This window comes from Nycticebus coucang, chromosome 1 (genome assembly GCF_027406575.1).
Source record: "Nycticebus coucang isolate mNycCou1 chromosome 1, mNycCou1.pri, whole genome shotgun sequence".
In the NCBI taxonomy this organism is placed as follows: Eukaryota; Metazoa; Chordata; class Mammalia; order Primates; family Lorisidae; genus Nycticebus; species Nycticebus coucang.
This window is the reverse complement of record NC_069780.1, coordinates 179,019,058-180,172,490: the sequence shown is the minus strand read 5'-3', so window position 1 is coordinate 180,172,490 and position 1,153,433 is coordinate 179,019,058. Positions and strand designations below refer to the sequence as shown.

General features: G+C 35.0%; 1 protein-coding gene across 6 annotated transcripts; it reads right to left on the bottom strand.

Annotated features, from left to right (window-relative positions):
* Window positions 1-180,205: 180,205 nt before the first annotated feature.
* CDH18 (cadherin 18) lies at window positions 180,206-1,102,514 on the bottom strand. Of its 6 annotated transcripts, XM_053592795.1 has the most exons (13): window positions 1,102,389-1,102,514; window positions 861,929-861,993; window positions 475,404-475,885; window positions 418,230-418,524; window positions 393,868-393,987; window positions 309,204-309,371; window positions 293,112-293,299; window positions 268,036-268,289; window positions 253,732-253,868; window positions 231,406-231,527; window positions 207,707-207,824; window positions 189,714-189,965; window positions 180,206-180,871 (listed from the first exon to the last, which is right to left on the bottom strand). In XM_053592795.1, the coding sequence occupies exons 3-13, from the start codon at window positions 475,629-475,631 to the stop codon at window positions 180,381-180,383; spliced, it is 2,373 nt and encodes a 790-aa protein (XP_053448770.1). In that variant the 5' UTR covers window positions 475,632-475,885; window positions 861,929-861,993; window positions 1,102,389-1,102,514; the 3' UTR covers window positions 180,206-180,380. The 6 variants fall into 6 exon arrangements, with proteins under 6 accessions (XP_053448770.1, XP_053448779.1, XP_053448759.1 ...); XM_053592804.1 differs by lacking the exons at window positions 861,929-861,993; window positions 1,102,389-1,102,514 and adding an exon at window positions 636,297-636,376; XM_053592784.1 differs by lacking the exons at window positions 861,929-861,993; window positions 1,102,389-1,102,514 and adding an exon at window positions 630,154-630,310.
* Window positions 1,102,515-1,153,433: the final 50,919 nt, after the last annotated feature.

Below are 1,153,433 nucleotides of genomic sequence, written 5' to 3'. Positions count from 1 at the left end.
TAGTTTTTAGTGAAGTCACTCTTCTCATCAAATTATACAAATTTACCAGGATACGATGCCAAGGAGGAAGATCCCAGAGCAGGGGTTTGGAGACCTGGGTGCTGAGACAACCTTCTACAAGTAGCCCACTGTTGTGACCTTGGCCTTCAGTTCCTATAAAGTTTCTGCCTGTAGGAGTACCTAATGGTGAAGCATAAAAACTTAGTGGTACCTCAGCACATAGATTAGAATTTTGATCCCATGACTATTCTGATCCCTCAAGGTGTGGAAGTGTAATTATTGAAACTTGCCAGTAGCAAGAACCATCTAGGATACTTATTAACAGAATGACTATCAAGGCTCTCTCCTGGAGAACTGATTCAGTGTATTTGGGTGTGGTTCAGGAGTCTTATTTTAACCAGTCCTCTAGCGATCTGTAGCATTTTCAAGTTTGGGAAAGCCTGGTGTTGTTTCTTCTGATGTTACTGAGCGCCCAGGGTCTGGAGGGCTCATGCAAGATCTCAGTCTAGTCACTAAACAGAAGTGTAAATGCAGAGTGCTTCACTGGGGTGATATCAGGGAAGCCTTTCTTCTCAGCATGGTGTCCCAAAGGCCTCAGAAGGGGCAGGCAGGTCTGCCCTCACACCAGCTTCCCATGCCGGGGTTCTCAGCATAGGGCCATGGCACGTTCCCCCTGAATGGACATGGGTGGAAATAGAAAATGAGAGGACATGGGGACAAGGGTGGCCTAGGAGAGGACGGTGGGGGAAATTCCATTGCTCAGGTCATCTATACCACTCTCACTTTAATGGATCTGAATTATCCACTAAGGACAGACTTCTTCCTGCAAAGAGATGGAAAAGAAAACACAATCTCCTACATTTAACATCGACTCATTTAACCAAGGGATAATTATATATGCCCTTGGTAACAAATTGAGTAGCTCCAATGGAAAGAATTCAGAGTCAATTTGCCCAAACTCTTTCTTTATAAAATATTCTTGCAAGACGTCATTTGCTAATCTTCATATTCTTGTCTCGAGCATATTTTTTTAACCATAGAGTGAAATCAAAATGCATAATTGTAAAAATGGAAAGCAACAACCCTTTCCTTCTTTTTTTTTTTTTGTTTTTTGTTTTTTGTAGAGACAGAGTCTCACTCTATGGCCCTCGGTAGAGTGCCGTGGCCTCACACAGCTCACAGCAACCTCCAACTCCTGGGCTTAAGCGATTCTCTTGCCTCAGCCTCCCGAGTAGCTGGGACTACAGGCGCCCGCCACAATGCCCGGCTATTTTTTGGTTGCAGTTTGGCCGGGGCCGGGTTTGAACCCGTCACTCTCGGTATATGGGGCCGGCGCCCTACCGACTGAGCCACAGGCGCCGCCCAACCCTTTCCTTTTTGTAAAAATAAGTTTCATTTTTAAAGTCTCATATATTGTTTCTCCAAATTTTGACTTTTGGACATTCACTAGTTTTCTTGGATGATAATACTGTTCAGGGAAAGAAATTGTGTAATTCCAGATCCAGGAGAAGCACTCCCTGTCTTTTTTGCTGTTATGATTTATAGTTTCATGGTATTTAGAGAGTTCAATAAAAGGAAAGCAATAAAAGAAGATAATTTAAGGGGATTAATAATTTTCCAAATGCCAGAAGCCAAATTATAATCAAATTTTTATACATTTTGCTAATTAAAACTTAGAAACAGGCTAAAAATTATGTGGAATGTAGAGTGTTCTTAATAGGCTAGACACATGTAATTGCCTCTAGTACTTGTAATCACCTGGCAGCATCATTTGCATGGATTAGAACAAAGATAAATGATCTGGAGAAGCATCAGGATTCCAAAAATCTTTCTGTATTTTCACACTGATGTTCAAGTCTGCTGAACAGCCCTGCAATTTGTTACCACCTTTTTAATAGCCTTATAACTATTTATCAAATAAGATTGAGTATAATTGATGACACCATTATATTGAATAGCAGTGATCTACTAGTTATTTATAGGACGCGTTATAGAGATAAAAATAAATTTCAGAAAAGAATCACAAAATCCTATTGTGTTCAATAATGTGTGGAAGGAAATACAACACAGTTGCTGCTTTTAAAAAGTGTACATGGTAGGATAAGATTTTTCCAACAATAAAACAATCTGTGTTAACAATATGAGACAATGTTGAGAAAACAGATGAGTATAAAAACACGATTAACTCTTTTATAACTACTTGGGAGAGTTATACATTATACTATTTGGAATGCTTGTTCTGGTCTCCAGGTTTGATATCAGAAATGTTACCTAGTATGTTACCTAATTCAGGAATTAGTCAGAGAAGCTATTCTAACTGGGATGAGTTCTGGAAGTTTGCATCGATAGAATAAATCACTCTGTAGTATATTCAATGTAGTATTTTCTTTCCTGCAATGAGTTAAATTTTCTTCATATTCACCCATATTTTTAATTCCTTTTTGTCTTTGATATTTTAATCAAAAATCAAGAAAGCCTTCAAGGAAATATCTAGCCCATGTAGTAATCTTTTTATCTTGACCTTAAAAAAACTTGTTGGATTAAAACATTTTTAAAACAATAACAATAATCCATTTTATTTTTTTTAGAAACAGAGTCTCACTTCATTGCCCTCAGTAGAGTGCTGTGGCATCACAGTTCACAGGTCACAGCAATCTCCAGCTCTTGGGCTTAGGCGATTCTCTTGCCTCAGCCTCCTGAGAACAATAATCCATTTTAAATTTCCATATTTTTCTAGTCTTTGCCCTGAAATTAATGGAACTATGTTCCATTTTTTTGTTTCTTTCTCCTCAAAAATTGACCATATTTTTCTTCATCTAACAACTGACTGTGGGTTGGACTGATCTCCATTAAGACTCGTGCCTCTTCCATTTCCAAAACGTGCAACCATGCTTCTCACTCTCCCTCTTTTGTGCCAGGATTAAAGTCTGGTGCCACATTACAATATGGTAATAAAAACCATATACAAACTAAAACTTAAGCTATTTTTGTTGTTGTTTTTCTGTTAGCTCTTCATTTCACTAAGCAAAAAAGGAAAGAGAAGAGATGAGCAGACAGCCTTTTAGTAGAAATATCCACTCTTAGCCTCTTTTTCCATGTAGAATCCTAAAACATACACAGTTTGCTTTAAAGATTGAAACTATAGATTTATTTCTCAAGAATTCAGCAAGAAACTGGTAACCTTTGGGAGAAAAAGGATCACAAGGACAGCAGAAAGGATTTCAGGGTGAGACCACATAGGGAAGGCTCAATACGTCTTTACCTTAAAGTTCTATCTCCCCTCGTTATTTCCTTTGTATGTGGCACCTTCACGGCTTGCCTTTTCCCTGATCTGTGTTCAGTTCAGAAATCTTTATTATCTATGTCAACATCATAAATTGAGCAATTCTGCACATCTATCTTCTCCATTACCACTCGTTTGTCATTAATATTTTGTCTACAAGACCCCATCATGGGAATAGATACTGTATTTTATTTCCTAGACTAGGTCAAGTTAATGTAGACACCTCACATTCTAGGAGATGAGTTTTTGCCACTAGATTTATATTGTGTCATTATGGCTCTTATGTATAAAAATAGTTTTTTCGTGGAAATGGTGTACAAGGCATGGCCTGAACGTGTACAGATTCTCGCACACATGTATTTATCTTCAGCCAAAACTCCGAGTTAGGAGGTGAGGTAAGGTAGGTACAGTGTACCTTCCTCCTCTATGATCCTCCTCATTTACTTAAAGCTAACCTATCCCCCTTAGCTTCTCTGAGACAGAATCATCACTCAAGCTAACTCAACAAAGCTCATACTCTTCAGACTCTCTCAGTAAAGACCAAAGACAATGAACTCAGAATTTAATGATTTGTTAAATTAGGACACTTAAACAATTGTAAATATTAGCTTAACCACATAAAATTGCTGACTTTGTATTCAATATTGGACAAGTAACAATAATTCCAAAGAGTTTAAATTAATAGATAAAAAATGAAATCACTCTTTAGAGTAAGCTCACATGCCAAAAACTTGAGGGTAAAGGAATTGTATTAGATTTCTAATATAGCAAGAAACTTGCGTGTGTCTGTGTATATAATTTGTATATAATATCTGCATGGTATCTTGCAACTCTAACATTTGAAGGTGAACTTTTACCTACAATTTTCTTTCGTATAAAAAGAGCTTGAAATGCTGTAACTTCATCAAATCTGAAATGCTATTGCTTGTAAAAAGCTACTTAATTTATTTATTAAAAATAAGAAGAAAACTATTCTTTGCATTATAGAAGCAGAGCATTAACAACACAACAGTTTTTGAAAAGTGACTCCTCTGTTTTTTCAGGATATTATTCCAAGACAGTGATTCTCAATTTCATATTTTTGAAGCTAGTGTACATTCTTGATTTTTATTCAAAGGGTAACTTATGTGTATTTATATAGTTAACATCTAAACAAATTAGTTTACAAACCAATAAGTAAATATTCTTAAAAAGAACAGATATCAACTTAAAGAGAAATTTAAGTTTGGGATTAGTAAAAAAACACTATAATCCTCACAGTATGTAAATTTAGATAAAAATGAAATATTAGGCCAATAATGACTCAAGATAATGTGAAGATAATCAGTTTGATATACACATTATAACTCTTGATATATTTAGTGTAGTAAAGTAAGGCAAATAAGTGCTAAATTAAAAATAACAAAAAAACACCTTTTACTGAGAAAAAGTAGAACAATTGTTACAGCTTAACTAGCAGGACAGGATTTTGTAAAATTAAACGTTAATAAAATACGTGAAAATGTATAATCTACATTTTTACACATTATTATAAAGGGAATAAAAGTCAGACTAATTTTTCTAATCTCTTATAATAATTATGTGTATTATAGATCTTATAAATGGATTTTTATACACATATAGACATAATTGTTATAAATTGTAGCTAAATAAAGTTCTTACAGAGAACTTTGAAGTTAAATTGTTTTTCTGTTAACTACTCCTTCTGTGCTAATTAATAAGGTATACATTTAAACAGATTTCTGCTACTCATCTCAAATGTAGAATAGTGTTAATAAAATCCAGAGGTGAAACATTTCTAAATAAAATCCAGAGGTGAAATATTTCTAAAAAACCATAACAATGACTTCCATGTAGCATCATCAAATTTTTTAAAAATGTAAAAATCATATATCAGAAATGTCATGACAGCCGTATAAAAGGTAGCATTTAAATGAGTATAAAAATACAGATTTGACTGAATATGTGGAATGAGTGGAAGGAAAGATCATTCTTAGAGAAAGGAAAACCTGCAAATAAAATGTTTAAATTATTAAATAGTAGTTGATTGTTGTTACTAGTATTGGTGTTGTTGTCTTGGTACTATTTATAATTTTTAGAAATATTTTGTTGGACTCAACTTTGTTAAAACTACAACTGCTAGAGAAGAGAAAGCAGTTGCTATTATTATAAAACGTTAAGCACAAATACCAAACTGTAATACATAATTTAAAATATTAGTGTGAATCATGCCGTTACCTCCAAAATGGAGGGATTTGTTTGTTTAGTGGATATCAAGTCGTTAGACACAGCCATGTTGTTTACAGCAAGGAGATTTTTATTACTCGGTACGAGTAAGGAGCACACTGGGGAGAGTTCCCAAAGCAGCCAACTCTGAGCACGGGGGTAGGACTGGCTTACAGGGAGGACAATCTGATAGGCTCTTGTGATGGAGGGAAGCCAGGAAACATGTTTTGACTGGATCCCGCCATGGCATGACATCAGGGCTTACTCAGATTATCTCCTGGGTCCTGACTCCCGCTTCTTCATTCAGTCCCTGCGGTTTCCATCCGTGGTGGCACGCTTGTCTCATCTGGCTATGCTCAGGTTACCTAGTCTTCAACCTGTGCCTCCATCACAACTGCAAAACACATAACTTTGATATCTAAATATTGAGCCAGATTGTTCTGGTGTCATTACAACCCATTTAAATAAAATTTAAAAGAATACAATTTATCAAGCTTCTCATGCCCACTGAAAGCTTCGTGGGCAGCATGATGTGTCTGCAGGTGGAACAAATGTAACATACAAGCTGAGTGCCTAAATTGTAGTGCCTGCTGCCATCTTTCAAATAAGAGAGACCAAGGGTCCCGTGAAGAAAGCGTGATCTCACACGTGATGCAGGGAAGGTAACATGTGAGGTTGCGACACTTGCTATTCCAGAAGAGAGAAAAAATTTTAAAGAACAGCAATGTGCCAACAAAAGCACAAAAAAATTAATGGGTTCCTACTAGTTAAATTTCTATCAATTTGAATATCAGAAAGAAAATAATGGCTACAGTGAAGTAAAGCATATTGATCCTGGGACAAGCTTGAGACTCTACTAGCATTCAAAAAGGTAAAATTTAACAAAATTATCCCAAGGTGTAAAGTTAGAACAGGACATTTTGTCTTGTAATCTTGTTTCTTCGTAGTCTTGACTCTTTCTGTAAAGGAGTTCAGGACATGCCACCCCAAATATGACACTTTGGCATTTGAATAAACAGCCAAAGCAGGATATTTGCTTTGGACTTCTCCCGTGGAACCGATTATAAACTTAGCAAGGTCACGCTCCAGTCTTCTGCCCTTTTCCTCTGAAGACACTTGTTCAAGAGATGCCCTCCTTGTGTACTAAGGGAAAGACTATTTTCATTTCTTAAGACACAGGGACATGGAGAAGAACAGGGACAAAGACTCTGCTGCCTTCTTCCCCAGTTTAATACCACTAGATCACACCCCATTGGACTAATTATGTATCTTCACAACTGTACACCTGTTTCTCAAACCAAAGCATAGAAGTACGCAAGTTTACCTCTTTCGTTGGGATCTTCACTTCCTTATAAAGACACCCATGTCACATAAAACTTGTATTAAATTTGTGTGCTTTCTTCTGTTTAATCTGCCTTTCATTTTACAAACCTCAACCATGAACCTAGACATCAGTGGGAAAGATGTTTTTAATTCCCTTCATCTGTATAAATTAACAAGAACCCCAACTGAATTATATTTTCTGATCCAAAGACCTTGATATAAATAATGCGTTCTCTGTAAACATAAGTCAAAGCCATGTGAATATATAATATACAATCTGTAGTCTAATTATTCTCTTTAAAGGCTAAAATCATGACATTTATACAGATATAACAATGAACATATGTTGAAGAATATTCATCTACTCATAAATCAATAAGAAAACCAGGCAGATGTTATAACCAACTGGTTCAAAAGATAATTCAAAGAACAGACAAGTAGATACATCAGCAATATTGAAATGACTGTGTAAATGGAGAAAAACCTATTTTTTCACAGTGCGGGAGGGAAGAAAACAACCTTTACAGACAGTAAATGAATGTTTATAGACAAGAATCATATTGAAAAAAATTTTTTTAAAAATCTAGGATCAGTGAAAAAAGTATCTTTTCATTACTCTGTTATCGGCAATTTTCAGAGATGCAAAATAGCTCAGAGATAATGAAAGCCTAGAATCAGATCATCTGGAGGATGTCCTCTTTCATATTAGAATTAATTACAATATTCTAGAATTAAACATAATACTTTTTTGCCTACAATTTTTAATGTGTATAAATTCATAAAATACACAATTTTATTAGGTTAAAAGAAATTTCTAAATAGATGGAAAACATATTAATAAATTTGAATAGCTCATCATTTCTGGAGGTCTTTCTAGTTAAATGGAAAATACATTTACATATTTAAATCTATTCTCAAATTCAATCAAATGATTTACTTGGGTAAAAACATGGACATTTTGATAGTAGACAGGTAAAATAGCTGGCAAATAAAAAACCTTTGGGTTATATGATCCATAGTATTAATCATTTTGCTTTGAGAAGGTGAAAAATATTGATTTTTGTATATATTTGTAAGGTGTAAAAAACTGGATTATCATACTAACAACTTTGTAACACTAATTCAAAAGGCACAATCATATAATTAATGCGTAATGAGGATTTAGTTTAAAAGTTGTATCTTTTTTGTACTCTCATATTAATCTGAAATTTAAAAAAATGTATCTTTACATGATACTGCACAACAGCATGAGTTTACTTTTTTTTTTTTTTTTTGCAGTTTTTTTGGCCAGGGCTGGGTTTGAACCCGCCACCTCCGGCATATGGGGCTAGCGCCCTATGCCTTTGAGCCACAGGCACCACCCTGCATCAGTTTCCTTGTATGCACATTTCAAAATTATTAGAATTACAAGAAATTATTTAATACATAGGAAGTTTTAAGTTAGACAATGAAAATATGTTTTAAAAAATCCTAAACCTTATTCAAAAGGAAGGAAGGATTATCTGATGGAATCCAAATTTGACTGATAACCATCATGGGAGTCTCCAAAACCTGCTGAGAAACACGTCCACAAAATCGTCTTGGGTCTCCCGAGATGGACTGAGAAATCACTGAGGAAGAACCTCCCCTGGGATTCTTAGAGAATCTTACTGTCTTTTACTTAGTACTTTTAATGCTGCGTTGTAGTTGTAGGGAGTCTATCAAATTTCCCCTCCCCTCAGCTGAGTCTTCCTCCAACACAATGGTAGATGGCTATTACTTGCTGAGTCCTAGTAGAGCCAGCAATCAAGTCTACCTCCCTTAACCCCACCATTACTTTAAGTACACTCAGAGACATAGCAAATGTTACAAATGATTCCATAAACTATGGGACCAAAAGGAAGTCAAAGATTAGAAATGATAAAAACCTACTCACTCTTACCCTCTTAGAAGTATCCACATATATTAGTACTTGCACATTTAAGTGTCTATCCCTATCACACAAGATCCTCCACCCACCAGAAGAGCCTTTCACAGCTTGCTCAAGTCACTTAACATCAAAAAATATTTCACTTTTTTGTGCCATGAGAAAAATCTCACTATAAAAGAAAAGAGTTCTCAGAAAGAGGTCCTATTAGATTTTAGTCTCTCTGTAAGCTAGTTCTGCATACTTGTTCTGAACCAATTTGTATGAAATATATTTATATTAGCAAAGTATTAAGGGTTAGTTCAGTTCCTGGAGTACTTTCTTTGCACTCTATGGAACAGGTAGAGAATTAGGCTTGGTTTACAATTTGTTTTTTTTTTTTTTTATTGTTGGGGATTCATTGAGGGTACAATAAGCCAGGTTACACTGATTGCAATTGTTAGGTAAAGTCCCTCTTGCAATCATGTCTTGCCCCCATAAAGTGTGACACACACCAAGGCCCCACCCACCTCCCTCCTTCCCTCTTTCTGTTTCCCCCCCATAACCATAATTGTCATTAAATGTCCTCATATCAAAATTGAGTATATAGGATTCATGCTTCTCCATTCTTGTGATGCTTTACTAAGAATAATGTCTTCCACGTCCATCCAGGTTAATACGAAGGATGTAAAGTCTCCATTTTTTTTAATGGCTGAATAGTATTCCATGGTATACATATACCACAGCTTGTCAATCCATTCCTGGGTTGGTGGGCATTTAGGCTGTTTCCACATTTTGGCAATTGTAAATTGAGCTGCAATAAACAGTCTAGTACAATTGTCCTTATGATAAAAGGATTTTTTTCCTTCTGGGTAGATGCCCAGTAATGGGATTGCAGGATCAAAAGGGAGGTCTAGCTTGAGTGCTTTGAGGTTTCTCCATACTTCCTTCCAGAAAGGTTGTACTAGTTTGCAGTCCCACCAATTTTAATATGCACTCTCTATTCCCACAATGGAAGCTCAAGCATCATTCAAAATTATGCTTTTATTTCTACACTCTTACAATATTGTCTTCCAAGTACATATGATGGCCTTCATAAAAGTCTCCACAAAAGAGCATATGTAACCCGGTCAGCGGTGTCATAGTTCAGAGAGACTGAAGTACTCTACTTTTGGAGTATTTTATATCCCATGTAACATTATTTTTCTTGTTTTAATTGAAAACAAAAAAGCAATGATTTAAAGAATAGAATTGATTTTCTGAAAGAGCTTAACATGATTTCAAATGAATTTGTTGAGTCAGAGTGATATAAATTCTCAAAATTGACAATAAGACAAGTAAACTGTTTTTTCCCAAGTTGTTTATAGTAAAACCATGAAAAAAAATTTATTTTTCAATTCTACGAAACTTTTATTTATAGTGTTACAAATTCACTGGTTTATATGGATTTTGTCTTACCTTTGTCCCAGGGTGGATAAACTCAGTTTGTGAATGGTCATTAAAGCTGTGTTATGTGTCTCTTTACTCAGTTATATTATAGCTATTTTTCTTAAATAATAATTTTGAAGTTGGCTGCCAAAATTTCTTTCATCTTAAAATTTGATAGATTGTATGGTTACAGATTTTGAGAATTCTGCTTTGTTCTAGAAATAATTCTATATGTTTACCATTGTCTGAATCCTTTCCCAACTCTTTTAAATCATTTAACCCAAATTTCAGCATAACACTAGAATTATGATAGAATCTGCTAAAAGCACATTTCACAGCATTAGGCCAACTTTTCACCCATATATTTATTCAAAGGTAAGTCATGTCTGCCTGATGTTTCCTCTTTTAATTTTCTTGTACTTTAGCCAATTAAAAAAAACTCTTGTACTAAGTATTATGCATATCAATATATATTTCTAAGGAACATTATATATGTACTACTGAAACCCTAAAAATATATAGTGTCCTGATATATATGTAATTTAAAAAATTAGAAATAACCAGGAAGGCTGATAGAAAAGGAAAAACTCTTCACAAGACAGAGTCAACAGTTGTAGAGAATAATGCCTCAGAAAGCATCTTCTAGGATGAACAAGACCCTAAACAAAGACTTATTTCCCGCGACTAGAAAGACTGAAACTTTTGCCTGTTTTTTAGAACTGCTATTGACAAGTGATCTGTATGTGTTTACTATTTCCTCCTGTGCCCAAATATGAGAATTTGAGCATTTATTATACCTGTCTTATTAGTATTCCAGCATTATAGACGCTGTGTGTGGGTGTGTGCACAGGAGAGAGAGGGAGAGAGAGAGATTATAGGAAGCAGATATCCTATCCTTCCTATCTTTCCTATCACATATCTTGGGTCGTGTATAGCCACATCAGAATCTGATGCAGATCAAATGTACCCCGCCCCCTAATTTGAATGAAGCTTTTGGAGTCTTTCAGGTGAGTGAAATTGCATTAGAGGGAAGCAAATGTTTTCAACTTTGGTAGGATTTATCAATTGTACACAATTCCACATCCTTGCCATGGTTCACTAAAGGTCGAGTTTACATTTCTGACTTTGGGCTTAACCACACAATTTATTTTATCCAATAATATTTGAATAAACAAATATTTCTATACATCTGTGCAGAAACATTCAGTATACTCGTGTGTTCTGGCTCTGCCTGAATTTCTTCCTCCACTCCATCCATGGGCGTAGAACATCCGGGATGTGGGCAGCTCTCTGAACCTGCTCACATAGTAACAACTCACTAGAGATGAGCCGAGTTCAGAAAAGCCGTAACTCACTGGCAATTTCAAAAGAAAAGAGTTGTGTTATTTTAGGTAACTGAGGTTTTGAGATGTTCTGCAACTTTAAGAAAAAAATAAGACAGATAAATTATCTAGATAACCACTAGCGCACAAAAACCAGATGGTGTTATTATTTATTTGGAGAGAAAGTCACTAGGAAAGCCTAAAGAAATGGTAGTAATGACCAAACAGTCATAAAATTTTTTTAAATAAGAATCATTGAATTTATTTGTGTACCCACATTTACAAATGAAAAGATTGAAAGGATATTGTTAAAACTCACTTTATGATGTGTGTGGGCTAAGGAAATAATAGCCTCCTACCTTGAGATTACAATAAATACTAGAAGGTTCTTAGATAAGAGGAAAATTTCCACAGGATCTTTATGAATCCCTGTTTCTATCATCCTTTGGGTTTAAAACTGACTGGTGGTTACTATTAAAAAAAAAAAAACAGTTTTCTGACTTTGCCTTTGCAGGCTTTTGAGGTCTTAAAAATTTACCTTCCAACCATTTATGGGTGCTGAAAGTAGGATTTTTGTTCAAATTTATGACCTTTTCTTATTTATAACTATTCCTTACCTGACTCTGGTTTAAACATTGTACAGATATCCCTCATTTTATTATGCCTCACTTTATTGCATTTCACTGAAATTAAGTTTTTGGGGGGTTTTGTTGTTGTTGTTTTTGGGGTTTTTTTAACAAATTCAAGGATATGGCAACCCAGAGTTGACCAAGTCTGTTGGTTCCATTTTTGTAAACCATGCGGTCAGGTTGTGTCTCTGTTGCATTTTGGTAATTCTCACATATATAAAACTTTGTCATTATTCTATCTTTTATGTATTTTATAATGTTACTATTGTAAGTATTTTGGGGCACCATGAACTGTACCCATATAAAATTATGAACTTAAATATTCTGATTGGTTTATGATTGGTCATTCCCTTCTCTCTCTCCCTTTCCTCTGGCCTCCCCATTCCCTGAAACACAATAATTTTGAAATTAGGCTAAATAATAACTGTACAATATCCTACAAGTGTTCAAGTATAAGGAAGATTTGCACATCTCTTATTTTATGTCAAAAGCTAAAAGTGATTAAGCTTAGAGAGAAAGGTATTGTGAAAGCTGAGGCAGGCTGGAAGCTAGGCCTCCTCCACCCACAGTTCATTGAGAATTCAAAGGACATGTTTTTGTTGTTGTTGTTGTTGAGACAGTGTCTCCAGCTGTTGTCGTGGGTAGAAATGGGTAGAGTGCCATGGAATCATAGCTCATAGCAACCTCCAACTTGGGCTCCAGCGATCCTCTTGCCTCAGTTTTTCTATTTTTAGTAGAGATGGGGGTCTCGCTTTTGCTCAGGCTGGTCTCGAACTTGTGAGCTCAGGCAGTCCACCCCCCTCAGAGTGCTCAGAGTGCTAGCATTATAGGCGTGAGTCACCCTGCAGGGCCTAAAGGACACATTCTTTTTTTTCTCTCTCTTTTTTTGTGATTTTTTTGGCCGGGGCTGGGTTTGAACCCACCACCTCCGGCATATGGGACCGGCGCCCTACTCCTTGAGCCATAGGCACCGCCCAAGGACACATTCTTAAAGGAAATTAAATTTGTTACTTTAGTGAACACATGAATAATAAGGAAGCAAAAAAGACATATTCAGATACGAAAAAAAGTTATAGAGGTCTAGATAAAAGATCAAGAAAGCCACAACATTCTCTTAAGCCAAGTCTAATTCAGAGCAAGGCCCTAACTCCATTCCATTCTCTCAAGGCTGAGTGAGATGAAGAAACAGCTGCTGAAGCTAAAAGATGGAAGAGGTTGTTTCATGAGTTTAAGGAAGGCAGCCGTCCCAGTGACATTAACATGCAAGGTGTTGCAGCAAGTACAGATGGAGAAGCTGCCGCAAGTTATCCCGAGATCTAGCTCAGATACTTGATGATGTTGGCTACAGTAAACAATGGCTCTTCAGTGTCGACAAAACAGATTATATTGGAAGAAGATGATGTATAAGACTTCTATAGCTAGAGAGGAGAAGTCAACAGCTGACTCAAAGCGTTAAAGGGCAGGCTGACTCTTAGCCTCTAATTAGGGGCTAATGCAGGTGCTCTTTAGGTGAAGTCAATGTTCATTTACCATTGTGATAATTTTAGTGTTCTTGGGGATTGTGCTGTAGATATTCTGCCCGTGATCTATAAATAGAACCACAAACCCTGAATGACAGAGTATCTTCTTATGACCTCCTCACAGCAGGGTGCACATTTTAAATAAGCGCATTGTTGAGCATTACTACTGCCCTCATCTGCAAAAAAAAAAGATTCCTTTCAAAATATTACTCATTACTGATGATGCACCCCAAACCTTTAAGAGATGAACAAGATTAATGTTATTTTATTGCTTTCTAACACAAAATTCAGTGCGAAGTCCATGGATTAAGGAGTGATTAGCAATTCTAACTTTCAACTCTTATTGTTAAAGAAATATGTTTTGTTAGATGCCATCTTGCTAATTCTTCCAATGAATCTAGACAAAAACAATGAAAAATTGTCTGGAAAGAATTAACCATTCTGGATGACGTTAAGAATATTTATGATTTGTAAGAGGAGGCCACCATTAATAAGATTTTAGAAAAAGATGATCACAGCTCTCAAGGATGACTTTCAGGGGTTCCAAACCAAAGATGTGGTGAAAATAGCAAGAGAACTGGAGTAGAAGAGCCTGAATGTGTGACTCTACTGCTGCAAGCTCATGATAAAATGTTCACAGACGGAACTGGAGTAGAAGAGCCTGAATGTGTGACTCTACTGCTGCAAGCTCATGATAAAATGTTCGCAGACGGAACTGGAGTAGAAGAGCCTGAATGTGTGACTCTACTGCTGCAAGCTCATGATAAAATGTTCGCAGACGGAACTGGAGTAGAAGAGCCTGAATGTGTGACTCTACTGCTGCAAACTCATGATAAAATGTTTGCAGACGGAACTGGAGTAGAAGAGCCTGAATGTGTGACTCTACTGCTGCAAGCTCATGATAAAATGTTCACAGACAGAACTGGAGTAGAAGAGCCTGAATGTGTGACTCTACTGCTGCAAGCTCATGATAAAATGTTCGCAGATGGAACTGGAGTAGAAGAGCCTGAATGTGTGACTCTACTGCTGCAAACTCATGATAAAATGTTCACAGACAGAACTGGAGTAGAAGAGTCTGAATGTGTGACTCTACTGCTGCAAGCTCATGATAAAATGTTCACAGACGGAACTGGAGTAGAAGAGCCTGAATGTGTGACTCTACTGCTGCAAGCTCATGATAAAATGTTCGCAGACAGAACTGGAGTAGAAGAGCCTGAATGTGTGACTCTACTGCTGCAAGCTCATGATAAAATGTTCACAGACAGAACTGGAGTAGAAGAGCCTGAATGTGTGACTCTACTGCTGCAAGCTCATGATAAAATGTTCACAGACAGAACTGGAGTAGAAGAGCCTGAATGTGTGACTCTACTGCTGCAAGCTCATGATAAAATGTTCGCAGATGGAACTGGAGTAGAAGAGCCTGAATGTGTGACTCTACTGCTGCAAACTCATGATAAAATGTTCGCAGACGGAACTGGAGTAGAAGAGCCTGAATGTGTGACTCTACTGCTGCAAACTCATGATAAAATGTTCACAGACGGAACTGGAGTAGAAGAGCCTGAATGTGTGACTCTACTGCTGCAAGCTCATGATAAAATGTTCGCAGATGGAACTGGAGTAGAAGAGCCTGAATGTGTGACTCTACTGCTGCAAGCTCATGATAAAATGTTCGCAGATGGAACTGGAGTAGAAGAGCCTGAATGTGTGACTCTACTGCTGCAAGCTCATGATAAAATGTTCACAGACGGAACTGGAGTAGAAGAGCCTGAATGTGTGACTCTACTGCTGCAAACTCATGATAAAATGTTCACAGACGGAACTGGAGTAGAAGAGCCTGAATGTGTGACTCTACTGCTGCAAGCTCATGATAAAATGTTCGCAGACAAGGACTTGCTTCCTATGAATAAGCCGTGAGTGTGATTTCCTCTGACAGAATGTACTTCTGGTGAAGACACTGGGGATGTTTTGAAATGACAAAAACCATTTAGAATATTACTTTACCTGAGTTGGCAAAGCAGAATCAGGGTCTGAGAGGGCTAATTTCAATTTTGAAAGTTCTACTGTGGGTAAAGCTATCAAATAGCAACACCTGTTACAAAGAAATCTTTCATGAAAGGATGACTTAATTGATGCAGTAAACTTCATTATTGTTTTACTTTAAAAAGTTACCACATCCACCCACCTTCAGTAAATACTACCCTCCTTAGTTAGAAGCCAGCAATGTGGAGGCAAAACACTCTGTTGTGAATGGCATAGGTCAGACAGAATCACATCTATGTACGTTTGTGTCTGTCACCAAGGTCAGATCTTTACTGACGTAGATTTATCACAAAAGCCAATAGCTATGAGGAGTTTCCAAAGAGGCAATTTCTCCTTAGTCCTACCTGTTTACTCGGTACTCAGAGCTGTAAGTACGTAGGCTCGAGCGGATCTAAAAGGTTGTCCATACTGTAAGCCAATGTTACAGTGTACTTAATATATATGTGTTGTAAATTAAAATCTCATATAGAACAGGGTAACCTTTAATGTGATGAATGAAGGGGATAGGGAAAACAGGGTTAATGAAGCAATAATGTAAATAAGGAAAATGTCCTGATCCAGATGTTCATCACAGTCTTGCAAGGCAGAGTCCTTGATTTGGGCAGAAAAGAGTCTTGGATCTGAGTAGCAACTTTGGCAACTGATGTGGGATATTGTTCACTAGTGACGGCAAGGCCGTGTCAGTCTGGTGAAATTCTGTCCTTTTAAAAGTCTCTGAGTCTTCTTGTGGGGGCTGATAGTAAAGGATTAGCCCTTGTCTGTTTGGGTGCAGTCTCTAAATCAATTAAATGCCTAGTCCCTGCTGGTGTGATGACTTTTAAAGTATAAGATGAAGTATTTTTCTAAGATGGAGTTACTTATGTAAAGGGTACTCCATACACTCTCTAATAGCAAAAGATCGACTTTCTGAAGGCTCTGAATATCATAGACAATTTTTGACAGTGAAGTATTTTTAATTAATGTATGTGCATTTTTTAGACATAATGCTATTGCACACTAAATAGACTCCAGTATAGCGTGAACATGACTTTTATATGCATTGAGAAACCAAAAACTATTTTGTGACTTGCTTTATTGTGATGTTTGCTTTATTAACATGGTCTAGAACTGACTCTGTAATGTCACTGAAGTATGCTGCATATCTCTCCACCAAACTTTCACTACTCTGCATGGTAATCTCCAAAGCGGCCAGTACTTTCTTCCATAATGGTGTATTACTATGTTTGAAGAGAAAAGGTGTACTCTGTCTGAAAATAAGGGAGAAGCATTTCCCATCCCTCCATGTTTCCCTGTTTTCAAAGCACCATGCTTCCAGGTTCACAGCAATTGTTCAAAAAAGTTTCCACATTTTTGTTTTGTATGTGATGTTTTATTTTTTATGAAAATAACTAGAGAGGTCAACAAAAGATAATCACAAAGCAGAGCTAGATTTATGCCATGGAGTCCTTTCTATTGAAAACCCAGGGGAAATACATAGATCAGGTTTTACCCAAACATTCTGTTGGAAGAAAACTGTCTTACAAAGTTTTCTGATAACCTGGGATGCTCATGTGCCATGTTTTAGGATATTTTAGTCATTTGTAATCCTAATGTGAAAACAATACCCTGTAAAATATATTTTAAATGGAAATAGTGAACTGTGCATAAGCAATTAGGAAGACAGTGAAGTGCCTGCCTAGGATACCATCCGTAGAAAGAATATTTGCATTGAAAAGCAACTTGGTTGTTTGGGCACAGAAAGAAACCTTTGGTTAATGAATTAAATAGAAAATGAAGACATGAACTTGATTTTGCTGATGTCATTGGTAGTTGAACGGGGATTCTCATGACTATCTCTTTGATAGCCACTTACATTTCCTCAAATCTTTTAGTTTATTTTGATAAATTACTTCAATAAAATAAAAGTCTATTACTTTGAAATAAAAAAAGAAACCATCCTGTTATATATTAAAATGAAGAACAAATATAAATATTTAACAGGAATATTTAGCTGATATTTAAAGCATTTAAACGTTCATGTTTTCAAACTTGTCACTATTATTTAATAAATCATGGCTGTATTTTAATATTCCTATGGGTAGGTTCATTAAAATATTTAACCTTAAATATTTAGAATAAAGATGTCTAAGCAGATAACTTTCTCTTGTCATTGGAATATATTATTTATTCTCCATCTATTTTTGGTAAAATGTAAAGTAATTTTACTGCTCACTATATTGAGTCCCTTTAATCTTTAAATATATTTTAAGCAGTTTTATTGGAATATAATTTACATAACAAAATTCACATGTTTTGAGCAAAAAAGTCAATGATTTTTAGTATGCTCACAGAATTATGCCATCATTAACCTAATTTAACTTAGAATATTTCCATCACTCCCAAAAGGAACTTATGCTCATGAATAGTCACTCCATTCTTCTCCCACCAACCTCTCAAACCCTGACAACCAGGCCTCTATAGTCAGTCTCCATAGATTTGTCCATTCTGGAAATTTCTAATAAGTAGAATCACCTAGTATGCTGTTTTCAGTGAGTGACTCCTTTCACATAACATAATGTTGTAGTAGGAATAAGTTTATGCCAGCCTTTTTTTTTTTTTTTTGCAGTTTTTGGCCAGGGCTGGGTTTGAACCTGCCACCTCCAGCATATGGAGTCAGTGCCCTACCTCTTTGAGCCACAGGCACTGCCCTGCCATCCTTTTTTTTTTTTTTTTTTTTTTTGCCTAATAATATTCTACTGTGTGAATGTATCACATTTTATTGGGCTTTTATACTTTTTGACAAATATGAGAAATTGCTGCTCTGAACATTTGTGTACAAGTTTTGTGTTTACATGTTTTTATCTGTCTTGGGTAGGCACTAAGAAGACAATTATTAGATATATGTTAACTCTATAAGTGAATTAATATAAGTTATCAGTGAATTCATTTCTATGAATGAATTTTCTTTCTGTAAAACTACAGGAAAACAAAAGTACTCAGCAAAATTTTACAGAATAATCTTGTTTTAAAGAAACTTTATAGTGTGAACATATTTGGTCATCCAGAGCAATTATAATCTACTTTTGAAATTATAAAAAGAGAGAGAGAAAAATCAACTCAGAAGCTCCGAGTTTCAAATTTAAGAGGGTGGCTTCTGCCAAACACACATTTTTTGTCAAAATAGCATTTGCCCTTACTGTAGGTTCTTCAAAAACCTAAAAGACAAAAATGATCACGTAAGGTAGTAATTTTGTAATTTTTTGGCTGAGTGGCTCTGAGTCTATTGGCACCCAACAGTGAGGAAAATGATTTATAAACAGCCACATTATATGCTAGACCATAGTTTCGTATCTCTTCAAACTTTAAAAATATTGTAAAAAATTATTGTGACAAAAATTTTGCATTCTCAATCAATTCTTACCAAATTCATTTTCAAAGTTAGCTATTTTCTCATAAAGTCTAATTATATTTTATGCTATTGTCTTTATAAATTACTCGAATTTCTTAACAGTCTCTTGAATGTATAAATAAAAAGAGTCTACATATATTCAAGATTTAGAAATCTAAAGACATTTTAAATTAATGACAATTAAGGTTATGGGGGGGAAGCAGAAAGAGGGATGGAGGGAGGGGGGTGGGGCCTTGGTGTGTGTCACACTATATGGGAGCAAGACATGATTGCAAGAGGGACTTTACCTAACAATTGCAATCAGTGTAACCTGGCTTATTGTACCCTCAATGAATCCCCAAGAATAAAAAAAAATAAATAAATAAAAAAGAAATCTCTTAAAGTCAGAAATATAAAAATATTTTTAGTTTTTCACTACAAAGTATAATTTTACTACAAAGTATATTTTTGTGTACTTCTATGAAATAAAAAATAATTATAACTGCTTTATTACCAGCATCCAAAGCAATTATTCAATAACCACAAACTAAGGCCATTGAGCATAGAGACTGATTAATTATAGAACCATTAATTTTTAAGGTGTCAAGTCATCCTTTAAATTTTTCTGGTTTTACTTCAGTTAATTGATATGACACTAGTAAATATTAAAAGGAAATTATTATTTACTTATTTGATCCATGTTTGAGATATTGTTACATTAAAATACATTATCGGGCGGTGCTTGAAGTTCAGTGAGTAGGGCACCAGCCCCATATACTGAGGGTGGCAGGTTCAAACCTGGGCATGGCCAAACCAAACTGCAACAAAAAATTAGCTGTGCGTTGTGGCAGGCGCCTGTAGTCCCAGCTACTTGGGAGGCTGAGGCAAGAGAATTGGCTAAGCCCAAGAGCTGGATGTTGCTGTGAGCTGTGATACCACGGCATTCTACCAAGGGTGACAAAGTGAGACTCTGACTCTAAAACAAGTAATAATACATTATTGTGATTATCAATGACAATCCTACAGATGTTCAATATCATCCTGGCTTCAGATATGAGTAAATATTTGTGACACAAAAATTCAGAATGATCTAACGTCATAGGTCCTATGCTCTTTGCACCACATCAGTGTTCCTCTCTTTGGAATTCACGGATGTAGCCAACCCATGTTAAGTGTACACTTTTCTGCTGTATTCCAGGGTTCCATAGTGGAATGTCACACAGTGTCTGCTGAGAGAAGATTGTAGTTAACTTGGTGGGAGATAAATAATTTTTGCATATAATTACAATGGAGAACAGAAAGTGCTAAGTTTTAGTCATACATACCTGGAAAAGGAGAAGTGAGTGACATTTATGGTGAATGACATAAAAATTGTGAATGGAAAAGAAGATAGTCAGAGAACGTGACTTTAGGTAAAAGTATGGGACCAAGAAAGGCATGTTCTATATGTGTACAGAACAATATAAGAAGTTCAGAACCAAGAAGACACCTTTTGTAATAAGGCATGCTGCAAGTAATTAATTGGAAATGGCTTGCCCAAACTAGATCCAGAGGTCTTCCTAGGTCACGCACAAAACTTTTCACTTTTTTTTCTGAAGGCTACCCATCCCCTATATCACAGGTGAAATTTGTTGTCATAGTTTGAAAACAAAGAACAATTTTTCCTAATGCCTATATGGTTGCATTTAGACAAGATGAATGACATTTTTTGAATTTCCAAAATCATTTAAACAAGACTGAGAACTATATTTTTCTCAAATGAGAAGGATACGTTAACAAGATAGAGGAGAAAATAAATTTCATCTCAAATTATGGAACAAGAATAAAGGCTGAGAAATTAGAAGGCAGCTAGGAAAGGCCAAATCCAAGGTGAGGCCGTCATTCCTTAAGGTGGTGGTGGTCAGCACATAAAACCCATCTAGAATCAAGTCAGTATCTGGGCTGGACTGCCTACTGTACATGACAAGAAAGGGACCTGAAAGAATTGTATGCACCATTAAATCCCTGAAATTGTTATGTAATAAAAGTAACGTTTAAGAACATTCTCTTTTATGTGATCATTTATTTTATTACCTTTTTTAATTTGTTCAGATTTATGCAGTATAATTGCAATTGTGTTACGTGCATAGAATTCATAGTGGAAAAGTCAGAGAGTTAGTGTATCTATCACCTGAAAAATGTACTTTATACTTGTGAAGCAGCTTTCATTTTCCCTCTCCCTCCCACCTGGCACCCTTCAGATCGCCACTGTTTTCCCTTCCACACTTTATTTCCACATGTACACATTATTTAGGACCTGTTTATAAGTGAGAACATGCAATACTTGTCTGTTTCTGACGTGTTTCACTCCAAATTTGTCTTAAATGTTGCCTTCTTGCTTTCTCTCATGGTTTATTCACAACCAGTGTCACAGATGTTTTCTTTTTTTGCTCTTCTTGATGTTTATTTACTTCAAACTTTTTTATTTCAACGTCAAATGTGTTGTTCTAACATACCTACCAATATCTCTGATGGATCCTTGAATCCCAAAGCCCCAAATTTCAATGACTTGAAATAAAAATGTATACAAAGATATTTGTACTATTACAAAACATTTACCATATAATGCGTGATATAAATATGGTCTTACATGATTTTTACTTTCTCTGAAAGTTTACATGAAAATTTCCATCTGTCTCAATGTTTTGGTTAATTAATTTTCTGTATTTTTGCCTCTCAATTCTAAGTAGATTTTTTAATGTGTAACATATTAATTTCACTTACAGATGTTATTGTTGGCTAGGGAGAAGGAGGAAGGGGAGCACAGGCTTTGTTTAGGGGTGTCCCCTGAGAAACAGGTAACGCTAGGAGATGCTTTGTCTACAGGAGGAACACACTGCCCAGAAGGAGGCTCCCAAGAAGAACAGATGACATTTCAAGGGGGCCCCAAAGGCTGATCAAAAGTTTGGTCTGCAATAGAGGTTTTCCAATCATAAAGAGGTAGAAAAAACACAAAGTAAAAATATTATCAAAGAGGGTCTTTGGAGCATGCACATAGTTGAGGTAACAGAGTCCCTACCTGACTGACCTTCATTAACATAGTAAAAAGCACACTCAACAGTGCCATGACAGCTTACGAATACCATGGCAACCCCCAGAAATTGTTTTTCAAGGATAGAAAAGGGTAAGTTTCCCAATTTCAGGAATTCTCCACTCTTCCACGAAAAGCCATGATTACTCCACTTCCCACTTAACATAAAGTTAGGGAATCAGCATAAAGGTGAAGCCACGTTAAGTTCGGGGTCTCTTTCACTCGTGGGTCCTGATCTAGTCCTTCTCTCTGGAACGCTCTGTACTTTTAATACAACTTTGTTACTTTGCCTACTTGTACCTGCTTGTTCTGTGTTTACGCTGTGGGACCAAGAACCAAGAAACTGAGGACCTGACATTGACATCTAGTCCCAACACCTAATAATATGCTATTTCTTACACATCTCTTTTTTTGTGGTTTCTTTCTTAACATGAACACTCACAAAAAATAAAACTGAATTGTAAAACACATGTTTTAATCTTACATACACAAGGATGAGTATTTCAGAATAAGTGAGCACCTTAGCATTATTTTTTGAACATGTACTATATTTCCTATAGAACAGGAATTTCTAAAACTTTTAAAGGTAATTTTGACTCAGCCTTCTATTCCATTTTGAGCAATTTCAGATTGGCTTGTTTATTTATCCAATCATTCATATATGTTTTAGAGCATAAATTATTTAGAGCATAAATACTCCAAGTATATTTAAACATCTTAAATTATAAAAAAAATTGCCATAAATTTATTTATTTTTTCTTTCAGAAAAACAAAAAAGTGAATTTACATTAGTAGATGCAAAATTCTTCCAACTTGCTTTTTCTTTTTCTCTGTTAGAATCTGGCAATTCTACTTGAATGTCATTGAGAGTGCAGTAATTAGCCTTCTTTTACTGCAGAACAGATGTTCTAAGTGCTGGGCTCATTCAACATGGTAGGGATTGAGATATCACAGCTGTTATTCTTTAATTTTGGTTAGGTCAAAAGGCTGCATAATCATCAGTTAAAAATATTTTTAAAATATAATAAAACTTATGCATACTTTCAATCATTTCAGTTAATTTAGTTTCACATAGCCAGTCTTCCAATGTCACATTGGTAGCATGGGCTGTAGTTAGATAAGTCAATATTTATTTTCATTACCACAATGTGTGGGGTTTCATTTGTGCACATAACAATCGTTACTGATTGATTCTTATTATGATACTGAGAGCAGCTGATTGAAAACATCAGGAAAAAAATATATTTCTGCATTACTGTCTTGTTTCCAGACAATAAACATTCTAAGAACTTTTCCACATAACCAAATTCTCTGAATGCTTTTCTGTTACCCCTCCAAAAAAATTAATATAACATATCTGAAAACCTATATTATTCCCTCATCACAGTTCAACTTTGTGAATCAGAGAAAAGCCAACGGTTAATTTTGTAGACTGCCAGATTCAATTCCAACTAGCTCAATAAGGCTATTTGTGTAATGATCTTCCACAACTGATTAATTTCCATATCTAAACAAAAGTAATAGCCAACTGCTTTGAATTAGATTATCCTCAACCTACATAAGTTAATGCAATCTGATTTAGTCATTCGGATAGTTAAATTAATCGAATTGACTTTGCAATTTTTCTGGTTATTTCAGTCTTAACCACTGAATCAGATCCAATCTATATTGACTCAATTTGTGACAAGTGGCTATACTATGGCCAATGGAGCAATTATATGTCTAGTTAGGGTTATCTTTCCCATTCTACAAAATTCTTAGCTAGGAAGTACCAAATTAGAATATTTAGTTATAAGATAGAAATATTAAATTAAAAAAAATTAATGAGAGCAGATAGTAGTATGTTAAATGTTCTATTAATCTGTTAGAGTGTGGCATTTCAAAATTATTCACATTTACATTAACAATAAGCATAACTTGGTAAGAATATATTTTTGCCCTCTATGAGGTAAACTACTCAAAGTGTTCTAAGTTGCCTAGGGATGAGGAGTGAGGTTGTAACAGAATGCATGAGAATGCTTTACTTTGAAGAGTATTTTTAGAATGCTTCATTTGGAAATCATTCTAAAATGCTTACCTTCTCTTTCACCTCTTCCCTTGCTACACATTTGATAGTTCTCCCAGCCAAACTGTAATATTGGACATTAATTGTTTTAGGAATTTGTTGGATCATATGTTCCCTAAATTCATTTTGTTTCCTATTATTACTGTGGTAGGTTCTGGGAGAAGCTCTATACTTCCATTTGTGAAGGTAGAATGGATGGGGAACCCCCCTGCTCCCACCTCAATGACAAGTGAGAGTTGGGTAGTGCACTGGTAGACAGATCGGTAGGTAGATGGAAAAACTACTGGACAGCCTCTGAAATAGCCAGAGAACAGGACTATTTAACAGCACAATCTGTTACATATGTTGACATATGTTTGCCAATAATCTTCCTCCAGCACCGCCACCATCGCCCTCACACATATATGCCCATTTTTTGAGAACCACTCTTCCAATGATTAGAGAAACCCAAAAACTGTTAGTCTTCACTGATAACATTAATTTCTCAAAATTTTTAAAGCTCTTTATATGTTTGGATGTGAGCATTGTCAGGTACCCGGGATCTTTATGCTGAAAACTAAAATATATACTTTAAAATTTTACATATTTCATTTTTGCTTCACCTCCCTTTTTCAAATTTTGCCTTTATTATCCAAATGAAGGTGCCCTCACAGAATATTTCAACAACCTTCTGAAAGAAGAAATATAAGTTCAAAGATAAAATTCTGAGAGCAGGAGGTGCCTTCCTTCTGGACCACCATATTTATTAAGTCAGGGGCCTCTGTTTGCAGCTGTGTCCATCACAGAGTACATGGGCCTAGGGACCACATTGGAAATCCCCAGTTCACTGCTTATTTTCTCAAGCATTTCTCAGTATTGCTTGATCAGTCCACAGTACTCTGTGGAGTACAAGACAGAGTCCTATTAGATGTTACCTAATATTTTAACAGAGGAATCAGGAACCACCTTTGTGAGGAAATAATGAGGAGAGGAAGTGTGGGTGATATGGTGGGAGTGGCTAACCAGCAATGCAAGGCTGACCCTAAATGAGGGAAAGCAAAGGAGAGTTGGGTCAAGTCTCCAGGTCTAAGGAAGATTTAGCAAAAGCCACTGAGGAGTCTTTACGGCAAAGTCCACAGCCTGAGGAACTCCATGCCTGCCAGAAAGAGGCCGGCATTACTATCAGTGGCTGGAGAAAAACAAAGGTTTGCTGCAAATTGAGTGATAGGCATCTTAACTCAGCAGCTGGGATGCTTGTTAAATTCTGTTTTTTTGCAGTTCGAGGTCTTCCAGGTACGTTCTCACCCTCTCACCAGTGTCTCCAGAGCCTGCAAGCAAGCACTGTTCTTATCCTCAGTTTTCTTACATTTTCGAAGACGTTGCTTCTTGCTATCTTATATTAAGTTGACTCGTCCCTTTCTATTACGCCTTTCTCACCCTCCCACCAAACAAGGTAAATTCATGATAAGACATTCCCATTAAAATAATGACAATGACAGTAAATTCAGTTCTCCCTCTTGATACGGAATTGATTGCGATCTTATACTTCATTTCTTTGATTCCCTTTATTAACATAATCTTGAGATTAATGTCACCCACAGGACCTTAACTTCTGATTCTGCCATTCACTTATCTATCCAGTTGCCCGGATTCTTCACCTTCTACTTTTCTCTCTCTCTCTCTCAATATTTTATTGCCAAATCAGCTGAAAATTCCTTTCACCTCATTTTATTAAATGTTCCAACAGCATTGCTATATTCAGCTATTCTTTCTTCTTGCAATAATCTCTCTTAGGTCCCGTAACACAAAGCTTCTTAGTTTGGGTGTTCAGTTAATTTTACTTAGCCAGATGTTTTCCCTCATTTTCAGTCTCATCGGCACACTTCAGAACTTTGATTTTCTTATCTTTTCCTACTATCTCCTTATGTAAAAAGAGCAACATGTTGCTTTAGTCAACATGTTACACTGATACCTTCTAACTTTACCTCTTTCGCCAAGCCTTTTCCTCTGAGCTCTGGTCACATTTGTCTAAATTCCCACTTGATATCCACATGTGTATGTCTTATGCGTGGTACATGCGTGACGATCAGAGAGCCTGATTTACCTCCCCAATTCCACCTCTCCTTGCTCCTACTATGTATCAGAAAATACTGCCAGAATTCATTTAGTTATTCGTGTAAGAAAAATTGGAGACTTTTTTGCACTCTTTCCACTGCCTCAGCTGTTACAGTCAAGTTTCAGTCTTTCTTATAGTTTATTATTTTATATATGACCTATCTACTTTTTCTGATATCTGTTGTTACCACCCTGGTTGACCTCTCATTTGGTTTATTTCAATAATCTCTGAACTTATGCCCCAATAACCCTCTTATGATCCTTCCAATCCATTCTCCATAGAGTAGGCAGAATAATGCTTCTCCATTAATAACCAAGTAAGTTTATTTCAAACTAAAAAACTTTCCTATTGCATTAAAATAAAATGTAGATTCTTTACCTTAGGCTAGTAAGGTCTCAAGTTTTGTTACATTTATCATTTGGACTTGACCTCAGTAGCACTCTCTACTTTTCTATTACTGTCCTGAAAATGGTTTTAAGATACTCCCACATGCCAATTTTTGTTCGTGATTTCACATTTTTCTCAGCCTGTACATTCTTCACATATACTCTGCTTAGCATAACCACACTCATTGATTTTTCTAGGTAAAAAATCCAATCTATTAAAAATGCCTCAGTTTGGAGAATTTCTAGAGAAAAGCTGTCATTACAAAGCAAACTACTCCTATTATTCTTTTCTCAAAATAAATGTTGCTTCATCAGAAACCTTGCCTGGAAAGCCTTCACAAGGCATTCTGCATCTTACCATCTTTCTATTACACAGTTCCCTTCAGGCAGCTATTTTAATTACCATGTACTGTATCGCATTCATTTTATATCTGACTGGCTCACCTAGAAATATTTTCTATACTTCCAGAAAAGCCAAAACTTTGCTTTATAATGATATATTGGTTTTGTATCATTTGTGATTTTAATTTTAGACGTTGAAAAAGCATACCTTGAATTTTGTCCTATCCTCATTTCTCCTGTACAAAGAAAGATACCACTGTGTGCTAAATAAATGAGCAAGGTGTGCCTCCGCCTTCCACTAACTCAGAGCTCAACTCCTGTAATTCGTATTTCAGTTCCTACTTATTGCTGTGCTTGTTTTCCGTGTAATACTGTCCTTCATGCTGCTAAAGGGAACTGGCAAATGTAGAGAAATAAAGAATTCTATTCAAAGATTACTTTGCCATTATTTCCCAAATTTTAAAAACTGAAGCCACTAGTGCATATATTGCAAGTTTAGGTGTTGGCACTTTCTTAGAAGAAGTCGTTGAGATTCTGGGTTTCTATTCCTTCTTCAGATAGTCCTGAAATATCTTGTGTACTGAGATGCTGATGGATGTAGCTTCCCAGATCTAACACCAGGAATAGCAAGCAGACTCACTTTTGCAGGAGCTCGTTCTTTACTTGTTGACTCCTCTGTCTCTACCAAGTTAGGCAAGACTCATCACCTCTACGACCAGCCTCATCACCTCTGCTGCCTATAAATTTCACCAGTTCAACCCTGTCTTTTACCCTAAACTCTGTTGATATAGTTTTCACTCATTCTAAGTTGAAGAGAAATTCTCTTTCCTTTATCATTTTGTTATTTTACTGAGAGGTAATGCTACGTCTATGAATTCCTGGCCTCTAAGGGCTAGGACATTTTGTCAAATAAAACACCTGACTCCACTGCTTTGTTGACCTGTAAACAGCCTGAACAAATGTGTAGATAGGTAGATGGTAACAACTACATTTGTTAGAAGAATGCTAACAAAGCTAGAAAAATGCAGCCCGGACCACAGTTAGTCAGAATGTTAAGTTCAAGGATGTTAAAATGTAAATTTAAAAATACATTTTTCAGCATGGTTAAAAAGTATATCTTTTGTTTAATCTTTTTTTTTATCAGCTAGCTCTCTCTCTGGACTGAAGATTTCATAAGGTTGTGTCTATTTTGTTCAGTTTGAACAAATGGACTAATGTAAGGCCTGATGCATATTGACTGCTCCGTATATATTTCTTGAATAAGTTTATAAATGAAACCACATATGGAAAAATTTCACCATTTCCATTAAATGTTTATAGTGAGATTAGCAAATCCACTAATGTTTATAGTGAGATTAGCAAATCCACTAATTAAAACCGTTTCAATGTTAGGATTCTTGGTTTTTATAGCAAAAAATTATTTCTTTTAGTGAAAATGATTTAATAGGAAAACTAGTCAAGTACAATACACAAATCTATGTTTTTTATCATCTTATTGAATTTCACCATACATTTTTGAGTTGGTTTAGGCTGCTGTAACAGATTATTATGGACTCGGTTACTTAAATAACAAACATGTATTTTTCACAGTTTTGGAGGCTGAAAGTCTGAGATCAGAGTTTCAGCACGGTTGGATTTTTGGTGAGGGCTCTGTTCCTTGTATACATAGGGCCATTGTCTTTCTGTGTCCTCACATGGTAGAAGGAGAGGAAGCTAGCTCTCTGGCCTCTTATAAGGGGCACTAATCTGACTCATGAGGGTTCCACCCTTGTGGTCTTGGCCAAATTACCTCCTAAATCTCTACCCTCCAATACTATCACGTTGGGATTAGGGTCTCCATGTATAAAGGAGGGAGAGGCAAAAAACTTCAGTTTATTGTGTTCCCTCTTCTAGACCCCGAGAAATCACATCCTCCTCAGATGAAAAATGCATTCATTCTATCACAATTTGCCCAGTGGTTAATTTGTTTCGATATCAAGTCTAAAGTCTCATTTAAATACCATTTAAGTTAGATATAAATGTGATTTGAGGTACAATTTATTCATGAAACAAAATTCCTCTCTAGCTGTGAATATGTAAAATCAAAAGTGTTAGTCAGGGTTCTCCAGAGAGACAGAACCCATAGGATAGATAGGGAGGGTGGGGTACATAGAAAAGTAAAGAAAATTTATTAGGGAAATTGTCTCACACAATTATGAGAATGTCCTACAACGGGCCATCTGCCTTATCTTTGTGTGTGTGTGTGTGGTTGGGTAAATTTTATTTTATTTACTTTTTTATTTTTATTTTTTATTAAGTCTTTTGTATATAGATCATAAATACATTTATACCTTGTCTTGAAGACCAAAACACTTCTGCTTATAGCAGAGTAGTTCCTCACTCCTCTGCTATAGAATTCAAGAAGTCTGATACCCTTTGTTCATTCTTTCCTGTCTCCTTCCTCGTTAATTCAAATCGACAGTTTTCCTGCTGGGGAAGCTGAGAAGCCTGTGGTTCACACCCATACTAATCTCCTGTTCACACACTTAGTGTTTATTCGTGAACATGCTTTCTAACTTTTGCAATATACATAGCCTGAGAATTTTCCAAATCTTTACGTTAAGAGGTTTTGTTGCTGTTATTGTTGTTGTTTGTTTGCTTTCCTAAATGATTTGGCCTTTAATTTCTTTCTTCTTACATTTTGCTTAAGTGGTCGGGAAGCACTAGGCTGTTTCTTGAACACTTTGCCTACCCTGTTTCCCTGAAAATAAGACATTGTCTTATTTTAAGGTGTGCTCCCAAAGATGCGCTAGGTCTTATTTTCAGGGGACATTTTATCTTTCCTGTAAGTAGGTCTTATTTTCGGAGGATGTCTTATTTTCAGGAAAACAGGATAGAAATCTTTTCTGTTAAGTTTTCAACTTCCACAAAACACAAGAACATAACAGAATTCTGCCAAGTTCTTTGCTACTTTGGAAAAGGATTATAACTCTTTCTCCACTATCCAGTAACATGTTCCTAATTCTGTCTGAGATGTTACCTGAATAGTCTTCACTGTCCATATTTCTACCAACATCCTGTACATGGTTATTTACAGATTCTGTAAGAGTAGGTAATATTTCTTTACAGTTCTCCCATTTTTTTTCTGAGCCCTCACCAGAACTACCTTTTAGTGGTCCTTTCAAGAGTAATCTTAGATTTTTCTAGCATGAACTTCAAAAAGTCTTGTAGCTTCTACTCATTTGGCTGTTTTAAAGCTGCTTTCACAATTTTAGATATTTGTTAAAGAAGCACCCTACTTCTTGGTAACAATTTTGGCGTTAGTTTGGCAGCCCAGTAACAAATTACCATAGACCAGTATTTTTCAACTTTTTTTTTTTCTTACCTCATGAAGCACTTGAACCTCTAATTAAACTTTCATGGCACACTTAAATTATATTGATCAAAAAGAAGTTAGAAAAATAATATACTTAATGTGCTTTAAACTTATTTCAAAAATAATTTAACTAATGATTTTTGAACATTTTTGCAAAACACCCAAGATCCTCCTACAATACACCAGTTGAAAATAACTGCCACATAGCTGGGTGTTGTGGCAGGTGCCTGTAGTCCCAGCTGCTTGAGAGGCTGAAGCAAGAAAATCACCTAAGCCCAGGAGCTGAAGGTTGCTGTGAGCTGTGATGCCACGCACTCTACTGAGGCCAATAAGGTGAGACTCTGTCTCTAAAAAAAAAGAGAAAATAACTGCCACAGATTATGTGCATTATGAACAGCAGAAATTAATTTTTGAAATTGGAAGATTAGGTGTTTAAGATTTGGGTGTTAGTGTGGTTATGGTTTTGTTTTTGTTTTTTCTTCTTCTTTTTGCAGTTTTTGGCCAGGGCTGGGTTTGAACCCACCACCTCCGGCATATGGGGCCAGAGTCCTACCCCTTTGAGCCACAGGCACCACCCTAGTGTGGTTATGCTTTTGTGACGATGCTCTTCTGTGTTGCAGAGAGCCTCTTCCATATCCTTACACCGAGAAAAGAAAGAGAGCTCTCTGACCACTTCTTTTAAGGGCACTTATCCCATTCATGAGAGCTTCAATCTCACGGCTTGTTTGCCTCCCCAAATCCCTACCTCCAAACACGATCACATTGGGATTAGATTTTCAACATGTATATTTGGGGAGTGGGATACCAACACTCAGTCCACTGTAGTTGTTTCAGTGCATATTCTAAAATTTAATTCTAATGGTTAGTGTTACAAAATATTTTTTACTTTATCAACACTGCCAAAGGAATACCTCAAAATTCTGTTCTTTAAGCTTTCTTTGAAACACAGAAGAATCTAGTCATATTATATATATAAAAAAAATCAAAACAGTGTGAAGACAATTGTTTCTCAGAAAAGTTTTATGAATGTTTTGTGACTGCAATATTTCTCATTCTATTTAAAACTCCAATAGTTTGTAGGTCTTTGTTTAGAAAAAAAAAATTGGCAGTTATAACTTTACAACCTTTGAAGACTGGTGACTCTTTACGTAAAGATGTGTTTTCTTGTGTGCTTAATGGTACATCGTCTCTCACCTCACGTAAGAGAAACGACGGGGTTGCACCCTGATAATGTCACAGCTGCTCTGAATTCCCTTATTTAGTCAGTTCCCAGCTCGTATAGCTTGTGCAGCTGTCAGCAGCAGTGGCATTTTCCTTTGTTAGGCAGGGAAATGTCTAAACTTATAATTAGACCTCAGTTATGAAAATGTAACTAGTTAATCATAGCTTTCATTAGGGCTGTTTGTATTCCAAAGGGATATGAACATAGCTAAGAATGGTGGAGAATTCGCCAAACAAAGCCAGCCTGGATTATTGCAGGGATTATATTCTAATTCATATCTTCACTATATGTTTAGGTTTATTTTCTAATTTACATCTTCGCCATATAACTCATGATTATCATTCTCACTATTCGTTAACATCTTTGAATTATCTGAAATGCTTATACTACCTATAATACCAATGTTGATACTTGAACCTTTTTATTCATGAAATTGTTTTAATTACGTTACTGTGATATGTGTAAGCAAAATAATAATACCTGTAGCAACAATTTCTTAGCCATAACTTTAGGCAGTCAGCTAGAGATGAGCAGGAAGAATGAAAGATATGGTTAGGCTATTTTGGATTGGTTTGGTTCAGGATGAGCTGGGCTATTATGGGGCAAGGCCAAATCAGACCATGCAGATGGGTTGTTATCAAGATCTTGCAGGTGAGTTGTTTTCAGAGACCTTAAAGGTGGGTTGTTTTGAGAACAGAGTTAATTAAACCATGGGAGACTTCCAAGAAGCAATTGATATTTCTCCAAGTTGTGTATAAAAGTCAAAACTGCACTTTTTGGGGAGCCTGCATGCATGTCGTCCCTTTTCATTAACTTTACTACTCAATACAAACTAATTTCCATCTTCCCACTAAAACAATTAATGCTAAGCTTCCCTGCACCCTCCATCATCTATGCAAATGTTCCCATATGTCACTGTTCATCAGAATCATTTGGAGATTTTGATAAACATAGATTATTCAAACATACTTCCAGGGTTTCTGATTCAGTAGTTTAAAGTTGGGGCTCGGGATTTACATTTCTAACAGTATTTTTATGCTGCTGGTTTAAGGATCATATTTCAATATGTTTTGATTTTTCTCTCCAACACTGTTGACTATGTTCTCCTCCTTAATATGTTCTTTTATTCAGCTCCCTTGATAACATTCATTTTCCTTCTACCTCTGTTTGCTTTTTCTCAACCTCTCTTGTCAATCGTATTTCTCTCCTACTCTTTACATTTTGAAGTTGTTTCAGATGGCAGAGTTCCTCTCTTTTGCCTCAGTGCAAATCATCTTGAGAAGTCTCAGTTATTCACAGTCTTACACAAGATTTTGTTATCACCTACATGAATAAATCCCCAGTTCATCACCCCAACCCCAAACTCAACTCTGACACACAGAGTAGCACCGTTTTTTCTTACCATTGCCACTTAGTATCTAAGTATTGGTTATCAAATACTCAAGATCTCAAATATTGGTATCTCAAAATGTTCAGGAATGAGCTCATAATCTTTACTTTGTAAAATGTTTCATTTTACATTTCCCCCTAACCTAGAAAACACAAATCTTTAACACAGTTGTTGTTACGTCTGTATATCCATTTCAATCTCCACAGGAGTTAACTTTGGGAAAAGAAGAGTAATCATCTTTCTCATAGACTATGTGTAGAGCTAAGCAGAGGCTTTTAACCAAAAGGCTATTACTACTGGAGTTAGTAACAAGATGTAGCTAGTTTTATTAAGCTTCCCTTCCACTGTGCCACTTATTCCTTTTCTGTGATTTTTTATTTCTTCATAACCCCCTTTTCGTTCCCCATAGACTTCCAGTCCCTTTATTTTTCCTTCTTTTTACTTCTCTGTAGAACCTTTCTGTTCCATCTCTGATCTCCCTTTAAAAACCTCAGTCACTTTTGTCTCAGTGGGAGGTGCTTTCCATTTATACTGGAATCTCTCCATCATTGCCGTAGACACATACAATCTGCTTCGCAGCCTTTAACAAGCACCCAGTGCTGTTCCACTTTGACATTAATTCGTACCTGCTAAGCCTTTATATTTCAGGTCAAGTACCACAGTCTCAGGGAATTCTGCTTTATCTGCCTTTCTCCCACCCACAAAGGTCCAGTTGCTTTGCAATCTGATTTGTTAAAAGGTACTTTCAAAAAAGTAAAAACCAAAAACTTTACACAGATGTGAAATGAACACATGTCAAAATGCAGAGACTTTTATAGATCAACTTTGCTGAAATAAATTTGCAAATGACTGGATGCAAAACTGCTTTTTCATCAGGGTAGGAAGCTGGAGCAGGGGATGGAGAGAAAAGAAGAGCTTCTCCACTGCACAGAATCGAGTTGCCTTTCTATAGATAAGAATTATAGGCATTATCACAGTACCTCATACGCAACATAAGCCCAGAGCTTTCGCAGATTCACAGTCGGATAATTAGGAATGTCTTCTAAACAATACGTAGTTTCCCATAGGTACACAAATTTTTCCCTTTTGTACTTTTTGAGTTCTATATCTTAATCTTTAAAACCATTTTTTAGAATGACTATTTAATTAATATGTATCTTTTATCCCTATCCAAATTAGGCTTTGGAAAAGCAGAGAACTACCCTTACTTGTTTACCATGTCATCCCTGGGACTCTGGGACACAGTGTATTAAATATAAGTGGTGCTCAATAAAGAGTATTTAAATAAATGACTATTATCTAGCAAATTGGCATTGTTGAATGTAAATCTAATAAGTACCAATAGATAACTAATTTGTTATATTCTAACACAATAGTAGAAATATAAGTGATTTAGTAGCTTTAATTTCAAATAGCATGGATTTGGGAGCTAGACTTATGTTCAATCTAGCTGTGCTTTTATACAAACATACACACACTCAACTATAATTTTTGTGTACATATATATGTATCACTGAATGTCCATATAAATTTTTTATATAATTTATGTGAGCATAAAACAAAAAAAACATTTATTCTAATTTATATGACTACTGCACCAACAAAAAGAAAATCCAATTTAGAATTATAATTTATAAAATTAAATTCAAAATTTCATATACTTGGGAAAGTATTAAAGATAAAACATTTTGTTTCAAAATGAGTCTTAAAAAGACAAAGCCTTCTTTCAACTTTTCATAATCCAAACAATATTTTATATATCCAAAATCTGATAAAAAACACTTTGAAGAAACAAATTAATATAATTAAAGAAATCATGAAAAACTTTAAAAACGTGAATATGAGATAAATGTTGATTTGATAACCATTTTCTGAAACGCCTCCAAAGTTCAATAAAATATGCTCTTCTTCAACCTCTGGGAAGAGACACTCCCCAATTTCTTTTCTTTGTTGCAAAAGGGATTGCTTCAATGTTAGAAGTTTTAAACATTCCCCGTTATTATCTCACAGATTTTGTAAGTAAGAAATCTTGTCCTGGCATCGCTGTGTCCTCTGCTTACAGTCTCAGAAGGCTGCTTGTATGGTCTTAGCCGTGACTGGGTTCTCACTTGAAGTCTCCACCAGGATGTGCCTCCTTTCTTTCACACTGCTGTTGGCAGCACTCAGGTCCCTGTGATTGTAGCACTCATGGCAGATTTTTCTTTAAAGATAATAAGAAGTGAGGGGGAAGAGATATAAAAAGAGTGAAATTTAGCCAGGCGTTGTGGCGGGTGCCTGTAGTCCCAGCTACTCGGGAGGCTGAGGCAAGAGAATCGCTTAAGCCCAGCAGTTGGAGGTTGCTGTGAGCTGTGTGAGGCCACGGCACTCTACCGAGGGCCATAAAGTGAGACTCTGTCTCTACAAAAAAAAAAAAAAAGTGAAATTTAATCTCATTTGCATGTTCTATTAAGATAAGCCATAGATATGGTCCATTCAAATAGAGGGAATTATAAAAGGAAGGGTACAAATACCCAAAGCAAAAAATTGGGGGTTACCTTAGAGTCTGATCATTACCTTCTACAAATCAAACTCTTAAACCTTTTTTTTACAATATTCAGAGATTAGTATAAGACCACAGTATAAACTGTGTAATTGACTATTCAAGGACTGTAAAAAACTAGTTAACATATGGAGATGGAAGGAATTTCCATTGAGTGCATGTGGTGCATGTCCAGTTTATGAAAATTAGACCAATTTCAGAGGTCTTCATATAAGATGGTGGTCAACTATCAAAATTTTTAAGAGACATTAGTGGACATTTATTTTGAATTCAGATTTAGATACAAAAAATATTGATGATAAAACACATATATTTAGTTGTGTGCTACCTACAAAAGAAACTGGAATATTTTATTAAAAATAATCTACAAGAAAAGTGAAGCATAATCTGCATACCTTAACTACAGTAGAAACCCCATATTGACCAGCTCCCTACATTGGCCACTTCCTTAAATTGACCTTTTATAGGCTAAACAGGCACCGCCTGTATATCACACTACAGTAGGCCTAGTTACATATATTGACCACCTCTGTATGTTGAACAGTTTGTTACAGTCCCTTGGGTGGCCAACTTAAATGGGTTCTGCTGTGTTTAAATGTATATTGATTAAAATTCTGAAAAAATCTGCCTTAATACCTCTCTTTGCCATTTCTCTATAGTCACATAGAGAGATGAGTAGGCTTATGACAGCCAGTCAATCTCCTAATTACTAAAGATTCATTTTCTTTTTTATTTATTTATTTATTTATTTATTTATTTTTATTAAATCATAGCTGTGTACATTAGTATGATCATGGGGCACCATACACTTGGTTCATAGATCGTTTGACACATTTTCATCACGCTAGTTAACATAGCTTTCGTAGCATTTTCTTAGTTATTTTGCTAAGACCTTTACATTCCACATTTACTCCATGGAATATTATGCAGCCTTAAAAAAGATGGAGACTTTACCTCTTTCATGTTTACATGGATGGAGCTGGAACATATTCTTCTTAGTAAAGTGTCTCAAGAATGGAAGAAAAAGTACCCAATGTACTCACCCTTATTATGAAACTAAGGTAGGACCTTCACATAAAACTATAACCCAGTTACAACCTTAGAATAGGGAGAAGGGGGAAAGGGAGGGGAGGGAGGGGGGAGGTAGGTGGAGGGAGAGGGATTAATGGGATTACACCTGCGGTGCATCTTATAAAGATTCATTTTCAAAAGAACTAGTATTCTTAAATGGGAGGTTGTGTCAAACATCTGTCAAAATAGATAAACAAGAGCATGAACTGATACGTGTGTGACTATTTTATGCCTAAACAGAAAGCTGTGTTTACCAGTTCCTTCGTCATCCCACTATTTCGTACCTCCATGTATCCACCATCTAATTTCTTCCTTATTGTTTCCCAACCCTGACAACAAATTTTAGTGGTTTTTAATGAAAGTCATGCACTAATGTTATTTTAAATGGCCAGAAAATTTGGTGAAATTACATCAAGAGAAAAACCTATTTGTATCTATACGTATCTGCATAATCTGCATTCTAGAAGGAGGATTCCTCCTAAAGAGAGGTTTGTATGTGTATTTTTTGTTTAGTCTCTGAGCACTGGCAAACTAAACCTGAAGGTGTAGTTGAAAAGATGACCTTTCACTACTAAGTTTGCTTGCATATTTTGGAAAAATTATTTGAATGTTACAAAGGAAGGTTATGACAAAAACAACAAGATGCCAAGGAGGTAAAAGGAGAAGCCCAGGAGATGATGAGAAATACTTCAGTTAAACGTCAGTATGAAAGAAATGTGAAAAACAAACAAACAAACCTCGCAAGGATATCCTTCAAATCTGTAAACAATAGTAAAGGTTGATAGTCTAATAACTTTCAATTAATTATCCATGAATATTCCTCACATTGTAAACAAAGTGCTTGGGGAGTGAGTGAGCATGTGTGCAGAGAAAACAAACAAGAGAAAGTTTAATTTACAATCCCAGGACCAATTTCACGTGAGATATGGATACCATACTGGGGATACTAGTAGTTCTTATTGGGATAATGACGGTGTAAAATACTACCTTGGAATTTATTGGTTTAAAACTACTATGGTGCATCTTACAAGGGTACATGTGAAACTTACTAAACATAGAATATAAATGTCTTAACACAAGAACTAAGAAAATGCCAGGAAGGCTATGTTACCCAGTGTGATGAAAATATTTCAAATTGTATATTAAAGCCAGTGCATGGTGCCCCATGATGGCATTAATGTACACAGCTATAATTTAATTAAAAAAAAAACACCTTACAGAATATGTGACATAAAAAAAAAAAAAACCTACTACTGTCATTATCTCTCAAAGATCAATAGCATGGTGGCTCTGTTGCTCTGGGCCAGGTTTGGGTGGTCCCAGCTTGCCTTGCTGTGGTTTCTGGGTGGTAATTTTACTGGGAGCTGACTGTTTCTGCTAATTCTTGGCTGATAACTCAACTCTCCTCTTGTTGTCACAAACATTTCCACAACTGGTTAGCATGGCTTGTTCTCAAGATGAAGGCAGAGGAAGATAGTAAAGGATAAAAACGTGGGATAGTTGAGATATTTGAGACACAGAATCAGAGCCACAAAGGGTAACTTCTATCACCTTCTATTAAACTATGAGTGTTGTAGGAAGACCAGTCTGAATTCAAGTGGCAGATACAAAGACCCCTCTTTTGGTGGGAGAAATTGTAAAGTTATTTTAAAGTTATATTTTGAAGGAGATGGGCAAAGTAAGACTATCTTCAATCTACTAATGCAATCTGGGTGAGGAATTGAATTTTTTATCATTATTTTAATCCAGACAGAAAGTCCTCCACTGAGCTTCATGCTGCTGGTCCAAGAAACCCTACTCTGCATTCATTGACAGAAAGCCTTACATCACCGGCATGAGTGTATTTACACCAAAGAAATGAGAAAACATTACGAAGCAGGGTATTTTTTGATAGCTATAAAAAATGTTTTTGAATATTCCAAAATGTGTTGACTACTTACCAGGATATCATTGGATTCATCCAACCCTAAAATATACAGTATAGTGCCCAGGAAATGGGAGGGGAAAGACAGAAAAAAGAATTGGAATTTGAAAAATTGGAGATTCATGTTAGCAAGTGTGTGTGTGTGTGGGGGGAAATTGATAAAACCAAAGCTTCTAGTTAATAGCAAAGTGATTTCAAGAAAATGAAAATAATAGTGTATGGTGACTATCTTTGGTTATTACAAGATAGAGATGAGCACAGATAAGAATTGTCTAGTTTTTGAGCAAGAATTGAAGAAAATGGATTTCAGAGATGGAAGGCCCTGGGAGACTGGTATCATTGTCTCATCCCATTAAAGACTCCGACATAAGATTGAAAAATTCTTTGAGGGACAAAGATTCAGTAAAATTTTTCATTTGAACCAAGTGACTAGCTTTGCAGCTCCCACCTGTCAGAACAGTCAAGTCCAAGCGTTTTGTCAGATCTGTAATACTCTTCATGCTGTGTTTCTTTCTTCCTGTCAGGTTTTATCTTTTCTCTTCCCCATAACTCTGGTTATTCCAAACCACGCTGACTAATGTGATCTTTCTCACCTCCAAGCCTCCAAAAAAGTAAATGTTTAACTGATAAAATTTTCAGTTCGTCATAGGTAATGAAAATATATGGTGTACTTGAAAATTGCTAAGAGATTTTAAGTTTTCTCACCACAAAGAAAATGATAAGTACGTGAGATGATGCATATGCTAATTAGCTTGATTTAGCCATTTCACAATGCGCAGGGAGCGTGATATTGCGTATCATCAATAGGTACAACTTTGTCAATTAAATTAAACTAAAATACATTTTATAATTCAAAGTGTACAAAGTGATGACCCGATACATGAATACATTTTGTTCTGATTACCATAGTCAAATTAATTAATATATCCATCACTACTCAGAATTACCATTGTGTGTATGGGGGGTAAGCACACTTAAAATCTATTATTTTATAAAATTTCAATAATTGGACTAATATGCTTTCTTTTTTTTGTTAAGTCATATATACATAGATCATGAGTACATTTATGCCTTTGTGGGATTTAATGTGTTGATTATTTGTACAAATTGGAGTGCTTACATCCTACTAGTTAACATAGCTTTCACCTCATTTACTTAATCACAGTGGTAAGACATTTGTGTTCTATACTTGGTAGATTTGACTTGTACCCAATATGCTCCACCATTAACCCTCCCTCTATTGAACCACCCCCCTCCCTTGTCACTCCCCTCCTCTTCCCTCCTTCATCCTGGGCTATAGTTGTGATTCATCTTTCATATGAAAGTATGAGTGATTATAACTTGGTTTTATAGTAGTGCTGAGTACATTGGATATATATCTTTTCCATTCCTGAGATACTTTACTAAGAATATTTTCCAGCTCCATCCATGTAAACATTGGAATATAAATATGTAGAGTCCTAAACTGCTATTCCATAAACATTTCTGGGGACTAAAGTGTTTGTTTTCCCCTCTAAACATTATTTTCTGATCATGGTGCAGGGTGTAGATTAAGCCACTGACTACATTGGATTATAATATTTAATTATATAGAAGAGTTACTGTAAGTATCTTTCGCACCAGTTTCGTTTCAGAGTCACACAAAAGTGGGACCTCTGCCCAAATTATTGTTATCCTTGATACAGAGTACTTGTTGTTACATATTCAGGAACATGATGCTGAATGATATAAAGATAATGAGGGTGAAAGTGTTTTCAAAATGCCACGATTTTACCATGTTTATAATAAGAAAACAAACTAACAGTAGAGGTTGTGTTATATGACTAGTTCACAAGGAGAGAGGATAAAAAAGAAGCACCAAGAATTATGATAGTTATAAGCAACTGATTTCAAACTGATTTAGATTTCAGAAGTGTAAAAACATGAAAAATGGTTGTTTTAGAAATTAATGTATTACTACTTCCAGGAGGATTATCCAAAAAGAATAAATTAGTTTGTTTCAAACAAAATAGATTTGAATATTATATGTTGTCTCTTTCAAATAAAAGTGAAATGGTTCATGTTATTAGAAAAATTAAGTACTTATAGCAACATTGATATGACATATTTCAAATCACAACTCTATCTTAGAGATATACTATCTTTTTAATTATTTATATGTATGCAAATATATTAAGTATATATTACATATACTCAGTTGATCTTAAGTAGATGTTTACATTTAAATGCTATTTCAACACTGTACAGCTTGAATGTATCAAATTTTAAAATTACATAATTCACTGTTTTAATTCCGTGGATAACAATTGACAGGTTTTTAGAATATACATTATTAGATTATAATATATATTTTTTCCCCAATGAATGACTTTGTCCTACTACTTCATCATAACTGAGGTGATCTCTTAACCCAGAAGAGAATTCCAGAAATGCAGAATCCCAAAATAGTAATAACTGAGTTGCTCCTGTGAATCCTCCACTGCAGAAAACAAATCCATTGCAAATCTGGTTCCATAAAGTTAAGCAATGTTTGTATGATTTTCATATAATATCTTTGCATAGCCCAGCTGCTCCTTTTCCATTTAATTGTATAATTTGTGTCATAACGAGTTTTTGCTCCATTTCTCACAAAGTGTCACTTCTAAAAGCAATGCTCTGGGGTATCAAGCACAGTGAAAATCCCATTAGTTTTCAGGCTTTCATTTACCACACAATGTTCAAGTTGAAAAAAAAAAAAAAAGCAAAGCACAACTGCGTGATGATGGAGATATTTACAAAGTATCTATATTTGATATTCGCTTTCCAAATTACTCTGAGGAAATTAGCATTTGACATCTTCTGAGGAAATTAAACAACTGCCAAGAAACATACAAGAGTAACACAAATGAGGAAAATAGTTTGGGAGTATTTTGTACAAAGAGATTTTTATTCTGGAGCATTTAAAAACTTCTTTTTGAGAACCGAGCATTCATTTTGAATTTCTTTCTGTCAGTAATGGAATATGCACATCTCTTTCTGGCATCTATTTCAAATACTTCTCATATACACCCAGATGTACCAACACACACCCAGACAAACAGGCACCCAGACATGCATGGGAGTAAACACAGACACACAAAACACAAATACATAGACAAAAACACGCTCTATAAAACAAAGTGAGATGGTTGCTCTGAATAATGTAAAATATGATTTTTTTCCTGAAAGTAATGATAAATGTTACAGGTAATATAAATTCTTCTTAATTATATGTAAGAAGCACTCAGGAAAACTCATACATTAATACAAGATGTGAAAATCCATACCTTTTGTATTTTAGATAATTCATTATAATTTTGTGATCCTCCTTGCCTCTTTATTTAAGAATCTAAGAGGGAGAGTGGCAAACAATCACTATCTTAATCTCTGACGTGTAAAAGTGCCACTTTGTTAAATTTATTATAGGGATAAGTACAGAATATGGTGTTTGTAACACAGAGTGTGTTAAAACTTTGGAGAGACAAGTCATACTGGCCAGAGTAAAGTGTGTGTGGAGTGGTGATTACATAACAAAGAATTGCTGGAAATCCCAGTCAGAGCAATCAGGCAAGACAAAAATAAAGAGCATTCAAATGAGGAAAGAGGATGTTGAATTTTCTCTGCCATTGATATGATATTTTACATAAAACTGTGAAGATTCTGTCAGATGACTAAATTTCTTAAGTCTCAGGCTGCAAAATCAATGTATGGAAATCAGTACACTGATAAACACAAAATAAAGGGCAAGCTAAGAAGCAAATCAAGAGCTCAATCCCATTTACGAGAGGTGAAAAAAATGCCTACAAATATATTTAACCAAGGAAGTAAAGATCTGTAGAAGGAGAATTACACAACGCAGATGAAAGAAACTGTAGATGACACAAACAATTCACTACATTACATTACAATCCCATTACAAAGGGAACAAATGACATCATGAACAGATATTTTTCTTTTTTTATTATTATTAAATTATAGCTGTGTGGGGCTCCAAGAAGACATGCTAATGGCAAAAATATAATAATAATAAAAATATTCAAGATGATAACCATCAGGAAAATGCAAATTAAAGCCATAATAAGATATCACCTTACTTATTCCAGTCAGAATGGCCATATTAAAAAGTCAAAAAAAAAAAAAAAACACACACTTAATGTTGGCTTACATATGGTAAAAAGGGAATAGTGATATACTGTTGGTGAGAATGTAAATAGCCTGTTTTTGGAATGATGAACTTTGATCATCACGGCATCCTTTGTGGAAAATGATGTAGATATTTATTTAAAGAACTCAAAGTAGATCTGCTATTTGCTCCACAATCCCACTATTGGATATCTACCCAAAGAAATAGAAGTCATTACAACAAAAATTTACCTACACTCATAAGATTATTGCAGCACAATTCACAATAGCAAAGATAAGGAATATACCTAGGTACCCATCCACTAATGATAATATAAAGAAATTGTGGTGTGTATACACCATGAAATACTACTCAACCGTAAAAAGAGGAGGAAATGATGTCTTTTGGAGCAACTTGTATGGAAGTAGAAGCCATAAAAGTGAAATAAGTCAGGAGTGGAAAACCAAATACTGCATGTTCTCACTTTTAATTGGGAGCTAAGCTGTGGGTTCAGAGGAGATATAAAGGATAGCACAGTCTCAGAAGGGGAGAGGGTGTAAGGGAGTAAGGGAAGAAATATTGTCTGTTGGGTACAACCTACACTATTTGGGTGACAGATACACTAAAATGCCAACTTTCAGCACTACACAATTCATCCATGTAAGCATAATCCTGTTGTACCTCTAAATCTTTTGAAATAACTAAGAAAACAAAGAAGATAAAAAAAATGTATAGAATTATGCTTTCAAGAAATTTGCCGTACATGTAAGATAGTCCTGGAGGTTTAATAAGGAACAGGATATTTTGTCAGATTCCATATCTTATCATGTCTACCACATTATATAAATCGATTGTCTGTTTTAATTGGAATGAACCAATACATTCCCAAATAAAGAATACTTATTTATTAAATGCTCATTCAGGGTTTCAAAATACCAGAATAAGTTCATGTTTAACAAAGAGTAAAAACTATGTAGTAATAATACATGTACAGGTATATAAAAGAGATAAGAGCATCCTCTTAAGGAAGGTCATTGATTTTAAAAGAAATCTTGTGCATGTTTAGTTAAGCTAAATGACAAATGAAAATAGAAAATTCAGGGCATGTGGCTGTGCCCTACCCCTAACAAAGATGCATTTCTTACCCTGCTCTGACACTGACACCCCAACTGGACCATCCTGGCATGGACACCTGCTCACTGCACTTGGGCTCAAATTGCCCACATGAAGGCATCCCCTCTGCGCTCACCTGCTCTAGTCAGTCACACCACCTCAGATCCCCTGCCCTCATTATAGACACTGGCCTCACTCATTTGAGCCCTGATGCCTCATCTTGGACTCTAACATCTACACTGGGCTGCCCCCTGCATGGACTTCTTCATTCTGCTTGAGCTCTGACACCATGCCGGGCTCATTCTTTGTGAACACTCTCCTTACCCTACTTGGTCACTGATGCCCACACAAGGCCATCCTCCTCACACTCATCAGGCTGTGACAACTCACAGCAGGCAGCTCCCACAATGGCAGGTGCCTACCTCGCTCTGCCCCTCCTCAGGGCTTCAGGGCTAAATGTGGATGCAAATATGGGTACTTAAGGAGGAATCATATCTTGATGTGCTTGCATTTCTAGTAATAAGGACTTAATAAGCTTAAAACCAATATTTAATTGTCTGTTATAAGTAGCTTAGGAATTGAATTAAGAAAATGATCATAGGTGATGGGCAAAAGGGACCAGAAACAGGAGAGAAGTGAATTAGAGTAACCCAAAATCTGGTACAAAACATACTGCCTAGATGCCTGGATGAGAAGGCTATCTTGCTGAAACTTCACCCCTCCCCCAGTGCAACTGCACTGCTGGGAGGAGGTCTCTGAGCAGGCAAGGCTCACCCAGGAGGGGCTGCCCTCTCAGGGAGAGTGAGTGCTTTCTGGGAGTTAGAGATTACAGAACGTTTAAACCTCTTCTCTCAGGACTAGATAAAGAGAAAAATATCTCCTTTCTTTCATCACCTCAGTATGATCAGAAGTGTCGATCTGTCTGAGCACAAGGCTTCTTGAGTGTTAATTGCCGCTCCTGTTATTTGTGTGCATGGCCTAATTGGGGTTTGTTTTGACATCCTTCTTCTGGAATGTGTTCCCTATCCCATACTCTGTTTGTGTTAAGATCATAAATAATACTTAGAGCAACTTAGTAAAATGTAAATCAGTCTAATTAAAGAAATGGTTTGGTTAGAAAATGCAAGCCCAGCAAGAACCATGATGTAATGGTTAGCCTTCCCTGTTTAGATTGACGATTAAAACAATGGTGTACGCAACAAAAATGGAGGTAGGCTGGAGCAAGGGGCTATTCATAGTCCTTAGCCTTTGAAGGTGGACAGACTCCTGACCCAATTGCTCTTTAAAAAAACATTCTGTTAGTTTCTCGACTTTTCATTTTTCCCTCACCTTCTTGTCTCCGCCAGCCACTGGAAGGCAACTCATGGAGTAATTTGGGGCTGGTCCCCAACAGCTCAATTTTTCAGGAAGAGAAAAGGAAAGCTTTTTTTGTTTTTTCTTTTTGAGACCAAGTCTCATTATGTCACCCTCAGTAGAGTACCATGACCTCATAGCTCACAGCAACCTCAAACTCTTGAGCCTAAGCAATTCTCTTGCCTCAGCCTCCCAAGTAAAAGCTTCAATTTAACATTTTTAATATATTAAATGTTTTCAAAGAATATTTGCTATAGGGAATGCTCTACATTGTTAATATTTTAATCTTAAAGCATTGTACAAAAACATGAACATACATATAAGGAAATGAAAAAATAAAATTACTTTTAAAGTTAAAACACAAAAGAAAATAGAAAATTCAAAATAGAAAAGAAAATGGTGGTGTAGATAAACAATGCTGTTAACTGAATAGTTTCTTCAAATAGATAAATGAAAATTATAATCGACTACAAAATCCATAGTCTTTATCGATGTTTATAGAGATATGTTCACATATGTGATTGAACAATCCATACTATGGATTATTGAAAGCAACACCTCAATTTTATGGATAAAACATTAAGACATACATGTTATGTATTCATCAGAAGATATTTTCAGTTTTTAGCATCATTAACTAGAATAAATTTATTATTGTTTTATACATTTATTTAAATAAAAATATTTATCTTAAAACTGGAGGAAATATACCAATTTAAACTAGGCTAAACTCACTCTTACTGTCTAGCTATTTGTTAACAAAAAAATCAATATGCAATGTATATATAATTATAAAAGTTTTCATTTTTGTCTCTTTTAATATAAAAATATAATAATGTCTACTTACTTGTTTCATCTAAGTAGCAATAGAGCTTTATTGAGTGGAAACGCCAAAAGTCTGGCTCGTAGAGCTTGCTAATTTTATATCATGGCCTGGATCCACATGATATCAGGGTGGGGAAGCTCAGCTGGAATAATTATTTGAATACTAAAATAATCCCCACAAGGAGGTTTCCGTCCAGGTCTAGTTACTCAGTGCAAAAAGATCTAATTACTGAGATAAAGACAATTACCAAAGAAGAAAGTGATTTTTAATATGATAGACATCTTGACAGAAGAAAAGGAGAAGCTTCCTCAAATCCACTTCTCCAATTAAGGGGCATTGTGGATTTTTAAAGGGAGAGCTATGTGCCTATGTGCCTTGAAGTACATAGCTCTCCCTTTGGTATAGCTCACAAGGGGCTAAATTTATTGGGGGCAGGCTGTGGTCATAGCAAATCTTGCAGTCAGGAAGTCTGCCCTGGTACATTCAGAATCTCAACTCCTTTTTCTTATAGAAAATCTATCATTTTAGGCCATGTGTCCCAGCATTTTGTGAGGTCCCAGATAGGATGATCAGTGAGGCCAGGGAGTTTGAGTTCATCATTTCTGGGGAACAACTCAAAAGTTAAGAAGGAGGATTATAAAAAAGCATACAGGGGTTCAAAAACATATAGCCAGTATCAATTCTTTAAATATAGCTTCACTGCAAATGAAGACAGTACTTCATTTATTGCAATCAGAATATATTGATAACAAAGAGTGATATTTAAGGAAGATAATCTGAAGCTGGTTGAAATAAAGGAATTTTCATTGGATCATCAGACCATCATTTTCTCTTTGAAATATTGCTCCATAGTTAGTTCCCCAAGGGGAAGCAACATTGTGCTTAACAAGGGAAATCAAGAAAAAAAGGAAAAGATTGCTTTTCTTCTTTCTCTAAGCTTCTCTGCAAGACCCCAACTATGAAAAGAAGGTTGAAGTTTTGTCACCTTGAAATTTATTCTTTTATTTTCTTCCCAGAAGGTTGCTTATTAATCTTTAGTCTCTAAAGAACATGGGTAATTGTATGAGTCATTAATTTAACAATGCTGTAGGTGAAAAATGTGTCTCCAGAAAATGAAAACAGAGCAACAATGTCCATATTTCTTCTTTGGGGATACTGACTTACTGAACAACAGTAACTGTTATGAAAGGCCCATCAAAAGCATCCTATTTGTAGTCTTCTTAAGGTTACTTATAGAAATACAAATAATGTATAGAATGGACCCAGTGCAGAGCCACATGGTAAGCAGATGCGGTTTCCTGTAATCACTGCTTTTTAACATGCATTTGGGCTTACTCTGTCCTTTAAATATATCAGAGGTAGACTCTGAATTTGTCTACTCATATTCAGATATAAGAATAATTCTAATTTTTTTTTTTTTTTGCAGTTTTTGGCCAGGGTTTGGTTTGAACCCTCCATGTGCTGTATATGGGGCCAGTGCCCCACTCCTTTGAGCCACAGGCACCGCCCAGAATACTTCTAATTTTGAAAAGTTAATCAATCAAAAATTCTACCTCTTATTCAGTTAAATGTCACACTGGTATCTTCAAGCTTAAGGACCAGCAAAAGAATTTTGTGAATACTAAATAGAATTAATACGGTTAGATCTTAATGTTTGAGGGAGAGGTGATTCAAGGAAGTGTTCCCTGAAACAATTAACAAAAACAACAAATAGAGTTCAAGCAAAGAAAAAGTTTGTTTATGGCTCGCAACAAGCCAGGCCTCACCCTAGAGGCTGCAGGCCTGTGGATAACACAGCCTTTGGTTTTTATTCCTACGTTTTGGGAAGTACCAATTGTTCTCGAATAGTTCTATTTTCCTCATATGCACACGGACCGGTTCACCTAGGGTCCTGGCCAAACTGATTCAAACTATGCTTGACTAACTTCTCTTCTGGAAAATCCCCAAGATATTAATAAGGCACTGATCAATCTTGGGACCTTGACCAACTTCCCTCTTCCCTTATGGAAAGTTTCTATTGATCAATCCTTCTGTAGAAACTCTAGGAATTGAAACCCTCCCTTCCCCCCATTTTTAAACTCTGCAATTGCAATCTTGGTCAATTTTGTTCTTCAAACGGCCCAGAAGAGTCTACTTCCCCCACCCTGCTCATGTCTTAGCTAACACTGTGTGTTAACCTAACATCATGTTTTAACCTAACACAGTGTGTGGTTCAGTTTGTTGTTGGAATCTGTAGAGATTTTCATGTGATTTTAGCTGCTAATTTTATGCTTTTGTGCCATTGTGTGTGTGTGGGGGGGGGGTTGTGTGTGTTTTAATAGAATAAGATTAAGTGTACCCAGGGGTCCTAAAAAGTGTAGTGAGAAAAATAAGAGAAAGAGGATAGCTGTTACAGCTACTTTAGTTAAGAAAGTTGTTATCGCTGAGCAAGAAAGTGGTCCACGTGTGGCTGATCTCACTACTATGTTTGGGATGCCTAAATCTACTGTTTGTACAATTTTGAAAAATAAAGAGACTATCAAAGCAGCTGATGTGGTAAAAGGCGTTAGGATGCCGACCTCTAGGAGATCCGAAAGTATGGAAGAGATGAAAAAACTCCCCTTAGTGTGGATTAATAAAAAACAGCAGGCTGGTGACGTGATTTCTGAGAGTTTGTGAGAAATCCAAGGCCCTCCTCGATGATTCAGTGAAAGGCCTGCCTCATACTAATGCTCAAAAGGAGTTTAAAGCCAGTGGGGGGTGGTTCCAGAACTTGAAGAAAAGGACTGGGATCCATAGTGTTGTTATGCATGGGCAGGCTGCCAGTTCTAATTCAGAAGCAGTAGCCAAGTTTGTGAACATTGAGGGAAATGTTTTGAACCAAGTCTTCAATTGTGATGAAACAGGTCTTTATATTTTTAGGTTTTATATTTTTAATTTTATTAATTTACATTTTTATTCAATTATGTTTATTTGTTAATATTTTACCTTAAAATACAGTATTTACTGTTAAAATCATTTTTAAAATCTGAGTTTGTGTGACCCAGGAATGGATTAATCGAGTTTCTATCATTTTAAAAGGGAAAAATTGTCTTGGAACTTGAATGATTTGGAACTGGAATGGGGTTCTGGAACATATTAAGTTCAGATTCCAAGGTATCACTGTAACCTTGAATCCCTTTCATTCCATTAAACTTTATTTTATGTAATCATTTTTCTACCACCCACTAAATTGATTTTTCCATATTAATCCATTTTGCAGCTTGTTGGGGATTTTATCGTGGCAGTTGAAACACCACACATACTTTTAACAGTATTTCATTCTTTGTTTTCTTCCCCTTATTTTAGTTAAATCTACTAGATGACATAACAAAAGAGCTGAATTTTTCAACTTGTAGAATTTTTAAAATTTCCTCCGACATCTAACAATCCTCAAGGTTCTGCAGGAGTTACAGTGAGAACAGAACAGCTCTCATGATCTCACTCCACCTTTTGACTCTCAAAAAGAGAATATGAGCTATGCAGACTTATTGTCATCCAAAGGGACTTATGACAATGAATAATATAACCTTAATTGAAAATGCCAATAAAAAAAAAAAAGAAAATTCTAATACACTCACTTGCTTAAAACTAGGAAACAAAGTGACTGACAATGCTCCCCTTTAATTAAAGTTTAACATCTAGTGACAAAGTTGACAGGAATCTGTCCAACATAAGAGTAGTCTTTCTTGATATAATTATCTCACTTTGCTACAATTATATTGCATTTTTAATGTTGCCTGTTTATATGCAGTTAGAATTGTCCAACTTGGTTTTTGGCTGAATTCCTGTAAGAATTTACTTTTTTTTTAAATTTGCCGATTTAAAACTTTTGCATAAAAACCTGACTTACAATATACTGATCTAGAAATAAGAATTTCATCACATGAGGAACTGTGTGAGTAGGTAACAAGTAATGGAATTAAATGAAGTCTATCGTAATATTCAAGTCAGCACACTGTAATTTAAAACATAAAGTAAACAATAAATGTCTGCTATGAAGCTAGAGAATAAAAATCATTATTCTTGGTTGATGGTTTTGTGCCTTCCTAGTTTTAATTGAATGAGGTCTAAAATATTCAAAATATGAACCTACCTTTAAGAATATGTGAGGTAATATAACAGACGTGCAAAACCAGTCAGGACAATTAAGAAAACTACATGCATTCTTGATCATTTTTTAATTCAAACTACATAAGGGTATATTGTAATTAAAAGTGCAGGGTAATACATTTTACATTATAGCCACTGCAATTAAAATAAAAACCAGAAGAAATCTAGTGGTTGCCTTTCCTTAATAAACTTGCACATTAAATCCTAATTGATGGTGTGCGACATATAAGCTTTAAGTCAACATTTGAGTGCTTTCTGTGCAGCAATACCTCTAAAAGGGTGTGTAAGTTCTTATTTGTTGACTATGTTAAGAGAAATTGAGTCTCATTCTTTCTCTTTATAGGATTAGAAATAGCAGTGCCCACGGTTAGATTCCATTTCAAATTTCTATCCCAGCCATTTAGTTTAATTCAAATCGAAAACAATAATGAAGACAATCAAATTAGCAAGTTTGTGGCTCAATTGTCTTTGGCTATCTTCTCATCCAAGAAAATTAGATTGACTTAATGTGAAGATAAAATCATCAACACAAAATTAAACCTGCAATGTCAATTTATTGCCCTGTATACAAGGTCTATACAAGTGTTTCCATTTGCCACTTTCTTTTTTGTCTAGTTTTTAACGTATTCAAATAGTATACTTCAAGCATATTTTATTTTAAATAGGAATGATAAAACCATACAATATTTACTTCTGCTAACATTTTTTAGAATGTATTATATTTTAGTAATATTTAATTGTTATAAATTTTCAAAATCTACAAGAATATAGGTAATTAGTTTATATGTAATTATCATACCATTCAAAGCAAAAAGAATGATTTGCGCACTTATTTTAAAAATATTTATCATTGGAGTTAAATGTCAACATTTTACTTTACCTTGACAAAATTTAGAAGTCTCTATTCTGGAATTCCAAGGTCAAAATTCAGTCAATTTTTTTTCCTTTGAAAAAAGGAAAACTTTGAAGAGAAAATAAAATTATTTTGGACAAGTCATGCTGTTTTCCCAACAAAGAAAGAATATCCTTAATATAATGGCAGGTGAATGTGGGAAAATCCCTTGTGCTCATTTCATGCCAAAATTATTAAACCAAACATCAGGAGAAAAGGCATGCAAGGGAACCTTACACAGAACACTGCACAGTATTTAATAGCCAAACCTGGTTAATTACTTCTATTTTTAAAGTTGAAGTAACAACATGAAGACAAATCTTCAAATAATTCAAGGAAAACAATAATTTTCTCTAATTATTTTGGGAAAAACTAGATCTATGACCTCTCTGAATAAAACTTGCATTAGTTTTCTATTATTTGGCATAAATATCATCACATATTTATCAGATTAAAGAACACACACATTATCTACCATTTTCCGTGGCTCAGGAATCTGAGCCCGGCTTTGCTCTGTCCTTGGCTTAGGGTCTTGTAAGGCTAGAAAAAAGAATGTTGGCCTGGGCTTAGTTCTCATTCACAGCTAAGGAATTAATCAGTTTTCTCACTCATATGGTCGTAGAAAGCATTTGAGGTACCAAGGACTTGAAAATTAGGAAACTACAGACATGTTTTCTCTTGTGGCATTTGCCAGTTTTAACAAAAAGTGGAGGATAAGACCTCAGGTTACGTAGTCCACGACTAAGAGGTAGAGCAGGCAGCAAAGATGGGAGCAGCGTGGGTGGGAGAGGCCTTCATTTTCTTGTGGTCCCAGGGCTGGAAGATTGCTTTCTTTGCTGCCTTTGGCTCCCAGAGGCAACCTGAGTCTGTTGTCATTTGGGCTTGCCAACATGGCTGTTGCTTCCTCACGGCCACCAAGCAAGGCCTCCTCTCATTTAGCCTCTTATGATCTATGTGAAATCATCATGCATACATAATCACATATAAAAAGTCATCTCACATCATTTTTTGGAAGTAAGTCACAGATTCTGTTCATACCCCCTCAAATTGATTATACCAACGTAGAAATACCAAGGTGTGAATATCTTGAGGTGAGAATTATAGAGGCCATGGTAGCCATAAAACTGATGTTTCTCAATTCTTCAAAATTTCTCCAAAATTCTTCATTTTCTTCAAAGTTCTAAGTGTGCTCATCACCCACTCTAATACAAGAGATGTACATACACGCGGAGCAGTCTCTGGTTTCCTGCCCTCTCCTGGCAAGCAGAGCACCCAGCCATTTTCTAGAAGACAGCATTCTGGCTACGGAAGCCTCCTTGGGGAAAGTAGGGAGTACCCAGGAATTATACCATTATACCATTAATAATAAAACCTTACTGCTTCTAAATCTAGCCAAGGACAACGCAAATGCATATTAAACTTAAACATAAGTTATTCCCTTCCCCTTAATAAATAAACTTTATGGCCTCCCATTGAATGTGAAAATTTAAATTCACCACTTTAGGCTGTGCAGCAGGTGGATCTAGCTTCAGCTTACATGGTTTTTCCTCACCCTCCCGCCTCTCCTTATTTCTCACTGCATTTCAGTAAAGGTATTTTGTGGTGCCGTCAGTCCTTTCTCAACTCAAAGGCTATGGCTATGCTGTTTTTTCTTGCCTCTTCCTTCTACATGCACAAAACATCCCATCCTGAGTATTTCCAGGGTAAATCGTGCTGTTGTTTCCAATTACTCCTTCTTATTCATTCATATCCATGTCATGCTTTTTAGTCAGTGGAGGCTGTTATAACAAAGTGCCACAGACTAGGTGTCTTATGAATAACAAAAAGTAGATTTCACATCATTCTAGCAGATGGAAGTTTGAGACTAGGGTGTCAGTGTGGGTGGGTTCTGGCCAGAGCCCTCTTCTGGTTTGCAGGGAGGCTGCGACTTACATCCTCATACAGCAGATGGGGAGTACAGTAATTCAGGACTCTTCTGACGAGGCCACTAATTCCACTCACAAAGGTTCCATCCTTGTGACCAGATCACCTCCCAAACATCCCCATGTTCTAATGCCCTCACAGTGAGATTAGGATTTCAACATATGTATGTTGTGTGGACACAAATGTCAGTCCCCCACAACCTTCCTATTGGCGCATAGATCTCTTCACCCATTAGCAGTGGTTACCATTTCATTGTCTTATCAGAGCACACTTAAGGCATTCCCTTCCTAAAAGGGAGCTTTAAAACAGCTCGAATGATTTGTTTCAGCTTCTTATTCCTGTCCTCTGCCATCACTTAATATTCAATTCTAAGCTTGGTTCCCAGAATGAAAAGATTATGGACAACCAGAGCCCAGTAAAACTCAGCAGAGCTGCTCACACTTAGAACCTAGCAGTCATCTGCAATAGCATAATGAGAATCAAATTTTTGTTTCTGGAAGCTAAAATGAGCTAGCATTGATTCTGTATTGAAATCTGACTAAATGTAAATTTCTACCAATAGAACTTGGCTATAACATCAAAATTTATTATATCTATAATATTAAGAAATTCTGCTAATGAGAGTTAGCTGATTTGCTTCTTAAAAAATCAAAACGTAACAGTTGTACATATTTGATATGCATGTTATATTTTGATACCAAAATACAATATGTAATATCCAGTTAGGGTAATTGATATATCCCTCAGTACAAACATTTATTATTTCTTTGTGCTGTGAATATTCCAAATGGCTCTGGGAAATAAGAAAAATCTTGTAGCTCTATTGAAACTTGAAAGGCTTAACATACATACACCTAAGTTGATGGAAAGATGGAAAGAAGCATGGGAATAATATCTCTAAAAGAATCATAGTTATATTAGCATATGAAGCTAAATGAAATAAAAGAGATTTTTTTAACTGGCTGAATTTTTAAAAACCAGCAACACTTTTGACACCTCTATATATTCCACACTGTCACCAGATTGATTAAAAAAAACTTTGACTACTTGAGCAAGAAAATAGTATTTCATTTCTATTACTTTCTATCTAGGAGAAGTTCATCTAAATAGGTTTGTTCAGCAACCAGAGATAATGCAGTGTCCAACCTTCATATGTGGCCAAGAAGATGATCGTAAAAGTAAAGACTTCCCAGAAGCAAGAGCAAGAATCACAGAGAACTCTGGACAAAGTGCGTGTTCCTAAGGAACATAATGGGTCTAATTGATGAACATTCTTCGTCAATAAATAAAGGAAACTCTCAATATTGTACCAGTGGTATTTCAAAATTGACATGGACCAAGAACTGATGTGTGAGTCTTCTCGTGGGTTCATTTGGCTGTTCTTTATTATTGTGTGCTGTGCTTGTGAGGTCACTGACACATGTTTTGTGGTATCCAGGTAGAACAGAATGATCTGCATCCACACCTGAGTATAATAGAAATGTCATGACTGGATGATATTTTTTAGGTTAATTCCTGCAGAAGAAAACATTGTATTTTCACATGGAAGAGAAATGGGTCTTTAGGACTTAGAGAATAGACTGGTATATTGTACAAGTTTTTCCAATTACCTTCTTCTCTTGCAAGAGTATTTTCCATTTATAGTCTACCTTTGGCATACCCATTCTTGACCAGAGCCAGGTGTCATTCTTGGTGGGGTATGTGTATTTTATATGTTGCAGGGAAAATTGAGCCCTGATCTTTAGCATAAGACTAGCTTCCTGAGTCTGGGGAGATAAGACTCCAGGCATCTCTGGCTGGTGCGATCTGCCTATAATCATCCCTTTGAGGATACAGGGAGTCAGCAAGGGACTTCTGGACCCCAAGAGAAGGACAAAAACAGTGGAAAACTGGCAAGTGGTTGCGTGTGTTTGATTGACCTAATCCCACCGGCAGCCGTAAGTACAAGGAGCAGTGAGACTGCAAACCGGAAAGGCCTTACCTGTGAACTGTTTCAGTGTTTTTGGACTTGGCACTCAGTTGAATTGCCTTGGGGAGAGCTTCGGGAGGAGTGTGGAGAACTTTGGGCATTGTCTACGGCCCCAGACTGAGACGCTGAGCCAGACAGAGCTAATAGTGTTCGGCTGTGGGCTGCAGGGAGCCATTGTGAGAGAACTGCCCTGGCAAGCTCCGCCCTCAGGGTCACAGAGCAAAGATTGGGTGGGAGCTAGTAACCTAATGACTGAGCAGCTTAAAGGTGGGGACTGAGCTGCCTTACAGCCTTAACCCTCAGGGGCAGAGTGAGACCTGTTTTGACACACTGGAGCCTCAGGCTGTTGACCTGGGTAGAGTACTGTGGCATCACAGCTCATAGCAACCTCAAACTCCTGGATTTGGTGCTGTCTGGACCTCCATAAGAGCTGGACCGTGCACCCAGACCTGCACCCCGTGCCTGCCAGGCCGCCGCATGCCCTGACCAGGAACTGTGGGAGCTGTGCAACCCTGTGTGCTCCGTTCTGTATCCTCCCTGCCTCCACACCAGCCTTCTTGTCTGGCCAGGGACTCTGGTGGCCACGTGCCCTCCGGAGCCTTCCCTGCCTCTGCATAGAGCCCTTCTTCTGGCCAGAGACTGCCGGAGCCTTGGATTCTCTGTGCCAAAATCACTGGTTGCCAGCAACTCCCAGAACCGTGCGCACCACCTCCTACCCTGTTGCTGGATCCGGGTGTGTCACACTCCGGAGCTGCTTCCACAACCAGAACTCCCTGGCTGGGGCAGCCCCAGAGGAACTACACAGGGTCACTCCCTACAAGGATCCAGCAACAATAGAGTGATCCCACTTGGGTCTAATCTTGGAGAGACACCTTCCCAACTTTGAGAAAGGCCAGAGGCAACAGTGAAAAACAATCCTGAGGCAAAATCAACAGAAAAACTCTGGCAATATGAATAATCAGAGTAGGTCAACTCCCTCAAGGATCAATGGGACAGACACAGCATAAGATCCCATGCACAAACAAATAGCTGAGATGTCAGAAATAGAATTCAGAATCTGGATAGTAAATAAGATCGAATTAGAATTCCAAGCAGTAACCCAAAAGATATCTCAAGAATTCAACAAATTCAAAGACCAAATGACCAAAGATTTTGACACATTGAGACAAGAAGTTGCAGCCCTCAAAGATCTGAGAAACACAGTAGAATCACTCAGTAACAGAATGGAGCAAGCAGAAGAAAGGATTTCTGACATTGAAGACAAAGCTTTTGAATGCTCCCAAATTCTCAAAGAGGAAGAGAAATGGAGGGCAAAAACAGATCACTCTCTCAGAGAGCTCTGGGATAATTAAAAGAAAACTAATATTCATCTTATAGGGATCCCCAAAAGCGACGAAGTGGCTTCATAGGGCACAGAGTCTCTTCTCCATGAGATTATGAAGGAGAACTTTCCAGACACGCCAAGAGATTCTGAAATTCAGATAGCAGATAGTTTCAGAACTCCAGCATGACTCAACCCAAATAAGACATTCCCCAGACACATCATAATCAATTTCACTAAAGTTAATATGAAGGAGAAAATTCTGAAAGCAGCCAGACGAAAGAAAACCATCACCTACAAGGGCAAGAATATTAGAATTACAAAGATCTCTCTGCTGAAACCTTTCAAGCTAGAAGAGGATGGTCATCGAATTTTAATCTCCTAAAACAAAATAACTTTCAACCCAGGATCCTATACCCAGCTAAACTGAGTTTCATTTATGATGGAGAAATTAAATACTTTAATGACATTCGCATGTTGAAGAAATTTACCATAACTAAACCAGCTCTCCAGGATATTCTCAGACCTATCCTCCATAAAGACCAGCGTAATACTCAACCACAAAAGTAAACCCACCAAGAAAATTTTGATCAAATTCCAACTTCCACAGTCACAAAAGGATGAAAAATGTCCACCGGATTCTTGAAAGGCTTATCAATATTCTCAATTAATGTGAATGGTTTAAATTATCCTCTAAAGAGGCACAGGTTGGCTAACTGGATACAAAAATTCAAGCCAGATATCTGCTGCATACAAGAATCGCATCTTACATTAAAAGGCAAATATAGACTCAAGGTGAAGGGATGGTCATCTATACTCCAGGCAAATGGAAAGCAGAAAAAAGCAGGTGTTGCAATTTTATTTGCAGACGCAATAGGCTTTAAACCAACCAAAATAAGGAAGTATAAGGATGGGCACTTCATATTTGTTAAAGGTAATACTCAATATGATGAGATTTCAATTATTAATATTTATGCACCCAACCAGAACACACCTCAATTTATAAGAGAAACTCTAACATACATGAGCAACTTGATTTCCTCCAGTTCCATAGTAGTTGGAGATTTTAACACCCCTTTAGCAGTTCTGGATAGATCCTCCAAAAAGTAGCTAAGCAAAGAAACTTTAGATTAAAACTTAACCATTCAATATCTGGACTTAACAGACATCTACAGAACATTTCATCCCAACAAAACTGAATACACATTCTTCTCATCAGCCCACAGAACATACTCTGAAATTGACCACATCCTAGGCCACAAATATAACCTCAGAAAATTTAAAAAAATAGAAATTATTCCTTGCATATTTTCAGACCATCATGGAATAAAAGTTCAACTCAATAACAACAGGAACCTGAATACCTATACAAAAACATGGAAGATAAACAACCTTATGCTGAAGGATAGATGGGTTATAGACGAGATTAAGAAGGAAATCACCAAATTTTTGGAACAAAACAACAATGAAGACATGAATTATCAGAACCTCTGGGATGCTACAAAGGCAGTCCTAAGAGGGAAATTTATAGCACTGCAAGCCTTCCTCAAGAAAACAGAAAGAGAGGCAGTTAATGACTTAATGGGACATCTCGAGCAACTGAAGAAGGAAGAACACTCAAACCCCCAACCCAGCAGAAGAAAAGAAATAACGAAAATCAGAGCAGAATTAAATGAAATTGAAAACAAAAGAATCATACAACAGATCAATAAATCCAAAAGTTGTTTTTTTGAAATTGTCAATAAAATAGATAAACCTTTGGCCAACCTAACCAGGAAAAAAAGGAGTAAAATCTCTAATTTCACCAATCAGAAATGGTAATGATGAAATAACAACAGTCCCCTCAGAAATTCAAAAAATCCTTAATGAATACTACAAGAAACTCTACTCTCATAAATATGAAAATCTGAAAGAAATTGACCAATACCTGGAAGTACGCCACCTACCAAGACTTTGCCAGAATGAAGTGGAAATGTTGAACAGGCCTATATCAAGTTCTGAAATAGCTCAACTATACAAAATCTCCCTAAAAAGAAAAGCCCAGGACCAGATGGTTTTATGTCAGAATGCTACCAAACCTTTAAAGAAGAACTTGTACCTATATTACTAAACCTCCACCAAAATATAGAAAAAGAAGGAATATTATCCAACACATTCTACGAAGTAAATATCACCTTCATCCCCAAACCAGGAAAAGACCCAACAAGAAAAGAAAATTATAGACCAATATCGCTAATGAATATTGATGCTAAAATACTCAATAAGATCCTAACAAACAGAATCCAACAACACGTCAAAAAAATTATACACCACAACCAAGTGAGATTTATCCCAGGGTCTCAAAGCTGGTCCAAAATACATAAATCTATAAATGTAATTCAGCACATAAACAAACTAAAAAATAAGGACCATGTGATTCTTTCAATTGATGCAGAAAAAGCTTTTGATAATATCCAGCATCCCTTCATAATCAGAGCACTTAAGAAAATTGGTATAGAAGGGACATTTCTTAAACCAATACAGGCCAACTACAGCAAACCCACAGCCAATATTGTATTGAATGGAATTAAATTGAAATCATTTCCACTTAGATCAGGAACCAGGCAAGGTTGCCCATTGTCTCTATTGCTCTTTAACATTGTAATGGAAGTTTTAGCCACTGCAATTAGGGAAGAAAAGGTGATCAAGGGTATCCACATAGGGTCAGAAGAGATCAAACTTTCACTCTTCACGGATGATATGATCGTATATCTGGAAAACACTAGGGATTCTACTACAAAACTTTTAGAAGTGATCAAGGAATACAGCAATGTCTCAGGCTACAAAATCAACACCCATAAATCTGTAGCCTTTATATATACCAACAATAACCAAGCCTAAAAAACTGTCAAGGACTCTATTCCTTTCACAGTAGTGCCAAAGAAGATGAAATATTTGGGAGTATACCTAACAAAGGACGTGAAAGACCTCTACAAAGAGAACTATGAACCTTTAAGAAAAGAAATTGCTGAAGATGTTAACACATGGAAAAACATATCATGCTCATGGCTGGGAAGAATCAACATTGTGAAAATGTCTATACTACCCAAAGCAATATATAATTTTAATGCAATTCCTATTAAAGCTCCAACGTCATACTTTAAAGGTCTTGAAAAAATAATACTTTGTTTTATATGGAATCAGAAAAAACCTTGACTAGCCAAAACATTACTCAGAAATAAAAACACAGCAGGAGGAATCATGCTACCAGACCCGAGACTGTACTATAAATCAATAGTGAGCAAAACAGCATGGTACTGGCACAAAAACAGAGAAGTAGATGTCTGGAACAGAATAGAGAACCAAGAGATGAATCCAGCTACTTACTGTTATTTGATTTTTGACAAGCCAATTAAAAACATTCAGTGGAGAAAAGTTTTCCTATTTAACAAATGGTGCTGGGTGAACTGGCTGGCAACCTGTAGAAGATCAAATCTGGACCCATATCTTTCACCATTAACTAGATAGACTCTTACTGGAGAAAAGATTTAAACTTAAGACATGAAACTATAAAGATACTTGAAGAAAGTTCAGGGAAAACTCTTGAAGGAATTGGCCTGGGTGAATTTTATGAGGAGGACTCCCCAGGCAATTGAAGCAGTATCAAAAATACACTACTGGGACCTGATCAAACTAAAAGCTTCTGCACAGCCAAGAACATAGTAAGTAAAGCAAGCAGACAGCCCTCAGAATGGGAGAAAATATTTGCAGGTTATACCTCCAATAAAGGTCTAATAATCCACAGAGAACTCAAACATATTAGCAAGAAAAGAACACGTGATACCATCTCAGGGTGGGCAAGGAACTTGAAGAGAAACTTCTCTAAAGAAGACAGACGCACGATCTACAGACACATGAAAAAAAGCTCATCATCCTTAATCATCAGAGAAACACAAATCAAAACTACTTTGAGATATCTGCAGAGAACTCAAACATTTTAGCAAGAAAAGAACACGTGATCCCATCTCAGGGTGGGCAAGGAACTTGAAGAGAAACTTCTCTAAAGAAGACAGACGCACGATCTACAGACACATGAAAAAAAGCTCATCATCCTTAATCATCAGAGAAATGCAAATCAAAACTACTTTGAGATATCACCTAACCCCAGTAAGAGTAGCCCACATAACAAAATCCCCAAACCAGAGATATTGGTGTGGATGTGGAGAAAAGGGCACACTTCTACACTGCTGGTGGGAATGCATGCTAATACGTTCCTTATGGAAGGATGTTTGGAGAATACTTAGGGACCTAAAAATAGACCTGCCATTCGATCCTATAATTCCTTTACGAGGTTTATACCCAGAAGACCAAAAATCACAATATAACAAAGATATCTGTACCAGAATGTTTATTGCAGCCCAATTCATAATTGCTAAGTCATGGAAGAATTCAAAGTGCCCACTTACCCACAAATGGACTAGCAAATTATGGTACATGTATACTTTGAAATATTATGTAGCCTTAAAGAAAGATGGAGACTTTACCTCTTTCATGTTTACATGCATGGAGCTGGAACATATTCTTCTTAGCAAAGTATCTCAGGAATGGAAGAAAAAGTATCCAATGTACTCAGCCCTACTATGAAGCTATAAATTATAGCTTTCACATGAAGGCTATAACCCAACTATAGCACAAGACTATGAGGAAAGGGCTAAGGAAGGGGAAGGGAGGGGGGAGGTTAGGGTGGAGGGAGAGCAATGGGTGGGGCCACATCTGTGGTGCATCTTAGAATGGGTACAGGGGAAACTTACTAAAGGCTGAATACAAATGTCTACATACAATAACTATGAAAATGCCAAGAAGGCTACATTGAACAATTTGATGAGACTATTTCAGGTTGTGTATAAAACCAGCACATTGTTCCCCTTGATTGCACTAATGTACATAGCTATGATTTAACAATTAAAAAAAAATAAGACCAGCTTCCTGCTTGAGAGATCTAGAGAGTCACGAGAATGTCATGTGAGTTGCCTAGGTACAGGAGATCAGAAAACTGGCCCCTAAGAGAACATGTATATGTGAGGTGTGGCGATAATAATTATGGTAAAGCTTTTCTAGATTCCAAAGGTCTCTTGATGCTGGAGGCAGAGGCTGTGCTCAAGGTCTTCAGTTTTGCAAAAACAAAGTTGCAGACATTTTTTTTTGTTGTTGTAGACACAGAGTCTCACTTTACCGCCCTCGGTAGAGTGCCATGATGTCACACGGCTCAGAGCAACCTCCAAGCTTTTGGGCTTACGCGATTCTTTTGCCTCAGCCTCCTGAGGAGCTGGGACTACAGGCGCCCACCACAACACCCAGCTATTTTTTGGTTGCAGTTTGGCTGAGGCCGGGTTTGAACCCACCACTCTCGGTATATGGGGCTGGCGCCCTACTCACTAAGCCACAGGAACTGACCTTCGCCATCTCCTCCCTAATCAGTGTTAATGTCAGACAAGCAGCTTTTGTCTACTTCTCATTTTATGATAATCAATATGGACCTAAGGTTTACTGGGTAGGGCTCCTCCCAAAGTTCCTCAGTCCCCCAACACAGACTCTGTGTTAAGCCTTTTCATTCCTCTCATCAAGACCCCCTTATTTGGTAACTTCAAATCTCTTCAATATGTAAACTATCTAAGGTGCCTCTGTATATTGGTTTGACCTTTCTGTCTTGTTTTCTTCTATCAGAACACTATGTAACAGATGGTTACATCTGTTTCTTCAACCTAAAATCCAGGATAGGAAGATGTAATGAGCACAGCCATGTAGAGCCACTGTCAATAGAAGACTCGTGAGTAGGATATAAGGGTCTGTGACCTTATCCACCAAGACAATCTGTAAATGCAGAAAAAGTTTGCTAATAAACTACTTTCTTTAATAATTTTTTTCATTCTTGTGTTGCTTGCATTTTTTGCTTTGTTCTAAGTTTAGTTCTTACTCAGGTTTATAATTATGTTATTCATTTGTATGATTCTTATTTTAAATGGATTACCCATTAGCCTACATGTTCAAGAAAGACTTAGCCTGGTCTTTTTCTCACTGTGATCCCAATGTCTGCAGAGTCACTGCTACGTAGCAGCCATATAAAAACATTTGTTGATGTAACTCCTGATTGAAAGAATCCTCATTTTCAAAGTGGTCTCTTTCATATATAAATACATATACACAATGCATGTAGGAGTTAGCTCCATGGAAGAGTGACTCTTTAATTTGAGTATTGCCTTTCATTTAAATTTGAGGTTATGTCAACCTCATTTCCATATTTAGAGTTTAAATTCTTGGTGACAGTGGCTGTCCCTCACACATCAAATATTGTTGGTGTTCCTGCACCCACAGAAATTTTTAATAGTTTTTTTTTTTTAATACTTGTTTTTACTCTGGAGAAAATGCTGATATATCTCTGATACTGAATGCCTGCAAATGTTCCTACAAGATTCATTTTTTTCTTTTTTTTTCATTTGTCATCTCTAGAATTTCCCCTGGTATGAAAGGGATGCATCTCACTGAAGGGATTATCAGCTGACAAAAAAAGAAATATATCTATCCTGTGAAGCACTTTCTTCATTGCTTTAGTTGTTTCTTTGTTCTTTATCATTCTCTGCTGTTCTAAGTCTTCAGGGCTTCCAATCATTCCATTATGAAATTCAGAATACTTCTTTCATTAGGATTTCAGCCTCTGTGGAGAAACAAGCTGGTAGAATAATGACTGGTTATGCCCTTTATGACATCAGGCAATCATTTATGGACCACACTATCTCCACATTGAGATAAAATAAACTGTTTTATATATTTCAAATATTTGTGGAAATAAAAATTTTACCTTTGCTGATAGGATTCCATAAATGTTACCAATTTTCTCAAAGTAAATTGGATACACATACACACACACGCAGAGGAGACACTCCATAGGTGACCACCTCCCTACACTGACCACCACCTCCTTCAGTTGACCTAATTTTCACAGACTGGAAAATGTACCACATGTATGTACCACATGTATGTGTCAGCACAGTAGTCCTGGTTCCTTATGCTGACCACATCTATGTATTATGGTCCCTTGGGTGATCAACCTACAGAGGTTCTACTGTATATATAAGTGTGTACAGACATTCAGAGAAAGAGAGTGAGAGAGATTGAGTAGTAAAATACACCCCACTATTCCTCAACTTTGTATGCCTTCAGAGTGTCTTGCTTCATAAATATTGCTTCATTTGACCTTCCCAACCACTATAATAGGTAAGTATAAGTACTCCCATATGAGAGATAAGATTACCAAGGATCACAGAATAGGACTGAGATGTTCCAAGATCATGTGGTTTCTATGTACAATAACTATGACCCAAACTAAGGAAATATATATGAAATTCAGACTTAAAAAAATTTTTAAGTCTATTCTGCAACTCTATCCACATTACTTCACTATGGGTAATTATGTGTGGGGATCATTATTATAGTTTTCTCGGAGTAGGAAAAGAGAAGTAGGAAAGTGTAGTAGGAAAAGAGAAGCTTACCATTTTAAGTAGAAGGAATTTGATCCTTTTCTCTAATAATTTATCTGAGATGACTATTTCTCTGTTAAACTACAAGATATTCCTCTTTTAGAGAACTTAATTCACATCTATCTAGTTGGCCCGATATCTTGTTTTAGTCAATGAAATATGTACAGTGGTAAAATATATTTCCTCTGGGCAGTGTCCCCACGAGCCAGCTGATGGATCACTATGTCCCTCTCACTTCCTCCTCTGGGATCATGGAAGCCTGTGTCTTCTTGCATCTCTAAGATCAAGATCAGTCTTGATCCTTCAATGATTTCAACAAGCTGAGTCCTGGTCTGACCTATGAAGAGCATGTAGTATGTGCACTATGCAAACTTAAGGTTTTGAAATTACTAAATTTAGAGATTTCTTCAGTATTATATCACAACTCAGCAAGTCTTGTTGAACAGAGATTATACTTTTAAAAGTTGAGAGGAATGAGAATGAATTCCCAGAATTTCATTTAAATGCATCATTCTAAAGCAGAATCTGTTAAAGTTTGATAGAATTTATGTTTCTAGTTCCTTCTTAAGCTGCTTATTTGTTAAATAATTGTATATTGACAGTTTTCACATATAAAAATCATGGTTAGTCTTATAAAAAAATTAATCTGAATGTTATATGGAACAGTATTTGGCACATAAAACCTTAAAAATTAATTTCCTGTGTGGCCCCTGTGGCTCAGTGAGTAGGGCGCAGGCCCCATATACCGAGGGTGGAGAGTTCAAGCCCAGCCCCGGCCAAACTGCGACAAAAAAATAGCCGGGCGTTGTGGCGGGCGCCTGTAGTCCCAGCTGCTTGGGAGGCTGAGGCAAGAGAAAAGTCTAAGCCCAAGAGCTGGAGGTTGCTGTGAGCTGTGACAACACAGCTCTCTACCAAGGGTGATAAAGTGAGACTGTTTCTACAAAAATAAATAAATAAATAAATAAAAAGAAAGAAAAATTAATTTCCTTTTTTCTTTGGATTAAAGACGACAAAGTATGTCATTACAATATTGGTTATGGAATATGCTATGAATGTCATACTTTCAGAGATGGTGATAGATTGTAAAAAATGTAGAAATAAGAAAAATAATTCTGTGAATCATAAAACAACCAAATCATCTCCTCAAGACCTTTCCTTAAATGTTGAATGCATTTTCATGAATGTGTTCTGATTTGTAATTTGTAAGCTTAGAAAAAGTCTACATCTAATTTTGATTCAATAAAATAGAAAAACACTCTTAGGAAAAACTATTCAATGAATTGTGCTCTGTTAAACCACATATATATTCAATCCAATGTGAATAAACTTTACATAATAATATAAAATGTCCTCCGTTAGACTTTCAATCTATTTACATAAAAGTGTTGTGAACTTTAAATGCATACATTAGTTTTCAAGACTTCAAAAATAAATTATTAATAATTTAGGTCTTTAATTAAAAATAAATTAGTACCATTCAAAAAAATCAAAAAGATGTTTTGAATCACAAATGTGCTCTATAAAATATACATAAATACTGTACATTTAAATACTTCAACATATGGTCTCCATGTAAAAAGGTAGTCAATCACTTTGCCAGGTTCTATCTTTGAAAATTTTCCCAAATGAGTTTAGTCAATTGAAGAATACTGAGTTATGTATTTACACACACTCAAATTGACAAGACCTGTATTGCTAAGTATTTCTTAATGAAAATAGTTGCAACCCAAGACACTAGAAGTTGTATTACCTCTGTTCATTAACCTCTGGTAGTTAGAAACAAATCAACATGATAGACATGGTCTTTTTGACAGGGGACTAGAGAATTCTAAAGATACAAACATCATTATTAAATCATGCTTCAATACGAGCAGAAGAGAAGCAAATATTAATGGGCCTTTTGTGGGTAAGAAATTAATTTACTGTCAAATAAACATTGCCTTCATAGGAAAAAGACAAATATAAGAAATTTAAAAAGAAATTATACCAAAAGCAATTGCTTCTGAATTACAATTAAATGATATTAATAGTGAGCATGTCAGTGTTAATTCCAGAAGGATTTTGAGCCAATGCACTGGTTATTTGCAAAGTGAGAAATGCTTGCTTAATTTCTATCTTGTTCTTTGTTTCTTGCAGAGAAAGCAATGTAGATAAGTGCTTTGGACCTTTGAGCTTGCATTTTTGCTCCTTTGAGACTGCCTAATATAATCCTTTATGTAATGTCCTTCTGCATTTATTATTTTTTTCCTTTTATATCACAAATCCCTTTGAAAAACTGATGAAAGTTTTTCTCCTTTCCCAAGACAGATCAAAATATAAACAGACTTCTTTTTTTTTTTTTTTTAGAGACAGAGTCTCACTTTGTCACCCTCAGTAGAGTGCTATGGTGTCACACAGCTCACAGCAACCTCCAGCTCCTGGGCTTAGGTGATTCTCCTGCCTCAGCCTCCCAAGTAGCTCGGACTATAGGCACCCACCACAAAACCTGGCTATATTTTTGTTGTTTTTGAAGTTTGGCTAGGGTTGGGTTTGAACCAGCCACCCTCAGTATATGGGGCCGGCATCCTACTCACTGAGCCACAGGCACCACCCAAAATATACACACACTTTTAGGCAGATAGTTTCAGCAGGTCCACAAAAATCCATGCAGTTCATCCACATATCATTAGAAAAGGCCTGAAGTTAGTGGTTGCAACTGGTTTTTAAATGTGTACTAATAGTTAGTCTTAAATTCGATCCCTAGACCACGGATGTTTGGGATGCCTATGGATTGTCACACTTGAAGCACTGATGTACAAAATATAGTGGGTTCAACAAAATAAATAATAATGATGATCTTTTGTTGTTTTTTTTGGCGGGGGGGTTTGAAATTCTTCATAGGAGTACTTCTGATTGAGGAGTTGTCATTTCACTGGCAGGTATGGCCTTGGCTCATGTACCCAGATGGGCTATGTGAGGTGCATGTTATATAAGGAAATCAGAGAATGAAAGGGTGGCTTCGCTGAGCTGAAGTAGTCTGCTCTTGTTTAAAATTCATCTGTTTTTTACAAGTGAGGGAACCAGCAGGGTGGGGTGTTGAACAGGCTGTCCTTGACAAGTGTGGGATCTCCCAATTTGGGGATTTTTCTCCCAGTTGATTTATCTTTTGCACCATAAACTGATATAAGGAACATACGTCCTCCGTGAATCTTTTGGTCAATTCCAAACCTAAGTCCAAATGATATTGATATTGATTCAGTGATATCGATTCAGTGGCCTTGAAATAGCACATAGGTACAAGATTACACGCTCTCCCTATCTTCTGATGTTTCCCAGGTGTATTTTCTGAATTACTTTTTTATATTTTTCAAGTATATACTAAAAGTATTATAAGAATTTTTAAAATTATTTCTAAGATGAGTAATACTACACTAAAGTATTGTTTGGATTGTATCAGGGATCTAGCTATTAGTTCTCAGAACAACATTCTGTGTTAATGAGATCTGTTCACTTCAGAAGCAGACAGAAATACTGGCAAGTGGCATGGTAAGTTGAAGGAAGGGCAAATCAAGTTTACTTACAATATAAATATAGGGAGAATGTTCTGGCAGTGAGAGGTCCGGCGGACCACTCTTTTTCAGTAGAGAGGCCATAGCTGCCATTACAGATACGTGTAAGCTATAGTTAAACAACAGTGCAGATTATAAGGCTGGAAAAGGAGTGGAAAATTAAGTGATAGTACAGGGATAAACGGTATCCTTTTAGTAGATAAATTTCATGAGCATAAGAAAAAAATAGAAGGAAAGAGTATTGAAGAGAACAAAAATGAGAGCTCAGCTGTTCATTATGGGTCTTCTTGTCCCCTTCCAGCCTTTTATGGATATCTTGACTATAAGGCGTCTTTTAATTTACACTGCCAGACTCTATGTGTATACAAAGAGCTTTAATATACAAAGCTCATGAGAAGAAAAATAGTTCTTTTATTAAAAAAATTTGTGTTTTGTATTGGCTCTCTTAGAGTCTGAAACTGAGACGCCCAAGCAGTTTGAAATGGTAGCTAAGAGAAATCTTTTAGGCAATGCTTATTACATTTTTTTTTTCCAGCAGGATAAATGTTAACATGATCACACTATGGTAATAGCTATAAATCTTTGTTTTTCAATTAGCAGAGAGACTTATCATCATTTTTAATTTCTTTGCTTCCGGTTGAATCCTTGATTTCATTTAACATCCATACATTATAGAATACTATTCTTGGTAACACTTATATCTTTTTGTAATAAATATTGTAATTATTTGGTTATTTTTCTACCTTTCTAAGTGGATAGTATATGTCTCACATTTCAGGTTATCTCATTTATTTTGGTGTATACAGATCTAGCACAGGGCATAACAAATAGAATGTGCTCATTTGATATTTACTGAATGAATAAATTCCCTGTTCTATTTATAAATTCACAAGTATATAGTTATACGTCTTTTAATTTCTGGAAGTTTCATTTCAATAGCTTTTTTGCACAAATGAAAAAAAATAAATAGTTTACTGTCCATACGTACATAAGTTTGAAGAAATGAAATAAAGAAGAAAACACATACCAGGACATTCTGCCTGTTTGCCTTCCTCTACTAAACTTTGGCACATGTGCTTACATTTCATTCCCAATAAGATAACACATTGTACTCCTTGTCTTCTTCTGCATGATTCAATGAACAATGGAATTTCTGTTAATCCCTTCTTAGTTGAAGGTCCTTCCCAAACAGTGTATGAGTAAGTTTTTATAAACCTAGAATCACTCCAGCTGAAGTATTTTATATGTTTATCCCAAGAGGAAATACAGAAAATGCAAGCTTTTTTTTAGCATGATCAATTTAACAAATTAACATGAAGTTTTATACTGTAAAAGTTGGAGGAAATTAAATAAAATGAGATCGTTTCAAGTGATGACCTGTAAATGATACTTTGTGGGAGGTGTTTATGCTGATTCTTACACATCAACAACTTATTTGGGAAGTATTTAGTAAAAAAACATAAAATCATAATAAAGGTGATACAAATGTAACTATTCAAAATTTCATATTTTATCATTATGTTTATTTATATTAAAATGATTACATTCAATTTTGTTATACTACTCAATCATTATTATTTTCTAGCTTAATAAACTGGGTTAGTACTCAAAAGCCAAGAAGATTAGAGCAACAACAAACTCACAGAAAACATATTAGAAAATTGTTCTTATAATGAATTCCAAATACGTAAAAATACATCTAATTATTTTCCTATTAGAATAGAAACTCATTAGGTGTATGAGACACCATTCTTGGCAAGAGCAAACACCCCAGAAAAAGGGAAAAATTAAAAAGTAGGCTGAGTGAATAGGAACAAAGGGAAGTCAGCTAGTTTACCTTTAAACTAGCCGTTGCTGAATTTCTTATCTGAGACAGTTTTCTACTCTTCCTAGAACTCTGGCCTATTGGGAATATAGCTTACAAACATCTCTGCTGGGTCTGTGAACACTCTGAAGAAAATAATGGCCACAGAAGATGCTATGGCAAGGCCTGGCAAAATGCACTGGGCCACTTCCTGCCCAGTAGACAGTCAAAGCAAACACTCATTGCGGAGATTTGTATTTGGCTGGGGCAGAGATCAACTGGAACAGCTCGAGCTCTGAACTATGGGCAGAGGGCTTATGTCCCTTATCGCAGAGACAGACCCTCTGTGGTGGTGATGAGAGGAAAATTATTCTCACCTGCTGATTCTTCAGAGGAGATTGACACCTGTGGTGTTTTATTCCACAGTGAACTAGAGGAGATTAACCCCTCCATAGGAATCTGTGTGTCTGACTTCAGACAGGAGGCTGCCCCTACACAAGGCTCAGGTTCCAGTTTTTTCAAGACTGCTCAAACCCTTAAAGTTAATGATTCAGAAACACTAGGAGCTGATATGATCACTCAGAGAAACTGCTGGTGTCTTCGTTCGCTTCCTCAGTTTACCTTTTGGGGTAATGAGCAAATAGCCTTCAATAAAAGCTGAGTGGACCACTCGGGGCCACCATCAGAACCCCACAAGTGGGCGGTGGTCCCCCAGGTTCCCACCTTTGAAAATTCTATTCTGTGTATCTTGTCTCTTTCTTTCTCATAATTTTTTTTTTTTTTGGTTTTTGGCCGGGGCTAGATTTGAACCCGCCACCTCTGGCATATGGGACCGGCACCCTACTCCTTGAACCACAGGCACCACCCATTCTTTCTCATAATTTCTAATTTATGTTTCTTCAGTCAGTTGCAGCCATTTCCACATGTCTTGACAGAACTTGCCCCTGGGGTGGGACCCCAGCAATTAGGTATATAAGAATTGTGTAAAACTTTTGTAAGATATAGAGATTTGGTTCTCCAACTACTCTCCAACAATATATACCAAAATAATATTTTGTTAGTCCAGCATCTTTTAATTTTCAAACCTACTGTATTTATTTTAGCACTGTCTATTTTGTTTTTCCTTCTTGGTATTTAATCACTATCACTTTATGTTTCCCATTTATGTACATGTATACATGAGTGCATGCCATATTTGAAAATAAACATTTATAGTTTTATATACTCAAACATCACACCTGCTAGAGTTTTTAATCATTAATATCTATATTTGTACAGTTTCATTCCCCATTTTTATATTCAACAGTAACAGCCTATGTATATTTTTGATATCTTTATATATTTGTGTGTGGGTGTATATATACATATATTCACATCTCTCTATATATATTCTTTTTGAAGGCATTAGAATGAAATACTGTAAATGACTTACTGAGCATCATAATTATTTAATAAATATGAAGTTGTGGGCGGCACCTGTGGCTCAGTCGGTAAGGCTCCGGCCCCATATACCGAGGGTGGCGGGTTCAAACCCGGCCCCAGCTGAACTGCAACCAAAAAATAGCTGGGCGTTGTGGCGGGCGCCTGTAGTCCCAGCTACTTGGGAGGCTGAGGCAGGAGAATCGCTTAAGCCCAGGAGTTGGAGGTTGCTGTGAGCTGTGTGATGCCACGGCACTCTACCGAGGGCCATAAAGTGAAACTCTGTCTCTACAAAAAAATAAAAAATAAAAAAATAAAAAATAAATAAATAAATAAATATGAAGTTGAAATACTACAAGGTTAAGTTTGCCAAGGCCAAATAAATAATAAGTGTTACATAATAGCACTGGTTTTCTGGAAAAGCAGTGAGTATGCTAGAAAGGGATTAAAGCCTCTAATTGATAATTTTTTTTTTCCAGGTTCTTAAGACTGTTTTGGGCCTAAAAAAAATAGCATTGATCCATCGTAAGGGACATCAAAAACAACTAGATCCTGTGTCAAAGGGCAATTACTTAGCTCATCAGCCAGGTAGGAATGCTGCACATAGGAAACATGGATCAGACTAACTTTTATCCCTTTACTTTCATAACAATTACCCTCTCCTGAATATACAAACATAGAAACAAAAATGGGAAGATAGACAACAACTACAACTACAGCCTACACGTTGGTATTCAAAGGATAATCTTTTATTTCTCCCTGGAAATTTGCAGTGGAAGATTTGAAAGGTCTTACATGACTTCTTTCATATAGAAATAACTTCCCCATTGGAAATGATCAAAAGAATATTCCTAGATGTCTGTTCCATAACACATCAGATCATGTAAGTACATCTTGCCTCCTGTGTATGACTAATAATTCCCAGGCAGAGAACACCTCTGGTTCAGCCTGTTCAAACGCAGGGCACCCTCCAGGGGAAGACTGCCAACTTTATTTTACCAAACTTTCTTCCTACAGGGGATGCAGACATTTACTAGTATTCACAGACACATTTATAGGGTGGATGGACACTTTTCTAGCCAAAACCGAAAAACCCCAGAAGTCATCAAGTTATTGTTTAGTATGATTAGTCCTTGCTTTGGCCTACCCAAATCCCTTCAAAGTGATAATATACTATTGTTCACTTCTACTATTACATAAGATATCTCCAAGGCTTTGGGGATGACTTAACCAAATCCATTGCTTGTGGAGACCTCACTATTCAGGAAAAGTAGAGTGGGCAATCAATACTTAAAACAAGCTCTTAGAAATTGATTCAGAAAACTTCCCAGCACTGGCTCCAAGTTTTACCAGTTGTGTTATTGAAGAGCAGGACTGTACCCAAAGAAGCTTCAACTTTTAGTCCCTTTGAAATTTTGTATGGGTGATTCTTTCTCTGCTCAGAGAAAGAATTTTCTAATAGATCCTGAATATCTAGCTCTCTATCAATATGATATTTCCCTTTATAAATTTCAACAAGCCATTTCTGAATGAGGAGTTTCTACACCAAGCACAATAGACACCCAACCTCTTTTCCCTCCTGGCACCCAGATCTTTTAAGAACCCATAAAGATAATAATCCTCAATTGTGTTTACAGCCAATCTGGGAGGGGCCCTTTTCCAGTACTAATGTCCACTCCCACAGCATCACCAGCTAGATCCACCACTCCTGAGTGAAGCTGTGGACCTCACTCTACACTACTGAGATCCATGATCAAGACCCCACCTGTTCCTGTGAGCCCTTAGAAGATCTCAAACTTCTAATCAAATGAATAAAAAACAGTTAAGTCATCATAATGCTTCTCTTACATATTTTCCCTTTGATTTTTGGCTTACATCATCTTTCGGCTCCCCTTACTGAACAAGCGACCAATTTAACAAAATATACCTTTTGTTGGATATGTCCCAAAGGTGATCAAACAAGTTAAGAGCTCTTTTTATTGGATTATCACTTAGCATAGAGGATATTATGTGGATCAGAAACCATTATCACAGATATAAACATAGACATATATGGCAGAAACAATTATATCCAGGAATGCCAACAGCCTCACCTATAGAGATCAGACTAGTCCTTCCCTCCCTATAGAATGCACTGGTTCTATAGGAGGATAAGTTTATGTCTCTTCAAACACCTCAGAGGGTCAGCCAATTTTTGTTTCTGGAAACTCTTAGTCAGTCTTTATGTAATCCCATATTACAGCACCCCAGAATAGGGCATTCTATTGTTAGAGCCCTCTTTTGTTTTCTGGCATCCCTTTATTAGAAAGGTCTACTCTTAATGTCACCATCATGATACAGGCCAGTATTAATGCTACCAAGGCTCAGCAATAGTCTCTAAATAGCCTCACGGATGTGGTATTCTAAAACAGAAGAGCACTTGACTTGTTAATAGCTAAAATGGGAGGCTCTTACTCTCCAGGAGTCTTGTGGTTTTTGTATTAACACCACTAGCCAGCTGGTAGAAAATGTGGATACTCTTAAGAGAAATATTAAAATAATTCAAGATCTTAAGGAACTAAGCCATGGATCATTATGGTTAAGCTCCTCATTAGGATATTTTAAGAATCCTGTTTTATTATGTGATTGAGCTCCTTCTTAGGATATTTTAAGAATCCACATTTATTCAGAATCCTCTTTTAACTCCTATCATTACACTTGCACTAATTCTAATTTTGACCCCTGTATTGTCAACTACATAACAAGGTTTATTTTTTCCCACTTAGAGGCTATCAGCTTGAAGATTCTGATGCCCACGGGGGGTCTGTGTTTACTGACAACAAGATGCCCACCCACATGAAAGTGACCACACATGTGAAAAGAATCACATGTCTGAACCACTGTGCCCCATTACCGTGGCCTTCTGGATGGATATGCACTCCCACTCTGACAGAGAGCTGGTTACAGAGCTCAATACTCACACTGCCTACTTTTAGCAGGAATCATTCAGAGCAGTCATCTGCCCATTTCCCAAAGAACTGGGCTCTGCAACTCTGACTGGGGAATGGTAGGAAGTTAGCTAGGTCTGAGCAGGGTGGTGATGGACATGGTCAGGCTGTCTGGGATTAATTTGTGTCAGGTTGACCCAGGCTATCATGGGAATAAGGCTGATTAAGACCTTGCAGGCAGGTTGTTAATCAAGACCTTGCAGGGGGGTTGTTTTTAGTACAAAGTTAATTAAGACCCTGGGAGACTTCCAAGAAGCAGTCTGATGCTCCTCAAAGTTATGTATAAAACCCCAAATGCACTTCCCCCAGAGCATGCTGTATGTAACTAAATATATGAAGGAGGGTTTTTATTTATCTCCAAATAGATGTGTTTTTTGGTTATAAGTAACCTGAAGCTTTTGAAGAAGCAATAACCTACTTTTCTTCAGTCTCCCTTTGTTGCACTCATTTTCTTTTGCTTGGCCTTAAGATGAGGACTTTACAGCCGGAAAGAATTTTTTTTTTTCATTTTCTTCATCATAGTTTCTCTTATCTTTAATTTCAACAACTGATGTAATTTTTTTTAAAGTGTCTATTTGTCTGCTGAGATGTTAGATAATGTAGATGTTACATTCACAATTGAGAAGTTAGTTCTTCTGCTTTGCAGGCTTCAGACATTGAAAATACACAATGTCTTCCCCTCAGTTATAATAGGAAGTCATTCTCTCCTGCACTGTTTTAGGATTCCCTTAGTTTTCACCTCTGCTAGTCCATGTTCTTTATGCATTCTTGTAGATTGAAAAAAAAAGTGTTCTCTTTCTGATTATGAAAAGAAGGGAATTGCATCTTTGGACAAATTGAAAAAGCAATTTGTCCTGGCATATCCCAATACAAGGGCTTATTAAACCATGGTTTTGCTAGAATTTACCCCAATTAATCACTGTGGCCAGGAACTAAGGTCCATGGAATCATATAAGTAAGTGGCTTAGTCTCCTAAGCATTATTTATTATGTACTGTAGCTCAAAAATAAAAACTTTGCTATAAGCTGATTGTAAGCTTGTTACCCTATGGCTGAATAGTGCTAGAATCATGTCTGTGAATGCTAAAGACCCAGAAAATTTTGTTCCAGTTTATATTATTTCTCTAAATAATTCTGACTTGATTACCTCAAGAACTTGAATGATACCCTTCCCATTCACATACTTTCCAAAAAAACAGACAAAAATACTTTGTGAGAAGACTGTCACTTTGTTATTTAAGAAAGACAGATTTTATGAATCTTACCAGTGTTTAGCAGACAGCTCTACAGCTGGTAAGATAATTAGGTAATATTCTTCAGAAAATATCTGGAACACTGTATTCTTTTGAATTACAAGCAAATCCAGTGGAATTATAATAGAAGAAGAAAAATAGAGAGAGAGATAGAGAGAGAGAGCATTCTCTTATTATTTAAGGCTAAAAAGTGACCAGGAATAATCATTATTCTATACATTAAAGAGGAGATAAATTTATTTCTTCATTTTTTCCATCTTTAACTCACCAGACATTTAGTGGGCAATGCACAGAATATTTTATATTTGATTGTGTTTGGCCAAAGAGTACCCAAAGCAAGAGATAAGGCCCATGGGCTTTCATAGCCTGTACCTGAGGTAGCTTCCAGCTGACTAAGGCCCAACCTTGGGTCAGATTGGTCTACACAATATGACCCCCTATTTCTATGTAACAATTTTCTTTCCTTTTCTCCTCAATACCAGGGGGCTGATGCCTTACAGCATCATTAAAAGTGTCAATTTTCAAAATTATTTAGTAGTTATTCAGGGACCATGTATATATACATGAATAAACACTCTAGTACATGTTCTCTGAATCAAAATATTATATTTATTTAAATATTGGGATGTAATATGAAATATGATCTTTATTTTTATTATAAAATAAAGGGAATGGGAATCAAATATTAGAGTTAAAAGGGAGAATCTATTAAAAAAGCAATGAGAAAGTCACTTTTCATTCTTGGCTTTATATGTTTTCTCCTTCTTTAATAGTGTTGCTAGGTGATACTATAGCTTGAAATGACATAAAATTTAATTTGATAATCCAATGGCTCTTTTCAACATTAAGAAAAGAGTAAGGATTGGGGCGGTGCCTGTAGCTCAGTGAGTAGGGCGCCGGCCCCATATATGAGGGTGACGGGTTCAAGCCCAGCCCCGGCCAAACTGCAACCAAAAAATAACCAGGCATTGCGGCTGGCACCTGTAGTCCCAGCTGCTTGGGAGGCTGAGGCAAGAGAAACGTGTAAGCCAAAGACCTAGAGGTTGCTGTGAGTCCTGTGACATCATGGCACTCTACTGAGAGCGGTAAAGTGAGACTCTGTCTCTACAAAAAAAAAAAAAGTAAGGATTCCTTTTTATAGCAATAAATAAAATATGGGCTGAGATTACATATATTATTCATATCTTGGAAAATATGTCATCTGACATGGGTCGGTGAATATTAGGAATCTTTGGACCCTTGGCCCTTTTAGGTATCTATAGTAACCTTAATGTAAACTCATGTAGTGAATGCGATTGAAGCTACTTTAGTCACTTAGTACTGCCTATATTGTGCATTAATAGCAAGCTTGTATGTATTATAAATGATTTCAAAATTAATATGATATGGTAAGTGGCCCCGAGATTCTATGTCGAGTATCTGGGTACATTTTATAGCTTGGATATATTTTCAGGCAAATGGAACCCATTAAGGCCTTTCCGTAGCTGATTCTGGGACCTACGACAATGGAAGATTTGCTGTGCTGCCTTCAGAAGTTAAGTCTCTTCACCGGATGATGACTCAGCAGGCTTTTCACCCAGGCCTTGCTGCTGGAGAAACTTCTTCTGATGGCAATCTGGAAAATCTATGCTCTCTTTCTGTTTTTCCAGGAATTTTCAGATAAAGTTTACATGATCAGTTTCTTCATTCCATCGGAAGATATACTGGAAGTTACTCTTCCAATATAGTGGAATGTATTATGTATTGGTTGTACGGAAACTATGCCAACTTTCTGTATTTTACTTCAAGTTCTCAAGCTGCACATTTAAAATATATTTCCGCTCGGTGCCTGTAGCTGAAGTGCCTAAGGCATTAGCCACATGTACCAGAGCTGGTGGGTTCAAATCCAGCACAGGCCTGTTTGGTTGACAATTACAACCAAAAAATAGCTGGCATTGTGGAGGGCACCTGTAGTCCCAGCTACTTGGGAGGCTGAGGCAAGAGAATCACTTAAGTCCAGGAGTCCGAGGTTGCTGTGAGCTATGATGCCAAGGCACTCTACCCAGTGTGACAGCTTGAGGCTCTATCTCAAGAAAATAATAATAATAATAAATAAAATTAAATTTAAAAAAGTAAAATATATTTTCTCACATCTCTCAGTTCTTTATGAATATAGACCGTACATGGTTTCTAGAGTCTAGTATGCAAGCAACAAGATTTCCACCCTTTACATATCTATGAGCTATCCTAGAAGATTAAAAATGTTTTTCATTTTCCATGTTTACATATTTTAGAAAATAAAATTCTCATTGGTAATAACATTTCATTGAGTGTAAGTTTCCCTTTATGGTAGCTCTGTATTTCTTATACAATTTCTTGCTAAATATAAAATATACATAAGAGTACTAGTTATATTTATTCAATAATTATATATATATTGACTTAAATTTTACTATTGAAAATATTTCCGTTATCATGGACAAAGGAATAAAATGAATGATAAAATTTGTTGCTTCTTTATTTTTGGTATGAATAAGTGATTCTACCCTACACTGATAACGGGTCTATGGATCACAATTGTCTCCTTCGTAGTCTAATGTTCTTTTAATGCTCATTTATTTAGAGTGCCTCCAGCCCTTTTAACCTTTCTCTATACATCATACATATATCTTTGAACTTAGTTGAGATTCTACCAGAATCACTTTGGAAACAGAGATTCAAATGAAAATACTTTATTTTGAAGGTCATCCCAAGAAATCCCCAAATAAAGGTAGAGAATTGGTGAAGTGAAAAGGAAGGTGCAGTTGGCCAATAGCAATGCATTTATCAGCATCATTACTGGTACTTAATTCTGCCTTAATTCAGTAATATACAATTTAGGATAAATTCCTTGAAATTTCCCCAAGAAATGAGTGAAAAAAAGTACAGATATTTTTTTATTAATCATAGGTTGCGGGATGCTCCAGGAAAATGGTATTTTTTCTCATGTTTGAATTTCTGTACGCGTTGATAAAGCAGATTTCTGCTACCAAGGGAAGTGTTTGGGCACAGAAATGTAAATATTAGCTTTCAGAAGTCAGTACAATGAATGCTAAAAACCAACAACATAGAGGCAATGCATCGCCAGTGATATATACACCTTTTATTGGCAAAACATGTGTTTGTTCCAACTATGGTATTGCAGAAATTGAAAAACATGATTGCAGACAAAAATATATCTGTATTATTTTCTTATATGAGTTACTTAAAAATTATCTGTAGATTGAGATTTTATTATTAATTGAAGACATTCTGGTAGTTTTTGTATGTATTAACAAATGAACTTGACTTCCTTACCACTGTTCTTTGGATGACAAAAAATAGATTTGATATCAGGGAAACATTTTTATGTTATACAACAAAACGTTGCATTTTTTTCTTCTTACTCAATATTCTCTTCTATATGTCTTTATGATAAAATATCTTGCCCCCATTCTCTAATGTAGGTAGTTTGCATATCCAATTAATTCATTTTGTTTGTATTCCTTCTTTCTTAAATCTATTTATCCTCAAATAACTTCCACTGGTTGCTCAAACATTTCACACAATTTCTTTTTTTTTTTTGTAGAGACAGAGTCTCACTTTATGCCCCTCAGTAGAGTGCCGTGGCCTCACACAGCTCACAGCAACCTCCAACTCCTGGGCTTAAGCGATCCTCTTGCCTCAGCCTCCCAAGTAGCTGGGACTACAGGCACCCGCCACAATGCCCGGCTATTTTTTGGTTGCAGTTTGGCCGGGCCGCGTTTGAACCCACCACCCTCAGTATACGGGGCCAGCGCCTTACCGACTGAGCCACAGGCGCCGCCCAGCACACAATTTCATTATTCAATATAAAAATTATTTCATATGAACAATGTAACAACCCAGGAAACGAAATAATGAGTTCATAAATTATTATTTATAGGATAAATTATATTTATATCCTATTGAAGTTTCTAATCAAATCATGACAGTTGAAATTTAAGGAAAAGTGGTTGTATTTTTCATCTTATTGCAAAGAGAAGCAAAGCCAGATAATGTTGACACTGTATGTAATAAGCATATTTTCATTTTTAATTGATCATGATTTAAAAATAATTTTGTATTATTCAAAATTACAGCCATCTAATTTTTATGTGTATTTAATTTTTCTAAAACTCCAATCATTTAGGTTGTAAGACTATATTAGTTAAAGTTTTTTGTTGCAAGCAATGGAAATTTACTTGGCCTAATTTGATTAGAAAAATAATTGGAGAGAAAAATACTAGGTATTTTACAGAATCAAAGAAAGCCTGAAGAGTCTGGTTTAGAAAAGGACATTAGGCAGCTCTGGGAGGTATGTACAAAGACATTTCAACAGTCTCATTAAAAAGTTACCAACACAAGTAATGAACTATTGTTTTCTTTAATATTTAAATCATGTATCTCCAGAGTGGAAGTCCCAGGACTGTGAGTCAAATTGAAATAATTTCAGTTGTTCGCTCCTTTTTTATGTGACCATGAACATAATAACGATACTGGGTTATCCAAAAACAAAACAATACAGAGTAAAACAGATGTCTTACTATATGAAAAGAGAATTTGAATTGTCTTCCTAAAATAGAGAAGAACTGAGACAATTAAATCTGAAAACGCCACCTCTTAATGTAATAGCCTTAGAGAAAAAAGAAAAATTTAGAAGCAGGTTATTTTGCGGTCATGGACTGAGGTTATAAGAAGATCATGATATACACAAAAACTTGTGCAAGAAGTGGGCTATCCTGACTTATAGCCACTATAATTGGTTGTATCTATAATTCTGCCATGGTTCTGAGAGTTAAAATCCTAAACCTTTGGCTTTCCCTTGGCCTAGAAAAATGGTTGCTATCACATGTGTTATACATCCTGCTCATTGCATTGAGGAAGATAACCATATCATAAGATCATCTGCAAAGAGAAAAGGAGATATGAAAGTGAAGAATCAGAACTCAATCCTGGACTTTTGTTATCATTTCTTTGTTTTCCCTTTTATTCATCTACATAATGAAAATAAATTTATTTTTAAATTACCCAATTGAAAAATAATTCATTTGAAACATGAATATTCATGCTAATCTTATTTGTCATTTTCAAACTATGTTAAATTGCAAAAGTGGCCCCAAATTCTTCATGTTCTTGTATCCAGGCCTTTGCAACATAAAGTGTAGCCTCCCCGCCCCCCCCCCCAGAAGACCTGGGATCTATTTCTGTAAGCAGTGAAACTAAGTGTGACTTGTTTTCACCAATGAGTCATAGCAAGTAATAAACAAGGTTTTGGAAAGCACTTGCACGGTGGACATCTTCTTTTACTGCTCTTCTATACTGTTATCAGTGTGTGAATAACTCTGAGCTAACGTGGCGAATGATTTAAAAAAAAATACTCTAGTCTAATTATACCTGTCATCTCAACAATTAGCCAACCTCCAGAGGCAGAACTGCTTAGATGACTATCAGCTGGACTCAGCTAAGCCACCAACTGATTCTAGTGTTAATTGCCACTCCAGAAAATAATGGGCAAAACAAATATTGTTTCAAGCCAAAGTTTTGGGAGGGTTTGTTACATATGCAGCAAAAGCTGTAACCTAAGCTCTAAGGGTAAAATTGTGCCCACTCAAAATTTACATACCGAAGTTCCAACCCCTAGAACCTCATTATCTGACATTATTGAGAAATAGGAAATAGGTCATTGCAGATATAAATTAAGATGAGGCCATATTGCAGCAGGGTGGGCCACTAACTCACTTGCCCTACATGACTATTGTTTTTATAAAATGAAAATTTGGACCCAACCATGCACAGAGGAGAGCGCTACATGAGCATGAAGGCAGAGATCAGGATGATGTTTCTGCAAGCCAAGAAATTGCTGTCAAATCACCAAAAGCTGGAGAGAAGTAGACAACTCATTCTACTTCACAGCTCTCAGAAGGAAGCAGCCTTGCAAATACCTTTGTCTTAAGCTTTCAGCCTCCATAAGTGTGAGAAAATACATTTTCATCATTTAAGTCATTCAGTTTGAGGTACTTTGTGATGGCATCCCTAGCAAACTAGTACATAGGCTAAGTATATTTTTACCTTTAAGTCATTTTAAGTTATTCTTTCTTTTGCTAGAAGAAAAAAAATGTTTTTTTCTTTCTCTCCAATTCAAACTCTAACTCTAGTGTTGCTTCATCCTAGATTCTATGACCACACAATATGAATTATCCTTCCTGTAATCACTCTTTATCACCTACCTTTATTTACACCATTATACTTATTTGTAACTTATGTATAATCTTTGTACTGAATTTTAATATCCTTTAATAAAAAAATATAATAAAAGGAAGGCCATGGGAGCAGACCTCTTTATGGTATCTTTATTACTGTAAGACTTACTATAGACGCATTACACATTCTGTTAAACATTGAGTACATAATATATAGGTTAACCAGATAGATTTAAATGAGTTCTTGCATAATTAAAATTTTAACCAATACAAAACATATTCCCTTATATAAACTCATGAATTCATTCATTTGCATAAGGTGTATTTATTTGCTTAGAAATCCATGTAGAGTTTGTATGTAATTTACTAGTAAGATAGCTAGAGAAAACAATCCTAGAAAATATTCTTTTCTCATCTTATATAGGTAATCCTCTCTTCATCATTGAGAAATATAAATGTACCCTCCATAATAATTATAAATATCAACTATTTGGGGGATTTTTAGGTTGTAAAGAGAAAGTGTCGGGGGTTGACAAAATTCTACCTAGAGAAAGTTAAAGGAAGGTTTGAGGGATGCTGGATATAGAAATAGAACCACAAAACTAGAAAAAATAAAAAGCGAGAGAAAGAAAAATCCTCTCTATGAAGAAAAACACTTCCTAAAGAAATAGGACAGGGAGAGAAGATGGTGGAAAATCTTGAAGAAAAGGGTGGTTAAGGTAAGATAGCAGAGACTAGAGGATGAAAGGAAATGAGTTGAGATTCTTGCTTGCAATCACCATTAGGGGCTATAACCTAGTATTACAGAATAGAACTCATACTGTGGATTCCCTCATCCTCATTTCTGTGAACACTGCACACTGCCCCACAGATGAGCAATTCTCCTTGACATAGACATCTAACTGTAACCTAAGAGATTTCCATGGATCTTCCAAGACAATGACACCTCATCTATGTCTAAGTGGCCTTTTGTCAAAATCTCCCCTTGTACATCCAATAAGTGAGGTAGGGCCCTGGACACCCAGATGAATTGTAAAGTGAAAGCTAAAGTTTCAGAACCGGGTCTGTGATATTATGGATTAGTAGGAGTGGATCAAGGTGGATAGATTAAAAAAAAATACATCATTATATTTCTTGCATGTAACTATTAACTACTTAGCACTGTGAGAAGATGCTGGTTGAAATAAATACTTGTCTTTCCAGTACAAAAGAAGATCAGATTTGCACAGATAGGTAGGGCCATGTCCATCATTTCGGCTCTTTCAAGCTATGTAATCTTCTCCTGAAGTAGCTGTGTATGGAAGCCTTGATGGAAATGATTCACTCCAATTATGGGGAATGGAGCCCGTTCAGAGCTATGAGTCATGATGCAGAGTCATAGCTGCTCCAAAAGTAACCTGAAAAGTTGTAGCCATATTTTATCTTAGAAATAAAAAAAAAATTATTACCCCAATGAATGCAGTATCTAGAATTCATCATGTCTCAAATAAGTTCATTTGTAAGAAAGGTTTTTATATTGAAATTGCATAGTATCATGAATATTTTCATTGGTTTCCTAGAACAAAGGTAGTGCTGAGATAAAGATAAAATCCTCCTCCTCTTACTCTGTGTACTAAAAGCAATTTACAGACTATGTGTGCATGGGACGGAAGTGGTATATTAACATATAAAATTCAAATATGTATGAATGATCTATGTATAGCTGTATCCATATAATACACATAGAATCAATATACATATATAAATTTCAAAATATGTACAGCACATAACTATATGATTCCATCTTATAGGCTTCAAACACAATAATTTTATAATCTATTTTGAGAGAGGACATTATGGAATCGATCATTTTTTCCCTGATTTTACCCAACATGGGGCAAAAAGATACAAGAATAAGTCTCAAGGTATATAAGAAAAGGCACATGAATGATACAGATCAATAGATGACATCTTGTGGGACACTACACACTTAATAGGAATATTGATAGTAATAACAAGCATTCGATTTGGGCTTACTAAATTTTATTTATGCCCTGCTGTATATTCTCAAGTGGTAATTTTTAAAAACAGAACTAGACACTCCAATATTTACTTCTATAATTTAGATTTCTTACATATACTCCTAGGGACCTTATATTGTTTGCAAAATATTTTGAATATAATTCATAATTTTAGAGAGTAGCCTAAATCATAATGCAAATTTTAAAGCATGTTTTTAGGTTGTACAAGTGGTATGTAAAAAAATCACTGTTACTGATACTTTCTAAAGGACTTAGTTTTCTTCAAACCAAATGAGATTAACCGTCTTTTGTAGGTGTATGTGTGTACATATTAGGTCAAAGGTCAAAATATAAAACATTATCCTGTTCCTGTTTTAGAAACAAGGGCGCATTTTCTCATGCCTTTCCATGAACATTCTCTTCTCTATTCCAGATTCTTCATCTCTAATAATTCCTCATTCATTTGGTTTTATTCTTATCAAACATGACAATTACTTGACATACGCTTACACTTTTATGACACTCACATACAAATATTGATATAGATATTTTTAAGATAATTATGATGGACTGATGAATTTTTGAAGCCCAAATAATTAAATATTAAACACCATGGAATCCATACATTCTAAACCAGAATATAGATTTATGATGGCAAATAATATAAGGAGACCTGGAGCGTAGGTTACTTTGCTAATGTGTGTAAGCAACACATAGATAAATGCAAACAGATAGTAGGTAGGGAATCATAGAGGGCAAAATAACGAGTTCATCTTTTATAATACTCTAAAACCACAAGCTCTTCCTAATATTTTCTTGCTCACAACATTTTACTTAGTTCCTATTGTCCATTTACTTTGTAATACCTACAAGGGCCTCACCTTTGTAAGGCATCATCCTCATGATGATAGCAGTTAGGAATTGGAGCCTAAGATAGGTATTAGAAGTAGAAAATCAGGAGCCAGGGGCAAGATGGCCAACTAGAGACCTTGGTCGCCAGATTATACACCAAAGAAAAGGTCTAAGGTGAAAAAGCACAGCCTAGGTAAAATATTGAGAGTAAAGTCTCAGCACTTACCTTTACCCAAGATCCCATGGGAAGAGCAGAATACAAGATCAATGAAACTTTTAGAAGAATCGTTGTCAGTTGCATCATCACCAAGCTGCATAGTCATCAGCCTGGCCAAATTCAAGGTGAAGGAGAAAATCCTACAATCTGCAACAAAAGCATCTAGTAGCTTACAAACAAAACCCCATTAGACTAACCGCATAATTCTAAGTAGAAACCTTACAAGCCAGAAGGGACTAAGTTCCCATCATGAGTCTTGTTAAATACAGTAAGTTTTATAAATGAGTGGGAAATAAAAATTTTCTCAGATAAGCAAACACTTAGATAATTAGTCGTCAATAGACCACCTCTACAAGAAGTGCTTAAATGTAATCTAAACACTAAAAGGACTGGTTGATACTCATCAGTGGAAAAAGACTTAAAGTATATACCTCACAACACTTATAAAACAGTCACCCAAGGGAGAATACAAAGCAACAAGGTAGCAATCAGCACGTTAACTGGAATACCATTTCACTTATCAGTTTTAACATTGAATGTAGACATCTTAATGCTCCACTTAAAAGATGGAGACTGACAGATGGATTAAAAACCACAAAACATAACTCACATATCTGCTGTCCTCAAGAAACCCTTTTTTTTTTTTATCTTATAAAGTTTAACATAGACTCAAGCTAAAGGGGTAGGAAAAATATTCCATGCAAATGGAAACCAAAACTGGGTAGGAGTAGCTATTCTTATATCAGATGCAACAGACTTTAAATAAACAGAAGTTTTTTCTTTTTTTTTTTAAAAGCCAAAATTGTTCATAATGATGAAGGTATTGATTCCACAAGAAGATACAACAATTCTAACATAGGAGCAGCCACATTCATAAAATAAATTTTCCTAGACCTAAGATATAAAATAAAGAGCAACATCATAATATTAAGGGGACTCAACAGTCCGCTGACAGTACTACATAGATCACGGAGGGAAAAATCAAAAAAGAAACATTTTACTTAAGTAAGATTCTGGGATAAATGTATTATCAGACATTTTCAGAACATTTTACATCAAAACTTAAAAATGTATTTTTTTCTTGTCAGCACATGGAGCATTTTCCAAGAAAAATTGTATGTTAGACCACAAAACAAATCTCAGCAAAATTTTAAAAATGAAGATTACACCATGTATCTTCTCAGACCACAGAAGAATAAAACTAGAAATCAATTCCAAGAGGAACTCTCAAAATTATAAAAACATGGAAATTAAACAACCTGCTGCTAAACGATCTTTTTATTAATGATGTAATCAAAATAGAAATAACAAAACTTATTAAATTGGACCACAGTGTTGCTGAAACTACCTAAATCTTTGGGATACAGTAAAAGTAGTGCGAAGAGAGAATTTCAGAGCACTGAATGTTACACTGAAAAGACAAGAAGATCACAAGTTAACCAATGTAATGTTACAGCTAAGAAAATTAGAGAAAGAGAACAATCCAAACCCAAAGCTACCAGAAGACAAGAAATAATGAATATCAGAGCAAAAATACATGAAACTGAAGCAAAAACAATTCAAAGGATTAATTAAATGAATAGTTGATTTTTTGAAGACATTAAAAAGAATGTTTGGACCACTAGATAGATTGACCGAATAATATGATAGACCCATAGCCACAGTTGTAGTGAATGAGGGGAAACTGAAACATTTCACCTAAGAAATGAATAAGACTAGTGTTTCCACCTTTATGACTTCTATTCAACACAGTAAATCAACATAGAAATCCTAGTCATAGCAATCGGGCAAGAGAAAAAAAAAAAGGCATCCTACTCAGATAAGAGGAAGTCAAATTGTTCTTATTTGTCAATTGTATGATCCTATATCTAGACAATCCTAAAGAGTTCTCCAAAAGACTCCTAGAATTGATAAATAAACCCAGAAAGACTCAGGCGACAAAATTAATGTAAATAAATCAGAAGCATAACTATATCCTAATAATCACCAAGCTGAGAGTCAAGTCAAGGGCTCAATATGGTTTACAATGTTTAGGAAGAAAATAAAATATTTAGAAATATATTTCACCAAGGAGGTGAATGACCTTTATAAAGAGAACTACAAAACACTAATAAAAAAAATTGTAGATGACACAAAATAATTGAAAAGCATCCATTGCTCATGGATTAGTAGAATCAACACTGTTAAAATACCCACATTATTGAAAGTGATTTACAGATTCGGTGCAATTCCTATTGAAGTACTAATGCGTTTTTCACAGACCTAGAAAAAGCAATTCTCAATTTCATATGGAATAAAAAGATCCCTAATAGACAAAAAAAAAAAAAAAAAAAGGATAATTCTGGAGCTATCACATCACCCAAATTCAAATCAAATTATGACTATAGTAACCAGAACAACACATTGTTATAAAAGAAGACATATAGATTAAGGATACAAATAGAAATCTCAGAAATAAAACCAAATTCTTACAATAAACTTATCATTGACAATGCAGACAAAAAATACACAGTGTGGAAAGCAACAAAAGTAGACTTGATAAAAAAAAGAATTATTTATCAAAAAAGTCAGAATAATTGGTAGAAATATTTTTATTGAAATAGACTCTCTCGTATGAGCTGTATTATAATATAATGTGAGGGGCAGAGGCAAGATTCTCTCTCATTCAGGTGTCACAGACTCCAAAACCCATGTGACTCCCAAAGCACTCTTACCTTCTTATAAAACAAAATTAATTTGCCTTTATGGAACTAGAGCTCATAAATGCAGTCACCCTGGATAGTTTTGAAAAATACTGGTTAACAGAGTCTAGTTAATATAAAACAGTAATGAAGAGAATTATCAATCTTTAGCATCATATTATTTATTCAAAACCTGGTTAAACATGTAACAAAAAACTATCTTGCATTTTTTTTCAACCTTCAAAATATTTTGAGCTTTTCTCCATCCCAGGCTTTGCGCACAAATGTTTAGAAAAGTAGACACAGTCTTTTTAAGGTACCATTGTCTCAGAAAGAGTCAGGGTACTAACAAAAATAGGACTATAAATGTAATAACTCTTGTACAAAATGTGAAAGACAACACAATAAATAAGGGCTAATTTAAATGTACTCTATAAGATTTTTAGTAGAAAATGCTCAATCTTAGTGCATTTGTGATAAAATGGATGGTAAATATGGTTTCATTGATTGTCCATTGGGAGGTAGAATGAAAATGAACATTGATTAATGGTGTCTCTGGAACTTTATTAATAATCTAAATTTTTTTTGACATATCCAGCTTTCTTACCATTGGAGACAGATTTTTCATAAAGGATAGAGAATGATTAATTCCATTTTATCAGATTAAGTTCAGAGAACTTTTGCCACCTGTTATAGTTCAAAAGAAAGTATGAATAATATAACACATTTTCTAGAACTGGAGGAAACAAATGATGAAAGGGCAAAATTCAGGGCATTATGAACAAACATGTGGATGGACTATTTCCTGAATAAGGTCGGCATTATAAATTTTTTAAGAAAAGGTTTTGAACAAGGGTAGCACAATACATTCTTTGGGGGGAAATATGGATGGAAGCCAACTGAATATAAAGGGAATACTACAGAAGTCAATTTGAACAAGAAAGTGAGAGTATGAAAATAGTTTCTGTTGATATTCTTTTGGGGAAAAAAAAAAAAAAGAACATTCTCAGAAAGGAAACTTATCAGTTTTAGCTCAATGGCATGATGGTGCCTCATACCTGAAAGAGAAAATTCCATGAGAAAGGGAGCTATATAATTTCAGCACAGCCATTATCTTCGGTTAGAAATTTGCAAAGGTTGCTTTTAAGTAAAAGTAAATTGGCTATTAAAGAATGGTGTAAATGATTGCATGTCTAAACAAATCTTTTCCAAAGAAATCTCAGAGAGATTTTAAAGGAACATATGTTATCTGAAGTAGAAAATGATTTTATGAAAAAAACATGTTTCTCAAAGAAATCTCAGAGAGATTTTAAAGGAACATATTTTATCTGAAGTAGAAAATGATTTTATGAAAAAACATGTTTCTCCAAATATCATAGTAATAGTATCACATCTCTTGATCATCCATCGCTCTGGTTCTTGTTCAATATCTCTTTGTCACTGTCTTTGTCTCTCTCTTTCTCACACACACACACAAACATGAACATTCAAAATTCAAACATACTTTTTTTTCCTTTTTTCCTTTTTCCTAATAAAATTCTCTTATCATCTTCCCAGTACTATCTTTCCTTAAGGAGTATTCATTTTCATTCCTTTAAATAAGTAATTGTAATTGGGTGACACCTGTGGGCTCAAAGGGGTAGGGTGCTTGCCACATGTGTCAGAGGTGGCCGGTACAAACCCAGCCCCAGCCAAAACTGCCAAAAAAAAAAAAAAAAGAAAAAAGAAAAGGAATTATAATCTATTTTTTAGGTTTTGTTGTTATACAATCCACAGTTTTCAAATTGTGTAAATACAGTGTTGAGAAATGCATGTTTTTATCAAAGGAAAATATTAGACCAATGCTTTCAAAATTGATGTTACCCTAAAACCACCAAGGTCGACAGGATAACATCCCTTACACAGAAATGCCTACATCCCAGTGTCCAGAACCTGTGAGTATGCTAGGTTCTATGGCAAGAGGGATTCAAGATTTCTAATTAGCTGAGTTTAAAACAGGGAGATTATGATAATGATCCTGGAGGATCCAATGTAACCATGGGTTTTTAAAAGCAGAAAAGGGAGACAGACAGAACATTAGAGACAAAAAAGGTATGAAGAGAGAAGAGGTTGCAGTGATGCTGTGAGTGAAGGGCCCTAACCTGGGGTGTTGACTTTGAAGATTAGGGCAGAGGGCAGAATGCAGGCATTCTCTGAGCCTCTGAGCACTGGAGGAGAAGGCTTTTCCGGTAAAGCCTCCAAAAATCATCAAAGCCCTGCAAGCAACTGGTGTCAGTCGTCCTGAAGCTGTAGCAGAACACTATAGATTGGGTGACATAATGTGGAATGTAAAGGTCTTAGCAAAATAACTAAGAAAATGCTACGAAAGCTATGTTAACTAGTGTGATGAAAATGTGTCAAACGATCTATGAACCAAGTGTATGGGGCCCCATGATCATACTAATGTACACAGCTATGATTTAACAAAAATAAATAAAAAAAAAAGAAATTTATTTCTCACAGCAAGTACTGTAAGCAAATGTAGTTATAATAAGAATCCATCCTCTTGCTATACCCTCACATAGTGAGAGCGGCCAGAGGTCTCTCTAGGACCTAATTCATACAGGAAAAATGTCTAATGCATGGCAGCTTTACTCTCATGACCTAATCATCTCTTAAGGCTCCAAGGCTTAATACTGTCCCACTGGGGATTAGTATTTTAACATCTGAATTTTGGGGGAGGACAAAAACATTCATACCATAGCACGTGGTTTTTATTTCAGTGATATTTTTAAACTACTGAGCTACAAGATAATAAATTTGTCTTTTTTAAACCTACTTAATTTACGATAATTAGTTCTCGAGAGAATAGGGAATGAATACAATTGCCTAAAGTCTTTCAATATTTTCTTCTTTTTTTTTATTTTCTCTATACATGTTCATGTGATTATTTGGTTTCCACTTTTTGCCTTCACAAAATTAAAGAGGCTTAACATTTAATAACAATAACAATGTTTAAGATAAGGACTAGAAACTAAAACCTCGTAAAGAACAAACGAACATAAATACATTCAGAAAAGAAATCAGATGTTTGCTAAAAGAAATGTTGAGCAATAATAATAATGATGATGATGCAAAAAAGTAACATTCACATTGTCAGATAAAAGTATGTCTATCATACAATGCTTTGATACTGAGGTTCAGTACGGAGTCATCAGTTAACTTTTTCCCCCAAAGTCTCAAAAAGTAGACTGTATTTATTTTTATAAATAAAAATAGAAGACAATTTCAAGAAACAGATCATGCCAAATCTTGTAGACAATATAAAAAGAAAAATACTTCAAAATCATTCTACTTCATTTGGATATACCTGATATTAAAATTGGAAAAAACATATTATTATAAAGGTAAATTACAAACATGTTTCACTTATAATTGAGGATGCATTACCCTAACCAACATATTAAGTTGAATTAAAAATTATTGTTCAGGGTGGCACCTGTGGTTCAAAGGAGTACGGCAGCAGCCCCATATATCGGAGGTGGCAGGTTCAAACCCAGCTCCGGCCAAAAAAAAAAAAAAGAAAGAAAAAAAATTGTTCCAATAATGTACTTTGGTCAAAATTAAATCCAATTTATGTGAGAATTAGTCACTATTTTTTTCTTTTCTTTATTTTTTATTTCCCTCACCCCCTCCCTCCTTCTCTCTCTGTCTGCTCTCCACTTCCCCCACCCCCAATGTGTCATTAATTGTCATTAATTGTCCTCATATAAAACTTGAATACATAGGATTCATGCTTCTCCATTCCTGTGATGCTTCACGAAGAATAATGTGTTCCACTTCCATCCAGGTTAATACAAATGCTGCAAATCTCCATTGTTTAAATGGCTGAATAGTCCATGGTATACAAATACCAGAGCTTGGCAATCCATTCCTGGGTTGAGAGGCATTTAGGCTGTTCCCACATTTTGGCAATTGTAAATTGAGCTGTGTTAAACAGTCCAGTACAAGTGTCTTTATAATAAAAGGTTTTTTATGTCGTTTTGTTTTTTTCCTTCTGGATAGATGCCCAGTAATGAGATTGCAGGATCAAATGGGAGGTCTAGGTTGAGTTCTTTGAGGTTTCTCCATACTTTCTTCCAAAAAGGTTGTATTAGTTTGCAGTCCCACCAGCAGTGTAAAAGTGTTCCTTTTTTTCCACATCCGCGCCAGCATCTACAGTTTTGAGATTTTGTGATATGGGCCATTCTCACTGGGGTTAGATGATATCTCAGGGTGGTTTTAATTTGTATTTCTCTAATAATTAGGGATGATAAGCATTTTTTCATATGTTTGCTAGCCATTTGTCTGTCTTCTTTAGAGAAGTTTCTGTTCATCTCTTTTCCCCGTTGATGTATGAGATTGTTGGCTTTTTCGATGTGGATTAATTTAAGTTCTCTCTAATTTAAGTTCTCTATAGACAAAAGTTATTAAGCTTTTTTCTGATTCAAAATATGCAAATATCCTTTCCCATTGGTTCGGTTGTCTACTTGCTTTCGTTGCTATCTCCCTGGCTGTACAGAGATTTTCAGTTTAATTAAATCCCATTTGTTTTTGTTGTTGTTGCAATTGCCTTGGCAGGCTTCTTCATGAAGTCTTTCCCCAGGCTGATATCTTCCAGTTTTTCCTATGCTTTCTTTGAGGATTTTTATAATTCCATGCCTTAAATTTAAGTCCTTTATCCATCTTGAATGAAATTTGTGAGTGGAGAAAGGTGTGGGTCCAGTTTCAGTCTTTTACATGTGGATATCCACTTCTCCCAGCACTATGACATTCTTGTTTCATTTATTGGAGATTAAGTGGTTGTAAGTTGCTGGTTTCATTTCTTCGTTTTCTATTTTATTCTATTACAAATGTGTATGTCTCTATTTTTGTTCCAGTACCACGCTTGGCCACTATGGCCTTGTAGTGCAGCCTAAAATCTGGTATGGTGATACCTCCGGCTTTGTTTTTATTACTAAGACCTGCCTTAGCTATATGTTTTTTTTTTTTTTTTTTTCTGGTTCCATAGAAAACACAGAATCATTTTTTTCAAGTCTTGAAAATGGGATATTAGTATTTTTTTGGGGGGGATATTAGTATTTTAATAGGGATGGTGTTGAATCAGTAGATTGCTCTGGGAAGTATAGACATTTTAACAATGTTGATTCTTCCTGGCCGTGAGCATCATACGTTATTCCATTTGTTAATATCCTCTGCTATTTATTTTCTTAGGGTTTCATAATTTTCTTTATAGAGGTCCTTAACCTCTTTTGTTAGGTATATTCCTAGGTATTTCAGTTTCTTTGGGGCTATGGTGAAGGAAGTTGTGTCCTTGATTAGTCTCTCATCTTGGCTGTTGTTGGCAGATACAAAGGCAACTGACTTGTGGACGTTGATTTTATATCCTGAGAAATTACTGTATTTTTTTATGACTTCCAGCAGTCTTGTGGTTGAGTCTTGGGGTTCTCTAAGTATAAGATTATATCATCAGCAAAGAGGGAGAGTTTGACCTCCTCTGCTCCCATTTGGATGCCCTTTATTTTCCTGTCTTGCCTAATTTTATTGGTTAGAACTTCCAGCACTATGTTGAACAGTAATGATGACAGAGGACAACCTTGTCTGGTTCCAGTTCTAAAAAGAAAAGCTTTCAGTTTTACTACATTCAGTAAAATATTAGCTGTGGGTTTGTCATAGATAGCTTCAATCAGTTTAAGAAATGTGCCACCTATGCCTAAACTCTTCAGCATTCTAATTAGAAAAGCATGCTGGATTTTATCAAATGCTTTTTCTGCATCTATTGAGAGGATCATATAGGCTTTGTTTTTGCTTTTGTTGGTATGGTGAATAACGTATATGGATTTACATATATTAAACCAACTTTGCATCCCTGGGACGAAACCTACTTGATCATGATGTATGACGTTTTTGATGATAAGCTGTAATCTATTGGCTAGGATTTTGTTGACAATTTTTGCATCTCTATTCATTAGTGAAATTGGTCTAAAGTTCTCCTTTTTAGTTGGGTCTTTTCCTGGTTTTGGTATCAGGGTGATATTTGCTTCATAGATGTGTTGGGGAAGATTCCTTCTTCCTCATTTTTTGGAATTAATTTCTGCAGTATGAGAGAATTCTGGTGTGAAGTCATCCGGACTAGGACATTTTTTTTTGTTAGGAAATTTTTTATTGTTTCTTTGATTTCAGTGCTTGTAATTGGTCTGTTCAGGAGATCTATTTCATCTAGGGTAAGTCTAGGGAGAGAGTGTGATTCCAAATAGTGATCCATTTCCTTCACATTGTCAAATTTCTGGGCATAGAGTTTCTGGTAGTATTCAGAGATGATCTCTTGTATCTCTGTGGCATCAGTTGTTATTTCCCCTTTATCATTTCTGATTGAGGTTACTAGAGATTTTACTTTTCTATTCTTAGTTAGTCTGGCCAAAGATTTATCTATTTTATTTATTTTTTCAAGAAACCAACTCCTTGTTTCATTAATTTTCTGAATGTTTCTTTTGTTTTCAATTTCATTAATTACTGATTTAATTTTGGATATTTCTTTACTTCTGCTGGGTTTAGCCTTAGATTGGTCTTTTTCCAATTCCATCAGATGGCTTATGAGTTTGTTGATGTGCTCTCTTTCTGTTTTTCGAATTTAGGCTTCTAAAGTGATAAATTTTCCTCTCAGGACTGCTTTTGCTATACCCACAGGTTTGGGTAGCTTGTGTCTTCATTGTTGTTATGCTCAAGAAAGTTAATGATTTCCTTTTTTTTATTTCTTCCTGCACCCATCTGTCATTCAACGTAAGGTTGTTTAACTTCCATGCCTTTGTGTGAGGATGGTCATTTTTATTGGAGTTGAGTTCCACTTTTAGTGCCTTGTGGTCTGAGAAGATGCAAGGTAAAATTTAAATTATTTTGATTCTGTTGAGGTTTGTTTTGTGTCCTAGGATATGATCAATTTTGGAGAATGTTTCATGGGATGATAAGAAGAATGTCTATTCTTTGTCTTTGGGATGGAGTGTTCTATATACATCTATCAAGCACAGTTATTCTAGAGTCTAATTTAAATCTCATTTCTTTGTTTAGTTTCTTTTGAGAAGATCTGTCCAGCTCTGAGAGAGGGGTGTTAAAGTCCCCTGTTATGATGGTGTTATAGGATATCATAATGCTCAGACTAAGCAAGGTCTGTTTTAAGAATCTGGGAGCATTTAAACTGGCTGCATAAATATTTAGAACTAAAATGTCTTCTTTTTGTATTTTTCCCTTGACCAATATGAAGTGACCATCATTTTTTTTGACTTTAGTTGCTTTAAATCCACATGTGTCTGAAAACAAGATTGCAACCCCTCTTTTCTTCTGAATTCTGTTTGTGTGAAAAATTGACTACCAACACTTAACTCTGAGTTTTAATTTGTCTTTTGATGTGAGGTGTGTTTCTTGCAGACAGCAAAGAGATGGCTTGCGTTTTTTAATCCAATCAGCCAATCTATGCCTCTTCAGTGGGGAATTCAAGCAATTTACTTTTATTAAGATAATTGATAAGTGTGATCATGTTCTATTTATCTTTTTTTTTTTTTTTTTTTGTAGAGACAGAGTCTCACTTTATAGCCCTTGGTAGAGTGCCGTGGCCTCGCACAGCTCACAGCAACCTCCAACTCCTAGGCTTAGGCGATTCTCTTGCCTCAGCCTCCCAAGTAGCTGGGATTACAGGCGCCCGCCACAACGCCCGGCTATTTTTTTGTTGCAGTTTGGCCGGGGCTGGGTTTGAACCCACCACCCTCGGCATGTGGGGCCGGCGCCCTACCCGCTGAGCCACAGGCGCCGCCCTATTTATATTATTTTGTGAAATTCCATTGCTTAGTTTTGTCTTTTGCATCTTGTGGAAGCTAAGTTCTGTCCTTTAAATTCTGGGTGTTTGCTTTGCTGAAGGTCCATTGTGATGGTCAGTGTGTAGAACAGGTTGAAATATTTCCTGTAAAGCTGGTCTTGTTGTAAAGGAAGGGCAGAGAGAGGGAAGGAGGAAGGGGGTGGGGCTTTGGGGTGTGTCACACCTTTCAGGGGCAAGACACGGTTGCAAGAGGGACTTTACCTAACAAATGCAGTCAGTGTAACCTGGTTTATTTTACCCTCAATGAGTCCCCAACAATTAAAAAAAAAAAAAAAAAAAAAGCTGGTCTTGTTATGGCAAATTTTCTCACTGTTTGCATATCAGTAAAAGATTTGACGTTTCCATCAATTTTAAGGCTTAGCTTAGCAGGATATAGAATTCTGGGCTGGAAATTGTTCTGTTTAAGTAGATTAAAGGTAGATGACCATTGTCTTCTGGCTTGAAAAGTTTCATTAGAGAAGTTTGTGGTCACTCTGATGGATTTGCCCCTGTATTTCAGTTGGCACTTACTCCGGCACTTGCAAAATATTTTTTGTCTTGACTTTAGATAGATTCATTACAATGTGTCTTGGAGAAGCTCTATTTGAGTTGAGGCAACCAGTGGACTGATATCCCTCTGAAAGGAGTATTTCAGAATCTTTGGTGATATTTTGGAAATTTTCATTTATAATATTCTCTAGTATGGCTTCCATTCCTCTGGGTGCATTCTTCTTCCCCTTCTTGGATACCTATAACTCATATGTTTGAACACTTCCTAAAGTCCCATAATTCTGTCAGTGAACGTTCTGTTTTCTCTCTCTTCTTTTCTGCCTCTTTAACATCTGAGTTATCTCAAGAGCTTTATCCTCTACCTCTGAGATTCTTTCTTCTGCATGATCTAATCTGTTGTTGATACTTTCTATTGCATCTTTATGTTCCCTAATTGACTGCTTCCATTCCTTCAGCTCTGCTATATCCTTTCATGTTCTTCATATCGTTCATTTCTTATTTGATTCTGTTTTTGGATTTCATTTTGTTTATTTTCCAGTTTCTCAGCTATTTCCTTCATTATTTTTTTTTTGTTGTTGTTGTTTGTTTGTTTGTTTTCCACTTTCTCAGCAATTTTCTACATTGTTTTGATCATCTATATTTTAAATTCCCCTTCTGTCATTTCTGATATTTCATTATAGGTGGAATCCTCTGCAGTAGCTACCTCACGGTCCCTTAAAGGGGTTGCTCTGGACTGGTATTTCATGTTGCCAGGGTTTTTTCTGCTGATTCTTTTTATCAGGGCTTTCTTGTATATGTTTCCTTGCCCTAATTTTCCTTTCACTTCTTCTTGCTCTTTAAGTTACTGTGCCTCTGGCCTAAAGTTTTAAGGATTACTTTTGGTAAGTGACCAGAGGATGAGAAGATTGAAGAGCAAGAAGGGAAAAAAGATTTTAAAAAGAAAGAAAAACGAGAAAGAAGAGAGGTTGAGTAAAAGAAAATATTGACAAAAGGAAGAGAGGCACCGAAAGAAGGAGACAGGGGTAATATAGGTGTAAAGTAGGGTAATTTGACCCAACCTTAAAACCCCCAACCTCTGGGGGTGCTGGTTTTGATGGTTCCCTTCAGGTCAGCAGCTCTTTGCCAGCTTGATCAGACATAGTATCCCACCTCCACCAGGTAGAGAAGAAAGACAAAATACTATAAATCAAACCAAACCAACCAAAAACCCTTACAGGATAAAACTGGGGGGGGGGGGGGAACAAAATGATAGAGGCAGAAACACTAGCAAAAATGAAGTTTTAATTGTTAAAGAAGGCAAAAATGGAAGATTTTATTTAAACTAGAATAGTGAAGAAAAAGAGAGAGAGAAAGGAGGGTGGTGCCTGTGGCTGAAGGAGTAGGGTGCTGGCCCCATATACCAGAGTTGGTGGGTTCATATTTGGCCAAAAACTGAAAAAAAAAAAAAAAAAAAAAAGGAAAAGGAAAAAGGGGGGGAGAGAAAAATGTAGAGGAAAAATATTAAAATTAAGAAAAAATAAAAACCAACAACCAAAATAAATAAGTAAATAAATAAAATAAAAAAACAAAAAACAGAACCCCCCAAACCAAAAAACCCAAACAGTATATATATCTTGCTGAATATTGTCCGTGTAACAGGTGATCTTCTGAGGTATGAGATGCTTATCACAATGTTGAGATAGCTGTATGAGTGGAAGACTGGAGGCCTCTTCTGATTTCTCTGACCCCACAGGCTTGGGGCCCAAATGTCTCCTCAGCCCACTTAAAAGACACTCCAAACTGCAAACTTTGGCTAAGCAGAAGCTTTCCAAGAAAAGCACTTATCGCTGGGATCTCCTCTAGCCTGGCTGCCCACTTATCCAATGCGTCAAAACCAGTATCGCTCTATGCCCTTGAGGGCCAGTCTGTAATCTGACAAACACTTAGATATCTGCTCTTCCCCAGCATCTCAGTCCCCACCTATGGGCAGCTCAGTCACTAGATTACTCACCAAGGTCTCCTGCCGATCCCAGTACTGCAACCCACAGAGGCAGTTCCCCCACAGTAGCTGTGTGGGCAGCCCACAGCTGAATGATATTAGTTCCTTTCTGGCTCAGTGGCTCAGTCCAAGGCCCCAGACAACACCCAAAGTCATCCACACACCCACCCAAGATCTCCCAAGGCATTTCAATCGAGTGCCCAAGTTCAAAAAAAAACAAAACTGCCCACAGGTAAGGTTTTTCCTGTTTGCAGTCTCATTGTTGCTATGGTTACAGTTGCTGGCAGCCTCCAATGGAACAAATGCATCTACCACTGGCCAGTTCTGTACCACTTTTGTCTTCTTCATGGGGTCCAGAAATCTCTTGCTGACTCCTTGTGTCACCAAAGGGAAGTTTTGGGGTGGATCCCAACAGCCAGAGATGCCTTGTGTCTTCTCTAACAATCTCACTGTGCCCAGTTGCACAAAAGCTGTTACTCGGCCACCATCTTGCTCGGGAAGAACCTCAATATTTTCTTAATCAGAAATACTCTGACATATTAGGAGAACCTTATTATGACATTTGCCTTGACTTTGTGTTTATTACATCAAAACTTTAGAATAAGCATTGGCCACTGGAATCAACCCTGACCCCAGGGATCTTACAGGTTTAAGTGGCCAATATATCTGAGCCTGATTTGAGAAAATAGATATCCAAAACCACTTCCTAGATAGTCTCGCTTGGCTTCCATTGTCACCTCTGCAGGGAGACCCTGGGCAGAGAAATCACCGACAATGCCAGCTCCTGTGGAGAAGCTCCCACCCAACCCTCAATTCAAATGTCCAACAGTAATCTAGGGAGCAACTCACCATTCTGAAGGAAGATAGTCCAGCATTGGCATTACCTGTAATGATCACAGGGTAAGGGGACAAAACAGGACAGCTGCACTCAGGCTCTCAGTGAGCCCCCATCCCCCACCATCTGGTCAGCAACTACAGAGCAGGACACAGAAGAGCCGCCTGGGGGCATCTTCTCATCACTAAGTAGGAGAGGGCCCTGCAGTGGAGAATAGGTGTGCTGTGAGCCAGTTAACACTTAGCCAAGAGCAGAGAATGCAGAGGACAAGAAACTAGAAAAGGAACCCAGGCAACACGAAGAAACAAAACCGTTTAACATCCCCAAGGAATTACAACACAGCTACAATAACAGACCCCAATCAAAAGGAAATTGTAAACTGACAGAAGTGGAATTCAGAGTATGAATGACCATAAAATAAATGAAACTAAAAGGAAAATTGGAAACCAAACAAAAATGACTTACAAATACAATGCAATTCCCATCCAAATACCACTGTCATATTTCACAGGTTAGAAAAATAATTCTTCGCTTAAATTTGAACCAAAAAAGAATCTGAATGGGCAAAGCATTCTTAAGACAAAGAAATTAATCTAGAGGCATCACGTTACCAGATTACAAATTACAGAGCAAGGCTACAGTAACCAAATCCACATGGTGTTGTTACAAAAATAGAGACATAAGCAAGGAAGAGAAGGGAGAGTCCTGATATAAAACTGTCTCTATAAAGTAAACTAAGCTTTGACACAGCAGACACAGCACACACTGTGGAAAGGAAGACATGTTCAATAAGTGCTCTTGGGAATACTGGAGATTCACATGGAGAAGAATGAAAGAGAGCCACTATCCTTCACTATATAAAAATCACCCAAAAGTTAATTTGAGCAACAACATAAATAAATAAATGGTCTTGATTAAATTAAACAGCATCTGCACAGTAAAGGAAATAATCAACTAAGTAAATGGACAATCTTTAAAATGAAGACAATGTTAGCAAACTATATGTTCTTTTTAGGACAAAAACTCAAGGAATCATCATGGAAAATTCAAATAACCCCCCCTATCTAGTGGGTAAAAAACACAAAGAGGTGTTTTTCAAAGGAACATAGATGAACGTACAAAAAAAAAAAGGAAAAAGTGCTCAACCACACTAATCATCAGGGGAATTCAAATTAAAATCACAATGGTATATCACCTTACCATTGGCATGATGACTATAATGAATAAGTAAAAAAAAAAAAAAGATACCAGCATGGTTGCAGAGAGAAACGATTGCTGATACACCATTGGTAGGTTTGGAAATAAATATCACCTCTATGGAAAATAGCATGGAAATTCCTCAAAGTAATAAGTATTGATTTACCATTCAACCAGCAATGAATGGTTGCATATCTATCCAAATGATAGATAGGTATCATTCCTGAATATCTATCCAAATGAAAAAAAAAGTCATTTTATCAAGAAGGCTCCTGCTCTTTAGTGTTTATTGTGACACCATTCACAATCACAAAGTATATAATCAACCTAAATGCCCATTGATTCATAAATGGTTAAAAAATGTGCTATATGTTTATTATGTAGTTATACTCAGTCATAAAATGGAATTAATTATGTATTTTGTGGCAATTTGGATGGAATTGGAGACAATCTGCTGAAGTAAATGGTCTCTAGAATGGAAAAACAAACTCCACATGTATTCTCTAGTAATTTGGAACTATTCGATGGGTACATATGGGCACAGAGAGAAGGAAAAGTCACTGGAAATCAAGAAGGGTTAAGAGGGGTGAAAGGAGGAATAAAAGCCTAACTATAGGTACAATGAATACTATTAGGCGATAGATACATTAGTAGCCTGACTTAACCATTATAAAAGCTACCCATGGAACAAAAACACTTTTACCCCCCTTAATATTTTGAAATAAAAATATATTTAAAGGAACACAGTAATTCAGACATATATTTACAATGGTATTTATGTCTGTAAAGCTCTCGACAGTAACAATGTGGTCAACATAGGGGGTGTTCAACATAAGGAACTGGGGCTACTGTATTACTACAGAAATGTACTTCATGTCTGGTTTATAAAAATTAGGTCAACTTAAGGATGTGGTGAATGTAGGGAGGTGGTCATGTATGGAGGTTCTACTGTATATGTGTACTTCAGTGATTGGGTAATTTGCCTATAAGCCTTTGGATTATTTCCAATTTTATACTAAGTTCCATGTGTGTAACAGAGGTGATGCTTAGACTAGAAACTCATGAGTAATCAAAAGTTATGGTAGAAAAAAATACATATATAAAATAAACATAGCCATAAGCCAAATTAAAATTGATACTATATCTCTCCTCTAAGAATTGTGGGGGAAATTTAATTTCAGTCATTATGGGCGTTTGCTTTCCATTCCCATTTTACATAAAGATCTTAAAGGTCTGTCATCAATTTCAAATGTAATGGACATCTGTGTCAGTGCTGACATGACCATCACTCAACAGTCCGGGGAAGAGCCTGTAGGTCTAATGTGCACAGTCCCATCTGGGGTTATGTCACCCTCTTTCGTTACCTTTAGGAGCGCCTATCGTATCTGTTTCATTCATTTATTTCATCTAGTATTAAATACGACCTAATATGCAGACATTATTTTAAAGTATCTTGTTTGTATTTTATTTGTGCCAGAAATAGAACATTGGTCAAACACATTATATGCCTGTACCAAAGCATCACATGTACCACTCTGATGCACATATAATAATTAAAAGTTAATAGAAATCTTTTTTTCTCTGTCTTTTCAATGAAAACTAGGAGTTATTGTTGAGTATTTATGCTTCATGCTCTATTCTTTTCCCCAAAGTAGGGAAGAGACTGGGAATTTGACCAACAGAACTTAAAGTCTAAATAAATGATTGTACCACAACTGAAAAACATAGTATTATATTAGAGAAATCAAATAATTTTAGTAATACAAATGTAGCTTGGTGACCATCTAATATTTGCCAAGAATGATGAAATTCTCTCAGCTTTTGAAAGATGAGATCTGCTCAAAATAAATAAAAACCTGGATATGAGTGATGTATGGCAGAGTACCTACTTACTTGCCACTTGCAAATTTTTGTGCTCTAAAAATAAAATAGTTAAAATTTACTTTTTTTCTGTCACAACATTATTAAAAATATTGATGAGATATACAATAATAAATTTTATTGCATATGTAAAAATGTGCATGGATCATATTTTCAGAGACAAATTCATATCATTAAATACTTTAACTATTTACTAATACTTTAGTCATTGTGTAACTAGAATGACCTCCAGCCATCATGCCTCCTGAAATTCATGCCCTTGAGTCGTAGGATGAACTTATTTCACTCATTTTTAGACAACATAACCCCACAGAAATGATGAGAATCCACTTCTGAAACTAGATTTTAAAAAGCTTCTGGCTTTCATCTTGGGCACTCTCATTTATATGGAAAAAGAGAACAGAGAATTTGCAAGAGAGATTATTCTGAGATGTAAAAGTGGTAATAGCCAAGATTTTAATATAGATATAAATTGTGGGCTAGAGAGAAAACCTATTCTATCTAGACATATTTTATTTTATTATTTTTGAGACAGTCTCACTTTGTCACCCTAAGGAGAGTGCCGCAGCAGCATAGCTCACAGCAACCTCAAACTCTTGGGCTCAAGCGATCCTCTTGCCACAGTCTCCCATGTAGCTGGGACTACAGGCACCCACCACAATGCCCAGGTAATTTTTAGAGACGGGGGTTTTGCTGTAGCTCAGGCTGATCTCGAGCTCCTGAGCTCAGACAATCCGCCCGTCTTAGTCTCCCAGTGTGCTGGGATTGCAGGCATGAGCCACCATGCCTGGCCTTATCTAGGCATATTTTAATGAAATCACATTGTTGGAAATAAAACTAGAATGTTTATTGGATCAACCTGATAAATGTTAGGAAAATAGTTAAATACAAAGTTTGGTAAATTCAAAATCATATTATAAAAATAATTACAAGGATGTCAAGCAATATAACAAATAAAAAGGAAAATAATTTAAATCTATTACACATTGTGACAACGTGTGTCTGTATGCACTCGTGTTTAATGTGCTTAACAAAGACAAAGAACCTTACATTGGCTTATTAAATAGCTATGGAAGTTTCAATTCAAGTGTTGTTCTACTGATGATTTCTCTTATCCTTAAAAATCATGGATTAGAATGTAACAAAATTATAGTAATGCAAAATATTTTATATATTAGCATATACATTTAAAAATGTATAACACTATACAATTGGGAAATCAAAAAGTAAAATAAAAATAAGACTTTGGAATAGGTATGCAAAAATTTTACATAGAAGGATGTTAATGACAATAATGGGGCTTTACAGAACTTTTTCAAAAAATATGACCTATGCTGGGTGGCTCCTGTGGCTCAAAGGAGTAGGGTGCCGGCCCCATATGCCGGAGGTGGTGGGTTCAAACCCAGCCCCAGCCAAAAACTGCAAAAAAAAAAAAAAAAAAGAATATGACCTATGTCAAAGTGATACTTTCAGTATTATAAAGTGAATTTTTTTATGATAGATCTAAGAAAAATTTCCTAAGATATTCTCACCTCATGGTGAATCATACTGAATAAAACCTCAAATACAGAGCTATAAAGAATAAGTAAGTGAACAAATCAACAGAATATAATAGAAGTTTCTTCCTCAACTTGAGAAAAGATAATTGCCCCAAACTAACAACCCTTATCCATGCTGGCAGTATGGATACTTTCAAACTGAGAATAAATACTTACTTGCTTACCATTATCACTCTTAGTTTCCATTTGCTGGATTCACCCAATGCAACAAACATTACATATACAATCCTCTTAGAAGACACAGTGGGAGAAAATATTCCTGAAAATCCACCAACTGGAAAAAATCAATGAAAGTAGCTGAGTATAACCTAAGTAAGATTGTGAAGGGATTCTTAGGAAAGCGACTATAGTTTTCTGATATACGAGATGATCATGTGGAGAGGTATGGAGACAGAAAGAGAGCAAGCAAGCGAGAGAGAACACTCACAAATGGTCCTGAGATAATAAATTCAATAATGTCTAACATAGAGACAGACCATGCCAAAAAAAAATGCATAGAAAAGAAAAATAAGAGAGCAAGAGATGACAGGGAAGCAGGAGAGCTACCAGCAGAGAACATTGTAGGAAAAGTTCATGATTGGAAAGAAAAATACAAAAGTAAGACTAAATATATTCAACTAATGGGAAAGGGGGACATGTTTCATTTTCTTTCCAACAAGATTTTAAATTATTCAAATTTTGTAATATATATCCATAGTTATACAATTAAAAACAATGAAAAAATGTTTTGAGACAAAAAGAAAGTTGCACATTTTATCTAATACATCAAAGAATAGTTGTTTGAGTTAAAAGACATGATTACCAGGATTTACATTTGCACATCAAGACAGGAAATTATAAGACTGTGGAGTTTTATAAGATGCAGTGTTTACTTAGTAAACATTCTCAGATCAGTTTGCCAAGTTTTAACCCAGTTGCATTATTAACTTATATGAAAAAGCAGAGGTGGAAATGAGTTTGCTCAGGTAGGCGTTCACACCCAGAGCTGAGGACGTTATTAGGCAAAGTACACAAACACAGCTTCTCATTTGGAGCCTCAGTTCAAGTTAATTTGGTTTATGGCTATGCTTTAGAGAAATGACAGTCTTCAAATAGAGATTAGATGCACTGTAATAAGTTCTTTACTGTAATTTAATACTTTCTAGGAGGATTTGATTCATCGACTGGCTCTATTTATCAAGATGCATGCAAGAATTTTTGTAAACAAGTTACAACCACCCCCACTGAATGAACTTTCAAGGAGACATTTACAGGAATATTTATAGCCATATAAATACTGTGAAGGACACAGCATCATCGCTACTCTGCAACCTCACATCTCAGACTCATAAAAGGATCTCATGATGATATACCCATTCCTAGAACTACTTGTAAACTTTATGGAATAATTCTAAACTGCAAAAAATATAGAAGTGCCAGGTTATGAATGAACAGAACTATTCAACATTCAACGTGAGATAGGAGGAATATCCTCAACTATTATATTTCAAAGTGTTCAAAATATCTGATGTCTAATGATCACACCCAATTGAGAGAGCCCTGGGTGGGGGCACCTGGGCTTGTCTCCCTCTATACCACTCTTTGCTATGTGTTTACAGGGTTCATTGAACCTGTGTTGCAAGTTATTTAAAGTCGTTGTGTTAATCCTGATCAGTGGATTTCATTTTCTGCCCTGATGAGAAAGTGATTATTTATGAAATACCCATGATAGCTTTTGATGAGTAAGAAAATGAAATTAGACAATTTTGACTTTTGAATGAGCTTTAAAAGTAAAGAAACTGAAAAGAAAAAGTAGGACAACATCCTGTGTAAGTCATTTTAGAAATGTTATATTTTAAATACCCACAGAGGATTGCAAGTGGAAATGTGCAGACATGTAAGATCCAGTTAAGTTGGGAGACACACTTGGAGTTGATTTAAAGTCAGTAAATATTTGTTACATTTCATGTTCTTAAATAGCTCCCAAGTAACTTAATGCAGTATAGATAGTGGGGTCCTGATAAGAATGATTTAGCTAGGATTTTATACTCAGAAAAATAAAAGAAACTACTAATTTAGAAAGATTGAAAATGGGACCCTCATATATTGTAAATCCTTATGCTTTTTTAAAATGCAAGACCCAAAGAGAAAATGAAAGTTAAGTTTATCTATTCTTAATATTTTCCTACAGCCTAGGAAATCATACTTTATTCCATTTTGTTGGGGAGCAACAAGCATTTTTTATAATGTAACTCCTCAGATCATATTCAATTTTAAATAAGTTTTTTAACCTGCACCTCTGGGCTCCAAGGTCTTTGACATATGGCTCTTCTGAAAATGTCTATCCTGAAAATGAATAATCCTCTTTTTCATTTTAGCTTCTTCGGAATAAGTGTAATAGGGTAGAGGGAGAGAAAATGTCACAAGAGCACTGAGTGTAGAAGAAACTTAATGAGGAAACACAGTGGTGAGCTGAGGAAGGAGTTGGAACTAACATAAGAGACTGGGGTCCATTTCTCCTACTCCACTTTGCCTGGGAGACATCTTGTGAATTTCTCTTGTGACAAAGTAAAAACTTTAACAGTAGGTTACAAAGAAATCCAGGTATTTTACCATGTATGTTATTACAAAATAAAACAAAGCATTATTCTTTATTATAAGTGAGGAATGGAAATTTGATAACCTCTCCTTACGAAACATTATTTTCTGTATATTAAATCTACCTGGAGAAATTGGGAAAAATAGCAGTATAGCAAAATTATAAACATGAAAGTCAGCATAGAGTTGCTCTTGTGGTAAAGACATTATAAGAAATAATAAAATATATGATGTGATTACAATTGAGAGAAAGTGAAATTATTCAACACTAATTTCTATCTCTATTTTTTAATCAAAGAAAACATATTCTTTATATGAAGGAATAAGTGCAACGTAGATCACAGCACCATAGTTTGGAGAAGCCCCTGGTGTATTTGTTTGCAAGGGGCTGCGTGGGCTGCTCTTTCTTCCAATGAGCGGGTGTGAGTGTGTGCAGATGGGCACAATGGGAACCAGGCAGGACCTGTGAATAAACTTTCTAGTTGATACGTTTGTTGTATTTAACATTATGGTTCATAACTCTCCCAGGTCTCATGCATAAAATGCCATCTTTCTAATCTCAAGGTAATTAACATGGAAAATCTATGGAGTCTGAGTTTCTTGATGACACTATGTAGTGATTCTTCCTTTTCACCAGAATAAATGCAGCCAGTACATCATAACTATAGGCAACGATCGGCCAATGCTCGGCTCTCAGCAATCTCAACTCTGCCTGGCATCAGTAACATTTAAAATGTTTCAAAAAGTGACTTACAGAAATAAGAATTTAACTCATCAATATCATCTCTCAAGACTCCTCTAAGGTCCCTTTCTAGTTCATATTTCATGATGCCATTTTAGTCATTATTCTCAATGTATAATTACCTTATCGTTGTTATTGATGTGTGATGAGTAGATAGTTTCGCTAAGAAATTTTATTTGGCATATGGGTGTAGAGCTTAATATATTCCTTAAAATTAAATGAAGTTTTAAAATTATATTGTCAGTTTTACTCAGCCTCAAGGATGATTGTTTCTGAACAAGGCATTCCACGCGTACGCTTGCTCTCCACATCTGTCCTGAGGGAACGAGAAAGAACATCCGGAGTTTTTCCTTACTTTCTTTTTTGTTTTCCTTTTTTGTGGTGGCAGTGGGGAGGAGGGAGCATCCTTTCATGCTCATTTTAATATTAGTGGATTGGAAAAATATATATCTTTGTATTTCCAAAGGTGTTTGTAAATGCTCACATTCATGGATACCAAACTGATGGCATAAGTGATGACATGTTTTGAAATATCTTCAAATCATGGAAACTCTCAGCCTGTGTTTTCTCCAAAGATTCACTTGTAGATTTGAAAGTTAATTTTCTATTATCTCCTTTCCTATTACCATCTTGGTCATTGTTACATGGTAGCCTGAGTCTCAAGAAGTTTAAGAAAATTAAAAACAGACAAACAACAACAAAAGACAAAAAAAAAAAAATCCTTTCCACCATTAGGCAAAAAGCTAAGTAATGCAGAACATATCTGGATATTATTGAGAATTGCTGTTGAAAAAGAGTGATAAGTTTTTGAGAACCTTTGATTGGTCTGTCTCTCTTGGTGTCCTGATTTCAATCCCAATAAAATAAAAAAAATTACATAAGTATTCCAGAAAAAAATAGGCATCTCAAGCTCTGAGAGATGCTATAATAGAAACTGTAAGGTGGAACGTAATTTATGATTTCTAAAATAACACTGAAAATGAAAAAAGCAAAACAAAACAGAGAATAAAAAAAATCAAGTCACAATCTCTTATTCAACAAGTGCCAGATTGATGAAAGTGACAACATTTTGGAATGTTTAGCTTTATAAGTGGTTTCTGAGTTGATATGATGTATTGGGTAATGGTTAAAAATTGCATTAGTCCACAGTATGAATCATGCAAAGTGAACTCAGTATTTAGATATATAACATACACAAAGATTGTAATGTGTATTTATTTAAGTATCTATAAAGCATATCTTTATTTTTTCTTCATAAAGAAAACATGGAGACAAAGTTATTATAAACATTCATAAAACATTGTTTTCTTCCATAAATAAAATAATTTTACTTTCTTGTAATAAATAATGTTATTAACAATGAAGAATATAAAAATACTGAAAATGTAGAATAGTAATGTTGGGACTGAAATGGCCGCTGAGAGACCACCCTACACACATGTAAAAGCAAGGGAGTGTCTTTATACAAGGATATGCCCAGTTCACTCCACTCTACAGGGTAGCTGAGGAGGAGCAACCTCGAAATGGCAGGGGGGAAGGTTTTTAAAGGCAAATAGGAGAATTCCATCAGGTGTTTGTCAGGAGGGGTTGTCATTGGTTGAGCTGTTGTCTAGGGGTGCTCCACCTGATACGTTGGAGATGCCATAGGGTGAGTTTGCGTTAGAATCTGGGAAGGGACGCTTGTCCACTTCTGATAGGCTGGCCCCACCTGGGCTGGGCTTATCGGTTCTGCCCAGACAGGGTGTCACTGTGGCCTTTGTCCTGTAACAGAGCTGGGTTCTAAAATGAAGTCTTACTTACAAAATGGAGTCACACTTGGCCTCTTCAGTAAAAAGGGCTTTTTGTCTTACAATAATAAGTTGAACAATAAAATAATTTTAAGTATAGGGTTCAAGCAGAATGAAGAATCTAAAATTAGATCTTACCCTGTATACAAATTTAAAATATAATAGGGTGGTATTTCATATCTATTGTTGAAAAACAGGCTAAGCATCTAGAAAATAATTCAGAATTTCATTTCATATAACACAGAAACAAATGTAATTTATACAGATGGCAAAATATTGAGAATGAATCAAAATCAATAATAAATGTGGGACTAATGCTTACACTAGGGAATAGTGGCAGCTGGAAATGAGAAGACACTCAGAAGCATTAAAATATAATAATATTTGGCTATACAAAGTTTTATTCTTTTTATTTAAAATTATACCATTACACAGTTTTATATCAAAGGAGTTATAAAATGTTTAATAAAGATGCAATATTGATATTTGCATTGTCCAAACACCTGCTGTTACAAGTAAAGACATCTTCAATGCAAAATAATTGGTGAAGGGGTTGAATTCATTAAAAAGCATACCCAGAGATATCCTACTTGCCAATAGCCTGACATATACTCAGGCCTAGAGATTATGAAAACAATTCAACAAAAATAATGATGAAATAGATTTCTTTTTATATGGAAAATTAGATATTTAATATCCAGTACTTACAGAAATGCAATAAAATAGCATTTTTGTATTTTGCTTGAAATTTGTATTGGTAGAGTAATTTTAAAGCAATCCGGTAACAGGTATTAAAATAAAAATATACACTCTTTAGTTAAAAACCCCGTTTTAGAAAACAATCTATAGAGACTAAATAATAACTGTATAAAATTAAATAGTAATAACTTTAGAGTTTTCTATGCTAACAAAAAGTTGGAAACTTCTGGAATACCCGTCAATAGGAAAGGGTTAAATAGACAACTGTATATTTCAATGGGGAAAATTATGCAACAGTTAAAATTACATTTAATTATTAATTTACTATATATATATATACGTTTGTGTATATATGATAAACATGTACATGTGTCACCTGGCATTTTCTTCAGTGAGAAATATAGAATAAAAGAAAATAATGTAGAATTATTTCATTCTTATTAACAAATCAATATTTATTATCTATTTTTACATATAGGTAACTAAAAAAGAATATATATATAAAGAAATCTTAACAACCAGTAAATCATTTCTACTAGATTGCAGCAGCTTCAATTGAGGGAAGTGAAGAGAGAAAGAGAGAACGAAATAGACCATAAAAGAACGGATTACTATATTGTTTAAATAAAAACTAAATATGCAAAACATCATGGAATTACAGCATGCATTTAAAAAAGCATGTACCTGGGCAAGATTAAAAAGTGGCATTGACAAATGATAAATTTGACTGCAAAGAGTAAAAGGTGGTGGGGCAGTGCCTGTGGCTCAAAGGAGTAGGACCCCGGCCCCAGTTACAGGAGGTGGCAGGTTCAAACCTGGCCTTGGCCAAAAACTTCAAAAAAAAAAAAAAAAGAATAATAAAAATAAAAAGTGGCATAATTTGTGTATGAATTTCTGCTATTTTAAAGAAGTTTTATATTAAAGTATCAAAACTAGGTAAAAAAATGAAAAAAAATGAAAAAAAACTATGTGATATATTTATGTCTTTAGAGAGGATAGAAGGGTTCACTGCAACCTCTCTTGCATGTTAACGTTTTTACTGCAATGAACACATCATTGAAGGTCAGACATCACATCTGCTCATTATGCCAGTTATGGAAGTTTTGAAGAGGTAGTTAATTCGTTGTTGAAGGTATTAAATCGTATGTAAATAAAGTACAGGAACACGCAAATACAAGCATCCTATGGAAGCTTTGAGCTCATTTAATATTGGGAGGCTATTTGAAAGCTACATTACACTGCATGAATACTGCTGGAGAGACAGAGGGAGTTACTCCTGGAGCCTGAGGATCAACAAGGAGTAATGCCCAAAATAAAGAGTTGTTTTGCAGACTCACTGAAATTAAATAAATGTATGGAGGGCCTCTTTTTTTCCAAATCTCGTGAGTGATGTCATTGAAAGCCTCCAAGATGACTGAGTGCATTCTCCACGTGAATGCGAACCTGCAGTGAACACAGCAGCAAGAGCTCTCCCTCCAAACAGTGGCTTCTGCCCAGGCATTTTCCCTGTATTATGATCCCGGACCCCATCTTCACTGGCAAGGCCTTTTATCCAAAAGCTGTGCCTCAGAAGTTGGAGAAGTTTGTGAGTTTCTGCTATTTGCATCTTCTTTTAATTCCCATAAAAATCTTGGCTGTGACTACAGTAAAACCTGTTCTCTTCCTCATTATTGTCTTCAATAACACACTTCTGTTTGCAGAAGAAGGTGCTATTGTTTACTTGATTCCTAATGTTGGTACTCCTTTGTTTATCATATATGTATATATACTCATTATAATAAAAATGGTGCTGGAGGAGGATAGATTAAGGAGTTTATATTATTCACATATTAACCAGGAGTTATCCTACTCAAACGTCTCTGAATATTTGTATTGGGGAACTGACATCATCTTCTGTGGTAAAATAATATTTTAACTCATTTTGCACAGGGGAAGTGTTACTTAGTGGTACTGTCTAGGATGTAACCCACATCCCTCCTATGGTTTAAGCAAAGCACTGTAAACAAACATGTATTGGATCCTTGAGAATGGAAAAAAAAAGATAATATCTGCTGCATATTTTAGATGATCAAAGAAAAAATTGGAATATTTTAATATAGTAAAAGTTGCTTCTATATATGTTTTTGTGCCTATGTATATTAACGTGTGTGTGTGTGTGTGTGTGTGTGTGTGTGTGTGTATCCTGGCTAAAGTAATTAGCTGGGTTAAGAATATTTATGGATTCTTAGACGTGGCATTTATTTTATCAATAATTAGCACTGACCTCCCTTACATCAGCAACATCATCTGTGTTGTCATCAGAATTTTTTTAAATAATGCAATCACTAAGGAGGTCTGATTTCAAGAAGCATACATTTCTAACAAGAAAGAGAATTTAAAGAATTCTAACCTCATGACAACTTCCTCTTTTTAACTGCTCTCCATTTGTCTTAATTCATTTCTTTTAAGACATCCAAAGCACATGTGCTTCTGTATTTGATAATCATTTTTTGCAGTGTAAGGCTAGTTGTTACTTTACTCCAGGAATAGCAGTTAGGACAACTAAATATATTTACCTGCTTCTCTTACCACTTTGGAAAGAGTACAGTATCTTTCCTCAGAAATACAATACCTACCCTATTCACTGGTTTTCTTAAACTATGACGCTCAGATTTGAAAGTTTGATGAGCCTTTAAGTTAAGCTTGGCTCTTAAGAGAACTTCAAGATTGAGAATGTGGAAAATATTGTGGTAGTTTAAATAATAACCCCTTGAAAGATACCCCAAATCTAATCCCTAGAACATGTTGGCATTACTTTATATAACAAAAAAAAATATTTTACACATGCTGTGAAATTAATAATTTTGAGAGGTGAGGATTATTTTAGAATATCTAGAAATGTGTCTTAGAGATGCTTTAGGGGGGTATTTGATAAAGACCATGGGGGGGAGCTCTGCAATAGAAATATAATAAAATGACTCATCCCCTGAGAGACGTGCCCCACAGCCTGGGAACTGGAGTGCACCCCTACCAAATTCATATGTCTAAGTCTTATCCCAGGCCTGTGTTTGGAGACAGGGCCTTTAAAGAGGTACTTAAGTTAAAATCAGCCCTAATCCAACAAGCATAGGATTCATATCAGAAGAGAGTTTGGAATCCAAGGTAAGAGATACTGACAGGTGCTCACATCAAGGACAGCCAAGTGAGGACAGGGGAGAAGGTGACTACATATAAGTCAGGGAAAGAGGCTTCTAAGAAAAGCCAAATCTGTCAATTCCTTGATCTTCAACTTTAGCCTCCAGAAATCTTAGAAAATACATTTCTGTTATTTAAGTCACCTAGTGTCTAGGATTTTGTGATGACAGCCCAGGTAGCATACACACTGGCTTTGAAGTTAGAGAAAGGGGCATAAATCAGGGAATACAGATAGGGTATCCTCAGATGCTGGAAAAAACAAGAAAGTGGATTCTATTCTGTAACCTCTGCAGAGCCTGCCCAGACCCTGAAAACAGCTTCATTTCTGCTCAGTGCTATTCTATAACAGTGAGAGAAAAAAATATTGGTTGTTTTAAAATAGTAGGTTTAAGATAATTGGATACAGAGGCCACAGGAAACTATCATAGAAATAAGCTGAAAATAAACACATTTGGGGCTCAGAGAGACAAGATGAAAGAATGATTTTCCTGGGAAAAGAACCAAAACAACGTTAGTTTACTAACATAATGTCAAGTTCAGGAGTAATGTGGACTTTATCAGTATACAGTATACAAATAGGACGGATCCAATTATGTGACACCAAGATATTTTTCTTAATAAAATTATTCCTTGAATCTTGGAAAAGATAAGGTCATTTTCATATGTAGATGAGATTTGAAGTAGTATCCATTCCTGTGGCTAACTGTGGGTTCAGGGGCAGTGTCTAAGGCAGAGAGATTTACCGAATGCTTGTGGGATCTCAAAAGCCCATAAGACCAGACTAAGATTCAGAGGTGACTATGCCTCCCAGGCTGGGAACTGGCACGCAAACACCAACCACAATAGACGCTCTTTCATAAAGACGATTTTAGTGCTTATTGCTACCAGAAGTACATGTTTTAAGATGTAAGACAAAACCTTAAGCAAGGATTGCCACCTTCTTGTGAGTCTGAGGTTACCAGTTTCTATCCAAGTGTGTTACGATGAATGGACTCAGGACCATAAGGTACTGATAATCCAAACTAAAGGCTCCTCCCTCACTGTTGATAGAAGTTGGTGAGGGTGGTGACGGGCCTGAGCATATGAGATTACGACTTGTCAATGTCAGCCTATTACCGCAGCCAGGACACATGACAGTTTTTTGGTCTACGTCACCCCATTGTAGAACTATATCAAGGTTGATTTTTCACTCAACTACTGTCAATACATGCTTCACCCATACATTGACTTCAAAAAAATTCAGAATATCATGGAGTACACATACTTTACATAGTTTCCTTTTGATCCCTTAAAAGTCACAGATAAAAGTTTGCCTGTCACCTAGAAAGAGTGCATTGTAACAGTTACATGTTGATTTACACTTTCCCTTCTCAATTTCCTACTTAATTTCCCATGAGTTTTTACTTCCATATTTGCACACAGGTGTTGATCAATTCATTCCAATTTAGTGCTGAGTATATGTTTTTTATTTTCTATTCTTGTGATTCTTCACTCAGAAAAATGTTCTGTAGATCCATTTAGGTTATTATAAAAGATACTAGATCACCATCTTTTTTAACAGCTGATTAGTACTCCATGGTATACATGTATGACATTTTATTAATCCACATGCATATTGGTGGGCACTGGGCTGTTTTGACATCTTTGAGATAGTGAGTTACGTGTGGTAAACATTTTGAGTGCAAGTGTTTGTGTGATGGAATGACTTCGACAAAGCGGACAAAAGCATACACTGGGGAAAAGAATTCCTATTTAATAAATGGTGCTGGGAAAATTGGATAGCCACATGCACAAGACGGAAGCAACATTAACACCTCTTGCCACTCACAAAAATTAATTCAGGATGGAAAGCAGACATAAAGCTAAGGCATAAAACCAGAATTCTAGAGGAAGGCATAGGAAAAACTCCGATAGATATTGGCCTAGACAAAGAATTTATGAAGAAGACCCCTAAAGGCAACCTCAGTGATGACAAATGGGATCTAATTAAATGTAAAAGCTCTGCACGGCCAAGGAAACAATTAATAGAGCAAATAGGCAACCTACAGAAGAGGAGAAAATATTCACACACTATACATCTGAGAAAGGGAGAGTTACCAGAATTTCCAAGGAACTCAAGCAAATTAGCAAGAAAGAAAATCAAACAGCCCCAATCAAAAGAGGGCAAAGGACATGAACACAGCTTTTTAGAAGGTTGGCTAGTGGCCAACAGGCTTGTGAAAAAAATGCTCAACATCTCTAATCATCAAGGAAATGCAAATCAAAACCACAGTGAGATATCACCTAACTCTAGTGATATTAGCCTGCATCACAAAATCCTGAATCTGCAGATGCTGGCATAGATGTGAAGAGGAAGGAACTCTTACACACTGTCGGTGGGACAGCAAAGTAGTACAGCCTCTGTGGAAAGCAGTGTGCAGACACCCAAGAAACAAAAGTAGATCTACCATTTGACCCAGTGATCCCACTGCATTTACGTTGACTTTTTGAAACCCAGAGGCTTGAGTTTATTATCACTATCTAAGTCACTTGTGTTTTTCAAATACATTTCTGCCTCTCCATTGTCCATTTGTGTGATTCCGTTGCACTTCTTTTAACTTCTGAATTTGAGTGTGGCCATGTGATTTGCTCTAACAAATGAAAAGTAACTGAAGTAGTCACTGGGTCTCCATGGAGAATTGGTGGCTGGACTCCCATGGCTGTCAAAATCCACGGATGAGCAAGTCCCTGATATAAAAATCACATAATATTCGGAAATACCTCACTCACACCCTTCTGTTTACTTTAAATCAACTCTAGATTGCCTATAATACCTAATTGCAATCAAAGTTCTATGAAATAGTTATTATACTGTATTTTAAATTTGTATTTATTATTGTGGTAATGTTATTTTTATCATTTTATTTTTCTAATATTTTCAATCCGTGTTTGATCGAATCCACAATGTGTTACCCATAGAAGTGGAGGGCTGACTTATGTTTTCCACATGGAAGCTTGATGAGCCACTGTTTAATTGCCACAATCCCATTTTTTCTCTCTGGGTTATCAGGGATGCATGAAGTGTCATGCTTTCTGTTCCACAAGGAGCAGTGTAGAAGAGAGGGGTTGAAGTCGATCTCAAGGGGCATGTGTGAGCAAGAAACAATATCTGTAAATATCCTTTTAATCTACCAAGGTGTTAAGCTTGTTTATTATAGCAGAATAACCTAACCCACATTAAATAATTCAACTGTATCTTTTTAAGTTTTTGGTTTTAAGGTTTAATTCTAATTTAATAAAACTACTTTAACTTATAACCATACAATTATTCATTATTTATTTATGTATTGAAAATTAATATGAGGGTACAAATGATTAGGTTACATTGTAGGTGCTTCTTAGGACAAGTTCCAGTTGTAGTTGATCCCTTTGCCCTGGAGGTGTGCTGTAGACCCTTACATGGTGTCCATTAGGTCAGAGCTTACCAATCCTCCTTCCGCTTCTCCTTTCCCTTTTCTCTCTGCCCGCTCCCCCACTTGAATTTAATTGTATTTTTCTCTCTGATGTGGTGGTATAGTTGTTTATCTATTGGTTTCATAGTAGTATTGGGTCCATTGGATACTTGCTTTTCCATTCTCATGACACTTTACCAAGAAGAAGAATGTTCTTCAACTCTATCCAAGTATATAAAAAAGATGTAAATTCTATATTATTTTTTTTGTGGCTGAATAGCATTTAATTATGGAGGATGTCCATAAACTTTGTGTGCTATTTAAAATAGTGTGCAAGTTAGTGTCTAAAATAGTGTTTAAAATAGTGTCCATAATATTATACACACATAATATACACACATATTATATATATTTATGCATATGACATAATTTATTGATTCATTCATGAGTTGATGGGCATTTGAGCTGATTTCACATCCTGGCGATTATGAATGGAGCGTCAATGAACATTTAAAAAATTTTAACACCTGGTCTTAGAAAATGTCATATTTCATATATGAATTTTTCTATTTCAGTTGCCTTATATTTAGGAACTGGAAAAAATTATATCAGAGTTTATGTTGCAAAATATCGATTCACTATGATTAAATCTTCACATTTTTCTATGTCTTCAAACATACTAGGAGAAACTCTGCTTTATTGAAATCAGTAACATCATACCTTTGTAAATGTCTCACCCTTGATCATTTCCTATAAGGGAAACAGAATATCAACTTGGTTATAAAGAAGCTTGCTTTTGGTTGGAAACAAAGAATTTATAAAATTGCTTTGTACATATGTGTCATATTTATAAAAAGAATATCAAAGTGAATAATTTCTGATCTTCGAATCTCTCTTCATACACAGACACACCAGTAAGGGGACATGCACACGTGTGCACACTCACACATCCACATGCACACATGCATGGATGTAGACCAGTTCCTACATCTAGTCATGATAAGCACAAGGCTCGCCCAAAGATTGCTCAGTATATGATTTGGCCAGTTCCCAGAATAGGAAGAAGGAAAGGAGAAAGGTGATACCAGGTTCTTGGTCTCGGTGATTTGAAGACTAAATCTGCAGACCACAGGTCAGTGTTAAAACAGAATTTATTTACAGAAAAGAGTACACAAGCACTTGGGAGAGAAAACCCAAGTCGGGAGAGAAAAGCTCTCTCTGTCTCTCAGTCTAGTGGTGTGTAATAGGTGCCTGGGTTCCTTCTATATGAGGCCAGGAAACGAATGGACACAGTCTCTTATGCTGGGGCAAGATGAATGAATATATTAATGAATGGACACAGTCTATTTACGGAATTGAGGCCCAGGAAACTTACACAAAATTGACCTAGGCATAGGAAATGGGGGTTCCGTATTCAGTCATCAGTGCAAAGGGAAGGAGACCCCAAGGCAGTGGTGTCTCCCTAAGCAGCCGTTCGGTCACTTTGGGGATTGGAGCCTCCGGTGGGGGTGGGGGTGAGAGGATGGGAGGCCCCCCACTTGCCTACCCTCCAGCCAGCTGGTTCCTCCCCTGGCTGCCGCTGCACCAAAATGGTCAAAGTGGAGGTGGCAGGTCCTCCAGCTCAGCTCCCTGAGCTGGTTGGGGCGCCACCTGTCCTGTATCAAAGGGAGGTGGGAAAAAGCAGGGACAAAACTTGTCAAAAATTAAAAGTAGATTTCTGAAAAAAAAAAAAAATCAGGATAGGAAGAAGATTGGTACAATGTCATTAGGAGACTTAATGGTATTTTACTACTTTCTTTAAAGTTATTCAACTGTAGTTGAATCCAAATTATACCACATTCAAATGACACTGAACTCTTAGAACTGGTGTTTCTGGGAACCTGCTAGAGTGTGGCAAATTGGATTTTACAAATAATTTAATCCTTTTGATTCAGCCACATTAGGGCAAGTTCTGAATGAAATGAAATTAGAGAAAGACCACACTGTTAATTTTTAGCCTTATATAAGTTCAGACAATGAGTGGAAAGGAAATCAAATAAAATATGTAGACCAAATATTTAAAAAATTAATCATTCTGGATACTATAGTCATTTTGACTCTTATTTTTTAAACTTACAAATATATCTCTTATAATTTTTTATATCTGGTTACAAAAGGCTAAATTATATATCGAATAATTGAATGGTAACATAAGCATTGTAGTACATGTAATAATTACATGAAAAAATGTATATAACACTAAATATGCAATAATTTAAAGATACCAAATGTTTCTTTGTGTTAGTATTATTTTAATGACATTTAAAAATAAACATTTTTTAAAAATTCAAGAAGACACATAATTCTTTGCATGTATAATATTCTTGGGACCTAAAAGTTAATAATGTAAAACAAAGACTTCACTTTATGTACTAAACTCTCAGAGTGAAACCACTAGGTGAAAACCATTAAAATGACAATAAAAAGACCTATACACAAAAGAATATTTCTTTTATAAATACAGAACTGAAATTGCAAAGGAAAATGAAAGTTCTTCCCTTTTTGTAATACCAAAACATAATATTGCTTTCATCTGGAAGAAAGAATTTCTACTACTCATGAATTGAAGTTCACTTCACACTGTGACATGTTTAATGAATATCCTGCATTATTAACTTAGTGATTTCAAGTCAGACCTCAATCCAAACTAAATAATACTATTTTGAAATTTCTATTCTTAGATTCAGATATTGCTAAATTCTATGAAGATAAAAACACAGTATAACATAAAAGAGAAAAATGTAAAAATATGAACTTTGATTTATAGTTCTGAATGTATTCATATGTTACCATAGTTAAATAAGTAAATCAGAACTGTAGGCATAAAAAGGAGAGAAAGATAAAGGAACAGACAATTTATTTTTATTAAGAGCATAGGCTTTTCATTTTTGCTAGCAAAGTTCAAATCTGATTTGAATTCTTATTTGTAAACTTAAGCACTGTTCTCATCTTTAAAATGGACATTATAATACTTACCTCGGAAACAATCCAGGACCTATTCACAAGTTCTCTTCTTAACCTATAATAATCGCTTCACAGATATTTGTAAAGTTGAATTTTTATCATTTAAGACTCAGTAAAATATACTTTCTTCAAGGACATTTTTCTACTAGTTATCTGTTTTGTTCATGCCACCTCAGTCAATCCTAAGCACTTTACTTTATCACAGCACCCAAACAGTCGCCAAAGAACAGTATTCTCTTAACACAGAAAACAAACAAACAAACAAAAACAAAACAGTGCTACTTATTTCCAAAGGAGGTGCTATGAATCTCTAGGAGTGTTTGAGGTCAGAACTAGGTTCCTATTCCTAACAGCGACAGGCCACTATCAACTGCAGAGGAAGAGAATTAGCATAGTGCTGCTGTGTATCCAGGCCCACACCCAGGATTCGGCCGACCACAGTCAAAAATACTATAGGAAAAAACTGTAAAAAATAACAATACAAAATTTAAATTTTAAAGTACCGTAGGTTATATAGGTTATATACAAATACTACATCATTTTACATAAGAGATTTGAGGCTCTGCGGAGATTAGGATTGGGGGGAAATCTCGGTACCAATCCCCAAGAATATTAAGAGACTACTGTACATCAAATCTGGTATTGGAGAATACGAATTATATAATTCATAATAGAAGACGTGCATGCTTCCAAAGGGGATAAGGTTCACTTATCTTTATTATGGAGAAAGTCACTGTTTTTGGCAAAAATTGCAATTTGGACTAGATACAAATGGTACAACTTTAAGAGCAATTGTTGTGAAATTATTCAAATGTATATCATTGAATGATCTATTATGAAAATCTAGACTCGTCACATCATTGGTAAAGAAAATAGTGATAATACAATATATTGAATTAATTGTATGACAGTTTTAACATAGAAATGACAATTTAAGAAGCTTTAGTCATAAGCTATATTTATATTAATAAACACCTTAAATGCTATTCTAAGAAGTCAAAAATAATACAAAATCAGTTAAGTATGTTTAGCTGAGTAGCAATATATTTGAAAATTATTTAAAATGGTAAGTAATAGAATGGATGAGAGAGGTCATTTGGGAGCTATTTGAATCTGACAGAAAAGAAATGTCATGAATTAGGAATGTTCAGTGGATCTGGAGGTCGACATGGGAAATATAAGCAATATTAAATATTGGGAATTACTGGAGAAAAACCAGAGCTTTGTGGACCCACAGAAGAAGGCCACTCAGTATTTGTACATGTTACGTCACTGACTAAAAAACATGAAAGTAGTTTTGATTTGCATTTCTCTGATGATTAAAGATGATGAGCATTTTTTCATATGTCTGAAGGCCGCTCCAGTGAGACTAGCCTATATCACAAAATCTCAAGACCAGAGATGTTGGCGCCGATGTGGAGAAAAGGGAACACTTTTGCACTGCTGGTGGGAATGCAAATTAATACATTCCTTTTGGAAAGATATATGGAGAACACTTAGAGATCTAAAAATAGATCTGCCATTCAATCCTGTAATTCCTCTACTGGGCATATACCCAGAAGACCAAAAATCACATCATAACAAAGATATTTGTACCAGAATGTTTATTGCAGCCCTATTCATAATTGCTAAGTCATGGAAAAAACTCAAGTGCTCATGGATCCACGAATGGATTAATAAATTGTGGTATATGTACACCATAGAATATTATGCAGCCTTGAAGAAAGATGGAGACTTTACCTCTTTCATGTTTACATGGATGGAGCTGGAACATATTCTTCTCAGTAAAGTGTCTTGAGAATGGAAGAAAAAGTATCCAATGTACTCACCCCTACTATGAAACTAATTTAGGACCTTCACATGAAAGCTATAACCCAGTTACAACCTAAGAATAGGGGGAAGGCGGAAAGGGTGGGGAGGTGAGTAGAGGGAGGGGCATTTAAAGGATCACACCTGTGGTGCATCTTACAAGGGTATATGTGAGGCTTGGTAAATGAGGAATGTAAATGTCTTAGCAAAGTAACTAAGAAAATGCCAGGAGGGCTATGTCAACTAATGTGATGAAAATGTGTCAAATGGTCTATGAACCAAGTGTATGGTGCCCCATGATCATATTGATGTACACAGCTATGATTTAATAAATAAATAAATAAATAAATAAATAAATAAAATATATATAATAAAAAAACTTAAAAAACATAAAATAAAAAAACAGGAAAGGAGAACCAGCTTCACTATGGATAAATATGCATATCTTGGTCATAACAAAAGCATGATTTACAAAAAAGACATCCATGAAGCAGTTAAATCCAAAGAAAGAGCCTAGACTGCAAATACATATATAAAGTCATGAGTGCATAAATTAATCTATGTATTTAAAGTCATGAGACTGGCTCATCTAAGAAGAAGATTGAAGACAATGAGGAAAGAGGCGAGCTAAGTTCATTTTCTTGACCTACAGTGCATTACATTAAAGGAACAATCGGTGTGCTCACAACTCTCCAATGTGGACGCTGAGAAAGAGCACCTGACAGCAGGAGGGAAAAATAAAAGTGGTGGGAGATGACAGAAAACCCAGGAAGAGAACAGGGAAGGAAGAAGCACGTGAAACGCGGCAAATACACTGACTAATGCGAGAAATGAGTCGGCATTCCGATGGAGCAAGGAGGAAGTTATTTGTGACCGGGGTCGGAATTATTTCCATACTGCAATAGAGAAAATTGCCCGTCAGACTGGAGCAATCTGAGGAGCGAAGGTGTGCTAGGTACCTGTCCCGCTTTTAAGAAGCTTGGCCATAAGGAAGAGAAGAGAGAGTGGGGACCAGAGTGGGGTGCAAGGGATTCAGTAACGTTTTATTCTTTTGCAGTTTTGATAAGGGAGAAGAGAGCCAGAATGATGATGAAATTTAGAGAAATTAGGGGCTAATTCATAAGGAAGTAGAGAAGACCACATATAGAGCAAAAGTTTATTAGTCTAGAACCAACTTATAGGCACATTCGTAAACATAGGGAAGCAGGCGAAGCTGGCTGATGACAGAAATTTGGGTGGGGTGGGGAGGCAGAAGTGAAGATAATTTTATCTGTGAAGTTGATACACTCTACAGGACGGTAAATGAGCACAGAGGAGCAGAAGCAGCTTCCAAGGGAGGACCAGAGCTTTCACGGGTGACAGTGCTGACGATTGATGTGCTGGTTAGAGAGGCTAAAGAGAAGGGGAAATGGATGTGTAAGTAAGCAAAGAGTTATGTGAACCAAGTCGGAGAAAACAAAATCTCCTGTAAGATGAAAAAAAAAAGGGGGGGGGGATTCAAAATGCCGTTCAAATATAAAATATGTGACTATGTTGAAACAAAGAGTTATTTGAACCAAGGCAGAGAAAACAGAACATCTTTATAAAATGAAGAAATAAAAGGGAATTCAAAGTGTAATTCAAATATAAAAAACAGATGACCATTTCATTCTTTATTAATTTTTAAAATCTCACTCAGAGCCATAAGAATCAACATAGGTAGATTTTAGGGCAGTAAATAACAACAGTTTAAATTTTAAATAAGTTTTAAAATAAGTTTTAAATTTAACTCAAAGTTTTCCAATGTCAGCATTTTTCTTAATTTGTTATAATGAATGCTATTTTTATCTGGCACTGCTTATAGATAAATGCATAATTTTAAAATGAATTTATCTCCAGGGAAAGAGCAGCAACATGTCTACCAGACAACTTCAGGCACAGACACTCCTTAAGCTTTTCACCACCACCTCTTCATGTTTCTCTTTGATATTCTCTCATTAACCACAAGCAAACATTAAGGAAAGACACTGAACTTCGAACTCTACTAATTATCATCTTTGTTATAAGTAAATTATTCAAACACTCATTACTTTTTTAACTTATAAAATAATATCTACTTGGCAAATTTACTGTGAAAATAAAATAGGGCTCCTTGCAAAAATCAATTATAAACAAAAGTAAATATTCTTACTATTCCTTTCTAGAAATAACTTGGCTTAAAATCTGACTTTTTTTTTTTTTTGTCTTTCATTTAGAAACTCTGTCAAGTTCTAATATTTTATTGTTGAAAATAATAACAGAGAGAGGAAGAAAGGGAAAAAGATATTAGGTAATAAATGAGCCCCTTTTGTCTCCCTCTGCAATGTTCCATAACTATAATTCCTTTAATGTAATGTAATCAAAGAAATAAAAGTGATTTGAAAATTTAGCAATGTTGTCTCGTACTTCGGGGATGAAAGCATTAAGTGAAAAGTGTGATGCATAATTTTTTTCTTCTCTAAATAAAATAAATCAGAATCATTTCTCTGCATCCTAAGAAATTCCATTTAAGGTGATGTGTGTGCATTTAAAAAAAATTCGTTTACTGCTTAAATGTATTCGGTTGATTAGCACAGTTTCAATTGTCTGCTATTCACTATGCCAGTACATTTCCTTAAGGCTCATCCTGAGACTCCTGTCTCAGCTTTTTTTTTCCTCCTGCACTGTCGTTAGTGGAAGTCATGCTAAGATTCCTGGCACAGAATGACAGGAGGAAGCTCTACAGACACGGAGAGGGTTTCCATGTTATAATGATCAGCAACACGTCCAGAGGCACGGAGCGCGTTGCGTTTGGCGGTGCAGAATCCAGGAAGTGGCAGACAGAAGGGTGTTCGTTTGGTAGAATGAGGGATCAAAATGCGAGGGAAACCCAGCCACAAACCTGAGAATGCGGAGAGCCGTCGCCCCCAATGCACTTGCACTACCCTCCCGTGTCGGAGAAGAGGGGTGGATGTCACAGTGAAAGCTGGACACAGGCAGGCTTCGCTCGTGTGAGAACGGAAAACAGACACGGGTATTAAAAATGATGGTCAGGCTCCTTGAGGATATTTTCTTAAAAAATATTAAAATTATACTGAGATTATTATGAATAACGATTTTGATTTCATGTCACGTAACGTCTGAGAATGGCAACCTGGGCATGCTTAGTAACCCACGAGTTTGGATGAACACCAGCGGTGTGGTGAGGTCACCGTCTCCTTGAGGAAGAACTTAGGAATACGATTCCCTGTCTTTAGTGAAACATAAATTGTGTGGAGAACTGGGTATGCTTGCATTGTGTGGAGTCTTTTCAGCAGGAATCCAGAGGTCAAAGAGCAGCAGCCCAGCGTGGCCAGCAGGCCCCAGAGCGGTCAGCAATAACCCCCACCCCCGTGTTCTTACCCTTTTCGCTTCTCTCCCCTCGGGTCTGTGGGCTGGACTGACTGACTGCTCACCAGCAGGATGCAACAGGAGTGAGGTCATGTCACTGTTATCTGCTTGTAAGTGGAGCTTCTTCAAGGGATTGGCTTTTTCTAAGAATGTGGGTTGTAATTTCTAGAATTGCATTCCCTCTAAGTTTTATACTTTCCTTGGTTGTCTGAGAACTGTCAGGGTGATTCCAGAGGTAGAAAAATGTTAAAGCCACCTTGTTTATGATATCATAATTAGCCAGAGTTCATGTAAAGTGGCAGCTGGTTGGAGCCGGTTTCTGCCTGCAGGTGTCTGTCCCTCTAGCTAGCTTCACCTGAGGGTTGTTTACCTTAACACTTGCCCTCAGTCATCCCGCCCTTCTGTACAGTCTCAGCCCTGTCTCCTACTCGTAACAGGACAATATGGAAGGCAGCTACTGTGTTCCAAAATAGTCCTGCTGACACCCACGATACAAGACGCTGAAGCTATTAGGTGTTCAGACCAGTGTCAGGTCCCCCTGTTGTCAGGTGCTTGGTTCTTGGTACTGAAGAATGGTTCCTGGTACTTCTCATGATCCAGCACAAGGACGGAGGATTGACCTGAGTGGAACCCGTGAGAAATGGAGAAATAAAGCCATGAAAGACAGGAAGAGACCAAGAAAGACAGGAGGCGAGAGATAGGATGATGTCAGGAGGACTGACTCAGCTGATGACTGCAGCCAATACCTGACCCATGGCAACAACTTTATTTATACAGTATCTTAACAAAGTTGCATCAAGTTTAGCACCGGAGGTAGAGATCAACCTTAAAGAGGGAAAACTGTGTGATTTGCCAGTAACACGGGCTACATGACTTCTTCTGGCAGGTGGAAAGAATGTTGTTAAAGGAGCAGTGGTTGGTGGTCTCTTCCTGAGCATTTCCCAGGCTGTGGGGGCCCTGCTGCCCACAGCCCACTCCCCACAGGTTCTGAGTCAGTAGAGTAAATGAGCGAAGCGAGCTGGTGCAAGCAGCAGAAGTGCCAAAGTATATGGAAAGCACAGTGCATTTGATGGTGACCACTGGAATCCCAAATAAATATTGTTACATGCAGGGTGCTGCCGGACAGATGCTGGAAGGGCGGCAGGAGCCCATGTGCCACCATCTGGAGTTGTTTATTCACATACAAGGCCTTCAGTTATAAATAAAGTTAAGAAAGTGGATGCTCTAAGGACCCTGGTACCAGTGAAAGACCTAGTGTACTAAGTGCACATAGCAATGTACTTAGTAGTAACTCCCTGTAAATTTAACCTAAAGGAAGAATGCTTTGAAAATACAACCACCCTCAGGTAAGAGGATATTGTGTAACCTTATAACCTATGAAGAAAAATCTGTTTAACATATACTATGAAGAGTACTAAGACTGTTAATGTTTACTTTTACTGTGAGAATAAAAGTAACAAAGGAAACAGAGGGCAGAGCAGCTCTTTGAGGAGACATCTTCACTGTTCTCTGGAATTGCTGACTTTTCTGTAAATATATATGAAACTGTTGCTCGCTCATCTGCTTCTCCATTGATTGGCTTGGGTGACAGGTGGATGGACTCCTTGGTCCAGCAACACATTCCAGAGAAGAAGTGGGACTGACAAGTGGAGGGCAATCTGAATTTAATAAGATTTCTCCTCTTATTCTGATTCCTTAATTTTATGTTAGGGAGGGGGGTGGAATATTCATTGCTTTTCTTGGAAAGGGGTGAATTTCTGGAATCAGGGATCCTCCCTTTTTATATCCTTATAAGGCAATTTCCAGGAGATGCCATGTTACTTGTAAACTGTCTTGGCACTGGTGGATGTGATTTTTACTATGTTTAGGAAGGTAGGTACTAAACGTACTATGTTTAGGGACCCTCTTACCTCAACTGTGTGCTTGCTCCAAAGACCATCTAGTAAGGACTTGATACCATCTCCAGGTTGTGGTCTCTCTTCCTCTTTATGATTGATCAGTCTATCATAGGTCTATCATAGACCAAACATCTGCTCAGTCCTTGGGGACCCTCTTGACAAGTCATTGCTCTTCCTAGGGAGGTACTTCTGGTCAATTTGTTCCTCCTAGTACACAAAGCATCTCCCAGCATCATCTGCCCCTCAGTGGACACCCCAAGACAAAGCACATTCCCTTTCCTCCTTATCTGTAACTGACAAAGACAGCCAACAACCATTAGGTTGAATTTAGAATCAGATAGTCCCCTTCAGGTTGGCCTTCTAGATGTGTCCACATACCTTGCCAACAGCATAACTACAAAATCATTAAGATACCTTGAGACAGAGGAAGCCAGCTAAGTAAGAGATGCTTGGATTCCCGCCCTTCACAAACTAAGAGATAATAAACATGTATCATTTTCAGGTGCTAAATCATGGGATAATTTTATCATGCAGTGATAGATAACTACTGCCATGATCAATTAAAGTTAATTTTAGAGTGTCACCTGAGTTGCAAAAGAAACACTACACTGATTTTGCTTCTTTCCAGTGTTCACTCCCTGTCTCACTGGTAAACAGCAGGTAGTGTCCATCTAAAACACAAACGATGGTAACATCTTTAAAGAATCAGGAGCTGCAATGAGGTAAAGCAGTGACGTTAGAGACTAGCGGAAAACTGAAGTGAGAGAGAGGGAATAATTTATGCCACTGAAAGAGATATAAAGCCTGCCCCCTCTGAGGGGGCAGAGGGGAGTATCTTGCCTTGATATGCAAGATACCCTTTTTTGCTTATACTTACAAATTCAAGCTTCTACTAAGATCATTTCTACTAAACCTTACCTAACAACACGTAAAATTTCCTTAAAGAATTATCCTTTAAAATTGTAATTTTCTCTTGATGACTTTTTCAAAAATTGATTGAAATACAAGGATTTAAATTTAATCTTTGTATTATCCAGGAATACCAACCCATGGGCAAAAGGAAAATTAATTTAATAATCTCTCCTTGAGCTATACTTTTGTGTTGACAACTCATGCATTATTTTATGCTTTGTTTTTAAAGAATAATACTTTATATTCCTTCTGTCATAATGTAACAAGAGGGAAATAAAAACTCTACATATCAATTGACCCAGAATTGCAGAATATTAGTGTTGAGAAATTTTTACAGGCTTTTTCTGGCAAAGAACAGTTATGACATGTTGGTGAGCAATAATTCAGCATATATTGAATAAGTGCTGATGCTACTTCTAAGTAAGTGATCTGTTCGGTATTTATGATGTTTAAATTCTCACCATTAGTCTTCATAGTGTTTAGTTCAACATGGCTTCCACATAACTTCCTCTTTTATTTCAAAAAGATAAATTCACTAAATCTAGTCTCGTTTCCATACCCAACTCCTGGATTGAAATACTTTAGGAAACACTTGCTTTGTTTTGTTTTTATTCCAAAAATAACCCCAAGCAATACAGGGAGCTCAGGGCAATATTATTCTTCAGGGTTGGTTACCACTGGAGATTTGTTAAAGGTTATCATTTTCTTTTATTAGCGTACTATATTTTTTATTTTTATGAAGTATTTTTTATTTAAGATTAAGATGAGGATGAAATTAGGTAGCATTGTTTGCATTTGTTAGGTAAAGTCCAAGTTATAGGACGCCAGGAGGCGTGCTGTACACCCCTACATGTTCCTGTTAGGTGAGGGTTTGTCAATACCCTCCATCTCCCCTCTCTCACCTTGTTCTTCCCTCTTCACCCCTATTTATACTTTCAGTAATGATATGTAAGTTTCAATTAAATAGGCTGTATTTCTCCACTCAATATTGGCTCATACCAGTAGTATATACTAAATTTCCAGGTTTGTTTTATATGAACTAATATTGATGTAATTTACAATTTTCTTGAAAATGGACAATTTGATTTCAAAATTTAACACAGATCCATAATAAATAACATTGTTACAAATTCACACCAAAATTAAAGTTACCTAATGTAGGTAAATCTATATTCACATTCCGAGCATGATATCATTCTTAAATGTTTTAGCCACCAATGTTATCATTCAAATTGTAAGTTAAAATTTCAGGTGATAAATATACCATGGGGCATTTTAGACCTTGTAGTTAAAAATGAATCACTTTTTCTAATCATTTAATTCTACAAGCCATTCAATTTGTATTAGCAGTCAATTAATTTTCTTTTTAGTTTAAGTCCTTAAAATCGTACAAAGTCGAGATTTTAGATTAATAACTATTACTGTACCCTGGAAGCATCTCAGAGATTCTTTCTTCAAGAAATTTTGATCAGATCTACTGCTCTATATGATAGAACTAGAAATAAAGCAAAATTTAAAAAAAATGTAAAAGTACTATATAGTAGTCTTGAAAGCAAAATTATGAGGTTCTAACAGCATATTAAAAAAATGCCAGTTAGAGAATCCGTGGGTTTACTATACAAAAAGGGTACAAATTAAGTTATTTTACATAAAAAGGAATCAAAAACAGACTAGACAGATTTCTCTCAATTGCTTTGCCTGAGGAAAATGCCAGAAAATTTTCCATACTTGTATCATTCCTTTTAATACACTATTACCAATGTATACTGTGCTGACTGCTGATATATCTTTGTTAATGATTTGAATTTCAGTACAAACTAAGTATTTATGCAATAAGGACATCCAAGTCTCTTATTAAGCCATCAACCACTTTTTGGAACTACGTACTTCATATTATCTGGTATTTGATATCAGATTTTACAAGTAGAGACCCATTGGGTTGTTTTTATTTCATCTTTGGGAGGTAAAATGCCATTGATGATAGAAACTTATTTCAAGACAAAAAGGTAGGGTAAGGAGAAATGGTGAATGCCATTTCATCTAGAAATTACAAGTAATTTGTAATTATGCAAATTTGTAATTTGCAACCTTCATTATGAATTATGTGATTATTTCTCGGCTCTCTAGTCTTAATACTGATATTCTCATACTTTTTGGTAAACAGGAATAAATATCAAAATCTTAGTTTCCAAAACATTACATACAGAGACCATAATAATTTTATACTTCCCGAGAAAAGCATATACTGTATAATTGCAATAAAAGTTATCATCGTTATTGGCGAGCACATGTGTACTCAATACTCCTCTTGAGAGAGAATTCTTGAGTAGTCTCTTGCCTTTGTGAACATCTTGTGAAGGATCATTAACAAATTTTGTTACAGACGAAAATAGTCTTAAGATGTAGATATGTCTTTCTGGGAGAGAGGGTATATTTTTGTTTTCTGATCAGAATAATAAAGATATTACTTCTTCCAGAGAAATACTAGGCAGGTTTGATTTTATCTCCTATAACTTGTGTTTTCCTAAATGGAAGATTCCTCAGCTGTGACCCATTCCCACCGGAGGTGCAGCATTCAACTGGCATAATCAACATTGTCTCCGAGTGAACTGGGGCAGAGGCAAGTGGGAGGGATATGAATATAATGTTTAAACTGCGTTCTGTGAGTAATACAAGCCTGTATCTGGTCCAGGGGTCTTGTGTTTTCTGATAGCCCCTGCAAAACTGTGCAAAACTAACTTTCCAGCTTGCCAGATAGTAAAACTTCAGATACTTCCTTCTTTGTTTGTTTTGTTTTGTTTTTTGAGACAGAGTCTCATTTTGTTGCCCTTGGTAGAGTGCCATAGTGTCATAGCTCACAGCAACCTCAGACTCTTGGACTCAAGAGATTCTCTTACCTCAGCCTCCCGAGTGGATGGGACTACAGGTGCCTGCCACAACGCCTGGCTATTTTTTTAGAGACAGGCTCTTGCTCTTGCTCAGGCTGGTCTCAAACCTGTGAGCTCAGGCCATCCACCCACCTCGGCCTCCCAGAGTCATAGGATTACAGGCATGAGCCACTGGTGCCTGGCCCACTTCATAGTTTTTGATAGTTGTTTTTGTGAAAACCAATATTGCATAACATTTCCTTTGTGTCTCAATCTATACTTTGTGTATCCCATTAACGACAGCAGGATGAGGGTTAAGGTTCCTATTTTTCACTGTGATACAGAGGGTTCAGTACCCTTGACTTAACAATAGTAATTACTGAGACTTCAAGGTTTTTATCTTTCTTAAACTTGTCATTTTGTTACATAAAAAGTTGCATAATGCTTTATAGCTGGAAAGTAATTTTACATAAATTATCTAATTTAATCTTCCCTAAAACCCTGAGGAATTTTATTACACAAGAATTTCTGATAGTAAAACAATGACACTCAAAAATTTAATAAAAACATAGCCAGGGGCATACAGTTAATAAAAGATATCTTCTCCCACTCAGCACCTTACCTATCAGGAAGACTTTATATTTATTTATTTTTTTAATCTCTCCTCTTTATTTATTTTCTTTTTCTTTTTTTACCTATTAGTTTTTTTTATTATTAAATCATAGCTGTGTACATTAATGCGATCATGGGGCACCATACACTGGTTTTATAGACCGTTTGACATATTTTCATCACACTGGTTAACATAGCCTTCCTGGCATTTTCTCAGTTATTGTGTTAAGACATTTATATTCTACATTTACTAAGTTTCACATATACCCTTATAAGATGCACAGCAGGTGTAATCCCACCAATCACCCTCCCTCTGCCCATCCTCCCCCCTCCCTCCCCTCCCTCTCCCCCTGCCCCCTATTCTTAGGTTATAACTGGGTTATAGCTTTCATGTGAAAGCCATAAATTAGTTTCATAGTAGGTCTGAGTACACTGGATACTTTTCTTCCATTCTTGAGATACTTTACTAAGAAGAATATGTTCCAGCTCCATCCATGTAAACATGAAAGAGGTAAAGTATCCATCTTTCTTTAAGGCTGCATAATATTCTATGGTGTACGTATACCACAATTTATTGATCCATTCGTGTTTAGGAAGACTTTTAAAAAAATGATTCTACACTTTAGTGGGATATATATGAGGAAGCTATCTAATATATACTAACATAAAAACATTTACAAGACCTTAGACAACCTATAAGGTTTTTAAATTATTTAGAACTACTATCCAAAACATGCTATTTTTGTGAATACCTACTATTTATTCAGTGAAATACATAGCTAAAAAAGTTTTTCTAAATAATAACATTTGATTTAGTATATTTTGAGATGTGTTTACATCTTAAAGACTGTGTAATGAAAATAAGAGTATATAGAATTTTTTTTTAAAGTTTTAAATGTGAAATTTAGATGAAAAGGAAATATTGTCTGGAAAGCGTCCAGAAATTAGAAAAAGAACGAACGATTAAGCCCTAGAAAAGAAAATAAGAAATAACACATTAGAACAGAAATTATTAAGCTAGAAAAATAAAATAGTGAATAAAAAGGCAGAAGAAAGGAAGGAGAAGAGAAAGAGAAGTGGGAGGAAAAGGAGACAAAGGAGGAGAGAAACCAAACTTGATTTTTCTCAAGGATTAATAGTAAACCTCACTACAAATTAAAAAAAATAACATATAGGTAAAATAAATAATATTGAGATTATAAAACAGAACTCCATATTGAGTAGAATGTAAGTAGAAATAATTCCTTAATAGCAAATTAAAATTTGATAAATGCTTTTTTATAGGAATGTATGAATTTCCAAAACTTTCCAATGAAAAATATAACACCTGAATTTCCTTATTACTACTAACAAAATCGAATCAGCAATTTAAATAGTACCCATCAAAATTAATAATTAATTTTACAACATGATAACCTATAATTCCAATCCTAATAAAAGAAAGGAGAAAAATCATTACCAGTTTATAATTCCAATATAATCTTTGCCTCACATTCTGTAGAGAATCGTCAATGACTATTAATTCACTCCAGTAAATAAAAGAGGAAGAGGGGAAAATTGAAGGAGTGTTGCAAATTGTGTCCATTCCCTTTTACCAGAAACTCTAAGCTTTCTCCCATGCCCTAAAGCACATTTCACCCTAAAATGATGTCCTCCAGCCCTCCCAAGCTGCACCTGCTCCTGCAAAACCCTGGAATAGAAGTCAGCTTGGATACAATGCAACCTCAAGGCCATTTGGGAATCTCTTCACAAGAAAGGAAATGCAGATAAGGGTGGGTCATACCACAGCCTCTTCTATAGTTTTCAAGCTTGAAGTACAATTAAATTAAGCATTGGAAGTGTGATGTAGTTGAATTATGTCTCCACCAAATTCCTTTGATATCACTAACAAAATATAAATGAATTTGTATTCTCCCCAAGTGGACAGCACCAAAACTTGGAAATATAAACACATTTTTCAACAGTGCCTAACCTATCACTATTTATTCATTTCTTCCAGATAGGTATATAAAGAATAAAGAGATATTTTTGTTTCTTATTTTATTGAGAAAGTATGCAACATACGTCTTCTAAGGTTTTTTCCACTAAAAATTTATAGATCACTTCCTTTATATTTCTGCTGCCAGTACTCCTATGATGTTGTGACCATAGATACCAGTTTAGCAATGTGTTAAAATTTGTATGTCATTTATACACGTTCAGAAAATACTCTTCTGAGTATAATACATCTAAATTTCTGGGATTCTGGACATAATTAACTACATAACTTGAGACTTTCTGGGCAGAATAAATTAATGTAAAGAAAAAATATTTCATCTTGAGTTAAATAACTATTATATTATTAACTTCTATATGTTTACTCACTACTTTTCATACATAATTATCCATTGGTTCAATTAATCCATTCATGCTTGCAATGAAATTAATGTATGGAATTTTTTTAAGCAACAAACTCTAATTGACACTAGGAGGAATTTCCTGTGTGTTATGACTGTGTTACTATGTTGTGGTTACTAATTCTGCTACTGATTTACTCTTTCCCAAAGCAAATGTGAGTCAGATCTGCCCAAGCCTGGACCATTCTAGCATCTCCAAATTTTACAGGAAAAGCCTATGAGCCTTTTAACTTCTCATCCTGCACTAAACATGGGCGCCCGTACACTAAGGAAATGCCCATTCAGGCAGCACACTCCATTCAGTTCTGGAATATACCTTCCTAAAATGCATAGGAAGAAGATGACTACACAATGAGTTTGGATTCACAAAACGTTGCCTTAAAGTAAATGAGTTACTTTCTTCTTTTCCTTTATCCTTTTGGAACATAGTGGAAATTCCAAGATCAGAAATAGAGAGATAGCCAAGGTTTGTTTTCTAATTATACCCTCAAATTAAAGTTTTTCTCTTTCTACCCAACATTTTTAACTCACAAATGATATGATGGTTCGCAGGGAGAGCCATATTTTTTTAAAAATAAATTTTATGATGTCCATTTGGAGCTTACAGAAGGATGTTATGGAATACACTGACAGTGAAATGCTCATAGCGGTGAAGCAGATGAACATGTGTATCATTCTGCATAGTTCCTTACTTTTTTACGAGCACAGTAGCTAACATCAACTAATTTAACAAAAATCCCTAATACAGTACAAGTTTGTTAACTTTGGTCCTCATGCTGTTCATTTGCTCTCTAGACTCCTTCATCTGCACATCTGCTGCGTTGTGCGCTCTGACCACGTCTTATTTTCTCTCTCCGTGTAGATCACTCCCGTTGGTGGGACGGTCTATGGCTTTCTTGTGTTCTGGAGACTGAATATTTGCATGAACATAATGGAACTGAAAATCGAACCTGTAAACAACCTGTGTTTCTTAGCGTCTTAACTGACCCTGGTGGTTCATCTTGGGATATTTCCCAGTAGTTAATAATTTTACACAGTAACTAGGATTTTATTCTTAAGACAGCCTTCCCATTTTTTTCTGTAAAATCTTCTCTAAAATTTCCTCTTTCAATTTTCATATATCACATACCTACAAACATAGGTCATCCACAATTTCAGGCATCCTTGAGGGGTCTTAGAACATATCCTTGTGGATAAAGAAGGGGACTACTCTATCTGTTACTGTGTTTGCTCTTCTTTTCCATATTAGCAGAATAAGGCTCAGAGAAGTACAATAATATGACCAAGTTTAATTAGTTGTAAATAGAGACAATATTTGAATTCAGATATGCCCAAATTCAAATCAAATGTTTGCTTATAACTATCCACACTAATACCTTCCTTGTTCTTATTTTTAGTCCATAAAGTGTGAAGAATTCCATGTATTTTTTACTTTTCTGCATGATTAAAGATTCTTCACATTTGGTAAATTAATATTGGCTACATTTGAATTATTTCAATAGTGTTTATATGAAAATATTTATTTTGCCAACCCTGTTGTCCTACACAAATTCAAGATAATTTCAAGTCATATATTAAATAAAAACAATATGATTTGATGATTTTCATTGTCAGTGAACTTGTTTTGATTGTTTTTTGAAAGCATTAGAAACTTTTACTCAGAAACAAATAAAAAATATTTCTAATAATATAATTATTATACTATTTTAACTGAGGAGGAAATGAAATTTACCCATGTTAACCCACTTTAAAATAGTGGGTTAATTTAGTGGGTTTTCCTAATTTAGTGTTTTTCCTTAATATTTTTATTATTACCTGCAGAACACCGTTAACAATAATATAATATTACTCTCAGTATTCACTGATTGTTTCTGATCTTTGTCTCTAGGCAAAGGCATTAATTTATATAAAGTCAGCATAAACTCTTTAAATAGAAGTTACACTAAAAGAAAATTAGGGTTATCAGGAATACTCTCTGAATAAATCATAAAATTAGATAAAAATGAGTAAAACCTATAAACACAGAATGGGTTTCATTTCTATCAAACACTTTCCCACATTAAAGAGAATCACAGTCAAGATTTTGAGCTGTCAGTACTCACCTTGAGCTTAATATTCCATTTTTGCCCATAAAATTAAGTAAAATTAGCCACGTTTATCACCTCCTTTCTATCACAAAACCACAGCTATAGAAATCACATGTGTGGTACTCAATTTTGATATGAGGACAATTAATGACAATTAAGGTTATGAGGGGGGGAAAGCAGAAAGAGGGACGGAGGGAGGGGGGTGGGGCCTTAGTGTGTGTCACACTTTATGGGGGCAAGACATGATTGCAAGAGGGACTTTACCTAACAATTGCAATCAGTGTAACCTGGCTTATTGTACCCTCAATGAATCCCCAACAATAAAAAAAAAAAAAAAAGAAATCACATTTGTGTATTGTCTTTCTGTTTCCTCTTTAGAGATTGTGCCCAAGTTGGGCACATTTGTGCTTTCCTTTGAAATGAAATAACAACAGATAATTTAACATGTAACTCTTGGTAATTTGCCAGATTTTGCAAACCTAGTTGTTTTTATAATTTTTGAGAGACAAGGGCGTAGAAAGTCTATCTTCAGGCATCTCTTAAATGAAAGGTATCTGCAGATATTTTCCAGGCTTGCCTTCCATTGTGTCTTTTAAGTGTCAGTATTTTCATGTCAGGGGGCCAATGGTCATCAAAAGGTACGTGTAAAACCAACATGAAATGATTCTGGTATTCTGTTTCATAAAGGATTTCAGAAATTTAATTTAGTGTTTTTCCTTATGGAGTTAACTCATAATTATTTGCTGAGGAAATCTTTTGGATCTGCTGATAAGTATTCCCTTGGCCCACTTCTGTAACATGGTTGAATTGCAGCCTGCTCAGGGAGAAGTAATGGTTACACCCTTTAGCTCTCATAAGAGGATTCAATCATTCATGCAACAAATATTTATTGAGTGCCAGCCATACGCCAGACACACCGTTCAGGTCACTTGGATTGTATCAGTGAATAAAAAGACAAAAATATCTGCCCTTGTGAAGCAGATCAGTAGGGCTGCAGAAAGTTAAAACAAAACATTGGGTTTGCAATTATCTTGCAATGCAAAGCACCCATCTCCAAGTAAAGTGAACTTTCATAGGTGACCATCTCCCTACATTGATCACCTGTTCAGCTGACTTAATTTTTGTAGATCAGACATGCACCACTTTTATGTTTCGGTACAGTAGATCCAGTTCCTTATGTTGAACACCTTTGTATGTTGACCAGTTTGTTGTAGTCCCTTGCTGTATTTCTGAAAGTATATATTCTTGAAAACCCACTAGCTTTATCAAACCCACTAAATTTATCAAAAGTTTAGTAATGATAAGTCATGTTTCTGTAGATGTGCTATGACACATCATAGCAAAAGACCATAAGTTGCATGATTCAAATGACAGAAATTTATTGTCTTACCATTCTAGTGGCTAAAAGTCCAAGATTAAGGTGTTGTGGCCTCTTGGACTGTAGAACATCACCTGATTTGCCTTCATCTTCACGAGGCCTTCTCCTTATGTCTGTTCATGCCATCTTCCCTCTATGTGTCCTTCTCACTGTGTTGACATTGCCCTTCTTTTGTAAAGATAAAAGTTATATGTGTTAGAGCAGTGGTTCTCAACCTGTGTGTCTCGACTCCTTTGTAACAACGAAAATATACATCCTGCATATCAGATATTTACATTACGATTCCTAACAGTAGCAAAACTACAGTTATGAAGTGGCAATGAAAATAATTTTATGGTTGGGGGTCACCACAACATGAAGAACTGTATTAAAGGGTCCCGGCATTAGGAGGCATTAGGAAGGTTGAGAAGCACTGTGTTAGAGTCTACCTCGATGATACTTGATTTGACTAATTAAACTGTAATGATCCTATTTCAAAATAAAGTCACATTCTCAGGTACGGAGAGTTAGGGCTTCAACATATACATTGTGGGCAGACACATTCAACCCATAACAAAGTTTATGGAAGAATGCTTAATAAAGATTAAATGAAACTGCCAGATCTGTTTATTGAAACCATGTAAGTTGTTACCTTCCGTCTGTGTTAATCAACTTGAAAAACAAATTTTCATAGAACATTTTTAACTATATGGCATTATTCCACACTGAGGGCTTTTAGAAAAAAATATGCAAATCCTTGGCAAATTTGCTACAAGGAGGTAATAGGTGAGTTACTAATACTTCAATGATATCTAATTAAACATCTGTGGAATTCCATCTAAGACATTTCTAGAGGTCTCATTATTAAGAATATTTATAGTCTTAAGATATTCGATTGATATTTTATACTTATGGAAAATGTGATTCACATAACAGCAGTGATTAATTTGGCTTTTGGAAACTACAATGATGTAATGAATTTGACCCGGTGCCCTTCTAAGTCCATATATGGTCCTGTGCTAAATTTTTCTGGCTTTATTCTATTTATGTTTCCATCAATTGATCTCTATTTGTTCAATCATTTATATATATATATATATATATATATATATTTTGTTTGTTTGTTTAATGTTGTAACTCTTTTTGGAAACAAATGGAGTTTATAAATAATATAATAATTATTCTAAAAAAATAATATTGAATCCTCATTATATGAGCAGCATGTTTTAACTCAGTAAAATATATAAGCAGAAACCTATATTTCATTTCAAAATTATGTCTATTATCAAAATTTTGGTTAACATTTTATTGTGGGTTTTTTCTAATTTTTGTGTGCTTTTCACTTGTGGTTGAAATGCAGCATTCTACTTATGTGTTGGGTTTATTCATGATTGTTTTCTTTTAAATCAAATGGGTTTTATATTCTTGACTGCGAAATGGTGGTAAATGACTCATTTCTGCCCTTCTCAATGAAATGTAGCAGAGAACTGTAACCAAGGTATACTTCATAGTTTCTGTTTTCCTTTACTTCATCTGGGACCAAAGCCATGAATTCTTCTGCTACTTAGTTCTTTGTAGATTTCTACATATTTGGCTCAAAGTGAAAAGTTACTCCTTGGGCGGCGCCTATGGCTCAGTCGGTAAGGCGCCGGCCCCATATACCGAGGGTGGTGGGTTCAAACCCAGCCCCAGCCAAACTGCAACCAAAAAATAGCCGGGCGTTGTAACGGGTGCCTGTAGTCCCAGCTACTCGGGAGGCTGAGGCAAGAGAATTGCTTAAGCCCAGGAGTTGGAGGTTGCTGTGAGCTGTGTGAGGCCATGGCACTCTACCAAGGGCCATAAAGTGAGACTCTGTCTGTACAAAAAAAAAAAAAAGTTACTCCTCAAACTATCAAATATCAATAAGGGTAGATAAAAGAATGAGATGCCACTCATGCTCTGTATTCCATTTTAAATTATATGTACTAAACTCAAATTCTATCAATACTGTCATGTAGATATGCATTATTGGATACTGAACCCTCAATATATAAAACCCAACAATTATACGTGCCCTAAATATCTCCGATTTTGATAAATAACTTCTAAAAAGTGAAAGTAACATACATCTGCATGTTCATTTTAAAAATAAGAAAAACATCCAGGTTCAGTGGCTCACACCTGTAATCCTAGCACTTTGGGAGACAAGGCAGGTGGATTACTTGAGCTCAAGAGTTTGAGACCAGCCTGAGCAATAAGGAGGCCCTCATCTCTACTAAAGATAGAAAAAACCAGCTGGCCGTGGTGGTGCCTGCCTGTAGTCCCAGTTATTTGGGAGACAAGAAGATCTTTTGAACCTAGGAGTTTGAGGCTGTTTTGAGCTATGATGATGGTAAGGCCCTCTACCCAGGGCTACAGAGTGAGACTTGGTCTCAAAAATAAATAAATAAGTAAATAAGCAAATGGATAAAAAAAATGAAAATAGGAAAAATACAGATGTGTTTGGTGTAAAAACTGTATCCCTGGTACTTCCTTTCTCATATTCCTGAAAGGGTTTAGTATATATCAGTATTGAAATTTTTATGTTTTGTTTCCATTTGTTTTAATTAATTTGTAATTGAATCTTTATTGGTTAGGATCCAAGTACCCAGAATAGGAAAAGAAAGAAAAAATGATGCCCTTCAAGAGATGTTACTTTAAAGCATTTTACTTTTGTTACAGTGGATTCTACATTTTTGGTATTATCAGAAAATCCTGTCTGAAAAGTGGTAGGATAATTTGTTTTCAGTTTAGATACTCAAGAACCTAACAAAATTCTAGCAGCATGCACATACTAAAATCCATGAGTGGTCTCTTAATACATCTTAAACTCCTAAATAAATCTTTGACAAAGCAAGGCTGTGTAGTCATTTTAAGAAAATGATGCTAATAACTTCACTTTTTTCCATAGTGCCAAAATTTCAAATAGAAGCAAAACACAGCCATAAGCATGATAGGAGAAAAACATTGCCTTTCTAACTAGCTCTGTGGTTTGAAACTGAGGAAAAAACATATTATTCTCTCATATGCAATTTGACATTTTGTTCTGCTTTGTGCGGCAGTGAAAATTAGCAGAATGCAAGCACACATGGCTGGTTTTGCCTGTATTGTTGAGAGATTTGTTAAGACAAAGCAGTACTTATTAGCAACGGAGAAGAAATTAAAAACAAGTTCTTCATGTGTCATGCAAGGTTAGGAAAGCTCACTTAAAAATGGTCAGTTAAAAAGATTAATTAAACCAAGGGCACCGCTCTCCAAAGAGAGGCAATCGGGGACTCACAGTGTGAGAAAAGCCTCGTGTGAATGGGTAGAGCAGAAACAAAAGTTCAGCTCACTGTTTCAAGGTGTGTGCAGCAGAGCACTGTGGGAGGGAAGCAGAGATATTCAGTAAGATGAAAAGTAGATACACAGTGGAATCTCCAGAGTTGACACCCCCTAGACTGACCACCTCCTTAAGTTGACCTCATTTTCAGAGACCGGACATGCACCACATGTACAATATCTGTAGAGTAGGCCTAGTTCCTTATTTGGCCATTTCTGTATGTGGACCAGTTTGCTGCATTCCATTGGTTGTCAACTTACAAAGCGTCTACTGGATTTGACCAGAAACTTGGGTATAACATGACAAATTTTTGCATCCTGAGTTTATCTGCAGCATTCTTCTCCAGTGGGTTTCTACATACCAGCTAGAAATAGCTGTGAAAATGACTGATGATTACTGGATATTTAGCAAAGTAGACTAGCTAGAAAGAAGCTCTTTTACTCAAATGGAAAGAAAAATATCCCCAACTATGAAACAGCCAGTAAAAGTAATTCTCCTTGGATCAGCCACAAGCATTTATACCTAACACAGAAATACTTGCTTGATATGTGGACTTCTAAGTGAAAGAGGGCAGGTAATGAGTATGTTTTAAATTCACCATTTCATTCACTTGGAAATGGCCCTGTCATCTCAGAAGTTCAAATCCTAATTGATTTGTTATTTTGGAATGACAAAACCATGCTGTATATCTTGCTTTCAAATTAGGATTCTATAATCCATGTCTAACTTGCTTATTTTCTTACTAGGTCAATAGAATAGAAGTAATTCTGGAGCAAATGTACCCTGCAAACTGAATGTATGGAATTTCAAATAGGTTTATTGGAAAACTAAGTTAAATTCAATAAGCAGTTGGTAGAAAAACTCAGTTGAAACCCAACATTATGAATATGAATGGGTTATAATTTTTTCACATTAAGTGACTCCAGTTGAATAAGATCAATTTCAAGGTACTGTATAACTGACTCAATAGCCCTTAAAAGCCTTGAACATGTATTTTCTTTTCTTCTAAATTCGGTTGTGCCATTTGGAGTTTTATACCTAATATTCTGTAAAATAAAATGGAAACATCTGGTTGTCTTGTGGATAATTTAGCATATATCCACTTATGGCAGCTTATTCCTAAGTCATGCATATTAAACATTGATCTTTAAGTATTAGAACTACATTTTAAAATACCAATGAGTTGTAATTATATATCTCTAGTTGTCTGTAGGCTTTACTATAATTAAAGTAGTTACAGTCAATAAAAACACAATTTGCCCCTCTGCGAAACTGCTGTTGCCTCCTTGTGGTGAGTACAAAATGGTTAACCAATAGATCCATAGCTACTAGAACCAAAGGAATACTTGTAAGGAGTAAATAGAAAGAGCTTTTGTCAGATTTGCTCAGTTTAAATTTGTTTTTTCACTGTCAAAAGATTTTGCAACCTTTTAAACTTTCCCAGTCCCTTGGTGATTCTAACAAACTTTGAGAACTGTGACACCACTCAGAGAGAGCCAGTGAGGCCATGCGATGAATAAACAGTAAATTCTCTGTGACATGTTAGCTTATATCTCAAGTAGAAATTGTTTAAGCAATGAGAAACAATCAAAAAAAAAAAAAAAAAACCTTTTGAAATACAAAATGAGTAACTGCAGAGGTATATAATTTTTCCTACTTAATATAGAGTGAACAAGTTAAGAAAATGACAATATCATTCTTAACTGCTCTATCCGGCTAGTACATGGAAGAACAGAGCATAAGGTATTGAATAACTATGACTCAAAACGAGGTTGGGATAAAATCCTTCAAGTGATAGTAGGAAGGGAAGTATTGTGCTTAGGAACACAAATATAAACTTGATACCAGAACTCAATTGCAAATTCTTTGTGGTAAAAAAAACTACACAAAATACGCTCTTTACTACTGATTAAAAATTTGAAATCTCTGAGTTTTATTACCTAAATATCTCAGAGGTGGAGGGGTGAAGGAGGTCGAATTAGCATTCTAAAGATGAAAGGGAGAGAAGTTTGGGGGCTGGATAATGAGACATGAGTACTTGATGAGTACAACACACATTGTGCAAGCAGTGGACATCCTAACACCCCTAATCTTCACCACTGAACAAGCTACTCCTACAACAAAATTAAAATTGTACCCCATAAATGTATACAAATAAAAAATAAATATATAGCATTAAAAACATAGCTTTGGCTCAGTGCCCATAGCTCAGTGGTTAGGGTGCTGGCCACATCCTCTGGGGCTGGTGGGTTCCAATTGTCCCCGGCCTGCTAAACATGAGCAATTGCAACAGGAAAAAATGGTGTTGTGGTGGGTGCCTCCCGCTTACTTGTACAGATATCTAATTGAGACTCTTGGGAGTCTCAGCTGCAGCTATTTGGGAGGCTGAGGCAAAAGAATTGCTAACCTGGAGAGTTTGAGATTGCTGTGAGCTGTGACACCACAGCTCTCTACTGAGGGTGACATAGTGAGACTCTGTCTCAAAACAAAACAAAACAAAAAAACACATAGCTTTGCATATAAAATAGGAAAAGACAGATGAACCCATGTATTTCCATTAATACACAGAGATTTTGTTAGATAAATGCATGTGGGGTGGTGGGGTAATTATATGAAAATTTATCTATAATATTCTCTCATTTTGTTTTGAAGATATATATGTATAAATATCATCAAACCTTGAACCTTTGGAGATATATATTTTATCAACCTTGACCAATATAAGAGCTAGGGACATTGGCCCTTGTACAGTCAAAAATACATTATAACTTTGGACTTTCCCAGAAATTAGCTACTAATGGCCTACTATTGACTAGAAATCTTACCAATAACATAAACAGCTGACAGCTGATTATTATATATATATATTATATCTATATATATTAGAAACAGAGTCTCGCTTTGTCACTTTGTCCCCTTGGGTAGAATGCTGTGGGATCACAACTCACAGCAACCTCCAGCTCCTGGGCTTAGGCGATTCTCTTGCTTCAGACTCCCAAGTAGCTGGGACTACAGGCATCCACCACAACACCCAGCTATTTTTATTTTTGTTGTTATTGTTACAGTTTGGCCAAGGCCAGGTTTGAACCCACTACCGTTGGTATATGGGGATGGTGCCCTACTCACTGAGCCACAGGCACCAAGGATTATCATATATTTTTATGCTATAGTTTTTACACTAAAGTAGGCTACAGAAAGGAAATTTACTAAAAATAACAAGGAATGCCTGGTACAGTGGCTCACACTTGTAATCCTAGCACTCCAGGAGGCTGAGGCAGAATTGCTAGCTCAGACATTCAAGATCAGCCTGAACAAGAGTGAGACGCCCATCTGTACTAAAAATTGAAAAATTAGCTTGGCATTGTGGCGGGCACCTGTAGTCTGAGGAGGATTACTCGGACCCAGGAGTTTGAAGTTGCTATGAACTAGGTTGAGGCTGCCATACGCTAGCCTGGGGAACAGAGTGAGACTCTGTTTCAAAAAAAAAAAAAGAAAAAAATCATAAGGAAGAAAAAATACCTTTAGTAGTCATTATGTGGAAGTGGATCATCATAAAAGCCTTCCTCTTCATCTTCACGCTGAGTAGGCTGAGGAAGAAGAGGAGGGATTGGTCTTGTTTTAGTCATAACAGGCAAAAGAAAATTCACATACAAGTGGATGGGTGCACTTCAGACCCATGTTGTTCAATGGAAAAACATTACCTATAAATTCTTTCAAACATTAAATACACTATATCCAAGTTGAAGGAAATTATGAAGTAATCGTGCATTGGAAATGCAATCGGATTAGACATCAGCTACCTGAGATCTTAACCCACTTGATAGTTACTAGAATGATAAAAGCAAACAAAAAAAAGTAATAACCATTATGATTAGTAATAATCCACCACTTTTCTGGATTACTATTACATTGTAACTCATTAAAAATGGTATTGGGTGAAAACACGGAAGCACTTTGGCTTAAATTATTGGTTTGGAGCAAATAGTACTTGGAGTAACTGCAGAAAAAAATACCGTCCGTATACATTTTAGACATTTAGGTGACTTTCAGACTGACACCAGCTTCGATTTTTTTTTTTTTTTTTTTGCAGTTTTTGGCTGGAGCTGGGTTTGAACCCACCACCCCCGGCATATGGGGCCGGTGCCCTACTCCTTTGAGCCACAGGTGCCACCCTAAAAGTCATGTTTTTTATTTTTTTTTGTTTTTGTTTTTTTATTAAATCATAACTGTATACAATGATATGATTATGGGGCATCATACACTCACTTCATAAACCATTTGACACATTTTTATCACAGTGGTTAACATAGCCTTTCCGGCGTTATCTCAGTTACTGTGCCAAAACATTTACATTCTACATTTACCAAGTTTCGCAAATACCCCTGTAATATGCACCACAGGTGTGATCCCACCGATTCCCCTCCCTCTCCCCCCCCCTTTCCCAGTTCCCCCTATTGTTAAGTTGTAGCTGGGTTATAGCTTTCATGTGAGAGTCCCAAATTAGTTTCATAGTAGGGCTGTGTACATTGGGTATTTTTTCTTCCATTCTTGGGATACTTTACTAAGAAGAATATGTTCCAGCTCCATCCATGTAAACATGAAAGAGGTAAAGTCTCCATCTTTCTTTAAGGCTGCATAGTATTCCATGGTATACATATACCACAATTTATTAATCCATTCGTGGATCGATGGGCACTTGGGCTTTTTCCATGACTTAGCTATTATGAATTGGGCTGCAATAAACATTCTGGTACAAATATCTTTGTTATGTTGTGATTTTTGGTCTTCTGGGTATATGCCCAGCAGAGGAATTACAGGATTGAATGGCAGATCTATTTTTAGATCTCTGAGTGTTCTCCATATATCTTTCCAAAAGGAATGTATTAATTTGCATTCCCACCAGCAGTGCAGAAGTGTTCCCTTTTCTCCGCATCCACGCCAACATCTCTGGTCTTGAGATTTTGTGATATAGGCTAGTCTCATTGGAGTTAGATGATATCTCAAAGTAGTTTTGATTTGCATTTCTCTGATGATTAAAGATGATGAGCATTTTTTCATATGTCTGAAGGCCGTGCGCCTGTCTTCTTCAGAGAAGTTTCTCTTCAAATCCCTTGCCCAGCCTGCGATGGGATCCCTTGTTTTCTTCTTGCTGATGCGTTTGAGTTCTCTGTGGATTCTGGTTATTAAACCTTTGTCAGAGATATACCCTGCAAATATCTTCTCCCATTCTGAGGGCTGTCTGCTTGCTCTGCTTACTGTGTTCTTAGCTGTGCAGAAGCTTTTTAGTTTGATCAAGTCCCAGTAGTGTATTTTTGAAGCTGCTTCAATTGCCCGGGGGGTTCTCCTCATGAAATACTCACCCAGACCAATTTCTTCAAGGGTTTTCCCTGCATTCTCCTCTAGTATTTTTATAGTTTTATGTCTTAAGTTTAAATCTTTAATCCAATGACAGTCTATCTTAGTTAATGGTGAAAGGTGTGGGTCCAATTTCAGTCTTCTGCAGGTTGCCAGCCAGTTCACCCAGCACCATTTGTTAAATAGGGAATCTTTTCCCCACTGAATGTTTTTAATTGGCTTGTCAAAAATCAAATAGCGGTAAGTAGCTGGATTCATCTCTTGGTTCTCTATTCTGTTCCAGATATCTACTTCTCTGTTTTTGTGCCAATACCATGCTGTTTTGATCACTATCGATTTGTAGTAAAGTCTGAGGTCTGGTAGTGTGATTCCTCCTGTTTTGTTTTTATTTCTGAGTAATGTCTTGGCTATTCGAGGTTTTTTCTGATTCCATATAAAACGAAGTAATGTTTTTTCAAGATCTTTAAAATATGACAGTGGAGCTTTAATAGGTAGTGCGTTGAAATTATATATTGCTTTGGGTAGTATGGACATTTTGATAATGTTGATTCTTCCTAGCCATGAGCATGGTATGTTTTTCCATTTGTTAACATTTTCAGCTATAGTCATGTTTTTTAGATCTGTGCTTTGTCAGCATCTATTTGTCTTGTTTCACAAATTCATTAGAAAAAGCTATTGAATTAGCTCTTGCATAAACAAAGAAGATATGCTTTGATAACTAGGAAACTATGTTCTCCTTATTCTTTAATAAACACCATATGCCCGCATCTTAATTTTATTAGTGATATCTAATAAAATTATTATTATATTATTAATTATTATATTATTCCTTCAAGTAGGTAAATGTCCATTATATGTTACTTATGCAGATATCTAATTGAGACTCTTCTGTACCCCCAAAATGGTACAATTACTTGTATACAGGGAGATAAAAACCTTAATAATGAAGAGAAACTTAAATGTGTGTGTATTGTCTAATGATGCAACATTAAATTGAAATATATATAATATACTGGGTTAATTAATTTGATATTTGAGGAACTATACACAATATCAAACACAGTCATTAGACTTTCAAATCTGAACCTTACAAAACAAATTACTGGAACTCTGTCTTCAGACTGTTTCCAGGTAACGTTTGCCCACAGGCCAAAACTCTTGATTGTCAAATACTTGGACTACAAGAAATACTTATTTATAACTCCTTTATTTAATAGTCTATTTTATTTTATGCATTTGGATTAAAATTTTGGTGTTTTATACGACTGAAACCTTGTCATTCTCTTCCTATTCACTGAGCATAATTATACAGTTTGTCTTTCAATCTCCACTAAAAAAAAGATAGCTAGTCTTTCTACAACCTCTGGAATTTCTAGGCAAAATGAACTTTTTTTATAACTGTATGCATTCCTTTCTATAGTACATCTCTTTAGCAAAACATGTTTTTCTATCCTCCCTGGCAACATAAGTGGATGAAATTTCTCAAACTTCTTGCAATTACCCTTAACTATATGACATAATTCTAACAAATTAAATTTGAATACAAGTGATACGTGCATGCTTGCTCCGTAATAAATTCTGCTGCATTTCTCTGTGGTTGCCTTTCCTTCTGAATGAATGAAATAAAGACACTCAGGTTAAGCATGATGATTTTAAATGAAATATGGTGGAGCCACTGTCATATTGTGTCCCAGCATAGCTGTGTCCAGGAAAGCAGTTACCTCTGTCAGTTGTAGAACTTTGTATTATTACAAGTAAAATATTATTATATTCTATTCATTATACATTTTGTGTGCTATTTCTTATAGTAGCATGAGTTATAACATATAATAAAAATGTTTATTGTATCTCATTTTCATTTTATGTATGTTCTAAATTTTTAATCTATAAAATATTGTGTAATAAAAAGTCATAATGTAGAGACAAAGGATAACTTCCTGCAGCTGAAGATGAAAATTGGACTTCATAGTATAGGATGTTAAAGGTGATCAACCCTTAAGTGAATGTCACTTGTATTATATACAAATTTGGATTTTATGCATCTGCATATCAGAGACAATGTTCATAATCTCTTACAATTTAAAAGCTGATTAAAGGGAATTTAACATTTGTATAGATGAAGTAGGCCATGGCAGACTAAAGCTCCTTCAGCAATAAGTTTTTAAATTATATTAATTACATATATGCACAGTGCATATTTATATACACATAATATATTTTAAAGGCATCACAGAAAAACAAGATCAACTTTAATTTAATGGTGCATAAAAAGTTTCATGGAAAAATTATGATCTTCAGCAATTTTTCTCTATTGAAAGGCATCCTAAAAATGTATGAAGAATTCACAAAGAACTAAATCTAGACCTTCTATTTGATCCTGCATATAATTACTAGGTATCTATCTACCCAGAAGGAAAAAAAAAGATCATTTTACTGTAAGGCCATTTGAACTAGAATATTTATTGCAGCTCAATTTACAATTTCCAAGGTGTGGAATCAACCCAAGTGTCCACCAACCCATCAATGGATTAATGAACTGTGATGTAAGTGTACTATGGAATACGATTCAGTCATAAGAAAAGATGGAGACTTTACATCTTCTGTATTTATGTGGATGGAGTCAAAACACATTCTTTTTTTTTTTTTTTGTAGAGACAGAGTTTCACTTTATTGCCCTCGGTAGAGTGCCATGGCATCACACAGCTCACAGCAACCTCCAACTCCTGGACTTATGCGACTGTCCTGCCTCAGCCTCCCGAGTAGCTGGGACACAGGCACCTGCCACAAGGCCCGGCTATTTTTTTTTTGCAGTTTGGCCGGGGCCGGGTTTGAACCCACCACACTCGGTATATGGGGCCGGCGCCCTACCCGCTGAGCCACAGGCGCCGCCCAACACATTCTTCTTTATAAAGCATCACAAGATTGGAAAAACAATAACTATATTTCCGCACTAAAGAAAAGCACAAACATAGTCTAGGCAGAGGGAGGGGAAAGAAGGGAGAGAAGCAGAGAGAGAAGGATTGGTGATTGGCAGGATCTCACCGAATGTGCACAGTGTGAGGCTGCTCAGCCGGTCTCAGCCTGGGTGCAGGGCTCAACCACCACTTGAACTTCACCTCAGACATAAAACTAATATAACCTAAACATCTATACCTTCACATCAATGTAAAATTAAAAAATAAAGAAGTCATTCTAACCAGTAAATTGTTGATTAAAACAGTCATTAAAACTTAGAAATTGAAATGCATTTAAAACTGCCTTTAATACAACAGAGGGTGATTAAATTTCAAAAAATTCAAATAATTTAAATAGATTATAACATTGAATAAGTCAGGTTAGCAACTTCAATAAGTCAGTTTGCTGTATATACACTTTACATGAAAAATCAATTATTTTTCTATATATCATCAACATAGAAAACAACACATACAATAAAGTACTATTTATAATAGCATTGAAAATTTAAACACTGAGAAAACATACCTAACAAAAATTAAGGTATTTACCCCCAATGACAAGATTTTATTGGTAGTATTAAAATACCTTAAGGAAGAAATATATCTAGTTTATGGATTGCAAAACTTGACATTGTAAAATATAATATTTTTACAAATACATAATATATGTAACACAATTTTCATCAAAATCCCATCAGGCTATTGCTTGACTTTCTAATCTAGTTCTGAGTATAATGACACAAGAAAGACCACGGGTAAGTAGAGCAAGCTACAGAAATAAAGCAGATTATCCGACCTACTTGACATCCTGACCTATTAGAGAGTTACAATACCCCAGACTTTGTGGTTTTAGTGTAAAATTAGATACACCAAGCAGTGGAATAGAATTGAGTCCCAAAAGAGAAGCACCCTCAGATGATTGCCTGGTTTACAGCACAAACAACACTCCAGTGCTGCGAGTAAAGAATGATGCTTCCAATACATTTTGCTAGATCACGTCATTGATAACAGTGACCATACAGAAATGAATCTTGACCCTACATCCCACAGTAACAAAGTCCATAAATATTTAATGTATAAATATTAGCATTAAAATAGAAAGATTTTAGAGGAAAACACCATTTTAAACATGGGGTAGACAAATTTTTTGAAAACAGAACACAAAATGAACTTCATCTGATGGAAAGAGAATACACAGATAAAGTAGATTACAATGAAAATAAGCATGTATGACGATGATAATAGTAACAATACAGACCTCAGAATGGAAGATACCATTTACAGCATAGTCATATTTAGAATTTATAAAGAACATGCATAAGGGTGGCGCCTGTGGCTCAAGGAGTAGGGCGCCGGTGCCATATGCCGGAGGTGGCGGGTTCAAACCCAGCCCTGGCCAAAAACCACAAAAAAAAAAAGTATGTCTCTTTATGGGTGGCGTCTGTGGCTCCAGGAGCAGGGCGCCGGTCCCATATGCCAGAGGTGGTGGGTTCAAACCTAGCCTCAGCCAAATACCAAAAAAAAATAATAATAATAAAAATTAAAAAAAAAAGAACATGCATAAATCATTTCGACAAACCAGTTAAAGACAATGGAAACTGGGTAAAAAATATGAATACTGTAAAAAATACTGTAAAAGAGGGGGTAGCTGTAGGTCAGTGGTTAGGGCGCTGGGGCTGGTAGGTTCAAACCTGGCCAGGGCCTGCTAAACAACAACAACAACAAGAACAGCTGGACATTGTGGTGGGAGCCTGAGGTCCCAGCTGGTAAGGAGGCTGAGGCAAGAAAATCACTTAACCCAAGAGTTTGAGCACCCTACAGTGGGTGACAAAGAGAGACTCTGTCTCAATTAAAAAAAAAAATAAAAAAAACCTCAAAAACTATGCAAGAGAGGATTTGGAGATAGCTAATAATATATAATCTTTTCCTATGTTCTAGCATGGTGGTAAATTGAAAATACTATTCCAGGCATTACAGGGATCTTGAATTAAAAGTTAATTTTTAAGCCATTAATTAGCTACTTCTACTGAGGTTAATATATGACAGAAAGCTGTTTTTGTAAGTGTGAGAGTATAATTAGAGTGTGTCTGTGTGTATGTATGTGTGTGTGTGTGATTTTAAAAATTATCCTGTTATTCCATATAACTCAATGGTGCTAACCCTACTTTGCAGACAACACATTTTTTTATCTAATTTCTTTTATTCATTTGTCATTCATTGTCTTTTATTCATTTATCAACACATTTTTTTATCTAATTTCTTTTATTCATTTGTCCCCTTGCATCCTGTGTATTATTTCTATGGTCTCCTTCTGGCAGATCATGGACCTTTTAGATCCACCACATGCATTAGCTTTTCTCCTCATAAATTCTAAATCCCTTTTCTTTAGCTATTTAGAATAATTTTGATTTTCATATATATATATATTTGATGTGTTGTATATATATACACACATACACAGATGCATCTGTACGTATATATAACTATATTTGTATGGAAGTCTCTTTTTTACATAGGCTCATGTCTTTATTTAACATTTTACATTACACAATGCTTAACAATAGGTTAATGTCTTAGGAGGCTATGTAATTACAATGTATTAAAGCTTTCCTGATGACTGTATTATTTATATTTACTCTTAAGTTTTCCTGAAGGCTAATTTTATCCCTTTTTATGTTATATTTATTAAATATGTAATACTCTTTATTTACTATTACATGGGGTTTCTTAGTAAAATTTCCTTAGTAACAGACCCTGGCACGGTTTCCTCTGTACATATGCTTGTCTGTCTGTTCATAAACCTCTTTGTTTAGCGAGAGGTTTGCAGTATGGCCGTTTTGAAGTGCAAGCTTTGATGTAAAAGGTGCAAGTAGGGGACAATGTGGAAGGTCAGCTGAAAAATACCCTGCAGCCGAGATAGTAGAGAAAGTCCCATTTGATTGGTAAAGTCCTTAGATTTTTGCCTTGTCTAACCTTACACATGTCCATTGGGAGAACAAGAGTTGCCTTAAACTCCACTCATATTCTATTTTTCCTCTGTAAGAAACAAGAATCTTCTTCAGGAAATTTATTCACTTTGGAAAACAGTCCTCCTAGTTTTCACTACAAGAAAAGGTTGGCAGTTGTTTTGCAGAAGGCAGTCCAGCGTCCAAACACAAATCTTTAATTCATTTTATGTTTCTTCCATGGCCTCTTCCTAGTGTTTGATATTCATATAACAGGGTTGGAAGCTCTACCTGCACTCCTTGGCCTCTGGGGATGTTCTCCCAGATGATACAGAATATTGTATGCTGAAATTAGTCCTGTCAAGCAATAAAGGCCAGTTTAACCTTGGTCAGAGTATACATAACTTTCATTCTCTTGAAAATACAGACAAAAATTGACGTGCTCATCAAGTTCAAACAAAGAGTAAATTGTTACAACTGCGACATCCTCAACATCTCTAATATCCAGGACTTGATTAGAGAAAGTCCCATTCGATTGGTAAAGTCCTTAGATCTTTGCCTTGTCTAACCTTACACATGCCCATAGGGAGAACAAAAGTTGCCTCAAACTCCACCAATATTCTATTTCCTTTTCCTCTATAAAAAACAAGACCCTTTTCCAGGAAATTTATAAGGCAATGTAAGTGAGTGTTTTATGTCCAAAGCAGGGCTCCCATGAATAGAAGTAGATGTTTTCCCGTAGAGAATTATTGATTCTGCTTATAACAAAAGGAAATGGAGAACTCTAAAAAATGTATGATTATGATAGACAATAGTGAACTATGCAAACAAAAGTCCTTCAGATTTATGTCTGTGTTTCATCAGATCGTGAAGCTTCCTCTAAAATTACTATTCAAATCTATCAATCACTGAAGGCCGAATCTGTGTTCCTTATTGGTTTTTTTTGTCTAAAATCAGGTAACAAATAGCCTTGATTGCATCAAACAAAAAGTAAGAACATTTTATTGTATAGTGGTAGGATAGAAAAGATGTTTCCAAGGAGTGGAAAACAATAGTGCTAGAGCAAATTATTTTAACTCAGAATTTTTAAATTAAAAAAAAAAACATATCAATGAAAACAATACTAATATGCTCACCTGACTCTGAATTCTTAAAATAAAACTAAGTTGAGGGCATTGCTAAACTTGCCATAAAATTATTAAAATTTGAATAAAAATAATGTCTTATCTTTCCAAAATTCAAGGTTAAGGGTGGTTACTCTTAATATTTTTTTTCATTTTATTTTACTCTTTTTTCTTATCCCAGGTTGAATATACATTCAAATTATCATCTTTTAAAATCATTTGGAACAGTCTCACTCTATGTTGATATTTTACCAAACAGGTACACCTTTAATTTATTTTGTTTTCTTTTGTTTTAAAGATTTCACCGAATTAAAATTATAAAATGTTTAACTGTGTTAAAAACAAAATTTATGAATAAGAAATATTTGGGAAGTCACTTCCAATCAATTTTACTATACTCTTTTTCTTTTACATATAGTTAATCATTTTATTTTTAAAAATTTTATGGTTTTGCGGGGCACCTGTGGCTCAGAGGAGTAGGGCACTGGCCCCATATGCCAGAGGTGGCGGGTTCAAATCTAGCCCAGGCCAAAAACTGTAAAAAAAAAAAAATATGGTTTTTCATTTCATTTTTACATAAACATGTGAACATAAATTTTCCTATATTTTAATTACCTGCTTATGTGTCCCTTCCCTTTTAGATGGCATGTTTTTGAAAGAATGGGCTGTAGATCATCTTTCTATTAAGATAATAGCACAAAAATATCTTCCTATAAATTCCATTTAATAGATTATTATTTGACAGATGCTTAATAAATTCACCTTTTATCTCAAATGACTGAATCACCACTTGACTTATGTAAAAGATAATTATATTGCAAGTGTATCTTTTTAGGAAAATTCAAATGATGTAATAGTAACCCTTTTTATAGCAGAGTATCCAGCTAATTTGATGGACAAGGCAAATGACTCTTCTTACCGACCCCCAAGAATTCCTGCAGGCACCTGGAGAATATAGTTTAGGCCTAGAAAAAGCACTACAAAGAGTGGGAAAGTAACTTTCCTCTTTTTCTAGTACATACTACAAAATATAAAAATAAGGCAAACACTAGCAGAAATGGATTCACCATTAGGGATTAACTTAGGTAAATTCTGCTTTGAGCTACACCTAATCTTTTAAATTACAAAAATAATGTGTAATAATTTAATATATACATAAATGTTGCAAAAAGAATGTCTGTATATTTAGCACAGTTTCTGCTATAATGTTATTCACAGCTTTAGTTAATATACTTAATTCTCGATATATTATTATGGTTTAGAACTTTTTTCTATATTAAAATATGAATATTCTTTCATAAAGGCTTTGTTTAAGTGCTCAGCAATTTTGCAGTGAAAATTAGTTGTAAAATGTCAAAAATGAGAAGAATTTATATAAAATGCTACTTTCCATCTAGTGGTAATAGGATGAATGTTATGTTTATTTTTATCTTAGATCCCAGGCTATCTACACTATCTCCAGTCTAAGCCAAGACACTTCAGGGGCAGAAGTTATGTCCTGGGAACTTCTCACACTCCATGATTTATGATTTATATAACAAATGCTCTCTCCTCCAATAATACCTAGAAAATATACCTTTATTTTCAGAGGTCATGTAAGTATTTGTATACAAGTTGCTGTGACACCATGTTTTTATATAGACACGTCTACAGTTTGTACTATCCGTCAACTCTCCACTCTCCTGATAACAGCATAAATTTCTGCCTGGGGACACAGAAACAGTTGGAAAAGCACTCAGAGAATCGTGATTGAAGGGCCTAGGATCTAGTTGGAACAAAGAACAAAGGACAGAAGTGCTCAAATTAAAAGAAGAAATAGAGCGTTGTGACATCAAATGGTGTTTTTGATATATTCTCCAGAAAAGCAAAAACGAAAACAGAGAATATTCTTCAACAGAACATTTCTCTTTATGTATAGGTTTACTTATTTACAATTTTAATTATCAGGGAAACAAGTAACTTGTTTCCAGAAATAACTAGAGGTCAATTCATAAATGTTTTAATTGTTTTTCTTCCTTGATGGTGTTCTTCAATATAACACTATGATATTTATGAATTTATGAACAGAATACATACAACCCAATTTGTATCAGTACATAATATTCATCTGTGTAATACTTTAATATACTAAAAAAAGAACCGTGACTACATAGTGCTAGCTTCCAAAGCAAAATATCATCATGGTGATGTTTAGTATCTGTGTGTGTGACTGAGAGAACTATGTAAAAATTGATTCTAAAATGCATATTGTGAAGATATTTGAAAAATTCATTAGCGCTCTTAGGCTAATACTTTATTTTAGGGTTTATTTTCTTCTGCAGACCATATTTGATGATATAAAGTAATAGAAATGTACGTATTTTGTTAATATTGAAATGTAATAATAAAGGAACATTAAAGTTATTCATGTTCTAAAGGTAAGATGCTAAGTTAATACATAGTTAATCTGTTATATAATTTCTAGTTGGAGGTCGATCTCAAAAGCTGGAAAATTTCCTATTAGAAAGCATAGTTACCTGATTTTTAAATGCCAAGTTCTGTGAATTACTTCTTTCAAATAACAGAACACATTAAAAAGCATATGACAAAATATATTATACACTATTTTATTATATATAGAAATAGAGATCGCAGACTTTTGGTAAAGAAGTAGTCTTTTTTTTCTTTTTTTTTTTTTTTTTGAGACAGAGTCTCACTTTGTCGTCCTTGGTAGAGTGCTGTGGCATCGTAGCTCACAACATCCGCAATCTACTGGGGTCAAGAAATCCTCTTGCCTCAGTCTCCCAAGTAACTGGGACTACAGGCTCCCACCACAATGCCCAGTTACTTTTAGAGACCAGGGCTTGCTCTGTGGCTTGTCTCAGTCTGGTCTCGAACCTGTGAGCTCAGGCAGTCCACCCACATTCGCCCCCAGAGTGCTAGGATTACAGGCGGGAACCACCGTACCCAACCTAAGAGGTACTCTTCATTATGTCACAGTATTGTAATTTAAGTTGATGCTGAAACCCACCCCCAGGATCCTAGGCACAAAAAGATCATCACTCTCACACAAAGTCTTCTTTGGAGACATATTGCCTTCATGAAGACTTCTGCACAATACTATAGTTCATATTTTGATTCCAAGTGAGTAAACATTATTTTGCTTTCTAAGACAAATGATGAACACACGAAATCATAGCCTTCCACCAAGTCAGAAATTCAAATTTTCCAATAAAAAGCTGGGAGAGCTTGGACAATTATTTTTACCTTTATAAAGCTTTATGCAAAATATTAATTATCTAATTTATCAAGGCCCTGAAAAAGTAACTGAGACAACACTTCTGAGTGTAATGCTTAATTACTTTTCCTGAATGTAGAGTGGTCCTTACACATAAACCATAGCCAAGTAAGTGTTGATGTTTGAGTACTAGTCTACTGACTACAGCACATGCATTTGTCCTGTTTAAAACCATGAAGGAATGGGGTTCTCTTTGGACACATGTAGCCTGTGCTGAGCCCTGCCTCAGAATGTTCTAAAACACCATTATAATTCCATGGAGTTTAGCGTTCTTCACCTACAATCAGAGTTCTTGTGGCAGTGTGACTACATTTCTTTTTTATTATTGTTTTTATTTCAGAATATTATGGGACAAAAACATTTGGTTAAATGAATTGCTTTTTTAAGATTTGAGTCAAACTTATAAGTATTCCCGTCACCCCGGTTCCGTTAGGTGAGAATTTACCTGTGCCCTCCTCCGCCCTTCTATCTGCTTCATTTCCATTGAGTTTCACTTCCATGTGTGCCCATGAGCATTAACAGATTAGTTCCAGTTCAGGAGTGGGCCTGTGTTGTGTGTGTTTGTCCACTGTTGTGAAATTCTACTTAGAAGAATGGTCTCCAGTTTCATCCAGGTTGTTACAAAAGGTATTAGTTTTAACAATTGAGTAGTTTTCTATGGTGAGGCATATACCACATTCTATTAATTCATTTATGCATTGAGGGGCGTGTGGGTGGTTTCCACATCCTTGTGCTTGTGAATTGTGCTGTAATAAATATTTGAGTTTAAGTGCCTTTTTTATAAAATGACCTTTCGATTCTTTGGGTCAATACCTAGTAGCAGGATTTCTGGTTCAAATCACAGGTCTACTCTTAGCTCTTTGAGGTATCTCCATACTACTTTCTGAAGTGGTTGTACTAGTTTTCAATACCACCAGCAGTGTGTAAAGAGTTCCTTCTTCTCCCATCCATGCCGTTGTTTGTTCTTTTGGGACTTTTTGATAAATGCCATTCTCACTGGAGCTAGCTGATATCTCATTGAGGTTTTGATTTACATTCTCCTGATTATTAGAGATGTTGAGAATTTTTTCAAATGTTTAGAGGTCATTAGTCTATCTTATTTGAATAGCTTCCATCATGTCTACTTCCCAGTTTTTTATGGGGTTGTTCGATTTTTTTCTTGCTGATTTGCTTGAGTTCTTTATAGATTCTGGTTATTAGCACTTTATCAGTTGTATAGCATGCAAGTATTTCCCCCCATTCTGTAGATTGTCTATTGTTCTTTTGATTGTATCCTTGACTATGAAGAAGCTTTTTAATTTAATTAAGTCCCATTTACCAATTTTTGTCATTGCTGATATTGATTTTAGAATGTTCTCCAAATTCTTTGCCTAGGCTGATACATATGAGAATTTTCCAACATTTTCTTCTAGTATTCTTAGAGTTTCATGTCTTAAGTCTAAGCTCATCCATCATGAGCTAATTTTTGTGAGTAGTGAGAGAGATGGATTCTGTTTCAATCTTTTACATGTGGCTATCCGATTTTCCCAGCACCACTTATGAATAGGATGTATGCTATTTGTCAAAGACTAGATGGAAGTAGGAGGATGGTTTCATATCCAAGTTCTCTATTCTCATCATTAGGACTATGTCTCCATTTTTATGCCAGTAGTATGCTGGCCTTGTAATTTGGCTCGAATTCTGGTAAAGTGATGCCTTCTGATTTGTTCATACTGGGTAAGATTGCACTGGCTATTCAGGGTCTTAGTTCCATACAAAGTGTAGAACAATTTTTTCTAGCTGTGCAAAAAATGAGATTAGCATTTAGTAGGGGTGACACTGAATCTATAAATCACTTTGGGTAGTATAGACATTTTAATAGTGCTGATTTTTCTGATCCATAAGCAAATGTTTTTCCATCTGTTTGCATCCACTGCTATTTCCTTCCTCAGTGTTCAATAGTTCTCCCTATACAAGTCTTTAAACTCCCTGGGTAAAGATATTTCTGGTATTTTATTTTCTTTGTTGCTATTGTGAAAGTTATGGCATCTTTGATTTTATTCTCTGATTGACGGTTGTGGCATTATGATAGCTACTGATTTGTTTACATTGATTTTGTAACCTGACTCTTTACTAAATTTATTTATGAATTTCAAAAATGTCTTGGTTGAATATTTGGGGTTTCATAGATATAAAATCTTACATCAGCAAAGAAAGACATTTCAACCTCTTCTTCCCCTTTCGAATACTCTTGATTTCCTTATCTTGTCTTATTGCTCTACCTAGGATTTCCAGCTTATGTTGGATAGAAGTGGTGATAGTGGTCAACCTAGTCTGGTTCCATTTTGAAGCAGGAATGCTTTCAATTTGTCCCCGTTCAATATGGAACTGTCTGTGCCATTCTCATATATGACTTTTATAATTTTGAGGCATGCTCTATCTATGCCTATTTTGTTAAATGTTCTTATCAATTGAAGTTGCTGATTTTTTGCGAATGCTTTTTCTACATCTATTAACAGTTATATAACAGTTATATAATAATTATTATTAATAATATAACAATTATTAATAATAATTAATTATTTTTTTATTATTATTATTATTATTATTTTTTTTTTTTTTTGCAGTTTTTGACCAGGGCCAGATTTGAACCTGCCATCTCCGGTATATGGGGCCAATGCCTTACTCCTCTGAGCCACAGGTGCACCCTGTTTTTACATTTATTTATACAGTGAATTATGTTTATGGATTTGACTGTGTTGAACCATCCTTGCATCTATGGGATGAAGCCCTCTTGCCATGGTGAATTATTCTTTCAATATAAAGCTGAACTCAGTTTGCTAACATTTTATACAGAATTTTTGCATCTATATTGCTAAGGAATATTGGTGTGTCATTTTCTGTTTTAGTTGTGTCATTTTCCGGCTTTGGTATCAAGGTGATATTGGCTTCATACTATGAGTTGGGAAGGATTCCTTCTTTCTCAAGGTATGGAATAATTTGTGCAAGATAGCTACCTATCCTTCTTTGTGGGTTTCATAAAATTTTGTTGTGAAACTGTCCAGGATTTTTTTTGTTGAAAGATTGTTTTACTGCTGTTGTAATTTTGGTCTTGATATTGGTCTATTCAGGTGCTGTATTTCTTCCTGATTAGGCTTAGGGAGGTTGTAATTTCCCAGAATTTCTCCATTTCCTCCATGTTTCCAAGCTCATAAGCATAGCAATTTTTATAATATTCAAAGATGATATTTTGTATTTCTGTGATATAGTTGTGATTTGTTCTTTTTCATTTCTGATTGAGCTTATTATTATCTTTTCCTTTCTCTTTCTGGTTAATTTGGCAAGCAACCTATCAATTTTGTTTATCTTTTCAAAAAACCAACTTTTTCACCATTGATTGTGTAAATTCTTTTGTTAGCATTCCAAATGTTGTCAAATTTAAGATTTATTAGGTAAAAACAAAAAATAAAATCAAGTCAAAATGCCAGAGATATAAATCATACTATGTTTATTTGTAAAGCATATAAACTGACTTAGTCAAGTATATTATTGTTATCCACTCATAACCGAAGCTAAAAAATAGTCCAATTTTACTGTACTTAAATTAAATTCAGTTGTGAGCCATATGTGTGAATAAATAGCATGCAATAATTTACCCCACAGCTGACTGACACCTACCGGAAAACCCTGCAATTTTTGCTATACATATAACAAACAGTAGTTTGCTTTTATGGAAGAAAATGTCTATTTTGGAAACAACAGAAGCAAAGCTCAAACTGAGAAGCAGTAAGCACTTCATTAATGTAACCATGGCAAAAAAATAATAATAATAATGCTGTGTCAGTTTTCTTTATTTCTTCTACATCAAATTTTGTGTCTTGAATTTTAATAGGTAGCTTTTTCCCCAATGGTATCATGAAGGAATTTGTCAATATTGTTAACTTTCTTCATGTTCTTCACACACCCCCTAATTTATTTCTGTACTTTCAGTTTTCCAATGTGGTTGTTTGACTATATCATAGGAAGTTTATTAAAGACTCTTTGGAAATAGAGTGTTATAAGAAAATGTGTATATAATAGATGCATGTGTATTTAATCTATCCACTTCTAAGTGCTCTCATAATCTATTCAAGATGTTGAATTTGAAATTTTGGGAACCATGACTTACCTCAAAAAATACAGGTGTGTAAAATTATACTTGACATCCTATTAACAGATGGCAATAGACACTAATCATTAACTTTTATCATAACATGAAAATTATAAATATTGAAGAATCATAAATGAAATTGAGTCCAAATTTCAGAATATATTGATTATTTTTGTATGTATGGATGATAAATGAAATACCTGCCTTTGATAATGGAGCCAAAACACCTAATTTCCAAGACTCTTAATAGGTAAATTTAAAGTTTGAATATGGACATGTTAATAAAAGAACTAATGTTTCTGTATGTGCATATATTCTATATTTTATATATTCCATATGTGTATATATTCTATATTTTATTATGAATATATACTCTTTCATGATACTAATTATAAAATATTAAAAATAAAAATGCCGTTAAGACCCATCTTATAATCAGTATCATTAAATAGAATGTTATGAGTAGACTAAGGGAAAGAGGAAATAAATAGCTGTGAGGTGTGAACTAACTTAGAGGAGATATGATTTTACCATTCTCTTTAAAAATGTATACACTTCCATCTAGTAATGTTAATAGACATTTAGAGGACAGAGATTGTCATCAGACATGTAAGACTGCAATCTTTTCCACTGTTTTCAGTTTGATTCTCTTTTCACTATATCATGCTACGTGGATATCCTTGTTTGATCATTTGGCAAAATATTGTCAATTATTAGGTGTTTAGCCATCTGTATCATACAGATGCTATTTATACTTGAAACTAAAGTTAAATTTTAATTGAATTTAGTGATGTAGAAAACATAACCCATGGTAGAAGAATGAAAGGCAGTTTCCCTTTCCCCTTAGCACTGTCAGAAAGCCTGCATTGTTTCCTCATTTGTGACTTCATATTTCTTGTAAAAGCAAAAAAAGTTCTCTGGCTATATCAAAAGATGTTAATCAGAGATATTTTTGAAAAAAAAAATTTTTTTTTTTTTTTTTTTTTTGCAGTTTTTGGCCAGAGCTGGGTTTGAACCCACCATGTCCGGCATATGGGGCTGGCGCCCTACTCCTTTGAGCCACAGGCACTGCTCGGTATTTTTGAAAATTGTAAGGAGCTAGACAAATGTTATCTTTAACAATAATCATTTTTGCTATAATGATTACATTGGCATTTCTAAGAACTGTGTAGAACTTAACATATTGTAAAATAAGAGTTAGAAGTCCCGGAAAGACAAAAAGAATGTGGAATAATGAGAGCAATCACTTATCTTTCTCTCTCTCTTTCTCTCTCTCTATATATATATACACATATATACACACACACACCCATAATTTATTTTTATTTATACACACACATAAATTCTAATTAATTAAATTATGTGTAATTCTATAGCAAATTCCATAGCCATACATTTTTCATTAAATACTTCCATTCTTATTTTACGGTATCCAATTACCCTTCAGAATGGTCATTTTCAAGCCCTTGTGGATTAATATCGTCACTCCTTGGGGTCACATAAAATAATATTTCATATAAGTTAGACTTCTTTGGGCAGGGAGCCAAGTTTTTTATTCTATCCTAACTTAAGTGCCTTGAATTCCATTCTCCAAATGCTCATGAGGTATAAACTGATCACTAAGTGTGACTGCATCAAATGAAGTTAGCACTGGTTGACAAGAGATTACTTTCCAACTCTTCCATATGTCGTGGTGATTCTGCAATTATTCTGATAATCGAATTTTAAAGATGTCTGTGGATATCTTATTTATTGACATTATTTTCTGTTGATAGTGGAGGTATTCACTGCACTCCCTTATTCCAAATAGAATACAAAATTTTAAAATATCTGGGTTGCCAAATCTGTAGTTAAACTCCAGTAGAAATATTTTTTCTTTTTGTATTTTGATTGTGGTAATAGTTTTAAGAATACATGCATATGTTAAAACATACCAAAATTAACATTTTAAATGTGAGAACTTTGTTTTATGTTAGTTATGGCTCAATACATTAAAAAAATTTAGCCAATTGTAACCAAGTTAAATTAAGGTTCTCATGTTAGTTTCTATTTTGCTCTAAATAGAAAAAAAAAATTAGACCTTTTCAAAAAAAAGGAAAAACAACAACAACAACAAAAATCCCACAGACCATAACTAAATTTATTTGCATCAACCTATATTGTTTCTTCTCATTCAGAGTGTGTTTGAAGATATAACATAAACTGGATTACTTTGAAGGTCTAAAAATATATCATTAATGGTGTCACCATCTTTATTTATACTAAAAAGAAAAGGAAGATGCCCGTGTGTTCCTACTGATTTCTCCTAATCCTTAGGCTTGAGGGATTATCCAGATCTACCCCATGGGTGAAGTAGTGAGCATCACATTAGGAAGGCCTGCTCTGTAAACACTACATGAGGCCAATTGCTCTTCTACTGAAATGAACAAATTGCTTTTTTGTCCTTAGTGTTTGAAAGAATGAACACTATTTAGTGATTCTGTGGAACAGGACTTTGAGGATATGATAGTCAAGCTTAATGTATTTGGGACTGGGAAGAAAAAAGGTTCTCTTTTTGATTTATGAACAAATATTTCATGGAACTGTTTCCATGGAATTTCACAGAGACATGTTTTTAAAAAGTATACATATAATGTCTAAACACACAATAAACTAAATAATGATACATTTTTTAATAGCTATATCCATCTACTGTGATGCTGTAAAATACAGTCGCTTGTAGCCAGTAACATGACTATTTAAAATAAAATGAAATAATATTCAAAATTTAGTTTCTCAGTTGCATAATAATTGTATGCAATTTGTGGATCCTGAATTGGAAAATATGGATTATAAAAATATGTATTATTGGTGACTACAATATTGAACATCACTGTGACATAGTGTCAGGAGATAAATTATCACAACATTTTTGTTACTGTGATATTGTGTCAAGAAAATGTCTGAGACTGTTGATTAGAATAAAATACATACTAATTGCTTCATCAAGTAAAATAGCAAAAGGCATAGAGCCTGTGTTTTCACCAGTCTTCAAAGGAAATTGATAGCAAAAGCCCAATGGGAATAAGGATATTTTTAAGGTATTAACCACATTTTGTGAAAAATTGTTTGGAAGACAAACCAAAATATGACAGTTGATTAAACAAAGAGGCCATAAAGTTCATGTGAAATTTAAAATTTAATAAATAAATATTACTTTAAATTGCACACGAATTTTATGGCCACCCTGTATATGTAGGTATCCATCCAGTACGCTAACAATTGCCTAAAAGTTATATTTATGTACATTATACTATAAAATAATCTGTCCATTAACTTCAAGTGTTATGATTAGTTATTGATGGTCACATTAATATGTAATTCAAATATCAATTGCAAGGGGGCTAATCCATATTTCAGCTAATATTTTTTGAAAAGGTCTAATAATTTTCTTCTATTTAGAACAATAATAACTTTCACTTGTATTACACTTAAAACAGTGTTTTTATAAAAATAAAAGTATTCATTCATCCCTAATACACTTGTGCCCAGCAATACAACTAAACTTTTCACTAACAAGTTGTTTTTAGATTTACTCAAATGTTCTATTTGCATAATAAAATGATCTCAAGTACAGGCAGTTTTTTGTTTTTTTTGTTTTTCAATTCTTACGATTATTTTTCTTTCCTTTCCTTCTTCCTTTTCAATCTGGTCAGATACTCTTCAAATGGCAAATTCCATAATGAGTATCTTACTATTCATTCTCTAGAGTTCATAATTAAAATAAGCATTTAATTCACTTTTCATAAAGATGTTTTATTAAGTTACATCTATTTCTGTTACTCATACCAGAAAGCTTTTATTGTGAAAGACTGCACAAAATTCTCCTTTTACCTTTGAGATAATAATGCTGTGCTTGTTTGTGTACCTTTTCACAGGTTGGCCTTGAGGGAGCCAAGATATTGGTTTCCTGTCATAGTTCCTGTTGTCTCTTCCCCAAATAAGCTGAAGAGAAAGAAACTAAAGAGATCAGCTGAGATCTGCCTTGTCCTGTCAGATTGCAAGGAGAATTTTTGCATTCTAGGATTTTCTAAGAACTGGAACTGAATGCAAAGAAAATCATCAAATAACACCTTAAGGTGGATAAGTGTCCTTTCGTTTTAAGTAATGACCATTTGGTAATGGAAGTGATGTGGGATTTAAGTGTAAAACCTTGAGAACAAAATTGAGTCTCTTATTATTAATGATAATATTGATGAACATTGAATTGATCTACTTTTGATATACGGGGTGAATAAAATATATTATCAAAATTACTTTTACATGTTTACTTCTACTTGTTTTTAATGTGTAAACTAAATAAAAGTTCTCTATACTTTCACGCACATGTGATGCTCATATTTATATGTTTCTAAGCATCTTGTTTTATAATGCATTTCTGTTGAATAACACTAGTATGGAGAAAGATGAAAAAATGAAATCTTAAAATATTTGACATGTAAATGTGTATGTAATGGGATATATTCGCAGACCATTACTTAGTAAATATAAGATACACGTATAATAATAAAAATGTGATGTAAATTATTAAATACCTAAAAGTTAATATTTTAGAATTCTATAATAAAAGAAATACTTATATAAATACACATACATTTAATTACATTGATGGCTGGATATACTAATTCATTTATTTGAGTGGTTTAGTAGGGTTTGTGATTAAAAAGTGCAGCTAGTCCTAATTTTCTCTGTGTATATCTGTACATATATATTTTTGTATGTATATGCATGTACTCATATAATATTCAGTACACAAAGAAACTGAGTGTAGGAGAAAGGAAGGGACTCAAAAGTGAGCCTCCCCATCCTATTTGTTAAAATAAATTTCTACATGGATTATTAAGTAAGAGAAGGAGAAAGTTCCTAAGGGAAATAGGAGCCCTGATCAAGATTTTTCTGGAAGTGACAGTAATCATTTACTGCAAATGCTGATTGCTTTATGACCACCAAAGAATACTCCCTCAAGGTTGTGATGTAGTTAGAATGTTTACTGCCTCATACACTCAGGTCGAAATTTCATTGCCATTACATTTTAAAGAGGTGGCTCCTTAAGAGGGGATTGAGTCATGGGAGCTCCACCAAAAGAAACAGATTAATGGTTTTATCATGGAGGTGGTTTTGTTATCAAGGGAGTGGGTTCCTTTCAGAAGGGCAAGTCCAGCCTCTTCAGACTCGTTATCTCTCTCTCTCTTTCTCTCTGTCTTTCTCTCTCTTTTCCTTTCCCTCCTGTCCTTCTTTAGACCACTCCACCTTCCACCACACAGCAAGATGCAAAAGGAAGGCCCATACCGGATGCTGGAGGCTTGATCTTTGAGTTCCCAGCATCTAGGACAGTGAAAAATAATTTCTGTCCATTATAAATCACCCAGTCTCAGGTAATCTGTTACAGCAGCATAAAATGGAAGAAACAGATTGGTTGTCTGCCACATCTGTATATTCTAAAAGACAGGAAAAAGTGATGACAATGAATATATTCTCAAACTAAAAATAATTATTCATGGTTCTTCATTTCATTCTTGTTTTTTTTAATTTAAGGCTTAATATACTTTTAAAATGGATTTCTTTCAAAATATAGCTGTCATGGTTTGTACTAGTCCTTAGAGATTAGTTCTGAAATGAGAGTTTGAAAACAAGAGTGCAGAAATGCAAACTAATTCTATTTCTGACAGAGTATATGATATATATTTTTAAAGCCTCTTTGTGAGAAACATCTCACATACTTGATAAAATTTGAAGCCATAATTTTAGACATCTGGACATATAATTATATAACGTCAACATTTTCAGGCTCCAAACAATGATAAAAAATTGATAAAGAACATCTAGAACATAAACCTAAATCTTACATACTTAATGGTAAGAAACTGTCTCTTTTTCTCCATTAAAAAGAACAAGGCAAGATTACAAAAAAAAAGTTAACACAGCAGGCCTAACTTTGTTTTTTAGATAGGCCATGTTACAACTTGGTCTTTAGCTAGATTCTGAGAATTTACATTTTAGAAATTTTCCACTACTTTTAAACTGGAAAACATCGTTTACTGTTTTCATCAAAAATAATAGGGTGGTGCCCATGGCTCAGTAGAGTAGGGTGCCAGCCCCATATGCCAGAGGTGGCGGATTCAAACCCAGCACTGACCAAAAAAAAAAAAAAAAAATCTGAAAAAAAACCAAACATATGTAATTTATTCTGAAAATCTCTTCTTTTTACTTCTGCTAGTCTAGACTTTTGACATGAGCTAGACAGCAGATGTGTACACAATCAGACCCCAGGGAAAAACCTGGGAATTGAAAACTATTGGGTTTCCTGGTAAACACACGTAACTCATGTTCTGGGGGAAATAGTGTGTCCTATGTGATTCCTCCAAGAGAGCTCTCAGAAATTTGCACCAGCCTTCCTCTATGCATAACCCATTGTGATGGCTAATTTTATAAGTCAACTTGATTGGATTAAGGGATGCCCAATAGCTAGGAAAACATTTCTCGTGTCTGCTAAGGAGTTTCTAGAAGAGGTTATCATTTGAATCAGTAGATAGACTTCAGGACATTCTCTGATCGGTGTGGTTGGTTGTCATCTAATCCACTGAGCGCCCATATAATTCAAAAGGTCAGAGGAAGGGAAAATTCTCTCTGCGCCATCACACCCAGCTAGTTTTTCTATTTTTAGGAGATTTTAAGTACTCTTGTGTCTTATGAGTATTCTTGGAGCATTATTGAACATAAAGTATGATCTTGATGGTACCTGAAATACTAAAATGTCACCTCATAACTCTTTTTGACATAATACTGGAAGTCTTGTTTAAGGCAAAAATATAAGAAAAGACATGAAAGTACATAGATGAGAAGGAAAAAATAAAACTGATTTTGTTCAAAATGACATGCTTGTTTATGTATACTATCACAAAAATCTGATAAAAAACAATATGCCTGTAACTAATGAATGAATAAAGTAAGATCACAATATGTAGGCTTAATATGAAATTTAAAAGTTAATTGAGATCCTTGATACAAAGAATAAACAAATAGAATTTAAAAGGAAAAATAAAAATCTTTAAAATATCATCAAAAAATTAAATATTTAGGTATAAACCTAGCAAAATACATACAAATAGCATCTTAGTTTTTTTCAGTCTGTTATAACAAAATACAATAACTTGAGAGGCTTATAAACAATAGAAACCTATTTTTCAGAGTTCTCAATCCTGGAATTACTACATCAAAGCAGCTACAGATTCAGTGTATGTTCACAGACTGCTTCCTGGTTCACAGATAACACCTTCTCTTCTCACCGTGTACTCACACTGTGGAAGGCACAAGGGCCTCTTTTATGAGACTTTTATGAGTCTTCTGGTCACATGCATGACAACTCTTCCCTCAAGACTTAATTGCTTCTTCTAGGCCCCATGTCTTAATACTATCACATTGGAGATTAGGTGTTAATTATTAATTTGAGGGGACACAAACATTCATACCACAAGCAAGTTCCACAGCAATGCACATAATACAAATCTCTGATGGATGACATCAAAGAAGATCTAATTCAACAAAGAGATATTCTATGTTCATGGATTGATGGTCAATATATTTTAAGATATCAGTTATTAGCAAATTTATCTATGAATTCAACATAATAGCCCCCCAAGTTCAAGTAAACCATTTTATAGATACTTTAACACTGACTCTAAAGTTTATGTAAAAAAGCAAAATGTGTATAATAGCAAACACAATATTGTAGAAGAAGAAAGTTGTAGGACTCATGCTACCTGATTTCAAGAATTACTATGTAGTGACAATAATCAAGACAGAACGGTTTGGTGAAACAAAGACATGTGTCTCAGAATGTAAAGCACAGAAATAGGCACCTAAAGATATAGGCAAGTAATTCTGAATAAAGGCAATTCAATAATAAAGGATAGTCTTTCCAACAAATGGTGCTAGAACAATTAGATGTCCATATTAAAAAATAAAAGATAATTCTTGACACAGACTTAACACCCTTCTCAAAAATTTACCCAAATAATTCATAGAGTTAACTATAACATGAAAAGCTATAAAACATTTAGAAGATAATGAGATAAAATCTAGGTTACCAGGAGTTTGGTATTTTGGCATTTTTATATAAACAACAGAAACACAATATGACAGGAAATGTTGATACCTTAGAGTTTATCATTCTTAAAAACTTTGCTCTGTGAATAACGTTTTTAAGAAATTAAAAGACAAAATATACATTTTCAAAGTACATATCTGACAAAAACTAGTATCCAAAACATATCAAGACCTTTTAAACTCAACAATAAGCAAAATAAGTCAATTATAAAAGTGGGCCTAAATCTGGACAGGTATTTTACCAAAAAACATACAAAAGGAAAAAAAAAAAAAGGGTAGAAAAGCCTATGAAAAGACACTTGTGGTCATTTAACATTAGGGAAATACAAATTAAAAGAATTGCGAGATATGTAATTACTTATTTAAACAAAGAAAATACTGATTTTTATGCCAGAATCTGGCATAAGGGGAACTCATTTGCTGCTGGTCAGAATGTAAATGGGCACAGTCATGTTAGGAGATAGTGACAGTCTGACAGAGATAAACAGTACAGTCTAGCAATCATGCTCATAAGTATTTGCCCAGCTGATTTGAAAACTTAGGTACACACAAAAGCCTCAGTGATATACTTATGGCACTTTTTATTCATAATTGTCAAGCACTGGGAGCAACCAAGATATACTGTAATAGATCAATTGATAAGCAAACTGTCATACAATGAAGTATCATTTTGTGATATAAAGAAATAAGTCATCAAACAATGAAAATACATCTGAAAAATACATTGCTATTTAATAAAAGAAGTCCAGGTAAAAAAGGCTACATATCTTATTATTCCAGTTATATAACATTCTGGCAAAGGCAAAACCACTGATGGGAAAAAGCGCACTGGTTGCCAGGGTCTGAAGGAGAGGTGTTTGCTAGGTAAAGCATAGTCACTTTTCTGGTCATTGACACCATTATCATACTCTAATGGTAGGTTCATGATGCTGCATATTTGCCAAACTTATACAATTTTACAATATAAAGAGAAAATCACAATGGAAGGTAATTTGAAAAAACTAGGAATCCCTGGATAGAACGCAAAATGGATAAAATGGTCTAATTAGATATAATTGTATGGAGTAACCTCACTGAGACACCTGGGGAGAAAATTTGCTGATAAGTGGCTTTGGAAATGTGTAAATTCTGCAAGACAAAAGACAAAACATGTTGCAGCTAGTGTTGTTTTCTGGGTGATAAAGTGGTTTTCTATAGAAATAGGAATAAACAATCATGAAATGTATGTGTACTGGAATTAAACAATAAAGTAAAGGGGTAGTGATGATGATAATCAGATTTCTCATTGTTGGAATGAGTTTATATCTAAGCAGGCCAGAAGGACTGATCATGTGGTCATGGATTTGAATTGAGACAATAGTATTAACTATTTTTTACCTTACTATAGATAGAAATGGTTACATATAAAATATTTACAGATATGTATATATAAATACATTTCTATATGCATGCATATTTCTTTGCTATATATATGAAGGCATTATAGTAGAAAAGAGAATACCTAGGACCCCAGTCCTGTTTTCTGATACCATTCTACAATAAAAGGAGTTGAGACTCCTCGGAGAAAAGAGCTGATGTTGCTACAGATGTAGGATATATATATGATGGTCCTGGAGTATTTTCCAGCGCTATACATTAAGGACATATTTTAAAAAGTCCCTCCATAATAAAAACCAATACTTTGATGGTGGTACATACATGACAAAAGCACACAGGAGCAAACCGGAAAAGTTCGAGGTGATGAAAGCTTGAAAAGTTTGACCAACAAAATAAATAAACTAGTGTTCAATTAAAATACAAAATATAAAATAAATACCCATAAATCCACGCTGATATAAACTAATGCTTGGATGCATAAATAGATGAGAGAAGAGAAACAAATTTCCCATGAAGAAGGATTCGAAATAATTTATGTAGCTACTTTAGCATCAAGGAAATATACTATAGCTGCTGCACATAGCTACTTTCCCAAATAGTACTGTATGTATGGAAAAGTATAAAAGAAAGTAACTTTTCAGTGGAAAAACCTGATAAACACTGCCCAGCCAGGCAATCGAGATCAGCTTCAACAATGGTAAGTCATCCTCACAATAAGTACACTTGATACATGTGATAAAAATTGGACTTTACCTCTGTAGCCTTCCTTCCAAAAACCCATCATCCCAGTCTATTTAAGAGACTATATCAGGCAAATGTCAATAAAGTGACATCCTAAAACATACCTGTCAAGTATTCGTCAAAACTATCAAGGCCACAAAAACAAGGAAAGCATGAGAAACTGTGGTAACTTGAAGAAGCTTAATGTCTCCCTTAATGACTAAATGTAATATGGTATCCTAAACGCTATCCTGAAATAGAAAAAGGATATGAAATACGGATTGGGAAAATGTGAATAAAGTATGAACAATATTAATTAATTAATGATAACAAATGACTCTACTGCTATAAGACACGGATACAAGTTGAGGAGCCCAAATCTTAAAGTTCAAAATTCAAAATGCTCCACAATCCAAAATGATTTGAGTGCCAACATGACGTAAGAAGTAGAAGACCTCATGCCCGACCCCATATACTGGGTAGCAGGCAAATCGCAGGCGGACAAGACATCTTTTCCTAAGTGCCCCCAAGGGAAACCTCCCTCCCAAGACCTTTTTGCTGTCACGTCTTTTCTGTGTATACAAAGGGCAATAAAATGTATTAGGTAGGGCCAAGAAATAAAGACTTGTGTGCTCACGGTCTTTTTCTTTTCCTTTTCTTTCTTTTTTTTGGGGTGGTGGTGGTGCATATTCTCTGCTCTCTGGTATTAATATGTTGCTGAAAATCTCTAAAAGGTGTGAAGGAATCTCTGTGAGTAAGTAACAAAATATAAATAGTAAATATTTGTGGTTATCTGTAGCATACGGAGTCAAGCTATGAGAGATATGGACAAAAATTTAAATGTGAAATGTCTTGCGGAAGAGTACATTGTTAGAATGACCACCATGTTTGAACTGAAAAACAGAGTGATAAACTTGTCCACATATGGGGCTGGAAAGTCCAAGATTAAGGAGTCAACCAATTCTGTTCTTGGTGAAGATCCTTTTCCTGGCTTGGACATGGGCCACTTGTCACTGTGTCCTCCACATATGGTAGAAAGAAAAAGAAGCAGCTCGGGTCTCTCATGACCTCATCTGAACCTAATTTTCTGTCAAATGCTTCATCTCCAAATATTATATTGAGGCTTAGGGCTTTAATCTGCGAATTTGGGGAGGACACAAACATTTAAGTTACTAGCAATAGGAGAAGCAGAATGCAAGCTGTATGGAACTCTCTGTAATACGTTCATATTTTTTTTTTGTTAAATCTAAAACAGTACTAAAATTAAACTTTAATTTAAAAAAAATGTCAAATTAACCATTAGATAAATTTTTGAATATTATCTGGAAATTGAGTATGGTAAGAAAGAATGCAAAGAATGACTTTCAGAGAGAGTAAATGTAGATGAGCATCTGCTAAAGGAAAGATTGGAGACATTATTCAGAATATAAAACAGAGTATATGGAGATGTTAAGTGCATATAAATGAAAAATTAAGACACAGGAGAAAGTGAGGAGGTCTAAAACACATCAGAGATAAGCCATAAGGAGTGGAGAAAACCCAACATTTGAAAAGTTAATAATGTTAAATACTTTTATATAAATTAAATAAATTGATTAAAGATGCATGACTGGCCCCCAGCATTATAAATACAAGAAAAAGTCTATGTGTAGATACATTATATTCACAATGAAAATGTTTAATTTGAGACACCAAAAACAAAATAACTTTAAACCAATTAGAAAAGTATTTTTTAAAAGAAAGAAAGAAGAAAAGCTGGGAATCCCTGGTCCTCTGCACCTTTTCATGGAAAAGACCAGTCCACTGCTTAATCATTTCTTTTGCCTTACATTTTCAGAAACAATAGAAGACAAAAGACAGTGAAATATTACTAAATATGTTAAGGTCTTTATGTTTATCAAGCTACAAAATACGACAACAAAATTATGATATGTTTGACAAAAAAAATTATCAACAACAAAAATCATTGCAAAAAAATTCATCACAGAGATACATTTAAGATTCTAGGAATTTTCACTAAGAAAATGGCCATGAGGATAAACACAAACTAACAAAAGTTTTGGGAAAAAAAAGCAAAGATAACGTTTAAAGATGGCCAGCAGAGCAAATTATGATTAAATTTTGTCTACGATAGTATATTGGTTAGTAGATGAGTAATTTTCATCAAAATGTTCTAAAATTAATATCAATAGGTAATGATTTTGATTAATTTCAGCTTTGTTAAGAAAATGTATATGTTGCATTGTCTAACTTTGATATTCAAAGAAAGGGTGAGGCTCTGATTTTCAAACTTATTAAGTAAAACTATCACACAAAACATTTAAAAGAAAACCAAAAAGTAAAAGATATTAGTGTCAATTTGGTTACACATAATCAAAAACTTAAGATTGTAAAATCAAAACCTAATATGCAAAGATCACAACATGCCACTCATCATTATTGCTGTCCTTTTTTCCCTAGAACAATGCACTTACTAATTACCTCACATTTGCATGGTCAAGAAAATACAAAAGAAAGTAAAGTAATTTGTAAATGTGGAGTTTACAAGAATGCCGCATAAAATCTAAGTATAAAAATGAACATCACAGATCATAAAATATATCACTTAAGTAAAATTTTTTTTAAAATGTGTGTTAATATGAGACAAAATGTACTTGAAGAGAAAAAATCACTACAGAAGATAAAAAATGTTACTATACACTTAGAAGATCACTAAATGTCCAAGTTAAGCAATAACTATACAAATTTATATAATAAGGTAGCATAACTTTAAAATTCATGGGTCAAAAATTGATGAAATTAGAAGGAAAATGGAAAGGTACATCATTGGATGGGAGATATTAGCTGGGTTTGCCATCAAAACTTTTCTTTTTTTCTTTTTGGGGATTCATTGAGGGTACAAAGAACCAGGTTACATTAATTGCATTTGTTAGGTAAAGTCCTTCTTATAATTGTGTCCTGCCCCCAAAAGGTGTGTCATAAGACCTTTTCTATCAGGAGCTATGACTTGTGTTTCAGACTATGTCCTCAGATGAATGATTTGTTCCTCCTTTAATAATTTGGTTTTGATTCCTGAAATATCTTTCTCCATATCATATTTGAGTAGCTTTATATTTCCTGCTAATTTCCATTTGAAAATGAACCACTCTGGCTTTGCTAAGAAGAAACTCACACTCAACACTTTTTCTATTTTCTAAGTGTTCGTTTTCTAAAGATAATGCAGAAAATGACAGTCATTAGCTATTTAAATCCTTATATGCAAAAGTTTTTTTTTATATTTTGGGTAATATAAACCATTTTCACCCATCTACAATTTAGTATTTTTGCATGTCTTTTTTGTTTGATTGTCCAAATTGATTTTTGTTTGTTCCTGTGCACTGTGGTGAGATGTGTTCTTATTTCAAAGCATGACCAGAATCAGTTGCCTCAATGCTGTCTGAAAAGCTTTCCAACCCAACCTAGTCTAACTACTCCCTTTACTTCTGGCTTTACTTTTCTTAACATTTTATAAATAATTCCTAATTTAAATCTCTTCCACTATACTTGGCTTCTTTAATATGTTAATTACATTTAATCTGTAACATATTAAATAGTATGATCATAACTTGTATTTTTCACACTACAGCTTGAATATTCAGTCTTCCCCAAATTGAATCGTTCACCCCCCAAATTAAGTATAACTTGGCTTGATTGTTGGTTCTCTTCAACCATTGGCAAACTTAGTGATTAAACACACACCAAAGAGTAACATTCATAGATATCTGTGCAATTTTACCAATATTCTGATTTCTTCCAAGTCATGATCTTATAACTTCCTCAGTGGTCTTCTTCAGGTTAAGGTTAAATAAAAATTTGAGAGAACAATTCTTTAACGCAAGAAAGAGAAGGTAGCTACTGAAGTAGACTTCAATGGGACCCATGAAAGGTCATAGATGTCAAAATTGTTCACTGAAACATAATAAGATCTGGAAAGGATAAAAGCTAAGATGTGGAGATGTGTTGTAATATTTTACTTACCTAGTGGTTCCAGTCTTTTCAATGAACAATAAGGTTAAACTTCTCTGTTGAACAGAGAAGAGCTGAAGTGTAGTCAGAATATAAGAAAAGCAGAAATGTCTTCAAAATGTATTACTTAGGATAAGACCTGTATTAATATTCTTACATTGCTGTGTGCTGATAAAACATACTCCATCACATTTCCTATGAAAAAAATTATCCTATTTCCTATGAAAAAAATTATCTTCCTATATGTGAAAATTAAAGATTGATTGCTCAACAAGTGAAGACATGAATACTAAATAAATTAGCCACCATGCTTAACTAATTTTTTTTTTTTTTTTTAGATATGGTATTTTGTTATAATGTCCAGGCTGGTGTCAAAATCCTGACTTTAAGTGATCCACCAGCCTCACCCCCTCAAAGTGCTAGGGTTACAGGCATGAGTCACCATGCCTAGCTGATTCTTGTTATTAATATTGTCCGGATCCATGTTTTGGTTTAAGATACTGATTAGAATCAAGAAAGCTGAGTCACGACCTAATTATATCAAAACTATTATCTATCCCAATAAAGCATTTCATATTCCTATATTCACTAGTATCTCAAACTGAAACCGAGAGAGCTAACATGAGTAGGACGCCTGACTCACTGAAGACTTGGTGAGTGAAAGAAAATATGACATTAGTGGGAGGCAGATAAAACAGCATACTAGTTTGAAGGGCTTAGAAATCATATTTTTAGGAGAGTCTAAGCAGAAATCAGAAGGAAATTCAGTATTGTACCTCAACCTAAAGTAGAAGATATAATGTTAAAGGTTTCCCTTAAATGAGATATTTTATTGAAGTACTTATGCCATTGATTTGCCATTGTGTGATCCATGTTGTAAAACTGTGTGATCCATGTTGTAAAATTTATGTGCAATTTTTAAAGAGAAAATACCATCACTCAGGTGGTGAAACTTGAGAAATGTATTTGGTTCTAATTCTCTTTCTTGAAAAAAAAAAATAAATAAATTTCTGTCTTTTCTTCCACAGGAAGAAAAGCGAATCTATAAAGTCCTAACTAGTTTTTGAAAAGTATATGTATAAATTTGAAAAATATATGTATAAATTAAGCTTTTATAACATGTTATTAAAAATACTTTATAAAGAGCAAAACATTATTTTGAATTCAATTATAATTTCAATGGCTTATGAAATGGTTGACCGAAGCCATTTTAATTTAAAATTTTTCAGATGAAATTTAATAAATTTTTCGTGATAAAGAACTAACCCTTAGCTATCTTTGGACAAATGAAAATAGAATGACTTCCGGGAGATTGGAAATATACAAAACCAGACCACATCTTGGAATAAAACCTCAGGCTCACAGAAAAGTAACTGTCACAAAGTATTTCTTTTTTCTAAATGCAACTTTTTTATTACTTTTTGAAGAGGAAGAGCATGATTAGTGACAGAGAGGGAGAAAATGCATTGAAAATCAAAACCCTGAAAACAACATGATAACTGCTTTCTATTTCTGAAAAACATTTTCTTCCATCTGTCCTGAAAAATATTTCATACATGATGTATAGAATTTGCTCAAACATAGCTTACAGGGTTTGTTAAAAAAAAAAAAAAAAAAAAAAAACCAGCAAGAACATGTGAAAGGATAAAAAGTGAGAAACGGAATATATAAAAGTTGAGAGCACAAGCTAAGTCCTCCTGTCATCTTAAAAAAAAAATCATTGAACTTTCATATTGTATGATGATATCTTTTTGAAAATAAATACAAATGTAAATTATTATACTGTATACTGAAACACTAGATGACGTGATATGCTTGTGTTAAGTTAAAATAATTTATTAAAAATAACTGATGTATTTATAATAAGGCATCAATGTGGCCTTTGGCATTGGGTTATTATTGTTTTATTTTATTTTATTTTTTTTTATTAAATCATAGCTGTGTACATTGATATGATCATGGGGCATCATTCACTAGCTCAAAAATATTTTATATGTAATACCTTAAGCAATTATTATAGAAAGTAGAAACATTTAGCCAGTTAAGAATAAATTTATGTAAATAAATATTGTTCTTACAAGTTTCACTCTTCTCATCTGTTTTTATTAGGATAAATAAACGAAATTGTATGATTCCAAAAATTGAACCTGAAATTTATATTATCTATGACATTTTAAAAAGGTTTTCAAACTATTGTCCTGAAACAGGTAATTATTTTAAGGAAAGAATGAAAATAGTTACATATGTCCTATGTAGGTACACGTAACTCTAGAATCTTCCTTTAATATATCTTTGCTGGATGTTAGACATTATTGAAAGATACTGTTTCCTAAAACAGACACCTGGCCATGGTCACTTTCCTGTTTGTGGATAAAATTAACTCAAAACCACTAACTAAAGAATACTTTTCATTCAGTCTAAACTCTAAATCCAACTTCTCTGAACTCCTTGCATTTTCCCCCAGCATGTATCCTCTTGACCATATGGAAGAACCTGCCTTTGGAGATTTCTTTAAACTGCTCCCTCTCCTCTGTCATGAGCATCATTCTCTCATCCCAAGAACACCTCTAGTGTAGCGCGTGATTCACGTGGTTTTAATGTGTTCCTGGGCAGCATTGTGTCTGAGATTGTTTGGGCACACTTGCCACTTTCTGTTTTATACTGTTTGTAGCTTCTTATATGTTTTACTTAAGTCTCAGATGAGGCTTTAATTTTTTTGATAATGACAAGAAACAGCAGTGCCTGGAATAAAGTCTTACATATAATGTATGTTTAGAATACCTTGTTCAATTAATACATACCCTGTTTTCCCGAAAATAAGACCTACTTACAGGAAAGATAAAACGTCCCCTGAAAATAAGACCTAGCGCATCTTAGACGTAGAGATTAGAGGGTATTAGATGTAGAGGGTATTAGGATGTAGAGATTATTGTTTAAAACTAAGAGATTTGAAAGAGCACTTTGGAAATGCTAGTAGATGATTTAGAGTAAAAACTTGGTGCTCTTTTTAATATGAGAAAAATTGCCTTAATAAAATGACTAGTGTGACACTATTATATCCCATTTTCTTATTTCCGAAATTACTATCGCTGGAAAAAAACAGCCGATGAACTCACTGTAATCTATAAATAGCTCATGCCTTCATCAGAAGGTATAATACTTCAAGTGTGTTTGAGTGCCCATTTTCTCCATTCTCTTTTACCTAGAAGTTTAAAAAGGAATCATTATGTTTTTACTAAATAGGTTTTGCTGTTTCTACAGTGTTGAAGGACAAAAATCCTTCGTTTCCCTACAGTCAGCGAAGTAGTTATACACAGTCATTTCTTACTAGACCAAGATCTTTTTTTCTTTCTTTTTAATCAATGCTTCAAAGAAGGATATGATGTTTTTCAATGATCTTTTCCTTTGTTACAAAAGAAAAAGAAAAAAACTGCCTTATTATTTTTCATTGATACAAGTATGTGTAAGAACGTATCTTAAAAAAGACTTGGAACATGTTAAAAAGTGTTTTGTTTAATATTTTTATTTTAAAATTATGTACTTGGAAACTGAAAAAAATAACTGGGTTCTGTATATACGCATCTTGTCTCCAAATGGCTGTTACTTTTGGTTATAGGGTGCATTATTTCTAAACTTATACTGCAAAAGTGTTTAACTCCTACAGGTTCAGAGGAAATAAAAGTTAAATTGATTTTGTTTTCTTCATATAATATTTAATTTCTCTTTATTCCTAAAAGCTAATATACAAGAGAATTTTAATTTGATTCAAGTCTCCCGTGAACTAACTGTTCTGAGACTTGTCCAATTCCTGAAATTGAAAGCCAAGTAAATAAATGGAAGAACAACCATGGAATTCTTTCCTCTTTCCAGAATAATCAGAACTAGATTTGCAATTTGTCGAACAGCTGACCAAACACTGCTCACATTAAGTCATATGTAGGACTTACCCCAAAAGTATTGGATTCCAGAATTTCCAATTACCATGCCCAGATAATTGCCCCTTTCGGATAGTTCTGAAATAAGTCTACACAAATTTTTGTATTCAAAATATATATTCAGTTAAACCTAAAAGAAGGCACCATATAGAATTTGTTAGTTCATCTCTGTAAGAACAGACTAAACAGTGACTAATTGTGTACTTAGGTTTCTGAATTGCTGAGAATCATGAACTCAATAAACTTTCCTTCTGCTACCTAGAATTTGCGCAAAATTATAGTATCTAAATATCCATGTCAAAGCACTTGCTAGTATTAAATAGCCACACTTTTTTCAATTAGGTCATTCTTTCTAAAATTTTCATTTGTCACTACTTACACATTCTGTCTGCTCTTTGTATAAAGATGCGTGAATGAGCTCCTTGAAGGTTAAACAGAGGGTGAGCCCGTAATAAAGGACAAAGAACGTCCATTAACTTCTAGCTGAAACTTCCATATGCTGAGTACTATGATTTCATATGCATTACATATTTAGATCACATCAATATCCAAATCCTGTTTTGAATATTTTCTTACTTTCCAAATATTCCAGAACTTGTGTGTGTGTGTGTACATTTGTGTGGTTGAATGAATGAATTTCCTCTCAGAATATTTTCCTTTTTTTACCCTGTTACAGGAAAGTCACAACTTAACTCTGTATAGACCCTTATCTTCACAATGATTTCCTCTTCAAGTCTGTTTTTACATACTTGTCACAGGAAGAATTTTTAATGGTATGACTTTTAATGATTTCTGTAAACCTTTTAATTTCTCTGTGTTTGCACAAAGAATATTTGCAATTAATTACACTAAGAAACAACTTGGATAAAAATATTGTCATACTATAACTTAGCAGCCCCCATTTGGTACAGGATATGTATATAAAAACTATAGTATTAGAAAAAAATGGAGTTGATTTTAAAGCTGTAATTTATTTAGTCTAGAAATAGCAAGTAAGGCTTACAAACTGTGATGAGACACATCAGTGACATGTGATTCATAGCTGATTATTTGTGGCTGGTGAAAACTCAGAGTTGATGTACAAATTCTTGGCTTACTTAATTCTGTGAGAGCTTTCTTTTAACACTGGTAAAACTGAGATTTTAAAGTGTTGAATCTTAAATGACTCTAGTCAATTAGTACAACGTTTGTATCATTATTTTTTTTTTTGATTCGAAGAGGCAAAAAACAAAGAATGTGACCCAATCCATACTTATACCAATGATATAATTGCCTGGTTTCAGAGTTTATACGTATAAATATAGTATTCAGAATGCTTTCATTAACAAAATTTTTCAAAAAATCTACAAAGAAACATATTTCCAGACTATGGAAGCTTCGTTTTGACTTCATATTTGGATTAAATGTTAGGAGCTTAGAAGCAATCCTTTAATTTTAAGGTGTAATGAAAATAAGACTGATCTGAAGTGTTTTTGTTTTATAAAATCAAGGAAATATTTTAATATTCAGAAGCATGCTGAGGACCTGGACGTTTAGATAAATGGTTAAATGTATACACAAATTGTTACCCTTTGAATTCCTCATCTATATAGTTATCAGGTAAAATAATTTTTTTAAATGCTATGGATAATTTATCCAAAATCTAAATCCAAAAGACAAATGGACTTGTAAACCTGACCTTCCTGGTCCTCTCTGCATAGGAAAGTCAAAAAACACTGCAATCAACAACAACAATTGATCAAGGTTTTCCCTCCCTTCAGGGCGAATGTAATCCGGAGTCAGCATAATCGGACTGTGTGTATCCAGAGATTATTCCCATAGGCCTCAGTATCACTTTTCCATTTAGCTTCACACCAAAACACACTTTATTATGGTATAAAAATGATAAAGCAGCATCTGGAAAGCTAAAATGTTGCAAAAAGCTTAAATTACAGTTTATTCCTTAGGCTTCAAGTACAAATTGAGAATTGTTCAAATTAAACTTACTTATTTCTCATACCTGAAAATTGTAATCTGATAGTACAGGGTAGTTGCAAACAGAGGCAAAACCCAAATTTCGCACATAGGCAGAATCAGACAGAAAATGTCATATAACTATTTGGGTCACTAGATCATGATAAATATAAAGGACAATGGAAAAACTCTCTCTTCAAATCATTCTTCATGTCATGTATTTTAAAAATCCAATTTACCTGAAATACACAGATACGTTTTCTTTGGAGAACTGGACCATTATGTTCAGAATTTTTACTTTAAGGTCAATAGCGACAACAACAAAATATTATTTAAAACAATCTGAAAAACAAAAGCCCCAAGAAATTCTAAGAAAATTAGCGTATTTATGAAAATATCAAAATAATTAAGCTTGTATACTATATATTTAAACAGTTGCTTCACTGTTGAAGGTTTCACGAACTTCTCCCATGATGATATAACATTTTATGTAAAACATATGCAAATATGTGTTCATGAGATAATGGAACTAGAAAATTAGATAAGAGTTTGCAAGCCTTTTCGTAACAGGATGCTTTGAAGTTGCCAAAGCATTTTTACAGATGATCATTTAACCTCACAACAACACTGAGAGGTAGGCAGGGAAGTCATTGTCATCTCCGTTTTGCAGTTTTAAACCCTGAAACTCAGGGACTTTGGGGGCCACATGAAGGGATTTTAAGTGTAAGGATAATCTGGATGAATCTCCTCTTTTTCTTTTTTCTTGCTCCTAGTCCAAAGCATTTTTCCTGATACGACGTGTGTAAAAACTAATCAGACTATGAGATGGAGAAAGTCTGACCCTGACAGGTAAGTAAAGTTCAGTCTATGAAGTTAACGTGAGTTGGAGAATATTCTTTCACTCTTTTCACACTATGATGGTGTGAGGTCCATATTTTTGATGACTGCTTATGGTGAAAGTTAAGTGAATTGTACTGAGGTACAAACTAGCAACATTCTTAACAACTTGTTTTAGACAGAGGAATGATCAAAATTTTCAAGTTAAATGTACTAACACAAACAGAACGAAAAGAATAAAATTCCCCAACATTTGCTAGAGGATAGGTGTGTAGCTTCTTTTAAAATTAAATCATTCTCTGACATATCAGATTTTTGGAATATACTTTAAACCATTCTCTGAATCTATTTTAAAAAGGGGGTCTCCTGTTAAAATAAAGTGGGGGGTGATGGGATTGAGACAGTTGTCTCGTGCTCAGTACGGCACACAGCAGGTGCAGCAGAGTTGCATACAGTGTAGGGCAGGCAGCAAATCCCCATGCTCCATCAGTTTCATGTGGAGAAAAGAAGTGGGGAGGGCAAAGGGAAATGGTACATCCAAGTCCATGACAGAGTGGCCTGTTATACTGGAAATACCTCATGTAATTTAAACAACAGACAAGGCTAATAGGATCCATCACAGTAACAGAGTGTGGTCTCAAGGGTCCACCCAGGTCATGATGACCTTTGCAAGTTTCCTTTTGTACCACCCCTATAAATCAGAGTCATCAGTGATCTGGAGCCTTTTTGTTTAGTTTTGCTTTTGAAAAATAAATCACAAAATATTAAAACAAATATCATTGTTTGGCTTAATCAGGTATTCTTAATTAAACAGTACCACAGACTTTATTGAGCAATTGAAAATATACACATGGAACAATAGATTTTTTTCTCTGTATTTTTGTTTCTTTGTTCAGATTTGACTGTCTTCCAATGAGATAACCCAGTTTCCTGATGCAAAGGGCACTTGTCTGTGCGGGAGCTGTGTACAGCTTGCCCAGTTCCCAGTACCACCTTGCACACTCCTTTGCCTTTGCTGAGGTTGAATCTCCACTTGCTCAGGAAGCAAATTCTACAAGGTTGCAAGAATGGACCCCCTAAGTTGTTCTTTCAGATTCTATTTCTCCATAGAGTTCTGCTAACTTTTTGAACTCGGGTCCCCAGTCTCCAAGGTAGTGATAGTCCTGATCTGATTGTGTGGTGACTGAATCCAGCGAGCTGATGGACCCAGCTTCTGACCGCTGACCCTCATAGGCATAAGTCTGGAGAGAGTCATAAGGGGGGACGCTGGGGTCTAGGTCTGCCTCTGCTAGTCTTTGCTTAATAAATTCATGCACATCGATAGCCTCCAGGGCGGACGAGGTCTGGTGCCTGGGGGTGAGCTGCACGTCGGGCCTGATGTCCCTGCGGTACTTCATCTCCTCGGCCGCCGCCGGATTCCTCAAGGCCGAGATGTCAAAGGCCTCGGTGTCCTCCTCCCCACCGCCCTCGTCGTCGTAGGTGACCACGTTCTCCCGCACGTCCTCCTCTGAAATGATCAAGGGCTCCTTCTTGCTGCGCCTCAGGGTGATAAAAAGGACGACAATTGCTGAAAGAAAAATAGAGGATAAAGAGTTAGGAACAAGGAAGGACATTCTCGAAGCTTGGGCATCAGCCATGTACAACCTGCCATGCAGAGCGCTGCAGAGCTGGGTCAGCAGGGCCGCCGTGCCCAGGGCTCTGCGTAACCTGGCGGGATGTAGAAGATTGAACCCTTGAACATGGTAAATTAGCAGGATGTAAGCGCTCCAATTTGTGTAAATGATCAACACATTGAATCCCATAATGGCATAAATGTATTCATGACCTATGTACAAATGACTTAATAAAAAAGAAAGAAAGAAAGAAAAAAGAAACATGGTAAATCGCCCATCTTCCCTAGAAAATCATGATGTTTTTATTGGGGGGGATAGGAAGTTCAGTTTTCTTAACTTGTATTACAATTTAACCATTTATTGTTTAAAGAGAAGGAAAAGAGTGGTAGGAAAGTGCTATGAATCCTTAACTTGAAATTAAAAAAAAAAAAAAAAAAAGGCTGGCATGTAAATCCTAGCACGTAAGAAAACTGAGGTGGGAGGTTCCCTTCAGGCCAGGAGTTTGAGACCAGGCTGAGCAGGGGCGAGACCCTTCTCTACATTAAAAAAAAAAAAAAAAATTGCCAGTAGCGCAGACCCATAGTCCCAACTGCTCTGGAGGCTGAGCTAGGAAGATGGGAGGATAGCTAGAGCCCAGGAGTGTGAGGGTGGCGGGAACTGTGATGATGGCACTGCACTCTGGCCCAGGCAACAGAGGAAGAGAAAGACTCTGTGGAAAAAAGAGGGGAGAGAGAGAAGAGGAAGAGGAGGAGGAAGAAAGCTTAATTGGACAAATAATGTAGTGTGTAGTGTACTGATCAGTCTATATCTAAAGACGCTGAAGGCAGGACATTTAAAGTTTCTGTCAAGTTGAAAGAAGTTTTAACTTTAAATCCTTACATTTTCATGCTTTGTAAAAATAAAAGCAGTGGCATTTTAATTATTGTACTCTTTTGCCCATTATCCTTTAGATTTATGTTGTATACAAAAATAATTGCATTTACCCATTAAGCTGCAAAAGAATGCTATTTTATTTGTATATGACCTACGTTACCTAGAAATTTTTCCACTTACAAATGTTCTTCATATAACATATTTATTTAATCCTCACAACAGAACTGTGGCTTTACTCTATTTTTAAAATGAGGCAGAGGCTCAGAATACCTGAAGACCTAAGATCAAAGGGTAAGATCACAAGTGCCTTGTGGAAGAGCTTGGTCGGTAACCCATGGCATCTCTGATTAAGGTTAATGATGTTTCTACTATAATATTGCACTTTATTTAAAAAAAATATGAAACAATGAATTGAGTGACCAGTGGAGCATTTGTTTTTGGTAGCTCTAGCTAAATATGGTGGATTAGTCATTATTACTAATAATGTTGCAACCAGTTGATAATGGGATAGGACTGGGTCTTGGCAACCTTACTTTGGCCATTATTTAATATTTTCAAGTCTCTCTATTTGATAATATTAAACCATTATTAGATAGAAAGACTTCCACTGTATCACCTTTGTTAAACTGTGTTATAATAATAATAATAACAATAATTTATCTCAGCTCTGTAGACTGTTATCTTTATGCTTAGCTAATGTTATAGTCTTTATCATAGTGCTTACGGGACTAATTAATATTTTAAAGTTCTTTACATCATAGTAATCAAGAAAGTATATTCAATTGACATCTAGCAGATATAAATTAAAGGCATCACACACAATTTAATATGAATTTGACATAAACAAAAAGAGAACACACACACATAAATTCTCCTCAACTCAAATGGGGCTACATCCCTATAAATCCATCATAACTCAAAAATATCCTAAGTCAAAAAAGTATTTGCTCCAGTGATGGATACACTGAAGGTCTTGACTTCACCCCACTGCAATATTTCAAAGTAGCATAATAGCATTTGTACTACCTTATATTAGCATACAAATAAAAAATTTTCCAAAAAAAGACAAAAATGTATTTAAGAAGATGACTAAGCTATTAAACCTTAAACAAGCTCAGAACACTTACATTCATCTACAGTTGGAAGAAATTATTTAACATGAAGCCTATTTTGTAGTCTATTTATGAAGAATTTTGAATCAAAATTTAAAGTATTATTTCTACTGAATGCACATCACTTTTCACAGCATTGCAAAGTCTAAAATTGTAAAAAACCACAGTATCTCAAATATTAGCAATACACATACATGCAAATATTGCATTAAGCCTACATAACGGGGCTGTCTGGAAAGTACCTAACCACGTAATATGAAAAAATAAAGACATATGGTTGGATACTTTTTCAACAGTCCGTATATATGTCAAAAAGATTATCCTTTTCTATGACATATGTGTACGAATATGCATCCATACACTCACATACTCATTCTGCGTCATATCTGGCAACTCTAATTATATGTGAATTTCAACAAATGATTGTGAAGCAAAAACATCAGGTTAGCTATCCTCTGATTATGCCAAGACCACACTTGTTCTCTTAATTGTTTACCACTACAAAGAAGCCTCTATCTTTGCTTTTTTCATTATTGTTTCCTTGCCTGTCTTTTTAGCTTTATCCTTTTTTAATTTATATTTTTGTCTATTTTAAAAGTAGATAAAGGATGGAGAGGAAGAGGTATAAATTTTAAAGCAAGAGACAGGACAATGATGAGAAGGAAAGATTGTCACTGTGCACTAGGGGGAATCTGATTTTGCAGAGGAAAGGCAAGAGGGAGCCCGAGGGAATGAAGTTAAAAACAGAGAGAGAGAGAGAGAGAGACAGGAAGAGAGAGACACAGTGTCAGAGAATCATCCAGGAAAGTATAGAACAGAGAGATATTGTCAAGGTAATGAGAAAATGCATTGGGGAAGACTCTAGCAGATATGGGAAACATTGAACCACTGCATTTGGAACGGAATGTTTGCTGAAAGCTGAAAATGAAATGAAGTGCTAATGCTACACATGCCCTGATCTACAGTAACTATGTACAGAAAAAAAATTCCTACATGTGGTGCCTGCATTTCAAAGATAATACTTAATATAGTACTTTATTTGGAGACAAAAAAGATACTTGCTGAATGCAATAAATACACATTTAATACCTCCCAGTGTGTTTTAGAATAAACCTACCTTGCAGCTTCCTAATTTAAGCCCCAAACAATATCCTCAAGTAACTCACTTTATTTTTTCTAGCGGTTTAGATTTATCATGTACTATATATCTCATCTCCATAATTAAATAAGGAGGCTATTTTAGATTGAAAGACCTGTTTCTATAGACTGCCTAGTTTATTACAGAAAAATTTTTTACCTTTACCAATAAGTCATTTTCTTTTATATTGAAATTGGTATTTAATGTCAAGGGAATTTACGTGCATGCACAACAGAGAAAATGTAATCAATATCGTTACCAAGCATGGAGCTCAATGTGCACCCTTCAATATTTGTGTAATTTTTCGACCTGTGTGCATGTATCATATTTGCCTAATGAAATACAAGGTATAGTGTTGTTTTTGTTTTTTCTTAGCATACCCTTTAGTTGCTTATTCTCTGAAAGTTAAGAAAATATTACTGATATATTTTAACACAAAAGATAGATATTATTTAAGTTTGAACCCTGAAGATTGGCATCTATTTTTTTTCACATGTAGATAGTTATTTGCTAGTAATCCATGATTCCAAAAAATACCTACTTATTGTAATCAATTTAACAATAATAGAAATCTCAGATGGTTTTAAGAGTGAAAGGGATTTTGTTTATAATTGTATCTGGTCATCAGGGGAAACGTGGACATAGGGTCTTAGAGATAAACTGCAAATTTGTATCAGCTCAAAAGAAGAATGTTGAAACAGGGGCGAATCCCGCGCACTCTTCCTGAACGGCTTTTCATTTCTCTTTGTTCAGCAAATATTTCTGGAGCAGATGGCATGAAGTAGATACTCCATGAACAATTCTTATGTGGATGAGCCAAAGGAAAATTATATCTCTGTGAAAGCGGTAATGTGGCATTGAGTTGACCGAATCTTCATGAACAGAAAAATTCTCATGAACTAGGAAAATGATTTTTAAGTATTTCTTAAGTCATCTTACAGTTAACAATAACTTCTAATTGTATTTGACAACATTTTTGAAAACAAATTAATTTTAAAAACAAATTAAATGTTTCCAAAAAATCCTCAAACTAAAATACATTTTAAGAAAATGAGTGCAGATAGTAATTATACATGTAAATTAGAAGGTTAACCCTTATTTAAAAACTGGCAGTCAAGTGCATCTATTCAAGTGACCCCACTGGTCTGTCAAATCACGCATGTGAATAAAGTGCCTCTTCTTACTATTGGACATCTGGGAACATTTAATATGATACATCCAGGGTATTGCAAAAGAAATAAGAGAGAACTTATTCTGAAATATTTTGAAGCACATTTTGGCTATATAACCTAGATGGAAACTGAACATGCTGTATTCTTTTGAGAGGTCTTTATTCTAACATAAGTATTTTATTCTTAGTATATTTATTTTCTTATCTTTAAATGTGAACATAATTTTTGACATTCTTGACATTATTTATTTATGTAAGAAATTAAGATGAATTTGTTACGTTTCATTAATTAACTTTATTCGTAGAGAATTCAATTCTTTTTTTTTGATTTATTTCCTCATATTATTTATTTATTTCTATATGTACTAAATATCATTCCAGGACTTGCAGTACTATTTTCATAACTTAAGTTGTCTCACAACTGGCATTTGACTCCATTATGGATTGAATCCCAATCTACTCTCCCAAAATACCTTTCATCACAGAATTTTTTTTTTTTTTTTTTTGATTTTTGGCTGGGGCTGGGTTTGAACCTGCCACCTCTGGCATATGGGACCGGCGCCCTACTCTTTGAGCCACAGGCACCGCCCCATCACAGATTTTTGTATCTTCAAGTATCACTTGATTTTTTTTTCGCATCTGCAATATGTTGGTACTTTCTTATAGAAGTGAAGTGGGCTGAGTTAGGGAGATTATTTTGATTGACTTATGGATCGCTTTAGTCACACCTTGTCACGACAGTGGCAACTCACATTGAAACCCTAGAGTTTCAAACCAAAGGGAGCTCACATAGCCATTTGAGAGTGTGAATGACACACAGCTTTGTGGTTCTCTCTGTGCAATTCCACCTTCTTCTCTCAGTCCATCACTCCTTTCACACCAAATTCACTCAATCCTGATTTATCAGGAAATTTATATACAAGACTAGGAAGCCATCCATATGCTGATCTCACTGAAGTCACCTTCTTTTCATGTGAAGTGTGCACTGACAGGGTTCAGAGGTGTGATTCAGATCCCACACTCCGTGACTTCTTAGACTCAGAGTGATCAAGGTTTCCACTGCCACCGGCTCTCGTTCCCCTGGCAAGTGATAGGATAAGGACTGCAGCTACTCCTACTCTAGCAGCAGACTAGGATGTATCACCAAGGCTCACTCTCAATTCTCTCGCAACCCTCCGATGAAATGGGCCTGAGGAAGTTAATCTCAACAGAAAGCAACCCAACTTACAACCTAAACATCTAACATGTAATGATAAATTCTTTGGTTTTCAACTACCACCTTCAGAAAATCAGTATCGATTATATATTGATTCAGAACATGTGAAATATTAAATTACATGTAATCCTAATAAGACAAAAGTAAGCATTCTAAAATTTTATAAATGACCTTAGGGTTCTTTGGGCTGAAACTTCATTTTAATGAGTCCAGAAATAGAGATAAAATAATGTGTTGCCTGAGATCACACCATTAATTTTTGGCAAAATTAGGACTGGGGTTATAGAATCACAGTTATTGAAGAGCTAAAAGTGAAAATATTGCTTAATAGTAAAATATTAATTTTATATGTTGTTTAACTGCTAGGGTTGAATGTTATTTAAAAGTTACAAGTACTAAAATAAAATGTAGGTACCTTTGGTGTTAATAATATTTTCTTTGAAAATCATAATCTCACAAATTAAAATCCACATTTTAAAATTATAGATTAGTAAATTTTGAGTTTGTTGGCTATATACTTTCTGAATAACTAATAAAGACTTTTATAATGCCATAAAAAAGTATAAATACCATTACAGTGAATGAGAGTTTAAGCCTAAACTCAGGAAATAATTCTATAACATTGCGATAATACTTTAAAAAATATATGAGTTTTAATAAAAAAGGAAAGAGTAAAGAAAAGGTATCAAGTAACAAGTTTGTTTTTATCAGACAAGAGGGATACTGTGATGTTTGCAAACATCCTGTTACTTACTTCAAAGGAGGAACAGCATTTTCATAAAAACCAATTAAAATAAAGTATAATTTTCAGGTAATAATTAAATGCTCTTTTAGATTATATACCTCTAAAATGTATTTGGATATTAAAAACATTAATTATATTTAATTTTTTATTTTGATATATGAAAATAGATTCATGATGATAAATCAATACAAAACCTCAAGATGAGATGCTTACCAAATTGAGGTAACTTTTATAACAAAATTCTAGAAGAATTTATGTTGGAATCACTGAGTTCTGGTTTCTGTGACTTCATGTAGGAACTCTAGAGGAATCCAGAGTTTTTGTTAGTATAGGGTTTTTTTTTCTTTCTGGGTGGTTATGGTCTTATATATTTTTTAATTTTCAAAGACAAAAAATAAATATGTTAATGTGTAAAGAAATTACTAGCTGTGATCAATAAATATATAAATACACTGTTGAAAGCCTAATTTTTTTGATTTCCTTCTCCACCTCGCACCTACTAGACAAGACTTTACTGTAATGAAACAGCTCTTGCCCTGGTGCCAAACTTTCATGCTAAGTGCTACTGTTTAAATTTGGGAGCTCAATTAATTTAAGTTCTGCGTAGATTTTGACATGTTGACTAGATTCACTACACAATGCACTGCTCTTTCCTCTTTGATACTTTTTTATCATTAGTCTTTGTGTTTTTTTCTTCTTTCTTTGACTTCTTGTCGGTCCTCTGTTATCTCATCCTTCTTAGTGATAATATTATAGTTTCTCACAGCTCAGTTCTAGTCTGTTGTTTATTTGTATATGTATATTTTTTGGGGGACTTTGTTACTTCGCTACTTCACCAAAATGTATTTCCAATGTGCCCTAGTTTAAGGAAAATCAGAGACCACATTCAAGCACAGGAGAAGAATCATCTTTGACTGCATTCTAATTGTAGCAGATAATCCAAGTTATCAAGGATCGCTTTTGATTTCAGTTGAAGTATTTTGACACTATTCACTTTTCTTCAGGCCCACTATAAATATGCGAGTCCAAAACACGCTGTGTCTGCAGGAAACATGAACACAATCTTTCCGAGGGCTTTGCCTTCATGCTTTCTTGCCAGCAGGATTTCTGCTCTCCATTTCATTCATAGAATTATTTTTTCAAAATGCAAAGTTTATAACAAGACTACATTGATTTAAAATTTCCCTTATACTCCTCACCCCCCACATTGCCTTGCTGCACACAGCTCAGCCCTCCCTATAAATCCCTTCTTCTTTCTAGGCTCCTTCCACCTTGCTTTGCACTCCACCCTTATAAATGCAGGTAATTGATATTCTACCCCAGGAGCAAAACAAGAAAACATTCTTGGCGAGATGATCTCTGCCTCAACAAAGCACGCAATTCTTTCATCATGTATTCACACTCTGAAAACAGAATTAAAAGACGGACAGCTAAGAGAAAGGATGACGAGCAAAACTGAGCCAGAAATACAAACACGGACTCACTTTAAAATATAAAGCACAAAGACCCCCGATGTCTGTCTGTCTTGTTATAAAAATACGGATTTGCTCTCTTTTTATAACAGTGGCAGCCTAATGATTTAATAGTTCTGTGAGCTTTAAATGCAGCTGTCGTAAGATTTAGAAAAAGTCCTTTCTTTGCAAATCTCAAATTAAAAAAAACTATTGTTTTTATGTAATTAGTATAATTTAATTTTAATTTTATAATTTCATATAATTTAATTTAGTGAAATTGGTTATCTCTAAGGCCAGAAATCATTAGAGTCAGACGTATGTTAAAACTCACCCAACATTAATGATTAACTAAATATTTTGGACTAGTAGAAGTTTCTACAAGACATTTATTTTCATTTGGTTTTCAGATCCATTTTGTTTCATTATTTATTAACTTATGTATTAATTTATTTAATTTTACATATTAAAGTATACCACATGATGATTTGGTATATTAATATATAGTGAATTGGTTACTATAGTCAGGCTTATTAACATGTCCATCATCTAATATAGTTACTTCCTTTTTATGTGAGGGGAAAAAAATACCTAAAATCTACTCTCTCGGTAAATTTCCAGCACACAGTACAAAATTATTGTTAACCACGGCCTTCATAGTGTAGGTTACATCTCTGAATTTGTTCATTCTATGACCATACCACCCTGAATGGCTGATCCTGGGAGCTAAGCAGGGTCAATTCTGTTCACATTTACTTTAGAATAATGCCACCTGCCTTCTAGGATATAAATTTTACAAGCCCTTTCAAGATGCTGTTCAAAGTATTTAAGTATTAATTATTCCTAAAATATATACTTTCAAAAGCTGTTTCAGATCTTGTCCTTTTATCTGATGTTACAACTCTTTCATCATATTTGAGTCAAATTGTTTTTCCATTAATGATAATATTGAGACTATTAATTAAAAAGAAATCTGTGCAGCCGTGTTCTGTTAACGGCATTCTGCATTCCTCATAATTACACGTCTTCAGAATGATTTTCCCGCATTCAGAGTTACCATCATACAAAGGTAGGTTTTAGAATGACTTACCCAGGAGAATGAGAACACAGAGGAGAATAGCGATTAAGGCTCCTGTACTCAAACCCGCCGAGGACAGGAACGCTTCTGCATGGCAGGTCCGCACGCGCCCATCTCTCTCGCATGCACAAACCCTGATGGTGAGGGTGCTGCTGCTGCTGAGAGAGGGGATTCCACCATCAGAGATCATAATGGGCAGATAATACACATCCTGAACAGTTCGACTAAATCTCCTCCGCCTTGTCAGAATGCTGGCTGTGTTATCTATGATAGACACAAGCAAAACAAAATAGACTTAGTCAAGCCACCATGAAAGATTCACATTTCCTCTAATGGATAAAATGGGCGTGTGTGATTTTCGTTTTTCACTCTATGAAATGCACAAGGGAACATGAAGGGGTCATTATTAAAAAGAAGCTAGTATCGGTTCTCAGACTGAGAAAACTATTAAATGAAAATTAACACATCCAGAGGAAAAAAGGGGGAGCAACAAACATTTTGGGCATGGACATCATAGCTCAAAGGTTTTTTTTTTTGTTTTTTTTTTGCAGTTTTTGGCTGGGGCTGGGTTTGAACCCACCACTTCCAATCATATGGGGCTGGCGCCCTACTCCTTTGCGCCACAGGTGCCACCCAGCTCAAAGGTTTTAAAGGATACAAATGGCTTGATGCCAGTGAATCCTAAGCATGGAGGTGAACTAGTGGGGCTTTCCCCAAAACCAGTGGCTCTGAATATCAGCAATAGAAACAGATATCTGTATCTTTAGCACACTATTCATGTGATACAAATGCATTGGAAAGTTTACAAACCACTGGTCTAGATGGAAATACCAGATAAACTTTTTAAGCCTTAGCTGTGATTTGAAGCACTCTTGTTAGACCATGAAGTGAATGATGTATAACATAATAATACAATAACATGTCCATGCATTTAAGGAACATCTTTTCTTAAATGTGTTCCTTAAATGCATGGACCACAGTTTGATCAAACCATACAACCTTATAAGGGAGAAGATGTTAAATTACTTACTTTACAGAAGAAAATAACTTTTTTGTTATAAATAATGATTTAAAATGAATAAAATGAATCTCAGCCTGTAAGTTATACAAAACTCATAAAGATAGTTCTTTCTTGGGATTCATTATGGGTACACTCTAGAATCCTCCCCGAAACCACAGTGTCACACTCTAATTGGTATTGATGTCCTCAACGCACACAGCAAACACTTATCTTAGTTTTGTCATGTTAGGTGAAACCCTCTGTGGATGTGTTGCTGCAGTTCCCTTTCATGGCATGACTTGTTGCCCTAGCTGTGGGCTGCCTCCTGGCCCAAGGTTATGCTTCTGGAATAGCATGTAATTAATAACACACAGCTGATAATACTGAAGGACAAATTCAGCTCCAGAGCTTCCCATAGTGTCAGCCACAAAGAGGCATTAAAACTACACAGGAGCGTCATTTCTCACTCTGCCCAATTCAATTCTTCTTCCTTCTACTTTGGTTTACAGATTTAGATCCATCCCAAGGTCACACTCCACTGGCATTCTGCACTCCAACCTTCAATTCAGATTCAGCTGCTCAGAGAACTCAACCTGCAACTATAGCTATGAGCTAAGTACTTTGCCCCCAGAAGTGGCCTCTGGAAATCCAATGTGGGTGAATTGCTTGAGCTCAGGAGTTGGAGACCCACCTGACCAAAAGCGAGAAATACCTGTCTATAAAAATTGCCAGGCGTTGTTTGAGGTAGTTGTGAGCTATGATACCATGACACTCTACTGAGAGTGATAAAATGAGACTGTGTCTCAAAACAAAAAAAAAAATAATTGTAATTAAGTCTTCATTTTTCTCAAATCAATTATTTTTATTTTGAAAACTAGAATTCAAGTATGTTCATGATAGTCACCGTCAAATATTACATACTGATGTGTTCTTGGTTGTTCATTGTTAAATTAGTGCGATAAAACATAAATTAAATTGTTCAAATATCCAATGTAATACAGACAATAAAATGCAGGAAAATATACAAATACATACACACATATGATGAGTTGTTGGAGATAAATTATAAAGCAGAAATAAGTAATCTAAAGAGGTGTTAACAGTTCTTGGATGTTGCATGATGTTTAAATATGAATTTGCTTCTACTATAAGGAAAATGTATGTACTAAGTATTTATGGGCATAAACATGTCTAGAAAACTCACAATTGGTCCTCTAAAGAGGAATATAAATCACTGGTCCTTGAGTCTCAGGAAATATGAATACAGCAACATGCAGTGTAGAGATTCATCTTTTTATGACTTTGGTCTGGTGTACACTTTATGTTATTAATCCTGATGCATGCTCTTTTTCAGGATAATTTTTGGGAATACAATCAGAAACAATAAAAATGCCAGAATACGTTTCTAAAGAATTTTAAGTTCTTTAGAACTTAAAAGACATGGAGACATTAACATATCTTGTTTCTTTTTTCCCAGTTTAAAATTTGACTTTTGAAAAGAAAGGAGGATGCTGAAAGCAAAAATCTTCCCATCTAAAAAGGCCTAGAACAACAGAAGGATGAGATCTTGACTAGAAATAATCTATACTTCACTGTAACTGCAAAAAAATAAAAATAAAAGTACTTGACAGTGGGCTCACTGAGCTTGAGTAAGAAAACTTTGAAAATTGAGGAAGAATAAGAAATATGTGTGTGCATATGAAACAGAACAAAATATGTCTCATCCCATCGGAAAGTTAGTCAAGAAGAGGACAAATAAAATTGTAAACCTGAACTATAATGGATAAAATAAACAATACAGAAAGTTTTGAATGACACTCAAGTTAATAAGAAAAAATATTATGAGGCAAATAAATGAAAAACATAGCAGTATAGAATAACGGCTATGTTCCACATGGTAAGTGATAATTATTAATGCCAAACTCTAATAATGTATACCCAAGTTAAGTTCTGTTTTTTTTTTTTTGTTTGTTTGTTTTTTGAGATAGTCTTACTATGTTGCCCTAAAGTTGAGTGCCATGGTGACAACATCATTCACAGCAACCTCAAACTCTTGATCCCAAGTGATCCTCATGCCTCAGCTTCCCAAGAACCTGGGACTACAGGTGCCCATTATAATGCCCAGCTAATTTTGTTTTTCTATTTTAGTAGAGATGGGGTCCTGCTCTTGTTCAGACTGGTCAAGCTCCATTTTTAATTCTAACTTTCAGTAGCATGAATGAAGCCAAAGTTTATAGAACGGTTTGAAACCAAGCTAATACGGTTAATATATTAGATTAGGATTCAAGGAGGTTTTGAATAGATAAACCAAAGAAATAAATTAATAATAAGATGTAAAGATGCATATTCGTAAACTTTCAAAAGTATCAGATGGAAGAGATCTTGAAAAGCAGTTATTATATACTATATATTTTGTGCAAGACACTGTAGAGATACCCAACTAGTTAAAACAGTCTCAACTCAGTAAAGATGTGGAATTTGCAGAAGACTGAAGTATCATTCATAGTGTTAGATTTGTCACTTTATGGTGCATCTTACAAGGGTACATGTGAAACTTACTAAATGTAGAATATAAATGTCTTAACACAATAACTAAGAAAATGCCAGAAGGTTATTTAACCAGTGTGATGAAAATATGTCAAATTATATACATATAACCAGTGTATGGTGCCCCCCCCATGATTGCATTAATGTACATAACTGTGATTTAATACAAAAAAAGTGATGATTTAACCCAATGAGAAGTGATTAGATGACTTTAATTGGGATGGCAAAACAGAAAAATACACCATATGAAGAATCCTTGAAACAACAGAGAGCCTACATGTCAAACAAGGATTTAGATGATCAAAATGTTCCTGAAAATATCCAGAAAAAAATTGGAAACATACTACATTAAGGTCTTGTTGATTTTCATCAATATGTCTAGGATTTCTAGCAAGCACACACTCAGTTCAATGTAGAAATAAATAGCTTTGAATCTAATTTAATCTTTCAGAATAATGACACATCATTTATTTTGTTATATGATGTTATATGGTAAGAAAAATCAGGGAGGTGGCTATGCCGATATATATACACAGGGTGGCCATAAAGTTTGTGTGCAATTTAAAATAGTGTGCCATTTTATACTGCACGCAAACTTTATGGCCACCCTATATATCTGATTCATGTCAGCATTCTATAAAATGTTCATGTTAGGACTGTGAAAGAATTGAAATTTATAGGTCTTTGAAAAGCAATAGTAAATATAGAGATAGAGTTTCACATTTGTAATTGTAAGATTCCCAAATGTTGTTTTTTAATAATTTATGATAATTTTGTAAGGCTCTTCTTACACAATAGTATTCATAGTAAGTTGAAGAAACAGACCCGCAGCATCTGGATTTTTCAGGAATAGATGGCTATATAATAGGACAGTCCAACACAAGTCACACACTTCTTCTAGAGTTCTCATATGATTTTATTGAACTAGTAATATCCTCTCTATTATTTTTCTTTTTTTGTTTTGTTGTTGTTGTCGCAGGTTTTTTTGGCCAGGGCTGGGTTTGAACCTGCCACCTCTGGTATATGGGGCCGGTGCCCTATTCCTTGAGCCACAGGCACCTGCCCTCTATGATTTCTTATTTTGATATTTTGAAAGATCTCATTGAGTGGACTCCAACTTCTGTGCTACTGTAGTACTGTGATACATCTTAATATGAAATAAGGCAGGCTTTGAAAATACACCCTGAGGCAAAATAAATCCTTTTTTATAGCCCAAAATTATCTTATATCATAGAAAGTTAAAACTATGAGAATTTGAAACTCATGTTATCAGACACTTACATAACCCCTCCTATTTCATCAGTTTCCTCACTTGACAATGTAGGTAGAAAGATATATTTTACCTCATTCATAGCCGAGCATGCAGTCCATTAAAATTATATTTCAAATCTGTCCAAATAGCAGAAATATTTGAAATTCTCGGATGTGGATCTCAAATTTGATTTTTGTAATTTTTTTTTTAATTTGAGGAGAAAGGTAGGCATTACAGCCTCAGTTTCTACCAGAAAAATAAATAAGCATGATTTCAGTGTTTTTTACTTTCTATTCCTGCCACAGCACTAAGACCCATTGATAATTTCATTATTATCAGAGCTCAGGCATCAAACAATATGATGTTTCTACAGAGCTTCCTTGACATAATAGATACTTGATAAATAATGATTTGAACTATACTCAGTGGGAACTTATCTCCTGTTACAGTTTTCTTATAATCTGTGCATGTACTCAGAAATTAAAACCAAAAAGAACTAATGTATCTTATAACATGTCAGCAGCATGATCTCTTTATGCTGCTTAATGAACACTGATTTCTTCATCTTCCCTTCTTGTCTGTCTTTAAATCTTAGAATGGCCTTAAGCTCAGTTTTCAGACTGTGAATTCTGCTTGTTTATTTGAGTTTGTAAACATCCTTGTGGCCTCACTTGTCTTTCTGCCAAACCACAAATGTACGATCCAGCATGTCACTATGTTCTGATTTGCACCCTGCAATGTCACCCTCTGACCATCTGCCACACTCCTTTTGACAATCTTTAAATTGTGAATAAACAGCATTATCCATAGTCTAAGGTTTATGCTTTTAGACTCACAAATAATGTGACAAAATAGTTATAACCATCTTAAATGACTCCATTAAGTATATACGGAGATTTAAACCATGCTCTCAAAGGAGATTAGTAACCAATCTACTGAAATTTATGTTTTATTTATTATATGACACAGTAGCTCTTCTAAGTTTCTTTTGTCTTTTTTTTTTTAATTTTTTGAACTCAGTTCTCCCAATCTCAGCAAGAAAATATCTCTTCCTGCAAAGCTACCCTCTCTTACCAACATATTAAACATCACATTTGAAACTATTCGGTCCTTTATTGCCATTAATTATGTTTGTATATACGAGACCTGTCTATTAGAGACTTTAGAAAATGAACATAAATGCACACGTGAAACAAAAATGTGAATCTTAAAAGAGTATCAGCAAATATGCTCAAGAACAACACATTCATTTATGTAAGTGTTAATATAGGAGGAGAGGAGGATAAAGAAGAAAAAATATGTCAACTTTTAAAATAGCAGTCCACCCCCAAACAAAAAATGATTTACAAACATAACACAATATCATAATAACTGCAGAAGTAGGATAAGGGAAGAGGTTTTAAAAAAATAGAAATGTGAATTCCAATAGAAACCCTCCGCCTGTTGTTTACCACATACCTTTAACAAAGAGTGTTATTTTTAGTAAAAAAAGGATGAAGAAAATATGTTTGGAGTCACTAGATTTATAAACACTGAAAAAAATTCTTAGTATAAATTCTTAGGGAGCTTTAAAAAGTGCACATGTAATTCTATTTTAGCTTCACCTGCATGAATGCAGCAAGAAGCACAATGACTCCTGTAGCATCGTGTGGTTCTTAGCAAGGAAAGAATTAAAACACTAGGGTGGAACCTACATTTTCTCACAAAGAAAGCATTTGCCTTGAAATGATAAAATTAGCAATGCTTTTGTTTTCTTTTCCTACTTCTGTATCTTTTCTTGGTGGGAGCAGCTTTCCTAGTGTTGTCATTGTGAGGAGCATGAAAGGCCGGGAGCGCTGAGGACTGGAAATCCCTAAGGGAAAAAAGACATGCCCCCTCCCCACAACCCACGTCAAAAAATAACCCCCAAATAGAGTAGGAGGTAATCAGAGAGGCATATTTATCTACCTAAGGAAAAAGAACACTGAAACAAATTGCTAGAGTTGATAACACACATTTTTCCTGTTTTAGGGTCACGACTGCCTGCACACTGTTTAACTTTGCACTAGTCAAACTTGAGCATTACCTTTAGGTAAAGGACTGCCTTGTGCTGTCACCTGTGGCTGGGGAAATGTGAGCAAGTGAAGGTGGAGATGTGACCCACAGGAGAAAGCAGAGCTTCAGAAGAATAAAAACAATGTGTGCAGCTTCCTCCTGACCCGGATAAGTGACTCTGCAGGAGACAATTCCTGCCACCTCCATTAGAGGATGTTTGAAGCTTGATTTGTGATTTTGGGCAGATTAAGTGTGGGTTATTTTGCTTAGAAATAGGAAAAGTCTCTAAATGGTCTCTTGAAACCCTGTGGGTAAAGACAACATTTCAAATGTTGTTATTCTCTGCAGAGAAATTAAGCACATTACACCACCAGCTGTGAGTTCTTGTTGTTAGGACAAAAATAAAGTACAGGAATATCAACTACTAAGAATCAACACTGTCAAAGAAATACAGAATAAAGATTAAAAAATAAATTCATGGTTTCTGCGACATAAAACCAAATACCTGCATTTCACTACCAATGAAGAATGAAATTTCAATGAAAGGGCTCCAAACACAACATTTTTAACAGTTTTATAGTGAACATCCAATATATCCCTTATCATAACCTCTCACTCAAGCTTATAGACCTTCACCAACCCCAAATAGCCACAGGGAAAAAAAAAATAAACAATATTTTTCTATGTTGTTTTTTATGTGTTCTGTGAAAAATCATAAAACAACTTATGAATAATTTGGTCTTCTTTCTTTAGAAGTAGAATGTTACAAAGAAATAATGCAATGTAATAAAGTGAAAGAAAACTACTAAATGTTCAAAATGGTGCAACAGGATAAAAACGAAAGTCCACAGAATCTTTGTTTACTATGCTGAAAACAGATACTTTCCAAAGCATTTTTATTGTTTTTTTTTAAAAGTGTTACTTGCATTTATTCATTTTTAAGAATGCAAGTATCTACAAAAGTTAAAAAAATAATATAGGTCAAAGAAGAGAACCTGGATAACAGTATGAGTAACAGATATTCTTTCTTTTTCTCTCTCTTTCTTTCTTTCTTTCTTTTTTTTTTTTTTGTAGCTAGATTCTCACTCTGTCATCCGCACTACAGTACTGCGGCATCAGCCCAAATAATTGCAACCGAAACTCCTGGGTTGAGTGACCCTCCTGCCTCAGCCTACAGAGTAGCTGGGACTAATGTAGCCCACCATAACACCTAGGTCATCTTTTTATTTTTTATAGAGATGGTCTCACTCTTGCTCTAGCTGGAATAAAAGATATTCTTAACAGCAAATTGACAAAAAAAAATAATAAGCATTTTCAAATTTGAGAGACAAATTAAAGGGGATTTAAAACCCTATAAACAAACAGGAAGAGAAGTGCCTACATAGTGGTTAGTGATCTCTTGTCCTACTAAAATCCATAAGATTTACAAATGCACCTTATAGCTAGAATGAAGCCTAGGACTTAGGCTGTCAATCTCCTTGTACCAAGTAAAGCCTAGTCCCTCAGGATACAGCAGAAAGATCATGAAACAGAACAGATTACCTTAGTAGGCCAATGATGATTTTATACGGGGAAATTAGGTATTAGGTTAGAGACGTATATTTCAAAATGAATGAACAAATTTACCATATGCCCAAAACTTGGGTTCAAATCTATATTGATAAATTGTGTGACAATATGTCTATAATTTATATGCTATAGATATGAAGAAGTTAAAATTATGGAATGATATTTTTGATGCTAGATTAAAAGTTTATCACAGTTTAAAGAGAAGGTGATAATAGAGAAAAAAGCTACTTTTTAACCTGCAAACATTTCAGACTTTTTTTTTTTTTTTTTTTTTTTGTGGTTTTTGGCCGGGGCTGGGTTTGAACCTGCCGCCACCTCTGGCATATGGGACCGGCGCCCTACTCCTTGAGCCACAGGCACCGCCCCATTTCAGACTTTTATTATTGTGTTAGAATAATACAACTTAAAAATTCTCTAACTTAAAAATTACCTTATAAGATTTAGATTTTAATTTTAAATAAAATTGTGTTATCATCAATATATTCATTAATAATAAAAATAACATCATTATTAAACAAAAATAATATGCATTTAAGTCTATATCGTAATAAAAATCTTTTTACTTGCTCTGAAAGACTTGGGGCAGGACCCCCGACTCTGCCCGGAGCTCTGACGACCCCAATCAACCGCAAGAGACGGCGCTTGATGCAAAACGCAAGAGGATTTTTATTCCTGCATGCCGGGGCTTGACCCACAACTCTTTTAGAAGCTGAGGAGTCAAGCCCTGCACAGCAGTTTTTACAAGCTTATAAAGGCAAAAACTACAAAGTAGGCGGGAATAGCAGACATAGCAGGGGCTCTAACCATAAAGTGGGGGTGGGGGGAGTAGACATAGCAGGGGCTCTCCAGATAAGAAGAACTCTGGTTCATTGTTCAACTGTCTTAAGACAAGACTAACAGTCAAATATTTGCTTAATAGTAAACATTTGCTGCAGCTCCTGGGGCTATCTCCTGGAACAGTTACAAAAGGTCACATTCCTATGGTAGGGAGTGAGAGGTGGTCACATTCCTGTGGTAGGGAGTGAGAGGTGGTCACATTCTTATGGTAATATTTTCTTTCAGCTCCAAATCTTTAGTATTTAATAAACAGAGAGCAGTAACTTTCTAGATACATATTGAAGAATGTTGCTTAGTACAAATTTTTCTAACCTCCACAATTTGGTGCTAAAGCAACTAAGGATAAGATGATTTTACTTATTTTTGAGCTAAGGATTTTACTTATTTTTGAGCACAGAATATAGCCTAGTACTTAATAGTGTGTTTCCAATAGTGAATTCAAATAGCACCAAGTGCTCAGCCACATTTCCCTGGTTAGCTTTTTTTCCTAACTTGTATAACTGCTGTTGCTTTCTTTCATCTCTATACTGTCTTAATTTCCCAGTTACTTGAAAAATATTCTGATTTTCTGTCCCTGGAGGATTAGACCTCATCCTTAAGAGTCAAATCATGGTTCATCTCTTTTCGTAACACAACTTCTGGTAATCTTTCTAAAGTCATTTACCTTTCACTGACTTCTGTTACAAGTTAGGTTTCATATTGATTGGGGTTAGAAGGTATTAAACAGGGACTGGGAGAGTGGTAAGCGGAAGAAGGGGGAGGGACTCCTTTAGGGCAACCTGTGCAGCCATTGGTCACTGGCTGTTGCTAGGCGGGGCAATGCCAGGGGAGGGACTTCCCCTGGGAATTGGGTTGAAAAAGCGGCCAGCAAAAATAAAGGGCCAATCAAGAGAGGCCAGTCAGTTACGGCTTAAAGAATGATCAATGTAAGCTAGCTTGGTTTTAAAGATTCAGTCAATGTTTGCCAGCGGGTTTGCTCTGGCAGGCAAGGTATAAAAGTCCAAACTCAACTGAACTACAATAGCAACCGAATCAAGATCTCATCCATTGTGCGGGAAGTTTTCCTGTCTTCTAATAAATTATCACTCTATTGCTTTCCTTCTCTGCAAATGAAACTCTTCCAGTTATCTTGGCAGTTTTCTGATACCACTAAACAAATATTTTCTTGAAATTTCAAACTTTTTATCTTCATCATCATTGGGAGCTCTGGTCAGTCAAAACTGCCTATTTTACCCAAAACTACATTTACAAAGCAAGAGCCACGTGGGAATAGTGTCATTAAATAATTTCAACATAGAGTAGCCTACTTGGAATTTAATTACATTTGCATTAGAATCTCATCCCACGTACTGAGAAAAACCAAGATCCTCTCTAAAATTTCTAAGGACCAAGATAGGCTGTAAAACACTGTCATTCTTTATGCAATCACCATTTCAACCAAAGTTTTCTTTTTTTCCTTGGGTACTTATTGACCATGTCTTTCTTACAGGCCTGTTATAAAACTGCACTTTCCAGAGTAGCACATGCTCAAAGTGAAAGTATTAATGCAGGTTTGGGTATACAGTCTCCCCTGAAGAGCAGCCAAGTCTAGCAGACACCTGAACAAGGTATCCGATGACAGATACTGTAGCTCAAATAGCAATTCCAAGCTCATTTTCTTCCAAATGTTTACTAGGGTAACACACACTGCTAAATCAGGATGACATAAGGTAGATTTTGAAGGTGATGTCCAAAGCTGAGAGGCTTTGAGATTTCCAAGAAGATACTCAGGTACTGTCACCAGTCTTAATGACATTGGAAAGACCCTGGGGAATCAGGCCTCAAAAATCTCCTTGAGAGGAAGAACAGGGGACGTGGCAGAGGTCAATTTAGTTGAAGGATAGAGCCAGTTAGCATTTTTTGGGATCATATTAACACATGCACATTTCTATGAGTCTTTTAAGATCCCATGAAAATGTCAACAATTTTAAAAATATGGTAAGAGAGCTAGACACAGTGGCTTGTGCCTGTAATGCTAGCCTTCTGGGAGGCTGGGGCAGGTGAATTGCTTGAACTCATGAGTTTGAGACTAGACTGAACAAGAGTGAGACTCCATCTCTGCTAAAAATAGAAGAACCAGCAGGATATCATGGCAAGCACCTGTAGTCCCAGCTACTTGGGAGGCTGAGGCAAGAGGATCTCTTGAGCCCAAGAGACCGAGGTTGTGAGGGCATCCTTTCTCTGAAGCCCAGTTAGTCTTGCCATTGTTCAATGACACTACTCCTACGTGCCTCTTGGTAAAGGAAAGTCTCAGTAAAATAGCCCGTTTGTGACTGACTGATGCTGACACTGATAACATAGAGGACAGCTTGAAATTTCAAGAAAATATTTGTTTAACAGTTTCAGAAAACTGCCAAAATCACTACAGGAGTTTCAATTCCAGAGAGGTAAAAAATGTGGAGTGGAGAGCTATTGATTGCAAGGCATCTTTTCTTCTACACATATTTGCTTACACTAGAAACTAACAGGATTTCTAGCTGGGGATGCAGAAACTGGGAAAGCTTTTGAAGCATTCTGGGCTTGCAATTCAATTAGAATTTGAGAGGCCTCAAACACAGGATAGATTTTCCCTAAAGGCATTTGTTAAACTGAACGTTTAAACTGAAAGTTAGTTTGGAAATTTAACGGAAAGCTAAACCCTAAGCTGAGAAGACCTGGAAGACAAAGAAGAGCCTTTTTGCGGTATCTTGGCGTTGAGCAATGATTAGGTGGGCCAACGTGAGGGGCAAGAAGCTCTGGGTGGAAAGCCCTGGGGTCATGCTTTAGGAATAGGAACAAACAGGATATGAAGTGAGTCTAACAAACTGGCAGTCAGCCCTGACTCAGCTCAGACTCTGATTGGAATAAAGGGGCAACCCTTCTCTCTAATCGTTTAGTACAGAAAAGGGTGAATACTCTTTGGAGAAATAGATCATCATTTGAGCCTCTTCGAGAGCTATAGCTTCATTTTTATCCCCTCTGAACTTCATGCGCTGGACACTTTGTCACCAAAGCAAACGTGTTAGGAGGAGGGACCTCGTTGATGGTGTATAGGTCCCAAGGGCTCCTCTCTCATGAACATTAAGGCTGTAGCTTTTTAAAGGGATTTCGGAAGATCCTCTCACTTCTGATATCCTGCCATATGAGGAAAAACTAGTCCCATTTTTCTGGAGGATGCAGCATTCAAGTTGCCATCATGAATATAGAGACCAGGCCCTTACCAGATACCAAATGATCTGAGATGTCCCAGCTTCCAGAAATGTACGAAATACATTTTTCTTCTTTACAAATTATCCAGTCTCGGGTGTTTTGTTATAGTAGCCCTGAATGTGTGACATTCAATCAAAACACACTAGAGAGATCAAGGAACAAGACCATACATTCCGGTCTTTCTCCCCCTTACCCCCAAGTCCACAAGGGAAAAAAAAGTATCTGGCATTGGGAACAGACATTAGAGTAAGTTGACAATGATTGTAAAATCACTACCATTAACATGTTTAAGAAAATTAAAAAAAGAAATAACTTTACCAGCAATGCACATGTCTGTAAATGAACAGCGTGGCTATCTACCAGAACAATGAGTATTTGGACCACGATTTCTTTCCATGGATATATTTTCTCCACTAGGACTCACTCTTATTCCCCCAAGCAGAGCATTAGCTGCACACTGGCTGTGTTTTCTCCCAATATATTCTCAGCATATGTCACAGTGAGTAATAAAAAATAGGCTCAATAGAAATAAACTTTTAAAAATAAACATGATAGACCATTTAAGAAAATGGTAATGCTCACATAAATTATAAATTAGCAGGTTCCAAATTAATTATGTGGTAGGGAAGATAAAATGGGAAGGGGAAACATCTAGGAAAACATGGAACATTGCTGTAAATTTACCCATTTAGCAAGCATCCCTGTTTTTAAATCGGAGAATGCCATAAGGGTAGAGATGGGGAAGATCTTCTCAATGGGTATGAGGGAATTAGCTGCCTTATGTGATTCAGGAGTAAACACTATTAGGTACTCATCTTTTCTATGGATTTTGTATATACACAGTGATAAGTCATAATAATTGATTAGGTGCTTTTATAATAGTTTCTAGTAGGAAATACTTCAATAAAATATCAAGAAATGCAAAGGAAGTCTGGTCTGAGATTCTCCCATACTTGCAGGCTAGTAAGTTAGCCTGCCACGATGTTACGGATACTAGAAGATGATGCAAAGCTCCTAGGTCAGAGATAAAGAATTTTTACCAACGCGCAGAAAGCTTTTTTTTTTTAAATATTCATTCCCTTGTATTCTAAGGTGAAGGGGAATGATGCCTAAGAGCCCAGGTACATCCTGGGTGCTCAGCAGATAAGTATCACAGCTAAGGAACCCGAAATTTCAGGAGCCTGGATCCTTTTTAATGAATTGCAAGAAAACTTGCCAAAACACTTACCTCAGAGAGTGTCCCTTTATTATACTACACAGCAAATAAATATATCCTTTGTTCCTAAGGGAGACATTAACTATTTCTTCCAAGGCTGAGCATTCTAGCAGAGACAGTTTGGAATAAAGGGGGAGGTTAAGGCCTCTGCTTGCAATACATAAAGGAAGATAAGAGATGGCTAGAGTTGTCTCCCAGCAAGGACAACTTGAGGGTAGCAGGAGATCCCAGAATGAAGAAGTTCTGACAATATTGTTCACAAAGGAAAACTGTTTCAGGGTCTTAAATTATTTCATAATAATTACAGTTAAAGATGATAGATAATACTTGCCTACTCACACTCCATTATGTAGATAGCACACAAAATGGACCTTTAGAAATCTTACTGTATAATTCCCATGATATGGTTTCCATATCTTCTATTTATATTGTGATTAATTTTATTTGAAACAAAGGAAAAAAAAAGGAAATTGACTTGTCATGGTGTACAAAACTGTGAGAACCGGCAACAGCCTGCCTCTCCAGCCAACCTTTACTACAATTCCTATGCAAGCAGTCCTCAGGTTATGAATGAGACAGTTTCTATAGGCTTGTTCTCAAGTTGAATTTGTATGTAAGTTGGAACAGGTCTATTTACCGATTACTGTAAGTGGGAGTTGCATGTCAGTTGGATGTTTGTAACTCAGAGACTTAAGGTAATAGCCCCCATTAGTAATTGTGCATTGCATGTTTGTACAAGATGTTTATAACTCAGGGACTGCCTGTTGACATCAAGTTTCTTGAGCTCACTCTGGTAGTCTTCCCCACCTTAAGGCCTCTGAAGTTGTTCAACTTCCTATCTACAATTTTTAGCCATTCTCTATTTTACTGTGAAACTTCGCTCATCACTCAGTTACCATTTTAAGTATCTCTCTCTTTAGCAACTTAGCCAAACTTCCTATTCCAAGACAAGAATCCTTCTTATATGACATGGACAGCATTTTTGTTTCATTTTAGTGCATACTTGCCCTATTACATTACATGTCTTTGGGAGCAGAAAAAGGGTCCTGGCTGTATTTGTGATGACATTATTGCTTGCAGAATGGTTGAATGAGTTAAGCTCCAACTTTGTACCTGGAAATAATGTTACATTTGTTTTAATGAACTATTTCATGTAGAAAATAAAATAAAATATGATCACTCACTCAGATTTTAAACATATTATTATGCCACATTTTTGTTTAAGATCACTTTTTAAAGACATAAAACATTACAGTCTTCACATTCTGCCTGATCCCATTTCTCTCCATTCCACCCCCATTGATCAGTCTTCTGAATTCAGAGATTCATCTGAGAATTCTGAGATTCATTCTGAGATTCTTTTCCTACTATATATTTCAATTTTGTGAAATATTTATGAAGTTATAGTTTCTATATATTCAATAACTATAGTTATATATGTATATAATTAGTATATCTAATGTCTATGTTCACATACGTGGGTATCTATAATTAAAATTAAAATTTTAGCTAACATGTTTTCTAGTTCTGTCTTTAACATGTCTCGATATATATATATAGTTTTTTATACATGAGGTTTCTAGTCCTGTAATATAAAAAATACGAATATCAACAATGATTGGGTAAGTTTCATTTTCTGTTGTGTCATGTTATCTAAGAAGTCTTGGCCATGTTTTGAAGATGCTATTGACTTCTTTTTATATTTTGAAATTATGAAACCTACTTATATGAAGGCATTTTTCATCACTTATGCATTTTTATTTTTCAGAGTAAATTCATTTTCTGATTAATTTCTTAATTCTTTCAAAATCTTTTAAATTTTGGCTTACAGCGATCTGTGACTTTCTTCATCTCTGTGGAAAGCATTGCTCTGAGCTTACTCCTTGCCGTACAGCAACATAGGAGATGGCACTGAACCAACGGCTGCCTGGTCCTATCACCTGGCTTAAAGGCTGTCTCTGCTTTCTGTTGTTTCCCTGAATATGTACTTTGATGCGAACAGTGGGCACAGAAAATAAACGGCTTTAATTTTTTCTTCTAAATTTCTTTTGTGTCTGGGGCATATAAGTGTCTATTAACTCAGGTAATGTAATCCCTCGGTACCTAGGATCCAGCAGGCTGGGGTTTTCTGACTCTTACTCCATTGTGCTTTTATTCCGCTTGTTGCTTAGAAAAATAGAATATTTATACAGGCATAAATAAATGACCACGGTAAGTATGAACGTATGTATGTATGGATGGATGGATCCATCCTATTATGACTACTCCATTTTTAATTTTACCTTTGTATGCTATTATCTATAATTGCCTTATCTATGGAGAAAAGGTCATGTGATTCTAATACAGTTACATAGGGTAACATAAATTCTCCCAATACTGAGAAGTTGGCATTTCTAATCACAGATTGACGAATATTAAAACCGAGGCTCAGGAGGTTAAGGGGCGGAATTTATGTTGCACACTTTGCTTGCTCAAGTCCACATTTTCCATTATGTGCTAGTACCTCCTCTTCAAACCACTGCTGTACTTTCTACCAAAGAGCAATTATTTCTCTGTTATTTATGATTTTATCAATTCTAAAAAAAATTGAAAAAAAATTCTTACAAATATGTTTAAACATCTTTACTATGAAACTTTTGACATGATAAACATCCATTTGTATGGTTAAAATTAATGTTTCAAAATATATAAACAAACCCTTTTAAAGTTTTGTATGTATTTTGAGGAGAATACCTTCTCCTCAGGTAATGTCATATCAGTGAATTAAGAGATTTCAAATACAATCATTAATTGTATTGTATTCATAAATTCACAAATTCCAGATATAATAATCTTGCAGGAACTTTTAGTTACTAAAGTGGGTGTCATTGGAAATACTGCTCTCCTGTTTTTCTAAAGTACTTTCAGAGTTATGCATATGAAGGTTAAATAGCTGAAACTTAACACATATTTAAATCTATTATCAAATTTTATTATATAATATTGCCATATTAAATTTCTTTTTAAAACATAACATAAAATTTTTGTTGTAATAGAAATAATTTCAACTGAAATATACGCTTGTGTGTCCAGATTCGATTTTAAAACAGCAAGATAAATGCTCTCTTAGAATGTAAAATTCTTGAAATTTAAGAAAATATAAATTTACTTTTTAACATTATTCATATATTTAAGTATCATAAATATATTTGGATTATAAGATGAGATGTTCAAAAATAAGTAAATGTACAATAGTCAAATGCAATTTGTCATGCCCAGACAATACCTATTCCGATAAGTAGAGCTGATACAGTGCTACTTAAAACAGAAGAGACAATTAAGCTTTTTATGTTCCTATGAACCTTTTGATGGCTGCAGGCACACCACGGTATCCTTTTTGTATTTACAGAACATTAAGGAAAATGGAGAAAATGCTTTTAGCAGGTTGTCATTTAGTAACTCGCTTTTGAAAATTCTTCTTTTAGAAATGTACAGAGACGAAATTGAATGTTTGCTTCAAAATATATGTGCCATTGTTTCCTTTATGTGATTCTGAGATAAACATTAAATTCTAAATAACAGAATTTTTAGATAAACAGTATCAAAAGTAGTGTGGAGAAGGAGAAAGCTGATACTAATCAGGAAATTTCACATACTGAACAACGTCATGTTTCCTTAAGGGGAGGAAGAATGTCTTGTACATAATCTTGAGAAATCTGCCAAACAAGATATCATATAATAATGAATCTTCCAGAGTAACCAAAATATGGAATTCCCCCATGCCACAATAAGAGGGGGAAACAAAATGATCCCCAAACCTTCGTATTCCACGGCATTCTCTACGTAGGCGTATCTATCTTTCAACCCATATTTTGGAAATATTCCTGCTAACAAGAGGAAATATAATTGGTACAAAACATACCCATAGTTTTGCTAATGTAGGATGATTTCAAGCATTGCATTTCCTTTTGTAACTGTCTCTAGGATATTTTTCATTTTTTCTAATTTAAATATTTTCTCCCTCCTAGCAGTTGCAGCAGTTCTCATAAACAAGTTTGTCAGCTAAGATTTCTCTTAAAATTTTGCCCAAGAGCATATTACATGTACATTTCTTGTTTAAAGGGATGCTTCTGAATAAATTTAATGAAAGTTATTCATACATATGGCTCAATTTTAAATACGAGCTATTCACAAATCATAACACATTAACATCCAACTGACTTTGAGGGCTGATTTGCAAGCTGTTCATGGGTAGATGAGACTAAAGGAAAACTGATGAAGCTTATTTCATACAAGTCAAAGCAGAAACCACGTAGAGCAAAAATATATATATTTATGTTCACCTTCATTGTCTTTGAGAGTGAAGTTTGGATTCACTGGCAGGCGTTCATCAAGGAAGAAGTTAAACCTTGGTCCATTGGCAAAATCATCTTTATCAGTGGCACTGATGGTGTGAATGACCTAGAGAAAAGATAAATAATTGATAGTAAATTTAATTTTGCTGATACCCCTGATTATATTATTGTGTATTATTTTTAATTGTTATACAAAAACATTTAAAATATCCCTTTATCAAATTTTGTTTTTAAATTAAACTCATAATAGTACCAATTAGCTTAGTCTTCATTGTATTAAATTTTAAGGAGAACAAGGCACAATTTATAAGGTTTCACACTTTATATTTTCTAACATGGCACAAACATGATTTTGTTTCTTTATTATTCACAGCATTGTAGGGCCATTTAGTTATAAGATCATGGTACATACAATGTTGGAAAAGACTTAAAACATTGTTTGCACTAATATAAATACCCCAATGTTGATACAGCACAGAGTATGAGGTTCTCAGTCAATAAATGCAAGAGCAATAAAGTCTTACTTTTTGTTTTATTGTTTTTTTTTTTAATCATTCAAGAGGCCTCAACTGATGAACCTGAGTTTTGGAAGAATTGTGATGTGCCACAAATCTCTACAGTAGTGGCCAAGGTAAAACCAGACACCTCCATTATTTATTGATAGTGTCTTATCACTACCAGTCAAGAAAATAAAATTCTAAATTATATATATTTAATATACATTAAAGAGCAGAGTAAAGTTACCTCTTTCATGTTTACATGGATGGAGCTGGAATATATTCTTCTTAGTAAAGTATCTCAAGAATGGAAGAAAAAGTATCCAATGTACTCAGCCCTACTATGAAACTAATTTATGGCTTTCATATGAAAGCTATAACCCAGTTATAACCTAAGAATATGGGGAAGGGGGAGAGGGAGGGGAAGGAGAGGAGAGGATGGGCGGAGGGAGGGTGATTGGTGGGATTACACTTGCGGTGCATCTTACAAGGGTACATGTGAAACTTAGTAAATGTAGAATATAATTGTCTTAATACAGTAACTAAGAAAATGCCAGGAAGGCTATGTTAACCAGTGTGATGAAAATGTGTCAAACTATTTATAAAGCCAGTGTATGGTGCCCCATGACAGCATTAATGTACACAGCTATGATTTAATATTAATTAAAAAAAATGCCAGCAAAACACACACACACCCACAAAAAAAGAAAATATTCCTGGTGGCCCAGGAGCTGAACACAAATTTCAATAGGTATGGCCACAGTACTCTTTAAAAGAGGCCAAAACTAACATGCAATATGGTATTTTCAATTTTTAATAATGATCCTAATGTCTATGCATCTTCTTTCTAGAACTTCCTTAGAAGAATTAAAAACAAAGAGGGCAAAATGAGTTTAAAACTGAGGTTTATTGTTTGTGAAATACAAGTCTTTTAAAAATGGTTACATGTTCATAGAACATTTTACTTGATTTCAGCTCATTTCATAGTTTACAAGAGAAATCACTTGGTAAAGGGTGTCACAGTTAAAATCTAAATTCTTCATGTCCTGAGTCCATTAGTTTATCAGGAAGATGAAGAAGAATATAAAGTTTAAGAAAAAGTTGTTCATGGAAGTAAAATTAGAAAAGTATGCATTTTCATTAAGTAGAGATGTGCTTCAGGGTTTAGATGTGATAAACTTCCTCCACGTGGTCCCCCACCTCAGCCCTGTCTGTCCTTTCCACCATTGCCCAAAGGTATTTAGTCAACAAGGGAACCCATGTGCTCCTCACCCCTCATCTCCAAAGAAATTTCTTTCCCTATTCATCTCTGTATTTATTCATGAGCTGAAAATTTTGTGTTTACTTACTTATGATTGTTTTCTTCTGTCATTAAAAGCACAACTAGTTTCTGGACAGATGGCTCTCCTTTGTTTTGGCTTTTGACTCTGAGTAGGAGAATGTACTGATGGATCATCAGAAGCAGTGGGATTATTTTTTTTCAAGTACCCAGAAAGGATCAACTAGAGTTCAGAGTGCTGCATCAGCTGAGGATCATAGGTACACTCTCTACACATCAGTTAATATAAAATTGAGGCAACAAAATTGTCAAATATTCAAGTGTGTCCTCAAGGTGAAAAAATACAAAGCAGATATCACAGAGCACACACCCACATACTCTAAGTGAGCATGGCCCCTGCTTTTCTTTCACTGTGGTTCTCGGGTTGCCACCCCGTTTTCTCTATGGTAAGTACCTCATAACATGGTAACAGAGCTGCAACTTTACTTCCTGCCCTGGAATATAAATTAGAGGCATTGGAGGAGAACAAGTCATTTATTTTCTTTTTTTTCTTTTTTTTTTTTTTTATTGTTGGGGATTCATTGCGGGTACAATAAGCCAGTTACACTGATTGCAATTGTTAGGTAAAGTCCCTATTGCAATCATGTCTTACCCCCATAAAGTGTGAAACACACTAAGGCCCAACCCCCCTCCCTCCATCCCTCTTTCTGCTCCCCCCCCCATAACCTTAATTGTCATTAATTGTCCTCATATCAAGATTGAGTACATAGGATTCATGCTTCTCCATTCTTGTGATGCTTTACTAAGAATAATGTCTTCCACTTCCATCCAGGTTAACACGAAGGATGCAAAGTCTCCATTTTTTTTAATGGCTGAATAGTATTCCATGGTATACATATACCACAGCTTGTTAATCCATTCCTGGGTTGGTGGGCATTTAGGCTGTTTCCACATTTTGGCGATTGTAAATTGAGCTGCAATAAACAGTCTAGTACAAGTGTCCTTATGATAAAAGGATTTTTTTCCTTCTGGGTAGATGCCCAGTAATGGGATTGCAGGATCGAATGGGAGGTCTAGGTTGAGTGCTTTGAGGTTTCTCCATACTTCCTTCCAGAAAGGTTGTACTAGTTTGCAGTCCCACCAGCAGTGTAAAAGTGTTCCCTTCTCTCCACATCCACGCCAGCGTCTGCAGTTTTGAGATTTTGTGATGTGGGCCATTCTCAATGGGGTTAGATGATATCTCAGGGATGTTTTGATTTGCATTTCTCTAATATATAGAGATGATGAATATTTTTTCATGTGTTTGTTAGCCATTCGTCTGTCGTCTTTAGAGAAAGTTCTATTCATGTCTCTTGCCCATTGATATAAGGGATTGTTGGCTTTTTTCATGTGGATTAATTTGAGTTCTCTGTAGATCCTGGTTATCAAGCTTTTGTCTGATTGAAAATATGCAAATATACTTTCCCATTGTGTGGGTTGTCTCTTTGCTTTGGTTATTGTCTCCTTAGCTGTACAGAAGCTTTTCAGTTTAATGAAGTCCCATTTGTTTATTTTTGTTGTTGCAATTGCCAAGGCAGTCTTCTTCATGAAGTCTTCCCCCAGGCCAATATCTTCCAGTGTTTTGCCTATGCTTTCTTTGAGGATTTTTATTGTTTCATGCCTTAAATTTAAGTCCTTTATCCATCTTGAATCAAATTTTGTGAGTGGGGAAAGGTGTGGGTCCAGTTTCAGTCTTTTACATGTAGACATCCAATTCTCCCAACACCATTTATTGAATAGGGAGTTTTTCCCCCAGGGTAAGTTCTTGTTTGGTTTATCGAAGATTAGGTGGTTGTAAGATGTTAGTTTCATTTCTTGGTGTTCAATTCGATTCAAAGTGTCTATGTCTCTGTTTTTGTGCCAGTACCATGCTGTCTTGAGCACTATGGCTTTGTAGTACAGACTAAAATCTGGTATGCTGATGCCCCCAGCTTTATTTTTGTTACTAAGAACTGCCTTAGCTATACGGGTTTTTTTCCGGTTCCATACAAAACGCAGAATCATTTTTTCCAAATCTTGAAAGTACGATGTAGGTACTTTGATAGGAATGGCATTGAATAGGTAGATTGCTTTGGGAAGTGTAGACATTTTAACAATGTTGATTCTTCCCATCCATGAGCATGGTATGTTCTTCCATTTGTTAATATCCTCTGCTATTTCCTTTCTGAGGATTTCATAGTTTTCTTTATAGAGGTCCTTCACCTCCTTCGTTAGGTATATTCCTAGGTATTTCATTTTCTTTGAAACGATGGTGAAGGGAGTTGTGTCCTTAATTAGCTTCTCATCTTGACTGTTATTGGTGTATACAAAGGCTACTGACTTGTGGACATTGATTTTATATCCTGAAACATTACTGTATTTTTTGATGACTTCTAGGAGTCTTGTGGTTGAGTCTTTGGGGTTCTCTAAGTATAAGATCATGTCGTCAGCAAAGAGGGAGAGTTTGACCTCCTCTGCTCCCATTTGGATTCCCTTGATTTCCTTGTCTTGCCTAATTGTATTGGCTAGAACTTCCAGCACTATGTTGAATAGTAAAGGCGACAGAGGACAACCTTGTCTAGTTCCAGTTCTAAGAGGAAAAGCTTTCAGTTTTATTCCATTCAGTAAAATATTGGCTGTGGGTTTGTCATAGATAGCTTCAATCAGTTTTAGAAATGTGCCACCTATGCCTATACTCTTCAGTGTTCTAATTAGAAAAGGATGCTGGATTTTATCGAATGCTTTTTCTGCATCTATTGAGAGGATCATGTGATCTTTATTTTTGCCTCTGTTAATATGGTGGATAACATTTATGGACTTGCATATGTTAAATCAGCCTTGCATCCCTGGGATGAAGCCTACTTGATCATGATGAATGACTTTTTTGATGATAAGCTGTAATCTATTGGCTAGGATTTTGTTGAGAATTTTTGCATCTATATTCATGAGTGAGATTGGTCTGAAATTCTCCTTTTTGTTTGGGTCTTTTCCTGGTTTTGGTATCAGGGTAATGTTTGCTTCATAGAATGTGTTGGGGAAGATTCCTTCTTCCTCAGTTTTTTGGAATAATTTCTGCAGTACAGGAATAAGCTCTTCCTTGAAGGTTTGATAGAATTCTGGAGTGAAGCCATCTGGACCAGGGCATTTTTTAGTTGGAAGCTTTTTTATTGTTTCTTTGATCTCAGTGCTTGAAATTGGTCTGTTCAGGAGGTCTATTTCTTCCTGGCTAAGTCTAGGGAGAGGGTGTGATTCCAAATATTGATCCATTTCCTTCACATTGTCAAATTTCTGGCATAGAGTTTCTGGTAGTATTCAGAGATGATCTCTTGTATCTCTGTTGGATCAGTTGTTATTTCCCCTTTATCATTTCTGATTGAGGTTACTAGAGATTTTACTTTTCTGTTTCTAGTTAGTCTGGCCAATGGTTTATCTATTTTATTTATTTTTTCAAAAAACCAACTCCTTGTTTTATTAATTTTCTGAATGATTCTTTTGTTTTCAATTTCATTGATCTCTGATTTGATTTTGGATATTTCTTTTCTTCTACTGAGTTTAGGCTTACATTGTTCTTTTTTTTCCAATTCCATAAGATCACTTGTGAGATTATTGATGTGCTCTCTTTCTGTTTTTCGAATGTAGGCATCTAAAGCGATGAATATTCCTCTCAATACTGCTTTTGCAGTATCCCACAGGTTTTGGTAGCTTGTGTCTTCATTGTTGTTATGCTCAAGGAAGTTAATGATTTCCTGTTTTATTTCTTCCTGCACCCATCTGTTATTCAACAGAAGATTGTTTAATTTCCATGCCTTTGGGTGGGGTCGAGCGTTCTTGTTAGAGTTGAGTTCCACCTTTAGTGCCTTATTGTCTGAGAAGATACAAGGTAAAATTTCAATTCTTTTGATTCTGTTGATATTTGTTTTGTGTCCCAGGATATGATCAATTTTGGAGAATGTTCCATGGGGTGATGAGAAGAATGTATATTCTTTATCTTTGGGGTGGAGTGTTCTATATGCGTCCATCAAGCATAGTTGTTCTAGGGTCTCATTTAAATCTCTTATATCTTTGTTTAATTTCTGTTTAGAGGATCTGTCCAGCTCTGTAAGAGGTGTGTTAAAGTCCCCTGTTATGATGGTATTATCAGATATCATATTGCTCAGACTGAGTAAGGTCTGCTTCAAGAATCTGGGAGCATTTAAATTGGGTGCATAGATATTTAGAATTGAAATGTCTTCTTGTTGTATTTTTCCCTTGACCAATATAAAGTGACCATCTTTGTCTTTTTTGACTTTAGTTGCTTTAAATCCACATGTATCTGAAAATAAGATTGCAACTCCTGTTTTCTTCTGAATTCCATTTGCCTGAAAAATTGTCTTCCAACCCTTGACTCGGAGCTTTAATTTATCTTTTGAAGCCAGGTGTGTTTCTTGCAGACAGCAAATGGATGGCTTGTGTTTTTTAATCCAGTCAGCCAATCTATGTCTCTTCAGTGGGGAATTCAAGCCATTAACATTTATGTAGATAATTGATAAGTGTGGTAGTATTCTATTCGTCTTATTTGGTGAGAGTCCATTGCTTAGTTTTATCTTTTGCATCTGTGTGGAGGTTAGGTTCTGTCCTTTGATTTCTGAGTTTTTACTTTGCTGCTGATCCATTGTGGTGATCAGTGTGCAGAACAGGTTGAAGTATTTCCTGTAGAGCTGGTCTTGTTGTGGCGAATTTCCTCAATGTTTGTATACCCATAAATGATTTGATTTCTCCGTCAATTTTGAAGCTTAGCTTAGCAGGGTACAGAATTCTGGGCTGAAAATTGTTCTGTTTAAGTAGATTAAAGGTAGATGACCATTGTCTTCTTGCTTGGAAAGTTTCATTAGAGAAGTCTGCGTTCACTCTGATGGATTTGCCCCTGTAGGTCAACTGGCGCTTACTCCTGGCAGCTTGCAGAATCTTTTCTTTTGTCTTGACTTTGGACAGGTTCATCACAATGTGTCTTGGAGAAGCTCGGTTAGAGTTGAGGCGACCTGGGGTCCGATATCCCTCTGAAAATAGTGTGTCAGAATCTTTGGTGATATTTGGGAAATTTTCTTTTATAATATTCTCTAGTATGGCTTCTATTCCTCTGGGGCATTCTTCTTCCCCTTCTGGAATTCCTATAACTCGTATGTTGGAACGCTTCATAAAGTCCCATAATTCTGACAGTGAACGTTCTGCTTTCTCTCTCTTCTTTTCTGCCTCTTTTACTATCTGAGTTATCTCAAAAACTTTGTCTTCTACCTCTGAAATTCTTTCTTCTGCATGGTCTAACCTGTTGCTGATACTTTCCATTGCATCTTTAAGTTCCCCGATTGACTGTTTCATTTCCTTCACCTCTGCTATATCTTTTTATATTCTTCATATCATTCATCTCTGATTTGATTCTGTTTTTGGATTTCCTTTTGGTTATTTTCCACTTTATTAGCAGTTTCCTTCATTGTTTCCATCATTTCTTTCATTGTTTTCAACATGTGTATTCTAAATTCCCTTTCTGTCATTCCTAACATTTCTGTATAGGTGGAATCCTCTGCAGTAGCTACCTCATGGTCCCTTGGCGGGGTTGTTCTGGACTGGTTCTTCATGTTGCCTGGAGTTTTCTGCTGATTCTTCCTCATGAGTAATTTCTTTTATCTGTTTCCTTGCCCTAATTTTCCTTTCACTTCCTCTTGCTCTTTAAGTTCTTGTGCCTGTGGACTAAGGGTTACAGGACCAGAAGTGTGAGAAAGTTGAGGAGCAAAAAAGGGATGAAAGAAAGGAGGACCGAGTGATAAGAAAAAAAAGAAAGATAGAGAAAGGAGAGGGGGTGGGGATAAGGAATATTGACAAAAAGAAGAGAGGCATAGAAAGAAGGAGACAGGGCAATATAGGTGTACAGTAGGGTACTTTGACACAACCTTAAAAAACCCCACCTTCTGGGGGTGCCCATTTGGGTGGTTCCCTTGAGGTCAGCAGCTCATTGCTAACCTGATCAGACACAGTACCCCACCTCCACCAAGTAGAGAGGAAAACAAAAATGCTATAAATCAAACCAAAACAAGCAAACAGAAAACTTTACGGGGATAAAATTGGGTGTAAAACCAAATGATAGCGGTAGAAACACTAGCAAAAATGAAGTTGTAGTTATTAAATAAGGCAGCAATGGGAAATTATAATTAAACTAGAAAAATTGAGAAAGAAAAAGGCATCTGTATGGAAAAGATTGAAATTAAAAAACAAAAGAACATAAACAACGTCAAAATAAACAAACAAAAAAAACCAACCAAACAAAAAAAAAAAGAAAAAATACACAACCAAAAACAAAGCAGTTTGTATATGTTATTGAATATTGTCTGGGCAACACGTGATCTTCTGGGGTATGAGATGTTAGTCACAGTTCTGATACGACTGGAGGCTGCTGATTTCTCAAACCCCAGCCGGTAGACACCCTAAATCTCTCTTCAGCCCACTTAAAAGGCACTTTGAACTTGTGAACTTGCTGAGCAGAAGCTTTCCCAGCTTTCTCGCTGGAATCACTGCTGAAGTGGCTATCCACTTACCTAGTGTGCCAAAACCAGTCTCACTCTGCCCCTGAGGGTTAGGGCTGCAAGGCGGCTCAGACCCCACCCTTAGGCTACTTGGTTGCTGGGTTACCAGCTCCCACCCGTTTCTAGCTCTGTGACCCTGAGGGCGGAGCTTGCCAGGGCAGATCACTGACAATGGTTCCGTGTGACCCACCGCCAAACACTATTAGCTCCGTCTGGCTCAGCGGCTCAGACTGGGGCCCTAGACAACGGCCAAAGTTCTCCGCACTCCCGCTCAGGCCTTCCCCAAGGCAGTTCAACTCAGTGCCAAGTCCAAGGACATCAAAACAGTTCACAGGTAAGGCCTTTCTGGTTTGCAGTCTCGCTGCTACTGAACTTACAGTTGTGGGCGGGTTTAGACGGACTGAACACATGCGACCACTTGCCGGTTTTCCACTGTTTTAGTCCTCCTTTTGGGGTCCAGAAGTCTCTCGCTGACTCCCTGTATCCTCATAGGAGTGATGATAGGCAGTTCCCACCAGCCAGAGATGCCTGGAGTCCTATCTCCCCAGACTCACGGTGCCCAGATGCAAGGAAGCTGTTACTCGGCTGCCATCTTGCTCCGCCTCATCCAAATATACTCTGATTACCCAGTGCTTGAAAGTTGAATGACAAGGATATTCCTTTGGGCTTATGCTGAGAATTCTCGGTTGTGTCATTTTTAGTCATTACGAGCAATGCTTTAAATTCATCTCTGTAAAGTCGCAGAGTTCGGGAGCTGGCCCCACGACCTCCAACTAAATTGCTCAACTTCCCGAGAACAAGTCATTTAAATCAACTAAGCTACTTTATTTTTTTTGTCATCAGATCTGTGGGATTATTATTTTCTTTTATTCATGCCAAAGTTAATTTATAATTTATTTTAATGTTTTCTGAATATTTGACAAACATGAGTTTATTATACTTTATAAACTCTGATATAATTTATCTTCTATTTTGTTTTCGGTGTTTACTAAAATGTCCTCTCCATTTTTATGCAGGCAATTTCCAATCTGAATTTAACATGCACTCACTCCTAACAAATTTGTTTTTCGTAGAAAGAAACTCTCAGTCTCATCTATATAGGAAATGATGATTTTTACAGGAAATGATGATTTTATTATCACATTTTGTTTAAAAATGTCTCATTCATCTTGAACTCTTGTAGAAATGTTGATCATTCATTTATGCTTACATTTTGTACCTGTAGTATTTATGAAAAAAATGTTTCTAAAAGTTAAAATATTGGTCTGCTTTTTATCCATAATTCTGGAATACTTCCCCTTCTTCTTCTCTTTTTTTTTTTTTTTTTTGGGACAGAGTTTCACTTTATTGCCCTTGGTAGAGTGCCATGGTGTCACAGCTCACAGCAACCTCCAACTCCTGGGTTTAGGTGATTCTCTTGCATCAGCCTCCCAAGTAGCTGGGACCACAGGCACCCACCACAATGCCCGGCTATTTTTTTTTTGTTGTTGCAGTTTGGATAGGGCCTGGTTTGAACCTACCACCCTGGGTATATGAGGCCAGCGCCCTACTCACTGAGCCACAGGCCTTGACCTAGAGTATTCTTGATCTGAAATATCACGATCAATTTTTCTGGGTCACAAATCACTCTGTTCCTTTCTTCAGAAAACAGGATTTGTGTTCAGCATCATCTAAGACTTTCCTTACAAACACACCTAAAAAGTTACCATGTTTATGTTTTTTAGAAGACAACTTTTCTGGCAAATATCTACATAATTGCAATGTTCACATCATCAAAATTATCTACCCCAGCATTGCTAGAGTTCTGATGTATATGTGCTGTGTTATCAGTGCTTTCCATTTGTGCAATTGGTTGTTGAGGTACAATCCCTAACAATTTCTTTTTTTCTTTTTTTAATGTTCTCTATCATATACCCTTTTCAAAAACAAAGGGGGATAAATAAATTGATAGTTGATATTTATAAATATTTTCAGTAAAATTTCTGATGGTAACCACAAATACATGTAGCTACTTTTAAAAATGTATTTCCTACAGTTCATTACTGCTAGTGTACTTTATTAGGAAAAAAATTAGTGTCACACTTTTGCTAAAATATCATATTAGATTTTGGTAAATGAACTAGCCTTGAGCAATGTAATTAAAAAGGAAGTTCTAAAAAAGATATCATACTTATTTAAATTAATCAATGTGTCTATGTCAAAATATACCCTTTAAAGAGACCTGCATACATTTATTTGATAATAATATCCACTTTTATAGGGAAATAGGCTTGTCTTTTCAAATAGTGTAAAACCTCTGTTGACCTAGTTAACATTTTTGACACAATGATATATAGTTAATTGCATCTGATTGGGACAGAGGCCAGTGTTTTATAACAAGATGGTTCCTTTTTGTGTGTTATGTTTTCTAAGTTTTCTTTTAATGAAAAATAAAAAGAATCCAGAGGAAATTTAATATGAACAAAATACAGAGCTATCCTGTTGTTTTTCAAGGTTTCTAAGTTAGGCATATCTAAATTCTTTTGAGTTCACCCTGCTTTGGGGTCTGACTTCAAATTTCACACATGCATGCCTTTCTTTTTAGTATTGTTTTCATTCAAGGTACCTAAAAGATTTATTTTTTTCAAAACAGAAAAATATATTGACTCAGATGACTATATTGTTGTGGTTCATGTTGATATCTGAATTACCTGAACTCTGCTGTCATAAGTGGTTTAAACTTTCATATAAGACCAATCTGTTTGCCATAGCAACATACTGATGTATGTAGGTGCACAGCATCCATAATAGAAATATCAGTAATTCTAAAAGCAATTTCCATTGAAAGAGGGACTGTCATACAGCTAGGCAATATACAGATACTTCAGACAACTTATTTCCCAAATTGTTGTTTAAATAGTTTTTCCTATTCGAATTCCATATCAAAACATGAAATTCCTCCAGAAGCACTATCAATATGAGTTAAAAGAGTCAAAGATCGCAAAATTAAATAAAAAATAAAAAGAGCCAGGCTATTTCACTCTGTATTGGGTTAATCACACAAACAGAGCACTTCTATTGTTAACGATTTGTTTAAATATGTATAAGGGAAACAAATCTCAAAAATAATATTTTCTCCCCTCAAAGTTTAAATTCATTTTTGGTGTGAGATTTGGAAACATACTGAACAACAGCATAAGGGTTCAATTACCTTATAATTAAAGATGGCTAAATATAGTTTCAAGAAATGAAAAGAAGCAGTAACATAACCTAATAAATTTAAAAACTTAATCAAAATGTCTTAGAATTTAAGATGCTCAGTGTATCAATTACTTCCTTAAAATTAAAAATAAATATGAAAAAAGAAAATTGCTATGTAAATGATGGTTAACGAGACCTACCCAAGGCAAAATAATAATAATAACAACAATAATAATATCATCGCAGATATAGCCATCTCCAAAAAGTATAATATTTTATGCAGAAAATAAAGTAAGTCATAAAAGAATTTAAAACTTATTGAGTTTTGTATTCATATAATCTCAATATTGAAAGATCCCTGAAATTCTAGCAATTTGTCTGTATTTTAAAGATGAAGAAATCCCTTGTTAATGTCACTTAAAATTATTTCACAGAAATGCTGCAGAGCTTTTATGGGCAATGCAGAATAAAACAGAGCCTGGCAGGTAATGTTCTATTTAGAGAGGAGCAAATCCTAGGATGAATAGGTCAAGTGAACTGATCTTATGAGAAAAAAGTGGAAAATATGAATGGTCACAAAGTTGAAGTCAACAGAAAAATTCAAGGTCACTGTCTAGAAAACTGAGACCAACAATTTAAATTTAGGAGCCAATGTTCGCATATGGAGAAAAAAGTGTATCAGCTGAGCCAAGAGCAAGATCTAGGTGTAATTTGCCCAGATTTTCAGCAGCTTACAAGATGGACTAGAAAGTGTGTTTTACACAATAGTACAAGAACATTCCCTATCCTTAGCACTTTGGAACAAATTTGAAATTTAAAAAATATAATTTACTAGCTTATTAACAAATATTTTAAAAATATAGTTAAGCAGAAAACAATGTTTGGTGCAAATATTAGGTTGATTCTTAATTTCCTATTTCAAATCAAATTTTCAATTTACTGATTTTTTTTTTTTTATTAACTGTGAGCAACCTACTAACCATAGAAAAAAGATTAATTGAGGGAAAGACCTAAATTTTAAGAGTTGCTATCTAATCCAGTCATGGTTTATGGCCGTTTGGGTTGCTTCCATGATTTGGCAATAAACATGCTGGTACAAATGTCCTTGTGGTAAAATGATTTTTGTTCTTCTGGGTAGATATCTAGTAATAGAATTGCAGGATCAAATGGAATGTCAACTTTTAGTTCTCTGAGGATTCTCCATCCTTCTTTCTGTAAAGACTGTATTAGTTTGCAATCCCACCAGCAGTGTAGAATGAATGGATCAACAAATTGTAGTATATTTAAACCTTGAATACTACTCAGCTATAAAAAAAAATGGAGACTTTACATCTTTATGTTTATGTGGGTGGAGTTGGAACACATTCTTCTTAGTAAAGTATGTCAAGAATGGGGGGAAGTATCCAAAGTACTCAATACTATTATGAAACCAATATATAAACACTTACACTCTCATATGAATGGTAAAACAAAAATATAGTCTAGCAAGGAGGAGAGAGGGGGAGGGAGGGCATATGGTGGGATCTCACCTAATGTGCACAATGCAAGGGTGTATTTCAAAATAGCTAAATTTTAAATGTCTTACCACAAAAAATAAATGAGGTGATGATGATGTTCATCAGTTTGATTTAAGCATTCCATATTGTATATCAAATCATCACATTGTACTCCATAAATGTATACAGTTGTGATTTTGATTAAAAATTAATAAAGAAGTGTTTTTAATCTACAGAGGTAGTCATTAGATCTTAACAGGGTATAATTATTCTTAGATACTTTTATTTTTAACATGATGCTAAGTGGGATCATGTTTAAATTTATTTTTTTATTGTTTGTGGTATGAAGAAACATAAATAACATGCTTATATTGACCTGATATGTAGCAAATGCACTAATCTCATACAAAAATTCTAATGGTATACAGTGACATGGCCACTTTTGTTGTTGCTGTTGTTAACCTGTGTTGAAGTTAGTCAAATGCTTTGAATTAATCTATTGAGGTGGATTTTGAATTTTCTTTGTCTCATTTTAATGTATTATTCTTTTTTTCCCTTTACTTTGTTTGGAAATGTTTTACTTATGGTCTTCATAACTATGGTCATGAGAATAGCTATGGTTAAAATAATGTATTTGTCTATTTTGATATTAAAATTATGTTGTCATTATAAAACACTCTGTATGATTTATAGTAATCTTCCCTTTATTTTCCCTAACATTGTTTTTATCTTCTCTCCCTGGGTGCTCTCTCTCTCTCCTTTTCTCTCTCTTTCTCCCTCTCAAAAATCTTAACAGGGACTTTCCCTGTCTTTTCAAATTATTGACTGATTGGCATCTTACTGCTTGCTTTTGATTCATTTCTAGCTCATTGATTTCTGTACATAAATATGTTTATTATCTTTCCCTCTGTTTCATTTAAATTAAATTAACTATTATTTTTCTAACTTTTAAAAAATGAATGGTTAAGCTTTTAGTCGGCATTCAAATCAATGAATTCAAATCAATTCAAATCAATTTTTATTTCAGATTGTTTTTCTTTTATATTGATAATGGATCTCTTACGAGCAACTATTTTTTTTTTACACTGCTTGCATTTATTAGGTAAAGTCCCTCTTATAACTGTATCCCACCTCCAAGAGGTGTGTCACCCTATGAAATGGCCCCCAACTCTTTTTCTTCTTCCCTCTCTCTGCTCCTCCCTTCCCCCACCCCACGCCGTGTACTAGGTCATCAGTTGTTCTCATAACAGAATTGAGTACATTGGAGTCTTGCTTCTCCAATTTTGTGATGATTTACTATGATAAATGTATTTCAACTCCATCCAGAATAATACAAAAGATGTAAAGTCTCCATCTATTTTAGTGGCTGCATAGTATTCCATGGTATACAGATACCATGACTTGTTAATCCATTCCTGGATTGCTGGGCATTTAGGGTTTTTCCACAGTTTAGCAATTGATAATTGAGCTGCTATAAACAGTCTAATACAAATGTCCTATGATAAAAATGATATTTTTTTCTTCTGGATAGATGCTCAGTTATGGGATTGCAGGATCAAATGGGAGGTCCAGTTTGAGTTCTCTGAGGATTCTCCATACTTCCTTCCAAAAGAGTTGTATTAGTTTGCAGTCCCACCAGCAGTATTAAAGTGTTCCCTTCTCTTCACATCCAGGCCAGCAACTGTAGCTTTGAGAATTTATGATGTGGGCCATTCTCACTGGGGTTAGATGATATCTCGGGTGGTTTTGATTGGCATTTCTCTGATGATTAGGGATGATGAACATTTTTTCACATGTTTGTTAGCCATTCGTCTGTCCTCTTTAGAGAAGGTTCTATTCATCTCTCTTGCCCACTGATTCAAGGGTTTCTTGGCCTTTTTTTGTTGATTAATTTGTTTTCTGTACATCCTAGTTATCAAGCTTTTGTCTGATTCCTAATATGCAAATATATTTTCCTATTCTGATGGCTGTCTATTTCCATTGGTTGTTGTCTCCCTAGCTGTACAGAAGCTATTCAATTTAATTAAGTCCCATTTGTTTATTTTTGTTGTTGCAATTTCCACTAAAGTCTTCCTCATAAAGTCTTTCACCAGTCTGATAACTTCAAGTGTTTTTCCCTAGAACTTTTAATTGACTTTTAAAATTTTTCTGATAATAAGCACCATTTAATTTGCTTACTTAGGTAGTTAACTTAAATTCAGATGACTACTTTAAATTCCCAAACTTTATATTTGCTTCTTATATGTTCACTTCTTTTAGATTACTTATGTCTTATTTCTTACCTGTAAAAGTACCATTAGCACTATTTATAAGAATTGTATGTGTCAAAATCTTTACCTCATTTTCTTATTTTTGTTGAGGCAGAACTGTGTCTCAACAACAAACATAAATTCTTCATTGTTTCAATATTACTAACTTCACACAAGTTTCAGGATTATGTTGAAACTATTACATTACATTGGTTATAAATTGCTTATTTTCATAGGATCACATTATTAGTTTTGTAATATGCCATTCTGGAATCCTTAAAGACAAGTCCTATATGAAAAACATTTTTTGTATTTACCTTTCCCTTTATAAAACACAGGAAATTATACACAACAGTTTTGTAGGTAAATGAATTATTGTAAAGTTAATTATTTGTAAACATTATCATATTCAGGGAATAGGACTTTAAGCCTTGCCTTATTTAGCACAATTTTTTTCTTGACTTTACTTTTGAGGATTATTTTTGGTAGAAAATGGATTTAATGCTTCCAGTTATTGTCTTTCAGCTCTCGGGACTTACCTTTTAATTGTTTTGTGGATTTATCTTTCCTGATTAAAAAAAAAAATCAGCCATTAGTATTGTCCTAATGAAGGTCAATATGGATTTTATGTATTTTTGGTTGTCTTTTATTTTTAATTAAACTATTTTAATTAAACTTCTAATTGGAGATTCATAAGTGTTGTGAGAACTAATACAGAGGAATCACAAGTAAACTTTACCTACTTTACCACACAGGAAATTTCCTGCAAAACACCATGGAAACCAGGGTATTGACATTGGTAAGAGCAAGATACAAAACATTTCATGAGAAGGACACTTCATGTTGTCATTTTAGGATCACACTTCCATTACTTTTTTAATCTCTGGCAACTAATAATCTATTCTCTTTAATTTTGCTGTTTAAATTTAGCTTTAAGAATGCTATTTCAATGGAATAATACATTATTCAAATTTGAGGAATTGGCTCTTTTCACTCAGAAAAATTTCTGGAGCTTCATCCAAGTCATTGCATGCATTAACTGTTTGCCCCCTTTTATCACTGGATCGTATTTCACCATAGTTATGAGCTTACTGCAGCCTACTTGACTATTCACCCACTGCAGGACTTCCGACTTGGTTCTGGCCAAGGTCTGTAATGAATGGAACTGCTATAAATATCCATGTATAGCTTGTTCTCTGAACATAAGACTTCATCTCTCCAGCTGAAATGCTCCAATACAGTGGCTGGATAATATCATAGTTGCTCGGTTAGTTTTGTGTGAAGTTGCTAAAATATATTCCAGAATAGTGGTACTTATTTATACTCTCACCATCAATGTAGAAATAACCTAATTTCTCCACTAACAATTGGTCAAATTTAGCTTTTATGACAAGCATATAGTGATTTCTCATTGTAGCTTTAACTTCAATTTGCCTAATCACTAGTAATGCTGAATAAGTTTTCATGTGATTGCTGTTTATATATCCTTTTCAGTAAATGTCCGCTTATATCTTTTGCCTATTTTCAAGTAGGACCATTTTTCTTTTATTACTATTGAGTTTATTTATTATTTAGTTGTTTGTTTATTTTGAGATAGAATCTTGCTCTTCTGTTGGGCTAGAGTGAAGTGGCGTCATCATACATAACTGCAACCTCCAATTCCTGAGCCACGGGATATACGTGCCTCATTACCTTGAGTAGCTGAACTACAGGCTGGTACCACTAAGCTGGGTTACATTTTTTTTTTTAATAGAGACAAGATCTTGTTATCTCTAAGCTTGGCCTTGAACTCCTGACCTCAAAAAATTCTTCCACCTCTGCTTTTCTGAGTCCTAGGATTACAGCCATCAGCCAACAGGCCTGACCTGCTGTTGAATTTTGAAACCTTCCTTTCACAGCCTAGATACTAATCCTTTGTTAAACGCATGCTCTCAAAATATTTTCTTCTACTCCGTGCTTGAATTTTACCTTCTTACCAAGCTCTTTGACAGAGCAAAGTTTGAAATTTTAAGGAAGTCCAACTTGTCAATGTTTTCTTTTATCGATTGTGCTTTTTAGTGTCAAGTCAAAGGAGTCTTTGTCCCGTATTAGGTCCTGAAGACTTTTTCCTATAGTGAATTCCAAAGGTAATTTGCCTTTTTTTTTTTTCTTGCAATCTCTCATTTTCTAAAGTCTTACTTTGATGTACCTCCATAAATTAACTTCGGCGGCAAGTTTCTTAGTATTTTTTGTTTGTTTGTTTGTGTTTTTGTTTACACTTTTCTGTAATTTACCAAATTTTCTTTTTTTTTTTTTTTATTAAATCATAGCCGTGTACATTGATATGATCATGGGGCATCATACACTAGCTTCATAGACCGTTTGACACATTTTCATCACAATGGTTAACCTAGCCTTCCTGGTATTATCTCAGTTACTGTGCCAAGACATTTACATTCCACATTTACCAAGTTTCACATATACCCTTGTAAGATGCACTGCTGGTGTAATCCCACCAATCCCCCTCCCTCTACCCACCACCTCCCTCCCTCCCCTCCCTTTCCCCCTTCCCCCTATTCTTTGGTTGTAACTGGGTTATAGATTTCATGTGAAAGCCCCAAATTAGTTTCATAGTAGGGCTGAGTACATTGGGTACTTTTTCTTCCATTCTTGAGATACTTTACTAAGAAGAATATGTTCCAGCTCCATCCATGTAAACATGAAAGAGGTAAAGTCTCCATCTTCCTTTAAGGCTGCATAATATTCCATTGTGTACATATACCACAATTTATTAATCCATTCGTGGATCAATGGGCACTTGGGCTTTTTCCATAACTTAGCAATTATGAATAGGGCTGCAATAAACATTCTGGTACAAATATCTTTATTATGATGTGATTTTTTGTCTTCTGGGTATATGCCCAGCAGAGGAATTACAGGATTGAATGGCAAATCTATTTTTAGATCTTTAAGTGTTCACCATATATCTTTCCAAAAGGAATGTATTAATTTGCATTCCCACCAGCAGTGCAGAAGTGTTCCCTTTTCTCCACATCCGTGCCAACATCTCTGGTCTTGAGATTTTGTGATATAGGCTAGTCTCACTGGAGTTAGATGATATCTCAAAGTAGTTTTGATTTGCATTTCTCTGATGATTAAAGATGATGAGCATTTTTTCATATGTCTGAAGACCATGCGCCTGTCTTCTTCAGAGAGTTTCTCTTCAAATCCCTTGCCCAGCCTGCGATGGGATCCCTTGTTTTTTTCTTGCTAATGCGTTTGAGTTCTCTGTGGATTCTGGTTATTAAACCTTTGTCGGAGATATAACCTGCAAATATCTTCTCCCATTCTGAGGGCTGTTTGCTTGCTTTACTTACTGTGTTCTTGGCTGTGCAGAATCTTTTTAGTTTGATCAAGTCCCAGTGTTGTATTTTTGAAGCTGCTTCAATTGCCTGGGGGGTCCTCCTCATAAAATACTCGCCCAGACCGATTTCTTCAAGGATTTTCCCTGCCTTCTCCTCTAGTATTAGTACCTATATTACTCAACCTGTTCCAAAAGGTAGAAAAAGAAGGAAGACTACCCAACATGTTCTATGAAGCAAACATCACCCTGACCCCCAAACCAGGAAAAGACCCAACAAGAAAAGAAAATTATAGACCAATATCACTAATGAATATAGATGCAAAAAAAATCAACAAGATCCTAACAAACAGAATCCAGAAACACATCAAACAATTTATACATCATGACCAAGTCAGTTTTATCCCAGGTTCTCAAGGCTGGTTCAATATACATATATCTATAAATGTATAAATCTATAAATGTAATTCAGCACATAAACAAATTAAAAAACAAAGACCATATGATTCTCTCAATCGATGCAGAAAAAGCTTTTGATAATATCCAGCATCCCTTCATGATCAGAACACTTAAAAAAATTGGTCTAGAAGGGACATTTCTTAAACTGATAGAGACCATCTACAGCAAACCCACAGCCAATATCATATTGAATGGAGTTAAATTGGAATCATTTCCACTCAGATCAGGAACCAGACAAGGCTGCCCATTGTCTCCATTGCTTTTTAACATTGTAATGGAAGTTTTAGCCACCGCAATTAGGGAAGAAAAGGTGATCAAGGGTATCCGCATAGGGTCAGAAGAGATCAAACTTTCGCTCTTCACAGATGATATAATTGTGTATCTGGAAAACACTAGGGACTCTACTAAAAAACTCCTAGAAGTGATCAAGGAATACAGCAGCATCTCAGGCTACAAAATCAACATTCATAAATCGGTAGCCTTTATATACACCAACAATAGTCAAGTTGAAAAAGCAGTTAAGGACTCTATCCCATTCACAGTAGTGCCAAAGAAGATGAAATATTTGGGAATTTACCTAACAAAAGACATGAAAGATCTCTATAAAGAGAACTATGAAACTCTAAGAAAAGAAATAGCTGAAAATGTTAACAAATAGAAAAACATTCAATGCTCATGGCTGGGAAGAATCAACATTGTTAAAATGTCCATACTACCCAAAGCAATATATAATTTCAATGCAATCCCTATTAAAGCTCCGCTGTCATACTTTAAAGATCTTAAAAAAACAATACTTCGTTTTATATGGAATCAGAAAAAACCTCGAATAGCCAAGACATTACTCAGAAATAAAAACAAAACAGGAGGAATCACGCTACCAGACCTCCGACTTTACTACAAACCGATAGTGATCAAAACAGCGTGGTATTGGCACAAAAACAGAGAAGTAGATGTCTGGAACAGAATAGAGAACCAAGAGATGAATCCAGCTACTTACCGTTATTTGATCTTTGACAAGCCAATTAAAAACATTCAGTGGGGAAAAGATTCCCTATTTAACAAATGGTGCTGGGTGAACTGGCTGGCAACCTGCAGAAGACTGAAATTGGACCCACACCTTTCACCATTAACTAAGATAGACTCTCATTGGATTAAAGATTTAAACTTAAGACATGAAACTATAAAAGTATTAGTATTTTTTTTGTTTTTTTTTCTTTTTTATTCCCCATGCTTCTTGAGAATTTGGCTTAATATTTTTTATCAGTTCAGAAATAAAAAATAGTTAAAATCTTCTCCAGTATTACGTCTTTTCTATTCTCTCATTCATATGCCTCTGAGAATTAAATAACTTACACATTAGACTTACATGTCCCTATACCTTTCATACTCTTATTTATATTTTCTGCTTTTTCTTTTCATGTTTCAAGATGAATGTTTTATCCTGTACTGTTTTCTGGTTCCCTTATTTTATATTCGGCTATATCTAAGCTGCTGTCATTGCCAACAATTGAAATGCTGGATTTTTAAAAATTTAAATATTCCCTTAGCATATTTAACATTTTTTCACAATTTTAATTTTATGATGTATATTAACAATATCATGTTAAAATATGTGCATTCACATTTGAAACAATTAAAATAAGATTTTAGTAAGTAAATAATATTATATTGATACTGTAAAATTTTTACTGCTCTGGAAATGGTGATATAGAAAATATTTAAGCATATGGGCAGTGCCTGTAGCTCAATGGGTAGGGCGCTAGCCCCACATACTGAGGGTGGCGGGATTGAACCCAGCCCCAGCTAAACTGCAACCAAAAAATAGCCAGGCATTGAGGAGGGAGCCTGTAGTCCCAGCCACTTGGGAGGCTGAGACAAGAGGATTGCCTAAGCCCAGGAGTTGGCAGTTGCTGTGAGCTGTGATGTCACAGCACTCTACCAAGGGCAATAAAGTAAGACTCTGTCTCTAAAAAAATAAATTTAAGCATATAAAATAATAATGTTAATATATTGTTAAGAAAATACAACATATAAGCTGTATAATACTGTGAAATGTAATTTTTTTACTTTGTCCTCATTCACATTTTATAATTTTCTTATGCGTAATGTTAAATAAATAAGCAGAAGGCTATTAGCCAGAAATCATTAGTCTACTTTGAGTTCTTATGTAATATGCTGCAACCTAACTTGCTTTGTAAACAAAAAAGTAAAAAAATAAAAAAACCCTAACTTTTGGAGATCATTTTAGTAATAAATTGCTGGGTGTCAGCCAATAATAGGAAACCAGCTGATCAGACCATCATATCCAAATATGGTAAATCCCTCATCATATCATGTTCCAAAAGGCAAACACATAGCTGTAGCCAATCACATGATTTCTATACTTAGCTTCCAAGTTCAGCCAACAAAACTCACAGTGATGTACAGAGCTCTCTGAACCTTTTCTGATTATGAGTGCACCCCAATTCATAAATCTTCTGTTGCTTAAATTAACTCTGTTATATGTATTGTCTAATGTTTATCTTTTGTAGCAATGTACATGATAGAAACGCTATGTAAAATAAATATATACACATAAATATATATACAGTATTAAAAACACAGGCAATGATTACTTAGCAAGCCACTATATATTGTCTCTATAAGGTGATGTTTCTCAGGACTATACTTTCATCACAAGTTTCAAAATTATTTAAAGTGATTTGGGATGTTATGCTGATTCTCCTTCACCAAAGACAAAAATAATGTCTTCCTTACCAGCTAAATCTATATACTTCATACCTCTGGATTCATCCATGGAAAACAAACTTTCAGGTTCCCCCATGGAAAGCATGTCTTCTTATTACCCTGTCCTTTAAGGGTGAGTATGATCTGTGTCACGCTTCTGACCCTTCTGGATATGGCAAATATGCTGATGTATCACTTACTTGATCATTGTATTATATGAGATTGTTTTGCTAGAAGTTTCACTACAGAGATACCCCACATTTGTTTGGTGAAGTAAGCGACCACACTGGGGAAGCCCATGTTGGCAAGTTACCGTGATTACCATGGTAGCTATGAGGATCTAAATAAAATCCTAACCTTCTTAGCTCTATCCCTGAAAGTAACACAAGATGAACCTCTTGCTAACACCTTGATTATAGTCAGAAAAGGCCACTGAAAAGAGAGCTAAGGCATGTGAAAATGTACAGCCTACAGAACTATGAGACACTATCATGTTTTGTGATAAACGGCAGATTTTGGAAAATATATTTTTTGTTTTATATTTTGTCTCGTACATTTCCTGTCAAAGTTGTAAGTGTGCCGCTTCACCCAAAATGTGTGACTTATCCCCTTAGATGTGAATTAACCTAATCACGTTTCCTCCACCTCCCACCTACTTGATTTCCATTGAGTTTTACTTCCCTGTGTGCACATAAGCTTATTGATTGTCTACTTTTCTAATTTAGTATTGAATGCATGCAGTGTTTGCTTTTCTATTCTTGTGACATTTCACTTAGAAGAATAGTCTTTAGGGCCATCCAGGTTGTTACAAAAGATACTAGAACATCATTTGTTTTTATGGTTGAATAGGAGTACTGCATGGTATACAAATACCAGATTTTATACCTCCACTTATGTACTGATGGGCCTTTGAGTTGTTTCTGCATCTTTGCCATTGTGAATTGCGCTGCTATAAATATTGAGTGCAAGTGTCTTTATTTTTTTTTTTTTTACGGACAGTAAGATTTTTTTTTATTATTAAGTCTTTTGTACATAGATCAGAAATACATTTACGCCATTTTCAATGTGTTTATTCTTTGTACAAATTGGAGTGCTTACCTCATACTAATCAACATAGCTTTCACCTTATTTACCCAATTATAGCATTAGGACATTACTCAGAAATAAAAACAAGTGTCTTTAAAATAAAAGGTTCTTTTTCTTTTTCCTTTGGGTAGATAAGTAGTAATGGAAATGTTGGATCAAATGGTAGAGATTTTCATAATTTTTTATACAGCAGAAAAGCCACATCCCTTTCTGGTCTTTTACTTGTTCTGGGTCTACAGCTTTACCAGTTTTTCTCCAAATTGCCATGCTCCTTTACGTGGACGCCATGCTATATCCAGCCTCTTGCCTGATGTTCAAGTTCTTCTTCCTTTCCTCTCGTGACCCCAGTAGTACTCATATATTATTCATGTTTTAAAAACCTAAATATTTTTAGTACACGCATTACTCAATTATGAGTCCTGTGTCACTCCCTCATATTCTCCAAAGCAGCCCAAGAAAGTCCCAACTTCTCAATCTAGTCTCTAAGCTTCATTGAGACACAAACATTCACTGTTTCCTCTTCACATAATGCAGGGCTGTACAGAAAGAATTTCAATATAACTTTCTTGGAATGATTAATGTATCATGCATGATAGGTTCATTTTTCAAAGCTACATTTGGGATCCAGAGAAAATTAGTCTTCTATGATTCTGAAAAAATTATTTGGTACTTAAGAAAAAATCATTTTCACTGAGTATAAAAATTACACTGGGGGATTTGGGGAATTATACCTAAGAATAATAGAAATAAAGCTGCTTGTATTTCTTCCATTCAAATGATAGTAAGGAAACAATTAACTCACCTGACCAGGCTTAGAATTTTCACAGACAACAATGTCATACTCCTTGGCAAGTTCGGGGGGATTGTCATTGACATCCAGGACTCTAATACCCACTGTGACATGGCTCAGCAAACCAGGATTATCTGTAAAACACACAGGGATGTATTTAGTATTTCCATGCACGCCTCAGAAGCTTGATTGAAAACAAATCTCCTAAATACTGTAGGTTGTCACTAGTTCCATATGCTATAGCAGGTCTTTGGCAAAAGACAACTTTATGATGGCACTCTTGGCTAGAATTCATTAACTTTCAGAAAAATGAAAAATGCACACCAAGGCATGACATGAATGCCAAAGTGATATTTTGTCATATCAAGGAAATTACATGTTATTCAGCAACTGGAGTGGGAGAAAGTTGTCAGAATTCATCGTAGGCTGTCAGAGTCTAAGGAAGGAACAATTAGTTTCATTATTGATCTAAGAAAAGCATAGCAGTTGATAGAAAATAATTATGTAATATTTTAAAAGTTCAACATCTAAATCTAAATAAACTCAAAGAAAATAGAAAGTAAATTTCTTTATACAAAGTACCATTTTCTTCTCAAAAGATAATATATGTATGAAGTGTCCATGTTAAGTCACACTGGGGGAAGCATAAATAAAAATGTAAATGAGAATTGTGAAAAGAATGCACAAATAACTCTGAGAAATATTAACATTTATTCTGCTACTTTAAAATATATCTTAATCTCAGTCTTCCCATCTTTTCAGTAAGTGAATTAATTCTGAAATATAAGGCAAAAGCAAACATGGGGTTTATTTTATATGTCAAAGCAAGAGGTCAGAAGTATGATAAAAAAATGACTTCTTTTTACCTTTACCCCAGTCATGGGTAATGTGCCCATCATCCACTGAAAAAAATTCTAAATTAAAGTTATAACATCAAACTGGTTAACATAGCCTTCCTGGCATTTTCTTAGTTATTGTGTTAAGACATTTATATTCTACATTTACTAAGTTTCACATATACCTTTGTAAGACGCAAATGTTACCAGTTTGCCCACCAAATGTTACCCACCAAATGTTAACCAGTGTGATGAAAATATTTCAAATTATATATAAAACCAGTGCATGGTGCCCCATGATTGCATTGATGTACACAGCTATAATTTAATAACAAAAAAATAGGAAAAAAATAAAGTTATAACAACAGTATAAAACAGCAACAAATAAGACTTATACACCCAAATTAAATGCTTCCAGATTTATGAAACAGACCTTGATTAAACTGAGTGATCTGATATCCAAAAATAATAATAATAATAATATCTGGGGAATTTAACACCCTGCTAGCAGAACACGACAGATCCTCTAAACAGAGATAAACAAAGATACAAGGGTCTTAAACGTGACCTAAGAACAAATGGGCTTAATAGACTTGAATATAACACACCATACCCAAGCTAAGGAATATACTTTCTTTGCATTCGCTAATGGAACATACTCCAAAATAGATCATATGCTAGGATACAAATTGAACCTCAAAAAATTGAAATAATTGAAATTATACCTTGTATCTTCTCAGACCACAAAGCCATAAAGGTGGAACTCAATCTCAAGAAAAATTTTCATCCTTTCACAAAGGCACAGAAATTAAACAACTTTATCCTGAATGACAGTTGGTCAAGGAAGAAACAAAAGAGGAAATTGTTAAATTCCTCAAACATAACAACAATGAAGCTACAAGTTACCAAAACCTATGGGCGTACTGCAAAAGCAGTCCTAAATGTATTGAATTAGATGTCTACAATCTGAAAACTGAGAGAGAGCAAATCAACAACCTAATTAATCAGCTTAAGGAAATGGAAAAGGAAAAGCAATCAGTCCCAAACCTAGTAGCAGAAAGAAAATAACCAAAATTAATTGAGAAATAAATTAATCTGAAAACAAAAGAATCATTCAGAAAGCTAATGAAACAAAAAGTTTGGACTTCAAAAAGATAAATAAAATCAATAAACCTTTGACCAGATTAACCTGAAATGGAAAAGTAAAATCTCTAATAGCCTCAATCAGAAACAGAAAAGAAGCAATAACAACTGATATCACAGACATATAAGTGATTATTTCTGACTACACAAGAAACTCTTTGCCCAGAAATTTGACAATGTAGTTTATGGTCCAATACCCGAATTCACGCTACCTCCCTAGACTTAACCAGAAAGAAATAGATCTTTTGAACAGACCAATATCAAGCACCGAGACGGAAGAAATAATAAAAATGCTAACAACAAAAATAAAAGCCTCAGCAAGTTGGCTTCACATCAGAATTCTATCACAGCCTCAAGATGAGCTTATACCTATACTGCAGAACCTATTCCAAAACATTGAAGGAAGAAGTTTCACTAACACATTCTATGAAAGAATCACTATGATACTAAACATCACTATGATACTAAAACCAGGAAAGGAACCAACCAAAAGGAGAACTACAGTCCAATTTCAGTAATGAATATAGATGCAAAAATGCTAAATACAGTCTTAGCCAATACATTACAGCTACACATTTAAAAAATTATACATCGTGATCAAGTAGGCTTCATCCAAGGGATGCAAGCCTGGTTTAACATAAGCAAATCCATAAATGCAATTCACCATATCAACCAGAAGGAAAAACAAAGACCATATGATCCTCTCAACAGATGAGAAAAAGCATTTGATAAAATTCAGCATCATTTTCTAACAAGAACGCTTAAGAAAATAGGTATAGGTGGCACATTCTTAAACTGATTGAAATAATCTATTAAAAGCCCACAGCTAATGTCATACTAAATGGAGCAAAATTGAAAACTTTTCCATTAGAACTGGAACCAGACAAGAATGTTATATATCACCACTACTATTCAACATAGTGGTGGAAGTTCGAGCCAACGCAATCAGCAAAGAGAAGAATATAAAGGGCTTCCAAATGGGAGCAGAGGAAGTCAGCCTCTCCCTTTTCATCAGTTATATGATCTTATACTTAGAAAACCCCCAAAACTCAACCACCAGACTCCTGGAAATGATAAAAAAAAAATACACTAAGGTCTCAGGATATAAAATCAATGTCCACAAATCAGTAGGCTTTGTATATGCCAGTAACAGCCAAGGTGAGAAGCAAATCCAAGACACATTCCTTTCATAGTAGCTTCAAAAAAATTAAACACCTAGGAACACACCTAAAAAAAGAGATGAAGAAACTCTACAAAGAGAATTATGAACCCTAAGAAAAGGAATGGCAGAAGACAAAACAAGTGCTTCCCATGCGCTTGGCTGGGAAAAATTGACATGATTAAAATGTCTATACTTCCCAAAGCAATTTACAGATTCAGTTCAATTCCCATTAAAATACCAATGTCATACTTTGAAGATTTGGAAAAAAATAGTTCTTGGTTTTATATGGAATTAGGAAAAGACAATCACTCTACCAGAGTTTAGGTGATAATTACAATTCCACAATGATCAAAACAGCAGAGTATTGGCACAAAAATAGAGAAATAGACGTATGGAACTGAATAGAAAATGAAGAGATGAAATCAGTCTCTATAGCCATCTCATCCTTGATATATCCAACAAAAGAATACACTGGGGAAAATAATCTCTAGTCAATAAATGGTGCCAAAAGAATCAGAAAACCACATGTAAAAGACTGAAACTGGACCTGCCTTTTCACCACTTACAAAATTTGACTCAATATGGATAAATGATTTGAATATGAGATATGAAATGATAAAAATCCTAGAATAAAGTGTGGGAAAAACTCTTGAGAATGTAGCCTAGGGAAAGATTTTACGAGGAAGACTTCAGTGGAAATTGCAACAACAACAAAGTAAACAAATGGGACTTAATTAAATTGAATAGCTTCTGTACAGCTAAGGAGACAACAACCAAAGCATAGATAACCATCAGAATAGGAAAGATATTTGCATATTAGGAATTGGACAAACGGTTGATAACTAGGATCTACAGAGAACTTAAATTAATCAACATTAAAAAAGCCAACAAACCCTTATATCAATAGGCAAGAGAGATGAATAGAACATTCTCTAAAGAAGATAGATCAATGGTTGACAAACATATGAAAAAATGCTCAGTGTCCTTAGTTATTAGAGAAATCGCAACCAAAACCACCCTGAAATATCACCTAATCCCAATGAGAATGGCCCACATCACAAAGTCTCAAGGCTGCAGATGCTGGCATGGATGTGGAGAAAAGGGAACACTTTTACACTGCTGGTGGGACTGCAAACTAATACAACCCTTTTGGAAGGAAGTATGGAGAATCCTCAAAGAACTCAAATTAGACCTCCCATTTGATCCTGCAATCCCATTACTGGGCATCTATCCAGAAGAAAAAAATACCATTTTTATCATAAGGACATTTGTACTAGACTGTTTATTGCAGCTCCATTAACAATTTCCAAACTGTGGAAAAAACCTAAATACCCAGAAATCCAGGAATGGATTAACAAGCTGTGGTGTATGTATACCATGGAATATTATTCAGCCACTAAAATAGATGGAGACTTTACATCTTTGGTATCAACCTGGATGGAGTTGAAATACATTTTTTCTTAGTAAAGCACCACAAAATTGGAGAAGCAAGAATCCAATGTACTCAATTTTGGTATGAGGACAACTGATGACCTAGTACATGGTGTGGGGTGAGGGAAGGGGTTGCAGACAGAGGAAAGGAGGGAGTTGACTGGGGGGTCATGGTGTGTGACACACCTCTTGGGGGCGGGACACAATTATAAGAGGGACTTTACTTAAGAAATGCAAGCAGTGTAAAAAAAAAAAAATAGTTGCTTGTGGGCGGCGTCTGTGGCTCAGCAAGTAGGGCTCCGGCCCCACATACTGAGGGTGGCGGGTTCAAACCCGACCCCAGCCAAACTGCAACAAAAAAATAGCTGGGTGTTGTGGCAGGTGCCTGTAGTCCCAGCTACTTGGGAGGCTGAGTCAAGAGAATCGCTTAAGCCCAGGAGTTGGAGGTTGCTGTGAGCTGTGTGATGCCATGGCACTCTACTTAGGGCCATAAAGTGAAACTCTGTCTCTACAAAAAGAAAAAAAAAAAAATAGTTGCTTGTAAGAGATCCATTATCAATATAAATAGAAAACAATCTGAAATAAAAACTAAACAATTACTAATGAAAGTCATATACATACCCCTGAGCAAGCAGGCACACACACACTCCCCTTATTAAAGGAAACATTAATAGCTATAAAGAGGCAAATTTCATTATGATAAAACAGCCTGTATACCAAGTAGAAACAACTATATTCAACATAGACATATTTATCAACGTTGCCCTTAATTTAACAGAGCAAAAAGGGATAGAAATATAAAGGGAATAGGCAAGAGATGTGGGCACAACCTAAATGCCCACCAACTCAGAAACGGATTATAAGCTGTCGTATATGTGTCCCATGGAATACTCTCCAACCATAAAAAATATGGTGACTTTTCATCAGTTTTAGTAATGTGAATGGAGTTGAAACACATTCTTCTACGTAAAGAATCACATGAATGGAAATGTACTGTACTCAATACTCCCCTGTACTCAATACTAATATGAAGCCAGTAGACGATCTAATTCACACCCACATAGGGAAAACTCAATTCAGTTCAAGTATTCAAGTAAGGACGACGGGGAAGAAAAGACAAGGAGGAGAATGGTTTGCTCCTACTCAATGGGCACAATGTAGGGGTGTATGGCACACCTTTGGGGTGTGGGACATAACTACAAGGGGAACTCTACCTAACGAATTCAAATATTGTGACCTAGTTGTTTGTACCCTCACATTGACCTGAAATTTTTTTTTTTAAAACGAATAAGACTAGTAAAAAAGCAGATAAAATTTAAAGAAAGTTATCAAAATTGTCAGTAAGGTGTCATAAATGCCTTCGCTCATCCTCTGAATATTTTTCCCTTTGTAGTATAGTTGCAGAAACTGAAATTAAGGTGACACATCAGGGCAATCAAATTTAGATACTTCCTTCTGTTTTAGTGCACTTAAGTTCATATGTTAATGCCAGTACTTTCCTTAAAATATGCTTTGTTTTGCCTTATATGGGCCCTTGTTATTTAAAATGGTTTTACGTACAGTGTAACTTAAAGTTAATTTTATTATTGTTGTTGTTATTATTATTATGCGAACAAGTTGCAGTCAAAGTATTTTTTGATTAACCCACCCTTTCCCACTTGATGTTGCAATGACCTCAGTAACATATATGACATTTTGATGTATGTTTGGTTTGTGGCTGGGTTCTGTTTTCTTTTTATTTGTCTATGCATGTGCCTATGTTCTAACCTCATACAGTAAGCCTTGATAAACAGTAGAGAGTTTCTCCTTTATTGTCACTCATCATATAACTCTGAATCATCTTAGTGTTTATAAAGTTTAGAAAATAGTTACATTTCTCTGAACAACTCTCATTTCCTCTTTAACCATAGACATAATTCTCAATATAAAAATTGGCAAAAATTACTGGCAAACATTTAACAGAAGAGATAATATGAATGGCAAATAAACATGAAAAAAATTTCATTCTCATTAACATTCCCTATTACAATGCTATAGAGATGTGATCGTACAGTTCTTATAAAGTTTGATTTCTTTCTTCTACATATTAGTATACTCAATCCAGGTTAATACAAAAGATGTAAAGTAACACATTTTTCTTTGTAAAGTATCACAATAATGGAGAAGCAAGAATCCAATGTATTCAATTCTAATATGAAGGTAGGAGATTATCTAATACAAGGTGGGGGGTAGGGGAGTGAGGGATGGAGAGGGCGAGGAGGAAGGGTGGTGGGAGTTATGGTGTGTGGAAAACTTCTTGGGGATGGGGCACAATTATAAGAGGGACTTTACCTACCAAATGCAATCATTGTGACCTAATTCTTTGTACCTTCAATGAATCCCAAACAATACCAACAAACATCAAGTATACTTCTTTTGCATGGTTGTGAGGTTGATAATTAATACTTCATTAAATAATTAATAATTTACTTCCATTGTCGCAGCCAGTTTTCACTGCTCTGGCCTATTTTGTTTGTTGAAGTGTCTATCAATCTCCCTTACTGACCTACAAATAACTTCTACAGTATCATCCCATTTGATTATGTAGTTTTCAGAGAATTGGACTTGTATTAAAGAATTTTTTTTCATACTATTTATTTGTTTTAGTATTTCATCAAATAAAATGTATGGGGTCAGGTGTGGTGGCTCACACGTGTAATCCTAGCACTCTGCGGGGCCATGGCAGGTGGAGTCCCTGAGCTCACAGGTATGAGATCAGCCCGAGCCAGAGAGAGACCTCATCTCTAAAAATAGCCAGGTACATTCCTAGGTATTTCATTTTCTTTGAAACTATGGTGAAGGGAGTTGTGTCCTTAATTAGCTTCTCATCTTGACTGTTATTGGTGTACACTAAGGCTACTGACTTGTGGACATTGATTTTATATCCTGAAACATTACTGTATTTTTGATGACTTCTAGAAGTCTTGTGGTTGAGTCTTTGGGGTTCTCTAAGTATAAGATCATGTCGTCAGCAAAGAGGGAGAGTTTGACCTCCTCTGCTCCCATTTGGATTCCCTTTATTTCCTTGTCTTGCCTAATTGTATTGGCTAGAACTTCCAGCACTACATTGAATAGTAAAGGTGACAGAGGACAACCTTGTCTGGTTCCAGTTCTAAGAGGAAAAGCTTTCAGTTTTACTCCATTCAGTAAAATATTGGCTGTGGGTTTGTCATAGATAGCTTCAATGAGTTTTAGAAATGTGCCACCTATGCCTATACTCTTCAGTGTTCTAATTAGAAAAGGATGCTGGATTTTATCAAGATGGATAAAGGACTTAAATTTAAGGCATGAAACAATAAAAATCCTCCAAGAAAGCATAGGAAAAACACTGGAAGATATTGGCCTGGGGAAAGACTTCATGAAGAAGACTGCCATGGCAATTGCAACAACAACAAAAATAAACAAATGGGACTTCATTAAACTGAAAAGCTTCTGTACAGCTAAGGAGACAATAACCAAAGCAAAGAGACAACCTACACAATGGGAAAGGATATTTGCATATTTTCAATCAGACAAAAGCTTGATAACTAGGATCTATAGAGAACTCAAATTAATCCACATGAAAAAAGCCAACAATTCCATATATCAATGGGCGAGAGACATGAATAGAACTTTCTCTAAAGACGACAGACAAATGGCTAACAAACACATGAAAAAATGTTCATCATCTCTATATATTAGAGAAATGCAAATCAAAACAACCCTGAGATATCATCTAACCCTGGTGAGAATGGCCCACATCACAAAATCTCAAAACTACAGATACTGGCGTGGATGTGGAGAGAAGGGAACACTTTTACACTGCTGGTGGGACTGCAAACTAGTACAACCTTTTTGGAAGGAAGTATGGAGAAACCTCAAAGCACTCAAGCTAGACCTCCCATTTGATCCTGCAATCCCATTACTGGGCATCTACCCAGAAGGAAAGAAATCCTTTTATCATAAGGACACTTGTACTAGACTGTTTATTGCATCTCAATTTACAATCGCCAAAATGTGGAAACAGCCTAAATGCCCACCAACCCAGGAATGGATTAACAAGCTGTGGTATATGTATATCATGGAATACTATTCAGCCATTAAAAAAAATGGAGACTTTACATCCTTCGCATTCACCTGGATGGACGTGGAAGACATTATTCTTAGTAAAGCATCACAAGAATGGAGAAGCATGAATCCTATGTACTCAATTTTGATATGAGGACAATTAAGGACAATTAAGGTTATGGGGGGGGAAGCAGAAAGAGGGAAGGAGGGAGGTGGGTGGGGCCTTGGTGTGTGTCACACTTTATGGGGGCAAGACATGATTGCAAGAGGGACTTTACCTAACAATTGCAATCAGTGTAACCTGGCTTATTGTACCCTCAATGAATCCCCAACAATAAAAAAAAAAACAAAAAACAAACAAAAAAAAAATAGCCAGGTACTAAGGCAGGAAACTGTAGTCCCAACTACTTGTGAGGCTGAGGCAAGAGAATCGCTTGAGCTCAAGAGTTTGAGGTTGCTGTGAGCTATGTGCCAAAGCACTCCATTGGGGGTGACAAACTGATGAGACTCTATCTCAAAAAACTCCCTCCCCAAGAAAAATAGAAACAAAGACAACATACGTCTTTGCATGTTTGATAATGATACATACACTCTAAATGTATTGCACTGTCCATATAGTCAAATACCAATTTTTTTAAACATCTTTTTCCTTACTGATTTCTTTCATCCATTTACTAAAGTATTTCTAGGAGATATCTGCTGATAGTCTTTTTCATGGTGTTTTTATTTTGATCATATTTTATTAGTTGAATAAAAAGTTTCAATTTTTAGTTTCATGATCCTGATAAAATTTACTTTCTTTTAATAGAAAGTGACTTTCCTATCACTATGACAGTTTTTTGCTTCAAAGTGTATTTTCATACTAATTTAGTTCCACCAGATTTCTTTAGGTTGAATTGTCTATTTTTAATTCTGTTCTTTATTTTGAAAGTTTGTCTTTCTATCACATATATGCCTACTACAAGTAAAGATGATTTCTTTTAATTCCATTCCAGTATGGTATATAATATTTTTAATAGAGGAATTAATTTAGTTTATGCCATCATGGTTAGTAAAATGTATTATTAGTACTGTATTGTATGGTTTAAATTTGTTGCTTGTCAGTTGTTGCTATTGTTGTTATGATGCTTTTATTAACCTGTCAAATTTGACAGACAATGACTCAAGATGTCCAATGTCCAAAACTGTGATGCCCGACAAGTCAACGAACGGAAAAATGAGGAAGCTGGTTGAATTAAATGTTAATATTTTAATTAAAAACAGAAAGTGTAGTGTGATTCAATTTTAATAAATTTTATCCTGGCATTGAAAAAAAATGAGTAGGTACTAAGTAGCACACCAAGGGAGAAGGAACAAGAAGAAGGAAGAGATTCAAAAAAATGCTGTGTCCTCAAGCCAGAGAAAGAACATTTTTTTTTTTTTTTGAAAGAGTTGTCAATTATACCAAATGTTGAATAAGTGGAGGAATGAGGGTTTCATTTTGGATTTTGCAATATGGAAGACAGGAGTAATTGTAAAGTAGGGAAGTCAAGAGAGCTATCAGAGTAGGTTTCAAGAGTCTAGAAAAGAACTAATGTGCCCACTGTGAACACAGCCAATTTCTCAAGGAGTTTTTCGGTAAATAATATAGAATAATAGTAAATAATAGAATAATTCAGGAGGGGACCTCTGAATCCTTTTTTTCAGTTAGGAAATAAAGCATGCTTTTGAGGACAATTATGAATTAGAGAGGAAAAAATGAGAATGCAGGAAAGAGGAAACATGATTCATAGAGTGATATCTCAGAGTTAACCAGAAAGGACAGGGTGCAGGGCATCCATTCTGGGGTGGCCACAGACCCCACGGGAAGAGTTCACTTACGGTAACCTGAAGGGAGACAGATTTATGGGTATTAATGCCCAGAGTAATAGTTGTATTTAAAGATATGACTACAGGAAAATATGGAAGCACTTTTCTGATTGTATTTTATAAGTTAGAGAAGCAAGATTGCTTGATACAGTACCTGTGAGAAAATTAGAAGAGCTGCTAAAATTTAAGGAGAGAAAAATGTATAAAGCAAATACACAGCAATGCTGTGTAAAATGGCTTGAGTTTTGGAGTTTCTCTTGAATAAACAAAGTTGTTCTAATTTTCCTAGGACATGATATTGAGATTGGGATATCAAAATTAGTAAATCACATACATATGTTATGTAAGAATAAAAAATAAAATCTAGTAAATATTGTAATTGCCTCACTAAATTGATAACTGCTCTTCATTGTATAGGACCTCATAGGTTTTCATGGAGTTGACTACAGCTGATAACACAAATATGGGCCTAGATAGTCATGAGCCAATATGGATAACCAGGTTCTTTTGCCACTTTTAATTACGGAGAAATTTCATGTATTAAATATAATTTTTAAAGACAACTAAAGGAAGCTAGGTAAAAATGACATAAAGCATTATTTTTTCTAGATATGGGAAATATGTCTTAGATATTTTGATGGAGATTACATTGAATCTGTAAATCACTGGGTAGTGCAGGCATTTTCACAACATCGATCCTACAGATTCATGAGGATGATATGTTCTTGTTTGTATCATCTGCTGTTTGTTTCCTTGGTGTTTTTTAGTTTTTTGTAGTGATATTTTACCTCCTTGGTTAAGTATATTCATAGTTATTTTATTTTCTTTGTAACAATTGTGAATGGTATTGAGCCTTTGATTGGAATCTAAGCTTGACTGTTGTATATAAAGGCAACTGGTTTGTGGACATTGATTTTGTAATCTTAGACTATACTGTATTTACTTATAAATTCCAGGAGTCTCTTGGTGAAATTTTTTCTGATTTCTACCTATAAGATCATTTTGTCTGCAAAAGGTGATAGTTTGACCTCATCTTTCTCAATTTGGATACCCTTAATTTCCTTCTCTTGCCTGATTGCTCTGCGAAGGACTTCCAGCACTATCTTGAATTGAAGTCATAATGGTGGCCATCTTCATCTTGTTCCAGTTCTTATAAGAATGCTTTCAACTTTTCTACATTCTACATTAACATTCAGTATAATGTTGGCTCTGTGTTTGTCATATATAGCTTTCATAATTTTGACATATGTTCCTTCTATGACTAGTTTTCTGAGAGTTTTTTATCATGAAATGGTGCTAAATTTTGTTAAATGCTTATTTTGCATCTATTGAGATGATCATATAATACTTACTTTTGCTTCTTTTTGGTGGGGGTGAATCATATATATTGATTTACATATGTTGAATCATTCTTGCATTCTGGGAATGAAACCCACTTGATAATGGTGGGGTTTTTTAATATATGCTGTATAATTCAGTGCTAGTATTTATTTGAGGATTTTAGCACCTATTACATCCTTTCTGGCTCTACTATCAAAGCAATATTACCTTTGTACAATGAGTTGTGAAGGATTCTTTCCTTCCCAATATTATAGAATAGTTTCTACAGAATGGACATCAACTCCTCTTTGTAGGTCTAGTAAAATTTGTCTGAAAATCTATCTGGTATAGATCTTTTCAAGGCTATTCCATGTACAATGAGAAAATAGCTCAAAGAACCAATGCAATCTTAAGGAAAAGAACAAATCAGGAGGTTTTATATGTGTATTACCAGACTTCAAACTATACTACAAGGCTGTAGTTAACTAAATCAACATGGTATTGGCACAAAAATAAAGACATCAACTAATTTAAGAGAAAAGAATACCCAGATAGAAAACGATCCACATACTTCCAACTCATCTTTGAAAATGTAGACAACAATATATGCTGGAAAAAGACACCCTATTCAATAAATGGTGCTGGGGAAATTTGAAAATTGCATGCAGAAGAAAGAAACAGTGAAACATATTTCATTTACTTCCAACAAAAATTAATTCAATATGTATAAAGTTAAATGGAAGGCTTGAAACTAAAAATTCTAGAAGGAAACATTGCAAAAGCCCTTATAGATATTGGCATAGGCAAAGAATTTATGAAGATGATGTCTAATGCAATCACAGAAATAACAAAAATAAATAATTGGGACATAATTAAACTAAAATGATTCTGACCAGTGAATGAAATAATTAACAGAGCAAATTATAGAGCAAATTCCTATAGAATGGGAGAAAATATTCACAATATATCCAGTAAAAGACTAATAACAGGAATCTATAGAGAAGAAAATCAAATAACCCCATTAAAAAGTGGACAAAAGACACAAATAGCAGCCTTTAAAAAGAAGATAGACAAATGACCAATAAAGATATAACACATTCAGTGTCATTAATCATCAAGAAAATGCAAATTAAAGTCACAATGAGATATAGGCCCTACCACAGGCCATTATCAGTCATCATGGCCTAGGCTAAAAGTCTAAAAACAAACGTTGGCATGGATGCAGGGAGAAAGGGACTGCAAATTAGCAAAACTCTCTAGAAAACAGTATTGAGATACCTCTAATAATTAGAAGTCAACCTACTATTTGATCCAGCCATCCCACTACTGGGTATTTGCACAAAGGAAAATAAGTCATTTTATCTAACGTACACTTGCATGTGAATGTTTATCACAGAATAATTCACCAATGCAAAGATGTGAAATCACCCCAAATGCCCATTGATTCATGAATGGATTAACAAATATACCATGGAATATTACTCAACAATGGAAAAGATGACTTCATGCCTTTTGCAACAATTGGATGGAACTGGACAACACTATCTTAAGTGAAGTTTCTAAAGAATGGAACAATTTACACCATATGCACTCCCTATGAAATTGGATATAACTGATGAGCACACACTTTCATAGAAGGAAATAAAACTCAACAGAAATCAACCAAAGGGGAGTAATCTGTTACATGGCCATAGATAATTATGCATTGATATATATACACCCATATATACATGAATATGTATATGTACATAGACATAGACATAAAACAATTTCAGTAGAAATCCTATATAATAGATAGAAGAAACCCCGTCAGGGTGATGGTCATACTTAAACTCATGACTCAAATATTATAAAAGCAATCCATGTAATAAAAAATATTTGTACCCCAGAATACCTTGAAAATAAGAATGACCTAAAGCAGCAACATTTTTAATGGCCATGCAAAATGACAATCTATCTTCTCAGGATGTAAATGAGGGTGCACACATCCCAATTCAAAGGAAATATAACAGAGAAATGAAAATGGAGACATAATAAAAACAAACCCAAAACTTAACATATTATGAACTTTGCAGGTATATGAGCAAATAAATATCTTTTAAATCTGACAACATGTTGGATTCATTTCTTCATGTGATTTTGTTACTTATAACTTAAAACATTCTAATGAATTCTGGTAGCCATTTCCAAGATGGCATTGATACTTGCATCCTGGTTTTCCTATACGTATTAATGGTCTCATACATTTAATAAGGTTGGCCAGTTTGTACACCATGGAATATTATGCAGCCTTAAAGGAAGATGGAGACTTTACCTCTTTCATGTTTACATGGATGGAGCTAGAACATATTCTTCTTAGTAAAGTATCTCAAGAATGGAAGAAAAAGTATCTAATGTACTCAGCCCTATTATGAAACTAATTTATGGCTTTCACACGAAAGCTACAACCCAGTTATAACCTAAGAATAGGGGGAAGGGGGAGAGGGAGGGTGATTGGTGGGATTACACCTGCGGTGCATCTTACAAGAGTACATGTGAAACCTAGTAAACGTAGAATATAAATGTCTTAACACAATAACTAAGAAAATTCCAGGAAGGCTATGTTAACCAGTGTGATGAAAATGTGTCAAACGGTCTATAAAACCAGTGTATGGTGCCCCATGATAGCATTAATGTACACAGCTGTGATTTAATAATAAAAAAACAATAAAATATTGCAGAAGTAACAGTGGGTGATTCCTGATCCTGGGTGATAAACAATGACAAGCTCAGCATTACCCCCTTAATGACTCATTCTTAGTCAACCAGCTCCCATGTAGTCAGTATATTTAGATAGCCCTATACAGAAGTCCATGAAGTATAGAACTGAATTCTGCTGAAAACCAGCACAATTTGCCAACTACATGAGTGAGATGTTAAAAGTGTTTCCCAAGGCCCTAGACACACTTTGAAATAATTGAAGCCCCATCCAAAATCTGGATGAAAATCCTATGAATGCTTCTGAATCTGAATAACCTACTTAAAATATTCCCTTGGATTTGGAAAATCCCTTGGATTTTATTGCAGGGAAATAAATATGCATTGATACATAAATTATGTGTGTATGTATATATATATGAACATATATGCACACCTCTCTGTGTATATATATATATATATATATATATATACAAAAAAAATTTCAGAAGAGTATTTTATTTGTTTATTTTATATTGGCTAAGTCAATATTAATTCTTTGTATTTTTTTCTTTTTATCTACTAAAAATGTGCCGATTAGAATTTCTTTGTGTGTCAAGGGAAATTGCTCATATTAATATATCTGTGGAAGACAAATTGCATACATCAAAATAAGCACGTTGACAATAACAAAATAATGTGCAGAAGCTACAGGGACTTAAAAGCCCACACTCTACAGTGATGAGTTTTTATGTTGTTAGATGCAGCTGCTAATTAAAAATAACTCAAGATCAAAATTGAACCAGGAATATGTTTACAGAATCTAAATAACACTTCTGTCACTTGAAATCAACAGTAAAATTAAATTTGATATTTGTAGCTTCTAATTTTTGAATATTTTTGCATAAGAGTTGAAGAAAAGAAGGATCAACGAATAAAGAACACATAATCATTGATTTGATTCATGTCTATGATCTTTGTAGAGAAAAAGTGAAGCAGAGACCTGAAGTGAGCCTTTGTATCAATGTACATAATAAGGAGTGGTTTCATTTTTAGGTTTTGTTGTCAGCAGAAGTTTTCAGATACACTGTAGGTTTGAATAAAATAGCATCTCCCTGAATTATGCTCTTTTGGATATACATGTTTTGGGCAAGCAATGAATGACAGAGTTCTATTTTGGCAAATTGATAATTTGGAATGTATTTTTACATTTAGTGCATAGGATGGGCAAAATGAGATATTTTACATTGATTGATAAATGTATAGTTTAGTGATCATTGTGTTATATAGTGAGTGATGAAGATGTTGGGCAGATAAGGTAGATGCAGAAATGGGCATATAAATCTCACGTATTTGACAAAATTGTATCAATGAAGTTCTATGTACCTGGAAATTCAGTTAGGGTTTGAGAGTAAATACTATGCTTCAGCTACAAAAACTTGAGATGTTCACAACCTTTTGGAGGTGAAAAAATGTTACAATAAAATATGCTAAGAGCTAAATTTAAAGCATGCATAAAGGTAGGTTGTAGATTTAGAAGAAAAGGAACTGTAAAATTGTCTAAGAAATTGAAAACTATTTCATAGTTGTACATTTTTAATAGTTTATACAAATAAATAGCTATTCATAAAGCAGAACAAATTGAAAATTGGGCAGTGAGGGATGAAAGAATTGTAAAATTATTGAAAATCTTGGCCTGTTTGGGGACTGTGACTAAAGGCATGATACATGTTTTTCACAGGATTAAGCTGAGAACAGAGGGGGCAGAGTCTGTGACGGCAATCCACTCATGTTTTTTGCACAGTTTATTTCTTAGGAAATCACAAAATGTGTGTAGGTATCTGCATATGTGTCCACTGGGATTCATACCAAGTGGAAAAATCAAATTCTGATTGGAAAATATGCTTTTCAACTTTTTTTCATAAGAATTGCACAGGGAAAAGGTCTTTAAGATTTAGCAAGCAATGAATGAGGATCCTCTGGAGGGTCAGATAAAATCTAGATTGTTGGGCCACAGCCATAGAGTTTCTAATTCAGTATATCTGGGGTGAAGCCCAAGGATCTTCATTACTATTTTCCCAGAGAACACACTTAGATAACTACTGGTATGAAATTTAAAACACTGAGGCTTTTCCCCCAAGAAATTTGAGTCTCAATATATTGAGAAGAGCAGTGGGCAGGGCACTCAGGTAATTCACAATTAATCAGTGTTGAAATCCAGATATTATATAAATGACCAATCATTTGGACACTAGTGTGAATGATAAAGTATCGGGTACAGTGGTGGTTAACTTCACAAGTAACTTGACTTGGCAGTAGGATGCAGAGATATTTGGCCATCAATTATTCTAGGTGTTCCTGTGAAAGAGCTTTGAATGAGATTAGCATTTAAATTGATAGAATAAGTAATAAAGCAGGTCATCTTTCGTATTGTTGGTGAGCTTCAGCCAATCAATTTACTTAACCCCAAGTAGGAGAGAATTCTGTGGCTTCACAGTCTTAAAACTTGAACAGAAGCTCTTCCTGTTTCTATGGCCTGCCAGTCATAAGTCTGAAAATGGAATATAGAGTTTATGTATTTTGGATATACCGGCTTTCATAATCACATAAGCCAACTTTTAAAATACAATAGAACTTCTGTAAGTTGACCACCCAATGGTGTGTAACAAACTGGCCAACATATGGAGGTGGTCAACATAAGGAACTAGGCTTACTGTATTGATAGATACATGTGGTGCATGTCAGGTCCATGAAAATTAAGTCAACTTAAGGAGGTGGTCACTATAGGGAGGAGGTCAATGATGGAGGTTCTACTGTACTGTAGTAAATCTAGCTCTCTTCCCCTCAGTCTATTTACCTTTCTGTATGCATATATATGTAGACACACACACATACACGCACCCTATTACTCTGTTTCTCTGGAGAATCCTAACTCATATGCAAATACTGGCAACTTTGGAATCAGAACAGAATATGCAGGTCAACCTTCACTCATCCTTCACCTCAAGACTGAATCCCTGCATTATCCTCTCAATGAAACCCTCACTGATCCTCTTAGAGAAATCAAACTACAATGGATTTGGGTTCCTTCCATTACTAAAAAATCCTGTTGCCACAGTAATTTTCCATAATGCAATTTATCTGCTTACCTTGTCTTATGCAGTAGATTCCTAAATACCTCAAAGGCAAAATAATATCTTCACTATAATCTTAGCGTCTAAAATACCACATTGCCTAACAATTATGTTTGAGTTAATTAAAACTAAGGATAGACATGATAATGCAGACCATATCAAAGTATTAAAATGATACCTAAGAAATTTCTGAGAAAAAGAAAAGAACTATAAATATGGTTATATAATAAATACCATAAACAAATCATTGGAAGATAAGGTACAAAATGTTCTTATTGGATTTGGCTATCAGTCAATCACTGATGACCATATTGGCAAGTCCTAAAGAACAATGGGGATAGTAATATGAGGGAAGAAAAAAATGAAGAGTGAGCCATAGCATGTAAGTTTGAAAGAAAGTTTAGCATTCAGCAAAATTTCCAGAGTTACAAGGCAAGAGCCCATTCCTGCTGACATGATTTCAGCTTTGTGAGACCTTACTAGAGCAGCAGTCCCTCTTGGGACCAGGGACCAGTTCTATGAAAGACAGGTTTTCCATGGGCTGGTGGCATGGAGAAGCTTGGGCAGTGGTGTGAGCCATGGAGAACACAGATGAAGCTGCTTTGTTGTAAATACAGATGAAGCTGCTTTGTTGGATTGCTCACCACCCATTTATCTCCTGCTGGGTGGCCAGTTCCGAAGTTTCATGGAAGATAATTTTTCCAGGGCAGGATGATGGAGGATTTGGGAGAGATGGAGTTTTGCCACCAGACTCCTAACAGGACACAGACTAGGTCATGGACCAGTATTGGTCTGAGGTCTGGGAGCTGGATACCACAGAAGTAGGGAAACCAGTTGAAACCCACATGGACTTCTGACCCTACAGAAATCCCATGGTTATTTATTGCATAGCAATAGAAATGCAATACAAGTTACCAAATAGCTGTATTATGGATTACACCGAGGGAAGCCTTGTTACTCGAAGAAGAAATGTTCAGCAGGTATTTATGTAGTAAGTAGTATCCCCCAAGAATAACGATGATAACATAATACTCTACTTTCATGACCGTAGACAATGTCCTGAACTTAGCTAATAAATAGGATCCTCTTTACAATTGTAAAAATAAATTTACTTCACAATACAGCATTTGAAAATAAGTAATAAGCCTTAGTCAGATAAACTACTTGATAAATGAATGCGTTGACCTCATAAACTCCAGCTTCCCTACAAAGCCATGATGGAGGGAGCCAAGATCTAGGAATCAGATTATTTAGATTCATATCGTATGCGAGCTTCAGTTTCTTTATAAAATGGCAATTAAATGTCATTTATATTTCATAGATATTTTTGTTAGGATGATATGTCTTTTAAAGTATGCCATACAAAATGCAAGGTAGCTTATAATTATGTTTGACAGCACAGTAAACGTATCAGCCCAGACTGATGCTTTCTGCCTTTTCCATGTGACTGGAAGGCCAAATAAAAACTCTGACCTGGAAACACAGCGTTGAATAGGTCAGACGCAAGCACCACATAATGGCCAGCGACCCCACATGCAGGTACTCTTCAGCTGTCACACCTCACATTCTCACCCTGGGACTCTGACACAACAACTACTCTCCAAGAGGAAGCGGCATTGATTTTTTTTTTCTTTACGGAGAGATAACTTTGCCATCCTTAGCTCTTAAATCCTGATGCACTGCTTCACCTGCCTAGAGGGGGCATCTTTCTCTTAGTTGCTCTAACACCCAGGGAGACAGAAAAACCCAAACAAACAATTTTCAAACGTTAATTACTAAATGTCATTTCACAAAAACCCTGGCTCTTCAGAAACTTTTACATGAGAAATGTTTTTAAAAATGTGATTTGATAAAGATTCAAATGCATTTTTAATGCAGAGTATATCAGAAATTATTTGGATAATATGGCCGATACTGAGGTTAAGGTTACAAACAATTGTACATGGAAGGGCTCCTGACAACATTAACAGGCAATTAGTCCAGGCAGCCAATGCGTACATGTGCAGAGTTCTAAATCGAATATCCCCTCGCGGCTATAACATCTTAACTAGTGCTCATTCTTTCTATACCCTTGTTTATGATTAGGATGGAATTATATTTTAGTAATGGTCATTAAAGTACTTTTCAAGGTTTTATAGTCACTATCTAAAACTTAAAATATACAATTTACTGTACTCTTTTTCTTAGTGGAGATTCACTCAATCCCCATATGAAATATTAGCACGTGGTTAAAAAAAATCTTTACCTATAATTAGGATATTACTTTAGTGAAAATAGGCATTTCCTTTGATAATGACTGCAGACAGTATAATTTTCATGGTAAACTTGTACTCATGTGTATTCACAAATTAGTTTCTACCTGATGCAAATATTAATTACAACAAGATAGTGAATCATAACTAATGGAAAGTACAGCTTTTCATTGAAATAACTCAGGAGCTGATTTTCTTTTCTGATTTCTCTTTTCTGCTCAGTGTCCTCATCTATGTTTTCTTGGATAAAGTAACCCTTTATCCTTTCTTTTTTTTCAACTGAAAGTATAATAAGTCATTAAAATAGAACCGCCATTTACCTGTCTTTGGGTGATTAAGGACACACAAATAGATGTACACCTAGTCTGGCTAGTAAGAAAATACAAACAAACCACAAGGATCACAAATTAATCCACTCATGGATTCTTTATAATACCCTCTGAAAAGGAATTAGCTAATGCTTACTTTCACAAAGAATATCACGTTGATAACAATCTAAATGGGAGCCATTGTGGCTAATTTTGCAGATGTCAAAAACACAAGAAACACATGGACTAGAAAAGATGAGGGAAGCCTGATGATTCCTATGTAACAAAGAACAGTATAAAAGTGCTCAAACTACAATGTGTTATCACCTCACAATCATAAGAATAGCTATCATCAAAAAGACAGAGACATGATTGCAAGAGGGACTTTACCAAACAATTGCAATCAGTGTAACTGGCTTATTGTACCCTCAATGAATCCCCAACAATAAAAAAAAAAAAAAAAAGACAGAGAGTAACACATATTGGTGAGAACAGGAGATGTTGAAAACCTGGGAAAATAAAATGGTACAGCTTCTTTGGGAAATAGTCTGGCACGTCCTCTGATGACTGAACATACAGTTATCACATACGTTACCAGAAATCTCACTCCTTGGTGTCTACCCTAGAGAAATGATAACATTTCCACACTAATTCTCATAGTGACATTATTCATATTAGGCAAAAAGTAGAAACAACACAAATGTCTTTCAAGAGATGGAAATAGTTGGAATACAATGAAATAGTTGTTGGCAATTGAAAGGAATGAAGTACAGAGGACTCAGGCTATAATATTGATGTACCTTGAAAATATAATGCTGTCAAATAAATTAGTCACAAAAAGACATACATCATGTGATTCTTTTCTATAAAATATCAATAATAGGCAAATCTACAAAGAAAAAGTAGATTAATGGCTTCTTGACTTGGGGTGGGGGATACTTGTGGTTGAGGACTAAGGGATGATGGACATTTTTGAAGCAATAAAAATGTTTCTAAAATTGATTGTGTTGATGGATACTCAGCTGTGTGACTATACTAGAAACTACGGAATTCTGCACTTTAAAAAGACAAGTTGTATTGTATGTGACCCAAATCCAAATGAATCTGTTTTTAAAAATGTAGTATTCTATATCTTCTGGAAATAAGAAAAATATATTTTCACTTTGTGTAGCACAATCCTTAATGTAATTTTGCTTCCTAATATATTTATGGTTCTCTCAAGATTGAAATCTTTCATAAATGCAAATATAATTTTTGTATGCAATTCCAAAGTGGGATAATTGTTACCTTTGGTTTACTCCCCAATACACAAAGAAAATCTTTATTGTCATGACTGGTGATGCATTTTCTTAAACTTTTACTCTAATTTCATTTAAGCAAATTTGTATTTACCTTTAAGAACTCAGAAATATCTTTTTCTCATTTAGACTTGCTTTTTATTGTTTTTGTTTTTGTTTTCCCTGAGCTTATGTCTTTACCACAAGCAATATTCCAGATGTTGGTGGAAAAAAAGTCTTTTTTTTGTGTGTGTGTGTGTGTGGTTTTTTGGCCAGGGCTGGGTTTGAACCCGCCACCTCCGGCATATGGGACCGGCGCCCTACTCCTTGAGCCACAGGCGCCGCCCGAAAAAAAGTTTTATTCAATTTTATGTCATAGATTTTTCTTGACCTGGCTGTTGACGTTCCAAGAGCTAGTTTTTCACTATAACTTCTAGTAGGTGTTAACTAAAGATTCAGCAGGAGTGTTACAGTGATAAAACAAATGAAGCCAAATTATACATCTTTATTTCTTTTTTTATTCCACATTTGAGGTACCCTTCTACTCCTGTCTTGGTGGCTTAAGTTGGGAATATGCAGAGGAAAATGCATATCCCACAGTTAGGAGGAGAACCATATGTCCTTGACTCAGGAATGAGGACTAGTGTTCTGGGATGCCAATTTCCAATCACTATGCTGAGAAAAATAGATCAGATTTCTTCACTGCATCTGACAGTAAGTACTTACATCTCATATGCGCCATGCCCTCTGCTACACCCTGGCATCAAAAATAACAAATGGTGAAAGCCCTGCTCTCAAGGAAATCTCAGCACGAACCTTCACCTACAAGTGACATCTTTTTCTTTGATACAAAAAAGTAGTTTACCATTTTCTGAAGCAGCAACTGTGATGTTGTACCAAGGAGTTTCTTCTCTGTCGAGAACCTTTATAGTCTTAATGGTTCCAGTATTGGCATCAATGTTGAAAAATCTTTCTTCTTCAGCATTGTAGTTGATGAAGTATCTAGATAATAATAAAGATAAATATTATTTTTTATTTGATGGTGTAATAAAAAATATATCTGAACCAAGGGAGGTATATATAAAATGTACTAATATATCTAAATATGTATTTTAATTTCTGTATTTGAATCAAGATTTTCATGGCACCTTAATATTTTTAGCACTCACATCAAATACTCTTTTCTGTTAGACCTTAATTATTTGTTTGTTTTTTATCTTTTTAAATTTTATTTTTATAGATACACAATAGTTATATAATTAGTATATACTCTAAGTTTTCGTTTTTAATTTTTAGTTCGATTACTGATTCAAGAAAAAGAATTCTCTGAATAAAATAGACAGTAGAAATATAGTAATGTCAAGATATAAAACCACATCTGTGGGGCGGCGCCTGTGGCTCAGTGAGTAGGGCACCGGCCCCATATGCCGAGGGTGGTGGAGGGTTCAAACCCGGCCCCGGCCAAACTGCAACAACAAAAAAATAGCCGGGCGTTGTGGCGGGCGCCTGTAGTCCCAGCTGCTCGGGAGGCTGAGGCAAGAAAATCACATAAGTCCAAGAGCTGGAGGTTGCTGTGAGCCGTGTGACGCCACGGCACTCTACCGAGGGCAGTAAAGTGAGACTCCGTCTCTACAAACAAAACAAAACAAAACAAAACACATCTGTGAAGTCCATAGTATATTTAAAGAAAAAATAAACCAATAACAAAAATTCTCCTTGCAATAAGTATACAAATTTTAGGAGCATTGGCAATATTGGAGATGGATTTATCTCAAAATATTTTTTATAGCTCAGGTGATAAATATATAATAAAAACAAAACATTTATATTGATTGCCATTGTATTTTCACTCCCCTTGTATATTCAAAAAATGAGATAAAAAATGAATTCTGGTATATTGATTTTTTCCCCCTCTTCAATTCATGCAATTTTGCAAGATTCTCTACACATGCAAATTAAGTTTGACCTCCAGCTCACATTGCTCATGGAATGAGTTGAAAGTGTTGATGTCCATTTGGGGCCTAATTTTCATGAGACTTTGCATGTTTCCTCATACACTTTGCCACTGCTACAGGAACAACATTTCCAAGCTAATCCACTTGTCCCAGCAGAAGGAAGAGAGTCACATGGGGCAGTTGTCTGAGTTGAAGCTCTGTAACCTAGAGCAGAGCCACCTTGTAACTGTGCAGGCGCACAGTTAAATGGGCCAGAGAGAAGCAGAGCAGGCAGGCAAAAGCCAGCCTATTTCAGTGGGGCTTCAGCTAACGCACAGACACCCAGGCTGTAGCTGTAAATAACTTATTTTTTTGAGACAAAGTCTCACTTCATCATACTTGGTAGAGTGCCATGGCATCATAGCTTACAGTGACTTCATGCTCCTAGGCTCAAATGACTTTCTTGCCTCAGCCTCCCGAGTAGCTGGGACTACAGGTGCCTATCACAATGCCTGGCTATTTTTAGAGATGGGTTCTCACTCATGTTCAGGCCAGTCTCGAACTCCTGAGCTCAGGCAATCACCCACCTCAGACTCCCAGAGTGCTAGGAGTCTGAGCCACCATGCCTGGCTAAATCATGTTTTTTCTACTTCTAAGTTTTGGGTTATGTGTTATTCAGTGATAACTAATTAACATGAATGTTACCATGTTCATGGTAACATGAACAATTACCATATATTCTAGAACAATTCTAGACTATTTCAGAACTATTTAAAGAGAGAAATATTCTCTTTCGCTTAACACTAATTCTTTTTCTTCTTTTTAAATTTCAGTGAAAACACCATTTCCTCTAGACCAGAAAGGTAAAGAGAACTGATGATGAGAACAGTGCTAGGAGAAGAACGTTTGCAACAGAAGAAACCAAAGTGTTGAGATCCAAATAAACAAAAAAGTGGTTTAAAAACTAATATATGTCAATATGGCTGTGCAGCGTGGATGAGGCAGATGACCAGGAGTTAGGACATGAAAAAAGAGTTTACTTTCATAAAAGCAATAGAATAATGTTAAAGGAAATAACAAATCCATTTAATTCTGAAAAAAAAAATCTGTGTCTACCTTGATCTTGGATTGTAGAGAGTTTGCAACAATTTAGAAAAGCAATGGTGTCATCTTGGACAAAGATGGAAAGATAGAAGGAAACAGAAAAACACTGTGTAAAGTAGTCAGATAAATTAGGTCCAACATACAGAACTTTTTTTTGGAGTGGCGATGGGAAAAGGGAGAGATCTCGGAAGACTCAATTTGTGTGTGTGTGTGTGTTTGTTTGTGTAAGCTTGATCTGCTAAGCAATTGATAGGCTCATTTACTGAGATGGAAAAAAAGAGTTAAGGAAGAACAGTTTGGGATATTTAATTATTTTTTACATATCATTTCTTAGATGTCTATTAGAAAAACGTGCAATCAAAAGCAGAGATCAGGGTGGCACCTGTGGCTCAGTTGGTAAGGTGCCGGCCCCATATACCGAGGGTGGCGGGTTCAAACCCGGCCCCGGCTGAACTGCAACCAAAAAATAGCCGGGCGTTGTGGCGGGCGCCTGTAGTCCCAGCTACTTGGGAGGCTGAGGCAAGAGAATCGCTTAAGCCCAGGAGTTGGAGGTTGCTGTGAGCTGTGTGATGCCATGGCACTCTACCGAGGGCCATAAAGTGAGACTCTGTCTCTACAAAAAAAAAAAAAAAAGCAGAGATCAAATGTATATGGAATTCAAGTGTGTTTTTCTGAAAAGGAAATATAAATTAGAGGTATACTGGCATAAATTTAAGGTAATAATAAACAGTATAACCTCATCTGAAAGAATCATAAGAAAAAAGAAAAGATTTGAGCATAAAAATACCATACATATTATGCTATGAGAGGCATGGGTTTTTACCGCAATTACACCCTAGTCTAAATAATATGATGGATATTGAGTCTCTAGAGACTTTTCAGTTTAGAGCAGTTCACCTTCTGCAGGACAGAGGGTAAAAGTTGGGCCAAGCACAGGGGCTCCCGCCAGTAATCCTAGAAATTTGAGAGGTCACAGTAAGAGGACTGTTTGAGATCAGGAGTTCCAGAGAGGTCTAAGTAAGAGCAAAACCTGTCTGTACAAAAATAAGAAAATTAGCAGGGCATGGTGGTGGGTGCCTATAGTCTCCACTACTCGGGAAGCTAAAGCAGGAGGATCACTTGATCCCAGGAGTTTGAGGTTACAGTGAGCTAAGATGACCCCCAGCGCACTGTATGATGGAAGGGATGATAGAACAAGACCCTGTCTAGACAGAGAAAAGGAAAGAGAGAGAGGGTGCACCAAAGTAGAGGAGCAGCCCGGGGGAGGAGAAAAATTGGCAGCATGAGATTGCATGGAAGCCAAGAAAGAAAGTTCTGGAAGAACTTGACAAACAGTGAATTCAGTTCAGAGGTTGAGAGAACTTAGTAAGGGTTGATTCAATTTGACATCATGGGCAGTATTAGTTAATTGTTATCTAGACAGAAGTAATTTCAGTGAAATAGCAAAGGATTGGAGTTTAATGACAGTGGACACAAGAGTATATTGAATGTGGATATAATATAGCCCAGGAGTCTTGGCAACTGATGGATACCTTTCCCTAACTGCAGTTCAGACAAAAGATACATTATTTCACTGGAGAAGTAATTCAAACAAATTATTTATTTTCTCTTAGGGGAAATATGAATCATTGCCTTTGCTGAAGGAATAATCCTTTTGAAAGTGAGTACTATCTAAAATGGTAAACAGGATTGGATTCCAGAGCACAAACGTAGTGTTTTTGCATCTAATATAACAAGGACTTTCTTCCGTTTTAGCCTTAGGAAAAGATATAAAGCTAGGTAGTGATCTGGAATAGATGTTTGTAGTTATTCAGATAGCACAAAATTCATCATATTTTCTAGAACAAAATTTAAGTGTAATTGCAACAAAACCCCAGACCTCTCACAGGTAAAATGTGTTAAAAAGATAAGCGGAACGTATTGCTAAGGTGCAAAATCTTCTAACAACCTGTGAGTACGTGCATAAACGTGGCAGAAGGTATTACCAGCACCAGATAAAAGGAGATTGTGGAGCACGCAAAGAAATCTAAGAGCTCATTAGTTAAAAAATAACATCGAAAAAGGGACAGAATATAGCACTTGTAACTGTGTAATCAAAACAAGGAATTGACTGTTGTACATTGATTGCGCTGATAATAATTATAAATTAATTGAATCAAGTTCAACATGAAAAAGTAAATTAAAGAATAAAAGGCACAGGTATAGAGCAAATCTTATTCAGAGATACTAAATCCAAACACTGCAGAATAATAAGAAAGGTGTATGTCACTGTTTTTTCCCAAAGTATGAACCCATGCACACTGAAACGATCATACTTTCTTTGAATTGAGGTTATACCAGAAAAAAAGCAAACAAACAAAAAAAAACACCAAAAAAATCTTATCACAGACCTTCCCCACAGGCTGGATGCTAAGGATGAGTGTTGAACTGCCTTGGAGATATGCAAAGTCTTGTCACACGAAAAGATAACATCCTTTAAAATATAAGCAATAGGTATCCTGCCTATTTTGTCATCTAAAATTAGTTTAAATTAACCTCCCTTTGAACTCTGAAATCCCCAACTTAACTAACATACAATTAATTCAAGTAACAGCAACAAAACAGTTGTATCCCCTGACATTATCAAAATAACTTTATAAAAAGGAAATTGTCAATTTTGGGTTACTCTAAGAAAATTGCTTTTTATATCTGAAATTTAGAGGACTTACAACTGGAACACATATTCAACCTCAAAATTTCTCACAGCGCCTCTCAGAAAAACTCAGATTACACTGCTACCAACATTCCCCTACCAAATATGGCAGAATATTGCTTCATTTTAGAGAGATCAAGCACTACAGAGCCCTAATTCTGGGGAAAAAGGAGCGTTTCTTCTAAAAATATGTCATCTTATTGCAGTCATAGCCTCTCTGTCTGGTTAAGTGAGATTAGTAATTATATCTTTTGAGTTAATAAACCTTTTTATTTAGATTGAAAAATAAAAACCATATTAAAATAGTAGAAAAATGGTTGACACAGTGCTAGGCATACATCTTAACACTATGTTAGTTGCTTTCTTAGAATTTTTCTACTGAACCTGGCTCTCTAGGGAAATCAGCAACATAAGGGCTCGATATTGAAGGATGTTTGGAGTCAAAGAATCTTATTCATGAGGTTGCAATTGAATTTTGACTCAAGTAGAACTAAATAGTTATGCTTACATACCCTTGGATTTCTGCCTAGACATGGAAATAAAAACTCAGAAAAAGAAAAGGTAGAATTGTGATGGAAAATAAACCATTCAAAACTATTTTAGAAATAAATGTAGAATCATTCTAATGTTAGATAAAATTAAGACATGCCACAGGGCCATCAAAATTGATGAAAAAATAATTAAAAGATAAATGAGATATTATCAGTGAGTTACTTTTCAAAGAATTGTCACAATAAAATCTGTTTCATAACCTGTTTCACAATCTGCTTCATGAACATAAGTCTTGTGTACACTTAAAAAGTAAACAACCTTCTTGTTATGTATTTAGACTATATTGACATTGAGGAGTTAGTTATCTTGCAAATGCCAATATTAATTTCACATATTTGTGGTTACCTAGCAAGGAAAAAAATCAACTTTTTTTACTTTTATTTAATTAATTTATTTATTTTTTTGTTGGTAATGGTAAATGTATTTTATTTTATTTTATTTTTTTATTAAATTATAGCTGTGTACATTGATATAATCTTGGGGCATCATTCACTAGCTTCACTTTTTTTAGGTGACATATATCCTAAAATGAGATTAATGCTCAAACCCCGTTTCCCCGAAAATAAGTCTTATTTTAAGGTGTGCTCCCAAAGATGTGCTAGGTCTTATTTTCAGGGGATATCTTATCTTTCCTGTAAATTGGTCTTATTTTCGGAGGATGTCTTATTTTCGGGGAAACAGGGTCTGTTGGAGTTTTGAGGTTTTTTAAAAATTCTAATTCATAGCTATCAAAAATGAAACAGAAAAAATTAAGGCTAGAGGGCACATAGCCAGATAACACATACAAAATATACTTTAAATTCTACTTTTCCCCTTAATATAAAGTTCAGTGTATTGGAATTATATGTGAGGCAGAGAGGAAATGCTAAATACATGTGAGTTTATTTATAAATGTGGTCTAATAGGTAATAAAAGGTAATATTTATCGAGCACCTGCCATGTACTAAATAGCACTCTAAATAGTAGTTCATTAAATACGCAAAAGAACTGTGTGAAATAGCTACTGCTATTAGCTGCGTTTAAGAAGGGAGCCCATGGAGACACAGAGTAACGGGGAGCATTGCTTAACATCAAGGAGATGAATATGCAAGAAATTACAATATCATCTAGGTCCACTGAGTAATATTTGTTCGCTCCTTTTAAAAAGGAGAAATACTGGGGGCCTTACCCATTAATTTAAAAATGATCATTTGAAAGAGTACAAGGAAGGAATAATATGCGAAAAAGAGAGGGAGAAAATAGCATGATCTGAGACATTATTCATACTGAGTATAGTAGTTTATTTATTTTGGGATACTTTGGGAATTAGTTAAGGAAGAAAGAAAGAAAGAAGGAAGGAAGGAAGGAAGGAAGGAAGGAAGGAAGGAAGGAAGGAAGGAAGGAAGGAAGGAAGGAAGGAAGGAAGGAAGGAAGGAAGGAAGGAAGGAAGGAAGGAAGGAGGGAGGGAAGGAAGGAAAAATGGGAGGGGTGGGGAGGAGAGGGAAAAGAAAAGAAAAAGAAAGAAAGAAAAAATAATAAGTTGCAAACTAATATAATAGGTTCCAGAGATCACAGTGTAAAATTCTGTTAAAATATAATATTCTTAGGTAAGAAATGAAATTGATTGCCAGGGGTCCTCAAACTGCAGCCCACGGGCCACATGAGGCGGTGTGATTATGTTTGTTCTCATTTTGTTTTTTTACTTCAAAATAAGACATGTGCAGTGTGCACAGGAATTTGTTTATAGTTTTTTTTTTTTTAACTATAGTCTGGCCCTCCAATGGTCTGAGGGACAGTGAATTGGCCCCATGTTTAAAAAGTTTGAGGATGCCTGGAAGACACCTCGTTAAGCCAATGAGACAATAAAGTTTTCTTTTTGTAGACATAATGAGTATAGGCTGTGGTAGTAAATGCTGTAATTGTGAAAATGGGGATATATAGATGGGAAAAAAATGGTAACTATGTTTGGATTCTGAGAGCTCGTGCTTTTCAAAGATATACTAAAAGGCACAAAGAAATGAATGTAGGGGAGGGACAAGTACGAGTAATAAATTTCCCAGTTTTCAGACATGTTATGTGTAAGAATCTCTTGGATGACACTGAAGATTACCTATGACCTTTCTCTGTGTGTCCATGAATTTTCAGATACTATGCTGTTTATATAGAATGTAAAGATCACTTCTAGCAATAATTTGTTTATGAAAGAGACCCAGCATATTTGTGAAAATTATATTGACCATAAGAGGTTCAGCACAGGTTTGAGGCCCAGCAAGCCTGTTAATCACAGTTGTACAACTTATTATCTCTGAGACTAAGAAATTTACAAACACTCTGAGCCGTCTTCATGAGCAGTAATAACTATTACTTCTTTTAATGTATTTTAGGATGCATTTCTTTCTTTTTCCTTCTTGTGAACCTTAGGCCTATTTTGATGTGGATGCTTATAAAAAATAAATGTGGGTTCTTTCTTTCTAATAATGTTCTGTAAACCCACTGGGATCTGATCAGGGTCACTACTGAAGCATAAGAGTGTCCAATCAAATCTCAAGGACTATGGTCTATTTCTGAAAGATTTCTTTCAGAAAATTTCTTGCACAATGCACATAAGGCAACATTCATTTGGAAATTATGCAAGACTAAAGCTCTGTTTTTCTACTAATAATAACAAAGATGAATTACTTGGCCTCATAAGTGAATGAATAAACCAATAAATCAACAAACATAACGGAGAATCAGTTAATACTTAATAAAAAACAAAAAAAAATTCCACAATAGTCTTTCACTTCTTTTGTAAATATTTTAGTAGAAGTAATCCTGCTGTAAATCTCATGTCTTACCTATCTAGACCAGTATGTTTTCATATCTAGATATTTATAGATTCTTAATATCATCCTTCAATGGATTCCTAATATCTGTATAATATTACTTAGATCTTTCATGAAAGAATTTTTTTTTCTTTATAGTGTGCAGACGAATCATTTTCTCTTTCATTGATAAGTATCTAAACATTGAAAAAAGAACAAATAAATTTACATTTCCCACAATACTTCATAGAATCATATCTCTGGAAATAATATTAAGGAGCAATAAAATTACCAATTGTTAAGCACATTTTTATACTTCAGGGTGTATTTAAGGAAAAAAAAATTATTTTGTAGTATAACTTGTTAATACTTTGGATCAACCTACAGGCACATGTGGCCCAAAAGGTAAATATGAGGGAGGAAATATTAAGATATATTCAAGGGCTACTCCCATATAATGATCTTAGTAACCTTTCGTTACTATTTTTGCTCTACGTCATGTTTGAAATTAACATTAAAATAGTATCTATACAAAATAGCAGTGTAGAAGTTGTATGATGATGATCAATAAAATGTCCCCAATGAGGCATTGTTAATCCCTCAGGAAGTGCCATTAAGTTAGCATGAGCCCAGAACTGTCCAGTAGTCCTTAAGAGCTGTCTAACTGGACAAGCTCCCTATTAATCCTTAAGGGACTTCACACTGGCAGATAAATGGACGCATTTAAACCTTACCCTGCACAGGTGATTTTCTTGCAGCATTGCCATTAAAAGTTATAAATATGGATTATTATTTTTTATTTTTACATCTGGTCTCTTTTCTGTCCTATCTAGGAAATACGTTTTAAAGCAATGACAAAAGTAAAAAGAAAATGCATTATATTGAAATATGACAAAAATTCCTTACTCAAATTAGTACTTCATGGACCAACAAGCAGGCATATAAGTTGTGGTCATAGTAAAAGCTTATCTCAATATGATTACCTTTATTCAAGTATTTCCGTCAACAGAAACTACCTTAAACAGACTATCAGGTCATCATTTGACACCTGACTTCTCTTTGATTATGTAGGTATATGCATGATAATTACTTGTCATGCTACAGTGCATTGGAAAAGTTATTTTTCATTTCAATAATAAAATTTCAGTCCACAGAGGCCCTTCTTATTTTCATTATATTGTGTTCACTTCCCCATAAGAAAGTATATTAAAACTTATGTAATAAAATCTATTTTTATGTCGCTTTATTTGGAGAAATACTAGTTGGTTTATAGAAAACTTCTTTCCATTGCTTCATTTTAGATACTTGCAGGTTCACTGTGTGAGTGGTAAGACCAAGTTCTTCAACATTATGCCCTTCAAATAGCTATTTTGTAAGTTTTATTGAATATGATCTCTGGCTGGGATAAACTTTATGCAATACCTATCTTGTGGAATATCACAGTAGTTTGGCCTCATCTTTAGCTTAGAAGAAATTCACCCTGAAGTACGGTTCGGGTCATTAAAATTTTAAAGTTCCCTTTGTTGTCTTTGGGGATGCAATTTACTACACAGGTCAAGCATCAAGAAAATAATCTTTCTCAAAAAAACACAAAATGACTACTTCTCACACGATAAAGCAGGCATTGTGTTTAGTGCATAACAAAAATGTGGCGGCACATACAGCCCTTGAAAATCTTGGAAAGCTTTTTAACTTCCTCAAATCAAAACTTCAATCCCAGGAAACAAAACTAAAGAGGTAAAAACCTCTGTATGAAGAGTTATAAATTTTTCCTCTGTTACTTATACCTCTAGGTAACTAAGCTATCAGCAATCCCATTAATCTTAGGGTGCTGGATACATACACCGGGGCTGGTCTAGACCTGCCAAACAACAATGACGACAACAACAACAACAACAACAAAAACTGCCAGACATTGTGGTGGCGCCTGTAGTCCCAGCTACTTGGGAGATTGAGGCAAGAGAATTGCTTAGCCCAAGAGTTTGAGGTTGCTGTGAGCTGTGATGCTACAGGACTCTACTGAGGCTACCATAGTAGGACTCTGTCTCAATTAAAAAAAAAAAAAGAAAAAGATATCCAGTTTTAACATGATCAAATAATAGTTTTGATGTGAAAATAGTCTGAAACTTATCTGGTAGTTATCGTTCATCTTTTCCAAAGTTTGAATCTTGTATTCAAATTCTCTTAACCATTTTTTTCAGTCTCCTTCTTCAACTTTGCAAAACAACATTGTCATAATTTTGAAATATCTCGTATTCTCTCGCTATCTCCTCTTGAATTCTGTAAAAACTTTAGAAGTGCAGATGAAGGAAAAGACACCCCTCATGCTGTGAATACCCCGGAAGAATGTGTCTCTCAAGGCCATGGTAAATCTCAGAATGGGCTGCATACACACCTCCAATACTCCTCAGCAATTTTTCAAAGATATCTTACATCAGAAAGATTTTTTAAAATCTGCCCAGTATTTTCAAATACAATCACAGTTTTATTCATTTTTTTATGTTAACATGCAAACGGGCTATTGCTTGTTTTCTAAAGAGTGTTCTCCTGAACTTTAGAAACAATTATGCAAACTAGTTAATGTTTCTTTTTATTACCATAAAGTTATTATACAAAGAAAATAGTCAATGAGTAAATCCACAGATAAATTCATGTTCTGCATCAGAGTGGAAGAAAAAGTAAAATGAGGGCATATACTTAGGTAAATTTGACTGCTAGAGTCCTTTATCCAAGATGAGAAATCTTGTTGGGGAATGTCAATAATTTTTGTTTCTTATACTAGAGTATAGTTTTGACTTTACAATATCAAGAAACTAAAATAGAAAAACATTTTACTTCTGAGATGCTGCTAAGTTAAAAAGGGACTTGACTGGCTTTAGCAACCCTTTTTCCAATGCATGAAGTGAACCCATACATAGGACGTCAGGAACCAACACTTGATCAGTGGCTTTCTGAGCATTTAAAACACTAATTTTTTCTAATCTGAAATGCTTGATTTTTTTAAAATGCACATAATTTAATTTGTTTTCCTTTTATTAGTTGAAGGATGTAAGAGACAAATATTGTGTACTTAAAAAAACGGTTCTCAGCATAAAGCACAACTGGATTCGCATTCTGAATCTTCCGTTTTATCCCTCTGCAAACATGGCCAAATTAATTAAATTTTCTGAGCCTTGTTGTCTTCATTTGTAGACTGGAAACAATAACCCAGACTGTCTCAGTATTGCTAAGAAGGTTATATATATATATATATATATATATATATATATATATATATATACCATATATAAAATCCTCATTCCATAAATAGCAAGTAATGAATTGCCAGCCGATGCTTTAAATAGTTATGCAATATAAGGTCAGATTTCCAAGAACTCTCTATTCTTATATTCAACACAGATTGTTCATCTCTTGGTAGGTAATCTGTGAAATTTCTGAATTCCATTTGTAGTATGCCAGCTATTAATTGCAGCCTGTTTGAAGCAAAGATTTCTTCACTGCTGGTAAACAGCCAGGCTCTTATTTTATTTTATTTTGTTTGTTTAATGGTGATGATTATATTGCTGCAAATTGCACATCTTATTTAGAGTTGAAAAGACAAAACCTAGACATAGCATATCCTTAGAAATGTGAAGTGTTTTATTAATAGTTTACAAAATTGAAATACAAAAGACTAAAGTCAGGAAGCTTTTCAGAAACCTCTATAAAACTCAAACTCCCTTTCATTACCAATTCTACAAACTTAGAGTTAATTGCATTTCAGGGCACATGGCAAAGTACATCTTTTCAATGTGCTTTTCCTTAATTAGTACAAACATTTGGTCCCTCAGAAAGGTGGAAGTATAAGGCTTGCTTTTGTGTTTGTTAATGTTTCTTTTTTTTTTTTTTTCACTTTTTTGCACCTAGAGGCCTAAGTGAATGACACATTTTTATTAAAATCAAGAATAAATATTATGTAAATTATACCCCAAACAGCAGCAATGGTGTCTAATTATTTTAAGGCAGCTTTAGCAGGATTCATTTTAGTTCTCTAACCAAAACAAAGCAGAGACAGTGATGCATATGATAACAGATTCATGCTCTCTATATTAGAATTTGAAAACAACGTACCAGTCATCCAGTATGCACCAACTGGGAAAATGCACGTGTCATGGACAGTGTTCACTTAAATATTATCAATAATACAGGGCCATTACTGAGGCAATTAATTACATCATGGGGCAACTATAGACTTATCTTTTTATTAATTGAAATTTATATGTATTGAAACATTACATGACTATGCATGCATCACAATTATACAAATGGAAACATATCTGCCAAATATATATTTTCAAAGTGTCTTTCCGTGAGTACAATCACCACTGCAGTTTTATCAGGCTATGACTTAATTTTTCCTGCTCTGTAAGGTTCTCTCAAACAAAGCACTATTGACTTGACGCTGGACAATTCTCTGTGCGGGTCTGTTCTGTGAATTACAGAATGTTGAGCACTGTCTCTGATGTTTTTCCCTAGTGCCAGCAGCATTCTACCTCCTTTGGATTGAATGCTTGTATATTCCCAAAATTCATATTGAAGTGCCCAATATGATTGTATTTGAAGGTAGAGACTTTGGGAAGTGATTAGGTCACGTCTTTTGTTAGAATGGATGCATACTAAGCATTGTATTTAAAAAAAAGAAAAACAAAGCAGAAAAATACTTTAAGGATGTCAAACTTTCAAGAACTTTGGATTTCCAAGGTTATAAATACAGGGTAACTAAGTTGTTTTATGCCTTTGTGCAGCCCTTTTAATTTTGTCATAATTGAGATAAAAAGTTTTTGATTATGCAAGAAAGTTTTAATTATCTCTTCTTCATGACAATATTATTCAATACTATGTGGTGATGTGTTTGTCACTGTGCTAAGTCCTTCATTTTGATCTGATTTAATTATATTAATGTATTTACATAGCATTAGTCCTTCTTTATATGTTAGGAATGTGAGATTCCTCAGGGTTGAATGATTGTGTGATGTAGGAGACTATGCACAAAGCTTGCAGAAGCGGTCACCAGTTCTTGAGGGAGGCGTTGGGAGCGGGACAATCTCCTAGCTGGCAGGGAGATGTTTGGCTGCCCTGGAGACACGCCCTCAAGCAGTTGCAGGCATTAATGAGTTAACATCAGTTGCTCCTTAACAAGCAGGTGGTATACATTGAACATTCATGGTACAGCAGGGTGAGAGTCGAGCGCAGGGAGAAAGAGCACGTAGTGATCATTAAGCACATAGCTCTTGTGTGTGGGCCCCCACACCTGTTGTGCAAGGCTTGAATAAAAGGCCACGGCAGAGGTTGCTCAGGGCTCTCCCTGGAATATGGGAAGCTCCCCTCTTGCAGGCACTTCTACCTCCAATCCATGTTCCCAGCTGCTTTTATTCTTGTGGCAGTGGGGTGCCACAGTAGGCACCGATAGTGTAAGATCACTCAGCTAGTGGGTAGAGATACTAGAATTCCAGCAATGGTTTGCCTATATTCAGTGTCTAAGTCAGCACTCTGCACTGCCTTGTACAAGTTAGTATTTATTGAGTAACTACCAAGTGCTGGCCACTTTGCTTGGTGCTTTATGTACATTGCTTCATGCATGCTCTCAATAACTCTGAGAGATAAATATTACTTTTGCTCTTTCACATACAAGCATAGATAATTGCTTAAACTCACACTGCTAGTCTGACCAGAGGAATCAGAGCCAGACATGTGTGTATTCCCAAATCATTACTTTGTGTACTCTATCTACACTTCTTATCACTAAAGAGCCCACATATCCTCTCGTATGTATGCATACTTCTACAACAATTTTCTCAGTTAATCACGTGCCCATTCTTTAAGCCAAGTGGAATAATTAATCTATGTGGTTAATAATCCATTTATGAAAATAGCCAAATATATTTTTAATTTGATAGAAACCCATTCACCAAGCTAGTCAAAGAATCACCTAATACTGTAATTTAATTACATTAATAGGAAAAAGAATGGGAATAAAATACTTTAAGTATCTCCTTATTTATGTTAAATTAATATGAGAAGCAATAAAAATCTTTATGCATCTAAAAGATTGAAGCATACGATACCTCACTAAGCTATTAGCACTGTCGGGATCTTGTGCCAAAACTGTACCAACGATTGTCCCAATCTTGGCATTTTCATAGACTTCCATGACGTAGGAAGGCATGGAAAAGAGTGGTGGTTCATCCACATCCCCAACAATGATCTTTAACATGGTAGCATCTTTAAAAGGACCCAAATGAGAAAAGCGGAAGTCCAGATGTGTATTCGCTCCTTCAATGTTGAGGTTATATGACTTCTTTTTCTCATAGTTCAGTGGCTGTGGAGGAGAAAAAAGAGTCTCAATTAGTATGATTTGATTAACTTTCAAATAAGAATGCTTTATAGCTAAAATAGAGTTAAAGTTAGTCTAGCTTTCTTTTAAAACAAACTATAAAGTTAGCCTAAGTAATAAAATCTAAAGCAGAAACCATGTCAATTCATGGCTAGATCAGTAGTGTTTTTACACAGCCCTCAATTTAGTGATAACTAAGTACAAAAAGGTTTTCCCTACAAGCAAATAAACACTGATTTTTGGACACTTATTATTGGGTTTCTTATAGTAACTACCATCTTTTCAACTTACATTATTAAGCCTAAAAATAGCTGCTACTAATTTCTGAAAATGTTTACTTTTAAACAATTTATCTCAAATCATTAATTTTTAAAGTGCAGCAGCATATCAGTTTTACCTTGTTTTTAAACATGGTATCTTATTTTTATTTTTATTTTTATTTCTTTCTTTATTTTTTTTTTTTACTTTATTATTTATTTTTTATTGTTGGGGATTCATTGAGGGTACAATAAGCCAGGTTACACTGATTGCAATTGTTAGGTAAAGTTCCTCTTGCAATCATGTCTTGCCCCCATAAAGTGTGACACACACCAAGGCCCCACCCACCTTCCTCCTTCCCTCTTTCTGTCCCCACCCATAACCATAATTGTCATTAATCGTCCTCATATCAAAATTGAGTACATAGGATTCATGCTTCTCCATTCTTGTGATGCTTTACTAAGAATAATGTCTTCCACGTCCATCCAGGTTAATACGAAGGATGTAAAGTCTCCATTTTTTTTAATGGCTGAATAGTATTCCATGGTATACATATACCACAGCTTGTTAATCCATTCCTGGGTTGGTGGGCGTTTAGGCTGTTTCCACATTTTGGCGATTGTAAATTGAGCTGCAATAAACAGTCTAGTACAAGTGTCCTTATGATAAAAGGATTTCTTTCCTTCTGGGTAGATGCCCAGTAATGGGATTGCAGGATCAAATGGGAGGTCTAGCTTGAGTGCTTTGAGGTTTCTCCATACTTCCTTCCAAAAAGGTTGTACTAGTTTGCAGTCCCACCAGCAGTGTAAAAGTGTTCCCTTCTCTCCACATCCACGCCAGCATCTGCAGTTTTGAGATTTTGTGATGTGGGCCATTCTCACCAGGGTTAGATGATATCTCAGGGTTGTTTTGATTTGCATTTCTCTAATATATAGAGATGATGAACATTTTTTCATGTGTTTGTTAGCCATTCGTCTGTCATCTTTAGAGAAAGTTCTATTCATGTCTCTTGCCCATTGATATAAGGGATTGTTGGCTTTTTTCATGTGGATTAATTTGAGTTCTCTATAGATCCTAGTTATCAAGCTTTTGTCTGATTGAAAATATGCAAATATCCTTTCCCATTGTGTAGGTTGTCTCTTTGCTTTGGTTATTGTCTCCTTAGCTGTACAGAAGCTTTTTAGTTTAATGAAGTCCCATTTGTTTACTTTTGTTGTTGTTGCAATTGCCATGGCAGTCTTCTTCATGAAGTCTTTCCCCAGGCCAATATCTTCCAGTGTTTTTCCTATGCTTTCTTGGAGGATTTTTATTGTTTCATACCTTAAATTTAAGTCCTTTATCCATCTTGAATCAATTTTTGTGAGTGGGGAAAGGTGTGGGTCCAGTTTCAGTCTTTTACATGTAGACATCCAGTTCTCCCAACACCATTAATTGAATAGGGAGTCTTTCCCCCAAGGTATGTTCTTGTTTGGTTTATCAAAGATTAGGTGGTTGGAAGATGTTAGTTTCATTTCTTGGTTTTCAATTCGATTCCAAGTGTCTATGTCTCTGTTTTTGTGCCAGTACCATGCTGTCTTGACCACTATGGCTTTGTAGTACAGACTAAAATCCGGTATGCTAATGCCTCCAGCTTTATTTTTGTTACAGAGAACTGCCTTAGCTATACAGGGTTTTTTCCAGTTCCATACAAAATGCAGAATCATTTTTTCCAAATCTTGAAAGTACGATGTTGGTATTTTGATAGGAATGGCATTGAATAGGTAGATTGCTTTGGGAACTATAGACATTTTAACAATGTTGATTCTTCCCATCCATGAGCATGGTATGTTCTTCCATTTGTTAATATCCTCTGCTATTTCCTTTCTGAGGATTTCATAGTTTTCTTTATAGAGGTCCTTCACCTCCTTCATTAGGTATACTCCTAGGTATTTAATTTTCTTTGAAACTATGGTGAAGGGAGTTGTGTCCTTAATTAGCTTCTCATCTTGACTGTTATTGGTGTATACAAAGGCTACTGACTTGTGGACATTGATTTTATATCCTGAAATATTACTGTATTTTTTGATGACTTCTAGGAGTCTTGTGGTTGAGTCTTTGGGGTTCTCTAAGTATAAGATCATGTCATCAGCAAAGGGGGAGAGTTTGACCTCCTCTGCTCCCATTTGGATTCCCTTGATTTCCTTGTCTTGCCTAATTGTATTGGCTAGAACTTCCAGCACTACATTGAATAGTAAAGGTGACAGAGGACAACCTTGTCTGGTTCCAGTTCTAAGAGGAAAAGCTTTCAGTTTTACTCCATTCAGTAAAATATTGGCTGTGGGTTTGTCATAGATAGCTTCAATCAGGTTTAGAAATGTGCCACCTATGCCTATGCTCTTCAGTGTTCTAATTAGAAAAGGATGCTGGATTTTATCAAATGCTTTTTCTGCATCTATTGAGAGGATCATGTGATCTTTATTTTTGCCTCTGTTAATACAGTGGATAACGTTTATGGACTTGCGTATGTTAAACCAGCCTTGCATCCCTGGGATGAAGCCTACTTGCTCATGATGAATGACTTTTTTGATGATAAGCTGTAATCTATTGGCTAGGATTTTGTTGATAATTTTTGCGTCTATATTCATGAGTGAGATTGGTCTGAAATTACCCTTTTTGTTTGGGTCTTTTCCTGGTTTTGGTATCAGGGTGATGTTTGCTTCATAGAATGTGTTGGGGAAGATTCCTTCTTCCTCAATTTTTTGGAATAATTTCTGCAGTACAGGAATAAGCTCTTCCTTGAAGGTTTGATAGAATTCTGGAGTGAAGCCATCTAGACCAGGGCATTTTTTGGTTGGAAGATTTTTTATTGTTTCTTTGATCTCAGTGCTTGAAATTGGTCTGTTCAGGAGCTCTATTTCTTCCTGACTGAGTCTAGGGAGAGGGTGTGATTCCAAATATTGATCCATTTCTTTCACATTGTCAAATTTCTGGGCATAGAGTTTCTGGTAGTATTCAGAGATGATCTCTTGTATCTCTGTGGGATCAGTTGTTATTTCCCCTTTATCATTTCTGATTGAGGTTACTAGAGATTTTACTTTTCTATTCCTCGTTAGTCTGGCCAAAGGTTTATCTATTTTTTTATTTTTTCAAAAAACCAACTCCTTGTTGCATTAATTTTCTGAATGATTCTTTTGTTTTCAATTTCATTGATCTCTGATTTGATTTTGGATATTTCTTTTCTTCTATTGAGTTTACGCTTAGATTGTTCTTCTTTTTCCAATTCCATAAGATCTCTTGTGAGATTGTTGATGTGCTCTCTTTCTGTTTTTTGAATGTAGGCATCTAAAGCGATGAATTTTCCTCTCAAAACTGCTTTTGCAGTATCCCACAGATTTTGGTAGCTTGTGTCTTCATTGTTGTTATGCTCAAGGAAGTTAATGATTTCCTGTTTTATTTCTTCCTGCACCCATCTGTTATTCAACAGAAGATTGTTTAATTTCCATGCCTTTTGGTGGGGTCGAGCATTTTTGTTAGAGTTGAGTTCCACCTTTAGTGCCTTATGGTCTGAGAAGATACAAGGTAAAATTTCAATTCTTTTGATTCTGTTGATATTTGTTTTGTGTCCCAGGATATGATCAATTTTGGAGAATGTTCCATGGGGTGATGAGAAGAATGTATATTCTTTATCTTTGGGATGGAGTGTTCTATATGCGTCTATCAAGCAAAGTTGTTCTAGGGTCTCATTTAAGTCTCTTATATCCTTGTTTAATTTCTGTTTAGAGGATCTTTCCAGCTCTGTAAGAGGAGTGTTAAGGTCCCCTGTTATTATGGTATTATCAGATATCATATTGCTCAGACTGAGTAAGGTCTGTTTCAAGAATCTGGGAGCATTTAAATTGGGTGCATAGATATTTAGAATTGAAATGTCTTCTTGTTGTAGTTTTCCCTTGACCAATATAAAGTGACCATCTTTGTCTTTTTTGACTTTAGTTGCTTTAAATTCACATGTATCTGAAAATAAGATTGCAACTCCTCTTTTCTTCTGAATTCCATTTGCCTGAAAAATTGTCTTCCAACCCTTGACTCGGAGCTTTAATTTGTCTTTTGAAGCCAGGTGTGTTTCTTGCAGACAGCAAATGGATGGCTTGTGTTTTTTAATCCAGTCAGCCAATCTATGTCTCTTCAGTGGGGAATTCAAGCCATTAACATTTATTGAGATAATTGATAGTGTGGTAGTATTCTATTCGTCTTATTTTATGAGAGTCCATTGCTTAGTTTTATCTTTTGCAACAGTGTGGAGGTTAGGTTCTGTCCTTTAATTTGTGAGTTCTTACTTTGCTGCTGATCCATTGTGGTGGTCAGTGTGCAGAACAGGTTGAAGTATTTCCTGTAGAGCTGGTCTTGTTGTGGCGAATTTCCTCAATGTTGGTATATCCGTAAATGATTTGATTTCTCCGTCAATTTTAAAGCTTAGCTTAGCAGCGTACAGAATTCTGGGCTGCAAATTTTTCTGTGTAAGTAGATTAAAGGTAGATGACCATTGTCTTCTTGCTTGGAAAGTTTCATTAGAGAAGTCTGCGGTCACTCTGATGGATTTGCCCCTGTAGGTCAACTGGCACTTACTCCTGGCAGCTTGCAGAATCTTTTCGTTTGTCTTGACTTTGGACAGGTTCATCACAATGTGTCTTGGAGAAGCTCGGTTAGAGTTGAGGCGTCCTGGGGTCCGATATCCCTCTGAAAGCAGTGTGTCAGAATCTTTGGTGATATTTGGGAAATTTTCTTTTATAATATTCTCTAGTATGGCTTCCATTCCTCTGGGGCATTCTTCTTCCCCTTCTGGAATTCCTATAACTCGTATGTTGGAACGCTTCATAAAGTCCCATAATTCTGACAGTGAACGTTCTGCTTTCTCTCTCTTCTTTTCTACCTCTTTTACTATCTGAGTTATCTCAAAAACTTTGTCTTCTACCTCTGAAATTCTTTCTTCTGCATGGTCTAACCTGTTGCTGATACTTTCCATTGCATCTTTAAGTTCCCTGATTGACTGTTTATTTCCTTCAGCTCTGCTATATCCTTTTTATATTCTTCATATCGTTCATCTCTTATTTGATTCTGTTTTTGAATTTCTTTTTGGTTATTTTCCACTTTATTAGCAGTTTCCTTCATTGTTTCCATCATTTCTTTCATTGTTTTCAACATGTGTATTCTAAATTCCCTTTCTGTCATTCCTAACATTTCTGTATAAGTGGAATTCTCTGCAGTAGCTACCTCATGGTCCCTTGGCGGGGTTGTTCTGGACTGGTTCTTCATGTTGCCTGGAGTTTTCTGCTGCTTCTTCCTCATGAGTGATTTCTTTTATCTGTTTCCTTGCCCTAATTTTCCTTTCACTTCCTCTTGCTCTTTAAGTTCTCGTACCTGTGGATGTTCTCTGTGCCGGCCCTTCCTTTTGCCAAAGCCCTTGCTGTCTCTGAGTTGGTTCAGTCACCAGGGTCATGCTTTCCAGTATTTTACTTTTTCTGTCCACCACCGGGGCCCAAGCCTTGCCGTCCAGCCGCAGCAGCCAGATCCAGGCCCGGGCTCACTTTGCTACGGCGGAAGACTATGGCCTACGTGACCCTTTGGTCCCGGAATCGCATTCAGACGTTCTGGTATCTTATTTTTAAATCAGAAAAAAATTAGGTTTTTAAATTAATATTTTCTTGAAGTTTAAATGAAGAGTTTATGTGGAATATTGAGGTTCACTTTTGGTATTTTCATTGTATTTTCTAACTTTTATGTTTTTATGGTGGAATCATTTCATTTACTTGCTTTCACTCCTTTTAATATATTTTGATGTATATATCAACTGTGTTTTATTTCAATAATAGCTTAATTTTTATATGCTGGCTTATAGTTTTGTTTTTTTTTTGGTATTGAGCCTTTGTTATTCTTTATAATATTTTTATATTTTTTCTTATTTTTAATTGTCCAAACTAATATTTCTATATGCCGTGTTAATTACACATGTCAGGTATCATTAAATTGACTTAGCTCATAAAAAAATTACTTTTGACTGAAGAATATGTGGGTCACTGTAGAATATAAAATAGTAAACAGACATTTTAGAGCACCGTACATTAGTGCAATAAGATGTATGAGGAATTATGGACATTGGTTAAAAAGCAAACGACTCATATATAGGGGTGCATGAGAGCTTCTAAGCAATGTTTCCAAAAGGAAGTGCCTTTTGAATAAGAACTGAATGTTTGCAAGGTGTCTATTGTTATATCATGCACATAAGAGACTCTGTGAGCCCAAATACAGTCAGATTTAGTTCCAGAAGTTTAAAGTTATCATGGTGAGGTTTGTAAAGGTGATCTCAAAGCCACCCTTTTGTTTTGAACCTGTTGAAGTATCCACTGCTGCTAGCCTCCATGACAAACATCTGTGAGAAGAAACATAATAGAGATTTTTTTTTTTCCCATTCCTATTTCTGCCACTTATTTTTCACTAGCCATCATCTTCCATTTAGAGTCCTTTCTTGGTAGGATTAGAGAATGGAAATTCCCTGTGGAGGAGCTCAAATAATTTCCTTTCCTTTAAGGGTAAGTATCTTAGTCAATTCAGGCAGCTACAAGGGAAAACCATAGAATGGGTGACTTAAATGCTAGCAATTATGTTCTGCAATTCTGAAGACTTGAAATTCCACAATGCACCTGCAGAGCCAATGTCTAATAGGAGTCCTCTTCCTTGCTGCTGGATAGCTTGTTTGTTATTGTATCCTAACATAGTGGGCAGAAACCATGTCTTGTGTTTTTGCTCATACAAGCACAAATCCTATTTATGTAGGCATCAACCTCATGATATAATTATCTCCCAAAGACCTAACCTACAAACACTGGGTGTTGAGCTTCAATATATGAATTTTGGGGTGGGAAACATATTTAATTCATTAAATCCGAGGAGAATCTAAATAGAGTGTGCTTAATAGGATCCTATAAATTGAATGAAGAGTGCTGCTGAAAATTACTTCCCTTATCTCTTCTAAATTGCCTTGGGAAATAGGCATCCCAAGGACTTGGAGATTGCACAGAAGGCAAAATAGCATTTCATTTCTAAATCAGTTATTAAGAGCCCAGAATTTAGAAAACAAATCTCATGAGTATGTATGTATGCAGGGAGAATGGGGACAGAAGACCCCATTCTTGGCAAAAGAAAACACCCCCAGAAAAGGGGAAAAACAGAGAAATAAGCTGAGCAAGGTGAAATAAAAATAGTTTGCCCATCTTACTTTTAAATTAGCAGCTAAATTACTTGTCTGAGCAGTTCCTGCTTTTACTAGAAGCCTGGCCTGTAAGGGGTACAGATTGAAAACACCCCTGCTATGATCTGTAAACACTCTGAAGAACATGGCTGCAACAGTAGTATGTGCAAGGCCTGAGGAGGAACATTAACCAGGCTGTCCCCTGGTAGTCAATAGTCAAAGCAAATACCCATGGTGGGGATTTACGTTACGGCCAGGGCAGAGATCAAGGGAATAGCTCAAGCCCTGAAGTATGGGCAGGAGGGCTTGTACCCTGTGTACCCTGATCTCTGAGGGAAATGCCTTTGGGTGGAGAGCAGAAGAAAATTCCTCTCTTCCTCTGATCTTAAGAGGAGGACTGATGCCACTGCGCCTACTCCACAGAGAAACTAGAGTGGTCTAATCTCCCCCAAGGAATCTGTGTGTGTAACCACAGACAGGAAGTTGCCCCTACACAAGGCTCAAGTTTCAGATTTCTCAAGGCTTTCCAGACCCTTAAAGTTAACAATTATAGATAGAATAAGAATGAATATGCTTACTCAGAGAAACTGCTGATTTTTTTTTCCTTCCTCAGTTTACCCTCTGGGCTATTGAGTGGAACAAACACTCAAGGCCACTGACTGGAACCCCACTAGCTAGTGGTGGTCCTCTGTGTTCCCACCTTTGAAAACTCTTTTCTGAGTGGCCTGTGTTTTTACCTATCACAGCTTTTAACATTATTTTTCTTCAATCAATAGCTGCCAGTTCTACAGGCCTTAAAGGACCCTTCCCTCAGGTAGGGTCTCCAGCATATGTGGATGAGGCTAAGTCACTGCAATATTTTGTTACTTTTATAAAAGAATATAAAACTTTTAAATCTTGAATTCTCAAATGTTGATTATTACATATATGTATGTATATATACACATACAATACATAGGCATTTACATAAGTTAAAAATGTTATTACTTGGATTAATATATATATAAAGAAGGGTTAACAGATTCTTCAGTTTGTGACCAACCAATTGAGATTCAATTTCTTCCAAGGGACTCTAGATGAGGATTGATAAATAAACTGAAGAAGTAACTAACACCTATCTTGTTTGAGTAGTTTCATAATCTCAGTTGGATTCACAGAGAAATGAATCTCTTTCTTTTCATGACTCCTTTCTTTTCTACATTAGTAAATGAAAATCTGTATTTATTTAATTTATTAATAATGAACTCCATCCAAATTTAAATAACCTGTCCTAGAAATGGTACACACTTGCCTTACCATCTGTCTGGATTTGGGTGGATGGAATGTTTCCCATTGCTTTGAGGAGCTACACAGAATCAGGTATGTTGCCTGTAGAAAACTGGACCTCTGGCATGTTTACCAATTGTTTAAGATCAGTGTCTATGATTCTTGGTTTTAACACACTGCATATGGTAGGCTTTATGATACCTGAAGTTCTTTCCAGTGTATATAGATGTTCAAGATATTAGAATTAAAACATCAGATTTTATTTACATACTACGATGGTTAGCATTCCTTTCTCACAATAACACTGGATGTTAAAACACTCATCTCCATTTATTTATTTCAAACTCTGCATCCAACATGACAGATATCTCTTGTTCCATTTTTTTTTTTTTTAGCAATTATCCTGGCAAGTTACATGTCATTTGTCTTGACCCTAATCCTCATACTGCTAAGGTGCAGGCTGTTTATATGGACACATGGTTTCATGTTGATTATTATCAAATATATATTTAACTACCTCAGGGCAGGGATAATCATTTTGAGAGAATTGTTTGCCAGAACTGGCAGATGGATGGATGGGGACCCATGTGGAGCCATGAAGGACTGAGAGGATTATTTTAGGTTGAACAAGAATTTAGAAGCAAATGAATTAATGCAACTGGAAATATTTTGACTATGTAATTTATAAGAGAATTTGCTGGGGCTCACTTGCAGACAAATAACAACTGGAAGGAAATTATACTCCATTATTTATGGTTGGATATTTCAAGATTATGTATACAATCTAAATTACAATTTCCCTTGTTTTTGATTATAACCACAATAGTATATAAAGAGGATATTAGGATTGTAATTGTTAATTTCCTACTGCTATAGCTCTGGCAAAGCTGTCAAAGTATTCGTACTCCACATATTTTAAATGGGTCTTGTAGAATGTTCTAGTAATCTTTGGGTACTGGGAAGTTATTTCTGTGTTGCTTTTCTTTGCTTAGTTACCAGCAGATTTTTTTAACTTACATGTAGTCTATCATAAACAGTATACCCAGAACAATGAACTCTCTATACCTAATTCCTAATTTTGATAAAGAAATAGAAAAATTTAAAAATAAAAATTTACTCAGGGTATGGAGGTATCATACAAAGAAACAACATGAAATGTCTGGCTCAGAGTCTATAAAACACAAAATCCTTCTTTCCTTAAAGCATAACATAACAAAAAAGGATAACTCTGTAAATACAAGGGATAATATGTGAGTCACTTGAAAACTTAGAAAAAGTAGGCTCAGCTCTTGATAATTTTTTCATTATTCCCTCTACAGACTTTATCACTCCAAGCTATTTGTAGAGGGGGGATTACTTCAATATAGTTTATCTCATTTTATAAAATTTTAGAACATGGATTCTTTTTTTTTGTAAAACTGCAACTCTGGTTTATAATTTCAGTATTTAATAGGAGAAATAGGTAAGCATTAGGCAAAGATATTATACTAGAAATTTAAGCATCAGATACTTTCCACATTTTTATAGAATTTGTCGTGGGTTTAATTTTCTGGAACAAACTCAGTTACAGTCTGTGAATTTAAAAACAAAATCCTACACTATCGATTTTCATATTTAATAAAGTTATGGTCAATATTGCCAAACTTAATTAATTAAACCATGGATGCCAAATTAAATTTGAATTTAAATTAAATTAAAAATTTAAATTGTAGTATGTATACCCATAAATTATCGCATGAAACATAGTTATGCAAAAATTTATTTGTTGTTTATCTAAAATAAAAATTTAACTAGGTGTCCTGTATTTTACCTGGTATTACTAAACATGAAACATTCACAATCCAACATTCAGGATCATGATAATTACAGTTGGTAATTCAGCTTTCCTACTAGAAAAAAAGTGCTAGAAAATATAGTATGGATATGTACTGGCAATTTTTACCTTTAAAAAATAGATTTGCTCTAATGATAGGAAACTGCTGATACAAAAACTGTATGACACGAGTAAAGGTAATTTAATATGATCCACCTAACAAAGCCAATTGTCTAACATTGAACTGTCCAAAAAATATCCCTCAAATAATACCTCTCCGATGTGCTTCCTTTTACTGAAATGGTACTTAGAATGCTCCATGGGCACTGATAAATGAAATTGTTTCATATTTGTATTGGCTTATAATTGTGTTAGTTTTATTGTATAAGCTTCCTAAGGTTGTCATAAGAAATTGCTATAAATAGGGTGGGTTAAAACAATAAAAATTAATTCACAGGAAGTTCTTTCTAAAAGCAAAGTTATAGATTTGATAGGGTTCTTGTCTCTCTGGGGGCCTTAAGGGAAAATCTGTTCCTTGTTATTTCAAGCTTCCGTGGCCGCTTTGGCCTTCTTGGCAAGGAAGACACCTTGGCAAGGTTGGGCATCATATTTGCATTGTAAGTCAACCATGTGCAGAATGGGACTACAGGCTTTCAATTCAGATATTTCAGCTTTGTGTCTGTCAATAAAGATTTTTTTTCAAAGGAAATATAAAATATTTTAGGTAATTTTCGCACAGGGTAAAGGCAGTGATGAGTAAAACCATGGGCTTAGAGAGCAAAGTATTGAGTCCCAAAAGAATCTACTCATAATGGATTAAAGATTTAAATTAAGACTTGAAACTACAAAATTCCCATTATAGGAGTAAAGCTCAATCACATTGGTCTAGGCAGAGAATTCTTGGATGTAATCCTAAAGCCACAGGCAATAAAAGCAAAATTAACAAATGGAGATTACATAAAACTAAAAAGCTTCTACACATGCAGTAAATAATTAAGAGAGTGAAGATGTAACCCTCAGTTTGGAAGGAAACTTTTACAAAGTATGATTTAGATAAGGGCCTAATATCCAAAATACTCAAACTAATATCCAAGATAAACAACATAATAACAAGAAAACAAACAAGCCTATTTAAAAATGGGCAATGGTCTTAAATAGGCCTTTCTCAAAAGAAGTCATACAAACAGTTAACAATATCCAAAAATCGTTGAACACATTTATGATACGATAAATTAAAACTACAATAGGATATTACATCTGTTAGAATAGCTATTATCAAAAAGACGAAAGGTAGTAAATGTTGGCAGTAATGTGGAGAAAAATAAACACTTATGCTGTGTTGCTGGTATTGTAGATTAGTACAGCCACTTTGGAAACCATGTGCAATTTCTTCAGAAAACTAAAAATAGAATTATCATATGATGTAACAATTCCTCTATGAGCATATACAAAAAGGAATTGAAATCAGTATGCTGGGGACATATCTGTACTCTCATGTTCAATGCAGGATTATTTACAATAGCTAAGAATGGCAACAACCTAAGTGCCTAGTGACAAATGGATGAATAGATACAAGAAATGTTTTATATATACAATGACATGCTATTCAATACTGAAACTTCCCAGTGCAGATAGTTCTTTTATTTGACATAGCATGGGTAAATTTACAGGATTCTAGGTTAAGTTAAATAAGGGAGTCACAAAGACATAAATATTGTATGATCTTATTTATATGTGGAATCTGAAAAGTTGAACTCAAAATAGAAAGCAGAACGGTGGTCACCAGAGGCTGGGAATGGGGGAATGTTTGGGGAAAATCAAGACATTTGTCAATGTGTACAATGTTACAGTTAGATAAAAAGGAATAAGTTCTGGTACTTTACAGAACTGCAAGATTACTATATTTAATAATATTGCATTGCATATTTCAAAATTACTAAAAGAGAATACTAGAAAAGATTTTAAACGTTCTTGACACAAAACATTTGCCAAAATGATAAATTTTTCAGGTAATGGCTAGGTAGGTATGTATGGAAATATCACATTGTATCTTATAAATATATACAATTGTTATTTGTCAACTAGAAAATTAATGGAATGTTCCCTGTTCAATTAGGAAATATGCTTTGAACTGGTATGTTGGAATGGACGTGAACTTTGGGAAGTCATAAGGAAGACTATAGGGGGATGATTGTACTACCCCCGCCCCCCCAAAAAAAAAACCCATACGTATATATCGAAAAAGGCAATTAACTTATACAGTAAAATGATGGGAGGCAGACCTTATCCAGGATTATCCCTGGGGATTACAATGACAAGTGTGTTTGTACATGAGGCAAAGGGAGGTATGGCACAGAAAAGAAGGATGAGGTATCTAGAGGCCACAGAGCCCTAGGTGGGGATGATGGGGCCATGAGACAAGGACTAGAGTGTTCAGAAACTGGAAGAAGTGAGCAACTGTTCCCCCTGCTTCCCTTGAGTTCACTGACAAGGTCCAGCCAACACTGATTTCAGAGTTCTGGCCTCCAGAACTGTGAGATAGCACGTTTTTATTGTTTTAAGCCACCCAGTTTGTGCTAATTTATTACATTTCTAGGAAATTAATGTGGTCTTATTTGCTTTATATAAAAACGCAGGAGACATTTTCTTTCTTTTTTTTAGAGTGCTTAAAGATTTAAATAATACTGCAATTGCCCATCCAATTCGACAGAATTCCTTAGCAAATCATTTGCCCGATATGTTTAGAGTGGTAGTTCATTCACAAGTCTCTCATTTTCATATATGGATTGCAGATTATATGGTTTTCTTTTTTATTTCTTTAAAGTTGCTCTTGGCAACTGTCACAAAAATATTGTTCACATGAAATTTGTGTAGCATTAAGAAAATATAATTTTTTTCTAACTGTTTATGTTATTTTTTCCCAGTTCTTAATAAAATTTGTTAAAGTTTATCTGTTGTACTGTATTTTCCTGCCAATTTGGAATTTTTTGGGGGGGGATTTTGTTTTAATTAATTTATTTATAAGAAGAATAAAATTTATATCTTTATTTAAAGAATGAAAGAAATCCCTGACATTTATTTTTTCTTTCAGAGTATTATGGGGTATGTACTATTTTGTTACATTTTTAAAATTTAATATACATTTCTGTTTCATAATAGGCTTTGATTATTCTTTTCCTGCTTTTTCTCTTCCTCTTATAGTTATATATTTAATTTATCTAACATTCTTCTATTTTATGTCCTTATTGTACTTAGACTTATAAATATGTAATTAGAAATACTTAAATTGAATCCCATAATTTCCTTCTATGTTCTTTTTCATTATCATTTTTTCTCTAGAAATTCTTCAATTTGTTTAGGATTTTTTTCCCCTCTGAGAATTTCTTTTTTTTAAACTAAAGAGGTTTATTCTCTTACAGTTTGGGGGGTTAGTTGTCCCTCTAACTTCTTTTTTTAATTTAAATTTATTTATTTTTATTGTTAAATCATAGCTGTGTACATTAGTGCAATCAAGGGGTACAATGTGCGGGATTCATATACAATCTTGAAAGAGAAGGTTGTTGTTTTTGTAGTTAAATGAGAAGGCTGAGAATGTTATTTATTTTCTTATTTCATTGTATTCGAATGAGAACCCTTTATCTGTATTATTTTGTCTTTGGGGATTTGATTGAGAAATCCTGAATAGTAACAGTATTTAATTGTACTAACTATTCCATTGATGCTTGAAATTAAAAATGGATCTTTGAAATGCAGAGGTTGATTGAATCAACCTCCTATTAGTTACTTCATTGAATTATTCAGATTTTAAAAACACCTTATCTGCTTATCTGCACAGACTTAAATTTAGGAAATATAATTATCTTCTTCCTTTTTCTAGATATATCCACTTTGATATACTATGCTTTCGGTTTTCTGAATGTAGTTGCTGTGTGATGTGTGGCAAAGATGTTCATACATACTGTATGCTTACAGTGAATTGGTCTCTTTAAGATTGGAAAGTGCTGCTCTGTCTTTTTATAATTTCACTTTTAATTCCATCACAGTGGGCATTGAAATCATATTTCTTTCTTTTTTACTTATATTGCTTTTTACTGTAATCTTATTTCTTTGGTTTTATGAGTTGCCAGTTTCATTGTATACATTTCTCATATTTAGAAATTTCTGTTATTTAGAAAGATTTATGATTTTGTTCCTGTGACCACCTCCATTTTTATAAGTGAAGGTTAAGCTTAATCTGTACTTCAATTAACAGTAAACATTAATACAATGCTTAGAGTAGCAATTAAAGTAGAAGATTGCCATATCCTCGCATTTCCTTACGTATTAGTAGCATTTCCAAATTTTTACCTTTGCATTTGTAAATGTTGTTAGTTGTAATATTTGATTTATAAGTTGTCACCTCTATTCTTTGTTTCTTAGCCATTACTATTATAACAATCAATGAATTCAATGGCTTTTTTTCACTTATAATATTATCTGCTTTTAAAAGAGTTATTGTTTCTACACGTTAAAGCACTTTTTACATTTTGCTGTACTACCTTTGTCCTGATATTAATTATAATCAGTGTTACTGATGATAATTATTTTTAATTACCCACAAGTATTCTTTGGTGAAATAATGTATTCAACAGGACAATATCCCTCATTTTTCCCACTGGGGAAAATAATTATTGATTGAATCTAAATACAGAATTTTAAACTGATAACAACTAAAGGTCATAACTTTTATTTAGGTTGATTATTCTATCTGCTCAGGATATTTTAGGTGTGGTTTAGTTTAATTAGCAAATAATAATTACACATATTTATGGGGTGCCATGTAATGCGTTGATACATGAATACAATGCATAATGACAAAATTAGCATGGTTAGCATATCTTTATGTTGAATTATTTGCCTGTAATCTCCATATGTGAAAGAATGTGGCTTGATATAAAACCCTTGCCTCACATTTATTTTCTTGAGCATCTGGTAGTCATTACTCTAAATTATCTAGGCATGTTTAAAAATAATCTCCCAAGCGAAGATTTCCCTCACCGTTTCCCATCTTTGAGAAATTGGTTTTCTTTTATCTTTGAGCTCATAACAATTTAAACAAACCTATACAATTACCACTTGACACCTTGTATTAAAGCAATATTTCATGTCTACTCAGTTTTCCCTAAGAGATAGAATATTCTGTAATTCATCTCCATGTTTCATGTATCTGAAACAATTCCTGGTATACAGAAAATGATTAATAGATCTTTTCATCTCAAGTCTAGTTGGGTTTACCGTACAGAAAAATGTTATAGTACATGGTTCAGATTTGAGAAATGAAAATTTTCAAATTGTTTCTGAAATGTACATAGTTAACGCCCACATCATGCTAAGCAATGTTAACTCATTTAATCATAACAATTATCTCTGTGAGGTATAATTGTTTCCTGCTTACAAACGAGGAATAATCTTACGCAGGGGGACTTTGTGGGTTGTGCCCTTAACTCTAAGCTACATGCTGGATACCTAGTCAGCAAATAAGTAGAATAATAAATACAATGTTCCATTTTGTTGATAAAGATAAACACATTTTTAGTGGAATATATTGTCCTAACTATTAAAAGATATATTTATACATCAGCTTTTCAAGTAATATCTGTTAAATTAAAATAAATTGATATGTTCACTGATTCTAATTACCAGAACTCTGAGTACCTTCGTAATTTCTCTAATTCATTGACTCATATAAATATGAAACTAAAATGTTATTTGGACAAAACCCTTCATTTCCCTGAACCCCGACTATAAGCACTTATTGTGGTATAATTTTAACTTCCTTGGCCTATGGGGTTTCTATGACTTTATTTAGCTACTGATCAATATCCTTATTTAATAGCTGTCAGCGAGCTAACTCTGATTTTCATTTTAAATTTTAGTTTCTTAATTTCATCCTATTACTCCTAGTAATACTTTCATGTATCATTGCCCTTTCTAACTTGTAAAATAAAACTTTTCCCTATTTAACATTAATCCATTCCATATTACTGATGATAATCTTTCCCATCAAATGTTTTCCAGTCAGCTCTAGACACTTAAGATTTCTTAATTGTTTCTCATGAATCCCTTCTACTGTTCTTTAAATCACCCTATTATATTCCTCCTTTGAAACTCTATGATCATTATAAATACAAAGATATTGAAAACACTGTGTAGCCAGTTTTGTGATTCAATTCTTCTTTGGAGTTCAAGAAGTTAAAATTTTGTTTTCTTAAGAAACAAGAAAGGAGACTTATGATTTTTTCTTTGTCTAATTTTCATCCTTCACAAACATCTGGATTTTCAGTTGCAGATAATATTAGGGTTAATATCAACACTTCCTTTTTTTATTAAGTCATTTGTACAAAGATCATAAATACATTTATGCCATTATGGGATTTGATGTGTTGATTATTTGTACAAATTGGAGTGCTTACATCCTACTAATCAACATAGCTTTCACCTCATTTACCCAATTACAGCATTAAGACATTTGTGTTCTACACCTGATAGATCCAACTTGTACTTGCAATGTGCTCCACAGGTGTGGTCCCCCTACTAACTCTCCCTCTATCAACCCAGCCCCGTCCCCTCCCATATCCCCCCTTCCCTCTTTTATCCTAGGCTAAGTTGTGTTTCATTCTTCATATGCAAGTGTGAGTGATTCTAAATGGTTTCACAGTAATACTGAGCACATTGGGTATATATTTTTTTCCATTCCTGAGATACTTTACTAAGAAGAATATTTTCCAGCTCCATCCATGTAAACCTAAAAGAGGTAAAGTCTCCATTTTTTTTTTAATGCTGCATAGTATTCCATGGTATACACTGCCATTTGATCCTGAAATTCCTCTTCTAGGTATATTTCCAAAGGATCAAAAATCATTTGGCAATAAAGATATTTGCACCAGATTGTTCATTGCAGCTCAATTCATAATTGCCAAGTCATGGAAGAAGCCCAAGTGCCCATCGACCCATGAATGGATTAATAAATATCAACACTTTCATTAAAAATTATTACCTTATTCATTTAAAAATAATATAATCATGGAATTTTGTAAATTTTTGTTTTCTGAAAAACTCTGTAATGTAAATGATGGTATACATATTTTATCAAAAACACAGGAAAAATGGCATGCATTTAAATATTGTTTCTCCAGCAAGGCTGTCTTATTATAACAGGGTTTGTGGTCCTTCCCAGAGGGCTTTCCTGGAGAGTGGACCTTCTATGGAGACCAGAGCAAGGATATAAGCTTTCTTATATTTATGCATTTTTCTACACGGAAGAGTATAAATGTCATTCCTTTCATATTATTCCAAGGATAGTGATGCAGATAAATAGTGCACGTTTGCATATTGTCATTTGAACACTAAAAAATAATGCCAAAATATATTTTATTTCAAATAAATTAAGTATGAATGCTGTCTAGAAGGTATCCAGAGCATTTATGTTTCTATTATTTATATTACATGGCTGGATACTTTCTAGGTAGCCATATACATTATATTATATTTAAAATATATTGATAAATTATTTGTATACAATTATATTGAAGCTCATATATGTGTTTATGTACATTGGTGTGTATGTGTGTGTGTGTGCATATATATGTTACATAAAAAAAATAACTAAATGCACCCAACCAAATAAAAACTTACCAATAGCCCATAGGTGTATATAGCTTAGTTTATGAGGGTATTTAATCAACCACTGGTTTCCAACTAGCGCACTATATATATCTTGTAAGAAAATATGTATTCAAATAACTAATTAGCATTCAATGTAGTTTCAAATGATTTACCTCTCCAGGCTCATTGTCATGCTTATAGATGAATATCATGAACAAATTTTTCCCAAAAGCAGTCCTCTGTCAAAAGACATTAGAACAACAGTAATAGATTTCATTGAATTGAAACTTGGGCTCTTCTCACTATTGCCTGTGGCTGAGCAGAATAACTTTTGAGATATTTGAACTTTATAAGAATAGAAACAGAAGCATTGCTGAATTTTTTGGTATTACAATATCTAATAAATGTTCATATTTTGTAGACATTCCATTAGAATAGCAACCTACTGATTCTGATGTGCAAACTGTGACTTGTTTGCCTGTGTGTGTATTAACAATGGGATGGGATGCTTTATTTATTGCTCTTTGTAGTTCTTAGTCCAGAAACTTTACAATCTACTGACAAAGAACACTCTGATCCTCATTCTGTTACTAAATGCAAGGTTTAGAAATGACAAAGCACACCTCAGAAAACACAATAAAAGAGCAAAAAATATAGAATATGGTATAGATATAGTATAATTGTAGTTGAATATATTTTGTTTTTATCTAATGAGTAACTTTTAACTATATATTTACAACTTATTCTGCTTATTCTTTTGATGCTTTTGAAATTATTTGTTAAATGAAACGTTATAATGATATTTTCCACACTGTGGAGTATGGAAATTAAAAAAGAAATATTCAGTACCTGGTTCCAAAATTGTTTAGCACCTCTCATAAGCAGGATACACATGTGGTCTATGTAGATACACAGTGAAGGGAATTATCAGTACATTTACAGATAATTAATGAGCAAAAGGCCTTATCCTACCAGAATCAGAAGTTATTAGAAGGATTTGGAATTGCTGGGCTTTCTATATTAAGAAATTACGGGAGTTGAAACACATTCTTCTTAGTAAAGTATCATAAGAATGGAAAAACAAGTATGCAATAGATTCAATACTAACATGAAGCCAGTAAATGAACTAATAAAAGTCCTCACAAAGGAAAAACTGAATTCAATTTAAATTGGGATGGGAGGGTGAGGGAGGGGGATTGATGTGTTCCCACCTAATGGGTACAATGTAAGGATATAGGGCACACTCCCTGGGTCGGGACACAACTGCAACAGGGATATATCTAACAAATGGAAACATTGCATCCCAATCATTTGTACCCTCACATTAATCTGAAATAAAATTAAAAAAAAGAAATTACAGAAATGCATACCATATTATGTAAAACAGAAAAGATAATTTAAAGGAGATAAATGACTGAAATATACCTGATATACCTGGAAATGTTGCCTGAAAAACAATATTTAACTTCAACTTTGAAGCAAAAACAAAAACAAAAAAAAAAATTAAACCTTCTCTTGAAATAAATTACCAAGAAACATGAGGGAAGCAGGTACATGTGAAATAATACATAGCATACCTAGGGTATCTCTGTCTGAGTTTGCTTACAGGTGAACTGAATAACATGAAATAAGGAGCAGCTAAAATACTAAATGAAGTTGTCTGTGAAGTATAAATAAAACTGGTGCAGACAGAGAAAAAACACAGGAAGACAAGAAGATATTGAGATGGTATGGTAACTACTAGCTAGACTCAGCTTACAGCATGATTTTCTGCTCATTTATCTGTTTTTCATGATCATCTTGTGAAGTGCTGAAATGAGAAGACGATAGCTTCTAAGACTCAAGATAATTAAAAGATATCTTAAACGGGAAGACACAGATTTATATTTCTTTTCACAGTAAAGATTATATCTTCCACCATTCCTTGTTGGCTTGGACACGTGAAAGATTTTTTGGCTTAAAATAAATACCACTGTACATGCAACTGAATAAGCTAGAAGAAGGAAGCGGAAGTTCTGAAGGTATTTGCTGAAGGTAAGGAGAGCAAATACAATCAGAATTATGAATTAAAGAAAAAATTAACATCGGGCCAACAGCTGAAAAGAGTGCAAATTGATCTAGGCACCATAAGAAAAGACTTGGAGAGAAACTTAGGAGAAACCCTTCCCCGGGTCCAATGGTGTATGTCAGAGAAAAGAGAGCATCACTTGCCTTCATTGCTCCCTTTTCTCCCCTCTCTACCCAGTTAGGCTGCATTAAACAATGGATGAAAGTCATCAAAGTGTATTTACAATGTACCATACCATGCACCAGTGAGTTTGACTTGGCAATTTTCTGATGAAGGAATGATATGGACAGAAATGGACAGGCACTCCCACTGGCTGATTTGTAGAGCAGTGTTGATTTTGATCTGTGAGATTAGCTGTTCTGCTTTGCTAGCTAAAGTGAGCTGCCTTAGAGATGAACTAAGGAACGGTTTTTAAGAATAGCTTTATCCATTTCAGGCCATCTAAATCAGTATCTCTCAAAGGTTAAAATCCGCTGAGGTACATAGCTAATTTTTCAAATTGCAGTTATTTACAACATAAAGCACATTGCAATGAAGTAACTCTGAGATTGATAATGCTAATCTAAAGGAACAAAAAATTATGAATGTGAACAACACATTTCAGAGGAAATTTAGACTACATTGAAAAATAAATTCAGGGAGACAAGTGAAAGATAATTTGAACTCATTAAATGGCAAGATGTGTTTCAACATATAATCACTTAATATTTTTACACAACTAAAACAACTATCATTTTGAAAATGTACTTTTGACTGAGTGCAAAATAGAATGAATTGCTTTAAATATATTTGCATACGCATAGGCTCATGTGTCATTTTACCTTCATTTTTTAGACATCAGATTAATTGCAGCCATATCGGGTGGTAAGACTCCCCATTAACTCTAATTCTACAATAGATACTTGCATTTCAGCTCATGGATATAATCAAACAATTCACCATTACTCCAGCATTTTGTAAGTATGATGCAATTTCTTGTTTTATAAAGACAATTGGTTTAATGGACAAGGACACCCCCTCCTTCCCACCCCCCTTTTTACCCCTCCCAGGTAATGGGGAGCTCACCGGAAGCTATTCATTTTTGCCTTCTGTCCTACAGTTGGTCAAAGAAGGAGGAATATTACCACGGGTTATTTCCCTCCACCTGTGTTCAAGACCTATTCAGGATTATTGCCTCCTCCAGCATACCTTTTTAAATTAAATATCTCCTCTTTAGTCTCCTCCATGTCTTTTTTCTGTTGAGCTTTTAGCCCTTTTAAGTCTCCTAACTTAAAATAAAAAGCTTTACTACCTTATGTTTTCATTTATTTGGTTTTTATGGTCCTTCTCCCCAAGTTACTTCTAATATTCTGGAAGAAGTCAGTGTTTCCCTCTTTCTTCCCCGACTCTTGCTTCCCATTCTCTCATCACCATACAATTTGTTCTTCTTTCCACTGTAGTAAAGACTAACGTTTCTTTCAGCCTGAATGTGTGGCTTGAGTAACTGTTGAGACTCTGAAGACAAATTGCCCAAGTTCGCTTTGCTATTGGCTTTCTAGCTAAATACCATTCTTTATCCTCTGCTATTTAGTTTCTTTAGCTAGAATACTCCTTGTCTCAAATGCCATGATATGATTTAAAGGAACAATAATTATTATGGTAACTCAATAAAGAGTTTTGAATAGTGCCTAAATCCAGTCCCAATACAGGGGTAAAACTCAACAAATACTGATGCTGTTACTATGATTTAGATGATAATGGTGATTATGAAGAACTGAAACCAGCCAGCAATTCTTGTCCTTCCTTTTCTCAAACACAATTAATATTTTTAACCCAAATTTGTTTGAAATTTCTAGAACATTTCATGTTCTTGATGACTACCTTCCTCCTGTACAGCATCCCTCGGGAATTTTCAATGCCAAAATTCTCTCCTATTATTCCAAAATGTTCCTGTAAGTGTTTATTTCATTTCTTCTGTCTTTTTCTTAAATATTGGCATTCTCTAGACTTTAGAATTCATCTTTCTAGGAGAACCCAGGCCAGATACAGTGGCCTCTACCTGTATTCCTAGAACTTTGGGAGGCTGAAGTGGGAGGATCATTTGAGGCCAGAAGTTTGAGACTAGCCTGGGCAATAGGGAGATCCTATCTCTACAAGAAATAAACATTTTTTAAAAGATGTGAGTAATAGCAAAGACCTGCAGACAAGCATCATTTGAACCCAGCAGTTTATAGCTATCTTTCTCTCCCTTTCTCTCTTTTTCTCTCTCTCTCTCCCTCCTCCTCCCTCGATAGAATTCATTCTACTTGAATTCATTTAAGTGTTGTAGCCATCTAGGGAATGAAAAGCAGGCAACCCTCACTAGACCTTTTCCTCCATATCCCCACCCATTAATTACTCTAATATTTTGAATGCTTTTTTTTTTTTTTTCCAGAAAATGTGCTAGATGTTGAGAATTCAATTATGGAAGAGGAAAGAAAATGTACTGGGTATCTGAGCTGAGAGGAGCATGGCACATGTAAGGAATCAAAATAATATAGTTGAATCCAGAGTAAAGAGACATGGTCTAACACTTGGGCTAGTCGATAATGTGAACAGTGTCAACAATTAATCAGAAATCTTGACATCAATGAGACATTGTCACTTCTTGCTTATATATTTTCAATACCTTTCCACCTGGAAAAATTTAATAAGGCCCCGCATGCTTTAGTGCCCACCAGCTGCGTTCCTCCTTCTCTTGACTTTACGGTAAATGTTCTTTCCTCTTCCAGGAATGATCGTCCTAACAATGTATACTTAATTCACTTCTATATTTCCTTGTCTATTCAATCATTGTCAAATACAAGACAGAATCAAATATTCCATTTTTTTCCCCCTCACAGCACCATGTACTATTCATAGATCAGATTTTTTTTTATTGACCTAAGAACGAATGGGTATGATGTTTGATTAATGTTTTTTTGCTTCCACAGGTTGGAAGCTTTATGAAGGCAGGGACTAAGTTTGGCTTTGCTCCTTTATATCTTTGAATACGTGGGAAGTATAGCAACTGGCACATAAGAGACACTCAAAATACACATATTTGTTAAGAGATATGAAAACTGATTTTTTTATTATAATGTTATTGAACTTGGTTTAACATTCTTAGAAAAATTATCATAACGAGAACGTATTATAAGTGAAGACAATGATATTATATGTATACCAGCGATGATGACTGCTCTCTGATTATTTAAAATGAATTCTGTTAGCAGGCCTCTTTGATAATATCCAAAAAAAAGAGGAACTTTCAGTTTTACACTACCATGAAATTGTAATTAGTAGGAGAGGAATGAATGGAATTTCATATAATTCAAATATATAAGTATTACAAAACAAATATATAGGTAATTAGATGGAGTCACTTTACCATCTATAGAAGTATGTTAGAATAAAATTTACCTGCTTATGTTGTAAATAAGAGAATCCCTTAGAATACTTGTTAAAAGGGCAAGTATCTCATTCCCACTCTCTTCTCACTGATTCCAAATATGAACACAGCATTCATGGATTTGAACTCTAGCACGAATCAAAGCCAAATTCTTAGCATAAGTTATGATTGAGATACACTGCCTTAGGAGTTACATTTAGGACATCCTTTTCTACTTATCTGTGTTCCATTTCATTTTTTAAAAACAAAATATATTTTTAAAGGCAAAACACAATAGTTTTGTTCCCAAAGACATATTCTTAGGATTAAAAAAGAGAGAGAGAGAGAATTAATAATTTCACTGCAAATGATGTGATGCTTCATGACCCTCCAGGAAGATCCTCTTTCCTAATAAGTTTTAACTAACGCATTGAAGAGTAATGCCATTAATAAAACTGATGATCACAATAAATCTGTTATCTAAAAAGCCTAAAATCTGCTGCATAAAAACTAGTTTTTAGAAATCATAAAAGATGACCAGACATTTTCTTGTTAATTAATAACCATTTTGGGGGGGGAAATGGGAAGAATAGCTTATTTAATAAGACTTGAATGTCATACTAAAAGATTAGGATATTTTAAAATACGATGAGACAGGTGATAAGAGAAAAGCACAGAGAGATATGGCAGAAGAGCAAGAAAAACAGTGGAAGAGACAAAAGAGCAAGAAAACTGGAGAGAGACAGGGAAGGCAGGCCTTTATTAAAGACTGGAACTATTAGAATGTCAAAGAATGCTGGAAAGTCAAATCTAATTGAAGATGTCTAGGAATCAGTGCAGCTTTATTTTGATATCATTGGGATATTTCAGGAAGATTTGAGCAGAGACAAAACATGAATAAAGACAAGGAAGGGATGTTCATGAACATTCTACAGCAGATTTTCTACCTTGGTCAAATGTATTTCCTGATAGAAGCACTAAAGAGTCAGATACAACCAATATTAAAATGTAATTACAAATCAAAGAAAAAATATTTCATCATTTTAATGGCCTGACAACATGGATTATTCACGTCTCTGAGAAATTTCCATTCATGGGTAAGTTGTTTAAACCATGAAAAGTACTTTTTTTTTTTTTTTTTTTTTTACCTTATTTAATGAAAGGATCCCTTCCCTGGTCTCTTTGTCAGTAGAGATGGAGAACACTCCAACACCATCCCCATTTATGATGGAGTACGTCATGTCAGCATTTGAGCCAGTGTCTGCATCATTTGCCTTGATTTTTCCAACAGCTGAACCAACTTGAGCTGACTCAGGAACATACAGCTGGTAGTGCTCTGAAAAATATTTAATATTAACCTTATTTAATAATGTTCATAAAATAATAAGATTATAGGAAAAAAGACAATTAATACTTAGACCGTATATTCAGATGAACCTTATATCAGGTAATGCATCAGATGGGTATTCATTAGATTTTCAAAGTATACTATTTAGTAAAGAAATAACTAGATTTACATAAATTTTAAAATATACATAAATATTTTACATGTGAAGAATGTGTATATCAGAATATAAAATGTACTATTCCTTTATATCTTTGATGAAAGGCCGATTTGCAACCTCTCTCTTTTTTGAGACAAACTCTAACTCTGTTATCTGGACTGGAGTGCCATGTCCTCAGCTAGCTTACAGCATCCTGAAACCCAGGTTCAAGCAATCCTCCTGCCTCAGTCTTCCAAGGAGCTGGTACAACAGGTGCCCAATACAATGCCTAGCTGATTTTTCTATTTTTAGTAGAGACAGAGTCTCCCATTTGTTCCAGTGGGTCTCGGTCTCCTTGGCTCAAGTGTCCTTCCCTGCTTGGTCTCCCAGAGTGCTAGCATCACAGTCGACAGCCACCACACTTGGCCTGTTTGCGTTCTTACGTTGAACAAAACCTGAATTTCTCAAATATTGGTATAATCCAAACGTATATCCACCTTCATATAGCACATAAAGTTAAAATATAAAATATGGGAAATTGGAATTCAACATGAAAACAGAGAGAAAAAGGACATAGCCTCCCTGTGACTGTAGTTATATATTTAACTATAGTATAAATATTGTTCAGTATGCATATATATGTAATCATTTTTACTAAGAGATTTAAATTTACTGAGATTCTTAAGCCATGACAGAGAAATATAGTAAACGTATTTCTATATTTATTTACCGTAAATTTCCCATCGGCTTCCATAAAGGACTGAGGTGGCTTTATAATTAAGTCACAAATAATACAATTTTATCATCAATTACCAAGTTGAAGAATGCGAAAATAAACATAAGGCCTACAAACAATAAAGTAGTATTGGCTAATTATCATTAATTTTAACAATATACAACAATGGTAGAATGCTATTGATTCTATAAAGCTCATTCTCTGATATCCAAAGACATCAATTTTCAAAAATTCGTCCCAATATTAAATGGTGAGTATAATTTTTCCACTAGGTACTCATGAAGGAAATATTAAGAAGTATAATTAACTTGTTTTAATATATTATTGACAAGTTAGAAACATGTTTATTAAGGCAATTTATTATAGAAAAAGTAAAACATGTGCCCATTCAGTGGGAGACCCCAAATCCCCCTTCCCCTCTCTTCCCTCCTTCTTTTCCCTTCTCCCCATCTTGAATTGAATTGAGTTTTTTTTTCCTATGCGTGAATTAGATTGTCCACTGGCTTCATATTCGTATTGAGTACATTAATATTTGCTTTTCCATTCTTGTGATACTTTACTGAGAAGAATGGGTTTCAATTCTAATATGTGAAACATTATTCAGCCATTAAAAAAGATGGAGAATTAACATCTTTTATATTAACCTGGATGGAGTTGGAATACGTTCTGCTTAGTAAAGTATCATAAGAATGGAGAAGCAAAATCCAGTGTACTCATTTCTAATATGAAGCCAATAGACCATCTAATAGAAGGTGGAGGGAAGGGGAAAAAGCGTTCAGGGAGAGGGGATGAAAGAGAGGGATGGGGGGTCATGGTGCATGGCACATCTCTTGGGGATGGGACGCAATGACAGTAGGGAATTTACCTAACAAATGGAATGAGTGTAACCTAATTCTTTGTACCCTGAAAGAGACCTAAACAATTAAAAAAAAATCTATTAGTTCACCATGTTTTTTATGGCTTAGTGGTACTCCATAGTATACATATACTACATTTGATTAATCCACTCATGTCTTGATGGGCACATGGGTTGAGTTCACATTTGCGGTTGTGAATTGTGCTGTAATAAACATTCAAGTACATGGGTCTTTTTGATAAAGTGAGTTTCACTTTGGGCATGTCCCTAGTGTACAATTGATGAATCTAATGGTAGGTCAACATGTAGCCCTTTGAGGATTCTTCCTATGACTTTCCATAGAGGTTGCACTGGTTTGAAGTCCCACCAAGAGAGTGTAAGAATTCTTTTCTCTCCTCATCCATGACAGTATCTATTGTTTTGGATTTTAGATAAATGCCATTCTCACTGGAGTTAGATGATATTTTATTGTGGTTTTGAGTTTCCATAATGATTAGAGACATCGACCTTTTTTACATACTTATTGTTCATTAGTTTATCTTCTTTTGAAAGGTTCTGTTCATGTCTTATGTCCACTTTTTTATGGGGTGGTTGTATTTTTTTCTTGATGATTTGGTTGAGTTCTTCACAGATTCTGATTATCAGCCCTTTATTGAGTGTATCATTTCCTTGGCAGTGCAGAAGCCTTTTAATTAATCAGGTCCCATTTGTTGATTTTCTCTGTTGCTATGATTGCTTTTAAGGTCTAATTCATAAATTCTTTCTTTAAGCCAAGTCTATAAAAGTTTTTCCAAAATTGTCTTCTAGAATTCTTACAGTTTCATGCCTTAGATTTAAGTCTATTATCCACCATGAATTATTATTATTATTTTATTTTTGAGATAGAGTATCACTTTGTTTCCTATAGTACAGTACTATGGCATCATAACTCCCAGCCACCTCAGACTCATTGGCTTATGTGTTCCTCTTGCCTCAGACTTCCAAGTAGCTGGGATTTTTACTGGTATCCCACAAACAAACTCCTAGCTATTATTAGAGGCAGGGTCTGGCTCTAGCTCAGGCTGGTCTCTAACTTGTGAGCTCAGGCAATTTGCCTGCCTCAGTCTCCCAGCGTATTGACATTACAGGCATGATCCACCACTCTGGCCCATGAATTTATTCTTTTGAGTGTTGAGAGTTACGGATCCTGTTTCAGTCTTCTACATGTGGCTATCCAATTTTTCTAGCACTATTAATTGAACAAGGATTTTTCTTTACAGTATATGTTACTTGCTTTGTCATAGGTAAGATGGCAATATAAGGATGTTTTACATGTGAATTCTCTGTTCTGATCTGTTGCTCTATGTCACTGTTCTTGTGTCAGTACCATGTCATTCCGATTTTGATAGCCCTGTAGCTTGAAGTCTGGTAAAGTGATTTTTCCTGATTTATCATTTTTGCTGAGGGTTGCTTTGGCTATTTGGGTTCTTTTCCAGTTCGATATGAAGAGAAGAATTGTTTTTTCTAGATCTGCAAAAAGTGATGTTGGCATTTTAATGGGCATTGGATTTAATATTTAGATCACTTGGGGCTGTGCAGGCATTTTAATAATGTCGATTCTGCCAATTCATGGTCAAAATATATATTTTTCAATTTGCTTATATCCTCTGTGATTTCCTTCCTCAGTTACTCATATTTATCCCTGCAGAGGTCTGTTACTTCATCATTAGTTAAATATATTCATAGGTATTTTATTTTCTTTGTAGCTGTTGTGAAAGATATTAAGCCAAGATTTATCCTCAACTTGACTGTTTTCAGTTTATAAGAATGCTATTGATTTGTGTTCACTGATCAATAACTTGAGAGTTTGCTGAATTTATTTATCAATCCCAGGAGTCTCTTGGCAGAATCTTTGTGGTGTTTTACATGTAAGATCATATCATCAGGAAAGATTGGTAGTTTGGCCTCTTCTTTCCCCATTCAGATATTCTTGATTTCCTTCTCTTGCCTGACTGCTCTGGGTAGGATTTCCAGCACTATTCTGGATAAATATGGTGACAGTTAGCAACCTTTTCTAGTTCTAGATCTAAGCAGGAATGTTTTTAATTTTTCCTCCTCTGTATAATGTTGGCTGCGGATTTGTCATATATTGCTTTGATAATTTTGAGGTAAGTTTAATCTATGCCTATTTTGTTAAGAATTCTTATCATGAAAGATACTGAATTTTGTTAAATGATTTCTCTACATGCATTGGGATGATAATATGATCTTTGTTTTTGCTTATGTTTATTTGGTGAATCACATTTATAGATTTAGGTTTGTTGTAGCATTCTTGCATCCCTGAGAGCTCACTTGATTGTGGTAATTTTTTTTTTTTTTTTTTTTTGGATGTGCAGCCGAATTTAGTTTGTTAGATTTGATTGAGAATTTTTGCATGTGTATTTATAAGGAAATTAGTCTGTAGTTTTCTTTTTCTGTTGTTTCCTTTCCTGGCTTTGGTGTTAAGATGACACTCATTTGTAGAATGAGTTGAGGAAGGTCCTTCCTTCTCAATGTTATGAAATAATTTCTGCACTATAGGTAACCAGTTTTTCTTTGTGGCCCCTTTTTAATTTTAATTTTATTTTTTATTTCAGATTAAGAAAAGGTACAAATGATTAGGTTATAGTGTTTCCACTTGTTAGGTAAGTCCCTGTTGTAGTGTGTCTCACAGAACAGAGGTGTGCCACACAACCTTATATGGTGCCCATTAGGTGGGAGTATTCCAATCTGGCCCCTTCTTTAAATTGGCTTATTGGATTTTTGCTATTGAGTTGTCGGGTTTCCTTATAGTTTAGAAATAAGCATGTTACCAGATATATGGTTTGCCTATATTTTATCCCATTACATAGATTGCTTTTTTACTCTATTGATTGTTTCCTTTTCTATATTCAAAATTTTAATTTAATTTTGCCCAACTCTTCTATATTTGCTATTTTTATTTGCTCTTGCTTTTGGAATCATAGGTAAGAATTCATCTCCAAGATGGATGTTATACAATTTTCCACAATATTTTTCCTAAGGATTTACAGTTTCATGTCTTATGTGTAAATCTTTAATTCACTTTGAGTTGGTTTTTGTGAAGAAGATCCCGTTTTGTGCATAAAGATCCAATTTCATTTTTTTTGTATGTAGATAATCATATTTCCCAGCACCATTTGTGAAAAGACTACCTCTCTCCCATGTGCATTGTTAGCTTAATTGTTGAAGGTAAATTTGCCACTTATGTGTGGATTTATTTCTGTGCTCTCTGTTATGCACCTGCAGCATACTACCTTAGTTACCAGAACTTGTTGAAGTCAGGGAGTATGATACCTCCAGCACTGCTTTTCTTTTTTAAGATTGTTTTGGCAATTTGGGGACTTTTGTGGTTCCATATGAATTTTAGACATGTTGCTTTCTATTTGTTAAGCAATATCATTTGGAGTTTTATAAGCATTTTATTGTATCTGTAGTGTTAATTTTATGATGGTTCCACAGTTAACTTTATATTGAGTAGTGAAAAACAAAGTTTTTGCCCTACATCAAAAACAAGGCAAAGATGACTTCTCTCGCCACTTCTCTGCAACAATGTACCAAAATGCCTATTCGGGGCAATTAGGCAAGCAACGAACTGAAAGGTATCCAGGTTATGAATCATGAAGTAAAATTGTCCTTGTTTGCAGATAATATGATGGAATGTAGAGAAAACACTAAGGCCTGCACATACACAAAATAACAGTTAAAATAATTCAGTATAAATAATTATATATAAAATAATTCAATAATTCAGTAAAGTTGCAGGATACAAAGTCAATACACAAAAATTAGTTGCATTTCTACACACTAATAAATAATATCGGAAGAATACAGAAAAATGACCTTATTTATAATAGCATCAAACTTGACAAATAATTAGGATAAACCTCATTAGGTGAAGAACTTATATACTGACAAAACATTCGTGAAAAAATGTAAAGAAACATAAACAAATGGAAAGTCATTGGAGTCTGTGGATTAAATGCTTTCTATTATATGCTATATTGGACACTTTAAAGGGCAGGAATGTACATTCTAAGGCTTGACTTATGTGTCTGTATGTACATGGGTATGTTTGTATTTGTGTGTATTTATTCGATAATCCATAAATGTTTATTTTAGCCCTCATTCATAAACACTGGAGATACTACCTGACATCAGGAACCTCGCAGTCAAATAAGAAAAATATTATTGTTGACTTCAGTGGTCTCTGCCAACCTATCCTTTCCTGAGTAGAGCACCCTCTTCAGTCACACAAATGGTCCCTTACCCATAACTATGTGTTTTTTCAGCATCTACTGTATCACTAAAAAATCAATCTCACTTGATAAAACTAATTGGCCTGAGAGGAGCATGAGACACAAAATTATTATAGGACCCCATGTTTCTTCTCACAGGTGAGTAGGGAAGGGAAGGCAGTTGATTCATATGATCTTTGCTTTTGCTTGTATTTCTGTGGTTAATTACATTTATTGATTCATATATGTAGAATCATCCTCATATCTCAAGGATGTAGTCTAGTCGGTCCTGGTGAACTTTTTTATGTGTTGTTTAATTCAATTTGTTAATATGTCATCTGAATATGTTTTGCATCTATATACATAAGGGATTTTGAGTTTTATTTTTAGTTGTTTTTTTTTCCTGGTTTTGGTGTCAAGGTGATACTGGCTTTGTAGAATGAATTTGGAAGGATATCCTCCTCCTCAATCTTGTGAAATAATTTCTATGGGTACCAGCTCTTTATTATAGGTCACATAGAATTTGGTTGTAAATTCATCTGTTTGGGGGGCTTTTTATTGTATCAGGTTGATTATAGCTTTTTTTTAGAATGAATTCTTATATGAAAAGAGAATGATTTGTTCAGTAATTGAAAAAGTTACTGATGCAAAGACAAAGTCTTTTAAAAAACAATTAGAATCAATACTGTCCTGGGATAAAAGTGTATTAAAAAGCACAAGCTTCAAGGAACCAAATGCCCTTTTGTTATTCTCACCAAGATTTCCTTCCTTAAATGTACTTCAGCTAAACATTAGCATTTTATGATGCAGTCTAAAAAATTATGTTCAAAGGATCACATATGCTATATTATATATGCTATATTAAATTTATAGCATACTCAGAAACAAAAATATGAAATAATGAGAATTGTATATCACAGTTATGTAATGTTCTGTAGTCTTAAAAGTAAAATAGATAATTATTGTAGTATTTGCAGAAAGTAAAATATTCCTAATGAGATAGAATAGAGCTTAAAATTTATTTACACATATTTGAAACCCACAAAAATAATATACTACAAATAACTCGGTGCCTGAAGTTCAACAGTGTGCATTATACTACCTTATGTCTCAGTGATTCTAAGATTCATGTTCTGAAAATCAGCAAAACTAGCATTTTGAAGACAATTATGTATGTGTGTATATATATATATATATATATACAAACTTTTTTTATAGGAATATTATGTTCTTTTAAAAAACATTTTGGTCAGATTCCCACCCATCATCATAAATTCCCAGCATTTTTTTGATTCTGAAGAAAAGTTCAGGTACTAATTGTTCACACTGTGGTTTTAATTTTATTGTGGTAAAATATACATAATTTACACTTTTAATAATAATAATAATTTAATGTATTTTCCATATATTCATATTCTTATGCAACCACTACTACCATACTACCACTTATCTCCAGAACTCACTTCATCTTGCAAAACTGAAACTTCTGAAAGCCAAGGACACAGAATATCTTAAACCTATTGGATAACAATAAACTAATTCACACTAAAGCCATGCTACAGATCTTTCAACAAGATGATAGTCAGAACTCAAATTACATCATTAATTATTGAAATGGGGAAAAATTCTTCAACTCGAGTTCTCCTGTGAGTGAAAATATCTCCAACAATGCAAGAAATAAAATAAAATTATAGACAAAGCTAAAAAACATTGCTAATAGACAAGAAGTAAAAAAGGGGGCCCAGGCGTGGTGACTAACATCTGTAATCCTAACATTCTGGGAAGCCGAGGCAGGTGGATAGCTTGAGCTCACGAGTTCAAGACCAGCCTGAGCAAAAGTGAGACCCTGTCTCTACTAAAAATAGAAAAACTGAGGCAAGAATATGGCTTAGCCCATGAGTTGGAGGTTGTGACCTATGAAGCCACAGACAGCACTCTACCCAGGGCAACAGCTTGAGACTCTGTCTCAAAATAAATAAATAAACAAAAGGTTGGAGGGCAGGGTACATGGTTTTATTTTTGAGTTCTCTATTCTGTTCCTTTGATCACTGTGTCTACTTTTATATCATTATCATGCTGTTTGGATAACTATAACCATGTAGGATAATTTGAAGTCAAGTAATGTGAGACCCCAGGTTTGTTCTTTTTGGTTAATACTCCTTTGGCTATTCAGACTCTTTATTGATGTGATATACAATTTATATATTTTTAATAATTCTGTGAAAATAACACAAGTATTTGGATAGGAGTTGAAACTGTACATTACATTGGGTTATATGGACATTTTTCCATTATGATTCTCAAAATTGGTTTGTCTTTGTGATACACAATTTATTAAATCAGTGGTTTCTACTTCTCCTTGTAGTGATCTTCCAATTCCTTTGTTAAGTGTACTTGAAATTATTTCACTGTTTTCTTTTAATTTGTTTTTTGGGGTTTTTTTTGCAGCTACTATACATAGGATTAAGTTGTTGAATTGATTGTCAACTTGGCTATTACTAGCATATAGAAACACTACTAATTTATGTACATTAATTTTGTAACCCCAGACTTCACTGAATTTACTATTCTAGGAGTCTCTTGGAGGATTCTTAAGGTTTTCAAGATATAAGATCACATCCTTGGCAAACAGGGATTGTTTGCCCTCCTCTCTTCTCATATGGATGCTCTTTATTTCTTTCTCTTGCCTGATTTCTCTGGCTAGGACTTTCAGTACTACATTGAACAGAAGCAGTGAAAATGTGTATACTTGTCTAGTTCCAGTTCATAGAGGGGATGCTTTCAACTTTTCCCCATTCACTATAATGTTAGCTATGGGTTTGTCATACGTGGCCTATATCATTTTCAGGTGATGTTCCTCCTATGCCTCATTTGTTGAGGGTTGTGCAGTATTTTATCAAAAGCTTATATCTGCATCTATTGAGTTGGATCATATGGTCTTTGGTTTTAAATTTTTATGTGGTTGAATGATATTTTTGATTTCTATACATTGCACAATCCTTGCATCACTGGAATGAAACACACTTGATCATGGTGAAATATTTTTTCCTATGGATTCAGGTTGTTAGTATTTTGTTGAGGATTTTTCATGTATCTTCATAGATATTGGTCCACAGTTTTCTCTTTTTGTTGTCGTTGTTGTATGCTTTCTTGCATTTGGAATTAGTATGATACTGTTTTCATAGAATGAGTTAAAGAGGAGTCCTTCCTTCTTGGTCTTTTGGAACAGTTTCAGCAGGATAGGTACCAGTTCTTCTTTGTAGGTCAGGTAGAATTCAGTTTTAAAACCATCTGGCCCTAGGCCTTTTCTTTTCTTTCTTTTTTTTTCCCAGAGTAGGTATTTTTTTTTTATTACTGACTCAATATTTCTCTCATTAGTGGTCAGAGAAAAACATACACAGGGGAAAGGACATTGCTATTCAGTATGGTGCTGAGAAAACTGGTGAGCCACATGTAGAGGAATGGATCGGATGCTTGCCTCTCATTGTATATAAAAATTAACTCAAGGTAGATTAAGAATTAAATAGAAGGCATTAACCATAAAACTTCTAGAAAAAAAAACCTGGAAAAATCTATTACTGATGTTAGTATAGGCAATAAAAGTTATTACTAAGACCAAAAAATAAAATATAATGAAAATGGAAGTAAACAGATAGGACTTAATTAAACCAAAAAGCTTCTACATACCAAACGAAATAGTTAGCAGAGTAAATAGGCAACCTACTGAATGGGAGAAAATATTCTCAAAATTTGCTTCCTAAAAAAGGCTGAGATCCAGAATTTCTAAATAACTAAAAATTCAGCAAGTAAAAAGGAACCCATTAAAAACTGGTAAAATACATGAACAGATATTTTCAAAAGAAGGTATACAAGTGGACAACAAACACATTAAAAAAATGCTCAACATCACTAGTCATCATGAAAATGTAAATTAAAATCAGGGAGATATATCTTACCCTGTGAGAAGATCATTATTAAAAAGTCAAAACATTATATGTTAGTGTGGATATTATGAAAAGACAAATTATAAAATTTTGGGGAGAAATGTAACTTAGTTCTTATACCATAGAAAATATTATGATGATTCCTCAAAGAATTAAAAGTAGATCTACCATTTGATCTAGCCATCCCACTACTGGGGATCTACCCAAAGGAAAAAAAGTCATTATCTCAGAAAGACACTTGAACATGAATGCTTATTACAGCACAAGTCACAATTGCAAAGACAAAAAAACTGACCTAAATGTTCATTAATTGAAGTACACAATGGAGTACTTCTCAGCAGTAAGAAAGAATGAAGTAATGCCTTTTGCATCAATTTGAATGTTGCTGGAGGCCATCATCCTAGGTGAAGTATCTCAGGAACAATAAAATAACTATTTTTGCATGTCTGCACTGATAAGTGTGAGCCAAGCTGTGAGTTTGCACGGTCATACCAGTGGTATAAGGAATATTGGAGAATCAGAAGCAGCAGGGGGGATGAAAAATTACCTATTGGGTACAATGTACACTATTTGAATGACAGGTACACTAAAAAAACCATGTCACGATTATATAATTCATCCATGAAAGGAAAAGCCATTGGTATCTCCTAAATCTACTGAAATGAAAAAGGAGAAAAGGAGATTATTTAGAGAATTTAGATTTCTTTTAGAAAAAAATTTTTAGACAGAAACACACATATATAGAGAAGGGTAAATTATTATTAACTTTTAAAATTATTGCTGCTTAACACAACAATAATGCCAATTTTATATAGAATTTTATATAGGATAAATAATAGCAAAAAATCTCATAGGTATGAAACAATGAAATTATATTATAAGATAGAATTAAAATAATTGTAATCTCTAGGGAAAATACTAACAAGACAGAAGAAAGTGTAAAAGAAAGTAAAGATTTAAAAGCCAATGGAAGACAATAAAAGTAAATGGAATTAAATACATGATTTTATTCAAAGGATGTAGGAAAGGGAGGGAAAGAAAAGAATAAAACAACAAGTAGCAAGATAATAGACTTAAATGGAAATATACCAGTAATCTATCATAACTTAAGTTGATTGCAAATTTAGATATTCCAAGAAAGCACTATAAATTGTGAAGCCATTTTGAAAGAAAACATAACAATAAAAACATTAGTGTGGGTTTCATGAAACTTCTAAAAATTAAGAAAAATAAAGTTTTAAAACAACAGGATAAAAACATTATATAATGCAAACCATAACCATGAAAAGAAAAGTTTGGTATAGCTCTATCAGACATATATTTTATTTTACTGTATGGGTCATCACTAAAATTAAAGAGATATTTCCTAATAAAATACTTTCAACCCAAGAGAAAGCCTTCAGTCTGTTTCATCTGTGTACATCCAATAATGTGGTTTCAAACTATATCTAACAAAAGTAAAATAAAAGGAGAACTAGATAGAACTAAAATAAGATAAATGTAGAACTCCAGTATCATCCTGACAAGCATTAACATACATCTTTTAATCACTGACAAGCAAAAATTCTGTTAAGAATACAGAAAATTGTGATAGTGTGATAAAATTGAACTAATTTACATAGGTTGAACCTTAATTATGAAGCTGAAGTATTTACCTTTTTCTGAAATACTTAGGAACACTTGTCATAATCAGGTGCATGCTAGCCTTTTAAAGAAACCTAAACAAGTTTCAAAGTATAAGCCTGCCACCAATGTAAAATACCTAAATGTCATTTTCAAAAGACACTAAAGACACCTCAGCTCTCCAATGAAAAAAAAATACACTTTACATTTTAACAGGTCAAAAGAGAAGCTTTCCCTATTATTTACTTAATTTGTTTAGAATAAAATATTAATGCTGAGTATATAATATTTACATGTGTTTTCACAAAATGTAAAAAAAGAAATTACTTAAAGGCAATGGTTCTTCCCTTAAAATATGTTGATTTTCAAAAATCCCATCAATGTCAATATCTTCGTCAATGGTATTTTCTTTTTCTTTGACATTAAAACTTACTAAAACCAATTAAATATTTGTAATAATGACTTTATGGGGAATACTGCCATCTATTGAACTTTCTGAGCTTTAACCTCCACTATTACATTGCACTAAAATTTTGCAATCATTTTGAGTTCTTGAGGAAAGCATATTACATAACCAAGTTTTAGTGTGTCATTGTTATTATTTGCCATGTGTTAATTTTCATTGTCCAACAAGATTATTTACTATAAGGAACATTCTCAAAATACAACTTCTTCCATTAGGATACAAAGAATTTATTTTACGAACTTCCATGCAAGATGCTAGATTTTACATGCATACGAATACTTTAGGCAGTGGTTTGTTATCTAACAACAAAAACATAGAATACTATTAAAACCAGAGAAAGAAATGACAGAATCTTAAGAAGCAGAAAAGATTTCTTACAATAACATGGACTAATATTAAGACAGTATACATATTAAGGTACATATTTTTCTGGGAGAACTGGGCATCATTTGTGTATTTTGAGTGGAGACCCTGGTCATCACTAAGGTGATTGAGTCTATTTTTTGAGTGGTTCACTTTCCTAACGCCTTCCAGTCCGAATGTTAACATCACCTTGAACTTAGTGGTTGTACTCTTGGTTGGGCATAAACTCTTCCCGCTTTCTGCCTTCCTTAAACTGACAGGCAGCTTGTTCCAGCCAGGATCTTTATTTGCCTTATATTTTAAGCCACTGAGTTTGAAACTCACTATAGTAGAGGCTTTGTAAAGAAAATTCTTAGCTCTAATTCACTACCTCTTAAGCATTCAGAGCCTGTTTAAGACAAAGTGCTAACTAGCCTGTATCCCCGAAAATAAGACAGTGTCTTATTTTAAGGTGTGCTCCCAAAGATGCACTAAGTCTTATTTTCAGGGGATGTCCTATCTTTCCTGTAAGTAGGTCTTATTTTTGGAGGATGTCTTATTTTTGGGGAAACAGGGTAGTTATGACACAAGATATGACTACCCTCTTCACTCTCTAGGTATCACGTTAACAGGGAAACAAATGCTTTGAAGGAATATTTTTGCTAAGTTTTTTCTTTTTTCGGGGGGAGGATGTTTACCCTAGAGTCCATTACGGTGATGGTGTAAGAAAGAAGTCTTTCTCAAGTGAAGAGAGAAAGAAACCTTGTATGTTATGAGAAATAATTTGCTGGATTCGCTTGATGAATGAAGATGATCTTTATATAACTTTAATTGCACATAGAATTCTGTATACTTGTCACAGGGCTTCATGAATGCGAGGCTTCATAGTGCATCATTTTTCTGCAAGTGGTTTACAAAGTTTGCTCACTGTGTAGGTTAATGAGTTGCAATGCTTACAGCAAATTAAAAAATACTTCAAGCTAAAGTTTAGTCATAATATCACCGAATTTTGGGAAAGGGTCATTGTCTTTTGTGCAATGAGAATTCAAAATAAAATATTTTTAAACAAGCCAGAGTGTAAGGTTCTGAGTGTATACTGCCTCCGTTCAAAACTCTAAGCATGTCTTGAAGTGTAGCAGGATTTACATGTGTTCATCGTTCCAGTCAGAATACTAGCACTGACTGAAGCAAAGTAGAGACTGGTAGACACAGTAAGTTCACTCACAGAGTTTACTTCTGAGTTCTGCTTCTTTGCCAGGTAGACCAATAGAATTCACTCTAAAATGTTCAACAGTAACACTGTTATTGATCAAAATAATAAGATCCGAATGACATTTCTCTATAGTCTATTATTCATATTCATCTGTATGAATAAGATTCTCAATATTTAACATAATTATAATTTTTGTTAATCCTTATGGGACAATCTTGATGGGATTGTCAATTTAAAAAAAATATTTTAAGGATAAAAGGAGAGAGAAGGAGCAGCAAGTGCTATTTGCACTAAGAACAAACATTTATTGAGTCTCTTTTGTGTACAATTTGAGTGTTCAACTGGAATATGCATCTTAAAAATAGTGGTGGTAAAATATATTTGAAAATAATGTAGACAAGCTGGTGTTGTAAACTGAATCAATGTTTATGTTCAGTTGATTCTGATAATTATTCATTACCTGTTCAACATAAGTTGCTCATTTTTTTTTCTTTCTTTTTTTTTTTTTTTTTTTTTTGTGGTTTTTGGCCGGGGCTGGGTTTGAACCCGCCACCTCTGGCATATGGGACCAGCGCCCTACTCCTTGAGCCACAGGCGCCGCCCAATAAGTTGCTCATTTTATAAAATAGCACCTGTCTCAGAACTAGTGATAAAATATTTATAAAAGTTCACTATAATTTGTAAGATGATTTAAAATTTAATTATATATTGTGGTTTAATATAATACAGACTTATCTGTCATCTTTAATTTATTTTCAAACATACCTTTATAACAGATTAAAGGTCATGTATATGAACCAGGTCATATAATCTTATCGCTTCATCAATAGTTTGAAGTGGTTTTTATTTAACTTTCAACTTAATTTGCATACCTTTTAATAATAGTCTTTTAGCAATAACAGTAATAGTTTGAGTATTTCAAATCAACTAATTCACTTGTTCTTTTAATAATCATTCATAAAATGCTAGGCAACAGGCTGAACACTAAAGTTTACACCAAGAAACTTCCAACATCATTCTTACTTAAAGGCCCTCATAGTAGTAAAGGTAATATGCACCTGTGGAAATAACTATGACATGAACATACACGCAAAAGTGCATGAGAGAGGAGGAGAAAGGATGGAGTCTCTGTTAATTCTGCAACAGAAATTCCCAAGAAATGCTTAACTGGTTTTTTTTAAAAAAAAAAAGTATCAGTATGGACAAATTCCAGTTTAAATAAGGATGTGCAAAATGTTATATTTTAGAAAGAGGTAGTATTTCATGTGGCTAGGACGGGTGGTTACTGAGAATGATAGAAGAGATAAAGTCAGCATTTCATGCAGACTTGTGAACGATCTTTACTGACGTACCACAGCGTCTATTTTATGACAGCTTATAGACATCATTTCTAAGATGAACATAAGGGACAATGCCTATATAGGATTCTTATGACTATTAAAGGTTATTATATAAAATGTCATTGACAGTGTCTTCATGTTAGAAACACTCGTGTTTATTGTAATTACACCCTTTACATTCTGATAATATCATTATCAGGATTAATGCCTGTTCTTTCTTCCAAATTGCCTGCTGGCTGACACACCCACATGTATATGTGTTTGTGTGTGTGTGCAGAACAATCATACATAATAAGAATTTAAAAATCATAGAATCTACATAGGGAATCATACTGCATTACTAGATTGTTGATATTAAAATGTGTTTTCAAGGGCCAGGTGCAGTGGCTCACACCTGTAATCCTAGCACTCTGAGAAGCTGAGGTGGGTGGATTGCCCAAGCTCACAGATTCAAGACCAGCTTGGGCCAGAGCAAGACCTCATCTCTAAAAATAGCATTGTGGAGGGTGCCTGTAGTCTCAGCTACTTAGGAGGCGAAGGCAAGATAAATTGCTTGAGTCCAGGAGTTTGAGGTTGCTGTGAGCTGTGAAACCAAAGCAGTCTACCAAGGGTGACAAGTGAGACTCTGTCTCAAAAACAAAATGAAATTAAAAAAAATATATATGTATTTTCAACATCTCCACAAATACTTTAAGAATAAATATGAAAGATGCTATCACTTGGTACCACCTTACCATTTAACCATGCCATTTCAAACTCATACTTTTAACATGAGGACAATTATCTCTCAGGTTCAATAAAGTGATATCTTCAGTCTTGAATAAATCAGGGTGACCATACGGCACAAAACCAAAATATTTCCACTTAAGAAAATAGTAACGTAACATTATTTACTCAGTTGTTCTATTTGCATTGCATAAATAGGTAACAGTAAATGTAAATCATGAAACACAGGTACCTACTCTGAGGAAACCGTGGTGGGTTGTCATTGACGTCCGTCAAGGTGATGTTGACCGTGGTGGATCCTGAGAGTCCTCCCACCTGCCCCGCCATGTCTTTGGCTTGAATGACCACTGAGTAGTGCTCTCTGGCTTCTCTGTCCATATTGTGTAAGGCAGTTCTGATTACTCCTGTAATACACATGTGGTAAAAAAAAGTATGAATTGTATGTTAAATATGAATAAAGTTCTATACTTTTTTTTTTTTTTTGGTTCGGGCGTAATAAAATGTATTTTCAGTTTGCTGGTGGCATTGTCAGTGTAAAATACAATTTGGCAAAGCATTGCTAGTTATAAACCCTAAGGAGTAAGTCAAAATACAAAAGTTCTATACTTTTTATATTTTTTTCAGAAAGATTTTTTTTCAAAGATCATACTTTTGAGAGAAAGTCACAGTTCTGAGAAAAACAGTACCTTACCAAGGCATTAAAATTCTCTCCTTGTGGGTGGCGCCTGTGGCTCAGTCGGTAGGGCGCCGGCCCCATATACCGAGGGTTGCGGGTTCAAACCCGGCCCCGGCCAAACTGCAACCAAAAAATAGCCGGGCGTTGTTGTGGACGCCTGTAGTCCCAGCTACTCGGGAGGCTGAGGCAAGAGAATCGCTTAAGCCCAGAAGTTGGAGGTTGCTGTGAGCTGTGTGAGGCCACGGCACTCTACCAAGGGCCATAAAGTGAGACTCTGTCTCTACAAAAAAAAAAAAAAAAAATTCTCTCCTTGAAACATTTATTACAAACTCATGACCCAAATTATTTTGTCTGACTTTATTCCTTGGGGTTAGTGGTCCCCCAAGAGGAGCCCTGCTGCCCAGGCTGGTTCCTCCTGCTGGGGTATTGAGCATTTTACAACTTGTGCTCTTCAGTAGTGTCAATGAAAGTCATCATATTGATTTGAGTAGAGATTAATTTTCCTCTTTACACATCAATTTTCATACCTTCCTAGCAAGGTTGTCAATATTTGATGATGGAGAATATTTGAGGAGTTTAGGGATGTGAACAGAGACTATAGGCAGGAAGCATTTTAACATGTATCAAAGACTAAGAAACTCATTAATTTTCACCAGCAAACAACAGTAACAAGAACTAGAAATAACTATATAAACAAAAATTCCAAAGTAGTAATTCTACAAATTACTGATAATACTCATATTTTTTATCTCAGTATTTCAAACGGGGACTTTTAATATACTTTTCTATGATGGATCCTTGTATTGAATAAAGAAATGAAAATGTTATATATTCATTTTTGATTAAACATACATAACAACCCCACACACATACTTACAATAAATTAAATACATCTATCGATGGAGTCTTTACAACTGAAAGCACATTTTCCAGAACTACATTTAACCAGGTCCTATTAACTATGCATTAAAAAATTTGTTTGTGTAGATGAAATAAATTACAAATATGTACAAAAATATATATGTATATTTATGTGTGTATATATATTTACTTTCATGTATATACATACAAGCCCCTGGTATGACTACAATATTTGTCACTCAAAACATTGGTCAGCATATAATAAACTCCTTTTTATTTTTATTAAAAATATGTAAATCATCCTATTTTAGAAAAATACACCAATGAGTTAAATCAAACTCACTGTACAAGTCATAGGAAGTTGGCAATTACAACTGCTAATTATATAGTTTACCAAATACATTTACAAACAGTATCTTGATATATGTATGAGGAAAATAAATTTGAATATTCAAGTTATAAAAAGCTTTCTTTTAAAAGTTGAAAAGATTATTCAAGCACTTGTTTTGCATATAGAACACTAAACCACTATTTTTTTTTCTTTTTTTACTGCTTTGATTGGCTGTGTAATAATGACTTTGAGAAGAGAGCCTTAGGCTTCAAGGAAAAGGATCTCACAACTTTCAAATATTATGAACCCATAATTGAGGGAATTCAGAAAAAAACTTTCCTGAAGCAAAAGGATATGAAAATTATTTTTATCAAAAGAAATTATAATAATATGATAATAAAAAAATGATTCCTCTAATTCATGCATATGAAAAAGCCTCAAGCACCCTTATTAAAAAAAATGATGTTTTATCATGTAACTACGTAAGTAGGAATTGAATAGATGCAGAAAGAATAAGCAAAGTATTTATGAAAATATTTCATGAAGAGAAGGTATATTTTCTAGTTTTGAAAAAAATAATATTTTATCAGATGAATGAATTTTAAATGATACTTAATTTTACTGGGGAGAAGTCTGAGATTCTTATAAAAATGATGTTTTATACTAATATCACAAAATGATCTTTTGCAAAATATACATATCTAAAGAAACTTTAATCACTGCAAAGTGAATGATAGATATCTCTTTTGTATGGTTTGAATTTAGTCTTCTGAGAGAATCAATAGAATCATCAAATTTCCCCTTTTATATTATGAACTTCAATAATTTCATTAGAGTGCTATTATTTTTCATCTTTTATAATATAGCTTTTAGCCAGTAAACAAATAACTGTACTTGAGCACTCTCCCTACTCACCTAATCTGGCCTCAGTGACATTTTTCTTTACCAAATGTTAAAGGAAATATTAGGCAGAAGACATTCTGATGACATTCAGGACCTCAACTGTAATACAACAACAGCTCTGATGGCCATTTCAGAAAAAGTTAGGAAACTGTTTTGAAGGATGGACTAAGGTACTAGCATTGGTGCACAGCTTTCCAAGAGAGGTACTTTAGAAATGACTGGAGTGATATTCAGCAATGAGGTATGTCGCATCTTTTTCTAAGATGAGTTGGCGATCTTAATTGTGAGACCTTTATGTATGGCCATACAGAAGAACACACAAAATATGCAAAGGTAATGTTCATTTTTTCACAGTTAGGTCTGGCAGAAAGTGAACAGCTTGTAAGGAAGTGGCTAAGGGCAGAGAGCAGGAAGAAATTTTAGCTAGGAACTATTCTGTGGTAGAAACTTACACAGTAGGGAGCTCCTAGTGACCATTAACTGACCTGGGGCTCATTATCATCTAATTAGCATAACATGGTAGCGTTTTCATGAAGGATTCTGGGAGAACTCTTGTACAAGAGGAAAGCTGTTCAATATAACCTAACCGGTTATGGACCTGTTCTTTAATCTGGTACATGATTCTGACTTGTCAATCACCCCAAAGGCAGAAAGGGCATCCAATCTTGCCAGGACCAAGGTGGGGAAAACTAGTGAGCATGTAAAAGACAATTTGTGCTCATACTTTAGGGTCTTTCTTCACTCACTGGAATGCCCCATGTCTTCCTCTGAGATGTACTTTCACTTTGCAACAAGTGTGTGTGTGTGTGTGTGTGTGTGTGTGTGATTATTTTTTATCCGTGATCACTCTGTCATTGGCTAGACTGTCCCAGAACTCATTCTTGCCACTGTGAATTAGGGGGACCGGGGCACATCCAGACAGGCCTAACATTGCGACTCCTAAGCACATCTACAATGTTAAGAAAAACTATATACACATAATTGAAGCAAGAAATTATGTTTCGTTTGAGTCATTGGCTATTTCTACCCTAAATTCAGGCACACCGTGTACTCAGTAGTAACAATGTAACTTAACCCTTGCCTTTAAAATAATTTTTTTTTTTTTTTTTTTTTTTGTAGAGACAGGGTCTCACTGTACCGCCCTCGGGTAGAGTGCCGTGGCATCACACGGCTCACAGCAACCTCTAACTCTTGGGCTTACGCGATTCTCTTGCCTCAGCCTCCCGAGGAGCTGGGACTACAGGCGTGCACCACAATGCCCGGCTATTTTTCTGTTGCAGTTTGGCCGGGGCTGGGTCGGAACCCGCCACCCTCGGTATATGGGGCCGGCGCCCTACTCACTGAGCCACAGGCGCCGCCCAATTTAACAAGAGTATATTATGAAGCCTTTTCATTTAGTAAATTCTTAAATAAAAAAAAAAGAGAGTAGGTAAACTAATTACCATAAATTATGGCATTTCCCATTCATCAAAAAGAAAATTCATCTCACTTTTCAATAACGTGCTAGATGAATGGTTATGTCATATTCTGTATGTTTGTTGGTTATGCTTCACTTGCAATGTTTACATCAAATTTTGAACAGGAATTGTGCCTCATATTCTCCTGTGATGCTGGGTTGAGTCAACAAAATGTGATTGCCTGTGTATCATTGTTTTGTTTCTTATTACTCTCCTGGCAATCAGTTGTAGGTGCCCTATTGCCTACAAATTACCTTCTGACTCCAACGTCTCAATCACCTTCATACGTAGAGGCTTGTAACTGGGAATTCCTCTCTGCTGTTTACAAGTTCAAAACATTGAAAACTCAGCTCTGCTTATAAATATTACTTTTTTGAGCTTGATTCACTGGCTTACCATATATTTATGCTTTATAACTAATGATGTTCATAGAGTACTAGATCTTTCAAAATTAATTTTTTTTGCATTTTTACCCACTACAAAGAATCCAAGATGGAAATGTTATACAATTCGGTTTATTAAATAATACCACAAAAGACTTTAAAATAAAAGTGCCTGAAAGGCATTACACATAAACAAGCATCCACATTGAATTTCTTGCAAAAACCTGCAAGGTAGACACATGCATTTATCAGAGAAACTGGCAGAGTTGCTTCATGCACTTTCTCTCAGTTGCTTTTTTATTTTTTGTAATTCGCCCAATATCTCATTTATAATTTTAATGTCTATTATGTTACAGAAAATGTATTTGACTCCCGGAGTTTCTCTATTAATGTGTATTGAACACTTAAGAACTAAATGCTGTGGAGGGCTCATTGTCATGCAAATTAAAGGACTCCCATGTTACATCTATTGCATTAGAATTCAGAGCCTCGGTGCCCAGGAGTATGAATTTGTGATAAGCTTCTCCAAAGACTCTTATGAATGAACAAATAGCCACCTAGAATTGAAAATGTTTGGTAGCTGGCCTTAAGCTGCTTATATTTCACTGTAGGATCAGTTTGTTTAAAATAACTAATACAAATACTGAGAGGTTTAGATATGTTCAAAAGTTTTATTAGCCATTTCCTAAATGAAGACACTAAACATCTTTACAATGATAATTTCTTTCTTCAAGTGCTGGGTGTTTTAGGCATGTGGGAGGGTCTTTATGTCAACTATACAATGATATTTAATTATTTGAACACTTAGTATATTATATTCTATGTATATTCAGTTACACATTCTGAATTTTCCCAACTTTCTTAAGGTAATGTGACTTCCATAAAGTCTTTTCTGTACAGAAAGCAAAAAATATTTAGACATCAAACATATATGTATCCAAGCAACACAATTCCTGAATTAAGTTTTCCTATTCACTATCCCCAATTCAATGTGTGCTAAATGGCTTTCTGCTTCTGTAAAAAAATATGAGTTATAAAGATATGTACAGCACAGTTTATGATTGTAGAGTGCTATAATTAGAGTCTTCACAGATACAGAAATAAATAAAAAATCAGATAAAACAAGTAATACATTTAGTTCTTAAAATTTAATCAATAAGTTAATTTTATTAAATGGGAAAGAAAACCCAGACTTCATTATTATAATCAAAATGGGAGGATATGATGACCTAAAAGCACTTGTGGGAGAGACCCATGTCTATAGTTATACAAGCCTGGATATGGAGGGTCTTCCCAGAAAAGAAGACTTGTCTAAGAGTCTAAGTCATGCACATGGCAATATAGGACAATGAACAGACAAGTTTGGGTTGCATGGAAAATATTAGGGATAATGGCATAGGTTAGGAACTCAGTAATTGCTCTCTGGATATTTCAGTAATTTTTTTTTCAAGTGACTGAAAGTTTGAACAGTTTTGTTGCTGTCTCTATTGGAAAGTCAAGGCTGTCTAACCTTCTTTACCTGTCAGTTGTTACTGGCTGTCAGCAAGCAGGTGCATGTGTGTTTTTTTCTAATTCAGCACATTTGTAACTCAAGCGTTTTGATCGGTGATTGATTAAAACTTCAAATTTGTATTTATCTTTTTTCTATGCCATTTATTTTATTTTTAACGAAAAACATAGATGATATAGGAAATACTGTCATCTGGATTTTAAGAAAAACAACATATTTAGCTTCAAGCTATGACTTACGGAAACAACAATCATAAATTCATAGCGACAGACATTTTTATGCTGTAGTAGAAAGATTCAATTTTTCCTGCTATACATTTTTTTTATGCCTACCAATAAAACTGATGGTGAAGCAATGCTATGGTAACAAGGGAAGAGAACTCACATGTTTTGTATATGAACTATATCTCAAGCACTCCCTTCAGATACGTATCTCATATACTTTCCTCCTATACTCCTTTGGTATAGAATTTAAATAAAATCCTTAAGTTACTTGTGGAAAATTAAAATTAATATTATGTTTTTGAGAATAACACTAGAAAGTAATCAGGATTATTGTAGTATTTTCAGAGACCACATAGAAAATTGAAACACAATTGAAAAATATAAAGTAAACTACTCCTTAGTCTTTCAAGAATGCTTAGGCATTTTTACTGGATTTGGTGTTTTTCATATTTCTATAGGTAAAATTAATTATTTGACCATGATAATGCCTGTATTTTTCTTTTTCTTTTTTTTTTTTTTTTTTTTTTGTAGAAACAGAGTCTCACTTTATAGCCCTCGGTAGAGTGCCATGGCATCACACTGCTCATAGTAACCTCCAACTCCTGGGCTTAGGCAATTCTCTTGCCTCAGCCTCCAGAGTAGCTGGGACTACAGGTGCCCACCACAATGCCTGGCTATTTTTTGTTGCAGTTTGGCCAGGGCTGGGTTTGAACCCGCCACCCTCAGCATATGGGGCTGGTGCCCTACTCACTGAACCACAGGCGCCGCCCAATGCCTGTATTTTTCTAGTAACTTTTAAACAATAAGATGAACACTCTTGACAGTATTTGGTGGGAGGATTTTTTATTGTGTAAGTTTGACTGATGCTTCAATTTTAGATTTCTATTTTTCATTAGTATGTAGATACCTACATGATCAATTAGTAATTAATAAGTGTTTATGTCATTATGACTCTGGTTTCATTGAAAGGCAATAGGATAAGATCATGTGGGCAGGGCAAGTTACGACTGTAACTTACAAACACAGATGTGAGTCACACACAATAATAGGAACAGTAAATAGCCCAAAGAAACATGGAAAATGTTATAGAAAGAGTCCCATTCATGAGAAACAGGAGTACTCGTGTCAAAGCCTTGTCTGTTCATATATCTGGCTAGTTCAAGTGTTGAATGAAAAATAATGGTGCTTTGGGTGTATCCTTAGCATTTATTAAATATATGCCATGCTGGAAGTTATTTTAAAAAAGGATGTTCTATAACTAGCTAATAAATAGTAATAACAGAGTGTACAATATACAGGGTATCTTAAAAGTTGCTCCTGAAGTTGCCATACGTAGGAAAAATGGGTAATTGAGGCTAAATATAAGTTTATTCACAAAATATCCATTATAAAATTTTACAAAAAATTACAAAAAACAATCTCAATCCATTGGCTACCTCTTTGTCAAATTTCATTATGTATATTTTGCAAACAAAGGTATATTTAGCTACAATTTCCCACTGTTCCTACGTATGGTGAACTTGAGTGACGACCCTCACAAAACATGGAGTGCTTATTATATAAACGTAACGTGCTACTGTTCCACTTCATGATAGTCATGTGTCATAGAATTCATTATTAAGTGATAACTTGAGGCATGAAAGCTGAATTTATCTATATATGAAGAGATTTTTGGTCCTTTGATGAAGGGAGAGAATAGAAAGCCCTCAACACTCGAATGATCAGTTCAAAGGATAAATATTACATGTTTTATAAAATAGTGATTTTAATTAGTATCTGAAAATGTTTTTAGGAAAAGATTTCTGGAAAAGAATTAACATAGCTAACAAGTGAACATGAAAGACTACTTTTATTTCACCAGGCTGCAGTCTTTGAAGGTGTAAATGGTGGTGCCCGGGTTAATTGAAAGGGACAGTGACCTGCCTGGGCAGTGCAAAGGTGGCATCTGTGCCCAGGGGCTGTTAGAGACCCCTTTTATGTGGGGCCATAGAGGCTAGGTAAATTCTACAGCTTTCCTGGAGGGCTTTGAGGAGTTAAGGTCCTTTGGCTGAATAGGGTTTGGGGGGTGGGGGCCTAACTATGTCCTTTGTGTTCTTTGTTTTAGGAGCTGAGGGACAGATAAGGGGAGGGGAAGGAGCAGAAGACGAGGGAGGCGTCGCATTAGGCCCCCCAACAGTTTTATCATGTTCTCTTAATATTTGACTTCATGAAGTAATATGTTGTTAATTAGTTAAACAGCAACCGAAGAAAGGGAAGGAAGACTTAGAAACCGATAAAAATGCCACTTTGTTATGAAATTTGTGTTAAAATGGAATTATTGAGAACCTACTCCATATAAAAAATATCAAAACTAATTAGATTGCATATGTTACATAGAAATGTGAAACACGAAATAGCAGAATCAGACAGATGAAACAGAAAGCTTTAGCCAAAGGCTAACTTGCAATTTGTTTTTCCAGTGATCATAATATCGCACCATAAGTTGGTGGATTAGAGAAAGCTAGCAGGCATAAGAATTCTTAGATTTCTCCCTCTATGTATTGTGACTTACGTAAATACATCTTTAATCTTTGCATAAAACATGAAATAGTATCTGTCATCTAAAAAATGAGAAGTGTATAATTCCTGATTTCTAAAATTCTTACATCAAATATCTAAAAAGTTGTCTGTTTATGTCATGAGACAGATATTTGGGTTCAGGACATTTATTAATGACAAACTGTTCAAGGAAGGAGGGAAGTGGTGAAAATGAACAGGTGATGGTATCAGACATGACACAGTTCTAACAATGCTCAGGCTACTGTTACAAGGAGCTCTGGACAATGCACTCACTAAGTAGCTGTTGGGCCAAAATAGCCAGACCCTCTACACTCTAATTCTTTAAGTCACTGGATAAAGGTTGTCCTAGAAACAGTGTGACTGCAGACCTGGTGTCCATAGGCAGCTGAGACATATCTGAAGGAGCAGATGGGCAGATACAAGAATACAGAATATACTCTCCACGTTTGGGAGGAATTTCTTCCTTTGTGGGGCTCAGGGCCATGCATCCAAATTCAAATCCCTCCAGTTTTGATTCTGTCTGTGTACTACACTGAATATGGTTGGATGACCTTAGCTTCTATGGTTCTAGTGCTGGCAAATCCAACAGAGAATCCAATTCCTTATCTCACCCTCAGTAATACCCGGCCACAGTCTACTAGTCTACCTTCATGAAAAATGATTTTCTGGTTGTTCTCGGTTCTATTCTCTTGTGTTTCCTACTGCTTTCACATTGATTTACTTATTATCATCATGATATTTTCATTCTTAATTTTGACAACTGTTTGTATTTTCCTACTAGGACAAAAGCATCACGTCAAGTATTTTTGTTTTTCTGTGTTTTCCTTGCTGCGCCCTCATTGCCTAAAGCAATTCCTAACTCAAAATTATCCTTGAGTACCACATATTAAACACTTAATCTACAAAAATGTATTATTTCACAATTCTAAAGCCAAGAAATCTCAAATCAAGGTGTGGATGGGAATCAGTCTAGGACTGGGAAGAATGGCTCTGCTCAATGGCCTGTCTTTGACTTGTAGATGGCTGTGTCCTGCTCTCAGGATTTTCTCCCTGCATGTTCAGTCTTTTCTTTGTAAGTATCTGTGTCTACCGATTTCCCCTTTTTAAAAGTAAACCAGTCATATTCAGTTATGGTTCACTGTTCATTGCTTCAAATTGATGACCCTTGGGAATACTCTATCTCTAGATAAGGTCACAGTTTGAAATAGTGGGATTCAGCACTTCAACACTGAAGTGGGGATGGAGAGGAAAAGGGGGATACAGTTTTACTTATAATATTTAGCAAAATAGCCATACCAAAGAAAGAATAAATACGTATTAGAGAAATCCTTCAATTAAAATCATAAATGTCAGCTCAGCCAAAAAGGACTAAGAAGAGAGTGCAAAAAGTGAAAAACAGATGAAAAAGATGTGTGAATGAAATACCAGTCCTACAAAAAGGAGGAATACTTCTATGTGGGTAGCTTAATACTAGAGCAAGTGTGAGATCATGGAAAGTGGCCTTGAATTCCTCTATCCTGAGAGACAGAAAGAGTGGTTCTTCCTTACCTGGTACCTAGTTGAATGCCCATTAGAATCCAGACACTATTCTAGGGACAGATAAATTGCTAACCTCACTAAGTTTACATTTGAGGAAGGGAAGATTAATAAAAAAAAAAAGCAAATAGATTATATCATACACAGCAAATTAATTAGTTTTGTTTGCTGGGGGGAATTTCATTTGGGTTTATAGTTTCAGCTAGGACTATAATAATGGTATGTTGGATTTGGCTAATGATCAGCGCATAAGAGAGATGATGGTTAAGCTTTCAAAAATTTTGAAAACTGGTTTATATATACAGCCATTGTTCAACATGAGATATTAACTGAAAACAAAACTTCTCTGTAGAAGACAGGTGCACAGCCTACAAACATACGAGAAAATGCTCATCATCCTTAATCATCAGAGAAATGCAAATCTAAACTACTTTGAGATATCATCTAACTCCAGTAAGAGTAGCCCACATCACTAAATCCCAAAACCATAGATGTTGGCGTGGATGTAGAGAAAAGGGAACACTTCTGCACTGCTGGTGGGAACAAAAGCTAATACGTTCCTTTTGGAAATATGTTTGGAGATCAATTGGGGATCTAAAAATAGACCTACCATTCGTTCCTTCAATTCCTCTACTAGGAATCCAGAAGACCAAAAACCAATTTATAATAAATATATTTGCCCAGAATATTTATTGCAGCCCAATTCATAATTACTAAGTCATGGAAGAAGCCCAAGTGCCCATCAACCCACGAATGGATTCATAAATTGTGGTATATGTACACCATGGACTATTATGCAGTCTTAAAAAAATGGAGACTTTACCTCTTTCATGTTTACATGGATGGAGCTGGAACATATTCTTCTTAGCAGAGTATCTCAAGAATGGAAGAAAAAGTATCCAATGTACTCAGCCCTACTATGAAACCAATTTATAAGTACCTATAACTTCCATATGAAAGCTATAACCCAACTATAGCCCAAGAAGGGGAAAGAGGAGAGCAAAGGGGAGTGGAGGGGGGACGGGTGGAGAGAGAGTAATTGGTGGGACCACATTTGCAGTGCATTTTACAAGGGTACAAGTTAAACCTACCAAGTGTAGAATATAAATGTCTTAACATAATGACTAAGAAAATTCCATGAAGGCTATGTTAACCAGTTTGATGAAAGTATTTTAAGATGTATATGAAACCAGCACACTGTACCCCATAATTGCATTAATGTACACAGATATTATTTAATAAAAATAAATAAATAAGTAATGAATATTAAAAATTTCTCATTTCCAAATTGCATTAGTATGTTGTACTGTAATATCTATTTTTTGATATCATTTTCTTTCTACTGTCTCTATATGGTAGGAGTTCTATAGAACGACGTGCTTACCTTTTTTCTACTTCACATTCAGAGATGTCACCATGGTAACTCAGTGGCAATAGAATTATTTTCACTATGAAAATTAGCAAACAATACTAAATTAAGGCTTAATATATTGATTTGGTGTTTGTCTAGATTTGAGAAAGTAACTAAAGCAGAGTAAACTAAAAAGTGTAGCCATTTGTTATGAATAAAAAGATTCGGCAGGTGTAGTGGCTCACACCGGTAATCCTAGCACTACCGGGAGCAGATACAGGTGAATCCCTTGAGCTCAGGAGTTTGAGATCAGCCTAAGCCAGAGTGAGACTCCATCAATACTGAAAATAGAAAAATTATGCAGACATTGTGGAGGGTGCCTGTAGTCACAGCTGCTGAAGAGGCTGAGGCAGGAGGTTTGAACCGAGGAGTTTGAGGTTGCTGTGAGCCAGGCCAACACCATGGCACTCTGGCCTGGGAAACAATGATTTTTTAAATAAATATTATTCTAAATAATAAAAAAAATTCAACTTAGCAACAACAAAAACAAAGGAGCATGTAGTGAGGGTCAAGTGAAGTTTAGATAAACAGCATTTAGGTACACATTAATGTAAAAAAAAAAAAAAAAAGAAAGAAAGAAAGAAATCAACAAACTCTGAAGCCCAAACTAGATTCATTTGCCAATGAACTCAGCAACTTCTTTGTTTAATCAAACATTGATTTGCAGTAGGATATTATCAATATTCAACACATTGCAACAATAAGTTGAGTAAGCATGCAAGTGTTTAGCAAAAATCAATGCCAATATTCCATAAAAATCAATTGACTATTTGGAATTTCCAATACAGGGAAATATATACTTTATAATTGTTTATAAATGTGTGCTTTGTATCTTTTATATCAGTAAAATTCATATGCTTATGTCCATGCACATATATTTCTACTTGTTGAACGAACATTTACTAGCACACCACTGACTGTGAGGGATGAATACACTAGAACCAAGCCAAAGAAAGCCTTGTAGGAAAAAGAGTCACACCCACAAATGTCATAATGTGGGTGCTTTTGAGGTTGTTTGAGGGGAAACAATGAAGCCAGCATTGTTATATTATAATGCTCTTGTGTTTGACTATAAGCGAGATGGGAAGCCACTGGCATATTTTGAGCAAAGAAGTGTCATGACCTCACATAATTTAACATGATTGCTCTGTTGTGTTGACAATAGACTATGTGGATTAAAGGTGGAATGGAGGGGCAGGTTCAGAGATAAGTATAATAATGTTGGTTAAAACAGAAGTAAGGAGATGCAATCCAATCCTGGATATGTTTTCAAGGTGGAGATTGTTGATATAATTGTGTACTGTGAAAGAAAATCAAGAACTAAGGGTGATCCAAAGTGTTTAGACTGAGATACCAATACCAAAGAGTGTGATATAACTTTTTGTGGGTAGGTGGCTGGAGTTCAGGAGTTCAATTATGGACATGATCTGCGTTATTTTCCTCAAAGACTCACACAGAGATGTTGGCTGCATATAGAACAGGGGTCCTCAAAGTTTTTAAACTGGGGGCAGTTCATTGTCCCTCAGATCGCTGGAGGGCTGCACTATAGTTTAAAAAAAAAAAACAAAAAAACTATGAACAAATTCCTATGCACACTGCACATATCTTATTTTGAAGTAAAAAAACAAAATGGGAACAAATACAACCACACCACCTCATGTGGCCCGCAGGCCGCAGTTTGAGGACCCCTGATAATAATTTTCAAAGGAGCAGTTCATATTAGCTGCATAAATGTAATCAACATAAAGACAATATTTAAACCCTTGACTCGGGGAGATTAGCAAAGAAATGAGCGCCTAAGGTATTTAGATACACATTAATGTAAAAAAAAAAAAAAAAAAAAGAAAGAAAGTCTTTTGGACACACCAGTGGTAAGAGATTGGGAGAAAAGTGGAAGCAACAAAGACAAAGAACACATTATGATTATTAAAGCATCACAAGAATGGAGATTGGGAGATGTCAGTGGTAAGAGATTGGGAGAAAAGTGGAAGCAACAAAGAATCATTGAGCATGAAGAAAGGAAAAACCAAGAGGGTGTGGCATCCTGGAAACCAAGAAGTATTTCAAGGAATAGAAACTGACCCTGTAGGGTGGCGCCTGTGGCTCAGTGAGTAGGGCGCCAGCCCCATATGCCGAGGGTGGCGGGTTCAAACCCAGCCCCGGCCAAACTGCAACAAAAAAATAGCCGGGCGTTGTGGCGGGCGCCTGTAGTCCCAGCTGCTCGGGAGGTTGAGGCAAGAGAATCGCGTAAGCCCAAGAGTTAGAGGTTGCTGTGAGCCGTGTGACGCCACGGCACTCTACCCGAGGGCGGTACAGTGAGACTCTGTCTCTCCAAAAAAAAAAAAAAAAGAAACTGACCCTGTGAGATAAACACTTTGCTTAGTCAAGTATGGTATCGGCCTGGCCGTGTGAAGAATACACAGGAGTCAGAGATATCATAATGGGAAATATGGCAGTCTTCCCTAAACATAGAAGTAGATATGAAATGGAAAAACATGTTATGGGAGACATTTCAAAGTGAATTTTTAAGGCTGAGAAGATAAATCAGAGGTGGAGAGTGAGGAAAAGGGAGTGATTCTAATGGCACTCCCTTTGGTATTTGCTTAAAGTGCTGGGTCAGTGAGGAGACCCTCTCCAAAGTTAGAAGTATCAGGTAAAGATCAGCAGTGCAGAGTGTTAATTCATGGCTATATTGACTTAATCGTATGCATAAGAGATATATATGTGAAAAAGACAGATGGATAGTTGAATATATGGCGCTCAGTGGAACGATCTAGGCAAATAAGTCAAGATAATAATGATAGTTATAAAGACAAAGATGGAGGTGAACTCATTCTTACTCAAATGATGAAGAACATGATGCTTATTACATCTAATGGTATAATGTGCTCTCTATTGAATTTTCATTCCTTGTATCATATACTAAAAATTACCAATCAGGACAGAGAAATTATCTATTTAAAAAGGTAAGTGAGGTACAATCCATCTAACCTTTATGAATATACACAATAAAAGCCTGACTATTTGACTGTAATTTATATTGCTTTGTTTCTTCCCTCAAATATGATTACTGATTGTACAAATTAGCTTAATTACCCGTTTATGTTGGCAAGATATAATTCAGGTTTAAAAAGAAAATGCAATGATATTTTCACTACTCCCCTGAATGCTTTAATTTTTCTCAACCAGATGTGGAGCATCTTTTGCACTATAGAGTGATTATTTACATACACTGACAAAACTATATAACATGCCCCAAGAGTTGGAAAAAAGAAAAAGTTATGTAAGGGGGAAAAATGAACTTAAAAAGAAGGAAAGAGAATTTTTTTAACAATTTCTTTTTTTTGTTTATTGTTGGGGATTCATTGAGAGGACAAAGAACCAGGTTACATTGATTGTATTTGTTAGGTAAAGTCCCTCTTATAAATTGTGTCCCACCCCCAAAAGGTGTGTCACAAACTGGGACCCCCCCACCCCCTTCCTACTTCCCTCTTTCTGCTCTTCCCTTCCCCCACCCGTCCCTCCTTCATTCTCTCTGCTCTTCCCTTCTCCCACCCCTCACAATATATGAGGTCGTCAACTATCTCATATGAGAATTGAGTGCATAGGATTCTTGCTTCTTCATTCTTGTGATACTTTACTAAGAATAATGTGTTCCACATCCATCCAGGTTAATAAAAGGATGCAAAGTCTCCATCTTTTTTAATGGCTGAATAGTATTCCATGGTATACATGTACCACAGCTTGTTAATCCATTCCTGGGTTGGTGGGCATTTAGGATGTTTCCACATTTTGACGACTGTAAATTGAACTGTGAACAGTCTAATGCAAGTGTACTTATGGTGAAAGGACTTTTTTTTCTTTGGGGTAGATGCCCAGTAATGGGATTGCAGGATCAAATTGGAGGTCTGGCATGAGTTCTTTGAGGGTTCTCCATACTTCCTTCCAAAATGGTTTAATAACCAGAATCCACAGAGAACTCAAACGCATTAGCAAGAAAAGAACAAGGGATCCCATTGCAGGCTGGGCAAGGGACTTGAAGAGAAACTTCTCTGAAGAAGACAGGCGCATGGTCTTCAGACATATGAAAAAATGCTCATCATCTTTAATCATCAGAGAAATGCAAATCAAAACTACTTTGAGATATCATCTAACTCCAGTGAGACTAGCCTATATCACAAAATCCCAAGACCAGAGATGTTGGCGTGGATGTGGAGAAGAGGGAACACTTGCACTGCTGGTGGGAATGCAAATTAATACATTCCTTTTGGAAAGAGATATGGAGAACACTTAAAGATCTAAAAATAGATCTGCCATTCAATCCTGTAATCCCCCTACTGGGCATATACCCAGAAGACCAAAAATCACACCATAACAAAGATATTTGTATCAGAATATTTATTGCAGCCCTATTCATAATTGCTAAGTCATGGAAAAAGCCCAAGTGCCCATCGATCCACGAATGGATCAATAAATTGTGGTATATGTACACCATGGAATATTATGCAGCCTTAAAGAAAGATGGAGACTTTACCTCTTTCATGTTTACATGGATGGAGCTGGAACATATTCTTCTTAGTAAAGTGTCTCAAGAATGGAAGAAAAAGTACCCAATGTACTCACCCTTATTATGAAACTAATGTAGGACCTTCACATGAAAGCTATATCCCAGTTATAACCTAAGAATAGGGAGAAAGGGGAAAGGGAGGGAGGCGGAAGAAGGGGGACTAATGGGATTACACCTGCGGTGCATCTTACAAGGGTATATGTGAATCCTAGTAAATGTGGAATGTAAAGGTCTTAGCAAAATAACTAAGAAAATGCTACAAAAGCTATGTTAACTAATGTGATGAAAATGTGTCAAACGATATGTGAACCAAGTGTATGGTGCCCCATGATCATACTAATGTACACAGCTATGGTTTAACAAAAAAAAAAAAAAAAAAAAAAAATAGCTGTATTAGTTTCCAGTCCTAGAAACAGTGTAATAGTGTTACCTTTTTCTCCACATTCATGCCAGCATCCTTAGTTTTGAGATTTTGTGATGTGGGTCATTCTACCTGGGGTTTGATGATATCTCAGGATGCTTTTGTTTCGGATTTCTCTAATAATTAGGGATGATGAGCATTTTTTCATATGTTTGCTAGCCATTCATCTGTCTTCTTTAGAGAAGGTTCTCTTCATCTCTCTTGCCCATTGATATATGGGATTGTTTTTGAGTTCTCTGTAGATCCTGGTTATCATGCTTTGGTCTGATTTGAGATATGCAAATATTCTTTCCTATTGTGTAGGAGATCTATTTGATTTGGTTGTTGTTTCCTTAGCTGTACTGAAGCTTTTCAGTTTAATTAAGTCTTATTTGTTTATTTTTGTTGTTGTTGCAATTGCCAGGGAAGACTTCTTCATAAAGTCTTTTCCCAGGCCAATATCTTCCAGTATTTTTCCTATGCTTTATTTGGGGGTTTTTATTGTTTTATGCCTTAAAATTAAGTCCTTTACCATCTTGAATCAATTTTGTGAGTGGAGAAAGGTGTGAGTCCCGTTTCAGTCTTTTACATGTGGATATCCAGTTCTCCCAGCACCATTTAGTGAATAGGGATTAATTTCCCCAGTGTATGTTCTTGTTTGAATTATCGAAGATCAGGTGGCTGTATGATGTTAGTTTCATTTCCTGGTTTTCTATTCAATTCCAAATGTCTATGTCTTTATTTTTGCACTAGTACCATGCCATTTTGACCACTTTAGGACGTTGTCGTACAGCCTAAAGTCTGGTATGCAGATGCCCCCGGCTTTGTTTTATTACTCTAAGGGGTTTTTTTGGTTTTTTTGTTTGTTTGTTTTGTTTTGGGGATTTTTTTGGTTTTATACAAAATGAAGAATCATTTTTTCCAAGTCTTGAAAGTATGATCTTGGTATTTTAATAGTGATGGCATTGCATCTGTAGATTGCTTTGGAAAGTATAGACATTTTAACAATGTTGATTCTTCCTAGCCATGAGCATCATATATTCTTCCATTTGTTAATATCCTCTGCTATTCTTCTTAGGGTTTCATAATTTTCTTTATAGGGGTCCTTCACCTCTTTTGTTACGTATATTCCTAGGTATTTCATTTTCTTTGCAGCTATGGTGAAGGGAGCTGTGTCCTTAATTAGCCTCTCATCTTGGCTGTTATTGGTATATACAAAGGTTACTGACTTGTGGACATTGATTTGATTACTGTATTTTTTGATGACTTCCAGGAGTCTTGTTGAATCTTTGGTGTTCTCTAAGTATACAATCATATCGTCAGCAAAGAGAGAGAGTTTGACCTCTTCTGCTCCATTTGGATGTCCTTTATTTCCTTCTCTTGCCTGATTGTGTTGGCTAGAACTTCTAGCACTAGGTTAACTAGTAGTGGCAATAGAGGACAACCTTGTCTGGTTCCAGTTCTGAGTGGAAAAGCTTTCAGTTTTACTCCATTCAGTAAAATATTAGCTGTGGGTTTGCCATAGCTTTGATAAGTTTAAGAAATGTGCCACCTATGCCTATACTCATCAGTGTTCTCATTAGAAAAGGCTGCTGGATTTTATCAAATGCTTTCTCTGGATCTATTGAGAGGATCGAATTGTCTTTGTTTTTGCTTGTGTTGATATGATGAATAACATTTATGGACTTGTGTATGTTAAACCAGCCTTGTATCCCTAGGATGAAACCTACTTGACAATGATGTATGAATTTTTTGATGATAATCTGTAATCTATTGGCTAGGATTTTGTTGACAATTTTTGCATCTATATTCATTAGTGAAATTGGTTTGAAGTTCTCCTTTTTAGTTGGGTCTTTTCCTGGTTTTGGTATCAGGGTGATATTTGCTTTGTGGAAAGTGTTGGGGGAGATTCCTTCCTCCTCCATTTTTTGGAATAATTTTTGCAGTATGAGAATAAGCTCTTCTTTGGAGGTTTGATAGAATTCCAATGTGAAGTCATCCAAACCAGGGCATTTTTTTGTTGTTATTGTGGGATTTTTTATTGTTTCTTTGATCTCAGTGCTTGAAATTGGTCTGTTCAGATCTCTTTCTTTCCGGCTAAGTCTAGGGAGAAAGTGTAATTCCAAATATTGATCCATTTCCTTCACATTGGCAAATTTCTAGGCATATAGTTTCTGGTAGTATTCAGAGATAATCTCTTGTATCTCTCTGGCATCTGCTGTTATTTCCTCTTTATCATTTCTGATTGAGGTCGCTAGAGATTTTACTTTTCTACTCCTAGATAGTCTGGCCAAAGTTTTATCTATTTTATTTATTGTTTCAAAAAACAAACCCCTTGTTTCATTAATTTTCTGAATGATTCTTTTGTTTTCAATTTCATTAGTGATTTAATTTTGGATATTTATTTTCTTCTGCTGGGTTTAGGCTTAGATTTTTCTTCTTTTTCCAATTCCATAAGATGGCTTGTGAGTTTATTAATGCATTCTCTTTCTGTTTTTGTTGTTGTTGTTGTTTGTTTGTTTTGATGTGGGCACCTAAAGTGATAAATTTTCCTCTCAGGACTGCTTTTGCTGTATCCCTCAGGTTTTAGTAGCTTGTGTCTTCATTGTTGTTATGCTCAAGGATGTTAATGATTTCCTTTTTTATTTCCTCCTGCATTAAAACTGTCATACAGTATAAGGTTTAATTTCCATGCCTTTATGCAGAGTTGAAAGTTTTTGTTGGAGTTGAGTTCCACATTTAATGCCTTGTGGTCTGAGAAAATACCAGATAAAATTTTAATTCTTTTGACTCTGTTCAGGTTTGTTTTGTGTCCTAGAATATGATTAATTTTAGAGAATGTTCTATGTGCCAATGAGAACAAAGATATTCCTTATTTTGGGGATGGAGTGTTCTATATGTGTCTATCAACAAAGATATTCCTTATTTTGGGGATGGAGTGTTCTATATGTGTCTATGTGTTGTTCTAGGGTCTCATTTAAGTCCTTTATATCTTTGTTTAATTTCTGTTTAGAGAATTTTTCCAGCTTTGTAAGAGGAGTGTTAAAGTCCCCTGTTATTATGATATTTTAGGATATCATATTGCTCAGACTAACTAAAGTCTGTTTCGAGAATCTGGGAGCATTTAAGTAGGGTGGCTAAATATTTAAAATTGAAATATCTTCTTGTTGTATTTTTCCCTTGATCAATATGAAGTGTCCATATTTGTCTTTTTTGACTTTAGTTGCTTTAAATCCACTTGTATCTGGAAATAAGACTGCAATTCCTCCTTTTTCCTGATTCTGTTTACCACAAAAATTGTCCTTTAACCCTTAACTCTAAGTTTTAATTTGTCTTTTGAGGGTAGTTGTGTTTCCTGCAGACAGCAAATGGATGGCTTGTGTCTTTTAATCCAATCCACCAGTTTATGCCTCTTCAGTGGGGAATTAAAGCTGTTAAAATTTATTGAGATAATTGATAAGTGTGGCTGAGTTCTATTCACTTTACTTTATGAAATTCTCTTGCTTAGTTTTATCTTTTACATCATTGTGGAAGCTTGGTTCTGTCCTTTAATTTCTGGGTGCTTACTTTGCTGGTGGTCTATTATAATGGTCAGTGTGTAGAACAGGTTGAAGTATTTCCTGTAGAGCTGGTCTTAATGTGGAAATTTCCTCATTGTTTGAATATCAGTAAAAGATTTGATTTCTTCATTAATTTTAAAGCTTTGCTTAGCAGGATATAGAATTCGGGGCTGAAAGTTGTTTTGTTTAAGTAGATTAATTGTAGATGACCAGAGTCTTCAGGCTTGAAAATTTTCATTAGAGAAGTCTGTGGTCACTCTGATGGATTTTCCCTTGTTGGTCAATTGGCACTTATTCTGGCAGCTTGCAGAATCTTTTCTTTTGTCTTGACTTTGGACAGATTCATCACAATGTGTCTTGGAGAAGCTCTATTTGAGTTGAGGCAACCTGGGGTCCGATATCCCTCTGAAAGGAGTGAGTCAGAATCTTTGGTGATATTTGGGAAATTTTCATTTATAATATTTTCTAGTATGACTTCCATTCCTCTGGGGCATTATTCTTCCCCTTCTGGGATACCTATAACTTGTATGTTTGAACGCTTCATGAAGTTCCATAATTCTGTCAGTGAACATTCTGCTTTCTTTCTCTTCTTTTCTGCCTCTTTAACTATCTGAGTTATTTCAAGAGTTTTGTTCTCTGCCTCTGAGATTCTTTCTTCTACATAGTCTAATCTGTTACTGATACTTTCTACTGCATCTTTAAGTTCCCTAATTTATTGCTTCAATTCTTTCAGCTCTGCTATATCCTTTCTATATTCTTCATATATTTCGTCTCTTATTTGATTCTGTTTGGATTTCCTTTTGGTTATTTTCCACTTTGGTTATTTCCTTCATTGTTTTCATCACCTGTATTTTAAATTCCCCTTCTGTCATTTCTAACATTTCTTTATAGGTGGAATCCTCTGCAATAACTACCTCATGGTCCCTTGGGACAGTTGCTCTGGACTGTTTTTTCATGTTGCCAGGATTTTTTCTACTGTTCCTTCCTCATGAGTATTCTCTTTGATCTGTTTCCTTGTCCCAATTTTCCTTTCACTTCCTCTTGCTCTTTAAGTTATCATCCCTCTGACCAAAGATTTTGATGAGTCCTTTTGGTACAGGACTATAAAGGAAGAGATGATTGAAGAACAAGGTGGAAAAAAAAAAGATTTAAAAAAAGAAAAAAGGGAAAGGAGAGTGTATGAGTAAAATAGAATATTGACAAACAGAAGAAAAACACAGAAAGAGGGAGACAGGAGTAATATGGGTGTACAGTAGGGTACTTTGACCCACACCTTAAAACCCCCCAACCTCCCAGGGTGCTGGTTTGGGTGGTTCCCTTGAGGTCAGTAGCTCTTGGCTAGCTTGAGAAGACACAGTACCCCATGTCCACCAAATAAAGAGGTAAAACAAAAATACTATAAATCAAACCAAAACAAATAGAAAACCTTACAGGATAAAATTGGGGGGGGGGAGCCAAATAATAGGGGCAGAAACACTAGCAAAAATGAAGTTCTTATTATTATAGATGGCAACAATGGAAAATTATATTTACACTAGAAAAATGAAGAAAGAAAAAAAAAGAAAAATCTAGAGAGTTAAAGTTGAAATAAAAAAAAATCCAAATCTAAAACAAAGCAATATATATATATATATATATATATATATATATATATATATATATATATATATATCTTGCTGAATATTGTCTGGGCACAAGTGATCTTCTGGGGTATGAGATGCTAATCACAATGCTGATACAGCTGTATGAGATGGACACTGGAGGCTTGACTTCTTTGCCCTCAAACCCCTTAGGGTTGAGAGCTTGAATCTCTCCTCAGCCCTCATAAAAGACACTTAAACCATTAACCTTGGCTAAGCAGAGGCTTTCCCAGGAAAGCACATGTCACCGGGATCTCTCCTGAAGTGGCTGCCTGCTTATCAGGTGTGCCAAAACCGGCCTTACTCTAAGCCCCTTAGGGCCAAGGCTGTAAGGCAGCTCTCCTATTGCCAAACACTGAAAGCTCCACTCTTCCCCTCTGTCTCAGTTCTATCCTTTGGCACTGTTCATAGTCACTAGATCCCTTGCCCAAGATCTCCTAGCTGCGGGCATAACTCTGTGGCCCTGAGGGTGGATCCTGCAAGGCAGTTCTCCCACAATGGCTGTACACGAGGCCCATGGCTGAACAATGATAGCTCCATTCTGGCCCAGTGGCTCAGACTTTAAGTGGACAACACTTAAAGTCACCCACACTCTCGCCCAATTTCTCCCAAGGTAATTCAACTGAGTGCCCATGTCCAAAAAAAAGAAAGAAAGAAAGAAAGAAAACCACAAAACAACCTGCAAGGAAGGCCTTCCCCATCTGTAATCTGACTGCTGTTGCAGGTATAGCCGCAAAAGCCCCCAGGGCCTCAGACCAAATGAACACAACCACTTGCCACTTCTCCACTGCTTTTATCCTCCTCTTGGCATCCAGAAGTCTCTCACTGTCTCCCTGAATATCCAAAACGATGTTTCTGGGCAGAGACCACAAGCCAGAGAGATGCCTGGAGTCTTTGCTCCCCAGTCTCACTGCGTCCAGTTGCAAAGAAGCTGTTACTTGGCCTCTATCTTGCTCTGAATCTCTTTTTACAATTTCTTGAGTTACTAATTTAAACTGGCCCAACATAACCCTCATTTATTGGTTATCAATGTAGACTTTCTTTTGTCAGCGATATTCTACATGTTATATACCATTTATTGGTTATCATTTATTGGTTATCGATGTAGACTTTCTTTTGTCAGCAATATTCTACATGTTATATACCAACTAGAACTAATGTTTTATATAATGTCTTCCCTACGGTAGCATTTTGTTCTTAATGTTTCAACATTCCCTGAAAAAACAGAAATTTTCCTGAAATAGCCTGAATCAAGGTTTGTGTGTGTGTGTTGTTTTGTTTTGTTTTGTTTTTGCAGCTAAGGTGGCCTATATTTTGTGAGGTGTTCCAGGACCCTACAGTGTGGGAGGGCTGCCTCCTAACTCTTTAAACAAGGTCTTTTCTTCATTCACTCAATACTTTTCTGTTTTGTTTCCTGTTGAGGGACCTGACAGGAACAGAACTAATGACGTAAGGCATCCTATAAAATAAGTCAAACAAATACTGCAGTAATGACAGCAACATAATGCAGACTGAATAGAAGGATATGGTTTCCTAAAAATATTTGGAAATTCTTTCCCTAAAGTTATTTAGAATTTGAAAAATGAGCCATGTTACAGAAGAAGGGACTAACCAGACAGAATTATGGAACAAGGCCTGAACTAGGAAGGAAATTAACATGGCAATAATGCTGAGAAAGAAGGGCTAAATGAGGCATTTATTTAGTTAGAGACTTTTTACGTTTTTTTCTCTGAAAATAAACCCAGAAATCACATCACTGTTGGTGATTTAGCACCTTTCACTACTTATTTTAATGTTGTCCACTCTTAGGGTTGCAGAGAACCTATAAATGTCTTTTCACCGATTCAAGCACCATTCATCAGAGTTACTGCATGAGCTCACAAGGCAAGAGCTAAAGCATCTTCCTCTGTGGTCTCCTCCTCTCAGAAATAACTCTAAAGGGATTTAACTAAAGAGAGAACACCAAATGTGAGCACTGCTAAGCCATAAGCCTGAAATATTTCACATATATGGATTAGTTGAGATGTATTAAATGGGATTTTCTACCTATTTCCAGTTAAACTGGAAGCATTGATATAATATGTATGAAACATAACCCTTCTGAATTTTACTCCCTTGTCATGTAATTTCAGATCCAAGCCAATTTTTAACTCATCAATTCTTTCTTTGCTTAATGGTAGAATATTTACTCAGTTCCTCCACTTAAGAAATATATTTTCACTTTTTAATATCTCCTTGTGGTATTCTTTGCAAATTCACAGCATTAGAGATTTTTCAAACTATTAAGCTATGTTACATTATAGGCTAGGTCAAAAAACTTCACCATATCCCACAAAAAAATACCTGAGGATATATTGAGGGAATTATGAATTGTACTAAGCAACTTAGAATTAATTTATAAAAAATTGAAGACAAGATACTATTTTATTTTTTAACTACTGAAGACATAGAACTAACCACCATCCAATAACTACATTTAAAATCATTCAGAGTGTATCGCATGCTCTTAATATCAACATTGGTTTGTGTAATAAAATATTTGAAAAAATTTCTACTTCCCTTTAATATTTTGAAGGATTTCTATCTCTTTTACTATTATCTCTCTACATTTTGTTTTAAGTTGAATGCTTTAGCCATTGGAATTTTTCTCTTGGCTATATTTGTAGACTAATTTTCATAGTATGAATGATATTTTGGCCATGTGGTACCAATAAAACTATAGAGAACCCGAGACAGTTGTCTACAATCAAACCTTGGTTCCACCATTTCCTTGAACGTTTTTTTTTCAATTTTAAACTACTTATGTATATGATTAATGTGAAATTGCATTAACTAGTTCATGCAAACCTTTTAGAACGGTTATAGCATAGGAGTGGATAATTGCTCATTGTAGTTATTCTCCTATTTTTAAATTCTGTTGAAAAGTGACCATATAATTTTCCAAAGCCACAGCTTCATAATTCTCAGTCTTGTCTGGTTTCTATCTTCTGCCCTTTACTTCCTCCTCCCAGTTATTTTTGCTTATGAGCTATTTGTTTTGATCGCCTTAGTATGAGCAATATCTTCACTTGTAACCTCAGAAGTGTACATTTTGGGGTTTTTGCAATTCCAATTTGAAATTCACTTATGGCCTTAATGTCTGTGTGTTGACTGCACCAAAATTTTCTCATTCAAATATACAGTTTTTGTTCCTTCATCCTGTCTTGTTTTCCTCCACCAGATTTTAAAGCCTTCATGTTGTTATTATTCTCCAAAGTTGGGTTGTCGGTTTTTCTTGAACATTTTCCTACAACTCAAATTACATTATTAAGATTTTATTACAAATTATAATGGGCTTCATTTATTTAACTCTAGGTCTCTCTTGGGTAAATACACAATTATGAACACTTTCCAGGTATCAAGGATTATGCTAAATGTGATTTTTGTAGTTATTTTATTTAATCATCTTGGGACACATATTGTTACTTATAAACATTTGGGATTATAGAACACTTAAAAGTCTACTGTTTTCCTATTTTTCTTCTTATTTTCTTCTTCTTCTTCTTTGATGTGGGAACCTTTTTTGAGTGTGTGCTCACCTCTCTCTGGGTTCTGCAGGCACACACTCCTCTATGGAAGGATTGCACCTTTACACTTACGTCCTGTGTGTGTGCTTCACTCACCTGCTATCTCTGCCACACATCACAGCTGGCTGCAAAGATTGCTCACAGACTGCTGGAGGCCACTAAGCAGTGGAGGTGGCATAAGTAGTGGCCAGTGCAGGGTATTCCCTCACATTGCATTAATATCCCTCCAAAGTGCTTACCAATTCATTACACAATGTATACAAGAAAATATATGATTCTTTCATCTATAGTAGACTTACTACATACTGTCTTTAGTTTTTACATTTCATTCCTGCTATCAGCAGAACTTAATGAAACATGTATTTCAACCTAATCTCTATGTGTCCACAGATATGAAACGTTACCTATTTCCCCCAATTGTATTTTTCATGCTAAAAAGATAAAATCTGAATAAATTAGAAATCATCAAAATAATTCAGTCACTTCATCTAATGACGTTATTAATTCAGTGAACACTGATTGCATTTTCAAGTGTAAAAATGCTCAGAATACGAATAGGTACAAAAAACCATTTCTAAATGGATGTACTCACAGATGAAATAGGATTTTTTTTTTTTTACATACATAACATAAGCTATTTCAAACTGGATTATTTCAAACATTCCTTTTAAAAAGTTTATCTAGATAATGTGGCATGGTGTAGCAGGGGAAAGAGGAAGGTTCTAGCCTAGCTAATGTTTAAATTATTCTTCTGGCTACCAGAAACTTGCAGAAACTTGTGAGCTTTGGAAATGACTGGAAGACTCTGGGTATAATTATACTTCTCCAGCAACTTCTCAAATTTCCGAAACATTGGACATTATATATCTGACCAGCAGGAATGACCAGTGATCAAATTCAAGACAAATCTCCATTCCCTGAGGTGAGTTTGCAGTAAAATGTATACACTCAACTCAAGGGAAACTCTCCTACTTTCATTACATCCAATATTACATTGAAGTATTTCTGCAGCTCATTTCATGACATGTTAAGAAAATGCTCGTAAATAACTATATTTTGATATATAAGTATGCTGTTATTTTTTTCTTTTTCCCCACTAGAAATCTAGAGGGTATGAAAAATAGTGTAACAATTAGAAACATGGGTTCTGCAGACAGATTGATGGGATCTACATCCTATTCTCACGGATTAACTGTATGGCCTTAAGAAAATCACTTCCCTATGACTCAGTTTCTTCCTTTAGGAACATATGCATCATGAGTTCTCATTTCCTCATAAGGCTATTATAAAGATTAGATAAAACAGTATGCGAACAGCACTTTAAAACCTGCCTAGAGAAGCACGAGGAAAATCATAACCAAAAGTTAATATTGTCTTAGGGGTTTTATTATTATATTATCTTGTGTCACTGACCAGATAATATAATCATGTTTGTTGGAAATATTCTCCAAAAGAATGTGCTTGGGTAAACATTGTGCTGATAACTTTTATAGTGCCTTAGAGTTTACCATGGTTTGTAACATAAATAATCTAATTTTCAACCTAAAACAACTCTGATGTGATAGGAAATGATGTTTATACATTATTCCTAATGGATTGATGGAAACAAAGACAATCAATCTAGCTAGAACAGATAATAACTGCTCAGTGATTTTACACCGAGCATTTCCACTGATGCCACTTTTGCTTTTCCAGGATATAGCAGATTCTTTTCATATATTAGTAGATCTACCTAATCACAGTTGCTTATTGACGTATTTTGTTACAGAAAACCTTTTAGGCCTGTGTATATCAGAAATACTATTGATTTTTGATTATTAGTAAATTCCATTTAAACTACACACAACAAAATTTATATATGAAAATGCATAGAGAAGCTCTAAAAATTGTCTTCTTGTGGTTTTATTTTCATGTTAAAATTGTTACTGCTCTTACCAGACTAACCCTGGCAGATCAAAAGTGAGAGATGTTTCCTTTTTAAAGCATTGGCAATAAAGACCTTCAGCTGAGAAAGCTGCATTGAATGGTTGGAAATATGTGTAGCAATTCAAAGTTTAATTAAAAGTGATTGAGGTAAGTAATTTCATTATAGTTTAGCCAAAACTACAAAAAGGTTATAAATTCTTAGAACATCATTTGTAGTGTTAGTATGTGTATTTATGTATTTATTTATTTTTGAGTTTCACATTAAATGGAACTTTACTTGTTGAAAACATAAAGACTGTTAGTTCAAGAAGAAATTCACTGTGATGTGTAGATTGATCTTGCCAATTAAATTCCAGGGTGATTTTATTTCTATTTTTTACCCAACATCCATCTACCTACTACTCATCTATTTATCTGTTTTACTTTCTTATTAATAAATGTTTCAAAACCTAATTTTGAAAGAGAGTTCAAAAACATGTTTAACAGGCCTAGAATTTTTGTACAGAATAGAAGTTTTCAAAGTAATTGAAGAGTTATCCTGAAGAGTAACAATCATTTTTACATGCTTTGGAAGAGAAAATATAGACATCCCCATTGATTTTTGGTCAAATGAAAATTTATTATAGATGATGGAAGTATAGGAAGGTTTCCTAAAAGTAAAGAATGATTTTCTCTTAGTAAAGTGCCAATGAGTTGTGAAATTCTACCAATAAAACTACTGCTTATGGAAATAAACTTGACTCAATCAATAATTTTCAATTACTAAGTTAAAAAGCACCAACCTCTGATTTTTATACAGTGTGATTAAGTTAGGACAATCAACACTACATAAAATGCTTTATAAGATATGAATTTACAAGTAAACCTAGTTCTAGACTTAATAAATTTTAAATACCTTTCTTCTTTTATTATTTTATGTTCTTAAATTAACATAAAATTGTACGTATTTATCATGTACGGAATGATGTTTTGAAGTATACCTACAAACTGGCAGGACTCAGTTTAGTCAATTATATGAGCATTACTTCCAATAATTTACCTGTTTTAATGGGGAAAAAACCATGAGCTGAAACTTTTTCAACCAAAGAACATGACATTTCAAATAATCTTGTAGCTAAAAATGTTTGGTTATATTTCCTCTGGTGAGTGAATGTTCCGTTTACTTAATTTACCTTGAGTATATAAAATTTAAGGTTTAAATTTTAATTATTTACTTTTCAAAACCTATCAGTTTTCATATACACTGGGGTCCGTAATTTCTAACATTTAATACCAATATAAATTAATTCCAAACTATTTTCATTTACAAAGACAAAATATTTATATAAACTTGTGTTACTACTATTGTTACTAAATTGTAGGTAACTCTGTTTCTGTGCAATATGTCTTTCATCTTCTATAAGAATTTTTTCATGATGCGTTCATAGAAACTGACAAGTTAGCAAAAAAAATCATGCCAATAGTAAAAACATAAAAAAAGGGTGAAATCGTAAAGATATATACTTTTAGTCTTAGCTCTAATTCTATTGGCATTTTGCAAGCATAAGTTTTCTTTTGTGTCTTATTTACATTACAATGGATTTACCTTTTATAAGCAGCGTGATTCTTCTCTTTTAGCCCTAAATGATAGAACAAATAACATCTCCTCTCAAGCAAAACTGAGAACAAAGACTGAATCCAAACCATCTGTTCCTCTTCCCCAGTGAAGTTTTGCTCCTCTGGGAAAAATAAATGTAGTGCTTTTGGAAATTTATAAATTGCAGGTAATTTTTAAATGTTTTTCTTTCTCTTTGTTTTTTTATTTTTAATTGAGAAATGAAAATTATATATTTTGTGTGTGCAACAAGTTTTTGTGTAATATGTGTGCATCGTGGAATGGCTACTTTGAGCTGATTAACGTATGCATTCGCTTACCAGTAGATTCTGCTAATGTTTAGAATGAGACATATAAGATCACTGTGGCCAAGTCAATGGCAGGCCTAACTCCATACTTAATACCAAGCCTCATCTTGGTCTAGTTCTACCACTACTGATTTCTAAGCTTTGTTCTGTTTTTTTCCCCCCCATGGCAATTACCACTGACAAGGATTCTACTTTGACCAAACTTTAATCAGGTTCTCCTGAGTTCTCTTCACAATTAACTTTTGCTTCACTTCTGTCTTTATCTCTGCATTGTCAAATTTTAGCAAGAACCCTTGCTATGTCAGTTTAACTAGAATCTTCCATCCACAATACCTTATCATCCTTAAGTTCTGACTGGGTTCCTCATCTCTCTCCATTCTCGAGTTGATGTCTCTCCCCTGGCCTAATTTTAGCAAGAATCCTCTCTTAACCTGATGTTTCCCCTTAATAATTTTCCATTCACTGACCTCCTTATCCTTCTCACCAAACTCCTAGGCTATAAATTCCCACTTGTCCTTGTTGTATTCAGATTTGAGTCCAGTTTCTCTCTAAGCTTCATAACAAATTGCCCTTGTCTCCCGATCTGTCTTCATGCCCCTGAATAAAGTCTGTCTTAGTGTGCTGCAATGAGTGCCTATTAATTTATTTTTCTTGAGCAACACCTTCATATAAAATACAATTTTATTTTTATTATGTTTTATTATTTATTGTCTGCCTTCTCACCACCTCTGACAGCTAGAATGAAAGCCAGTTGGTCACAAATACCAGTTTGTTTAGTTTGCCTACAAATTGAAAATATTCATTAGTGCTTGACAAATAACAAGTTTTTAGCACTTGAGGAAATAAACTAAATTTAAAAAATCACTAATGTTGCATATGACCTAGTTATCAGAAGTATAAATAATTCTCAAAATTCCCAGTCATTTGATTTTCCAGTGTATGGTGCTTACGTGCAGCAGCAGTACCATCTGGGTGCTTATTGGAAATGCAGACCTCACTTCTTACACAGAACAGAAAATTAAAATACACACATCATGAGATATCCCTACTACAACTGCATCCTCTCTCATAGACACCACAACTTCTCATTACGGAGCACAAATGGGTCATTTGTTAATTTGTGCTTCTTTCCCCAGGTTTTATTAGGAGAAATACCTCCATATCCTCTCATCAATATTAAAATCAAGGTGATATGTTCATGTAGAACAAATGTTTCTTTTGTGAGTTTAAGTTTTTACAAGTATTTTTTCAAGAACTACATGAGCTAAAATAGCGCCTTTCTGAATGTGATGTAAGCAAGATAAAAAAATAGCCCATCTCAGTATATTCTCCCCATAAGAAACAATAATCACATAGATCATTGAATGAAAAAAGAAATCTGGGTTGCTCAGGAATCCAGCTAAAAATGTCAACAAAATGGTGAAACAAAAAAGGAAAATAACTCTATAGAAAGGGGAGGAACAGTTCCATTTTGCCTGCATCACCATATTCCTCACGTTAACACAACTCATTACAGAGATGGGATTTCTTAACTTGCATATTCCTCTTGCATAAAGAAAGAGGCCACAGAAAAACAATGAGGTTCCCCAGGCTTTTGGGGTGGTGCGGAAGTCTATGTTCATAGGTTGAAGGAATGAATATTGTTATAAAATCTGTAGTACCCAATATGATTTAAAGATTCAATGCAATGTTTATCAGAATCCCAATGGTATCATTTACAGAAATAGAAAAAAAATTCTAAAGTTCATATGGAACTGCAGCAGATCCCAAATACCAAAGCAACTTTAAGCAAAAAGAACAAAGCTGGAAGTAGCAGACACCTTGATTTCAAAATATATGTTAAAACTAAGGTAATCAAAACAGCCTGACACTGACATAAAAGCAGACACACTGACTAATGAAACAGAGAGCACAGAAACAAACCCATTTATCTATGGTCAGCTGATCGTCTGGAAGGACACTAAGATTACACAATGAGAGAGGAATTATCTCTTTTATAAATGGTGTTACAAAACTGGACATCCACATACCAAAGAGTAAAGTAGGAACTTTATTCACACTATATACAAAAACCAACTCAAAAAGGAATGAACAATTGAATGTATGATCTGAAAGTGTAAATTATTCGAAGTAAATATAGGAGAAAAAGCTTGTTGACATTTGTCTGAACAATGATTTTTTGGCTATTACCCCAAAGGCACGGGGAACAAAAGTGAAAATATACTAACTAGAAATTTGCTACAAAGCAAAGAAAGCAACCAAGAGTAAGAAGACAACCTGTGACTGGGGAGAAAAGATTTAGACTCGTATATTGGTGGAGGATTAATGTCCAAAATACATATGAACTCACACTACTCAGTAGCAAAAGAATAAAACAAACAAAAGCATAAATAATTTGATTTAAAAATAGAAAAAAGGTCTGTAGAGACATTTTTTAAATGAACACAAAGAAATTTCCATCCAGTTAAAGGAAAGGTGGTCAATTTCAGTAATAAACACAAAAATGTAAATCAAAACCTCAGAAATATATTACTTCACACTTATTAGAATGGTCGTTGTCAGAAAATAAAGATAATGATGAGGAGGCTGAGTAAAGGGGACTCTGTGCACTGCTGGTGGGAATGTAAATTGGTATTGTAGTGATCAGAAACAGTATGCAGGTTCCTCAAAAATTAAAAATGGAGCTGCTTAATGTTGCAGCAATTCCCACTTCTGAGCATACACTAAAGGAAAATAAATCAGTATCTTGAAGAGATAGCTGTAGTCTCATGGCTATTTCAGCATTAGTCATAACAGCCAAAATAAGAAATCAATCTAAATGTCCATTGATGAGATGGATGAAAAAACATGATTTATTTATGCAATGGAATATATTTAGCTTTTAAAAGAAGGAAATCATGTCATTTGAAACAACATGGATGAACTGGGTAATATTATACTAAATAAAATACGCTAGATACAGAAAGACATTTGAGGCAGGATCCCACACACATGTGAAAATTAACAAGGGCAAGTTCATACTTACAGAGTGTAAAATGGTTACTCATGGCTGGGAGAATGGCATTATAAGGAAATTTTGGTTAAAGTAATGAAAGATAAATACTTTTTTAAAGATCTACTGTATGACAATATGATTATAGTTAAAAATACTATAACTGTGGTAGAAGATCTTGTGTTCTCACTGCTCACACACACACACATATATAGTAACTATATTAGGTGATAGATATTTTAATTGGTTTATCGTGGTGAATATTTCACAATGTTAGCATCTATAAAGTTCTCAACTAGTATGCCTAAATATATAAAATTATCAGTTTTCAAAAACACCTCAATTAATTTTGGGAGGGGAATATCAAAAGCCATAGTACTTCTTTTAATTTGACTTTGCCTTATAAGAGACAATAGACAAGGTTATAGACATCTTCTTTATTTAGATATAAATATAATTTTGAGGAAGACCCTATTTATAGTGGCTTTTGGAAGAGACAAATTAAGCAAATCAATCACTTCAAAACCAACTGAATTGGTAAAAAAAAAAATGTTGTAATAAGGAAAAATTTACCCAGCACTGTAAAAGTGCCATCTTAGCAACATAGATTTCCAGTCATTTATCTTTAATGAAGATATCATAGCAAATAACACAAAAATTCTGAGGGTTGAATCATAAATTATTTCCTAATACTGTGGCCTGTGAAGCAGGCCCAGGAAGCACAGACAGACCCCGTTACTTCACCAACAACGCCTGATGAATATGGGCCACACGACGGACAAAAGCGATTGTGTTCAACAACTATTTCCTGTACTGCCTATAAAATCATTCTGAATCATCCATGTCTGGAAGGTTAGCCAGAAAGGCAAGCAGTCCGCAGAAAGCAGAGAACTCATGAGAGATGCTGTACCTTTTCCCTTTTACAGTGTGGCTCTTTCTGACAGTATGGGCCATAACTGGGAAGGGATTTTGATATATAATAATTATCCAAAGGAATATTTGATAAACTAGATACCAAAAATGCAGATCCTCCTCATATGGATCCTTAAAAAAAAAAAAAAAAAAAAAGAACATATTGTTTTGCATGTTTGTTTCCTTCACAAAGTCTTGACCCAACTCTGGAGCATCTGTGTCTCTCTCTTGACTGCTCAGTCTCTGGAATGTAATGGCAGATTACAGCAAGCCAGGTTTCAACTTCTCATGTAGGTAAAGAAAACTCGAAAGCTTTCAGATGAGTAGTGTGCAGCCCCACGGAGAAATAAAAATATGTTAGAACAGTTTCAGGCTGGCCTAGCCTACTAGCTAAGAGCTCTTTCCTAAACGGAGAATGCTCAGGTCTTTTCAGGGTCTTTCACTTAATCCTTTGTGAACATGATTCAATTCTTTAATTTTTTCATCCTTCAACTTCCTGATCAATAAACAGGAGAGCAGTAGTACCTCCCTCATAGTATCTGTTCAGCAGATGAAATGAGTTGATACGTAGGAAATGCTTAGCGTACTGCATGCACGTGGTAACTACTCGGTGAATATTCTCTACTACTTTTGTAGTTTTTAAAGATGCAAGTAGGAAAATATATGAAGAGAAGGTGGAGAATGAGAAAAGTTTATTTGTTCTGAAACCTTGTTAGAAAGGACATTTATGAAAGGTGATATTTCATCAGAGAATGAAGGGAAGGGATGAGTCAGGCACTTATCTAGAGAAAAGCCTTCCAGGCCACAGAGAAAGCCAGTGCTAACTGTGGAAAGCTCTAGAGCAGTGGTCCTCAAACTGCGGCCTGTGGGCCACATGAGACGATGTGATTGTACTTGTTCCCGTTTTGTTTTTTTACTTCAAAATAAGATATGTGCAGTGTGTATAGGAATTTGTTCATAGTTTTTTTTTTTTGTTTGTTTGTTTGTTTGTTTGTTTTAAACTATAGTCCGGCCCTCCAACGAGCTGAGGGCAGTGAACTGGCCCCCATTTAAAAAGTTTGAGGACGCCTGTGAGAGCTGAAGGAATCTAAGAAGTTTCGGAGCAGATGTGGCGGGAGCCAAATAGGCAAGAGGAAAGTAACAAGAGAGCAGGGAGGTGTAGAGAGCTAAACGGTGGCCGGCCCTGTGGGCTCTGGCTAATGGTTTCCGTTCTGTAGGAAGTATCGGGTGGTTTGGGGTAATCGGAGTAAAAGACCTCTTAGCCTGGGGAGACCAAGCACTGCTGTAAACAGTAGCGGTTTTTTCTTTCCCCTGTTCCACAATCATGGACTTTGGTCAGCTGCAACTCCACTCCACTCCATGTCATTTCATTCTGGGACTTATGCTGAATGGCCAGGTCCCAAGGCAGAAGGCAAGAGCAAGGGAGATGGAGAATCTTTTGCTGGGAACTGACTCATATCACTGCCATTCAGAGCTCATCACCTGATGAGTCACAGTGCCAACTCTCTCAGTGAGGTGAAGAGTGTGCTGTCTCTCCTGAGAATCTCAAAGTAACTTGTAAAGAGATAGAGTTACCTTAAAAAAGGAAGAAGGAGATGAACAAAAACAGTAATAACCTCCATTAAAATTTGCGTGATTGTGTTTTTTTGTTTGTTTGTTTTTTTGAGACAGAGTCTCACTTTATCACCCTCGGTAGAGTACTGTGGCATTACAGCTCACAGCAACCTCCAGCTCTTGGGCTTAGATGATTCTCTTGCCTCAGCCTTCCGAGTAGCTGGGACTATAGGCAACCACCACAACACCTGGCTATTTTTTCTTTTTGCAATTTGGCCAAGGCTGGGTTTGTACCCGCCACCCTCGGTATATGGGGCCAGTGCCCTACTCACTAACCCACAGGCACCGCCCGATTGTGTATGTTTTAAAAGATCTTTCAAATTGTTTTTATGTTTAATGCAATACATGGAAGCAAAAATAGAATAAAAAAGAGATATAATGATATTGAGAACTTCAATGTAAGGTAATAATATCTCTACTTAAAATGACACAAATAGAGGTGAAAATGAAATGATCATTGTTGAAAAAAGAGATTTGCAGTTTGAAGGAAAAATCGAGGAGATTTGCTGGTGGATTGGCTAAGGTGTAAAAGAAAGAAAAATGCCAAGAGTGATTTACTTGTTCATTTTGTCTTCTTTTTCCCCCTTTGGCCTGAGCAAGTAGAACAATGAGTTTATGTGTCATTTACTGAGATGGAGAAAAATGGGATGTAAATGAAAATACAGCTTATGGGAGAAAAAATTACATTTAAAAACACAAAGTTCATTGAATTTAACTTAATTAAATTAAATATTGATAGGCAGCGAACTACAGAATCAGCAATGAAAATCCAAATCAAATGCAATACAGAGGAAAAAGTCGATGGAATTCTCATAAAAAAGAGTGGGACAAAAAGGAAGGAAAGAGCAAAGCTAATAGAAAGGATGGCCTCCATTTTTGAAAACAAAATATAGTCAAAGATAGAAGTGGGAGAAGAGGAAAAAAAGAAAGATGAGGATAATGTGAAAGAGGAAGCTTTATCGTAGAAAGATAATCAAGTTTCAGGTAAAAAAAATAAGTTGCTATTAAGTTGCTATTATTTGGGAGAGTGAATAGTAATAACAGGGAACATCACAGAAATACCTATATTTTTAAGTTGACGCATTTTTTTTAAATTTCAAAATTGATAACATATGTTGGCATTTGTAAAACTCACCTCCCCCCCAAAAGAACTGTGGTCACACAAGGCTAGGGAGACAGGAGTTTGGACCCTAGTAACTAAAGGGCAAGAAATGCAAACTTTTAAATCCCTTGGGCTATTCAAAAATGATGCAATTTTAGGGCGTTTTTGTAGGGGGCCCTGGAGGCAAACCCCAAGCACACAGAGGCAATTTAGAAGCAGACAGGTCCCCTCTGGTCACTGCACAGCTTATACAGGGAACAGGTCCAGTAGAAATAAGAGTCAGTGTGTCTGAAACCCAGGCCTGCTCTGCTATTCAGCAGGTTGGTCCCTCACTCTGCATTTGCATTCCCTTTTATTAGTTTTACCCTGATGGTCATATATCCTAGAGGAGATGGGATGTGGGGGTGGGAGTGTCTACCCATTACTTTTGAAAACTTTAGTTTCACTTCTCAGTAGGAGAAAATTCAGAAAATCAAAAGAGAAACTATTTGGATTATATAAATTAGGTCTGAATATGCAGATAGAAATGTCTGAAACCCCAAAATACTCACAGCTATGTAGGCAGAAAAAGACAATGTGATAGATTATTGAGGGCAGAACTTTCATACTGATCACTGTGGTAAAGTCTTAGATTCTAGAAGATATCAAAGCCTATGTACCTGGGGCATTTAGTTAATGTTTCAATTATAGAGAGAAGAAGTCAACTAGATGATCTGAAATGTCTTTTAAATAACTAAATATTAGTGACTTTTTTTATATTTTATTTGGTTGTTGTTTTTTTTTTTTTTTTTTTTCCAAATTCAACTTAGAGTCAAATACCAGACTCCGTCTAATTAATTCTTCTCCTTTTGTCTTTTTCACCTACATATATCATTGATGGTCATTTTTTTTTTTAACATGAAATCATTTGTCTTTATGATAATTTTTTATAATCAGGTTATCAATCTTGTTTCACTCATTTTAACAATGAATCAAGGAAATTAACTTAATTTTGAAGAAAAATTAAAACACTTATTTTCACGAGTTCAAATATTCTAATCTTTTACATACAACTTCGAATATTGTACATGAAGAGATTTTTTTTTTATCAGTTTCAGCTAGGGGGAAAATAACATTGATGTATTTATTTAAATGTAATGAAAAAATGGCCTTATTCTTTGTCTCTAGGTACATGTTCTTGAGTGATTGCCTATTTTACTCACTCTTCCAGGAAGGATAACTTTATGGCAGAAGATACTACTTAACCCCAAGATAATTTTCTAACCCAGAAATTTTTTCAAGAATTTTCAGAGATCATGAGAAGAAGGAGAACATAGCACAGAAATCCACAAATCAATTGTTCTGACCTAACTATTTTAAAATCTATAGAATAAATATTAATACAAAAGTAGCTCCTCACAAATCTTCAGACATCTATATTAAAAAGACTTTGCTTCTAATATACTTGCAATTGTAAAACAGAAAATATATTCAAGTGCCAACTAAAAATATGTGATTTTTTTTTTTTTTTTGTGAAGAAATTAGGCAAACAAGTCATTGCACTCTACCCAAGGTGACAAAAATGAGACTGTCTTAGAAGAAAGGAAGGAAGGGAGGATGGGAAGGAAGGAAGGAAGGTAACTAGGCTAACGTGAGATATTATCTCATACATTTACCTTTAAGCATAAGAAGTAAATTATTTGAAAGTTAAAGGCAGGATTCGTCAGCCCTCCTTCTGCTGTCATTCTTGCATATCAATACTTTGGCTTCATGTTGGTTAGATATTTTGAAGGATTGCTTTCCACTTTTACATCTTTCCAAGAAATATTCACCGATCCATAAATATTATCTGTTTTATTTGTGTTACATATTTTAAACATTTAACTTATATGCCTGAATTCCAGCTTAGGTAAAAGGTATCAAAAAATAGGGCTTTCCCTGTACATCTATCAATGAATGTGATAGAGCCTTTACAAGGGAGTGAGATGGTTGTGACAATGAGGTAGAATACTGAGTTTCAAAATTCACAGTTTTTTCTAAAAGATTCATCCAAATCCTCTCAGCTTTCTTATGAAATATAGCATTTTACTAAAGAAGGTATTTTATTTCATGATATATTTTGTAATAGACCAAATCCCACATTACATAACGGGCTTATTTTTCCCTAAAACTTCCAGTGTTCTTATATGCACATGATTATTATTTCTATTAATACTCTTCCTGAAAATTGTGTCAAGGAATTTCAGAACTCTGTGTTTTCTTGAGGAACTGGGGATGATGTTTAGGCTCTGCCACATTGCATCTGGTCAAACCACATGTCAAAGAGCCCATACGCGTGAATGACTGAGTACTGCTACAGATTTACAGCCCAGATAATAAAGAAAAGTTCAGCTTTTCTTTTTTTTGTTACTGTGATTTTTGCTATGGATTTCATTGCTGGATATTACAGTATAATCACGTCAATTTCTATAATACTCACATACATGATATAATATGTATGACGTGAACAAGAAGGTGAAAAATAAAGGAACATCAAAATTGCTTCCTGAGGAGGTAGCACAAAGCATCACATAATGTTTAATAGGGGTCGCTTTCTATTTAGTACACTTAGAAGAAAACTCTTCCTCTAAAAATTTGAGCTTAAAATTCCTTTTCTCCCTGAAATAAAATGTCAATACAAAACACAGATGAGATGCTAAAATTGGAGATAGAAGGAGTCAAAGCAACAGTCCCTTTGGTTCCCAATAATTGTAATTGCTATACTTACATGATGGATTAAAAGTCTTTTGTACAAATGGATGTGCCATTAATTGAAACAAATTAAAATCAAAGAAAATGTTAACAATAGCAGCTAAGCATCCTCTTTTGTTGTATCTAGATCATCTCCATATAGTTTGAGATAATCCAGATGACAGAATAGAAAGGGGAAATATCCAGTTTCAAGTAGAAGCATGTGAAAGCTTCTTGTGCCAATCCTTGCACAGGAGCACTCTGTGAAATTTAGCACCGTGTATCATATTTCCATGCAAAAATAAGTAAGGGTCCTATTCACAAGGATCTTACATTTAATCAGGGAAAATTAAACAAATGTTGACACCTTTCCTAAGAATCTCTGTATGAGAGGAATCACAAACTTAGTCCTGAGGAGAAATGGAAGAATGAGCTCTTTTCAGGTGGTTTTTCACAAGCTGTATATATTACAATCCATTCAATCTCATTTCAAGCCGGACTATACTTTAATGTGGATAACGTTCTAATATATAGACGCTATCTGGGGATTGCCATACATAAATGCTCACTTGAACTTACTAATATGTATTACTGTCAATATGTTTCTGCTAAGAGTGGGAGAAAAAAAAAACACAACAGCATGCTTATTGAAGCAAAAAGGCAAAGGGCATATTATCAATTGCTTTATTTTATATTTTTCTAATATACATAATTTTTTGTAGTAAATTAACCTCGTGTAGATTCAAGCATGTTATTATTATGAATTCACAGGTTAAGTTTTAAAATAAATTATTGTTTATATATAACCTCTCTTTCATCTTATCCCTATAATATGTGCTTCATATATATATATATATATATATATATATATATATATATATATATATGGGAAGAGTAAATGATTTAAAAGAATATGCATTTCTTTTTTAGAAAATGTGGTAGGAATAAAATTGTCAGAAAAAAAATTAAACCCTCTGGATTCAAAAGTATTTCCAGAGAACTATTTGTCAAAGACAATTCTCCATAGCTCATCTACTTTTTGAAAAATATTAAAGCTATCATGACAGACATTGGAAAGCCCTGGCCTTCAAGATCACCTCATTCCTGCTTTGAGGTAAGCATAACCTGTCATTACCCAAAGCAAAAGATCTCAAGTTCTGTCAAAGAACGGTGTTAAGAAAGAATGAGAGAATTCTTACTTGTGATGGGATTTTTCTCTAAAAGACTTTCAAAATGGAAAATGCCTGTTAGTCTCACTGAAATTAAAAGATACAACTTTTCCCTGCTTCTTTAATTAATGATTAGGGCCCTGCTGAGCACACTCAGAAATGAAGCTAAAATTGTCATCCTATATTTCTGTTTCATTTGAAGGGATAAAAGTCTATGATAAGCAGATATTATAATAATAATCATGGTGGATCTTAAGAATAATTTTGTGAAAACTTGACGTTAAATACAAGAACTTCAGAATCAAAAAGATATAGGATTAGCTTTCCATCTTACTGCTTTATTAGATCTGTGAATTTACTTAACATCTCAGGAGTTCCTCACTTAGAGTATGAAAAGCTGCCGTGTAAGATATATGATTTTGATTACATTAACTTATAGAAATTTAATCGCAAGGTTATAAAACATATATGGGATCAAGTAAGCACCTAAAAATTCATAACAATCAATGCTATTCATGTTACTACTAATATTTACTTTTTTTTTTGCAGGCTTTGGCCGGAGCTGGGTTTGAACCCGCCACCTCCAGCATATGAGGTCGGTGCCCTACTTCTTTGAGCCACAGGCGCAGCCCTAATATTTTACATGTTTTATTCAGTAAAGATACGAGCCTTTTAACTGGTAGTTATAGTTTATCATTACTGCTATTAACATAATGTTTTTAATTTTTTAAAATTTTTATTATATTCTCTTACATGGTAAAACTAAATGATTAAAATATTAAATGCTTTAGAACCACAGTTCCCAGTCCCTGGGCTGCACAGCAGGAGATGAGCAGCAGGCTAGTGAAGCTTCTTCCTTATTTACAACCACTCCCCACAACTCCAGTCACTTCCTGAGAACCACCTCCTGTCAGATGAGGGACGGCCCGAGATTCTCACAAGAGCACAGATCCCACTGTAAACTGGGCATGTGAGGGATCCAGGTTAAAAGCTCTTTATAAGCATCTATGTGCCCTGCAGCCCCGTCCATGGAAAAATACCATGAAACCAGTCCCTGGTGCCCAAAAGGTTGTGGACGGCTGGTTTAGAAGTCATACTTTACTGGCAATTATTATGTTTTTAGGAGTGTCTGTTCAATGTTACTTTCTGATTATTATTACTATGACAGACTTAGTGCTATGAGAACAATTAGCAAGATGTTAACCTAGCAGAATAGGAAGATTTAACTCAACGCCTAAAAAATCTACAGAAATCTCCCAAGAATATCTCTAGAAGAAGGGTCTCTGAGAATACTTTTAAAGGAATAGGAGACACTTACCAGTTTTAAAAAAATAAGGAAAGAAATCAGGCAGTAGAGCTGCTGCTTTACTGGGAAATGAGCAGGCATCGTATTTTGGGAAAAACCCTTGAGGCAAAAAGAGTGTATGTAGGAAGGGCAGCATGGACTTCAAAAGGTCAGCAAGAGACAGACAAGAGACAGGTCAGAAAACTTGTATGGTGACGAAGTTGGCCTCTATCCTGAAGGGCTGGCAGAGGGGAGGGCCACGGGGTGAAGATTGGAGTTTATGAAAAAACTTAGGAATTATTGGGTTCTGAGTTCTGGAAACACCAGTGTGGAAGTGTGGAGCCAGTAGACCATGTCCAGTCTGCTGGAAGGGAAGCCTTGGTGCTTTTTTCTCTCTGCCACCTTTACCTGTGCATGTGAAGACTCTCTGAGCAGCTCCTGGGGTCTTTAAGCTTCAGTGAGCGTGGGATGCACTCTCCTTGTGATGGCCTTAAGACCTCTTTCACTTGGCTCAAGGTGAAGGGGCACATTCCCCATTTTTTGCCTGAAATAAGATTGGGGGAAACGATTGATGGGCAGTATTCTGCCAGTTGTCACCAGTACGGTCTCTCTACCACATTGTCAAACCATAACCACTGTTAGCACAGGCAGGTGTATGACCGGTTAATGTTTTCCAAATGATATTTGAGTCATTTATTTTGTCAGTGATGTGTAGATGTTTCACACTTCTCATTAGAAGGGAGTGATACAGGACACTAGTGTTTTGTTTTGTCTGTAGTTTTTCTCTAGAGGCCTTTGCAGAAATGTTGAGAAAATAGGAGGAGAGTCACTCACAGAGGACTTTAAAAACAGAATGTGTACTTTTGGATTCTGGGTTTGGTGGTCAGATAGTTGATGGAGATATGAAGACAAGGGAGAGATGAGGTGACAAAACTTCTAGAATACCCCATTCCTTGTTTTGTATTATTTAGTTAAAAATATTTAACCAAAATATTCTGCCTGTGTTATGTATCACATATATTTGAAAGTGCTTTATAAAATGTAAATTATACACAAATATATGAAACTGATTATACATACATGTGCATGATAAATGTATAGGTATACAATTGTGAATACAATGTACATACGTACACATGTATATTATAGCACGTTGTACATATGTGTGTATGTACAGGTAGATGCAGCTCTATGAAGCACCTGATGAATTTATCTATTCCCAAAGAATTCCAGTTAGAAAATTCCAAAAAGGAAAAAAATCTTTCCATATCAACCACTAAATTTGCTTTTTTATAATACAGATATTAATGTTGATGCATTAGGAAATGTGGATATTTCAAATAAAGGACAGACTTTTCATCTAAATTATTTCTTTCTTTAAGAGATTTTAATTCATATTTGGGACATAAATACATTGGCTAATGTTTAAATCCTGTTGTTCCAAGTAAGTCAATGCTTTCTTCCTCACATATTTAGTAAACAAAATCGTCATTTTAACTTATACAGGGAAAATGTGATTGGATACGTCACACTAATTAAGTGCCCCATTGGGTGTCTCCTCTGGAGGTTTCCTCCGTACTATTTGCTATAAGCCTTTCCAACTGCAGGGAAAAGTGATAACAAAGCCCAGAGCTACGCCCTGTGATTGAGAGAATCAGTTATCCTGTTGTCTCTGGAAGCAAAATCAATTCACGTGCTCTGTCACCCTTAGAAAGGGCTAACGCTGCCGGCAATACATTTTACAGGATTTCCCCAAGTCAATTGCTTCTTCTCTTTGGGATCAAGATGAAAGCAAATTGATTCTTCTCATACGTAGAGGAAGCAGGAGAGAAGAGATACTTTCAATCTACTCACTTCGTTTTTTTAAACTGACAGATTTCGCTTGCCTCTCTAAGTAAAGTCCTTAGTAATTGAAATTCTGGCTGTGAAACATACTCAGGCACAACCAACATGAATGCAATTTCCCTTCGAGTTACGTTTCGTGCAAGTAGGCAGAAAATTTATTTCTGTGTAACTTATTTCAGAACACAGTCAAAAAACAAAACAACCCTTTTCAGTACATTAACTAGACTGCTACGTTATCATGTTCAATTTGATTTTATTACATTTCCCCAAATCTAGTGATAATCATAATTTGTGTTTTATTTTCTTTAATCAAATTGAAAAAATTCAGAATCATCACCGAAAATATTTTAATAACTTTTTCCTGAAAATATAACTTTGTAATAGAAAATAATGAATTAAAGGACAAGCTAAAATCATTTCCAATCACAAGTGGATTGTGCTAGGCTTAAAACTAGCTTTTTGTTCAGACTCCAGAGAAAGTATCAGTATAGGGACATATTTCCTTCCTTCACTGGACAAAACACAAATGTAGATGAGTTTAAGAAAAATTTCCAAATTGAATAAGAATTTGCTAAAGGTGTATAACTATATAAAATGTCAGGAAGGAGTGATGACAGTTTACAAAATAAGAAATGAACCAAGAAAGCATACAAAAATAGAGACTGATGAAATATAGAAAATACAGCTTCTGTTGAAAAACATGTTTAAGGTTTGTAGGCTACTATTTTGACTTATATGTAGAGAGTAACTATTGAAATTTTGTTCTATAAATTATTGTAGAGTGCCCAAGGCTAGGTTGAGTTGCAAGTACAATACTCAGGGTCTAAATCAAAGATAAGTTACAACATGCCCTGTGTGTGTAGGGGGCGGGTAGGTGTATGTATGTTGGTGGAGGACAGACATTTCTTCATACAACTACCCTATCAAGTTGAAATAAGATTGACATGCAAACAACCTGGATGACTGTAAACAGGCAGACAATTCACTACATTTTGAGAGTTGGTGAAATTACCTTTAAAAGGTCAGGAACAGACAGACAAGAGACAGATCAGAAAACAGATCAGACAATTCAGAAGACAGATCAGAAAATTCTTTGGTCATAAAGAATAGATAACATAATAAAAATCAAGTTAGGATAGCACTAATCATTAGTTGGTAATATGTATAAAAGCTAATCAGAACTTAGTTCTAATCCTCTACTCTTCAGTGTCACCAATTTCAGTTTGCCACTTAACTTGACCCAAATCTATGTGTGCATATATGAGCTTTTCACTTGGGAGGAAATATAATAGAAAAAAAAGGAACACTTTATAAATAGAAATTTGTTTAACATCTTAAATTTCAAATTAAATTAATGTATATTATTTAAAGAGGAAGAAAAAGTATATTTTACACTAACATTAACCCTTCCAATATAACTTAAATAAAAATCCCATAATTAAAACACAGTGGAATCAATGGCCTCATATTAAAGCCTTATATTGTATTCATATACTCTTAGGAAAAATACATATGCTTCAGTGTCTGCTTTCACTGATAATCCATGGTCTCTGAAGAAATTTATTTTAAATATTGTGAACTGGAAATAAATTGACTTATGAGGACATATTTTTAGGTTTCATAAATCAGTTTTATATGCATTTTTCAAACTGAAAAAAATATAGTTCATTTCTATGAAACAACTTCATTTTTTTTGAAACATCCTGAAAATCATTAACTATTCTCCTTACCCTGGCAGACTTAAGTTTTTTTTTTTTTATTGTTGGGGATTCATTGAGGGTACAATAAGCCAGTTACACTGATTACAATTGTTAGGTAAAGTCCCTCTTGCAATCATGTCTTGCCCCCATAAAGTGTGACACACACTAAGGCCCCACCCCCCTCCCTCCATCCCTCTTTCTGCTTCCCCCCCCAATAACCTTAATTGTCATTAATTGTCCTCATATCAAGATTGAGTACATAGGATTCATGCTTCTCCATTCCTGTGATGCTTTACTAAGAATAACGTCTTCCACTTCCATCCAGGTTAATACGAAGGATGTAAAGTCTCCATTTTTTTTAATGGCTGAATAGTATTCCATGGTATACATATACCACAGCTTGTTAATCCATTCCTGGGTTGGTGGGCATTTAGGCTGTTTCCACATTTTGGCGATTGTAAATTGAGCTGCAATAAACAGTCTAGTACAAGTGTCCTTATGATAAAAGGATTTCTTTCCTTCTGGGTAGATGCCCAGTAATGGGATTGCAGGATCGAATGGGAGGTCTAGGTTGAGTGCTTTGAGGTTTCTCCATACTTCCTTCCAGAAAGGTTGTACTAGTTTGCAGTAATGTTTCAGGATATAAAATCAATGTCCACAAGTCAGTAGCCTTTGTATACACCAATAACAGTCAAGATGAGAAGCTAATTAAGGACACAACTCCCTTCACCATAGTTTCAAAGAAAATGAAATACCTAGGAATATACCTAACGAAGGAGGTGAAGGACCTCTATAAAGAAAACTATGAACTCCTCAGAAAGGAAATAGCAGAGGATATTAACAAATGGAAGAACATACCATGCTCATGGATGGGAAGAATCAACATTGTTAAAATGTCTATACTTCCCAAAGCAATCTACCTATTCAATGCCATTCCTATCAAAGTACCTACATCGTACTTTCAAGATTTGGAAAAAATGATTCTGTGTTTTGTATGGAACCGGAAAAAACCCCATATAGCTAAGGCAGTTCTTAGTAACAAAAATAAAGCTGGGGGCATCAGCATACCAAATTTTAGTCTGTACTACAAAGCCATAGTGGTCAAGACAGCATGGTACTGGCACAAAATCAGAAACATAGACACTTGGAATCGAATTGAAAACCAAGAAATGAAACTAACATCTTACAACCACCTAATCTTCGATAAACCAAACAAGAACTTACCTTGGGGGAAAGACTCCCTATTCAATAAATGGTGTTGGGAGAACTGGATGTCTACATGTAAAAGACTGAAACTGGACCCACACCTTTCCCCACTCACAAAAATTGATTCAAGATGGATAAAGGACTTAAATTTAAGGCATGAAACAATAAAAATCCTCAAAGAAAGCATAGGCAAAACACTGGAAGATATTGGCCTGGGGGAAGACTTCATGAAGAAGACTGCCATGGCAATTGCAACAACAACAAAAATAAACAAATGGGACTTCATTAAACTGAAAAGCTTCTGTACAGCTAAGGAGACAATAACCAAAGCAAAGAGATAACCCACACAATGGGAAAGGATATTTGCATATTTTCAATCAGACAAAAGCTTGATAACCAGGATCTATAGAGAACTCAAATTAATCCACATGAAAAAAGCCAACAATCCCTTATATCAATGGGCAAGAGACATGAATAGAACTTTCTCTAAAGACGACAGACGAATGGCTAACAAACACATGAAAAAATGTTCATCATCTCTATATATTAGAGAAATGCAAATCAAAACATCCCTGAGATATCATCTAACCCCAGTGAGAATGGCCCACATCACAAAATCTCAAAACTGCAGATGCTGGCGTGGATGTGGAGAGAAGGGAACACTTTTACACTGCTGGTGAGACTTAAGTTTTATATATTTAGATGCAGGGTAGTAATTTTCACCACGGGAGTTTGCCTCTTTTCATTCTCGATAGAAAGTGTGGGGGGCGGCACCTGTGGCTCAAGGAGTAGGGCGCTGGTCCCATATGCCGGAGGTGGCGGGTTCAAACCCAGCCCTGGCCAAAAACCAAAAAAAAAAAAAAAAAAAGAAAGAAAGAAAGTGTGAAGTTTACCTTCGGGAACTGGTACCAACAAGTAGAAATTTTGAGCGGGGGCATCCTTCTACCATGTACAACTTCAATCATGGGTGTAAGTGTCGGACCTAAGGATAAACGATACTACAGAGAACTTACTATTTTTTGTGTCTAGAATTTAGTGTTCTAATCACTAACTAAAACAATTATTTAATTCAAAACGGATACTATGTTTCAAAAATGTATAAATGCATATATATATTTATTTATATTTGTATATACAACAAAGTTTTTTGTTTGCTGTTGCTTTATTCAACTTTTATACTGGATGCAGCATCTACATTTTATTTACTTATGTAGATATGATTCTTTTTATATGTGGCATAGAGGCAAAAAAGACAATGTCCTTCACATCAATCCACGATAGGAAGGTTTTTACACTGCAGCTCATGTTGTATATGAAGCAAGTAACTTACTGGACTATTGGCTATAAAGCAAAATAGGCTAAAAACTTTTAGATTTTTAAAAGTGACTCTGACCTATGTGACTCTGGATCAGTTTCATAAACTCTAAAAGGAAAAAATAACAGTATTTCCTTTCCACAACTTCAGTAATATTTATTAACATAAATAATTCCAAGTGTCTGAGAAACTGAGATATCAGAGGGCCCGTGGTGGTAGGTGTTAATACTTCTAAATATACAATTGCTGATAATAAGAAGTACCAAGTATGAGTATATTTCTTTTGCCCAGCACATTTTCTTGATAATTGTGAGCTTCTAAAATACTTTAGTTTATGTATTTTACATCAAGTTTATATTTTCAAGGTAAACCAAGTTGTCTTTTCAATTCCACTACTAAACAACAAGAATGACAGTAAACACAATCAGAAGTACCTGAGAAAAAATAAAAACAGAAGTTCCCTTCTCAGTGTTTGTTCAGTTACATTAAGGTAAAGTCATTCCGCATTTTATGACATAACATTGGTTTAAACATCCTTTGAAACAAATAAATGCCAAAATCGTTAAATTACTATGTGCAGATCTCACATTAAAAAGAGGATGAGAAAACTCTAAAATACTTGGTGGTTTGAGCAGAATGAAATGAAAGTGTCTCTGTAGTACCAGTTTTAAATGTTTTAAACATTGTTGAAAAGTACGATAGTCGCAAACTCGTATGGTCTGAATGCCTGTGCCCCTTTGAAGTTCACGTTTATACTTAACCCACTATGCAATAGTATTAAAGGCAGGATGGTTAAGAGATGACTAAGTCACGAAAGCTCCACCCTCATGGAATGAGCTTAAGGCCTTGTAAGAAAGGGCTCTCAGCCTCCCCACACTTGCCCTTGCACCTTCTGCCTTGGAGACATAGCTGCAAGGTATCATCTTACAAGCAGAGAATCTGGGCCCTCGCCAGACACTGAACCTGTTATCACCTTGGTTTTTGAACTTCCCAGCCTCCATAACGGTGACAAAATAATTTCTTTTCTTTGTAAATTACCTGGTCTCTTTTAATTTTGTAATAGCAGCACAAATGGGCTAAGTAAGAGAAATGCCACATGAATTCCTTCTAAGAGAAATGCCACACTAATTCCAAACGTGTTCATTCTCAGGCTGTGAATGACGTTGACAACATGTTAGAAGAATATGGGAATCTTATAAGCAAATCACAAGCTAAAATGTTACCATTTTGGCCTTTGCCCTTGTCAATGTGGATAATAACGAACACTAATTTTCAAATTTCTGAGTGTTATTACCTCATTCTCTTCAGAGGAATACAATAAAATGTAATTAAAACAAGTTTTCAGCTCATTGTAAACATTGTCCATCTTTCATAGTGAAACGCTGCCAGGAGATCCTGCAGATTCCCAAACGCAACATAACACAAAACCACTCCAGAATAAATGGCAGAACTGAGGAAGGACTCTTCCTGTTTTTCTCTAAAAAGGAACTAAAACCTAGATATACTCAGGTGGGTTTCCCCAATTCCTTTGTGAGAAAAGAAATTACAACAAGCAAAGTCCCTGCATATTATTTATAGTGTATTTCACTTGCACTTAGTTTTCATATTATAATAAATGCTTACTTTTCTTAATTTCTTTTCTTTGACTTTCTCAAATCTCAAATAAAATTTTAAATGATAATTGGGAGGAGATGAACCCTGTCGTATCGTCAAATTTAGTAGAACCAAAAGGCGGCATCTATAGAAGTTTTTCGTTTGTTTGTTTCTTGGGTTAGTTGGTTTGGGATTTTGTGTGTGTGTGTGTGTGTGTGTGTTTTCTGTTATCATTTTTATCACTCTTTTTGGCTTGTTTTTAAAATCACTAACTGTATGGCCCAGTGTAAGGATGGGCATGAATTGTATAATTCATATACTACTCTCTACTAATATGTGAAACTTAACATTACATAATTAAATGTTTAAGGGACAAAATAAATTAATCTGTGCAATGTCAAAGAAAAGAAAAGAAAATGGGGATCTCAGTCCTACAGCTTCATGGAAGTGGGTTTTGCTGACAACCTCAGGGAGCTTGGAAAGAGATTCTCCCCCTCAGAGCCTGGCCAGGCTGACACCTTGATTTCAGCTGTCTGAGAAGCTAAGCTGAGGCACCCATGTGGCCGCCTGGACTTCTGACCTCCAGCACTATGAGCTATGCCATGGGATTGTTTCAAGCTCAATTGCTTGCTAATTTGTGAAACACATACAGAAACTAATACAGCAATGGTAAAGGACAAAAAGAGGAGAATGAGGATAAAAATCTTAATTTCAGGAGAAGGATAAAATAAACGAGCCACAAGAGCAGACCAGTAGGAGTTTTAACAAGTATATTAACTATGTGATTACGTATTAGGTTTGAAAAAAAAGTTGCTATTACGTTCATATATGTAATTAATTTTATAGATAGTTATTTTCTAATTTTACATTTTTCTTCTAATTATATACTCTAAAACATTTTATATACCAATTATTTTAATTTCACAGTGAGATTGAACTTTGTGGACAAACAGTATTTCTTAAGATCCTTTAGTAAACATGAAAAATTTCTAGTGATAGTTTTTAACTATCTAATATTAATGATAGTTAAATACTAGTGATAGTATTGATGTGTTTAAAAACAACACAAAGAAATGCAATATGTTAACTTCCTAAGAGATAGTTGGTAGACCAGAAGACTTATTTAATTAAGTAATATTTCTCATAGCTCTTTTGTACTTATTCTCCTTTCTATAAAACTAGGGAGGTGGTAGATTCAAACAAAGATAATTAGTTAAATAAGGTTGAATTATAAAGTCTGATGATGGTAGTTATTTTTTGAAACTCTCACATTGTAAAATAAAATGAAAAATACAATACGATGTACCAAATGACCTGTTCTTTCTCTTTTAAAAAATAAAATAAGGTCTGCATGACAAGGATCTTAGTCCAATGACACATTTTGGAGAGGAAGAGAGCTCTACAGGAAATAATGAGACCTTTTTAAGACCTGACCCATACACATTCCAGCTCAGATCAGACAGCAATGAATTTATCCTCTATTGTTATCCTTGAATTTGGGGGTCAGATAATGCTTGGTCAACTTGTTAGAAGCTGGAACTAGACTGCAGGTGTATCAGAATAGAAAACCCAGAGGGAGAGATACAAGTCAGCCTTTTCATTTACTTCACCTCAGGAGAGCAAAATAATTCATAACAAGCATGTCTCAGCTCAAATTCAAGTTCAGCTGTGGTGAGACTCCCATGCCCGTGGAGTGACCTAATGACAATTCATTAGATCTAATAACGTGCAGCCACCACTGTGGCTTATTTTTCTCACAATTTTTAAAAATTTTCTGATGACCTAACTTTATTTTTAAACATACCATCAACATGGTTTGTTCAAGATGCTGACTGTTAGACCTGAAGTTATCCTGATATGCTGGCATTTATTTTTAGCTATCAAAGAGTTCATCTGAACAGTGGGGCTAATAAAATCCAACACAGATATTCTGAAGGAAAAAGAAAACAAATGGGTCATATATCCTCGCAGAGTGCTGTTTCTCACTATGCATGGTAGTGGTATATATCACCATACATGAATTCTTGCTCTGTCTTTATGTTCAATGCCACAGATATGAAGTTTATTACCTGAAAAGTATATAATTGCACAGTTTATATCATCCCCATATTTTAGTTTTAGTAGCCTGTGCTGTCATAGCTTGTTTGATAAAATAGTTAAAATAGTTTAACCATCTAGGCCATCCTTGCTATGCAATTCGTAACAATATTATGAGCCACAAACTACATTTGTACAATCATTGTACCTGCCCTATGTTTATTCTATCCTGCAGTAAATGTGAGCCTTTTTAAAAAATACTCATGACCTGTATAATGTGCAAAATTAATGCAAACTGTGCAGAATAAACAATGTATAGCTGGATATAAAATTATAGCACTTTGCACCTATGCTCTCATTTCCATAACAAATAAACTACAATGTATATGAGAATAATAAGTAGGCAGGCTTAGCTTGCAGTACAATTTAGAGAAAACACACAGTGAACAAAGAGAATGGGGACATGGGTAAAAAAAAAATAGGGAAAGAAATGAACCCACATAAATTTCCTATTTAGTTGTAACAAATGAGAAAAAGTCATGTGAAACTGCGAGAAGCCGGAAATTACACAGAAGTCCTCATGTAACGCGCTTTGCTTTTCCCAGGTATTTAAATATTACAACTATGTAATAATGCATTAAAGGGAACAGAATTAATGCTTTTAAAAATCTTTTTTCTTCTTGCTGCTAATGGACATTTGCCCATTTGTGAATCCTTTTAAATAATTGATAAATTTGATCACAGAAAAATGCCCTAGTGAGAAAAAGAAATGCTCTACTACCCTGCAAAATTATAAATTAAATTTTACCATATTTTGGTTTTACCATATTTTGCAATACTTTTTAAAATACAACATCTATAATTATTCTAACTGCTTTTTGTAAATAAATATGAACTTGATTATTCTTCATGCATTCACATTTTATAAGAGCGATCAAGTCTCTTTTAAGTAGACAGAAATTGACCAAAGGAATGATTTGAGTGCCTTTATTCCGATATATTACATTTTTAGCCTGCTAAAGTAGGATAGGAGAAGTTTCACGGGACGATTCTTTTAACCCAGAATTTTCCAAGTCAAGGTAGGAGAAAACAAATTCCAAGAGATAATTTTTGAAGGAAACAAAATGAGACCGTTGTGCAATGAGTCCCGTGTTTAATGAGTAAGGAAAATTGAAACTACCACATCTCCTGTGGACTATTTCATTGGCATCACATGCTGCAAACACAGAAATCTTGCCCTGGAGAAATTTATTTAACTCTATTTCACCCCAATTCCTACTGTATTTGACCAATGAACATCTTTTAATTTTAATATACATATTAATATTTCATATATTAATAATAAAATGTTTTCAGAAATGATAACCTATGTCACAGAATGCATTTCTTTCTTTTGGGAGATTTTCTTCATCTTTGCTTAAAAATATGAAAAGTAGTTCAATACTCCAGTACCTTAAGTTATACATATAGTATAGAAACTGTTAAGAAAAAAGATGGTTCATCATGTTAATGCAACTAATTCATATCATGAGATCTCCAAACAATGTGGTGATCTTGATTTAAAAAATGTATTTTATGTCATCCCTCAAAATAGTCTTTCAACAATATATGGAAATTCATTCCAATGTATATATTGGAAAACAATATTGAGGCACACTCAAAAGATCCTTAATTTACCTTCCAAAATACAATTATTCTATAGGAAAACTAATGTGAAACCCAAGATAAATTTCTAGCAACCTTTGAAAGGGCTTCAGACTCCTGAACTATGCAAAGTTCACTGTTTTACTTGTGATTCATATACTAACATTTTGATTTAGTGAACCTGGAATTACTCTCAGTTTTGCATAGTATGTGTATTTCAATTATCTTTTTATCAAATATTTTGTTTTATAAAGTTTTATATATTTAAATATGTTGGTATTAATGAATCATTTTAACCTTATATTAAGATCCAATTTAATAATAATCTAACTTTCTGCTATACAAAATAGGCATCTTACAAATTCTATTTACCATTTTACTTATTACAATAGAGCAATTTTTTATTTGTATTTCTTACTCTCTAACCACACCTGATGGCCAATAATAAAGAAAATTTCAAAATATTGTTAGATATTTACTTTTAGCATTAATTATAGAACTAATCAAAAACTATAATACATCCTTCTATTTTCTCTCAAAATAATGGTTGGTATACAGATTTATGTGGCATAAAGACAAGGCCTTTTGTACTGTAAAAATATAAATTTATTCAAGATAGGAGACATTATCTGAAATGAATGCCTGGGCAGTTACAAATTAAATAGCTTAATATGCAATTGCATTTTATTTTTATGACTCATTTTTAGTGAGATAATGTTAGGCTATTCTCTGTGAGTCTGTGAGTGTGTGGTATTTGAATGCTGATGCAAAAGCATTTGAATATATATAATGATATTATTTTCACCCAGACTTTTAAAGTGACATAAAATCTTCATTAATATTCTATTAGTTTCTATGACTCTCATTAGAATTGAAAAAACAAATAAGATGATAATAAGTATCCACTTTTTAAAATGTTTCTGTTCTGCTAGGGCATTAGACTAGTATCATCAGAAGACCTATTACAGGAACTTAAAATGTTAATGCTACCTGTTTAATTAATAAGAGATAACTGTCTATCAAGCAACGCTGCAGAGAATTATCAAGTCCGTATTATATAAAATAATAAAAAGACTTATCAGCTTAGCTCACTTTTGAATAAAATAAGTGCAAGTCAAAAGAGTCCAGTGGGGTTTAAAGGACGTATAAATGAGTTTTTCGTTTGGTAACTGAAGATGGTCCTTTACTGTGTGGTGATTCTTAATTGTCAAAAATAAGAAATGGGGTGACTTTAAGATGAATTTTTTCTTACTATCTGACATGTCAACCATGAGAATTCATAGCAGTTCAAGCATTTGTTTCCTTATGCTAAGACTCCATGCATATTATCAAATATTTTCCTAATATCAATTGGTTTCGAAAAAGTAGATTTTCCTATATTAAATTATAATTTTTGAGGCTACATTTAATTAAGGAATAAAAGGGTATACCAAAAACCTTAGGTTTTATAATATTCTCCTAATATAGATAAATATATTTATAAATATAATATATAATATATATTTCCCAATATATATAAATATATATAACTACAATAACTATATATAAATATATAACTATAATATATAAAATAATATAATTTTATACCACATATAATATATATTAAATATAATATAAATGTTAAATATTATATATAATTATATATTATAAATATATATAACTATAATATATAAAATAATAAAATAAAATTATATATAAACTATATATAACTATATAACTATAATATATAAAATGATATATACAATTATAATATATAAAATTATTTTATATATATACAAACTATATATATAACTATATAACTATAATATATAAAATAATTTTATTATAATTATAAATATTAAATGCTAACATAAATTATGCTAATTGTAACACTATATATTATAGTTGTATGTTTATATATACAAATATATACTATTTTACTAATATTATTATTTTACTAATATCAATTAGGATTGACATTAGGAAAATTCATACTGCTCACCAGGTGAAAATAATATCATAAATTGTGATTCCTTGCCCAGTCAGCCAGCTTTCCATGATGCTTTCACTGTAATCCACACTCTATGTCTATACATACATTCATATCATAAAATAAAAAAATGCTCAGAACTCAGTTATTGCAACAAACTTGGTGTATTTATATTTTATATGATTTGGTCACTTTCTATATGATTGGTCACTTTTCCTAAGAAAGAAGAGAGGACTTTACTTTCTCAATAATGAATCTATCTATCTATCTAACAAGAGCAATGAGGTTATGGGATGACAAGAGAACAAGGAAAGATACCTATATATTAATTATTCCATAAGATGAATAATAACTGAATTACTGAGTGCATAGTGTATACTCCATTCCAAACCTTGTAAAATTTTAGAAAATACAATGATTAGCAACAGCAAGTAGAAATGAATAAAAAAATGAGTCAATTCCATTTCTTTCTTTCTTTCTTTTTTTTTTGTAGAGACAGAGTCTCACTGTACCGCCCTTGGGTAGAGTACCATGACGTCACACGGCTCACAGCAACCTCTAATTCTTGGGCTTACGCGATTCTCAGCCTCCCGAGCAGCTGGGACTATAGGCGCCCACCACAACGCCTGGCTATTTTTTGTTGTTGTTGTTGAAGTTTGGCCGGGGCTGCGTTTGAACCCGCCACCCTCGGCAAATGGGGCTGTCGACCTACTCACTGAGCCACAGGCGCCGCTCTCAATTCCATTTCTATCTATGGATCTTAATGTTCTTAGTGGGGACCTGAGTGAGGACTAATGAGTTTGCATTTTTAATAAGTCCCCAGGTACTATTGGTGTTGCTGGTCCAGGCCTCCAGTACTTTGTACAGTACTAAAAAGAGAAGTTGAGCATATCTAGAAGTCCCATTTGAAATGAGGTTGTAGACTGAGATGGAGTTAACCAGGGAGAAGTGGAAGGGGTAGATTTTCCTAAGGATCTGGAGAGAGGAAAATTTTTGCAAATGACCAGCAGTTAGTATAAAAGGAAGCTCGTTTTGAAGATACTGCCTTTCATTAAAAGTTGCTCACATTCTGAGTGCAGGACACACTCCTAGCTTTGACTTAAAATGTACAAAAGCAAATTAACCAAAACGTGTATACCCCTGTCATGTTCTGAAATTAAGAAAGAAAAAAAAAAATCTCACTGTAGATAGACATCTCTCACATCTTCTGTTATGTTTATGCCCAGGGATTTCATTTTCTCTGAAGCTGCTTCGAAAGACACTGTGTCTTTGATTTGATTCTCATCTTCACTTTTATTGGTGTATATGATGATTACTGAATTGTGGACATTGATTTTATATCCCCTATATTACTGTATTCTTCAATCACTTCCAGGAACCTGTGGTTGAGTCCCTACGATCTTCTAAGTATAAAATCATATCATCTGCAGGATGTTTGAGCCAGAGTTTGACTTTCTCTATCCTCATTTGAATACCCTTGATACTCTTCCCTGAGTGCATTGCTAGAACTTCTTTTTTTTTTTTTTTTTGGCCGGGGCTGGGCTTGAACCTGCCACCTCCGGCATATGGGACCGGCGCCCTACCCGTTGAGCCACAGGCACCGCCCACATTGCTAGAACTTCTAGCACTGTGTTGAACAGCAGTGGTGACTTTGGGCATCCTTCTTTGGTTCTAGTTCTAGGTGGAAATGCTTTCACTTTTACTCCATTAAGTATGATTTTGGCTTTGATGGCCTCTATTAGTTTAAAAAATGTCCTATCTATGCCTAATTTCTTATGTGTTCTTGTCATGACAAAATGTTTACTATTTTGCATGATTTTTCTCCATCTATTGAAAGGATCATATGTTTTTGTTTTTGCTTATGTTTATGTTTTGAATTACATTTATGGATTTATGGATGCTGAACCAATATTGCATCTCTGGAATAAAGCTCACTTGGTCATGATGTATAATTTTTTTGTGTGTAGCTATATCCTGTTTGCAGAATCTAATTGAATTGTATTGCATATTTTCATCTATATTCATTAATGTTATTGATTTGTAGTTTTCCCTTTTTGTTGGGTACTTTCCTGGTTTTGGCGTCAGGGTGAAATCTTGAGAAAAGAAATAGTAGAAGACATCAACAAATGGAAGACTATACCCAGAGAAATCTATAGATTTTATGTGATCCCAACAAAGCACTAATATCATACTTTGAAGAACTTGAAATATCGTACTAAATTTTATATGAAAACAGAAAATAAATCTACTAGGTAATGCAATTTTAAGAAAAGTAAATGTGGAGAAATCACATTTACCAGACTTCAGGTTATACCACACATCTACTGAAATTAAAATAGCATGATACCAGCACAAAAATAGATATGTAGATTTATGTAACAGAATAGAGAACTTAAAATATGAAATTATCCCACATATTGCCATCAGATATTCAATAGACCAAACCAAAGTATACACTGAAGAAAAGAATTTCTATTTAATGAATGGTGTCCAAGGCAATAGATACCCCAATTTCCCTGACTTGGTTAATTCACATTTTATGCCTTTATCAAAACACCACATGTACCTTATGAACATGTATGACTATTAGGTACTCATAATATATTTTTAAATAAATAAATTGATGTGTTTTTTTTTTAAGAATTCTATTTGACAGGGCGGCTCCTGTGGCTCATAGGAGTAGGGTGCCAGCCCCATATACCGGAGGTGGCAGGCTCAAACCCAGCCCTGGACAAAAACTACAAAAAAAAAAAAAAAAAGAACATTTAAAAATAAAAAATATATATATTAAAAAGAATCCTATTTGACAATGCCAAATGATGTAACTGAACACTATTTTGATCAGGCAAACTTCATCCTCTTGCAGAATATTGAATGAGGCCACAGAGGGGTCATAAATGAAAAACAGTGAAATTATCAGAATAACCTCAGACAATTATAAAGCAGAAGAAACTAAAAGGAGCTGCTAAGTAACTAAACAAAGGAACTATCAATTGTACGTTTATTTGAAATATTTGGAAAATAATGTTTTTACTCAATAGCATGTCTTCTGTTTTTTTTTTTTAATTAACTTCTTTTATGGAAGAGTTAATTATATTCAAATAGTCTTAAATTTGAAGCAACAGACACAGAGAAGGTTGTGACCTGATAACATACAAATTCTCATCAGTTTTCTCTTTAATTGACTTCTCAGTCTCTGAACTTTATCTTTTTCTCACTTTGATAAATTACTTTAATAACACATTTTTAAAAACAAATCCTTAACCCTTACCCATAAATATCTAATAAATTCCATAATGATATATCTAAGGGCTTACCATATAACTCTCCCTAGATATACACAAGTACTGCAAATCATGTCACACATTAAATGAAACAGGCAAGATTCTTGTAGCGTTCCATTTAATTTTTTTATTGCTCATACATTTGGTTTAGCAAAACAATAATCCAGACATATTTTCAGACTTTCCTTCTTGGGTCACCTCCTTATACACATACATGTATTTAGTCTAGCATCATAAGACATTGATGTCTTCTCTAGATGCATTTTGAATCTATCTACTGTTCCTTGTTCCCATTAATAGTGCGTTAATTTTCATTTGTCAATTCTTTGTGTTAAGAACACACTTACTATTTATCTTAAAAGACTTATTTTTTCACCATAGTCATTTTGTGCTATGAAATATTGTCCACTTAATCAATCTCACCACATTGTTGTACTCATTAACCATTCCCATATTATGTTTCCCTCCCTATAATCCTTCCTAGCCTTTAGTAACCATCATTCTATTCTTTCCCTCTGAAATTAATTGCTCTGTATATTTACCTCCAACATATGAGTAAAAAAATGTGAGATTTGTCTTTCTGTCCTTGACTTATTTTACTTAACATAACGTTCCCCAGGTCCACCCATGTTTTTTGTGAATAGCATTCCTTTTTGTGGTTATACAATATTCCATTGTGTATGTGTACTATAATTTCTTTAACCATTCATCATTTCATGGACAGTTAAGTTTATTCCAGAACCATTTATTGATGAGAATATCTTTTCCTCCTTGTCTATTCTTGGCACCTTTGTCAAAGGTAAGTTCACTATAAATGTGCAGATTTAAATTGGGTTCACTATTCTCCATTTGTTTTTGTGTCTGTTTTAATGCCAGTAACATGGTGCTTTGGTTGCTATAGATCTGTAATGTCATTTGAAGTCAGGTTTTGTGATTCTTCCAGTTTTGTTCATTTTGCTTAGGGTTGCTTAGGTTATAGTGTGTCTTTTGTGGTTCCATATAAATTTTGATTGTTTTTTCAATTTCTGTGAAGAACATCATTGGCATTTTGATGGGAATTGTGTTGAATCTGTAGATTGTTTTGAAATGTATGAATATTTTAACAATATTAATTCTTTCAAGCTCTGAGCACAGACTACCTTTCCATTTTTTTTTATCCTCTTCAATTTGTTTCATCAATGTTCCATAGATTTCATTACAAAGATCTTTTACCTCTTCAGTTACATTTACTCCTGGATATTTTATTTTACTTGCAGCAATTATAAATGGGATTATTGTATTTATTTCTTTTTTAGAATAATTACTGTTGCCCTATAGAAATGCTTCTGATTTTGTGTTTGTTGATTTTGTATCCTGAAACCTTACTGAACTCGTAGATCATATCTACTAGTAATTTGGGGAGTCTTTGGATTTTTATAGGTATAATATTGAAACAAGGATAATTTTACTTGTCCTTTCCAATTTTGATGTCCTTTATTTCTTTCCCTTGTTTCTGGGAATTAAAACTGTACTACTAATATATACTGATAATGGCTTCTATCTTGTGTATTGCATCTTGTATCTCTTGCAATTTCAGAAGACAATCATGACTCTAGTGTGACAATTTTAACATAGATTTTTTTTTATTTCTTAAATTGTATATATATTTTCAGTATATAAACACGTAACACTGAAGCGCACAGCTATATAAAGCAAGTAACATCAGAACTAAAGAGAGATGTAGATTCCAGAACACTGATCACTGGAGACATAAACACTCCACTTTCAACACTGGACAGATCATCCAGGCAGAATATCAACAAGAAACAATGTGCTTAACCTGCACTATAGACCAAATGGAGCTAATAGATATATAGTGTTTCATCTAAGTCCTGCAGAAAGAACATTCTCCCTGTTAGCTCATGTGTGAGGAAGTTTTAAAAACTCTCAAAACAAATGGAAATACAAACACAACATATCAACAATGGGATTTAACAAAAGCACTACTGAGAGTAAAGTTTATAGCAGTAAATACCAGTATCAAAAAGTAGAAAGCTTCAACTAAACAACCTCAGGATACATCTCAAAGAACTAGAAAAACAAGAACAAACCAAGCCCAATATTAATAGAAGAAAGATTAGATTAGAAATAAATGAAGTAGAAACGAAAATTGCAAAAAATCAACAAAGAAAAAAGTTGCTTTTTAAAAAAAGACAAAAAAAATTGGTACAGCTCTAGCAAGACTAAAAGAAAAGGAGAAAACAGCCAAATAAATAAAATCGAAGGAAAAAAAAGAGATGTGACAACTAATGCAAAGATGATTAGAGGCTACTATGAACAACTATATGCCAATACAAACATTTTCAATCTATCAATATTGGATCATGAACAAATGGATAACAAATGATAAGACAGAAGCAATAACAAAATATCAGACATCAGTGAAAAGCTCAGGACCTGATGGCTTCATTGCTGTAATCTACCACACATTCAAAGAAAAACTAATACCAACCATACTGAGACTATTCAAAAAAATCAAGAGAGAAGGAATACTCCCAAATTCATTCTATGAGACCTATATTATGCTGTTACCAAAACCAGACAATAAAACAGAAAAAAAAAAATAGGAAAGAAAGAGAGAGAGAGAAAAATAAAAAATAAAATAAAATAAAAAAAGAAAGAGGAAAGGTAAATAAAAGTAAGAAAATAAAGAAAAGAAAACTATCGTCCAATAGCTCTGATGAACTTAGATCCAAAAATCTGGCACAAAATTCTAGCAAACCAAATTCAACAATACATTTACAAGATTATTCAACTTTAGCAAGCTGGATTTATCTCAGGGTTGCAAGCACATTTCAACTAGTGCAAATCAATCAGTGTGATACATTCTATCAACAGAATGAAGGACACATTGATATAAATTTAAGTAACTTGATATTACATTTATCCTGGGTGCATATCATAAATAAATTACAGGATGGTGATGCTGTACATAGGGACTTGGTAATTTGTAGCTAAATGTACCTTTATTGACAAAGTTTTATACAGAGGTATATAACACATATAGAGTATTTTGTAACTATTTTGTAGAACATTATAATGAAAATTTTATAAATAAAGTTACATTTAGCTACAAGTCCTCATTTCCCTATATATGGCAACTTGTGGGACAGTCTGTATGTCATGAAAACAAACAAAAAAAAATAGTATAGGAAAGATAAAGGCAGAAGATCCAAATGTACAATGAAGAAATATCATTTTGAAAATTAAATGCATATAAATGGAAATGGATAAATCAAGATCAATTCAGGACACAGGCCAGATCATGACTTGAGATGTTCCTTATACACGACGCATGATGATTTCTTTGTTCCTTTTGCCCTGTGCCTGATGTTATCTTTGCATCACAAAACAGGCACTACCAGTGATGCAGAAGAGAATACTGGTGTGTAGAAACAATTACTGTGTATTTGCAATCAACATGATAAAGATAATTTATTATTATTTTATAGTAGGGTCTGGTCCTAACTTCTCTCCCCTGGTAAATCCTAAACAATATGTTGCAGTTAGAAAGATTCAGAAGCACACAATACTCAGTCAATCTTCTGTGGGGCCGGAGATGTGTTCCCAAATCCCCTGCAGAATCTAATCCCACAGCTGCACTATCATGCAGGAAGAACAATATTTAGTCTGATTTCTGGGTTAGAATAGCAACATTGCCCACTGAGAAAGGGCAACCCTGCAGATTTAAACTGCACATACACTACTGATTAGCTCAGTGAGGTCTTGCTACATTTATAGAATTTCTGTGAAAACTGAATTAAAGCACTTGGTAAAATATTTGGTAAATAATTGCTAACTTTTTTACTCATGGTATTGGGCAACTTCACAAGTGTTACCTACTGATATATTGGAATTTAGGAGTTTCACTTTTAATGATGAATCATATCTCTTCCTTTTCTATAAAATAAAGGGAATTGGGGAGGCGGAGCAAGATGGTGGCTGAGTAACAGCTTCCTTGCATCTGGGCACCATGAGTCTGGGGAGATACGACTCCAGGCATCTCTGGCTTGTGGGATCTGCCTATCATCACCCCTGTGAGGACACAGGGAGTCAGCAAGAGACTTCTGGACCCCAAGAGGAGGACTAAAACAGTGGAAAAACGGCAAGTGGTCGTGTATGTTCAATCCGTCTAAACCCGCCCGCAACTGTAAGTTCAGTAGCAGCGAGACTGCAAACCAGAAAGGCCTTACCTGTGAACTGTTTTGGTGTCTTTGGACTTGGCACTCAGTTGAACTGCTTTGGGGAGAGCCTGAGCGTGAGTGCGGAGAATTTTGGCCGTTGTCTAGGGCCCCAGTCTGAGCCGCTGAGCCAGACGGAGCTAATAGTGTTTGGCTGTGGGTCACAGGGAGCCATTGTGAGCGATCTGCCCCGGCAAGCTCCGCCCTCAGGGTTGCAGAGCTAGAATCAGGTGGGAGCTGGTAACCCAGCGACCAAGTAGCCTAAGGGTGGGGTCTGAGCTGCCTTGCAGCCCTAACCCTCAGGGGCAGAGTGAGACAAGTTTTGGCACACTGGGTGGTAGATAGCCACTTCAGCAGTGATTCCAGCAACAAGCACTTTCCTGGAAAGCTTCTGCTCAGCAAGTTTACAAGTTCAAAGTGCCTTTTAAGTGGGCTGAAGAGAGATTTAGGGTGTCTAACTGCTAGGGTTTGAGAAATCAGCAGCCTCCAGTCATATCGGAACTGTGATCAGCATCTCATACCCTAGTAGACCACGTGTTGCCCAGACAATATTCAACAACATATACATACTGCTTTGTTTTTGGTTGTGTTTTGTTTGTTTTTTTTGTTTGTTTGTTTGTTTGGTTGGTTGTTTTTTTGTTGTTGTTTATTTTGATGTTGTTGATGTTGTTTTGTTTTTTAATTTCAACCTTTTCCATACAGATCCTTTTTCTTTCTCAATTTTCTAGTTTAATTATAATTTCCAATTGCTGCCTTTTTCAATAACTAGAACTTCATTTTTGCTAGTATTTCTACCGCTATTATTTGGTTTTTCACCCAATTTTATCCCGTAAAGATTTCTGTTTGCTTGTTTTGGTTTGATTTATAGCATTTTTGTCTTTCCTCTCTACTTGGTGGAGGTGGGATACTGTGTCTGATCAGGTAAGCAAAGAGCTGCTGACCTCAAGGGAACCACCCAACTGGGCACCCCCAGAAGGTGGGGTTTTTTTAAGGTTATGTCAAAGTACCCTACTGTACACCTATATTGCTCTGTCTCCCTCTTTCTGTGCCTCTCCACTTTTTGTCAATATTCCTTTTACCCACCCCCTCTCCTTTCTCTATTTTTCTTTTTTTTTTCTTATAATTCGGTCCTCCTTTCTTTCATCCATTTTTTGCTCTTCAACCTTCTCACCCTTCTGGTCCTGTAACCCTTAGTCCACAGGCACAAGAATTTAAAGAGCAAGAGGAAGTGAAAGGAAAATTAGGGCAAGAAACAGATAAAAGAAATCACTCATGAGGAAGAATCAGCAGAAAACTCCAGGCAACATGAAGAACCAGTCCAGAACAACCCCGCCAAGGGACCATGAGGTAGCTACTGCAGACGATTCCACCTATACAGAAATGTTAGGAATGACAGAAAGGGAATTTAGAATACACATGTTGAAAACAATGAAAGAAATGATGGAAACAATGAAGGAAACTGCTAATAAAGTGGAAAATAACCAAAAGGAAATCCAAAAACAGAATCAAATCAGAGATGAACGATATGAAGAATATAAAAATGATATAGCAGAGCTGAAGGAACTGAAACAGTCAATTAGAGAACTTAAAGATGCAATGGAAAGTATCAGCAACAGGTTAGACCATGCAGAAGAAAGAATTTCAGAGGTAGAAGACAAAGTTTTTGAGATAACTCAGATAGTAAAAGAGGCAGAAAAGAAGAGAGAGAAAGCAGAACGTTCACTGTCAGAATTATGGGACTTTATGAAGCGTTCCAACATACAAGTTATAGGAATTCCAGAAGGGGAAGAAGAATGCCCCAGAGGAATGGAAGCCATACTAAAGAATATTATAAAAGAAAATTTCCCAAACATCACCAAAGATTCTGACACACTGCTTTCAGAGGGCTATCGGACCCCAGGTCGCCTCAACTCTAACCGAGCTCCTCCAAGACACATTGTGATGAACCTGCCCAAAGTCAAGACAAAAAAAAAAGATTCTGCAACCTGCCAGGAGTAAGCACCAGTTGACCTACAGGGGCAAATCCATCAGAGTGACCGCAGACTTCTCTAATGAAACTTTCCAAGCAAGAAGACAATGGTCATCTACCTTTAATCTACTTAAACAGAACAATTTGCAGCCCAGAATTCTGTACCCTGCTAAGCTAACCTTAAAAATTGATGGAGAAATCAAATCATTTACAGATATACAAACATTGAGGAAATTCGCCACAACAAGACCAGCTCTACAGGAAATACTTCAACCTGTTCTGCACACTGACCACCACAATGGATCAGCAGGAAAGTAAAAACTCAGAAATTAAAGGACAGAACCTAACCTCCACACTGATGCAAAAGATAAAACTAAGCAATGGACTCTAACAAAATAAGACGAATAGAATACTACCACACTTATCAATTATCTCAATAAATGTTAATGGCTTGAATTCCCCAGTGAAGAGACATAGATTGGCTGACTGGATTAAAAAGCACAAGCCATCCATTTGCTGTCTGCAAGAAACACATCTGGCTTCAAAAGACAAATTAAAGCTCCAAGTCAAGGGTTGGAAGACAATTTTTCAGGCAAATGGAATTCAGAAGAAAAGAGGAGATGAAATCTTATTTTCAGATACATGTGGATTTAAAGCAACTAAAGTCAAAAAAGACAAAGATGGTCACTTTATATTGGTCAAGGGAAAAATACAACAAGAAGACATTTCAATTCTAAATATTTATGCACCCAATTTAAATGCTCCCAGATTCTTGAAACAGACCTTACTCAGTCTGAGCAATATGATATCTGATAATACCATAATAACAGGGGACCTTAACACTCCTCTTACAGAGCTGGACAGGTCCTCTAAACAGAAATTAAACAAAGATATAAGAGATTTAAATGAGACCCTAGAACAACTGTGCTTGATAGACGCATATAGAACATTGCATCCCAAACACAAAGAATATACATTCTTCTCATCACCCCTTGGAACATTCTCCAAAATTGATCATGTCCTGGGACACAAAACAAATATCAACAGAATCAAAAGAATTGAAATTTTACCTTGTATCTTCTCAGAACATAAGGCACTAAAGGTGGAACTCAACTCTTAACAAAAATGCTCAACCCCACACAGAGGCATGGAAATTAAACAATCTTCTGTTGAATAACAGATGGGTGCAGGAAGAAATAAAACAGGAAATCATTAACTTCCTTGAGCATAACAACAATGAAGACACAAGCTACCAAAACCTGTGGGATAATGCAAAAGCAGTTTTGAGAGGAAAATTCATTGCTTTAGATGCCTACATTCAAAAAACAGAAAGAGGGCGCATCAACAATCTCACAAGAGATCTTATGGAATTGGGAAAAGAAGAACAATCTAAGCTTAAACTCAGTAGAAGAAAAGAAATATCCAAAATCAAAGCAGAGATCAATGAAATTGAAAACAAAAGAATCATTCAGAAAATTAATGAAACAAGAAGTTGGTTTTTTGACTAATAAATAAAACAGATAAACCATTGGCCAGACTAACACGGAATAGAAAAGTAAAATCTGTAGTAACCTCAATCAGAAATGATAAAGGGGAAATAACAACTGATCCCACAGAGATACAAGAGATCATCTCTGAATACTACCAGAAACTCTATGCCCAGAAATTTGACAATGTGAAGGAAATGGATAAATATTTGGAATCACACCCGATCCCTAGACTCAGCCAGGAAGAAATAGAGCTCCTGAACAGACCAATTTCAAGCACTGAGATCAAAAAAACAATAAAAATCTTCCAACCAAAAAATGCCCTGGTCCAGATGGCTTCACTCCAGAATTCTATCAAACCTTCAAGGAAGAGCTTATTCCTGTACTGCAGAAATTATTCCAAAAAATTGAGGAAGAAGGAACCTTCCCCAACACATTCTATGAAGCAAACATCACCCTGATACCAAAACCAGGAAAAGACCCAAACAAAAAGGAGAATTTCAGACCAATCTCACTCATGAATATAGATGCAAAAATTCTCAACAAAATCCTAGCCAATAGATTACAGCTTATCATCAAAAAAGTCATTCATCATGATCAAGTAGGCTTCATCCCAGGGATGCAAGGCTGGTTTAACATACGCAAGTCCATAAACGTTATCCACCTTATTTACAGAGGCAAAAATAAAGATCACGTGATCCTCTAAATAGATGCAGAAAAAGCATTTGATAAAATCCAGCATCCTTTTCTAATTAGAACACTGAAGAGTATAGGCATTTTTAAAACTGATTGAAGCTATCTATGACAAACCCACAGCCAATATTTTACTGAATGGAGTAAAACTGAAAGCTTTTCCTCTTAGAACTGGAACCAGACAAGGTTGTCCTCTGTCATCTTTACTATTCAACATAGTACTGGAAGTTCTAGCCAATACAATTAGGCAAGACAAGGAAATAAAGGGAATCCATATGGGAGCAGAGGAGGTCAAACTCTCCCTCTTTGCTGACGACATGATCTTATACGTAGAGAACCCCAAAGACTCAACCACAAGACTCCTAGAAGTCATCAAAAATACAGTAATATTTCAGGATATAAAATCAATGTCCACAAGTCAGTAGCCTTTGTGTACACCAGTAACAGTCAAGATGAGAAGCTAATTAAGGACACAACTCCCTTCACCATAGTTTCAAAGAAAATGAAATACCTAGGAATATACCTAACGTAGGAGGTGAAGGACCTCTATAAAGAAAACTATGAAATCCTCAGAAAGGAAATAGCAGAGGATATTAACAAATGGAAGAACATACCATGCTCATGGATGGGAAAAATAAACATTGTTAAAATGTCTATACTTCCCAAAGCAATCTACCTATTCAATGCCATTCCTCTCAAAATACCAACATCGTACTTTCAAGATTTGGAAAAAATGATTCTGCGTTTTGTATGGAACCAGAAAAAAACCTGTATAGCTAAGGCAGTTCTTAGTAATAAAAATAAAGCTGGGGGCATCAGCATACCAGATTTTAGTCTGTACTACAAAGCCATAGTGCTCAAGACAGCATGGTACTGGCACAAAAACAGAGACATAGACACTTGGAACCGAGTTGAAAACCAAGAAATGAAACTAACATCTTCCAACCACCTAATCTTTGATAAACCAAACAAGAACATACCTTGGGGGAAAGACTCCCTTATTCCATAAATGGTGTTGGGAGAACTGGATGTCTAAATGTAAAAGACTGAAACTGGACCCACACCTTTCCCCACTCACAAAAATTGATTCAAGATGGATAAAGGACTTAAATTTAAGGCATGAAACAATAAAAATCCTCAAAGAAAGCATAGGAAAAACACTGGAAGATACTGGCCTGGGGAAAGACTTCATGAAGAAGACTGCCATGGCAATTCCAACAACAACAAAAATAAACAAATGGGACTTCATTAAACTGAAAAGCTTCTGTACAGCTAAGGAGACAATAACCAAAGCAAAGAGACAACCTACACAATGGGAAAGGACATTCGCATATTTTCAATCAGACAAAAGCTTGATAACTAGGATCTATAGAGAACTCAAATTAATCCACATGAAAAAAGGCAACAATCCCATAGATCAATGGGCAAGAGACATGAATAGAACTTTCTCTAAAGATGACAGACCAGGGCAGCGCCTGTGGCTCAGTGAGTAGGGCGCCAGCCCCATATGCGGAGGGCGGAGGGTTCAAACCCAGCCCCGGCCAAACTGCAACAAAAAAATAGCCGGGTGCTGTGGCGGGTGCCTGTAGTCCCAGCTGCTGGGGAGGCTGAGGCAAGAGAATCGCTCAAGCCCAGGAGCTGGAGGTTGCTGTGAGCTGTGTGAGGCCACGGCACTCTACCAAAGGCCATAAAGTGAGACTCTGTCTCTACAAAAATAAATAAATAAATAAATAAATAAATAAATAAATAAATAAATAAAAAGAAAACCTTAAAGATGACAGACGAATGGCTAACAAACACATGAAAAAATGTTCATCATCTCTATATATTAGAGAAATGCAAATCAAAACAACCCTGAGATATCATCTAACCCCAGTGAGAATGGCCCACATTACAAAATCTCAAAACTACAGATTCTGGCATGGATGTGGAGAGAAGGGAATACTTTTACACTGCTGGTGGGACTGCAAACTAGTACAACTTTTCTGGAAGTATGGAGAAACTTCAAAGCACTCAAGCTAGACCTCACATTTGATCCTGCAATCCCATTACTGGGCATCTACCCAGAAGGAAAAAAATCCTTTTATCATAAGGACACTTGTACTAGACTGTTTATTGCAGCTCAATTTACAATTGCCAAAATGTGGAAACAGCCTAAATGCCCACCAACCCAGGGATGGATTAACAAGCTGTGCTATATGTATACCATGGAATACTATTCAGCCATTAAAAAAATATGGAGACTTTACATCCTTCGTATTAACCTGGATGGACGTGGAAGACATTATTCTTAGTAAAGCATCACAAGAATGGAGAAGCATGAATCCTATGTACTCAATTTTGATATGAGGACAATTAATGACAATTATGGTTATGGGGGGGGAAACAGAAAGAGGGAAGGAGGGAGGTGGGTGGGGCCTTGGTGTGTGTCACACTTTATAGGGGCAAGACATGATTGCAAGAGGGACTTTACCTAACAATTGCAATCAGTGTAACCTGGCTTATTGTACCCTCAATGAATCCCCAACAATAAAAAAATAAAATAAAATAAAATAAAATAAAGGGAATTGTTCTTAACACATTTTTCTCTGTATGATTCTCATAAATACCCTAAACCCGAAAAATGCTAAGGGAAATTTTTTAGTATAATTTTATTTACTGGTTAGAGGTATTGATCTCTTACTGTTCTTTTTAATTTCAGGAAAGTTTAGAAAAAACCAACTCCACAGGAATCACAAAGTTATTTAAATAAAAGCTATATGATAACAATAGTATAGATAATATCTGACAGAAATATGAAAAACTCGTAAACATTCTGCCAATACCTGTATTAAAAACAAAAATAAAACTATATTGGAAATAGGGATATTGACAACCTTTAACGAATGTGTTTGTTTTCTATCTGCTGGGCAAGAGAATTTTCAATGCTAGATTTTTAGACTATAAACCCTATTATTTTAAGCAATAATAAAGACCCCACAATAAAATTGTTTTTAGAAAGGACCTTTTAATACGACATGTATTCTTTTATAATTATATCAGAGATCTTTAGGTGATGCCAATCTTCAGACAGGAATGGATAAGGATTTATTTCATTTAGCAGCAAACAGAGTTTTGTCACATTAATAGATTATTTTTCTGACTTTAAACAGTGAAGAAATGAGAGTGAACCCAGAGAGAGCTGTCCTTTCACTATACTTTACTTCATTTGTTGTTGAAATGCTGAATAGACTGCCAAGAATTACTATGAACTGTCATGTTAAATATCATCAGCTAAAATATCATTAGAAACTAAATTATTGACGGAGGTATAATAGTTTATGGCTTTAAGAAATATTTATAGAGTCACAATAATCCACCAAAAATTATTTAGGTATTTGTAAGCTATTTATTTTTGTAATGATAGTTACATTTTATTACCATACATTTTATTTCCATTTAGGTATTTGTAAGCTATTTATTTTTGTAATGATAGTTATATTTTATTTTATGCATATTAGACATGTTATAGTTCTGATCTATATCCAGAATTGGGTGATTTTAAGTTTGCTTAACTCATATCTACACTAAAGTGAATTATAATTTTGTGAAGAAAAGTAAGTTACTAGCCACTTTTGTGTTTTAGTCTTTGAATAGCAAATCTAACTATCTTTATAAAATGTTTTATTCAAATATTTCTTTTAATTTACTCAAAAACATCAGTTTTCTGTATTCTGCATTTGCCTTGTTTAATTTTCACAAGCATGTTACAGTTGTTATCAGAATAATGTCTAAGTTTTATTGATAACGTATTCTGCAATAACTTCTATAATTATAAACATAATTAATTCTTAAAATGAAGCTGTGAAAGAACTATTATTATATTCTTCATTTTACAGAGAAAATTAATCCACTGCAGCTTAGTAACTTTCTAGACAGCTTGAAATCATGGGGTCCAAGTAATTTGACCTCATGGCTATTATACATATCATATCTTTAAGAAGAAACTTATTTATAAACTGAATAGAAAATGAAGAAGAAAATTATTTTTTAATTACACTACTTCCATTTATTTCTGTGAAATAACAGAAGACACAATACTAAACTCAAAAATTTATCTTATAGTGAATTTGATGAAGAACACAGAGAAAACTTAATGGGTAGAAAATTAAAATATTATACTTCCATATGTGCATCTAAGTGTTAGTCTACTGGTTCCAATTTAGTATTGAGTGCATGTGGTGTGTGTATGTATGTGTGTGTGTGTGTGTGTGTGTGCGCGCGCGCGTGGATTCTCACCAGGCTTCATTTAGAACAATGGTCTCCAGTTCCATCCAGGTCATTGCAAAGATACTAGATCACCATTTTTTTTTGTTTCTATGGATATGCAAAATAAGATCCAAGGATTTGCAAAAATAAGAGTTTGGCAAAGTAAAGGAGCTATGTTAAAACTATTGTTGGGCAGTGCCTGTGCCTAAAAGGAGTAGGGCGCTGGCCCCATATAACGGAGGTGGTGGGTTCAAACCTGGCCCCAGCCAAAAACTGCCAAAAAAAAAAAAAACAAAACAGAAAAAAACTATTGTCACTTTAAGATTTAATGGTAAAATTTCAAACATTTGTGACAAAAGAAAGAAAATAAAATGGGGAAAACAAAGAAAAATGAAAACCTATGGTTGTCCATCCATCATGTATCTAAAAGCTTAATTTCTATAATGACTGTTGTGTTTATCTTTACTTTATCAATTGTGTTTCAGACTTTTTTCCCCAAATTTTGTGTATCAAATGTAGGCTTTTATTTGTACTAGTATGTCTTAACTTTTCACTAACCATGTATCATTATTCCATTGCCTCTTAACTACATTAACTCTCAGGGTCACTTGTTAATTGTCATCACAAACTTTCTATACACAAGATTAGGCAAAAAGAATGTAAATTGTGTGCATATTCAAATGAATTAAATACAACTAAATACTTTGACAATGCAGCTTGTAAATGAGCATATAAATAAAATGTTATTACTAATTTGCAAAGTTGGGGAAGACGCTAAAATAATACCTTATAATGTGTTGCATAAAAAAAAAACAAACTCAAATTTGGAAGAATTATTAGTCTTTCTTTTTTCTTTTTTTTTGCAGTTTTTGGCCGGGGCTGGGTTTGAACCCACCACCTCCAGCATATGGGGCCAGAGACCTACTCCTTTGAGCCACGGGCACTGCCTGAGTTATTAGTCTTTCAATTCAATAGTATTTCTGATGTGCAAGTCTCTCTTTAACTTAAAGTCACTTGATTTAAATAGTTTTGCTAGCAATGCAGTCCTCTTTTTCTTAAACATATATTTAAACTTGTTCTTCATATTGTGTTAGTATCTCAACAACAACAACAAAAATGAAGGTTAACTGCTTTTCCAAAATTCTGACATCTTTTACTTTGCCAGAAGCTATAATGCAAACCAGGAAATAACTTCATAAATAATTGAGTAATAAGATAAAAGGAATAAAAGAACCTAAATAACCTCTTGAAATTTTGTTACTCTGGCAACCCAATAGAGCTAGGCTGTTACCTCAGAGAAATAATCTTCTATGTTACCTACCATTTTTTCACTGTCTATGCTAGATCACATTCATATTTACCCTAATCTAAAATATCTACATCTCAATTTATCTATTCACTGTATTATAAAAAATCTTTGTGATCATCATTTTTAATGATTATGTAGCTTCTATTATATAAATACATGATACATGATTTTCCTATTTCCTTATTCATGATTTATGCCATTTCCCAAATATTTGGTCTTATACACATTATCAAGGAAATTATCTTTCTTAACAATTTTTTTTCAAATTTCTGATTATTCTCTTAATATCAAGCTCTAAGTGTGGGATTTTTAGGATTTCAGACATCTGATCCATGTGAATATTTTGAAGCTATTGTTTCTCAGCTCCAAATATGTATTCATACTTTTATTTATACTTTGACTCCTGAGGCTATTGCTCAAACTTTTTAAGCCGTATTTCTTCTTCTTCCACAACCCTTAACTTTGCCTCTACGTGTCAGAGTGCCCTAAACATATTTTTTACAACCTTACTTAGGTATATTCTTTACTCTTCCTCCAAGAAGAACCCTCTTTCTACACATTTTTTTTATACTGTGTCCACTGTTTTATCATTCGTCATACCTATGTGCTTGTTTTTAATGCAATGCCCACGACTCCAGGTAACTGACCACACAAGTAACTTTGAGTTCTTCGAGACCTAAGAGCTGGCATGTAACGAGTGAGGGTCAGAAGATGAACAAGTTGCTGTGATCCTCAGAGGTGTACATTTATCACCATATGTTTTCCCTGAATCCCTCTATGTGACTAATTTATTTAGTTTTTCTTCTATGACCTTAATGTTTTGTTTTTCTGGTCATTTTCCTTTCCTTCCTTCTGGTGAGGAACTCTTCACATCTTCCGGATGAAATCATAAACCCATCATCTATTACTGTTCTCTTAACTTCAGGAGAAATTAGGCCAAAAAAACAAACAAACAACAAAAAAAAAACCCTGAATTTTATACAAGTATCAGTTTATAATTTTTAAAATCTTATAAAATACATGATCTTACTCAAATAGCAATGTCTTAATTTGCAAACAAATCTGTCTACCAAAGACATATTAGAGATGAATGGAATTTCTGTTAATGTTTAATATAAATAATTATGATTAATATATTTATCAACATTTTAAGGAGAAAATATTTGAGAAAAAATAGAAAATGTCATTAATAGAACAATGCATATATTCTAATACAACAAAATATATTTAGATTTGGCCATAGAATTAAATTCATTATCTGTATATGTACAGAAATAATAAAAGATACAATAGAAATATGTAAACTGTAGTTTTTTCAAATAAAAGGATAATACATTGTTAAGCAAATGTTAAACGTTTTCTACATTTTCCAGATTTTGTAAATTTTCCTATATTATATATGTAAAAGCAATTTTAATTAAAAAAATTTGATATCTGTAATTTGGAATTTGAAGTGCTTTATATAATGAGAAAAAATTAATAAATGGAAGAGAAAGAAATAATATTACTTTAAATAACAAAGAATATGTATTGGTTTCCCTCAATTATAAATCCTAGAGGTAGATCTACTTTGATTACAAAGGCCGATATGTCACCAAAGATCTAATTACTTTCTATCATGCTTCTCTTTACTGCAGAGTAGCATGCTTCTTCATTCCTGATGAACTCCATAAATCTCTGGGTTTAATCTGATTCTCCAGAGCCAAAGAGAAATGAGGGCCACATCAGAAGCAGATACTAGATTGCAAAGACAAATGCCCGCTGGAGACAATTAAACACCCTTATTAATTACAACAGCCTTAGCCAAAGAAGCAAAAATCAAATTTTAAAACCTCATTGAATTTGCACTTTAAATGTTAGTTTTTTATTCATGGCACAGCCCAGTGCTGGTCAGGCGACTTGACTGGACACACTCCCCAAGCAGTTACACAAGGACCCTGATTACTTTTACTTCATAGCAATGCAATCCAGGACACACTGGGTCCAATATCATCCTAGGCTTGTTATTTTTATGATTGTTTTCAGATCCATTCCCTGCCCATCTCTGCCAAGGTTCGGATTATGAAAACTTTCTTTCCAAATCTAGGTCATACTGCCAGAAGACTGATGTGTGTCAAAGTGTTGCTAGGATTTTGCTGCCCATCTTTCTGTTTTTGGCAGGAGTGCCACCTTTCTCCATGAGTTTAGAGCTATACAAGTGAGTCCACCTTCGTTCTAATTTCTAATACTCAAACCTATAGGATCCGGCAGCACTATCTTCTGCCTTGGACACTCCAGCCCTCTCTCTTCCATCATTGTTCCCTGTTTGGTTTTGGCACTATCACATCACCTGTGTAACCAATTTCTCATGCTAAGTTCCCTCCACTTCTAAGAAGATATTCTCAGACTGGATATGGACAAATAACAATGGAAGCAGAAGAGATGGCTGGAAGATCACTCAAGAAATTTTTTTAAGTTCTGCTCTCGGAAGTAAGTAACATAGATATCACTGCTTCCACACTATTTGGTACATGACCCTGAACTGGCTGGAAAGAAGGACAGGGAATTTTACACGTGCCAGTAAGACCACAAAAATGCCATTGTGAGCATAAAACATGGTGTTCTGTATCTACTAAGTCCCCAAAAGTGTATTCACCTGACAAGATACTTGCAATATGGATTAATCAATTTGTGCTAATATAGACGTGATCCTGTTACAGTTAGTTCTGCTATAACTCAATGTACATACACATTCATAAAATTCATCATGCAATTAAAACCATGGGACCTATGGTAGAAACAGAATCACGGGCATGACATTCAAAACTCTGTAAGTTTCATAATTGTAAAATAAATATTAGGAAGCTAATGAGTTTTCAAATGTCAGTTAATGGTTAAATATTTCCTTAATACTACAATAAATATGGCACTTTACCTTGAAGAAAACCTTAAGTTTCCATGTGATGGTGGGTTTTAGAAGAGTTGCATTTTGTGACTTATCAAATAATGAAGGGAGCGTTTTCCAAAATGGTATGGTAAGTTGTCACATTTATGTGGACGTGGGTGGATCTCTATACATGCAATGAAGGAGCAAGTATAAGTGTTTGTCTCCGTGTGGACACAGACACACACACACATTCCGTGTATTCAGCGGGGCAGTTTTCTGTGTTCATCTAGAGTCTCTCACAGATGAAACAGTGCATCAACAAAGGCATATTTTACATTATGCAAAAATTGATCCCTAATATTTCAATCATGTTGGAACACATTTGTGTTTTCAACACCAGATTTGTAGCATAACTCGCTGTATTTCAAATCTCCTAAATCACTACTTTTCACATTGTCACAGTAAAATAGGAAACATGTAATTTTAGGTACAAATACCACAGAATATCTTGATGAGCACAGACACCAAAGCAAACCCCTTGCAGGCCTGTACTGAGAATGTATGGAAGGAACTGTAAAACCTTACGACGGAGGTGGGGGGCTTCAACCTGAAGCCTTCTCTCTCTCTCACACACACACGGAGATAATCATACGTCAGAGGATCTAAAACAGTGTTCTTCAACTTCTTTTATCTCGTGGAACCTTTGAACCTATAGTTAAACTTCCTTGGGAGACTTAAATTGATCAAAACATAAATAATATAATGTACGTATATAAATAATTACTGCACTTTGAACTTCTTTCAAAAATAGTTTAATTAATGATCTATAAAAATTTCCCTGGCACACCTCAGATCTCTCACGGCACACTAGCTGAAAAACACCGATCTAAGGAGTTAACACTGGAATCCAACAGAGAGGTTAAAGGAACACCCGAGGAAAGGAAGAGGAGGGAAGTTAGTAGCCAGCTCCGCTGAGAGTGACTGGAGTCTGAGGAGGCTGCCCAGTGTGGAGAAAGGGTTAGTGTGAGATACCAGCAGCCTAAATTCCCACCATGTCTCCAGCAACCCCAGCCAAACCAGAGCCCCATGATGCTTGCAGGCCCTGAGACCAGCATAAGAAGTTGCCTGGGGATAGCGGAATGACATCACTCTGGAGGAGGAGCTCTCCTGGGACCAGAATATCCTCCCAAGCCCTAAGCAACTGCACCACAGAGCCATTTTGAAGGCCCAGTTCCCACCAGACCGCATCCTTCCCTGGGACCAGATAGTCCATGCATCTCCACACACTGACGTCCCATTGACATTCCTCCGTGTCCACCCAGAGGATTGTAGCATGGTAAGGCCACTTAGATCCATCAGACTGACAGGGTCCTCGGCATGCTGGCCCATGCAGTGACAAAGCCCTCTTGGGGAACAGCTGGTCCAGTGCACTAAGGAGGCTGCCCATGAAACAAAGGGAATCATAATGCATGTTCCTGAGAACTTAAAACCCTCCTGTCTGGGACCACTGCCACTGAAGGAAATCCTGGTGCCACCAGAACCAGGGCCACAGCACATTCACATGCTTTGGGGCCTGGCTCACCTTGCCCCAGCTGCTGCCACAGCCACTTGTCCCACCACTGGAAGCCAAAGTGGGTGTGCTCCTGAGTCTGAGGGCTCCTACTGAGGGGGGGTCATCGCCACTGCAGCAAACCCCCCAAACCTCAGCAGCAAGGCCACAGTGCATGCACACAGTGCTTCATGGAAAATAAAAGTTAATAGTTGAATGACAATGACAACTCACTGAATAAATGAAAAATAAGGGCAACTATGTTTAATGGGTTACATAATGTAATACATTAAGTTTAGCTTATGTTTCAAGAAGACTTTCTAGAAGTGGAATAATGTTAAGCGGAATAGAAATCATGCTATAGCTTGAGAACAGTGCACAGCAGAGCTTGGAAGCATCTCTGAAACAGAGTGTAGTGTTGAACGTATACAGCATTGTCCTTCTGTTCCACTTGATTGCCTGTGAGACAACACACTGCTTCTTTATTGGTGCAGTATTATATACGCTGCAGGCAAATGTATGTGTGTGTGTAAGAAAAGGAGCGTGAGAGAGAGAATTTTAGCTCCGAGTGAAAGAAAACAATGCAGCAATTTGCTGTGTGGATACTCCCATAATTATTTTTTTTTTGCATTGACCTTTCTGTCTCAAAACTAATGATTTGTTTATTGAATGAAGAGTGTATCAGAGGCATACATGGTGGTTATGTTTTATCTCCGCTACAAAAGGATTGTTTTGAAAATATTACTGCTGTGTTAATCTAAGGATGCAGAGCTCTTAAATATTAAATATCACTTACTACTCAGAAAGACACCAGATGCATGATGAGTGATCTGCTTATACAGCAGAAATAGCTAGTCTACTCCATCTAAAATTTACTAGACATTAGAAGCCTAAAGATGTATTAAATTTTTTTTCACCTAACCTACTGCTTTAAAGGTAGTCATAAAATCACAATTATTGTTCCAAAGTTCCCTGACAGTGACACTCAGACTTGTCCTTTACAAAGGTTTCCACATTGCAATCAGCGTCCTGGGGGGCTACAATCAGCAGTAGGTTAGTGCTGTGTGAGTTGACACTTCAAATAACATCACCACTGAGGGTCCGGTCGGAATTTACTGCAAGCATTGTGTGTAGCAATCTTCTACTGCGACTGCAGCCAGAAGTTCAATTCTTGTCTGGGTGACAGGAATGGATAATTTACAGAAGTCAGGAATCAAAATTTAGAATATAGCCTTAAAACTAAAAGTCAAAATAAGAGTGATTGCACTTGTTTTTAGCCTATTATTAAACAGGATGACATATGTGGCTGAGTGTAAGTTTTTCAATATGCACCACAATCATGGCAGGGAATTAAGACAGGATTTTTTGTTTGCTTGTTAGGTTTTACTGGGAAGAAAACTGAAGCCTGGGACCATTGACTTAACTGGATCACAGGCAGAGTTTACTCCTAATAATGTAGCAGAAATGTACCATGATCGCTGTATTTGGGTCTAGGGCTCTTTCCTCCATAAACTTCTACTTTCCAGGGATGATCTACCAGGATTTCATTATGTGTGTGTGTGTGTGGTTGTTGTCTTCTTTTTTTTTTTTTAAACATCACATTCAGCTTCCAAAGAAAATTCAAATATCTTATCTCATTTAAGTAAGTGACCCTTGAACTTGAACTTGGAAACCTGGAAGGAAATTTAAACTCAGAATTTTTATTGGAATTTGGGGGACTTTTGCTACCAATATACTTTTAAACATGTCCCCTAGAAAGGGATAGTTAGTGTAAACAAACCAATTTATTTACTTCATGAATTCCAGAAATTAGAGGACTAAAGATCATTTGTGAGTGTATCAGTAAACTATAATAGAGACTTTCATTGGGCAACTATATTCCATGTATGATAAAAAATATATTTTGAAACAAAGGATTAAAATATTCCTATTCTGTTGTTATGATCCAAAAATGTTTTAATAGGCTGTGGTATTCACAATTTTGTAAAGTTTATTTTTTAAATAAAAACATTATGTTGACTATAGCTTTTATTTTTATCTATCTAAAGTTTTTTTTTGTAAATTAATTTCTCAGACAACTCTTTTTAAAATTTGTAGTCTTAATTTGGTGGTTAAAATATATTCATGATAAAAATAGGAGGAATTTTAGGTGTCAGCATATTTTGTGGTAAAGGGAAGGCTGTGTAATCAACATAGCTTTAGTAAAGAAGGTTGAATTTGCCTACTTGCAGTCCCCACTAGAATTGATTTTCATTTGAATCATGTTTGAACACGATCTATGAAGAGATGATAAGACTCGCTCAGCTGTTCTCAGTGAATCTGAATGTATTTATCATCTACAAAGTGGCTGTTAATAAGATCAAACACATTTTTCCCATTCTACCAGAGAAATATGATGGACATTGTTCATTTGAATAACTGTGAGTACCAGTTTGAAAGCAATGTTTTTGTTCTCTAGGAGATTAAAAAATCCTAAAATGGAAAAAATTGCTGAAAGCAATTCTTTTAACTGAACAATACTTAACACTGAACCAAGTCTTGCATATAGAAGGCAAGCAAAAAATACTGGCTCAAATAATGAATCATTGAAATGAATAACTTTGCTTATACATGAGTTATTAAAAGAAAAGCCTAGAAGCACAAGGTGAAATATCTAATGTAATTAGATATTAATTACATCATGCAAACTGCAGAAAAAATGTTGAACTTTTCTGATTACATTTTATGAGATTCATTCAAGTTTTCCAATGAATACACTTGGATAGCTGACTGATTTCTGCTACAAACTGCTATGAAAAGGTCATTGTGGAAAATGAAGTTATTGGTGGTCACCACCTGTGCGTTGGCGTCAATTGTTTCAGAGAAAGCGTGGCAGCGTCCCTCATCTCAAGGTACTTATTCTGAACCAGGACTTTCAATTCTGAAATAAAATGTTGGTTATTTTATTGGCTAATTTTTATTTCCTTTAAAATTGTCATTGTATATTTTCTAATGTATTTCTTTTATTTATCATGTTTGTGAAACTTTCTTAAAAATGCCTGGAAAGAAATTTCACAGCATGAAAGTTCATTAAGTTGAAACTTCTCTTTTTTTTTTTTTTTTTTGGTTTTTGGCCAGGGCTAGGTTTGAACCCACCACCTCCGGCATGTGGGACCAGCGCCCTACTCCTTGAGCCACAGGCAAAAAAATGAGTATACGTATTTGGAATAAAAAATTCTTTCAGACAAACAAACTAATCATGTTTTTCTTACATTAGGTAAGATTATTTCAAATTTTCATGATGAAGAAAAATTCTCGTAATTATCCACTGTGTAGTAATTTTGCCAACACTTAATAATCTTAAAGAAAAAAAGGACAAATGGGAAACTTTACTGAATCCCAACTTTTTTCCAAGCACTAGGTTAAGAGCATTGCTTTAATTTTATCACAGGATTAAGGTATTATAATTCTAAATGTAGATACATGGAAGGAGGAACAAAAACATTAAGCCATTTGATCAATTTTCTAAGAAACCGGCAATCTCAGATTTAAAGATAAATTATCCCCAAGTTGTTTTTTAATAAACCTTAGCATTTTAGAGGAAAATAATAAATTGTAGAAAATATACATTATATGACTTTATATTAATCAAAATATGATTCTTGATAGCTCATCAATCATTTGATAGAACAAATAAGCAATTTCTTAATTAGATTTATAATAATGTCATGTCAAAATAGATAATAATTCGACTATGCCTTTAGAACAAATAGCCATTACTAGGTACAATTGATTTTATTTTATGTATGATAGAAGTTCTTAATGCAGGAGGATTTATATGACAAGAATGTGAAGTTTGGGATCTACCCCTTTTTTTTTTTTTAACATCATGTAGCAGAAACCATTAAAGTGCGGATATACACCAGCAGTGCTAAGGAAAGAATGTGTGGTATGCTTGGTGTATTATTTTTTATAAAACTAAAATGTAGCTTGTCTGTTCATGCTATCTGTATGAATCTGAAAATTACATGCAGAATTTGACAATAAAAATATTTAGCTCCTATATTTAATAAGTATTCTCATATAAGATTCATAAAGATTGAATGAAACATGATGAATGAATTAAAATTCAAGTACACAATAAGATAAGTGAATTAATCAATACTCTTTTCTTGGTGTGTGGCAAAAATAGATTATGAGCGCCATTTATGCAAATGTATGGGTGCCATAATTAGCTATGAAAGATTTATATCATTCATGTTAATTAAAAGAGCTGATATCATTATTGTTAACCCTGTAAACAATTGTAAGGGAAGTGTAACTAGGATTTGTAAACCAGCATATCCTTTGGTTTTTCCTGACATTAGGTTTTAATCCAGGTTTTCAAGTTTCCTGAATTAGCCATCAGGAAAACTCAATGTACAGGTTATTTTTGTGAAACAGACACATACATAAGTTAGATTCTGAAAAATAAAATCAAGTAGTTCAGTTATTGACCATGAAACACTTAGCAAGGAGGAGCATCAAATGGCTGTGGAAGAGCGAGAGCTAGCAGATTTTCACATCCAACTGAAACTACACATCAGCCTTTCCTATAATCCTTCCATTTGTTCTGGAAGCCTTGAAATGACACATGGTGGCTCTGGCTTTGACTTTAGTTAAAGGAGCTAGTTCCTTTATGCAGCAACTTGAGCATTTGCCTTCTGAAATTTTATGGTACCTATAGAAGCACAGAAATCTTGAACATACTGATTTATTTTTAACATAGTTGATGCTGTATTAAAGGGAGTTTTATTGTGTTAATAAAAAGCTATAACTCACTATTCTCTTGAATTGGTTATCTGTCCATTTAATAAGATTTTCCCACTCAGCAACTGTCCTCAGAATGCCTTCCTTGGGTTTAGCTCTTTCTGTCACTATTCATATTAAACTGTTTTCCTCACTTACTAACTCTATAAAAGTTTTTCTTTACATGAGTCTAGGCATAAATAGTGTATTTTTTCATTTCTTTGCCATAAGCTCCTATGCTATGGCAACGAAATGCTGGTTAATATTAATCATCACTTTTTGTAGGTGCATTCTTCCTTTATTGTTATACATTCAGCAATCATGAAATAGTTCCCTTAATAAAAGTTGTTAAAAATAATAAATTAAACACAAGATTTATGCTTAACCAAATTAATTAAAGGAATTTTAGTACAAAAATTCGGACATGGTTAAATCAATTATGCGTAACATAGTAACTCAACAGCCACACAATTCATTTCTTTGTATATAACCAGAGGAAGATCTCATTGGCAGGTTATCTTTGGAAAATTATTGTGGATATCAAAATTTTATCTCTTACAGATAAGGCAATGTAAATATTGATCTTAATCATAAGCACTCACAACTCTATTTGGAGACAGAAGTTATGTTTTATTATAACTGTCTTCAATGAAACTGATTGAGAACATGTTAGCATGGTGTCATGCCCAGTAGGGGACTGGAGTTCAGTGATACTATTAAAACACACCATTATAAGTGACTACTATTCTCACACTTCTTACATAATATCCTATCTGATGTAACATATTCTGTGGCATTCAGTATGTTTGTATTTTATTCTGGTTATTTTTAAACACAATTTCAACTAAATTCATTAGTTCTGAGGGAGTCTAATCACATAGTAACAGGGATTGTAAGCACAAATTGCTAAAAAATGTCTTAGCATCAAAAAGCAATGAGCCTTTAATTTTATAATCCTTCTTAGCACTTTCTACAGCTAACTGTCTGAGATATTTGTCTATTTAAAAGATCTTTCAAGATACTTTCTGCTCTTTATAGCTTAGTAGGACACAAATCCATAGAGTCTCATGATGCCCTAGCCAATGTAATACTGATATTAAGAAAGACCACAATGGAAGCATGTACTTCATTCAATACATTATATCACTTAAATAAAAGGTCACAGAAATGCAAGAGCAAAGAAAATTTCTCGCAGCAGTATTGAACAGCAGCCTATTCATGTTTGAGATAAATTTGTCTACGTACTCCAGTGAAGTACTCAGGCATTCTATAATAAGTATGTATAATTAAGTGAAAGCTCCATTTAAATATTATGTTCTTAATATATTTCCTTCCTCCAAATCACAAACTATGGTAGAGTTTAACATAGTAGAACATTGCCCTTCGTGGCCTGCTTCATCCATCCAAGTGCATACCCATGTGTATGTCCACGCACTAAGACCAACCTGCACAATCACTCCCACACTAGATAGATGGACACACAGAATTGGCATTTGTTTGTTAACCAATAATATGCACAATAAAGTGTATGGAAATTAAAAAATATGAACAGGATATATATTGATGTCTTAGCAATATTCTTATATTAGGGAAATATAAAATTTATTTGTAAATAAACATTTGGCTATGTATGGAGAGGGTTAATGGACTTAAGTCATGTGTTTACATGCATGTGTGCAAACATGTATGTGTGTCTAATCCTAAGCAAAGCAACTGAAACTTTTAATATCTTTGTTTCTTTCCTCTAGGGAAATGTATATTTCAGGTGAGCAATATACTTATTTTATATTTAAAACCAACAGTTAATGAAAAATACAATAACATGAGAAAAGTCAATATCAGACATCAAATTAACTTATAATTTTGAGCTAATTCTAAGCTGTTGTACCAGACCAATAATATGTACTTTTGTATATTAATATGTACATTTTTATTCTGCCATTTTTATTACTAAATTAATAAACATTTCTAAATATTTAGCAAAAACATGGTATTAAAAAAGCTTTTATGTCTCATACTAATTTTAGTTATGGTATTTATTTCTATTATTTCTAAATTTATATTTTATATAATAGAATCTATTATGTGATTATAATGAATATCAGTTATATACCGAGGGTGCTAAATAGTATATACACATTTTAAGAGATCATGTTGGAAGTAAAATGATCATTTCCCAAAATGTATGAATCACAGGTGAGATGGACATGCATAGCATGTCTGGCTGTACTTGACCCATAACAGTACCTGCAGTTCAATTTCGAAAAGTAATACATAGATAACATCTTTTAAAATGCATATATATTTTTGTGACACCCTCTTTATGTATGTATGTGTATATTCTATATTTCTGTGTCTATATCTTTAGCTTTCTTCTAAATCACAAGAAGGGAAAAGTTTAGTATATCTTAGATCCATTCTTCTCAGTATATTTACATATTGGAGTATACCAGGAAAAGAAAAAAGGCAAGTGACCTAGTCAAATCTTCTTATAAACATTCTAACAATGAAACTCTTGGAAAATTATCTAGTGGTATTAGCTATTAAAAAAAGTGTTGGTCTATAGCATCTTTTCAGTTGGATGGAGTTCATTTTCCAAGACAATGGTCAATAAATCTGTACTCTGTAGGCTTATGAAGCAGGATTCCTTAAGAAATGAGTTGAATGCAGGGTAGCCCCTGTGGTTCAGTGGGTAGGGTGCCAGCCCCATATACTGAGAGTGGCGGGTTCAAACCCAGCCCTGGCCAGCTAAAACAGCAATGACAACTGTAACACAAAAAATGCCAGATGTTGTGATGAGTTCCTGTAGTCCCAGCTACTTGAGAGGCTGAGGCAAGAGAATCGCTTAAGCCCAAGAGTTGGAGTTGCTGTGAGTTGTGACACCATGGCACTCTACCAAGGGTGACATAGTGAGACTCTGTCTCAAAAAAAAAAAAAAGAAATGGGTTGAATGCTAAGTAATGAAGGAACAACAGAGGTGTTTATGGTCAAGCCTGGCTCTCTTTTGTGTTGTTTATATAGCTATATAGCTCTCTTGAGGTATATATTAATTTGATATTAATATATCAAATATTAATATATCATATTAATATATCATGATTAATATATCATATTAATTTGATTTATAATATGTCTAATAGGATCAGAAAGGGCCTATAGACCTGCAGAAATAGCCTATATCTCCTCCTGCTTCATCTGTGTCATAATTAGGAGTATTCTTGAAATTTTATACTGAGCACGTGTCTAAATTAAAAACGGATTTGTTTTTAACTAAGTTTTTAGTAACAAATTGTCAATTGGGATGTGCCCTTTATGATTTTGGATTATACTGCTGCTTCTAACTCTATAAGGCATCATTGAGCAACCTTCATTGCCCCTTTGGCATGATATGATATAGTGATACGATATTGGTTTGGCCTAAATAGTAGAAGAAAATAAGAATTCATATTTTTCCTAGAATAAAATTTATAAATTTTTCACATTAATCTTAATTTTTTTACATGCAAAAATATTTGAGAGATGAATAATTTGTTAATTTAGGGAAAGTGGTAATACAATTCCTCCAATGTAATAAAATTATGTGTGTGTAGCTAACCATTTGTGGGGCAACCAAAATTCAAATAATGTATGGAAAAATTCCAGTTAATCATTTACCCTCTTTAGCAAAGAATTAATAATATAAAAATGGGATAAATAATATATTTGAAAATCTCCTTCAAAATATATAATACTCAATTTTTTTAAACAGAGAGTATTTAAATTTATGAGAATATTAAAATATAAGTAGGTTTTATCCATTATGGATATAAATAATGGATAATCATAATAACAAGGAAAACAGTTAATTTATCTTTAATTATTCAATCACATTATTATAGGAAAAACCAGGACATTTTTGTCTTAATGTAACAATATCTGATTAGAAGAATACAAATAAATGAAAACCACTGGTTTCTTTCATTGTCGTAAACACTTGCACACAAAATATATGTAATCATACTAACCTGTTTTGGGATCTACGGAGAAGTAGGGCTGTCCCTGAAGAATACTGTAAACCACCCGGGCGCTATTTCCATAGGTAGGGTCATCCGCATCAGTAGCTGTCACCTGTAGAACAGAGGTACCTGTGCATTCAGGAAAACAAATTTTAGTGTGTGATGGTATTTAGCACATGATTTATTTGAATACAGAAAATGGGCATTCTGACCTATGTGGAGAGCTATAATAGTTGTGTTCAACTAAAATTTATATATAAAAAATAGCCTTTGCCTTCTTTCCCGTCTATCAATTGCACTGAAAGTCCAAAATAGAATATTGGGTCTCACATCTCTTATATGGCTAGCATATACTGACAACATTGTGAAGAGTCTCTTAGGCAGTGCCTGTGGCTCAGTGGGTAGGGCTCTGGGCCCATATACTGAAGGTGGAGGGTTCCTGGCCCTGGCAAAACTGCGACAAAAAAATAACTGGGTGTTCTGGCAGGCTCCTGTAGTCCCAGCTACTTGGGGGGCTGAGGCAAAAGAATTGCCTAAGCCCAGGAGTTGGAGGTTGCTGTGAGCTGTGATACAACAGCACTCTACCAAGGGCGATAAAGTGAGACTCTGTTTCTAAAAAAAAAAAAAAAAAGGCTCTCATTCCATTGACATATTCAAATTTGGGTTGGATTGTCACTCACAAATAAAATTGGCATTAACCATGCACTTAGATCAAAAGTATAGTAAAGATGTGTATTGTGACTATTTAAGAGACTGGAGGTAAAATGGTTTGTGATTAAGGTGGAAAGTTGAGTTTATTGACATTACATTATCAGTGGAATCAAACCATTCCACTCAAATCATTTTCTTTTCTTACCTAGTATATTAATGTTTTATATCTGATTTCTTAGATTCAAATCTCATTCCTTTAGTGTCTTCCACATGGTACCAACTTAATCATCCTTCTAAAATAGATGTCATAATGTGCCTACTTCACTGGATTTGTGAAGATTAAAATGCTTTTAAAGTAATTTACTAACTTTAAAATTCCTATTTTGAGGTACTATATTAATTAATATATTATACTGATATCTTTATGAGTACACTTTTAAAACCCAATTATCATAATTAGATACATCTATACCATATTCCAGATATTCCTGAATGAAAACTGATCTAAGAGTGGTGCAACAAGGACCTATTAAGGTCTATACATCACTGTAGAATTTTGGGGTAAGACTCTTACTTATTTATTCATAAAATATACTGTTGAATCATCTATTACTCTATATTTGATATTTTATTCTGTGTAACAAGAAAAATTCAACTTACTAATTTAAATTATCTATAAAGCAAAAAATGTTTTCACAGTCAAATGAGCCTGTCAAAAAGATTGCATTCATTTTGGTGCTTTAATTTGGAAGCACTAACAATGGTCAGTTTTATACATTTAGTAATTATTCCAGTGATTTAGACTCCAACGTCTGATCAACTACAAAATTTTGATATCAAAATTTAGACACAAGTTTCAGGAAAGCTTGTTCTATGCCTTTAAGGGGTCTAGAAAATGTAAATGAATATGCCAAGTTCACCTTATAATTTGTATGAGCAGATCATAAATATATATGACTTTTAATAACAACCATGATTCTGGCCTCCAAATAGCATTTTTCCATTGAGTGTTTAAGAAAAAAATAAAATGTGTAATTATCCATATTTAGAGAGGGAGAGTTGTGTCATGTCTAAAAGTGATTTCAAATTACAGATTAATAAAAGACAACACTGAAACTAAATGCTAGTGAGATTGCTGAGCAGCTGGGTCACTCCTACACTGCTAGTAGAAAAGTGAAAGTTTGTCAGTTTCTTATAAAAATGAAGACACATTTTATACAACTCAACAAACTGTGTTTAGGCATTTACGCCCAAGAAATGAAAACTTATCTTTACATAAACGTCTGTTCTTAAATGTTCATGATAGCATTGTTCATAACAGCCCCAGATTGGAAACTACCCGATGTTCTTCAACGGGAGAATTGTTAAATGAACTGTGATGCATTCAAAGTATGAACTATTACTCAACCATGAAAATGAACATATTTTGATATGTGCAACAACTTGGATAATCTTCAGAAAACTCAAAGTAAGTGGAAAAAAAAAGCTAATCCCAAAATCTTTTTTTTTGTTTGTTTGTTTCAAATGACATCATTTTAGCAATAGATAACAGATGAGCAGTTACCAGAGACTTAGGAAAAGGAGCTATAGAGAAGGGGAATTGGTTACAAAAAGGAAGTGTGAGGGATCCTCATAATATGAGAATTATTTGGTATTTAATTTATAGTGCTGGATTCGTAAATATATACAGGTGATATAATTGTGAAGAACTAAGCACACTCATTCATACACATAATTTGACACAGGTAAAACTAGAGAAATCTAAATATGATGGATAGATTATACCATTTTAATAAACTGGTTATGATATTGTTTTATACTTTTTTATGATATTACCATTTCAAAAAAGTCTGTAGAGAACAAGAAATCTCTTCATATTTTTCTCAGAACTGCATGTGAATCTACAATGATATGAAAATTACTAGTCTTAAAAACAAAGATGATTCCTTGCCTCAGTGCTAGTCTGTTCCTAGTTTTATTTGAGCTTATTTATAACATGAGTTTTCTCAATGTAGCACTAAACTTTCTGGCTTGCTTAAATCTATTTTCACTATAAACTTGCTAGGGCTAGTCACATTTAAACTGTGTCTTCCAGTATTAAGTACAATCATTACAATGTTAGCATGTTACTCACATGTTATACGGCAACAAACGCTTGACCCATAATCAATACTCATCTCTCTAACTTGCTCAGAGATACACTATGTAGACATTTACCAAAAGAAAAAAAAACAACTTTGTTTTAAAGGCATTTTTACTGATATCTCACAGAAAAAAAATAGAATGAAATAGACTGCAGTTGTATACTCAGGTCAGACTCTAAGTGTGTAACAAATCCATAATGTGGTTAATACATGATAAAATTAAAGCAGTGAAATGTTTGATCTCTTGGGAAAAATGTTAATAGTTCTAGGCATCTAGAGATTATTGAGATTCAAGAAAGAAAGCAATATAGAAAATAATACAGAAAACAATGATGTAATGGCCAGTGAGAACCTAGGCTGATAAAATCCTCAGGTTTTGAAACTAGTTCTGGCCCTGAAATAGTGATTGAAGCCTAAATAGATTTTAATGTCTGAAGAGCAGTCCCTGGGCAAACAGTCCATGGAAAGTTGAGAAAAACAAACGGGCAAGATCATACCTCATTTGCAATTGTGGGTTTCATGGCTACATGAAAGAAAAAGAGTTGCGCTGCTTAGCTTGCAGTCTTTGTACAAGCCCAGCCTTGTGATAAGACAGTTGAGATGCTCAAGGCAGTGACAAGTAAAATAAGGAACAAGTAAAGGAGCAAAAAGAGGGAGGAGGGTAGCATGATGGTATTGACAAAGTGATGGCTTAAAGCTGCAAAGAGAAATGAGCAGAACTGAGAACAAATAAAAAAACTATTACACCTCTTTGTTCAAAAATATGATCACTAACACATGCACATATCTCTGAATAGTGTCAAGTATTGGATACTTCTTTGTCTGTGTACAGCAAAGAGCAGCAAATCATCGATTGTTCTCTACCTTGGTGGTGTCCACAGGCACGAGATTACCACTCTGAGTACACAGTTACCTGGTTGAAGGAATCATACATGTACCAACGGCAGAGCCCAGCTAAAAGCCAGACTGCCAAAGAGCAGCAAATGGAAAATAAAGTCTTTGCCCAATTGTTTTAAGGTTTTTTACTAAGGAGGATTGCAAAGAGAGTTTTAGGCTGGAGGGAAAAATATATTCTTAGTTTACTTTCTTGTTTATTTGAAATCTAGGTGGAACAATTATGACTTAGTACTCTGAGTAGTTCTTGCTCATTAAAAATAAATCATCTTTTTCATTAATGCTATAGATTGAAATCATGTTCCCCACGTTCTAACCTGCCATGTGATTTTTGGAGTGTAGGACCTTTGCAAATACCCCATAAGGGCAGAAACCTCACTCACGGGAATAGTGTGTTTATAAAGGAAGCACCCTGCCACAAGTGGCTCACTCCTGTCATCCTACCAGCCCTATGGAGGCCAAGGCAGGAGGATCCCTTGAGCTCAGGAGCTCAAGACCAACTTGAACAAAAGCAAGACACTCATCTCTACTAAAAATAGAAAACTTAGCCAGGCATTGTGGAAGGCACCTGTAGCCTCAGATACTCAGGATGCTGAGATTGAGGCAGGAGGATGCTTTAACCTAAGAATCTGAGATTGCTGTGAGGTGAGCTAATGCAACAACATTCTAGCCTGGGCAACAGAGTAAGACTCTGTCTATAAATAAATAAATAAATAAATAAATAAATAAATAAATAAATAAATAAATACATACATATATACATAAATAAATGTATCAGAGTGTTTTCTTGCCCTCCTCTGCCATATAAGGACATAGCAAGAAGATGATCTTCCATGAATCAGGATGTGAGGCCTCAACAGACAAGAAATGCGCTGGCACTGTGAACTTGGAGATCTTCTCCTCCAGAATTGTGATAGATAAATGATGTTTACCCTAACCTATCTGTTTAATTTTGGTATAGAGGAAAAATGAACCCTGACAATGAATAAACAATGAGAAAACCACAGAATGGATACCTTCTCAGTTTGTTCAGAGATGACACCTGGATCTCATATTTCTGGCTCTGGAACTATGAGGCAATAAACTATCAATCCACACAGTGTGGGGCACTTTAGTATGGTAGCCCTGGAAAGTGGAATACTCGGTGTTACATGGTCACTGAGAAGAAATAAAATGTATTCTCATGGCTTACTTTTTTTTTTATTAAGTCATTTGTACATAAATCATAAATACATTTATGTCATTGTGGGATTCAATGTGTTGATTATTTGTACAAATTGGAGTGCTTACATCCTACTAATAGGAAAGCCTTCACCTCATTTACCCAATAAGTGTTAAGACATTTGTGTTCTACACCTGATAGATCCAACTTGTACTTGCAATATGCTCCATAGGTGTGGTCTCCCTATTTACAATTGTTTTTAAGTGAATCTGGGCAAGAATATAAAGTTACAAGTCAAATAAAAATGTTGAATATCTTATGCCATTTGATACCAGAGACATCATAAACGAAATACAATAAAAATTTATCCCTACGAGTATATTAAATTAGGTAGAGACTAATATTTGATGTTTTTTGAACATCAGGCACTTCTAGTGATGTACCTGTTGACATTTTAAAAGTAAATTAATACATAATATTGGCAATTTTAATAAAGAAAAAATCTCCTGTATTCAATCACTTTATTCACGCTATATGTCCAAATTGTGTCCATAGTAGAAAGTTTTTATCCTCTACAGTGCTAGACATTGAAATGGAAATACATAGAGTAATGTTGAAAATTCAATCATTGCATAATAGTGTTAAAATAGAAATCTAGTTTTCTCTGCGAATTATTATATGGATTTAATCAGTAGATATTAAAGCAAGACCCCTTCTCCTAGACTTACCATTAAAAAAAAAACTTTCAAAAGTGCTTATTTTTATGATTGTTTTCATTAAAAAAAAATAATCATGGAAATACAGTACTTTAAAATGTCATCAGCTTTTTGGCATCCAAAATTTTCATGTTAAATATTTCCTATGGCATTACATTTACCTATTCCCATGCTAGGGATTAATACCTCTCAGCTGATGTTTTATACAAAGCTGAAAAAGATTTAAGTACATAAAAAAGCTTTCAAGATATTTTTTCTACAATAAAACTTAAGTCTTGTTGCCTTTAGGGATTGCCCTGTGTCATTCTTTTCATTTGGTTTTTCTCTCTCTAGGTCTGCTTGATAAATAGCACACATTTTGCACAGTTGCATATCAATGAGAAGCAGAAAGAGTGGACTTCCTCAAAAGTCTCTAAAGACCAATTTGAAATATTTAATAAGACATTTTAATACCAAGCAAATACTCTTTAAGATTGCAAGTTGTTATGCATGACTTGTCAGGGTTCACAGCTCTGTTAAAATCTCAAGGGATTCAATGTTGAACAAGAACTTTGAGTAAAAAATAAGCTGGAGATTTATGAAGGCTGAGGGTACCTCTCTAAAGGAATCTCTTAGGGATTAATTCTCAGAAGATTTTCCAAGAAACTGTAAAAAAGCACTAGTCATCAAGATACAACTTAAATTTCATTCTAAGCAAGAGGAAGGTAATTTCACCAAAAAACAGACCAGTAAGGCTGGATTCTAGTCATTGCACAATGTGATGAAGCTTCGAATATTAACCTCACAGGCATTAAATAAGAATAAACAATTTTTCTTCAAAAACACTTATGAGGGGGGAGGAGACAAGATGGCTGACTGAAGCCAGCTTTCCACAGAGACTCCCATCCGGTAGGAGAGTTAAAGGACAAAAATTCAGCAAGTAACCTGGTGGATTTGAGCTGCACTAAGAGAGAAGGTTGAAGAACGCACGTCAACCCTGGTGAGGTAAGCTGCGACCACAAGGATACAAACAAAAATACAAAATCCATCACCAAGTGGATGGGAGTCCCCTCCCCCATGAGAACGGCTCAGAGTGCCCCACAAACAATCAGGCAGTGTTCAAAAGGTCCTCCCACTACACTCCACAGGAGAGACACTCTAAAAACTGGAGCTATCTCCCCTACTAGGGTGCCACGGCATCCTCCTGCCAGGCATAAAACTGTATAAACTGTATATAGTCTCTACCTGGAATTCTGAGCTCCCAGCACTCCCCTTTACTCACACTGAGGTCTGGAGGTGAGTTCCGTTTGGCGGAGAGGGGACCGCACCAGAGTGGCAGTTCCCTGAGGCACAGTGCGACAGCCGTCTTTTGGTGACAATGCGGCCAGGCATAGAACTGTGTAGAGCTGTGTGTGTTCTCTGCCACAGCCCCTGGCTCCCAGCACTCCCTGCACTCCCCTCTGCTCTCGCTCCAAGGTCTGGAGGCCTGTCCCCCAGGGGTCCAGACTCTTGGGCGATTGCTCAAGGGGTGTAGACAGTGCTAGGCTGCAACCGGTTGGTGTGGGAGCGGAGAGAGGATGGTTGGCCAGAGGGGAGCTACACCGGAGCAGCAGTTGCCTGAGCCATGGGACAGCAGCCCTTTTTTGCTAGCATTACGGCTTACTACTGAATATTCTGAAGCCACACCCCCTGTCTCCCTGGGCAACCAGAGACTCTGAGTATAGGATTTGCCTGAGGCTACTCCAACTTGCAAACTGGGGAAACTCCCAGGGCGGGGCTGACCCAGAGGTCCGCTTTACTAAACCTAAGATGCACCTGGCCCTCAGGGGATCGTCAGCCTATAGACAATACAAGAGCAAAGACAAGCTGATTTGAAACTCAATTCAGCTTCTCTTCCGCAGGGGAACCGCAGAGTTGTTCTGTTCTGTTCTGTCAGTAACATTAATCAGGGGTGAGACTGGACCTGAGTGAAAACCCCCCAAGCTTCATCAAGCACCCGAGGTTGTCAGGCCTCACCTCCTCCTGCTAGAGAGAGGCAGAGCACAGCGGCCTGGCAGACTTCCTTGTGATTCAGGCAGGTGCAAACTCCTGGAGTGCCAATTCACTACAGGCAACTGGGTCAGCCAACTGCAGGGCTATCAGTGACTGGGTGTGACAGCGGTGCAAGGTGGGGAAGGAGGCATCAACCTTCCCAGACTGATCTATTGGCTGGGTGGCTCCTCCTGACTCCACGGAGCACTGGAGCAAACAAGCCACATCAGAGTAGTCACCAGACCCCTGTGATCCAGTTCCCAGAGACCTCTTAAACTCTCTCACCTGAGACAGATGCAGACTGAGACAATTGATTTGGACTTTTTGAACTGAACCAATTGCCTGAGGACAAATCAGATGGTGCCCTGGGTGCACGGTGGTAGGAAGGTTTGATTTTTCTTTCCCAATTGTTTGCCGGTGGGGGGTGGGATGACTTAATTGCTGATATTTCTCCACAGCTGAGACTTCAATCCAGAGGAACTGTTGCACTAGGGTGGAACAGAAACCAGCTGAAAACAAGACAGAACCACTTAGCCACACCACACCAGACAGGGCCACAGTTTCTCAGGCCACAACACTGTACAGGCCCTCAACAAAGCCCCAGGGGAAAAAATCAGAGGGAGTAAAACAACCATGGGGCAGAATAAGCGGAAAAACTCTGGTAACATGAATAACCAGAATAGATCAACCCCCCCCAAGGAAAGATATGGCAGATGCAATTGAAGATCCCATTCATAAACAACTGGCTGAGATGTCAGAAATCGAATTCAGAATTTGGATTGCAGACAAGATTAACAAAGTGGAATTAGGAATTCGAGGAGAAATTCAAAAGTTGTCTCAAGAATTTAACGAATTTAAAGACAAAACCGCCAAAGACTTAGACACACTGAAGCAAGAATTTGCAGCCCTCAAAGATATGAAAAATACAGTAGAATCCCTCAGTAACAGAATGGAGCAAGCAGAAGAAAGGATTTCTTACATCGAAGATAAAGCCTTTGAACGCTCCCAAACTCTCAAAGAGGAAGAGAAATGGAGAGCACAAACGGATCACTCACTCAGAGAGCTCTGGGATAATTCGAAGAAGGTGAATATCCGAATCATAGGAGTTCCAGAAACAGATGAAGTGGCCTCCTGGGCACAGAGGCCCTTCTGCATGAAATTATGAAAGAGAATTTTCCAGACATGCCAAGAGATTCTGAAATTCAGATAGCGGACAGCTTCAGAACCCCAGCACGACTCAACCCCAATAAGACATCCCCCAGGCATATCATAATTAACTTCACTAAAGTTAATATGAAGGAGAAAATCCTGAAAGCTGCCAGGAGAAAGAAAACCATTACCTTCAAAGGGAAGAATATTAGAGTGACTGCAGATCTCTCTGCTGAAACTTTTCAAGCCAGAAGAGGGTGATCACTGACTTTTAATCTCCTAAAGCAAAATAACTTTCAACCCCAGATCTTGTATCCAGCTAAACTGAGTTTCTTTTATGATGGAGAAATTAAATACTTTAATGACATTCATATATTGAAGAGATTTGCCATAACCAAACCAGCTCTTCAGGATATTCTCAGACCTATCCTCCATAATGACCAAGCCAATCCTATACCACAAAAGTAAACTCACTCAGAAACTTTGGATCAAAATCCAATTTCCACACTGGCGAAAGGATTAAAAATGCTCACTGGACTTTTGAAAAATTCGATACCCAAAACTTCACCAGACTTATCAATATTCTCCATTAATGTGAAAGGCTTAAACTGTCCTCTAAAGAGTCATAGGTTAGCTGACTGGATACAAAAACTCAGGCCGGATATCTGTTGCATACAAGAGTCACATTTTAACTTAAAAGACAAATACAAACTCAGGGTGAAAGGATGTTCATCCATATTTCAGGCAAATGGTAATCAGAAAAAAGTGGGTGTTGCAATTTTATTTGCAGATACAATAGGCTTTAAACCAACAAAAGTAAGGAAGGACAAGAACGGTCACTTCATATTTGTTAAGGGTAATACTCAATATGATGAGATCTCAATTATTAATATCTATGCACCCAACCAGAATGCACCTCAATTTATAAGAGAAACTCTAACAGACATGAGCAACTTGATTTCCTCCAGCTCCATAATAGTTGGAGATTTCAACACTCCTTTGGCAGTGTTGGATCGATCCTCCAACAAGAAGCTGAGCAAATAAATCTTAGATTTAAACCTAACCATCCAACATTTGGATTTAGCAGACATCTATAGAACATTTCATCCCAAGAAAACTGAATACACATACTTCTCATCAGCCCATGGAACTTACTCCAAAATCGATCACATCTTAGGTCACAATTCTAACCTCAGTAAATTTAAAGGAATAGAAATTATTCCATGCATCTTCTCAGACCATCATGGAATAAAACTTGTGCTGAGTAACAACAGGAATCTGCATACTCATACAAAAACATGGAAGTTAAATAACCTTATGCTGAATGATAGCTAGGTCAGAGATGAGATTAAGAAAGAAATCGCCAACTTTTTGGAACAAAACAACAATGAAGACACAGACTATCAGAATCTCTGGGACACCGCAAAGGCAGTTGTAAGAGGGAAATTTATAGCACTGCAAGCCTTCCTCAAGAGAACGGAAAGAGAGGAAGTTAACAACTTAATGGGACATCTCAAGCAATTGGAAAAGGAAGAACATTCCAACCCCAAACCCAGTAGAAGAAAAGAAATAACCAAAATTAGAGCAGAATTAAAAGAAATTGAAAACAAAAGAAAATACAACAGATCAATAAATCAAAAAGCTGGTTTTTTGAAAAAGTCAATAAAATAGATAAACCTTTGGCCAACCTAATCAGGAAAAAAGTGTAAAATCTCGAATCTAATCAATCAGAAACAACAAAGACGAAATAACAACAGACTCCTCAGACATCAAAAAAATCCTTAATGAATATTACAAGAAACTATATTCTCAGAAATAGGAAAATCTGAAGGAAATTGATCGATACTTGGAAGCATGTCACCTTCCAAGACTTAGCCAGAATCAAGTGGAAATGTTGAACAGGCCCATATCAAGTTCAGAAATAGCATCAACCATACAAAACCTCCCTAAAAAAGAAAAGCCCGGGACCAGATGGTGTCATGTCAGAATTCTACCAAACTTTTAAAGAGGAATTAGTACCTATATTACTCAACCTGTTCCAAAAGGTAGAAAAAGAAGGAAGACTACCTAACACGTTCTATGAAGCAAACATCACCCTGATCCACAAATCAGGAAAAGATCCAACAAGAAAAGAAAATTATAGACCAATGTCACTAAAATATAGATGCAAAAAAATTCAACAAGATCCTAAGAAACAGAATCCAGCAACACATCAAACAAATTATACATCATGAGCAAATCAGTTTTATCCCAGGGTCTCAAGGCTGGTTCAATATATGTAAATCTATAAATGTAATCCAGCACATAAACAAATTAAAAAACAAAGACCATATGATTCTCTCAATCGATGCAGAAAAAGCTTTTGATATTATCCAGCATCCCTTCATGATCAGAACACTTAAGAAAATCGGTATAGAAGGGACATTTCTTAAACTGATAGAGACCATCTACAGCAAACCTACAGCCAATATCATATTGAATGGAGTTAAATTGGAATCATTTCCACTCAGATCAGGAACCAGACAAGGCTGCCCATTGTCTCCATTGCTTTTTAACATTGTAATGGAAGTTTTAGCCACCGCAATTAGGGAAGAAAAGGCGATCAAGGGTATCCAGATAGGGTCAGAAGACATCAAACTTTCGCTCTTCACAGATGATATGATTGTGTATCTGGAAGATAGATAGTCCCTAAGTCCCTAAGGACTAGGGACTCTACTATAAAACTCTTAGAAGTGATCAAGGAATACAGCAGCGTCTCAGGTTACAAAATCAACATTCATAAATCGGTAGCCTTTGTATATACCTACAATAGTCAAGTTGAAAAAACAGCTAAGGACTCTATCCCATTCACAGTAGTGCCAAAGAACATGAAATATTTGGGAATTTATCTAACAAAGGACGTGAAAGATTCTCTATAAAGAGAACTACGAAACTCTAAGAAAAGAAATAGCTGAAAATATTAACAAATGGAAAAACATACCATGCTCATGGCTGGGCAGAATCAACATTGTTAAAATGTCCATACTACCCAAAGCAATATATTATTTCTATGCAATCCCTATAAAAGCTCCGCTGTCATACTTTAAAGATCTTGAAAAAACAATACTTCGTTTTATATGGAATCAGAAAAAACTTCGAATAGCCAAGACATTACTCAGAAATACAAACAAAGCAGGAGGAATTAAGCTACCAGACCTCAGACTATATTACAAATCGATAGTGATCAAAACAGCATGGTATTGGCACAAAAACAGAGAAGTAGATGTCTGGAACAGAATAGAGAACCAAGAGATGAACCCAGCTACTTACTGTTATTTAATCTTTGACAAGCCAATTAAAAACATTCAGTGGGGAAAAGATTCCCTATTTAACAAATGGTGCTGGGTGAACTGGCTGGCAACCTGTAGAAGACTGAAATCGAACGCACACCTTTCACCATTAACTAAGATAGACTCTCACTGGATCAAAGATTTAAACTTAAGACATGAAACTATAAAGATACTAGAGGAGAGTGCAGGGAAAACCCTTGAAGAAATTGGTCTGGGCGAGTATTTTATGAGGAGGACCCCCCAGGCAATTGAAGCAGCTTCAAAAATATACTACTGGGACTTGGACTTGATCAAACTAAAAAGTTTCTGCACAGCCAAGAACACAGTAACTAAAGCAAGCAAACAGCCCTCAGAATGGGAGAAGATATTTGCAGGTTATGTCTCCGACAAAGGTTTAATAACCAGAATCCACAGAGAACTCAAACGCATTAGCAAGAATAGAATAAGGGATCCCATCACAGGCTGGGCAAGGGATTTGAAGAGAAACTTCTCTGAAGAAGACAGGCATGCAGCCTTCAGACATATGAAAAAATGCTCATCATCTTTAATCATCAGAGAAATGCAAGTCAAAACTGCTTTGAGATACCATCTAACTCCAGTGAGACTAGCCTCTATCACAAAATCCCAAGACCAGAGATGTTGGCATGGATGTGGAGAAAAGGGAACACTTTTGCACTGCTGGTGGGAATGCAAATTAATACGTTTCTTTTGGAAAGAGATATGGAGAACACTTAGAGATCTAAAAATAGATCTGCCATTCAATCCTGTAATCCCTCTACTGGGCATATACCCAGAAGACCAAAAATCACATCATAACAAAGATATTTGTACCAGAATGTTTATTGCAGCCCAATTCATAATTGCTAAGTCATGGAAGAAGCCCAAGTGCCCATCGATCCACGAATGGATTAATAAATTGTGGTATATGTACACCATGGAATATTATGCAGCCTTAAAGAAAGATGGAGACTTTACCTCTTTCATGTTTACATGGATGGAGCTGGAACATATTCTTCTTAGTAAAGTATCTCAAGAATGGAAGAAAAAGTACCCAATATACTCAGCCCTACTATGAAACTAATTTAGGGTTTTCATATGAAAGCTGTAACCCAGTTACAACCTAAGAATAGGGGGAAGGGGGAAAGGGAGGGGAGGGAGGGGGGATGTGCGTAGAGGGAAGGGGATTGGTGGGATTACACCAGCAGTGCATCTTACAAGGGTATATGTGAAACTTGGTAAACGGTCTGTGAAGCTAGTGCATGATGCCCCATGAATGTATCAATGTACACAGCTATGATTTAATAAAAAAAAAAAAAAAAAGAAGTCCAGGAAGGAAAAAAATATAAAATTTCCTATTGTCAAATAAAACAAAAACACTTATGAAACATTGTGGCTGGGTGCCAAACCAAGATTCATTATTCTAACTACGTTCTAACTATTTATTTTCAATCATAGCTATTAATTTCTCTGTACAGATCCTATTTATGGAGCCATCTAATATGAAATTTCACATTTTCATGTAAATTTTATATTCTATTCCGCAAATGTCAGAACTAATCATTAGGGTAATAATGTGTATTGAATGTCAATGATGTGGTAAGCCTTGTGTTATACGCCATTTAATTTAATAATGAGATTAAACTCTTGAGAATATTACATTTAATGGCATTTTACAGATAAGGACATTAAGGTTACAAATTACATAGTTTACAATTATTGAAGGCAGAACTCAAGCCCGGCCTGATCTATTATGATATGTGACATTTTTCCCATATGCCCCGTTGATCCACTTAAACAAAATTTGTTGAATCTTGTTTAATATCTATCACATTTCCTGCCTTTTCATCCTGTGTATTTCTTGATGGTGTGTAATGACATTCCAGATGCCTGTACTTGAGGAGAAATCAGTTTTAAATGTCATTTGCATAGCCAATAAGCCTAGCCAGTGAAATGAATATATATATATATTTTTTTTTTTTTTTGTCAAATTAAAATGTGCGGTGTAGTATTTAGAAGAAAGTAATCTACCGATATTGACCACACTGCTGTGCTCCTCTGCAGCCATGTAGGATGCTTATAATTGTCTTCATGGCTATACAGAATAAATGTCATATGAATAGTGACTGCACTGACCCTATGCTCCCAAGTCTTACATTTCTTATAAACAAATTTGCACATTCTCCTTGATTAATTTCCTACCCTGTCCTCCTTTTCTCTGTTTGCATAAACCTAATACCTGCCTTTGATTATTTTTAGTTTTATTTACCAACTGAACAATAGGGAGTATAGAGGGAAAATTATAAAACAAGAAAAAAGACAGTCTCTCTACTCTGCCTCTCCATCTCTCTTTCTCCTTCCATCTGACCCTCCTGCTTTTCATCTCTTTTGGGTGGTGTCTCTGGCAATATCTGCAGTTCTTCAGTGCCCCCCCACCCGCTCCCTCTCAGCTGCCCACTTCCACGGTGCATACTATAAGGCCCAGTTTTGGGGATCGGAAAATACTATCTGTTCTTTTTAGGGGAAAAATAACTTCAGAAGTAGAGAAGACATTATGTTTCATGACTTTCAAAAAATGTTTCTTCCAGTGTCACATGTCTCATTAATGATGTTCTTAGTCTTACAAGCTTCTCTTCACTTTTATACATGCAATGAGTTACTGTTCTGTTATGAATGTACACTGCTCTAGTTTTTCAAGGAGCCCATCACTCATCTTCAGCATGTCAGCACTCAAAAATCTCATAATTTGGAGCATTTCAGCATTTCAGATTTGGATTACGGGAGCTCAACCTGTACTTTTCAATGAGAGCCCTGGTGCCTTACATTCAGTAGCTTGGATTATTCAACATATTGAAATCTAACAAATAGATCATCTAGAGAGTTATTCACTGTATGCAAAATGAGATGATGAGATGTTTAGGGTGAGATGTTTTGTAATGTGGAAAATGTATGTGTGTGTGTGTATATGTACAAAAATATGTGTATATAAGGCATTTACACACATAAGGCATTTAAGAACTCAAATACTTGTCAAAATATCCTACCAGATTTTTTTATCTTTTTATGTGTGGAAGACTGCCATGTACTCAATACTATGTTCACACAAGTAAACAACAACTAGAGGCCCACATAAGAGAAACACAATTAAATTAAAGAAGGGGAGAAAATGAAGGAGGAAGGGAAAGGGATTTTGGTAAATCCCCACCTAATAGGCACAAGGTAGGGGTATATGGCACACTACCTAATAGGCACAAGGTAGGGGTATATGGCACACTACCTAATAGGCACAAGGTAGGGGTATATGGCACACTACCTGCGTAAAGGACTCAAGTGCAACTTGGACTTTAATTTACAAACACAAATAATTTAACCTATTTTACATACCCTCATATTAACCTGAAATTAATATATTCATAAATAAAATAGCAATAAAAGGGAATTTATAGATTAAGAGATTGTAAAGACATAAATAAACAGATTCAAAATGTTCACTGACTTTAATTAGAGTATAAACCACATTTAGATCCTTATTAAAATAAAAAAATGGGACAAAGATTAAAAAAAATGTTTTTGAAATGGTTTTTTGAAAACTTTTTTATTTTTTTTTAATTAATGGAGTTGGAAAGTAATGATCCTACTGACAAGACTAATGTGATTTTTTCCTGAATATTTATGAAACAGCTGTATTTCAGGATTAAGTATTGCCTGTTTAGCATTTGTAGTAATTAAGTCCATTACATGTTGCTAATTTTATATCAATTCTTATTAAAAAATCTTAATTTGTATTTATAAACTGTATTAATTTTCATTCACTGAAAAATACTCCATTTGAAAATAGAAACTATTGCCAAGTTCAGCATTTTCTAGATAATGTAATGTTGTTCCAGCTGAATTTTCATTCAACAATAGCAAAAACAGAAACAAAGGCAAAAACCAAGTAAACAAGCAAAAAACAAAAAATAGAAACTCTAAGGATAGAAATATTTTGTCCTTGTTTACTCAAAAAATATCTTACTATTTTGCTGCAGTTCGTAAAAGTGCATCTTTCGTTCAATTGTTAATTTTTACGAGGCTTTCCGCATCAAAAATTTTGTATATTTCGTAAGTCCTTTCATGCCTAAAATACCTTTATTTTTTCTCATATTTGAACGTGTTGCTCTGGGATTCAAGGTAGGTATATAGTTTTTTATTGTCTTTTTCTCTCCATCTTTGCTGATAAAAAGTGTAATATGGAAAATACTTGTCCTTTTATTAGCTTGGTTTACAATTACACTATTCTTTAAGAAAAGTCTAGATGTGGATTTTTAAATTGGTTAATAAATTCAGGTTTTCTGCATTATGCCTTTGTAGTTTCCTTCAGTCTAAAATCTCAGGTTCACTTTTGCTCAGTGTATTTTTCTTTTATAGCAATAGAAGACAATTTTAATTAATCACCCATATCTGAATCCCCAACAATAAAAAAAAAAAAAGAACGCAGCAAAATGAAGAAGCAAAACTTCTGAGACTGCTCTCCAAGCCCTCGAAGCTTCTGACTGTCACACTGTAGGAGGACACAGGAAGCAACTCAGCCCTACCTACTGAGAGGTGAGTGACCACGGATCAGAGACAAGGCCGTGAGCTGAGAGCCACATGGCCGCCTGACAGCCAGTGCCCACCACTGCATGTGAGAGAGACACCTGCCCTGTTTGAGCCACCAGATTACTACAGTTCAAAGTATGACACCAAAAAACCCAGCTCAGCCCATAGAATTGTGATCAAATAAAGCACACGCTGCTCTGGGTAATTAAGTGGCAGTTTTTTTTTTTACAAAATGAGAGCTATCTAAGACATTAAAAAGCTATGATAAGAAAGAAAGTTACGAAACTCAATGACTTTGTTCCAGCTTACGACACATCAGTTGCCCTGTAAGTCACCTCATGGGGATTCCAATGTACCATGTAGAATTGAAGCAGCAGCCTCACTTTTTTAAATGATCTTATTCTGAAGATTATGCCCCAGGGTACTGATTTTTAAATGGCTACTGAAATCCTGGCAGCTGTCCAGAGTGAAGATCCCAAGATGTTTGGACAGAACTAAATCAGTGCTCCAACAAGGGGCTTGATAAAGTCAGCACAGCTGGTATCTCTTCTTGTTGCTTTGCAACAAGGAATACAGACGCAAATGTGGACTGGCCTTGGGATTTTAGGGATTGGAGGAGAAAAAAGAAGACATGAAAAAAAAAAATACAGAGACACCTCAGCACTTCTTCGAGACAAAAAACCTTATGGATTTTAAGGATCAAATATAAAACTTTATCTTTTCTTTATCTTCAAAGACAAGCTTAAGTGTTCCATTGAACCTATAATTTGTTAAATATATATTCAGAATTCTGATAAAAGAAAATTTTCTCTCTGTCATTAGTAAAACGATTTTGATAAGCTATTCAATATTTTAAATAATTTTCAGTGATGTTCAGTGATAGGTATATTTTAATAATGTACAGAAGAGGTAGAGAGTTATATATTTTTGTAAAGAAAACTTTCTTTGAAAAAGAAATATGTGATTTTCAGCCAAATTGCACTGTGATCTGGTATATCCTTTCTCTATACAAAGCATTAAAAAAAAAATAGAGTGACTGCAATACAAATATATTTAATTTCATACTATAAACTCCTGGTCCAGATGAAAGACTGTACTTGAAGAAATTTGGGTATATCTCCAAAAAATAGAAGAGATGTAATAATTCATACACACAACTGAAATAAACACCTTTATCAGCTTTTTATTAAAAATGATATGTGCATTTAAAATATTGCTAAATAATCATTTTTTATGCTCGTTGATGTAAGAATTTTCATGCCATTTACAAATTCATTTTATTCATCCTATCTTTATTTGTAAAATACCACAGTCAGTTGACTATGGAACCAAAAACAGGTATAATTTCATTTTAGGATTATTTTGCACTGTGCTCTGTGATAAACCATGGTACTAATTTCTTGTCTCATATTTTTTCAGTCTCATTCATGAAAAACTTGGCCATTTGTTAAAATTATAGAAAACTAAATTAAAGAAGTATTTCCAGGGAGTAATTGATACAAGGTAGAAAAAAATCATCTAGGCTGGCATATCACAGGAAAAAGTAAAATTAAAAATCTTAAATTTGCATGAAAAAAATGTGCACAAGTCTCTTATAGAGAAATTCAGGTTACATTTACCCTCATTGCTCATTGGAATTATAAAGTCACTCTGTCCACATATGGCCACTCTATTGAAATGGATTAAATGCTTAGATGAATTAAAAAATTACAGAAATACAACCCCTAGTACTTATCTAGGTATACAACAAAATTGAAGTGGTCTTCTAAATTAGAGTTACAAAATGAAGACTTCTTTTAAAAAGAAGCCACACCATTATTCTTTCCATAGGAAAAAATAACCTCATTTTATTGAATATTTTCTTCCTGTTTTCATAATATCATGCATTTGAATATGACGATTCCTATTTGAACACCACAATTGCTCACCTTGCCAGATATAACAAATTGTTTATAAAGTATATGACATAAGAATTCTAGCATTATGAATGCTCTTCGTACTGACTATAAATTTAACCAATACATTTCTGAATTTATGTTTGAAATTTGAAAAATTTCATCCTATTTCCTAGGGCAATAGTTCTCAGCTGAAAGCAGTTTTCCCCCATGGAGGGTATACAGTAATGTCCAGAGGCATCCCCATTTGGTGGCAGTGGGAGAGACACTATTGGCACCTATTGGGTAGAGGGGACTACTGACCATCCCACGATTCCCAGGATGAGTCCTCACAGCAAAGAATTATCCAGCCAAATATGTCAATCTCATAGTGGAAATGTTGAAAAACTCTTTCCTAGGAGAATACACTTTCCTACATAATAGTTGAAATTACATTGTGTAAATAAAAAAAAAAAAGAAAGAAAAACTTGATTCTAAGCCTGCTTCAAAAAACACTTCAGTTTATTTTTGCATCTTTCTTTATTAAACGATCCAGAATGCCATAGTATTTTTTTGCTGATTATTTCCCACAGACAAGAAATATATGGCCACATCATGCTTTTATCTCAGGCAGTAACATGTGCTGCAATCACTTGGAGTGGTTCTAGGACCGTTACTTTGCACTGTTGAGATGCAAAAAACTGTAATTTGACAAAATCTTGCACACTCAGGAAGTCTCTGCTGCTGCCTTCTTTAGACTCTCATATCATATTTTGCAAAGCTATATAAGGAATTTATCCTTTGCATGATGTTCATGTTTATTTCTCCAACACACACACATGCACACGGCTGTACACACACCCCTAACTGGTTAGACTCGCCAGGAAGAAAGGACTATTCTTCATCATTGCAACTTCTAAGTAGAAGGCCCATGTTTGTCCCTTTTCTAGTTGACAAACCCCAGTTAATTATCTAAGATTCATTAAAGATATCTTTCCTAACACACAAGCTGGGCTCCTGGCTACTCCATAGTTCCTCGTTTTTTTGCTTACCCGACACTGCGTTGCACTTTTCTGTTGGTCTGAGTCTGCTCAAAGATAGTGGCCTTGTTTTATTTACTGTTTTATTACTTGCTGCTATCACAGCTCTCAGCACATAAAACTGCCTTTACACATTCGTTCTCTCCAGACAGAATTGGATAGATATAGAGATCTGATTAAATGACTAGATGATTCAAAACCCAATTAATGAGGAGAGAGATGGTAAAAGCGATGATATTAGCCACTATGTGGTGAGAAATTTCTGTTGCATACTTACATTATTATTAGTCTTAGGTCAGGGTTAAGAATCCGTATATCTTTAAATTAAGTGTGTGTTATAAGAAAAAAAAAAGCTTTTGAGAACGAGTCTCACTCTGATGCCCTGGGTAGAGTGCTGTGGTGTTATAGCTCACAACAACCTTAAACTCTTGGGCTCGAGCAATCCTCTTGGCTCAGCCTGCCAAGTAGCTGTGACTACAGGCAACAGCCACCACACCTGGCTAATTTTTCTATTTTTTAGAGACAGGGTCTCGCTCTTGCTCAGGCTGGTCTCAAACTGCTGAGCTCAAGCAATCCACATGCCTTGGCCTCCCAGAGAGCTAGGATTACAGGTGTAAGCACTCTGTCCAGCAGTGTTGTACAAATTTAAATCACAAATTTAGATTTCACTTTTTATTATCATTTTAGAAGAATTCATTTCTTTCATACCACGTAAATCACAGCCCATTTTTTCAGAAGTAACCACCTGTGAGTGTGTGTGTGTGTGTGGGGGGGTGTCCTGCAGATATTCTTTGCACGTATGTGCATGGATATGCCACAACAAAGCCGTATTCTCTGACAAAACTACGTTTTCTTAGTAACACAAGGGAACCCTGGATATTGGTTAAAAATCTGTGTCTACCCAAGGGGAGAAGACATTCTGCATATTTGTAACAATTCCATATTTCCATGCATATGTACGTAGTCCAGAAGGGCTCACAGAACATGTCACAGATGAGCAGACACCCCCCTCCGTCAGGACTCTGACACTATCCTATAATTGTTCCCTTGACCCTGGTTTTATTCCCTTTTCCGTACAAGGTAACATAGTATTTTATGCTTTGTGAACCAGCAACCCGGTCTTCATCCCAATCATTCAATTCTGCCTTTTCAGTAACAAAACTACCTTAGCAAATCTTCAAATGAATGAGTTTGGCTATGTTCCAGTAAAACTTTTTTACATAAACAGATAGCAAGCCAGATTTGGCTCCCTTTCCATGATTTGCTGATCTTTGCTTTACATACCATTAGCTTATTTTTAACAGCAAAGCTAATTGAAGTATACCCCATTCTCAGTATACACTGTAAAGTGAGTTCCTCCCTCCACTGACTTTCTTATCAACTGCTCTACATGTTCATTTTGTAATGTGCACTGTATTTTATTATGATGATTTTTTGGTGTTTGTTTTACCTTAATAATGAGTTTATATGAACACACACAAACACACACACACACAACTAAAATATAATTTCCAATATCCAGCCTATGACTTCTGTAAAATTATTCTTTCAATTGATTCTTGCCTGAAAATAGAATAGTACAGTCTTAAAAGTTACTCTGCAATGTCCTTTTTTGTTATACTTATAGATATTAATTTTTGTCCCTCCACAGCTCTCATCTCAACAAGAGAACTTAAGAACATTAATTTTCCTCCATTTCCATTCTCTACTCGAAGCCTTTGTCAAGGACTCTCAGATGTGTGACTTGTCCCCAGGTGCTCAACCCACAGTTTTTGCTGTAATAGTCCTTTTATATTTTGTGATTCTTTTGGTGGACTGTACAGGATCTGTTTACAACATTAAAGTAAACATTTGCAGTGAACTCTTTGTACACACACACACATACACTCTGAGAGCAAAAACACACACTTATTTCCAGGTTGGTTACTGACAGCTGTTTCCTCTCCTTGTCGTTTTCATTGGCATTTAGATCTCTGTTCTGATTCAACTATTTTCAATTTTAATCTGTTTTCAAATATTTTTCCAGATTAGATAGGAAGATGATGTACTTTCTAGATCATTCTCCAAATATTTATTTTATCCTTACAGATAATTTTGACTGAACAAAAAAAAAAGTTGAGGCTTTAGTTTTTTTCCGTGTAAGAAATGGGATTGAACTCTTGGCCAGATTCTAGTAACTGAAGTAATAAATGTGAGTTGAATATATATTTTTCCTAGTAGGTAATTAAAAAAAAATCTGAGCACTTGTAAAGTTTTCTCTTTATCCTTAAGTTTTAGGAACTTTCTGAGGATTTACTTTACTTTGATTCATATTCTATTAACCATTCATGGAACTCAGAAACTATTAAAACTTTTAAATGCAATAGATTCTTTATATAAAAGAAAAATATGATTCCCCTCCTTTATCTGTTTTCTTTTGGTTTTGTTTTTTGTACTTTAGGAAAACATGTCAGTCACATGATATGCCTAATGAATATATACTCTAAATCTTTTTTTTGTTTTCTCAAAAGCCATAATTATACATTTTTGCTTGTGATTATTAGCTATTTCTTCCAATCTGGTATATCCTCAAATACTAGGGCAATAATTTGGGTGTAACCCAAATGGTAACCAGTGACCATTCATAACTTCATTCTAATTGATCTCTATATTGATTTTTTTATTAGTGACTTGTTTTTGAAAAAAGGCTTTGAGTTGTGGAAATCTTTTTGTGGCGTCCTTAAAATGCTTCGAGCGCTCTTATTATCTACTATTCAGTGCAATGACTCCCTCAGTAAAGGCTGCTCTGCTTGGGGTATTTTGTCTGTGGCTACCTGAGCTTTCTTTACACTCATGGGGGCACTCACGCAGCTCCTTAAAGTAGATTATCTGTTGCATCCCCACAAAGGATTATGCCACAGAACTCTTTGCTTTCCTAAGGCAGTGGGGATTGGAAAACTAAGGATGGGTTCTCCATGCTTTCACATGGTACAGGGAATGCCGTTCTTGGATTTCTACCCAAACTCTCACCCGCTCCCAGGGTTCGCAGCGCTGAGCCCTTTAATTCCCTCTCAACTCTCTATGGAGACCCATGAGTGTGGGTCTGGGTATTCTGGGCCTTTCCAAGCTCGCAGAAGCTGCTGTTTATTCTACTACACAGTCCAGAGGGAATCAGGTTGGCAATTGCTTTCTCTCCCAAGACTGTGGCTGTGGAGAAGATCTCAGTCCCGCATTCTCATCAGCTCCTTCACCAGCTCCAGAGGCTCTCCACCTCGCTCCAGATACTGGAATAAGCTGGAGTTCTGGAGGGCGAAGGACAAATACTACTCTCTTTTGTTCAAAAACATTATGTATATATTCAAATCATGGAGTGATTTGCTTAGTGACTTTAAAAATCTAATTTAAAATAGTCATATATTACAGTAACATTAAATACGTAGAATATGAACTCAAAGTACATTATAAAAATTAGGGTCTCATAAAACTAGCTAAAAATGTATTATCATAACTGAACTTTATTTCAGCTACATGTTAACAATCATAATATGAGATACATATAAAATTTAAAGGCTACACCACAGAAAACTGTGTGTGAAGGAAAAGTCCTAAGTCATCAGAGAAGTTCAAGAGCTGGACCGTGATGTGTGGACCACACTGTAAGATTTGTTTTCAGGGAAACCTGGAATAATTTACCCTTGGCCATATGCCTTCTTGGGAAAATGACGTACAAACCCCATGCTAGTTTTTACAACTTTAAAATTATATTTAAAATATTTCACAGAGATTTTATATACTTTAAGGTAAGTATGGTAGATAAATGTTATGAAAATTGAAGTTTTATTGATTAATGTAGCAATTATTTCCATTATTACTGTTAGAATTTGTTCATAAACTACATGATTAAAAGGCATAGCAAAAAATTTCAAGTGTTCTATAATCTCTCTTTGGTACAAATTGTCACAATAAATGTGTTGGTATGTTCTTAACTATATGTATAAAGAATATGTGCTCAGAGAACCACATTCATTAGGCAAGAATTGCAGGTGTTTTCCAATTTATAATTCTTTTTTCTTGAGATCAAACTATTACCTGTACTCAAATGTACAAAATTTAATTTTAAAACATAACAGCTGGCCGAATAGTCTTTAAAAGCTGATAGCACAAAAAATGTTAAAATGTTTTGAAATTTCTATAGATTTTTCTATGCATGCACACATGCATAAGTAAATATTGGTCTTTAAAATATGACTGGGAATATTATGCAGCCTTAAAGAAAGATGGAGACTTTACCTCTTTCAGGTTTACATGATGGAGCTGGAACATATTCTTCTTAGTAAAGTATCTCAAGAATGGAAGAAAAAGTACCCAATGTATTCAGCCCTACTATGAAACTAATTAGGGTTTTCACATGAAAGCTATAACCCAGTTACAACCTAAGAATAGGGGGAAGGGGGAAAGGGAGGAGAGGGAGTGGGGTAGAGGGAGGGGGATTGGTGGGATTACACCTTCGGTGCATCTTACAAGGGTATATGTGAAACTTGGTAAATGTTGAAAGTAAATGTCTTAGCACAATAACTAAGAAAATGCCAGGAAGGCTATATTAACCATTATGATGAAAATGTGTCAAACATTTTCTATGTTTGGTCTATGAAGCTAGTGTATGATGTCCCATGATCATATCAATGTACACAGCTATGATTTAATAAAAAAAATTAAGAAAAAAAGAAATGCTGGAAATTATGTACAAGATAAAAAATTTAAAAAAAATAAAATAAAATAAAATAAAATATGACTTTTGAATTATCAATAATATATTGGTTGCTTAACCACAAAAATCATTTTTCTTACCCATATCAGACATTTCAGGCACTGTGACAATGTATGGTCCGTCTGTGAACTTCGGGGCATTATCATTGATGTCTTGCACTTTGATGATAAACTCAGATTCAGGTTCGAGAGGTTTATTTGTCCGTCTGTCGATAGCCTGTGCGTGAAGCACATAGTGGGTCTTCTGTTCTCTATCGAGGCTTTTTGTTGAGTGGATGTCACCCGTGGTATCATCAATGATAAAGATAGTCCCAGCACCTTCTCCAGTAAGGATGTACTTGACAGACCCATCACCTTTGTCAGAATTGGAGTGCAGCTGTCAAATAGACATGGAACAATTTAGCATTCAATTATAAATCGGCCTGTACATAATTGTTCTCTGAAAGTTCCCTATGTATAATTTAATACTTGGTTTGACAATGAATGTAAGATCTTCCCTTCACAGTGTCCTGCACGTTACCATAGTCATTTATTTCTCTGTAGTTTTTCTTCAGCTGGTAATAATACAGATATTGCTATCATGGTTTGTTTAGGAGATCTAATTAGTGATTTAAGAAAAATCAATATACAATATTTCTGAAGAGAAAAAAATAAGATAAAATCATAGCCCTTATCCTTCTACTAAATCAACATTGCACTAAGTACAATAGAGTGGGAAAAAGAAATTCCCACTAGATGACCATTGCCTTTCATACTTGTGAAATTAATGTGCTTTGTTTTATTTTTAAGTAATGGTTTGAGTTTTTTTGTTTGTTTTTTTTTTTTTTGTAGAGACAGAGTCTCACTTTATGACCCTCGGTAGAGGGCCATGGCATCACACAGCTCACAGCAACCTCCAACTCCTGGGCTTAGGCGATTCTCTTGCCTCAGCCTCCCGAGTAGCTGGGACTACAGGCGCCCGCCACAACGCCTGGCTATTTTTTGGTTGCAGTTTGGCCGGGGCAGGGTTTGAACCCGCCACCCTCGGCATATGGGGCCGGCGCCCTACCGACTGAGCCACAGGCGCTGCCCATGGTTTGAGTTTCTATTTCAACCTTAAGACTATAAAAATATGTGGTGCAACAAATTGAGGTTCAAATTAATTATTAAAATTTCTACAAAAGAGGCACATATTAAGTCATTAAGTCACATGGGCATTCATTTAATAATTAAAAAAATAAAGGCTTAGATGTATAAATGAAAATGCTAATTATAGAGTATTTCTTTTCTTTAGGGATTATGAAACTGTAACTCAAATTCAAAACAATAGTTGTAGGCTTAATCAATAAGGAGGTCCTAATTTATTTAACTGAGATATACAAACAACTGAGATATACAAACAAATACTCCTGTTATTAAAATGTAAATGATCAAATGTTCTTTGAATATATATTAGAAAAGTTATGGTTCAGTACAGAAGAGATTTTCAGTAAGAAAGATCACTAACATAATATGACAAGGCAGACTGCTTTTTGTCATGTAAATATAAGTAAATGATTTAAACTGCTGATGGTTCATACTTAAAATTCTACCATTCCTTAGAGCAGGCGTCCTCAAACCTTTGAAACAGGGGGCCAATTCACTATCCCTCAGACTGTTGTCTATAGTTTAAAAAAAAAAAAACTATGAACAAATTCCTATGCACACTGCACATGTCTTATTTCGAAGTAAAAAACAAAATGGGAACAAATACAATTCACACCGCTTCATGTGGCCCGCGGGCCGCAGTTTGAGGACGCCTGCCTTAGAGCATCAAAATTCACCTAAGTAATTCCATGAGCACCAGTACTGTGTTTCCAGCCAAGAAGAATAACAGTATTTTTTTAAATCATAAATATATATTTAAGAAGTGTTTTACCCACGAGATCTGAAAGTGACCTTTTAATATGAAAACGTTTAGGTCACATAACCTCAACAACTTAACTTTCCCTTATTTCTGAGACTTGAAAACATTGAAAAAAACACAACCTTGTTCATAGAACATTTCAGTCTGCTTGCCATGGTAAAGTGAAAATTGACAAGGTTTATTTTAAAGTCTCTAACCTCTTAGAAGATTTTGAAAATATAAAATATAGAAAACGATAATACAATATGAGGAAAAGACTTTTGGGGGGAATTAAGGCAACTGAAACATAAATGGTAGTACAGCCTGAATAATTTGGTTCTTGTTTGAAAGTATATAGGACACAACAGGAACAAAATTCTGATAGAATCATGCCATAAGTATCAAGGAATGAAACTATTTCAAAAATGGTTATTCAGATCTCTTATAAAAGTAAATAGGCATAATATGCATAATCTAGATATGGAAATCACAGCTTTCAAAGTTTTTTTTTTTTTTTTTTTTTTTTTTGGCCAGGGCTAGGTTTGAACCCGCCACCTCTGGCATATGGGACCGGCGCCCTACTCCTTGAGCCACAGGCACCGCCCACAGCTTTCAAAGTTTTAACATCATTAGAAAATTGAGCACTAAAAGAAGGATACAGAAGGAAGTGAGACAGTTGTATCCAGGCATGAACATGCCCTTGTTCTTAATGCCTCTAATTAAGTCATTTTAGCACCAAAAAGGAAAGATTTATTACTTATGATGTAGAAACAAAGTATCCATAGTGCAAATTATTTCACATTCTCTAATTTTGCATCAATAACCAGAACATAGCAAAGATAGCAGCAAATTCATGGACCAAATTTTTGTAAATCCCTTTCCGGAATTCTTGTCATTAAACTAACAAAAGTGAGACAGGTTAGTAATTTTTATGTTGTTGTAAATAAATTATAAATCTATGAATCTTAATAATATAATTATAGCTAATTATAAACGCGTCTGGGGATAGGTTATATCTTCCAACAACTAATTTAAGGAAGACTTAGCAATGTTGATAATTAACTGTTATCTTCAATGTATACAGAGAAATCTCTTATAAGCATATAGTGAAATGAATTTTAAATGATTTATTTTTTGGATTAAAGGTTCATAGTATAGATATTTAATTATATTTAGAGAAGAATAGGCATAAATATGTGAAATAAATCATACAGTGTTCAATCTAAAGTAACTACTGAAAATCAATATATTATACACTTTATATAAACCTTGGTAAATAATTCAGGTAAAAATTTCAAAATTTTTTAGGCTTTAGATTTAAAGATATGAATCTGGATCCACATTTATAAAGTGTTTGTAATTAATAAGCACTTGCCATGAATGTTTCAGAAGTTATGACTAATTTGAATGTAGATTATAATATGAACATTTGATGGTAATTCAGCAATGGTTATATGGTTGGAGAGAGCATTGTATGCCCACAGCAAAAGTTACATCACACTATTATGAAAATGACTTTGGATTATGTTGGTTGCTCACATACTTAGCTTAAGAGTTGAAATAATGTAGGTGGTCATTTTAACAATGAATAGTCTGTCAGTGAGCCTAGCTGAATATTGAAATAATGACCTTTTTGTGTACCCTTAATGGGAAACTGTTAATCATCAATTGGTTAATAGTTTTTGTGATTATGCTGATAACCATTTGTGAAACAGCAATGTGACCCACATTCCTCATTCACGGTTATGTACCACATCTATTCTCACAAATTCAGTTATATTGGTGACATTGTGTGACAAATGAAACATCATACAAGAAACATAGACCTTCGTTCTATTTTGTTTGGTAAGTAGGTTTTTAAGAACCTGGAGGAGCTCATGTTTGTTAGGTTTTTGCAAGCCAAGAAATGATAAATAAGTGGATGAATTAATTAAATGGATCACTATTAATGGCAGTTGTAAGGACAAAAACTTTGATAGGCAGAGAGAAAGTTCATAGAAACAGATAATCTGGTTAGACAGATAATTGTAATAGAAATGTGTCATCTCTGAGCACGGGCAGCAATGAGACACCGGATGGTACTGATTCAATGACCAGAAAAATACAAGATGTGAGCTTAGCTAGTAAATCTATTATTTAAGAGAGATGCTCATGAGTTTTTACATTAAAATAAGCAAAAAAATATTTGGAAGATAAATTTGATTTTAGTCATATACAAGAAACCCTTTTTAGCAGATACTCAAAGATGTCACAGACAGAGCAATAACATACTTTTGTTATATGCCGGGCATGGTGGCTCACGCCTGTAATCCCAGCACTCTGGGAGGCCGAGGCAGGTGGATTTCCTGAGCTCACAAGACTAGCCTGAGCAAGAGCAAGACCCTGTCTCTAAAAATAGCTGGGCACTGTAGCAGGTGCCTGTAATCTTAGCTACTTGAGAGGCTGAGATAAGAGAATTGCTTGAGCCCAAGAGTTTGAAGTTGCTGTGAGTTACGATGCCACTGCACTCTCCCAAGGACGACAAAGTGAGACTCTGTCTCAAAAAGAAAAATGAAATAAATAAAATAAAAATGAAATATACTTTTCGGATGATGAGACTTTGCAAAGTAGGATATATTTTCATCCTGTTTGACAAATGTTATATTGTCCAAAGGATCTTTATGTATCTGATCACACAATAAAGTAGAGGTATTAACTGGTCTTTACAGAACAGAAAAGGGGAGGAGGAGTGAAGACAAAAGAAAAGAAAATGTAGTCACCCAACTGAAGCAAAACGAACACTTCTCTCATTACTCTTAATAAATTGCCTCTTTCTCAGTGTTAAGTAGTAACCTATGGCACGAAGAAATCTAATGTGACTCACAGGAGCTCACCCTAGAAAACTATTTATTCACCCTAGACCACATTAGGATCAGGACCTAAAAATTTATACCTTTCACTCTTATGCAGAGTTCCTCAGTAAAATAATATTCTATCCCTTAGGGAAGAATAACTTTAAAAGGTTAAGAAGACGGTGGCAGAGCCATTAATTTCAAAAGTTGCTTTTAGTTAGAACTTTAAGCTAGACTAAAGAGATAGGTCACTGACTTAAAATTGGAGTATTTTTCAATACATAGTTTATATACATTTTTATAAGTAGGAGTCTTGTGTTTACAAATTTCAGTGAAACCAAACATAAAGGAAGATGTATAATATACAAATCCCACTATTGTTGTTAACTTCAAAACTTGTTACGTAAAAATATCTGATGCTATGTGAAAGAAGTGTGAACATCATAGAAAATTAATGTCATCGAAAGGTATTATGAATCTTTAACTTCAGAATGCATTATATGCTTAAAGTGTTAGCACATATGCATAAACAAAGGTATTATGAATCTTTTATTTTAGAATGCATAAAACAAAAATCTATTGAACTATTAATAAGTAATTGATGTAAAAGCAGATTAATGAATTACAGCCATGGCAACTGATAACACATCAGTTTCTTATAAAAAATGCATAACTAATACTTTTTAAATAAGCATCACTAAAATATGTAAAAGTTATGCAAAATAGTATAAATAAAACACTTTTTAACCATAAAAGTCATAATATTTAAAATAAAAACAAATGGTTCAGAAATTGGATGTGTAAATAAGTAGGTACTTGTTTAACTGAACACATCAAAATCCAAAGTGTTTTGCACTGAATTTTATTTAGGTTTTGAAAGATTTATGTGTATTTCTGGAAAAGAAAACAACTGAATGAGGAGAAAGAGAAGAGAAGGAGTGGGAAATAAGAATTTTCTTAATATTACAGCCCTTAATTCCAAGAATGGAGGTGTCATAGAAGATGAAAAACCGCACAGCATCTCTAACGTTCTAAGTGGTCATTAACTTCATACTCACCAGAGAGGATGCCCCATCCAGATGTGCTAGCCTGAGCAAAGTGGGAGTTAGGCAATGGCTGAGAACTTCACTTTTAATCACTGGGAAGCTTCAAAAAAGTGACCAATCACTTGAAATCGGAATGGGTTACACAGGGCACAGGAGTATCTCGTTTCTTATCTACCTTAATTGGTTTTCTATCATTTCTCAGTCAGTGTCTAACTGACAAAGAGGTATCTGCAGCAGCTGGTTAAAAATAAATGAATAAATAAACTCAAGTGTTATTTTAATTCAGGAAATACAAGAGCAAATCTATTGCCCACAAATTAAAATGTATTATGATTTAATCCCAGTTCAAATCATACCTTTTATTTGTGTAATAAATCAATAATTGCACATAGAGAGGGCAGGGGATAACGAAAGTGTGAATGGCATTGATCCTTTGGCAAATTCATCTGTCAATAAAATGTAAGATGATCACTTTATCTATCAGTTACCTTAAGAAGTTTATTCCCCCAGTGATATTTTTGGAAAAAACATACCAGGTGCCAAGGTATAGGGTACTTGGATACATCACTAAGAAAAGCCAGCCAAGATTCCCGCCCTTGCACAGCAAGAGTGGAGAGTAGCAGTGTGTAATGGGTTAAAAAGTAACAAAAGCGGCACTTAGCAAAGCAGAAAGAGAAAGCAGAAGAGGCAGAGGTGGTGGGGTCCTTCAGAGTGGTTGCCATATTAAACAGGGGAGGCAGAGTATCAGTTCCTGTAAGATGTGTGTCTAAATTCAGGGGACCTCTGGATATATAGCTTTTAATGGTAACAGAGACTACACTCCACAGATATGATTAACTTTGAGGTACTCTATTTAGGGGAATTGTCTTAGTTTCTCTAGATGGGAATGATCTAATCCTATGGGTTCTTAAAAGGGGAGAATGTATTCCAGCTGGATGAGAGAAAGAGCTGAGGCTTGCTCAGCAGCTCGTTACTGGTTCTGAAAAGTAGAGAGCTGTGTGGAAGAATCAGAGAGGGCTCTCTAGAAGCTGGAAAAGATGAGAGAATGAATTATCATCTAGAGCTTGAAGAAAGGAATAAAGCTCTGCCCACGCTTTGATTTTCAGACCAGTGAGAAATATCTTGTACTTCTGACATAGAGAACTATTAGATAATATAATCATTTTTAAGTGACTAATTTTGTGGTAATAGGTTAAAGCATCAATGAGAAACTCACATGAGGAATCAGATGAGGCTCATTAAAAAGATGAAATTATTGCAAATATTTGAAGAAGGTCAAGGAGTCAGCCAAATACACATCTGAGGGAAGAGCATTTCTGGCAGAGGCAATAGGAAGAACAAAATCATTATTTTAGGAATATTATTAGCAGTTTCCCGAAACATCAAGAAAGCAACTATGATTAGAGGCTCCTGGGCCAAAGGGAAAACAGAAGACATCAGTGAAATGACTGGAAGTTGGACCATGCAAGGGAAGTGTTGCAGGAGCTAGAGAGATAATAGTTTTGAGCAGTAGTGCTTTATAATCAATTTACATCTTTAAGAGATTGCGGTGGCTTTAACATTGAGAACAGAAATAGGGGGACAAAACTGAATGCAACAAGAACTGAGAAAAATGTGCAGTAAGCAGAAGATTGATGACGACAGCGTGGACCAGTGTGGTATTAGTGAAAATGGTAAGAAATGATCCGGTCATGAATATAATTTGAAATGAGAACAGACAGAGGCTTCCCAAAGGAATAGATATGGAGTAGAAGACCAACAAGAGGTCAAGCACAAAGGCTACGTGTTTGGCCACAGTTACTAAAAAAATGAAGCTGCAATCAACTGAGACATGGAAGGATCTACATAGGACATTTGAACAAAGAAGATCAAGAGCTCAGTTGGAGTATGATGGTACTTTTGTGGGAAGTCTCAGGAGAGATATAGCGAAGTCATTTTTCTACACAGCCTGGAGTTCATTAGAGAAATTTGCTGGGCTTTACAAACTTAAAGGACATCATGACAAACGTGGTTATTTAAAGCAATGAAACTGCATGTGATGAAAGATAAAAAAAGAGCAACTAGAAGGCACAGGAAAGAAAAACACGAATTTAAGAAGCAGGGCTGGGGTTGGGGAGAAGAATTAGTAAATTTCTGCCTATAGGATACAACAGAGTACATAGGACATTTCTTGGATGAAGGACTAAACTACAACTCAGACTTCGTACTTTAAATTACAAATGCAAATAATGTAATCTAAACATAGATACCCTTGTATTACCCCCCCCCAAAAAAAAGAGTAGGCAAGAAGGGAAAGACTGAGTTTAAAAATTTATAGTACCTAAGAATTAAAAAGCCAAGAAGATCACAAAAATATTGAGAAAAAGGCAATTGGGAGTGTAGAAAGAAAATCAAAAGTACATTAGTTTCCTGGCCAAAAAAAAAAAAAAAAAAGGTAAAATTAAGACACATATATAAGAATATCTATCTAAGAATAATCATTATGGGTGATTTGGGAGGTGAAAAGATCTAAGGTTCTGAGGTCCGGCTAATGATGAATTGTTTGGTAAGTTAGAAATTACTAATAAAATAACAGGACTATGTTAGCTTTGAAGAGATGTCTTTAATTTGTTATTTCTTGAGAATATCCTATTGTGGCATAGTATGGAACGTGAGATTATCTTGAGATAAGAAGTGTAGACAGCACAAGCTCCCTGTGTATTATAATCACATTCATTAACAGGAACGGCACTGGAGGAAAAGGCAGACAAGAAAGCTACACTGCAGCGAGCTGATCCAGCTTCCTTTCTACATCTTCCCAGCTTTTAAGTGATTAAGTGAGCTTCTGTTATTTTTATGTATAAATATTGTTGCTATTAGAATTAAATAAGGGTTCTAAGCTTTACAGAGTTTTATGAGCCAGTTATCTGGACAAGTATCAAGGTGTTTCAAACCCCTGGCAAAACAGTAAGAATCATCAGAAAATTTTGGGTTAAAAAAACAACTTGATATGAGTACAATTAATGACAATTAATGACAATAATGGGGGGGAGGAAAAGCAGAAAGAGGGACGGAGGGAGGGGGTGGGGACACACTTTATGGGGACAAGACATGATTGCAAGAGGGACTTTACCTAACAATTGCAATCAGTGTAACCTGGCTTATTGTACCCTCAATGAATCCCCAACAATATAAAAAAAAAAAAGACCTGAGGGGGGGGAAAAAAAAACCAACAACTTATTTTTGTGTTTGATCCTTATTCTGAGTTGCATAAGAATTTGTGAACATTCTTGCTTAATTTTGTCCTGAGTTTAGCTGTAATCCCCAGTCTATTGCATTGCTTCCCAAATACTTCTGGTTAATGATTGTTCGAAGGGCTTCATGTCCTGTTGAAGCCCTCCCTTCTGAAGTTATTTTTGGATTTGTATTCTTGCCCATTTCTCAAGTCTCTCACCTAAATCCTATCATTTCTGCACATCCATTCAACCATAGCTCTGGCCTGCATCAATATGTTCTCATGTTTATTCAAATTAAAATCTAATTCAATGTAATTGAATGGAAAAAAAAGAATTAATTGCATCCCCACTATGCATTGAGTGATGTGGTGAAATGAATCAGACAGAGTCCATTGTCTTCAAGTAGTTTTTACCTCAGTGAGTAAGAAAGAGAGACAGATTCACAGAATAGTCAATATTTAAACAGAGGCATGGGGGGAAACACACATTCCATTGAAGGGAAGTTTTCCCAGGGGAATGTGCAGTGAGTCTCAATCTGCAGTCCTATTTATCTTTTCTGTAAAAGTGCTGAATGTTACGCAAGAATTCTTTGTGGATTTGTCATCACACTTGTCCCCTTAATCATCCACATTCTGTCATTTGAAAGAAATTGACCTAACATCACCAAACAGCTCTTAGCTTTGAATAACAGAATTTTTAATGGAGGGAGAAGTTTTAAAATATGATGAAGCTAAATTAACATAGGAGAGTGGAATACAAAACACCCATCGAAATAGCCTCACTTTGCAAATTCAGCAAATGAAAAAGTGAGGGCAGGTCAAAGCTGTGACTTGGGACGTAATGAGGACAGTTCAGAGTGTCTCACTGTTTTCTTGTGTTAGAGAATAGGGTGACTTGGCCCACGGTTGAGCCCGTGTCACTCATTGGCATTAAAAAGTCTGCAAAAACGTCTGCTATTTTGCACAGATTTGCCCCTTAGTCGAGTTAATTGAAAATGGAAATGTTATTTAGAACTTTTCAAATCATTAATTTCAAGTTACTGAATTCATTCTGTGACTTCTCTCATCAGAATGTGTAACCAGAACTATCACACTCTCCGCTCTGTCACCCAACATTGAAATTTGATATTATTGTTGACTTTTCTTTCTCAATTTCTACTGATGAAAAGATTTCAAAGCTTTTGTGATTCTGTCTTCTTAAAAATGTCCTCAGTCTAGCCCCTCTCTCCATGGCAGTACAATACATCACAGCATCGTTCTTTCTCACTCAGGTTGATGTGTTAGCACCTCTGTTTCTGTTTTTTCCCTTAGCCACGATCATTTTTCCCTGAAGGTCAGGGGCTTATTTAAAATTTGAATTTCATCCTTTTCAGTACAACAATCTTGACAATGTTGAGAGCCCCCTCTCAGTGTTCAGATGGCGTATTTCTTTATTTGGATTCTGTCTGTGCTTTTTACTTAATATTTTGGCAATGTGAGGAGATGGTCAACGACAGCAGTTTTACTACAATTAAAAATTGTTCTTTTTGTTGATTAGGAGGCATCATAATAAAACAAGAATATATAAGTAGGAGCTTGGTGTTATATCTTGATGGCACTGAAGAATGTAAATACCCTGTAAATCCTTATTTTCTCATATGAAAAGTAGAAATAGTAACGACTAATGATCAAAACAGTAACAGGGATAAATGAGATGCCAGTGAATCTCTCAGCAGAATGCCCAATAAGCAAGACAAATATTTCAAAAGTTGATGACGTTAATAAAATAATATATAACATAGCTCTAGATTCTTTACATATTGTTATACAAGTGTTAAAAAAGAAAATTCAAATACAAAGCAAAGACCAATTTATATGTATACCTGATTTTTTTTTTTTTTTTGTGGGCTGTACACAATACATTTAAAGATGCTGCAGGATAATGGGAGAGAGCAATGTAATTTGGGTAGATTAGCAGTTATATAGAGCACTCAGGAGGACTGCTATGCCAGGTCTTACACTCTAAATAAACTGATACGACTAACAGAAGAAAGATTTCATATGGGTTGGATGGAGCCACCCAGTGCTTGTTCAGAACATAAGTGACATATAGAATAAAGAATCCAGCATCGTGTTTAAAAGACACTGAGGGTCTAAATTGTTGCTATTCTTGAAGGTGAATTAGAATGACTGAGGAATGAGATGAAAGTTCCATTCCTCTTTGATCAAAGAAAAAATAAGATGAAAAGTTACCAAGTAAATATCTGGAAGCTTTAATCGTCACGGCGACTAATATTTGGTTTCTCTTATATTTTCAAAGTAAGATAGTTTAATATTTGAAAATTTTCATTTTATTTATTTATTTATGTATTTTCAGACAGTGTCTCACTCTGTTGTCCTGGGTAGAGTGCTGTGGCATCACAGCTCACAGCAACCCCAAACTCTTGGGCTCACGTGATTCTCTTGCTTCAGCCTCCCAAACAACTGGGACTGTAGGCACCCCCTACAACACTCGGCTGTTTTTTAGTTGTAGTTGTCATTGTTGTTTGGCAGGCCTGGTCTGGGATTGAACCCGCCAGCCTTGGTGTATGCAGCTGGTACCATAACCACTGTGCTATGGGCACCAAGGCAATATTGGAAAATTTTCAAAATCCTTGGGCCTTTTTAATAATATTCTTGAGGGAATAATGATAATTCTTGAAATTAATAGAAATATAGCCAGACTGCTTGGAAAAAGAGAGGGTGAACATCATTAAAATTCTACAAGTAGTAAAAAAGACAATTAAAATAATATATATAGGTTTATGCTAATAAATTTAACAACTCATATGAAATGAAAATATTTCTTAAAAGATACAAGTCTCATACGAAAAAATAAACTGATGCAATAAATAGCCTTGTATCGATTCAAAGTTAAATTTGTAGTTTAAACTTTCAAAAAAAAGTAACTTAACAGACACACTAAAAACAAACAAAAAACAAACAAAAAAATTGACCAATCCAACATTCATTTCCTACAAAATCTATAAGTTTTAGGCACTTTGATGTTAGTGCAAGTAATATGTACAGCTTTGTTACAGGTTATTAGGAAGTAAAATGAGGTACATGCCTTCTCTCTCTCTCTCTCTCTCTCTCTCTCTCTCTCCTCCTCCTCCTCCCTCCCTCCCTCCCTCCCTCTCTGTCTCACTTTCCTTTTTTCTCTCAGTCACAGCCTTCTCTCTCCTGATGGAGCAGGGCAAAAACAGGAATGAACATCTTAGACTCAAGCTTGGAAACCATGAATTGAGGATGGTAGACTTGTCTTACTAATAATAGATTGCTCACAACTGCCTCTAGAAAGAGAAAGAAGTAAGCTTCTATTGTAGTTTACCCCCTTTCTATGTACGTCTAGTTTATTTGATGACTAAAAAAGGGAAATGACAAGTATTTATCTTAGAAATTCTTTATACTACTCCCAAATACTGTTTTTCTTGATTATCTAATCTGACAAGTAGCAGATCAAAGCCCGGATCATGGAGATTTTTTAAATTTCTGCTTTAATACCTCCCTTGGGGTGAAATTATTTCCCATTGCAACTGAAATTCACTACAGAAAAATGTATTTTTCATCTAGATTTCTTTGAGTTTTTATATGGCCATAATTATTATATTTTTAATAGTGCTTTTAATGACCTTAATGAAAATACATTTTTTATTTTAATTCAAGTGACCTTTTGTATTGGCTTTCGACAAACTCTGGACAAAGGGTCAGTAATGGGAACTGTTGTGGTATAACTGAAGGATCTTATACTTCTTAGTACAAATAATGTGACAAGTGAACAAATTAGGCCTGCTAATCTTTTTTCTTTTATTTAATGATGTGAAATTAAATTGAACAAATCAAACATTTAAAATGCCTTTGGAAAAAACTATAAATAAAATGCCTTTAGAAGCAAAGGAAAATTCTCAAATTAATACATATTACCCAATGAATCTAATATGTATAAGACTAGACAAATTTCTGTAACTCATTTAATAATACAAATAATAATTTCATTATTTGATTCACAGTAATACTTATTAAAAGAACACAGGCCAGGATGCCAGATTAGAAACAGCTGCTCACTAGTCACGTGTGGAGAGAGACGGGAACAAGAACTCCAGCCACCTCTGGCTGGGCATCACTGGTACACATCTGGCTGTACCCAGGGACATAACTCTGAGGGCACAGTGAAGCAATGGTGGATTGCTTCAGGAGCCAGCAAGGAGGTCTCCACCTGAGGATCCACCTGAGGAATACCAGCACAGAAGTCAAATGTTTGCATAAGGGTAGGGGTAGGGTGGCCAGCCGTATGCGGGGGACTAGGGACAGGAAAGGCCTGACAAATGGTTTGCTAGAGCTGTCTTGGAAGGCTTAAACAAGTTATTGGATTTGAACAGCATTTAGAGGCTGAGATTGAATACCAGGCGGAATGGACCTCTCATTGGAATGGCTACTAGCAGGGCACCGCCACTGCGGGAAGGACGTGCTGAAGAAACGGTCCCCAGGATCCCAGCGCATGGCCTGCTCTGGCGTGCTTGCTGAGCTTGAGCAAACACCTTCGGGGAAGCTGAGTGGATCCTGCATCCCCAGGAAGGCCGCTTGGTTGGCAGAGGGCACTGTTTGACATGCCTCCTAAGGGAGTTCGTGAGAGCTTAGGACCCCTGTCCTGTAAGGACTGAATGCTGAGGAAGTGAGAAAGCCCTGATGGAGGAAAAATGAGTCAGGAAGACAGGACCCAATCTCCTCTGCAACTAGAAAGTGGCTTCCAGCTCTCTTTGTATATACTTCAAAAAACCCGTGTCTTCCCGGCTGCTAACATCACAGTGCCACCTGGTGTCCGGGAAATATATTGCAATATATATATAGTTTACATCGCCCCATATATATATGTGTGTGTATGTGGGTACATTTATATAAATATATATTGTTTTCATTTTTTGCTCCTCTTCCCAATTTTCTTTTTAGTTTTTTTATCACTTTTTCCTCTTTATCTCTCTCTCTTTTTTTTTTTTTTTTTTGAGACAGAGTCTCACTTTGTCACCCTTAGAGTGCCATGGCCTCATAGCTCATGGGCTCAAGTAATTTTCTTGCCTCAGCCTCAAACCCATGAATTCAGGCAGTCCGACCGCCTTGGCCTCCTAAGTGCTAGGATTACAGGCAGGAGTCACTATGCTAATGTGGTGGTGGTGTTTTGCAGGTGTTTTGGCGGGTTTGTATTTCTTTTTCATTTTTACTTTCTTCAATAGTGAAGGCTCCTCCATTTTTGTTACATTTTTTCAGCTCTTTTTGTTCTTTCTTCTTTTTTATTATTCTCCTTTTTCCCACTTTTGGTAGTGATTTTTCTACTTTTTTCATCTTTCTCAGATAAATTTATCATACAAGAGTCAAGATATCCCTTTTTAAAAATCGTATATAATTGCATTTATGATCTTGTATTGCTATACGGTAATACCTAAGACTGGGTAATCTACAAAGCAAAGACTTTTTTTGAGTTTATGTTGCTTCAGGCTGTATAAGAAGTGAGGCGTCAGCATCTGCATCTGATGAGGGAATCTGCATGCCTAAATTCATGATGGAATAGGAAAAGGAGCAGGGGCATCATGCGATGAGTGGAAGGAAGCAAGAAAGAGTGGGGAAATAAGTAGCCGGCTCTTTTTAACAATAATTTCTTGCCAAACTAATTACAGCAAAGATGGCACCAAACCATTCATGAGGAATTCATCCTCCATGACCCGAACACCTCTGACTAGGTCCCCTCCAACAGTGGGGGTCAAATCTCAAATGAGATTTGACGGGACAAAGACATAGCTTATGCTACTAAGTAAGGACAAAAGGGACTTTCTGGTTGTGGATAATAATGCAGAGAAAGTAAATTCAAATTTATGTCATAAAAAGACTTGTCCTTAAGGATAGATTTCTCTACAGTGGAAGTGACATAGCCTGATGATAATTAAGAGCCTAACTTTAGTGGCTGAATTTCTGCATTTACATGAGGGAACTTATACTTATTTACCCTGTGATTTAGAACAAGTTACCTAAACTCTCCATGACTCAGTTTCCTCCATTGTAAAATGAGGATAATAACAATTCTCCCTGGTTCATGGATGGGCAAGGCCAAATTCCCCTGCTCATGGCATGTTACTTGTAGTAACATGCATGGAAAAAGCATTCTGAATCTTCCTACAGTGGAGACAGTACTCGGTATATCAGGAATGTGTATGAGGACTAGATTTTTACTTTGTAGAGCCTCCCTATAGCTTAAAGTGTCTATATTTGTGAATATAAAATATTTAATTTTACCACATGTCTTTATACCCTTGGGAAAAGTTTAATATTTTCTGTAGTCTGAGACTTTTGAATAGGACATCTGGTTTGCAGATGTAAAATGTATTTGAATGAAAGTTCTTTGCTACTCAAAGCTGCGTTAACTTTGTTTCTGCCTAATTAACATGAACAAATCCTGATAAAGCCTTTTTGCTGGTCCATGTGTCACAATTAGAAATTAATCTGCTCTACTATTATGTAACATGAAGGCAGGATGCAGCAGTGGAAAGAACATGAAATTGAGAGTGGAATAGGCTTCTGTTCCCATCCTGATTTCACCATATATATATTAATAAGGTGTATTTAGATAAGAAGTCTCTTAACCTTGCTGAAATGGCTTCTGCAAAGAACTATGGACGTGGAAAGAATGGATCAGACAAAATAAAATAAGGACATAAATTAACATTCATAAAACTCAACCGATTTCCATATTAATACATTTGATATTTTCCACACTGAATGCATCAAGACTGAAAAAAAAAATCATGACTAGATTTTAAAAAACCACATAACCTAGTAAACTGAGTATAACCCCTGTCGTCCTTATATCACAAACTGCTTAACACTTTTCCACTAGGAATCTCTGGATGATAAAGCCAAACATTCCTTCCTTCAAGAAAAGCTCAGTCACCATATGATGACACACAATTCTATAATTTCTGCCCCTTTACCCACATGGACAAGTGTTTTTATGACTTGTTTACCTCATTGGCTAGGACTTGCCAAGTGGCACACTCTCATCTCTGTGTATTGTGATTTCTTTGCATATTAATACAACGTCATTACATTTAGCAAGAACAATTAAATCCTACTTAAATTCTGTAATACAAGAAGACATTTACCAGAAGAATTTGAGACTCATAGGACTCATAGGAATTCTTCGTAATATGGCTACTTTACATTTTTAATTATTTATATACTGCTAACATTAAACTGCTCTGTATTATTTTTTGAGCCCAACTCTTTGCCTGATTCAGCTCTCTTGTGCCCTTTTTGTACCAAAGTCTATAGGTAAACATTATTTTCTTTCTCTTAAAGATGGACAAAAACATTTTATTCCAAACATTTGTACTATAAAATGAAATTCATTTATTCCATATTAATATATATTTTAATTATATGCCATAAGTACAACCTTGTGAAAACTATTGGGCAAAATTATGTATAAAAATAAATATAGACTGCCTTTTCTTAAGACAATGACATAGTTAAATTAAATATATATATATATAAATTAGATTAAGAGGAATGTAAAATTCAAGCAGGATAAGAATATGTCCAAAATTAGCAGTACTGACAATAACTTTGACACATCTAGAAAAGTTATACATTCTCATGTTCAGCAAGATAAGAAAAACCTCGAATAGCCAATACATTACTCAGAAGTAAAACAAATCAGGAGGTATCACTTTACCAGACTTCAGGCTATACTATAAATCTATAGTGATCAAAACAGCATGGTACTGGCACAGAAACAGAGAGGTAGATTTATGGAACAGAATAGAGAACCAAGAGATGAACCCAGCCACTTATCCTCATTTGATCTTTGATAAGCCTATCAAAAACATTCAGTGGGGGAACGACTCCCTATTTAACAAATGGTGCTGGATGAACTGGCTAGTGTCCCGTAGAAGAGTGAAACTGGACCCCCACCTTTCACCATTAACAAAAATTGATTCTCGCTGGGTAAAAGATTTAAACTGAAGACATGAAACTATTAAAATACTAGAAGAGAGTACAAGCAAAATGCTTGAAGAAATTAGCCTGAAAAATTTTTTATGAGGAGGAAACAAATGATAAATGTTAAGGTGATTGATACCCTAATTATCCTGATTTGATCTTTATGCATTATATACATGTATCAAATAATACATGTGGTCCATAAATATGTACAATTATTTGCATAAGAAAAAATTAAAATAAAATGTAGCATTTCTTTTATTTGCAGACATAACGCTTGTCACACACACCTGTCTGTGGTTAAATGTACGCATCACAAAACTAACATTTAAAAAAATTACCTGTTATATATATATTGAGCTATTTTAAATCCTAAGAAGTATCCTGCATACATTCTTAATGACCAAATACCTTTATCTCTTTTCCTCTAGTTTAATGAGAAAATAAGACATTTGAATACAGTGGTTAGACAAAACCAAATCAGTATGTTTATTGAATTTTCTTTTACATTATGAAATAGTATAGATATATTAAAAGGTACAGGCAATAATAAAATGATTATTACTGGCCATCCTTTAAATCTGTTGTTTTACCATATATATTTACAATGTTTTTATGGAAAAGAACAAATTGAACATTATTGCATAGTTCAGTCCCCCAGTGTAATCTTCTAGAGTTTATCATCCTCATGAATGCTTTATTTTTTTCCTAATACAAATATAATTCTTAGCAAGACATAGAACTTTTTCTCTGTATCTGATTTGCTTTTTACGGCACTATGTATCTTCAAATTTTTCAGTTAACGTTACCTTTTTGATATTTGGTCATATTCTGACATGTGAATCCGGCTATTTGATATAATCTTTTATATAATAGGACAATTAAACAGCATTCTATTACATGGCACGCCATATTTCATTTATTCTTGCTCCTTCAGATTGCTTCAGTTTGGGGGTATAAAAACAAACCTTGAGCATGTTGGTGCATCCATTCTGGTCATATATGATTCTTTTTCCTTATAAATGGGTTGTAGAACATGAGAACCTTAAACTATACTTAATATTGCCAAATTGCTCTCCCTGTTTATATTCCACCTAACTTTGTTAGTTAAACCTAACAAAGTATGATAGCTCCATTTTTGCAGAGTTTTCCTATTTCTTTTGCATTTAAGTAGTGGATATGGAAAAGAATGTCAGACCTTTGTGAGGTTCTGGTTCATGTTCATCTGGCCCACCACCATGGTCATGATCCATAGTAATAAAGTGGCCTCTTTTCTTTAGGTTGCAGTTAATTTCTAAGCACTTATTCTTCTGCAGTACCTTCTTCTTCAGAATACCCTTTCTTTTCTTTTGCTATTTTAAGGATCTGTGAATTACTATACTTTATGTAAAAGTAGATGTTAAACTACGAAATTAACAGGTTGAAAAAAATGAATGTTCTCAGAAAAGTCGGGAAGTGCAAGTGGGTGTAATTCTCTCAGTAATTTCCAACAACAATCTATACGATCAGATTCTACACAGACTCCCTGACATAATTTTCTATCAACACACATTTCTCTAACTCCAGCTCTGTCTCAGGGCATTTGCACTTTCTACCCCACGTACCTGTGATGCTCTCATGGGACATGTACGCATGACTCCTCTGCACATCTGTGGGTAAAGTTCACCTTTGTGAATCATTCTCTGATAATCCTACTAGAAACAGCATTCATATACCCCAAATCCCATTTCCCTTGCTTTATTTTTTCCCCATAAATGACCATCATTTTTTACAATATGGGCTACTTTATTTATTTATTCCTTTTTTTCTACTGAAATACAAGTTTATAAGGGTATTCTGTATTTCCTTTACTGCTGTAACCATAGTAGAAAGAATGGTGACTGTCACATTGTATAAGGTAATATTTGTTAAATGCATGAGTGTCTCCAGGTTTCAGGATTAAGCAATCAGAGACATTTTCCAAGTTGAAGAAGATAAAGTTACTTGCTCATTTAGCACAGTGCCCACCACGTACTGGCCACTCAACATATTCATCTGCAAAATTCAGATTAAAATAGGTAAACAATAGTGCTTCAGTGGGATTGAAGGAACTGATATTTCAAGTAAAATGTAGAAAGTCTGACCATCAACTTTGCAAACTCATAATAGAAGACGTGCTTTATACCTCATTGATGAATATCACTATGGTCACTTTTGAAGTCCTCCCCTTGGGAAGCTGTTCATTGACACCAGGACCTAGTCGACCCTTCAAAGCAATTTTAGAACTCATTTTCTGTAATGATCATCAGAGCTGTTGTTGAGCAAGGTCTGACAATTAAGTTCATGAACTTGCCATGTGCACGGACATTGGCAGCACCGTATAAACGGCTTGGTAAGGTTTCATAACCTCCATATATCAACGTCTCACAGCTGTATTCATTTTAACATGTGGCACTTTTTCCTGTGTGGAGTCCACTATTGTTGCATGCTTTTGTGTGCCATATGATGACATTCTAGGCAAAGAGTTCCAAAATTGCTTTGAAGAGTGGACTAGGCTCTGGCATTGGTGCAGAGCTTCCCAAAGGGGATACTTTGAAGGTGACCATGGTAATATGCAGCAATGAGTGATTTAGCACTTTTTCTAGGCTGAGTTCAGGAACTTAGTTGTCAGACCTCGCAAAGATTATATAATAACACCTAACCAAGGCTGTAGCAGGCACTGACTAAATAGTGGTTGTTGCTAGCATCTTAAAAAAAAAAAAAATGCAATTGTTTTGATATAGTGAGTATTCTGTAAATATTTTTTGAATTGATAATTGATTAAAGAGAGATAAGGAAAGTGATAGTAAAATTTTAAAAAGAAGGCCAAATACTTAACTTTGAACCATGATTAAGAATGGTCCTTAGGAAAGATGAAGCGAATAGTGTCTCTGAAATTAAGAATACATGAAGAAAATGGTGGAGAATAAAATGGTACCAGGACTTAGCACCATTTTTTTTTTTTTTTTTTTTAGAGATAGAGTCTCACTTTGTCTCCCTTGGTAGAGTGCTGTGATGTCACAGCTCATAGCAACCTCAAGCTTTTGGGCTTAGCCTATTCTCTTGCTTCAGCCTCCCAAGTAGCTAGGACTACAGGCGCCCCCACGATGCCCGGCTATTCTTTGTTAGTATGGCCAGGGCTTGGTTTGAACCCGCCACCCTTGGTATATGGGGCTGGCGCCCTGCTCACTGAGCCACAGGCATCGCCCACTCTTAGAACATTTTTTGCTACACATGGAGGCCTTCTTTGATAACCACAATCTATTCTCTATACCAAAGTTTCCTTAAACAAAGTAGTCTTTGTGGGAATATTTTCTTGAACTCATCAATCTAAAACTAAAAATCTATTTTGTAAATAAGTCAGCGTTCTTTGGAGTCCCAAATAATTTGTATTTGATGAACTTAATAATGCTCTATTCTCATCTAGGCTTATATAACTTCCCCAAGGGCTACAGCCACTCTTAAACACGGGCACTCACCTCCAGTCTTAATATAAGCCTTGCCATATGGGAAGGATGAAATGAAAATAAATAAGCAAATACATAAACCAATATTAGGCATACCATGAGGTTTGCTGCAATATTCTATAACATACAATAATGAGCAACCTAAAACAAAAAGGTTGAGTAATAGGTAACTAGTTAAATTATGCCATATTTTAAAATGAAATATTATCTAGCAACTAACAATGCTTTGCTTAAGTGTATTTTTATTGATGGGAAGGTTATTATCTGTTTTCAAATGCAAAAACAAAACAGAAAGAATTTGTACAGCAACAATTCTATTTTTCAACATGCATAAGTATATAGGCAGAAAAAAAGCTGTATAATGGCATAGAAAATGTTAATAAGAAATATTTTTGAAATGTGATACAAAAGGTCATTAAAATTTCTTTCATTTTTCTACATTTTACATTCCTGTCATGAATACATATTTATGCAAAAAAATGGATAACATGTTTCTATAAATCTTTATATCAGAGCATTCCATCACTAATGTAGTTCTCATATTTACACTCAGCAGTCATGAATATTTAATTTCTGGTTTTATATTTCAAAAATGTCCAAGAAGTTAGCAATAATGAATATTCAGTTTCTGGTTTTATATTGCAAACTGTTGTGTGCTATTTTTAAACTCTAAATACTTTATTTAATATGTTAGTTTACTTTTTATTTGATTTTACAGAAATAATTTCTTCACTTATATTTTGAAAGCAAATCTATTAAAGTGAAAGTAAATATATTATTCAGTTTGTTAACGAGGTTTTGTGCTACTATCCAAATGTGGGGAAATCAATTTTACAAATATTTACCTATCTGTCTAATCATCCTCTTCAAATACATAGGCCACTAGTCCTGAAAAGGGAAAAATAAAATAAAACCCTAGAACAGACTCTTACCATTTCTAAAATATCACCCTTTAATGTTTATGATCTTATATCCTTCACCTCATTTACTTAATTATTGTGTTAAGACATTTATACTCTATACTTACTACATCCGACATGCACCCTTGCAATATGCACCATAGGTGTGATCACATATTAACCAGTACAATGTAAGCATTCCAAATTGTATATGAAATCAGCAAATTGTAGGCTTGGCATCTGTGGCTCAAGTGGCTAAGGCACATACAGCTACATACACCTGAGGTGGTGGGTTCGAATCCAGCCTGGGCCCGCCAAACAACAAATCAGCACATTGTACCCCATAAATACATTCATGTATACATGATCTACCTCTTTATGATTTAATAAAAAAAATTAATTAAAATTTGAAGAAAATGGGTGGCACCTGTGGCTCAAGTAGTAGGGCACCAGCCTCATATATCAGAGGTGGCAGGTTCAAACCCGGCCCAGGTCAAAACTGGAAAAAAAAATTTTTTTTGAAGAAATTTTTATTAAAGAAATGTTTATGATATTATGCATTTGAACTCTTCTCACTGAGGTCCTCACTGCACTCAACACACCATTTACATTGTATATGGTATTTAAGAGCAACTGGGATTACCCCTACGATCTCAGTGGTTTTCCATGTCAGACTTTCACTTCTAGCTTCCATAAAGTCCAGAATCTGTGTGGAGAAGGGGGAGGAAGGGACAGAGATGTACTCTGCTCCTTCCATTTTGCAGCTTTGTCACCCTTGGGGCCTCAGGACCTGCTGGACGATCTGAATTCTACAGACCGAAAAATGAGAGCGTACAAGATCCTCTGTGGATAGGACATGAATTCCTTTCATTTTTATTCCATTTCAGAGAAGTAGGTACAAATGAACTTGGGACTGGGCAATACAGGCCCTGAGAAGGTACCTCTGTAGAAGACAGCAAAAATCTTTGTGCTGTCTCTGGCACGTTGCATGCAATAACTGAGATCTTTCACCTTGGGCTGAACTCCTGGGGAGAAGGGACATTTTATTTGGGTTCTATATCAAATTAGGGCAGTACTTGGCAGAGCTTTCAAAAAGTGTTTATTTATTGAATGATTGAGTCTTTTAGAGCAAGACAGTATTATTCTTATTGTTGTGAAAAATTATGTGCATATATTTTCATAAGAAGACATATGAAAAGACTAAATTATGGTCAAGATTAGATCTAAGACCACATAGTAAACTTAAGGTAAAATTCGATTATGAGACCTAAATGAACAAACAAAATAAAACAAATCTAGAAAGAAAGAATAAATGAAATAGTAACATTCAGATGAAAGTTCAATTCAGAGTGAAAAAAAAATGGATTTAAAGACCTCCATCCAAGTCCAATGAATATCAGTAATTTATAAAACATATACATATGCATAATTGTAAAAACTATAAAGTAATTAATTTTTCATAAATGTGTCCAATTAGTAATATTTATTTTTATTTCCAGTTTATGGAAGCACTCTCTCTCTGTCTTTTCTTTCTCTTCCTCTCTGTCTTATTCTCATTAAATTTCTACCCCTCATTGTCTAAAATTAAATAATGCCAATAAGAAAGGCTGTTCCATGCACTTACCCTTTGCTTATACCACATAATAGAATACATAGTAAGGGGTGGAAAAATTAGGCCTCTTTTTTATTTTCAAATCATCAAATATCAAGTTGTTGGGAACTGGTAAGCAAGTAACAACAGTAGAAGTTGAATATATCTACTTTGGAGACACATAGACTGACATTTCAAGATGGTAGTTAGCAATGGGATCAACTTGAGCCCCAAATGAGAGTTCATTCTTGCAAAATATTTGTTAAAATGTGTGTCAGTTAATTCATTTATATCACTAGATTCTCCATGATTAAAAGTGGAGAAGTGTTATTTCAAGTGTTTAATGTGAAAATAATTTTAAATAAGTATATGTAGTTGGTGGAATGTTTGTTTTTAAAAATATTTTAATGTAAGAATATATTCTGCGGCTAGTTCCACATTTTCATTTAGCTATGAAATGGGTACTGCTACTTTGCCATAATTTGAATGCACCCAAACTCACCCATAGTATCTCTGCTTATGAGATCCATCTCATCTGTCAAGTTGGCTTAGTAACATAGGCTTCTTAACAGACTAGGTATTAGTGTTCTGTCTTTGATAAGGTTGATACCTGATATCAATGTGATAGAAGGCACTCAATTTTGTATAATCAAAATATACAACACCATCCAGTAGGAAGAATGGAGGATCATGCACCCCTTCATATGAATGGCAGTGTCAGTGTATTACAGTCATAATACTAAAGAGTGACTTCTTGTTAATGGACAAGTTTTCATTCTTTGAAATTGATTAAAGGTATATATTTGTATCTTTGTATAAACCATGGCCTTTCCCTTCTGTTTCCCCTAACTCCTACTCCAGTGGCTTCCTATCTTCTTAGCTAGTGATAAAGACTAGTTTTACCTAGGTCAATAAATTTTTATTTAAAGTCAAAAGGCTTGTTTTGAGAAGAAATCGCCCCCTGTATCTGAAACACCCATGGCCTCTTCTCCACTTCCTGTAATCTGGGTTCAAGCACGTAAGAGAACAGTCTGTTGCAAAATTAAAATTTGTTCTTTTCCCCATTAATCATTACAGAGCAATCGCCTTTACGAAATACTAATCTCAAAGAGCTGTGAAGCCAGATGTTGTCTGCAAATTCTGACTGCTATTTCATTTGCACGTTGTGTGACTTTGGGAAAGTTACTTGACATTACTAAGTTTCCATTACTTTGTCTGTAAAGTGAAAATAACACTGTTTTCTTCAATATAGCAATGAAGTGGATACACGTGTATAAGTTACTGAATACAAACTGCTGGGAATAATGTTTCATATAATAATTACTTAACTAATGCTAGACACTTACTGAAGTGATTATTACTAAGAGTTAAGTTTATAATTCCAACTTATTTATGATACTTAATAGTCAATTAAATAGAAAGCAACTGTCCAAGGGATGAAAGAATAAAATCAAAAGAACTTGGCTACATTTTACAGACAAAACATAATACAAATGGTTTGCAATATCTTTGGATTACAAAATAAAATGAAAACTACAAAGAATCTCAAATTGACCAACAGTAAGAGGAGAGAATAACATAAACTTCTGTTCCAAATGAATGTGTGCAGAACTGATAGAAAAAGCTCAAGACCTTTTCCCATTCTTTCAACTGCTAAAATTTTTGTGTTAAAAATGATGTTTGATGTTAGTAGTACTAGTTTCATAGTTCTAGCTAGAGTAGTAAATTAATGATGCTGGTAAAAGACATTAAGCAATGACATACATTCACATATAGTATATTATACTATACAGTATATTATACAGATACATCTAAATACGCAGTTGTACATATAATTTATGCACATATAATATACAAAATCATATATCACAAGTGAATGTAATTACGGTAATAATTCCTCATCTATGTGTGTAATATGTACATACATGCCATAAACGGCCCCATCATTCTGGTTCATTGCACTGATTTTGATTTGTACTGTATTCCAAGCTCTTTTCATAGGCAGAATATGCGCTCAGAAGACTATCTATTTAAACTTTCTTATCATTCTCTTTAAACTTCCTTAATTTTCCAAAAATGGAATCTTTTAAAAAAAATTTTCCAGTCCATAGTAGGTATGAAATAACAAACAATGAAAGTTAGGAAGGTCGTCTTTCAATCCTAATCCTTCCTTTTAAAGGATGTGTAAATATTGAAATTTTGCTCCTTCCTCCCTTTCTTCATTCATTTAATGATTTTAAATTATCTACTATGGGCCAGTATTTGGCTGTGTGCTTACTCTACAGTGGTACAATGGTGAACAAAAGATATATGATAAGTGCAATTAAGGAATTTAGAATTTAGTAGTAAATCCAGCAGGGGATAAGCAGATACTTAAATCACTTCTTTTGCTAAGTTTTACAAAGGAGAAATAGAAGTTTCGATTAGAGGTGATAAGGAGCAAATAGAGCTAGAAAAGAGCAAAGGAAGAGTAGCTAATCATGCCATACAGTCTGTGTTAGAATTGGAATTTAATTTAGATGTGCTTGGATTAATCTGAAGAATTTTAAACCTCAGAATAATGTTACCAGGTATCTGCTTAGAGGGGATCAACCAGGGTGCTTGATGAAGAGGAATTTATATGGTGAGAGAGGGGGATGTGGACACCGGTTAGGAAGTTATTGCAGTGCTTCAGCTGGAAGCTGATGGCAAAGTAAAGACATGGAAAAGTTTGGAAAGAATAGAACCCAGACCGATTTCATATATATTTTAGATGATGAGTTGACAGGAATCACTAACAGACTGGGTATAGGGAGAGGTGAGTGTGGAAGAGGTGGCAGATGTATTAACTGAAAACCTGGGTTGGACGTATAATTGCTGAAAAGGAGCCAGCAGGGAAAACAGGTAAGAACCACTGTTAGTAGAGATTTAGAGTCCAGTTTAGTTTGGATTAAGTCTGAGATGGCAGCAAAGCCTCCAAGGGCACGCATTCAGTAGGTATTACCTATCAGAATTAGAAGCTCAGAAAAGAGTTTGAGGTTGTAAATATAAAAACCATCACCAGACAGAGCATGTCTAAAAAGTCAGCTCCCTCATTTGAAAATGCAGATAGCACTTCATGGAATGGCAAAGATTAATATGTACATAATCCCAGGCACATAACACTGGGCCAGTACGTGGACACAAATTCATGGGCTCCCAGGGAACCTAATGATATTCTTGCACTTTCATTTTCAAATGCACACACACGCGTGAACACCCGCAAAAATCTATTTAACACAACACTTATTTAGTAGGGGTAAAACAAATATTTCTCTTAATGAAGGTTGAATATTGTGTTTTTTATATATGAAATAGAAATGCACTACCTATCTGATATTTATGTTATATAAGGACACACCAGCTTTCTTCTTCCCTTTAACAGCGTGCCCATCACTTGCAGCTGGATAGTCACTCCTGCTCACTAAGTGGAAAGGTAACTTCTCCAGTATCAGGCAGATATTGTAGCAGCACATGACAGAATTTCTGTTTCTTAGGAACAAAAACACAGCTCCAATCCCAACTGGCTTTCAGTTACAGAATTTTGAAAGTAATTATCTGACACAGCAGAAGCCAAACAGTGTTCTATTTTTATTTTTCACTTCAGAATCCAAATGCGAATAAGATTTTCACAAGAAATATGACAGAAATAGCAGGAAAAGAAGCAGATTTACTTATTCATTTATACACGCGAGAGCACGTCAATCCCTGAGAGATTCAGCAAGATGTTCCCCATGCTCTCACAGCTCCTGCCTCATTTCTGCTTTATTTCGTCATGACTGAAAACAGACTGCTTTGGGGGAAGAATATTAACAAATACACTAAATATAACATATAGACACTATATATTTTATGTATATTATATTTTACTACATAATGATGGATTTGCAGTAATCCATCTTTTTATGAACTTTAGTTAATTTGGTGATTTTTTAAGTCAACTTGATGGGTCTAAGGGCTGCCCAGGTAGCTGATAAACATTATTTATGGGTTGTGTCTGTGAGAGTATTTCCAGAAGAGAATAGAACTGGAATCAGTAGAGTGCATAAAAAACGTCCCTCCACAGTGGGACAGCATGCAGATGGACATCATTGGAGGGCCCAGATAGAACAACCAAACAGAGGAACATGGATCTGCTCTCTCTCACTCCTAGAACCGGAACGTCCATCTTCTCCTGCCCTCAGACATCCGAACTCCTGGTTCGAGAGGCTTCAATCTTGAGACTCACTCCAGAAGCTGCCTTGGTTCTCAGCCTAGGTTTGAATTACCCCAATAGTTTTCTTGCTTCTCCAGCTCAGAGACAGTAGATAGTTGGTTTATTCAGCCTGTCCCATCACTTGAGGCAATCCTCATAATACATTCCCTGTTATATGTCTATATCCATATCTATCTATAATATTATTAGATAGCCATTATTATATATCCCAGCTAGCCATTATTCCCATATCCTACTCATTCTGTTTGTCTGGAGAACCCTGATTAATTGCATTAGAAATGAACATATTTTTCTGTCACATGCCTTTTAGAAATACTGTTGTTGCATGAAAGCAATTGCCTCCCACAAGTAAGTGATAAAGTACAACTTTGTTAAGCAGCAAAAATTATTATAATAGGTATTATAATATAGACTTCAAAGTAACATATCAAACACTATTAATGTGAACCAATAATTTTATAAAGATAAGCCTCTATAAAGATAAGCCAGCTCTCAGAGAAACTTTACCTGTCCTTCAACAGAAGGACAGGTCATTTAGACACCTGGGCACAGAGTCACTTGTCAATACACTAGTCAGCTGTCGCGATTCTCACAGTTTACTTCACTGTTGTTTTCACAGCCCTTGTAGCTTGCTACTCGGAACAGTGAGGCCAGCTGTCCACCCTAGAGTCTGGCTCTGGACAATCAATGATGACTATACTTCCAGAACTGCTGCGACTGTTGCTGCGTCTACTGTGAAAGAAGTATCTATGGTTCGATAATTCTTCACTTACCCCACTGCCAATATTTTGCTGTTTTCTTCTGAAGACAGAACATATAACATGATTAATAAAGGAGTCTGATTACTGAAAAAAAATAAAGGAGTGTGACTTCACATAGTGAGTCAGGTCCATCATTTTTTGGCAAAATTATTCCACTGGTTACCCATCTTAAAAAAATTAGGGCTCTTTTTTTTTTTTTACTAATTATTAATTTTTTAAATTTAAAACTAAGTAGTATAATTGTTAAAGAAGTTACAGGCAACTGGCTGTAATCTATAAAGAATTGCTTTAAGTCATTTAACCATGCAATCCTAAAAATGCAAAATGAACTAGTATCTATTGTCCCAGAGCCAAGGTAAATGTAAGATTCGTCATCGGATATGTGCATGCTCGCGCGTGTGCACGCACACTCTCTCTCTCTAAATATATATATATATATATATATATATATATATATATATATATATATATATATATATAAGATAGAGTCTCATTTTGTTGCCCTTGGTAGAGTGCCGTAGCATCACAGCTCACAGCAGCCTCTAGCTCTTGGGCTTAGGCAATTCTCTTGCCTCAGCCTCCCAAGTAACTTGAACTACAGGCTCCTGCCACAACACCCTACTATGTTTTGTTGCTGTTTGGCTGGGGCTGCATTTGAACCCTCTACCCTTGGTATATGGGGCTGGCTCCCTCCTCACTGAACCACAGGTGCTGTTCGGGATATGTTCTATATTTTATCATGAAAAATCAGGTGTAATCCAAGTCTGAAAGGAGTAAGCTAGAATAACGTCTGACTTATTCAGAAAAAATGTAGAATAAAATATTTTAGCTGTATTTTATGCTTTTGAATTCATTGTAGGTTTTCTTGGTATTAGGAACAAGAAAATGAAGATTTGAATGAGTAAAATGAAGGTTAGGAGCACAAAATAACAGATATAACTTGTCTATAATGCAGTCTTTGGAAACACAGAAAGTCAAACAAATAAAAATCAGGAGCATTGTATTCTACTGAGGCCTGGGAGAGAATCTGCCAATAAATCTTATAGAAGGAGGCGGATAACCAAACACCCTCTTATACATATGCTAGAAAGATATTGAGCTCCACAGCTATACATTTTGGAGAGAAAGAGTAGCAAAGCCTCTGCAATATGGAAAGCCAACACTTCTAAAGGAAATTATAAATTTGGTAATTATTTTTAAAAAGTTCCAAGATGCTAGGCAGGGTGCAGTGGCTCATGCCTGTAATCCCAGCACTTTGGGAGTCCAAGATGGGCAGATCGCAGATCGCCTGAGCTCATCAGTTTGAGACCAGGCTGAGCTAGAAAGAGACACCCCATCTCTAAAAATAGCCAGGCATTGAGGCCGCTGCCTATAATCCCAACTACTCTGAAGGCTGAGGCAAGAGAATAGCTTGAGCTCAAGAGTCACAGGTTGCTGTGAGCTATGATGTCACAGTGCTCTAACAGGGGCATTTAAAAAAAAAAATTCAAGATGCTATAACTGGGAAAATGGTCCAGGTTCAAATATTTACCCTCTTAAAAAGCCCTTGGTTATTTCTGAAATAAAAATTAAATCTTCCTTCACAAAATAAAAGTCAAATTATATAGATCACAAATAAGGAAATTGTTTCACTAGAACTGCGTTATAAATAGCATTGCATCATGATATGTAACTAATCATTGAACGATTAATTTTATGTGTCAGCCTGACTTAGCTAACGAATATCCAGACACTTCACATAGGAGAATGTTCTCCAGTTCCATCCAAGTTGTCACAAAAGATACCTGATATTTTTATGGCTCAGTAGTATCCCGTGGTGTACATTTACCAAACTTTATTAATCCATTCATGTGTTGAAGGACACGTGGATTGTTTCTACATCTCTGAAATTATTCATTGTGCTGCTATGATTAACAACTACTTGCTCCCATGAGAGAAAAACTCAATTAAATTCAAGTAAGGAGAAGGGAAGAAAGGGTTGTGAAAATTCCCACCAAACATGTGTATTGCATACTTCCTGGGTGAAGGGCACAACCACAAATGAGACTTTAACAATACCATGTAATCCAATCACATTTACCCCCCATATTAATCCGAATAAAAAAAATTCTTAAAAATGAAATAAACTAAGAAAAGTGGCAAAATGTTATTTCCTCATACGTCTGTGAGGGTCTTACAGAAAAAATTCGAATTTAAATCAATTTTGGGGTAAAGAAGATCCACTCTCGCCAGCATGGATAGGCTCCATACTATACACGGAGGGACCTACGGAGGGACCTAATGAAATAAAAAGGTGGAGAATGGATGAGTTGTCTCTGTGTTTTTGAGCTTGGACATCTATTTTGTCCTGCTCATACCTTCTAATTGGTTTTGAATTATATCACAGGCTCTCCTCATTTTCTAACTTGCACATAATGAACCCGTAAATCAGTCTGTCTCTCTCTCTCTTTCCCCCTACTCTAAATATTCTAATAATTCCAATTTTACAGAGAGCCTTAACTAATGTAAACTGGGACCAACTAGATTTAATAGTTCATATAAGTACCATTTGTTTATTAAAAAGTCAAGCACAAAATATACTGGTAGAAATTCCCCAGTAATATAAATTAGTAAATTAGTCTTCACTTTGGGAAATAAGTAACTGAATGCATGAACTACACTTCTAGTTCAGATAAAATGGTTTAGAACCACTGTTGCCATTCCTTTCTGATAATCACAATTAGCTGGCAAGGAGCAATCATAAATGAATTCTGAAAGGTATGTAAAAGACGAGCTTGTTGCAACCCTAGCTCTGGAGGAACAGGCAAACAGCAGAGGGCGTTTTATCCCCTAAACCAACAAAAGAGAACCAACAAAGCAGTTTCATGACCCCAAACTTGACATCAGAATGAATCTCAGTAACCACATTCCCCAGATCAAACAGAAGTGCCTCTGACAACATCAAGCAAGGATGACACCTTTAACCAGGGACAGTGCTTGAGAGCAGCACCAAAACCAGGCAGTGAATGAAAACCCTCTCCTTCCTCATAAATTGTGAAGCTTCCTCCTTTCACAACAGCCACTGTTAACTGAAGAGTTAACATGAGTTGTCCTGGTCTAGAAGCCTCTTTGTATTAATTGTGTTGATATTCCCGATCCCTGTCCAAGGCCACGAGGGGAGCTGGAAATCACCAGTAAGAGAATTGCACCACACATCCCCTTCATCAAGAAACAACTAGCAAAATGGCCTGGGGAAAGTCATCTGTCCCCTCCCACAGCAGCAGTCAAGGTGAATCAGGACCTCAGTAACTCCAGATAAACTAGTCTGACCAAAACAATACTACACAGGCACTGAAAATTCACTGCCAGTTGAACCATGTTCACAAAAATGCTGACAAAGACCCACATGTTAAATTTAAAATGGATGAATGCTAAAATAGAACATTTAAATAGGACTATAAATCTTCTAACATAATAGGAAAAATTTCCAGAACTAATAAAAGTCACCTTTTATACCAAGAACCAAGAAAATCACAAATTGAATGAGAAAAAAAATGTTCTGATACCAGCATAAAAATAAATCAGTTTTGACTAGAAATATCTGACAAGGATTTTAAAGTGAAATATAGATAATCTCAGCAAAGAAACAGAAGTTTCAAAAGAACCAAATGGAAATTATAGGAGAGAAAAAAAAATAACAGAAATATAAACAATGCTGGATGGGTTGAGTGTAGGGAAGATACCAGAGAATAAAATCAAAGAACACAAGGACAGAACAATGGAGCTCATCGAATGTGAAAAACAGAAAGAACAAATATATTTTTGGGGCACAGGGAAAATAACAAAGGCCCAATATTGTATTACTGAAATTCTAGAAGGAAGTGGGGACAAACTGAGGTCAATTTTGAATAAATAGTTGCTGAAAATTCCCTGACTTGATGAAAGACCTACCCTATATATGCAAGAAGCTGTGAGGACCCCGCATAAGTTAAAGACCAAACACATCCACACCAAGATTTAGTGTAATTAAAATGTTATAAACTAAAGATAAGAAAAAAATAATATTGAAAGCAGCCAGAGAGAAATGATGCGTTATCTAAAGGAAAAGACGATTGAAATGACAGGAGAGTTTGCTTATAAAATCACAGAGAATAAAAAGAACTGTTATACAATTTTGAAAAACTGAAGTGTCAGCTATCAATTCTATATTCAGTAGAAATACGCTTTAAGAATGAAGGGACATAAAATCATTCTCAGATGAAGGCAAATTGAAAGAACTGTTGATATCATACTTCAACTTATTGGTTAGCTAATGAGAATTCTTCAAGTACAAAGTAAATCATAAGTGAAGAACTCCTGGAGCATAAGCAAGACAGAGCAATAAGGGGAAGAACAGAAACATATGAATATATAATAGGCTATCCTTTTACCCATGAGTTTTCTAAATTATATGTAAATATTGAAACAAAATTATAACACCATATGACATTCAACTATATACTATTTTAAGTGGGTTAAATAAATGGACAACTAAAAAAATGCAGCTTTCATATTTCATTCAAAATGGTAAAATGTTGACTCCAAGAGACTGTAAAAACTCACATAAGTATAGAGTAATAGAGCAAACATGATGAAAACTATATAAAGAGGTACCCTAGAAACACTGTAAATGAATTAACACAGAATCTTTAATCATGTTCAAGTAACACACAGAATGGCATGAAAAAGAAAACAAAAAAAGAGATGCAGAGCAAATAAACGAAACAAATATAACAAAATTGCATGCTTCATTACCATATCACTATTATCTTCTATGTAAATGGTGTAAATGCAACTATTAGACAGAGAAGAACAATTGAACAAAATAAAATGCAATACAACTATATTTTGCTTTCAAAAAATTACTGCCAATTTGATGACATCAATAATGAATGTAAATAATGAAAAAAGATACACCATGGAAACATTATTATTTATTTTTTTTTATTGAACAAACATTATTTTTATATATTTTAAAAGCAGAAGTGTCTATATTAATATCTGACAAAATAGAATTTGGAGTAAAAAAGAAAATTATTGAAGTCAAAGATAATGATGAAAGGATCTCTTTGAAAGACATATGTTGATGCCCCGCAGAAAATGAGCTTCAAAATATGTGAAACAAAAACTGGCACAGTTAAAAAGATAAATAGAAAAATCCACAACAATAGATGAGAACTTCAATATCCCTCTTTCAAATGCTGATGTAACTACAGACAGGAAATCAGAAAAGGTAGAAGTGCTATAATATGAAAAACAGGCAGGATCCAATTGTTGTACATAAACATGCTAATTCATAGCATATGTATATATTACATATAGCATATGTAATAACACATATATGCTGCATGCATATATATTACATATATATATATCTCCTGGGCAAAAATACAAAGAAAACAATGTTTTAAAAATATTGATGTAGCCATAAGGTCCTGGTTGGCGGAGCAAGATGATGGCCGAGCAACAGCTTCCTTGCATCTGGGCACTGTGAATCTGGGGAGATACGACTCCAGGCATCTCTGGCTGGTGGGATCTGCCTATTATCACCCCTGTGAGGACACAGGGAGTCAGTGAGAGACTTCTGGACCCCAAGAGGAGGACTAAAACAGTGGAAAAACGGCAAGTGGTCACGTGTGTTCAATCTGTCTAAACCTGCCCACAACTGTAAGTTCAGTAGTAGCGAGACTGCAAACCAGAAAGGCCTTACCTGTGAAATGTTCCAACATACGAGTTATAGGAATTCCAGAAGGGGAAGAAGAATGCCCCAGAGGAATGGAAGCCATACTAGAGAATATTATAAAAAAAAATTTCCCAAATATCACCAAAGATTCTGACACACTGCTTTCAGAGAGATATCGTACCCCAGGTCGCCTCAACTCTAACCGACCTTCTCCAAGAAACATTGTGATGAACCTGTCCAAAGTCAAGACAAAAGAAAAGATTCTGCAAGCTGCCAGGAGTAAGCGCTAGTTGACCTACAGGGGCAAATCCATCAGAGTGACCGCAGACTTCTCTAATGAAACTTTCCAAGCAAGAAGACAATGGTCATCTACCTTTAATCTACTTAAACAGAACAATTTCCAGCCCAGAATTCTGTACCCTGCTAAGCTAAGCTTCAAAATTGACGGAGAAATCAAATCATTTACGGATATACAAACATTGAGGAAATTCGCCACAACAAGACCAGTTCTACAGCAAATACCTCAACCTGTTCTGCACACTGAACACCACAATGGATCAGCAGCAAAGTAAGAACTCAGAAATTAAAGGACAGAACCTAACCTCCACACTGATGCAAAAGATAAAACTAAGCAATGGACTCTCACCAAATAAGACGAATAGAATACTACCACACTTATCAATTATCTCAATAAATGTTAATGGCTTGAATTCCCCACTGAAGAGACATAGATTGGCTGACTGGATTAAAAAACACAAGCCATCCATTTGCTGTCTGCAAGAAACACACCTGGCTTCAAAAGACAAATTAAAGCTCTGAGTCAAGGGTTGGAAGACAATTTTTCAGGCAAATGGAATTCAGAAGAAAAGAGGAGTTGCAATCTTATTTTCAGATACATGTGGATTTAAAGCAACTAAAGTCAAAAAAGACAAAGATGGTCACTTTATATTGGTCAAGGGAAAAATACAACAAGAAGACATTTCAATTCTAAATATTTATGCACCTAATTTAAATGCTCCCAGATTCTTGAAACAGACCTTACTCAGTCTGAGCAATATGATATCTGATAATACCATAATAACAGGGAACCTTAACACTCCTCTTGCAGAGCTGGACAGATCCTCTAAACAGAAATTAAACAAAGATATAAGAGATTTAAATGGACCCTAGAACAACTGTGCTTGATAGACGCATATAGACACTCCACCCCAAAGATAAGAATATACAGTCTTCGCATCACCCCATGGAACATTCTCCAAAATTGATCATGTCCTGGGACACAAAACAAATAAACAAATATCAACAGAATCAAAAGAATTGAAATTTTACCTTGTATCTTCTCAGACCATAAGGCGCTAAAGGTGGAACTCAACTCTAACAAAAATGCTCGACCCCACCCAAAGGCATGGAAATTAAACAATCTTCTGTTTAATAACAGATGGGTGAAGGAAGAAATAAAACAGGAAATCATTAACTTCCTTGAGCATAACAACAATGAAGACACAAGCTACCAAAACCTGTGGGATACTGCAAAAGCAGTTTTGAGAGGAAAATACATCGCTTTAGATGCCTACATTCGAAAAACAGAAAGAGAGTGCATCAACAATCTCACAAGCCATCTTATGGAATTGGAAAAAGAAGAACAATCTAAGCCTAAACTCAGTAGAAGGAAAGAAATATCCAAAATCAAATCAGAGATCAATGAAATTGAAAACAAAAGAATCATTCAGAAAATTAATGAAACAAGGAGTTGGTTTTCTGAAAAAGTAATAAAATAGATAAGCCATTGGCCAAACTAACAAGGAATAGAAAAGTAAAATCTCTAGTAACTTCAATCAGAAATGATAAAGGGGAAATAACAACTGATCCCACAGAGATACAAGAGATCATCTCTGAATACTACCAGAAACTCTATGCCCAGAAATTTGACAATGTGAAGGAAATGGACAAATATTTGGAATCACACCCTCTCCCTAGACTCAGCCAGGAAGAAATAGACCTTCTGAACAGACCAATTTCAAGCACTGAGATCAAAGAAACAATAAAAAATCTTCCAACCAAAAAATGCCCTGGTCCACATGGCTTCACTCCAGAATTCTATCAAACCTTCAAGGAAGAGCTTATTCCTGTACTGCAGAAATTATTCCAAAAAATTGAGGAAGAAGGAATCTTCCCCAACACATTCTATGAAGCAAACATCACCCTGATACCAAAACCAGGAAAAGACCCAAACAAAAAGGAGAATTTCAGACCAATCTCACTCATGAATATAGATGCAAAAATTATCAACAAAATCCTAGCCAATAGATTACAGCTTATCATCAAAAAAGTCATTCATCGTGATCAAGTAGGCTTCATCCCAGGGATGCAAGGCTCATTTAGCATATGCAAGTCCATAAAGGTTATCCACCATATTAACAGAGGCAAAAATAAAAGTCACATGATCCTCTCAATAGATGCAGAAAAAGCATTTGATAAAATCCAGCATCCTTTTCTAATTAGAACACTGAAGAGTATAGGCATAGGTGGCACATTTCTAAAACTGATTGAAGCTATCTATGACAAACCCACAGCCAATATTCTACTGAATGGAGCAAAACTGAAAGCTTTTCCTCTTAGAACTGGAACCAGACAAGGTTGTCCTGTGTCACCTTTACTATTCAACATAGTGCTGGAAGTTCTAGCCAATACAATTAGGCAAGATAAGGAAATAAAGGGAATCCAAATGGGAGCAGAGGAGGTCAAACTCTCCCTCTTTGCTGATGACATGATCTTATACTTAGAGAACCCCAAAGACTCAACCACAAGACTCCTAGAAGTCATCAAAAAATACAGTAATGTTTCAGGATATAAAATCAATGTCCACAAGTCAGTAGCCTTTGTATACACCAATAACAGTCAAGAAGAGAAGCTAATTAAGGACACAACTCCCTTCACCATAGTTTCAAAGAAAATGAAATACCTAGGAATATACCTAACAAAGGAGGTGAAGCACCTCTATAAAGAAAACTATGAAATCCTCAGAAAGGAAATAGCAGAGGATATTAACAAATGGAAGAACACACAATGCTCATGGATGGGAAGAATCAACATTGTTAAAATGTCTATACTTCCCAAAGCAATCTACCTATTCAATGCCATTCCTATCAAAATACCAACATCGTACTTTCAAGATTTGGAGAAAATGATTCTGCATTTTGTATGGAACTGGAAAAAACCCCGTATAGCTAAGGCAGTTCTTAGTAATAAAAATAAAGCTGGGGGCATCAGCATACCAGATTTTAGTCTGTACTACAAAGCCATAGTGGTCAAGACAGCATGGTACTGGCACAAAAACAGAGACATAGACACTTGGAACCGAATCGAAAACCAAGAAATGAAACTAACATCTTACAACCACGTAATCTTCGATAAACCAAACAAGAACATACCTTGGGGGAAAGACTCCCTATTCCATAAATGGTGTTGGGAGAACTGGTTGTCTACATGTAAAAGACTGAAACTGGACCCACACCTTTCCCCACTCACAAAAATTGATTCAAGATGGATAAAGGACTTAAATTTAAGGCATGAAACAATAAAAACCTCAAAGAAAGCATAGGAAAAACACTGGAAGATATTGGCCTGCGGTAAGAATTCATGAAGAAGACTGCCATGGCAATTGCAACAACAACAAAAATAAACAAATGGGACTTCATTAAACGGAAAAGCTTCTGTACAGCTAAGGAGACAATAACCATAGCAAAGAGACAACCTATACAATGGGAAAGGATATTTGCATATTTTCAATCAGACAAAAGCTTGATAACTAGGATCTATAGAGAACTCAAATTAATCCACATGAAAAAAGCCAACAATCCCATATATCAATGGGCAAGAGACATGAATAGAACTTTCTCTAAAGATGACAGACGAATGGCTAACAAACACATGAAAAAATGGTCATCATCTCTATATATTAGAGAAATGCAAATCAAAACAACCCTGAGATATCATCTAACCCCAGTGAGAAGGGCCCACATCACAAAATCTCAAAACTGCAGATGCTGGCGTGGATGTGGAGAGAAGGGAACACTTTTACACTGCTGATGGGACTGCAAACTAGTACAACCTTTCTGGAAGGAAGTATGGAGAAACCTCAAAGGACTCAAGCTAGACCTCCCATTTGATCCTGCAATCCCATTACTGGGCATCTACCCAGAAGGAAAAAAATCCTTTTCTCATAAGGACACTTGTACTAGACTGTTTCTTGCAGCTCAATTTACAATTGCCAAAATGTGGAAACAGCCTAAATGCCCACCAACCCAGGAATGGATTAACAAGCTGATGTATATGTATACCATGGAATACTATTCAGCTATTTAAAAAAATGGAGACTTTACATCCTTCGTATTAACCTGGATGGACGTGGAAGACATTATTCTTAGTAAAGCATCACAAGAATGGAGAAGCATGAATCCTATGTACTCAATTTTGATACGAGGACAATTAATGACAATTAAGGTTATAGGGGGGGAGGAAAAGCAGAAAGAGGGATGGAGGGAGGGGGGTGGGGCCTTGGTGTGTGTCACACTTTATGGGGGCAAGACATGACTGCAAGAGGGACTTTACCTAACAATTGCAATCAGTGTAACCTGGCTTATTGTATCCTCAATGAATCCCCAACAATAAAAAAAACATATATATTGATGTAATGCTGAGTATGTTCTATGAGTTTGATGTAATCAAACCAGAAATAAAAAACAAAAAAAACCCCTCTAAATTTAAAAATACATTTACAACTTATTTATGGGTCAAAAGGAAATTCAAAGAGATATAAGAAATATGCAGAACTAGATGTAAACAAAAATAGAATAAATCTAAATATGTGAGATGAATCTAAAGCAGTACTGAGAGGGCATTTTATAGCTGATGTTAGTTAGAAATGAGGTCACATAACCTAATTTCCTGCCTTATGAACTAGAAAAAGAGTAAAAAAGTAAAAAAGTAAAAAGAAGGAAGGAAGAAATTAATTAAAAAAATAATAAGAGTAAGGTATAGAAGTCAACATTGTACTAAATAAACCACACACTATATGCATAAGTCATCTCAAATTGAATTATTGACTCCAGTGTAAAACTTAAAACTATGCAACATGTTTTGCTCAGTGAGTATGGCACTGGCCCCATATACCGAGGGTGGAGGGTACATACCTGGCCCCCACCAAAGTGCAACAAAAAAACAGCCAGGTGTTGTGGTGGGTGCCTGTAGTCCCAGCTACTCAGGAGGCTGAGGCAAGAGAATCGCCTAAGCCCAGGAGTTGGATGTTGCTATGAGCTGTGATGCCATGACACTCTACACAGGGTGACACTCTACCCTCTGTCTCAAAAAAATAATAATAATAATAAATACATATATAAACTGTTGTCCATCATAATTCATTTGTTAAGTGTAGTAGGAATCTCTAAGATTTATGTTCATTTCCATGTTTTTAACAGCATTAAGTTAATTATAGTGCGTATTGAGAATCATTTTCACTTCTTCTAAAACTAAAACTAAAGATAAATCTTAGCATCTTTTAAAACTATAGTTGTCTTCTGCTAATACTCTAATTTACAGATATTGATTACCATCTGTGATTTTGATGTTTTTGTAAATACATTATAAATCATATATGTCATGATAAAAATATTATCAGGAATTTTAGAATTGAGGTAAAATAAAGAATTATTCATAGATATATAAAAATATCTATACTGAAGTAAAATGTATTAAGATACACTTTATATTATACATAATATAATATATATATAATATAATGTAGTGTGTACATTTTCATTATTTACCTTTTGATAAACATCTGGGTTATTTCTCCGGCTTAGCTATTGTAAATAATAACTGCTTACAAAGAATTGTAATGAACAAGCAGATGTGGCTCTCTTGTCAACACTGTGATTTAATTATTAGCAATGACATGGATGAATATGAAGACACTACACTAAGCCAGTGAAATAAGCCAGTCATGGAGGACAAATACTGTGACACCACTTCTATGAGATGTCTAAAATAATCAAACTCATAGACGCAGACAATAGAATTCTGGTTGCAAAGGCATGGGCCAGAGGGAACTGTTAAGTTTCTGTTGAACAGCTATAAATTTCAGTTATGCAAGTTTTAGAGATCTGTTGTACAACATTGTGCTGCCAAACAATAAAATTTTCACATTAGACATTCTTGTTAAACATACACACAATCCCACAAAACAATATGAGGACAAATTGGGCAGCGATAGAAATGTTTAGTTCAGTGATTCTGGTGATATTATTACAGGTATAAACACATATCCAAACTCATCAAAATGTGTACATATATTTATGTGTAATATTTCATATCAATTAAGCCTCAATAAATCTTATAAAAGGTAATTTTGTTGTTGCCTTACTATCCCAGAGGATATTTTTTTTTCCTATTGTCTAATACGTAACGCCATGGGGGAAAAATCTAATATGTTAGCTAAAATTGGTGACTTTAGTTTGCTCTAAAAATAATGTGCTTATAATCATGTCTTTTACATGCTTGTTTAGCCCCAACAATTAGCATAAATTCTGCAAATCAGCTAGTTTTGAAAACCAGTTTTCAAAAAATGTTATAACATAGACAATATACATTCTTTTTTTTATGTGAGGTTCCCTGAGGTTTCCTTCTCAAGATGGGAGATTGAAAAAAGCTTTTTATTTTTTTTTCTTTTCCCTGAAGTCTTATGAAATTATAAAATGTGTTTCGAAGATCTAAACTCTCCATGTAGTCAAATGTGTGAGTTTTTCTCTCAACATGATAGATATTTCAGCAAATTCTTCAAAGACAAATTGCAAATGAAGTAATGATTGATAAAGATGGACAAAAGAAACCAGATCTTGAAAAATACTATGTGGAAAGATTCTGCTGTCCAATTCGCTGAACCCTTGCATATTTCCTAAGAAATGTAGAAGTCTAAAATTCCAGGTATAAGGAAAGGTGGGAGGGGCAAGATGTAGTTCTAAGACATAAAGGCAAATGGGAAATTTATTTTAAAAAGTATTTTAATGTCTCTAAGCAGAATGCTCAAAGGTAGCCATAAACCTCTGCCCCAAACTGTGCTTATCCCTCAAAAAAAAAAAAACTTGTACGTAATAAATGTTTAGAATAATATTATTTAGAATGTCCGGATAAGTAGCTGAAGGAAGCAGTGATAACGGTAGCCCAAACTCTCCTAAGGTGTCTGAATGTTTTTGGAAACCAAGGGAGATTTCCGATATATCCTCAACCTACAAAATGGAAAGTAATTGTCAACTATTCAAAAGTAATATGGACAGAAATAAACATGTCAGTATTTTAAGTGAATTAAAAAGGCAATCAAGAGAAGAACTATAAAATTAATGACAAAACTAAATGGAGAGAAGAAAAAATGTGGTAGGTTGAGGGTAAGCCAGTAGACTCTCCTACACCACAGCAGGAAATCAAAATAAAGCCGACTCCAGTTAAAAGAACTAAAGTATTACAGATTGGATTTTATCTGTAATGAAGAGCTGTGAGTAGAGAATATTGGGGAAAAGGAATAGGTCAACATTGTTATCACTGCTTCTGTACTATTTGCTTTTCCTACTGTATTTATTCATTATAGCAATAAAAATAGAAAGTAGTTCACCAAAGTAAAGGCGACATGAAGATGTATGTAGAGAATAAAATCAACCTTCATCCTCATGTAAAAATATTTTTTAAAGGAATAAGAATATTTTCATTCAGATATTTCCCCCTTAGGATTACTCAAAACCATGCAAAAAGATTAAGTCCATGTCAGTTATTAAAACAAAGTAGTAATATCTAACAGTCAAGGGTCTATGTAATTTTGTTTACACATTTCCTTTTTTTTTTTTTTTTTTGTAGAGACAGAGTCTCACTTTACCACCCTCGGTAGAGTGCTGTGACAGGACTCACAGCAACCTCCAGCTCTCGGGCTTAGGCAATTCTCCTGCCTCAGCCTCCCGAGCAGCTGGGACTACAGGTGCCCGCCACAACGCCCGGCTATTTTTTTTTGTTGTTGCAGTTTGGCCGGGGCTGGGTTTGAACCCACCACCCTTGGTATATGGAGCCGGCACCCTACTCACTGAGCCACAGGCGCTGCCCTACACATCTCCTTATATTATAAATCTTGCTATGAACTTAATAAAATGAGTCTAAAAACTAGGTGTTCTCAGGATTAGATACTAATTTAAGATAATTTCAGTTGCTTAAAAAAAAATACTGATATGAGAGTTCTATTTTCACATTTCCTTACTTACTTGATTTGATGTACAATCTAGGCTTCAGAATTTAAGAAAAAACTCCCCACCCAATTCTTATGTCCAAAGAAGGTTGCAAACTACAGATACATACCCATTGACATTTGTCCCTTAGTAATATATATCAGATAAAAGCTTTGTTTTTAGTACATTAATCCATATTTAGAATATACTTTGTTTTCAGAATTTGATATAGAGGCTAAGGAAACTGCAGCTGCAAAGTATAGGATGGAAAACAACGTCTGTGCAAATTAACAGCTCTCCGAGAGCCTTTGGTCTCTCACAGCTGTACTGTGTATTGATACTTCTCTTAGAAACACACAAATATTTACTTCATGTTACTCATGAAAATAACGGATATGTAATTAGATATTATTTTACCATGGCCTATCTAAATGCTTATAAAAATAGTAACACAATTGAAAACTCCCCATGGTCAATTTAATTCAACGGAACACTAATAACAGGGTTGAAAGCACAAGAACAGCAATGGCAAGATTAGATTACGAAGAAAAGAATCCCAGCACAAACTCATAACATAAGATATACGGGAGAGGGAACTATAATCCCAAGCAAAACATACATCTCTCTTAGAGCATTTCCTTTTTGCTTGGCGTTCTTATTTTAATTAGAATAGTTTATGCTGCCTTGAACACTATAAACGTGTTTAATACTTCTCATAATTTTACCATAACAATAGGAAGAACCCAGGCATTTAAAGTAGCTAATGAAGTGAACAAGCAATTACCGAGCAGACAAGTTGTTCCAGAACAAGTTTATGAATCATTACTTTTAGTTTTATATATTATCTACAGCCTGATAAGTAAAATCCTTTTTTCATAACAACTTGGTAGACATTGAAGTTCATAAAAGATAAAAAAAAAAAGAAGGTAAACTCTAATTATATTGTAGTTCTGTTTACTTTAAAATACAATGAATTTTATCTAATATATCTTGGAGGCATAAAGAATAAAATAAAATAACGAAGAAAAATTCAATATATTAAGAGTTTCCCATAGTGTTTAGGAATTATATTAAAGTATATTCTGGGTGTGCATGTGTGTATTTGTATGTGTGTTGTTTTCGCGTGCCTTTTAGGGATACCTACAGTACTTTTGAAGAATCAATACCCTATTTAGAAGCATTTCATATGAAATGTTCAGTAACCAGATTTTGCATCTTCCCTACTGAGGGCCACCAGATCCCTGGCACTTGACTTAGGCTGGGTCAACATATGCTCTTCTTTGAAGCTTTGAAACTTGACCAAGTGACACCAAAACCAAAATGACACTATTATTCATGACTGTTATAAAGAACATACTAGCAGTTGCAGTAATAGCTTAAGTCTAGTTACAAAAGTGTCACTGGCAACAGTCCGACCCTGTTATCCTGGGTTGGCATTTGGCTGCATTTAACATCTTGGACTCCCTTTGTTCCTGCTTTATTGTAGCCTTGATTCACTGGCCTTTCTACCAATTGTGAAAGTTACTCAAAAAACTATCAAGAAAATTAATTTCGTATTTAAATCACTCAGAGTTAGATTCTGTTACAGTTAAGAAAGTAATCTACTAAATCATGGCTTTGGGTACAAGCGCATGCACACAAAATACAGTGAACGATAACGCACAGGCTGCTTGAAACCAAGACAGTGTTAAGGCTGATATGCTCAGCCTTCACAGTTGTCTAAAATTAGAGTTAGACCTTTGGATCCACAGTGCTTGATATGGTTCTGTGTGCTGAGGTGAACTTTACAGACTCTTATCTCATATGTTTTTTAAAATATTTTCTGTCTCAAAGGCACTCAGTTTGTGGTATTTTGTTATGGCAGCCCTAGGAAATAAATATAGAGACAAAAAAAATAAAGAAAAAAATGAAAATGAAGACAAAATGAGCACAGCCACATTATTGAATCTGTAGAACACAAGGAACTGAATAGTAATCCCAAAATCAACCTGAGAAAGAGAGAAAATTAAAATGGATTCATATGGTATATAATATGGTTGTATCTTCTCTAAAATAATAGTGGAAAAACTCATCCTAGAATACTTCACACATGAAAACAAAGATTCAATTAAAAAAAAAACAAATAGAAGATTTGACTGCATATGGGCTGAATAGGAAAACTAGTGAAGGTTCTACATAAGTAATAAGAAGATCAAACTGGGAAGAAGGGAAAAAGAACCATCAGGAACAAAATATTGGTAAATGTGCATAGATCTAAAAAATGATCAAATGTTTAAATAATTCTAATAATCAGAACTCATCTGTAAATACTTTAATAAACAAAGAAGATACTAGACAAATATAACAAAAAAATGAGAAAACAATTAGTATTTAAACATCCTATGATTTTTATGTTATTTAGAATAACTGTAAAGTTAAACTTTAAACTTTATAAAGTATCGCTCTGAATACAGGCGTATTTCAATAAGAAGTAAATTGAACCCATGAAGTCTGATATAGAAGCACAGGGGAGAAAGAAGTTGTGAAATATGTTATAAATATGAATAAGTATATAGTTTATATATCATTGCTATTAATAACAAAAATAATAATAAGAAGAAAAGAATAATGATTAATGTGAAGGCTTAAAAGCAACTTGGCATGCAGAAAGGAGAAGATACCATACTGCTGGGATATTCAAAAATAGTATTTTAATTAATAGTAAAACGAACCATTAAAATACACTGAAAATATGGATTTTTAATGCTATACTTAATTTTACTTCAAAACTCCATTGCTATAATAATAACTATTACTATTGGGCCAAAACATAGTTTCTAAGTGATCCAGAGTAGAAAAATTAAAGATTCTTTGGAAGATTTCATATACATGTATCTTAAATACATCTACTGCAAACAAATAAAACAAGCCAAAATATACCAAAACCAGTTTATGCTTATACTCATATATGTTATCAAGATGATAAATGTATACCTTTTTGGGATAAACGAAAATTGAAGAAAATTTTCTTTCCTTTAAAATATTTGATTTTTTTAAATAAATTTAATTTTGAAGGAGAAAGCAGTTCTGACAACAACTTTTTTTTTTTTTTGAGACAGAGTCTCACCATATTGCCCTTGGTAGAGTGCTGTGGGATCATAGGTCACAGCAACCTCAAACTCTTGGGCTCAAGTGCCTCAACTTCCCAAGTAGCTGAGATTACAAGCTCCCACCACAAGGCCTGGCAAATTTTTTGTTGTAGTTGTCATTGTTGTTTGGCAGGCCCAGGCTGGGTCCGAATTCGCCAGCCCCCTGGTTTATGTGGCCAATGCCCTAGCTGCTGAGCTACAGATGCCGAGCCAATAATAACTTTAATATTTACCACTTGATAGTATTTTATGTGTGAAATTTATTTTTAATTACCAAATTAATATAAGTACTACATTCTTACTAAAAAAAAAAATCAAATAATATAATCAAATCAAATATTTCTCTTGTTACCCAATTAATATTACTCCCTTAGCTTTAGGAATTTAATGCTATCTATTTTTATTTGATTTTAGATATGCTTTAGGCACTTGAAAAAAACACTTGAGTATGCACACACGACTATTTACATGTTTGTACATTTGTATATATACACACACATATAAATGTGATTCATACACATGTAGTTTCTCAACCTTGGCAATCTTGCCTTCTTGGGTCATTCTGTGTGTTATAGAATATTTAGCAGCATCAATGTGTTAGAGTAGGAGACTAGGAGACAGGGCGGAGACCAGATGCAGATGCCTGAAGAACAGGTCAGGGGTTAATGTAAACAAAGTAGGTTGACAACTGTAGGCAAGGACCATCTTTAGCTGTTTTGTCAGCTTTCTCTGTCACCTTACATGAAATTTGGCTAATTATAATATCATTCACATTGTGGTGTTAAAATTTCTCTGCTCTTGATATTGCCATGACATTTCCAAGAGAACTATATAAATAATAAAATAGGAGGAAACCCAATTCAAGCAATTGCAGCCCAAATTCTTAGTAAATGCCCTCCTCTTGATCTTGAATATTTTGCCCCTCAATTAGTAAGACTATATGAGATCTTAAAACATTTCCTCTCAGAACAGCTACTGAGTGTACTTTCACTTTCAATAAAAGCTTTTGCTTGCTTGGCTTGTGTGGTGTCCTGAAATTCTGTTCCCAACACTAACAACTTGGAAAAAGCTCCACCTGGAGAGTGATAAAAAATGGTTCCACTAACTAAGTGCCACCATATTGCCCAACCCTAATGTAGGAAGGAATACATTAGGACTTTATGAACTCTTGAACTTTTGCCATTATAGGCCTTCTTAGCAATTTAAATATAAATATAATTTATAAGAATACTGACATAAAGGCTAATATAATGCCAGCTAGATAAATTTAATTTTTATTTTGATAAAAATGAATTATAACAATTTCCTAAGCTTTTTAGGCTCTAGGGACTATTCCAGCTGTAACTAATAGATAAGGTAATCCAGGCAGAAAATGTCTCCCAGACACTTGTGCTTTGGGGTCAAAGTTACCTCTCACGTAGCACCATTGATAGACACACATCCACGAACACAAACTCACAAGTGAGTGTTTGCGCCTGGATGGTTATATAAAGTTCCCAATGTGGCTAACATAAAATCAGTGCCAATGACCTGTACTGCTTTGTTCTGATGACCTTTAAAAAATAGTCAGTGTAGCATTAATAAATGCATATAATTTAAATATTTGATAAAATATTCTAATAAAGTATCACTCAACCTCTAAAAATATAATTAACATTAATGAAATTTGATATGTCCCTATAAATTAAATGTAATGTAAAACATAAAATTTGTATTTTATGCATTCAGTTTCTTATATGACTGGATCGAAATAGTTAAATTTCTTTGGTGACTATTGAAATAGCTCTAGGTTCAAATAGAACGATGTTCTATATTTAATTTTACATGACATCATGTAAAGTTGATGTCATGTAAATGACATCAAAAAATGACAACAAATCATGTAGTCATTTGTATAAAATTCAAATGTCATGTTTTGATACATAAGATTTTCGATTTCAAAGAAGCTATGATAAAAATGATTATAATGTTATAATCTCAACAATTTTAAATGACAACTAGGATGTTTCCTTATTGTGTATTTAATGTTTAATGCAGAGTTTATGATGACATTAAAGCTAACTTATTTATTTTCTGAAAAGCTTGAAACTTTCCATTTCTTTTTACATGATTTATTTTCTCTTCAACTTGAAAATAATTTATTTAATTTGAAAATGCAGTACTTCATATTAAAAGAACTTTGAAGGTTATCTTCTAAGAAATGAAAAATACAGAATAATGTCAGGGATAGTGCTAATAATAGAGGGATTTCATACGCTTTATGAAAAAAATAGTTTATATTAAAGAATCAGATGTCTTAAATTTTGTTCTTTGGTACTGCCTTAACGAATCCTATGAACATGGAGAGGGCACATCAGTGTTTTGAACGTCGTTGCCTTCTATTACCAGAGGGATTCTGCAAAATTATTCCTTAGTGTCTTTATATTGCTGTAAATCCTTCCTTACCCTCTCTGGTGGTTGTTGTTGCTGTTGTAGTACAAAGCACATTGGAAGTAGCTACCTGCAGTATATACATAGCTCCTCACATAGCTATAGTGTGCAAACAGTGTAAAAATGGTAGAACTTTAATAAACAAGTTCTTAATAAATCTAAGCAACTTCTTCAACATATCATGGTTCTATACTTAGGAAAAATTCCAACATTTATTAGCAGATATACTAAAAAGGTGGCAAAGTAAAGACAGAAAATATATTAACTTTGATTATTCAAAAAAATACATTATTTTTACTTTTACTAGGAAATCTATATTTAATATCAATATAGCCCAAAACATAAGGTTACATAGGAAATAGATTAAATTGTTTTAGCCTAGAACATGCTGCTAATTATGAATACACTATTTAGTCTCTTACCCCTTCTTATAATTTTTATTCTTATTCAGTTAAATATGACATAGTACATTATGGATATGCACATTATGGATAATGTACTATGGATACACTTTAGTACATATGAATAATGTACTATGGATACACTTTTAGATATTGTGGCATAAATACAGAGTTTCCTTTCTTGCTTAAAAAAAATAAAGAATGTTTAGTCAATTAAGTCTTCAAGGATGTTTTTTAAATGAAATAATATATTTATAGAGCACATCTACTAATTTTAAATAGCATTTGAAATCCATAAAACATATTGCCAGCAGCTTTGGTATGGCAAAATAGACATCATTTTCAATGTATCTTTTTAATTAAACAATATCAACTCCATATGCCTAGAATTTTCTAACATATTACCCTTAAGAATCAACACACTTTGTAATTATAATCTTTACATCTGTAATATATTCTATTGAAAAAGATGAGACATATTTTCAAGTAAGTATAGTCAATAGTGTCTAAAAACAAGACTACACGTTTATTCTAAATTATAATTTCTGGTTTCTAACATAAGCAATTCCACTATTACATCAATGTTTTTTATTCAATAGGTAATTGAATACTGTAATAGTGGCAATAAACTGAAGATTTTTAAGAACTGAAGAATGCACTTTTTCCTACTGCTATCAATTTTAAAGACTAATACTGTCAATTTTAATAAAATCCAGAGCAAATAAAAAATAGTTTAATTTATTAAAAGCTAATGGACTAAAAGCATCCTGCACCACACTGCTCTTCAGAGAGGATTGAGAGTGGTGACAGACATTCACCTTTGGATTGATTGTCTGAGAAAGAACTTTACAAATCCATAGAGATGAGACAGGAGTAACAATAAAAAGCCCCAGACCAGCTAGATTTATGGGTGACCTGCAAAGAAGAATTGGCATTGCTTCTACTTAAACTGTCCCATAACATTGAGGAGGAAATTCTTAACTCATTCTTTAAAGTCAGTGTCACACTGATACCAAAGTCAGAAAAGCACACAACAAACAAAGAACACTACAAACCAATATCCCTCAAGAATAGATAATAAATTATTCAACAAAATAATAATAAATTCAAATGCATATAAAAAAATCCACCATGATTAAGCAGGATTCATCTAAGGAATGCAATGATGCTTCAATACAATGTGAATCATCACATAAATAGAATTAAAAATGAAAAACGTATGATCTTCTCAATAGATGTAGAAAAAGTGTTTGATAAAATTAAGTACTTCATTGAGATAAAAACTGTCTAAAACTAGGGATATGAGGAATATGACCCAAAATAATCAAAGGCATATATGAAAAACCCATTGTCAACATCAGACTAAATTAGAAAAAGCTAAAAGCATTCTCCTTAAGAACTAGAAAAAGACAAAATCGCCACTGTCACAATTCTATTTTATTCCACATAGTAATGGAAATCCTAGTCAGAGTGATCAGGCAAGAGAGAGAGAAAAAAAAGAAGACATATAAATTAGAAAAGAGGATGTTAAACTGTCTCTGTTTGCCAACGATACCTAGAAAACCCTTAGAACACTGACAAATTTAATAAAATTTCTAGTCACCACATTAATGTACACAGATCAATAGCATTTCTATATATGAGTAACAGTCAATTTGAGAGTCAAATTAAGAACTCAACTCTATTTATCTATTACAAAAAATAAAATTCTTGGGAATATACTTAGCCAAAGAAGTGAAAGATCTTGACAATGAGAACTACAAAACATTGATGAAGGAAATCATAGATGACACAAAAATGGAAAAAAATCCTGTGCTCATAGATTGAAATAATAAACATGGTTAAAATTTCCTAAATCTCATATTGAATTAAAAAATCCCATGAATAGACAAAGCAATTCTAAATGCAAAGCAGAACAAATCTGGGGACATCAAATTATACTACAAGTCAACAGAAAGCAAAACAGCATGGTGCTGGCATGGAAATAGAAACACAGACCAAAATAACATAATAAAGAACCCAGAGATAGAACTATATCACTCTGATAAAAAAATTACTAAAAATTAAACAAAAGCATACACCAAGGAAAGGATGTAATAAGTTGTACTGGGAAAACTTGACAGTCACATGTAGGAGAATGAAACTAGATCTCTATGTTTCACCATGTCAAAAAATTAACTCAAGATGAATTAAAGATTTGAATGTAACACCTGAATCTATAAAAAAAAAAAAATCTAGAAAAAACATAATAAAAATTATTCTGTATATCGACCTTTGCAACGAATTTATGTCTAAGACTCCAAAAGCAAATACAGCAACAACAAAAATAAATAAATGAGACTTAACTAAAAGTTTTTGCACAGCAAAGGAAATAATCAACCTAGCAAACAGACAGCCTAGAGAATGGGAGAACGTATTAGCAAACTATACATCTGACAAGGGCTTACTACCCAGTATCCACAAATAAATCAGCAACACGAAAATCAAATAACCCCATCAAAAAATGGGCCAAAGCCATGAACATACTTTTCCCCCAAAAAAATAGATAAATGGCCAAAAAACATTTAAAAAATTTAATCATTCACTATTGGAGTAAATGCAAATTAAACCATCATGAGATACCACCTTATTCTTGTCAGAGTGACCATAATTAAAAAGTAAAAAAAAAATAACAGATGCTGATGAGGATGTGGTGAAAAGGATATGTTTATCTATTGTAGGGACATAAACTTGTACAATGGATACTGAAAGCAATATGAAGATTCCTTCAGGAACTAAGGTTAGATTCACTACTTCATTTAGCAATTTCAAGATGGGTATCTACCCACAGGAAAGAAGCGGTTTTTTTGTTTGTTTGTTTGTTTTTTGTTGTTTTTGAGACAGAGTTTCACTTAGTCATACATGGTAGAGTGCTGTGGCATCACAACTCACAGTGACCTCAAACTCTTGGGCTTAAGTGATTCTCTTGCCTCAGCCTCCCAAGTAGCTGGGACTACAGGCACCCGCCACAACACCCAGCTATTTTTTGTGGTGGTTGTTGCCATTTTCATTGTTGGTTAGCTGGCCCAGGCTGGGTTCAAACCCGCCAGCCAGGGTGTATGTGGCCAGTGCCATAACCACTGTGCTATGGGCACCTAGCCAGGAAATAAGTCATTTTATAAATAAGATACCCGCATAATTCACAATAGGAAATATATGGAATCCGCCTAAGTGTCCACTAACTGATGAGTGGATAAAGAGAATGTGATATATATATATATATACCATGGGGAACTACTCAGCCATAAAAAGGAATTAAATAATGTCGTTTCCAGCAATCTGGATGGAACTAGAGACCATTATTCTAAGTAAGATATCTCGGGAATTAAAAAACAGATACCACATGTTCTCATTCATAAGTGGGACCCTAAGTAAAGAATATATATGGTGATAGACAGCAATAAAGGACATCAGAAACTAGGAAGAGGAGAGAGGAGGGAAGGGAAGGATACGCATTTACCTATAGAGGACAATGTATACTAAGGCTACAACTGCCTGTTAGCAGTTACAATGAAAGCCCTGACATCAATTATCCATGTTACAAAAAATACTTGGAGCCTTTAATTTTTTTGAAATGAAAACAAAAATAAAAACAATAATTAAAATGAAAAAAATAAATACATAAATGATAAAAAATAAATAAAATAAAACAATGTGCAACCTACACAAACCTAAACATATGAAGAAAGACAGAAATTTGCAGTGGATCTGAAAAAACAGAAACAAACACTTCTCAAAAAGTCATACAAATGGTGAACAAATACATGAAAAATACTCAACATCTCTAATCATTGTGAAGAAGATACAAGTCAAAATCATCAGGAGATATTACTTCACTCCTGGTAGAATAACTTTTATCAAAAAGACGATCAATAGGAAATGTTGATGAGGATGTGGAGAAAAGGGTAAAGCTGCCCACTGTTGCTAGGAATGTAAATTAGGACAAATATATGAAAAATAGTACGGAAGTTCCTCAAAAAAAAAAAAAAAAAAAACTAAACTAAGAATGGAAATGCCAGATGATCCAGCAATCCTTGAAATCAGTATGTTGGAGAGATGTCCACATATCCATGCTTATTGTGGCACTATTCACAATAGTCAAGTTAGAGAATCAACCTAAGTATGCATCACGTGATGAACACATAAAGAACAGGTGGCATGCTGTGTCTACATACGATGAAATTCCATTGAACCATAAAAAGAGTAGATGTTTTGTCTTTAGCCAAAATATGGATGGACGCGGAGAACATTACGCTAAGCGAAATAAACCAAACATAGAAAGACAAACTACATGCTCTACCTTGTATATGAAATCTAAAGTACTTGAAGTCACTGAACTAGGAAGTGGAATGGGAGTTAAAGAATTTAGGAAGGATTGGGATGGAAGGAATTGGGATGTGATAATAAAAGGACACAAGGCCTCAGTCAGACAGAAGGAATAATTTGGACTTTTATAAAAATTAACTGCACCACATGATGCAGATAGCTAATAAGTAAATTCTATGCACTTCAGTATCACTAAAAGAGTAAATTTATAATTTTATCATCATATGAAAATGGTTATTTAAAGTGATGAATATATTATTGATTTAATGTGATTACATTGTTCTAAAAAATCAGAAGGCCACTTTTTACCCCATAAATGTATACAACTGAAATTTGCAAATACATGACAACACATTTTTTTAAAAATAAGAAACTAAATATTACATTGAAATTTTACATTTCTGTGAAGCAAAATATCATCAACAAGTCAAAAGATAAATGGTAACAATGAAAAATTATGGATAACTTACAGCATTGAGAGCGAAATATTGCACTTGTTTTATGAAGAATTACTAGTATTAATAAGTTAGAAAGACTAGTGAAAGAATATAAAATGAAGAAAGGCAATGAAGTTACACTAAATAAAAAAGAAATACTCATATTTCCCCAAATAGAAAAATATCAATTTCATTTACAATAAAAGAAATAAAAATTAGAGTAGATAGAGATATCATTTTTTCGAATGTCATATTTGCACAATTCCAACTTTTGCAATCCCATCTGTTGACATGTCTGTCGAGAAAAGTTCAGTCATATACCGACTCATAGAGGGAGATTCTACAATACCCATGGAGGGGGATATAGTGATCGTTACCAAAGTTAGATCGATTCATCTTTCAATCAGAATCCCACTTTCAGAAATGTCTCCTACAGATATATTTATGTACGCTACATGCCCCCATACAAGCACACCCATTACGCATCGCATGTAAAAGCAACAAAATAACAACACAAAAAACTCTCATTAAATTAACTACGAGGGAGGAGTCAGAATGCATCAGTGACTATGGTAGAGATCTCCAAAAACTCTCTCATCACTGATAAAAGCATGGACTAACAAGACAGATTTTTATTGCAATCATTTCAAATGATTATTACAACTATTAGCATGACTACCAAAGTTGATAGTTGTGGCACCCTTTTCAGTGAATAATTACATTTGATTATCACAGTAGGCACTGTGATAGGTGCTGTGCGTACAAAGATGATACAGTCTCAGAATCTGCTTTCAAGACATTCCCTTCGTATGTGGTGAGGAAGATAACAAGGGGCTCAGAAACATTCCCTATGAATGACCGATACTGGATATTTTTGTCTTTGTGGGCTCACTCTCCCTGTTGAAACTACTCAGTTCTGCCATTGTGACATGAAATCTACCATAGATAATACATTAACAAGTGAGTGCAGCTATGTTCTAATAAAACATTATTATGGACACTGAAATTTAGATTTTACATAGTTTCCAGTGTCACAAAATATTATGTTCTTTCACTTTTTCCCAACAGTTTAAGAAGGAAAAACATGGTTTTCAGGCCATGGAAAAATAGAAAATGAGCTAGCTTTGACACACAGGGGGTAGTTTAGCAATCTTCTATCTAAACCATAAAACAAACTTTGTAATATACTTTAATTACTAATAAAAATGTCAACAGTATTTTTCAGTTCTTCAAGTAAGGGACAAAGATTCAGAAATTAAAGAGACTTGTCCGTTGTAACACAGAGAGGAAACAGAGAAACTACGAACTCAAACCCATATCTCTACTAATTGTTACTATCTCATGAAGACAACCTCTTCCAATGATAGTTGTCATGACCTAAATTGTAGCATGCATGTAGTACTGTAAATAAAATTATATTCTTACTTATAATGGATTCATTCAGCACTCTTCAACTATTGAAAAGAAAAAAATGAACTAGCTATTCTACATTAATTTTTGCACGATTATTGGAAAAGAGGGAACAGATTGTTTTAAAACTATAAAGACGACCATATATGGTCATGCATCACTTAACTATAAAAATATGTTTCAATGAAGGCATCAGTAGGAGACTTTGATGTTGGGTGAACATCATAGGATATACTCACCAAATCTAGATGGTATAGCCCCCCCACCACACACGTACAGGATGTATGGTAGGGCTGATTGCTCCTTATCTGCAAATCGGTACAGCATATCACTGTACTGAATCCTGTAGACCAATGTAATGCAGTGGTCTGCACCTGTGTATCTAAATATATCTAAATATTAAAAAGTACAGTAAAAAATTGCTTCTATAGCCCATCACACATATGGGTTATAGAATGTAGTTGTTCCTCATTGAAGGAAGCATGGTTATGTGATGCATGGCTGTAACTTGTTCCTGGAGGAAACGAACCATTTTCTATCAAACACCCTTGTATAATTTTCTTACCCTAATAATTTAAATTATTTGAAAAGATCCTTAACAACTAATAAGATCCATGAAATATATCCCTATTCTGGTTTGTGACTTGATCCCTTATGCCAATTACATTAAAAAAAAATACATAACTTTCCATGAACCAGAAGTATATATATTGCTATGAAAGGGTTCTATGATCATGACCTTAGCCAACATATACATAACTTAGCAGTGAATAGTACATATTGACCAAAATCAACAAAATGAATTTTATCATAATAAACTCCATCACTGACTGAGAGGTTAAAGATTATCAGAAATACCATATGAAAGAAACTCTTCTGTATCAAGATACTTAGGCTTGAGCTTTTATTAAAAGCCTAGTAAATGTTTTATCATGTAAAATATAACTACAGATAGAAAAATTACAATTACAAGCTCAAGGACAATTTGAAACAAACCTTATACATTTATAAAAAGGTTATTTTAATATTAGAAATGTATTATAATATTGTGATTACTATTTGATTTCTCTTGACATAACCAGCTGTTCTATGGCAGAGAGGGGTAAGGGAGGCAATTTTCAGCCTTTTGGAGGTTTATCGCTGTTCAGGTTCTAGTAATGCAATAATTCTATTTTTATTAAGGAGTGCTATGAAAATATAGAAGTAGTTCATTACGAATGTATTTATGAGTATGAAATATAAGTTCTTTTCTTAAGCAAATTAAAATAATAGTATAAGGGTTATTATTTAAAGCACATACTAATTGTCAAGCTTTGCAACTTTTATTTTCCTTAATTTTATAGTTATAGATGTATGTGAGTGATGCTGTGTGGGAGTGAGGAAAAAACCTACAATTAAGTTAGAATCATTTGTAAAGGCAAATTAGAATAAAGGAGCACGGCTCTGAGTGAGGGGGTGCCAAGAGAGATGGGGACTAGGGGAACACCATCCTTAGGTGGAACCATTCCTATCTGTACATTTGTTCATCAGCACTACAGATGATATGCAGAACAATCCCACGGAACCTCTCAGCTCCGAAGAGCGTCACAAACCTCCAGCACCTCCTGCTCTGCTCACCGGCACCATATGTTCATGCAATTCCAGAAGGAGCGCTGAGAACTGATCTGCCTATGGAGGCTTCATCTTTCACTAAAACTAGGTGAGCCAAAAAAAAAACCCAAGAAGTTATCCGACCTTTCCCTTCCCCTCTCTGGAAAATTTTGTTTCTGCTCTTCAGTTAAGCCACGATGACAAGAAATATGCGTAACAAAATATTTTTAGAAAATATTATTTTCTCTTGATTTACTCCATATAAGAGACAATTTTTTTTCTGTCCTTTCCTTTTGTGTGGTGCGTGGGTGTGTCATGCTTCAACAATGGAAAGGATTATAGTAAAAGGATTTTGAAGTTCATAAAGAAGTAATTTTCTGGCAATCCAAGAAATTACTTTTTGTGGGAAGTATATTTTTACAAAATTACTTCATGGAATACTTGGTAGAGGGAAGAATATACGATGAAGATGAATCTTTGCTCTCATTTTAACACGCATCTGAGAAAGTGATAGAATTGTTTTAGATCTTTTTTTGTTTCACATTCTGACTCCACAGCTCCTGCCTTGGATAGAAAATACAGCTGTAACTCAGTCCCTGTTGGACAGGGGGTGGAACAGATGGCTTGTGATCCTGTACTGCCTACACGTCAGGGAAGCACCGTGGCTTAGATGGAGTACTTTTTTTTTTAATACTAACAGTGCTAACGTGAGAATAAATAGTCAAACAGGGAGATACGAGCCGCTGAGCCTGCAGTCACAGAGATTCCACTGCTGAGCTTGTTGTCTCTCCCACAGGTACTGAACAAACCCAAATGCGGCTGCTTCCAGAGATCAGTAATTAAACAGAAGAAGGCCTCTCCACTTCCCATTCTGTTCTCTGCCCTGCAGCCTGGATGACAAATGCTTAATCTCTCCCATGTCACTGCGTGTACTATTTCCTGAATATTTTTGATAAACCATTAAATTTACTTGCTCACATTTTTGAGGAAAAGAGAATGTGATCTGAAATTACTGGGCATTTTGTCAATTTTATTCTCTTGGGAATTTAATAAAGTCTGTACATCTAGTGCATATTTAATCACATCAACATTTTATGGTAATTCATTTTCGGAATAGAAAAATATCTATGTGTTTCTAAAAACTGATAAATAAGAATATATATCCATAGTAATTAATGGAAATATGTTAGATATCATGAGGGAGTGTCTTCTGTTTAATCTCATGTCGATTAGCAATAGATTAAATATATCAATGTACCAAGAAATGACCTTGTGGGTTACAATGTACCTTCATGGTAATAAAGACAAAATTATTTATTTAATTGCATGTTCAATTAAGTCTTTCCAATTTCCACACCAGAACAGAAAAAGTAATATGCTGATAAAGAACGTTTAGTGCAGTATGCAGAGATATACGTTCAGAGAGGTGTGACATGATTGATAGTTTCCTTCTTTTATAATTCTTATTTTCAGCTCCCTAGTACAAGAAATAGTTTATACAATATAATTCATGTCGTGTTTCATAACTCTTCAAATCCTCCTCCAACTCCACTCCTACAATTTCCCAGGAGAAGTAAAAACAAACGATTAAACAGAAACTTACTTTTCCAACATATTGAGGATCTGGTCCCATGTGTTCTTCTAAAACGAAGAACTGATTCCATACCCATCCCCTTTTGGGACGATGGTGGACTTCGGTTTCCCCTTCCGAGTGTTTGGTTTGGTTCCTTGTCACCTTGACGGAGCTGTGGTGAGAAGTTCCGTAAGACCTCTGCACAAAACAGAGACACACAAGGACTGGACAGATGCCAGATGTGCTCGTTACTTTCATTGTAAGATAACTTTCCAGGTCACTGTTTTCCTTCTTTTCCTTGTCAGCTACAAAGGCTTAGTGAGTATTCACAAGAGAAGCCAGAGCATCTTTTGGAAGGACAGTCCAAAGTAAACCGTTTAGCGTGTCCATGATTTAACTGCCCATCAGGGAAAGGTCAAACTCCATTCACATCCTGAAACCCTTGGAAAATCAAAGCTGAACTTCTGAATCCAAGTCTTCACAGCAGGTGATCATAGGCAACCATTTTCAACCTAATGAAAAAGAGAAAATTATATACACTATAAAGCATGGTAATTTTGAGTCATTGTTCTGAATGCAAATTATATTATTCTGTACTGTAATGTTGATAGCCAAAAAGTAAACCTGCATGCATTTTACATGAACTTATTTGTCCTATGATTCTCAATTACATATATATGTTAGAATATTTTTTTTGTTAGATGTAATACAATGTTGCTACATATATTTCTCACCAAATTTGAAAAAAATATCTCCAAGGGTTGAACAATTGCCACAGATCATCACAAGCCCTTCACAGTTCAAACAGACACTTCAAGTGATTAGTTATTAAAATACAAGAAAAGGAAATTTTAAAATGGCAGAAAATAATGTATACAACTGACAATTATTCTCGGCTCTGGAAAAAGATCGTCAGAGTCAAGTATAAGGGAGGATACTTATTCATGGAATTACAGTTTGGTCTAGATAGGTCCTGCATAGCTGTTTAAGGTAGTGGCTTCACTCATACTCAAGACAGAGTTTTCAGCTTGAGAATGGCATTACTACGTGTGATTGCTAGAACCCAGAATTCTAGCAGTTATGTAAAGAAAAGAATAAAAAAAAGAATAGTGGCAAAAAGAACAAAGGTAAAAATACATCCATTTTTTAAAAAAGAAATATTGAGGATATAGACTTAGGTTTTGGTACAGTTGGACTGTTAAGTAAGTTGAAAAACAAATCTGATAGGCAAATGGCATGAAAGATAAAACGATATGACTTATTGTAAAACACACAAAATTTTGTAGCACGTTTTGGTGTAATTTTTATATATATTCAAACTTATAGAAAAAGGAAATATAGCTATTCCATCTGGTAAAAATACTAGATGATTCTGTTTCTAATTGTAAAAAATTCACCCATGTATATCAGCACAAACAATGAGGTGGTTGACCTGACAATAATTGATTTTAAGAACTGAATATAAATCACCAGTCAAATGTGTAGCGTGATTCTCTTGAAGAACTGAGGAAAGCACATACCCACAGTGGGGATGAAAAAATCACGTAGTCCCAAGGACAGGGTGCTATTCTCTGTAAGAATCTCTCCCCATAAATTAGGATTAGTGATAATGTTTACTTCGCGAGTTGTGAAAGAATTGCACAGGATTAGAATTTGGATTTCATTTTCATCACCTGACACATATAAAACTTAAATTTTAAAATAGTTCCTTATTAAATTAAGAGTTTATGCACAGCCAAGGAAAACAGCCAATAGAAGAGATTGAGGATCTCAGAATGGGAGACAATTAGAATCTACACAAAACTCAAGCAAATCAGCTAAGAAAACAATCAAACCGCCCATGGGCGGCGCCTGTGGCTCAGTGAGTAGGGCGCAGGCCCCATATGCCGAGGGTGGTGGGTTCGGACCCAGCCCCGGCCAAACAGCAACTCCAAAATAATTCCCAAAAAATAGCCGGGCGTTGTGGCGGGCGCCTGTAGTCCCAGCTGCTCGGGAGGCTGAGGCAAGAGAATCGCGTAAGCCCAAGAGTTAAGAGGTTGCTGTGAGCTGTGTGATGCCACAGCACTCTACCCGAGGGCGGTACAGTGAGACTCTGTCTCTACAAAAAACAAACAAACAATCAAACCGCCCCATTAAATGTGGGCAAAACACATTAACAAAAGCTTTTCAAAGAAAGATAGACTAATGACCAACCAACATACAAAAAAAAAAAAAAAATTGTTCAACATCCTAAAACATAAAGGAAATGCAAATGAAAACCACAGAGGGGTATCACCCAACTCCAGTGAGAATGACGTTCCTCAAAAAGTCTCAAAACGACAGGTGCTGGTGTGGGTGCAGAGAGAAAGGAGCGCTGCACTGCAGACTAGTCTCCCTCTAGGGAAAGTCGTATGGGGAGACCTCAAAGTGCAAAAAATTGATGTACCATTTGATTCAGCAATCCCACTACTGGGTATTTACCAAAGTGGAAAACAAAAACTAAAACAAAACATTTTATCAAAAAGATAACTGCACCGGAATCTTTATAGAATCAAAATTTAGAATTTCAAAGATACAGAAATAACCGAAGCGCCTATCAATGCAGGAGTGGATTAATAACATGCGCCATGTGTACACCATGGAGGACTCCTCAGCTACAAAATAAAGTGGCAACCTAATACCTCTTGTATTAGCCTTGACAGAATTGGAGACCATTCTTCTAAGTGAAGTGAGTATCACAAGAATGGAAAAACAAACAGCACAAGTACTCTATTAAATTGTAACGAATCAATCAACACTCAGGAACACCTATGGCAAGAGCACACATATGGAAATGAAGGAGGTAGGAAGGGGGGGCAGGGTAAATATACAGCTAACAGGTACAGTGCACACTATGTGGCTGATGGGCAGGTACACTTGTAACTTTGACTCAAACTGTATGAACGCAATTCATGTAATCAAAACATTTGTACCCCTGTCATATTTTGAAATTAAAAAAAAAAAAAACTTCAGAAAGGAAAGACAATTCTTTTTCTGGTTTAAATTAACATAACTCAAAAACTCTCTTACTATGTAAAAGTGAAAAATACCAGCTCCAACATGGTAAGACTACTGGAAAGAGAGTTAGAAAACAGTTTTTATACTTCTTATATTGGTAATTTTCTTATGATATGAACTCTATCACTCATGTAATTTCTTTCAGTCTCAATGTTATCATTGATAAAGTCTGCGACAGGAATAATTGCCTTTACTATTCTTTCCAGCCTCCTAATAAATTATTTGGGTGACTTTATATTAAACATTTTATATGACAAAAGATTCTTAATTCCCAAATAATGAATTTCAGAAAAAGAGATTTTATCTAGCTTTTCTTCTTAGAACAGAAGTTGTTGAACATGTCAAAGGTGTTGTTATCTTAATACTTCACACCATTTGGTGTGATTTTCAAATGAAATTAACATCTTTGCCCTCTTTGCTAAGTTGTTTAACAAAGCATAACTTACGAGTAAAAGGTGAAGAAAGTGGCTTTCGTGAAGCATTATAGAGATGTAGAATGAGTTTTCTTTATAATGTTGATATTTTGTGTCATTCAAAAATGATGAAAAAGCATTTTAACCTACATATGCTTTAAATGCTCAAGAATTGCTATAATGACAATTATGAAAAGTGAAAAATATGGCTGTGTGGAACGAGAGAGAAATGGAACCATCGGAATTGTGCTCATGGAGATACAATGACAGAACAGAATTCTAAACTGAAAACTTTCAGCTCCACTTCAAGAAATCCATCTCTGTATTGGTTAGAATGAATTGAAATGCAAATAATAATAAAGTCAACCACTGAATGAGACTGATAAAACAGAAAAAATGTGTTAGTAGTAGGCATTTGCCATTTCGAGACTAAGCAGAATTCAAAACCACCACTGCTTTCATGAGACATTCCAATTGTGCATTCTGAGGAGCAGAGTCCTAACTTCCACCATAAACACTTAGGGGCCAATTCTTTTCTTTTACATCCTTTTAGTTGGAAGTTCCAAAAATGATATATGCAAGTTATACGCTCCGACACTCTGGAGCAAGCAAATGATAGAAGGACATAAGGACAGTGGAGAAATTTTTCACAGAATTGGTAACAATATCAAAGCCCAGACATGGTGAGTCTAGCAAGTGTAAAAGATTCCAATAGCAGCTGAGTTAATTAAGAGGCATTTTAGCTACAGTGCTCCTGTGGCGAGTACTTGACATTGTTTCTAGCTGTTTTAACTTCATTTGTTCCCATTTTCTCTCCAATCCTGACTCTTAAGTGCCATCATCAATTTTAATGGCTACCCAATTTGCTTGGAATAAATTGATTTGCTGCTTTCTATGGCCAAAGTTTAGTTTCTAGTGTTTGAAAACAAGAACAACTTCTGTTTAAAAAAAATACTGTACTAATACCTAATAAATAGAATTAGTTTCCAAATAATGTTATACAAAATAATATGTGATACAGAAGTCTCCCTTCTGCTCAGTACTTAATCTAAGTGTCTCAACATTGCTTCCTGAGACTCAACCCTTGCTTCTGTAATTATCACCTTCAGTGTAGAGCTAATCACACCCTACTGCAAGTTAGTAAACATGACTTCATCGTCCATTTTATAGAAATGATCACGTTTTTTTTTTTGTTTTTTTTTCCAGTAAGAATGACTTTTATTAAAAATCCCCAAAACAACAGACACATGGTTGTGGAAGGGAACACTTATACACTATTAATGAGCCTGCAAACTCACATAACCTCTGTGGAATATAGTACAGAGCTACCTTAAGGAGCTAAATGTAAACCTACCCCATTTGATCCAGGAATCCTACTATTGGGTATTTACCTGAAGGAAAAAATTTAATTTTATCTAAAAGACACTTGCATTCAAATGTTTATTGCAGCACAATTCACAATCGCAAAAATGTGGAACTGACTCAGTGCCCATCATTTCCAGAGTGGATTAATAAAATGTGGTGTGTGATACCATGGAGTACAACTCAGAAATGATCACATTTGTATTATCACTTTATTCCCTAAGCTTTGCATTTCTCATTTAAGAATTAAGGACTGCCATTGAATTATTGTTAAGCATGTTTACCTACTTAGTTCTTTGAAATTTATGAGTTATTAACTGTGTATTGTTTTCCAATGACGTTTCTTACTTAAGCTGCATTACTTATATCACCAAGATTAAGTCATTACTACTGACCTCTCTCCAGCATAAGCACTGCTTTGAGAGCTCTGAGGAAATACTTGTCTCAAAGAAATTATTTCTCACATATATCCCAAATGTAATTGCTTGTCACCAGGGTCTTTGACTGAATTTACTTTCCCAATTGATTGCTAACATATAAACTTTGGACTCCAAAAGGTCTAGAGAATGTTTTCTCTTTACTAAAAAAAAAAAAAAAAAAAAAAGACTATTCTTGCTGAGTGTGGTGGCTTATGCCTGTAATCCTTAGCACACTGGGAAGCCTGGGCCGATGGATTTCTTGTGCTCAGAAATTTGAGACCAGGCCTAGCAAGAGTGAAACTCTGTTTCTACTAGAAATAGAAAAATTAGCCAGGTATATGGTAGACGCCTGGAGTCCTAGCTTCTTGGGTGGCTGAGGCAGGAGAATCACCTGAACCCAGAAGTTAGAGTTTACTGTGAGCTATGATGCCATGGCACTTGGCACTCTAGCCTGGTGACAGAGAATGACACTCTGTCCAAAAAAAAAAAAAAAAAAAATTCCTTTGCTTTTTGTTTAAACAAAAACTTTCTAAAAAATATTCTATCAACTTTATTGCATGAGTGGATCATTCCATTATCCATGTGTAGATATGACTTATTATTTCACGTATTCAAACAAATAGAATTATAATTGCCATTAACTCCTAAAGTACAGCACTATAAATTATTGGTAGGAATGTATCTGATTTTGTGCAGAGCATGCCTAGCTTAAACAAGAAATGTCAAAGAAGACAAATGGTGGTGCAAAGCCCTTATTTTATTGAATTTCTCTTCTTGTGGCATTTTGGGTGGAAAAGAACACGCCAATGGAAGTCCGAGGTTCATTACACAGAATGTGACTTCCCAAATCTCCACCGTGAATCCATCAGATGATAGAACTGTTTTTCGTGTGGAGATGACTAACTTTGAAAACAAAGGAACTCAACTTTTTCCATAATGAATTATTTAATGTTATCATACTCTCAGGCAGATTTAAATATAAAAAATTTCTGTTACGATTGACTTCTAGGGTACTTTCATCAGGTGAACGTTACAATGAATAAAAGTTCATTTTTTCAAGTTTAATAAATATTTACTACTAATTTAATAATTATTTTACCTTCAGAATGTTAGCTTATTATTATCTGTCTAATGAATACAGATTTGTAATGGTGGCCCTGGGCATAACTCTTGCTGATCACAAGATACATCCTCATGTATTTTGGAGAATTTCTGTCACTATTGGATCTCATGATTAGCAGTAACAATATCATTCTCTTGTTCTAAGTTTAATTCTTATTCATTTTCCAGTCATGGTTTCTGAACCTTTGTTTTACCTTCCTGTTCTTTACTGTTTATTTTTAATGTTTTCTCCATTGCTTTTTAAAAATTTCAATCACAAGTATATAATTTTAATCACTAATTTTAATTTTCTTCATCTGCATCAATTGGTTTAAATAGCTCTTGCTTGCCATCAACATCCAAGTAACCAAATCCCACACTAAATAGTGGAGAGATTACCCTAAATTTGTTAGAAAGGCTATTTTCAGGTAGTTTACCAAATCTATATTTGAAACCATTTAAGAGTATTCTTAAAAACTCAATGTTTTGATAAATTTGGATGTAACAAATCACATTTGCTTAAAGTAGTCATAAAGGGTGTATATGTACATATGTAAATCTCTATACGTATGTGTATATAACAGCTCAACATATTTAACAAATTCTTCAGACGTGGTTCTCTATGATGAATAATGAAATATTTAAATAATACATAATAAAGCATCACCTTGCATATTGCATTTTACTATTAGAAATATTCATTTTTGTAGAGACAACGTGGAAACTACCTGTGTGTGTGTGTATACGCTCCATGGCTGATTCAACTCCCATTGCCTCGAAAACCTCACTCTCCAAACTTTATTTATTTAAACCGAAACTCCAAGGCTTAAACTAAAGGTTGTTTCTTCAGAAAGATTTCTCTGTTTGAGGAGATATTTTCTTTGGGTCTTTTGTATTTCTGCACATCTTCTGAATAAAAGGCACTGACAATTTTATTACGTAACATCTATTCCAGGATGCTGGTATACAGAACAGCTTTGAAATATAAAGATAGAACTTCCCTTGGGGCAGAAGGCAGATTTGTTTTCTGATGGGATTGTGAATATATTATTTTCATCTAGGACAACAGGTAGAAAAGTGTGTTAGCAGACTTTGTGTCAGATTGAGTATTCCAAGCTCAGAGTTCCTCAGCTGTTTCTATACTGCCGGAGTGTGGCGTATAGCTGGTTGCTTCATGTTACTTCATAGAACATGAGGAATAAGAAGAATTTATTCTGACTGCTGTGTTATGGGTAATAAAATATTTTGTCTCTGATCCAGGAGTTTCATATCTTCTGCCAACATCTATAAACTACAGCAGCCTCATAGTTAATTCACAGGTAGGGTAAATTCTCATACCCTGCAGTTTAAATCCTAGGTATAATAGCTCAGTATAACTGCTCACTCCTCTAGATTACCGTACCCTTTATCTCATCCTTTCTTACTATTGAAGATAATCATTCTAATTATTTGATATAGGTACTATTTAATTTTTCTTTCATATTAGACTTTGTTTTTAATTCTCATAACTGGCTGGTGAAGTATCTTTCACCTTGTAGGCAACAGTAAGCAAATGTTGAATGAAGGAATAAATAAATGGGAAATAGACAAATTAAGTTCTGTACATCAAGGATAGTGTTCAAATGCCACATTTTATTTATTTATTTATATTATTATTATTATTATTTTTTGGGGGGGGGGCTGGGTTTGAACCCAACATCTCCGGTATATGGGGCCGGCACCCTACTCCTTTGAGCCACAGGCACCGCCCAAATGCCATGTTTTAGGTCTCCCTTTGCAAACTATCCTCAAGTCGTCTGTAATCTAGTCATCTCCTTAGTTGACATCTTCTAGTGTTTTTATATTACCTCCAGGATAGAATCCAAAATCTTTCCCATGAAATTCATGGCCTTTCAATATTTGGCATTTTTCTATTTCCTGATAGAAAATTAGGAATTAGGAATTTTCTATTTCCTCACACATCCTGGTGTCTGCCCATAAAATACCAAGACCCTTTCATATCTTACTAGGCTGTACCCTGACTATGCCTTGCTCTTGCTAGACTTCATGTACTCGAACACGCTATTTTCTTTTAACTGTAAAGCCCATTTCTTCGTTTTAGTTATTGGCTGCATCACCATCTTCCAAGTGAATCTTTAGAGTCCAACCAATTGTCCAAGGCTTCTGCTCCCTCTAAGGTCACATTGATCACTCGATTTTATACTTATTCATTTAATTGTCTGTCTTCCAAACTATACAATAATCCTGTGCTAGAATTTACTTTAATTTCTATATCCTGAGTGATTAGACAGTCTAGTGTTCATGGTAAAAACACAATTGAATGAACAAAGAAAGCCATATTTATGTTTGTATAACTTTTGAGTTTCACTTTTCTTAATCATGTGACAATCAACAAATTTTTTCATATGTAACATGAGTTTAATAATCTCATGAAATCTTTGGAAGAATGAAACATAGTCATGGCAGAGTCAAGAGTACATGGATGGCTCAGTCAAAATCTACCATAATTCCTGGGAAAAAAAAAAAGTCAAAGTATTTCCCCCAAGAGTAAGAACAGTCTGCTCTTTACATGAAATACTATGTTTCATACATCATTTATTTGCATAAAAATATTTATTGTAAACTGGATATAAGGAAGATAGTTTAATTATAATTTGGGTTGATATTTTTTGGAAAGAAGCTAAATATAATCAAGGAACAGTATTCATATGTCATTATAATGACTATTTAACACTACAGGCAGTCCCAGGTTAAGAGTGTGGTAGGAATTAAATTGAATTTGTTGGAACAGGTAAATTTACCTATAGCCTCTGTTCATGAGTTGTATATCAGTTGGACGTTTCTTGCTCGGGGACATACTGCAAAAGCCTCCACTCCTAAGTACAAGTTGTACCTAAATTGGATGTTTATACTTGGAGGCTGCCTTTAATGTATTTATGTCAGGAAAGGCCAATGTTTTTCTCATGTAATGTATAGTCTTAAAAAATATATATAATTTTAAAGTGTTTCTTCTATAAGATTTGAAAAAGGTTTTACAAACACACATTTTACAAAGTAAGTTCATTAATGCCCCAAATTAATTCATACCCCAAAAGATTTAGAGATGTGTATAATAAACTTTCAATGAAATTGAAAAAATTTTGCTTTTCTCTAGGGTGTTTTTTTTTTTTTTTTTTTTGAACAAAGCCTTAAGCTATCGCCCTCAGTAGAGTGATGTGGCATCACAGATCACAGCAACCTCCAACTCCTGGGCTCGAACGATTCTCCTGCCTCCGCCTCCCAAGTAGCTGGGACTACAGGTGTCTGCCACAATGCCCAGCTATTTTTTGGTTGCAGCCGTCCATTGTTGTTTGGAGGGCCTGAGCTGGATTCGAACCCGCCAGCTCAGGTGTATGTGGCTGGCGCCTTAGCCGCTTGAGCCACAGGTGCCAAGCCATCTCTCTAGAGTGTTTTTTAATGATTTCTACAGTAAAGTGGCTTATCTTTTCAATAAAAGTAGGAAGATGATTCCCCACTTTAGGGGTATTTCAGTTTTCTTAATTTACATGGTAGCTTGTTGGCTCAAGTAAAATATAATACTTAACATCATGATTCCTATTTGTAAGAATAGTGAGTGTTAATTTCTTTGGCATGTATGCATATATGAAAGTTTAATGTGAAATAATGAGTCAAAATAACTTGGAATTTAAAACTGTTATAGTTTTTCTTAGAAACATAAACTTACAGGATCCATAACATTAAGTTTAACTCTAAGAAATTCCTTTTTCTGAGTTTCAATTAATAAGTTTGCTAAAATATTGCAAACAGAACAAAGATATGTAATACCTTCATAGATATTTGTGAAATCTTAGCTTCAACTGCTCTGGTGATTTCTAGTTCTTTACAGAGTAGAACCTTCATAATTGACCACTGCCCTACACTGACCTCCTTTTTAAGGTGACCTAATCTTCATAGACCAGACAGGCACACCATATACTCAACAGAAGTTCCTTTTGCTGACCACCTCTGTATGCCGGCCAGTTTGTTACAGTCCTTTGGGTGGTCAATTGACAAGAGGTTCTACTATATTTTTTCTTATTTCTATTCAGGTTCAACTTTACTTTCTACTATTACATTCTTGCCAATACAGTCCACTGTTAGGCCAACCACATTATAAGCTTATTATATCAACTCAGCAACACTTTAATCCTAAGACTTTGTCATTGCCTGCAATCTACATGATGGAGAACGTCAAATGGATCTGCACAGTGACACCACTATAACTTTGCAATCTTAAACCTCCAATGTTATTTCTTTATCCTAATGCATCACATAAACCACATTATTCATACTATGGTTCCAATTAGAACACATTTGTCAATTTTTATGAATGACACTGAAACATGTCAACATTACAAAAAGACTTTTATCATAAGCCACACTCTTTATAATCTATACGGTGAATAATTATAGTACTTTGACCACACAATGCTTGATCACAGACCATTGCATACATACCTGTTATGTTTCTTCTAAAATGCCTGTGACAACTTTAGCTCCTGGAACCTTTGCTCTTCATTCAAGTAAAAGCACCGTTGTCTTTAGTCTCCAACCCCCACCACTCTCAGGCATTCCCTCTTAGCTTAACCCATAACACATTGTTCAACATCACTTTATTTTATCTTATAAAATCTTAACACTTTTTTTTTTCCTCAAACTAGATGCTGTGAAGCAGGTTCACTAATAGCCAATCTCAAGGGAGAACTCCCACTGTGGGAAAGACAGGAAAGATCATCACTCTGCCAACCACTGGGAACAGGAGTCTGAACACCTTCACCCATGGCATCCTGGCTGCCTGAGTCCCAAGAGACAAAACACACTCAGACCTAAAAGTTAGATGTAGTGGATTTACTACTTTCTGATAGGCAGCAAGGGACAAAAATCCATTCTGAAATCCATTGTGATCTGGGCTCCAAAGCCTCAGGAAAGCTGCCTTGTATGGATAAAGTCTGACCAAACGTTCCCCACCTTCACCTCAGCTAAGTGACCCCAACAGGATACACCGTGGCTTACACGCCTCAGGACCTATAAGTACAATATAGAATTGAGTAAAGATTTGAAGGACATCCTGTTTCCAAAGGAGAGAGGAACAAAGCTGGATTGTCCAGGGAAGTGTGTGCCTAATTCAAGATGTTACATACCCCAGGAAGAACAGGAACAAAGCCCACGATATTTCCGGTAACGCCTATCTTTGTCAGGATATTATAGTCTCAGCACATGCTGCTGTTATTCTGAAAACAATATGCAAGGACATGGTAGAGACTGGGTCAGCCAAGGCTATCCATGGACCATGCAGCCTACAATGAACTTCTTAAAAACAAAATATTCCTCAAATACTTGGAGTAGAGTTAGCACAAAAAATGTCATTTGAATAAATTTCTGAGTCTTTTAATAACAACCATAAAATTTATCTAGTAAATATGCAATTAAAAATCACAGCCTAAATGGCCTCAAATATAATTGAGGCTTTCAAGAAAAATTAAATTTTAATATGGCTTGGTCATTTAAAATAACATTCAATAATGCTGATATAAACTACTGTGTATCTAATATTGCAGGCACATTTAATTGATGCTGCTGCTCTTTTGTGTTTTTAATTAAAAAAAATTATTCTATTTTACTATATGCAAAATACTGTACTGACTTGCAGAAAAGCAAGAGAAAAAAATGAAAAGAAATGAAGGCAACTGATAAAATAACCATAAACTGATAAGAGAGGTAAAATACATACAAAAAACTAAAATCCCATGTTGCTGTCAAAATATGTATATGATAATATAATGTGAAAGTGCTTTGGCCATGTTATTTTCACTTTGTGAAAGTAACTAGAAAGTGAAAATAAAATAAAAGATTGTCAACATCATGCAAACGTAGTTGGGAAGTAGCATTCCTCCATGCTGGAAAGAATTAAGAAAATTTTAGAAGATGATACCATTTTAAGTGGATTTCTAAGTTTTCACTTCAGAATTTTAATTTCAACTAGTAGTTGAGCCCTACAACTTGAACTTTACCTGACAAAAGCAAACAATGTAGACTAATCATGTGTACCCTAGTATCAATCTGAAATAAAAGATAAAGAAATTCATCAACTAATTTAATTGCAAATATTATTAAACCCTTTTAATCAATATTTTTTTATTGATTAATAAAATCTTAACCAAGATTTATTGAATGTTCATTTGAGTCAGTTAGTCTGATAGAGATTACTATGTTCTGTTATATTGTTAGAGTTGATTATAAAAGCATTACTGTTACATGGTTAGAATTGATTATAAAAGTAAACACATCTACAAATATTTTTTGTAATAATGCATGCAGAAAACAAAACAAAAAACAAGGTACTTTAAAGATAAATGAACTCAAGAAACTTTAAAATGAGTAGTCAGACAGCAGGCATCTCCTAAATGCTCAATATTTTAGAAGACATTTATGTCAAAGAAAAACCAAATATGAAGACAGAAGGAAAAATCACTCCAGACAGATAAAATATCAAATGTAAAGGGCTCTATTTCAAGGTAAGCTTATCATATACAAGCAAATGATATCAGGGTGTGCTCAAAGGTAGTGAAGCTGGGAGTAGTAAAGGATGAGAGACGGCATCAGAGACTAAGTCAGAACACCAAAGGTCTTTGAGGATATGAGATTTTATTTCACTTGTATTTATTGTGGTAAAAAAAAAAAAAACACTTGAGACCTACTCATTTAGCAACATTTTAAGTATACAATATAGTACCATTCAGTGTGAGCACAATGTTGCATAGGGGAGCTCTTGAACTATATTTCTAGATGCACTATATGCACATCTGCTCTAGCCTTCAAACAAATGTATAGGAGAGCTCTAGAACCATTTCATTTCACATGACTGAAACCTTTTAGCAGCTACTCAGTCCTCTCTCCGACACTGGCCAAAGCCTTTCCACTTTCTACTTCTTTTTTTTTTTTGTAGAGACAGAGTCTCACTTTATCGCCCTTGGTAGAGTGTCGTGGCATCACAGCTCACAGCAACCTCCAGCTCCTGTGATTAGGTGATTCTCTTGCCTCAGCCTCCCCAGTAGCTGGGACTACAGGTACCCGCCACAACACCCAGCTATTTTTTGTTGCAGTTTGGCCGGGGCCGGGTTTGAACCCGCCACCCTCAGTATATGGGGTTGGCGCCCTACTCACTGAGCCACAGGTGCTGCCCTCCACTTTCTACTTCAATGAGTTGAATCAAATTAGATATCTCATACAAGCGGATTCATGCAGTACTTGTCTTTCTGGTACCAGCACGCAACAGGATTTCCTCCTTTTTTTTTTCAAGCGGAATAATATTTCATTGCATGTAAATACCACAATTTATTTATGCATTCTTCCATCAATGGATATATAATTATTTCCACCTCTTGGATACTATGAACATTGTTTCAACAAACATGAGAGTACTGTTATCTTTTCAAAATCCTGACTTCAGTTTTTTGGAGTAAATACTCAGAAATGAGATTGGTGAATCATATGTTACTTCTATTTCTAATTTTTTGAGGATACTTGATATATTGAAAACGAACCATTTAAAATCCTCATCAAGAGTCCACAAGGGTTCCAATTTCTCCACATCCTTGTCAACAATTGCTATTTTTTAATAGTATAAAACTGTTCCTTGTCAACAATTGCTATTTTTTTATAGTATAAAATTGCTTTTTTTTTTACAGTATATAATATTCACCCTAACAAAGTATTTTGCTAATGATTTTTGTACAAAATCTTTGTGTTTTTCTACATATAGGATCATGTAATCTGTACACATTCTAAGATGCACCGTAGGTGTGGCCCCACCCATTACCCTCCCTCCCCCCTAACCTCCCCCCTCCCTTCCCCTTCCTTGGCCTTTCCTCACAGTCTTGTGCTATAGTTGGGTTACTTTTGCTACTCCATGAAATAGAAATGGGCATCCTTGCCTTATTCTTGACTGCTCAGGAAAATATTTGAGATTTTCACCATTGAAATGGGAAGACACTGGAGAAGATCAAGGAGGGCAGGATGTAAACTGATTTCAAAGAATATTCTCGCTTCTATGGAGAGAATGGAATATGGAAGAGCTACATGATTACATGAAGGACTTGTCTGAAGACTAGAGCAGATGTGTGGGTGAGAAACATTGGTAGCTAAAAGTAAGATGATAGCTTATACAAATAGAATATATATTATATGTGTGTGTGTGTGTATATACACCATACACACACAAGCTACAGCTATGTGTTAGACCTTATGAAGGTAGAGGAAGGATACGACTCAAAAACAACATGAGAGGGAAAGAATAACAGAGTACAGATGGGAAAGCTCTATCTTTAAATTCTGTATTATCCATAAAGCATTTGAAAGGAGACATTGAGTGGGAAGCCAACTACACTTGTCCTAGATCAGTGGAGAGGTTGGAACTAAAGGTATTAGCATGAGAGTCAGCAGGATACCAAGGAAAGTTAAATTCATAAGGCAATAAGCCCATGCCAGGAAAGATTAAAGTAGATAAGAATGTAGGACTTAGGTCATAGGGCTCAGCTTTGCACAGTAAACACCTCGTGTTGAGCTCAGAGGATCAGGAGTCTATAAATAAACTGAAGAAATGTGCATTGAGGTGAAATCGCAGGAGTCTGGCAGATAGGGTATCACAGATGCTTAGGGAACAGAGAATTTTAAGGTGGAAAGGAATTAACAACCAATTAAATTAATGTCTTTATATAAGACCACATGATTCAAAGTACCCTTTACATTTATGAGTTGTGAAAATTACTGCCTAAATATATAGGTACTATGCTCCATACTCTGGGCTAGATGGTTGAAAATTGAATCTTAATAAAGTAAGTTGTTTTGTGACCCCTTTTCATTTGAGGACACGAAGATATATAGTGTTAATGTAGCCTGCCTGAGAGATAACATTGAAAGCCCATTCTGCTGGAGTCCCATGTATTTTTCTAACGTTGGATTTAAATAGACATGAGTTTGAACCACGATGCTTCTGTTTTCTTGCCATTGATCCTAGAGATGTGAGTTAACATCACCAAGTTTCAGTTCCCTGAGCGTTGAATGAATATGATAACAGCATAAGTTATGGTTAGAATTCTACAAACTAAAAGAAGCTAAACCACTTCCTGACCCATAATAAATACTTAAAATATATTAGAATTATTTTTGTTATATAGATAAACTACTTCAAAATTTGATTTTTATTATATCTTACTTTTCTTTCTCCATCCATAAATCCAAAGATAAAGATGAGGTATGCATTTTCTTTAGTCTGTCTAGAATACTATCCTCAAATTAAACAGTGGGTGCAAGATGATAATCAAGTACAAATAAGATGTAAGATACGTGTGAGTTTTTTTTCACCACATTATCACCGCCTTTCCAACCGCCTAGAAAAATCAAAGCCATGCATATTCAAATGGCTTCTAACAGCATCAATGAGACAGAAGCTTGAAGTTTAAATGATTTGATTTTCCTATACTTGTAAACTAGGGGGTACCCTCTAGAAATAACCTCCATGCTACGTTTTTTGATGTTATTGGTTTTTTGTGGGTTTTTTTTCCAATGACAGTGAAATTTTTCTTTGATACATTAATATTTGTGGTATATAGAATATAGGAATATTATAGAGAACCTTAGTCACCTATTTTGATATTAGTCTCTCAGACCTACTGAACAAAGGCTGTCATATTACTAAATTTAAGATATTAATAGAGTGACATATAACATTTTAGATATTTAATTTTCTAGGTGGCTCAGAAAGTAAAGGTTTTTAGTTTTACTTTCTGAAAACTCATTGGGATTTTATTTGCAATTTAGTGTACATATTTCCAGTTATTGCATTATCCTGTTTATGCTACTTTATAGCTTGTAGCAATTAGGGAATAATGTAGGTAGTATGTTTGGTACCATAATTATTCAGAAGATTTAATACAAAGAAGGGTCTCCTTGTTGCAATAAATTCCCTCTGGGTAGTTCAATGAACTTTTGTTGGCTATCAATGAATAACTTTGTTGAATCTTGGTAAAAACTGATAAAAACTCACAAAAAACAATACAACAAAACACTTTAATGTCCTCCTGAGTATTACTCGATAACTTGAAGATAGGGAATCTGCCGCATTGTTAATATAATTGCTGCACTGTGGTCCTATAAAAATAAAGGCTTTTCAGCTGATAACTCTTTACTGGAAATTTTAAAAGGCTTTTATATCCACTTTGCCTATGAATTCAAAATATATTCTCTTGCTGTAGATTTTACCCTGAAAAATACTTACTACTAGGGTTCTATTATTTGATTTTATTATAAAAGTTCATGTAATAAAAAACTACATTAAAAACCATGACATTAAGTTCAAAAGGATAAAGCAAAAATTGTTTTAAACCACCCCTCCCCCCCTTTTTTTTCCTTAACTCTCAGTTCTACTTGAATATAAAGTCCTGGAGATGATATGTGAAACTTAGTAAATGTGGAATGTAAATGTCTTAGCACAATAACTAAGAAAACGCCAGGAAGGCTATGTTAACCAGTGTGATGAAAATGTGTCACATGGTCTATGAAACCAGTGTATGGTGCCCCATGATCGCATTAATGTACACAGCTATGATTTCATACAAAAAAAAACCTAAAAAAAAATAATCAACAACTATATCAACAGAGAAAATTAGTGTAAATTTTTACCATAAGTCTTGTTATATTAGTAGTTTTCAAATAGTTTTTTACCACAAAAATAAATGTCTGCTATATACCCAACTTATTAAGTTTAACTACCGCACATCAAACAATTGTACTAACATACAATCATTTAAATATTAAATCTCCTACTGAGGAAAATATTCTCACTATATGCTTGAAAAGCACATTTTTTTTCAAATTAGTACATAATCTCCTTTGGTTCAAAAGATCAATTTAACGTTCACAAGTTTAAACCTAAGAGAATCCAGGCTTTTAGTTTATTGGCTGACAGACTAGAGGTACTCTATTTCACATGATAAACAAAGACAGTCTGTTCTTAGAATATGGGTTTATTAGCATAATTTTGCATATGTAGATACTTAAGCTGATTTAAGACGCGGTCAAAGAAGGAAAATAAGAGAATTCTTCATGCCATTTACCCACATCATGTTAACTTTGTAAATGATCAAAACAGAGTAAACTCTTCATTTTGTAAGTTTTTCTTACTGGAGATGTTATCTGGATTGATGTGTGGGCAGATTAATCAGGTAGCAAGGGATTTGGAGTGAGGCTGATGTGAATTCGAATCTTGGTTATGCCACTTATCATAAATAGATTGGGGTTATCTAAGCAAGTAAAATTTTGCTAGATTCTGAATTTTCATTCTCTAGAAGAACGTAATACCAACTGCTCAGTATGAATAATAAAATTATTACATGACGTAATTTCTCCAGAAGCCTAGCCTGTATCAGTCAATGATTAGTAATGATACAATTGGTGCCAATAAAACAATAACCATTTTCACTGTTTTTCTTTGGGGAGGGTAATTAAACACTTCTGAGGCATGGACCTATCGGGATAAGCCATGAGAATTTACTTGTGTGCACGTGGATCCAAAAGAGAGTCATGAGGTCTTAAAGTCTTTTTCCTTCATATCTACCATAATATCTATATTAAAATACTCACCAAATATTCTCCAATTTTTTGTTGTCTGTCTTGAAATTCAACATTGGTATATTAATCATAGACACTGTGAGCCATGGAATACTATAATATCATTGCTTTGGTGTTGAATCAGAGAAGTTGCAAATATTCCCTTTTTATCTTTCTATTGAAACACTTACTGAGTTACCCTATTCATATTTGTGAAAACTTATACTCTCCCTACTCATCATCCAATAGCTAATAAAAACAAAAAATGAGAATTTGAAAAATGGTCTCTATGGGAAACCATTTAGACTAAACAGAATTCTTATGTCATTTCCCCACAATTATTGGCAACCATGGACTTCAAGATTATTGAAAACTCAACATATAAATAGAATCATCACAGAAAAAAATCTGGTATAAAATTGTATGTATCCTTCCATTCATTTCATATTACACTGAATTTTATTAAAAGGCAATAAGTACAACAAAATTGGGGGAAATCCATGTTTCTTTCCCTATGGAGACTGTGGGAGGCCATAACAAGCAGCCTACAGTGGATAGCTTAAATAACAAAAAAATACTTTCTCACAGTTCGTCTGCAGTGGGAACTTGGGGGGAGGGAGTGTAAGGTGGGCAGCAAACCTTTCTGGACTTAGTACAGTTTGGCAGAGGAGGTAAGACTGTACCCAGAATCTCACTAGCATGGCAGATTTACTGAAAGCAATCTCTTTCTGCCAAGGGCAAGTCTTAAATTGCATAGATCAACTCATCTGGGAAATTGTAGTACAACCTTATAAATGTACGGGAGAACTCTTTTTAACCTATGAAGTCACAAAAGAAAAAGTTGGTATAAACCACTTCCTAAAAACTGAAATGCTCTTAATGATAAGCAACAAAGACAAAGTGTTCAATAATTTTGCTGCCTAACACTGGGCAGGGTCCATAAAAGAAAATCTAAGAGGGAAGAAGACATACAGAGGCTTTTACATATCAAGAAAAACATCAACCTTACTAATATTATGAGACATGAAAATTAGAACTATTTTAGATTCAACTTTCCCTCAAAAGAGTATTAAAAAAAAAAAACAACCCAAGGGTCTTCTAACTGATTTGACAAGATTGTGAGAGGAAGTGTGAACTCTTACAAATGCCTTGCAGTTATACAAAATAGGCCAATCACTTTGAGGGACATTCTAACAAAACCATAAACCTTACATTTATGGACTAAAAGCTACTTCTAGAAAGTCAACTTACAGAAGAGGACATTACCTCTATCTGAATAAAGAGTAAAAGGTGGTCAGCGTATTCTTTCCATGTAACATGAAGAACACTTCTAATAATATTTCATCATATACATAGGAAAGTATCTATGTAAAAATTTACGGAATACTTAGGATTTTGTTACATGAAAATGTTTTGGTACAGCAAAAGTTAATCTGTTAATATTTACTTTTTGCTAACTATCTACAAATGACTCATAAAAATAATTTTATTGAGTCCATGCAAGGAAATACTAGGAAGATCTACGAAAAAGATACGTAATGATCTCTAAGATATATTATTTTAAAAAGATCAATTTCACAATAGTGTATATAGTGTGCTATTTTTACAGTGCGATAAAATAAGCATTTATATTTTTTTCTTTATGCATAAACATTTTTGAAAGAATATATGATAAATTTACACATCTCCTATTTGGGGAGACTGAAAACCAGGTAGAGTGCACTGGATAGGAAGGAGCCCTATTCCCACAGATATTTTATTGTTATTGTTTTCCAATCTTTTCAGCAATATATTTTATATTATCTATAAAAAATCAACAAATTTGGAATTAAAAGACTGGCACATCCTCGTCCTTCAGCTCACTCATCTATGTGTGTAAATAATTCTAAACAAATGACAGAAAATAGAGCATCTGGTGCTTGAGGTAGTGAGCAGCTCCCAGCTGTGCTTGATCCTCAGCATGCAATATGTTTTCCAGTAGTAATTATTTAATAATTACTATCCTTTTTCGCTGCCACAGATAAAATTGCATGTTGATTTAATGCCACTAAAACAAATAGGAGCTTAACAACTATTATGTAGATCAAGAAGTTACTACATTTGGGAAGTCAGACTCGGAACAAAGGGAAAAAAGACTTATCTTTTTTAAACTGATTAATCATTTAAGATATTTTCAATGTATTTCTCCGACGAAGGGAAGATTTTAGAGGATAATGGCAGAAAAGGCCGTGATTATTTTCTTTATTGAAAGGAATTGCATGTGCTGAAAGCAAAGGGAATGCTCACAGCAAAAGGCTTTTCTTAATAATTATCTGAAGCTTCTACTTTGTTTCAACAAACGTGCTAAATGAAATCATGACATTTCTCAGAAGAAAACGTAATAAAAAGCAACTGGGTAGTCAGCATGCAAGCTTCTTAGATGGTCTTCGAAACACAGGCAGCGTCAGCTTCCACTGGGAGCTTGGAGGAAATGCAAATTCCCAGGCTCTACTCCAGACCATCCTTGGGGATAGGGCCAAGTGTCTGTATTTTACCTAGTTCTACATGTGGTTATGATACTCACTAGTGTTCATGAAGTATTGCCCTAAACTGTATATATCCAAGATGTCAGTGTATTCTATTTATGATGTGAAAAAGTATGAGTATTCTTTCACCAAGAAATATAACATGACTCAGCACATACACAATTTTGCATTATCTTTTTTGATAATGATAGATTGCACATCTTCCCAATAATAGCTATCTCTGAATTATATTGGGTTCAAAGTTAAGGTGATGGATAAAAGGTTAACAATGGTTATTCTTAGTAAAGCATCACAAGAATGGAGAAGTATGAATCCTATGTACTCAATTTTGATATGAGGACAATTAATGACAATTAAGGTCATGGTGGGGGTGAGGAAAGGAAAAGCAGAGAGAGGGAAGGAGGGAGGGGGTGGGGCTGTGGGCCACACCTTTGGGGGGCAAGACAGTTGTAAGAGGGACTTTACCTAATAAATGCACCAGCGTAACCTGGCTTATTATACCCTCAATGAATCCCCCCAAACAACAACAACAACAACAAAAAGACCATTGTCATGAGCTGAATTGTGTGTCTCCCAAATTCAAGTCTTGAAATCTCAACCCCATAGGGGTACACCTCAGAGTGTGGATGTATTTGGAGATAAAGTCTTTAAAGAGGTTATCAAGTTAAAATGGAGCTGTTAGGGTGGGCACTAATTCAATCTGAGTAGTGTTTTTATAAAAAAAAATTAGAAATTTGTCTCTACTTGGTTAAAGGTAACAAGGCAGCTATCTGCAAGCCAAGGAGTATGGCTTCGGGAGAAATCACCCAACATATCTGCCTTTCAAAACTTTGAGAAAATAAATCTCTGTCACTCAATCCAGCCAAACTGGTATTTCTTATGCAGCCATAGCTAACTAATGTAATCACCAACTCAATTTTCTTTTCCTCTGAAAGTAGTAAAATGGTGAGTTCCAGACTATAAAACTGAGGCAATTATTTCTGTTACTAATTACAAAAAGTAGAAAGTAAATTTTTAAATTTAAAGTATGTGGTCTAGGGTAACTTCAGGAGGAGGTCAGTTTATGACTTGTGAATGATATAGCCTTTCATTAGCAAGTTAACTTCTCTGTTAGCTTTTTAAGCATAAAATGATGGTATAAACCTGTTATAAACTGTATATTATGATCACTAATAATAATTATTATAAATAACTATAACAACTGGGCATAGTTGTTATTTCCAGCTGTATTCCCAGCCACTGGGGAGACTGAAGCAGGAGGATCATTTGAGAACAGGAGTTGGGGGCTGAGCTGGGCAATATAGCAAAATGGAGTCTCCTAAAAAAAAAAATTGTAACTGGGCGTCTCCTGTGGGTCAAATGAGTAGGGCGCCAGCCCCATATACCGGAGGTGGCGGGTTCAAACCCAGCCCCGGCCAAAACATGAAAAAAAAAAATTATAACTTAAAGAGTAAAGAATTGCAATAATTGCTTTAAAGCACATTATATAACGTTTAAGATAAAAAATACTCAGGAACATTCATATATAGGAGATCAGATGATTACGTTCTCAAACTTATCTTAGAAAAAGTGCCACATACCTCCCCATTGCTGAATATGTCACCTTTGAAGTAACTCCTTGGCCATCTGGTGACCAGCCAGCACTCCCTTTATTATTTAATTTATCAAAAAGCTATAACCCAGTTATCACAGGGAGAAGGAGGGGAGGGAGGGGCGAGGATGGGGAGAGGGAGGGTGATTAGTGTGATTACACCTACGGTGCATCTTACAAGGGTACATGTGAAACAAAACCATAGAAAAAAAATTTTAATTTATAGCAGATTTCAAACTCTCACTAACCAAGAAACCAAATGACCCAATTAGAGTATCTGAAAATGACGCTGCTTCTAGTTTAAGTGTTTGTATATTTCGGCTCTCTAAATAAATTGTTCAACATTTTAAAAATAATTTCATATTTTATTGGGTAACTTTGATGATAAAATAATATCTCTTATACATAAATTCAATTTACCTAATCTGAGGTGAAAATACAGCATCGAATTTGAATTTCTTAAGTTTACGTAAGAGACACTTAGAGGTATATTTTGAATTGCCTTATTATAAAAGGTTCTATTCGCAATGCTCAGTTAAGCTGGTCAGATATTCGATTTATGCACTGATTTATGAAAATATAATTATAGATTACATGACAAGACATATAACAAATTTAGAAAGTAGTTTATTATTTAATCATCTATTGTTCTCCTATATATGAATGTTCCTGAGTATTTCTTTATCTTAAACATTATATAAGTAGTTTATTCCTCAATCACACCCTTTGATCTACTGTGTCCATTGCATCAATATTGTCATTTGTTTATGTTTTATCTCTCTTTTTTTTTTATTTTAGACAGAGTCTCAAGTTGTCAGAGTGCCGGGGTGTCACAGCTCACAGCAACCTCAAACTCTTGGGCTTAAGCGATTCTCTTGCTTCAGCCTCCCGAGTAGCTGGGACTACAGGCGCCTGCCACAATGCCCAGCTATTTTTGTTGCAGTTGCCACTGATGTTTTAGCTGGCCAGGGCCGGGTTCTAACCCACTATCCTCAGTATATGGGGCTGGCACCCTACTCACTGAGCCACAGGTGCCGCCCTATATTTTATCTTTAATTTCTGTTCATGTTACATATTCAAATAATTCAAAGTTTATCGCAAGTACCATCACCAAAAATAGCCTTCATATGTTAGTTCTCATTGACCTCTTTTTCTTTTTAACCTTTGTAGAATTCTTAGGCAATGTCTATATATTTGCAGATATTTTTAGTTTCATTTATATCATTTGCTTTAAAAATAAAACTACTTTTTTATTGATCTTACTCTCTAACGATATAACATGTTTAAAGGTACATAGTTAATTTTATCCTTCAAAATTCTGAGTTTATATCATTTGCTTTAAAAATAAAACTACTTTTTTATTGATCTTACTCTCTAACGATATAACATGTTTAAAGGTACATAGTTAATTTTATCCTTCAAAATTCTGAGTTTATACTTACACTTCAGAGTTTCTGAGTAGGAAATGTCTTCAAGTCTTAGACAAATTAATATTTTATTTTTTCTTTTTCTTTTTTTTTTGTATCTGTGTTATGTGAGCTTAAGTTATTTAAACAGCTCACTGTAATTTAGGGAGAAAGTAGCTTATTTATAAAGATGATTACCATTGAGCATGATCTCTGTGGGCAGAGATACTGAGAAAAACGTGAGCTTAAATATACATAACTGAAAATTTGGTTCTACACATCTCTTAGTAAGCTTAGTATAAGCTTTTTTTTAAAAAGGTATTCTAAATTATTTGCTTGTCTTTACTCTCAATTTTCTTTCCAAATACCTCTAAGTAAGGCTAGTAAATCTTGTTCAAAACCAAAACCTTATTTCGTCTGAAGGCAAAAGCGTAACTTTATTTTATACCTCATAAATGGGTGGGTTGAGATAACTAAAATAATAAAATACAAGATTATTTCATTATTGTTAAAAGAAGAAAATAGACTATCTTAAAAAAAAAAAAAAAGGTTATTAAATCTTTTCAGGGAGAATCCAGATCCTATACAAGGTCGAAGTGCCTCCTGTATTTCTTTGCAAATTTGCCTGTATAGTAACAGTAATTGGTTCCCGTTGGACAGAGTGATTGAATATTGATATAAATTAACCACTGGAATTTACTTTCTCCTTTGGCATCAATCCAGGTGCTGCACAAGGTGAGAGTGCTGGTCATGTGAATGGGTCATTACAAAAGTTTTGAGACACAGAAAAATCAAGAAAAGTAAAATGTGCATGGGTGGCAATAAAGGAATCCCTCTCAACTACGCTGATAAGCCCAGCAAGTTGAAGTGTGCACAGATGAACCGGAGAGGACCCTGCCAACTCCAAGACATTTACATTCCACATTTACCAAGCCTCACATATACCCTTGTAAGATGCACCACAGGTAAGAAAATGCCAGGAGGGCTATGTCAACTAATGTGATGAAAATGTGTCAAATGGTCTATGAACCAAGTGTATGGTGCCCCATGATCATATTGATGTACACAGCTATGATTTAATAAAAAAAAAAAATGTGGTGAGCCCCCAAACTGGAGGAAGAACATTGTGCTGGGGACTAGAACAGGCAAAGGCCATCTTAGCAACGGGCCCAAGAGCAGTGAGGAGGTTGGGCTGGAACAATAAGAGAGAGGTGAGAGGTGAGCAAGGAGCAGATCATGGAAGAATTTCAGAGTGAATTCTGAATGGATTCTGTGTCCATAGGTTTTGGGGAAGAAAAGGGACAGGAAATTTTTTGCTGTTTTATTGTGAACAGACTAAAGAGAAACAAAGGCAAAAAGACTGCACACCGGTCGCCAGAGCAGAGATTGGTTCTTTGACTTTGCTGGATAACATCATCACAGGAATAAATACCAATGGCAAACAGGGTAAGTAAAATACGTGAAATGAGGTGGTCTAAGGCCCAATGCACATGACCCATGGAGGACAACAGTCACTACTTCAACGGCTGCCATTCATCTGATAATTTGAGAGTAAATCATTACTATATATTTGAAATGTAACAATTACTATATATTTAGGATGAAATTATAACTCTAAAGTTGTAATATTTGGGAATATTCAACCTTGTTAACTCTTTCCTCTTTTAAGATGTTTGAAATAGATATTTTGGTAGATAATGAGAAAAGTGTTCTTTCAGATATCTCAAAACTCTTCCGCACTATATTTTATTATCTAAAACACACCCTTTCTGTCCATAAAGTAGGGAAACTATCATAATTGTTCCTGTCCATTTATTCCCTCAAAACCTTTAACATATGTCAAGTCAAGGAGAGGTCTTCTGTTAGTGCAGACCTATGACCCAAATTCACCAAATCAATATAGTGCCTCCTGGAGGTAGAAAGATGATGGTGAGTCCCTGAAGGTCACCTACAAGGTAGGAGGATTCTAACCATGATTCATGTCATTTAACTGACACTTGGATGAAGGCTCTTTCCCTCCCTCCCTCCCTCCTTTTTTCTCCCTCTCCTCTGTCCCTCCCTCCCTTTCTTCCTTCCTTCCAACATAAGGTGTCACTATATTACTCGGGCTGGAGTTCAGTGGCATGGTAATAGTCGTTCACTGCAACCTGAATTCCTGGGCTTAAAATTGATCTTTTTGCCTCCCAAATAGCTGCAACTAGGGTGGACAATACCATGCTGGCTGTCCTTTTTTTGGTTTTTTAGAGATAATGGATTTCATGATGTTTCCCAGGCTTATTTTGAACTCCTGGCCTCAAGAGATCCTCCCAACTCATCCTCCAGAGTAGCTGGGATTTCAGCTGCTAGCCTTTGTGCCTGCAGGAACATAGTTCAGTACTGCAAAAAAGTGTGAGAGAACAAAAGCTCAAGTAAGACCGTACCGGAAAGGGATTGCAACCTCTTCCACACTAACCTGTGCTTGACCGGGATTGAAGGTATTCAGAGAACCTCCTCGAGTCCTTTGACACATTCCTTATGACACTGCCACAAAGGAGTAAACTCCCACTTCCTGCCCCTTCTCCAGGATGCCATGAAGGGGGCTGACCCCGGACCTTCCCGTGTCCACACTCAGGGCCCCTCCAGGACAGAGGGTGGTAACACATCACGGTCTTCTCCACTCCATCCATCTCTGCACCCTGCTTATTGCCCCAACAGGAGGCAGCAGTGGTCTCAGGATAAAGAAGGGAGGCCTAAAACCTGCTGGGGGGCAGGGCGCCAACCCCGGCAGCAGCAACTGGAGAGACAGAGAGAGGCAGGACGGGGCGTGAGGAGGGACTCCAAGGCCTGTGCATGCTCTATCCGACTTACCTTCCAGGACACAAATTCAAAGAACACTATTCTTCACAGAGTATTAAACCCCATGTCCAGAACCCTTGTTGTCACAAAGCTTGCATGTGACTGTCCTTCTGACGTGCTTGACTCTGTGGGAAGCAACAGCCCTTCTGACACACCCACGAACTCCCCTGTGTGAGAGAGCGCACACCACTGACCCAAGAGGAAACGTTAGCAGAGGGAAAACATGGCTCTCTTTGGGCTCCTAGGCAGACAAGTCTCAAGTATTTTCTCCACAAACCTTCAGAGCCCCAGCTGAATCAGGCCACAGTTGCATTCAGTGACCAGTGACCTGCTGCACAAATTTCTTCTCTCTGGATGTCTTTGTTCTGTCCTGTGCCCTCCCCTGCCCCTTGGGATTATTTCACAGAGTAAACTATCTGTGGGCAAGCCCATAAATGAAGTAAGATTTTCTTTTTGAAGGGGACTCTGAATAGGACTCTAAACCTATGAGTTATTTGGAAGGATAAGTGAGATAAGGCTGACAAATTATAGCTACCTGATGGCTTTCAGTCTTGATCCTCCATTTCTTTTTCAAACTGAAGAGCTGCTTGATGTACATTCTGCAGTCAGATACACACACACACACACTAAATACAGCTTTTGTTACTTTAAAAAAAGCCTCAATTTAATCCCTATTTCAATATTGAATTTAATTAAATACTTGTAAATTTTTTCCATGCAAATGAAATTAGTCATTTTGGTATTTCAGGGTTTTATCCTTCTCGAGGTGACAGGTGGGGGTGGTGGAGGAGGACTGAGTGTCAGTCCCCAGGGAATCATCTCGCCCCTGCAGATACAATCATGCCTGCTTATTCCCACTGAGAATCCAGCATCCCTCCTGGATCTCCAGACCTGTCTCATCTCAGGGTCACCCGTGTGTTTTAGGTCTGTCAATGCTCATCAGAATCTCTGAGCTATCTCTTCGTTACTTTCTGGGGTTTGGAAAATTTGGTTGAGGTCTGCCAGCTCTCAGAGGCTGCAGGAGACTATGGCTTGAAGAGTGAGTTTGGCTCCAACTGTCTTTGCTACTTATGTAAAGTTTCCATTTCTCCTCCCCTGATCCTAAGCACAGTGGTATTTCTTGGACAGAACATGTTTCCCCAGTCTCCAACTAGGAAATCCATTAAGTTCTCTTTGCCTTTGATCCATCAACATATCTTATCCTTTAGCTGTATTGCCTAGACTACATTTTGGGATAAGAGGGAACAGGACCACTTTTTGAGACCCCACAGGTTTCTAACTTTACAACTGCCCTGGGTTCTTGTCTTCTCTGCCACTGACATCTTTGTCCAATCTGGGTATGTAGGAAAGGAAAAACTCATCGTTTAAGGCATACGTTTGTGGATGAAAGGTCTCTAATATTGTTTCTGAAAACCGAAACCAAGTCTCACAAAAGGCTTAAAGCATGTTCTTGCTCCAAAACTAACTATGCCTTGAGGCTTTTCTATGATAAAACGCTGAGAGCAATCAGCCTGGAATGCGGATGGCGCATGAAGAACACACAATCAGTATAATCAAATTATTATCCTGTCAAGAAGGAAATGTGTCCTCACAAAACCTAGCATCTCGGAAACCTCAGCAGGCTTTTGGTGACTGCAGCTCATCCTCAATGCAGAAGGAAGGCAGCCTTATACCCAGGGGCACGGGAAGAGAAAGAGTCAAGGGAGAGATTCCAAAGAACATGCACACTCAACTAAGTTTTGTCACATACAGAGGGAAAAAGGTAAATACTGCAGGTGCAAAGACAAGATGAAGAAGGGAATAGATATTTGGAAAACCTACCTGGTGCCAAGTAAGCAGGGCAGCATCTGAAGTACAGGGAAAAGGTGGAGGGCAAAACTTAAAATAAAAAACAACAACAAAAACTTCTGGAATAAAATTTCTCAGTAGGTCACCCACATCTCAGTTTTCCCAGGATGCTTTCATTTTACCCCTGTTGTCCTGACTTGATGCTTAATATCTCCCCTCTCTACTTATAAAACTATCTGGGTTTGGGCAATACACTACATAATGTAAGTCTACTCAGTAGGCAGCTCAACTGTGTACTTCGGGCATAAAAATAATGCAACTTTAGCTAACATTCTATCCATCCCCCCAAAAAAAATAAATATTCTGTCATGTAATTTGACATGTAATAATTCCACAAGAGTATTAAAATTGATACAATGAAAAAACTCAGATTCTATTTTACTTCCTATTACTTATTTGACATAATAATGTGTGGGACTAGTTAGGAGGAACTAAATCCTACCTTCATGATCTGATCCTGCCAAGGGTATAATTGACACAGTTTATATTGAATTGAATAGATTCAGATATACAGACATAAAATGAATAGACATTATAAGAATAAAACAATAATGTGGGCAGAAAAATGAATATTTATAACAATATATATTTATCCATCTATCTTTTTCCATCTTTATAGAAGCATTATGCAATAGGTGGAATTTGTTATATACCACAAAGAATTTTACGTAAAATAAAAGCTTGGAATACAGGCTACTCAATGATGACTTACTCGCTAATCTTATGACTGTTGTCTTGGTTGATCAATGTTGTTTGATTAGAAAGGGTCTTAGAATATCAGATGTTAAAGGCATATTTAGTGATATATAATGTTATTTTAAATATGTTTACTGATTGCATATGATCATGTTATCTAAATATACTGTATATTTAATGATGTACCAGATTATTTTAATTATGTTACTTATATACAAATTGTTGTATTTCAAGTGAAATGTGTTAATATTAGTATGTGTTACAGGGACAAAATATAATAATACGAAACTATCTGCAAACTTTTCTCCCTTCATCTCCCAATTTCACCCTTTTCTCCCTTCATCTCGTCTCTTGGTGGGGATCTACCTCTTAAGATTTATTTATTATGCTCCACTATGGATAGAAGTTTAAAAACTAAAGAATCCAGTATGAATAATAGTTTTAAAATCAGAGGATTACTACCAGAGATTTGCTATAAAAATCTGTCATAATCTAAGCCCTCAGAGAGATGCATATAAAAAACACATTTAACACTTATATTTTAAATTAATTTTGTTATTTTAGGGCTATATTGCTTACCTACAGTGTGTTGATTTAAAACCAATTTGGGGTATGATAATAGAATGATATTCAACATCTCATAGAAACTATACATGCCATATAAGTACAGACCACCACACCCTCATAGGAAGGAACTGAAACATAAGCCAATCTCTATGAAATGAACGCTGTCTCCATGGCTATTTCTCTCCCTATACAATTCTGGAGGGTTCAGCAAATGGAGATAAAAAGACTTCACAATTCTCCTTTCAGCCAAGGAATGAGTTTTCCTGCTCACATCTGTGCTGCAGGTATGGCAAATGATAGAGAGAAAAGAGAAAAAGAAGCCAGATGAACAATGGTAGGCTGTGAGGATTACACTAAATAATTATAATCATAATCTGCAAAGAAAGTTTATAACTGAGCATATCACCTTAGTAGATTTGCTCAATTTGTTATTAGATACATTATCTGGACTATAGTGTTTTGGGTTGCTAATGAATGGTTCTATTCAAATTTATATTTCTAGATAATTTTCTAATGCTATCTCGCCAACTTCAAATAAGGCAAATCTCTGGCCACTTGGAGTACCAGTACTTATTTCTTGTAAGATGTGCCTCACCTAGTGTACATCGCAAGCATACATTTCAAATATATTAACAGTAGAGTATAAATGTCTAAACACAACAATTGAATAAGTGAGGTGAATGACATGTTGACCAGTTTGATGTGAACATTCTAGATTGTATAGAGAGTCAGCACATTGTACCTCATAAATGCAGTAATGTACAGTTATGATCTAATAAAAAATAATATATATATTTTTCCAAAAAATAATAAAACAATGAATTAAAATGTAAGAGTTATAATCAATTTCCAATGTTGATTAGTGCTAATTATTCATGTAGAAAAGCCATTTTGCATATTTCAAGCAGCCTATAAAATGTTTCAACATGAAACTCCAGTATTCTCAATGAAGATTTATTTATAGGTTTGTCATGTCATAAACCAAATGAACATATTACGATGAGGAACACCAAAATATGGCTTAACTATATGAGTTTGTGAAAGGTAAGAAGGGTGAGTTGATTCACAGCCCTTTTTAAAAACTGATACACTCCATTCCCTAACTCTGAGTTTGTTTTATTAGTCTTTGGAGAGCATCAACATCATTTTAATTTGTTAGAGATCATGTAATTCTTATTTTCCAAAAATCCAGTGGATTTTGCTGTCCAAACAGCTGTTATTAGTATCCATAGTAGAATATACTTTGTTGCACTCAATTTAGTCTATTTTGTGTTATTCTGATACAATTTGGAACAAAAAAAATAACTTTTTCTAGATATTTTAAAATCAGAAATTTATTTTAGTTTTTCATCATATACTCTTAAGAGTGCCCTTAATATCTTCTTTTGATAATACAAGATTTTTAGCCATGATAAATGTTTACATCTATAAATTCTCTTAGGTCATGTATGGAGTATTTATATGTTATAAGATTCTGAGTCATCCCCAAATGCTTGTATAGTATAAGATTTCTTCACTTGCAGCTATATTGTCTGCAGAACAGTTTATGTTTTCACTATACTAAATTAGGTCAAGGCACTACTAAACACCATTAAGTACTTCTACTTCAAGGATCGTAATTCAAAATACTTAAAAGTCAAGGAAAATCTGGTAAAAGAATTAATCAACGTAATGTGGACTGTGAAGGCTACGAGTTGCATGGTTCAAGAGTTCAGCTTGTTGTTTTGCATAACTGTGGAAATAATGTTAGCTCAACAGCATCCATCTACCACTTAAATGTTTACTCCCAGGGATACCAGTTTGTGACCTACCATATGTATTTCCATTATCTTTTCTTTTATGCTTCTATCATAAGCACAAATTTTAGGTTTCTGCTTATTATTATCATCACCATCATCATCATTATTTTGGCTGACATAATGTGCTCGTTATATCACATGCCGGACATTTAGCCTCTAGTATCACATATAATTTTGTAAGAATTCTATGAGATGAGTATAAAATAATGATTCCATGGAGGGGGAGAAGAAGTCAAATAACCATTCCGTGGAAGGGGAAAGAAGTCAAACGACTTACTAAAATTTCTAAAATTTATGAGTGAAAGAGCTGTCATTTTATGCCAGCATTACATGGCTCCCAAATCCAAGCACCTAAGTCATTTCTTTTATTTTTGTTTCTTTTCATTTTGTTTATTTTGTGTTGTTCTCTTTTCTTTTGTGAGAATGGTAGCATCTTCTCTCTGTTCTCAGAATGGAAGGCATAGAACCTCTACTGCCTGGCATAGAACCTCTACTCAGTAAATATTCAAATAACAAATGACAATCTGAGCCCAGTCCAACTTTGTTTTGGAGTTTTCTGCAGCTTAATTCATATATTCTCCTAATGTCTACTTAATTGCCTGTTCATAAAGTTATTACATCATTATTTTCATGTCGGTAATCCTCTATGCATGACCTCTGTAGGGTCTTCCAAGTAAAAACAACAAAGGACATTGAAAAGAAATAAGAATGTATAGTTTGAATGTAGACTCCAGATAAGCAAAATTCAGATTCCAAATTTCTTTCTAAGACATAGCATATCCTAAATATGTGCATGTTTTGTTAACTTCTTAACTCTTCTTAAAAGGAAATGCTACTTTTTACTGAGTTTCTGTAAAAATAAAAGGAGATAAAGCATGGGTGGCCATTTTTAGACATAAATTTTGGTTAGTACTTTATTCCATCCCTGCATTTTAATCATGTTTTATGGGATGGTAACTCAAACAGTCCTCTGTCCTCTGCAATTGGCAAGTGCATGTGCAATTGCACTTATATATAAGCACCAATTACAGAGGCTCCATCCAGAGTTTGAATAGGAGGTTCAAAGTCAGAACGGTGTGTACCCATAAAATATTTCTGAGATTTCTGTTAGGCCTGCAACATCAGCCTATATTCCATAATAGCATGTTCTGGAGAAACACACCTGTAGGTGTCTAAAAATTCTTAGTGTTTCTAAAGAACTCTTTCTCTCACTGAATATTTTCTTTCAGACTGCTGTGCCTTTACTCCCTGTGCTGTTGCCACCGCTGATGAGCTGTCACTTAGCAGACACAGAGTAGACTCCTGATGCAATGTGCAGATCAGGACACAGGTGCTACTTTAAGGGGAGAAAAAAGACTTCCTTTTTCTTTGAGCCATGCTCATTTACGTTCTTTTTTCCACAAGACAATTGCCTGACTTACAAAGTTTTCTGCATCTATAGTCATGTGCTTTACCCCAAGGTTCCCACAAAGTACCATGGTGCCTAGGTTGATAATTAAAACCAGCCATGACCTGTAATCAAAATGATCACGTACTTCTAGCAACGTAAAAATAAGTACTTATCTTAAATACCAGGCCAGACCCTTACCCCAGACTTTTTATCTGCTTCTTTTAGAAACCTTGGTCCTTTCACAATTTTTTCTTCATTTATATGCATTTAGTTCATTCAGACTCAATGATCTTTTATCTTTGGAAGTTAGGAGATCAATGGTAGAGAGAAGATTAGGAACAAAAGTTGGAATTCTGATATTGGAAAGGTATTCTAGGCATGTGAACTTCAGAAATAAGACATACATATTTTCTATTCCTGTGTAACTAATTAGCACACTTTTAAACACTTGAAATTCATTTATTAAATCAATTTTCTGTTCTGGCATAGAACCTGTACTCAGTTCTCAGTCCTCATTCAAACTATACATTAAATAATCTCAGTTTTGTGCCTTAGGAACCAGGTATGAAATTTACTGAGTCTCTTCTCAGGGTCTCACGAGACTGCAATTCAGTTGCCAACCTGGATGCATTCTCATCTACAAGCTTGACTGGGGTAGAACCTGCTTTCGAACTCACCTAGAAAACTCACAGAAAGTAAGTGTAGGAAACAAAAGGAAGTGAAAATAAAAATGTACATGACATGGGATCCTAAATGGCCTACATATTTCTGAGTACTTGAGTAAAAATTGAGGACAAAAACTTGTAAGGGCACTATTAGGGTGAATGGCACACTTACAACTTTGACTCAATAAGAAAAATAAAGTACATAGATAAAATTTGTGTACCTCCTAATATTCTGAAATAAAATATTAATAAAAGAAAATCCTAATTAAAAATACATTATCATTTTTGCGTTTATAGTGTCAAAATATAAACATGCCAATTTTTTTGGAGCCACAAAGCAAAAATAATTTTCTCCTACGTTGGCATAAATATGAAACAGCACAGAATGTGTAAACTGGCAGATGGCCTAGGGTATACTGTCACTCAGAAGTGTGTCATTACCCCAACACAACATTTTAAAATGTAAATCATTTTAAAACATTAACGTGGACAAAAGAGCTAATACCTAGAACTAAGAGAACTCTAATCAAATAGAATAGAGCAAACAATCCGATTTGTAAGTGGGCGAGAGACTTGAACAGAATCTTCTCTGAAGAAGACACACAAATGGCCAAGATCACATAAAAATATGCTCATCATCCCTAATCATTAGAGAAATGCAAATCAAAACCACCCAGAGATATCACTGCACCTCTGTGAGAGTAGCCTACATCACAAAGGTGCAGATGTTGGCGGGGATATGGAGAGAGAGGAATACTTTACACCATTGGTGGGATTGCAAACTAACACAGCCCTCGTGGAAAAAAAATATGGGGAATCCTCAAAGAACTAAAAGTAAACCTTCCATTTGATCTTGCAATCCTATTACTATCTATCTACCCTAAAGGGCGGGGGGGGAATCATTTTACCATAAAGACATGGGCATTATAATGTTTATTGCCACTCAGTTCACAATGGCCAAGAGGGGGAATCAACCCCCCACAAGTGTCTATCAACACATGAATGGATTAATAAACAGAGGTATGTGTGTATGTGTATACTGTCAGGTACTATTCAGTCATAAAAAGATGGAGACTACATCCTTAGTATTTACCTGTATGAAGTTGAAGCAATTCTTCTTAGTAAATTATAACAAGAGTGGAAAGGCAAGTATCCAATGTACTCAATACTAACATGAAACCAATAAATAAACAAGTACATGCCCATATGAGATAAAAACATAGTTAAATTCAAGTGGAAGGAGAGGAGGGAAAGGGAAAAGGAAAGAGGGAGGGTGATGGGTAAGCTCTTATCTAACATACACAAAGTTAGGGTATACAGCACACACTCTGGGTAAAGGGCTCGACTACAACTTGAACTTTTCCTAAGAGATACAAACAATGTAATTTAATCTTTTGTACTTCATATTAATCTGAAATTTAAAAAAAAATTAAAGCATTTGAAATTTTACCTAAAATAAAAATTGCTAATTTTTGAAAAATCAGATGATGCTCCAAAATCTGGCCTGTAGTCTGTTAGGAAGTGACATCCAAAAGTTAAGAAATACATGATTGGTGTAGAATGTAGTTCTCCATGTAGAATGTAGTCTACATAAGCCATTTCCCATTTTTCTTTCTTCTAGTATTACTTGCTTATTTAAATTATATGCCTGCCTCATTTAGACTATTGAGTTTGGGATCTCTAAATGTCTTTAATAATATCTTTATGAAAATACAAAGCATTTTATATGTTTCCATTGTAACAATCCCAACATAATTACTAATGCTTTCTTTTAACACTTAGCTCAAAGGCACAAAAATACAGATGGAGATTTATGGAAAAGAACAGAGGACCTAGAGATGAAACCAGACCCTTATCTCTATGTGATCTTTGATAAAGCAAACAAAAGCACACGCTGGGGAAAAGAATCCCTATTTAATAAATGGTGCTGGGAGAACTTGAACTGCAAATTTCACAACTTATGAAAATTAACTCACAATAGATAAATAACTTAAATCCAAGACAAGAAACCATAAAAACTCCAGAAGAAAGTGTGGGGAAAACTCTGAATGATATTATCAGCCTTGGGAAAGAATTTATGAAGACACCAAAGGCAATTGCAGCAAAAGGAAAAATAAATAGATGAGACTTGATCAAATTAAAAAATTTCTGCACAGCTAAGAGTAATCAACAAAGCGAAGAGACAAGCTTTAGAGTAGGAGAAGATATTTGCATGCCATGAATCCAACAGAATTAATAACCAGAATCTACAAAGAACTGAAGCAAATCAACACAAAAAGAGCAAATAACTCCATTAAAAACTGGGCAAGAGACATGAACAAAATATCTTATTTATGAGGACAGACAAATGCCCAACAAATACAGGAAAAAAATGCTCATCATTTAAAATTATCAGAGAAATGCAGGTCAAAACCATGGTGAGATATAACCTACCCCCAGTGAGAATGGCCCACACTACAAGGTCCCAAAGCAACAGATGCTGGCCTCTGTGCAGAGAAAAAGGAACACTCAGTCACTCTTGGTGGGACTACAAATTAGTACAGTTTTTATGGAAAGAAGTATCCAGAGTCCTCAAAGAACTGAAAGCAGTCCTTTCATTTTATCTTGCAGCCCCCATCACTAGCTATCTATTCATAAGAAATAGGTCTTTTTAACTAACATAAGGGTATTTGTACATGAATGTTTATAATAGCCCAATTTGTAATTGCAAAGATGTAGAAACAACCCAAAAGCCTTTCAACACATGAATGGATTATAAACTGTGGTTTAAGTATACCATGGAAAACTATTCAGCCATGAAAAGATGGAGATGTTGTATCTTTTGTAATAACCTGTATGGATTTGGAGAACACTTTCCTATTCCATACACAGGAATTGAAAAACACGCATCACATTGATTGAAGCTAGAAGGCTTCGAGCAGGGAGTGAGAGAAGAGTACCCAGAAGGGGACTTCTTTAGGGCAATCTGTGCAGCCATTGGTCACTGGCTGTTGCTAGGCCGGGCCAATATCAGGGACAGAAAAAGCTTCCCCATTAAAGGGCCAATCAACAAAGGCCATGCAGTTAAAGTTTAAAGACACTAATCAATGTACACCAGCCAGGTTTCAAGGACCCAATCAGAGTCTGCAAGGGCAAGTCTGTTTGGGACCCCTCCGGTTGTACTGGAAGCTTTCCTATCTTTTAATGAACTGTCACCGCATGGTTACTATTTGCCTGTGGTCCATGAATCCATTCTTTGAGTCCTGACCAAGAACCTGGCCAAGAGAAGAAAAATCTCACAGCAACATCTGCTCATTACTAAATTGAAACTAGTAGATTAACAACTACGTGCTCACTTGAGAGAAAAACTGAAATTTACAAAGGGATGGTGGAGATGATTTGGCCGTTTCCCACCCAAAGGGAACACAGTATATGGCACAGTTCCTTGGAGAAGGCAAAACTCCAACTCCAACTTTACCTTACAAATACAAACAATGTAACCTAATCATGTGTATCCTCATATTAATCTAAAACTTAGCTGAAAGATGAAATTCAATAGCAACCTTATGATCTGTATTCACCGTCATTCTTCCTCTTACCATTAACATTCACTTTTGATTTTTTCTTAACTATATATTCACAGCCTGCTAGTAGAAAAAGAGGAAGATTTAATATACATAAAGAGAAATAAAAACAGTCTTGTTGAATTAAATTATATGATAGCATTGTAGTTTTATGTATCTGCTTACTAAATACCCACAAGACTATCTGCTGCCACTTATTCATAAATATGCAGCATTTATTTTTATAATGTGTAAGATATAATACAGGTAAATGGAACAAAAGTGTCACAGCTTAGTCTTACCCATTTTAAGTTTACAGTGTAATTTAGAAAAATGCTCAGCATGGGCCAGAGCTTAAGGGATGACATATTCTCTCACACATCATGGAAGCCCCTGAAGGATCTCACTAAACCAGTCATATTCAACCTTTAGATTGCATCAGAATCACCCAGAGGGCTTGTTAAAAATAGATGGCTGGTGGAGTCTGAAACTTTACTTGTTTAATGAGTGCACAGGTGATAATTCTTCCCATCTTGGAAACAACATTTGGTAACCACTTTATCTGACTGTAATCCTCTTAATGGTAAGTGTCTGTCTTATTTATTCTTGAATCCATGTGAAATCACACTGTGCCTCACATATGGGACATACTTGATACATAAGTATTGAGGAATTAAAGGTTTGACATTTTGGCTTAATAATATTTGACTAATGGGATTTGATGAGCCCCAGTTAACAGGAGACCACAGCAACTGATGGAGAAATGCCTAAATTAATCTTTCAATTCTGCCTTTTATTTATGAAATTGGGGAGTTAGAGGTTGTATATTGAAAATAGGCTTCTATTTTTTCCACAAAGCCTGCATATGTACAGACATATATATATTGTAAATTTGTCTCTTTTTAACACAAGTCATCAAAATAAAATTGAATCCTTCAAATTGTTAAATGTAGGAGGAAGAATTTAACTTTTTCTGAATTTCTGTCAGTATATTACACATAATTATATTTTAACTTCTTGTAGTTGTAAAACTTTATAATGAAATGATAGTTTAATGAATAATTTTCATTGAAAAAATAAAGAATTCATTAAGGTACATTTATTTTTCTATTACTTTTACATTTCTTTGTTGGGAATAAAATGGAAAATAATTCGGACTTTATCTATAGGCTATATTCTAATGTCAACAAAACAGATAAAGTTATTTCTTGATGTAGAGTTTATTTTTTCCCCAATAGTTAAGGCAATAGTTGGCTCTTCTTTAGTGAAATCACGTCTCTTTCCCCTGGGTTATTCAGTTGTGTGTATTTCCTTTCCTTTCTTGTAGACTCGACTGTAATCTCTGCGTTCTTCCTAAGGAATATGGTTGAAAGTGGTGAAAATGATGTTCAGGTTTGGTGCACAGAAATGTCTCAATCTTCCCAAAGTATCTTGCACCCTCAAATTTCCCACCTGCTGACTGAATGCATAAGACTTTCATGTGTAGACACACAAGATGCGAGGAGCCCGGTCTCTAAATGATAACATGAATTAGAATCAGTGCTTAGTCTCAATTAGAAATAAAGCGTGTTCAACTACTGAGGTTGTAGAGTTTGTCCCTTACAGCTGCTAGCATTCTTCCAACTAATATTAAAATTAGTACCTTGAAACGGCATCCCATTATCATATTATGAAGTAGCAAAATTCAGTAAAATTATCACCTGCAATAATTTAGAAGCCAGACGTCATGCTGACTGACACTCTAGATCTGAGGGAATTTGTTACAAAGAGTCAACTGGAGGGCAATTGTTAGTAGTAACTGCCTTCCCACATGCATTATAAGAATGGGGTTAGCTCAGTGAGTATTTCCTAGTATTCAGTAGAGGTTAAAGTGAATAAACAGAGTCAAGGGATTTTCAAGGTTTGTAAAAGATGAGGGTAGTATGGACTCTAACAACTGAGAGGTAGTTCTGAAAACACTTTTGAGTGGAAATGTAAAGAAAGAAAAAATCTACTATGGTAGGTCATCTTAACAAAATGGCATGGTCTGTATAAAAGACAAAATTTAAGAATATGCTTCCTCACTCAACTCTTTTTATTCCAGAACACCTCCCCTTAGACAAAATTAACCTGTGAGAAAAAGAGGCATGAAGATGGGATATAATAAAGAAGGGCTTTGATTACGCAGAGGTAATAACTTTGCATAACTGTTACTTGGAACCGAATAAAAACAAATTTATCACAAACCTATCTGTTTTCCAGTAAGTCTTAATTACAAAGAAATTATGATCCTAGGCTGAAAATGTTTTGACACTTTGAGTCTCAAGTAAACCTTTGGTTCCCGTGTCTTGCATCTGCAGGTAGCAGGCTCTGAGTGTTGAAGAACAGCCCGTTCATGGCCACCTAGCCGGATGCCTCTATGGAAGAAAAAGAGTAAAGGAAGTAACACCTATTATGTGGAGATAGATGTTTAATCAGAATAATGGACCAGAGAGTCCCTGGAGGCTGGCTGAATTAGTGTCTTACCCCAGGATTATTTAGATATTGATCTGAACTTGAACTTCTGTCTTCCATTCTCCTTTGCTCCCTTTTTTCTTTCTCAGTTCTACCCTTGATTCTGAGTTGTTGTGGGGTGGAATTAATTTTTCTAATCTTTTGAAGAAGACGCAGATACCTTGGACCTTTGACATGTGGGATACAGGATTGTCTCCTCTGGGGTGGGATGAATATGTTTTATTTGAAAGATAAAAATGGAAACAGTTATTTGGAAACCAGCAGGAAAATCTCTGGTGGGGATGGATTCACTTTTTACTAAATTTATGTTCCAGTTTTTCTGGGAAAACAGCTATGCCTATTGCCAGCCTTGCTTAAAAAAAAAGGTGGTCATGTGACTCAATGTTGGCCAATGAAATCCAGGTGGAAATAATTAAATTACTTGTTGGAATGGCTCATACAATCTGCCCTTGTGATCAAGCCTCTGTTTGCTCTACTCATTTGGTGGATGAACACAGAAAAAAATGAGGCCTTAAAGGAAGGTTGAGACACAAGGGGAAGAGCTAATCTCTCAATGGCTGTGTCAGCAGAGGTCCTCACTACTCTTAAGAGACTCTAAATGAGTGGAAAATCAAATCACTTGTGGTAAGCCATCAAGCTAGTCTGAAGGTTTATCCCTTACACCAGTGAATATTACTCCACTCTAATCAAACATACAACAATTTTTATTGGATTTCATTTTGATCATAACCTTAACTGTAATGTAAAATAGTGACATTAAATGTTATTGTAAGTGGGTAATATAGTCAATCTTTCCACTATTATGAAAGCAATACTGGAAAAAAAATCTTTCTAGCCAACAGTATGACAGAGCAGCCTCTGGTGTCTGGTGAGAGGATCTTATGGTTGCTGAGAACATTTTTAAAGATTATAAATAAATTATTTTCAGAAAAAGTTGAAGGAACAATAAGTATATATTTTTTTAACTCTTTTTTTAATTAACATAATTTCAGGATGCTCTGGAAGTTTACAGGTTCAAGTGTGCCAGGAGGTTAAAAAAAGGTTGAAAAACACTATTCTAGAGTGCACTTTGTAATTAGAAATGGGTATGTGTTTTGATTGAACCATTACAATTGTGAGAATTTTTCCTGATGGGAAAATCTGAACAATTGTGCAACAGTGAAAACACATGGGTCTTCACAACAGTGAAGATTATAAGCACCAAAAAGTATAAATCAAAGGACTGAAGGACTAAAGCCTTCAAAGCAGCTGCACACAACTAAAAACTATGTAAAGATGTCATGTAATTTTTTTACTGACTTACTCAAAGCTAGCTATGTGTGAGATTGTTATGTTTGAAGTAATGTAGATTATAAAGTAAGTATTATTCCTCACCTCTTGGAACACTATATCTTGGAAGAACTAAAAGAATAAATAGAATTAACAGAGATTATTGCAACAAGGAATTTCAGTGGCATTATGAGAGCACCAGTGTATAGAAACGGAGCATGTTCTGTGGCCATAAGAGACAAATGTTGGAAGACAGAATGTGTAACGTGGTTCACTTAAAATATGTGACAAGCTGCTTGACTGAGAATGAAAGCAATAGGCATTATCCATATGATTTTGCATGTCATATACAGAATACAAGTAAAGTGATACAGCGTATATTAGGTGCTCAGGAAGACTAGTTATTATTAATAATGTTATTGTGATGATTTTTACCACTTTCATTGTTGACTCGGAAAGCACTGCATTCTAATTTATTGGTTGTAAGAAGGTAGGTGTGAAGCAAAGTGTGTTGTATGTTCCCATTTCTGAAAGCCTTGGTTGATGAGATGGAGAAAAGGCAGTTTTTCCCCCAGTATGTTTCCCTTTGAGAATGGGAATTTTGGAAGAATTCCTACTTTAAGTTATAATTGTTTTAATTATCTACAATTACCAGTATTTTTGCCAGGGAGATGGGAGAAAGAGAGAACCAAATGTTACACTATTGTGATTATATTGCCAACTTTGTATAAAAGTCATATGCTTAGAACACTCAAAATGGCAGAGCTTCATCCATAACTCATAAATGTATAAATGTATATAGCTATGATTTAATAACAAAGATAAAAATAAAACATATTAGGGTATTACTATACTATAACGAACTTATGCTTTGCTACAATGTTACGAAATAAAAATAGAGCATGCAAAAATTATACCGGAAACTTAGGCAATGTAACTTTTCATGCTAAGTTGTACAATAGTAAAAAAAAAAACCAAAAACTATGAATGTTGTCTGATTTTTAATCAACTGGAGAAATAAATCCCTGATTTATTAAAAGCAGAAAGTTAACATAAAAAAATGTTTAAAATTAGTACAGTGTTCCAGGCACTGTGCTAGACAATTCATATCCATTTTCTTTCAACCTTTGAGATTATTCAAAATGGAAAGTATAACAGATATTTATTCATGAAAAGAAACAAGGTTTATATACTTTAAACAACTACGCAACTGAATTACATTTATGTCATTTATACATAGCATAGTAAACGCAGTAAGAGTATAGTCTATATAAAGGCCTGTTATAAGTGTAGTCTCATGCTTAAAAAAATGACAACCCTTTTTTGTGGCATAAAGAACAAAATTTCAATAAAAAAACTAATTGTTATTTAGAAGTTATCCAAAGTTTTAAACTTTTAAGCAATAACTACATATTACTATACATAGTACTATATATACAAACTCTACAAACTCTATTCATTCATTTTATTCAAACATCCTTCATTTTGATAAACTTAATAAATATAAATTTGAATATGATACTGAGGCCTCTTTGAGGTGCAATGAATAAAAGTGTAATCTAAGCTTCCTTTATTTTTTTTATTTATTTTTTTTTTTGGCCGGGGCTGGGTTTGAACCCGCCACCTCCAGCATATGGGACCGGCACCCTACTCCTTGAGCCACAGGTGCCGCCCTAAGCTTCCTTTAACTAAAATTAGCTTAACTTGCTTATTACATTTAGTGCTTTATTCTAAGCACAGTCAATTGAAGGAAAAAGTGTAATGTTGTAAAGAGAGATTTTTATAGGATGGTAAGAATGCTCTAAGTGAATTTTGTTAATTGTGTTAACTCTTAAAGTGAATGTCAATATTTGTGATTTTTTTTTTTTTTTTGAGATAAAGTTTCATTTTGTCACCCTCGTTACAGTGCTATGGCATCACAGCTCACAGCAATCTCAAACTCTTGAGCTTAAGCAATCCTCTTACCTCAGCTTCCTGAGTAGCTGGGACTACAGGCGCCCGCCACAGGAGCAGTTATTATTATTTATTTTTTTTTTTTAAGAGATGGTGTCTTGCTCTTGCTCAGGCTGGTCTCAAACCCGTGAGCTCCAACAATTCACCTGCCTCAGTCTCCCAGAGTGCTAAGATTACAGGTGTGAGACACCGCATCCGGCCTAATATTTTTAATTCTTTAAAAACATTTTTTTTTGCCAGATAACTACCTATTTTTCTTAACCCTAGGGCGGAGGAGAAAGAATTTGTACATCAAATACAATTTTAAAACAGTTTCTATATTTGTCAAAGAAATGATGGAGGAAAAAACAAACAAAAAAAACCTATAAGCTGACTTAATTGTTCTAGGTTACTATTTAAATCTCAGTTTTTACATTTCTTACTTGTATGGTAGAGGGTAAACTTCTTGAAATACCTGCTTCATTATTTCCTTGGGAAATAAATATGACTCTAAAACATGAGATTGTTGTGAGCATAACTATAGTGGCAGATATAAAGCATCCATGCATATTATTGGAGCAATGTTGTAGGCATAGCTATCATTTGGAAAATGATATATGAAGTGTTTAAAAATGCCCTAATATTTAAAAAAATGGAAATGGAGTATACATAAATGAGAAAAATCATAATTATTAATTATATTATGAATAATTATTTATAAATACATTATAACATATTATTTTAATAATTTTATCATATATAAGCATATATGATATCTATATATAATATATAAATACCATGTATATAAATATCATATATGTACATACAGATATCTATCACTTTTGATTTGTTTGATTAGTTATAGACAAATATAGACTTGTTTGATTAGTTATTTCAAAGACAGAGCTGGATTCTCCTAGTATGAGCATAATATGTTTGAACTATTCTCACTATTTCATTAGATTCTCCTAGTATGAGCATAATATGTTTGAATTATTCTCACTATTTCATTAGAACTCATGCCTATTTACATCTTAAATAAATATTTATTTGTATCTTCTAAAGGAGACAATAAATTGTTTGCTCCAAACCAGATGACTCAAAGAAAACAATTTGCACAAAGCCAATTCCCAGTGTATTGCTTTTGGGGAATGTTAAATGCACTGTGTATTCATTCCCTTGACATGGTAGAGATAATATTCTCTAAAGGTCAGCGTTAGCCAACCTTCTATTTTAGGAAAATGATCAAGCAAATTGTTTCTTCTGGTTAATCCCTTTTCCTATTTCTCTTTGTTCGTTTCTACTCTCTCCCTGCCCCCAACCATTCACTTCAACTCCATTAGGTGGAAATAAGAGATGAAACGACTTAGAAGTTACAAAAAAACAAAAAAACAAAAGTCTCTGATGGCTACAAACAAAGCCTTAGCTATGTTAGTCACTGAAGTACATTACATTAAATTTTATTTAAATTAGGCTTCCACACAACAAACAACATCCACCTATACTGAGGCGAATGCAAATTGAGTAATTTGAAACAAGAAGCAGCATTTTGAGAAGTCCTAAAATGAAGAGTAATTACCCTCATTTAGATAACTATCAAATCCATAGGATTTAGTTTTCAAGTGAATTAAGCATTGAGGAAGGATAGATTTATTTGACAGTTTGTTGAAGAGCTTCCCTGAATTGCAGTATTTTTGGTTGATATGCGTGTGTGTAAGACCAACTACCTTGAAAATGAAATACTGTGAAAATGTCAAGAGATCAATTTGGTGTAATCATTGCTCTGGACTTAAGCACTGTGGAATGAACTACAGTAAATTATTGAAGTGTCTCATTTTGAAGTGCACATTAAACAGCATTTAATTATATCTGTTCAAAACATGAAGGAATTTTTAATGCAACATCTAAAATATCTAAAATTAGATTGAAAAATCTGTTTGAAACATTTGTATGCTCACAGAGAAACACTAAAAATTTCAGAAACTTTCCAAATAAAGATGCCATTAACTCTCAAAAGGAATATTTCCTGTGTAGTGGCTTATCTATTGCCAATCTTACCTCTAAATTCCTATTGACTCCCTGGGCTATAATTGTTGACACTGCAAACAATTTCTGTTTACTCTCACTTAGCATGAAGCCTAGAGCTCTGGAAGGAACCCCTTTGAATTCACACACTTAATTATTCCCTTCCTTCCAGGAAAGTGTTATTCTGGCCAAAAGGGAGAGAGTTTATTAAGTGGTCCCATAAATTAGACTGTCATATTATAGAAAGCATGTGTGTAAAAGAAGGGGGCAGAGAAAATATTGTTAACAAAAATTACCTAAAACTTGGAAATGAGAAAAGGAAGGACAGCATGTTCTTTCAATGCCTTATTTTAATCAAGTGTCAAAACATTTTGTAAATATCAGCAAGAATATTTATTTTGTCTTATCTGCTGATGAAAGGTCAGTACTCTGTTAAGTTACAGGATAACCAGTAGAATTTTTGTCAGAATAAACACAAATGATTCTGCCCCCAAAACATCAAATTTCATAGTTTTATTGTCCTGAAGGACGTCACTTTATTTCTAACCAGATAGTCTCACTCTAGTCTAACATTCATTTTTCTTTCGTTCTTTTTTTTTTTTAGAGACAGAGTCTCACTTTATCGCCTTTGGTAGAGTGCAGTAGCGTCATAGCTTACAGCAACCTCCAACTCCTGGGCTTAGGCGATTCTCTGAGTAGCTGGGACTACAGGTGCCCACCACAACACCTGGCTATTTTTTGTTTGCAGTTTGCCCAGGGTCGGGTTTGAACCCGCCACCCTCGTTATACGGGGCGGCACCCTACCCACTGAGCCCACAGGCGCTGCTCCTAACATTAACTTTTCAAATGCTTCCTGAATTACTGTTATTATTCTGCTGGTCCCCTCACTGATGAGTTTTAATCACATTTTATATGTGATCATTCCATTATTTTATGATAATAGTCACATTGAACTTTCCTGGCAAGTGAATGAGGGTGACTAATTTGGGGGTATTTTTTAGACTCGACTCCAGGGTGTATCTTTATTTGCATTTCCATTATCTCAGCTCAGGTGATGTCATATATTAATACTAATGTGAATATTAAGATTCTTGACCCTTTATCTTTGTGGATTATTTTCATGTTTGATCTTCTTACATTAGTGTTGCCTGATTAAAAGTTATATGTGTCCCTCATGTGAGTCTTATAGTATTATTTTACTCATCTTAGAGAAGAAAATTACCCTTTCAAAAGCACTACTGACAATTTACATGTTTTTCTTTTGTTGTTTTTTAATCAGTATCTCATTATTTTACTGAGAAAACATTCTGAGTATAGGAATATTTTATTATTTTCCAAACTCTATTGTACATAACATATGGGTAGATGTACGCTCAGTAATAAATTCATGCTTATTACAAACAATATGCATAGAATATAAACCAAATTCTCTTGCAGCTGTTTTATTTTAAAAGTTACGTCAAAAGTTTTATTTTGGTAGGATCACTGGGTATAGTGAGTCATATATGATAAAGAAAGTCATACACTTTTTTAAAAACAAGAAATACTCTGAGTACTTTGTAAATTAAAATAAAATGGTGGGCTTATTTGTGTAAATAGTATAAAAGGAAATTATATATTAAAGGCGTACAAGACATAAAAGTATGAAAAGGTCTGCTCTATCAATTTAAAAAAAAAAAGATTGTTCTTTTATCTAAACTCTTTGAAGTATTAACACTTTGGCAGTATGCATCAATATGGACTCATTGTGATATGAGCAATGATATAAAAACTTGGAAAGAAGTCTCAGAAAATTTTTCATTAATATGTAATCACTCTCATCTTAGAAGAGTGCCTTAAGACTATACCGGGAAAGAAGGTTCATATGCATGATTATGAAGTAGGTTTTACTACGTACAAGCCATTGCCCCAATACATAAAGGAAGAAATGTGGAATTTGTGTGTTATCAGTTGTCAAGAGATCTTTGACTCACTTTATTATCTCTATAAAGTTACAATCGCACTTACATGACTAGAGGGCTTTCAAATTTGTAACCAGAATATGATAGTATTGAATGTATTTAACTCTTTACAAGAAAATGTGTGGTTGGGCTTTTCAAGGTCGTGTAATACTTAAATTTAAGAAATAACCTATTGAACATATCCTACAAGCTGCAGGCTTCAGATGGCTCAAAATGAAGAGTCTAGAGCATCATTGTAGACTTACAGAATCACAGTCATTGGGCATTACCTGGAAACTACATTTTATTTATTTATTTTATTTTTTTTTTTTTGTGGTTTTTTTGGCTGGGGCTGGGCTTGAACCCGCCACCTCCGGCATATGGGACCGGCGCCCTACTCCTTGAGCCACAGCTGCTGCCCGGAAACTACATTTTAAATAAGCTCCTCAGAGGATTCTCATGAATTTTTTGTATATAACGTTTAGAAATTAAGATTTAGAATCATCGGTGTAAAAGGCAAGAGAATCGCTTAAGCCCAGGAGTTGGAGGTTGCTGTGAGCTGTGTGAGGCCACGGCACTCTACCGAGGGCCATAAAGTGAGACTCTGTCTCTACAAAAAAAAAAAAAAAAAGAATAGTATAAACACTAGCTTGATACAAAGATGGAGTTGAAATTTTGGAAAGCTCTGCTCTATCAAGTTAAAAAACAATTATAATGAGCAGTGAATAAACTAAGACTAAGTCACGGGCACGTAGGTCCGTTCATCCTCACACAATAACTGTCTGTGATCATTTACTACATCCATAATTTCTTGTCTTTTTTGTTTGTGGTTAGCATTTGTGATATATTCAATTCTAAGCATGAGTTTTATACTAGCATTTCTAATGATTTATCGAAAGAATCATAATTTGTCAGTATTACATTTCAAAGTTATTTGTTTCTTTCACAATTATAGAAATGTAATAATTATAATGAGAAGCACTGTTTGTGTGTACTAAGACATCGATAGCTAGATTGCCGTTTTATTAAAAGTATTAGTTATTACGTTTTGTATAGTCAATCTGATAATTTGATCATAAAGATTACATTTTGAACCTTAGGGTTTGAAAATGCTTTATGAACTGGAGTTTGGAGCAAAGGAAGTTGATATGTTCTGTTTTTAAGGCCGAATATGTATTCCAGTTGAGTATTTCTAAATGCGAAAATAAATCTCAACTTATAAATGAACAAGAATAGATTAGAGTTTACTGAAGGAATGTGCTTATTCTTTAAAATATTAAAATGTATTGCTTGGTATTATGCTAATATATAATATTAAACTATTAGTCATGTCATCGTTATTTAAATTTCATTCGACTTTTTGAAACATAACTTAGGGAATTCAATTTGAGCTATGTGTTTTATAGGCCATAAAGTGTTTATTTCTTTTTAATGTGTGATTATTTTTATGTGTAGTAAAGCATGGGTTGTCAGTGGGATATGTTGAAATGTATAATCTTTAAACCTTTTATGGAGATTTCTGTGAGCAGCACATCTTTTTCTATATATTTTCAACTGACAGTCAATAGAAAGTTAAAATTATAGCTACAATTGGAGCACATGTTCTACTAAAAAGTCTGAAAATAAATTCTGCTGCAAGGTCGCCTGCGTCAGATCGTCTCTTGCTACAAAAGACTGTTAACAAAATTGTTTTCACTAAGGCTCTGATGATTTTGGCAGTGGAGCCTCTGAGGTAAACTTAAAACCTATTAATGGAACAGGATGAGAACGATAAAAAGAGAATTCAACAGCCCTGAGAGAAATCAGAAAGGTGGAAAAGTTTGAAATACTTTCTCACACAGCATTATTTTTCCCTGGAGGTTAAGTGTTATTTTAACTTGAAATCTACCATGTTTTTCTTCCTAATAGAAGACTTTATACAAAATATTAAAATTATACAAATATTAATAAATCATCCAAAGTGGAATAAATATATCACACAGCTTACTCTTACTATATAAAAAAGAACAAATACGTATGATCAAATGAGAAATATAAGCAAGGAATAAGTTGAAATGATTTACATAATTTTGAAAACATTGTTAACAACTTTGTTTTTAACAAAATAGTATCTATGTTTTTTTCTTTTTTTTTTTTCCTTTTGAGACAGTCTCACTTTGTTGTCCTTGTCACAGTACCCTGGTGTCACAGCTCACAGCAACCTCAAATAATTAGGCTCAAGCGATTCTCTTGCCTAATCCTCCCAAGTATCTGGGACTACGGTAGCCTGCCACAACGCCCTATTATTTTTAGAGACAGGGTCTCGCTGTTGCTCAGGCTGGTTTCGAACCTGTGAGCTCAGGCAATACACTCTGGCTTCTCAGAGCACTAAGATTACAGGCATGAGCCACGATCTTTATCATTTTATTGCCAATTGAAGGGAGAGGAGGATTCCTAGCAGCTTTAAGTAAGGCAAGTCAAACTTAAAATTTTGTAATAATCCCTCTTTCTGACTAGCTTTTTCTCTATCTTCCTGTAAGAATGGATTTTTCCATCAATTCATTTCAATATCAGCAAATAAAGCACAACAAAATCATTGTTGATTTTCACTGACCACTAAGAGCGAACTGGAAACATTGAAACTACTTGGTTAATCATAATGAATATTTTACATTATCAAGACATTATGCATTTTTATGGTGTGATTTTGGTATTTTGAGAAGTTATAGCAATTCAAGTAAAATTATAAGGTGTCACTAATGAGATAAACCACCTTTTGCATCGTTGCTCCACTCTCTTCCATATTATACATGAACATAGATTTTAAAGTTATATAACTTTGTGGTTAAAGAAATGAACTCTGGTGCATAGAATATCAAAGTTCAAAATCTAGCTTATTCCTGACTATCTCTCTGGCCAAAGAACAGTGACTTAGTCTTTAATCCTTCACCTTAACTTACAAAACATATATAAAAGCCGTATATACTTTGGAAGGTTGTTGTGATCATAAAATTACAACGGCATCCAGTTCATTTTAAATACTGTCAGAGTACTAGTTGTTATCAAGCAAATCCGATTTGCATACAGCATAAGGCATGATGCCTAAAAAGGGACAGTAAATCTGTAACACGATTTCATATGAGTCTAAGAATAACATGTTAGGTTCTATATTAAAGTAAAACATGTCAGTTCAGAAAATGCGCTAACATCCAGTACCTACCTTCTCTTAATTGCCAGAGACAGCATATTGTAGCTAAGAGCAAGCACTCAGGCTGTAGAAAGCCCAGTTCCCGCTCCAATTCCTCTACTGACTTGCTATGTTTTCTTAAGCAACTAACAATATTTTGTCTCTTTTCTGTATCTACAAAATGGACCTTTCCTTTTATGCTTGTTTGAATTAATTTATGCAAGGCAAATACAACGAAGCCTGAGGGATAGGGGAGGGTGAATGGAAAAGAACCCCTATTACTACCTCATTGTTCTAATTAATCCAATCCTTTCCAATATCATCTCCTGTCATTTTTGTCATTGTAAGTTCTGATAATTTTGTCAGGTACACATATTAAAAGGCTCATTTGGATGATGGAAAAACTGTGGTTCTGAAAGATGTGTAAATCATAACTCACTTGAAATTGAACTCAAGTCTATTTGGCTTCAAGTGTCCTCCCTCATTGATAGAAGATTTCGGATTGTAGTGGGAATCATCAGGCTGGGACACTTCAAGGGTCTGGGACATCCAAACCAGTTTCACATACCGTAAGACATGATATTATATTCCTTTTCGTTTCCAGCCCCTCTTTAGTGCACAATGAAGTTTTCCAGAGTCTGTGAGACAGTGATACTGCAACAATGTCATTGAGGTGCTTCAATGAAGTCAAATGCTTCTCTTCTCTTCTTTTTTTTTTTTTTTTGGTTTGAAAATACAGCTGTTTTTCATAAAACAGATAACTTATGTGCAAAGATGCTGCTGTTATTTTATGAGATTAAAATCAATCTGTTTATAATCACTTAGTTTTAATTTCTTACATAATACTTACTAATAAGTATAATCTACACAAACAAAACCTCTTCATGATCCCCAATAAATTGAAGAGTGTTTAAGACCAGAACACTTGGGAACTATTCGTACTATTCCATTTCATTTCAATACCCCCCTCCCCCAATTAGCCAAGTAGTTCTATTAAAACATTCCCCAAACACATGTTTCTTCTTAAAGCATAAAAGAAAAACAATAACAACAATGAACCTGCTTAACTCGCACACTTTGGTTGAGGCATCCCTAATTATCATACCTCTTAGACTCAGGGAATGAAGATTGAACGGTATGATAATTACAGATGCCTCACCCAAGTCTTCATTATCTGAGACAGGGCCTAGGATAGGAACCTGAATCAAGCTGGCTGATAATAATCTCTCCCACTAATCTGCAATTTAGACTCTGAAAAAGTACATTAGATGACTGTCAGTCCTTAAAATGAAAACGCACCAAGTACGTGATTAAGCATTGGTGAAATGATGAGTCAAAGCCACATGCAAACCAAAACTCTGCAGGAGTAAGCGAAGAAAGCTAGCTGGCAAAAAGAATCAAAATCACAGAGAGGAAATGAAGAGAGAAACAGAGACAAGAAGTAATCATCTCAGTGGCCAAGTAGGAGGAAGCAACTCTGGAGTCTGACATCCAATCTCAGTTCCAGGAGCCAGTTAAAATCTATTCCCTGATTTAGGCTGTTCCTAGATTTGCATCGTTTCCCTACAATCAATCATTCCCTTTTATGTATGCGTGCTACCCTAAGAATATGTCTGTTGCAGAACATTTTCACTGATTATATACATATATCATACATATTATAGAGTAGATACATATCGGTAAATATAAACTTCAATGATGTTTTTAAAGTGAAAGTACATGTTTAGTCACGATTCAGTTCTGCAATTAAAACATTACCAGTATTCCATATGCCTTCATATTAACCTCCTCAGGTCATTGGTTTCTTTAAATATTTTTCTTTAATTTTTAGACTAATGGGGAGGGTCTCACTGTGTAATCAAGGCTGGTTTTGAACTCCTATCCTCAAGAGATCCTCCTACCTCAGCCTCTAGAGTAGCTGGGACTGCAAACACATGGGCCACTGGTCCCCTGTGAAGGCAAGTTTTATTTTAATTTTTACCTCCATAGATTACATGTTTATAATTAAATCATAAGGTATGCAACCTTTTGTGTGCAGATTCTTTTTTTTTGTTGTTGTTGTTGTTGAGACAGGGTACCACCCTATGCTCCTGAGCAGAATGCAATGGGCGTGGTAGCTCATGGCAACCTCAGACTCAAACTGCGGGCACCCCGCTGCCTCAGCCTCCAGAAGCCGCTGGGATTACAGGTGCTCGCCACTGCGCCTGGCTGTGTTTTTCCATTTTTTTCATGAGTCGGGGTCTCACTGTGGCTCAGGAGAGTCTCGAACTCCTGAGCTCAAGCAATTCCCCCTCCTCAGCCTCCCACAGTGCTGGGATTACAGGCGTGAGCCACCACGCCCGGCTGTGTGCAGATTCTTTTAGTCAACATTATGTACGCTGCACTTAAGTATACACTGAGAACTGACTGTATAACTAGTTTACTAAGAATTTTATTATAAATTGATATTCAATTTTATCCAATTTATTTTTGTAGCTATTGAGAAAAACACATTTTTTCTTCTATGTCTTATACAAATTATTAAATTTATTGGGGTTTGAATTTAACTGTATGTTTCTGAAAAAAATTCAATTTTGTTAACTTTTTAATGTTGTTTGTGGCATTGTGCTAATGATTTTAAGATTTTTAAGTTTAGGGAAGATGCTGGCTTATGTTTTTCTTTTGTTGTTATATCACTATTTAGTCTAAATAAGCCATTCATATTTTCCTATTCTAGGGAAGAACTTATCTAAAAATGCTGTTATTTCAAATTTGAATATTTGGAAGAATTCACAGCTGATGCCACCAGGCGAAGGCTTTTGCGCTGGAGGTTTTACTTTCATAATAAACGTCTCTCTCAACGGAATAAAGAGATCTAGAAATTTACATGGATGGTTAAAACATCACCTGGTCACAACCAAAATGTTGTTTTATTAAAATGCACACATAAAACATAATACCTAATAACAATTAGTTCAAGATGTCAGATTGTATCCAAAATGCTGTTTTTTTTTCCATAAGAGGATTATATGTGATATCATATAAAGATGTAGACATTAAAAAAAAAAAAACTTACTATTACTTGGTGACTTCTCCATTTCCACAATAGTGGATAACAACATCCCTAATAAGATTACAGAATTCATTGTACAAACTTCTTTCATCTTTGTGACTTTCTACCCTGGTCGTAGGCAGCCTATGATGACTTTAGAGTCTGCTTTTTGTATTATTCCATCTTACCAATTTCCTTATAAATAACAATGTTCACTATACTTGTACTTGTTGATCTAAGAACCTGTTTATGTTATTGAAGTGGTGTTACTGCTCCATTATAGAGCATGTGCTGATTTCATCATTTCATTTTCTAATGATAGTATAATTTCATTTATTTCAGAATTCTTGGCTGAAGTGGTAGAGGAAGGTGGGTGGGGCTAAGATGCAACTGGGAACCTCTCCTGAATTAAAAATTTATGACTATGAATGATCTTGACTTTTTATGCAAAATGTTTCTGGAAACAAGAACTATTAACTTTGCATGAGTGTTAGTTTAAAAATATGCTATATAAATAAATGAAAGATGATTATATAGAAGAAAATTTATAGTTTTTTGGCTCAGTATAAGCAAGAAATCATAAAACAACTTATAATAGCCCCCAATTGATCAAGATTCCCACAGAAGATGATGAGCCCCCTGTTACTAAATGCCCTCAGACATTAACTGGATCATTTTTGGCAGACTAACAATAGAGAAGATTCTAGCATCAGATTCCTGTTAGGGCCATATAACCTTTTAATTTCTCCTAAAGCTGAGATGCTCTGTTTTCAGAATAGAAACGTCAGCTTTGGAAAAGACACAAAGCTCCAGCCTGAGCAGATCTGATCTCCCTGTTATATTTAAGCTTGCTTTCAAACTGACTCATACATTTACCAAGAGAATAGAATGTAATTACATATTTCATTTTTGAAAGCATTTCCTAGGAGCAAAGTAGAGGAGAGGGACTCTTAGTAAGAGGAAACAAAGATAGAATAAAGAGTCTGCCACAGATGAGATGCCTAAAAGGCCATTGTCTTGCTGACATTTTATTTGGCTGTGTTTCTAGATAACATTTCTGTTCTTTCAGTTCTGGTGCTTTGTCAGAAATGAGAGTGGGTAGTGAATGCATTATGGGGGACGGGGGTATAGGAAATGGTAAAGAGGCAAAACAAAAAATAAATTTAATCTGCAAATTTAATAGTCACTGTTAAGAGCTACTAGGCATTATTTCTATTCAGAACAAAAGTTAGAAGACGCCGCCAACAGGAGATTCCACTTGCTTAGCTATATAAAGGATCAGAGTTAAAGCCCTCCAGCTAATACTAGTTTTCCTTTAGAAAAAAAATTGATGCTGTGCCATATAGTAGCCATTATTTTTGGTATATTAAGGAAATAAAATTTAATTTTACTCATTCAAGTTGAGAAGAGATTCAAAACAAGTATCTGTATAGGGCACAATTTTTGTAATGCTATGACCATTATAATCTTCAAATATCCTATCTAAAATTCTTTCTCTCTTTTTTTATTTTTAAGAGACAGTGTCTCACTTTATCGCCCACAGTAGAGTGCTGTGGTGTCGCAACTCACAGCAACCTCCAGCTCTTGGGCTTAGGGGATTCTCTTGCCTCAGCTTCCTGAGTAGCTGAGCCTACAGGTGCCCGCCATAATGGCCGGCTATTTGTTGTTGTTGTTGTTGTTGATGTTGCAGTTTGGCTGGGGCTGGGTTTGAACCTGGCACCTTCCGTATATGGGGCCAGTGCCCTACTCACTGAGCCACAGGAGCCGCCCACCTAAAATCTGTAACATTAGGTAAGGGATGATCTCCAGTAATCTGTGCATACCTCCTGTGTGCTTTCTCCTGGTATTTACACACCTATCTAGTTCTCTCTGACCTGGAATAGGGCCAACCTATAACCAGGAAAAATACTGTAGAAATTATGGCGTATGACTTCAAGAAGGCTTGGATTATTCACTGAGGGGAACAAATTGCTCATCACTGTCGCTCAAGCAGAGGCCTAGTCAGGAAGGAACCAACCACCAGCTTATGTGGATGAGACCGTCTTCCAGGCAATCAAGACTTCAGAAGACAGCATCGCCTGCCAACACCTCTTGACAGGGAGATTCAGAACCCAACCTATCCATTTAAGCTGCTCCTTATTTCTTGACCCACAAAATTGGTGTGTTATTAAATGTTGATTCCTATTTCAGGTGTGAAGCGTTGCAGTCATTTCTCATGCAGAGATTTAGTGTGAATATTTGTGTCCCTTCGATTCATAATGCTGAAAGCTAATCATCAATGTGGGAATGTTAGGAGATGGGGTCTTTGGGGGTTAATTAGGTCATGAAGGCAGACTCCTCATGAAAAGGATTAGAGAGAGCCCTTTATAAAAGAGGCCTCAGATGGCTCCCTCCCAACATCGGGAAAAGGTGCTTTGATCCAGGACGAAAAGGTATCATAAGCCAGGGAGTAAATCCTTATCAAACACTAATCTACCAGCACCATGATCATAGGCTTGTCATCTCCAGCAGTATGAGGAATTTAATCAGAAACAAATTCTGTTGTTTGTAAGCTAGCCAGTTTACGGTATTTCATCATAGCAGCTGCAGCGGGCTAGGACATGCAGCAATATGTAACGGATGCGATATTAAAAATACATTTGTGCAAGTAAATATTTATATAAATTATAGTCATCCGTACACTAAAATCAGAACTCTGGGGAGCAAACTTTTTTTCCCAACTAGCATTTGTGTATATACACACCATTCCCAGACACAGGAAATTATCTAATCCCACAGGGGGACTTTACAAAGAAAGGGCCAAACTGTGCATTCAGGCATTGAGGGCGGCACAGCACGAGGCAATTTAATAATGACTTTACAGCCTATCCCTAGCGTGTAGGCAGAGGTGGTTTAAACACACACAAACACACAAGATTATTTAAGCTCCCATTACAGCAGGTTCAGGGAAAAAAAAATGAGCAAGGGGAAAATTGTAAAGGAACCTCATTCTTGTTTATTTTTACTGAGTGTTAGAGTGTATTTAAGGATGATTTATTGGAATTAATGTGACCTTTCAGCACATGTTGGTTGCTTTTTGTGCTGCTAAATTTCCTTTTAGAGAGTTGTTACTGTTAAAATTTGGTGGGAAATGACTTCCAGTGAAAACACATATTTAGCCTCCATTTATTTTTAATTTCTTTAATCTCATAGTGAAACACACATCTGTAATAAACGAATGAAGTGGAAACAAACAACCAAACCTGTTCTGTTATTTTGTAGCAGTAACCTGTACAAAGAACCCAGTCAGTGTTTCTCAACATACTTACTATCCTTTTGCTTTTCTTGTGTTTTTAAAAATTATTTATTTTTAAATTGCGCTAGAGAAAAAGTAATCTAAAAGTAATAGATTATATATAAAAGTAATAGATTATATATAACATTTTATGTTACTAAATAAATACATATATATATATTTAAAACTTAGATGCAAAGGTCCTTTAATTTCTAATCATCCTGAAACACGTTAAAGAAGCAGAAATCACTAGAAAAGAAAACATTGATATTTATAAATGAGATACATTTAAATGATTAAATATGCACACACCTAACTTCTTATAATGACAACATTTCCCTTATATTTTCTATAGAGATGTTTTCTGTAGTCAGATAAAATTAAGAAACTTGTGCGCATTGCAAACTGAATAAGAATTACAATACTTAGTGTTGTCATACAACTTTTAAAAAATGAATTACCATTTATCTTTATATCTGTTTTTTACAAGCAGTTGGGGACTAGAAAGTTAGTAACATTCGACCTCTGAACATTTCTATCTTCTCTCAGACTTGTTCAATACTAGTGAGCACCAAAAAGTCATTTATCACTATGTCACACTGGCCTGAAGATTTTCTTAGGGGCACAAGAAGAATGATGAGGTTAGTCTTTAAGCTCTAAAAACTCCTAAAGGTGAATTTTTCTCCTTGGTGTACATAGATAATTCTGTCTTCGCTAAAAATTCACTCATGAAACTTTGTTCTCATTGCCAGTGTTTAGGCTTTAGGTGGTCTCAATAGATTCATTTTAATGGAGTTTTGGATCAAAGTGCCCACTTAAAACATCATTCTATGTAGGAGATACATCAGCCAAAGCCCAGGTGATGTTCATTGCTAGAGTGCAGGCATGCCGATGAATTTGTGGGAAAAATCTAGCAGAAGATTATTATTAAATGGGCAATCAGAAAACAGAACTGAGGGATTTGAGCTGCAGTTAACAATTTTTGATAGACTATCTTGAGAACTGATATGGCCTCCAATAAAAGTCTGTTTGCAGTAGGGAGTCTAAGGAGAAGCCACAAACCCTTAGTTTGATCTTGTGTCAGATCATAGTTTTCATGAAGGAATAGCTTATCTGATGAAATCACTGGCTATATTTCAATTTGTCTTTGCTCTGAAACCTTGAGTGTTAAGGAGTAAGGGGCCTGAGAGTTGAAAATGACAAAAGTTCTGAACCTCACAGCAGTTCCAACAACCCAGTAGTTTTATTCCTAGACATTGATCCCAGAGAAAGGAAAACTTATGCTCACCAAGGACTTGTGGAAAAATGTGAAGAGCAGGGTTATTTGTTATAGCCTGTATCCGAAAATAACTCAGACGTCCTTCCACCGCTGTATAGTTATTCATCCCAAGACAAATGACTGAGCAATAAGAAAAGTAGACTATTCATAAACAAAATATTTGGATGAATCTCCAGGAAATTATCTTGAATGAAAAAAAAAAAAAGCCAATCTCGAAAGGTTACATACTGCATGTGGTTCTAAAAAGGTAACACGGGGACAAAGGGATTTTTCTCTATCTCAACAGAGGTGGCAGCTACACAAACCTAGAAGTGGTCAACAAAATTGGCCCCAACAAGACATCTATGCTTCAATCTCTGAAACCTGTAACTGTTGCATCATTGGGGGTGGGGGGAAGGTCTTTACAGATATGGTTAAGTATTATAGACTGAAGAGATTATTATGGTAAATTATATTATATTACTACCAATTTTCTAGTTTTGGTATTGCACTATACTTACAAGATGAGGTTGGGAGGAAACTGCTTAAAAGGTATATGAAATCTCTCTGTGTTATATTCCATTTATATGAGAATGTACACTTACATACAAAAATTAAAATTCAATTTTAAAAAGGCAATAGAGCTCTTTCACTAAGAACTATTACAAAAAATAAAAAGGATATCTTCATGACATTAGTGGATGCAGACATCTTAAACACAATACCAAAAACATATTAATCATAAGAAAATATGTGAAATTAAAATACATTGAAATAAAAAATGTCATTTAAAAAAGCAGCATTAAGAGAATGAAAAGGCCATCCACAAACTGAAAGAATATATTTGCTTTATAGATACAAGACAAATTACTCATGAATAAAAGGTGGCTATGAAATGTTTAAAAAGCTATGATGGAAAAAGAAATGGCAAAAAGTTTAAATAGAATATCTTTACTAGATTGCATATGCAAAGTGATCATTTCACATGTAAAATCATGATTAAATTCATTAGTCACCAAGAAAATGTGAACAGAAACCACAGTGTGATGCCTCTATCCACTGGGCCCTGGAAACGGGTTTGTAAAACTGCTTTCAAAGTGATTTGTGTGCATATTTATTTCATTGTAGCAAACCCCACATAATTAAATGAATGACAGTTGGCACTGAGCTGTTTTGGTTTTTCTTTGTTTGTTTTTGAGGCCGTCTTACTGTGTCACTCTCGGTAGAGTGCTGTGGCATCATGCTCACAGCAACCTCGAACTCTTGGGCTTAAGTGATTCTCTTGCATCAGCCTCCCAAGTAGCTGGGACTACAGGCGCCCGCCACAAGGCCCAGCTATTTTTTTGTTGCAGTTGTCATTGTTGTTTAGCAGATCCAGGTCGGGTTCAAACCCACCTGCCTCGGTGTATATGGCTGACAACTTAACCACTGAGCTATGGACTGAGCTGCTTTGGAAGAAAGAGAGAAATGATGCCCTGAGAGGCACAAGCACTGACCCTCTCATAAGAGAGTAGAAGGCAGGATCAGAGCTGGAGACAGGTCGTGTCTGTCCTAGCAGCAAGTGGGAATCATAGCCTCCAGATAAATGAACTTCCGTCTTCATAAATGCCTATAGACTAGAGATGAAATTACCCAATAACCCCTTCTCAGTTGTTTGAACTCAGGGTGAGCACTTGAATCTTTGTCACAATGCACAGTTTTTACAAAAGTCACTTGTTGGAAGTCAGAACTAACTGCCCTGTCTTCCGTGTTCCCATTCGCATTATTTTTATCCTATTAGAACTTGCATCCTGTTACATCCCAGTGAAGTACCAAGTGTGCTCCTGGAAATGATGAGCTTCTAAAATTTAGGGTGAGTGCCCTATTCATCTGGACAGTCCTCCCTCTTCCTTCTCTCATGGCCTCACATTTAGCACAGTGATTTGCATATGGTCATCATTTAATAAATGTTTGTTGAATGAATCAGCAGAGGACCCGATTTGAACTGAGTCCCTGGAATGGCATTTACAATGCTGTGATCCCACTCACTAGATTGCCTACCATGAAAATGGTGATGCTACCAAAGATTAGTCAGGCTGTGAGTAAATGGGAATTTTCTCACACATTGAAGTTTGTGTATGCAACTTGAATAACTCTTTCACAATATCTAATGCAATTGAATCTGTGTACACAAGCTGTACGATTTAGTAATTCCTCTTATACATATACATCCAGCAGAAATTAATGCATAGATTTACACAAAGATACATACACATATGCTTAGAGCAATAAGATTTGTAATAATCATAACCCTGAAACAACCCAAATGTTCATCTATCTAGGGAAGATTAAATACTCTTCTATTCATAAACAGCAATATTTTAAAGCAACAATAATGAAATAATTACAACTGTATGAACTGTCATGGAATCACTCAAAAATAATGTTCAATGAAGGAAACAAGAAAAAAAGAGTCCAGTCCAGAGTGAACCAGTCTATTTATTATATGTTCAAAAATGGGTAAATTAATCTATGAAACTAGAAGTCAGGAACTGATGACTTTGCAGGGGATGGACAGTAATTGGCAAGGGCATAGCATTATTTTGAGGTTTTAATGTAGTTTTGTTTATTTATCTAGATGGAAGGAACTTGGGTGAATTTGTCTCATGAAAATACATTGAGTTACACACTTAGGACCTGTGTACTATTTTATATTTTATATGTAGGTCACATGTTAATTTAAAAAAATTTTTCTTATTCTTTTGAATATTCTTTAGTTATAGGAAAACATGTAAAGAAATTATATTTAGTTTACAAACTTTAAAATAATTTTATCTTTTTTAATTTTATATTTCAATATATGGTTTGATTATTTTTATATGTATTTCAATCATTGTTGCTAGTGCAAAAGAAAACGTTTCAATTTACCACATTCTCTAATTCAGTGGTTCTCAACCTTCCTAATGCCCCAATGCATTTTCATTGTTAAAAGTGGTCACGACCCACAGGTTGAGAACCGCTGCTCTAATTGGTTAATAATTACATGTAAGAAGTATTTTTCAAATTTCAGATGTAAAATTGATCAAGAATGTTCACAAATTCTCAGCTTCAGGGAGATTAATCCAGTTCTGCTTATGGAAAATTTAGAAGAGATCAATGCTAATAAAAAGTTGGTTAAGTAAAATGTCAGTATCCATATAAAGTAGCACTATGGAATCAGTAAAAATCATTCTGCATAATTATGTTGAAAATAAGGAGAAATAATTGCCAAGTAATGAAGCACATTAAACATGACCTTATTAGAACAAAGCATAGGGAAAATTTTCATGACATTGAGCTTGGCAATTTTCTGTGTGTGGGGAGGATATGACACTAAAAACACAAGGAATAAAAGTGAAAATGGACAAGGGGGATTTGCCAAACTTAAAAGCTCTATCACAGCAAAAGAAACAAGTAAATGAAAACTCCACTAATGAGTGGGAAAAGGTATTTGCAAATGGTATATCTGATAAGGTGTTATTTTACAAGATGCATTAGAAAATTCTACAACTTCCAGGACAAAAAAACAAAATAGCCCAATTAAAAAAAAAAAAAAAAAAAAAGCAAGAGATTTGAACAGACATTTTCCAAAGAAAACATATAAGTGGCCAGAAAATATAAGAAAAGATGCTGAACATAACTAATCATCAGCAAATGAATATCAAAATTACAATAAGAACCTCACATCTGCTCTGATGAACACTAATAATAAAAAGAAAGATAAGTTTAAGGATGTGAAGATATTGAAACCTGTGTAAATTGCTGATGGAAATGTTAAACGATTCAGTTGGTTATGGCAAAAATTAGTAGTGGAACTATCATATGATCCAGCCATTCTACTTCTGGGTCTACATTCAAAATATTAAAATTAAGATCTCAAAGAGATATTCACACACCTGTGGTCATGTCAGCAATATTTGTAATAACTTATATATGGAAACGACCTAAATGTCTATTGATGAATGAATGAATATTGAAAATGTGGTATATACACATACATGCTTTGGAATGTTTTTCAGACTTGAATAAGAAGGAAATCCTGCTGTTTACAGCAACATGGGTGAACCTTGTGAACATTATAGATAATGTTCCATAATAACCTAGTCACTAAAAACAAATACCACATAATTTCTTTTTTTTTTTTTTTTTGTAGAGACAGAGTCTCACTTTACTGCCCTCGGTAGAGTGTCGTGGCCTCACACAGCTCACAGCAACCTCCAACTCCTGGGCTTAAGCGATTCTCTTGCCTCAGCCTCCCGAGTAGCTGGGACTACAGGTGCCCGCCACAACGCCCGGCTATTTTTTTTTTTGGCTGCAGTTTGGCCGGGGCTGGGTTTGAACCCGCCACCCTCGGTATATGGGGCCGGCGCCTTACTGACTGAGCCACAGGCGCCACCCCACATAATTTCTTTTATATGAGGCATCTTTAAAGGTCAAACCCCTAGAGACTGTTTAATTGATAAAAATGTTCTGTTATGTGACATAAGTAAGTTCTAGAGATCTGCTGTACAACATCATGCCTATAGTTAAAAATACTGTATTGTAAACCTAAAAAAATTATAATGAAGGCAGATCTTACATTAAACATTATTACCATAATTTTGAAAATATTAAGTGAAATAAGCCAGTACAGAAAGACAAATAGTACATGATCTCATTTATATGTGAAATGTAAAAAGTTGTTTTACAAAAGTAGAGAGTAAAACAGTGGTCCACAGAGTACAGGAAGGACAGGGGGGAGAGAGGGATAGGGAAAGACTTTTCAACAGGTACGAAGTTACAATTAGAAAGGAGAAGAAAGTTCTGTGTTCTGTTGCAAAGTACGATGACCAGAGTTAACAAAACTGAATTAAATGTTTCAAAATAGCTAGAGGAGAGGTTTGTTGTTGTTGTTATTTTTGTTGTTTGTTTTGAGAGAAGTTCTCATTCTTCTATCCAGGCTAGAGTGCAGTAGTGTCATAATAGCTCACTGTGACCTCCAACCCTTGGGCTCCAGGATCTTGCTGCCTCAGATTATCAAGGAGCTGTGACTACCGGTTCACCCATCACACCTGTTAATTATTCTGTTTTTTCTAGAGATGGTTCTGGCTCTTACTCAGGCTGGTGTTGAACTCATGATCTCAAGTGATCCTCCTGCCTCGGCCTCCAGAGTACTAGGATTACAGGCATAAGCCACAGTGCCCAACCAAAAGGAGAAGTTTTTTTAATATCCTCAGTTTAAAGCAATGACACATTTTTAAGGGGATGGCTACACTAATCATCCCGATTGGTCATTGAGTACATGAGTACATGGATTGAAAATCAGGTTATGCCTCATAAATATGTACAATTATTATGTATTAATTATATTTTCTTAAAATATTAAAAATGAATAAGAAAATATACCCTAACCCTCAAAAATATTAGGTATAGTGTGATTCCTCTAAAGTATATATACCTGAAAAAAGTAGAAATGGATGCATACTAATTTTGGTCAATTGTAAAACATTAGTTTTTTGATTATAATTACTTAATTTTATTATTTTCAGTTATCCATTTTCTTGAGTTTTAAAAATAAATCTTAGTACTAAGATTTTGCAAGCTATTATGTTTTTAGTAGAAATTGCCCTTTTTTATCCTCTTTCAGAATAACACATGAATTTTTAAAAATATCAATAGAGCCCTTGTATAAAAGGAGCATTTTAAAAATATCCTGTGAGTTAGTGGAGAAAACAACAGATGTTGGCATCAAGCAGAGCAGGTTAAAATCCTGACTTGGCCATTATAGCTTTGTGCCTTGGGAAATCTATTTAACTTATCTGAGATTGAATTTACTCTATAAAATTTGGAAAATCAAATTATTCTATAGGAATTGGTGAGTATATTATTATCTGTTGTTGAATAAATTCTAGTTTGCATTATTACTGTTTTCATCATTACTGACATAGTGGAGAGAATGTTGGAAGGAAGTCATGTTTTGAAAAATTGATGACTACTTTCTCTAAATACAAATCAATACAATATACTTAGAAAAGTAGATATATTACTTCACTCATATAATTGTATTTTAAAAGCTGTTGATCATTTCAATAAAGAAGAAAGTATTTCAATCATTTTATAGTTTATAATAGCAATAACAGAATAACATACATAACTATGCCTTTCCATTTTATTATTTTATTATCTTCTTTATTCACTCTTTTGAAGACATCTTTCTTCATGAGCCAAACTAATTATCCTTCAATTTATCTACTTACATTTGAATTCCATAAATTAATTGCCTTGGAAGCAAAACTAGCTTTGGAGAATAAGTCTTAAATCTCTGGTAAGGATAGTTCCAAGTTTCAGAAGGTCTGGCCTTCTCATTTTGGGACAAGTAAGTATCCAGAGATGTGATATATCCTAGAAATACATTTAATAATGTTCTAAAATATTTACAGAAGCATTAAAATATCTATACAATATAGAATGTCATAATTTGTAATAAATAGTAGATTTTTTTAAAATAAAATGCTAAACTCAAAACAAAACTCAGTTTTGATAATTTATCTAGTAAATATTATGGTATTTTTATAAATAAATAGTGTCTGGCCATTATCACTCAATCACTGATTTCTTTGTCATTTATGATATTTAAAGCATACAATGATTTAAATATATAATAGATCCTAGCATCTCACCCAATACCTAACTAAATAACATGAAAATTATTTTATTTTTATTTATTTTTGAATATTAAATATCTTTATTTAAAGAGTCTAGACAATGAGTTACTTTTAACTGACATATTTGCTTTTAAATACGAAGATCTCAATTGCTAGACATGCAGATTAGTTAGTAAGAATGAACTTGTTCTAGCGCGTATGGGCTCCGTGCATCTTGCTAGACTGTTATGTTTCCTCCCACGTGAAAACTTTCCCTCTCACCTCCAATACTTTCATACAAAGTCGCCATTTACATCTCATTATGGTACATATACCAAAAACACATTATACACTGACAGATGCTTGTGCCAAACTTTGAGAACCTTCTCTAGGTTCAATGCAATTAAATACTATTAAGAATTTATACATATTATTCTTAGTAAAGCATCACAAGAATGGAGAAGCCAGAATCCTATGTACCCAATTCTGGTATGAGGACAACTAAGGTCCTAGTACACGGTGGGGGGGTGTGTGGATTGTTAAGATAGGGAGGAAGGGAGGGGGTGGAGGACAACGGGTGTGGTACCCCTTTGGGGGGTGGGACACAGCTACAGGAGGGTCCTTATCTAACAAAAGCTATTAGTGTAACCTGGTTCTTTGTACCCTCAAACAATCCCCAACAACTATAAATTAAAAAAAAAAAAAAAAAAAGACTTTATGCGATAGCTCATGCCTGTGACCCTAGCACTCTGGGAGGCTGAGGCAGGTGGATCAAGAGATGTTATCTAGATAGAACTTGGCCTTCTCACTCACCAATTATAAATGAAAGTAGCCATGTGTAGTATGACATTTACTCAAACGATGGTGCTCATCAGTGATTGCTAGTGACAGTCACCACGCGACAGGCAGGACAGTCACAGAAAGCTCGGAGTCATAGTTATCGTTTGAGGAGCGTAAGACCATTTGGAAGTGGGATTTGAAATTCGAAAACCTTGTGGAAGTGCACTACAGTGGAGGCGTGAGCAGACCCTCCAATGCCCTGACGACTCTGTGCATTGGGATGAGTTTGAGACGCGAGGCACCAGGTGCCACGTGCACCAGGGAAGGGACGCTGTGTCTGCGCTGGTGCTGGAGCGGTTCACAGGCTCCCAACACTGTGCCCGGGGCCCGGGATTAGAACGAGCACACGAGGCATTCTAGAGACAGCCAAGCGGGAAGTTTTTGTCCTGAGATTGTTAGAGTCACTGAATGAAGACCACCCTGAAGGAAGGGCGCGATACTGACAGCGGTTCCAAAACGTGGTACAAGTGGATGACGAGGTTGTGGAGAAACTGGTTTGGTCTGATGAAGCACAGTTTAAGCTTAACGGAACAGTCAACCGACATAATTGTGTATATTCGGCCCCAGAAATTCCACGTGTGGAAAAAGTCCATTGACTGGGCTTCAATGTCTGGGGTGGACTGTCACTGAGGGGACTCATTGGACCATTCTTTTTTGAAGGTCCTATTACTGGTGCAGAGTACCTAGGTGTGCTAGGCACATCCATTTCACCTGTAATGAAAATTATTTTAATCTAAAGGAATACTAAGTTTGTGTGCCTCAGAAAATATCACGAAACTCTAAATATTACCACATGTACCATTGACTTATATAGCTCTACTAATTTTTCTTGCTTCAACCAAGACATGTAGGATTTAACTCAATCATGACAATTTTAATTCACTTTCAGTTCTTGTAAAAGTATTAGAGCAATAATGACCTCAATTTTAACATGTCCATGATATTTAACAAAAAACGAGAGACTAGTGCAAATGTCTGTATGATAAAATGAATTTTTTTTTTCTCCTGGGTAGATAGATGCCTCATAGCCCGGGACTGCAGGGTCAAAAGGGAGATCTTATTTGAGTTCTTTGAGGATTCTCCGTATGTCTTTCCAAAGAGGCTGGCCTTGTTTGCAGTCCCATCAACGGTGTAAGCGTGTTCCTTTTTGTTCACATCCACGCCAGCATCTGTAACTTCTGGGCTTATGATGTGGGACATTCTCACTGAGGTCAGGTGATATAGCAGGGTGATTTCGATTTGCATTTCTCTGATGATTATGGACGATGAACATTTTTTCATAGGCTTGTTAGCCATTTATATCTGTCTTCATCAGAGAAGGTTCTGTGTAGTTCTCTTGCCCAGTGATAAATGAGATGATTTGCTCCTTTGTTATTAATTTGATTTTACCATATATCCTATCAACCCTTTGTCAGATGTGTAACCTGCAACTATCTTTTCCCATTTTGAAGGCTTCAATTTGCTTTTATTGTTGTGTCTTTTTCTGTGCATAAGCTTTTCAGTTTAATTAAGTCCGATTTGTTTAGTTTTGTTGTTGCAATTGCCACAGAAGTCTTCTTCCTCACATCTTTTCCTAGGCCATCATCCTCAAGAGTTTTTCCCACACTTTCTTCTAGGTTATGTATCACTTCATAACTTAGATTTAAATCTTTTATCTATCTCGAATTAATTTTTGTAAGTGGAGAAAGGAGTGGGTCCAGCTCAATTTACAATCGCAGCGGAGATGTGGAAACGTCCTAAATGCCCATCCTCTCAGGAATGGGTGAACAAATGGTGATGTATGTCTACCATGGAATACTATCCAGCCACAAAAGAGATGGTGACTTTATATCTGTTGTATTAACCTGGATGGAAGTGGAACACATTCTTCTCAGTACAATATCACAAGGGCGGACAGGTACTCAATACTGATATGAACCCATGATCTAATTCACACCTTCCTAGGAGAAAAATCTATTTTAATTCAAGCTGGGGGGAGGTGAAATGAGGGAGGGAAGAAAGGGGGGATGCTCCCACTTAATGGGCACAATGTAGGGGTGTACTGCACACCAAGTGTGTGTGGGAAACAACTAGAAGTGGGACTGTACGTAACAAATGCAAATATTTTGACTTGTTCTTTGTCCCCTCACATTAACCTGAAATAAAAAAAAAATACGTGTTTTCTTGTGAGAAAACATTTGAAAACACTCTGTGAGCATGTGTGGTGGTCTTAAAATATAACTATAAATTTCTAATCCACACCCCCATCAAGATGGCAAAGATTCATTCCTATCGCATTAATTAATGGCTAATTTTTGATAACAATGTGGGAGAACTGACGGCATATCACTTCAAGATAGTTAAAAGAATATTGCAGCCTTCATCTTGGGTCTTTCTTCCACTCTTTCTCCCTCTTGGGTGACTCATTCTCAAGAAAGCACCGTCATCGTGTGATCTGCTTTACTGAGGAGCCTCTGCAGAGAGATGGGGACCTCAGCTCACAGCCAGTGAGAAACTGAAGCACGGGAGCAAATGTGAGTTTGGAGGGAGTTACTACAGTCCTGAGGCAGCCTTGGGATGAGGGCAGCTCAAGACAACCATAGCCTTGAAAAGACCCTGAGCAAGAAACATCCAGACAAGCCACTCCCAGACTCCTGACCCTCAGAAAATATGTGAGACAATAAAAACTGTAAAGTTTTGGGTAAACTAATACAGAAAGAAGAAGCTGGCAACTTAATTTTGGCTGCCAGTGTGTGTGTTACTTCATCTCTCAGAATTTTAGTTTTCCATTTTTTAAACTTTGTCTTATGCATTTGTATTTTGCAGGGTAATTACACTGTTAACATTTATCAAGTAGTAAGTATTTTGGCATGCAAATGTACATATAGAAGGTGATCCATAAATGATATATATAGTGTTATCATTTTTGTTATTACCATTTTTATTATAAATAACAATTATTTTAAATACTTCCATTTTATGCTAAAATATTCAAAGTATAAGAAATAAATGACTTAATTGAAATAATTCCTTTATATATCTACACAACAGATTTTTGCAACCAGGGTTTATTTTATGTAATTTTAATGTTCCTTCTAAACCTGTACAAAACTTAGAAAAGCCAAGAAAAAGCACTTAAGTCCAGTCATATATGCTAAACCTCTCCATATCACAATAAAGAAGGAAATATTTTAAGTGTGAAAGTTACCTGCAGGAGTTACAAAGGAAATTCATAACCTTTTTAGCTTTAGAGTTTCTGATACCAGAGGGTTAGAATGTTTATGTAGGGGATTAACATTACAAATTGGAATAGCACCTGTCCCTTCCCTCTCTCCCAAATAATACATCGAAGAGAGTATTGTGTTATTGTCTAGTCCCTAAGTGGTTTTGTAAAGGAAAGTGGAAAAGAAGATTGTGGTTAGTATGAATAGATCAGAATGTAACACTGTTTTATTGGTCAGCATTCAAAGGAATGACAGAGTAATTGTTTAAAAATGCTTTTAGAAGTTTCAGGCCTAGGGTGGCGCCTGTGGCTCAAGCAGTAGGGTGCTGGTCCCATATGCCAGAGGTGGTGGGTTCAAACCCTGCCCCGGCCAAAAAAAAAAAAAAAAGAAGTTTCAGGCCTCACTAGTTTCTTGAGTAACTCAAGCAAAGCTGTTTTCATTTTTTTTTTTCCTAAAGGTCTGTAAACTCAAATTATCTGGGCAGCATTTATCAGTATGTGGATAGAACACAATCAAGCATCTGAAGGAGATTCCACTTGTTTCTGGAAGCAAAACAGAGATGGTACCCTATCCATCCAGTTACTTTGGAAAGTGTATGCTAGATAAAAGGAGCTGTTTTTTTGAAAATGTTAAGGTCCTCCTAAATATTTTCTTTGTCATATGCAGAATAACACAATTGCACCAGGTGATAACTTATATTCTTTAAGTACTCCATAATTTAATAGCTCCATTTAATAAGAAGTTCCATCCCATAAAGGCATCCCTATGTGTGACCACAAGATACAGGAACTCCTGAGGACTGGGAGCCTGGAGAGGCACTTAAGGGAATAGAATGTGAGTGTGTGTGTATATATATGGTAGTCTACAGTCTACTATTAGTAAATATGTATCAGTCTACATTAGGAAAATGTTATTTTCTGAGAAGAAAACCCCACATAGCTCTTTACACATAAATTCCCAGGTAGAGTGATAAAACATCACTGTTCTGTGTTTAACCAAAGCTCTATAAATTATCTAACTACCTAAGGTCAGCTAGAGTGTAATTGACAGTTGCTTTTCCCATCTGAAATTTGTAATTTCAAAGTGACTTCTTATATTCAATTCCATAATATATTACTAGAAATGTAGTTTAACTATAATATAGCTTATGCTATGTATTACTTTCCAACCTTTCCAAAATTTATAAAAACATGCCATCATATTGTGGGGAGAAGGGGACATGGGACTTTTATTCCTTTGAGAATATGATGACAATTGCAGATTTTCTTCTGGGAAGTATTTAGGTCTAAAAAAATAACCAAAATAACTACAACACAGAATAAAGCCTTAGAGACAAGTCTGAGAGAGAACCATAGGATTTATGGGGCTTTTGAAACCACAAATGGTTTATTGCTGAGAGATGTTTTGCCATGCTGATAAAGAGCCTCTATTTCTATTATTGAAATGGGACCTTCTGAAAGGCTAGGGGAATTCTGTAAACAATTGGAGATGTGGATAAGAAAGATGAAGTTCAAGCACTCCAATTTCCATGTTAGAAATTGGAAACTGCTTCCCTAAAAAGCAGCTTGATAAATAATGGCCGGGTTCTATAATAATACTGGTGCTACATTTTAATTACATTTTGATTTAGGTTGGCTTGGTATCCTAACCACATTCTTTACCCAGTTCTTCTGGAGAAAGATGGTCCAAATTCTGATAGGGGCCTATAAACAAACTTGCAGAGTATAACCTGTTTGCAATATGGAAATAGCTGGTAATTCTTAATTTGTATTAGTAATTCGTTAAAAGTATTAGAAGAGAAATAGAGTGATCAGGAAACTATAATACATTTAAATTTATGTTTAAGTTATTAAAACATGTATTTCATATATTTGTTGTTTAGTATAATGATCTCATTTTTTAAAACTTTTTCTTTTTTTCATCAAAAAGAATTGACCAACACTAGCTATAGGCAAGCTAAAACATATGATAGTTTATTACTTTACCTGTATGTACTCGTTTTTAAACTTTAAAAAAGTGAGAACGTGTCAGCTGGGGGTAACCTAGGATATACTACTTGGATCTCAGGTCATGAAACAATTATATTAAAATCAATTACCAAATGCCCACCAATCCACGAATGGATTAACAAGCTGTGGTATATGTATACCATGGAATACTATTCAGCTATTAAAAAAAAATAGAGACTTTACATCCTTCGTATTAACCTGGATGGAAGTGGAAGACATTATTCTTAGTAAAGCATCTCAAGAATGGAGAAGCATGAATCCTATGTACTCCATTTTGATATGAGGACAATTAATGACAATTAAGGTTATGGGGGGGAGGGAAAGCAGAATGCGGGATGGAGGGAGGGGGGTGGGGCCTTGGTGTATGTCACACTTTATGGGGGCAAGACATGATTGAAAGAGGGACTTTGCCTAACAATTGCAATCAGTGTAACCTGGCTTATTGTACCCTCAATAAATCCCCAACAATAAAAAAAAAAAAAAAGGTAAAAAAATCAGTGGGGCATACGAATGATCTGAAATGGAGGCTGGCAGAGAATCAAGGGCAGAAAACCTGACAAAATACAACTAGACTGAAATATTATTTACTGCAACTGACAATAAAAAATCTGAACTGAAAAAAAGCACTAACTGTAAGCATGAAGACTAATCATTCACAGTGATATCACCTGTACTTTTTTATAAAACAAATACATTCTGAAGCTAGTATTCTCATCTAAAGAATTAAAAATGGCATTGTCTTTTCTAGTCATTAACATGCACAAGAATGTATGCTTTCAGAAATCAAACAAGTCAAGTTAATAATACCCAGAGACAAAGAGAATTCACTCATTAATGATCAAGTAATCACCTGAAAATGAAAATTGACATTGTCAATTCTTATGTCTACTGACAGAGGTCAAAATAATGTGATGCTTGATGTAAATTCTGAGAGCAGGCATTTCATAGGAATAATAAATATGTATTGGTCTACAGGTTTTAACTTTGTAGTTCTTGTAATTAAAAAGAATAGCCCTCCTTGATCCTTGCTATTAACGTTACATTTAAATGTAGTATAATTATGTTAAAGTATAAAGTAGAAATTTATTTATTTATTATGTTCATGTAAAAATACTGAATGACTATTTTTAATTTATGAAATTAAACATATCTATGCTATGTTATATTTCTATATGCTCTGCCTATTTAAAATTTATAGAACAACCAATATTTTATTAATGACTTTTCTCATTAACCTAAATAGGATGATAGTATCAGTGAGCTGTTGTACTCCTTGACAATGCACTCACTGGAACCTTTTCTCATTGCCTTCTTTTTATTGCATATATTAACATCAAATGGATCCACCAACAACACCCAGGATTCAAAGTCTTGGCACCTGTGAAGGGTACTCACATTCAGAAAAGCATTTCAGCTCCTTCACCTATTCAAAATGACATGAGTGCGAGGAAACACATTAAATATGGGCAACAGTGCAACATTCCAAGATCAATTATTTAAGACTACATTTTTGAGAATGCAAATATATCCACATTTGAACCAAGATAGTAACAAGTAAATTAACCTCAAAACAGTCATCTGCCCAAGGCTATCTGTCTGCCCTCTGTTTTCCAAAGTTATCAATACAGCAGTTATCATAAGTTGGGAACAAAAAAAGAAGTGACACATCACTTTATAGGTGAATAAAATTCAATGAAAAAGAGAATTTTCAGTGTTTGATGATTAATGATAAAATAGGAATGGTTCTTCTCCTAGAAGTGCCTAAAATTTAAAAAGAACACAGTCATTGCTGAAAATTGTTAACTAGTTAAAAAGTAATATTCTTGTCTTATGTTTGTCTTTGTGGGTCCAGTTCCTTTAGTGAGTTCCTAAAAACATAAGTAATGCAAAATAGCTCCATTTGAAAAGAATCCTTGAGACCCAAGTCTAAATGGGAAATTTGGTCATGTTTTATATACAGCGTATGCATACAGCTTGAAAGTAATTTTATACAACATTTTGAATAATTTTGTATATGAAATGAAGTTTTGACTGGAAGCCATCACGCTGGGCCAGGTATGGAATTTTCCACTTATGGTGCCATGTTGGTGTTCAAAAAGTTTCATATATTGAAGCCTTTCAGATATTGGACTTTTGGATTCATGATTCCTGACGTGTATTATAAAAATTTATATAACCTTATAAAGCTAAGGAAATCATGATGTTAAATGTATTTATACTATTATACTATTATAGAATTAAATTGTATTTCTTTTCTATAATTTCCAGTAACTTCCTTTTTTCAACAAAACCCATTGATCTGAACACATTCGGAATAGTATAGCCTGTGGATAAATTGTCAGTATGTAAATTTTGAGTTTTAAAGTGAGGTAATTGTCCTCCAAAGAAGAAAAAATGAGTATACCAATTATCGTCATACCCGACAATATATTATAACGTCATTTTGCATTGCCATCAGTTAATTAGCTTAATAAATTTACTAACTTCGAAGATTACTCTATTGACTTTTAAAAATACAATATTCGACCAACTACTCATTCAATATTTAGGAGCAATATTTCTAATATTTGGCTCAAAATAAAGTTTAACATGTTACACATAGAAACCTGGCATACGTACTTGTTAAAGTCTTTGGATATGTATCTGGAAGAGTTAATAAGAAATATCTGAATAATATATAATTTGTCTTTATGATTCCTGTGTTTCCTAGCAACACTGAAAGGGCAGCCTTTTATTTGTTTCCTTATAGTAAGGAAATAAAAATCATATTTGAGATTTCGAATATCGACCATGATATGCTTCTTATTTATACACAGACATGAAAACTTTAATCTCATTTAATTGAAAATATTTTTATGGTGTGAACATCATTCATCATCTTAACTTAAAATCATATATGTACTATGAGGAGTTAGGAACAAAATAAAGCTACATTAAGAACAAATGTAGATAAACTTACAATAATTATAAAGAACATTAACATTTTTGACAGTAAAATTTTTTCTTCTAAAAATAATTTGTATTGTTTTATGAACTTGGCAATGTGGAAGTTGGGAGATATTGAAATGTTAAAAGTTTTAAATTTATTTATTTTTTTCCAGGTTTGGACACCTATTCCTCATTTCTGAGGATAACAGATGAGCCCCATGGAATGCAAAAGACATTGGCAACCAGTGGTCAGTCATGTGGCCCATTTTTAACTGGGCTGAGATTTCGATTACTTCTAAGTAAACAGTGGTATGAGAATGATCATTTACAGTGGTAAATTTCATTATATTTTTATCAAGTCTGAATGCTAACCAAAATGTAATATTGAAGTCTGCTTGCTAGATTCAGGTTTCCCTAAATCCAAAACTGAATACAAATATTAACGTCTGCTTAGTAGGTTGCACATTTACCCTAAGAGCCAGATCAGTGCAGTGGGTGAGAGCCAAGCCTTTGGAGTCTGTTGGTGAGACTGGGTCTGTAACCTGCCCTCGCCACATGTTATCTCCACACTGCTCAGTTACCTGGGGCTCATCTGTTATCCTCAAAAAATCAGCATTTTTAAATACAAAATGACTACAGAGAAGATAAATAAGTGGTTTTCTATATTTACAGAGGAAATATAACACACTATGACATCCTTCTTACATTCTGGGGCCTGACTTAGTCAGAAACTACCTGTTATTTTTTTAAAGCATCTATGCTACTTAAATAAAAAATGACTCTAGAGTTGTTGGAAGGTAAATGAAACAATGTAAAAATAGTGATTTTCTTCCTTTCTTGTATAATGAGATCATTTGCTAAATGTTCTTATTATGTTAATAATTATTATTGCATTATAAATCTGATGCCAAAGATATCCAGTAGGTGAAATGGCAAAAAACAAAACAAAACAAAACAAAACATGGATCTCCATCTGCAGTATTCTTACATCACGCTATCATTTACTACAGGTCTGAAGAAAATAACATTAATGAAAATGAAGTTTAAATTGATTTGGTGCGTGTTTTCTTATTGCTTTCATTTAAACTGTCATTGTAGCAGGTGAACAAAAAACATTATCTTCAACCATATCAGGGTATACAACTTCTAGCAGGTACATATGCCCCCTGATATATTATGTGACATTAAATATATAATATATTCTATAAGCCAAGTAAAATAATTCGGGTACGAGGATAATTGGTATACTCATTTTTTTCTTCTTTGGAAGACAATTACCTCACTTTAAAACTCAAAATTTACATACTGAATGGCATGGCATTTTTATCTTGTACACATGAATATAGACTAACTTCCATTTAGTTTGCAAGTTCATTCTTACTGTTGAAAGCTTCCTTTAGGTTTCTACTAAATAGATTTTCTCTTTTGTTAATGTATTAGTTAACCTTCAAAATGTGGATCGTTTATTTTCTTCCCAGGAAATACAAATCAGCCCCGACCTTGGTCAATCACTGTGGCCAAAGTGGGCGGGAATAAGGGGAAAATGTAAAAAGAGCTGCTTGTAAATTTGTGTTATTCACATTTATTGAGGAAATACAACATACTATAAAATATATCCTGGTGACCTGGAGCCCAAACTAGTTGGCAACACCACAGTCATTCTTTTTTAAGTGTCACAGCCATCTAAATAAAAGCAACTCTGTGCAGGTTTACATTACCCCAGAGTACAAACAAACACATTTTCCTTAAGGACACAGCAGCAGTGGCCTATGCTACGTTAAGCTCTGTATTGTGAACTGATTCTGTAGAGATGTTCTTTCTTTTCCTTATTTGTTTTTTCTATTTTCAGAATTCAGATATTCAGCTGCACCCTTTCATGTAAGTTTGCTCATTATGGATTCACAAATGGATATGGTCAGAGATTATTTCTATGTAATCAATCAATATTTCTCTACTTACAGTAATAATTCATAAGCTTTATATCCAATATGGGTAAGGAATAGTGACACAAAATATGTACTTCTAAGAATGTGTTATAGATAGTATAGCTATCCACGAAAAATACAAACATGTCTGAAAACAATGCATTATATGACCACCTATTCAATATTATTTATCTACATCTTAGTATATGTCCAAGATATTGGAGGTAAAGACAGAACAATGTTCACGTTGAAAAAACACCTTGATATTTTGGATCTTAGAGTCTAGAAGGTGTGGTGAAGATGAATATTAATCCAATAATCATATAAATAATGTTACCATAAAGTACTCTAAATTCTAGAACTTTTAAAGAAGGATTTACTATCTTAGGGAAGACATCCATTCCAAAATGACATCGTGGTGACATGTTAAAGGTAATTAGGTACTGACTGAGTAAAAAGAATGGAGGTAGGGGGAATATTCCAGACAGAGAGTATAGCATCTTCCGATCCCTGTAGGTACCAGGGAATTGAAAGAGACTAAACCACTGGCCACCGAAAGAGTAAATGGTTGAAGGTCAGTCAGGTATGGAGAGCTGGGGACTTAGTGTATGCCAGTCTGCAGCCATGTTTTGGATTATACTCTCATCTCCAAAGAGTGAGAAGTCAGGGAAAGTTATTTGATAGCTGAGTGTCAAGCGATGACATTTGAATTTTATTAAACATTTATCTTCTTTCAGTGTAGCAAATGTTAGAGGGGATTATGAGTTCAGATATTATAGGAGTGTGGTTTGAAAAATGATGTTAACAATAGAGATGGAGATATGGGATGAGAGTCCAGGGGGCTTGAGGAAATCGTATCTGTTATGTGTCACATCCCACTTCTGACACCACTTGTCAGGGCCTGGGACTGGCCACGTCTCGGCCGGCTTAGGTAGGTTCTGGATGCGGACAGCTAAGTTACGTTGCTCAGGAACAATTTCTCTTAGGTGCCTGAGGGCTATCTACTTCAGCTGGAAAGAGAGAGAGTGTCTCTCTTAGAGTGTCTCTCTTAGATAGTCTCTCTTTAGAGATAGTAAAGCAGTCTTAGAATAGATAGATCTTAGTCTTTAGGAGAGCTTGGGAATCTTCAGCAGAGAGACACCGTGCTGGCGTCCAGCAGGCAGAAGAGGAGACAGAGTCAGAGTAAGCGAGTCCATGATAGAATGCGCATGCTCCCGACTGCCTTCTCCTCCAGCCTGATATAAGGCTGATCTCGTGCCTCTCAACACCACAGGTGTAGAGACTGCCAATTCACCACTGCTCTCATCTTGCGAGCTTTCATTCTTGTTAGGAGAGCTAAATCCCTCTCCATGCACTTTTCATCAAGGTGTTCCATTATTGAGCTAGACAGGTATTTCTTTACTTCTCACTCCTCCTAGCCATAGACTATACAGGCTGCTACAGTTATGGACTGAATGTTTGCGTCCTCTCCAAATTCAGATGTTACAGCTCTAACCTCCAGTTGGATGGCATTGGAAATGAGGCCTCTTGGAGGTAGTTTGAGATGAGGTTGTGAGGGTGGGTGCTCCATGAAAGCATTAGTTCCCTTACAGGAAGAGAAAGAGACACCAGGCAGCTCTCACCCTGCTATGTGAGGACAAGCTTGGAAAAGGGCCCTCACTAGTACATACATCAGCCAGCACCTTCACTTTGAAATTCTCAGCTTTTAAAATGTTAAGGAATTAATGTTTATTGTTTAATGATCCAGTAAACGGTGTTTGTAGGGTAGCCTGACCTGACTGAGGAAATATCCATAAATAGATGACCTGAATACAGGAGTCAGGAGTGAGTTGTCAAGGGTAATTATAAATAATTTTGTCCATAGATATCATCCTGAAAGGAAGCAATAAAAAAAGCCTATGTCTGGGTTGGCGGGTGGGAGTCAGTAATCACACATTTAGATGTGGTCAAGTGGAACCTGGGCTGCTTTTGAGATTTTAAGTCCTGATATCAATAAAGCCTCTAGATTTACAGCTCTTGAAATCAGAGTTATCATCGGAGTTAGAGTTACTCTTTGGGAATCATTGATTGTAGATACTAATTAATGGTTTGTGTACTCAGGAAGAAGGCACAGAGGAAGACAAAAGAAAGCCAAGGATTATCTGCCTATTAATGACCAACAACATTTAACAGCTTTGTAAAAGCAAAGCCATCAGAAACAAAGCAGCCTCAGAGGTCACATGGAGTTTTCTCGAAGACGGTGGATGAATCCATCAGGGCCTGAGGCTCTGAGAGACTAAGAGAGATGAAAACTGGCGTGCCCAAGGATTCAGTGACCAGGAGAATATGTTCATCTGACACAGGAGAGAAATATTGTAGCAGTGAGGATAGATGTCTAATTGCAGTAGGGAATCTTGTCACACGTAGAGAATAATATCAAACAATTTTCTGACCAAGATTAAATTAGAGATAATCCCAGTAGTTTCCATATTGTAATGCCCCCTTTTATCTTCTATTTGCAAGTGAAGCAGAGTTGAATTTCTTTACTAATGACTTATTCTGTGTTATGAATTTATAGGCACAAGCTATGGGAGAGAGAATGGGTGCATAGAAAAATGATGAAAAACTGCATAAAGGAAAACTATTCAAGTTTAGCCTGACGAATGAGTGTCATCCGAAGAAATGAAGGAAGGAAGAAGAAAGAAAGAAGGAAGAGAAGGAAAAAAGGAAAGGTAACAGTGTCTCATAAATGAGGCATAACAATAGGGCAGGGAGAAGTTGCTAACAGTGGGAAGACACTGGGCCATCAGCGTAACTCTGTGCAAAGACTGAGCACTGTTGACAAAGCAGATGGACGGATGACTCTCCGGGGTGCTGAATGCCGCCAAAAGATTAGACATTTCTCAGAGACTGTGAGCAGCCTTTGAAGCATTTGGTCAGGAAAGTGGCAGGAAGAATATGAGTATTTTAAAGAAAATCAATCCCTTTACCCATCACTGTGGAGAGAAAGAAGGAATGAAGAAAAATGATGGAAAAGATTTTTTAAAAGCACAAATTGATGCATTGAGTATGCACACAAGATATTTTTATATGTCACACAAAATTAAAAGAATCAAGCCCATGATATTAGTCACTATAATGCGCACCATAATCTTATCTTTGCTTCTAGAAAAACAGACAAATAAAATAATATTGAAATAATGTTTATTCTTGTGTTTTTGAGGAGGAAACTAGGTCGCAGAGAGAGAAAGAAAAGAAATACATTAAAATTTTCGATAGCATTTGAAAACTCAAAATCCTATTGAGTGGGGTGACAACTGAGGCTCAAAGGAGTAGGGTGCCAGCCCCACATATCTGAGGTGGTGAGTTCAAACCCAGCCCTGGCCAAAAACCGCCAAAAAAAAAAAAAAATTCTATTGAGTTTTCAAGGTTCAAAATTTGCAGTGACTTTGACTTTGCTTAGATGCATTGGTAAAAACAAACAATAAACAAACTAAACTGTTTTCTATTATAGTTGCTACCTACATCTGAAATTACAAAATTGGTATGTATCTATGGTAATTCAAGAAGTTATCAGGATGTTAGGACTACATGCCTGTAAGAATAGAAAATGGTTCTTCAGAGGTTTATACCAAGGTAGATTGGACATTATGTCCATCTGACAAAAAAAGAAAAAAAAAGGTGATGCTGATCTATGACAGGAGGTCGAGCTATAGGTCAGAAATCTAAAAGTAGAGAAGCATTGGCAGTAATACATTAAAATACTCCCCACCTTCTAAATACATGGAAATTACACCATCATTCATGACCCTTTCCTTCACTGGTCAATTAGATTAGGAGTTTGCAGATGTAGAAGTCGGGGAAGAAATTGGGGATATTGCAAGGTTAGGAAATAAAGCAAACCTACCCTCATGTGCCAGGGAATAAGTATAATGAAAAATGATATGAGCACAGTTTCATCTCTTTTGGTCCTATCGAATACAGCTCTCAGAACGCTGAGAAATCACTACTGCATAGTAGACAATAAGCTGTGTCAAATTTATCTAAGTCATTAACAAAGAAGCCAAATATGTGCCTGAGCTGGTTCAAAATAAATGAAAACAACATGGGATGCTATAGACTGTGGGAGCAAAAAGGAATTCTAGGACACGTGTGTTTTGTTAGATAAAAAATTAAATAGTGTAGGGAAAAAATACTATAACTTTAAATACCTTTTTCTGCACAAACTAAATCATCACTTACAGAAATGTTAAAATGTCTGAGCCCAAATCAGTTCTATAAATTTATATGCTCTCCCTGGAGTCATGTGATGCTTCATGGTCTCAATAGGAAAATGCAGTTATCATGACATTGGATCAAGTAATCTCTCATTTGCTTATTTTCATATTTGAAGCAATGTAATTATATTCACATATGTACACATATGCACTACTAAATTTGTGGTTTCTTTTAATTATTGTTGTCTAATTAATTTAAAAATGTGAATTTCTAGTAAGATAGAAGAGAATGCCGGATATAATCAAAGCAATTTGAATTTTGCATGTACTTGAGTGCCTAGAAATACTAGATATTTTAGGGTCTAGGAATCCCTTTTTGCCAAAAATAAAAAGCCAAACATCAGTCCATAGTTTCAAATACCATAGATAACACTTCTAGAAAGAAATGTACAAATAGAAATAAGCACATTTTCTATCAAAAATGTGTAACGTTGTAGTAGAAGTAAGGTGGCCGCTTAACACCTTATATGGTGATACTGTTGAAATATTTTTTCCAAATACTAATCTTAATGTCCATTTTTTTTTCCCTGGAGGAAAAAGTAAACGTCACTGTGTGACCTGTGTGATAGACTCCCATTAGGCAAGCAGCCTTTGTGCTTAGTTGATGCACAGCAAATATCTTCTCAGGAAATAACCAGTGTGAGGGAGCTTTGATATTGCACTAAAGCATAATATTTTTAAAAATGTCTTTCTGCCCAAATCTGGCTTTGATTTTCTTGTCCCTTTACAAAGGATTTTTTTTTAAATCAATTTTCTTTAGAAACGATATCTTTCCTTGGTCCTTCTCAGTTCATTTCTCAGTTTTCTTTCTTTTTCTCTAGCTCCTTCCCCCACAGAATTTAACATTCCTTCTCCTTACAAAGGCTGAGATCCCATACTGCTTTCCATTTGTAGTTGAACTTTGAGCAATATGGAGATCCACCCCAACCTCCCTAAAGTAAAAAAAAAGAATTGCCCAGAAGTTAATAGAAAGTCTTGCCAATATGAACTAAAGTAAAATCATAAGCCACCCAGCCAACTTGATAGACCTCTTCTTGGCCAAGGAGACCCCAAATACACTCCAAAGTTTAGCGTCTGGCAATGAGAAGGGAGGTCAGACGTTACCCTAACCCTTCTTGGACACAGCCTTTCTAACTCATTCACAGGCCTAAGGCTGTGCAGGACAAAGCTTAAACTCCATCTGCAGGGCCTCGATTTACCCCACAGATCTTGTGAGTCTGACTATGTGTCCAGTGATTTGTCTCTGATTAGCAGAATTCCTTATATTTACTTAAAACATCCCAGATCTTTAAAACTCCATTTCTCTAACCAATTACAAATCAAAGAATCTTTAAACACACTTATAACCTATACTTTCTTGCTTCAAGATGTCCTACCTTTTCAGGCCATACCACTTTATGCCTTCCTTATTTTGATTTATGACTTCACATGCAATTCCTGTATCTCCAAATTGTATGAAATGCGACTGGAACTGAACTACAGTGAGTCAACTCGCTCAAGCCTACTTGGGTGTGGCTCCACACCATGGTCACTCGTGCTTGGCTCAGAATAAACCTCTTAAAATTATATTACATTATTTTGTTTGCATTATTTTCTATTGACATCAATAACAAATAATTGATTAACACAAATTTTTGTTATGTGTATTACATACTATGTTCTTCATATCTACCTTAACTTTTCCCTTTATTTTAAAATTCCGTAATGATATGCAGATGTATTCATGTGAAATCCTTCAAGTTAATTAGGCCAACATTTTTAAAAGCTCCTTTCAGATTTATCACTCCTCATTTTAAAATAATCAAGAAATAAAAGTCCTTTATGACGGCCCAGAAGGTGTTAGAATATCTGGCCTCCGGTTACAGCTCTGCCCTCCTGTTTGACTCTAGGCCTCTCATATGCTACATGCTACAGAACTCACTCCTTTCCCCTTATCTCTAACTATAGCTGTTCTTCTACAAGAAAGTTTTTGGCTCCATTATCCACCTGAGGTATGTCCTCCTGTTAACCAAGTTCTTGCTCAATACTTCTCAGTGAGACATGTTTTGACCCTGGTATTAAAGACTATAGCCAGACACTCCACAATCACTCCTGGAACAATCTTCATCTCTTTTATTCTTCATGAATGCAAGAATAGCTGCCCCTACTGGTCAGTGATGTAGGCTATAACCTTGAAATAATGCCTGGAACATAGTAGAGACACAACAATGTTTTGTTCTTAAATTGGGACTTGACATTTGATTATTATACATTTTGTTAACTCCATGAAAAGCATTAACATTTTTTAATCTTGTTACCCAACATGTAAAATAAGCCTAACAACTCTGGTTACCTTGGATATTTATAAACATGATTTCAACAGAATTCTCTGCTAAGAATTCTGTTTTTCACATTTAAGGCCAAGTAGAGAGCTGTGCAAGATGCATACATTAATCAAAATGTCACCCATCCTATAAGCAATTTTTCTGAATCTTCCATTAAAATAGTTATACATCCATAAACAGTGCAATCCACATTTCTTTAAATCATCCCTAAATTATTTTCTGAAATTTGTCAAAAGCCTGTCTGAAATGAATATATATCATGCTTAAATTTTAACTTCGTTTTACTAGTTATGTGATAGCATATTTTTGTAAATGTGTTCAGAAAATTGATTTATAATGACTTCTGAAAGTTATTGTTTATTTTTAAGAATTCACAAACTAGTTGTGGATTAAAGAGTACAAAATTGATATATAATAAATTGAAATTTATTAATCCATATACTTTCAATATAGGGGAATTTTTTTGTATCAGACATTATTCTGGGCTTTTTCACATTCTCCTGAATTTCTCCATTTGCTCTTTTTTTTTTTTAAGAATAGAAAATTTTAAAACCACATGTGCAGGTCTTTTTAGAATCATGATTTTGATGATTTAAACTACTTTATGCAGTGAGAGGTTACCTTTTTCCAACTATGATATAGCCTAAAAGTATTGAACAGGCTTCAGATAAAAATTTTCTAATTTTGCATACTTGTATTCTCATTAACGGCCCTTGGACAACATTGTTTTTTGTCTCTTAGGTACAACTTCAACTACATAAACATAAAAATATTCAGTATACCTCTTCCAGGTGAACAAGAACTAATGGATGAACATTAACAGAATCTTATATGAGCAAGGAGTTATTGCAAGCTTTCTGGAAGAAGAGAACCGCATTCTTTATTGTCACGTCTCACTACCTAGAAGAGTGTTGTATGAGTTGATAGTCTAAAAATGTGTACTTGCATTATGTAATATGGTCCAATATTCCATTTTTATTATTATTGCTTTGATGCAACACAACAAATCAAAACTAAGACTCCTGGGCCAGTACTAATATATCCCTTTGGGCAAATATCACTTAATTCTTGGATAACTGAAGGCAAGCAGTGGGATATGGGAGAAAGTTTGAGTAAGGCAGCCCCTCTCCTCAGGAAACCATAATTCTAAACAGCAAAGGACAATATTAGAATTCGCTAAAGTAATATGTGTCTTTGTATTCCAGCTTCGATTTTCAGGTAAAGTTAATTTAATGTACTAGTGAACAGATATGTAAGTCCTGTGGCAGCAAAATATCCTATCAAATTACATCAGCATTAGACTTAATCTGTGAGTTCAAGTGAAAAAACTTCCAAAAATGAATAACTTCCAAAATGACAATTCGACGTAGCAAGTGAATACACTTGAGAATAATGTGAATACACATTTATCTTTTTACAAAATGATATGTCATTTTCTGGCTGGTTTTATTGTATTCTATCATCAATTATTTCATATATGTGAAATAAACCTTTCAAACGTTTTCTTACACAGAATCTTTTAAAAAATGTAGGCAACATACAACATGCCCCAGCACTTTATCCAAAAATTAATATTTATAATCCATTCTGACATCATGATGTGTGCTAAGGTCTAACTTAATATAAAAGGCTCATAGACACTGATTAGTGCAGAGATTACATTTCTTCAGTAGCGCATTAATAGCAGAACTATCTCAGCACTCCAGAAAAATTAAACTGCAAGAAATTCTAGTAGATAATAAATAAACAAATACATTCATTGCTTGTAAAATATGAAGAGATCTCAAAAGCACCAAATATGTTAGAGTTAAGTTGTGAAATCAAGACACACACACATATATATATATATACACACACACAAACTTAGGTGTAAGTTTTCATATATATATATATGAAACTGAGAGAGAGAGATAAATATAGTCTTCATTCCTGGTTTTTGTTACCTAGTTTTTAAAACCCTTGGAATTTTCAGAATGATAAAGATGATATGAGTCTCTTGTATAAGGAACCCCCTTCAAGCACACCTAAGTTTATATTAATGAGATGATTCAGGGGTGGAAGCACAGAAATCATCTCAGGAAGTGGTGTGGTTGTCAGAGGAAACCCACATAAGATACGAGGGAAGCCCATTCTGGGGAGGGAAGAGGAGCCATAGGTTGAGTTAATCAGTTAATCCCCAATGGCAAATGCTTTGCTCAATCATGCCTGTGTAATGGAAACCCCACAAAATCCATATGTGAAAAGGTTAGAGGGCTTCCAGTTTGATGAATATCTCCATGTGCCATGATGGTGCTGTGTCCCCACTCCATGTGATCAGAAGCGTCTACGTTCAAACTTCTTCCAGACTCCCTATGTACCTCTTTAGTGTCTGTTCATGTGTGTCCCTTATAATATATTTTATTATAAACAGATAAACATATAGTGCTTCCTAGAGTTCTGTGAGCTGATACAGCAAATTATTGAAGTTGAAGAAGGGGTTTTGGAAACCCTTAATTTATCAGCAAGTTGGACAAAAGCCTGCTACTGTGATTGATGTATGAACCTGGGAACAGTTCTTTAGACTAAGTCCTTAATTGCAGCATCTGTGCTATCTAGTTCAGTTGACGTCACTGTGCTATCTAATTCAGTTGGCGTCACTGTGCTATCTAGTTCAGTTGGCGTCACTGTGCTATCTAGTTCAGTTGGCGTCACTGTGCTATCTAGTTCAGTTGGCGTCACTGTGCTATCTAGTTCAGTTGGCGTCACTGTGCTATCTAGTTCAGTTGGCGTCACTGTGCTATCTAGTTCAGTTGGCGTCACTGTGCTATCTAGTTCAGTTGGCGTCACTGTGCTATCTAGTTCAGTTGACGTCAGCAAAGAATGATAGAATCGCTTGGTGTGGAAAACCTACATGTTTTAGGTAAAAAGTATGGTGACTGAAACCGATACTGGCAGTAGTAGATGCATTATTGTCTTCATAGTATTAGAACAGTTATCTTATTTAATTTTTAACAGGTGCCAAAGATTTGATTGAAGAAAAGATAGTCGGTTCTACTTTGCATATGTGATTTACGTTCCCATTCAATGTGAGCAAAAAAATAGTAGTGGCATAATAATACAAGAAAAGAAACAATAACATAATATGGACATTCAATGAGCTTTCTCAGTTATGTTTTCATGTACACAATGGAAACAAAACAAAAATTGTGAAAAAAGTGGTCCTGTAAAAGACTAGCCATTATATCTATATTATTTCTCTTCTCTGTTCTATTAGACTCAAAGAATAGTCACTTCTACACTCTTAAGGAAGAATGAGGCCCAATAAATGGCAAATTCTGTGCTAGTAGATTCCTTTATAATATTATTTTTATCTTTTAAAATATGTCTTAATGTAATTTCAAACACCATGTTAGAAAACATTATTTTTCAATATCATAATATTTTCAGTGCTGTAGTTTTTTAAAAAAAATTCTTCTTAAAAAGTTATACTTCATGTCTTATAGAAAATCCTACTTTATTTTTGGTTATTAACATATCATTTGTATACTAAAATTTAAGCAAACTAATCATTTAACTTTCACCCATTTTGAATGATCAATAATAGAAACAGATGGCAATTCACTGAGGATAACACAGTGAACATGTAGGACTTGCAAACTGGATAGGAAGAGGTCTCAGATTTGGTCCCAGCTGTACAGATAATATCATTGCTATCACTAACACCACTTCATCTAAAATCACCATTCATCCAATTTACACTCATACAAATGGACACTTATAAAATGGCACAGTTTAGACGAGATATTAATTTTCTCATTTCTGAAGTTAAGTGACAGAGTAAAAGGCAAACACACATATTCATGTGCACACACACACACACACAAACCACACAGTGACTTAGCACAAATAAAAATATAATTTGAAAACCACCAGGAAAAGATAAATCATCTCAAAAATGGTGCTGTGACAGTTGGTTAGCCATCTAGAAAAAAATTAGATTGCAACCTTAAGCGGGACAAAACAGATTCTAGAGAGACCAGAAATACAGCCCCCCCCCAAATGAACTTGAAGAAATAATAGAATAGACTATCTATTACTTGAAATCAGAAAAAAAAAAACCCACAGTAATTATGAACTGGAAATGACAAATTAAAAGACTGATAAATCATATTACATAAATTTAAGAAAAACTTCACATTAAAAACATAATACAATATAATAAAATTAAAGAGACAATGAAAAAGACCAAAAATCATATCAAGGAAAACTTGTCTATTATCTTGTAACACATAGAATTCCTATATAAATGAGAAAAAATTCAAAATTAAATGTAATAATGTGCTGAGAATATGAAGATTTTGTGACCAAGAAAATGCAAAATTTTATGAAGATATAAAACCTCAGTGACAATTAGAATAATTCAAAATTGACACACATGATTTTTTCACTTGATAAATTGGCTTGGATAAATTTCTAAAAGCTATGCTCACAATAAGGTGTAAAGGAGACTCTAATAGTGAAAATGGCAGACGCAGACTAGAAGTATCCTGCACATGCCATCCTGAGGACAGGATTAATAGTACTGAATAGATGTTCACCTTCAGACGATCACCAAAGGGAGGACATTAAGAATCAACATGGATGTGATGGGAGACACCCAACGAGAAGCAAAGGAAAGTGAGACTACCAGCTCAGAGGATTGGAGCCACATGGGGAAGGCACTAGCACTTGGAGAGGGGATAGAGGAAAGAGCCTGAGAGCTCAACGTTTCCCAAGGAACACTGCAATTAGAGCTGCTGGAGAGAGGCCCTTCCCAACAGCAGGCACCTGGAAGGAGATGGAGCTGATGGGAGAAAGTGCAGCTGCATTGCTCTGGCATGGGTCCTCAAACTATGGCCTGCGGGCCACATGAGGTGGTGTGATTGTATTTGTTCCCATTTTGTTTTTTTTTTTTACTTCAAAATAAGACATGTGCAGTGTGATAGGAATTTGTTCATATATATTTTTTTAAACTATAGTCCGGCCCTGTTTAAATAGTTTGAGGATCCTTGTGAGGGATGGCACAGCATGGTCCCACTAGTTTATAAACTTGAGCATAGTGGCTAGTACCATGTTTAGATCCCAGCCTCAACACTGCATCTATCTGAGGAGCAGATCCACTGCTGCCTCCTTTCCATTGTCCTTGCTGGTCTCGTGAGTGAGTATGGATGCCAGGTGCTCTCACACACCTTGTGGGTGGGTTCCACATGCCCCCACTGTTACTAATGAACCTAGGCAGAGCAGGTATCCAAGAACACAGTGCCTGCTACCATCACTGGGGCAGCCCTGACCAGCAGCAGTTGCCATGGGACCCAAACGGAGAGAGCACCTGCAACTAGACCAAGTGGAATGCGCACTCACCTCCACACACCAAGTCCCCACAGGTGTTAAGGCACATAGCACACATGTCACATGCCATGCAGCAGTGTTAAAGGCAAACGGCATACCTCTTGTATTATCAGACTCAAGCACACCATTTAAAGATATCTGCCTCACTTCGTTGAGCAACAAAATTTCCAGCAGAGAACTGGTATATTGCCAAGCTATATTTCTTGAGCCCAGAGAATAAGTTTCAGATAAAAAGAATCCAGCTTAAGAATTACAGCAACATGAAAAAGAGGCTTGTTTTCACACTGCCAAAGGATCATGGTCATTCTCAAAGAATGGACTCCAACCAAAAGAACATTTTTGAAATGTCAGATATAGAATTCAAGATATGAATGTCAAGTAAGAAGAATGGGATTGATGAGAGACCTGAAAACCAACACAAAGAAACAAAAATAAAATAATAATAATAATTCAGGAACATAAATGAAAAATTCACTATAAATATAGATAATACAAAAAAAACCCCAGAACTTTCAGAAATCGAAGTTATTTCAAGAACATCAGAATGTCGTACAAAGTTTTATCAACAGACTAGACCTAACAGAAGAAAGAATTTCAGAACTTGAAAATAAAACTTTAGAATTAACCTAGTGAGTCAAAATGACAGAAAAATGTATCAAACAGAATAGACTATCAGTTCAAGAAATATGGCATTATTTAAATCAAACATAAGAATCATAGTTATCCCTGAAAGAGAAAAAGGAGAAGTAGAAAGAATGGAAAACATATTTGAAGAAATACATAGGATTGCTAGATATTTTAACATTCAGATATAAGATGGTCATAAAATACATGGAACTTTCATGCCAAATAGCACAACAGCAAGTCACATAGTAATCAGACTGGCCAAAGTCAATATGAAGGTGAAAATACTATAGTCTGGGAGATGAAAATAAAAGGAAAATCCATCAGTCTAATGGCAGACTTCTCAGCAGAAACTTTTCAAACCAAAAAGAATTGAGGATCCATTTTTAGTCTCTTCAACAGCATAACAGCCAGTCAATAATTTTGTATCTCACAAAACTATTTCATAAATTAAGGAGAAATAAAATGTTTCCTAAACAAGTAAACACAAAGGGAATTTGTCCCCACTCCATCAACTATGCAAGATATAAAAGTGCTCTATACATAGAATAGAACGACAGAACAGCCTTACACAAAGGAACATTAACATTGAGTGAAATGGTCATAAGACTCCACTTAAAAGTTACAGATATACCCAACCCAAATAAATGATGTCTCCAAGAAACTCATTTAACTCACAAATATTCTTGTGGCCACAAGGTAAAACAGTGGAAAAATACTCCATGCTAATGGAAACTAAAAGGAGGCAGGAATAGATATTCTCATCACAGAAAAACAAGCTTTAAATCAACAATGGTATAGAACTGAAAGAGTCATTCTATAATATAATATATATGAAATAATTCAACAAGAAAATACATCAATTCCAAGTATACATGTATATAGGAGTTTCCTGAGTCATAAAATAAATTTTCTTTGATTTAATCAAGGAAATAAACAGCAATGCCATAAAAGCTGAGGATGTCAATACATCAATGACAGAATTGAATAGATCATTGAGACATAAAATCAAGAAAGAAAAAAACAAGAATCTAGAACAAATGGATCTAATGGACAATTATAGAACATTATACCCCCAAACTTTAGGGTATATATTCTTCTCATTAGCATATGAGATATTCTTCTACATAGTTCATATGTTATTCCAAAAAACAATTCTCAGCCAATACTGAAAAATTAAAATCATACAATGTATCTTCTCAGAACATACTGGAATAAATTTAGAAATCAACTCCAAGAGGAAATCTCAATACTACACAAGTATTAACACATGGAAATTAAACTACCTACTGTTGAATGATCTTTGGCTCCTAGCCACAGTAATCAGACAAGTGAAAGAAATAAAGGACATCGGAATCAGGAAAGAGGAGGTCAAATCATCTTGGTTTACCAACAACATTATCTTATATTTAAAAAAGCCAAAGGAGGCGTGTCCGCCTTGCAGCCCACAGGCCACCCACTGATTTTGTGCTCTGTAAGGACTTCCTTTGCTTATCTGTAGTGTTGGATATCACAAAATTTATGCTTGGGTCTTTATCTATTTATGTATTTTTTTTGGTAATCAGCTTTTGTTAGTGTTTGTCTATTTAATGTGTGGCCCAAGCCAACTCCTATTCTTCCAATATGTAGCACAGAAAGAAAAAGTTGAACACCAAATGAGTCCTAGACTTGATAACTAAATTCTAGGACTTGTTCTAATGAATTCCCCGGTTACAGAATTAACATACTATATATATATATCTGTAGCATTTCTATAAACTAATAACGGTCAAGCTAAACGTCAAATGAAGCTCTCGATACCATTTGTAATAGCTTATAATTAACTAAGAAGGTGAAATGTCATTACAAGGGGAACTATAATACAGTACTGAAAGAACTCACAGGTGACACAAAGATCCCACACTCATGGATTAGGAGAATCGACACTGTTAAAATGACCATTATGCCCAAAGTGATGACAGATTCAATGTAGTTCCCATCAAAATACCAAGATCATTTTCACAGATAGAGAAAAAATAATTCCAACCTTCATAGGGAATTCAAAACAACAAGATGAACAAAAACCCAAAGTCCTGAATAGCCAAACTAATCTTAAGCATAAACAATAAATCCGGAGGCAACACAATACCTAACCTCCAATTGTACTGTAAGGCTATAGTAACCAAACAGCATAGTTGGGCCAAGGAAGTAGAACAGAGAACCCATAAATGAAGCCACGCAGCTAAAACCAACTGTCTTCTGGCAAAGTAGACACAAACATACATGAGGAACGAGACATCGCATTCGATAAGTGGTGCTGGGAAAATTGTACAGCCACATAGAGAAGAATGAACCTGGGTCCCTATCTCTCACCACATTCAAACAAGAATTAACTCCCTAAGGATTAAAGATTTAAAAGTAAGACCTGAAACCATAACAATTTCTAAAAGGAAATGTAGGAAAGTCTTCTCTGGACATTGGCCTAGGCAAAGAATTTATGTCTAAGACCTGAAAAGTAAATACAGCAACAGACAAAAATAAATAAATGGTACTTAATTAAACTAAAAAGTTTCTGGACAGCAATAGAAATAATTAAAAGAGTTAAAGACAACTTACAGAATGGGAGAAAATATTTGCAAACTGTACAAATGACAATGGACTGATATCCAGAATCTATAAATAACATAAACCAATTAGCAAGAGAAAAACAAGCCCATCAAAGTGGGCAAAAGACGAGAACAGTTTTTTTTTTTTTCAAAAGAAGATAGATAAATGTCTAGCAAATATAGGAAAAATTGCCTAATATCACTAATCATTAAGAAAATGGAGACAGGAAAGGAGGGTGTCGGGTGGGGGGGTCACGGTGTGTGACACACCTCTTGGGGGCAGGATACAATTATAAGAGGAATTTACTAATAAATACAATCAGTGTAACCTGGTTCTTTGTATCCTCAATGAATCCCCAACAATAAAAAAAAAAAAAAAAATTGGGTGGTGCCTGTGGCTCAGCGGGTAGGGCGCCGGTCCCATATGCCGGAGGTGGTGGGTTCAAACCCAGCCCTGGCCAAATTAAAAAAAAAAAAAAAAAAAAAATTCAAACTAAAAACTCAATAAGATACTACCTTACACCTGTCAGAATGATCACTATTAAAAAGTGAAAAAAGAATAGATGATGGTGTAGATTATTATTTTTTTTTCAAACATGGCAGCTCTTCACAGAGAGCCTTTGGTTTATTTATTTATTTATTTTTTATAATTTTTTTATTAAGTCTTTTGTACATAGATCATAAATACATTTATGCCCATTTCAGTGTGTTGAATATTTGTACAAATTGGAGTGCTGACATCATACTAATCAGCATAGCTTTCATCTCATTTACTTGCAATGTGCTCCATAGTTGTGGTCCCCCTACTGTCCCCTACTATCCCTCCATCCCCTCCCTATTCTGCCCCCTCCCCTTTCCTCCTTCATCATAGCCTAAAGTTGTGTTTCATTTTTCATATGTGATGTTGGTGTAGATTTGGTGAAAAGGGAACTATTTGTGCCAGTGTAAACTGGCATAATCTCTATGGGAAACAGGACAGAGATTCCTCAAAGAATCAGAAGTAGACTACCATTTGATTCAGCAATCTCACTACTAGGGATAAATTCAAAGGAATAGAAGTCATTTTGTTAAAAAGATACCTACATCTGAATGTTTACTGCAATACAATACACAATTCCAAAGATAGGGAATCAGCCTAAGTGCCCAACATTTGATGAATGGATAAAAAAAAAATGTATACAACACACACACACACACACACACACAACCACCACCACCAGCAGCACCATCACAATAAAGTACTACTCAGCCATAAAAGGAATAAAATAATGTCTTTTGCATTCACCTGGATAGAATTAGAGGTCATTACAAAGAGAAGCAACTCAGTAACAGATAAACTAATACTGTATATTCTCACCTGTAAGTTGGAGCTAAACAAAGACTATATCTGGTCATAAAAAGTAGTAATGGGCTTTAAAACTAAGAAGATGAAGATGTTGGTGTGGGGGAGAGAGATAAGATTCATTCAGGTACAAGGTACACTATTCTGGCGATGGGTTACGGAAATATCTGACTTTAGCATTATATAATTCATCCATTTCACAAAAAAAAAAAAAATACTTGCACTCTTCAAATCTGATGAAATAAAGAGATAGAGTCTCCTAAAACTTCTCAGTTTTAACTTCCAATATAATAAACAATAGATATAACTCTCCCCAACCAAAGGTTATTTAGATCCCTCAATGATCTTTAAAAGTATAAAAAGATCTTGAATATTAAATGTTTGAAAACCTCAGGCTGGGGTGAAGGTCAACCACATTTCCTCCTCATTTTACATATTTAGAAAGATAGTACAAACCTCTGGTCATTCCTGAAAATGTGACAGCAGAAGAGTTTGGAAGGTGGAGAGAATCACGGATTTAACATAGTTTTGTGAATAAACTATTTTACTCACGGTGAATTGCCATAACTAATCTCATTTTGTAAGAAGATTGAGATTTTTTGTTTAGAGTAATTAATCCAAACTGTCCAATAATATAAAAAAATTCCAATAGTTTAATAGAGGAGTATAAATAAAAATATTACTTATTCTGTGTGTGGTTCATGTATATTCTGCCCTAGCAGCTCAACTGAAGCAGTGTTAATATTTCTGTACATCAGGTTATGATATGGTTAAATGAGCTTGAAATTACTACAACATGGTGCTTTTAAAAAATGATCAAAATGTTCACAAATGCTAAACATAAAAGCATGAAACTTTTTCCAGCACAAGAATTTTGTGGATATTACAAAAGAGATCAAGCCTCTCCTACAAGCATCAAATGTTATCATGCAGATCCTGTCAGATCTGTTTTTGACATGAAATCAACCCGAAACTCCTCCTTCTGTCTATGGTTAACAACGTCCTTGTTGGCTTGTGACAGAGAGTAAAATCACTGAGTTGCTCTGCCATTGGTGAACTCATTTTTTATCTTTCTTCTCTATTTTTTTTTTCCTTTAAAATTATTTTTTCTTTTTCTCCCTGGACATTTGTTTAAGCTCTCTGTGTATAATTATAAGAGACTTTGAAACATTTATTTTGCTATTATTCTCCTGGGGAATACTTGAATAATCATTAAAGAATAAAATCATTGAACAAAAGTCACATGTCTCTTCCTGGCAGCATACCCAAGATATTCCTGCATTTTGAGCTACTTTTAGAGAAAGGGAAGTGGGGAAAATTGACTTACCCGAAAACTTACTATGTGTTGATATCTTTGCATCATTATTCAGATATCTCTTTTCCATTTTTTAAATTTTAGATTTAATATCAGTCTTAATTTGAATTCTGCAGCCATCCTCCAATAGTAAAGTGGTGCCTCTATACCCTTTATTGAGGTATCTAACATTTTTTCTTCTCTGCTGCACATTGAAAGAAGTGTTTTCTTGGACTACACATTAAATACATATACTCAATAAAGGATAATGAGCAATAAAATGAGCTAGGTATAATTTTCACATTACTGACACCACAGATAAGCAAAGCATACCCACTTGATGCCCACAGGCTGCAGGTTGGACACCCCAACTTAGATCTGGCCAGATTTGTGATTAACAGGGTAAAACAGAAGTGGCACTAAGACTTTCAAATCTAGGACAAAAATGGCTATGTATAAAACTTTATTTATGTTTTTTTTTGAGTCCAGAACTACCATCTAAACTTTGGGGCTGTTGTAGTTGTAAGGAAGCCCAAGTAAAATGTATAGGAATCCCAACTGACAGGCACAGCTGAGTCCAGGCTTCAAGCTTCTCAACCCAACTCCAAATACATGCATTACATAGCATCCCTAGGATTTCAGCCGTCAACCAACTAGATAACCTTGAGCCTTTCAAGTTGTCCCATATGAGGCTCCAGATAACACAAAGCAGAGGCAAGTTATCCCCTCTGAGCTCTGTCTGATTTCCTGACCCACAGAAAACTTGAGCATCAGAATAAAGGTTGTTGCTTCATAACAACGAGTGTGGAGTGGTTTCTTACACATCAACTTCTACAAGTGATAATTCCCTTAAAGGTCTTTGTCACTGATGTATGGACTGAATTTGCTTTCCTTTTCCTGGTGTACCTCAAACTTCACACATGTAGGAGAAAAATGTGGTCTATGATTTGTAACTCTGAAATAAAATTAAAATATTAAAATCTCTCCTTCTGAAGCATTCATGGAAAAGCTAGATGGTCTTTCCTCTCTCTATTTTTTTATCATCATACCTCTAACTCAGGACAAAGAACTGAGCTAGATAATATATAAACTGCCAATACAGTTATTTGTAAAGCTCCAAATACCACGCTCAAAGGCCGTTAAGAAATCTGCACCTGTACTTGAAGGATTTCCTATCATATCATAATGTCAATGTCCTCTTCTCAAAAAGACAGCTTGTGAAAGATTCCTATAGACTGCAGAAATGTTGACAACTGCCTAAAGCTGTTGTTCACCTCTTGTAAAAAGTGGCTACAGATCAAGTGTCACACCATCCCCGGTGAGATGGTGCTGAATTGTGTGCTGAGCAGGCAAGTTGTATGGGTTTTATAGTGAAGTGGTAACATGATTAATTTCTTGGGAACATTGTTGATTTATATTTTATGCTACAGAATATAACTTTCACACAAAAAGTAAAGCCATAAATATAATGATTTTCAACCATGAATTTAAAACAAACATTTATTATTGACAGAGAAGTATTCACTTGATGGGAGAAACGATTCTGAGAAAGGCGAGTTTCAAGAGACATGTTCCTTTGACATTTAAATCTTTAATCAACAATCCAGAAAAACAGTCCTCTCCCATCCTACTCAGTGTCACTCTATATTTTTAAATATAATTTTGTATTATTTTGTATTTTTCTATCATTTCCCATTCTTTTTTTTTTTTTTTTTGTAGAGACAGAGTCTCACTTTATGGCCCTCGGTAGAGTGCCCTGGCATCACACAGCTCACAGCAACCTCCAACTCCTGGGCTTAAGCGATCCTCTTGCCTCAGCCTCCCGAGTAGCTGGGACTACAGGCGCCCGCCACAACACCCAGCTATTTTTTGGTTGCAGTTCGGCCGGGGCCGGGTTTGAACCCGCCACCCTCGGTATATGGGGATGGCGCCTTACCGACTGAGCCACAGGTGCCGCCCCATTTCCCATTCTTAAAATAATACCTTAAATTTTGTCAGAAAGAACATTAGGAATCATTTGACATAAGGTAAGAACTCAGCTAATTCTATCAGGCAGAAGAATCATATAAATGGTAGTGGATCGAGAGTACAGGAACATTTAGAGAGGAAGTGACGGGAAGACAGGAGGCTCATGAGGCATCCACAGCCAGGCATCCAACCTCTTCCCATAAGTGAAACCCCGCTCAAACACTTTCTTTACTCTTTTCGGCACCGTGGATTTTATTTTATTTTTTTTCTTTTTGTAGAGACAGAGTCTCACCGTACCGCCCTCGGGTAGAGTGCCGTGGCCTCACACAGCTCACAGCAACCTCTAACTCTTGGGCTTACGCGATTCTCTTGCCTCAGCCTCCGGAGTAGCTGGGACTACAGGCGCCCGCCACAACGCCCGGCTATTTTTTTGTTGCGGTTTGGCCGGGGCTGGGTTTGAACCCGCCACCCTCGGCATATGGGGCTGGCGCCCTACTCACTGAGCCACAGGCGCTGCCGGGCACCGTGGATTTTAAAATAGAGTTGACCTTAGACAACATGGGCAGGACTTAAGACTAACCACTCTAACACTCAAAAAAAAAAAAAACAAAACACATATAACTTTGCAGTCCCACAAACTTTACTACTAACAGCCTACTACTGACTGGAAGCCTTACTGATAACATAAAATCAATCAACATGCATTTTGTATGTGGCAAGTAGTCTTACAAAACAACTCGCCAGAGAAAAGATAATGTTATTAAGAAGATCACGAGGAAGAAAAACATGCATGTATAGTTCTGTACTGTATTTATTGATACTGTAATTTTATTTCATCTGTTTACAAGATGAATTGTCTGTCTGGAATGGTGGGCAACTGCAGGTGCAGATCCCAGTTTATAGGAGTATCAGGAGATTCAGCTTTTTCTTGTAATGTCAGGAATTTTCTCTGCTTTGGGGAACACTGCCAGCATCACTAGTGGCACTTGATATAGGTCCCATTGTGTTATTCAAGGTTTATGATATCACATTAACTACAATGAGAAATATGCAAGTACTCAGGAGAGATTACCTTTATTGTTCTATACAATGTATTGGAGACATGAACTGTTCAGGCAGAGATGATTGGAGTCACGTGGCATTTTAGGCAGACACTCACCACACTTGATCTCACCACTGTTCGTACAGTAGCACAGTTATGTACTGCAGTTAATTGTAAGCAATTATGCTTTCATTCCGTTATTTCTCTCAACTGCAAATAGATCCAAGAGAAATAGCCTGTGTTTGTGGGTGTAAATTTTGACAAATTTTAAGTTTTTATATAATTGCACACAAATTTTATGGCCATCCTGTGTTTTATGATAGTAAATGATAGACTAGTATTTACATATATTTTACACATTTGTGACATATATTTCTTACTTTTTTCAATTTTTTATCAATAGTTATAGCTTCTGTGGTTTGTCTGTGAGTTTTTCAAATTGTCACAAGTCTCTCAAATATTTTTCCATTTATTTATTGAAAAAATTGCATGTAAGTTGACCAATTCTGTTCAAACCCATATTGTTTAAACATCAACTGTTTGTTTCACCAAAACCTGAAAGAACGTTAGAGGCTAAATAAATTTTAGCTTTTAATTCCATTAGTAATAAATCTGAGATATTTTTAAAATGTTAATAAAGACAAAATGTCAAACTAGATATGCTTTATGCCAAGTTTTAACACATGGACAAACATTAATTCACTGAATTATTCAATTAAATAACTTGTGCACAGATAAAGGTACTTCTATCCAGTTTAATTGAAGAATATTCAGTTATTTAAACCCTGACTACATGTATTTATTTTCATAATCAAGATATTCTCAATTTTGTATAAGTAAAGGGAGATGAATAAATGGATGTGCTCATAATCAGAATTTTTATTCACAACTCCTAATACTACATTTTTTATGTCAATCAAAATAGCTTCTTCTTCCTAAGTAAATTATTTTATACAAATTATTGGTAATAAAATTGACTTTCAAGTATGAATTCATTATTTTGTTTTGTTTTCTATGTAAAAAGCCTACAAAAAGTTTGGTAAGCCATGAAAATCAATATTCCAATTTCCAATTTTATATACTTTGTTTATTTTTGAAAGGCTGTGTATTGAGATGTCAGAATTTTATGCCTAGAAATAATAAATTTTCTGTATCTATATCTATGAATCTATCTATCTATATAGACATAAATAGATATGTATATAAATAGATATAAAACTATTTTTTTCATCATAAAAAATATTCGTATTAGGTCATACTTAAGTGAAGAAGTCAAATAGCTAAATCATACTTTAATGAAACTAAACCTGTAATTCATAAAAAATCAAAAACCAATAAATTAATTGCTATAAGGATGTTTTAGTCAATTGACATACTTTTTTTCTGGATATATTGGGACATTTTACAGTGAGTATTTTTGTGTTATGACTTCTTTCGATTACATTACAATAATAATAGCTAATATTTATTGAATGCTTATCATTTGGTCAATAACTATGAAGAATTTGAGGTTTTTTTTCCTGCTTGCAAACTAAACTAACCTGCTTACAGGGTTTTATAAATGGTGGTACAGGTGGTACAGATTCTTCTCAGAAACTAAGGACACGGGAGGCAGCATAAGTTTCTTAAATATTTGGGTGAGAATGCAGTAACTCACTTCAATCTCACAGTACTCTATGAAGTAGTTGTGACTCTTATATTCACTTGAAAAATAAGGTTAAGTAACACGCCAAAGTAAACAATGTTTAAAATGTCTGGAGCTGAACTTAGGAAGTCTCCAACTATAAATACTTTACTCTTAACCAGATACTGATTATTTAAATGTATACATGTAATCAACACCCTAGTAACAATAATAGTAACACAAAATATTTTATTTAATATTAAAGATATACGATTCTGATAGCATAAAAATGCATAGTAGAAAAAATTATGATGTATGTAATTTTAGTAAAATCACATTTTGAAAAATGTTGCTCCAGGCCAGCTGTTTTCTAGTGTGAGAACACAGGAAGATTATAATATAAAAAAGTTTTCTTTCTTATGGAAAAAAATCTGAATGGAGCATGGGTCAGGAAAACTTGAGCATTTGGTTCCCAATTTATCCGTAGTATACTGAGCAAGTTATATGATGTCACATTTATTTACTGAGCTTGTAAATAAATTGCAAGCTCTGTTCAGACTCCGACCCAGGAGATGTCATGTCTTCTAGAAAATCTGCTTCATTGTGATTCTGAGTCTTTAAACGGAGAATTTGTCTGCTAAGCCGACAAAAGATTTCATGTCTATTAAATTCATTCTATTTCATTGTGTTTATTTGAGATAAATCTATTAATTTGCCCAACTTGCTCTTTGATCATGCAGAGCTCCTAAAAGCACAGCAGGCCAGGGCCATGTTCTGAGTCATTGTCATGGAGAAGCTCAAGCAGTAACCAGACACAGTTAAGAGGACAAAAGATTCCCTAGATAACCTGCAGAGAATCCCCCCTGGCTGTCAGTGGCTGCAGTCCAAAGACACTTAGACAAAATTAAATTATACCCAAACATTTAAAACCAATATTATCGAAACAGGTTTCTACTAAATATGCCGTTCATCATGTAACATGTTTTGTTTGTTTGTTTTTCTGTACTAGTAAAGATTGATATAAATAAACTAATGTTTGCAAATACTGAAAACATCAAGTGGTACACAGATGTTAAATAAAACTATGTAAGACAAAACAGAACAAATGATGGGACTCCTGCATGTGGGTAATTTATTTATTTTGAATTTAAATTAGTAGTCACCAAACACAAATTTCACTTAGAAAAAAAAGGAATTGTCCTCAATGTTCTATCAGAGCATAGGATATAGTATGTATGGATACCCAGTCCTCCTCTATGAGCTTTAGAATGTTTTCAAGGAAAGAAATAAACAATGGACTAAGAGTGTCAAAAGGTAACAGAACACTGGGGAGAGTCACAGGAATGGGCCTGGGAAGTGAAGACTCCAGAGCTAGTGATGCAGTGAATCATCAGCGGAACGTAACCCTGGAACCTCAGGTTCTTGACTGAATACTGAGTGTCAAGCACTACTAAGCTCTTTGTTTAATCCCTACCGCAGCCTTGTAATGGGGACCATTATTATCCCAGATATAATTATAGCTGGAGAAACTTTAAGGCAATCTGGAAACCGGGTTGGAAGAGAGCGAAACTACTTGTGATTCTATTATTTTTCATGTTTCACTCACAGAAGTAGACCCACCCATAATTATATAGTGCAAATGTACTTTCTTAGAATTACTCAAATGTTCCTTCACTATGATACAAAGAATATTTCTAATTTCTCAAAACCAAAGGGAGCTTCTAGGACTGCAAAGTACCGAACTGTGCAAGTTGCCTAGAATCAGTGGAAAAGAAAACTTTGCAACAAACCCTCTGCTCATCATGAATCATCACTTCTTCCTCTCCTCAGGACTAAACAACTCAAAATATAGGCCTTTTAATCAAATATTTTACTGATTTGGTGTCATTAGTTTGGCATCAGGCATTGTTAATGATGGCTCCTAAATCCTCCAGGCACAATGAGAACAGAAGAGTGTTTCTGTACAGAGAAAACTAGAAGCTATCAGGAAAGGTCAGACACTTCCAGTTTGGCTCAAACATTTTCTGTGCAAAATGGGAGCAAGTAATAAGAAAGAGGAAATGTTAGGATAAAAGACATTCTAGGACAACCAGTGAATGAGAGCTATGGGGAGAAAAGATAAATAATTAGGTGGCACCAACCTAAAATATACAGGAGGAATTAGGGACACTGTTGGTACATTGTCATGCATTTATAATTTGCTTTATCAATCAATTTTTAATTTTTGTACAAATGTGTCATTTCTCCATAAGTAGGTATAAACTTGTGGATTGCAAGGAATCTGATTTTCAAACTCACCTAGAGTCAGAATATACCAGTTACTGACTGAATGAAGAAATGAATAAATGGATCAATAAAAAGGTGTCTTCATTAATTCTCTCTCTTGTACTCCTCAGATTACAAAATCCAGAATTTGGGAATTATCTGAATCCAAGGTGTAATTTATAGAACCTTAAACTCAAGAAAGGCCCCCACATACCAGAGCCTTAAATCTTTGTGTATTACTGGGACTACCTTGAGCGGAGTTTTATAGCCCAGGTTTTACCTTTCATTTTTCACTCTTTATAGTAAAAGGAACTAGCCAAACTTACTTGTATATGTTGAATTTTAAAATTATATCTCTCTGTTAATATTCATTGAAGGATTTCTATATTTCCAATGATACGGTGAAAAACAAAGAAACAAACATGATGGCTTCTGAGACAATGTTAGTTAGTCTCCTCTTTCAAACTGAGAAGGACGGGGTGAAGCAGAAACCCAGAAAAGATAAATAGATGGAAAATGAGAGAGGCGAGGGAAAGACGGAAGTAACATTTAACACCCACTGAGGATAGTCTCAGCATAAAGCAGGCAATAGTCAAAGCTCTTTGCAAGATTATTTCATTTAGTCTTAAAAGAACCTTACAGGACACATCCTATAATTATCATTCTTCTGATATAAATGCTGAAAATGGAAAATGGAACACGGAGAGGTTAAGCAATTTAATAAAGGCTGTACACAAACTCCTGATATTCATAACGCTGAGATTCCAACTCAGAGAACCTGCTGCCAAAGTGCACGTTCTTAATTACTATCAAGTATCATCTTTGGGATGTGTAACAACGTTAAATGTTGAATGAGCAAAGAGAAACAGACATGTGTGCCCACTAAGGAAGCAGAGTTAGAATACAGGAACAAAGGAAAAGGCAAAGGACAAGGAAAATAATGTGGGGCTAGGGATATTCACTGCAGTAAGTGACAAAAATTTCCTCCATCCCATGGAAATGCGTAGAACAATAGCGAAAGCTCCCCTCGACTTTCTGCAGCAGCGCCTTATGTTCTACAATCATATCAATCCAGGAGGAAATATTGATCAGGTGGTTATCATCTGAGAGGTTCTGGAAAGCTCCAGGGGACACTTGTACATGCAAAGAGAAATAAAAGGGTGAGGTAGCAGGAGCAGAGAGTTCAGAACAGCTCAATAGGAGAAGCCGCGTGTGTTGCCCAGGGAACCAACTGCACGAAACCCAAGCACAGACTCTACATCTCAGCTGCCGAGAAAGCCCTTGCTTGTATTACGTAAGATCCATGATATATTTAAGAAGATCATGTCATTGTCTTCACAGTAAAACAAACACAAAATCAAATACATAGCCAAACCCCCCCAAAATAAAAAAAATCCATACCCTTAAGATATTTCTGTACTTTAATAACAGAAACCCACTTCCAAAGACATTAAAAAGTACTGAGGCTTTATAATTCTCAGATTGGAAGTATGAGCAAGTCTTTATCATGAACTATATGTTGGCGGATATAATTCAGATATACATTACATTTATGGACGGGTTCACTTGGTTCTGAAAGACTCAAGTAGGCAAAGAATATTAGCCAAACAATGCCAATGAGCTCCGATGAGGTAAAGCATTTTAATAAATTCCCTCACCATTGTGTCATATTTAAGCATATTTTAAGACTGTAGTAATATTTCATGTATTTGATTAACAAAATTATCCATCTTAGCTCAAGCACAGGATTCTTCAGTGATACTGTTGTGTCTTCCCAGGCTAATCCCAGTTGTCATTTTTCCTGTCGAAACAATGTCGGTTTAGGTAACATGTTAACATGTATCTACAGTTAATTTTTTCTCTGTCTTACAGTTCCTAAATGGAAAAAAAATAATTTCTGCCTCTAAAAGTAAAATTTTATTTTCATCTGAAATTAACATATATATATATTTTAATTTTGAATGAAAATTTTTCACACAAATGTGGCTATAACTGAACCCCAAATTTTAAAGCTACTGGTATAACTAGCTTTATATCCATGTATTGGCGCCTTTAATTTTTAGAGACACAATATTTTAAAGTGAAAAGTCTAAACTCTGTTGATGGTATCTAACTACAGATCAGATCAAAAGTTGTTTCATTAATATCTGTTTATAGAAAATGTGAGAATTGATACCTTCATATGTAGGTATTTTTTCTTTTAACACCAGAGTAAAATAGAGGGATTTTTCTTCAACATTTCTTTCCTTCCTTCTCCAAGTCATTGATATATTTCTCTGGTTTATACTCTTGTATCTGTAGCTCTTTGCTTTTTTATCTCTTTAACTGGCTTTCTGAGGGTTCATTTCTCTTTATACACCTTAAATCTATCTTTAAGTTTCATTTCTCCCTCTTTTCTTATTCTTTCCTCTTTCCTATGACATTTCTTCTTATCTGTAAGCAAAGATCACTCCAACTGCATCACTTTGTCCTCTTTGTTCAGTCTTTCACTCTAGTAAAGTTTATGTTTTTTATTAGGAGTTAAATTTATCAACTAAAATTTATCGACTAAAAGAAAGGCTCAAGCGCATTGCTTTCCAAAGCAGTAAGAATGCACTGTACCTTTCACATGTGAGATGCCAAGTTCTCTGAAAATCGATGACTTGGCACTTAGAGGATGAGAAAGCAGTAAGTACACGATCCCAGACTATTGGTAATGGATCGAGGTTTCACGGCCAGTTAAATATTAAGCTAGAAGAGGCTCTGCCTTATATTCCTGTGCAGACATATTTTATGAACAGTCTCTATTGAAGTGTGCATGTTGTTTTGTTCCTTTAAAAAATATCTGCTCACATATACTCTACAACAATCCCATTATAAATCTATATATATACCCCTTCAAAAATCTGGGATGCTCAATTTCTCGACTTACTCTTCTTCAATAATGCTAATAATAATGATTTGCATTCTTTCTTAATCTCTCCCTGCAGCGTTGCAATGATTATCCACTAAACCTTTTCTTAACAGTAACAACAACCTGGCTGTCTGAGTTGCAAAGATCACTCCTGCCCCACTATCTTCAATCTTTGCAATTCACTCACTTTATTATCCCAAATTACAGTGCAGAGATCCTATCATTCTTTCTTAGCATCCTACATCCAGACTGTCTTCACTTTCCTCTTTATCTTAATTCAGTTCTTAATATTATTGGCTTGTACACATGCTCAAATTTCTTACTTAGGCCTCTCTTTTCAAATACCTAAATAGGTTATTGAATAAAATTATAACTGATAAAATACAACTATTTGTCTACTTCATGCCTGTATCCATGCCACTGAAAAAGAATCCCCATAGTAATTGTCACTTGTTTTTCATTAAATTTATAATTATTAGTCCCAAATGGGCTCTTGATACTCTAGAAACCACAGTCCTGCTCCATTCAATATCCTTCTGCCACTTTCAACTTTGCACTATTCTTAACCTCCACCAATTCTTCCCCCATCCGTATGCTCAGTTGAAGATCATACCTCCCATTCAACCAAAAAAAAAAGAAAAAGAAAAGAAAAGCAGAAGAGACATTTTCTAAGCTCCCATGACCGTGTTTGCGTCCCTCCTTACATGTCCTTTGCATTAGCTGCCTTCTTCCTTTGTTTTCTTGTCAGTACATGAATCTGTGGTCCGATAAATTTCCACAGTTTACTTGTACGTAAGATTTCATCTTGTTTACATTCTCAAGAAAAGCATCTCATTAATTGTTTTTGTTTTGTCCATCTCTATTTTTCCCCTTTATATATTTCTGCCCATTTCTCTCCAGCTATTGTCACATCTATTTCCTTGAAAATAAAACTTTTGGAAAGAGTTACTTAATACTCATTATCTCTGTTTAGTATTTCCTCTTTTTCTCTTCTGCACCCATTTTAAGGAGCACATTGCTGTCATAACTCCATTCAAGGTGCTCTTGACAAATCAGTGACCTTCTGGTTTTTAAATCAAACTGTCAGTCCATCCATCTTGGTCTTTGGTCTCATCCATCTTAACCAAAAAAGAGTATTTAAATAGTTTATTACTCTTTTTTTTTACTTCAAATTCTTCCCTTTTTGCTTCCAACGTATGAGTCCCCTAAATTTTCTCTACCTTGCTGATGTATCTTTTTAGCCTCCTTTTCTCATGCTTACTGTAACCCTCAAAACTGTGAAGAGAAGCAGGTTTTGAACCTCTTTTCCTTTTAATTATCTAAGAAATGAATCATATATAATATTGTTGCTTTAAATAGCAAACAAATATTACCAATTTTGACCTTTTGTTTGGATCTATGCTCTGAACTAGGCTAAACTTCTCTACATGTCATATCCACTTGGATACTTAATAGCATCTTAAACTTTGATATTCTTCATTCCAGTTCCCAAGCTTGTTTTTCCTTCCTTCTTCTCCATCAGAGTAAGCAGTACATTTTTAATTCTTCATTTCAATAAACATAAATTCCATGAGAGCAGATTCTATTCCTTGAATGGTTAAATTCTGGTAATTAGGACACAATTGCTACAAATCGGTTCTAAACCAAAGCTAAGAATGAGAGAAAGAATAGGTGAATGTGAGGAAGGAAAGAAGGAAGGAAGGAAGGAAAGAAGGAAGGGAGGGAGGAAGAGAGGGAGGGAAAAAAGGAAAAGAGAGAAAAGAAGGAAGGAAGGGAGGGACCAGTTGGCTTGAGAAGGGTTTTATGCACTAGAGTATCTGTGTGTCCTTCAAGGTGGTATAACGAGGTAAGTCTGAGTTTCTGTATAACCCTCTGTGGCACATTAGCTATCCAGACCTAATGATCCCTCTTTTAGAATTGATAATAATCTAGTGAGCTCTTATTCTACCTTTTCTAATTCTCTGATATATTTATGGCCAAGCCTCAACTTTCTAACAGTTATGGGAAGGCCATTCACAGACAGGTGTTTCCCTAAAGAATTCTTGCTAATGGAGAAGCCTGAAGCATGCCACAGGAAATGTTTAAACACTTTTTTAAATGCTCTTACGTATCATTATAACTATAAAAAGAACTTTTACATACAGAGGGAAAATCCACTGGGGGAATTTGATTAGAGTAAATACGTCTTGATGTGAGGCTACAGGGGAGATGTAAGGTGACCCCGTCAGTAATTCTTTGTGCAGCCACACAAAGCATTGCTTTTATTTATAGGCATCATGTTTTTATAAATGATTAGACAACGGTTTTCATTTATCAATGTATTTTTAATCAAGCACAGAGTATTAAGGATAGGGGCAAAATTTTCTAGATCCACCAAAGTGGGCTAATGCAGTGCTATCCTATTTTATTTTTCCCTAAGCCCTAGATTATCCTGTAAGTAAGCCCATATAAAAGGCCTGGGGAACACAGGGGTCCAAAACATTATAAATTTATTTAGCATAGCTTCTCATGCATAAGAAGATTTTGAAAGTAGTATGTTTTCTTGATAAATCATTATGTCTCTATGTTCAAACATCATTTCTAGTTTGGAAGTAAAGAAACAGAAATTAAGTTGTCCGTCAGGTGGGGGTGTTTCTTCGTTGTATGCATGGACCTGCATCTCCAGAAGGAAATACCTTTCAAAAAACTTCAAGAAGTCTCACAGTCCATTAGGAATTACTAATTCACTTATGGCATCTCAAAGGCAAGTTTCCCTTTACTTTTGCGAACCTGGATAGATGAGGATTATTAACAGGCTGTTGTTTCCCTGCTTTAATATGCTTCCTATATTTCCTGTGGACATTCTTAATTAGGCTGGGCCATTTGACTTACCACCTCGGGCTGCCTAAAAGATTTCAGTCCATAATGTGTATTACATACGCAATAGTGGTCCCTGAATATTGTAATATTAATTTTTATTGTCCATTTTAATGTATAGCTATGTTTACTTAAATACTTGCCATTGTGTTACAAATGTCTACAGTATTCAGTAACAGTAATAGCCGTGCGGCTTTGGAGACTAAGAGCAATAGGCTATACTCTATAGCCTAAGCGTGTAGTAGGCGGTATAGTGTCTAGGTTTGTTTAAGTACATTCTATACTGCTCACACAAGGACAAAATCACTGAATGAAAACACTTCTCAGAATGTTTCAACTCAGGTGATGCATGACTGTGTTGTAGCTGTCATTCATGTACAGGGAGCTAGATTTAAGTGCAATCAGAATCTCTCAGTCTCTCTCTCTCTGTGTGTGTGTGTCTGGACGACTTTTCAGTATTTTTTAACTGGTGATTTTATTTTTCTCCTGTTAGGCTTTGCTTGCTGTTTAGACATATGTGATAACACTGCTGCTCTAAATGGTATGATTGGAATGACCATTATTTTCTAGTTTTTGTAGATCATATATAAAACATTCTATATAGCCATAGTGACAGAAACTCATGTTTAGAAAACCCATATGTACTTAGCGTAATGCATCACAGTGTGCTAACATTATGGGTCTTTCAGTTCTGAGAATTCTATTATTCTAAGTAACTCTAAATGTTGCTTTTTCTCCTTTTGTCAAGTAGTCAATTCAAGTGTGTGTGTGTGTGTGTGTGTGTGTGTGTGTTCTGAGTCGCTTGTTACCTTGTTAGTTTTCAAAATCTCCCCTTAGGCATAAAAAGAGCAACAGACTCTTTTCCTCTGAGCCTTTGTTTTTCAACAAGAAATGCTTTATTTACAGAGGGATATTTTATTTTATTTTTAAAATGATGAATTATAAATGATGTTTGTTTCTCTGGCTAAATATTAGGACAAAATTTTGAAAAATCTTTTGGAATGTTCATACAAAAATTCTTTAATCTGATCTACTATGAATTTCATGCTTTAAACATTATATACCTGGTATTTAAAAGTTTGAAAGCAATAAAATAATAATTCAAAAAACATATTCTATGCTTATGCAGAAATCTGTCAAATAGCTACTGTAAGCTTTCATTATAATTAATAGTTACTGCAAATATGCCACCGTTTTGCTTTTTTGAATATCTTGTTTTTGTTTAAAGAAAAAAACAATAAAATGTTAAGGTCTGGAACAATACTTTTTAAAAAAATTTTGAGTAAAATTTTGGTATTTTTATATATCTTGAAAGTTTTAAATAAAATAGCAACAAAATTATCAATAAATTCTCATACTGAAATCTTTACAAATACCTGTTCAATATATTTATTTAGCATGTGAATAGCTTTTCTTTTATGTTAATGCATTTGAAAATAAAATATAGAAACTATCAAAAACAGCAGAAAACATAAATCATTAATGAACATAAATTTAATGTGTATATAGATATTTTAATTATTGTAACTTTTGGTTTCAAAAATACAAAAGATTTTCATTGGGTAATAATAACACCATGTTTATAGACATGACCATATTTGCTATTTTCAAGTAATTATGTATAATGATATATCACTATAAATGAACAATAAAAATAATTTTTATGAAAAAATTTAAATAGTTTACCCATTTTATTGTTCATAGTTTAATTATAGAAGTTTAGAAAATTATCATTATGTATATTAGAGTTACACTGCTTATGGGCAGAAATTTGAGGAAATGAAGGGGGAAGGGTCTTTTGTAACCATAATTAGAGCTACAGAAAAGGGCCCATTCTGGATAATCATCACTCATTTATTTGGTAGGACAGTCAGTCTTTCATTCTGTATAATAATCTCTCGAGTGCTTGTGATACTCTAGGAACTGGCTTTCTCGATAATAAATTAGCACGGCGGTGTTTGGAAAGGGGTAGGGAATATATGACTGACCAAAGGTACAGTGGCTAAATAGCGTTCAACACTAATGCTGAAAACAGACATTAAATAATAGGTGTAGAAAATGTGTAGTAGTATGTGTAGACAAATCAACCGTCTACAGAGTACTCATTTATAATAGTGTTTTTCTACCTTTTTTTGGGTTGTAAAAACATTTTATAGAGTAAGCCAATGTGCACAAACATTCCTATACACGCACATATACAGATTGACATGCACACACCAAGAAACACACAGCCAGGACTTCAGGGAAAGGACAACTAAACAATACCAATTCTCACTACAGGCAAAATAAAGACATTTCTTATTCTATTCAAGTGCAGTTTATATTTTTTTAAGATATAAAAAACTTCATATCTAAAGATATAAATATTTCTATTAGAAATACTATGGCTTTGAAGAAAAAGAAAATTCTAGCTTTTTAAGTATTTAAACAATAGACACATGGACCCTCCTCCCTTTGTGAGTCATTGTTTGAAAATAACTGGATTTAAAGAACAGAGACCAGAAACAGCAACATCATACAAGTATGATGATTTTCTTTCTAAAACCTTTCCCATCCCAAGACTATGGCAAAAGGAAGGGAAATATTGAAGGGGTTAGAGACTCAGGGATGTTAGGTTATGGACAACTTTTGTTATCATGGTTTACTTTTATGATAATTTTTGACTATATCTTTCCTGACTAAAACACCAAAGATTATTTGTGATATTTACTATTATTACTAAGATGACACCAGGGATCTTATATTAAGCATTTATTAGAGATGCCAACTTTCAGCAGTTACACATGTTCTCATTTAATGCATACATATCTCAATAAGATACAACATTTTATAATCTAATTTTATAGCTCAAATAGTTAAGTAAATATTAGCAAAAGAAATCAGATAGATTATTAGGAATTTCATCAACACGGCCTTCTATTATTCTTATGTATATGTTTTTGTCATTGTATTAAAAGTCTCAGCTAACATTCACTTTTCATATTATACTTTGTTTCTGAAATAATCGTCAGAGAATGATGTATATATGTAGGTAATATTAGATGACATAGACTAAAAATTTTAGAAAACTAAACATCTTTGCCTTTTATATGCCATTTAAAGTTCGAAAAATACACTATATACAGATATGTTCTTAGTTTTTAAAAATCACTCATAGCTCAGTAGTTATACATAATAGACTCAATTTTTAATATACTTGAATACATTTTGAGCAAGTATTTTTCATAAATTTTATAAATTACATAGGATTAAGGTGGAAGTCTTCTTTTTATACACTAAGAAAAGCAACTGATTTTGAAAGGACAGAAATAAGCTTATTTAACTTAACTTTTATGAACTTTTACAACTCAAAATATATGTATTTTCAAATTAGAATGAGAATATTTGCTAGTAAACTTGAAATTAACTCTTCTACAATGGTTTAATAATTATATTTTTATTTCCTACTTTATAGGTAGAAATAACATATAGAAAAGTTTTTATCTTTTTAAGTTGGTGACATAATTTTAAATGTGAATCTTGAAGTAAATACCTCTACCATTTATGAAACTCAATAAAAAAAGTTACCTTTCTTAATAACCAACAAATAAAGGCTATCTATCCATTACTTATAGTCTTAGTAATTTAATTTATATTAATATGGATTTTCCATATTATAACCAAGATTTATAAGCTCTAATAGTGATATTGCCACTGCATTACTGATGAAAAGTTATGTATTTTTTTTAGTTGTCATTGAGTTCATGGAAGTAGAAGCAATTCTTGATGTGGGAAAGAATGCAAATTTAAATATTGAAAAGAATAACTTTCAAGTTACATAATGGAGTATTAAGGTGATCAGTTTGCTTTGTTCAGTTGAGGGGTCAAGAAAAAAACAAAGCTCAAAATATCATAAAATTTTTATTCGTTTTTAGAGTGAAAGAAATTTTATCCAAATACAAGGGCTTTTATTTAAATTTAACATCTTATGTTATATTTTTAGGATATAGTAAACTTAAGTCAATTGCTGATTACATTTAGCAATTTTTTTCACCTGTTCAAGCAAAAAAATTATAAACCCTTTGTTTTTGACAAGTCCTGCGTGGTAGTGTATGAAAACTGAATGTTTCCAGCATATGCTTCCTCATTTATTAACACGGAACACTCATTTTTTTAATTTAGGTTCATAGTGCCTTGAATTTTTCTTTTAACTTTACTTTAATAGAATAATATAAATAAGGATAATATTTGGGTCAATGATGTGATAAAGAAAGAAATCAAAAGATTCTTCAAACTAAATGATAATGGAGACACAGCTTATCAAAATCTATGGGATAAAGCAAAAGTAGTTCTGTGAAGAAAACTCAAAGCCTTGAATGCCCACATCTGAAAGAGCAAAAAGGTGACAAACAGTCTCAATGAGAATGAACAGTCTCAAAAGACTAGAGAATCATAGGTGCACGGCCTACAGACATATGAAAAAATGCTCATCATCTTTAATCATCAGAGAAATGCAAATCAAAATTACTTTGAGACATAATCTAACTCCAGTAAGATTAGCCCATATTACAAATCCCAAGACCAGAGATGTTGGTGTAGATGTGGAGAAAAGAAAACACTTCTACAATGCTGGTGGGAATGCAAACTAATATGGAAAGATGTTGGAAAGATGTTTGGAGAACACTTAGAGATCTAAAAATAGATCTGCCATTCAATCCTATAATTCCTCTACTAGGTATATACCCAGAAGACCAAAAATCACATCATAACAAAGATATTTGTACCAGAATGTTTATTGAAGCCCATTTCATAATTGCTAAGTCATAGAAAAAGCCCAAGTGCCCAGTGATCCACAAATGGATTAATAAATTGTGGTATGTGTACACCATGGAATATTATGCAGCCTAAAGAAAGATGGAGACTTTACCTCTTTCATGTTTACATGGATGGAGCTGGAACATATTCTTCTTAGTAAAGTATCTCAAGAATGGAAGAAAAAGTATCTAATGTACTCAGCCCTGCTATGAAACTAATTTATGGCTTTCGTATGAGAACTATAACCAAATTATAACCTAAGAATACGGGGAATGGGGAGAGGGAGGGGAGGAGTGGGGAGGATGGGCGGAGGGAGGGTGATTGGTGGGAGCACACTTACGGCAAATCTTACAAGGGTACATGTGAGACTTACTGGATGAAGAGTATAAATGTCTCCACACAACAACTAAGAAAATGCCAGGAAGGCTATGTTAACCAGTATGATGAAAATATGTCAAATGTTCTATAAAACCAGTGTATGGTGCATCATGATTGCATTAATGTACCCAGCTATAATTTTATAATAAATACAAAAAAGAAAAAGAGAGAGAGAGAGAGAGAGAGAGACTAGAAAAAGAACAGTGACTATGGCTCAAGGAGTAGGGTGCTGGCTCCATATGCTGGAGGTGGTGGGTTCAAACCCAGCCCAGGACAAAAACTACCAAAAAAAAAAAAAAAGTAAAAAAGGGACTAGAAAAGTACGAGCAAACCCATCCCAGACTCAGTAGAAGAAAATAAATAACTAAAATCAGAGCAGAATGAAATAAAGTAGAAAACAAAAGGACTGTGTAGACAATAAATGATATAAAAAGCTTGTTCTTTAGGAAAGCTAAACAAAATGGACAAGCCTCTTGCTAGATTAACCAAAAGGAGAAAAGAAGGGACTCTAACAAGCTCAATTAAAAATGAAAAAAGTGAAATCACAACTGACATCACTGAAATATAAAACATCCTCTCAGGATACTATGTATGTCTTTATGCTCAAAAACTTGAAAATGTGGAGGAAATGGACACATTCTTAGAAGCACATAACCTCCCTACGTTTAATCAGCAAGAAATAGAGTTCCAGACAGACCAAAATTAAAGCAGCAAAAATTAATTTATGGTGACCAAGTGGCCTTTATCCCAGATATTTAAGGATGGTTCAACATATACAAATCTGCAAATGTAATTCACCACATAAATAGCTGCAAAAGAAGAGACCATATGTTTCTTTCAAAAGACTTAGAAAAAGCATCTAACAAAATTCAGCCAACTTTTATGATAACACTTACCAAAATTGGTATAGATGGAACATACCTCAGAAGTTATAAAGGAAACGTGCAATAAATCCAGACAAACCCACAGCCAACATCATGTTAAATGGTGAAAAATTGAGAGCATTTCTGCTCAGAATGGAAATGAGACAAAGTTCTACATTTTCACCACTTAAATTCCTAGCCGTAACAATCAGGAAGAGAAGGAAAACAACGGTATCCAAATGGAGAAAGTAGAGGTCAAACTATTGCTTTTTTTCTGATAATATGATTTTATATCTAGAAAACCCCAAAGATTCAACCCAGTGACTCCTGGACTTGAGTGAAATCAACAACATCTCAGGTTGTAAAATCAATGTACACAAATCACTAGCATTCATATACACCAACAACAGTCAAGCTTAGAATCAAATCTAAGAAGCAATAACATTCACAGCAACAAAAGAAAATAAATCACCTATTAATATATTTATTGAAGATAGTGGAAGACTTCTATGGAGAGATCTATGTAACACTGAGGAGAGATATCCCAGAGGATATAAACAGAAACAAAATCAGTTCATGCTCATGGATTGGCAGAATCAACCTTACTTAAAGGCTACACTACCCAAAGCGATGCAATCCCCATTAAACTACCAATGCCTTTTTTTACAGATGTAGATTAAATAGTTATATCCTTTGTATTGAATCAGAAAAGATCCCAAATAGTCAATGTAACCTTATGTAATAAAACAAAGCAAGAGGCATCACTTTACGAGATTTCCAGCTGTACTACAAGGTGAAAGTAACACAAATGGAAAGTTACAAGCACAAAAAGAGACACACAGAGTTATGGGTCAGAAGAGAGAACCAAGAGATTAAACCATCCTTAGATTCACATCTGATTTTTATTGAAGAAGATAAAAACATTACTTGGGAAAAGAATCTGTGTTCAATAAACGGTGCTAGAAAAACATACAGTGCTGGGAAAACTGGATGCCCATATGTGGAAGACTGAAACAGGATCCACACAGCTCATCACATGAAGAACAAAAGACTTAAACCTAAGGCATGGCACTATAAACATTCTAGAACAAAAAAATAAGATGTTAGAAAAACTTTTATACATGTAAGTCCAGGAAAAGAATTCATAAGGAAGACCCCAAAGCAACAACAGCAACAACAGAAATAAACAAATGGTACCTGATCAAATTAAAAATGTTTCTGCACAGTCAAGGACACAATCAGTGTAGTAAATAGACGATCTACAGAATGGGAGAAAATATCTCATGCTGTCCATCCAATGAATGGCTGATAACCAGACTCCACAAGAACTCAAGCAAATCAGCAAAAAGAAAATCAATCAGCCCCATTAAGAAGTGGGCAAAAGACATGAACAAACAAGTTTTAAATGAAGATAGACAAATGCCCAGCAAACACATCAGAAAATGCTCAACATCCCCAATCAGCAAAGAAACACAATCAAACTACAAGGAGATATCACCTAGTTCCTGTGAGAATATATAGAGACTAAGGCTATGGGCTAAATTCTTGTGTTTCCTGCCAATTCTATGTTGAAATATGATTCCCAATATGACAGTATACAGAGGTGAGACCTCTGGGAATTCATTACATGAGGAAAGTGCAGCCCTTTTACTTAAAAGACTCTAGAGAGCTTTCCTGTTCCTCCCAGAAGTTTAGGATACGAGGTGTAGTCTGTGAACCAAGAAGAGGGCTCCCTCATCACAGGGCTAAATCTGCTGGCATGGGGGCCTTGGACTTCTCAGCCTACAAAGCTATGAGAAATAAATACCTTTTGTTTATAAGCAGTACCAGTTTATGGCCCCCTGTTATAGTAGAGAAAATGGGCTGAGACAGTAGATAATTGGTAATGGTCCATACAGTGAGTGTTTGGTTGAGACGGGATTGAACACAGGTAGTCAGAGATTACTGCCAGTGGGTTAATCACCTTCTCTGTATTGTTCCCTAATTATGGTTACGAATTTTCTGATCCATCCTGCCTAATCCTTTGTTGTAAAAGGGAGAAACAGGGTGAGCCACTGCAGATATATTTGCTTAAGATCATAAACCAAACGAGAGGAGCATCTGAGACTAAAATGGATGCTCTGTCTTCCTAGTCATGCTCCACTCATTACGCTATTGTGTTTACCTTCACCTGAAACTCCAGGATTTTCATGAGCCTAGAGATGACAGATTTGTTTAGGTCTAGACACAATCAGGAAAGTGGAATTCAATGAGAAATAAGACATAGAAGTCAGTTAAAAAACAATCTGGGTTAAGAAATATATTAGAGCAGGGATGAAGATTATTAAGGTCCCTGGCAATGGCAGACGTCCCATGCCAAAACAGAACTGAAATTTTAGGAGGATACAGACCCTGTAGAAGAAGAATTTGAAGACTTGAGTGAAGCCATTTTCCATGAGTTGAGGAACATATGATATTCCTTCAACAGATGGTCATCATTTGCTGTACCTTAAATCAGCCTCAAACTGCTTACAGCTTTGGCCCTTGAAAATAAGTACAATCTACTTCAGCCACTGAATTGCTAATGGCTGAATACAGAATGCTTTCATTTAGAAGTGGCTACCTTGCCCTAAATTCATGTACAAATAAAATATTTTTCTGCCTTTTGTCAGGGGAGCTATATTCCCATAAATTATTCAAAGTTGCCAAGGAAAATATATTAATTTCATAGTTTCCCAGGTGGTAAGTTTGATCCTTGACTCTGGTTTTCAATCTGCCATTCTACTAATATTTTCCTACAACAAATTGAACGACAGGTTGAGTCCTCCCAAAGGGATTCCAAGCCTGATGAATTACACCCTTCTTTCCTACCTTGACTTTTTCTTTTGAGGCTTACTGGAGATAGGTTAAGGAAATGAGACTTTGGTCTGACAACATTCTAAAAGGTGGAGGAAAGTTGGAGCAGAAATTGAGGTAGATTCATGATGCAACCCTCAGGAACATAGCCCATGTAAAGAGATGCCCTGACCTTCAGAGAGAAGCCATTGAGGAAGCAGCTGAACTAGACCTCTTGTCTCTGGTTGGGTTTAAGGACTGGCACATACTAAACACAGGACTTGGAAATGGGCTGGGTGACCCGTGTTATAGAGGTTAGGACTGTCTTTTGATATAGTGACCCTCTCAGGAAGGTAATCAACAAACCTCATGATAGCATGATGTCTCTTTAAGTTTAGTTCTATCTTATTTTCAGTTCATTGTAAAGAAAAATATTAGAAATAATAACCATAATACAATCATTTCTATAGTGTGTTTATACTGGTTCATCTCATTTTCATCCTCACAACAGGACTGTGAGGTTCACAAAGTGGGGATGATTCTAATAGTCATTTGTCAGTAGAAAAGTAGGAATCAGAGAAGTTAAAAGATTTGACAAGCAGACACAATTGCTATATAGTGAAGTTAGAATTCAAATGAGGTCCCTTGAATTCAAATGCCATTTTCATTGCACTATACCACATCAAGCTAAGTAATTCAGTTCTCAGAGTGAATTGGGAGGAAACATGAAGCTAAATGCAACATTTCAAGGAGATATAGAATGAATTCAAACATATGAATCCCAAGATAGAGCTCCGATTGTAAATAACCAATCTTGTCAAGATATGAAAGCCATTCCAAGCTCTAAACGGAGATGTGATTTAAATGTCATATTTGAATAACAGTCCTCTGATCCTTCATCTGCCATAAATTTGAAGATCTCATTTTAGAGAACATGAAAACAAACATGTTAACCCTTTTATCCCATCAACATATAAAAAATGGTTTAATATCATGGGAATCTTTAAGAGAGAATTAGAGCCTAAGTGTTCTAGGAAAAATTTAATTTTAAAAACTTATTAATATCCTGACACTAGACCTTTTATAGCATTACAATGCCCTACTTTTAATTAAATATTAACATGAAAAAGTAAGAAAAACATATTTAAAACATCCTCTTAAAGAGAAATAGTCAATGCTATAGCATTGGCATAAATTCTGTAATTTGCTAATTTATAGAAAATAAATTCTATAAGAAATAAAACACAGGAAGGGTTTTTCCCCAATAGTTACTCTGCATTACTGATAATCAGTAGTTACATGGATTCATTCTGACTTCAAATAAACCAACTATTAGGATCAAACAACCCAAGCGAACTAATTCAACTAAGATCATTTAAATAATGATATTCACTTTTAATCTAAAGAGCTAAATGAATTGGTCAGATGAAAGATCCTGTTGGATGTCTTTTTTTTTTTTTTTTACTTCCACTTACATATTTCTCGCAATCTCTGGTGATTATTATGATATCACTTTACTCCTAAAAAGTACCAGAATTTCTATTAACTCATTAGCTACCAAGTTTTTGTTATGTTTAATAGAAAAGCCTAAATGTTCTATGTCATTTAATACAATGATATTTGACTAGAATTGGAAAAAAGAATAAAATCTGCCAATTCAACTTTAATTTAGTGTTGAGGGGGAAAAATAACTTTGTGCCTAATAGATAAAATCTAAAACTCAGGTTTCCCTGAATCCCTAAATTGTACATATAATTTAATAAAGTTACTAGATTTATCAACTAATATTTGGCTTTAGGAATGTTAAGTATGACTGGTTTAGAGGATAGAGATATATAAATCGTCTATTCCCTTCAACATTGCACATACTGGGAAAATGCATTGTTTTTTATGTTGGTAGTTTGTTTGTGAAATTAATCCTTCTGTCCACTGCCTATTGCACTCAATATCACCGTTGAAGGTATACTCCATGTCCTATGAACAGATGTATGACACATTAAACTAGCATGTCTATTGGCCTGAATACACCCATGCTCTGTCCATTTCCTCAGATGAGCTGGGCACTTTTCCCTGCTCCTTCACTTTAGTTTTAAGTAGATACTCAAGAAATAATCCAACAGACTGCCATAAAAGGATTATGTAAACTGAAAAAAACAGGGTGTACCTTGCTGGAGATTTCAGGATTTAAAAGATGGCATTGCAGTGAACTACCTGGGCTTTCTTCTCATTTACTATTAAGCCTGGATTAGGCACTAGAGATGCCTGTAACCTGAAATCATTAACAACAAAATAAGAAGAGCCCATCTCTCTTGCCAAATGACCAAGAAAGGAAAAGCCTAATATATACTAAGTGTGTTTTGCCAATCCACATTACACGTGTGAAGTGGTGATGGGACCCATAGGCTCACAGTGACAGCAGAGCCGGTTTCTCCAGGACTTCATGCTAAGGGCAAATGAGGATCTAGGCAAATACCTGCCAGTCTTCCATCAGTGAAAGGGAGTGAAGCAAGAATGTAGCTTCTCCTGTTATGCGCCACCTGCAGGAGGTAGCTCAGGAAAATAATAAATAGACTGGTAGGCAGCACTAGCAGGGGTCTAACTGGAGGTATGGAAACACCGAAAAGAAGCAGATGGGAGAGGATTGAAAAGGATCCCTGACCCACCAAAGGTCAGAACCTACATACTCAGTCTAAGAAAGGCAACTGATGCTATGCCACAGAACAAAAGATTTTTTTGTTCTCATTTATCTTTATACAATTTAAATGGCCTTTTCAAAGAGAAAAATGCCTAACTAGTATGCTGTGATACTCTAGGTTTCATACAATTCGAAAACATCATTAATCTTTTCCACTGAGCCTTATATTTCTTCTTAAATCTGTACTCAAGGTGATCACAGCCAATTAAATGGAGCATACACTATAGTTGAAGCTTATTCACCACTGATTGAAATAGGATCAAGAGTTGCTTCCTAACATAATATCCATAAGTTCAGGATGCAGTAAAATATCTTTTATCATACCACAGGTAAAGATATTTGCAGTATTATGAGAAAAGGCAATCAAGAAACTCCGATACTGAGATGAATCAGACTGTAGAATTATCTGACAGGGATTTTAAAATAGCCATTAAAAATATTTCAAAAATCAATGACAAATTGAGAAAATATCAACAAATATAATCTATTGCAAAGAACCGTGGGATTTATACAACTGAAAAACACTAAAACACTGTAACAACAAAACCAAACCATGCTGGATGTCCTCAACAATAAAGCAGAAATACATGGTAGAAGACCAAATCAGGGAACTTTAAGATAAGTCAAAAGTGTGATCAACACAGAGAAGACAGACTGAAAAATGACAGAGCCTTGGGAAAATGTGGGACATTACACAAAGGTCTAATATTCATGTCACCAGAGTGGCAAAATTATGGCGAAAGAATGCGGGGATGAAAGATTTACTCAAAGAAACGATGGCTGAAAATTTCCCCAAAGTGCAATGTATCAAGAAATTGAGAGAAGCCAAAGAAACCCATATCAAGACACATTAGATTAAGCAACTAAAAGGTAACATATAAAATCATAAAAAGAAAAAGGAAATTACTTATTTTTTTTTTTTTTTTTTTGGTGGTTTTTGGCCGGGGCTGGGTTTGAACCCACCACCTACGGCATATGGGACTGGCGCCCTACTCCTTGAGCCACAGGCGCCACCCAAGGAAATTACTTATTAACTTTAAATAATTCCATTTTAAAGATAGCAAATAACTCCTCTGAAGCCATGGAGACCATTAGGAAGTAGTCCCTTATTTTCCTAGTGATAAAAAGACTGTAACTATGAATTCAATACTTAATGGAAGCATCCTTTCAGAATTAAAAGGAAATGAAGACATTATCAAAGAAAGTAAGAGAATGTATGGTTAGCAGAATTGATATTAAATTATCCTAAAAAGAAGTGCTCTAAATAAAAAGAAATGAAAGAAAGACAATGGAATAGGTAAAACCAGATCTATATAATATACTATCTTCCTCCTCATGAGTTTTATAATCCACATTTGTTTGCTGAATAGCATAGCAAAATTTTATTTCACAAGTATATGTAAAGAAATCATTTACTTGGACCAAGTACAACATCCTTAAAGAGCTGTGAGTCTACAAGTTTTGGTATTGGTATTTTCTCTTGATTATATTCATTTAATAATTAGTAATTGAAAATATCTACCTGAAATTAATCATTTGACTTTTAACATTATCCTCAAGAGTTTTTCCCACACAACAACAAAAATAAATAAATGGGACTCAATTAAGCTGAAAAGCTTCTGCACAGGTAAGGACACAATAATTAAAGCAAATAGACAACCTTCAGAATGGGAATAGATATTTCCATGTTACTAATCTGACAAAAACTTCATAACTAGAATCTACTGAGAACTCAAATTGATCAACCAAAAAAGAAAGAAGAATCCCATCTATCACTGGGAAAGAGACATTAACAGAAACTTCTGTGAGGAAGACAGATGAACGGCTAACAAACTTGTGAAAAAATTGCTTATTGTCCCCAATCATCAGAGAAATTTAAATCAAATGTGAAGTCCACCTGAGATACCACCTAACCCTATTAAGATTACCCCACAAGGCAAAGCCCTAAAGTGGCAGATGCAGGAGCACATGTGGTGAGAAGGGAACACATTTACACTGTTGGTGAGATGTAAACTAATATGGCCTCTTCGGAAAGAAGCATGGAGAATTCTGAAAGAACTCATATTAGACCTTCCATTTGAACTCACAATCCCACTACTAGGCCTCTACCCAGAATTAAAAAAAAAATCACGTTATCATAAGGACATTTGCACTAGATTGCTTATTGCAGCTCGATTTATAATTGTCAAGATGTGGAAACAACCTAAATGCCAATCAACCCAGGAATATATTACTAAACCATGGTATATACATACCGTGGAATACTATTCAGCCAAAAAATGGATGAAGATTTTACATCTTTTGTACTAACCTATATGGAGTTGAAACACATTCTTCTTAGCAAAGTATCACAGAATGGAAAAGCAAGTATCCAATGTACTCAATACTAATATGAACCCATTAGATGATCTAATATATACCCACATAAGAGAAAAACTCAATTCAAGTTGGGGGGAGAGGGAATGATGGATGGGAAAGGGGAGGGGCGGAGGAAGAATGGTGTGCTCCCAGTTAATGGGCACAATGTGAGGGTATATGGCACACCTCTTGGATGCTGGACAAAACTACAAGAGGGACTCTCCCTAACAAATACAAACACTGTAAACTAGTTGTTTATACACTTACATTAACCTGGAATTAAAAACAAAATTATCCTCAAGAATGTATAAAGTGTTGGAAAACAGTCTATTCTACCCAATTTAAAGCTTGCTTATGCTGTGTCAGAGAAAACTAAATAGAGTTAAGTGGGGCTCTGATAGCATAAAACTCAGTTAACCATGATCTTTATTTTATAGAGTATAGAACTGTAGATTAATTCATACATCTTTTCCAGGAGTGTTAAAAGTATTGCATTTAAAAAAATATGTACACTTTACATAAACATACATCTTTACATCATAGGATTCTTCTTATTCTTCAGCTATGTAGGTGAGGAGGCGGGGCGGCACCAGCTGTTTGTCATCTCTCATCTCTGCCTTATTTTGCTTGTGTCTTCTCACCATTCAGACTGATTTCCAGATGGTTATAAATATTTAGAAATCTGAAGGCATTTCAAAGTTTATCAAATCTGTTACATTCCAAATACAAAATTAGCAAGTTGCTGTTTCTCATCTCAACTTATTTTGAACATCTAGAATCGTATAAGTCAATAAAAGTACTATATTTTAAAGGATTCTTAATCTTATATATGATCATCCTGATTATAGTCTTCTAATTTCAAACTGCAGCAGAAGCAGAACTGTAAACTATTAACTCTACGCCCTACGTCAATGCATGTTCTATAACTGGCTGACTGATTTCTTTCTCTCTCCACTGCTCTGCTGCCAATCTGAGGCCAAAATGCATCTAAGATGAACAAATACACATCACCTGGTACATCATTTGGGCCTCTTCATAACGCTCTTCATTCCTTACTAGCACATCCAATCTCATTGGTTTATTTCTTTTGTTTTTCTCTTTGAGGCAGAGTCTCATTACGTTGTTCTCGGTAGAATGCCGTGGTACCACACCTTACAGCAATCTCAAAGTCTTGGGCTTCAGCAATTCTTTTTTTTTTTTTTTTTTTGTAGAGACAGAGTCTCACTTTATGGCCCTCGGTAGAGTGCCATGGCATCACACAGCTCACAGCCACCTCCAACTCCTGGGCTTAAGCGATTCTCTTGCCTCAGCCTCCCGAGTAGCTGGGACTACAGGCGCCCGCCACAACGCCCGGCTATTTTTTGGTTTACAGTTCAGTCGGGGCCGGGTTTGAACCCGCCACCCTCGGCATATGGGGCAGGAGCCTTACCGACTGAGCCACAGGCGCCGCCCATGGGCTTCAGCAATTCTTTTGGGACAGGGCCAGGTTTGAACTCACCAGCCCCGGTGTATGTGGCTGGCGCCCTAACCACTGAGATGCAGGCACTGAGTCTCTTTGGTTTATTTCATAGGAAAAAAAAACATATTAACACATGTCAAAATGAAAGTATTTTGGTGAAGTAACTTGTGAAATTGTATTTCACTGAATTTTTAAGCTGTCAGCATTTCTGCAATAGATAGATAGAACTGGACACTGCATAGAAAACTTAGAAATTCCATAGCTCAAAATACCCAATTTATATTCCCACCCCTATAATATACGCATATTTATCAAGGTTATAGGGGTTTGTGGAAAAGTTCTGATTTAGAGAAATGAAGGCCTGTCACAAGAGTGAACTGTAATTATATGGTTGTTCAATTGCTTGAAGTAGAGGCTCTAACACAGATAATAAATAAATCTATAGTAACTTCATCATCTGAATTGAACTGCAATTATCTATTGTATACACTTTACTTCTCTGACAGGGAAAAAGGATTGGTGAACACATATTTACCTATATTATTATGGAAAGCAATTACTTGGGCTATTTATCAAAAAACTACTTGTCTAAAGAAACATTTAACATCAGTTACTATGCTCAAAATGTCTAATGCTGGATTCCAAGGTGGAAGACACACATAACACTAAAATAATATACAATTTTAGCTGGATCCTAAGTTCTTAGAATATCTACCATTAAAAATATATTCAATCTTATCATTTATACGGACTGTGGGGATCATAGATCAATCATACTCAGAAAATTCATATTTTTCCAGAGATCAGGACATGTGCATCTAAGAAGGTATTATTCAGCCTTAAGCTGACTGTCACCTGCTCTGCCCAACTAAATCTCTCTTGAATGGGTCCCGTCTACCTGAGTTTCATTCATACAACTTCTGTCTCTTTTCTTTTTCCTGAAATAAAGTTCACAAGGTTGCAAAAAAAAAAAAAATCAATAATATGTATAAATTATTTAGAATTAAGTCACAGAAGTTGTAGTTAAATATAAAAAAATGCATGACATTTTTGCATAGAATCAATACAGAATATGTTAAGAACAAAGAATAAATGAGTTTACTGTCAACACAAGCAAACACTTACTAGTTAATCAAAGAACTGGAGTACTTTTCATATTCCCTCTATTGGTTTGTATTATTTTGGCAGAATGTAATAAATAGTAACAAATAGAAATCTTTAGAATTTCTATGGTTTTCTAATTATACTTATGATTTTTTTTAATTTCAGAATTTTACAAGGATACACACATTTTGGTTACATTTTGCTTTTGAACATTTTAAGTCAAAGTTATAGGTATGCCCTTCACTCAGAAAAATGTATACTTGTAATTTAAAAAATATATATTTTTAAGTATTATGGATACATAATAGTTATATATATTTAGAAGATACACATGACATTTTGATACAGGCCTACAATGTGTATTAATCAAATAAGGGTCATTGGAGTATCCATCACCTCAAGCATTTATTTTTTCTTTAATATTAGGAACATCTTGATTTCACTCTTTATTTCAATGGCCATTAGCGGTAGACAGGAAAGTCCATTTAATGAAAAAAATAAAATTATTAGAGTTTAAAAGTATTCATTACAGATAACACTTAAAAACTAATGAATATCACATACATTCTTGGTCAGAAAAATCAATCTATTTTACTATTCATTTTTAGTGTTGAGACAGTGATATACAGCTTGTTTCCTAAAGAAGATTTAATAATGTAGATTATTCTGTAGATTAGAAAATAGCACATGAAATCAGTATATTGCTTTATATCATCCTTTCATCACTTTTGTCTTAAATTTGAGCATCTAATTCTAGTTCAAATATAGGCATGTTTGACAGCTGTAAAAATTTGTCTATATAATATGTGCACGGTGATGGGTAACAACACAAGTATAAATTAATCAAGTTAGTCATTAGGGTTGTAATGTTTCTTGGAGAAGAAAGATCTTAAAAAAGACTTGCAGAGGATTTTGATATAAATAATATTTAAATTTAAAGTATGTATTTTCGGGAGACTATACATCTTTCCATTCATTTTAGGCCCCATTATATTACGCTTAATAAATACTTTCAAAACACCACCTAAATCCAGTATTGATTCTGATTTGATACATGTGAACAATATATTTTGCACCTCAAAAAGCTGTTTCTAGACATTTTTACTTTCATGTTGATTTTTATTACTATAATTAATTTAACTTTAGGAAAAACAACTGAAAGACTGAAAATAGTATTAAACTGATTTTTGTTTTATTCTTTTTTTTTTTGTATTTAAGCTTTCTTTCTTTCTTTTTTTTTTTTTATTGTCGGGGATTCATTGAGGATACAATAAGCCAGGTTACACTGATTGCAATTGTTAGGTAAAGTCCCTCTTGCAATCATGTCTTGCCCCAAGAAGGTGTGGCACCCACCAAGGCCCCGCCCCCTCCCTCCTTCCCTCTCTCTGCTTTTCCTTCCTATTAACCTGGAAGGAAGTGGAAGACATTATTCTTAGTAAAGCATCACAAGATTTTTGTTTTATTCTATTGATGCATGCATTCATGTGAATAAAAGAGATTCAAAAATAAGATTTACGTTCTTAAATAGTACGTTTAATAAGAAAATTGAGAGAACACTAGACATATTCCTTTTTGGAATATGACAAGTATCTCACAGATACAATAAAATAATACGCCAGTTGAGCTAATCTATTTAAGAAATAGACCAACATAAGTGCAGAAAAAAACTAAAACAGAGTCTGGATGCTAATCCTTTCTCAGATGCATAGTTCACAAAAGTTTTCTCCCATTCAGTAGTTTGTCTGCTTAGTCTGTTGATTAGATTATTTGTTTTGCTGTGATGAAGCTTTTTAGTTCAATCATTTCTTATTGGGTTATTTCTGTTATTGGAGTCTAAGCCATAATTTTTTTTTCCTTAGACCTATATCCTGAAAAGTTTTTCCTAAGTTTTCTTCCAGACTTTTAATGGTTTCAGGTCTTACATTTAAGTCTTTAAGTCATCTTGAGTTAATTTTTGTATATTGTGAGAAATAGGTATCTACTTTCACTCTTTTGCATGGCTGTTCAGTTTTACCAACACCATTTATTGAATAGGGTATCATTTACCCAGGAAAGGTGTTGGGTACGATGTACACTATTCAGGAAATGAGCTCCCTGAAAGCCCAAACTTCAACATTACACAATATCTCCATTTAACAAAACATCACTGGTATCCCCTAAATTTGTATAAACTATCATACAGGGATTTATTTAAACATGCATTTAATTAATAAATACAGTAGAACCTGGTCTATGAAAATTAGGTTAACTTGGGGAGGCGGCCAATGTTAGGGAGTTGATTAACTATGGAGATGTTACTGTATATTGGAACATCAAAAATTACCTGGTGTTTTTCCTTAAAGAAAATACACAGAAGAAAGGAGAGACCAAGATAATCAATCTGAATAGATATCAAAAAAGCAAATAGGAAAAACCTATGTAAGCATATTCAAAGTATGTTCATACACAAATTTTCCAAATTTTCACATTTTTTCAAATATCCACACACAAACACAGATAAACATAGATGCACATATACTCCTCAAGGAAAAGCTAGTAAATAAGTAGCATGCGCAAAGAAAAGTAGAAATCCCAGGAAAAAAAAGGGAAGGGGAGTTATTTGGAATTAAACATAAGACTTCACAAAAAAAGAGGGAAGCATAGGAAATAGGAAGCTAACAAGTTCATTATTTCATGGTAGTGCCAAAAGATGATAGTAAAGAAAAAGAGAGATGAGAATCAATTTTATCATTTCCGAAATAAGCAATAATGGAAGAACCTAAGTTTAAAAATAGTGGCTATTTTAATAATTAGGATTCTGATGAAGATAGATGATTAACTAAAATAATTTAAATTTTATTCCCCTGTCCGCTATGTGAATTTACCATACCATGTACTCCTTTGTTTTATAATATTTAAAAATATATTGGAGCAAGTGAAAGAGGTAGTTGCTGCTTCCAACTTTAATTAGAAAAGCTTGAAGTAAATGAAGCAATGACACAAAATTTGAGGCACAGGGCGGCTAATCCACATTGCTAAAGAATTTAATGAAATACATAGAAAGTAAACCTAAAGTTGAAAAAAAAAAAAAGAATATCATGAGAGAACAGTTAAGAATCAACACAAAACAAATTCTACAAATAACTATAAGACTCTGACGGATAACTGTGGAACACAAGGGTGTCCAAACAGGTTTGTAGATCCATCCATCTAACAAATAATCTAGCAGACTGTGATGTTACTTTGCCAAGAAAATCAACCAATTGTCAATACAATTATTTTTAGAAAATATTTTGTCACAAGACACTACGTTTCCTTATAAAGTTTCAGATATTTAAGTATAAATACATAGTTCAATTTTTTTCTTAAAATGTCAAAGTATGAACGTATGAAAGAGGGAACATTTTTATAACTAACAAAAATACCCACCTCGGAGCAGCATGATACTTCCCAAATAAGTGAGATGTGATTACACAACATTTTATTTACTTAATATGGGCATACTTAAAAGAAAAAATAACTTTTATAAGCCAAGTGTTACTCCAAACAAAGGAATAAATCAAATGGTATCATTATAAATGGTGGTTTATACTATTCACTAAAAGTCAATCCTATGAATAATTTAGATTCTGAATTGCAAAGAAACTTAGCACATTCATTTATATACTTCCTTAACAAAAAATTCATGTATGCAATGAAATAAATATATGATAAATTTTAATTAATTTGATCTGTTTATTCTCTAAATTTATCCGTAGATGTTAATTCCAAAAGTGCAAAAATAACACTTTGATTACATTTTGTAGGCTACACGATCTGGGTAAAAAAATTTTTATTCATTAGCAATTAGTGTTAAATATATTGAGCATTGGTAAACATTTCGATTCCAGGTTGAGCCACTTTATAATTTTTGGAGCTCCAGAAACACCAATAAAAGAAAACTCTTAAAATATTATCAGTGATAATTTATAATCAATACTGATTGAATATTAAATCACAGATCTTAAGAAACCATTTTCTTACTAAATTATTCTCCTCTTCTTTATGAAAGAGTTCACATATCTAACAATCCCTTTTTAATCAAAGTAATTATTGTCTACTACTTACTGTTGATGATATATTATATATAACACAAAAGGTTTCAAAAATATATACACATTTTAAGAAAGGAAAAAATCTGAATTATAATTGTAATACTCAAGGCACATATGACTTCTGAAACTCTAAGAGATACAAGATACAATATGTTATCTGTGTATATTGAGTATTACAATTTCTATAGTTTTTTCCTTTCTTAAAATGGACATACATTATGTTGGCACCCTCTGTATGTATAAAGTATATTTGTGATATTAAGTAAAAACTTTTTTTTAATTTATCTTTTTCTCCTGTGTGATTTTATATTAAAACAAAGTGATCCAAATACAGATGTTGCTATGTTAGAAGAAAAAGAAAGAGGAAAACCTTTAATGGAATCTGAGGTGTGGTAGTGAGGAAGCACCCAGGAGGGTCAGCAACGTTCTGCAAGGGCTCTGTGGCCAAGGACCTGAGAAAGTGATGCCACATCACAGCGTTTTCAAGTTGAAAAATTCTCCATAAAATATAGAACACGGTGCCATAAAGAATAATACTGTATTATTAACATGTGCTCGGGGTCTCATTCGTTACTCCCAGCCTTTCCAAACTCACACAAACTGGTTCACGTGCACTGCAGAATTCACTGTGGAGAGGATGAGGTCGCTAGGCCACGCTAACAGGATCATAGTATGGTATGCAGCCCACCTTACATGCCTTCTCTTTTACATCTTTGTCTTTCACGTTTATTCATTCAGCTAATAGTGCTTGGCGTCTATCAAGTTCCTGGCCTGTGCCAAGTACTAAGGGCATAACGACCTGCCCTGGCTGCTGGGAGCCCACTGGACAGCTTTGAATCTTACCAGCGACAGCCGTGGGCCCCTTGTTTTTTATTTACAATGCCTCAGTAATCTGCCTTGAGAAGGTATCAGGACTTTTTTTTCCCTATACCTGGTATATTTTTGAGTGAAGCACATTTGTTACTAGATATGAAGTTTCATAACCCTAACAGTTATGATAAATATTGATGGAGAGTAGAGGATCAGATGCAACTTTATCTTCAGACTATTCAGGGGTGTTAATTCTTCCCAGAGATTGTCACGCTTCACCTCACCTTGTTTTTGGCTGTCATACATAATTCATATAAGAATCTCAAAAGCAGAAAGCTGTGAACTAAGAATACCTTAGTAAAATTCCAAGTAGTAAAGGTGTATCTAGTTTATTTAAAAAATGTTTAGCTTCATTATAGCTATCCTCAGTTTTATTACCTTTTTAATTAAGTTCTAACAATTTCTTGGGAGAATACCCTATTTCATGTTTCTCACACGATAGAATGAAATATCCTGCATCCCTTTCTCTGGCCATTTTAAGAAGTACTATTACTAGAATTCTCGGAAATCTATATTTTATTTTATCAAACATGGACAAAGAATCATTGAGACCCATTTTGTACTTTTGTAGTGAGTTCCAACCTATGAAAACACATACACACAAATACATATGTGTATGATCATGTATCTAAATATATGTTTATATAATTTATTTAATATGGAAGATATAATTACATATTAAAAACATATATTAATGATGTATATGTAATATATAAATGAGAACTAATTTATGTAGTAGTTGCATGTGTTATGTTTATGTGTGTGTATGTACTTGTTAGATACACGTAAGGAGTGTATTTAGTATGTCTAAATCTTTCCATAAACTTTTGTAAGTTTGAAATTAAGATGTACACAGCTACGTTATATATGTGGAGTTGTTTTAGTTATTATCATTTGGATAGAACAAGTTTGCTATATATAGAATGAACTGTCAACAAAACTCCAATAACATCATGTTTTTTTTTTAGTGAAAAACATGACTGCAATTTTTTTAAGAAGAGAAACTGGCGTTATTCTTCGTTTATTTCAGGAGAACTGTTTTCTCTGCTTCATTTATCTGTTGTTGTTATTATGGGCTGTGTTCAATACGACACTCTTATTTTCACAGTTAAAGACCTCTTATGAGAAAATAAATTTTGTATTTTTACCAAAAAGCTATTTTCTATTAAAAATGATCTGTAGATATATGAAAAAGTGAAAATCTTTACCAATGATTTTGATAATACCTCAATGAAGAGTTTATTTTAGTATAAGATATCAAAGACACAACTGTCTCTAAATAAACCATTTCTCTTTTTTTACGAGCTCATAACCGGACTATTTTGTCACATACTTTGCCAAGCCATTAAATTATTCATGAGGTATAATTCATCATCCTTTCCCATCAGCTGACTGGACAGTGACCTCCAGGTTGAACAAGGCCATAGTAGAGCTCAGGCATCCTAAATCCTTAAATGACTGGAGCAGAGCAAATAATAAACCATGCTACCAGGCTGGGTTTCACAATCATTAATCAAACAAACATTTATTATGCTCAGCACAAAAATATTGGGGCTTATTTTACATATCATAGGGAGAAACTCAATAATATATCCCTTCCACCAACCAAAAGGAAGAGAGAGAGAGAGAGAGAGAGAGAGAGAGAGAGAGAGAGAGAGAAATAGAAAGAGAGAGAAATAGAGAGAGAGAGATTGCCTTGGTAAGTTTCAAAGCTGTACTGTGAGCTCCTGTAGCAAGGGGCAGGTCTTTACGCCATCTGTGCCTAGCACATGCCAGGAACTTGACAGGCACCAAGCTATATTGGCTGAATGAATAAATACGAAAGACAAAATTGTAAAGAGGAAGAGGGCATGAAAGGCTGACTCTATACTATACTAAAAACCTGTTAGCATGACCCTAGGGACCTACAGGTAATTGAGCCTCACCCTCTCAACAGTCAATTCTGGAGTACACTTACAGTTTGTGTGAGATTGGAAGGACTGGGAGTAACAAATGAGACACCAAGCTCTCGTGTGTGTGATGTTCTGTATTGCGCTGTAATTGGTGATTTTATATATAAATACTTTTCTGTAGTTATATTTTATGGAGAATGCTTCCACTTGAAAACACTGTGATGTGGCATCACTTTCTCGGGTCATTGTTAAGAGTGCCCAGCAGAACTCTGCTGACCCGTCTGCCATGTGCCCTCACTATCACACCTCCTCGGGTTCCAGGAAATAGTCTACTCTTTTATTTTCCATCTTTTCTTGTATGTCTGTTATTCTCAACCAATGACTGATTTTGTTAAATAAAGTGGTCATGGTAGAGAAAAAGGAAAGAAGTAAATGAAAGGGTGTATGAAGAGAAGAAAGGAAGACAGACGAAGGGGACAAGGAGTGGAGTTGGAAAATAGAGAAAATGATGAAGAGAAGGGAGAAAAAGAGTCTGGAAAGGAAGGTATTTCTTTTCTTTAGTGTGTGCACGTGTGTTTGTGTATAATTATACGTTGGGTGGGTATAAAATATTTACCTATTAAAATTTTCTTTATTTTTAAATTTTCTGTAAGAATTTGTTAAATGTAAACTCAAAAGTTATATTAATCTACATGTAGTAATAAGAATTTTAAAAAATGCAAAGAAGTCGTATCAGAATCAAAAACAGGATGTATTTCTATACATGTTATAAATATAGCTGAAATTATGCTGTTTTTATAACTTGTGCTCCATTATTTTCCTACTTGCTAAATCTTTTCCATGTGTTACTCTAGGAAAAACTCATTATACGATTTGTGATATTAACATTCCACCATTTATTTTAAAATGTTGAACATTGTTGATCATTTAGATCATTTTTAATTTTTTGTTATTATTAAACACAGAAGGTTTAAGCATGTATTTTCACACACAGAGTCATGTCGTAGAGAGGGATTTCAAGAGGCAAGCAGAAGGGCCTGCAGTCATATGTTGCAATGACGGGAATATGTTATAAGAAATGCATCATTCAGCAATTGTGTTCTTGTACAAAAATTGTAAAGTGAACTTAACACCAACAAGATGGTTCAGCCTACTGCATATCTAGGCTATTTGGTATGGGTTATTGTTCCTAGGCTACAAATCTGTACAGCATGGAACTCTACTGAATACAATAGGTTATTATAAAACAGTAGTAATTGTTTTTCTAAACATATCTAAATGTAGAAAAAGGTAAAGTAAGAATATGGCATAAAATACTTAAAAAGGGTATTCCTGTATAGTGCTCTTACCATGAGGGAGGTTGCTGACCTGGAAGTTGCCTTGGATGGATCAGTGAGTGTGCACATAAAAGCCTAGGCTATTCTTCCACATGTACAGACTTCATATACACTACACACTTAGGCTACACAAAACTTATAAAAAGCTTTTTGACAAACAATAAATTAACCTTCAATTATTTAACATTTTCCTTTTATCAAATTATTTATTTTTGAAATTTTTGATTTCTTACTGATAACACTTAGCTTAAAACAAAATCACATTGTACATCTGGACAAAAAAATGTATTTTCTTTATTTATAGCTTAGTTCTCCAAGCTTTTGCTTTTTAACATTTTAAAATTACTTGAAAAACTTATTTGGTAAAACTAAAATGCAAACACCCAATAGTCTGTGCCCATGCAAGGTCCGAATCATCAATACCATCGTCTTCCACCTCTCCATCCTGTCCCAATGAAAGATCTTTAGGGACAATAACACACAGGGAACAGAGATGACAATGCATTTTGCTTGAATACCTCCTGAAGGACTGCATGAGGACTTCTTATAGTTTTGTTTTTTATTAAGTATAAAGAATATATTCTAATATAACAAAAGAAAATAGAGCATAATCAGTACATAAACCAATAACATGGTCATTTGTTACCATTAGAAAATATGTAGTGCTATACTTTTATAGACTGGCAATGAAACAATTAGTTGTTGAAACTGTCAGAATGATCAAAATTATGTGGGTACTAAGTTGTGCTATGACTTTGTGTTGGCTATGACATCACTAAGCAATAGTAATTTTTCAATTACATTATAATCTAATGAGACCACCATTATATAAAACATTCTTGACCTCCCAAAAAGTCATTATTCAGTGCATGAGTCTACAAATCTTATTGCTCGATCTCAGTTGTGAAATTATCTTCCAAAAAGTTAAACCCAACTTAGAATGCTATTAGCAATGTAGAAGGTAGCCACTTCACCGGTGCTGGATTTTCTGTGTTAAATTGAATAGAAGAAAAATGATATCTTATCTTTGACACAAATTTAATTCTTTTAATTACATCTAAGGCTAGAATTCCCAGTGATTACATTCTTTGGGATCACATTATTTTGTCTGTTGCACATTGTCTTTTGTGATTCTTGTAATTTCATTGCTTTGACATAGTCCTTATACAATAATGCTACTTGATAGTTGTGATTATAGCTCCCGAGACTTCCCTAATTTTTGTTATTGTAATGTCATAGAATTATTGTTTCTCCATCTGGATTGCAGTAAATATTACATAAGCCTTCTTTACTCTTTTTAGTTTTTTTAGTTTTATGTTTTTTTCAGTCTGAACCATTTTTCCCCTGCAATATTTTTATTAGAATTTTAATCTGACATATTAGCCTCTCTTCCAGAGGTATCATAAATATTTTGTTATAACTCCTTCTGATTTATTATTATCTTTCATTTTACAATTAATTCCAAGTGTAATACTTGTTTGAAGATGTAAGATTTTGAATTGATTTCCCTGAAAGTGCCTAATTTATTGTAGGATATATATTTTTAACCTTGAGTGGAAGTCTCCTTGACTATATGTTAAATGATTACATGTAAAATTATTTATTTATATAATATTCTTTTATTTTGATTTCTCTTTCTTACATAAGTGTCAGATTGAGGTTTTCGAAAAGGAAAATACATATTTGCAAGTCATATTTACTATTTACATGAATTTCATATATGAAATTGAAGAGAAAATTATATGGACGAGTGATGAAGTTGCAAGTTAGAAAATGAACTTCAGAACTCAAAAATAAAAAGATCAGAATATTCATTTTCCTTTTAGATACTTGACATATTTGGGACTGGTATAAAATTTGAGGTGCATAGCATTATCCTATATTTCCAGGAAAATCTGAAGGACATTCTGCAGAATATTTACGACTCAGATAATATTATTTAAAGTATTCATTATACATAATCCAATTAAAACAATATGACTTCCTATTTTAAAGAAAGACATTTGTATGACTCATTGATACTGTCGTCACAAAGGAATTCAGTACTTCCTCAGATACTTTATTTTAAACATTTTTAACGCTCATTTAAAACTGACCAAGAATTATTGCTATCAAATGAACTGAGATGAAAAACATAAACAAAAATAACAAGCTTTAATAAGAATAGCTCACATATATCAATGTCTATGTCCCCATTCATTCACTGAGATCATAAAGTTTGTTTCAGAAAACCATGATGTTACAGTATTATCATTATAGGACTTTTTAAAAATTAGTTTGTTTCTTGAGCTTCCATAGTATTTTGTTCTATATCATTTTATGTATTTTCTAAAAAGTCTAGACAGGTTGAAAAATTTTAAAACTAGAAAGTGATATTATCCAAGAAAGGACATAGAAATATATGTTGTTTTATAATCTATTCAGCCAGATGAGTTGTCAATGATGACATAAAATTGGCTAGTGAGGCAAACAAGTTGAAAAGAACTTGAATACAAATTCTGAAGTGCAAGATAATGTGGAACTATCTACTTAAACCTGAAAAAAATCCAAGATTTTGGGTAATTTTACTATGGAAATTAAATTAAGAAAATATCCAGAAGTGTAAAATGGTAGGAAAAATGACTATACAATGCAAGAGTGACCATGGCAGTGTTGGTAATAATAATTGAACTAAAATAGTGAGCTAAAGACATGGCTTAGATAAATCAATTGTGATGCAGAGATATTGAATTGTATTGAAATATTTAAGGTTATTAAAATATCCAATAATGTACTTTGTGCAAAGTGTGCTAAAGTGCACAAGTGTGCACGCACGCACACACGTATATGTAATATTAACAGAAAACAATTCTACTTGTATAGTATACATGCTTGGGAGAATATTCATCAAAATGTTTATTGAGGTTATCTTTGAATGGAGGACTAATAGAACATCTGTATTTTCTACTTTATACATTTCTACACTCGCATTTGAAGCCATAGATCTATAGTATTTAATACAGAGTGAAAAATACATGCATAACAACACACATATAAGAACAGCACCTGTAGCTCAAGGAGTAGGGTGCCAGTCCCATATGCCCGGAGGTGGCGGGTTCAAACCCAGCCCTGGACAAAAACCACAAAAAAACAAAAACAAACCAAAAAAAACCATAATAAGCTATTTTATGAAAACACGTTTCAATGCTCTGAGAATTTACAATAAACGGTAAGTACTATGTGTATGGAAGGGAACAGATGAAGCTACATCTGTGGGAATATAATGGGACCAACATCAAATGGATTTTCTCCACAATTCTGACAAACAAGAGATACTCTAAATCTGGACCCTGCTGTACGCACAAGGTTTTAGATGGCTTGGTGACTTCTGATGGACTATGTCCAACTTCAGTATATTTTAAACTATGGCAGCATACACTCCTAATATAAAAAGAAACAAGAACAATCATTACATGTGATTACTAGATTAAACAAACAACATTATATATTACAAAAATGTCTTTTGAGAAATTGTATCTGTAAGATCGAATTATGGTTTACTTCACTCCGGTAATTAGTGAGGAGTACTACTAAGACCGTACAGGATGTTACTGGTTCCACTACCCTTTAGGCTGCATTTTTTTCAAAAGGTTGAATTTAAAGAGGAAGAGAGGCAATCAGGGAGATAAAGGTGTTAGGTTGTTATAGGAGAGAAAATGCCACAGGGCTAAAGAAAAAAATTTCTAATGTGTTTTTCCACCAAGTCAATGAACAGTTAAATCTGTCTCAGAGACACGGACATGACAGGATTGTGCGTGCAGTACAATAGAACGTGCAATTTGCTTTTCTTTTTCTACAATAACAACCTGTAGTAAATACTGAACAGATGGTATGTGGCTTTCACAAAAAAAAGCAATGTGCTTTCAGGAAAGAATATGAACTAATTCTTTTCTTTTTGTGAGTTTGAACTTAGTACCACAGGTTCTAATTTGATTCATATATATAAAAGAAAGTCCATTTAACAGAATCGAAGAAAAGCGATAGAAAGATCACTTTGGAAACTTGGTCCATTGCTGGAGGTTATTAAAAGATACTTAAACTTTATTTCTGGGCAGCTCTTCTGTTTAGATTATTTAATTCAATTATGATGAGATCATAAATATATCCAATAATACTCTTGCTTAGAATGAAAAATGTGTCATACTTTTTAGGATATTATTACGGTTCTAATCTTTAATCATTAAGGTACGGAAGTCTGAGACAATATTGAGAGCTCATGGATCTTGGAAAGAATGTCAATATGTTTATCATATTTCAATATATATTATCTATCTGTATAACTGTGACAATTAAACATCATAACTTTATTATGTTTTCTCTATACTATATCTGAAGCAAAGAAAATCATATATTTAACAAGGCTTCATATCAATTATAAGGTCTAAAAAACCCTGCAAAATTGCTACATCATTAAATAGGAAAACAACTCTTTTTCCTAATTAAGAGATCCTAGTTGTAAAAAATGTACTGGTAGAAATAAATCTAAAAGGCTGGATTTTCTGGATAAGTTTTTCTTTACACTAGTAAAGTATAAGTTATTATTTTCAAGAATTATGAGCATACTTATTCACATATAATCAATAACGAAGTAGATGAAGGCCATTCATCTAATATTTCTGATGAGCTATTTGAAAGTCTTTTCAGAATATTATCACATTTTAAAAGTTTCTTTTAAAATAAAACACAATAAAAGATGCCTACATGAAAATGTTTAGTTATATTGAGTATGCTTCATACCTAATGTTGAACATTAGTGAGGAAAAAAAGATATGGTATTAATAATACCAACCCAAATAATTAAAACCTATACCATCCCAATATATTCACAACAAAATCAGCGTCTAGGTGAAATACAAGAGAAAGTAATGCCATATTTGTTCTAAGGTATTATGTAATACACTTATGATGTAAAAGAAAAAATAACAGGTAAGAAAATACTATAACATGAGATGGCAACAACGAACACTATTGAAACTATTGTAAACTAAACAAGACAGATGAAGGACATTGATGGCGATGGTTATGGAAGGCAGAAATTTGAATCTGACAGATACATTAATTACAGGAATGAAAGAATAAAAGATATGCAAGGATAAATGTTCAAAATTATTTCAGACTCCTTATATTAAAGGTATCATAGCACTTCCAGTGTTATAAAAGATTAATCCAACTGGCTAGAACAGGAATGATGATGAGACCCAGGCCTCCCTGAGTGTCTTTGCTGTGCTAGAACAGTGTTCTGCTCTAGTAGAAGCTTAAATTGTTACATGGTTCAGTTAGTTTTGTATATATTTTACAGAGAGAAATATAACTTGTCTATGGAAATACAAATATTATCAAATTTGAAAATAATTTGTGACTGATTATAAAGCTCATATTTCCTTTTTTATTTTTTTTGTTTTTTATTAAATCATAGCTGTGTACAATAATGCAATCATGAAGTACAACGTGCTGGTTCCATATACAGTCTGAAATATTTTAACCAAACCAGTTAACATAGCCTTCATGGCATTTTATTAATTATTGTGTTCAAACCCTTATACTCTACATTTAGTAAACTTCACCTGCACCCCTCCAAGATTCACCCTAGGTGTGGACCCACCAATCACCCTCCCTCCAACCTTCCTCCCCCTCCCTTCCCCTCTCTTGCCCTCTTCCCCATATTCTTGTACTGAGATTGGGTTATAGCCTTCATATGAAAGCTGTAAATTAGTTTTATATTGGGGCCGAGTACACTGGGTACTTTCTCTTCCATTCTTGGGATACCTTGCTAAGAAGAATATTTTCCAGCTCCATCCATGTAAACAAGAAAGAGGCATAGTTAAAGCTTATATTTCTATGCAACATCCTGTTGGTCTTATAAACATAACAGACAGCACCTTCTTTCACCTGCATTATAAACACCACTGATATCCATTGATCACAAGAAGGTATCCTAAAGAGTGTATAAATTCATACCTAATTAAGGTAAGCATTTAAAAATCAAAGAGTGCTGTACATCTAATAAGTCTTAGGGACTGAGTAGGGTAATATAGTGGAGAGAGTCTGTTCATTGCTGGAAACTAAAGGATGTATCACAGGTTATAGGACAAACCTGGAGACATGAAGAAATAAAATTACATGATCAATAACCATGAAAGTTGATGAGCTGAGCAGGGGAGTGAGAATATATAGAGGGAAGTTACTGGCCAAGAGAGGGCATGGGAAACACGCAGAGACAGAGCTCGAGAAAAAGGGACTCAGAAATGAGACACCCGTGGAACAACCAATCAATCAATTACTCACCAATAGTAATTTGTAGTACATTATCATAAACACAGAAAACACAAACATAAATGAAGTAAACATGTTTTCTTAAAGTTACTAACTATTGCTACAGTCCAGTAGTCTTCATATTTATGATTTAATATAAATATCATTGATTTGCATATTGGAGATTAAATTTATCAGTAGGACAGGACATCTTTTTGTTCCAAGATTTAGTTTAGGCATTTTACATTTTTGCATAACCGTGTTTTATTTAACATGCAGAGTGAAAAAAACAGCTAAATTTTAAAATATGATGAGCTCAATTGGCATACAACACAAGAAACCCTCTAACTTATTATCTTAGTATTTTGAAAGTAACACTGAATTTATTTTTTCTTTCAAAGACTATGTAGTGTTGTGGCTAAGATGATGCCAAATATAAAAGATATATATATATATAATGAAAAATAATAAAATATGAAGCTCACTAGGTTCATGGGAATACAGTTTATAACAATGTTTTTGAAAACTCTCAGCAGGAAGGCTGGGCGCGGTGGCTCATGCCTGTAATCCTAACCACTTTGGGAGGCCTAGAAGGGCGAATTGTTTCAGAAGTTTGACACTCATACTCAGCAAGAGTGAGGCCCCCATCTCAAAATATAGCTGGGCATTATGGCGGGTGCATGTAGTCCCAGATACTTGGAAGGCTGAGATCACAGAATGACTTGAGCCCAAGAGTTTGAGGTTGCTGTGAGCTATGACTTTACAGCACTCTACAGAGGGCAACACAGTGAGACTCTGACTCAAAAAATATATATATATGTATATTCTCAGCAGATAAAATAATTTAATATATTTATGTATACATTACGAAGCAGGTTTAAATTTCAATATGCATTTTAACATTCTCTCTCTCTCTCTCTCTCTCTCTCTCTATATATATATATATATATAGATTTTGTGATACAAAGTGAATTTGGGCATTTTAAATAAAGATGGAAATAATCTAAATTAGAGTGTGTAGTGAAGATTAACTTTTGACATATAAAGTAACGTAGACTACTTTCTATAACAAACATTTAAGGTTATTTCCGCTGGTAATGGAGTAATGAAATTTTATAGGAACACAAAACACCTTATGAAAGTTTCATGCATCAATCCCATATTTTTTCTCTAACTTCTAGAGCAATAAGACCTTAAAATAACCCATTGAATTAATGCAAAGCATGTTTATTGATGGAATGTAAGTCTATACAAAGTAAAACTTCAAATATTCAGAATATGCAATACAACATGCAGTTTGTTAGTTCACAAAATCAATAAAATAATTTTTCCTGGTGTAACAACACTAGTAAGACAGCATTAGTCAAAAATAATTTCTGGTTTCTTATTCATCACAGAGTTGAAGTGTAGGGATGAATTACTCAGGTTGCTGGGATATCTAATTAAGGAAAGAAAAAGTCATGAACACACTTAGCATAGGGGTTATTAAAAGTAAAGGTTTAAATATGTCACCAGTGCAGCTATTTGACTTCTTATCCCAATAAGAATTACAAAATGTGAAAGTGTTCACATTTTCAAAACATGTAAATATTTGAATTCTGGGGTCTAAACTACTAGCCTTCAGTGGTTAATAACTAGAATATATGAATTGAAGAAGAATGAACCAAACAAAGAAACAAAAAAATGGTGATATTCTCCTTCTGTGCCTATGTTGGCATTATCTACAAGTGATATTTCAAGCCTGTTCATATTTTAAATATGACTAACAAAAGGAATTAGCTTGTTTATTTTTAGAATGGACTTTGTTTTCTTCACAAGATGCAAAGCATAATTTGTTTCTCTAGCATCCGAAATAAATATACTTGTATTTATACTGCATTTTAACCATTCTACTTCCCAAACTATTAAAAGTAAATCAAGAAAATGTTCCCTGAATGTCAAAATTATTAAGTCTATTAATTCAGAAAGCTTTTCAATTTCCAATCATTAAAACTCTGCACCTGATATCTAAAAGTCATTTTCACATATTCAGAAAATAAAGACAGCACGTTATCACTAAAGCAAAAGTGGAAAATAAATCAGTTGACAAATACAGTACAAGGGTATAAATGTTCATTATTACTTTAACTATACTGTAGTTTTAAAGATTAACATAAGTATAGTTTGGGGAAGAACACAATGAGATTATCACTAATGACTGAAATCAATGAGATTGATATAATAATAAGAGTAACTTTCATATAAAAACATGTATATGTATTGGGGACAACCCAAATGCCCTTTAATAATAGAATAGGTAATTTACAGTGTTCATATATTCATTTAATAGAATAATTCTACAGAGATGAGATTGTATAACCTACTATTCACCCAAAAACATGAATGATTTTTACAAAATTTTTACAAAATTTACTTTTACAAAAGTAATGTTGCAAAGTCAAACAGTGTAGCGATATAGTATAATTCCATGTATATAAAACACAACAGGCAAAATAAATGCATACTGTTAGAAGTCAGGATAAGGAGGTTATATGTGATTAGGACAGAAGGCCTATGAAGCTGTACAAGATATTTGCAGGTTATGTCTCCGACAAAGGTTTAATAACCAGAATCCACAGAGAACTCAAACGCATTAGCAAGAATAGAACAAGGGATCCCATCACAGGCTGGGCAAGGGATTTGAAGAGAAACTTCTCTGAAGAAGACAGGCGCACAGCTTCAGACATATGAAAAATGCTCATCATCTTTAATCATCAGAGAAATGCTAATCAAAACTACTTTGAGATATCATCTAACTCCAATGAGACTAGCCTGTATCACAAAATCCCAAGACCAGAGATGTTGGCACAGATGTGGAGAAAAGGGAACACTTTTGCACTGCTGGTGGGAATGCAAATTAATACATTTCTTTTGGAAAGAGATATGGAGAACACTTAGAGATCTAAAAATAGATCTGCCATTCAATCCTGTAATCCCTCTACTGGGCATATACCCAGAAGACCAAAAATCACATCATAACAAAGATATTTGTACCAGAATGTTTATTGCAGCCCAATTCATAATTGCTAAGTCATGGAAGAAGCCCAAGTGCCCATTGATCCATGAATGGATTAATAAATTGTGGTATATGTACACCATGGAATATTATGCAGCCTTAAAGAAAGATGGAGACTTTACCTCTTTCATGTTTACATGGATGGAGCTGGAACATATTCTTCTTAGTAAAGTATCTCAAGAATGGAAGAAAAGGTACCCAATGTACTCAGCCCTACTATGAAACTAATTTAGGGTTTTCACATGAAAGCTGTAACCCAGTTACAACCTGAGAATAGGGGGAAGGGGAAAAGGGAGGGGAGGGAGGGGGGAGGTGGGTGGAGGGAAGGGGATTGGTGGGATTACACCAGCGGTGCATCTTACAAGGGTATATGTGAAACTTGGTAAATGGTCTGTGAAGCTAGTGAATGATGCCCCATGATCGTATCAATGTACACAACTATGATTTAATAAAAAAAAAAAAAATAAAAAAAAATAAAATAAAATAAAGTGCAGGTAATATTCTATTTTACATGTGGGGCAGCTGCCTGTGTATGCTCATTTTGTGATATGGTATATTTGTGATTTGTGCACTAATACCTATGTGTGACAGATCTTTCTCAGAGCTTACGTTTAAATGGTCTGAACTGTTACAATTTTAATATGGGTTATGTGCTACGCAAAATTGTAAACAGTGGAAATGCAGAGATGAATGAGTAGTCACTATCCTGATTCAAATGGTGTTTACATTCTGGTCGGAAGTGAGAAAGTAATAAACGAGTAGACTAACAAACCAATAGTGTTGAGGAGAATGAGAAAAAAATAGTCTGTATATTATATAATACTATACATACAGTATATATGATAGAATACACATCATATATAATATATAATGGTGTACAGTACTATTGTTAATTAATACTATTAATAATAGTATTACTGTATGCTATTATAGTATATGATATATAAGTACTATATGAGAGAACTGCTTTAGGAAAGAGGGCTTTAATTTAATAGAATGAAAGGTAAAAGTCCAGGCATAAAAGAATATGAGAAAAGAATATGTCACACAAAAGGATGAGCAAGTTCAAATGTCCTGTGAAAGACCTATCTGAGATGGGTAAGTACAAAAGTGGAGCTTACGCACAGATGGGGATTAGTTGGAGATGGCGGGTCAGAGAGAACTCATAGGATTTTAGAGACAATATCGACAACTTAGATTTTCGTTATGCATGAAATTAGAATCCTTCGAAGGAGTTTGAAGGAGAGGAATAACATCTGCTGATTGATATTTTTAGGAAGTTTCTGCTGGCTGGCATATGAATATATAAATGATTTGAGGAGGGCATTTGCTGGTTGCAAGTCAGCTAGAGGCAATATTTGCACAAAAGTCAGTGGCGATTTGGACTAGTGTGGTGATAGCAGAGATGAAAGTAGTGAACATATTTTACAATTATTTTAGTGGTAGGACACTTGAGGTTACATGGCAATCTGAGGGGAAGGATGCGGAAGGTGCGAAGGGTTTCTCTGAGGTTTCTGATTTGTATAGACAGTGGTACTATTTATTCAGGTAACAGACGCACGTTAAATCTGAGCAGAGTAAGTTGACCTTGGAGTCTTGAGATGTGTTTTAAAGATGCTCAAATCCAAACAGCGCACACTTATGGGAATGATCCATTATGGGGGAATAATTTGATGCTGCAGCTAAATAAGAGGAGGAGTTTTAAGCAAGGTATGAGGAGAAATCCTTGAGAAGGGGGTGCAGACTGAAGCACCCCCTTCACTAGAATTTGAGCAGAGATAAGAGATTGGAATATACAAACCAGTTCATAGATAGAGCAGGGCTGACATGAGATAGTCACTGTACTGCTGATTTTTAGAAATTTAAATTTGTGAGATGAGGCCATCAGCTAAGATCCAGAGTGGGGTGGGGGGGTGGATTCGGGGTGAAGAGAGAAGATAGGAAACACTCCACTTAGACTCAACTACTAGGCTCGGCGCCCATAGCTCAGCGAGTAGGGCAACAGCCACATACACCAAAGGTGGAGGGTTCGAGCCCAGCCTGGGCCTACTAAACAACAATGACAACTACAACAAAACACGATAGCCAGGTGTTGTGGTGGGCACCTGTAGTCCAAGCTACTTGGGAGTCTGAGGTGAAAGAATTGCTTAAGACCAAGAGTTGGAGGTTGCTGTGAGCTGTGATGCCACGGCACTCTACCAAGGGTGACATAGTGAGACTCTATCTCAAAAAAAAAAAAAAAATATATCACAACTACCAATAAGTGTGTCCCAGGAGGCCAAGTCTGTGAGGTTCTATAGCCTGAATTTACTATCACACACAATGAAGTTCATAATACCAGTCTACTAAGTTCCAGTGCAGTAGGGCAAGGTGATTTTATATAAAAAATAATTAGTACAAGCTGAGGTTCCAGAAAAGACTGGCTGTTAACATAATTACTATGCACATACAAGTAAATTATAAATGATAAATTATAAAACATTAAATAAATCAATATGTTAAATAAAATCTGAGTTCAAAATATACATTATTAAATAATTTCTGTGAAAGGTTTTTAGACTGTCTCCATACTCTCCTTGATAAAAATTGTAGGAAATTCATATTTTTGTCCATTGAACCATGTCTTGCCAAAATATGATTTTAAATTTCAAGGAACTACTATCATTTTCTTATGTAGTTATTTTTAATACATTATAATAAGTTGAAAAACTTTGAATTAGATAGAAAATTAATACAAAGAAAAGCAAATGGAATTGGAAGGAGAAGTACCTACTATATTAAACATCTTAGTGAATGCCTTTTCCATGAGGGGCAAGTTCTGAGCGGAGAGTTTTCATAGAGCAGAAAGATCGGTAACAATTAAACACAATCTGACATGAAGCAATGGCTATTTTAAATATCTTATGTGTCTGAAAATTGTAGAAAGAATTTTTTTTGGAGATTGATAATAAATTAGAGATATAAATACACATTAGTTAAGAGCAAACCATTCAACTATTTTTACAGAGTTCATTGATTACAACAATCAAGTCATTTCTTTGAGGCTATGTTTTTCCTTTCTTTTTAAATGTTTAGCATTTCCTTAGCAAAAGAATAGGTATCATTTCTAGGATGCTGACAGTGTGTCCTAGTTTACTTCTTTCTGAAAGCCACAATTTTACACTTGGAAGAGTCAGCACTTCCAGGATGCTAATACCAAATTTAAGTGTTAAAAATACCTTTTTTTTTTTTTTTGCATACACATGAAATCCTCCTTAACGCTGGACTGAAAATGGAGTGAGATGCTTTCTTAGAGAAACCAGCTATTCCTAACTGTTACATATTTCCAGAGTCATAGCCACACCAGTGCTGCCTTTGAAGTTGGCGAGAACACCTCATCTGAATAGATGATTCATGCCCAGGCCATTTCAAACCAGTGATATTCGCATCCTACTGACTGTCATTTCACGTATATATATTTTTCCTTTTATTGCTCAAATGAGTACTAATAGTTTATCTCAAAGTAAAGTTTCCATAATGAACCTTCCATGAATTCTGTTTTAAAACTCTGAAGTAAATGACTTTTAATTTTATTTTACATAATATATTTGAAAGATCCAGAAAATTTTTAAAAAGAGGTCTCAGATGACATAGATAACACCAAAATCTCACAATTGTAGCAATCTACATAGTTACAAAAAAAAATTCTCTCTCTATCTCTTTCCCTCTACACACACACAGCAGTGACACTGAAAAATGTACACACATTTTAAGAGATGTTACATATATATTAATTTTCAAAGTTGAATTGAATGACGGTAGCAAAGTTTTTTTTTTTTTTTTAATTAAATCATAGCTGTGTACATTAATGCGATCATGGGGCACCATACACTGGTTTTATAGACCGTTTGACACATTTTCATCACACTGGTTAACATAGCCTTCCTGGCATTTTCTTAGTTATTGTGTTAATACATTTACATTCTACATTTACTAAGTTTCACATATACCCTTGTAAGCTGCACCGCAGGTGTAATCCCACCAATCACCCTCCCTCCGCCCCCCTCCCTTTCCCCCTTCCCCCATCTCAAGAATGGAAGAAAAAGTATCCAATGTACTCAGCCCTACTATGAAACTAATTTATGGCTTTCACATGAAAGCTATAACCCAGTTATAATCCAAGAATAGCAAAGTTTGATGTTCACGGCACATCTTGTAATTGTAGAAGTCAGACTTATATTCATCTTCTTTTATCAGGGTACACTGAGTATTACAATTTAATAGCATTTTGATCCACTCTCTGTATATGCACACAAAGTTCATTTTTGGTTTTGTTTTTCTTAATATGTTAGAGGGTAGAGTGGACACAGTAGTCCTGTGATATTTATGGCCTTTAAAATGTAAGAATCATTATGTGAAAATTTCCACTTGCAACGTTTTGGGAAAGGGAAGGAGTGAGGGGTTTATTAAGTGAATAAATAAAACCCCTCAGTATGTAAAGCCACACTTATTAAGGGGCTTCAGAGGAACCAGTAGCTGTACCACTGAGGCATAGTCTCCAGGAGTCCTATAAGGTTTCATTTGTTTGTTTTTTGAAAAAGAAGGTTAATGAGGGCTGGACGAAATTGGGAAGATAGGAAACATTGGAAGAATCAAGACTGACAGGGAATGTATGATACCCCATGATCATATCAATGTATACAGTTATGATTTAATAAAAAAAAACACTGCTAAAAAAATAAAAAAATAAAATTAATATGAAGAAAAAAAAAAGACTGACAGGGAAGAAATAGGATGTTTAGAAATATGATAAAAATAGAGTTGAGAATAGGGAAAGTAAAGGGAGAGCACCAAAAAAATCAGAGGGCTCTGACTTAGATGTGGCTATGGTAGGGCATAAAATGGAATCAGGGCTGAAAATGAGTTCTATTCAAGTAATATTCAGAATGATGTACTGTTTTGTAGACACTTTAATGATCGAACATTAAGTAAAGATATGCCGTAGAGTAATAGGGATTAATTGATACATATGCTTTAAAGAAGTTGAACAAAGTTTGAAATGTACCTCGACCTCATCTCTTTCTATGCATGTAGATGGGTATGGACACATATAGATATTGCAGAGGTGTTTAAAGAAGCGTGTAGATACATGAAAAGTATTCAATTTGTGGATTATTTCATCTACATGGGTTTGAAGAAGCGGAAATAAAGTTATAAACTTCTTATCATTTGACTTATTACAGTGAACATCTATCAGTTAACTAATTAATAGAACAATCAGAAAAGCAAAATACGTAAGAGAAAAGTAAAATTCCAACTGCTTGTGTGTCAGAAATGGACACATATTTGGGAGTTGGTCCTGCCTCTCTGCGCCCAGCCAAGGCCTTTGGAAACAGATCAGGTGCTGATATAAAGCTCAGAAAACAGGTGCTTTCACAGGCTCTGCATTTAGCTGAAGTTACTTTCCAAGACCTTGGCTCATTTCACATTTTCTTTATTATCTAGAATTTAGTTATTTGAATAGTCTCAGATAAAGACGAGGAAAACTCAGACAATTTATTCTAGTCTCCTAAGGTCACCACCAACCAGATTACAGAAGAATTTGATATATTTTACTCCTTTATTTGCCTTCTCCATCATGTCTAGGATGGCTTCATGTGCAGGTGGGCAGATTGTATGGGTGCTATTAGAATCGCATGTAAAAATGAACTTTTACAACCATATAGGAGCAAAAAATATCCATGGGGCATTTTAAAGATGGAAATAAAATTGTAATTAGCCAAATATTATTAAACTGCCTTACTCAAATCTTTTATTTTTATGTATATGAATTTTTCTTGACATTTTCTATGAACATTATTGTAAATGTTATGATTTAAACACAAGAAAAAGCCATTTAAGATGATAAGATAAGTGACTTTTTCCCTGTTTGACAGTTTTGAGATGGTTAAGCAATATTTCGTTAAAAAGTACTTAGATCATTAAAAGCACACAGATTTATTCATTCTTATTTTAAATCCATCTTTGTTAATCATAACAGGTTACATATTTATAGCTGAGCTATCAAATTAGCTTTACTTTTTTTTTTTCAATGGCGTTGCTCAAAAAGTTGAGCAACTATTTCCTGCACTGCAAAAATAAAAAGAGAAGGAATTATTTTTATTTTCTTATATAATCTATATTTTACATTATCTGTTTATTTTTGCACAATCACATACCTGAAAATGTATCTAAAGGAGCCCTACAAAATAATTCAATATGAATGTAACCACATTTGTACATAGGAACTGGAAGTTTAATACACCCATACATGGAAATATAATTAATATAATTACTGGGGACAAGAAGTATACATCAAGTGGGAAGAACTATTTTCATTCATTAGGAATGATTAAAATTTATCTTCTATTTGAAGAAACTACCATTAGATATAATTACATTTTTCATCAATTTACTGTGAACAATATAACAATCTCAGATTAATGATAAAATTATTACAGATCCAATAATATTCTATTAATATGTTTTTTTTCAGAAAATTAACATGACACGTTATTCATAAAAAGGGAAAAACATAATATACCTCAATATGTTAGTTGCATTAGCTCCCTATTGTTACTATAAAAATAGTCCAATAAACTTAATGGTTTAAAACAACATAAAGTTATTATCTTGCAGCTTTCCTAGAAATCCGACATAACTCTCAACCTCACTAAAATCAAAGCATTAGCATGGCTGTGTTCTGTTGTAGAGACTCTAGGGGAGAATCCATTTCCTTGCCTTTTTCAGTTTCTGGAAGCTTCCCAAAGCACTTGGCACTTGGCCTTCTTTCTCCACACTACAAACCAGCAACGTCAGATTGAATCTTTCTCATCTGGGATCACTCAGATCTCTTCTCTGTCTCCCATTTGTAATTTAGGTTTCAACTAGTAATATTTGAAAAAGCAATAATTATAACATCAAATTAGATAAAACTAATAAATAAATTAGAATATAACAACTATAATCAGGGACGTAAATCAAAACCACAATGAGATATCACCCAACTCCATGAGAATAGCTGTTATCAAAAAGTACCAAAAGAAGTGCAGGAGTGGATGTGGAGAGAAAGGAACACTTATACGCTGTTGGTAGGGCTGCAAACTAGTACCACGTCTATGGAAAGTAGAATAGACAGGAGTTGGAGATCAACCTGAGCAAGAATAAAACCCTGTCTCTACTAAAAATTGAAAAATTAGCCTGGCATCATGGCGGGTGCCTATGGTCCCAGATACCCAGGAGGCTGAGGCAATAGGATCACTGGAATGCGAGAGATTGAAGTTGCTGTGAGCTATGACGATGCCACAGCACTCTACCCAGGGCAACAGAGCAAGACTCTGGAGACAGAGAGAGAGAGAGGGAGACAGAGAGAAAGGAGATCCTTAAAGAACCAAAAGGAGACCTAACATTTTATCCAGCAATCCCACTACTAGGCATTTATCAAAGGAAAAATATACACAGTCGATGAACAAGAACCTTGCACTGAATAATTTACAGCAGCATACTTCACAATTGCAAAGATATTGAAACAACCCAGGTGGCCTTCTATAAAATGTGTTGTGTGTAGACCAGGGAGTACTACTCAGTCACAAAAAATGATCTAGTATCTTTTCTAACAACCTGGATGGAACTGGAGATCCTTCTTCTAAATGAAGTATGGAAAACAAAAAGAAAAGCATAAACACATTCACTCAATGCTAAATCGGAATTAGTTGATCCAGAGTTATGTACACATCTGGAAGTAAAACTCAAAATAATCAAGTAGATGGGAAGGAGGAGAAGGAGTTGGGTAAATACACAACTAACTGGTATAATGTACACTTTCTGGGTGAAGGGCACACTTGTAACTTTGACATAAAATGCACTAAAGCGAATGATGTAACCAAAACATGTGTACCAAAGTAATATTCTGAAATAAAAATAAACAAGTCACATTAAAAAAAAATATATATATATCTAATGAAAAATAATTTTTTGGCATTATTTGTTTTTTTTTTTGACATCAGGTAACATTTCAGTTATGTTAGATTCATATAGAATCTAAAACAACTACTAAAAAAATATATATGTCTAAAAAAGTTAGCAACTATAAACATCTTTTAAAATGTACATTTTTTAAACATTAAGGAAATAAATATTATATAACTAAAATGAAAATGCCCATAATGCATACGTAGAATATATCTTCACATGAATTTGGGAATTTCCATTTCTATAATTTCAAATCTTTTCTTAGGACAATCTCTTTTTGAAATCCATCTCCCTCAGGCTTTGTAAGACACCCACTGAACGTTCTTCCTCCCGCTGCAGCTACTCCTCAACTTCTGGTGTTGAGGGTTGCTTTTCCCTCATCTTCCAAACCTGTAAGTGTTAGTTGCTCCAGAACCTGTTCCTTATGTTTTTCAAGCTTTCCCTCACACTCAGTCTCTTCATTTTAAACACAATCTTTGAGTTCTGATAATTGAAATAATTCCTGCCGCACATAGCTATGCCTCATCTCCCACGTGTGTACGCCACTGGCTCTTCAACATCCCCACTTGGTCGTCTAAATCTAAATATGTCCCGAACTCAGACATTCATTTCTCCTTTCTCTCCCTTTTCTCTCTCCTGCCAGATTTGCTTCTTTCAAAATTTTTACTTTATTGTCAAGTATCAATTGTATCCATGTCACTATTTAGGATACAGCAAACAAAACATACCCTTTACCCTCACTTTCCCTCATCATCTCTATGTCTTATACAACATCAAATCTTGACAGCATCATTGTTAAGATAAATATATAATCTGACCACTTTTCTCAATCTCTACTGCAGTCACCATGCTCTTTCCTGAGAATTTTTGGAATAGAACTGTAAATGGGATTCCTCTTTCTGCTCCTTAAGTTTCCTATGACACAGTGGCCACTTTCTAGTTGAAAAACAAAAATATGTCAATTCTCTGCTCACTTTTAATGCCAACCCAACTCTCAGAAAAAAATCCAAAGTCCTTATATTAATCTACAGGATCTACATATGATTTTGTTTCTGTTCACTCTTATCCTTATCTCCTATGCTCCATAGTTCATTCTGTGCTACTATAACAAAACCCACAGACTTAGTAATTTGTAAAGAACAGAAATTTATTTCCTGACTGCTCTGGAGGCTGAGAAGTCCAAGGTCAAGATTCCGGCATCTTGTGAGCTCTTTCTTGCTGGGTCTTCACAAGGCAAGAACAGAAATTCAAGAAAGAGAGAATCCACTACATCAAGCCTTTTAGAAGGGATATATTCCTTATCCCTGTGGCCTAAACCCCTCCACAAAGGCTGCCCTTCCCACACTGCCATGTTGAGAACTGAGTTTTCAACACGTGAGTTTTGAGGACACATTTCAAGCACTCCCAGCACTCCATTTCTATTCCTGTACCCCAGCTCTGCATTTCTCATGCTCTTCGTCATATAGCCCAGCTGTGTTCCTCCTTTTGCCCTTGCTTTTCACTTTCACTGGACATGACTTCTAACATATCATCACGGCTCATATCCACTATTCCTCCAATCTTATTCCAAGTATTCTTAAGGACAGCTTCTTAGTCATTATAAATCAATTATCAGACTACTATACATCTCTCCAAAATGTTTTTTTTCCTGCATTCTTCATTTTTTTCTCCTGAAGATTTATTATTTTCTACAAATACTATAAAATATCAATTATGGCCTTGTTTACTATCTTTCTTCGCAAATAGACTTTAATTTTCATGAACAAATCCAAGATACAATCAAATATGTAATGTTGTAAAATATAATTTAATTTTTAATTGAGATTTTTGTTTAAATATAACAAATTTCAGAAGTAGAATTCAATAACAAAATATAAACTCTTATCTATAGTCTTTGGGAACAGATTCACTTTCTAATATCAATAATGCAAGTCTTTTTCAACTAGTGCTATGTTTTTTTTTTGTTTTTTTTTGACCGGGGCTGGGTTTGAACCCGCCACCTCCGGCATATGGGGCCAGTGCCCTACTCCTTGGAGCTACAGGCACCACCCTCAACTAATGCTATGTTAAATGGAACAAATCAATCAATAAACAGGTTCCCCATAAAAGCTGCAAAATCAGATATGCCAAAATATCTTTATGATTTCAGAGTTCATCAGTTCATAGCTCAAATTTTGCAGCTACAAACTACTAATTATAGATGTTTAAACAATAAAGATAATATAAACAACAAAGACAAAATGGGGGATAAAATTTTTGTCTCAGTATATTTATCCAGCCAAATGAATTCTTCTGAGAATCCTCTTTTAGCTAATTGCATACAAAAAAATTAATATCAAATTTAATAGATTATGTTACATTTTTATAAAGTTGTCATTATTTTAGATTGATTCAAATAATTAAATTAACTTTAGCTTCTTAAGGCTTCTTCATTATTTTTTGATATTTCGGATTATTGCCTGATTATCTGATCTCACAAGCGGTATACAAAGGAGTCGATCCTTTCCTGCCTCTGACAATGACTTGCAAATCACTTTTCAAAACTCATATGTTAATATTTATTTTCACAAGATAAATCAAAGATAAATAAGACTTTGAGTATACACCTGCCAATACTTATTTCAAAGATTCTTCATAATATAATTATAATATAATGATGTGATAGGTTAAAATGGAATCTTGTCTCATTTATATCACATTGATGACTGCGTTAAACCTGGTACTGTTTTTTGTTGAAAATACTTTTGATATAAGGTATACTGAAAATAATTGAATCAAATGAAATTATCAGTAACATCAGTGCATAGTTACATGTAAGTCTTATATACTAACCATGAAGACCTCAGTGCAAAGACAATAGATACCTACTTGAGGATCCTTATTATCATCTAAACATAAATGAAATGATAGCTAAACTCTCCTTCAGTGGAGCCATCTGCAAAACTTGAATTCATTTACCAGCAAGTTATCTGTCACATTCCATGCGCTATAAGTAAAGTCTCCAATAAGACATAGTCCTGGAGTAGAAGGAGACTGATAAGCAAAAATATCTTTGTATATTTTCAGAGATAAAATGTTGCTCATTTTATTCCTAGACTACCAAGAAATTTCCTAAATTGATACAGCCCAACAATGTAGAAGTCCACATTGTCAGAAGATCTGGTATCCGCAGAAGCAACATCTGGACATGTCAGGTTTCATATTTTCTCCTACATTTCCCTTCCGTCTGTTAATTTTCCTGGAAATATCTTCCTCATTGTGTGCCACACTTGAAAGTCAAAACACAGCAGTTATAGAGATTCTTAATCTTTTAATCTGTATTGGCCTACTCTTTACTCTTTAAAAAAATATTTTAACAAGGATTACTTAATTGAATGCTAGTATATCAATACAATCACATACAACAATCCACTGCATAATACTCAGTATGGCAGGGGCACTGATATCTGAAAGTACCTTAAACTCATGAGAGAACTTTAAACAAAGGCATGAGCCTAACATTGAACTAGAGTTAAATATATGTACCAGGCCTGTGCACAATGGCATACTAGACTTTTCTAAAAAGAAACAAATGAACAAACAAACAAAAACCACAATCACATAGTCTATCTAATACCCACATGGAAGACAATCATGCTTTAAAATTAGTTCATATAGTTTCATCAAACTGTGTTTAACTAAATATACTCTTGTATATGTATGTTTTATGAATTTCTGCACCTTTATCACTATATTTTTCTTTAAATATAAATTTAATTTTACTATTATATATACATATGAATATTAATCTATTTATAGAAAAAATCATTTAAAAATACATGCCAAACTTTAATAATCGTTATTGTTTAAGAGTAAATCTCAAGTGATATTCTATGTTTTGTATCTATACTGTTACACAAATTATAAATGTGGATAACGTGAGGAAGGATGGAAATAAGAAAAAATTGAAGTCTAGTCATAATTATAAATCACACAACTTGAAGACACTCTTTTTCATCCATGAAAAAGCATGTTGAGAGAGAAGACTGACCTTTCTTGTAAATGATTTTTTAACTGCACTAGAGTGGCTGAAAGTCTTAGCCTGGTGAATCAATGCTCATCAAACAAACCACCAAGACATCGAATCTATGATATTTTACTAACATTAGTGTAGAACGTACAAGTTACAGCCTATTATAACAGCTGTATATTTGGTTTTCACAACTACTATTATCACCTTTTTCAGTTGAGGAAAATGGCCCACAGACCACACATGTCACACAATAATTTATAGCAATATCCACGTTCTACCGTGTCTCCCAATCATTAAGCTCGTTATTTCCCCCTTGTGCTACACATCACCAGTAGTTAGCATCTATGCTTCTTAAATGTTGTATTTTATCTTCAATTTACTTCTAAAGGCTTTGACCAGTATAAATTACTCCTAACATATAGAATTACGTGAGTGAACACCCTCTCCTAACAACCCATACGTATAAAAACCTCAAAAAAAAAAAAACCATGAAAGTAATTGTAGAGAAAGTCAGTATCCTACATTTATTTATTATTTATATTAAGCTCATCCGAAAACAAAGTGTTGAAGTGAAATTCATCTTAAGCGTCAATATCTATATTGTCTTTCTCTCATTTTTTATTTCCTTGTCCCACCCCCAAAATGTCAGCATATGATAAAATAGCCCCAGTCTCCTGGTTTATAGAAAAAAAAATTATACTGATAACGCTCCCATAGTATTGTACCAAATGAAACAACTGCAAGTTGAAATCCATCCATTATCACAGCGAAGAGAGCAGGTTCACCTATGGAGCACCCAAACTGACTGAACAAAGCTGTTTCCTACCCAAACAGCATGCAAATGACCTTTCTCTATACGTATCTTCTGGTTTTGCTTAGAACAGTGGTTTTCAATGGGACAGAAGTACAATTTTGCCCCCTTCCAGGGAGTAGTTAACAACATATGGAGATATTTGGAGTTGTCACAACTTGGGGGTGCTATGACTGGTATCTAGTGGGTAGAGAACAGGTGTACTGATAAATAGCTACCACGTATATGAAAGTTCCCCACAAGAATTATGGAACACAAAATATCAACAACACCAAGGTTAGTGAGCCCTGATTGAGAATGTGGTTCTACAGGCCTACAAGGAAATGACAATGAAGGCAGACATTAAGCAAATTATAGCTTGAAGTCCTTTACTTATTAAAAAAAAAAAAAAAAAAAAAGCAAGAGGACATTTTAAATACTCTGTCTTGAATCTCTCTCACTCCTCACAGGACTGCACTGTATCAGATATATAGATTCAAGATAAGCAAGTTTTTCATGGTCAATACATCCAATATGTTTTATCCCACATCTGTTGAAGTGTACATGAATAGTTAGATTCTAAAGGACAATTAAGTCCGGTTGAGATGTATAAGGTAGACTTCCATCTCTTGATCATCAATAAGTCAAATGCTGGGCTAGGGGGACAAACAAACTTGCAAATGTGTGGCTTGCATTAACCAGACCACAAAAAATCAATACAAAGCATAATAATGCTATTTATATCATCCAATGGAAAAAAAGGATGTTACTATGTTTAGCCATTTTAATCTAAAGAATTTATAAAGTTGGGCTAAGTGAGTCATTCATCCTCATACTTTCACTATATCCATTTGAAATAGATCATCAAAGGGAACAACAATGTCCAATTTGCACCACATACAGACTTTGTTTAAGTACTGGCTGCTCCGCCATGCTCGCACCTGCTATAGCTAATGACTTCAGCTTGCCCTGGGCACAGTTACAGCCAGAGTTTCCTGCCACTTTTACTTTCCTTATACTATTATTTTCTCTTTTGCTACTGCATTATCTTCAGTTGGGCATTTCTGTTGCATCTAAAACAGCAAATCCTCATTTTCCATCTCCCTTTGATGTCAGGTAGGCAATTAACCTTGACCATTGGTATTTTTTCTGTTTCTTTGATTTCTTAAGTTAGCTATCTCTGTGAAAAAGCCTGAGTACTATGCTTCATAAAATACTTATCCACCAAAGCCTTTTATGTGAATGTCTTATGAAGTGAGAAAAGGTGTTGACCACACCAGGTTAATTTATTATCAGGATATCTGTGATGAAATACATAACAGGAGAGTGAAGGAAACGGCGATGGTGATTTGTGCTAAAAACAGAGCGGTAGGTCAGGGAACTAATGCTCTACTAGTATTATATCCTGTCTGCTTCCTTCCTCATCCAACAAGGTATATGTACAAGAACTAATCTGGAGCTCAAACTCTTTATTTAGAACTAAATATCTTCTGTGATAAGAAAAGTACACTAAAATAAAGGGGAAGAATTACTACAGAATCAAAACCCCCTGCTTTAAACAATCTGTGGGTGATCTTGGGGTGGAAAATAAAGGTTTGCAAACACAGAGCCTGTAGTTAGTTTTCTTTTGGCTGCATCACAAAATCTCTCTCTGATCTGTCTCCCAGCTCCAAGCAGGGATGCCATCACCTAAAGCAAACACCAAAGACCATAATACTTTTAGGTAAGATTTTATTTTATTTCATTTTCTTGATTCCCAAAAGGAAAAAAAGGGGGGGGGGATATTTTTTTTCCTGAATACAATATCAAGTACAGCAGACATTAAAATAAAAATATTTTTAAAACCACAGCCAACAAAATTCATTTTTTTCACCTGTTACATAGGAGAGGTTTGCCTGGTTCCACCTCTGTACTCACGACACACACACGCACGCACACCCACACACAGAGACACACGAACATGCATAAGGCATAATTTACCTTATTTTTAAGATATGGAAATCAAGACATGATAATAGTTATTTCCACAGTCAAAAAAATCAGATTCAAGAAGTTACGAAGGGGAAATGGATGAGAGTTAACAAACGTAAGGGTATGTTCTAAATAAAGTGTGCAGCTCACCGCGGTAGCCTACCTAATTCCTTTCTATGCATCATTTATAGTGCCCTATAGATGAAGCAAAAGTTTCATCCTAAGCCTTCATAAGCATTTATGGAAGGAATCATCGTGTGAAGAAAAAACAAGAAAGAATGAAAGAAAGAAAAAATAGGCTTTCCCTGCTGTGGTTTCAGTGCTCAGATCTCACGTATCTTAGAGGATACTAGAAAGGCAATAATTAAAAAGCACTATCAAAAATTCAATTTCAACGTCTCTGTTTCTATCCTGACTATGCTTTCCCTCACTTTTTACAGATACACACAAATGGCAGCTGATTCGGATGCCATCCCTATTCAAATGTGCCTTTCAGAGAGTATGGTTCCAACTTCTTCAGGGGCAGGGAAGATAACAGCACAGCCACAGATAAACATAAACAGACACGCAGCTGGATTCTGAGACCCACATTCGATAGGCTTCCGGGCAGCATTCCCGCATAACAAAATACAATTCTCACCCAGCGATCCAGGCTGCCGGCACCAGCGACAACTTTCCCATTAGCTCTCGATCCTGTGAAATCCATCTGAGAGGAAGATTTCACCAAACACTGTTTTGACTCAGAACTGGGTAAGCATCCCCACTGTACAAAAAATATTAATGTCACTATAGAGTAAAGTGTCATGTATTGAAGCCTTACCTTGGCTGACTTGCCCTAACTGGTGGAAAGGAACTTAATGTTTGAGAAGCAAAGAGGGGACTTTCCCAGCGCTCTGGGCGCTGCTGCTCGCGGTCCTGGGAAGCCCAGACTGGGCTCCGCGCACCTCCAGCGCTGGGCTCCGCGGCTGGGGCTCTGCAGCTCCCGAGCGCGCCTCTGATTGGCTGGCGGCGCCGTCTGCCAGATGCTGCGCTCTCGGTCTCTCCGCCTTCCTCTGCTCCCGGCTCCGTCCCCTTCTGCCTCCTCCACTCTCGCCCCCTCCTGCCGTGGTACATACTTTGGAGACTGCACAAATGCTACCAGAACGGACACCCTTTAGCCCCTTCAGCAAGGTCATGTGAAAAACAATGCAATTAATCCTCTACTACTACTGCTAAATAAAGCCCTGCTCACAAGGCAGCGTCTTGAGCATCTCATCTCTTGAAACATGACGGCCAGGACTCCGTGGCAGGTTACACCAGCCATTCGCTGCGGGGGAGGGGAGAGCGGGGAGAGAGAAGGGGTTTGACTGTCAGATGGAGTGGGAGTGCACCTCGGGAGGGAAGGAGCAAACGCAGACAGGGCAGGCGCTGATGTGGCAAGCTAGTAATAAATTTTCATATTTCCGTGCAAAGTCGTCACAGCCTGCTAAACATTCAACTGCTGGCTCATTCATCAGTGATCCATAGTCCGGTGATAGCCATGCGATTTAGCTTGAGTGATGCCCTTTAATGTCTTACCCCAAAGTACTCAAGGCATTGGAGGGTGTATAGTAGATAGAGCTTCCCCTGGGAGGTCAGCTTTTATATTTGTGAAGATGACTCAGAACCGCAATGCCTTTCCAACCCACTTTGCTTATGCTGGGAAAACTACACACAGAGGAACTTCTCACCTCTTATTAGTCCAGAATAAATTACATCGATCCGTAATGTGCATAGCTTTTGATAACAGGGATTTCAGGCCTGATTGGCTGTATTCAAAATTGATGTGGACCGCTGAACCAACTTCAGGGCCTTCTCCCAGCACAAAGTCACCCGCACCCACCCATTAAGAACACAGAGCATCCCCATTTAAAGCAAACAAGTGTAGAAGTTTATCTAAATGGAATAAACTTTATCTATTTCAAGGCCGACATATTAAGAATTATATAATACCCTCAATCATTGCAAACAGTAGGAAAGCAGCATTACTTTTTTCTGCTTAGTTGATAAAACTACAAATGTCCAGGTTTGGAGGTTTAGGGGAACAAACAGGCTTAAACCTAAATGAGAGAGTGTGATTACAGGGGCAGGTTCTCTAAAGGTCAAAAGACATGAGTCCAAATCCTGGCTCTGACTTTATACCCGTGTAAGATTTTTCACGTCTCCGATCCTCTGGAGACTTCTTTTTACAACCTACAAGGTAATCCTCACTGCAGAGGTTCTCTGGAAAGATTCAGTGAATGTCTGTGTATTTGTTTGGAGCCCACCTAAAACTTGTGATCAAGGGCACTTCTAGTCATTCCCTTCTTTTTTCTTCTGTCCTGAGAAAGGTGAAAGAGGTTGATGTGATAAAGTAAGTAGTGTTTCCTGGAAATTTAAAGGGTCAAATAGTGAATGTTTGAATCAACTATAGTTATAGTTGACAATCTTTACATTGCGTGGCTGGTGTGAAAAGTGGAGGGATTAAATTCAATTTGGGTTTTTGTTTTGACTAAAGTAACCAACAGATACAATGAAGTAAGTGCTTGAATTTGATGATCTTTCATTGTGAAGTGATTTCACATTTCAGTGTGAAGTTGATCCTATGGAAGATGTTAGAAGCCAATTGGAATTTAGAAATTTCCAGAATCTGAACTCTTGGAGAAAAGTTGGACAGGCACAATAATAAACCAAGGTTAAATTAGGCTTCACATATCTTTCTTAAGTCAGCTTCAGATTTAAATGAGGGATTCTCCTTGCATTGTATCCAGACACAAATTCTTAATCATTTTTAGTTGTTAGAAGAAGTATTAAAAAGAATACATCTCAAATCTTCCTATATTGAGGAATGCATGAACACATAAGACTAGGAATTATTATTCAAAATAAAGAGAAAACTATGGTCTGTTAAGAGGGCATAGAGTTTAATTTTAAAAATTCACATTATGGCATTCCTGAGAGAAGCCTAACCCTGTTTATTTGACTGTCTCAAGTTGAGTGAAATAAAATGTTTGTTTGCCAGCTTGCCAATGAAGCATTGCTGAGACACCAGCAAGGAGCATGCTAGGAACGCACTTGAAAACAAAATGTGTTTTGCTTGTCTCCTCGGTGGTTTTCCCTGGATAAGGTCATAATAAGTGCATCCAGTGGACAATCATCATGGAAGCCAACAGGTGCTTGCTCCTGAGTGGAGTGACATGCAGAGGGGATTGTCAACACCTCCAAACTACAATTCATTTCTAGCAAAAGAATGAATTCACCAAGGAAAGATTTGTATTTGTGAAGCTGCACTAAGGTTAAGGGCTCTAGGTTTCCCACAATCCAGTGATTCAGTGTATGCTGGATTTCAATGGCTTCTGAAGATTGATATTCTGAAGCTGTGTTAACTTTCACTAGCCATAGAAAAGTGAACCCCTCATCTACTTAATGAATCTCGGGTTACAAAGAAGAAAGCAAGTGAACCAAGTGTGGAACACGCTGGCTAGGAAATCCAGGTGGTAGGCAGGTGCTTATTTTCTCTCTGTCAAAGATTCCTTCAGAAATGTGGGCAGTGTATCAGTCAGCAGAATTTATTACAGAACTAATCCCTTAAAGTGAAAGCATGGGCATTTCTGAGACTGAGGCCCCACTTACGTTACCTTGCGAGAGTTACAAGAATCATTTTAGCTAGTGACAGAGAAGCATCCAACACAAGATTGATGCTAGTCAGACTATAGAAAGTGGAACGATAAAATTGTCATGCTAAACTGTGATTGTTTCTGAAAGAGAGACACAAGAAATTGTCTCTTTAGATGTCATCTAATACTCAATTCTACCCTGAAAATGTAGGCGACCATGTAATGTTTTCAAACCTAAGTAAAGAAGAATGGAGAAGAATTGCAGGGATACATCTGTTATAACTCAGCCTCTACAACAGTCAAGTACACAAACATGCTGTGTTGCTTCATTTTTAACAACTTTACTGAGCTGTCATAAACATATAAAAATAGCATATACTTAGCACACACTATTTGAGGTTTTGATACGCATAGTAAAATTATCACCACATCCTAATTGATTAACATACCGATCACCTCTACGTAGTTTCCATTTTTTGTTTATAATAATGATATTAAAATGTGTGATCTGATTTCCGTGTAAAAAAAAACAACTGGTAAAATATAAAGCACTATACAATTTTCTTTGTAACAATTTAACGTATGTGTCTTAGTAACAAGAACTACACTTTGTATACTTTTGTTAAAAGAACAAAAAAATGCATTAATAAAAGTATGATTTCTAATTTTATTATCAAAGATAACTTAGTGAATTTAACATTTAATCATTCTGTTATCACACTTCAAAGTAAGAATTGCAGAGTCCTAGGAAAACATTGTTGCATAAAAATAAAAGAGATCAAGAATGTGTCAAAGATAACTATATGTGTAATTCTAGAAAGCAACATCTCCCTTACAATAATAATTAATGTTTTAAAATTTTTCTTCAATGCATGTATAATATCAAAGTATCCATGCAAAAGGTAAACCTACTGAAGTTCCATTGCATATTCATTTCATTCATGTAAAATAGGCAATTATTGCAATGCAAAACACAGAATGAGGGCACTGAGTTCTGAGAGAAGTGAAGACATCCTAAATGATGGACTCTAGTTAAAAAGTACATGGCGGAAATTTTTAAATTTCATATACTATTGGTAAACATAGGATTTGGGGAGAGAAAGTAGTGCCTGAAGACCAGTGTCATGCCAACATTTCTAAACGTTTAAAACTTGAGTGAATATGGATTTTATCAATTTGAAATTATCGAACTAAATACAGAACCTAAAAAGGGGTAAACTGATTTATGAAAGAAATGAGCAGAGCACTAAGCCAAGATAATAACAGGATCGCTTAAGTCTGAATCAATTCATAGTTAAGTCATTTGATAATAGTCCCATTGCCCTCTATGACAGATATGTCATATTTGAAATAGGGGACATGTGTATGACATAGTCTTTCTCCGTGTCATCATTTCATCTCTCATGATTTCATTGTAACCCACACAGGGGAGTTTTAGTACAATTACTTGCTGTAATAACTGGGTAAGTGACATACACACATTTGGATATGTAGAAGTGTTTGCCAGAGGAAGGTTTCTAACAATAAGCTGTAGAGCTTCACTCCAAACCTAACCATGGCTTTTATCAATGCTGTGAACAACAAAGTAATCCATGAAAAAAGTTATATAATACAAGAAGCCAATATATTTGGATCAAGAACTTGAAAATGTTTAAGGGAATTTGAAGAACTCGAGTGATATCTCAGATACAACAAAGTACAAATTCCATAGCTGGATCCAAAAATATGAGTGTATTAAATATAGGGCAGTGGTCTTAGACTCAAAACTTATGAATAAAACTTAGATATTTCTGCTGACAATAATTTTAGTATAAATTGATTGTATAAGATGATCATCAAATACGTGAATGTTAATTTAAGGATGCTTATTAAAAGTAAGTAATGTTCCTGGTGATGACACTATTAAACTTTAAAACATTGAAAATTTACCTAGAATGCTATTATATCTTAAGGAGTTTATAGCTAATTGTGGTCCTATTTAATTAATTCATATTTTTGTTAGCTGTATCCTACTGCATTCATTCTGTTGATGAATCTTTAATATCATCTCTAAGTCATCTACTTCCTTCACTTCGATGACCCCCACTTTTTATTTTCCCTCCAGCAACCACTGTCATGTCCATCTTTCAAGGGTCAGAGTACAAAACACCTCCCCAGGAAAGCACCTTGTTCCAACAGGTTTCACTAAGCTCTACATATTTTTAAGTTCTAAAGTATCTTTAAGAGCCTGCTAATATGTCACTTTATCAAATTATGTAATAGCTATGAGAAGCATGGTTTAGCAATTAAAAACAAAGTATCTAGAGGCAAACAAATGTGGAAAATTACATAATTTTATGGGCTTAGTGTCTTGGTGTTACAATATTACCTACTGCATCGGTCAGAGTTCTTCAAGAAACAGAGCCAATGGCATACACATAGAAGTATTTGGAACAAGATTTGTGAGAGTGTGGCTCACACAATTATGTAGACTGAGAAGTCCCCTGATCTACATCAACAAGATTCAGGCCCAGGAAAGCTGGTGATGTGGTTCTAGTCCTTATTTTAGGCCCAAGTACTAAGTGCACTGATATCTAAGGACAGGAGAAGATAGATAACCCATCTCAAGTGCAGAGGAAATTTGCCTTTCTTTTTCATTCTATTCAGGCTTTCAATGAATTAGATAATGTCCATGCACATTGGTGGGTGCTATTTTCTTTATTCAGAAATTCCAATACTAATTTTTTCTGGATACACACTTAGAGACAACCAGAAATTATGTTTTATCAGCTCTCTGAGTATCATTTAGCCTAAGTCAAGTTGAGAAATAAACTATCATATCTGTCTCTAGGTTTCCTAGATGGGTTTAATATACTTTGAAAGCTGTCAGGCATATAGTAAAGTTCATAGAAACTTGATTCTTTTACTATTACATGTTTGTATATCTCGCTCCTAATGGAATGCAAGCTGTTAATGTTCATCTGGAACATAGTATGTATTAACGCATCTTGGCATAAGATAGGTAAGTCTAGACTGGAGTTGGGAAACAAGGCTTAAGCCATTCATCAACTACGTATGTTAAATACAGAGTTTTATAACCACTTATTTTTTTCTTTACTCTCTGAACATGCTACCTCACTTGTAGACCAGGATACCCTCCTCTGATAGACCTATTGCAAGCCTTAAAGAATGTTATGTTTGCAGATAGGCTGATACAGTTCTTGGCATAAAAACAATTTTGGATAAAGGTTTGTTGAATCCCAATTGTAAGTGCTCAGTAAATGTTTACTACTAATATTATAAATCATATTTGCTTTCTCTGCTTCATTTGTAACAGAAAGAGGCAAGTCACAAATAAACAAACCCTTACCTGGAAGTTCTCCATATAAAGAGAAACTACAGCTTCCATTGAATATCCTGGGGACAGCACTCACTCAGTCCAATGTCCCATATTTGTATTTATTCTTCGGTGCCATATAATGAAGACTGGCATTTAGATGACCCTGAGGCATAGTAAGATTCTAATCATCACAGAAATATTACATAATACTTAGGATATAATGTTTGTAACCAAAAGAGGCACATATTTTAATAAATCATTTTTATAACATTGGTTTAAAGAAAATAAGGGCTACGTATTGATGTTCAATTAGTCAGAAATTTTGGTTTACTAAATCATTGATCTTTTCAGAACTATGTTCACTTTCTAATGTGCATTTACCATCATCCGAGAAAGAAAATCTACAAAAACTCAAGCATATTATTGTTTTTTCCTAACAATAGCTTATGAAAGACTTTGAAAAATGATGCACATATCTTGCCTTATAAATTGTAATACATCAGATTCTCTATGTACTATACATCAGAAGTCCTTATCCAATATTTTAAATGTTACCACCATATATTCTACAATGTATATGCAATATACTTTACTTAATCCTTTTCCTGTCACCAATCATAAATGTTGCTTCTACGTCACTGATATTATAAAGAATGTTTTAATGAACATCTTTGTTTATAGATCTTCACTTATGTCTCTGAATTTTATACTTGGATAAACTAATAGAATTGGAACTACTAAGTAAATATATGAACATTTCTTCAAACTCATGATCAATTTATTTCTTTCCAACACCATTAGAGAACAGTAAAAGATCAATTGGTTCTTCACTACCCCCACACAATAACTTTTCTTAATTAGCTTACTCAATAGTTGGGAATTAAAATCTCATGGTTCCTTTTCTAGAATAGTTATTGACTGTATTCTTGCTTTCTGCTCATAATTTCTATCCATATCATGTTATTATTAGTTGAGAAATATAATGGAATGAAATTATCTCAATGCCCAAATAGTAGACATGCTGGAAATGTTATTCAGCGGAACTTTCTACACTTCTCTCTCTCATTGAGCCAAAACAACCTGCATGTGAATGTGAATGAACATGTCACTGTGTGTGCACATGACTGGATATATTCGGAAGGTACATGGAGAATAACATGTAAGAAAAACATTGACATGGGTTTCCTTGTGGACCATAAAAAGAAGTAAAGCAGATTCTCTGGCTGTAAGCCAAGGAACTAGAAAGGCATTACTAAAATACAACGGAACACCATCAATTTTGTAAGCTAAGTATAGACAATGTCCTCCATATTGAAAAATTGTATTTTATTTCCAATAAGCTGATAAAGGACTCTTGGGAAAGGTTGAGTTTGGGATGAGATTTAAATAATAAGGAGGCCTAAAATAGAAACATATTGATAGAAACATTTTCAAACAAAAAAAGATGGATTTTAAAAACCAGACACAGTAATTTGAATTTTAAAATAGTTTCACAGATTATTATGAACAACAAACATTGATTTACACTTATACTCTTCTGATAATCTCAAAGGAAGGTTTAAGAAACTTGACCATTTTTAAGAAGATGAGCAAAATGAGTAGAATATTTTTATCTCCTTTTTGAACCACTTCTCAGACTTCCAACAGTGTTAATTACTCCAGTTTCTAGGTTTCCAACATCACTCTATTTCTACCTGTCTTAAGGTACTCTTCACAGTCCAGTGTAATATATCCATCACCACCCCGTGTGCAGAGATAAACTCTGAAGACTTTGGGAGCTGATGGAAAGTATGCTTTAAAGTATTTGGTTTAATTGCAGTTCACCCCAAATTCAAGGTTGATAGAATGTGACAATGGATAAGGTATGACCCATATCTCAAGAGGCTGATAATGAATGGGGGGAGAATGCAGAATCATCAGCATTTTATCAGAATGTGGTACTACCATAGACACATGAAGAAGAGGAAAGTACTTGAAGATATCTTAATTTATCCTGAGGACTTATGAAAGTGTAGTTTGGACAATAAACTTGCAGAAAGAGGGCAGAGAATTTGAGGATGAGTGATAAGATGTTCATAAACCATGTCTACAGTAAGAAAAGTCAGGTTGGAGCAAAATGCAAAGATGGAATGGAAAATTGGGCCCAGGAGCTGTACAGAACTTATATTCCTTTAAAATGCCTTGGACTTTACTACTAAATGACTGAATTTAAGTAAGATAGTGGAATGGCAACTTTTGATCTCACAACCTTATATCTACATTGTCACCAAAGTGGCCAAACGTAGGGGAGTCAAGCTAAATATAAGGAGATCGCCTTGGTAGCTACAAAAAATAATATGAAAAGTTATAATGAGTGAATTTACTATATCAGTTATACTAGGGAAACAAGCGAGAGGAAATAAATATTATAAATATTACTATAAATAAATAAATATTTTAAAGTTTAAAAAATTAAAACAAGATGACTTTAGAATGTAGTGAACGTGATGAGCAAGGGAAAATTTAGAGCAGTTTTTCTTGACTGTCTCCAGGGTGTTGATACATCAGGGAGTTCACTGTCAGAAGACAACTAGTTTGAGGAGAGCAGGTAATAAACTGATTTGAGGTCACATTGACTTTGAAGGGCCTCTTATATATAAATAAATAATTGTTCAGTTGAAAATTAGTTTCATGCTCAGTGAACAAGTCAGGATTAGGATGAATATTTGGGGAAATCTTTATATACAATTTTTAAACTTCTCCTAGTTTTTATTGATTGGTTCATCAACACCATAAAGAAGAAAAAACCCTATATATTAATAGCTTTTTATTTCAAATCCACTTCTTTGAAGTGGATATAAAAGAAACAATCATAGATGAAAAATGAAAAACCAAAAGAATTTAGTGATGCAAACCTGATGAAATAAAGATAGTCATGAAGCTTGGAGGATTGAGTCATATTAGTTTTGGTAACAGGAAAAGTGAACCGTTGTGTTATGTTTGACAACGTGGAGGTTATTTGACACACTGGAACTGGAAAAATCCAGGAACTGGTGGCAAAAGATCATCTTCTCGTAAATGAAAACAAGCACAGGAAAAGGTAGAATGATATTTCAATAAAAGAGGGAGAGGGTCGTAAAACAGCACCAAATCATCCATGGAATCCGAGAGAGAATTTTTACATTGCTGTTACCCTTGATTTTGAGTGGGAGAGAATTTATCTAGTTATAAAAATGAAAGAGGAGCACAACCATAAAAGATAAAGTGCTCAGAAAAAGGGAAAAGGTACGATGTGAGGTAAAGTACCTGAAAACATGGAAGGAGACCTAGCAAGGATCCAAATCTGCTTCTCTTTGAGGGCTTCTCACATCACTGCAGGGCCCTTTTTTTCACACATACCGCCTCATGACACATACATGTATACACAGGCGCATGCACGCGGCCTCCACACTCTCCCACTGCCCACAGCAATTTCTCAGGATTAGCCTTCATGCTTTTCTTTGCCTCACCACCACTTCCAGCTACATAGTTGAGAGAAAAATGCAAAATTAAAACCTGGTAATCTTATTCAAAAGTAATTAAGTAATTTTAAAATGACAACAGCAGAACATTAAACCAAGCATGAGGCCTTTGTGCATGTGGGGCTTGGTGCACCTGCTTGGGTAACAAGCTTATGAGCAGCTCTGCTCCCCACCACCACAATAGGATGCCCTGAGTCACACTGGCTTTGTTTTATTGATAATCTTCAAATTATCCACTGAGCTCTATCTCAAGTTCTTGCCCCAGAATCACATAGTGTACCATTGTCCACTATTATCTGTTGCCTGAACATTTGCTAATTAAGAATGCAAGATGACTGTCAGGTAAGATGAATGTTTACCTTTTATGCCATATTAGTGCTATCTAACTATATAGTGGGACGTAGAAGAAAATATGTCAGTAGTTTTTATAACTTAGGTAGCAGGGGTAGGAACAGGGGATTAGAGTAGAACCCCAGTGTAAGCAAAGCTTTGGCCTCAAGGGGACCATATCTATACTTTCCACACCTTTTAATGGATAACTAAATATTACATGGAGGTTTATCATCACTCTGCTTGCTGTATTACAGGAATGAAAAGTGTAGCAATTTTGTCATTACAAAAAAAAATGTATTGAGTACCTTTAACTTGGTGTATGAGTAGAAAAAAGGAAAGGTACACACACCTGGAGACATTTAGAGAGAGAAGTATATGCAACATAGTGAAACTAAGAATGATTCAGAGCTGCCTAGCTTGGACTTGGAAAAAGAGGAACTGTCATTAGTAGAAAGAGGAAAGGAAATTATAACATCTGGTTAAGGAATAAAATAGATTCTGATTGGAACGTGTTGATGTTGAGGTGTTAGCTAGATATTTTAAGGATAGATCTGAGAGTCAGTTTGCAATATATAAGACTGTAGTTTGGGAAATAGCTTTGAGTGGGAGATATAATTTTCTGAGTCATCCATAGGTAATAATAATGATATATGCTATTATAGCTCCTAATGGATGAGAGAAAGATTTCTACAGTATCAGTGATAGAAAAGGTAGGTTATAGAGACAGACAGACATGCACATACACACACACAAGAAAAGAGAGAGAGATGAAAAGAGAGGTGGGGAGGTGGAAGAGGGGAGAAGAGGAGAAAACAGAGATGGTACATCATTAAAGGAGACGTCAGAAGAGATGACCAGAGAACAGTAACAAATCGAAAGCTAATTTCACTTTTAAAAGCCATTTTAGTCATTTAAAACCCTATATTACTTATTAGTAAACAGAACTTTCTTCACATTTGCAAAAATTGGCAAGGTGAAAAATGTGGAAGCTCCGTGATAAGGTTTGGTCACTGTAAAGAAAATGTGAAACTAAAAATAGATCAAATTAACTTAGTGTAGTAGAGATTTGCATATTCTACACCATGCAAAATTGTAAAATGAAATCTCATAATTTCTTTTTATTTTAATGCATGAGAAGCTTGATCTTCATCTGAGAATATGTGATTAGCTATGCTTTACGACTGCCTTGCTTATTCAAAGTTGCTTTATAAAAGGACTGCCAAGTGGTAAGCTTGTATAATTATTCACAGAGAAAATTAAAGATTGTATTGAAAGTAAAAAAATTGAAATGTGAACGCTCCCACCTTGGCTTCTTCTGAATGTGAGGTGAACATGCGTTTGAGTGCACAGTAGGCGAGTTGGAAGCTGCATATTAAAGGTTATTTATATTACTACCCTGAAAGGAAACGTGAACTATGACATAAAGTATGATTATTTTTAGCTCAGAAAAAAAGATTAAAGAGGCCATCAACCCCATAAAGAACAGAACAAGCTAAAAAGAGAACAGGGGCTGGGAAGCATTGTACAGAGAGTGCTATCAAAATAAATTCCCTACCACCAGGGTTAATTTGGGACTTTAAAAAGATTGGTTAGATCTAAAGGGATTTAATTTACCTACATCTCAGGATGCCTTATTTTATTATTCTTTTTCTTTCTTTTTTTTTTTCTGCAAGTCAAATGTGTGTGGTGTGCTGAAATAATGTCTCTGTAGGTCTCTTGTGTTGTATCAGCTGAGTCCTCTTGCTCACCATAGAAAGTTAATTACCCAACAGGCTCAGGCGAGTGGTCAAAATTCAGCTTTTCAATTCATTGTCCTGCTCAGCATTAGACCCTCAGAATGGTAACATTAAATATAGGTAGGGTTAGGTCATTACCTGAAAACTACAGTCACACTCAAGCCTTCAGGCAGGCCTCAACTCCTTGCCAGTGTGAAATTGTCATTGCCTCCCTGTCTATCCAAAGATTCCACAAGCCGCCAATATTCATATATTAGGGTTGGCAGCTTTACACACACCATCTCCAGCCATATGTTCTGCCCATCATTACTGACATTGATGGTTTCCTCATGATATTCTCCAAGCCAAATCTCTCCTTGCTAACATCCTCTGAATCTGTCTAGTACATTTCTACTATATTTTGAGTTTGAGTTGTATTCCCCACTTAAAAAGGATTTAATAGATAGAAGTTTTATATTGAAAACTATGTCCCATTTAATTGTCCACTTCTGAATTTCCCCTAGAATGTCATTGAATATATAGTAGAATCCAATTTTATACATACAGGGCCACTCTTCTTATTTTTTAACAGAAATTGAAAACAAATTCTTAGACTTTGCATAGAGACCAACTTGAATCACATTTTAAGATTACCACGTATCTGCTCTGTTACCTTTGATAATCACTGGCCCTCAGTTGCTCATCTTTTGATGGTGTCATAGGACATTATTGGGGAGAAGTGGTGATTGCATTTATTAAACAAGATAACTTTTGTAATTTATCTATTACAGAAGCTGGTGGGTAGTATATACTCAGTAAAATAGCAGTTCTAACAGTAGACACAAATTCTCAGTCATTAATATGATTCTGCCAAAGTTAAGTATATAGAAGGAATTTTTCTCAATGTGATTAAGTTATAAGTGGCCATAAAGAAAAAGAGAACACGTTATAAAAGAAAAATAGGGCCTGATTTGTGATGATAGCAATATAGTTCATTTGTTCACATCTTGTGCTATTGAGATTACCCAATTCTCTGTGAAGTGAGAGACAAGACTACAGAAGGGATCTGCTGCCATCCACACTCTGTTCAGGGAAGATATAGATTTTCTCTATTTCAGAGTTCCAGAGGACAAAAATCAGAGTCTAGAGATAAAGAGGATTGGTTTGCCACTCACAGATCCTGCAGAGCACAACTGTGACTATGTGAAACAGATGAAAAGGTCGAAAGGAAACCAAAAAGAAGGAATTCACCCATTGGATGTGTTTTCTGCTACGTTTTTCACTATTTACAAGCAAGACGAAAACCCACTCAATTATTTCAGAACATTACCGTGTAGCTGCTGCCAATGTTAACTGATTTTTGTCTGAAATCAGAGCAAGTAGAGAGTAGGATGTGATAAATGATGAATTTGGATTAAAACCATTTTTGAGGATTCAAGCATTGTTTTTTGCCACATCAAAAATCAGAAAAGTCATGCAAAACTGCAATGTTATCAAAACTGCAACGTATATAAATATCAGTACGTGGCTGTACATCTGTGTGTGTGTGTTGCGGGGTTGTAATGAGAAAACAAAAATAGCCCTTCTGCTACAGTTTTAAGTTGCCAAAGAACTATCACACTACTCTCTATAAATTATTCTATCTTCAATTTGTAAACACAGACATTAAACAGGCAAATGTCTATTCCCAATTATTTCCCAATTATTTACGTTTCCAAGATTATAATTGTCAATTATTTATTTCTTTTCCCAATTTTTAAAATTTCCCAATTATTTAAGTTTCCAAGATTATAATGGTCAATTATTTATTTCTTTTCCATCCTCCAACATCCTTTTCTCCTGTTTGTTTCTTTCAGTGATTGATTTCATATTAATTTCACTTATAAAATAGAAATAATAACAATCACCATGTATTTTTCTTATCAGAAAATCTGGAAAAATATTTTCATTTAATGTATCGCTTATTTTTTTATTTTTTGGCCAGGGCTGGATTTGAACCCACCACCTCCGGCATATGGGACCGGCGCCCTACTCCTTGAGCCACAGGCGCTGCCCAAGTATCGCTTATTTTTAATATCATATTTTTAGTCTTTTCTCATGTTACAAGGGTGGGCATGCTTTTATCTAAAACCCTCCATTCCCATTTGGTCTGCTAACAATTTTCCTTGTTCTCTCACTTTCCATCTTCTAATTCATCTGCAAGGCCACAACATGGTCTGGATCTGGCTTGGCTCATTTTCTATATTTTTACTGGCCCAAGCTGCCATCTTTTTTTAACAGAACTCCAGCAACAGCTCCTTAAGGCCAGCTCCTATTACCCACAAAGCAAGCAGAGTGACTATTACATCAAAGTGAAATCCTCCATATTTTACTAAGAAAGCGCATCTGTTTCCTGTCCTCTTGTTTTCCCTCACATGAAAATAAAACTGCTGTCCAACTATTTGACTCCTGCCACTTATTTAACTCCTATTGTCAGCCTTTCTTCTAAATGGGGAGATTGATTAGAGAGAATACCTGACCTAATTGTATGTCAATCTTATGTTTTATATTTTGCTAATTAAATTTTTTTGTAAATATAAATAAGCGACCAAGGATCAGAAAAAAATTTGAGGAAATGGCCGGGCGTTGTGGCGGGCGCCTGTAGTCCCAGCTATTCGGGAGGCTGAGGCAAGAGAATTGCTTAAGCCCAGGAGTTGGAGGTTGCTGTGAGCTGTGTGAGGCCACGGCACTCTACCGAGGGCCATAAAGTGAGGCTCTGTCTCTACAAAAAAAAAAAAAAAATTTTGAGGAAATGTAAATAGTGACCTAGGACACAAATTGATAAAACTCCGGGATAGGCTCCATCAGTAAATTTAAAAGATGGCAAATATTTTAAAAGGTTGAAGAGATGGCTTATATATATATCATAGGCCATACTAAAGAAGACATTGTCAGTCTGGAAGAAAACCTTGAAAATGTATTGCATTGAAGAGAGGCTACAAAGAGACAATGTGGGAGTAGAAATGATAACAGGTGTCATATCAGGAAAAGAGACAGAAATGTGAAGAGTGAATAACAAAGAATTAAGTTTCCCTGTGATTTAGGAAATACAAATCTTCTGGTTGAAAAAACATGGTAATAGAGAAAAGATACACAGAAAAATTTCTGGAGAAATTTAAAAATTTCAGAACTAAACACAAATACTAAAGAATTTCATATAGAAAAAAGAAGTTGATGATGCACCAAGCAATAAAAACGTGAATAGCTTTAGATTGCTCACAAGTGGTGCTAACTTCTAGGAGACAGGAGTGCCAAATATGAACACACTTTGAATTAATCATTCCGTTGTTTGCCATATTATCAATCAAAGATAATGACAAGATAAGTATATTTGAAAATAAGAAACTGTAGACATTTAGTTCACACTTATTTTTATAAAACAACTTTGATTCTTATGATAGATAAATTGGGGGAAATTCCCATTAATCCTTACACTTGGGATATGGTTCTGAAGCAACCATTTCAAATTAAACACACACACACACACACACAACTTGTTTTAAAAGACATTTAACATGGTTCTAAAACCAATTGACAAAGAATGAAAAATAAATGAAGAAAGACACTGATGCAAAACAATCCTGGTTAATGGAGTATCTTGCTTAATTATAAGACTAATCTCAGGATTCTCTAGAGCCGCTAAATCAGCTTCCTCAATATAGATGCTGGAATCTGGATATTTAACAGCCTTTCATGACTGATTTTTATGATTAGACAAGTGTGGGGAATGACGATTAGACCTTAACAGATGGGAACAGTTATTTGAGCAACCATTTCAGAAAGAGATTCCACAAGCAAAACGAACGTATTTATTGACTTTCTAAAAAAAAAAAAATAAATAAACACCAAGTATCAGAAAATAATTGATAAATATAAAAAAATTTTGAATATAACTTTAAAAATATAAATAAATGACTCAAAACATCCAAAATGATGCAGAAACATAGAACAGAAACTATACAGATATACTATGTGGCAAAGCCCATTATAAATCAGAAAAGAAAATGGCAAATGATTCAATTAAAATAGAGTCCATTGGCTAACATTTAAAATAAAGAATAAAGCTAGATTCTGATCTGACACATACCAAAAGGACCTTCCAGGAATATACGGTTAAATAAAGAGTATCGACCTAGATATCTTTTCAATAAAAGTGAATGATTTTTTTTTTTTTTTAATTGTTGGGGATTCATTGAGGGTACAATAAGCCAGGTTACACTGATTGCAATTGTTAGGTAAAGTCCCTCTTGCAATCATGTCTTGCCCCCATAAAGTGTGACACACACCAAGACCCCACCCCCTCAAGAATAAAAAATGTACACATAAAATGCTGGAACAAAGTTACAGTTCAATGTCCACAATCTTTGCACGTGGAAGGGAGTTTAAACATAACTCAAAATGTAGAAATGATAAAGTGAGTATTGCTGGAAGAAGTGGTGAGCAGAGCAAGTGAGAAAGATAGAAGCAGGAGTTGAGATCAGAGAAGTGTTTTATTTATTTATTTTTTTTTTTGTAGAGACAGAGTCTCACTTTATGGCCCTCGGTAGAGTGCCGTGGCCTCACACGGCTCACAGCAACCTCCAACTCCTGGGCTTACGCGATTCCCTTGCCTCAGCCTCCTTAGCAGCTGGGACTACAGGCGCCCGCCACAATGCCCGGCTATTTTTTAGTTGCAGTTTGGCTGGGGCCGGGTTTGAACCCGCCACCCTCGGTATATGGGTCTGGCGCCTTACCGACTGAGCCACAGGCGCCGCCCCAGAGAAGTTTTTTAAATAGTTTGAAGAGGCGTGACTTAGTGGATTGTGTGTGAGTGTGTGTGTGTGCTTGTGTGGACATGCACGGAAACACAGGCCATTGGACTAGCACTTAGAATCTGGATATGCTGTATGGTATGTGAGCTAAGAATGTTTGTATCTTTTTTAAATGGCTAAGATAAATCAAATAAGACGATTTAGTGAAATGGGAAGATTATATAAAATTCAAATTTCAGTGTCCGTAAATAAAGATTTACTGGAACACTGTCATGTCCATCTGATTACAGTCTGTGGCTGCTCTCATGCAACATCAGTAAAGTTGAGCAGTTTTGACGGAAACCATATGGCCTGCAAAGCCAAGAACATTTACTATCTGGCTCTAGGCAGAAAAAAATTGGCTGACCCCTCATGTAGACATATCTTTTTTGAGTTTCTCCATATATATTATATCCCATCAATTCTCTAGGCCAACTCTGGACATTTTCCATATATAAATGCTACTCTAAACTTTTTTAGGGATTCTGAATATACCTATTTTGTGTGTGAGTGTGATGACAATACACTTTGCTCTGGGAATTGTGCAGTGTATGAGTGTAATTATATTTGAGTGTTAGAAAAATATATGCTTCTGAAAAACCAGCAGTACATGCTTTTGAGATACATAATCGCTCATGTTTGCTATTTTGGGACCGCACCGAATTTCTGAGAACAAGCCTTTATTTTCCATTTTAATTAAATGAAACATTTAATTACATTTACACTATCTGTCAGCAGACACAAATCTGTAAATGTGGAGTGAAAAATTATGAGAGTTGGTCTTTAATATCCCATCACAAACAGCGCATGTTATGGGCAATCTGTTCTTGGAGGATGCGTAACAACTGTGTTTCTCATGAGAGTTAATTCTATTTAACTACAGTATAGAAACTTTACAAAATTTTTAGCTAATATCTATCTGTTAAAGGCCAAGATGTTGAAAGTATATATCATGTTTACAATAATACTCTTGTCCCTCCACATTTTAATTTCCAGCACAAGCAAATTCAGGAAGTGACTGGATAGTGCATACCAAATACTAGCTCGCTGCCAGCACATTATTCCCTGCCTAGGCTCAAATTCACATCAAGAAAATTATACAAACACTTAGAATTTTTATTTTATTTTCAGTAGCCAATATGTCTATAGCAATTTGCCAGGTGCTATGGAAAACAAAATGTATCTTCTCACAACGTATTTATAATGGTCCATGAGATGCAGGCTTGTAAATATGAAAATGGAAATAAGAAAACCCTCATCTCCAGTGAAGAGAGATGTCACTGGAGTGAGTGGTATATATATTTATATTTATGGAATCATTTTCTCCCATCACCTTTCATGGAAGAATATTCACTGGATTCTGGAATCTGTCCTTATTTCTGCATACTCAAAAATCTAATTCTGTTATCAACGAAGAAAAGTCCATTTCTCTAGAGCAAATTGCCATTAACCAGGCTTACAAGACTGATGTATAAAATCAATATGGTGATAGGTTAATCTATATAGATGACTTTACTGCTAAGGTGACCCCCAAACAAGCAAGTTCTCAAACAAGTGCATTCTCCCTGTCCATCAGCTAAACAAGAATTCAAATCATTGTGAAAAAGTAAGTTGTGAGAACAGAAAGAGAGCCAGGGCAGTTGATAACATTCCAATGTTTGATGGCCTCACACTAAGATAACTTGATTCATCAGCAGTGCTAATATTCTCTTGTCTTTTCTTTCCATGGTTATACTACACCATTTTGAAAGATACATTCCAATAAAAGTACTGAGATTGTAGTTATATTTTACTGGACTGAGAATTGTTCTATACTTTATATTTGGTTTACCTATCTCAGTTTTGACCGGTCATGTCATTACTGAATTTTCGCCGTCAGAGTGTAGCCTTATTCCTTTTTTTGTTCGTGGAGGATGTGTCTGCAAAGATCCCAGGTATTGACAAAAATAAATGATGAGCCAGTCCATATCTTCCCCCTCACCACACAACATGTTGGAAAGAGGTGTCAACCTTTTTTTTTTTTCTTAGCTTTCTGCTATCTTTTTGGATAATTCTAATTTGGCTTCTGTGTCTCTTGTTCCACCAAAAGAATCTGTCACAAAGATTTCTAAATCATTCAATCCAAGGGGCATTTTGAAAACTTTATTTTATGTGAATTTTCTCTATCCCCTAGCATACTTTACTTAAGTTTTCAGACAAAGATGTTTCTATTTTTACTCCCGTCTCTCTGGTTGCTCCTTCAACCTTTTCTACAGACTTGCTTTCTCTGTATTTAAATTATCCATAATGATCTTCATTTTGTTTTTCATTCAGCACTCAAATTTAGGTGTTCTTTTTAGAGGCCAGGGCTTTGAATAATTTCTTTATGCCCTTGAATCCCCCATGTTTTTCTCTAGCCAATACATCTTCCCTGACTTGTATATTCAACAGAAATGTCTACTTTATTTCCCTAAGGCACCACAAATCTAGCATCCCAGAGCTGAAGTAATGAACTTGTCCCTGAATTCCGGCACTTCCTACACAGTTCCCTGTTTTAATGTTGCCACAATTATTTACCTACTCACACGTATCAAGAATTCAGGCATCACGGTTTATTTCTACCTCATCTTTCCCCTCTTCCATGTACACACACTGTCATTTTGCCGTACAGATAGCTTTTCAGTTCCATTCACTGTGGTCTGTCTCAACTGACACCATCTTTGTCCTCTTTACCATTATCTCTCCCCTAAAGTACAGAAGTAGTTTCCTAACTGGGCTCTTCACATTAACTGTTAACCCAGACCAAATCATTCTACTAGCTACATCGGAGTGATTTTTAAGCCGGGGGAGACAAGAAGGGGTGGTTTGGTGAGCTCTTGCCTAATGGATACGATGAGGGAGATTTGGCACACCTCCTAGGTGAAGGGCTCAACTATAAGTTAGACTTTACCTAACAATGTAACCTCATTATTTGTACCCATTTATTAATCTAAAAGATAAAACGTGTAAACCTGCTGTTTGCTGATCATTGTCTAATATCCTTTAATTGATTCCATTTCTTTCGGGATAGATGCAGAAGCTCTCAGTTAAGGTACTATTTGTTAAAAATTTAAACTGTTCATTGGACAACAATAATTAAATACATTAAAAACACAATTGTTTGATTAATGTTAAAATCTGTCCAAATGATACCCATTCTGAAAAGTGAAATTATGTAGCTACAAAGAATGTTTAATTCTAAATAATAAAGTCTAAAATGGCTTCAAAGGAACACTAACATAGGAAGGAGAGAGATAATTCTGCCATGAAAATAAGTTGGAAAGAATATTCTAGTCTAGGAAGAAGAAACATGAGGAAAAGTATAGTTAGGATTGTAACATTTTTTGTTTGTTTGAGCTAGGCTGGATGAAAACTGGGCATGATACCATAGGAGTCATTTTTGCAGGGTTCTTATCTCACCATTTTTATGCTTATCATCAAAATATTTTCCCTGAAGAAAATTGTTTTCTGTTTTGTAATGATATAATAATTTCTGTAGTTATTAATGTAGATCCCAAAAGAATGGGAAAAATCAAAAGACTTTATTTCATCTGTCTGTTGGAGGGCACAGCAGAAGGCTTCCGAGGGAGACTAAAATTAATTGTGAACTTCCAATTCATATCTTTTCAGCTACCAATATCTATAGTCTAAACATGTGTGCAACATGAGTACATTTTATTTTTCCTACCTTGTCAAGGAAAAACTACCTCAAGAAAAAATATAATGTGAACCTTATGAATTTGTATAATATATACAAATATATAATACACCTTTTATATAATATATATGTATTATATATGTTATATATATTATATGCATACATTACATATATGTATATATATTACATATGTATTTTTAATTTTAATGTTCCATATTTAAAGAAAAACCTAGTTTGAAAGAGATTTTCAGCTTTATTCATATTATTATCTTTATTCACAGCAATTAAGGCTTGACTTGCCTAATGAAGATGGGAACTCATTTGGAATTACTGAATAGTCTGAAGATAATACAAATTTGGAATAATGTCACTTAAACTAATGCTATTCAAATACACTAACCAATGAGACACCTCACTAAAACCACACTAAGAGTTTTGAGCTGTGCCTTTTCCTCCCCCACCCTCTTTTTTTTCCTCATTTTGACAGTACTTTATAGAGAGTTGAGGCATAGTATTTTTGAGTAACAAGAAATACTGAAGGATCACCATAGAGCGCCCCCACTATGTCAAACAATGTCCAGGTGGAATTAGTTGTTTTCTTTCTCAAGCTCAGGATGACACCCCAATAATCAATGCCTTTGACATTTTTCTCATAAAGATGTTATATAATTTGAGTTCTCCTATAATTAACAAGTAACCTTCATGTGGAATTGCTTCTATAGATTCAGATCTTTTTTTTCTATTTTTTATCTGAGTAAGAGGACTACAGATGACAAGGAAACTTTTTTTTTTTGGCCGGGGCTGGGTTTGAACCTACCACCTCTGGCATATGGGACCGGCGCCCTACTCCTTGAGCCACAGGCACTGCCTGACAAGGAAACTTTTGGAAAAAAAAAAAATTATGACCAGAGTGGCACCTATGGCTCAGTGAGTAGGGCACCGGCCCCATGTATCGAGGGCAGCGGGTTCACACCCAGTCCTGGCCAAACGGCAACAACAACAACAAAAAAAGGCCGGGCATTGTGGTGGGCACCTATAGTCCCAGCTACTTGGAAGGCTGAGGCAAGAGAATCACTTAAGCCCAGGAACTGGAGGTTGCTGTGAGCTGTGATTTCATAGCACTCTACTGAGGGCAACAAAATGAAACTCTGTCTCAAAAAAAAAAAAAATTATGACCTTAATGTTCTGGAGATCTTAATGTTTAGAACTTTATCAATATTTGCTACTAATAAGAAGTCATTATTTTATTTTTGTAGATGCATCTATAGATTAAACAATTTAACAGATTGTCAATTTTCACAGGTTGATCTTTCCTTATTAGTGTATACATTTTATACATGTGAACTTTTTTGTAATTTATGAAGTTACAGTGCCACTTCTATTGCAAGATAGTCTACATGAGAAGAGGGGGCACTTGACAACCCAAATGCAGTAAAGTATCATCATTAGGGTCCTGGGTCATGGTGCGAATGCTCTCACCTGGCCCCTCCCTGGATGTGTCCTCAATGTAGTTCTCAGGACAGCTTTTATTGATGGTATAACAGTTATGCCCCCCCAAACAGTTCTCCACTGTACCTCAGAAATGGGGTTCAACTTATTAGATTGATGAGTAACCAATTTAGAATGTCTTCAAATCTTTTATTTTTTGGTCTAGGACCTTCGGAAAGAGAGAGATTATTTTCAATGCCTTTTAGCATCTGATTCTGTATATTTGTATATTTATATTGATTGGCTAATGTCATGATGAATTTTATTTATAGGTACCATCCACTCATCTCAAAAATAGTTAAGGCTTCTATTTCATCATTTCCTCAATTTAGATGTACATTTTTAAACATAGATGTCATAAACAAGGATCAAGGTATAACATGTGTATTTAAATTCATACCTTCCAAACTATTTTTACATACCAAATATAAAAGAACCAAAAGCACTTTTGTAACTATATCATTATAAATGTATTTTGAGACCTAAAATTAGAAAATTACTTTGTCTGGTATAGCCAAGTGTATTTTTTATGTGCTTTCCCTAAATGCTGTTAACAGCAAGGGAATTTGTTTATGGTGAGATCTAAAATATTTTTAGATTGCTTATTTAAGTAAATAGATACCCTGCTGCTTAATGTACCATTTTAGAGACTGGTTATACAAAACTTCCAATGACAGAATATTCACAACATTTCTCTGATACTTATAGAGAGTAAGAATAGGGGTTCTCCAAATACATCAGACATGCGACTGCCCTTGCAAATTCAAAGAGGTCAATTAATTCTGATAATAAATATTTAAATACATTTCAAAATATTGACAAGGAAAGGCCAGGTGCTGCCTAAACTTTTAGAAAACAAGGAAATAAATCTGTAGTCTCTGCTTAAACCATCTACAGTCTACTGGGCAAGAGAGAGAAACCGAAGGTGGAGGTTTAATGCTTGCCATGGGTCGACTATTACTGTGATGGGATAATGTCAGGATGAGAACTCTCCTAGAAATGATATCTAATGCAGTCTGAGAGGAATGAGAACATCTTCCAAAAAAAAAAAAAAAAATGATGTGCTGTTTCTGCCTGGAGGTTGGATGCGAAATAATCACATTTGGACATAAGAGAGACAGAATTGTCCAACTAGCTAGGTCTGAATTTTCAGCAGTGTAATAAGAAAACAAAGGAATCAAATAAAACAAAACAGTTTTATATATAGTTCAAGCCAAAGGCTACGCATAAGAAAGTGAGATTCAGGCATTTTTCTCTAACACTAGAGGAGATTAAAATGCTGTGGATGAGGAAGTAGAAGTGTGAATCCAGAAACCTGGAGCCTCCGGCTGAGGGAGCAGCATTGAGAAACAGCTGCAAGGAACCAGTGGAGGATGTAGGTATGAAATGATTCATTTTGTCTCCACCTGGAGAAATATTTGACAATAGTGAATTATTAAACTATTGATTATTTAGTTAGAAGAGATATCTGTCTGTATTCTGACATCCCTTTTTTATCCAGAGATCACCCCTCAACATCCCAGGACATTCGTGTGAAGTGGAGGATGGAGCTCTGCACTTCCACGGAATTAGGCTAACAGAAAGGTGTGTCCTAGATAAAAGAGTTAACAGGAAAAAGGCACAGCCTCCTGCAGAAAGACTCCTACAAAAAGCCATGGAATTTCTGAGACTCTTTGTACATGATGGATCTGGAAGTCATGTTCAATACAAACTTTGGTTCAAAAACAAACATATGGCATCTATAGCTGTGAGAAAATAAATGGGGTGGATTCCGTGGGTCACGTTCCCCGTAGGTCCCAACGCTGCAAGTTCCTCCCTCCACACCCCCCTCAGCTCAGGGCTAGATACAGTCCTCATTTTCTGGGAAAATTAATGCATGACCCCTTACCTATAGGAGGACACAGACAACATACTCTGGGCCCAAGCAGATGCATCAAAGGTAGTCTGACCAGTGCTCCACCTAAGCTGCCACTCCCAGAGCATGAGAGTCCCCACAAAGGGGCCCCTCATTCCTACACAACGGTAGTCTTAAAATTAATTTCTGCCCACAGGCCCCTGTCATGCTCCAGACATACATTCCAACTCCCCACACCCCACCTCCACCTGCAGGGTGAGAAGACAGCATGTCACCCCCTGGACAGAAGGCCCAGATGGGCTCCTCGCTCAGCAGCTCTGCTTTGCTGTATGGGAGACTTTTATCTCCCCTTTATCAAATTATTAATAAAATCCATCCTCTTACTTGTGGTGGTCAATGGACTCATTTTTCAAAGTTCCAAGACCAAGGACCCAGCAGAGAGAGATTCTAGGTACAGCAAGTTTATAAACAGTGCTTCAATATTTACCCTGTTCCCTGAAGTGATAAACAAGAGACAAATCGAACTGATCTGCTCTCCTGGGGGCTGAGCAGTTGAGAACAGACCACTCACCAGAAGCATGTGGGACAAATGGCATGTGTTAAGGATCATGAGAGAACAGCAGCACCACCTCAGAGGCATCCATGCATGAGAGTCAGAGTGGAGGCCTTGTTCATCTGGGTGTTGGGTCTAGTAAAAGATATATTAATATTATGGTTACATGCATGGTGGAAAAATGGAAGTTTAAAGTTATGAGCTACACTGCTGAGTGTAACTCATTTGTAAGAGGTTCATTTTTGCATAGTTAATTGTATAAATAATATTCACATGTGATTTATCTTTTTGTTACAGAGACCAGGATAAGAAGCTGCATTGTTAATAAAACAACTAAATAGAGAAATGACAAAAGTTTCTATGGATGGCCGATGAGTTTGACCAGTCAACATTTAGGCATTTTGTTCCATTAGTTTGGTAAAAGGAAAAGAAAGTAAAGTGATATTGACATTGATAATATTGGAAGAAATTATATATGAATGAGGTCTTTATCAGGGAAAAAAAGGGCAGATTAGAGGTGGAAAGTTTAAATCAAGAAGTAAGGAATCTTTAGAAGATGAAAAGGTGAAGGAACAAAGAGTGATAGGAGCATAAACAGAAGAAGCTAAAGTCCACCTTTCAGCTGTTTTTCTGAAAGTAGAAATTCTTTTTATCAAATCAAGTTCAACATTATACCATTGCTGTCGGTGTACTGATTGTGGCAGGCTTGTAAGGAGATACTAAGAGACAAACTTTCAATCCTTCACATTTAAGTGAACAATGCTGTATCTATCATTTGTTCCAGAAAAAAAAAAATATGTATGAACTAAATTTCTTTCCTTTTAACATTTTGTAAGCCCCTAGGCATGGGCTACAGACTTCTCTTTCTTTTTTTTTTTTTTTTTTTTTTTTTTTTTGTAGAGACAGAGTCTCACTTTATGGCCCTCGGTAGAGTGCCGTGGCCTCACACAGCTCACAGCAACCTCCAACTCCTGGGGCTTAAGCGATTCTCTTGCCTCAGCCTCCCGAGCAGCTGGGACCACAGGCGCCCGCCACAACGCCCGGCTACAGACTTCTCTTTCAATTCATAAGTTCCAGTGGCCCTGAGAATACAGATTTGTCTCTCCAGACCATGGCTGAAGGGTCGGGTGTTTATAGATTCTGAGTCATTCCAGAATTACTGGTAAAGAGAAAATAATAATTAATAATTTAAGAGTTTTATAAATGTGCAGTTTTAATAATATTGCCTTTTCTTAGTTTTCTCTTTCTCATTTATCATTACCTTATTCAAGTATATGGCATTATTAAATGAAGATTGTCCACATTAATTTAAGAAGTTTAAAAATGCATCTTCAGAATTCCTTGGGGAAAGAAATTGATATGTGTGTGTGTTTTAATTAAAAGTCTCACTTAAAATGTCAACTATTTTTTTCAGCCAATGCTCAATATTTGTATTTCTGAAAAACTAAATATGCGCTGAAGAACTCTCACATACTTAAGCAAGGTTTGTTTTTTTTTCCCATTGGAAATTGGCTTTGGCTAATCAAGAGTTATTTTATTTTTCTTTAATTCAGATCTTTATATTGGTACTATTGTATGAAAATAAAAGTTCCCTCCCAATTCTATTTATAAAAAGAAACCCTTTCACTTCCAGAGAAAAGAATGCCCAATTTCCTACTTTTGCTTAGACATCTTGTTCTTTTTCCTTTTGCCATTAAGGAATGAAATTCTGTATTCATGCATAATATTGGACTCATGTATCAACAAATCTTTTACAAAATCATTAAAAGGTCAACTTTCATTGATAGCATGAAAATATGCTCCAATAAAATTAAAGTTGGCAAAAGCCATATAAGGTAAAATTGAAATGTCTTGTCACAAAATTTCCCATTCTACATACATATAGAATGGCTAAATTATTTTAAAATCATCTGAGAACTGTATAGAAATGAATGTGGTGTTACAGGAGTGGCCAGCAATTGATGCTGTTAGCAAATGAATAAGCAAAAAACAAAGATTAGTTACTTGAGCTTTGAAGCCAAGATTGGGCACAGCTAGGTGGATCTTATAATGTAAACAAGGAGAAATGGAGCAGAATAGGCTACCTAGGATTGAAACTTTTTTTCTGAACCACACTGTCCCTTTAGTAAATAGGACGTAGGCATCACTTAAGGTTGGTTGTGGACGAGTTTTTGTCATAAACAAATGTGTAAGTCTTTATTCACAGAATGAGTTTGGCATTCTCAACGAAATCTTGACATAAGAATTCATTTTAAGATAAGAGGGAGAGAAAGAGAAGGACAGAGAGAGACAGAGACTGGGATGAGCTAAGGAGGGAGAAAGGCTGACCTAACAGGTAAGCCTTAGAAACAGTCAGTATGTGCCAGAATATTATTAAACACTTTATCATATTTAACATTTAATCTTCATAACAATGGAATTAATAAGGTATTATTATGATGATGATTTTTAAAATTTTCATAGCTAGAACCGAGGCACTATGAGTTTTACTTGCCCATATCACTCAGACCTGGGGCCCAAGTGGCAAATTCACCTTAGCGTTCCAGGTTCTGATTGAGATGCACTTAAACCCTCTCCCTTTAGGCTTATATAACATTGGTCCAGTTAGAGATAGATTTAGGTATGCCTATATATATAAAAATAATTATAAATGAAATTAGGCCCAAACAACAAAAAAATAGACACAGAATTTTAGTTTCCATGGCACGACTTTTTTTTTTTCCTTCAATTTTTTTTTTTTTTATTAAATCATAGCTGTGTACATCGATATAATCATGGGGCATCATTCACTAGCTTCACAGACCGTTTACCAAGTTTCACATATACCCTTGTAAGATGCACCGCTGGTATAATCCAACCAGTCCCCTTCCCTCTACCCATCTCCCCCCTCCCTCCCCTCCTTATCCCCCTTCCCCCTATTCTTAGGTTGTAACTGGGTTGTAGCTTTCATGTGAAAACCCTAAATTAGTTTCATAGTAGGGCTGAGTTTCTGCTGTCTAGTATGGAGAAAAACTGTCAAACATTACCACTTACAGAATTTTTCCTTCTTGAGCTTTGTTTATGAGTGTGATGAAGAGTTTATGTACATAAAACAAAGCAAACTATATTTTGTATTCTAAAGAACTTTTAATATTTGGATGCTAAAGGTCTTAGGAAAATTGGAAAGGATGACGTATATATACAAATTGCCATTTATGTTTTCATAGAATAAGTTTTATAAAACAATACTGCACATGCTCAGACACATAAGTTCAGGAATTCATCCTAGAAAAAATACTATATATGACATTTCTGTAAGCAATTTATCTAGAATAAGTTCACAAACTACATGATCAGACATCATACAACGACAGCTCTTATGACCATTCCAGAAGGAATTCCAAAATTGCTTCAAAAGATGGACAATGTACTGGCATCAGTGCATCGCTTCCCACAGAGAGTACCTCCAAGGTGACCGTAGTGATACCAGCAATCACTTTTCTAGGACCAGTGAATGAACTTAATTGCTCAACCTCATAAGTGACACATTCAATTAAGGAAACACTGAACTTACAAAGAATTGGCATTTTTTTCCCCCATGAAATGCAAAAGAATAACTGGAACAGAATTAATGAACTTGAGGATGTGAACAGTGCCTTGGTATTTTCATGGAATTAAGCACTAAGAAAATATCACTAAACAAGGAATGAGTATTGTACTACTTATAGCTAGATAATAAAATAAAAATGATGCTATCTTTTGAAGCATAAAACAGGACATATAAAGTTAAAAAATGTTTGCCTGAAATTGACACAGAGGTACGACTACTAAACTAATCGGGTTTGCATACATTATACTAATGATACATAGTAATATATAGTCATTGTGAAAATGGCATATAATCTCCATAACCTTTTTAGCAGAATGAGAAGAGTTGGAAATAATCTCATCAGCATTTGGTAATAAATACGTATGTTTTTAACTGAACAGAATCATGGACATAGGACTTCTTAAATACTTAATATGGTTAAGAGGATTTTATCTCCAGGAGATAACCACCTTAGAGATAGGAAAAGGCAATTTGCTTTTGTAATTTAAGACATCACATAAAAAGTGCTTTGTTTTGCAAAGGAGTAATCACAGTGCATCTATTAATGGGTTCTTATTTTTCAGATCTCCGTCCACTATTCTCTGGTAGACCTGTGTTTCACTGAAAATCTTACATTTTTATAACTTAAACACCACAAAACATGCTAGATATTGAACACTCCATTGAGTTCATAGTTAGTAAGGGCTTGCTGTTTCTCTGTTGTTAGACGTGCTACGTCTTAGTATGGTTTGGGACTTAATTTGCCAGTATAAGGATTCTCACATGCATTGCTTAGCCAAAAATGTTATTAAGATGATTCTTTTTCTCTCCAAATGTTTAGAGGAATTATATTACCATCTACTCTTGAAGGGACCCTAGATATTTTATACACATATATATGTATATGTGTATAATGTATATATACATATAATGTATTTATGTAGATGTGTATAAAATATCTAGGGTCCCTTCAAGAATATATATACATATATGTGTGTGTGTGTACACACACATGTATATATTTTCTGAGAAAGACCTTCACTTTTTTGCCCTTAATAGAGTGCTCACAGCAACCTCAAACTCTAGGGCTCAAGCTATTCTCTTGCCTCAGCCTCCCAAGTAGCTTGGACTACAGGCACCTGTCACAACGCCCAACTATTTTTAGAGATAGGGTCTCTAGGCTAGTCTTGAACCCATAAGCTCGGAAATCTACCTGCCTCAGCCTCTCGGAGTACTAGGATTATAGACATGAGCCACCATGCCCGGCCTCCTAGGAATAATATATTGAAAAGCACTTATAGTCTTAAATATATACACATGATTTGGCAATAATCATGAAAAATAGAAAAAGATATTTATTTTACAGACTTAAATTGGACCCATATTTTTAAATATAACATATGAATTATTTGGGGTCAATTATTTTTCTGGTCACTTCCAAAGATTTTACCAAAAATGATTTTATAGTTTAAAAGTAATTATTAAGCTGGAGAGATTTTTAACAAATTAATAAAATACTGAAAGAAAAATGTTAAAAGATGAAAATTGAGGAAAAAAATCCCCAAAGGATCCCAAATTGTTATAAATATATAATTTAAGTTTTATGTATTTTTTTTTTTTTTTTTTGCAGTTTTTGGCTGGGGCTGGGTTTGAACCTGCCACCTCCAGCATATAGGGCTGGTGCCCTACCCTTTTGAGCCACAGGCACCACTCCTGTTTTATGTATTTTTCTATTGTCTATCAATATGAAGCAACTGTGTGAAAAGCTACTTTGATACTAGAAGGTATCACACAGATATAATTCACTTGATTTTCCAGTGGATGTGTTTAGACGTGCATTTAGGTGTATAAAATCACTACCTTCTAGTATTTTTCATTGAATTTGGGATATAGTAATATTTATGGTAGATTATATAATATAGATAAAGATCACTTTCAACCCTCCTAGAATCATGCACATTTTCAAACTCAAAATCTATCTTTAATATTTGCTACCCATTTGTGCTAGAAGTCTTTCTGATATTCTAATTATAAAATGCACCAAACATAATAGAGTATCTTATTCCCAAATATCTGTTCTTTCTTGGAATTCCTTCTAAGTTGATGGCATCATCATGATCTGACATCTTTTACATCTTCCCTTCATGTTCTTTTTTGTTAGAGTCATAGCTCTATTTCACAGCTGTTTCTCAAATAATCCCCGTTCCCACCAACTATTGTCTACATCCGTCAGCTGCGTCTGTGCTCAGGCACTTAGGTCTCGGTGCGCGCTGTTCCCATTACCTGCTACTCTCATTATATTGTTTATGTTGTTCATTGGCTAGATTTCTTAGTTACACAGAAAGAAATCCATTGCAGCTAGTTAAAAAGGAAAGGGGTTTATGTATTAAGCTATATAGATTATAGATAGCTCACAGAATCTTTAATGGAGCTAAAACAATGGCCCATAGATTGGACTTCCATGAAGAAATCCCAAAACTACACCACAAAACTGGGTCACTGACAGAGCTACTATAGCCAAAGTCACCACAGCAACTTGCTTGAGAAGAGAATTATCTTACCTATGATCTAATCCCAGCTGCAAATTGGTCTGCCTCACTCCATAAACAAGCCAGTTCTGCACAGCCTCCTTCTAGTACTGTGCCTCCTTCTGGTACTGATTAGAGAAACTTAAATTCCAAATGAAACTCTTCCAGTAATACAGTCTGGGAAATGCACATCTTTTTTTTTTTTTTTTTTTTTTGAGACAGAGTCTCACTATGTCGCCCTCAGTAGAGTGCTGTGGTGTCACAGCTCGCTGCAACCTCAAACTCTTGGGTTCAAGAGATTCTATCGGTGCCTGCCACAACGCCCAACTGTGTTTTTGTTGCAATTGTCATCATTGTTTTAGCTGGCCCAGGCCGGGTTCAAACCTGCCACCCTCGCTGTATGTGGCTGGCGCCATAACCACTGCACTATAGGGGCTGGAAATGCACACCTTAATTTTCTAGACAAGATGGTACAAGAATTGGTATTGGTTTGAGTCAGTACTGAAAAAATGAATTCACAATAGCCATCATATATTGCAAACAAAATTTTATATATATATATATATTTAGTTAATCTTATCATAAAACTAATCTTGTCAAATGTTTTAACTAATCATTCATTGACTAAAATCTCACATCCACATTTCCTCATTTATCTTTCCTCAAATAACTGCTTGATGAAAAGCTTTCTTCAGAGTTCAGCTTTGTTTTGGTATTGATATAGGCTCTTATTCTGAGAAATAATATGTGGCTCCCAGGTGTCGATGAGTTTATATGCTATGGGGTAGGGAACTGTGAAAAATCATAAACAAAGTGATCTGCGAGGAAACAAAGCTGTGTGAAATGTCCATGAGATCTGGAAGAAGCACAGAAGCTTCAGCACACAGGTGAGTAAATCAGTGAAGGAGTCCATGGTAGTTCAGCAGGTTTTAGACCATAAAAACATGTAGACCTGTTGGCCATGTAACTACAGTGAAAAGAAAAGAAGAGCTGACAGGCCTGTGTGAAAACATGAAACTGTGGAAAATATATATGTATGTATATATATATATGTGTATGTGTATACACACACACACATATATATATATACATACATATATATAATATGAATATAGACAGAGAATATAAAAGAGAAAAGTACCTGGCAATGGCTGAAAATTTTAGATGTTAATATGATGAGGTAATAATTGATGAAGAACATTTGCATTTGCAAATGACTAGAGGTTTTAGATTGAATCCTGTAAGAGACATTAAAAGAATTAGAACAAGGAGATGAGTGCGTGGTGGCTGAAAAGTGCATGTGGAAACTCATCTTAGAAAAAGTGCCACAATACCCCACTGCTGAACATCACGACTGTCACCTTCAAAGTACTCTGCTTGGGAAACTGTGCACTGACCTAGTACCTAGCCCACCCTTCAAAGCAATTTGGGGACTCTTTCTGGAATGGCCATCAGAGCTGTCCCTGTGTTACCCTAGATGTCCTGATTGTCACCAACATGTCTTCCTTTCAATATTTCCTTTATCTTCAGGTAAAGAAAAAAGTCATGGGAGGTAGACAAGGTGAGCAGGGAAAGTGTTCCAGAACAATTATTTGATTACTGGCTATAAACTCCCTGACAGACAGTGCTGCATGAGCTGGCGCATCATAGTGATGGAATTCCCCTTCCTCGTGCCAAGCTTTCCAGTTAGGATTTTCTTCTTTCTCTAACAGCCCTTACTTGTCTGCTATGCTTCTCAGTCAGCTGACGATTTTGATCCACAATGCATTTTTGCAAAGTTTTTGTCACTTCTGCTCATTACTGGCTGCCTGGACCTTCCTTCATCATTGCTGCTTTCTCGTCCCTGTTTTCATGTCATTGTCCCCATAAGCTTGGATTAGCACATCTCTGATTTCACTTCCGCTCTTCCCAAGTTTAACAAGGTACTTAATGTTTGTTTGTTGCTCTTATTCAATCTCTGACATTATTGAGATAACACAGAAAAACAGACAACAGCAATCACGACTGCTACTCAGTAGGACACTGCCACACTTCGAGACATACACGCAGCTGTGAAACATTGAGACACCAAGGCTGTGAAACCGTAATGACGTGTTCGTACAGTCCTGCCAACATAAGCGCAGGGTGACAGGTTCACAAATGCAATCACCGGACCTCGTAAATTTGTTTTTGAAAGTCACTATGGTGAAGCCAAAAACATGTAGCTAAAGCCAGTTAGATGCTATTATTCTAGGGTCAGATTCAAATTCAGACAGTGGACTTAAGCATGGAATGGAGCTGGTGCTTCCAGTGCAGGACAAAGGAATGAGGCTATCTATGCATCGCTACTTGACTGGCAACATTTTTAACATTGTGGCTTATCTACCAATGCTTTTGCTATCCCATCCCACTGATATATAACTTATCATTTCAGGAGGCTGCATCTTTTGTTTCATGCGTTTATTCACCTGTTTCCTCTGCCCAGAATAACCCATCAGAGTTCTCTGCTCATTTCTCTGACAACATCTAGCGTAAAAGGCCTTGCTTTGATAAACTTCATCATGCTGCTAGCATTTGATGGGCATTCCCTCTTCACTGTACAAATCATTGTGCCTTATTTCCTTAATAATAAAGATTATGTTACATTATAAGTATTTATTTGTGGTCTACATTCTCCGCTAACTATCACTTAATAAGGACAGAGGGGATCTCTTTTAGAAGGTTGCAGATATGTCAGATACATAGGAAATTCATGCAAATTAATGTATAGTGTACACATGTTTCTAGGATATATAAGAATTTCTAAGAAAAACACCAAAATAATGTCAATATATTTCCAACTTTTTCATTTTCTATCTATATTTAATTGGTCCTATTTTCATTTAGGATACATTGTTATAAAACATAAAAATGAGGTTCATAGACTTTCAAACTAGTAGGTGTGAAAATGACCACGGTTAAATCATGTGGTTAATTGGCAGAGACAAACCAACACTTTATTTTAGCCTGACCAGTTTGTGTTGCCCAAATATGTTCTTTTCCTTCAAAAAGAATAATGTCTGGGAAAGGCCCGGTTCATTTTTAATTACTATAATTTTCTCTTAATCAGCTTTCTTGTCCTAAGCTTCATTTTCCTTTAAACAGTTCAGCCGTTCCCCATTGGTAGTAACAACTCAAATTATAACACTGTTTTCTAAGCTAACTACCTAGTTTTTTTTTTTTTTTTTTTAATATCACAACTTTCCTCACAGACACTTTCCATTACTATCCTTTCATCACTAGGTCTCTTTTCCTTAGTCATAATCTCTGCTTGGAAATATGTTCCATTAAATATCCACTGACTACCAGGTGCAGTATTAATCTTATTTTTGAATTATCTCCCCCATAAAAGGTAGTCAGAAATTCATCAAGTATTTTAAAACATTTCTTTTTTTTTTCTGTTCTATACTTTTCCCCAAATTAACAGTACTAGTGCAATAGTATTTAAGTAATTTAGCGCATTTGATTGATGTTAGCCATCTGCCCTGGAATCATTTATAGGAGAGTACTATAAGAGCACTTTGTCTTTCTGTTTTTTTTTTTTTTATTAAATCATAGCTGTGTACATTAGTATGATCATGGGGCACCATACACTTGGTTCATAGACCGTTTGACACATTTTCATCACACTAGTTAACATAGCTTTTGTGGCATTTTCTTGAAAGAAATACTTGAAAAACGTGTTGCCTAACAGTGTGTGAAGATCTCGGTGGCAGGGCACATAAGATCTGGGGCCAAAGAACAAATTTTCTGCAATTAGTTGCTATGTGGCCACTGATGAATTACCTACAGTCTCTAAGCTTTAGTTTTCTTAAATATGAACAAAATTACCTTTCCACTGGAATTTCTGTGAGGTTTAGCAATAATAGGCATTCTAAGCCTATGCACTTTATTTAGTCATCCAATATACAAACACAAACCTATCAAATAATATGCATCATGTGTATCTATATGCATGTAACTGTAAGCATTTTAATTTTACACCAGGTAGCAAGATGTAAATGTCATTATTTGCTAGCTTGGAACTCTTCTGATACCCATGTTTGGGTTAAAATCAAGGATATGTTTAACCATATTTGGCAGTGGTATACAGGAGATTAACCTGAAGAATAAAGTCAACACAATCTATTGAAAATAAAAAGATATTTTGGCTAAAAAAAAGCTTCTCCTAAAATAATTTGGACTTTCATGAGAATACACAACACAGAATTTTCTTTCATGAAAATAATTATTATTACATTTGCTTTTATAGTAAATGAATGACTATACACTTTTGATGTATGATTAGACTATTCGTTGAAATCCATAAAATAGTTTCCTACCATACATGTAAAACACACCATAGCCCTTTAGGTTAATATGTAATAGAGTATGAAGAGTACATTTAAATCAAATATAAAATAATATATACATGTATAGTATGTTCAAATTATGTGGTAATAAAAAAGAATCAAAAGTTCCATGAGAAAAATGGGAAGTAATTTAGGATTTACTGGGTACCTATTTGATATCAGGTACAAGGTTGGATACTTTACCTCTATTAATTAATTGGATCCTGCAGTAATACTATGCAGACAGTATATTCTTCATTTTAACCTAGAGGAAAGTCAGCTCTGTGAGATGAAGAAAGATTCCTGTGGGTAGTAAGTGGGGAGGTTTGGTCACACCTACTCCGTCATGCAACTTAGCTTCCCTTTCATGTGGAATTATGACTTAACCTTTATGATTTAAAATTACCCTTTCAATTTTCATATTAGACCCTTGAAAGCAATGTAACTGGAAGTAACTGACAAGATAGAATTTCTAAGTATTGGAAAATGTGCAAATTGATATCATTGAAATATTCTTCTTCCTTTGGGGAAAGTTGGATTAATAACAGTGGTCTTTGACATTATCAAAAATATAGAATAAATTTTGACAAATATTTTCATAATTAATGGGCATCCATTACAAACACAATGATTATCAGTCATTCAGACATATTTAGATATGTTGTTTATAAAGAAATTATTTTATTGAAGAAGACAGGTGCATGGCCTAAAGACACATGAAAAAATGCTCATCATCCTTAATCGTCAGAGAAATGCAAATCAAAACTACTTTGAGATATCATCTAACTCCAGTAAGATAAGCCCACATCACAAAATCCCAAAACCAGAGATGTTGGCGTGGATGTGAAGAACAGGGAACATTTCTACACTGCTGGTGGGAATGCAAACTAACACGGTCCTTTTGGAAAGATGTTTGGAGAATACTTAGAGATCTAAAAATAGACCTGCCATTCGATTCTATAATTCCTCTACTAGGTATATACCAGAAGACCAAAAATCACATTATAACAAAGATATTTGTACCAGAATGTTTATTGCAGCCCAATTCATAATCGCTAAGTCATGGAAGAAGGCTAGGTGCCTGTCGACCCATGAATGGATCAATAAATTGTGGTATATGTACACCATGGAATATTATGCAGCCTAAAAGAAAGATGGAGACTTTACCTCTTTCATGTTTACATGGATGGAGCTGGAACATATTCTTCTTAGCAAAGTATCTCAAGAGTGGAAGAAAAAGTATCCAATGTACTCAGCCCTACTATGAAACTAATTAACCCAATTGTAGCACAAGAATATGGGGAAATAGGAAAGGGAGGGGAGGGTGGAGGATGGGTGGAGGGAAGGTAATTGGTGGGACCACACCTACAGTGCATCTTACAAGGGTACAGGTAAAACTTACTAAATGCAGAATATAAATGTTTGAACACAATAACTAAGAAAATGCCCTGAAGGCTATGTTAACCAGTTCTTCAAAAATATTTCAAATGGTATATAAAACCGGCACATTGTACTCCATGATTGTATTAATTTACACAGCTATGATTTAATAAAAAAAGAAATGATTTTATTTTTTAAAGCCTTAATTATACATACATGAATAGGATACATATCTAAATATCTGAAACCATTTATTAAGTATTGTGAATAATTTCTAAATTACATTATCAATATAATACTAATAAATTAAAATAATATGTTTTTATTTCTAAAAAATCGTTTCTTACTCTCCAGGAAAACACTAAATCTTTATCTTATTTTCCAGAAACATTTTTTTTTTTTTTTTTTGTTATGAGACAGAGTCCCATTCTGTCGTACTGGGTGGAGTGCCGTGGCATCATCTCTGCTCACAGCAACCTCAAATTCTTGGGCTCAAATGATTCTCTTGCCTCAGCCTCCTGAGTCGCTGGTTCTACAGGCACCCACAATGACTCCCATCTAGCTTTTTTTCTATTTTTAATACAGACAGGGTCTCACTCCTACTCAGGCTGGTCTCAAACTCTTAGTCTCAAGGGATCCACCTGCCTTAGCTTCCCTGCGTGCTAGGATTACAGATATGAGCCACAGGGCCCAGCCCAGAAACATTTCCTTGAGTGAAAGAAGATTAAAATTGACAAAGATAACACAGAAACTCCGCGTTCCCCTTTCTATTATTTTCTTTTGAGCTAATAGATATATATTTATGTATCTCAAAAAGTAGTTTTTCTATCAACTGAATGTATATAATACATATAGACACACACACATATTACTAAGTATGCATATTTATATGTGTGTGTATCAGTTGTTTCCTGAGTAATTTAAAAGAGTCCAAAATATTCTCTTTCAAGCATCTGAAGGGCCACGTAAATGTTTAGTCAAGAGCAAAGGATGGCTTCCTTATCCAGTAGTCTCTCCTTTATCCAAGATGTTCCAAGACCCCTAAGGGACACCTGCAGATGCTACACAATGTTATAAACACAGTCACGTTCTGTTGAACGGGTAGCGTATTCACGTTGCATAAACGAGATGAAGGCATCATTCACATGGGGGTGGGGGCAGAGTGGGATGTCAGGAGATCCCATCACACTACTCAGAATGACGGACACAATTTAAAACTGATGAGTTGTTTATTTCTGTATTTTTTAATTTAATATTTTTTAGGCTAGGATTGACTGTGGGTAACTAAAAGTGTGGAAAATAAATCAGCAGAAAAGATTTTGGGAGAGTACTGTTATCTGGCAGTCATTCCCCATTTCTCAGAAATACAAAACAAGGGCTCCTTTTGGCTATTTCATAATGATTTGGGGGATAAATTTATCAATTTGAGTTTACATGGAGAAGCTCCTATACTCCTATTATAGCCTTTCAAAAAGTATCTCTTGAATTCATAGGAACAATCATTTATTTTATTTACACATTACCCTAAATTACAATTCATAGATTGCATATTGAAATTCCTATTTTGTTGACAGGTACACTGAAAGCCCTGACTTTAGCATGATATAATTCATCCGTGCAACAACTACAAAATTGAGCCCTCTAACATTTTTAAAAAACAATAAAGAAATTCCAAATGCTAATCAATAACATTTAAATATCTCAATTGTTACTAATCGAACAGGTTATCTATGGGTGGAGGACTATTTGTAATACACATGTCAGGGTATATATTTGTTTAAAGCCTAAAGAGTTCTTCATGGTCAGAAGAAGGTAGATTCTTACATAAAACCTACCCTCACGGAGGCAGTGTCAGAGGTGTTATAACTATGTCTTCTTCTTCTTTTTTTTTTTTTTTTTATGGAGACAGAGTCTCACTTTATGGCCCTCGGTAGAGTGCCGTGGCCTCACACAGCTCACAGCAACCTCCAGCTCCTGGGCTTAAGCGATTCTCTTGCCTCAGCCTCCCGAGTAGCTGGGACTACAGCTGCCCCCCTCAGCACCTGACTATTTTTTTGTTGCAGTTTGGCCGGGGCTGGATTTGAACCCACCACCCTCGGCATATGGGGCTGGCGCCCTACTCACTGAGCCACAGGCGCCTCCCAACTATGTCTTCTTATAAATTGGCTAACTATACATTTTTATAATTCCACTGATAAATCTCTTTTCTTTGTAACATTCTCATTAGAACACATAAAATTAATGACCATCCTTCTAGAAAAATTCTTCTATTTAATACTTGTCTTTCATTCAAATTATATTCAAATTTTGGGGCTTACAGCACAATGATTGAAGTTCTGCTTTGATACTTATTTTAAACATTTAAACAAAAATGTTATGAGATAATTAATTGATGCTAAATATGGAGAAGTGATTAATAGATAATTTGTAAACTGAGTTTTCTATGAAATAGAACGGTGAATGTTAAGGTTTTATTATGTGGAGGACTCAAGAAAGGTATGTTTATTTAATTATTTAAAAATATGAAAGAACATAGCTATATTAGTTTTTATTTCTGTGCAACACTTTACCACAAACATAGGGCTATACAACACAATTCTATAGGTAAGAATAAACTGCAGAGACTGAGTTCTCTGCTTAAAGTATCACAGTGCTGACATCAAGGTATCTGCTATTCTGAGTTTTCATCTGTATTTTTTGGGAAAAGATCTGCTCCCAAGTTTCTTTGTGTGGTTGTCAGAACTTAGTTCTAAGTAGTTATAGAATTGAGGTCCCTTTTTCAGTGATGGCTGTCACCTGGGGGCCATTCTCCATTTCTGGAGGCCACCTGCATTTTTGCCAGAAGTTCTTTATTTACAAGCCAGAACCAGCATATTAAACTTTTCTTGGACTTCAGATCTGTCAGTTCCCCAGCTGAAAACAGCTCCATACTTTTAAAAGGCTAACCCTGTGTTTCAGATCTATGTTTCCTCCCTATTTTAAAGTCTCCTATGCCATATAACATAACCTAATCATAAGAGTAAAATCCATAATTTTCTTATTTCTGGATATTACGTAGCATCCATTCATCAATAGGATGTAAATTTGGGAGTAAAATTACTTCTTGAGTTTCACAAACATTATGCTTTATGATGATGTCTTTCTAAAGATAAGGCATTGGTGTGACTTGTTCATAAAATATGTTGGATAGGGAACTTTTCAAACATTTTAAATAGAAATAATATATCTATATTTTATATACTTCTATGTGGATTTTTTTTTATTAAATCATAGCTGTGTACATTGATATGATCATGGGGCATCATTCACTAGCTCCACAGACCATTTACCAAATTTCACAAATACCCTTGTAAGATGCACCGCTGGTGTAATCCCACCAATGCCCCTCCTTCTACCCACCTCTCTCCTCCCTCCCCTCCCTTTCCCCCTTCCCCCTATTCTTAGGTTGTGACTGGGTTATAGCTTTCATGTGAAAACCCTAAATTAGTTTCATAGTAGGACTGAGTACATTGGGTACTTTTTCTTCCATTCTTGAGATACTTTACTAAGAAGAATATGTTCCAGCTCCATCCATGTAAACATGAAAGAGGTAAAGTCTCCATCTTTCTTTAAGGCTGCATAATATTCCATGGTGTACATATACCACAATTTATTAATCCATTTGTGGATCAATGGGCACTTGGGCTTTTCCCATGACTTAGCAATTATGAACTGGGCTGCAATAAACATTCTGGTACAAATATCTTTGTTATGATGTGATTTTTGGTCTTCTGGGTATATGCCCAGTAGAGGGATTACAGGATTGAATGGCAGATCTATTTTTAGATCTCTAAGTGTTCACCATATATCTTTCCAAAAGGAATGTATTAATCTGCATTCCCACCAGCAGTGCAGAAGTGTTCCCTTTTCTCCACATCCGCGCCAACATCTCTGGTCTTGGGATTTTGTGATAGAGGCTAGTCTCACTGGAGTTAGACGGTATCTCAAAGTAGTTTTGCTTTGCATTTCTCTGATGATTAAAGATGATGAGCATTTTTTCATATGTCTGAAGGCCACGCGCCTGTCTTCTTCAGAGAAGTTTCTCTTCAAATCCCTTGCCCAGCCTGCGATGGGATCCCTTGTTCTAGTCTTGCTAATGCGTTTGAGTTCTCTGTGGATTCTGGTTATTAAACCTTTGTCGGAGACATAACCTGCAAATATCTTCTCCCATTCTGAGGGCTGTTTGCTTGCTTGGCTGTGCAGAAGCTTTTTAGTTTGATCAAGTCCCAGTAGTGTATTTTTGAAGCTGCTTCAATTGCCCGGGGGGTTCTCCTCATAAAATACTCGCCCAGACCGATTTCTTCAAGGGTTTTCCCTGCACTCTCCTCTAGTATTTTTATAGTTTCATGTCTTAAGTTTAAATCTTTGATCCAGTGAGAGTCTGTCTTAGTTAATGGTGAAAGGTGTGGGTCCAGTTTCAGTCTTCTTACAGGTTGCCAGCCAGTTCACCCAGCACCACTTGTTAAATAGGGAATCTTTTCCCTACTGAATGTTTTTAATTGGCTTGTCAAAGATTAAATAACGGTAAGTAGCTGGATTCATCTTTTGGTTCTCTATTCCGTTCCAGACATCTACTTCTCTGTTTTTGTGCCAATACCTTAAAGAGGAATTAGTACCCATATTACTCAACCTGTTCCAAAAAGTAGAAAAAGAAGGAAGATTACCCAACACGTTCTATGAAGCAAACATCACCCTGATCCACAAACCAGGAAAAGACCCAACAAGAAAAGAAAATTATAGACTGATATCACTAATGAATATAGATGCAAAAATATTCAACAAGATCCTAACAAACAGAATCCAGCAACACATCAAACAAATTATACACCATGACCAAGTTGGTTTTATCCCAGGGTCTCAAGGCTGGTTCAATATACGTAAATCTATAAATGTAATCCAGCACATAAACAAATTAAAAAACAAAGACCATATGATTCTCTCAATTGATGCAGAAAAAGCTTTTGATAATATCCAGCATCCCTTCATGATTAGAACACTTAAGAAAATCGGTATAGAAGGGACATTTTTAATAACTGGGCATAAGAAGCAGATAATTAAAACAATAGTACACATTTATGGTGTTCTATACAAGAATGTTTTAATGAAATGAAACAAACAATAAATAGTAATATGTTCTGTTGTGATTATACAACTAAAGATGTAAGGATGCTTGTTTATTTAAGATATTAGTGTTTTTGTTGTTAATTTCCGAGAACTCCATCTTTTCCACTCCCCTGCAAAGAGGTGCCATGATTAAAATTTAGGTCAATGTGTCTTATAGCCCAATGGGGGCACCATATTGGGTAGAAAGAACTTTCATATTAGGTAGAAATGTCCTAGTGAAACCATATTGTTCTGTCACTGGAGTAGGATCACCCAAGAAGAGTATGATCAGCTCAAAAGACGAGGCTGACATTTTAGTTAATAGCCAAAAGCTGGCAGAATACTACATTCCTCAAGAAGGATTCCAAACAGGTCATCGCATCATGCACCATATTTATAAAGCAAAGAATTTAACCGTTATGTACAGTGTTTACACTTGGGCTATTTCCATGGGCTCACATGGACACAAATGTGATGAAGTGACTATCAAACACTGGAAGGATCATGAGTCCTTATGATTTACATGTGATTACAATAGTTTTCTTTTTATTTTCTTGTATATGCTGATAATTATTTTTGCCATCATCAATGGAAAATCATTGTTTCCTATAAATATGAAAAATAAGATGTCATGATTGTTCATGTTATAATGTGAGACAAACAGTCTGGTATCAAAAATAATTTTTAAAAAGAAAATGTTAAGAAAACAAAAAGGAAAAATTGATTTATGTCATTTAGATATGTACTTAATGAATATGGTTGAGGACATAAGGGATTTGGAAATACTGAACTGTCAATGTCTAATAAAAGAGCTGGAGATATTTATTCACAACCCCAGGAAAGCTGCATAATATTAGGGATTAGGAGGAAGAACATACAGGGTGTCCTAGATGACCTGAAAGGAAGGGGCTTTTATGAGACCAGTGGTACCTGCGAGGATACATAGAGAAATTAGAAGAGGGTTGTGCGGATATTGTGAAGCAATAGGGCTGAACTAATATAATCATGTTTGCACTGTCAGAGGAATTTTCCTTTAGTGGTAATAACTGGCTGTTAAATATAAAATTTAAATTTTGGCACTGGGCTTGCCCATGATCTTGATTCAGGGAAAATGGGTGCCCATACACATTTCCTTTAATTTCTCTAAGATTCACAGAAGCCCAAGAGAGTTGCAAGGGATGTCAGCTATGCCATTATCGCTACCTGTGCATGAACTGCCCAAGTTTGTTCAAAAGAAATTTATGGATGCATTAGTTCTGCAAAACCATGAGTTGCTCTGATCTTTATTCATTTTGGTTTATGCTGGATTTAATTTTATCTTCTTTTTTTTTTCTGCTACAGTTGAATTATAATGATGAATTACTAAAAAGATGCGAGACTTCTTAATCCATACTGGGAAGAAAGATAAACTTGGAAAATTAGTGATTCAAAATGTTTGTGTATTAACAAACTTTAAAGGGGTCAATGTCATCACAGATGTCTGGATTAGTATCAGGTATATCAGCTTAGCAAATGTAAACTGACAGGTACAAAATTCTAATAATTCCCCTGTGACCTCATGCAATCTCTGAGAGCACGAGGGAGTTGACTGACTATCTCACTTACACCTCATCAAGAGAGACCTGAGTTTCACCCCTGCTGATCTCCAAGCTTCCGTTTCTAATTTCTTTAATTGGAAAGTCAGGTAGTGACCCTGGATGTGGAGGGAAGCCAAAATATACATGCATACACATATATCTTTGTGTTCTTCAAAATGCAAATGAAAACAGTGAAATTCCAGAGCATCATCTCTTGAGCCTCTTTAACCTTCATTTGAAAATTGTAGAGAAATAAGATTAGGATAATTCTTAAGGTATAAAATAAGTATTTCAAATTCCACAATTCACAAAAATCTTTGCACAGGGGAAATCGAAACTTAAAGATCTGTTGTAGAAGCCTATATTTAGAGACTGTTAAAGGGAGATGAAGTAAATCCACCTGCTACCAGAAATCTAGACAGCCAAAGCCCAGCTATGGCAAAGCAAAGAGTGTGCCCAACATCTGGGATAATAAAAGATGACATCTGGGGAGTGTGGGCACTTGACATCGTGAGCCAGAATGAAAGACAGTACAAAGCCAACCACCATTCCACACATCAGAGCCATTTTCCTAAATGCAAAATTGGGAATGCAAGCCGTCCCTTTTTTGAAGCTTAGTTTCTAGAAAATGGTTACTTCTGCATCCTTAAGTAAATAAAAGACATATGCAATAACTTATAAATCTGATGAATCAAAATGAGTGTTCTTTCATAGGAAAGAACCCAATGAATGGCCCAGACAGAAGGCTGTATTATAAATTGCACTAGAGTGAGAACTTTTTCATCAAAAATTGACAAGCAGTTTTACAGAAAGGTAGGGATAAAACTGGACCTTAGAAAAAAAAGTAGTAAAAAATATAGATCACAGAAATAACTGTAGTAAGAGAATAATATTCTCCCAAAATATTCATGTTCCAATCTCCCAGTTAATAAATCTAATAGTTATATGGAGAGAACAGCACTATTTTGTTGGCATACATGTGTAATTGCTTACCCACCCACCACAGCAGTTAGGTAGAAAGAATAGCTAAAAAAATTAGGATTTGAGAAGTTTGTTATCACAGGGTTTCCAGGCAGCATTTTAACTTAGGTGCACCCATTCTTCTTTATATCACTTTACGGCCTTATTGCCTTTAATTGAATGTACCAGGCTTAGTATTAAACATCTGAATGATCCGCATTATTTAAAGTCATGCAATTTTCAGAAACACATAATTTGTCAGTGATCAGAGGCTCTGTGTACCTTTGAAAGGAATATGTACTCTTAAACTTTACAATTTGTTTTGGCACAGAAGACTTGGTGGTAACTCTTTCTATGAGGTGTGGTTTCTCTCATTTCAACAGAATCTTTTTAAAATCACAAATTTTAAAAGTTAAAACAAATTAAAAAGTTCCCCTGTAACAGCTTTCCTTTATAAGATGAGCAAAAGCAAGCTAGAATAATTTGCCTGAGGTCATATAATACATTAAGAGTAAGATCTAGCATTTTCCAAACCATTCTTTAGTTTTCTCCAAGTTTATGGTATCAGTACATGGGCATCTATTAAATAAAGTTACACCTCTGGAAATTACAGTATTAAGATATTATGAGGGGGGAAAAAACACAAATGAAATACTCCTTCAATATTTTCTTTGCATACAACCTTGGAGAAAAAAAAGCAAAACAAAACAAAACTATGATCTCTCTGAAGCTCTAAAACTGTCTTTATTTTACATGCAATGGATGTTCCATAAGAGGTTTAAAAAAGAAGAAACAAGGATAATTCCAGTCATGACAAGCAGCGGCACCTGTCTTTTTTAAAGAGATGTTTCCTTTTCTAAAAAACTGATGAGTTTAAGCTTGGTGAATTCTAAAACCACTTTGTCATCTAAAGTGCCTTGTACCAGGGACCACACAAATCAGAGAATGTTGAATCTTCTCTGAGGAGAGGAATGCCTCTGATCAAACAGACGGGGTCAAAGCCACTGTGTTCAGATGTACCAAAATATTCAGACCACTGCACAACAGAAGTGGGAGCATCAAATGAGAAGGAATGAATGGCTCACCAGGAAGTAAGCAGACGGTCTGAAATTCCTAGTCTCCATGTTCCACCCTTCTGAATGACTGTGGCTCAGCACAGATTCTGGAGTTGTTTATGTCTAAGGCGGCCGCAGTATTACTTTTCCCTTTCCAATTTGAAACATTAAATCCCTTATTTAGGAATCATGGAATTAAATAACAGACCAGAAAGAGATTTTTGTAATATGTAGCTGTTTCACTGACAGATTCTTTATATTCTGTTATGCTTTTGGCAAATAATTTACACAAATACTTTGAATACATGTAAAGATTAATCTATTCTGTTCACATTAGCAATGCTCCTGCAATTGAAAGGCAGTAGTCCTGGAGATTGTCTTTGGTTTATAAAGATTACTTTATATAAATGAACATCAGTTTGTTGCCACGTAATTGTAAGTGTTTCATGCTGATTAGATGTTTTTCCAGTGAAAATATAAATATAAATTTAGCATAAATTTTTATGTATATATTTTTAAAAATCCTCTGATTCGCAAGTGGCACATTATAAGAGGGGAGGAATCGTATGGGAGAACGGCACAATTCTCAGAAATTACATGAAATTGAAAAGAATGACTTACAATAAACCAGATGGCAGTGGAAGCAGCTGCCTGGTGCCATTTCTGAAGTGCGTTAGACACATATGCAGATGGAAATGTGGAGTGTGCAGGGGGAAGAATTGTGACTTTACATGAAAATGAGAAATTGATGAAGTTTTGGTATTTCTACCATGAGGCAAAAGCATCAGGGCTAGGGATACATTTTCCTTCAAGCACTTTCCTGTACCCAGTGAATAGGGAATGCTAGTTACTGCTTTATGTACAACTTAGACTGTTCCACTGTGATATCCTTTCTCTATTTTATTTAAAATCACTGTATAGTATGGCTTTTTATTTCCTGCAAATTTTCACGACTATTTCAAACATACTGTGTTTTGGAGTCACGGTTAGTGAGTATTCATTTTATGTGTCAACTTGACAAAATCACAGGGTGCCCAGATATTTGGTTGAATGTTATTTCTGAGTGTATCTGTAAGGATACTTGTGGATGGCAGTGACATTGAATCCGTATACTGAGTACAGCACATTGGCCCTCCCAGTGTTGTCGGGCCTCATCCTGTCCACTCAAGGTCCAAATAGAATAAATGAAAATAATTCTTTTCCTAAGCCTGGTTGTCTTCAAGTTGGGGCATCAGACTTTTCTGCCTTTGGTCTTGGACTCAGACTGGAACATGAACCATTAGCTCCCTGGCTCTCGGCTCTCAGGCCTCAGATGCAGACTGAAACTCTCCCATTGGCTCTTCTGGGTCACAGCCTCCACAACCATCAAAACAAATTTCATCTTTTAAAAAATCTCTCTCAAGATAGATGGCGAGAGAGAGAGATATGTTGAAACAGAGATAGAAATATAGGCCACATCCTATTTGTTACTTTTTCCCCCAGAGAATTCTGAATTATTCATGCACTCTTTTTTTCCAGGACATTTGTAGTAAGACATGTAAAGTTGATTTACATAGCTAATAGACGTCAGAACACTGACTACGTTCACATGAAAACTTTAAAATTTATTGTGTGTTGGACATGGCCTCTTCCTTTTTGTTCTGTCTCAGCATTTGGTAAGCATATGGGAAGAGCCTTTGTCATTCTAGGTTTTCCAGTTATTATGAATGAAATCCTCTTGCTACCCCACATCATTAGCCAGATAGTATTAGTCAGGGATGAACTTGTATAGTGTTAACCCTGAAATCTGGAGATGTTTTATCACCATACACACTAGACTATGTTAACAGCTATATTCCTGGCATGCTCATGAGCCTACTCTATGCTGCATAATATTCTTCATTTCAATAACTATGAACCAGGTACTGTACTGTTAAGAGTATCTTAGATACCAGAGCACATAAGGTTGTTTAAAAAAAAAAAAAAATAGTGGGCGGCGCCTGTGGCTCAAGGAGTAGGGCACAGGTCCCATATGCCGGAGGTGGCGGGTTCAAACCCAGCCCCGGCCAAAAACCACACACAAAAAAAATAAAATAAAAAATAAAATAAAAAAAAATAGTATTGGGAATGTTAAGTAACTTGCTGAAGCTGATAGAGCTCGGTATCCAACTGAAATCTAATACCTTTTCTCAAGCGTACTGGTAAGTATTAGGCACGCTTTTGCTATTCCTTCTGGTTTTACATTATAGCTTGCATAGTTATTAAAGATATATGTATATATTTTTTTCTTTCTGGGAGTTGTTGCTGTGATTGTAGATAGTTTTGCTGAAGTTTGTGGAGTAAAGGGAAGTTCTTGTAATTTGGCTGTCAAGACAGTGGGTTAATCATAAAGACTTTAGGCAAAGTCCTTCAAGAGTTCCTTATAAAGATGGTGGAAGAAATGTAGACTAAGAGAAGTGGAATAAATTAGGTACATTGACATTTACCAAAATGTACCCCAAAGTGGACAATCCACAGCTGTCTATCTAGAGATGTGATGATGTTAAGTGTCAGACAGCCTGGGGCTCGCAAGAGTGATGATTTCTCCGTGCACCCGTCTCTTCATCTGCATAAAAGAAAACTACAACTACCAATGACTGGCAAGATTGAACAGGATAATATAGGTCAATTACTTTGTTTGGCACATAATGCCTTCTCAAAATATTTAAAGTTGTTAATTTAAAAGGAAGAAAGGACTCATTGCCTGTATCTCATTGGTTAGGGCGCCGGCCACATGCACCAGGGCTGGCAAGGTTGAATCTGCCCCAGGCCTGCTAAAAACAATGACAGCTACAACCAAAAAATAGCCGGCTGTTGGGGTGGCACCTATAGTCCTGGCTACTTGGGAGGCCGAGGCAAGAGAATCACTTAAGAACCAGAGTTTGATGTTGCTGTGAACTGTGATGACACAGCACTCTACCAAGGGTGACATAATGAGACTCTATCTCAAAAAACAATAAAATAAAATAAAATAAAATGAAAAGAAGAAGGAAAGGACAGAGGAAGAGGAGCAGGAAGTAAAAGAGTAGCCAAAGTTCTGCCTTTGGAGTTACCATGTTCAAAGCTTTTAAATGACCAGATTAGAACCTTTAAGGTATATCACAATGTTTATGCATGTTCACAAATATGCACAAAAGCAATGCTTTAACATTTTTCCAGGCATTCAGCTTAACAGGGATTCATAGTGGGAGATGGTTCAGAAAAACAGTAAAAAAATAAAAACAAAAAAATCACAAAACAAAATGAAACAAAGATTGAACTGATGTTAGGCTGAAATCACAGAAGGGCTACAAGCACGGAGGGCAAACTCTTCCATTGAAATTATAGGAGAACAAGAAATAGTGTTCAGTTAAGTGTGCAGAGTTTGAAGAAGGCTTACAACTGGAAAGTGAGGAAGCTAATGTTTTTGAATTTGTCATGGAGATGGAACTGGAGAAGTTTAATTTCAAAATCAAGAGAAAACTTCAGGATGAGCATGTACATGGTTATCTAATATATAAAAATAGTTCTGAAAAAGGTTCTGTTTATAACTTCAATGAACAAATGACACTGTTGCTACTGTTCCTTCAAAGAAAATCTTTTTTAAGTATTAGAATTGTCTAAATAGAAGCAAGGAATAGTCACTTTGAAATATGTTGCCCTGTGCATGGAATGGTTAATTTCTTGTCAGAGACCAGTCTAAACAATTGCATATTCTGCCCTCTTGTGAAACAAAAATTAAACCAACAAACAAACAAATCAGTATCCATTGAGAGGTTGGACCAGTTAATCTCTAAGGATCCTTCTGACTATGAAATAATATGCTTACCTTTCTGTAAATCTCTTTTCAATGTTACTCACAGATTCTTCAATTATTTATTTAGCCTTTACCATAAACAAAGCACTATGAGCTCATGTTATATATTTGTCATCTCATTTAACTAAGAGAGAGGTAACATTATATTGTCATTGTATTAAATTAGGGAAATGAGGTATGATGAAGTTAGGTAGCGTGTGCATGATCCCAAGCTACTAAACAAAGAAGCTGATGTATGAACTAGGCAAGATGATTCTGGAAAGTGAGATTTCCAGTTCTTTTCTTTCTCTACTATAAAAAGCATGCAAATCTTTCCATGTTTCTCATGAAGTCTTCAAGTTTAATAGTATTGTAATGCACTAAGCCTACACTATATGTTGAATCATCATACGTGAGGCATACTGCAAATGATACAAACCTTCATTTCAGTGTAGGTTAATCATTACCATTGTATTTGCTAAACTTTTTTCTTTCTGACACCTACAAATGAAAATTTAAATTACATATTAGCCCTAGAGTTTAGGAGACTTTATTTTAAATATTATGAGCTGTTTCTCACTGATTGCTAACTGTTCATACCACCTTTATCTCCTATAATTAAATGATTTGAGAATAAAAATTTCTTCTTGAAATGACTATACACTTCAGGAAGTGGGTTTCTTTCCTCTTTCTGAGAAAAAAAAATGTCCCTGGTGTCTCTTAAGTGACAAAATAATGTAGTCATTGTTCCCATGGAAAGTATAAGATGAGAGTGTGAGGACGGTGGTTATGAATTTCCAATGATGGTCCTGGAACTTTTGTATTATCTAAATGCATTTTTTTTAATGGACAAACTCATTTTTTTTTTTTTAATTTTGAGATAAGAGTATCACTTTATCACCCTTGGTAGAGTGCTGTGGCATCACAGCTCACAGTAACCTCCAACTCCTGGGCTTAGGTGATTGTCTTTCCTCAGCCTCCCGGGTAGCTGGGACTACAGGTGCCTGCCACAATGGCTGGCGATTTTGTTGTTGTCGTGGCAGTCTGGCCAGGGCCAGGTTTGACCCTGCCACCTTTGGTATATGGGGCCGGCACCCTACCCACTGAGCCACAGGTGCCACCCTCATTATTTTGTTTTAAACAGAAAATCTTTCTTAACTACTGGAAAAATGTTGTCAAGTCCTTTCTAATGCATCAGCATTTGCAATACCAGTACATTAAAGAACATTTTGCAAATGAAAAGAAGCAATATAATCATTGTGTTGACTCTAACTAAGCAAGCAATATAGCACGTGATAACAGATCACTTGTGTTATCTAGAAATAAAGATCATAAAACTTTAATACCATGGACCTTTGGTATTTATTCAGGTTGAAGAAAGCTATGATTTATGGAAATATGAGTGCAAGTCCTTAGAAATATCAAGAATACACATTCATGAATATATCACCTGTGTTTAAACTTGAGTGAAGCTCTGAGTAGTGTCAGACATGGTTCAAGGCGCACAGCTTTTCTGATACTTCCCATTTTAAAACAAAATTGTACCTCTTCCAGCCTTTTTGGCTTAGTCATATAGGTAAGGAATATCCTCTAAACATGAATAAATATAACTTAGAATTAAATGAAAATAGTTAAGTTTAATTTCCATATAAGTCCTTTAACTTTTTTTTGTTATTTAATCAGGATTGAAAATATATAAACAGCATTTTCTAATTTTCTGTGTGGAATTTCCAAAGGTAGCAAAATTTCCAGTGATAATTATGTATCAATAAAAAGTAAATAAAGATATTAAAACATTCCCTATATTTATATTTCTTATTTGCACAACAAACTTGAAAAATTACATACTTCAAAACAGATGCAATATTCCTTTTGTGAGAAAAAACTATTAGAACTAGGAGTAATGTGCTTCTTTCACTTAGATGGCAGCTTATTTAATAGCATGAAAAAACACATGTTAATAAAACTATGTAGTTATCAGGAAAAATACACCATTAGACAAAATTTGATTTGGGCGTCAACCTCTTTCCACAAATTACATTCCTTCCTATCAATTTATCTCTTTTATAATAAAACACTTTATGTGTTAATTTTAGGCTATTTTTTGTCAACCTCAACACTACTGACATTTGAGGTTGGACGATTTTTTGACGTGGGGCTGCCCTATGCACTGAGGGATGTTGGCAGCTGTCCTATCCCCTGTCCTATCCCCACTTGATGTCAGTAGCAACCTCTTAGTCATGATAATCAGTAATGTCTACAGACATTGCCAAGTGACCGATGGGTGGCAAAAGCTCCTGTGTTAACACCAGAGTTAAGGCCTCTGCAGTCTGAACCTGCTCTTCCCTGTGATAGCCAAGATTTCCCTTTTGTCTTCTTTACCACCAAACTGCAACCCTATTCCTTCTGCCTCCATTATAATGTGATTCACACTTCTTTAGCTTTATGGAAATTGCTAAAATTATTTAAAAAAATAAACAACAGGACTTATTCCTCCTGCTGCTTTGTGGCTCCATACCAGAGCACGGAACTTGGGAATGAGAATGATTCCCACCACTGTTCACCTGTATTATATCCCTGTACAACCTTCCATGGTGCTCTGTTTATAATATTACAAAATATCATTTGCACATGGATGTGTAGACCTTGTGAATTAATGTCTCTGTAGTGACAGTATGATAATAAGTGGTGTGTTCCATACCAGTTTTCAAACTCCCTTTACCCCTAGAGGGTTGAATATCTAACTGGAGAGGCCTGAGACAAGATGACAGGAATCCAGATGCTATAGTATTAAAGGAGGAGAAAAAATAGGAAGACATCTGATTTTCCTGCTTCTGATCAAGTTTGCTGAATATATATATATATACACACACACACAGAGATATAAAATATATAAAATATGTTATTTTTGGTATCTATGCCCTTTAGTCACTAAAACTTATAGTCACATCAATACTCAAAAGCAAAATTATAATTGGGAGCAGAAAACAAGGCCTGTTTAATTCCCTAAGTTATTCCATCTTCATTTTTCACACGAAAACATATGTTTCTTCAATGATGCCAAATTTGAATAAATGTCAATTATGAAGTGAAGGGAGTGACATGCAGACTCTTCCTCCATACCTAACAAGCATTATAATTTAATATAAATATATTAGTAAATTTATGTTGGTTCACTAAATGCACTCACAATGATTTGAATTTTAAAGAGGTGTTTTTTTATGACCCAATATTCTGTCTCATGGAGTGTTGAAATAATAGAGTAAACATTAAGTTACTATTAGATCAAAGTCAATATCTCAGGTACAATGAGGATGTCCAGGTGATGGAGATATAATTCATGTCCTTAATAATTTTCAAAATAATTGGCAGTTTGATAGAAATAACTCTACAAACAAACAAAACAAAGTTTAGTTAAAGGTTCTTTCTTATGATGTGCGCCGTGGGTAATGATAACAGACATGAATAGTTATGTGTATGTCTTAACCTCTGTCTGGACTTTCTAAGTGTGACTAGCCTCATTGTTCACTGTTCACTTATGCATTTAGGTGTCCTGTGCTAATAATGTTAAAACTGCTTTGAGGAGATTAATTTAAGCAATGAAAAATAAAGCACTTGATCACTGGCTTCACTTGTTAGCCCTTTCTAAAAATACAAAATGTCTTCTGAGCACTATGCTCTGGGGAAGGCGTTGAGTTACCTCTTCCTTGCAAGCTCTCATGGCTGAATCAGGAGAGTACCATGGATTGGAGTTATGTCTTTATATTTATACCTCGTTTCAACATAATATATTTCCCCCCATGTATATGTTTGTGATGCAAGCAATTGTAATTGGATCAAAATTATTTTCATATGAAGAGTTTGAAAATGTGCAGAACTCACCAAGTCATGGAAATTTTTATAAATTAAATAAAAGTAATTTGTCTATATAGCATTATTTTCTTATAATACATTAGCATGTGTCATAGAGATTGTGAAGTTGGCTGGTCTCTCCTTACAGCCACTATCTATTTTCTCTTTGTTTTATTCTTTCTTAGCTGACACATTGCTCAGAAGAATATATTTCCTGTCTTCCCATCAAACTAGATGTGATTATGAGAAAATTTTCCAGATGATGATATTTATATAGAAATAGTACGTGCAATATTTACTCTTAATGAAAGGATACTTAAATGTTTCTCCTTTGGCCTGACTGAAAGTGATGACTGTTGGTCCAAAATGTGTGACTTTTTTGAGCCAGGTGTAAATGGTCTGTGCTGGGAAGGGAAGCCTGTGTTTAAGGGGGTGCCAAACCAGCTCTGGATTGACAAACTGCACACCATTTTTACATGAAGGAAAGATTAAATAAATATATATTTGGTTGCTTGGCTTACTCTAATTGATAGATAATACTAAATAGTACAGATATCTGTCCACTTATGAGAAAACGGATTATCTGGGACATAATCATTTCACCTTATAGGAATCACCTTTGGCTTAGGGTTGCAGACTCTTCCCTTCAGTAGGTGAAGCAGACTGATGGGCTGACTCTCAATGCATTGTGGATGCCTGTGCTCACTGACTCAAGTGATCAGTCTGCAAATGTTGCCTTAAAATCTATGAATGCATTCCATTCATATAACCTAAATATTTACTGATAGCAAATGTTATTAGAAGTGTTTATGCAAGCCAAGTCATTCTAGTGATTCTATATCCTTCAATATATTTAAAATAATCCTCCAAAATAAAGTAAATAAAAATGTTTTAAGTGAATTTTCAAATATACATGACAATAGGAACAGCTGATAGCCAGTAACTCTTCCCTCTCTACTGTTCAACCATCCTATCCTTCTTTACATAATTACTGTTTTATGTAATTTACCCACATAGTAATCACTTAGGCATGGGAAATATTGGTAATATCCCTGTTAAAAACTATGTTTAATTTAGCGGAGGTGGTACTATTTTAGATAATGTCATTGAGTTCATCTCACCTGAGAAGGCATTCGAACAGATACTTTTGAAAAGAAAAGGCACCGCTCAACCAGATTTAAATAAGTAGGTAAAATGTAGAGTCAGATTTTATGCCATGTCATCTGACTCCACCAGCTCTGTGTTATCTGGCTGCACTCATGTCTCCTCCCCTTTTCCCCCCTCCCTCTCGTCCTCATCCTGCTAAGATCATGAGTTGATATTGATGGATCCATTATACTCTACATATTTCCTGTTCTAGATAGTCTGTATTTGATAAAAAGAGAATTATAAATTTGATATTTGTTCTCTCATTCTCACTGCAAATTTTATTTAATCCATTAATTCTACCAAAAGTGTTCAGTGGCCGTCCACGATCATAGTGGGGACACCTATCTAGATGTTCTCTATCAGTATTAATTCTCCCCATTACAAATGTCTTTGCCATCATACTTTAATGTTGTTCTATGTTCTGTCAGTATCCTATTTATCAGCTGGATATTTCAAGTCACATTGATAAAATTATGCAGATATTTTAAGAAGGATTTAACAAAACATTTTTTTGAAAATCAAAGAAGCTATGATGTGCATGCCGAAAATTCAAGGCAAGTTGCTGATGTCGACAGAGTTGCTTCCACCACAAGAAGCAGAAATGAGAAATGGAACAGAGTGCCATTCACAGGACAGATCATACATCTGCCACTATGATTTTATAAATTTCAAATTGAGGTGGTACAATAATGATGTTCATAAGATTGCATAGCAGGTAAAAGGGCTTATCTTTGCATGAGAAGTAGTCACTTTATGTTTAAGACGAGTTAAGGCCATGCAAAAAATTTTACATAAAACCACAAAGCATTAATGACAAAATATTATACAAGAGCTAGACTTTACCATACTTACGGTCATCTAGAAGATTGATTTGTTATGTATTAGGCACTTCTTAATTTATCTGTTTTATAATACAGATAGCTACTGTTAGTAAATAGCATACCTGTAGAAAGGATATTAAAGCACTTCCTGTCTAATCCAATCTTTTTATTTTTTGCAGTTTTTTGCCTGGGGCTGGGTTTGAACCCACCACCTCCAATACATAGGGCAAGCACCCTACTTGTTGAGCCACAGGCATCGCCCATATTCCAGTCTTGATATATCTTTAAACACAATTCCATAGATAGTCTTAAGACTATGAAATATCTCAACATTTAAGACACTTGAAAATTACCAAATTCTCTTAATATGGTGGATAATGTTTATGGACTTGCGTATGTTAAACCAGTCTTGCATCCCTGGGATGAAACCTAACTCGATCATGATGTATGACTTTTTTGATGATAAGCTATAATCTATTGGCTAGGATTTTGTTGAGAATTTTTGCTTCTATATTCATTAGTGAAATTGGTCTGAAATTCTCATTTTTAGTTGGATATTTCCTGGTTTTGGTATCAGGGTGCTATTTGCTTCATAAAACGTGTTGGGGAAGATTCCTTCCTCCTCAATTTTTTGGAATAATTTCTGCAGTACGGGAATAAGCTCTTCCTTGAAGGTTTGATAGAATTCTGGTGTGAAGCCATCTGGACCACAGCATTTTTTTTTTTGTTGGAAGATTTTTTATTGTTTCTTTAATCTCAGTGCTTGAAATTGGTCTGTTCAGGAGCTCTATTTCTTCCTGGCTAAGTCTAGGGAGAGGGTGTGATTCCAAATATTGATCCATTTTTTTCACATTGTCAAATTTCTGGGCATAGAGTTTCTGGCAGTATTCAAAGATGATCTGTTGTATCTCTATAGCATTAGTTGTCATTTATCCTTTATAATTTCTGATTGAGGTTACTAGAGATTTTACTTTTCTATTTCTAGTTAGTCGGGCCAAAGGTTTATCTATTTTATTTATTTTTTCAAAAAACCAACTCCTTGTTTCATTAATTTTCTGAATGATTCTTTTGTTTTCAATTTCATCGATCTCTGATTTAATTTTGGATATTTCTTTCCTTCTACTTGGTTTAGGCTTATATTGTTTTTGTTTTTTTTTTCCCCAATTCCATAAGATGGCTTGTGAGTTTGTTGATGTGCTCTCTTTCTGTTTTTTGAATGTAAGTATCTAAAGCAATAAATTTTCCTCTCAAAACTGCTTTTGCAGTATCCCACAGGTCTTGGTAGCTTGTGTTGTCATTGTTGTTATGCTCAAGGAAGTTAATGATTTTCTGTTTTATTTCTTCCTGCACCCAATTGTCATTCAACAGAAGGTTGTTTAATTCCCATGCCTTTGTGTGGGGTTGAACAATTTTGTAAGAGTTGAGTTCCATCTTTAGTGCCTTATGGTCTGAGAAGATAACAAGGTAAAATTTCAATTCTGTTGATTCTGTTGAGGTTTGTTTTGTGGCCTAGGATATGATCAATTTTGGAGAATGTTCCATGGGGTGATGAGAAGAATGTATATTCTTTAGCTTTGGGATGGAGTGTTCTATATGTGTCTATCAAGCACAGTTGTTCTAGGGTCTCATTTAAGTCTCTTATATCTTTGTTTAATTTCTGTTTAGATTCTAGGGTCTCATTTAAGTCTGTTATATCCTTGTTTAATTTCTGTTTAGAGAATCTGTTCAGCTCTGTAAGAGGAGTGTTAAAGTCCCCTGTTATTATGGTATTATCAGATATCATATTGCTCAGACTAAGGTCTGTTTCACAAATCTGGGAGCATTTAAATTGGGTAAACAAATATTTAGAATTGAAACATCATCTTGTTGTATTTTTCCCTTGACCAATATAAAGTGACCATCTTTGTATTTTTTGACTTTAGTTGCATGTACCTGAAAATAAGATTGTACCTGAAAATAAGATTGTATCCACATGTACCTGAAAATAAGATTGCAACTCCTCTTTTCTTCTGAATTCCATTTGCCTGAAAAATTGTCTTCTAACCCTTAACTCAGCAGAAGTGAAGAGAAAGACCATATGATCTTCTCAATAGATGCAGAAAAACCATTCAATAAAATGCAGCATCCTTTTCTAATTAGAACACTGAAGAGCATTGGCATACGTGGCACATTTCTGAAACTGATTGAAGCTATCTATGACAAACCCATAACTAATATTTTACTGAATAGAGTAAAACTGAAAGCTTTTCCTTTTAGAACTGAAACCAGACAAGGTCTTCTTCTGTCATCTTTACTATTCAAAACAGTGCTAGAATTTCTAGCCAATACAATTAGGCAAGACAAGGAAATAAAGGGAATCCAAATAGGAGCAGAGGAGGTCAAACTCTCCCTCTTTGCTGATGACATGATCTTATACTTAGAGAATCCCAAAGACTCAATCATAAGACTCCTGGAAGTCATCAAAAAACACAGTAATGTCTCATGATATAAAATCAATTTCCACAAGTCATTTGCCTTTGTATACACCAATAACAGTCAAGATGAGAGGCTAATTAAGGACACAACTCCCTTCACCATAGTTTCAAAGAAAATTAAATACCTAGGAATATACCTTAAAAAGGAGGTGAAGGACCTTTATAAAGAAAATTATAAAATCCTCAGAAAGGAAATAGCAGAGGATATTGACAAATGGAAGAACATATCATGCTCATGGCTGGTAAGAATCAATATTGTTAAAATGTCTATACTTCCCAAAGCAATCTATCTATCTATCTATCTATCTATCTATCTATCTATCTATCTATCTATTCAATGTCATTTCTATTAAAATACCAACATCATACTTTCAAGATTTTGAAAAAATGATTCTGCATTTTATATGGACCAGAAAAAAAACTTGTATAGCTAAGGCAGTTCTTAGTAATAAAAATAAAGCTGGGGCATCACCATACCAGATTTTAGGCCGTACTACAAAGCCATAGTGGTCAAGACAGCATGGTACTAGCACAAAAATAAAGATCTAGACATTTGGAATTGAATAGAAAACCAGGAAATGAAACTAACATCTTACAAACACCTAATATTCTATAATCCAAACATGAACAAACCTTGGGGAAAAGACTCCCTATTCAATAAATGGTGCTGGGAGAACAGGATATCCACATTTAAATACTAAAACTGGACCCACACCTTTCTCCACTTACAAAAATTGATTTAAGATGGATAAAGGACTTAAATTTTGGTGTGAAACAATAAAAATCCTCAAAGAAAGCACAGGAAAAACACTGGAAGATATCAGCCTGGGGAAAGACTTCATGAAGAAGACTGCCATGGCAATTGCAACAACAAAAATAAACAAATGAGACTTAATTAAACTAAAAAGCTTCTGTACAGCCAAGGAGACAACAACCAAAGCAAATAGACAACCTACACAATGGGAAAGGATATTTGCATATTTTGAATCAGACAAAAGCTTGATAACTAGAATCTAAAGAGAACTCAAATTAATCCACTCAAAAAAGCCAACAATCTCATGTATCAATGGGCAAGAGACATGAATAGAACCTTCTCTAAAGAAGCTAGATGAATGGCTAACAAACATATGAAAAAATGTTCATCATTCCTGTCTATTAGAGAAATGCAAAACAGAACCATCCAGAGATACTATCTAACCCCAGCAAGAATGGCCCACTTCACAAAATCTCAAAACTGCAGATGCTGGCATGGATGTGGAGAGAAGGGAACACTTTTACACTGCTGGTGGGACTGCAAACTAGTACAACCTTTCTGGAAGGAAGTATGGAGAAACCTCAAAGCACTCAAGCTAGACCTCCCATTTGATCCTGAAATCCCATTACTGGGCATCTACCCAGAAGGAAAAAAAAATCCTTTTATCATAAGGACACTTGCACTAGACTGTTTATTGCAGCTCAATTTACAATCACCAAAATGTGGAAACAGCCTAAATGCCCACCAACCCAGGAATGAATTAACAAGCTGTGGTATGTGTACGCCATGGAATACTATTCAGCTATTAAAAAAAAATGGAAACTTTACATCCTTTGTATTAACCTGGATGTAAGTGGAAGACATTATTCTTAGTAAAACATCACAAGAATGGAGAAGCATGAATCCTATGCATTCAATTTTGATATGAGGACAATTAATGACAATTAAGGACATGGTGGGGGTGGGGAAAGGGGATAGCAGAGAGAGAAAGAAGGAGGGAGGGGTGGAGAAAGGAAGAGCAGAAAAAGGGAAGGAGGGAGGGGGTGGGGCCTTGCTCTGTGCCACACCTTTTGGGGGCAAGTCATGATTGCAAGAGGGACTTTGCCTAACAAATACAATCAGTGTAACCTGGTTTCTTGTACCCTCAATTAATCCCCAACAATAAAGAAAAAAAGAAAGAAAGAAAGAAAATTACCAAAGTCTCACTCTGGGAGACTTATAGCTCTTCCTTTCCCTAGTACCTCTCCAAAAGGAAGAATAAACATCACTACTTTTAAATTGATTTGAAAGACATTTAGTGATATATTTGATAGTTTCAAAGAGCTCATCTTGTAGCATTTGGGTATTTATAGACAAACCATGTGTGTGTGCATATATATCTGTGTGTATGCTGTGAAGAGACTTGTAATACTGAGGATTTCATAAAGAACATTTTTAAAAGGGAAGAAAATAGAGACTTGCAAAGTTAGTTAGTGGGGGTGGTATTGCATCATCAAGATGGGCTCACCCCGGCTGGGTGTGGTGGCTCAGGCCTGTAATCCCCACACTCTCAGAGAATGAAGAGGGTGGATCACCTGAGCTCAATAGTTTGCTACCAGCCTGAGCAAGAGTTAGACCCTGTCTCTACTAAAAATAGAAAAACTAGCTGGATGTAGTTTCAGCACCTGTTGTCCAAGCTACCTGGAGGGCTGAGGAAAGAGGATGTCTCAAGCCCAAGAGTTCAAGGATGCCATGAGCTATGATGCCATGGCACTCTACCCAGGGTGACAAAGAGCGACTCTGTCTCAAAAACAAAATAGTCATCAGTATACACACCTGAGGAAACATTTGAATAGACACCTATGAAAAGGAAAGGAACCAATCATGTGGGGAATAGCAGTGTTCACTCCTCAATCACATAGGGAGTGAACAAAGACTCCGAAGGCCCTGATACACAACAATCTTAAAATCTTCAAGGAAAATAAAGGCCAGAAATCAGGTGATCATCAGCTTATAGCTACAACACAATAATAACTTTGGCAACCTTTTTCTAACATCAAATTTGCTGGCACCTTGGTCTTGGACTTCTCAGCCTCTAAAATTGTGATAAATATATATCTGTTGTGAATTCACTACCAGTCAATGAATCTTTGTCATAGCAGGGCAAATACACCAAGACAACAAGGAATGAGAAATGATTTGATTTATATTTGTAAATAGGTAACTCTGGCAACTATGCTGGTAATATACCAATAAGGAGAAGAGTAGAAAAGGCAGAAACATTAGAATGCTATTGCAAAAGTTCAGGTTATAAATTAAAGTAAGTTGAATTCAGGTGACAGTTGTGGGGTTCAATTCTATATATATGTTTAGTATAAAGCTCATGGGATTTATTGATATGTTAATGTAAAGGATGAAAGAAATACAGAAGTTGGTAATAAAACCACATCTTTTGGCTTTAGTAACTGGAAGGATGGAGTTTCCATCTACTACATATAGTCAGATGAGAAATACTTGGAGGGGAGACTGTTGGAAATTGTCAGGGCAAATAATTCAGTCTCAGATGTATTAATTTTGACTTCCAAGTGCAACAATCTAGAAGGTTTGCTGCATATGAGCCTTCCTTTAAGGAGGTATTTGGGTCAGAGCTGAATGTCGCCATGCATTTGGAAACAAGCCATTTATAAAGCTGAATTTTGAAGAAACCTTTAAAAAAAGTTTACGTTCTTCAGCCAGTGAGATGAGAAGAGAATGCCCTAAGGGCCAAGCAAGTGTAACATCAAGGATGGGGCGGTCAATACACCAAATGTTGAATGTGTCAATCACAGTAAGAATGGAGAAGGCACCCCTGGATCTCACAGTGCTTTTCCACACTTTTGGTAGATTTCTGGGAAAGCAATCTGATTAGTGTTTGTTCAAAAAATAGAAACAGGAGAAATTAAGAAATAACTGTCAAGATGTTTTTCTTTTCTTCCCCCATGCCAACTTCTGGGGTATCTACTCTGTTCCAGGAGTCTCTGTTGTAACGTCACATACAACCATATCTTCATGTTCTAGAGTGTTTTTCCAGGGCCTTTTCTCCATGCTTTTGGTGTTACTTTTATTGACATGCATTTTCCATATTATGGGGTTTGTCTGACTGTTACGTGCCATGATCAAGTCATGTTCTTGGAGGTCTCCATAACCTAGAGTTTCTGTGAAGTTTATGTGTCAGTATCATTTCAAAACATCTCTTCTCATCACTTTGAACTGTACGTGATAGTGTTGCTAAGGATAGTCACTCTAGTCAGGCACAAAATATTTTTATTTATTTCTTCTGACTGTATGTTTATACCCATAGCCAAAACCTCTTCATATCTCACTCCCCATTCTGTATGTCCCAAGTTTCTGCTACCTATCCCTCTATTATCTGTGTCCATGATATTAAAATTTTCAGCTCCCATGTACCAGTGAAATACAAACAATCTGTTTTCCTGTGCTTTGCTTATTTTGTTTAACATACTGTTCCCCACTTCCATCTACATTGTCCAAAAGCCAAGATCTGTTCTTTTTATGGACAAATAGTATCCCATTGTACACTTTATTTGTCTATATCTTCATTTATGGACAATTAGGTTGATTCAATTTTTTTTTTTTTGAGACAGAGTCTCACCATGCCACACTTGGTAGAGTGCCACAGCATCACAGCTCACAGCAACCTCAAACTCTTGGGCTTAAGTGATCCTCTTGCCTCAGCCTCCCAAGTAGCAGGGACTACAGATGCCCATCACAATGCCTATTTTTGTTGTTGTTGTTGTTGCACTTGTCATAGTTGTTTTAGCTGGCCCTGGCCAGATTCAGACCTGCCAGGCTCCGTGTATGTGGCCAGCACTTTAAACACTGAGCTATAAGTGCTGCCCTGATTTCATATTTTTTGCATTATGAATAATGTCATTATAAACATACAAGTCCATGTATCTCTTGAATAGACTGGTTTCCCTTGGATGAATAACAGAGGTGGTACTTCTGAATCATGTTGAATTTCCATTGTTAAGTTTTTGAGAAATCTCTATACTGTTTTCCATAATGGTTTACATTCCTGCTTACAGTGTATTAATTTTGTTTTCTCTGCGTCTTTGGTAGCATCTGTTTTTTTTTTTTTTTTACTTTTAATAAGAGCCATTCTGACAGTGGTAAAATAATATCACATTGGGATTTTGCTCTGGATTATCTCCGATGATTAGTAATGTTGAACATTTTCTTCATATGCTTATGGGCCTTTTTATGACTTTTCATAAATGTCTGTCATGCCTATTGTACATTTTTTATTGTTTCAGATTCATTGAGGGTACAAATAATTATTTTATAATGGTTGTATCTGTTAGAAAAAGTCCCTCTTGTAAATGTGTTCTGTTCCCAACTTTTGCATGGTTTTAATAGCATCATTTTTTTTTCTGTTGAATTGTTTTAGTTTATTTTGCCTTAGGAAGACTAGGAGGTAAATAGAGCATTAAGTGGAACAAATTTTGGGAATGAGGGAGAGATTTAAAATTGTAGATGTGACAGCATGATCATATGTTGAAGGGAATGGTATACTAGAGAGGAAAAAATAATAAGAGGAAAAATTCAGCAGGGGTTGTCATTAAGCACCTCTGGGTTCAACTAGTGAAACAAACAAAATATAAATACATGCCGCCCAGTGCATTTTATGCTAAAAATTATTACATGTATAAATCCTTAAGAGAAAATGATTCACTGATAGTATGTGCATTCCATAGGAAATTGTAAATAGCCCATGGATAATGTATGTAACATTATCATTTGAACTTTAAGACATGTTCACACTTCTTCCATTATCAAACACAAGAGTAGAAAACTCTGTAGTAGAAACAGGGAATCCTTGAAAAAAGGGAGCAAAGTATCATGGTTTTAAATTGTGCAGTTAAGTGGAACACATGTGGAAAACAAAGGTTTGCAGTCTTATTAACCCAACTACAAAGTAATTTAAAATAGAACTGTAACACTCAAGTGAGCAAACATTTGCTTTCAGAGTCTATTGTTCAAGTTTGAAAAGTGCAATCTCTTCAAACTGATTCTGTGTCTGCTACTAGATATAGAAATGCAATTAGGAAGCAGAGTATTAGCAAGTATCACTCAGAAAATAAATATTTACTGTCAACCTTACAGATGTGAAAAGTCCTCTTTCCACATATAGTTCTAATTGGATTTAAACTGCTTCCTAAGTATTCTATTAAATCTTTGATGCTCTTTGAACAAATGGCAGCTCTCTATATTTTTTTTTAAACTTTCAAAATCACTAAGTGTAATTTAGGGCACTATTTCTCTTAAAATAACAAAGAGTGTTTAGTGAGACTTTGTGTCAGCATCCGTTTGAGTATTCGTGATTTCAATGCATAATTTGTGAAACATTTTTCAGCACCACGGACAGAGAATTTACAGTTTAATACAGTTGTTTATTTCATTGCTATTAGTAAAGGAATTCCACATTATTATCTATCTTTTCAATCATTATTGAGAAATTATTACTTACAGATTACTAAATTTGACTTAATCTTCTTTTTTAAAAATAGGCTGAAATCATTGGATTTGATACAAAAGGTATTAATCTATGTTCTTTTTATTACTTGGAACTGTGCTACGTTTTCAGTACATTTGCTGAGTGAAGAAGGAACCAAATGAATTAATGCTTTCTTTCCTTTTGTACTCAAATTATTTATACATGGTTTAATTCATCATAAAACTAATTTGATAGATGTGGCTTCATAAATGTCGATTTTTGGAAAAAATTATTTGGTATGATAATAGCGAAAAGATAAATACTACTCTATAAAGACAATAATATTCATTACAAATGTTAAATTCCTACTAAATACCTACTTTTTTATTAGACCACCTAAATATTTTAACACATTTAGATTCAGGACAAGCCAGCAACATACTTATTTCTAGACCCATTATTCAGATATGAAATATATACTTCACAGAGTGTTTTTAAAGAATTTTAGCAAAAACTTCTAGGTAGCAACTAAATGCCAGAACTAAAACCTGCACCTCAGTTGACTTGTCTTTCTACATTGAGGCCCCTGATAATCAATAGGTTATTAGCTGATAATTAATATCCAGAATTACAATTCCAGCTCATCTTCTTGATCTGATCTATAAAGATGAAATACATCTTCTGATTTCTTATCACACAGCACCTAATGAGTCCCTGTGCATAAATGGAAATTTTGTATCTAAGAAACTTTTACTACAGTTTCACCAGCTTCTCTTAAATACAACAGGAATACCAATGGAATAAAATTGCAAAGCAAATTTTCATCTTGACACATTTCCTGTAAATCTGAATTTTTAATAAGAATGCATTAATTTGATACAAATAAATTATTATTCAAATGGTTTATTTTCTAATAAACTGTTAAGCATGCAAAAAGTTTCTCACAGTTATTGTTAGGTTATAGCTATAAGCTGATAATCACCAATTAACATGTGTACAGTATGAGAGCCCAAAAATTAATAAAATAAAATGACATAATAGATGTTGGCAAAACACCATGGAGGTGGAAGGGCCAGAAGATAATGTTGGAACTCAGGGTATCAGAGAGTTAAAGACCATTAAAACTACCTTTGAGTGTCTGTAAGGGCAATAGAGGCAAGAACAATCAAACATCACATACAAATATGAATGAGTTAAATACAAGAAACAATGAAATATACCAAGATTTATAGTGATGAATGTTTAAAAACATAGCAACAAAATGGACATTTTCCATATTGACCTAAATAAAGCACATGTCGACCCTTTACCTACATTTTATAGTCATAACAATTGCTCTCAATGAATTTATAACAAGATGAGTGAAACATAATTCTGGCTACAGAAAAAAAGAAAATATTGTCAACATTGACAATGTAATTGGAATGCTATTGCTTGTAAGTTTACTAAAAGCCTGCAGGGATGAGAACTTACTAGAAAATCTGAAAGACTTACATGCTCAAATTACAAGAAGCAAGTAGAGATACTGTTGAAACATTAGAAATAAGGAAAATAAATTTGATTGTATCCTTTAAGTTGAAGGATAAACTGAGAAGAGTTTAAAAATTGTGATTATGATTAAAACTATGAAATGCAGGTAAGTGAAAATATGAGCCAAATCTCACCTGTTGAAACAGAAAGTCAACAAAAAAGAAATAAAGTTGATTAATCAAATATAGTGATATATAACATCATAATTTTTGATATAAAGGTAACTCCCCAAGATATTCAATTAATATGTTATTAGAATTTTTGCTCTGAGCAATTGGGGCTTGGAGATTTTTCTCTATATTGCATTGTATTGTATATTATCTTTCATATGTTTTATTGTGATTTTTTTTTCAGTACTTTATAATAGTTATTCTATTTTGACTCTCTTTGTTTTGGGTGTGCTGAAGCCAAACAGCTGTGACATTTATGACACTGTAACTTAACATGGATGCTAAAACAGAAAGGCTGACTCTCAGAGGCAGTTTCTCCCTGTTGTAGACATGCCCTGGGTCTCTGAACTGGCAGCTAAATCATCCTGTGTTAACTGAGGATAACAACTCAGTGGTTTAGCAATGTTTGACCTTACATTACTGTTATTTTTGAAATCTAAATGGGTAGATTTATTGCTTTAAATAAATCATTAAACTCATTTATATACTTTCGTGGGCTAAAATCCTACAATCCACATATTGCTTAATTTTGACAGAAATTTTATTTTGTTTATATTAATATATAATAAAACTCTGCAAGATATATCAGATTATTGTATTTGTTCTCCAACGGTCAATAAGAAAGTTAATGCTTAGCCATACTCACGTCAAGTAGAATATGTATAGAATGTCAGTCAAGTAAAATAATGACAATTATTAAACAAAATAATCGTTGATTATAACCAAGGCAGTCCTATTTTTAGCCTATGAATGTTAGGACATAGTCTAACATTTAGTACTAGGAAACCGAGACCTTAGTTTTCTTTTTTTTGTTGTTGGAAGTACCATGAGAAAAGCCATTCTTTTTTTCTGGCTCTCTAGAGATCACTCTCTTGCAATTTGCAGTGATCTATATAATTTTAAAAGAGCTTGAGTCAGAATCAGGCAGCAGAGTTTTGTAATAAAAATGCACTTTCATGTTACCATACTTGTTTATTGTCTAGAAAAAAAGATATGGTCAAAATGTATTCATATCTCGTACTAATAATTGTTGCTAATGTGTTTATAATTCATTAGAAAAAACAATTGTTTCCTCATACTCTAAAATTGTTTTTCTATTTTGGAGCCTAAGGCATAATGTAACCATACAACTTTATAATAAGGAAGGTTGTATTATATACTGAAAATTTTAAATTTGAAATACTCAAAATTTATTTATTGGGCTCTTACTAATTTCTCTAAAAAATATTAAAAGACTGTTCTTATCTGGATGTTCTTCACTGTAATTGTGATGATAGCAGAATCAGTTTATGTAATTTTTGGTGTGTGTGGGTGTGTCTCTCTTTGTTCCTGTTGGTGGAGTGCTGTAGTATCATAGCTCACAGCAATCTCAAACTCCTGGGCTTAAGAGATTCTCTTGCCTCAGTCTCCCAAGTAGCTGGGACTACAGGCACCCTTCACAATGCCCAGCTATTTTTAAAGACAAGGTCTTGCTGTGGCTCAGGCTGGTCTCGAACCTGTGAGCTCAGGCAGTTCATCTGCCTTGGCCTCCCAAGTGCTAGTATTATAGGAGTGAGCCATCACACCCAGCCTGATTTTTTTATATTATTTTGATCATTGCAATTTTTCCAAACATTTTAGACATAATTATAAATTTCTGAGTTATAATTCTACTGTAAAATGATAAAATACAAATAATATATTGAAGAAAAATGAAAATTTCAGTTCTTAAATATGTTTAAGGATTCATTATATTTTAACATTTAAAAAATAAAGAGAGGGCGGTGCCTGTGGCTCAGTGAGCAGGGTGCCGGCCCCATATGCCGAGGGTGGAGGGTTCAAACCCAGCCCCGGCCACACTGCAACAACAACAAAAAAAAATAGCCAGGTGTTGTGGCGGGCACCTGTAGTCCCAGCTACTCGGGAGGCTGAGGCAGGAGAATCGCCTAAGCCCAGGAGTGGAGGTTGCTGTGAGCTGTATGAGGCTACGGCACTCTACCGAGGGCCATAAAGTGAAACTCTGTCTCTACAAAATAAATAAATAAATAAATAAAGAGAATTGACAAGACTTTTTTAACTAAAATAAACCATGAGTTTGCAAGTTAACAATTGGGTGGTTAATTGTGCTAGTTACCAAAACAAAGTATTATCATATTTTTTTTTGCAGAGATGGAGAATAATGATTTGAAACTGGAGATGTTTATGATATATTGAAATACAGACATATTCAATGGTATCTGAAAATAGGTGAGTTAAAAAAATTGCTATTGGGGAAATGCATTTGGGGGTAATAAAAAGATTTAGAAATAATAACTTTATCACAGAAACAGGGAACATGATGTATGTGATAAAGAATGTATAAGGGGAGAAACAACTCTTCAATATGGGGAAAGACATAAGCAAATGAGCTAGAGAGACATTGTAAATATCAGTGTTTTGTGTCTGATTTATCAGGGATGCAATTACCTGTATTCCTGGATTTTGGTTAGGTGCACCATAAAAACCTAACTTATGTGTTAAGTGATGTATAAAATGAGATAAAACTAATGTTAGGTTATAAGGTAAACCATAATATTGATTCCTCAGGTCAAGATAGAATATACTATGAAGGAATTTTGCACAAAGGGCCATGCTCAAATCTTTGAAAGGATGGAAGTCAAAGAGAGCATGACACTGTTAACGGGCTTGCATTTGGAGCAGTGACTGGGGTCTATCAGAATTGAAAGAAAAGGTGGACTTCTTTGACTTCAAGGTTTTACCTGGAACTTTAGTGAAATGTTATCTCAGGACTACAGGGCAAAATGACACAGAGGGTGTTTATGGGGGCCAAGTGCTAGTATGTATTTGTTATTCAGTCTTAATGTGAGATGTAGACTACCCATTTCAATGATAGAAAGATTGGAGTTTTAAATGACATAGTGTAAGTGAGGATATCAGCAGATTGCAGTTTTGGTGTAACCAAGCAAGATTGGTCATCCAGCATTCCAAGGATAATGAAGTTCTTTTATATTAGACCAAAGATACACAGTTGGAAATAGCAAGACTGGTGCCCGTACAAGGATGCCTGAGTCTACAACATTTTTAAATTCTAGAACCTTCACAAAATCCATTCTTCAGGTGATTAGAGAAGGTATTATTAATATTCAATCTCTAGACAATGCATAAAGTTTTTAATGTATCTCAGTTGATGAGTATAAAATATATGGATATCAACTCTTGTTAAATGTGTTTTTTAGATAGGCACATTATTCTGTTCATGGAAACAGAATAAAAAAGTTTCCTATAACCTATGTGGAGCTCCAGGTCTGACTATCTTAAAGCTTATGCTACAGAAGAGAACAGTTTTGAAGGTACACACTAGGTAAGATATTGCTCTTTGTGGGGGTGGGGGGTGGGGTGGTGGTGGATATGTTTGATAAATGTGTTAACAATAACAGATGATGCTTCTTCTTTCTCCTGAGAAAGTATATTAAAATGAGATAAGACTTGAATAATCCCTAAACAGACAAAACCAATTAGTACTCACACAAGTGACTTTAACCTAGCTTGATTTGAAAACATAACTGAAGCTTAACTTGAGCATTTTCTTATAAATAGAGCTAGAAACATTCTAGCAGAATTGACCAAAAATACAACTTTATAACTATAACAAATCAAATATCTTCTTGGTATTCATTCTATTCACTCTACAGAACCCTTTCCTTACTTTTCTTCAGTGTGCCCCAAACCTCTTTAGATTTGGTGATGCCCAATTCATGAATTGATATGTGTTCAAATAAACTCTTTTTTTACCATAGTTTACCTTTTGAACAGTTAAGACAAGTAGATTTTATTAATATAAAGCTTCTACATTCCTACCTCACAAGCTCTTCTTTAATTTCTAAGGAAAAAAGGTCGTGAAATGAGCAGGGTTAAATTGTCATGTGCTCAGGGTTTAAATCCCACTTGGTTATTTCATACTGTTATTTTAAAATTTCTGAAACTTTAAAACAACAAAAAATGTATTTTATTCTTTAACCATTCTTCTTATTTCTTCTTAGACCAATATCTATCTCTCTCTTTCTCTCTCTCTATCTATCTATCTCTGTTCTACTTTATTTTTCTGTAATTTTTTGGTAAGTGTCCCAGTCTAAAGACTGAAATACCATCAACATAGTAATCTCCCCACCACCATCGCAGCTGCTTCCCCAAAATATCCTCCGCTCTTTCAGGCCTCTTTATATCCATTTTATTTGATCAGGTGGAGTATCTTGGAAGCATTTTTTATGATTTCCCTTTTATTCTTTCTCACAAATCCTAAAATTAATCTTGTTAGTTCCACTTCAAAATACACAAAGAATCTGACCTCTTCTAACTCCAAAAGCATAGAGCTAGTTCAAAGCCCCATCATATCTTATCTGGATTTTACCATAAAGTCTCATCACCTCTTAATGTCAAAAATAGGTCTTTTCATTACCAGCCTTCACATTCATCTCTTCCCCACCCACTTCATTATCAACACTACCTCAAAAATGATGCATTTAAAAGAGGTCAAACCATGCCAGTCCTCTAATCAAAGGGCTTCCATGCTCCTAGTTAGCACTAATTTCAATGAAAAGACAAACTGTTTTAAGGACTATCTGAAATGAACTATGATTTTCTCTCTGATTTTCTTTATGACTAATATTAAACACTTTCTCAGATCTGTTTTAGCCACATTGATTCTTTGTCATTTCTTAAACATGTCAAATGTGAAATTTCCTACCTATCACTTTGGCCAAAGGTTCTCTTCAACCCGCTATCCGCCTTTCACCCCATTCAACTTCCTTTGCTCTAACATCACCTACTCTGATCTCTATGTGTAGATTCTAAATAGACTCCTAATAATTTGGATTCCCTTACCCACATCTATTTTTATAGCATTTGTAAGGTTCTGATATATTGTGTGGGATTCTTTTATTTTTAAATTTTATTTTTTTCCCTTTTTATTAAGTCATATACACATAGATCATGAATACATTTATGCATTTGGGGGGTTCAATGTGCTGATATTTTGTACAAATTGGAGTGTTCACATCTAACTAATTAATACAGCTTTCACCACATTTACTTAATCAATGTGTTAAACCATTTATCTTCTATATTTGATAGATTTGACTTGTACCCATGGTGGGGTGTCGGATCCTGTTATAGGATTCAGTCCCTTGGCTTGTTGAGATGGGCTGTCAATCTCTCCCTGTCGAGTTTATCTCCAGAAATTTGCCTCAGGTAAAGAAAATATTCTTGATTAAGGTCACTCTTCTGATCTGGGACAACTCACAGTAAATAAATAAAATACTGAGCAGGGCAATGCCCAAGAGACACTTATCTCAGCAGTATTCATCGTTAAGACTGTGGTGCAGTTCAACTCCTCTCTCTACTCAATCCTCCTTCCTTCTTTCACCCTGAGGGTTGATCCAATAACCCTCCTGTAAATGGTTACTCATATTATTGGTTACTTTTTAAAGAATCACAACTAAGATATATACAATATAATTTATGTGCTTAATATACTTAGTGTATATTGTGCATCACCCACCTTTAAAAATCAGCTCTATAAAGGCAGTATGTTACATCTACAAATAGTAGATAAAATGGGTGTTAGAAGGACGTACTTACAATATGAGCTAATGGCAAAGTAAAAGATCACATTAAATAATGGAATCAAGTATTCAACTCAGAATGACATGTATGTGTTATTTCCTATATGGTAAGGCCTTTATTTTTGTTCTATAATTATACTTTTCCTACTCTTTTATACTCAAAACACGATTATAAAAGTATGGTCAAGCAGATCTAAGAAAGCTGAATATATTTTGTGTGTGTGTGCACGCATGTAGAAAGAAATTGCATTTCCTCATAAGAAACTTCAGCATTAGAAGGTTATATGATAAGAATCTCTTCACATTACTAATTGGAGATCTTTTTTTATTTCTTTTACTTTATATCTCCCCTCTCTCATAGTTTCTGCTGCATCATAGCTTCTTTGCTGCCTCCCTTGGGTATCATCTTAGCTTTGGCTTGCTCATGGTCCTTCATGGCCTCTCTGACCCTATGTATCTTGTCAGATATAAAATTTGCTATGATCACATTGGTCTCCCAATTTTTTAGTTACTTAGACCCTTTCAGAAAGGATATACAAACCCCTTGCTTTTTCAAATGTTTTTAATGGGTCAAGTACTTAGCTCACTCCACTCAACTGTGGCCAGGTGGACCAATGTCATGTGGTGTAAAGTTAAAAGGCAGGACCACACCTATGGAGCATATTCCAAATTTGTCAAGTGTAGAATATAAATGTCTTAACATAATAATCAAGTAAATGAGGCAAAAGCTATGTTGATTGGTTTGATGTAACCACATCATACTGTATAAAAAAAATCAACACATTATACCCCACATATGCATAAATGTATTCATGATCTATGTGTATATGACTTAATAAAAAGAAGAAAGAAAAAGATTCAGCATGAATTCAGACGATGGGAAAAGACAGGGTGCTTGGAAAGAGGCTGCAGGCATAGCCACTCTAGCAATGGAGAAGTGAGGTAACACTTTGCTTTCAAAACACACTGCATTGCAATGTCCTTATCCAGACTTAAGAGAAAGGCAACAACACGGGAAACAGTCAGGTTGGTTTATTTGGGGGGCAGTAAGTTTGTTCCATCTTCTTCTTTCTTTTTTTTTTTTTTTTTTTTACTGTAACTTAACACATTTATGATTTTATTTTGTGGATCCAACTATTATAAAATGTGTGAGGGGATAATCATTTTAGCCTCATTTAAGACCTATTTCTGACTTAATTATCAATGCAAAATATAAAAAATGCCTTTTGGGATTAGTTCAAGGCTATTGGACTATAAAACCAAGCAGAAAATATTCACTGGTGATACCTTCTCAGGCTTAACTTTGGCAGCCCGTACAAACTAAATTCTGAATTCTCAAACACTGAATTCCAAAACACTTATTCTTTCAGTAGGATTTTTTGAAATTGTCGAGTCAGCTTATAAGTGTAAGCCAAGTAGAGTCTGTCTAGAAAGGATGGTTTTTGTCAATAGGCAAGTGAAATAAGTTCTGCAAGGAAGCTTGGAAACTTTCCACAGCAGGAAAGCATATGGTATATTTTAGTTGCTCTAAGTATTTGTATTCTGCACTCATGCTCAGAAAGACAGGCTAAGTGTGCCTTTATAAACTAAGTAAATACACCAACCCAACAACCAGCTTTCAGAAAAGCCTGTTTTATGTCAGCGGCTGCTGTTTCTGAGATGTGGTTCCCATCACTGAAAGAAATAAAGTGAACTTAGAGAACGATGCGGGACCCTCCTCTTTTGAGGTAACGTATAGATTAGATTCATTCTTTCTCTCTCAGGTTTCTGAAGGTATTGGAGTTGTCATGTACACATTCACTTCTTGTCACCTGACCTGAAATAGAAGATCTTTTACGCTAATGACAAAAATGTGTAAGTACCTGCTGGTAAGACTATTATGAGCAATAGCCGCCACTGTCGGTGAAAAAGAGAGGAACTGGCTTTTTGGCAACATTAAATAGGGCTTGCTCTGTCAGTTTATTTCTAAATTTAGAGTACAAAAGTTTTGTATGTTTGCAATAATTATGAAAATATACTTTCATATGCAGAAATGGACAAGCTGTTTTATTATTGCTTTTTCTGTGGGGGGGGGAAGGGAGGAGTCGGGCTTTTTTTTGGTCTACATTAATGGAGTTTCAGATCCTAAGCATGTGCATCAAATATCTTTAGTCTTCATTTTGTTTTTCATTTCAGATTAAGATAAGGCTACATACAATTAGGTTATATTGATTGCATGTACCCTGTTTCCCTGAAAATAAGACAGTGTCTTATTTTAAGGTGTGCTCCCAAATATGCGCTAGATCTTATTTTCAGGGGATGTCTTATCTTTCCTGTAAGTAGGTCTTATTTTCGGAGGATGTCTTATTTTTGGGGAAACAGGGTATTAGTTGACGTCCCAGTTGTAGTTGAGACCTTCACCCAGGAGGTGTGCCACATACCCCTGCATTGTACCCATTAGGTGGGAACTTACCGACCCCCTCCCTCCTTTGAGCCTGTAGTTGTTCATCTACCAGTTTCCAGTTAGTATTAATCACATGGGGTACTTGTTTCTCCATCCTGAAGGTACTTCAGGAGAATGTTTAGTCCTCACTTGATGGAGGCTAAGAAGTGAGTATCTTCTGCCAAGAGTTGATTGGACAGATGGGAAAGCTGTAAAGAGTAGTTGAGTTCCATATTCTGAAAAATGTAGAAAAGTAGAGACAATCTTCTTTGTTTCTTTGTGTAGATCCAAAGTGTCTGTCATAAGTAAATGACAACCCATAGAATGAACTGTGAACTTCATGAGGACAAAGACACAGTTGATCTTGTTAACTGCTTATCAATATTTAAGTAGTTTATATTCAAAAATAAAAGTGAAATAAACATGTGTTAAATGTGTAAATTAAATTATAGCTTTTGGATATGTCCTTCTTCAATTCCTATCATGACCATCTAAAGTCAAAGTCCAGAGGGAGTGACTGAATTTATCTTAACCTCTGGAAACATTTATAGTGTAAATCTTTTTCTTCATAATGCATTCTTTCATTTTTATTTTTAAACATTATGGGGACATAAAGGTAGTATATTTTTATAGGGTACCTGTGACATTTGATATGGGCATACAGTGTGAATTAATTAAATCAGGGGAATTGGGGAATTCATCACTTGAAGCATTTGTCATTTCTTTCTGTTAGAAACATTCTAGCCTCCTAACCATCATTCTACTTTGTGTTCATGATGTTAATTATTTTTAATATTTTGCTGCTACATATGGATGAGAACATGCAAGATCTGTCTTTCTGTACTGGGCTTATTTCACTTAACATAATGTTCTCCAGTTCCATCCATGTTGTTGAAAAGTTCAGGATTCCAGTCTTTATTGAGGCTATAATATGCCATCTGGCATTTGTACCACATATCCTTTATCCATTCATCTGCTGATAGATGCTTATCTATTGGACATAATACTACAACAAAACATGGCACTGCAGGTATCTCTGCAGGTATACACTGATTTCCCTCCTTTGTGTGTATACCCAGCAGTGGGATTTTGGGGTCATATGGTAGTTCTATTTTTTGTTTGCTTGTTTTTTGAGAAACCTTTATACTGTTCTCCGTAATGCTTGCACTAATTCACACTCTTATCAAAAGTGTGCAAGGGTTCCCCTTACTCTGTATCCTTACTGGCATTTGTTATTACCTGTGTTTCTGAATGCATTTGACAATTTGAGTTTGAAATGTAAATAGTTTATGTAAACATTTTATTATGTAGTATAAAACCACATGCACTTAGAACATAGTATAATACTTTTATATCCTTAAGCAATATTACTATTTAAATTGTACATTGTCTTCAGTTCTTAAAGAGTCTTTTACCATTGTTAACAAATGCATCAAGTATGAAAAATGATTTCTATAGTCAATGGTAAAAAATCCTTTCTCAAATGAGTCTATTGTAAAAATGAGGTGAATAGTTTAAAGGAAAAGGGATCCTTCAAAATGTGCATATGGAAATTAAATGACATAAAAGGTAAAATAGTGATTTAATAAGAGGGTGTTTCAGAAATATATGCCAATAAAATATAATTAAAAAAATAAAACAGCATTTTATGTAAAAGTTGCTGTTTGGGGCAGTTAGCTATTTCTTCAAATATATCTCATTTTTGAAAGCTGTTGCATAAGAAAGAAAGCGAGAGGTTATTAGGATATACACAGTTTCTACTTCTGGCCTATACTTTCTTGAAATAAGAAACATGAGCTTTTTAATAAAACCTTACCTAAATTTGTAAAAAATGCTGTTGATCATAGTGATAATTTCTCTCAGTACATGTTTGCAATACACCTCTCTTGCATATCAGTCAAATGTCAGAAATAGTTCTCTTTGTAGAGATCTTTCACGTCCTTTGTTAGATAAACTCCCAAATATTTCATCTTCTTCGGCACTACTGTGAAAGGAATAGAGTCCTTGACTGTTTTTTTCAGCTTGGTTATTGTTGGTATATATAAAGGCTACAGATTTATGGGTGTTGATTTTGTAGCCTAAGACATTGCTATATTCCTCGATCACTTCTAAAAGTTCTGTAGTAGAATCCCTAGTGTTTTCCAGATATACGATCATGTCATCTGCGAAGAGTGAAAGTTTGATCTCTTCTGACCCTATGTGGAAACCCTTGATCTCCTTTTTTTCCTAATTGCAATGGCTAAAACTTCCATTACAATATTAAAGAGCAATGGAGACAATGGGCAACCTTGCCTGGTTCCTGATCTAAGTGGAAATGATTTCAATTTAACTCCATTCAGTACGATATTGACTGTGAGTTTGCTGTAGATGGCCTCTATTAATGCTCAGAGATTCTTGAAACAGACCTTCCTCAGTCTGAGCAATATGATATCTGATAATAGCATAATAACAGGGGACTTTAACACTCCTCTTACAGAGTTGGACAGATCCTCTAAATAGAAATTAAACAAAGATATAAGAGATTTAAATGAGACCCTAGAACAACTGTGCTTGATAGACACATATAGAACACTGCATCCCAAAGATAAAGAATATACATTCTTTTCACCACCCCATGGAACATTCTCCAAAATTGATCATGTCCTGGGAAACAAAACAAATATCAACAGAATCAAAAGAATTGAAATTTTACCTTGTATCTTCTCAGACCATAAGGCACTAAAGGTGGAACTCAACTCTAACAAAAACGCTTGACCCCACATAAAGGCATGGAAATTAAACAATCTTCTGTTGAATAACAGATGGGTACAGGAAGAAATAAAACAGGAAATCATTAACTTCCTTGAGCATAACAACAATGAAGACACAAGCTACCAAAACCTGTGGGATACTGCAAAAGCAGTTTTGAGAGGAAAATTCATCGCTTTAGATGCCTACATTCAAAAAACAGAAAGAGAGCGCATCAATAATCTCAGAAGAGATCTTATGGAATTGGAAAAAGAAGAACAATCTAAGCCCAAACTCAGTAGAAGAAAAGAAATATCCAAAATCAAATCAGAGATCAATGAAATTGAAAGCAAAAGAATCATTCAGAAAATTAATGAAACAAGGAGTTGGTTTTTTGAAAAAATAAATAAAATAGATAAACCATTGGCCAGACTAACGAGAAATAGAAAAGTAAAATCTCTAGTAACCTCAATCAGAAATGATAAAGGGGAAATAACAACTGATCCCACAGAGATACAAGAGATCATCTCTGAATACTACCAGAAACTCTATGCCCAGAAATTTGACAATGTGAAGGAAATGGATCAATATTTGGAATCACACCCTCTCCCTAGACACAGCCAGGAAGAAATAGAGCTCCTGAACACACCAATTTCAAGCACTGAGATCAAAGAAACGATAAAAAATCTTCCAACCAAAAAATGCCCTGCTCCAGATGGCTTCACACCAGAATTCTATCAAACCTTCAAGGAAGAGCTTATTCCTGTACTGCAGAAATTATTCCAAAAATTGAGGAAGAAGGAATCCTCCCCAACACATTCTATGAAGCAAACATCACCCTGATACCAAAACCAGGCAAAGACCCAAACAAAAAGGAGAATTTCAGACCAGTCTCGCTCATGAATATAGATGCAAAAATTCTCAACAAAATCCTAGCCAATAGATTACAGCTTATCATCAAAAAAGTCATTCATCATGATCCAGTAGGCTTCATCCCAGGGATGCAAGGCTGGTTTAACATACGCAACTCCATAAACGTTATCCACCATATTAACAGAGGCAAAAATAAAGACCACATGATCCTCTCAATAGATGCAGAAAAAGCATTTGATAAAATCCAGCATCCTTTTCTAATTAGAACACTGAAGAGTATAGGCATAGGTGGCACATTTCTAAAACTCATTGAAGCTATCTATGACAAACCCACAGCCAATATTTTACTGAATGGAGTAAAACTGAAAGCTTTTCCTCTTAGAACTGGAACCAGACAAGGTTGTCCTCTGTCACCTTTACTATTCAACGTAGTGCTGGAAGTTCTAGTCAATACAATTAGGCAAGACAAAGAAATAAAGGGAATCCAAATGGGAGCAGAGGAGGTCAAACACTCCCTCTTTGCTGATGACATGATCTTATACTTAGAGAACCCCAAAGACTCAACCACAAGACTCCTTGAAGTCATCAAAAAATACAGTAATGTTTCAGGATATAAAATCAATGTCCACAAGTCAGTAGCCTTTGTATACACCAATAACAGTCAAGATGAGAAGCTAATTAAGGACACAACTCCCTTCACCACAGTTTCAAAGAAAATGAAATACCTAGGAGTATACCTAATGAAGGAGGTGAAGGACCTCTATAAAGAAAATTATGAAATCCTCAGAAAGGAAATAGCAGAGGATATTAACAAATGGAAGAACATACCATGCTCATGGATTGGAAGAATCAACATTGTTAAAATGTCTATACTTCCCAAAGCAATCTACGTATTCAATGCCATTCCTATCAAAATACCAACATCGTACTTTCAAGATTTGGAGAAAATGATTCTGTGTTTTGTATGGAACTAGAAAAGACCCCGTATAGCTAAGGCAGTTCTTAGTAATAAAAATAAAGCTGGGGGCATCAGCATACCAGATTTTAGTCTGTACTACAAAGCCATAGTGGTCAAGACAGCATGGTACTGGCACAAAAACAGAGACATAGACACTTGGAATCGAATCAAAAACCAAGAAATGAAACTAACATCTTACAACCACCTAATCTTGGATAAACCAAACAAGAACATACCTTGGGGGAAAGACTCTCTATTCAATAAATGGTGTTGGGAGAACTGGATGTCTACATGTTAAAGATTGAAACTGGACCCACACCTTTCCCCAGTCACAAATATTGATTCAAAATGGATAAAGGACTTAAATTTAAGGCATGAAACAATAAAAAATCCTCAAGGAAAGCATAGGAAAAACACTGGAAGATATTGGCCTGGGGAAAGACTTCATGAAGAAGACTGCCATGGCAATTGCAACAACAACAAAAATAAACAAATGGGACTTCATTAAACTGAAAAGCTTCTGTACAGCTAAGGAGACAATAACCAAAGCAAAGAGACAACCTACACAATGGGAAAGGATATTTGCATATTTTCAATTAGACAAAAGCTTGATAACTAGGATCTATAGAGAACTCAAATTAATCCACATGAAAAAAAGCCAACAATCCCATATATCAATGGGCAAGAGACATGAACAGAACTTTCTCTAAAGATGACAGACGAATGGCTAACAAACACATGAAAAAATGTTCATCGTCTCTATAGATTAGAGAAATGCAAATCAAAACAACCCTGAGATATCATCTAACCCCAGTGAGAAGGACCCACATCACAGAATCTCAAAACTGCAGATGCTGCCGTAGATGTGGAGAGAAGGGAACACTTTTACACTGCTGGTGGGACTGCAAACTAGTACAACCTTTCTGGAAGGAAGTATGGAGAAACCTCAAAGCACTCAAGCTAGACCTCCCATTTGATCCTGCAATCCCATTACTGGGCATCTACCCAGAAGGAAAAAATTCCTTTTATCATAAGGACACCTGTACTAGACTGTTTATTGCAGCTCAATTTACAATCACCAAAATGTGGAAACAGCCTAAATGCCCACCAACCCAGGAATGGATTAACAAGCTGTGGTATATGTATACCCTGGAATACTATTCAGCTATTAAAAAAAATGGAGACTTTACATCCTTCGTATTAACCTGGATGGAAGTGGAAGACATTATTCTTAGTAAAGCATCTCAAGAATGGAGAAGCATGAATCCTATGTACTCAATTTTGATATGAGGACAATTAATGACAATTAAGGTTATGGGGGGGAGGAAAAGCAGAAAGAGGGATGGAGGGAGGGGGGTGGGGCCTTGGTGTGTGTCACACTTTATGGGGGCAAGACATGATTGCAAGAGGGACTTTACCTAACAATTGCAATCAGTGTAACCTGGCTTATTGTACCCTCAATGAATCCCCAACAATAAAAATAAATAAATAAATAAATAAATAAATAAATAAATAAATAAATACAAGAAATATCCCCTTTATACCAATTTTCTTAAGTTTTATGATCATGAAGCGATGCTGGATATTACCAAAAGCTTTTTCTGCATCAATTGAGAGAATTGTATGGTCTTTATTTTTTAGTTTGTTTATGTGCTGAATTACATTTATAGATTTATGTATATTTAACCAGCCTTGAGATCCTGGGATAAATCCCATTTGGTCGTGGTGTATAATTTTTTTTGATGTGTTGTTGGATTCTGTTTGTTAGGATCTTATTGAGTATTTTGTGTCAATATTCATTAGTGATATTGGTCTATAATTTTCTTTTCTTGTTGGGTCTTTCCCTGGTTTAGGGATCAAGGCGATGTTTGCTTCGTAGAATGTGTTGGGTAGTATTCCTTTTTTTTCTATATTTTGGAAGAGGTTTAGTAATACACGTACTAGTTCTTCTTTAAAGGTTTGATAGAATTCTGACGTAAAGACATCTGATCCTGTGCTTTTCTTTTTAGGGAGATTTTGTATAGTTGATGCTATTTCTGAACTTGATATAGGCCTGTTCAACATTTCCACTTCGTTCTAGCTAAGTCTTGGTAGGTAGTGTACATCCAAGTATTGGTCGATTTCTTTCAGATTTTCATATTTCTGAGAGTAAAGTTTCTTGTAATATTTGTTAAGTATTTTTTGAATTTCTGAATTTTGAATTTCTGGGTCTGTTGTTATTTCTTCTTTACCATTTCTGATTGATGAAATTAGAGATTCTACTCCTTTTGTCTTGGTTAGGTTGGCCAAAGGTTTATCTATTTTATTGACCTTTTCAAAAAACCAACTTTTGGATTTATTGATCTGTTGTATAATTCTTTTGTTTTTAATTTCATTTAATTCTGCTCTGATTTTGGTTATTTCTTTTCTTCTGCTGGGTTTGGGCTTGGAATGTTCTTCCTTCTCCAGTTGCTTGAGATGTCCCATTAAGTCATTAACTTTCTCTCTTTCCATTTTCTTGAGGAAGGCTTGTAGTGCTACAAATTTACCTCTTAGGACTGCCTTTGCAGTATCCCGTTATTTGATCTTTGACGAGCCAATTAAAAACATTCAGTGGGGAAAAGACTCCCTATTGAACAAATGGTGCTGGGTAAACTGGCTGGCAACCTGTAGAAGATTGAAAATGGACCCACACCTTTCACCATTAACTAAGATAGACTCTCAGTGGACAAAAGATTTAAACTTAAGACATGAAACTATAAAAATACTTGATGAAAGTGCAGGGAAAACTCTTGAAGGAATCATCCTGGGTGAATATTTTATAAGGAGGACTCCCCAGGCAATTGAAGCAGTATCAAAAATACACTACTGGGACCTGATCAAAGTAAAAAGCTTCTGCACAGCCAAGAACATAGTAAGTAAAGCAAGCAGATAGCCCTCAGAATGGGAGAAAATATTTGCAGGTTATACCTCCGATAAAGGTCTAATAACCAGAATCCACAGAGAACTCAAACGTATTATCAAGAAAAGAACAAATGGGCGGCGCCTGTGGCTCAGTGAGTAAGGTGCCGGCCCCATATGCCGAGGGTGGCGGGTTCAGACCCAGCCCCGGCCAAACTGCAACAGAAAAATAGCTGGGCGTTGTGGTGGGCGCCTGTAGTCCCAGCTGCTCGGGAGGCTGAGGCAAGAGAATCGCGTAAGCCCAGGAGTTAGAGGTTGCTGTGAGCCGTGTGATGCCACGGCACTCCACCCGAGGGCGGTACAGTGAGACTCTGTCTCTACAAAAAAAAAAAAAAAGAAAAGAACAAATGATCCCATCTCAGGGTGGGTAAGGGACTTGAAGAGAAACTTCTCTAAAGAAGACAAATGCACGATCTACAAACACATGAAAAAAAGCTCATCATCCTTAATCATCAGAGAAATGCAAATCAAAACTACTTTGAGATATCCCTTAACCCCAATAAGAGTAGCCCACATAACAAAATCCCAAAACCAGAGATGTTGGCGTGAATGTGGAGAAAAGGGCACACTTCTACACTTCTGGTGGGAATGCACACTAATACGTTCCTTCTGGAAGGATGTTTGGAGAATACTTAGAGACCTAAAAATAGACCTGCCATTGGATCCTATAATTCCTTTACTAGGTTTATACCCAGAAGACCTAACATCACAATATAACAAAGACATCTGTACCAGAATGTTTATTGCAGCCCAATTCATATTTGCTAAGTCATTGAAGAAGCCCAAGTGCCCATCGACCCACGAATGGACTAGCAAATTGTGGTATATGTATACAATGGAATATTATGCAGCCTTAAAGAAAGATGGAGACTTTACCTGTTTCATGTTTACATGGATGGAGCTGGAACATATTCTTCTTAGCAAAGTATCTCAGGAATGGAAGAAAAAGTATTCAATGTACTCAGCCCTACTATAAAGCTAATTTATAGCTTTCACATGAAGTCTATAACTCAACTATAGCACAAGACTATAGGGAAAGGGCCAAGGAAGGGGAAGGGAGGGGGGAGGTTAGGGTGGAGAGAGGGTGGGGCCACACCTATGGTGCATCTTAGAATGGGTACAGGCGAAACTTACTAAGTGCAGAATACAAATGTCTACATACAATAACTAAGAAAATGCCATGAAGGCTACGTTGAACAGTTTGATGAGAATATTTCAGATTGTATATGAAACCAGCACATGTACCCCTTGATTGCACTAATGTACACAGCTATGATTTAACAATAAAAAAAAAGAAGTTTTCCACTATGACAACAGTCTATAATATTATCATTTCAAGTTTTCTAGCCTAGGAATGATCGTTGTATAAAACCAAACATACTTGAAAAGAATTAAAGCAAAATACATCCATGAAGAATAGATTACACAAGAATGGAAAGGTAATCATAGAGGAGTAAATACTCGTGATTTAAATTTGTCTTGCAAGCTTCTATAAGTGATTAAAATTATATTAACTGAAAAATATAACATAGTGAACTCTGGTTTGTAAGATCAACAACTAATATGCCAAAGATGACTTGCAGTTACAATTACTATTAACCTGACCCAGTTGGAACTTACTTTATTTTATTGTGACTCATATGGAGAACATGACATTTACATTTAAAAGAACATACAATTGGTACCCCTCAGTAATAATGTATTTCGTTACATAAGCAGAACTTTGTACTATATAATTACTCATATTGTAAATTTTGAAAAATATGTGAATATGCACGATAGAAATATGAACCCAGTGTATACAAGCATATATAATTTAGCAAAATACAATACATGAAATCATGTTATTATTATATCCATTAATAAACTATCCTTATTAATACAGAGAAAAGATACTGTAGTATTCTACCTACATTTGCGTCACTTAGGAAATTACATTCAACTATCTGTGCTCAATTCTGCATAAGTCAAGGAAACCCAAGTAGTATATACAATCACAGTATATAAAATACACATGTATAAAAGGCTCTGAAATAAAATATAACAACATTTTAAAGAAATATGCCTTTATATGTTTACAGAACTGATTTTGTCTTTATAATGATGCAAGAAAAATGGTGCTTCAAAATAGAAAACAAATTTGCATTTGTCATAGATTCAACATTAATGGAAAAATGATTTAGCTGTAATTTGCATCTATAAAATTCTGGGAAATATACTATAGATTACCATTTTAAATGTATTATTCAGTTTCTCATTAAATCTTATATATTTTACTACTGGAACTTTACAGAATAGATTTACCTATATTACTCCCACAATCCTTTTCTTTAAATCAAATGGAAGTAGTCCTATAATGAGTTCTTAAATTTAAAAAATGAGTAAATTTCAGGAAATTTTATAATCTCAGAAATATTGTATTTAAACGTAAGTAAACATAAATACATAAGAAATATAAAATAAACAAAATGAGCAAATATAAATTATTTTATTAAAATATACACATAATATAGCTATTTTTTACTTAAAATCAGAAAATATTCACTGAATGATATTTACAAATTGAGGCATCAAAGCGATAATTCTACTGGCCATGCACACATACTGGTTGTGTCTTTTAATTTTAGATTTGTGAATAATTAGTTTTAAGGAAAGCATTTCTTATATATAGCTTGTTTCTATAGTTTGATGTACATACAAAAATATTTGGAAGTATAGTTTCCAAATATTAAAATACCTTATAGTGGAAATAATGAAATTATTTATATGCATTATTAAAATCATTAAAAAGAATATGTATTAAATTGCATTTAAAGCTGAACAATAAGATTAGCATTAAAAATTCATCATGCATTGGCAAAATGACTTATTCACATTCATTTTCAAAAGTAGAAAATCTCAGTTACTGTGAGATAATGCCGGAAAGGCTATGTTAACCACTGTGATAAAAATCTGTCAAATGGTTTATGAAGCGAGTGTATGATGCCCCATGATCATATCAATGTATACAGTTATGATTTAATAAAAAAAAGAAAAAATAATAATAATAAAATGTGAAAAAATTCAAAAAAAAAAAAAAGTAGAAAATCAGCCACAGCATTTCTTTAATAGGTACTCATCTGACTGCAAAACAAAGCCCCCCTCTAAATACCAGCACTCCATTTATTCCTTCGCTTTAGTCTGATGGACACTACTGACCAGCACCTTGAGAGGTTATTTCCTGATGTAGACCTTGAAAAGGTCTGGAAACAATGATGATTATCAACACTTTCACTGCCCAGCAGACACTAAGTGCATTATCCCATGTTTGTTTGTAAGCCAGATACTAAGTGCGATGCTGTGCGTTTGCTAATTTAATCCTTAGGGCAACTGGATGATGAAGGCACTGTTATTTTTTACTGTGACAAACATGAGAAAATTGACGTCTGGAAGAACTAGGTAAATTCTCTAAAATCACACAGCTCAGAAGAGGTGGCACAGCCTCTGAATCCAGACATTTGATTTAGAATATGTTCTCTTAGTTACTACCCAGCACAAATTACAAAAGCACGCAGAGGACTGCCTCAGAAAAACCCAGAAAGGGCATAGTATTAACCTTTGAAGATTATACTCACACGTTGGCTAATGTATAATAATCAACATCGGAAAATATTTCTATCTCCACAGCTTGTAAACTATTGGAGAGAGAATTGGACTGTTTCCAGATTTAACCAAATGATCCTTCACTGACTTGGAAACAATTGTCAAAAAAGCGAAAGATTGAAGGTTAGTACTGCTCTTGTATTTCACAAAAAGAGGTGTAGTATAAATCTACACAACCAAAACTCTTTCAACTATATTAAAATCAGGACTGAATGATTATATTAATTCTTCAAACTGAAAAAGTATACCTAAGAAATTTCATGGAAGATAATTCACAACTGGTAAATGTTCTAATCAGTCACCATTTAAAACTTATTCTAAATTTGTATTTATGTGGTACAATATACATCAAAGTTGGCCCAAAATGCTCCTTATACAAATAAAGAGAAATTATGTCTTTGATCAAGTAACTAATAAATATCAAAGATTTAGGCCCATTGATAAGAGGCACTAGAAATATTAGTTACTAGAAATATTTTAGGAGATTTTTTAATTTATGAGTTCCCCCCCCCAGGGTTTTTTTTTTTTTTATTATTGTTGGGTATTCATTGAGGTTACAAAGAACCAGGTTATATTGATTGCATTTGTTAGGTAAAGTCCCTTTTATAATTGTGTCCCACCCCTTAAAGGTGTGTTACACACCTGAACCCCCCAATCCCCTTCCTCCTTCCCTCTCTTTGCTCTCCCCTTCCCCTATTCCCACAGCATACTGGTTAATTTATAATTTTTACTAAGTTATTATTATGTCAACTCATACAATTGTCTTAGAAGGAAATATTCTCAGTACCATAAAAGTGATAAAAAACCAGAAGTCACTGTACTTCTGATTCTGTTGTATTTTAGGATTTCTCACCTTTTAAAAGTGATTTCTCAAGTCTTATATACTTTGCATTTCAGGAATCAGTGACTGTTTTAGGAAATTGTAAATAGGTCATCATGGGGTACACATTAATTCTCTGCACCTCCATTTATTTACCATTATAATACATCATTATAGGAGTCCCAAAGAATCCATATTCTAATGTAATCCATAAAGAAGGAAAATCTTTGATTGAACTATAACTAACATCAATAAAAATCACATTTTGCTAATAAATAATCTAACTCCACACTTTGAATGATTGGTTTAATGTCCTACAGAGTTGAAAAGTCACTTTGGCCATTATTTTCAAGTAAACTAATGTCTTTCAAATAACTAAATTGCATTGTTTAATTCTGTGTACGAGGCACTGTGCTGGGAACACACACTGAACAGGACACGAAATCTGCCTTTCTCAATAATGAGTAGACATTCTACTTCTAAATATCTATAGTTCTACATAAACGAGATAGTTTCACCCTGTATATTGCACAATTAGTGTGGCGTTTTCCCTAAGTAAGCACAGAATGAATGATGTCTGTGCAGTTGCCGGTCTTCACGTTAGACTCCTCGTCTTTATCAGCAGGACCGTTTATTTAGCATTAAGTTCAGGGTTCAGCGTGCAGATACATAGATAAGAAATATTTGCCCTAAATAAAAGCATGCTTTAAACATGCATATGATTTGTTAGAGCTGCTTGTATCATATCACAATTTGTCATATTTTATACCCCATAATGAATACCTAGAATAATGTGTTTACAACTTAAGCATGTCTTTATTGTGTTATTATGAAAGCAAACATTACTTGCCAGCAGTTCTGAGACCTTCCCTAAAATCTGAGAAGCCACATCCTACATAAGATGGCAGTGACAAATAATCTCAGGACTCTGTAAATCGAAAACACTGTGGTTGTAAGTTAGTTGTTTGATTTAGAATGTAAATAAAAGTTTGATGCCTGTTTTTCCCATTATACAAACTGAAGAGCAAAAGATTAATTGACTTGATTAACAAAAATTGGCAATAAAATGGCTCATCCCTGCTATTTATCTTGCTTCTTGCTCTTTATCAGGGGCTGTTGTGGAAGCCAAGTGTTTCCTTCTGTATAGAATGACCTGTGTCAACCCACCCTTTATTTAGTATAGTGGAGAAATAAATCTTATCTTCTTTTGAAATTTCCATATGATTTCATCTGTATATTTCCAATTTATTTTTTAATTATAGATTTCATTGTTTGACTTTTTACACATAAATAAGTGTCATGACACTTAACTAAAGACCTGGATTCTTTTATAGACTCAAAGGCTTAGACCTTATACTATTCAATGACTCTCTGATACTGGACTTTTGACACAACCACTGTGTCATGAAGACAAGGAAGGTGCTCAGCTTGTTGCATTGGGCTGCTGTGAGTAACAGTTTAGATAATTCCCATGAAAACATTTTTGTAAAATAAGAAAACCTGTACAAATGTAAGATATAGAGACACACAATAGATTTCCTTACACGTATAATAAAGATATCATTCCTTATATGTTTGTATAGCTAGGTTTCACATACAGTACAACATTAGGAGTGATATTCTCATTTCACATGTGTATTTTTTTGGTCCGTGTAATTAACTTTTGCTGACGGCTTTGAAATATAAGTTCGCATATAAGTGTTGAAACCTAGTTTGGCCCTCCATGTTAAATCTGTGTCCCTTGATTAAAATCCTATGCAAACCACGGTGTCTCTTTCAATATCCTAAACATTTTGAAAGAGTGACACAGTTTGTTTTCTAGTTACACCTGTGATAAGTGACACATTTTTTTTCCTAGTTACACCTGTGATATTCTCTGTCATCTTACAGGTTTTTGACTTCCAAGTTTTCAGCAGAATATTGTGGACACTTATGGATATGCTGTTTTATTTCTGCATTGATTTTCCATGTTTTTGTACTAATTTTAAATTGAATTTGAATACATTATTTTCTTGGGTGTTTTTGTTCATTACAGAATAAAAAGTCACAAATATGGTAAAATATTATTTGTGAGTTGTCATTTATGAGGTCTCTCATTTCAAGGATTTATGGTAATTACATAAAATTTAGTCTTGGAATATAAGAGCAAAATCAAGGGTAATCTTCTAAATAATTTAATTACATAATTTAAAAATAGTTTACTGGTAATTTCCTTAATAGAACTATACTATAATTAGCAAAGCACTTTGGACAGTAGTTAATACTGTTACTTATTTTTATTATATTAAAGGATGGAGTATATTATATTAAAATATTACAATATAGATGTTTCTCTGCTTCCAATGGTGTCACAGTCCAATAAATCCCTCATAAATAGAGATATCATAAAGTGAAAACACAATAAATATATATAAACTACCGAACTTCATAGCTTAGCCTAGTCCAATTTAAATGTGATCAAAATATCTATATTATCCCATAGTTGGACACAATCACCTAAAACAATGCCTATTTTATAATAAAATGTTGAGTATTTCACGTAAATTTTTGGGCACTCTACAGTGTGAAAAACCTGAAAAGGTAGTATCAGTGTGTGAAACAAGGTTTTCATGACTCTGTTTTGTTTTCACAGTTATAAAGTCAAAATTCCATTAAGTCACCTATTGTATCTCAAAAACCATCTGCATTTTCTTGAGACTTTAAAAAGAGGGTGTTTAATATTTTAAAGAGAATCTTCATAGTGTTTAACATAAATATACTTATTTTGGAAACTATGATTAAATAATTATAAAGAACTCACTGGAGTTAACTTTAAAATGGAATTATTTTTGTTAATTGTATTTTCAATGTGGATTTATGTATATTTTATACAATTTGTAAAAATTATTATGACTACTGCTAGAAAACCAATATTGCAAACAAGGCCAAGAAATATCAAATGAGAAAAACTGCAACAACAGAGAATAACTTTTGAAAGACCAAGCAAGGACATAAGTTATGACTTGGGGCTGAATCCTCAGAGTAAATTTCTCTGGCTACCTTGAATCTGAAACGCAAAGAGAGGTTTGGAAACGTATAACCTCAGATTCCTCCTTTTTATCTTCCCTTGGGAGTGTGACACTCAGTGTCATGTAAGAACTAATATGATCTACATGTGTAAAACAACAGCAAACTTCAGAATCACTTAACTGACTCTAGAACATTCTCGTACATAACTTTCATTCATTTATCTCTTCATACACAATATGTTGAAATATCTTTCATGCCTCAGAATCTCCACTCCTTTATCAATGTGAGGTCAAACTCCAAGCAAATGTGTGTATATACACCCAGAGATGCTACTTTCAAGAAACTCCCATGAAGGTGGTCGGTGAAATGCACAGTCTTCACAGCATGTGAAAAGACTTTCCTCTATGAAATGCTCAATTCATTCTAAAACTCTAATTCCTTTTTTCATTTCAGCAATATCGCCAGTAACTAAAACATGATGATACATTGCCACACTTCTCTTCATTTGAAAGCAACAATAAAATATTGACTAAGCCTGCCAATTTGGGGAAAGAAAGTAATATTTGAAATGCTCAGGGAAAGAGTTCTGAGTTACCTGTGGCCAGAAAAATGGGAACAAAAAACAAATAAAAATGCCTTGTAAATTCACATATTCTCAGAGTACATTTAGCTCTTTAAGAGGGTTATGAAAATTGGATATCAGATACCTGGGTTAAGTTTATATATATTTGTGCATTACAATGTGTAGAGGCTGCCCCAGTTCTAGGCCGTGCTCTCAGCCTTCCATATCTGTGGGTTCTAGCCACAAACTAACTGTGGATGGAAATATTTGAAAATAAAGAGAAAACTGACAACAATAACAACACAACAGTAGAAAATAATAAAATAAAAATAATATAAAATAACACTACTTACATGAAATTTACATTGTATTAGGTGTTATAAGCAACCTAGAGATATTTTCAGACATATGAGAGGTAGGCATAGGTTATTTGCAAATATACCGTTTTATATCTGGGAAGTGAGCATCAGCAGATTATAGACCCCTTGGGGGTTGCTGTAACCAATACTTGGGGGATACGGAGGGATGACTTCAGTATTTTGAACTACTTTTTTTAAAATTCATGAACAAAAAAGTAACAATAAATGTAATATCTAATAGAATAGCTGAATTCACGCTTTCAGGAACTTTAGATTTCTGCCCATAGTTGTTTGTTTTTGCTGTGTGCACGTTTTGAATGTATCATTAAAAACAGTTAACAACAACCAAAAAAAAAATGGAAATATCTCACCATCAGAAAAGATTCTCTAATACTATCTACCTGGTATAATGCACTAGAAACATACTTACCTGTAGCCTTTATTGTAAGACACAGCTAATCACTGTTAATCCTCATGTAAATTAAGTTGCTAATGTATTAATACTATCTACTTATTTTCAATCTTATTAATTATGATTTCAGACTCACAGGGTACTGTAGCAAAACTACTCAGGCCATTAGTTGATTTTAATGAAATGAAAGTCTTTCAGTGATTAAGGGCTAATTCATTTTAAACCCAATTGTAAATTAAAGAAAGGTTGCTCATTTATGATGAATAAGGCCATATTTCACCATTATATAGGTTTCTTTATATATGTGTATTCGGTAGCTTATTCCCAAAGAAATATGAAATGAAATACAGATTTTTAAAGCTACTTTGGAAATTTTTTTCACTCTTTCCTGTTGTGGTTTTGCCAGTATTTGAAACATAAGAAAATGAATGGTAAGTTTATTTCTAGGGATAAATTGTGTCCCTGACAATATAGCAGCCTTGTGCCTTTCCTGTGGTTTATCTGGCCCGATTGCCTTGTGTGACAGTATCAATCTCCCCACAATGCAGACTTTCAGAGCAGGCTTCTATTCACTTGGAAAAATAATTGTTTAAAATAAGATAGGCGAGAAAAGCTGCCATTACATTAATGCCGTGCTTCATTGTCTTTAAAGGAGGCTGCTTTTTGAGACATCACTCCTTGCAGACAACTTTTTATTATATAAAGGTCCAGTCATCATTCCAGGTCATCTACGACAGGGTGCGGATATTCCAGCTGGAAAGGCGATGTATAGACTATTGTGGGAAAAGGCAAAGACAACAAAACGAGAACACCAACAGTGCGACATCTTGTTTCAGACACACCATCTGTGCTAAAACCCCAAAACATACCCAGGAATCATCAGTAACAACTTTAAGGTAAGGATGACTTCTGAGAAAAGAAGCCAAGAGACTTGCGGGCATAGGCTAGAGGGGTCGGGCTTAGCTTTTCTACAATATGATGGGCAGAGGGAGGTTGATTGGTGGGATTACACCTGCGGTGCATCTTATAAGGGTACATGTGAAACTCAGTAAATGTAGAATGTAAATGTCTTAACACAATAACTAAGAAAATGCCAGGAAGGCTATGTTAACCAGTGTGATTAAAATGTGTCAAACGGTCTATAAAACCAGTGTATGGTGCCCCATGATCGCATTAATGTACACAGCTATGATTTAATATTAATAAAACAAACAAACAAAAAAAACAAAACAAAATAAAGTTCTAAAAGAAATCTTTAAAATTGTTATTAACTCTACCTTCTGAGAAGTGATACTTGTTTCTTACCTGTAGACTTTTTGTAACCTTCTATGTCTGCCAAATGTTTATAATTAAAAGTTAAAACAAGTATAAAAAATACTAAAATATTTCAGATATCTATTATCAAAGATATTATAGTATTAGGGGAATCACTGTGACTTGTTGATCAAGTTATTGATTAGTAAATTATCTCCTAATATAAATTCAACAATTTTTTAATTGGGCATACCCTTAAATTAAAATGTCCAGGCCACAAATAAATTGTTTTTGTCATGTTAATAACTCATCAGAAATGGTAGTTCATTGATTTGACTGACAGCGTGGTGCAAAAAAAAAAAAAAAAAAAAAACTGAAGAAATAAAGCCAAGTTCACTAACATCATTTCGTCACCCTGATTGACCTGGTCTCCCAAGCCAGGCTGATATTCATTCTCTCCTCAACTTCCCCTCAGCGGGTGACCTAGTGACTAGGGCATGAAAAGGAGGGTTTTCTTCTTCTAGTCATATTATTGCTCAGTATTGTTTTAAAGTTTTTCTGACAGGCTTGGACCTAAACAATAATTTTAAAATTAGCTGTCATTCAAAAACAAGAAAAGAGGAACTTTCCATTCTCCAAGCCTGCCGAGCTTGCTCCCACCTCAGGATTGTTTATACACTTTGTCCCCTCTTCGAGGATGCTATTTTTGAGGCTTTTCAAATGAGCAGCTTCTTTTCAAGCCTGAGGCTCATTAGTCACATCCCCAGAAAGGCCTCGTGGTCACCCGTGCCATGTCTCCCCTCCTTTTCTGGTTCCTCTCTAACCCTTAGAAGGGTGGCCAACCTGCGGCCATGAGGAAACTTGTGGCCTTAATGGTCTGTAAGTGTGGACTTTCCACTGAATGCAAAGTTTACATAACAAATCCTTTTATTAAAAGGGGTGCAGCAGAGAAATAGGAAGCTTTTATCTCCTTTGCTGTTTAGAGTAACCATCGATCTTGAAATAAAAAAACGACAGCTTCTCCACGACATCTGTGTAACATATAGAAGTTGCAAAAAAAAAAAAAAGAACTCTGTTCCAGGCTATGAATGCTGACCTCAGCAATGGGCTGTTGTTATAATGAAGGTAGGATTGCAGAAAGAGCAGCAGAAGTCATCTTGGGGAGAAAAGTCAAAGAAAGACTCTTTCTTGGATTGGTGACAATTCTTAGGTACGCCACACCACTCAGCAGAATAACACATCTCAGAGCGAGAGAAGCTCCCAAGAAGTACATAAGTGCCTTTGCACTGGATTTGATGTTAGGAAAACAACAAGAACAAAAACCCCACATGTTTATAAAGCTGGTTTGGGTTTGGGTGATTAGAAGTTACATGGGTGACTACAAGTGGAAATTGAATCTGTTTTTTAACTACACGACCGTAAGGAAAAATAAAATTGAAAGAAGAAGTTGAAGATAACAGACAGACAATTGATAGTGTGCTGTCCACAATTAACTGATGCAAAGGAGAAGAAGTAAAAGACTTCACTAAGGTTTTAGATGGAGTGGCTGTGTCCTTGTTCCATCAATAGATGCAAAACATTGAGAAGAATGAATAATTTGCAGAGAACTAATATAAGTATTAAGCAAAAAAAAAAAAAAAACTCCTAGAAACAAACTTAATATTTCATTTACTTTCAATGAAATTTCTTAAAATTGATGGTAATAAAAGAGATATAGCAAGACATATGAATATATAGAACAATTATGGCTCAACAGAAAATAATTCTTCATCATTTCTTGGGCTAGCAGTTAATACTAATTTCTAATAAAACTTTCGCTCACCAACTCAGGAAATGCTATTAGAGACATTCTTACTAACATTTTCTTAAAATCTTAGGTGAAGAAGTTTAATGGACTGATTCAGCCTGATTCTTCTAGAAGATAAAGTTGTAATAATTTCTTGAGGCTATGTAAACACACCCAACATGGAAATGAGATTTGAAATTAAAGTAGTGATCATTCGACCCACTCCTTTGCATATATCAAGCGAAATTGTCCCTTTAAGAAAGAATGAAGAACTGAAAACATATAAGAATTTTAGATTTGGAAAATATCTTTAAAATTGAGCATCAATGTTATTTTCTCTTCTGTGCGGTCACCAAAATAATATCAAAGTTCTTACAAGGAATTAGCTAAAGAGTTAATTCCCAAGAAATATGGTGACTTTATCCTTCTTCACAGGATTATTGAGAATGCTATATTTCCCCCCAAATGGGGAATACAAATGTGTTAAAATTACACATGCTAAACATAGGGTTCCCAAACAAAATATATCATTCTCTTTTTATAATCTTGATTTAATTTTCAAAAGCAATTGAATCTACACTCACCATTTTTAATCATTATGCTGTTTAATGTGGGTCAGTACAAGTACAAGGATTTATACACAATCCACCTGAGTTTTTATTTAGAACCCATGATTCTTTAGTTCTGAAGCAATGGCAATATGAATAAATTATTATTTCTTTTATTATCAAATACCTGAATTACAATAAAATAAAACATACTATTATTCTTTTATAATAGTCTTACATTAAAGTCTGTGAGCCAAATGGCTGTTAAGGAATAGTTATGCTGCAAAACAATAAACTATTCTATGTCATGTTTGTAATCATTACTAATAATTTAGAGAACCTGAGCACTGTAAGCTGTTTTTGTAAATTGTATACACATACTACATATTTCTTTGAAATATTTTACCCTCTGAAATAAGAATATTTGAAAGTACCACATTCTGTCCTCTGAAGCACACTTCCAAATACCTCAGGGCTGCATTCCACACTCTCTGGGAATTCAGTGCATTGTAAGCAAAAGAGAATCCATTTACTAAATTGGGGACCTCCACCTTTGCTGAGAGTTTTCTTACAAAACAAATTGCCTCTTAATATATGCCTCCTTATTAATGTAATTGGCATTTTAACAAAATTAGTGCAGGATATCTAATTCAGAACATAACAGATTAAAGTCCTTACAACTCTTGTGATCATTCTTTTACCTTAGCAAGTACTGTGTCCCATCCCAGATCCTAACATGAATGGTCCGAACCAGGGGGCAACAATAAGATCCTCAAGGAAAACTACACAACATAAAAATTGAATGGACACATAAGTAACAAGGTACCATTTATAAGCAAAAGACACCAACTCTGCCATATTTTTATTAAATCATAACTGTGTATATTAATGCATTTATGGGTGGCTATAATGCTACTGTATTAAACGATCTACTATAAGAATTTCTTTTCCTCTATTTCTTTTGCCAGTTAAAAGAGGGTGACTCTACTCCACCGGGTATTTGGTTAACAGGTAACAGTTTGAAACTTTCATTAGAATGGAAGATTAAACATTTACACATTTGGAATGTTCCTTGAGTTGATACTTTAATTATAGGGACATTGAAGGCTTCAGGAGAACACATAGGTTTGAAGAAATATTCAGAAAAGGTAAGAGAGGCTTATAGTTAGGAAAAGTGATGTTTTAAAACAAACCAGTGATCTTAACCCCAAATGAAATATTCCCAACAAACTCTGTCCTAAATGAACAGTGAATGAGCTGGTAACAGCTCACAGTGGTTCTGGAAAGATCTACAACTAAAGAGAATTCAAAAGATTTTAAAAACTCAGTATCTTTTTTTTTTTTTTTTTACAGTATATGTGAAACTGGCATATTAGTCTATGGCTATTAAAATTTAATTTTAGTCGGTATTTTAACTAGAATGCATATTTCCATGAAGAGTTGGCAAAGAAAATTAACATATTTTTATATATGTGTGTAGTGTTATGTCTAAAAGCACATCAGAGATAATTTAGCTGCTTATTTTACGGCTGATAGATTAGGAAATGATGTTTATATTTTGTTAACATTAGAATGACAGAAATGAATTCATTAGCTTTTACCCATAGTTCTTCAGGGGCTTTCTCCTTATTGTGAATATTAGGAAAAGCGTGCCTTAAAAATATTGAGAATCCTTGGGCGGCGCCTGTGGCTCAGCGGGTAGGGCGCCGGTCTCATATGCCGGAGGTGGTGGGTTCAAACCCAGCCCCGGCCAAATTAAAAAAAAAAAAAAAAAAAATATTGAGAATCCGTAGTTGTCCACCTGAGGATACTTTTCTTAAATATATCTCAGCATCGAATTTACACTCACAGACATTTAAATTTTGAGGAAAATATTCTTTGCTGAGAGTATAATTACAGAATTTCTGAGCTGATCTGAAGTTTCTCATTTTTTCCTGAAAATCATGTTACCTCTGTCTTGCTTTCTCTCCCTCTCTCTTTCTGCCCTCTCTTTCCTTTACCCCACACAAGTAGGTAGAGAGGCAATATTTTACCTTACCACGCGAGCCAAAAAAAAACAAATCTCAAATTAGTTTTGTTATGTTACGTGACTTTCTTCTTGAGGACAATTCAAGCCCACTGCAAGTTTCACTGCATTTTGAACCAAAAATCGTGTCTGTTGAATAAAGCAAATTTGCTTATAGTGTTGATGCTACCGTGGGGAGTGCTTAGCATTGTGAAGTCTATTTAATTTTCCCAGATGCAATATAATATCGAAAAATATCATACTGGGGAGAGATGCCATTACACACTAACAGAAGCTGCTCATATTTTAGTTAGTAACATTGCATCATATAACAAAAAATATCCTTCTGGTATGCAGCATTTATTGAAAGAAGATTAATAAGAAAGAAGAAAAAACTGGCAACACAGAAAAGGGGAAAACACTAAAAAAGATGAGAAAAACAGAAGCAATTATGGGAAGGAAATCATAGTATTTATGAACTGTGCTCTTCCAATTTCAGGCTTATCTATTTGTTTGGAACTTATTTTGAAATTCAGTAGATGTCTGGGAAATCCTACTGTTTTTCATTGCAGAGCTATCGCCTCATGTAAAACTGATTTCTCTTAGTTTGAAAATCACTTTGAAGGATGTCCTTTTCTGGAACACCCATTAATGCTGGTCCGAATTTGCTTTCAAGAAATCAGAAATGGTCATATACACAAATCATGCTTCAAACACACAAGCATTTTCTTTATTTTATAAAATTATGTTAAGATATTCAGAGTATGATAATTGGCTATATCAGACTCTCTTTTCCAGTCCAGAATGAGATATGATAATATCAATTATATTATTGAGATATTAATCAGATCAATAATGGCAATATTTTATTTACAGACAGACATATCACTGGAAATATGGGTCACTCATTTTGATGTCTTCATTACTACAATATCCAAGTTCCATGGGTATGATTATCATATGTTCCATCTCTTGTATTTAGTTTTGAGAACTTCTCCTCACTTGCTTTTTAATACCTCTCAACAGTGCTTCTACATTATATACATTTTAGATTGTAGTTTGGTATGGACTACTTGAAAATGTTGAGAGTATAGATTTGTAAATAATTGCTTTAGAATATCAGTATAAAATAGCTAAATACAATACCTAAATACTTATTGCTATGAATACATCAGGAAATGAAGTAACATTCCAAATTAACAGATACAAAATAGCATATTGGCATGTCAAATAGACATAAATAACCATAGAGACTTGTATATTAAATAGCAATATAGTTGTAGACAATATCTTTTCTCTTTTGTTAATACAGGATAGTTACCTGATCTCAAGATGAAGTAGAAATATTGATGACCCTATAATTAGAATAGGAAATACACCTCATCACTTGATACTGCTGAAATGCTTTAACCTTTTTTGCATCAGTAATGTGTTGATTTGTATTGTTTTATGTATAATTTCTACAGTAAAATTCTTTGACAGCTATGATTATTTGGACATTAAAATGGCAGAGGAATATTAAATGGAAAATGAGCTGAAGAAAAGAATAATTCATGATGGTCTGCAGAGATGCATAATCACTTATTTTCACTTCATTTTGTAGGCTGTTCTTGATCATGACTTACGATGCTGTATTTCAAGGCAATATAATTGCTCTATGACAGATTCCCCATCTACTCCTTGGGTCCTTCAACCTTATCAAAAGGAAGCGACCTTAAGCCATGGAGCGCGTGGAGCTCCATGATGACAGAGTGCAACCAAGAGATAGGATCTAAGAATTTTAGGCCAACAAAGAAAATTGAAAAGTAAAAGAACTTTAGACTACCTTTTATTTTCATGTGAGGCTGAGGCTAAGTGTACAAGATTCAAAGTGGAACTGTAAAAATAGCGCTCAATCCTGTTTCTACATCTGAGGTCTGTGAGCTTTCTCATACAAAATTTATTCCCCTACGCTGATGATAATTTAGGTGGTGATCACAATGCGAACAACCTACTATTTAAAATCTTGATCTTATGCCATTATCAGAAATAAAAATAAATGAACATTTAAAAGAAATCAGCCATTTCTTTCTTCTCTTTTTTCTACGTGGAAGCGAAAAATTCTGTTATCAAAGGCTCAAAATGTGAACATAATTTGTGATTGTGTCATTTTATTGTATATGTATTATATAATGTATACATTTGTTATACATTATTAATCATGCTTATTAAATTTGTAGTGTTATATAACACATAAATTTATACTTTCGGTATCAGAACATCTCATATGATCGAGGGGGGTAAAATTTGTGTGATTTTTCAGGTAATTGACCTTGCTTTTGTTGAGATGTTCTAATCAAAGAAACCAAAAATCAACTTCACTCGGTTTTCTATTTGTTGTCCATTTTTAATCTTTATGAATTGGGATAGCGACAAAATATAAAATTATTGGAAAAAATAATAAAATGACAAGCTTGGTTATTCCTTTAATCACCTCTTTTAAAAGAAAATATATCAGTAGGTATTAAAATAAATAAATGTTTTAAATAGAATAAAAATAATGAACATGACCCTAACGCGTGAAAGAGTCAAAATTAGGCATTATTACGAAAGCCAGAAAATTCACTGAATAGTGAACACAGTTTCTGGACTTTGACCCTTGTGGTCGTAATTATTTGATATCCCAGTATATTTTTACAAAATGCCAAATTTACATTTCTGTCTCTTATAGACCTTCTTAAAAAGGTATACAATTTATGAGAATATTTAAAATTTTTTTTATTGCTTATAATGGGGGTGAAATTACTAAGGTTTTACCTAACATTTTGATACAAAATTATGTTATGAAAATTTTAGTTTTATTTTATGGACAATATAAAGAGATTACTAGAAATGATAAATATATGGATTGTTTTTTCAACGTGATTCCCTTATTCAACCAAAAAATGAGTTGTTCATCTTCATAAAAAAAAAAATCATTTCTTGAAGTTGGCAAAAATGCCAAATGCATAAATTTCCCATTTATTTTAACCATGTAAGGTCTTTATCACTAAGTGTAATGGAACCATGTTAAGTGCCCTTGACACTTAAGTTGATGTTAATTCAACTTGGTAATTCCTGAACCTATAAAATTATGTTGGAGAACTTTAAGAAAGAGATTATATAGACATCTGCACATTTCAGGTTATGTCCCTGAAAATAAGAGATTATAAATTTAGTCTTCAAAATTTCTCACAATGTAAGTAGAAGATTCTTTACAAAGCAATTCTTGAGTTTAAGGTTGTTTCACACTTTTATAAACCTTGGCATGTTGTACTTGTCAGAAAAACTTCATAACCTAACAATAATCTTTTACTATCCTTTATGTAGTTTTGTCCAGATAAATTGTCATGCTGCTCAGCTGAACAAGATTGATGACACAGCAAATACCTATGTGAAGCTTAGAGGAATATACCCCTTTGATGGACTTCGGGGCACTCCTAATCACTCACATCCCTGGGCTGGGATGGCAGTGGTCCCTCAAGGATTTTGATTTAGAGGCTATGAAATGCCAAAAATACAACTCCAAACATCAGAGTGTGTCTAAAAGAAATAGAACAATAAACCTTTTCTTCTGAATGTATTTTATGAGGTTGGTGGTGGAAAAAGAACTATTTTTGTTGTTGTTGTTATTGTTGTTGTTATTCAAGACTTAGAAGAAAAAATATGATACAGGGTCATCTTTTCAATTTTAAAAATAAAATACAAAAGCTCTGCTAAAAATAGAAAAATATCATGAATGTTTGCGTTTGTTTGGCAATGTTACATTTTATTATCATTCTCCTGATTTTTTATTATTTTCTTAACACATAGAAAATGAAAATGCTTTACTACACTCTCTTTTGTCTTACAATTGCATTATACTGTGAGTTCTTTTTTTCAATACACTTATTCATTTTTCAATGGGATGCCGACTGTTTCAATAGCATAACAGAGCCTCCCAACCTCCTTACATTGAAGTTTTATTCTCTTTCATTAAATTCATGCCTATAAATGGAAAAAATATATGGTATTTGATACAATTGTATATACTTTTTTATTTATGACAGAATAGTTTAACATCAAGAGGAAGAAGAAAGCAGTCTGATTTACCCGTATATTTCAAAATTAATTTTGTCATAACGCAGGCTACTGCATTGCCAATATTTTCACAAGTGAAGACCCTGTCATGTGAAAAGAGTGTACCAGGTATAGAAGAAATCAATAAACCAGAAAAAGTTTAAGTCTCACCTTTCATTTTATTTTAGTTTGATAAATAATAATTGTATATATGGGATACACTGTGATGTTTCAATAGACGTATAAAATAGACGTGATAGGGCGGCGCCTGTGGCTCAATCAGTAGGGTGCCGGCCCCATATACCAAGGGTGGCGGGTTCAAGCCCGGCCCCAGCCAAACTGCAACCAAAAAATAGCCAGGTGTTGTGGTGGGCGCCTGTAGTCCCAGCTACTCGGGAGGCTGAGGTAAGAGAATCGCTTAAGCCCAGGAGTTGGAGGTTGCTTTGAGCTGTGTGAGGCCACAGCACTCTACCGAGGGCCATAAAGTGAGACTCTGTCTCTACAAAAAAAAAAAAAAAAAAAAAAAAAAGACGTGATAAAATCAGGCCAATTAGCATATATATCTCTTTACATATTTATAATTCCTTTGTGATGAGAACATTTGCAATTCTGTCTTTTGGTATCTTTGAAATACATACACAGCGATCATTAGCTCTGGTTATCATACTGTGCTGTAGTACTTATTTCTCCTGTCTAATCGTATCTTTGTACGTGTTGACCTGTGTCTCCCCATTTCCTATCAACACTTCTTCCCCCAGTTAATTACTGTTCTTTTCAATACTTTCGTGAGTTTGACTTTTTTAGATTCCACATATAAATAAGGTCACATAATATTTGTTTATCTGTGTTCAGCTTATTTTAATTACTGTAATAGCCTCTAGATCCATCCCATGTTGTCACAAATGTTAGACTTTTCATTTTTTCTAAGGCCATATACACTACTGTGCACATACACCGCATCTAGAAAATTGATGGACTCTTACCTTTTTTCCTTATCTTCATTATTGTGAATTTGCAGCAATAACCATCAGAGTACAAAAGTCTCTTTGGGAGACTGATTTCAATTCCTTGGGGAATATATCCATTAGTAAGATTGCTGGATCATACAGTAATATTATTTTTAGTTGTTTCAGGACTCCCCGTACTAATTTCCAAGATGGCTATCCTACTTTACAATATCACTGATAATGTATAACAGTTCCCTTTTCTCCACATCTTCACCAACATGCTTTTAAGGCTCTTATCTGACAAGTGGTAAAAAGCATGGTCTTATTCAATTTGGGCTTTTATATCAAATTACCAAAGACTGTATGACTTAAACAACAAATATTGTTTTCTCCTGGTTCTGGAGGCTGGGAAGTCCTAGATCAAGGTAACGGGAGACCCTGTGTCTGGTGAGGGCGCACTGCCTGGGGTGACGCAGTCATCTTCCCATTCCGTCCTCATACGCTTGAGAGGGCACCAGGGAGCAGAAGAAAGTGCTCTTGTGTCTCTCCACGTGAAGACATTAATCTCCTCACAAGGGCTTTTTTGCTCCCAGGATCTTATGACAATCCAAAGATGCCATTTCCAAACACAGTTATAAAAGAAATTTAAGTTTCAATATATGGATTTGGGGAAAGCACATTCAGTCCATAGAATATGTGTGTATGCATGTGTGTGTGCATGTGTGTGAGATATACCACATATATGCTATTTTAGACAATCATACACAAGCTTTAACTAGCCCTTGCATCAAAGACTTCTTTCCTTTCCTTTGTAGGTAATGTCATATTTAGCCTCTAGGCCACCTATTATGTTCTCTTTATTACTTTGAACTTCCTTGAAATAGCAAATTGTAAAGTGTATTTAAAATGTTTTTTTCATTGAGTACGCAAAGCACTGTGTGCTTAACTGCAAAGTAATGTAATTTAGTAGTAGTGTGCAGATTTTATTAAGATAACTCATTAGCAATAGAGCACTAACATAGCCCTGGAGGTGACTCAAATGGAGTCAACTGAATTACGTGGTTAGAATACCAACATATATACAAATGTGAATAGGCTAGTTAAAGGTAACAAGAATGTAGCAATTCCACAATAACCTCACCTAGATAAGATTATCGATAAAGCATTCATTAATATTTTTGAAAGCAATAAAGAGTAAGATTTATAAAAATGATTACATATGCATTTTGGACTAACATCAATATATTCAGCAAATCAGGGTATTATTGAAAGCAGAGATAAAATCTATGGTTTTGGATCTGTATAAAGGAAAATGAAGAGGAAAATAAAGAGGATAGGGAGGGAGAGACAAGGGAAAGTAAATGAGAAATCAAAATAATCAAGAAAAAAGTTACCATTTCTGTATAAATACGTGATATGCCAGAGCACAGACATGATGTCATTCATGATTAATACCTGGAATTATGAAATCTTTCCTGAATCAGATCGAGTAAATCTGACTTTTTCTCCTATTTACTAGGAGTCAAAAATGTTCATTCCTCCTTATAGCATTGGTTACCCTGTATCTGAAATAAGTTTTAGATATGATTCCTTTATATGCAAATACAAAATTTAAAAATTAAATATTTAATTATTAAAAAAATACATATTTCTTCCAAAATAGGTAAACAGTAAATACTTAATTAAATGATTAATTAATTGAGAGATTAAATATATATATTAATATTTTCTGCTTCACCTTTTAGCACAAGTTAATGATTTGTATCTTAGATTACATTTGGTAACTAAGTTCTTTTATGATTTCTTTCTTTCTTTCCTTTTTTTTTTTTTTTAGAGACAGAATCTTACTTTACCACCCTCAGTAGAGTGCCATGACATCACACGGCTCACAGCAACCTTCAGTTCTTGGGCTTAGGTGATTCTCTTGCCTCAGCCTCCTGAGCAGCTGGGACTGCAGGCGCCCACCACAACACCTGGCTATATTTTTGTTGCAGTTTGGCCGGGGCTGGGTTTGAACCCACCACCCTCAGTATATGGGGCCAGCACCCTACTCACTGAGTTACAGGCACCACCCCTTTTATGATTTCTTAATTTTAAGTCAGAATGATGGCTTTGAAGATATTTAGTACAATTACAGTTTTATATTTGAAACATTTATTTACAAAGATAAGATATTTCGAGGCGTCTAAGTCTTCACTTATTTCACCTATGATAACATGACTCCAAAAGCGTTTTGGGAAATGCAGTGTTAGAGTCAGTCAATTGGTGGTCTCTCTTTATGCAACATGTTTTACCAAGATTAAGGAAAGTCAATAATTAATGTTACACTTCACACAAGAACATACAGAAATTAAAATAGTTTTAATTTTAATAGAAAACTATTGGAAAATAGTTTTCTGCAACTCATGCAATTCAAAAAAAATAAGTCTGTGAAATTAATGCTCCAGATAAGGGTATATTATTCCTACTGTGAAATCACTAAATAATACATCATTATTTATATTAAATTATAGCATTTGATATAAGTACTAAATATATTTAGAGATGATGCTTCAAGGAATTAATTTAATTTTGAGAAAGGAAACAAATGTAGAAGCTTCTAATGTGCTTTTAGGAATTTTTTAAGGCTAGTCATCTATATAGCTTATTTCTGTAAGTGATGCTATGCTATTTCATATATAATTTTATGCTATGAAATACTACACTATGGAATAATTTTGGGTGCCCATTTTTTGCCTCTTTGATTTTATTATCTTTCTCCCTATTATTTTTTTTCTTTAATATTCTGTCTGTGGAGAAAGATACATTACGGTTCAACTCTCAATACCTCAGAACAAATGTGATATCCTTTGGGAAGAAAGTCATTACCTTGGTAATCTAGTAAAAATGAGGTCTTTAGCATGGGCTATAATCTGACTGGTTTCTTTATTAAAAGAGGAACTATGAACAAAAAGAGAGACATAAAAAGAAAGACAATGAGAAAAGACAAAGAGAATGTCATCTGCAATCAAGAAATCCTGGTGACTACCAGAAGTCAGGCAAGCGTCATGAAACAGGTTCTGTCTCACAGTCCTCAGAGGACAACACTTGATCTTGAATTTGCACCCTCTGGAATTCTGAGGCAGTGCATTTCGGCTGTTCTGAGCCACCTAGTTTTTGATACTTGGTTATTTAGCCTTAGAAAGTAATGTGCACCCTTTCCCAGAATTTGTAAATATTCTGGATTGTACTTCCAACAGTAGAGTACAATTATAAAAAAATTGCTGGACAAATGAACAGTCATAGAACATCTTACTTCAAGAACTGAGAAAGAGTTTGATAAGTGTTAACTTACGTACTGAATGGTTTACGTAGAGGTTGCCGAGTTTTGGGCTGAGATTTAAAGGAAAGAACAGATTTACTAAGAAAGGAGAATGGATGTGCCAATTAAACTTCAGTTGGGAATAAGGACCTTATAGGTCATGAACACAGACATATCCTGTTTCTTGTACTTTGCTTTATTGTGCTTCACAGATGCTGTATTTTTTGCAGAATAAGTTTGTGGCAGCCAAGTCTATTGGCACCATTTTCCCAACAGCATGTGATTGGGTGTCTGTGTCACATGTCATTATTGCAGTATTTTCAACTTTTGCTGTTGTTATTATATCTGTTATGATATCTGTGATCGATGATCTTTAAAGCAGGAACTGTTTGAAGAACCATGAACTGCACCCTATGGAATACAGAACTTAATCTACAAATGCTGAGTGGATTCTGATGCTCTACCTCAGAGCCTTCCTCACCCCACTCTCCCTCTCCTCAGACAACAATATTTATTTGTTTATTTATTTTTTCTGTGTTTTTTTTTTTTTTATTGTTGGAGATTCATTGAGGGTACAATAAGCCATGTTACACTGATTGCATTTGTTAGGTAAAGTCCCTCTTGCAATCATGTCTTGCCCCCAGAAGGTGTGGCACACACCAAGGCCCCACCCCTCTCCCTCCTTCCCTCTCTCTGCTTTTCCTTCCCCCCATGACCTCAATTGTCATTAATTGTCCTCATATCAAAATTGAGTACATAGGATTCATGCTTCTCCATTCTACAACAATATTTAAATGAGGCCAACTAATAATCACACAATGGCCTCCAAGAGTACAAGTGAAAGGAAAAGGTGTGCATATCTCACTTTATATCAAAGCTAGATATGATTCAGCTTGTTGAGGAAGGCATGTCAAAAGTTGAGAGAGGCCAAAAGCCAGGCCTCTTGCTTCAAACAGCTGGTGAAGCTGTGAAAGCAATGGAAAAGTTCCTGATGGAAATTATAAGTGCGACTCCAGGAAACATGTAAATGACAAGAAGGCAAACAGCCTTCTCAGTGATACAGAGAAAGTTTTAGGGGTCTGAATACAAGACCAAGCAAGCAGCAATATTCCTCTCACAAAAGCCCAAGCTATAGCTAGGCCCTCACCGTCTTTAGTTATATGAATGCTGAGAGTTGAGGAAGCTGCAGAAGAAAATTTTATAGCTAACAGGGGTTGGCTCATGAGGTTTAAGAAAATAAGCCATCTTCCTAATGCAAAAAGGCGAAAGATAAAGTTGCAAGTGCTGACAGAGAAGCTGTAGCAAGTTATCCAGATTTAGCTAACAGAGATATAGGTGCTACACCGAACAACAGAATTTCATTGTAGATGAAACAGCTTTCTATTAGAGGAAGATGTCATCTAAAAGGAAACTCAATGCCTGGCCTCAAAGCTTCAAGGGACAAGCTGTTTTCACTTGTTAGGGACTAATGGAGTTGATGAGTTTATGTTCTTTTATCATTCCAAAACTCCTTGGGCCCTTAGAATTATTCTAAGTCTACCCTGCCTGTATTCTATATATGGAAGGGGAGAACACAGCATATCTGTTTATACATGTTTACCAACCATTTTAAGTCTACTGTTGAGACCTATTTATCAGAAAAGGAAGATTCCTTTCAAAATATTAATGCTCTTTATCCAAGTACCTAGACACCCACGAGATCTACTGTTGATGTGCGGGAAAGTTCATGTTATTTTCAAGTCTGAAAACACAACATCCATTCTGCAGATCATGAATCATGGAGTAGTTTTTAATTAAAGTCTTATTATTTAATAAATACATTTTATAAGGCAATAGGTACAATAGATAAAGATTCATATGACAAATATGAGAAAGTAAATTGGAAGTTTCTGAAAAAATGATTCACCATTCTAGATGCTATTAAGAATAGAGTATTTGGGATTGATGGGAGGCTATAAAAATATGAGCATTAATTGAAACTTGAAAGATGATGGATGACTTCAAGGAGTTCAAGATATCAGTTAAAGAAGTAAATGCAAATATGGTGGAAAAATCAAGAGAATTGAGTTAAAAGCAGAGTATGAAATGTGAATGAATTGCTCCAATCTTTTGGTAACACTTAAACAGATGAGAAGTTGCTTATAGATGAGCAGAAAAAGTGGCTTCTTGAGATGGAATCTACTCATGGTGAAGAATTTTGAACATTTTGAAGTGACAACAAGGCCTTGTAATATTACAGAAATTTAATTCATAAAGCAGTGGCAGCTTTGAGAAGACTAACTCCAATTTTGCAAGATGTTCTGCAGCAGGTAAATGCTTCAAATAGCACTGCATGCTACAGAGAAATCTTTCATGAAAAAAGGAGTCAACTGACACAGGAAATACCACTGTTATCTTATTTTAAGAAAATGCCGGGTGGCACCTGTGGCCCAGTGAGTAGGGCGCCGGCCCCATATACTGACGGTGGCCAGTTCAAACCCATCCCTGGCTGAAATGCAACCAAAAAATAGCTGGGCATTGTGGCGGGTGCCTGTAGTCCCAGCTGCTGGGGAGGCTGAGGCTGAAGAATCGCGAAAGCCCAAGAGCTGGAGATTGCTGTGAGTCCTCTGACATCATGGCACTCTACCAAGGGTGGTAAAGTGAGACTCTGTCTCTACAAAAAAAAAAAAAAAAGGAAAGAAAAGAAAATGCCATAGCCACTTTAACCTTCAGCAATCCCCACCCTGATCAGTTCAGTTCACATCAAGTCATCAACCTGGAGGCAAGAATCTGCACCAGCAAAAGGATTACCACTTAATGATGGCTCAGATACTCAATAGAATATTTCAGCAAACCAGTATTTTTTGAATAAGCTATGTAAAATTTTTAGACATAATGCTATTGCATATTTAATAGACTACAGTATAGGGTAATTATAAACGCTGTATGCATTAGGAAACCAAGACATGTAATTTGTATTCACTTTTTCCCCAGTGTTTTGGAACCAAATCTACAATATTTCCAAGGTATGTCTGCAACTTAAAATGACAAACAGAGACTGGGCTTGATTGGCATATGCTTATAATGCTAGCACTCTGAGAGGCCAAGGTGGAAAGATCCTTTGAGCTCAGGATTTGGAGGCCACCCTGAGCAAGCAGGAGACCCCATCTCTACTAAAAATAATTTTAAAAAAGGCAATTAGCTTGGCATTCTGATGGGTGTCTATAGAACCAGCTACTCATGAGGCTGAGGCAGGAGGATCACATGAACCCAGGAGTTTGAGGTTGCTGTGAATTAGGCTGACATCATAGCACTCTAGCATGGTTTTAATTAAAGGGTAAGCTAAGTTTTTAAAAGTGAAAAAGTTACTTTACATAGATATTTAAACTGGAGCGTTAAAAATTATTATAGCTCAGCTAATAGATTATTTGAGTAATTTCTTAATTACGGATCTCCTTATTTACTTAATAGCTTCTAATTTACTTGAATTATCAAGGTGCCAGTGACTTCTTATCCATTTGTTACAATGAAGTATTTCTCTACATTATTATATTCCTATTATAAAAGTTGTCTTATATAAGATTAGCCCACATCACAAAATCCCAAAACCAGAGATGTTGCTGTGGATGTGGAGAAAAGGAAACACTTTTGCACCACTGGTGGGAATGACTAATACGTTCTTTTTGGAAAGATATTTGGAGATCACTTAGGGATCTAAAAATAGACCTGCCATTGGATCCTTCAATTCCTCTACTAGGTAAATATCCAGAAGACCAAAAATCACCTTATAAGAAAGATAGTTGCACCAGAATGTTTATTGCAGCCCGATTCATAATTGCTATGTTATGGAAGAAGCCCAAGTGCCCATTAACCCATGAATGGATTAATATATTGTAGTAGTCCACCATGGAATATTATGCAGCCTTAAAAAAGATGGACACTTTACCTCTTTCATGTTTACATGGATGGAGCTGGAACATATTCTTCTTAGCAAAGTATCTCAAGAATGGAAGAAAAAGTATCCAATGTATTCAGCCCCACTAGGCAACCAATTTGTAAACATTCACATTTTCATATGAAAGCTATAACCCAACTATAGCCAAAGAAGAAGGGGAAAGTAGAGAGGGAGGGAGAGTAATTGGTGGGACCACACCTATGGTGCATTTTACAAGGGTACTAGTTAAATCTACTAAGTGTAGAATATAAATTTCTTAACACAATAACTAAAAAAATGCAGTGAAGTCTATGTTAATCAGTTTGATGGAAGTATTTCAAATTGCATATAAGACTAGCACATTGTAACCCATAATTGCATTAATGTACACAGCTATGATTTAATAAAAAAACAATAAAAGCTGGGCGGCGCCTGTGGCTCAAGGAGTAGGGCGCCAGTCCCGTATGCCAGAGGTGGCGGGTTCAAACCCAGCCCCGGCCATAAAAAAAACACACACACACACACACACAAAAAAAAAAACAATAAAAGTTGTGTCATAAATAAATACTGACCTCCTATTCTAAATTTTTGTGATACTTGTACATTTGGTTTGCTTAAATACATAGAGGAGGTAACACTTTCAAATACCTTTAAAAGTAAAACTTTTCAATAGGAATAACATTTAAATAAATATCACAATACCTTGGTGACATTAAACAAAGGACCTTCAGGTTGGGAATAGCCAGAGGCAACATTACTTTGATTGGGGAAAAAAATAAGTCAGGATAATTTTTTTTTGTTGTTTTGTTTTCTTTTTTAGCTGTCTCATCATATAATTTTGGGACCTTGGGAAAAGGAGGATATTGACTCTTTCGGCTATTTTATTTGATTTTAATAATGTCATAGGATTTCATTAAGGTTATTACAATTTTCTTGTAGTACAAAGTGCTACATCAGTGAAAAATAACCCAGAATGATTTCAACAGGTGGCTAGCCTGGGCCTGCTAAACAGCAATGACAAATGCAACATAAAATAGATGGGGGTTGTGGTGGACACCTGTAGTCCAAGGTACTTGGGAGGCTGAGGCAAGAGAATCCCTTAAGCTCAAAGAGTTTGAGGTTACTACCCTGTTTCCCCAAAAATAAGACATCCTCCGAAAATAAGACATACTTACAGGAAAGATAAGATGTCCCCTGAAAATAAGACCTAGTGCATCTTGGGGAGCACACCTTAAAATAAGACACTGTCTTATTGTCGGGGAAACAGGGTATGAGCTGTAATGCTCATTTCTTTCCTGATACCATCTTCCCAATCATTTATGTTATGTGCTTTTAATTTGTTTACCATAATTCAGAAACTTAAATATGGTTTGATTAATTTTATGAACATCTTAATGCGAACTATTATATTTTTTATATCATTTACAACCCAAATACGTGAAAAAAGTAAATGAATATTTAGGCTACTGAAATCAGAGGAATGACTTGTGTAATGTGTTCTTAGATGGTTAAGTATTAAATAAATACGATTAAGATCAAATTCATTATGGGAGAATCCTTAAATATATTACTGAATGATATTAGCAGATTGCTAGAGCCAAGGAGGTAAAAACTTATTGTGTATTTTAAGTAGGAAGGGACCTATGAATTATCATCTACTTTCACCTGAGGTACAGAGAGAGCTATAGCCTGGAAACAAACAAAATGAGGTACAGATAACATGTTATAACAGCTATATAACTAACTTGCAATAGGTTAAGTCAGTCCCTGATTTACTTAAAGTGATGTGCCTCTAGCCTACCAATCTGTTTACAAGAGGATGATAAACTGTCACTAGAAGAAGTTTACAGCATTCATGACATGTATAATTTTTCAAAATTCCCAGGCATATTTAATAATGGATCCGAGGAATATGGGGTTCAAAGGAGAAGGCTCAAATATAATTCTGATATTAAAGTACTAGACTTTACCTGTGAATGATACATTCACAAGAGAAGATATAGAATTTGACCGTAGAATGGAAAACTAGAAACAAAGGATCAAATAATTTAAATTAAAGACTGAATTGAGTATTAACAGATTAGATATAGCAGAAGAGAGACGTAGTGAACTATAAAATAACTGTTGGAAATGTTCAGGCTGAAAAGAAAAGCAAAAAGTATAAAAGTAATTTTAGAATCATGATTTGAGAAGATCTAACATACATTATATTCAAATCCAAGAAGTAAGGAGAGAGAATGGAGAGGAAGCAATAATTAAGAGAAATCAGCTGGAAGTCTGAAAAGTCTTAAAGGACATCATGCCATCAGGCTACCCAACACACATTTGAAAAAATAAACAAATACTGAGAAGCCACCTTCGGCCCATCATTACAAATGTGTGTACGTGTGTAAATATGTGTGTATTCAAAGTCTTATTTCTTCAAAAGAAAAATGTGCTATATTTTAAATAGAAATGACAGAGCAAAACTATTTTTAAATTGCTGAAAGGAAGTAACTGTCAACATACACTTTTATACTCAGCAAAAGTATTTTAACTGTGGAGTAAATTTTCCAGAAAAAAATACTAATACATTAAATTAAAACACAAAGGGACTTATTTGGCCAAAGCAAAAGTTTACCACAAAAAACGAGAGATATACAAAAATAAATGAGCAGAAAAGGAGACAGTATGTGTGAAAATATAAATGAATTTTAATTTTAATTGTGCAAAATTATGCATTGCTACCATAATAATGTGTATGGTTTTAATTAAAAGGCAAGAGAAGTGTGAAATTGAAATAAATGTTCTACTATGTCAGTGTTTCATTAATTTGCCATTTGCATTAACAGAATTCAATTATTCATATCGGAACATCTACTGTACTAGAAAAGTATCTACCTGTACAAAAAGGATCTAAAACTAAAATGCCATCAGAAGAGGGAAGTTTTACTTTAAAAGAAGGCAAATATAAGACAAATACTGTAAGAATAATAAAACGCATGGGGCAAATAATATGATAAGAGGCACAAAACAAAAATTAGCCATTACTTTATAGGAAATGGTACTTATCCACTGGTTAAAGATAAAAATTTGTCAGAGTAGATCAAAAAAATCAATTGTATGCTACCTAAAATATCATTTTACATGTAAAAATATAAGACCTCTGGTGCAGTGTAGATGATAGTTTTTTGTTCCATTCTCACGCGTGACTCATCTATTGCCAACTCAGTTGAATGTTTATTTTTCATTATTACATTTAGCTATACAAACAATTTATGTATGCAATATACCTTTTCTTGAAGATGTTGCGCTTTCTCTGTCTTAGCTTTGGAACATTCACCTATTTTTGAATTGAACTTTATCTGTTTCCCTTAGGATTTTCACACGACAGCTTGTTATACTTTTCAAACATGAGTCTTCAGATTTCCAGGTAAGCAGCTCCTTTCCTAGTTCATTACAAAATCTATCTTTTCCACATTATATCATAAAAGTGGGGCGGTGCCTGTGGCTCAAGGAGTAGGGCTCCGGTCCCATATGCCAGAGGTGGCGGGTTCAAACCCAGCCCCTGCCAAAAACCACAAAAAAAAAAAAAAAAAAAATCATAAAAGTGGCTTTCATCTTATATTCACCTTTGTGTAACCACTTCTAGATGTTCTATTCTGTTTCGCTTATTAAATTGTCTTTTGCCTTTATAGCATTGTTTTGATTAAGATGGATTTATAGTCTGTTGGCACATGTTCTGATAGTTTGCAAAATAATACGCCTGATGGTCACTCTTTTTTTTTTTCAGTTTTGCTTTGTCGTTTCAAAATGTGTATTCTTTATACACACACACACACAAATATAAATATATATATAGATAGATAGGATTTTTCCTCTAAATGACAAAATTATCATAATTTTATTGGAAAGTATTTAGTTTATACAAGAATATTGGCAAAATTGACTTTTGTGGTAGTAACCTTATGTTCCTTGATATCATAGAGTCATTTTCACTTATTCTGGCCTGGTTTGATGTTGTCAATTAGATTATATAATTTCCTTGTGTGGGTTCTTTGCCAATTTATCAACTGTAATTCTATTTTATTTTAAATTTATTCATTAAAGGAAATGCATTTGTATTTATAAAAAAACTATTTTTAGGATAGAGATAAAAGTAACTTTTTGTCTAGCTTACTCATTAATTTTACCTAAATTTTTATTTAAATTTTTAAACATTTAATTAACAAATAAATGTTACTATATATTTAAGGTATACAAAGTGATGATTTGAAATACATTGACACTTGTTTATTACTATAGCAAAATCAACAAGCATATCATCATTGTAATATAGATTAGAAAATAGTTAGATTCTTAGAACTTATTCATCTTATTACTGAACGTTTTATCTTTTGACCAACATCTCTCCATTTTCTCTACCCCAGTTCCTGACAACCAGAATTCTACTTACTCTTTCCTTTATCAGTTCAGCTATTTTAGATTTCATATTATATGCTTCTATAAAAATGTTTTATTGAGTGTGCATGATAAATCACATCCTCTGCAAAAATATTTTATTTTCAAAATTTTATATTAATTATTTTATTATTCTAACCATTAAAATTTCAAAGAATGTGCTCTACAGGAAAGAGACTGAGATGGTTATCTCTTATTTTGTTTTTCATGTTCATTTTAATTATTTTAGAGTTTAGGGGTAACAAACACTAAAAATAAATAAAATAAAACATTTATAGTACAAGACAGAGGTTCTTGTTATACTTGGTCAGGAATATCATTTTTAGCCAAATTTTAAGAATTGGCTAAAATTCTTCAATTTTAAGCCACAAATTAAGTTGGTTGATACTATTTTAACCTCTTTCAATTTTAAAATGTCATTATAAATTAACTGTCTTTCCAAATCAGAGAGTATCCTGAATTTACAATACTAGAGTAAGAAAAAAATTAAAATAACAGAGCTGCAGAATATATATTTTATAGATAAAACCAAATTTCATCAAATATTTAGAGTGAAACATAAATGCAGTCAACATTTAGACACTTAGAAAGATGTTGATATTTTGCTAAAATGTTCAGTCTTTATACAGATGTCTGGCAGCACATTAGGAAAACAAAACACTTTGTGAATAAACATAATCTCAATTATAGCAAAGTGGTGCTTTTCCACTGATTTCCAATTTTCTTTCTAAGACAGGACATAATCACGGGTTGGGTGATTGTAGGGATTAACAATCCTTGCTTCTAAGAACAGAACACCGCCACACGTTTGTTAGCTATGTCCGTCCCTCTGTCTTTTTAATGAAGACTGAATTAGGAATTAGATGATCATGAAAGCTACAGCAGTTTCATGCCCACTTCTAGAGTCATTTTGATCTGACCCAAAATAATGATAGCAGTCTATTGAAGATTTAGTAACCCTTGATAAATATATAATCCTTTTTAAAGGTCACTTGTTATATTCATGAAGAAATTACACTCCTTTTAAAATTTTTCTAGCCACACAAATTATGTATCTATTTATTTGGAAGTATTATTAATCTTGCTTTAACAACATATTTTCCATGTATGCGTGTGTGTATATATATATATACATTTTTTTTTTTAACTCTTGAGACAGAGTTTCATTTTGTCACCCTCTAAGTACAGTGCTGTGGCATTATAGCTCACAGCAACCTCAAATTCTTGAGCTCAAGTGACCTTCTTACTTCAGTCTCCCAAGTAGCTGGGACTACAGATGACCTACAATGTTTGGCTGTTTTCAGAGGGGAGGTGTGGCTCTTGGTCAGGCTGGTCTGCAACTCCTGAGCTCTAACAATCCACCCACCTGGGCCTCCCAGAGTGCTAGAATTACAGGCTTGTGGCCTCATTATTTCCAACATAATGGTAAGTTACAGCCCATAGGGTAATATTTAAATTTGTTCATTTTTTTTTTACTGAAAGAATAATTAATATGTATTAAATAAAGGGAGATCTCCCTGAAAATTTAAAAGGTAAGAAATAATTTGATTATTTATTAGATAACTTTTTCCTTAAATTTCTAATGAATTAAAGATTATTTTTTCTCCTCAAATGGTGTGTATGATCATAATTTTTTTAATTCTGGAAAAAATATTTAATGCTTTTAGTCTATTTCCCAATAAACAATGATGTGGTCCTAAGAGGGGGGGAAAGTCTTATTAAATATATAATGCAATGTGAGGAAGGGAAAGTACTGCTTGGATAATGGAATGGGGTATATTTTGAAACTTTTGTCTGTTCTTACAATCCCTTGTCTATTAACTATATTATTATCTTAAGAATTATAATTTTAACTGAGCCCTGCTCAGAAAGAAGTATCCACATATTAATCAATAATTACAGTAAAGTTCTTTCCTAAAACCTCCAAGTCAATTTTGGGACACTTAAATATGTACCCGTTAATAAATTTTTCTTTTTCTAAACCTGTTTACTAGAAGTTTATTTTTTACAGAATGCTATAGACTTATTTGGTAAAAATTATTTTCTTATATGCTACATGATAAATGCTGGCTAAGAATTTATGTCAGAACCTAACTTATAGCACCTAAAATTAGACTTGGGTTGAGTGTACAGTTATCATCAAACCATCCAAGCTCTACTTTGTAACTTTCCCTCCCTGATCACTGTTCACTCTACGGCTCTCAGCAGATGCTCAGTATCCCACTGTGCTTCGTGCACCTCCACCCCACTACTACGGAGAGAGAGAGAAAAAACCCTATGTTGGCATTTGTCCTTTACTCGATAGTATGGATTTCACATTATACTTTAATATTTATGGATATAATTACTATTAAAATTATATCTCTCATTGAGGAAATAAATGTATATATTAAACATGATTATATCAGTTTCTATAAATGTGAGTAATTTTTTTTTTTCCTGTAATATGATTGCCGACTGAAACAATTAAAAAGTCCACAGGGCAATTCAGAAAGGACTCACGTACACTGATTTTGTATAATATGAAAACTATTCTCTTTTCAGTAAACCTTGTGGCAGTTTGAAAACTTTCAAATGAGACACAGATTAAAAAAATGAAAAAAATAAGAATGACTCTACTACCACAATACGGCCTCTGCCACAGGCAGACTTGAAGACGCTCTTGCTTTACTGTAATTTCTTTACCTCTACAAGTTGCATCTTCCCTTCACCTAGCACACCTTTGCTTCCAGAATACCCTGTCCCCTGCGCTTCCGTCTCAGGGATAGAAAAAGCTTCTGCCTGCTGATGGTCCTTAGAAACTGTGAAAATTTATAACATTCCAACTTGTGTTCTTAACTCTGTTTATTTGTCTTTACATAATCATTTCATGGATGTCTTTTTCAGTTAACTACTTTCAAATTTACCATCTGTTTTCTGCTATGTTCTCACAGATAAGCAGGTGTTCATTGTATATTATTTGAATGAATGAATAAATGAGACCTTAAAAATTCCCTCATGTGCTCAAAGGATTTCACATACCTTTCATACCATATTTCATATTTGTTAATAATTTATAATATTGGCAATGCTTATTAAATTACAGATTTAATATCTTATATGCCATAATTCCATGAGTTGAAAATGATATGTAATATCTGTTGGTATTTTTGTGGTTGTTATTTGTTTGTTTTAATGTAAACTTAACCTGAAGTTAAACTTCACTGCCATCTCTGCTTCATTGAAGTTGAACTTGAGCTTATCTGGGGACTATGAGGACATGGCTATAACATGCCATAATTTACCTGTATGGATTAAGGTTTTCTTAAGACTGTGTATCTGCATCAATACACAACGAAATGTTACAAAGTGATGCTAATATAACACTGGGGAGCACCCACACATTAATATAGCACTGCAACAGTCATCTGCAAACTGAAATATCATATTTTATGTACATCGACAATACTAGTTTTTTGCATTAACTTATAAAATGGGTTTCTATGAATTAATTGGGTCTTTTTTTTACATTACATTTCTGAGTAATATTTTAATGGAGAACCATTTAAAATCCATTTATTTATATTTTTTCTTAACAGATGTGATTTATTAAACAGTGTGTGCCTCTCTCTGCAAATGAATTCAAGTATCTAACCGGTAGGAAGCTGTAAGTTATTTTTGATATGTCTGTATTCTTTATCTAGTACTTTTTTTTACTCAAGCTGCCATATCAAAGTGATACAGACTGGGAGGTATAAAGCTCAGAAATTTATTTTCTCATGGTTCCAGTGGCCTAATACCCCAGAGCAAGGTGTCATCCTGACTGTTTCCCCTTCCCTGGGTGGCAGACGACTGTCCCCTCACTGTGTCCTCGCAAGCTCTTTCCCCTGGGCTCCTGCACTCTCACTGTCGCTGCCTCTTCGTGTAGGACATTCGCCCTCCCTGCCGCATCCTCACGTGCCACCCTGATGCTGTGGATGCTTGTCCGTGTTCCCGTCTATTCTTTATATAAGGCCACCAGACACATGGGGTCCAGCCACTCACAGTCATTTTACCTTACCTCCTTCTTTAAAGGCCGGGTCTCCAACACGGTCCTTTTAGCAGTACTCGGAGTGAAGACTTCAGTGTGTGAATTTTGGATAGACAGAATTCAGCCCATAATAGCTTCCATGTGAAAATAATCTCTAAATCTGTCCAATTCTTTTTCTAAATCTTCCTCTCAAATCACTGGACTCATTCCCGCAGCTCCCTGTCACCTGCATCAAGTAACTGTCCCCCCGCTGACTGTAGTGTCCCCCCTCCTCCTAACAGCAAGTTTGCTGAAGTGGATCAGTTAAACAGCACTTCCCCAGGGACGTTTCCTCCAGCTGGTACTGGGTCTCATAAATCCCTGCATTTTTGCTTTTATCACATGTCCTAGTTTTAGGATGACAGTACAGTGGCTTCTCTGGTTGCTGGACAAAGACTGCTGGGGTTCAAAGACCCTAACTAGGTATGAATCCCCAGGGAATTTATTCATAATCTGTACCTCTGTAGTTATTTTCTTTTCCATCTGTAAATGATGTTAATAATTTCCTCACACATACGTGATATATATATACACACACATTATATATATACATATACATACTACATATATATTTATATATGTTACATATATATATTTGAGACTAGTTCTCTTTGTCACTTGGGCTAGAGTGCAGTGCTTCATCAATGTTCACTGAAACCTCAAAGTCCTGAGCTCAACTGAGCCCCCTGCTGGCCTCCCCAGTAGCTAAAACTACAGGTCACACCATCACATCCAGCTAACACTGTAGGTAATAATAAATAAATTAAACATATTACTTGTTTAGAAGAGTGTATGGCGCTTAGGAAAGTTTCGAATAAATGTTAAGTGTTAAGAATCATTTAATCATAAGAATCCAAATGGCCTTGCTGTGCCCAATACTGTCTGCCTAACCACTAGTACAGGGCTTATTCATAAGGTGTGTCAACATATATCAATGGAATAAGCAATGGCTCGGGCATAGAAAAATCTATTCCTTTAGGATTGGAACAGGATTAGTAATTAAGACTGATCCTAACAACATAGTTAAAAGAATATAAGAATACAGTTTTAAACGTGGGTCTCTTTGACTGGAAAGCGTTCCAATGGTGAAAATGCTCTAGGAGATACAGTGGTTACCAAGCTGAAAACAGCATTTCATTATTGGAAACACACAGAAGACAAAGTGTCACTTCCTCCTGGCAAGAACAGCAGAGAGTTAGTATAAAAATTACTAAGTGCTGTATCTTTAAAACAATAGATGTTGATGGCAACACTATGGGCTCAACACCAGACCAGGCGGTCTGCAGGCCGTGGGTGCTGAGCCAGCAGCCAAAACGTCTGGCTACGTTGCAAATACCAGTTCGAGTATCTTTCCTGCAGACCTTTTCAAGCCAAGTGCCCACTAAGTCTGTTTGTGAAAACTGGGATATATAAGCCTTTGTGGGTTCCTTTCTGCATTACTTAGTAGGATAATTTAGAAGATGGTTGGACCAGTTAATTTAGAAGATGGTTGGACCAGTGAGTGTTGTTTGGTTGGTTTGCTTTGGTTTATATTTTAACAGCAGATTATTTTCTTAAAGACTTTTCTGTTTTCTCCTTTTCAACTTCAAAGAGGTTTTGAATGTCAAAGAAAGGCCTTTAGAATATTTAAGAAAAAGATTTTGTTGTTGTCTAGACATTAGAAATCCGAAGTCACTTGAAACTGGACACTTAGTATTCTATTATACTAAGAATAATATTTTTAAAAAGAATAATTAGGTTGGAAGTATCATTAAGAGAGAGGAAGAGAGAGACCATGACAAGAGGCACATATGTTATCTCTCAGCTCTCAGACTCTCTGTATATGTACCTAGATGCCTTGGGAAATCATAAAGAAAATAACGCATTCACTAGCTCTGAAGTCCAGAAATGCCAGACATTCTTCTCCATAGATTCCACATCGAAATATTTTTTACCAAAGCATACAATATACAAAATTCAGCCTTGATTTTTTTCCCCTTAATAACTAAGGATCACATATATGTAGTAAAATTACAAATCAGAGATTTCACTTAAAAAAATCTACTAAAGCTTAGAAATATGTACTCTTAGCTTATACTATGGCGGTTACATAATTTTAGTTACAGGTGTGAAAATACCAATTTTTTTCAATGACCCTTAGGAATTGGGTTTGAAATGTGAAATATCACACCAATTAATTTAGCCAACATTTATATCAACTCCACCCCCAAGGTAGTAGCAGCATGATGAAAAGTATAGAGAATCTGGAGTATTGAAAATTCATTTTAACTTTTCACTAATGGAATCACTTTCTGCCCTGGAAAGCAAAAATATGCTTTAGAAAGTTATCTTTCCTAGAATAAGAGCTTAACTTGCATGCATATTTGTCTTGTAATATTTTTTTCTGGTACTTTGATGTCCTTTATAAGAAAGGATAAAATATTTCTATATTTATTAATTAGCAATTAAAACTTGGGCTTTCGGTCATCTTTAAATCTTTTTTTCCTTTTTGCTATTGTTCTCATCTACTAGAAAAATGATTATTTTTCAAGTAACATAATTTATATGCAATTATAGTTTATGTAGCTGTGATATATTTGTTCTTTAATTTCCTCTATTATATAAAAAAGGAAGGAAACCATCAAAGTGATTTCTTAACATTGCACATAAGATTTTTGTTCTCCTCCAAAGTGTCTTCTCTGCCTTGAGTCAAAGGTTCAGTGCAACTGTTCACTAATATATAGACATTTTATATGAAAACAGGTTCAGTAGGGAGACTCATCCCGTGATCCTTTTACCCACTTTTATTTGGATGACACAGCTAGATGTTTACAAGTTTGGTTATATTTCCTCAAAAGCATTGGGAAATTACATTTGCAAGTTTTCTATGCCATTATTGTGGGGCCTTGCCACTGCTATGTTCAAAGCAAAACAAATTCTTTCATTTCCGACCTTTACAACTATTTTGCACACTTTGTGTCTAACCAAATACTAAAAGCAGAAGAATATAAGACAGAGAATCCGAAACCAACCAGTGGAAGAAGCCTGGATGTCTGAGTCACCTGCTGAAAAGGGCTTTCCTTGGGGGCTCTTGTATGTGTATCAACATTCTTGGTGAGTAAGGATAGATACATTTATGTGTATATTAAGCAACAGAGATTTGGGGATTTAATTTTCAATTACTAGTGAGAATTCCTTTAACTAATAAAGTATCTGCTATTTGCAAACCACTTTTCTAGACGTTTTGCATTCACACATGGCAAAAAGCTACCAGAAATAGCAATCTAATATGTGGAGCCTGAATTTTATAGTTTCTCAGTTTTAAAAACGCACCCATTATAAATAATCAGCAGATTCATAAGATAGGATTGGGTTTCTTTCATTGATAATTATTTTTCAATGGAAAGTAAAAAGTACGACATTATCACATGAGGGGGCAGAGGCAGTTATTAACGAATATTCCCTTCCTGCTTTGACAAGAATTTCAAATATACATTAGTTCCACAGAAATTGCCTTAGTTAAAGGAAATATATGCTACAGGAAATGTACAGTTGACATTTTTAAAGACACGTGTTCAATTAAATTGCTGATATATATTTGATATTACTTTGACCTTACTGTATGTTCTGTTAAGGCATGATGCTATCCAATGTCATACTAGCATATCGGCAAACATTGTTTTGTAATTATCCAAATTTATGAAAAATAAATACTTCTTTACTGGCAATTATAATTATAGGAAATCATTAAAATAAGTACACTTCATTTCTATTGCTAGTATTAAAAACCAAGTATAGTCATCCCTCACAATACAAATTATTCATATTCTCTCTCTCCCAACACACACAGACGCAGGCATGCCCTTTGTTGTTAGCTGAAATTTTGATTTTGAAATTGCACTTATGAAAGAATTTCACACTGAATTTAAGAGCAGGCACATCAAATAAGATTTTAGGCTTGCCTTGAAATTTTGCCCTATGACTGAAAGCCTAATATGGGTAGAATCGTTCTATTGATTTTTAGTTAAAATTCTTATGCACAGAAGTCTGCTTTGCCTTAAAATCAGACCCACTAGAGACTTATTTCTTCTATGTTTCTGGAGAATCAGTTTAGTTCTAACCATAAAGGTGAACACTAGTGCTTCTCATGTGCTAATGATATTTTAACAACTCCCCCATTTCTGCAAATATTTATATTTTTAAACATTTTATTTTATTCTAGGAAATGCTGAGTCACGACATACCATAGTAGATCACTCAGGAGATAAACAGTTGGCATATTTATTCAGTGGTGGGTGCCACGGTATTCCCATTTATTGAAAGAGGAATTACATGCATCCTCCTCAAGCTGGGACTCTGATTATCAACCAACACATTAATCCTTAGTGGTTTCCTTCTTGTTCTCTGTCTATAACGAACTGTACTTTTGGTTTGTAGCTTTATTTAAAGCATTTTGTATTCTAAACATGCAATATTGTCTCCCCGCCCCAAAACTAAAACAGCAAACCACTTCACACTTCTCACTCTGGCAGCCTGATTGCATTCTCAAGCCAAGAGTCTGATTCCAGAATTTAGCGATGTTATACAAGGCATGACAATGAAGTAATAAAAATGGTTTGCTTATGTAAGTCTTTATCACAAGCTTTTCACAATAAAAGACATTTCAAAAATGTTATTAGCTGTGGCAGATTCAGGGGTTAGCTAGAAAATAATAAGAGCAATGAAAAAGTTGTCATGAAAGTTTGTTGGCAAAACAGTAAGCTAAGTAAGAACGTAAGTAAAAATGTCTGTAATCCTAACATTTACTTCCTGAGGGAACCAGTGAAGAAGGGAGAGGAAGCCAGCAGGGCAAGTCCAGAGAGAAGGTAAGAACAGAGGGGGACAGGAGATTGAGAAAAGGAGGGAGCAGAGGTGGGAATGAGCTTCTGAGCAGAACTTGAGGGTAAAAGAGAAATTCTCAAAGAGAGTTCTCTGAAAATTTCCTATATGTTTTGTGGTCTGATCCTTTCATTCTTTCTCGCAATCTATAGTTTTGATTACAATTATTATTATTGAAATTTACTTGAAATTGCACTGCCTCATCTTTTTTAGAAGTACCAATAAGAGGTATATATTTTTAGGTAGACTCAAAGTTCCTCAAAAGCCAGTTCATATCTTGGATGGCAGGTTGTGTCATGCTGGAAGAAATTCACAAGGAAACCAGCAGCTTCCACGGCCACTTCTCTCCCTCCTCTATTCATAGAGTGCCACAATTCTCCCCCATCTTACACCTTGTGGGATCCTAAACATACAAAGAGTACCTTCATATTTGTTGAGGGAGAAATTTGTGGTAAAGGGGAGGTGCTATGTTTCATATTGAGGAGAGGAAAAAGGGCTCCAAAATAAGAAGGTTATAGTCTCATGAGGAAATGAAGTGAGGCATGTCCCAGTTAGCTCGGGCAGTGTAGACAAGAGGCTTGAAGGATAGAAATGTATTTCTTGCAATTCTGGAGGCTGCCTGGTCCAAAGTCAAGGATCCACTTCCTGATTTACAGATTGCTGCCTTCTTAGTAAATACTTACATTATGGAGAGAGGGAGATACAGAGAAGTGACAATGTGGAGGGAGAAGAAAGAATATAAGAGAGAGAGAGAGGAGAGAGAGAGGAGAGAGAGAGAGAGAGAGGAGAGAGAGAGAGAGGGAGGAGAGAGAGAGAGAGAGAGAAGAGAGAGAGAAGAGAGAGGAGAGAAGCAAGCATGCATTCTGTTCGCTTTCTCTTCTGTAAGGTCACTAATAACTACAGATGTATAGGATGTATAGGACGCTACTTTGCAGGCTTTCATCTTAACCTAATTACCTGATTGTGGGGAGCGGGCTGTGGCTGGCAGGGACCCCACAGCCTGAGAAATGCTCAGGAAGGAACCCCCAACCACTGCTCCTCCCTTAACAACATTGTTTTCACCTGCCAGAAGTCACGTAGCCCATTCATACTTTCCTCGTTACCAGCCAGGGCACAGTTTTTCTCTTTAAGGTTGATCTGTACCTCATGTGTTAATATTTATGCAACCTTGTTAAGTCACTGTATAAATAAAGCTGTTTCCACGGTTCAGGGGCTGGCTGCAGTCTGTGGCTCCTGTCCGTCTTCACCTCTCCCCATCTCTGTGGCTTTGTGTTTGCCCCTTTCCCACCTTTCCACGCAGGTCAACCCTCTCCACCCATGCCAGGTGGCCAGAGGTCCCCCTCTTATGTCTGTATGTGATACCTACTTATATTCCAAAGACCCTATCTCTAATACCATTACATTGGGTATTAAAGTATTAACATAGTCATTTTTTTGCAGATACAAACATTCAGTCTATACCAAAGAGTAGTAAAGAGAGTAAGAGTCGAGAAGCCATCTGTGTGAGACACAGTGTACAAACACACAGCCAGCCAGACGTCGTGCTCTCAGAAACCTACACTGGTGCCTGTGTTGGTCTAGGGAAGAGAAAAAGTGATGCTTCTGAATGAAGGGAAGTGGTGTATCCTGTTCAAATCCCGTGGTTATTCCTTTGCAGATTCCTTAGGGGAAGATTAGAAGTAAGTTCCCCAGACCCGGGAAACTGAGAAAAATGCCTTAAATCTCCCACCTTCTCCTAGAGCTAACCCAGATAAGTAGTATTGTCTCTCACAAGAGAAAAAGATGGATCTGCTTCAAATATTCCTACAGATTTAATACCTGAACAGTGAATTTGAGGCATCCTTGAGGATATCCAGTATTTTCAGAAATGTCCCCATATATACTTTGCTCTAGTGATTAGGGTGGAGATGGTCACCGGCTACCTTTCCAAGACAACAATGTAACTGTTAATTTTAAATTGAATTAGGATAACACAACGAAAAAGATGTGAAAACTCTGTTTAATTTTGCTAAAAACAGCAGAAATAATAACTTAATTCCATGTTTCTAAATTAGTTATCGTCTAATATTCCATGAAATTAATGATTACCTGTAATGGAGCAGTGGAAGGGGCAAAAGTAACATACGCAGTCATTCTGAGATGGCAAAAGACAGGAAGACAGAATCAAATCTGCAGTGATGAAAACGGAGATGGGGAACAGGGACGGACGCAGGAAAGAAGTGGAATCACGGCCTTTCTCAGGGACGTGGACTCTTCCGGAAGGAAAGTTTTAACTGCGATGGGTTTATAAAAATAAGAGAAAGAAAAAGTATGTATGTTTTATCTTTGTACTACTATTACATAATCAAAAGAGAAAACCTTTTCACGTGGCTATATTTTACTATAATTATACTTGCTCTTGAAAAAATATAATTGTTCAACGATGAGTTTTGTAGTTGGTACCACTGAGGGGTGTTTGATTTCTCTACAACTTTTCTCATTTTATCAGGAATGTTTTACATTTCAACTTATATTCACAAAATTTAAGGAAAAATAACAATGCCTTTCTATCTACTTCTAGGGTCATCACTTCATAATTCTTCCTAAAGTGTTGCGAATTGAAAGCACATGTATTCCCTAGAAGTGAGAACGACGTAACCTAAAAATCGTGCTCTCATCTGAATTTGAAAAAAAAAATTAAACACATTTTAAACATAGGGATACAATTAAGTCTTTCCAGATAAAATTTAAGAGAGTTTGTTTCTAGTACACTGTCTTTACAAGAAATGCTAAAGGAAATTCTTCAGGCTGAAGGCAAATGACTCCAGATTGTACATTGAATCCAAATTAAAAACAAAGCAGGTGATGGTTATGTTAGTTTGATTTAAGCATTCCATATTGTATATCAAATCATCACTTTGTACCCCATAAATGTATACAGTTATGATTTAATAAAATAATTAAATAAATAAATGAAAGCACATGATTTATGTAGATGCTATCCATCAAGGAAACCATGGTAATCTGAGTTGACCTCATTCTACACAAATTATTGTGCATTGATAAGCAAGGCATACCAAGAAAAATGAAATATGACTGATTTCCCTTCGATTACTTTTAAAAAGAAACTTTACTCAGAAGCTGAAGTTGGGGAAAATACGTTTGTTCTTAATGAGATTTTATGAAGATTACTCGTTTACTTGTGCCAGTCAAATCTGATCTTTATATTACAATATTTATTTAGCTCTAATGGAGATAAATAGAGTGCCCTGATTCTAAATTGAAGATCTATTAAATAATAAGTAGAACGTAGTTTTATAATCACCTTCTGGTTGTAATCAAGATTTACCACAAGATCAAAGCATGTTGACTTAGAAGGAGTGAATGCAAATCAAAATGGGAGAGATTTTTGAAATGCACTAAAGAGCAAACAGAAGTATAATATGTGACACGGTTACGAATTTTATAATATTACTAGTTTCTATCGATTAAATGGTAATTATGCTCTGGATTATGTATCCAGAAATTTTAAGTCACGTCCTGAAATGCATTGAAGTATTTTTGGTGGAATAGATAACAATATTGAAGGTCCCAGTATATCAAATTCCTTAAAGAATTAAGTGGAGTAACACTTTTTTTTCCTGCTGTTTTTAGATTTCAATTTATCAGTAAAAGTGAAGGAAAATGAATACCCTTCTCTAGTGTCTAGAAAAAGGCCATAGAAGGTGTGTGTGTGTGTGTGTGTGTGTGAGAAGGAAGGGGTGTATTGATAGCATTGCTGCTAACTCCACTGTAATACTACTATCTCATCTTAGCTATATAATTCCCAGAAAGAAGCAACTTATTAGGATAGGATGAGTTAGAAAAAATAAATTTCATTGTCATAGGATGGTATATCAGCAAGTCGAAAAAGTACACTACTTTAAAAATAGAGCCACCGGCTGCTTTTGCAAGTTGCCTTTTAAAATTGTAATTTGTTTTAGGAAAAAATCCTTCAAAAACTAAAGTAATTATGTAATAGTATTCAGAATTTTTGTTTAACATGTAACTTTTAAAAAATATGAATATAAGGTTCATGGCCAAAGCGCCTATTTATTGCTATCACTTAAAATTATTTAATTGTATTTGTTTCAACCTGTATAAACAATGAGAATTGTAAGATTATTTTCGAACAACACTATCTCACTTTTTAAAGCAGATGCCGTGAAATATTTACTAAATGTACCTTTTATGGTAACAGCTTTAATTACATTCAGAAACCTAAACAAATTCCATGTAAATTTGATGAAATAAACCAAATAGCCAGGCATGTTGGCTCATACCAGAACCCTAGCACCATGGGAGGCACAGAAGGATGGATGATGTGAACTCAGGAGTTCAAGGCATGGCTGGGCAAGAGTGAGACTTCGTCTGTGTTCAAAACAGAAAAAAATTGTCAGGTACATGTAGTCCCAGCTCCTCAGGAGGCTGAGGCAAGAGGATCACAGCATGAGCCCAGGAGTTTGACGTTGCTGCGAGCAGTGAGGCCACAGTAGGCAGTTTAGCCTGGGGCAGCAGAGTGAGACTGTCACAAAACAAACAATTTAGCATGTCATTCAAGGCCTTTGTGTATCTCTCTAGACTTGTCTTCTACAACTTACAAGGTGCACAGTGATACTGGTGAAAGGGTTATTTAAAAATAGAAAGCTGCACCATGCTTTTCTATATTCAGTGATGGGGTCCCCTGCCAGAACTGCCCTTTCCCTTGTTCCTAACTTGTAAGTGGTCCGTCTTCCCAATGACCAATCAATCCTTCCATACCTAGTGAAAATACAGCAATACTATTCCAGGAAGAATTTGTTATTCTTTCTCTGTGCGTCTTTGAACTGAGTATATCCGGCAGGCTCATGGGTGCATAATTAACAATTGCTTGTGTTGTATTCATAATTCTTCCTTTTCCCATACAAAACGTGTACTCTATATTTATAAGATGGAAAAAAATCAACCCATACATTAGCTGAAGAGGAATTTAAAATAACCCATAAGACTATTTCACACAACTGTGTTCTAGATAATGGGATCAAGGTGTATCAATTTGAGGCTGGGAGTTGACCGATTCATCCTCCTCCATTCTGAAGAACAAATGCATGTGACCTCACATCTCTACTCCTGTAGATTTCTGGCAAAATCCATAAAATTTTGAAGTAATAGGTTGTATTGTTGGATTAATATTATTGTTAGGAAGAACTTACTGTCGCTGAAATCATTTCCTTTTTTTTATCTCTACTCTTCCCTTTGGAAAAAAATAAGGGTTAAAAGAGGGACTTTACCTAACAATTGCAATCAGTGTAACCTGGCTTATTGTACCCTCAATGAATCCCCAACAATAAAAAAATATATAAAAAAAATAAGGGTTAAACATTTGCATTCTATTCCATTCGCTCCTGCAACAAAAAATATCTTTCTGATGTGTATCTAGCCACTTCCTCAACATCTTTACATCTATGATATTTCTTTCTTGAACATTATCCTTCCATTCAACAAGCAAATTTGTGGTGCCACCGTCAATTCACTCAATCTATTGCTAAACTCTAATTGCACGGTAAGTTATCTTCTTATGCGTCTTATCTGTTTTACTTGAGTTTGAACTTTTTCAAAAACCCTGGAGAAATACGACTTTATCTATCTGCCTATATGCATATCTATCTTTCCAGAAAGAATCCATGCCGAGGTTAAAAAAATCAGAGAATGAAAGTGTTATAGTAGCTGAAAGAAACATAAAAGCATTTATTGACTTTTCTAAAGAAAATATCTTAATACAAATTATCAATACACTTTGGTTAAGTTACTGAAAACCAAAACACTCACTTCCTACATACATTCATTCTTTCAAAAACATTCATTTAACAAAAGTACTGCTATGCCAGGGACTGAGCTAGGTGCTGGACAAAAAGTCAGGCCCCAAAACTCGTGTAATATTAGAAAATGTAGTTATTTATAGTAATTATGCATGTGACAAACATCTAGTGATTTTTGTTATCTTTTCTTACTAAAACATGACATCATCTAATTGTACTAATGTGTTAAAAACTTATAGTCAGAAATATATTTTATCAAGAAAATATTTAAAATATAAATACATCTCCTATATTTCATCACTATATCCACAGATACAACAATGCAGCTTAACCAGTTCTCAACATTCCATTTGTTGAGTAAGAAAGCAATGGCAAGATAAATTAATATTCTAAGGTCATTCCATTTTGTTTGAACTGTCTGATAGGTTTGCCTTTCTCCTTTATCATTGAAACTCAGCAGAAAAAGAAAGACAGAAAAGGAGCCATCAGCGGCGTCACAGACTGAAGTCTAGGATATTGGTATGTATTAATTATGATGGGGTGAGAGACGAATCAAAAATTAGCTCTGCCTAACAGGTGAAGGATGATGATGATGATGACGCTAATATATCACTACCTCCGAAAGGAATAGAATACTAAAAACTAAAACTTCCAAAGTTCATATTATTTGCAAGGCTCTGTTTGCAGTGATATATGTGAATTAAATCACTTAACATAAAGACATAAATACTTGAAGATATATTGTATTACTACTTCCACTCTTTGGATGTTTAGAATGATGCCTAGAGGGATATAAGTAATTATCTCATAGAGGCACATAAGTTATAGCTGCTGAAATTATTGTATATTCAGTCCAACATTTTATGCTGCCTTGGTGAAGACAAAAAAGGGGAGAGGAAGGGGAGGGCTGTATTACTGAACTCTATTCTGTACTTTAGAAATATTTATTATCTAAGCGATTTCTCTTGAAGAAATTAATGGACCAATGCAATACACTATTCTTTTTTGGAAGGACCTACATTATTCTGATGACTTCGCATTAGAGATAATAGTCAGAATGGTATTAATGAATCCTAAATTGTTCTAGAAAATGATTAGATCAGCTCTAGCCAATTATGAGCTCAAAGGCCTGTGGAAGAATGTTTATTTCATTCAACACTCTTATAACACAGGTTTTCCTTGGATTTCACTATTCAAAAAAAAAATTATTAACATTTATCTGCTATATAGATTGTTCTGCTAAACTGTCACTTATATAGGACATTTTGATTTTCACATAGAAAATGACAAATAATGTGAATTAGTGTTGGGTGTCACTGTTCATCAAACACCTAAGTAGTTGACATATCACCCCAAAGAGTATAGTGATAGCAACATTTTTTGCATTCTGTAGTAAAATCTGGAACATTCCCATTTCCTCATTATGTGCACCTCATTTACTTAAGGCAAAGGGGAGTTTTTAATGTTTTATCTGTACATATAAAAAGGGAAAATTATGTATTTTCTGGATCCGTATGATTCTCTCAGGTGTTTCTATAATACTTCCCCAAATAGTTAATTTGTAAGTTATTTTGAAAACCTTTTCAAAAATTTTCAAGGATTAAATAAATAAAATTAACTCACGAGAGCTCTTCCTATTTGTTCTTTGGTTTAAATAAAGTATAGAGTCATGACTTCAGTTACTTTCTAATTAAAGCTTGTTTTTTTTTGAACACTGTGTGAGCCCACGTTTGTTACTATTGGTATTTGCACAGTAGATAATAAACGCTCTTGTAAGATACAGCAAAAAGCTTTCCTGCTCGAAGAAGCTGGGAATGGGGAAGCAAAGCAGGTGCAAGACACAACCAGATGGAAATTATTATCATTAACTTGCAATCAGCATCCTAGAAGAAAAGACTCTAAAAACACAAAAAAACTAAAGTTTTCCCTTCCTGCTACATGAGGCTAATATTGCACTCTTGCACTTAAATACACATCTCAGCAGGTCTCCAGCTATGGGAGGAAAATTCTGATGATCATACAGAAAACAACCATTGAAAAGTTTACGCTGAATAGGACGTCTGAATTTCTGCTTTTCTTCTGTTACTAAGCTACTGCTGAATTTTCTGGAAAGGGAAATTAGCTTAAAAATGCAAAACGAAACAACAAAAATGAAGGTTCAAGAATGTTTTGCCAAGATCATTACTATCATGGCATAAACCATACATTTTATTACTAAACCCGAAGCCTGGACTGTTTATAGAGTCCACACTCACCACTCATTTCCCTGTCAGCAGAAAGCTTAGAAACAGCACTATCTGTACCTCGCCTCTCACACAAGGAAGCATGCAGGGGAGGGAATTTTACTAGGAAAAAACAAACAGCAAAAGTGGAAAGGGAAAAATAATTTCCTACCTTTTTCTCCATATTTCATAAGAATTGCAAAGCCATTCTGACCTACATGTGCCTGGTTCGATCGCTTCAGGGAACACTATCCACAAACATGTGGCTTTGTCATCAACAAATATAACGCCCACACTTTGCTGGTTTAAACGGAGTCATTACATGTGTGCCTTTGTACATTTCAGAAATCATTTTTCTTTAGCTGCTTGGGTGTTTTTCTCTGGCTTCTTGTAAAGAATGTGGAGGATGATATGTGAATCTATTCATGAAATAATAGAGATGCCTTAGTAATGGTCTACACAATGTTACTTCGTTGACTATCATCAGGGTTTAAAAAGAAGAAAACAGAGAACTTGCCTAGATACAGAGATTCCTAAAATCAGGAGAATATTCTGTTTGAAGAAACATGTTGATTTGATACCTATAGTTTTTCTATGTGGCTCATTAATAATGAATTAGTATTTGCTTAATTAAAAAATTATTTAAATGCTTCAATTTATGCTACACTTTACTAAATAAATTCCTGTAAGGATTTGTCTTTACTGAGATTATAGTGAAGATATTAAATGATACTACCATATAAAGTGTATACCAAGTACAGATATTAGACCATTTAAACTCTCTACTCCTACATGAATCGAAGGTTGATTATTTCCCATAATAGATATGAAAGGAAGGCATTCTTATATCATAAAGTATTTGATTATGAAAATTATTTCATATACTACTCTTTCATCTTTATAGAATATTCTATACTCTTCCTAAACATTTTTCAAGTATGAGCTACTGAAATGTAACAATAGTTAAATTTAATAAGATTGATATCTGTTACTATATATTTACATAAATTACATTTCATGTTTATATTTGCTTTATATATTTATATCATTTAAAATATTTTATTTTACAAAATGTCTAGGGACATTGGCCAACTGTTCACAAAATGGGTAAATATAAGAAATATAGATGGTGTGAAAAAAGGAGTAAAGAATATGTCTCAAGGATCAAATCCTTGTGGGAATTTATTAAGTGAACATAGCACACAATGAAAATAGAATCAGTCCAGACAACATGACTCTCAGGACTCTGGTTGTGGGGAATTTAATCGGCAGCCCCAGTGGATATACTCCTAACCTGAAAAATCCTGGAGGCTATTGGGGTCTGCTTCTAGCCAGTGATGAAGACACCAGGAATCCCAGAACAAGTCTATTTTTGAGGGCCAATTTGGCTTCTGACAATCTTACTAAAACTTAGAGTCTAAGACCTTACTTCCCTCTCTCCTTCAAAGGTTTAGACCCATTTTGCAGATTGATGACACTTCCACATTCCTCTGGCTTTGCTCTCCCATTATACACGTCTGCCCAGGTCCACGCAAGTCAGTGTCCTAACTGCAGATCACACTATGTTTCATCAAAGAGTTTAAAAGCCAAGAGTGAAAATGAATGCAAGGTCAATTTTAATTTTGTATTTATGATAACTGTTAGGAAAAACAGAATTTTGTATATAATAGACAGCACACAAGTACACACATACACATCATTTTATGTCAAGATAGAATGCGTAACAAGGACGAGAGGGACGCTACCTACCAAAAGCAAATACTGTAACTTCATTGTCTGTACCCTCACATTAACCTGAAATATAAACACATAAAAAATTAAAAAAAAGAAAAAAATGATATAATACATAAAGAATGTAACCTTTCTGAGAGAGGAAATCAGACCAGTGTTAGAAAAAGACCTACAGAGGACCTTTTGCTCTATTAAAGAGGGGAGCATATATTTCAGAGAGAGGTAAGAGAAGAATCTTGTCATGATAAAGAAGAATTTGTATTTATTGTGAGGAAGTAATGGGATATTTATGTTTTTGTTGCCAATCCCATACGCTCTGGGTAAGATAGAGTATTTTAAATTGATATATAAAAGTAGATCAATATCTTTGAGATGTTCATTTGTGTTCTAAGGAAATGAATTGTGCTACAAACAGTCCCAGCAGGTCTTTCCATCTGAAGAAACCAAATTTAAATAGGAAAGCAAGGCCTCTAACTCAGTTAAATCTAATACAAGCTGTGCAATCATCTTGAGTACAGACATCCTTACAGAGAAATATAACTGCTGTGAGGATTAAAAGAGATAATATTCAGAATAATTCTTAAATCTGTGGCCTCTTGTAATACCCAGGCTTACCCAAATATTTCACTCTTCATTAAGCTCTGTCTCCATCCTCCTGCAACTCTACAAAGAGACATGCTGAAAGTAGGTTTACCTGGTAACAAAAAAGTACAAATGTAAGTTGTGTTTTGGAGAAAGTGTCAGAACGTAAGTTCTGTGAAGCAGGGATTTGTGTTACTTCCGTTTAGTGATGTTTCCCAAACACCTAAAATAGCCTCTGCCATACAGATTGTACTCAATAAATATGTCGAATCCCAAGGAAAATAAGGAGCTCTTCTTGAAGCAGATGAGTTTGGTTGAAGACTACCTCTTACCTACAACTATCTAGTACATGAATTAAAAATAGATAAAAAGTGTTATAGATTGGTTTTAAATACTGGAGAAAGCATCGTGTCTGTAATTGTGCCTGGATGAGTGGCAGGTGCCCAGGGTTCACATTTATTTGAGTTGTTGTTTTCCACATAAAACCTATATCATCGACTTAGTTAACACAGAGGAGGGTGATTTGTGATCTATTACCTTTCATCTGTATTCCATTTGTGGAGGAATCAGAGAGTCAGTGTCACTAAATGTGAAAATAAAGGTTACACATATAATAAATACATAAAAATGACTCTTCTAACACATACGCATGAAACACCATTTGTATTGTGCCAGAAAGAATCTTTTTAAATGGATAAAGAGGGAAATTTGAGTTTCAGAAAGAACTGAGTTGAAGAATGAAGTACAGGCTTCATGAACTAAGAACAAAGTCCAGGCTCAATGATACAACTCTGTGTTTGGGGACACTGGGGTCCACTGGTGTTATACTACTGAAATTGTGTAGGAAAAACTTTTGAAGTTGTCCATGTGATTTTGAAATTTTTTACATTATGTTTTCTTTGGGATATAAAGATTCATACAATATAATAAATTTATATTATATATAGATATATGTTTGAGTGGGTTTTTGGATTGTTTTTCTATAATTTGCCTTTTACAACCTCATATTTCATTTGCAGGAAAAATAATGATTAACCTTTCAAAAATAAACCTTCCCTGAAGACAGATCCTTTCTCACATTGCATGTCTGTCTTGTTCTGTATTTACAGAGTGTTTTTATTTAAAAATCTACTTGTCACTTTCTTTACATGACAAACACTATTTACTGCAGGACTACATGTACCACAAATAGATATTTTTAAAATATAAAAGATCAAACTTATGCTTTGTTTTTTGAGGCAGCAAAACCTTATCAAGCACTGCATTTGATTGACCGCACACAGGCGACTCCAGCTGGTTTATTTTCTTTGACCCTCCAACTTCTCTCTTAGAAACCCTCTTCTTGCACTTGCTCAATTCCTGTGCCACAAAGTTATCCCCCAAGTGAATGCAAGTCTGTTCAAAATTCTAATAGTATTTTTATAAAAACAAAAATTAGTAAAATTCATATGGAAAACCACAATCACCCTAAATAGACAAAACAATCTTACGAAAGAACAAAGCTGGAGGCCTCAGTCTTCTTGATTTCAAAACAAATGACAAAGTTATAGAAATTAATACCATGTGGTACTAGCCTAAAGAACAGGCCTACAGATCAATGGAATAGAACAGAGAGCCCAGTAATAAACTCAATTTATAAAGTCAACTGGTATGTCACAAGGTTGCCAAAGAATATACAATAGAGAAAGGATATGTTCTTCAACCAGTTGGTGCTAGGAAGACTGGATATCCACGTGTGAAAGAATGCAATTTGAACGTTGTCTTATACAAAAATCACTCAACATGTATTACTCAAGTGTAAAACCTGAAATTTTAAAACTCCTAGAATAAAAGATAAATGAAGAATCATGAAATTGTTCTTGGCATCGATTTCTTGGATATGATCCCAGGAGAAAAGGTAACGAAAGAAAAAAATGTTAAATGAGAATATAACAAACTAAAAGATTTTTCACAGCCAAGGAAACAATGAGCAAAGTAATGGATAATCTATAGAAAACATATTTGTAAACCCTGTTCCTGACAAGGAGTTAATACACAAAATATATTTTTAAACACTCCTATAACTAAATAGCAAAATAATAATTATAATAACATAATTACAAGTTGTCAAAGGATTTGAATAGGCATTTATCCAAAGAATGCATACAAATGGCCAATAAGTATATCAAAAAATGCTTAACATTATGAATCATCCCATAAATAAAAACTAAAACAACAATGAGATGTTTTCTCACTTATTAGGTTGGATGCTATCAAAAGCAAAAGTTAACCAGGGTTGACAAGTGGAGAAATGGGAACCCCTGTGTGCTGTTGGTGGTAATACAAAATGGTACATCCACTAGGAAAACAATATGGAGTTTCCTCTAAAAATTAAAAATAAAACTTCTGTATGATTAGCAACCTTACTTCTGGGTATTTTTCCAAAAGTATTAAAATTTGGATCTTGAAGAGGTATTTGTACTCCCATGTTCATTTTAGCATCATTGCTAGGATTTAAGGTGTAGAAATAAACCAAATATCTATGAGTGGATGAATGGGTAAAAAATATGTACTATAGGGTGGCACTTGTGGCTCAAAGGGGTAGGGCGCTGGCCCTGTATGCCAGAGGTGGCAGGTTCAAACCCAGCCCCAGCCAGAAACTGCAAAAAAAAAAAAAAAAAGATATATATATATACATATACACACTATATATATGTGTAAAAATATACAGTAGAACTTCCATAAGTCGACCACCTGAGGGACAATAACAAACTGGTCAATATACAAAATTGGTCAACAGAAGGCCTACTGCTCTGATGCATACATGTGGGTGCGCGTCTCGTCTATGAAAATTAGGTCTACTGAAGGAGATGGTCAATGTAAGGAGATGGTCAACTATCTAGGTTTTACTGTATAACTTTTCATAAAAAAGGAAGGGAATTCTATCATATGGGACAAAGTGAGAATTAGGAAGATGTCATGCGAAGTGAAATAACCCAGCCACTAAGGACAAATATCACACGATTTTACTTATATCAGTTAAGGAAAATAATAAAACTTATCATAAGGAGAAAGCAGAGTAGTAGTTGGCAGAGGCTGGGGAAATGGGAAGTTGTTGTTCAATGAGTATCAAGTTTCGGTTATGCAAATTGAAGAAGTTCTAATCTGTGGCATAGCATTATGCTTATATGGAACAAAATCACAGCATGTACTTAGAAATATGTTCGGGGGTAAAATCATGCTGTATAGTTTTTCACTACAAAAAAAAGTGTTTATCATAAGAACTTTTATATTTTTTAAGTGTATTACTTAAATAAAAAAATCACTTGGTTTAAAATAGTGATTTAGGGATACTGAGTTCTCCCACGGGTAGGAGGGATTGGTGCTTTTGACTTGTCATTGAGATCTCAGGTCCTGGTAGCCTATTTCCAGGCCAGTGTCAGCCCACTCTCGACATCCTAGTGAGCATTCCTGCTAGGACGTTTTGGCACGCTTCCATGCAAAGACACAAAAAAAGTCTGTCCCAAGTAAAGCCAGTTTTCAGTCTGTGCCACTGAACAGACTGTTAATGTCTATAAGCCTCCATTGCTTTCATCCATAATGATAACAACTCTCCTATTCATCTCACAAAGATAATTTGAAAATAGAAAATAAAAGAGCATATGAAGAAAAGTTCTTTGACAACAGTATACAAAGATATGGTGCTATTATTTCTAAGAAAACTTGGCTAAAATGTCTCTGAACTACAAAGGAATTCTTCTACCAGAAAAGAGATATACATGGTGAATATTTAAACTAGGCTTCTCTGTGATATGTAAAATTCTACAGTATTAAAGCACCCAAATGCAGCTATCACTGAGCTTATTTTTTTCCAGTGCTGCAGCATCCTGACACATTTCCTTGGTATAAATCAATATACAGACCATCATGTATTGATGAATCAGTTCTTTTGAAACACCTGAGAAAACAATTCAATGTCCACACACTTTTCTGTCCTTGTCAAAATTCTTTACTTTCCAGGAAGAGCTGAGTTTGTCAGTTTCTCATCTTACTTTTAGAAAAAGAGCTACAACATGTGATCCATCGGAAATGACAGTGTTACAAAGTTTTCTTAGTAATTCCTCTTACATTAATGTATTGACCTAAGGAAAACTTAAGAAAAACATGAAATATTAGAAAATAAATATTGATGTTACTTTAAGATTCACTGGACATGGCAATAGTTTTCTATAGAAAATTTACATTCAATGCAAACAGAATAGATGCTTTTTAGGGTAGTTACCAAACTTGTAACAATTTACTTTTTGTTCAGAGTTGATCTTTTTTTTATTTTGTTTATATTTATTTATTTATTTATTTGAGACAGAGTCTCACTATGTCACCCTTGGTAGAGTGCTGTGGTGTCACAGCTCTCAGCAACCTCAAACTCCTGGGCTTAAGCGATTCTCTTGCCTCAGCCTCCCAAGTAGCTGGGACTATAGGTGCCTGCCACAACTCCTGGCTATTTTTTTGTTGCAGTTGTCATTGTTGTTTAGCTGGCCCAGGCTGGGTTCTAACACACCAGCCTTGGTGTATGTGGCCGGTGCCATAACTGCTGTGCTATGGGTGCCGAGCCGGGTTGATCTTTTCTAAGGGAAGATGTCTGGCAGTCAAATTGGAAAATAAGCACCTGATCACAGTTGATTGGACCAAGAATAAACTCTTAAGAAATTCTGAGACAATAATATCCTCAATTCTAAAAACTTGAATTTTTAATTCAGAAGTAGTCCCTGCATGCAACTTAAAGCATATGTAATATGAAAATGAAGTACATGTTTTCACTCTTGCTCCACATATGGACAAAGAGAAGAAAAAGTTGGTTGAGAGAGAGAGAGAATGAGAAAGAGAAAGAGAACACACATTAACCATAAGTCCAAGTCCACCCAAAATAAGTAAAAGAGACAGACCCAATGTGGTGGGCTGAAAAAAAAAAAAATGTCCTCCCAGGTGGCACCAGCCACATATACTGAGGCTGTTGGGTTCAAACCCGTCCTGGGCCAGCTAACACAACAATAACAACAGCAACAACAACAACAACAAATGCCCAGGTGTTAGGTGGGTGCTTGTAGTCCCAGCTGCTTGGGTGGCTGAGGCAAGAGAATCACATAAGCCCAGGAATCTGAGGTTGCTGTGAGCTGTGATGCCATAGCACTCTAGCCAGGATGACAGCTTGAGACTCTGTCTCAAAAAAAAATGTCCCCCCAAATCTAGTCGTACCTTTATCCCTGAAAACCGTGAATGCTACCTCACATGGCTAATAAAAGGGGTAGTGGAGGTTTCTGTTTATATGTAACTAGGATATTAATATGGAGCTTGAGATGGAGTAATTAACTTGGATTATCCAAGTGAGTCCTAAGTACAATCCCAGTAAGAGGAAGAGACATGGAAATACCAAGGAAAAGGCAATATGAAGACAGAGATTTTAAAATGCTGGGCTTGAAAATTGTATTGACACCAACCAGAAGGTAAGGGGTGTCAACAGACACCCAAACGTGGAAAAGATAAGAAATTCTCTCCTGTACCTTTCAGAGGAAAAAGTACTGCCCCGCCAACATGGGGATTCCAAGCCAGGGATAATTTCAGACTTCTGAACCATGAAAGAAGATATTTCTGTTCCTTTAAGCTACTATGCCTGTGGGAATTTGCTACAGTCACCACCAGAAACTTATATACACAGTGACTTTCATGTTTCCTTTCTAATTTATTTCTGAGATCTTATTAATTTCTGCCATTGGGCTTCATGATACACAACAGCATGCATTAATTTTGTACAAATAGCTTTTTATTTCAAGTTATCTTCTATGATTATCGATAGGCATAAATACATTTCTAATGTACTACATGAATCCAATTCAGGCTACTCAAAAGGAAAAAAATATATGTATACTTATATTTTATAATATATATTACATATATAATACATTTATATATATAATATATATATATATATTTTACATATATACACCAGACATACTAGATGAGTGAGGTTTTATAAAGACTTGGGCATTTCTCACTTTGGCCAAACAAATATGAGTGGATGTGATGTGTACTTCTTATGAACAGAAGTTTAAAAAGACATCGTGTGCTTGAAATCACTTTATTTACTTCTTTTATAAGATCAAGATATTTACTGTAGGTGCTGTTCCTTCATCTTTAGACTTGGATGAGGACAGCCATAGATGACTCATGATAATCACTTAAAAGAACCTGATAATGCAATTCACCAAGATTTTCAAAGTTAGTATTGCTTTGGCAGAAGTTATCCCAACCATAATGATATAAAAAAGTAAAATATTTATTAAAGATGACATAATATATTAATATGTTAAAGATATTATATAGGACCATAGGATTATATACTACATGAAAAAATGTAGATAAATCTGTTTTAGATAAATCAGTAAAGGCTAAGAGATAAATGATATTTTTGATGAGTCTTGAGAAATGTTGAAAATACAACGAACTAGTCTTGGAAAGTGCATATAAAAAAAATGTCCCCCCAAATCTAGTCATATCTTTATCCCTGAAAACCATGAATGCTACCTCACATGGCTAATAAAAGGGGTAGTGTGTCTATTATTGAGTGTGTCTGGGAAAGATGAGTAATACATTTTTTTTGGAAATCAGAGGCATGCATATAAAAATGTTTATCCATAAATCATGAAAAGTCGTGTATTAGAGTGTTTTCTCCAGAGAACTAGAATGAATGAGGAGTGTGCCTATGTGTGCATGCGCGTGTGTGCATGGATGTAAAGAGAAAGCGAGAGGGGAAAATTACTTGTTTTAAGGGCTTGGCTCATATCATTATGGAGGCTGCAGACCTAAGGGGAGTGTCAATGTTGCACCTTTAATCCCAAGGCAGTTGGGAAACAGAATTTTGTCTTCCTTCTGGGACTTTAGTCTTTTCACACTTACAGCTTTCTTTCAACAGATTCTATCAGTTCCATTCCCATTATGTAAGGTAATCTGCTTTACTCTTTTACCAATTTAAATGTTAATCTCGTCTAAAAATTACCTTCATGGTGACATCTAGACTGATGTTTGACCAAATATCTTAGTTGCTTGGCCTAGCCAAGTTGGCACTTAAAATACACAATCCCAGAAAGGTTTTGGGTACTTTTATAATTTTCAACATTTTTGAGTGGAAAGATCTATGATAAGAGATTCAAGAATAATCTAGTGGTGAACTTCAAGAATTTGTAGTAAACAGCCTCCAGTTATCTTTTTCTTTAACTATCATTTCTTCTTTTTAAACCAGTCTAATATCAATGTAAGTTATAGGTAACACTTTTTCAGAAAAAAACTTACACCTACGTTCACAATCCCAACCCTGCTAATTCCCATGGAACTGTTTTCTTACTATCATAGAAGACTCAGAAAACTTCTTAGTCCTATTTTCTTACACACAATTTATTGTTAAACAGAGAACAATCCATTGAGCTTCCCACTACACCATTGAAACAGCTATCGCAAGGGTACAAGGGTAATTAATGACTTCAAAAATAACAGAGCTTAGTAGCATATGTTTCCTTTCCTATCTCATTTGAATTCTTGAAGAATTTGACACCATTATCTAATTCCTTTTATATAATTTATTTTCCTGATTTCTTTAAAGACAAAAGAATTTTTTTTTTCTCCTTCTTACATTTTGGGCTATTTTTTTTTTCATTCTATTGAGAATTTTACTTCATTTTATTTATTTTTTATTTCAGAATATTATGGAAATATAGATATTTGGCAATATGTGAATTGTTCTGTATAGTTTGAGCCAAACTTGTAAGTCTATCCATAACCCATATAGGGGGCATTATACCCAGTAGGTGTGAATTTACCCCTCCCTTCTACAGTCCCTCCCACCTGATTGCTTTCTATAGAGTTTAACTATAATATACATACATGGGTGTAGATTGGTAGTTCTAATTTAATAGTGAGTAGACATGGTGCTTGGTTTTCCATTCTTGCAATATTTATCATTACAGATTTGGGGGTAATGTTGTTCTATGACCACAGCTCTCTGATTGGTCTAACAAATTATTAATTGTAAGCTCAAGTTTTTTGTTTTAATTGTCAGGTTGGATAGGAATGATAACCTTCAATCTCTTTACATGTCAGAGTTGAAACTAAAAGTCCCCTTTGGGAATGCATTAAATTAACTTTCATACTTTCTGAACTCATTCTATTCATCTCCTTGTGTTACAACATTAATTTCCATCAAACTATCAGGTAACTTGTGATAATTTCCAATCCAGGCTCTGATTTCCTTTTAGCATTGACACCCACCTGCTGTTCACGATATGTCCACATACTTGGATGCTACGATGTATTTGCACTTGAATTATCCAGTGCTTGGAATGTGCTCATCTACCAGCCAAACTCACATTTACCTTCCATCTCCAGCTCCTGCTTGTCTGAATTCTGAATTTACTGAGTCCATTATCTAAGTAGGCATGTTTCTTTGTGGGTTCTTGGAAGTAATGTTACACCTATTTGGATGCCCTTGTCACCCAATAGAATTGGTTTCTAAAAAACAGGAAATTAGATTTATGACAGACATCTTGATAGTTCTCCAATGACATTTGATTAAATTGATTTGATGACACTGATTGGAGAGATTGATGGGGGAGGTGTACCTCATGCAGAGAGAACAGTGAGGAGAATATTAAAATACCGTAAATGTGAGGCACAGATACGTACACTCACAGTTCAGTCACGGATGTAGAAATGATGTTTAGACATGAACTACTGTGTGCATACGAATATCTTTGTTTTGATCGCTGCTAAGTAAGGGAAAAGAAAGAAAAATCTATGTGACTCTAAGGTCTGGCTAGATGACAGCAATAGTAAAAGTGAGGTCAGGAGAAAGAGTGGTTATATGGAATTTTGGTTTGTGACAGATGATATATTTGAGGTCGTCCTGTGACAGAGATCTTTCCAGCCTATTGAATTATTGGAACCTAACCTTACAATCAAAACAGAGATTGAGGTTTAGAACACAATTTCAGCAAAGAGTTTATTGGGTACAAATTATATGGGGACATGACATGGCTGAAAAGGAAATAATAAAAATAAAAGACTGACCACATTTGAGATGTATGTAGTGAATTGAAGGAGGAAGAACTTATAAAGATGGTAAAGAGTGCAAAGGTATCAAATTATAGAGGGAGAATATCAAAGGGGCATTAATAATAACAATGCAGCAAAACTTAAATATTAAATTTTAAAATTTTATTATGTAGCTAATTAGATTTTTTTTTTTTTTTTTTACAGTTTTTGGCCTGGGCTGGGTTTGAACCTGCCACCTTTGGCATACGGGGCTGGTGCCCTACTCCTTGAGCAACATGTGCCACCCAGCTAATTAGAATTTTTTTATTAAAGAATATGATTGCAATAAACAAATAGGAAGTCTGCAAAACAGATAAATGTAACTAAGGACAATTCTCCTTGAAGTAATCTTCCTTTTCAGGTAAAGGAAGCAGCAGCAAGTTATCTGTCATCTCAACATGAGCTGAAAGCATAGTTCAGTTAGTTACTGGAGACTGTTTGCTATTATATTTAATGATACAGAAATATGTGTAATATGAAATATCTTTATGGAAAAATTATCTTTTTTAAATTGACTTAATTTGATTCTGTGAATTGTAATCTACTTAAATTTTAATCTAGTTAAAAATAAGGTAATCCAGTTAAAATGAGGTCATTAGAGCAAATACTTATCTAATACAACAGGCATCATTATGAAAAATGGAGTTGTCATTGACATATACACAGGGAGATTATCACATAGGAGAAAGAAGGTGTAAAAATCTCCCAAAAAGCCATCAAAAGCTGCAAGGGAGCCATAGAACAGATGCTTTTTCATGGTTTTAAAGAGAAACCTACTCTTCCAACACCTTGATCCTGAACTTTTGGCCTCTAGAATTGTGGTACAATCAATTTCTGTTGCTTAAGTTACACCATTTGCAATATTTTATCAAGACAGCCCTGAAAAACTAATATAGATTCAATGAGGATAAGGGCACTTCTGTAACACATACCTACAAATGTGGAAGTAGATTTGAAATTGGGTAATGAGTAAAGGTGAAGCTAAGAGTTTTGAGATGTGCAATTTGGAAAATCCCAGATTGCCCCAAAGTGACTGTCAGTAAACATATAGATGTAACGTCAATTGCCAGGGGGTTCCTCCTCATAAGAAATTCTCCCAGGCCAATTTCGTCAAGTGTTTTCCCTGCACTCTCCTCTAATATTTTTTATAGTTTCATGTTTTAAGTTTAGATCTTTTATCCAGGGAGAATCAATCTTTGTTAATGGCTGGAGATGAGGGTCCAGTTTCTTCTGCACGTCGCCAGATAGTTCACTCAGCACCATTTGTTAAATAGGGGTTCTATCTCCCAATGAATGTTTTTGATAGGTTTGTCAAAGATCAAATGACTATAAGTGGTTAGGTTCATCTCTTGGTTATCTATTCTGTTCCATAAATCTACCTCTCTCTTTTTGTGCCAGTACTAGACTGTTTTGATCATATAGATTTATAGTATAGCCTAAAATTTGGTTAGGTAATACCTCTTGATCTCTTTTTTATTTCTGAGTAGTGTATTTGCTATTGGAGAATTTTTCTGATTCCATTCAAAATGAAACATGTTTTTTCCCCAAGCTCTTTAAAGTATGATGATGGTACTTTAATAGGGATTGCATTAAATCTGTAGATTGCTTATATTACTGGGATCTGATCAAACTAAAAATCTTCTGCATAGCCAAGAGCACAGTAAATAAAGCAAATAGACAGCCTTCAGAATGGGAAAAGATATTTGCGGCTTATGCATCTGACAAAGGTCTGATAATGAGAATCCATAGAGAACTCAAACTAATCAATAAGAAAAGAACAAATGACCCCATTTCTATGTGGGCAAGAGACTTGAACAGAAACTTCTCTGATGAAGACAGGTGCATGGCCTACAAACATGTGAAAAAATGCTCATCTTTAATCATCAGAGAAATGCAGATTAAAATCACTTTGAGATATCATCTATCTCCAGTAAGATTAGTCCACATCACAAAATCCCGAAACTACAGATGTTGGTGTGTATGCAGAGAGAAGGGAACACTTCTATACTGCTGGTGGGAATGCAAGGTAATACAACCTTTTGGGAAAGAAGTTTGGAGAATACTCAAGGAACCAAAAGTGGACCTACCATTTGATCCTGAAATCCCTCTATTAGGTATTTACCCAGATGATCAAAAATAATTTTACAACAAAGATTTTTGCACCAGAATGTCTATTGCAGCCCAATTAATAATTGCCAAGTCATGGAAGCAGCCCAAGTGCCCATTGACCCATGAATGGATTAACAAATTGTGGTATATGTACACCATGGAATACTATGCAGTCATAAGAAAGATGGAGACTTCACATCTTTTATGTTTATTTGGATTGAGCTGGAACATATTCTTCTTGGTAAAGTATCTCATAATGGAAAAAAATCGAATGTATTCAATACTACTATGAAATTAGTATATAATCACCTACGCATTCATAGGAATGATAAAACACAACTATAGTCCAGACAAAAGGAGGGAAAAGGAAAGCAAAGGGAGGCGAGGGAGGGTATTTGGAGGGACCTAACCTAATGTGCATAATGCAATGATACATTTCTAAACTAATAAGAATAGAGTAGGAATGTCTTACCACAACAAATAAGCAAGGAGACGGTTATATTAATCTGCTAGATGTAAGCATCCACATTATTTATCAAATCAGCACATTGTACCCATAAATGCATTCATGTGCACAGTTATGATTTAATAAAGAATTAAGGGCAGCGCCTGTGGCTCAGTCGGTAAGGCGCCGGCCCCATATACCAAGGGTGGCGGGTTTAAACCCGGCCCCAGCTGAATTGCAACCAAAAAAATAGCCGGGCGTTGTGGCGGGCGCCTGTAGTCCCAGCTACTTGGGAGACTGAGGCAAGAGAATCACTTAAGCACAGGAGTTGGAGGTTGCTGTGAGCTGTGTGACACCATGGCACTCTACCGAGGGCAGTAAAGTGAGACTGTCTCTACAAAAAAAAAAAAAAAAAAAAAGAATTAAGAAAATATGGATGTTAGAGGTGATTCTAGAGAAGGCTCAGAAAGATAAAAGGAGAGTAGGAAGCTTCTATATTTTAGAGAATATACATATGATCAAGAGCGTAATGTTGCTAGAAATATAGGTGTTTAAGGTGATTCTAGTGAAGTCTCAGAAACAAGGAACATATCACTGAAAACTGGAGGGAGGGTGAACCTTGCTATAAAGTAACAGGAGTTGTTTGAATTATGTTGTCTCAAACTGGAAACAGAAATGGTAAGTGGAGAACTTGGATATGTAGGTGAGAAGATTTCCAGGCAAAGTGGTGAAGGCAGGTTGTGGCTTTTCCTTGCTGCTGATAAAATGTGAGAAGAGAGACTGAAAAATAAATCACTACACAAAAAAAAAACCAGCAAAATTATTTAGGCGATATGAGCTTATTCTTATACCATGTTCTTGACACGGCTAAGGATACAACTAGATAACTAAATGACCACTGCATTAAAGTTTAGGTACATGATGCATCGATCCAGTAAAGCATCTCAGTAGAATCCAGGAATAGAAATATAATTATTCAGGAAAAATGGTGGCGGCCTTTCTTGCATGATGTCATTGACAACTGTGAATGGCATGGGAGGTCAAAACAAATTTTGAGAATTTTATACCAATGGAAACACTACCAGCCTAGACTGACAGAGACTGGGATTACATGAAATGAAGGAAGATGAAGACAGAACAGAAGAGGAAAAATGACTGTAGGACTAGGGCCACAGATCCTGAGAGCAGACACACCTCCTTGGGCTTCCACAGGGCAAGCTTCCAGGGAGGTGGGCAAAGCGGAGAGGGATGTAGCGCAAATCCGGGACTGATGGGCTGCCTTGTTGGTGAACTCCAGAGCCATAACAATATCAAGCAAAAGATAATTATCCCAAAGCCTTAAAATCTAATATTTTTTTCCCTGCTTATTTTTGGGATTACTTGGGATCTATCCCTTTCTCTCTGCCCCCTCTTCGTTTTCCAATTTCTTTCCATTGGAATAGGAGTGTCTAGTGTGTGCCTGTAACACTACCACCGTATTTTGAAGTCTGGTTCATAAGTTAACAGAGGTAGAACAATCTTGCTTCAGAATGAGTCACAGTCTAAGTCAAACCCATTACTGATAGAAATGATATTCAGATGAGATTTTAAATTTAGAGTTGATGCTATAATTAATTAAGAATCTTAGATTACAATGGATTTAATTTTGCCTCCAACCAAAAAAAGCAAAACAAAATTAAAAAAAAAAATCTTGCAGGTTGGAGCCTTAATCTCCAGTAGTTCAGTAAGAGATTTTATTTGGTGACACAGTATTTATAGAGGTGATCCATTTTAAAAGAAGTGATTAGGGTGGACTCCAACCAAACATGACTAATATTCTTATAAAATGGGAGAATTGGACACAGACATGTGAACGTAAGGGCAGAGATGGGGGTGATGCTCTGTAAGTCAAGGAACACCAAAGATTGCCAAAAAAAAAAAAAAAAAAACACTATTAGAAACTGGAGGAGAGAAATGAGACAGTTTCTCACTCATAGTGCTCAGAAGAAACCAATTTTCCCAAGACCTCGGTACTGGACTTAGAGGCACCAGGTCTGTGAGACAACAAATTTCTTTTCTTAAGTCACCCAGTTTGTGTTATTCTGTTATGGTAGCCCTAGAAAATTAGTAAAATATCATATGAAGAGATAAAACAAGAAAGATACTACCTTTCTTAAAGAAGAGAAAAATGTTAAAATGTATGCCTTTTCACTTAGTAAATGAATTTAAATCTTTGCTTTATTTTTGATATATCTGAGATGACTGTGCTTTCATGAAACACTATAATAAAATTTAACTAGTATCTCTCTTTTTGTAAAACCTGGGTTTTTTTAATGTGTGAAAATGTGAACGTTTCAGAACTTTACGTAAAAATGGATTGTTCATTTAATTATACAAAGCGTTCTTTTCTGCATACTTACCTGATATTTTTTCTCACTCTTCAATAATGTATACTATTGCTAACTGTACCCTTCATAATTGATCTTTGTAAACTACTTTTTCTACATGAAGAATTTTACATTCCTAAAGCACTGAAGTCGGAGTTTTCTTTTGCGTTTTATTACACGGTTTTATCATCAGTTCTGCCTTCACATCATTTACTAACGTACTCATTTTAACTAACTTCGTGCTCTTCATAAGATGGTTCTCGAGGATGAAGGTGCGTTTTCATCTATAGTACTTGATTTTAAATTTATTTCATTTTAGTAGCTGAAATTTTTTAAGAATTCCTTTACACTGTAATCTGTGGTGTTTTCAATGTTAAAAATTTCCTCAAAATAATGACAGTGTAATTACTGCAACAGCTGTCTGGTTTTAGTATTGTAATGAAAATAGAGGTGCAATACATTCAACCCTCTCCACCGCCTTCTTCAGAGTTTGGGGCGCTTATCTAGATATGCCTTTGGTTTGGTTTTGTTCCTTACTGCCCCTGAAGTTGCAGTCACAACTAATGAACCTCCTGTCTTGATTTTCCACCCGATTATGGGATGGTTCCTGTTGCCGATTTTTTCTCTGTATAATTTGCTATACTTAAAAGATCACAACCTTAAGCTAGTTGCTATCTACAGAAGCCATAAAAAAGTAAATTATGTAACCTTATACCATTTTCCTAACTGACACAAAATAAAATACATTATAAAGGATTCAGTAAAATAACAGACCCTATCATTTTAGAAATCATGTACAACTTCTAAGGTAACATCTAAAGTAAGAGACAACTGAATGTTGTAATATAGTTCATCTACTTATACGTTAGTACGGGGACCACTGATACTAATAAGATAAAATTATATGAGTTGTTAATATCCCTGCTTTCAAGCCATCTTTATTACCTCAGGCCTTTCCATTGATTATTTTATCATTGTCTGCTCCTTGGAAACGCCTCCTCTCAAGGGTACCAGTGTGCTGTCGGATCATATCCAATGGCATTTTTTCCATCCTCAGTTGTTATCATTTCTTCTCCAGCATTCCCTACAGTGTTTCCACTTTCAAGCAGGGACTTTTACTGTCCTCCTCTCTTCTACTTAGGGTTCGGTTCTAGCTTATTCATTAACTCTCTTTCCAGTGAATCTCATGTAGGCCCTTTGACTCTGAGTAGAATCTACAACCTGGGGACTCTGAGCCCCTCTGGTCCTGGCTTTTTGCATCCCAGATGTGGGTACCTGGTTATTCACTTGGATTTCTAACAGACATCTGAAACTTAACACGGCAGAACAAAAATCTTCTCTCCTCAACATAAAGTAATTCCCATTCTGTCTTTTTAATTTCAGTTCATAGCATCAACATTTATTCTTTTGTTAAAATATCAAACATGATATGAATCTTTGATTTTGCTCCTTTACTCACCTCCTACCTATATTCTGTCAAATATATGCATATCAACGTAAGAATCCATAGATTAGTCAGAGTTCTGAGAGAAACATCAGAGAGAGAGAGAGACATACAAAGCTTCTCTTGATTCTGTTTCTCTAGAGATATGTACATATATACAGAGTAAGATTTATTTTAAGAAATTGGCTGACAGAATTGTAGGGGCTGGCAAGTCTGCTCCACCGTCAGGCTGGTACCCTGGAAATTCTAGCAAAATCTGACATTCCATGCTTGACTCCAAAGGCAATCTAGATACAGAAATCCTTTCTCTTCTTGATATCTTAGTCTTTTAAGACCTTTAGCTAATACATGAGACGTATTTACATCATTCAAGGCATTCTGCTTTATTCAAAGTGTTCTGATTTAAATATTAATCATGTCTAAAAAATACCTTCACAGAAACTTCTCAGCTGGTATTTAACCACACATTTGGCCCCCAAAGCTTTGCCAAATCACTATGTTGACACAAAATTAGCCCTCACAACCTAAAATTTACTAAAATTCCAGTATTTCACTTTTTCCCCACTGCCCTCATAGGTCCATTTTCCATATGGCATCTAGAGTGAACTTTTATACTTTGAAATACAACTATCATTATATCCCTCTCATACCTAAAACATTGGCTTTTCTTCCTCTAAAAAGAAAACCTCAAATCCTTGCACTGGCCTGTGAGGGCATAAGAATTCTTCAATATCCTCTCAAGCCTCCTTCTTAGCCCGTTCCCTCTTCATACTCCAAACACTCTTCCTTCCTTGCACTTTCTCATGTAGGACAATTTCATTCTCACCTTAGAGCACTGAGTTGGCAGGTCGCTCCTCGTGCAATCCTCCTCCGCCAGATTTCACATGGCTGGATGTTTTTCATGGTGCAGAATTCTGCTTGTATTTTACCAGCCAAAGATCCTTTCCTGACTTCTTTTCCAAAAGACTATCCCCTTCTTCCCAATCCAGTCATTCCCCATTAATTTCATACCTGGGATTTATGATGTTGTGTTGTATTAGTTACTAATTTCCTTGCCTTTATATTTTCTATGTATTTCATTTGAAGTGAAGCTTCAAAAGACAAAGACTTCTTCAAATGGGTTTCTTTATCTTCAGCTTTTTCAATAGCATTTGCCAAATGCAAGTACTTAGTACAAATTTTGAGGAACAAATGCTCATATACAAAGCACATTCATTTAATCACAAACAAAATACCATAAAGTTTTAATAAATGGTAGAAATAAAAAGGTAAGCTAATTAAACTTGAGTTAGTTAAATATCTGTTAACTGCCAATACCATATTCTTAGAGAAGTTTCCTTTTCAACACTTTATTATAATAACATCGTAATGTTTATTTTAAAAATAGTCTAATCTTCAGGAATACCTAGGATTTGTATGCCTGCACATTTTGCATAGTCCCATATTTAACTTCTGCCCTTACCTTTGCACCCTGAATTGATGAGCTTATTATTCGTTGACTAATTCTGTAACTATTAGTTGAAAGTTGTATTGTTAATATCAGCACTTAACATTTTTCTATTTCCATTCATTTTTAGAAATTAATATTAATAAATGTACCATAGTATTCAAATAATTACACAAATAATCCTTGCTTGGCAAAGTGAAAAAAAAATAAAAATTAGTAAAATCAATAGAATTTTTTTCATGCTTTTGATACAAACTCTAATATCGAACATCTTAAGCATTATTTACTATGTATTTATTACTGTGCTTTACCTCTTTGAGGAAAAATTGATAACTAAAACTATTGCTTTATTTTATTTTATTTCTCAGTTTGCCAAGATTTTTCTAGAGACTGCTTCCATTAGGCACCCATTATTGGGTTTACACTAAAGTTAAAAGTACCTCAAGGTCAATTATTTGGAAACATTGCTAAAGGAAAAATTTTTTCTGATTCATTTTCAATTTTAAGAGTCACAAACGATTGCATTATATTTACAATTTTTTTCTTGTTTGGGTTTAATTTGTATATATTGTCTATTTAATTAGGCTGATTCCAAGGAAGTGTACCTAGATATTTATTATACAAAGATTCTTATTTTCTGCTTGGAATTTTTAATAAAGTATACAAACAAATGTATACAATGTTTACAAGGAGCCATTACAACAGTTATTAAGCAGAAATAAAGTGATTACATTTTTATACTCTCTAGCTCAGCCAGAAGTATCATTAGTATGCACCATCGAAATACATGTAAAATAAATTAGTTTATAAAAAGTAAATAAATAAGAAAACATAGGACAAGAGAGAAATAAAAATTACAGATTCTTTAATCTCTATAAATAGTTTTTTTCTAATCAATATCACAACAGCCCAAATTTGCAAATATTTCAGATCAATGTCAATATATATAAATTTTAATAGAGATAATAAAAATGTATGTTTTGAAAAATATATATTTTTATTTGCTTGTTTTTGTACTCATTTCTCCATATTCTAAATAGATTTTTTTTTTCCCTGAAAGTAGCCACACTGAAGAAACTGCTTTTCCGTCATTTATTCTTAGAACTTTTCTTCTCTATTTGGAATAAGTAGCAGAAGGACTTTTAAATAAATATATGTACCACAATGTTAAAATGAAAATCTTCATGTTTTTATTATTGTCACAAAAAGCTAAAAATAAACAGAACGAAAAACTTCTACTTACCAATGCGAATATTTTAACCACTAGCCAGGACCTGAAAAGGAGCTTTTATGGTTCTTAGACCAACACTAACAGGAGTTAAAACAGTTCATGCTAAAGAGGTTAAACAAGTAAAAAAGAGTGAATGTGTGTGTGTGCCTCATAATGCTTTTTGTTGTTGTTGTTGTTTGTTTTGTTCTGTTTTGTTTGGTTTGGTAGAGATGGAATCCTGCTATGTTGCCCAGGCAACAAGTTCTCAAACTTCTCACCTCCAGCAAACTTCTCCCTTTGTTCTCCCAAAATGCTGGGATTACAGGTGTGAACCAACGCACCTCGCCTATTTACTTTTCCCACTCTACCTGACATCATTGAGCAAATGGTCATATCCCATTTTTATTAAAAAAAATAAAAGTCAAAAGATATTTTGGATTTAAAACTATTATTCAGGGCGGTGCCTGTGGCTCAAGCAGTAGGGCGCCGGTCCCATATGCCGGAGGTTGCAGGTTCAAACCCAGCCCCGGCCAAAAACCACAAAAAAAAAGACATGATTGCAAGGGGGACTTTGCCCAACAATTGCAATCAGAGTAACCTGGCTTATTGTACCCTCAATGAATCCCCAACAATAAAAAAATAAATAAATAAATAAAAAAGGAAGTTTGTTACACACACACAAAAAACTATTATTTAAAATATTTAATGAACTACAGTTCTTTGAACCAGAAGCACATCCCTAGATAAGTAGATAAAAATACTGGTAAACTTGTACTTTACTAGGTTGTGAATGTTTAGATTATATAACCACAAGATCAAAGCACCATGTTTTTCATCCCTAAACTTTTAAAAACTGAATTTCTCAGAATAGTTGTGTGTTGGTCTAAGGACCACAAAAATCCCCTTTGCTCACATAACAGTACCGGGTAAGAAAACAGGTCAATGGTGGCTGGTCCTTTTTCATGCAGTGATTCAAGTAGCTAGTTTGACTAAAGCCGTGTCATATAAAATGCATAGATTCCAAGGTCTTTGTAGATGGAATCTCCATTTTATTAGGTAGCCAGAGGTAAAAATGGCATGGAGAAGCAAGCTTAGGAGATGTCCGTGGCCTCAGCAAAAGAGCACATCACTTTCACTCATGCTCCATATGCTAGAATTTTGTCACAGTGCACTGCCTAATTTTAAATGTCCCTGTTTGGGCAATTGACCTCCTGCTTTATATGAATATTGGCAATGATCACAATCACTATAGTTTATCTTTTTCTGAGAATGTTCACTCCATTTTTCTGTTTCTGCTAAATTTGAACTTACTTCCAAAGGCAGGATTTTTCATTGCAGCTTGCTTTTGATTAGAAAAAAAATAAAGACTACATTTTTCTCTGACCCTTTCTACTGATAGATTTTAAATCCTATCAACTTGTGTTGTTCAGAATCAAGAGGTAAAACTTCACCTTAATTGTGCGTTGTGACCTTAAGACAATCGTCTTTCTACAGATTTTATAACATTTCTAAAGAAATAAATGAACAAAGAATAAAATAAAACCTATGAAGCAATGAATGAACAATCAATAAAATAGTAAGTGAAAAGTCATCTTAAGTCTCTTGAGAATCCTCCCATGTGACTTTATCACCTTTCTCTCTATAGTTCTTCCAACTCTCTTTCATTTTCTAACTTGCTTTTTTAACCCTTTCTGATCCCATATTGGACAAAAATAAACAGAAACATTTTATTTTACATAACATTAAATAATAACAAAATCATCGGGTGAGTTCATATTTATGTTTTTCTTATCTAAAACTGTAGGACAATTACAAGTTAGAGAAGAAATAATTTTACTTTCTAAATCACTAAATACATCATTCTGTGTTCTGCCTAGATTCTAGTTTCCTTTCAGTCTGCTTGCTTCAATACTCTTGAAATTCAATATTGCAAAAAATATTTAAATTTCCTGTTTAATATTATAGTTTTATCATTTTTTAGTTTATTCAGTTGATCTAAACCCTTACTCTATTAACACAATTAGTTCTTTTCTTTATGGTGAAGTTGACAAAAAAAAAAAATCATTCAATGGGTCAGATTATTGTTACTGTAAATTTACTTGTTTACTCATTTCAACTCTTTTCCAAATGTAATTTGAAGATCCAATTGGTTACAATAACAATTCCAAACCTTCTCCAACCTCATTCACATCCATACCCTTCCTGTAACTAACCTCTCACTTTAAGCAAACTTACCTCCTACTTAACAGAGAAAATAGGAAACATTACCTGAAAAAGACTTTTCTTTGCTGTTTCCAAACATGAGCACTCATTTGAACTTTTATACATTCTTTCCTAGTTGTCCCTATTTTCAATAAAGAATCTGTGACTTCTCCATCTCCCACTCTGGAGACTCCTACACAATTAATCATCGTTTCCCATATCTTCAAAGGTTTTTTTGATATATGATATTATCCATCAAAATATAAACAAAAGTAAATACTTCTCAGCATAAATACAATGAATATGATGGCAAAACTTTAAAAAATTGTCAGCATATGCATTCTCTACCTTGCAAATATATCCGTCCCCTCATCTTCACAAACTTAAAAATATTTGCCTACACTCAAATTTTTCAAATAAACCTTATTTTCTTTCTTTTTTTTTTTTTTTTTTTACCCTTCTCCACATTCATTTCTTTATTTTACAATTTTTGTTATAGGAGTAAAACATGTTAACCTACTATAAGAATTAAAAGATAAAAACATGTGAAGAAAAACATCCCCTGCTTCCCACTCCCCAAATCAGCTCGCTAGAAGTCATCACGACATACAATTTATGCAAGTCCTTCTATATTAATATTTAAGCAGAAACATGCACAGACTTTTTTTAAACAGATGTGCCATAACTTGATCTTTTCTCTTAATAATACATTTTGGAAAAACACTGGAAGATATTGGCCTGGGGAAAGACTTCATGAAGAAGACTGCCATGGCAATTGCAACAACAACAAAAGTAAACAAATGGGACTTCATTAAACTGAAAAGCTTCTGTACAGCTAAGGAGACAATAACCAAAGCAAAGAGACAACCTACACAATGGGAAAGGATATTTGCATATTTTCAATCAGACAAAAGCTTGATAACTAGGATCTATAGAAAACTCAAATTAATCCACATGAAAAAAGCCAACAATCCCTTATATCAATGGGCAAGAGACATGAATAGAACTTTCTCTAAAGACGACAGACGAATGGCTAACAAACAGATGAAAAAATGTTCATCATCTCTATATATTAGAGAAATGCAAATCAAAACAACCCTGAGATATCATCTAACCCCAGTGAGAATGGCCCACATCACAAAATATCAAAACTGCAGATGCTGGCGTGGATGTGGAGAGAAATAAACCTTATTTTCAACTCACTAGTTAATCTTTCTCAAGATGGTTGCGTCTCCCATCACTATATGAATACAGCTCTTAAAGAAGGCAAGTGTATTAACCATTGCAATAAATTGGAAGGACTTTAATATTTCTTCATGTTATTTGTTTGCTCAGCAACATTTGAAACCAATTATTTTTCTTGGGAGCTTGTTTGACACTATGCTTTCTTGAATTTATGTCATCTCATTTGACTCTTTCTGAAAAAAAGATATTGTACAATGTTGTAGGAGGGAGTTCTAAAATAAGTGATACTATTAATACTGATGTCAGTTGTTAGGCATTTCTCTGTCAAGTATAGTAATGTCTAGAAATGGGAATGAAAAACAGAACAAGAGTTCCCATTTTGTACAGTTTCTAAATCTACACAGAATTCTATTAATTAGCCTTCCTTTCTTTTTTTTTTTTTTTGGTTGTGAAGACTCATATTTGATGGATAATTCTGACTAATAGGAAAAAAAAAAAAAAAAAACTGAAGGATTACCTGTTCTGTTTCAAAATGTCTATTCCCCAAACTTTGAAGAGATAGTATTGACTTTGCTATTTGTATTCTCCTATAATTTTTTATCTAAAAACATTGTCTTCAACTACTATAAAAAACAAGAAATATAGAAAAGAAGAATAGAAAAGATAAATAGGGAAAAAAACATTAAAAAAATAAAGTTAGGATCCTAAGTAGATTTCACATTCATTAATAATATCCTTACTGTGATTCAGAGTTGCCCACCCATGGGATCTTAAAACAAGTGAATATATATTGTGATTATATAAAAAAAGGATGATAATTATATCCTATTTTGGAGATTTTGTCCAATAGATTTGGAATAAGGTCTAATAATAGATATCGTCAACCAGATCTGTAGGCAATTTTTCCTAACAATAGTATGAGAACTTTTAATTTGAGAAGAATTGTGTTAAAGAAATTATAAATTTTATCTGTGGAAAAAGAAAATTGTAATAACTCCTCTATTACATATAAGTGTTTGTTCTGGGAAAACAAATAGTATGACCTTGTTCATTTACACGATCCTGGAGTAAATCTTAGTCATAGGAAGGTGAACTTGAGATTATGATGAAAAACAGACTTCTAAGATCAGAGATTTAAAATATTAAAGCTAATATCTTAACAAAATAGAGATATCTTTAAAGTATAATACATTGGGATAGACATAAAGAAAAGGGAGAAAGAAATTAGTATATAACTGACAGTGTTTATATTTGGAGGCAAGGAAGGAACTAGGATAAAGCTGAACTTGTAGACCAGATTTATATGTTTCTACCATAGTTTATTTGCTTGATGTAAGTGAAAAAGGTAACCATTTTTTTCCTGTAACATTTGTTAAATTCTATATTTTTTATGTGTTTTTATGTGTAGTGAAAATATTTATACAACCACTGAATGATTGACTGATGAAAGAGCTCTAGTAGATAGACTCACGATGTATTTCTAAGGAAACAAGTCATTCTGAGATTATAATCCTAATGAACAAAATGCGCATTTAAAGTTTTGCAGCTTGGTGGCTTTAAACAAATTGTAATATCCTTTAAAATAATAACAATGACTAAAGAAAGGAGTTTCTACAATATTTTAACTTATTTATGCCATTAAATCCACTGAAGTTGTGATGCCTTACAGTTCTCTACTTTATTTTCCTGCAGTTCATTTTGGATTATTTGATCACTGCATTCCAACTTCACATCAATGTTACCTTTCCATAACTACCTAGAAAATTTCTTTGTTTTTTAATAATTTATGTATATAGAAGAAATATGTAGTACTTTACGTTGTTAGTACCTATAAATGGATAAAGGAAATGTCTAAGTAGAATCAATATTGAAAATACAAATTATCACATAGATTTAATATTAATAACTAGAATTTTTCTTTTAATGTTAGTAATTATTAGCTTCATTAATAGCCATTTAATCTAGGACACATATTCAGATGAGTAATTAAATTATGTTTACTCTTTAAATTATTCAAGGAATGCTGTTGAGTGTATAAAACTAAGTTAAATAAGACTAAAATTGAACAATCTTAATGATACCAACCCTTTTCAATAGTGAGAAATGTCATATATTGGGCTTGAGAACAAATTAAGCCAATGTGAACAGATAAATTTTTTAAGACATCTATTCTCAATACTGGCATGTCATAAACCCCTTTATTGTCTATTAGATTGCACATTTGTTTACAGAGTCTAATATCAGAAATAAAGTCAATTGTTTGGAGTTTTGGAACACTTTCCTTGTAGACACAACGATTAAATTTCTCTCTCATGGCTGCAGAGTGAGTATTGCATTTTCAGCTTCTTAATCCTTATAATCTATTGCTCAATCTCTATTCCCACAAAAAATAAAAAGCTTGTTAAAGATGATAAGAAGTTATTTTCTCACTGAAGGCTCATTCTAAGTCTCTGGGAAAAAAAATATTACTCCAGTGGAATTCTAATATAAATTAAATTAAATGTAAAAACACACTTACTAAATACAAGATAGTTCTAAAGAGTTTAGCAATGAATTGAGATGACCATGATGCTGCAGTTAACTGGGTTGGAGAATGCCGTCTGTAAGGACAAGATCACATACATTGGTAGCTCCCAAAGGGCCAATTACTTTTACTTAAGAAAGGCTCTTTCTCTTAAGTGATTTTTATAGAGCCAATAGCTGCGCACAGATGAGTCATTTATTGTACTCAAGAGATGAAATATTTTTGAATGTATTTCTATAAATCAGTAATTCTTATGTATTTTGAGGTTATAGATGTCAAATTATGATTTAACAGAAGTGTAGGTCCTCTGTGAAGGAAAGCAACTGTGCTAGATAGCATGTACATTTTTACAGGTAATTCATACAACCCTGAATTTCTTCCCTTGGATTTCTACTATTTAAGGTTCCAGGTAAAAATATCCTGTGGAAACTCACTCTTTAAAGGAAAAACGTAAAAATAAAATTGGAATCTCTATTATATTAATGTTAGAACAGTTTTACTTTCATAAGATTTAATTTATAGAGGACATATCAATTCCTATTATTCATTTTAAAATACCATAAATGTAAATTTGTGCTATTTACGACATTATTGTTATTTACTACACTTCCTCGAAGATTAATCAAAAAGGTGACCAAGTTGGAAATTTATTCATTTTTATTTATTTATTAATACAATTTTCTTAGTATTTAATACAGAAATAGACTTTAGTAAGAAGGCATTCTTTCTAAGATAAACAATAGTTTCTCAAGACTGTGATATAGATTTCTACATAGCCTCAGAAAGAGGACCATTCTGACCTATTTCTTATCTCCTAAGAATATTCAACATAAAAATCACAAGCAGTAGTTCTGACAACTTACCTGAAACTTGTTCTCCATCTCCAAACATTAACACAAAATTTCTACCAGAAAAAAATAGAATAATCAGAATTTTTTCATAATTAATTCTTAATTTTTCTAACTGGTTGTTAGATATGGTGAAATTTTACAACAAAGTCTTTCACCTTCTGAACGACATTCATATATTGCAAAGACTAGACATCCTTAGTTGTGTTGTCAGATTTTCCTGCATCTAGTTTGTGGATGAACCCTTCCCCTTGCCCCACTTTCAATGCAGGATCTAGGTACTTTTAGCTCATCGCAAAATTTACATGGGATCTTACTTCAAAATTTAATTAAGGAGGTAGAGAGAGCTCTAAGGATTCAGTTTCCAGGTAATAATATTGGCAAAGGTAGGGGTATTACAGCACCGTTACAGAGCTAACAGGTATCTGAGACATTCTGAATCCAGATATAGGCGATCTCAAAGCCTATATTCTGACTCTTGTGAATCAGCAGTTTCTAGAATCTCTAGCATGTAAATGGATCACAAGTGTTAGGTTCCCTGTAATAATTCTGTGTGGTACTCCAAGTGCTCATTTAGTTTAGTCTAGAGTCTATCTTCTCCACCCTTTTCAATATTTGAGTGCCTGAAGTCACAGCTGCTTGGGAGACTGAGGCAAAAGGGTGGCTTAAGTACAAGAGTTTGAGGTTGCTGTGAGTTATGGTACCAGAGATTCTACCAAGGGCTACAAAGTGAGATTCTCTCTCAAATAAATAAATAAAACAATAAAGCAAAATTTTGCCAACTGATCTATATTATAAAAGTAGTGTCATAAAATGCTTGTCGAGGTGTTAAACCTGTCTCTCTTTTTGAGTTGGGTGGGTTAGCTCATGCCTGTAATCCTAGCATGTTGGGAAGCCAAGGTGGGGAGATCACCTGAGACCAGTAGTTAAACACAAGCTTGATCAACTAGTGAGACCCTGCTTATGCAAAAAATAGGAAAATTAGCCTGATGTGGTGGTGCACACCTGTAGTCCTAGCTTCTTTGGAGGCTAAGGGAAGAAGATCATTGGATCAATTGAGCAGGAATTTTCAGGTTGCAGTTAACTTTGATAACACCACTCTGAGCAACAGATCAAGACTCTGTCTCTCCCTCAAAAAAAAAAAAAGTTTATTAAAAATTGTTGAACAGCTGTGAGTTTTAGAAACCCTATAAACCAATTCTCCCACATACATTGTACATTTCAGATTAGCCAATTAATACTTTGAATCCTAAGTAAAATAATATATATTAATTGAATCATTGTGGCTGAATTTTTTTTCATCCTTAAGTTTTATAACAAAAATACCATGTCTTTTCCTTTGGTCAAAGATTGACCAAAGATTCAATAACAAGGGAAAAACTTAGATGCTGAAATTCAAAATCAATGAAGTCACAGAAAATTCTTCTATAAAAATTTTGCTAATAGGACATCAGTCTTGATAATGCAAATTTTTTATTGTGCTATAGTAACTTGATTGTGACAATGTTTTTGACTCTTTAGGTTTTTTGTATTCCACTCATTTGCTGCTGATTTGAAATTTGAAACTGCATGGAATAAACTAGTGATACACACTAAACTAAAAAGATTGAGGATTGTTACAGGACAGAAAAAAATTTCAAGAAGAATAAAGACTTCCTATCAATAAGAAGAGAAATTTCCCTCTCTACTCACTTAAGAGCTAGGGGGAAATTTGAACTAAGCATATGGGCCAATCCAATATACCAATTCCAAATGGAATATTCATGGATTAAAAAATATAAGTTAAACCACTGCAAAGAACTCTTTTGGACATTCTTAGGACTTTCTTCTGTGGGATCAACTAACAGTAATTGCCAGTAGTTTCATTGCCTCCTCATCTTGTGTTATAATCCACAAGTGATTATAATGAAGCAAACTTCCTACATTGACCAAGCTAAAATATCTCATGGGTGTTTCCTCCCATATATAACATCCTGGAGGAATTTAATCCTACCTAAAGAGACTCAGAGCATTTGGTGGGTAGGATAAATATTTGCTATGTTTTTTTAAGCATTAATCTTATCACTGCATTGTAAGAGAGCCCGATTTTACCAAGTTCTAAGAAATATGGATTCTCTTTGCTTTACTTCCTAAAATATGGTCAAGACTATCTGTAACCATAGTCGCTTCTTTTCTCTACTGAGATATAAGAGACAAGGACATTACAATTCAAATCTAATGTCTCCAATACTCTTACTTCATTTCAACAAAGCAGTGGGTCCCAATATCGGTGGGATACCAAAAACCATAAAACTTCAGCTATCATTTTTAAGACCTGAAAGAGATAACAATAGAGTTTATCTTAGCACACCAAGCCCATAATGGGGGAAAAAAAGCTCTCAAAACAAGAGTTGAATAATTCTACCAAAAACATTTTAATAGTCTTCAATTGCATATTAATACCTGGCTATTTCTCCAAAAATGTCTCATTCAATGTCTCATTCAATTCAATTCAAGTCAGAGAATAGAGGTTGCACGTTGATGGCCACTACCAAAGGCATGGAACTCTGTCTGCTGTGCCTACAGCTCAAAGGCTAAGCCAAGTGACATTCTTCCCAAAACCAAATATCAAACTCTCATGATCCATAGTTGGATTCTGATAGTTTTCTTAGAAAAAAAAAAACAAAAAATAGGAAAAAGGCAAAATTGGCTCGACCTATCACAAAAATTTCAACTGTTGACTTTTCTACTACTCTAGCAAGATTATCCCTTGCTTTATAAATGTATCATGCTTCTTCCTATGTAAAATTGTTCACACTGATAGGGGCTATAATTTTCAAATATCTGAAAGAATCTTGTTTCCTTTGTAATCTTTACTTGAAAAATAGAATTGTATTGAATTTGGTTTGCATCCTAGATCCGTGTGTAGTGTGACTGAAATGAAAAGAAGGCCCAAAGAAGTGACATGAATATAAAGGACTAACGGCCTGGGATGGAATGAGCAAATTTTATTGTAGCCGCTTTTTCTGTTATTTATTGACATATACAAAACGAGTGCAAAATGGAGTGGGATCCGAGAGGTGTCAGAAACTGTAGACTGCAGACGAAATTAAGCACAACAACTATTTTGGCACACTTGTAAGCCAGAAATGGTGTTTGAGTTTTTAAATTTTTATAGAAAATAATTTGTGACATGGAATGACTTTGTGACTGTGTGTTTAGAAAATCATGGCATCTCCTCAGTTTAAATGACTGAATTTTGAGTATCACATGTGAAGCCATAGGGGTTTTCTTGTGAACTCAGTCACTAAATAAGGTGTTTAACATTTCAATGTTTACTTAAATAAAAGTTAGAAGTGGTGGGAAAGAAGGAATTGATACCTAAAACCAGTAATTTGAAAATGTATATTATATATATTATATGTAGATAAATATATATATGTAATATACATATATAATATGGAACAGAAGCTAAGTCATGGAAAAAGCCCAAGTGCCCATCAATCCACAAATGAATTAAAAATTGTGGTATATGTACACCATGGAATATTATGCAGCCTTAAAGAAAGATGGAGACTTTACCTTTTTTATGTTTACATGGATGGAGCTGGAACATATTCTTCTTAGTAAAGTATCTCAAGAATGGAAGAAAAAGTGTCCAGTGTACTCAGCCCTACTATGAAACTAGTGCATGGCTTTCACATGAAAGCTATAACCCAGTTATAACCTAAGAATAGGGAGAAGGGGGAAAGGGAGGGGAGGGAGAGGGGCGGAGGGAGGGTGATTGGAGGGATTACACCTGCAGTGCATCTTACATGAGTATATGTGAAACTTAGTAAATGTAGAATGTAAATGTCTTAACACAATAACTAAGAAAATGCCAGGAAGGCTATGTTAACCAGTGTGATGAAAATGTGTCAAACGGTCTATAAAACCAGTGTATGGTGCCCCATGATCGCATTAATGTACACAGCTATGATTTAATAAGAAAAAAAAAAAAGTTCATTGCCTGGTGGAAATACTAAGCACAAAAAACTGGAATATTCTAAATTCTTCTGTCAAAAAGTTTTAAAGTGTCTAATATGAGTCATTATCCTAGGAAGTGAGACTTTGTTAACGTGTAGAACCCTCATAGAGGCTGCAATCATGGGGTTTATTATCTAAACCAAGTTACAAACATTTCTAAATAGTGACTATATGCGTAGTATAAACAGTGGTGACAATTTTTCTAAACCCAAATTATGGAATATTATAAATATATACATAAACCTAAACAATAACTCTCAGCAGCCGCTGTCCCAGGAAGCGATATTGGGACTGTATTCTGATCAATGCTTATGATTTAACTAGATGAAGGCGTGAGGGAGCTGTCCAGGGAAAAGGTGCTAAGTTGCCAAGGAGGAAGAGCGACCAGGTGGGGGAACTGAAACCGGAGGTTGAGCAAAAGGAGGTTAAAGAGATCTGAGGGGATAGAAAATATATTGCAAGTATCCCCATTTTCATATAAAAAAAAGCCACAAAATTGTTTTTAATGTGACAGATTCTCCCAGGAATTCGGAGTGCTCTCATATTATATAATTTCAAGATTTTTTTTAATCTCATTAAAATTTATTGAATTCTAATTTTTAATTACAATTTTAATTTTAAAATCGTACTGGAATGAGGAAATTTTATTGTAGCAGCTGAGCTTCCTGATCAGTGTATATAGATTGGATTAGTAGGGAAAAGAAAACTTTGTAGCTTGAACAAAAGTGGTGTGATTATGAAAAACTAATCACAGTGGCTGAGTCAAGATACATTATTTGTGGGTTTCTAATACTTGATGAATGTAACTAATTAAAAATAATGCCCATTTTTTGTAGTAAGAGAAATTAGGTTATATATACATATACATCTTAATTTTTTTTTTCCATTTTGAATAGTTTGGACTAGAGAACATAGCAAATTGTTCAGGAGGTTGAGTTTGATAGTAGTGAGATAAAACCTTTGAGAACATAAGTGAATTGAGAATTAACCCTAACAACATGATCATATGTATAAAAGTAAGCCATGCCGTGGGGAAATTACTTTCACTGCATTAGGAATGATAAATCAAAGAACAATGTAATGTAAATAATTTGTTTGTAAGTAGCAAAGAAAAACAGTGTTTCAAAGAACTTCTAATATGCAGTATTTCAAAATATGTGCAAGAAGAAAAAATAATTTAATGGAGTCCCATGAACTTATCACTCCCTTCAATAATTTTTAACGCCTGACCAATCTTGCTTTGTCTACACATCCACTCATTTCTCTCTACCCCAGTGGAGTTTGAAGCAAATGGCAAACATTATACTAGATTATGTGTGAATATTTTAGCAGGTATCTCTAAATACAAGAATTCCCTTCTTCAAACATGACTGCCAGAATCCTACCCCAACAGAAACAATCATTTATTTTTCTTAGTATCATCACAAACCAATCCTCTTCACATTATTTCTCTAATTGTCCAATAAATGTCCCTTTGTGTCTTTGTTAACAGTCTCTTAGTTTGAATTATAATTCAGAGAAATTCCATATGCTATAATGGATCCGCCACAGACTTTTTTTCCTTTTACTTTAAACTCCAGTTATTTTACTAGATAGAACAAGTCTTACTATCAGAAATTGTTGATTCTCCAAAGAACTCAGAGTACTCTTTTATTACATAGTTTTAAGATTTGTTTTTTAATCTCATGAAATTTTATTGGATATCATTTTTACTATTTATCTCTTCAGGGAGATCTATCAGATGTATTGCTTTAATATTCATTCTAATTCTTTACTGATGTTTTCACCTCTGTTTTTATATCTTTCTTTTCCCTAATCGCCTCATTCCTGATATTTCCGATTTACCTTGTTAATTACTTCATTACATTATCATTTTTTTCTTTCTTTAAGCTCATGAACTAAAATTTAAATACTAATTTTTTGTGAATGTTAATTTCTCAACACACTTCTTTGTCTGTAGGATGTTAATTTGTTCTTCATTATTTTGCTCTTCTCTAAATTTCAAAGGATAAGATCACACTATGTTCCACTGGCTCAGTGAAATGAACCAATGAAGTTTGTACGTACTACAAAGAGAAAGGAGTGGACCAGTAGACTTCTCACCCTTCATTCTTCTAAAGTTCCCTTTCCTTGTTTTCACCAAGAATAACATAGGATCAAACATACTACCATCTTTACCCCTTTATTTGAACCTGCTTTAATTCTTTGCTCATTATTCCGTTTAGCTTATGATGAATCTCCTCCCTGGCTTTGACCTGTCAGCGCACTTTGGTTTATCAGTCTCCAGGGATCAGACACCTAGATTACCTGCCCGCTATTGACTTCCCTTCCTGTTTCTCTTTGCATTCATCTGGGAATTGGGGGGTCTCCATTCCCATTATACCACAGGATGACAAATTTTAGATGCTGCCACAGTATTGTCCACTAAGTTTATCAGTGTGTATGTGATGATTTTTCAGTCCTCTCCTTCTCACGGCCATCACATTACTTCCTCTCATATAATTTTTGATACCCATTGCATCTTTTAATTGGGGTTTATTCCAACCCATTTCTATTTTCAGGCTCATGAGAGTGACATGTCAACTAGTTGTTTCAGAACAACAGTGTTTTCTGTTTATTATGCTACTTAGTTTTTCATTTTACTTGCTCTTTTCATTTTTATAAATGTAATTCAAATAGACTAACAATATGCACTACCACCAAAGATATCTTCCCAGAATAACTTATTAAAAGAATGTTTTAATTTTAAATAACATAAGATGCAACCACTCGTATAAGTAAGGACAGCAGGTGAGCCAATTATAGTATGAAATAATACACAAGTTCATCTCTATTCATAGCCCTAAGGGCAAATATTTGAAAAAATAAATAGATATGCTGATTTGATGTAATGTGAATTATTGATCAACTATTGTATGCAAGGTATTGATGTATGTGCTTTAGCAGATGAAGGCAGCACAGACACCCTTCAGGTGTTACCAGTTCCAAAGACAAAAATAAACATACCCACAATAAATCAAATTATAAAAGAAAAATATAAATGATTCAATCCATTTTTAAAACAATACATTTTAACATTGTCAAACATGCTTACTTAAATGCTTGAGAAGAATGAACTACTACTCATACTGTATAAAGATGTCGATTAATATTGATTATCTTTGGAATATCTGAAGCATACATTTCCAGGTAAAAACAAAATCTGTTTACGAAAAAATAAACAACAATAACAGATATATGATGAAATTATAACGGATGTTTACCAAAATAGTAAGTCCTAATAATTTTTCTAAGTAATGAAATTTGATATGATTTTCATAATTTCATTTTGGGTTTAGAATATTTTGTTAAATATTGTATATGAATTTTATGCAATGAGCATCACATTTGAAACAAAATTAGGCTACATATCAACAAGCCATAAAACATTAGAAAGCCACTGAAACATCTTTCTTCATATCTACCAAAGTCTAGAAGATTAACTTGAGTCCTACGGAGTCTAGACATTGTGTGGTCAACATGTATAAAAATAAATGATTTGCCTGTAGACACATTTCAGTTTCAAAGTTAATGAGAAGAAGTGAATGGAGGAAGAAGAGAATGCAAATAAAAGGAAGAAGCAGCAGCAGAATTTGGGGTGGGCAGAGGAGGAGGAAGAGGGAAGGATGAAGAGGAAACATCATCATCCTCTTTAAGCTCAAGGGTACAACCAAGAGCTCACCAATCTGAGGATAGAAGTTGTGACCTCCTATCTTCTACCACTATTCTGCCGCCTTCCTTCCAATTTTCCTGATAAAATTAAGGGTTAGTTGTTGCTCATTTAAATTCCTATTGTTACTTTTTCTTCTAAGATTCATGTTGTAGCCCATCATCACCAAAAAGCCCAGAAATCCTTTTGCAATAACTGAACCTGTAACCCTTTTGACCACATTTGCCAAGCTTTAAGCCATGTCTTTTTAAGCCATTCTTGGACTTCCACCAAACTCTTATGTTCCAGGACCTCTGGTATCCTGCAGAGCTCCATGACTATTTTCCACCAATGTGATGTGAATAGAAGTTAGTATTATTTCATTTCTGGGGCAGTTTAAGAGAGGAGGTAGCTTCATGTTTCTTGCCCCACCCAGCTTTTTCCCCCATCTAGTTGACCACCTACACCATTCAGGGCTGACCTGAAAGTTTTCTGCTGAACAAAGAGCCACCATATGAAAGGACCTTAACAGGTATACTCAAATGACTCCATTCAGCTCAACTTCCCTGGGGACTTCACTGATCTTTTCCAGGAGAGACCAATGGTGCTAAGGCACTGAGTTCTGCAGATTTATCTGCTAAACTAGTAGGAATATTAGTCTGACTGTACTGATAGTTTCTTTTTTTTTTTTTTTTGTAGAGGCAGGTCTCACTTTATGGCCCTCGGTAGAGTGCCGTGGCATCACACAGCTCACAGCAACCTCCAACTCCTGGGCTTAAGTGATTCTCTTGCCTCAGCCTCCCGAGTAGCTGGGACTACAGGCGCCCGCCACAACACCCAGCTATTTTTTGGTTGCAGTTCAGCCGGGGCCGGGTTTGAACCCGCCACCCTCGGTATATGGGGCGGCGCCTTACCGACTGAGCCACAGGCGCCGCCCATGTACTGATAGTTTCTAAAATCCTTCATGTCTCTGACAGCTGGTTGTATTTTTTGTTGGATATCATGAAAAACTATTCCTTCAGCAGCATGAAATAGGAATAAAACATTCCTTCCTGTCTCTCATTATTTTCCCTTGATCAGCCTTCCTTCCACGGAGTGCAGACTTATTTTCTCCCGTAAGGGAAAAATATGTTTTAGTTTTTATAAAATTTGTAACATTTTCAAGAATTGAAACATTTTTCCCAAAATTGCTTTTCCTATTTCCCCATAGAGTTAGCATAGAACTATGTATTTGTATCTTTTGAGTCTTACACTCCACATAAATTCTCCATATTCAATTTAATAAAATTAGGGTAAATACTGACTTAAAAGATTTGGAAGACATTTAAATGGATTTTGTGCCTTATAAATTGTATCAGAAAGATGTGGCCTATAAATTGTCCTCTTAGTCCATGCTATTATTTTAATTCAGTGATTAGAATGGTGAATTTTAATTTCCTTACTTTAGAAGGACCCTATCTCTGCTAGCTAAAAATTAGCCTGTCATTTATTTATTTTTTTTTTGTGGAAAAAAATTAACTTTTCAGCCTTTGAGGTCCTGGTAAATTAATTTGCAAAATGTTTGCAGTTGAAAACTATTAGTTTACATTATAAACCAACAGAAACACTGTATTTTTCTGACCTTATAACAAAAACCATCCCAAGAAATTCCTTTCAGAAGAATAGGCTTATTTTGATATTTCACTTTTTGAATTTTGAGTTTATTTCCATTTGTTATTTTCAAAAATAAAGATTAAAAATTTAAGAAGTCTCAGATGATAGGTAGTATTGGACTCGTGAGGAGCACCAAGTAATTGAACAGAAAGTTGCTCTGATAAAATGTTTTTTTCCTTAAGTGTCATAAAAATACAACAGTGTCAGTTTCAGAATTCTGTGCATCCTGACACTTTGTTTTCTGGTGCAAGGCAGTAATGGTGGAGGCACACAGCAGCCACAATGTACATGCCACATCTGCGGCTGGAGCCCCGTTTTCACAGCATCCCAGTAACAGACCGTTGGGAAAATGGGAGAACCACAGATTTTGTGTTTATATTTTTGGGTTATTATATAATTCTTCCCTCCATAAATCTTCTTTAGAACATACTGATTAATGCAAAATACAAACATGCAGGGCGGAGCCTGTGGCTCAGTCGGTAAGGCGCCGGCCCCATATACGGAGGGTGGCGGGTTCAAACCCGGCCCCGGCCAAACTGCAACCAAAAAATAGCCAGGCGTTGTGGCGGGTGTCTGTAGTCCCAGCTGCTCGGGAGGCTGAGGCAAGAGAATCGCTTAAGCCCAGGAGTTGGAGGTTGCTGTGAGCTGTGTGAGGCCACGGCGCTCTACCAAGGGCCATAAAGTGAGACTCTGTCTCTACAAAAAAAATAAAATAAAATACAAACATGCAACAATCCGTGTAGATGTCCAATCTCTGTGGTCCCTTCCTCTACCCTCCCCTCCCCTGCTCCCTCTTTCTTTCCTTCCTTACTTCCTTCCTCCCCTTCCTCTTTCTCTCTCTTCGTCTCTCTCTCTCTCTTTTTCTTTCTCAAGCTGTCACCCTGGGTAGAGTATATGGCATCATCGATCATAGCAATCTCCAACTCTTGGGATTATGCGATCCTTTTGCCTCAGTTTTTCTATTTGTAGTAGGGACAGCGTCTCCCTTTTTGCTCGGGCTGGTCTTGAACCAAGAGCTCAAGCTATCACCTCCCAGAGTGATAGGATTGGGAAAGTGGGAAGCTTCAGGCTCCCGGAGTGCTAGAATTTCAGGTGTGAGTCACCGCGCCCTGCCCTTTTATTTCTGTCTTGCATCACCAGTTGCTATGGGTAATTTTACAAGGTCTGACAATTAAGTTCACAAACGCATCCTAGAAAAGGTGTTTCAGCCTTCCCTGCTGAATATCATTACAGACATTGACACCAGCGCCGAGTCCACCCTTCATCAGAACGCTTTTTCTAGGGGGAGTTCAGCAACTTAAATGTCAGACCTCATACAATGACAGCTCTGATGGCTATTTCAGAACAAAAAAAGTGTGTTCTAAAATTGCTTCGAAGGGTGGACTAGGCACAGACCATGGTGCGCAGTTTCCCAAGGTCGGGGGGAGTATTTTCAAGGTGACCATAGTGATATTCAACACCCAGGTATGCAACACTTTTTTCTGGGATGAGTTCACAAACTTAATTATCTAACCCTGGTATGTGTCAACTTGACTGGGCTGTGAGATGTCAAGACGTTTAGTTAAAATAGTTCCTCCTGTATCCTGGATGTATGAGAATGTGTTTCTGGGTGAGATTGATGTTTGAATCTGCAGAGTGAGTAAACGAGATAGGGCTCTCGAATATGGGAGGACCTCCTCCAATCGGGTGAATGCCTGATTAGAACACAAGGGTGACTGCCCATACAAATAATTGGCAATTCCTCCTGCCTGAAGGCTTGAGCTAGATGTTGTGCTTTTTCTACCCTTGGGTTTGAAAACCTGGGCTTAAAACTTGGGCTTTTCTTATGGCTCCAACCTGCTGGCTTTCAAACTGGAACACACACAATTGGCTCTCCTGGGTCTCCAGCTTGTCAATTGCAGATCTTGGGACTTGTCCGCTTCCATAATGACATGAGGCAATTACTTAAAGGAAATATTTTTCGTTCTTCCTTCCTTTCACCCAACTGTCTGTCTATCTGTCTGTCTGTCTATATCTATCTATCTACCTACCTATCTAGCCTCAGGATTCCATTTCTCTAGAGAATCCTGACTGAAACACCAGTCTGCCCCATTCCCAACACTATTTTCCTCTCTTCTGTGAGAAAAATAAAGATAAACTAAGTAGCATCTTTTAAGTTTAATTAAGAAAAAAATCATGAAATACCTAGAGCAGGTGTGAGAGCAAACTTTTCTTCAATAATTAGTATAAGCAGAGTTTCTCTCTTTTTCTTTTTTCTTTTTTGTTCTAAAGTAATAAGTGCACCATTTCTCTCTCGCACCAGGTGGTAAAATAGTGAGTGGAAAATGTGTAAGAACAGTGTGGATGTGTCGGCAATAATAACACCTTCCCGTACAGTGTAAATTGCAGTTCCCAATGCATCCCCACATAGATTTGAGTCGCACAAAATAAGTAGAGGGTAGGGAGAATAGATATTTTCACCCTGTATTGATTAAAAAACTGGAGCCATTGCCAAAAACAACCTAAATGGCAGAATGAAAATCTAATTCTGGGTTGTCAGAGAACACATCACATATTCTTGCAATTGAACAACTGCTTGTGGACAAAACTTCCTCAATTATGTCTCTCAAGAGAGAGTTGATAGCAATTTAAAAGGGAAAAGATGAATAATAATCTAACATATTTTCAGTTCAATAGGCAGGAATGATGATTTAAAATTAAAGAGACTTATAGCTACATTAAAATATGTAGAGTAAGTTGTAGGTCATTGAAGAGAGGTATTTATATGTTTCTCTTTCTCTCTTTTCTTTTTCCTTCCTTCCTTCCTTCCTTCCTTCCTTCCTTCCCTCCCTCCCTCCCTCCCTCCCTCCCTCCTTCCTTCCTTCCTTCCTTCCTTTCTTCCTTCCTTCCTTCCTTCTTTCTTTCTTTCTGCAGTTTTTGGCCAGGGCTGGGCTTGAAGCCACCACCTCTGGCATATGGAGCTGGCAACCTACCCTTTGAGCTACAGGTGCCACCGGTAGGTATGTATATATTTTAAAACAAAGCTGATTTTCATGTGTATTAATTACAAATAACAAAGGCAGTGGCAAAAGCCTACATTAAATGAGCATATGCTAAGTGTGAAGAACCTTCCAGGAATTTTCATTTTTGCTAATTCTAATAATAATTTGGCAGGAAAAATTAGATTATATCATTTAGCATAGTTGATACTACATAGATGGAAAGATTAAATAACTTCCGCAAACTTGTGTGACATTGAGAATACATTATGTCAAATACCAGAGAGTGTTCATAAGATGAAAGGAAAACAAACCACAAATACTTTGAGATATTTAGAGTTAATATTAAATATATTACAGAGTGTTCAGTTTCTGTTTTTACCTATTATAAAATAGGTAATTTGTTGTATAGTATTCAGAGATTATCAATACAACAGAAAACCAATTAAATTACATACTGCTGCACCAGATGTTTTAGATTTTATTCTCTAGAAGTAAATCTTGAGGAACAGACTCCTGTGAAAATTAGTTATTAGGAAGAATTCCCAGGGGGTTAAAACTGGTTAGAAAGGTAAGAAACAGGACTAAGAATTAAATAGGGCTTGGAAGTCCAGCAAAGTAACACCAAGTATAAGTTCTGCTCAATCTCATGAGCTTTTGAGCTTTGGAGACAATGTAGGTAATATCTCAAAATTTTTCCAGTGAGGGCATTTATTTTTTTAACCCTGTATCCCTCACTGATTGGCTAAAGGTGATGATGGGCAGACAGTAAAGATGCACCAGTTCCCCTTGATTGAAAAGCAGTGGATTCTGTCATCCTGAGGGAAGCCCTCTATAAAACAGATGCATATTCTGGCTGGTAGAGGGAAAAGTCTCCAGAGGATAGTATTGGTGTACACGGACACAGAAAAATTAACCATATGGACACGTGCAGAGCATTGAAACACACATTATGACGGTTGAGTGTCGTTCTCACTGATGGTTCATATGAGTCATGTGAGCTTATTTACTATCTCAGTTTTCTTTACTCATGCTCAGCTCTGCTTCTCTAATCATAAATCACTGACCTTTCATGACTGATATCAGAGAAAAAAGGAGGTTCTCTAGCATTATACCTTAAATTCCACAAGGTTTCAAGCCTCCTTGCACAAATGAAGGCATTTTACAGAGTTTCTCCAGCAACATGGCTCAAACTATATGAAATTGACATTGTTGAAGTGTGCTGGATTCTTATTTGAAAATGTCAATATTCATGGCAGTGATTCCCTCTTCCCATATTTTATCTGGGCATGGCTATGTGATTTTATTTATAAAATAGAATATCAACAGAGTACATAGAAACTTGATAAGCATTTGTATATTGGGGAAGGGCTTCTTAAAAGAACCCTTCTTGGTATCTACCTTTTGGGGCTATACGAAATCTCAGGATATTGTGCAGGAGAGAGAACGGATACATCGAGAGGCCTTGGAGAATGGTATGAGAATAAGATGTCTTCTGGGGAAAATGAATGTGTCCTAAATGAATACCAAAATAATACCAGTGACCCTGTCTTGAGAAGTAGTACAATTGCCCAGACAATCCACATAATTATAAAAAAAAAATAATTTTTCCTTCAAATGAAATTATGGTGTGATTTGATAAGTAATAACATATAAGAGATATTATTTTTGATGCATAGAAGTGGCAACAGCATACTATTCAAACTAACACTAATACTAATGATTATAACATGAGGTAGTGTTAATACCTAATCTGAGAGATGAAGAAATTGAGCCTCAGTGAGTTTACATGTGTTAAAGCCACACCAAAATTTGCAGATACATAATCTGAATCCATGTTTGCCTGGCTTCAAAGTGTATTCTTGCACATTTTGTCTCAAATTGCGCTTTTACATAAGGGTCTTTAGGCACAAAAGAAAGGAATCAAACTCATAAGCAAACCAATATTAAGCAACAACATTGGAGTGGCAATTAAAAAAAAATTCCAATGAAACAAAGTTCTGTGCCAGATGACTTCACTGCCAATTTTAACCAGACCTACCTGTACTGCAGGAATTATTTCAGAATACTATGAAAAAATAAATCCTCCCTAACTTATTCTGTGAAGTCAGCATCACTTTGATACCAAAGCCAGGAAAGGGGACAACCAAAACAACAATAACAACAACAACAACAAAAAACAGTAAAAGAAAACTAGAGGCCAATATCTGTAGTGCAAAACTTCTCAATAAAATTCTAACAAAATAAATTCAGCAACACATCAATAACATAAACCACCATGACTAACTGGCTCCATCCCAGGATTATAAGGACAGTTTCATGTACACAGATCTATAAATATGACTCACCACATAAACAGAAACAAAGACCAAGACCAGAAGATCATCCCAGTAGATGCAAAGAAAGCATTTGACAAAATTTAGCACCCTTTTATGACAAGAATTCTTTAAAAATAGACAGAACATACCTCAAAATTACAAAAGATTCATATGAGAAACTCATACCCACCATCATACTGAATGGAGAAAAATTGAAAGTTTTTCCACTTAACATCTGGAACTAGACAGTTTACTACTGGGAAGTCCTGGCCAGGGCAAACAGGCATCAAAAGGAAGTCAAGGGTGTCCAAAAGAGGAAAGAAAGCAGTCAAACTATTATTCTTTAATGATGATATGATCTTATGTCTAGAACACCCCAACACTTCTGCCAAGAGACTCCTATAATTGAAAATAAATTCAGCAGTGGCTCAGGATACAAAAATCAATGTACACAGATTAATACCATTACTATACAAAAACAACAGTCAAGCTGAGAATAAAATCAAAGACTCAATAATTTTCACATTACCAAAAAGAAAATGAAACACCTAGGAATATAATTAACCAAGGAAGTAAAAGACCTCTACATCGAGAATGATGAGTTATTGAGGAAGTAAGTAGCAGAGGTTTTTTAAAAAAAGGAAAAATATATCATCCTCACAGATTAGGAGAATCAACGTTGTTAAATCTCTATACTATCCAAAGTGATCTACAAGGTTGGACAATTAATTTGTGAACTCATCCTAGAAAAAGTGCTACATATCTCATTGCTGAATATTACTATGATCACCAGAAAGGCCAAGGGGAGAACTTTGAGGGTCACCATAGTGATATTTAGCAATGTGGTATGTAGCACTTTTTCTAAAATGATCTCACCAACTTAACTGTCAGAATTTATACAAAGAAAGCACTGGTGGCTCTTCCAGATAAAGAGTTTCATAATTGTTTTGTGGGATAGATTAGGTGCTGGCTTCAGTGTATAGCTTCCTCAAGGGAGTACTTTGTCGGTAACTGTAGTGATATTTATCGGTGAGCTATGTAGCACTTTTTCCTGGATCTCCTGACCTCATACAGATTCAATACAATCCGCATTAAAATACCAATGTCATTTATTGGATCAAGGAAAATTAATTGCACACTTCATAGGCAACTAGAGAAGAACACAAATAATCAAAGCCACCATAACCAAAAAGGTTAAATAGGGAGACATCACACTACCAATCTCTTAAGCTATACTACAAAGCTATTGTAACCAAAACAGAATGATACCAGAACAAACAGAGAGACATAGGTAAATGGATCAGAACAGAAAACCCATACATAAAACATCTCCATAATGCCATTTGATTTTTGACAATGCAGACAATAACACATATTGAGAAAAAGAATATCTACTTAATAGATAGTGCTAGGAAAATTGGATAGCCATATGTAGAAGACTGATAGTTTCCTCACTTCAAACAACTCACACAAATTAGTTCACAGTATATAACAGATATAAACCTAGGGTATAAAACTGTAAGAATTCTAGAAGAAAATGTTGAAAAAAAAAAAACTCTTATAGACTTCTGAGTAAGCAAAGAATTTATGAGGAAGACCCCAAAGGCAAGTAGAAAAACAGCAAAAATTAATAAATGGGACCTGATTGAATTAAAAAGATTCTGTACAGCCAAGGAAACAATAAATAGAGTGAATAGATGACCTACAGAATGGGAGAAAATATTCAAATGTTATATATCCACTAAAGGGCTAATACGCAGAATCTACACAAACTCAAGCAAATCAGAAAGAAAATATCAAACAATCCCACAAAAGAGTAGAAAAAGACATGAACAGAAGCTTTCAGAATAAGATAGAGTAATGGCTAATATCATTTGAAATAATGTTCACCATCTCTACTCATCAAAAAAATGCAAATAAAAATCACAATGAGGTATCACTTATCTCCAATGAGCATGGTTTTTATTAAAAAAAAATCCCCAAACAACGGATGCTGTCCTAGACGCAAGGAGAAAGGAACACTTATATATTCTTGGTGGTAAGGCAAACAAGTACAATGTCCAGGAAAGGTTTATGTACATAGTTCGAAGAACGAAAAGTAGACCTACCATTTGATCCACCCATCTCACTGCTGGTGGGTATGTACCCTCAGGGAAAAAAATCATGTTATCAAAATGACACATGCACTTGAATGTTTACTGAGACACCATTCACAACAGCAATGATGTAGAATCAATGCAATTCCATTCAAAGTATGAGTGGATTAATACAATGTGGTATATGGAGACCATGGAGTACTATTCAGTCATAAAAGTGGTGAATTGATTCTTTTTAACAACCTGGATTAAACTGGAGTCCATTCATCTAAGTGAAGTATCACAAGAATGGAAAAACAAACACCACATGTACTCACTTTTAACTGGAACTGATCAATCAGCATTCATGTGTACATTTACTGGTAAAACTCAGTGGAAAGTAAGCACATGTGAGGAGGCAAAAATGGAGAGGAAAACGTACCCTTCACACGTAGAAGGCACAGCATCTAGGTGATGGGCACACCTATGCAGTATAACTTAGACTCAAAGTGCACGGAAGCAATTTATGTAACCAAAACATTGGTACCCCTGTATTATTCTGAAATAATAATAATAATAATATAAATAATAATAAAAACAATAGGAGACAACAAGGAATTTTCTCTTAGGTTGTCAGTTTGCCAGGGCTAAAATATTCATGGGTTATCCATTTTCACAAATCTATCTTTGACTATTCTTTAAATCTAGGAAGGAAAAAAAAATGAACTGGTGAAAGCCAGTCTTTCAAACAAAAACTGTTTCACATAAAGAGCTAAAATCAAAACCAAAAAGATATTATAGCTTTTGGTAGATTCTGGATAATGCACACGTTTTTATCACTTCAATTTCACTAGGGAAATGGTAGTCTAAAAATTTATAATTTTACTCACGGCTATAGTTTAAATGTTTTCCCCAAATTCATGAGTAAAGCCTCAATCCCCACTGTGGTGGTGTAAAGAGATGTAGCTTTTTTGGAAGGAGTTAAGTGATTACAGCTCCACCCTCATGAATGCATTCCTGCTTTATGGAAGTGGCAGAAAGAGGTGCTTCCAGATACCAAATACAAGAGACTGGATATTGGACTCCACACCCTTCATACTTGTAAGAAAAAGAATTCTGTTGTCTATGAATTATTCAGCCTCAAAAACTTTGTTAGAACAGCAAAAAGAGATTAAGACCCTCAGTTTAATGGGACAGTGCAGTGTGGAATGTATAGGCTCTCCAGTACAATTGTGTAAGGCAAATTCAGGATTTTTCTTATACTAGGATTTTCTCTGGGTCCTCGGTTTGATCACTAGTAATTTTAAGAAAATAATAGTATCTACTTTATTCTACTACAAGTAATATCATTAGTTGAGGAAATTGAAACAATTACTCTGTGTAAAGTGTTCAGAATAGTATGTGACAGTGAGCAAACCTTAAGTGGTAACGTAGTAGCAATTATTACTATTGTTGTTTTTGTTATTATTACCATTAGCTTTCTCTCACAAGTCAAAATAACCCTACATTTGTGTACATAGAATCACCACTGAAAATGTCAGGAGTTACTTTCAAAACAATTATTTTGTATAAATAGAGCAAAACATTTGATAGAATAACAGCCTATTTCATTTTAAAGAGATCACATTAATGATTCTTTAACTTGCTTAATATAAATTCATAGTTTATAGTTGTTTCTTTTATCCTCTCATTTCATTTTATTTCTGGTATAATATAAATAGCCAGAGATGTTTTCCAAAAAGAGAAGAAATAAAACCTAAAATAAATAATGAAAAACAAACAACAATGAAAAAACAAGTATCAATGGAAAGAAAAAGAAGATTGAAATATTTGAGTAATTTGCACCATCATCCACCATAAGTAGGAATTTTCTTGTATGTCTTCCAAATCCCCCTTTTTAACCTTTTATATAGTATCTAGCATATTTTATGTTGATTCATGTGAATATGGTTTTTTTCTCTAACAAGAATATTAGTTCTTGGACTCCAGAGAGTGCTTACTACTGCCATTCTTGTACTGAGCAGAAAGTTTTGTATTAAAAGTCATTTTATGAACAATTTGCCAAATAAGTAAACTATTAAATATATGATTCATTCCTCATTAGAAACATACATTGTTCTTTTAAGTAATGCTTATTTATATTCAATCTTCCTCAAATTTTATAACATCAATAATTACAGCTTGATGTTTATAGCTCAGTGCCTAGGGCACCAGCCACATACACTGGAGCTGGATGGTTCAAACCCGGCTTGGTCCTGTTTAACAATGATGACAACTGCAACAACAGCAACAACAAACATAGCCAAACCCTGTGACGGGCATCTGTAGTTCCAGCTACTTGGGAGACTGAGGCAAGAGAATTGCTTAAACCCAAGAGTTGGAGGTTGCTGTGAGCTGTGACGCCACAGCACTCTACTGAGGGCAACATAGTGAGACTCTGTCTCAAGAAAAAATTAAAAAATGAAGAAAATAGGGGCAGCGCCTGTGGCTCAAAGGAGTAGGGTGCCAGCCCCATATGCCAGAGGTGACGGGTTCGAGCCCAGCCCTGGCCAAAAACTGCAAAACAAACAAACAAACAAAACAATAATGACTATAGCAGGTAACAATGACTTACATAAAAATATACGCACTAAATTCTAAGTATTTTCTTGCTTGAGTGACATTTGAAAACATCAGTTGTTCATAAATTCTTGGAAAAAATATAAAAATCTAGGGCACTAAGATAGTGAAATGTCCTTAACGGTATTAACTTCTAAAATATTTTAATTTTGATGGACAACTCAGCTAATTCAAAATAAGTCTTCAAAAATCACATTTAGGAATAAGTTTTCCTACTAATACAGGAGTGTCCACAATGTTCGTGTGCAATTTAAACTACCCAACTATTTTAAATTGCACACAAACTTTATGGACTTCTTGTATTCGCAGGTTTTAAGGAATGAATTTGGACAGTTACTGAGACCTATGATAAAAGAAAGAACAAAAGTTCTTGCAATGATCTCATTATCAACCAATATCCAGATCAACAGAGGTACTATTCTTGGTAAGAAATCTCAGCAATGTCAATGCTAAAAACAAAGAGACACCGTATTCATTGCAGCTTCCCCTGATAATGGAGCTCTGTACGTCTCTCATATTTTATTTTATTCTTCTACGTCTTTTCAACAACCCCACAACCCCAAAACCAAACCAAACAACTCCTTTCTAACATAAGCTAAAGTCAGCTGACAGTGCTTTTCTTCCTCAGCATATCACTCCTTCTGTGATAATGAATAATGAAAATTAATATAAGGTCCTATGTCTGGCTTGGTGTAATGCTCTGAGCAACTTACACCGCAGAGTGATTTTGTTATAGTTGAACTGAGTTCACATGTACACCATGCACTGTGTGCATTTTTATGTCTTAATAATTATTTGTACAATTGCAGCTGCTTTAAATTTTTCTTTTCCCATTCTTGAAAACAAACACAAAAATAATTCTCCTTGGAAATCACAATAACAGAAAATCAATGTGACTGAAATTAGAAAAAGGGACTGCATGATTTAATGCATGAGGCACCTTCTAGAATCAGAGGTCCTTCCTCATTTTCAACAACTTGCGTGGCCTCTTTCAGCTTACTTAGACATCCTAGCCATTGGTTGCCTTATTAAGAGATACCTTACTCGCCTGAAAACAAAGAACTAGCTAGACCTTTAAACTTCCAGGTCACCTTCAATCCAAACTGTCTTGACTTGAATTATACTAGTGGCATTAGTTATAGTATTCAATGTCACATCATTGATGCATTTACTATATTTCCTTCTCAGCTTGATTTTCCCAGAGATACTCAAAAGTTCTCAATAATAACAATTTTAGTGCTCAATATGCTGGTCCCAAAACCTTGGCGTTAACTTGAGTTCTTTTCTTCATCTCATCTTCCATATCCAGTTTAATAAAAATCTGTCAACTCCATCATCAAAGTGTGTACAGAATCACATCACCTCTTAGTAGCTTTACTACCAACATCTTTATCTACACCCCACTATATTTGGACTGCAGTATTATAGTAGCATCCTGCATGGTCAGTCTATACCCACATTGGCCTCAGCCCCACCCCCAGGATACTTACAACACAGCATTCACAGTGATTCTTTTCACTCCTCTAGCCAATATACTTAATTGCTTGCCCATGTTCCTCAGAACGAAATCCATTAAATGTGACATTCCAAGGCCTCTCCGAGCTCCTTGACCTCATCTCATAGGAACCTCTCTTCTTTCCAACCTCACTTTAGCCACATGGGGCCTCCTACTGGTCCCCATACAGTCACGTTCTTGTCTGAGGAGCTTTGCTCTTGCAGTGGTTTCTGTAGATTATCTTTAGAGTCCAGTTTTGGTTTTTACTTCTTTTTCTTCTTTTTTTACTTCCTTAAGAAATCTCTGCTTAAATATTACTACAACTAGAAAGATTTATCTTATAACATAATGTAAAATAGGCAATATGCACCATACTTCTCTCCCTTACACAGCTTTTTAAAATTGCATGCAACATCTTACTTATCACACACACGGTTATTTTCTGTCACTCTATACTGTCTCACTACATTCTAAGTCTTGTTGTTACTTAAGTAGTTAGACATGAGCAGGGTGGGTAGTGGATGCAGTCAGGCTTTTTTTTTTTTTTTTGGACTGGCTTGAGTCAGGCTGGCCTGAGTTGTTATGGGAATGGGGCTAAGCAAGGCTTTGCATGGGTTAGTTTTAGAGAGCTGATTGATTTGGCAGACGGATTAATATCCCTGAGACTTTCTGACATAGATGGAGAGATATGAGCTGTTATGAGAACATATTATGGGAACAGTGTTGATCAGACCCAGAGAAATTTCCAAGAAACAGCTGATACCCCTTAAAAGTTATGCATAACATCTAGCACTGTGCTCTCCATGATACGTTGAATCAGAAATTTTTCTTCTGGGTGTATGTCCAAAATAAATGAAAGCAAGGATTTCAACCCATGTTATTCACAAAAACCAAAAAGTGGAAGCAACCCAAGTGTCCATCGATAGATAGATGGGTAAACAACATGTGATATGTACATAAAGTGAAATATTCCTCATCCTTAAAAAGGAAGAAACTTCTGACAATGCTATACCATGGAAGAATGCATTATGTAAAGTAAAATTAACCAGTCATAAAAAAACAGGTAATGTATGATTCCGCTTATGATTTCACCCAATGTAGTCAAATTCATAGAGACAGCCAGTAGAATGAGCATTGCTGGGGGCTGAAGGAGGGGCCAACAGGGAATTAGTGTTAAATGGGTACAGCATTTTCATTGGAGAAGATCAGTGAGCTCTGATGATGGATATTGGTGACGGTTGCATAACATTGTGAATGTACTTAAGGCCACGTAGCTGACACATAGAAGTGACTAAATAGGTGAATTTTATGTTATGTATATATTAGAGAAATAAAAATAGACCCTGCAATAGTAGACCAAAGTGTTAGCACTCTGTAATGCCATTTAATATTCAGATAGTCTCGGAATGTACTATAAAATTTCTCCTTTTTAGAAAAGACAAACAAGGCTGAGGTATAACTTTCTCAAGATCATACATATAAGTTATGACAGCTTGATTCCAAAGTAAATGCACCTGGGCTCCAAATTCCATGATCATTATTCTTTCCCTTTCCAAAATAAGGAAGAAATGAAAGAAAGAAAAGAAATTTCTTTCTTGTAGCTATAAAACGCATGCTGACTCCTATGTGATTTTAAAGTAACATAAGAAGCACTATCTTTTTTGTTAATTTGAGCTTATCTCCCAAAATATATGTAACATGTTATAATAAATTTTAAAATGTTTGTATAGAATATAAGCAGTTGAAACTTGAGAGTATTGAACTTTTTATATGGATACTAAAATACCAATCATGAGCCTTGCTTTATGAACTGTTTGTATGTAAAATGCGTATGGTTGCAGATACCAGGTTTTCTTTTTTCTTTTCTTTTCTTTTTTTTTTAAGACAGAGTCTCATTTTGTTGCCCTCAGTAGAGTGTTGTGGTATTATAGCTCATAGCAATATCAAACTCTTGGGCTCAAGCGGTTTTCTTGCCTCACCCTCCCAAGTAGCTGGGACTATAGGTGCCGGCCACAATGCCCGGGCTATTTTTAGAGACGGGGTCTCGCTCTTGCTCAGGCTGGTCTCGAATCTATGCACTCAGGCAATCCACCTGCCTCTGCCTCTCAGAGTAGTAGGATTATAGGTGTAAGTCACTGTGCCCGGCCCAGATAGCAGGTTTTTTTCTTAAAAATGAATACAAAGTATTTAAGAAGTAAATGTATTTGATGAATGAAAATAAAAAAAAAATTCTAAAGATTATTACAATTTATAAACATATAATATAATTAGAATACAAAATTTCTATGTCCTAATAATTGCTAACTGATTAGAGCAATTGGATATGCCTAGAATTAATACTTTGCAAACCATATAATTTTAATACATTTCACAAAAAACAACACACTTAACTAAAATAAGATTGCATTGCTAAAAAGTACTATGTATTGATGTATCTAACAGATGCCCATAAAATTTATTTTTGTGTGCAGTCGTTTATTTTTTGTATAATAATCGTTATTTTTAATTACAATATTTTAAATAATATATAATATTTATAAAATCCCCATTCAATTATAAAATGGAATTCTATTTTATCAAATAGAATTCTAAATTTCTAGCATGCAATGACTTCAGAAACCCCAGTTTGAAGAGAGTTAGGGTGGTTCAAAAGATTGAAACTCTTGTTCAAATTCAGTAAGCCCTACAAATAGTAGAGAATGACTCATATATACTAAAAAATCTCATTATTCCAGGGATCACTTCCATTCTTTATGGTAATCAGTCTCATTTTAAATCTGCATTTATCCTCAGACACACGGGGCCATGGTTGACCATTCTTGTCATTACCACCATGGTTATTATTACTGTCATCATCATCATCATCATCATTTTTGAAATGAGACAATTACTATGTATCAAAAACTTAATTAAGTACTTTATGTGCTCCTATGAGAAAGAAATTATTATTTCTTTTTTGCTGCGATGGGGAGCTCAAATAGCTTGTTTAAAATTAGGCAGATGGTAAATAGTGGGACTGACATTTAAAATCCAATTCTCACTGACTTACTTCACAATCCTCTTTAAGAGCCTGAGTTCACTCATTTTATTGTTTACGGGTCTGGTCCAAGCACAATCCATCTGTAACCTAGGCCACTGTGGACATTTCCTTTATCTGCTATTTTTATTTTCCAAAAAAAAAAAAAAAGGAAGCTTTAACCTCTTTCTTTGTTATGCTAAACATAACCCATTGTCTGCAAAATGTATATACTTTTCCTTTTAACTTGAAGAGCTAGTATTTTGCTGTGATTCTCAGTCACTTTCTTTCTTTTTCCCTGTGTTGGGTCATTGATGCACTTGACTTTTTCCTGCATCTTCATCTGCTTGCTTTTCACTGTTTTTTCTTAGCCCCTGAGGATATCAAGTCTCCCGACTAGTAGTATCTTGTCAGGCATTTATTATTCTTATTGCAAAAATTTTCTTCTCTACACTACCTAACCAGGTTTAGAAGAATTACATAAATGTTTTCTTAATTTTCAAGTCATTCTGCCTATTTTTATTTGAGCTCTCACTTTACATGATCACTGGAGCATCACAGCCATCCTTTTCCTTTTAAATTACACTTGTTTACCTTCCTTAATACAATCACCCACATTTTCTTGATATTTATTAATAACTTTCTCTTTTCTAGCAATAATTGAAGTGTTGGTGGAAACATGTACATGTTCTACTTTTGATGGTCTTCTAGTACTCCACAAATCTATCCTCCATTCTCATAACTTCCAAAGTCCTCTGTAATAGAAGACATTGAAATAACAAAAATTAACTCTCCTGAAGTTAGTCTCCAAAAATCCCTATGAGATAGTTATCATCCCTAGGAAAAAACCAAAGCCTGGATAAGATAAATCATTGACCTAAAGTAGAAAATCTAGGAAAAGGTAGAGCCAAGGAGGGTTATATACAAACCAAATAAAACAAAGATTACCTGTCCTAAATCCAATTTATGCCACATCTCTTTACTTTGAAAGTCAGTATTGAACTTTTTAACCTTACTTCATGTTTTTCTTTTTTATGAAATGCCAATTTGAGCTACCTACTTTGGCCAGTTATTTATTTATCATTTCTTATCTCCAAGCCTATACTTTCGTCCCTGCTGTTTGTTCCTGGAGATGGACTCTGTGGACTATGCTGGACTATGTGGAGACCCCTTTTTTGCTCTCATGACCCCTCCAACTTTATTCTCTTTTTTCTTTTTTTTATTATTTAAGATCAATATGAGAGTGAAAATGATTAGGTTACATTGTCTGAATTTGTTAGGCAAAGTTAAAGTTGTAGTTGAACCACTCACTCCGGGGGTGTGCCATGTACCCTACATTGTGCACCTTAGGTGAGAGCTTACCAATCGCCTTCCCATCTTCTCCATCTTTCATCTTCTTGCTTCCCTCCACACTTGAATATAATTGTGCTTTTTTTTTTCTCCTGTGGATGTGGAGCTGTTTACTATTGGTCACATATTAGTATTGAGTTCATTGGATACATGCTTTTCCATTTTTGTGATACTTTACTAAGAAGAATGTGATTCATTTCTATCCAGGTAAACACAAAAGATGTAAATTCTTCTTTTTTATGGATGAATAGTATTCCATAGTATACAATACCAAACAGTCTATTAATCCATTCATGTGTTGATGGGCACTTGGGTTGATTTCATTTCTTGGCAGTTGTAAACTGAGTGGCAATAAATATTCTAGTATAAATAACATTATGGTAAAATTATTTTTTTTTCTTATGGGTAATGGGATTGTGGATCAAATGTAAGGTCTATTTTTAGTTCTTTGAGGAGTCTCCGTACTTCTTTCCACAGAGGCTGTGTTAGCTTGCAGCCCTACTAGAAGTGTAAAAGTGCTCCCTTCTCTCTACATCCACGCCAACATTTGCAGCTGAAGGACTTTGGGATTTGGGCTGTTCTCACCAAGGTCAGGTGATATCTCAGGGTGGTTTTGATTTGCATTTCTCTGATGACTGGGAATAATGAGCATTTATTTTTTCATGTATTTGTTAGCCATTCCTCTGCCTTCTTCAGAGCAGGTTCTGTTCCTGCCTCTTGTAAATGGGATTGTTTGCTTTTTTTTGTTTAAGTTCTCTCAGCCCTTTTTCAGATTCATAGCAGGCAAATAAAATATCTTCCCTCATTCTGCAGGTTGTCCGCTTGCTTTAGTTGTTGTACCCTTAGCTGTGCAGAAGCTTTTTATTTTGATCATATCCCATTTATTTGTTTTTGCTGTTGTTGCACTTGCAAAGGGATTTTCTTTATACCTTCTTTTCCAATCTTTTCTTAGACCAATATCAACAAGAGTTCTTCCTATGCTGCTTTCTAGAATTTTTATCATTTCATGTCTTAAATTTAAATCTTTTATCAAGCAAGAGTCAATGTTTATAAGTGGTGCAAGTCCAGCTTCAGCTTTCTACATGTGGCTAAGCAGTTTTTCCAGCACCATTTATTTAACAGAGATTCTTTTCTCTAGTGTATGCTGTTGTTTGGTTTATCAAAGATTAGATGTCTATATGTGGCTGGTTTCATCTCTAGGTTCTCTATTCCATAGATCTATGTCTCTATTTTTATGTTTCACACCCCCTTAACCTCCGATTTCTTGTTAGGTTTTGTCAAATGAAAGCAATAGAGTATGTTGCCTATGTGGCAGATGGAAAGAGAATCTTCTTCTTTTGGAGTCCTTGTGGGCATCACATCAGCAGCATCAGAGAGAAGGTGTTAGTGGCCAGCTTCTTCTAGATGTCTAGGTCAGTCTTGCTAAGCCCCCTTACAGGGACCAACCACTACCATGGAGAGCTCCTCAGTGGCCAAAGAACAAATGTAAGGTCTATTTATAATTCTTTCCACAGAGGCTGTATTAGATTGCAGTCCCACCAGCAGGGTAAGCAGTGTAAGCTTGCTGGGCTGCAAAGGATACAGCCTCTGCTGAGCTCCATCCCCAAAAGGTGAACATCCCTGTGTGGCTTATCTTCAAAATCCTAGATTCTGATTACTGTACTCTTCATCAATAACTTCAACGCCTACAGTGAAAGAAGCCGCTTTCTGTAGTTAATTTCTGCATTACTACAATGCATTCTTTGCACATTTGTAGCCTAGCAACCTCCATATAACAAATAATTGGCTATGATTTCCCATAGACAGAAATCTTTACATAAAATATTTTCTGTATCCCTGAATGAGCTCTGATACTTGAAAAGTGACATAGCCTAAGTAACAACCTCCATTCCCGCTGCCCCTCACTTTATCAACCACTCCCTTCAACTATCCCTGGAGGGTGTCTTCTCAATCTGTACCAATACCTAACTTTCCCAGTCAATGGCTCAGTTCACATCATTTCTGGTAAACTGCTAAACTCATAAGTGTTTAAAAATGTCTTTCATGTAAAACTTTTTTTTTCTCTCTGTCGCTCATTGGAAGAAGAAAAGTTGTCTTGGGCCACACATTTATATAAATAAATACTAATGAAAACTGACTATCAAAAAAGGGTGGGGGGCGCCTGTGGCTCAGTGAGTAGGGCGCCGGCCCATATGCCGAGGGTGGCGGGTTCAAACCCAGCCCCGGCCAAACTGCAACAAAAAAATAGCCAGGTGTTGTGGCGGGCGCCTAGAGTCCCAGCTGCTCAGGAGGCTGAGGCAAGAGAATCGTGTAAACCCAAGAGTTAGAGTTAGAGCTGTGTGACGTCATGGCACTCTACCCAAAGGCGGTACAGTGAGACTCTGTCTCTACAAAAAAAAAAAAAAAGGGTGATCCCTACATAATTTTTTGTGATATGTGACACCCCAGCTAAGCAAAAACTTCCCTCATAAAATCAATGTGTGTTCCATGGGCCACCAGTTGAACATCCTTGCTATAGATTGGACTAAACCTTTAACTGGAAATATTCTAGCCACCATCACTGAAGGCTATTTTCATACTTGGTTTTATATTTATAAATAATTAGAAAATATTTGATAAAGCTATAAGCTACCGTGTAAGTTTAAGTCCTCTCAGTAGGGAATGTGGGCTCGTCTACCCCCAACTACATCTGATACTCCCTCCTGCTGTGCGTTCCCACCGTACTAGCATTCTCTTTAAAAATTCCTTTTCCCTTTTCTCCGCATCCACGCCAACATCTCTGGTCTAGAGATTTTGTGATATAGGCTAGTCTCATTGGAGTTAGATGATAGAAAGGCTATGTTAACCACTGTGATAAAAATGTGTCAAATGGTTTATGAAGTGAGTGTATGATGCCCCATAATCATATCATTGTATACAGTTATGATTTAATAAAAAAATTAAAAAAAAAAATAAAAAAATAAAAATTCCTTTTCCTATTTTTGTTATGCATATATACTAATCCTTTGAGATCTAACAGAAAAGTTTCACTGAAAGAGTACATTTCAGGATTCTCTCTGCCTTCACAGCACCGTATGTCTCCTTTGCATGTATTACTTTTGCATGTTTCAATCCATATTTCCCTTCTGTCTAAGGCAGGGATAACTCACATATTGTTCCATCTTTGCAAGTCTGTAGGTTCATACCACATTTTAAGTACTAAAATATTATTTTTTTTAATAATCCTAGACACAAAATAACAAAATAAGAATAAAAATGTAATCCACTGGCTTGGTTTATACCCTTGGAAGTTTATCTTCTCCTCTGAAACTCTTACTTAAAAGTGAGCAAACCTAGAAGCTCGAAAATAAGAAAATATCATCTCATCCAAAACCTTTCATTAAATAGCCCTGCTTCTCTTCTGGCTGTGTTTTTTCCTCCACATATAATACATTTGCATTTTTATTGGTATAAAATATAATTTCTCATTTGTCCTATATCTCTCCCATCGTTATTTCTTTTTGGAGGTGTTATCTCAGTTTTGAATTGATTTGTGTCCTATGCTAGGTTAAGGGTAAAATAAAAAGAATGACAATTTTAAGCATGGAATTCCATGGGGTAATTAAATCTACCAAAGCACTCAAACATTCACTTTTATATATGCAAATATAAGATTGTTAATGGATAAAAGAAACAGACTCAATTGACTTGAGGGCTTGAGACAGTCATGAATATTAGTGGTATGAGGACTTGGAAGAGTGAATGAGGGAAGCTATGAATGTGATTCATCACCTAGTGGAATGTATCTGTAGACTTTCTTTCATGTGTATTCTATTAATAACATTCTGAAACTTTGAAATAATATTTAAAAAATATAAAGGAGTGGTTTGGCTCTTGACAATCTGAATTTTCTGCAACACTTAACCCTTCTCTGAATACCAGAGTGGAGTCAGTTGATCTGGGTTGCTAGAAGAGAATTTGCTCCCTTCTTTGCCACCCTTCCCTGGATTTCTTCCCCTGGGAGACCAAAAGGCAATTTTAGATTTGCATTTCATCACCATAACTTTACGCCTGTTTTATCTTATTTCCCTAGGTAAAATTGTCAGATTCTGTTTCAACTTTTTATTTTCATCAGGCTGATTTGAATGTCTGGACTTGTTCTGGTTAATGAATTAATTGATTGTGATTTTTTAAAAATCTTATTGTATAATGGAAAATAGATACAATATTATAACTGCAAAGCTAAAAGAAAAGTCTAAAGCAAGTAATGCACAACATCTTGTATATTTGAAAGAAGCCAATTTTAAGTATACATAATTATCACAATCAATTAAGACTTGTATTTCATGAACAAGTTAGCATGCAGTGATAATTCAGGTACCTAAAATGTACCTAAAATTATCTTTTCATGAAGAGGAAATTTTAGTATTTTGAGTACATACATATGTGCATTTTAATGCATTTATATTATCCGTATTTATTTATATTATGGCTCTATGATGTCTGTACAAAGATGATATGAATATTATTTTGTTTTCAGTGATAATTTCATTGTAAGGTAATAGATTATAGCATCTTTAAATAATTACTTGCCTAAAAATTTCTCAGACAACTATCTACAAGATGATATATTAGATCTGATGGGAGCAGAGGTTATTATATAGCAATAGTACCAGCAAAATAATTGCATTACAAATGATGGCAAAATTCCTTAACTGCATAGATGGGCTCCTTGGAATATCTATGATTGAGTTCATTAAAATATTTTAGGGTGGCACCCATAGCTCAGTGTGTAGGGTGCCAGCCACATGCACCACACTGGTGGGTTTGAACCCAGTCCAAACCTGCTAAAAAAAAAAACAAAACACACACACACATATATATATACACACACACGCTTATATATTGGTGGTTTGTGTGTGTGTTCATTCTAGTCAATGAATATCTATCTTATCCTTAAGAAAATTTGTGTTTCTTCCAATAATTTAAGATGATAAAATATGGTAGGCTGTTAAATTCTGATGGATTTCTATAATTCTATAGACTTCAACTCAAGTAACTTGGGAATTTAAATAAGATATAGTCTCGTGTGGTTTACAAATAAAGTATGTATTTAGATATTTTTTCCATTTTTATTTTATTTATTTTTTATCAAGTCTTTTGTAAATAGATCATAAATACATTTATGCCCATTTCAGTGTGTTGATTATTTGTACAAATTGGAGTGCTTATATCATACTTATCAGCATAGCTTTCATCTCATTTACCCAATTATAGCATTAGGACATTTGTGTTCTAAACATGATAGAACCAACTTGTACTTGCAAAGTGCTCCATAGTTGTGGTCCCCCTAAAATCCCCTACTATCCCTCCCATCCCCTCCCATCCCTCCCCCTCTCCTTCCCTCCTTCATCATAGACTAAAGTTGTGTTTCATTTTTCATATGCAAGTGTGAGTGATTATAAATTGGTTTCATAGTAGTACTGAATACATTGGATATTTTTTTTTCCCATTCCTGAGATACTTTACTAAGAGGAATATTTTCCAGCTCTGTCCATGTAAACATAAAGGAGGTAAAGTCTCCATTTTTTTTTTACTGCTGCATAATATCCCATGGTATAAATATACCACAATTTATTAATCCATTCATGGGTTGATGGGCACTTGGGCTTCTTCCATGATTTGGCAATTATGAATTGAGCTTCAGTGAACAATCTGGTGCAAATATCTTTATTGTCAAATGATTTTTGGTCCTTTGGGTATACACCTAGTAGAGGAATTGCAGGATCAAACGGCAGGTCTACATTTAGATCCCTGAGTGTTCTCCAAACTTCCTTCGAAGGAACATACTAGCCTGCATTCCCACCAGCAGTGCAGAAGTGTTCCCTTTTCTCCACATCCACGCCAACATCTGTTGTTTTGGGATTTTGTGACATGGGCTACTCTTACTGGAGTTAGATGGTATCTCAGAGTAGTTCTGGTTTGCATTTCTCTGATGATTAAAGATGATGAGCATTTTTTCGTGTGTCTGTAGGCCATGTGCCTGTCTTCTTCAGAGAAGCTTCTGTTCATGTCTCTTGCCTACAATGAAATGGGATCATTTGTTTTTTGCTTAGTAATAAGTTTGAGTTCTCTGTGTATTCTGGTTATTAGACCTTTGTCAGTAGTATAACGTGCAAAAATCCTCTCCCATTCTGAGGGCTGTCTATTTGCTTTACTTAGTGTGTTCTTGCCAGTGCAGAAGCTTTTTAATTTGATCAGATCCCAGTGATGTATTTTTGATGTTGCTTCAATTGCCCAGAGTGTCTTCCTCATGAAGTATTCTCACAGGCCAATTTTCTCAAGCATTTCCCCTGCACACTCTCTAAGAATATTTATAGTTTCATGTCTTAAGTTTAAGTCCTTTAACCAGTAAGAGTCAATTTTTGTTAGAGGAGAAAGGTGTGGGTCTAGTTTCAGTCTTCTACAAGTTGCCAGCCAATTCATCCAGCACCATTTATTGAATAGGGAATCTTTTGCCCAATTTATATTTTTAATAGGCTTATCGAAAATCAAATGATGATAAGTGTCTGGGTTCACCTCTTGGTCTTCAATTCTGTTCCATACATCTACCTCTCTATTTTTGTGCCAGTTCCAAGCTGTTTTGATCACAATCAATTTATAATATAGTCTGAAGTCTGGAAGCGTGATTCCTGCCGATTTTTTTTTTTTTTTAAATTTCTGAGTAATGTCTTGGCTGTTTGAGGTTTTTTCTGTTTCCATATAAAATGAAGTACTAATTTTTCCAGGTCTTTAATATATGAAAGAGGTGCTTTAATAGGGATCACGTTAAATCTGTAAATTGCTTTAGGTAGTATAGACATTTTAACAATATTGATTCTTCCCAGCCATGAGCATGGTATGTTTTTCCATTTGTTAACATCTTCAGCTATTTCTTTTCTCAGAGTTTCACAGTTCTCTTTATAGAGATCTTTCATGTCCTGAGTTAGATACACTCCCAGATATTTCATCTTCTTTGGCACTACCGTAAAGGGAATAGAATCTTTGATTGTATTTTCCCCTTGATTGTATTATCCCCTTGTTGGTGTATATAAAGGCTACAGATTTATGAATGTTAATTTTGTATCCTGAGACGTTACTATATTCCTTGATAACTTCTAGGAGTTTTGTAGCTGATTCCCTGGGGTTTTCCAAATATATAATCATATTGTCTGCAAAGAGTGACAATTTGATCTCCTCTGGTTCTATTTGGATCCCCTTGATTGCCTTCTCTAGCCTGATTGCAGTGACTAAGACTTCCATTACAATGTTAAAAAGCACTGGAGACAGGGGGCAACCTTGCCTGGTTCCTGATCTGAGTGGAAAAGATTTCAATTTTACTCCATTCACTATCAGATTGGCTGTAGGTTTGCTGTAGATGGCCTCTATCAGTTTAAAAAATGTTCCTTCTATACCTATTTTCTTAAGCATTGTGATCAAGAAAGGATGCTGGAAATTGTCAAAAGCTTTTTCTGCATCAATTGAGAGAATCATATGGTCTTTGTTTTTTAATTTGTTTATGTGATGTACTATATTTATGGATTTACATATATTGAACCATCCTTGGGACCCTGGGATGAAACCCACCTGGTCATGGTGCATAATTTGTTTGATGTGTTGTTGGATTCTGTTTGCAAGGATCTTACTGAATATTTTTGCATCAATATTCATTAGAGATATTGCTCTATAATTTTCTTTTCTTGTTGAGTCTTTTCCTGGTTTGGGTATCAGGGTGATATTTGCTTCATAGAATGAGTTGGGAAGTATTCCTTTTTTTTTTTTTTCCTATGTTTTGAAAAAGATTAAGTAGTATAGGTACTATTTCCTGTTTAAAGGTTTAGTAAAATTCTGATATGAAGCCATCTGGTCCCAGGCTTTTCTTTTTGGGGAGATTTCTTATAGTTGATGCTATTTCAGAGATTGTTATAGAATTGTTCAACATTTCCACTTCTTTCTGGCTAACTCTGGGAGGGTGACATGTTTCCAAGTATTGATCTATTTCCTTCATATTTTCATACTTCTGAGAGTAGAGTTTTGTGTAGTACTCATTAAGGATTTGCTGAATTTTTGAGGAGTCCGTTGTTATTTGGCCTTTATCATTTCTGATTGATGAAATTAGGGATTTTACTCTTCTACTTCTGCTTAGGTTAGCCAATGGTTTATCTATTTTATTGACATTTTCAAAAAAACAACTCTTTGATTGATTGATCTGTTGTATGATTCTTTTGTTTTCAATTTCATTAAGTTCTGCTCTAATTTTAGTTATTTCTTTTCTTCTGCTGGGTTTAGGGTTGGAAAGTTCTTCCATTTCCAGTTGCTTGAGACGACCCATTAAGTTATTGACTTCCTCTCTTTCCATTCTCTTGAGGAAGGCTTGCAATGCTACAAATTTTCCTCTTTGGACTGCCTTTGCTGTATCCCAGAGGTTCTGATAGTTTGTTTATTCATTATTGTTTTATTCCAAAAATTTGGTAATTTCCTTCTTAATCTCATCTATGACCCAGCTATCATCCAGTATGAGGTTATTTGTATGCATGTGGAGATTTCTGTTGTTACTGAGTTCAACTTTAATTCTGTGGTGGTCCGAGAAAATACAAGGAATCATTTCTATTCTATTAAATTTGCTGAGGTTAGACTTGTGACCTAAGATGTGATCAATTTTGAAGGATGATCCATGGGCTGATGAGAAGAATGTGTATTTGGTTTTGTTAGGATGAAATGTTCTATAGATGTCTAGTAGATGCAAATGTTGAATGATTAAGTTTAATTCTAAAATTTCTTTGCTTAGCTTCTTTTTTGAGGATCTATCCGACCAGAAGATAACTTTCAACCCAGGATCCTGTATCCAGCTAAACTGAGTTTCATCTATGATGGAGAAATTAAATACTTTAATGACATTCAGATTTTGAAGAAATTTGCCATAACTAAACCAGCTCTTCAGGATATTCTCAGATTTATCCTCCATAATGAACAACACAATCCTCCACCACCAAAATAAAATCACTCAGAAAATTTTGATCAAATTCTAACTTCCATAGTGGCAAAAGGATTAAAAATGTCCACTGGACTTTTAAAAAACTCAATACCCAAAACTCTGTCGGGTTTATCATTACTCTCAATTAATGTGAATGGCTTAAATTGCCCTCTAAATAAACACAGGTTGACTGACTGGATACAAAAACTCAGGCCAGACATCTGATGCATTCAAGAATCTCACCTTACCTTAAAAGATAAACATAGACTCAGGGTGAAGGGATGGTCATCTATAATTCAGACAAATGGAAATTAGAAAAAAAGCAGGTGTTGCAATTTGATTCACAGCTACAACAGGCTTTAAACCAATCAAAGTAAGAAAAGACAGTGATGGTCACTTCTTATTTGGTAAGGGCAACACTCAACATGATGAGATTTCAATTATCAACATCTATGCATCCAACCAGGATGCGTCTCAATTTATAAGAGAAACTCTAACTGACATGAGCAATTTGATTTCTCCCAGCACCATAAATGTTGGAGACTTTAGATATTTAATTTTTAATTTACACTGTCCCTTTGGAAATAGTGAATGAATCACTTTTGCTTAACCACCTAAAGAGAATCTACATTTGAATTCCATATATAGAAAAACACATGGAGCTCCAATTTTTTAAATAATTTAACAACAGTATAAGAAGGTTAAAAGAAGATGATTGGGAAGGTGTTGAAACATTATATGATAACTGTTTGACCATTATAGGAGAGTGTGAAAATTTAGTCTATTTCATGGAGGGCCCTCTAAGCAATGAATCGCAGCAGACTGTATATCTGTTTACACACAAAGCGAGAGATTAGCAAGAAGCACATTGATTCTAGCATTTGGTTTTGTTCTTTTTATTATTATAATTTTCCTCTCTGACACTTGATAAACCATTGGCCAGATTAACTGGAAACAGAAAAGTAAAATCCGTAATAACTTCAACCAGAAAGAAAAAATAAAAAAAGGAAAATAAGAACAGATACCACATCTCTTTCCAAAGGAATGTATTAATTTGCATTACCACCAGCAGTGCAAAAGTGTTCCCTTTTCTCCACATCTGCGTCAACATCTCTGGTCTTGGGATTTTGTGATATAGGCTAGCGTCACTGGAGTTAGATGGTATCTCAAAGTAGTTTTGATTTGCATTTCTCTGATAATTAAAGATGATGAGCTTTTTTCATATGTCTGAAGGCTGCACACCTGTCTTCTTCAGAGAAGTTTCTCTTCAAATCCCTTGCCCAGCCTGCAATGGGATCCCTTGTTCTATTCTTGCTAATGCATTTGAGTTCTCTGTGGATTGTGGTTATTAAACCTTTGTCAGAGACATAACCTGCAAATATCTTCTCCCATTCGGAGGGCTGCTTGCTTGCTTTACTTACTGTGTTCTTGGCTGTGCAGAAGCTTTTTAGTTTGATCATAACCCAGTAGTGTATTTTTGAAGCTGCTCAATTGCCCTGGGGGTCCTCCTCATAAAATACTCACCCAGACCAATTTCTTCAAGGGTTTTCCCTGCACTCTGTGAAACTTGGTAAACAGTCTGTGAAACTAGTGAATGATGCCCCATAATCATATCAATGTACACAGCTATGATTTAATAAAAAAAATAAAAAATAAAATTTCATTCCACTTTGTACAAATAATCAACACATTGAATCCCATAATGGCATAAATGTATTTATGATCTATGTACAAATCATTTAATAAAAAAAAGAAAAAATGAAAAATAAAAATAAATAAAAATAAAATAAAACTATTTTTTTTTCCAGAAAAAAAAAAGAACAGATACCACTGAGAAATAAGAGATTTTCTTTGGCTACTAAAAGAAATATCTATGCCTAGAAATTTGACAATGTACAGGAAATGGACCAATATCTGGAATTATACCATCTCCTAAGACTTAACCAGGAAGAAATAGATCTCCTGAACAAACTCAAGTCAAGCACTGAGATGGAAGAAACAATAAAAAATCTTCCAAAAAACAAAGCACTGGACAAGATGGCTTCACACCAGAATTCTATCGCATCTTCAATGATCTTGTACCTGTACTGCAGAACCTATTATAAAACATTGAGAAGGAAGGAACCTTCCCCAACATGTTCTATAGAGACTTCTTCTTCTTCTTCTTTTTTTTTTTTTTTGCAGTTCTTGGCCAGGACCAGGTTGAACCTGCCACCTCTGGAATATGGGGCCAGCGCCCTACTCCTACTCCTTTGAGCCACAGGCGTCACCCCTAGAGAGACTTAATCACAGGACTCCTGGAAGTGCTCAATAAATACAGTAACTTGTCATGGTATAAAATCCATGTCCTCAAATCAGTAGCTTTTGTATATGCCAACAACAGCCAAGCTAAGTATCTAATCAAAGACACAATTACATTCACAGTAGCTTCAAAGAAAATGAAATACCTAGGAATATATCTAACAGAAGAGGTGAAGGATCTCTACAAAGAGAATTATGAAAACCTAAGAAAAGCAATAGCAGAATATGTTAACAAATGTAAGAACATACCATGCTCTTGGTTGGGAAGAATTAACACTGTTAAAATGTCTTTACTACCCAAAGCAATTTACAGATTCAATACAAATCCCTATTAAAATATCAGTATCATATTTTGAAGAATTTTAATAACAATAGCTCTTTGTTTTGTATGGAATCAGAAAAAAGTCCCATATAGTCAAGTCAATGTTTAGTAATAAGAATGAAGACAGAGGCATCACTCTACCAGATGTTAGGTTATATTACAAGTCCACGGTGACCAAAACATCACAGCATTGGCACAAAAGTGGAGACATAGACATATGGAACTAAATAGAAAAACATAAGATGAAATCAGTCTCTTATAATCATCTGATCTCTGATAAACCAAACAAAAGCCTACAGTGGGGAAAAGGATCCCTATTCAACAAATAGTGCTGGGAGAACTGGATAACCACATGTAAAAGACTGAAACTGGACATGTACCTTTTACCTCTTACAGAAATCAAATCAAGATGAATAAAATATTTAAATTTAAGACAAGAACTGATAAAAATCCTAGAAGAAAATATGGGAAAAACTCTTTAGGCTGTCAGCCTAGGAAATATTTTATGAAGAAGAATTATTCAATTGCAACAACAACAAAAAATAAACCACTGGGACTTAATTAAACTGAAATGTTTTTTGCACAGCTAAAGACACAACAATCAAAGCAAATAAGACAACCTTTGGAATGGGAAAAGATATGTGCCTGTTAACAAACCTAACAAAGGCTTGATAACTAGGATCTATAGAGAACTCAAATTAATCAACGGAAAAGAACAATGTCATCTATCAATGAGCAAGGTACATGCACAGAACTTTCTCTGAAGAATACAGATGAATGGCTATAAATGTGTTTTCCCCAGTCATCACATAAATGCAAATCAAAACAACCCTTTCACCTGACCCCAGTGAAAATAGCCCTCTTCATAGAGTCCCAGAGTTTCAGATTCTGGCATGGGTGAGGAGAAGGAGGAACACTTTAACACACTGGGTGGGACTGCAAACTAATAGAGACTTTTTTGGAAAGAAGTATGGAGAATCCCCAAAGAACTCAAATTAGACCTCCCATTTGATCCCACAATCCCACTACCATGCATCTACCCAGAAGGAAAAACAAAATTATTTTATCATAAAAACATTTGAACTACATTGTTTATTGCAGCTCAATTTACAATCACCAAGATGTGGAAATAACCTAGATGCCCATTAAGTCAGGAATGAATTAACAAGCTGTGGTGCATGAATACCACCAGGTACTCTTCAGCTGTAAGAAAAGATTGTTACTTTTGTATTAACCTGGATGGAGTTGAAACACATTCTTCTTAGTAAAGTATCACAAGAATAGAAAAGCAAACATGCAATGTATTCAATTTTATTATGGAGCCAGTAGATGATCTAATACACACCCACATAGGAGAAAAATCTAATTCAATTCAACTGTTGGAAGAGGGAGTGCGCATGGGGGAGAAGGGAGAGAAGAGGATGGGGGGATTGGCATGTTCCCACCTACTTGGCACAATGTAGGGCAGGATGGCATTCCTTTTGGGTGTCAGACACAACTACAAGAGGTACTCTGTCTAACAAATTTAAATATTGTAACCTGGTTGTTTGTACACTCAAAAAAATAAAGTCAGAAAAAAACAACTATAAATTGTGTTTGAGTGGACTATATCAGCTACAATCTTTTTAGGTGAAACAGCAGATAAAAGGAGGCCGCTTAGTTTCGACACATCCAAATGTTTTGGCACAGTAACTGAGATAACGCCGGAAAGGCTATGTTAACCACTGTGATAAAAATGTGTCAAATGGTTTATGAAGTGAGTGTATGATGCCCCATAATCATATCATTGTATACAGTTATGATTTAATAAAAAAAATAAAAATAAAAATAAAAAAAAATTTTAAAATAAAAAATAAATAAATAAAAAATAGTTCTAGATGTAAAAAAAAAAATAATAAAGTGTAATTTTGAATTTTAAACATAGGATGTACACAATTTCCTCTAAGAATTGTTTTGGATCTTAGTTTTCAAGCAAGTCCAAGTAAATTGCTTTGCACATAAAATGAATGTCTCTGAACTCCTGCTACCAACCAGAAACTACACATCCTGTACCCTGAAGCCTTCTGAAGAACAGAGCAGGTGGCCTGCTTACTTAGGACCTGCAACAGACTTCCATCAAGATGACATCAGAGAAGCTGCAATATCAGAAATCTCAGGAGAAACCATTAATTTTAGGTCTACTGTCAAAATATAAGTGCTTTCTAAAATTTACTGATTCCTTGTCTTCTGAATAATTCTTCTGAGTAAATACATGAAACAGCATTCAAAGCTCATTCCAAGTTGAATGTCTCCTAAAACAAAGTAGTAATATGTTAAAAAATATATATATCGTAAATAAGTCACAAAATTCACCGACAAATGTCTGTGTCATTATTTTACAAAGACGAAACTTTGTAAAGATGAAACAGAGATGTCAAGTTCTTCTCTGAAATCACAAAGTTAATATGTGATTTAAAAACCGAGTACAGGCAATCTGATCCTGGGGATCTGTGCCCTTAGATATCCCACTGTTCTTTCTATAAATACTGTATTTTAATACTGAAAAAGTTAAATCTATTTTTTAAACTTGGGTAAAATAACTTCAACTGAAGTCATACTTTTATGCACTTAATAATTGCAATATACCAAAAACGGAGAGTCAACCTTTTTTATATATCTCAGTTCACAGGAAAGAAAATTTCCACAGATTACAATATTGCTACAAAAGAATTTCCAATTGAATTACATCTTGGGTGCTTAATCAGAATGTAAATATGGGTAGCTGGAATCCTATTTCCATCAAGATCTGAACCATCAATTTATGAGAACTTCATCCACAAATCCTCTCAATTATAGCGCAAATGTCATCCTTTATAATCTTGCAATGAGAACCTGACAATGTCACAGAAATGCTTGGAAGTACCATGCTTTCTATGTTTAAAGTGCCTGGTATTGGCCTGGGAAGGAGATAATTTGAGAGCAAGAGGTGAATATAATAATATCCACGATTCATTCACTCCCTTCTTTCTTTCCTTTGATTGCCTCTTTATATCTGGAATTTGAAGAAAATATATAAGCCTTTCTAGAAAACAAATCAAATAAATCTATTTCCTCAAAGAGAATAATTATCTTCCTAAAAAGACAAATAACAAAATTGGACATTGGGCCTCATTTTATGTGTTATAAGAATACTCATTAGAAGCTCTGCCTTCAAAATATCTATAAAATGAAATTAAGACTCCATAAGTTATAGTTGGAAGAAAGGAAGTTTCCTTACACAAATACCAGTCCCAGTGGCAATGATCAATATTTTGTCTTAGGGTGGCTAGTCAATCTTGCTATTTGCTGTTGTAAAATTTTGGTGTGACATTTAAACCTTGTAGCCATTAAAGCCAGAAAACTGTATGGAGGCAAAATGTTTTTCACGGAGGGTAAATGTATAAAGGGGATAATGAAATGTAAGATTAGAAAAGCAGCATGAGAATTTTTGGACTAAATGACTAGAATTCTGGGCATAAGTTCCAAAGGAACTATTACTTTTGTTGTTGTTGGTTTGTTTTTAAAGCATATGATGCCAAATATTTCATTAAATCAGAAAATATCTTCATGTGTGAAAACTTTCTTCAATGTAGTTAGGTAAACATATCACCTTTCTTTCACTCTTCAATGATAAGAATCAAGAAGATGGAATTTATCTTTTGAAAACATCAACTTTTGAGGCATAGTGAATAGAACTCCCAGCATAGAATCAGTAATCAGAGTAGAATCACTTGCTGTTTACCTTACACACTCTATGAGTGAAAAAACAACAAAAAAAGTGGCTTGAATACATGTATTAGTAAGTGGATATTGAAACTTTCCTATTCTCATTTGAAAAGGATAAAACTTGCTGTGTGTTAATGTTACGTAATAGTCAGCATTCCATGAAAGAGAATTCCTAGAATGCTTTGTAAACGAGTGGGAACTCTGGAGATACAGGTGATACTTACTATCCAATTGTGGCATTCCTAAAATAAAAAAGCAATCGCACATGGTTATAAGAACCTTGTTAAATTACAAAAAACTCCCTTTTTCTTATAATTTGAAAGAGAATCAATTTATTTTTATTGTTTTCTTCCATCCTAATTGCATTAGCTTCCTAGGGCTGCTGTAAAAAGTACCCCAATGGGGTGACATAACAGACATTTATTGGGTCACAGTTCTGGTGTCTAGAACTCTGAAATCAGTGTCAGCACTTCCATCTCTTTCTAAAATCTGCAGTTGAGAATCTTTGCTTGGCTCTTCTAGCTCCTGGTATTTGCCAGCAATCCTTGGCATTTCTCAGCTTATGGATACATTATTCCAGTCTCACATGTTGCCTCTGATAAGGACAACAGTCATATTGCATCAGGAAAAACTCTAACAATGTCACTTTAAAATGATTGCATCTATAAAGATCCTATTTGCAAATAAGGTCACATTAACATTTACTGACTTCAGTGTAACTTTGTGCCAGATGTAGTTCAATCTAAACTCTAGTTAAGTCAAAACAGGTTTGCAAACCTTGTAAATGTGAGTTCAGCTCCAGACATTCACAATACAGCAGAAAAATCCTAGAGTAGCCAAGATATTACTCAGAAATAAAAACAAATCAGGAGGAATCACACTAACAGACCTCAGACTATACTATAAATCAATAGTGATCAAAATAGCATGATACTGGCCCAAAAACAGAGAGGTAGATGTATGGAACAGAATAGAAAACCAAGAGATGAACCCAGCTACTTACCATTATTTGATGTTTGACAAGCCAATTAAAAACATTCAATGGGGAAAAGATTCCCTATTTAACAAATGGTGCTGGGTGAACTGGCTGGCAACCTGTAGAAGACTGATACTGGACCCACACCTTTCACCATTACCTAAGATAGACTCTCACTGGATTAAAGATTTAAACTTAAGACATGAAACTATAAAAATACTAGAAGAAAGTGCAGGGAAAACACTTAAAGAAATCAACCTGGGAGAATATTTTATGAGGAAGCCCCCCTGGGCAATTGCAGCAACACCAAAAATACATTACTGGGTCCTATTCAAACCAAAAAGCTTCTGCACAGCCAAGAACACAGTAGTGAAGCAAGCAGACAGCCCTCATAATGGAAGATATTTGTAGGTTATGTCTCTGATAAAGGTTTAATGACCAGAATCCACAGAGAACTCAAACATATTAGCAAGAAAAAAATAAGTGATCCTATCCCAGGGTGGGCAGGGGACTTAAAGAGAAACTTCCCTGAAGAAGACAGGCACACTGCCTACAGACACATAAAAAAATGCTCATCATCCTTAATCATCAGAGAAATGCAAATCAAAACTACTTTGAGATATCATCTAACTCCAGTAAGATTAGCCCATATCACAAAATCTCAAGACCAGAGATGTTAGCATGGATGTGGAAAAAAGGGCACACTTCTACACTGCTGGTGGGAATGCAAACTAATACGTTCCTTTTAGAAAGATGTTTGGAGAACACGTAGAGATCTAAAAATAGACCTGCCACTTGATCCTACAATTCCTCTACTAGGTATATATCCACAAGACCAAAAATCACATTATATGAAAGATATTTGTACCAGAATGTTTATTGCAGCCCAATTCATAATTGCTAAGTCATGGAAGAAGCCTAAGTGCCCGTCGACCCATGAATGGATCAATAAATTGTGGTATATGTACACCATGGAATACTATGCAGCCTTAAAGAAAGATGGAGACTTTACCTCTTTCATGTTTACATGGATGGAGCTGGAACATATTCTTCTTAGCAAAGTATTTCAAGAATGGAAGAAAAAGTATCCAATGTACTCAGCCCTACTATGAAACCAATTTATAGCCTTCGTATGAGAGCTATAACCCAGTTATAGACCAAGAATATGGGGAAAGGAGAGAGGGAGGGAAGAGGAGGGGAGAGGAGTGGAGGAGTGGAGGGAGGGTGATTGGTTGGGACCACACCTATTGTCGCATCTTACAAGGGTACGTGCAAAACTTACTAAATGTAGAATATAAATGTCTTAACACAATAACTAAGAAAATGCCATGAAGGCTATATTAACCAATTTGATGAAAATATTTCAAATTGTATATAAAACCAGCACATTGTACACCATGATTACCTTAATGTACACAGCTATGATTTAATAAATAAAAAGGAAAAAAGAAAAAATTTAAAAACAAATATAATGTATGTACTTTAATTAAAAATACTTTGTTACTCAGAAATGCTAATCACTGGGTGGTGCCTGTGACTCAGTTTGTAGGGCGCTGGCCTCATACGGAAGGTGATGGGTTCAAATCCGGCCCCAGCCAAAGTACTACAAAAAAATAGCCAGGTGTTGTGGTGGGCGCCTGTAGTCCCAGCTACTCAGGAGGCTGAAGCAAAAGAATTGCCAAAGCCCAGGAGGTGGAGGTTGCTGTGAGCTGTGTGACTCCATGGCACTCTACGGAGGGCAACACAGTGAGACTCTGTCTCTAAAAAAAAAAGACAGATATGCTAATCATCATCTGAGCATTGAGGAAATGATTGCCTTTTGCTGATGGAGAGCTTTGCCTGGATGTTGGGGGCCTTACTCTGGTTTGGGCTTTGTCTTTAGAGAATGTTGTGGCTTGCTTCATCTTCTATTCAGACTTAAATAAATAAACTTAAACAATAAAACTTACTTTCTCCACATCACCAAGAAGCCTGTTTTCCTTTCTTATCACTTGCGTCTTCAGAGGAGTAGCACTTTTACTTTCCTTCGAGAACTTTTCCTTTGTGTTTGCAGCATGGGGAGCTGTTGAGCTTGAGAAGCCATGCTTTTTTCTCATCTGAACTTGTGATGTCCCTTCCTCACTAACTTTAATCATTTCTAGCTTTTAATTGAAAGTATGAATTATACAACTCTTTCTTTTATTGGAACATTTAGAAGACACTGTAGAATAAGTAATTACCTAATTATAATATTGTTGTGTCTTGAGGAATACAGAGATGCAAAGAGAGGGAGAGAGACAGGAAAATGGCCGGTGTGTGAACTTGACAGAATACATGGGGCTGATCTCAATTATGTGGCCACAATTCATGACTCCCCAAAACAGTTAAAATAGTAACAGCAAAGATAATTGTAAATCATACAAAAGGTACAATAGTGATTAAAAAGTTTGAAATATTACAATGTTTACCAAAATGTGACACACAGGTGTGAAATGAGAATGTGTTAATGGGAAAATGGGCTGATCAACGCTCTGTGTAGGTTGCTGCACACCTTCAATTGGTAATACTATTATGAAACCAATCGATAATCACTTACCCATTCATACGAATGATAAAACAAAAACATAGTCCGGAAAGAAGGAGGGGAGAGGTGGGGAGGGGCGGAGTGGGGGAGGGCAAGGGTAGGAGGGTATTTGGTGGGATCTCACCTAATGTGCAAAACACAAGAGCACATTTCAAAACAACTAAGAATATATTACAAATGTCTTACCACAAAAAATAATAAGCGAGGTGATGGCCATGTTAATCTGTTTGATTTAAACATTCCACATTGTATATCAAATCAGCACATTGTACCGCATAAATGTACAGTTATGATTTAGTAAAAATGAAGTTAAAAAATAAAAAATAAAAACATCTTTGAAGTTCAATAAAGCAAAGCACAATAAAATTAGGTGTGCCTATACATAAAAAAAAAAAATACCATCAGGGTACCTTGAGGACAATAGGAAATGTCTAAATTAATCTCTAATAAATAAAGTTAGAGAACTGAAGACAGATAGCCACTTGCTTAAAACCCAGGATAGGTTTCAAAAAATTACTCCTTGTTAACCATTTTATGCGGATATGAACCATTAATTCCTTTCTTTCTATTATTAATATGATTATACAAATTTAGTCTCTTAATATTATTGTCCAAAATATTTTATAATTGTTTCCTGTTTGAACTTCTGTCCTCACCCAACAAATATTTCCAGTGCTTGCCTGAAACTTTCTCATCCTGCTCTCAGAGAAAGTGCCCTCTGCAGCAAAAACACCAAAAGCAACAAAAAAACAGGACAATGAAAGTCAACAGTTTTATTTAATACTTTTTCTTCAACATAACAATAGCAATTTTTTTTTACATTTCTACCTTATGTAAACTCTAATGAAATCAAGTTAAAGTATTTACCCTTCTTTAGAAACACTGAGCCCAATTCTTCAGTTGTACTTCCATTCTTCTATAATTCTGCCACGGCCCTCTTTTAGGCATCAATGCTCAGTCAAAGCCTGCTTCCCAGTAATACTCTAACACCTAGCAAGAATGGCTCTGTCTTTACCCTTTCTGTCTTCCTTTTAGCATCTATGTAATCTAGAATTATGGCAGAAGCAGAGATGCCGCTGAACACCTCTCCTGGTTTCATCCCAGGATGAGGAGTGCTGCCCCACTAGAGCCCATCTCTCTGCGAAAATACACTCACAGCCAACTGATATGCTTGCTGAAGAGCCAACTGTGACTCTTCATTTAAACAGAAGTTTTTTGTTTTTGTTTTTGTTTTTTGAGACAAAGTCTCACTTTGTTGCCCTCAGTAGAGAGCTGGGGCATCATAGCTCATAGGAAGCTCAAACTCTTGGGCTTGAGTGATCCTCTTGCCTCAGCCTCCAAAGTAGCTGGGACTAAAGCCACCTGCCACAATGCCCAGCTACTTTTTTAAACAAGAGCTCTCGCTCCTGTTCAGTCTGGTCTCTGAACTCCTGAGCTCATGCAATGCACCCACCTCGGCCTCCCAGAGTGTGAGGATTACAGGTGTGAGCCACCACACCCGGCCTTAAAGAAAGGTTCTAATTCACAAAGGAAAACTAACAGGTAATATATCGTTATAATATATCTGTAAGCTCATTTGATCTTCACAGCATCTCTGCGCTATGGACACTATATTTATCCTCATTGTTGAGACAGGAAAAAAAAAAAGACACAAAGTTTTATAGAAATTTTCCAAAGCCATACATATTGCATGTGACAAAACTAGGATTTTCATCCAAAAGATATGGTTCCCTGGCTAAAACTCCTTCGCAATGTGGGCTCCAGAAATAAGACTTAGAAAAGCAGAAATGCAGCTCTCTCTCTCTGACTAGGTGTAGCATAAACCAGCAGGATAAAGTCAAAAATGCAGGTCACAATAAGAGTCTATAAAATATTACAGATTCTAGGGCAGCGCCTGTGGCTCAAAGGAGTAGGGTGCTGGCCCCATATGCCGGAGGTGGCGGTTCAAACCCAACCCTGGGCAAAAACTGCAAAAAAAAAAAAAAAAAAAAATACAGATTCTAGATCCGAGATTTCACTTATTTTCATTTCTAAGGATTACAGCTGTCTTCTTCTTCTTTTTTTTTTTTTTTTGGTCAATAGTGTACTTGCCAACTATGTAATTAAGGGTTTTATTTCAGGGAAAAAAAAATATGACTTAGCCTCCAGGTTCATTCCCTTAAAAAAAGGACCTAGAAGTAACTATAGCTGTGCATTTTCTGATACTTCTTCAGCATTTTGATTTCCTTATAGTTAATTTATGCTGGAGTTTGCCTTTTTAAAGTTTCTTGTACAAAAATTGTGTGGAAGTAACTTAAATATTATGTAGGAGCTCTTTACTTTTGCCACAATAATAATAATACTAGATTTATTCTTGTCACATAAATGATTAATATTATAAAAATTAGTTTTTAATCATACTTCACTGATGGTCATGTAATCAAAGGTATATATTGCATAATATTGGAAATATTTCTGTTGTGATTTCTCAATGAAGAAGAAGTTATCAAGTTAACACAATTTTTATTTAAATCCTAAAAATCTTACTTCCTGTGAGGGAGTTGCTGCTCCTTTTTATTAAGTCTTTATCTAACAACACACATTTTTGCTATCTGCTTCTGATTCAAAATTGCAGAAGCATCACTGTCACAAGAGATAAATTGAAATGTCTTTTAACCAGGCCCTTATAACTTTCAGATTCTCTGAAATCTGGTTCTCATTTGAACATATAAAATTACTTTGGCAGATAGTTGCCTTGCTCTTGTTACTAGAAAAATAGGTCAAGTATTTAATCATCAAACATCCACAGGTATTTAATAGGTTCATATATTTTTGTGATAATAGAAAACATAGTTGTTTTGTAATAGAGCAGCTTACCGTATATCTACCTGAAGTCAGTGGGAAATGTTAACAAATTCAGAATATTTGAATTCTTGTTGGGATGGGGACCCTTCCGTGTGAACAGTCATACTGATTCTAAGATTTTAAACCAAATTCCTAAGCAGACTATTTTGTTGATGGTGATGTCAGCATGCTCCCCTAGGACAGCTTGGGTTTTGACTGAAGAAGAAGCATAGATTTCTTTTTCACTGTTTATTTTAATCTTTTATTTATTAAAAATCTATTTGTCTGGATAAGCCCTCATTAATATTGATTTGTCGTTTTCGACTAACTCTATTCTATTCACTTGTCTTTTGGTTAAAACGTTGCTGACATAATGAAATGCATTCTTTTTAATTAAAGAACAAATAGTGTTGCTTTATTTAATGCCTTCACAAATGCTTCTGATGATGATATAAAATCTCATCAGAAAATTTCTGTGACAAGTTTATTTTTCTAATTTGCATGAGTTTGTTTTGAAATAATTATACAGCACATACTTTGAAAATGAGAATTGTGTAAATATTCTGTTGTTGTCACATTGACTCTAATGCATTAATATAAACATATATTCACATCTGCTCTCATTCTCATCTTATTCTCTCTCCGTCCTCCCCTTGCTCCTTGCTCTCAGCCCCCAAAGGTCCCTTGCCTCTGGCTGGTACTTAAACATGCAAAGTAAGGTGGCCATCATATCTGGAAGAAAGTCTGCAACTTGGAAAGTACCTTCCCCCTCCCCTCAGGTCTTCGGTCTAAGGTCACCATAGAAGTGAAATATTCTCTAGAAATGCTAATATATTGTATGCCCAGGAATTTACTCTCTAACATCTTACTTTATGCTATTTCTTTCCAGCTTGTATTATTTCCTTGGACATATGGTTTTCTCCCACAACTAGAAGACAATCTTGACTGAAGGAGAACAAGATTGATTTGGTTCTTTTCATCATTGTGTTTTTGTACCTAAGAAAAATGCCTAGAATATAGAAGGTTTTTAATGAGTATTTGGTAAATGAATCAATAAATGAGGAAAGAATTAACTTTCTATGTCTTAAAAATGGTAAATAAGAGGGATAACTTTTACATTTACATACTATCTCAGCTATAGCCCGGTAATATCACCCATACTGTCCCACACAGAGATACCCGTTGACTATTTGCTGTGCTATAGAAGCTCATGGACTCACTACAGTACCTAATACTGGAGAAAATAATATGTTGGGGAGGGCTTGGCATGAGTGTTGCCTGAAGAACAGTGAGAAGGTAGACTCTCGAAGTTAGGTGCTTCCTTCACTCCTGGAGAATTCTGAAGTTTGGTAGGGGTTCCTGGCAGCAGTCTTTGATGTCAATGTATCAGAGGAGCATCAGCTACAGGACAGCATGCATTTGGCACTGCTACAGGACAGCATGCATTCTTCCAGGTCACTGGAAGAATAATGGACGCCTGCAGAAGGTGACATGGCTTGAACCACCATGAAGATGTTTTGTTCAATAGGGTAAGAGTATTTTAATTAGATGTAAAGTTTTAAGCTGGAGCAGAGGGGACAGAGAAATATCAGAAAGTAAGTTGTTCTTGCCACCAAAAGTGTTCCAATTGTACATGCATAGACATCTATGGTGTCTGTTCATTGTCCCTCGTGGGAGACACCGTGATACAATAAAAAACTGCAGGAAATGGTGGGAGAGAAATAAAGATATTGGTCCCTCTGGATTGACCTAATTCCATACATTCTGATACACGTGTTACATATTTATGATCAATAAATATTTAGGTTTAAAATTATTTTTTAAACAGGAAAGTAAAAGCAAATATCATAGATAAAAGTAAAATCCATATATACATAAACGTGAATAGACAGGCCCTTGAAAAGCAAAAATCTAATCCTTAAAAGAATATGTTTAAAGCCATGCACTCCACCAAATGAACTATTTTAAGTGAATTATATAAAACAGTAGTTGGAATCAGCAGTCACTGTTGTGAATAAGAATCATATTATATTTGATACTCAAAGTTAGAACTTCCAAGTGATCTTGAGTAAATATTATAACTACAAGAAAATGAACAATATGCTAAATTCACCAAAAATTTGTTTATTTAAATGAATTACTTCCATATGGATGTAACTTATGCCATAGATTTATTGAAATTAGGACACAATTTTGGATAGAAATAATGGAAGACTTCTAACAGTAAAATAATTATGATTTTAAGGGAAATTTCTAGTTTAAAAACTTGGAAATAATAAAGCCATAAATATGGACACTCTATAATTACTTTTTAAAAAATATCAGATCTTTCCTTATCACTTAGACTATTTATAAACTAAGACATCAACATCAAACACATAACTATTTATAGATGTTTAAATAATCATAATAAATTATAAGTTGTTATAAAGTGACACAATTATTTATATTATAAAAATGTATCTTACATAAATACATACTTTAAGCCACTATAAATAAATAATCTTGAGCACAGACTTCAAATATGAATTTTTAGCTATAAACTTAGTTACCTGTTTTTCTCTAACTTACGTTAGTATGTGTTGAAATACACTGAATACATTTATCAGAATATTATCCTTCTGTGTATGCATCTTTACTCATATTTTAAACTTTTAAAATCCATTTTGTAATGACTTCTTAGAAAAGTCTACTTTCAAATATAGAAATGATACAGCAGAAACAACACATTCTTTCTGCTAAGTTAAATATTAGTTTTGAAACTACTTCACAAGAAACCAGCAGAGTGCTTGTGTATTTTTCCAACTAGCCATCTAATTTCTATACTTAATACGCATGTAAAAAATTAAATTCATTAATCGAAATGAATGCTTAATGTTTATTTTTGAAACAAAATTAGTTAATTTAAGTATTTATGAAATATCTAATATAGAAAGGCACTGTAATATACTTTGTATGTTTTAAAAGTGTTGATTCATTCTGAAGCACTTCATTCATTGAACTTACAATATTAATAGTTATACATGCTCTCTAATATAAAAAATGATAATACATCTGATGTGTTACGAAAATACATGATAAAATCCTAAAAATAGGATAGTGGTACTGGATATTGGATGAATAGACAAGCAAACATTTCCCATGTGATAGACTATTGTCTTCTCTTTCAAGAGCTCATTGGAAGGATGTAATTTCTCCTTCAATGCCACTTGTTCCTTCTGAGATGCTTCTGGTGTTTGTTCTTTACTATCTTGTGTGATCATTATACTGTATCTTCTCTAAATATTCAACTTTCTTCAACACTATTTGATGGTAGCCCTGGAGCCTTGGACTATCCATCCCCCAAATAAGCAAACAATTACACAAACAAAATAATCTTTTTGTCCTCTCATCACCCACTATCTGTTCTTTTCTTTTTTTCAAAACAGTGTTTATTGTTTATTGGTTCTTGCTTGTTTTTGACATAACTCTAACTCCCTATTCACTCTTTATTGTCAGACTTCTACTCAGAAGACACTGAAACTTTCCTGTATACATTTACTACTTACCTTATCAACTTGGCACTTTAAATCATGTTTTCTTATAATCCACTCTTATTCTAAGCTCTTTGATGCATCTATCCTCAGTTATTCTCCTTATTTTAACCAATTAACCATCACACATCACACACACACACGAAGACTCTTTTCTTAACAAGCACTAACTGCTTGGAACAATGATAGTTAAATCACTGTCTGGATGTAGTAATACCTTAAGTTTTCCTCTTTGTTCTTCCGAGAATATTCTCTTATTTTTTATTATATTCTTTTGTTCCAAATATTTTTTCCAGCCCTTCCATTTTTACCTCCTTTGACATCCAAATCCAATCCCTTCATTGCTGAGGCCCGACTTTACCACTGTCAATGTCATCAACATACTAATGCCACTTTGTCCTTTCACTTCCTTGCATGACACTTGAGATAATAAATATTCTAATCCTATAACTTCTATTCTAGGAATTTTTATCATAATGGATAAAAATTATACAAATTCAAAAAGTCCCTTTGCAAATGTATGGTTGCCAGCCTCACTTTGACTGTCAAAATTGTGTGGAAATGTTGTTTTTCTAGAAGCTTTTTGCCCCCCTGTTCCTGGGCTTTATTTCAATACACTTCTGCTTCCCCCACATCTTCTAATCCAGCATGCTCAGCATGTGGCTGTGCTTTTGTTTTATAGTGTTCCAGAGTCATTCCTTGGCCAACTCATATATATTTAACAGTGTATGCACTAACTTTTGTGTTCTTCACCCACCTTCTTGATAAAATTGATCACTATACCATATCTTTAATCATTTTTCAAACACACCTCAGACATTAAAAAAAATAAAATTCTCCAGTGGTTTGAAATGCATTCAGTTCTATTGTTTGACCTCGCAGATAACACACGCTTGGTCAGTCCCAAGTCTTTCTGCAGCTTACTCTCTCTTCTACCTTAGACACCACCCCTTTTCATTACCTTTTCTGTCCACTCCAAAGTCTATTGCAGTCTGATGGAATATCCTCATGACCCAGCTCACGTTGCTTTTTGAAGGTCATCAAATAATTCTTTCATGTCAAATTCAGTGTGCTTCAGTCACATCGTTCTTGACCTTTCTGGCATATTCAACAATATTGCTCTGCTTCCCTTAGTAGAAGCACACTCTGTCCTTGGATTTAATATCAAAAGTTGTGTGTGTATGTGTTGTTTTGTTTGTTTGTTTTTTGGCTGATTCTCCTTGTACCTTTTTTGGTCAGTTCTTATCAATCTCTTGAACTCATCTTTTTGCTCATCCTGTTCTCCGCTCTGGCAATGTGGTAACACCCATGCCCCTCATCCTGAACCTTAATTTTTGCTAAAAAATATTTTGTCTTCAATATAGAAGAGAAATACCATAACCAGGGATGAGTTTAATGGTTTGGAAGTCTTCAAAATGATCTACTTTTTTCTTTAATTGATAGACAAAACTGTATGTATTTATTGTATACAACATGATGTGTTGAAGATGTATATATCCAGTGTGGAAGGGCTCAGTCTAGCTAACACACACTTACAGTATCAAACACAGTTACCATATTTATTTATGAGAGAAGTTAAGATTCAGCATTTTTCAAGAATACAGTATGTTATTAAGTATACTCTTATTATGTTATTATGTTGCATGATAGATCTCTTGAACTTTTTACTCCTTTGTAACTGAAACTTTGTCTCCATGGACCAATAGCTCCCACCTTCTCTCCCTGCCCCTATAATCACCCATCTATTTTCTCTTTTTATGAGATTCACTATTTGAGATTCCACATACGAATGAGAACATATGGCATTTGTCTGTTTGTGCCTGGCTTATTTCACTTAGTGTAATTTCCTCTAGGTTCATCCATTTTGTTGCAAATAACACAATTTCCTTCTTTTTTTGTGTCCATCAATGGACATATGGATAAAGAAAATGTAGAATACATACCAAATGGATTATTATTTAGCCAATACCCTCTTTTTAACAGCACCAAAACGAACAAGTCTTACTCATAGGCTCTGATGCAGAATGAATGTGCACTTAGATAGTTTAAATTAAGTCAATTCATGCTAAAACACAGTTTTAGACATTTACAGATAATTTGCCTGATTGATAATTGATCCAAAATTTTAATAGTTATGGATGGCTTTGGCACTTAATTTTCTACACCATATAAAGGTATCAATAGAAATATGGGAGATAAGCATGTTAAAAGGGCATCAAGACACTGAAGATTTAATTTTATGTCCAAGAATATAATATCAGATTATTGATTAAAAAGTTAGTTTAGAATTTAGCATCACATACTCTTACTGAATTCAGTATTTTTTTTTTCTTTTTTGACAGAGTCTCTGTCACATTGGCTAGAGTGCCATTGTGTCATTGTAGCTCACACCAACCTCAAATTCTTGGGCTCAGGCGATTCTTTTGTCTCAGCCTCCTAAGTAGCTGGAACTATAGGCACTAGCTAGTTTTTCTATTTTTAGTAGAGACGGGCTCTCACTCTCCCTCAGACTGGTCTCAAACGTCTGACCTCAAGCAATTCACCTGCTTTTGCCTTGCTGAGTGCTAAGATTACAGACTAGAGCCACCATGTCCATCCAGTAAAATATATTAACGTGTTGTGTACTTGACATAAACCTTATCTAGGAAATTTAACATTTTGTTTCATTGAGTATTGACAATCATCCCAAAGCCTCACCACTTGAAATGTGTACTGATTGTGATTAGCACGTTGGCAAGATCTTCTCCCCAAGGTTTTTTTCACAAACTGTAAGGAATTATTTAGGCTAGAAGACAATGTCACAATGTCAACAATACTTGCACGACTATTGACAATTTGGGGGACCAAAACAAATCTTTATCTTTTACCTTAAATAGGTTATCACAGAAATATTCCTTTTCATTAAAAAAATTATTTTTGCGTTCCCATAAGCAGAGTTAAAAGAGTTATTTTTCTGCTTGCAGGAATGCAAAAAAAAAAAAAAAAACTTTTAATGAAAAGAAATATTTTTGTGATAACCTATTTAATGCAAACTTCTGCACTGCTGGTTGGAATGCAAATTAATACGTTTCTTTTGGAAAGAAGTTTGGAGATCATTTAGGGTTCTAAAAATAGATATGCCATTCAATCCTTCAATTCCTCTACTAGGTATATATACAGAAGAACAAAAATCACATTATAACAAAGATATTTGTACCAAAATGTTTATTGCAGGCCAATTCATAATTGCTAAGTCATGGAAGAAGCCCAAGTGCCCATCGACACATGAATGGATCAATAAATTATGGTAATGTACACCATGGAATATTATGCAATAATATTGCAATATTATGTAAATAAATTATGGTAATGTACACCAAGGAATATTATGCCTTAAAAAAGATGGAGACTTTACCTCTTTCATGTTTACATGGATGGAGCTGGAACATGTTCTTCTTAGCAAAGTATCTCAAACATGGAAGAAAATGTATCCAATGTACTCAGCCCTACTATGAAACCAATTTATAGCCTTCATATGAAATTTATGACCCAACTATAGCCCAAGAAGAGGGGGAAAGAGGAAAGGGAGGGGAGGGGAGAGGGGAAGATGGGTAGAGGGAGGGTAATTGGTGGGAACACAACCACGGTGCATTTTACAACGGTACATGTTAAATTTACTAAGTGTAGAGGATAAATGTCTTAACACAATAACTAAGAAAATGCAGTGAAGGCTATGTTAACCAGTTGGATGAAAATATTTCAAATGGTATATAAAATCAGCACATTGTACCCCATAATTGCATTAACATACACAGCTATGATTTAATAAAAAAGTTATTTTTCTATTTTCCTAGCCATAAATCTTATTTCCTCTGTTTAATATAGAAATGCATTCTATCAGACTTACTAATAGTAGTAGTATAGCATTTTCATTATTATTTCAGTATTTTCCCTTTTATTCCTTTACAACTATATTTTTCTTTTGATTAGATTCTTTTTTTTCTCACTTAGTTATGTATATTTTTGCATGGTTGTATTTCTGGGCAAAGAGCCTAGATTGTTATAATTTCTGTTTATTCCTCACATAGTGTCCCAGATTCTGTTTTGAGGGGAACGTTGTAAATTAACAATATGATTACAGTGTTATTTTCATTATTTATTTTCTATAAAATCCGCCCAATAAAGGTGTAATATTTGCAGTGCTTTGCCCTGAATGATGATACATTCTGGGGTAGGCTCAGACATTGCGGTTATAACCACCTATTTTATCTTTCTTTAGAGGATCAGTCATACTCATTTTGTATTTTGAGAAATGGAAAATAAACTGATGAGTTTTTCCAAACTCATTAGATTTGAAGGTCCTGTGTTATTCAGGTTGCACGATGTTCCATTCATTAGGATGAACACTATCTGTTCTTGCCTGTGCAAATAATTGTAGATGCACAACCTACATCAATTTGTGGGTCAGTGAGGGTGACTGAGAGATCCACTACTCTAGGAACCAGGGCATCTGGGATGAGATCTTCATCACCCACTAAAGTCCTTAGAAATAGGCATTGATCACTGTGGGCTAGAAGATGCGAAGGACACTTTAAAATATACCTTCAAAATCAAATTTTCCCTGTTCCTAAGACATTCAACTATATCATGATTTAGTTGCTTCCTGATACAGTTATTTAGTTTTGCCTACATCTTCTTGAAGGTTAGATATAAAATGAACTTTAGTTTCCTATTGGTGAATAACGATTATTTGATTAACCCCAGTAATCTGTTTAACTATTACTAGTTCATTCTTACTTTTCCCCCACGTCATAAAGAACTCAAACAGGTAGATTGAAATCGCCATAAAAATTCCTAGATTATCTTATCATTGATAAAACATGAAATAAGATCTAAGGACAATGTGTATTCTGCAAAGATATGTAGTATTAAAATAATGTGCTCTGATTTCCAGATTAAGGATGGATAAATTAATACATAAAATCATTTTGGCTTATTTGTTTATATTAGATTAAAATAATATACCTTTTCAATATCACAATTTTAATGCATCTATGGCTATAGTATATAAGTAAAAAATAACAATAGCTCATCAATCAATTTATATTGTTAAAAATAATAGACACGAGAATGAATGTAAACTGTAAAATTAATAATATGCTAGCTTAATACACATTGAACTCTGAAGTTCGTTTTGGCAAGCATACACACAATACTTCGCTTTCTTTAACACTAAATAGCAAAACAACCAAAAATTTAAATTTATTTTAGTAAAATATGTGAAAGGGATTTCATTGTTCACATTTCTGTTTTAGTTGTTTTGTTTGTTTCATTTTGAAGGGCTCTAGAGGTGACCTTTGCTTGCAGATTGAGGCTAAGAGAAGAAGGCAAAATGCAGACTGAATTTTATAATTTTTCTTACTGTCCCAAATGATCTGTATATTTCATTATTTTATGAACTTACACCCTCAGGCAATGGTTTCCAGAAGAGATAAACTAAACTTATTTATTGAAATAAACATAACTACAATGATACATAACTATGAGATATTAGAAAAGAAAAACCAAATCACTGTCCAACTTTAAATTATAGTTACTAAAGGCTTTGTTAAATGCCATTACATTTATTTTTAGTTGATTTAGAATCTGTAGCTCCGAATTTTTAGAAGTTGTTTATTCTTTAGGCAATTTCAAAGACTTCTGTTCCCTTTGGTGTTTCTACCATCAAGAGCTATTCTTTTATTGGTGTACAGATGTAGCAGTCACTATATCAAAACAGATACAGTTTGCTTCTAACATTTAAATAAGTTATAATGAAACAAAGACATGCCACACTGATATATCCTACGTATATATAAAGACAAAGATTTTAAGAAGGAAAGATAGAAAAAATAAAAACTTTCTTTTGCAATGGTCCATGTTATTTCTGTAATGAGTATAAATGGTCTTTAATTACATAAGATCCATCTAGGACTTTGATTGAAAAATATGAGATTATGCTATTTGTAATTCTGATTCAGGGAAAGCATACTGCATCTTAGTTAAGAAGACCATATGTTAGAGTTATGAAATAGTCAGATAACCAGATACAGATACAGGGTGGGCATAAAGTTGGGGTTCGGTGTTAAACAGTTTCACATAGTAAATTGCACATGAACTTTGTGTCCACTCTGTGGATCTTTCAGTAGAAATGAACACACATCTTGTAGATGCCAATTACAAATAAACAGATTGATGTGAGAATCAGTTTGATTTTCAAAATCCTAAAATTACTCAATGTTTCTAGCCTGTTTCTAAGAAACTTAGAATATTAACTGATAGTCATGCTTAATACTTCTTCATATTATTATTAGCTAACATTTCAGTTCCGTCTACTTTTCCTATGTGTATCTAAATGCATTTGCATATGTATGTATATAAAATAATTCATATTTATATATTATATTAGCATGTAGTTTCATAACTGCAATATATATTTACTATACTAGTGAAACTATATTCTATTGTATAACAATTTTATAATCCATGGTTATTGAAAATTAGGAGTTGAATCTCTTTTAATCTTTGACTGCTTTCCTTCTATTTCAATATTTCAATAGTTTGTTTAGTAAAAATATCACAGCAAAAATTTTATTTGAATGTTTCTTTTATATCTCTCTTAGCTAGATACCATTTTTTACATTTTTGGTGGTTTGGTTCATTTTGTTTCACTATTCTGACAAATCTTAGTCAGCCAGTGTGGTGGTGTGTGACTGTAGTTCCAGCCACTCAGGAGGCTGAGGGAAAGGATAGCTTGAGCTTGAGAGATCAAGTTTGTAGTGAGCTATGGTTGCATCACTGCACTCTAGCCTGAGCAACTGAGTGAAACTCCTATTAGAAAAAATAAAATATACACATTTTTAATTATGCTATTTGATTGAAAAATTGAATATAATTCTCTTCTACCTATAAATCCTTATCATCACATTGTAATTTTGCACTGTTCCCTGTCAAAATGTGAAGTCTGTTTATTCACCTCATATCCTATCTGTTCTGATAGAGTTTATTTTGGTCCATGAAATACATTGGGAGTTAAATCAAATCAGATATAACTTAGGCCTCAAAAGTCTCTTATTTCTATTTCTCTTATAATCTCTGCCAACATTGTAACCATCATGAGAACAAGCACAAGGATATAAGAAAATATCTAGAGAACAATGTGACTCTTCAGATGAGGCAATCTTACACCAGCCAGTGCCAGATGATGAACCCTGGATGTCCAGGAATGTTTGAGTTACCTCAGCTTAATTAAGGTCATCCAAGTTCGGTAAGAAGGCTCATCCACACAACCCATCAACACCAGGGCTATCCTCTTATCCATTTTTGTTCTGAGTATTTCTTCTGTAATATTCTAATTCTTACTTTTAAATCTCTAACATTCCTAACTATTATAGTCTATTCTCATTCACCAAATTCTCCATTTTCCTTGACCAGATTTTCATATGAAAGTGTCATTTTAACTTTAAATGATGCATTCTGAGTAAATTCCTCAACCTACACTCCCAACCATAATTTTACAAATACAGGATTCATGCCTATAGAAAAAGAGACACAAGAATGTACTGCGTCTTTCCATTCTCCACCATGCGAGGATACAAGGAGAAAATGCCCATCTGTAAACTAGAAATCAGACCCTGATGAGATACCAAATCTTCTGGAGCCTTAATCTTGGAGTTCTTATACTTCAAAACAGTGAGAAATAAATCCCCATTGTGTAATTTGCCCAATCAGTGACCATTTGATAAAACAGTTTGAAATACTTAGATATGTTAAATTTAATGCAATGAAAAAAGTACATTTAAAAAAAAATCTGCAAGGCAACTTCAAGCAGATTAGTGTAAATATAACTGAAATCCCTAAAATCCTTCAGAGAAGGAGAGAAAATGATATTTCGAGGAAAAAAGCAAAAAGTTTCTGAATTTACCAAATCATAGACCAAGAGTGTCAACATATCCCAGACACAAGGTGAAGAGCACTACAGCCTGAGCGTTTCCAGCTAGAATTGCTTTGTGATGAGAATATAGGATAAGCCCAGTAGAATAGCATGATAACCTTTCAGAAACATGTAATAAAGATACCATGATAGAATCAGTCAGATGAAATAGACATGCTACATGCAGAGGAATAAAAAGATAGAAGACAAAGCATTTCTTGTAAGAGACTTTTTGCTATGAAAGCTATGTTAACTAGTGTGATGAAAATGTGTCAAACGATCTATGAACCAAGTGTATGGTGCCCCATGATCATATTAATGTACACAGCTATGATTTAATAAAAATAAAAAAAGGAAAAAAAGAAAGATTGTGAACACCTTAAAAAAAAATCCTGTAAGTAATTATTACAGGATAATTACTTGTAATGTTAATTTTTTTATTAATAAAAATTCTGTAATAAAAATAAAAGACTTTTTGAATTATACACCAGAAGAGGAAAAATCTTTAAAGTACTAAAAGGAAAAAAAAAGTCCATCACCAATTCTGTAACTAGAAGTGCTGTTTTTAAAGGTTAAAGCATTTAGTGGTCTCTACAGAAATGCAATTAGACTAAGAAGAGAAAAGAAAACCAAATTATAAATTCCACTCTTAAGAATGAGATACTGACATCACTAAAGCTAGTAAAGAGTGAACAAAGCTATATTATAAACAAAAATTATACCATGGATGATAAAAACTACCAAAGCTCACTGAGGAAGTTAAGAAACTTAATAATCCAATATCTATTAAATGATTTGAGTTTGAATTTATTTAAAAGTATTACAAAGAATATCCAGACACAGATAGTTCACTAGTGAATTCTTCCAAACATTTTATGAGAAATCAAACTAATTCTATACTAATACATGCATGAAATAGAAAAGGAGAGATTTTTCTACATTTTATTTTATGAGGCAAATATTACCTTGACATAAAAACCAAACATAGATGTTACAACATAAATACAATAGTTCCAAATATGATGTTAGCAAATCAAATGCTATAACTTTGTGAAATACCTAGGAATACACCTCACAAAAGAGGTGAAGGACCTCAATGAAGAAAACTATGAACGCCTAAGAAAAGAAACAGCAGAAGATATTAACAAATGGAAGAACACACTCATGGCTGGGAACAATCAACATTGTTAAAATGTCTATCCTTCCCAAAGCAATCTACAGATTCAATGCTACCCCTATTAAAATACCAACATCATACTTTCAAGACTTGAAAAAATAATTCTTCATTTTGTATGGAACCAGAAAAAAACCTGTGTAGCCATGCAATTCTTAGTAATAAAAACAAGGTTGGGGGATTTGGGCTACCAGACTTTAGGCTGTACTATAAGGCCATAGTGATCAAAACAGCATGGTATTGGCACAAAAGTAGAGACATAGACATTTGGAACCAAATAGAAAACCAAAATATGAAACTAATATCTTACAGCCACCTAATCTTTGATAAACCAAATAAGAACATACAGTGGAGGAAAGACTCCCTATTCAATAAATGGTACTGGGAAAACTGGATATCCACTAAAACTGGACCCACACCTTTCTCCACTCACAAAAATTGATTCAAGATGGATGAAAGACCTTAATGTAAGGCATTAAACAATTAAAATCCTGAAAGAAAGTGTGGGAAAAGCAGCAGAAACTATCAGCCTGGGGAAAGACTTTATGAGGAAGACTTCCATGGCAATCGCAACAGCAACAAAAACAAACAATGGGATTTGATGAAACTGAGAAGCTTCTGTACAGTTAAGGTGACAACAACCAATGCAAATAATAACCTATACACTGGGAAAGGACATTTGCATATTTTGATTCAGACAAAAGCTTAATAACTAGGATCTACAGAGAACTCAATTTAATAAACACAAAAAGAGCCAACAATCCCTTATATACTTGGGCAAGAGAGATGAATAGAACCTTCTCTAAAGAAAACAGATGATATCTAACAAACATATGAAAAAATGCTCACTATCCCTAATTATTAGAGAAATGCGAATCAAAACCACCCTGCGATATCATCTAACCCCAGCAAGAATGGCCCACATCACAAAGTCTCAAAACTTCAGATGCTGGCATGGATGTGGAGAGAAGGGAACATTTTTACACGGCCGGCGGGACTGCAAACCAATACGACCTTTTTGGAAGGCAGTATAGAGAACCCTCAAAGAACTCAAGCTAGACTTACCATTTGATCCTGCAATACCAATGCTGGGCATCTACCCAGAAGAAAAAAAAATATTCTTTTATTTTAATGACATTTACACTACTGTTTATTGTAGCTCAATTTACAATTGCCAAAATGTGGAAACAGCCTAAATGTCCACCAACCCAGGGAAGGATTAACAAGCTGTGGTATATGATATGTATACCATGGAATATTATTCAGCCACTAAAAATGATGGAGAATTTACATCTTTTGTATTAACCTGGATGGACGTGGAACACATTATTCTTAGTAAAGCATCACAAGAACAGAGAAGGTAGAATCCTATGTACTCAATTCTGATATGAGAACAATTAAGGTCCTAGTACACAGTGGGGGGAGGGGATGGGGAGAACTGAGAAGGGGAAGAAGGGAGAGATGAGGGATAAAGGGGTGTGGTACAATTTAGGGGGGCAGGACACAATTATAAGAGGGTCCTTATCTAACAAAAGCAATTAATGTAACTTGGTTCTGTGTACCCTCAATGAATCCCCAACAATGAAAAAATACCATAATTTTTTAAATGAAAGAAATAAAATTCAAGAAAGGATAGTACATCACAACTCAGGGAGTTTATTTTAGAAATCCATGCTAAGTTTCTCATGAAAAAGTGATCAAATGATATACTACATAAAACAAAATACTAAATCTCAATATACTTTAAATTAGAAATAAAAGAACACTTCATCAAACTGACAAAGAGGATCTACAAATCCCAACAGCCAAAATCTTATTTCATGATGAAAAACACAATTTTTTATTTTAACATTAAGGTCTGGAAAAAACTAGAAGAATATCTGCTGTCATCAATTCATTCCATGATTGCACAGGAGAATCTTACTCATCAAACAAAGGAAGAAAAAGAATAAAGGACAGGTAATTAGGATAGAAGTACAAGTGTTTTTCTTTCACAAGTGAAATGAATATCTATGTATAAAATTTGATTAAAAGTATCAAAAAGCTATGCTTAATAACTTTGACAAAAAGTCATAAAATATAAAATAAAATGCAAAGGAAGTCAATTGATATACTATCAACAAGGAATCATACATTTAAAATACCATCATTTATTACAATGTTTAAAAAGTACAAAGCAGGCTCGGCGCCTGTGGCTCAAGCGGCTAAGGCGCCAGCCACATACACCTGACCTGGTGGGTTCAAATCCAGCCTGGGCCTCCCAAACAACAATGATGGCTGCAACAAAAAATAGCCAGGCGCTGTGTTGGGTGCCTATAGTCCCAGCTACTTGGGAGGCGGAGACAGGAGACTCGCTTGAGCCCAGGAGTTTGAGGTTGCTGTGAGCTATGATGCTATGGCACTCTAACCAGGACAACAGCTTGAGGCTCTGTCTCAAAAAAAAATACAAAGCATTTAAGAATAAATTTGACAAAATATTCATGATACCTGTACTATAAAAACTATGAAACAATGATGAGAGTAGTTAAATAAGACTTAAATAGAATGAGATGAATACCCTGATCATGTGTCAAAAGTTGAAATACTTTTAATGTATTGGTTTCCACAAGTTCAACTATAGACTCCACAGGATTGCAACTGAAATACGAGTAAACACTCATAGAAACAGACAAACTAAATTGAAAATTCACATGGAAATATGAAAAGCCTAGCATAGCCAAAGGAATAATAAAAAGGAAGAAAACTAACACTATCTGATTTCATTATTTATTATAAACCTACATCAATGCGACAGTGTAGTACTGGCATAAAGATAGACAAATACGACAATGGAAAATCATAGAGAGCCTAAAAGTAGATCCAGTAATATGTGGGCAAATGATTTTTGGTGAACATGTGAAAAAACCTGCTGGAGAAAAGGCTTATATTTATAACTGAGAGTACCAGGATAATAAATTAGGTCTGTACTTCCACCACATACAAAAAGCAACTCAAAGTGGATTAAAGACTTCATTGGAAAACCTACAACAATCCTTTTACACTAACAGACAAAACAAAATGTTTGTGATTTTTGGTAAAGCAAAGATATATGAGACATAATATCAAAATAATAAAGTCTCCATTTCAGGCTAACTCTCCCTCCAAGATATAAGATAAGGAAATAAAAGACAAGTCACAAACTGAGGTAAATTCTTTTCAAGCTGTTTTTCTCACAAAAAACTTGGATTCAGAATTTACATAGACATTTCAGACTCCAAAAGAAAACATCCTGATAGGGAAAGTTCTTGAACAGACATTTTACCAAAGATATATAGAGGCAACTAAGTACGTGAGAAGAAGACCAACATCAATAGTAAGAAAAATATAAAGTAAAATGAGAACAACATGCATCTTCACAACTAGTAAAATGCCTACCTCCACCCCCACCCCCCAAAATGATCATATCAAGTGTTGACCATGATGTGGAGGAACTTGATTGAACACATAGCCTAGTGGTGGGAATGCAAACATTGTGTGCAATCGCTTTGCAAAATAGTCAAGAATACATTGATCATATCACATAGTAATTCTACTCCTTGGCATTTACCTAAGAGAAAAAACAATATGTGTTTATAGGAAGGCTATGAATGTTCTTAGTAGCTTTATTTTTCATAGACAAAATTTGCAGATTTCTCTCTCTTGATAGATGCCTGCTAATAAAACAGGGATAGACTTAATGTTCTACATGGGATACAATACTGCAATAAAAAAGAATGAAATGTTGATATATCCCGATATGGATATATATGAATGATAATTATGCTTAATACAGAAAACTAGGTAAGAACATATATATATATATATATATTGCATAATTCTATTTATAGAAATGGCTAGTAAGTGCAAAGTTATTTATACAGCCAGAAACCAGATAAAGAGATGGGAGGGAAGGCAGAGCTATGGGAGAAGGATTTGCAAAATACAAAGAAACTTTTCGACATAGTGGAAATATCTATTGCTTAGTGTCAATGATTTCATGATTTATATTTCTTTCCAATTGTGTCAGATTTTACACTCTAAATATATTTAGCTTTTATAAATTAGACCTTGATAAGGTTAAAATTATTTATAATTAAGTAAGAATACGAAACACTTGTTAATACTTCAAAAGCTATCTTCATCTTTGGTTAGCTCCCATAACTGTTGCTGTCTTATTCTTAATTAGAAGTCTTCCAGATGTGGGTCTTATAAAATTGGTATCTGGCTACAAAGCACACACATTACTTAGCAAAATCATGTTGAGGGAAAAAAAATACAGACAATGTAGACATCCCTCCAAAAGAATTTACTTATGAATTTTCCTAAATTGAAGAGGCTAAATAAAATAACACATACTAGAGAATCAAATATTAAGAAATTCATATTTTCATACAAAGGGGAAAAGGTCTGGAATAATATGATTGTTAATCCTAGAGAAAAATCATACTATAGTGTGTATCCAAATATAGATTTAATTTGTTAGGTTTTAAGGCTAATACTTTATTTCAACTAAGAGTAGACAACAAAATATCTGATGCCATAAGAACATTTAAATGTTGTATACTTTATTTCTAAACTTGTCCTCTCCTCCTACAAACCCAAACCATTTTGCTTTGCCATATGTAATGATCGCATGTTTAAAATCAATACAACCCCCCCGACCAAACAAACATTGCCATATTACTTTTGATATGAACAGTTTTTATAGTGAAATTAACTTTAAATTTCATAACGGTTCAAATACAATCGATTTTCATTTGCTGCTCATATGAAAGTATTGAGTAAGTAAATAAGTGAGTGGGGGTGTCCCTCTTCTCTGCAGTCACTCAGGAACCCAGGCTGTCAAAATCTTTGTTGTGTTCCATACACATATTTAGGATCTTCATGGGTGTAATTTCAATTCCAATTGGAATGCCAGAAGGTGAACACGGCATGGAGAAGCAGGCATAGGAGATGATTACGGAAGGGGATAACTCACATTTGTTATCCTCCCATGACCTAGAACTTTGTATCTTTGTCTGTATTTATTAGGTGCCTAATAAATCTAGCAGTAATTTATAACCAGTACTCTATACGCAAAAATATTTGTGGAATACCACCTTCTAAACTTGATATTGTCATACATACTTATACCCATATTTTGATCAATTATGTTATAGATCTCATACATCAATAAATTTCTTTCTAAATTGTTTATCCTGAACCACTAAAAATAAACATTATTTCTTATATAATGGTAAGTATGATAGCATTATTCTAGATAATAAAAATCATAATTTATTCTTTATTAGCTAGTATCATCTAGCATACTACTTAAGTAGAAATTTCTGTCTCCTATATATATGTTTATTATTTTAGTGTTCTAAACGGGATCCTGCTTATTCAAAAACTGAATTTGATTATTAGAGTCCTGTAAACTTTCATGAGAATACAATGTAATATTTACATATCTGTAAATAATGCATAACTCTTAGGGTAAATAACATTACAATAAACTCAGTAATTATTATGATACTTTGTGGAAAAAAGACACCAGTTTAAGAACTGAGACTTGGGATCCTCCACAACATTCCTACTCTTAATATCAAATAATGAGTCTGAGACCCAGATGTACACTAGTTATTCAAGTTCACCCAGCTAATAATAGTCAAAAAGCAAAGTGCCAGCAATGTCCAGACCCTGAGATTGTCAATTGCAAATTTTTGATATTAACTGTTTAAAAATTATGATGACTGATTAAAAGAGTGAGTATTGGGCGGTGCCTGTGGCTCAAGGAGTAGGGCGCCGGTCCCATATGCTGGAGGTGGCAGGTTCAAACCTAGCCCCGGCCAAAAAAACCACACACACACACAAAAAAAAAGTGATTATTGCATATTTTTTGGATATTTTACTCAGAAGATAAATGTCCAAATATTATAATTTCAACATATCATTCAGAAAGACAAATATCACTTACCATAAATTGCCACCTGCAAATGATCTAATAACATCTAGGGAGGGTGGATGAATCTTATGTTTGATATTTCACTTTGCATCATCTAAGACAATGTAACAGAGAAGTTTTCAGAATCAGACTGTCAAACAGGCAATGACACAATCATGAACAACCTATTTTTCTGCTCAAAACCCTATTTCTGACATGGAAATGAATTGTGCTGGGTTTTATCAGACTTTTCATCCTGTGCTCAATGTTCTGCCTCCATTAAACTAGCTTCGTTATTGACACCAGAGAAAAGAACAGCCAAAACACATTTAAGTGCTCCTTTTAAGTCATCAGAAAATATCAATTACTAATAAGTTTCATAAAATTCATTAAACTATTGAAGCCTAAGAAATGTACAAGACTTCATTATCTGAACTGGGTGAACACAAAATAAGTTTCTTTGTGATAAATAAATACAAATGCTACATGTCTTCTTGGCATTTGTAATTTTCAGGAATTCCAAAATAAGAAATACTAAATTTCTTGGGATTGTACATGATTTCGCCTAATGAAAGAAGGAAGTAAAAATGCATAAAAAAGAATATATTTTATTATAAAATATACTTTTTCACTTTCTTCTATTTCTTCATCTAATTCTAGAAGATTATGTGCTAGTAGGATAAATAAAGGACCTAGTGAATCTTATGAATGAAAGCCAAAGAAAGTGAGAAATAAATACAAAACCCCCTTTTTTTCTTTAACGTATTCAGCCATAAGCAACAGATTTAATGTCTGAATTTAACTGTGTAAAGCAACAGTTGACAACAAACCTCAGAACTTAAAGATCTTGTATTTGACTTGGTGTCTCCCTGGGTGATTTAATGGTACCCAGGAATGCTTAAATCAGAACGCAACAACCATCTGTTAGGAGATGTGCCTTCCTTTCTGCTTTTCTTGTCCTTGCAGAGTATGTTTAATAAATAAAACTCATGTTCACGCTAAAATCAGTCCCAAACTTTATTTTACCTTCATACGAAACAATCTGGATACACTATATCTTCAATAATGTTGCAAGACATGTTATGTGATAGTACATCCTAGTTAGAAACAAGCGAAGCTGTATCAAAAGCGCTTCTAAAATCATTTTTATACCCCATAAATATGTCTGAATTTGAATCCAAGAACAACTGTTACCGAAAACAATTTGTTTTTCTGATACACAAAAGAAATCACAGCAAAGGGATAGGCAAAAAGACTAACTGCCAAACAGGCAGGCTGTAATCCAAGAGAACATTTTAGAATTATAGTCAGAAAACCTGAATGTGAATATCTACTTGATCTAGACTGAGTTGTTCAATAAATTCTTCTACAAAGAAATGAAGGTAGTAAGAACTACCTTATTAGATCATTACAAACACCCAGAGAGACAACTAACTTACATTGCAGTGCTGGAAACAGTGCTTGACATTATAATTACTCAAAAATGCTCAGATGTTGACTAATATGATTGGAGATAGGTCACTGTTTCCTATGGACACACTTCTACACCACACATAAAACACACATACATACACCACACGATACAAACATTCACAGGGCTGTTGTGGTACAGAAATCCTCAGTTATTTGATGACACTCCCTGGCAATTACTTCCTAAGTGGTTTTGAATCTTAACTGCATTAAAGCACACATTTTCAGACAGGAGTTAGAGATAGGTAATCTGACAGCGGCTATTGTGGTTTACAAGACATTAAAAGAAAAACGACACAGTGATATTGGGATGCTGTGATTGTTGTTATGCTTGTTTTAAAGGAAGGGAGGTGTACAAGGGTTGATGGTGAGATGGAAAATGACTATCAAAATCTGGGGCAGATAAAGTAACAGTAAATGGAATTATTAAAAAATATCAGTTCAAAAAGTGGTGCTAAATACCAAAGGTGATGGTACATACAAATGCTTACTACAAAGTTAACCTTGAATTAATTCTATAAACTATCAAATTAAACACATATAAGTTAAGTCAGAGATATATATCTAAGCCATGGTCTCCTTTTACAAAACTGCCTTATAAAAACCCTGTCTCAGTTTGCACAGATTTATTCAGGTGACTATTCATTATTTGTGTATATCAAGTATTGCATACTGTAATTAAGAAATCACTTATAAACACAGCTGTGTTTTCCAAATGATCCATATTTCAGTATGATTTTTGTCCCTTTGTTGTTGTTGTTTTTATTTTCTCAAAACACTTTTGAGTCCCAGATCCCTTGAGACTATGATGAAAGGTATAAAAATACTAGGCAGAAAAAAATGCATAAGAAGAAACAAAATTTTGAAATGCCTTGAAGGGATTTGAAATAAGAGTTGTAGTATTTTACTTGAAAGAAAGCAGCAAGTAAAAAATGCAAAAAAAGAAAAAATAATAATGTAACAAGAATGAAAATGAAAGGAATAGCTCTAATGACCAGACCACCTTTAATATGATGCATATTTAAGTGAATAACACTATTTTTACCCCCACATTCCCAAGAGTTGAAGGACTCATAGTCAATTAAGGTTTAGTTTCCTCATTGATAAAATGGGTATGATATTGAATTGGATTTATTATTATTATTTTTTTGTGTGTTTTTTTTTTTTTTTTGGCCGGGGCTGGGTTTGAACCCGCCACCTCTGGCATATGGGACTGGCGCCCTACTCCTTGAGCTACCCGTGCCGCCCCTTAATTGGATTTTTTAAAAATTAAATTAAATGGTGTATCCCAGTCACACAATAACTTGGTTAGAGAGTGAGTATCCAGTATTTTACATGTATAAAGTGAAAACTCCTGGCAATCTTTCTTTAATATTGGACATCTCACATGTTATGCTAGTAAGCTTCTCCAGGCCTGGCTGCTCAGTTCTTTTTATTTGAGCTCAGCCTACCATTCGACATCTCTCCTTCAAGTTTTCCCCTCCTCCCGTCATATACTAAAGCCATATCAATCAAAGTTTATTCCTTCACAGTCAATGCTTGTTCAACCAACCAGCCTATTGTTTCTTTTTCTTTTTCTTTTTGTTTGTTTTTTGAGACAGAGTTTCACTATGTCACCCTCAATAGAGTGCTATGCTGTCACAGCTCACAGCAACCTCAAACTCTTGGGCTTCAGTGATTTTCTTGTCTCAGCCTCGCAAGTAGCTGGGACTATAAGCAACTGCCACAATGCCCAGCTATTTTTTTGTTGTATTTGTCATTGTTGTTCTGAGGCCCGGGCCAGTATCAATCCCACCAGCCCTGGTGCATGAGGCTGGTGCCCAAACCACTGAACTACGGGCGCTGAGCCCCAGCCAGCCTATTGTTCATCCAGGAAACTTGTCCATGCTAATGGGTTAAGAGTCAAGATTCTATTCCTGCCTGGATCCCCATGAAACCTGGGCTCTTGATAGCTCTCTGTGTATATTAGAGGTCTATTCTATGAAAGTAGCCTTTTAGTATTTTCCTCCTTTAGTTTAGTTCAATAAATATTTACTAATCTATTTTAGGCCAGGTAATACTACCTAACCCTAGACAGGGGGGAATTCGTTAGGGTATGGAAAACAGGATAATATAAAAAGTGAAATAATGACACTCTCTTCAGAATGGCTAGTGAATTATACGGTAAAAATTAATAGATGGATTAAAGACCTATTTTTAGGAAAAAGATAATAGGTGAATTGAAGATATATTTTAAGGAAAAGTATAATAGGTGAATTAAAGATATATATTTTAGGAAAAAGATAATTCTCATAGTTTAAAACAAAACATTTTGATACTCTGACCTTTCAATTATACTTATATGATTGTTATATAATTAGTAACAGGAGAAGAGTTAAATACTTCTAATTATATTAAAAAGTTGCAGAATATTTAAAAATAAGGATATTTATGAGACAATTTGCACTTAGCTAATAAGATATACTTCTGAATATTGATTCACATTTTTATAACATAATTCTTTTACTTCACACACTTTCAAGAAAAAAATAAACAATTACTTATTCACAAATGCACACTAGGTTTCCCACTGATTAATGCGAATTAAACATGAAGTGTGTGATCACTGAGTTTTATAAAAATATCTCCTATGAAGTTATTTCTGGAAGAAATTGAAGATTTTGCTGCGATTAAAAATACTGAGGTAGTGGGTTTACTGTGAACTGAATTTGGGACATTTCCTCAGTGAGAAATATTTCAAATAGTTGACACTGTTGAGTAAGTGAAAGAGATGTTTGACTTTAAGCGACATGAATAATTCTGTTCATCAACAAATGTGGAAGAAATTTGAAAGTACATAATCATGTACTTTCTCACAGACTGTCAGCTTAATTCTATCCCCCTGAGAATAACAAGGGTTTATAAATCTACCGTGGCTACGCGGCAAGAGGAAAACATTCGACCCAGAAACATAAGCACAACTCTCCTCGCCACCGATTCCTGCATCCAGAGAAGCAGCAGCGAAAGCAATGAAAATGTGGAGGGTGATTTTCCCTCTTAAGAAAAACTCCCTGAAGCCCATTTCAGGATTTGCTTCCACAGACATCTCCAACAACTGTGACGAGAAACTGGAGTTTTCACCGTTCAAAGGAAACACAGATGAGCATGCCAATTCTGAGGGACTGTCTGCAGGCAGACACCCCAGGCAGATCTGGGAGCAATGTTTGAAAAGTTTTACTACTCTTTTTTTTTTTTTTTGGAGTTTTTGGCCAGGGCCGAGTTTGAACCCACCACCCAGTATATGGGGCTGGTGCCCCACTCCTTTGAGCCATAGGTGCCACCCACGTGTTGCTACTCTTTATTTGAAAAATGTGAAGTGTAAGAAAATATTAAATTTTATATACTTAATTTTTGTTTTTCAGTTGATACACAAAAATCAGTAGAGGGGCTAAGAGTTGAAAAACCTCGTGATTTAATTTTTGTGAGTAGTAAGGAGTGTGGATCCTGTTTCCGTCTCCTGCATGTGACTGTGCAATTTCCCCAGCACCATTCATTGACTAGAGATTCATTCCCTCACTGCGTGCTTTTGTCCGCTTTGTTAACATCGGGTGACAATATGAGGATGGTTTCACGTATCTATCCTGATCTATGAATATCTGATTTAACAAGTCTATGTCTCTGTGTTTGTATCATGCTGTTTTGGTTACTATGACCTTGTAGTATAGTTTGAAGTCTGGTAATATGATGCCTCCCAATTTGCTATTATTGCAGGTTGCATTGACTATTCAGAGTCTTTTCTAGACGTAAGCCAAATGTATGAACTATACAAATTCGAGAAGAAGATGTTGATATCAGCCTAGGAAAAGAATTTATGAGTTCATTTCCTAGGCTGATAGAAGACCCTAAAAAGAATTACAACAACAAAAAATAAATGGAACCTGATCAAATTAAAAGGCTTCTGCACAGCCAAGGGCACCATCCAGATAAAATGGATAACCTACAGAATGCAAGAAAATTTTTGAATGCTATACATCTCATAAAGGGCTAATAACCAGAATCTACAAAGAAGTCAAGTAAATAAGCAAGGAAAAAAATAAATCAACCCCATAAAAACTTGTCAAAACACATGAACAGAAGCTTTTCCCAAAGAAGGATAGAATAATGGCTAATCAACATAAGAAAAAATGTTTAACTTCTCGAATCATCAGGAAAATGCAAACCAAAACCATAATGAGGTATGAACTAACTCCACTAGGCATGGATTTTATATAAAAAACAAATAGTCCCAAACAATAGATGCTGGCATAGAAAGGAAAATTTAGTTACTCTTAGTGGGACTATTAACTAGTATAGTTTCAGTGACTATATCCATAGTCATATGGAGAAATTTCAATGAACTAAAAGTAGACCTACCATTTGATCTAGGAATTCCACTATTTGCCCAAAGAATAACAAGTCATTTTTAATAAAGATATGAACTCTCAAATATTTATAGTAGCACAATTCATAATTGCAAAGATGTTGAAACAAACTGAGTACCCACCAGTACATGAATGGATTAATAACATGTGGTATATGTACACTATGGAGTACTACACAGCCATAAAAAATGGTGATCTAGCATCTTTTGTAATAACGTGGATAGAACTGAAGACCATTTTTCTAAGTGCAGTATTGTAAAAATAGAAAGGCAAATACCACACACTCTTAAACTACATTGGAACATTTTGATCAACACTTGGGTGGACATATGAAAGTAAAACTCAATGAAAATGTAGAAGGCAAACATATGAAAAAATTCTCATTTTCCCTAATCATCAGAGAAATGCAAATCAAAACTGCCCTTAGATATCACCTAACCCCAGTGAGAATGGCCCTCATCAAAAAATCTCAAAGCTGCAGAAGCTGCCATGAATGTGGAGAAAAGGCAACACTTTTACACAGCTGGTGGGATGACAAACGAATACAACCTTTTTGGAAGGAAGTATGGACAACCTTCAAAGAAATCAAGCTCCCATTTGATCCTGTAATCTCATTACTAGGCATCTACCCAGAAGAAAAAAAAATTCCTTTTATCATAATGACATTTACACTAGACTATTTTATCACAACTCAATTTACAATTGTCAAAATGTGGGAACAGCTTAAATGCCCACCAACCCAGGAATGAATTAACAAGCTGTGGTATATGTATACCATGGAATACTATTCAGCTATTAAAAAGATCAAGACTTTATATTTTTGAAGTCTGGTAAAGTGATGCCTCCCAATTTTCTATTATTACATAATAGTAATCTGTATTGAGGTGAAACACATTTTTGTCAGCAAGGCATCAGAAGAACGGACAAGCAAGAATCCTATGCACGCAATTCTAATATGAAGGCAGTAGATGAGCTAATACCAGGGGTGGGGCAGGGGAATAAGGGAGCAGGGAGAGGAGAGGAAGGAGGTGGATGGGGGACATTATGTATGTCACAACTCTTAGGGCGGGACACAATTATAAGAGGGACTTTTTCTAACAAATGCAATCAGTGTAACCTAATAATGTATACCCTCAATGAATACCAAACAATAAAATAAAAACTGTAGCAGGCGGGAAAAGAGGATGAGTAAATTGACACCTAATGTTTACAATAGGCACTATCTGGGTGGGGGCATCCTTATAACTTTCACTCACCCTGTCAAGCAAACTATGTAACCAAAAATACAGCAGAGCATACTTCTGAGGAATAAATGCATATACAAACACTAATCACTTACTGGATACAATGAATAAATACTTGTGACTACAGAATTACACACGTTTTATATGCTGCCATACATAAATTTATATAATTTACTTGGTTTCTTTGTGTAATAATATAGGGAATAATTAGTAGCAAAATTTCCCTTTTTCATGGACCTTAACCCCAAGTTTGTCTATACTCATTAATTTTCTTGCTATTTAAGTCTTCAAATATATTTCATAATAGAATCTCAAGAATGATTTAGAAGAGCCAGATCTTAAATGAACCTTAATATAATAACTTCAATATAAAACGTAGTTAGGGCTAAACTTAACAAAGGCTGTGTACAATCTCTTCTGCCAGCACTCTTTTTTGCTTTTTTAAAATGTTTCAATAACTTGGAGTCTGACCATGTACGCATACTAAATGTAGCAGGTGACCAGTATAATATTCTTCCTTTTTACATTGCATAGAAATCTATGTGAATGTGACCTAAAGCCACAGAAACATGGGCTAACATTAAAAGCATAATTAAGCCTTACCGTGTAAGATGCAATCTGTGATTTTCTGCAAGTTCTCTTATAACCCGTTTTAACGTTGGGCTGTGAAACTTAGATACAGTATGTAGAAGAAATAATTCAGGCTTAGAACAATTCTGTCTACAATTACCTACAGTCTTAAGGATGGTGCTGTAAAATTTAAATGTTATAAATCATTTAATAATAAATTAGGACAATATTTTAATGTCAAAGTTATGAACTTTTTAATTTGTAACCTGGGGCATAAAAATTAACGCATTTTTTTCATAAACATACATATAATCACAAGCCCACTTCTTTTCCAGTAGTGATGAAGTATGCTCAGAGTGATAGGTTGTCAATGCCCCTTCGCTGGGTCTATGATATGTGAGACCCAGGCCTGTAAGAAAAAGTTGTTTAATGAGTTGTGCTTATTTATAATAAAATGATTGATTTAACCACCCAATCTTCCATAACACAGTTTTCCTTTCTTTCTTGTTTTTACTCCCATGTATTCCTGCTTCCAAAAAGACATTTTTAAACAAAACATGTTTGCAACAGGAATACATTCTCAGCCTATGTGAAAGTAAAATTCGAACTTGCTAAGAATTTCCCTTGTAATGAAGTTCAGGGTATTCTGAGGATGACTGAGGACACACGGACAGTGGGGATGAAGCGGGCATAACTATACTTGAGAACTGTGCTTCCTTTTATATTTAAATTGAATGGGAAACCATTTGTGTTTGTTTTGCTGTTGCCTTGAATTTTTTTGGAGTGTAAATTGCTATGGCTTTATTTTGGGGAACAGTTTGGCTGTACCTATTACTATTTATTTATTTATTTACTATGGGGAAATAATCATTACACGTGTTTATATGGTACATGTGATGTTTTGATATAGGCATACCATGTAGATTAATCAAATCAAGGGTATCCATCATCTCAGACAGTTAGTCATTTGTTTGTGTTCGGAACATTCCAATTCCATTCTTTTAGTTATTTTAAATTATAATCCCCAATTTACGGTTGATTACATGCATCTGTCATGCTATCAATTATCATTATTCAACCTAACCATCTAACTATATTCTTGCTCCCATTATCAATCCCCACTCCCTGCTATTCTTGTCAACCTCTAGGAACCATGTGACAAGTCACTGTCTCCATGAGATTTCATTCTTTTAATATTAAGTTTCTACATATAAATGGGAACATGTGAGGTCTGAGTTTTTGTGGTTGGGTTATTTCACTTACATAATGTTCTCCAATTCTATCCATGTTCCTGCACATGGCAGGGCCTCATTCTTTTTATGGGTATATAATGCTCTACTGTGTATACATACCATGATTCTGTATCCAGTCATGGATGTACACCCAGGTGATTCCAAATCTTGGCTACTGTGAATACTGCTACAGGGGCGGTGCCTGTGGCTCAAGCGAGTAGGGCACCAGCCCCATATACCAGAGGTGGTGGGTTCAAACTCGGCCCTAGCCAAAAACTGAATACTGCTACAGTAGACATGGGGTTCAGTCATATTTTTCAGATACTGATTTTCTATCCTCTGGATATGTATACACAGCAGTGCATCGCTGAGACCTATTTTTAGTTTTTTTAGTTTTTTTTTTTTTTTTTTTTTGGCCGGGGCTGGGTTTGAACCCACCACCTTTGGCATATGGGACCAGCGCCCTACTCCTTGAGCCACAGGCGCCACCCTTATTTTTAGTTTTTGAAGAAGCTTCATACTGTTCTTCATACTGATTTCACTAACTTACCTTCTCACCAGTAGTGTACAAGGACTTCCCTTTTTTGCATTAGAATCCTAATTAAAAGTTATTATTGTTTAACTTTATATGAAAGCACTTTCAATTGGGATGTGATTTTATCTCATTGTGGTTTTGATTTCCATTTTCTTGATAACTAATCATATGTGTAAGAATAAAATTAGATCCACATCTCTTGTCACATTAAAAAAATCAAAATTGACTGAAGACTTATATCTAAGATATCAATCTATGAAACTTTTAATATCAAAAGATAACACAAGGGATCAGTTTCAGGACATTTTCTGGAGAAAGATTTCTTGAATAATACTCCAAAGCACAGGTAACCAAAGTAAAATTGGACAAATGAGATTAAATCAAGCTAAAAAGCTTCTGCACAGCAGAGTAAACAATCAACAAAATCAAAGGATGACCCACAGAATGGGAGAAAATAATTGCAAGCTACCTATGACAAGGGATTAATAACAAGAATACATAAGGAACTTCAACAACTCAATAGGGAAAAAAATCAAAATATCCTAATAATGATGGGCAGAGGATCTGAATAGAAATTTCTTAAAACATTATTATCATATCACCAAAAGAGTAAATCCATATTTAGAGTTGACTATCAAAAATGATAACAAGCACAATGTATAAAACAATAGACTTTGATTTCATAAATATATAATACTTTGAAATATAATGTTAATCTTACTCACTTACATAATGATGAGGATTTAATAAGATAATATGCATATTAACCTAAAAAGTCAGACAGCTGTACAGAATCTATGTGATAGAATGTACTTTACACAAGTTAAGTTAAAACAATGTATTTGATCTCATTCCTTGTTTTCTTATAGTTCATCTTTTAATAAAGAATTCATATACTCAAGCAGATTTTATCAGGCACACCAATTATATATCAACATCATTACTCACTACAATAGTAAAAGATGTAATGTATCTACCATCAATTTACTCTTTCAATATCTACACCTATTATAATTCATTTTTATACAAAGATGAGGGCTTTTGTTTTAATATACCTTAACTATGACACAAATTTACCAAGGCAAATCATGGGTAAGAGGCAAGAACAGTGTATTTCTGCATTTGGACTTTTAAAGAAAATTTGGGAACATACAAAAGTTGTCATAATATCAATTCCCCTTTGCTAGTCCTATGTTATTTGAAATACATGTCTATTAGAAAAAGTTTAATAGTTCATTAGAAAAAAAATGGGTAAGATGTTTTTTTAAAGAGTGATTTTTAATACACAGAAGAAAAGTACCCTGCCAAATATGTAAAGAACTCAGTATAAATATAGAAAGCCTTTAAGAGAAACAGTATGACAATCATTTTGACATTTTACAACATTATAAATATAACAGATATTAGAAATTTTACCTTATAAATCACTTTCTGAATGTTTGGTGATATCTTCTCTTCTTATATATTGTTATAGTTGCATCCTGCAGGAAAAAACAAATTAGTCATCTTTTTACACTTCATAAATCTATGCAGTTAAAACATATTTATTATGTTATGTAATACATTAAATATAATTGAAATTAGGTAACAAATACATCATTTTGAAGAGGTAAAATTTTGAAAGTTTTGTTCTGCTGGTTGACTTTTGTAGGGCATCACAATTTGAAACAGAAACTTCAGTTCAAATTTTCATTTTCTTTCTGTTTGTATTTGGTCAATATTAAAATATAAAGTATTAGTAGTGGTGATATAGAACAGAAAAACAATATTTATGAAAGTTATGACCAATAAATAAAAGGTTTTATTACTTTGGCAATTAATGAAATTTTAAACCAAGAGAATATGAAAGAACAGAAACTCAAGAAACAAAGTTCAATATAAACTAAAATAAAATATGTATAAATGGAGTTTTGTTAAATTAATATAAAAGTATATTATTCTGAAATTGTGACAATTAGATATTTGGGTCAATTAAACATAGTTTGGTCTTATAATGCACATAACATAACTTCAGTGGGATTGAAGTGTTAACATGAAAAGTCAGTAAGAAGAAACAAAGAGAAAAACTAAGTGTAGATGTGTAACATGAGGGTGTACTGAAGGCCCTTCAGGACCCAAAAGCAAAAGGCAATAGAATTATGTGTGTGTGTGTTTGTGTGTGTGTGTGTGTGTGTGTGTGTGTGTGTGTGTGTGTGTGTGTGTGAGAGAGAGAGAGAGAGAGACAGGGACAGGGGAGGGAGAGAGACAGAGAGAGTCTCTGCTCTGTCACCTGGGCTGGAGAGCACACAGTGACATCATTATCACTATCACTATCACTCACAGCAACTCCTTAAACTCCTGGCCTTAAGTAATCCCTTTGCCTTAGTCTCTAGAGCAGCTGGGACTACACATGGATACATGTCATCACTATGTCAGCTAAGTATTTTATTTTATTTTATTTTATTTTACAAATGGGGTCTTTTTCTTGCTCACGTAGGTCTTAAACTCCTGACCTGAAGTAATCCTCCTACCTCTGCTTCCCAGAGTGCTAGGATTATAGGGATGAGCAACCATGCTCAACCAGAAATATTCTGATTGTCAGAATTTCATTTCTTTTTTTTTTTTGCCAGAACTTCTTAGCTACCATCAGATTGACATATCTTTAGATGACAACATGATTTTACATATAACCTAAAACTAAGTAAAATGACACTTATAAAGTTCAAATAGATTGCGCTAATACTTTGGAAATAGATCAACAGGAATGTTCCCTTAGCAACTATTTCTTGCATATCTACGATGGGCCAAACATAGTTATTTGTACTGGGAATACAGCAGTACAAAAGAGAAAAAGACTTGCTGCCATGGTACATATATTTTGGGAATAAGTTGGGGGAGAGAAAAGAAAAATACATATTCAAATACATAAATATATATTGAAGGTCAGAACATCCTTCATGCTACAAAAGAAAAATGAACTATCTTAAGAAGTATGGTTGTTGATCCAAGTACGTATGTCCGGTTAGATAACTTTGGCATCTAGAAGAAAAAAAAGTTGCAGATGAAGGAGAATATTTCTCAAAGCACTGTGTACTTTGAAATGATCACCAAAGAACTGAGTAATAGTTTGGTGATCTATCTATCTATTGATTGATCAATCGATTGGTTGTTCTTTATCTATTGAGGAGAAGAAAAAGTCTCAGATTCCATTAAAACACACGCAGCTCAGAAGTTTCAGGATTCCTAGACTATCTATCCCGACCTTTTGCAAAATGGTCTTTCTAACAATAAAAGGTAGCTGATTCCCAAGTTTGCTCCAGAAACCAGTGATGAGACAGTGCTCAGCTGATTTGTCATTAGGAGCTGGAATCAGGCATTACTAGCATATGGTGCAAGCACTACAACTCAGGCCTTCATTATTTGGAGTGAGGAGCAACAAGGATGAAAACCCCTGTGTACACAGAGTAGAAAGCCTTGGAGAAATGTATAAATGTTTGGAAATATACAACCTCCCATCCCTAAATAAGAAGAGAAATCCTGAACAGACCAAGTACTGAGATAAAACAGTAACACACAAATTTCCCAGCAACAACAAAGCACCATTCCACACAGAGTCACAAATTCTACCAAAGATGAACTGGTATCCATTGAGGACAATTAATGACAATTAAGGTTATGGGGGGGGGGAAGCAGAAAGAGGGACGGAGGGAGGGGGTGGGGCCTTGGTGTGTGTCACACTTTATGGGTGCAAGACGTGATTGCAAGAGGGACTTTACATAACAATTGCAATCAGTGTAACCTGGCTTATTGTACCCTCAATGAATCCCCAACAATAAAAAAAAAAAAAAAATTATTGAGGAGGGAAAGCCATTTCACAAAGCCAGGAAGGTACATAAACCTTGACATCAAAGCCAGGAAGGTACATAAATAAAATAATATAGGCAAATATTCCTTACGAATATATATGCAAAAATATTCAACAAATATTCATTTCACAAAGCCAGTATCACCTTGACATCAAAGCCAGGAAGGTGCATAAATAAAAATAATATAGGCAAGTATTCCTTATGAATATACATGCAAAAATATTCAACAAAATACGCTCAAACTAAATTACACCGCATGTTAAAAAGGTAATTAACCTTGATCAAGTGGATTTCATCCCAGGGAAGCAAGCAAGGATGGTTCAACATATGAAAACCAATAAATCTGATTTACCACATAAACAGGAAGAAAACAAAGACCATCTGATCACCTTAATAGATTTAGAAAAAGCATTCAATGAAATCCTGTACCTTCTTATGATGAAGGTCCTCGACATGCTAGGCATAGAAGGAACATATTTCAAAATAATAAAGCTCTTGGAACAATGAAGTACACTCCTAATTAGTGAGGGAATATGTTAGAAAATACACATGCTGTTGTATAAAAATGTTTTCTCACTTATATCATTCACCGTTCAAAATTATCCATGTAATCATGCATTTTACTTCATTTCAATTCATTCCCCAATTTACAGGCTCATTATACAGTCACAAAAAGTATTTATAGATTGTTCATAAATACCAACAAAAAATATAATTTTTTGTGGCACCATGATAAAACAATGTTAGAATGTTTTGTTATGATTTTTTAATTGTGTTTCTGAGAACAAAGCCAAATTAAAGTAGGTGATTATATTTTTATTTTAAAAAATCACAAACTTTAAGTTTCCATAAGGAATGAAATGTATTTGAAGATCTATTGAAGTAAGCTATTCTTCCAAAATCATGAGCTCTTCCTCCAAATTCCTTTCCAAACTTTTCCTCAAATATTCACTCATTTAATTTTTTAACGATGTTTCTAACTGAATTAAATAATGTGAAGGATAAATCCACCACTGAATATAGGTTCCTTTATTTTCTTTTTCTTTTTTCCTTTTTTTTTTTTTTTTTAAGACAGTCTCTCTCACTCAGTCACCCTGGGGTTGACTAGGGTGACTAGCCCACATCACCCGGCTAGTTTTCCTACTTTTAATAGAGATAGGGTCTCGCTCTTGCTCAGGCTGGTCTTGAACTCCTGAGCTCAGGAAATACAACTGCCTTGTTCTTCCAGAGTGCTAGGATTACAGGTGTGAGCCACCACAGCCCAGTGATAGGTTTTGGTAAATTAAAACTGAACATAAATCTGGATATTTCATGCTCTATATATCTAACATTAAATTAAACCGAGTAATTAATGATCAAACTTACAACGGCATGTATGCATATCATTTTAATTTTTAAATTTAAAATCATTTTAATTACTTTAACACAATTTAATTACATTTCAATACACTGCCAATTCCTATGATAGTAAATTTGATACTTATTATTGTTACAAACTTTATGCCCAATGTCACTATTATTAGACAAGGAGAGTACTAACACACTCTAATACGGAAGCGATAGCAACAAGCTGCCTATAGCTCGTTTTTGGTTTTTCATCCAAAGATCTCAGAAGAAGTCAGCATTAGTAATCAAAGTAAATTGCAGATGTATTTGACTTTAGGATCATATGAGGTAAAGTGCTAGTAAATTTTTTAAATTTTGGCTTCTGAAACCCAGAATAGAGAACCTGGATAAGCTATTTCCAAACTCTTAACTAATGGGAATTTTGAGGTATTGATAATGTATTACTTAGCATCAGAAACTAATAAAGATTGGGGTACTTGAACATTGTATATATACAATATATAAATATATGTGTATTTATTGCACCAGCAAGCATATATATATAATTTATTATAATAACACATATAATATTAATTATTCTATATTATAATATAATATTAATTTATATATAATATTTAATACAATACATACATATGTATTTATTGCAACAGCACAAGCATATATATATATGTAATCTTTATAGCATTGTTATATAAAAATAGCATTGTTGGATTCAGAAAGTTGGTGGAAGTGGTAGGAATTTTAAGAAGCACACGAAAGTCTAAATCCCCTTGAACAAATTGTTAGAAAACTGAATATGGAAGATACTATCGGGGAGGATCCAGAAGAAAGTGAGGGATGTTACTGAAAAACAAAAAGGAAGACAGATTGGCATTATAAGGTTAAGTGGGAGTCAGAGATTTTAATTGATGAAAGAGGATATATAGTCAGTGGTTGAACAACATGGGTTTGAACCGCATGGGCTCACTCACATGTAAACTTTCTTCTGACTCTGCCACCACAGAAATAAGACCAACTCCTCTTCCTCATCCTCCTCAGACTACTTACCATAAGGATAGAGAGGATACAAATTCTACTGATGATCCATTTGCGCTAATGAATAGTAAACTTTTTTTATCTTCTGTATAATTTTGTTTGTCTGTTTTGAGACATGGTGTTGCTCTGTTGCCTGGCTAGAGTAGAGTGGCATCATCATGGCTCACTGCAACTTCCGACTCCTGTACTCAAATGACCCTCCTTTCACAGCCTCCCAAATAGTTGGGACCATGGGCATAAACCACCATGCTCAGATAAGCTTTATATTTTTGTAAAGATGAGGTGTCACTACATTGCCTAGCTGATATCAAACTCCTGGCCTCAAGGGATCATTCTTTCTCAGACCCCCAAAGTGTTGAGATTACACGTATGACATACCACACCAATCATTCTTTAAGAGAATGATTCTCTTAACATTTTATTTTCTCTTTTAATTAATTGTAAGAATACAGTGTATGATACATATATATAAACATAAAAATGTATTAGTCAACTGTTCTGTGTTATCTGTAAGGTTTTTTGTCAAAGTAGGCTATTAGTATTTAAGTTTTTAGGGAGTCAGAATTTATACATGGATTTTCAACTGCAGGGAGAGTCAGCATCCCTAAGTCCCAGGTTGTTCAAGGCTCAACGGAAAAGCTGATTGCCAAGAATGCTGCCTGGTTTCTCCTTGATGTTAATAACAAAATGTGAGGGAAGAGAGAGAGATTGATGAAGAAACAAAAAAAAAAAAGAAAAAAAGCAGAACTCAATTTTGAAAATTGTTGGCCTCTCCAGATGGCAAAAAATGCCTGCCAAAAATTTAAACAGGTAGAGGTTGTGGCTGCAAAACTCTACTCACAACCTAACAAATATAAAAAAGAAAAAAAAAATCAGAATACTTAGTCAAGCTAAGTCACTTTCAAAAATTTAGGGTTTACAAATTTCTTAATTAAGAGTCATCAGCCTTTTATCCAGGTCTTGAAACTCAATTAAGAACATCCAACATTTCACAACTGTAATGGGCCAGTTATTCCTGCTTATCTTTGATTTTCCTGTTTTTTTTTTTTTTTTTTTTTATTGTTGGGGATTCATTGAGGGTACAATAAGCCAGTTACACTGATTGCAACTTTATGGGGGCAAGACATGATTGCAAGAGGGATTTTCCTGTTTTTGAACGATATTTTTTATAAGCATTATCCTATACCTGCCCCAGCAATGTAAAATGAGAATGCTGTGAACCAGAGACTTGTCACTTGATTTTTACAGGTTCGTAGATGGAGAGTTGTGCCCAAGGAGCTCTACTTACTGGATTATGTTTAGCCTTCTGATATACACTTGGGCTTGATTTAGATTTTAGATGTTGAATTGATGAGATATGGATGAGATTCTGGATTTTGAGTTTATGTTGTAATGGGATGTGACTTTGCATTTCAGAAGGGAATAAATAGTTTCAATCCTATGGTACCATATTCCCATCTGTACAGGCACCATGTAATCATCTTACCTCGAGTGTGGACTGAACTTAAAAATATCATGGGATAGTCTAGTCTGTCTATGAGTATGTGATATAACACTCTATCATAGCAGGCTGATTCTCCTATTGGCTTTGTAAAAGTAAGATATTGTTTTATTTAGAACCTAAGGTGTTCTTCTTGAAACCAAAAGAAACATCTGGCTGATAACCAGCAAGAACATGCATGGCACAACAACTATAAAAACCTAAATTCCTTTAACAAATCAAACGACCTTGGAGAATACCTTGAGATTCAGATGAGAAGATAACCTTTGCCAAAACACTGTTCAGTCTTGGAGAACCAGTTAACTCAGTCTTTGTAGCCTGATTCATAGAAACTACGAGATAAATGCACAATTTTTTAACCCATTAAGTTTGTGCTAATTTGTCATATATCAATATAGATAACTCAAATATCCACCCTCAAAATACTAAGAATCAGTGAATTCCTAATTCAACTTTCTGGTTTTAATACCTAAATAGGGGTACATTATTTCAGTAATCCTCAATTTTTTTCAAACAATTATATATTATACTTTTGAGAATGCTAATATCCAGTATTTGTTTCATATATTCTTAAATATGTTCTTTACATTTCACAAAGAATATTAATTCTTAGATAAATAAAATAAGGAGTTTTAAAAGGTAGAGAATTTCTAAGTTAAAAATGAGAGCATATTACTTATGAAATGCTTTCATAGTCTATTTGTATGAACTATTACTTATCCTTTATTTTAAACACTTGGAATATGGAAATTTAATGCAAGTATTCTTTAACTAAGGATTGCTGAAGAAAAATACATATATTCTGTGTGGTTTGGCTTTGTAATCCCAACATAAAGTGATAATTCATATTTCATTGACTGAATAACATCAGAAAGTCATCAGCAATATAAGTTCACTACATGATATAATTAGGAGTGTAATGAATAAATAATCATTTGCTCCTTGATACGAAGTGCTACTTGTTCATTAGTGCAAGGGTCATTTGTGAACCAATTTCATTATTACCCTGAAATGGCATTGTTGTTAAATGGTGATAAAGGGGGAACCATAAATTGGTAAAGGATTTTAATGGTCATCATCTTCATTAGCTAATGAGATGTGCTAATTATATTCTTAAATGACAATGATTTAGTAGCCTTGGCATCAAGGGCTCATAGAGCAATAGCTAGGCCAGTTCCCTTCCAGGTGTTTACACAATGATGGAGGAACATAATAATGAGAGCCCAGACAAGGCATAATTACTATTTTAACATTAATAATAAAGGTATTTTCAAAATTATTCATTGAAAATGTTTCCCAAAGTTACATCATTTTTATGTTGTTCTTCCGTATGGTACGTCTGCATTGAATATAAGGTGGAGAAAATATGATATAGACAATTGCTTTTGACAGCACTTCTTGGGGTGTGATATCTAGACTGGTGGGGATCCCCAGTTTCTGTCAGGTACGAGATCCAAACGATTTTCCTAATAACTAAAGAACATATTTGCTGTTTTCACCTCCTTTATCAGATATAGTTTAGAAAACACCGTGGTTATGTAGAGTTGGATATTTAGTAGCCATTTACTAATGAGTAAAGGCAAGCTATGTAGCATAGAGAGTATTTTCAACAAATACGACTTTTACTTGATCACTAAGCATTTCACATAAGAAGAAATAGACATCTAGAAACCCCTAGAAATAAAGTTTCAAGAATTATGACCAAGCACTTCATAGCAGGGGAAATAACTATTTCATAACAGTTTAGTAAATGCTAATCCTTAGTCATTTGCCAATCAATAAGAGTAAAAAAATCAGGTTATTATCAAAATTTAGCCAAGTTGTAAATGCTAATGAATGGCCTACCTATATACAAATGATGGATATGAATACCTCTACTTGTACTTTGAAAAATAGTTTGATATTATTTGGAAAATGTACTTTTTGCATTTACTCCAGAGAGACCCTTATATAAATCCACCAAGATGAGAAAAAAATTAGTAACATGTCTAGCAAATCAGGGATTTTGTCCATGGAATGTAATGCATTATTTAAATGTGGCAATGTTATACAATATAATACTATATGCAAATACAATTCAGCTTCATGCAACTTGAATATTCTTACTTGGAAAAGCCAATAATACATATATTAATTTACTTATATGAATTTCAAAAATCAAAAAAGTGGATTTCAGATACATATTTTCTAAGAATATAGTGAAACATAAAGGAATTACTGACAAAATCCACCTTACTGATAATCAGCGTAAGACGGGAAAATACAGGATCAGAGAGAAACCTAGAGAAATTCAGCTGATTGATGAATAAATAATCATTTTATGGTGTTCTTTATTCATTACAATTTTTAATTACTTATTTGTAGATGGTGAATATTCTATTTAAAAGAGAAAGGCAAAGAATAGATGAATTATCTAGTTAATTTGATGTGTGCACAGTATGAATAATGCACAGTGATGCTGTGGTAACACACTATGGGTGTGAGGGGCCATGGTGATGTGGCAGTAATGCACTACAGGGGAAGGGGCCACAGTTTTGCAGTGGTGATGCACTATGGGTTAAGTGGCCATGGTGACTTAACTATGGGGGAAAGGACCACAGTGATGCACTATGGGTGAAGGGGCCACAGAAATCACAAGGCTCCACGGAATGTCATCATCCACTATTCTACATACCCAATATTGTACGGCCTTTCTTTAGATGAGAACATTGAATTGTTTCTACTTTCTGTGTGAATGAAAAGCATAGCCAACAGTTTTCCTTTTTTTTTTTTTTTTTTTTTTTCCAGGTGCATGCTCTTTTTTTTTTTTTTTTTTTAAATTTTTTATTAAATCATAACTGTATACAATGATATGATTATGGGGCATCATACACTCACTTCATAAACCATTTGACACATTTTTATCACAGTGGTTAACATAGCCTTTCCGGCGTTATCTCAGTTACTGTGCCAAAACATTTACATTCTACATTTACCAAGTTTCACAAATACCCCTATAATATGCACCACAGGTGTGATCCCACCGATCCCCCTCCCTCTACCCACCCCCCCCTTTCCCACTTCCCCTATTGTTAAGTTGTAGCTGGGTTATAGCTTTCATGTGAGAGTCCCAAATTAGTTTCATAGTAGGGCTGTGTACATTGGGTATTTTTTCTTCCATTCTTGGGATACTTTACTAAGAAGAATATGTTCCAGCTCCATCCATGTAAACATGAAAGAGGTAAAGTCTCCATCTTTCTTTAAGGCTGCATAGTATTCCATGGTATACATATACCACAATTTATTAATCCATTCGTGGATCGATGGACACTTGGGCTTTTTCCATGACTTATAATTTATTAAAGTAAAAATCCATTAAATGCTAAACAAAAATGAAGTAATGTTTTAAAATTGCATGACTCAAAAATGACCTAAGTATACAAATTCAGTACACAAAGTTCTACATAAAATATTCTCTCAATTCTGAAAACCTATGAAAATTTTATAATATTTTGGTCAAACTGACTCATTCCTCAATGGAGAGAGAAGTAATTCCACACAATAAATTTTAAATAGGACTTTTATGCCACTATACAGAGGAATACATTAATGATGTTCATAGAAGTCACTCTTTAAATTTCCATTCTTCTTTAAATATAAAAATAAAGAATAGGGAAAGACACTATGGGTATATCTTACATTTCTCACTTTGTTATGCTTCAGAAATGTTCATTTTTTTACTACCCATTCAGTGACAACAAAGCATACACTGTATATGAAAACCGTATCGAAGAGAGTTCTTTTATTGTTTACTACATGTATGTCAATTGTACCGATGCAGTAATTTCTATATGCAAAAGATGTAGTCATTAAAATGTATTTCTTTTTAATCTACAAAATTAAGAGCAATTAAAAAATGCTCAGAAAGCAATAAATTAAAATAATACTTTATAAAGTTTTTATTGTTATTTTAATTTAATCTTATAGTTTTTCTGGATGATTTAAAAGAATTAATATTAACTGTAGATATGATAATACTTCAACTTAATTGCTAGAACCAAACTATAAACACTCAATGAAATAGTAAATGTTTCCAATGATGATACTGATGATCTTGACCTATTTACTAGTTTGCATATTGAGTCCTTCAAAGAATCTTAACCATAAAGTGCTTTAAAATTATTTCAAGATTAAAAATGTAAATATTAACATAATTATTACATGATTACCTTAGCAAATAATTATTAGCTACAGATGATAGCCCTTAAAATGGAATTTCAGATATGAGTTAAATATAAAAGAGTCTAAATTGACACTGCATTTATCAACGTAATACAAATTTGTTGCCATGTTTTATCATGCTGATTTTAAAAGCATACTGCTGCTCTTCATTAGACCATGTAAAACTGGCAGTTGGAAATGTGCCTGTTTTAATTGTCTATGTAACATATCAAAAGAAGACATAAACCAAATTTAATACTATAAAATAAAGAGATTAGGTAAATAAAGTTTACTATCTGACACAATTAATTATTGAACAATTAACTATGTATTCTATGAAAACTCACAAAATAAAAGAAATCTAATCTTTTAAAATTTTAAAATATTTGTTTTAAAAAATATTGCTTTAGAAAGATACAGAAATAGCATTCTTATGACAGGATGGGAGATATTTGTATACTCATCAGGAATGTGACCTGAGATATTCATCAGGTCTAAAATATACAAATTCACCATTTCACTGCTTGAGAAAACTACTGGGCTATATAATTTTCCCAGAATGTTTTTCTAGCAATAAGAAGAATGTTTTTTAGGATGTATCTGGAGAATGTTAAAAGGGAAGTATTCATTGACCTAAACATAGCATCTAAAAAAATACAGTTATATCTGGGACAAACAAATGTCACCACCACACCAAATTTAACAAAGAAAACACAACATCAGTCTAGGTTATCGTTAACAGAGAACATTGGATATAAATTTATTTCATATTTCGTAATGAATACTTATTCCCTTTTTTTAACCAGATCTGCTGTTAGAGTAAATATTTCTCTGCAATTACAATGTTTTTTTCTTTTATAATTTTTCATTTTGTTGAAATTATTATAGAGAAAATTACATTTTTGACTAATGGAAAGATATTCCTAAAATTCAAGGAAAACAAAGGAAAGAGAAGAGACTCTTTTTTAGTTTATGAATGCTATAGTGCTTCACAATTTGCAAATATAAAACCCAACTACCCTAGAAAAGCAATCATTTAAGAACAGATGTGCAGTTTTATAATTATCAGTGTGTAAACTATTACTATTTGATAGGAAAATCATTTGTAATGAAAATACTTGTTTATTTCAGAATGCCCAGGAATATACAGGACAGAGGCCATTAAATGATTAGAAATTTAAGAATATGGACTTCATCCAAGGTTGCAGAAATACCAAAAATTTAAAAATATATCCCATAAAAGGACATTTCTAATGTACTTTTAAAAGTAATATTTCCAACAATATGAGCAACATAAGCAAACATTTCTAATATGCTTTTGTAGTACAATTTATAAAAGGTAAAATATATTGGGATTCATTATTTTATTTTTATGTTTTACCATAATAGATTGTCACATGTAAGTACTAAAGAAATGTGTGCCCTTCCTTGAATACCACTTCTGTTTGTAATAAAAGACTAGATGTAATAGCTAATTTTATGTGTCAATTTGACTGAATTAAGAGATGCCCAGATAGCTGGCAAAGCATTATTTTTGAGTGTTCTTGTGGGAGTGTTTCAGGGAGACTTTAAATGGTAAACAAAGTAAAGAAGATTGCCCACAGTTTAGGTGGAATTCATCCAATCTCATGTGGGCATGAATAGAACAAAAAGGTAAAGAGAGATAAATTCAGTCTCCATTTGAGCTGGGACATCCATCTTCTACTTTCCTTGGGTATAGGCACTTTTGGTTCTAACGACTTTGATTTGGGCTGTGACTTACATCACTGGCTCCCCTGATTCTCAAGCCTTTGAGTTTGTACTTGAAGAACACTACCATCTTTTCTGGGTTTCCAGCTTATAGATGTCAGATGGTTAGAACATAAGACTTCTCCCACTTCATAACTAAATGAGCTGTTCCCTCAAAATGAATCTCTTTTTATCCATCTGTCAGCTTTCTTCTTGTGGAGAACCTTGACCAATATATTAGCGAATGTTTTTTGCAAGATAAGAATATGATAAGTTTGGTAATTCATAAAATTTCTGTTTGGTAACAATTTGAATTTGAAGAGGTAAGAAAAAGATTGCAAATTAAGTTACACTATTGCCATAGAATAAGAAACAAACACATGGTTTCAATTTATACAATGGAAATAAGGGAATGAAGATATACACGAGGCATATTTAGAGGTAAATGCAAGATTAAGCAAATTACTATATGAGAGCGTGAGCTGGAAGATTTCTGCCATTGTGTTCCGGATGTTATATTGTACAATTTAGGAAAGAAAAACTAATGAATAAAAAGAAAGTCAGAACAAGGTTCACAACATGTTCAGGAGTTGGAAGGAAAGCATAATTTGTTTATTTTGGACTGGCAGAGATTTAGGTTTTAGATATTCGCCTGGACAAGGTCAGTCTATTAGATATTACAAAAGAGCAACTTAAGATCTGATTTTCAGATGTAGACATGGGAGTATTTATTGTATGGATAATAAATGAGGCAGTTTTCATATATTTTCAAGAAAATGGGCAGAATTTTAACTTGAAGACAACTCAGTAATAGAACAAAACAACGGTGGAAGGAGCACGTGTTGCCTGTGAATCGTGCCTTCCAAAGAACATGGAACCAGAATCTGACAATGCGGAACCACTCAGACACATCTAGGATGTGTGTTATCATACAAGGGGATGGCCTGACCTAAGCATAGATGAACAAAATAAATAAATAAATAAATAAATAAAAGAGGAAAACATAAAATGTTTTGTTTCTTGTTAAAATAAAGATATAAATCAACTAATTACAATGTGAACTTTGATTGGCTCTTGAGTCATAGAAACAGCAACTGTAAAAAATATCTTTGAGGACAATTGTAGAAATTGGAATATAAATTGAATATTTAATGACATGGAATTACTATTATCTTGGTTTGGAAGGCTGGTTTTGTTATGTAAGATGTTAGGAACTAAATTGTGTTCCTCAAAATATATAGGTTGAACCTTTAACTTCTGAATGATTTGGAGACAGGACTTTTATTTATTTTTTTTTATTAAATCATACCTGTGTACATTGATATGATCATGGGGCATCATTCACTAGCTTCACAGACCGTTCACCAAGTTTCACATACCCTTGTAAGATGCACCGCTGGTGTAATCCCACCAATCCCCTTCCCTCTACCCACCTCCCCCCTCCCTCCCCTCCCTTTCCCCCTTCCCCCTAGTCTTAGGTTGTAACTGGGTTATAGCTTTCATGTGAAAACCCTAAATTAGTCTCATAGTAGGGCTGAGTACATTGGGTACTTTCCCTTCCATTCTTGAGATACTTTACTAAAAATAGATCCGCCATTCAATTCCGTAATTCCTCTACTGGGCATATACCCAGAAGACCAAAAATCACGTCATAACAAAGATATTTGTACCAGAATGTTTATTGCAGCCCAATTCATAATTGCTAAGTCACGGAAGAAGCCCAGGTGCCCATCAATCCACGAATGGATTAATAAATTGTGGTATATGTACACCATGGAATATTATGCAGCCTTAAAGAAAGATGGAGAATTTACCTCTTTCATGTTTACATGGATGGAGCTGGAACATATTCTTCTTAGTAGAGACAGGACTTTTAGGGACATAACCGAGGTTAATTGAGGTCATAGGTTGGGAACCTATTTCAATAGAACCAGAGTCCTTGTAAGAAGTGGTAGGGAGAAAGGGAGGATGGAAGAAGTTGGTCAATGATTACAGTCCTACAGTTTGATAGGAGTAGGCTTTGTTGCTCTATTGGATGTTAGAGCAACTACAATCAACAGTAAGATGATGTATTCCTCATAATATCTACACTTGACGATTTTGAAGGTTCTCTTGTACAAAGAGATCTGACAACTATTTGAGGTGGTAGATATGCTAATTACCCTGATTTGATTATGACACTATATATGTCTTAAAACAACATACTGTACCTCATAGATATGCACAAAAATTCTGAGTTAATTAAAACCAAAATAATAATGAAGAAGAGACACCAGGGATATATATACACAGAGGAATAGCTTTGTGAAGACACAGCCAGAGGTGGTGTCTATAAATCGAGAGAAGCCTCAGAGGAAACCAAACCCGCTGACATTTAGAGTTGGACTTCTGGCCTCAGAACTGTGAAAAGTAAACTTCTGTTCTTTATGGCTCCCATTCCATGGTATTTTTATTATGGCAGACTTAGAAGGTTAGTACACATGAGAATGTGTCTTATTGTTAGATTTATGCTGAAATCTTTAGAGGAGATGTTTTATGATATTGGCCACTTGCTGACACGTGAGATGGAGAAAAATGGGGGGGGGAGGAGAGAGAAAGAGAGAGTCATAGCTGGAGAGAAGTTATAAATTTCTTTGTAGAGTTTAATAGGTATTAACTACACCATTTTATCTTTTCTTTCTTTCTTTTTTTTTTTTTAGGAATTTTAGGAATTTTTTTAGGAATTTTTCTGAGTAGATATTGGGGAAAACCAAAAGGAGATAAGCTTCCTACTCTATTTTTCTAAGTGAACTACATCAAGAGTAAAGTTCTGAGCAGCACTGATGATCAAATAAGGTACAGAGAAAAGCAAGTTAGCAAAGGAGACTGAGGACCAACTAAAATGAAGAAATGCACCCAAAGTAGACACTTTTAAACCAAATTCAAACACAAACAGTTATGGACAGATTTAGTAAGTTCAGAAATGAGAAGTGACTTGTCAGTAATTTTAACGGGGAGCAGAGTGAGAGATGGCTTAGTCAGGGGTGTCTAACCTCCCCTCCACCCCCCGGCTGCGTGCTGATTTTGTGAGTATTTTATTTATCTGCGCTGCCAAGAGAGTATGCAGGAACTTTTTTGTTGTTGTTATTGTTGCTTTGCTAATCAGCTTTCCTTAGCTAGTGTTTGTGTATTTAATGTGGGCCCCAAGACAACTTGTTCTTCCAATGCATGACAGAGAAAAAAAAAAACAAAATAGTTTGGACACCCCTGGTCAGACAAAAAGTTCTAATGATGTGGTTCTAGAGCAAAGGGTACTATAAAAATAAAAAGACTATACATGACTTTTTTTTTGCTTACTTTGTTTCAAATAAGATGACTTTGATCGGTTGGAAGGCTTTCCCGTAGTATCCTGAGGGAGTAAATGAAGTTTTCTTTTCTGAAAATTTGTTTTCTGAGACTGGTAAGAAAAGGAGCATGTGTATCAAGTAAATAGTTAGTGCAGAATAATAGATAAAAATACAGAAGAAATAGAAAATAACAAAGAGCGTAAGGTCCTGTGGGTTGGAGTGAGATTCCATAGAACACTATAATAGTGATATAGAGCACGTGATATTAATTCCTCTTGTATAGAAGAAAGCTGAAGCTAAAATGTAATATAGTTATATTAAGGTAAAATACGAAAAAAATCACACTGTCTGATTGCAAAGCCATATTTTTTTCCTACATCATGCCACAAATGTACATTCTGTACACCATGTAACATTAGCCTGTGGAATGAAAGGAAACATCAATTAAAATAAATACAATAATTTTGATGATGTAAAAATTGTAAGGATTTCTAGGAAATCATCAATTGCCACTATTACATTCCGCCAAAGAGAGAACATTTTGTTCAGAGTACATACGCCATTTTTATAAATGTAATAGCTAAATATTACTGAAAATGAAATAATACGAATGTACCTGGGCAGACACTAGGGATCAACTAGTGAATAAATTTAAGTATACACAAATGATTTATCATATACTGATAAATCATTTAGGATTATGGAGAAGTACATTTTATTTAAGTATGAACCACATCTATTGATGGATTTGCAAATGTTCTTTACCTCTATGGGTCTTGTAATTTTAATGTATTACGATGCCAGTAGCTATTACTTTGTTGAGTATGGTCTTAACAAAGAGAACGATCTGATCCTCAAATAAACAATATGGTGTTTATAAATATTAATACACCATGATCTTCTTCATTCTGGGACTTGGGTTCACATGGGTTTATTATAATGACTTATTAAGTTATTCTGATATTAAAAGAGCACAAAGAGTTATGACTGAGATTAAAAAAACACATAGACTTATGAGGAGAAGGCAGATAATATAGGATAATGAGTTAATTTAAGAAGCTATGAAATGTTTTAGAAAAATAGAAAATTGGAGATTGATCATATTATTCTTTCTTTTTTTTTTTATTTTTGCCGGGGCTGGGTTTGAACCCTCCACCTCCGGCATATGGGACCGGCGCCCTACTCCTTGAGCCACAGGCGCCGCCCAGAGATTGATCATATTATTGTCTGAATGTTTCCAGTCATGACTACTTTCCTTTTTTTTGTTTGTTTGTTTTGTTTTGCAGTTTTTGCCCATGCCTGGGCTTGAACCTACCACCTCCAGCATATGGGGCCAGCACACTACACCTTTGAGCCACAGGCACCACCCCAGTCATCACCACTTTCAATTGATGGTTTCAGTGAGGTAATACAGGGCTGCCAGTGCCAAACCATCGCTATTTAAATTATAATATGAAATCTAAGTTTTTATATAAAATGACTAAGTTATTAAATCATAACACATTAAAAATTAAAAGAAATCCTAGTGTAGGCTAAGTAAAATACATATTTTATATTTATTTCAAATATCTTATTAGTATTTTTTGGTTTATCGACTTGGGGTATGAGCTGTCTATCATTAATCCTCTCAGTAAATAAATAACTACCTTGACCCAAATATTATCATATCAATAACCTAAAAGAACTACTAGGCTATTATATATAAAAGAGACTAAATGAAGATTCTCTAGAAGTCACTTGTTATGGGTTGTAGTGTTTCCCTTCAAAAGAGATGTGGAAGTCCTCACCCTCACTTCCTGTTATTGTAAAGTTGAATATAAAGTATGATGTTTGCCCATGTGAATAAGATAATTTCATTAGGGTAGGCTCTAACCCAAACTGAGTGGTGTCCTTACAAGAAGAGAATGGAGATACCCAAACACAGGGAGAGATTTTCAGTGATGCCCATAAGAGGACAATCACAGGAAGGGTGGTTAGCAATGTTAACAACACCAGAAGTTAAGAGCAGAACATAAACCATATTTTTTCCTAGAGCTTCAGTGAGTATGGTCCTACTGAAACTTCTAGCTACCAGAATAGGAAAAATCAAGCTAACAAATATCCATGAATAGACAAATTGATGAAACAAACTGTGGCATATTCATACTATGTATTAGTACTTAGAAAATAAAAATTATAAGTAATATACATGAATCTCAAATACTTATGCTGAGTGAAAGAAGCCAGAACGCCCTTCCCACAAAAACACTAACATATGGTCCAATTTACATAACATTTTCAGAAGTAAATCAAATGCATACTGAGAGTAATCTGATCAATATTTAACTCTTGCGTCAGAATGGTGGCATTACTGAAGGACACATAGTCATTTCCTGAGATGACAGATAAATGAGTCATCTTGATTATTGTAATAGTCTCATAGACATGTACATCTGCAAAAATGATCAAGTTATAAACACTAAATATATACAGTCTACAGCATATCAACTCTACTGCAAGTAAGCTATCAGTTAAAAAACAAAAACAAATGTATATTCGCCAGATCAAAACTAGGAGGATTAGAATATGGCTATTTTAACAGACGCAAAAGCAAAAAATGAACCCATGTGTCTCACAATAATGCTATTCTAGGTAACATCAGTGTTATTCATATTATTACACATCTTGGGAACAACTGTTCTATACTTTATTTAAAAATCCTTGGAAATAATTCATTAGAAAATGTGATATTTTATTTAATTTATTAATTTATTTATTTTATTGTTTCAGATTACTTGAAGGTACCAAGAATTAGGTTACACTGTTTGTATCTGTTAGATAAAGTCACTCTTATAATTGTGCAGCACTCCCAAGAGGAGTGCCATATGCTGTAACATCCATCCCCTCTCACTTCCCCCTCCCCATTCCCTCATTTTCCTGCCTCCCACCTTGAATCGATTTGAGATTTTCTCTTATGTGGGTTTGTATTAGATACTAGCTTAATATTAGAATTGAGTACATTGGAATCTTGCTTCTGCATTTTTGTGATATGTTACTAAGAAGAATCTGTTCCAACTCTATCAGGTTAACACAAAAGATGTAAACTCTCCATCTTTGTTAATAGGTCAATAGTGTTCCACGGGCAAGAGATAGGAACAGAACCTTCTCTGATAAAGACAGATGAACGGCTAACAAACATTTGAAAAAATGTCTATCATCCCTGATTGTCAGAGAAATGCAAATCAAAACCACCCTTAGATATTATTTAACCCCACTGAGAAAGATTTTTTTTTTTAATGCAAGTGTAAAAATTTAATATGATCCTTTGCACCACGATTCTCAAAGAGGGTTGGAAAAAAACTGCAATAGCATTCTCTACATTTTGAGCACATGTCACTTTGTCTTGCCATGCTTGTTATGAGTCCCTTCAATACTATTCCAAGATACATAGTTTGGGAAATTCTAGTATATTTCATTTAATGTTAGCATATCTAAAATAAACTAGATTTATCAAGAAGTAGTAAACCACACGGATCCTATATCTGTTTTATTGAATCAGCTCTTTCACACCACTTCCGAGGAGAAATGAAATTTGGACCTAAGACTATATATTCCATTTAAGAGTTGTATCAGACAAGTATTATTTTATAGCATTTTCCACAGACAATATTCAATTATTTTTTTTGTTCTGACCCTGTTAGAAATCATTAAGATTATAATTTAGGCTTATTAAATATGTCTCCAGGAATCAGAAAACATGTTGGTTAATCAACATGCCTATCACCGTGCTCTTATGAATAATTTTCCCCAATAAAATTGAAAAGAGTTTGAACTTATTCTTTTTTAAGTTATATTAGGCTCTCTCCTAAGACCAATCAACTTTCATAGAAAAAATAGAATTTGTTATTGCACCTGCAACACTTAGCACCAGACCCCAAACCAGCTTGACTCTGAGTACCTGCTAATTTAGCCAGCATGTTCTCTTTTTCAACTAATATTTTAAACTCTCAGTTTTATAAATTTAATTAGTAGATATTAGTTATTATGTAATTTCTAATAACGAATGTAAGCATTGGAATCAAGTCACATTTGGAATCAGTACTTTTAGCATCTATATCATATCTCATAGGTTAAAAAGTTAATTCTCAAAGGTAACAAATGGTTTATAACGTTACGTGATAATTCAATTTAATAGCTTACATGGAAAACTCATACAGAAAAATAAGAAGGAATATTGATATATTTTATTTTATGGTTGAGTCCATATGTTATAGAAATTATTCTTTCTGGTCAAAACATTTGCACTTTTTTTTAGTGTTAAATCATAGCTGTGTACATTACAGCAATCAAGGGGTACAATGTGCTGGTTTCATATACAAGCTGAAATATTTTCATCAAACTGTTCAACGTAGCCTTAATGCCCTTTTCTTAGTTATTGTATGTAGACATTCGTATTCTGCCTTTACTAAGTTTCGCCTGTACCCATTCTAAGATGCACTGTAGGTGTGGCCCCACCCTAACCACATTTTTTCCAATGAGTTAAATAATAGCCATCCCTTCTCATAAGTAGAGAGCTCATTTTGTTTTAATTTATATTTCTAGTGGTAATTATTGCACAAATCAGGTATCGTTTGTAATTTTTGTACAAATTAAGTATAGTTTATAAACTCCACCATAATTGATCTGCAGAAATCAATCATAGAAAATTGCAATTATATACTTTTTCTAAGATAATCAACTTTTCTGAAGACGAAATTTGGTATTAAAAGATGAAGAAACTCTATCTTCTCTTCCACAGTTCGAATGGAGTCAGCACAGTCAGTGGTCACAAAAACCTGCTGTTTTCTGATGGATGTTTTAATTCCCTAATACTGGTCCCTGGAGAAGAACCCTATAAGCTGAAGTATGTGCAAGATCATACATTTCTTCTTGGAGGAATAAAATATTACAAATTCTATTTCAAGTTATTTTTCTTCATTTTGATTTCCATTTTGTATACATATATTTATAAATGGGAACATTAAAAATTTCTAAATGAACAGGTGTATGTTTATGAGAATGAATATTCGATTCTTTCCCACTTTTTTTTTTTTTGTGGAGACCACTTGGTCATGGATTACATGTAACACAATCATTTGATATGAGAAAGGAAAATAAAAGAATTTTTAGTCAAAATTATTTTTACATACACTGGAGAAATTATTTACCTCTATATTCAATAAATAGAACAATAATGCTTCTCTCAATCAATGTAACTATTTCACTATGATTTACCAGATGTGATATTTGATCGTTTTGTGTCCTAAGGACTAGTGGAGTTGTTATTCTACTTTTCTATATATAGATTTAATTTATTAAAAGAAAATAAAAGTTGCGTTCCACATATTTGTTGTTGCTGTGATATTTTTAGTGTTTTTCTGTCAAAAATGTATTTTCTCTTAAACAATAAAAGGGCACACATCTGTTGGTCCAAGGAAAAGATCAGTAAGTTTGAAAATATTCCTTCAGGAAAGAAGTTTATGTTATGGAAAGAGCTAATATATAATGAATTATCGTTATTATTATTATTGAATATATAATGAATTATCATTATTATTATTATTTGAATATCTTGCTGAATTAATTTGTACACTTGGAATTTTTAAAATTGGATTTCACTAGATTTGAAATACAGTTTTTCTAAATATAAGAATGAAATAAAAATAAGAATGAAAATCTTAATACTATTAGAGACATACAATTCAACATTTAGTTAGGCCATTTGTTATACATAATAGCAATATATTAAATAAGATATACACATCACATAGATATTACTTGGAATGGTAACTATTTGTATACTGATTCTTAATAGAAAACAGTAGTTTTGATTCTGATTAAAAAACAAAAAATTCCATGGAACAGTACTTTAAATAAACATAGTTTATTTTTCTTTTTCTAAATTTTTTTAGGTAGTGGATTGCTTGAGCTCAGGCATTCGAGACCAGCCTGAGCAAGACCCCATCTCTAAAAAAGGAAAACAAAATTAGAACATAGTATATTTTTCAATTACAAACAGAACGCATATGATTTAGTGGAAAACTTTGATACCTGAAATATAAACCTTTCTATCAGAGGGCATTTATGTCATAAGAATTTATAGTTGTTTTCCTGGGGATTCCAGGTTGAAAAAATAGTCAAAGTAATTGGTGAGCACTAAACTTTTGGAAACATTCCCTGTGCACACATAATTATCCACATCTATGGCATTTTCATCTAAACGTCGGTAATTACTCTGAGGTCCCAGGGAGGTAAGTGACTCAGCAAATCAGTTTCTTCATCAGTTTCCACGATGTTTCTTTATTTTCCGCCTTCATCCCTGGTGACCAAGTTTATGATGCAGATCACTGAAACTGTTGAGGCGATATTGTATTAAATGTATTCCCCAAACAAATACCGCAGTACACTGAGTACAGGGATTGAGTAAAATAAAATCATTCACCTGCATTAGGGTTTTTCACAAAGTTTCAACCTGCATTTTTTTTTTTTATTGTCAAATCATAGCTGTGTACATTAGTGCAATCAAGGGGTATAATGTGCTGGTTTCATATACAATCTGAAATATTCTCATCAAACTGTTCAACATAGCCTTCATGGCATTTTCTTAGTTATTGTATGTAGACATTTGTATTCTGCATTTAGTAAGTTTTGCCTGTACCCATTCTAAGATGCACCGTAGAATACTCCATAGTTTTTAAAACCCAGGAAATAATTGATTTTGAGGTTATTTTCCTTCATTTAAGTGGAACATGTTTCTTTTTAAAGTAAAAGAGCAAATTCCTAGTCTAAATTTAATTTATTATTGCCAAGGTGGACTACCAGCTATCTTTTTATTATATAACACGTTAAAGTTCTTGTGTGTGAATTGTGAGTCTGTGACTAGGTGAAATATAGATCGATGATAGATAGATAGATGTTTTATAAATATATTTGAAAAAAATAGTGTAGAGGGTTTTTTTAATTACAGAAATTTTCACTAAATCTACTCTGAAATAATGATGAAAAATTAAGAAAGCACATGTCGTCTACCATCTTTAGGTCAGAATTGACCCAGAATTGATGATCTGATCTGTCATCCTCAGTTCAGAGTCGACTGCATAGTAAACAATATACTTTATAAGATTAGGCATAGAAACCTCTAAAAATATTTAAATTTGGTTTACTTAGAAAACTATATCTCTTTTGCTGCAAGTTCTTCTGATTCTATTTCATTACTCTTCTGTGTATTATAAGTTTCAAAGATAATCTAAAACTTTTCTGCTTAGAGTTCTCAATTTTCTTTTCAAAACAAGTGTCCAAATATATCAAACAGTGTACAAATATTAAAAAGTTAGTATCTCAAAATTATACTTGGGTTTACAATGTTTAGATATATGAATTTTCCCCTCAAATAATATACTCCCAACACAGACGTTGATTTATGATGAGTTGATAATAATAATATAAATAATATCTTGTAAATCTGATCAGAAACATGAGCTAATTTGGCAACTTGAACAAATATTTTCAGCCCTATATACCAAGAATCATTAACATGAAACAAATCAGCATTATGACTTCTGGTACCACATTTAAAATGCAATAAAATATATCATGCACTTTCCATGTAATAATAGAAGAAAAATGATAATGTGAAACTGACCTGAGCATTTGTTTTCTCAGATTTATCCTTGTGCACGCAGCTAAAACCCTATAGTAGTTTGTGTTTTTGATGTATAAGGCATTGCATAAGCAAGAAAGCATTTTGCAAAGTCAGAAAGGAAACACATCTGAAACTGCTGTTAGCATTCAGCAAAATCTACTGCAGATATTCTGGGATCATTTTTTCCCTGTCACTGTGGATCAAACGCTATGCAACCTACATAGAAATGAAGGCATAGATTCCTTTATGTGAGAATAGGCTTTGCAATACAGAAAACATTAACTGTTACCATTTCAAAGGCAGAACTGCACTGCAATGCATCTTCTTGGATGACTGAAATATTTAATTCATATAGAAATTATTTATAAGGGTTTAAGCAAGTGAATGTCAAAGATAAAATTACAGTGAAGAAGGTTTAGTTGGTGTTAAACTACTTTGTTCAATACTGGCATTGCCTTTCTAATTTCAGAGTAAAAAATATGACCACTGGTTAAAATAAATAAAAAGAAGACACTGGGCCATTAATTTTTCTTCCTGAACAGATGTTTTGTTATTTTTGTGCTAGGTGCAGCATAATTCCACTCTAATTTTCATGTACAGAAGTTGTGAAATTATCACAGCAAAATAATTTGATAACAGGAAAGACATACCTAACAAATAAAGAGCAAAGACTGATTAGAGGGAAAATATGTTTACATTTACCTTAATAGATACTTTGTTGCCATGTTAAATTAGTATTATCCAGAGCCAGAAGAGAACTCTACACACACACACACACACACACACACAACGTCATACAGAGGCAGATGATAAATCCCTTAACATTTAACCAGATAGTAAGGATTGTATTTCAGCAGAATGGAAATTTGTGACAGTTTTCCATTTTTTAAATAACTACGAGGAAGACACGTTTCAAAAAAAAAAAAAATTCTTTACGTTTCTTAATCTAAATTTCACTTTTTTAGAAATTAATTAACTTTTCATTAAACATATTTTTAAATTATCATCGTATTCTTAGCCATGTAGTAAGAATTATTTTGGTTCTCTTGGTACCAAGTATCATCTCAAAATTCTGTGTAATTAGTGGCATTTATTTATGGTCTCAACTAAATTTCTAATAATATTTACCCACTTTGAGCTAATCTTTTTTCTGCACTACAGCTATATTACAATTTATAATATAATATTAAATATACAGTAACCCATTAACTATGTAATATATAGTAGCTCATTTAATATTTGAAGTAACTCTTATTTTCATTCTAAATTATACTTATGAGGTAATAATTTTTAGAACATTTTGAAATGTTGTCTCACTGTACAATGACATACAATTAGTAATAAGACATGAAGCTAAAACCTGAGTTAGACAAGTCTAGATATAGAAACTCTGATCCTCACAATTACACAGATTGGCACTAAGGGAGGTATTGTGGCTTGCAGCCCCTCTGATCTTCATAAATGTTCATGGACATCTATTACATCTGATGGGTATTTGATAGCCCACTATATTAAGTGACAAGATACAAATTAATACTGACTTTGGGACTTTCTTATCATAGAACCAGAGTCAACATCATCACTGAATCCCAGGTTCCTTATATGTGAAACAAGCATAAAAACATCTCATTTGTGAAATCTCCTGGTTTCTAATGGCATGAAGTAAGTTCATAGAAGAAAATATACTTGAAGACATGTTTTAAAATTGCTTATAAGTTGTAAAAGTAGGGATTCACTGTAGATCAACTACAAATTAAGCTATAGATTTAATACAAATCTGACAAAAAGTAAAGATACAGAAGAAAAGACAGATGCATTGAAACAAGCAAAGCCCACAGCAAGTGAAGAGTCTCTGGGAAGACTTAAGGAAAGAGTTACATCCTGATGTGCTTACATTGCTAGTAATAATGATTTTATAAGTTTGAAACCAATATATTCAATTATTCATTGTAGTAGATTAGAAATATTACAAGGAATGGAATAGCAGAGTATGGACAAAGGGAGGATTGATTCAGATTCAATTTCCTGGCTTTGAACGCAAGTGTAAGGCTTTGTCACTTTAATATTCTGAAGCTTGGTATGTTGAAAACCCCCTCTCCCTGCACAGCTGTTCAGAGGCCGCAGGCTGCAGGCTTTGAGGGCCAGTCTCTGTCAGGGCTGGTCTGTGTGCTCCAGGACAGTGCTTTTTGCAAGTTAAGAACGTGAATCTTTAAACTTTGTTCAACACAGGAAGATTTGTTCAAGACCAGTTAAGGGGATGAAATATTTCATTTCTTCCATCACTTGGTTTGGCCAGTGGAGTCTATCTTCCTGGACACGAGGCTCTCAGAGTATTAAAACATCATATCTGTGATGTGTGACTGTGGGTCAGCTAGAGTTTGTTCCTTGAGTCAGCCTCTAATTGGTTACTTCGTCAAGGCTCTGTTTATAGTAAGACCATAAATACCTTAAAACAATAAAAAGTAGCAAGTAAATCTATATGATTAATGTAATTAGTGGTAGAATTAGTCTAGTTAGTAGAAATGCAGATGTAGCAAGAACCATGATGGGATTGTTTGCCTTGCCTTCATGAGAGTTATGATTGTAACACTGATGTATGAAATAAATACAGAGCTAGCCTGTCACTCGAGGCAGCATACTGGAAGCCCCATGAAGAAGGGTGTGTCACCTCCCAAGCCCCACTGCTCTTAAAACTATCTCTTTGTCTTTATCTATTATTTATCTATTAATTCTCTATACCTTTCATAATAATTTTCCATTGGTTTCTGGCCCCATCAGGCCACTAGGAAGTAGACTCACAGCATGCTGGGGCTGATTTTCTTGACCTAATGGAACAGGTAGTTGGCCATTTCTGTTTCTCATATCCTCCTTACCTAGCCCTGTGCCTGATATTACTATCGCACCATGAGACTACTGAAATAAAGAAATGTAGTTCTGGAATTTGAAAGAAGATACAATGAACATATCATAATCACACAAAAGTACTTCAGATGTCCTCTCTATTTCCCAAGGCAGGTTTAAGTAATTTCTTTCTCTTCTATGAAATGAATTTTATACTAATGGTTCTCAAAGGTTATCCTCCCACCACCAGACCAGAAGCATCTGTGAAGCTCTTAGAACCCCATCTGACCTACTAAATCAGAACCTCTGTGGATAAGCTCAAATTAATTGCCTTAAAAAACTCTCCAGGGGAGTTTTCTACACACTGATGCTTGAGAACTACTACTCAACACTCAGATTCTACGTAAACTAAACCATGCTTGGTGTACAGTAGAAAGCGGAGCAAGTTACTAGTGTTTCTGTCACTCTGCAATTCATTAATATATTAATTATCTGTTAGTACTGCAAAAGATGATAAAAGAAAAACAAAGTTAATTTTTAGTGACAGCACCAAAAGTGAGAACTTTTTAAAAAAAATTAGAAAATTGGCTTTTAGAAACATTTAAAAAATTTTTGCTTTGGGAAAATTTTAGAAAATTTGCTTTTGTAACTGTTGATCCTTCCTGTGGCTAAGTTCTCTATGTAATGAAGCAAGTCTTCTCACTTTTGATAAGTAACACATCAAGAATAGCATAACACTGTTAATTTTAAAAAGTGAAATACAGAATGGGAAGTTCACGTGCACATACTTGACTCCTGGAACATGGATGAGATCTTAAGAATTCAAAATGTGAATAATTGGGTGAATGAGGTACACTCAATATATATTTATTGAGTACATACAATATCCTGGGTATCATCCTAAAGATGCAGCAGTCATTAAACAGGCATAAACATCTTGTTTACTCAGGTAAGACAAATAATAAAATCTAATAACATTTTAATTGCAAAGCATTATGTTTTGATACATGCATGAAAAGAATAGATAATGTCAGTGAAGATACAATGTCAGTTACAATGGAGACTAAAGGGCTGAGGAAGTAAGTAATTTGAATAAGGAAAAAGCATTTCTGGAAAGAGAACAACATGCAAAAGGCATCTAGCCAGAGGCACCTCAGTATAGAAACAAAATGAAGAGCTGAGTTGCTGGCGTGGAGGGGTAAGATTCAGAGAAGAAGAAAATAAAATCAGAAATATAGCAGTGGCAATTATGGAAAAGTAATATAATGAATATGAATCAAATAACAGATTTTGAGTTTTATTCTGAGAGGGAAATTCTTCGCTGGTTTTGAAGAGGGTGGTGGTTAGTTGCCGTGAATTACCCTGGACTCTCTGTGGACATCATGATAAGGGAGCCCTGGGTCTCTTACTGCGGTACTGGAGGTGAGATGTAATGATGGCTTAACTCTGGATAAAGAGTTGTGTGTAAAAACATCGCCAGATTCTGAATAACATGGATGTGATTTGTCACCAAAGCAAAGGCGTCAAGGTTGATTTCAAGATATTGGACGTAAGCAACTAGAAGACTAATGTCTAACATTAAGTGCCCAAAATTTACAACGTAAGTTGTACACACAAACACGAGTCATTTAGAGATTTCTCCTCAAGATTTTACAGAAATTAACAGTGTTCAGAGGTGAAATACCTGTTCTCTCATCATTTCTGAATATAAAACAGGTAACCTGGGAACCTTAGTTTTTCAAATAGTCATCAAGGAAGCAGGAATGTATTTTAGATGAAATATCTTATGAAGTAAAGCGTCTTTACTTAGGTGGGAGTAGTAAATAGAAATATATTATTTTATAACATGGGATTTAACCAGATGGACCATTTGACATTAATTGATTAAATCAAACAATTATCAAGAATTGAAACTTATCATTCAATATGGTGAAAAAATATATTTTCTAAAAGGGAAGCGTGAGATTTAAAAAAATTGAATCTGCCATGTGATGCTGCAACATTTCCTGTTGGATCAACTCAATCATTGTTCTACAGCAGGGAAATATGAGCTCCAAGGTGGTCAAGAGAACTCTGAGTCTCCCCAATTTCATTCAAATTGTCTATATAACAGGATAGTAGGATGTTACCCTATCAGACACTTCCAAATAGATTAAATTGTGTGTGTATCTCTATTTTCCTTTAGAAAACAAAATATTTGAGCATAAGTCTTTCCCCTATTCTCCTGCTATCTATCCTCAAATTAATAAGACCAGGCTATACTTTTTCTAGCCAGGATCCCTTGCCCCACTAGTCTTTGGGAAGACAATTTTAACACACTTTGTAGGGAATGTTGGGGGTGGGAATTGGTTTCAAGATACTACTGCTGATAAGAGGTAAGAGAAAGAACTTTTTCATATGGCCTCTAGCTGCTGAGATTTCACATCTCCCTGAGAATAAATTGGGCAATCATCAAGCGAATATGAAAACTCCTTGAGCTCTTTTCAATTTCACAACACGATAACCTCCTCGGTCTAATAAATAGCTGTGCTTTTGAATTGCTTCTAGTTAAATCTCTATTAGCTCCAGACATTGAATAGTCCTTTGCATATGTCATGTTGTGTCATTTAACAAGATTTCTATTTACTAAAATTATTTTAAATAAGTGAATTTATTCTAAAATACATCTTTTTCCTTGTGTCAGATATATAATCCCCCACAAGAAGTAGCACTTTCACAAGGTCTGCAGAAAAATAAAAGTTAAAACATAGCTTTAAATGTATCTAAATGCATATGATTGACCATATAAGGGAAAGTAGAGAAGATACACCAGAAGATTTTTTATTTTTATGTGCTCTGATTGCTAGAAATAATGATTTAATAAGCTTAGGGCGGCGCCTGTGGCTCAGTGAGTAGGGCGCCGGTCCCATATGCCGGAGGTGGCGGGTTCACACCCAGCCCCGGCCAAAAAAACCACAAAAAAAAAAAAAAAAAGATTTAATAAGCTTAAAACCAATTTTCAATTGTTTAAGTACATTACAAATTTAATTAAGAAAATGATCGCAGACAATGGGCAAAAGGGAACAGAGACAGGAAGAAGTGGACTAAAGAAACCCAAAATCTGTTGCAAAGTGACGGCCTGATGCTGGTGTTTTTAAGCAAACTTACAGGAGCACCCCTCCCACAGCACCACTGGGTTCAGGGGTCACTGAGTACAGATAGACAAGGCTTACTGCCCTGTACTTAGAAGGCAAATTCAGGGAGAGTGTGGAATAAGATGAGGTTTTGAGATTTTGGCAGGTGCATAGATGACATTGTCAAATGATCTCTTGGGCTCCACTCTTGAGAATAGTGGGGAAATCTGTTAGCACTCTATGGAGTAGTTCGGGGTAAAGATGGCCATAGTTTGGCCCAGATAGTTTGACCTTGAGACACATCCATTGTGAAATTTTTTCTAAGATTTCCTCTTACATAAAGGAAGCTCTAAATAGCCATGCACATTCAAGTAGAAAAACCTTAGATTAGAGAGGATGTTGATTCACACATGTTAAAGGTAAGAGAGCCATTGGAGCACCTTCAGAAATTAAAGGGAACCATCTCCACTGTGTTTCAGTGGCATGCATTGCCTCCCAGCTGAAGGACAAAAACTTCTTGGAAAATGAAAGCTATAAATGAAGTTAAACAATATTTCATTTCTTCTGATATGTATTCATTTTCACATTAAGCACCAATTTCCAAAGCCATCGCTATGAGATAGGATAGTGTGCTTATTATTTGAGATCTGTTCCTAAGATTTCCCTAAAATTTGCAAAATAGTCCTTACTATCACAGAGTCTGAACTGACATAAATCTAACATTTCTTGATCTTGATTTTTTTCACAAAGTTTCAGTTTTACATTAACAGTAAACACTGATATTTGTACAAATGTGAACATTAATGCAAGCATAAATAAATATAATTTAGCAGTAAGAACACTTTTTTTAGCTAAATCAAAGATTTTTAAGATAAAAAGTGCACATTAGGATAAAAAAAATTTTTGCTACAAAACAACATACATACAAAAGTAGTTTCTACCTTTTTGTTTTCCTTTTTGAAGACTACTGCTTTTGTTGGCTTCTTTTCATAACTATATTTCATAGAAAATGTTTTAATAGAATTTAAATTTGGTAAGTTGTTATGATTGGAAAGTCTAAACAAGGATTTCCATTGTATTTCTAAAGCATTTCTGTGTATGGAAATAAAGACATTAAATGAATAAGCTTGAAAACTCTGTGAATAAATAAATGATGATGAAAATGTACTTAAAGGGAATAAACATTGAAAACAGCAAGGAAGTTGTGAAAAGAAGTTACATTTCTATCACTTGTTTTTTCCAAAATCATAAATGGAAAATCATGTTCAATAATTGGTATACAATAACCTAAATCATTGTACATGAACAGTTGTATCCATGCCCAGGGAGCCACAGACTAATATACATGACAATTACATGAATTTGTCCCTATGACCTGGCATTTTGTTGTATATGAAGTTCAATGACTCAGTAATTATTGACACTCCTTTAATGACATAAGATTTTGATTTTCATACAGAGGAGCACTAACTAAAATTGGGTTATGTATATAATTTATAAACACTGGATAGAGGATTATCTCTAATTAGGAATGCTAGTTTAAATATCATAGAATGCTGGACCTTCATGAGAAAATTAAACATGCAGATAAACACAAGTACACACACACGCACACACCCACACAAGGAGCTGCTCAGGGCAAAAGTTATTAAGGCTAAGATTGTACTGACAGATCACCTTGCTAATGTTCTATATCATAAAACTCATCAAGAGAATTGTCTTCTTTAAATGTTGCTGGAGGGAAGAAACCGAGAAGGCGGTGTTGGATCCACACTGGGAAAATCCATGCCCTCCTTCTTTCTCCTCATTTCTGCAACTCAACCTTATGCAAGTCTAGTGCAGGATATTGTCGCAATAGGATAAATACATCCATAGCCTCATTCCCATAATAAGCTTTCACTCAAAATAACATCTCCAAGGAATCAAAACTAGAATTGGTACTCTTAATAAAAATAACAATAACAAAAATATGAATTAAAGCAGTCATAGAAAAAAATAGATTCAATTTAAAACACATACATAATTTATAATTGTCAGAATTGGAATTCTTGGAAATATTTTTTTCTACTAGACAATAGCTGAAGACAGTATTATGACTACTTAACTTATAAAAATGGAAATGGATCAACATATTACTATATATTAAACTTATTATAATCTTCAGCATGGAGTGATACCACCAGCAATTTCTTGATGGCAATTGTACTCAATTTATTTACTTTGCAAAGCCATACCTGGGTAGGAATGGTTTAGAAATATAGAGTCAGTGTTTGTTTTTTTTTCTGCTGTTAATTTATCTTGCATCCTTACATAAAGCCATTTTCCTTTGAGCAAGTTACTATCACTATCTTCTTGGTAGCCATTCATTCAGTTTTAGGAAAAAAAAATGTTTCTTTCATTTCACTGAAGTCTATATTTCTATCAAATTATTCTTTATCCTCCTATTAAAAACAGAAACATATTCATTCTCTTTCATAATTATTTATTGGGTGTCCACTGAGATGATAGAGTGAAAGGAATATGGGCTCTGAGGCCAAAACTTCTGAATGTGAATTGCGATGTTGTGGCTTACTCTGCAAATCGAGGAAGCGGTCCCACTTATCAATGAACTAAACAAAGACATGTACATGAGTGTTTAATAAAATATTTTATAAATAGTGGATATTCTATAAAGTTTATTCCATCCCCCTGGTTTTGCACTTTTGTGTTCAGATGCCTTATATTCTAAAAACAAACCAGATCAGAAAACCTCAACCTTATTCTACCACAGCTTTCCTTCAATAATACAAAATTTTCCTGTGCCAACTTAGCTTTAACCTTTTCAAGCACATGCCCTTGCTGTTTTCATGCCTCATTTACAATTATTATTATTTTGTAACCCAGACTTTATTCCTCTGCTTTATATGTTAAAAATAAAAAATGCCTAGCAATACACAAAAGAATACAAAGCAGACCAGGGGCCTGCAGCCAAAATGCCTGCTGTAGACACTGTCTCTGCAATTGATTGGTCGTGTTACCTCAGGGTGGTTTTCCTTGCTTTCTAAGACTCATCTGTCATAAAGAATCTAAAAATGATCGAAGTTAATACACATAAATATCATAGCACAGGGTCTGGTACAGAGTAATTATTGATTTCATATGAAATATTATAATAATGCCCACTTCCATAACATTTCCTCATTAGTTCAATTTTCATTTTTTTTGCCTACTTACTTCTTCATTTATGCCTTTGCATTTATGATACACTTGAATCCATTGTGTATTTCCATTTGTCCATTCTGTCTTCTGTTCTGGCTACTCAAATTGTTCTTCCCTATCACAACACTAATTACTAACAATCTATCCTTACCATTCTTCTGGCCCACCTAGACTGTCATGCTCTCAGTAAATTCCTATTTTGTAGCTTCAGCTATTAATTCTATCCAATAATAAAATGATCATCCAAGCCACTTTATAACTCTCCAAATCCTGTGTTAATAACAGCATACAAGGTATCCTCGTTAGATTACTTTAAAAGAGTTGCTAAATTCATCAGATGTCAAACTCAGTATGTTGTAACATATACTCCTACCACTTAAAAAGCAGAAAATCCTTTTACCAGTCACATTTCTTCAAAAGAGTCTTTCTTCTATCTTATTGTAGAAATTATGGAAATATTACCAGTAACCTGTTTGCTGAATACATTGCAAAATTACACTCCCTACTCCCCTTTGTATGGGTCCCTGTGCACAGTAGGTTTAATTAGATACACCCAATGAGTTTTGAGTAGATGTGGCATGTTACACTTAATTGTCAGTATTCTCTTTTCTTGCATTATAGCAGATGTCAACTTGCAAGACGATGGCTGCTCTAGTAGCTTTGTTAACTACAGAACATAGGGGACAAAGTCCATAGCTAGCACAACAAACAAGAGATGAGCAAGATATAAACATTTGTAGCAAATTAGCCATTAGGATTTTGGTTGTTCTGTCCACACCAGAACATGTGAACAGAAGGGAACATGTTTACACTGTTGTTAGGATTGAAAACTCATACAACCTCTGTTGAAAGAAGTATGGTTCTCATTCATCTCATCAAATAAGAGATGAATGATACAAAAAATATAGAAAGGATATAGCAGAGTTGAAGGAACTGAAGCAGTCAATTAGGGAACTTAGGGATACAAAAGAAAGTATCAGCAACAAATTAGATCATGCAGAAGAAAGAATCTCAGAGGTAGAGGATAAAGCTCTTGAGAGAACTCAGATAGTTGAAGAGGCAGAAAAGAAGAGAGAGAAAGCAGAACATTCACTGACAGAATTATAGGACTCTATGAAGTGTTCAAATACACGAGTTATAGGTATCCTAGGAGGGGAAGAAGAATGCCCCAGAGGAATGGAAGCCATTCTATAGAATATTATAAATGAACATTTCCCAAATATCACCAAAGATTCTGACATAGTCCTTTCAAAGGGATATCGATCCCCTGGTAGCCTCAATTCAAATAGAGCTTCTCCAAGGCACATTGTGATGAATCTATCTAAAGTCAAGACAAAAGTAAAGATTTTGCAAGCTCTCAGGGGTAAGCGCCAACTGACCTACAGGGGAAAACCGATCAGGGTGACTGCAGACTTCTCTAATGAAACATTTCAGGCCAGAAGACAATGGTCATCTATCTGTAATTTACTTAAACAAAGCATCAAGTTTTTAGAGAAACAGTTTTAAACATCCTAAAAGAAAATTCTGAAAATTATTCCCAATAATATGGTTATCATCTAAGCATATCTTCCTTAGATGTGGAGCAAGGAGCAATGCAGAAGGTTGGAATGTGTCTTAATGTGTTGAAAAATATTTATGCAAATATTTATGTATTATAAAGGTGGACGTACACCTATATATTATGTACACACACATAAACATACAGATTTACTTATAATTATCTTTCAAATGTTCTTAGGTAAAGTATGTAATCTCTGGAGGCTATCAATGTATACTACCATCAAAATATGAGTCATGTACCCTCAGAAGCACTCTAATGTTTCTGTTTTTATTGTTTTGTCTTTAAGATAATGACAAAATACATTCAAAATACACTAAAATATGTAAATTTTATTCAAATAAATGTACATCAACCTTTAGGTACAGTATCCAGGATTTTTAAATTAGTTGCAATACAACCATATGTGTCATAGTTATGATCTCAATGAATTATTTTCCTAAAATTATTTAATATTCATTGCATTTTATTTGCAGAATTGTGGGATTCATTGACTTGAATTTAAATAAATTTATGGTTCTTTATTAGTTTTGCTATCCAGAATGTATATGGCCTTGTGTTCACTGTCTTAGTATCTTAGTGTAAAAAAATAATGACCAGGATGCAGTGCATAAGCTCCAGAACCAATTGCCTATTTAGCTGTGAATTCTCCATCATCTTTTATTTTTCTTTAGATTCATTTGGCACTTTTTCCTTTTTCCTTTTACCTTAAAAGAAATAATTGACTAAAAAATCCAATTTGGCGACATCAGTTTAAATGAAAATGAATTGAAGGACTGCCTACTGTGGGATAGCTATGCCTATATATCTAGGTTATTGATAAATTTTCTGTGGCATTTTGCTTTAAAGAATACTGACAAGGATCTCACATATTTTGGTATAGCATTTAATTCATCAGAGTTTAAGCTTTTTATAGATGGTAATATTAACTTATATATGTGACTTCCATTAAAAATAAATCCCAGAATGCATATCATTAGCTCTTCTCTGTATCGATCTTTCTATAAGCAGACATCCTCTCTAAATGCATTAAATTGAATTCTACAAACTAATATATACTGAGTATTCTTTAACTATCTAATACATTCTAGAGGTCATAGAAAAAAGTCAAAATTTTTTTTGAAAAATAAGTATTTCACAATTCTATTCTTCATAAATAATGTCTATTCTCTTAGCAAATAAATATGAATCATAGAACATTATTTAATTAAAACAGAAGCCATTACTTACATAAAATAGCAAGGTAATGCAAACGTGTTTATTAATTTGACAATATATAAGCTTTATAAATTGATTACAGAAAAATCACGTAACTTGCAGTTACTTCGGTGTGCTTCTAACACTCACTGTATTGGTATTGAACAGATCGATGGGCACCTTTTGTCATTCATTTCTCAACGTGGTTACTTCAATAACAAGTAATTCCCACATCACAGCTCCTTAGGTGAGCATATTTGTGCAGGCGTATGTTTTTTCACTTATGACTCTAAATACTATCTTACTTTTTAAATATACCTATGTTTTTCTTTTTGTTCCTAGTAAGAATGTAATTTCCTTAAATATAGAATATTTTCACCACTATAATACTAGGAATATTGCCTATGATATATTAGAGTTTCAATGAATCTTTACTGAATGGATAAATATGATGTAGATAAACATGACACAAAACAAGACTCAAGGCTTGGGGACCATTGCTCAGTGATTAGGGTGTTGGCCACATATACCAGGGCTGGCAGGTTTGAACCTGATCAGGGCCTACTAAACAATGACAACTACTACAACAACAACAAAAATAGCTGGGCATTGTGGCAGGTGCCTGTAGTCCCAGCTACTTGGGAGGAAGGCAAGAAAATCGCTTAAGCCCAAGAGTTTGAGGTTGTGGTGAGCTGTGATGCCACGGCACTCTTCCTAGGGCAACATAGTGAGACTCTGTCTCAAAGGAAAAACAAAACAAAACAAGATTCCACGTGGAAGACACTGTTCGTCCTAACTCTTCTGAGATGGCAGTGTGAACTGTAGGAAGACATACCTTGGGAACATTTGTATATATATATATGCAATACAGACACTTAGGAATTCAATTTTGGCTTCAATAAAATGAGATGGTTGAGTAGACATTTCCAAGGTTTAATATTACTCAATATAAAATAATTATCATTGTTCCTTTTGAAAATTGTTAATGTTAATTTAAATATTGTTCAACTTTGATGTAACTCAGAATGTATAAAATTATGCAAATGGTATCATGAGTTGGAAACTTGATTTTAAAAAGCTAAAACTACTACTGGGATCTTCACAGAAGAAAGAAGAAGTTGGATAAATCATGTTAAGCAAAGGAAAATTGCAGTTTGAGATCTCTTATTATCACATAATATTTAAGAGATTATGACGTTGTTGCAAATAAATATTATAATATCATAGAATTTAGAGTAATCAAGTTCTGGCTAGTGTTGTCTTTTTAAATATATAAATTTCATTTTGAAGAATACTCCTAATTACTAAAATTTAATGAAAAATACAGTGGTAATTTGAGGCAATTCTATCTCTGAATAGAAGCTGTCAAATGTATTAATTTTCATTACTTGGAAATTATTTGGCTTTGAAATGAGATAAGGCACTAATTAGAGCCTTATAGTCAACGTGGAAATGCTGTGCATTTTGACCTTAGAGAAGAGGGGTGGGAACAGAAATAAAGAAGCTAGACGAGAAATTTGATAGCAAAGAGAGGAATGGACAAGGAAAAGAGGAGAGAAATTTAAATAGGATTCCATTTATGTTTAAGTACTTAGTTCTAGGCATTTACACATTCTTTTGAACCAGTTACACATGGCTGTATACTTCTGTTTTGCCTCGGAGAGAATTTTTGGCAAGTGTGGTGAGGTTCTGTCCTTCCTTTTCTGGATACTTTGTGCTTTCATTTGTTTCCTCCAAGACACTGATGACTCTCTTTTGTGAATTGTGGAGGTTTTATAAAGATAAAAATATAAAAAACTGGAAGTCAGCAAAGGATTTAATAAAACGAGAACAGCACCAAGATTTACACGCAAAACACAATTTTCTATTAACAGTAAGAAATAGCATAAATTAGTAAACTTCTATTTTTGTCTAACACGTATTATCCTAAATCAATTAAACTGTTTTGTTTTTGTTTTTAGAATTTCGGTATGTCTGAGAACCATGTAATCATACACTAAATGTTCAGGCACATCTTTAAATTTTAGCAAAATGCCACAGTAGAATAAATTCCAGGCAAAGCATGAGTCTTTGCTGACAGCTGTGTAAGGAATCATTTATTTAAATGCAATCTCATATCCTTTGATTTGGAAGTACAATTGAGGTTATGCCAAAATGAGGATACCTTTATTTAAAATTTTATACTAGAGGATAAATCTTTTTGTTGATTCTCCATCTTAAAACAAAAATAAAACTGCTATCATTTCTGAGCTTTGGTTTTTAAAAACAGACAATTTAATATTATACATTCAGAAGTTAAATATTATACTGTCAATAGTAAAATTATCTACAGGCAAAAAATGATCTTGTTTTATTTACATAAAGTTTAGAGAATGTTCTAATCGAAACAGGTATATGCCTTACTATGACAATTGTATTTGCAGTTGAAAATCTTTCAATAACATTTATAAATGAATTCCAACATGGGCGCCCATGCACGTATCAAATGATAATCTTCGGTAACAAGGGCAATTTTCACTTATAATAAAATGTACGTTTGGGTGCATCATGTGACATACTGTGAAATTTGTAGGTGGTAAGTATTATAGTTACTCACCATAAGGCTGTCAGTTTCTAAGGTTTCCAGAAATGTTTTGAGAATTTCTAGCCCCATGTAATGTTCTATTCAATAATAAAACAAAATTCCATCCAATCTCAAATAATTTTGGGAATGGCTGCATAGCATATTCTCTACTAGAACTTTAAAATTCCAAGTAGTTCATTAAAGTCATTGAGAATCTTGCAGTAATGGAAGATTGCTAGTTTTTTAATCCCCCAAGTTTTACAACTTTATTGAACATAAGGTGTTATTATTGTAGTTATTCTTTTGTTTGATTTGTGTTATGTTTTGATACCTATTAACACCTGATGAAACACTAATAGACTTTTAGGAAACTAATCTAACTTGAAGTGGGAAAAATGGAAAAGTTTACGAAGCACAAAAGAAAGGAAAATAAGGTGAAGTCACAGGACCAGTTTCCTTTTTTCCATTTTTCTTATCTTTTCTTCTTTACTCAACCAAAGTAAGAATTTATTTACAAACTCCTAACAAAATCACTGTCACTGGTTCATACACATGTGTGTTAAAAAAGGCTATTGTTCAAGGGTCCTATTCAAGGTTATAAAGCAGTAATAATCTCTAAATTGTCTCTACATCTATAGTTTTTCTGCTTTTTTTTTTTTTCTCTCTCTCTAGAGTTAATTTTTCACCTGTAGACTCTGGACCCTGGAAAAACGCTAGAGTGCCCTAGTTGCTGTGCTTAGAATAGCACCTCATGGGCTCAACCCTAATTTACTTGTTCATCTCATGAAAATTCACCTGTTTTGTTTTATCACTTCCTTATGATCCTGCTATTATTTTCTTATTTCTATCCATTATATTTATGTCATTGGTTATTAAGGTACCTAGAACTTATCCTTCCCTTTATTTGCTAGAGATCCCTTGATCATTCCCTTTTCATTCAATGAAGTGTGCACACCTTAACCAGATATTTGAAGCCCTGCATGTTTTACCACCCTTCTGCTATTTTATTTTTGGTGATCCGAGATCAAGTGAAAGCCTCGGTACAACTTTCCTAATACATTTGTATGTTCTCTTCCTTGAATACTTTGCTGATTCAATTTCAAACCCACACTCACATCAGCAGACAATATCCACACTTTAACCCTCAATATAACCATGGAATCTTCCATAAGCCTTCTTTTATTCATTGCTTCTCTTCTAGAATTCATCTATGTTTGCTATATGTGTATCTGTTTTTTTCCTAATTTCCCTGCAAATAAACGAAAGTCCACACATTACTTGTATTAGGCATACTGCATTTTTAGGTTCTTCACACGTACAAAGACAGAATACCTTCGCCTTGATTACTCAGGTGTAATAGGCAATAGCAGACAGGTTAAAAATTTGAGGCATATGTATCCAATCAACATCTTTCAGGTAGAATACTCAAATTTCACTACTCACAATTTTCTTAAAATGGTCAAAAAATGCCTTTTCATTTTGGTAATATAGAAACCAGATATAGTACTGTGAAAGCAATGAGTAGAAACAGAGAATTAATCATTTCTGGGGACAATCATTGTATGTAGCAATCTTCTCCTGGCTTGGCATCTCAATCACTTACCTCATTCTATGATTCAATTAAACATTTTAATGAACCTCGATAAAGATGTGATCAGCTGAGACTTTTGATATATATTTGCATGATTGCTATGTTCTTTCTGAATCTAAATCCTCCTCGCATTAAATATGTCAGGATGCTAAAGAGATAACGTCAAGGTGTTATGATGAACTGTTCACCCCTTTTGTGTTGCTGTTATCCCCTGGCATATTTTTTAATCTTAGCCTTCCCTCCAGCATAAAAATCTAAATATGTTTGCTTTTAGGGATTGTTGGTAGAGAAAAATATACTTAAGCATCTTTTAGACAACATTTTCTGTAAAATAATGTCAAGAGCCAGGCAGACGTTAAGATTTTGGAGTCTGCTTTAATATACTGACATTTTACTCAGCCAGACTTCGGTCTGATCTAAGAGTAAGACAAATATTTAGATTATTTCTCCATTTTCACATGAAAAATAATACTATATAGCATGTAGCTGAGGTGAGCCAAAGACAGGTGTCTATGTAAAAATGTAACAGATGAATTGGAAGGCCAGAAATCTTACATGTGAAAGCTAAAACTGTTGTTTCCCTAACAGAATCAAATTTTATTAAAGAAGCTCACTTCTGCTTGGTGGGATAAAGCATAATTGTCATTTTAGATATTTGAGTCGTTCTTGTTCTAAGACAGTTTCAGCCCGGTAACTTCTCCATCAGCTTCGGGCATCACCATCTCACTTATTTACACATTTACACCCTCCTTCCCCTCTATACTGGTTGACTGAGTTTCAAACCCACACTCACCTCAGCACAAACTACCCAATCTTCAAAACTCACCACTGAACCTAGGCTTCCCTGTATTCATTAATTCTAATTCATCTAGGTTTGCTGTATTTTTTATTCACTGATTGTCTCCAAATTTCTCCCTAAAGTTCCTTCACTCCTCTAGGCTCTTTCCTCCTCTGAGAGGTTTGCTGTATCACAAAAGAAGAGGCAGAATTCACTCTTGTCTCTTAGGTGGGTCTCAACTGTGTATCTGCTGCAGACACTTCTCACTGCAGACACTTCTCACTTCTGATGCCATGATCTTGCCTCTTTCCTGTGGCCCATGAGGGGCGTGATGGGGAACAGCCACTCTCTTCCTTCAGCTACCTCTTCTGCCAGAAACTCCAGCAGCCAGCGTTCTACATACCCACATGAGGGAGCCCTTTTTTTCACTGTTGGAGCTGTTTGGGGACACTTGAGAAGCCAGCTCTGCCTTCCTTTCATCTGTGAAAACTGCCTGACTCCCGGTATGTTTTTTACAGGAGTCCACACAATTATTCTCTCTTTCCCATTGTAGGCTTTCTTTTTTCTCCCTGGAAATTACAAACATATACTAAAGATTCTATAGCTCAGCAAATTCAGCAAGTGTTAATTTCTTATATTTAGAATCACATTTTAACATTTAAATAAGATTTTCCCTAGAGCCTTCTCAAACCTGGGAGAGAGAGAAAAAGAGATTAATTTCTGGGACTATCAAGACAATTCTGAAACAGTTTTCTAAACCTACATCTCAGACTCAAAATCCCTTTTATTCCTTGCTGTAGTCTGTTAACACTTTCTCTGCAAGATAGAATTAGGGTGGCAGATACCAGGGACAGGGTGACATTTGGTTTCTATTGTTCTCAGCTGTAAGGTTCCTCCAGCTACCCACTCCTCTTTATCTAGGGACAAATGGAAAGAGAAAAGGAAGAAATTCAGGAAGAAGGAAACTATTTCCTCCAATGCAAATAGCTCATATAAAATTTCACAAATAGGCTTTTATTGTCTTTTTCTTTTTTTTTTTTGGTTTTTGGCCAAGGCTAGGTTTGAACCCGCCACCTCCGGCATATGGGACCGGTGCCCTACTCCTTGAGCCACAGGCACCACCCAGGCTTTTATTGTTATATAAAAACGTACTTCCCTCTTTTCTATTCAGTACCTGTGTATTATTAAATTTATTATTTCAAGGCTCCTTCCAATCATAAACCTATGCTATTTTTCCATTTTCCTTCTTCTTCTCTACTTTTTTCTCCTTTATTTCCTTTTGTTTTCCTTCCTTCCTTTCCTGTGATTTCCCCCATACATGATATTGAGGAATCATAGTTAGGTTCACTATACCGATAGAGGAAATAAAGAACAGAAAGAAGTGAGATGCACTCAAAATTATTCATATGGACCTAACAGAATATTTACTTATAATCAAGTAGCAATAATTCACAACCCTTTCCCCCATCTCACTGATAGGACCAAAGAAAATTATTCTGTTTTCACAAATTTACCCAAAGCATATTCTTTTCATACAGTTATATGTCAAGATTTAATTGATATATGTTCCAAATTTATTTTACTAAAGCACAGAGATGTTTTGGTATTTGTTTTTTCTTGTGACCTTCACTTGGGTTCTTCATTTGTAATTTATGTGACTGACACAGTATTTGCCTGTAAGAGACTATACCATTCATTTTTAAAAGTGAGCACTTGGCATTGAACAGTGCATGGGCTGCTTTTATCAGAAGTACTATTTTGTTTATCCTATGTGTTTGAAATTCAGTAGAGTACAGAAATACTAAGATATGTTTTCCAATTCCATTTAAATAAAAAATCATACCTAAATGACCACATTATCACCCTCTGCCTTTTTGCTATACATCCCTCCCAAGAGAAATTATTTTTCTCAAATTCTGATAGATACTACAGCACTACACTATACTTCTTTTGCATTTACGTATTTCAAATTGTCTTCTAATTTTCTTCTCTAAGTGGTATCGTAATCAACTGCTATTTTAAACAATTTTTGTTGTAATAATTTTCAAGCACCGGGGATAAAATAGGAAATGTATAACACAGATGCAAGATTGTATTTGTCTCTCATGATAGTCAGAATTCTAGTGTTCAATGCCTTAACTCACTTGAAGGTTCATAATAGAAAGTGCTATGAGAATGTTTTGTCACTAACCTACGGAGAGTAGGTCTCTAGAGTCATTAGAATAACATGAAATATACATGGCAACATTAATCCTCAGTTAGGTATGTTCCTTTTGAAAATGCCAAAAGTTCTATGGTTAGAATATTGCATTAATAAAATAAACTATCTGCTTTCCAAATATGCTACATAAATTTAAAAGAGGAAACCAAACCTACCTCCATTCAACGTATAACCTAGTGAATCCGTTCAAATCAGAGCATACATCTGTGGGTATTAAATTTTTCAGAAAGAGATTTAAACTCCTTCTGAAAGCTGAACAATTCACACATAGTGAAAAAAACTGGGTGAAATTTTTAAACAGACCAAGATATTAACTGGAGGTCTCCAGTTAAGAACAACGTATTGTCTAGTACCATCTTCTGATTAACTGATCTTGTGTGTATGGGGATGAGAGAGAGAAATAAAGGAGGTTCTGGCTTGTTTATACTCCAAAGACATACAAATTCCACCTGGTGGGGGTAAAATCACTATGCCCCTAAAAAAGACTATTTAGTAAAAACAAATCTAAACAAACAAGTCAACTTAGCATCTGTGTAACATTTATTTCAGCATTGCTTTTCTATAGGTGTGTCTTTGTTTCTATAAACATTTGAATTTTCTTTGAACCAGTTGTATCATCTAACTGATTTCCATATTGATGAGTTGATTAAAATTTACAGATTTTATCTATTTTATATTTGTATGAGAATCATATATTTACTTTTAAAAATTATATTCTTTAACATTTGTTTTCTCTAAGGCAAAGCTTCCTTTTTCTAAAACTTGAGAGTAATAATATACATCTCATGATGTTCAAGGAACTGAATGTTTATAATGTTTGTAAAGTGTCCAGTTCCCTGTGCAATAATTAAACATTCAAAAATGGTTAAAAATAGTTTTGTTCTCACTGATGAATGCCTTTAATCTACTTCCACTAAACCAGTCTTTATCTTTAAAAAATACCACCTTTAAAGAATCAACTCCATTTCCTCAACTGGGTACCATTTTATTATGTTCTTCCCTTAACAATAGTCTTTTCAGGTAGTCGTTCACTATTGCTATTCATAGTCTTTTAGAGACTTGACAATTAAGTTCGCAAACTCATCTTAGACAAATGAGAGCAGTGTAACCTAATTGTAGGTATCCACATATTAATCCATAATAATAAAACAAATAAATGAAATAGTGTTTTATATTTTATTACTGTGTATCACTATGGTCACCTTTGGAGTACTTTCTTTGGGAAGCTATGAACTGACACTAACGCCCAGTCCACCCTTCAAAGGAATTTTGGAACTCTTTTTCTGTTTAGCTGTCATAAGTGTCATTGCATTATCTTTGAGGTCCTGACTGTCATCAAAATATCTCCTTTCCAATATTTCCTTTATCTGCAGGTAAAGAAAAAAGTCACTGGGGGCCAGATAAGGTGAGGAAGGAGGGTGTTTCAATACAGTCACTTATTTACTGGCTAAAATTTCTCTCCCAGAGAGTGTCATGTGAACTGGTGCCCTGTTGTGATGCAAGAGACATGAGTTGCTGGCAAAACATTTAGGTTGTTTTCATTCATGCAGTCATTTCAGCACCTTCAAATAGTAAAGTTGGTTATATATTTGTCCAGTTGGTCTAAATTCATTATAAAAAATTTCTCTGGTACCAAAAAAAGGTTAGCAATATTATTTTGACTCTTTATTTGGACTGATGGAAATTTTTGGTTGTAGAGTATTTGCTAACTTCCATTGTGCACTTTGATGCTTTGTTCTAGGGTTGCATAGATACACCCATTTCATCACCAGTGATAACATGGCCCAAAGGATCATCTTACCTCTACAAAATGTCTCAGCAAACTTCAATATCCCTTTGATTTTGTTCATGAGTGAGCTCTTTAAAGACCACTTTTGCAAACATCTTTCTCAGTTAAAATTTTCCTGTTTCTCTATTGATTACTCAGTCTTCTATGCTTCTCCACAGTAAGGCAATGATTTTGATGCACAATTCAAAGTCTTTTTGCAATGTTTCTGTTAGTTCTGCGTATTACTGGATGCCCTAACCTCTCTTCATCAGTGACATTTTCCCTTCATTAAAAGTTTAATCAACTTGCACATGGGCATTTTTTTCATGGTATTATCCCCATAAATTTGGCCCTAAACATCCCTGATTTCACTTCGACTCTTGTCAAGTTCTAAAAGAAATTTAATGTTTGTTCATGCTCTAATTCAGGCTCTGACATTGTCCCAATAGAAAACAAAACTACATAACAGCAATAATGAACACCACTCAGTAGGACACTGTCACAGGTCAATATGAACACAGCTGTGAGACACTGATATACCAAAGCTATGAATACAAACTGAGCCATTTATACAGCATTACCAATGTAAGTGCATGGTTGCAACTTTGCAAACTCAATTTTCAGACCTCATGGGTCCTCTGACATCTGATTTCTGCTCCCAACAATATTATTATCCCAAGGCCATGTATGACATCTATGTTGGCCTTCCTTTAGAAGGGATTATCAGCAGCATTCATCAGTACTAAAAATGTGTAACATCCTTCACTCTTGGTTCCTGAATGTCATTTTCAAGGACTTCCTTCTATCTTATCTAGGTCCCTTTTTTAGTCACCAGCGCCTGCTCATTCTCCTCCTTTCATGTAAATGTTCAGGCACATTCCTGATACCTCTTCAGGTTTTACTGTACGTACTCTTCCTAAGGGATCTGACACTCAGTGACCACTTCAGGCACCATGTATAATCTCATCTAAGCAACTGGTTCTCAACTTTACACATTAAAAAACAATTAAGGCTGGGGCGGTGCCTGTGGCTCAGGGGTAGGGCGCCGGCCCCATATGCCGAGAGTGATGGGTTCAAACCCAGCCCCAGCCAAACTGCAACAAAAAAATAGCCGGGCATTGTGGCGGGCGCCTGTAGTCCCAGCTACTTGGGAGGCTGAGGCAAGAGAATCGCCTAAACTCAGGAGTTGGAGATTGCGGTGAATGTGATGCCACAGCACTCTACCGAGGGTGACAAAGTGAGACTCTGTCTCTACAAAAAAAAAAAAAAAAAAAATCAATTAGGGCATACTTACATTGCACTTGTAGCCAATAACATTAGTTATCAATATATATAAGGTATCTGCACTTTTACAAAGTACACAAATAATTCTAATATACAAACATATGTTGGAATCCTTGATCTAGGTGATCTTCTACTTGATGGTAGCTAAACATATAAATATTTACTGTTTAAGAAAACAATTGCATAGGGTGGTGCCTGTGCTCAAGGAGTAGGGTGCCAGCCCTATATACCAGGCCAAAAACTGCAAAAAAAGAAAAGAAAACAATGGCATAATCAAATTAACTATTACTCTCTTTAAATAACAACCTGAGAGAATGAATGGGTCAATAATTCTAACTCACACTGAAGAAATTGTGTAACTGTATTGGCCATACAGTTATATATATAACTTACATTTTCAGATCTATAGTTAGTTCCTTTCAAGTTAAAATTCAGACATCTATAAATGTGTATAATGTACTTATATTTTTGGTAAGATAGATCATATTATGTAATTGTGGAGCTATCAAATATTAAATATATTAGTGCCTCCTCCAATCTCCAAATCATGTGTTTTTTTACAAGTATAAATTGTTTTAATACTCATCACATTCCTCCCATCCAAAAAATACAAAAATCCAGACACACTTGCTGAGAGCTTCACTGATGACTTGCTACTGAACTGGGCCTTGTAGAATGCAGGTCAGTGAGAGAGACAGAGCATTAGGTTTGGGGGACTAGCAATGGTAATTAACAAAGACAAAAATAGCAGATTCAGATCATTATTGATCTAGTTCTTTTGAAGCCATATTGAAATTTACATCATTTCCATATCTGCATTTTAATATTTTTAACTTATAATAGTTTCTGCTTGATCAAACTAGATATGTGCTCAAGTAACATTAAAAAGAACAAATTATATTAAACTAAACAAACACTGTCAAAAACATTTAAACAAAATAACATAAAGAAAAGAAAATGATGACTGGAAATTTGCTTTTATATCAATGTTTTCAGGAAAGTAATTGATAATATTTCCAAAGACAACATACATATCCTTCAGATAGCAAATGCCATTGAAATGAGGGTGAATTTTGGCTATATTAATATAGTAATATTCAATGAGATTAATGTCATTTCTCTGAAATAGAAAACTTGCACCTGAAATTCAGATACACATAATAAAAAATTGTTAGCTATTTCTTAGCAACTTCCAAACCAAACAGAATTTAAAATATATTATAAAAGAAGGAATGTTTGTTTTTGTATTTTGCAGTAACAGAATTTTATTACCTTCATAAAAATGCAATTATTATAAGTTTTTTAATGGTTTCTTACATTTACCATGTACAATTTGGACTTATCTCTGAAATAACTGTCTAGACTGTTGCTATATAATAGAAGTAGAATTGGACAACCATTACGTAAATGAAATATTAGTTTCCAGCAGAGTTCCCTACAATGTGTTTTATGACAAAGAGCTATTAATATTGGCATACCATGGAGATAATTTTCTACAAAGGACAGTTTGGAATATTTTGGCTCCATGACACAACAATTTGGGCTAATATTATGTCTTTTGTATTAACCTATGTAGAGGTGGAGAACATTCTCTTTAGTAAAGTATCTCAAGAATGGAAAAGCAAGTATTCAATGTACTCGGTATAACATGAAGCATTTAGACAAACTAATATATGCCCACACAAGAGAAAAACTCAATTTAATTCAGGTTGGGGGAAGGAGGGAGAGAGAAGGAGGGTGGGTGTGCTCCTAGGCCACCAAATAAGCTCAATGTAAGGGCATGTGGCCACCCCCTGGGTGTGGGGACAAAATGACAACAAATGCAAACATTGTAACCCAATCAATTGTACCCTCATATTAATCTAAAATTTGATACATAAGTAAATAAATACATAAAAGAATAGGGATAAAGAGAATGTTAATGATGGAATGTGTTTTTCTAAACATTTGTCGACTCTTCAGGAAATTCAGGCACAGCCATAGGAAGTACCGTGCCATAGAATTTGAATGTTTCTCTTGCTGACTGGATCTTTTATATATAACCAAACAGATTATCTATATGCGAGTTATTGGTGTTGTTATTCTCTCCTTTTTCCCCTTCCTTTCATCCTTCCTCTGTCTCTCTAAGACTACTTTCAAAATGGTATAGAAAAAAAAAAAAGAAAGATTTCATTTCTTGCCATGGTTCTGACACTAATACGATCAATGAGTGACCTTTATTCGTCTCTTTGGGATAATAAAATTTTCAAATAGTTTTTTTTTTTTTTTGAAAGTCCTACTATTTATCAAAATTCTATAACACTGGTGATTTTCTTTTCATCTTGTAGCTTGCTAACTATGTTGGGCACTAGTTTTAACTTTGTGACATTTCAGCAGGGCAAATGGTGTATAGATAAGTGTGATTGTCCAGCTATGGCTTGGGGAAGACTTTCTTGACAATGTACTATCTGAGACCAACTGGTCCACCTACCCCCACTGGAAGAGCTACACCTGAGCCCAAGTTCCCCAAAACTCAAAGTCAGGTGCATCTGGTATTCTTTGCTATAAATTAAAATACTTGACAGCCAAGGTGAGTCTGTTTAGTGCCCAAATGCATATTGCTTTTTTCTTGATTCTAAGAACACTTGTTTCTATAAAAATAGAAACAGGATGAAGAGTTTCCTTGTTGGAAGGGAAGCCTCCAGAGTATTCCTTAAGTGTTTCCAGCTATGCTACAAATCACGCAAACACCCCCAAAGCTGCTCTAAAGAAATAAGATAGCAGGAACCTGTAAGCCTGTCTGCACACAAGTTATGGCCTCAAAGGAGTAAAGCTTTTGCAAAGCCCTGTACATGCAATTCTTATCTGAGTTGGCTTCTAAATAAAATTATTTGATATATATCCAACAAATTTTATCTCATTCTTAGAATTGTAGTCTTTTTAAGTTTAAATTGAATTCTTATTCAAAGTTTACACATTTCTTCAAATTCAGTCCCAACCATTTAAGATGGCTGGGCATTTGTTATTTTTACCCTCAGAATAGACACAATCACCTTCCTTCTTCCTCTACCACCAACTATACCAAATATACCATCTATCTTGTCTTTCATTAGCCCTAAATGGGATATTGTTGTTGTTGTTGTTGTTGTTGTTTTTATCCTTGTAGACTAAGCCTTTGGTGATAAGAACAGAAATTTTAAAATAACTCTCATGATAAAAGGTCATTTTATGAACATCTAAGTTTGTGGTCCCTGTGACAATGGGCCTAATACCTATGAAAATGACTTCCTATTATTGGATATTGAGTAAGTCCTTATTTAGACTCATCGATGGGTTCTTAGAAACTCTGAATTCAAGTAGAATGACCACAAAACCAATTTTTACCTGAAGCTAATTATAACAAACAAGGGTTAAGTTCCTAGAACATATTTTTGGTAAAATAAATAAATAAATAAATAACCAAACTTTCAGATAAAGAAAAAAAAAATGCTCCTAACCTTAAACACTAAAATACACATGAGCTATACATCTATTCAATAATTATTAATAAATACAAGTAAGATAAATTGTTTCCCACTTTTTTCAGGTCAGGCTCACAGGTGGCTGGTGTCGATCCAGGAAGCTCCAGGTAAGAGGAAGGAAACAAGCTATCCTCTAGATATCATCCCGTCACAGGGCACAGCTTTGATATGTGGACAGGAGAAGAACCTGCAAACTCTACACAAACGGTGACCCCATCAGGGAATCAATCTCTTTGCTCATCAATATTATAAAAAAAATTGATGTCAAACAAAATAACACCATTGGAGGATTTTTGATACTTCTACGTAATCAGAATGAAAATTTATCTCAACACATACAACACACCACCACTGATAAGAGTTTGTTGTGTATGGGATTAGAATGCTTTCCAAGAGCATGAAAGTAATCCCGTCTTGTTGATATTATAAACAATTTTATTTTTTCAATTCAAAAGACAAATGAATCCAATACTTTAAGAATTTAAGTGGTGTCACTTACAATGGTAGGATTGCTGTTGTTTTAAGAGCTAGGATCTGCTATAATGTTAGACAGCAATATGTATGCTTTTACCCTGAAAGGGTTTATCTCCACCTGAACAGATTCTGTCTTCTAGCCAACGAGATCTTTCTAGTAATATCACTTTGTAAAGAAAGATAGAATTGAAAATTTATAGGCGAAAATAATTAGTAAAAAAAAAATTAAAAAGAGAGTTTGAAGACTAAGGAGGAAATTAGTCATTCTTCTTATAAGGAACAGTTCAATTTATATTGTAATTTGTGATGGCAAAGGAATTAAAAATAGTAAAAGTTGGGGTCAGAATTTTTTACACCTTGCATGCCAGGCAGAGAATCGGTAAGAGAGGGGAAGTCTTTGAGGACTTTGCAGTGAACAATGACATAATCACTACTGTATTTCAAAGATGTTAATCTGATTGCAGTTCTTAAGGGGCACTGGATAGAGTAACAACAACTAGCAGAGACGAGACGTAGATGTTATATTTAAGACTGAGCAAAAAAAGGATAGAAGAGTAATGTCAATCAATGAGAATAAGGAAGAGAGATGGGTCCCAGAGGGATTACAAATGTGGAATCAAAAGAACCTGATAACTAAGTGTGTATGGGGTGAAGGAGGGTAGTAAGTAGTCTATATTACAGATTATAATATCTAGTTATTACTTCAAACTTATCAAATTTCCCCATCTTCCAACACATACATATTGCTATCATCACACACACACATGCACAACTTCTCCCACATCCAATAAAGGGCAACTCTATTTTTTCATCTTTTGAGACTTAAAGCCCTGAAAATATTCTGTACTTCTTTCTTTTTTCTCTTACCAACATTAAATTCAGAAGCACATATTGTTATCTCTCTCTTCAAAACCTATTTAAGATTTGCCTTCCACCCTGACCCACGGCCGTGTGGACACAGGTAGGAGCTTCCTAACTGTGTTCCTGGAATCCACTCTTTGGTTTTACTGTAGGCAAAAGCAGCACCTTTCCACCATTTTACACAAAGAGCGAAAACCAAAATGCTCCGGAACCCACAAGTTTCCCTCCCCTTCTTGTTTTGCCCCCTATTTATGCTCCATAGATTTTCCCTGATTTCCTCTGTCACCAAAGTGGCCTTGGCATTGGCTGTTTCCTTTTCCAGATACAATAACCTCCACCTACTCACGCAGTTGTCAACCTTGTTTCCTCCAGACCTTTCTTTTAGGTCACAAGCCTAGGGAGGACTTCACGACTTCTTGTCAGAAGGAAAACTCTTACTGCCCTACCACTTCCTAAGCCTCACTGCCACTTTATTTTTCTTTATTTCTCTTATCATCTGATGCATGCATACTTCAATCTATTTATTCAATTATTCTTCTGAGTCTCATCACCAGGAAGGACAGAAGTTGTCTTCAGTGCTATGCCCTGCCATTATGTTCCCAGCACTTGGAAATTTAATGTAGAACATCAATATTTGTTAAGCCAAGAAGGAGAATTAAAGGGTGCAACCAGGCAACTGCACAATATGTAAGAAAATATTAAAGCAGATTTACCAAAAAGACATTAAAATACTTTACTTTTCATTTGTGTTACACTGTCTTATCAAAAAGTGTTCTTAAAAATGTTCATATGTACTTTTAACAAACTCCAATCTAAGAAAGCAAGCTGAGGCACATTCCCTGTAACATCTCTATTAGACAGAGGGGGATTTTCAGTGAGGAAAATTTGGATATAATTAAAATAATGGTGAACATCATGACTAAAATTATACATCAGTAACTCTTCCCTTGAAAAAAAGAGATGTTGCTGTTAAGGAAAAAATAAGAATCCCATACTCATCTAGTCTATATCTAATACATGTATGACTAAGCAAATTTTATTCCACATCGAACCTCTCTCTCAAATATGTCTGAATCGGAAAGGAAATTACAAACGTGGAGCAACAAACTTATTAACAACCAAAGACAGCTAGTAATTACTTAATCACTATGTTCAAAGTCAAACTTTTGGGAAAATCTTTGTCTTGTAGACAATTGCAGTGTTAAGAGAAAATACAAATAGAAAATGTAGTTCGGACACCGGCCAGCCGAGTAGAATCATTACAACAATTAACAAAACATCACTGAAGTTTTATTGGCTTTGGACAGCGAGGCAAAGCATTTTTATTTTCCTTATCAGTTTTTGTAGGCTGCAGGGAGTGAGACTGCTTGTCAGGATGTGTGAAAGGAGATAATTTCATGCTGCGACAGAGATAGGTGAAAATCTGAATTGAAATGTACCCAGGACAGAAACTTTTAAGTGGCCAGTGTCATGAAAGACATGAGGGCATTTGTATCATACTGTGAAAACAGCTTTAAAAAGGTGAGGAAAAAAGTAGAAAACATGGCTAGAACCAGTAGTGAGGAGACAGTGAATTTCTACACTTAAGAACAGAGGGCACGTTGCAAGCCTCCAGATAAAAGGACTTTCCAAGGAACTACCTTATCTGACCTCCTTTTACACACATACCCTTTTCTGTAGAATCAGAGAGGATAGAAATCATTGTCATTGTCCCTTCATTCTCAAATAATCATAATAATAATACAAAAACTCACATCTTGTACACACCATTTTTTAATATAAAGTCCAGAAGTCCTAAATATCCTTTGTAAAGGAGTAGAATAGCTTTATAGAAGCTACTTGATGTGTATTAGCTTTTTAAAAGAAAGGTTACCAATGAAATTAATTATCATGTCATTATCAGAAATGAAGTGACTTCAAGTTAATATTTTTTATTGATGATGATTTCCTACCTTATGCCATAAATAAGGAAGTAGAAGAAAAGTTGTGTTTTTTTTTTGTATTATAAAGGGTAAAAAATAATTTCTAAGGGTCATTTTAGGCGTCTTTTATACCCATATCATCACTGAAATTTTAGATGTCTTCGACTAACCAGTACTATTATACACTGGAAATAAGACCATCTTAAGACCAAATGTCAAGCTTTTGTGTGATGTGATTCAAGCTGATGCAAAATATGCACCCCTGATAAATATGCAGAACTCAGTGAATACTTTGAATCTCTATCTTTTTGCCTCTAATCTTCAGAATATGCTGGTTTATTTTTAAAATTGAGAATAATGCATGGAAAATCTTTTCATCTTATTGATGAAAGAAAGTGTTTGATCCAGCAGGCATGAGAGTTCAAATGCACAGATAAAAGTTAAAATAGTAGATTACTGAAGAGAAGTTCTTGGGCTATGTATTCATTGTAAGTGAAGACATGAAAAGGATAGACTATCGGGATACCAAGCATAGGGAACACATAGAGATTACAAGATATAATGTTTCAGCTGCTTATCTATAAATGTAATGAATGTTTTCCTTTCATATGTAACACTCCATCGCACATGTCCAATTTTCAAAAGATAAGTTGGAACACATTGTCTCAAAGGTAGGAAGAAAAAAAATTATATACACGTCACTATTACCATTGAAAAAGAGTGAGGAATATATTCAACTGCTTTTCTTATCCTCTAAGAAGAGATGAGCTACAGCCAATATCATAAGGTCTGAAATTGTGATGCCCCAATTTCATATCTTCATTTATAGCAGCATGTTCAGCAGCATGTATAGGTTGAAAGAATGTGTCACAGTTGGCGGAGGTCGAGGAATCATGCCTCACATACTGTTCCAATATAGCTCATTCAACCTGGAAGCAGAAATAGTGAAGGCTGGCTACAAAGAAAACGTGAGCTCTTAAAGTTTTTATGTTTAAATAAGCAGCTTTCAAAGAGCAAGCACAGGACCCACCAAGGGGTCTCCTTGCTTACTGATCTCTTAATGTTGATTTTTATATTAGAAAACAAATTTCCTTTTGCCTCTAAGCTGAAACATTGATCTCATAATAAGACCTCTAGCTGTTTACACATTGAAAGCAGACCATATTTTTCACTTTGAGATACACAATGAAAAACAAATCAATAAACAAAGCATGAATCAGTGATTTTTAATACATATATTTTCCATGGTTCTGTTAATTTAATTCAGAGAAATAAAAATTTCAGAAATATTTATTCCCATCCATTTTGTTACCAATAGATTATAGAAACAGAACAAGATTCAATTTCCTCAATGTCAAGTGGATTACCTTTTCTGACTATCAATGCTGACAAAATCATTACCTATAATTTTACTGTATAAAGGTAATTACTTTTGTTAAACTACCACCCTCACCTCAGCAATATACCCCCAATAAATCCTGGATTGTCTTGTGTAAGTTTTCATACCATGAGAAATTCCTTGTTCGTTGATGAGCTGATACTCCCGTATTTCACGCCTTCTATGAGTTTAGCTAAATAAATAAGGATCTATTTAAGAATCCAGATGATTATTTGGAGGGTCAAACAGAGGCAATCATTCAGAAGTATGAAGGAAAATAACATATATGAAGGTGGTTTAGAATTTTGGAGGAAAAAAGACAAAAAGAAACAGAAGGGGATGAACAGTTCTCAACTATTCACCTAAGTCATTCAGAATATTATTCAGCTGGGAGGTGCTCTTTGAAAATTTTAGCTTCGTAGTGAAGAAGCATAAGTGAACAGGAAGGAAACTCAGGCAAATTCAACATTTCAAAGGACTTCTTAATTTTTCATTTTGGAAAAGTGAAAAAAGGAGGAGATTTTTCATACTCATTTCCATCAAATCTTTGCTCACGCATCATCCTCCCAATGGCTGACTAGAGCCATTCGGTTTAAAATTGAAAATACTGGCACAACCTATTCTGTCTTCCAGAATATATGTTTATTTGCTGACATTTATCCCATCCTAATTGAATATGTAAATTCCTTATATTTGTGTGTGTGTTTACATGTGTTTTATACGTATTCACTCTTACTTTCTGTTCTAATGAACTCTGTGAAGGCAGAGACATAATTTGATTTGTGCACTGATATATCAAGAGCTTGACGGTAGTGAGCAGAAACTCAATAACTATTTGCTGAATAAATTAATGAGAGCATATAATTTTTTTAGAAAATGTTTTATTTTCAATATTAGCAACATCAGGAGTAGCCTTGCATTGAAGGATTAAAGTGACATTACAAAGCTCCTTAGTGTGCACAATCTTTAAGCTCTTCTTGAAGCTCTGTGGATAATCCATGCAACATCTTGTCTTTTGGAAAAATCATCTCTGTGTGAGATACCTGAAGCAGTAGAAGCACAGACCACAGGATGGAGGCCAAAGTCTTTTTATTTTTCAGTGCTCCTAATTATTTCCTTGTAGCTTTTTATTCTCACTATTGTAAACTTTAAGAGACTCATGTTGCCTGTACAGCTTCATATTGTGATAGTTGAAAATACTTCTTAGATAAGCTGGTGTGTGAAGTTACAATTCTGCAAATGATGATAAGATTTATTAACACATCATAACCATGATATAAAAGTACATTGTGAAAATAGAGAAATCTGTGGCTGTCGATGGCCACTGGAATCACAACACAGCTCATGGAGGCAAATTCTGCCCGTTAGTGAGATAATATCTTTATTTTCTACATTGCTTTTGCTATAGTATTTGAAATTTCATGTGGCACTGTAAAGTATGGAACTCATCAAGTCCACTGAAGTAATATTTCCTAAAGATGCTAAAGTGGCAGTGAGAGGGGAAACAAACAAAACAGAGCCCCTTTACATCTTTTTTTTTTTTTCCCTTTACATCTTTTATTCAGCTGTCATTTCACAGGAGTAACTGTGCATAACCTTGTAAAGTAATGCTTAATCTCATCCATCAGTACATAGGTTAAAAGTGTTGAATGTATCTATATTACTGCCTATTTCTTCAAAAATTAGGATTTCCCACCTAATTTTTACAGTAACAGTGTCATTATCCGCCTAGTCTAGATGGGCAAGTAGATGTGTAAGAGAACTGAAATTTGAACAGGATTGTGATAGTGACAAGGACTGAACGTCACATCAGTGTTACTTCACTATGGTGCTTTTTCCTAATCTTTTCCCACTGTATTCAGTTACAAAAAAATATGCAATAAAAATCTGCATTAACCATTCATTCGAGTGATAAAGTGTAATACACGTTTGACTTTTGAACACAGGTTTGGAATGCACAGGTCCACGTATGTACAGACTTTCTTCCACCTCTATCTCCCTGAGACAGTGAAATCAATCCTTCTTCTCTTCCTCAGCCTGCTCAGCATCAAGACAGCAGAGATGATGACTTTTATAATAATCGTCTTCCACTAAATGAATCATAAATATACTGTCTCCTTTTTCTTAATATTTTCCATAGCTTACATTATTATAAAAATATAAAATACATATAACATACAAATATGTGCTAATCAACTATTTATGTTATTGGTAAGGCTTCTGGTCAACAGTAGGCTATCAGTAGTTAAGTTCTGGGGAAGTCAGAAGTTACATACAGATTTCCAGCTACCCAGGGCTTTGGTGTCCCCACCCCACTGTTTTTCAAGGGTCAACCCGATGATCTCCATTTAATAACTTAATTTTTCTATTTATTAACAAGGACCCAAGATTTATATTATTCCTATGAATACAGTCTATACTTTCTTATTGTTTAGGCTTTTAAAAACTAAACATCATCATAGGTATAATAAGCTAAAATTTTAAAAATTCACACTAAAATGATAGCTAGAGTTATGAACGCTGATGGGAAGGAACTTTCCTATGTAAGCTTTTAGGGCTCTTTTCTCTGAAGTATATCACACACAAAAAATAAAGAGATGGTTTTTCCCTCTGATTCAGTCCTTTCTTAATACTAGCAAGATCATGACCTTGCATCCCTCTGCCAGAACGCAGTCTTCTACTCCTTGCATGTGAGTTAGTGACAACTACCTCGGCATTGCTTCTTCATCCAACAGTTTTAAGTGTGATCAGCTTGTTCTACTTTTGATAGCGTCTCTCTAACTTCCCACGTGTGTTGGAGATTCCAGTTTGCAGGCATATGCTTGTCAGTATGTAGCAACATGAAGATTTTCAGATTGCTTTTCAGAAAGACAAATATATGACCTTCCAGGTTAAGTTATTAGTAGAGCGCGATGCATCATTTTCTATATTTTAATTAAAACATAAAACATTAAGTACACACAGGATTAAAAAAGCTACCATAATTCCCCTGAAAAGGGCTGAATCAGGAAATCACAATGCTTATATACCACACACGGCTTTTGAATCCTGTTTCATTCACTGCCTAACTCACCCTAATCCTACATAGAGTCTTCCTTTAAAAGTATTCTCTTCTGATTCCCCCAGTTCAGGCTTTCAGGCAGAAGTTCCTCCTGGTGCTGTCTCCTGGCCATCAGGCTCACAGCAGCAAAGTCTCTGCAACTTGCCTCTCTCTCAGCAATCAGCCTTTAGCATCTTATGAAGGTGATTCATTTCTGTGACTGCTTCCCGGCTCTTCAAAGCTATAATTTGTCTTTGCTGGCACTCTGGATCAGCTGAACCCCAAGATTTCCCGCATCCTCTTATCTTTTCTCCCATAGGGCTGAAGAGTGAGAACAAAACTAGGCAGGATTCCCTGTACTAGGAGCTGAAGAGTCCCTCGCCTGACATGATGAGAACTCTCTAGTTCTTAAATGCTTTTCAGTCAATTTGTTTAAAACAGTCATTCTTTCAAGGAAAAGCACATTTAGCTTCCTGCTTCCATCAGCTATAAAGTTGAATTCTTGTTTAAAAGAAAGTGTAACTACATTAGTTTTAGCAGAACTTAAAGCAGCTTATCTGCTTTGGACATAGAGTTTCCAGAGTATTTTTTGAGATAGTTTTAAATCCTCACTACAGAACAAAACATTATAAATAATGCATGGAAAAGGAGCATTTTAAAGATAAAACTTGGTAGTGGTACTTGGCTATCCAATTATATAAAGAGCTTTTACTTTAAAATTTCATGTTAACTGATTTAAACCGTGGGAATTCTCCTGATGTGGAATTTTATTTAAGAATTTTATTTAAAAATTTTATTATTTTATTTAAAAATTATTTATTATTTTAGTCACAGTGAGTCAGCGTGTTTCAATCATATAACATCACATGTTTATTCTCTCAAGATTTTAAATCTATCTTTCAGCAAAGGATCAGAAATTTTGTATAGAAGAGGTTTAGTGGTGGCACCCCAGTTGGAAGGACACTGAACAGATCTAATGAATTGGTAATCATGACAATGGACCTGACAGAACATCATTTACCAGTGACCTCAGTGGTTGCTGCATGAAGCCCACAACCCATCTGCAGGGAAGTCGTGTTTTTCACAGCTGCTCCCAGGCATGTACTGTGCATGATGGGTTTCCTAACATGGACAATGCCTGGAAACTTTTCTTTGACGTTGGTTCAGTGACTGCCTGATTGTCTTAGAATTTTCTTAGAATCACATTCTACTTCCTTCTTTTCTTCCAGAATTTTCTTGAACCAGACTATTCTATCTTTTTAATCTTACTTGTATAAGGTGTCAGAAGTCCATTGTGGTTGAAAGATCCTCCCGTACTTCTTCGGTTCTTCCGCTTTCTGTTCTAACAAGTATTTCCCCCAGTAAATGTCCTGTACATCTAATTCCCTGCACTGCTGTGATAATAAGACTGAGAAATGGCCATTGGTCTGTGTCAAATGAGGAGCAACTTGGCTTTCCTCACAACATGCTTCTTGCAACTTCAATGACATCAAATATGAATACTAAACATGTCCATTTTTTTCCCTAGATTTTTCTAAACCTGAAATGTTTTCCACATCTCATCCAGCATAGCCTATACATTCATGGGAGATTATTTTCTTCATCAATTACAATACCCTTGCTTGAAAGGTATAGATTGGTCATATAAATCTTACAATTGTTTAACTAAATTTTTAATTTTTTTGTAAGATGTCTTAGTCTGAGACTGATAGTGAGCTCTGAAATGGTTAGGATCACTTTTACACTGTAAAAAAAGTTAACAAAACCTAACACCTTATGATAGGTTTTCTTAATTGGAAAATCATATATTAAGGTAAAATTATTTTTAGATATTTATAGGTAAATGTTTACGCATCTGGAGTTTTACCTACCTATACAAGTATGGATATGATGCAGGACTCATTTATCTTTAATTACTGTGTAGTACTCATAGAGGAAACTGATGGCAATCTAAGAACTTATTATTGACACATTATTATAAATCTTTCACAGTCCAAACAGTCCAGTGGTATTATAGGTTGAAGACCACAGTGATTTTGATTTAATCCATATGTAACAAACTTCCTATCCTAAAGAGAAAAGTATACTTTATTTACCAAACGTGCCTTATATTAACTTTAAATAGAAATAACAGTGTTCATTTTCTAATCAAAAAATTAAAATGTGTTTTAAAACCTACTAAGCAATTAAAAACACTCCCTCTCAAGGAAATCACAAATGCATTTGGAAGAAAAATTGGTAAAATGACTCAAGACATATTAAACCAAGAATAAAGTGAAGAAATAATGTGACCAGATATTCATTATAAATTGTAATAATTCAGAATGCATGCCAAATCAAGAGTGAAGAGGACTTCTAACTATCAGATATTAAAACACATCACCTATTGAGTTAAAATTCTATGATACTAAGTGTGTAATTGGGCATAAGGACAGAAAAGAGCAGGAGCCAGAAAAGGACAAACAAACAGACCCAGATAGTTACATATATATATGACTTATAACTGTAGACATATATGTGTGCGTGTGTGTATTTATACACATAACATCAATATCAGGAAAAATAATAAATAGTGTTAGAATAGCACATTGGAAATTAAGAGAAAATGGAAATGTTTAAGTAATATTTTATGCAGAACAATTCCATGTGGAATCAAATATCTACACACACATATGTGTGTGTGTGTATGGAAATGGATGATAGTATGTAAGATAAAGAAAAGAAGACAGATTTTGAAGCATAACTCTAAAGGCAGAAAGAAACAGAATTAAGCTATTTAACTATACGCACACACATATATATATACATATATATTATATATATATAGAAGTTTTTTTTTTTAAGTAGAGAGGAAAAGAAGGAAGGAAGGAGGCAGGTAAAATTCTATAAACAATTTTTAGGTGTCACTAATAGGGAAAATAGTTATATTTTTATGGCAAATAAGAGGTTAACAATTTTATAGTTTTTTTAATAAAACTGAAATAACAAGTAAACATTGCAACAAAGCAACACAAGCACATGTCAAATCCTCCAACAGAAAAATTAGAAAGAACAAAAACTAACTCAAAAATGGTTAATTTATAAAAAAAATAGTTGAAGAAAGCATTTCCTACTTTACAGAAACTGTACTAGGTATTAGAGGTAAAATAAGAACAAAATAAATTGAACTTCTAATATGCAGATTAGATTAAATTCTATTCAAAATAGCATTTACATAATATAAAATAAGCCAATGAAATTTAGGGCAAAGAGCTGGGTATGGTGGCTTGTGCCTACAATTTTAGCCCTCTGGGAGGCTAAGGCAGGTGGGTGGACTGCTTGAGTTCCGAGTCAGAGACCAGCCTGAAAAAGAGCAAGATCCCGTCTCTACTCAAAATAGCTAGGTATTGTGGTAAGTGCTGGTAGTCCCAGCTACTGGAATGGCTGAGGAAAGGGGATTGCTTGAGCCCAAGAGTTTGATTACTATGACGTGTGATGTCATGGTACTCTACCCAGGGTGACAGAATGAGACTCTGTCTAAATAAAAAATGAAAGAGAGGGTGGCACTTGTGGCTCAAAGGAGTAGGGCGCGGCCCCATATGCCGGAGGTGGTGGGTTCAAACACAGCCCCAGCCAAAAACTGCAAAAAAAAAAAAAGGAAAGATAGAAAAAAAGAAGGAAAATAAAATAAAAGAAATATAAGAAAAAAAAATGAAAGGAAGGGAGGAAGGAAACTTAATCCAAAGAGTTCAAAGGCATTGAAAGCACAGAAAAAAAAAAAAAAGTTTTTAAATGACGTTCTGCTTCTTATCAGGTTAAATGATATAACCTATCTCCTGATAGCTAGTGTTTTGGGTTGTGTCATGAGGCAACATCCTCACGTATTGTTGCTGATTTTTTTCCAGCTTTTACTTTCTGGAAAACAATTCAATATGCTTAGACAATGGGGACTCTATGGCCAATCACTTACAGGGATAGAACCTGAAAAAACATCAGAAACACACTCCAAGCTAAATATTCAAGGAAGTTACAGGCTTGTTTGTATTTTTAAAGGTTGAAAATTAAAAACAGCTGAAATAATATGCCTAAAATATATAACTTTTTGAAAATCAAAATGATAGAAATTGGACAGTGGTTGTTAGAAATTAGAAGATAGTCCAACATATTTTTAATTAAAAAGAATTAAATTATTACAGGTTTCACATGCTATCATTTCGATGTTCATACATATATAAAAATATGCATGAAATATTTGCATTTCTAAGCCTGATATTGGATCTGGAATGATTTATTAGCCACTTTTGTGCACATTTACATATTGTCTAATAACCCTACAATTAGTATGCATTGCTTATTTAATGAAAATGCAAAGGTTTTTATAAGAAGTGAGTTCTACGTTGAGGCAGTCCTAATAAAACAATAGGGAGATTACAATTCGGCTTTTATATTCAATATAAAGCATAGAGAAGCTTTAATTTTATAGTATTTTTGCCTTTTGTGAGTTTATGTTGTTCGCACAGTGGAAGCAGCCAAAAGAATTCTCCTTCTTTTGGTACATACTTTATTTATGAACCATGGCCCTTAAATACTAAGTAATCTTTGCACTTTGGTGCCCTTGTCATGTGCTAAAGTGTAGAAGATAACACCAGCGTTCAAGTGTTCTAACTACCTTTGTGAACCAGGCTGAGTCTTAGCAGGTTTTGTTAGATATCTGCTAACCTTGGGGGACTAGGAACACATATTAGTCCATTTTAGTCAACACACTCATTCTCTAACAGTTTTCTCTAAAACATTGTCTAGTTACATACTTTGCTAAAAATCAAGTCTTTTAACCAGAATGTTAAGTCATTCAATCAATATTTGCAACTTACTCTTTTCACATTTTCCCATTAATAGTCATCTGTAAATAAAATGGCCCGATGAAACATTAATTTTTCCTATTCTATAAAATTAGAATTTAAGTTGTTATTTCTAGCATTATAGCATTGGGTGACTATTACAGAAATATGGGGGAAATGTATTATAATCTATTTCAAAAATCAAATACATGATGTGATTTTATCATTAATAAACAATAGGATAGCATTAATGTAATCACTATAAAATTTTGGATTAGTGAATTTGTGTTATTATAACTAAAATAAAAAATATGATAAACAGTAGAGTAAGGCAGAGAGATTAAACATATGACTCTAAAAATTCAAAACTACATATTCTTTCTCCAGCTTAAAATGATAATATAATTTTTGTGGCTAAGTTGCAGCTTTAAAAATAAATTCAAGGTTAATCCTCCCTGTAGAAGGATTAAAGAAAGGGCAACCTCTTCATGCTGGCACAGTTTTTCTGAACATGTTTGAAGATTTATAACTGGGAATTTTGCCCTAAGTAAACAAATTTGATACGTGAGAACGGACTCTTGGCTTTGGTACGTTCGTTCATCTGTTAGTTTGGCATCCTTCCTACTTACAATTTGGTTGAAATTCTGCCCCAGGGCTCAGATGCTAAATGACAAGTTTTTAAATAAGATAGTAAATATAATGGCTCCCTACTCTGGGTGGAATATCTCTTGTAACTGAATCTAAGGAAGAGAAAATGTATGGTTTTTGCCTTCATCACAATACTTGGGTGTGTTCAATATGGCATAAATTAAAAATTAAATAGGACAGAACCATACTTCTGTCTGTAATGTCTACCTTTTTAACTGATAATTGTTCAGAAAGTTAGAGTGGTATTTTTATTGTCATTGCTATTATTTTACATTTTATATAGGTAAAACTTCTATGTAGATCTATGTAAGGCTTTTTTAAATTAGGAAATCTTCGACAAGAATAGCAAACATATCACTTTTACCTTTCTAACCCTCAAGAATGTAAAATCAAAGATGTTTATTCCAAAATGGGATGCTTTTGAAATATTATAATAAAGGATTTAAACAAAAATACATTTATCTTAACACATTAGCACTATAAGAAATATTAAAAGGCATAAAGGACACATATAGGTAGAATAGGTATTTATGGAGGAACTAAAATTAGTAAAAGAAGAAAGTAGATAAATTACTTTATATTTTATTTCTGCAATGCTTTCCTCGAGAGTGATTTATATTACAAATGTTTTCATTCATTCATTTTGTCTCTCATTAAAAAAATGTGTAGTCAGTTCAAAAGGAAGACTTCAGTAAAATGGCATTTATCAGAAAGACATGCAATAATAGATGCTGGCCAGGATGTGGGGAAAGGGGAACACTTACACTTTTGGTAGGTCTGTTAATTAGTACTAACACCATGGACAACAGTATGGAGGTTCCTCAAAGAATTGAAAATAGAAGTATGATATGATTCTAGCAGTCTCACTCCTGGGAATACATGAAAAGGGCAGGAAATCAATATATTTAAGAGATATTGAACTAATTTTAGTACTTCACAACAGTCAAGACGCAGGTGAATGTCTAACACTGGATTAATGGGTAAAGAAATGTATTACATAAAAATAATGGAACACTACTCAGCTTCAAAAAAGAATGAAAATCTGCCATTTGCATACCATGGAGAGAAATAGAGAGTATTATGTGAAATGAAATAAGCCAGAAATAGAAAGATAAATTTTCCATGTTTTCACTAATATATGGAACTAAAAAAAAAAAATGCTGAACTCATACAGAGAAAGAGAGAGTAGAGTTACGCCTATAGTAGGCTAAAGAGAGTAGTGGGGAGGAAGTAAAGAGAGGATAGCTGATGGACACAAAAATACAATTAGGAAGAATAACATCCAGTGTTCAATAGCACAACAGCGTGACGACAGCCAACAATATAACTAAATGAGTGGAACTGGAATGTTCCTAACACAGAGAAATGATAAGTGCTTGAGGTAAAGAATGCCCTAATCAGCTTGATTTTATCATTGCACATTGTATGCTTGTGTCAAAATACCTCATATACCCATAAATAAGTATAACAATTATGTACACTTTTTTTTGTTGTTTGGGATTCATTGAGGGTACAAAGAATTAGTTTACACTGATTGCAGTTGTTAGGTAAATTCCCTCTTATAACTGTCTCCACCCCCAACAGGTGTGCCATGCACTGTGACCCTCCTCCCCCTCTCGCTTCTCCTCTTGTATACATGTTAATAAAAAATAAAAAAAATCATTTTATAAACTTTAGAAAGACATTCATCTGTATGCCAAACTATGAAGTAGAAAACCATTACATTAATTATTAATGAAAAAAATTAGAGAAAGAAATCATTTTATACAATGAAAGATGCCAAACACTGCTACTTTTCATTGAATATGACATGGTCAAATTTAATGTTCCCTAATGAAATATTCTTTTTTTTTTATTTTACCCCTCCTCTCCTGAAATATTTTTATTACTGATAAAATATTAAGCTAATTATTCATAGAGTTTATATATGTTCTTTTTGGGACTAAAAACTATAACTCAATGCCTTTACCCAATCTATCTTTGGTAAGAATTTGGTTTCATTTGAAAATATTTTGCCTTTATTGCACTGTAAACAGATATTTAAATCCACTTTGATCATATGTTAACCTCATAAAACTTACAAATTGGCACATATATTGGTAAATATATTGAAAACAATGGCCTAAATTTTCAAATTTGTCCCTAATACTAAAACTATATTATCTATTTCATTCTTAAGCTTATATAGGTTTTTTATATAACAACATATTTATATATTATATTAAATTTCACAGTATTCAGTTATTTCCATCATAAATTATTTTAAATGAGAAAAAAATTAAAATACAGCTTATAGGATACACTCAATAAACACTACTAAAATGAGTAAAGTAAAATAAAAATATCAGCAAACATTTAGTACAAATGTCACTCAAAGACAATTTTAATTGACTATAAACGAAGACTAAAAGGAAAGGAAATTACTGTTTGCATTCATGCCAGAAACATTTATGCATATTTGATAATCTAATAAATGAGGGAATTATACTTTGTTCATTTCTTCTCCAAAGGTAAATTAGCAATTAAGGTCAAGGAATGTAATTTGGTTAGACAGGAATGATAAACATTTACATTAACTTCAATTGTCTTGTTTGGTCTAGAGACATAATTCCCTTTTGAGAAAAATACATAAAAGTCATCACATTGACTACATTTGCAAGAAAACAATCACACAACACATATTACACTGTGGGATGATTTCTAAGGTAAAATGGAACTGGGATCAATGGAAAGGTATTTTAGAAATTTATAGGAGAGAAAATTAATCTAAGAAACTATTGATACAGCACAATATTTACTCTAGAAATAGAGTAAAAAAAAGATACTTTTCTCTGATGCTGACTTTTAAGGCAGCATCAAATTGTATCTGAGAGAATCTTGAATGTTAATGATAATTCCATTGCTTTCAGCTAGAGTTGGGATGGGTACATCATCGGCAAGGTACAAAGATGGGGACGCAGATGTTGGAGGAAAAGATAATGAGTTCCTTCTTAGGAAATTTACAAACAAAGTGTCTGGAAGACAGTCAATAGTCATGCCAGGCAAGAGAGTAGAAATATAAATCTCAAGATTATTATTTTTTTCCTATTCTAGACCAACTAACAACTCTAAATCTTTATTCTATATCTTTAGGCCAGAATGTGTCCCCATACTCTATGCATGCCACATTCTTCATATAGGATTGGAAAAAAATGCTAGATTTTATTAAAATTGGACTTTAGTAGGATTTTCAAGGCAAAAGAAAGGTGGCAAAAGAGTGAGCTGGGGCCTTAGCATACTGCTGAAGTGTCATGGCAAAACTGACCCTGTCCTTGACTGGTAGAAATGTGATTGGGGGAGCTTTCCTTTTTCTTCTCCATTCAAGCTATGCCTGCCTGTTCCACACTTTATTTATTGCCAGTGACATTTCCATGGTTAAGGCCGTCATGCTCTCTAGTTGGGATTATCTCACTGTCCATCTATTTCAGCACATCCAGTTGGTCTCATTGCCATTGTAATAAATGACTTCAAATGCATTCAGGTTCTGTCTCTGCCCTGCTTACAAGCACACATGTATCTCCATTACCTCACAGATCAATGACGTTTTAGCTTCACCTTCCTGGGATCATCCTCTGTTCTATCCTCTGGGCTCCCCACTCCTTAGCCTTTTATACTTACGAATACAGGGGTGTCAGAACACTGCGTCTAATTACAGTGTTGTTCTTCCTTTGTCTGCCTCCTGAACTCCTACCAAGGTGATGCCTCTTCATCCTAGTACAAAATCATTTTTCCTTTTTTCCCTTTCTGAGACATTGTGAAGGAAGTGTGTGACTCCATTCACTGCTTTGTGTGGTCATCATTTACAACATGATAGCAAGAGAGATCGACTTATTTCCTTGTCTAGGTGCCTTGGTAGGTTCTTTAAATAATTTAAATAATAATCTTTAATCCTCTTAACATCCTGAGGTAAGCATTACAATTTTGCAACTAAAAATACTAAGTTTCTAAAAGATTAAGTAGGTTTAGAAAAGTGACCCACTCATCTTTGACAATACAGAGGGCAGATAGGTTTCCCTATGATTTCCCAAGATTTTACTCTTTGGTTTCTTCCAAAATAAAGAAGAACTCATTTAAGGTAGAAGATTCTTTCCTCATCATCAATTTCTATAAATAAATAATCTATTTTATGTTCCTCAGTAAATATTTTTGAATTATTATAATCATCTAAATCAAAGTGGCAGAGAAGAAAAAGCATCAGCTTATGTACACGTGTGCACACACACCCATTTGTAAATATGATATATTAATTTATACCATTAAGGTTTCTATAGGTTATCTTTTAATAACTAAAATAGAGTAAACACATTATCTAAGTATATATACTATATATGTAGGCATATTTATTTGTAAGGCATACTGAGAATCTTTCTTATAGAAAGTATGATTTAATTTGTTTAGGAATAGAAAATAAAGAAGAGTAGTTTTAGCAACTTAGAGTTGCGAGTCTAGGATTTAAAGTACATATTTTCAAACTCAATATTTTTTAAATGCTAAATATTGCATGGTGATTATGTCTAGATACCCTGTATCAGTATGGACACCCATATCCATGTCCATTTATCTAAATCTTCTTCCCGCAGTGATTAGTATAACTATTCCTTTTTTTTTTTTTTTTTTTTTTGCAGTTTTTGGCCAGGGCTGGGTTTGAACTTCTCACCTTTGGTATATGAGGCCGGCGCCCTACTCTTTTGAGCCACAGGTGCTGCCCAGTGTAACTATTCTTAATAAGAATTTGATAATAGTACTTACAATGTGAATGCACAGTTAGGACAGTATTTGGGAAGACATACTGTTATTTGAAATCTTAGCATTAAGTGTTTGATAAAGAAAAAATCACTAACTATTTAATGACTCAAGAGTACATGGAAATTGTTTAATGAGGATGGACTAGGCAACTATTTATGTAAGTGTCTGCCTAAAACAAAACAGGAGATATAAAATGTATTTCAGAGTCTTTGCAGTCACTCAGTTTTGGTTGGTGGATAAATTAACTTGATGCCTGTCCTAGTGAACTTGGAGAGTTTTAACCAAAGGCTGAGTGGTTTAAACAACAGAAATGCATTTTCTCACAATTTTGGGAGTCCAAGATCAGGTTGCCAACATCGTCAGGGTCTGGGGAGGGATCTCTCACTGGCTTATAGATGGCTGTCATTTTGCTGTGTGCTCACATGAGGGAGAGGGAGAGAGACAGAGAACAAGTGAATGTGAGAGCCCCCTGGTGGCACTAGTTATAGGAATTCTAATATCAACAAATGGGTCCCACACTCATGGCCTCATCTAATCCCAATTATTTCCCAAAGGCCTTATCTCCAATATCATCACATTGGGGTTCATTCCATCCATGGCAATGTCTGATGTCTCATGGGAAAGTCTACAACATCCAACATTATTGACATACTTCAATGTATTCAGACATACTGGCTTATTTTCCATATCCTAGTTATAAATGCATCAAAATTATCAGGTTTTAAGATTGTTAGCAGTCAAAATTTCTATTCCTATGATTATTGTCATATTTATTTTTTATTAAATCATAACTGTGTACTTTAATGCAGTTATGCGGTACAATGTGGTGATCTGATATACAATGTGGAATGCTTACATCAAACTATTTAACGTAACTATCACCTCACTTATTTGTTGTGGTAAGACAAAATTTATACTCTAAATCAGCAGTTCTCAACCTGTGGGTCACAGCCCACAGGAACCGTGTTAAAGGGCTGTGGCATTAGGAAGGTTGAGAACCACTGCTCTAAATAGTTTTGAAATGTACCACTATAGTGTGATATTAGGTGAGGTCCTAGCAAATATTCTGTGCTCCCAGCTTGCCCCATCCCCTTACCTCTCCCTCCTCTTCTCTCCTTCTTTCTGGACTACAGTTCTGTTTTATCATTCATATGAGTGTGTAGGTGATTATATATTGGTTTCATAGTAGTATTGAGTACATTGGATACTTTTTCTTCCATTCTTGCTATAATTTACTAAGAAGAATATGTTCCAGCTCCATCCAGGTAAAAATAAAAGATGTAAATTCTCCACCTTTTTATGGCTGCATAGTATTCCATGGTATACATATACCACAATTTGTTCATTCATGTCATATTTTTTTAGCACCAGTGATTTATAGTTAATTAATTATTCCTGAATAATTAATTCATTCCCCCTCTCCAGCTTACAAAGCACACAATTACTATATTATCATTTCTATTTATTTATTTATTTATTTTGCAGTTTCTGGCCAGGGTTGGGTTTGAACCCACCACCTCTGGTGTATGGGGCTGGCACCCTACTTCTTTGGACACAGGCATCACCCAAATGTAATTTTTTTTTTTTTTTTGCAGTTTCTGGCTGGGGCTGAGTTTGAACGCGCCGCTTCCAGCTTATGGGGCCGGCGCCTTACTCCTTTGACCACAGGCGCCACCCTATATTATCATTTGTATAAATGCTAGAAATCAGCCTATAAATTACGTAGGTATCTATCTTTGAATTCTTTATGGAGCCTGGTAATCATAAAGTAATGTTTCTTTAATTTTGTTTTTATTTCTCTGATATATTGAAAATATGTTTTGCCTTTTTTCCCATTGTATTTGAGTCCCTAATTCTAGTCACCATTTTGCTACTTCTCCAGAAATATCTTCACAGTATAAAGAGAGGGCTACCTTTCTGCTGACTGAGTTGTAAATTACAGGTTGCTTAGGATGCTCTCTGAATGCCTCTTCTCTGCCCACAGCTTTACTGAAATACCAAACTCAAACTGCTGAAGCAGTTGCATCAGAGGAGGTGTAAATAAATTCCCAGAAACCGCTTTATTACTCCAATTGAAATATCAGAGTTCCCTCAAATTTATCATGCCCCAAACTAGATTCATGATCTTCCAGACACACACCTTCTTTATCTCCAGTGCTTCCTATCTCTTGTGAAGAGTGATTGATACATCTTTCGTGTTAACCCAGCGTCACCACTCAATCACCGAGACTTGCTGATTCTACCTCCTAAGCATCTTTTGAATTGATCTACTTTTTTCCCTGTTCCATGTTTTTCTTGTTCTGATGACATGTCCTTTTCTAAGTCCTAATTACTACTGTAATAACATTCTAACCAGTTTTCCCACCATCATTATTGCTTTCCTATAAATTCATCCTCCACACAGTGCAGGTCACTCATTCATACACAATACCTGTGACAGAGGGGTCGAGAGCCTGAATCCAGAGTGTAGCTTGACACCAACCCCTGACACTTAATTGCCTCATGATCTTTGGCAAGTGACTTTAACACTTAATTTTCTCCCCTAAAAGTGGGAAAATATTAACTCTCACATGGTTGTTGTGAAGAATAATAAGGCATTTAATTGGAACTCTTAGAGTGGTTCCTGCTGCATATTTAATAATCAATACATATTAGCTAACATGATTTCATTGAGGTCATGTGTTTGCATTTAAAGCCCATAGACAATGATAGGCTAAAAACTTTCATTACTGGGAACAATTGTAGGGGCCTTTGGCACACCTCCTCAGGGAAGGTCTCAACTATAACTTGGACTTTAACAAACACAAACAATGTAACCTAATCGTATATACCTTTATATTAATCTGAAATTTAAAAAAAAAAAAGGCATTAGGTAAAGACATATGCTTGAGCAAGCCAGACAGAATGGCTGTTCCTTTCTTCCCAAAGACTGGGACCATTTGCCTAGAAGGTTTCTCTACCTTCTAAATTAGATGATGCATGCCCATAGGCTTTTTTTTTTCTTTTTTAATGATCCTTCTCTGTCAGCCTCAGGCAATACTCTGCCATTTCCAACCACATTCTAGCATTTCTTGGAATGCTAGTGATTAGCCTGACAGCCCTTATGAGCCAGCACTATGAATTTCTGCTAGAATGGGTAGAACACTGTCCTTTGCATGAAAGCAGTAAATAGATTGCTAAGCATTAGCTTGTTCAAGATTGATTCTCAACTGGTTGGACTCCCAGGAAAAGAGTAGGCCTTTGGGAAAGCTCCAGGAGGACATTGGGGATAACCCTGGGTCTAAGATAATCAATCTTAGCCACAGCTTAAGCACCGTGGTCCCCACAACACCAGAGAGGAGGCTCAAGCTTTTTCATATCATGATTTTCAACATGATATAAATAACAAACACTCACTGGCCACAAAACTTGGCCCTTGGTGTCTGGTCATGCCAAGAAAGGCAACACCCACCCTCTAAAACTGGGATGCAGGGATGGGATCAGGCAGATAAAGTATCTGGCTTCTTGTTTTTCAGTGACAAATATACTGTGTACAGAGTTTTGGGGATGCTATGTGTCACATTACACATTTCCTTTCTGTGAGCACGTCCTATATATATGTATTCATAATATACTAATGCTTTTATTAAGAAATATGTATGGAAGACATACACGGTAAAGGAAAAGCTACTAAAATCTGGTGAATTTTTATAATATCCCTAATTCTCATCTTGCTAAAAATCGGCAAGTAACTTGAATCACTAATTTAAAATCATATTTTAATTATTTATATTCCCTCAGTATATATTTGCTTTACATCCACAAAGACAGAGAAAGTGTTCTCAAGTCCAATTATACATTAGAATCAACTGAGGATGTCTACAACATTGATGCTTCAACCCTACTCTAAGAGACTCTGATTTAATTGGTCTGGTCTGGGGGTCAGGACAAAGGTACCTTTTATACTGGCCTTTAGATGGTTTAGTTGTTCAACAAGAGGGTGAGCATGTTTGACAGAATTTAAAGCTTCAGGGATGAAATGTATGAGCATGTAAGAATCATTTCTTATTGTAGCAAATATTAGGTACTTGTATGGTCTTTTATATTATGAGCCTGATGTATCCAGAAGAGGATGTCCAAGAGCTTTGGCATTGTACCCTGCACAATAATTTTGTAACCCTGGTATAAAATGGCTTAGAGAAATGTTCTGCTTACCATAAAATCACATTTTGCATTGTCTAGGGACTATTTCATATGGTCACCTTACTTTCTTCAAAAGAATCACTATTTATGTATAAAAAGTTCAAAAATTCAGGGAACATGCCTAGAGGTTAGGATAGGAAAAAGAAATGTTCCTAAATCTAAAAGCCTGAAGAAATTGACACAAAAGCATTTGGAGGATAAAAGATAAAAGATATAAAAAGCTTTCTAGCACCTTTTAAAGGAGATCACTGACAGCGAAATGGTTTATATCTGAATTTTTTGAGGAGAGTTTTTTTTTTTTTTTTTTTATGTGGCAATTCTAGTTTTGAATTGAATAAAAGAAAAAAAAACTTTCGTACCACTATCATTTGGCTTTGGAGAAGCATTGCTAAAACCTGACACTTTTTAGCTTTCAAATCTGAGCATCTAACTTTGGCACGAAAGCGACTGTGAGTGTGCAGTCCTGGCATGGAGCAAACAAAGGCCCAGGCCTGGTGCCAGCAGCAAGTGCACATTTCAAGTTCTATCCTGGGAGCTACGCATAATTTCATAAATTCATTGTCCTCCATCTGTGTATTGTCATCCCGCAACCTAGTCAAGCAAGCAGTGGAGGTTCAAAGACACAGACGATGTCCTACGTTCTCTTATAATTTATTACTCTTTGAATTTCCAGTACAAAGGCCATATCCAATATGGACCTGTAGGGCTCTGCTTCCTTTTACTTTGGCTTTTTCTCATTATGCTTGACTTCCTCTTTTATCTTGGGACTCAGCTTTCACTTAGAGTTGGAAATAAATCTTTTCTTTTTTTTCTCCTTCTTCTTAGCTTGCCCTTGACTGCTATGGAAACCAAAAGGGAGCTTTAGAAATCCTGGATAATTCTTTTTTTTCTCTTGCATGGAGGCTGGGGGAGTTTACTGAAGGTCCTCTAAACTCTAATGTAGGCCTAAATGGCTTAAACAAGAAAAGGGAAACGTGTGCTTTACTGAATGGGATCTAAATTGTTTTGTCTATTACACACAAGGGGGAAAAAAAGAAAGAGAAGCCACAACATTTGTCTGACAAATGTCGGTATAAATATCCTATACTAATTGCAACCATCAAAATGAAACAAATAAGATTTAGAAAGACATGAGATGTTATCCCAATAAGAAGAAAAAAAGATAATACACTTGGCATCTTTCCAGTTTATAGGTAAAATGTTGCTCTTTTCTCAGAAAATGCTGGCTTTCAGAGTCAGATACCAGCTTTTTCATTTGTTTCAATTACTGTGAAATGTTACTAAGGCATCATATTTGATGGTTTATATCATGGCAGCCGTCCCCGTTTTCCTGAGATGTGTAATCAAAGAAAATGCTTGTTTCTGTTTGTAAAGTATCAGGTCCAGTGCCTGACTGCACAGAAATTCTCTGCTTTCTGAGAGTTCCAAAAAGCTTCGTGTACTGTTTGTTTATGTGCTTGTTAATGAACCACCAGGTCATCACTGATCTGAAAATAATTTGCTGTTGAAAGCAAGATAAACAAGCACATACCATATTTTATCAAAATTAAGTAACATTTTACTATTAAAATTTAAACTTTTATATATTTCTTTTGTTTCTAGAGATCTATAGGTTGATGATTTTATTAAGTAAATACTGTTATCTTTTTCAAAAAAATTACAAATAGAGTTTTTACACTTAAACACATTAACTTATCAGTATAAGCACCTTCATCATTATCCCCATCACCAACATAACGTGTAAGAAAAAAGACTAATTGCTGTATGTCTCATAACGTGTTTAATTCTTATATCATTCTGATGCTGTCATTACTGATACTACTTTGGAGGTTCAGAAAAATGAAACCAGAGATTGATTCTCCTAGGTAGAAGTGTTGAGATTTATATCCAGCATTCTTTGACCATCATCTTTAGTCTTTCTACTAGCTGTGTCTTTAAAATTATTTAAAGTGTTTAATCACATATTAAAGATGTGCTGAATTCCACAGAGTATATAGTATTTCAATGACATACACAAAATTTGTTTGCAGTAAGCCACTGCAATGATTAATGTAGGAGACTGTCATATTCTGAGGTCTATTTTCAATTTGGGGAGGGCTACAAGAGAGAAGGTGATGCAGGACAGGCATCTTGCATCTTCCCATCTAAGACCTAATTCTATCCTGGATCCCTAAATCACTCTCCCTCCGGAAAAACCCTAACTGTCGCTTCTATCATCACCCAAGTCAGCAGGAAGCAGTTAGACTGAGTCTTTGCCCTTTTCCTGACAGCAGTTAGAGTTTCCACTGGGTGAGGGAGAACTGATGCAGGACAAGGCAGCACCACAACCTGCCGCCTTAGCCCTGCTGGTGTTGATGCTGGGGCGGCAGGAGGAGCCAGCTTGTTGGAAGGGCCAGACACCTGTGGGAGACTCTGGCACCTTGCTGTCTCCTCTGCGTGCACTTTTGTTTGGTCAGTTTCATGGATGGGCCTTGCTGTCTCCTCCACGTGCACTTCTGGCTGGTCAGTTTCATGGATGGGCCTTGCTGTCTCCTCCATGTGCACTTCTGACTGGTAGATTTCCTGTCAGTTTCCAAGGCCTGAGAGTTCACTGGACAGCTGACTGTGACTGACAAGACCCACGCTGTAGCAGAACAAACCCCGGCCACTATATAAACCCCTGAGCAGAGAGCCTGAGGACAGACCTCGAAGAGGGAGCAGGAGAGCTTGTTCCCCTCCTGGGTTCTCTCTGCCAGGAGGTTTGGTTTTTGTAGTTGTTGTAAATTTTGTTTCTGTAAATAAATCCTGACTTACCACTAATCCTGTGGTCCTTTGATTCATTCTTCAAATCCCTGAGACCAAGAACCTGAAACTCCAGTATCATATCTGGTGAGCCAGCCAGGAGAGAAGAGGAAGTTCCAGTAACAGTATGAGTTATAACACTGTGGTATGAATGCACAGTCTGAATAAAATGGGTTGTAAAGGTGGTGGAGGTAGGAGTAATTGTGGGGAAGGAAATAAAATAAAAAGTGATCACTGGGATCCTGCTCAAACAACTGTGTGGTGGACAGAACAATTTATAACCTGGAGGCCAGAAGTAGATTGTGATCCATAGTTCTCTATTGGACAAGTTTGATTTCATTAAGGCACCTTTCTGAGTAGAGATGTCAGTTAGACAGTTTACAAGTAAGCATGGACATCAGACACAAGGTAGGACTTAGATACATGGCTCTCCAGAATATACAATTTTTTGAGTTTGGCAAAATGAATAATTACAAACCCATGTTTGGTGTGTGACAGGTGGCAAAGCTGGATTGGAGTGAACCATTTGTGATTGAGGATCAGGAGAATGGAGAGCACTCCAGGGACAGTTCTTCCTAGACATGTGGCTGTGATGAAGGAGCCGAAATAAGAAGATAATAACAGGTAACTCAAGGGGATGGCTTGACCATTCTAGGAGGGAGTAGAACAATCAGGCTCACATGCTTGAAGAAAGCACACAGCAGAGTGAGCCGGCGCAGCACCCAGGAGCTTCCAACAGAGGTGTGCCATGAAGACGGAGAGGGGAGGGGATTCCGGGGACCCACTTCAACAGTGTTTTTGACAGGAAGAGGAGCCCCACCTCCAGATGGGAATAAGAGAACAATGGGACGTGAAGATGGATGCAGTTTTGAGGTTGGATAAGAGAGACATGAGCAGGGCTTCTGTTCTGTCCACAGATAACAATTAATAATCAACTTTGAGCACTTGCCACATCCCAGGAGGATTCTAATGCACTTTGCGTGCATTATCCACAGCAGGAGAAAGGTGACTTTGATAACTTCCATGTACCAGTGAAGAAACAAGTATAGGAAAGATAACTTTCTCTAAATCACAGAAGTGGTTACCGGCTGAAGCTGTTTAATGCTCCTAAAGCATTAAGCTACAGAATATCCTGAAAGTTATGTAATGAAGCAATTAGTGGCAAGACCCAAGAGTGATGTTGCTTGTGTTTTTTATTAATATATCAAAACTGAACACATTTTGGAAGTATATGTGATACTTCAATATGTATAAAATGTATAATGATTGAACTGGGGTATTCAGGATAGCCATTGTCTCAAATTGGGGTATTGAGATACCTGTCACCTCAAACATTCATCTTTTTTTGTGTGTGTCAGTAAAGTCACAACTCTTCTAATTATTTTGGAGTACATAGAAAATTATTGTTAACTATAATTTCCCAACAATACTATTGAATGGTAGAACTTAGTCCTTTTATCTAACTATATTTCTGTAGCTAGTAACTAACTTAAGAACTATATTTGCAAGTGCTATAAGGAGATTAAAAATACATAAAATTATTATAGATGGGTTGGGAAATCCAGTTTCCTGGAAAATAGCAAGACGTTTAATTAAAATAAGTTAACAGTTACTTCAGTTGTGTGATAATTATGTGCAAATACACATGTCTATATAGATGCAAATATATTTTTCCCAAGAGGGTGATATTATTTGCAAGCAAAATAGCAAACATTATGTAGCAAAAAAAAAATAAATAAATAAACTCTATTTTACACTATATACCTGAGAAGCGATACAGTTTTTCTAATATTTGTTTTTCTTATTTTTTTTTTTTTAGTGTTACCCACAACATACAAGAAGTCACCATTTTGGATTTTGTTTGTTTTTGTTTTGTTTCTTTGCCCTCAATATTTTGTCTGGAATTAAATCTGCACTCCATCATCTGGATCTTTCTATACCAAAGAGACTTTGGACAAGACACTTTACATTTTTAAACCCAAAGGTGGAGCGAATAATGGAGTTTCATTACTGAGCTATTGGGTGGTTTAAATGACACATACTGGTAACAGGCATAGATTCTAGTATTGTAACTCATAACACTGTAATTGTTAGTCTTTTATTTTTATTCCTGGACTAACTTTTGACACTCTCTAATCCATTTTCCTCATCTTAGCCAAAATTATATTTTAGAAATCTACACCGATAATATTGTTCCCATGCCTAAACAACTTGCTAGCTCCTCTCTGCTGGTAGTGAGAACACTCTAAATAGACTCTGAAATAAACCCTGTGTGTCAGACTTGAAGCTTGGCTGAACTCTGTACCCTCACTTTTGATTCAAGCCTTCTTTAAGGCCTCTGTTGTGTCATATTCCTTGCTACTGCAGGATTTTTCATAAGCTATTTTTTCAGTTTGGAATGTTTTACAAATTCCCAGCCTACAGTTGTCATTCATCTCCATCTCCTATTTTGCACCAAATGTCAAATCCTTGTCTTTTTTCGTTTGTTTGTTTTTAATGTAGGGGCTTGCTCTATTACCCAGGCATTATGCCATTGGTATCATCATAGCATGCTACAGTCTCCAGCTCCTGGGCTCAAGCAGTCCTCCTGCCTCACTGTCCCAAGTAGCTAGAACTTCAAGTGCCCACCACCACACTTGCCTATTTCTTTTCTAATTTTTATGTTTTGTAGAGAGGGATTCTCACTACTGCCCAAACTAGACTCAAATTTTTGCCCTCAAGCCACCCTCTGGCATGGCCTCCTCAAGTGCTAGGATTAAAGGCATGAGTTACTGTGCCCAGCGACATCGGTCCTTTCTTATTTTCTCAAATTAAATGCCATTAAATACAACAGCTATTCTTTGTACCTCAGAGTCAACTTTGTTTCACTTGGTCGATGAAATCTTAGCCCTTGATCATTTGTAATTTTTAGCCTTTTTTACATTTGTAGTCAAAGGATTGAGTCATTAATTATGAAATGCCCAATTCTAATAGCCCCTGAATATAAATAACATGCAAGTCTCATAAGGCCAAGAACTGTGCCTGTGTGGTTGTGCTCTGCTTGTAGTAGGTGCTCAGTACATTTTTGTAAAGGAATAAATAAATAATAGATATTTGAGACTAGCACACAGAAAATCTGATTGGAGTTTTAATTTATGCTGTTACTAATAATGAGTATTATTTCCTTGAAAGCATCTAAATTGCCTTAAACATGTATACAACAAAGAGATTGTAACCTCCAGTGGACCCTTTTATAAAATTCTTTTTAAAACAGACAAAGTCCACTTCTGTAAGTCATTAGTGAATTTGAGGAATTCACCCAATATATCATAAAATGTTATAAGAACAATATCAAAAAACAAGGACAGAACACAGACATATTCATGATATTAAAACAATCTTCATGTGATAGAGTCATTGAGTGCTCATCATGGGTGGCGTGGTACCCAAATGATGTTGAGGCTAGAAAGACAAATTTCCCATGTCATTCTGCTGATCAGTTACAAGGAATGGATTAAACCAAGGTATGTCTGAGTTAGTAATTGGTGTCCCAATTACTATACCCAACTATATCAACTTGGACCCAGCCTGCAAATATTCACAGAAGAGGCAATGCAAAGTCAGCTTTCAGTGAGATTATAGAGATTTTATCTATTGAGAGAAAAATGATTGGGGGTTGCTTTTGGAAGGAGGTAGATCTTTACTGAAACTTCAGCACATTTCTTTTCATTTATGTTTCATAATACTCATTTAACCTTTCTCTTTTGCAGCTCCCATTCAGAATGCAGTGAGGCAAGCAGTTATTGGTCTTAGTCTCCCACAATTCAGGTGGTTTGGTCTCTATAGTGGGAGTGGAGAAGTAGGATAAATTTGAGAACACCTTAGGATTTGAAAACGATCTAAGCCATTTTCTAGTATTTTACTAAGAACTACAGAGTCAGAAATGCTTCACTTGTTTTACAGTGAAATTGCTGAAGACATTTTTGAGTTTTCTACTACTATATCTAGCACATTTTAGAACAATTCAACATAAATCAGTATTTTTGGAACTGAGTCATCAATACAGATGTGTTAAATTAAGCAAACAAACCACTAGAAAAAGAGACAATCAGTGAAGAATTAAATGCTGAATGTTCCTTTATAAATAATAATAATGTCAAATATAATAATCATAACTGACAATTATTATAAAAATATACCCAAACTAACTGATGACAATGTGTTAATCTGAGATAAGAATCAAATTAAATTTACACACAAATTCCCATATCTCATTAAATGTCATAATAGAGTAAATTTAGTAAGTAGGATTATCTCTTGAATTTAAAACAATTTAGAAGTACTTTTCTTAGCATCAGTATGGCACATTTGCAATGTGGGAAAAACGATGGAATCATTTAATTTTTAATATTTATTTAAATTAATTTCAATTTAAGTAGGTATATAAGGCTTATGACTATCATATGGGACAGTGGGGTCAAACATCCTCCTTTGTAATGTCATTAGTTATGCTGTAGATGTGATTCATATCTCAGTCCCCTCCCTTAGCATTTCTGAATTTCTTTTGTTTCAGTTATTCTGGCTTGAAAATTCAACACATTTCTTTTCATATCTGTTTCATAATACTCATTTAACCTTTCTCTTTTGAAGCTCCCAAAACCGTGTTCTGGGGACAAGGACGGTTACTGTGAAATGTGTATTCATTTATCTTATGGGGGTTGTGAATATTAATCATATTCACTTGGAGAATTAGAATGAAACACGCAATAAACTCACAACTGATACCAGTAAGTTAAAACATCCCCACACATTCATTACTCTCCAAGACTAGCATTGCTCAGAAAATGAGGAAACTATTTGTAACACTCATAGAGACTGTTAACAACAACAACAAAAAGTAACAGATCACAGAGTCTCACTTTGTGCCCCTGCGTAGAGTGCTATGGCGTCACAGCTCACAGCAACCTCCAGCTTTTGGGCTTAGGCGATTCTCTTGCCTCAGCCTCCCAAGTAGCTGGTACCACAGGCACTCACCACAATGCCTGGCTGTTTTTTGTTGCAGTTGGGCCAGGGCCAGTTTTGAACCCACCACCCTCAGTGTGCGGGGCCGGAGCCCTACCCACGGAGACACAGGTGTCGCCCAATATTTCTCTTTTTTTAAGCCCAGACTTGCCCAAAGATGAATATTTCCTATAAACAGAATCACCTGGGCCTCTAGTCAAGACTGTCTTTCCCATCAGTTTCCTGAGGTGTGATATCAATCCATTTTAAAAGGACAAAAAATGTGTTTGTTTGTACCATAGAACGTATTTCCAGTTGGACATAAATTAAGATAATTATTCATAATTTTTTTCTGTTGTTTTTTCCTTCTAACTTGTCTAGATATTTTAAGATGTCAGAGACACATCTTAAGGTAAGTTGTCTGCCTTGATATATAGGTTAGCCATCCTGTGGTAGGAAGCAGGAATAGCTGTGCTGGCTTTAATGTAATGTGGAAATAAACATCAATATCGTAACTATATTCACAAACAGCTTGTAAAATTGATACATGTCTTTATTCAGTCAACAGATGTTACTTAAAAATCCCCCATGACTCAGCAATGTGATCAATTCTAGGTATACAACAGTGAATAAAATAAATATGGATTCGCAATCAAATATAATGGATAAAATAATAAATAATTTAAAATGAAACATTTTATTTTATTTTTTGTGTGTGTGTGTGGTTTTTTTGGCTGGGGCTGGGTTTGAACCCACCACCTCCAGCACGTGGGACTGGCGCCCTACTCCTGGAGCCACAGGCACCACCCTAAAATGAAACATTTTAACACAGAACAAATACCTTCTAAAATGCCCGTCTTCTTTCTTTTCGATTCCCTCTGTCCTTCCCTTCCACCCTCCCTTACTTCTTCCCTCCCCTTCCCCCTTCCCTCCCTCCTTTCCTCTTTTCCTATCTCACTCCTTCCTATCTCACTCCTTCCTTTTTTTTTATGATTTTCTTTCATATCTTTTTTATTGTGATGCCTGATACCATGCTTTGTATTAAGTCCACCATTCTCTCCTCTGTATTCACTTTGGTTGTGAATATATAAAAAAGTATCACTACAATTATAGGTAAAGCCTACAAATTGGCACCAAGCAAATGCCTTTTGCAGTATTTGGCTCTGCATATTTTCTTTTAGTAAGTCCAATTTTTAAGATACAAATAAAATGTCACCAGTGAGGAGGTTATAAGAAACACTGTTAAGTTTTCTAATTAGTATAATTATATTATATCCCAAAATCATAAATAGAAACATGCAGAATTGGTTATAATTAGGATTTAAAAGTATAATAAATAGAGGGTATTCGATTGTAAAGCTAAAAGAACCCCATCGATGCCATGAAAATAATATCAATATGTCTAAGTCTATGGCTAAATTTCTCTTAGATGATAGTGAAATATAAATATGGTAGAGGATCATGCCCATAAATAGTATCATTTTAAGTTTTTTTCATATCAAAAAGGCAATATGTTTTGTCTTTGGCTTCCAGAAATGGGGCCATGTTGAAATTTGGTCCTGCCCATAGTGTCTGTTTTCTAAAACGTATGTTATTTGATTTTATTTCTGATTAATCACAAAAAAGGAGAAAAGGAAAAAAAAAAGGGCTAACTTCCCCTAATTTTCTGAAATAAACATGTCCTTTAGAGACAAATGTGAATTCACATCACAGGAGTCATAGTGCTAAAATTATCGGACCTCAGAGAAATTTGACTAAGAGTTCTTGCTAAAGTTGTCACTTCCTTGCTCATGTAACAAAGCTTCTGTTTAAGAAAATAGCATCACATACCACAATTCATGTGCATAAGCCTGCAGATACTTTAGTTTGCTTGATTATTTTGTCCAAACTAAACATAAGAGTATAAACGAAATTTGAAAAGTAAAACAGTACAAAGCATCAAAGTCACTTTTGATTTCCTAGATTTAGTTGTAAGAAAATCACCATTGATTGAATTACTTTTGGTTAACATTTTTCTCTGTATAAGCTGTAAAAGTTATAGTCTCTTTACCAAGATGTCTCTAGTATTATTATTCATATTTAGATACATAAACATGTTAAATCAATACCATCATTGAGATCTGCAAAAAAATAGGAAGTTAACAGTTGCTAATCATAAAGGAATTTTGAGGAACTGTATTTCGTACTGAAGGCAAGATGAAGTCTCCTGTGCTGAGTCCTGAGTCAGGAGAGGCCACAGCATCTAAATCATAGTGCACATCATAGTATATCCTTTTTATATTTTGCAACATGTTTGCAGGGAAAATAAAAATGAAAAATAAGTATTCTCACTTTATGAAACTGTCCTGATTATTTCTGATGAAGAATGCTGACGTCTTTTCTGGCATGACTCACCAGCGTTGCCAAGGATCAGAGTTTTAAGATGACATCCTCTTCTAATATAGTAACTCTTCAATCACAAATGTGTTATTTAAGCTGATGTTCTGGTTAAAACTCAATATCCTTTATACACTAAAAGAGTGAGAACATGATAAGCCTTGTGTTTGATGTCATAAACTTTTTTTCCTTTCACAGCAGAAAGGGAAGGTCGTCCTTAGTTAGCCTCTTTAACAAGGATCCTCTTTCTTTGAGGGCACATTCCTCATAGACAGCGACCGAGGCGGCCTTCCAAGGGCCAACACTGATCTAGAAATACACTGTCTTTTCTCCTTTCTCTGTTAGAGTTCTCTTTCATTATGTTGACTTTGTATATGAAAAAAAATGATGTGTACTTAACGCCAATTAATTTGAGAAAACCATAAAAAAATATGTTGAAATTGGAATACAAGTGTGTTAAGTCCAAAAACTTTCTGACTTTAATAAAACCAAAACACATATGCTATTATGGTCTGATTCTAAAGTCTTCACTGCAGTTGAACTGAAGGAAAATCCTACAATAATCATGGGTAGTTAGAACATAGCCCAAGTCTGGATCTCTTGGCTTGTCATACTATTCTCAGTACTCTAGCTATCTTATGTAGCCTGAGGCTGTCTGAGTAAAAATTCAGTGAAAAGGGGTTTGGATAACTTTATACTACATATAAAAAATATAAAAATGTCTCACTTTAATTTCTCTACAGCATCCAATAATACTGATCCAGTTGGAATTTTCCAGACAACTTGACTGAATGAGAAAAAATAATTCATTTTAACAAATGGGTATTCTACCCATACTCTGAAAATTCTATATAAACAGATTATTATTGAATTCTGTCGCTTTGGGAGGCATTCCCTAGAAATGTTGTTTGAAAAAAATACAATGATAATGACCGAAATAAAACTGTAAAATAATTTTAAAATATATATTATCTCAGAAATACAGAATGTGACCAACAAGTATACCAGTTTGATTATACCATGTAGCTTTAATATTTTGGAAATTGTCATGTAAAGAAAGTACGCTGAACACACGTGCTGAAATAATTTTACATACAACCATTTTTATTAGTCACAGCATCAACTTCAGTTCTTGCTGAGTAGCTATCATATTGCCAGTATCAAAAAAAAAAAAAAAAAGTGGGCAGCGCCTGCGGCTCAATTTGTAAGGCACCGGCCCCATATGCTGGAGGTGGTGAGTTCAAACCCAGCCCCGGCCAAAAATCACAAAAAAAAAAAAAAAAAAAAAAAAAAGAAATGTGTTTTTGGGCAGTGCCTGTGGCTCAGTGAGCAGGGCGCCAGCCCCATATACCGAGGGTGGCGGGTTCAAACCCAGCCCCGGCCAAACTGCAACAAAAAAATAGCCGGGCGTTGTGGCCGGCGCCTGTAGTCCCAGCTACTCGGGAGGCTGAGGCAGGAGAATTGCCTAAGCCCAGGAGTTGGAGGTTGCTGTGAGCTGTGTGACGCCACGGCACTCTACCGAGGGCAATGAAGTGAAACTCTGTCTCTACAAAAAAAAAAAAAAAAAAGAAAGAAAAAAAAAGTGGTCACAGCAGAATATTATGACTACACCCAAAATCTATATAATCTTTTTTCCCTGATTTAAAATAGTACTAGATAGAGAACAGTTATACACTGAAACATGCAAACATGCCAAAGATGTGCTTATTAAAAATAAGAGTAGACATATTCAGTTTATATTAAATTAAAAATAAGATCACGATGAAAGGCATATGGAAAGATATGTACAGGAATTATTTAAAGCATTTTAAAATTACTTACAGGCCTTAATATAAGATTTTATTTTAAACAAGATTCATTATGTAGCTATTACAGATTAAGTATTATAAATAGTATTTATTGAAGACAAATGTGGAAAATCAACATTAAATTGTCCCAGAATTTTGAAGAATCTGTATGAGAACAAGAGAGAGAAAAAGAAGTGAGGCAGCCAGTCCTAGGCTGTGACCCCAATCATCAAAGCAACATTGGCCTCCTGATGTACACAGGAAGAACCAAGGTAATATGATGGTGCAGTTGCAAAATGTTCCAATATCTGAATTCCATAAACTGTCTCAAATGTTTTATTGTTTTCTCTCAGCAAAAAATGAACTGTGGATTCTAAGGATTGATGGCTAAGAGCTCGAGTGGGTATCCTTGCAAAATGAGGAAAGAAATAGCACAAAGCAGATCGCAGGATCTAAAATGCAGCATCTCTTAAAAGTATGTTTGTCAATTTATTAGCATTTTGACGGATGTGCTGAAATTCTGTTAGACATTAATCTTTAAAAACATTTTGCTACACAGCTAAGTACTGGGGTTCCAAGGTAAGGCAAATCTGGGTTCAAATTCATTTGCATGTATCTATAGTTATGTGCCTTCAGGGAGAAATTTAAATTCCCTAAACTTCACTTTCTTCTTCACTAAAATGGAAAAAATAAATATTTCAGCAGTCCATTTGACAGATAAATAACATATTTATTTTAAAAATAATTCTTATGGCGGAAGAGCTGCACAGGGACCTGTGATTGGCACCCTCCACCCTCTGGAAAACCTGCTCCCGACCCTTGATCGGCACCCTCCTGAACCTCCAGAAGAGCTGCACCAGATCCATGATCGGCACCCTCCCAGAACTCTGGAAGAGCTGCGCCCTCCTGGACCCTGGTAAGAGCTGCGCAGGGACCCACTACCCTGCCCACTGGGCATCCCCACACTCTGACCAGGAACTCCGGGAGCCGAGTCCTCCCTCCTGTACCCTCCCTGCCTCCACACCTCCTGCTCATCTGGCCAGGGACTTTGGTAGCTTCATACCCTTTGGAGCCCTCCTTGCCTCTGCATAGAGCCCTTCTCCTGGCCAGAGAATGCTCGAGCCTTGGCCCATCTGTGCCAAAGTCACTGGGCATCAGGCACTCCCAGAACCATGTGCACCACCCCCCTCCCTGTTGTTGGATCTCAGGGTGTCATACTCTGGAGCTACTCCCACAACCAGAACTCCCTGGCTGGGGCAGCCCCAGAAGAGCTACACAGGGTCACTCCCAACAAAGATCCAGCAATAATAGAGTGATCCCACAGGGTCTAATCTCAGAGAGACACCACCCACCCCAACTCTGAGGACAACCAGAGGCAACAGTGAAAAACAATCATGAGATGAAATCAAAGGAAATACTCTGGCAATATGAATAACCAGAGTAGATCAACTCCTCCAAGGATCAATGGGGCAGACACAGCATAAGATCCCATGCACAAACAAATAGCTGAGATGTCAGAAATTAAATTCAGAATCTGGATAGTAAATAAGATAGAATTAGAATTCCAAGCAGTAACCCAAAAGATGTCTCAAGAATTCAACGAATTCAAAGACCAAATGATCAAAAATTTTGTCACATTGAGACAAGAAGTTGCAGCCCTCAAAGATCTGAGAAACACAGTAAAATCCCTCAGTAACAGAATGGAGCAAGCAGAAGAAAGGATTTCTGACATTGAAGACAAAGCTTTCGAATGTTCCCAAACTCTCAGAGAGGAAGAGAAATGGAGGGCAAAAACAGATCACTCTCTCAGAGAGCTCTGAGATAATTTAAAGAAAACCAATATTCATCTTATAGGGATCCCTGAAAAAGATGAAGTGGCTTCACAAGGCACAGAGTCTCTTTTCCATGAGATTATGAAAGAGAACTTTCCAGACATGTCAAGAGATTCTGAAATTTAGATAGCAGACAGTTTCAGAACTCCAGCACAACTCAGTCCGAATAAGATATCCCCCAGACACATTATAATCAATTTCACTAAAGTTAATATGAAGGAGAAAATTCTGAAAGCAGCCAGACAAAAGAAAACCATCACCTACAAGGGGAAGAATATTAGAATAACTTCAGATCTCTCTGCTGAAACCATTCAAGCTAGAAGAGGATGGTCATCAACTTTTAATCACCTAAAATGAAATAATTTCAACCCAGGATCCTGTACCCAGCTAAACTGAGTTTCATTTATGATGGAGAAATTAAATACTTTAACGACATTCACATGTTGAAGAAATTTGTCACAACTAAACCAGCTCTCTGATATTCTCAGACCTATCCTTCATAAAGACCAGCATAATCCTCCACCACAAAAGTAAACCCACCCAGAAAATTTTGATCAAATTCCAACTTCCACAGTCGCAAAAGGATTAAAAATGTCCACCGGACTCTCAAAAGGCTTATCAATATTCTCAATTAATGTGAATTGTTTCAATTGTCCTCTAAAGAGGCACAGGTTGGCTGACTGGATACAAAAACTCAAGCCAGATATCTGCTGCATACAAGAATCTCATCTTACATTAAAAGACAAATATAGACTCAAGGTGAAGGGATGGTCATCTATACTCCAGGCAAGTGGAAAACAGAAAAAAGCAGGTGTTGCGATCCTATTTGCAGATGCAATGGGCTTTAAACTAACCAAAATAAGGAAGAATAAGGATGGACACTTCATATTTGTTAAAGGTAATACTCAATATGAGATTTCAATTATTAATATTTATGTACCCAACCAGAAGACACCTCAATTTATAAGAGACACTCTATACTACCCAAAGCAATATATAATTTTAATGCAATTACTATCAAAGCTCCATATTCATATTTTAAAGATCTTGAAAAAATAATACTTCGTTTGATATGGAATCAGAAAAAAACCTCGAATAGCCAAAACATTACTCAGAAATAAGAACAAAGCAGGAGGAATCACACTACCAGACCTGAGACTGTACTAAAAATCGATAGTGATCAAAACAGCATGGTACTGGCACAAAAACAGAGAGGTAGATGTCTGGAACAAAATAGAAAACCAAGAGATGAATCCAGCTACTTATCATTATTTGATCTTTGACAAGCCAATTAAAAACATTTAGTGGGGAAAAGATTCCCTATTTAACAAATGGTGCTAAGTGAACTGGCTGTCGATCTGTAAAAGACTGAAACTGGACCCACACCTTTCACCATTAACTAAGATAGACTCTCACTGGATCAAAGATTTAAACTTAAGACATGAAACTATAAAAATACTTGAAGAAAGTACAGGGAAAACTCTTGAAGGAAGCAGCCTGGGTGAATATTTTATGAGGGGGACTCCCCAGGCAGTTGAAGCAGTATCAAAAATACATTACTGGGACTGATCAAACTAAAAAGCTTCTGCACAGCCAAGCACATAGTAAGTAAAGCAAGCAGACAGCCCTCAGAATGGGAGAAAATAATTGGAGGTTATACCTCCGATAAAGGTTTAATAACCAGAATCCACAGAGAATTCTAATGTATTAGCAAGAAAAGAACACATGACCCCATCTCAGGGTGGGCAAGGGATGTGAAGAGAAATTTCTCTAAAGAAGACAGATGCACGGTCTACAGACACATGAAAAAAATCTCATCATCCTTAATCATCAGAGAAATGCAAATCAAAACTACTTGGAGATATCACCTAACCCCAGTAAGAGTAGCCCACATAACAAAATCCCAAAACCAGAGATGTTGGCGTGGATGCGGAGAAAAGGGCACACTTCTACACTGCTGGTGGGAATGCACACTAATACGTTCCTTTTGGAAGGATGTTTGGAGAATACTTAGAAATCTAAAAATAGACCTGCCATTCCATCCTATAATTCCATTACTAGGTATATATCCAGAAGACCAAAAATCACAATATAACAAAGACATCTGTACCAGAATGTTTATTGCAGCCCAATTCATAATTGCTAAGTCATGGAAGAAGCCCAAGTGCCCATCAACCCACGAATGGACTAGCAAATTGTGGTACATGTATACCATGGGATATTATGCAGCCTTAAAGAAAGATGGAGACTTTACCTCTTTCACGCTTATGTGGATGGAGCTGGAACATATTCTTCTTAGCAAAGTACCTCAAGAATGGCTAAGAAAATGCCAGGAAGGCTATGTTAACTAGTGTGATGAAAATGTATCAAACGGTCTATGAACCAAGTGTATGGTGCCCCATGATCATACTAATGTATACAGCTATGATTTAATAAAAAAAAAAAGAAAAAAAAAGAATGGAAGAAAATTTATCCAATGTCCTCAGCCCTACTATGAAGCTAATTTATAGCTTTCATATGAAGGCTATAACCCAACTATAACACAAGAATACGGGGAAAGGGCCAAGGGAGGAGAAGGGAGAGGGAAGTCAGGTGGAGGGAGGGTTATGGGTGGGGCCACACCTACGGTGCATCTTAGAATGGGTACAGGTGAAACCTACTAAATGCAGAATACAAATGTCTACATACAATAACTAAGAAAATGCCATGAAGGCTACGATGAACAGTTTGATGAGAATATTTCAGATTGTATATGAAACCAGCACATTGTACCCCTTGATTGCACAAATATACACAGCTATGAGGTAACAATTACAAAAATAAATAAATTTTTACAAAATAATTTTCATATATCAAACATGTACCTTTTAATACAAATAATTATTTAGTGAACTCTATCTTATGTATGTATGGATTATGCAATCTGTGAATTATTCAAGTGGATTTATAAAAATCTAAAATTTATTTACCCCATGGCTTACCAAGTCAGGGCATGCCATCCATGGTTAATATTAGCTAAAGGAGAAAATAAATAGGAAGGTGACTCTACTGAGGAAAATAATCTCACAAAACATTTCAATGATAAATAGGAATGAATTTTGATTATCAAAAAAATAATTCTTATGGTGTTATGAATATTAAAAAAAATTATTCTATGTATCATATTACCTCACTGCTTGGTACATAGTAAAAGCTTAATACATTCCAACTCATGATATATCCAGTTTTTAGAACTTTATTTTATTTAACATGCAGTAGTTTCCTTTTTACCAAAGCATGAAAGCAAAGTTAAATAGAGAAACTGTGGAGAGTTAAATTGTTAGCACTGCATTGTTATTGATTAAGATATTACTAAGATATTGTTAAAAGTTAAGGTATGGTTAAAAATCAAGCAAGCCATTATTTTTCTTTCTTTTGTCTGTATGTAAAAGTTTCTACTCCCCCAGACAACTTCTGGTGCTTAACACAAATCTATCTCCTTTCTAAAATAACAGAAATAAAGGCTTTTGAATAAAACTGAAAACAGAGGAAAGAGACAGAGAATATTTCATCTCAAAAAGACAGAGGGATTACACTGATTGTCTTGTAAATCTGACTGTGGGCAATTACTCTATGCTAGCCAACATAAATTCTCTGTAGCTTCACAGTGATATCCAAGAGATGGGTGCTGAGGGGCTGACGATGGAAAAGTCATAAGGTTATTGACTCAACCAATATAAATTCACCCACTCACTGGCAAGGTATTCCAAACCCCACTGTCTCTGTTACGTGTTTGCCACTTCCTTGATCCCGTTTCAACATACAACATAATTAACTTATCTTTATCTGTATCTTTCTTCTTCTCCCACTCCCTGTAACAAGGCAGGCATTAGGCATTGATGTTAGCTTGCCTGCGGTTTCATTTCCTCTTTAGTGATGTATGTTCACGCTTGAAAATATTTGGCACTTTATAAATAATATTAAAATAAATAAATAGGGTGGCGCCTGTGGCTCAAAGGAGTAGGGCACCAGCCCCATATACCAGAGGTGGTGGGTTCAGATCCGGTCCTGGGCAAAAACTTCAAATATAACGTAACATAAAAATAAAAATAAAAATAAAATAAATAAATAAAACTGTCCAGTCTACACCAGTGGTTCCGAGAGTCAAAGAACAATCAAGTGAGCTGGATAACTGGAGGACACGCTTCCCATTCAATAAATATAGAAGCAATATCAACTGTAATAGAGACTGACTTCACCTTGAGGTAAAACATTTTCCTGCAAAATATATTTACTGATTAGCTAGGATTAAAAACATTTGACCTTACACTTTCTCATTAATGGTGCATTCATGAGTTTGTATTGAATTAATTAAAATTGAATATAATACACAATGCGATGAAAATATGTCCATTGGAATAATTACTGTGTTAAAATGTTTTGCCAGTTTACCTATTTTAGTATTGAACACTAAGCTATGACAAACTAAGCACATATTATTTATACTCACTCAATTTCCAAAGTCAATCCAGTTAAGACGTCAAAAGTTAGCAAGCACGAACTTGGGCTAAACAAGTCATTTAGCCACCATTAGGCAAACACCAGCTGTGCAGTACTGTTCCTAGGCAATACAACATTTCAGAGAATGGATTATCAGAAAAGGGAAACAATGCCTTCTGCATCGTCACAGAAGTGAAAACTAGGGTTCTCCCTCATGTTTATTTATATGAATATAAAGGTCTTACACTAGCAAAAGTGAGGAAGTCATGGAACAGAGCTGTGTAGGAAAGAAAAAGTCATGGATTGTGTTTAGCAAATGGATTGCAGACTTTTCTTTTTATTATTGGAGAATAGTGGTACAGAATATAGATAAGTAATTGGCTAATTCATGGAAGCTACTGGCTTTTACCGCAAAGAGTAGGGATCATTGTGGACTTTTATATAAGGAATGCCAATCCTGGTAACACATACTTGGAAGACCAATATGACAGACAGTACGGAAAGAGCAACAGAAAGAGTTGGTACAAATGAAAATGGGTAAGAAAATACATCAACATTCCTCACATGAGGTGGATGAGAAATGGATCCTGGAGCTTAGGGGGTAAGAAGGCCCAGTGATAGGAACAATGAGCGTGAATAATATTCACTCTCAAGCAGTTAACACAGATCACTTCAAAGAGCACTGGTTTTACTGTATTTTTTGTTGTTGTTTGAGACGGAGTTCCATTATGTCAGCCTTAGTTGAGTGTGTAGCGTCACAGCTCACAGCAACCTCAAACTCTTGGGCTTAAGCAGTTCTCTAGCCTCAGCCTCCCAGGTAGCTGGGCCATCATACCCGGTTATTTTGGGGTATACTTGTCACTGTTATTTGGCAGGCCGGAGCTGGGTTGGAACTCACCAGCTCTGGGTACCCTAGCTGCTGAGCTACAGGTGCCAAGCCTTGACTCTACTTTTTTTGTTGTTGCAGTTTGGCCTGGGCTGGGTTTGAACCTGCCACCCTTGATATACCGAGCCGGTGCCTTTACTCAGTGAGCCACAGGCACTGCCCCATTATTTTCTTTTTTTTTTTTTTTAATCAAATGCCAGTCATATGTGCATGACCACACTGTAAAGTACGTCCTAAGTACAGTATGGCCTGTTCTTTTGTCCAGTCCTATGAATACTAGTAAACAGTTTACCTTCATTTCTCATTCTCCTCCAAGTGATTCAGTTCCATCCCTGCCAATGCTATCATGACCATTAGTTTTCCATCCACACAGAGATACTTTCATTAATAATTATGTTGGACCAGCAGAGATACCTTATGCAAATGACAGGTGTGTTTCCCTTTAGATATTGACATTTTAGATACAAACTATTTTAGATACATTTTACATAGAAATTATTATTCACAGGTGACATTTTAGATACAAACTATTAGAAAAACCTCTCTAAGAAAAATTCTGTTTAAATATGGATATCGTTACTATAAATATATTTCTTTTTCTTTATTTCAGTTGCATTAATCCTTCCCTGTAATATAGGTAATATTCTAAAGTATATTTAAGTTTTAAATGCTGTCTTCTGATAGACAATGTTCTGCAGTTATAATATTTTTATTTGAAAGTTTTGAGTTGGCACTGTTGAGTCCATTTAGAGGACAAAATGTTCAAACCAAAATTATGTCTGAAATCCGTCATTGAAGTACTTTAAGAATTAAAGCTTGGGTATAATTTGTTACTGTCCATATGTTGTGGAAACAAGCTGAACATACATCAAAGAAATCATTCTTTTCGGGAACATTTTTAAGAGCTTTCAAAGGCTGACAGAGTCCTTGCTTCACATTGAAATTGCTAAAGAGATCCTTTGAACTATTGAAATGTAGTATAGCCAGAGTTTGTGTTTTGTTTTGTTTCATCCCACTTTTCCAGATGCCTTTATTATCAGCAAGGAGGGAGGACAGTTTCTAGCTGATCAACTGGCAAAAAATACTTTGCTTAGTTTGCTATTGTATTGCAATGCTCCTTTACATGTATCTTTCATTTGTTATTGTACTTAAATTCTCTTTTAAGTATATCTTTTCCTAGAGACCAAGGAAAAGTTAAGCAACTGACAATACATTGGGAAAATACATGATCACATAAGACAATGTGTAATAACAGAAATAAACTTGAAAGCCTCGTTAATTTGAAAATGTATAACTGCTGTGGTGAAAGACTAATGACTTTGCATGATTAGGTAAAATAAAGATATTATTGTCATTATCAATAGACTACATTACAAAAATCAATAAGGATATTTATGTCATTATCTGTAGAACTACAGTATGGAAATATCTTTGTAGGTTATAACATCGCAATCTGGCAAAACTAATGTATAAGATAGTAGATCAAAAATTTCAATTGAAGTTAGTTAAAATTTCTATAGCAATGTTATGAAAGATAAATTGTTATGAAACACTGAGCAAACCAAAGTTTTTAAAAATTTAAAAAAGTATAATTACATAGAGAAAATTTTCCCCCTTTTAAAAAAATGCTATTGTGATGAAAACAGTGAACCTGCTATTTATACTGTAAATAATAGTGGATTTTTAACTTTATAGGCAGAATATTGTGCAGTAGATCTCTGGCACTTATTTAGCTTGAATAACTAAATATTTATACCCAAGGAAAACTCTCCACTCCCCACCCATCCCAGCCCCTTGAAATCACCATTCCTCCTTCTATTTCTGTGAGTTTGACTTTTTACACACCTCATTTAAGTGGTATCATGTGGAATTTCTCCTTTCACTAGTTGATTTCACATAACATAATGCTGAAATTCACCTACATGACTGCATATGTCAAGATGTCCTTTTTTAGAGGCTCCATAATATTTAATGTGTATATCATGTTTTCTTTATCCATTTATCCTTCCAGGGACATTTACGGGTTTCTCTCAGCTGCTGTGAATAATGCTGCTATGAACACTGAGAGCAGATACCTCTAACATCCTGATTTCAATTATTTTGGACATACTCAGATCCACGTGATTGATAAATCAAATATTTATTCTATTTTATTTTTTTTTGAGGAAATTCATAGTGTTTTGCATGGCAGCTACCACAGTACACTTTTCTACACATTCTTATGAATATATGTCATACAGAGAATTATCAGAAGGTGTAGATATTTTTAAATGTTTATGCCACTTAATTGATTATAATAAATGTTATTCATGATTATATATATTTAATATTTACTCTAATAAGAAAGTTGTTAGATTGTATTTAGCCAAGAAATCCCATTACCAAAGGGGCTGGATTATAGGCCATCAACACAAACTAAAGAATCCCCATAGATTGGTGTATTCTGGACAAACTTGTGAAAGATAACAAATGCCAAAATCCCTTGAGAAAACCTAAGACATGGTCTTTGGTGGCTGTGAATAATTCTTCTTTTTTTTTTTCCTTTTAGTAAGTCATATACTCATAGGTTCTGAGGTGAAATAATATCCAAAACCTTTGTAACCCGTGTCAGCCTGAAAATCCGGGAACCTCTTTAGGCTAAGCTGGAATCCTCTTGAGAACCCTGGTGCTAACTAGAATCTTGAATTCATAGAAAAACCAGAAGAATGATTGATATTTCCATTCTTTTCTATTTTCTTGCTAATAATGGTAGGAAATTATATGGCTCACAGGGTGTTGCAAACTTTTGCCAACAATCACCTGACTCATGAACCATTGAGAGGGGCACATGTTTGATAAGTGGAAAGGAAAATGCTCTCAGTTTCCTCTCTCACTTTCTGATGACTGTGTGCTGCTTCCTGCAGTTTAAAATGGGGACAATCAGATAATTATTGCAGAAATATAGCTGTAAGTAGAGCTATGAAGCAGAAATCTTAACTATATGGCTACTTCATGTCACTCCATAAAACTTCTATTTTGAATACAATTTTTTTTATTTTGAATACAATTTATATTTTTGAATGGAAATTTTATTTTAATGATAATGGTAACACATTATCATTTAAGAACATAGAAAAATATTATGAAGAAAATAAAAATATCACTTATTCCATAACTCTTGTTACACATAATTTAAAAACCATTTATTTATAAATAAATCTTTCTGAATCTATCATATTCCTTTCATGAGAAGAGAGCTTCATTGCTGTAATATTCTTGGATTTGTTATTGTTCCTTAACCACTAGTCCTTAAGGCTGAAGACAAAGCTTAATCTCACTGGGGTCTAAAGATGCAAAATGAAAAAATCACAGGTTGGTTTATACCTCCCTCTTCCTTCTTGAGCTGTTCGGTCTGCAAGGAGGATATTCTTTTGATGCCTATTAACCATGCTGTCAATTTAGGCATGAATGGGCTGTTCTCCACAGAGAGACTATTCTGTACAATTTGGTAAGTCTTTCCAATTGCAAACTCAATAACAGCAAGTCATCTTAATGATAGGAATTGGCACATTCTGTAACGCCACATGTATCCAAAATAAATATGATCTTTTGGCCACAATTCTGCCTTATTTGTACGCTGCAATTTTTTAATGCAATCAGAGCAGCAATGTATTCAATTAGAAAAGTCATATGAAGAAGTTACTAATGTGTCTATCTACTTCTCTTTACACATGTGGAAACAGGCCTATTGCACTTAAAATAATATGGCCAAGTTCACACAGGGAGTTCAATAACGTAGGAATCATCTTTGTGAATAAAAGCTACTTTATGTAACCAACATCCTACATATGCTATTCATTGTTTAAAATAATTTGATATTACAAACAGTATTAGCTGAAGACTCTTCAGTCTTCTTTTCACTTTGACATTTTATAAATTGCAAACCTACAGTTTCCCAACTATTCACTTGCAGAAAAAAAAAACAAAACTCTAAGTTATACATATTTAAGGACACGCCTACCACTATCATTGTTCACTGATACTGTTTATTTATTTATTTATTTATTTATTATTATTATTATTTTTTTGAGACAGAGTCTCAAGCTGTTGCCCTGGGTAGAGTGCTGTGGCACTCCTAGGCTCAAGCGATTCTCCTGCCTCCGCCTCCCAAGTAGCTGGCACAACAGGTGCCCACCACAATGCCTGGTTATCTTTTGGTTGCAGCTGTCCTTGTTGTTTGGCAGCCCGGGCTAGATTCGAACCTGCCAGCTCAGGTGTATGTGGCTGGCATCTTAGCCTCTTGAGACAAAGGCGCCGAGCTGATACTGTATATGTAATATTAACCTTACTCATCACTACATGTTTCAGTATCTGAGAAATTCTGCATTTCTTTTGCATCAGTTAGATGCTTAAAAGATTTTATCTTACATCTGACAGTTCAGTAGTCTGCAAAACTATTTCTTCAAAGGTTCAGATAGTGAATTTTTCAGCTTCATGGGCCACAGACTCAATTGCAAATACCAAAACAACTGATCTGCCATTGTAGGTGAACATTGCCTATATCCATATGAAAGGGTGTGGGAGGATTTGGCCGACTAGGCCTACTTTGCCAGCCCCTAATGCAAACTTCCATGCTATAGAACCCATCTCACACATGAGGAAGAGACTCATATTGCAGAGTAGATTAGAAATCATGATGTGCTAGCTGGGAGCATAAACTCTGGATCTGTATTGTCTGATAGTCTTTATCAAAACTGGGAATACTAATAGTTTCTATACACAGAATTGTGATGATAAAATTAATCTCTCTATTAATCTCTCTCATACACACACACATATAGAATATGAGATTTAGAGTACTCCGATACATAAATGTGCTATATAAGTGAATACAGCTATACATCATAATCAATAGTATTAAGATAAGAATACTAATAGTTTCTGTATCACAGTATTGAGAATATAAAAATAAATCAATATATATGAAACATGTAGAGTACTAAGACACAAAAATAGGTTATTAAGTGAAGGCAGCTATATACAATGCAATAAATTTTAATAATCATGATTATTTATATTTCTTGCTTAATATGTTAAATTCAAGTATTTAATTATTAAATGTAATCAGCTGCTAAAATTCTACATTAAACTACATAGATTTATTTGCCTTTTATCAATTGCTGAATCTTTACATTATTTAAAATTTGGTTGACATTGCAAGAAGACAGACACAGAATAATCTATCATGATCAACTTGTAATAGGAAGCTAAGAAATATATATAGATACATGAAAGTCCATCATGGTTATTAGTTTCACAGTTTGGTCTGTTACACTGATGGGTAAACTCAGGAATCCTTTGTTAGTTTTACTCTCCTTATTCACAACAGGAACAAGCTTGATTTTACAAACTTACCATCATCACACAGTTCCCTTTTTGACAGAGCAGTAGTTGCATTTCTTTCTTTTTTTTTTTTTTATTAAATCATAGCTGAGTACATTAATGCGATCATGGGACACCATACACTGGTTTTATAGACCGTTTGACACATTTTCATCACACTGGTTAGCATAGCCTTCTTGGTATTTTCTTAGTTATTGTGCTAAGACATTTACATTCTACATTTACTAAGTTTCACATATACCCTTGTAAGATGCACCGCAGGTGTAATCCCATCAATCACCCTCCTTCCGCCCACCTCCCCCACCCTCTCCTCCCTTTCCACCTTCCCCCTATTCTTATAACTGGGTTATAGCTTTCATGTGAAAGCCATGCATTAGTTTCATAGTAGGGCTGTGTACATTGCATACTTTTTCTTCCATTCTTGAGATACTTTACTAAGAAGAATATGTTCCAGCTCCATCCATGTAAACATGAAAGCGGTGAAGTCTCCATCTTTCTTTAAGGCTGCATAATATTCCATGGTGTACATATACCACAATTTATTAATCCATTTGTGGATCGATGGGCACTTGGGCTTTTTCCATGACTTAGCAATTATGAATTGGGCTGCAAAAAACGTTCTGGTACAAATATCTTTGTTATGATGTGATTTTTGGTCTTCTGGGTATATGCCTAGTAGAGTAATTACAGGATATAATGGTAGATCTATTTTTAGATCTCTAAGTGCTCTCCAGACATCTTTCCAAAAGGAATGTATTAGTTTGCATTCCCACCAGCAGTGTAGAAGTGTTCCCTTTTCTCCACATCCATGCCAACATCTCTGGTCTTGGGATTTTGTGATATAGGCTAATCTTACTGGAGTTAGATGATATCTCAAAGTAGATTTGATTTGCATTTCCCTGATGATTAAAGATGATGAGCATTTTTTCATATGTCTGTAGGCCATGTGCCTGTCTTCTTCAAAGAAGTTTCCCTACAAGTCCCTTGCCCAGCCTGCAATGGGATCACTTGTTCTTTTCTTGCTAATACATTTGAGTTCTCTGTGGATTCTGGTTATTAAACCTTTGTCAGAGACATAACCTGCAAATATCTTCTCCCATTCTGAGGGCTGTTTGCTTGCTTTACTTACTGTTTTCTTGGCTTTGCAGAAGCTTTTTAGTTTGATCAGGTCCCAGTAGTATATTTTTGAAGCTGTTTTAATTGCCCGGGGGGTCCTCCTCATAAAACACTCACCCAGACCAATTTCTTCAAAGGTTTTCCCTGCACTCTCTTCTACTATTTTTATAGTTTCATGTCTTAAGTTTAAATCTTTTATCCAGTGAGAGTCTATCTTAGTAATGGTGAAAGGTGTGGGTCCAGTTTCAGTCTTCTACAGGTTGCCGGCCAGTTCACCCAGCACCATTTGTTAAATAGAGAATCTGTTCCCCACTGAATGTTTTTAATTGTCTCGTCAAAGATCAAATAATGGTAAGTAGCTGGATTCATCTCTTGGTTCTCTATTCTGTTCTAGACATCTACTTCTCTGTTTTTGTGCCAGGACCATGCTGTTTTAATCACTATTGATTTATAGTATAGTCTGAGGTCTGGTAGCGTGATTCCTCCTGCTTTGTTTTTATTTCTGAGTAATGTCTTGGCTATTCGAGGTTTTTTCTGATTCCATATAAAACAAAGTATTATTTTTTTCAAGATCATTAAAGTATGACAGTGAAGCTTTACTAGGGATTGCATTAAAATTGTATATTGCTTTGGGTAGTATGGACATTTTAACTATGTTCATTCTTCCCAGCCACGTGCATGGTATGTTTTTCCATTTGTTAACATTTTCAGCTATTTCTTTTCTTAGAGTTTCATAGTTCTCTCTATAGAAATCTTTCACGTCCTTTGTTAGATAAACTCCCAAATCTTTCATCTTCTTTGGCACTACTGTGAATGGAATAGAGTCCTTAACTGTTTTTTCAGCTTGACTATTGTTGGTATATATAAAGGCTACCGATTTATGAATGTTGATTTTGTAACCTGAGATGCTGCTGTATTCCTCGATCACTTCTGAGAGTTTTGTAGTAGAATCCCTGGTGTTTTCAGGTATACAATCATATCATCTGCAAAAAGGGAAAGTTTGTTCTCTTCTGACCCTATATGGATACCCTTGATCGCCTTTTCTTCCCTTATTGGGGTAGCTAAAGCTTCCATTACAATGTTAAAGAGCAATGGAAACAATGGGCAGCCTTGTCGGGTTCCTGATCTTAGTGGAAATGATTTCAACTTAACTCCATTCAATATGATATTGGCTGTGGGTTTGCTGTAGATGGCCTCTATCAGTTTAAGAAATGTCCCTTCTATACCAATTTACTTAAGTGTTCTGATCATGAAGGGATGCTGGATATTATCAAAAGCTTTTTCTGCATCAATTGAGAGAATCATATGGTCTTTGTTTTTTTAATTTGTTTATATGCTGAATTATACTTATAGATTTACATATATTGAAGCAGCATTGAGAACCTGGGATAAAACTGACTTGGGCATGATGTATAGTTTGTTTTATGTGTTGCTGGGTTCTGTTTGTTAGGATCTTGTTGAATATTTTTGCATGTATATTTATTAGTAATATTGGTCTATAATTTTCTTTTCTTGTTGGGTCTTTTCCTGGTTTTGGGATCAGGGTGATGTTTGCTTCAAAGAATGTGTTGGGTAGTCTTCCTTCTTTTTCTACATTTTGGAACAGATTGAGTAATATAGATTGAGTATATACTAATTCCTCTCTAAAGGTTTGGTAAAACCTTAAGTAATTTAGATTGATTATATACTAATTCCTCTCTAAAGGTTTGGTAAAATTCTGACGTGAAGTCATCTGGTCCCGAGCTTTTCTTTTTAGGGAGATTTTGTATGGTTGATGCTATTTCAGAACTTTATATGGACCTGTTCAAAATTTTCACTTGATCCTGGCTAAGTCTTAGAAGGTGACTGCTTCCAAGTATTGGTCAATTTCCTTAAGATTTTCATATTTTTGAGAATAAAGTTTCTTGTAATATTCATTAGGGATTTTATGAATTTCTGAGGAGTCTGTTGTTATTTTGTTTTTGTTGTTTCCGATTGATGAGATTAGAGATTTTACTCTTTTTTTTCCTGGTTAGGTTAGTCAAAGGTTTATCTATTTTATTGACTTTTTCAAAAAACCAACTTTTTGATTTATTGATCTATTGTATAATTCTTTTGTCTTTGATTTCATTTAATTCTGCTCTAATTTTGGTTATTTCTTTTCTTCTACTGAGTTTGGGGTTGGAATGTTCTTCCTTTTCCAATTACTTGAAATGTCTCATTAAGTTAACTTTCTTTCTTTCCATTCTCTTGAGGAAGGCTTGCAGTGCTACAAATTTCCCTCTTAGGACTGCCTTTGCGGTATCCCAGAGGTTGTTATAATTTGTGTCTTCATTGTCTTTTTGTTCCAAAAATTTGGCAATTGTCTTCATAATCTCATCTCTGACCCAGCTATCAATCAGCACAAGGTTATTTAACTTCCATGTTTTTGTATGAGTATGCAGATTCCTGTTGTTACTGAGTTCAACTTTTATTCCATGGTGGTCTGAGAAGATGTAAGGAATAATTTCTATTCCTTTAAATTACTGAGGTTAGACTTGTGACCTAAGATATGATCGATTTTAGAGTATGTTCCATGGGCTGATGAGAAGTATGTGTTTTCAGTTTTGTTGGGATGAAATTTTCTGTAGATGTCTGCTAAATCCAAATGTTGGATGGTTAGGTTTAAGTCTAAAATTTCTTTGCTCTGCTTCCTATTGGAGGATCCATCCAACATTACCAAAGGAGTGTTGAAATCTCCAACTACTATGGAGCTGGAGGAAATCAAGTTGCTCATGTCTGTTAGAGTTTCTCTTATAAATTTAGTTGCATTTTGTTTGGGTGCATAGATATAAATAATTGAAATCTCACCATATTGGGTATTACCCTTAACAAATATGAAGTGACCATTCTTATCCTTCCTTATTTTTGTTGGTTTAAAGCCTATCATATCTGCAAATAGAATTTCAACACCTGCTTTTTTCTGATTACCATTTGCCTGAAATATGGATGACCATCCTTTCACACTGAGTCTATATTTGTCTTTAAAGGTAATATGTGACTCTTGTATGCAGCAAATATCTGGCCTGAGTTTTTGTATCCAGTCAGCTAACCTGTGCCTTTTTAGAGGACAGTTTAAGCTGTTCATATTAATGGAGAATATTGATAAGTCTGGTAAAATTTTGGGTATCAAGTTTTTCGAAAGTCCAGTGGACATTTTTAATCCTTTCACCACTGTGGAAGTTGGAGTTTGATCAAAAGTTTCTGAGTGAGTTTACTTTTGTGGTAGAGGATTGGGCTGGTCATTATGGAGGATAAGTCTGAGAATATCCTGAAGAGCTGGTTTGGTTATGCCAAATTTCTTCAACATATGAATGTCATTAAAGTATTTAATTTCTCCATTATAAATGAAATTCAGTTAAGCTGGATTCAGGATCCAGGGTTGAAAGTTATTTTGCTTTAGGAGATTAAAAGTCAATGACCACCCTCTTCTGGCTTGAAAGGTTTCAGCAGAGAGATCTGAAGTTATTTTAATATTATTCCCTTTGTAGGTAATGGATTTCTTATGTCTGGCTGCTTTCAGGATTTTCTCCTTCATATTAACTTTAGTGAAGTTAATTATGATATGCCTGGGGGATGTCTTATTCAGACTGAGTTGTGCTGCGGTTCTGAAACTGTCTGCTATCTGAATTTCAGAATCTCTTGGCATGTCAGGAAAATTCTCTTTTATAATTTCATGGCGAAGGGCCTCTGTGCCTTGTGAGTCCACTTCACCACTTTCAGGGATTCCAATGAGGTGGATATTAGCCTTCTTCGAATTATCTCAGAGCTCTCTGAGAGAATGATCTGTTTTTGGTCTCCATTTCTCTTCCTCTTTGAGATTTTGGGAGTGTTCAAAGGCTTTTTCTTCAATGTCAGAAATCCTTTCTTTTGCTTGCTCCACTCTGTTACTGAGGGATTCTACTGTATTTTTCAGATCTTTGAGGGCTACAAATGCTTGTTTCAGTGCATCAAAATCTTTGGTGGTTTTGTCTTTAAATTCATTAAATTCTTGAGACAATGTTTGAATTTCTCCTTGAATTTCTAATTCCGACTTTTGAATTGCTGCTCAAATTTCTAATCCCAAATTTTCCTCCATTTTATTAATCTTGTTTGTAGTCCAAATTCTGAATTCTACTTCTGACATCTCAGCCAGCTGTTTATAAATGGGATCTTCAGTTACATCTGCCATATCTTTCCTTGTGGGGGTTTATCTATTCTGGTTATTCATGTTACCAGAGTTTTTTAGCTGATTCTGCCCCATGATTGTTTTACACCATTTGATTTTTTTCCCCTGCAACTTGTCAAGGGGAAAGTGCTATGTCCTGAGAAACTGGGGACCTGTTTGGTGTGGTGGGGCTAAGTGTTTCTGTCTTATTTTCAGCTGGTCTCTGTTCAACCCTAGTGAAACAGTTACTCTGGGTTGAAGTCTCAGCTGTGAAGAAATACCAGCAATTAAGTCACCCCACCCCCCACAGGCAACAATTGGAAAATGAAAATCAAACCTTCCTGCAACCACACACCCAGGGCACCACCTGAATAGTCCTCGGTTGATTGGCTCAGTTCAAAAGGTCCAAATCAATTGTCTCAGTCAGCACCTGTCTCCGGTGGGAGAGTTTAAAAGGTCTCTGTCAACTGGATTGCAGGGGTCTGGTGACAACTCAGATATGACTTGTTCCGGTGCTCCATGGAGTCAGGAGGACCCACCCAGCTAATAGATCAGTCTGGAAAGGTTGATGCTTCCTTCCCCCACCTTGTACCTCTGTCACACTCAGTCACTGATAGTCCCGCAGGGCTTTGACCTAGTTGCCTGTAGTGAACAGATATTCCAGGGGTTTTCACCTGCCTGAATCACAAGGAAATCTATTTCTGTTCAGCCAGGCCACTGCACTCTGCCTCTATCTAGCAGGGGGATGCGAGACCTGACAACCTCGGGCTTTTGATAGAGGCTGGGGGGTGTTAACTCAGTTCTAGCCCCGCCCCTGATTTATGTTACTGACAGAACAGAACAGAACAACTTTGTGGGAATTTGTTTCTGTCCCTGCTAAATTACCCTGCAGAAGAGAAGCTGTTTTGAGTTCCCAGAGTCTGTGCCTCAGGCCCTGTCTTTGCTCCTGCAGGTTTGTATTTGGTTAGCTGTCAGTTCTAGCCACCTGTCTTCCTTTGTCTATAGGCTGACAATCCCCCGAGGGCCTGGTGTGTTTTAGGCTCAGTGAAATGGTCCTCTGGGTCAGCCCTTCCCTGGGAACTTCCCAGCTCTGCACTTGCGTTTCTAGTCCCCACACTCCACCCAGGCCGGTACCGCCTCAGGCAAACCCTTTACTCACTGGGCCTTCGTTTCCATCCCAGATGTGTTCAGTTGTGGTTGCCACCTAAGTAGATGCCTGGCCTCCTCTGGTTGCCCAGGGAGACAGCGGGTGTGGCTTCTGAATGTCTGGGAGTGAGCCCTATTGTTGCCAAAAGACGGCTGCTGCTCTGTGCCTCTGGCCAATGCTACTCCAGTGTGGTTCCCTCTCAGCCAATCGTCCTCTCCTCACTCCTGTGCCCCAGAGTCTTTTCTTTGTATCCCTGGGGTCGCAGCTTGCCTCAGCAGGGTTGATGTGTGTTCTTAAACCTTCTCTCTTGCAGCTCTAATCCACCAGGTTACTTGCTAAATTTCTGTCCTTTAACTCTCCTTCTGGACGGGAGCCTCTATGGAAAGCTGGCTTCAGTCAGCCATCTTGTCTCCACCTCCTCTTGAGGCCTGCAGTAGTTGCAGTTCTAACAACTCCCTTCTAGAAACTTTGCAAAGTTGCAGACCAGTATCAAATTTTAGAAACAGAAAGTTATGACACAAACTAATTAACCATCACCACAAAAGAGCCAAATGATCATTATATTAGGCTGCAAATCAAATATTGTTGTTATATAATATCTAAGTGAGTTTTACAGATTTAGTTTCTGAAGTTACAATGGCTAAATGTATTATAGAAAAAGTTAATACTTGTATTTATTTGCTAAAACATTTTTTACACAAAGATTAAATAATACTTTTCTAAAATGAGAAAAATAACATTGCGGGCGGCGCTTGTGGCTAAGTCGGTAAGGCACCGGCCTCATATACTGAGGGTGGCAAGTTCAAACCCAGCCCTGACCAAACAAACAAACAAACAAAAATTAGCCGGGCATTGCAGCGGGTGCCTGTAGTCCCAGCTACTCGGGAGGCTGAGGCAAGAGAATCACTTAAGCCCAGGAGTTGGAGGTTGCTGTGAGCTGTGGGATGCCACAACACTCTACCAAGGGCGATAAAGTGAGATTCTGTCTAAAAAAAAAAAAAGAAAAAGAAAAAGAAAAGAAAAATAACATTGTAATATGCAGAAATTGTACCACATATTCATCATCTTATCTTGCACACATTCTTTATTATAACACAATGGTGGTGAGGGTGGTAGCGATGAAATAGTTGTTGAAGGATTTATAAGACAAGTTGGCAAACTGAAAACATTTAAAGAAAAATAAAATAAAATGTAAATATTACTCCTTAGGGGAAGTGATCTTAGAATTTATGAGCGTTAAAAAATTTCCTAAGAAAAATATTATTTTTACATTGAAATTATCATTTGATTTGATACCATAAATTGTATCTATCTCTTGCCTTTCTAGATTTTTTATTTTTTGTTATATCTTACATGCTTGGAAGCTCACTTCAAGTGTATTCATATTTTATAGTTGAAATTTCCTAAGAACTCATCATTCTCTTTATAAATGAAGAGACAGTGAATTTTATTTTTCTCTTTTTATAGTGGAGAATGCTGAAAACTAGAAAAATTATGTAACAGGGTCAAGGAGAAGATATATCTTGTAGGTAAAAAAGACAAGATTTGAATATGGATCTTTGATTCTAATGCACTTCCTTTTAGCTTAGGCAAAAATATAGTAGGTGAGATTGTACAATCTAAAGAAAAAATTCACATTGTGATATTTGCTGATTCATATTAGTAAAAACATACTACTTTCCTCTGTAAGCCAATGAGCCTATTTAATTTTGGTTCAGCACTTTTATGATTTCTTATGGTTTTTTGATTCCACACTCCATTTATAAAACAATTTACTGCAGTATACTGAGTAAAGTGAAAGCACATACCCATCACTTGCTGTATTCTTCTTCAATCAATTCATGAATAGAAGTATTCCATTTAATATTTCTACCATTACAATAATCACGTATTGATGCAATGATGACACCTAAAATGTTCATAAACACAACACGCAAACATATGAGGTGACACAAATGTCTTACAACATCGTGCTAATATAATAAAGAAACTCAAAAGGCAAGTTGATGAATGTCGGAGGATAAAGATGATTTGGCTTGGTAGTGTTTCAGGAGTGTCAGAATCTCTAAACTTCTAACTCAAATTCTTTTCAGGGGATAAATTCGAGGAGCCCCACTTCTGCTCAATAATTCATTTATAAAACTACGCAGTGCATTTTTGAAGAATGCACATAAAGTCAAAACATGTTCTCTAGGACACAGGGTATGTTAGCAAAAGGTGTTTATAGTTGAAGGGCATTCTCACCCTGTACAGATGGGCACTTGTGTTTTCCTTGTCACGTTATTTCAACTCACTAACTTCCTGATACGGTAACTAAACTGATTTATTCTAACAATAAGTACCTGAACTGTCAAACTTCAGAATCTATTTGGAGTGTTCAGGCTAGGTTTACACATGGACTCGCAAGTCAAAATTAAGTCTCATTTTTTAGATCAATGTTACAATCTGCCACTGTAAATCTAAATGTAATATTTACGTTTGTGGCATATTTGGGCAAAGGAATTATTTTCCACATTTTAAGGTGAAAAGATTTTGTACATGTAGCCTTTACATTCTAATACACAGCTCCTAAAATCCTTGAAATTCGTGAACAGGTAAGAGTGCCTTTTATGGTAATGAGAGGACTAGTGACTGGGGGACCCTAATAGCCTCAGAATGTGGGCTGGACGCTGGAGGATTGGAACATTTAGTCCTACACACTCTCTCCATCTTTCAAGTAAGGGAAAAAGACTGAAGGTTGAAATGACCACCAATGGCCTGTGATGTAACCAAACAGGCCTAGATAATGAAGCCTTCAAAAAAAGTACAAAAGGATTGGGTTTAGGGTGCTTCCGGATAGCTACACATGTGAAGTTTCTGCAGGGGGCCCATTGACATCCCTTGTTCTATGCATGTCTTCTGTTTAGCTGTTCATCTGTGTCTTCCTAATATTCATTGGATTGAATGAGTAAATGTAAATAAAGTCTTTCCTTATGTTCTGTGACGTGCTCTAGTATTAAATTAGTGGAAACCAAGAAGGGGGTTCTGGGGACTATGACTCACAGTCTCTCATTCAGAAATACAGGTCACAACCTGAGACTTGCCATTGGCATCTGAAGTCAGGACCAAGGAGCTGGAGTCCTTGGTCTGTGGATCTGGGACAATAACTCTATATTGACAGAATCAGAATGGAATTGAATTAGTGGATACCCAGATGGTCGCTACTGAGGAAGTTCTTGACATGGCAGGAAATGACTCCACACACCTGGTGTCAGAACATGGAATGTTATGTGAGAGTAGGAAAAGTGCATTTTTTATTCCCACATCTCTTATAACATATGTGGTCACATTATAAAGCAAAATAAGGAAAATAAATAAATCATTTCTGCCCATGATTCTTATTTTCTAATGAATGGCTCAATGCTAACTACTTAATGAGGCTTCTAATTACAAAAATAAACCATAATAAATACTGATTATTGCAAAGATATTGATCTATAAATGTTATCACCTAATTTAACCTTTGCATCAAAATCAATGAATCAAGCACATTAATTATTTTATTAATAAACACATCAAAGTGGATAAAATCTAGTGAATAGTTCTAGCCTGTGCATTCATTAAACTTCACTGAGACGCAATGAGTTATCTATAAAAGAAAACAAATTGAATATAAAGCAATGATCTAGACTAATTTCAAATTAACTATGTGCTTGTTTTCCATTTACTACAACATCATATTGTAGATTTCAAATGAATTTGAATAATGATATGTTTTGAAACACTTAGGTCTGTTTTTTTCTGACATTTCTATAAATACCTAAATATAATTATTTTCCTTTTTTGACTAAAAATGATTCATGCATTACTTGAATTTTAAACATTATTTAACAGTTACTAATTTTTATATTTGTGGAGGTACCTATGACTGTAAATTTGGAAACCAGCGAAAATCAAGTATTTTTTAGCCCTGGCTTATCAAGTTTGGATTATTACTCAGGCATAAAAATAAAAAAAAAAACCAAATCGAGGGAGGCGGAGCAAGATGGCAGCCGAGTAACAGCTTCCTTGCATCTGGGCACCGTGAGTCTGGGGAGATAGGACTCCAGGCATCTCTGGCTGGTGGGAACTGCCTATCATCACTCCTATGAGGATACAGGGAGTCAGCGAGAGACTTCTGGACCCCAAGAGGAGGACTAAAACAGTGGAAAACCGGCAAGTGGTCGCGTGTGTTCAATCCGTCTAAACCCGCCCACAACTGTAAGTTCAGTAGCAGCGAGACTGCAAACCAGAAAGGCCTTACCTGTGAACTGTTTTGATGTCTTTGGACTTGGCACTGAGTTGAACTGCCTTGGGGAAGGCCTGAGCGGGAGTGCGGAGAACTTTGGCCATTGTCTAGGGCCCCAGTCTGAGCCGCTGAGCCAGACGGAGCTAATAGTGTTTGGCGGTGGGTCACACGGATCCATTGTCAGTGATCTGCCCCGGCAAGCTCCGCCCTCAGGGTCGCAGAGCTAGAAACGGGTGGGAGCTGGTAACCCAGCAACCAAGTAGCCTAAGGGTGGGGTTTGAGCCGCCTTGCAGCCCTAACCCTCAGGGGCAGAGTGAGACCGGTTTTGGCACACTGAGTAAGTGGATAGCCACTTCAGCAGCGATTCCAGCGAGAAAGCTGGGAAAGCTTCTGCTCAGCAAGTTTACAAGTTCAAAGTGCCTTTTAAGTAGGCTGAAGAGACATTTAGGGTGTCTACCTGCTGGGGTTTGAGAAATCAGCAGCCTCCAGTCGTATCAGAACTGTGACTAACATCTCATACCCCAGAAGACCACGTGTTGCCCAGACAATATTCAATAACATATACAAACTGCTTTGTTTTTGGTTATGTATTTTTTTCTTCTTTTGTTTTTTTGGTTTGGTTGTTTTTTTTTTTTTGTTTATTTTGACGTTGCTGATGTTCTTTTGTTTTTTTAATTTCAATCTTTTCCACACAGATCCCTTTTTCTTTCTCAATTTTCCTAGTTTAATTACAATTTCCCATTGCTGCCTTTTTTAATAACTTCAACTTCATTTTTGCTAGTGTTTCTACCGATATAATTTGGTTTTTCACCCAATTTTATCCCCGTAAAGTTTTCTGTTTGCTTCTTTTGGTTTGATTTATAGCATTTTTGTCTTTCCTCTCTACTTGGTGGAGGTGGGGTACTGTGTCTGATCAGGTTAGCAAAGAGCTGCTGACCTCAAGGGAACCACGCAACTGGGCACCCCCAGAAGGTGGGGGTTTTTTAAGGTTGTGTCAAAGTACCCTACTGTATACCTATATTGCCCTGTCTCCCTCTTTCTGTGCCTCTCTTCTTTTTGTCAATATTCCTTATACCCACCCCCTCTCCTTTCTCTATCTTTCTTTTTTTCTTATCACTCGGTCCTCCTTTCTTTCATCCCCTTTTTTTGCTCTTCAAACTTCTCACCTTTCTGGTCCTGTAACCCTTAGTCCACAGGCACAAGAACTTAAAGAGCAAGAGGAAGTGAAAGAAAAATTAGGGCAAGGAAACAGATAAAAGAAATCACTCATGAGGAAGAATCAGCAGAAAACTCCAGGCAACATGAAGAACCAGTCTAGAACAACCCCACCAAGGGACCATGAGGTAGCTACTGCAGATGATTCCACCAGTACAGAAATGTTAGGAATGACAGAAAGGGAATTTAGAATACACATGTTGAAAACAATGAAAGAAATGATGGAAACAATGAAGGAAATTGCTAATAAAGTGGAAAATAACCAAAAGGTAATCCAAAAACAGAATCAAATAAGAGATGAACGATATGAAGAATATAAAAAGGATATAGCAGACCTGAAGGAACTGAAACAGTCAATTAGGGAACTTAAAGATACAATGGAAAGTATCAGCAACAGGTTAGACCATGCAGAAGAAAGAATTTCAGAGGTAGAAGACAAAGTTCTTGAGATAACTCAGATAGTAAAAGAGGCAGAAAAGAAGAGAGAGAAAGCAGAACGTTCACTGTCAGAATTATGGGACTCTATGAAGCGTTCCAACATACGAGTTATAGGAATTCCAGAAGGGGAAGAAGAATGCCCCATAGGAATGGAAGCCATACTAGAGAATATTATAAAAGAAAATTTCCCAAACATCACCAAAGAGTCTGACACACTGCTTTCAGAGGGATATCGGACCCCAGGTCGCCTCAACTCTAACCGAGCTTCTCCAAGACACATTGTGATGAACCTGTCCAAAGTCAAGACAAAAGAAAAGATTCTGCAAGCTGCCAGGAGTAAGCGCCAGTTGACCTACAGGGGCAAATCCATCAGAGTTACCGCAGACTTCTCTAATGAAACTTTCCAAGCAAGAAGACAATGGTCATCTACCTTTAACCTACTTAAACAGAACAATTTTCAGCCCAGAATTCTGTACCCTGCTAAGCTAAGCTTCAGAATTGACGGAGAAATCAAATCATTTACAGATATACAAACATTGAGGAAATTCGCCACAACAAGACCAGCTCTACAGGAAATACTTCAACCTGTTCTGCACACTGACCACCACAATGGATCAGCAGCAAAGTAAGAACTCAGAAATCAAAGGACAAAACCTAACCTCCACACTGATGCAAAAGATAAAACTAAGCAATGGACTCTCACCAAATAAGACGAATAGAATACTACCACACTTATCAATTATCTCAATAAATGTTAATGGCTTGAATTCCCCACTGAAGAGACATAGATTGGCTGACTGGATTAAAAAACACAAGCCATCCATTTGCTGTCTGCAAGAAACACACCTGGCCTCAAAAGATAAATTAAAGCTCCGAGTCAAGGGTTGAAAGACAATTTTTCAGGCAAACGGAATTCAGAAGAAAAGAGGAGTTGCAATCTTATTTTCAGATACATGTGGATTTAAAGCAACTAAAGTCAAAAAAGACAAAGATGGTCATTTTATATTGGTCAAGGGAAAACTACAACAAGAAGACATTTCCATTCTAAATATTTATGCACCCAATTTAAATGCTCCCAGATTCTTGAAGCAGACCTTACTCAGTCTGAGCAATATGATATCTGATAATACCATCATAACAGGGGACTTTAACACACCTCTTACAGAGCTGGACAGATCCTCTAAGCATAAATTAAACAAAGATGTAAGAGATTTAAATGAGACCCTAGAACAACTATGCTTGATAGATGCATATAGAACACTCCACCCCAAAGATAAAGAATATACATTCTTCTCATCACCCCATGGAACATTCTCCAAAATTGATCATATCCTGGGACACAAAACAAATATCAACAGAATCAAAAGAATTGAAATTTTACCTTGTATCTTTTCAGACCATAAGGCACTAAAGGTGGAACTCAACTCTAACAAAAATGCTCAAGCCCACCCAAAGGCATGGAAATTAAACAATATTCTGTTGAATAACAGATGGGTGAAGGAAGAAATAAAACAGGAAATCATTAACTTCCTTGAGCATAACAACAATGAAGACACAAGCTACCAAAACCTGTGGGATACTGCAAAAGCAGTTTTGAGAGGAAAATCCATCGCTTTAGATGCCTACATTCGAAAAACAGAAGGAGAGCACATCAACAATCTCACAAGAGATCTTATGGAATTGGAAAAAGAAGAACAATCTAAGCCTAAACTCAGTAGAAGAAAAGAAATATCCAAAATCAAATCAGAGATCAATGAAATTGAAAACAAAAGAATCATTCAGAAAATTAATGAAACAAGGAGTTGGTTTTTTGAAAAAATAAATAAAATAGATAAACCATTAGCCAGACTAACTAGAAATAGAAAAGTAAAATCTCTAATAACCTCAATCAGAAACAATAAAGGGGAAATAACAACTGATCCCACAGAGATACAAGAGATCATCTCTGAATACTACCAGAAACTCTATGCCCAGAAATTTGATAATGTGAAGGAAATGGATCAATATTTGGAATCACACCCTCTCCCTAGACTTAGCCAGGAAGAAATAGACTTCCTGAACAGACCAATTTCAAGCACTGAGATCAAAGAAACAATAAAAAAGCTTCCAACTAAAAAATGCCCTGGTCCAGATGGCTTCACTCCAGAATTCTATCAAACCTTCAAGGAAGAGCTTATTCCTGTACTGCAGAAATTATTCCAAAAAACTGAGGAAGAAGGAATCTTCCCCAACACATTCTATGAAGCAAACATCACCCTGATACCAAAACCAGGAAAAGACCCAAACAAAAAGGAGAATTTCAGACCAATCTCACTCATGAACATAGACGCAAAAATTCTCAACAAAATCCTAGCCAATAGATTACAGCTTATCATCAAAAAAGTCATTCATCATGATCAAGTAGGCTTCATCCCAGGGATGCAAGGCTGGTTTAACATACGCAAGTCTATAAACGTTATCCACCATATTAACAGAGGCAAAAATGAAGATCACATGATCCTCTCAATAGATGCAGAAAAAGCATTTGATAAAATCCAGCATCCTTTTCTAATTAGAACTCTGAAGAGTATAGGCATAGGTGGCACATTTCTAAAACTGATGGAAGCTATCTATGACAAACCCACAGCCAATATTTTACTGAATGGAGTAAAACTCAAAGCTTTTCCTCTTAGAACTGGAACCAGACAAGGTTGTCCTCTGTCACCCTTACTATTCAACGTAGTGCTGGAAGTTCTAGCCAATACAATTAGGCAAGACAAGGAAATAAAGGGAATCCAAATGGGAGCAGAGGAGGTCAAACTCTCCCTCTTTGCTGATGACATGATCTTATACTTAAAGAACCCCAAAGACTCAACCACAAGACTCATAGAAGTCATCAAAAAATACAGTAATGTTTCAGGATATAAAATCAATGTCCACAAGTCAGTAGCCTTTGTATACACCAATAACAGTCAAGATGAGAAGCTAATTAAGGACACAACTCCCTTCACCATAGTTTCAAAGAAAATGAAATACCTAAGAATATACCTAACGAAGGAGGTGAAGGACCTCTATAAAGAAAACTATGAAATCCTCAGAAAGGAAATAGCAGAGGATATTAACAAATGGAAGAACATACCATGCTCATGGATGGGAAGAATCAACATTGTTAAAATGTCTATACTTCCCAAAGCTATCTACCTATTCAATGCCTTTCCTATCAAAGTACCTACATCGTACTTTCAAGATTTGGAAAAAATGATTCTGCGTTTTGTATGGAACCGGAAAAAAACCCGTATAGCTAAGGCAGTTCTTAGTAACAAAAATAAAGCTGGGGGCGTCAGCATACCAGATTTTAGTCTGTACTACAAAGCCATAGTGGTCAAGACAGCATGGTACTGGCACAAAAACAGAGACATAGACACTTGGAATTGAATTGAACACCAAGAAATGAAACTAACATCTTACAACCACCTAATCTTTGATAAACCAAACAAGAACTTACCTTGGGGGAAAGACTCCCTATTCAATAAATGGTGTTGGGAGAACTGGATGTCTACATGTAATAGACTGAAACTGGACCCACACCTTTCCCCACTCACAAAAATTGATTCAAGATGGATAAAGGACTTAAATTTAAGGCATGAAACAATAAAAATCCTCCAAGAAAGCATAGGCAAAACACTGGAAGATATTGGCCTGGGGGAAGACTTCATGAAGAAGACTGCCATGGCAATTGCAACAACATCAAAAATAAACAAATGGGACTTCATTAAACTGAAAAGCTTCTGTACAGCTAAGGACACAATAACCAAAGCAAAGAGACAACCTACACAATGGGAAAGGATATTTGCATATTTTCAATCAGACAAAAGCTTGATAACCAGGATCTACAGAGAACTCAAATTAATCCACATGAAAAAAGCCAACAATCCCTTATATCAATGGGCAAGAGACATGAATAGAACTTTCTCTAAAGATGACAGACGAATGGCTAACAAACATATGAAAAAATGTTCATCATCTCTATATATTAGAGAAATGCAAATCAAAACAACCCTGAGATATCATCTAACCCCAGTAAGAATGGCCCACATCACAAAATCTCAAAACTGCAGATGCTGGCGTGGATGTGGAGAGAAGGGAACACTTTTACACTGCTGGTGGGACTGCAAACTAGTACAACCTTTCTGGAAGGAAGTATGGAGAAACCTCAAAGCACTCAACCTAGACCTCCCATTTGATCCTGCAATCCCATTACTGGGCATCTACCCAGAAGGAAAAAAATCCTTTTATCATAAGGACACTTGTACTAGACTGTTTATGGCAGCTCAATTTACCATTGCCAAAATGTGGAAACAGCCTAAATGCCCACCAACCCAGGAATGGATTAACAAGCTGTGGTATATGTATACCATGGAATACTATTCAGCTATTAAAAAAAATGGAGACTTTACATCCTTCGTATTAACCTGGATGGAAGTGGAAGACATTATTCTTAGTAAAGCATCTCAAGAATGGAGAAGCATGAATCCTATGTACTCAATCTTGATATGAGGACAATTAATGACAATTAAGTTTATGGGGGGGGAAGCAGAAAGAGGGATGGAGGGAGGAGGGTGGGGCCTTAGTGTGTGTCACACTTTATGGGGGCAAGACATGATTGCAAGAGGGACTTTACCTAACAATTGCAATCAGTGTAACCTGGCTTATTGTACCCTCAATGAATCCCCAACAATAAAAAAAAAAAAAAAAAAAAACCCAAATCGTGTGGTAAGAGAAACATTTTTTAGTACATAGATTGTTATTTTTTTATTTGATGTTTAACCAAGTTACTAGCTTAGTATGTGGACTAAATATAATTTCCAGAAAGGATTTAATTCATATAAAGTTGTAGCCCTGAAGAATTCAAATGGAGCCATGCGGAAGATGGTTTGTCAAGACTCTCACTGTATCAATGACATGTTCCTTACACCAGTGCTGTTAGATATAAAGATGATATGAGCCAAATTTATAACTTTAAATGTTCTAATAGGCACAACATAAAAGTGAAATGATAAATCATGCTGTTTTAACAATTATATCCAAAACATCACTTCAACATGCAGTCAATATAAAATTGGTAATGAGGTAGCTTACATTATGTTTTTCTTGCCATCTTTAAAATCTATGCACATTTTATATTTCCAGCACATTTTTAACATGAATACAAAATTTACAAAAGTTAAAGTGAAATATAGCCATAGCAAAACAATACAGTTGCAACCAACATGTATATTCCTACAATTAAAAATTAAAAATTAAAATTAAATTAAAGAAAGTCGAACATGCATTCCCACAGTTGTGCTAGCACATGCTTCCTGGCTACAATAGTAGTGTGGTCCTAAACCAGGTGACAGATGAGTATACTTTAGTCTATGTCATAAATAATTCATATTTTTTAATAAAAGACAGCTATAATTTAACATTTCTGAGTTTATTCCGTATACAGTCTTTTAAACAATTATATTTTCTACAATGTGAGTCTGAAAATGCATTAATATTCACTATAAAGGGAGACAGTAATTGTGTGATAACAGCACTGCCTTACACTCTTTCTTAAAATGTCCATAGATACATAATTGCTATTTTTGAAGTAACTGGTTTAATTATCTCTGACAGAATTAGTTCAAATTTTATTAATATATTATTCAGAGATTCAATCTACAAAATAGTCACGTTCATTGAACAAGAGAGAATAATTTCAATATAGTTCTGTGACAGGAGCAGAGACCATAACCAAGAGCCTCACTTTGTATAACAAGGAGATTAGTAGATTTCTCAGAAGGGCAAAGCATGGTAGTTAGCATTAAAAAGCAATTAAACAAACCACGCAAAACTCCCCCTTCACAGCATCCCTGCTTCACCTGAACAATCCATCCGTCTGTTAAGAACTCTGTGCTTGAAGGAAAATTCATGCAAAATCAAAGAAACTGAAAATTAAGAATTCAATAAGTGAATATTAAAGTTGTTTCTATTTGCCATTTTATTATTGTTTTTCTGAGTTCAATACAGCTTATTATCAGAGGACATAAAATTGATGATAAAATATGAAATTAATTTGAGTCCACATAATGAAAGAAATGTGAGGGAGAGAGAATCTGTAGGCTCTAACACAAGAAAAATAGGAACAAATTCCTAGAGGAAGTAATGGAAACGGGTTACTTAAGCCCAAGATAGAATTAATACAGATAATATTGAATATATATAGATGGACTACTTTTAGGAAATTAAATTACAAGAGGAAGGAATAATTATGTGGTGACAGAAAGATCTGCAATTAATAGGATTTAACATAGCCATGGAAAAAGTCACTCCATCTCTATGACCCTCAAATTATTCTTCTTTAAAATGGAGTTAATTGAAGATCAGGATATTAAAAGTGGAAGTTATATGGATCCCCAGCATTCAGAGACATTCAGTAAATATTAGATCTGTTTATAGTGCTTGATATACTATAATAACAGGACAATGACCACAAATAATAAAGCCCTCACTACGCATTCTTAACAAGAAGCTTGATCTGCATCTTATAAACCAACCTCTGCTAGTTTTAAACATTTTATTTCTGTAGCATCATAGAATTTTATTCAGTTAGGGTCTTACTCGGGAATAAGTTTTGGCTTAAGGAAATATTGTGGTTGGTTCGCTCTTCTAACTAGACCACTGAACTTTCTCTATATCAGCAATAATGTCAATAAACTTGTTTTCTTTTCTTATCACTCCTTCTTTTACTGAAGTAGCACTTTAATTTTTATTTAGGAAGTTTTCTTCACATCCAATACCTGGATAACTGTGGTACAAGAGGTCTGGCTTCAGGATATTTTTGGCTTTTGCTATGTCCTCCTCACTAAGGTTAGTTTTTTCCTATCTTTAGGTTTAAAGTGAAAGTTATGTGATTCTTCCTTTCACTTGAACCCTATAAGGCCTTGGTAAGGTTATTAATTGATCTAATTTCAACATTGTTGTGTTAGGGTATAAGGAGATCTGAGGAAAGCCAATCAACGGGCAGTCAGAACACATACAACATTTACTGATTAAGTTTGTCATCTCATCTGGCTGCATTTTGTGCTGTGCCAGAAGATTTACAATAGTAACATCAAAGGGTGCTATAACGGATATAATAATAATGAAAAATCTTGAAATTTTGGAAGAATTGCCAAAATGTGACACAGAGATATAAAGTGAAACATTCTCTTTGGAAAATGAAACTTATGGAATTTTTCCAATGTAGTGTTACCAAAAAACTTCAATTAAAAAAAAATAATATATGTGAAGCACAATAAAAAGAGGTATTCCTGTATCTACAAGCACACGCCAGCAGAACTGCTATTTCACGTGAAAGTATATATTGTAATTATAACAGTCAGTACTGAGTTATTATTTACTTGATATTTTCCCATAGAGAAAAATATTTATCAACAAATTATATTAATTATATACTTAGTTCATGTTGTAAATCTTTGTACTTTGCATTTGAAAATTAATGGTTCATCTATTGGCAAATCAAGTAACTTAAAACTGTAAGGTTTTCGATGAGAGCACAGAAGAAGTGAATTTTTTGGCTATTATGAGTAGGTTCTTTTGAGTTATATAACATTCACACATAGTGCTCCACGATCTGAGTCACGTCTTAATAATTTCAGTGAAAAACACTTCCTAAGTGTATCTCTAAAAGAAAAGGTCATAAAGTTCATTTTCTAAACCTTACCCAAATATTACAATGGTTTCTGGTGTATTTTATACCCATTAATATTTTATCATACAGATGATTAAAACACCATACAGTGGCTCGGCATTAAAAAGAGAGGGAGACTGAAAAATGTAAGTAATTAATTTCAAAGAGATAGAGTTCCAAAATGTAGCAAATACAATTATGGCAAGAAATGATGCTGAAATTTATCCAGGGAACCATGTTGTAAAACTGACTTTCCGTGGATGTGTGTTTATGCATTTGTATAATTGTTCTCACTTTCTAAAATAATACAAATTACTACTGAGGGTGCTGTATGATTTTTGTCAAAAAGAAATAATATTACAATAAAGTTTCTACGAAGATATATACATATATATATGCACACACATTACTTGGGCACTGACCAGAAATTCAATATATCACCTTATTGGCATTCTCAGAATTTGTTTTTAAAATATCTATTATAACCCTGCTTATTAAATTCATAGACAATATAGAGCATTGTGTTATGTTTAATGGTTCCTCAAATGAAATTCTCATTAGTTACATGGCTTCCTCCACCCGTCCATGCCACGATACAGCCTGATGCAAAAATAAGACGTATAAAGATGAGAACTATTTTGCAAATACAGATCACTAAAGGGAACAGTAAAAATTAATTCATATTAAGAAGAAATAACCAAGTGAGTGAAATAAATTAATCTGTCCTAAATTCTAAATGTTAAGAAGATAAAGGTTCCCTTTTTTATTCGTACTATCACAAATGAGAAATGTCATTTAAAACGGTATTTGGATTTTCTTTTTAAATGGTTATCCTTTCAAGTATTTTCTTAAAAGTTTCTGTGAAAATCAGCAGAGAAGGACAATTTAATTAGGAAGCCAAAGTCCAAGTAGGAAAAAAAAATGACTCATTATAAAAAATAATCACAATCAGAACTTGAAAAACATTTACATGGAGGCACCACCATGGACTATGTGAAGGACAGGAGCTAAGAGGTCTTAAGAAAACTTAAATTATGCAGAATTATATGGTATAAGAGCATGATGGTGAAGACGTCTCCTCCCCACAGACACACCCAACGATAATAAATATATCAGTTCCCTCTGTGAGAGATACATAGACTGGTAGAAAGTCCACCCAGTCACATCAAAACTGATACAAAAATTTGAGACATCCCTTCAACATAATTCAACATCATACAATAAAGAGCATTGTACAATAAGGAGGAAACCTCTAGCTCCCAGCTTCTCCCTAGGAAAGGACCCGATCAACCATGGAACATTCTACCTTTTCCAAGGGCTACTCAAATAATTTGCTTCTGTCTTTCCTGTCTGAGAGCATCGATGGAATGCCATAAATGCCAGATCCCTGGGGACAACAAAAAACAAGAGAGCAGTCTAACCTGGTATAGACACTCACTAAAGCACCCTCATAGCCCCATCTCCACGCAGAGCAAGGAGGTAAAGAAACCTAGGTCTGAGCTTCTCCTAGGTGATAAAAGTTTTGAATCATACAACTAATGTTGCAACTTCTAAGTGCTGCCAAAAGAGACTAGGTTCTGTCTCCCTCATCTCAGAGCACTGAAGAGACCTGGCATATTTTAGACACCTGGGAGCCACTAAGAAGAAATTTAGTGGTTTGGAGTAGTAGCATGAAGGCTTTAGAGACCTGCAGAGTCTCCAGCCAGGCTAATTGGTAAGGATCTTCTCCTATGCTCATGTGAGGCCAATCATGGAAAATTGGGAGAAGAGATGGTTTTCTCTAATGAATAGATACCAGCACAAAGAGATAAGGGGGGAAAAAAATGTGAGAAAAGAGCTCACCAAACTCAGGATCAATCAATTAGCAAAAGGAGAATTTCAACAAAGAGAATGCTTTCTTAAAAGAACTAAACAGTGTAAGAAATTAATAATAGAAATGAAAAGATCAATGGGTGGGTTCAATATCAGGCAAGAGCAAACAGAAGACAGCATTGCCAGCTCAAATACAGATTATTTTAAATTACACAGTAAAGAAAAAAGAAAAAAAGAAAAACAAGGAAGAAAGTTTTAGGGGCTTATAGACACCAACACAGGAACCAATATGCACATCGTTAGAGTTCCAGAAGAAAATGTCAGAAATAATGTTTGGAGAAATAATGGGTAAAAACATCTTTAGTCTGAAAAATTAAACAGAAAGTAGACTCCAAGAAGTCTAACCCCTCTCCCAGTTGGATGAAATCAAATAAATTTACACTTTGACAAATCATAATCAAGTTATCAAAAATCACAGATAAAGAGAGAATTGTGAAAGAGCAGGAAAAAGGGAATTCATCATTTACTAGGAAATGCACCTACAAATATCAGCATATTTCTCAGCAGAAACTTTTCATGGAAAAATATATTCAAGTCGCTAAAAGAAAAAAATCACCATCCACAAACCCCTGGCTCAGCAAAACTACCATTCAAAAATAAAAAAGAGAAAAAGACTCACAGACAAACAGAAGGTGAGGGGGTTTGTCACCACTAGACTTTCCTTCCAAGAAACACTAAAATGCATTCATCAAGTTGAAACAAAAGGCTGTCAAACAGCGACATGATAGCTCACAAAAATATACAACTCATTAGGAAAGGTAAAAGTACAGACAAATACTGTATGAACTAACTGTCAAAGTTGTTAAAAATAACTATCATTACAGAATCCATTAATAGCTACACAATACAAATAGATAAAATTGTTACATGATTAATAGAAAGTGTTGCAAAGAAGTAAAAGCATAGTTTCCTATGCAATTAAACTTGAGTTGCTACTGGTATAAATAGACTGTTACTACTATAAGATATTTTAAGTAATCCCCAGGGTACCATGGGTTATACAGAAAAGGAAAAAGAGAAAGGAGAAAAAGCATATCAATACAAAAAATATCAGTAAAATGCAAAAATATCAGTAAAATCACTATCAAGAGAGGGAACTAAGTATAACTATTTTATAACTAAAATAGACAGAATACAATAAAATGAAAATAGTCAATTCTTTCCTACCAATAATTAGAGGAGAAACTCCTTAACTGACCATCTCCCTACATGACCACCTCCTTACGTTGACCTAATTTCCATGCACAGGACAGGTACCATGTGGACATGTCAGCTCATTACACCTAGTGCCTGGTGTTGATCACCAGTTTGTTATAGTCCTTTGTATGGTTAACTCACAGAGGTTGTACTTTAAATATAAATATATTAAACGCAATAAAACAATAGATGAAGTAGATGATTGGAAAGAAAGAACAGGATCAAACTGTATGTTTTCTACAAGAGACTCACTTTAGATTAAAGGGCACAAATAAGCAAGTAAAGGGCTGAGAAAAGATATTCCACACAAATGGTAATTAACCAAGAGATGGAACAGCTGTACTTATGTCAGAAAAACACAGACTTTAAGTAAAAAACTGACACAAGAGTCAAAGAAAGGCATTAGATAATAATTAAAGTGCCAGATTGCCAGGAAGTTACAAGAATTATCACTACAGGTTGTCCCCCCAAATGACCCCTTAAGTCACTATATATAGGAAAAATGGGAAATTGTAGCTAAATGTACCTGTATTTACAATTGATACTTTCAATTGATATTTTTCAAAAATTACAAAATATTTTCTACATGTTGGCCATCTCCTTATAAAAGATACTTAACTGGAAGATGTAAAAGCAGTACTAAGAGGGGGATTTATAATGATAAATGTCTATTTTAGAACAAAAGAAAAATCAAAAACAACTTATATTTGGTCTCAAGGAACAAGAGAAAAGAACAAAAGTTAGCCCATAAAAGGACATAATAAAGACCAGAGCAGAAATAAAGGAAATAAGGAACATAAAACCAGAAACAAACAAACAAAAAACACTAGGAGTTGATTTTTGGAAATGATGAAATTGAGAAACCTTTAGCTAAACGAAGTAGGAAAAGAGAAAATACTCAAATAAAAAATAAACATGAAATATCAGGCATTACAACTGATGCAACAGAAATATAAAGGATCCTACAAAACTACTACTGAACAGTTGTGTGTCAACACAAAGATAACCTAGAAGCTGTAAATTAATCAATGGCCAGAAATGTGCAACGTCCGTAGACTAAATCATGAAGAAATAGAAAATCAGAGCAGACTCATAACAAGTAAGGAGATTTAAACCACTTCTCAGCAAAGAAAAGCTCATGACTATGCAAAGCTTCTCTGGTGAATTATACCAAATATTTAAGGAAGAATTAATGCAAATCCTTCTTAAACTCTGCAAAAAAGTTGAAAAGAAGGAAAACACTTGCAAACTCTATGAAGGAGGCCAGTGTTACTCTGATCCCAAGTGCTGTGTACACAGAGACACAGAGAGAGTACAGGGAGAGTAAACAGTGTTGGTCAGTGGCTGGGAGAATGGTGAAAGGGAGTCAGTATCTAATAGGTAGAATATTTGTTATGTAAGGTGAATAAATTCTCAGTAACTGCTATACAACTATTATATCTGAGCTTAGCTATACTAGATTGTATATTTAAAAGTTTTTTCCCCTTGAGTACGTGCTGTATTAAATATTCTTACCACAGTAACAAATGATTAAATTTTGAACATTATGTCAACATTTATGGAAAAGAAAGATGAACTTGACCTTATTGAAGTGAATAGTTAGTAACTCCTGTAACAATACAAATTGTAATGTCTTCATAAAATGTGAATTTACAAATACCCAAATGAATCCAGTTTATCATTAGATTTAGAGGAAAGCAAATCAATCTGATCTGTCCCTGAACTGAGGTAGGAATTCGTCAGATGATAAAAACATTATGTAATTTTAGTTTTATTTTAGAAAAGCGTATAAGTCTGAGTTTTCAAAAATCTAATGAAAATACACGAATAAGAATGTGGCTGAAGGGAAAGAACAAATTGAAAGGAAAACATGTAGAATAATAGAAAGGGTTTTTTTTTGTTTTAGTTTTTGAGACAGAGCCTCAAGCTGTCACCCTGAGTAGAGAGCTGTAGCATCACAGCTCACAGCAACCTCCAACTCCTGGGCTCAAGCGATTCTCCTGCCTCCTCCTCCCAAGTAGCTGGGACTACAGGTGCCCGCCACCATGCCCAGCGATGTTTTGGTGGCAGCTGTCATTGTCGTTTGGCTGGCTTGGGCTGGATTTGAACCCACCAGCTCAGTTGTCTGTGGCTGGTGCCTTAACCACTTGAGCCACAGGTGCAGAGCCAATAGAAAGTTTTGATGATCTGAAAAGTAATACCATTTGTAAAAATCAGTTTGAGAAAGTGAAGAAAGATTAGGATTTATTTAAGTTGTATAAATTAAAAATGGAAACAGTCACAGGCTTTAGTAGTATTTTTAGATACTACATAAATACACACCAGATAAGGTTGCCTCAGTGAAAATGTAGTTAAAAAAATATAGGGATAACAGCAGATCACATGACCGAAATATTCTAGTGTAAAAGAATAGCATGAACTAGTCTGTACTTCTGTCTTGTTATAAAATAGTATGAGAAAAATTTTCATCAAATGAGAAAATAGAAACATAATTTGGAGGTATGCCCTAAAACATGAATAAATTATTCTAGCATCCGTTAAAGAAAAGCTGGATTGGGCGGCGCCTGTGGCTCAGTGAGTAGGGCACCGGCCCCATATGCCGAGGGTGGCGGGTTCAAACCCAGCCCTGGCCAAACTGCAACAAAAAAATAGCTGGGTGCTACGGCGGGCACCTGTAGTCCCAGCTACTCGGGAGGCTGAGGCAAGAGAATCGCTTAAGCCCAGGAGCTGGAGGTTGCTGTGAGCTGTGTGATGCCACGGCACTCTACCGAGGGCCATAAAGTGAGAAAAGGAAATAAAAAAATAAAAAAAAGAAAAGCCGGATTATCTGTTAATAGGTAGGTGGAGGAGGATACAAAATAGACTGAAAAGCACATTTTAATAATGTATACATTGTAACAAAAAGTTATTCCTGGGAAAAGCACTATAATAGAGAAAAATAATATTGAACCCCACATACTAGGTTTCAGACCACATTTTCTGAGTTCCTCAGAAGTGTATGGATAACTACAATTTGATTTCCAATATATAAGGCCTAAATTTATAGTTTGCCAGCAAGCCTGAAAATGCAAATATGTATTAAAGAATCATTTTTTGTTACAAAATGTTCTTTCATGCCGTAATCTGCTGATAGTTTGTAAGCCATGATGTATATTTAATAATGTAGCTGTTTTATTGTCCCAAAGTGTGCATTATAAACATAATAGGAATGATGTAGACATATATTTTCTTGGCAAAAATGGTCATGTTTCCCAGACATTTATTTCTCTGAAATTTTCTATCAATCTTTTTTAACTTTTACTAACTAGCAAATCTCTGAAATAAAGTTTAATTCAGCAAAGATAAAGGAGAACATGACCCTTAAAACTATTAGGCCATTCATGCTATTAACACAACAGCATAAATACTAATAGTCCATTTACAACATCATAAAACTGGAATAAATTATAATGCATTTGGGAATTAAATAAATAAAGAGAAACCACATTTTGATGTTCAGGTGTGCTAAGTGAACAAAGGGATTCCTTTAGCAAGCAGACTCTGAAACGTGTAGCGTACTTGGTCAATGAAAATCTCTCTGGCCAAAAAAATTTGTAGATAGAGGTGACGGCTGTTAGCAGTGGTTCCTCCACTGTCCGAAAGTCACAGGGTTTATGGTGCAGTGTAGCTGAAAATCTGCCCCTGCAGGTGGGGGAGACAGGCCGCACTGAGTGCTGACAGCCATCCCCTTATCAAAGAGCACACTAGGAGTCTCCAAATTAGAGACAGATACCGAGGCTTCACTCTCCCAGATAATTATAACTGTACAGTCATCAGACTTGCATGTAGTTCTGAGGACATGTCAGGCTTCTTTTAAGGGCTTTTCATGTCTGGACTCATTTAATCTATACAATCCTCTGAAGAGCATGACCATCTTTGATGAGACCACAGAAATAAAGGGGCAGGGAATTTCCAACGACTTTGAAACAGCCAGCGTCCACTTTAAACCGCAGAGTTTGACTTTGCCCTGGATGATATTTTCCTTCAGTGGAGAGTCTGCTGAACACATGCTCGTGTACAGGGCTGCATTATCTGGTTTAAATACACTGTATTTAAAATTAAAGAATTAAAAGGAAGAATTTAAAGGAATTAAAGAATTCCTCATTCTTTTAATGTAAAAATTCTGAGGCAAACATTTGTAAGTGTTTAACTTAATATATTCTACTTTTTGTTTAGCCTACAAAAACCAAAATGGATACATTAAGAACAGATGAAGATTTAAATAATATATTTATTATATAAGTAATAATAGTAAAATGACTTAACCTTAACTGTGTTTGTGTATATATATAGTTAAGTAAATATATTCATGACTCTGTGCAATGTGTGTGTTTAAGAAAGTAATGAACTGAATGTCTGCATACCCCCAAAATGCATAGGTTAAAATCCTAATCCCTTAATATGATGATATTAGGAGGTGGAGGATTTGAGAGATGATTAGGACCTAAAGGGGAAAGACCCATGAATAGGAGTAAGGCCTTTGTATAAGAGACCTTGCAGGACTCTCTCTCTGTCTTTTCACCAAGAAAGGACAGGTAAGTAAGTTGGCAGTTTACTACCCAGAGGAAGGGGTCTGGTTAGAACCCACCTTGCTGGTCTCCTGATCTTGAGGCTTCCGACCTACAGAACTGTGAGGAAGAAGCGTCAGTAGTTGATAAGCCGCCCAGCCTCTGCTACTCTGTTATAGCAGTTCAAACAAAGATATTTACACTGATATTTTGTATATGCCTATATGTCCTCACAGCCGAGCTACTTCTGTGACTTAATTTATTCTACATAAATTGATTTTTTTAGAGAAAAGGTATGATTCACTTTCTTTCTGACAAGACATTATATAGGAACTTTTTAGATAATATATCTTTGATTTACCCAAAAGAAACAACTATTTTCTTTATCTAATTGGTTTCTTGAGATTTTTTTAGTTCCCTTAGACCAGTATTGGTGAATATTAGCCAAGATAGCAGATTACATGATCCTGGAGAATCTGCCTCCAATGGCTGCAATTTGTTTAATTAACCCCAGAACAGTGGTAGTGATAATAAAAATCAGTGACTGTCATGTGGCCCCTTGCAGGTGTTTTTAAACAGCCTTAGTTTTAATACACTGAACTCCCTGACACACGCTGTCTGAGGCAAATGGCTAGCAGCAGCTCACAGCAGTTTTTAAATACTTTTGCACTTGCTTCTTTGTAAAGGCTAATTTCAACTACTAGAAGTTATGAGTTTAGGTCTTATTCTTCCCTGAATGCCAATAATGAAAAGAAAAGTAATCCCTACTTCAACAAGTGGAAAAATCAATATATATTAATTGTATAATGTTTTGTATAGTTGATAGATGTTCAAGTTCTAAAAAAAAAAAAAAAAAAAAAGACAGCTTAAGCTTCTGTTTATGCCCTGAGGACATTTTTATTGTGTAAAATAGAAAACTAACTGATAAATACTTATAAAGTAAAATGCCTCTAAGATGTAAAAATTCTCCATCAAACACATACCCCATTTCCCTGAAAATAAGACAGTGTCTTATTTTAAGGTGTGCTCCCAAAGATGCACGAGGTCTTATTTTCAAGGAACGTCTTATCTTTCCTGTAAGTAGGTCTTATTTTCAGAGGCTGTCTTATTTTTGGGGAAACAGAGTATTACTTACTTTACAGTACTAGAGATTCAAAAAACAAAATAAGATCTTTGGTATTTTGTCCCAGTCTTAATTGTAAACTTAAATCAAAATTACACTAAATCTCTTTTCACATGCCATTTAAACAGGCTGCAATAAACTCTTGAATCTTTTCAGACCTTATGCTACAGATAAATCTTAGACTATTTTATTGCCTCTTTCTAATGCAGCATATATTAATTCAGAACTATAATAACTTTTATGACAGTTTGTTTAAAAACAGTGAGTTAGCAAATTAAATCTTTTGCTATACAATCATAAATTCTACATGGTTAATAACTGATTTAATGAAAACTGAAATTTTTGACATCTAAAATATGTGCTATAAATAAAATACTTTCCTAAAAATTATTTTTTTCCGGCTTTTATGAGGTGTGATTACTGTTTGTTTTAAGAGGAGTTCACCAGCCAGTCCCCAAAATCCGTTAGCACACTCATTAAATCACTGTTATTTTCATTATTTTCTCTACTCCATAAGAAACCTGGAGATAACTGATCTAGTTTAATACTTCCAGCAAAAACTCAGGCCCCTGTCAGTGACATGTGATGTATGATGTCCTCCACAGGGTCTTTGCTTTTTGATCGACTGGCTGTGTCTGGAAAGACACACCTGATGTACTCTGCTCCCCATGAGTGTAGGAAAGACGGGGGAGACAGGGAGAGAACTGCCCTGTTTCCCTGAAAATAAGACAGTGTCTTATTTTAAGGTGTGCTCCCAAAGATGCGCTAGGTCTTTTCAGGGGACGTCTTATCTTTCCTGTAAGTAGGTCTTATTTTCGGAGGATGTCTTATTTTCAGGGAAACAGGGTAACTTTCCCAGAAGCCCACAACAGGTTTCTCATTGCTGTAATGGAAACATACACCCACCTTTTACTGCAACAGAGACTGAAAAATCACTGACCTGATTTTATTTTTTCCCATTCTTCAGGTAAGAGGAATCATGGGGAAAGGAGATAGAAGGTGACTACTGGTGCCAGTCAATAGCGTCACTACAAATCTGATCATTCCCATAAGACTTGGCGCTTTTAGGAGGAAATGTAAATAAACACGAAATTCAGAGCATTTCTTGATATAAGGTAAAATTCTGTAAAAGGCTCTCCTGAGAATTAGGAATTATACTAAAACATTGAAAGTTATTCGTTAAGAAAATAAGTAATTCAAATGAAATAAGAATGATTTGGGGCAATCAAATAGAAAAAGCTGCAGAATCATGTGTTACCACTAAGGGTCTCTATGTAAATATCATCATTGAAAATAAAAGTGAAATATCAATGTGTTTCATTAAATAAAACTAAAGTTCAAGCACTGGAATAAAATGAAATAGGCTGACGACAATAACAACATAGGTCGTAAATATGTCAATTATATATATTACATATACAAATATATGTGTGTACATATACACATTATTATATTAATATAAGAAAATGAGAGTTTTTTCTATGAATTAATTTTTAAAATTACACATAAAGTTTAGTTTTACAGTGAAATTCATAAAACTTCAGGTGAAGTCAGTGTTTACATGAGAATGAAAATATTGTCTCCTATTTACTCATTCCAAAACAACTTCAAAAGTTGACACCTATGCTCCACGTGAATGACTCTACGTGCATTCATGTTCCCATTCACAATATATAATGCCTGAGAGCAGATGGAGGAGTGAACATTAACATCACTGAGTACAGAAGAGTTAATTTTGAGTGTCTTTAGGGGGAAATATGAATCAGAGCCACCAACAATCCATGTCCGTTTAAAGCAAAAGTCAGAAGGTTGGTTGGGTAGCGTATGTCAGCCTAAAACTAGGTGTTAATTTACAAAGGGAGTAATTTTGGTAATTTTTCAAAAGGGGTTAGCTTTGGCTTGACACGATTATAACTCAAAGAAACCTATTGAAACTATTTAATAAAATGCAATGTTTCAGGAATAAGTGTGTGTATGCAGCAATACGCTATTTAGTAATCCATAGTACTTTGAAGTTGAAATACATTAGCTGAAAATTGCCACTTTTAAAATCAGAAAACCAGCAATGTAATTTTTACCCAACGAGCTTTAATGTAGAACATATACGAACACAATGGACCATACATGCTCCGTATCATTCAGCAGTTTTTTTTGCTGCTTTGCCTGGACATCTTTTCTTAGATGTAGGGAAAATAAAGCAAGAAAAAGCAGTAAGGAAGGACTTCACCAGAAAGAGAAGCCATTAGTAATTTTCCCTCCATCTAGATGGTAACAGGCGATCTCTCAAAGGGAGCTATGTGGTGTCTTTATTGAGGGGAGAGAGAATCTTCTATTGCTTCCCAAGGGAGAAGCTCACGGAATATTGATGTTCTGGATGGGAGTGTAAAATAACGTGAACACTTCCATATGTGTGCTGATAGCGCTGCTCCTTTCCCCAGGGTGTTGTCACTCAGTCTCTCTGCTCTATAAAGACTGTGAGCGTCTCCTTTCCCAGTCCTAATTTACCCTATTGTCCATTCAAAACCCCTGTAGACATTTGCCTCTGCAGGGTCGGAAACCTATGTTGCCACTTTCCAGCACCTCTCTTACCCAAGAAACTTCAATTGAAGGAGAGAGGGTGTATGAAATAAGTTACCAGGGTCTTTAAATCATTAAGAAAAGAGGTGAACACAACAGAAAAAAGAATGAAATTAAATTCAAGTGGGAGGAAGGCGAATGAGGAGGGAGAGAGGAGGGGGGAGGCGGAGGGAGGGTCAGTGTGCTGCCCCTAATAGGCACCGTGAAGGGCTCAACTACAGCCTGGACTTTACCTAAAAAACACACACAATGTAACCTAATTGCTGTACTCTCATATTAATAAGACATTAAAAAAAAAAGACAAAGGGAGAGCAGAGAAAGTAGGTAACAATGCTCTCTTTTCTAGAAGTACCACCTGCTGCAGTTTCACATTTAGGCAATGACTGTTAAGAGGAGCATGATATCCAGAATCACTAATTTTGTCAATTTAGTTCCCTAACTCAACTCTACTATGAATAATAAACTAACAATTATCGGTAGTCAGTTCTCAGCTGAATAATTTCAGGTGTTTTGTCGCACTTCCCCTTTTTTCTCTACTGCTCTTGAAACTCTTCATAAATCTCACAAATGAGAGTGGGAGACAAAAGGAAGACACAGATTTTGTATTTTTCTGACAGCGTGATGTGCTGAAGAGAGGGAGCCTGAGCTACTTTGAGCAAATAGAACCTGTATTTTGCATAAACTTTAACATAATGGGCTATTTTGGCAGTAACTGCAATATTTATGCAAACATTAGAGGAAAAGGAAATGGCCCTTAGAGAACCCCAGGTGAGAGTGTCATTGTATAACAAATGTTTTTACTCTACCTTGATGCTAAATAAAGGCTAAAATGTGCAATGATTATGTCTATAGTAATATGTATTTATTCAGTAAAGTCATTTGGTGACAGTTAAAGCTCATTCCAAAGGAACCATAGAGTATATAAATATTTTTCATACAAATATTTCTCAGAAAGAACTCCATAGTTGTGTAATTTCTTCATTTCCCATGAAATTTTCTTGAAAAAAATGGAATACTTCATGTATACATAATCTGTAAGTGAGGGGCGAAAAGAATGAGAGGTACAAAAATGCTGCAAGACTATATAAATAACTTTTTCTTATTTTAATAAACCAAGAATGCACAAAATACATTGTGTAATTGCTTTCAGAATCAGAATAGTTTTTTTTATTCCTATAATTTTGGCTCACAATTAAACAAATAATAATTGTATTCTGTGCAGAGAACATGTACTGCCTGCCACTTTATTAAAACCTCAGTTACTTAAGAACTTTTTATGTGCCAGACACAGCATCAAACCCCTTACACACGTTGACTCACGCTGTTTTCATTGCATGCGGTGACATCATCGCCCTTCACAGATAGATACCCTGAAGTTAAGAGACAGCATAAGTGGACAAGCCTTGGTTAAGCCACTCTGGGGTCTTAGGTCCCAAATTCTAACTCATAGATGCCATCCCAAGGCTTTGGTTTTTGACCAGGACTACAAAATGATATTTACCCATGATATGAACTTGGGAAGTCGCTTGTCAGAATTTACTTTGGATGCTTCAGCTATTAAAATATCTCCTTGTTATCCAGAATTAATTCATATTACATACTTGTGCAGAAACAATACACTAAATTTTTTCTTAATATAATGGGAAAATAATACATGTACTCTATCATTTGGGGAATTAAAGACCAAAGGTAAACAGATGGCTAACCAGAAGTGAATATAAAATTGACAAATAGATTCAATGCCCAAAATATAGAGATCGTCTAGGGATAGAACTTCACTAAGGTGGTCATGTTAATTATTGATTTTTTTTTTCCTTTTGGTTTCAAATTGGAAACATGTTAATTTTCTACTTTGCAATAACACAAGGCACTCATCTAAAGATGAATGTCTACATTTATAAATACTATACAGAGAAATGCTAAATTTAAGACAATTATGTTTAAAGAATGGTAAATCATTTGAAGGGTAGATGGTCATTTGATAATTTCTGCATATGCTAAACATGTTTTCTCTTGTGTTTTACAGTCAAATCTAACAATTCTCGTTGAATAATGTGTTAAAGTAAAATAAGCAGAAAACTTTTAGCCTGAGGTTATCTCTGTAAGCGGGGTTTTATGTAATCATACTGGAACTTTACTTTAAAACAACTCTTGTAATTGATTAAAGATGATCACAGTTTGCCAGATAATTGGTTCTAGATCTGGGAACTCATCATACTGTACCCACATCAAGGAGACACCTACCTATGGCCAATCAGGAGATTTCTCTACTTTGTCTTCATGATCAATTTACAAAAGTTCTCTGCTGAAGCTGCTGGCAGGACTCTTTGAATCTACAGTGGTTCTGAATGCTGCCCAATTTATGAATCATTCCTCTCTTAAATAACCTTGGTTAAATTTACTTTACCTTACATTTTATTTTTTAACAAATATTTAGAACCAGTTTGGTACAAGGTAATGAAAAAGGGGTATGTGGAAGAAAGTGTTGTATCTGCCAAGTACTATGCTAAAAACTGCACATAGCATTTCTTATTTAATCTAAACAACAACCCTGAAAAATAATCAATAAATATTGATTTGTCCCACTTTTTGAAAAAGAAAATAAATCTTTCCAGGGGTTAACTAAATGCTCTAAAATTTGTAACCATTAAATGATAGAAGCTAAGTAAAAACTGGACATAATAGCTCAAAAATCTCCCTGGGACAAACATTGTTTTAAAATACATTCTGATTTTACCGAGCATGAAAGATTATTAGGGTGTTTTCTGAATCATACTGAAAAAAGAAACAGATGAAGGGACATAGAGGCAATTAGATAAGGTATCAGTACCTTAATTTCTAGCACTTAATTTTCCTAAACTACTGGTTATTCTATTCCAGTTCGACCTCATCCACAACCTGAGACTAATCTGACAATGCAACAGAGAGCTAATACTGAAATCAGAAAGGGAATCCAGAGCATTTGAAGAGCTTGAGCTGCAAGCAGAAAAAAAAAAAAAAAGTACAGACAGGATTCAGGTTAAATTCAGGTGTTGCAGCTGGTATTTATTGAACTTTTAGTAAGTGAAGGTCATTCATTATCCTGCTTAGGTTTTCATAACAAATACTATAGATTATTTGGCTTACACAACATACATTTGTTATCTCACTATTCCTAAAGCCACAAGTCCAATCTAGGTATTAGTTGGGTGGTTTCACTTGGAGGGCTCTCTCCTTGGCTTACAAGTGTCTGTCTTCTCTGTTTGCCTCCACATAGTCTTTCTTTGTGCCTGAGTCCTTATATCCTATTCTTTTAAGAACACCAGTCATATTGAGTTATAGCCCAACTAAGGACTCTATTTTATAAAACCTTAACTATCTTCTTGAAGTCTATCTCGATTCTGAAGGTGCTGGCTATTATAGCTCCAACATATGAATTGGGGAGGGGGGAAAATTAGTCCATAACACTTACCTGGGTATAAATGTTACCTATTGATCTGGGATAACTCATAAAAACTCTAATGGAAGTTACAAAAATACATCCATAGTTTTTGAGACATTATATATATGAACTAACAAATTCCTTTTAGCCCACTCAAGCAATAGGCCAACACACTATTTTTTTATTTATGTTTTAAAAAGAACTTGAAAATTATTTTCTATGTAATTTTTTTCTTTTTCTTTTCTTTTTTTTTTTTTTTTGAGACAGAGTCTCACTTTGTCACCCTTAGTAGAGTGCCATGGCGTCACAACTCACAATAACCTCCAGCTCTTGGGCTCAGTCAATTGTCTTGCCTCAGTCTCCTGAGTAGCTGTGACTACAGGCACCTGCCACAGAGCCCAGTTATTTTTTCTTGCAGTTTGGCAGGTGCCTGCTTTGAACCCACCACCTTCCATATATGGGGCCGGTGCACTACTCACTGAGCCACAGACATCACACTCTATGTAAAATTTTATACTAAGTTTCCCAGTTCTGGACAAAGAAAGGTGTAAGCTGTGGCACCCAGAGCTGATGCTGTAGCAGAGATGTTCAGGTCAGGCTTAATAAAAGGGGTGAGTGACCCACTTGGGCAGTGGAAAGGTGCATCTGTGTTTCCCACTTCCATAGCTTGCCTGGAAGCTGTGGAATTTGCCCACCCACTACTGCCCCATATTTAAGGGGTCTCTGACTGACCCCTGGGCACAGATGCCACCTGCAATTAAACAGAATAAAGAAAAAAATCATAAAGGAGGAGTTGAGAAATCATAAAGGAGATGAGAAAAGTTGCAAAAGCTCATAAAAACAAATTCACACCACTGTGTTAAACAATCATTAGTATAAGAATGTTAGCTCCTTGACATCTGGGACATTTGTATTTTGAATGGTCACAGGAAGTAATTAATAAATAAGGTTAAACCAGTGGATTACGTCCTTTGAATAGGAAAGCCTTATTGAATTATTAGATGGAGATACTGGATTGTTGAGCTTTAGATAAAAATCAGATTGAACATGTTGAGTTTTTTGTTATGTTGGGAGTTTGGTATCTGTGACAAGTAAAGTTCTAAGAAAAATGGAGATCATCTGAAAATAAATTTTCCAAAAGAGGTTTTGATAACAAACTGAATAAAACATCTATGTATATACTTTAGTAACTTAGAAGATATACGTGGTGATAAAGACAATAGCAAGAAAATTATCTGAAACAGAAGAGATTTAATAGACAAGATCTGTTGTAAGGCATAAGTTATCGAATGACATGGAGGGAGAACTCTCAGTGCAACTGGAAATATAATTCATATTTTGCTTTTTAAGTCTGCTCTGTTTCTCTTAATCTGACCTACTGGCTTCAGACTTTTATTCAAAGAATGGTCATATGAATAAGGACAATTTTCTTTTTTTTTTTTTGTAGTAGCACCAAAATTTTTTTTTTTTTTATTGTTGGGGATTCATTGAGGGTACAATAAGCCAGTTACACTGATTGCAATTGTTAGGTAAAGTCCCTCTTGCAATCATGTCTTGCCCCCATAAAGTGTGACACACACCAAGGCCCCACCCTCCTCCCTCCGTCCCTCTTTCTGCTCCCCCCCCATAAACTTAATTGTCATTAATTGTCCTCATATCAAGATTGAGTACATAGGATTCATGCTTCTCCATTTTTGTGATGCTTTACTAAGGATAATGTCTTCCACTTCCATCCAGGTCAATACGAAGGATGTAAAGTCTCCATTTTTTTTAATAGCTGAATAGTATTCCATGGTATACATATACCACAGCTTGTTAATCCATTCCTGGGTTGGTGGGCATTTAGGCTGTTTCCACATTTTGGCAATGGTAAATTGAGCTGCAATAAACAGTCTAGTACAAGTGTCCTTATGATAAAAGGATTTTTTTCCTTCTGGGTAGATGCCCAGTAATGGGATTGCAGGATCGAATGGGAGGTCTAGGTTGAGTGGAATAAGGACAATTTTCATGAAATAAATAAAAAAGAGGGTCAGTGTTTCAGAGAGGTCTCCCATAATCAGGGGAAGCTGGATTGAAGTTCCTACAGGGTATCTATAGACCCTATTCCTACTGAGAATTGCAGGTGTGTGACTACCCTGCTTCCCCAAAAATAAGACATCCTCCGAAAATAAGACCTACTTACAGGAAAGATAAAACGTCGGTAGAAGCACTTGAACCTTGCAACAAGCAGTCCAGCAGAGGGGTTTTCATTGGCCCCAATGATCAGCCACTGCTTTATTTCCCTGGCCCTCCTGGGGATTCTCTGAGCAAGCTAAGGTCTTCATTTTTGGCTTCAACTTATGAAAGGGGTTCTTTACTATGCAAATTGGAACTACATGAAAGTGAAGAAGCAACTCAGAAGTGAAGAAATACTAGCGACCCTCCTCACGCAACATAAACACACACGCACATACTCAAACTCAAATTCAACGAAAAGTTATCATGTTTCTTTATTAAATGCCATTCAAGATGTCTGAACATGTTACTGCCTATTGATCCATCAGTGCCAACTACCATCAGCTGTTCAGGGACATCAAGGATTTACATCTTGTCCTCTGCATTCCAGGCATTCTATCACCTGGGCTAAGAAACGTGCCAGATAAATAGAAGCTTTAATATGCTGCACAAATAAAGGATTGATAAGTAATATTTTAGGAATTTATGTCCATCAGTAACATTCTGGCAGTGATAACTTACAAATGGAACATTAACATTATCTGTGACTTCAACCCCAGGCCTGCAAGCTTTCCCTAGTTACCCCATGCAAACTAGCAAGCTCAAGAGAGGATAACGCGGGTCCTACATCTGCTGTCCTTATAATGATGGACAAGTCAAAACTACCGTCTGGAATAGGCTGACGACATGGATGTTTCATTTGGGAAAATTTGGATATAATAACACCACTTTCCACAGAGTTCCCTAAGGTGGGGTCCCTGAAAGAAGACAGATATACCTGTTATAATGCTCTCAAACAGTGCAAATTTAATATCAAGAGTACAAGTCCAGCCAAGAAAAATAAAAAGATACTTTCTAGGTCTGAAGTGCCACAAATATCTGTAAGAACTAATTTTAGAAATAGTGAAAGATTTCGAACATAAAATCAAATAGTAGATTTGTTTGGTAATTCTCTAAATGATGGCTTTTGGGAATTATTTTTATTATCATTATTGTTACTATTATCATCATAATTCTGACTTTAAGTTAGATTTAGCCTAAATATTTCTAAGTTTTAAAATATTTTAAAGTGTTAATATACAGAAACCATGTGATCCACAACAGACCAAAACTGGATTTTAATAACATAACTTAAGTACTTCCTTAATATTTATTTGTTATGCATTTATTTATAGTGTTCAAATCACTTTTCCCTGGCTCTGATATACAATATTGTTTAATAAGCATATATAACTGCAGGTTAGTGGAAGATAAAGAATTAGAAAGATTCATTTCACTCCACTTCCAGAAAATGAAATAACATTTCAAATTTCCAGAAACACTTGCTGTTAATTGGTTTCATTGCTTGTTTCCTTCTGCTTTGGGAATTCAACTCGCCTTCTCATCCCTCTGCACTGTAAAGGGAGGCATTATTTGGTTCATGAATTCTTCAGTTAAAATTGAAACCAAACTTCCCACTATTAGGCCCCTGTGTACACTCAACAGCATACCTCTTCTTAGCTGAATCTTACTTTCTTTCTCTGGTCTAATGCAAATAAATGTGACTATTATCTTTAAACATAATCTGCCAATAAAAGCAACAGGACATGTTATCGATCTTTTACTGCATCCTGATTTATCTTGAAATTAGATGCCAGAAGTAAAAGACACTGATATTTAATGCAAGTATTCATTAACATCATGCCTAAGTTTGTATGTGTGTGAATATATATATGTATGTATATAGACACTTATAGATTTATGCACATACACATTTGCATGTAGATATATATTTTTGATACAAAATTACTTGTATTTTTCTTTTTTTACTATAAGTTTCCTTTACTTACATACACGGTAATTATTCTAGGATATGCAATAGAAAGAATGAGTGCTATAGAGATAAATAAGCATCAGTTTCTGATGCTTATTGAAACGCAGAGAATTACAAAGGGAAAGCAAACAATTACATAGACTCTGCGTGAGTGGAAGAATACCATGAACAAAGTTTTGGAAGGTACATTGGACATTTTCTTAGAGAAGGTTGCAGATTGTAAGTGAAATTCTGATATGATTAGTACAGAAGCAACTCCTTAGATATATCCAGCCTGGTATTTCCACGAAAATTTTAAATATTGGTAAAACTGGAGATGAATATTTTTTTATTTATTTTTAGATTTTTTCCTAAGTACTGTTATTTATTAATTTTTACATTACTGAGATATAATTCACAAAAATAATATATGTAGATATACACATAGTGAATAATGTGAAGTTTGGTAGATGAATGCATGGTGGAATGATGGCCACAGTTAATTTAACATACGCCTTACTTCATCTCATTACCATTTTTGTGTGTGATGTAAGAATACTTATAGCGCCATTTTACCTCCTAACCTTTCAAGCTGTATTTTCTTAAAAACATGGACATTAAGTTATTATTGATACAATACAGTGTCTATCTCCAGAACTCATTCAACTTTAGTCAGTTGCGTCAGGAACGTTCTTTTTGAACTTGCATGACATGCGTTACCTTTAATTGTCTTGTCTCTTTAGTCTTCTGTAACCTGGAACATTGCCTGAGACTTTGTCTTTTTTCAAATTTTATTTTCTTATTATTAAATAATAGACATACTAAATTTTATGAAAGATGAAAAAAATAAATCAAATAAATAAATAATAGACATACATATTTTAGGGTGCATGTAATAATTTAATACATTCCTATAATCAGTAAATAGCAAATCAATATAATTTGGATATCTATCACCATAAATATTTGTCTTTATGATAGAAAAATTTCAATTATTCCCTACCAGTTACTTTGAAATAAGCAATAGATTGCCATCAACTAGAGTTATGTTATGGTTTATCAAACAGGTCTTACTCTATAAAACTGTATATTTGTACCCTTTTTTTATTGTTTGGTATTCATTGAGGATGCAAAGAATTATTTACAGTGATTGCATTTGTTAGGCAAGAGTCCCTCTTAGAATTGTGTCCCTCCACCGAGGGGTGTGCCATCAACCTAAACCCCCAGCACCCTTCCTCCTCCTCTTAACCAACCTCTCTTGATTCCCTCTAACAATGACATTTTTGAAGTAGATAAATGAGTTTTTTTGTTTGCTTGGTTTTCCTAGAATATCCTTCAATTTTGGTTTGCCTGATTTATATTTCCTCAGAATTGGATTCAGGTTATGCCTTTTTGTTTTGTTTTGTTTTATGAGACTACTGCAGAAATGATGGTGTGGTCTCAGCGTGTTATGATCAAGAGGCAGATGGCATCAATCTGTCCCATCAGTGGTGATATCACATTTGCTCTGCCAAGTTTCTTTTCAGTAAATTTAATGTTTTTTTCTTAATTATTAAGTACCTCGTTGGGAGATTTTCTATTATTTCCAATTAATATGAGGGTACATATAATTAGAGCACATTACTTGCATTTCTAAGGCAAAGTCTAAGTGTAGCTGTGTCCCTCACACCCACGCAGTGTTCTCACTTGGAAAGAACCAGTTCACCTTCCCCCCTCCCACCACCTTGGATTCAGCTGAGTTTTTCTCTCACATAAGCATGTAGCTGTTAATCTACAAGTTTTAAATTAGTATGGAGTACATAGGATGCCTGTCCTTTCATTCTTGTGATACTTTACTCAGGTAAGTGTTCTCTTAATCCATGCAAGTTGTAACAAAGGATACAAAATATCCATCTTTTTAAAGGTGAAATAGTATTCCGGGGTATACATATACCACAGTTTATTAATCCATTCATGCGTCAAAGGGCCCTGGGGTTGTTTCCACATCTTTGATTTGTATACCGAGCTTCTATAAAGGTTGGAATGCATATGTCCTTGCGGTAAAATGACTTCTTTTCTTTGGGGAAATCTAACTAGTAAGGAGATTACAGGATCATATGGAAGATACACTTTAATTCTTTGAGTATTGTCCATACTTCTTTTCATAAAGGTTTTACTAGATTGCAGTCCCACTAATAATGCAGGAAGGTTCCCTTTTCTCTACTCCATTCCCGCGTCTGTTGTTTTGGGACCTTGTGATATGGGCATTCTCCGTGGGGCTAGGTGATATCTTAAAGTGGTTTTGATTTGCATTTCTTTAATAATTAGAGGTGATGAGCACTTTTTTTCCTGAATTTGTCGACTATTCATCTGGACACATGTAAAAAGTTTCTATTCATGTGTCTTGCCCAGATTTTAATGGGGTTGTTTGCTCTTTTTTTGTTGTTGATTTGCTTGAGTTCTTTATAGATTATAAATTAAATTTATGGCATTTCTATTTTTCCTATGATGATTTCTAATAATTTGATAGATGCCCAAAATGGAGAAATAAAAAAAATAATAATCTCTAAAACATGTTTGGAAGGGAAGTGGTTGTACTCCCTCCATAATTCACAATAAATTATTATTCTACATGGATTCTAACATTATGATGATGTTTTAAATGAAAAAGAAGCCTAAATACAGAATAAGCTGAAAATGCATAAAAATATTAAACATCCCGTGATACAGAACCTGTCTTTAGTGCACTTCTAACAAATTACTAGATGAACAAAGACGGTTGACAGATTTATAGGCAGTACCACAAATGACAGTCTAGTAATAAATTGCTTAGAAAAAAATGATGCCACGTTAAATATTCATTGTGTGAGGTGAGCACAGGAAGATACTTTTTGTTTAAGATAGATACTACTTTGTCTTGCATTTGGGCTTTTTCAAAATCCCCATAGTTTCCTGCTTGGAACCTGAGAAGTATTAGCTCTTAATTACTATATGTGACTTGCACAATAAAATAGACTCCTGCTTAAAACATGAATCACACAATTTATAAAATAATTATCAAAATTTCCTTTGTACTATGGAAAAATTGTCTCATGATTTAAGAGAGAAAGTTATTGGATGAATAATGTATGGCTAGACTAATTAATGATGTGCTTATGTATCGGGTGGGTGACTTTGTACTTCAGAATAGATAGAGTAATTTTTTTCCTGGTATTTTTTATGAGTGGTCTCTTGATTACAATGAAAAATGACATCAATTTCATAAAAGTTGAACTGAATTTAAAAATGTAATTATTTGAATCCAATGTTCTGTAAGTGAATAAGCTTAAAATAAATGAGTGTTTTGCTGAAAGCAATGCAATTTAAAGCTAGTTTGGATGTATTCCATGTACTAAAAATGACTTTATTAATTCTATATTTAATAAAAATAAGTTTTACGCAGGCTCCATGAGAAAGATTAATAGAATGAAGCAAAAGATAGCCTTAAAGGAAAACATCAGTTACTGAGAGATAAAACTGATAGGCATCAGGAATCTTTGTATATAATAACTAAAGTTTACTGGCAAATGCTCACATTCTATTACCATGTCAATTTGCTTAAAGATGTTTTACTTCCAAAAACTTTAAAGGAATGTGGGGAAGTTCACTTAAATATATAGGTTTGAAAGGTATTTCTTTACATTATACAAATGAATATTAACATTTAATTGCACTGACATATTTAAAACTTTTATTAATTACATTTGCCATGGTATCGATATTAGAAAATCAAATGGACAAAAAGAACATGCTCATATATAGTCCTTATACATCAATCCACTACTTCCTTTCCATAAAGATCAAGGAATGAATTTTATTTAGAGTCAGACTTTCTTGGACTAAAGAAAATGTGGCTAGGATTGTGTGTTTGTGAACATTAAAACTCCTAAAATTAAAATAAACGGGTAAAAAAGATAAGTCCTATGTCATAGATAGAAAATGATTCCTCAAGTGTCTACACATCCCTGAGAAACTTTTCCAAACTGCCAGCCAGTCTTCTGCCAAAGTAAAGCTAATTCTCTATCTATTAAAATGGCACGAACTGCAGGATTCATCCATGAATTTAACAGGGTTTACCTTAAGGCCGTTTTAGACCCAGACAGGATGACAATAAACAAATTCATACTCATGGAAAAGTGTTATGAATCAGCAAGGGGGGTGCAAGGCAACTAACCGGTTGGAATGTTGAAGGGGCAGGCCCAATATAAGATCAAAACAAGGAAGTTGAAAAGGAGAGCTTATGACTATCCCGAATTCAGGTCCAAGACACTAATGTAAGTAGGAGGCTGCTACGTGTATCTTCTATGGCTTTAAATTGATTATCTTCTAGCTAATTAGCTCTGCCTTTAATCCCAGCCTATTTCTATTTGTTTCACAAACACGGTCTTTCTAGAACAGTCTGCCTAGACTTATCTCTTTCTAGGTAAAGATTCACACTGAGCTGCCACTGTGTTAAGAGCCTATAGATATTACAAATTTTGAAAAACGAGTTATGCAAAATCTTTTGCAAAATGGAAATCGTGAAATACATATGAATTACATTTATTATTTTAATATGTTTTATTATTTTCAATGTTAATTAATAGTGCTTAACTAATGATAACAAATTATCAAAACTCTTGACTGAATGATTTTTTAAATCATTTGTCTATTCAATGAACTATGACCCTTGGTATCTACAATAGTCACTTCTTGATTTTAGCAATATGTACATATTTTTTATTAACCAGGACTTATGTTAGATGATACTGATGGATCCATATAATCTATGAGCACTTTCAGGTCAAACTAAATACCTGTGATATTCTTTAGGAGTCCGTACCTTCATACCAACAAATCCCATCTCCACAATATTGGAATATGAAAACTTAATAAGGGGGATGAGTGTTAGGCACATTTCTGCAAATAATGTTAGAATGTTGTGTTCATCACAACAATAATGTGACTTCTAAACTAATCCATTCACATTTGTCTACTTTGAATACCTGCAATGTCTTCAAGATTAGACACATTGTCTTTAGCTTTAGGTTTAATTAAAAATAACTTATGAAATTATATTTAAAAAAAGTATCATGTGCTTTTGACATATTCCTCAAAATTGGTTGCTGTTTATTGAAAAGTAAAAAGAGTAGAATTTTCTAATCTTTCAAAGTTCTTGTACCTGGTAAGTATTGTTATTATATTTCTATAAGATCACCTAGGTTTTTGCTTCACTGTTTCTTTTTCCTTATAACAGAACAAAATAACTATATTTGTTTAGTAATAATAATAAATTTTTAAATGTAAAAATGAGTAAATTACCATAGATAAGTTCTGGAATTCGAGTTTCCACTCATTAGAATGACTGAAGGACATTATATCAAAAGGTATCCTTTGAGAATAATAATACAGAGTTAGACAACACTAATCGATGCTAGGAGACAATAAGACTAATGTACCATGTTCTCTCCCGGACAGGCTAAACTTCAGGTAGGAGAGCTGAATGAGTTGGTCACCCTCTGATAGAAGGAAGAGTCCATTTAGAGCAGGTCTGATATGTGACAGGTACCACAATGACTACAGTGAAACGTTAAGTCGTGTGAGTTAAGCAATAAACATATTTAAGGTTATGCTCGAAGAGGCTGGGTTAGACAGCGGTTCTCAACCTGTGGGTCATGACCCCTTTGGCGGTCAAACGACCCTTTCATCAGGGATCACCTAAGACAATCCTGCATATCAAATATTTACATTACAATTCCTAACAGTACAAAAATTACAGTTATGAAGTAGCAACAAAAATAATTTTATGATTGGGGGTCACCACGGCATGAGGAATTGTATTAAAGGGTTGTGGCATTAGGAAGGTTGAGAACTATTGGGTTAGAACACATGCCCAGGGGGATCTAGTACTAACATTCTGCTTAAAATGTATACAATATCTTCATCCTTTGGTTAGAAGTACAAAGGAAAGCAATCAAAGCTGGATGGAATGAAAACCGCAACCTGGCAGACATTCTACAGACTCTGTCTTTGGCTTAGTAGAACTGAGGAATGAGTTTGCAATGGAAAACTGACGACAGGCAAGCTCAGATTTCTACACCTGTGGTTCGAAACTATTCAGTTCCAAACATACTCTGATTTTTTTATTTTATTAACTTCAAAATTTTGGAGACATAAGCATGTTTGTTTCTAAAAAGCACACATTTCTTTCAATTTATTTCATGGAGACATGACTAGGAGAAATTTACTGAGTAGGCATCAGCATGGCTTAGCACCCTTCAGAACGAGTGCAGATGAAACTTCAGACAAAGATTTAGAAAACGATGCAGAGTTACTAAAATAAAATTAGAGCAGGAACACTATAGTCTAGGTAGAGAGCACAGATGGGCAAGAACCTAGAGCCCTTAAAAGTTGATATACGTATATGAGGCATTGATGGGAGGCATTTCCAGAATTTTGTTTTACGTGATATGAAGAATGCAGCAGATTGAAAAGTTAGGCACTATGGAAAGGTTACAACGCTGAGCTCCTGAGTCTGAAATAAGGACAAAAATAGAGGCCTGCCAGATTTAGATTATTTTTTCAAGTTGTTTCTCTGTGTGTCATTCCTTTAATTTATGAAGCCAAAGAAACTTTAGATAACTTTAAAAACAGTTATAGTTATTCATGTAGTTGATAAAACAAAATTGAAAAATGTAAAAAGAAAATCTATTTCACAGTTATGCTGCCTTCATAATTAACAATCAAGATATAATCTGGAGCATCACTATCATTATGTGTGTGGGTGTTGCATTGTATGTTTTTATTTATGTGTAAAATAAAAATGTTTTATTTTTTAGTTTTTTTTTTTATTTTTATATATACAGGAATGTCTATATGTACACATAGGTAGGCCTCTGTGTTTAGCTCCAACCTAGCTCCAAACTATATAGAGGAAGTAGTAGAGTTAACTAGTTCATCTGATTTGAAAGAACACAATATACCTTTCATATTGACAAAGCAAAATAGTTACAACCAAATTTTTAATTCAGAACTCATACCTTGTACAATAGAGTTCAGATAATTCTTAGAGTTCAATTCTCTTTTCTTACTTTCTTCTTGCCTCAGTCGAATTATCTTAACTTTCCTCAGTTTCAATATATCAAGTGCTTTTTTTTATTACTTACTATTTTGATTTCTTGGAACCACATACTGAAAATGAGTGAATATAAAAGGATTATTGATATGAATAGTAAATTCATAATTCCAAGTATCAAGATTACCAAACTGAAATTCTGTTTGGTATTCTTCAGTTAAGAAGAGTTGACAATATGGTGCTTACTGTGTGTATCACACCAACAAAAAGTATGATTAAAAACAATACTTTATGTAGACAAGGTTCTTATACCTGGAGGATCAGAAACAGTTAGTGCAAAATCTTAGTGGAGCTGCATGGAAGCTCCATGACAGCAGATATTTATCTAGTGTATTGCCTTGTTAAATGCTATCAAGCTTATTAATTGGGTAGTTAGTTTGTATTTCTAGCTAATGCAATACTTAAACTATGGCTGCATTATAGAGCTCCATTATACTTGACTAAAAGAATGAATGAAGTATCCTTACTGATTCCGTCAGGTCATCAATGCAAAACATTGTTGGAATCCTAGAAATCACAAGAAGAGGAAACTAGCCCTAAACTGCTTGACTGTTAATTTTGTGCTATAGAATTAGAAATTTAAAACATACAGTTAAATTAGGCATACATTTTGGCATATGATGAAAATACAAGCACGTGGCATTAATGTGATACAGATTTCTAAAATCTCACAGATAAGGATCATGGATATAATATTTTGGATGGAACATACTGAAATTCTGCATGTGAAATTTGTAATTATTTGAAGGCATGAGTTACTTTTCTATCCAATTCCCATTAAACAGCATAGTCTAATGGCAGATGGTCCTGAGAGGCTTCATTATGTAGAAAGTTAGGTCATAAAAATATTAGTCACCTCCTCTGAAAGTACCATTACTCACAAAATATTAAAGAGAATACAAGCAAAACAAACTAAGCAAATCGCACTTGCTGCCTACTAAGATTTAATTGGTCTAGCAGTTACTGACTATTGCTGGAAAGAAGTCGCACAGGAAAACCCTGCCACACCTCTGACTTTGTAATGATCATTTTGACAAATAAAATCACCAGCACCTGATGAACTGGAGGATATATATGTGAAAATATCCAGTTACAATGGGACTGAAATACAGACACTGCTAACAAGCCACTCAGAGGATCTTTTACAAGTTAACATCAAATATGTGCTAATGCACAACAAATATTTATTTTAATTTTTTATAATTATTTTTTAAATTTTAGAATGCTACGGGAGTAAAAACACTTTGGTTACATGCATTAAGTTTTGTGCAGTCCGAGCCAAGGTTGTAATTGCATTCATCCCCCGTGTGCATTGCACCTGATCAGGGTCAATTTACCCATCCTCTTCTCCTCCCTTGTGCTTGATTTCCATTGAATTTTACTACCTACACCTGCATTTATTTCCAGATTAGAAGTGAGCACATGTAGTGTTTTTCTTTCCATTCCTATGAAAATTTAGGAGGGTGGCCTCCAGTACCATCCAAATTGTCACAAATGGTATCAATTCATTTTTTATGGCTGAATAATACTCCATGGTACACACAGACTACGTTTTATTAGTCCCTTCCTGTATTGATGGACGCGTGAATTGTTTCCACTTCTTTGTGGCTGTGAATTGCGCTACTACGAACATTGGGGCACTTTTTTGTAGAGCATTTTTTTTCCTCTCTTTTGGGTACATAACCCACCGTGGGGTTGCTAGATCAAATGAGAGACCTAGTTTAGTTATTTGAGGTATCTCCATACAACATTCCCTAGAGATTGGACTAGTTTGCGGTCAAACCAATGAAAGAGAAAAAGAAGTCTGTATCTTCTAACAAGATTCCTTTGTAGTTATATGGGACTAGTTAATGCCTCCGCTAACCTATGAGATTCTAAGATTATTTGTGGCTGGCACTGAGGCAAAGTATGATGTCCATTATCATGTTTGTCTGACCATCAACAGGTAAGCCTATGGCTGAATTATCCGAAACACCAATACTCAGGCTAGGCTCATTTGAATCATATATGGTATTTTAAGACTTTTCTTTTCTGGCCATTACAGTTCAGGGAGACTTCCTTTGCTACAAAGAAAACAAATCTCACAATAGAAGTTGCCATTCTGGCAGCCATGTAAAAATCTGAATTATTCCATTTATGTATTGACTAATGTTAGCTGAAAGTGAGAATTTGCTTTACAAAAATATGTTATTTATATCTGTATAATTACCTTTTGCATATCGAGGAACAGATGTTAAGCTTTGTTGACCTATATTCATCTCACAGAGAGAAGTCAAAACTGTGTAATTCTTGGTGTTTTTTTTTTGTTGTTGTGGTTGTTTTAATGCTGGTTTCATTACAGCAGCATTCACTTCATTCACAGTTGGTGCTCCCTGCTCCTCCGGTCAGGGGTCCTCAAACTATGGCCTGTGGGCCACATGAGGCCGTTTGATTGTATTTGTTCCTGTTTTGTATTTTTACTTCAAAATAAGATATGTGCAGTGTGCATAGGAATTTGTTCATAGTTTTTTGTTTTTTTTTTTTAAACTATAGTCTGGCCCTCCAACAGTCTGAGGGACAGTGAACTGGCCCCCTGTTTAAAAAGTTTGAGGACCCCTGAATGGAGAAATGACTTCTGTGCTACAGAAATCATTTTCATAAACACTAAACATTAGACCATCATTTAAAGTGTATTTCCTTAATTTTAATACAAGTCTGACAATTTTGATCACCTGATTTCTTAGCACTGCAGATAAGAAGAAGAAAATTACAAGAAAGATAACGCAAGAGACCCGCACAGTGACAGCGTATACCACAGAAACACACAGACATCAGAATGTGGACATCGCGCTGAATGATGTGGGGTCTTATTACTACTTTGCAGTGTAAAAGATAATTATTGTGATGCTTGTTAAACATGTCAAGGAAGACTTCACTCAAGACTGTTTCAAAAGGATTCAAGATTATTGCAATGGGGGAGACAGAGAGAACTCAACTCAGAATTCAAAAAGCATAAGCAGGAATTTATAGCTGACAATGGATGGAATATAATGAAGAGGAACTTAGCTGTGTCTGAGCAGTGGGGGAAGAGGTGCTTGACTGAATATCATGGTGGGAGGATGCTCAGTAAACTGGCTTAGAAGGATTTTTTGATAAAATTAGATTCACCAACGATAGAGAAAAGGAAGAGAACTATGGGAAAAAAGGGTTCAGAGGAGCCTGACAAAAACTTGGTCAGGGAGGGAGTCATTGTCATCACTCAGCAAGCAAAAGCCCATTCAAGATTTGCACTCTAAAAGAAGCCAGAGAATTCCATGCAGCACTTTTGAAAAATGTTCATGAAAAATGCTTATGTTCTCGCAATTATGCCAGTCTCCTGTCATCTACAAAATAAACTCATCCAATGAACTTCATTTCCTAATGATGCTTTTCATAACTTATTACCACATCAAGTAAAATAATTGTTTTTAACTGTTCCAAATTCAAAAAGGCACATCAGTCTTGAGCATCAAATTTTCTGGGTGAATTGTGCAATTAACCAGGAATGAGGTTATCCATATATTGTGAAGGTTTAAATATGGTCAGCAGTAAATTAGCAAGGAGGAGGCAAGTGAACCCTTGCCTGGGACGTGTGAGGCAGCCTTCTACATACCCATTCAGGAAACACATGTAAACTGCTAGCATAAAATTTCCTGCCTGTGGCTAAACATGATTGGAAGTTGTACAACTTGCTTTATAGAGATGTTTTAGTCTCCTTGCTGAAAGTGAGTGGATTAGATGACATTGGGAAGCTCTCTCTATCCTTTGTTACTCTGAAATGCTCTTCCTTCTTGGAATAGTTTTTTCATTTTCCTTCTATTAATGTATTTTTTTCTTCCTTATTTATTTTTTCTTTCTTCCACTCTGTGCCTGTATGTGTCTTTTATTTCTTTATTGAACAAAGTTATATACCCTAGTGCTATGATCTGAATGTGTTCCCACCAAAATTCAGGTGTTGAAACATAATGCCTAACGTGATCATTTTAGGATGTGGGGCCTTGAAGAAATGTTTAGATCATCAGGTCTCCTCCCTCAGGAATGGGACGAGAACCCTTATAAAAAAGACTTAGTACACACTAAGGACACAGTGAGGACACCACATCTCTCCCCTCCAGAGGATGGCGACAAAGTGCCATTATGGAAGCAGAGAAAACTGTCAAGTCTCAAACTAAAACTTTCTTCAAACCTAAATTCTCTCATTTAAAAAGTAGGTAAAATAATTGATGCCGCTTCCATAGTAATTTTAAGGATTTAATAATTGTAAAATCCTTAGCAGTGTGACTTGTATGTGAGGGCATCCAGTAATGGTTTGCTAAGGGAGATAAAAATTAATATTTCTTCATTAATGATGAAAATAATTAATAATAATTAATACTTCTTCATTAATGAGGGAAATAATTCAGACCACTGTTATGGAAAATACCATACTTTTCTGAAGTTGAATAAACATGATAATAAATATGATCAACTTTTCCAGGTAACTGGCCATATGTGTAAAATAAATTTGCCTATATTCTTCTAAAATTGCTACTGGCAAATTTGTCTAGGCCAATGGCATTTTTTCTTTATAATAGAGCTTCTATTTCTGATTTGTGCACAGTAGTGTAAGGAGTGTTAACAGTAAGAAGTCTAGAGGTTTTAACTGCTCCTTTATCTATAGGTTAAACTTTTTTTTATTTAGTTGGTTACTTTTTTATTTATTTACTGTCTTTCTATAAGGGTAGAATCGGCTTTCATTCTCAATACTTTATTTGGGAGGCAGAGAGGACATCATATAATGAAAATTACAAACAAAATATAGTAACCTGCAGATAACCGAAAATATGTAAGGTTCTTGTACAGAAAAAAGTTAAGGAACCTATTTCAAAAATGACTTTTATAGTCAGATGAGTTTCAGAAATAATACTGTTTCATGAAAAATATGGAAAAAGCATGAGATTAAAGAGGAACTTGCTGTGAATGATGTGGCAGGGCCCTTACTAGCTTGTTACTATTTTATGAATGATGGCAGAGACCTGAGACTCCTGAAACAACATACTTCACTACACATGGCAAAAGCAGTCGCCAGAACTTCATGTTCTTACGTGCTGCTTCGCTGTGTGTACACGGAAGCATTGCTGGGACCCCATTAGATGTCTGTACACACTTGATGCTGTCACCAAATACATCCTGGTAAATGTTCTGCATAAAAAATGATGATGGCTATGCATTTTTTTGTGTACCCAGGAAGAACACGGAGGAGCTGTGAGGGCCGATGGTTCATTGTCTCTCCTTATACCAGCCCAAGCTTAGAAAATGTACAAAGCTGTAAGCAGGAAAAACCAACCAACAAACTATACTTCTGTTTTTCCAACATTACAAACAATGACTACCACATGGAAGGCTCAATACATTCCATAGTTGAGTAATTGAAGAAAAGCTGTTGGACTTTGCTGTTGAGAATAGCAAAAGGGGGGTGGGGCGGGTGGGGTTGCGTATGGCCACATGCACCCTGGTAGTGAGTGTGGCCTTAGTTGAGAAATGACTGAAGATTGTAAGGAAGGAAGGGCATGGCCCAGTGTGACCTGATCACTTCGCCTTCAGGAGGCAGATGGAATTAAGGGGAACAAGACAAAGGGAGGCAGACAAATTAAAAATCTATTGAAACAGAAAGAATAGGTGGTGATAAGGGTCTAAACTCAGAAATCAATAGGCAGTACAACATAGAAAATGATTTCAGCAATATTTAGAGACGAATCCACAACACTTATTGTACAACCAAATGAGAAAAAGGGGGTAAAGACTAAGATGACTCATAGTGTCCTCACTTGAGATTGTCAGTATGTCTTCAGGGGGATCAGAAATTCAGAAGCAGTGAAATTCTTATAATTAGATCCATTCAAATACATCTATTTTATAAAACAAATTTTATTTTTGTTTTCTGATAGATTTCATAGAAATGTAATTTTCCACACTACATCAAAATTAAACATTTAATATCTTCATTATAAACATCTTTATATTTAGAAATAGATATTTTTCTTTGATCATCAAATGTGTAATTAAATTAAATTTTCTATTCTACATAGATTATTTCCTTTCTCATCTTTTACTTTTTACACAAATTATTTCTGTGATACTATCTCTAAGGAAACTGAGCTATATGACTTATCCTTTAAGAGATAAGCAAGTACTCATATTGGTGATTATGTGTCTGGTAACTTGGTTTTGATAAATTACTTTTGAGATTATATTCTTAAAGCCAGTAGCGTTCCGATATTTTGTTACAAAGACAAGAGAATTTAAACAATAGCTATAAATAATACCCTCAATAGACTCTTTTGCCAAAACCTGCTAAAATTTTAGAGTGAACAGATCACATTAAAATGAAAGAATCTTATGTACACATGTATGTATATACTATGAAATACATATGTAATTTTGGACATTTACTAAATGGACACACCACATCATTTTAATGAAGAAAGGAATTAATATGTCCTTATCTTATGCACTTTGCTGGACTCTAACATAAATATGGTTTTACAAATGAGTATATTGAAAGGAATTAAGTTCCAATATTTTCAGTGGTTTTAGGAAAAATCATATTAATTTGTTTAGTTTTTAAAAGAGGTATTTATTTCATGTTTAAGAAATGATTGCCTTGGGCGGCGCTTGTGGCTCAAAGGAGTAGGGCACTAGCCCCATATACTGGAGGTGGGGGGTTCAAACTCGGCCATGGCCAAAATAAAAAAAAAAAACGATTTCTTAACTTATTTTTGGCAAAATGAAGTAATTTGAGGAGGGACTCTCTTGAAGGGTAGGGTTCTGCCTTAATTTAATCCTCCAAATATATCATACCTGAAAAGAAGGTATTATGATTCATACTTCAAGCTCTAGAGGTGCAAGTATTTTAAAGAGGACATGACAGTTTGTGACTAAATTGAGAGTCAAGTTTTTACTTCAACCTAAGCTTTTTCTACTACTAGGCCATGAATCGTAAGTAAGTTGCCTTTCAAAATTACTTATTTTTAAAATATAGCATTGAATGTGGTAATATTTACCTTTTTATAAGTTCTTTATTTTAGATTGAAATTCAATTCAGAAATTCTGAATGAGTGGAAGTATATTTTAATCATACTGAAATTTGAAGAGATTTTATCTGGCAAGGAATAATAGATACTAGATAAACCACATCATAAAATTACAATTACAGAAATTATATGATTTAATACAGTTGATTGGCTGTGTGTAAACTTGTAATTTGATTGGCTTTGAAGTGACTCTGTGTACTGAGACAAAAAGGTTAACCAAATTTCTTTCTGAACAAAGACAAATCCAGGCTATTTATAGAAATCCAAATGGCTGATTCTCAACACGAACAGACCACTTAGGCATACTGATTAATGCCTTTAGACAGTAACTTATTTTTATGTGTATGTAAAACCTAAAGCCAAAGTATTCCTACTCCATGGCAGTGTGAAGACATGGAGTCATTTTCAGTCACAGTGGTTCATGGTACTCATTATCAGAAACTTGCTATTCAACGCTTTCTTGACTTAACTAATAAACTTGCCAGAGATAATGAAGAAAAGACATTTTAAAATAAGATACTTCTTAAAGCTTTCTGTGAAAAAATACTTTTAGATACAGTATTTTTTTATAAAAGTATTACATGTTTGTTATAACGCATCTGAAGAATACCTAGTAACTGTAAAGTTAACAACCTACTAACTGTAAAATAAACATGAAAACCACTGGTTGAGTGATATGTAACTGACAACATTTTAATTTTCTACATTATATGAATATAAATATTTAGTAAGAGGTAATACACAGTTCTCTATTGTCTGAATGCACCATGACTTATTCAAGCAGAGCTTTAGATTAGGGTATTAATCTGTTTTCAGTATTTTGTTTCTTAGATTTCATAAAAAATGCTGTTAGGATATCCATTATTTGATATGCATATGTTAATATACTAGGAGAATAGATTCTCTGAAGTACATATATAATAGATGTACCAAATTACACAAGAATTTGCAAATTTTGTAAATGTTTTATAATTGTCTTTAAACATTTTCTATAGTGTCCGCTTTATAGAAAAATGTCTGTTATCCTACCATGTACTGGTATTTCTCAACTTGAATTTGCACATTAATCACCTGTGGATCTTGCTCAGATGTGGATTATATATGTCCAGAGTGGGGCCTGAGATTCTGCACTTCTGACATTTTTTCATTTTCTAGATTCTAAAGGTGGTATAATAGGTTATTTATTTGAGATTTTTCATTCTTGTAATATAGTTGTTTACATCTATAAATTCTCCTGTAGGAACTGTTTCAGCTGTATCTTATGAGCCGCATACTTTCTAAGTTGAAGCATTTTCTAAGTTGCCTGTGATTTCTTTGTTGGCCATTAGTTATTTGTGTCCAACTCACAAATTTCCAAAATGTCTTTATTAATTTCTAATTTAATTCTATGGTGATACAGAATACGATTTGTATGATTTCCATTATTACAAAATGTGTTCTTCCTTATTATTATGACCCTATCATATGGTCTCTCCTGGACAGTGTTCCATGGTTACTGGAAAAAATGCATCTATTATATTGTTTTTGGCTTTGGCACTCTACAGATGCCTTTCTACTGGTTTAAAAAGTTTCTTGTGTTTTTAATAGTCTAGTTTTTTGTTCATCTTAACCAAGTGTTTTTGCCATTATAGGCAGAGGGGTCTCCACGACTTTTGTTGAACTGTTGCTTTCTCCTTTTAATTATTTCCATTTTGCTTCCTATATTTTAGTTAAGTCTTCCTTTCACACTTTTGCCATGGGAAATTGTCTTTGTCTCATAACAATCTTGTTCTTAAAGTCTTTTCCGTCTAGTCACTCCAACTTACCTTGGCTTATTGCTTGCATGATATGGCATTTTCCAAGCTTTTACTTTTAAACAATGTGTGTTTTTGTATCTAAAATGTAAGACTTGGAGACATTTTATTTTTCAATTTACTTTCTTTATACTTTGATAGAGTTAGGGGTACAAGATATTTTTCATTACATGACTGAATTATACAGTGATAATGGCTGACTATCAACTGAATAGTACACATTGGACCCAATAGGTAGCTGTTTTAAACAAGTCAAGACCAAAGAAAAGATTCTGCAAGCTGCCAGGAGTAAGCGCCAGTTCAGCTACAGGGGCAAATCCATCAGAGTGACCGCAGACTTCTCTAATGAAACTTTCCAAGCAAGAAGACAATGGTCATCTACCTTTAATCTACTTAAACATAACTATTTCCAGCCCATAATTCTGTACCCTGCTAAGCTAAGCTTAAAAATGGATGGAGAAATCAAATCATTTACGGATATACAAACACTGAGGAACTTCGCCACAACAAGACCAGCTCTACAGGAAATACCTCAACCTGTTCTGCACAATGACCACCACAATGGATCAGCAGCAAATAAGAACTCAGAAATTAAAGGACAGAACCAAACCTCCACACTGATGCAAAAGATGAAACTAAGCAATGGACACTAACAAAATAAGACGAATAGAATACTACCACACTTATCAATTATCTCAATAAATGTTAATGGCTTGAATTCCCCACTGAAGAGACATAGATTGGTTGACTGGATTAGAAAATACAAGCCATCCATTTCTGGTCTGCAAGAAACACACCTGCCTTCAAAAGACAAATTAAAGCTCCGAGTCAAGGGTTGGAAGACAATTTTTCAGGCAAATGGAATTCAGAAGAAAAGAGGAGTTGCAATCTTATTTTCAGATTCATGAGAATTTAAAGCAACTAAAGTCAAAAAAGACAAAGATGGTCACTTTATATTGGTCAAGGGAAAAATACAACAAGAAGATGTTTCAATTCTAAATATTTATGCACCCAATTTAAATGCTCACAGATTCTTGAAACAGACCTTACTCAGTCTGAGCAATATGATATCTGATAATACCATAATAACAGGGGACTTTAACACTCCTCTTACAAGGCTGGACAGATCCTCTAAACAGAAATTAAACAAAGATATAAGAGATTTAAATGAGACCCTAGAACAACTGTGCTTGATAGACACATATAGAACACTCCATCCCAAAGATAAAGAATATACATTCTTCTCATCACCCCATGGAACATTCTCCAAAATTGATCATATCCTGGGAAACAAAACAAATATCAACAGAATCAAAAGAATTGAAATTTTACCTTGTATCTTCTCAGACCATAAGGCACTAAAGGTGGAACTCAACTCTAACAAAAATGCTCAACCCCACCCAAAGGCATGGAAATTAAACAATCTTCTGGTTGAATAACAGATGGGTGCAGGAAGAAATAAAACAGGAAATCATTAACTTCCTTGAGCATAACAACAATGAAGACACAAGCTACCAAAACCTGTGGGATACTACAAAAGCAGTTTTGAGAGGAAAATTCATCTCTTCAGATTGCCTACATTCGAAAAACAGAAAAAGAGAGCATCAACAATCTCACAAGCCATCTTATGGAATTGGAAAAAGAAGAGCAATCCAAGCCTAAACTCAGTAGAAGACAAGAAATGTCCAAAATCAAATCAGAGATCAATGAAATTGAAAACAAAAGAATCATTCAGAAAATTAATGAAACAAGGAGTTGGTTTTTTGAAAAAATAAATAAAATAGATAAACCATTGGCCAGACTAATGAGGAATAGAAAAGTAAAATCTCTAGTAACCTCAATCAGAAATGATAAAGGGGAAATAACAACTGATCCCACAGAGATACAAGAGATCATCTCCGAATACTACCAGAAACTCTATGCCCAGAAATTTGACAATGTGAAGGAAATGGATCAATATTTGGAATCACACCCTCTCCCTAGACTTAGCCAGGAGGAAATAGAGCTCCTGAACAGACCAATTTCAGGCACTGAGATCAAAGAAACAATAAAAAATCTTCCAACCAAAAAAATGTCCTGATTCAGATGGCTTCACACCAGAATTCTATCAAACCTTCAAGGAAGAGCTTATTTCTGTACTGCAGAAATTATTCCAAAAAATTGAGGAAGAAGGAATCTTCCCCAACACATTCTATGAAGCAAAAATCACCCTGATACCAAAACCAGGAAAAGACCCAAACAAAAAGGAGAATTTCAGACCAATATCACTCATGAATATAGATGCAAAAATTCTCAACAAAATCCTAGCCAATAGATTACAGCTGATCATCAAAAAAGCCATTCATCATGATCAAGTAGGCTTCATCCCAGGGATGCAAGGCTGGTTTAACATACGCAAGTCCATAAACGTTATCCACCATATTAACAGAGGCAAAAATAAAGATTACATGATCCTCTTAATAGATGCAGAAAAAGCATTTGATGAAATCCAGCATCCTTTTCTAATTAGAACACTGAAGAGTATAGGCATACATGGCACATAGAAGCTATCTATGACAAACCCGCAGCTAATATTTTACTGAATGCAGTAAAACTGAAAGCTTTTCCTCTTAGAACTGGAACCAGACAAGGTTGTCCTCTGTCACCTTTACTATTCAACGTAGTGCTGGAAGTTCTAGCCAACACAATTAGGCAAGACAAGGAAATAAAGGGAATCCAAATGGGAGCAGAGGAGGTCAAACTCTCCCTCTTTGCTGACGACATGAGCTTATACTTAGAGAACCCCAAAGACTCAACCACAGGACTCCTAGAAGTCATCAAAAAATACAGTAATGTTTCAGGATATAAAATCAATGTCCACAAGTTGGTAGCCTTTGTATACACCAATAACATTCAAGATGAGAAGCTAATTAAGGACATAACTTCCTTCACCATAGTTTCAAAGAAAATGAAATACCTAGGAATATACCTAACGAAGGAGGTGAAGGACCTCTATAAAGAAAATTATGAAATCCTCAGAAAGGAAATAGCAGAGGATATTAACAAATGGAAGAACACACCATGCTCATGGATGGGAAGAATCAACATTGTTAAAATGTCTATATTTCCCAAAGCAATCTACCTATTCAATGCCATTCCTATCAAAATACCAACATCGTACTTTCAAGATTTGGAAAAAATGATTCTGCGTTTTGTATAGAACTGGAAAAAAACCCCGTATAGCTAAGGCAGTTCTTTATAACAAAAAAAAAAGCTGGGGGCATCAGCATACCAGATTTTAGTCTGTACTACATAGCCATAGTGGTCAAGACAGCATGGTACTGGCACAAAAACAGAGATACAGACACTTGGAATCGAATTGAAAACCAAGAAATAAAACTAACATCTTACAACCACCTAATCTTAGATAAACCAAACAAGAACATACCTTGGGGGAAAGACTCCCTATTCAATAAATGGTGTTGGGAGAATTGGATGTCTACATGTAAAAGACTGAAAGTGGACTCATACCTTTCCCCAGTCGCCAAAATTAATTCAAAATGGATAAAGGACTTAAATTTAAGGCATGAAACAATAAAAACCCTCAAAGAAAGCATAGGAAAAACCCTGGAAGATATTGGCCTGGGAAAAGACTTCATGAAGAAGACTGCCATGGCAATTGCAACAACAACAAAAATAAACAAATGGGACTTCATTAAACTGAAAAGCTTCTGTACAGCTAAGGACACAATAACCAAAGCAAAGAGACAACCTACACAATGGGAAAGGATATTTGCATATTTTCAATCAGACAAAAGCTTGATAACCAGGATCTATAGAGAACTCAAATTAATCCACATGAAAAAAGCCAACAATCCCTTATATCAATGGGCAAGAGACATGAATAGAACTTTCTCTAAAGACGACAGATGAATGGCTAACAAACACATGAAAAAATATTCATCATCTCTATATATTAGAGAAATGCAAATCAAAACAACCCTGAGATATCATCTAACCCCAGTGAGAATGGCCCACATCACAAAATCTCAAAACTGCAGATGCTGGCATGGATGTGGAAAGAAGGGAACACTTTTACACTGCTGGTGGGACTGCAAACTAGTACAACCTTTCTGGAAGGAAGTATGGAGAAACCTCAAAGCACTCAACCTAGATCTCCCATTTGATCCTGCAATCCCATTACTGGGCATCTACCCAGAAGGAAAAAAATCCTTTTATCATAAGGACACCTGTACTAGACTGTTTATTGCAGCTCAATTTACAACCACCAAAATGTGGAAACAGCCTAAATGCCCACCAACCCAGGAATGGATTAACAAGCTGTGGTGTATGTACACCATGGAATACTATTCAACTATTAAAAAAATGGAGACTTCACATCCTTCATATTAACCTGGATGGAAGTGGAAGACATTATTCTTAGTAAAGCATCGCAAGAATGGAGAAGCATGAATCCTATGTACTCAATTTTGATATGAGGACAATTAATGACAATTAAGGTTATGGGGGGGTGAAGAAGAAAGAGGGACAGAGGGAGGGGGTGGGGCCTTGGTGTGTGTCACACTTTATGGGGGCAAGACATGATTGCAAGAGGGACTTTACCTAACAATTACAATCAGTGTAACCTGTCTTATTGTACCCTCAATGAATCCCCAACAATAAAAAATAATAAAATAAAATTGAAAATATTTATTCTTTAAAAACAAAAAAACAAAGAACAATATAATTTGGATTAATATCTAATTTAAATAATATAAAAATTTCTTGTCTTGTGTCCTCACTTATAAGTGATATATGTTTGTAATTTCTCTTTTATGATAATATATTTTCTCCAACTTTAATATCAGGTGTACCCAGAACAAGTAGAAGGATTTTGATGTATTTCTTCTTTTTCTATTGTCAGTAAGATTTAGCATGATCTGTTTTTTGAAATTATCTTTTATTTTTATTTATAAATATTAGTTGTCTATTTCTTGATACTTTAAAAAGTATAAGAAGTTAACTGATGACTCCATACTGAATCTGAGTCAAAGCATTCTATAATAGACGTACCCTTATTTGACAATGTGAATGTTACTTTCTTTGCATTATTATTATTATTGCTTAAGATTTTGATGTAGCAATTATCTGATTCCTTTTCTGAAAGTGTTTATGTTCTTTATAAGGTTTTTGTTTCTAGTCCTTATCTTAAACATTGTTGTTGTTATTAAACTTTAAGTCTTTTTAATTTTGTGAAGACAAAAGAAAATGGAAACCTAATTAACATATGTATATGTAAAAATAAAAATTAAAAAAAAATTCTTGAAAAAAAAAGAAGAGAAAAAACCTCTAATGTAATTCTTTTTATACCCATCTCTCACCACTTACAAAAATCAATTCAAGATGCCTAAAATATTTAAATATAAGGCATGTAACCACAAGAATTCTAAAAGAAAATGTAGGAAAAACTCTATATGTCAGTCTAGCCAAACAATTTATGAAGAAGACCTCAATGTCAATCACAGCAACAAGAAAAATAAATATGGAAACAGAAAAATACCCAATAGCCAATGGCATTCTAAGAAATAAAACAAATCTGGCTGGATGATGTTATCAGACTTCAGGTTATACTGTAAGTCTATAGTGATCAAAACAGTATGATACTGGCCAAAGACACAGATTTAGAATTATGGAATAGAACAGAGAATGTAGAGATGAACCCAGCCACATATCGCCATCTGATCTTCAATAAACCGAACAAAATCATCCCCTGGGGAAAAGAATCTTTTTTTTTTTTTTTTTTTTTGCCACAGAGTCTCACTCTGTTGCCCTCAGTAAAGTGATATGGTATCACAGCTCACAGCAACCTCCAACTCTTGGGCTTAAGCAATTTATTACCTCAGCCTCCTGAGTATCTGGGACTACAGGTGCCTGCCAGAACACCTGGCTTTTTTTTTTTTTTTTGTTATTGCTGTTTTAGCTGGCTGGGGCCAGACTCAAACCTGCTATCCTTGGTATACAGGGTTGGTGCTCTGTCCACTGAGGCACAGGTACCACCAAAGAATCTGTTTTTAATAAATGGTGCTGGGAGAATTGGTTAACCACATGTAGAAGACTAAAACTGGGCCTGCACCTTTCATCCATTTACAAAATTGACTCACGTTTGATATAAGATTTAAATTTAAGAAATAAAACTATAAAAATTTTAGAAGAAAGTGTGTGAAAACATTGTTATAGGCGTAGGAAAAGATTTTTTTGAAAAAGAACCCATTGGCAATCACAGCAATACTCAAATAAATGAATGGGACATGATCAAACTAAAAAGATTTCTTTGAATGAGACATGACCATACTAAAAAGATTCTGCACAGCCAAGGGCAGAACAACTAAAGCGTACAGACAACCTTCAGAATGGGAGAAGATATTTGCATGCTATGAATCTACAAAGGGCTGATAATTAGAATCTACAGAGAACTCAAACTAATCAACAAGAAAAGAGCAAACAAATCCCATCTATCACTGGGCAAGAGACATGAACAGAACTTCCTCTGAAGAATACAAAGCAATGGCCAAAAAACACAAGAAAAATGCTCATCATCCCTAATCATCAGAGAAATGCAAATCAAAACTATATTGATATGTCACCTAACCCTAATGAGAATGGCCCACATCACAAAGTCCCAAAGTTGCATATGCTAGCACACATGTGGAGAGAAGGAAACATTTTTACACTGCTGGTGAAATTGCAGACTAATACGGCCTCTATAGAAAGAAGTATGGAGAATTCGCTAACAGCTAAGAGTAGTTTATACTACAATCCTATTACTACATATCTATGCAGAAGAAAAAAATTATTTTACCAAAATGATATCTGCATTAGAATATTCATTGCCACTCAATTCACAATCTCTGTGATGTGGAATCAACCCAAGTGCCCATCAACTCAAGAATGGATTAGTTAATTGTAGTATAGGTATACCATGGAATACCATGCAGCCATAAAAAAGATGGAGACTTTACATCTTTGGAGTTGAAGAACATTCTTCTTAGTAAAGTATTACAATAAAGGAAAAGCAAGCATCCAATGTACTCAATACTAATGGGAAACCAATAGATAACTGCCCAAGTTAAAACATAATTAATTTCAAGTGGGGGAGGGAGAAGGAAGGAAAAGGAAGAGGCAAGTAGGTAGGGGTACTGGTAAGTTCTCACTTAATGGGCACAAAACACGGGTATACAACACACACCCCGGTTGAAGGGCTCAAGCACAACCTGAACTAAACCTAGCAAACGCAAACAATCTAACCTAATCATGTGTACCCTCATATTAATCTGAAATTTCAAAAAAGAAAAAAAAATCTCAAATTAAATGTGTGTGTGTGTGTGTATGGAATATATATAAATATATATGTATATATTTACCCTGTAGTCTGATTGCTAACCAAAGAAAGGGCAGGCCTACCTGTAGTGCTTTTTGATATTGCCATGCAACTTTCCATAGAGATTATACTAGGGTGCAATCCCACCAACAGTGTTTCTTTCTCTCTGCATCCAGGCCAGCATCTATTGCTTTTGGTCTTTTAATTAAGATGAAAGGTGATATTTCATTGTGACACACACACATATATACATACACACACACATACATATATACATATATATATATACACACACACACACAAGAGTAAATTTTATTTCATGGCAGACTGTGGCAAACAGCCCTCTACTCAAGTGGAATAGGCCCTTTTATCTTTCCTATGTTCTTTCCTTGAAAACTATCACAATTTATATTAGAATACATGCAAATCTTTAGAGAAATAAAATTGGCAGAAAAAATCTGAAATTCAGCATTTCTAACAAGAGGAAAAAAGATAAAAATGAAAGTTTAAAAAGGAATGTATTATTTCTTGTTTAATTTGAGAAAGTAGAAACATATATCAATATTTAAGGTTCTTTAAATACATGCAAATAGTTTATTTTACCATTATAATACATATATTGTCAGATGGTGCCTCTAAAATGCCAAGTTGAGTATGTAAGGAAGAATACAGCTACTTAGATTTTCTGCAATAAAGAAGGCAATAAAGGGAAATGCTGTAACTTCTAATGTGAATTAAAGGAGGATCCTTCATGAGAGAACTGAGTTTCCATGAATGTCGGGCTGACATTTGCAGAATTGATTTGTCTTGACATTTATGAGAATTCTACAGAATTATGTGTACATGTTCTAACATTATGCAAAGCAAAATACATTTGTAATATTTAAAGCTTTTAAAAGAATACGATGGTTTTAAGAGACTAAGAACTAGTCTACTTTTATGTGTGAACAGGTTTTAGACATGGAAAATGAAATAATGACATCTGGCTGTTAAGATGGATCCCAAAGCAAAACAGATCAAAATGTCAAACTATTGAAACTGTGTTACAGGTTCTTGTTTTATGAAGGAATACTTTAAAGTTTTGACTTGCAGGATAGAGGGAAGGCAATGTACTATGTTAAAAAGACAGTATAAAGATTTCTGGTTAAAGTCATATTAAAACTGCTGATATTCAAACATTTTTTTGACTGACAAAAGAGACAATTTCAAATGACATCAAAGGGTAGCTGATATTTGTCCCGGGCTGTCTCTGTACCAAGTACTAATCTCAGAATTTTGCATGTTACCATTCATTTTATCCTTTAAAAACCTCAAGAGGATGGTATTCGTTTTACAGAATGAACCTTCCCCCCCACAAAAAAGAACACTAAATAATCCACCCCTTGCCACACAAGACAGACATGTACCTCAATGCAGACAGTGTGGCTAGACAGCTGTGCTTAACCACTATGCCATTCTTTTTCAAAAGATATAGTCTGGGCAGAATATGGACTTATTTAAACATCAGGTTAAGGTATGAGATATTGCAATTAAGTTCATGAACTCACTATAGAAAAAGAACTAAATGCCTCATTGCTGAGTATCACTAGGGTCATCTTCCCAAAGGTCATCTTCCAAAGTATTCCCTGAGTATCACTAGAGTCATCTTCCCAAAGCATTCCCCTTGGGAAGCTAATCACCAATGCCTGCGCCCACTCCACAGTTCATATCAATTTTGAACATTTTTTTCTGGAATGGCCACCAGAGCTGTCATTCATTGTATTACCCTTTATGACATCCTGAATGTCATCAAATTATTTCCTTCCAACATTTCTTTTATTTGGGGTAAAGAATAGTGTCTTTGGGGGCCATATCAGGTGAGTGGGGAGGGTGTTCCAACACAATCACTTGTTTACTGGCTAAAAACTCCCTCATAGACAGTGCCGTATGAGCTGGTGCATTGGTATGATGCAAAAGCCATGAGTTGTTGGCAAAAGTTCAGGTCATTTTCATCTAATTTTTTCACATAGCCTTTTAGCCCATCCAAATAGTAATCTTGGTTGTCTGTTTGTCCAGTTGGTCTAAATTATAATGAACAAACCCTCTGACATCAGAAAGGATTAGCAATATTATTTCAATTCTTGATTTGGACTGAGAGCACTTTTGGGGTTGTGGAGTTTCAGTTTCAGGGTCATATTGATACACCCATGTTTCACTGCCATGGATAACATGGTCCAAAATATTGTCTTGCCTCTGTGAAAAGACTTGGCAAACTTTGACTCTCCTTCACTTTTGTTCATTGGTGACCTCCTTTGGGATCAATTTAGAATGCACGTTTCTCATGCAAGATTATCAGTTAAGATTTTCCTATTTCTCTACCAATATTTACTTAGTCTGCAATACTTCTCACAGTCAGATGACAATTTTGATGCACAATTCAATGAATTTTGCAATATTTTCATCAGTTTTGTGTGTAACTGGCCACCCTGACCCTTTTCATCATTGACGTCTTATCTCCTCTGAAAAAAATATTTAATCCATTTAGACACTGCCATTTTCTTCATGGTATTGTCCCCATAAATGACTAACATGTCCCTGATTTCACTTCTACTCTTGCCAATTTTAACAAGAAATTTAATCTTTTTTCACTGGTCTACTTCAAGCTACAACATTCTCTGATGGCACACAAAACTACATAATAATAATGAATGCTACTCGGCAAGATACTGCCCACACATCAACATGAACACAGCTGTGGGACGCTGATATACAAAGGTTATGAAACCTTACCTGGTTGTTTGTATGGTGCTGCCAACATAAGCACAAGTGGCAAATTCCAGAACTTAATTGTCAGACCTCCTATGTGCTGCTTTGAGAGCCTGTCCTATCCCTTTTGTAAGAATTATAAAGGTCTCCAGTTTAATATTAGTAAGCCAGTAGATTATTTTTCTTTAAGACTTAAGACTTAGCAATTATAAACTGGGCTGCAATAAACATTCTGGTACAGATGTCTTTGTTATATTGTGATTTTTGGTCTTCTCGGTATATACCTAGTAAAGGAATTATAGGATCAAATGGCAGGTCTATTTTTAGATCTCTAAGTATTCTCCAAAAATCCTTCCAAAGGAATGTATTAGTGTGCATTCCCACCAGCAGTGTAGAAGTGTGCCCTTTTCTCCATATCCATGCCAACATCTCTGGTTTTGGGATTTTGTTATGTGGGCTACTCTTAATGGAGTTAGGTGATATCTCAAAGTAGTTTTGATTTGCATTTCTCTGATGATTAAGGATGATGAGCTTTTTTTCATGTGTCTGTAGATCGTGTGTCTGTCTTCTTTAGAGAGGTTTCTCTTCAAGTCCTTTGCCCACCCTGAGATGGTATCACTTGAGTGCCCATCGACCCATGAATGAACTAACAAATTTTTGTACATGTATACCATGGAATATTATGCAGCCTTAAAGAAAGATGGAGACTTTATCTCTTTCATGTTTACATGGATGGAGCTGGAACATATTCTTCTTAGTAAAGAATCTCAAGAATGGAAGAAAAAGTGTTCAATGTACTCAGTCCTACTCTGAAGCTAATTTTTAGCTTTCATATGAAGGCTATAACCCAACTATAGCACAAGAATATGGGGACAGGGCCAAGGAAGGGGAAGGGAGGTGAAGTCAGGGTGGAGGGAGGGTAATAGGTGGGGCCACACCTATGGTGCATCTTAGAATGGATAAAGGCAAAACCTACTAAATGCAGAATACAAATGTCTACATACAACAACTAAGAAAATGCCATGAAGGCTACATTGAACAGTTTGATGAGAATATTTCAGATTGTATGTGAAACCAGCACATTGTACCCCTTGATTGCACAAATGTACACAGCTATGATTTAACAATAAAAAAATGAATAAAGGCAATACCAAAAAAAAAAAAACTGCCCTTAAAATAATTAATTCAAAGGTGGTGTGAATATGAGACAAATCTGGACAAAAAATTGGAGCTCAGAAGTTTGCTTAAGAATCTTGGGAACAATAGAGCTTGCCTACCATAATGGTCCTGGGGGATGGGAAGGGAAGCACACGAACACATTGCAAAAGGTATATTTTAATTCTGACAGTTATAACCGTGAAGGAGAGAAAAAAAATAAATGTGCATCTTCCCATCAAGTTAACTGAGGAAATTCCCTTCAAATTGTTGGAAAAGAAAACAAAAAGGACAAATAGAAATGTACCTTTAAATTGAGATTATCAAGAAAAAAATGAGGCAATTTTTTTGTATACTAGCATACTCTGGAGTAGTTTTTGTTTCTTTAATAATAAAATAAACAATACATATGTATAAATAAGTACTTAATAAATTAGTATCTGTAACTGAAAATAAACCTTCCATTTGATTCCATTACTAGGTATCAACCCAAAAGAAAAAAAATAATTTTATTATAAGGATATTTGCACTAGATTATTTATCACAGCTGAATTTACAATCACCGAGTGCCCATCAACCCATGAATGGATTAATAAACCTTGGTATATGTATACCATGGAATATTTTTCAGACATAAAAAAATATGGAGACTGACATCTTTTATACTTACTGGATAGAGTTGGAGAGCATTAGTAAATTATCACGAGACTGGGAAAACAAGTATCCAATGTATTCAATACTAATAGAAGTTATTAGGCCCTGATCAACAAATCGGCCCACACCAGAGAAAAACACAATTTAATTCTTGTTGGGGGGAGAAGGGGAAAGGAAAAGAGGAAGGGGCCTTGGTGTACTCTCACCCAGTGGGCACAATGTAAGTGTGTATGGCACACCTCCTGGTTGAGGGGCATAACTACAACAGGGACCTTATCTAACAAACTGAAACATTGTAATCTGATTGTTTGTAGCCTCATAATAATATTAAATTAAAAATTAATTAATAGTATCTGTTAATATTTTATGAAAGGTTATGAACCACTTTCAGAAGCAGAACAGGTAAAGTTAGATTGTGTGGCATGACTTATTCTCCATCTAGCTAATATTCTGTATTAAAAAAGAGCATATTTTTCATCATCTTTAATTTTTATTTGTGCAAAAAAATTCCTCTCTGATAATTTGGAAGAAGCCAAGTTTAACATTAATGATCTGTTCTTAAGAGTGCAAATACATTTTATAACAAATTTCTTCTTATGTACTAATACAAACATTGTTTATTATGTGTAACATTTAAAACGTGAAGTGTTTTTTTCTGAAGGATGCCTACATTAACGTAAATCTGTACGTCTACGTGTATCAACATTTAGGATATTTCACACTATTTATTACTGTTGATTTATTCTAAAAATATAATTTACTAAAAATAAGTATATACATTTAAGCATATGTCTGCGAAGATACTGAAACACAAACAACAAATATACAAAACACTAGATAAGTGTGACCTTGTCACATTCATGTGCAAGTGTTTCAAGGTCAGGCACAGTTCCTTATAGTTAAAGGTGATTTGCAAATGCTTCTGAGGAGAAAAATGGGGTAGAGGGATTCTAGTTCATCAATAGGATAAGTTTGTATAGAATGAAGATTTCATTCTCATGAGAAGGTTTTCTATAGTATAGGTTTTTTAGTAGAAATATCTTTGTTTACATTTTCATTGTTGCCTTCCACAACAACATGAAATACAATTCCTTGAAAGTAATGTCTTTGTGATATATTGGTAGATAAACATGCTCCAAAGTATGTGTGTCCTTCTAAGGCAAACGTACTTCTTTATGTATGGGAATATAAATTTGTATAGCCACTATGGAAAATCATACGAAAAGTTTTCAAAAAATAAAAATAATAATAGAACTGCTTATGATTCAGCAATATCCCTGCTGGGTATGCAGCCAAAAGAAAGGACAACAGCACATTGAAGAGTTACCTGCTCTCCCATGTTTATTGCAACATTATTCGTGATAACCAGATATGGAAACAACCTAAGTGTCCATCGACAGAAGAACAAAGAACGAAAATGTGGCCACATACACATAGTGGAATAGTCATATTATTCATCCATAAGAAAGACTGTCACCTTCAACAACATGGGTGGAACTAGGTAACATTATGTTAAATGAAATATTTCAAGCCAGGGACAGAAAGACACATTTCACATATTCTTACTCATGTTGGAGCTAAAAGTTTTTAAAACTTGAACTCATGGAGATAGAGAATGTCTACTAAAGACTAGAGGGGTAACAAGGAGGGGGAAATAAAGTGGTAATGGTTAATAGATAGAAAAATACAGTTGGAGCAAATGCATAAAATTTAAGGTTTGGTAGCACAAGAGGGTATTTCTAGTTAACAGTTATTTATTGTATTAAAATAACTAAGAAAGTAAAGTTGAAATTTTCCTAACACAAAGAACTGATAAATGCTTGAGATGATGGATACAGCAATTCCCCTGATTTGATCATTATGTATTGTTTGTAAGGATAGTCATGATGAAAGAGCCAGGCAAGGAAGCACATTCTTTTAAAAAACGAAAATTTATTGTTCACATAGGACATAATCAAGGAAAAAATTCTATTAAGATTAGAGTCACTGATGATGCATTGCTCCTTGTAGTGAAAAGACAACTTGTAACAATCGGATTGTGTTCAACTAGAATTACAGAAAAGTCAAGTGCAAGGTGGTTGTAGCTCATATTCTCTAGTTAGAGCTTAATAAAAACATGATTTAGAGATCGAAGGGTCAATAAAATTCTAAGTGTATTTGTAAATATCAAACCTTTATCCAATATGTGTTTATTTAAAATTAGGTAAAATAATGGTTAGCTATAAACATTATCTGAGCTGTATATTTTGTGACTCAAATACATAATTTATATAGCAACATAGAATACAGATTCAACTAGCACTGCAAAGCTGAAAGATTTCATCGATTTTCTGATAAAGAACTTCCCAATCTGAAATAACAATGGAAATCATGTACTGCCCATTGTATTCCTATATTATATAAGTCACAGCCTAATAAATCAGTTTACTTTTGGTAATTACCTCCAAATGATTTCCCAGTGCTTGTTATTCATTAGTCACCTAAAATGAAAATCGCAAGGAAACCAATAGAACCTAATTTAGAAGGTTTTCAAATGTTTATAGATTGCAAACCATGATTAGAAAATGGGAAAGCTGACTCCCTTTCAGGACGATCAATACAGGCAGATGTTAGAAACCAGAAAATCAGACTTCTCAAGGGCAGTGATTTAACACACCTGCAATTGTGACTGAAACCACAGCATTCTCACCTCTTTGTTAGCAGCCCTGGAACCTCGATTACAGATTAAAAATACAAAGCACATAATAAAATAGCAAAGCACATAGTTGGTCCACTTAATTAAGGTAACAATTGATATTTTAAATTATTGCTTCCAGCTTTAATTCCTCAAATAAATTGTATTCTGTACTTTGTTGTCCTACAGAGAGTCGTAATGACTGTATTTGAATTTATATTAACCCCCAATTGGAATGGAATTAAAATATGATTCAAAGAATTAAAAATCTCATAATCTTTTTTAGAGAAAAATATTGAGATCAGAATACCTACATTATGTTCATTCAGATCAGAAAAACACAAGTATTCCTAATTTGTGAATAATATTGGTCAACACAATAATATTAAAATGTTAAAATAAATTTAATAAAGAAGACTTTCATAATATTTTATTTAGTTGTAAGCATCTATGAAATCATTTCTATCAATCATGATAATCAGTAATATAATTTACTTATTGCTTTATGAATATTTAAAATCTTATTTAATGTAAATTTTTAAACTACAGCTTGAAAATGTCATTGCTGTTTTAAATGAAATTTAAATTAAATTTTAAAACAATTCCTTTTATTAAAAATTTCAGAATATTGCAGGGGTCCAAATGTTTTGGTTCTATGATTGCTTTTGTAAAGTTTTAATCAAACTTATAAGTGTGTCGCTCACTGGGTTGGGGTACATTGTGCCCAGTAGGTGTAAATTTACCCCTCTCTCCATGGTTACTCCTACCTGCTTGCTCTCCATTGTATTTTACTACCAAATGTGCACATGAGTGCTGACCGATTAATTTCTGTATAGTAGTGAGCACATAGGGTGTTTCTTTTTCCATTCGTGCCAAAATTCACTTAGAATAGTCTCCAGTTCCATCCAGGTTGTTGCGAATGGTATTTGTTCAGCATTTCTTAATAGCTGAATTGTAGTACTCTGTGGTATATGTATACCACATTTTAAGAATCCACTCGGGTATTGATGGGCCCTTGGGTTGGTTCCACAAGTTTTTTTTTTTTTTTTTTTTTTTTTTTCAGTAAAGGTGGAGCCTTTTACAATATTCTGGAATAAAGTAGTTTCTATATCAAGACCCATATTTTCAGTCTTCTATAAGGAAAATAAAAGAAAGATCCATTTTTTTGTTGCTGTTGGTTTGCCAATGTCTTTTTATTTAAAGTCTTTTGTACATAGATCATACATACATTTATACCCATTTCAGTGAGTTGATTATTTGTACAAATTGGAGTGCTGACATCATACTAATCAGCATAGCTGTCATCTCATTTACCCAATTACAGCATTAGGACTTTTGTGTTCTACACATGATAGAACCCACTTGTACTTGTAATGTGCTCCATAGTTGTGGTCCCCCTACTGTCCCCTACTCTCCCTTCTCCTCCCTCCTTCATCATAGACAAAGTCGTGTCTCATTTTTCATATGCAGTGTGATTATAAATTGGTGTCACAGTGCCAATGTCATTCTTGAAGTCGATTATGCTGTTATTTTGGGAGCTGTTCTGCTTCCTCCTGAATCCTTACTGCAATCTTTTTCCCTCTCTGGAATATACCAGTCATCTCTTCTTATTTTTGTTGTCTTCTCTTTCTTGATTCCTCCATTTGTACCTAAAAGCATTGCCATTGGATATAACTTATTCTGTAAGTAGTAGGAGCCCCCGCTGCCCTGTCTGGGCTGGCTGTCACTCACTCGGGGAAAGCACGACTCTCCTCGTTGTCTCTGCTCCTTTGAGGTCTATTTTCTCGTGTCATTTCCAGAATTGCACTATTAACTTTCACTTTCCTGAAACTGCTCTTAAATATTCACCAGTGTTCCACTAATTAACAATTCCAATTTCTTCTTTCCCATTCTCACCTTGTTTAAACTCTGTAGAGTATTTGATACCCGAACCGCTTATGTCTGACTTTTCTAAATTTTTCTCCTTCCTTTCTCTTTTTTTACCCTATTGTCTCTATAGGTTTTTTGTATTCACTCAACATTTCCATATAGTTATTTACCAAGATTTTGTTTCTAGAGCTCTTCTAGTCTCCACCTCCTCATCTATATTATCATTCTCAATCATTTATTTTGTTTTAACAATTATCCTGATGTTTACAGTCGTTAAATGTGCCATCTCTCAGCGAGGGACTGAATGGAACCTGAAAATTGTCTATCAGAAATTAAAACACAGACATCTCACAAGTGCTTTAAATGCAATCATTTCTCCTTAGCATCATCCCCATGAACATCTCCTTTCTGCTGTGTGAAAGTATAAAAATTAGAAAACTATAGATGATCTTGTTATTGTATTTAGGGAGGATACTGGATAATTTTGATTTTCTTTGTATCTTTCTGTATGTTCACATTTTTTTTTACAATGCATATAATTATATATGTAAAGTTGTAAAAGTGGACTTAGATTCAATTCTTGAAAACACTGTGTCTTGTAATGAAGCAAAATTTAGTATGGCAATATTAAGGCAAGTGTTGTTTGAGATAATGGCATCTTTATTCTGATAAAAAAGATGATCATTGATTTCTATAGAGTCAGAACAATACTTGGGTTTGCAGCAGCTTCCTAATTAAAGCTGGGTGATTATTTTTATTTATTTATTTACTTATTTTTTTGAGACAGAGCCTCAAGCTGTCGCCCTGGGTAGAGTGCTGTGGTTTCACAGCTCACAGCAACCTCCAACTCCTGGGCTCAAGCAATTCTCTTGCCTCCACCTCCCAAGTAGCTGGGACTAAAGGCGCCCGCCACAATGCCCAGCTATTTTTTGGTTGCAGCCGTCATTGTTGTTTGGTAGGCCCAGGCTGGATTCAAACTCGCCAGCTTAGGTGTATGTGGCTGAAGCCTTAGCTGCTTGAGCCACAGGCACCCAGCCAAAGCTGGGTGTTTAATACTGAGATAGTCTAAAAGTTAAATTATTTAAAAGACTAAATGTGTGCATTATGGTATCAGAGATTTTAAGTGGAGGGAGGGTAATGGGTGGGGCCACACCTACAGTGCATCTTAGAATGGGTACCGGCGAAACTTACTAAAGGCAGAATACAAATGTCTACATACAATAACTAAGAAAATGCCATGAAGGCTACGTTGAACAGTTTGATGAGAATATTTCAGATTGTATATGAAACCAGCACATTGTACCCCTTGATTGCACTAATGTACACAGCTGTGATTTAACAATAAAAAAAAAATAAAATAAAAATAAATAAAAAAATAAAAACTGACATTTTGTTTTGTTTCTGCTTTTTATAAATTGATGGATTATCTAACATGAATTGTGATTTTTGTTTTTGTAATAACATGAAAAGTGGGAAAAGAGTTGAGGCAGGATATCCAGCTGCAAAGAGGAATTGACAGTCATGATTTTGAGATAAATCAGTAGCTTGAACTATGGTAATGGCAAGAGGATTGAAAGAAGAGAAGGCTTTATAAATATTGATTAGATAAAATTTCCGTTCACTATAATGTGAAATCTTTTACGCTACTGTACCATATTTACTGCAAAACTCAATGAATAATTAGGTGATTAAATTTTATGATGGGGGAAAGAAAAAAATGAGAATGGCATTTAAATATATGGTTTGAATAACTATCTATAAGTTAGTGAAATAGGAACATTTACCTCAATAGAAAAAAATGGGAGTTTGAGACGTCGTTGGTATAATGACTTAATATTCTACGACTTCCTGATGTAATTTTTCACATCTTGGCTAATGGTATCCATAATTTAAAATATTTTAATTGCTTCTCATATTCAGCATAAGCAAAGTACATTTCTCCAGTTGAAAAAAAGATACCAGTTTTAGTATTAGTTGGAATCTGTCTCATCATTTATTATTTTCAACTCTTTTAGAATTATTTTCTCAAGGATAACATGATGTTTTTCCTTCTTATAATTAAACATACCCTCTATCCTCCTGGATTATCACCAATCCCAAACAACCCGATAAATATATACATATTTTCAAAGCCTCTATAAAGTTTCCCTCAAACACTTTTGCTACATTTTCTAATACTTAGTCAGTTTTCTCCCCTATAAAGTATTTCCTAACAACCTCCATGAATTTGAAGCTCCTATAAAACTGTGTTTACATTAAATAGTTTTTTTAAACTTCAATAACTAAATAAGTTAAAGATGGATGAGTTACATAATTCAGAGTCTGTTCAAATTTACTATGCCATTGTATAGAAAATAGCTAATGAACAGTTATAAGTAGAGCACATAAAAAATGAAAACTGTGTAAAAACTGGGTATATTTTAGATCTATAAAATCAAAAGGGCTAAATTTAAAATATGTTCACGGAGATATATTAAAACTTGTATTAGACTATTGAGCAAGACATTCACATGTGTTACACATCCATGAACCTAAAGACAACAAAATTTCCCAATGCTACCTATGTCCTTGGGCAAAGCCCACGTGGCACCACCTACAGCGTTCTATCCTCTTTGCAACACAGTTTGTAACTGTAATGCTGGCAATGAGATGGCAGCAGGTAGCAGACAAAAATGATTTTCATCACCAAAACAAAAGAAAAGCACATTAAAGTAAATGTAGAAGGATGACAATGATTCAAGAGACCCTGCAGGATACCAGCTCTGAAATGTACATCATGAACAAGTCACAGTTATTACAGATCATGGGCACTTCTGCTCTGTGATAATTTCCCGGGAAAACTCGTTTATTTTGTTCATATTTTTGTGTGTATTGCCATTTCAAAGACACAAAATATATTTTTCAAACTAAAATAGAATGAATCTTATCAAGAAAAATAATATTTAATTAAGCTAACTATTAGGAGACTTTTATTTTTGTTTCTGCCTTTCCTAATTCCCTAGAGGTTGCTACTATGAAATGTACTTTTACTGAAATCAAGTTCCATCATTAGAAAATGTCTTCAACATTTTCACAGAAAACCCTTCAGAGTTTTGCTCTAGCAGATGCCTGGATCTATCTCAAGTACACTCCTGGCTTTGACTGCAGTGCTCCCAGGGGTCCAGGATCTATGTTTTCTATTATTTTGTTTACTTTTGGGGTCTCTAATCACTGAGGCTGGAAACAGGGTAGGTTTTTGTTTCTTGTCCTTGTCACTTATTGCTCTTTCCAGCCTACTCTCCCCCCAACACAGAGTTTTGTTAGTTGATGTTATCACTCAGGACCCTTCATTATTGCATCATCTCCTGTCCCCAAGGTCTTTCTTCACTTTTTTGACATTGCTAGCTCCTGCCTCACTACCACTTTTCCTGTCAGAATTTGATTATATCAATTATCAGAGAGAATGGCAGTCCTAACCACACTTTGGCCTTTCCATTTCTTGAACTACTGTGAACTTTCACACTTTGCCGGGCATTCAGTTTGATAGCCATGACCTTGCCCTGGTCATTACCTACAATGACAACTCCTTTGTAATCTCAATTTCATGCATCATACTCTGTCGGTCCGACTTCTTGACTTCTTACTTGTAGTTCACTATCTCAGGCAACACCTCCTCTGACAAGCTTTCATGCCACTGAGACGTGTATTTATTAATCTACAATATTTTTACTTTCCCCAAACCTTATATTTTTCTCTTCCTTCAAAACCAAGCATAAATTCCATGGTCAGTTGTTTTAATGACTCCCTGTATATGCCTTCAACTACAACTGTTTATTTTCTCATCTGACTTAGGAAAGCTCTAACTCAAGTTAAATTAAACTCTTTACTAACTCAGTCCTGCAACTGAACACTGGTATGACTGGTGAAAAAGTCACGGCCCTCTGGCTGATCTCACTTTAAGTCCTTTTTGAACTTTAAGGTGACTGATTCCACTATCCTTTCCTCTTTCTTTCTCCTACCCCCGTGATGACTATTTTGTGCCTTTTCTATTCTTGTCAACATCCATCACCTCTTTGCTATGTTTACTTTTAACTGATGAGCTATTTTCCAAATTTTCTGAGAAAAAAACGTATCAGGTCTTGTATCCACATGTTAACATTTACACCTGCACATTCTTCTGCCTTGACTCCTGATAGTTTGTTAAACGCCAGATCCTCCACTTGGGCATGGCTGTCAAAGCCTTCTCACCAGGACCTTGAGCTCCACATAGTATCCTTGTGCAAAGAAAAGGCTCTTCTCCCTTTGAGTGGACTCCACTTTTTGCTAGAGTGTAAGAGCTGGCAGTAACGATGAGCTGGAGTACAGCTCTCACTTACCTGCTGGTCTCAGTACCTCTATGCTGTAAACAACTCCAAGTAGAGGAGCTATTTCCGTCTTATTCAAGGACATCACTCTGACAATTCACCTTCTATTCCAATGTCATCCAATGTCATCAATTTATCCTTTCTACTTAATCATTTTTATCATGCTATTATCTCAAAAAAAAATATATATATATATAATCTTTTGTTTCACACTCAATTTCAGCTCCCTCACCATTTTCCTATTTCCCCAATCGTAGCTAAAGTTTTTGTGTAAGTTCTTTATATTCTGCATATAATTCTGTGGTTTCCTATCTCACTTAAATCCACTTTAAGCAAACATGCTCCTATTGTATTTCTTGAATCTATTTTTGGTGAGTTCAACTACATTGTCCACTGATAAGGACGAGACCAGTTCTCAGAAGCTCCTTGAATGTAATCCGTGACCAGGTTGCTCACTCCCTTCTTCTTGCAAAATCATCATCATAAATGCTATTCTGTCTGTATTTGACGCCATCATTCACCATCTTCAAAGGTGCCATTCTACACTGTTCTAAGAGACTATCACTCCCCACCTCGTTACCACAGTGGCTGCTTAATTGTTCTCCCTGTTTCCATCCAGGCCACATTTCAAGGGCATTTATCACATCACAGTGATCCCTTTAATGCGCACATTGGATTAGGTTCCTTTTCTGCTCACATCCTCACTGGTGTCCCACTTCAGTCAGAGTAAAAAAGCAAAGTCTCTGCTTTCAACCTTTACAAAGAATTGAATGCACCATTAGCTGTCAGATCTCATCTGTCATCTTTTAAACTTACAAACTTCTTTCTCCTTTCTTAACACAATAATATTAACTCAGTTTCTCTTCGCAAATGCATTCCCCAGATTTAATTCCTCACCTCCTTCAAGTCTTCACCCAAGTATCACCTTCTTTTTTTTTTTTTTAAACCTCTGCAATTATTAGTTTATTACTATAATCTTCATAGTGAGGCGTCTCCTGACCAATCCGTCTAGAATTACAGCTCTCCCCTAGGATTCCCAACTGCCTACCCTGCTTTTTCGCCTTCCTGCGTACTGTATTACAGACGCCAACTCTCTTCCTTTCTAGAATGTAAGTTTATGCGGGGCAGAGTGTTTCATCTGTGCTTTTTATTGCTCTACCTTCTCAAGTTTCTAGAAAAGTGCTAAGCATGTATAAATCAATTAAATTGGATTGGAGTCAAGGTATCAGGCACTCTTGTAGCCACTGCGTTTCTAGTGTGAACAGGCCATCTTTAATACGTGTTTGCTGTTCTCACCAATAAGTGAAGACATGGCATGTGTGATATAGTGCCTTAACAATAATAACAACATTTAGCACAATTTTCTCTGATGTTAAATATTAAGGAAGTGAATTTCAGAGGTCAAAATTTAAAAAGCTTCCAAATAATAGCAGGTTATGAGGATTAGAAATAATGTTTAAATTCCTTCATACTTTTCCTCATGAGATTTTACTTTCATTTAAATTAATTTTATATTAAAATAACTACTGCAAAATGTCGACTTTGGGTAATAATGGCATATTAAATATAGGTCTATAAATTGTAATAAATATAGGACTGCCTGTCTGATGCCCTTATTGGGGGAGATTTGCATGCATGGAGCTGAGGATATATGGGAACTTTCTGTACTTTCCATTCAATATTGCTATACACCTTAACCTGCTCTGAACAAATAAAGTTCATTAATGAAGAAAAATAGATATAAGGGAATGTGATTATGGATTCAGTTTGAAAATGATTATATTTGGTAGCTATGTACCACCTCCACTTTTGCACATGAAAATGTTAACATACAGAGAGAAGTCAAAATAAACGCCTAAAAAGAAATGATTGGCCTCAAGGAGAGAAAAGGAAACAGGACAAGCCTCACTGTGGATGTTCCTGGAGGATTTCAGGCCGTTTACTGGTGGGCAGTGTCTGCCCTGGGCTAGCAGGAGGTGTCTTTTTGTCATGACAAGGAACTCTGTTTTTTCACTTCAGCTACCACTGGAGATTATTTTCTTTGCAACCAAATAACCTCTAAGTCCCAGTCATTTATACAAAGGTGTGTTCTTGGCCTTTTCTTCTCATTTATTGTGCTGTCTGCTTATTTTTACAGCAGAACCATAACTTCTCAGAATATTTAATAGCTACCAGAAGTCACCATTGTATATTTATTTTTTTTGGTCTATGATCATACATGTGTGCATGTGTGTGTATTTATTTCCAGGAAAATTTGAGGGTTATTTCATTTTGTAAATATCAAAACAAAAGCCATTAAGAATTTTGATTACATTTAAATTCAATATATCAAATAATTTACCAAGATTTCACATTAACTTTTTTTACATAAAGTTTTTCTATTACTTAGTTTTTCACGGTGTAGGAATCCATGAAAGGATACTGTAAGCATTTATTGGATTTCTATGATGTTATAGGCCTTGACCAGGATAGTGTATAAAGATGTGAACAAAACAGATACACCCCTAGGCCCTAAAGAGCTCACCTCTAGGAGGGAATAAGATTAGATAAAAATAGATGAAATGACCCTGAAAAGGAAAAGATTAGATTATTCCAAACTTCTTAGATCAAGTGAATAGTTTTAGAGTTTCAGATAATTATAATTAAAGCCAACAATTGGCTTTAAGAAGAGATGAGACATGATTAAGTTTGTATATGATTTAATATGGTAATATTATCTACTTTTATAACAATGATAATTGGCCTTTTTAAATTTTCCCCTAAGATTACATAACTAAATCTAGTTTTCCCGTTCTCCCAGACCTTCCTCCTCCTCCTCCTCCTCCTCCTCCTTTTTTTTCCCCTGTCACTTTAGTGAGGATTGACTTAGGGGAAAAGACCCTACTACAGGCATTTCAAGAAGTAAGATAAATAATACAGAGCATAGGAATCGAATATAATCACTGGAAAGGTAGAATTATAGAAGACCAGATAGATCATTTGAGGAAATTCAGACATGCCTGTAGTTATGCAATGTTGTTGCCAGGGCTCTGTTATAAAAGTAAAGCAGCTGCTTTTCAGGAGAATCTTCAGAAGAACACTGTCAGAGGTGTCCACATGATCTCAGCTACCTTCTGGTAGCAGAATTCTAAACTGCCTTGAAGGAAAATTCTTGCCCTGCTTCCAATCCACGCAATTTAAACAGAACCCAAATTTCAATTTCTGGTTCTAGAAGACAGGATGTTAGCCATGACAGACTTCAAACAGTTATGCATTCCCCTGGCCACAGAGATTGGTTGAGATTTCAACATATTAACAGGCAAGACCAAGTAGTTTGCATCCTATAGCTCTTCCTGAAATGAATTATTTTCACTGGAGATATTCCTCTAATAGATGGTAGTACTTAGATCAATGATGTCCATCTTGGTCACCCCATGGAAGTACTGCTTGAAAATAAAACTGATGTAAAGAAAAACTGAATGTAAAATTGGTAAGGATAGTATCATGAAGCCTTTTTTAAATGATAGATTCCAACAAGTTTTAGAACTAGCTTTAGAGGTGAATTTGTTAGTCTTATCCAGTTTCGCTTAGGTCAATGGAATTGGATTTCTTCACTGAAAGAATTTCAATTACTATACCTATTAAACTTATTTTATTTCTAGTTTTGACTTATTTTTAATTAGAATTTTTGCATCTACACTATACATTTTGAATATTTGGTGATGGTTTTTGGAGGTTTAATGTACTAAAATAATAATATAACAAATAATAAAGTCCTCTAACATTTACTCTCTTCTAAAAATTATTTTTAAGTTTTTTTTTCATTTTATAATTTTAAATAATTTTAATACATGACTGTACCAGCAAATTTTCTATTTGCAGGAAAATTCTTCTGCACTTTGAAATTATATTGTAGGGTTACTATTTAACTTAGGTTTTCTATTTATTACTGAACCTATTTTTGAATTTATTTTGGTCTATAATTTTGCAACAGATTTTCAAATAAATTAGTTTACCAACCAATTCTTATTTTTTAATTTATGAAAATTTATGGGGTGTATTAGAAAACATGATCAAGTGGAATTCATCTTGGGGAGGCAGAGATGGTTCAACATACACAAATCAACAAATTTGTGTTGATTTGTGTTCAACTGAATGAGGGACAAAAAACATTCGATCATTTCAATTGATGCCAAAAAGTATTAGATAAAATTTAATTTTGCTTCATGATCAAAACTCTGATAAAACAGTGTATATAAGGAACATGCCTCAATATAATAGAAGGCATGTGATAAACCCACAGCTTGTATCAACTGTTACATAAGTGCCCCATATAGTGATCCATTATGCAGGCTGTCTCCCAAGGACAACACATTTTGTTAAGTATAGTCATTCCACTCTTCTATCAAATCTTGAATTGATTTCTTGTATTTTATTCTAGGTTTTCACCCTTTATTCAGTTCTCTGCATCTCTTCCCTCCCACCACTTGTCTTTTCCAGCCTCTATTATCAACGTTTACACTCTCTACTCCGATGACTTCAAATTTTTAGCACCCACATATAAGTGAGAAATTCAATATGTGTCTTCTTGTACCTGGCTCATTTTGCTTAAGATAATGACCTCTAGTTTCATCCATGTTGACACAATTACCTTTTTTTTAAAAAAAAAAACAACTTTGTGTATTTGCTGTTTTAAATTGTATTAAAATTACAGTGTTTTGAGGATGCTGTAGCTGCTTTTCTCCCATAGGGTTTTATGAATTGCTTTCCAGAGGAGGGATGGGTTTCTTTAGTGTGTCTTAGGGCAAAGTGCTTGTGGGAATGGTAAGGGTAAACTCCTTCTTACTTCACTACTTCTCAGATTAGGGAAAACATAATGAAGGTTAAACCTTTGAAATGATTACATGATGGACAGACGTCAGATGGGAGACTGTTGCTGTGGTGTATTCCGACACACGGCAGCAAGCCACTGGAAGGGCTGCAGGTGGAAGGGAAGGGGCATTGTTAGCCCTCCTTTTAGCAGGGCCATTCTCTACCTTCCTTTCAACCTCTGGCACGTTGTAACTCTAGCTGTTAATTCTGTTATTTTCTGACTCCTGAAATGTCTCCTTTCATTCTGTCACCATAACTCTATCAGTATTGTAAGGTTGACTGGTGGCTTGAGTTAATAAAACTTTTAGACTGTGGACTTTCCATGAAAGATGGCATGTTTATATTGGTTGCTGATTAACCAAAGATTAATTCATTTCTACCCAAGTTGAAGAACAGTTACCTTTCCTGAATATGGTACTGGGCATGGCTTAAGCCAAAATATGAACAAAAATATAGCCTTTGAAACTGTAAAGTCTATTAAATGATGAAAAACAAATATGTTAATTGCATGTGTATACAATTTTTGCACCTTATAAATGCAGGCATGTATATGTATATATTCATGTGTACTATATACGTATTATTCTAATATTCTATTAGAATTTATAAAATTATAATATATAAACAAAATTATTCTAATATATCACTCAAAATTAAAATCAATTCAGTCTTTCAATTTTTTATTTATATAGTCTGTCTCCATCAACATCCTTCTTCAGAAATAATGTGATATAAGCAATAGTGATTCTATGTTGCTGTTTAAGCTTATTGGTAGAAACGTTTGTTTTATTTTCTCTTTGAATATGTCTTTTTATGCTTTTAGAGATTCATTTGAAAATAAACATCACAGTTAATATAAAAAATAAAGTAGTAATCTCATAGCACACATAGAATGTATATGACTACAATATTTAAAATGCTGTATTTTAAAGTTGGGTATATTGAAAACAAATATGAAAGAGTTTTAAGCAAAAGAAGTGATACAATGTACTCCACTGGGACATTTAGGAATCTTTCTGTCATGAACCCTATTGTCCACTAAATGGTTTGCTTTTTGGCTGTATGATCCTAATTATCAAAGGAAAATGAGGTTGCTGTACCAATGTTCCTGTCATCTCTGAAATCTTCTGTTGCCTTCTTATAATCCCAGATCCTATTGTAAATGTGAAAGGAAGACTAGATAAACCCTAAATAGACAAAAATAACAAGGACTCTGACCTTTGACATTGAAGTTTTGGGTCATTTTTTCAATTTGAAAATTCTGAAAAGTGATGTGTTAGAGCAAAACGAACATGGCGTGGAAAGATAATCTCTGTAATGTATAAAACTCAACTCTGGTCTCATAATGGTTGAAACAGAACTATGGAGTATTATGTTTCACATATTATACGTGCAGTATATATTTCTCTATGTGTGCATATTTGCATATGAACTATATGAGTTTTATTATACCTTGTTTTCCCTTATCTCATAACATCTGTTGTTGGTAATCACCTTTATTATTTAGTGTTCCAGTTTCTGATTCTTTAAGTGGTATTGAGACCAAACTAGATGAGTTTTAGATCTTTATTTATTTTTGTGTGTTTGTGTTTTAACAAGGGGTATGTTTTCATTAGCAGAAAGGACATTTCATTACATTAGATGGTATCAAGTTGTTTTTCCTGTTCTTGTTTTTACATTTAAAGATATCTAAAAATTGTGTATGCTGTATTGATGTTAAATAGTAAAGAGATGGATTATTCTAGAAGTCATTGTACAATTTGGCAAATGTTCCCATTCCTTCTATGTTAATTTTGTATCTCCATGGCTGGAACGTTATAAGCTGCGTTGCCTATATTCTGTACTCAGATTTAGAGCAGATGAGGTTTTTGTGTCTGAGATGCTTTCACATGAATATTGCAATAGTGACAGTGAGGCAGCAGCACTCTTCCCGGAGTGACTGTGGCCAAGAGCCAGGCCGTGGCCGGTGTCAGTGATTGCAGTGCTAGAACTCATGTCCTCTGACCATGCAACAGTTCAGGGGCGGAGATCAGCTGTGACAGCAGAGCCACAGGCTGCAAAGCCTGCGGTGTTTTGTGGATCATCACTATGGAGGCAGGACCTCAAAACACAGTGTCCCACGGTGGGCTGTCTCTCCTCTCCCTCCCCTCTGCCAGTGATGCTGATGTACCTCATTTTCTGTTAATCTATTCTTAACAGAAATAAAAAAATCTGAGAGTTTTCTGTTTCCTACATTGAATCCTGCTTCATATATTTTTTTAGATTTATGTTAGATCTATGTTATGTTTTTATCAGGGAAAATATTAGCATTGTAAGTCTAAGTCAGTATATTTATTTTATAGTTGGTAAGACATTTAATTGAGATAGAAAATGAATATACATATACGCGTACACATAGGTGTATATCTGCATATATGAATATTTACATATTATTTCAAGTACAATTCTGTTCAAAAACATCAAATTTTAGGATTTAAAGTTCATTATACCTTAAATATCACTGTGCAGCCACATTGTACCAAAAGTCTTATTTTATCTCAAAGTATGGAAATGGGAAATGGAAAGAAATCCTAAGGATCATTTACTTGCTTCAATTTTGTTTTAGCCAATTATGAACATGGAATTATGAATTATACATTGTATATGTATACATTATTAAATATATTAACTAGTACATAGTGTGTTCAATCGCATTTCCATGACAATATTTCAGATTGTAATGCCATGAAGACAAATAAACCATATTTAATTTTCATTGATGTCCTCTACTCCCACTTCAAGATGTGAATGTCGAAGCGGAATACGAGACGCTGTCGCCATCTGCTTAAGCTGCACCATGAACGTGGAGTTACCTTCAGCAACGGCGTCTCTCCTGGGCTGACTGGCTGTCCCACTTGTCCTGCCTGTGGATGTCATTTCTTTCTTTGTAACTTGCACTTCTGAAAATGTCATATGTTTTGTTTCTGAGAAAAGGGGTTATTTTTATCCTTTTCAAATTTCACCATGTGAGTGTAATTTCAAAAGATTATATATCATAGAGCATAAAATATATTAATAGAAACCTAAATGTTTGATAGCATTAAAAATATTTTATTTTTACTTTTAAGTGTATACAAATTACTTACAAATGTCCAGTCAATAAGTGTATTTCAGGTAGGTCTATACAGACACATAGGCAATAGTACAATCATGTTACAAACGATTTAGTTCAAGAAGCACTTGAAGCATTTTCACGTTTAAGACAGTTCTTTTAACAATGTGAGTGAGTCCGTCACTATATTCAGCTGGTGTGACATGCAGGAAATTCAGGTTCCTTGCATCTTACTTTATAATGGGAGCTTTCACATTTCAGGGCAAAGGAAAGGATAAAAAGGTAACTTTGGATGGTAGTCCATCTATTAAAACTATTTCTTCCCAAATCTACTCAAAACAAGCATCTGAGGTGGATTAGGGACTCAAATATATTTGTTGCTTTTGTTCTCATGTTCTCTTGGTGCACTGACTCTAGGCAATGCGTATATTTTGTATGTGTGTATTAGTACATATGTGTATGTATTTGTACATACTGATATTCTTTATCAAGAAATTAAAATCAATCAAAAAAACTTAAAGAGGAAATGGTAAAAAATAGTTATTCTTAATTTCTAAATAGTCACATTTATATATACCTAAGATATTAGGAAAAGTAGAACATGCTAAATTAAAATATGGCGACCCACAGAAAATATTAAGTGACAACTATATGCTGAAATTGCATACAAAAGAATGTGTAGTTTGAATTTACACATATTGATTTTAATGACAAACTGTTTTTCATACATTTATTTCTTGATATTATTACCTCATAAGTAGAGAATTCAGACTGATTCCATTTTCCTCTGATGTGTTTAAATGGGAAGAAGCTGCCACTGTGTTGGCGGCTTAATTAATATAACCCCAAAAGGTCTATTTTCATCTCTCTATTATGCAAATCCAGGCAACTTGCTGAGAACCCTATGCTTCTGTAGGTGTGATTCAATATACAAGGTCTTTTAAATTTTATATTAGTAAACATATGTTGTTCTCCTTGCAATTTATATGTATGAAGAAACAGATCTCTCCACACACTCCCCCCACCATTAAACTAATATATACTGTGTATCCACCCTAGATGGGAAACAAATGATACCAAAGAACAATATTTCATTTATATTTAAAGTTTATAAAATGGAAGATTATAAGGGCAACCAAATCATCTCCAATCATATGACAAGCGAGGAGTATTGAATATTTTGATAGTGAACTATATATTAGTAACTTCCAAATGCTAATAAACAAATGATCATTGCTTGAATGATTTAGGTGAATAATTGTATTTTTCAGACTTCTTCATGAAAATATTCTTGTGGGAAAGCTCCAGGTCAGGACTGTCCTGGTCTGCTGAAGAAGTAAGATAATTATGCTGCTATAATGACAGACTATTCAACACCAACCTGTGAAGATCCCCACTGTTCATTTTCTCTATTTCCATTTCTGATTCTACATTGTATCTGATCACGAAACATGCCAAGCAAACAGAAAGAAGAAATAATGCAGGAAAGAAAATTAAGAAAAAGAAGCAAGGACGTGTTTATACCAATAGTTTATCATAGGGAGTCACAAAGATACTGTTGTCATAATGTCTCTTTAATAAAATACATCTCAATATCAAAATAAGTAACACAAAGAGAGACTATGAGACCAATGCCATTGAAAATTAAGTTTCCAGAAGTTGGAAAATATAGTAATATATAATAATTCAACGGGAAAATACAATAGAGTATAAAGCATCCTAAAACCACAGCCACACTGTCTCTTGGGAGCCTGCAGGGTTAGCAGTTCAGAGCATCAGGCTAATTCCTAGGCTCCGTTCACTCCATGATCACAAGATGTCTATTCTTGTCAAAACACTTCCCCATTTCTGCTCTTTTAGTTGTTTTGTCATCGTTGCCACTGTTGGTATTCACTGAATTCCAAACTTTTGGGGGGAATAAAAGTGTTTGTCAACATGAAATACTTATTATTCTTCTTTGGCATGGGGAAATTATCTGTGGCCTTCTATTAATTTATTTAGTAAGGATTAGCTAATACTTGCTTCACTTATGTCACCGATATTTAGGAAATCAAATAGACAATTCTAACTTTATGTAGCTTTTTCTATTGTGTATGTTGGGGAGGACAAAGACAATAAACATAATAAACAAGCATATTTCATGCTTGTTGGAAAATGACAAATTCTACAGAGTGAGTACAAGAGGCTACAGAAAGAGGCTGCAGGTTCTGGAGGGTGTGGTGTGAAATTGTTCTTTGTGGTCTCACAGAGAAGATGAAAGTTGAACAAAGACTTTAAGGGTAATGAAGACAGAAAACCATTTAGATATTTGGAGGAAAACCAACTGTCAAAAGAAACAGCCAAGCAAAAGGAGCACTCGAGTTTCAACTATTGCTCTTAAGGCTAAAAAAGGCCCAGGTGGAGTAAATAAAGGGGGAATGGTCAGGAAAGGCTCAGGGAGGAAATGACTGCTCCAGTAATTCTGAAACTTACAGGCTATTATAAGAGTTTTGACTTTATCTCATTTTTCCTCTTAGAGAATTAACTAATATTTAAAAAATATAAAATATAGTCATGCACACATAACAGCATTTTTCATCAATAATGAACCATATATGTGGCCTGGGTCACGTGAGCTTATAATACTATATGTTCAGTACATCTTTTCTGTGCTTATATAGGTTTAGGTGTATATTTATCATTGTGTTATAGCTACCTATAGTATTCAGTACAGCATGATGTATAGATGTAGCCTTCAAACAGCGGGTGATATCATAGAGTCCTGTTTGCACGTCTATAGAATTACCCAATGACACATTTCACAGAATAAATACCCATTGTCAAGCAATGCATAACTACAGTAGTGGAAAACCAGAAAAACATGTTTGATTTTTCACCCACACTTTCTGCCCCCCACCCCATGGAGGTAGATATTTTAAGAAATAATGTATAGAAAATGAAAGAAAGACCCTTAGAAGGCCTTCATAATGTATCTACTCTGTCTAAAAGAGAGATCATTTATGAAACATAGGAAACATTTGCTATGGTCTGAATGTTTGTTTTCCCCCAAATTCATATATTTAAACCTAATCCCCAAAGTGATGACACAAAAAGTGAGGTGTTGGGAGGTGATTGTGCCTGAAGTTGGAGAACTCGTGAGCACTTCCTGGCCCATTCCACCAGGTAAGGAATTATAGAATTTGGTCTTTGGCCTTCACCAAAGATCAAATCTGCATGTGTATTGGACTTCCCAGCCTCCAAACTCAGAGAAATGAATTTTTGTTGTTTATCGGCTACCCAATCTGTGGTACTTTGTCCTAACACATTTTTCTGACTTTGAGAATTAACACGTGTGACTTAATGGAATTGTCAAGACCACAGGTAATTTTTGTACCAGCAGTACAGTAGTGACTCTCTCTCTATCTTTGGCATATCCATGTGCTGAAATGTTTATTCCCTACTTAAGATCAATAGCTGTTTCCTCCCTCTCACATCTATTTGCATTCATCTACTGTTTTTCCTTACCTTTGTGAAACTTTTGCAGGGGTCCTCAAACTACGGCCCGCAGGCCACATGAGGTGGTGTGATTGTACTTGTTCCCATTTTGTTTTTTTACTTCAAAATAAGATATGTGCAGTGTGCATAGGAATTTGTTCATAGTTGTTTTTTTTTTTTTTAACTATAGTCTGGCCCTCCAACAGTCTGAGGGACAGTGAACTGGCCCCCTGTTTAAAAAGTTTGAGGACCTCTGCAAGTTTAACATACTTTCTGATATAGGAATACAGATACAGTTCATGTTTTAGCTTTGATAAACAGATGATTCTGGAAATATTAGAAGTATATTAACTTTAAATTAACTCTGATTTTTTTGTAATTTTATCCTTAAGTAAAAAAATGTTAACTTAATGTATTTGCTTATAAAATTTTCAGTTTAACTCTGGATGATTTTCACTTTCAAACCATCCTATACTAGTTTTATGATACGTTGATATGATTTCCGTGGGTTATTACAAAAATATGTATTGGAGAACATTTTCTCTGCAAAGTATCACAAGAATGGAAAAACAAAAACCACACTTACTCAGTACTTATTTGGAACCACTAGATTAACAACTACATCTTCACGTGATGGAAAAAATTAAATTTAAGTAAGGGGAGGGAGGGAAGATGTTGGGTAAATTCCCACCCAATGGGTAGATTGCATGAGAATATTATATACTTCCTGAGTAAAGGGCACAACTACAACCCAGATGTTAACCTTACAGAAGCAACCTCTGTAACCTAATCATAGGTATCCCCATATTAATCTGAAATGAAGAAAACATACATCAAACTGAGCTAAATTAAGCAAATTTGTAAATCTGGGTGGCTTTTTTAAATGTTTGACTTTGTGAATATTCTAAGTACTGTTCATGACAAATACTTGATGCACTGGCTAAATTAAATTTCTGAATTTTTATTCAACTTTAAGACTTTGGATCAATATTATATCAAGTTAATAAATAATGTTTGGATATTTATACACTTTCAGAATAATAAAAAGAAATAAATTATAATACTAAGCATAGTTTCAATTAAATTCTCCATTTTTATGTTTATGTATAACCAACTAAATAATACATACATTCTTCTGTCATTATCGATAGAGCCTTGACTTCAGGACCCTTATGGACACCAAAATCCAATGATGCTCAAATCTCTGAGGTAAAATGATGTAGTATTCATATATCCTCTCTTATACTTTATCCCTCATTATTACATTACTTATGATATCTAATAGACTGTAAATGCTATCTAAATACTTGTTATACTGTATTTTTATATTTTATTTTTATTGTTGTATTGTTATATTTTTATTTTATTTTTTTCAAATATTTTTGATCAGAGGTTAGTTGCATATACAGACCCCACAGATAATGAGGGCCAATTGTATTTACAAAATCTAACCGTTTACTTACAAGGACTTGATACAAGGACTTTGCCTTACAGTTCTCACTAACCGAAAGTGATTGATTTAACATGTCCCCAATCCTAACCTATTCTCAGATCCTAAAAACCTAAAAAAATCCTGCCTTAGTTTCTCATTTTCAAATACTAATCAGACTCAGTGAAGATGGTGTTTTTCTTTGCTGTGGTAAATCTAATAAAGTTAGTTTTGCCCAATCAACAGGTTTTCTAATGGATTTTTAAACTTCAATATTCAACAAATGCAAAGGCAACATGAAGGATAAATAGTGTCTCATGCATATAGCAAGTTTATAAATGCCGAGACGTGTGGATGACATCTGAGTAATTTCAATTTGCTATATACTGACAAACTGTCATCTCAAAATATATAAATGCATTCCAAAAATATATGAGCAGGACTGTTTTCCCTTATGCTCACCAAAAATAATGTGAATTATTTCAATTATGTTATTTCTGTGACACCATGTAGATTTTTAAATTGTCTCACATGGTTTTATTGGTGTGTGTGTGTGTATATACAAAGAGGATGTAGGCTTATACTGACCACAAAGCCATGTTTCCCAGCACCTTTATGAAAAGAAAAATGGGCGGCGCCTATGGCTCAGTCGGTAAGGCGCCGGCCCCATATACCGAGGGTGGCAGGTTCAAACCCAGCCCCAGCCAAACTGCAACCAAAAAATAGCCGGGTGTTGTGGCTGGTGCCTGTAGTCCCAGCTACTCAGGAGGCTGAGGCAAGAGAATCGCTTAAGCCCAGGAGTTGTAGGTTGCTGTGAGCTGTGTGAGGCCACGGCACTCTACCGAGGACCATAAAGTGAGCCTCTGTCTCTACAAAAAAAAAAAAAAGAAAAGTGAAAAATAAATTACTGTGACTTTCTGTTTTGTAGAAAATAACATTTTGATATCAAATGCTTGAGAATGCCTCTTCATATTCTTTTCTGCAGTGACGACACACTCACACAATTAAATTGTGGGTGCTATTTTCTAGAGAAAATAACTGCTTCTTAGAAACTGTGGTAGCATGCATTAAGCAGATTACATAGGAAAACTGAAAATGATTTTGAATGCTCATGTGAAATTGATTGGCTAACAATGGCATGGCTCTTTGACTTACGTGTCCTCCTAAAAATGCTGAGTTTTAAGGAAGCGATTCTGATTGTTAATATACCAAGAGTTCCTGGACTATAACAGTAATTACAGGAGAGAATGGGCCAGAGGCACCTGAGAAATTGGGGAACTCTTCTCTTCCCTAAATTAGCTTGAACAACTGGGAACAAATACAAGGGCCTCCAGGTAGTGTGGCAAGTATTTATGATTGATTGCCAATGAATCATGAGGCTTAGATTCAAATATGAACTGTTTTCTCAGTACAAGTGCTATAAATGGATTCAAAGTATCACTAGGTAAACATTTCGCACAGTTAGGAAAATAATACAGAAACAACTGCAATGAACTTGGGAGCCCCTACTGATACACTAATATGTCAAAATATTAGACTTGATGAGGATTTAAGTTGGAATCTTGACACATAATTCGAATGACATCTATATAAGTGTCTAAAACACAAACCCAAACTATACATAATCAAACACTGTAATGATAATTTAAATATTAATGTGGCTATTTATAAAGCAACAACTGATATTTAAACAGATCTATGATGAAAAAGTAGTTTTTTTCAGTATTTATAGTTATATTTCAGTATTTCAAAAGTAGTTATATTTTAGTATTTGGTATTAATTTAAGAGTGATGCTGTGCTCCAAATTTAACATCACGAAACTCAATTGGCCCTGGATTAGTAACTCAGCCTTGAGGATACATATATTCTATAGCCTTTGGGCGATTTAAATCATTCTTTCTCAAATGTGAGTCTGACATTACACAGCAAACCAAAATGTCAATTCAACAATAACTAGCTGAGTGACCTTGAGTTATTTCCCTAATAACAGTTACATTGTATTTAAATATGGAATATGTCTCAATCATACTCTCCAGCTTTAAAATACGTAAAATTCATAATTGTCAATCACTGAGGAATGGTGAAAGGTAAATATCCATGTGTATTCAGATAATTTGCTGTATAAATTCAGCATTACGACACTGCACTGATGGATACCATTCAATGCTTTTTGCTCTAGATAGCCAAATAATTGATTATTTCTATCATTTATTCTTCAGTGCTCCCAAAATCTAAAAGCTTAAAGATTCATATGCATATGTAACCCTTTACAGATTAAATATGTATAACCTAACAGTACTTGTGCCTCTTACCAAAAATTAAGGAGTACTGAAGTTGAATCTTTCTTGCATAAGAAGCCAGTAGGTCAGGAGATAGAACATGCGTCCTTACATACACACTCACGCATGTATCTTATTATTTGAAGGAAACAACACAAGAGACTGGATTAGTTTGTAAAGTTAAATAACAGGTAATGTTCTGCCATTAGAAGGTCAGGTACATTTGTCCTGGAAAAATGTGCTTTATCATTTAGAAAAGGTCTTTCTGACATTGTGGTTCAGAAATGTTCTTGTCAGGTCATTCCAAATATTATTACATCTAGAAACAATTTATCTGGCAGAAGACAGAATGTTTAAAGAATGAAGCTTTGCTTTATCCATTTTACATAACCCTTCTTAGAACTATTCTAGGGATGAATAGTTTTGTTATTTAATGTATGACTTTTTTTCTAAATAAAAATTAAGACCGTAGATGAACATGCCCCCCACACTCCACATGCCAGAACATGAATTCAGGAAAGAAAAACACACGGGTCGAGGTCAGGGTGTGTGAGCAGCAGGCAAAAACTGCTTCATTGATTTCCTGCTTCTTTAACCGTTAGTTAGCATCTAAATAAAACCCTGTGCTGTCAAGGATGATCGACATACAGTCCTTGCCCAAATTTCTGCAATGATTTAGTTCTAATGGGTGAATTAATGAAGTGGGACAAGAAATAATTTGTTGAAAGGACTTGATATAAACACTGCCTTTGGTGGATATCTTTTAAAAAATAAAAAGAGGCAAGGAACACCTGATTTGTAAATGTATTTCATTAAAGCATTGCTTAAAAGGAAATAATTATAATGGGTATGGATTTAAATAAATATAAACACTAATTTGAACTTGGGACAAACTCAGTATATAATACAGTGAAAAGAAGCTAGAAATAATTCTTCCAGAAAATGGCCAAAGCAGATGGGAATAGGAGCACTAGCCAGGGTTAGCACATTAACAAAGGCAAATTGGATATTTTGATGGGGTGACATTTTTCCATGACAAGTTCAGAACCTCAAGTGATCTTAGAAATGTCAGATATGAGTTTAATAGGCACCACAATGAAAACATTAACTACACAATTAAACTTAATGAGAATAAATTCTTCTTTTATGAGAAAAAGGTCAACGCTAGCCTGAACTTACAAAAAAAAAAAAAAAACATGGGATATTCTCCCACACGACGAAAGCCAATTAGAGAACTCAAGTTACTATATGGCTGCGAAGAGACAGATTTTATCAGATTTCTCAACTGTTATTTAATATTAATTTAAATTTAAGCGATAAGGATGTACGGTTTAATAATATCTATAATCTCTTAGAAAAGCCACATGAACTCAAGAGAACTTGAAGATTCAAAAACGTAATAACTTGCTCCTTCAGTTTATATTTTTAAAATACTTTTCCCACTAATGACATGACATTTAAAATATTTGGCATAATATGTAAGTAAAAAACTAGGTCAAATAATTGTGGCTTTTACATTTTCAGTGCTTTCACTGCTCACTAATATTCAAAATAATAATGACAAGAATAACAATTATTGAACTCCAACTATATAGTAAATGTTAAGTTCTTATAACTATGGGATGTGTACTATATTTATTTCATTTTACATACGAGAGACGTGCTACGTCAAAGGACTGAGTCAACAGGTTGCAAGAGGCAAAAACTGGATTTTACTTATTTTATGGAAGTTTCACAAAATAATTGCATCTCTTGATTTCTTGTTTGTTTCTGTAATTTTTGTGAACGATCCATTATAAGGAGCATATAGATATTATAATGTTTACATGTTAAACACAATTAATATAGATGTTTGGAGTATTTGCCTTGAATAAAACTTTTAAATACTATGAACTCAATTTTTTCCCATGAGTAATTTCCAATCTAGAAATATACAAACTATATCACATAATACACATAGAATCATGCATGAGAGACAGATATAAGTATTATGAGAGCAAGATGTTAAAGTGAAATGAAGCTTGGGTAGAAGTAGATATCAAAGTAATTTTAGGGGAATCAGGAAGGCTTCAAAAAATGAATAGTTAAATTGAACGCAAATGACAGAGACTTTGGCACATAGAAAAAATGAACAGGAAAGGGTATTTTAAGCAATGGTACCAGTGAACAAAATATAAATCCATTATGTGAAAGAAGTTTCAGACTCAGGGTGCAAGATAAGGTACATGTTGATAAAGACCAATAGAACAAGAACTGTCTGTTAGGAAGAGAACATCATTTGAAGATTCTAAATAGAAAGGAGACAGGCGGCGCCTGTGGCTCAGTCGGTAAGGCGCCGGCCCCATATACCGAGGGTGGTGGGTTCAAACCCAGCCCCAGCCAAACTGCAACAAAACATAGCTGGGTGTTGTGGTGGGCGCCTGTAGTCCCAGCTACTCGGAGGCTGAGGCAAGAGAATCGCTTAAGCCCAGGAGTTGGAGGTTGCTGTGAGCTGTGTGAGGCCACAGCACTCTACCAAGGGCCATAAAAGTGAGACTCTGTCTCTACAAAAAAAAAAAAAAGAAAGGAGACATACTAATATTTGTCATTTTTTAAAGCTTTCTTCAGGACAAATAGAAGACATATTAAATGGATGCATTTAAAAAGCATTTATGAGTTGGAGAGGTTATCACATTGTCAAATTTAACATTTTCTGATCTCAGATGAAGATATTATAAATTTAAAAAAGAGGAGAAATCATTCTTTTTTCTTTCTTTTGGGAGGGCATTAGTGTTCCAACACAGTATCATGGTATATTTAATGTCAAATATTTCATAATTTCACATATAATGCCAAACTTTCGTATATAATACTGTTCACACATTTTTGCCTATTTGAACTCATGTTAACCTCCTTACATATTACATTCACAAATTATTTAAAATTAAGAATTTTCCTTCATACACATACATATTCCATGAATACAACATCCACAGGATATAATGAAGACATGTTTAAGAGATATGTCAACTCTGAAGTCACAAGCTGCTACACTGTCATGTAGATCTGATTTGCAGATATATTAGCTGTACATTGTTTCACAAATATTTTAAAATTCTCCATGAGAATAATGAAGTTCAACTTCTTTTTTTAAAAGTCAGGTTATCTGGGAGGCCAGGGTAGGCGGATTGCTTGAGCTCACAGTTTCGAGACCAGCCTGAGCCAGACCGAGACCTCGTCTCTAAAAATAGCTGGGCATTACGGTGGTGCCTGTAGGCCCAGCTCCTTGGGAGGCTGAGGCAAGTGAATATCTTAAGCCCAAGAGTTCAAGGTTGCTGGGCGCTGTGATGCCATGGCACTCTACCAAGAGCAACAAGATAAAACTCTGTCTCAAAAAAAAAGTCAGGTTATCTGTCAATACCAACCCATATTTCTGAAGGGAAGATCTGATTTGCAGTACAGACCCTCTCTCCCCACATTCTCCAGGGAGAGAAACTCTATCACTCCTTGTGGTCTAAAATTTAGTCCACCAATAGGTCCTGTCCCCTGTTAGTTTTTGAATTGGATCTTGTCATTTAGAGAACACGACAACTGGGTACATAAGGAGAAAAGGGAATAAAAAACAATTTTAAAAGGATGACATGGTTTTAATTCAGTTTCACACAAATAAAAATAAAGTCACAAAGTTTGCTGATTGAGGTGCTGGGATTCTCACCTCATTCCCACCTTTAGTGAGAAGATTCCTAAATTGACTCTTACGAACCCTGCTGCTTGGTAAGCTCCCCTGCTGACTCTGGTGGGAACTGGGACTTGCTTCTAACCTATAGCAAACAAAAGTCATGCGGGATGCATCATGTGATTGTGTCTATAATCACACGATTAAACCTGAGCTTTTCACGACCTTCCTGGCTGGAGACTCAACTGGTTACATTAGGGAGCCCCATGTGGCCAGGAACTTTAGGTGGCCTTTGGGGACTGGAAGCTGCTTTCAGCTGGCAGACAGCAAGGAACTGAAGCCCTAGGTCCTACAACTGCAAGAAACTGGAGGCTTCCAACAACCACAGAATTGAGGATGCAGATCCTGTCCTAGTCGGCCTCCAGGGAGAACCCAGGGTCCAGGCTTACATCTTGATCGTGCCCTTCAGAGGGTCTCATGTTGAAAACCTTGTTAAGCCACCCCCTGTCCTGACCCACAAGCCCATGAGCTACTAAATATGTATTATTGTAAACTTCTGAGTTCGCGGTAACATTGTTCCATAACAGTGAATAACTAACCTTTGGTTTTTCTTTTGCAAGTTAAAGAAAAATGTGCAAATGATCTTACAATCATGCATTAATGTGAAATATTTCACGTAACTGATGATAAGTTATTTAAAAGTCTAATACATGTTGTATTTCCAATCATCTTTGTATTTTCCTTTCCCGTCTTCCATTAACTTATAAACTAATGCATACAAAACGCTGAAAAAGTGACCCAGCTCCAGTGTTCCTCCTCTGTGGAGCCTTGGCCAAAACGGCGCCTGCATTCCCTCATCAGAATTCAAAAAATTCCTGCATCTTAACACAATAATTAAGAAAATGCCATGAAGACTATGTTAAAGAGTTTGATGAAAATATTTCAAATGGTATATAAAACCAGCACATTGTATTCAAAGATTACATGAATGTACACAGCTATGATTTAATTAAAAAAAAAAAATTCTGCAGCATATAGTTTTGTGTAGGTTTATTCAAATGTTTTTATAAAGTTAAAAATAAATGAATGTAATATATTAATATTGAATAATGAATATTAATGTTCATTAATATTAATAAGAAACTCTGAAGAAAAGTCTTCTCTCTTGAAATGTTAATAAAATGAAGAGGATATAGGGATTTCAGAGTGCTTATTAAATAGGGGCTATTAAAGACCCTCATGACCCAAATCACAGCAAAAAGTAAATTATACATATACACACATACATATATACATATGAGATCACAAACAGCCTAAAATAAAAGTGCTTTGAAGGGTGGACTATGTGGGGGAGTCTGTGCACAGCTTCCCACGGGGTGTAGTTTGAAGGTGGTGATAGTGGTGTTTGGTAATGAAGTATATAGCACAAATTCTAGGATGAGTTCGTGAACTTAATTGCTCAAACTCGCATGTGTGCATATATTTCCAGAGGCACAATGAGTCTCTTAATTATGACATAAGCAAAGTCCACTCATGTGGAGACGATATTCTTGAAATTATTTTGATAAATTATTTCATAAATTCATGTACGTTTAGCTACATGAACAAGTGTGGGGTGGAATTATACCTAATAGCCAAAGTTGTGAATCAGAGCAAATGTAGAAATAACAATGTATCACAAGCCCAAACATTCATGTAACTGTTTTAATATAATAAAATATACACATATACTGCAAGTCTTATGTGCAGGCAGAAGTGTCCACATAGATCAAATAAAGGACTCAAAAGTACTATGAATATATTCACAGACAAGTAAAACATTTTCTTGTAACTTTTTTGGTCTAAAGCTCATGAATTTTTCAATAAACATACATTAGATAGCTAATAATATATTTTAATTTTTCCTTTTTACCTACTTGGAGAGATTTGGGGAGTTAACTAGATGCTCTTTGTCTCTTTTAAAGACTTATCTGTCAAGTGGGTATGATCATTTTATTTCCTAATAAATGTTTTGTAGTAAAAACTAGAATTCAATAATCTATCTGGATTCCAGCTACAAAATACTTTAAATGTATCCATTCAATATACAACCATAGTTTAGAAGCATTCACAATAATGCTGTTGACGCTAAGATGTACTGTAGTATTTACATAGTACCTTACTCATCAGATTGCTCTTTCACCAATGTTAATACAAAACTTGTTTCAATACTGTATAGAAGAGAGAATGAGGATTATCTAAATTTTGCAGTATAAATTAGTCTTGACTTTTTTTTTTTTTTTTTTTTTTTTTTTTGTAGAGACAGAGTCTCACTTTATGGCCCCCGGTAGAGTGCTGTAGCCTTACACAGCTCACAGCAACCTCCAACTCCTGGGCTTAAGCGATTCTCTTGCCTCAGCCTCCCGAGCAGCTGGGACTACAGGCGCCCGCCACAACGCCCGGCTATTTTTTGGTTGCAGTTCAGCCAGGGCCGGGTTTGAACCCGCTACCCTCGGTATATGGGGCCGGCGCCTTACCGACTGAGCCACAGGCGCCGCCCAAGTCTTGACTTTTTTATATGGGTATAGACATGCTTAAATTTCTCTAGTCTTAAAATTATTCCTCACCCATATCAGTCGCCAGCTACTGTGCTGTATAGCTCATCTTCATTTGAAAAATGTTCGACATATCTATTTCTTTGCATAAATATTTCTTGACAGGAGTCTGACATATGCAAAACAGGCTCAGGGAGGCAAGTGGCATGCGCAGATTGCATGTCAAGTGAGTGATATAACCTTCTTATAATGCCTTTGCATTGAGAAAGTGCCAGTTTCTTGGCTCAGGTTGCTAAAGCATCTTCTTTTATTGTTAACATACCAATATCAGACACAGTCATGATTTTTCAGGAGTAACAGAATCTCCCCCCCATTTTCAGAAGGTAGACATTTAGAGGAGGGAATTCAGGCCTTTGTCTTAATAGCAGTTGACAAGGATTATTTTGGAGGCAAGGGATACACCTATGAGATGATCGTATGACCATGCATACAAATGTGTGTGTCTTTGTGTGTCTCTGTGTGTGTGTGGTTGTGTATAACTGTATTTTTGTCTCTCTGTATTTCTGTGTGTTTTTGTGTCTCTGGGTGTCCGTGTTTGTGTCTGTGTATATGTCTATTGCTGTCAGAGTGTCTGGGTGTGTGTCTGTGCTGGGTGTGTCTGTGAGTCTATGTGTGTATCTGTGCTGGGTGTATCTGGGTGTGTACGTTTTCAACACAGGTTTGATACACTACCTCTCAGGTCCTACACGTAATACCCTGAGACTTATGCTGACCCAGCAAGATGATAAATTGCATAATAAAACATGCAATTAATGAACATAACTACACTTTAAAATGACATGCAAAAGGAATAAAAGGTTTCTTGTTTGAATTGTGTTTTCATGTTGTTGGTGTTTGTTTGTTTGTTCTCCCCCACTCTACCTCTCCACCTATCCCACATACTGTGAGGTTTTTCTTTTTTTCTTTTTTTTTTATATATATATTTTTTTTGTAGAGACAGAGTCTCACTTTATGGCCCTTGGTAGAGTGCCATGGCCTCACACAGCTCACAGCAACCTCCAACTCCTGGGCTTAAGCGATTCTCTTGCCTCAGCCTCCTGAGCAGCTGGGACTACAGGCGCCCACCACAACGCCCGGCTATTTTTTGTTTTTTTTGCAGTTTGGCCGGGGCCAGGTTTGAACCCGCCACCCTCGGTATGTGGGGCCGGCGCTCTACCGACTGAGCCACAGGCGCCGCCCACTGTGAGGTTTTTCACTGGTAACTTGGGCACTGGTAGGACATTGCTTCCTACAGTCACTTATATATCACGAATGTATAGCTCCTTCTGAGCAATCTCCCTAACGATGGGGCAATAATTCTCATGATGAAAAGAAATACATTGTAAAAAATACGCTAAGAAAATACCACATTAAAAAGGAGAAACTAGGGCGGCGCCTGTGACTCAAAGGAGTAGGGAACCAGCCCCACATACTGGAGGTGGTGGGTTCAAATCCGGCCCTGGCCAAAAACTGAAAAAAAAAAAAGGGAGGTGGGGAGGAAGGTCACAGCCATGTCAACTTCTCCCTGTATGCTACAGAGAACAAATATTCAAGTAATCTAAGTAATCTATCACTATTGCTCCAAGTAAGTATGCTCTGTACTCCCCTAGGTGCCATGTTTTCCAAGATTCTGTTTACATTCTCCTTGAAATTAGAAATATAAAATTAAATTCCATCTAGATATGCACATTTATTTGCTTCTGACTTAATTCTGATGACTAAAACCCAACAATCCCATTTAGTAGCTTTTTATTCTAAACAAAGCCAATTCCTTATATGTTAGCCAACAGTGTATTACAGAATGTGCGCCTTTGAACTTTTATCTGCATATCCTCCAAAGAACAACTTCTAGAAATGACTTTTTTTCTTTTAAAGTTAGCAGTTCCATAATTGTGTGTGCAATTCTGTTTTAGAAACCAATGCTAGTGTCCCATTTTCTTTCAATAAGTGTTGGGAGTCATTTGACTTTCCCATGTATAAACACTCGTAAGTCAATCATCAGCAGACCCAGAAAAAATATGAAACTAAGCTGCTTGACTAATTGTGTGGCATTAACTTAATTAAACATATTAAGATACAGATTGATAGTCACTGAATGATTTTAATGACTAGTATGCTCGTTTTTATTAATTTGTCATTAGGCCTTTAATGTAATGAGCTCAAAAGAACCTAAAGATATTTTCAAAATTTTGACATATGGAATATTAATATCATAAAATTAAATATTAACATTGAATGCTAAGTTTAAGATGTTTCTAACACTTGTAATGGTGGCTCTGTTAAAATACGGATTTTTGTTCATTTAGTAGAATATTAATGAAAATAGAATTAGCTATACAGAAATTACTGTTGGCCACTTTTCAGTAACACATTCACTTGTTTCTTTTATGACAACAGCTTTGGAGGACTCTGGGGTGTCAAAAAAACTTTTGGAAAGGATTTTATATTCTTATATAAAACAAATAAAATGCGACTGTGAATCAAATGAAAAATATAATGAGATTTTTTACCATAACGTACAATGTTCTGAAGAAATGTAAACAAAATTATAAACAGAACAAAGATACTAAAGAAAATTATTTTAATAACAGTACCCTCAGGGTACTGTTATTTCTACTGACATAGAAAATGATGAGGTGTCAGCTCTGTGTGGGTCATACCTGGGCTAAGAAAATAGCATAAGAGATTAGACAAAGAAAATAAACTTTATATTAAGAACTAAACGGAGGTTATGTTTCTTTCAACTCCATGAATATTTTTATTTTCTTAGTAGAGTGTTAGAAGTGAGCTACTGGTAAAGAATGAACAAGTGTATGGTTCGTATGACTACTTATAATGTGTATTATGGTGGTATTACCTTGTTTTCATTTTAGTTTCCGGTAAGAACTTCTTACATCTATATAGACAGGAAACAGAATTTGCAACTTGATTTATTCCAAAAGGTATTGATGAATTATTTTATGTTTTCAAATCTTGAAAACTAGTTCAAATGTGATTATTCTTTCCCTATAGAATCCATCAACCAGAATCTAGTGAAATGCTTAGATCTTGCACACAGTAGAAATTCAACAGAAACATGCATGATATTTTATTTTATTTTTTTATTTTTTTATTCCCCCCCCCGCTATTTTAAAGCACACTTTATGATCTTCGATCATGAGAAAAGAGAATTATGTGTTTTTGTGTAGTTCTAAGAATGATAATCCTGAGTGATCTATTTACTCTTTAATGATTGTTGTTATGTTTGAGGATTATAAGATAAATATCTGAATCAACAACTCTTTACATCCTAATATGTGTAAATTTTATTTACATTAGGTTATTAAAAATTATGACATTTTAAGTCATGAATACATTAAAGAAAACATAATTCTTTTAAAAGTATTTTTTTGCTTATATATACTTGCCTTACTCCAAGAAAATATCATGATATAATGATATTTATAAACAAGGTTCAGTAAATTATCAAACTGGATATTCCAATTAATTTATTTCTTAAAATAGATGTTATTAGAAATGGAAATCTGCATAATGTACATTTTAGTGGCATATTAATATTCCAAGTTAAACGTTTTTGACAAAACTGTCATGTATTCGTTCGACCAATGATTATTTTTAGCAAGAATTTAAAATTACTAAACAATTAGTTTTTATTTCAGCTATTATATGGGTACAAATGAGTAGGTTACATTATGTGTATTTTTTAGGGCCCAAACAAGGAAACCGACAATTTAAATTTGCGGGTCAAATATTGATTATTAAAAAATGATAGCCCCTTTTCTTCTATTTGCTTTGCACATATATCAAGGGTATAAAATTATGTGAAGCATAATCTTCACTTAGAAAGTTTATGTAAAGTTTTTTTCCAGGCTTTAGAAAGGGTATACAAATATATACAAAATATATATATATATCTTATACTATCTATCTATATATATATGTATACAATACATACAAAATTTGAAATAGTGTAATTTTTTAAATGTAGGAGCCAAATGTTCATAATCTTACTGGAAAAAAAAATCACCTGGGGCAGGGGGAATATCCTGCATTTGCATTTTAAAATAAACACATCATACGGCCTTCATATATGTGCAAAGTTTAGGTGAGTGGGATTGCTTGACTTACAGACTATAACAGTTAAATTCTTGGAAAGGTGAAGGCAGAGTTGTCTGAGAGATTTGAAGTTACAGTTTTCGGTAGAATTGCATACAGAAGCAAGTTGGATTCTAGTTTTGTATCACAAAAGGCATTGTGCTCTATTATAATTTTCAAGTATTTCTTTTATCTTTTTCCCTGTAAAGCAACCATACATGTTATCATAATTCTGAATCCAGGAGAACAGAGGATATCTCAGGAGGAGACAACCCTTTGACCCTTATATGCTGACGAGACTTCCTTTTTCTTCATTTGTTAGCTATTTTGTTAACCAAGGAAAATCAATGAGGATGCATCTTTAACAAAGCCAAAAGTACTTTGTTGCCTAAAGTGTAGCCAAATCTAATTTCACGTCCACTTTTTTTCCTTATTTCATAGAAACTGGAATAGTATTGTATACCATGCTTAGACTGATCCATTAAAAATTGGCCAGGGAGGGCGGCGCCTGTGGCTCAGCCGGTAGGGCGCCGGTCCCATATGCCGGAGGTGGCGGGTTCAAACCCAGCCCCGGCCAAATTAAAAAAAAAAAAAAAAATTGGCCAGGGACGTTTTGTGGGCAATCTTTGAGTTAATCAAAACCTACCAATAAACCAAATGATAAAAGTGCTAAAAAATGCACAGGTCAAGATCCAAAGATTCACAAGTGTATGTCATACTCAAAGCATGGACATCTTGTTTCTCCTATTGATTCCTCTGTGGAATGTAACTTATTTAGATCCTAAATAACTGTATAATCTCACACACACATACACATACACACACACACACACACAGATGGTTTTCCATAAGCAATCAAAAAGCTGGAGAATTTGTTGTGTGTCTGATACATGTGGTGTTTCAAATGACTAATCATCCTTTATTTGACAAACAGTAAATGTCTCTCATTCCAATTACAGATGATTTTCATGATTTCTTTAACATAAACACATTATGAAGGAACCACATGGTCCTAAGGGGTGCAAACAACAGAAATGCTATTATGGGAGCCAAATCCTTTACTAACAGCGCTTATCCAAGTGATTAAGAAGCCCCTTCCCATAGTCAAAATCAATATGTACCAAGAAAATGGGAACTTTTTCTGCTGTTTTTAAACACAATTCATTTATCAGAATTCCACAAGGAAAACTTGGATGAAGAAAGATTAAATGGATAAATACAGCTTATAAAAGTTACCCAGTGAGGTTTTATATCATGAAGGAAGTTAGAAGAATAGATGAGAGTTAAACACAGAATGCAGACAAGCACCCACATGTGATTGCTGACTAGATTCTAGCATATAGAAAATGGAAAAAGCTCAGTGGGCTTAGGACTGTCAGCCTGAATTATTGAAACAATAAAAATTTTCTAACATTTTGCATTATAAAGTCTTGGACAATTCTACATTATTTCAAGACTTCATGTGATATTTGAAGTAAAAGAAAAAAGTCACTAAACCATAATATATGAATTTGAAAAAATAATAAAGAAGGTTTCAAGCAGTATTATAGGAAAGGCATTTTGTTCATTGTGTGATTTGGGGTAGTTGAATTTCCATTTATGCAGAGGTAAATATAATTGTTAGAAAGTATTGAGCTCAGCTGTCATTATCACCCAGCTGGGTGGTGTCCATGCCCTTTTCTTTGGCCTGATCTGACAGATCAAGTCAAGCTACTTCTGTTGGCATAATCCTACGGTGACAGCTGGCAGGACACCTTTCTAAGAAAGAGGACGGCAGGGCAATAGTGTATCAAAGAGAACACGCACAAGCTTATCTGGAACTAAACATTGTCATATAAAGAACTAAGACCAAGTAGAAAGAAACAGCCTGTCTGGTACAAGTGTCAAAGAAATGTGACACACTTTGTGTCCTTGAAAGAGAAAGGGTAGTTCTCCTGCATCCATGTGGCAAAAGTGACTTATGAACGTGAAACAGAAGATGAGAATCTCATAGTGGCATCTGATCTAGAGGCAGGTTCCTTTGGGATGACTTTGCCCCATACCTGAGCTCACACCTGAGTGCAATCAGATAAGCCGCTCTTCAGAGGAATGTTGTGTTAGGTTGGAGAAAACCTTAGTGTTAATATGCCAGAATGCTTTGAAATATAATTGTAATAAGCTAACCTGCATCTCAGGCCCAATGTTTCCAAGTTAAAATATAAAATGAGATAATAGATATTAAATTTACTGTAAAAATCAGGTACCAATGCAGGGAGATAAGTTCAGAGGTAAAGAATGATTATGAAGTAGCTTATCCTACAGTGGTGAGGACTGTCTGGATTCTGTATATTTTTTGAAAGTAAAGCTAACAAGATTTATTGTCAGACAGAATGTGGAATGAAAGGAAGAAGAATTAAGAATGAATGCAAGTTTTTGTAGGGGTAAGAGGGAGATAGGTGAGCAATTGAGCTGACAGGGTTGCTATTTGCTAAAATTATAAAACACTGTTGTAGGATCCAGTTTTGGATATGTTAAATTTGAGATGCTTATTAGCATCCAAGTACAAATATCAAAAAAGAAATTGGTTGTATATATCAGAGGAAAGATCCAAGCTAGGTATACAACATGAGAATCATCAACATGTAAATAAAACCAGTGAGATGACACGAGATGGCTAAGTAGGAAGGTATGAATAGGCAAGGTTGTAACCAGTTGTACTGGTTGTTCACTGAACAAAAGCAGTCAGTTAAAAGGTGAGCTGTAGCAGAAATCTAGCCCAGGCTCTCACTGTGTTGCCTGTTCTGCAGTGGGACTGTATCCACCTGGAGAAGAAATTTTTAATTAATAAAAAGTACCTAAAGGGAAACAGAAGCACCACAGAAAAGACTAAAATTCAAGTCACTGACCCAGATAGTTCCTTGGTATAAAAGTTAGGATAGGACTGTGGTTGGTGAGAGATGGTAGCTGACCACAAAGAAGCAAGAGGTAATTTCTGGACATAATAAAATGTTTTATTTCTTGATTAGGAACAATAAGTTTGGAGAGGTGAGACAAAACACACAAAAGGAGTGGCCAGCAATGTAGGGGGCACAAAAAACAAAAAAAGAAGAAGAATCTCTCTGTCCTGGAATTCATAAAGTATTTCTAGGGAAGCAAGAATCAAAGAAAGATGATTACTTTTGTTGATAACGGAAGGAAGATTTAGGACTTTGAATTAGCCATTGCATTTAGCAAAATGACAATTATTTGTGAACGTGACTGGAGAGACGTTGATGGCTTTAGTAGACTGAGTACAAGAGGGAATAAAGAGAAAAAGGTATGAGACGGTAAATACAGCCCCCTCCTCACCCAATGCTAAGTATTATTTTTAAAGGGAAGCAGATAACTGGAGCAGCAGTTGAAGGGAGAACGGGATTCAAGAGAAGCTATCCTTAAATGTAAAATTGAGTATAAATTTGAATATTGATTAGAGACATTCAGCAGAGAAGAAAAATTAGAGCAAAAGCGGATGATTTCTGGAGCAAGGTCCTTGTATTGGACACCAGGGATAGACCTAGAATAAGTACAGACAAGCACACATTCAAATTTCTTTGTATTACAAGTAAAATTGAATTTTTTGAGAATGAAACTAATGACTAAAACTTGAAAAAAAATTATTTAAGTGAAGCTGCTATATTCAATGTGTTATACCTGACATTAGGATGTGATTTAGGCTGAGAAAAAGGTATGATACAGTAAATACAGCCCCCCCCCGCCATAAAAATATTTAGCATGGCGGGGGAGCTGTGTGTTTCACCTTCTAACCTCTGGTACTTCAGTACGTAACCTCATTCGAAGCTCTCTAAAGAGGTGGTAAAGTTAAAATGCGGTCTTCAGAGTAGGCCCTCTTTCAATATCACTGATATTCTTATAAAAAGAGGAAATCTGGGGGCAGTGACTGTGGCTCAAAGGAGTAGGGCGTCAGCTCCATATGCCGGAGATGGCAGGTTCAAACCTAGCCCCGGCCAAAAATGGAAAAAAAAAAAAAAAAAAGAGAAAATTTGGCTTAGTGCCCGTAGCATGGTGGTTAGGGCATCGACCAAATGCACCGAGGCTAGCAAGTTCAAACCCAGCCCAGGCTAGCTAAACAACGATGACAACTGCAACAAAAAATAGCCAAGCATTGTGGTAGGTGCCTGTAGTCCCAGCTACTTGGGAGTCTGAGGCAAGAGAATCATTTGAGCCCAAGAGTTAGAGATTGCTGTGAGCTGTGATGCCAGGACATTCTACTGAGGGTGACATAGCGAGACTCTGTCTAAAAAAAAAAAAAAAAAAGAGAGTAAATTTGAACATACAAGGGAAGATCAGAAACATGCCCAGATTCCATGGTATACATGTATCACAACTTGTTAATCCATTCCTGGGTTGGTGGGCATACTATTCAGCTATTATAAAAAAAATAAATAAATAAAATAAAATAATTAAAAAAATGGAGACTTTACATCCTTCATATATACCTGGATGGAAGTGGAAGACATTGATCTTAGTAAAGCATCACGAGAATGGAGAAGCATGAATCCTATGTACTTAATTTTGATATGAGGACAATTAATGACAATTAAGGTCATGGGGTGGGAAGGAAGGAGAGGGGTGGGACCTTGGTGTGTGCCAAACCTTCTGGGGGCAAGACATGATTGCCAGAGGGACTTTAACTAACAATTGCAATCAGTGTAACCTGGCTTATTGTACCCTCAATGAATCCCCAACAATAAAAAAAAAAAAAAAGAAAGAAACATGCCCAGAATGAAGGACAGCCATGTGGGGACACAGTAAAAAGGTAGCCATCTACAAGCCGGGAGGGAGGCCTCAGAAGAAATGAAACCTGCTGACACTTTGATATTGAACTTCTAGCCTCTAGAATTGTGAGAAAATAAATTTTTGTTGTTTAAGACATTCAGTGTGTAGTTATTGCTATGGAAACTGTAGCAAATTAATATGGGCTATAAGCCACTTGCCGTCCATAACTATGCCTTTCACTGCCTAGCAATTGCTACTAGAGTTACTTATTAAATATTTTGATATGATTTAAATGATACAGATAAACATGAATCTTGTTATTTAACCAATGACCGGTTAAACTATGGTTCGTGTGTACTGTCTTTAATTATAGTTCACTGCTCCTTAATATATTTCTCAATCAACAATGCAGTTACACATTTCTGGTTGGTAGTCAGGTTAATATGTGACTTATCTAAAGGGAACCAGATGGAGTCTCTTTTGAGTTGAATATTGAATAATATTAATATGAGGAAGTGTAAGATGAATCTGAAATGTTACATCCTTCCCTAAAGGCAATAGAGAACCTCACTCTCCAATTCCATTCCCTTTCAAGACCAATAAATTGATGTTAAAAAAAATTCCCTGTGAACAGATGTTCTTGGATAGTCTAAAACCTTTCATGAAGGGTTGTTCATTATGGACATGATTCATGGCTTAAAAGAATTTTAGTTATAATTTATGTGCACAGACTTGTAACTTTTCTATAAAACATATCAAAGAATAAAATTCAAATCCCTCACAGCCATATCAATAATTCTGTGGAGTATGACTTCAAGCTCAATAATGATTAACGTGCAACCAATGAATCAAAATTCTTGCATATTACTTTCTTTGAAGTAGCAATTTGTCTTGTTTTTTATGCAAGACATGAAACCACAAGATGTAAGAATTTAAAAAGGCAAATTCTCAGAATTCCCCTTTTAAAACACTACAGTTCATTTCCCTGCACATTCGCTTAACCTGTGGCAACTTTGTGCATGATGGAGTCACTCACTGTCTTTATAATCGCGTTTCTGTCACAATCCAAGTGGTACGTTGCTAAAAACACTAATCTTTCCTAATGCTACGGAAATGTTTGCTGAATACAAGTTTGCTCATGCATGCTTTTTGCAAATGTATTTCTATTCTTTGCCATCAGCTGAGTTGCCGTTTTAATCGGTCTATGCGTCTGTGAAGCCTGTTCTGTATTTCTTTCCCTGAGAGCAGCCGCATCTGACTCTCTGCACAGCTGAGTTTAGCGGAATCCATACTTGAATCCTTTACATCATTATTGTGATAGTGATAAATCAGACAGCATACCATTCGATGAAATCTAACTGGGAAAACTCATTAACACAAAGTAATTTCTCATATCGTATTTTATTGGATGCATAAGCAGGTATTATAAATCTCAAGTATTGCATATTTCTATAGTTTTTAAAAAGTGTTTGCCTATGTTCAACAGAGACAAAAAAAGGGAGAAAAAGAAATAGGAACAAGGTGAAGGAAGAGGTTGAGAGGAGAGAGAGAGACTACAGCATGCTCGCTGAAACACCTGTGTCTGAAAAGTCAGGTGAAGCCCATTCAGATGGTTTGAGTTAGAAAGTCATTTTCTTTGGATTAATGTTTTATACATTATTATTCTAATTTATCGATAGGAAATGAGCTCTTAACTCTTCAATGAATTTGAGAGAATTTAAGTACAAATAATTTTACTCATATTCTCATAGAAAATTCTATTTAACTTAAGTGAAGAGTCATTCTTCACTACAGTACTTGACAAGAGGCAACTCTGATACATAACATTAAAAAGTCTTGGTTAAGGGGAAGCACCTGTGGCTCAGTTGGTCAGGCGCCGGCCCCATATACCGAGGGTGGCGGGTTCAAACCCGGCCCCAGCCAAACTGCAACCAAAAAATAGCCGGGTGTTGTGGCGGGCGCCTGTAGTCCCAGCTACTCGGGAGGCTGAGGCAAGAGAATCGCTTAAGCCCAGGAGTTGGAGGTTGCTGTGAGCTGTGTGAGGCCATGGCACTCTACCCAGGGCCATAAAGTGAGACTCTGTCTCTACAAAAAAAAAAAAAGTCTTTGTTAAGAAACAAATACCACATTCCAAATTTTGTCACCTTGAAAATGAAGGAAATACTGAGCAGCAGTCATTTCTACTAAATATACTCATTAGCAAAACCCAGTGGAAATCACCTAGGGGAGAAGGGAGCAAAGGTTGTGGAGCTGGGCAAAAACCAACCTAACAAGTACAATGAACCCTGTCTGGGTGACGGGCACACCTGTACCTCTGACTCAAACATTCAAAAGTGATCTATGTAAATGAAAACATTCATACCCCCCACTATGTTTTGAAATGAAAAATAAATATATAAATTTATTTCACATATATTTTTCAGTTAAAAGCAATGATTGCTTAGTAAAGTGACTTGGAAATTTTGGAGTCCAAGAGTTCGCTAGTCTTTGATAGCACATTTTCTTCTGGATTTATTTCCATGTATTACAGTTATGTCTTTATTAATTATGTATGAATAATAATTCTCATTAACTGATATCTCAAGAGACAGTGTATGTTTAGCTGTGGTTAATTATTAACAATAATAAGTATAAATTTTCATTTCAAGTTTTATATATGGATGTGTACACATCCGTATATCGATCTACAGTTGACCCTTGCCCAATGCAGGGTTTAGGGGCACTAACACCCCTACACACAGTCGAAAATCCACACACAACTTTTGACTTAACTGCTAATAGCTTCCTACTGACCAGAACCCTGAGAGATAACAATTAATGTACACGTAGTTTGTGTATGACGCGTGTTAAATACTATTTTCTGACAATGGAGGTAGCTACAGACAAGAAAATGTTATTAAGAAAATCGTAAGAGAAACATATTTCCTATACATTACGTGGAAGAGGATTATCGCTAGGTCTTTATCCTTGTGTGGGAGGCAGAGGGGGAAGAAGAGATACTGGTCTTGCTATTTAAGAGATGGTAGAGGTGGAAGAGAATTCGCACCTGTGTGTAAGTGGACCCTTAAAGTGCAAACCCATATTGTTTAAGGGCCAACTTTCTATACACATATATAATGCATACACACACACACTCTATATATATATACACACACACACACCATTTATATATATATATATATACATGTATATGTATTATGTGTGTGACTTAGTTCTTGTCAGATTTTTAAAAACATTATCGTGTAGTTAATGAAAAGCTTATGATATCAGGGGAATAGTCTTTTCCTTTTTTACTTGCATAATTATATATTTTTTCTAAAGCATCTTTCCAAGAATCTTTGCGAGCTGATGCTAGTTTTATAATGTGTAGTTTAGCTAAGTCAATCTAGACAAAATCGTCATAAAAGCACACAACACACGAGTCAGCTTTGCTATTCCTCAACATGATAGAGGGAACAAGCAGGCAATGAGCTTCTGCCCTCCAGCGTTTGCGGGAGTCCCTTCCATTTCTCCAATTCCTCAGCATCTTTAAGAACGTGTGACCAAATGTCTGAATACAACAACCAAGAAAATGCCATGAAGACTATGTTAATCAGTTTGATGAAAATATTTCAAATTGTATATAAAATCAGCACATTGTACCCCAAGATTGCATTAACGTACACAGCTATGATTTAATAAAAAAAAAAGAACATGTGACCATTAGTGACACAGATGCAAGAAAAGGAGAAAAGATAATCTAGACAAATTCAGTTTTACTTTCTATAATTCTAAGATAAAAATAAAGATCATCGGAAGAATTATCTTTATTCACCATCACAATTTTCAGTCTGTGCGAGTAACAAGTAAGATCAACAATTATCTTTTTGTTTCTTTTATGTGTCTAGGGTAAGGAGCAAACAGATGAATATTTTCTTTTCTTCTTTTAAGAAGGATCAAAATAAGTCATTTCACTGCACTGGTTTTTAAATTAAAAGTAAAAAGCTATATAAGAAAGGTTAAAATGCCACACATTTTGGTAAGTCATAACTTTGTATATACAGTTTGATAGGCAATCTCCTAAATTTTTGAAGTGTATTTGCCATTTCATTTTCATTCTTTCACTGAATAGAATGTTACCTTTTGTTTGGTTCTTTTGCCTGCTGATTGGTGGTGAGATTGGGGTTTTAGAGAAGAATTCCCAATAACAACAAACTGGTAAAAGCTTTAATGTGAAAAGTCGAATTTAACAACAAGATGCTAGATGACTTGCAGGAAACATCTATTGTTGAGAGTAAGGATTTTCCAGGTCCCTTCACCGCTTTTTAGCTATCAATAACCACTAGATCTCAAGTCCATATAATTACACAATGTATAATATAGAGCTCCTCCCTGGGTCAGCAGAATCCTTCCGAGTCAAAGGTTGCAAACAATGTGGTTTCTGGGCATCATGAGGATGACAAAGAGGGAAGAGAACATGTCAAGGGGATGAGAACTGACAAGGTTCATTCCCTCTATAGGCTCTTGTGTGGGAAAGAAAGCCATGGCTTGTAGATAGTTAATGACTTGGAGGGTTGATGTTGGATTTTGAACTTATTCCTTGTTTAGGAATTTAAAAACAACATGAGCAGCAGAAAAATTAGTTACGTAGCATGGTTAGATCCAGACACTCAGCGCCTCTATCTATGTGGTTTAACTTCATAAAGGCACTATTTATTCTGGAAAGAAGCCTGGAAAGACCAGAGGTTCTTGCTGGGAAATCTGCCTAAGTATAGAGTATAAATGTTTCAACACAACAATTAAGAAAGTGTGGTGAAGGCTATGTTAACCAGTTTGATGAATGTATTTAAAATTGTATCTAAACCCAGAACATTGTACCCCATAAATGCATTAATGTACACAGCTATGATTTAATTTAAAAAAAAAAAAGAGTGAAATGTGTTTTAGACAATGCTGCTAAATGAACCAGAAAACTAACAGCTACCAGAGCCAGATCTCTGGCATCTACAATGTCAGCGGTTGCTGAGGGGATTCAAGTAGGTCAGGAATCCCTGCAGATCAGCCTACACAGAACTTAGACTGGCCACAGAACTGAATCACAAATGTCTGTAGCAGAAAAGGGACCTCCTGGAAACGGAAGGGGGCAGATGGCACCTTGTCAGGACTCTACTTTTCCTGGATACCCCCCAGGGAAAAATGAAAAGAGGGAAAGAGCTGGCTGGGTGGACAGGCTGATAGCCAGGAGATGGAGTTTCTTATCAATATCACTATCAAAGATGAATATTTAAATTATTTGCTCTTAATAAACTTAAACTGGATCAGTCATTTTGACAATATTGTTAGTCCCACTAATCAACAAGTGGGTTTTGTGCTACTATTTCAGAAAAAGTTAAATACTCATATTTCATATGCTGATCTAGAGTGTGAAGTAAACACATACCTCAACTATCATATGTGACCCCACTGTACATACAAACACCTATGCGCAAATATGCACTGAGCCAAGTTCCAAATTGATTCCCTTATCCACTCATCTTTGGGCAATATTTCATGAATCAGAAGTTTTCAGACTCAGAATTCATCTTTCTCTGATTTTAAAAGTATCTCTTGTTTGACAATGAGCATAGTAAAAGGAAATAATATTTGCCAGTTTAGAATGCTATAAAGTCAGATTTTATTTTTCTAGGCCCAAATTATAAAACTCTCCTACTCAAATGCATGCATGAATTTATATATGTGTGTTTATATAGCTGAATACAATACTAAAATTTAAAAGACTACAAAGTTTAATGAAGAAAGGGGCACAGAAGCTAGATACTATGTCTTTCTCTCTCACTAGTAATGAACTTATAGACAACCGAACTTAACAAATGAACTTAAGACATAAAAAGGAAGAGTAAAGAGTTGACAGAAAAATTGTACTATTCTATATAATAGTCAATATGTGGGGTTTTTTTTTCTTTTTGAGACAGAGTCTCACTTTGTCACCCTTGGTAAAGTGCTGTGACTTCATAGCTCACAGCAACCTGAAACTCCTGGGCTCAAGTGATTCTCTTGCCTCAGCCTCCAGAGTAGCTGGGACTACAGTTGCCCGCCACAATGCCTGGCTGCAGATCAGGGTCTTGCTCTTGCTTAGGCTGGTCTGGAATTTATGAGCTCCAGCAACCCACCCTCCTCGGCCTTCCAGAGTGCTGGGATTACAGGGGTGAGCCACTGCGCCGCACCCCATGTGTGTGTTCCGTCATTCTGCAGGTTTCCTTCCTAATGAATGAAAATTATTGTTATATCTATACCCACCATTCGCTTTCTTTCACACTCTGAGGCAGTCACTAACAAGTGTTTACCTTGCTACAAAAGCCTAAGTTCCCTGGTTGTCTCTGTTTTCCTCCTGAACTTAATACTAAATTCTTTCCCACAAACGTTTTTACTGAATTGGTCAACTCCAATGCTTTCCTCATTACAATATTTAAGTAAAAATTAGTCAACCTCACATGATTTTACCTAACTGATCTCCCTACAGTCCTGTAGTCAAATATTATTTCTGAAGACAAGTACAGTCAGAAGCACACTGCGATTGGCATATGGCTTTTCAACCTCACTTCTTCCAGCCTCTTACCTGAGAATGCGTCAGTATACACCAGAAATTTGTTTCCAAGTCTTTTCTCTGCAAAAACATTTTTTTCCTGTCAATTCTTACCTGCCACGTACAACATCAACTAACAAACTCATGCTTTCTGGAAAGTCTTCTAATACTTTTTATAATAATCCTTTAGTAAATAATAAAACATCACACTCAATATTTGTGTTATATTTTTGTATAGGTTTTTATAAATCTGCATGATCTTATTGCTTCTCAAAAGTCCTTTTCACTAGAAACTTGAAACTTTTTTTATGGATTGACTTTTGCCCTCCTTCAATTCACAGGCTGAAGTACTGATCTCCAGGAGTTAGGTCACATCTTTCAGGGCACTTGGAGACAGCATCTTCACAGAGGTTGTCAAGTTAAAAGGAGATTTTAAGTTGGGTCCTAACAGCTAACACCTAATTATAAAGAAAACAAACTTGGAGACAGACCTTCGCACAGGGAAAATGCCATGTGAAGAGGAAGCGTGACCAGAGTGATGCGTTTGCAAGTCAAGGGACATCTAACATGGCCAGCGAAGCCCTAAAAGCTTGCCAGGAGGCAGGGAGGAGATTCTCTCAGAGTCCCTAGAAGAAACCTACTCTGCCAACACCTTGGTTTTGGATTTCTGGCTTCCAGAAGTCATAGACAATACATTTTCTATTGTTTAAGCTGTAAGAAATATATTGTCTCATGTCTTTTTTTTTTGGGCGGGGGGAGGTATAGTAGGTAAAGAGTATTATAGTACGTGTAATACACTAGTGTAGAACTAGTAAATTAATATATTTCTCAAGGAGAAAAAAACAACTCTTTCAACATCGGAAAAGCATGAGGCTGACACAGAGCAAGAAGTAGGTAGACAAAAACAGTCTTTTAACTCATTGAAGTATTCAAATAGGCTGAGCTTTTATCTTAAATAAATACATAGAAGAAAATATGCTGACTTTAGATTTTAAATCGAGTGAGTAAAAGTAATGAAAGTTTTATTTCACTGAAGCAAAATCTAATCTACATAAATGTATTACCTGCTATTTCTGGTAATAACGTCTAATATATTATCAACATTATTTGCATTTTCACAATAATCATGTGTTATGTGCATTCTTCCTACTGGACTATTTCATTTATTATCTTTTTAACATTGTATGAGTTGATACAAATATTTTATTTTTATACATGTGAATATCATCTGATATTCATTATTTTATACTTTGTATTTTTATAGTATAATTCTTATAACATATGATATAATAAAGGCCTGACTAAGCAAAACTTATATTAAGCAAAAGATTATATTGATGGTATTGCATAAAGCCTTAAAATACCTATATTATATTTTTAAATGTTACAGTTTTCATATATAATCAAAACAAATTTGGGATCTTAAATATCACAATATTGAACTTTTAAAATTTTTATTATCTTTATGATACGCATAATCGTAATTCCTCCATGACATTTTTATAAAGGAAAGTGTCTTTAATATATAAAGTACACTAAAGGTTAAGGCATTATGCCAATTCATTCATTCTCCATTCTTTGCTGAAATAACAGCTCACATATTTGCAAATGGCACATACAAACAAAAATAAGAATTCAGCAAAGCTTTGGTATCTGAATGACCTTTTTGCATGAAGTAATGCTAGCTTTTGAAAACTGTGACATTCCTTTAATAAACTATTTCTGAGTAAAATAATGGGATTTTCTTTTCTTTTTTTATCGGAAAAGGGAAATATTTATTCTTTTTTGTTTGTTTTGTTCTAAGCACATGTATTTATTAATGGATTGATGAATAATTTTTTAATTTATTTTTTTATTAAGTCACAGATCATGTATACATTAATGCTTTTATGGGGCACAATGTGATTTCATATACAATTAGGAACGCTTACATCGCACTAGTTAACATATACCTCATCTCATTTACTTATTGTGTTAAGACATTTATACTCTATACTTAATAGATCCGACATGTACTCTCACAATATACACCATAGGTGTGATCCCACCATTCACCCACCCTCTATCTGACCTCCCCACTCCTCTCTGATTCTCCCTTCCTCCCTCATTCATCCTGGGTCATAGTCATGATCTATTCTTCATATGAAAGTATGAGTGATTGTAAATTGGTTTCATAATAGTACTGAGTACATTGGATATTTTTTCTTCCATTCTTGAGATACTTTACTAAGTAGGATATGTTCCAGTTCCATCCATGTAAACATAAATGAGATAAAGTCTCCATCTTTGTTAAGGCTGCATAATATTCCAGGGCATACATATACCACAGTTTATTAATCCATTAATGCATCAATGGGCACTTGGGCTTCTTCCATGACTTGGCTACTATGAATTGAGCTGCAATGAACAACCGGTGCAAATATCTTTGTTATAAAGTGATTTTTGGTCTTTTGGATATACACCTCATAGAGGAATTGCAGGATCAAACAGCAGGTCTACTTTTAGATCCCTGAGTATTCTCCATACTTCTTTCAAAAAGGGACATATTAGCTTGCACTCCCACCAGCAATTCAGAAGTGTTCCCTTTTCTCCACATCCACGCCAACGTCCATATTTTTGGGATTTTGTTATGTGAGCCACTCTTACTGGAGTTAGATGATATCTCAAAGTTGTTTGGATTTGCATTTCTCTGATGATTAAAGATGATGAGAATTTTTTCATGTGTCTGTAGGCTGTGCTCCTATCTTCTTCAGAGAAGCTTCTATTCAAGTACCTTTTTACTCATCTTCTAAAATAATCCAAAGTTTTTTTCATACCTGAGAAACAGATGGTTCAGTCACTAATGTTGCTTTGATCAAAACAGATCTGCCTTTTATGAGAGGGGAGGAGAGAGGAAGAAGACAGGAAGAAGGTAAAGAAAGAAGACAGACCAACCTTTCCTTTAAGACCGTTATCAAACTTACTCTTGGTCTTTCTTTAGTCTAGAACTAAGTAGTAACTATTTTTATAACCCATGCCATATTTAACAGGCTTTTAAGTTTTGCATATTGTGCCTCTTTTCCTTCTAAAATGTACCAATGAAATTTGAACATCTCATTATTCAGTGTATCACCGATGGTTGAATTTTGAACTCTCTGTATTGCAGGGTGTCCCAGAAGTCATGGTACATAGGGGAAATGGGGAGATGTGGCTCAGTGTACCATCATCAACAAAATAGTCAGTAACAATTTTACAAAGTATTTACAAAATATTCTCTATATTCTGGCCACCTTTTTCTATGCACACACACAGTCTTCTCCTCCACGCATGGTGAACACCTTCCAAGATATTGGTTGTTATGTGATTTTTCCTATGTTTGCAGACATTTGGAACACCCAAATGATTTTTGATTTTTGTTCTTATGGTTTATATTTTGCTGTGACTTTGATCAATTAAGTCTCTCTGCAAAAGGTAGCTCTTTTCTGTTTTTCAACACACAGTGAAAATTTGTTAAAATATACAGCACAAAATATATAGATTTTAAAAGGTCCTCAATAACAACCACTTAGATAACACGTATATTATTACTCTCTCTACAGAGATAGTTGCTTTTAAAGTGAAACCATCTTCTTATCCATTCATGTTGTTGGCAGAATTTAGTTTCTTATGGTTGTTATAGAGCTGAGGTTCTGATATGCCCTCTAACTGTCCATTTAGGGATATCTCTAGCTTTCTGGAGCTACCTTCATCCATCTTCAACACTGGCATGGCACGTCAGGACACGCTCAAGCTTTAAATCACCCCGTTTTTCTCTTGTTGCCCCATCACTCACAGTCTGTTCAGCTTTCCTCTTGCACTTTGAAGGATGCATGCAATTATACTTGGTCCTCCTGGATAATGCAATATAATATCACTATTTTAAGGTCTATAACTCTAAGGCCATCTGCAAAATCCCTTTGCCAGTTAGATCTAACGTAACACCAGTTACGATGTGGGTATTATTAATAGATATGTGTGCATGTGTTTGGGGAAGGAGGGAGTTATTCACTCTATCACATAAAACCTTTATGAGAAGTCTCCCTACTTTTCTATATTACCGGTTTTCTCCCTTCTGGTTGTTGTGATTGCAAACTGCATCTCTGGAAAGTATTGCACATGCCAATTTCTCATGATTCTTTTCACAGCTTTCAGTAGTTTCCTCTGGCTCACATGTAGAAGAGAACCCAGCTGTGGGTTCAGAATAACAAAGGGAATATTTCTGGACAGCTCTCTGCTGCTTCTCCATCCAGGAGTCTGTCCTGTAAATTTGAGCTATCTTCTCCAAATTCTATCCTCTGCTTCCTAATTTATCCAGAAGACTGGGTTTTATTTCATTTTCCATTTCCTACCTTACAGCCTGTAAAATGCTTTCCTCATCTTTTTTCTCTTTTCTGGGAGATCACATTCCATACTCTTTACTGTCCCATATCTAAAATAACTATTTCGTCTCATTTTATAGTTTTTTTCAAAGATAGCTTGAGAACAATTCTTGCAGCAGTCAATTTTCATGAGCAGAAACTGAAGCCCTTCAATATATAAGAAATTTCCTTATAACAACTTGCAGGATACATTTTCTATAATGTAATAACTAATTGGTCAGTTGGAAAGTTTCCTTTTTGTTTTCCTAAATTTTCTTACTGATTATAAAATCTAACTTATTAAGGAGTAATTTCGATTTAGGATGAAAAATAATACTTGAGCAAAAATCGCTCACTGTTTGAATGGCATTCTTTTCCTATTTCATAAGAATAGGTGACAAGAATGTCAGCAGTGAGCGTGTCAAAGACCTGCCATGCTAGTGAGAAAAAATAAAAAGGCATCACTGTTTGAAATAAAGGCAACGCTTGCTCAAATAATATATTTGTAGTACGATGTTTAGATTTTAAACTATGTATTTGCAGCTCTTAAAACTCTAATTGAAACTATTTTAGGAAAAAATAGATATTGTGAGTCTGAATTTGTTTTATACCTAACCCCTGGTCACTGACTTTTATTCATGAAACATTGTCATTAATAAGAGAATTTTATGCACTTTCAAGAGAACCACTGTCTTTTGGTAGATTAATAGGCTGTATTTCAAAGAGGATACATGACAACTTTGATAGAAGATAGAATTCTGCCCTCATTTATACATTTTTTTTCTAAGTGATAAAACGTGGAGAAATTGTCAGGAATGTTATTTATAATTTGAGAATAAAAATAACCACTGATTTATGATACTGAGTTTTGTCTGGATCATTCACAAAATGAGAATGCCTCACTCCTAATACAGTTCCATTCAACTTTACCTGTATAGTAGAACCATTGCAAAACTTAAGAAAATTACTGACAAAAAGCAAACTGACATAGAAACCTCTTACATAATTTTAATGTATGCCTTGTGTTGAAAACCACTTCTTCAATGAAAATGAAGTAGAGCTAAGCAAATAATCACATAAATAAGCATCTAATCCTAAATATCTGTAAACTTATTAATCCACACATAGCTGGGCCTATTGCTTTGTTTAAAAAATAATTAATTTGGGCAGTACCTGTGGCTCAAAGGAGTAGGGCGCCGGCCCCATATACCGAGGTGGTGGGTTCAAACCCAGCCCCGGACAGAAAAAAAAAAAAAAAGTAAAAAAAAATAATTAATTTTTCCAGGGACAAAGAGATACATCTTGGATTTAGTTTTAATGTCTTTTTTAATTTAATAAAGTAATATAGCTGATATTTTGAAGGAACATATGGTTTATTATAATATACATGATTTCCCTTTCTTGAACAGATACCACAACATCTGAATATTTTTTACAAAGTTACACTATTCCTGAGCACAAAATTACTTTTGTTAAGCTTTAATTGCAATGACAAATAAATCATTCTACTAAACAAAGGTGGAAAAATCATGTTTTAATTCTAAAATCTTTGACAAATTTATCTTTTTTTCCTGCCAGTAAAGAGTAACTGTAATTGTTAACTCTTTGCTCTCCTTCATAACTCACTTATCCAGTTTTTTACTATATAATTAACATATTTGTTGTTCCCTAAAAAGTCTGGAATTCAGTGAATACCAACAATGGCAACAGCAACAAAACAGCTAAAAGAGCACAAGTGGAGAAGTGTTTAGACAAGAGTAAACATCTATAATACTTGTGCTTATGTGGTGTGGATGGATCCTGGGAATTAGCACTGGTGCTCTGATCTGCTAGGTCTACAGGCTCCTGGTAAATGGTTACACAGGGAGTTAAAGGAGGAACTTGGTAAGACTGAATTAACCTATGATAATACTTATTATGATAGCATGTCACGTTTCAGAGAAGGCTTTCAATGTGGAGTAAATTGACAATGGATTGGTAAGAAAGTAACTTGGATTGTTCTAAATGCACAGTTCAGCAAACTGAAAGGGTGGGTGGGGTATCTCAATGGTTTTAATTCCATTCTACTTCAAGTGAGTATGACATTTTTCATTATTAGTGCTATAGAAGATATTGCATAGGGAAATGTAGATGACAAAGCTCCCCTCTGTGGTCCCACCATCTATGCACACCAACTTGGAACCTTGGATTGTGTAAGAGGGTCTAACTCTGGAAATAAGCTCCACTGAATTGGAGAGCGGGGTGTTTACCACTCTTGTAGGCAGGCATGCTCTACGTGAGAGGGGAGACTTGGGTCCTGCCTTTGGTCCTATGCCTGGCCACAGGTCTGTCTCAGGACCTGTGATGTGCCAGGTTATAGCCTAATTCACGAATAAATCTTTCTCTCAAATATCTTATCATAAACCACGGTTGTATTGATAATTAGTGAGTAGACTTATTCATAGACACCTATTTTCCCCACATAAATATTTACTGTTTCTCTTATTCCTAGAAAATTTGGAAATAAAGTAATGAGGAGTGAAATAGTATATATGTCTCCTATAGTTTATGCATTTCTACTGAGTTGCCCAAAAAATATTTACTATAATGATATGATAATTATTGTCAAACAGAGGTATATTTTATAATTATTAAATCTTACAAAAGTTTAATATTACTTAAAAAATTAACTTTTTATTGTGGAAAGTAACACGATCTGCTGTATAAATTTTATACATACAATAAAAAGACATTGTGCTATCTAAATTGGCATTACTGGGGCAGCTTTAAAAACATGGCAAATATACGCCACTATAAATTATTTTACAAAATATCCCCACAGTAAGTAGAAATTGAGGGCAATTGAAGGCTCATTGCAACATGGAAGGTTAATTAAGCTCTTAGGATTTAAAAGACATATGTGTAAGTCATGAAAAATTAAAAGAATTATCACTCAAATACTCAAAAGTTAGAATTAAATTGGCACCAAGGCCAACAAGCAAAATAAAACCAATGCCAAATAGTTTGTTTAGTATGTAGAAAAACTTTAGAGAATGAATATAAAGAAAGAAAACATGAGAATATTGGTTCAAAGTTTTTATCTTTGTGAAATATTTATTTAGTCCTTGTCTGGGGTGTCAAAATCTGACCATGTCTTTCTATAGCGACTGAAAGGTGTGGTAATCCCGTTCCACACTCATATGGGAACATGAAGTCATATTTAGTAAAATTATTTTGAATATTTAGAAAAGCCAAGAACAGCCTTATTTTAAATGTGTTTATATTTCCCATAGAGCTTAGAATTAATCTTCTCTTTGTATTTTTAGATATCAATTAAGTAGAAACCCATTCGCTTTTGTGATAGAAAACATACCTTCTTTTTTGACCTATAAACTGAGAAGTGTGATGGACTAAATGTCTGATTATCCTAAAATGCAGAACACGTAAGAGTGAATGTAAAAAATGGGCAGAAAGGTAAAATTCTCAATTTGCAAAACAGAATGACCTAAAATAAGAATGGAAAATGCTGGGGGTGCGTAGTGTATGGTGCGAGAGCTGCTTTCAAAACTATTCCTATTTAAATTGATCAAAGCTAGTTGTCCAGTTCATTGATGATTTGGATGTGCGGGTCCTTCTAAATGACCTGGTGCTTTCGTCTGTTACTTTCGGTCTATTACTCTTCACAGCAGACTCCACTGCGTAACACCATATGTCCATGTTAACACTTTAATGAGGTAATTGTGGTGGTTTTTGCTATGAGCACACATGCCAGAATGAAGGAGGATCAAGCCGCTAAGTAGCTTGACCTTTTGGTCTTGTCTGAATTTGTGGCAGAAAGCACATGTGGCTCTGGTAGTGTCTCCTGCAGAATAATGACAGAATAATCACTGGGGCATAAAACCCCAACCTGCAGGGAGTTAATCGTGACTATTAATCTCCACCACATTCTTCTATTCTTTGAGGATAAGAAAAGTGACAGAAATATTTCATTTTGTTTGCTTAATATAAAAGAATTGCAAATCACTGCCTCAGATTGTCGATGGACTTAAAGAAAAACATTACATATGAGCCAATTTGAAGTTGCATATTCATAGTCACTTCTATTGTGACATACCCGACTTTTGCCCTGTGGTGGTCTCATTGTAAGACTCAGTGGAAGCATTTCTGTACTGCTGACTTCCTATGAACAGTGTCCTTAGTCACAGAGATTGGAGCACACATTCATGGAAAATAAATTTTCCTGTTGTCCATTTCCATGTGAAATAAATCATAATGGTGACGAAACCAAAGAGAAACAGTGCTCTTTATTTTGAACCCCAATCTGCCTTTCTAGTAAGTTATCAGCCATGAAATTGCTGGCTATATTTATGCATTATTAATGTTACTTTGCCACAGTTAAAGTGCCATTAATAATGCTTCAGAATTGAAAGAATTTTGCACAATGAAACCAGGAATCAGAAGACTTTATGACAATATCTCTTCCCTAGTAAAGAAGTGATAAAGATGTCATCATATTTGAAGGTATTACAAGGTGATACTTTGGGCTTTTTGAGCATTTGGGAAAGAAGAACCTGAAAAAAAGATGGACGAAGTGAAAAGTCAAGAAGCTTTTACTGTAACTAGCAAGTGATTCATCATTTTATGCTAAAAGAATTTGCTTAGCTAACCTTGCTGAGTGTGTGGTGCACAGTAATACTATGCATATTGGCTCAATCCAAACGGAAAATTTTACCAATAATATGCTAGCCTTGTAACTACGCACCAGGCCCTTTTTAAAAGACTTACGTCGTACGTGATGTAATAAAATATATCTTTGATATATTTGTGAAAGCATAGTGATCACATTTGAAATAATATAAAGTTTCTGACTGACTAGAGAAAAGGGAGGGAATAAACTCTGAAAGCAGGTTTCAGTTATGTTGAACTTGACCTGTGGAAAAGACACTTTAAATGTGATACAACATTAGTTGTCAACTATGGAAATATTTGGGATAACCAGTAAGAATCAACTTCAGAGTTACTTCTAACAGAAATTAAGTTATCAAATCATTTAGGAAAGCTACCTATCCTTAGAGCTATGTTCAGTCTAAAGATAATTTAAAGATTAGGGCTGATGACCTTGATCAAACACATATCAGGGAAAGCAATTGTTGGAGAAGATGGTACTTCACGGTCTGTGTGTATTGCCCATCTGAGGCTGCCTAGAGAAACTTCTCAATCAGTAAAGACATTAGAGGTGATTGAGTGAGTTCTACTCTCATATTCGTGGCTCTGTGTTATGGCCATTTTGGAGTTGGGTTATGTGTTACTTGGTAATCATCACATTCTGTTTCTACTGGATTAAATATCATCTTACTGAAAGAAGTTCAAAACCTGCACTGAAAATCCATTCAAGGTCAGAATGACCTAGAAAGTTTATAAATATGAAAGGGAAGATTTCAACTGTAATATCAAAGACCCCAAGGAAATTACTAAAGCTATGAGTTTCATTTGGGACCCAAAGAACTTCTGATCTTCTCTTAAAAATGTATCTGGTCTTCTCCTTAAAATGTACCTAGAAACAGCATTTTGCTTCTGACATGGGCTATAATCTTTTCATACTAAATGCTTGAGACATTAAATTCTATTATTAAAATTATTGAAGGTATGGCAGTAAAATAAGTTATCTGGTAAAGTAAAAATGACAAATGATAAGATAAGCAACTGTTTGAATTTATTGTAGGTTTTTTACACAATAAAGTTGAGGAAACTTACAAGAATGTAAACAATATTGGTTTGAAAATAATTAAAAGCTTAACTATTAAATGTAAACTCAGGATTAAGCACATATATAAACAACACCAGTACTGTGATATAGTTATAACCAGAAGTGAGTTATTCAGTTAATCAGGACAAAAATGAAAATATTGTCTCAACATTTTGAAAAATATCCCCCACTTAATAAGATAAGTAATATACCATCATTGAACTAATAAATTCAAACACCTCCTTCATGGAGTGATTTTTATGTAAAAATAACCTAGTGAGAAATACATTTTCCATCCCAAAGCGCATCTTTAAAAAGAAATCAACTAGGCGTTGCTGGGCTGTGCCTTATAGGAGAACGTGAGAGATAATTGCATGGAGTGGTTAAGAATAGAGTCAATATTTTAGTTTCAACATCAAGGTGTAACTACAGTAGCTTTGTATTCCTCACCAGGTCCAGTTTTATGTAGTCTTTACTGTGCAGTTGATGGTAAGGAATTTAGCAAATGCTTAAATAACTGTTAAATAACATCAATGATTAGTATCACTATTATTACTAGCCATGGGAAGAGCATGAGTGGTAAATATCAAGTAGCAACATTACTTATTATTATATTATTATTAAATGTGAGGTAGAAAGAAAACAGCAGATAATTATAAAGGATACACATCATAGTCTTGTGATAATGATTTTATTGGCATTATAGTTTCTATAATTAGTATGTGTGTACATACGCACATATACTACATATATATATATACTACATTGAAATAATTATAGCAATACTTCTATGCATATCTGGAATCCAAAGGGAATTCAATCTTTTATGTCATATATGGTTGGGTAAGAGGTTAACTTTATTATTTTTCATACAGAGGGTAGACAAATTAACCAGATAATTTATCCTATCCTTAGTGATTTATAATACCACCAATAATATATTTCATTTCATATTTGCCTGGCTCTGCTTCAGATTTATTCAACTCTTCTATGATTTCTATGTAGAATATTATGCCAATTCTACAATCTTTTTAATACTATAAATTTTTATTGTGTTCTAACATCTTTTAAGAAAACCTACACTCTATTTTTTAAACACATTTCACAATTACAATACCATATTTATGACATTGCTTCTTTGGGTAAATAAAAAATTACTTTGTCAAGAATAATTTACCATTTTCTTTGACTTTTCATGGAATAAACCATGCATAAAAACAAGGTGTCCTTGTTGGCAAAATATTGTCTTAATAAATAGCCTAATATCTTTTTTTGCATAATATCTTTTGATAAGTTTAGATAGTTGTAGTAAATAAAGCCCAAGGTATTATGAAAATAACTACATGTCTTGTTCTTAAATAGGTGATTACTTAAATATACAACACAAAATTCAGACTGCTTTTCAATAATTCTATAAGAGAGTAGCAGGTAAAGTAATTAACTGATTGATGACTATATTATGTATTTTATCCTGTTGATAAAAGTTTACATTTTCTATGTTTTTCATTTTTCCTCCCATAATTCTAACAGCTTTTTCTCAATTCCTTGTCAATCACTTTTGGTTTTATGTCAGCTATGTGGCAATATTTATGTCTATCAAAACAAATTTTGATTCAAACTGTAAATTATTTTTTGCACATATTCTTTAGTATTTCCATTAATTTTGTCACTGCTCTAACCGATTACAGGGGCTGGTTTGGAATCATTTTCGTGTCTTTGGCATGGACTCTCTGAGTATAGTCAGAACAGAAAGATTTTATATGACTTTTAAATCAAATGGAAGTTTTATAAAGCTGCCTGGAGATGTCAGATTCCCATTTTACCCTTGTCATAGTTCTCATTTCAGGTGACTTTTTTCTTAGTCACTGTTACACATGTCCAAAAGTATTCAAATCTGCCCTTGAATGGAATGGAATATTAAAAAAAAAAGTCTTCCATAAATTTTACTCTCTAATTATTTAATCTTTCCACTCTTCTTTATTGAGTTTATAATCACTTCAGAGATAAAAAATTAACTAAATAAACTCATTGCATATAGACAAATTCAACTCTGTATTTTAAATATTTGCCATGCTATATTATGTAGATTCTGGCTGAATAACAAAAACAATTAGAAGCTGAATAAAATTATATTAGAATTTTTTTTAAAGGAGCTCTTTTTGAAATGTGAAAGCTAATTTTTATTTCACTGTTTCTGTAAATATTTTAGGAATATAGAACAGCTATTTATTTTCTTTCAAATATCTATGTGATGAGTTCTTGAAAATTTTCAACATATATCCATTAACATTCCATTCTCAGTGATTAAGGTCGATTATTGGTAAGACTGCTCAGCACACCGGTGATTAGATTTATTGTGGAGCATATACCATCTTTGTCCTGTCAGATTTGATATGTGGCAAACATTACTGTGGTACCTACAAAATTCAGAGGGATGTTCTCAAATCTGAGTAGCATTCACAGGCATTCACGTATAGACGGGGAAGATTGTGTGTGTGTTAAGTTAAAATAGTAAGTTAGAACCCATTCTCAAAATAAGCTCTGAGTAAAAAATGTGTACATTAGTAGCAAGATAGAGATTTGTTATAGGACTTTCAACAAAGCATATTGAAAACATCATTTATTTTATAACTCTCTGCTCCTGCAAGTACAACACACACTTAGCTAATGCTTGGAAATTGAAATTGGTAAACACCTGGAAAAAGCGATAGGTCTTATTGGCTGGATTTTCTTTTATGATCTGCCTTGTTTGATGGGGGACAGGCTGTCTGGTATTTCCACACATGCTCCCTATCAAAAGATAGACATGACTCCATTGAAAGACAAGAAAACAAAAACCGAAAAAAAAAACTTGCCTGAAGGTTAAAATAAATTATGCCTTAAAACTGCATTTATTTGAGGAATATGAAATTATAGCCAGTGACCCAATTGCTATGAGAAAGCAAGAATTAAAATGATTAAGGCAAAATAAATGATATATAAAAGGCCAAGCAATATAGATTAGAATTTTTTTTTTTTTTTTTTTTTTTTTTTTGCAGTTTTTGGCCAGGGCTGGGTTCAAACCCACCACCTTTGGCATATGGGGCTGGCGCCCTGCCTTTGCAAAACAGGCACCACTGCAATATAGATTAGAATCTTAAAGCAAATGAAATCCAAGTGATTCAAGGAGCCAACCTCTACTCAAACTGTTTCACTACTAACTATGAATCTGGTATAAGTTTTAGTAGCATTCTTTGCCCAATATTTGAAAATGCTAGTAATTTGCTCTGTTTAAAAGATGAGAAGACAGTGTGGGCAAATTTTTCCAAGTAAAATATGATGATACCTGCTACAAACAAGTGAAGATTCCTTAAATTTACTCTTTAATCAACAGGAAGACTGAAGCAGCTTCAGTAAGATTTCAGTATATGACCTCAATGCAGGTGATTAGCATTTGTTTTTCATTTTAGCATCCCAAATATTTTTATCAATGCCTGACTACATCTAATCTTGTATCAGTCAATTCAACAAGCAAATAAATGAGCTCTTATAAGCAGAGGAGGAACAGAGAAAGGGAAAATGTGGTAACTCAAGGAAGAGGAAGAGACCGTCACAGTGTGAGGGGACCTGACCTGCCATTGCCAGCTTTGAAAATGGAAGAGGGGGTCGTATCAGAAAGTATGTGAGACGCCTCTACAACACAGTCACTTCCCTTTGTAGATAGAATAAAGAATATGAGACTTTAGTCCTGTGACTGCAAGGAACTGAATTCTATTAAAAATCTGAAGGAACAAGGAACCCAAGTCTTCCTAAGAGCCTCCAGAAAGGAACCCAACCAATTAATACCTTAATTTAGTCCAGGGAGACCCTCCTGGAATTTTAAGTCTAAGGTGCCTTAAGAACTAAAGTTTCTAGCAATGTGTCATAGCATAAATGGAAACTAATACATGTCTCAATAAGCATGTGCTGTAAGAATAAATAAATAGAGGATGGGTGGCGTCTTTGGCTCAAGGAGTAGGGGGCCAGCCCCATATACCGGAGGTGGTGGGTTCAAACCCAGCCCTGGCCAAAAACTGCAATAACAACAACAAAAAATAAAATAAATCAATCAATAGAGGAAAGCACCATCCCAGAAAGGATCAAATGTAAACCTCTTTTTGATGTGAAACTTCAGCCATGAGATAAAATATTTTCTAAGATGTTATTTTTAATACAATCCCTTTTTCCCCTTTGTTTTTAAATAAAGACAAATCTTTCATTTTCCTTCATTTCAAAGATTTGGATTAAAAAGAAACTTGTTCAGAGTTGGTTGATCAGAAGCTTGATCGTTGGTGCTTAATCAGCTCCTGACTTTTAGATCAGTGTCAAAATCTACTACTTTTTTACAACTTCAAAGGGAAAGTCTTAAGTGTCTCCTGACCCCACATGTTCTAGCTTTGCTAAGAAAAAAGATTAGTTCAATTACTCCAACTTAAGGTTATAATTGCCCTTCTACAATTTATGCCACGAGTCACTGTCTAAATCCCACTGTTAATGAAAACAGAAAGCGATGCTGTCCCTGCTTGGACAGTCCACTTTCTCTAAAGCTGATTGTTGTTACTCAACAAAAGGCCCACTGCTATGACTATTATGTTCAAATGCTACCCATTACTTCTTTCTCAGACTCTTATACTTTGTATACAGACTACATTATAAGTGACTTAAAGACGATAATTTAAACAAATCTGTAAATCTGTGGTTATTTTAATTTAGTAAATTTGGTCATTTATCAGAATGGTCAAAAATATGTAAATCTATAAATGATTAGAATTAAGTGGAAGTTCTTCAAAATATATTACTTAAGTTTTGAGAAAACCTCAGACAACAGCAAAATGTGTGTGTCAAAGATTTGTTAACAAAATATGAAAAATATACGCATACACCAAAAGTTAGAAAGAGCATATTTTTATTAAAAATGCTCCTTATAACTAAATTTTGTTCACTTTTTTCTTCATTAAGTACAATTTTATATTTAGGACTTATAAATACTGGAAAATGTAACAACTTACTGATCCTCTTGAATAATGTCAGGGTTTTAAATACTTCAAAAAAGAAGATATAAATGCAGATGGAAGAGGTACAGAATTAACTAAGAAAATATATTTCAGTACTAAAACTATCTTAGTATTTTACATAAGAAATTGGTCTATGTGAAATTTTATTTTCTAAAAAGGTATCCTCCACCTTAATAATATTTTAGGATTTTTTTGGCCATCAAGTTTCTCTTGCAGTTTTTCTAGGGGTAAATTTTAATTGTTAATATACTCTTACTTTAGTCACATGCTATCATAGTTACAAAGGTTTATAAAACAACTGTGTTTATTCTATGGAAAGATTTCAATTTATAGAGTAATTTCAAAAACATTTTTCAAAGTAACTCTAGGCATGTTTCCTTTTTATTTCAAACAGAGCTCCCTATCATGTCGATGTGTATTATTACGCGTGGTACACAGTCTTAACAAAGTTGCTACTCTCAGGAGGATTCTTGGCTATATGGGTCTGATACAGGCACTAAAGATGTTTAGCATTCTTCAGCATTCTAACTAAATGTTATACCTTTCTGTCTTTGTAACAAAAATGATGTTCCCACACAAACAAACAAGAACAATAAAAAACAGAATCCATGGCTGACAGATACTGGGCATATTATAAAATTGTATCATTTATTTCTGAGAATATGATGTGAAATGTAAACTCGCTGTATTACAAATGAAGAATCCCAGTAACATACTAGTTTAGCCACGTTCACAGGAAGATGGACTACAGATTAATGTCCCGGAAAGCAGAAAATTACTTACCGTAAGTTCTCTGGGAAAACAAGGATAAGTCATACTTTTAAGGACAACAAATTAATTTCACTGATGCCTTTAAGTTGCATATCTCAAGGACTGGCTATTCTTTCCCACCCTTTAATCTGATAAAATTGCTTGTACTACTTTGCAGGTAAAGTTGGGATGGGAACATAGAAATTATCTTGTTTCTATACCCATTGTCTCCCTCTATGCCACAGTTACTGGGAAGAAAATATGGATCAGGTGTGTTCTGTCTTTCACTCCGAAAGTGATTGAGTTGTTAGTAAAGCTGTCATCCTTATTTAAACATACATTATTTAACAATTTTTTTCAATGCCTACTATTATAAACAGCTGTGTTAGAATTTCAATAAACATTAATCCTTTATAAATTTTCGTCTCTTTAGGAATCCTATTTTTATAAGTAGTCCCTATCTGCTTTCATGTATTTTGTACTATTTTTTCTTCTTGTTCAGAGTTTAGAAAAATTTTTCTGTGAAGGAATAGATACTATAAACATTTTGTGTTATGTGGGTTGAGTTGTTTTAATTATAACTATTGAATTTTATTGTTGAAGCTCAAATGCATGGCTATTCTCCAAGAAAACCTCCAAAAAAAGGCAGATTGACCCGAGGGTCATAACTTGACAACTGATTCTGTACACATTTCCTTCAGCAAACAGGCATGCTCCAGTCCTTCAGACATTAAAAAGTCAATCTTTATAAAGACTAACCCTCTAGATAGTCTACTCTGTTATCCTTTATCTTCACTATTTATGTTAAAAAATACAGATGGAATTGTTAATCCTCGATTACCTCAACTTCTTCTTGAGTTCTTAAATCACTGACATCTTCTTTTACCATTTGCATTATTTTTTAATGCTTGTCACTTGGGCCAAATCTAATGGGCAAAGTTTCGATGTTACTATACTTTATGTCTCCATGCAGGTGACAACTTATTTTTATCACTTATTTTTTCTCACGTAAAGTGTTCGAAAGATATTGGCAGTTTCTCCCATGCCACAAGCTCTCCTAGAACCTTGCCATTCCTTTATTAATATCACTCTCTTTTCTTTAACCTACATGGGTGTGAAACAAATAGACCCCTGCAGTGATGGCTCTGTATGATTTTTGAGGTAATTCATAAGAGGTATTACATGCAGCTTATAAGCTGGAAAGCCGACACTTGAACTTATACTAGTAAATAAGCTGTGCCACTGTTCTGAAGCTGCCTTGCAGTAAAGAAGACCAAACTTTTCCATGTGAAGAGATTACTGAAAAAGTCTGAGCCCAAATGAAGATGGAGATAAGTGAAGGTGTCTCCCCGCTGCTGCAGTTCCAGGCACCATTTGATCCAACTCCATCAGAGACCTTTAGGCTGGTCACAGACTGAATGTGTGTGTGGAAACAACACAAGTACCCACCAATACAAGAAAGAATAAAATGTGATATGTGCATAATATGGAGTAATACTCAGCCATAAAAAATGGGCGGTCTAGTATCTCTTGTCACAACCTACATAGAACTGTAAACCATTCTTCTAAGTTTAACATTGCAAGAGCCGAGAAACAACCATATGTACTCAATTCCAAATTGGGACTAATTGGAACTCAATTCCAATTGGAACTCAAGTGCACATATGGAATAAATTTCAGTGAAAATCAGTCTAGGGGATGGGTAAATTCACATCTACTGGGTAAAGTTCATAGTATCTGCGTGAAAGTTACACTTGTAACTTTGACTCAATTTGTACAAAAATGTAAACAAAAATGCATCCCCTAATATTCTGAAAAATAGTAACAAAAATATAATAAAATTAAAACATAAAAAGATCCTCAAAATTACTAAGTGCTTACAAGGTCAAGATTTAAAGGTTTTCTGCAAAATGTCACGTCTAACTATTAGCATCACTGTTAGAGGAATAAAGCATTTAACAGTTTGTTGAATGCCTTCTCCAAAGGTAATAAAATTAATTAGCGAGATGTGCAGGCTGCTGATTCATCTGATTATATGTTACTACCTAAAGTGCAGCATTTTCCTTCTAGGTCTGTTGCCTAAAGCACTTTGGTTGATTCATCACCTCTTTCGCTCTGAGGGTTGATCATTGTAAATGACTTTATTGACCCATGGCGTGGTTCAGCATCATATGCTCCAATGAACCACACAATAAACAGCTGGGAAGTGCAGGTTAGAAGTCATCGTGGAAAATTCAAGGATTGAATCAGCATACTTTCTGCCATCAGGCTCCCATGCTGTCACAGATTTCTGAATGTCTTACCTGACAGGCACAGTTTTTAAAGGGACTTTCCCTAGACTAATGTGCCTTCTTATGGACTTTCATGACTTTTAAAAGTAGAGAGCACTGTATTTTTAGGACCCATATTCCAAGTATCTGGATCATTATTCATAATTATATTACATTTTATTGACTACGTTATCAGTGGAAGTATAAAGCCAAACGTGATTTTGATAAAGTAACGTAACATTTCAGGATTTGAATAATATTTTAGAAATGACCTAATGGCATTAAGCACTGTCAATAGAAAGAAAAGAAAAACCCACGAAGGGTCAAACATAATTCAGTATCGATGATACCCAGAAAAAGAAATTTTAGGTATCATCACCTCTTTCTACCAACTGGCCACAAATTTTCTCAGAAAGAGCCTGATCTTCAGGACAGCTCTCCTATTTAGAGTTAATTTAAAAGAAAAATAATAAATATACCTCCTCTACTAATTTTAGGGTGATTTAAGAATTATGTTTTATTATTGTTTGTCATAAGGAATGTTTGTCATGTAGGCAAATTAATTAAAAAGATTAAATTCTTAAATTACATACGGTAGCAAGAGAAGAAGAAGTCACAGATCATAATGTTTACAACAATGTTTACAAAATATTTGCAAAAGACTTATGGCATAAAGAATTCTTAAAACCCAAAAGTCAAAAATCAACAACTTCATTTAAAAGAAAAAGGAGCAAAGACCTGAACAGATTCCTTATTAGAGAAAGTGTACAGGTGGCAGGTCAGCATATTAGACGAGGCCCCCCATCCTACTGGGGAAGTACAAGTTAAAACGATGAGATATCACTATCCACGTATTAGTGTGGCCAAAATTCAGAACATTAACACCACCCAAATAATGGCAAGGATATGGAGCAACAGGATTATTATTTATTGCTGGAGCAAATATAAAATGGTACAACCATGTTGGAAGGCAGTTTCTAATTTTTTTACAAAACTAAACAAATCTCCCCTCACAATCCAGCAATTACATTCCTTGATACTTAACCAAATAACATGATAATGTACAGTCATACAAAACCCTGCACATGAATGCCAGTAACATGATTACTCATAATTGCTCAAACTTATAAGCAAGCAAGACATCCTTCAGCAGGTAAATGGAAAAATAAGCTATGGTACATCAGGAGAATAGAATATCTTCCAGTGCTAAAAATAAAACAGCTATCAAGTCAAAAGAAAAAAAATAGAGAAGTCAGAAAAAATATCTCACTAAGTGAAAGAGGCCAATCTGTCAAGGTTACAGACTATACGCTTATGATTCTACCTGTAAGACACTGGGAAAGGCAAACATATATGTAGACAGTAAAAAGGTCAGTGTTTACCAGAGGTTACGGTGGAAAGAAGAATGAATAAGAATAGATAACACAGAAGACTTTTAAGGCAAACTATTCTGTATGACACTGTAATAGTGGCTACATGTCAAAGTATATATATAAATGCCCACAGTATATACAAAGTCAAGTGTGAACCCTAAGAAAATGAAGTCTAATTGGAAAATATTAACAAAAAATATTCTTTTAATTGAAATACTTTCAGAGTCCTGATTGACCAATGGTGTACACTTGTATATAAAACTCACTTACTCAATATCATCATGTAATGTTCCCATTGTTAATTTATTTCAGTATTAAAAAGAGCTCCAGTAAGTTCAACACAAGTTGACATCCTGAATTTATTATTTGAAAATACGAACTCTAGGATAATATGCTAAGACCTGTGCCACGTCTCAGATCAAATAGTCTGTTATGAACAAAAGGATATGTAGTAATTTTTACAGCAATTTTCAAAGGTATTATGATAAAATTTTAGAAAAGTTTAATCATAAAATTCATAGACAGAGCAATATAAAAACTAGTGATCTATAATAGAAAAGAAAATAGGTGACCTACTTTGGACATTCACAAATCCAAAGGGTAAAGGAATTTAGTGGAAATTGAGTTTTTTACCGAAAATAGTTAAAATATGTAATAAACTCTTGAAAGGAGGAATAGAAATCAGTATCAAGAGTACTAAAGTTGCTTGGGGACAAGTAGCAACATGAGTTTATTGCTATGCACAAAGGAATACCAGATATTATTTTTTCAGTAATGCCTAAGGAATCTTCCAGAATGTGAGGATATTTGAGGAAATAATTTAAAGCAGCCTTGTATACATTAGGTATTAAGAAAAGTATATATTCTAATAGTATAAAGTCCATAAAGGCATGATTACCAAAAATTAATTCATCAGAATACTATATATAAAAAAATGTTCTTCACCTACGTCTTGCATTTAGTGTTATGAAGAAGATATTTAATAGAATTAACTAGAGTTCCATACTCTTATATAGCATATAATATTAAAAGAACTCATACTTTGGAATTATTTTACTCTCTCATAAGCAGGATTTGACTAGTTCAAAATATAAACTCTGCCTTATCCTTTATTTCCAGATGTAATAGTTTTGTGAGATTTTTTAAAAAGTATTTTTAATTAAAAAGAAAAAGATATTCAAAAATACTAATACTATGAATGATACAATTAGATTCAAATCATAGAATAATATTCCATTTTCTACCTCTTTAATACGGTTATGGATCACATAGCAATATTGTTAAAATGTACATAGTAGTTCACTTGACTCTAATCTATTTCCACCATTTCTGACAAGTTTCTAAAGTCAAATCTACTATATATACATTATATTTTGAGTAGCCGGAGTTGTTAGCATTACATGCTAACGTTTTCACTCATGTGAAAAATCTAACTCTGAAAGTGTCAGGAAGATCTGATTCACCACAAAAATGTGCTAATGCTTCTATAACAAGGAATATCTTTTTTATTTTTCAATTACCTTATAATTGAAAAACTGCAGATAGGTTGGAATGGGAAATGAAGCCTGTTAGTGTAACACGAAGTATTTTCTCAAGTTAAATTTGTGAGAGCTTAAATATAAAAGTATCAATAGAACACAGTCATAGAGTTGGGAATTTACAAGTTAAAATGTTCTAGACAATTGTTTCTTGTTTGATAAGTATTTTGAAGTACTGTTTCTACTTTACCAGAGTAGGTATGTAGTTTTAAAACTTTTTGCATATACATAGTTTCACATGTTTCCTTAATGTCCCTCCATTTAATCGCCAAAAATAAGTTCAACTTGTTTTGCTTTTAATAAATAAATAAAATTAAAAGAGGAAAGTATTTAAATGTTAGTAGCTATTTTTGGAATTAGTGCTCATTGGATTTGAAAATCTTTTGCTCCTGCTTTTCAGGTACCCATTTATGGGCTTAAATCAGACAGTTGTTTGTGACAGATGTAAAGTGTGCTTAGCATGCACAAATATTAGCTGGTAGGGTGAGAAAGTTCTATTGCCTTGGACAACTCATTTACATGATAGCCACCCTTACGAAGTTTAAGAGCTCCTCAAGCTCATGCTACGTGTATTAGCCAAAATAAAATGGGCCTCTGATCTTCAGGCTAGTATTTGAAACAAAAGAAACTACTTGATATGTTTGTCCTATAAGGTCCAGTTAGAGAAGGAACCCACTAGGTAAATAAAATCTATTATTATATATTTTAAGATAACCATATATTTCAGGCAAATCACATATTATTCCATGAATTTAAAACATTTAAAAACTTGTCCACAAAATTTATATTTCTTAGCATAATACACAGTATAGTTATTTTGTTTGTTTTTTTTTTGAGACAGAGTCTCAGTTTGTCGCCCTCAGTAGAGTGCTGTGATGTCATAGCTCAGAACAATCTCCAAATCTTGGGCTTAAGCAATTCTCTTGCCTCAGCCTCCCCAGTAGCTGGGACTACAGGCACACGCCGCAACGCCTGGCTGTTTTCTGTTGCAGTTGCCACTGCTGTTTTAGCTGGCTGGGGCTGGTTTCAAACCCATTTCCTTTGGTATATGGGGCTGGTGCCCTACCCACTGAGCCATAGGCACAACCCCCACAGTATAGTTTTATAATCTGTTCATCTATCTATTTCTCCAGGGCCAATTGCTCCTGAATCCTCCTAATCACCCTAAATCTCAGTCGTGCTGGGCTACACACATACTTTTTCCAATACCTCATAATCATAATCATTCTGAATGTGTACTCTCTCCCCATAATTATTTCTTACATTCTTCACACCATTTTAAAGACAACTCGAACATCATGTTCTCTGGAATACTGGCTCAGATTTATCAAAGGACATGGCAATTAATTTCTTCATAGTATCCCTTCCATTTTTCAAACCAGCTTTCATTTTTTTATTTTGACCATTATTTTATATTGTATTACATTTACCATTTTAGAAAGGACCACATTTCCAAAGGCTTCCATTTGGTTCTTCTCCCATTACTTTCTCACTCTAAGGGTCAGAGATCTAACTCAAAGATGCTAAGTGTGCTTAGATGAAGTATAATTTGAGGCGGTAGAGAAAAAACCAGAATGGTTTAACAAAACAACTGAGATCACTGTGATTTAAATATCAGTCACCGATTTACATATTCCTTGTCCACCACAATCCCTTACTTTGTGATGTCACAGTGCATTTCGAATTATCAGAAATCATTACCACTTCAAAACAAATGAGTAACTTTTCAGAACTGACATTTATTCCTGGTCACTCTACTAAGTCACCATAGATTCCTTTGAGGAAGGGCTGGGGGGAATTTTACAAAGTATACTTGATGCAATATGGCCAGTCTTTACTCAAGGAAACCAACTGTCTCAGTGAATTACGTTGTTTTAGATACATGTTAACTGAGTGTTAACCCACTCATGACAACTGGGTGAAAGTGCTTGACTCTTCATTGTGGGAAACTAAGTCAGGTTTCGGGCCACAAATCTAAAAATGTGTGTTGTTGTTGTTCTCATATATACTCAGTAAAATTTTAGTAGGAAAGTATGAACAATTGGCTAACAAAAATCTCTGCAAGTAATCTCTTCTGATCAGTGATTAGAACTCAGTTCCTGCAATTTATTTGGTAAATGTGTCACTATAGCTGTGGCTGTTACACACTGAGTCTTTGATTCTGTTACTCTGGAATCCTCCTTCACCTTCACTAATGTCAAGAAGACCATGTCAATGGCGGTGTCTCCCACCATTAAGTTGGAACTGCTATGGAGAGCCATATATAATGTTTCAAAGTGGCACTTGAAATGTTCTTGTACCCTCAGCCCTATTTATTTTCCAGTACCTTAGGAAACAGAATCCTCTGAGTCCTCTAGGTGGGAGTGAGTTGGAAGAGAGCAGTGATTCACCTTGCTCATGATACACTTTCTCCTGCATTCCTATCTTCCTAAGCCTTTAAATTAAGTATGGAGAAACCTCAAAGCACTCAAGCTAGACCTCCCATTTGATCCTGCAATCCCATTACTGGGCATCTACCCAGAAGGAAAAAAAATCCTTTTATCATAAGGACACTTGTACTAGACTGTTTATTGCAGCTCAATTTACAATCGCCAAAATGTGGAAACAGCCTAAATGCCCACCAACCCAGGAATGGATTAACCAGCTGTGGTATATGTATACCATGGAATACTATTCAGCTATTAAAAAAAATGGAGACTTTACATCCTTCGTATTAACCTGGATGGAAGTGGAAGACATTATTCTTAGTAAAGCATCACAAGAATGGAGAAGCATGAATCCTATGTACGCAATTTTGATATGAGGACAATTAATGAAAATTAAGGTTATGGGGGGGGGAAGCAGAAAGAGCGATGGAGGGAGGGGGGTGGGGCCTTGGTGTGTGTCACACTTTATGGGGGCAGACATGATTGCAAAAGGGACTTTACCTAACAATTGCAATCAGTGTAACCTGGCTTATTGTACCCTCAATGAATCCCCAACAATAAAAAAAAAAATGGAAAAAAAAAATTCTTTCCTCTATGTTAAGATTAAAATGTTCTTGCACAGCGGTTCTCAACCTGTGGGTTGTTACCCACAGGAACTGTATTAAAGGGCCGTGGCATTAGGAAAGTTAAGAACCACTGGTCTAGCATTTTAGCCTCCTTGAATTTCGGTACAATTGAATACACATTTCAGTTAACCAACTAAGTAAACTGGTAATGATATTTTCAGGTATGCAAGCAAATCTATTCAATAAATTCAGCCAAATTCAGTATTATAAGTTTTCACCTTTTGTCTAATTCTCTTACAATCAACTGTCTCACAAAATCCCCAGATTTTTATTGATATCAATTGGCAAAATCTTACTATTATTTTGAAATGCAAGTTATTCCCTCATAGTTCAGATTTTATATGTAATCTAGGGCATGGTAAGCTCTGACTCAGAAAGGTCAGAAGATAGTAAGGATGGAGGGTGAGTTAGAAGAAAATTGGCAACCAGACTGATTTATTACCTGATCTTCAAGCAAGGGCAGACCAGTCTTCTCAGTCAGAGGAAAGATTGCCTCTACCGACAAGATAGGCTTAGGGAAAGTCAAGTTGTTTTCAAGTTTATTACTTTAACCCAAACCCACTCATATGGCCTTAGAAGCTTCCGAATATCTTGCAATGATTAGATCGCAAAATTTAATGGGATGGGTTTATGCTTATGGCTTTTTATCTCGTTTGCTCGTTTATCTGTAAACTGTCAAATTCAGTTAAAATAATTATTCCATCTTATAGTCTTATAATAGTCATCTTATAAACAGATAGTGAAAAACAGTTACCAGTTGGTTGCTAGTGCTTTGCTTCAGAAGGCTTTTTATCACAAGTCACAAGTAAACACAGCTGGTTATTTGGATAACTGGAAAATCCATCACCTTCTATAGGTTACTAGTACCCCAATTACCATTACCAAATAGTTCAGTACTATCCTCACGGCCAAAGGACATGATCAAACCGATTCCCTGGACCCAACATTGGTAACCCGTGCATTTTCCCATATATATGCTCCTTTATCAACTCTAGGTATGATGTCTTTAGTCACTACTGAGTCGTGAAACAGAACCACATCAGTTATTTTAACAGAATATTTAATCCATATCTTGGAGGACTGAAATTATAAGAAAGGATCAGTGAAGTAACAAAGAAAAGTAGTTACCACCCCTAGAGTGGAGGGAACAAAAGAGACTTCTCTAATTCTTTTGTATGATCTTTTAAATTTAAATAATACTTTTTAAAAGTGACATAGACAAACCTTTAATTTCCACTGGCTTGGAGTATTCCTTTTACACGTTTTTTTTTTAAACAAAGGACTTAGATATATTTTGTTTTCTGATAGACAGCTACTCCTTAGAATATAAGAATTTACTAGATGAAAGGGGGGGACCCATCGAGTGGGGCAAAAAGATCTGCCTTCCCAACGCTGTTACTCCTGAGGGGGTGTGAGCGGGAGGGTTGCAGGAGTTACTAAAACAGCTGGAAATGGAAGCAAATGTTGTTGAATTGCCAGGAGGAGGTGAAAAACACTGAGCTCTTTGAAAAAACACCAACAAGAGCAGGAGATGAAAAGGAAAAGAAAGTTTGTCCCTTTTCCTGCCTCCCAACTCTGTGTAGCACTTTCTGGGCGGAAACTAATGGGAGCAATCTACAATAGATGTATTCTTTCATGAGCCTCATCTGAGAATCACAGAAGGGAGGATGGGAGGGAACAATTGGGCATAAAGGTAAGTGTTGAATTACTGACAGTTTTCTTTCTTATTTACTAGATGGAGAACCTCAATCTACTTTTTGTTTGTCATTGTAGCCACTCGAATAGTTCTGAATAAAATGTCGTATTTACTAGTTGCTCAGCAAATGTTTCTTGAGTGATTACATGAAGAGCAGTAAGAAGACATTTTAATTTAGATGGTCAAGTGCTGGAGATCCAGAAGCATTTAATGTTCATATGAGTTCTAGGGCTAATGTGTCTATGATTTTGTCAGTGACTGTTCTAAGTTCTTCGAACCCTTGGATCACCCCTACAAAGTATGTGTCATTTTTGTCATTATGAAGATGATGAAATATAGGCTGACAAATGTTAAAACCTTTTCTATGGTTCTAGAGGTTCTAGAGTGAGCAAGATAACATAGAATAGTGATAAAAGAAAATGAGCTTCAGAGACAAAAAAATTCTCTGAATTTGAAATCCTACTCTCTTTTCCCACCAAATACATTTTGTAATTCATCTTCAGAAATGCATTCTGGAAATCCTCTAGTGTCCTCAGTGATTATTTTGCTGCTATGAGTCAATGTTTTCTGCCTTCCTTAGATATACATTTACTAAGGCATATTTCCTGGCAATGAATGGGTTAGTTCTTGATATCCCGCCCAAAGTTAACGTTGTATTGATTTATGACAGAAGCATCAATAACTATGATACCTTGAGTTCCTCTATCAGCCAACAACTTTATGGAAAAATATTAAAAGTATCTATTAGATGTATGTCAGGGTGGAAATTTCAGAGTACAAGTCAGTTTACTAGAGTTAAAATGGCAACACATATACGGACAAACAGGTGGACACAGCAGCAGGAGAGGAGGCAATAGTATTTTAAATACTTTCTCTTCCTTTGCAGAACCACTAAATGTCTTTAGAGGTGGTCTCATTTATGCCTGAAATGCACGTTGGTCTATGCAGTGTTTCAGGAGACCTTCCAAAATGTGAAAAGTGTGTTAGCAAACGAGCCCAGTTATTTGGCTACAAAATCAACATTTTCAAATTTTAAAATTCAAATAAATTGCCCAAAAGGAGAAAATAAATCTCTGCCTTCTCCGCTTTCAAGCGAGTACCAAGCATTTTCTGTTTTGTTTCTGGGATATCTAATCATATATGCTGCATAAGGAACCAAACCTTTTTCTTTTTTTTTTTTTGCAGTTTTTGGCCGGGGCTGGGTTTGAACCTGCTACCTCCGGCATATGGGGCCGGCGCCCTACCCCTTTGAGCCACAGGCGCCACCCTAGGAACCAAACCTTTTTCATCCATAGCACTTTTTTTTAATTTTTATTTTTAAGGAGTTTACACATTAATATGCCAACCATAATAGAACTGTGGGCTGTTCCCAGTGAGTGGCCAGGAAAGCAGCTGCTTTAGCTGTTAAATGACAGAGCTACACATTTTATAGGTATTCACCTGTATGTAAGTATTAACACACAAGACCACTTCACCATCTCAATTGACCTCCATTTTAAATGAAAAGAAAAGGAAGGGAAAGAAAATTGGATACTCAAGAACATTCTCACATTTTAATTATATGTCCTGTACAAAGAGCCAATTTTTAGATTTGTTCCTTTAAATACAGATATTAATAAATGACACAATGTGCTTTGATAATTGACAAAAAATAATTGTAAGAAACTATTCTTTTTTTCCTGAATCATTAAATCTGAATAGCAGTATATAACACAGGCACTGTGAAGGTTTAGATAATCACATAAAATGTTGCATGATTAACAGCAGAGAGATTCTCAAGGAGGTGCATAAAGATTGATAATGTACAAATTTATAGAAAAGGTGAGAAATACCAATCAAATGAAAGGTGTCACTATGGACAAAAGTTGATACAGAACTTTAGTAGATAAGGAAGATACACCAGATTATGAAGAACTCTGGTCTGCTTGAGGATTTGGATTTTTTCGTATACCATGTAAACAATATGAAGCAAAACATTGTTAACGACAACTAAAAACGTCTAGAAAGTGCAACGTGGAAAGGCAAACAATGAGGATGACTGAGAAGCAGAAATCAGATTGGAAGCTGTTACAGTTGCTATGTTCTTGAGAGAGCCGCTGCTGAAATTGTAGTTATTTGGGCCCTTTAGTTCAAGCAAGGCCTTTTAATTCAAGCATAGCATTTTCAAACTAGAAAATGACTGGGACTATCTAATTGGGACAAAGTTAGATTAAATTATTCGATTGCTTTAATTTAGACATTTTATTCTGAAGTTTGGTAAACAACAGGGCTCAAGGATTTAGTTACACGACTCAAGACAGTTCTAAAGGACAGGAAATAATGTAACAGAAGTGGCATTATATGAACCCATCTAAAGTCCTATCTAAGCAATGCTCATATAAAATAGCCAGAGACAATGGCAGGATTTGTGTTTGTGTATGGTACGGTTGAGGGAAGGATTGAATTCAGAAAGGATAATTTGTTACCTTATAGAAGATCCAGAACACAGATCAGGTATACAGTATAGGAGATTATATTTCCATGTTATTCAAATTCTATAAAAAGTATACCCACATATACACATTCTGACACATCATGGAATTTCACAAAGACAAACAAGCCCAGGAGTGAGTCTGTAGAGAACAAAAATGCATTACATTGATAATAGTAACAATAATAACAAATATAAACCGAGGAATGCTTTCCAATTGCTAATATCATCTAACTCGGTCCATTAGGTTAAATCCAGTACAATGAGCCCTGTCATTTCCTAACGAAGTCTGATATTAGCCTATCATATTAACAATTACCCATTTTTCTACTTTCTAAATTTCTCCCATACCAGGGAGGTATAGATGTGATGTATCTGGGGTATCTTTATTTCTTTCTTATTAAAACAAAAATATGAATATATTCCTTGCATTGTTATGTTTATCTCTTGGTTGTGGGCAAAATTTTCAGTATACAAAAAATTATACACGATTGCTGCATTTTCATTTTATTTTTAATTTTAGGCATTTTCCCCATCTCCAATACTATTTTAATATAAAATACAATCTTTTAAAAAGAAATTTAATTTTATTTAAACATTTTTTCATACCATTTACATCAAATCTGTAGAATCAGAATTCTCACTCAAGTCACATTGCTGAATAATTTACTTTACCAAAATAATTTTGTATGACAGATGGCACTAGAGTATAGACCAGCATGGTCCAGGTAGATTTGGAATTATCCCTCTATCATGTGTATATTATGCTAGTTGCATTTAAAATTCACTCCTTTCAAGGTATGTACATGTATGTATATTGTCAAACAAACTAAACATCCCCATATTTTTACTTTCAAAAGTAAGGGAGATGTCATTACCATTTACCGATTTACATCTTTCCATTTTATTTAAGCAACTACTCTGACAAGTCAATAAGTCATTCAAAAAATGATGGAAATCCTGTGACTCATTGCTCAGAATTCCTCTGCTTCTCTCACTTCCCCAAAGAAATCTGAGATTGTGGATGTCATTTTGTCTTCCATGAGCTGGCATCGTTTGACGGAAAGCCTAGACCTACCGAATAGGTTTCTTGGGTATGAACTCATTATTAAATGCTGCCTAATCCCCAGACAAGTTTTGTAGTGAGGAACATCTTTAGCTTCCATGAAGGTGGGAGAAATATGTTTCTGTTTATTAAGAAAGTCTGTTGTGCAACTCAATATGCATGGTTTTCAAAAGTGATGTAGGAAATACCCATTCCACAGAATAAGTCCTCAAATCAACCTCACTCAGCATATTTATGACTATTTCATATACTGTGATGCAAAAAAAAATATATTTGGGGGAATTTGAAAATGCATTACTCATATGTGAATAGGTAGTAAAAAATTATATTAGTTTTAATTATTCCATTCATATACATATATATCTTTTCTTTTAGTTGCCTTCTGTTCTGTTCTGAAAGCAAATTGCCTGGGAGCCAGAGAGTTATCAACTCCCTCAGTGCTGTTCACAAATATTTGGAGGTTATATGAAAGAATGCATTCCTTCTTGATTGTCCTATTATTCTATTTCTTGAGATTCTATTTGCACAACATATAATCTTTACAATTGCCTAAAATAACCCATACTTATTGTTAAAGCTGTTGTTATTTTTAAAGATTAACCTTTCATATACATAAATATTTTTTAAGAGAATAAGTTTTAGAAGGTATAGAATATATTTAATTTCCTATGAAGATAAAAACCTTATTGATCTGAAATGCTTCCTTTTGGAGTTAGAGACAGCTACTTACAGAAGTATTCACATTTTAAAATCAGTGAAAAAATATATCAAGAAAGCAGCATAAGCTCTTTCAGCTGTTTGCTGAGTATAATACAGGAAGAAAGAGCCCCCTAATGGAGGATGCACTTTCTCAATTCTCGGTTCACAATGGCTAAAATGAGTAATCAGGAAAGATATCTGATACTATGAAGGCAAAGAAAAAGTTGAATGAAAGGTCAATTAGAGCTCTCTCAAGTGCAAAGAACGGTGAGAAGTGTTGAAATGAATTAAGTCAGCCGTTAGATTTCAGGGTTAGAGTGACGCTTATATAAGTGACTCCTAGGACGCTTGTCTTCCTCAGTCATGTTAGCCGAAGAGCACATCTGTAACACTACAGAGCTTAAGGATGTGAAAGCTATTTTTTTTTTTTTTTTTTTACCAACATCACTTCCTATATAAGCAAGAGAGAATCAAATTCCTTACAGGAGAAATTAGAGAATATATAAGAAAAATACAAAAGAGAATCAAAGTAATACCAAGAAGAAGCTAAGAAGATTGTTCAAATGCAAAAGGCACACCTTGTTTAGAAATTATTTTAAAAGTTTTTAGAAGAATGTGATTATTCACAGGGAAAAAGTATATATATTTACATCTACTCATGCTAAAAGTATAATGGTCTTATAAAAACACATGATATAAATAGAATTAATTTTTTATCGCATACAACTCAATTTAACCCATCAATAAATGTTGTAGGGAACTGGAGCGGTGTAAAATAAGTTAAGATTATTACAACCAAAGTTATAAAATTTAAATTAATTTTGCGTATTAAACTTAAAAATGAACATATGAATTAGCTAAAACTAAGTTACCAGCTTGAATGAAATGTCAAATTGTTTGCATAAAAAATAAAGTGAAATAATTAAAAGCAATTTTGAGTAAGTTGCACAAGAAACATAACATAACATATGCAAAACAAGCAAGATTATATTGGATTTAAGACAAATTCTGTGTGTGGGTTTGGAATAATATTGTCAGTATATGCAGAAATATGTGATCTACAGTGCCTGTCACAGTTCTCAGTTAATATTTTGGCAGTTTTTTTTCTCAAACATAATACTTACAAATATATATATAGCTTTTATTTCAAATGACTCAATCTAAAAACAAAAATTACTGGTTTTAAGGTATATTTCTATCCCTTCAGACAAATTGTACTTTCCAAAATTTATACTACCAATTCAATTATTCCCACCTGACATGGTTAACATTCAAGGAAACATCTAGGTAGCTATAATACTTACAGTATTAGAAAACATCAGAATACCATTTCACATTTAGAAGACAAAAGATGTCATAAATAATTGTGTTTTCAAATTTGCAGTTTTAATTTAAATATCAACCAGGGTTAAAAAGCACATAAGAATAGCCATTCAGAATATTCCTACATCCAGATGCACTGGCTCCATTACTGGGTTGTAAACATGTTCTTACATGAAACATAGAGCAACCTATTTTAAAAAGTTTTTGCTGACTTACAACAGATCTTATACGTGACTAGAGGAGTGACTCAGGAAACTTCATTCAGAAGGTCAATCAGGGAAACTCTTGAGGTAAAATATCTCTAAACGATTTAAAAGCAAATTCATTGACATTTAAAATGTTACAAACCAGTTTAGTTCCAGTAAGCAAGAAATATGTTTCTGTGACAATGCTTTCTCCTTGGCAGCTGATTATCTGTGACCTGTAAAACTAAGGTCAGGCAACCACATCACTACTGCACCTCTTTGGCCCATTATTTTGACTCCATTTCATAATTTCCTTAGAAGTAATTTTCTCAAAGCCCTTCTCCCAGCAGGAAATTTAACATGTGCAAAGTCCTCATATATTCAAGACACTTAACCTGCATGTACATCCCTGGCACTTACAACATTAATTGATGGGACTGCAAGTCAGCAATGAACTCTAGGATAGCTTAACATCTCCAGAGTCATATTTCTTTGCCTCAGCTCAGTACTTTCTTAGGAACAAATGCTGGCCGTCAATAGCCATAACAAGAGAGCAGTCTAATGTCACATCATTTAAGACACATCATTCTTATGTGGAAGAGTTAAGGCTACAATGAAAAGACAGATTTAGTTAAAATGAACCACTGACAATCCGTGAAAAGCACATGGCAGCTTCTGCATGGAATAGCACAGTTGACAACTAAAGCAGTAATGGTCCTTCCTTGATAACCTATTATTTCCCAAACTTGTTTAACAACTACAAAACAATACCCATGGACATATTTTAAGCAGTGACTAAAAATGCACTTTTTAGTATAAACTATTTCTCTTCTTTATACAGAGTATCTGCTACACAAACTTACAATCTAGTGGTGTTACTTTAAGAATGACTTAAATGAACCTGGAGATAAAGCAGCAATGTATTCACGTGAATACAATATGCATTTCCTTGCTTCTGAATTCACATGCTTGTATATAGAATTGGCTTTAATGCATCCTGCAAACTCAGTTTTAAAAGAATGCAAAGCTGTGATATATTTTCCTGTGAAGGATTGAAAAGAAATCCAGAAATGAAAATTAAATTTTCTTACCTGCAGCATGAAACTGTTTCTGTTCAATGCTGGAACAAAGTGGGTCTGAGAAGGGGACGTAATTTTCGTATTCTTTTCAAAATCTGCTTCAATGATGCAGGAGTGAGATGAGCTGTTTTCCAAGGTGAAGTCTATTATTTTTTTCTGGGTCTCAGAGCTGACACCCTCTTGCAAAAGAAAAGGCACCTCAGTAAGTTGCTGTCTGAGGGGGCTATAAAGCAAGGTTATCCGGCACCAGCAGTCACACAGTGATGCTCTGGAACGTGCGCTGCCTTCCTCCCCGCCTTGTGCTCCTCTCTCCTCTCTGCCTCTCTCTCCTTTTCACCCTGACGCTCGCTCAGCTCTGAGTCTCAGCTCCTGCTGCTGCTGTGTAATCAATCTAGCCCGTCTGAAGCTAATAGTCCCCTATTTAACCAGCCAATCAATAGCGAGGATTTCACTGCCAGTCCCAGGAGTCTTTTCCAAGAGTGGTACAAACAATAAGAGTTTTGCCAGCAGATTAGCCAAGTATTTTTCATTATTTTATCTTCCTTAGAGATAAGGTTTCGAGAGACAGAGGCTCAAAGCAAGCTTACTGTTACCATGTCTTGCAGACTTTTATGTTTAAAATTTTACCTTTATTATTCAGCTGTGTTAACTTATAATTATACATCCTCACCTTCTTCCTTCACCCTTTAAGAATTGCTGCAAAGTAGCAATGTGTGCTAGAAATCTTTCCCATTCAAACATGTAAGAAAAAAAAATCAGGAGCAATATTGCATACACTGACGATTTTTTTTTGCTAGAAACCATAGTCGATTGTATGCTAGCATCAATTAAGGAACACCCCCATTATATTGATTTATATTAAAATCCAATTCTATAAAATTCATGAAAAATATTTTTATTCCTCTTAAAGAACAAGAGGGGTGTTTGTAGATATTTTTGAATCAGGTTCTGAGTCAGACTTCAGTGTATAAAACATTTTCAATTTGAAAGCATTAATCTCCAAAAGGATCCCTCTGAATGTATCAAATAAAGCATTTCACACCTGATTCATCCCTTCAAGGTTAAGAAGATTTTCTTCTTAAAGTGATACACTCAATGCTCATCTGCTGTGACCACAGTAAAAAGCACAAAGCAAACTGTTGAAGACCAGACTGGTTTTTCATTTCACATGTACTTCCAGGGAGACAAACAAAAAGAAAAAAGAATAGAGTATATGTGTTCAAGTTGGCCAAACCTTAGAAATACATTCTCCCTCGATTTCTAATTTGGGGGGTGGTTGCTCATCTCAGTTTCACTCTGTTTGTTCAAGCAATTTTTTAGTTACTTTTTCTTTAATATAATATAATATAATGCACTTCTGCACTCACAAAAGCAAGTTGTATCGGAATGCTTAACCACATCTCAGTTCTCAGTTGCCATTAAATTCTGGGCAGTAATCATGTAGTTCCAAAATTCAGCATCATATGATACAAAAACAAGTTTGTAATACGTAGTAAATAAAACATCTTATAAATTGATTAAAAAGACCACAGGGTATATATGATCATGGAGTCACATTTAATTATAGTCTAAATTATAAGTGTTGGAACACCTATTAGAGGCACACTTCTTGAGTTAGTTGACTCATCACAGCAAATATTTATTGAGCAACTCTTTGTATCAGACCTTGGACTCTCTGCAACAGAAACATAATTAAAGGAGAGACAGGTTACTTCCTGTTCTTGATATTTTCAAGATATCCTGTAGTCAATTGGTCGTCAATTTCTCAGGCATTTGCAATATGGCGAGTGGATAAGAAGGTCTCCAACAAGCAAAACTCGAGAGAGAGTAATTGCCTGCCTTGCTTCTTCTAGCTCAAAAAGCAAGAAGTAGTGAGCAAAGAGATCACGACTCCTCTAAAATAACAGAAAGACTTCGTAATGGACAGAATTGCAATGATCTTTCTCAAAGAGAATAAAAATATTTCACAGCCTGAAGAAAAAGGCTGGGGATAGAAGTACCACAGAAGCAAAACTACAAGATCAAAGGAGGCACAAGGTGGTGGAGAGGTAAAGCATTGTGAAATGAAGTCTCACATGACTTTCCAATCTAGTAAGAAGAGGTTCGGCTTAAAAGGTCTCAAATTTTCAACATAGACAGGTGACTGGAAAAAAAAAAGACTGGCACGCACACTTATACTCCCTTTCTTTTTTCTGTCATAGAATTTATCCTTCCTGAATTAAATTTGTCTTGTGGTTATTATGTGCATTTTGCTATTCCAAAATACAAGCTCCATAATGGAAACGATCTGGTTTTCCCACAATTTTCCCAGCCATTTTTAATAATTATGCCTGGGGCACATTCGCTGTTCAATAAACATTTCTTCAGTGAAAAAACAATGCTGGTGGGACTGCAAACTAGTACAACCTTTCTGGAAGGAAGTATGGAGAATCCTCAAAGCACTCAAGCTAGACCTCCCATTTGATCCTGCAATCCCATTACTGGGCATCTACCCAGAAGGAAAGAAATCCTTTTATCATAAGGACACTTGTACTAGACTGTTTATTGCAGCTCAATTTACAGTCGCCAAAATGTGGAAACAGCCTAAATGCCCACCAACCCAGGAATGGATTAACAAGCTGTGGTATATGTATACTATGGAATACTATTCAGCCATTAAAAAAAATGGAGACTTTACATCCTTCGTATTAACCTGGATGGACGTGGAAGATATTATTCTTAGTAAAGCATCACAAGAATGGAGAAGCATGAATCCTATGTACTCAATTTTGATATGAGGACAATTAATGACAATTATGGTTATGGGGGGGGAAACAGAAAGAGGGAAGGAGGGAGGTGGGTGGGGCCTTGGTGTGTGTCACACTTTATGGGGGCAAGACATGATTGCAAGAGGGACTTTACCTAACAATTGCAATCAGTGTAACCTGGCTTATTGTACCCTCAATGAATCCCCAACAATAAAAAAAAAAAAAAAAAAAAAAAAAACAATGAAATTATGAACATGTTTAGAATAATAAAATAATCACTACATGACAACTCCTTAGCTAGTAATTCTCTTATTTTACATTCAAAACTGTATAAAATGAATATTAGCCCATTTTACATATAAAAGACATTTATTACCTTATCTAATGGCATACAACCAATGACACTGTTGGATTCTAAAATCCAGACTCTTAACAATGTTGAGTTTTCAGGAACCAGATGATATGTCAGATAATATAAAATAAAACAGAAAATACTAATTGGGACATTGATTTGTGGGTCATATAATTGGAACTGGTGGAAAGAATAAAAACAAAATAAATCAAAGCTAAGGGTTGGAACTCAGGAAAGATGACAGGATAGGATGCAAAAGAGATCTATCTTCTGCACTAACGCAGCAATTCTACTGGCAGACTCTGACTGATGGAACTATTTTTGAACTCTGAAGTCTATGGAAGGTTGGTAACTTCCAGTGAAAGCTTGAATGGTTAATTTGCAGTTAATTTTGGTCCATTTAAGCTCTTAGGATAAAGAGCTGATACCATCCTACATGCTTTCTCCCTGTGGCAGGCTGCTACACATATATTCTTGGAATAAACTGCCTACGATTTGTGGGGATTGTGGTTGCAGTTTGAAGAAAGGACTCTCTTCTCCACATATCGGCAATCTGTGTTCTGGTCGCTGCTTGCTGCTTATCACAGAAGAGCACACAAAAAGGCATTGGCCATTGTTGCTGCACTTCTTTCAAAGTTTCAAGCCCTTCCTGCTCAATAAAGCAAACTTCAGATTTAAAGGGCTCACAATAGTCCCTTCTTCAATTTCCTCTGTTTCCCATTTAGGAGATCAACTTTGAAGACTATGATATGCAAAAGCAATCACACATACAGGGCAAATTAGAATTCATCATGCAGGCCCAGGAAAAGGAGTGAGTTCAGAAAAGCCTTAAGAAGACTTTAAAATTTCACTTCAGGCTGACTTTTGTCACAGAGAGCGCCTGCAACAATCAAACTAAGGCAAATAAACACAAATATATCAGGAAAAAACCCTGGATATGGTGGGAAAATCTGACTTCCAGAGTTACCATATTATTAAATTCACATGCCCAGTTTTAAACCAAAAATTGACAAGGCATTAAAAAAAAAAGAGTGGCCCATTCAAATAGGGTGGGGGGAGGAGAAAAAAATAGTAACTATTCCTGGAAAATAACTGATGGCCAACCTACTAGACAAATATATTCAAACTGCTATCTTAAATGAGCTGAAGAAGTAAAGTAAGATGTAGACAAAGTCAAGAAAATGATGTAATATTTTATGAAAATGTCAATAATGAGATAGAAAACGTAACATTAATCCAAAAAGGTATCTCAGGAAAAAAGTAAAACAACTAAAATGAAAACATTACAGAAAGGATTTATAGTCAGATTTGAGCAGGCAGAATAAAGAAATAAGTAAAACTGGAAGTTATGATGATGGAAATATTGAGTCTGAAAAATAGAAAGAAAGATTAAAGATAAGTGGACTGAGTAAAAGGGACCAGTGAGATACCTTTAAGCAGAAAAAAATATGCACTGTGGCAATGACAGAAAGAGAAAAGTATTCAAAGAAGTGATGTCTGAAAATGTCCCAAATGTGATGAAAGATATAAATATAAGTATCCAAGAAGTACAATGAATTGTAAATGGTATGATTCCCAAAGAGATTGACACTTACACGAAATCATCAATCCACTGAAAACCAAAGACAAAGACAGAATTTTGAAAGTATCAAGACAACAGTGTCTGGTCACATACAAAAAGTCTTTAATAAGACAATCAGCAAATCTCTCACAAGGAACTTAGGAGACTAGAAAGCTATAGGTTGATATAATCAATGTGCTAATTGGAAAAAAATAACTATCAACCAAGAATCCAATACCTGGCAAACTATTCTTCAAAAATGAGAAAGAGATTATGAGTTTCCCAGATATACAAAAGTAGACAGGTTTTCAACACAAGCAAGAAATGTTAAAGGGAGTCATGAAACTTGAAAAGAAAGGACAAGGTGGTTATCTAATGTCAAATAAGGAAAAAAGGCAAAGTAAATATATAAGCAATTATAGAACTTGTACTATTGTAACAAGTTTGTAACTCTGCCTTTTGTTTTCGTCATGATTTAAGGGACTAATGAGTTGAAATAATTATTAATTCAAAGTATAGCATTATTATAAATTTGATTTATAATTACAATTTTTGTTTTCTACATAATTCAAGAAACGAATGCATTAAAAATTATTAGTTTATGTTCTGGGGCACACAGTGTAGAAAGATACATTTCTGCGACATCAAGAACCCAAGGGATGGGATTGAGCTGTTCAAAAAACAGTTTTTGTTGCTATTGCAATTACATTAGTATAGATTCAAGTTAGAGTGTTATATCTTTAGGGTAATGCCCTTAGAAACCAAAAAGAAAATAGCTATAGAATATACACAAAAAGGAAAGAAATTTAAATGTTTTAGCATGAAAAAGCAAAGGAACATGTAAGAAGACAGTAATAAAAGAAATGAAAGAACAAATGTTAAAAACAAATAGAAATTAAACAGAAAAATGACAGAAGTCCCTCTTTCTCAGTTATTTAAATGTAACTAGATTATACTTTCCAATCAAATGACTTTCTACAATGGATAGAACAAGTAGGCAAAAGATAAATTCATGAAAGCTTTCCCAAACACAAAAAACTAACTAGATCTAACAAATAGATAGATAAGAACACTCTAGCTAACAACAGAAAGCACATTCTTTTCAAGTTCGTTTGGACTATATTTCAGGATAGATCGCATTTAGATGATTTAAGTCTCAACAGCTTGTAAAAGTTATTTATCATAAAAAATTATATTCTCTTACCACATTAAAATGAAGTTAAAATGCGGTAATATAAGGAAAATTGAAATTTCAAAATTTTGTGCAAATTATACAATACACTCTCAAACAAGCGATGGATCAAAGAAGAAATCACAGAGGATATTAAAAAATCTTTCAAGTTGAAGATAAATGGAAACACAAAATGCCAAAATTTACAGTCTATAGATAGCACAGTGGTACAGAAAAATTCATAGGTATAAATGCTTAAATTAAAAAAAATCTTAATAACATATATTTAAAAGTTAAGAAACTAGGAAAAGAAGAACAAACTAAATCCAAGGCTGGCTGAATGGAGGAATAAGAAAGATTAGAGGAGAGATAAACAAAAAATTCTTCATATTAGAGAAAGAATGTTTAAAAATCTATAAAATCAAAAATTGGTTCCGCAAAAAGATCAATAAAATTGACAAAAACATTAGCTAGATAGGCAAAGATAAAACACTGAAATTACTAAAATCAGAAATGAAAGCCTGGACTTCACTTCTAATTTCATAGAAATTAAAAAAGACAAAAGAGTATACAAGGAGCAATTGCATGCAGAAATGGATAATAATAGACATTATTAGAAACCCAAATCCCACCAAGACTAAACCACAAAAAGTAGAAAATCTGAACAGAACTATAACCAGTAAAAATATTGAAATATTTATCAAAAAGCCCCACACATAATTGCTTCATTGGTAAAAGTCTACAAAACACTTAGTAAAGAACTAATACCAATCTCATACTTTTCAAAAATTGAACAAAAGGAAACACTTGCTGAGTCAGTGTATAAGGTCAACATCACCTCAGTACCAAAGTCAGCAAAAGACACTACGTGAAAATGATATGGAGATATCCGACATAAATATTGATCCAAAAACATTCAAGATAATAATGGCAAACTCAATTCAGCAGTATATTTAAATGATTATACACAATTACCAAATGAGATTTATTCCTGGAATATAAGACTGGTTCAACATATAAAACATATTCAATGATATACACCATAATAACATAATAAACAGAATTAAAAAACATTTGAAAAATTTTTAACATACCCTTATGATTTAAAATAATAATTCAACAAACTAAGAATAGAAGAAAAACATCTCAACATAATAAAAGCCATACATGAAAAGCTCACAATGAACTTAACACTCAGTAAGAAAACCTGAAAACTTCCCTTTAAGATCAGAAACAAGACAATAATCCCTAATTGCTTCACTTTTATTGAACAGTATTAGAAGCCCTAGTAATTTCTTTTACTACAAATTAAAGAAGAAAAATTTATCAAAGGTATCCAAATAGGAATGAAAGAAGTAAAATTATTTGTGTGTAACTGACCTAAACTTATATGTAGAAAATTCTAAAGATTCTACAAAATAAAACCTATTAGAACTAAATTCAGAAAAGTAACAGGGTACAAAGTCAGCATAAAAAAAAATCTTCATTTTATAAACTAACACTAAGTAATCACAAAGGAAGTTAAAAAAGAAAATATTTCTACTTACAGTAACACCAAAAAATAAATAAAAAATAAACCTTAGGAATTAATTTAACGAAGGAGATTTAAGTCTTATGCAATGAAAATACAAAATACTGCTGAAAGAAATATAAGACATAAATAAATAAAGAGGCATCCCACATTCACAGATTGGAAGATATATTTTTAATTATCAAAATTACCTAAAACAATCTACATATTTAATACTATTTCTATAGAAATTGCAATGACATGTTTTTGCAGAAATTGAAAAAACAATCTTGAAGTTCGTGGGAAATCTTAACCCTTAGTAGCCAAAATGATTCTGAAAAAAAAAAAAAATGCTGGAGAAGACACACCTGCTGATTTCAAAAACTGCTACAAATTTACAGTAATCAAATACTGTGGTGTTGGTACCAAGAGTGACATACCAACTAATGGAATAGAATAGAGAGTCTAGAAATAAACCCTTGAATATATGACCAAATTATTTTTGAAAAGGATGACAAGATCATTTATAGAGAAAAATATTTTTCAACAAATAGTGCTAGAAAAATTGCAATGCAAAAAAAAAGATGTTGGACACTCACCTAATACCTTACGCAAAAATTAATTTGATTTGTGATTCATGAATTCATTAACTAAATACATGACCTAACTGAATGTCCTGAAACTATACAGCTCTTAGATGAAAACTAGGACAAAAGCTTCATGACATAGGATTATGCAATAATTTCTTAATATGACACCAAAGCCATTGAAAATAGAGGCAAAAATAGAAATACTAAACTTCATGGATTTTTAAAAAATTTTGCATCAAAAGGTACTATCAAATGAATACAAAAGCAACCCACAGAATGAGAGAAAATATTTTTAGACTGCATATCTGATAAGGAATATATATTTCATAATATAAAAAAACTTTTAAAACTCAATATAAAAAATAACTTCAATTTCATAATCAGCAAAGAAATTAAATAAACAATCCTCAAAAAAATGTAAGTCAATTTAAGAAAGATATTAGACCTCACTAATCATCAGGGCAATGCAAATCAGAATTATAATGAGCTAGGCAAGGTGGGTGGCTGATTCCTATAATCCTAGCACTCTGGGAGGTGGAGGCCGGTGCATTGCCTGAACTCAGGAATTGGAGAGCAGCTTGAGCAAGAGCAAGACCCTCTCTCTAAACACAGCCAGGCGATGTGGTGGTGCCTTAGCCCCAGCTACTTAGGAAGTGAGGCAAGAGAATCAATCCCTTGAACCTAAGAGTTTCTGGTTGCTGTGACTTGACATAGGGCATTCTACCTTAGGGAGAATAAATTAGACTGTCTCAAAAGAAATCAAACAAACAACAACAACAACAACAACAACAAAAACCAAAGAATTATAATGAGACCCCACCTAAAAAACATTAGAATGGCTACTATTATAAACAAGCATCCATTAAAAATGTTGATGAGGATGTAGAGAATTTAGACTGCTTTGCACTGCTGGTGGGAATACACAAGGGTAAGGCTGCTTTGGAAAATGTTATGGCAACTTCCAAAAACCTTAAAAATAGAATTATAATATGTTACAGTATTTCCTCTTCTGCATATAAATGCAAAAGCATTGAAAGGAAAGTCCTGAAGTGTCATTTGTATACCTATGTTTACAGACGTAGTAACTAAAATGTTTATTCATAGTAACTAAAACAGGGAAGGAACCTAAGAGCCCATTTACACATCAATGGTAAAAAAAAGTTGGTATACACAGGCAATGGAATGTTATTCAGCTTTCAGAAAGAGTGAAAATCTTGACTTGCTACAACATAAATGAATCTTTAGAATGTTATGCTAAGTGAAATAAAATAGTCCCCCAAATATAAATAATATACCATTCCACTGATATAGGGTACTTAAATTTGAAGTGTAGTGGTGACAAGGAGGTGGAGGAGAGGAATTGAGAGTTTAATACCCAGGGGAACTGAATGCTAGGAATAAAAAGGGACATCAGGATGTATAGGAAGAGGTGAGCTACATAGCAGAGGGCTGCATGATAGCCGGGACCTCATCAAATGGAAGGTGAAGGTTGGTGGAAGTTGGCCCAGCTGCCCTGTCGCACAAATCTGCAAGATTGCATGGATCTCCCAAGCAGTGCTTAAGTGCACTAAGGTTGGAAGCCTTAGTGATTGAAAACATTTACAGAAAGCAAAGATTTGTGTTTTTGTTTTGTTTTGTTTTGAAACAAGAAATTTAGCAGGAAAAAAGGTGGGGGCTCAAGATTTTACTTATTTGATTTATTTTCACAAAATTATAGTGAAAAGGTGTAATATTGAAATAAAAACATCCTGACCTCATTGTTCTCTCATTCTGAAATATTCTTAAGAGAAAAGGCAAAATCATTTTTGATACTGAGAAATATCAGAATATAACCTCAATGTAACTTCCAGTGCCATTGACTTATGTTTGGAAGCTTTCTCAGTCCATATGAAGGAATGTTCTTTTAAGACCCTCCAAAGTGATTAGAAAGCTAATCATGTAGGAGGCAGGCCCTGAAGGTAGAGTCTGGCTGTCTCTGGAATGTCCTGGAAGGGACTTTGGCAGTAGAAAACAAGATAAGTTACTGAGCATCTCAGTTACAGGTTGCACCTGTTCTATACAAACGAATAGCTGAATAAGTTTTTGTGGTTGCTCTGTATGGTTTCTTTGTACTCTTATGGTATAGACCATTTGCTGCCAACTGGTTTTATTATTAGAATGTGTATGTGCAGAACTTAGTATTGTTAAGAGTATATAAGCTTGCAAGAAATAAAATTAAGGGCTGCATGCCTGAGCGAGCTGTAGCCCTCTGCTTCTCCACAATTCTGACTGTTGGTCTTATCTCTGTGACTCTGGCCGGGACCGTTTACAGCAACATGAGAAATCCAGGAGATTGAAATCTAGAACAAACACGGTGGGAAGTGTATCGAGCATTCACTGGTGCTTCAAAGAGAGAAGGTTTACGTTTTGTATCGTGGTTTGTTAAGGTCAATTATAGAAAATGACCAATGAATGAAATTCATCAAAAAACAAGCTCACATTCTTCATTTCTCAAATGTCATTTCCTCACAAGGGTGCACTTTTCCTTGAATATTTTTATATTAACTAATTCTACATGCAAATCTCAATGCCAGACGCAATAGGGAACACAGGGTGAGCTAAGCAATGTTTCAGAGCTTAAAGAATAAATACTCTAACAAGAAAATAAGGTAAGTATTTATTTTATGAGATAAACATAATTCTATTCAAAGAGATGAACAATTAGAATGGTAAAATGATTCAGTATGTATCACTTATTGAATCTAATTACTTTTTAAAAATGAATATAAAAATATAGAGAAATATGAATTAAAACTCTTGAACTTTACATTTTGACAGTCCATCAAAATTTTAATTTTCAGAATTTTGACCAGACCTTGTTTTATTAAATAATATGCACTTGTAAATGCAAAGGGAATTTATCACAGGTATTTGCAATGTAATGTGTTCATTTATCAATAACCAAAACATTACCAAACAGTCTTTTCTATGTGGCTAATCATTTCTCCCAGCAAAATTTATCAAACAGGGATCCTTTCCCCCCGTGTATGCTTTTGTTTTGTTTATCAAAAACTGGTGACAATATGGTTTCATCTCTAGGTTCTTTATTCTAATTATTTATACCCACATAGTAATCTCAAATTAGAAAAAAACTATCAATCACAACTATTTATTTTTGAAAATACTTTCATTTTTGAAATTAAGTAGAGACTATTAAGATGTTAATATTAATATATGTATTATATCACATAATATGATGTTATATAATATGATTATTCTTGTGCATAGCAAGCATTAATCTTTGAAGAAATATTTTCCTTACTGAATGCTTTTTCAAGACATGTCTATAGAATAGAAGGGTAAATGACTAAGTGAATGTATTTCTTTCATAATGACAAACCATCATTTTATCGATATTTCTATTTTATTAAACCCTAGTAGTACATGGTATCAGTACCATTACTACTGCTTTTATCACCTATCCCTGTATGTTTATTTCTTGTAATGTGTATTAGCTCTATGAAGGAACTTTAGCAATTTTTGAGCAGGATTATACTTTACTCTTTTTAAAATCTTCTATAACAAACATTGTTATTATTAGCACATAAGTGACTTTTGAATTACTGAATTATTAAATAATTTTTAGTTGTGAGTCTTTATGTCTGTATTGAGAAAATATCATTATTTTAAGAGATGAACATAGAATTATTTCCAAGAAGATGGCTTTTTAGTTTTGGAACTGATAATGTTTTATTTGGGTGGGGGTGTGTGTTTTCCTTTTTAGACAGAGTCCCACTGAGTCACCTTGGGTAGAGTGCCATGGTGTCATAGCTCACAGCAAACTCAAACACTTGGGCTCAAGAGATCCTCTTGCTTCTGCCTCTCAAGTTGCTGGGACTACAGGCTCCTGCTAAGACGCCCAGCTAATTTTTCTATTTTTAGTCGAGACAGGATCTTGCTCTTGCTCAGGCTGATCTTGAACTCCTGAGCTCAAGCCATCCACCTGCCTCAGCCTCTCTCAGTGCTAGGATTACAGGCGTGAGCCACCACACTCGGCTGTGGAACTGATCTTATTTTAAGAGTGAGGTTGTCTTAGTACATCTTGAATGAGTTAGAGTTATCCAAATAGGCAGGTAAACAGTAATCAATAAGAAATGAGTGGGAATTTAAAGATGTGGTTGGGGGAGATGTAGGGGAGAAAATAGGGACTGGATAGAGCAACGTGGCATCTGAGACCAGAAGGGTTGGCAGAATTGATCAGGGCAGAGGTGGCTAGGGTAAATTTTAATTTAATTACATAACCCACTCAAATATAACAAAAGATTAGAAGAATTTTTAAAATTCAAAAATGTATGGCATGCACTGTGAATGAGACTTTGATCTGTTTCTAGGAGAGCTCAGGGAAGCTGAACCCTCAGGATATAAGTTGAAATGAAGATCAGTAATTTAATGAAAATAGAATATCCAACTAAAAAATATCCAAAAGAATTTCAATCCCTAGGAATTCACAAAATCTTGGGAAGCCATTAAATTTTGTGAGTTGGAGAATATGAGGTTCAAGCCAAATCTATTTAAAACTCAAAGTATGGGTGACAATAGCTTATCTATGTAAGTCATGCTCTTCACTGTTTCTCAACTCCTTTTACAGGCCTTCCAACGTTCCAGAGTCTTGAACTCTAAAATGTGCTGATAGTGCTGAGAAGCATAGTGCAGTTAGACCAGATTACTCCGGAGAGGAACATTACATAAGTCCTGCAGCTAGTAAGTGTCAGTGCAGTGAAGAATCTGGTATTGATTTGCATCTGTTTTGCTGTAACTTCTGTGCATTGCTTCTTTTATTTTGCTGTCTATATTTTTCTTGAATTACTTTAACACTACTTCTCTTCCTTTTGTGGCCTTTTATTCTCCCGAAAGAAAGAAATATCTTGGTGTTGAAAGGACAGATTTGTAAGCATTCTCCAAAAGTAGAAGAAATATCACAGGCTTCAGTGAGACTGTTAAGTATCTACAGGAATGCTTATTGACTGTGTCATTATATAAAAAAAGTAGAGTATCATGTTATCTGACAGAAAAGTGGGTAATTTTCCCCCAAAAAAGCTGTGTTTTACTTAGATGTTTTACTTTAGTTTGCTTTATGGGGAAGATTACAGTAATTCTGCAGTGAGAAGGTTTTTCTTCCACAGGAAATGTCCTGTACTGAAATAAATAATGGTGGTTGGCTGCCTATCTAATGAACAGTTATGAAGTTTTTATAAAACTTAGGCCTGAGGGTACCTTTGCTATCACATTCGTTTTATTAAGGATCTGTTTGGATACATTTTGAGAGTCCACTCTGTATTACCATTTTCTCTTGAATTGTATGTAGGGAGGGAAGAAAAATCACAAGCTTTCAAGATAAAAAAAAATGTAAAAGTAAGACTAGAAACTTAAAGTAGTAGTTGGGAGCAAAAAGAAAGCAAAAAGACAAAAAATCAATAGTATCACAGAAAATAGCAACTATCAGTGATATAAACAACACAGTCTATCAAACGAGAAAGAAAATAAGAAATTCAATGTGGATTTAGGAAAGAAATATTTTAAGGTTGCTAAAGAAAGGGCCTAAGAAGAAAAATGTGCTTATAGAACATTGAGGCAAGTTTGTGATAGCCTCACACCCAGGAAACAGATTAAAGAACTCACATAAAATGTGGCGTCCCTGTGACGTCCTATGTGGAGTCCCATGTATATATACATGTACAAATGTATACAGGTGTAGGTATGTATGTGTACATTTATAATACATGTAACATACAAAAGGATGCAAAAATGTATACACTTACTTACGTATACAGGAGAAGAGTGAATTATGATTTTAAATAAGGGCTTTGCTTGAAAGAAAAGTGAAAACAAAATTAGAAATCACATCATGGTTGACAAATGTGAAGCCCCAGAAGCTATAGAATGGTAGATAATACACAGCTGCCTGAAACCATCACAATGATGAAATCTTTGGGGGGGGGGGGGCATTTGTGAATGAACTCTAGCAGTAAAAACCTATCATCATTTTGAACTGAAGGTTTACAGGTTAATGATTTTGAATAACGATTGATGCTGAGAATGTGGAGAACAGTTGGACAACTGTAACAATTCTAAGGAAATAAAGAAATAACATTAAGCTACGTCTGAGTAGTGAAATCAATGAGTCAACCAACCACCCATCCAACAAATCGACGAAACATGATAAATACAGGGAGATGAGCTCACTAGGATGTTTGCGGTACACGGAAGGATTTTTCTACCTGCAGGTTAAGATTGCTTAAGTTTAAGAGCTACTTTTCAAGTAAGAAGAATGACGGAAATTGAGAGATGTCTGAAATATCTCACTGAGAATTATAGTCTCAATTGTCAAAACATGTTTTGTATAACTCTTTTACTGGAAAGGGTTATAGAGTTACAGCTGATATAATACACTTTTAATTAAGGATATTTTCAAAGTATTCTCTTTACCATTATTTTACTTTTAAGGAGATGAAATAATTCATAACAACACATACATATAAATATTTAAATTTGGGTTGGGAATATAGTGATATTTTTACACTCGATGTAGTTGGATTTACTATGTAAATAAAATGTCAATATTAAAATATTTATTGAAAAGGAACATTACTTTATGTTTTCAAAAATTCCAGGTTTTTATCAAGAAAGTTTCCATCATATATGTCTTTAAATCTGTTGTCATAAATCTGGGCTTCTGGTAAGGAAAGGAGGCTGGATTATTTACATTTTTCTGCAATGTTATCTCTGGCGCATTGTAGCGATTCAGTCATTTTAAATATTTAAGTTATTCTCATATGATGAGCTTCCTACTTTAATTAAAATGGCATCAGTCAATCCAGGGTCCCCTTTTCTATGACTTCCCACCTACTAGCTTAAAGTTAGTTTCTGATCCCATCATTAGACATTCTGTATTGAGAGGATTAGCTTGAATTTTATATAAAATTACTTTTAGGAGAATCAGAGAAAACTCCTGTGACCCAATTCTATGATCCTCCTATAAATTAGAAATTGGCTCGTCTTAATTCATGAGTCCTTGCCCTATCTTTCCTTAATAGAAAGTGTTACAGAAAACAGCAGGAGTCATTTAGCTCCACTTCTCACACATTCACTTTTAGGAGCTGAAATGGTGAACTCAGAGGAAAATGAGAAAGACTGAGCTGGTTCTGAGTTAGTTCCTTCCACTGCTGAATGTAAGAAGGGGTGAGGAGGAAGCATTGAAGGATATCAAACAAGGCTGTATACGCAAAACACAGTGCATAAGAAGAGAGCAAAAATGAGGAGCCAAGAACTAAACTCAAATGATAGAATCAGGGTTGAATCAGTGCAAGCAAACTAAGTAAGGTAAATAAGAACTAAGGAACAGGTGTTTTGAAATCAATAAGCAAAGTAGCAATAATTATAATAAATCAAATTGCAACTTTTGAATAACCAGTAAACAAAATTAATAAGTCACAAAGGAAACTTCCGTTTGTTTCAAGTAGTGAGGGTAGCCTGTATTTATTGATTACCATGTAATGATATTAGCAGTCAGTAAAAAACAGCAAATACACACAAACACAGACAATCACACAGGCAACCTCATTTTCAGGAGGAATATAAACAGAAATACTTGTAAACAGCCATTTGGTTTAATAATTCTTAGAGAATTATAAAATTTCTAGAGCTATAACTCAACATCAAATTTGCGAGACCAGCTTCTCTATTTGATGGAAATAAACCATTAGAATAAAAAACAAATGAACACTTTCAGTTAAAGTCTTGACCATATTTAATTATAGTTAATTTTTCCTAATTTCTCCTGAAAAAATTAAGAAAACAATTTGCATTAACTGGTAACTTCAGTGTGTGCAGCAGAGCAGGTAGGAGAAGATGAGTTTCAGAAGCTAGAAAGAAGGGAGATGAGAGTTAAATGATTCGGCAGAGCAGAAGCAGCTACGAGCGTGTGTATGTGTACATGTGCTCGTGTGCGTTGTGCGTGTGTGTGTATCTTTGTGGTTGTACGCACAAAACTAACTCATGGAATGCTGAAAAGGCTCAGGTATTACAAGTATCTTTTGTTGAAAGTTTATCAAGCAGCTAGACAGCTGAATCTCCAACATGGAAGACTGAAGCTAGAGAAATAGCACCCAATGTTGTATGAATCAGATATATAGGCACACCGAATGTGCTTTAGACATTAAACTAAAAGCAAAGATATTAGTTACAATTTAGAAGCATCTTCTTGCTAAAACACCTAAATGTTTGCTGCAAGCTTATACATATTTTTTTGAAGGCGGGTAATGGGATGCCTCTAGATCTTTTTGCTTAAGATTGCTGGCATTATTCAGCCTCTTTTTTTTTTTTAAATTAAATCATAGTTGTGTACATTAATGCAATCATGAGGCAGCATCCACTGGTTTTATATATTTGAAATATTTTCATCAAACTTGTTAACATAGCATTCTTGGCATTTTCTTAGTTATTGTGTTAAGACATTTATTTTCTACATTTGGTAAGTTTCACATATACCCTTGTAAGATGCACCTAGTAGAGGAATTGTAGGATCCAATGGCAGGTCTATTTTTAGATTTCTACGTGTTCTCCAAACATCTTTCCAAAAAGAATGTATTAGTTTGCATTCCCACCAGCAGTGTAGAAGTGTTCCCTTTTCTCCACATCCACGCCAACTTCTCTGGTTTTGGGATTTTGTGATATGGGCTAATCTTACTGGAGTTAAATAACATTTCAAAGTAGTTTTGATTTGCATTTCTCTTATGATTAAGGATGATGAGCATTTTTTCATATGTCTGTCAGCCTCTTTTTGCTTCCAAATGAACTTAGGACATTTTTTCCTAAACGTGTAAAGTATGGCGTTGGTATTTTGATGGGGATGGTGATGAATCTCTCAATCTCTTTGGGGAATATGGACATTTTAATGATGTCGATTCTGCCAATCCATGAATAAGGGGTATTTTTCCATTTGTGTCACATTTATACTTTCTTTCATCAAGGTTTATCTAGAGTTTTCCTGGCAGAGATCTTTGATTTGAATCTCAGCTTGATTGTTATTGGTATATAGAAATGCTACTGATTTATGTATATTCATTTTGTTTCTTGATATTTTGATGAATTTATTTATCAATCTAAGGAGTCTTTTGGTTGAGTCTTTGGGGTTTTCTAGGTACACAATCATGTACCAGACCCTCTTCTCTACTAGATTAGATTAGTAAGCTTCCATGAGGAAATTACTTCTACCAATAACTTGAATGTGTTTGCAGGTAGATTCTTCTTCAGCTGAGTCTCTTGGCATGAATTCAATGAGAATGACCCTTTGTTTATACCCTTAGGAGAACCCCAGTAAATGACCAGCTTGCCCATGGCTTCATTTCTAATCCTGGAAAACTGAAGTATTAAGTATATTTTGTTTTAAGTCAAATTTGTGGTAATATGTGCCTTACAAAATAATATAATCATGAATTGGAATAGAACTGTATATCTCAGTATAAACATTTGAAATCACAAAAGAATCAAAAAACAGGTCTCAATTTTTATGTTTACATAAGCATTTCAATATTTTGTGTGCAGTAACTGGGAGCTACCCTGTTTCCCGGGAAATAAGACAGTGTCATATATTAAGGTGTGCTCCCAAAGATGCGCTAGCTCTTATTTTCAGAGGACGTCTTACCTTTCCTGTGAGTAGGTCTTATTTTTCGGATGATGTCTTATTTTCGGGAAAACAGGGTATATTAGGGAATGGGATGTGTAGGGTATTTTTAAACAGTCAAATGATTTTTGGATAAACTACATGGAGGTTCTTGACCAAATAAAAATTATGTAATACCATGGATATTTCTCTGCTTTATTATCTAAATATGATACAAAAAGGAAACTACAGACAGGAAGTTGATATGTCACTTGCTGCTATGATGCTAGGACCACTCTATCAGTAGGAGATAGATACCATAGAGATAGTTTGGATAATAATGCTCAACTTAGGAAGAGAGAAAAGTTTAAGAATAAATGTTTTGACCCAAAGTCAGACTTGATAAATTATTGATACTGATTGAACCTTAAGGAAAGGTCCTGAGAATGAGTACTATGGAAAATTCTGATACCTATTCTCTCTTTTCTTCTTTTTTTTTTTTTTTTGTAGAGACACAGTTTCATTTTATCACCCTCAGTAGAGTGCCATGGCATCACACAGCTCACAGCAACCTTCAACTCCTGGGCTTAGGCAATTCTCCTGCCTCAGCCTTCCGAATAGCTGGGACTACAGGTGCCCGCCACAACGCCCAGCTATTTTTTTGTTGCAGTTTGGCCGGGACCAGGTTTGAACCCGCCACCCTTGGTATATGGGGCCGGCGCCCTGCTCACTGAGCCACAGGCGCTCTCTTTTCATAAACCTGTCATTACAAAAGCATGCCAAACTTATTTGGAAATTGTATGTCCTTTGAAAATATACTTTTTACAAAATAAGTACTCTATCTAGTGTTTCTGAATAACAAGCTTCTGGCTTCCTCAGAGAAGTATAGCTATACTTTAATAAGTTATGATACTGTCTTCATGTTCTAGTTTTATTTTTTTTCCCCACAAACCCCAAACAACAGATGCTGGGGTGGGTACAGAGAGAAGAGAAGACTCGTGCACTGTTGGTAGGACTACAAACTTGTACAGCCTCTTTGGAAAGAAGTATGGACATTCCTCAAAGACCTAAAAATAGACCTAACATTTGATCCACAATTGCCTTACTAGGGATCTACCCCAAAGGAAAAAAAGACATTTTACCATAAGGACACTTGCACACGAGTGTTTATAACAGTGCAATTTCACAAGATCAAAGATGTGGAAACTATCCAACTGCCCACCTAAACATAAATGGACTAATGAATTATGGCATATGAATACCATGGAATACTATTCAGCCATAAAATAATGGAGAATTTTACACACATACATAACACATACACATATATACTTTTTTTTTTTTTTTTTTTTTGAGACAGCATCTCACTCTGTTGCCCAGGCTAGAACACCAAGGTTCAGCCTAGCTCCCAGCAACTTCAAACTGCTGGACTCAAGATGCTATTCTATCTTATTTTAGTTCTGCTTCTCATCCTTCTAAAGTTTTTGGTCCTAAGTCTCAGAGAAAGAATCATAACAGCATAAGACTATAATTATAATCACTCTTACTTCTCGAAAATTTGATATTCCAAAATATGTGATTGTCATTATTGAGTATTCTCTAGTTGTATTATCACACACTTAGCTTTGTTCATGCTGGTAATTATTTACATTTAGCAGCATTATTTTAGTTTTAGAAACAGTGATTTGTGGATAATATAACAAAAAGGAAAATAGTAAAATTTAAATAAGTTAGAAGTAGGATGTATGCATTTTAACTGAATTGATGTAGGATTTGGGGGTGGGATAGCCGCTCGGATGGCAGCAGCACTCTGCTTCGATTCCTCTTGACTTGCTGTCCCTTGATTTATGCAGATGCTAACATTAATTCATGCCCAAAAATGACAAATTGAAAGATTGAAAATGTTGCCCAGGTGGTGGATTATCAGAGAAGTTATTGAAATAACATGAAGTGAAGTATCCAGTGCGTGGGACAAGTAGGTCAAATGCAATTTATCACAGTTGATAAAAGTGTCCTTGGCTAGATCTGGTCACATTTGTAACATTATCAAATGAATTACATATTGAAGTGAAAATAGAGAGAAGGAGATATTTCTCTGCTTTTGACCTTTACTATCTGCTGACATGGTTGTCATTGGTCAGTCTAATGTACTACTTCCTTTATTTCTGAAATAAGATCTGTTAATACATTTCTCAATTTTTTCTTCATGATCCACAAATATATATTAAACTAGAGGCGAATGTCTGAGGGGAGTTTGAGATGGAGTTAGGATGTTAAAAATCACTCTGAATACTTGATAATTTCATGTTTATAATATAATTTTGACCCTACCTGTAACTATTTGGGGACATGACTATATGTTCATTAAGTCATAAGCACGGAGTATGTAAGCCATTTCATGAGAGAACATGGTTATCAAGTATTAGGGTGATAGCTCATGCTGAATATGGAGAGATCTAACAAATCAAAAAAATATTTCATGACTAGATATTCTCAAAAATTATTCAAATCCTTTGTTTCTTCATAAAGCATAAAGGGCATTCTAGCAGTGATAATCTTAATTTCAATACAGTGTAAATTCAAAGCAGTTTATACTTTGGGTGTTGTGGACTAACTGACAAGATATTATATCCTCAGGCCAGGTAAGGTCACTCATGCCTGTAATCCTAGCACTCTGGGAGGTGGAGGTGGGTGGATGCTTTGAGCTCAGGGGTTCAAAACTAACTGAAGCAAGAGTGAGACCCCATCTCTACTAAAAATAGAAAAACTAGCCAGGTACAGTGGTACACCCCTGTAGCCCTAGCTACCATGGAAGCCAAGGCAAGAGGATTTCTCAAGTCTAGGAGTTTTAGGTGCTGTGAGCTATGGTGATGTTACTGTACTCTACCTAGGATTATAGAGAAGGACTCTGCCAAGAAAGAAATAAAGAAAGAAGGAAAGAAAGAAGGAAGGAGGACTGAGGAAAGGAAGGAAGGAAGGAAAAGAAAGGGAAGGGAAGGGAAGGGAAGGGAAGGGAAGGGGGGAGGAAGGGGACGGAAGGAAGGAAAGAAGGAAGGTAGATTGTATTCTTGAATGAAATAAAGGAGAGACCATTTTATGTCTACTGCTAAAACATGTGCGTGGGGCAATATGGTAGGCAGAATTACATGGTTGCTGTCAGAATTCCTACCCTTGGCCTATACACCCTACCTGTGAGTGGAATCTGGGCTTGCGAATATGATGTGATGGTCACTCTCCCATGAATATGTTATCTTAGATGCTGTTCTAGTTGTTTTCAGACAGAAATTTTCCTGCTTAGGCTTTGTCCTGGCCACATGACAAGGGACTATGAAAGATTTCCAGGAGCTGAAAGCTTCCTCTGACAGAGAAAAAAAATATGGGACTTCAGTCCTTTAGCAAGAGAGAACTGAATTCTGTTCTGCAAATGATCATGTGAGCCTGGAGAAGGACCTCAAACTGTGGAAGGGAAGATGGTCTAATTAACATCTTGATTGTACTCTGGTGACACCCTGAATGACAGATGAGCTAGACTCCTTACACACAGAAGCTATAAGATATTAAATGTGTGCTTTTTAAAGCTGGTCAGTATGGTAGTTTTGTACTCAACTATAAATAACTGATACAGGAAGGAAGAGTAGTCTTACTTAGGAACTGGAAGCCACATCAGGTTTATGAGATAGAAAATATTTTTTTAAATGAGGTTTTTACTTCATCAGTGCCAAGAGGATCTGGGAGTACACTGCCTTCTTAGAGTCAAAGTCAATAAATAAATGTATAATTCTAGAAGAAAAACTTAAAAGAAGCATTGTATTTTAAATTCAGCCATCATAAATGTGTGTTAGTGTGATAAATAGCACAGCAAAATTATTTTTGCACATTTTAATACAATTTGTAAAGGCTCATTGACCAAAATATTTTAACTGGATGCTGCAATTAAAATAATTTGCAGGCTTTGCTTGATTTAAAGCCACAAGAATGCAAGGTCATTAATTCTTACAATTATGCTCAATGCCATTTTTTACTGCAAGAGAGAATACATATATTACATGACTGTATGCTGTTATTCTTTAAATACTATAAAGAACATTTCACCAATGCTGATGTTTTATAATACCTATATAAAGAAAAGGGTTACCAAAATAATTTGCAATATGAAGTAAATCATGAACTTGTATATTTTAAATTTCTGTGCTTTAAATATAATTTTCTATGTTGTCATTTGTATACATGGTGCTAGGAGCAGGTAGTGACTTAGAATTTACACATGATAACATTGGTGAAGTTATTAGATCAATTGGAAAAGAAGAGAAGCAATAAATCAGTCTAGTTGAAGAAAGTAATAAAATCTAGATCTAGAACTAAATATCCTACAAATTTTGAAAAAAATAATATCTATTTAATTGTCTTCATATATTTAATAACTAAGAGTGATGCTAATACACACATGAAAAAAATTTTTTTTCTTCAGTTTTTGGCCGGGGTTGGGTTTGAACCCGTCACCTCTGGTATATGGGGCTGGTGCCCTACTCCTTTGAGCCACAGGCACTGCCCCCACACATGAAAATGTTTTATTCTGATGTTCTGAACATTGAAAAAGTTATGAAAGGGATTATACGTTTCTCAAAAAGACTTCCAAGAAAGCAAGATTAGAAAAAAACCCTTAGGCAAATACGTTTCCCATAGTATAGGAATTGTATACAAAGCAACATTTGTAAAAGAAGTATAAAATGCTCATAAAATACAAGGAATTCCTGCCCACACAGTTCTCTTTAATACTTGGATATACCATCCATTGACTCCTCCTTCTATCCATCCTCTTATCCACTCCATGAAGAATGTATGTGTGTGTGTTTTTAATAAACTTACCCTGCAAACCTGTGTTCTCATACTAGCCTAGGGTTTAGTTATGCTTGAATTGAACTTTACATGAATGATATCACAACACATTTTATACAAATATCTTCTACCAAAACTACTCAGAAGAACAGACAATAAGAGCAAGGAAGAATTAGATAAACTATCTATGAAAGTTTATTATTGATGAAGGAGCCTTTCACATTAATGTTCGGCCTTTCATGAGAGTTGTGAGGTCAAATCCTTGAAGCTCCTCTTTTGTCTTGGATAGAGTTGTGTGATTTAATCAAATTTGTCTCTTTATGCTTTATCTACTTTTCCTTTTTTCATTAATTTACAGAGGGAAATCATATTTCCTTAACAAAGGCAATAGTGTAAGTTAGGTTACTATCAAGCTTGTTTGGATGGTGTTGTTCCTCCGGTTTAAAGATCACTGCCTAATTCAATGCTAGGTTTTAGTTTTAAGGTCATATTTTAAACTACCACCATATTTTCAAGTTCAGTGGAGCAGGAGAGAGGAAAAATCATCTCAATGTTACCATCTATATAATTTATAAATATCATATTAAAACTTTTATTCATTTACTCTACAAATATTCGTGGATGTGTTCCAGTAACTTATTATTGATAGAACAGGTACTGGAGTGGATTTGGTTCAGGGCCATACTTTTCTTTTACTCTATATTATGACTTGAGGGCAAGGATAATAACTTCAGTCAACATAACATAAGTATGTGGCCAATTGTCTACGCATTGATGTCTTCTACAGGGAAAGTAGTGTGGACCGCTCCACTGTTGTTAACTTACAGTAACTCCGGGCAGAGAGTGCCTATCTCCCTGACATCTGCTACTCACCTATAAAATGGCTTGAGTAATGGGGTCACCTGCCTTTTAGGAGAGAAGTTTCTCTCCCCACGGAAATTGTTGTGCCCACCAAACCATGAAAGCCATGTCAAGGATCCTCAGCAAAGATCACAGCATATCTCTAAGATATATTTCATTTCCTGTGTTTCTTTCTCTTGTCATTCCAGAATGCAAACAGATTACAGATTGTTGGGGTTCTATCTGGGTCACCACTTATCAGGGCCCATTACTGGCCAGGTCTCTGGCCCGGCTTATTTAGGTTCCACACATAGACTGCTAGGCTACCTTGCTTGGGAACAATTGCTCTTAGATGCCTGAGGGCTATTTGCTTTAGCAGAGGGGAGAGAGAGAGAAAGACAGTATTTGAGGGAGTAAAGCAGTCTTAGTAAGAAGAACACATGTCAGCAGTCTTTCATAGAGAGAGACTCTGTGCAGGCGTTCTACAGGCAAGAGAATTGACAGAGTCAGAGGGAGCTGATCCATGATAGAATACGCACTCCCAACTGCCTTCTCTTCCAGCCTCTTATAGACACACTCCCCTGGCTCTTAACCCCACAGCTGTAGAGACTGCCAATCACTGATGCTCTCATCTCGAGGGCTCTCATGTTTGTTAGGAGATCCAAATCCCTCCCATGCCCTTTTAACCAAGGTGTTACATTACCGAGCTATACTGGTGTTTCTTATAACTCTCCCTCCTCCTTTCCATAAGCTATACGGGCTGCTATAAAAGATGGGAGTTGTCTTATGGAAACTGAACAGAGTCTAAGTCCTGTGGATACAGTGATCATATAAAGATGATTTTCCAATTATTTGGGAGAGAATACCAAATAGTCTGGAATTTTCCTATTGCTGACAGCATGGCCCCAGGGTACCCTAAGGTGAATTTAAAAACCTCAGTGACTTCAATCACATTTACGATAAGAAATATAACTTCTAGCATGGAAAAAGAAAAAATTCATGTTGAAAGACTGTCATGGTGATATCAAGGGTAAAGAAATGTAAATGATATTATAATTAGCTGAAGTTCATTTAAAGCAGTGGTTCTCAACCCCTTTGTAACAATGAAAATACATCCTGCATATCAGATATTTAATTATGATTCATCACAGAAGCAAAATTACATTTATGAAGTAGCAATGAAAATTATTTTATGGTTGGGGGTCACCACAACGTGAGGAACTGTATTAAATGATCATGGCATTAGGAGGCAACAGGAAGGTTGAGAAACACTGATGTAAAGGCTAGAGATAGCTGGCAAGCCAGTTGAAGCTGGTTCATGCCTGTTGTCATCAGCCCCTCTAATTAGCTTCTGCTCAGCAGTTATTTAATTTAACATGTGTACCTTATCTTCAAGCTCCAGCATCCAGTCTTAGCCTTCTCTTAGTCTCCTGCTCTAATAGTCTAATGTAATACCTATGTTATTTGTATTTGTTGCATAATCACGGTAGTATTTAGAAATACTGTAAAAAATGGCAATTATAAGTAATAATAGGGATTGATGAGGTAATTTCAATATCACAACTGAAATTAAAACCCTAACAGAGTTAAAAAAAAAATGGCAGGCTCAGGTAAGCCAACTTTCAACTCAAAGAATGCTGATGATACTGTACTTACAGAGAACATCCTCTTACAAATGATCCATTTTTAAAGTAGGTAAATTCTCAGGCAGAAGAATATTGTATGAGAAACCATCATTCGGATACAGAAGATGTGAGACTCTGAGGCTTGTAACATGGATATCTAAGTAGATGCGCTTGAGAAATCAGACCTCCAGAGATTTGTTTAAATCTCTCTAGGTAACATAAGTGTTCCCTCCTTCTTACCTTAACATGGAGACCTCACTTATCTGGAAAAGATGCAAAGGCTCGCCTACAGTGGATAAATGACAAGATTACGCTTGCCCTGGTCAAGAGTTATCTTCACTTGTTCCTAAGATTTTTAAGGTTAGTAGTTTTGTAACAGTAACAGTCACTCCATCTTACAACTAATAACTCGTCTGTAAGGCCGAATTGTATGCTTGCTTAAGAATCCCCCAGAACTGGCTCTGAACAACTAACCCTGAAACCAGGATTGCATGACTCCTCCCTCTTTCTGCTGGAGAAAAATGGTGACCATTTAATCTTCAATTCTGCTGCTATTTACCTGACAGCAGCCAGACCTCCAGGTGTCCAATGGGAAGATAATTGTGGGAACAAAAACCTGTATAAACTCCTGCACTTGTTTCCCTTTAAAAACCTTTTGACCAGCCTAAGAAATTTGAGATGCTCTTTAATGGAATAGACCACCATTTTCTCAGGGTTCCAGCTCTAGAATAACCTGATTTTCTCCTCACCAAACCGGAGGCCGGCTTTGTGAATGTAGGGCAGCCAGACTTGGACACTTGTATTAGGTTACAGAGCTCACACTTTAATGCATATACAAATAACCTGTGATGGTTAATGTGCTTCAGGCCCCAACCCAAGAAATGTATATTAAGTAATTCAAGGTGTGGTCATAAATGTACATTTCAACAATACCTAAGTGATAAAGCTGGAAATTCGAGGACAAAATTTCCTATACCCATTTCTAGGATCAGGCATCAGCACGGCTTGATAAGCAAGCAGAGACCTCGTGAAAAGGGATTATTCAGCCAAGTAGTGGCAGAGTCTAAGAATGTACCTGCAGGCGCCAGGAGATCACGGCTGTAAATGGGTCATAAGGATATTGAACCAATGTGAGTATGGGGTAGGAGAGGATACAGATTGTAAACGTGTAACAGAGAGTTTATTAACATTGGAGAAACTCGCCCATGATTCAGAATTTTGCATCTAGTCAAGGACATTTGGAGATGATTCTAACTTAACATTGAGACTGACCAAGATAACATTAACCTTCCTCTCACCTGGGTTTTTCCTTAGACAACCTTTTCCTGTCTCTAACTCTACCCCTACTCACATTTTTTGGGAAGTTAAGTTTAGAAAACTCTCAATTTTAAATTATTTATTTGCCTTTTTGTGATATAAATCTATTTAAAAGCCTTTTTATGGTTTCATAACTCGACAGTTTTCCTAAGGACCTTTGAAAGGTGTTCATTAAGGAAGATACGACTCCTGTATTCCTGTCCCTGTCTGGAGGTAGGAACATGGCTTTCTCAGTTGGAACCTTACTCTAGGTTATAAACTATCTCTTATCCTGAAGAACAGAAGATAAGAGAAAACTTACTCTTCCTTTGTGTAAGTAGCAAATACAAATGGCCTAAGATCTTCCCTAGGCCCACACATTTTAGCTTTTTTTTTTTTTTTGGTCTGAGACAGAGTCTCACTTTCTCACCCTGAGTAGAATGCTGTGACATCACAACTCACAGCAACCTCAAACTCTTGGGCTTAGTGATTCTCTTGCCTCAGCCTCCTGGGTAGCTGAGGAACTACAGATTCCTGCCACAATACCTGGCTATTTTTCAGAGATGAGGGTCTTGCTCTGGCTCAGGCTGGTCTCGAACTTGTGAGTGAATTTCAGCACTCCACCTCCTTTGGCCTCACAAGTGCTGAGATTACAGGTGTGAGACACCATGCTCAGCCACTGTAGCTGAATGGTTAGAGCACCGGCCCAGGGCACTTTCTGTCTTTTACAAACTCTCTTTCCTTGTTTTCCACTGAATTTATACAGCATCCTGGTCACTACAATGTATCACAATACCCTTGAAAGAAAGTCTTCCTTTTCTGTTTAACTCTTTAGATTATTTTGACAAATCTTAGAAATATTGATAATTAACAGTAAATTAGATGATGATGTCAGAATATCATAGGGAAATATTGAAGAGGAATTCAAAAGACTCACCTACATGGTTATGCTAACAAGGATTATGTAAGAAAAGAAAATCAAACAGTTAACTATATTCCTCCAGAGAGCTTAGGGGCTGCCCTTTTCACTAAAGCAATGTATGAAACTAGAGTCAAGATTTAATGTTAAGCAGATGGGGAAAATCTCAAGATATTTATTTCTGTGGTGGGGTGTCACCAAAGGCAGAGGAATGGATATTATAAATTGGATTAATTTAATTTAATTAATTTAATTTATAATAAAATGGATTAATTATAAAAGACAATTGATCTCCATCACGAACAATACTAATTTATTTTACTTTGCACTTTGTGTATTTCTGTAAACTTTATTCAAATATTTCACAATGACAAAAATATGAATAAAACAAATTAATTTTACACTTCATATTTATATCCCATTTATATCCAAATAGGATATTGTAACTTAATACACCTTTGAAATGATAAAAACACAAACCAAATTAAAACATAAACAATATTTAGGGGAAAAACTAAGATGCATGAGATGAAAAAGACACTATTGTTAGGAGACTGAGCACCAGGCTTGTAGGAAAGTTCACTGGTTCTTGAGGGAGACGCTGGGAGTCAATGTCCTAGCCAGCATGGACATGTTTTGCAGCCCAGAGACAAGCCCTCTAGCAACTGCAGCTGTTAATGAGATAAGATGGGTCACTCTTAGCAAGCAGGTGTTGGAACCTTGCACATTTGCGGTGGGATAGGGTGGGAGTTAAGCAGTTGGGGGCCGAGCATGTAGTGACTATTAAGCACATAATCCTACCATTGGGGCCCCTACACCTGTTGTATACTGCTTCAATAAAAGGTCATGGCAGAGGTTACTCAGGGCTTCCTTGCACCTATGGGAATTTCACCTTTTGCAAGCCTTGTATTTCTAATCTGTGGTCCCAGCTATTTCCTTCACAAGGTGATGAGGTGCCAAAGCCACACTGACAATGGTGACCAGGTGACATAGTGCCACCAATACATTATGCTAGAGATAAAAATCCTATTTAAAATTAGTTGAGAGTATATTTGCAGACAAAAAAAAAAAAACAAAAAACTATAAAGGGATACATTGCTTGTTACCTAAAGTAGGAAGGTCATTCTTTCCTGTGGGTCAGTGTGTTGCTTTTCTATTGCTGTTGGCATACATTTAGTTGTTTAAAGCAACATAAATGTATTGTCTCACAGTTATGTAGGTTAAAAGTATTGGTAGCCTCAACTGGTCCCTCTGTTCCATGTCTCAAAAGGTAAAAATGAAGGTGTTGAGAAAATCAGCCTCTGAGATCATCCGAGGTGTTGCAGAAGTCAGTTTCTTGAAAGCTATATTGCCAAGGTCCCTGTGATATTGGTAGGTACTCAAACATAAGAAGGGTGAATGGTGGATGTTATTTTGACCTGGGTTGAGCGAGGCTGGCCTGAGTTGTCACTCTGAGTTTTCATGGGAAACAAGCTAATAGAGACTTTATAAGTGGGTTGACTTGAGATAGGGCTAATCAATGTGTTGGGGACTTGCTGACATGGACAGACAGATGTGTCATACTGTTCTGATTAGGGGGCTCCTAAAAAAGAACAAATAGATGGTGGGTCCTCAAGGACTGACCATATGTTAGGTCTATCATAGGGAATCTCTCAGGACTGACCAATCAGAAAGAAGTAGAAAAACCACAAAGTGAAGATACAATCGAGGCCTCAATAGAGGGTCTTTGGAGCATGCACACAATTGAGGTAACGGTGTCCTTAAACGACCTATCCTCATTAACAGTAAAAATCACACCCACCAACCCTATGACAGTTAACAAATACAATGGCAACCCTGGAAATTGCCTCACAAGGATAGAAAATGGAAGGGTTATCAATTGCAGGAATTCTCCACCCTTTCCCAACAGAAACTATGAATATTTCACCCCTCACTTAACATAAAATTCGCGAGTCAGCATAAAAGAAGAAATCTTGTTAAACTCACTGGGTGCAGGTAACCATTCTTTGGTATTGGGAACCAAGATCTGGAGAAACAGGGGCCTGCCATCTGGTTCCTCAACACTTAACAGCAACCTAGCTTGATTTCTTCAGGGAGACTCTCTCAGATGCTGAAGATCACCTGTATTCATGGTCACTTCCCTCTCTTAATACTCAAACCAGCAACATTATGTTACGTTTGAGTCTCTCTGACTTCTCTTTGACCAAACTCTTCTGCTCTAGCTACAGATAATTCTCGGCTTTTAAAGGTTCCTGTAATTAGTTTGACCCCACCTATATATTTCATGTTAATCTTTTTATTTTAAAATCCTCAACCTTAATTATATCTACAACAATTTTCTTTCAAAATATTATATAATCACAGGTTTTAGGAACTAAGGATAAATATCTTTCAGTGTCCATTCTGCATAACGCATGGTGGAACTTATAATATCAAGTTTTCTAGTACTGAATAAGTAAACAAACAAACCCTTTGTAAATGTGACTTAAGTGGGGTCACAGTAGTAATGTAATAGTAAATAATAACACCCTCAACATCCCTGATACTATTCATGTGGAATCCATTTCTTTTAGCAGTGTGACTCCCCAACTATCTGGTTTCTTAAGACTAAAATGTTTGATTAGGATATAGATTGTGTAGTGTCTTTTAGAAGTAAATTGTTTCAAATTATGTAGATACAGTACACTCTTTAGGCAATCATCCTGAAAGGCCATTTTCTCCAACTGACTTTTTGACAAAGGCAGAATTAGGTAGTTCTCTTTAAAAGTCTCTAATTAGAAGGTAGGATACTCATAATTCTCTGCTATAAATTGAGAGGTTTGTTCAGTTTGCATATTAGGTGAAGGAAATATGAGCTTGCACCCCAATTTTTTTGTTTGTTTGCTTCTGTTTTTCTGTTCCTTTCTCAATAAAATTATGTAGGTAAGGTCTGTCACATATCAGGTGAACTGAAAACAATGTCTTTCTTTTTCTTTTTTTTTTGTAGAGACAGAGTCTCACTGTACCGCCCTCGGGTAGAGTGCCGTGGCGTCACACGGCTCACAGCAACCTCTCACTCTTGGGCTTACGCGATTCTTTTGCCTCAGCCTCCCAAGCAGCTGGGACTACAGGCGCCCGCCACAACGCCCAGCTATTTTTTTGTTGCAGTTTGGCCGGGGCTGGGTTTGAACCCGCCACCCTCAGCATATGGGGCCGGCGCCTACTCACTGAGCCACAGGTGCTGCCCAAAAACAATGTCTTTAATATTTCAATTGGATACACAAATTTATGTATATAAAATGCTTGAAAATTAGCTAATATTTTCCTTTGAATGATGAGATGCCTCGTTTTCATTCTTTAAATGTACTTCAGCTGCTGAGAAAATTTAATATGCTGACTGATAATTCTGGCCTTTTGGCAAATCAGGCATATCCTGAGTGTAATGATGATCCCCACCCAGCAGGTATTTCTAAGTGAATACAAACAAAATGAACTGTGTGCAAATGTTCATGTAATTATGGTTTGACATGATGAGCAATAGGCACATTATTTTCCTTATTATCAATAGGTAGATTGCAGGCTAATTTAGTAATCCCCAAAACATAAACAACTAATATTTAAGCACCAAAGTAAACAACTAAATTAAGGTTTGAGACAGCTAAACAACTGAATCAATACTTTGAGTTATACATTTTAAAAAGAAATCTTTTTGTATTCTTATTTTCTTTTATATGCTAGCAATGGCTTTTGAAATACCATTTCCTCTTCCTTTTAGACATATAACACATATTTTGGTAGTTTTTAATTTATCTTTAAAATAATGAGACAAGGGTTTCCTATGAAAATATTTCATCCAATTGATATATGTATATATTTTACAGATGGATAAAAATACATATTTTTTTTCAATATTTTCTGGTGCCCCAAATCTCGTGACACATGGAATAAAATTGAGAAGACAAGCTGCTGACCCAATATGATTCGTTATTTCTATTTGCATGTTTGCAAACTATAAATCCTCTCAAATTCTTATTAGCTCCAATATTAAGTAAATACAGAATATTGAGCTCCTGTTCTCCATGTTCCAACCACCCCACAGGCTGCCATCTGTTATTCATAGCTAGATAATTCTAGCATAAGGTCTCTATCAACTGGATGCTTGTGTTTTTATAAAATAAATTGTGGAAAGAAACCAAAAATGATAATTCAAACATATCTGTGCCGCTGACAAATGGGCTTCATTTTTCCCTTTCTCTTAGCCCATAATAAAACATTCCCCAGAGAGCTGTGTTATATGCTGCCTCTAGTCATATGTTATTTTCGTGTGGAGGAAGCAACTGCCGTGGAGCAGCAACACTTTTTGCAGATGTTGCTTCATGTTGTTAATGTGTTCATTTCTTATTAATAGGTTCTAAGCCCCATTTGCACTGAAATACTTATCTTCATTTATTATGAAAAATTGAGTAGAAGCAGAATATATATCACAATCATTGCTATTCATTAATAGCTTATATTTTAGTTCTTATTTAGGATTTGTAAGAAGATAGTATGGAGGCAGGAGTAAGATTCGAATTTTGAATGACAATTTCGATAAATAAATATGAATGTAGGTAAATATAGAAACCAAAATTCAGAGTTAATGTGAAGACAGTCAGATTACCTGGTATTGATGTGAAGAAAAAGTGCCAATTCAGACTGCTATTTACCTAAATTCCTCTTTGCAGGCCTCAGCCTCACATCTACAAATGTCAGTTGGGTTTACCTGGTACAAATACCTCCATTCACCCAGATAATAAGGACGGTCATTAAAGCTTGGTATTTAGTAACCCAGTACTCTAAGTCATACTTTGCAACAAACTGTATATAATGAAATAGTGGAAATACATAATGCATACATACACATGTGATCACATTTATAAATATGTATATACAGACACATCTATCATTTTACAACATAATATGGGGTGATATTCCAACTCTTTTATATGAACACATTTGGAGAGTTCTTTGGACAGCATATGGCTCTCCTGTAAAGTCTCTCTGCTTTCTTTTACTTACTATTCTCATCATTTTGTCCCCACCCTGGCCCAGAGCCTGTGCTGATCTTGTAGGATATTATTGGATTCATTAAATCTTTATCTCAGAGCTTTGTTTTATAATCGTGCAGAGTTTTCACATCACCTATTATTTCTAGAATGTTCTTTCTATAAAGCATGACGCATTCGGGTCTATTTATCTTGATCAGGCACTTTCTGCCTCTGTAGTACTGAATAAACATATAAATGCAGGATTTCAAAGATATGATTCTCTTCAAATATAAATCCATCCTTCTAAATACTATCAAAATGACATTTCTTTCTCATTTTTTCCTGATGGATATTGTGTATAAATCTCCCTGATTTTAAATGGAAAAAAAATAACCTAAGGTTAAGTATTACCAGAAAGAATCCTTGAATTTATGATTTCTGGGTTTAAATTCTGAAGTTACTCCACATTTCAATATTTTGATATTTCTGGGACATATAAAGCATTAGAATAGGTACCTTTGACATATTTGCTATGTCATCACGGGGTAAAAAAAAAAAAAAGGTCTCACCCAATTACTTTGTAATTTCCCCAAAACTTTCATATTTGGAAAGATTTTAATAAAAGTTATTTTATTCTCCAATTAATATGTGTATTTTAACTAATGCTATCATATTGAATTCAACTCAGCAAAACAAATTATTAGATATGCCCTACCTACCAGGTAATTGATAATTGGGAGAGAACACAGGGGAAAATATGCTATATTTGCTAATCTCAAAAAATCTATTTACAGTTGAGAAATTAAAGTATAGCTGCATCAATATTATACATGGTGACAGGTCATATTATGGTGGTATTTGTTAAGTACTACAGTAACGGAATCAGACGCATTTTATCCTGGGGGTTGAAGCTGTGTCAGTATTAGTTTTTGAACAACTACAGAATTTCAAGCTGGGTATGAGGAAGATCATGTACACACTAGAGACAGAACTGTCAACTCGGTGCCTGCAGCTCAGCGGCTAGGGCGCCAGCCACATACACCAGAGCTGGCAGGTTTGAATCCAGACTGGGCCTGCCAAACAACAATGACAACAACAACAACAAAACAATAGCTGGGGCATGTGGCAGACGCCTGTGGTCCCAGCTGCTTGGGAGGCTGAGGCAAGAGAATCACTTAAGCCCAAGAGTTGGAGGTTGCTGTGAGCTATCACGCCACAGCACTCTACCGAGGGAGACATAGTGAGATTCTGTCTCAAAAAAAAAAGAATAAATAAATAAATAAATAAAATAAAGAAACAGAACTGTCAAATAGCTTTACACATGGAAAGAACCTTGAGGTCTGGTAATAAGTGTACTAAGGAACAGAAAAACTAGTATGGGGACAGACTTGAAAGTCTTCGTAAGCCAACACAAAGAATTTTTAAGCAGTAACATTACAATGTGATTTGTTTTATAAAGAATGTTAGGGATCTTGAATTGAAGGATGTATAGTTTGGATTAGAAATTTATTTTAATAGTTAAGTATAAAGATAATGAAAACTTGAACAAGGGCAGATGTGGGGGAAAAGCTACACACACACACACACACACACAGAGACATGTGAACTTCATTGTTGTATAACATTTAAAGACTGAACAGCAGGGCCCAACACGCTGACACTTACTTATATCGATGAAAGGCAGAACTACGTTACTTTCAGCTCCGAAAGTGGCACTAGGTGTTGCTCCTGGGGACAGGGTAAGTTCCGGATGGAACTGTAGGATAAATGTGGGGTCTGGCAAATGGAGAGAGGGGAGCAAAGTTTGGGACCTAATTTGGGGGTGATTCAGAGGACAGCCTATGATTTGGGGACTGACAAGGGAATTGGTTAAGGTGTGGATTTTATAGGCTGCTTAAGAAAGGTAACTGCCTCTAGTCAGGACCTCAAAATTGACTGAAAACATCATGAAAGAAATAGAGGAAGGAAGGAAGAAAGGAAGGAGAAAGGAGGAAGCATGGGAGGGAGGGAGGGAAGGGGGGTAAGGACGGAAGGGAATTATATTATTCTTTTTTAAGGTCTTATTTTTGTTTTTTAATAACATTTTATAGTTTTTCCATATGGGTAATGTCTTCCTTCCTTCCTTCCTTCCTTCCTTCCTTCCTTCCTTCCTTCCTTCCTTCCTTCCTTCCTTCCTTCCTCCCTCCCTCCCTCCCTTCCTTCCTTTCTTCCTTTCTTATTTCCTTCCTCCCTTCCTTCTTTCCAAATGTATTTCAAGTTAATGTTAGGGTACAAACAACCAGGTCAAAATACTGGATTTTGTTAGGTAGAGTCCTGCTTAGGGTTATGTCCCACACTCAAAAGGTATGCCAATCCCCCCACCCCAATCAGTGAGAGCACCCCAACCCTCTCCCCTTCCCTCATTTACCCTCCCCCCAAATTGAATTAAAATGAGTTTTTCTTCTATATGGGCATGTCAGATCATCTACTGGCTTCATATTAGTACTGAGTACGTTGAATAATTGCTTTTCCATTCTTATAATACTTTACTAAGAAGAATGTGTTTCAATTCCATCCAGGATATTATGAAAGATGTGAGGTCACTATCTATTTTTATGGTTGGATAGTATTTCACAGTATACACATATCAAAATTTGTTAATCCAGTCCTGGGTTGATGGGCATTTAGATTGTTTTCACCTCTTGGCAAAGGTAAATTGAACAGTGATAATCTAGAGCAAATGCCCTTACGATAATTTTTTTTTTTCCTTCTGGGTAGATGCCTAGTAATGGAATTATGGGGTCAAATGGGAGATCTAACTTGATACCTTTGAAGATTCTCCATACTTCTTTCCAAAGAAGCTGTATTAGTTTTTAGTCCCACCAACAGTGTAAAAGTGCTCCCCTCTTTCCACACCTGCGCCAGCATCTCCAGCTGTAGGACCTTATGATGGGAGCTATTATCACGGGGGTTAGGTGTTATCTCAGGGTGGTTTGGTAAATATCTCCATGTCATCTACTGGTTTCCTCTCCTCTATGCCTCTATTTCCAACTTTCTACAGTTAACTTCTTCCTATCACAATGTTTTGGAGACAATGCATCTGAAAGTCTGGTATTAATATGGTTAACACTATATTATTGAATTTTTCTAAAGCCTACTATGCCATATTTAAGTAACTTTATTTTTTTCACTGAAAGGTATACACATTCATAGCACTAACTTTAGAAAATTCACATGGGTATGAGGAAGAAAGAGGAAATCTCCGTAATTATGATATCAAAAATAACACCTATCACTCCTATTAGACTTTTGATTTTTTTTATATTAAAGTATAATTCCTATGTGTAAAATATCATTTTTCTAATTTACTAACATAGGGTTTTATAATTTACTTTTATGTGGTAATTACATATCAAGAACACCTTTCATATCAACACACATTATTTTCCTACATTGTTTTAATAGGTATATAGCTTATGAATGCATCATAATTTGTATAATTTCCCTTTACAAATTATCCTGTAAGTATCTATAAACTTGTCTCTTGGCATGTATGCCTTAGTCTACCTTCATATTGATGTTTGGAAATAAATCATTGGTTCAAAGAGTTATGGCATATTTTAAAGTTTTCAGTATTACAATATTTATAGTCATAATACACATTTGTATATATTCTCCCATATGGAAAATAGTATTTAATTTTTTCCATTTCATGCATTATAATTATTACATTCTTTGGTTCTAGTGTACCAACTAGATAAAATAAGGTCCCATAATTTATGGCTCACTTTCATTTTTCTCAGGGAATATTTTTTTCCCTAATCATTAATTATTGTCTTCAATATACCAATTGAGCAACTCATCTTATTGCTTTAAAGTAATGCCATATCTATTCACTGTCACATACATCTGGTTGAGCATGTTTCCAAACTGTAAATTTTATATTGATTTGTCTTCCTCTCCATGGCTCTCTACCTTACTATTTTAATGATTATAATTTCTTAATCAATTTTAATATCTGGTTACAAAGTCTTCCATTCATTATTCTTTCCTTCCATTTGCATATTTCTGGTTACAGATAAATATGAACCTAGTCTTTTAGATATAAATCTTGAGACAAGAGTAAAGTGATGGTATATCATCTGAGAGGTAGAGACTCCCTTCTAGGGTAGGGATGGGAATGGATAAAGAGGAAGTGAGGTCACACAAGGTGTATCCCAAGGAGCCTGAAACAGGCAAGCGTGTCTCTTGGCAGACATGTTCTCTCAGCAGTGTCTCAACTGTACTTGTGGGATTTTAATTTATGGAAGCAACTGAATGATGACATGAGAGGTCAGTGCCATTGAACAAATTTTTCGCTTAACATTTATCAACAGAAGGGGCACAAAAGCTGTATAGGACCTGTGACAGCTGATTTAGTGTGTCAACTTGCCTGGACCATGGGTGCCCAGATATTTGAGGAGACATACTTCTAGCACGTCTGGAAGGAGGTTTAGAGATAAGATTCCCATTTGAAACCATCGACTGCATAAAGCTGATATATATATAAAAAGCCACCTACTGGTTTCACTTTGACTGCATAAAGCTGATATATATATAAAAAGCCACCTACTGGTTTCACTTTCTGAGGACAAATATAGTGCAACATGGAGCAGCATTAGGTTTTAGCCAACGAGTGAGGAAAATATAGAAAACAATATTTACAAAGAATCATTAATAAAAGACAACTATTCATTTGCTCAAATATTTTATTTCTGAATCTATCACTGTGGAAAATCTAGCATTCTGCACTTTACATGGTGATACACTTTACATGGTGATACACTCTTGTTTGCCCTGGAGGAATATGTAACCTTTCAAATGACTTCTCTGTTTTATAATACATATAGAATTTACATATTTAGTATTTTGAAATTTAAGAATAAAATTTGGAGCAAAATATGACAAATACATTCAGCTTTTTAGTTACTTTTAATACTTTTCATATTTTGGGTTTTATATGTAATAAGCCTTATTTGTTTTTATTTCCTCATAGTTTTCTTCCTTAGCCTTGATTTTGCTATAACACAGAATAGAGAACTTATAGAATATGTATCTACTTGGTGAACATAATATTGATTGGTTATCTAATTGGATTAATTTTCAACAATTATAATGATTAAGATCATTATCTCTTTGGGCTCATAAAAAAAGAAACATTACAAATTTAAAAACATACTTTTTGTAAGAAATTAGGAATCAGCAGCTATGTTTAATTTAATAATAATATTTACATAATAGTAATGTTTTGTTAAAAAGCTTACATGTGTCATTTCTTTAAACTGGTTCTTTCCTTATTATTAATGTTAGAATATTTTAAGTCAAAAATATCATTTACTCATATTGGTTTATTTCTAACAGCATCCATCATTGTTTAACGGTCTGTTGGAGGGCTACAAATTTATGAGTCTTTATTATAAAGGCTCCTTTTGGCCACAGATAATGCTTTGTTAACTTTCATCAAATAAGATTTAGCTTTCTACTTCAAGAACAAATTGTGCTTTTCAGTGGAAACAATGTATCATAAGATATTTTAAATTTATTTTATATAATGATAACTGTTAGGGATGACATTTTTATAGAGATTATTACTATAAATTTTGTTCTAATAATTTTATAGCAGTATATTTTATCTTGTGTGTGTTTATGAGAATTTCTGTGAATACTAGTTTTATAATCATAAAGGCATTAATATCAAAATTCATGGGTTGGATTTAGAGACATGAAGGAGTGCAATCATGGTAGCAATTAATTTTGTTCATTAAATATACATATATTGTTAGTTCACTGAAACTTGGTCATATAATTGAACTGTTCTTCCTGATGCTCTTGTGAAGGAGAAAGCCATGCAATTAGTTTTGACACAAATTATAATTGTATGTTACAATTCAGTTATCGGAAAAAAATAAGTACTTGAGAAATTAAGACCTTCAAGAGCTTTCTTTTCATATGTTACCATATGTTATCATATTTTGAAGAATTTGGGATGTGGTCACTACAGAAGACAAGGTATCTAACTGACTTCAATGAGCAGAGCTACCACCCCCTGAAACCCAAACTTATAATGGGTATATTGCTTCAGTAAGAAATAAACTTTCTTTGTAGCAAGACATTGCTATTTTATTTGCATATTGTTTATTTTTATAGAATAACCTTTTCTATCCTGACTTATATAACGATATTTACCTTTTCCACCTGTATGTGATAATATACATCATTATTATGATTATTTTCTATGAAAAGCATAGTTCAAGTTCCAATGTGCTACTCATGAACTCCAAATGAAATAATTTGAGACTATATATTTACCTTACTAAATATTAGAGGGTTTTCCTGTAATAGGGATAAAGTTTCTTATTCCCCATATTTCTCAAAGGAAGAAAGAAAGAATGGATTTGGTGCCTGTGGAATTAGCTGTGGAAATACACTGAAGAAACATAAGAATTGCATGGAATAGGGTACTATTATTATAAAATATAGCACAAAATAAATAAATACAGATGAAGTTATAATAATGTTGATATTGATAATATAATGTTCTGGCAATTAAGTTCATGAACTCACCCTAAATAAACTGCTACATACCTCATTGGTGAATGTCACCATGGTCACGTCTGAAGTACTTCCCTTGGGAAGCCATGCACAGCTGCTAGTGACTCATCCACCTTTCAAGGCAATGTAGGAACTTTTTTGTTGGAATGGTCATCAGAGCTCGGTCATACAATGTCTGACATTTAAGTTTGCAAACTTGTCATTGTGAGCTTACATTGGCAGCACTGTACATACTACTCAGTAATGTTTCAGAAGCTTGGTATATCAGTGCCTTACAAGTGTGCTTGTGGCAATGTGTGCAGGTGTCTTGCAGAGTTGCATTCATTATTTTATGCGCCATAGGATGAGAGCTCCAATGGCCATTCCAGAAAAAGAGATCCAAAATTGCTTGGAGGGGTGGACCAGGTGCTGGGTGGGCAAAACAGCTTCCCAAGGGTTCTCTGAAGGTGATCATAGTGATATTCAGCAGTGAGGTATGTAGCACTTTTTCGAGGATAGTTCATGAACTTAATTGTTAGATTTCCTAATAATTATAATACCAGAAAAATTAATATTTATTTAATATTTTATATCTGATTGTCACTGTATTAATGGACTATTCTATCCATTTATTATAGCAATGTTTTCATATAAGTACTGACGTTATCCCCATATTTTAGATAACAAAGCTAAGGTTTAGAGAGAAAATACGGGGTAAATTTTTCCTCCCAATTTCAGTACCTCGAATGTAATCAAATCTAGAGATAAGGTCTTTAAAGAGGTGATTGAATAAAAACGGAGTTGCAGTGTCCTTATAAAAAGGGGAAGGGATACCAGGAATACACACACATGCACACACTCTCACATGGCTCAGTGAGAAGGCAGCCATCTGCTAGCCAGTACGAGAGAAATTAATCCTTCCTGCAACTTGATCTTGGCCTCCCAGTCTCCAAAACTCTGAGAAAATAACTTTCTATCATTTAAATCACCCAGTCTGTGATATTTTGTTTTGCAACCTAGTAGACTAATACAAGAGGTAAGGATAATTTGCTCAAATTAGAAAAATATGGTGAGACAGAGACAGCATTTTGCACTTCTATCCCTGAAACACAATGCATTCTGAATATTTCTTTGTGGTAGCAACTTCCTTTTGTGAGACACTTTTTTGCTTCTGTAACAATCATTGTTCAACTATAAAAGTGCCATAAGCTTATTTTCCCGTATTACAATTGTAATTTAGAACACAATTCACTCCCAAACATCTGTTGAGCACACATTGGATGTCTGAATTAAAATGACTGAAGGAACACGGTTTTATGGGATGTGATCATCAGAGAAGTTAAAAATCATCTGAATAAAGGAACACGGTTTTATGGGATGTGATCATGTGTCAAATGGTTTATGAAGTGAGTGTATGATGCCCCATAATCATATCATTGTATACAGTTATGATTTAATAAAAAAATTTAAAAAAAAAATTCATCTGAATAAGGGAACTAGGCACCTCAAAACTCAAAACAACATGAATGAGGAATTTTAATAGATGGTAACATTTTTATGCAAATTTATATAAGTTAGGGTATTCAGTTTTCTGTTTCTAGCTAAAACTCTCCTCTAGAATCCAGACTGCTTAGTTGACCTCATCAAATTTAAGATGACCAAATTAGTTCATATTAGCAATAAGTGTAGATTCTTATATTCAGAGTTATTGTCTTATTTCTTGTGTAATTTTAACAAACCTATAACCATTTGAAAGTATTTGCTTGAACAAAATGTCATAAATAATGAAGTCTGTTTTATAGCTCAAATGACAATAACAAATATTTTGAATTCATATTTCAATTTTGTATTACCAGTGGCTGCATGCCACCAAATCCAATCATGTTTTCTCCTCTTGATTCATCATTTTTATAATAATGATCAGCTACAGGAAATAACAGGAATAGACTTACTATCTCTAACCATGAATATATAGCTTAGTCTTTCCTTCATAATTAAAGATTTATAAAAACCAATTACAGATAGTGCAAGCATGTGTAGCAAAGTTTTAATTCTGATTATTCATATGTAAATCACCATTTCAGTGAAAGAAATCTAGCAATTTCCTATAATGGTGATATCCTATGTATCACAAATTTAGAAGTTAGAAATTATTGAGACTATTAGGCAATCAATTAATTTAAGGCCTCTAGCCATCTTATAAATGAATTTCAATTTTATTTTTATTGTTTGGGATTCATTGAGGGTACAATAAACCAGGTTACACTGATTGCATTTGTTAGGTAAAGTCTCTCTTGCAATCATGTCTTGCCCCCAGAAGGTAAATCAGTAATTTAAAAACATTTACTTTGTAACTCATAAAAATTACCCAGCAGCCCACAAAGGAAAGACTTTCTTTTATCCTAATGTCTGTTATACTTCCTTGTATTTGGCTTTGTGCCTGTATTTATAGAAATTCACCTGTCATCCATTGCTTCCCTAAGCAATGAGGAAGTCCTGGGAAAACTGTATTAAGAAAACGTTCTGGCTGGGCGCAGTGGCTCATACCTGTAATCCTAGTACTCTGGGAGGCCAAGGCAGATGGATTGCTTGAGCTCACAACTTCAAGACCAGCCTGAGCAAGAGCAAGACCCCGTTTCTACTAAAAAGATAGAAAAACTGAGTCAAGAGGATCACTTAAGCCCAATAGTTGGACGTTGCTGTGAGCTATGATGATGTCATGGCACTCAACCCAAGGCAACTCCGTCTCAAAAAAAAAAAAGTTCTCAAATCATAAAGTAAGGCTCACCTTGCTCTAGTTGTTTTTGTCTCTTTGTTCTTGATATTTTCCACCTTTTCCAGGGATATTTATTATAGATAAAGAATGATGTGATCTCACAAATGTTTGCAACTTGGAATAGTATGGCAAGAATTCTTTCTTCACTCTGTTAAAAAAAAAAAAAAGACTGAGCTGAATTGCAAGAAAATAATATCGTTGTTATCATAGTACTGCATTTTACATGAGTAGAATGAATTTTTTTTTGGTTTGGCTTTTACATTTACATGCTTATCTTTGATTTTTTGGGGCAATTTCTAAATCTCACATGAGGCATACATTAAAAGTATCTCAAATCTGTAGAAAAGAGTCAATTAGTTGACACAGAAGTGTGAGATTTGAGAGACCAATTCACGTTCTTCCTTCTTGTAATTTAACATTCTCTTTTCCCTAAATCAATCATCCTGAGTAGTTGGTATATGTAAGTGGTATTTAACGCTGGACAATTTTATTCCCCAGAATAAAATAATTTTATTTTAATAAATGAAATAAATAAAATAATTGTTTTAATAAAACAATTTTATTCCCCAAAATAAACATTGCCCTATGGCAATGTTTAAAGATATTTTTGATTGGCACAAATGGAGGAGGTGAAGTCTGCCGTTGGTTTTTAGTATGCGTGAACCAGATTAAATGCCTAACATTCTATAATGTACAGGACAGCCCCATAACAAAGAATTATCTAATCTTTACCCAGGCAGATATCCTTCTAGTCTTTCTTTCCAGCAATTGCACTTAAATGTATGAACATGCATGTTCTTTGGGCTGCTGTGGGACCAGACTTAAAATAGTACCAGGCATATGGTAGAGACATTACAACTCTGAGTTATAGCTACATTAATGATGCTCAGTCATTAATATTGGTAGGATTAATACATTGCCTCTGTGTTAAAGCTCTTTAAAGGAATGAATTTTTAGAAAAAAAAGAGAATTTATTCTCATATTTAGAATAAATTAATAAAAATAGAAGAAACAGAAAGCTATGTGGGAGATCTGATGGATGTTCTGCTTACATCACACGTGATTTCTTATAACAAACTAATGAAACGTACTTTAAGAAACTTCTAAAATTCTTATTTTTACTTTTACAATTTTAGCTACAATACTATAACTGCTATAATAAAAACTTTTTTTACATTACAGCCTTAATTCTTTGCAATGTAGATAATTATAATTATTTCATTTCATTCCTATCAATATTTCATGGCAATATGTCCTGAATTTGACAAATGGAAAATTGCTTCTTTTTAATCAACAAACTTTGCAGACAGGAAATTATGGAATTTTGAGTAATCATAATAACTCAATACATTTTTAATTTATTATGTAATGAAAGAAGGAAAGGAAAGACAAAAGAAAAGAAGGGAGAGTGGGAGGAAAATATTAAGAAAGGAAAAGGAAAGAAAGAAAGAAGGAAGGAAGGAAGGAGAGAGAGAAAGAGAGAAAGAAAAGCAAGAAAAGAAAAGAAAAGAAAGAAAGAAAGAAAGAAAGAAAGAAAGAAAGAATGAAAGAAAAGGAAAGAAAGAAAAGAAAAGAAAGAAATAAAAGAAAGAAAGAGAAAGAGAAAGAAAGAAAGAAAAAAGTTAGTTTACTAAGATGAGAAGCTATAGGAGTGGTGAATTTATTAAAAGTCTCAATGAGAAGGGCAAGATTGATAACCCTTAATACATTGTTTTCCCCAAGGAATATTTGCCTTTAAGCCTTTTGCAGTATTGTGCCCTTTGTAAAACACTCAAATTCAGCTGTTTCTTGCCAAATCACAAGTTAGCATGTGTTCATCCAATCTTACTAGATAGCAATTAAGTGCTGATGGCTACTGACTGTCCTGTGTGCAATGGAGTTAGACCATAAATAAAAATTTGCCAGTCAACCCTGAAAGGAGAAAAATGAGGATAAAAGGAAGCTTTCAATGAAGCTAACATTAAAAGGACAATTCTGGTTATGTTTATAATCCATTTTTAGTTAATTTTTGTTAATGGTATATTCTGCTCATATATATTCTCTTTTATAATATTTAAAATAGCTTGTATATGATGGATATTTTAACATTTTGCTATTTGTCAGAGCAACGGATCACAAATATATACTAGTTTTTATAAAACTTTTACAAGGCTGTTGATACTGTATTTGATAGTCTATGAGGCTATAGTTTGCATTAGCAAAATATCCTAGGGACGCTATACTATACCTAATTTTAATCTCAATTACACAGCATGTGTGAGATATAGTGTATTTTTATAGGTTTATTCAACCCTTTCAGTTCTAAAGATATTACCTAATTTCATAGTACTCATTTTTCATACAGCACAAATGAACGCAAAAAAAGAAAAAAAAGTGCTAAAATTTTATTCTGGTCATTAATGCATGCTCACAATATAATTAGCATTCTGGACAGTATTCATTAACTAGCTATCCAATATATAAAGGATTCAGATTTGATGTGAAATATGAAAAGAGAAGGTAACTTTATAAATAATAGCATTAAATAATAAGCACAAGAAATAAATACTTGAAGTTTCATAAAATATGAACTAGACTTGTCTAAGACATTTATTTTCCATGTTACTCTCACCACTCAAAATTCTTGCTATTCTACTGCTTTTTCCCAGCTATATTTAAAACATTTGGAGAGAGGTTTCAAGATGGCTGACTAGAGACACTGAGTATTTGCCTCATATGAGAAATAGTCTACAACAGAACACTGGGATTCAGCAGGGAACTGACAGGGAACATTTGTGGTATGGAAGAAAAGGGGGACAAACCAGCTGGCCCAGCCAGAATTGTCTGGAAGTTGGGAAAAATTCTCTAGTGCATAAAAAGGGTGAGGGATCCGCAGTGGTGCACATTCCCACCCCAGCCCTCTAGGTCCCAGCACCTATTATGTGGAGCGTGGTGGTGTCTACATGACAGCATTGTTCTAAAGAGGGAGTAGGTGCTGGGTCCCACACAACCTCTGAGACACAAGCAGAGGCAGCCAGAACTATTTTGAGGGTCCAGCCCCTTCTGGACTATAGCCTGCCCAACAGGCCCTGCATCTCTGCAGCCCTCGAGCCCATTGCTATCTTTCTTTGTCTGCCCAGGCCAGAGCATTTCAATGCTAGCTAGACCCAGCAAGGCAGACAAGTCCCCACCACTCCAGCCGTTCAGTATCCTGCACCCCAGGGAATGGTTGGTAAAGCACACGGAGGAGGCTGCCGGCAGGACAGAGCCAATGCACATGTCTTCAGAGCCTGGGAGTTGGCTGCCTGGGTTCTTCTGCAGCCATCACCTGCAAGACACCCTCAGTGGTAGGGCCACCCCGGGCCAACAGTGTCTCCAAGTTGCCTAAGGATCTGAATCCCAGGCACTGTCACTGGAACAGAACAGAGAGGCAAGATAGACCCACACAAACGTTGTCAACTACTTTTGTTTTAAAAAAGTACAAAGGGGGGCGGCGCCTGTGGCTCAAGGAGTAGGGCGCTGGAATTCAATGGAAATAAGTTTTTGAACAAATAATGTGGGCAGAACTGAACTTTCAGATGTCAACAAATTAAACACAGATCTTACACATTTAACAAAAATTAACTAAAAATGGATTATAAACATAACTATAAAATGCAAAACCAGTAGCCCCAACTCAAGCATTACCAAAGCTACAATATAACAAAGACATCTGTACCCTCTTAATATTTTTATTTAAATAGATAAAATATAATTGAGTAACAAAAAAGAAAGGAAAAATCTGTCAGAGCTTATGTTGGCTAATGATTTTAGATAATGCAAAAAGCATGATTTATAAAGAAAAAAATCAGTAAATTTGCCCTCCTAAAATTAAAAAGTCTGCTCTGTGAAAGACCTTGTGAAGAGATAAGCCATAAGATGAAAGAAAATTTCTGTATATATATATGTATAATGTGTGATTCCAAAATATGCTATACAAAAGAAATGTATTAGTAAGGAAATCACACAATTAAAAATCCACTAACATTGGGCAGCACCCAGTGGGTAGGGCGCCGGCCACATACACCGAGGTTGGTCAGTTCAAACCCAGCCTGAGCCAGCTCAACAATGAAAACTACAGCAACAACAAAAAAATAGGTGGGTGTTGTGGTGGGCGCTTGTGGTCCCAGCTACTTGGGAGGCTAAGGCAAGAGAATGGCTTAAGCCCAAGGGTTTGAGGTTGCTGTGAGCTGTGATGGCACTCTACCCAGGGTGACAATTTGAGACTGTGCCTCAAAACAAAAAAGAAAAATCCACTAACGTCACCCCTACCTCAAGAAAATAAATAAAATAATTTAAACACCCATCATATATATTGATTAAGTGGAAAGGTAGTGGAGACTTTTTTTTTTTTTCGTAGAGACAGAGTCTCACTTTACTGACCTTGGTAGAGTGCCGTGGCGTTACACGGCTCACAGCAACCTCCAGCTCTTGGGCTTACGTGATTCTCTTGCCTCAGCCTCCTGAGCAGCTGGGACTACAGGCGCCCGCCACAACGCCCGGCTATTTTTTTGTTGCGGTTTGGCAGGGGCTGGGTTTGAACCCGCCACCCTCGGTATATGGGGCCGGTGCCCTACTCACTGGGTCACAGGCGCCGCCCCGGTAGTGGAGACTTTTATAATTAAAGGAGAAAGAAAAAGCTTCGGTATAGATACACAGATGCTCATAAAGGTAGACTTATAATTGTGCTCAACACATTTTTTACTGAGATATTGTTAATCAAATACTCAAATTTTCATGTATAAAATACAAGTTATAGAAAAAAAGAGTTAGTTATTTGGGCCCTCTAATGTCAGCTACTCATCCTTTAACTTGTGTTCGTTTCTAAAGACCCCTTGCTGGCATTTTCAGAATTATAAGTCAGTACTTAATAAGAAGTTGTCAGTTTCTGTATTATGCCTTGAAACTCAGGCATTTGTAGAACAGGGAAAGAGGTTATCATTTGCATTATTTCTATCCCTTCAGTACCCTGTTTACAAATCCCTGTTACGAATTCTGGATAGCCAACATCCTCTTGCAGATCCTAACAAGCAGCTATAATTAGTTGACCAACCCATTACAAATCTGTTTCTGGGTGGTATTATAATACTTTGTTCTAACTGTTTCTGGGTGGTTGCTGTAGCGTGTCTATCACTTAAGACCTTCACACACACGAATTCATGTTTTGCCCACACATTTGGCTATGTACACAGTGGTTTCTGGGCATAAATGAACTAATTAAATAGGATTCACAATTCAAGACTTTTTCCAGTAAATTTAATTATCTTTTCTGTTTTTCCTCTCATGGATAATAAAATAAAATAATGGGCCGTAAAACTGGCTACAATTGATCAAAGCACTACATTGCATTAAAAAATGCTATAGTTTAGAGAGCTTTAAATAAATTGGAAACATGAGTTTTTATTAATTGCAATCTGTGCATTTACTCTTGTGTGTTCTGTGTACTCCAAGTGATATTTCAATCAAAAACACGAACATGCACACGCCTTCCATTCACACCTATTACACATATGCAGGGATATGCAACAAAAAGCAAGATTAGCTTTTATTACCTCCCAAATATTTCGGTCAATTAACCTGTTTGTTCTAACTGTAAGTAACTTCATTTCTCTACCTCAATTATTCAGGAAGTCTCTTTTAACAGCCTCGTTAAAGAGACTTCCATTCTTTTTAACCTAAACCCTCTTAAATATTTTCAACACACAGGAGCCTAACATTGTAAAAATTAAAAACACTCATATTACTACTAATTTTATGAAGTAAAAATTAAAAACACTCAATATTACTACTTACGAGAATGAAACTCAAGTTCCATCCCCTTGTATGTCAGAGCTCACATATGTATAGCTGTGTTTCTAAGCATGTTACATATATTAACTCAATGGAAATAGCAACTCTTTAAGGGAAATACTGTTATGATTCCAATAAGTGGAGAAGAAAATGAGACAAGAGGCTAAATGATTTGTTTTTGATTATTGAGTCAGTGATATAGAGTATCTTCAAACCCAGTCATTTGGATTCAGAGTCTGTACCCCTAATCAAGATTCTATATTACCTGAATATCCTACAAGATACTTCTCCATTTGGCTATTTACGTTCCTAGCTTGTTAGAATCAAATAGCAAATAAAAATCGAATGCAAGCTTACACAACAAAATCAAATGTATTGTTTTAGAGAAATGATGGAGAGCTCAACAAGGAAACTACAGAATGCTACTCAAAAAGGAGGAAGAGAGAAAGGTATTTTGTGAGGTTGGGGATAAAGTTTTGGGATTCTGAGGAGAGTCTAAGTAAAGCATGGCTGAATTCTAGATGGAGGATGCGAGGATTAAGCAGGAACTGAGCACAACCAGAAGGCCTGAGGCCTAGAAACCAGGTTCCCCCAGGAATAAATGATAAATAGGATTAGCAAATTGGTATGAAGATGCCATGAGAAGCAAAGCTGAAGTCACTCAAGTGCGGCCCTTCACAGATGCCGTATGACTTTGGAAATGTCTTGTTAACGCACAATTAAAAGCATTTATATCTTCAAACTCTATTTTTTGGAATAGTTCCTGCGTCTGTTTTCATACACACCATATTCTTTATCAGAAATGCTCCTGTCTATGTTCCCTTCTCTGTTTTGTCTTCATTAGTATCTATTAATCCATTCAGATAAAATTTAGTTATCACTTCCCCTAGAAGAGCATCCCTGCTATCTATGTGATAGGACTAATGACACCTACTCATATGTTCCCTGTTTTTGTTTCCATTGTCTGTCTCTGAGTGCTTGTTTCCCACTGACCGTGAGTCCGCTTAAAGCAGGGATGCTTTTTATCCCACTCTTATCTTGTAACCCTTGCCCTTTGCAAGGGTTAAACGATAACACTGATGAAAAGGAATGAATGAATTTTTGAAAGAAATTTTAAAAACAGATTCATGTCAACAGAACATTTCTTTTTTATTCCATGACTCTGTTGAGAAAGTGAAACTGGTGGTAAGTATGCCAATTTTCACTAGTCTGGGTAAAGCGCTTTACAAAATGAGCCATCCCACACCCTAATGTCAGTGCAAATTGCAATGTTAATCGTTGCTCTATCCTGGGATGTATACAGCTGTTCCATGTAATTTACAAATTGTCTCCTGTCCCCTCAGCTTGTGGTTGTTCCACATTTGCTTGCCCAATAGCAATTTCTTAGGCTTCCTGCTGCCCTGAGTCCTTTATATACACCTGATGAATCTGCTGCAAACCTTCCCTAATTACGAAGACCCGGCTGCAACCTAGATACTACATACCCGTGTTGTGATCTTAGACATGATGTTCCATAAACAGAGGCACAAATTAAATTTTATAATTTTCAAGAGTATTAGGATTAGACTGCTGCAATCTCCTACACTCCTCTGTTTGCCACTCCCGTAATGTGCTATTGTTGAATCTAGAGGCATGGGGTCCCTTGGATTCAAGTTCCTAATTATTTTCAACTTACGTAGCAATTTCAGCATTGCCTTTGGTAATACATTTCAAATGATAATAATATTCAGCTGCATGACAAATAAGTGTATGATCATTCTATCTTTGATCCAGTGCATGGATTAAATGTAGAGGGATCTCATGACTAATCCCATTTTAAAAGATGAGAGAAATAAGAAATACACGCTTAGTGTGTGTAGAAGATAATGGGACATGGTGCTTAATTTAAAATATTTATGAACCTGTACCATTCACTAGGCAAGATTACAGTGACATCTCAAATGGAATATGTGAATAGAATTGAATAAATTCATATTAGAGGAAATTCATTTTCTAAAATGTACATAACAAACAGTGCTATGTCAGAACCTGTAAAATCCTCATGGTGGATTTCAAAAGTTCCCACAGGTAGAAGAATATTCAAAATTAAAAACTTGGGCTTATGCTATTTATGTCAGAAAGTTTCGTATCAACAGTTTTCTGGTTATTTTCAGACAAAGACTTTCCTTATTATGGTGGATCATCTTTATGATGATGCTATTTTATTTTCTCTCATGCATTTGACCTTATTGAAAAATCATCAGGAACAAACATTTTGGGACAAGGTCAGCATTTTCCAGGTTAAAAAAGTAAATGCTCTCTCCTTAGCACTGATTGGCAGACTTTTCTTAAAGTGAGATGTAAGGGCAATGTGCAAAGCTCATTAATAAACCATCAATTCCACGGACTCCCTTTTTAAAGGAGGCGTTTATCACCTTTCTTTAAGACAAAGTAGAGAGTGTAAAAGAGGGTGAAGAAAGAGTGAAATTCGTAGCAAATTCACCACTATGTAAAATCTTATTAATACTAACTATGGACTTGGACAGACAATGATTGTTTTTATGGTTTCAATATTTGATTCCTGGACCTTCACTTCTTTGTAAATCGTAGCATGCATTTGAAAGCGAGTTTCCTTATCCGTAAGCCAGGCATACTACTGTGTCCCTTGCAATGCTGTTGTCAGTATTATGGAGACTATAATTGAAGTGGCTGACATTTGTAAGGCACATATGAATGATAGCTGTTAAATTTTTTATATTTCCATTGGGGGAAATGTGGTTGTTAGGGAGGATAGAATTCTTCTGTAAAGACTTCCCTGAAATTGAAGATAAGCTAATTGTCCCTTATGTTTGTGCTTAGAACCTGTGTAAATGTTCAACTTTAAGACTAAATAGGATAACCTTATGTCTTTTTACTGGTAATCAGTAAGTTCTTGGAGCATAACAAATGCATTTTATTTCTTTTTTTGCTTTTTAATTTCACATTCATATGAGGTTACAAATGATTAGCAGGTACATTTTATTAAATCTTCTGTAACCATACTATTAAATGTTTCCTCAACTCCACTAAAAAGAGTAAGATATTTGACAAAGTCTATGGACTATGTTTCTCAAATCAGAGCTTCACCACTAACTGGATGCCCCTGGAGGAGTTTCCTGCCCTCTCTTTTCTGTACAAGGCTTAATGCACTACATGAAGTATTTTGAGAATTAAATAAAATAATTTATTCAAAGCACATAACAGAGTTTCTACAACAAAATAAAGACACAATAAATGTATAAATTTGGCAGGTATCATTGACGAGGCTCCTACATTATGTAAGTTTCACTTTCCTTGAAGTCAGATGGGCTGTGTGTGGATAGCGTTCCTTCAGCAAAGGGACTTGATCTCTGTGCAGGTGACAGGACTGCCATCTTCTGATGCACATCTAGCTTTAGAAGGGAAGACACATGTCATCTAACAAGTACCTTTATACAGGGTGTCCCTAAAGTTTGTGGGCAATTTACTATGTTAAACGATTTTAATTACACACAAACTTTATATCCGCCTGTCTATCTACCTCCTGTAAAGAACTGAATTCACTACAATGAGAAAATCTAAATAAAGTTTTGCTTAAGATCATTGCTCTTGGGTTTCAAAAACAATATATGAGTTTATATACACACACAGACATATACATACACACTAATAAAAGTTAATATGAATATTTGGTTAAAAATATAAAACCTGATATAAACCAATAAATTAATTTTTCTAATAACCAATATTGGAAATAAATGTTTTATTTTCAAGTACAGTAGGTTCTGCATGGTTTGAGGATAAGAAGTAAAGCTTCATAGACAATATGGCACC

Coding starts and splice junctions, on each gene's coding strand:
- CDH18 (XM_053592795.1), bottom strand. CDS start 475,631: ATGAAAGTAACGAGCACATCTGGCATCTGTCCAGTCCTTGTGTGTCTC. Junction 418,525..475,403: donor ATCCTCAATATGTTGGAAAA/GTAAGTTTCTGT, acceptor TCTATTTGACAG/CTGCACTCCAATTCTGACAA. Junction 293,300..309,203: donor CCCACCACGGTTTCCTCAGA/GTAGGTACCTGT, acceptor AATATTTTTCAG/AGCACTACCAGCTGTATGTT.